Source organism: Schistocerca gregaria, chromosome 2 (assembly GCF_023897955.1).
Source record: "Schistocerca gregaria isolate iqSchGreg1 chromosome 2, iqSchGreg1.2, whole genome shotgun sequence".
Classification (NCBI taxonomy): Eukaryota; Metazoa; Arthropoda; class Insecta; order Orthoptera; family Acrididae; genus Schistocerca; species Schistocerca gregaria.
In genome coordinates, this window is record NC_064921.1 from 667,338,127 (window position 1) to 668,491,559 (window position 1,153,433).

The 1,153,433-nt window shown below is 42.2% G+C and overlaps 1 protein-coding gene across 1 annotated transcript; it reads right to left on the minus strand.

The window, feature by feature from the left end:
• Positions 1-669,608: 669,608 nt before the first annotated feature.
• LOC126335927 (nematocyst expressed protein 3-like) lies at positions 669,609-670,334 on the minus strand. The gene has a single exon (XM_049999402.1). It carries the CDS (start codon positions 670,332-670,334, stop codon positions 669,609-669,611), a length of 726 nt encoding a protein of 241 aa, XP_049855359.1.
• Positions 670,335-1,153,433: the final 483,099 nt, after the last annotated feature.

A 1,153,433-nucleotide genomic window follows, 5' to 3' on the forward strand; every position in this document is an offset into this window, starting at 1 on the left:
GTTGAGCTTTTCAAATAACCTCGTGCAACATGAAATGCAATGAAAATGCCACAGTTAGTAGTCTGTACTATGCGGAGTGTTTCCGACCGTGTTTCTCTATTCAGACAGTAGAGGGAAGCTCCAGATGCTACGGTTACTTTCATTCACTCGCCAAGGAAGACGATAGTGTACTGTCTTTTAACCATTATAGATATTTATAATACATAAATACTAAAAAGAGAGCAGCAGAATACTAGAACCGTATGTCCAGTTTCTATGCGCTTGCAAATCTTTGTCTTGTTATCTTAATTAACGAGTACCACCACTCTTTCCCAATCCACCAGAGATTATTTAAAGAATCGAACTTCCACGTGTAAAACAATTTCGAAGTGTGATTAGCAACACTTCAATGCGTTAAGTAACTAACGTTCCTGACAGAAGTCGTAAAACCATAATTCTGTCTGTTTTATTAGATTGGGATCATTTTACCACAGGCGAAAACCTTTAGAGAAGGTTTGAAATTACGTTTGAAGTTCCTTAGACGTCGTTAACTATTCTCATTGTCATACACTGCATGGGAATAGTCTGCATAATTTTAAGCTCTCTCTCAATCTAGTTTTTCGCGCATATCATATCTCCTGAGAAATTTGTCGTAAAGTGACGTAATTTTGCAGACACATTGAGTGTTATTTCTGGATACTATCTAAACAATTTATTGTATTAGACCGAGAAAGATATGCCAGATACTGAAGTTTTACTGATCGAGTAGAGAAAATCTAGTAAGCAAAAACTTTTTTTCGTCATTTTGTGAAGAATGTCAGTGAGAAAAAGTTTCACAAAAGAGTGAAATTATCTGTCAAATTTGTCGCAAGTCGTTGACTGCCAACTTTCTAAAATACTGGCTGAATATAGCCTAGGTAATTAGCGAGTATTGAGCGATGCATTCTCAATTCACATAGAAAATATTTCTTACAGTAACACTTTCCTTGCTGTATTAAACAGTAATATAAGCTTCTGACAGCATTTTAAATTCGCTCAGAAATTAAATGAAATGTTGAAAATCAAATATTTGTAGTCCTGGGAAACCGCTAGATAGGAAACTTGCAGTTGGGTTTATGCACCTTGAAACATCGACTGTCAAACGGGTTAGATATTTAGTGGCACAGATTGCATCCACAGCAGTTCACTCTCAAATAGTATCTTCTTTCCTTTAGGAGAATCAGAGCGCCTGGTGCTCCAAAATTCGTCTTTCATTTTCTAGTCTTAATATTCTACACTTTGACTTCTTCTTTCAGAACCAAACTAATGATTCCTGTGTCTGGTAAAATGTGTTCTACCAATATTCCCTCACCAAAGCGTTTTAACCCTTAGCCGTTTCGTTATCTATATCCACTGGGTTTCGTATCCACTTGATTTTTAACATAATTCAAAATCATAATATTCCAGAGACTTAATGATAGTTCTGCGGGTTTCAGATACACAGTTTCTCAGTTCTGTTCTTCATACGTACACGTTCATTTCCATTTTTAAAATGCGGCACAAGCAGAGCTGTACCATTGAAGAAAACTTCACCTGCTTCAATCTAATCATGAAACCTCCCTTTCGTCCCCCCTCCCCTGTGTCACTTCACCCAGTAATCTGTCGTTTTCATTTTTAATGTAACGCATGTCAACGAAGTCTTTTCTACTATTTTCATCACTTACGTCCTTTTCTTATTTTCCCCCAACTCGGGTCCTGTACTTAGTGTGCTGTCCACTCGTTCCAGACGATACTCTGTCTCCCGTACAGTCGGTCAGAAGCCCGGAGTTGTCTGCGAACAGCGATGGCACTTTTATTCATCTTCCGAATGTTAATGTAGCTTACTTCAATGCTTGATAGACGTGCAAGTTCCTTGCAGCTCTGACTTACACCAGTATCAACATGAACGTTTTGCTTTTATTACCTCCACTGGTTTTTTTAGATGTTGTAAATTACTCCCAAGCCTCTGGACTTTGAAACAACTCTTCTAACGTCGTGAATATTGTACTTTCTCTTTCACAGTGGACAGCATTCTCTAGGAAGTATCTCGATTATTCAGATTAACTGGTGCTGAAATATAGCCAAAAGAATTACAAGTCCTGTTGAACGAAATGGACACTCTAGTGGTTACAGAATGCGGATTGAGAGTAAACCGAGGATCGAAGAAAGTAATGAGGAAGAGAAGATATGACGCAAGTGATCCACTGAAGACTTTGGCAAAGGAGAGGACTTTTTGGTGGGCCACATCGAACCAGTTACAAAACTGACTCAATCTATACGCCGGATTTTCATGCTAAGAAACTTTCTCTGATGTTTTGGCAGATCTTTGCAACTTCGTTTTTACGAAGCGCAGCCAATTAATTCTTTTATGCGATGCCCAGCATCAGTTTGTCCCATCAAAACCAAAATGATTTTTAAAGCGGGATTTTACGAGCCCGTTCGATACAGCTGTTACAGATTATTTTAATACAATATTCGTTTTATCGGCACGTATTAACAGGGGCAGTAAAATTCGAGGAAAAGCCTGTACTCCATCACTGACCTGGCAGTGCAGTGGTACTCAGCGTCGGCCGGAGCGGTGCTGTTGCTGCTGCAGTCCTGGTTTTTTTTTCGCTTTTAATATTTATCGGTAAAACAAATATTTCAAGAAATTGATTTGCGACCTCTCTGTCGAGTAGGTACTTAAAATTTCGTTTAAAAAAATATTTTGTTGGTAGTGGGAAACATACCGACATTTTCCGTCGATACTGGACGTCTCACGAAAGACGTGGTGAGTGCTATATGTTTGAGCTAAATTCAGCAACACATTGCAAAAGCAACATAGCATAAAATGCGCTTCAGAAACTCGTTGCGAATGCTCCGTCATTTGACTATATAAAATAGTAATACCCTTACCTCCTCGCATGACTCATGGACCTTGCCGTTGCTGGGGAGGCTTGTGTGCCTCAGCGATACAGACAGCCGTACCTTAGGTGCAAGCACAACCGGAAGGTATCTGTTGAGAGGCCAGACAAACGTGTTGTTCCTGAAGAGGGACAGCAGCATTTTCAGTAGTTGCAGGTCTAACAGTATGGATAATTCACTGACCTGGCCATGCAACATTAACCAAAACGGCCTTGTTTTGCTGGTACAGCGAACGGCTGAAAGCAAGGAGAAACTACAGCCGTACTTTTCTCCGAGGGAATGCAGCTTCACTGTATGGTTAAATGATAATGGCGTCCTCCTGGGTAAAAGATTCCGGAGGTAAAATAGTTCCCCATTCGGATCTCCGCGGGGGGACTACTCAGGAGGATGTCGTTATCAGGAGAAAGAAATCTGGCGTTCTTCGTATAGGAGCGTGGAGTGTCAGATCCCTTAATCCGGTGCTAGATTAGAAAAGTTAAAAAGGGAAATGGATAGGTTAAGGCGAGGTATAGTTGGAATTAGTGAAGTGGCAAGAGGAACAAAATTTCTTGTCAGGTAAATGCAGGGTCATAAATATAATAATAATGAATAAAAAATTGAAGTGGGGGTAAGCTGCTACAAACAGCATAGTGAACGCATTATTGTAGTCAAGACACACACGGAGCCCACACCTACCACGGTTGTACAAGTTTATATACCAACTAGCTGAGCTGTATGATGATATGAAAGAAATTATTCACACAGTGAAGAAAGATGTAAATTTAAAAGTCGTGGTGGACTGGAATTCGAATGCAGGCAAAGGAAGAGAAGGAAAAGCAGTAAGGCAATATGGAATGGGGGTAAGGAATGAAAGAGGCAGCCGGCTGGTAGAATTTTGCAGAGAGCATTGCTTAATCATAGCTAACACTTGGTTTAAGGATCATGAAAGAAGGTTGTATACGTGGAAGAGGCCTGGAGACACTGGTAGGTTTCAGATAGGTTATGTAATGGTAAGACAGAGAATTAGGAACCAGGTTTTAAATTTTACGTCATTTCCAGTCACATATGTGGACACTGACCACAATCTATTGGTTACGAACTATAGATTAAACCTGAAGAAACCGCAAAAAGGTGGGAATTTAAGGAGATGGGACCTGGACCAACTGAAAGAACTAGTGGTTGTAGAGAGTTTCAAAGAGAGCCTTAGGGAACGATTGACAGGAACAGGAGAAAGAAATACAATAGGGGAACAACGGGTAGATTTGAGAAGTGAAATAATGAAGGCAGGACAGGGTTAAGTAGATACAAAGACGAGAGCTAGCAGAAACTGAAGAGATTTTGAATTTAATTGATGAAAGCAGAAAATATAAAAATGCAGTAAATGAAGAAGGACAAAATTAATCCTAACGTCTCACAAATGAGATCAACAGGAAGTGCAAAATGGCTAAAAAGGGTGGACAAATGTGAAGATGTGGACCCTATATCACTAGGGGTAAGATAGATACTGCTCACAGGAAAATTAAAGAGACCTTTGGAGAAAAGAGAACCACTTGTATAATATCAAGAGCTCAAACGGTAAACCAGTTCTAAGCAAAGAGAGGAAGACAGAGAGGCGGAAGGAGTATACGGAGGATCCATAGAAGGGGGATGTACTTGAGGGCAGTATTATTGAAATGGAAGAGGACGTAGGTGAAAATGAGATGGGAGACAAGATACTGCGTGAAGGCTTTGGCAGAGCACTGAAAGCCCTAAGTTCAAACAAGTCCCCCAGGGTAGACAACATTCCATTAGAACTACTGATAGCCTTGGGAGAGCCAATAGAAGAAGAATGGGTAGCTTTGAGAGATGAAGTAGTGGAGGCAGCAGAGGACATAGTAGGTAAAAAGACGAGGGCTAGTGGAAATCCTTGAGTGACAGAGGAGATACTGAATTTAATTGATGAAAGGATAAAATATAAAAATGCAGTAAATGAAGCAGGCAAAAATGAATACAAACGTCTCAGAAACAAGATCGACGGGAAGTGTAAATGGCTAAGCAGGGATGGCTAGAGGAAAAATGTAAGGATGTAGAAGGTTATCTCACTAGGGGTGAGATAGATACTGTCTACAGGAAAATTAAACAGACCTTTTGAGAACACAGTACCACTTGTATGAATATCAATAGCTCAGATGGAAACTCAGTTCTAAGTAAAGAAGGGAAAGCAGAAAGGTGGGGGGAGTATGTAGAGGGCCTATACAAGGGCAATGTACTTGAGGACAATATTATGGAAATGGAAGATGATATAGATGAAGATAAAATGGGAGATACGATACTGCGTGAAGAGTTTGACAGAGCACAGAAAGACCTGAGTCGAAACAAGGCCCCGGGAGTAGACAACATTCCATTAGAACTACTGACGGCCTTGGGAGAGCCAGTCATGACAAAACTCTATCATCTTGTGAGCAAGATATGCGAAACAGGCGAAATACCATCAAGAAGACTATATTGATTCCAATTCCAAGGAAAGCAAGTGTTGATAGGTTTGAAAATTACCGACCTATCTGATTAACAAGTCGCGGCTGCAAAATACTAACACGATTTCATTACAGACGAATGGATAAACTGGTAGAAGCTGACCCCGGGGAAGATGAGTTGCGATTCCGTAGAAGTGTTGGAACACGTGAGGCAATACTGACCCTACGACTCATCTTATAAGTAGGTTAAGGGAAGGCGAACCTACATTCCTAACATTTGTAGACTTAGGAAAGGCTTTTGACAATGTAGAGTGGAATACTCTCTTTCAATTTCTGAAGGTGGCAGAGATCAAATACAGGAAGCGAACGGCTACTTACACATTGTACAGAAACCAGATGGCAATTAGAGGAGTCGAAGGGCATGAAAGGGAAACAGTGGTTGAGAAGGGAGTGAGACAGGGTTGTAGCCTGTCACCGATGTCAGTCAATCTATATATTGAGCGAACAGTAAAGGAAACAAAAGAAAAATTTTAAGTATTAATTAAAATCCATGGAGAAGGAATAAGATCTCTGAGGTTTGCCGCCGACTTCGTAATTCTGTCTGAGACAACAAAGGACCTAGAAAAGAAGTTGAACAGAATGGACAGTGTCCTGAAAGGTGGGTGTAAGATGAACACCAAGAAAAGCAAAACGAGGATAATGGAATGTAGTCGAATGAAATCCAGTGATGCTGATGGAATCAGATTAGGAAATTAGACGCTTATAGTGGTAGAAGAGTTTTGCTATTTGGGGAGGGAAATAACTGATGATGGTCGAAGTAGAGAGTATATAAAATGTAGACTGCCAATGGTAAGCAAAGCCTTTCTGCAGAAGAGAAGTTTGTTAACATCGAGTATAGATTTAAATATCAGGAAGTCTTTTCTGAAAGTATTTGTGTGGAGTGTAGCCATGTATGGAAGTGAAACATGGACAATAAATAGTTTAGACAAGAAGGGAATTGAAGCTTTCGAAATGTGGTGCTACAGAAAAATGCTGAAGATTAGATGGGTATATTACGTAACTAATGAGGAGGTACTGACTAGAACTGTGAAGAAGGATATTTGTTGGACAATTTGACTATTGATCTATTGGTAGGACACGTCCTGAGGCGTCAAGCGATCTTCAGTTTAGTATTGGAGGGAAGTGCGAATGGTGAAAATCGTATGGGGAGACCAAGGCATGAATATACTCAACATATTCAGAAGGATGTATGTTGCAGTTGTTATTCGGAGATGAAGACACTTTCACCAGATAGAATAGCATCGACAGCTGCATCAAACCAGTCCCCGGACTGAAGACAACAACAACAAGAACAGCTCTTGCCTTTGGGATCCACCCTTTAGAAATTATACTAACATTTCTGGGTCTACTGTAGCTGTGGTTATGTGGACTGGATACAGAGTTGTGTAATGTAAAAACCCATTGCGTGCACCCCACACACCGCTACTGGAATAGCAACCTCAGATGTGTAGAGCATAACTAACCCCTTCATGTTGACCCTATAGTTCTGAACCGTGTAGCACAAGTCTAGGAAGTCCCAGGCTAGCTTGTCACAGAACCTTCTAGTTCAGTCCTCTCTTAAAGTCACAACCAGCAGGCTACGATCAGTTCTGGATAAAATGCCCCAGATTGTGAGCTTCATTGAAACACCATGAGCAAGTCTTGTCTTATCAACCTTGTCTGTCAGTCGCTGTAATGATCCAAGTATGATCCTGGTGCAAAGAAGACAGGCACCTTCTGTTCCCACTTTCATCACAATCAGGAGTAGGCTGCACACTGTGCCGTCAATACATGACGGAAAAGCCTCTTTAACATGCTGAATTAGGCCACCAGACCACCTGATATTCCTTCCTGTCCCTCGATGCCATATCTCTGAGGGAGACAATTATTCGCAGTTCGTTGGAAATGCCAACGATTAATGGACTCCTACCTCTTTGCTTTGCCTCCTCCTCGCACAGGAAAAACAGATTTTCTAACAATTCCCACTGGCTCATTTTCTGTTTCAGTGTAACGACTTCTAACCTGCTAATTAAAAGGACCCTTAGTCATTCCTGGACCCTATCTACTACGTAAAGTCCGACAGTAATGACGGATCTCATTATTCCCATTTAATCAAGGATACGTACATAAGGAATCTTTGGCACCTGTGGTGCATGTCTCCCAGGAGCTCTCCCAAAGAACCCATTTGTAGCACCTGTCCATCGTTTGACAGTTGTTGTTGTTGTGTTCTTCAGTCCTGAGACTGGTTTGATGCAGCTCTCTATGCTACTCTATCCTCTGCTAGCTTCTTCATCTCTGAGTACCTATTGCAACCTACATCCTTCTGAATCTGCTTAGTGTATTCATCTCTTGGCCTCCCTCTACGATTTTTACCCTCCATGCTGCTCTCCAACACTACATTGGTGATCCCTTGATGCCTCAGAACATGTCTTACCAACCGATCCCTTCTTCTAGTCAAGTTGTACCACAAAGTTCTCTTCTCCCCAATCATATTCAATACCTCCTCATTAGTTATGTGGTCTACCCAACTAATCTTCAGCATTCTTCTGTAGCACCCTATTTAGAAAGATTCTATTCTCTGCTTGTCCAAACTATTTATCGTCCATGTTTCACTTACATACATGGCTACACTCCATACAAATACTTTCAGAAACGACTTCCTGACACTGAAATCTATACTCGATGTTAACAAATTTCTCTTCTTCAGAAACCCTTTCCTTGCCATTGCCAGTCCACATATTATATCCTCTCTACTTCGACCATCATCAGTTATTTAGCTCCCCAAATAGCAAAACTCCTTTACTACTTTAAGTGTATCATTTCCTAATCTAATTCCCTCAGCATCACCCGACTTAATTCAACTACATTCCATTATCCTTGTTTTGCTTTTGTTGATACTCATCTTATATCGTCCTTTCAAGGCACTATCCATTCCGTTCAATTGCTCTTCCAAGTCTTTGGCTGTCTCTGACAGAATTACAGTGTCAACGGCGAACGTCAAACGTCGAAAGCTAGATGTAACACCACATTTAGTTGTAATATGTGCTACAGTAACTAAATCACAAACGCCGTTTTAGTATGAAGTAGCTTATGCGCATAACAACCATAACTTCCAGAAATTCTCAATAATCTACGTATATTCGCGTTGATAATTTCCTGGAAATGGAAAAAAGAACACATTGACACCGGTGTGTCAGACCCGCCATACTTGCTCCGGACACTGCGAGAGGGCTGTACAAGCAATGATCACACGCACGGCACAGCGGACACACCAGGAACCGCGGTGTTGGCCGTCGAATGGCGCTAGCTGCGCAGCATTTGTGCACCGCCGCCGTCAGTGTCAGACAGTTTGCCGTGGCATACGGAGCTCCATCGCAGTCTTTAACACTGGTAGCATGTCGCGACAGCGTGGACGTGAACCGTATGTGCAGTTGACGGACTTTGAGCGAGGGCGTATAGTGGGCATGCGGGAGGCCGGGTGGACGTACCGCCGAATTGCTCAACACGTGGGGCGTGAGGTCTCCACAGTACATCGATGTTGTCGCCAGTGGACGGCGTAAGGGTGCACGTGCATGTCGACCTGGGACCAGACCGCAGCGACGCACGGATGCACGCCAAGACCGTAGGATCCTACGCAGTGCCGTAGGGGACCGCACCGCCACTTCCCAGCAAATTAGGGACACTGTTGCTCCTGGGGTATCGGCGAGGACCATTCGCAACCGTCTCCATGAAGCTGGGCTACGGTCCCACACACCGTTAGGCCGTCTTCCGCTCACTCCTCAACATCGTGCACCCCGCCTCCAGTGGTGTCGCGACAGGCGTGAATGGAGGGACGAATGGAGACGTGTCGTCTTCAGGGATGAGAGTCGCTTCTGCCTTGGTGCCAATTTTGGTCGTACGCGTGTTTGGCGCCGTGTAGGTGAGCGCCACAATCAGGACTGCATACGACCGAGGCACACAGGGCCAACACCCGGCATCATTGTGTGGGGAGCGATCTCCTACACTGGCCGTACACCTCTGGTGATCGTCGAGGCGACACTGAATAGTGCACGGTACATCCAAACCGTCATCGAACCCATCGTTCTACCATTCCTAGACCGGCAAGGGAACTTGCTGTTCCAACAGGACAATGCACATCCGCATGTATCCTGTGCCACCCAACGTGCTCTAGAAGGTGTAAGTCAACTACCCTGGCCAGCAAGATCTCCGGATCTGTCCCCCATTGAGCATGTTTGGGACTTGATGAACGTCGTCTCACGCGGTCTGCACGTCCAGCACGAACGCTGGTCCAACTGAGGCGCCAGGTGGAAATGGCATGGCAAGCCGTTCCACAGGACTACATCCAGCATCTCTACGATCGTCTCCATGGGAGAATAGCAGCCTGCATTGCTGCGAAAGGTGGATATACAGTGTACTAGTGCCGACATTGTGCATGCTCTGTTGCCTGTGTCTATGTGCCTGTGGTTCTGTCAGTGTGATCATGTGTTGCATCTGACCCCAGGAATGTGTCAATAAAGTTTCCCCTTCCTGGGACAATGAATTCACGGTGTTCTTATTTCAATTTCCAGGAGTGTAATTTAGTATCAGCAGCGGCATGTAAAACTCTCCTGCGGAATATCAGGTATTACCTCTGTTCTACTCGATGTCTTCCCGCCGAGATTGATACCTTTCTGGTAGGATATCATGATTCCAGTAGCACAACTGTAACGAGAATGCATAAGCACGTAATTTGATTAGATGTCTCTCGTCAGTAATGGTGTCAAAACCCTCCTGGAAATCTAGAAATATGGAATCATTTTAAGATCCCCAGTCGATAGCATTCATTACTTCGTGTGACTAAAGAGCTGTTTATGTTTAATAAGAACGATATTTTCTGAATGCGTGTTGCCTCTGTGTCAACATATCGTTTCCTTTGAGGTAAATCATAACGTTCAAACACAGTATATATTCCACAAATGTACAACCAGTCGACGTCAGTGAAATGGGTCTGTAATTCAATGATTATTCCTATTTCTTTTTCCGAATAGTAGTGTGACCTGATCAACTTTCAGACTTTCCAAACCGTTGCTGAATTCAATGAGTAGTATTCTTAAACTGCATTAATCCATAAGTAATGAGTCTCGGACATGCTGAGATACCAAGGGAAGGATATTAGCGTACGTGTAGATTCGTTATACAAGTGGAATCTCATGTAAGGTACTAAATTTGGCTACATAGCGGTATATAGCGGTATAAGAATGCGCGTACTATCTCTTCACTGAATTTATCTACAAAATAGTTGTAACCTATCTGAAATAATTCTTAATTGTAACACAAACGGCTGTCAAGAGGACAAACTGTCACATACAATGCTATGAACCAGCACATCGGCCTTATGTAACACTGACTCAACAAAATGCACTTTCAGTGCGGTCTGGACCACTTAGTATTTTCATTACCACGGCAAATCATCATACTGTGGACTTAAAAGATAACCGACTTACTGGTCCAGTTTGCCTAGCCGTCCACATTCACTAACGTGCGACAACCACTCAGAACTCCTGGAAGTTTGTAATATTCAGATAATATGAAGTTCAAGAGCTATAAAATAGTTTTATGAATTCCTTCAAAGAAATATTGATGCCGTTAACTAGTGTGTTGCACCCAACATTCTGGATGATGAGTAATAACCGAAATTGGTAGATGGCTAATGAGACAAATAAACAGCTCCTGGTTAAAATGAATTTTATACAATCCTATAAGTCTGATGAAGGAAGCTAAGCTTTTCTTTTGTGAAACTTGTCTCACAGATCTGCTGAAATTGAACCTTAACCACACGTTCTCGTGGAGGTTGTTCCCGCTTTGCAACTAAAGAGAAGGCAGTTTGTTTTTAGCCATTTGTGTTTCATTTATTTTATTTATTAAACACATTGAGTGGCCTATAATAGCCTACATGTTTCTTTTTATATGAGAAATAAATGCAGTGTATGCTAGTTACAAGTATGTTATTGTGTTACGTTTTCTCATGTTATTGTATTGTTTTTCAGGTTATAAAGAACATTTGCCGCATAAGTTTCCTGAAGTTTAGTTTATCGTTTGGTGTTTCGAATTCCAGTGTCGCTAGTCCTATAGCACCCCGCTACATTTTCTGTGTGAAATTTAGCCCAACTTTACCTCATACAGTATAAAAAGTCTACATACTACCAAATCTATGTACTCACAGACTGTTATTCAACTTCAGCTTGTATGCTAACCTTTGACTGAACAGAACCTAATTTGAACTTAACTGTAACTGGTCTCAACACAACTTGTCTTTATATAAAATGCGCAACTGAAGTAAAACAATTATCTGTCCCTAATCAGAATTTCCACTTACCTCGCCTCTTGACAACGTTGTTGTAGATTTCTGGAATGCACAATAGCAAACAGCAAACAGCCAACGGCTGGGCTAAATTTCTATTTTTAAAGTAAAATTTCCAGACAGTATTCAAACTGTTGCATACCATGTGGCGCAGTGTGGTAATGCTAATGATAATCGTTCTTTAAGCAGTGGAATGGGAAAAGTAGCCTTTCCTACGAAATTATGTTCCAATAGAACAGTTTTAGAATGAAGAATGTATTCAAAAAGACAGAGTATATTTCGTGTGGTCTTCACACATAGCATTTGTCGGAACAATACTATTCTTAACAAAGTGGAATATTATTTTAAATGGGTACAATCTTAGCAGACTGTTTCTAGAATAGCCAAAGTTTAATCACTTGATATGTTAGTGGAAGGCTCAGGGAAGTGTGGTGGTCTTTCTCTCACCACTGAACAAGTTCACTAGCTGACACTAATTATGCTAACAAATTAGGTTCGCAGTGCTGCAGTCTTACTGAAACTTCTTCTCTTCAAAAATAATAACATTTTTAAAAATTCATATTACTTTCACCTTCCACTATATACATCATATTCATCCTTGCCCACCTTTACAATTAATCTTTCTTCATCTAACAGATACAATAACAAGTGAACACAGCACTACTGATTACGTCCATTACCTTCCACACTTCAACTAAGAATGTAACAGACTGTACATAATCAAAGATTGTGCTACAACAAGATCAAACATTGTTGAACAGTAACATAACTTGCTCTGTCTCTGGCGTGCACATCGATAACTTACAAAAATGAACATGACATGCCACCTTACAGTCCATGTGTGGCGACCCCCTCGCCAGATTCCAGATTTTAGGCATTGTTCCATTTACATTTAATGAAACACCTCTCATGCATATTTCACTGTTTGTGTTCAACGTGTGTGTGTCTTAACAGTGTGTAGAATTGCCAAGGGCCACTGTCTGTTTACCTTTCGTCTTTTGTGTGTGTGTGTGTGTGTGTGTGTGTGTGTGTGTGTGTGTGAGAGAGAGAGAGAGAGAGAGAGAGAGAGAGAGAGACGAGGAATCATTTAGTATATATTCTGATTACGTTTTACACTTTTGGTTTGTTATTTTGGTGTCTAACCTGATCACTACGCGATTGATTTCTTGATTTGATCATTAATTGCTTTCTTCTTCCTTGCACAGACTCTCTGTGCAAGAAAGTTCTTCTTTTAGTGCCAGGATTTTATTTTATTGTTGTAATTGTTCAATATAATTATTTTCATGCCCTATTCCACGTTGGATGGTTCTTACGTCCAGCTTCTTGTATGTTACTTGTACCCTGTTTTGATGTGTCTGTTTGTCATTTCCAGGTGCACTTATTCACATTCTTGACGTTCTAACTGGTATATACCTGTTCCCTGGTATTCATAGCCATTCTACCTTTGCTACACCTTATAAAACAAGGGCATTGAACCTTCCAACATGGAATAGGACCGAATATTACAATGTACAGTCACAACAAAAGTTCTGTGACATTGTAGGAAAAGTTACGAATACGAAGAGCCCTTGCTATGAAAATAAAGTAATTACTGACAAATCAATATACGCAATAACTCACTGATCGGGTTACCCACTGAAACAATAACAAACAGAATTGTAAAAAAAAAATACCAGAATAAATAATTAATGAACTCCCCATCTCTCTCGCTAACTCAACACACACACACACACACACACACAGCAAATACGTTTGATGTTTGTTTTCATGGTCATCTGCTTCTCTCTCTCTCTCTCTCTCTCTCTCTCTCTCTCTCTCTCTCACACACACACACACACACACACACACACAAACGCATAGTAGCACGTGCGCATAAGTTATATGTTTAAAAACTTTTTTTTTCAAAGTTTGATGTCGCTCGCTGTCTACACGAGGAACAGACGAACAAACAAACACTGTAGTATTATGATGAATGACAATGCACAAATCTGAAGTTCTTTTTCCAAAAGTGAGGTGAAGTGTAAATCATGGCAATGAGGCGTAAGAGAAAATGCGAAAAGGCAAAACCTGCGAAGTATATGTCTTTGACAGACTTTCTTTCTATATCAAACATCGCTAAGATGGAGGAAGCAGTGGTTTCCAGAATGTGTGAACAAGAGGCAGATACACCGTAAGTGAATTACACGCCAACGTGATAAACATAATACTGTTTTGAATCTAAAACAACTAAAAATGTACAAATATGTGTATCTGTACCACTGCAGAATGACCACGGAAGATGCTTTATGAATGAAACCGAAACGCGTCTGGTGTAAAAATCTCTGTAATTAACTGCTGTAGGCTTGAGACGAAGAAACCAGTTGGGGACATAAAAGAAATGAACAAACATCAAACCATACACACAGAACATAACCATAAGATGAAACGTAAACATGCAGGGACACTACACACTGTAAGTAGGCTGTTTAGGCTTTCTTATTGGTAACGCCGCTTAGCGCTCGGTATGAAAAATCACTGGCTGTGCTGTGCGCAGTCTGTGTTTAGTTTGCATTGTTGTCTGCCATTGAAGTGTTGAGCAGCGGCAGCCGGATGCTAACAGCGCGTAGCGTTGCGCAGTTGGAGGTGAACCCCCAGCAGTGGTGGACGTGGGGAGAGAGATGGCGGAGTTTTGAAATTTGTAAGAATTGGTGTCATGAACTGCTATATATATTATGACTAGTGAGGTAAATACATTGTTTTTTCTCTATTAAAATCTTTCATTTGCTAACTATGCCTATCAGTAGTTAGTGCCTTCAGTAGTTTGAATCTTTTATTTAGCTGGCAGTAGTGGCGCTCGCTGTATTGCAGTAGCTTGAGTAACGAAGATTTTTGTGAGGTAAGTGATTTGTGAAACGTATACGTTAATGTTAGTCAGGGCCATTCTTTCGTAGGGATTTTTGAAAGTCAGCTTGCGTTGCGATAAAAAATATTGTGTTTCAGTTTAAGCACAGCCTTGTAATAATTTATCTAAGGGGATGTTTCATAACACTTTTAACACACACATATTGAAAAGTGCAAGCAAAATGTTGTAAGACATGTAAAACGCCGAAAACAGCCATATGGGATATGGAGACTGAGTAAACAAATTTCCAGTACAAGACGCACGGACTAACAACATTGGAAATCGAAAGTAACACCAAACGATAATTAACCCCATGAAACTGGTACTGCAAAAGTTTTTTCTAACCCTAAAAACATGAGAATATGTAACATACTAACACGCATTTACTATACGTATAACAACAAACATGTACTACTGCCCACTGAAGATGCTTCATAAAGGAGCGAAATCCCTATGGGAAAAACCAAACTGCCTTTCATTTCGCTGGAAAGACGTAACGCATCATCCTCAATTTTGAGGCAACTAATGAACCACCGAAAACTTAGAAACACGACGGAGTTTCCTCATTACCACTGAACCAGTGCGATGGATCAGCAGGTGGTGACTGCGATGCAGCACGATCACGTGGCGCATAATGAAATTCTTAGGGCCGATAATCGATCAAACGGGTCACGATTTCTGCCTGCAGAACGTTGTACCATTCGTTGGAGACGTGTAAACATACGAGCATACATAAGAGTACATCGCTGTAGAGGACTTCTTCTGTACAACTGAAAGCACCCACACTCTGCTATCAATATTTATTAATGAAACATGCCGTGAATCATAAATGTCCTAAAAGCCTTTGTAACCTCCCTGTAAAAGCTTCCTTTTTCTTAGTAATTAGTAAACCTTCTTCTTTACATTAGAGGCTTCATCACATGTTAATTCACACACTACGTGAGGACGAATTTCGCTCCCCGATTTGCGCAAATAGTACGCGCGACGACGGGCTACTGGTGTGCGCCTGTATAAGCGCACATTTCTCTTATGTTACGGGCTCAATGTACTGCAGCCAGCGTCATAGAGGAACTATTTTGTTGCTCCCATAAAAGGCGGAGCCACATACGCGCAGCTGACAGTGAATACACAGCACGTCACATTGCATGGCGGAGCCCACGGGAAATATCGACCTTGTAACGAACTTGTGACGTCACAGTAGTTGCTATACCTGACATACATCGCCACCACTCAGCTACATCCGGGACCAGTCGGGAAATCAGTATCTGAATGGAAAGGTATCCAGTAAAGTCCTTAAATTTGCCACTTGTTATAGAGAGCTTGACTGTATTTAAGTGCATAGCTGCTAAGTAGGAAATGGTGTAGGAATAGTGACTCAGTCTCCGCCGGAGCAGGTAGCTGCATCTCGTAGGCCTGTGACACACGCCACAGGACCAGCATATGTCATTGTTCCCGGTGTTACCTGACTCTGTGGTCTCCGGAGTGGGATAAAGCTTCCTGCACATCGTCAACAACCCAATATCGTAGCCAGTCTACAGTTCACGCATACGTGAACATCGTAAGCAAGATGCGCAGCAGACTCTACTCATTCGGTCGCCAGCGTCGGACATGTTGCCATCGAATCAGGCGGAGCGCTCCACTACGTAGTAAATACTGTGGGAGGACACATTGTAAGTTGAAGAGCCATCAATACAAAGGAAATTTAAAGGAAAATTTCTTCACAGTCAAACATGCAAAGTTGTTTGCAGACGTCTGCTTGGTTATGAAGAAAGAAGGGGTTCTAAGTGCCGAACTGAAATTAAATCCACATTGAGGCGAGTGACCGAAGTAAGCAGTATATTGTTTAAGTCCGTTTGGCGAAACAAAAGACAACGGAAAGAATTTTAGACGTTTTCAGCACTTCATAACGATAGGCTTATGAGATATGGCAAGGATAGTTTAGACACTTATAATGAACCAATCGTTTGCAACGTGTTGACTGATTTCCACATTACATATAGAAGAAGACCTACTTCAAAGGAATTTCACAAATAAGTTACAGATATTAATAAATTTTCGAGAATGTAGAAACACACTTCGTGAAATTCTTCCAAGTCTACGATTTAGTTGGAAGAGTACGGCAAATGAGGGTAAAGTTCTCCAGACAGGAATTAGTATCAGTGTAATAGGAACTACTTACTTGAATGGTATCTGAAGGTACACATATGAATGCCACCTAATTAATCAAAATGAACAAACCATCAACATCACTTATAAAACAAACAATATTTTAACTTAACATGATCATACTGTGTTAAAACTTCCTCCACAGCACCCAGAATCGAAATCTGTGGGGCTGATATGAGCAAGAGTAACCTAATGTGACGTCCAGAAAAGATACATTGTTTACACTTACTGAGGAACAAATTACTGGAAGAAACGTTTAAATAAAACTGAATAACAGTAAATTTTTTAAGTAAAGGTTTACTGGACCAGGCGCTGGAGATGACTATAAATGTGGGAAGCTGAGCACACTCGAATAGTGAAAATGGCTCTGAGGACTATGGGACTCAACATCTTAGGTCATAAGTCCCCTAGAACTTAGAACTACTTAAACCTAACTAACCTAAGGACATCACACACACCCATGCCCGAGGCAGGATTCGAACCTGCGACCGTAGCAGTCCCGCGGTTCCGGACTGCAGCGCCAGAACCGCACGGCCACCGCGGCCGGCTCGAATAGTGAAGTTAAAAGTGAATCAATTGACGTTGCCAGCTGAAATGAAACAGACACGGCTACCAAAAATGAAGAAACCTAGGCTGGAGCATTTAATAAATGTGTTTCGTCTGCATAAATAATGAGAGCGAGAGATTCGCATTATGTCAAACGATGAACTCTGGTATTTGTAATGTGCTGCTGTGTCTGTAGGTACTCCAAAAATCTGTGTACTTCGTCTTAGCTGTTACGATGAAACTGTACTTTTCGCGAGGTTATTCTTGTAAAATAAACCCTCCTAAAGTTTTTTTTATGTATGCTAGTGCCACATATCTATGTATCTATGTATTTGACTCTGGCTGAATCTCATAGCAATTAGACGGACGTGGGCTTTACTGACGGAAAAATACAATATTTCACATCATCCTTTGCGTAACCGCAGCTAGAGACAAGTTTGTATTCTGCTCCGAACCCTCAAGTTGCACACAATTCTTCACTAGTCTTTTTGTTCGAATAAAGCGAAAACAAAAATTAAACCTACACTATTAATTCATATAAAATTTACACAGCATGGGCCAAGATTAAAGTGCATCTACATTAAGGTGCTTCAGCACAGTTTGTTGGGAAGAAAGGAACAATAGCTTTTATCGTTCCGTCGACTACGTTATTAAAGACGTAGCTCATCCCTCGACTGGGGAAAGATCTGGAAGGAAACTAGTCAAGTCCTTTTCCTATATCAATAATCTACGTATTTACATGATGCGGTTTAGGGACACAACACAAAATCTAAATGTAGATGGCCAGAATGAATCCGGACACGTGGCTGAAAATGACTTACAAGTTCGTGGCACCCTCTATCGGTAATGCTAGAATTAAATTTGGTTTTGGCGTACCCTTAGCCTTGATGATAGCTGCCGCTCTCGCAGGCATACTTCAGGCAGGTGCTGGAAGGTTTCTTGGGGAATGCCAGCCCATTCTTTGCGGAGTGCTGCACTGCGGAGAGGATGTCGGTCGGTGAGGCCTGGCACGAAGTCGGCGTCCTAAAACATCCCAAATATATTCTGTAGGACTCAGGTCAGGACTCTGCAGGCCAATCGATTACAGGGATGTTACTGTCATGTAACTATTCCGCCACAGACCGTGTATTATGAGCAGGTGCTCAATCGTGTTCAAAGATGCAATCACCATCCCCGAATTGGTCTTCCACAGTGGGGAGCAAGAAGGTACTTAAAACATCAATGTAGGCCTGGGTCGTATAGTGCCACGCAAAACAACAAGGGATGCATACCCCCTGCATGAAGAATACCACCACACCATAACACCACCGCCTCCGAAGTTTACTGTTGGCACTACATACGCTGGCAGATGATTTCCACCGGAAATTCGCCACACCCACACCATACCATCGGATCGCCACATTGAGTGCCGCGATTCGTCACTCCACACACACCTCTCGCCTAACTTTTATAGTACTTGCAGTGGATACTGATGCAGTTTGGAATTCCTATGTGATGGTCTGGATAGATGTCGGCGTATTACATATTACGACCCTCTTCAACTGTCGGCGGCCACCGTAAGTCAACAGACGAGATTGGCCTGTACGCTTCTGTGCTGTACGTGTCCCTTCACGCTTCCACTTCACCATCACATTGGAAACAGTGGAACTAGTGATGTTTAGAAGTATGGAAATCTCGCATACAGACGTATGACAAGTGACATCCAATCACCTGACCACGTTCGAAGTCCGTATGTTCCACGGAGCACCCCATCGTGCTGTCTCACTATGTCTCATGACTACTGAGGTCGCTGATATGGAGTACTTGGCTGTAACTGACGACACATTGCATCTAATATGAAAAGACGTATGTTTTAGAGGGTGTTCGGATAATTTTGTTCACATAGTGTATGAAGAGGGAGAGGTCTGCAAGTTTGCCTACTCTTAATAAATTGTATATTTGTCTGTGCACACATGTCATGTAGTCAGTTTATCTAACGAACAATTCCACTCACTTAGATGGTTTTCCACCTTTTCACTCAGATTTGCGAAAGACATTTCAGGATTTTTCGCATGTGGGACTCTCCGTGATTTGACGAGTTCTTTCCCGAGGAGAAGGAAGACGATATTCGGATAATCGTTTTTCAGTGATGATCATGTGAAACCCAGGTTCCCAGGTTCGATTCGCGGCGGGGTCGGGGGTTTCCTCTGCCTCGTGATGACTGGGTGTTGTGTGATGTCCTTAGGTTAGTTAGGTTTAAGTAGTTCTAAGTTCTAGGGGACTGATGACCATAGATATTAAGTCCCATAGTGCTCAGAGTCATTTCAACCATTTTTTGATCATGTGAACATTTGCTGTAAGCTTTCTTATGAACATGGGTAATCTGACATTGTAGAAGGTCGTAGGGTAAAACCTGAATCTTGTTTTGACAACAGCAGTCCCCATTAAAAGCTCTCGAAAAGTTTTTGTCACACCCGTTACACATCAAATCACGACGACATTCATAATCGCTGAAGCTGTCAGAAAGTGGCAACTTTTACGCCATTGATTGTCGGTACGTTTATGTGTGTGTCGTTAACAGAGGTACGATTATGAAACTACATCCTAAATCCAGCAATCGACTTTCCATGGTTTTTGATACAATATTAGAGCAGTGAAGTCACAGTTATCAGTCACACAAAAGTCCACCGTGGTATTTTATTGTGTTCGTAAAACAGGGATGCATAGAAATTCATTTGTCTTGCTGACCATTACAACACGTTTTTAAAATTTTTCTTATCATTATAGTTTTCGGAAAATTCCGTCATCGGAGCCGTCAAAGACAACCAAAGTTATCTGTCACACTCTAGTCTTAATTTCGGAAAACTGAGTAAAGTTCATTAAAATAACGTTTCCAGTGTTCATACAATGTAGAGGAATTGTATGCCTCGAAGTTAAATTGCATCTTGTTCTTCTTCTTCTTATATAAAATTATCGTGTCACAGTGTTTGTTGCCGTACTCCTCCAAAACGACTAAATCGAGTCATGAAATTTTACATGTATATTCCGTAGGTCTGAGTAGCGGTCGTAATCTATTTCACATACCCCTAAGTGATAAGGGTGGTTCACCGCAAAAAAAGTTCTTATTTTTTGGACAGAACTTTTTATTTATGTTTTTATGATGTGGCATTAAAAAATACACACACCCTAAATTTTCTCCCTTCTACCACTCACCGCTATTTTTAATAGCGATTTTAGTAATTTAATAATTTTCGACCTTGGTAGATAACTGATCAATTATCACTTGATCAGATACATCCACCAGATGTCTACCGGTGATAGTCTTTCACTAATAGATAGATAGGTAATTGAAGAAAAGTATCAAAAGCTACGACTCGAATATCCCTCTTTGAATCGACGTAACTAGACCGAGAAGTTCAACTAGGTAGCACGTGTCATTCGCTTGACCGATCGATTTTTATCGTATGGAATTATATCGTACAATCAAATTCGTTCAGTGGAACAAAGAAGCTCCTATGCTCTCCTTTGTCCCTCTAAAAGTATTTAATCGTACAACATTTTTACATACCATAAAGGTCGATGCGTGTGCGCTTGGCCTTATTCATAATGCTGGCGAACACGTTTCGACACGAAATTACCGCTATATTTGTATGCTCATGGACGAGCCGTGCGTCGGCTGCAATTGTTAAATCCGTCGAAACGCTAGAACTAATAGTGGCCGACGTGCAATCAAAGAATAAATACATTATTACTATACTGTTTTTCGTCCTTGAGTTATTCAATTTGTTCAGTTTATGTGTGTTTTGTACAGTGAACAGTGCCAAAAAGACGCAAAGGGGCTTGTTTGGGCTGTCAAACGCGTAAAGCAGCAACCATGTGAAATACAAGAGACCAAGGGATAGAAGAACAAATCCAGCAAGGTAATACTAATGAGCGTGTGAACATGGTGCAGCAGAATCTCAAGCAGAATCAGAAGATGCACAAGTTGAACGGAATGAACAAAGAAGATTAGAACAAAGAGAAGAACGTCGTTTCATAGTTAATCGGCGCAGAGCAAATGAACAATAACGCCAACAGGTACATCGATCATTTACGTCTGATTCATTACAGCGTCTAGCATTCGAGTACAAGCCCGATATTCAATATTATGCTCATAAAAAAGTGGCAATTGGTGCTATGGACAAGGAATGCCCGCATTTTAATGCTCTTAAATTTATAAATGAGCCTGGCGGGATGTGTTGCGCGTCAAGAAAGGTACAACTACCTGCAATTGATACACCACCTGAACCATTGAACGGTTTACTTATCGGCACAGATCCACATTCTGACCTGTTCCTGAAGTCAATTCGAGCATTTAATTCATGTTTTCAAATGCCATCGTTCGGAGCAACAGAAATAGTTGAGAATAATGCTATAAATGGTCACCAATTCGATTCGGCATTCAAAATTAAAGGCCAAATTTATCACAAAGTGGAATCATTGCCGCCATTGCCACACGAACCACATAACTTTTTACAAACCTACTTTATGGGCGGTGAGGATGCACGCGTGGATGCACGTTGTGGCTAGAATTACTTCAATTCGCTTTTTGCCAGACGCATCGTCGGTGAGCTGGAAGCTCTATTGAATGAGAACAATGAACTGTTGAAAATGATCAAATCACACATGCACAAATTACAAAGCGATAATCACGCTATTGCCATCGATCCTGATAAAACACCTGCTGGAGAGCACATTCGTAGATTCAATGGAACTATTGCTGACGACGTTGCTGGAATCGTGGTTGGTGATCGTACAGCTACACGAGAAATATTGACTCTTAGTAGAAAAATAACCCCCAGTTCATTGTTAATACGCACCGTTCATATGACGCTCTCTAATATCCGCTAATATACTGGAAGGGACAAGACGGATATTGCATAAATATTAAACAGCGAGATCCCACAAACAGGTACTTTATTTATTATAAACTTGATAGTTACTCATTTAACAAAAAAACTTGATTTATTATTGAACTTAACTAATGTTAAAGTCCGTTAACATATATTACAACAGCCGAAACAAACTAGACCGTTAGTTCGAAGGATTATTATGTGTATCGGTTGATGATTAGACGCGGTGAGGACAACGTCATTCTACGATGTCGCGAGCTCTGTCAACAATTTATGGTGCACATGTACGTGAAGAAAGAGAGCGAACGACTACGATAATTACGATTTAATCAACAAAATCTGCGTGCGGAAGAATACATTCACTTGCGAGACGATATTGTCGACAACGCCGACACCACTGAAATCGCTAACTCTGTCATAATACCATCATCGTGCATAGGCTGTCCACGTCATGTGCAAGAATATATACTGGATGCCCTGACTTTCGTGCACGAATATGGACTACCGTGTTTATTTATCACGTTCACATGTAATCCAAAATGGCCGGAGATTACATCTTTGCTATTGCCTGGCCAAACTGCAATACATCGTCATGAAATTACAGCACGTGTGTTCAGACAAAAATTAAAGTCTTTAATAAGTTTTATTACAAAATTACATCATTTCGGTTCACACGTTGCTGGATGTATTCGGTTGAATGGCAAAGCGGGGATTTCCTCATGCACACATTTTGGTTTGGTTAATCGACAATATCCGTCATGAAGAAATCGATAACATAATTTCTGCGGAAATTCCATATCCGTCCACTGGCCCATTGCTGTTTGATACAGTTACATCTAACATGATTCATATCCCATTTAAATCGTTCACCACCTTCCATGGCAGATGGAAAATGTACCAAAAGCTTTCCTAAAAATTTCACAAACGATACGATCACAAATGTTTACAGACATCCAATATATTGTCGAAGGAATCCCGATAATGGCTGACAATCATTTATTAAAAATATCAGAAACACCGACATTGACAATCGTTGGATGGTGCCATATTCACTTCTTTCGAGCAAAACATTGGATGTACATTTTAATGTCGAGTTCTGCAGTTCAGTGAAGAGCATCAAATATATTTGCAAGTATGTGAATAAAGGTAGTGATATGGCTGTATTTCGAGTTGGAAATACCAATGTGAATGCTCCTCCAATGAATAAGAACGATGAAATAACGCTCTACCAAGTTGGCCGGTACATAAGCTCCAATGAAGCTGTTTGGCGTATCTTTGGTTTCCCAATTCATGAACGGGATCCAGCAGTTATTCATTTAGCCCTCCAACTTGAAAACGGTCAGCGCGTTCATTTCACGAACGAGACAGATATTGATCGTCCTATAAATCCACCAAAAACTACACTCACCGATTGTTTTGAATTCTGTAATCGTGAGGATGCTTTTGGCGCCTTTGTACGGACGTTACTCTATTCAGAAGTATCTCGCTATTTCACATGGGGTCAAATAAAAAATGGATGCCCGGCAAGCAAGGCGCAGCCACTGACGCATGTCCCAGTTTGTTCAAATCAAACACCTTGTGGCGAGTAATTACCGTCAATTCAATGCAGACGGAGTGCTGTTATTTCGACAGTTGTTGGTTTATGTCATCGGCCCATTGTCATTTCAAGATATACGTTAAGTGAATGCACTACAGTATCCAACGTATAAAGATGCATACCTTGCACTCGGCTTGCTGGAAGCCTACAACCAGTGGGAATGTATGCTTGATGAAGCAGCATTGAACTGTGCAGCAAAACAAATTCGTTTACTATACGCTACAGTGTTGACTACATGTTTCCCGGCTCGAGCAGACATTGTGGGATAATCACAAAGATTCAGTGACCAGTGGTATATTGTATCAACATCGTACACGGTGCAACGATCTAACGATAGCATTCAGCGACGCTATGTACAATGAAGCCTGATTGCTACTGAGGATCTTTGCATTATCATTACCAACTCACCAATCAGTCTTTTCTGTATGCATTCGCCAAGTCGAAGTGCATCCGTTTAATGAACACTGAAACGAATCGTGAACTGCAATACAATACTGTAGAAATGGCAGCGATTGTTACTCGCAATGTCCCCCTGACGAATGAGGAACAAAGAACCATTTACGACCGCATTCTGTTCGCAGTTTCGGCAGGACAAGGGGGATTCTTTTTTTTCTTTTTTTTTTGGATGCACCACGTGGAACTGGCAAACCATTCACTATTTCAATTATTCTCGCCGAAATACAATCAAATAATTGCATCCCATTTGTCATTGTATCATCTGGCATTGCGGCAACTGTATTGGATGGAGGCAGAACAGCTCATTCAGTAATTAAGCTGCCACAGGACATTGGAAGATACAAAAATCAACGATAAACTATTTGATGGCACTCTGTTAATCCTGTCAGGTGATTTCAGACAGATACTTCCCGTCATTCCCCGTTCAACGTACGCTGATGAGATCAACGGTTGCTTAAAATTATCGCCCCAGTGACGTAATGTTGATAACGTAAAGCTGAAAGTAAATATGCTCGTTCAAATGCTTCAAAATCCACCCGACGAAACTTTTTCAAAACAATTGTTAGATGTCGGCGATGGAAAAATTACTATAGATGAAACTGGAAGCATAAATTTACCGACCGATTTCTGCACAATCATTAATTCGCAAGATGCTCTCATTGACCAGATATTTCCCGATATAAACACAGAATACACTAATTATGAGTGGCTGGCAGAAACTGCAATTTTAGCAGCAAAGAAGGTGGACGTCAATGAATTGAATCTCAACATACAACAGCTGTTGCCAGGGGACGTGGTGTCATACAAATCTATTGATATAGTTTGCGATGCCACCGAAGCTGTGAATTATCCAACAGAGTTCTTGAACTCGCTGGATTTACCAGGTATGCCACCGCGTAATTTGCAACTGAACGTAGGATCTCTGGTTATTTTGCTTCATAATTTGAACCCACTACATCTGTGTAACGGCACGCGATTAGTTATTAAAATGTTAATGAAAAACGTTGTCGAAGACATCATTTTAAATGGCAAATTCCAAGGTGAAAATATACGAGTATTACTACCAAGAATTCCTGTTATGCCCAAAGACGTGCCAATTCGATTTAAACGTTTTCAATTTCCAGTTAGATTACCATTCGCAATGACTATCAGTAAGTCTCGAGGCCAAACGATGTCTGTTTGTGGCTTAGATTTGTGTACACCACCTTTTGCTCACGGACAATTATACGTGGCAAGCTCTCGAGTGGGCAAACCATCCAGTTTGTTTGTGTTAGCCAAAGATGGGATAACGAAAGATATTGTACACTCTATTGGATTAAGGGATTGATATTGTTTTTTAGTAATATCGTCATGATTATATATATATATATATATATATATATATATATATATATATATATATATATATATATATATATATATCGGGGGCGTGAATTATCGTCCATGAAGAACAATGACCCACAATTGTGCTGCAGATACGGTTTCACTATCGGCCGGAGGTTGGGATTCACGTATCGCACAGCCGTTTCGTCACTTTCCATGACCACCAGCGGAGTCCGTCGGCCCCACATAATGCCACCCCGAAACGTCAGTGAACCTCCATCTCGCTTCTCTCGCTGAACAGTGTGTCTAAGGCGTTCAGCCTGACCGGGTTGCCTCCAAACACGTCTCCGACGATTGTTGGTGGAAGGCATATGCGACGCTCATCGGTGAAGAGAACTTGATGCCAATCCTGAGCGGTCCATTCAGCATGTTGTCGGGCCCATCTGTACTACGCTGCATGGTGTCGTCGTTGCAAAGACGGATTTCGCCATGCACGTCGGGAGTGCAGTTGCGCATCATGCAGCCTATTGTGCGCAGATTGAGTAGTAACACGATGTCCTGTGGCTTCACGAGATGCATTATTCAACATGGTGGCGTTAAAAAAATAAACGTTGTGTTTTATTACTTTTATGTTCTTTCATCGTTCACAGCGCTCCCTGACTCTTACACACATACACCACATCATCACCTACTTACAATACGTTAGTGACTTTTTTCTAACAATATATTCCCTACAGATAATTCATATGGCAATACAACGTTTGCCAGGTCAACTGTAACATATAAAGATTTTCAGAGTTGGAACGAAGTTCGCAGAGTATAGATAGTGAATTTCTATATATTTATTTAGAATGATATACGTTTAGAATTAGAATAGACTCCCAATGATGCGTTTTGTAAAGTACTTAGTAACTGAAGGAAGTGATGAGTCTTTTAATAATGAAAAACATCCCTGGGATTATTGGCGCAGTTCAAAGAGTTAAGTGAGGTGAGACGTTTATACGCGAGTAAATCAATCTTCCTCTTCAGGAACAGGCAGTTGCGACTAACTGTTACGCCAACTTCGTGATTAGAAGGAACGTTTGGTGAGGTGTAATGTGAACGCCAAACGAAAACGAAATTAAATTCACCGTCAATTAATTTACTAACATAAAAGGCGTCAAGGAGCCCGGAAACACGGGTTTTAAACATCAAACGGTACTGGTCTGAGACGCAAATGTTTGCTAATTACGGCGCCGTGCAAGGAGCGCCGGCGTCGGCCGCGGAATCAATTAGCGAAATGCTCACGCTTGCGCTCATGCAGCGCAGAACGTCGCTCAGTAGGGCAACCGATGGCGGCGGAGGCGGTGGAGGTGGCAGGCGGTGTCAAAACGACGTGGGGGCGGAGAGTGTGGAGTGGGCGCCCCCGGTGCACTGCCCTCCCGCCCACCTGCCACGAGGACCGCTTCCAGCAAACAACCTGCAGACGTCTGTCGCGGCTGCAGCCACTCAAAGCTGGGTACTCACTTCAAAGGCGGCACCTGTTGTCGTCGTCAAACTACTAACAAGACCTTCATCCGAACCGATATGGCAAAATATTGTCCTCAAACTTTCCCCGCTACAAGGATATTGTTGATATATCCATCAGTTTGCATACTGCTTCGATGCAAGTTTCTACTCGATAATGTGCAAGCCTTTTCATACCTGCATAATTCAAATCAAATGGCTGTAAGCACTATGGGACGTAACATCTGAGGTCGTCAGTCCCCTAGACTTAGAACTGCTTAAACCTAGAATATCACACACATCCATACCCGAGGCAGCATTCGAACCTGCGACCGTAGCAGCAGCACGGTTCCGGACTGAAGCGCCTAGAACCGCTCGGCCACAGCGACCGGCCCTACACAGTTACAACATCCTACACTGCTAAGCCAAAACATTGTGACTACTGCTCACCTCGACTTTGGATGCTGACTGGTAGCGTTACGGGCACGTAACGCGGTAACGAAAGTATATAAGCGGAGCAGACACGGACGATCGCTCACCCTAGTAAAGATATGGGCAGCAAACGAGGAAATCCACTGAGATAAGCGATTTTGACATAGGACAGATTATTATTTTGCAAAGCCTGTGAGCAAGTGTCTCGAAAACGGCGAAGCGTGTCGAGTGTTCATGTGGAACTGTCGTGAGCATCTACGGAGAGAGGTAGAAGAACAGTGAAGCTACCACTGTGCGGTACATGGCTGGACGTCCACAAATTCTCGCAGAGCGTGGCAGTCGGAGGCTTGTCTATTACGTAAAGTAGGAAAGATGATGATCTGCAGCAACTCTGCCGAGAGAGCACAGTGCTGGTGCGGGCACGTTTCTAAGCACACCGCTGATCGCACATAGTTGAACAAGGAAGTCCGCAGCAGCCCATCCTACTTGTTCACATGTTGACCCAACGATACAGTCAATTACGATTGCAGTGGGCACGGGACCATCCAGATTTGACCGTCGATCAATAGAGACGTGTCGGCTCTTCGCGTGAATCACATTTTTGCTATACTGGGTCGATAGTCGTCTCCACTAACGCAGTCATCGAGGTGAATGACTGCTCGAAATGTGCAGTGCCCTATGGAAGCAGCCTGTCGGAAGCAGAATTATACTATGGGAAACATTCTCCGCCGATTGCATGGGACCTGTGGTGAAATCGAAGACACGCAGGCAGCTGTGAACCACTTGCATCCCTTCTTGATGTCTTACTTGACGATGTCATCTTTCAGCAGTTTAACTGTCCGTGTCTCGCAGCCAGAAACATGATACAGTAGTTTCAGAAGCATTATCAACTCATGTTGATACCTCGGCTACCAAGTTTGCCTGAGGTAAGTCCTATGGAACCTGTCTGGTTCGTTGCCGGCCGCCATCACCGAGTACTTAAATCAGCAGCCCGTTTACGTGAATTACATTATTTGTGCGTAAACATCTAGTGCCACATACTTCTACAAACCTACCAACAAACTGTCGGATTCCTGGTACGCAGAATCAGTCATGTATTTCTTTCCAAAGGCGAACAACCAAGGTATTATTGCCGTGCGGTCTAGGGGGCCTTGCCACGGTTCGCAAGGCTACCCCCGTGGGAGGTTCGAGTCCTCCTCGGTGCATGCGTGTGTGTGTTGTCATTAGCGTAAGTCAGTTTAAGTTAGTTTAAGTAGTTTGTAAGCCTAAGAACCGATCACCTTAGCATAGGAAATTACCACAAATTTCCAAGCTTTTATTATTGGTCGTCATTGTTGTGGCCATCAATTCCCATTCGTATGAAAGTGCTCATAGTATTCAAGAGCTGGACTTCATCTACAAGTACAATTACACATCCGTCTACATTCTCCACCCACCCCCCCTCTCCGCTGTACCCGCCACGCGCGCTCACACACACACACGCATTCATACAACACACACACTCACACTCATACGTACCTTCTCCGCAACTGACAACATAATGTGTTATACAAACACGTGGAGTCTGTTCCTTCGTAAGAACAGACACCACGCAGATCCCGCTGCTCTGAAACTCTATATGTAGATTTCAGGAATATTACTGCTGTCAGCTGCAGTGGAACGTTAAGCTTAATCAGCGGCGACGAGCAAAAATGTGTACCAGACCGTAATTCGAACCCGAGATCTCCTGCTTAAGAGGCACGAGCGGTAACTACTGCGCCGTCCGAGACATACACCCTTGTAGCATCAACACAGACTATCTCGGCACGTCTGACGGCAGATCCACTTACCCACCGCGCGATACTTATCCTCACTCCCTGTCCATTACATCTACATCTACATCTACATCCATACTCCGCAAGCCACCTGACGGTGTGTGGCGGAGGGTACCCTGAGTACCTCTATCAGTTCTCCCTTCTATTCCAGTCTCGTATTGTACGTGGAAAGAAGGATTGTCGGTATGCTTCGGTGTGGGCTCTAATCTCTCTGATTTTATCCTCATGGTCTCTTCGCGAGATATACGTAGGAGGGAGCAATATACTGCTTGACTCTTCGATGAAGGTATGTTCTCGGAGCTTTAACAAAAGCCCGTACCGAGCTACTGAGCGTCTCTCCTGCAGAGTCTTCCACTGTAGTTTATCTATCATCTCCGCAACGCTTTCGCGATTACTAAATGATCCTGTAACGAAGCGCGCTCTCTCCGTTGGATCTTCTCTATCTCTTCTATCAATCCTATCTGGTGCGGATCCCACACTGCTGAGCAGTATTCAAGCAGTGGGCGAACAAGCGTACTGTAACCTACTCCCTTTGTTGTCGGATTGCATTTCCTTAGGATTCTTCCAATGAATCTCAGTCTGGCATCTGCTTTACCGACGATCAACTTTATATGATCATTCCATTTTAAATCACTCCTAATGCGTACTCCCAGATAATTTATGGAATTAACTGCTTCCAGTTGCTGACCTGCTACTTTGTAGCTAAATGATAAGGGACCTATCTTTCTATGTATTCGCATCACATTACACTTGTCTACATTGAGATTCAATTGCCATTCCGTGCACCATGCGTCAATTCGATGCGGATCCTCCTGCATTTCAGTAAAATTTTCCATTGTTGCAAACTCTCGATACACCACAGCGTCATCTTCAAAAAGCCTCAGTGAACTTCCGATGACATTCACCAGGTTATTTATGTATATTGTGAATAGCAACTGTCCTATGACACTCCCCTGCGGCACACCTGAAATCACTCTTACTTCGGAAGACTTCTCTCCATTGAGAATGACATGCTCCCTATTGCTACTCAGAGATACCCACAGCTGGTCGGACGGTTTCATGCATTCGCACCGAAGAAAGTGGATCCATTTCCTAGCCAGGCTAATCAATTATATGAATGCGTAATGTCTCGCTGCAGCTGTTTACATATATTGATACACTACTGGCCATTAAAATTGCTACACCAAGAAGAAATGCAGATGATAAACGGGTATTTATGAGACAAATATATTATACTGGAACTGACATGTCATTACATTGTCACGCAATTTGGGTGAATAGATCCTGAGAAATCAGTACCCAGTGCAACCACCTTTGGCCGAAATAACGGCCTTGATACACGTGTGCATTGAGTCAAACAGAGCTTGGATGGCGTGTACAACTACAGCTGCCCATGCAGCTTCAACACGATACCACAGTTCATCAAGAGTAGTGACTGGCGTATTGTGACGAGCCAGTTGCTCGGCCAACATTGACCAGACGTTTCCAATTGGTAAGACATCTGGAGAATGTGCGGACCAGGGCAGCAGTCGAACATTTTCTGTATCCAGAAAGGCCCGTACAAGACCTGTAACATGCGGTTGTGCATTTTCCTGCTGCAATGTATGGTTTCGCAGGGATCGAATGATGGGTTGAGTCACGGGTCGTAACACATCTGAAATGTAACGTCCACTGTTCAAAATGCCGTCAGTGCGAACAAGTGGTGACCAAGACGTGTAACCAATGGCACTCCATACCCTCACGCCGCGTGATACGTCAGTATGGCGATGACGAATACACGCTTCCAATGTGCGTTAACAGCGATGTCGCCAAACACGGATGCTACCATCATGATGCTGTGAACAGAATATGGTTTCATCCGAAAAAATGACGTTTTGCCATTCGTGCACCAAGGTTCGTCGTTAAGTACACCATCGCAGGCGCTTCTGTCTCTGATGCAGCGTCAAGGGTAACCGCAGCCATGGTCTCCGTGCTGATAGTCCATGCTGCTGCAAACGTCGTCAAACTGTTCGTGCAGATGGTTGTTGTCTTACAAACGTCTCCATCTTTTGACTCAGGGATCGAGACGTGGCTGCACGATCCGGACAAGATGCGGGAAAGATGCCTGTCATCTCGACTGCTAGTGGTACGAGGCCGTTGGGATCCATCACGGCGTTCCGTATTACCCTCCTGAACCCACCGATTCCATATTCTGCAACAGTCCTTGGATCTCTACCAACGCGACCAGCAATGTCGCAATACGTTAAACTGCGATTTAAACCGCGATCGCTATAGGCTACAATCAGAGCTTTATCAAAGTCGTAAACGTGATGGTACGCATTTCTCCTCCTTACACGAGGCATCACAACAACGTTTCACCAGGCAACGCCGGTCAACTGCTGTTTTTGTATGAGAAATCAGTTGGAAACGTTCCTCATATCAGCACCTTGTGTGAATGCTCTGAAAATCTAATCATTTGCATATCACAGCATCTTCTTCCTGTGGGTTAAATTTCGCGTCTGTAGGACGTCATCTTCGTGGTGCAGCAATTTTAGTGGTAAGTAGTGTATGTTGCCTGCTCCCTTCTCGTCACATCTATGACCAACCCCGAATTACATCCCCGTTTACAGATACAGCTAATAGGACCACGCATATTTCAGAACCTGAACACAAACAGAAAAGAAACAATAAATACATGTCTTACGGAGGCTACTAAAAACCGTTTTTATCGCACACTATTTGCGATTAGACCAAGAAGGAAGTACATATGAAAGCTACAAGAGGTCCTCCTGCGGATTTTTAGGTTTTTATATGTAGCAGGAAATTCAAAGTGGTTCAAATGGCTCTAAGCACTATGAGACTTAAAATCTGAGGTCATCAGCCCAATACACATAGAACTACTTGAACCTAACTAACCTAAGGACATCACATACATCCATGCCCGAGGCAGGATTCGAACCTACAACCGTAGCAGCCGAGTGGTTCCGGACTGAAGCCCTTAGAACCGCTCGACCACAGCGGACAGCTAACAGGAAGTAAGCAGTTGTAAACGCTGAGGAAAATAGGGGTAAGCCATAGAAAAAGACGTGTAATATACACACATTAAAAAAAAGTTTTGCATCAACTGGGTTCTGAGAGTCCCAGAACCTGTACAGAAAATTGGGTTGGACATCAATATAAACATCATGGCCACCTTTTTATTGCTCCTGAAAACCACACATTACATGTTGTATCAACATACAGCGCAACCTTCAGAGGTGGTGGGACAGATTGCTGTAGACACCGGTACCACGAATATCCAGTAACTCCTCCTCCTGCATTGATGCATGCATGTATTCGTAGTGGGGTACTATCCACAAGTTCATCAAGGCAGTGTTGATCCAGATAGTCCCACTCCTCAAAGGCGATTTGGCGTAGATACCTCGGAGTGAGTGGTGGGTCACGTCGTCCATAAACAGCCCTTTTCAATCCATTCCACGCATGTTCGATAGGCTTTCTGTCTGGAGAACATGCTGGCCACTCTATTCGAGCGATGATGTAATCCTGAAGGAAGTCATTCACAAGATGTGCATGATGGTGTCGCGAATTGTCGTCCATGAAGAAGAATGATCCGGCTCCCCCCCCCTCCCCCCCACCAAAATGCTGCCGATATGGTTTCACTATCGGCCGGAGGATGCCGTTCTTGTCTTGCCCTTAAGGAATGAGATTGTTATTCTTTATAGGAGTCTTCAGTCGAATTTTGTATGAAACATTTTAAGATACGACCTTTTGCCTATTAAAACTGAAACTATTTTTTTCTTGGGCTTAAGACGTTATATTATTTGCATGATTTGCAGCCTTCAGCTAAGTTTTAATATCTCTTAAATTAATGTTCTTGCCTTGCCCTTAAGGCATAAGATTGTTATGTTTTAGTATGGGGCCTTCAGCCGAATTTTGAATGAAATGTTTTAAGATAAGGCCTTCTCCCTTTTGATTGTAACTCCTCATATTCTTTAATATGCGGTCTCCAGCCAAGTTCCATTGAAATTAAATTGCTAAGGCCTTCAGCATGTTTAGATTGAAGATTTATAAAATATTTTTGGGTGAAACCTCCAGAAGAACCTTATATTTCAGTTTTTTTATTAGACTTGTATCTTGGATTTTGAGTGTGGTCTACAGTCGATCTAAAGTTAATCAAGGGAGGTCGATTAAAGTTTTGAGTGTTTTGCATCCTTGTTGTAATACTGTGTGTTGATAAATAAAGTTTGTATATTGTGTGCAACTGACAGGAACTTATTTTGACCCCTCTCCACAACCTAATCCGCTCTGTGCTACTAGTCCAGGCATTTAAAATATATTTGCACCCTTCTTTCTGTTTCGGACTCTACCTTGTGTGACTTCCTCCGTCAGTAGTTTTACAATATATGAAAAGTGGCATGAGTGTCCAATTCTTTTTTATATTGTAACTACGGCCAACATAAAAATGGTGGTGAAATTAGAGCTGGTCGTTTTTCCAACAGTCTCATTAAAACAGTTCTCCATTTTAATTAAGAGATTCTTCAGTAGGTGGTAAAAATGATATTAGATAGGAACTACGAACGATCATCTCTTACGTATATTATTAATCTGTTGAAAAGACAACAACGAATAAGAAACTATAAATAAGTGCATGAATAAAAACTGCTGCTAACAAATCTTATTAACAGGTATCAAAAGAGCTGACACATTTATTAGTGGTAGAGGAATATTCCACAAAGTGATAATAACACACTCGTGTCCTACATCATTTTTGCACTGCGTTTGACACTCAGCATTCTTTGGTTGCCACATCGTCTTTGCCTCTTCAAAGTATGCAGTGCCGTCGTCTTGACAAAATGTACGCTGAAGCTGACGACGTTGCTAGCGCCGAGTCTGGAATTTGAAAAATTCGGTGGCCGTAAAGCTCGCGACCTTTTCAGAAATATGTAGAGGATAGATTCTCCCTCGCCGAAACGGCTTTCAGTGATGTAAGGCAGCGCATTCTTAACACACGTTTGCACGCGCCTTGCAGAGCCAGTAAATTTTTCTTTTATACAAAATTAATGTACAAATATTACAGTTTTAGTAATGTATGTTGTTTTTGTTTTTTGCAAAGTATGTGCCCTTTCCAGTTTTGTTTAAAAAATTAATTCTATATAATCTACGCTATTCGCTACCAAACCACAGAAGGTAAGGGCATTCTTTAATCAGTTCGATAGATTAAGAAGAACATCAAAGATAAAAATAACCGGTAAGATATGTTATAGAGTAGAACAATTGTCACACGAATACTGCACATCGTTATACGAGCCGGCCGCGGCGGTCTCGCGGTTCTAGGCGCGCAGTCCGGAACCGTGCCACTGATACGTTCGCAGGTTCGAATCCTGCCTCGGGCATGGATGTGTGTGATGTCCTTAGGTTAGTTTGGTTTAAGTAGTTCGAAGTTCTAGGGGACTAATGACCACAGCAGTTGAGTCCCATAGTGCTCAGAGCCATTTGAACCATTTGAACCATCGTTATACGAAAGGTTACCGACTACCATAAGGGACATGAAGAGACGGGTTAGTGTAGTGAGTCGAACTTTGGTGCACCTCGAAGTCTCCTTACATACCACGCAGTTAATATCCGTAAGAAAATAATTTACAGTACTTTAAGATGGATAGTTCAGTCACTGAAATATTTAGCGTATAACGGGATCTCTATCGGAGATACTTCGTCCACAGTCAGCAACTGCACCTATGAAGAAAGGGTCAAAATTATTGAGTATATTGGGTGCAGACTTCCATTTTCTTTCTTCCATTACATTACAAACGAAGATACTTAGGCCTGTACTCGACGTTTCACTTTTGGACCGCTTATACGATCCTTACCTCTTTTAATTATGAGAGCAGTAATGGTCAACTCAGCTAACTACAAAATAAATTGGGCACGTTATAAATGTATGGATTGTTCAACTGATGTCAAAGATAGATTTCGTATTAAATAAGTTCAATCTGATGGGGCTACTTCAACCGGTATAAATGTGTGGGTTTCTATGAATTTTAAAATTTGAACAAGTAGGGCCGGCGTGTTGTGGAAATTTGAGCTTTGTATTCACTTTGTGCACTAGTAATACCTGCTCCCAGGACCATCTGTACACAGTTGTAACAGATACATCGGCTCTCCGGATTTGGTATTATCATTTAATTTGATACATGAACTGTTTGATACAGCGGCTGTAAGAATAAAATTTCGAAGGCGAGACTGTCTCCAGACCTAATCGGCTTTTGATGGTGAAAGTTGAAAATATTTACCGACTCTCCCACTTATTGTGAACGTTTGTCTTAACCGAGTCACGAGGGTACACTTCCTGTTCGACACAAGTTTTGAACTTGTCACTCGCTAGTAGCGTCCGCTGTCCATTCACTTCCTTGCACACAACCAGTACTATTTTCCCCCAAGAGGCCCGGACCCAGCTGAGCATTCACCCTGAAGTTACCATATATGCAGTTCCCGTTCTGCGAATGTTTCCTATTTGTTGATGGATGTATTATTATTATGGTGTTCTTAAGTCTTGAAAGTAATGGTAATATCTGTGATATCTTATGGGACTTAACTGATAAGATCATCAGTCCCTAATCTTATACACTACTTAACCTAAACTATCCTAATGACAAGCAAACACACCCATGCCCTAGGGAGGATTCGAACCTCCGCCGGAACCAGCCGCACAGTCCATGACTGCAGTGCCCTAGACCGCTGAGCTAATCCCGCGCGGCAGTCTGGAAACTCTCCTCGGGTTCACAGCAAGATCCTAAAAGCAACAAGATTCAACATTTCGACGGACCAGCTGTACGCCATCTTCAAGAGAACACTGCTCAGCGGGACTCAGCAGCAGTAGCATTCTCCTGAATACGGCCGACAGTTGGATCGTAGAAATATTAAATCATGTTGATTTTACGATCCGGCAGCAAACCTGAGGAGACTTTCAACTCTTGTTATGCCGGGAAAGCCTACGAAGCCAAGTCTTATTAAGAGTTGGCCTGTGTATTTACTGTCTCGGTATATGGATAGCTGAATTGACAGGGTACATCACTTTAAAAAAAGGAGATACATCCTTTGGGCATATGTAACTCTATAGTACCTTCCTTTTTTCTCTACTGTTGGATAAGCGAATGCTCCGTGCCGGGAATCGAACGGTCGCGTCACGCTCTCAATAACATTCCTCTTTAGCCAGAGGGGTTACGCGGTCTGACAGCCTGCCCCTGCAGCGCCCTCACCATCTTGAAGTTATGTTATGGGCCTGTGAGGCTGCTCGAGGACCTCAGCCAGTAGTGGGTCCGCAATTTCACTCGCTAGCAGCTGGAATGGGCTGATATTCTGGATCCGTGGTTCGTCGCTGCAACCCTGCGTGGTGCACGCAGGGCGTGCTGGCTGCGACGACTTGGACTGACCAGGGTGGGGCTGGCTGCAATGAGTAAGCAGCCTGCCGTGTACCGCCGTAGCGGGGTTCCCGTGGACGGCGTCCAGCAGAGAGGCAGTCCTATCACTGGGCGAAGCCGGCACTCACACCGACGTAACCTGAGTTTCCTAGCAGTCGTTGGATTTTACTACGGGTGAGCACGTTTTCGAACTTTATCTGTGATTGACGTCGTTGTGTTGCACGTTGTGGCCATGGTGCCAGCAGGTTTGCTGCGCGGCCACTTCTCTCAGTCTCTTCAGTGGTTTAGCTGACGGAGCTGATTATTCTGCTCCTCGTGCTACTGGCTGGTGTAGTTCTGATATGATAGGGCCGGATGAGCACGTTTCAAATAGCTAAATTTCGTGCTTGCAACAAAGCCTCCCTTAGTATTTATGGTTTTGTGATTATCTTTTTAAGAACTGTTCTCTTTCAAAAGCATGAAACAATTCCTCAACGCACTCGTCGCTCGTACTTCGTTTCAACAGGCTGTCTGATCACGGTAAACTGTAAGAGAAATTTGTGAATCGATTCTGCTCCCTTCCAGTGTGTTGAGCGAACTCCTCTTCCTTGACAGAGTAGCTGGGGATGCACCAAGCCCTGAATGTTGTCTATATGGCGAAACGGATTCGCTTGCACCGAGTGTCAACGTTTACCCCACTTGCTAAATAACTTGACTTTTATTAAGCTATTAACTTTGATGTCGCTTTAATGCCTGTTCGAGCATTATTTAATTATCGACTATAGATTCAGTCGGTGCCCCCTACTTCAAATACGAGTGTACTTGTAATTGTTTAAATCACTTGGGATCCAAATCAGGTGTAAGTACATTTTTATATTCCTTACCAAGTGTTATTCTCTCAGTTTATGTTCAAGTGCATGTGCATTCGTTAAATATGGGACACTGTTTGTACCATCTGATTTTGTTGGCAAATACCTTGAGTATGCTCGTCGGTTGCGTCACACTTGTGCCATTATAAATTATTTGGAGTTGATTGCTTCCAGTTTAAATTTAATTTCTTTAGAGAAACGAAATTTTTTAGGTTAATGTCTGTATCTACAGCGCGAATTTAATTAAATAACATTTTATTTGACATCTGTGTTTTAGAACGAGATGGTGTCTCAGTTTCTTGACCAGTCTAACACGAGACGCCCCCCGATTAGCCGGTAGCGTAGGCTTTGAAACTTATTCCGTTTGACTTCATCTGACAGTTTTCGTTGTATTCTTAATTTCCATATATTTGTCAATAAATCTGGTATCGTGCGAAAGTTTATTTTAAATTTTATTTGTGCCAAAACTGGTGTTCAACTCCCTTTTGCCCAGTCCTTCCATCGTCAAGGCAACCAATCGGCCAGCCACTTTTCAGCGAATGTGTACCGCCAACGTAATGTAAATTATGTAGGAAATACAAGATGTCTACTTCCCTTTTACGTCTCTCAAGTCCAAAGTTTCACGTTAGCTAATTTACATGCAGTAAAAGCCCTGGAATTCACTCCTTTTTCAGTGCCTTGCTTGCACATTGGCAATAAGTGGCACTTTTTTGATGATGATGTTGATGTTTCGTTTGTGGAGCGCTCAACTTCGCGGCCATCAGCGCCCGTACCATTCCCTAGTTTTTCATAGTACTATGTTTTGCACAGTCCAATCGAGCTACTGTCACAAATGATGATAATGATGAAATGATAAGGACAACACAAACATCCAGTCGCCGGGCAGAGATAAACCCCAACCCGGCCTGAAATCGAATTCGGGACCCCATGATCCACAGGCAGCAACGATAGCCACTACACTAAGAGCTGCGGACGCTCTTTTTTATAGTAACTGTATATAAGGAGAAGAAGAAATGACGCGCTTGGAGGCCAGCATGAGATTCCTCCTCCAGATCCAAGACAAAAGTTTTTCTAGCAGAATCACATATGGAAAACACATCTATGGAAGAGAGAAGCTGACAACACTTTCACATCCTGCAGTGCGTCGGAATGTACTGAGGACTTCGTATCACACCAAAGAATCGTACCAACCGTTGATACTTATTCATTAAACTGCTGGGACATCCGACCCACATCCATCTTGGGGCTCTGGCTAGAGTCTACGTTAGGTTTCTTTTGTATTTTTTAGACGTTCGTTGCCAAGTCTTACCGTTTACAAGCAGGACATCATTTTGTCCCATGAGAATAGTTTATTACATGACAGTGGGAGCCATTAAACTACTACTAAGTGCGCAGTACACAACATAACTCATTCTGTCAAGTTCATGTAGGATGCCTTCCCGACAGAGTACACAAAAGATTAATAAGTCCGTATGCTTTTATTGCTGGGTGCATCCGAAAACCAAGCTGATGTTTCTCGTCTGTATGCTGCACAGTATCCTCAAAGGCGCCATCGCGGTAAGAATGATTTTCGTCGCCTGAAGCGATGACTTCAGGAAACATCTAATCTTCGTCCACAAGTAACGGACCGAGGTTTTCCAAGGAGGACTCCACAAACAGAAGACGCAATTCTGAAAACCATTCACCAATCACCTCGGCGAAGTACCCGTAATAATGCAAAAATGTCAAAGACTGGTTGTTGAAGTGTTGTACGATGAAGAGCTGCATCCATATCATTACACGTTAACTCAACTCCAGGGGCCAGAAGACCGCATACGATGAGTACAGTTTTCTGAATGACTTTTGCACCAAGTAGAAGATAAACGTGATCTTGACTGATGGGTGTAGGTTCACTCTTGAAGGTATTTTCAACCTCCACAACAGCCATTACTGGTCGTCAGATAGCCCTCATGTCACCCGTAAACGTGGCTTCAGGTAAGTTTTGGGGTATCCCTTTGGGCTGGAATCGTCGGAGGAGTGCTTTTAGACACTTACCTATCGTCGTAAAAGTTAAATCCGCCTCTTTATCATCCGTTTCTTTGCAATACTTTCCCTAATGCATTAGAATAGATTGGCGTTCGGCGACTGCTGTGGTGTTAACATGATAGTACACGGCCGCTCTTTCGAATGAGTATGTGTAACTATTTCAATGAACCGTGTGCAGGGAAATGGATCTATCATGCATGTCCAATGTTCTGGCCTCCATCTTAATCCACTAGATTTTTATTTGAGAGGACACTTAAAGGAAAAATTTGTAGTATTCCACCCAGTCACGACCTAGTAAAGTAGCTGGCGTCCATGCCGCTTCGGTGTGTTGACGCAGGAGTGGTGTGCAGGGTCCAACAAAGCATGATCCAGCGAGTGTGTTTTCAAATGCAAGGTAGTTGCTTTTAAAATCTTCTCTGAATTGAACGTTGCTACTACGTGTACGCGCGGGTTCTATGAAGATAGGTCTGGACATAAAAACGTAGACAATGGAATTGCTGTGTGCATGATAACGTGCGATCTAGTCTAGCCTACCTGTTGCGTTTTTTGTACTTGATTGGGTGAAGACGATGTTATTGTTTCCACTATTGTTTTCTGTTAGTTTCACTTATGTCATAGACGAAACAAAATGAGTTACATCTGTAAGAATTTCACGTTCTGTCTTAATGTTTGGTCAAAAGTAACAATAACAGAAAGGAGTACAACAGGCACTGCCCTGTGGGGGTGTAAATGGGATACAGTTAGATACTTTAATTAAAATAGAGTTTGCGTAAACGCATCTCGAGCATCGGCGAGTCTGCATATCCTTTCCCTACGGCATTACCTCGTCTCACTGATCTAGTGAGACAGGTCCTCCACAACGCATTACTCATGCTACCTGTTATTGGCCATGCCGCACGCAGTTACAGCTTTGCCAGAACCTCGTTTTTTTAAATCGCATTTCTATTAAACCTATTATCAGGACTAGGTTTTCCTTCATAAGCTTTTGTCTTAAACTGGGATGAGTAATCATATTCTCGCTGCCGAGGGCGACTTTTTTTCTCCACATTTTATACTTTTCCTTTCTTGCAACTGTTTTCGCGAAAAATGACAGTCTTTATGAGTTTCTAGGGGAAAATGTGGCTTCGTAAAAGTTTTCGGTGCGAGAAGTCGCTAAGGACGCATTGTTATCAAATTACACTTTATTGATCAGAGGTACGCAGCTGTATTCTTTTGCTTGTAGGTGCGAGACAGAGGAACCTGGAACAATGGTAATTGATGGGTTGGCCAATGAGGCCTGCAGAGGCCTGGTCGCTTTCCGTCAGTGAATTCTAGGATGAGGGAGCAGCAGTTCTCAATAGCAGACTTCCTCTTTTCTAGTTGGCATCGTCGATCGCACTGGGCTCTGTAGACCATGGACTGAACGCCACGGGTCTCCGTAATATTTACCTGCAGCACTTATCTATAGCTGAGAACTAAGTTGATGACTTAATCTTTCTCCAGGGATAACTAAAGGTTCCCTAGATCTCTGAGCATTTCAGCCCTCTTGGTCGCTTCAAGTCCCTAGATCTCTTAGATTTTCCGTACTCTTGGTCCCTTCAGAACGCCACAAACTCGCCTTTCAGAAGCTCTCTCCTGTTGTGTCACAAGCTAAATAGTTACTCTTGCGTTCAGTCTGGACTTTCTTGTCATACTTTGGTATTGTGTTGTCATGCTGTCATTTTGTTGCACTGCTTCTTTAAGCTTTCTGCTATCGACGGTGTTGCAAACGCTGATGCAGTAGCAGTGTTTCTCTTTCATTGGCAATCCGCCTGACTGTTGCATTATACCTGCCTCTGGTACTATCATTGAAAATTTAATAATTTTTAAATATATACCTTGTAGAATGTTCTGGAGTGCTACATTACCCCTGAAAAGGCCATCAGAGCATCGTCCCTTTTTTTAACAGGGATACCACCACAAAACTAACAATTATATCAGATTCTATTATGTGTAATTACTTGTAACGTCGTATAAAGTCCTCAGAACTGCCGAGTTTACAAATGTATTGAATACTTTTTCCGATATATGGGCACAGCTACTTCTTGAAAGACATTGATGCTTGCAACATTGGTGAGCCAACGTTGGTAACAGTTTGGAAAAGTGACAAACACTTTTTATGTGCTGTAGGGGATCTATGCAGTCGCTGGGCCTCTGGGTCCTAGTTTTTTGACGACCTTTACAGACATGCTTGTTGACTTCAAGACTGGCTAGTATGTTGAACACACTTTCGCACATATGAATTGCTTGATATACTTAGCTTCTCGGTCGTTAGAGTTATAGTCTTCTTGTCCACTCTTTCCATATGGCAATATTCTGATATCTGTCTGCTGGATTCTCCAGAAGTTGACAAACATTCTCTTCATGATCAGTCTGCTGCATAACACTGTGGATTTCCCTTCGACTGCCAAAACAACGGTGTTGCTGTCTTCTCGGAGCTTCTTGAGAAAGAGCCTCTAATCATTGGACATGGTCTATTTTCGAGGTTGAGTCTTGGTTATCGCCCTGCAGGTCTCCTTCACGTACTCTTCTGCCGCATTTGGTGGAAGTGTGCTCGTTACTGATCAAACTTGAAATAGGTAAATTCCTAGGAGTAGACGCGATGTTTAGGCCTCTTCTAGGCCGTATCAACAAACCGATTGCCACTGCGGTTAATCACAATCAGAGTATCTTCCGTCTGCTGTGGTATCGTACACTGAGCGGACTGGGACACTGATCCATTCTTCAAGGCGCACTTTGCTAGGGAGTAAGAGGAACTGTTTAACCAGTCCTTCCCAGGGAGGCTGCCATTTACAGGGGAAGGTGCAAAACCTCTTTGGCCACAACATGTAGCCTGAAGCGCATATCTCGAATCTTCTCGCATGCCATATTAGCTCCAAGTTTTATCTTACTCGCTGCTCTGGAGTTGAAGGATGCTTCGTCTTGGCGGCAATTGACATTACGTTTCCATCTTGATATCTCATCAGAAAGCTCGCCTTCCTCCCTTTTCTTTGACGAAGCTTGTTAATATTGCATACATCCCATCCCTGTAGAGAATGAAGATGGTGTAATTCTGGATTTCCTTCCGATCTGTCTATATCTTTTTGTTAGGTGTTCTACCAATTGTCAGTGTCGTCCAAGCACCATACTCCGACAACATGAGTGCTGTGTACATTAGGGGCTACCTGACATTTCTAGTTGAGTCCAAAAGGTTATATACTTATACCTGAGGCCTTCCCCCTCTATGGTCTGTTCTGGGAATACCATCTGAAATCCGTTCCCACTACAGCCCTGAAATGTTTCATTTTAGTGTTCCGTTAACGGTGCATGGCCCTTGAGAGCGATGTGGCGTTCCGACCTCCGTATGGTGCACGTGGTACTATGTGTGGTTTTCGTTCCCCATGTCCACATTCTCAGTTATACTTTCTCTTGAATTCTGCTGCTCGAGTGCAGCATTCCAGATTTTGCTGATTTGGTAATGAGTGTTATGATTCATGAGATTTCCTATCACCTTTATCTTTACTGATTCTCTTACACCATTGTGTCAGTATCTGGAGGTCTGGCCAGAACCATCGTTTTTCCATAATTCACTCTATGATCAGACTGTGCCTGGCAATTGCTGATTCAGTGATCCAGCTCAGCTGCGTGAGCTTGTGACGTTCTTGGCACGTGATGTCCACGTTTGGTTGTTTGGTCAGTGTACGACACGCCAAATTGGGAATGTGGATTAAAAATTTCTGGTTTTCATAAATCAAAGGCATCTTTCACCTTACCAGTAGTTCTAATGTTGGGAGGTGGAAAAATCACACACTTGATGGTATGATTCTTGAGAATCCTGTTGACTTTGGCAGAAACAGATCCCGCTAAGAGCAGGTAAGCTGCAGTCTTCGCTTTGTCATGCACATCTAATCTGCAGTGTGGCAGAGTGGCTGCACGAATGGATTTCTGAATCTGCTTGACTGTGTATCCATTTTTGCAGATGACAGTATAGCTACTCTGCTTTTGAAGTCAAACATCTAAGACTGACAAGGCGTGTGCCCTGTGAGGGTCATGACAGCTGCTGGCTTGCAGGTGTAATTAAGTGAGAAATTGTCTGCGAAACACACTGTGGACAAATTTTGCATCTGTTCTCGTTTTGACTATTACATCCATAAATATCAACTGTTCACCCTTCTCCCGCTCCGTGATGAACTTTACATTCTGCCGACACGAGTCAACATTTTCCAAAAACTGACAATGAGGCTAGATCACGGAGCAGTCATCCACATACCCTGTAGAAGAATGTGGGTTTGTATCTAGCCGTATCCATGGCTTCCTCCTCAAATTTATTCAAGAGCAGATTTACAAATACAGAAGACTTTCTCTGGCCGTGACTACTCAAACTACTCATTCTGCGCTCTGTTCTGTGATCTCCTCCAAGACATGGGTCATTTGTTCCCTAGGTATCAGAATTCCTGGACTTCAGTTACTTCTTGATCACCAAACGTGATGTAATGCTTCTCAGTGTTCACATTTCTGATACTTCTCATTAGATTCGCCTTCCTTCGGTTTAGCCTCCATCCATATTCTGTGCTGATAAGCCAGCTCATTCCATTCAACAGCTCCTGTAATTCTTCATCGCTGTCAGTGACGATAGCAATGACATCAATGAATCTTGTCATTGACATTCATTGTTGAACCTTCCTTTTATTTCCCTCATTGCTTCTTCGATGTATTTATTGAGCGCAGGTTCGACAGATTATATTCCTGTCTTACAGCCTTTTTAATTCGAGTGCTTTGTTCTTGCTCCCTCACTCTTATTGCTCCCTATTGGCTCTTGTACACATTGTATATTACCTCCCTATCCCTATACCCTAAACGAATTTATCTCAGAATTTGGAATATATTGCACCATTTTACATTGTCAAACGCTTTTTCCAGGTCGACAAATCCTATGGACGTGTCCTGATATTTCTTTACTCTCGGTTCGATTATCAACCGAAACGCCAGAACTCCATCTCTGGTGCCTTTACCTTTCTGAAGGCTAATTGATCGTCAACTAACGCATTACCAGTTTTCTTTTCCAGTCTTCTGTATATTGTTCTCGTCAACTACTTCGATGCATAAGCTGTTTCGATGTTTGTGCGAGAATTTTCTGACTTGTCGGCTCTTGCAATCTTTAGAGTTATGTGAACGATGATTTTCTTGAAGGTCAGGTGGTATACCGCCAGACTTATACGTTCCACACACTAACGAGAATAATCGTTTTGTAGCCACTGACGTCAATGGTTTTAGAAATTCTGATGGAATATTACCTACATTTCTCTCTTTTTTCATTTTAAGTCTTCCAAAGGTATTTCAAATTCTGATCCTAATGCTGTATGTCCTGTCTCTTCCCTATCTACACCTGTATCTTCTTCAATCACTTCATCAGACAATGCCCATCTTTCATCGAGCGCTTCTGTGTACTCTTTCCTCCTATTCGCCTTTTCATCTGCATTTAACAGTGGAATTCCCATTGCATTCTTAATGGTACCGCCATTGCTTTTAATTTCACCGAAGGTTGTTTTATCTTTCCTATACGCTGAGTCAGTGCTTCCGAGCATCACTTCTTCATTGATTCCTTCACATTTTTCATGCAACCATTTGCCTTAGCTTCCCTTCATTTCCTATTTATTTCAGTCCGAAGTGACTTTTATTTCCATATTCCTGAATTTCTCTGAACATTTCTGTACTTTCTTTCTTCATCGATCAACTGAAGTGTTTTTTCGTTACCCGTGGTTTCTTCGCATTTATCTTCTTTGTACCTATGTTTCTTTGCCTTTTACTGAAATGTCCATTCCTCTTCAAATAAATTGCCTGCAGTGCTATTCCCTACTGCAGTTCCTATAGCCTCAGAGAACTTCAGTCGTATCCCTTCATTACTTAGTATCCCACGCTTTGTGCATTGATTCTTTCTGGTTTGTCTCTTAAGCTTCAGCCTGCTCTACATGACTACTGTGTTGTGATCTGAGTCTATTTCGGAATATCTCCCTAACAATGATGTCATGTAACTGAGTATTTCCCGTGTCTCGGTGTCTTTTCCATTTTGCTATTATTCATGAATAATAGTTTCCATGTGTGAGAAGGGTACCGCAAAGTGATCGTAGCCCTACCCCTACGGGCGTCTGCAACCCTTGTTAATGACTATACTGGTGGCGTCTTATAATATAGCTACCTGAGAAAAACATGCGATAACAATCAAACTGCCTTACAGTGGCATTGCCTGGACATTCAAAAAGGCTGCTAGCATTTCATCGTAACTTCACAGAGTCGGCAGGAGTATGCGAGCGATATTTTACAGACGCGTGAAGTGACGAACACCGTCGCCGTGGTATAGCGACTTTGACTAGTAGTCAAAACGGTATGGGTCCTGGGCCCCAGCCTCGTCACTGTTTAATTTTTGAATAAATGTATCATCAATGGTGGCTGAAGATGTCCGACATAAGAAGTCACTCTAACTCATCCAATGTCCTTGTCAAGGAGGGTGGACTAGCAGACATATGTTGAGGGCGCTCTCTCACCCTAGGGGTGGGAAACTGACCCCAAAAGGCAGAAGAATCCGCAATGATCAACAGCATGAGGATGCAGAACACGTAACGTGTATACACAGGACATGTGTCCTGTAAACGAAAAAGTTTCATGACGACCTCTCCATTTGCTAAATATTCCAGACAAGACAAGCATTTAAATGTCCAGGGTGTGATTGCCAAGGTGGAGGTGACCATGAGAAAAAGACGAGAAAGAGACTGGCTAACTAACGCTCTACGAGTCGGGGCGTGGAATGTCAGAATTTGTTCGTGATGGGTAAGATAGAAAATCTGAAAATGGAAATGCTGAGGCTCACTCTACACATACTCGAGGTCAGTGAAGCAGACTGGAAAGAAGACAAGATTTCTCGCCAGACGAGTGCAGGATAATGTTATCAACAGAATAAAATGGTATAATAGGTGTAGGAGTCACCACGAATAGGAAGTCAGCAGAGAGTGTGTTACTGTGAACAGTCCAGTGACTGTTAGTCTCATCAGCACTGACAGCAAACCCCAACCGACAATGACATTTCAGGTTCATTTGCCGAAGTGGCAAGTGGAAGATGAGGAGAAAGAGAAAGTGGGTAATGAGCGACTAATTTAAATGCTGCTTTAGTGGAACGAGAAGAAGAAAGGGCTATGGGAGAACATGGGTTTGATACAAGGAATTATAGAGGAGAGAGAATACTTGAGTTCCGTAGTAAATTGCATCTAGTAGTAGCGAATACTTTGCTCTGGAGTCAAGAGGAGGAGGTATAAATGGAAAATTGTCAATTGGATTACATCATGTTCAGCCACAGATTGCGAAAACAGGTATTGGATTGTAAGGCCTACACAGGAGCAGATACACAGTCAGATCACAATTCAGTAATGATGAAGGGTAGGCAGAAGTTCAAGAGACTGGTCAGGATGAATCAGCGCATATAGAAGCGGGATACCGAAGCACTGAGGAATGAAGAGATACGCCTGTAGTTCTCCGGGGATATTGATACTTCGATAATTAAGAGTTCAGTAAGCAGTTCAATAGGAAAGAAATGGACATCTCTGAAAAGGTCAACGACAAAGATTGGATAGAAGAACATATGTACGAAAAAGGCTATTGTAGTTTAATCCCACACTTGAAAGATCTTTTTATTTTTTATTTAAGTAATTGCTTCTCAGATGTGTAGATCGAACAACATGGTATGAGGACTACTTTCCTTCCTTACTGACTTACTAATCTGAGCCCTTCGTTGTTGGTATTGACTCTTACTGTTCCCTCTTGGTTGTTGTACATATTGTGTATCGTCTGTCATTTACTACTGCATACGCCTATTTCTCCCACGATTTAGAACATCATGTGCCATCATACATGGACGATTGCTTTTTACAAGTCCGCAAATCCTGTGAATGTGTCTTGATTTTTCTTTAGTCTTGCGTCTATCATCAACGCAAAGTCAGTATTGCCTCTTTAGTGCTTTTACATTTGCTGTAGCCAAACTAATCGTCGTCTAAGAGACTCTAAGTTTCTTTTCCTTTCTCCTGTATATTATTCTTGTCATCAACATGAATGCATGAGCTTTTAAGCTGGTTGTACGATAATTCTCGCATTTGTTGGCTCTTGTATTCTTCGGAAGTGTGCGGATGATGTTTCCTCGTGGGTTTGATAGCGTATCACCAGTTTTATGCCTTCTATACAGCAAAGAGAATTATGGTTTTGTTGCCTTTTTTCCCAATGGTTTCAGAAATTCTGATGGAATATTATCTGTCTCTTCTGCCTTATTCGTTCGTAAGTCCTCCAAAGCTCTTAAAAATTTCAGTACTGGATCCCCTATCCGTTCGCTGTCGACTCCTGTGTATTCTTTTACCTCGGCATCGGATAAGTATTTCCTCCTACAGAATCTTTCAATGTAGACTTCCCTCCTTTCCACTCTTCTCTGATCTTAAGAATGGAATTCTCACTGCACTTTGTCCGTTGCAGTCTCAATAACCAGAAATGTGTAAACCCTAGCTGAATCGATCTCATGGAAACAAATAAAACTGTATTGTAATTGACCTTCTCATTATAACTTGAATGGAATGTCAATACGAAATAACAAGTACCCAGTTGCACAAAAGAAATTTTATTTCTTTCCCGATTTAGGGCATTTAGTGCCCTCCTTCAGTGGGTTATACCTATCACAGAGGTTGAAAATAACGGTTCAGGTTGCGAGCTAACATCCCAAAGATATTCGGGCTCACATGCGGTTCCTCTTCGTCGAAATGTTTTGGCTCTAATTCGTCTAAGCGTTGAACCACACGGGTCGCATAACACGCCCTAAATAGACACTTGTGGCCCTTTGGTTAAATTGTCTGACTGACGGTAAGTTTGCGAAAAACAAAGTTAACATAACATATAATGAGTGTAATAATAATATCGGGAACTAAATTAACGACTCATAAATGATGTAGGCCACACAGTTGTGATATGTTTGGAACAATGTTTATTCAGAAAGAAAACTTCCTAACTGCCTAAAGACCGACTCGTCTCAATCCGAACTGCCGCTTTTCTGTCTCCAACCGAACTGTACTCTTTGGTGTCTAGACCATAACAGCCCTCTGCCCGTCTCCGATCGCGTTTCCCGAGCGCCGAGCATTTTTGCTCAACTGACTAGCGCAGTTCCCTTTCCTGTACCCGTCCATCTGATGGGCTACAGCTTATTATACATTACTTTACATTTTAACATATTTAAATAATCAAAGTTATCAAAGTTATACCACTTTCACGTTCTAAATAAAATAACAATAATACCCATTACATAATAAACATTAAATTCTTTTACATACAACCAATAAAATTTCCTTCTGAACTTTGAATGTCACAGCCAGTAGCCTTGCACCAATATTCCTTCTGAAAAAGAAATAAAGAGCAATAGTAACTATTATGCGCTAAACTTTAGAACAAATGTTCTATTACCTAATTATTCATCAAGGTGTCATGCTATCATCGTTCATTGCGTTTTGTGTGGAGGAAATAATGATGCGATGCTTAACTGAAAATACTGATAATTTAAATTTACTATGTCTTTGAAATTGCAACGGCCTTACCTCAATGGATACACCGGTTACAGTGAAATCACCGAAATTAAGCGCTGTCGGGCGTGGTCGGCACTTGGACGGGTGACCATCCAGGCCGATATGCGCTGTTGCAATTTTTCGAGGTGCACTCAGCCTCGTGATGCCAATTGAGGAGCTACTCGACCGACTAGTAGCGGCTTCGGTCAAGAATACCATCATAACGACCGGGAGAGTGGTGTGCTGACCCCACGCCCCTCCTATTGCATCCTGCACTAAGGATGACACGGTGGTCGGATGGTTCTGGTAGAGCATTCGCTGCCTGAAGCCGGAGTGATTTTTTTTAATATTTTGAAACAAATAAAGTTAAAGAGTTGATATTTACAACGGTTATCATTTTAATGATGCACTTCAATATGAAATGTCGATCGTTAGGATCGACCAAAGAATTCCGATTTTAGACCTTTGTTACAAAACTTATTAATTTCACTTTAACAGTAAATTCTAAACAATTATAGATGTGATCAATATTCCAGTTTTATTGGGATCACCGCGAAAATTTATGGACGATGGCAGATTAAAATTTCTGTGGCTTAATTCCCTGCATTACTACTGAAATAAATAGTTTTCATAAATGTTTCCATTTATGGCCGATCTTAGGTCCGCCATATTTAACATTACTACATCCCCTTTGACACAAAAGGCTTCTACTGGGTTTACCTATGACGTAGGTTCTCGTCTGTGTGACTCACACACTACAGCGCGTAATAGACAAAAGACGCCTAAGAATTTTCTCATCTCATGGTGGATCTGCGCCCTTTGTGGCACGCGGTTCTGGACGACAGCGTTCGTTTCACAGTTCCTGTAGCCTGACTCTTTGGGCGATATATTTAACTGAGAGCGCAGTGTTCATTAACTCACTGGTTTTAAGGTTCTTTTTATTTTTCAATGCTTAAACGATGACGGCATTCGGGCCCTTCCATGTCCATCATCAGGTGTGATAGCTTTGTCCTGTGACGTTGAGCGCGGCGATTGATGAGTGTAGGACGCGGTGTACCACGTGCGAGCGCAGAGCACGGAGTCGTGTTTATTATTTCGCTGTATGCGACTACATTTGCTGAGGATGGGTACGTTACTGAAGTATCAATACTTATCGTAGTTGGGGTGGTTTGCAGATAATAGAGTAGAAAACAGAGACGCTGCGCGAGGTGACACGGAATCCGGGCCGTACAGATTGGGCGCCGTGGTGTTGCTAACAAATCCCGGCCAGTGGTTGGAACAGCGGGCCCCAGCAGCCTGCAGTGGCCTCCGGTGGCTAATGAGGCCGGGCTGGCGGCCGGCGTCATTGTTTTGGCTGCGGTCCCGCTGCTGCGGCCGCAGATGAAAGCAGCCGGGGCTCTAATAACGGCCCGCGCTGCCTGGCTGCCATTCTGACTGCTGCCCTGAAAGGCAACCGCTGGCGCGCCGTGCCTGCCTCCTTAAAGAGTCCGCGCGCCTGCAGACCTCCTCCCAGAGATTAGCGTCGGCTGCAGTCACTTATCACCAGTTACAGGACTGGTATTGGACAGACGGACATAGTTACAAGAAAGGTAACAGATAAAATACTTCAACTGATCGGCGAAAGGAGAAAGTACAAATATGCGCAGGGAATACAGTAATATAAGCCCCTTAGGAACGAAAGAAATCGGAAATGCATGGTAGCCAGGGTGAAATGGCTGCAGAAAAGTTGTGAAGAAACAGAAAAACAAATAATCATTAGGAAGACAAATTCAGCATACAGAAAAGTCAAAGCCATCTAAGATGAAACAAAAATCAAGAGTGATAACATTAAGAGTGCAATGCAGTTCCACTCTGAAATGGAGAAGAGAGCCCCTATGGAAGGAAAGAGTATATGGAAGACCTGTATGAGTGGCAGGACTTTTCTGATGTGATAGAAAGAGAAACAGTAGGCGATATGGAAAACATAGGGGGTCCAGTATTAGAGTCAGAGTTTAAAAGAGCTCTGGTATACTTGAGTTGAAATAAGGCAGAAAAAATTGGTAACAATCGATAGGAATTTCTAAAGTCCTTCGCGAAAGTGGCTACCAAACCAATATGCGTATTTAGAATCTATGATACTAGCGAAGTATGATCAGACTTTCGGAAAAATATCATCTACACTATTCCGAAGACACCAATGGGCAGACATGTACGAAAACTGCTGTTCGAGAATTATAGCATAGTCAGCTGAACAGCTCTTCATCCAAGCTGCTGACAGGAATAATATACACAAGAATCAAAACTAATTATTTGTTATATGACGATCAGGCTGGCGTTAGGAGAGGTAGAGGCGCCCGAGATGCAGTTCCAACGTTGCGCTTGACAATGGAAGCGAGGTTGAAGGGAAATCAAGACACACCTATAGCTTTCGTCGAACTAGAAACAATGTTCAAGAAAATAAAATTTTGAGAAACACTGGAGTAAGATATAGAAAAAGACGAGTAATATACAATATCAGCGGTTCTAGGCGCTACAGTCTGGAACCGCGCGACTGCTACGGTTGCAGGTTCGAATCCTGCCTCGGGCATGGTTGTGTGTGATGTCCTTAGGTTAGCCAGGTTTAATTTGTTCTAAGTTCTACGGGACTGATGACCTTAGAAGTTAAGTCCCATAGTGCTCAGAGCCATTTGAACCATACAATTTCTACAAGAACGAAGAGGGAACATGAAGAGTGCAAAAACAAGAACGAAATGCTAGGATTAAATAGGGTTCAATCTGTACATCGAAGGATCAATGACAGAAACAAAAGAAAGGTTCATGAGTGGTTTAAAATTCAACAAATGGTATCACTGATGAGATTCGCTGATGACATTGCTATCCTCAGTCAAAGTGAAGAATTACAGGATCTTTTTGATGGACAGGACAGCCTAGTGAGTGTGGACTGCGAGTAAACCGGAGAAAGACGAAAGTAACGAGAAGCAGTAGAAATAAGAACAGTGAGAAACTTAAAGTCAAAATCGGGAATTACGAAGTACACGAAGCCAATGGATTCTTCTCCCTTGATTTTCCTCTATTAATAGCGCGTTTGCGAATAACAGAGACCTACTGTTTAATGCCCTGACGAAGTTAACAGTCAGTGCATATGGAACAGCCACCAACTTGCAAGACAATCTGGAAATACAAGTAGCTGAAAACATATTAATATATAATGAATTTTTTCGATAGGAAGTGACTATGAACTGACAACGTAATTAGTGAGCATTCTTTAACGCAAACAACTACATCCACGAGTCTTCGTGAGCCGACACTAGACAAACACTAGACAAATTGTAAAGCAAACCGTGCGGACTATAGAAGATAGTAACAGCGACTCGAAACAGCCAGCCAGCATCCGCCGGCCGAAGAGCACTAGCAGCATGGCACTTTGAGAGTTTCTAATCGGTAGTGAATTATTTAGTCTCACATATACTTTGGCAGTTTAGTTTCTCAATCTCTGCATGTTAATCTAATTTACTAGACACAGTCGTTTCATTCTCGTAAGTGTCTGCAGTACAGTTCCGCAGTGCGTGTCGATAGCCGTTTCTTCGTCTGTGTAGCGCAGTTTTCCACTGTCTTTAGTATGGGTAGGGGCTGTTGCATCTCTATGTAGATGTAGATACTGGTGACACTTCACTGTCAGCTCCTGGCTTCAGTTACACAACTTGAGGCTGCAGCTGGTGGGCGTCCCTGTTGTGGAACGGCCGCGAGAATCCAACGGACGTCCAACACGATCCACGACTCCGCCGGTCTGTCTGCAAAGGCTGCCCAGTTACTACTCGCACTGAGTTTGTCCCCTGAGCTGTGGTTGAGTGGAAGGTCGTCTCCGAGCGTGGCAGGCTGCGAAAGACTTCCAGGGCGGCCGAATGCCAGGCTGTCCCAGTTTGACGAACAGGTTCTGGGTGCTTCCTGTGGCTGACAATGTCCCTCAGTTAGATGCAGTCGCTTGTTGTATTTCAAAGGAGACCTCTCAGTCAGCAAGATGAGGTCATTCATAGAGGGTCGGTTTTTTGTTTGTTGGGAGGACCAATGTTAGACACGTAATGGAAATCCTTGGAATATGACTGCCAAGGAGGGGAAGAAAGTCAGTTTTCATATCGTGTGGAAGCATTTCAGGCTAGAAACAGGTCCTTTCGGATACCATAAAGAGCACAGGTTGTAGCCAAATGCAGTTGTTGGCTCATGTACAAATGATGTGTTTCGCTTTCGACCACAAAAGTTTCTTTCTGAATTGCCAAGGCTTGCGAGATGAAAGCAGAGCTCACCATTTGTAGTATTGTCGACAGAGCCGATTGCAGATCTCTGGCACAGGCCTGAGTGGAGGATCCGACTCAGAGGCTCAGACGCTCCACGACCGTGTAGGGTGCGCCGTGGGGTGTCGGGGCTTTGGATTGCGCGAATTGGGTCAACAGTTGGTTACACTTAGGAGGCGGCCACACGCGTAGCGGGGGCTGTGTGGTGTGGACTGGACTGTTTATACGTTATAAGATCTCGGGGAAACACAAAAAGGGCTTCAGTATAAAAGAGTGTAAATCGAACACAGGAAGAACCTAGATCTAGAGACCATCGGTATAACTGTTGTAAATTGTGGTAGCTTTATTGGAAAAATACCAGAGCTTCAAGTGCTAATAGAAAGTACAGATGCTAAAATTATAATAGATATTGAAAGCTCGTTCCGGGTTTTACATGGAACGATTTAGGGAAATCACTCAATGTAGGAAATTCATAAAGTAACATACACTTTGTTTCGGGATGTGGCAAACAGAGCTTGGGCGGATAACAAATGCCCTCGCAGAGCTTGCGCGGATAACAGATGCCCTATAATAAAGTTTAATAAACAATATAAGTTGCGTAAATGAGTGCCAATAATAGGTGAATGTAACGGATGGCGAGTTTTAACACAAAGGTTCTGAAAATGGCGCGAACTCACTCCAGCCTAGTCATTTAAAACAGAACGCACACACTATGTGGGTGACTAGTATTAACTGCGCTAGCAATGAAAGATCAGTAATTGAGTTGTATATATTTCTTGACGTGCGTACGAAGAAGTTTATCTTCAAACGTATATTTGGTGGAAGTTTTGATCAGTTGATTATAAATATACATATACTAAAAAAAAAAACCTTCAAAGATTGAGCATTGTTAAAAGTGGTGCTTCAACTCCTCGCGGAGAGACACTTGTGAAACACTACGTTCCAAGAAGAAAACACTACGTTCGAAGAAGTAACCAGAAAGATACCATCTATTCACATATTTAGTTTGGTATCAGATTAAATATCATCTATGTTCAAGGAGCAAAAAGGATAAACTAATAAATTACGACAACTTCTGATGCAGTTTATTGAAAACATCTTTGTCATTCTCATCTTTTTCTTAATCGAATGAGGCGAACGCGCAAACAATCAGGAAGAAGTAAATATGAGAATGAGTTATGTCGGAGACCGGATAGCACGCAGTCATTTCATCGGTTTGACTGGTGAGGAACTACTGGAAATAATAACCACCGTAAAATACCTAGAGTTGCCGCCTAGAGCAAGTCTAAAGTGGAGAGACCACATAAAAAAAATTTTTTAGGAAAATTGGATGCCAGGATGAGATCCATTGGTAGAGCGTTAAGGAGACGCAATTCATCCAAGAAAGAAGTGGCTCACAAGAGATCCATTCGAATAATCTTTCAACCACGAAAGAAGTGACTCACAAAACATTTGTTCGACTGATCTTAAGTACATTTCTTTAGCTTGGGACCCTAATCAAGCAGGATTAAAAAAGAGTTAGAGAAGAGCCAACGAAGAGGGGCAAATTTTCTCACGGGATCATTTAATAAGTATGTGAGTGTTTTCTTCTTTTGTGGGGTCATCAGTCTCCTGACATGTTTCATGCTGCCCGCCAAGAAGTCTTTTCCTATGCCAACCTTTTCATCAAGACTACCACTTTCAGTCTACATCCTAAATTATTAGCTGGATGTATTCCAGTCTCGGTCTTCCTGTGCTGTTTTTACCCTCAACATATCCCTCTAGTAGGGCGTTACAGAGAAGATAAACATCTCTATCAGCGGTTGCTGCAAGAGAGACATAGTATCACAGGGAACGTTACTGTTGGAATTCCAAGAGCTTACGTTCGAAGAAGGGTTGGGAAACTAATGATCTACTCACACGTAAGTCTCGCGAAATAACTACGACAAAAATGTCAGAGAAATTAGAGCTCATTTAGAAGATGGTGTTGAACACATTTTCTAGGCATAAATGATAAAACATGTTCCAAATCCTGAGAAAAGTTACAGTAAGTTTTAGCGAAAGATGGGTAATATAAAATGGGTAATATACCAGGAGGGAAAAGTAAGACAGGAAGAACAAAAACGAGGTGCTCCGATTAAAAAGGGTGTGATACAAATGAATCCTCAGGCCCCTACCGTTCAATCTATACACCGAGGAAGCAATGGCAGAAATGAAACGAAGTTTCAAGTGTGGAATTAGAATCCAAGATGTTATGATATCAGTAAGGTGATTCAGTGACAGGATTCGCTATCCTCTGTGAAAGTGAAGAATTATTGCAGGATCTGCTCGATAGAATGAACAGCATTGTTACAGAATATGATTTCAGTGTAAATCAAAGAAAGACGAAAGTAATGAGGAGTATCAGAAATTACAGCGGCAAGAAAGTTAACATCAGTATTGGTGATCACGACGTAGATGAGGTTAAGGAATTCTGCTACCTAGGCAGTGAAATAACCCATGACGAATGGTGCAAGGAGGACATAAAAAGAAGACTACCATTGGAAAAGGGCCATTCGTTAGTCTACTAGTAGGTAACATGGGCCTTAACGTGACTAAGGAAGTTATGAGAGTGTACATTTGGAGCACATCATTCTATGGTAGTGAAACATGGGAAAACTGGAACAGAAGACAAGCAAATCATTTGATCATTTGAGATGTGGTGCTACTGAAGAATTATGAAAATTAGGTGGACTGATAAGGAATGAGTAAGTTAATTGGACAACCGGCGAGTAAAGGAGTATATGGAAAAGACTGACAAGAAGTGGGGAGACTATGGTAGAACATTGTTCAGGCACCAGGAAAAAACTTCCCTGTTACTATAGGCAGCTGTAGGGAGTAGAAATTGTAGAGGAAGTTAGAGATTGAAATACTTCTAGCAGAAATTGAGGACTTCAGCTGCACCTGCTACTGTGAGATGAAGTTAGCACAGGAGAGGGATTCGTGGGGGCCACATCAAATCAGTAAGAAGACTGAGAAAAAGAAAAACGAGATTGTTTATCTATAGTTTTTCATCCCACGGACCATTCGTGAATGTACCAGAGAACTGTGCCAGAGGAACTCCCTGCCACACACCGAAAAGTGTCTTGCGGAGAATACATGTGGATGAAGGTGTAGTATTGGAGACAACAGCAACAATAATAATAACGTATCAGTCGTGATATAACAGTGGTCAACACGGCAGGGAAGCCCTGCGATATGATAAAGCGTTAAGTGTTCAAAATCTGGCAGCAGACTGCGGCGAGCTATCAGACTATCGGATTCCCTTCTTGTTAGGGTAAATATTGAGTTGCCCCGCTCGGCTCCCACCCCGACACACAAAAATGATGCCGCCCGCTGTTTCTCTCAGCTCGCCTTGCCCCCCACCCCCAGTTTTCCCATGCACTTGCAGAGGAGGTCATCCAGAACGACGCACTTGTCAGCAGTCGTAACGAGGGACCACTCGCCGGCTAAACTGCGCCCTGTTCCCCAGACGGGACGGGCGGAGCTTTCTCCGCCACGTCCGCAAAACGGAATCAGATAGGAGCTGCGCCTCCGCAACACGGAATTGCTTTCGAAAGGACAACTGTTAGCTGGTCGCATCTCGTTCTCTGCTCCCTGAGATACACTTAGCGTGAAAAGGGGCTAAGTGGCTCTGCCAGAGAGCTGGCCTGCACTGTGTTGACACAACACACCGGGTTTGGATGCTCTTCTTCTTGTGGTTGCTTTTCACTGTTACTGCAGAACGAGCACGGAGATAAGTATTTAACATTCTTTTAAACTTTACGGAGAGTATCATAGACTACTGGCCATTAAAATTGCTACACCACGAAGATGACGCGCTACAGATGCGAAATTTAACCGACAGGAAGAAGATGCTGTGCGATGCAAATGATTAGTTTTGCAGAGCATTCACACCAGGATGGCGCCGATGGCGACACCTACAGCGTTCTGACACGAGGAAAGTTTCCAACCGATTTCTCATACACAAACAGCAGTTGACCGGCGTGAAACGTTGTTGTGATGCCTCGTGTGAGGTGGAGACATGCGTACCATCACGTTTCGAGATTTTGATAAAGGTCGGATTGTAGCCAATCGTGATTGTTGTTTATCGTATCGTGACATTGCTGCTCGCGTTGGCCGAATCCAATGACTGTTAGCAGAATATGGAATCGGTGTGTTCAGGAGGGTAATACGGAACGCCGTCTTGGATCCCAACGGCCTCGTATCACAAGCAGTCGAGATGACAGGCATCTTATCCGCATGGCTGTAACGGATCGTGCAACCACGTCTCGATCTCTAAGTCAACAGATGGGGACGTTTGCCAGACAGACAACAACCATCTGCATGTATGTTTTTCTTGCTTTCTTTGTTAACTATTTGAAACTGTCTATGCTTAATTAGGCTTTCTTCATGCATCAAAGTAGTTAAGTGCATGGAATTGCTATCATTCGCAGGTGGTGTGGTTACTTTATTACAAGTACATTCTATTCCACTACTATTGTTCCTTGGTGTCAAATATTGCTCTGGTAATATCGGTTGATTACCAAAATTTGGTCTTCCTTCTGGTACATTAAAATTCTCCGTTAGATAATCTGCGATCTTTTCCCTGTCAGTACCAGTGTTGTCATTACTGCATACTGTCAGATTATCAAAGTTTTGATTTTCAGAGCTCAGCACCCTCGCTACTTCTGTTCGGACTTGCTTTCGGATTTCCGAGGGAATGTCCTCCTGCATTGTTTTCACAGCGGTAGCCAAAGCTTTGATTTGGTTCTCTTGTCTATCTACTTCAGTTTGAAGACTATTGATCTGAACCGGAATGTTTGTTAACGATGCAACAGTGGTTTTTACTGTATCGATCTCCTGCGAAAAATGGGTAGTAATAGCATTATCACGATCGCCCAACACTTGATTTATCCTACGGACAATGTCTTTTCTCTTTCCAGAAAAATATTGTTTATATTTTACATAAATTTCTTTTCCTTTTCTTGGTCGCTGAGCTCCTGTTGCTGTTTTTCTATAAGCTTTTCCTGTCTACGTTTTTCCTTTTCTTGCTGAAGTTGTCTTTCACGCTCCTGCTCTTTAATAGTAAACTTTTCAAAAATGCTGTTAGCATATCCTGTATCGACATAGCTTGAGCATTGCTAACTTCTGCCCCTTGCTTAGCACAAATATTGTCATTTATTCCTAATTGGTTGAATGCAGGAGTGTCAGTTTGTTTTGGCAGCTCCTCAGTTTTACTATCGCTCGCGACATCAGTTACATTCATAATTAAATTTTCTAATAATCCGACAGAAATATGGGTAGTGTGTTCTACCTGAGGCTCTCATGTCATCTCTGCATCAGTATGCTAATTCGGTTTATTTTTCTTTTGTTTAACCATCCTATCACTAATATAGCACAATAAATATATAAATCACTGACAAGCACCAATTGACACAAAATAATCTTATAACTAACACATATACGCAAATAACACTAAAAATATTATTCTCGCAGCCAGAATATTCAATTATTACTACTTATAGCTGGAGGTACTGATAATAATTTATATTGCACAAGCAGTGTATGTTGTTTTGTGTGCTACTATCTAATTGCTCCCCCCGTGAATCATGGATCTTGCCGCTGGTGGAGAGCCTTGCGTGCCTCAGCGATACAGATGGCCGTACCGTAGGTGCAACCACAACGGAAAGGTATCTGTTAAGAGGCCACACAAAAAACGTGTGGTTCCTGAAGATGGGCTGCAGCCTTTTCAGTAGTTGCAGGGGCAACAGTCTGGATGATTGACAGATCTGACCTTGTAACATTAACCAAAACGGACTAGCTTTGCTGGTAGTTGCAGGGGCAACAGTCTGGATGATTGACTGATCTGGCCTTGTAACATTAACCAAAACAGCCTAGCTGTGCTAGAACTGCGAACGGCTGAAAGCAAGGGGAAACTACGGCCGTAATTTTTCCCGAGGGCTTGCAGCTTTACTGTATGATTAAATGATGATGGCGTCCTCTTGGGTAAAATATCCCGAAGGTAAAATAGTCCCCCATTCGGATCTCCGGGCGGGGACTACTCAAGAGGACGTCGTTATCAGGAGAAAGAAAACTGGCGTTCTACGGATCGGAGCTTGGAATGTCAGATCCCTTAATCGGGCAGGTAGGTTAGAAAATTTAAAAAGGGAAATGGATAGGTTAAAGTTAGATATAGTGGGAATTAGTGAAGTTCGGTGGCAGGAGGAACAAGACTTCTGGTCAGGTGACTACAGGGTTATAAACACAAAATCAAATAGGGGTAATGCTGGAGTAGGTTTAATAATGAATAGGAAAATTGGAATATGGGTAAGCTACTACGAACAGCATAGTGAACGCATTATTGTGCCCAAGATAGATACGAAGCCCACACCTACTACAGTAGTACAAGTTTATATGCCAACTAGCTCTGCAGATGATGAAGAAATTGATGAAATGTATGATGAGATAAAAGAAATTATTCAGTGAAGGGAGACGAAAATTTAATAGTCATGGGTGACTGGAATTCGTTAGTAGGAAAAGGGAGAGAAGGAAACATAGTAGGTGAATATAGATTGGGGGAGAGAAATGAAAGAGGAAGCCATCTGGTAGAATTTTGCACAGACCATAACTAAATCATAGCTAATACTTGGTTCAAGAATCATAAAAGAAGGTTGTATACATGGAAGAATCCTGGAGATACTAAAAGGTATCAGATAGATTACATAATGGTAAGACAGAGATTTAGGAATCAAGTTTTAAATTGTGAGACATTTCCAGGGCAGATGTGGACTCTGACCACAATCTATTGGTTATGATCTGTAGATTAAAACTGAAGAAACTACAAAAAGGTGCTGAATTAAGGAGATGGGACCCGGATAGACTGAAAGAACCAGAGGTTGTAGAGTGTTTCAGGGAGAGCATAAGGGAACAACTGACAGGAATTGGGGAAAGAAATACAGTAGAAGAAGAACGGGTAGCTTTGAGGGATGAAGTAGTGAAGGCAGCAGACGATCAAGTAGGTAAAAAGACGAGGGCTAATAGAAATCCTTGGGTAACAGAAGAAATATTGAATTTCATTGATGAAAGGAGAAAACATAAAAACGCAGTAAACGAAGCAGGCAAAAAGGAATACAAACGTCTCAAAAATGAGATCGACAGGAAGTGCAAAATGGCTAAGCAGGGATGGCTAGAGGACAAATGTAAGGATGTAGATTCTTATCTCACTAGGGGTAAAATAGATACTGCCTACAGTAAAATTAAAGAGACCTTTGGAGAGAAGAGAACCACTTGTATAAATATCAAGAGATCATATGGAAACCCAGTACTATGCAAAGAAGGGAAGGCAAAAAGGTGGAAGGAGTATATAGAGGGTTTATACATGGCCGATGTACTTGAGGACAATATTATGGAAATGTAAGAGGATGTAGATGAAGACGAAATGGGAGATAAGATACTGCGTGAAGAGTTTGACCGGCCACTGAAAGACCTGAGTCGAAACAAGGCCCCGGGAGTAGACAACATTCCATTAGAACTACTGACGGCCTTGAGAGAGCCAGTCATGACAAAACTCTACTATCTGGTGAGTAAGATGTATGAGACAGGCGAAATACCCTCAGACTTCAGGAAGAATATAATAATTCCAATCCCAAAGAAAGCAGGTGTTGACAGATGTGAAAATTACCGAACTATCAGTCTAATAAGTCACAGCTGCAAAATACTAACGCGAATTCTTTACAGATGAATGGAAAAACTAGTAGAAGCGGACCTCGGGGATGATCAGTTTGGATTCCGTAGAAATGTTGGAACACGTGAGGCAATACTAACCTTACGATTTATCTTACAAGAAAGATTAAAAAAAGGCAAACCTACGTTTCTAGCATTTGTAGACTTAGAGAAAGCAATTGACAATTTTAACTGGAATACTCTCTTTCAAATTCTGAAGGTGGCAGGGGTAAAATACAGGGAGCGTAAGGCTATTTACAATTTGTACAGAAACCAGATGGCAGTTATAAGAGTCGAGGGGCATGAAAGGGAAGCAGTGGTTGGGAAGGGAGTGAGACAGGGTTGTAGCCTCTCCCCGATGTTATTCAATCTGTATATTGAGCAAGCAGTGAAGGAAACAAAAGAAAAGTTCGGAGTAGGTATTAAAATTCATGGAGAAGGAATAAAAACTTTGAGGTTCGCCGATAACATTGTAATTCTGTCAGAGACAGCAAAGGACTTGGTAGAGCAGTTGAACGGATGGACAGTGTCTTGAAAGGAGGATGTAAGATGAACATCAAGAAATGCAAAACGAAGATAATGGAATGCAGTAAAATTAAATCAGGTGATGCTGAGGGAATTAGATTAGGAAATGAGACACTTCAAGTAGTAAAGGAGTTTTGCTATTTAGGTAGTAAAATAACAGATGATGGTCGAAGTAGAGAGGATATAAAATGTAGACGGCCAATGGCAAGGAAATCGTTTCTGAAGAAGAGAAATTTCTTAACATCGAGTATAGATTTAAGTGTCAGGAAGTCATTTCTGAAAGTATTTATGTGGAGTGTAGCCTTGTATGGAAGTGAAACGTGGACGATATCTAGTTTGGACAAGAAGAGAATAGAAGCTTTCGAAATGTGGTGCTGCAGAAGAGTGCTGAAGATTAGATGGGTAGATCACATAACTAATGAGGAGGTATTGAATAGAATTGGGGAGAAGAGGAGTTTGTGCCACAACTTGATAAAAAGAAGGGACCGGTTGGTAGAACATGTTTTGAGGCATCAAGGGATCACAAATTTATCATTGGAGGGCAGCGTGGTGGGTAAAAATCGTAGAGGACCAAGAGATGACTACACTAAGCAGATTCAGAAGGATGTAGGTTGCAGTAAGTACTGGGAGATGAAGAAGCTTGCACGGGATAGAGTAGCATGGAGAGCTGCATCAAACCAGTCTCAGGACTGAAGACCACAACAACAACAACATCTAATTGCTGAATATGAACATCTGTTCCTACCTGTGTGAGGGTGGTGGACTGCACTGACTATATTATGAATTTACTGTCGCACCGGCGCAGATACGGATTCCTACCGCAGTTCGGTAGGAAGATGTCAATGCTCATGAAACAAGTAGGTAAACAATGATTAATAGTTTGTTTTGGTACTCCATACCTGTAATAGATAACAAATTCAATTATTAAAATGAATAAATGTGCATTGGTGGTCCCGCGTTGAGCGCCAGTGTGGCGTTCGCTGGGTTATTCAGTCGTTTGGAATTTAACTAATTTGTAAATGAAAATAATAATCTTATTTTATTACATTGAGTAATTACTCAATAAATTTTCTCCAGGCTAAATAATTGGTCAAGCTGCTCAAAAACGCCAAGTTAACGTCGTGTTCAAGTGTTGTCTGTAAGTTGTGTATGTGTCACTAAATCACAGTTCATACAACAGATTCTATACAGCTATGGATTATGTTGGAAACCCTTATCTTCAGCAAAATGATCATTGAAACCACCGAATATCAGCCGCCCACAACACTGACAGATGTTTCCTGAAACAATATTCTTCGCAACTCGTGGGTGATTAATTTCGGCTCCATACATCATCTAGAAAAGTTTGTTGTAACGATACGCTATGAGCACTGTTTTTAAAGAACCAATCTGATTCGAATTATTTTCCATAAAATGAGTTCGGAACCACCTGTTTGGTTACGTAAAATTGTTTACAATGCAGAAATGTACAATCCGAAGTCAGGTTCCTTAAGAAAGTACTTTGAAAAATATATTAACATGGCCCGGTACTGGGATGATCCAGTAACCCCCAGAGACTTATTGCGAGTGTTAAAAGCTAGATTACCCATACATATTAGAGAAACATTATTTAATGTTACAGACACCGATCTGAAAGAATTTCTGTCTGTTGTTGATTCTTTGGATCTAGTGCAAGAAGGCGCCAGAAAAAATTCTGTCGTGATCAGCAATAATAATAGTCCTAATGGAAAAAAATTCATGGAATGGAAATAATGGAAATAGGGGCGAAGGTAGTCCAAAGAAAAATAAAAGTAAAGCTTATAGTAACGGAAAATACAATAATAATAATGGTAGTAGGAATCCCTACATCCAAAATTTTGGTTATCCTAATAATAATAACAGTAGTTATCAAAAGGCCGAAGAACACCAACAACTGAATGTTAATCAGAGGCCGTACCACAATGAAAACCCAAACAATAACAATAGCAACCGAAAGAGACGAAATGACAACAGGTCAGACAGTCCATGTAAAGACAAGCCTAAAAATATGCGGGGTGACAGTGAATATTGGCGACAGCCAGGGCCATTCATCGGCAGCCGCAGCAAAATTCTATCAATTCAGGTCAGCCAATAAATTATGTACCGGCTATACCTATACCAAGCAGTCAATATCCACTGTTGTGGGATCCAAGCAGGCCTCCTCTGACTGAAAACTCACAAAATGTTGGAACAGTGGAGGTACCTTCGGAAACAAAACAAAACACTCAGAAGCCAACAAACTAATTTCGGTCCCTGTAGGCCTTCGCGAGGTGACCTAGGCCAACAATGAAGGCAATAGGTCGACGGAACAAAAAAATAAACATGACACGGTATGAGGATGGCAACAAGGTCGAAGATGAGCTATATCAGGAACCTGCTGTCGCTGATAAGCCACAAAGGGAAAATATCCAAGCAAGTGTCACCGGAGCTGTAATGGTGTGACAACAACTATTCTGCTTGACACAGGTGCTAATGTATCAGTTATGAACACGCAGTTTTTCAAGAAGGTGTCGGAGATAAGGAGATTGCCGATTTTGCCTGTTGCAAATTGTAAGGTTATAGGGGCAATGGGAAAAAAGGCACAGAGTATAAAATACCAGACACTGGTGGAAGTTTTCTTGGGAAATGATCGCTTATTATACACGTTCCTACTAATGGATAACTTGTCAATACCGGTGCTTCTGGCTCTTGAGTTCCTTCGGGAAAGGGAAGCTATAATTGGTTCAATTGGCTCTGAGTACTATGGGACTTAACATCTTAGGTCATCAGTCCCCTAGAACTTAGAACTACTTAAACCTAACTAACCTAAGGACATCACACACATCCATGCCCGAGGCAGGATTCGAACCTGCGACGGTAGCAGTCACGCGGTTCCGGACTGAGCGCCTTAACCGCGAGACCACCGCGGCCGGAAGCTATAATTGATCTCGCCCGTGGGACATGTGTACTTAAGTACCAACACCGACCCATAACATTAATGCTGAATCGGGAGTTCGGTGCGAACCTTCCGCTGATGAGAAAAATGTATCTTTCTGTCAGCAAAAATATGTAGTTAGTGTTGGATCATAAGCACCCACACATGTGTCACGAAAATCGAAATAACGATGCACCCAGCAACGTGAGTGACATCGTCACAACAATAGAAGAGAAAGTACAGGAGGCAACTTGCATTATTCCTTCAGAGGCTACACAATTAACAGAATTATTATCCGGATTCCTCAAAGTATTCACTGAACGTCCTGCAATCGTAAAAGATTACCAGTATAATATGAAAGTATATCCGCACAAGACCTATTGCAGAGCATCTTACTCGGTCCCCTGGACTAAGAAACACGAAGATACAATGGGCCAATCAGAAGTGCAAGTGCACTATCCCATAACTGTAAATATAATGTTTATGATAAAATAATTAGCAGTAATAATGTAATAATATTATGTATGTATTAGTGTATAAGCTTTTATGTCAAGTATTACACTGTAATTTTCTTGAATTATTTGAACAAGGAGTAGAGAATCCCCATAATAAATGCATTCTTACTCTAAAGGAGATAAATAACTTGATAAACATTTGAGTGTTGCTGCATTAAATGTGAGGAATTTTACCTTCCTATACGTAGGATATAAATGATTAAAATGGTTAAGTAATATATTTGTTCGTGTGTAAGAATGGATACAACAAAAATATTTTCATAAGATTGAGTCATGTAGTCCCACACACGTAGAGAGTGTTGGTGGTGTGTGAGATGTGTGACTCTGAAAAAAATAAAATAAATAAAAAACAAAATAAACTGCTTTCACCACTAGTAAAGACAAATCTGAATGTGTACTAATTTACGTAAAAGGTTTCATTACGAAGCCATTTAAAATGCTCTTATGAACAACATTCCGGTTAGATAAACCGAACATGGACATCTGTTCCTAAAACATGCTAAATAACAATCCCAATAAAAAAATTAAAAATATAAATATATGTTTCTGTAATAAAAACGGAAATGTACTGTTATCTGGACAGTTCAGTAATGGTCTCATGGTCAAGATAATTAGCATATTCTGAAAGTTTTGTATTGTCTCATGTTCATGAGACAGTGTTAAATTTCCAAATTTTGTTATTCGGTCATGATAATATGAACTTATGTGCAAGTGAACCAGACCTCATTATTTGAAAAGTGTCATTTGCATATAGACTGTCTGTTAAGTACTGTGGAAAACTAATGACAGCAATCAGAACATGAAACGTGTTTCGCAGGAACTAGTGGACGCGCGAAGAACTGTGATTTACATCGTGAATAATGATGAACAGTGATGAAAACTGTGGTCACGTAACCTTATAAATGCTCTTGGAGTGTCAAAGTTAGCAGCAACGCTATGAACGTTGAGTACTGTTCACTGTATTAAAATTAACTTGAACTGATGACATTTAGTAGTTTGATATGAAGCATCTCCGCGTGCCAAATTTAATGTGACAGACTGTACAGCCAGCAGCGTGGCAAAACAATAACGCAACGTTGGCTACACACCGCGGCGCGAAAATATTTACATTCCGCTTAAGTAAACGAAGCACACTGCGGACACTTGTATGATTAACGGTGCAGTGTTCAAAATGTGAGTATTGTGATAAACTTACACGTGAATCACTACATTGTGTTGAACAGTGTCAAAATACAGAACATACTCCAAAAACAGTCAAATTCCATCCGTGTGAATGCAAGTGAAATGGACACTAATAAACTTTTCCACAGGATGAGAATAGAAATTATCTATTCTTATATTTTGACATTTCATGTACTCGTCTTAATCTGAGGGACGTGGGAAAGGAGAAACAAGACCTGCTGCAGCGCGACTTCTAGCCAGCAGCAGATCCAAACCACGATGCAGCCGACGGCAGCCGACGCCCCACCGACTCGGCCGGGGGCGGTCCAGCAGCAGCCACTACCTGTTGAAACGTCCCCTTAGAAAAATTATTACAAGACTGTGCTTAAACTGAAACACAATATTTTTTAGCGCAACGCAATCTGACTTTCAAAAATCCCTACGATAGAATGACCCTGACTAACATTAACCTTTACGTTTCACAAATCACTTACCTCACAAAAATCATGGTTACTCGAACTACTGCAATACAGCGAACGCCACTACTGTCAGCTAAATAAAAGATTCAAACTACGGAAGGCCCTAACTACTGATAAGGATAGTTAGCAAATGAAAGATTTTAATAGAGAACAAACAATGTATTTACCTTAATAGCCATAATATATATAGCAGTTCATGACATCCAGTCTTACAAATTTCAAAACTCCGCCATCTCTCTCCCCACGTCCACCACTGCTGGCGGCTCACCTCCAACTGCGCAACGCTACGCGCTGTTAGCATCCAGCTGCCGCTGCTCAACACTACAATGGCAGACAACAATGCAAACTAAACACAGACTGCGCACGGCACAGCCAGTGGTTTTTATACAGAGCGCTACGTGGCGGCGGCGTTACCAATAAAAAAACCTAAACAGCCTACATACATAGCCCCCATGCTCCCCACAAAAAATTTACAAATTGTTTTGAGCAGTGGCAATACAGATTTGAAAATTTTTTTCATAATTACAATGACAAAGACATGAAATGCACACACTTATCGATACAATGTTGGTCAAAAGCTAAAATTTTCTCACAGTCCATAAAGACAGTCCTGATCAATCATCAAAGTAAAATTGCAGTGTTTTTCTCAAAGTCTGAGTAGTAAAAGAAAATGCACACGGAAGTAGTGGATTTCCATGCAGTCTTGAAGGAGTAGTGTTGTCCTTCCAATGGAAAGACAGTGCTGACTCTTGACATGCAGACAGGTAATGGGCCACAACAGAGCAAACCCACAGCAGAGTCAGTCGAAGTTTTGAAGAATATTGGTAGTTAGGTCATCTCAGAGCCGACCCACTGTAGTCCTGGTAGAGATTACTATTGGTGGGCCACCAGATGTTCAGACCCACTGCAGTTCTTGTAGAAATAATGGTATTGGTGGGTCATCAAAGGTGTAGACCCACTGTAGTCCTTGTAGAGATGGCCAGCAGCCATATGTTTGACTGTGCAGGCGCACAATCACCATTGAAGAGTCTTGCGGATAATATAGCAAGTCCATAACCACCACTTGTGCACTCACAAAAATTGTTTTTGAAATCTCCTTAGAACCAGCAATGCTGTTAACCAGTCCCTTGCTGAATTATCAACACACTTGCAAACACTATCAGTCCCTAATTCTCACATATTGTGCATACACTGTGACCAACAGAAACGTGTGCAGTGAAATGTAATTTACAAGTTACTTAATTTGATGAACTGGTGTCAATTACAATTTTATAACATGTGAATACAATAACAAAGGCACAAAATATATCATTAAAGAACATAATAGTACAGATAACATTTGCAGTAATACAGGCTTTACAAAAGAATCGAAATAACAAATACATCAGTGTTACAAAAATTTCGACATAAGTACATACATAAAAGATCAGAATAACTTTTGAAACATCAACACACATGAGCATTAGAACAAAACAGAATAAATTATGTGTAAACATCTTTACGAAGTAAATAACATGTTATTAATGCAAATTATATTTGAGGATAACAGTATTCCTCATCATAGTGAGTGTAGCTGAATATTATAAAATTCTACAACATAAGTCTTATCAGATGAACATATAAAGACAGGAAGAACATAAATACACAAGGGTACACAAACACATAGTGGGATAACACAAAGAAAGGACAGGGTTTGTTTTACTGCAGTATTTTGCAAACAAAACTTTCTTTACTTCTCGGAGATCTCCCTTCGTCCTTCATTATTTCCAAAAAGTCCTATCTATACCTGATTTCTGTACTTTTTTCGTATAACTTCTCAATGCACTTCTTCCAATCCATCGCAAATCATTCTCTTAAATAGGCTACCCCCTCTTAAGGTAACTTAAATCTACTGAGCTCAGATACTAAACTAAGGGACGAGGCAATGCAGCAGCGCAAAACAATTAACACAAACAGCAATGATAAAAAAAATTGAAATTGGCATAAAAAGGCAGCAATATTACAACTAATATAAGGCAATGCGCAGCAAACAAGAAAAATAAATCAGTAATAAAATTGGCTTAACCTAGTAATACAAAGTGACATTCAGTAGCACTATGAATGGCAAAGAGCCGCAGCAAATGCTATAACTTATACCTAAACATGACAAAGGTCAATCAGAAAAAATGTTACACTAAAGACAACAATGCAGATAAGGACAATGTCTATTCACATCTTAATGTCTATGCAATTAAAGTGGTGCACCACAACTTATTCTACCATAAAAAATTACTTGAAAAGTAATTTATGTATGCAGTTACTGTTATTAGTCCCTTCTTACTGTTCTTTCCTTTCCAAGTGCTCCTTTTTTTTGTTTTTTTGAAGAATGTGGATCATAAAATTATTATCTAACAGATCTGTTGACAGAAAGTGTTCACATTAGTAAATACATTTAATTTTATTTTATAAAAGCAACGCTGCAACACAGCTGGAAAACAGATATCAAATGAAATAAGCAACTATGTACAAAGCATAAAAATATCATTCAATAGTCATGCGACATTTCATAAGTTAGTACAAATTCTCTCAACTCTTGTAGAAAGGCACTTGTCATAATCCGGTGTGCAGATGTAAGAATGTTTCCAAGAAATAAGCGTATCGTATTTGCGGTGCTTTCTGCAAAGGACTGTCAATAGTGAGGATAATGGCCTCTTTTTTTTTACCTGTGCCTCTGAAAGGCACACACAAATGGCTTTCTTTTTGTCAGGTGGTTGTCGCGCAGCTGGGTGCCCACGACGCATTACGTGCAGGTAGTCACTTAACTGTCTTATCGACACCAGTTTCCGCTAAAGTGGCAGTCTCATATAAAAAAATTCACAGGTCAAGAATGTGCGTTACAATCAGTAGAAACAAAATCCTATTGATATAACAGTGTTCAAAAAATTTTCGTCGGCATAGTAATACATTCACGCATTTACATACATTTCATAACTCTTAAAGTACGATTCTTGGTTTCCAACAACCTTTTTCACAAACCAGAGTCCCTAACCTCTACTCATTATTTCTTACCTTATTCGTCGACACTTCTTCAATATTCCATCATAACAGATAAGTAGCATAATCAAATAACTCTTATAGCATCAGCTTATTGATCATAAACATACCACAACAGCATAATTCACATCGTCGTCGTAACAATAACATCATAACACCTCAGTCAAATTCTCAAAAACGTCATAGCTTTCTGCAATAATTTCAAAACTTAAAAAAAATTCTCTGCTCATTTCAAAAGTGTCATCTACCTCAAACGTACTTTAAAAATCATGATCCCATACCAAATACGTCATTCAAAGCTCTCATAGTATCACAATGGTTCTGGAAAAATATGAACAGTTCGCAAAGTACAGAAAAGAATACAATTTCGTAAGTATGAAGTTATCCAACTGTGTAATTACATAAACACCTGTCACTGATGTAGTATAATAAATGTTTGTTTCTCTCAGTTAAATGATCAGATAGCTGTGTAATTTAGGTGTTAGATAAATATGGTACCGATGTGTAGAGTTGTATAAGCAAATACCATATTAGCTAGGGCTCCTTGTGCTTTCCAAACACATGGTACACAAAGTAAGCGTGTACCCCCCTGAGGATTAATGTAATTATACCCTCAGGTGTAACAGATTACAGCAATGGAATGAAATGTATCATGAAAAACTTTCTTTTTAATTCAACAGTCTTGATAAATAAATGGTTTAAGTACCAAATTAATCACTCAAATGCTTGCCCTGTAATGCTAAATGTGCGTTTTGGTGTAAGATAATTTTGTGGAATTGTCTTAGTTATCGTCCTCTGTAAGAAAAGTTCTGCTGAAGTCAATGTACTTACCTCATCATAAACGAAAGTGAAATGTTTTCCGTATAGATATCGTAGTTATTACGTACCTTACCGTGATCAATAAAGTACTATAATGTAACGTATTGTTGTGCTACAATAAAGGCTGTCTCATTGTAGCTATACCACAAAAGTTACTACTAAAACATGTTCTACTTTCCAGAATAATACAGAAAAACTGTGCAGATATAAAACAGATACACCTCAAAAGCAACAATGTAAATCGTGTCACATATTAGTAGCGTCGTGATATAATCATGTAGTTATCAGAGAAACCAAATGCTAAGTCATCTTTAATCTCACCGAATGTACTTCAAATAAAGAATGTATTTTCAAGTAAACCAAAATGTTGCATTAAAATCTCATTAGCAGTACTGGTAAATGTTCTAAGTATGTAAGCCTTATAGTCGTTACGTAATAGTGCAACTAACAAGCAAGAATGTACAAATAACAACACTGTGTCATCTGTTCACTATAACAATGTCTAAATATGTTCCGTAGCTCCTAGACTGGATAGTGAACTTCAAAACATTGTTGCGTGTTAACAGTTTCTAAGTGTGACAATGCATATTAGAAATGTGAAGTGAAATGTTTTATGGCAAAGACAAAGTTAAATAGCAGATTATCTTTCAATAAACGGTTTTACATGTGAAATGTGTTGTAAACCTTTACTCTTCCTAGTACGCAGAGTTTCAACTTCAACGCAATTATCATGCGGTATACGTCGGATTCTGTAAGGTCCATTGTAAACTAGAAAGAATTTGTGATTCAAGTGTTTCTTCTTGTGTGACAATGGATGAGCTTTAATGAGAACTTTCTGACCAATATATAATTTCTTTGCATTTGCTTTACTGTGCAATTTTTTCCTTTTGTCTGCAGCAGAATTTATATTTTTAATAGCCAAATCAATTATGTCTTTGTGTCGAAGTTTACGTGTATTCGGAAAAGGTACAATCTCTCTGATTCTGTTTGGTGGTTCTTTATTCTTCAGTACAAGAACAGGTGGTAAAGCAGTGGAGTCATGAGGCATTTCATTCAGCACGTTTTGAAATACGTGTAAATATCTGTCCCAATGCTGATGCTTTCTGTGACAATAAAGTCTGCAAAGCTTATTGATTTCTTTCATAATCCGTTCAGATGGGTTACAATGTGGTGAGTACAAGGAAATAAAAACAGATTTGATTTTATGGTTACGAAGCATGCGTGACCAAACAGCAGATCTGAATTGCGGTCCGTTATCTGAAATTACTTTACTAACGTGTCCAACTTCACGTAAGAAATTTCTAACAAAGGCGTTGGATACAGACCGTCCAGTGGCTTTACTTAACGGAGTGAAAGAAACAAATTTTGAAGTAAGTTCAACAGCGACTAGAACGTACGAAAATCCATTAGATGTTCTGACAAGCGGTCCCAAGAGATCAACAGCAGCAAATTCTTTTAATTTAGAAGGAATGATAGGAAACAATGGAGCACGATGAGAGACAGTAGATGGTTTCACCTTTTGACAAAGTTTACAAATAGACAAGACTCTTCGAATTCTCTTTTCCATATTGTTAAAATAACAAGTCGTTCGAAGAATATGATAACATTTTCGTGGACCAAAATGTGCATAGCTGAAATGAATGTACCAAATGAGCTTATTAACAAAATCGTCTGGAATGCAAAGTACCCATAGCTTGTCATCAACAGTGCATCGTTTGAACAGTATGTTGTTTCTAACCAGATAATAATGCCGAATCTGTGTGTGTGTCTTTTCATGCCATTTACTTTTGATGTCTTTCCAAATCGGATCTTTATCTTGTTCATGAGCAATGTCCTTTAAAGATGTGGTGATGAAGTTTTCAAAGGCGACTTTCTGGATGTAAAGAATACTGAAATTTCTCTCGAGGTTGCTTTCTGTGTTACTTTTCTCAAGCCCAGCCGGTGCGTGTGACAGTGCGTCCGCAACAATGTTCTCCTTGCCGGGAACGTAGACTATTGTGAAGTGGAATTCTTGCAGAAACAATGCCCAACGTTTTAACCTGTCATGATTTAATTTTGAAGACATAAGAAATTGTATTGCACGATGGTCACTGTATACTTTTAGGTGCTTACCATAAAGAAAGAAACGGAATTTGTTAAATGCCCAAACGATAGCTAAAGCTTCTAATTCAGTAACGGAATAATTTTTTTCAGATTTTGTTAGCACTCGGCTAGCAAAAGCAATGGTTTTCTGAACAGTAATGTCATTTTCTGTGGCTTCTTGAAATAAATGGGCACCAAGACCGACTTTAAAAGAATCCGTGCTAAGGCAAAAATCTTGTGAGAGATCTGGATGAGCTAGTATTGGCGCGTTAAGTAACGATTCTTTCAAAGAATTGAATTCCAACTGTGCTTGTTCGTCCCAGTTCCAAATAGTATTTTTTCCAGTGAGAGAACAAAGTTTTGGTGTAACTAGAATTTGCATATTCAGAATACGACGCTAAAAATTTACGAGACCTAGAAAACTGCGGACTTGTTTTTTTGTGGATGGAACTGGAATGACTCTGATTGCTTCTAACTTTTCAGGATCTGGCTGGATGCCTTCAGAAGAAATAATATGTCCCAAAAACTTCACTTCTGTCCTACCGAATTCAGACTTTTCCAAGTTAACTGTAATTCCAGATTCTGCAAAAATATGTAATACGCTGTTGAGGATGCGATTATGTTGTTCCCATGAGGCTTCTGCTATCAGAATATCGTCCACATATAAGGTGATGTGACGTTTTAAGAGCTCAGGTAATATGGAATTTAGCCCGCGAATGAATGCTGCCGAGGAAATGTTCAAACCAAAAGGAAGTTTCCGAAACTGATAACAAACGCCGAAACAAAGGAAAGCTGTGTATTTTCTACATTCTGGATGAAGTTCGATCTGATAAAAGCTGGATCTGAGATCAATGGAAGACCACACTTTTACGCCATTAAAATTTTGAAGAAGTTCTTCCAACGTTTGCGGCCTGTCTGTTTCAGGAATAGTGATAGTATTGATTTGTCTCGAATCTAAGACAAGCCTGATCGATCCATTTTTCTTCTCAACAACATGTAATGGATTGTTGTATGAGCTTACTGCAGGCTCAATAATGCCGTCGTCAAGCATGGATTGTATTTCAGTTCTAACACAGTCCCTATAATGTGCTGGAATTACGTATGGTCTAACACAAAATTTAGTATGCTCACGAACACGAAATTGGTATTGAAATCCCTTGATTGTTCCTGTTTTGTGAGTAAAAACTGTGGAATGTGCTTGTAAAATCTCAAAAAGGTCCTGCCTATCAGTGTCATTACAATTCGCAAATGTTTGAATTTTATTCTGAATTAACTCATTAGTTTCAATTGTGCCATCGATATCATCCCTGTCAGTACTTGCAGAGCGACTGTTAGTGTCTAGTTCCATAGAAAATTCCGAACTGTTGTCTAACAGAAGGTAAAGCCGATTAATTTCCTCGTCATGGTTTGAGAGCCAATCTTGAAATTTCAAAGCTATTGACTTACCTTCTTTCTCTAAACTTTTTTCAGCATCGTGAAAGTTTAAGATTGCTTTGTATTCATTCAAAAAGTCTACTCCCAGTATAATTTTCGTCGATAATAATGGAACAATAAGAAAATTCATAGAGAAGCTGTGGCTCTGACAAAAGAATTCTAAGTTGGTTTGTTGGCGTACATCTACACTTTTTCCAATGACTGCACCTTGTAATTTAATCTTGCGTAACGGAAGTGTGGGGCAATCTTTCGATTTGCTGCATTTACTAAAAGCTGTTTCACTAATTACTGAAATGGGACTGCCTGAGTCAAGTACTGCCGTAAATTTTACGTCATTTACTGTAATGTGAATCACAGGATATGCAATGTTGTTATGTTTTACGTCCTGTTCCTGGAGTAAGATGTCCCTAATGTCTTCCATTTTTACGTAATTACTAGCTACGGCAGCTGCGTCGTCAGTTTCATGCGTACGTTTTGTGGCTGCCAGCGGTATGAGTCATTGCCTATTGTTTCTTTGTTGGCGCGAGTCGTTAATGGGATTAGGAGACCTAACTTCTACAAATTCACCTTGTCGAGAGGGCCCTGTTCTGTTTGTATCCCGCCAGTTCTACTGCAATTCAGGTCTGTCGTTACGATCATATCGTGTGTCGTCATGTCGGTAGATTCCATAATTTCTTTCTTGTCGGTCACGTGGTGGAGAATTTCTCCCTGAATCGTAACTGCGCGCTGGACCGTTGCGTCTTAAGTTATTCCGTCTCCCTTGATAATAATTATTTTGGTTTCCATATTGTCTGTTTCTCTGATTGTCTCTGTGATAGTCATTACCGCAGAGAGGTGATCTTTCCCTGTAATAATTACTACTCTGCCAACGGTTGTCATACGGGTGGTGTCCGTTTTGGTCACGATTTACGTTGTACGAATAGCCTTGTCGTGTATTATTTCTGTCATCACGGAATTGTGACAGGTGTGACCTGTAATTGTTGTGTTCCTCTTTTCGCGTTCCGCGATTGTCAGTGTCAATTTCGAGTTCTTGTAACAGTCCCTGAAAAGCTTCAATGTCGTCTTTGCATCGTCCTGCTAAAATAATCTGTCGTAAATGTTCAGGTAATTTGATTAGGCAAATGCGGATGAGTTCTGAGGGGCTGTATGGGTTTGAAAGATACTGATTCTTATGTAACATGTCTTCAAAATATTTGACAAGACTGGAAAATTCAGATTGTTCGAAATGTTTCATCATTATGATGCTATGTTTTACTCGGTCTTGTGTGGCTTGGGACCAATATGCTGAGAGGAAGGCATAGTAAAATTCTCCTTCACTGTGGCAATCGTGAATGACCGATCGCATTCTTACAGCTGGTTCATTCTCTAAGTAGCCACATATAAATTCTAATCTGTGTTCTAATGACCAGTTCGGAGGAAAACAATGAGAGGATTGATGGAGCCACGCTTGTGGATGAATGTCGTTGCCAGAATTCTTAAATGTTTTGAATTTACGTGCAGTAATGAACAGCTTATAGTCAAAATCATCGTGTCGGCGGGTAGCATATCGGTCATTGTTACGTCGTATCGGCGGTTCCATCTCAAAATTCGGTGCACCTTGCCAATTACTTTCATGATTTCCGAAATGCCCTGTGTTATTATTTTGTGGTTGTTCTGTATTGCTATGTCCCTCTTCCCATACTAGGGCGCGAGTGTCCTCTGAAATATGTAATTCTTGTATTACTTGAGCCAACTGATCTTGTACTTCCCGCATTTCTCTTTTGTACTGTGTGTTGATTTGATTTTGATTCTGTTTGAATTTCCTAATTTGTTCATACTCTTCAGTGTCAGTGAAGGCTACAGGTTTTGTGTCATTCAGATCATCATCTACCTTCGTAGATAAGTTAGTGAACTGATCTGAAAGTTCGGCTACTTTATCCGACAGTGAAATTATTTCCTCTGTGTGTCTTTCTGAACCAATTTTCAGAGTATCTACTGTGTCCTTTAAGTTCGCTTGAGTTTTTGCAAGTTGCGTAACCGAATCGGTAGATGCAACTGAGTCAATTTTAGCTTGCAAGGTCTCATGATTCTCATGAACAATAGTTTGCAGTTCTTTTATGGCTGCTTCGTGATTCTGTAATGCATTTTCATGCCGCAAAAAAATAGGTTGGAAATGCTCACAAATTTGTGCTTTTACGTCATTACAGACTTTTTGACATTTCGATTCGATGTTATGTAACTCATTGGTTAAATCTTCACGTGTTTGTTCAAGTGTGGTGTCTAACTTTTGAAGCTTTTGTTCCATTGTGTCTAACTTTTGAAGATTTTGTTCCATTGTGTCTAACTTTTGAAGCTTTTGTTGTGTTTGTCTCTGATTTTGTTCCATTGTGTCTAGCTTTTGAAGATTTTGTCCCATTTGTTTCTGATTTAGTTCAAGCGTTGTGTCTAACTTTTGAAGATTTTGTTCCATTGTGTCTAACTTTTGAAGATTTTGTTCCATTGTGTCTAACTTTTGAAGCTTTTGTTGTGTTTGTCTCTGATTTTGTTCCATTGTGTCTAGCTTTTGAAGATTTTGTCCCATTTGTTTCTGATTTTGTTCAAGCGTTGTGTCTAACTTTTGAAGATTTTGTTCCATTGTGTCTAACTTTTGAAGATTATGTTCCATTGTGTCTAACATTTGAAGCTTTTGCTGTGTTTGTCTCTGATTTTGTTCCATTGTGTCTAACTTTTGAAGATTTTGTCCCATTTGTTTCTGATTTTGTTCAAGCGTTGTGTCTAAATTTGTAGCCTTTGTCCCATTTGTTGCATTAACTGTAATAACAGTGCACTGGTGTCTGAAACATGTTCCTCAGTGCTTTTCGGCAGTGCATTTGAACCGGCAATATTCGCATTTTGAAAAGCAGAAAATGTGTCTTGATTTATTTGAGAAAACGGTGAGGACGCAAAATCTGAATCTACTGTATTTGCAAGATTGTGTCCAGTCATTTCGGAATCCTGAGGCGAGCTGTTGCCGACCGATCGATCTATAATGCTTCCCTGTTCACTAATTGTTTCACTGCCTACACCATTATTTGCAGCCCGCTCCATTTCCCTATGGGCTATTACCAAATTACTACTTTGAACGTTAGTGAATTCATTACATGGTGACGCTAAGACACTGCTTTCGTCTTCACTGTCATTTCTCAGTTTACTTTGGAGCCTAGTGTTACGTTTTTCACACGCCATTATTGTCACAATTTTCACACGACAACACAGAAAAACACAATTTGAAGAACAAAAATAAGAGAACACATTAACATAGCACTGAAAATAATATCTAGTTAATTGAAGCGCAGCTGCGAAATACTTGGTGCAAATCTACATGCATGCCACAACTGTTTTACTGTACAACAATGAAAGAGTGCAACTACAAAGGAAATTCTCTCTATGATTACGCGCTAGCAATAAACAAAGGCTACACTAACTACACAAACTACAAGAAAAAAATCAGAAGTTTCCAGTGAGGTATCCGTGGCTAAGGGTCGACATATGAAACGTCCCCTTAGAAAAATTATTACAAGACTGTGCTTAAACTGAAACACAATATTTTTTAGCGCAACGCTATCTGACTTTCAAAAATTCCTACCAAAGAATGGCCCTGACTAACATTAACCTATACGTTTCACAAATCACTTACCTCACAAAAATCTTGGTTACTCGAACTACCGCAATACAGCGAGCGCCACTACTGCCAGCTAAATAAAAGATTCAAACTACAGAAGGCCCTAACTACTGATAAAGATAGTAAGCAAATGAAAGATTTCAATAGAGAACAAACAATGTATTTACCTTAATAGTCATAATATATATAGCAGTTCATGACATCCAGTCTTACAAATTTCAAAACTCCGCCATCTCTCTCCCCACGTCCACCACTGCTGGCGGCTCACCTCCAACTGCGCAACGCTACGCGCTGTTAGCATCCAGCTGCCGCTGCTCAACACTACAATGGCAGACAACAATGCAAACTAAACACAGACTGCGCATGGCACAGCCAGTGATTTTTATACAGAGCGCTACGTGGCGGCGGCGTTACCAATAAAAAAACCTAAACAGCCTACTTACACTGTCTGTGGTCCAACGACTCGACACGGGGGCGGTCTTACGATGTCAGCAGCAAATTCTTATGACATTCGATAAATGAGTGACTTTGGAAATTGATATATCACCATGAAAAACATTCATTATCTCAGATGCTTACAACAGCGTCCTAAATTTCCAATTTCCAGCACATTTTATTACATTCATGTCAAGGCTGACTGTTAAAAGTAGGTGTCTGTTTTTTCTTGAAGCTCCTTGGACGGTTTTATTCCCGGTTTTCCGAGTCCAGTGAATGCAAATGGGGGGGATAAGTTAATCCGGTAAGTATCTGCAGCAATTTCAGAGATAATACAGTCACTGAAGTCGTTTAAACTATTCGAGTCAACTATAATTTTGTCATGTCTATAACAGCATTGAAACTAAACATTTGCATCTTGAGAGTAGCAAATCTACGTGGATTACGTGGACTGATAAAAAAAATATACAATAGGTAAACTAATTTTTTTTCTCAGCCCAAGGTTCATTATAACATCCACTAGATAAATTTTTGGCTACAGTGCGACGAGAGGAAATTATGCCTTTAATAGTTATAAACATCATGTATTCGACGTATGAAAAACAGTGAAAACTTATAAATATTAATTATTTATATAATATTTTATGACGTAATTAGACATATCGATGGGTATCACACAAAGACAATGATAATTGTAAATTGCTTTTACGATCTGCGTTTGTCTTCCTTTGTTTTTACCTTTTGTTGGTTGGCTTTTGTAAGTTGCGGACGCATATCAAACTGAGGTCTGTTAAGGAATTGTAATTATTTGTTAATTATTACTTGAAAATAGAGTTCATTATTACTATAAATATGAGTGAATTATTATTTGTAACTTTAATTCCTCTCTCAGTAAGCATTATTTGTGTTAGTTATTTGTTTCCTCTGCAACGAGTGCAGCAATTGATGATAGCGATTTGTGTCACGTTTTTGTCTGTGTTTTCTGTAGAAACAAATCAAATGTTTGCTTGATGAGGTCTAAATTGTGCACAATATGAAAGTATAGTTTATAGAGTTTAACAATCATTTCAAATACTTACTTATTTGGTCTAACAAGAGAAAGTCTCCATCAATTGTCTGCCGCCATCTTAACAATTGTCTCAGCGGCAAATTCAAATTACACAACTCTGCAGACTTAAATGCCGAACGTAATACAAATGTGTATAAATAAATGTGAGCCGGTGGTTCCGAACTCCTTTTTAATGAAAATAATTCGAATCAGATTGGTTCTTTAAAAACAGTGCTCACAGCACGTCGTTATAACAAACTTTTCTAGCTGATATATGGAGCCGAAATTAATTACGCACGAGTTGCGAAGAATATTGTTTCAGGTAACATACGTCAGTGTTGTGGGCGGCTGATATTCGGTGGTTTTAATGATCATTTTGCTGAAGATAACGGTTTCCCACATAATCCATAGCTGTACAGAATCTGTTGTATGAACTGTGATTTAGTGACAGTTACACAACTTACAGACAACACTTGAACACGACGTTAAGTTGGAGTTCTTTAACAACTTGACCAATTCTTTAGCCGGGAGAAAATTTATTTAGTAATTACTCAATGTAATAAAATAAGATTATCATTTTCATTTACAAATTAGTTAAATACCATACCACTGAATAACCCAGCGAACGCCACAACGACCAGGGATTTGAGTGCACAGCTGAATGTCGGGTGTAATGCCTAGAAAACAATGTTGGAACATCTTGGTTGTTGCAAAGTCTGTGCGAGATGGCTCCCGCAGTTGCGACAGAAGAACAAAAAAACCAGTGGAATGGAAATTTTTCTGGATCCGCTGGGTCAATACGAAGCTGAGGGTGACAATTTTCTGAAAGCATCCTCACCTGAGATAAGATGCGGTGTCACCACTACGAGCCTGAATCCAAAAGGCAGTCCAAGAAATGGCGACATGCGAATTCTCCGTCAAATAAGAAATTCAAGACACAGTCGTCTGTTGGCAAAATGACGTGCAGAGTCTTCTGGAATAGCCAGGGTGTGGTTCTTTTGGATGTCCTCGAGCCTGGAGAAACTGACAATTTAGCACGCTACAAGAAGACACTGACTAAGCTGAGAGCCAGAATTTCCAGGGTAAGGCTGGAGAACAGCATCAACTTTCAGCTGCAATGTGACAACGCCATGCCCCACACCAATTTTGCGACCACGCAACTCATCGCAAAATTCGCTGGACTGTCTTACGTCGTCCACCATACAGTCCCGATTCAACGCCTTCAGACTTCCATCTCTTTGGGCTGCTGAAAGATATATTACGTGGCGGAAAATTTCCAAGACTCCCCATTTTTACAAGCCCGTCTATCAGGCTCTGGTTCATCGTTGGCAAAAGTGCATAACTAATGGTGGTGACTAAGTGGTCTGTATCTGAAATATTGTTCCATTTAGCCGTGCTGCTGTCATTAATGTTCCTCCTGTTGTTTCGAAGAATAAAAATATGATGTATTACTTTCGGAAAGATCCTCGTATGAAGCACAATACTACTTCAGTACAGCTACATGTTACAAACTACTGTACACTCGCGCCTATTGAACGAAATGTTCTACGTGCTTATGATGCACGGCACCCTGGGAAAACTGTTTCTTGCTGCCCGGAGCAATGCCTTCGGGAGACCGGTAATTCTCGTCCACAAGCAAAGGACAGTGACCTTCCACGGAAAGGACGTACTCCTTAAATAGATGTAAGTAAATGAAACACCTACAGCCGTCCTTATTTTTGCTTGGCTATGAGTTTCCGTGCTTCAATGCAACATCTTCAGGCCATACATGGTGCCGAGAGGGTTGACATCACTCATATACGCGATGTATCAGAAGCCAACTGGTTTCCACTGATTACCTGCAACCGCAATGTAATCTCTCACTCTATCAACTATAAGCTATCGACTCACAAACAGAGGTCGCGATTCTTAGTATCGTTCACCAGTGACCTCTGGGAAGCACCGGGGATACAGTTAGACATTTCCAGATACCTCACACACCGGTTGTTGAAGTGTTGCACGATGAAGAACTGCCTGCATATCATTACTCGTTAACTCAACACCAGCGGCCGTAAGACCTCACTCGACGAATATTGCTCTTCTGAACGACTTTTGCGTCAAGTTGAAGATAACGAAAATTTTATGAATAACGTGATTGGGACTGACTAATCTAGCTTCGCTCGTGAAGATATTTTCAACCTCCACAATAGCCGGTATTGATTGTAACCTGTTAACGTTACTTTCGGCACGCTTTGGCATAAACCTGGGGCTGTAATCGCGGGAGGAGTACTTTTGGGCCCCTACCTGTCGCTGGACAAACTGAATATGCCCCTGTATTTTACGTTTCTTTGCGCTTCTTTCCCTGACGGTTTACAAAATATTCCACTTGGTGTCGAAATGGCTTGGCTCTGAGCACTATGTGACTTAACTTCTGAGGTCATCAGTCGCCTAGAACTTAGAACTAATTAAACCTAACTAACCTAAGGACATCACACACATCCATGACCGAGACAGGATTCGAACGTGCGACCGTAGCGGTCTCGCCGTTCCAGACTGCAGTGCCGAGAACCGCACGGCCACTTCGGCCGGCTTTTATTTGTGTCATGGACGCTACAAAGTTGTAGGTTCCGTCTCTAAGAACTTTATGTATGTCTTAATGTTTTACTTAAGGTAACCCTAACAGAGAGAAACACACAAGTTACCATATTGTGAAGGCGTAAGTTGGATACAGTGTGATACTTTAACTCAAGAAAGAAAAGTCGAACATCGGCGAGTCTGCACATCCGTTGCCCATGGCATTGCTTCGTCTAACCGACCAAATGGGACAACTACGGCACAGAGGAGAGTTCATGCTACCCGTTCTTCACAACGATGCATGCAGTTACAGCGATGCCGGATGCTTTTTAAAACACATTTCTGGATTACCAATTTGCGGACTGGGTAAATCATATGTGAGTAATGACATAATCATCCGCTAAGTTATGTTACATTACTAAATTATGTTCCATTAACACGGAGGAAGACTATAAATTTGGATATCATCTGGTGATACATTTCGAATATAGACTGACTTCATTCTAGCCACTGGAAGACATGGGTTTTAGACTGTTATTAAAATGACCGGCCACTGTGGCCGAGCGGCTCTAGGGGCTTCAGTGCAGAACTGCGCTGCTGCAACGGTCGCAGGTTCGAATTCTGGCTGTGGCATGGATATGTGTTATGTCCTTAGGTTAGTTCCCATCGTGCTTAGAACCATTAAACCATTTGAACCTTGAAAATGAGAATCAGGGTCCAGTATACCAAGAGGAGCGGAGAAAGAGAACTAAGAATCGGAAACAAGGAGTCTCTTCGGGAATTAGATGAGCCTGTATGTCCGAAATACCAAAACATCAATCTATTTAAGGAAACACCATCACCACAAACATGGGATTCGTTGGGGGAGGCAGTTTCCTCGTCACCTTAGACATCAGAACGACTGTAAAATGTAAAACAATCTTTGATATGTTCTAACATATTTGGTGCTTGCAGCCGGTCGTAGGTCAACGCATAACACGATATTTCAATTGGACACCTACCAGTCAGTCTCAGATGACCCAGCGAACGTAGTCTTTGACGTCTGACCTTAGGATAACTAGCATAAGCTCATCTGATATGTAGTGGAACGTTCTGACGAAAGACCGACTATAAGCGCTAAATCTGTATGAACGTTCAGTTCTCCGAGAAAAAAATTTAATATCCACTACAGCCTACGATATCGCAGTCTACACTGCAGTTAATTGAATACAGAGTCAGTCTGAAGAAAAATGGTAGTCACACTGACCATGATCAAGAAGATATCACAACCTATGCAGAGAAAGAACAGGACTTACTTCTTCAATGTTGACTGTAATGGGACAGCACAGCTTCGTAATCACAGTTAATTAGTGAAGTATTGAAGAAACTCAAGAGCTTTAACGGTGAATTTAGTCAGTTCTAGTAGGTGTGATAGACGATCAGAGTGATACTTCTGTCGGAGACAAGAAGGCTTTGTCGCGAGGTAGAAACAGCAGTTTGAAAAATTGTCTTCTAGAATTAATGAGAAGTTGAACATCTTAAACTGGAACCTACAATCCAACTGAGTGAAATTCAGAATGCAGTTCAACGTCTAAAGTATTGTAAATCCAATGGTCAGTACAGTAAGTCTGGGGAAATGGTCGCGGGACTCGGGCAGAAAGATGTTTACGTGTTGAATTATTTGTGTAAAAGAATATAAGAAACTTCAGAGTGACCGGAAGACTGGGCTGGCCGGTGTGGTCGAACAGTTCTAGGTGCTTCAGCCTGAAACCGCGCCACAGCTACGGTCGCAGGTTTGAATCCTGCCTCGGGCATGGATGTGTGTGATGTCCTTAGGTTAGTTACGTGTAAGTAGTTCGAAATTCTAGGGGACTGATGACCTCAGATGTTAAGTTCCATACTGCCCGAAGACGCTCGTTTCATTGACTTGTTTTCCATTTCCTTTATTAATAATTACCACAAGGCTTGTTCAAGGTAGGAAGGAAGGAAGGAAGGAAGACTGGGTTTAACATCCCATTGACATGGAGGTGATTAGAGACGAATCACGAGCTTGGATTGTTTCAAGGATGGAGAGGGAAAACCACCGTAACCTTTCAAGGGAACCATCCCGGCATTTGCCTGGAGCAATTTAGAGAAATCACGGAAAACATAAATTTGGATAGCCGGACGGGGTTTTGAAGCGTCGTCCTCCCTTAAGCGAGTCAGTTGCCATGACCACTGCTCCAGCTTGCTTGGTAAGGCTGGTTCATTGTACAGGTATTGGTTCATTGTACAGGTACCTGTAAAAAGGCGTGCTTACACCTGTGCGCCTTGTGGCTAGTCACCGTGGCTGTACCTTGCCCCACACAAGCTATAGGCGGCCAATGTGAACACATTTGTGAATGGGAAAGGTATGCGCATGCACGGGTGCTTCTACTTGCGTGTGGAGCGTGCAAAGACGCACGGCGACCAGCGGCAAGGAGCCCAGGTGTAAACACGCCTTGCGGAGTATTCACGAATGCTTTTAATTAAGTGCTTGAGTAATTGGTTTTGAAATTTAGTTGTAAAACGAACCGGAAATTGGAAGCTTTTACCTTTGGTAAATGCTTTGAAGCTTTGAAGATCATGGTTAATTTATGTTATCAGTAACATGCCTCAGCACAACTTTGTTATTAAGCTGTAGCTCTTTGGACGAATGCTACTTACATATGGCAACGAAGTGTAACTCTGTGATTGTTTCCATTAATAAATTTTGTGTATTACTTGTCCTTCTTTCAAACCAGTGGGTTCCATTCTCTATGACGAGAATACCTACCGTTTCATAAGGATTAATCAGAAGCTGCTCCAACTATCATATCTCATGCAAGCAACATTTTGCTCTACATTTTGAGGCAGCTTTTGAAGCCGTACATACAGAGTCACATATAAACAAAAATCTGTTCTGTTGAATGATCAGGGACTCTACAACAGATCCACAATACACGACAAATAACTAAGAAATTGTGCTCTTTGTTTCTATTTTCATCTTCTCCCTTGGATACAGGAAAGCCTTTGACTGTGTTCTCTGAGAATGAAATGAAATGAAATGATCGTGTGGCGTTGGTGGCCGGAAGTCCCCACGCATGGAGTTTCAGCGCCTAGTTTCAAGTCTTTACAACTGACGAAACAATTGGCCATTTGGGTGTCGATGATGATGAAATAATAATGACGACAGAACAACTGCCTGTCACCGAGCGGAGAAAACCTCCGACCTGGCCGGAGATGGGACTCTGGCCCACTGTATGGCAGTAGGACGCGCGGACCACTCAGTTAAGCAGGCGGACGTTATCTGAGAAAAATTGTGTCCCGTTGCAGTTTATAAACCACACAATATTCAGCTCCTATCTGTGAAGATAAGCCATGGCACTTCATTAATCTATCAAATGTTGTCAGACAGCATTGCGTCCTAGGCCCCAAATGTACAGTTTCTTTGTGAAAATGCCATTAGGAAAGTTGTTGAATGCTGAACTAAAGCCGTCTCAATTATTTGACGAACTATTCGATCTATTAGAAACCTATGATTTGCTGATGACCCCTGCTTTTAGCCAGCAGCAATGATGAACTTCCTGGGCTCCTAACAAAAATGAAGAACAGTGTATGATATGGATTATAGACAAATCTCAGCTAGTTCAGACTCATCAGAATTGATCGAGGAGCATAAATCCCACTAGCAGGTCTATTATGGGAACTGGAATTCGTACATTCCTTCTTCTATGATCAATCATCTACGACACTGGAAGTTGTACAGACAAGAAGTCGGATCATCTGAATCTCACTATGTCTCAGTGAACAGAGCAATAACAAACAGCACAAGGAACCGACTTGTTAGAACACTTGTATTTTCCATCTACTATTATGGTGGCCAGACATAGATCCTCAAGACCAGAGGCAGAAAGCGTATTAATGCTTTTGATCTCCGGCGCTGGCGTAGGATGATGCGCGTAGAAGGGACTTTTTTTTTTTTTTGTCGTCATCGGTCTACTGAAAGCCGTGTAGCGTCTCGACCGTTTCCATCTGCTTGCCCATGAGTAAACACCATTTCGGCTTGTTCCCGACAAGAATACCGGACCATTCTGCTACTTAGAGTAAGCTGTGTCATTCACAACCTGCAAAACACGAGGAACATACGGCACGTGGTTACAGGAACTGTCATTCGTCAGTGCCATCTATTGTGGCCAAACTGTATTTCCGGACACATGTTCATACGAACTTTTTTTCTCCATTTCCAGCCAGGAATCCGTCCCTGCAGTTTGTCGGTTCAATTAACGTTCAACTTGTAGACGAATGGATCATATCACAAGCGGTGCTCCAGGGACCTCGTCCACTTGATGACCTTATCTACCTCTGCTGTAGTCCTATATTTCTCAAACAATAATATACCTAAGGCAAAGAAAAGGCGCACTTGAAGGCAATACTCACTAACAATATTCTGACCACTGCAACTCATCCTTTCTTCACTCATCAGTTCATCGTCATTATTCTCATTTATACAACTCATCCTTAATAACCATTAGCCCAGGTGTACCATCAACAATTATTTTATTCGCTATAGCATTATTGCTGCAAGCGTAATTAATAATAGCACCCACTCCAGTTGCAACCGGTTTACAGACCCTGTTCCTATAATTCACCTCATCAGTTATCAGTGCTCTAACATGTATCACAGTTACTTTTATTACTATTGATTTCTGTGCCCCTTGAGTCCGCATGAGCTTAAGCTTTCACAGTTACTGAAACTAATGTGTCTACCTTGGATATAACCTAACTGAGGCTACGCCCACACTGCTTTCACTGTCTTCTCGCTGAGCCACTGCATTTCATTTGATGTTCAGGTGTCGCTTATTTTGCTTCTTCCGAAGCACCTCCTACTGTACCCGACGTGCTGGATCAGCAGTGTGAGTGGCAGGTGGGAACAAGTTCGCGTCGCTTGAGGTGGAGGGTCACTGTGGAGACTGGCCACCTGGCCTCGCACATTCACTCCGGGACTGGACAGTTGGCCGCTCCTTCAGCAGGGTCCTAGTAGGCATGCGATGGGAGGGGTTTACTAGTTATAGGGAGCTCCAACGTTACACGTATTATGGAGCCTCTTAAGCAGATAACGTAAATTTTTTTTTTTTTTTTTTTGGTCATCAGTTTACTGACTGGTTTGATGCGGCCCTCCACAGTTTTTGCCCTCTACAGCTCCCTCTAGTTCCATGGAAGTCATTCCCTCATGCCTTAGCAGATGTCCTATCATCCTGTCCCTTCTCCTTATCAGTGTTTTTCACATATTCCTTTCCTCTCCGATTCTGCGTAGAACCTCCTCATTCCTTACCTTATCAGTCCACCTAATTTTCAACATTCGTCTATAGCACCACATCTCAAATGCTTCGATTCTCTTCTGTTCCGGTATTACCACAGTACATGTTTCACTTCCATACAATGCTGTACTCCAGACGTACATCCTCAGCAATTTCTTCCTCAAATTAAGGCCGGTATTTGATATTAGTAGACTTCTCTTGGTCATAAATGCCTTTTATGCCATAGCGAGTCTGCTTTTGATGTCCTCCTTTCTCTGTCCGTCATTGGTTATTTTACTGCCTAGGTAGCAGAATTCCTTAACTTCAATGACTTCGTGACCATCAATTATGATGTTAAGTTTCTCGCTGTTCTCATTTCTACTACTTCTCATTACCTTCGTCTTTCTCCGATTTACTCTCAAACCATACTGTGTACTCATTAGACTGTTCATTCCGTTCAGCAGATCATTTAATTCTTCTTCACTTTCACTCAGGATAGCAATGTCATCAGCGAATCGTATCATTGATATCCTTTCACCTTGTATTTTAATTCCACCCCTGAACTTTTCTTTTATTTCCATCATTGCTTCCTCGATGTAGAGATTGAAGAGTAGGGTCGAAAGGCTACAGCCTTGTCTTACTCCCTTCTTAATACGAGCACTTCCTTCTTGATCATCTACTCTTATTATTCCCTCTTGGTTGTTGTACATATTGTATATGACCCGTCTCTCCCTATAGCTTACCCCTACTGTTTTTCAGAATCTGGAACAGCTTGCACCATTTTATATTGTCGATCGCTTTTTCCAGGTCGACAAATTCTATGAATGTGTCACGATTTTCCTTCAGCCTTGCTTCCACTATTAGCCGTAACGTCAGAATTACCTCTCTCGTGCCTTTACTTTTCCTAAAGCCAAACTGATCGTCACCTAGCGCATTCTCAATTTTCTTTTCCATTCTTCTGTATATTATTCTTGTAAACAGTTTCGATGCATGAGCTGTTAAGCTGATTGTGCGATAATTCTCGCACTTGTCAGCTCTCGCCTCTTCGGTATTGTGTGGATGATGCTTTTCCGAAAGTCAGATGGTGTGTCGCCAGACTCATATATTCTACACACCAACGTGAATAGTCGTTTTGTTGCCACTTCCCCTAATGATTTTAGAAATTCTGATTGAATGTTATCTATCCCTTCTGCCTTATTTGACCATAAGTCCTCCAAAGCTCTTTTAAATTCCGATTCTAATACTGGATCCCCTATCTCTTGTAATTCGACTCCTGTTTCTTCTTCTATCACATCAGACAAATCTTCACCCTCATAGAGGCTCTCAATGTATTCTTTCCACCTATCTGCTCTCTCCTCTGCATTTAACAGTGGAATTGCCATTGCATTCTTAATGTTACCACCGTTGCTTTTAATGTCACCAAAGGTTGTTTTGACTTTCCTGTATGCTAAGTCTGTCCTTCCGACAATCATATCTTTTTCGATGTCTTCACATTTTCCCTGCAGCCATTTCGTCTTAGCTTCCCTGAACTTCCTATTAATTTCATTCCTCAGTGACTTGTATTTCTGAATTCCTGATTTTCCCGTAACATGTTTGTACTTCCTCCTTTCATCAATCAACTGAAGTAATTCTTCTGTTACCCATGGTTTCTTCGCAGCTGCCTTCTTTGTACCTATGTTTTCCTTCGAAACTTCTGTGATGGCGCTTTTTAGAGATGTCCATTCCTCTTCAACTGTGTTGCCTACAGCGCTATTCCTTATTGCTGTATCCATAGCGTGAGAGAACTTCAAACGTATCTCGTCATTCCTTAGAACGTCCGTATCCCACTTCTTAGCTTATTGATTCTTCCTAACTAATGTCCTGAACTTCAGCCTACTCTTCATCACTACTACATTGTGATCTGAGTCTATATCTGCTCCTGGGTACGCCTTACATTCCAGTATCTGATTTCGGGATCTCTGTCTGACCATGATGTAATCTAACTGAAAACTTCCCGTATTTCCCGGCCTTTTCCAAGTATACCTCCTCCTCTTGTGATTCTTGAACAGGGTATTCACTATTACTAGCGGAAACTTGTTACAGAACTCAACAAGTCTTTCTCCTCTTTCATTCCTTGTCCCAAGCCCATATTCTCCTGTAACCTTTTCTTCTTCTCCATCCTCTACAACTGCATTCCAGCCGCCCATGACTATTAGACTTTCGTCCCACTATACATACTGCATTACCCTTTCAACATCCTCATACACTTTCTCTATCTGTTCATCTTCAGCTTGCGACGTCGGCATGTATACCTGAACTATCGTTGTCGGTGTTGGTCTGGTGTCTATTATGATTAGAACAACCCGGTCACTGAACTGTTCACTGTAACACACCCTTTGCCCTACCTTCCTATTCATAACGAATCCTACACCTGTTATACCATTTTCTGCTGCTGTTGGTATTACCCGATACTCATCTGACCAAAAATCCTTGTCATACTTCCACTTCACTTCACTGACCCCTACAATGTCTAGATTGAGCCTTTGCATTTCCCTTTTCAGATTTTCTAGTTTCCCTACCACATTGAAGCTTCTGACATTCCACGCCCCGACTCGTAGAACATTATCCTTTCGTTGATTATTCAATCTTTTTCTCATGGTAACCTCCCCCTTGGCAGTCCCCTCCCGGAGATCCGAATGGGGGACTATTCCGGAATCTTTTGCCAATGGAGAGATCATCATGACACTTCTTCAACTACAGGCCACATGTCCTGTGGATACACGTTACGTGTCTTTAATGCAGTGGTTTCCATTGCCTTCTGCATCCTCATGTCGTTGATCATTGCTGATTCTTCCGCCTTTAGGGGCAATTTCCCACCCCTAGGACAAGAGAGTGCCCTGAACCTCTATCCGCTCCTCCGCCCTCTTTGACAAGGCCGTTGGCAGAATGAGGCTGACTTCTTATGCCGGTAGTCTTCGGCCGCCAATGTTAATTATTTATGAAAAATTAGGCAGTGACGGGGATCGAACCCGGTACCGAAGACGTTTTGATTATGAATCAAAGACGCAACCCCTTTTTTTCCTTTTTCTGAATTTTATTTTAATTGTTGTTATGTTATTATTGTTTTTTGTTTTTGTTTAGTTTTGTTGAGTAATTGATCAGAGGCCTTCTACGCCGTGCTGGTAATATGTTGAGTCACGTCTTCTCGAAATTGATGTGTACTGTTCAATTGTTCAGAAATGTTCATTGGTTCAAACAGGAAAAGTTCTTCTGTCTTGGATTAACACATTCCAGCTGCGAGTCGGGTCGTGGAAAGCACTCCCAAGGGAGTTCGAGAGAAATTGTCTGTATTTTGGGTGACGGACAACGACATAATGACGGTCATTGAGGTATGTCCAAAAATCGAGTACAGAGTCTACAGTTTGTCCAAATAGGTAGTGAATGGCATGTCCGCGAATCCAATTCACAGCATTGGTCTTTGTCCGAGGAAAATATTCACGATCCGGAAATAATAATGAAAGGGGAGTAATCCGATCCGGAATGTCCCGTGTGAGAAAAGCGACAATAAGACGAATCAAGTGCCAAACCTCCGCCGCCGGTCCACAAACAAACCGATGTTCATCATAGTCTGGCACTCCACACGTGGAACAGAGAGGTGGTTGGGCGAGGTGGATACGATGAAGGCGAGATTGATTGATTTGCTTACTAATGACAGTTAGGAACCAGACAGATTGAACATTCGTGTCAAGGTAACGGGCGAAAAGCGAGCGCCATACATGACGCCAGTCAACCTGGGGGAACTTTTGTTCAATTGGGTTAGTTGGACGACCTAATTGGAGGAAATTGTATACCGCCTTTGTCTTGAGTAAAAGCTGTCTTGGCAAGGTGAGGCGTAGATAACTGAGTTCAAGAAAGAAGTATATAATGGAACTGGGCCGGAACCTCCGAGATCATCACTGGGGCTGACAGTGAGACCGGCGTATATGCCGACAGGAGGAGACCAGTGAGGCTCGTTGGACATCGTATCCATACCGTCATCTGGGAGCTGACAAATAGGGCGCGAGCTCTATCCGGCACGTGAAACAGACCTATCCCACCTCGTTCACGGGGAAGAGTAAGGGTTGCATATTTAGCTTTGAACAACAGCCCAGAGCTGACGAAAGATGCCATCGCTGTCAACATGCGACGTGCCGCAGTAAGCGGGAAAGGTAGAACTTGTGCTACACGGGAAACTCGGGATGCGATATATATATTGACATATCGAGCTCGTCGGAGAATATCTACGGTTAGAAGGCAATGGTCCATAAGACCTGCTCTGATCATTAAAAGGAGGCATCGGCAGTTGATGGCGGCTGAACGCCGGAGATCAGATGAAAAGTCTATTCTCAAACATCGATTGGTGTCAACGGTGGTGAGAGGTGTAACACACTCCACAGGGAGTCCCGTGCTAATGAACATAACTTGTGACTTACGTACGTTTAAAGAGCTACCCGACGCCTCACCATAAGTCGCTACCCACGTCAAAAAAGCTCGAACCTCGTCGGCATTACGTAAACAGATGACTACATCGTCAGCATAGGCACTGCAACAGAATCGGTATCGAGCTATGGACCACCCTACCAAACGTTGTCTGAGTCCACATAGCTAGAATTCCAAGGAAAAGGCGTACAAAATCGCTGATAGAGGGCAACCTTGACGTACGGATCGACCTACCTTTATGGGAGGAGTGAGTCTGCCATTGTACATAATCTTGGAAGAGGCACCCCGCAGAAGACGCATCACTACCGTTTATAACGGCAACTGGGAAACCCATATGGTGGAGAACGGCCGTAAGGAACGAATGGTCAACCCTATCAAAAGCTTGACTAAAGTCCAAAGATGCAAGTGGCCCAGAGAGGCGTTGTGCCTGGGTGACGACGATCATATCCCTGTAGCGGCATAAAGCCGTGCGGATTTTATTATCTCCTCCCAAAGAGGCTTGGTCTGGCGACACAACATATCGGACAACATTTTTAAGTCGTGCCGCCAAAAAGCGAGTGAAGATTTTCATATCACTGTTAAGGAGGGTGAGGGGCCGATAATCACTGATATTGTTGCCACCATGCGGTTTATGTACAGGAATAATAATTCCTTCCATGAAAGCGTCCGGCACAGGGACTTCCGGAGACATCAGTTCCCGACAGATGGAGGTGAAGGTGGACTCTAACAAATCACTGAAGGTGCGATAAAATTCGAGGGGAAGACCGTCGGGTCCTGGGGAGCGATTGATGGTTCCTGCTCGGATCGCATCGCGGACTTCGTCATCAGTCACCTCTGACACCAAATCAATCGCCGCATCTCCTGGGAGACCACCGAAGTTGAGCTGTGAGACTTCCTCGATCAACTCCGGGGAATGTGGAATTGCGGCGTAGAGCTGCTGGTAGTGGGCGTGAAGCACATTCCCTATTGCAAATTGGGTTACGTAGCGACGCCCTTCTTGGTCTGTTAGGACGGGAATAAATTTTCGGCGTCGATGTTGGCGTTCTTGGATGATATTGTACATAGATGGATGTTCATGAGGCATGCGATCAGCAGTACGAGATCGTACTATCGCTCCTTCCAAATGCCTTCGCATGAGATTGGAGATTTGGGCCTTAGCATGGTTCATTCTTGTATGGCGCTCAGGGGAGGCTGGCATCGTGGAGTATTCTCGTAGGATCCTGTAGTAAAAGTCCATAGTGCTCTTCCCCCAGGCGACAACATCTTTGCCATACCAGATCAAAGTTTTTCGAAGAGCAGGTTTTGCACACTGGATCCACCAGGATATGGTAGACGGATACGTGGGACGGCGTCTATTACATGTGATCCAAGTGTCTTTTATTAGAAGTCGACAGTCAGGTGAATTAAGAAGTGCCGTGTTCAGTTTCCATAAACCTGATCCGTGTCATACTGCCTGTCTTGTGAGAACAACGTCACAGGAGTAAGCCTCATGATCTGAGAAAGCAACAGGCCAGATTTCAGCCTGTCGTGTGTGTTGAATTAGGGATCGCGAGATGTAGATGCGATCCAGTCGGCTAGAGGAGTGCGCAGTGTAGTACGTAAAGCCCAAACGATCACCGTGAACATGTCTCCACGTGTCGACAAATTGTAGCCGCGTCACGAATGTTTCCAGAGCTGCGCATGGTGAGTGACGCGGCAATTGAACCTGAGGTCGCTGGGTGAAGTCTTCACCCGTGACCCAGTCATCGTGTGGTCCCATAAAAAGGGGTGTAACTTCATCTGTGAAGAAGGCATTGCGTTCACGACGGTAGCTGGAGCCCGAAGGCCCATAAATGTTGACGATGCGTACACCAAAGAGAGTAAGGGCCATACCTCTGCCGTTGGGGAGGTATAGGACATCTTCGGCAGGAAGACCTTCTCGTAAGATGATGGCAACAGGCAACACCACTACCGGTGTCCGAATCGGGAGAAAGATGCGCCGTGATGCCATGTGGTGGTGAAAAATCGGCGACATGCACTTCCTGAAAAAGCGCAATATCTATGTCCGCATCATAAATCATATCGCGGAGCAGCGCAAGTTTGTGGGGCGCACGAATGGTCGTGAGGTTAATCGTTGCGACTCGATAATGCTGGTGTTGGAGTCCCACAGGCACAGGTGGGGCTCCTTTTTCAGGACCGAGAGGTCGACGATCTTGCCAGTCCGCTGAAAAGGTTGCTATTGTGGAGAGTTTGCGGGCGCGGGCGCAACCGATGGGGGCGCCCCATCATCAGCACCATCCACCCCAGTCCCTTCGATCTCCACGTCGTCTGCCCAGGTGACTGATACTGCGGTAGGGTACCGACTGTGTACATCATCCATGTGGAGAGGAGACATAGTTTTCGGCTCTAGTCTTTCTTCAACGTCGACTTGTGGGGGCGACGGCGCCAGTAAGGAGGGGTGATCGTTGCCAGTAGTCACCTGTGGCGGGTCGTTCGCATCAGACTTTTGGACATCATAGAGCGGTTTGTCGTCCATCTTCGGTTCTGCATCTCTGGCATCCATCCGTAGAATGGATTCATCAGGGGGTGTACGGCTACGTTTCTTTCTCTTTCGTGTCGACCCTTGTTTTCGAACAGGTCGTTCCGAGTCTGATTGCGGGTGGATTTCGTCTGACTCCGGACCAGTCTGAAGGAAAGCAGAAGTAGGACCACTCCCGAATCAACGTCCATCTCGTTAGCATTTTCAGTCACAGTGCTGCGATGATGTGGCAGGTCAGGATCTGGCGTCTGTGGTACCTCAGAAGGAATCTCAGTAGCCGTTGCATCTGCCTGATCAGACGACGTCAACAGAGCAGGAAGACCCTGTGTAGAGGTGCTACCTTCCTGGGCAACCTTGGCATATATGACAGGGATCTGAGTGATCACCGCTGGGGACGCTTCCTCGCCGACCGGCGTCTGGATCAGGCGGTGTCGCATGCAGGCGGATCTGACGTGGCCTTCTTGTCCACAACCCGCACATGTTCGGGGTTGGCCGTCATACATGACAATGGCTCGCACACCGCCAATTGACAGGTACCTAGACCACCCCTTAAGATGAACTAATGTGTTCGTTATTGACCAACTCATTATCTCGAGGTGGCCAAAAACTTCTCCAGCCCCGTGGCCGAGCATGTGGATTGATTAAATAAAGATCACCAGTCAACTTCTTCAGCAGTCAGAGAAACTGTTGGCTCAAATGGCTCTGAGTACTATGGGACTCAACTGCTGTGGTCATCAGTCCCCTAGAACTTAGAACTACTTTAACCTAACTAACCTAAGGACATCACACACATCCATGCCCGAGGCAGGATTCGAACCTGCGACCGTAGCAGTCGCACGGTTCCGGACTGCGCGCCTAGAACCGCGAGACCACCGCGGCCGGCAAGAGAAACTGTGATGGTCCTGGATGGAGGCGCTTGATTCATGGGATCACCACGCCCAGACTAGAGCACAACGACTCATGATGGTGGTGGTGGTGACGATAATGTTATGATGATGATGATACGCCTGAAACAAAGAAACTGCAACGAAAATTATCCGACCTTCCGTTACGGAAAAGCAAAGAATTCATATCTTCATCAAGTCTATGTGAGCCGCACAACATTAAAAAGATACAACTAATACAGAATAAAACAGGTACTTCTAGAAATGCACCCTTCAATGAAGTGCAAAAGATTTCCGTACTCTTGCATGTGCTATATTTCAGTGATGCGAAGTGCTTACGTTTTTACGGAATATAACACCTGGTCGGCCTGTGTTACACACGGATGGTAAATCCTAGACGGTTAATATCTCTTTCACAGTACAATGTGATGCATTTCGTCGTAAATATTTCGGCTATCTCCCAAATATAAATTTGTGCCGTGTAATTTCGAGTCTTAATTACACTCCTGGAAATTGAAATAAGAACACCGTGAATTCATTGTCCCAGGAAGGGGAAACTTTATTGACACATTCCTGGGGTCAGATATATCACATGATCACACTGACAGAACCACAGGCACATAGACACAGGCAACTGAGCATGCACAATGTCGGCACTAGTACACTGTATATCCACCTTTCGCAGCAATGCAGGCTGCTATTCTCCCATGGAGACGATCGTAGAGATGCTGGATGTAGTCCTGTGGAACGGCTTGCCATGCCATTTTCACCTGGCGCCTCAGTTGGACCAGCGTTCGTGCTGGACGTGCAGACCGCGTGAGACGACACTTCATCCAGTCCCAAACATGCTCAATGGGGGACAGATCCGGAGATCTTGCTGGCCAGGTTAGTTGACTTACACCTTCTAGAGCACGTTGGGTGTCACGGGATACATGCGGACGTGCATTGTCCTGTTGGAACAGCAAGTTCCCTTGCCGGTCTAGGAATGGTAGAACGATGGGTTCGATGACGGTTTGGATGTACCGTGCACTATTCAATGTCCCCTCGACGATCACCAGAGGTGTACGGCCAGTGTAGGAGATCGCTCCCCACACCATGATGCTGGATGTTGGCCCTGTGTGCCTCGGTCATATGCAGTCCTGATTGTGGCGCTCACCTGCACGGCGCCAAACACCCATACGACCATCATTGGCACCAAGGCAGAAGCGACTCTCATCGCTGAAGACGACACGTCTCCATTTGTCCCTCCATTCACGCCTGTCGCGACACCACTGGAGGCGGGCTGCACGATGTTGGGGCGTGAGCGGAAGACGGCCTAACGGTGTGCGGGACCGTAGCCCAGCTTCATGGAGACGGTTGCGAATGGTCCTCGCCGATACCCCAGGAGCAACAGTGTCCATAATTTGCTGGGTTGTGGCGAAGCAATCCCCTACGGCACTGCGTAGGATCCTACGGTCTTGGCGTGCATCCGTGCGTCGCTGCGGTCCGGTCCCAGGTCGACGGGCACGTGCACCTTCCGCCGACCACTGGCGACAACATCGATGTACTGTGGAGACCTCACGCCCCACGTGTTGAGCAATTCGGCGGTACGTCCACCCGGCCTCCCGCATGCCCACTATACGCCCTCGCTCAAAGTCCGTCAACTGCACATACGGATCACGTCCACGCTGTCGTGGCATGCTACCAGTGTTAAAGACTACGATGGAGCTCCGTATGCCAAGGCAAACTGGCTGACACTGACGGCGGCGGTGCACAAATGCTGCGCAGCTAACGCCATTCGACGGCCAACACCTCGGTTCCTGGTGTGTCCGCTGTGCCGTGCGTGTGATCGTTGCTTGTACAGCCCTCTCGCAGTGTCCGGAGCAAGTATGGTGGGTCTGACACACCGGTGTCAATGTGTTCTTTTTTCCATTTCCAGGAGCGTACATGGAAATATACGCCACGGCAGTCAGTATAGACTGGCAATATAAATGTAAATCGGAAAACTTGACAGAGATCTTGAATATTAATTTCTATGAGAAGAAACTAGGGGCGTAAATAGTTGACGTCCTGCTGCTACTTGTTTGTCATTCATTTGCGAGTAAAAATATGCCAAGAACAAACAACGACACAAGTTTAAGTTCTTGTATGATACCCAATGAATTAATTAAATTGTTTTCGCTCACTGAAGAATGTTATCACTGAAGTGTCGCTAAGTACCATCTTTGCACTGTACGGTTTACTTACAATTGAGATGTTCGTGAAACGACAATGCCTTACCTCAGCTCTTCGATTGAATCCTGTAGACTGGCCGACTTGCATCAAAATATCAAGTGGAAAGGCACACGTAGGAGTCATCTTGAAAAATATTCCTTTGCAGCCATAATCCGATAACAATCACGATGTTTACAACAAAAAGTATCTCCAAAATCAACAGGTTAAAGCCACAGTTGGGCAGAATGATATCGATAATTTAATCATACTTGACTGTAAGTCTATCGCATAGGCATAAGAAGTTGTTGACAAAATTGTACTATGGTGCGAATGATTTAAGGTCGTAACGATCTATGCATGAAAACTTTAGCAGCAATCAACCCTCCGACCTATACAGTAATGGATAGGTTGGAACTAAATCTCCATTAAATTAAAACGGTGACGCTTGACGTATTAGACTTATGAAGTCAAGGAAACGAAGTACTCGGTGAACTATCCAGCTCACTAGTAGCTCTCAGAAGTACTACAAATTGCGCAGAATAAAACTTTATCCATAAATTTGTTCTTACTGCTCTTTGATTTCTGAACAGATATTAGCCTCCCCATTGAAAGAGCACAGGGATCGTTTAGGGTCACTCTATGCATTGGGGCCGGTAACAGACTGTCATGAGATTCCAGACCACTAACTTGTCAGTTAACGGGGTCCATCTGTTCAGTCCCCTCAGTGTGGTAAGAATCTGTTCAAAGCGTTAGCGGCGATTATAGTTTTAACGTGAATGTGTACACTCCCTAGCACTGTTTTTATAGTTTGAGGGCGAAATTTATATTACGATATGATGACCGAGTGTCGTTCATGGTTATAACCTGACGATAACTGTTTCATATTTCGCGTAACATGATGCTGTGAATACTTTTACGAACCTGAAGTTGGTCAGATGACTGAAACTAGCTGTATAAATGAAGTATTTCACCAGTAGCTGAAGGCTGTAGTATGACATTTTTCACTGATTAAGTTACGGAGGTGGAATGTTGAGCACGTGCCAATCGGGGTTTACCCCAATGTAGTAAGGAGGCTAAACTTGAAGAGGTGACAGATAAGCATATAGCAACTGTAGTGATTGAATGTGCCCGTGACCACATCACGAATGAAGTTCCGCGATTTGTTGGTGTTTCGACGCATACTGTCCAAAGCCTCTACAAGGAATGGTACTCTACTTACAGCTTTGTAGCACGGCGAAAGAATAATAATGGTAAAATGATTGTAACGGGCAGGAATCAGAGACCGGTGTCACTCCTTATCAACGACAATTGGTATCAGATACAAGAGGAATACCTGCAGTGAGCGAATGTAGGGCGTCCTCAACCAGTATCCAATAGAACGTTGCGACAGGAACGGTGTGCATGGGATATACGGAGTTGGATATATCGCAAAACGCCATTGCTCACGGCAGCACATAATGCTGCTCAGCTCCAATGGGCAAAACAGCTCAAATACTGGACGGCAGCCGACTTGTGGCGTGTAGTGTGGTCCGACAAGACGTGCGTTAATTCAGTTATGTAAGATGTTTAGTTCATTGACGCCCCAACACGTGGTTGAATCCTCAGTGTATGTAGATCTTAGCTGTTTTTCATAGCCTGGCTGTTTTTCGTAGCAGGAATAAGTCACATTCACTCAAGTTATCGTGAGCACGTGGCACGATTTAATTTCAACACTGTGGGTGACCTAGTTAGGCCTTTCTTTCTACAGCTTCGTGATGAGTGTTGTAAGATGGAAAAGCCCTGCTCATTGTCTGACCACGTGGAAAAACGTAATTAACATTCCAGCAATATGTGACCTCTGTGGGATCTAATCACCTATGATTGGGTTCAGCTGGAAGCGACGCACTGAAGAAATCTGAGGATACATTTCCTTAATGAACTTAGGAAATTTTTGGGAGGAGAAATCATGTTCCACCATACAAGCGTGATGTCTCCAGGCGATGACGAGTTGTATGTCTCATGGGCTTACGTAAGAAATTTAATCTGTATGACTGTTATAATGTTCGTGAATTAAACGTTATTAAGAAAGTAGGTGCTGATACGTGTGACTATCGCCAACTATCAGTTTAGTAAGTCACGGCTGTAACGTACTAACGCGAACTCCTTACAGAAGAACAGAAAATCTGGCAGACACCTACTTCGGGGCAGATCAATTTCGATTCTGGAAAAAATTAGCAATAGCCGAAGCAGTATTGACTCTACGGCTTATCTTAGACTAAGGAAAGGCAAACCTCCGTTTATAGCATTTGTAGACTTAGAAACAGCATTTGACAAAGTTAACTGGAATATTCTCTTTGAAATACTAAACGACATTGTCAAAAGGTCTTTCTAAGCAATTTTACTAGACACAGTCTTCCAAAGCCTTCAGTAAAGCAGACGAGTTAAATATTCCACAGTTTTAATCAAGATCAGAGGGCCAGTAGATATCCTCAGAGTAGTGAAGTAAGTTAAATCACTTAAGAAAATCAAATCTTCCGGTCCAGACTGTATACCAGTTAGGTTCCTTTCGGAGTACGATGATGCAGTTTCTAAACATTCATGGTGATGACTGTTTGTTCTATATCGTGTCTCCCTACCACTTTCGCGCAACGACGCTCTGAGCATGTCTTTTAGGGAATTGACTAGTTTGAACCTGGGACCTGCTGCTGGTAAGGAGACGCCAGACCACACATGACATGTAGAATTCAGAAGAGTTCAGTGAGACTAGCGATGATATTGAAACGTCCCCTTGTAACAATTAATGAATTACTGTGCTTAAACTGACACACAATATCTTTTAGCGCAACGCAATCTGACTTCCAAAAATCCCTACGAAAGAATGTCCCTGACTAACATTAACCTATACGTTTCACAAATCACTTACCTCACAAAAATCTTCGTTACTCAAGCTACTGCAATACAGCGAGCGCCGCTACTGCCAGGTAAATAAAAGATTCAAACTACTGAAGGCACTAACTACCAATAGGCATAGTTAGCAAATGAAAGATTTTAATACAGAACAAACAATGTATTTACCTTAATAGTCAAAATATATATAGCAGTTCAAGACATCCAGTCTTACAAATTTCAAAACTTTGCCACCTCTCTCCCCCACGTCCACCACTGCTGGCAGCTCACCTCCAAACTGCGCAACGCTACGCGCTGTTAGCATCCAGCTGCCGCTGCCCAACACTAGAATGGCAGACAACAATGCAATCCAGCCACAGACTGGACACGGCACAGCCAGTGATTTTCATACAGAGCGCTACCGTTACCAATAAAAACAACCTAAATAGCCTACTTACAATATAACTAAATACTAAATGATCTCCGCGTCAGCTCTACTGCACTCCCTGTAAAAGAATCTTAATACTAACTAAATTTAGTTGAAAGGGTTCAAGGCTTTCCTATTTTTAGTTAGCTGGTAAAATAACGTCGAAAAAGCAGTTAAGTTTACCATTGGAAATTTTATTCTACTCACAAAACATCGTTTATAAATGCACTATTGGTAAAAGGAAATGTTTTAATACAGGATGGTAAAAACCAACTGCGTTCAACAAAAATGTGAACGAATATTCCCTGAATGGGTTTCCAAGTTCTACAATCGATCGAAGGATGACCTATGCCACATCACATCTACAATCTAGGTTCAATTTAAGTTTCACAAAAGAGAAAACTATCAAAATGGTCTACAGTGACCCTCAATTATCATTAATTACTCATTTAACTTGTCGTAAATTACAGTGGCTGATGTGGCTTCTCAATAACTATATGGAAGAAAAATCATCCCGTTTGAGATTAGTACTTCAAGCGGCAACTGTGAACACTATGAGTTTTAATTGACGATCGACACTAGTATTACGCAAAAAGTGGGTGTAACACATGAGACTTCTGCAGTTCTGAGTGAAGCCTTATGCGCTCAAAAATGCGGCATTGCGTGCGTTCATTACCTTGTCGGTGTTTAGGCAGGGTCAGGGCAAAGGCGGACAGCATGGCTCCGCTCCCGTCGCCATCTCGGAAGCAACTCTACTCTAACTTCCCCTTATTACAATTTACCGAAGTTGGTTTAAAAAAAACTTTCTGGCTGTGTTTTCATCTGACCAATCAGGGTCTCAATATTAACCTTAAGCTCCACCTACAAAAATTCTGTCCATCCAATGAGAAACGTTATACTTTTCGTGGTGGGGCAATGTTTTTAAGTTTGCAACGTAACAGAGACGCTAAAAAGTCTCACGCTAAAACCTGCAGCTGGTGTGGTCCTTTTAGCGTTATCGTAAGATCTATACTGTTCTTCTGGAGGGCTGTATCTTTTAACATGTCATGGAGAAGAAATAAAAACATTGATGTTTGCCAGTGAGATTGTAATTATGTCAGGGAGAGCAGAAAACTTGGAAGAGCAATTGAAGGAAATGTATAGTGCCTTGAAAGGAGGATATAAGATGACCGTCAACAAAAACAAGACAAAGTTAATGGCATGTAATCGAATTAAATCAGCTGATACTGAGGGAGATAAGTTTTACTACTTTAGTACTTGGGCAGCAAAACAACAGATTATGGCCGAAGTAGAGACTACATAAAATGTAGACTGGCAATGATAAGAAACCCGATTCTGAGGAACAGAAATTTGTTTACATCGAATATGGATGTAAGCATTAGGAGGTCTGTTCTGAAATTGTTTGTGTGGAGTGTAATCATGTATGGCAGTGAAACATTGACAATAAACAGTTGAGATAAGAAGATAATAGAAGCTTCTGAAATGTGATACTACAGAAGAGTGCTGAAGAAAAGATGGGTAGATAACATAACTAATAAGTAGGTACAGAATAGAATTGGACAGAAGACTAGAAGAAGGGACTGGTTGGCAGGGCACATATGGAGGCACCAACGTATCACCAATTTAGTACTGGAGGCAAGTGTGTGATGCAAAAATTGTAGAAAGAGACCAAGAGCTGAATACATTAAGCAGATTCAGAAGTACGTGTAGGTACGTTGCTGTAGTTATTTGGAGATGAATAGGCTTGCGCCTTTGTGCGTGGAATCATACACGCACATTAATCCGACCCAGGGTACTTAGAGCGTCCTTCTCTAAGCGCACTTGGGTGATTCTCAGCAGGCGCGTCCATGTCACGGGGGTAGGTCCGGCTTTCGAGCTGGTGGCAAAGCTCTGTTGGGGACCCAGTATCGCGGGTTATAACGCGTTACCCATGCCCAGGGTTACAGGTGAAGACAACATCGGCAAGGAAGACGAAGAAGATGGACTTCGGTACGGTGGACTTGGCGTAAGTGGCACCTCATTCCCAGAGGAACCTAAGGAAGGGATAGACAGAGCCCCTGAGCCCAGAAAGGCAATCGTCCAGTGGTTGAAAAACATGAATAAAATTCACCTGGTCCTTCAAGTTGAGGGTTTAGGCATTGGACCTGTACTCAACTCTAGCAAAAGAAAACAAATGCATAACCACCCAATTTAGACTCGGAACGGAATGGATCAAAACGAAGACGACAAAAGGCGCAAAAAAGGACTATGAGAATTGGCACATGGAATATACAGGGAATTTCTACAAAGCGTAAAGCACCTTGATGTCGACATAGTGGGCCTAACAGAAATCAAAGTGAAAGGGCATGGTACAGAAGAGACAAATGATTAAATACACATTTATAGTGGCGTAGCAAAGGAACAACGAGCCACAATTGGAGTTGCCATTGCCATAAAGAAACAACTCAAGAAATCACTAACCACCTGGGAATATGTCAGTGATAGAATTCTGCAAGTACAGTGAAACGTCCTCATTGAAAAATTATACAAAACTGTGCTTAAACTGAAACACAATATTTTTGGCGCAACGCAATTAGACACAAAAATCCCTACGAAAGGATGGCCCTTACTAACATTAACCTATACGTTTCACAAATCACTTACCTCACAAAAATCTTCGTTACTCAATCTACTGCAATACAGCGAGCGCCACTACTGCCAGCTAAATAAAAGATTCAATCTACTGAAGGCACTAACTACTGATGGGCATAGTTAGCAAATGAGATTTTAATACAGAACAAACAGTGTATTTACGTTAATAGCGTAATATATATAGCAGTTCATGACCTCCACTCTTACAAATTTCAAAACTCCGCCATCTCTCTCCCCACGTCCACCACTGCTGGCGGCTCACCTCCAACTGCGCAACGCTACGCGCTGTTAGCATCCAGCTACCGCTGCCCAACACTACAATGGCAGACAACAATGCAAACCAGCCACAGACTGCACACGGCACAGCCAGTGATTTTCATACAGAGCGTTACGTGGCGGCGGCGTTACCAATAAAAAAAACCTAAACAGCCTACTTACATAGCCCCCATGCTCCCCACAAAAAATTTACAAATTGTTTTGGGCAGTGGCCAATACAGATTTGAAAATATTTTTCATAAATACAATAACAAAGAAATGAAATGCACACACTTATCGATACAATGTTGGTCAAAAGTAAAAATTTTCTCACAGTCCATAAAGACAGTCCTGATCGTTCATCACAGTAAAATTGCAGTGTTTTTGCTCAATGTCTGAGCAGTAAAAGAAAATGCACACGGAAGTAGTGGATTTCCATGCAGTCTTGAAGAAGTAGTGTTGTCCTTCCAACGGAAAGACAGTGCTGACTCTTGACATGCAGACAGGTAATGGGCCACAAAAGAGCAAACCCACAGCACAGTCAGTCGAAGTTTTGAACAATATTGGTTTAGGTCATCAAAGAGCAGACCCACTGTAGTCCTGGTAGAGAGTATGGTATTGGTGAGTCATCAAAGGTGCAGACCCACTGCAATCCTTGTAGAAATAATGGTATGGGTGAGTCATCAAAGATGCAGACCCATTGTAGTCCTTGTAGAGACAGCCAGCAGCTATCTGTTGCAACTGTGCAGGTGCACAATCACCATCAAAGAGTCTTGTGGAGAATGTAGCAAGTTCCTAAACCACCACTTGTGCACTCACAAAGTTTTTGGAATTGACCTTAGAACCAACAATGCTGTTAATCAGTCCCTTGCTGAATTATCAACACACGTGCAAACACTAACAGTCCCTACTTCTCACATGTTGTCCATACACTATAACCAACAGAAACGTGTGCAGTGAAATGTAACTTACAATTTACTTAATTTGATGAACTGGTGTCAATTACAATTTTATAACATAAGAATACAATAACAAAGGTACAAAACACATCATAAAAACATAATAATACAGGTAACAATTGTAGTAATACAGCCTTTACAAAAGAATCGAAATAACAAATACATCAGTGTTAAAAAAATTACGACATAAAGACATACATAAAAGATCAGAATAACTTTTGAAACATCGTTTTCACACATGAGCATTAGAACAAAATAGAATAAATAATGTGTAAACATCCTTTAGAAGTAAATAACATGTTATTAATGGAAATTATATTTGAGGATAACAGTATTCCTCATCATAGTGAATGTAGCTTAGTATTAGAAGAGAAAAAATTGTATGGAACACTACACAGAGACAGGAAGAAAATAAATACACAAGGGTACACAAACACATAGTGGGATAACACAAGAGGAAAGGGCGGGGTTTGTTTTCAATGTAACATTTGGTACTGCAGTCCAACCCAAAACTTCATTCCATAGATCTTTCGTCTTATATCAAAATTTGTTTCCAGCAAAAAAATCCTATCCAAGCATGCTTTTTGTAGTTTTATGTTCATATATTTCTTACCTCATTAGTTATTTTCTATTATCTTACCTCATCAGTTACTTCCAAGAAAATCCTACCTAAACCTGTTGTCTCTAAACCCTACTGTTTTGTTCATATTCTATTTTGAAATACTTTTTTTGGCCAAACCATTTTCTTATAGCTTCTCAATGCATTCCTTCCAATTCATCGCAACTAATTCTCTTATATAGTCTACCCCCTCTTAAGCTAACTTAAATCTACGGAGCTCAGATGCTAAACTAAGGGACAAGGTAATGCAAAAAAATTAACAGAAACAGCAATGACAAAAAAATGGAAATTGGCAAAGTAAGCTACAGTACATCTAAATTACCAAGCAATGCAACATTACAACTAATATGAGCCAATGTGCAGCAACAAGAAAAATAAATCAGTAATAAAATTGGCTTAACCTAGTAATACAAAGTGACATTCAGTAGCACTATGCATGGCAAACAGCAGCAGCAAATGCTATAACTTATACCTAAACATGACAAATCTCAAGCAGAAAAAATATTACGCTAAAGACAACATTGCAGATAAGGCCACTGTCTATTCACATCTTAATGTCTATGTAATTAAAGTGGTGCACCACAAAACTAATTCTACAAAAGATATTACCAAGTAGTGGAAAAGAAAATTAAGTATGCAGTAACTGTTATTAATCCCTTCTTATTGTTCTTTCTTTTCCAAGTGCTCCTTTTTCGAAGAACGTGGATCATAAAATGATTATTTAAGAGATCTCTTGACAGAAAGTGTTCACATTAGCAAATTCATTTAATTTTATTTTATAAAACCAATGCTGCAACACAGCTGGAAAGCAGATATCAAATGAAATACGCAACTACGAAAGGCGAAGCATAAAAATATCATTCAATAGTCATGTGACATATCATAAGTTAGTACAAATTCTCTCAACTATCGTAGAAAGGCACTTGTCATAATCAGGTGCGCAGATGTAAGAATGTTTCCAAGAAATTTGCGGTGCTTTCTGCAAAGGAATGTCAATAGCGAGGATAATGGCCTCCTTTTTTTCACGTGTACCTCTGAAAGGCACACACTAATGCTTGTTTCCCGGTGGCTGTCGCCCAGCTGGGTGCCCACGACGCATTACGTGCAGGTGGTCACTTAACTTTCTTACCGAAATATTTACGACATCAGTTTCCGCTACAGTGGCAGTCTCATATAAGAAAACTTCACAGGTCAAGAATTTGCGTCACAAATCTGTAGAAACAAAATCCTTTAAATATAATGGTGTCCAAAAAATTTTCGCTACCATAGTGATACGTTCACGCATATACACACATTTCATAACTCTTAAAGTACGATTCTCGGTTTCCAACATCCTTTTTCACAAACCAGAGTCCCTAACTACTACTCATTATTCCTTACCTTATTCGTCGACACTTCTTCCATATTTCATCATAACAGATACGTAGCATAACCAAATAACTCATATAGCATCAGCTTTAACATACCTCAGCAGCATAATTCACGTCGTCGTCGGAATAATATCATCATAACACCTCAGTCAAATCTCAAAAACGTCATAGCTTTCTGCAATAATTTCAAAGTCTAAAACAAATTCTCTGCTCATATGAAAAGTGTCATCTACCTCAAACGTACTTTAAAAATCTTGATCCCATACCAAATACATCATTCAAAGGTCTCATAGTATCACAATGGTTCCGAAAAATTGTGAACAGTTCACAAAGTACAGACAAAATACAATTTCATAAGTGTGAAGTTATCGAACTGTGTAATTACGTAAACATCTGTCACTGATGTAGTAAAATGGATGTTTGTCTCTCCCAGTTAAATGATCAGATAGCTGTGTAATTAATGTGTTAGAGAAATATGGTACCGATATGTGAAGTTGTATAAGCAGATACCATATTAGCTAGGGCTCCTTGTGTTTGCCACACACATGGTACACAAAGTAAGCGTGTACCCCCCCGAGGATTAATGTAATTATACCCTCCGGTGTTACAGATTACAGCAATGGAATGAAATGTATCACGAAAAACTTTCTTTGTAATTCAACAATCTTGATAAATAAATGGTTTAAATACCAAATTAATCACTCAAATGCGTGTCCTGTAGTGCTAAATGGGCGTTTTGCTGTAAGATAATTCTGTGGAACTGTCGTAGTTACCATCCTCTGTAAGAAAAGTTCTGCTGAAGTCAATGTACTTACCTCATCAAAAACGAAAGTGAAACGCTTTCCGTATAGATATCGTAGTTATTACGTTTATTGCCGTGATGAAGAAACTACTGTGCTGTAACGTATTGTTGTGCTACAGAAAAGGCTGTCTCATTGTAGCTATACCACGAAGTTACCACTAAAACATGTTTTCCTTTCCAGAAGAATTCAGCAAAACTGTGCAGATATAAAACAGATACACCGCAAAAGCAACAATGTAAATCGTGTCACATATTAGTATCGTCATGATATAATCGTGTAGCTATCAGAGAAACCTAATGCTAAGTCATCTTTAATCTCACCGAATGTACTTCAAATAAAGAAAGTATTTTCAGGTAAACCAAAATGTTGCACTAAAATCTCATTAGCAGTACTGGTAAATGTTCTAAGTATGTAAGCCTTATAGTCGTTATGTAATCGTGCAACTAACAATCAAGAATGTACACACACAATAAGACTGTGACATCTGTTCACTATAACAATGCACTCGTAAATACACAAACCTCCCAATGATAGTGAAATCTTGACAGTAGAAGGTTGAAGACACTAAATATAAATAACTTGTTCGTTATGACAGCTTCATTTACCACGTTATCTGATAATTGTAACAGTTTATTTTCTTGGTAATCATAAGGGAAATTGGATACCCGTATCTTTTGCTTTTTGAACAGATAAATTATTTCCACTCTTACACAGTTCCTCTAGGAGCAAATCCTTTTTGTGCAACTGAATGGTATTGACTTGGGTGTTAAAAAAATTATAGGTTATGTAACTACATTAGGATTCCTGTTTTCAGAGGGATATCATTTTTGTGTTTCATAAAAGAAAGTACTTTAAAAACATCAGAAATTTGAAGACCATGGGTCCTGTACTGTGGTTGTACAAAATGGACTATGATCAGGAGATGCGTTTAAGGTATTACACTAGTGATAACTTAGTATGAAGTAAATTGATTGATTTTTCCCCTACAGTTGGGATGGGGTTAGTCTGGACAGACTTGCCTTTTTCCTTCCTGCCCCCCTAAATTATTCTAAATGTAGCCTCCTACCTATTTCCTCATTACCCATCAACCTCCCCCTCCCTCCCTCCCTCCCTCTCTCTCTCTCTCTCTCTCTCTCTCTCTCTCTCTCTCTCTCGTTGCTGGAGTATTATAGATCACATCTTTTAATGCCAATGTATGTCTGGAGACCCAAAATATCCAAATATGAGATTGTGATGGAACGTTCATGAGTATTTTATTCCAGTCACATATTATCTCACATACTGTATTAACCGCAATATTTTTGGAAAAGAGTACTGTGTTAGGTGTAGTGTGGTAAATGAGTGGTCAAGGTAATATTTTTTCTAGCTTAATCTTCCATTATTGTAATTGGAAATCTGTCTTCCAATATGTTTTTAGATTTTTTAGCAGAGTGATTTGATTATTGGTAGTATATGGCAGAGAAGCTACAGAATTGGCTTCACTCTTCCATTTAAGGAACAATCCACTGTTAATTTGTTACATAATTGTTTTGTCATTGTTTGACAGTTTAAATATATAAATGAATATTAACTCACAGTGCTCTTAGAAAATTCACATTGTCTGGCAGTTTTTAATCCATGCATATGTTATACTTATAATTTATTTAATTTCTTTTACAATTTGGGAATGAAAGATAAATCACTTGATGCTAAAAACTTAACCAAAGCCATCTGCAACCAACCCATTATGGCCTTCTAATGTATAGCCAACATATATTCAAATTTCTGTAATATTTGATGCATGTATTTTGTGTCCTTGTATTTCCATTACATGTTGAACAGTAACTGAGAGGTGTAATTTTTGTTTCCATGTTTCAAATGTTATGTCCCCATGAGTTCCAGAATATACACGAAAATTGTGCTTGTTTGATGGTAAATAAAATGGTTATCTAAATACTATTATATTTAGATGTTATTGCATATAGGTATTCTTGTGGTTCATCAGAAGAGCTCCCTCTCTCTCTCTCTCTCTCTCTCTCTCTCTCTCTCTCTCTCCAGAGTTTGTTCACTCATTATTTGTTTTGTAAGGCTTGTTTAAAGGAATTTGTTTTAACAGTATTAAATCTAGACGTAAGAACATCCAGTTTTAAGATAATACAAACAGGCAAAAGGGAATAGCAGTTGTGAGCTCTTCCAATAAATGCAATGGCATGATTGAGTTACAAAAATACTGCTATGGTGGTCATATCTTACATTAAGTACTAAATCATTATCAGTTTTATAATTTGTAAACTATGTGAGGTATGTAAATGATTTCTCCATTTCTTTTCCTTTTGTAATAACCTCATTTGGATAACGTGGTTTGTTAATTCAGGAGTAACTTATTACAAGGAACACTGTGAAAATTTTGAGAATTGTATTATAATCCCATTGTGCCTTTTTTCATTTCTGTAGCTGAATGTTTTATTTGACTGCCACTTTAATGTACTCCTCAGTAAATTTCCATTATTATGACACTTGTAAACATCTTTTATTTACATGAGTTGTATTATTGTAAGCTCTTAATATTTATAGTCATGTGTAACTAATTTTTATGCCTTATTGCCTCGTAACCAATAAAAATAATGCACAGGCAAGGTTTGTTTGCAAGAGTCCATCTCTCTCTCTCTCTCTCTCTCTCTCTCTCTTGTCCTCCCCACGTCCACCACTGCTGGTGGCTCACCTCAACTGCGCAATGCTACGCGCTGTTAGCATCCAGCTACCGCTGCCCAACACTACAATGACAGACAACAATGCAAACCAGCCACAGACTGCACACGGCACAGCCAGTGATTTTCATACAGAGCGCTACGTGGCGGCGGCGTTATCAATAAAAAAACCTAAACAGCCTACTTACAACAGATGAAAATTAAGGGTCATCCTGTGGTGATTACTGTGGTCTATTCACCAAACAACGACGCTGATGTAGCGAATAAACACTTATTCTACACTCAACTGACAAGATCTCTAGAAAATATAGGGAATAGCAAACATGTCATTTTACTAGGAGACCTAAATTCTAGAACAGGATGGAAAGCTAATGACAACATAGTAGGACAATATGGTGAAGAATTCATAAATTATAATAGTGAATGATTGATAGAATTCTGCATGCAAAATGCTGCACAGAAAACAATAATTAAGTAAAAAAACCAAGCCTGGCAGAAAACCGGTGAAGAGATAGAAGAAAGCACGGGGAATACACGAGCAAATAAAGCCTGGAAATTATTAAGAACGATGAGAATACAGAATAGAGATAAAGAAAATATAAACCTCATTAGCATGCAGGAATAGGTACAACACATACTAAGGACTACTAACTGAGAATAGAGCTGCATTCACTGAGAACCCACCAAGCATTGAAATCAGTAATGATAATATACCACTGATAACCACAAAGGAAGTCCAAAATGCAATTAATGCCATGAAAAATAGAAAGTCGCCACGTCCAGGATTAATTTATATAGAACTGGTTAAACCAGCACCGTCAAAACTCTTTAAGATATTGGCAGTGATTTTTGACAAATGCCTTAGAGGTGACGAAGCCCCAAAGAGTGGAAAAAGGCAACAATTACATCAATATTTAAGAAGGGCAATAGGAGGAATTGTGCAAACTATCGTGGTATTAGTGTGATGCCATCCATGGCGAAAGTCTATGGCCATATCCTAAAAAAGAGGATAGAAGAAGAAATAACTGAATCTGAAGAACAAAATGGATTTCGATCTGGTCGCTCCTGTACTGATGGAGTATATACCCTCAAAAACCTAGTGGAAAAAAGGACAGCAAGGGGCCTTACAATCCACCTTGTCTTTGCAGATCTCCAGAAAGCTTATGACACAGTTACACAGAACAAGCTATGGACAAGTGTAATTGATAATGGTGTGTCACCGAGCTATGTGAAAGCTGTCAGACTCCTCTACCAAGGTTGTACGGCAATGGTTAAAATGAGAAATCAACTATCTCAAGAGTTTGAATTGACAAAGGGACTACGCCAAGGATGCACACTTGCCCTTACACTCTTTAAGATCTACCTAGAGGAGGCACTAAAATCATGGAAAAGGAAATGCGGAGGAATGCTACAGACGACGAGATCTTGTTCATTTTTTGCTGACGACCAAGTGTTAGTAGCTGGAGATGAGGAAGATGCAAATTACATGCTCCGAAAATTGACAGAAGGATATGGAAGATGGGGTCTTGTCATAAACGTATCTAAAACAGAATATCTGAAAGTGGGAGAAAATACTGTTAACGACTTACAGCTTGGTTCTGAAACTGTTAAAGGGTGTCATAATTTTAAGTACTTGGGAATGACACTGTCGTCCAATGGTAGAAGTGTGGATGATGTTAACAATAAAATAGGCCAGGACAAGCGAGCCATAAAACAACTAAATTGTATTCTCTGGAACAAAAACATAACGCGCAGAACAAAACATACCATCTACCACACAATTATTCAAAGCTTCACGACATATGGTGCAGAGTTGTGGGAACTAACTCAGAGGCTGTCGAGATGGATTTCTGGAGACGGAGTTCTGGAGACTCCAGACTTGACTATATTAGAAGTGATAGGATCAGAGAGGTTATGAACGTCAAAAGCACAACCCTAGACTACACAGAAAGAAAGCGACTACTCTGGTGTGGTCACTTACAGCGTATGCCAGACACAAGATGGGCTAAACGGGTATGGCAATGGACTCCACCTACGAGATGCTGGAAAGACGATGTCAACGAAGCAATGGTGGCGAGAGGTCTTACTGAAGGAGACTGGAATGGCCGTGCACGATGGAGACTGGGATGCGAGAGGCGGCGGCAGCCGTAGAAACCTCGCTCATATATAAATAAGAGGCTTTCACAGGATAGAGTAGCACGCATAACTGCATCAAACGAGTCTTTGCAGTGATGACCAAATGACAACACAAAATTTAATATTAAAATGTATTGCTTGTGTTTCGTCACAGAGCAGAAAAGGGGAAGGTATTAAATTTTTCTTAAACTCATCCTAGCACATCCACAGGTCATACCAGGCAGAGGTGGTGACAGAGCTATGCAGCAGAAAGAAACAATGAAGGCAGTAAGTCGGTTGCATCCATGAGCACATGTTGCTCTAGCAGCACCAATCGCCAAGCACAAGTTACACATTCAGCAAAATCTCATCTGAGACAGACAGACAGAGATATATTCGCTAGCTCTAATTAGGTGAAGCAACAACCATTACCTCCTTTTTAGAGACTTGACAGTGGAGTTAAGAGTTGAAACAAATTGTTAATCAAATACAGAAGAACGAGAACTGCCAACCACTAGCAATGACGCTGGTCACATTCTGTCTTACTGAACAGTCAAACGACAATCCCATTCCCACCTCTATAAATACCAAAGTTCACCAAATGGTGATTAAGATCGATGGCGTTCATACCTAAGAACTCGTTTCAATAATTATTACAGTATACTGACATCTGTATGTTAGATTTTATGGCATTTCCTCTGGAAACACCGCTTGCCATTCTCAAGATGACAACATTCAAGTACTCATGACCTGTTACTCATGGAACTTCGCTTTGGCCACTACCTACCACTTCATAGAGTAAGACACTAAGACTCTTCTAACACACGTATGTCTCATGTTGCTTATCAAACTTGCATCATCGTCACTGCAGAATTAGAAGGCCATCACATGGCTCTGCTCCTGACCATCGCTGCAGTTACCTCAGGGTGCAGGGCTTATCTAACCTCCAGTGGAGCAAGGAGCTGCCAACTACATGACCTCCAGCAGTATGATACTCCGAACAGGTCATAATGGTGTAATGTCACCTTCCAGGGCAGGACTGAGGATGTTGTAACAGTATGGGGGCACACTCTCAGACTACAGTTTCACCTACAGAATACCAGATTTCCCTCAGGACTTCAGCCGAACTGCTGGAACAGTGACCTTGGTGGAGCTGGCAGCAGGAGTTAGTGGAATTACAGTATATCATTGGCTTCGCACATTAGCCACAGTTGACGAAAAAACCCTGAAATCTATTTCAGAATCTGTAAACACTTACATTTTATTAGTACTGAAAGATGCTCTGTAAATCCAGAACACCATTAGATAATACAGATATGTCTCCTCTTCGCGTCTGCGTGCTTCTTACCGGCACGTGCTATAACTGTGGTACATTAATGAGTCATAAGTTAATCTGATGGGGCTAAAGGATTGTAAATTATGGAGAGTCGCTCAGAGATAACAAATCCTAAATCTATTCCCACCCAGAATTAGATAGGCGATTAACTGATGTTTCTTCTACTTCAGAAGATGTATGATCCTTTTCCATCTTTTCAATTTTCTTTCTATTCCAGAATAGTATATAACATCTTTTTTATTAATTTTACTGCCTTCTGAGCTAAAGAATAGAGAAGGAAATATAAAATGAGTTGATTAATCATCGAAATTTCTTGGTATCGAAAGGTCTTTTATATTTTGCTACTCACACTGAATTTGAGACACTAGATGGTTGATTCTAAAGCAAAATGCAGAATTGCTTACAATATGGGTGACAACGTATTGTCACTATTAACTATTAGATACCATATAGTTATGTATTTTCGCTTTTGTTATACTTTTTGTGGTCGTGTGTACTAAACGGAGTCTTATGAAGAACTGGTGAGTGACCAGTTTTCATCCTGGTTCCTGCAACTTTTAGTTGACAAAAAGTATTCTAGGTAGACGACGATCCTGCCTCCCTTTCAAACAGCAAATTGTGATAATTTTGTGAGGAAATTGAGAGAATGAACACGAAAGTGGGTCCAGCATTAACGAGATGTAGCGAGATCTTCTATCTACAGCAGTCTCGAGTTACAAACATTTCGTCGCCAAGAGCAATTAGTAGAGTTCCCTGCACACAACAAGGCGGGTGAGCACAGAAAGAGAATACCTAGCGGCGTCACCGTTGCTCTCTCTCTCTCTCTCTCTCTCTCTCTCTCTCTCTGTTTCTCTTTGTTGCCCTGTAATATACGCTCCAGTTGTTTTCGCTTCTCGCATCTGGCAACGTTGCTGTATGCTCCACATGGGACACAGTCTCTGTTTCTCTTGCACTTTCGACGAATTAATATACAGAGAAAGCTATCGCTGTCGTTTGCTAACGTAACATTTGTAATGTTTGCTTTGTTTTAAAGATAATGAACGCTGACATGGCAAAATATCCGTCACCTCACATACATGAAAGTCAACATTAAATGTCGCCCATAAACCACACAGTACAGAGAGAAAAAACTAAAAAATGCTACTGTCTGCGGTTTTGTAAGATACACACCTTATCGCTACTGCAGGTCATCCCGACAAAAGCGAGCAGAGCAAGGTGGTGGTCAGGATTACAACATCGGGCAGTCATGTGGTAGCCTTCCTGACCAGCCAGGTTTAAGCTCGTTATGGTTCCCTAAATCAAAGCCAGTTCAGTGAAGGTGTCTTTAAAGGCCGACACTGTTTCCTTCTTATATCCTACTGAATGCTAGCATTTGCAACGTTCCCAGTAAGCTCTCATCGACAGGGTTTGCAAATCATTGTGATACTTCCTCAGTTTCACTCCCATTCACAGCTGGCAACAGATCGACGATCACGTGCCCCTGAATTGGGAGACTATTCTGGATATTTCAGGCTGAATGCAGCTACTCTCATTTGTTAGGTGTTGCAACTGTACCGGCTGTCACTGATTAATCCCGGACGAGATCAAGCAACTGCTTCTTCACTAGGGGCTTGGTAACAAGTAACAACAGATAAATCGCCAACTGGTAACAACTGGTTGCTACCTCATCACCAGAGGGCGAGTACACAACATTGTATATGAATGTGGCTAATCTGAACAAGATGGGTTTCGGTCCCGTACTGCTGCTTTGAGCCTTTGTACATGGTGAACATTAATAAAACCAACAAACAGCAGGGGCGGATTTCTGACTGTAGATGAAGGAAAAAAGGTCCTATGAATAAGAGTCCGGAAATGGACGGTGTGCATTTAAATACAACAAATCGTCCCGGAACCCAGTACAGAGTTACATCACGTCCACGGTACAAGAGACGTTCAAAGTCGCCTCCATGAGATGCAATGTACGCGTTCACATGTCGCATCATGGGCTGCCACACTCTCTCGCACTTTCCGGCCTTTTTATGAATTGCGTCACAGGTACCGTGAACACGCTGTTGACGAGTTTGCACATCGGGAACTGGTTCAGTATGCACAACGCCTTACAGATGATCCCAGACGTAAAAATCCAATTCAAGTCAGGTTATCTAGCAAGCCATATTATAGGGTATCCGCGTCCTATCCAGTGTCCACAGAAGATGTTGTTGAGGTGTCGGCCAACTGTAATGCGGTAAAGGGACGGTGCTCCATTCCTCATGACGTGTCACATAAACAAAGGCACCTTGTCTACCAGCCCAGAAAGAGTATTCTGCAGGACGTCCTCGTAAATTCCTCTGTAGAGGTGTTGTGGAGTAATCTAGCCAAGTATGTGGTCGCCAGAAAACCCTGCCCACAAACTGATGCTGGACCGATGCTGATGAGATGCCTTAACCAATCCCCGAGGATTGTCTGTAGTCCACAGATGATGATTGTCTGATGATAATGGTGAATTATGGCAAAGAGTGTTTCATCGGTAAAGAGTCCTGACGACAGTAATCAGATAATTGCGAAGGTCTGATGCAAAAGCCATCGACAAAATCTTTCCCATAGAGGGAAATCCGCCGTTGATAATCCTTGCCGTCATTACAGGTGTTAGGAATAGTAGCGATTTTGTCCAGGATATAGATAATCACACTTTAGCTTACACCATGTTGGCGACCCACTTGCCTAAAGCTTGTAGTCTCTGACCCTGAAGAACCCAGGAGTCCAAATCTGATGTGCGTGCATTGTGCCGCCTGCCTACACGTTCGTCTGTCCGAAAGGATCCATGATTACACAAGGGTATATTAAATAAAGAAAAATTTCCTTTATTAACACATTACATACGCCAGTATTAAACTACTTAGTATCAAAAACTAACGTTCATCATACGCTTTAATGTATTATAAAATGGCAAGCTGATTAAGCTAATGGGTTCTAACGCTGAAAAGCGATTGAAATGCAGTTTGATGTGGTTGGTGTCTGTGAGGGTACTTGTTCTGGCGTAGCCCTGTAGCCTCTTGTCAGTTTCCATCTGCTAGCCCATGCGTAAACACCATTTCGGCTTGTTCCCGACAAGAATACCGGACCATTCTGCTACTTACAGTAAGCTGTGTCATTCACAACCTGCAACACACGAGGAACATACGGCACGTGGTTACAGGAACTGTCATTCGTCAGTGCCATCTACCGTGGCCAAACTGCATTTTCGGACACATGTTCATACGAACTTTTTTCCCCATTTCCAGCCAGGAATCCGGCCCTGCAGTTTGTCGGTTCAATTAACGTTCACTTTGTAGACGAATGGATCATATCACAAGCGGTGCTCCAGGGACCTCGTCCACTTGATGACGTTATCTACCTTGGCCGTAGTCATATATTTCTCAAACCATAATATCCCTAAGGCAAAGAAAAGGCGCACTTGAAGTCAATCCTTACTAACAATATTCTGACCACTGCAACTCATCCTTTCTTCACTCATCAATTCATCATCATTATTCTCATTTCTACAACTCATCCTTAATAATCATTAGCCCAGGTGTACCATCAACAATTATTTTATTCGCTATGGCATTATTGCCGCAAGCGTAATTAATAATAGCGTCCGCTCCAGTTGCAACCGGTTTACAGACCCTGTTCCTATAATTCACCTCATCAGTTATCAGTGCTCTAACATGTATCACAGTTACTTTTATTACTATGATTTCTGTGCCCCTTGAGTCCGCATGAGCTTTAGCTTTCACTGTTACTGAAACTAAGGTGTCTACCTCGGATATAACCTAACTGAAGCTACGCCCACACTGCTTTCACTGTCTTCTCGCTGAGCCACTGCATTTCATTTGATGTTCAGGTGTCGCTTATTTTGCCAATTGGCTCTTCTTCCTATGCACCTCCTACTGTGCCCGACGTGCTGGATCTGCAGTGTGAGTGGCAGGTGGGAACAAGTTCGCCTCGCTTGAGGTGGAGGGTCAATGTGGAGACTGGCCACCTGGCCTCGCACATTCACTCCGAGAGTGGACAGTTGGCCGCTCCTTCAGCAGGGTCCTAGTAGGCATGCGATGGGAGGGGTTTACTAGTTATAGGGAGCTCCAACGTTACACGTATTATGGAGCCCCTTAGGCAGATAACGTTAAGGGCTGGAAAGAAAGCAAATGGGCACTCGATATGGCTGCCAGGGGCATCATCCGACATGTGGAGGCGGCCTTTCCTGCGACTTTCGAGCGTGCAGGGAGCAGTCATTTGCACATTGAGGCTCACTTCGGTACCAACGATCTCTGTTACATGCTTTCTGAGGCCACTTTTAATTGATAGAGGAAGTTGGAGGAGGTGGTGAAGACTGCTAACAGGCGTGCGGGGTACAAGCAGAGCTCCCAATTTACAGCACTGCTCCGAGTGTTGATGGAGTCCTTTGGTTTGGAGTCGACTGGAAGGTTTCAACCAAAGGATTCGTTGGCTCTGTGAAGGTCTTGGCTGCAGATTTCTAGACCTGTGTTATTGGGTGGGGATTCGTAGGGCTCCCGTTGATAGGTCAGCGATTCACTACACAAAGGATGCAGAGATCCTGTGGACTCATATGAGGTTCTTTTGACTAGATAGTAGTCTGAGGCGCTCTTATGATTTTTCAATAGTCGATACTCAGCAAGGGAAGTCAAACGGCTTTCAGAGTAAAGACACTTCGACTGTCAAAATTCTATCAGTAAACTTTCGCAGTATTCACAATAAAGCCCTCCAAGAAAGTTCCTGCGCTCGAACTGTTATTGGGACCAAAAGCAGGCTGAAAGCCGAAGTGGAAAGCTCTGAAATATTTAGCGTATATCGAATAAACAGATTAAAGGCTATGGCAGTTGACAAAAGTATTGTTTCTATTGAGGTCGAAGTTGGACATGACAGTTAAGTTACCAGGTCACGTATAACAGGGGTAGGTGAAATCAAGTTATTTGCTGAATGTTTTTACCGATCACCCGATTCAGCTGTGATAGTTCTAGAGTCAGTCATAGGAAGTCTAAGGTTAGTACTGCCAAAATACCCAGCTCATGAAATACTAGTTGGAGGCGCCTTTAACCTGTACAGTATAGACTGGAGTATCCATGGGTTCAACTGCAGGGGATGCAGGCAGACAGTCACGAAAAATACTTTTGAACACGTTTTCTGAAAACTGTCTTCAGCAGCTTGCTCGGCAGCCCACAGGAAGTGGAAATTTCTTAAATCTTGTAGCTACAAATACCAATAGGCCGGACCTTATCGACAATGTCAGTACAGAAACAGGGATTAGCGGTCATGATATTATAGCAGCTATGGTGTCGAAATTTAATAAATCAGTCAAGGAGGATAGGAGAGTATTTCTGATAGATAGATCAGATAAGCAGTTGTTAGCATTTCACTTAGGCAGTGAATTAACGTCACTTATTTCCCGTAAGAGAGACGCACAGGAATTATGGGCAAAGTTTAATCAGATTGTAAATCGTGGTCCGAAGGGTTATGTGCCTAGCAAGTGGATAAAGGATGGTAAATACCCACCACGGTTTAATAACGAAATTCAAAGATGCACAGGGAGCAGGGGTTGTTGCACTTTCGGTTCAAAAGAGAACGTACAAATTACAACTACGTAAGGTTAATACAGAGTCAATAGTCTGTGAAATTATCAACGCGCGAAGCCGTCACGCCTTAGTAAAAGATTTGGCAGAGAACGCAAGAAAATTCTAGTCTTATGTAAAATCGCTAAGCAGATCTAAGGATTCCATTCGGTCTGGTGTGGCAACTGAAGATAACAAAACGAAAGCTGAAGTTTTAAATTCAACAATTCGTTCATAGAGGAGAATCATACAAACATACCGTCATTTCACCATCGGACAAACTTCTATATGATACACTGAAGCGCCAAAGAAACTGGTATAGGCACGCGCATTCAAATACAGAGATACGTAAACAAGTAGAGCACGGCGGTGCGGTCGGCGACTCCTATGTACGGCAAGTGTCCGGCCCAGTTTTTAGATGGGTTACTGCTGCTACAATGAGAGGTTATCAAGACGTAAGTCATATTGAAAGTGGTGTTGTAGTTGGCGCAAGAGCGGTGGGCCCAGTATCTCCGAGGTAGCGATGAAATGGGTATTTCCCCGTACGACCGTTTCACGAGTGTACCGTGAATATCAGGAATCCGGTAAAACGTCGCTGGGGCCGGAAAAAATCTTTCAAGAATGGGACCAACGACGACTGAAGAGAATCTCTCAACGTTACAGTAGTGGTGCCTTCCGCAAATTACTGTAGATTTCAGTGCTGAGTTAACAACAAGTGTCCAAGGGCGAACTATTCGACACGTCATCGAAGGCCCTGTCGTGTACCCTTGAAGACTGTACGACACAAAGCTGTACGCCTCGCCTGGGCCCGTCAACATCGACATTGGACAGTTGATGACTGCCTGGCCGGACGAGTCTCGATTCAAACTCTATGGAACGGATGGACTTGTGCGTGTATAGAGACGACCTCATGAATTCATGGATCCTGCATCTCAACAGGGGACTGTTCAAGCCGATGGAGGTTCAGTAATGGTGATGGGCGTGTGCTTTTGGAATGTTATGGGGCACCTGATACGTTTAGATACGACTCTGACAGGTGACACATTCGTAAGCATCCTGTCTGAACATCTGCACAGATTCATGTCCATTGTGGATTCCGACGGACTTGGGCAATTCCAGCGGGACAATGCGACACCCCACACGTCCAGTATTGCTACAGTATGGTTCCAGAAACTCTCTTCTGAGTTAAAACACTTCCGCTGGTTACCAATCTCCCCAGACACGAACATTATTGAGGATATATGGGATGCCTTGCAACGTGCTATTCGTACAAGGGTAAAAGAACGGACCAGCGAAACTGTAGATGAATATCCCTAACTTCGAATTACTGCATAATGCTTCAACAGATTCTGAGTTCGAATATAAAAAACTGTCTCGAGAATGAGAACCTTACGTTCACGAATCAACGTGGATTTGGAAAGCATCGCTCGAGCGTAACTCAGCTTGCCCTTTTCTCATGTGATGTACAGCGAACAGTGGATGAACGAGATTCCATATTTCCAGATTTCCGGCAAGCATTTATCGCCTTTCCCCATTGCAGGTTGTTAACGAAGGTATGTAAATATGGAATAAGTTCACAGATATCTGAGTGGCTCAAAGACTTCTTAAGTAATAGAAACCATTGCGTTATCTTCAGGGGCGAATGTTCATCAGAGACAAGGTTACCGTCAGGAGTGCTGCAGGTAAGTGTGGTAATACCGCTGTTTTTCTCTATGTACATAAACTGGATGACAAGGTACTATCAGTAAAAAGCAGCCTGTGTGGCTGACTAGTGGGATAAGGATATCATGTACAACAAGCGGGAATTATATAAAAATGTTAGAAGTGGTCAAATCAGGCTACAGTAGCCCATTACAAACAGTATTGTAAGAAGCTTAGAAATGTTGTTAGGAACTCAAAGAGTATGTGGTACGCAAATAGAATAGCTAGTTCACAGGATAAAATTAAAACTATACGGCCAGTTGTGAGGAAGTGTCTGGTCAACAGCACAAGGTCGAAGATATAAAGTCAGTTCGTGGTAAAAATGTTTCTGTTACTGATAAATGAGATAAATGTATACTATTTAACAATCATTTTCTGAGCATTGCTGATGAATTACATAAAAATTTACATTCTACTGGGAAGCATATAATTCTCTTGGTAGATGCCTTTCCGAGATTGATGTCTGAAATACTCCCCTGTGGCACAGACAAGGGGGAGATTGAGTCAGTAATCAAATAACTGAAAACTACGGACACTCATGGATATGATAAAGTGCCTAGCACAATATTAAAGTATTTTGCTGCACATGTTAGCCCTGTATTTAGCTATATTTGTAATTTTTCCTATAGGAATGGTCAATTTCCTGAACGATGAAAGTACTCAGTAGTAAAGCCGCTTTATAAAAATGGAGAAAGGGATAAAGTAGACAGTTTTAGACCTATTTCTGTGCCACTGGTGTTTGCCAAAGTTGTTGAAAAGGCTAAGCATTTAAGAATAATTCATCATTTTATATCACATTTGCTGTCAAATGTACAGTTCGGCTTTCTGAAGTTATTTAACAACTAGCAGTGTTATATTCTGTATTCTCTGTGAGGTACAAGATAGAATACAGAAAAGGTTTCGAACGCTAGACATTTTTTTTTTTATTTTACTAAGGCGTTCGTTTGTGCTGATGACAAAATATTGCTCCATAAATTGGATCATTACGGAATATGAGGAGTAGCTTCAACAACAGATAGCGCAAGGTGGTTATTCACAGTGTGGAGAATGCCTGTGATGTGGGATCTGAGTGGGTTACGGTCAAAACGGGGTTGCTCCAGTGATCAGTATTGGGGACACTCCTGTTCCTTATTCATATAAATGACATGCCCTCTAGTATTGCGGATGTCTAAAATATCTCTGTTTGCTGATGACACTAGCTTGGTAGTAAAGAATGCTGTTTGAAACACTGGCTCGGTTTCAAATAGTGCAGTTGATGACATAAGTTCATGGTTTCTAGAAAATAAACGCTAAATCACAGTAGGACAAAGTTTTTACAGTTTGTAACACACAATTCAACAAAACTGGACGTTTTAATTTCACGGAATGGGCATATGATTAATGAAACAGTTCAAATATCTAGGTGTTCTGATGTAGAGTAAACTATCGCAGAAATCCAATGTTCAGGATCTTGTTTAAAGACTTAATGCTGCCATTTTTACTATTCGAACGGTATCTGAAGTGAGTGATCGTTCAACACAAAAATTTGTCTGCTTTGATTATTTTCATTCGCTTATGTCGTATGGTATTATATTTTGGGGTAACTCTTTCCGTTTTAAAAGGATATTTTTAGCTCAGAAACGGGTGGTTTGGGCAATAACTTGTGTAAGTTTGCGAACCTTCTGTCGATCCCTGTTCACTAGTGGGGGTATTTTGACGTTGGCCTCTCTCTAAGTATGTATTCTAATACACAGCAGAAATCCAACATGCATTTGTATCGGACTTCCTTAACTCTTGTGTCGAAAGGTGAGCAGTGTGCTGTTGCATCCATTTTCATTAAACTGCCACAAGAGTTTAAAAAAATCGTAGCAGTAATCCACGCGTTTTCAGTATTGTATTCTGTTGAGGAGTTGCTTGAAAAATTAAGATGATTAGTGTATTATATTGCTGATTGCTTGGTACTTAAACGTATGGCTTGCCTTTTTTGGGTCCGTAAACATTTTATTTTAATCTGTTTTTACTTCTATGTTGCAATTTCATGTACTGACACGTTCCATGGCCTTGGAGATTCGCTTCTCAATTTGGTCCCACGTGTAAATAAATAAATAAGCACTCTGTAATTGTTTGCTTATGATACCGTAGTGTAAGGTGTCGAAGTAGAGTTACTAGAGGAATATACGAGAACAACTTAGATAATATTTTTGGTTGTTGTGATGAATGACAGGTAGCTTTAAATGTGGAAAAATGTAAGTTAATGCGGACGAATAGGAATGACAAACCTGTAACTTTCAGTTGCAGTATTACTTGTGTCACGCTTGACACAGTCATGTCGTTTAAATATCTGGACGTAACATTGGAAAGCGATATGAAATGGAACGAGAATGTGAGAACTGTGGTAGGGAGGGCGAATGGTCTATTTCGGTTTATTGGGAGAATTTTGGGGAAGAGTGGGTCACCTGTGAAGGAGACCACGTATTGGACGCTGGTGCAACCTACTCTTGCGTACTGCACGAGTGTATGGGATCCATAGCAGCTTGGATTAAAGAAAGACATCGAAGCAGTTTAGAGCTGCTAGATATGTCAGCGGTAGGTTTGAAAAAATGTGTTAGGGAGATGCTTTGAGAACTCAAATGGGAGTCCCTAGAGGGGAGGCGACGTTCTTTGCGAGAAAAATTTGGAAAATCGGCACTTGAGGCTGACTCTCCTGAACAATTCTACTGCTGCCAACATACTTTTTCGTAAGAACCACGAAGCTTCGAAAAATTAGGACTCATACGGGGGCAAATAGACAGCCGTTTTTCCGTCGTTCTTTTTGCGATTGGAACAGAGAAGGGGAAAACTAGGGGTGGTACATGGTATCCTCCGCCACGCATCGTGCTGAGTATCTATGTAAATGTAGATGTAAAACATTTCCTCAATACGAAAATTACAATAATCATTACTACATACAATTTTATTATAAGTGCAATAGCAGTTCCTTCTACTCCTTTACTTATTTTATTTCCCTCCCATATGACAATCACCCATCTCTTTCCTCTCCCTGCTATACTGCTTTTTCATTCTGTAGCAATCCCGTCTGGCCCTGTTTGTAGCATAGTTGTTCTAGCCATGCAGAAGAACCACTTAGTTTTCCAAATGTTTGCCCTGAGTATTAGCAGCTGTTGGATCCTCATACCTCAGGCCTTGCCTTCCTTAATCTAATCTTCGCTCAAAAATTTCCTTTGGACCCACTGAAACTCCAGTTTTCTCCATGCTGCCTATTTCGCAATTTTTATCGTGATTGTTTTGCCTACTCCTCTCATTCCTCCTTCCGTTATCACTGTCCCAAGTAAAATTTATTGTTATTATTTCAATTCCTCCCTGTCCGGGTAGCTACAATTATCTTTATGTCGAACATTTCTAGGCCTATACTATAAAGCAATGTCAATGCTATCAATGAAACTCAAATAATGTTCCACAGAATCTGAACGATTGTGGATAAGCTCTTATTGCTGGGATTTTAGCACTCTATTCTTCAAGGTTAAAAGCTTTCAAGCAATGCCAGAATTAAAGTATTCAGCCCCCTAAAAAAAAGGCACTTCATTCTTTCCTTCCCAGTTTTTTCACCTGTCTCCTTCCAAAAAATCATTCTGCGACGTCAGATGCTTAATCTACGCACAATACTTATTCAGGAACATCGTTTCAAAGCTTCTGTAATCTAAAAATTGCTCAATATTCTTATCACCCAAATCTGTGCTCGACTCCCAATTAACTTCTCACAAACCTATTTTTTGCGTCCCCCACTGCAAAATTTTCCTTACATGTTGTCAAGATATCCATAGCATGAAATTATTTTGACCATTCAACGATCTGCTATGTAATCCTTGCCACACAGGGCACCACACCGTTAAATTACCAGGTCGTGCTGCTACGTTATTAATAGTCTATTTGAAAACACGTATTTCCCATTTCAGTTCTTTCTTCTCACATCAGATCCTCTAGTTACATGCAGACATCAATCTTACTAGACAATTTATGCATCTGTTTGTCTTTAATACCCCTTACATATCTTGAAAAATTTTTAAAGCCATAATCGCATTAATTAATATCTATTCCTGACGATAGATTTTGACATCTGAAACTGTCATACTGTGAACTGTAACATAATGAATTTATGTAAAATACACCTATCACCGTGATTTTTGAAAAAATACGTTCAAAAAATTGTTGGTTGTAAATAGTGTTCTATTATGAGGTTATCAGTCATGCCACGTCGTCATTATGGCGTACAGAAAAATAGGTTTCGCGAGAGGAACACCGTATACAGGTAGAAACCAACTTGTGGAAAACGGCCATGTTCACACACAAAGAACTCGACTGAGTTTTTAGTACTTACAATGTACAATATATTGTAAAACTGCACATTTTTGCTTTTGATTCTGGAACAGAGTACCAGCTATTACAATAGTAATAAATTTAGAGAGATTCGCTTCAGTTGTACTAACATGTATTTAAGCATCTACCGGTTTCGAGATTTTAAAATCTCATGTATTTGGTAATACACAACATTCGGCGATATTACCAAATACTGTAACTGCATACATATGCGGATGGCCTTTTAAATCCTCGAATGTGGTCATGGTTTAAATAGACATTACTTAAATTGATCTCCCTACATTAAGTACCATCCTTCTGAGTGCGAGTGTCCTACGTAGCAAATCTTGTGCGTTTACTAGCTAAAATTTATTTCAGAAAGTAGTTAGTCTTTCTCCTATCCCATTCCTATTGCAAATACCATATTATCCCATAACTCTTTCTTCTACTCCTTCCCCTAAAGTCGCATTCCAATCTTCCGTCACAATTAGTCTTTTACCTCCATTCACATACTGAATCACTCATTTAATATCCTCGTATACTATCTCTATCTCTTCATCTTCTGCTCCCGATTGTGGCATATATACCTCAGCTATTGTTCTCGGTGCTGGTTTCGTATCCATTCTGATGATAACAACCCTTTCACTCAACTGCTCGCCGTATGTCACACTCTTCTCTTCCTTCCTGTTCATACCATATACTACGCTCTTTAAAACATTTTCTACTACTGTCGGTATTACCCTATACTCATATGACTAGAAATCTTCGACCTCTTTCCATTTCATTTCCAGATCCCAACTGTATCTAGATTTGTCCTTAGTATTTAGCTTTCAGATTTTCTAACTCCCCTACAACGTTCACACTACTTACATTTCACACCCTGACTCAAAGAATGTTACCACTTCCTTGATTTTACAGTCTTTATCTCACGGTCATCTCTCACGTGGTCCCGGCTCTATGTCTGCATCCGCATGGCTGTTCTCAGAATCACATATAACGCCTGGTAGAGCGTTCATCGAACTACCTCACACTCTCTATTAATATCTCCCGAACTGTGTGCGGAAAAAAAACGAGCACTTATGTCTTTCGTGAGTGCTTTCCTTTATTTTATTGGTGCAAATGGCTCTGACCACAATGGGACTTAACATCTAAAGTCATCAGCCTCCTAGAACTTAGAACTACTTAAACTTAACTAACCTAAGGACATCACACACATTCATGCCCGAGGCAGGATTCGAACCTGCGACTGTAGCGGTCGCGCGGTTCCAGACTGTAGCGCCTAGAACCGCTCGGCCACCCCGGCCGGCCCTTATTTTATTATGATGATACTTCCTGTGAATGTAGGTCAGCGTCAAAAAATATTTTCGCATTTGGAGGAGAAATTTGGTGATTGAAATTTTGTGAGAAGATCCCGCTGCAGGATATGTGCCTTTCTTTTATGATTTCCACCGCAAATCATGTATCATGTACCCCACCAGGGAACGAACAAACGTTTTGCATGCAGTCTCGGTAGATCTGTTGCATTTTCTAAGTCCAAGTTTAATCGATTCCTTTAAACACTCATTTGGATGACCTCACACTTTTTATTATTTAGGTTCAAATTCCATTTTTCGCGCCATACAGATGCCTTTTCTATATCGTTTTGGTATTGGTCTGATCTTCTGATGACTTTATTAGTCGATTACCGTCTACAAAAAACCTAAGCCGGCTGCTCAAATTGTCACCTAAATGCTTTATATAGTAGATAAGAAACTAAAGAAATCAATTCTGTTTTACAGGATGAATGTCCGTCGGTTATATAAACTGCCCACTCTATGACAGGATATAATGAATCCAATCTCATAACTGAGATGGTATTACAGAAAAAGTGCAATTTGATAACAAGCCGTTGGTGAGGTACGATGTCAGAAGTCTTCTGGAAATCTAGAAATACAGAATCAATATGAAAATCCTTGTCAGTAGCACTCAGCACTTCCAGTGAGTAAAGAGCTAGTTGTTTTTCACAATACGATACTTTCCAAATCCGTGTTGACTACGTATCAATTGATCTTTCTCTTCGAAGTAATACTTGAAGTTCGAACTCAATGTTTGTTCCCAAATCCTGCTGGATACTGACGTTAATGATATGGACCTGCAATTTAGTGTATTCCAATTTTCTTTCCTGAATCTTTGTGTAACCTGTGCAGTTTTGTAGATTTTGGGCAGGGTCTTTCGTCAAGCGATCGGTTTTATGCGGTTGTTAAGTATGGAGCTATTGTAAACGTAGGCTTCCGCGGCCGTTGTCACAGTCAATAAAATTCTTCTAGGTTATTAACATACCGTAAGGAACGCGCCTTGCAACAGTCGCCGAAACGTCGGTATTTTACAGGTGACAATGCGTCCTCAAACCCAGAAGAGTTTTATTGACTATGGAGCTATTTCATCAGCGCACTCCGAAATGAAATGAATGTAACTGGTATACACTCTGGATCGGAAGATTTGTTTTTATTACTACTGCGAGGATATATACTTCTAAGTTACTCACGTTGGCAGCTGTTCTTGATTAGAATTCTGGAATGTTTTTATCGTCTTCTTTGGTGAAGAAGTTTCGGACGACTGTGTTTAATAACTCTGTTTTAGCAGCACAGTCATCGATAGTATTTCCATTGCTATTGCGCAGAGAAGGCATTATTCGTGTCTTGGCGCTAGCGTACTTTACATACGATCAGATTCTCTTTGGATTTTCTGCTCAATTTCGAGACAAAGGTTCATTGTGAAAATTATTACAAGCAACTGGCATTGAAGTCTGCATTGAATTTCGCGCTTCTGTAACAAATCACCATTTTTAGTGATTCTGTGTTCACTCAAATTTGGTACGTTCTTTTCATTGTTTCTGCGCCAGTATTCTGACGTTTTTGGTGTACCATGGGGGATTAGCTCGGTCGTTTGTTACTTTGTTTGGAATAAATCTCTGAACTGCTGTTAGTACCATTTCTTTGGATTCAAGCCACATCTTGTCTACACTTACGCTGTTAATATGGAAGGAATGCAGATTGTCTCCCACGAAAGTGTCAATCGAATTTGTATCTACTTTTTAGAAAAGATATAGTTTTCGTTTTTTTTAGTTCGAAGTAACGCTATTCAGTTTCGCTACGACAACCCTGTGTACAGTAATCTCTGTATCCGCTTTGATTCTCGTTATCTCCTTATTAGGATTATTTATTGCTAAGAGATAAAGAGTATTTTCAAATCGTTTGCTATTCAAATGGGATCTTGAAATAATTGCTCGAAATTATTTTCAGAGAATGCGTTTAGCACAATTTATCATGGTGTTTAATACGTGCCTCTGGATTTAATCATGTATTTTCGTCAACATGTTGAGGGGAGATTCAAGTCACCACCATCTATATATCTATGAGACGGGTACATGTTTGAAATTAGACTCAAATTTTGTTCGACTCTTCCAGCAATTGTACCATAAGTTGGAGGTCGGTAAAAGAATCAAAATGTTATTTTATTCCGGATGCCAAGAGTGACCTCTACCCATACTGACTCACAGGAACTCTCTACTTCAATTTCGCTACAAGGAGAACCGTACTGAACGAGGCGACGCAGCGGTTTCCACACTGGACACGCATTTGGGAGGACGACAGTTGAATATTGGGTCCAGCCATCGAGCCTTACGTTTTCATTGATTTCCATAAATCGGTCCTGTCAAATGTCGGTGTGGTTCCTTTGAATGGGCACGGTCGATTTCCTTCCCCATCCTTGACTCAATCTGAGCAGGTTTTTCGATTCTAATGATCTCGATGTCGATGGGACTTTAAAGCAAGCCTTCCTTCATATCTGTGAAGATAAACTACATCTATCTTCGTTGTAGGAGTACCTGTTGTCTAGGGATAGCGTCTTTGATTCATAATCAAAACGTCTTCGGTCCCGGGTTCGATCCCCGCCACTGCGTAATTTTTCATAAATAATTAACATTTGCGGCCGAAGACTTCCGGCATAAGAAGTCAGCCTCATTCTGCCAACGGCCTTGTCAAAGAGGGCAGAGGAGCGGATAGAGGTTCAGGGCACTCTCTTGTCCTAGGGGTGGGAAATTGCCCCTAAAGGCGGAAGAATGAGCAATGATCAACGACATGAGGATGCAGAAGGCAATGGAAACCACTGCATTAAAGACACGTAACGTGTATCCACAGGACATGTGGCCTGTAGTTGAAGAAGTGTCATGATGATCTCTCCATTGGCAAAAGATTCCCGAATAGTCCCCCATTCGGATCTCCGGGAGGGGACTGCCAAGGGGGAGGTTACCATGAGAAAAAGATTGAATAATCAACGAAAGGATAATGTTCTACGAGTCGGGGCGTGGAATGTCAGAAGCTTCAACGTCGTAGGGAAACTAGAAAATCTGAAAAGGGAAAGGCAAAGGCTCAATCTAGATATAGTAGGGGTCAGTGAAGTGAAGTGGAAGGATGACAAGGATTTCTGGTCAGATGAGTATCGGGTAATACCAACAGCAGCAGAAAATGGTATAACAGGTGTAGGATTCGTTATGAATAGGAAGGTAGGGCAGAGGGTGTGTTACTGTGAACAGTTCAGTGACCGGGTTGTTCTAATCAGAATCGACAGCAGACCAACACCGACAACGCTAGTCGCAAGCTGAAGATGAACAGGTAGAGAAAGTGTGTGAGGATATTGAAAGGGTAATGCAGTATGTAAAGGGGGACGAAAGTCTAATAGTCATGGGCGACTGGAACGCAGTTGTAGGGGAAGGAGTAGAAGAAAAGATTACAGGAGAATATGGGCTTGGGACAAGGAATGAAAGAGGAGAAAGTCTAATTGAATTCTGTAATAAATTTCAGCTAGTAATAGCGAATACTCTGTTCAAGAATCACATGAGGGGGAGGTATACTAGGAAAAGGCCGGGAGATACGGGAAGATTTCAATTAGATTACATCATGGTCAGACAGAGATTCCGAAATCAGATACTGGATTGTAAGGCTTACCCAGGAGCAGATATAGACTCAGATCACAATGTAGTACTGATGAAGAGTAGGCTGAAGTTCAAGACATTAGTCAGGAAGAATCAATACGCTAAGAAGTGGGATACGGAAGTTCTAAGGAATGACGAGATACGTTTGAAGTTCTCTAACGCTATAGATACAGCAATAAGGAATAGCGCAATAGGTAACACCGTTGAAGAGGAATGGACGTCTCTAAAAAGGGCCATCACAGTAGTTGGGAAGGAAAACATAGGTACAAAGAAGGTAGCTGCGAAGAAACCATGGGTAACAGAAGAAATACTTCAGTTGATTAATGAAAGGAAGAAGTACAAACATGTCCCGGGAAAATCAGGAATACAGAAATACAAGTTGCTGAGGAATGAAATAAGTAGTAAGTCCTGGGAAGCTGAGAAGAAATGGCTGCAGGGAAAATGTGAAGACATCGAAAAAGATATGATTGTCGGAAAGACAGATTCAGCATACAGGAAAGTCAAAACAACCTTTGGTGACATTAAAAGAAACGGTGGTAACATTAAGAGTGCAACAGGAATTCCACTGTTAAATGCAGAGGAGAGAGCAGATAGGTGGAAAGAATACATTGAAAGCCCCTATGAGGGTGAAGATTTGTCTGATGTGATAGAAGAAGAAACAGGAGTCGATTTAGAAGAGATATAGGATCCAGTATTAGAATCGGAATTTAAAAGAGCTTTGGAGGACTTATGGTCAAATAAGGCAGAAGGGATAGATAACATTCAATCAGAATTCCTAAAATCATTAGGGGAAGTGAAACAAAATGACTATTCACGTTGGTGTGTAGAATACATGAGTCTGGCGACACACCATCTGACTTTCGGAAAAGCATCATCCACACAATACCGAAGAGGCGAGAGCTGACAAGTGCGAGAATTATCGCACAATCAGCTTAACAGCTCATGCATCGAAACTGTTTACAAGAATAATATACAGAAGAATGGAAAAGAAAATTGAGAATGCGCTAGGTGACGATCAGTTTGGCTTTAGGAAAAGTAAACGCTAATAATGGAAGCAAGGCTAAAGAAAAATCAAGACACGTTCATAGGATTTGTCGACCTAGAAAAAGCGTTCGACAATATATAATGGTGCAAGCTGTTCGAGATTCTGAAAAAAGTAGGGGTAAGCTATAGGGAGAGACGGGTCATATACAATATGTACAACAACCAAGAGGGAATAATAAGAGTGGACGATCAAGAACGAAGTGCTCGTATTAAGAAGGGAGCAAGACAAGGCTGTAGCCTTTCGCCCCTACTCTTCAATCTGTACATCGAGGAAGTAATGATTGAAGTAAAAGAAAGGTTCAGGAGTGGAATTAAAATACAAGGTGAAAGTATATCAATGATACGATTCGCTGATGACATTGCTATCCTGGGTGAAACTGAAGAAGAACTAAATGATCTGCTGAAGGGAATGAACAGTCTAATGAGTACGCAGTATGGTTTGAGAGTAAATCGGAGAAAGACGAAGGTAATGAGAAGTAGTAGAAATGAGAACAGCGAGAAACGTAACATCAGAATTGATGGTCACGAAGTCAATGAAGTTAAGGAATTCTGCTACATAGGCAGTAAAAAAACCAATGACGGACGGAGCAAGGAGGACATCAAAAGCAGACTCGCTATTCCAAAAAAGGCATTTCTGGCCAAGAGAAGTCCACTAATATCAAATACCGGCCTTAATTTGAGGAAGAAATTTCTGAGGATGTACGTCTAGAGTACAGCATTGTGTGATAGTGAAACATGGACTGTGGGAAAACCGGAACAGAAGAGAATCGAAGCATTTGAGATGTGGTGGTATAGACGAATGTTGAAAATTAGGTGGACTGATAAGGTAAGGAATGAGGAGGTTCTACGCAGAATCGGAGAGGAAAGGAATATGTGAAAAAAACTGACAAGGAGAAGGGACAGGATGATAGGACATCAGCTAAGACATGAGGGAATGACTTCCATGGTACTAGAGGGAGCTGTAGAGGGCAAAAACTGTAGAAGAAGACAGAGATTGGAATACGTCAAGCAAATAATTGAGGACGTAGGTTGCAAGTGCTACTCTTAGATGAAGAGGTTAGCACAGGAAAGGAATTCGTGGTGGGCCGCATCAAACCAGTCAGTAGACTGATGACCAAAAAAAACCCTTCGTTGTATCTGTTAGGCTTGCTCTTAAGTGTGCGTAAATTCACAATCTGACTGATGCAGCGGTATCTTCGTTGTCTTTGTTAGGCGTGCACGTAAGAGTGCTTCAGCCCATAATCTCACACAACAGTAACTACGCCACAACGACACACAATCTCAGAGTTGACAGTTAGAAGAACCTTTGTTTTATAACTATGCTGCTGTAAAGAGCCTATCAGCTCATTTTTCACTTTCTGTTACTAATGAATTTATTTTCATGAGCCATTAGCTCGTCTTATAAAGTGACGGAGACTTTAAGTTCGTCTTTCCTGACAGGTACAAACATTCCACCGCAATCTGTATTTAGTCTATCCTTTCTGAACATCGTTAGGTTCTTCGAAAAATTTTTTTGGCTTAGCTTTTCTCCTTCAAGCTTTCAGTGCCGATAATGATATGAGCATTCATCAGTGCTTTCTATTAGCTCTAGGAGCTCTGTAAATTAAGACTGTTATACTGATGGCACAGGTGTGCCGCAGTGGAGTGTCATAGGACTGTATCTATTCACAATATACATAAATGACCTTGTGGATGACATCGGAAGTTCACTGAGGCTTTTTTCATATGATGCTGTAGTGTATCGAGAGGTTGTAACAATGGAAAATTGTACTGAAATGCACGACGATTTGCAGCGAATTGACGCATGGTGCACGGAATGGCAATTGAATCTAATGTAGACAATTGTAATGTGCTGCGAATACATAGAAAGATAGTTCCCTTATCATTTAGCTACAAAATGGCAGGTCCGCAACTGGAAGCAGTTAATTCCATAAATTATGTGCGAGTACGCATTAGGAGTGACTTAAAATGGAATGATCATATAAAGTTGATCGTCGGAAAAGCAGATGCCAGACTGAGATTGATTGGAAGAATCCTAAGGAAATGCAATCCGAAAACAAAGGAAGTAGGCTAAAGTACGCTTGTTCGCCCAGTGCTTCAATACTGCTCAGCAGTGTGGGATCCGTACCTGATAGGGTTGATAGAAGAGATAGAGAAGATCCAATGGAGAGCAGCGCGATTAGTTATAGGATCATTTAGTAATCGCGAGAGCGTTACGGAGATGATAGATCAACTCCAGTGGAAGACTCTGCAGAAGAGACGCTCAGTAGCTCGGTACATGCTTTTGTTAAAGTTTCGAGAACATACCTTCACCGAAGAGTCAAGCAGTATATTGCTCCCTCCTACGTATATTTCGCGAAGAGACCATGAGGATAAAATCAGAGAGATTAGAGCCCACACATAAGCATACCGACAATCCTTCTTTCCAAGAACAATTCGAGACTGGAATAGAAGGGAAAACCGATAGAGGTACTCAAGGTACCCTCCGCCACACACCGTCAGGTGGCTTGTGGAGTATGGATATAGATGTAGATGGTTCCTAAGTTCACGCTCTGGCTGTGTTCGACCTACACCCTTTGCAGCTAAAGCCCTTTTCGTGTTTCCCAGAGATCCTCTAACCTAAAAGCCGCCCAATCCACGCCACACAGCCCTCGCTGCCCGTGTGCCCGCGTCTGCCTGCGAGTAATGGAATCGCGACCTATTTAGCAGAACCCGAAACCCCAATACTCTACAGCGCAATTCGAGGAATCTGCAGCGTGCACTGTCGCAGACTCGTCTGAGCCCCCGATTCACACGCCCCACATCACTCTGTACCAAAGGTCCGCAAACTGTCCTGTCGACAGTTCGGGAAATGGTGAGCTCCGCTTTCGTATATCAAGCACAATTGGTAACCTTTACTACTTAAGTTAGCCGCTCGAAACCACAGAGAATCTCTTCTGATCCAAAGCGACACACATCATTCCCACTGATGGGAGCCACCACCTGTAGATGGCGGCACTCTGTGGCCTTCGTAACGTCCGGAAGGACTCGTTCCACATGCGGAATAATTCCATCCGGTATCTTGTCCTCGCGATCAGTGCGGGAGCGATACGTAGGGGGTTGTAGTATATTCCTAGATACGTCACTTAAAGTTGATTCTTGAACCTCTGTACGTCGACTCACTGGACACAATACCACTCGTCCTTCTTAAACATGCAAATAGAGTATATGATAAAAAGTACCCAGACACCCTCAAAAACATTCGTTTTCATATTAGGTGCATTGTGCTGCCACCTGTTGCCAGGTACTCCATATCAGCTAACTCAGTAGTCATTAGACATCGCGAGAGAGCAGAATGTAATGTTCCGCGGAACTCACGGACTTCGAAGGTGGTTCTAAATGTTTCAAATGTCTCTGAGGAATATGAGACTTAACATTTGAGATCATTAGTCCCCTAGAACTTAGAACTACTTAATCCTTGCTAACCTAAGGACATCACATACATCCATGCCTGAGGCAGCATTCGCACCTGCGACAGCAGCAGTCGCGCGTTTCCGGACTGAAATGCCTACAACCGCTCGGCCACAACGGCCGGCTCGAACGTGGTCAGGTCACTGGGCGTCACTTGTGTCATACGGCTGTACGTGAGATTTCTACACTCCTAAACATCCCTAGGTCCACTGTTTCCCATGTGATAGGGAAGTGGAAACGTGAAGGGACACGTACAGCACAAAGGCGTAGAGGCAGACCTCGTCTGTTGATGGACAGTGACCGCCGACAATTGAAGAGGCTAGTTATACACTCCTGGAAATGGAAAAAAGAACACAGTGACACCGGTGTGTCAGACCCACCATACTTGCTCCGGACACTGCGAGAGGGCTGTACAGGCAATGATCACACGCACGGCACAGCGGACACACCAGGAACCGCAGTGTTGGCCGTAGAATGGCGCTACCTGCGCAGCATTTGTGCACCGCCGCCGTCAGTGTCAGCCAGTTTGCCGTGGCATACGGAGCTCCATCGCAGTCTTTAACACTGGTAGCATGCCGCGACAGCGTGGACGTGAACCGTATGTGCAGTTGACGGACTTTGAGCGAGGGCGTATAGTGGGCATGCGGGAGGCCGGGTGGACGTACCGCCGAATTGCTCAACACGTGGGGCGTGAGGTCTCCACAGTACATCGATGTTGTCGCCAGTGGTCGGCGGAAGGTGCACGTGCCCGTCGACCTGGGACCGGACCGCAGCGACGCACAGAGGCACGCCAAGACCGTAGGATCCTACCCAGTGCCGTAGGGGACCGCACCGCCACTACCCAGCAAATTAGGGACACTGTTGCTCCTGGGGTATCGGCGAAGACCATTCGCAACCGTCTCCATGAAGCTGGGCTACGGTCCCGCACACCGTTAGGCCGTCTTCCGCTCACGCCCCAACATCGTGCAGCCCGCCTCCAGTGGTGTCGCGACAGGCGTAAATGGAGGGACGAATGGAGACGTGTCGTCTTCAGTGATGAGAGTCGCTTCTGCCTTGGTGCCAATGATGGTCGTATGCGTGTTTGGTGCCGTGCAGGTGAGCGCCACAATCAGGACTGCATACGACCGAGGCACACAGGGCCAACACCCGGCATCATGGTGTGGGGAGCGATCTCCTACACTGGCCGTTCACCTCTGGTGATCGTCGAGGGGACACTGAATAGTCCACGGTACATCCAAACCGTCATCGAACCCATCGTTCTACCATTCCTAGACCGGCAAGGGAACTTGCTGTTCCAACAGGACAATGCACGTCCGCATGTATCCCGTGCCACCCAACGTGCTCTAGAAGGTGTAAGTCAACTATCCTGGCCAACAAGATCTCCGGATCTGTCCCCCATTGAGCATGTTTGGCACTGGATGAAGCGTCGTCTCACGCGGTCTGCACGTCCAGCACGAACGCTGGTCCAACTGAGGCGCCAGGTGGAAATGGCGTGCAAGCCGTTCCACAGGACTACATCCAGCATCTCTACGATCGTCTCCATGGGAGAATAGCAGCCTGCATTGCTGCGAAAGGTGGATATACACTGTACTAGTGCCGACATTGTGCATGCTCTGTTGCCTGTGTCTATGTGCCTGTGGTTCTGTCAGTGTGATCATGTGATGTATCTGACCCCAGGAATGTGTCAATAAAGTTTCCCCTTCCTGGGACAATGAATTCATGGTGTTCTTATTTCAATTTCCAGGAGTGTATGTAATAGGCGGACATCTATCCAGACCATCACACAGGAATTCAAATCTGCATCAGGATCCACTGCTAGTGCTATGACAGTTAGGCGGGAGGTTAGAAAACTTGGATTTCATGGTCGAACTGCTACTAGTAAGCCACATATCATGAAGGTAAATGTCAAATGACTCCTCTCTTTGTGAAAGGAGTGTGAACATTTGACGATTGAAAAGTGGAAATACGTTGTGTAGAGTGACGAATTACGGTACACAATGTGGTGTTCCGATGGCAGGGTGTGGCGCCGGCCAGTGTGGCCGAGCGGTACTGGGCGCTACAGTCTGGAACCGCGCGACCGCTACGGTGGCATGTGTGTGTGTGATGTCCTTAGGTTTGTTAGGTTTAAGTAGTTCTAAGTTCTAGGGGACTGATGACAAGTTAAGTCCCATAGTACTCAGAGCCATTCGAACCATTTGTGGGTGTGGCGAATGCCCGGTGAACGTCGTCTGCCAGCGTGTGTGGTGCCAACAGTAACATTCAGAGGGTGTAGTGTTACCATGTGGTAGTGTTTTTCAGGGATTGGGCTTGCACTATCACAGCATAGGCCTACACTGATGTTTTAAGCACTCAAGGGACCTCATAACGTGCGTAATACTGAAGCTGTCAACTACCAACAATCCAACCCCCGTGTGACTGCCCGAGTGAGGGGCTAGTTAGGAATCATTAGCCAATGGAGCGATCATCATCACCTTTTCATCTACATGTCTCATGGTCTGTTCACACACAATGTGTGTCTTTAATGCAGCATTGTGCCGTTGATCATTGCTAATTGTTCCGCCTTTTAGGGACATTTTCCCACCCTCAGGGCAAGGGAGTTCCTTGAACCTCTGTCTGCTCTTCTGCCCTCATTGATAAGGCTGGCGTGCGACCGAGGGTGACTTCTTTTGCGAGGAATCTTCGATTGCTGGTGATGATGATTTTAATTCAAAAGTTAAACAGTGGCGTATTTCGAACCCGGGTCCTCCAAGGATGTTTCGATTACTAAGCCAAGACGACAACACTTGACGATACCTTTAGGCTTAACCTACATACGCTGTATTACAATAAGGGCTGGGTATTGTTTTAAATACAGAGTGGTGACAATTAACAGCGTAGAGAACACATATCACAAAGATGTCTCTCGCTGTGAGGAGGTGGATTGTAGCAGAAAGTAGGAACATTAGTTCTAGCGAGGCCCAAAAAAAGTCCAGCTGTGAGTTAGTTTGGATGAAGCTATCAGGCGTTGGACCTAGATTAATAATGGAGCGTTTCTTACTTCCATCAGATTCAGATACATTTAGGGATAGCATAGACTTGACAGCACAGGATTACATCGAACACAGAGCAGTAGTAAGTGCTGACGTCAACTTGCTCAATCCTGAATGCAAAATTCACGCATACCATAGCAGTGGTAAGGAAGAACTATATTGTGAAGCAATATTTGATACATAGTCTTACTAATTTCTCTACCCACAAGTGTGACAGCAAAGGATATATAGACCTTCGGACAATAAACGTATCTGATCGTATGCCTGCCGCGGTGGTCTCGCCGTTCTAGACGCTCAGTCCGGAACCGCGCGACCGCTACGGTCGCAGGTTCGAATCCTGCCTCGGGCATGGATGTGTGAGATGTCCTTAGGTTAGTTTGCTTTAAGTAGGTCTAAGTTCTAGGGGACTGATGACCACAGATGTTAAATTCCATAGTGCTCAGAGCTATTTGAACCATTTATCTATTCGTTTAGAGTATGTCGCAAACGGGAGAGTTGTTAGCGAACATGATACTAACACTGGAAGGAAAGTCAACAAATGTAACAAATTGAGAAACCTAATGAAGTATTTTTATTCGATACATTAATGGTCGCCAGCAGCCTGTTTAAACGACTGAATGAGAACATACTCGTACGTCTCAAATACGACACACGAAGACATTTACAACCTATATAGGAACTTTATATGTACTAAGTAAAATATTAAAAGGGTGAAAGACCAGCCTGTTACTGGTGTCGTTCGGGGAATGTTGCAAAAACAATGACTACGGCCGCACGTACAGTACTTGTAACTACCTTTTCGCATCTGCCCGATCGAATGCGCATCTGTTCCTTACAGTCACCGTAGTTACTCAGCTGGCGTCGCTTACACATCAGGAGTAAAATCAATCTCGGAACTTTCTCAATGGACGGTGTAGTCCCGAATGAGTGCTGTTTACTAAAAGGGGTAAAGAACGAGGTACACAATTGCAGGCCAATATCGTTACCATGCTGCAGTTTTTAACCCGTCATTTAGCCCTGTTCGTAAAAGGGGCTACACCGTCCATTGAGGAAGTTCCAAAACTGAGTTTATTCCTCGTGTATAAGCAACGCCAGCTGAGTAACTACGGTGGCTGTATAGAACAGATGTGCATTACACCACTCAAATGTGAAAAGGCAGTATTAAATAATGTGCATGTCAATATCCCTAGCCTCCACTGCACCCGAGGTCTAGAGGTAGCGTTTTTGATTAACAAATAAAACGCCCTCGGTCCCGGGTTTCAAATGTCCTCTTTGAACAATTATACACGAATGTGCTTAAACTGACACACAATATTCACTAATTGTTTCACTGCCTACACCATTATTTGCAGCCCACTCCACTTCCCTCTGCACCATTATCAAATTACTACTTTGAACAATTGGTTAATTCATTACATGGTGGCGCTAACACACTGCTTTCGTCTTCACTGTCATTTCTCAGTTTACTTTGGAGCCTACTATTACGTTTTTCACACGCCATTATTGTCACAATATTTCACACTACAACACAGAAAAACACAACTTGAAGAGCAAAAATAAGAGAACACATTAGCATAGCACTGAAAATAATATCTAGTTAATTGCAAGCGCAGCTGCGAAATACTTGATGCAAATTTACATGCGTGCCACACCTATTTTACTGTACAACAATGAAAGACTACAACTACAAAGGAGATTCTCTCTACAAGAAAAAAAAATCAGAAGATTCCAGCGAGGTATCCTCGGCTAAGGGTCGACATATGAAACGTCCCCTTTGAAAAATTATACAAGACTGTGCTTAAACTGACACACAATATTTTTTAGCGCAACGCAATCTGACTGTCAAAAATCGCTACAAACGAAAGCCCCTGACTAACACTAACCTATACGTTTCACAAGTCACTTACCTCACAAAAATCTTGGTTACTCGACCTACTGCAATACAGCGAGCGCCACTACTGCTAGCTAAATAAAAGATTCAAACTACAGTAGGCACTATCTACTGATAGGGATAGTTACCAAATGAAAGATTTTAATAGAGAACAAACAATGTATTTACCTTCATAGTCATAATATATATAGCAGTTCATGAAATCCATTCTTACAAATTTCAAAACTGCGCCATCTCTCTCCCCACGTCCACCATTGCTAGCCGCTCACCTCCAACTGCGCAACGCTACGCGCTGTTAACATCCAGCTGCCCAACACTACAATGGCGAGTATTACAACAATGCCAACGAGCCACTGACTGCACACAGCACAGCCAGTGATTTTTCATACAGAGCGCTATGTGGCGTTACCAATAAAATAATCTAAACTGCCTACTTACAGGTTAACAACCATGCCACGGTTTAAAATTTTATTAATAATCAGCATTGTCGGCCGAGGACTTCCAGCATAAGAAGTCACCCTCATTCTGCCAACTTCCTTGTCAAAGAGGGCGGAGAAGTGGAGAGAGTTTCAGGACACTCTCTTGCCCCTGGGGTGGGAAAATGCCGCTAAAGGAGTAAGAATCATGAGAATGCAGAAGCCAATGTAAATGACTGCATTAAAGACACACAACGTGTATCCAAAACGGCACGTAGCCTGAAATTGTAAAAGTGTCACGATGATCTCTCCATTGGCAAAAGATTCTCTGATAGTCCCAAATTCGGATCCCCCGGAGGGCGATGCCAAAAGCGAGGTGACATATTGATCAACCAACAAAAGGGGAACGTGCTACGAGTCTGAGCGTGGAATGTGAGAAGCTTGGACATGGTAGCGATGCTAGAAAATCTGAAAAGGAAAACGCAAAGGCTCAACATAGATATAGCAAATGTCAGTGCAGTGAAATGGAAATAAGACAAGGATTTCTCATCATATAAGTATAAGGTAATGTCAAATACAGTAGAAAATGGTATAACACGATTAGGATTCGTTATGAATAGGAAGGTAGGGCAGAGAATTTGTTACTGTGAACAGTTCAGTGATAGGGTTGTTCTTACCAGAATCGACAGCAGACCACCAACGACAACGACAGTTCAGGTATCCATGCCGACGTAGTTAAAGAGGAAGAGATAGAGAAAGTATTCGACGATACTGAAAGAGTAATACAGTACGTAAAGGGATATCTAATCAGGGTGGAACTGAATGCAGTGGAACGGAAAGGAACAGAAGAAAATGGTACAGGAAAATATGGGCTTGGGACAGGGAATGACAGAGGATTAAGACTAATTGGGTTCTGTAACAAATTACAGCTGGTAATAGAGAATACTCTGTTCGACAATAACAAGAGGAGGAGGTATACTTGGAGAAGGGCTGGTGATACAGAGAGATTTCAGACAGAAATTTCGAAATCAGACACTGGATTGTAAGGCATTCCCAGGAGCAGATATAGACTCAGATCACAATGTGGTAGTGATGAAGAGTAGGATGAAGTTTAAGAGATTAGTGAGGAAGTATCATTACGCAAAGGTGGAAAGACGAGATCCGATTGAAGCTCTCTAAGGCTGAATATACAGAAACGAAAAGTAGCTCAGTAGACAATACAGTTGAAGAGGAATGGACATCTCTAGAAAGGACAATGACAGGAGTTGGAAAGAAAAACATAGGTATAACAAAGGTAATTGCGAAGAAACCATGGGTAACAGAATAAATACTTCAACTGACAGACGAAAGAAGGAAGTACAAAAATGTTCAGAGAAATTCAGGAATACAGAGATTCAACCCGCTGAGAAATGAAATAAATAGAAAGTGCAAAGAGGCTAAGACGAAATGGCTGGATGAGAATGTGATTAAATCGAAAACGAAATGGTTGCCGGAAGGACAGACTCAGCACATAGGGAAGTCAAATTAAAGTTCGAGTGGTAACATTAAGAGTACAACGGGAATTCCTCTGCTAAATGCAGAGGAGAGAGCTGTTAGGTGGAAAGAGTACACTGAAGGCTTCTCTGGAGGAGAAGAAATGTCTAATGTGACGGAAGAAGAAACAGAGGGCGATTTAGAAGAGACAGGAAATCGAGTATTAGACTCAGAACTTAAAGGAGCTTTGGAGAACCTACGATCAAATAAGGCAGAAAGGATAGATAAAATTCCACCAGAATTTTAAAATCATCGGGGGAAGTGGCAACAGTACGATTATTCACGTTGGTATGTAGAATGTATGAGTCTGGTGACATACCATCTGACTTTCAGATAAATATCGTCCGCACAATTCGAAAGACCACAAGAGATGACAAGTGCGAGAATTTTCGAACAATCAGCTTAACAACCCATGCATCCAAGTTGCTGACAAGAATAATATACAGAAGGATGAAAAAGTAAATTGAGGATGTTTTAGACGACGATAAGTTTGGCTTTAGAAGAGGTAAAGGCACCAGAGAGGAATTTATAGCCTTGCGCTTGATAATGGAGGCAAGAATAAAGAAAAATCAAGACACATTTTTAGGATTTGTAGATCTGGAAAAAGCGTACGACAATGTAACATTGTTCAAGATGTTCGAGATTCTGAGAAAGCCATGGGTAAGCTATAGGGAGAGACGGATAATATACAGTATCTACAAGAACCAACAGGGAATAATAAGAGTGGACGACCAAGAACGAAGTGCTTGGATTAAAAAGGGCGTAAGACATGGATGCAGACTTTCGCCATTACTGATCAGTATGTACACTGAGGAAGCAATGATGGAAATACAAGAAAGGTTCGTTTATTATTGGAATTAAGATTCAAGGTGAAAGGATATCAATGATACGATTCGTTGATGTAATTGCTATCCTGAGTGAAAGTGAAGAAGCATGACATAAAATGCCGAATGGAATATCCAATCTAATGAGTAAAGGATATGGACTGAAAGTAAATCGAAGAAAGACGAAAGTAATGAGGAGTAGTGGAAATGAGAAGGGCGAGTAACCTAACATCAGGATTGACGGCCACGAAGTAGATGAAGTTAAGGCAGCAAAATAACCAGTGACTGGCGGAGCAACGAAGGCATAATAAGATATCTAGCCCCGGCAAAAAGGTCATTTCTGGGCAAGAAAAGTCTACTACTATCAAACATAGGCCTCAGTTTAAGGACGACATTTCTGAGAATGTGCACTTGGAGGACAGCATTGTATAGTAATGAAACATAGGCTGTGGAAAAACCAGAACAGAAAAGAATCGAACCATTTGAGATGCGGTGCTACAGACGTATGTCGAAAATTAGGTGGAGAGGAAAGGAATATGTAAAAAATATTGACAAGGAGAATGGACGGAATGACAGGGCATTTGTTAAGATGTTTGGGAATGACTTGCATGGTACTAGAGGGAGCTATAGAGCGAAATCTGTAGAGGAAGACAGAGATTGGAAGATATCCAGCAAATAACTGAGGACGTAGATCGCAAGTGCTATTATGAGATGAAGAGTTGGGCACAGGAGATGAATTCGTGGCGGCCCGTATGAAACCAGTCAGAAGACGATTGTAAAATAAAAAGAAAAAAGCTTCAACGTACGGCTGTTTCCCGATTCCAGTGAATGTTATTAACACAAAAATTATGACGTTTCTGGAGGAAAATAGATTCAAAGAACTAACAGAATTTCAGGAACATCCAATCTTGGGAAACACACATGCGTGTGCACATTATTGAACAAGATGATATCCAGAGCACGGTTTTTGCAGTGGTAACTTAAACAGTGTCAAATTAGTCTTACATATCAGTCCTCCGTGTTGTTTACAGGTGAAGCAACGTTCAGGGGTGAAGAGGTCTTCAACACCCACAATACGTTTGGGGAGAGATTAATCCACATACCGCATTTACTCGCGTTCATCAGTTACGGTTCTACGTGACTGTGTGTGAAGATGTTATCGGTGACTGCTTAATTGTCCCGTATCTTCTACCTATGCCTTTACCTACCAGGGATTACTACAGTTTCCTCGGCATGGCGTTACCAGAGTCTCCGCCCCCGGAAGCTGAGTGGTCAGCGCGACAGAATATCAATCCTAAGGACCCGGGTTCGATTCCCGGCTATGTCGTTCTCCGCTCAGGGACTGGGTGGTGTGTTGCCCTAATAATTATCATTTCATCCCCATCGACGCGCAAGTCGCCTTAGTGGCGTCATATCGAAAGACTTGCACCTGGAGAAGGGTCTACCTGACGGGGAGCTCTAGTCACACGAACATTACCTGGGTAACTCCATTACGTGCCACTCTCTAAAAGACAACCCATGTGGCTGCAGCACGACGGGGCGCCGGCACATTCCCGTCGTCTCGACGTCGTTTCGTGAACCAACGCCTTCCAGAAAAGTGGATTGGCAATGTTCATCCTGTACCATGGCCTATGTGATTGCTTATTTCAACACTATGGACATTTTTGTGTGCGTGACGTGCAGTTTTGTTTATAAAACCACTTTTGAATCGGAAGAGGTTCTGGCTGCCAGGACAGAAGCAGCAGTAGTATGAATTAGCGACACTCCTGTTAGAGAGAACGTGATCCACCTGTGTAACCTCAGTTCACAAGTCAATGGAGGCATTCTTGAACCTCTACTGTAATTGAAGTAATTGTGTAGTGTCCATGTTCTGGTCTCTTGGTAGTAAAGAGTTAAAAGTTGTTCCTATTACCTTTTGTCCTTAGAGGAAAACACATTAGCAAATGTGTTTTCATTGTTCCATGCAACTCCGTCCACTTGTTTAAAAGTCCTCACTGGAAAACATTACGTTAGAGAAACATATCCTTTTCGATGTCCCGTACAACCTCCCAGACGTTTTTGGATTAAATAATTTTCACCCCGAATGAATTGCGATGTGGTGTACTATATAAAGAATTGTCGTACACAATATATCACCTTTTCTTAACAACAAAGAATTGTCGTACACAATATATCACCTTTTCTTAACAACAGCTCACATTAGAGAATATGTAGTAGAATGAGAAACATCGCATAACATAAAAATGAGTACAAAAGAATGCTGAATATTAGCAAACTTGCCTATGACAAAGAGTAGTAATGAAACTAGCGCACAATTACATATGAATCAGAAGTAGTTACCTCCTCCAAGATCACTAATGAATTTATCAACAAAACTGGTGTACTTTAATCATACTCCATAACGTGAGTTATATGTTGATCTGCAATCCCTAAAATGCTGACTGCTATGTGGTATGCATATTTTGTATTCTACATTTCAGAGATATCCACGAATACCTTCTGACTAAGACGCTCTTGAACATGCAATATATGGTGGGATTGGTAAATTGTAACACTTTTAGCATTCTTCTGATGTTGCTAAAATGTGTAGCCCATTCTCTCAGACACATATACTGAAAGTTTTAAAATTAATTGTTCTAGAGACTAAAAGATACAACGCAGTAGGTGAAGAGGTACAAAATGGTACAGTTTGCAAGTAGGTCTTCCAATTGTACAACCGGTGTTACATATTACTATAAAATGTTTGTGAAGTATAAGAAATATGTAAATTTAGTGAGTATGACAAACATTTACTTATATTTTGAAGACTTTGGCAAACAAATGTGAACGTTTGATATATATTCACTATATGAAATACTAGGCTACTTTAGGACTTGAATTGAACAGTTCGATCAGTATCCACTCGTTTACATTGTTTCAGACTTACCTTTGCAACCCTATACATCATTACAAGCACTTAACCTTACATTGCTTCTGGTCAATTTCGCATATTTTCCAGGAACATCTTTAAGATTTTCCTAGTTTTAGTTTTGTTAGGCCAAATGTTATGTTTCTCATTTTATTTATCACAGAAGACACTCTTGTAAGGGATACCGGTTATCTCAACAGCAGATATTATTCATATTGTTGGCTGAGTAGACACATCTTGTGGGTCTACTGACACCGTCCTACTACAGGTCTGTTTTTGTGGATACTGAAGGATTAAGCATCACCTAATTTCCCACAGTTTGTATTGATGTTTCTAGGAGCTCCTGCCTGTCCACCCCGTTCTTGTTCTTCATATCTAGTTTCTGACTCTGGATTTAATTTAATCGCGACGAAGTCCAAAGTTTTAAAGATGGGTGAGTCCAGTGGCAAGTTTCCAGACTTGGAGAAGCCTTTGATTCCATTCTGTGCTGCCGCACATGCTTCCAAAAAGGCAATGTCTTGCAGCTGTGGACTACTGTTGTTGTGTGGAGGCAGGAAAAGCATTTTAGGTCATCTCTAGCCTAGCAGATTTTTTTTTTGTATGTGCTGCATGTCTTTCTGGTATTAGTAATACCTTCCTGTTAGAATGAGTTCTTATAGCTTCAATGAAGTGGTCCATCAATCGAACTAACACCTCACTAGTAATCCAAACACAGTTACAAATTGCAAATTTAGTGCCATGTGGTGCTCCAGGTTTTAAATCATAAGAAAGGTTTTATTATTATTATTATTATTATTATTATTAATAATATTATAGCAGTGGAGTCTCATTCTCGCTAGAAACACTGAAGCAACAAACGTATTTGGTATTTGTTCCCCTTTCTGCAGGGTCCCCGTTTGGTGCTTGCCTCTTCGTGCATTGATCTTTTGTCGTTTGTGTAGAGCGGATAGGCTAGCCATATTGAATATCCACGTAATGTAAGCTATTCCCCTAATATCCTCTCGCTATACCTTACTGTCGTTCTCGTCTTGATGTGTGAGATGCAAAGGGAGCAAGCTGTGAAATTATTTTGAAGGCATACCGTGTTTCTAGGTTCAGGAAAGGTCTGGCGTCGCAGCTTGATACACACTCAGGTAACAAAATTCATCGGATACCTCCTAATACCGTGTCGGACATCCTTTTGCTCGGAGTAGAGCAGCAGCTCTACGTGGTATTGACTCAAATAATTGGAAGTCCCCTGTAGAAATACTGAGCCACGCTGCCTTTATAGCAGTCCGTAACTGCGAATGAGTTGCCGGCGCAATATTTTGTGCACGAACAACGTTTAAACTATTTATAGTAAACGTTCTAAGAGACTCTTGTCGGGCGATCTATGTGGCCAAATCGTTTGAGGGAACTGTCCAGGACGTTCTTCAATCCAATCGCGAACAATTATGGTCTGGTGAAATTGGGCATTGTCATCCATAAATTCCATTTATGTCTTTGTGTATAGCTTTATCCGCTACAGCTTCCTCTAGTACGACAGAAGTTATTCACTGATATCTTAACAGATGTCCTGTCAGCCTGTCCTTTTTCTGGTCAGTGTTTTCTATAGATTCCTTTCCTCGCTGATTTCTGCGGTCAACCTCCTCATTCCTTACCTTGTCAGTCCACGTAAATTTCAACATTCGGCTGCACAAAAGCATGGCGAAGGAATGTTTCTGGTCTCCTTTGTTCCATTTCTCCCACAGTTCACATTCTCAGAAATTTCTTACTCTAATTCATACCCGTGTTTGACAGTAGTACACCTCTCTTGGCCAGGAATGTACTGTTAGCTAGTGGTAGTCGACTTTTACTGTCCTTCCCCCTTTCATCATGAGTTATTTTCATGCCTACGGTGCTGAATTTCTTCACTTCTTACGCTTTGTGATCACCAATAATGCTCTTAAATTTCTCGCTCCTCTCATTTCTACAACTTCTCATTACTTTCGTCTTACTTCGATTAACTATTAACTCATATTCTGTTTTCATTAGACAGTTCATTCTATTCAATAGATACTGTAATTCTTCTTCACTTGGACTGATGAAAGCAATGACATTAGCGAATCTTTTTATTGATAACCTTTCATCTTGAATTTTAATCCCACTCTAAAACCCTTCTTTTATTTCCGTCACTCCTTCTTTGATGTATGGTTTCAACAGTAGGGTCGGAAGACTATATTCCTGTCTTACACCCTTTTTAGTCTCAGCACTTCGTTCTCTAACAGTGGAATTCCCATAGCAGTCTTAATGTAATCGTAACTGTTTTTAATTAAACTGGAGGTTGTTTTGACTCGTCTGGATCCTGAATCAGAATTTCCGACAACAATTTCTTTTTAGATTTCTTCACATTTTTCATACAACCATTTCGCCTTAGCATCTCTCCACTTCCTATTTGTTTCATTCCCTATATAAATTGTATATCTGTATTCTTAAATTTTTGTACGTCCTTCTTTCTTCTTTGACCATGATTTTTTCGTAGTCTCCTTCCTTCCAACATCTCTGATTGCCCGTTTTAATGATGTCCATTCCTCTTCAACTGAATTACCTACCAAATTAATCAGACGCAGCATCTATTACACCAGAGACCTTCAATTGTATCTCTTCATTCATTAGTACATTCGTGTCCCATTTCTTGGAGCATTGATCTTCCTAACCAATCTCTTAAACTTCCTACTCGCTACACATATAGCTTCACAGGCAAAGATTCACATTCTCCGAACATAAAGATATACCTGAACTACTCCACACCAGAATTCTGAGCGGTATTCGACCTGGTCACGTAGACTACAACAGATAGGTACAATGTAATACATTTCAATACGGGGCAGCAGCATGCAGATAGTTTTCTAGATACTTTACCGGGACAATTAAAAAGGTGGTAAAATTTGTAAGACTCTAAGCTACTTGGCGCCTGTAATTTAGTGGTGTCACAATTTGTTAATGGGTGAAAAAAGTTACGATCGTGCCCACAAGTCCTTCGGTGATTTTTTTAGGATTAAAACGAAGAAGAAAATGATTTCGACTAGTATTGGTTATATTTATAAGTTTATAGACGTTTCGCATTCAGCAAAGAGTAAATTTGCCAAAGTAAATCAGGAATGGAAATATGAGCTAAGACAAATTACATTTTGTGCTGAGATTAACTGCACTGTATTATCTGGAATCTAGCCAATCACACTCCTATTGCAAATACATAATAGAGGTCGTCTAACCAAATCAGAAAACAAAGTGAATAACAACTGAAGGGCGGCCAGCGTCCTGAAAACATACGCGTAGCCACTGAATCCTTGAATCGTAAGTGCCACTGTACGACCTGCCATTAGATGGAACGGTTATGGTTCAATAATCACCCATCGCTTGCAGATAGCATACAGCAGGTTGGCGGCACGTCAGCTGCAGCAAGCTTTAACTGCCCGTCGCCTGCGCCATTAGAAGACGAGCTGTTCTGTGGGTCAGCAGGGCACCACCGCCGTGGGGAAGGGGATCGATATACTCGCCCTGCCGTGTCTCGCAAGTTCGTGCCGCACCTGAAGATGTGCGCTGAATTGTTATACAAACACTGACCACTTTCCGATACCTGATCCATCAGCTTTGATCGCCGGCCGCTGATGGCCGAGCGGTTCTAGTCGCTTCAGTCTCGAACCGCGAGACCGCTACGGTCGCAGGTTAGAATCCTGCCTCGGGTTTGGATGTGTGTGATGTCCTTAGGTTAGTTGGGTTTAAGTAGTTCTAAGTTCTAGGGGATTGATGACCTGAGATGTTAAGTCTCATAGTGCTCAGAGCCATTCCATCAGCTTTGATTAATGTGTTCCTGCTGATGTACAGCTTTATACAGAGTCGATAGGGAATCTGTTAGAAGCTATCTTCTCAGACTCAGTGATTAAATGCGCTAGAGAATGCTTTCGCATGCTGGGAGCATCAGATGTTGCGTGTGAGACAGCCATGTTGTCAAACAAATCTTCACGTGTGCAGTTTGCAGCTAGCGAATTATGAAAGAGATTTCTGGAAACCCATTTGCAGAGGAACTGCATATAAAGTTTCGTAACGACAAAAAATAAGGACAATATGACTTCCAGTTTCATGTTTAAAATAGCACCTTAAATACACAAAATTAACTAATACGCAAAATTGATGTAAATCCATGATAAATAACTCTATGATATGCTATTGTGTTTGTGCAAATGTCATAGAAGAAATTAAAGCAAATATTTTATCACTGAGCAAACCACCAGGGACCGATGGGATCCCTGTCACATTCTCTACTGAATTTGCGGCTCAGTTACCCCATCTTACATCAATAATCTACCGCAGATCACTCGAACAAGAAACAGGATCCAGTAGTTCGGAAAAAAACACGGGTTACTTCAATATGTAAGAAGCGTATCACAAGTTACCCACAAACCTACCGCTGAATGCTCTTAAAATCCACTTGCTGCAGGTTCTGAAAATAGACCAGTAAACCATGATTCATCAAATAATCGAACCCTCATGTTTGAAACAACGTGAAACTTCTGGTTTCTTTACAGTAGTTAATGTGCTAAATATTTGATTTAAGCATGTAAGTAAGAAATAGTTCTAAAATAGTTTGACATTACGCTTAGGAAGCCTGTTGGAAGTAGCTAAATGCCCTCATTATCAAACACCATATGAGTATTGTCTGGGTAGTTTTTGCTCTGTTCTAAGCAAAACCAAATATTTCATGCATCTCAGCGTTTATGACGTCATATCTCCTGAACTATGCATCGAACAGTGATACAACTTTGTGGGTACACTCAGTCAGTCAGTGGATACTGTCCGTGAAGAATCTTAGGAATAGATCAAGTAGTGAAGAAGTAATAAATTAAAGTGTCATGTCTAATGCTGCAGTTTTACTGCATGAACATCAGAAATGCAGCAACCAAAAACCAATAAACTTTCTCATTTTCATCATTTTGTGAGGGAACTAGCGAGGGAAAGTTTCGTAAACGTTTGAACGTTGGAAATCATAGTAATGCGAATAAATTCAGACTTGTTGCGATGATATTAAATTGGTTACTGGGCCTAAAGCAGAAAAAAATGCTTGGAAAGTATTAGTTGACCTGATACGTAATTTATGCGTATGCTTTACATTGTTTATACAAATGTGAGCTTTGAGGAATATTCTCTCGGTTCTTGTACATTTAATGTGCTTGAAATAATGTAATTTAACTTGCATTTGCTTTATTTAGTGTAATAATACCATACATTTGCAATGATAGTTGTAACAGCCGTGGAAAGACTCAGTTCTAGGGATTTTTTTCCATTTCATTCTACGACACGAGGGTTTTCTTGTAGAGGTCACAAAATTTTCTATATGATTTTCTACAGAAACTTTTCCGAATTTGCTTTACTTTCGTTTCGCATTTTTCCAACTTTGAGAGTGAATCTTATTTCCAACATATTTTTTGCGATAGAGGGTGCCACCCCCATGAAAACTAATACATGGATCGATTTTAAAAACAGGATTTATCCATCAGTGTCCTGTCCAAGCGCTCTGAAACTAGAAGCAGTGCAACAGTCGGTCATGGAAAGATATTTATGTAGCCACCCTAAGGTAGCATAAAGCTGCGACATTTCTTCTGTGTAGCCAAATTTTTTTACTGTTACATTTTACGTAATCTTAGATTACTACAATCCCTTCTCACGCAGAATAAACCAAAACTTTCTGTTTTTCTCTATCACATGTGCTTGCGTGTACCTCTACTACACGCTCTCATTCAGTTATCAGATAACATACACTGAGCTCTTAAGTCGAATAATACTAATTATCAGTCCTACTTCTGTTTAAGAAATGTTGGTCAGTTAATTACCCATCCGTAATTGTACCTTACATTAGGTGAGCATTCCTCGTTGCTGCCTCCAGATTAAGCAGGCTTTAGATTTTCTGTTGCCATTCCATTCATTATAGAAAAGGGATGAAGCAGAGATGAAGGGATGTTGTGAGACGTACACATTCAGAAGTAGAGTTTGGCATGTAGTTCATCTGCTAGCTCACGTTATCTCAACTTCACAGAAATTCTCGCACAACCCACTGAAATCCCTCCGCAAAGCAAATAATTTCGTAGCTGTGGTTTAACGAAACAATGAGCTTCAAAGCCTTTGCAGTATATGTGCCCTCGTCACAAAGCAGTCAATACCATTGTGCAAAGCGCTCCTCAAGGCGAACTTCCCAAACTGAGTTATGCAGTTAGAAACACTCTCTCAACTCAGCCGTTAACCCTCAGACACAAGCAAGTTATCTACAGCTGGTCGTCTCTGTGGAAGCAAATAACATCTGTAATCGAACTAAGATGGTACAGGAAGAATAGAGTACCAATGGTGAATTGTTCGGAGCTGTTAGGTTGTAATGTAAATATGCAGGCTTTCTCCACTAACATTCAGCCTGTCCGTACAAGAAACAATGAACATAGTAATTTCAGTAGTACGTTTTAATTCGGTACGAAGAAAAGGATAAGGTTCGATGACGCTATTGCTATGCCTGACATGTTGAATGAACAGCGTAATGAGCACAGACTAATGCCTGAGAGCAAGCTAAAGAAATACGAAAGTACTGAGTAAAAAGAATGAGATTAGACGTAAACAGCATCAAAGGTGGGAATCGGGTGGCAGACGACGTAAAGGACCTGCGCATCATTAGAAGCAATATGGCATCTGACGGACGAGGCAAAGACAATTTAAGAACCAGACTAGCACAGGTGAACTAGTTATTCCTCGATAAAGAAGAGTACGATTGTTAATATAGGCTTCAATTTGACAAAGAAATTTACGAGGATGTGAATAAACTGGAAAAAAATCAAAACAATTACTTTCAGCGAGGAGTATGCGAGGAACGGAAAATGTGGAAGCTACTGATTAGTCGAAGGTATAGGCTGATTGTAGAGTAAGACAGAATGTAATGCATAGGACAAACAGCTAAGGGCGTTGTGTGTAAATGATGCTCTGAGATCCAAAAGTTGATACGGGAGAGTAATTCGGGACGAGCTGCATCAGAGCTGTCTAAAAACTAATGAAAAGTGTAAAAAAGCCAAATAGGGTCACTGCCGCATTTTCGTCTCATATTGTTGTCATTATATTTCAGTCAAAGAAAGGCAGTGCCAAATGATCTAAGGCTTATATGGCAATTTATTTTATAGGATTTAACCAGAATAGCAGCCAGAAGAATAAAAATGAAAAAGAAGGATGTTATAGCAGACGTTCACTTCGAATTTAGAAACGGAAGACGGACCACAGCTGCAGGTGAGTTTCTGAAGACGGTGACAGAAAGATTTTTGGAGAATAGAGGAAAGAATTACTGTAGCGAGTATGTTCATCCCGTATATAGTTCACATTTTAGCTATGTTTTCTTGCATTACGTGAGTTTTTGTCTCTCAGTTTGTGCTGATTGCACCTGATGATGCAGCTAAAATGCTGCGAAACTTAGCGAGCATGTAACTAAAATGCTTACACTAAAGCTAAGGCGGTCATATCTCTTCAAAACCATATATCAAGGTTGTGGCTGCCGTGAATTCAGAATCTGCTGAAAGGTATGTTTCTTTTGAAAATCGGGGGGAAAAAAACTGAAAAAACTGATTGGTGTATGCTGTTGAAGATTCTCAAAGAGACTGGTACAGATTGTGAAGATACAAGATTGATAATGTGAAGATATATATATGGATAAGTGCTACTGACACACACACACACACACACACACACACACACACACACACACACACACCTATTAAGCGATAATTCTCGCACTTCTAGGATCTTTCAATCTTCAGAAGTGTGTGTATGATTTGCTCCAAAAGTCAGATGATATATAGTCAGACTTGGACATTCTTCACACACTCGTGAATAGTCTTTTTATTGCAATTTCCTCCAATTAATTTATGAATTCTGGTGGAATTTTATCTATTTCTTCTGTTATATTCGATCTTCATTCTTCCAGGGTACTTTTCAAATCTTATATGGTGTCCCCTATAGCTTCTACACAGACTCCTCCCTATCACGTCATTAGACAAGTCCTTTGCCTTGTAGAGTCCTGCAGTGTACTCTTTCCACATATCCGCTCTTTACATTTAACAGTGGAATTTCTGTTTCACTCTTAACGTTACCATCATTGCTTTTAATTTCACCGAAAGTTATTTTGACTTTACTATATGCTGAATCAGCCCCTCTGACAAACATTTCTTTTTTCGATTCAATCATGTTTTTGATGCAGCCATATCTCCTTAGCTTCCCTGCACTTCGTAATTCTTTCATTCCCAAATGACTTGTACTTCCCTGTACCTGTATTTCCCTGAACGTTTCTGTGCTTCCTTCTTTCATCGATCAACTGAAGTACTTCTTCTGCTACCCATGGTTTCTTCACAGTTACCTTATTTGTGCCTATGTTTTTATTTCCAACTTCGGTGATTGCCCTTATTAGAGATGTCGTTTCCTCTTCAACTGAAATGCCTGCTCAGCTATTGGTTATCGCAATATCCTTAGCCTTAGACAATTTCAAAGGTATTACTTCAGTTTTCGGTACTTCCGTATCCTACTTCTTTGCGCATTGGTTGTTGTTGATTAGTCTCTTAAACTTCAGCTTACTCTTCATCACTACTAAATTGTGGTGTGAGTCTATATCTGCTCTTGCATACGTCTTACAGTCCAGTAACTTATTTCGCAATTTCTTGCCGACCATGACGTAATTAATCTGAAATGTTACCGTATCTTACGCTTTTTCCAAGTATATCTCTTCCTCTTGTGACTCACATCCTCTTGTGAGTCACATCCTAATAAGCCACTATGCGAAAGAATGATTAAAAGAAACAACGAAAGGCAGCAAAGCATTCCTGTTGCTGATAGGATTGTAGGAATAGGCCTCTTGCCGGTTCACATTCAAGCTTGACAGAAGTTTCATATTTGTCTCTATCGACTCACAGTTTAGCATGAGCCCTATGCTCCCAAATAAAATTTGTACCTTACGGAAGAACAGATATCGATGACTGATAACTGCTACTGAAGCTCAGTTAGTCATAGTCAGAGCCGACCCTAGCTATCATATTTGGAGTTGCGAAATTTCACACACAAAAAAATGGTTTAAATGGCTCTGAGCACTATGGGACTCAACTGCTGTGGTCATTAGTCCCCTAGAAATTAGAAGTACTTAAACCTAACTAACCTAAGGACATTACACACATCCATGCCCGAGGCAGGATTCGAACCTGCCACCGTAGCAGTCGCACGGGTCCGGACTGCGAGCCTAGAACCGTGAGACCACGGCGGCCGACATTTCACACACACACAAACACACAGACATACGCAAGACGATACGTTAATTAGACGCTTTATCTCAGTTGCCATTCTGACCGTAAGTTCGGCAAATATGAGGTACTGGATGGCAACATTCAAAACACGTTAGATGGTTTGTTACTGAGTTACGCTAAGCAGTGAAATTCAGAAAACAGAAAACGTTATTATGACGGCTGAGATACCACTGGAAGCTGGTTTGCCCTTAGAATAAATGAACAACATACTACCAGCAGCCTCAGTGTTCCAACCCGAGAAACGTCGAAGCAGCCTCAGTGTTCCAACCCGAGAAACGTCAAACAGTGGGAGTCTCGAGGTAATATTTGCTTAGAGAGACATGGTTGGAAGAAGATGAAACCCAAAAGGATGTAAAACTGAAAATGTAACCACCGTTAGGATAGACTACAAAAGAAGTAATAGAATACCTAGGGAAATGAAGAGAATAACGGTAAGGAAAGGAACTAACAGTGCGAAGAGATAAAAGAGCTATCGAAGCCATCTGAAGAGACGAATTAAGAAGAAAGAGCCCTAAAATTTTAACTGCAAGACAGTAGCGAAAGCTTCGGCGAAGACTGTTTACATATCAGCTCTGATAATACAGATGACAGCAAAAGAAGGAAACTCTGAGGAAATATGATGGTACAGGACATTCGTTGCTAGATTTGTTACCAGTAAGTTTGATCAACGAGTGGGTATCACGGAGATGCTTCGTGAACTCAAATGGGGATCTCTGGAGGGAAAATGCCATTGTTTTCGCGAAACGCTGTTGAGAAAATTTAAAGAAGTGGAATATTCAGCTTGTAGAAGAACGATTCTGCTGTCGTCAACGAAGATTTTGCGAAAGGACCACCAATACAAGAGAAACGAGCGCTCGTCCGGAGACATATAAACAGTCGCTTCTCCCTCTCTTCATTTGTGAATGGAACAGGAAAGGAAATGACTTGGACAAGGTACACTCCGCCGTCCACCATACAATAATTTGCATAGCGTCTACCTAGATAAAGATGCGGAATCCCCTAAGATGTAAAGGTGTAAATTGGACAACCTTGGTTCAAGTCATAATTTTTGTACCGCGTTACGGACAGGAAGGTGATGATTCAGAGAGATACGGCAAACTAGGTATTGTGTAAAGCCGAGATATTCACAACGCTCAGCGACAATTCCATGGGCAGAGTTCTGAATGAGGAGAGTCTGAAAGTAACATCATACAAAGTACGACTATTTTTCTTATTTTTTGGCAACTTCTTCTTAAATCTTTTGCAGGTACGTAGCTGTAGAATTTGACCCTACGCTGCAGCAGTGGGTTATTAGATTAATAAGGATGGGGCACTAGATCGATAATGTCAATAAAAACTGTCATGAAGTATAATAAGTTTGAGAAATCAATTTCGAGAGGAACTAACTGTCGTCTGTAAATTTGCTTTTGAACTGCATATTTTAAACACTGATTTTGTTTTATTTTGTGAGTAGAAACGAATACATGCATTTTGTTTATGCTCTGTTTGCGAACGATACAGGAGGATGTCGAGAAGTAAATAAATGTCTGTAGGCAACGTTCCACCCAGATATGGTCTATTAGAAGATGAAAAACCGCCCAGTAAGAGCTATCATTGTGAAAGGTTCCTGTAATCTACACTGGATTCAGTTGTACAATGTGTGAATAGGGCATACTTTCCTATCGGGGGATAGAACTCGACATGTGAATAGATATTTTTGATAGTTGCTTTTTCGCTAAGATAGAACTACGCCAACAAAGTTTTAAATTGTATGACTTGTATGTTTCATTCGAAACTGGACCACAAAATCGATAAAAATCTGTTGATTTAATAGTGCCAGAAGGTAGCGGCCAATGATAGGCCTATTCAGAATATCAGAGAAATGTAAATCAGTGACATTTTCAGTAATTTCCTCTTATTTAAAACACACGCAACGACTATCGCAGACTCCAGCTGTTTGCGAAATGTGCATAGTTCCCTCATCATCTACCTAGAAACATAACGCTATTAAGGTAAACCAGTACAATACACTGGTGTACAAAACTGAAGGATGAAAGTAGTGTTCACGTGATGTGTTATTTCCAAGTAGGTTAACTCGAAGACACTTGGACCATAAATAGAAAGAACTGCTGCGTTATAGTCCAGAAAGGGACTGAAAGAAATACGCAAAGAGATGAACGGAAATGAACCTTTTATTCAGTGACACTGAAAGCACTGAGATTTAGGATGGTCCCCAGGGCATTACAAAAGGCGGGACATGGTTCTTAATAAGTATGTGATCTGTGTGCAAGGGGAATTAAAATGAAACCCGTCCACTAGCGTAAAGTGTTTTACGAGTATAACTCAAAAATGTAGGTATATACAGTACAAATGATCAAAAATAGTCGCCAAAACTGTTGGCACATTTATCCCATTGCTACACTAGCCGGTCGATTCCATCCTTGAAGAAGCCAGTAGGCTGCTGTTGGATCTGGACCCAATCACACACTTCCTCGTCCGTTGCGAATCGGTTTCCGCGAATAGCTTGCTTTAGAGGTCCAAACACATGAAAATCACACTGTGAAAGGTCGGGACTGTACGGTGGATGTTCCAGCGTTTCCCGCCGAAACTGCTGTAATGACGTCTTCACTGCATTGGCCGTGTGTGCGCGAGCATTATCATACAGGAGGATAACGCCACTGGTCAACATGCCTCGGCGTTTCGACTTGATGGCTCGTCTAAGGTTCTGTAAAGTGGGTTGATAACGCTGGGCATTGATGGTGGTCCCCAGTTCCAGAAATTCGACAAGCAATGGGCCTTTGTGGTCAAAAAAGAAAGATATAATGACCTTACCAGAACTGGTGTGCGGTGCCTTTGATTTCTTTGGAGGTGGTGAAGTCCGCATGTTTCCACTGCTTGCTCTGACACTTGCTTTGCGGTTCATAATGGTGACATAACGTTTCGTCATCTTTGACAATACGCGACAGAAAGCTGTACTCCTCGTCACGATTACATTAGAGATGACGCAAAGAGAGCGCCATTCGCGTATTGCGCTGTTCGGCGGTCAGTCGGTGGGAAACTCACTGCACACAGAATTTTCGAAAGTTCAAGTGTAGATGCATTATCGTGCGGGCGGTGCCCAAGCTAATACCCAGTAACAGTTGGATCTCGTTCACGGTGATTCTGTGGTTGTTCAAAACTAAAGCATTCACTTCCGCTACCATTTGCGGTGTGATGGCACGATGAGCCTGTCCAGGACGAGCATCGTCTGCCAGTGACTCGCACCACTCAAGGAATCGTTTTCGCCATTTCACAACACTAGAGTGACTCACACTGTACTCACCGTACATCAGCCTTCATCCGTCGATACATACCATGGCTTCCAACTCCCTCCGCCGCCAAAAGACGAATCACTCCTCGTTGTTTCTGCTTACTCGCGTGCATATTCAGTAGTGGACGTTAACTTGTGTGACCACCTTCTCTTCGGCGTGAAACTACACTGGCTCTATTCAACATCAAACGGTGCGCACGCGTCAGTCTCTCTAACAATAATGGCACCACCATACCTGCAGTTACGTAGTGCCACGTCACGTGTAAGGCAAAAGTAGACACACTGACCATGTTTCATTTGAATGAACCTCATATGGTTACTGGTGCGGATGGGCAGCTGTCAAATAATTGTTAAAACTCAAAAAAAAAAATAATAATAATATTCAGGTGGCTCTGAGCACTATGGGACTATACATCTGAGGTCTTCAGTCCCATAGAACTTAGAACGACTTAAACCTAACTAACCTAATGACATCACACACATCCATGCTCGAGGCAGGATTGGAACCTACGACCGTAGCGGTCGCGAGGTTCCAGACTGAAGCGCCTGTGAACCTCTCGCCCAGCGCTCGGCCACATCGGCCGGCTGTTAAAACTCATGGTGAAACTTTCATCTGTCCTTTATTTTGTACAATTCGCTTCTAGTTTCAGCCAATGACCATTATCAACTATGGTATAATTGACCGGAGCTAGTAGCGAAGTGTGCAAAATAAATGACAGATGAAGATATCAGCATGAATTTTAGCAGAAGAGTGTGATCACCTCAGACAGCAATGCATGTTCTACAACGTGCTCACACGTTGACCATAAGATTGGTGAGGAGTACTTGTGGGATGGCTTTCCATTCCTCTACCAACACAGCTGTCAATTGCCGGACGGCTTACGTTTCATGTGAAGAATCTGCAGTATATCTCATACATGCTCGATAGGATTTAAGTGGGGGTAACGGGCAGGCCACACCATTGGCGGAATATCCTCTCGTTCCAAATGCTGGTCCACCTGTTCTGTTCGATACGGTCCCGCACTGAAACCCAGAAAAATGACATCTGGGTCGAACAGACACCTGAAAAGGTGCAGATGAGGAATGACGGTTTCTTGTGAACGACGGTGTGAAAAGCCTTCTGGAAATCTAGAAAGACTTTGCCGATTTGAGATCCCCTGTTTATATTACTCATTACTTGCCATAAATTAAGATCTTGTTGTGTTTCACAAAAGCGATGTTTTCTGAATCCCTGCTATGTGTCAGTAGACTATTACGTAAGAGGTTCAAACAAAGTATATGCTCCAAAAACATACTACAAATCGATGTCAGTGATATGATTCTGTAATCCATCGGATTACTCTAATTTCCTTTCTGGAATATTGCTGCGACCTGTGCATGTTTCTAGCATTCAAGCACATATGTTTCGTTAAATGAGTGGTTGTAAATAATTTTTAAGTATGATGCTACTGTGTTAGCGTAATGTGAAAGGAACGCACTGGTATACTGTCTGAACCGGAAGACTTACCATTGTGAAGGCATTCAAGCTGCTTTACTACACCAAGGATGCCTTCTTCTAACTTACTTATGTTGGCAGCTGTTCTTGATTCAAATTCTAGAATGTTTACTTCTTTTTCCTTGGTGAAATAAAATCAGGAAACTGTTTAGTAACTCCGCTTTAGTGGCGTTGTCATCGGTAATACAACCTCAGTGTCGCGTAATGAAGATGTTGATTGTGCCTTTGCATTGGTGTACTTTATATCTGATTAAAAACTCTTAGGATGTTTTGTCAGATTCCGAGACAGAGTTTTGCTGTGTAAGCTGTTAAAAGCATTTCGAATTCAAGTTTCGAGCTTCGGTTTTGTATCCTTTCAACTTAGAATGCTATTTTCGTAGCTTCTGCAACTTTCTTCTGAATTGTTTAATGCACCAACGGGATCTCCAGAACCTTTTATTAATTTGTTCGGTATAAATGTTTCTGTTTGTACCGATACTATTTCTCTGAATGTAAGGCACAACTTGTCTTCACGTACATAGTTTCGATAGGCGTGGGGACTATTTCTTAGGACGGAAATGAAAAAATAAGAACAAGTAAATGTCAGGAAAGATGTAAGAAGGAGAAATTCTGCAAGAAAAGGAAAAAGAAGGAGCCGAAAGCAGTGTAAGACAAAGCAGAAAGAAAGAAATTCATAGGGGAGTAGAAATAAGGTGCAGAAGAACAGAAGAAGAAAAAAAGGAGTTTATACAAATTTGTGTCCAGAAATGTAGGGATGTGTTCCTGACTCCCAAATCACCAAACATTCACATTAACATTTGCAACTTATGGAAAAAATTTCCTGTACAGACCCATGATTATCTAATGAACTTCAGACAACGCTTATTTTTATTCTTGTTGTTCCTTACATATAGTCACGGCATTTGTTATTAGTTTGATTGTTTCTTGTTCAGTATTAACCTGTGGGGTGGGATCAGTCATGGTCATCTTATTGGCTCCTACTTTTCCATAGCGTCTGCCTAGACAAAGATGCCTACGTTATCTCAGAAATGACGTGTTTCATAAACTTGATAATGTACTTCTTGGCGTCAGCCAACGGATTTAGTTTGATTACTATTGGCCAAATAATAACTGCTGGAATTTTCAACAAGGTATAGCAAAATTTGGGATACAAGCTTAGGGCATGCATTGGAACTATAAATGTATATATTTACAAGTATCACGTATGAAGTTAGCAATAAACCCATGTAACTCCCTAACAAATTACTTTCGGATTCATGTTCATGTGGACTTTTTGTAACATTTTGGTGTCATAAACACATCTCTGTATTTATTGACGACAATGTATACGAGAAAGCGAAGAGAGAGATACAAAAAAAGGTGAATAACAAGTATAAGATGAAATAGAAAGAGCTGACGGTGATGAGCGTACTGACGGGAAAAAATTGAGCATATACAACTGACCATATGAAGAATTTTAGATACTGTAATTTTCTTTATTGTGCATATACATTGCAAAAGATTAAATTATTAAACTTGTAGGTGGTGCAACTGTACAGCGTAATAGGGTTAGTGACCTCTAACAACAACAACAACACCAACACATCTAACCTGGCTGGACGTAGCGTCGGAATGAGCTCGGATGACAGACAGGGGGACGTCATACCAACATTCTTCAGTTCCAACACCAGAGTTCATCAGTCGTACTCGCTGACAACCAGTGGCATGCATGATCACCGGAAACTCATGCCATGTTTTTAATAGGTAACATATCTATAGACCGTGATAGCCGGTCGAATTACCTCTGTACTATGGTAGGTCAGGACAGCACGGGAAACGTGAGATTTGGCGTTATCTTGCTGAAAAATAACGTCATGGTGACTCAAAGATTTCACACATCAACCAAAAGTTACAATGTCAGATATGTTTCTAGTGCTCTACAGGTTTCTAAATACGCGTAGCAGAGGTGAAAGCATCTGCAGCATCTTTCACCTGCCTGGAGCTCAGCCCTTCCTGACGGATAATATGTTTATGCACGTTAATGCAGTGTTCTGCAATGTAACACTGTGCTAAGTAAATGAGTGCATAACATAGCGCGAAGATCTTTCACATCGATCACTAATTATCTACTTGATCAGATAGCGCACAGTTTGATTTTGGAAGTGAGAAGGAATAGAAAGAGAACGAAGAAGAAACCAGTTATCTTTAAGTGAAATAAAGTGCAGAATGATAAATGGAAAAATGACAGATTCTTTTCCTATTGTGCAGTAATTATTTATATAAGATAGGATCAAAAGGTTTCCGTCTTAGAGCGTTGCGTGCAGCGTATGTGCAACCCCACTCAACTTCGATGAGAATAAAAATATGGTTCAAACGGCTCTGAGCACTATGGGGCTTAACAACTAAGGTCATCAGTCCCCTAGAACTTAGAACTACGTAAACCTAACTAACCTAAGGACATCACACAAACCCATGCCCGAGGCAGGATTCGTACCTCCGACCGTAGCGGTCGCGCGATTCCAGACTGAAGCGCCTAGAACCGCTTGGCCACACAGGCCGGCTCGATGCGAATAAATAAACACCGTCATCTAGGCAAAGTGATAAAGTGGCGTCCGAACGGAATTTTTTTATGTCCCCCTCGTTAATAAAAGTATTACATCGTATTATGTTTGCTGTTCTGCCACTGCCGAGGGGGTAGTGTCTTTGGCTAGTAATCGAGGAGTCCTGGAGTCTGAGTTGGAACATCGACATTTCTTAAATTATGAATAAAAATCATCAGCAATGGCCACCGAAGAATTTCAGCTTTGGAAGTCGCCATCGTCTTGCCAATGCCCATGTCAACGAGGGATTAGGAGGGGACAGCAGTTCAGGGTACTCAGCTGCCCTTGGAGTAAGGAAACACCCCTCAAAGACGGACCAATCAGCGATGATCATCTGCTTGAGGGTGCAGGAGGCAAAATAAACGACAAAATTAAAGATACAGAAGGTGTATCCATAGGACATGTGGCCTGTAATTAAAAAAAGAGACATGATTCTCTCTACATAAATGATTCCGGGCTAGTCCCTCATTGAGACCTCCGGTAGAGGACAACCAAGCAGTAAGTAACCACGGGAAAAACAAATTACCCTCAATGGATAACATTCTCCGAATTAGGGGGTGGAATGTCAGAAACCTGAACGTGAAAGGGGAGGCAGAGAAACTGAAAAAGAAAACATAATATTTTTGAAATATTTTATCTGATTTCAGTTGGAAGTATGTGGTTGTGTTAAATACTTTATGTAATAATACAGTTACAACTGCACAAAAATGTTTATTTATTTACTGGTAACCGGTTTCGAGCACTGTGCTGGTCATCATTGGAGCGGTTACTCCACGGGAGTCTGATGACGCTGGCGAGGTGTACATCTACATCTACATGACTACTCTGCAATTCACATTTAAGTGCTTGGCAGAGGGTTCATCGAACCACAATCATACTATCTCTCTACTATTCCACTCCCGAACAGCGAGCGGGAAAAACGAACACCTAAACCTTTCTGTTCGAGCTCTGATTTCTCTTATTTTATTTTGATGATCATTCCTACCTATGTAGGTTGGGCTCAACAAAATATTTTCGCATTCGGAAGAGAAAGTTGGTGACTGAAATTTCGCAAAAAGGTCTCGCCGCGACGAAAAACGTCTATGCTGTAATGACTTCCATCCCAACTCGTGTATCATATCTGCCACACTCTCTCCCCTATAACGCGATAATACAAAACGAGCTGCCCTTTTTTGCACCCTTTCGATGTCCTCTGTCAATCCCACCTGGTAAGGATCCCACACCGCGCAGCAATATTCTAACAGAGGACGAACGAGTGTAGTGTAAGCTGTCTCTTTAGTGGACTTGTTGCATCTTCTAAGTGTCCTGCCAATGAAACGCAACCTTTGTCTCGCCTTCCCGACAATATTATCTATGTGGTCCTTCCAACTGAAGTTGTTCGTAATTTTAACACCCAGGTACTTAGTTGAATTGACAGCCTTGAGAATTGTACTATTTATCGAGTAATCGAATTCCAACGGATTTCTTTTGGAACTCATGTGGATCATCTCACACTCTTCGTTATTTAGCGTCAACTGCCACCTGACACACCATACAGCAATCTTTTCTAAATCGCTTTGCAGCTGATACTGGTCTTCGGATGACCTTACTAGACGGTAAATTACAGCATCATCTGACAACAGTCTAAGAGAACTGCTCAGATTGTCACCCAGGTCATTTATATCGATCAGGAACAGTAGCGGTCCCAGGACGCTTCCCTGGGGAACACCTGATATCACTTCAGTTTTACTCGATGATTTGCCGTCTATTACTACGAACTGCGACCTTCCAGACAGGAAATCACGAATCGAGTCGCACAACTGAGACGATACCCCATAGCTCCGCAGCTTGATTAGAAGTCGCTTGTGAGGAACGGTGTCAAAAGCTTTCCGGAAATCTAGAAATACGGAATCAACTTGAGATCCCCTGTCGATAGCGGCCATTACTTCGTGCGAATAAAGAGCTAGCTGCGTTGCACAAGAGCGATGTTTTCTGAAGCCATGCTGATTACGTGTCAATAGATCGTTCCCTTCGAGGTAATTCATAATGTTTGAATACAGTATATGCTCCAAAACCCTACTGCAAACCGACGTCAATGATATAGGTCTGTAGTTAAATGGGTTACTCCTACTACCCTTCTTGAACACTGGTGCGACCTGCGCAATTTTCCAATCTGTAGGTACAGATCTATCGGTGAGCAAGCGGTTGTATATGAGTGTTACGTAGGGAGCTATAGTATCAGCGTAATCTGAAAGGAACCTAATCGGTATACAATCTGGACCTGAAGACTTGCCAGTATCAAGCGATTTGAGTTGCTTCCCTACCCCTAAGGTATCTACTTCTAAGAAACTCATGCTAGCAGATGTTCGTGTTTCAAATTGTGGAATATTCCATTCGTCTTCCCTGGTGAAGGATTTTCGGAAAACTGCGTTCAATAACTCCGCTTTAGCGGCACAGTCGTCGATAACAGTACCATCGGCACTGCGCAGCGAAGGTATTGACTGCGTCTTGCCGCTTGTGTACTTTACATACGACCAGAATTTCTTCGGATTTTCTACCAAATTTCGAGACAATGTTTTGTTGTGGAACCTATTAAAGGCATCTCGCATCGAAGTACGTGCCAAATTTCGCGCGTCTGTAAATTTTAGCCCATGTTCAGGATCTCGCGTTCTTCTGAACTTCGCATGCTTTTTCCGTTACCTCTGCAACAGCGTTCGGACCTTTTTTGTGTACCACGGGGGATCCGTTCCATCTCTTACCAATTTATGAGGTATGAATATCTCAATTACTGTTGCTACTATATCTTTGAATTTGAGCCACATCTCGTCTACATTAGCATAGTCAGTTCGAAAGGAATGGAAATTGTCTTTTAGGAAGGCTTCTAGTGGCACTTTATCCGCTGTTTTACATACAATTATTTTGCGTTTGTTTCTGATGGATTTGGAAGAAATGGTATTGAGCCTAGCTACAATGACCTTGTGATCACTAATCCCTGTGTCAGTCATGATGCTCTCGATTGTTTGTGGCCAAGAGGTCAAGTGTGTTTTCGCAACCATTTACAATTCACGTGGGTTCGTGGACTAACTGCTCGAAATAATTTTCGGAGAATGCATTTAGGACAATCTCGGAAGACGTTTTCTGCCTACCACTGGTTTTGAACAAGTATTTTTGTCAACATACCGAGGGTAGGTTGAAGTCCCCACCAAGTATAACCGTATGAGTGGGGTATTTATTTGTTACGAGACTCAAAGTTTCTCTGAACTGTTCCGCAACTGTATCATCGGAGTCTGGGGGTCGGTAGAAGGAGCCAATTATTAACTTAATTCGGCTGTTAAGTATAACCTCCACCCACACTAATTCGCACGGAGTATCTACTTCGACTTCACTACAAGATAAACCACTACTGACAGATACAAACACTCCACCACCAATTCTGCCTAATCTATCTATCCTGAACACCGTCTAAGACTTCGTACAAATTTCTGCAGAACTTATTTCAGGCTTTAGCCAGCTTTCTGTACCTATAACGATATCAGCTTCTGTGCTTTCTATTAGCGCTTGAAGCTCAGGGACTTTTCCAGCGCCACTACAACAATTTACAACTATAATTCCGACTGTTCCTTGATCCAAGCACGTCCTGTAATTGCCAAGCACCCTTTGACATTGCAGCCCATCCCGCACTTTCCCGAGGCCTTCTAACCTAAAAAACCGCCCAGTCCACGCAACACAGCCTCCGCTACCCGTGTAGCCGCCAGCTGAGTGTAGTGAACTCCTGACCTATTCAGCGGAACCCGAAACCCCACCACCCTATGGCGCAAGTCTAGGAAACTGCAGCCAATACGGTCGCAAAACCGTCTGAGCCTCTGATTCAGACCCTCCACCCGGCTCTGCACCAAAGGTCCGCAGTCGGTTCTGTCAACGATGCTGCAGATGGTGAGCTCTGCCTTCATCTCGTAAGCAAGACCGGCAGCCTTCACCAAATCAGATAGCCGCTGGAATCCAGAGAGAATTTCCTCAGATCCAAAGCGACACATGTCATTAGTGCCGACATGTGCCACCACCTGCAGCTGGCTGCACCCTGTGCTCTTCATGGCATCCGGAAGGACCCTTTCCACATCAGGAATGACTCCTCCCGGAATGCACACGGAGTGCACACTGGATTTCTTGCCCTCCTTAGCCGCCGTATCCGTAAGGGGCCCCATTACGCGCCTAACATTGGAGCTCCCAACTACAAGGTTTATAAGCAATGCAGTGGTTATAAGACTCCAAGTGTGGCGCCTACTCCTCGCCAGCTTCAGCAGACTCCATGGAGTATGTGATCTGATGATTCCCAGCATAGTGGTCGAAACATATCACCAGTAAATGAATAAACATCTTTATTGGGGGGACTGTTTTATTATATAAATGAAAAGGACATGCTTAGTCTTAATCTACTTATAATGGGGGTTAGTGAAATGAGACAGAAAGAAGACAAGGATTCCTGGTCCGACGATAACAGGTTAATATAAATATCAGCGGAAAATTGTATAACAGTAGTCAAATTGTTATGATTAGGAATGAATAGCAGGGAATGGGCAACTGTGAACAGTTCACTGACAGAGTTTTTCTCATCGCAATCGATAGCAAATCAAAATAGATAACAATAGTTCAAGTGTAAATGCCGACGTCGCAGACAGAAGATGAAGAGGTAGAGAAAGTATATGAGGATACTGCGAGTAATTCATAACGAAAATGAAACAGTTAAAGGAGATTAAATTCGTTTGAAGGGGAAGGAACAAAAGGAAAGGTTACAGGAGTATATAGTTTTGGCAATAGGAAAGAGAGACGTGAAAGACTGAGTTATGCAACAAATTTCGTTAGTGAGCGCCAATCCTGTGTTCAAGAGTCGCAAGACGAGGGGTAACAGACGAAATACTTCAGTTGATAAAATGGCTGCATGAAAAATGTAAAGAAGTCGAAAAAGAAATGATTGTCGGAAAGACTGACTAAGTGTACAGAAAAGACAAAACAAGCTCCTGTGAAATTAGAAGCAAGGGTGGTAACATTAACTGTGCAATCTCATTTACACCGGAAGAGGAAGAATATAGGATAGAATTAGAGTTAACTTATAGAGTAAATTCGGGACGAATTTAATTTTTAGGAGGAGGCAGTGTTGCGGCCACATACACTAGGCGTTGCTTCACGCAGTGGAGAATGGCAAAACAGAGCACGCCAGCGACCGAGGTGTTGCGAAGTAAGCACGCCAGATAGCCTGGCTGACAGCAGCAGTCTACGAACAGGCTCATGCAAGGACGCACACAGAGCGAGCGCCGAGCGAAGCTGAGTAATGGGAAGTGAGGACAGCACGCAAGTTACGCTGCAGTATACTGTGGGAGTAGTAACAAAAAGCTACCACCGAGGGTAAAAAGCGTCCTCATACCGGGTATAAATAGTGGAGCGCAAGCAGCAACGGACAGAATCTATTAGCAAGAAGTTCGGATCAGAGGGCGGACGTGTTCCGTGTCCGAATGTTCAATCCGAATGTTCAATCTTCGTAGTCTTTTCCACCTCGCAGGAGTCATCCGTTTGCCGCCAGATGTCAACTTCAGCTGTGGAGGTCGGCCCGAGTTCGGTCGGCACCATGGCTGACTAACTACAGCGAGAAATTCCAGTAGGACCGGCTGCAGCGCGGTCTCGGTCACAGGCGCTGCCATGGACTGACGCCCGGACTCCACGGCAGCTGGCCCCACGGCGCGTGGTCCGTCCTTGACAGCACCTCGCGGACATCGCGACTGCCGACTTCCCAGCCGCCGGTGCAGCAGGCGTCGGCAGCTGACCTCACTGCGACGCGGCTCCGTGGGCGTGCCCGTACTGGGGCGCCGAGCAGCGACGAGTTCATCTCAACCACAGGGCATCCTGGCTTCAGCGGAGCACTGGTGGCCTGAGGCTCCTGAGTGCGATCAGCGGCGCGTGTTGCGCACATTGTAGCAAGATCTACACAGCAGCACCCAGGAGGAGCGATCCGCAGGGCTGGGTAGCGACGACGAGGGAGAAATAGTAAGTCCTTGGGGCAGCCACTGTGTCTGCTGCTAACAAGTGGTGCAGAAGACGTAACAAATGGTGTCAGTCGCACCCACGTCATGACTTTGACTAGCACCATGCGAAGTAACCGAGAAACACCGAACAGAGTGAGTCCAACAATTGCCTTCTCTCTATGTTTTCTGTGTAGCTAGACATGTAGGGGGTAACGTTAAGGAAACCCTGTAGGCTTATCGCAGTTTCGTGGGAATGATATTCACGTTCTCTTAGTACCATTTGAATGTGTAGTATGTGGATTAATAGGTCACGTCGCATCTTGAGATAAATTTGTACCAAGCACTTATGCTTTGTGTGGCTCCTATGGTCATTTAACGGGGCAGTGTGGTAGGTCTAGATGGATTGCCATTAGACGTGATAGGAATTAACTTGTTTCTGGGTAATACAATTTTATTTTGTGAGGTGCGGTATACCACACGGAAAATGCCAGAGACACATGCAACCGGAACAAGTGACGCTATAGTCGCAATGAGAGAGCAAGTTAAGATACTGATTGAAGAAAATAAGTAGCAAAAGCAGCACATGTAGAGAATGGAGCAACAATTGTTGCAAAATACTCAATCAGGGTCGCGAAGCGATAGTGTAGAATGCAAGGCTACTGTCTTTTCCGATGTGGTAGTTTGTTCAGGTACTAATTTCCTTCGTGGGTAAAACATCAGGGGATGTGAATGTTTTCATTGGTGATGTACGTAGTACGGCTAGACTTTGTGGCTGGTCGGATGAAATGTGTTTGCAAATGGCGAGGTTAAAGTAAGTACGTGACGCAAAGACTTATGTGGCATAACACGAAGGGTTAAAGGATGCTACTACGTTCACAGAGTGGGCTGAATGATTATTGCAAAGGTTCAGGAAACAAAACAGTGCCAGATTTTTTAGAGAAAAATTGTGGAGGATGATGCAAAAAACAGGTGAAACGTTAGAAGAATTTTCAAACAGAATTAGGAGAATGAATGCGCACGCGTATGAGTTAACGCAAGATACGAGTGCAAATGAAGTTCTATTGAAAGAAGCAGAGAATAGAGCTTTAGATGCATTTTTGCGAGGGGTCTCGCCAGATTTTTCACGCCGGATACGGATGGAAAATCCAAATGACTTAGCAGCAGCATTGCACATAGCTACACTTTTGCAGGAAGTGGATAGCTCCAGTAGAAGTCGCAATGACAAGAAAATTTGTTCGTCTTCCAAAGAGTGTTACCGTTGTGGGAAGTAAGGTCATTTTAAGGGACAATGTCGGGAACCGCAGTGTTTCAATTGTCAGAAAATAGGGCACAAGGCACTGCAGTGTAAAGCCAAGAAACGGGTTAATGATACAGGAGGTAAAAAACTGTTAAACGAAAAAGGGAGTGTTCCTGCCATCGGGAGGCATTCCCAATAAAAAGATATGGACCTCATGGGCAAGAAAGGATTGGAATCTCCGAGATACAGATTGCGCGCAGTAGGTGATAAAAAAATTAGATGCACTAGGGACAGCACAGCTCAAGTTTAAGATAGGGAACGTGTGGTTCTGGGAGCATACTTAGGTTGGACTTTCTGATTAAACATCAAGCCAAAACTGACATTTCGCAACATACTCTGGAACTCGATGGGAACTTTTTCTCAATGGGTACAGCCGTTGCAAATGTTTCAGAGTCGCAAGGTGCACCGATAGCTAAGGTGATACCAACTGCGTACAAGTTCATTAAAGGTGATTTCGTGTGACAAAGTACGAACAGGTACAGGGAAGTTGATCTGGGTACCGGTGGAAGTTGATGTGCCACAGCAGGGGTTATTCATGGTAGAGTCACTACCGAGTAATGAGGTTTTAAACGAAAAGCATTGCTTTATTCATAAGAGTGTATCACGGGTAACGGACATAAATGGGCAGTTTATGGTTCCGGTGAGTTTAGATTACTTCGGGCGGGATGATCTCGATCTGCCGAAGTGATTAGTAATAGCCACAGTAGGGTTAATGGATGATGAGGACATCGATAGTTCAAGGCTAGTCTGTGATGTAAAGCAAACCGTCAGCACGTCTGCTCTTCGTGACAAGGTAAATAATTTGAGAGGAAATGATCGTTCGGGTTTCGAAGCATTATTACTAAAGTATGAAGCACTGATTGAAGCACAGGTTACGTTAACTGCTACACCGATAACAGCATCATATTCCGACAGGGAATCACGCTCCGGTGTGTCGTAAGCCATACAAACTACCTAAACTATTACAGCCAGTAGTAGAGCAATTAATAGAGCAACAACAGGAAGATGGGATAATCCAGCACAGTAATAGTCCTTGGTCTAGTAGCGTGGTCCTAGTTTCGAAGAAGACACCGGACGGGTCAAAAAAATTTCGCTTTTGTTGCGGTTTCAGACATTTGAATGAACCGACAGTGGCGAACGTATATCCGATTCCGAATATCACAGAAACGCTAGACAACCTAGGGTAGTGTAAATTTTTCTCCACTATGGATTTGCGAAGCGGTTATCACCAGATTGAAGAATGTCCGGAGGACAGGCCAAAAACAGCATTTACGACGCATTGCGGTCACGTAGAGTATAAAAGAATGCCGTTTGGACTAAAAAAACTCTCCAGCAACATTTCAGTGGTTGTTGGATGGAGTCCTTCGCGGGTTGAAACCGAAAAAGTGCATGGTGTACCTGGATGACGTTACAGTTTTTTTCAAGAGATATAGAGCAGCATGTGGGACGGTCAGAGGCAGCACGGCTAACATTAAATTTGGACAAACGCCATTTTGCGCAAGCACAAGTAAATTATCTCGTGCACGTTATCAGTCAGGACTGGGTACGGACAGATCCTCGTCTCACTTCTGCAGTAAGAGATTTTCCGGTTCCGCAAACCGTTAAACAACTGCATTCGTATATTGGTCTTGAGAGCTATTATCGAAAATTCTACAAGGGTTCGCAGAAATAGCGAGGCCACTTACTAAGTTCCTAAGAAAAGGTGTTACCTTCCAGTGGACGTCAGAGTGCGAGAAAGCATTTCAAGAGTTGAAACGGATACTGACATCAGATCAGGAGTTTATACTACAATGTGACGTGTCTAATCACGCTCTTGGGGTTGTACTTGGGCAAGAAACTGACGGCAAAGAACATCCGATTACCTTCGCGTCTCGTCAACTTAACAAGGCGGAACAAAATTACTCCACGACGGAGAAGGAAATGTTAGCGGTGATGTACGGGATATCGTACTTTCGAAGTTATCTGTACGGTAGAAGGTTTAAGGTTGTGACGGATCATTCAGCTCTGAAATAGTTATTAGATCTGAAAGACCCAGCGAGTAGGCTAGTGAGAGGGGTGCGTAAACTCAGTGAGTTCGATTATGAGGTAATATACAAGCTAGATGTAAAACATGCCAATGCTGACACATTGCGCAGGAAAGTGGAAGCATTACAAGTAACAGGGGTGACTGAAGATGAGTGGAAAAGGGCACAAGCCGTGGATAGTGATTGCCAGTTCCTAGTACAGGATGGGTTACTTGCAGGTCTACGAAATGCGGCCCGCGCGTGTAGTAACAGCAGTGTTAAGATCTGAAGTTTTGTAACAGGCGCATGACCATTTTCTTTCAGGACATGGCGGGAGAAGAGCTACGGATAGGCGGATAGGCGAGAAATTTTGGTGGAGTTCACGATGTCAAGACGTGGACGGGTACGTCAGGAATTGTGTGCCATGAGCACAGCGTGCGGACTTGAGCCATCAAAAGATTCAGATTGAAAGATTACCAGAGGCAAAAAGACCTTACCAACAAATCGAAATTGATGTATGAGGCCCATTTCATAGGCGTCCAGCAGGGAATAAGTATGTGTTAACAGTGATTGACCGCTTTTCTACGTATTTAGTCATGGTCGCATTACCAGATCAGAATGCAAGTATGTTGGCACAAGCTATATTTAATAATTGGTTACTCAGGTATGGGATACCCCAGTCCTTAATTTCGGATCAAGGTCCTAATTTCACGTCTGATCTGATGAAGCAACTGTGTAAGTTACTGAAGGTAAAGAAACTACGGTCTAGTCCATTGCATCCGCAAGCCAACGGACGAAGGGCGAGAGTGCATTGCACGATCGCTAAGATGTTGAGTCACTATATAAATAGTCAACACAACGACTGGGATGTGTATTTGCAATTCGTAGTCAGTGCTTATAATAGTAAGGTGCATACGTTGATATGACTGTCGCCGTACGAAGCGGTGTATGACCGGAAGAAGCCATCACGTTTTGACATACTTCGTCCAAGGCTGGGAGCGGAGGCCGAGCATGTAAGGCAATTTGCGAAAACCATTAAGGAAGTATGGCAGAGACACGAGGTAACACGAAAGCGTTGGAACGACAAGAACGGATGGGAGGTACAACGAGGAAGTTGGCAGAGTACAGAGTAGGCCAATGGGAGCTACTAGCTAATACGTATGTTCGAAAGGGAGAACAAGAAGTTCACTAACAAGTTCCACGGACTGTACAAGGTAGTGGAAATGACAACACCTGTCAGTGTAAAATATCAATTGCCTACCAAGACAACGGTGGTTCACGTTAAGAGAGTTAAGCCGTTCCAGACGGTAGTAGATCCGTGTATATGTATTTCTCCTTCTGGCAGAAAGCGAAAAGAAGCGCCAGAAGCAGACAGTAAACCGGGTATTAAGTATAAGTTGCGTTCGAGGGACGTGTAGTTAGCAGTAATTATCATCTGTGTATTGTTTTTGTGCACAGACTAGGGTTATTTTAATGGTATTAAGGGGTAGTGATGGGAGTTGTTTCCTTCTCTCTCCATTCTGTAGGTGACATAGTATGGGGTACAAGTGGATAGTATGGGAATTAGTACTCTGGCAGCTCACACAAGCTGGCCAGGTACAGGATATGCGATTGCGAAGTGGGGTGTTGTTCGGGAAACAACCGGATGTTGTCCTCACGAGTCACGAGTGGACGCTTCGGCTGGCACTCAGCATCCTGCTGGTAAGGAACGAGATGCGGCAGCTACAGGAGGGGGTATCGAGTGTGGAAACGGTTGCATCTAAGAATGGAATATTACGGGATGTACAAGAAGAGTACGTGCCTTTGGATAGGCCATCTAAGGAAACAAGGGAATCACTGCGCCAGAGTCGTGAGCATGATTCCAGGGATTAGAAAGAGAGTAAAGAGGGGTTGGTTGAATGCAGGTGGGAAGTTGCTGAAAACAATTTTTGGAACAGCGGATAGAGACGATATTGAAGGTTTGAACAATTCTTTAACAGTTATTCTCATCGGGGGAAAGCATAAGGAAGTTAGTGGATACACACACAACAGAGAGAAGGGGATTAGGTACAGAGTTGTTGAATGTGACACGCGTGGTGCATGGGATGGCTACAGGGTTACGAGCATATATAGCAAAAAAACAGAAATTATTGAATACGGATCTGGAACAGGTACAAACGCGATTGGATATAGTGGAAACGAAGCTAGAAATGGCTAAATTGCAGGGGGGGGGGGGCTGGTTAACAGCATTGGTGATGCACAAGTGAGGATGTATGAATTGCAAGAGGCAGAACATCACGCATTGCATGGGCAGGTGAGTGTGACATTAATGTCACCAGAAAAATTCTGACGGACTCTGAAGCAGGCGGAGGGAGAGCTTCCAGAGGCGGTAGAGCACGTAGTGCCAATAACTGAAGCGAGCATGTCACTTTTTTATCATATACACTCCTGGAAATGGAAAAAAGAACACATTGACACCGGTGTGTCAACACCCCATACTTGCTCTGGACACTGCGAGAGGGCTGTACAAGCAATGATCACAAGCACGGCACAGCGGACACACCAGAAACCGCGGTGTTGGCCGTCGAATGGCGCTAGCTGCGCAGCATTTGTGCAACGCCGCCGTCAGTGTCAGCCAGTTTGCCGTGGCATACGGAGCTCCAACGCAGTCTTTAACACTGGTAGCATGCCGCGACAGCGTGGACATGAACCGTATGTGCAGTTGACGGACTTTGAGCGAGGGCGTATAGTGGGCATGCGGGAGGCCGGGTGGACGTACCGCCGAATTGCTCAACACGTGGGGCGTGAGGTCTCCACAGTACATCGATGTTGTCGCTAGTGGTCGGCGGAAGGTGCACGTGCCCGTCGACCTGGGACCGGACCGCAGCGACGCACGGATGCACGCCAAGACCGTAGGATCCTACACAGTGCCGTAGGGGACAGCACCGCCACTTCCCAGCAAATTAGGGACACTGATGCTCCTGGGGTATCGGCGAGCACCATTCGAAACCGTCTCCATGAACCTGGGCTACGGTCCCGCACACCGTTAGACCGTCTTCCGCTCACGCCCCAACATCGTGCAGCCCGCCTCCAGTGGTGTCGCGACAGGCGTGAATGGAGGGACGAATGGAGACGTGTCGCCTTCAGCGATGAGAGTCGCTTCTGCCTTGGTGCCAATGATGGTCGTATGCATGTTTGGCGCCGTGCAGGTGAGCGCCACAATCAGGACTGCATACGACCGAGGCACACAGGGCCAACACCCGGCATCATGGTGTGGGGAGCTATCTCCTACACTGGCCGTACACCTCTGGTGATCGTCGAGGGGACACTGAATAGTGCACGGTACATCCAAACCGTCAACGAACCCATCGTTCTACCATTCCTAGACCGGCAAGGGAATTTGATGTTCCAACAGGACAATGCACGTCCGCATGTATCCCATGCCACCCAACGTGCTCTAGAAGGTGTAAGTCAAATACCCTGGCCAGCAAGATCTCCGGATCTGTCCCCCATTGAGCATGTTTGGGACTGGATGAAGCGTCGTCTCACGCGGTCTGCACGTCCAGCACGAACGCTGGTCCAACTGAGGCGCCAGGTGGAAATGGCATGGCAAGCCGTTCCACAGGACTACATCCAACATCTCTACGATCGTCTCCATGGGAGAAAGGTGGATATACACTGTACTAGTCCCGACATTGTGCATGCTCTGTTGCCTGTGTCTATGTGCCTGTGGGTCTGTCAGTGTGATCATGTGATGTATCTGACCCCAGGAATGTGTCAATAAAGTTTCCCCTTCCTGGGACAATGAATTCACGGTGTTCTTATTTCAATTTCCAGGAGTGTATCTAGGATTAAGGTAACAACGGATCTAGTTAAGATGTATATATAGAGATTAGATTTCCAGTAACTAGTGTGGGGAGACGGTATCACTGTTACACAGTGCATCCTTATCTGGTCAGACGGGAGCGCATGGGGAAGGGTGTACAGTTCAGGACACAGGAGGTTTTATTAATTTATAAGGAGGGGGATACTCATGCTACTATGTGGAGTATACAGTTGAGTAGATGTCTAACGGAGTCAGTTTCCATTTGTCCATCATGGGTTGTTTTCACGGGCAGGGTGTCGTGTGAGATCCAGTTATTTAGGGCAGAAGAAGAAGCTTCGGAGTGTCGGAGAATAATAGTGAAGGCTACGCCACATTTTCAGCAAGTTGGGAGGGATTGGTTGTATTCAGTATTCGCTACGGAGATGATATCAACCAAGTGTTATGACAATGGGAATTGGACAGCAACTATGGAGATGGAATTACGGGACAGTGGTTTGCTAATCAACGGGATAAATTGTGAAATAGTAGGCAATCGTTTGTGCATTACCAGTGACAGTCATGGGAGTCACGAAGGTTACAGATACTCATCTGACATTGTACTGGCCAGTTGCGTCATTCAGCAACGCTGCAGGAGAAAATTTGACGTATATTAACAACACCTCGGATGCTACACTATTAAAAACTGTAGATAAACTAGTAGATTCGGAGAAAGGTCAAATTTCAATCCACCAATTGCTAAGGCATGTGGCGGAGTACGATACCAGGTGGAAACGTAGCGAAGTGACCATTAGTGTTTCAACCAGTACTATTACCGTGTTGATTGTATTTATCGGTGTGGTATATGTCTTATTAAGACGGAGGATTCAACATGTTAATGCAAGACGGCTCCATGAGATTTCTGTAGAATGGATTACCAGTAAGGAATGAGTCAGTGCAATGTGGATGTATATAGGGAAGAGGAAGAATATAGGATAGAATTAGAGTTAACGTATATAGTAAATTCGGGACGAATTTAATTTTTAGGAGGAGGCAGTGTTGCGGCCACATACAGTAGGCGTTGCTTCACGCAGTGGAGAATGGCAAAACAGAGGCACGCCAGCGACCGAGGTGTTGCGAAGTAAGCACGCCAGATAGCCTGGCTGACAGCAGCAGGCTACCAACAGGCTGACGGAAGGACGCACACCGCGCGAGCGCCGAGCGAAGCCTGGAGAGTGCTGAGTAAGGGGAAGTGAGGACAGCACGCAAGTTACGCTGCAGTATACTGTGGGAGTAATAACAAAAAGCTACCACCGAGGGTAAAAGGCGTCCTCATGCCGGGTATAAATAGTGGAGCGCAAGCAGCAACGGACAGAATCTATGGAAGAAGTTCGGATCTGAGGACGGACGTGGTCCGTGTCCGAATGTTCAATCCGAATGTTCAATCTTCGTAGTCTTTTCCACCTCGCAGGAGTCATCCGTTAGCCGCCAGATGTCAATTTCAGCTCTGGAGGTAGGCCCGAGTTCGTTCGCCAATATGGCTGACTAACTACAGCGAGAAATTCCAGCAGGACTGGTTGCAGCACGGTCTTGGTGACAGGCGCTGCCAGGGACTGATGCCCGGACTTCACGGCAACCCGGTTCCACGACGCGTGGTCCGTCCAAGACAGCACCTCGCGGACACGACTTCCCAGCCGCCGGTGCAGCAGGCGTCGGCAGCTGACCTCACTGCGACTCGGCTCCGTGGGCGTGCCCGTACTGGGGCGCCGAGCGGCGACGAGTTCATGTCAACCACAGGGCATCCTGGCTTCAGCGGAGCACTGGAGGCATGAGGCTCCTGAGTGCGATCAGCGGCGCGCGTTGCGCACATTGTCGGAAAATCTACACAGCAGTAGCCAGGAGGAAGGACCTGCAGGTCTGGGCAGCGACGACGAGGGAGAAATTGTAAAGACTGTTCAATGAATAATTGTAATACTCCACGCCGTCGGATTCTTTGGCGCAGTCACTGTGTGTGCCGCTAACAGGTAGTGCAGAAGACGTAAAAATTCTAAAAAAAATTGAAGAGTTATTAGACGTCGATCAGTCTGGCCGTAAAGACACCGGACAGGCAGTTCTGACGTTGCGTTTAATAACGCAGACCAGACTGAAGAGAAGTGAAGACGCATTCGTAGGACATGTAGACTTAGAAAAAGCATTCGGCAACTCAAAATTATGCAACATGTTGATAATTCTCCAAAAATAAGTGTCAGCTGTAGGGAAATACAAGTAATATGCAATATGTACCGGAACCAATAGAGAGAAATATGACTTGAAGACTAAGATCGAAGCTCTCGTATCATATAAGGTGTAAGTTACGGATGTAGTCTTTCGCATCTACATCGAAGAAGCAGTGACGGAAATAAAAGAAAGGTTCAAGAGAGATTAAAATTCAAGGTAAAAGAATGTCAATGATAAAAACGGCTGATGGCTTTGCTGTCCTCAGTGTTGGCGAAGAAGAATTACAGTATGTGCTCAATGGCATGGACGGTCTACAGAGTATGAAACAAGAGTAAACTGAAGAAAGACTCAAGCAATTAGCGAATTGCGGATACGCAGCACATGAAGTTAATGCGTCCTACGACCTATGCTGAAAAATAGCTAAAATAACCAGTGATGGAAGGTGCAAGAAGGACATATAAAGCTGATTAACACTGTCAAAATGCGCATTCCTGGCCAAGAGAAGTCTTTTAGTGTCAGATGTAGGTCTTAATTTGATGAAGATATTTCTGGGAACATGCGACTGGAGCACAGTGATGTATGATAGTGAGATATGGACTGTGGGAAAACCGGAACAGAAGTGAATTATTCCGTTATGATAGAGCTACAACCATTTACACATGCAAAGAGTGTGATGGCGAAATTAGTTGCTTCCATAGACATTGCGTTACCGAGATCGAAAACCTGTGTAGTTTAAACAATGTGATACGCAAATGCGACGTGATGTATCTGCTTAATTGCTTGGATGTAAATGAGGGATAACGTAATAGCTGTAACGACAAAAATTCCAAAAAAATCAGTTTAACTTTTGTAAAACAACTTGTTCTCAGAAATATTTATAAGCGACAAATTGTTTATTCAGAACAACACAATAACCGAAACTGTAATCGCAAATAAATCCATGTAAAACAATCATGGTGAATAATTATGTCACTTTTATGTCAGTCAATGTGAACGCGCCAAAAGCGATTTCTACAGGTTTGCTAGAAACTCATGATGTGAATGTAGCACATCTTTTAACAACCCTTGCTTTGAGCAATATAACGATCTTTCACTCTGTAGTATTTGGGATAGTAGACTAACAACTGAAATGGTCAAAACTCTAACAGCAGAAAGGCATATAACTAGCATCAAATCAGCAATAAATTTTCTACATGCTTAGATTTGCCAATGAATAGCATTGAAGAGCAACCACACAATGTAGCTAGCTGCAATGCAATCTTCATTTTGTATACAGAATGTTCAGAAATTCCTGTTACAAACTGTTATGACTTGTAGGGGGGAAAGGGGGGGGGGAGTGAGTGCATAGTGTTCCGAATAGGAACCCATCTTCAGAAAAGTGCCGTTTCCGTGCTACAAACATCTGAAAACATATTGGTTGCGCGACCACATTTACATGTAATTTGCAATGTGTGATCCAGTCCATCACCTGTTTTAGAATTCGATTCATTAACAACCAAAGAAACAGAAAAAAAAGTTAATCAATTTTGACGAAATCGTCTACATTCTTGCAGTTCGGGTGCGCGCCGTCTGTTTGGACACCACAGTCACACCTGGTGATGGTGAAGGTGCCCTTCACCGTAGCCATAGCGTAATAATGTCGGAAAGAGTATACTATGGAGTCGGACGTTGTGAATAATCGACTTGACAAAGGTAGCGAGCAGCTCTTCCAGCCAAGTTGCTTTAACGTTTATATACATGTGACTGAGTTTAGAACCAGACGAGAAAGGTAGGGTAGACTTCAAAAGACATCAGCTGATCCGACGTAAGCACTCCGCACCATGACTACCCTATTACAGCCTTACGTAGCATACATCTTTTCAAACTGCTGTAGCATGGGAACGGTACGTTTTCGGACACAGGTTCCGACTGAAAATATATTCTACTCACTCCCCATTACAAAATCTAGAAGCTTGTGAACAGAGTTTCCGGAGACCCTGTACACGAAACGATTAGGCAGTGAATTTCTCATTTGGAAATCGCATTTCAGTGTTGTTTGTTTGTAGGAAAATTTTATTCCTTCTGTAAGGAGGAGCAATTTCTACGAACATATGTTAGCGTTCGACCTGCTAAGAATGCAAAAATGTCGAAACAAAACACCTTGAGCAGTATATATATATCCGGTTATTTTATTTGAGCAACCAGTTTCAGTGCTACATTTCACCTCCCTCAGGCCCTCTGGCCGACGTATAGGAAGAATGACACATCTGGTCCAGTCAAAATATGGCATACCATTCAGTAAATTGTGTCGGCAGGTAGCAAGTGATCGCTATGTTAAGAAGAAATCAACGGAGACCATTCAATAAATGTTGGCTAATACACTCCTGGAAATGGAAAAAAGAACACATTGACACCGGTGTGACAGACCCACCATACTTGCTCCGGACACTGCGAGAGGGCTGTACAAGCAATGATCACACGCACGGCACAGCGGACACACCATTAACCGCGGTGTTGGCCGTCGAATGGCGCTAGCTGCGCAGCATTTGTGCACCGCCGCCGTCAGTGTCAGCCAGTTTGCCGTCGCATACGGAGCTCCATCGCAGTCTTTAACACTGGTAGCATGCCGCGACAGCGTGGACGTGAACCGTATGTGCAGCTGACGGACTTTGAGCGAGGGCGTATAGTGGGCATGCGGGAGGCCGGGTGGACGTACCGCCGAATTGCTCAACACGTGGGGCGTGAGGTCTCCACAGTACATCGATGTTGTCGCCAGTGGTCGGCGGAAGGTGCACGTGCCCGTCGACCTGGGACCGGACCGCAGCGACGCACGGATGCACGCCAAGACCGTAGGATACTATGCAGTGCTGTAGGGGACCGCACCGCCACTTCCCAGCAAATTAGGGACACTGTTGCTCCTGGGGTATCGGCGAGGACCATTCGCAACCGTCTCCATGAACCTGGGCTACGGTCTCGCACACCGATAGGCCGTCTTCCGCTCACGCCCCAACATCGTGCAGCCGCCTCCAGTGGTGTCGCGACAGGCGTGAATGGAGGGACGGATGGAGACGTGTCGTCTTGACCGATGAGAGTCGCTTCTGCCTTGGTGCCAATGATGGTCGTATGCGTGTTTGGCGCCGTGCAGGTGAGCGCCACAATCAGGACTGCATACGACCGAGGCACACAGGGCCAACACCCGGCATCATGGTGTGGGGAGCGATCTCCTACACTGGCCGTTCACCTCTGGTGATCGTCGAGGGGACACTGAATAGTGCACGGTACATCCAAACCGTCATCGAACCCATCGTTATACCATTCCTAGACCGGCAAGGGAACTTGCTGTTCCAACAGGACAATGCACGTCCGCATGTATCCCGTGCCACCCAACGTGCTCTAGAAGGTGTAAGGCAACTACCTTGGCCACCAAGATCTCCGGATCTGTCCCCCATTGAGCATGTTTGGGACTAGATGTAGCGTCGTCTCACGCGGTCTGCACGTCCAGCACGAACGCTGGTCCAACTGAGGCGCCAGGTGGAAATGGCATGGCAATGCGTTCCCCAGGACTACATCCAACGTGCTCTGTTGCCTGTGTCTATGTGCCTGTGGTTCTGTCAGTGTGATCATGTGATGTATCTGACCCCAGGAATGTGTCAATAAAGTTTCCCCCTTCCTGGGACAATGAATTCACGGTTTTCTTATTTCAATTTACAGGAGTGTATTTTGACTGAGCCAGAGTTGGCATTCTTCCTACACGTCGGCCAGGGGGCCTGAAGATGGCGTAATGTAGCACAGAGACTTGTTGCTCAAATTAAATAACAATTGGAAATTGACACGGTTGATGGTGTTTTGATTCGACATTTTATGCTGACCAGCCAAGGTCTCGCAAACCATCTTAACAGAGATGGACTTACAGGGACTATTACTAATGCGGTTGTAACGCTCCGGGGTCGAAATATCTCATGGTACTTCCCTCATGCGAATGCAGCACAAGGTTACGTAAAACACATGAATTACATATATTACGATCCCATGCCTAAATCATAAGTTCTTGCTTTCCCACGGCGGTTGTTCTCTTGGTGCTTCCACTGCCAGCTAAAGCTAAAATCCTGTAATGTCCGTTGACTGATATCAAGTTAGCGAAGCTTTCATACAAATACAGTGTTGGAAGTTTAGGCGGGTGGAACAGTTCTTGCAACTGAAATTAAACTAAAACTTTAATGACTTTAACAGTTTTGGTTTTACTAATTATTTAAACGTGCAACAATATTGTATTAATTACGCATGCAACACCTAGTGTGATACCTTACTATTGTTGAGTAAAACTTTGAGTTTCATCCTAGGAGCGTTAGTAGTTATTTCCACAATCGTAAACGTGATCGTTCGCGAAGCAAGTTTAGACGATTTAGAGGTACGAAACACGAACCAAGTATTTCACTCGTGAAATTTAGTCAAACTGATCAGATCTCTCTCTCTATCTGACACACACGCTCAGTACCAAGCCTGTCCACGATGTTTTCCCCATTACCGTAGCGATGCGGTCGGTTGTTTACTCCAGACACGACACACGAGTTTGGAATTTCACATCTCAATTAACTCAGAAATACCAAACCGTCACCACTGGCGTAGAATACACCACTTCTACCGTACAGGCTTTAATTACATCATCAAATAGCGCAAGCTTCGCTTCCAGTGTCGACGTCAGCGCTGGATGTTCGAGGCACCATGGAAGCTGCGCTCTCCAGGGAAGTGACTATCGACACTCCCTCGGGACAGGAAGTGACGTAACAGTACGCTTACATTCGTATAGAAATATTTTAGACTTCCAGAAGAGAATCTCGAGAAACAAGATTTAACGTTCTTGCTGTAGTGGCGATAGTGAGTGAGACGTAACCGGCCTCACACATGCGGCTCTAGCTGGCTAATCACCATATAGGCATACATGAAAGTGATATTCCATGTCCAAATAATTAATATACACGTAGGACTGCAACCACAGTGCTGCCCGCTTCAAGGAAAAAAGCCTAATTATAATCGTAATCGTTCTTACGCCACAAAGGCAAAGAAAGCACAGGCTAGGTGGAGGTAAAATTACAGGTTTTGTTTTACTAAATATTTAATAGAAACGTGCAACATTATTGTAATATTTTATTAACTACGCATGCAACACCTAGTGTGATACTTTGGTAACATTGAGTAAAAGTTTGAGTGTCATCCAACAATTACTAGAGAAGTACTAAAAGTTTTCCTACAAAATAATTTTGCGTACTCTCACCCCGTGCTGTGGGGTAAAAGTATGCATGCTCGGGCAAGTGTGTGCAGCGCGGCGTTTACCCCCAACTGAAAAGGAAGGTTGCAAAAAAATACGTGAGAAAAGAAATTAGGATCTCGGAAATTAGGATCTTAAATAAATCACGTTAACATAATTATATTGTAATTAGGAACTGCCTTTTATGCATTGCAATTTCACCAACTGAAACTGGTTGAAAATTGACATAACCGAAATGGACCATGAAACAAAATAATATTCTTCGTGTACAACAACGGAAAGTAATAGAAAAGAGACATTTTGAATACTTCGACGTGATGAAATAGAAATGGGGACCGCAGAAAGATTAGAGGTTTCCTACCCATACCTGCATTTGAACTACAATTTCAGTATATTGGCAAGCCGGACAGATCGTCGACAAAACTAATTGTATTTGCAAATCTGCCACAGCATTTATAAATTGGTCTTGATTTTACAAATGACTTTATTTTCGATGTAACATTCTTCGTCTCTTCCCTGAAAACTCGACGTGTTCGGAAGGCGCATGTAAGGAATCTCCATCTATATCATCACTGAAGCAATGAAAAACGTTCAGTAATTCAAGACGAAACGAAATTTTAGTTTTTTCCTAGACCTTTACAACTGGGAATTCCCGTGCCCTTAGAATGGAGCTATCTTCTACAACAACTGAAAAATCCTTGTCCAGGTCAGAGCTAGTGTTATGTAGAAACGTCTTTGTCTCCGATTTCGACGAAGACGACTAAAGAGTTCGTTTCTTTGAAAGTGTTTTAACAGTAGAAAATCTCAACTTTTTTCTGCTGCGTCTAACAAGAGCTTTCTCTTTCTTCTTTTGATTTAACCTCTTTTTTTTACAGCTGGCTGCACCTCCAGGATTGCCTTACGTAGCTTCGAAGTTAACCATTCTGACGAACACCCGTCCCTATGATTCCGTTTTATTTGAACTTCTGGGAGTGGAATTATTTGCTCTGGGGATACAAAGAGATCAAGGGATGTAGGACAGGAAGGAAAGGAGGATATATTGGGACAGGAACTAGCACGGCAATTAGCAAATGGAGAGTATGACGAAGAAAGATGTGTAGACGACTCACTTAACGTAACGGTTCAACGTCCTGGTTCAGAAGTAATGAACTCTGGATCTTGCTTCTCATCATTTCCGCCATTGTGGTCCTTGTTTTCTATAATGAGTTCCTCGTTGCTTGATGACTCAGACTCTTCATTTCCACCAGCGGTAATGATGTGCCGTTGATCGAACTCGTAAGAGTCATCGTCAAAATATTGATCTTTCACTTCTGACGACACAAATTCGGCATCTCGAAACTGGTTTCGATTGAGGGGAAAACTGTGCGTGGCCTTTAAACATGCGACAGCATTTTCAACAATAACCGCCTTTTTAAATGCCACTTTCACCAGCTCATCTAAGTTATACATGCTCAACATCTGTCCCGTATGAGACACATAACGCGTGTCGTCAAATGCCTTGAAAGGCCTGAAACTGTTGCCATCAGGTGGCTGTGTCTTATGGTTGCTAAAGGGCTGCAAACTTAGTATGTGTATATGGTCACCTTTGGGATAGGAAATAACTAACGGGCTTTGGCAGAAGTGGTTAGCCAATATTAATAAAATGGGTCTGCAGATGACGAAGAAATGGATGAAATGTATGATGAGATCAAAGAAATTATTGTTGTAGTGAAGGGAGACGCAAATTTAATAGTCATGGGTGACTGGAATTGGATAGTAGGAGAAGGGTGAGAAGGAAACATAGTGGGTGAATGTGGATTGGGGATAAGAAGTGAAAGAGGAAGACGCCTGGTAGAATTTTGCACAGAGCATAACTTAATCACAGCTAACACTTGATCATGAAAGAAGGTTGTATACATTGAAGAACCCTGCAGTTACTAGAAGGTTTCAGATAGATTATATAATGGTAAGACAGAGATTTAGGAACCAGGTTTTAAATTGTAAGACATTTCCAGTGGCAGATGTGGACTCTGACCACAATATATTGGTTGTGAACTGTAGATTAAAATTGAAGGAACTACAAAAGGTGGGAATTTAAGATGGGACCTTGATAATCTGAAAGAACCAGAGGTTGTACAGAGTTTCAGAGAGAGAGAGTAAGGGAACAATTGACAGGAATGGGGGAACGAAATACAGTAGAAGAAGAATGGGTAGCTTTGAGGAATGAAATAGTGAAGGCAGCAGAGGATCAAGTTTGTAAAAAGACGTGGGCTAGTAGAAATCTACATGCTAATCTATCCTGTGCAAGTTCCTTCATCTCCCAGTACCTACTACAACCTACATCCTTCTGAATCTGCTTAGTGTATTCATCTCTTGGACTCCCTTTACGATTTTTACCTTCCACACTGCCCTCCAATGCTAAATTTGTGATCCCTTGATGCCTCAGGACATTTCCTACCAACCGATACCTTCTTCTAGTCAAGTAGTGCCACAAACGTCTCTTCTCCCCAAACATATTCAATACCTCCTCATTAGTTACGTGATCTGCCCACCTAATCTTCTACGTTCTTCTGTAGCACCACATTTCTAAAGCTTCTATTCTCTTCTTGTCATGGCTACACTCCATACAAATACTTTCAGAAACGACTTCCTGATGCTTAAATCAATACTTGATGTTAACAAATTTCTCTTTTTCAGAAACGCTTTCCTTGCCATTGACAGTCTACATTTTAGATCCTCTCTACTTCGACCATCGTCATTTATTTTGCTCCCCAAATAGCAAAACTCCTTTACTACTTTAAGTATCTCGTTACCTAATCTAATTCCCCCAGCATCACCTGACTTAATTCGACTACATTCCATTATCCTCGTTTCGCTTTTGTCGATGTTCATCTTATATCCTCCTTTCAAGACACTGTCCATTCCGTTCAACTGCTCTTCCAAGTCCTTTGCTGTCCCTGACAGAATTACAATGTTATCGGCGAACCTCAAAGTTCTTATTTCTTCTCACTGGATTTTAATACCTACTCCAAATTTTTCTTTTGCTTTCTTTACTGCTTGCTCAATATACAGATTGAATAACATCGGGGAGAGGCTACAAACCTGTCTCACTCCGTTCCCAACCAATGCTTCCCTTTCATGCCCCTCAACTCTTATAACTGCAGTCTGGTTGTAAATAGCCTTTCGCTCCCTGTATTTTACCCCTGCCATCTTCAGAACTTGAAAGAGAGTATTCCAGTCAACATTGTCAAAAGATTTCTCTAAGTCTAATAATGCTAGAAACGTAGTTTTGCCTTTCCGTAATCTTCCTTCTAAGATAAGTCGTAAGGTCAGTATTGCCTCACGTGTTCTAACATTTCTACGGAATCCAAACTGATCTTCCCCAAGGTCGGCTTCTACCGGTTCCTACTACCTGCGAAACATTAATTCTCCATTTAAAATCTATTAGGGCATCTTTCCCTGCCTTCTGAACTTCTATACAACCTTTTCCAAAATTTAGACGAGCTTTCTGCTCCGTCAACCACTCAACACCTAGATTTAAGGACCCTGGCACTACAAGTGCCGATACATCATAATCGTCACATCTACCTTCACAGTAACTAAGACTATTCTTTAATTATCTTGATTTTTACACCCAAAGAAGCACATCTAACATGAATTCTACTCACTAGATTGCTTAGTATCTTTGTTGCCTATTCTAACTACTGTGCATACAGTTATTGTGGCACAGTATTAACATACGCATCTGCGTCCTCCAAGACATCTTCCTCATTTCGAAAGATGTTTACTTCTGTCATAGACTGCACAATGTAGTTGCTCCCTTCACCATTTTTCTGCAGAAAATCGTCATTTAGATCAGTCGTACTGCCTATCTTGCATGTTGAAAAACTCACTGGTTTTGCGTTACCTGTTTCTGGTCGGACCACATCAGAAATCTCACTCTCTGTAGCAACCAGTTGCAGCATGACAAGGTCATTGTTTACTTCCCGCCTACCGTCAGCTGACTCAACTTTCTGTTACACACTTTGTGTTGTGCCGGTCGTAGATACTGCATTGTTTGTGGTAACTTCCGCGAAATTGCAAACTGCGTTCTAATCTTCTGTAGTCATCTTGGTTCCAATGCCTGCCATAATATCCTCTATCGTTACGAGATTGCCTACCAGTATTCCTCTCGCCATTTCCTGACAGCAATCTATCCGTTCGTGACTCTTCATTTCTACTTGGTTATACGACGTTTCTTGTTGTCCCAGCGTAGACTTTTATAATTTCCATATATTCTTTGGGGATCGTCATCAGGTTTTCCTGGACCGCTACCATATGGTCAAATACACTACCGCCTTCATTTTGATCGGTTCATCCAATTACAAATTCCTTTCGTAACAGTCTTGCAAGACATCCTTTAAATTTCGGTTACGTCCTCTACCACATCTTCTGCCTTGATTTGAACTGTTCCACATATCCATCTTTCTCACGGACGAGTGCTAACTCAGCAATTCTCATTATAATTCTGAACACGTCATACATTCCGGTCTGATTCTAATTTACCAAGTACCAGCTTCGTTTGGATAAAATTTTCTAAAATTCTCCATACTAAGGAAGACAAGTATGCCTACAGTGTTGCCTCCTGCTAGGCTTTCGTCGTAGAATAATGATTTCACTTCATCTCTCGTATCTGCCTGACGTATTGCATAAAGTTCCCAACAGGTGATCGCTTCTTGCTTACCTATTTGCTTATGCAAGCATTTTGTAGTGACACGTCAGTCGTACAAACTCAGAACTTCTTGTTTTTACATTCATACCTCCTCTATTCAAACAGAGTGCTCACCGCTAACTTACTTTTTTTTTTGCTGAATTTCGTTTGTGATACGTCGATTTCACCTTGGACCATTTCAAAACTTTAAATAAAAGGGACTTACCGATATAAACGGGCTGTGATGTCTTCGTTTTCCGACATCGTGAACTACAAACATGAGAAGCCACATGAACATGAGGAAAAAAATATAACTGGAAAAGAGAATCTCGATATCTCCCTTCTAGAGTATACAAAACAACACAGTAAATCGAGGTGCAACGCAGTCATTTCAAGGCCATTATTCAGTGCTGAGAAGTACACCAGACATAAATAAGCTCGATCTAATGATACAGGAATGAATTTATTTAAAAAATATACAGTAGATGCAATTCTGACCTAGGATTGCATTAAGAAATCAACATGGGCTATTACGTTAATAACCGGCAATGACAATTACGTTATTGATTAATAACGGCCAAGGTATAACAACAAATTTATAAACTGCGGTCGCTATACTGAATTACCACTGTTTGCATCTCCTGCGTATCAGAGTGTCTGCTGCCAGTGAATTAAGCTTCAAGGCTTTTAATAGAGCGAGAGAGGTCACTGCGCTGTAATACACTAATGTTCAAACAGCTGGCCCCTCAGCGAATCATTTGGATTTGGCGTCACGCCACTTCAGCATGAGTTGTGTTGACATGAAGCAGCGCCGTCCAGTGGCAGTTCATCAAACTAACGCAATGATCGCCTGTAATTGTGTGCGATGATCATAGGTACCGTTCTCGTAACATGTAACACAGCACCAAATAATGGAATCACTTCTCAGCATTGGCTACTTGCAAAGCATCGGGCCAGTAATACCACTGAACTTCAAAGTACCGCGGAGGTCTCCCTGGCATCACAGAAAAATCAGATACTTGTGCAGTGTTTATTGCTAGTCACTCGCGGTTTTTAATTAATAAATTGGAAATTCTTCACCAAAGTCTTAGAATGCACGTTCTCACGTAACACGCCCGGGATTTAAAATATGCTAAGGGTTCATTCTCATGTGAATACAGATCAGGTCACGGAAAAAGAGTCATATGGATTGGATATTTTACGAGCGCACGCTTGTATCACCTGTTCCCGGCTTTTGACGATGGTTGTTCCCTTAATGTTCTTTCTCCCACCTAGAACTAAAGCAATGTAATGTTCATTGATTAAATGCAGGTTGAGGAAACACCCACACTGTGAAATTCACGACGAACTGTTAGTTATTGTAATATATTTTTACATAAATTCTGATAGCTATGCTGCACTGCCCAAAACTAGTATTTTTAAAACCAGCTTTACCACACATGGACGCTTGAAAACTCCTTTAATTTATGCTGCAGCAAAGGTTTTAATTATTCAGAATATTTTTTTATTAGAAAAATCGACTATTCATTTTTCCAGAACGTTATTTGGAGTACATACCAACTTTTATATGAAGATCATATTTTATATATATATCATCATTTCAAATATACACTCTCCAAACGTTACATGTCAAATTATCTTTCAGGGTCTGATTTACCCGTTAAAAGTGAAACTGGGCACTAACAGTAAAAACTTATTGCATTTTTGACCCCTCTACATACCCGTCACATTTAATCAAGTTCATTTATTAACACTTGGGAACATACCCTTCTCAGTTTAATTTTTGGAGCACAAACACAAAGTCCGCCGTTCAGACACATCGTCAGAAATTTAGATGGATGGTGGAGTTCTTGCAGTTAACATCGTAGTGTGGTTACTAATGATTTTCAAGAGCTTAGGCGTGACCGTTCTCGACGTGGTTGTGGACGATTTAGCGTTTCTTCGTTTTATTTCTTCTCTCTGTCGATTGACTGGTTTCATGTGGTCTACCACGAATCCCTCTTCATCTCCGAGTCTCTTGCACCCCGCGACCTCAGTTATTTGCAGTCTGTATTCCAGCCTATGTCTTCCTCTACAGTTTTTACCCTCTTCAGCTTCCTCTTGTACCATGGAAGTTATTCTGTGATGTCTTAACAAATGTCCTATCATCCTGTCCCTTCTTCTTGTCATTGTTTTCCAGATATTTCTTTCTTCGCCGATTCGGCGGAGGACCTCCTCATTCCTTATCAGTCCCACAATTTTCGACGCACTTCGTAGCTGCTAAATTGTGCAGCACTGGATTTGCAGAACCTGATAAATGGATAATATAATCCGGAAACATGTTGTGGTAAATCAATCACACATTATTGAAAACTTGTGCGTAATGTTTGCAGCACAGATTCATGATATGGATGAGCGATAGTTTCACAACAGCTAACATTAACATACGTAATATGGATCATGCAAGCTATTACGTCTTACCAATGGAGAAGCTAAAGGCGTGAATTTTGCCTACATGGGCACTAAATTCAAATACATTTTGTAATACCTTCAGCTTTATTTTATCTGATTTCATTGAGTCATCAGCCTTCTGACTAGTTTTATGCATGCCGTTAATTCCTGTCCTGTGCGGAAGTTTTCACCTCGGAGTAGCACTATCAACCTACGTTCTCAATTATTTGCTGGGTATATTTCATCCTCTGTATTCCTCTGCAGTTTTTACCCCCTACAGCTCTCTCTAGCACCATAGAGACATTTTATCTGATGACTTAACTCATGTCTTATCATCCAGTATCTTAGACTTTTCAGTATTTACCATTTTCTTTTCTAGACCGATTCTGCCGGAAACCTCCTCATTCCTTGCCTTATTTGTCCATCTACTTCACAACATTCCTCCGTACCACCGCTTCTCATTCCGCTTTTCCCACATTCCATGATTATGTGACATATAATGCTCTACACCAAACGCACATGCTCAGAAATTTTTTCCTCAAATAAAGGCCTACATTAGATACCGGTAGAGTTCTCATGGCCAGAAATGACCTGTGCTTAGCTATTTTCGTTTTTATGTCCTCCTTGCTCCGTCCGTTACACTTTGGTTTCAAAGTAGCAAAATTCCTAAACTTCGTTATTTCACGACCGCCAATTGTGATATTAAATTCATCGCTATTCTATTCTGTTTTACCGCTAGGTAACAGAATTCCTTAACTTTATCTGCTTCGTGATCACCAGTTCTCACAGTAAGTTTCTCGCTGCTGCCGGCCGCGGTGGTCTAGCGGTTCGAGGCGCTCAGTCCGGAACCGCGCGACTGCTACGGTCGCAGGTTCGAATCCTGCCTCGGACATGGATGTGTGTGTGATGTCCTTAGATTAGTTAGGTTTAAGAAGTTCTAAGTTCTAGGGGAATGATGACCACAGATGTTAAGTCTCATATTGCTCAGAGCCATTTTTCTCGCTGTTCTCGTTTCTGGTACGCATAATTGCTTTTGTAGTTTTCCGGTTTACTCAAATTCCATGTTCTGTAACTATTAGACCATTGCATTCAACAAACACTATAATCCTGGTTGACGTTCACTCAGGATAACAATGACATTAGCGAACATTATTATTGATGTATTTTCATTCTGAATTTTAGTTCCATTCCTAAATCTTTCTTTTATTTCCGTCTTTGTTTCTTCGATGTGTAGATTGAACTGTTAGGTCGGAAGACTGCGTCCATGTCTTATACCCTTTCAATCCGAGCACTTCATTCTCTGTCTTCCAGTCTTATTGCTCCTTCTTCGGTCTTGAACGTATTGTATATCAGCCGTCTTTCCCTGGAGCTTGCTCCAACTTCTCTCAGAATATTACAATCATAAAGTATCGACAGTTTTTTCTAGGCCAATTACTAAAGGCGTGTCTTACTTATCCTTCAGTCTCACTTCCACTATTAACCGCAGTGTCTGAACTGCTTCTCTGGTGCCTTTACTTTCGCTAAAACCAAACTGATGGTCACCTTGTAGAGCCTCACTTTTCTTTTCCGTCCACCTGCACATTATTCTCGTGAGCAGCTTGGATGCTACAGTTCTCGTACTTATCCGTCTTTGCTATTTTCAGAATTGTATGAATGGTATTAATGCGTAAGTCTGAGAGTGCGTCGCCTGCCTCATTGACTCTACACACCAACTGCATTAGTCGTTTGGCTGTCTTTTATCCAACGATTTTAGAAGTTCCGATGTAATGTTGTCTATCCCATTTGCTTTATTCGATCTCAGGACTTCCAGAGGCCTTTTGAATTCTTTCTCTGACATTGGAACCTGTGTCTCTTCCATATCGACTCCAGTTTCTTCTTCTCTTACTTCATCAGATACGTCCCCTCCTTGTACGACTCGGAGTGTAGAGTGTCAGAAATTTGAATGCAGTAGGAAAGCTAGAAAATATGAGAAGGGAAATGGAAACGATTAATCTAGATATAGTGGGGGACAGTGAAGGGAGCAGAAGACGAGGAGATAACGTGTATGAAATTACTGAATGAATAATACAGTATGCAAACTGACACCAAAATACAGTAAACATGGGCTTTGGAACGTGGCTATAGGGGAAGCAGTAAATGAAAGAGTTACGGGAGGAAGTGGGCTTGGCAGTGGGAATGTTAGAGGATATAGACTCACTTTCTGTAATGGATTTCAGGTGGTAATAGAGAATACTATACTAAAGAATCACAAGAGGAGAAGGTATACATGGAAAATACCCGGACACATAGAAATGTTCCAGCTGAATTAATCATGGTCAACTATGCATTCCGAAATTAGATATTGGATTGAATGACTTACCCATGCACGGATATAGACTCAGATCATAGTTTAGTGACGTTGAAAAGCAGTCTGATGCTTAAACGAATCGTTCGGAAGAATGTGGAATTAAGTGGGCTGCTGAAGTCCTGAGGAATGATGAGATGCGTTTGAAGTTCGCTAAGGATAGTGAAGTAGAGAACAGCATCGCAGGCAGTTCAGTTGAAGAGGATTTGGCTTCCGTAAAAGAGGCAGCCACAGATGTTAGACAGACAAACATAGCTACGAGGACGGTGACTGTGAAGAAACCTTGAGTCGGAAATCAAGGAAAGGCAGGAATACTGCAATATAAATCGCTTAGCAATGAAGTGTGCATCAGTCAAGACGAATTAGCTGCATGAAAGGAGTGAAGAAATCAGAACAGAACTGATCATCTGAAGGAATGACTCAGCTTACTGAAAAGTGATACTGGAACCAAGGGTGGAAACAGTAGGATTGCAATGGGAATTCCACTGTTAAACGCTGCGGAGAGAGCAGACAGGTGGAAAGAATACACTGAAGGATTTTATTTGGGGAGGGGGAGGGAATATGATTTAGCGAGATGCTATCCCAGAGATCGATCCAGTCCATGGTTTTCGTATCAGGGTAGGTAGGGTAGGTCATTTACTTGCGAGACGAAACACGAGTTCGGAATTTTCACATCTTAGTTAACTCACTGAGACCATGCCTTCGTCGCTGGTGTAGAAAACACGATGACGATGATGATGTTTCGTTTATGGGGTGCTCAACTGCGCGGTCATCAGCGCCTGTACTAAGTCCCAATTTTTACGCATACCAATGTAGCCACTGCCGCGAATGATGATGACGATGATGACGAAATGATGAGGAGAACACAAACACCCAGTCACCAGGCAGAGAAAATTCCCTAATCCGGAGGGGAATCGAACCCAGGACCCCGTGATCCAGAGGCAGCAACACTAGTAACTAGACTACGAGCTGCGGATGGAATACACGACTTCCATAGTAAAAGGTATTACTTACTTCATTAAATACTGCAAATTTAGTTTGGAACCACTACTCCGGCACTGGAGTCTTTAAACGGTACAGAGGATAAAATACAACGTTCGACAGTACTACTCTCCAGGGAAGTTATTATTGATAATACCAAAGGATAGCCAGGAACATGACAATACGCTCACGTGGTTTGTAATTCAGCGTTATTCCTGCCATCGTTTACCTATGTATCACTAGTGTCATTCGTATATGAAATGGATGGACTGCGAAGGAGCTTATTCAGCGCCACGTTGAACATCAATATATCCAGACGGACGAGTGGTCATCTAAATTGTTCATTTAGCCCTTCACTATTTTACAACTATGTCTAGTGTGGAAATGGGCCTATTTCCACCTGGACAAATATCAACATGCACAGTATGATGATGGTTGGTTGGTCGGTTTGTGGGATTAAAGGGACCAGACTGCTACGGTCATCGGTCCCCTTTCCAAAGACTAAAATCACCCACAGAGAATAAAAACAATCAACAGAGCATATGACAGATGACACAGAAAAAGAGAAACTGAGGCAAAGACCAGACAAAACGAACTAAAACCACAAAGAGTGTGACAGTGGTTGGCAGACCATAGAAACAAAGAAAGCAAAAGCCAACCACCGACAAACACATTAAAAAATCAGACTAAAATCGTGGGCCATAGGCCAGAATCAACACAAAAAGACACACATTAAGCAATAAAAGACCCCCGCCCGAACAAAACGTAAAACTAAATCCGCTATGGTAGAGTCGTCAGTTAAAAGAACAGGGAGCGTATCAGGCAGAGCAAATGTCTGCTGAGCTCAGTTAAAAGGGCGCACTCCAACAGAATATGGACCACCGTCAAGGCCGCCCCACAACGACAAATAGGTGGGTCCTCACGACACAGTAAATAATCGTGTGTCAGTCGGGTGTGCCCAATGCGGAGCCGACAAAGGACGATTGAGTCCCTGAGGTTGGCTCGCATGGATGACTGCCACACAGTCGTCGTCTCTTTATGGCACGTATTGGGCGTGGTTTGATCGCGCCATTGAGCATACCAAAAGTGCAAAAACTTTTCGGCGGAGGACTGCTCGCAAATCAGTCTCTGGGAGGCCAATGTCCAGATATGGTTTACTGATGACCTCTTTGGCCAGGCGGTCCACATTTTCATTTCCGGGTATCCCAACATGGCCCGGGGTCCAAACAAAGACCACAGAGCGGCCGCAACGGGCAAGAGTATGCAGGGACTCCTGGATAGCCATCACCAGACGAGAACGAGGGAAACACTGGTCGAGAGCTCGTAAACCGCTCAGGGAATCGATACAGATAACGAAGGAAACCCCTGAGTAGGAGCGGATGTACTCTAGGGCTCGAAAGATGGCGACCAGCTCAGCAGTGTAAATGCTGCAGCAACCCGGCAAGGAACGTTGTTCGGAATGGTTCCCTAGAGTTAGCGTATAACCGACACGACAAGCAACCACCGAGCAGTCAGTGTAAACAATACCAGAGCCCTGATACGTTGCGAGGATGAATAGAAAGCAGCGGCGGAAGGCCTATGGAGGGACTGAGTCCTTCGAACCCTGTGCCAGTTCCGGCTGAAGGCGAGGGCGAGGCACACACCACGGGGGTGTATGCAGAGGAGCCCGGAAAGGAGGCGGAAGAGGTAAAGCCGTAAGCCCAGAGAGAAGCTCTCGGACGCGGACCGCGATCGTACACCCAGCCCTCCGCCGACGTTCTGGAAGATGGATTGTGGAAATAGTAGCCGATAGTTAGGATGCCTGGGCAAGCTGAAAACATGGGCAGCATGAGCGGCCAGCAGACGGTGGCGCCGTAACCGCAGTGGAGGGACACCTGCCTCCAGTAGTATGCTGTCCATAGGGCTGGTACGGAAAGCACCAGTGGCAAGGCATATCCCGCTGTGGACGATTTGGTCCAGCACCCGCAACGCAGATGGGGATGCTGAGCCATAAGCCAGGCACCCATAATCCAGATGGGACTGGATTAACGCCTGGTACAGCCGTAACAGGGTAGATCGGTCGGTGCCCCAGCTGGTGTGGCTCAAGCATCGCAGAGGATTAAGATGCCGCCAACAATTTTAAGCTGCCGAATATGAGGCAGCCAAGTCAACCGAGCATCAAGAATCACCACCAAAAACTTATGCGACTCCACCACTGCATGAAGTTCGCAGTCAAGATAAAGCGGGGGCTCCGGGTGGACAGTGCGTCGCCGGCAGAAATGCATAACGCAGGTCTTGGCTGCCGAAAACTGGAACCCATGAGCTACAGCCCAAGACTGCGTCTTATGGATAGTGCCCCATAGCTGACTTTCAGCAGCTGCAATGCCAATAGAGCTGTAGTAAAGGCAGAAGTTGTCAGCATACAGGGAAGCGGAGACAGAATTTCCCACCGCTGCAGCGAGCCCGTTTATTGCAATTAAAAACAGACACTGAGGACACATCCCTGTGGTACCCCGTTCTCCTGGACTTGGGAGGAACTATGGGAGGCCGCGAATTGCACGCGGAAGGTACGATACGACAGAAAATTGAGGATAAAGATCGGCAGAGGGCCTCGAATTCCCCATCCATGAAACGTAGAAAGGATGTGATGACGCCATGTCTTATCGTACGCCTTCCGCATGTCGAAAAAGACAGCTACCAGGTGCTGACGGCGGGAAAAGGCAGTACGAATGGCGGACTCCAGGCTCACCAGATAGTCGGCTGCGGAGCGGCCTTTACGGAACCCACCTTGAGACAGAGACAGAAGGCCCCGAGACTCCAGTACCCAGTTCAACCGCCGGCTCACCATCCGTTCAAGCAACTTGCAATGAACGTTGGTGAGGCTAATGGGACGGTAGCTGTCCACCTCCAAAGGGTTCTTGCCTGGTTTCAGAATGGGGACAACTATACTTTCCCGTCATTGCGACGGAAACTCACCCTCGACCTAAATACGGTTGTAAAGGTCGAGGAGCCGTCGCTGGCAGTCCACTGAAAGGTGTTTCAGCATATAGCAGTGGATGCTATCTGGCCAGGAGCGGTATCAGGACAAGCGGCGAGGGCACTGTGAAATTACCACTCACTGAATGAACACTGTAGGATTCAGGATGGTGGGTGCGAAAAGAAAGGCTCCGACGTTCCATCTGCTCTTGAATGGAGCGGAAGGCCAGTGGGTAATTGGAAGAAGCGAACTCAGAGCAAAATGCTCTGCCAAGCTGTTGGCAATTTCGTCGGAGTCTGTACAAACTGCTCCATTCAGTGAGAGCGCACGGACGCTGACAGGGGTCTGATAACCATAGAGGCGTTGGATCTTGGCCCAGACCTGCGATGGAGAGACATGGAGGCCAATGATGGACACATACCGCTCCCAGCACTCCTACTTGCTATGGCGGATAAGGCGGCGGGGCTACGCACGCAGCTTTTTAATGAGGTGTTCAATGCAGGGATGTCGCTTGTGACACTGGAGCGCCCGCCGGCGATCTTTAATCGCTTCAGCGATTTTAGGCGACCACCAAGGCACAGTCCGCCGCCGAGGGGATCCTGAAGAACGGGCCATGGGGAAATTCGGCGGCAGTAACTATGCTGGTGGTGACTGATGGAACCACCGCATCAATGTCATCATTAGAGAGAGGCTCAATAGCGGCAGTGGAGGAGAACAAGTCCCAGTCAGCCTTATTCATAGCCCATCTGCTAGGGCGTCCAGAAGAGTGTCACTGTGGCAGTGACAGAAAGATCAGAATGTGGTCACTACCGCACAGCGAGGGGCAGGAGGGGTTGTATTACTCGTCGAACTGGCCGGAATTCGAGAAACTGATGGGGATAGCACAGGTGTTGTAGCAGCGGCGTAGGAAGATGTCATTCTCACAGGAAGGAGTCGGCCTCAGTAAAGGTCAGTCTGTCCAGGGTCTTGTATTCCATGATTTTACGCTCTTTCTGGAAGATTCGGCAGTCTGGCGAGCAAGGTGAATGGTGCTCCCCACAGCTGACACAGATGCGAGGCGGGACACATGGAGTATCGGGATGTGAAGGGCGTCCGCAATCTCGACATGTGAGCTGGAAGTGCAGCAGGAAGACATACGGCCGAACTTCCAACACTTAAAGCACGGCATAGGGGGAGGGATATAGGGCTTGACGTCACATCGGTAGGCCATGATCTTGACCTTTTCCGTTAATGTATCCCCGTCGTAGGCCAAGATGAAGGCACCAGTAGCAATCTGATTTGCCTTCGGACCCCGATGAACGCACCGGACGACATGTACACCTCGGCGCTCTAAATTGGCGCGCAGCTTGTCATCAGACTGCAAAAGAAGATCCCTATGGTAAATAAATCCATGGACCATATATAAACTCTTATGGGGTGTGATCGTAACGGCAACATCCCTCAACTTGTCACAAGCAAGTAACCGTCGAGACTGGGCAGAGGATGCCGTTTGTATCAGGACTGACCTAGAGCGCATTTTGGACAAGCCCTCCACCTCCCCAAATTTGTCCTCTAAATGCTCGACGAAGAACTGAGGCTTTGTGGAGGAAAATACTCCCCATCAGCTCTCGTACAAACTAAGAATCGGGGCGAATAACTACTACTGCCATCCTGAGACTTACGTTCCTCCCACGGTGTGGCCAGGGAGGGGAACGTTTTCGGATCGTACTTCTGAGCTTTAAATTGAGCCCGAGAACGCTTAGAGACTGCTGGAGGCTGGCCACCAGCGAGAGACGATGTACCACGCTTCATTGCCCTGATGCCACCTACTCCGACCAAGGGCCCTCCCCACGGGCGCCACCCAGCCGCAGCAACAACCACCTGACAGGATGGCCGTTGCCGGGAGTCCCGATACCCCAGGAGGATAGGCATCTACTCCTTGGCATACGTGGGGAGTTAACGGTGCAGGCATCAGTAGAGCGATCCCTAAGTTGTCAGGGGGGGTACATGGCGGTCCCACCACAATGGACTGGCTACCGTGCTGAATGTTAGGCAATGTGTGGTCCATGGTCGCCGTCAGTGCAGAAAGAGGCACCGCACAGTGCAAGGTGTAATCTGCACGCAGAAACGTAGTGCCCAAGACATGGAGAGCGGGCAGGACTGCAATTCAACGGCGAATAAGCGGGCGAGAGGTCTCATCGCAAGATGGACACAATGCACCAAGTAAGGCGCCGTTCCCCAATTGGCTCGCTCTTCGGAAAATTTTGAGAGATGAAGGTCAAACCCAACAGGGGACCATCACATAAGGCCGAAAAGTTTGAGACTCCTTTTAGTCGCCTCTTACGACAGGCAGGAATACCGCGGGCCTATTCTAACCCCCGAACCCGCAGGGGGGACAGTATGATGAGATCTGCTCCGCCTCCGAGTAGCATCACGGCGGCCATAGTGGTAGTTTCACTTGACGTGGCTGCAAGAGGTTGTGTGCCAACGGTGGTGCGTCCAAAGACTATCCTGGGTACAGGAAAGTGACCACGTTGTCTTTTCAGGTGTGACTCGGCTCTGTGTATGGGCTCATGATGTATCTGAGTTTAGGCTCAGAGGACAATGAACGTTGCCAGCTTGCATTCGTCCTAGCGAAGCGGATCCAAGCACCTGGTGTGATGTTACAGCGAGCCATTCGGAACAGAGAAGTATTACTTCTCGTTCTTATAGTCATTCGTATTGACATTAGCTGACACTTGTCTGACAATTTTAGGCCGCCGTCTGTGTCCTATCTTCGACGTCCTCGTGGTGTTATATTTCGACAGCATTACAGAACGTCACAGAGGGTACTCTTCTTTTGTCCTTGCGAACCAGTTTTTCACATTTATTACTAATTATAAAAATCTCGACATGGGCTTTCAACTGACGGACACATCAACAATCAAATCCAGTACTTTTAATGAACTCTATCATGTAGCTGAAACATAATGGAATGGCATACCAAATCTGTCACACAAGATCAGTATGATTCGATGCCTGGCTCAGTGTAGTGAATTTTGGACCACTGTACACCCTCAGATCACCTACAGATTTAATCATGGATTCTTCTTACTGAACTGTAAATGTGCAGTAAGTAGAATTTCCTTATTTGTACCCTTCGTGCAATTTTTATGTCCTGCAGTGCAAATGCAGTCGACACTGAAGCTCTGCACTGTCCCTGCCCTGCTGACGTCAGTTATCGGCTGCCTACGACGAATTAATGAATGAATAAGGCCTTATTTCTCGCATAGTTGCTGGGGTGACCGTGTGTCGCCATGCTGCAGGTGCAGATATTAGAATAAGCAGGACTCAGAAGAACGCCCAGTGCTATCTATAGCCCGTAAGTCAAATCTCCTCCTCTTTAAATATGCTTCTTCTGTAGCTGATCCTTCTCACTAACCAGGAGTAGAATCATGGATATTTTGGTCCGATAATGTCGAATTACGTTCCTGGGAAAAAATTGAGCTATTCTGAAACAAAGGAAGATTCCATGCGTCGGCGTTTGAACAACACGACAATCTCTGGAGTCAATGTTCTGTTTCATGCTCTTATGTAATGAAAGTACTGTATCAACGTTACACCTTCTTTTTGAGTACGTTAGCGTTTAAATAACACACTTCTAATGATATCGTTAACTGCACCTCTTCATTATAGATTTGGTATTCACGTCAGCTATATACCGCAGTCAAAGAAAAAACTCTTTTTGATAGTCGGAATAAAGCCTGTTCAAATATCACTCCCATGTTAATTCTATCTGGCACTGAAGGCACCAGCATTCTACTAAAAGTTGGTTAGATCGTATAAGTTCTTCAACAACGCCTAAGTGCTACTAATAATTTTCTTCGCCTCATTCGGCGTAATTCACAAGCACTGAATTCACAATCATAGCAGGGTTATGTTCATTCTTTGATTGTTATCTAACAATCAGATCACTATTAAGCTGGTTAAATAAGCGTTACCAGTTCTAAAAGCTTCACAAGAGTCTAAATAATCGCTGCATTAACTCTCAGAATTGTGACACTTACGATCCTATTCTGGGAGTAACAACACTTCTTGTCAGTTAAGTGGCAATTTAGGCTTCTAGTAACTTGCACTAAGCTATAAGAATAGTCACTTAAAGTTACGTATCTAAACTTCATGCAGCTAGAGTGTCTCAGAAGAAAGACTTATCAACTAATTCTCTCAACTGGGAAATATCTTAATTCCTTCTCTGAACTTGTTACGCACAGTAAATCACCAACACATACAGATCTGATATATCACATATTTTTAATGTCATCTGTCGGACATCAGATGCGGAAGTGATTACTAATTGTTATTCATTTATTACCTAGACATTTGCAACAACTAAAGTCAGTCTCGACAATAATTTCCAGGACGTCTGCCGCTCGCTGGTCGTCGGTTGGATTACAATAACTCCCGGTACAGCCGCTGATGCGTCGTCAGAGCAGCAATGGAACACCTTGCCGAGCTCGATAGTGAGTCATGAAACAAATACACAAAAAACCATTTTCAATAGATTAAGTTTTTTAAAATCTATACCAAAAAATCATCACATATATACCCACTGCTCCAGCGTATCTCAGAGGGAAATACCAATGTTTGTGACGATATATCGCAATCAGTACAGTTTGCATACTGAACAGAAATGTGTAGCATGGATGAGTCTTTCAACCTTCTGTTACATAATTTTCAATATTCCTGCATATTTTGTGACCCTATCTAGTATTGATGTAATGAAGATTAAAGCACTGTTCGCATAAAGAATAGTCTGTAAATCCGGAAGCCACATTTTCCTCAAGCAGGTTTTTTCAGGTTTCCAATGTCAAGTTTTAGAGTGGACCAGGAACCTTGTGGAACGCCTTGGGACCTTTCGTATCTGAAAGTGAGGCCGCGTACTCCCCACAGCTAGGCTCCCTGACTGCAGTATGCTGGATGCTGCTGGGATGGGCTGAGAGATGCAGATACAGTATATATTCTTCGCCATGAATCCTGTACACACAGCCATTATGGGCGACACAAACATCGACTTACAGTTAAAATCTCCCTCTGCCGAGAAACTAAGGCGACTGCTCCACTCCAATGATATGAGTTTAACAACGCTGGACCCAACTCATCACACGCCACACAGCCACACACTCATAGATATAATAGCAACAAACAGACCATATAAAATAATCCGCGCCAATCAGACATCCGCTCCGGGACTCTCTGCTCATGACGTGATATTCTTAAATTACTCAGTGCATACTACCATAGAAAAATCTCACCCGGTAACCTATAGAAACTTAAAAAATGTTAACCATTACCCTCTTCAAAAGGACTGCTCAGACATCCCTTGGCATGATATAAGCAATGAACCGACTTTAGACGGAAAAATTCGGCAATTATGTCGCAAAATTATTGCACTGTATGATAAACATGCTCCTCAACGCACTGTCAAGGTAAAGAGAGCTCCCGCTACGTGGCTCACCACTGCATTACGCTAGTTAATGAATGAACGCGATGCTGCGTATAGGGCCTTCAAGCGTAACCCAACTCCCGAGGAGTACGAAGCTTATAGGGAACTCCGAAACAGAACCAAGCAAAGCGTGAGGAATGCCAAAATCAGACATGCCCGCTCTGTCGTATGCGGCATATCAAAACCTGCCGCACTGTGGAAAAAGCTGCGCAGTTTCGGTATAGGGAAGCGAAGATCTGACGCTGTTTATCAAGCGTCTGCAGAAGAATTAAACGATTTCTTCTCAGCAGCTGTAAACTGCCACGTAACGACAAATTACCAGCCCCAAGATATCAATCTCTCGAGAGACAAGTTTTTCCTAAAACATGTCACTACCGGCACAGTACACAAGGCAATTATGAGAATCTCTTCTGAGGCAGTAGGAAATGATGGATTGAGCATTGGCATGATTAAGAACGTCGTAGACACTGTTATTCCAGTTATCACAGACATCTTTAACCTGTCTCTTGTCAGTAGTACATATTCTACTGAGTGGAAGCACAGTTTAATTCAACCTATACCCAAGACTGACAACCCTAAGTCGCCAGGTGACTACAGGCCGATCAGCATACTACCTGCAATATCTAAAGCCCTAGAATACATCGTCAATGAATAGCTGTCGGATTACCTCAAAACTAATAACATCCATGACGAATATTAGTCAGGGTTTCGAAAGCACCATAGTACAGCAACTGCATTAATAAAAGTAACTGATGACATTAAACATGCTATGGACAAACGTGAAGCTACTATCCTAACACTGCTTGTCTTTAGCAAGGCTTTTGACACAGTTGACTTCGATATATTACTAATTAAAATGAAACAGCTGAATTTCTCAAACAGCGCAATACACTGGTTCGACAGCTACCTCAAAAAAAGAAGTCAACAAGTCATTTGTGGGGCGGAAAAGTCATCATGGAAAAACGTGCGTTCTGGAGTTCCCCAAGGCTCCGTCCTTGATCCACTAATCTTCTCACTGTAAATTAATTATATTTCTTCAATGATTCACTCCTGCAACTAGCATCTATATGCCGACGACATCCTACTGTACATAAGTGCAAGCCCCAAAAACATTGCTGACGTAGTAGCGAGTATGAATGCCGATCTTTGCTCTGTTTCTCGATGGGCACAGAACCTAGATCTGAAACTAAACCCCAAGAAATCCCAGGTCATACTTATATCTCATCCAAAGTTAATCAGCCGGTACTTTCGCGAAACAGTCCCTCAAATACTCCTCAATGGTACCCAACTACCATACCAAAAAATAGTAAAAGACCTTGGAATAATCTTGGATGAACACCTGAACTGGGAAGAACAAACAGTCACAGCTTGCCGGAAATCGCTCTCCTCCCTTCATGCAATTCAAAAATTTAGAAAAATATTTCCAACCCATGTTAAACAGAAATTAGACCAAACACTAGTCTTGCCTAATCTTTACTACTGCGATGTAGTTCAACACGGCACAAATAGTGAAAATTCTAGATGCCTCGAGCTAGTGATGAATGCTTGCGTTAGATACGTGTGCAATATTCGGCTGTATGATCATATCAGTCCTTCATACTCACAGCTAGGTTGGATACGCCCACATACGGCACTCGATCTCCACACGATGTGCTTACTTCATCGATTTGTTAGCCACTGGTGCCCCCAATACTTATCCTCTCACATTAAACACCTATCATCATTCCACAATCGCAATACCAGATCGGATACGTCTTGCATCTTGGCTGTACCTTTACATAACACAAAATCTTTCTCCGTGTCATTCTCCATCTCAGCCATACGACTATGGAACGCGCTCCTCTGTAATCTGCGTCTTATCCAGAACTACTCAACATTCAAGAGGTAACTCAAATCTTACATATTAGGGACGGTATAGCCACCATTGTTGTGCCCCTCTCATCTCTTTCTTTCTCCTCTCCATCACAGCTTCGAATTTTTTCATTCTATTTCTCTTCCTCTAAGCTGTCTACCTCTTATATATCTCTTTTACCCCATTCTATCGTCTTGTGTCTCTGCTCGATGAGAATAACTCACAAGCTGCAAGAACATAACGAGAAAATTCCCAACTAACAATAGGACTGACATTCACAAAAAAAGTATGTTTACTTTCATGTACATAGTCGTTACTATTATTATTATTATCATCATTATTATTCTTGATTGTTATAATTATTTTTTATTGTTGTAGTTATCATTGTACTAGTGTTGTAATCTCTATTTTTTTCTTTAACATCAATACTGCATAATACGTTATATGTCCTTAATGTCCTGTAGAAACTGTAACTCGTTCAATCTGAGTATGCCTGGTTAGGTGTAAGAGAGGGCCTGAAGGTCCTAATCTTGCCAGGTAAAATAAATGCATAAATAAATAAATATACTGGAATTTAGGAGTGGCTGAGGGCCCAGTATTGCCCTAGTCTTAGAAGTGGTATCTTTTTTTTTCCAAGCCTGTCGTTTATGTAATGTTATGCCTTACGATTATAATAATGTTGCGTTGATGAACTATTGCGTTCACTGACGTATTTGTTCTGTGCGTGTGTGGGTGGGTGGGTGTGTGGGTGTTTGGGTGGTTGGGTGGGTGAGAGGGAGAGAGAGAGAGAGAGAGTTTGGAATTGACGGGCACTTAACAGCGAGGTTGTCCACGCCCTTACGCACCTTAAAAGAAACAAATCCGGATAAAATTACGAATGTGTTATCTTACAATGAGGGGGAAAACTAATAAAATGACACGACCTCACTCCCAACTCTCTCGCGCTGACCACACAATCAATCTATCTCAAAAGCCCTAAGACGACAACGTGTAAAGGTAAAACGAGCTATACATGGCTTTAAAACAGAAATAACAGAACAGAGGAGATAAAAGAAAGGCACGGGGAATATGACTCGCTGACCATTTACGTTATTTTTGTTGCAGTTATGGCTATATGTATCTACTTTCCATTACATTTTAATTAAAAGTGTCATTTATTTGGTTCAGTTTAAGATACTGTGTTTTCTACAAACAGTAATTTTTTATAGGTTGGAAAATAACGTGAAGCGATGCTAGGTGGCCTCTTGAAAAAGAGGCGTACTTCTCACCGAAGATCGTGTGTGATTCAACACTTCTTTTTGCGCTTACATTCGTAAAAAGCTATGATTTTACGGATACAATAAAGCGATTTGGGCACACATTCGTACCCTAAAGGAGCAGGAGATCGTAATATGTTCACAATCCATCGTACCTACTTACATAACACATAAATATTAGTAAAACATAGAAATTAGCTTTTCATCACGGCATTGAATTCGGAACGAAGTTGTTGTTTCATAATGTAATATCGCTGTAACCCAAAACACCTAGACGACTGTCGCACAATTATCGTTCTCTTCACGAATTTATCTTTAACTGTTTCTGGTCAGCGAGATGTAACGGTATGAAATAATATATGCTGCCTATCTAATTACAGCAGTTAGTATTTAAATTAATACATTTTTTGACAATGTGCTTTTACTCTAGGCTGTATTGCACTGGAGAAGAGAATTCTAAATTTATGAATAGTACGTTGTTATGTATAGTTGTTATTGCACGAAGCTCATTTTATGAATGAGTTTCACCATACCTGAAGCGTGGTTAGTGTTCTTTTGCTTTCTGATCCGTTGTCTGTCTGCCGGTGTACAAAATGTTTGGTATTCTTCTATAGAGCTACGTCTCAAAAGCTATGATTGACTTTTTTGTCGTGGCTTCCTCACAGTCTACGATTTGCATACAATGCTGCGGTTTAAATATGCATTCTCAGAATTTTTTCCTCAAGTTGAAGCTTCATTCCACTTTGTCTGTACAAGCCTACTTCCTATATTCCTTGCTTCGTCTGACATGAGTAATTTCATTTCTTAGGTTGCTTAATTTGTTCACTTTTACTGTTTATCTATCCTTTGGTTTGATGATAAGTTTATAGCTGCTATTGTTCTTTACTGTAGCCATTCTTTGACTTACAATCAATCCATGATCTTTTCGCCTGAGACTTTAAAATTCCACTTAACCAATTTTGTAACTCTCCCAAACTTTCACTGATGATAATACTGTCATCATCAAATCCTACCATTGATATCTTTTCATCCAAACTTTTTAATCCTAAACCTGAAAAATTTATTCGTGTCTGCCATTGATTATTGAATATACGATTTGAACAACAGATAGAAAGTATACGGCCTTGCCCTGCATCATTTTTCATTCGAGTACTTCTTTGTTCGTTGTCACCTATTACTGTTTTTACTAGGTCTGTGTACGTGTAGCATCTTACCCTTCAATCGTAGTAGCTTATGCCTGTCTGCCAGAGTATCCTAAATTTCTTGTACCATTTGAAGTTATCGAACGCTTTATCTAGGTCGAAATGTACTGTGAACTGTCTACCTGTGTCTACATTGTCTAAGGTTCGTCAACTCATGTGTCTCAGCTTTCTCTTCCATTCTCGTGCATATCATTATTTTATATATTCAGGATACTTCTGAATCGTATGCTTGTTCCACAGCGTCATATAGACAAATACGTCTCTTTCTCCCCAAGTTGTGTTTTTGTTATTTTAATTTTGATTCATTTTGGCAAATCATTGAGCTTTTTCAGGTTCCACGAACTACGATGTACTCTATTCTGCTCAATTTACTTCATGTAAACTAAAATTGGTCTTAGAGATAAAAAAGCCTCCAAATGGTTATGTTTGATGTTATCGAAAATAAGTCTGTGTTGAAATCATTCCTGTCATGACATAGCTAACAAAGGAAAAACGATGAACCTCCCTTAATCACTTTCGTAAGTCCAATGAAAATAAAATCAATTTTTTCTGACGAACTACATTATATTTTTTGCAAGAGTTCCCATTTCAACTCATAATTGAAACTTGGAACTAGCGATTACAAACAATCAGCCCTCTTCAGCTGCCCTGACTGAAATTTGATTCGCTCAGAGAGTGGGTTTACAACTGAATCTGTCCCGAATCTTTCTCCTACAAAGCTATTATCTTTGATAAAGCCTATGTCATCAATACATTAATTCTTGGAATAGTTTGAAGAGTTAGTTACTAATATTACTTACACTGTCTCTCGTTCAAATGCAGATTCTGATACAGATTGTAATATCTGAGATACAGCTTCAAATCCCCACCATGTTGTTTTGTGATCATCACAACCTACTTGACTTCTCACACAAAGGCAAGAATAATTGCACGTAGTATCTCATAGTCGATTCTTACACCAAAACATTTGACCTACATTCAACTTCTAGACCAGAGATTTAACTTTTTGCAGAACGGCCAATAACAGAGGATAGAAAACCGGTGCAGAGTCACCGCTGGTAATTTTTCACGGGGGTGCATTCTTGTGGCTTTAGCCCTGGGTCGTTGGACCATCGAGCCTTTGTGATTCTACAGGCAGCCGGGGCACACCGTGTTATTGGAATTCCGGCTTCATTCACGAGTGGCCCACGCTCTCCACCAGGTAATAAAACCGAAAAGCTCTTTTTTTTATTTCATTTAACTTTTGTTGCTCTGGGGGACGTTGTATGAGTGAATTACTGAGCGAGAAGTTTTCTTTAGAAAAAAAGTGAAATTCTACCGTTTTGTTCAGTGCTAGAGTGTAAAAGGCGAGAGACATGGAAGACAGCTGTGTCCCAGTCCCACACATAGAAAAAAAATATGTTATTCGAAAACAGCTGTAGCATCCTGCATTGCCACACATATGGGTGTATCGGTTCAGTATCAGGGCAAAACATGTAACGGTTATTGAGTAGAAAGAAGAAAAGCTTTTTCGTTGTTCATCACTGATTCTCTTACAACTGAAAATAGTAGATGGCTTAGGATCGTAAAAGCTTATTTCAGTTCGAGGTATTCCTTATCATGCCACCGGAAAATCTCAAAAAATACCAAATAGAGTCTTATACTAAATAGAGTCTATTCGGTATTATTTAAAATTAGGTGTAACAACGATGTATATAGTTACAAATGAAGAATAATGCAACTAGCATATCAGATAGATCAGTCAGTTGTTACTCCTAAAGGATAGAGCAAGCACTCTCAACAGTGATTTTTACTGGGATAATAGAATATCCTAGAGTTGAGAAATAACTTTTATATATATCATTCCGGACTGGAGCACCCGAAGGAGTTTTAAGCAACTAATAAACAACATTTCCACAAAGTTTTCGATTCATATAAAACTGTGCAGAGTGCTTGGCAAAGAACGCTAGTTTCACATGTAGTAAATATTGTTGTTGTGTAGTGTTTGCTTACGCAGTTACGGATAATGAATGAAGTGAAAAGATGGACGAGGATCGAACCGAGTGTCGTTACATAAATACTCCTCTCTATAAAAGTACAAACAAGAAAGCTATGTAGTCATACGCCTCCCCCTCTCCTACACGCCAACACATGCCTTTCCCGGGGCCGATTAAGACCTATGTTTGGTCTCTAAATGTCATTTACTCTCTTCGTATTAGATATTGTCGACATGCTTGGGATTTAATCCTGTGTAGTGCTGTGAAATTAGTTATCAACTGGTTAGGTATTGTTCATGTGACCTGTTCCGTATATTGAGGAGTTGTAGCAGCACGTTCTTTGTTGAGCACTATTTCTTTAGCATATACCGTTAGTGGACTCTATAAAGAAGACAAATTTTATTGGAGAAATCTTTCGGAATCGTACTATTCAGTTTAATTCGTTTATACCCTTAGATCGAGATACCTGTTCGTTGTCAATTCAAGTACGCACATATATTTATTGTAGCATTCCGATTTGTCGTTGTGTCGTAAGGTGTAATGCAGAATAACCTCTAAAGAGGCGGAACACCATTTCGTGATACATGCTCTGTTGTAATCAGCTATCGGTCCTAAAACCCATGGTTCTCTCCCGAGGGGCGGAAAATAATGATTGATAATGCTGGACGAACATAGCATCAAGAAAAGTTTCAAGACCTGGGAACATCGTAGCTGACAAAGAGTTCCAAAAATGATCAGGCAATAGACTGACAAAATATTACTTTGAATATCATAGGATACGAGCTAAAGTTCAACATCGTAGAGAACAATGAAAGAAAATAGGAACGAACTGAAAGGAATTTTCAAACGAACATTTTTTTCGAATACGTGACTCCCCATCATGTTGTATAGATCAATGTCTTGGTCGCTGTAGCTAGTAGTCTCCATGAGTGTGATGTATTTACTGAGAAATCTGTTGAAAGTATGACTTCCGGCGGAACTAATAGGGCCAATAATTCGTAAAACTTCGTGACCTGAAGCGAGATTGATAGACAGCCAGAAAATGTAAAAAAATTTTAAATAGTACATAAGACCGTTGGACGAAAAATTTATCACCCCAATGCGCAGGCACAGATGAATCGTTAGGCTCTCATAGATGACATAGAGATCGAGCAAAGTGCTCAACCTCGATTGCACTGCCTCTGCGTGAGCAGACGCAAGAGCGATCAGCGGAACATTTATGTTTCAAGCGGACATTGTACGTGAACATGGGGAACCGTAAGGACGTGACAAAGTGACAAAAGGAGCAGTCGTGTTTGGGCGTATCCAAGGCCTTGCGTTGTGTGAAGCTTCTGGATGTGTTGCTGTTTCGCGGCAGACTATTTAACGTGGGCACAAGCAATGGTGTTACATACGTCAGCGTTGTGGTCCGAAAAAGATCCTGACTTAGAGAAAGCGGAGACAAATTTCACGCATGTGAATCAAAATCGCTACCCACGTCGACAGGATTGCTGCAGGTAGTGACTCAAGATCCATTCCAACATGTTAGCGAGAGAACATTGCGAAGGAAGTGCATGCAGTGAACGTCTAGAGTCGGTCACCTCGCAAAAGGCCGTTGCTCATACAGGCACATAAATAGGATGAAATCAATGTCCTTCAGGCTGGAAGGGTATGTAACTGACTTTCTGAACACTTCCCACCCCATTAGACCTCGAATGGCCATCAAATTTCCTGACTTGGACCACACAGAGCATCTGCGGGAAAAGTTGGAACAACGGGTGAAATGCCGACATCAGATCATCACAATTTGATGGATTTGTGCCATCAAATCATCAGCCAGCCGCACAACCTGGTTGCGATCTCCCTGCGAAACGTTGTGGAGTCACTTTCTTACCGAATACAGTGTGTAAACAAGTCCAGTAGCGGAATTACACGTCTCAAACTATGCCTGTAACGATATCTCTAGGGGTAAAAACTTGTTTGGTCCGGTGAGCTTATTTAGAAATGAAACAGGATCAACTGTAATACTACTTTTACCGAAGATTACCAAGTCCGTAACATCTTAAAAACAAGACATGATGTTTTAAATTAAAGTAGTATCTGAAAATCTGTCTGCCAACTTTAGTACATAAAGGTATCTCATCACTGCTTTATTGTTGCCATTTTTGCTATTTTCTATGGTATTAGTGTATGACAAGGAGCAATAAGGATGTGCTCGGTCTCAAAAGCAATCCTCTAGTGAATCATCTACAGCACTATCGGAACTTCGTACCTTTCAAATCACTTCGCGAGGTAATAGCCCATGAAAATAAGCATTCCAATACTTGTATACTTCGCAGCTGACGTCGGGCATTGAAAGCAGTCCGCATAGCAAACTTGTCTCTTCACTGTTCCAGTCTCGTAGTTTCACATTATTTCTTGACGTAACAGTTTGTGATAAGAATCGCTTTGGTACGTAAATTAGCTCCCAGTCCACGTTATACTCGAAAGGTAGTCAGTATGGGTTGTGCTACAGTGCCACACGCACACCAGTCCCTTGTAAATAGGCCAACATAACTCTCTGCCTCTGTACTCACACTGTCACCGATTCTTACCGATAGATATCGATAAAATACGATGCTCTCTCTCTGTTATTAAACAGTGACTGCAACTGAGACATGTACAAATAGTGCTTTATGAGGGATACAAAACTGTATGAGATACAGCAAAGGACTTTCAGAAAAAAAAAACTTGTTGAAAAAATTGAGCATATTCCATGGCAAACGCTCGATTTCGGTACAGAAAGTAAATGACTAGAATAAAGTGGCACAGAAACTCATAAATGACATGACAGTAAGTTCAACTGTTAATGGAGAAAGAAGTATGATTTCTGACCTGGAATCTTTGAATATACACTAGAAATTGGGGCTGATTTGCTAGTTAAGGATGCCGAGAGAACAAAACAAGTGTCCTTAACTCGTTCTTCTGATGGGAAAGAAATAGAAATTTGAATTGAGTAGAATCATTTTAAATTTTTGGTGACTGTGATTTGTAAAGAAATATTACTGGTTGTTGGGGCGTAGATCACTTCAGTGTTTCAAGTTCTCGTATACTAGTAATATTGAGGGTGAAGGTAAATATAAAGTCAGAAACAAAGGCCAATAATCGCAGAAATTATAAAGGTTAAATATAGTTGTTTTATAAAGGGGTGAGATCAGAATAAGGAATAAGCTGTGCTTCCTAGGACATGCAGATTATACGCTGTTGTGTACATAGTTCCGCGTAGTCAGCGCGTACACAACTTTACCACTAGAGCGCGCCCCGCTAAGCACAACAGCTCAGACGCAGTCCTCGTCCATCTCCGCACTACGAGATGGGGCAGCCATAGAGACGGACCAAATTCTGCTTCCGCCTATCCGCGTATTAATATGTAACGCAGCCAATGAGATTGCTGCTAAGGTAGAACCTTTTCTCCTCTCGGATCACACTCGCGCAGTGGTACATGAAGGTGCGAGGTTACTGAGTCTGCATTTGTCTGCAACAGTCTGTACGAGTTCTCCTTTTGTTTGTACAAGTGTATAGTCAAGTTTCAGTCTGCGCCTAATAAGATTACCATATAGCTGTACCTAGCCATGAAGATAAATGTACAGACACTTTTGTCAAGTATCAGAGATATATGTGAGAATAAGATTAACGTAACAATATCAAACGAACTTCAGACTGTCAACTGTAAATAGCATCCAGTACCCACTTTATTATTTTTTATGCTTGTTATTATTTTAATAAATGTGTGTGAAAATTAATCAAGTTCTGTTTAAAGTTGGTCTCCGTCAATCTGCTACTCGAAGGGTGCAAGTGGCATCTCTATCGTCTGACCCAACGGCAGAAGATAAACATGTCACGATAAGACCACGAGACATATTGCTGACACTCGCCTACTTCGTTAGAGCGACAAGTCAAACAATCTGATGGTGTGTGTACTGAAGGTCTTACAGTACGCACACCACATACATGCAAATACGTAAAAGGTAGTAATTTAATTAAAGTAGCCGTAAAAATAACGATTGTTTCAGGTACTAATGACGCGCAAACAAAGAATATATCAAGCTGAACCGCTAAAGGTAAGGAGAGAGGTAAAAACATCCTAAGAAAATGAACAGAATATACTGAATTCAACGTAAGCTGTTCACAAATGTTTACGCAAGGATGTGAGTTGACACAGTCGAAAATTAGTGAGAGAAACAGCTAAAAACAGTGAGACTGTGAAGAATTCAAGACAGAAACCTGTGCTGGATAGAAACCCATTTCCAGCAGTTCATGTGGCAGATGACACAATAACTTTCCACAGAAGCAAATATGCAGAAACTTTCCTTGTTTAAACATCTACGTTTTTCAAATGGCCTGCTCTCCTAGACTGGGAGATTAATTCAGTGCGCAAGGCGCATTAGAGACCTCGGGCTGATACACGGACCACCCCGAATGTGGTCATTACGCGGCTTCCCACGCTCGTTTAGGCAAATGCTGGACTGATCCCCTAATTCGGCCACAGACAATACCATACACCAACAAGGCTTACACAAGTAAGAAAGATGGGGCACACGACTTCGCTCCTTTAGGTTACCCTGACAACTGTGACATCAGGTATGGCTCTAGCCACGAAGTTAAATAATAAAATAAAAAACTTGCCAAAGCTGGTACAAGCGGACAACATACTAGACGGGATAAAAGCTATGGAAAAGAAATAAGAAGTTTTGTATATTTCACATGGTTGCTCAACATACCTGATAATGAACGCTGTTTTCCAGAAGAAACGCAGTATGAGGAGTATAAGGCTGTCAGAGGTGTGAATAATTGAAGAAGTGTCTGGAGATTACGTTTCAGTGGGGATGGTTAAAGCGGCGGGTAAAGTAATACTAAACGAATTAGCAAAATTACAACAGTTCTGCAACAAAAGACAAAATTGGGGTAAGGGACTGATTATCCCGCTTCAGAAGTGGGGAGGCAGACAACACACGAAAACAACTGATCTACATGCCTGCTCTCCTTCACGTCTTCTCTAATATTATAACCTGTCACATAGATAAATACAGATTTTTTTATTTGGCAATGTGATAAGCTGGCCGTGCATGGCACAATCGACCGTATTATGTCGAGAATGAAACTATGGACTCAAACATTGTTACTGACAGAGTTTGAATAAATTAATGTACCAGTTTCCAAAAAGCGCGTATTTACAACAGTTGAGAAAGAAGACGCTGGTTCAGCTAGAACTTATATTGAAGAATCCACTGATTTCTTTAGATTTCAGTGACATTCAAACAGCAGTCACGTAAAGATATCTCGTACAACAATACTATTCTCAGTGCTTGCAGAAGAATCTATAAATGAAATTATAAATTAGAAGAATGAACACAAGTTACTGGAACATGTTTTTGCTAATGTTCTTCCAACGCTGGTAAATTTCCCACCAACGTGTAGAGCTATACTCTACAAGTCATATTACTGCGTCTCCACTTCAGTTCTCGAGTATTCCGTCGCAAGAGCGACTGTCGGAAACCCACCGTGTAAGTATTCATATTTCTGATTTTCTCTTCGTTGCCATGCCGCGAGATGTAGCGTACGAGGAGGCAAAATGCTGCATGATTCTCGTTGTAACTGACGCTCTCCGATTTTAATAGTTAATTTCTCCGAGTTCCACAGCGTCTCTCTCGTAGAGTAAGCAATATAAGCATCCCTACAAAGACCCCGAGCTTGAAAAATGACCCCCTTAATGAAACGAGCTGTTCTTCTGCAAATTTTATCTATTTCTGCAGTTAACCCTACCTAATGAGCAATACTTAAAATCGGCCGATTTACTAGTTTGTAAGAAATTTATTTCAAGGATGAAGTACCTCCATCTACATCACACTCCGCAAGTGGCTTTTGGCGGAGGGTATTTTCTGTACCACTAACTAAGCCCTTTAACCCTGTTCCATTCGCGAATATCGCGAGCGAAGAATGATTGTCGATAAACCTCTGTATTGGCTGTAATTTTTCGAATTGTCTCCTCGTAGTCATTACGCAGCAAGTATGTGCGGGGGGCGAGGGGATGGAATTAATATGTTGTCCGACACGTCCCGGAAAGTTCTCTCTCAAAGTGCTCTCTCTCGAAATTCCAATAGCAAATCTCCCGTAATGATCAACACGTCTCTTGTAACGACCGTCAGTGGCGTTTGTTGAGAATCTCCGTAACTTTTTTCGCGGGTTAAACGATCCCGCGTGGACATTCGCCACTCTTCGTTGAATGTTCTCTGTCTTTTCTATCAGTTCTACGTGGTAGGCATCCCAGATATATAAACAACGCTCAAGAATCAGTCGAACAATCGCCTTATAAGCCACTTTCTTCGTAGATGAATTATGTCTCCTTAAGATTCTTCCTTTGACCTTGAATCTTGTATCTGATTTTCCCACTATTTGTTTTACGTGGTCATTCAACTTGCGGTCGCTCTGGAAAATTACACCTGGATATTTTACGGTAGGTACTGTTTCCAGAGGTTTGTCATCAATAGTGTAGCTGTAAAGTAACGGATTTCTTCTCCTATATATGCTTAATATGTTACATTCACTTACGCCAGCGTCAACTAACAGAGCATGACTCATTCATCAATTCTCTGGAGGTCATTCTGCAGTCCGTTACTATCTTCAGGCATTGCTAGTTTGTTATAGAGAGCTCTATGGAGCATCCGACGCTTTCGACTAAATCATTTTTACGGGGTGATAAAAAAGTGAGTATAAATTTGAAAACTGAATAAATCGGGAAATATTGTAGATAGAGAGGTGCAAATTGACACACATGCTTGGAATGACTTGGGGTTTCATTAGAACCACAAAAATACAGAAGTTCAAGAAATGTCCGACAGATGTCGCTTCATCTGAACAGAATAGCAATAATTAGCATAACAAAGTAAGACAAAGCAAAGATGATGTTCTTTACAGGAAATGCTCAATATGTCCACCATCATTCCTCAACAACAGCTGTAGTCGAGGAATAACGTTGTGAACAGCACAGTAAAGCATGTCCAGAGTTATGGTGATGCATTGGCGTCGGATGTTGTCTTTCAGCATCCCTACAGATGTCGGTCGATCACGATACACTTGCAACTTCAGGTAACCCCAAAGCCAATAATCGTACGGATTGAGGTCTGAGGACCTGGGAGGCCAAGCAAGACGAAAGTGGCGCTAAGCACACGATCATCATCCAACGATGTGCGCAAGAGATCTTTCACGCGTCTAGCTATGTGGGGTGGAGCACCATCCTGCATAAACATTGTACGTTCCAGCAGGTGTTTATCAGCCAGGCTGGGAGTGATGCAATTCTGTAACATATCGGCGTACCTCTCACCCGTCACGGTAGCAATTACAAAACCAGAATCACGCATTTCCTCGAAGAAAAAAAAGGCCCGATAACGGTAGATGTGGTAAATCGAACCCATACCGTGACATTCTCGTTGTGCAATGGTTTCCACGACAGTTCTAGGATTTTCGGTAGCCCAAATTCTGCAGTTGTGGGCGTTGACAGACCCTCGGAGCGTGAAATGAGCTTCGTCGGTCCACAACACGTTACTCAACCAATCGTCATCTTCCGCTACTTTTGAAACGCCCACACCGCAAATGCCCTACGCTTCACTAAATCGCCAGGTAACAGTTCATGGTACCGATGGATTTTGTACGGATAGCATCGTAGGGTACGCCTAAGTGCCAACCGAACAGTGGTGTATGGAATGCTGGTGCGACGAGCGACTGCACGAGCGCTAACTTCCTCGTGCATAGACGAGCCCGCTAGTCTCCAGTTCTTCTTGAACTGTCTCAGCAGCATTTTGCCTTGTGCTCGGTTGGCACTACGTGGTCTATCGTCTAAACTACCCGTGGCTTCGAACTTCGAAATCATTCTCGCCACAGCTGCATTTGTCAACGAACCTTTACCCGTTCGAATCCCCTTTCTAAGGCAATAGGATCGTAACACTGAACTAGCACATTCCCCATTCCGATAATACAGCTTCACTAAAAGCACCTTTTACGGTAACGTCAACATGCTGCGACTGCTTGTGCATCTGATTCTCTCTCTCATTACAGCTTCATTTATACACGATTGTTATGCGCAGTAACTGACGTTTTGATGTCCAGCGCCATCTGTCGGACATTTTGTGAACTTAGTTTTTTGTGGTTCTAATAAAACCCCATGTCATTCCAAGCATGTGTGTCAATTTTTACCTCTCTATTTACATTATTCTGTAGTTTATTAAGTTTTCACATTTATACTGACCTTTTATCACCCAGTATATATTATAAAAAGTAACGGCACCATCACATTTCCTTGGCGTACTCCGGAAATTATCTTTACATCCTTTGATTTTCTTCCGTTAAGAGCGGGGCGTTCAGTTCTATCTGCAATGGTGTCTTTTATCCTGCGGGAAAAATCTGCTGCGATATTTGATTAGCTCTTTTTTTCACTAAACGGCAGTGTGGGACGGTGTCAAATGCCTTCCATAAGTCAAGGAACACAGTATAAAACTCGGCGCCGTGTTTACGACGCTGTGGATCTCACGGAGGAACAGAGAGAGCTAAGATATCTTTATGCGGATTCCATGTTGATTGAGCCGTGCGTGGTTCATGTTCCCGCCATCATGTATTTTACATCCTGTTTTTAACGTACTTCCACCTCACTACATTAATCTAAATTACGGGTGTCACTGAGTCGCTGCTTTGCCTGACCATGAGCGTCGCTAGCAGCGCGTATCCATATATCCCCTCTCGTAGTATCTTTGCTCCCGCCCCCTACCACGTCTTCACTGTTGTATCCCCCCTACCCTCCATCTCCTTTCCCAAGGTGGCTTTCATCAACTCCCCCTCCCAGATGATGCCCTCTCTCCCTCCATTTATCCCTCCCATCAACTCTGATCCTCACTCCCCCTCTTTTCCTCTGTCCTTTTCCTGGGCTCCCTCTCCCCCTTTCCATCCTCTTTCCCCCCCCTCCCCCCTCTGTTCCCTTCTCTCCCCCGAGTCCTTTTGCATTTCCCTCCTCTGCCTTTTCTAGTTCCCTCTCGCGTCTGCCCTGCCCCTCTCCCCCCTTATGAGTCCTCACCCTCCTTGGTTCCCCCCTTTTCGTTTTCTCCTCTCCTCCCTCCTTGTTTTTCCCCCTCCTCCAGGTACCCCTCCCCCCCACATCTGCCTTTGGCTCAGGAGTGTCATATTTGTGCCACCATTTTCGTGCTGTGTTTTACAGTGTGTGTTGTTCGAGTAAGTGTTCCGTGGTGTGTCTTTAGGGAAGTGTAGCGAACAGCCATCATAGTGTCGCTGGGTGTGAATTTTTAACTCTTGCGAACAGAAACCAGACTGTCGCCATGGTTCTTAATTGTGTGTCTATTATGTTACTTGACTGATTCCTGTGTATTTTATGGACATTGACAACCGATTTTGCTTTCTGTTACAACTTTTCCCATTTTTACGCCGTTTTACACTTTAGGTCATCATTTTATCGCCTGGTTTTCCTAGTTTCTTTCTCCTTCCTTTCCTTAAAAAAAAGTCTGTAGGCTGTAGAGCAGCGTACTAAGCTGCTGCCAGCCTGCCCCCTTTGGGGGGAATTGAAAATCAATAAAGCAAAAAAAAGATACCTTTGCTCTACTGCTATTACTTCCCGGTCGTTGTCTATCGTAAGCCAGTTCGGCTGGCGAGTTCGGGTCTGTCAGTCAGTTGGAACGCGTTTGCGGCCCAGTCCGGACCTGCCAGTTGGGGAGGTACAATGCGGCACTAGTGCAGTCGGGTTGGAGCAGCAGTGAGGTCTGCGTCGACATGGCTCGCCCGTCCATTGCCACCACGCATCACTTGAGCGGGGCCACAGTCTTGGTGGAACGTCTGTCGGTCGTCCTACCGGACGACGTGTTTTGGCTCGCCGATCGTCCATGAGTTGGCTGTGTGTGTGTGTGTGTGTGTGTGTGTGTGTGTGTGTGTGTGTGTGTGTGTGTGTGTGCATAGGATCCCGATTTGTCTTCGTGCGTGCTTAGTTACTGTTTGGTATCGTTCAGGTTTTCGTGCATTGTTTGTCAGTTTGTGTGTGTAGTTGGCGGTATCTCCACTGTCGACTATCTTAGATGTTGTCGACATTCTGAGGGTGATCGGTCGGTTAGTGTGGAACAAGGAGGATGTCTCCGTGTGGTGCAGTCAGCTTGGCCCTGCAAGCGGTCCCTGCGCAGTGTCGGAAAGTGTGTGGAGTTGTGCGATCGCTACGAGCTTCATGGCTCACAGACCCAGGACGTCAAAGTTGAGTGGTGTCTTAAGTACTGAAGCCACGTCCGTTCATGTTGTGTCGATCGTTTCGGTGGTTCGCTGTTGGGGAGCTTTTCCTGTGAGCAACACCGAGTGTTTGTAGTGGTGAAATCGAGCCGCCGTGCAATACCATAAATTATATTGTTTCACTACAATCCTTGTGCACCAGCGGAATTTTCTGCCTTGTGGCTGTTAGTGTTCCGCTTAACTGCCCTGGCCACTAACGTAATGTCAGGCAGCGTCCTTTCCTCACCTGTTGTCGCTGCCCAACATGGTGTTTACTTTTCACAAGTTAATACATATTTCATTGTGGATAATCACGTCCGTAACATTTCTTATTTGAGTTCTCTGGTGCCGATTGTGGCAAGCAAGTCGTTTTGTCTGTTAGTAAGTGGCTGTCTCTTGGTTGGGTTACCGACGGATCGAGTGTAGTTGGGCTCACTACCAGTCTCACCTAAGTACGAGGGCAGACCAACCCCTGGAGGCTTCTGAAAGCCGATGTCTTTATTGTATTTCTCAAAGGCGTTTAATTGTCTGTTTATAATCTATCATAGCCTAGATGGGAAAAAATTCTTTGTTTTACTGTGCTTCAAGTAAAGTAAAGGTCTTCACTGACGTATACGTAAATTTGAATTCCTGAAAGTGGATATTTGCTGAGGGTTATTGCCGTTGTGTTGTCATTTCTTTTAGTGCGGTTTCAGCTACTTAAAACTTAAAGCTAATGCTTACAAATTTTAAAGTTTTACTGTGGATCTTCAGCCGTTAGCATTGCATCTTGTTTATGTTTGTCTATCCAGTTATATATATATATATATATATATATATATATATATATATATATATATATATATATATATATATATATTTGTAACTGCTTGTCTTCAGTTTCCTGAAATTTACCATGATGATTTTTTAAGATTTCTTGTTTGGAGACCTTCAGCCGTGAGAGATTTGGAGTTTGAAACTCGTAGTCGTAAAAGTTCGGCTTTGTGTTGCTTTGGTTGGAAATGTGTTATTAAATTGGAATAAATTACAATTTTGAGGTCAAACTGACAGACACCTTACTTGGCCCTTTCCACAATCCTAATCACCTGTTCTGCCCATTGGGGTTTAGCGGACGTTTCATCGATTTTGGCAGGAGTTTTACAAAAGATTGACATCAACGACATAAGTCTATAGTTGTCTGCGTTTGACGCACCCACTTTCTTAAAGACGGGAATGACCTGCGTTTTCTTCCTGTCGCTAGGTACCATTCACTGCTCAAGCGGTTTGCGATAAATTACTGCTAGAAGGTGAGCAAGGTCCTTCGTATTATCTCTGTGGAATGTTATAGGTATCTCACTGGTGGGGAGGCTTGCGTGCCTCAGCGATGCAGATGGCCGTACCGTAGGTGCAACCACACCGGAGGGGTATCTGTTGACAGGCCAGAAAAACGTGTGGTTCCTGAAGAGGGGCAGCAGCCTTTTCAGTAGTTGCAGAGGCAACAGTCTGGATGATTGACTGGTCTGGCCTAGTAACATTAACCAAAATGGCCTTCCTGTGCTGGTATTGCGCACCGCTGAAAGCAAGGGGAAACTACAGCCGTAATTTTTCCCGCGGGCATGCAGCTGTACTGTTTGATTAAATGATGATGGCGTCCTCTTGGGTAAAATATTCCGGAGGTAAAACAGTCCCCCATTAGGATCTCCGGGCGGGGACTACTCAAGAGGACGTTGTTATCAGGAGAAAGAAAACTGGTGTTCTACGGATCGGAGCGTGGAATGTCAGATCCCTTAATGGGCAGGTGGGTTAGAAAATTTAAAAAGGGAAATGGATAGGTTAAAGTTAGATATAGTGGGAATTAGTGAAGTTCGGTAGCAGGAGGAACAAGATTTTTGGTCAGGTGAATACAGGGTTATAAATACAAAGTCAAATAGGGGTAATGCAAGAGTAGGTTTAATAATGAATAAAGAAATAGGAGTGCGGGTAAGCTACTACAATCAGCATATTGAACGCATTATTGTGGCCAAGATAGACACAAAGCGCACGCCTACTACAGTAGTACAAGTTAATGTGCCAACTAGCTCTGCAGATGATGAAGAAATTGATGAAATGTATGATGAGATAAGAGAAATTATTCAGGTAGTGAAGGAGACGAAAATTTAATGGTCATGGGCGACTGGAATTCGAGAGTAGGAAAAGGGTGAGAAGGAAACATAGTAGATGAATATGGATTGGGGGTAAGAAATGAAAAAGGAAGCTGTCTGGTAGAATTTTGCACAGAGCATAACATAATCATAGCTAGCAGGAGAGCCAACACCGTGTTACTAGAGGAGGCCGAAAGGCACGCGTTTTAACTCACCCAGGCTGGCGTGAGGTATGGAACAGGACAAGGAAATTAGAATTTAGAAAAACGGACGTAGCTGGTGGAACACTTAACTTTAATCCATTAATGACGAAAGTCGGACTTGACGGTACATAATTCAATATCAATAATAACTGATATAGGTGCCTTGCTAGGTCGTAGCATTTGACGTAACTGAAGGCTATGCTAACTATCGTCTCGGCAAATGAGAGCGTATTTCGTCAGTGAACCATCGCTAGCAAAGACGGCTGTACAACTGGGGCGATTCCTAGGAACTCTCTGTAGACCTGCCGATTGGCGGCGCTCGGTCTGCAATCACTGATAGTTGCGACACGCGGGTCCGACGTATACTGCCAGACAGCGGCCGATTTAAAGGCTACCACCTAGCAAGTGTGGTGTCTAGCGGTGACACCACAATAGACACAAAACCCACGCCTACTACAGTAGTACAAGTTTATAAGCCAACTAGCTCTGCAGATGATGAAGAAATTGATGAAATGTATGGTGAGATAAAATAAGTTATTCAGGAAGTGAAGGGAGACGAAAATTTAATAGTCATGGGAGACTGGAATACGTCAGTAGGAAAAGGGAGAGGAGGAATCATAGTAGGCGAATATGGATTAGGGGGAAGAAATGAAAGAGGTAGCCGTCTGGTAGAATTTTGCATAGAGCATCTACATCTACATCTACATCCATACTCCGCAAGCCACCTGACGGTGTGTGGCGGACGGTACCCTGAGTACCTCTATCGGTTCTCCCTTCTATTCCAGTCTCGTATTGTTCGTGGAAAGAAGGATTGTCGGTATGCTTCTGTATGAGCTCTAATCTCTCTGATTTTATCCTCATGATCTCTTCGCGAGATATGCGTAGGAGGGAGCAATATACTGCTTGATTCTTCGGTGAAGGTATGTTCTCGAAACTTTGACAAAAGCCCGTACCGAGCTATTGAGCGTCTCTCCTGCAGAGTCTTCCACTGGAGTTTATCTATCATCTTCGCAACGCTTTCGCGATTCTAAATGATCCTCTAACGAAATGCGCTGCTCTCCGTTGGATCTTCTCTATCTCTTCTATCAAGCCTAACTGGTACTGATCCCACACTGCTGAGCAGTATTCAAGCAGTGGGCGAAGAAGCGTACGGTAACCTACTCCCTTTGTTTTCGGATTGCATTTCCTTAGGATTCTTTCAATGAATCTCAGTCTGGCATCTGCTGTACCGATGATCAACTTTATATGATCATTCCATTATAAATCCCTCCTAATGCGTACTCTCAGATAATTTGTGGAATTAACTGCTTCCAGGTGCTGACCTGCTATTTTGAATCTAAATGATAGGGGATCTATCTTTCTATGTATTCGCAGCACATTGTCTACATTGAGATTGCATTGCCAATCCCTGCACCATGCGTCAATTCGCTGCAGATCCTCGTGCATTTCAGTACAATTTTCCATTGTTACAACCTCTCGATACACCACAGCATCATCTGCAAAAAGCCTCAGTGAACTTCCGATGCCATCCACAATGTCATTTATGTATATTGTGAACAGCAATGGGCCTACGACATTCCCCTGCGGCACACCTGAAATCACTCTTACTTCGGATGAATTCTCTCCCTTGAGAATGACATGCTGCGTTCTGTTATCTAGGAACTCTTCAATCCAATCACACAATTGGTCTGATTGGTCTGATAGTCCATATGCTCTTACTTTGTTCATTAAACGACTGTGGGGAACTGTATCGAACGCCTTGTGGAAGTCAAGAAACACGGCATCTATCTGGGAATCCGAGTCTATGTCCCTCTGAGTCTCGTGGACGAATAGCACGAGCAGGGTTTCACACGATCGTCTTTTTCGTAACCCATGCTGATTCCTACAAAGTAGATTTCTAGTCTCCAGGAAAGTCATTATATTCGAACATAACACGTGTTCCAAAATTCTACAACTGATCGACGTTAGAGATATAGGTCTATAGTTCTGCACATCTGTTCGACGTTCCTTCTTGAAAACAGGGATGACCTGTGCTTTTTTCCAATTATTTGGAACGCTACGCTCTTCTTGAGACCTACGGTACACCGCTGCAAAAAGGGGGGCAGGTTCCTTCGCGTAAAATCGAACTGGTATCCCATCAGGTGCAGCGGCCTTTCCTCTTTTGAGCAATTTTAATTGTATCTCTATCCCTCTGTCGTCTATTTCGATATGTACCATTTTGTCATCTGTACGACAATCTAGAGAAGGAACTACAGTGCAGTCTTCCTCTGTGAAACAGCTTTGGAAAAAGACATTTAGTATTTCAGCCTTTAGTCTGTCATCCTCTGTTTCAGCACCATTTTGGTCAAAGAGTGTCTGGACATTTTGTTTTGTTCCACCTACCACTTTGACATAAGACCAAAATTTCTTAGGATTTTCTGCCAAGTCAGTGATAGAACTTTACTTTCGAATTCATTGAACGCCTCTCGCATAGCCCTCCTCACACTACATTTCGCTTCGCGTAGTTTTTGTTTGTCTGCAAGGCTTTGGCTACGTTTATGTTTGCTGTGAAGTCCCCTTTTCTTCCTCTGCAGTTCTCTAACTCGGTTGTTGTACCACGGTGGCTTTTTTCTATCTCTTACGATCTTGATTGGCTCAAACTCATCTAACGCATATTGTACTATGGTTTTGAACTTTTTCCACTGATCCTCAACACTATATGTACTTGAGACAAAACTTTTGTGTTGAGCCGTCAGGTACTCTGTAATCTGCTTTTTGTCACTTTTGCTAAACAGAAAAATCTTCCTACCTTTTTTAATATTTCTATTTATGGCAGAAATCATCGATTCCGTAACCGCTTTATGATCGCTGATTCCCTGTTCTGAGTTAACAGCTTCAAATAGTTCGGGTCTGTTTGTCACCAGAAGGTCCAATATTTTATCGACACGAGTCGGTTCTCTGTTTAACTGGTCAAGGTAGTTTTCAGATAAAGCACTTTAAAAAATTTCACTAGATTCTTATTCCCTGCCACCCGTTATGAACTTTTGAGTCTCCCAGTCTATATCCGGCAAATTAAGATTTCGGATCTCCGTCAATTTCCTTCCATACTATTGCACTTCTTATCGCTATAAACACGCCTCCCCCTTCACTGTCCAGGCTGTCTCTGCGGTATACATTCCAATCTGAGTTTAGGATTTCATTACTGTTCATAACTTAATCATAGCTAATACTTGGTTCAAGAAACATAAAAGAAGGTTGTATACAGGGAAGAATCCTGGAGATACTAAAAGGTATCAGATGGATTATAGAATGGTAAGACAGAGATTTAGGAATCAGGTTTTAAATTGTAAGACATTTCCAGGGGCAGATGTGGACTCTGACCACAATCTATTGGTTACGAACTGTAGATTAAAACTGAAGAAACTACAAAAATGTGCTAATTTAAGGAGATGGGACCGGGATAAACTGACTAAACCAGAGGTTGAAGAGAGTTTCAGAGAGAGCATAAGGGAACAATTGACAGGAATGGGGGAAAGAAATACAGTGGAAGAAGAATGCGTAGCTCTGAGGGATGAAGTATTGAAAGCAGCAGAGGATCAAGTAGGTAGAAATACGAGGGCTAATAGAAATCCTTGGGTAAATGAAGAAATATTGAATTTAATTGATGAAAGGAGAAAATATAAAAATGCAGTAAATGAAGCAGGCAAAAAGGAATACAAACGTCTCAAAAATGAGTTGGACAGGAAGTGCAAAATGGCTAAGCAGAGATGGCTAGAGGACAAATGTAAGGATGTAGAGGCTGATCTCACTAGGGGTAAGATAGATACTGCCTACAGGAAAATTAAAGAGACCTTTGGAGAGAAGAGAACCACTTGTATGAATATCAAGAGCTCAGATGGAAACCCAGTTCTAAACAAAGAAGTGAAGCCGGAAAGGCGGAAGGAGTATATAGAGGGTTTATACAAAGACGATGTACTTGAGGACAATATTATGGAAATGGAAGAGGATGTAGATGAAGACGAAATGGAAGATAAGATACTGCGTGAAGAGTTTGACAAAGCATTGAAAGACCTGAGTCGAAATAATGCTCCGGTAGTAGACAGCACTCCATTAGAACTACTGACGGCCTTGGGAGGGCCAGTCCTGACAAAACTCTACCATCTGGTGAGCAAGATGTATGGGACAGGCGAAATATCCTCAGCCTTCAAGAAGAATATAATAACTCCAATCCCAAAGAAAGCAGGTGTTGACAGATGTGAAAATTACCGAACTATCAGTTTAATAAGTCACAGCTGCAAAATACTAACGCGAATTCTTTACAGACGAATGGTAAAACTAGTAGAAAACTATAAGAAGAACACGTGAGGCTATACTAATCTTACGACTTATCTTAGAAGAAAGATTAAGAAAAGGCAAACCTACGTTTATAGCATGTGTAAACTTAGAGGAAGCTTTTGACAATGTTAACTGGAATACTCTCTTTCAATTTCTGAAGATGGCAGGGGTAAAATACAGGGAGCGTAAGGCTATTTACAATTTGTACAGAAACCAGATGGCAGTTATAAGAGTCGAGGGTCATGAAAGGGAAGCAGTGGTTGGGAAGGGAGTGAGACAGGGTTGTAGCCTCTCCCCGATGTTTTTCAATCTGTATATTGAGCAAGCAGTAAAGGAAACAAAAGAAAAATTCGAAGTAGGTATTAAAATTCATGGAGAAGAAATAAAAACTTGATGTTCGCCAATGACATTGTAATTCTGTCAGAGACAACAAAGGACTTGGAAGAACAGTTGAACGGAATGGACAGTGTCTTGAAAGGAGAATATAAAATGAACATCAACAAAAGCAAAAAAAGGATAATGGAATGTAGTCAAATTAAAACGTGTGATGCTGCGGGACTTACATTAGGAAATGAGACACTTAAAGTAGGAAAGGAGTTTTGCTATTTAGGGAGTAAAATAACTGATGATGGTCGAAGTAGTGAGGATATAAAATGTAGACTGTCAATGGCAAGGAAATCGTTTCTGAAGATGAAAAATTTGTGGACATGGAGTATAGATTTAAGTGTCCGGAAGTCGTTTCTGAAAGTATTTGTATGGAGTGTAGCCATGTATGGAAGTGGAACATGGATGATAAATAGTTTGGACAAGAAGAGAAATGAAGCTTTCAAAATGTGGTGCTACAGAAGAATGCTGAAGATTGATGGGTACATCACATAACAAATGAGGAAGTGTTGAATGGAATGAGGGAGAAGAGGAGTTTGTGGCACAACTTGACAAAAATAAGGGACCGGTTCGTAGGACTTGTTTTGAGCCATCATGGGATCACAAATTTAGCATTGGAGGGCAGCGTGGAGGGTCAAAATCGTAGAGGGAGGCCCAGAGATGAATACACTAAGCAGATTCAGAAGGATGTACGTTGCAGTAAGTACTGGGAGATGAAGATGCTTGCACAGGATAGAATAGCATGGAGAGCTGCATCAAACCAGCCTCAGGACTGAAGACCACGACAACAACAACAACAACCTCATCTGAGTCTGACTCCTTTCCGCTACTAAGCAACTGCAGTTTTTATTTTATTTTCCGAAATCGGTTCATCTACATCTACATTTATACTTCGCAAGCCACCCAACTGTGTGTGGCGGAGGGCACTTTACGTGCCACTGTCATTACCTCCCTTTTCTGTTCTAGTCGCGTGTGGTTCGCGGGAAGAACGACTGTCTGAAAGCCTCCGTGTTCGCTCGAATCTCTCTGATTTTACATTCGTGATCTCCTCGGGAGATATATTCGATACCTCACCCAGAAACGCTTCCTCTTGAAACCTGGTGACAAGCTACACTGCGATGCAGAGCGCCTCTCTTGCAGAGTCTGCCACTTGAGTTTGCTAAACATCTCCGTAACGCTATCACGCTTACCAAATAACTCTGTGACGAAACGTGCCGCTCTTCTTTGGATCTTCTCTATCTCCTCCGTCAACCCAATCTGGTACGGATCCCACAGTGATGAGCAATACTCAAGTATAGGTCGAACGAATGTTTTGTAAGCCACCTCCTTTGTTGATGGACTACATTTTCTAAGGACTCTCCCAATGAATCTCAACCTGGTACCCGCCTTAGCAAAAATTAATTTTGTATGATCATTCCATTTCAAGTCGTTCCGTACGCATACTCCTAGATTTTATACAGAAGTAACTGCTACCAGTGTTTGTTCCGGTATCATATAATCATACAATAAAGGATCCTTCTTTCTATCTCTCGACTTAGACATTGTTACGACAGTTGAAAGGAGGATCATATTACGATGTTTCGCAGTGAAATAATTCCGGAAGAACTAACTGAGTATTTCGACATTCTGCCTCTTATCTTGCGTTTCGGTGCCAGTATGGTCACTGAGTGAATGACCAAATGATTTTGACCCACATACTAGCTTTACATGCGACCAAAACCTCTTAGGGTTTTTTATTCAGATAGGTTGACAAAGTTTCACTTTAAAAGTCATTGAATGCAGCCCTCATGGCTCTCCTTACGCCCAATTTCACTCCGTTCACCTTTTGCTTATCAGCTACATTATTTCATCAGAAGTGTCCGGACACCTGGCTGTAAATTACTCACATGTTCGTGGCGCCTTATATCAGTAATGCTGATATTCAAAATGTTTGATCCACCCTTAGCTTTGACGACAGTTTCCACTCTGGGAAGCATACGTTCCATCCGGTGCTGGAGGGTTTCTTGGGAAATGAAAGCCCATTCTTCACGGAGTGCTGCACTGAGTAGATCCATCGATGTCGGTCGGTGATGCCTGGCACTAACTTGCAGTTCCAAAGCATTCCAAAGGAGCTCTATAAGATTCAGGTCAGGACTCTGTGCAGGCCACTCCTTTTCAGGGATGTTATTCTCGTGTAACCACTCCGCCTCAGGCTGAGCATTCTGAACAGGTGCTCGACCGTGATGAAAGATGCAATCGCCATCCCCGAACTGCTCTTCAACAGTGTGAAGTAAGAAGTTGCTTAAAACATCAATGTAGGCCTTTGCTGTGGTAGTTCCACGCAAAACAAGCGATGCAAGCTCCCTCCTTGAAAAACACGAACACACCATATCACCACCGTCTACGAATTTTACTTTTGGCACTACACACGCTGGCAGATGACGTTCACCGTTCATTCGTCATACCCAAATCCTGCCATCGGGTCTCCACATTGTGTACCGTGATTCGTCACTCCGCATAACGTTTTTCCACTATTCATTCGACCAATGTTTATGCTCCTTACACCAAGCAAAGCGTCGTTTGGCATTTATGGGCGTGATGTGTGGCTTATGAGCTCCTACTCGACCATGAAATCCAAGTTTTCTTTCCTCCCGCCCAACTGCCATAGTACTTGCAGTGAATCCTGATGCACTTTGAATTCCTGTGTGATGATGTGCCTATTCCACACTAGGACCTTCTTCAACTGTCGTCGGTCACTGTCAGTCAACAGACGAGGTCGACTGTACGCTTTTGTACTGTACGTGTCCCTTCACGTTTTCACCTTTCTATCACATCGGAAACTGTGTACCTAGGATTGTTTACAAGTGTTGTAATATTGCGTACAGGAAGTATGATACAAATGACATCCAATCACCTGAGGATGTTCGAAGTCCGTGAGTTCCACGGAGCGCCCCATTTTGCTCTCTCAATATGTCTAATGACTACTGAGATCGCTGATATGGAGTACCTGGCAGTAGGTGACAGCACAATGCACCTAACATGATAAACGTGTGTTCTTGAGGGTGTCCGGATACTTTTTACCACAGTGTAGATTTTTACTCCTCTTGAATCTGATATTAAAGTTCTCTTTGTTACGCAACGATTTTCTAACTCAGCTATTCAACAGTTTTGGGTCTTTCCCATCCCTTAAGACCATACAAGGAACATCCTTTCCTCTGACATATTGAAAGATGCCTTTGAAAGTACATTCTTCCAGTAAAGCTCAGCCTGGCCCCTTTTTATCGAACTACTTTCAACTTAACACGTCTCTAGATGGTTGCGCAAAGTCATTTGGCAGATCAAGAAGGGCAACTGGAATAATCCATTAAATTATTGGTCCATTTCATTCACGTCGATATGCAGCAGGATTTTGGAACATATAGTATTGTGTTAGAACGTTGTGTATTATCTCGAAGAGAACGGTCTATTGACACATAGTCAACACGGATTTAGAAAACTTTGTTCTCGCGGAACACAACTATCTCTTTACTCACACGACTTGTTGTGTGCCATTGGCGTGGGATTTCAATTTGACTCCGTTTTTCTAGATACACACAAGGCTTTTGACAGACAATGTACCTCACAAGCAACTTGTAATCAAATTGCGTGCTTATGGAATGTAGTCTTAGTTACACAACTGTATTCATAATTTCCTGTCATGGAGGCCACAGTTCATAGAAACTGATGAAAAGTTATCGAGTAGAACAGAATTGATTTCAGGTGTTCTCCCAGTAGTGTTATAGGACCCGTGCTGTTCATTATCTATATAAACGATTTAGGAGACAATCTGAGCAGTTGTTTTAGGTTGTTTGCAGCTAATTCTGTCATTTAACGTCCAGTAAAGACGTCAGAAGATCAAAACAAATTGTAAAACGATATAGAAAAGATATCGGTATGGTGCGAAAATTGGTAATTGACCCCAAATAATGAAAAGTGTGTTGTCACCCACATGAGTACTAAAAGTAATTCGTTAACCTTCGGTTACACGATGACGAAATATAAAGGCCGTAAATTACAATTGCGAACACAATAAACTGGAAAGAAAACATAGAAAATGTTGTGGGAAGACGAGCCAAAGACTGAGACTTATTGTCAGACTACTTACAAGATGCAACAGATCTGCTAAAGGGACGGCTTACATTACTCTTGCATCTACATCTACATTGCTACTCTGCAATTCACATTTAAGTGCTTGGCAGAGGGTTCATCGAACCACAATCACACTATCTCTCTACTATTCCACTCCCGAACAGCGAGTGGGAAAAACGAACACCTAAACCTTTCTGTTCGAGCTCTGATTTCTCTTATTTTATTTTGATGATCATTCCTACCTATGTAGGTTGGGCTCAACAAAATATTTTCGCATTCGGAAGAGAAAGTTGGTGCCTGAAATTTCGTAAAAAGGTCTCGCCGCGACGAAAAACGTCTATGCTGTAATGACTTCCATCCCAACTCGTGTATCATATATGCCACACTCTCTCCCCTATAACGTTACAATACAAAACGAGCTGCCCTTTTTTGCACCCTTTCGATGTCTTGCCCTTCCTCTTTTGAAATACTGCTGCACCGTGTCCCAAAGAAGAGCAGCACGTTTCGTGTTACCGAAAATAGGGGAGAGAGTGTCACGGCACGATACAGGATATCAAGTAGACATCATTAAAAAAAAGACGCTTCTCGTTACCACAGGATCGTCTCACGAAATATCAATCATCAACTTTCTCCTCCGAATTTTGTTGACGCGGACCCTCATAGGTAGAAACGATCATCATAATAAAATAAGGGAAACGAGAGCTCGCACTGAAAGATATGGAAGCTCGTTTTCTTCCACGCGCTGTTCAAGAATGGAATAATAGAGAATTATTCTGAACATGCTTCGATGGACCCTGTGCGAGGCAATCAAGTGTGATGTAGATGAAGATTGTTTCCAGTGTTCTATCAACAATTGTCTAGTCGAATGGCTGCTGATCTCTCTGACTATTCAAGTGCAATATATTGCATTTTTTTTATGCTGAGCCTCAACTGCTAATATTTTCATCAATCTTCAGTCCTCAGCAGGTTTTGCTCTATTCAACTATAGATTTCTGGCGTTGTAGCAGTACTATAAATAAGAGTGTCACTCACAAAGAGGCTCACGGTGGTTTCGATATTATCTACTAGGTAATTTGCACACGATTAAATAATTTAATTGCAAGTTTCTCTTGACTACAGTTATTGTCTTAATTTCCTGACACTTTTCGTTTACTGGCATTCTTCGAATGGGCATGAAATGGAATGATAAAAATATCTCTCCAGTACTGTCTGTACGTATCATGTAGTCCTGAAGATAGCGAGGAGTCCGATTTGTCAGCCGCATCCTATTTCTCATTAGTATAGTACATTTTCACAATCTAAATAAATTGCAGACAGTGATAGAACGCACTGCCCATTTGGAGTACTTCAGAAGCTACATCTACATCTACCTATCCCATTCGTAAAGAACGATTTGTGGTGTTGCGTTTGCGAGCGACTCGTAAATGATGTCAAAAATCTGCCACATGCTCGATATGCTCGGCTCGGATTCTTTCCGTTAAACGACGTTGTGAGCTGCACCGAATGTCTTACAAAAATATGTGTGTATTTGCCGTTGGTGAGGCGGCCATAATGCAGCTTTGACCTTTACAACAGTGGTAGTTTTCGTACATGGGCTTATTGTCTGTGTTGTCACACTTACGATACGAATGTTTTCAAAATGGACGCAGGTGTCCGAAACCAGTCACACAAAGAAAAAAGAAGATACTCTTAAGTGCAACATATGGCGTAGCTACAGCCATTTATTTCAATTATAAAATATGTTACGGACCTACTTTTCACTTCTAACACGCAACAAGTTCAAATACAAGACTGGGAATATGGTTGTCTACCATATTTTGCATCAAATGTGTGACAACTGTTGTGTGAGTTTTACAAGCTGTCAGTGTGAATCACCATGTGCCACACACCACGCCACACCACACATAAAGCGCTCCACAACCCACAGTGCACACCATGCATCACCACACACCATACTACACCTCACATCACAACACACACTGTACCTCACCAGACGCCACCCCACAACACACAACACCCCACAATGTACCACACACCACATCACATCAAACAACACACCATAACCCACATTCCCCACACGGGCCACACACCACATGCACCACATAACATACGCTGCATAATACAGAGAACTGATTTCATTTTCACAAAACCGTAATAATATGTGAGTGGCCGCAAAAAGTGTCCCATTATTCTGCAACATATTCATGTAGACCTATAATTATGTGCATATGGCCAAAGTCCCTTTTGAAATATAGCAAGTTTGAAAGAAGACCAGAAAATAATTATTAGGATAGTAAAATACTGTTTAATGAACCCATGAAAAGCAGTTAGGATATATTTACAATAATGTCATAAAATAACCTGATCAGATTATGTATTTATTTCAGTCAGAGACAAAGAAAAGACAACCAAATCTAAAAAGAGAAGATTACGTACGGGATGAAGTGAATATCTTGCATCATAAGCGATTTCTCGAAACAAAGCTTCAGTTGTGTATGAAAAAAACGTTTTACTATCAGCGCGATTTTAAAGTGTTGACATATAACAGTTAACATATAGACTTTTAATAAGAAAACCATTCAGAAAGTCACAATTCCTCTAAAAACAATGGAGCCACGCACGCTGTGGAAAAGTTAGGAAATGAAGACCGAGAAATAAACGATTCGGGGAATACACTGGAGCACAATCGATAATTATGAGTGGAATGAAATGGAAAAAGGGCGAACATGTATTCTCGCGAAAGGATGCAAGTGTATCAACGAGAACCATTACTGGACGTCAAGAGGTCAAGGAAATAGCTAGTGGATGACTTTAGGAAACATCCAGGAGCAGTTCCTTTGTGCAACGTCCTATAAAGCCTAGAGATCAAATTTAACTACCATTCAATGTAAAGCGCTGCTGTTGTTGCTGCTGCTGCTGTTGCTGCCACTGATGATATCGACATTATCCCAAATATTTTGGCTGTGAAAAGGCATGATACGAAGGGACTGAATAACTCTCAAGAATGGGTCACATATTATTGAAAGGTGTTGTACAATTACGATCCGTGCACAACAGTTCGTACAAACGATTCTAAAGTAGTTTTAGTGAATGACTTACCAGCAAACGCGTCGGTAAAACAGTTACGAAAAAGAAATTCTAAAATTCGGTAGCTTTATTATGAAGCTATTTCAATGCACAATATGTTAAACGGAAAAAAGCAAGAAATCCGGTAGAAGTGGCCCAACATCCATCATAACGAAACATAAACATCTCGTTGGAAGTGCCATAGTAATTCGTCTGCCGTATGACGACCAAAAAATTTATACAAAATTTCTGAAAGAAAATGAACAGGAGCAACTAGTACCACATGTGCTTTTGGAACCTGTGTGTGGTTTTTTTCAAACGTACGATTTTATACGGATATAATCTTTACAGTAAAAGAAACAACAGAAAACATATGGGTCCTATTCGTAAGTCGTTTTCCAGATCACGTGAAATAATAAGACACTGAGAGTACAAACTTCGGAAAAGAAGTAGAACCTCAAATAACAAACTAGACTATTCAACTGAATCATATGCGTGTTCAGTGAGACGGTAATAATACTGCAACAGTCAAATTTAAATTACGTTGCCGTACCGGTAGTCGAAAACAAAACCTTGCCTTTTTAAGGTAGTCCGGTTCCCGATTGAGATATGTAGACACTGTTCATGACTCTCCTTTGCCGCGTCGTGTGACTCTCTTCTTCTGTCCTAACTACATCAGTACGGAAATTGTCCTCTAAAGGTAAGCAGTACGAGTGTGACGAAGATGAAAACTGTTAATGCGGAAACGATTCGATAACTGACGGTTTCTGTGAGAAAAATGCAGTGATGCATGATGGGAAACTAGAAAACCAAACATATAAAACCAGCTGCAGAGGGACTATAGGATCAGGAGCCACAACATTTACAGACAATAAGAAAGAAGAACAGTATAGCACGATGGTTCCCTGGACACCAGTCGCGGAAAACTGAAAGGTATACGTGTGGAAAATTAGTTTTGATAACAGAAGACCAGGTTTCAATGCACCGAATACAACGCACTTAATGGTTGCATTAACAGGCTCAGTGACAAAAACAATGCTATAGAATTTATATTAAATTATACTGGATAATATAAATAAGCTATTTTATGTCAGGGAAAATTCAAAAAGGTAACAAAAGAACACATATAATAAGGGATGGTATTCTGACGACCGTATATGGAAGGAACTCTCAGAGAGCGAAAAGTATCCGAGGTTCAATAGAAGCCGACGATATAGTGAAAAGGGCTGCCAACAGCAATGAGTCTCATATCAACACAGAACTAATCGTAATCGTTTCCATTGGCAGCTTCCTTTTACCAGCCTACAAAAACTGGGGCTGTGAGGATTGTGTATTTTACTGTGTATTGAACAGGGTACCTAGAAACGACAGAGAGGCTACGTCCCGCCGTAGCCCTCAGTGGTTCACCTCCACAACAGGCCACAGCGATCCACCTATCCAACCGCCGCCCTTTAGCGAATCCAGAGTTATTTTGCGGTTCGGCCCCCAGCGAAGCCTCCCCCGCCTCCCCCCCCCCCCCCCCCAACCCACCGAGGGAACGTCTCTTATCAGAAAAGTGTAACCCCAAATGTTTGCGTGGTAGAGTTATTGAGGTGTAAGCATATGTGGTGACAGTGTTCGCGCAGCAATTGCCGACATAGTGTAGCTGAGGCGGTATAAGAGGAACCAGCAAGGCATTCACCGAGGTAGACGGAAAACCGACTTAAATAGCTCCCATAGACTAGCCGCGCACACCGGACCTCGACACTAATCAGCCGGGAGTTTTCCTGCCGAGGACCGGCACGCCTTCCCACTTGGGAAGCAGCTCGTTAGACCGCACAGTTAGCTGGGAGTATACTGTCAGGATTGTTTAGGAGGACGTCCTCTAACATACAAGATCGTGCGGCTGCGCCATCCCTGCCGCAAGACCGCTCTTTTCAATTGCTCGTGTAATAACACATCTTGCAAGTGCTTGACAGAAAATTGATCTGACACCTCGCGAATGTTAATACCAAGAACATGTACCACGAACGACGTTGCCTTAACGACAAAGCATGAAGGGATAGAAGTGATCCGCAATAATATTCACCCACTCGACAGCTACCATACTGCTTTCGTTTATTATTACAGGTCCCATGGAAACCCATATGAATGCCACAATACCACAACACAATCCCCGCTGAGATCGTCACACGATGCATCCTTTGAGCTGAAGTTCGCCTGGATAATGGCGTAACCGTTAAACGGCCATCGGTAGGTGTAACATGACACGTTATTCATTGAACCATGTTACATGTTTCCATTGATCCACGACGCAATCTCTATGATCGCGTGCTAACTGCAATCGTAATTTCCATTGTCATTGGGTCAACACTGGATCACGTAGAGATCGTCTATGCATAGCGTGACGTTCAAAAAGTGCTGTAACCGGAGTTCTTGACCCAACATTGTATTCTACTTTCTTGCCGCAGTGGTTACACCGGTTTCCGTGAGATCACAGAATTTAAGCACTGCCGGGCGTGGTCGGCACTTGGGTGGGTGACCATTCAGGCCGCCATGGGCTGTTGCCATTTTTCGGGGTGCTCTCATCCTCGTGATGCCAATTGAGGAACTACTCGACTGAATAGTAGCGTCTTCGGTCAAGAATACCATCATAACGACCGGGAGAGCGGTGTGATGACACCACGCCCGTAATATCCGCATCCTCCACGGAAGATGACACGGCGGTCGGATGGTCAGTGCTTTTTTTCTGTTCGGCTACAGGGGGCCGCTTATCGTGTTGTACAGATCGGATAAGCCTTCGGTCTCCATGTTCCGTGATGAAGCGTGGATGTGCCTTGTAGGCCACACTTGGTTTCACCGTATTCAACTGGAGAAAAAAGAGCCATTATCCTTTTAAATATTTAGTGTACACGAATGTCTATTTCTCATGAAGTATAACATCCCTAAGCCAGCATCATTTCCTAACATACAGGTAGTCAAAACTGAAAGCTTGGAAGGTTGCTGAAGAGTAGGTTGTGCTTAGAAATAATTGTTAAGAAACAAATTTGATACGTAGCGTGCAAATTCAAGTGGCCGGTCAGTAGTTAAATCAATTCTGCGTTTGGTTTCAAATGGTTCAAATGGCTCCGAGCACTATGGGACTTATCTTCTGAGGTCATGAGTCCCCTAGCACTTAGGAATACTTAAACCTAACAAACCGAAGGACATCACACACATCCATGCCTGAGGCAGGATTCGAACGTGCGACCGTAGCGGTCGCGCGGTTCCAGACTCTAGCTCCTAGAACCGCTCGGCCACCTCGGCTAGCGCATTTCGTTTCATCAAACTGAGCAACAGAGCGATACAATAATTGGACATGGTACGATAATAGCGATCGAACACGAGACAGATGGAGAGCAGTCTCGTGCGCGATCATCTACCTACGAGAACAACTGACACTAATAATTGCATCTGGCAGACCACTTTAATTTGCGTCCACAACGTCCTGATTGGCTACCTTCAGTGCTAATTAACTTGGAAATGACTCTAAGTATCAATGTTTTTCTTAACATTTATTTCTCAGCACAGTCTACCATGGAACACCATTACAAGCTATTCGGACTGTTTCTGACCGCGATGTATATCGTCTGTCGTAGGCTCTGGTACTTATAGTTTTGGATCAGTCGAAAATGTTCATTAAGCTTACATATTTACGACAGAATCGAAGCTTTTCATACTACTCTATCTTATCCCAGCCCCTAAACGTTTCTGAAACAACTATCACTTAGACGAAAACGCTCGGCAGTACCCCCACTGTTCCCACATGTACTTACAACCAGTGACCGATTAAAGTGGTTTCAGTACTATTGTATACATCTATGAACTGCAGGAAAAGGAAGTACACAGCGAATATAACTTGTAGGGGAGTGTGTTGTTCGTGGACGATATTGTACGTAGAATCACACGATGTTGTTTTATCATTGTCTTATTCTAGTGACTGATTTTGGAATCACAACACGGAATGCGCGCCAGAAACCACCTTAAGCAGTTTGTGTCATTTTATAGTGTTTTTGTTGTTGTGAGAAATGACGTCGTGTTTTGCTTAGCGTTTCTAATTAATAAGATTTCTACATGTTCAAGCACTGAATAATATATTAAAGCTGATTCTACGAACCGTCAATTCTTTAGTTGCAGAGCCTTATGGCAAGTAAATTTCTGTATAACTTTGAAAACCGTCCACAGTGTGTGGACGTTTAAGAATACTTGGTCGATTGTGTACCATCTTGTTTCTTCACAGTCTTCCACCGCGGAACACACGATACCTGCACATGTACTGAGTTCATTAATGGCTTACTAATTATTCCTGTTTTGAAAATGGAAGCCTTTGTTACTTGTCAATAGCTTCAAATTCCCAACTTTTTATCTTGCACCTAGATTTTAATAATAAATCTTATTTTGATATTATTTTCTGATTAGTAGTGTGTTGTTTAGTAATCATTCAGCACGCAGACTGTTGAATACGGTACTGACAAGATTTCGTTCATCACAACATTTCAGTAGACTATTTGTTCTTATTCACATAACAATGTTGTGCGTTGCAACATATTTTCACATTTGTAACAGATCTCCATTTTTTTGGGATAATCTTTGTAGTTTCCGAAATAGACTGAAGCACACATAAATTGAATGGTATGATTTCAAAATCGAATAAGAAACTATATCAAACTTCCATTACAGGTCTAGCTGGAGGCGAAAGTAAATGAAATGTTCGAAAGTACAACACATACTTAATAATCGAAATAATATACATTTATTCAAAAGCGATGTCATGAAGAGAGTGCTTAACGAGGTGTGGTGTGAAACTTGGCAGGCTGCGTTTCACGTTTCTAGTAAGCTGTTAATGTTGGAACAAATTTTCCTATGCGGCGATAAGTTATGTTCCTGTGCTTTTTGCACTATCGCGTAAACATAAGGGTGGCTCTCTCATGTCCTGTGACCGAGTGAACTTTCTCATTCGCGGTGCGTGACTGAGCTGCAAAGGAGATGGAACAGGGTCCAGCTTTTCTTAAATATTCTTTTCCGAGACCTCGCTACATCAGAAAACGTCTTGTTCAATTGTCACTATCATTATTTTTATTAATGTTGCTATTATTAACATTAATATTAGTTTATTATTATTATTACAATTTCACTATTATTATCGGTGATTATAAATTTATAAGTTGACAGAAAAATTTACTCATACACAGAAATCATTTTAGTAGTAGTTGTCACATTAAGACTGTTAATGTGGGAACAAATTTCCCTATGCCGTAACAGATACTGTAAGTGTGAAATACTGTGTAATATAGGGCCTGATGACCCTAATCATTTAAGGTTAAATAAATAAATTAATATTTAAAATACATTTTTACTTCAAACTTTTATTTTAATGTTTAGAATGAAAGGAAAACTTTTAACATTCTTCATCTACTAGTCGCCACAACCATTATCCGCCACTATATGGTCAGCGATAGACTTCTAACTGAATCGTATACTTTGTGGGAATTACCCATTATTATTTTTTCATTGGGGGACGGCGATGGAAAAAGCCTGAAGGTTGGTGCAGGGTGAAGGGTGGCAATTTTCGCGCACTTGTCTAGTGATGGCGAGTCACGAGGGCTAATTATACGTCAGAGGGAAAAAAGGCGGAATAACTGAATATGTTGACATCGCCTGAAAGAGGAGAATCGCCCCTCTCTACGGAGGGAGGGGAGGGAAATGAAGTGCAGCAAGAGCATGGAAAAATATAAGAAAAAAAAGAATAGAGGCTCGTGACTGATTTTTCCGGTTGAAAAGCAGGCTTCAGCCTTTCCACTGGCATTAATTATAAAGTTTTAATTAACAGCGCTTTTGTGCCACAGTCGACATGCACTGGCAATGAAATACTGATTAAAGATTTCGGATTATTTGACGCACTGAGGCACAGCGACGGGAGGTTAATGTGGGGCGAAGAGCAGTGTCCGGAAGAGAGAGAGAGAGAGAGAGAGAGAGAGAGAGAGATAAAGTGTCGCGGTAGGCCGCGCGGAAGGGGGGTGGTAGTTAGGGGGTGGGAATTATGAAAAGGAGGCGCAGTCCGGCCCGTTGAGCGGGTACGTACGGCGGCAGCCGTGCGCAAAACTCGGACCAGGGATTCAATTACCACGTGCGCGATGGAGAGGTGTGGGTGGCGGGCGTGGTGGCACAAAGGGGCGGGGGGTGGGAGGTTTATGAGGGTGGGGGTGAGGGTGGGGGTGGGGTGGGCAGTGTCGGCGCCGCTCCGCGCAGTGACAAACGCGCACTCGCGCCGTGGACAGCGGGTGGCGCGCGGAGGTGGGCGAACTTCAGCAGCCGGCAGCGTAAATCCCCGGCCGTGGCGACATTTCCCGTGCGGTCTCGTACGGCGCCGCGGCCAGATTACACCGGCCATCGAGACGGCGAGCTGAAATAAAATGGAGGGAGGGGGAAGGGCCACCCGTCGCTTATGCGGCTGATTCACGGCAAGTACGGACAGAAAATGTGGTCTGCAAACGGCGTGACCATCGATCGGAAAACGCGGCTTCGGCGCCGTATACTAGTCGATCCGTGCAGGATTTCAGTGGAACTGAATTTCTTTTCTATTTTTATCAGCGTGTCTGATAAATAGAATCTACAAAGCTCTACGTGAAATAGACCTAAAACTGAAACTAGCTCCGTCCGAACAAGTGTTGGAAGGCCCAAGGTACCGACCGGGCGCAGTTTGATCTTCATCACACAGGCGTCATTGGACGCGGATATGGAGGGGATATGTGATTAGCACACCGTTCTCGCGGACGTATGTCAGTTTACAAGACCGAAACTGCTACTTCTCAATCAAGTAGCTTCTCAGTTTGCCTCACGAGGGCTGAGTGCATCCCGCTTGCCGACAGCGCTTGGGAGATCGGATGGTCACTCATCCAAGTTCCAGCCCCGCCCGACAGCGCTTAACTTCGGTGTTTTGGCAGTAACCGTTATTATCACTGAGGAAAAGTCATGGGTTCGTGAAATAGAGCACTCACCCAAATAATGGCTAGGGTCTAAGTACAGTAAATACTTGATTAACCGTCACTCTTTAAACCGTCAGTTTCTGTTAACCATCACTGTTATTACAGCATAATAATACTGTAATACTAGAATGCTCTAAGTTGCAGTGACACGTTCGCTTTGTTTATTTACTCTATTTTAGTGGGAAGTGAATGTACCCGCCCGCCGTGGAATGGTACATAAAATATGACCTTCTGTTGACGTGCTAACACATCTCCCACTTTTCTTGTCTTTGTCTCACTTGTGAGTCAACAATCACCACTGGATCGGTTTCCAGTCGTGGCGAGAAGACTGTAATTGTCGTAATTTAGTGCACGTGTGTGTGATACAGTGACTTGATAAAATGTCTGAAAAACGTAAACATGTTGTTTTAGGACTTAATCAAAAACTTCAAATTATAAAACGCTTAAGAAAGAGCGAAACTGCAACAAGTGCAGAGCTGATTTATGGTATTGGAAGAACAGCAGTTAACGCTATAAGACGTGATGCTGATAAAATAGAACAACGTGTGTCAACAACGCAGAGCATGGATGGAGATGTGCGAACAAGAAAGACAATGAAACCTGCAAAATATGATGAATTGGACACTGCAATGTACCTATGGTTTAGACAAGCAAGAAGTCAGGGGATTCTACTTTCGGGGCCTATAATAATGGCCAAGGCTGTTGAAATGAACAACAAACTTGATGGTGACTCGTCTTTTAAAGCAAGTATCGGATGACTCGACAAGTTAAAATTTCGTTATGGCATTCGCCAACTTGATATAAGTGGAGAAAAACTCAGCGCGGATACCTCTGTAATTGCTGAGTTCCGGGAACAAATTAAAGAAAAAATGGCTGAATTGAATCTTGTTAGGGAGCAAGTTCACAATTGTGATGAAACTGGGCTTGATTGGAAGGTTGTACCTCAAAAGACATTAGCATCACTCTCTGAGAAAGCTGCTCCACGTGTCGAAGTACAAAAAGATCGCATCACTGCTATGGTTTGCGCAAATGCGACCGGCAATCATAGGCTACCCCTACTTGTGATTGGGAAATCAGGAAAACCTCGTCCATTCAAAAATTTGAATTTGAATGCTCTCTGTGCACAGAACTACGCCCAGAAGAGTGCTTGGATGGATCAATCAATATTTTCTGACTGGTTTCACAAACAATTTGTACCTCAAGTTAGAGGACATTTGGCTGAAAAAAAGTTGCCGCAGAAAGCGCTATTACTATTAGACAATGCCCCAACTCACCCCACTTGTGAAATGAAAAGTGATGACGGCAACATAACACGTCTCTTCCTTCCAGCAAACACAACTTCACTTATACAGCCCATGGATCAGGGAATCATCGAAAACATGAAACGTCGTTATAGAAAAATATTTATGGAAAGTTTGCTCTCATCTGATGAATCATCATCTGTAAAACAGCTTTGGAGATCTTTCAGTATTAATGATGCCATTTTCAATATTGCCAGTTCATGGAGTGATTTGTCAGTGTCAAATCTCAAGAACGGCTGGAATAAACTTTGGCCTCAACCTAGAGGTGAAGAATTGGAGGAACCTGAGTGTGTGACAGTTGACGAGATGGTCAATTTGTGCAGTAATTTACAAATTAGCACAAATTTGACTTCAAAAGAAGTATCAGAGTGGTTAGAGTGTGACAAAGTGGACGGGGGTTTTCAAATTTTTAGTGATGACGAAATTGTTGCCAGTGTAAGTGCCACCAAAGAAGAAGAAGAAGAAGAAGAAGAAGGTGCTGATGAAGACGAGTGTTCAAACCATGAAGAAAAACAAACTATTAGCCATTCAGAGGCCGAAACAATGCTGTCCAAGTGTATAGAATGGTTTGAAAGTCAAGAAGAGGCTAATACAACGCAGGCACTACTGCTCCGAAAAATATGAAATATTGCCGCGGTGAAAGCTCGAACATCAAAAAGGCAGAAGAAATTGACTGACTATTTCCAAGTTAGATAAACTATTTCATCTGCATGTTTATAGTACAATACAGTACTGCACATTACGTATTTTGCCACTTTTGCAGCTACTGTACGGATGTTTTTATCAAGTGATAAATAGTTTTATTTGCTATTACTATCGTGTTTGTTTTCGCTCCGAAATATTATTATATTACTGTGAGAGTGATATGTGTCTATACATAAAATAATTGATTGACGTTATGTTTTGGAGGAATACAGTGTTTCTGTTATCCGTCTATTCGCTCAACCGTCACGACCCCAGTCCCGAAGATGACGGTTAATCGAGTTTCCACTGTTTAGCCTAGTTGCTACCTAAGTGCATGCAGGTACTGCAGACTAGTGGCCGCCGTGTGAAACTATTATACAGGGAATCAACAAGCGAAAGGGAGCAGTTCATCCCTTGCAACCGAAGTGTTCGGAAGCAGTGGTACAGAAGGTGTCGTTTTACCATTTCAAGTGTCTTGAAATGTTTTGTAGCTTTGTTTGTTTTTTATTTACCGTTAGTTGTTACAGCAAGGCTTTTTTCAACAGTATCTTGTTACTGATATCCCACAGTACGTTTATCATTTACACTGAAGAGCCAAAACATTACGACCACTTTCTTAATAGCTTGCGTGCCCTTATTTAGAACAAAATACATAAACGCTTCTACATATCGCGTATCCGACAGTTTGTTAGCAAGTTTTTGGAGATACATGTCATTAGATGTCTACGCACAGGTCATGTTATTCGAGTAAATAACGAGCCGCTGATTTGCTTAGGTGGTGATGGGTTCCATAAGATTTACATCAGTCGAATTTGGTGGCCAAGACATCAACAAGAATTCACTATAATGCTCCACAAATCACTGTAGTAATGTTCTAACTCCGAGGCACGGCACGGACATTTATACTGCTGAAAGATGACATCACCATTGGATAAGGCATCAATCATAAAGGGATGCAGATGCTTCGCAGCTGTCAGTGAGACTTCTATTACCACCACAGGACCCATGAAAGCGCAGGAGAATATCTCCCTTACCATAACATTACGTGAACATTCGCCCAGCTTCGCAGTTTTCGAGATATTCGGTCACAGGCTCTGCATAATAATAAGTTGCCCTTATCTTCAAGAAATTCCCAACTGGCAGCTCTTATCTTTGCTAGGGTGATTCGCCGCCTTGTCTGCTCCGCTTACGTACTTTTGTTATAGTGTCATTTCCCCGCAACTCCTCCAGACGGCATCCAAAGTCGCGCGGGGCTGTGGTCATGATGTTTTGGACTATCAGTGTATTTTTTATTGCAAAACTTATTTTGCCAATTAAATACTATCATTCTAAAACTTCTTTTCCAATTGGTCTAAATTTGTACTACACCAGTGCGTCTAAATATGTGCTAGCCCATACTTACATATTACGCTGGTATATACGATGCAAAACGGGTAACTTATGACAGCTGCTGTTTCAGTATGCCTAGAAAAACGCCAGAGTATAATTGAAAGAACAAATGAAGTGTTGGAATGAAGAGGACATGGAAAAAGCTTTCATAGTTGACCAAAAAAAACGAATGGTGACCCTGAAAGCAACAAGAATGATTAACGTACCTTCTACGACATTCCAGGTCTTCAATAAAAACCATGATACACTCCGGCTGTAGCAACTCATAATAAACCACGAAGAATACCCCATTATGATGCAGAATTAGAGGAGCAACTGGCTGAATATCTGCTTACCATGGAACAAAAATTCCACAGATATATTGGAGCAGATTCGAAATGGACGACATTTCGGTTTTCAATTAGATCACTACAAACTCCTTTCAAGTCAAATAACGCTGGCAGAGCCTGCCAGGATCTTTTACTGAATAGACAGAAAGGTTATGTACCATTTCTCAAACCTTGTCAAACTTCGTTTGCGGGGGCAAATGCTTGAACAAAGAAAATGTCCAAGTCTTCTGCAACATTTAGAAAGAAGTGTACAAAAAGTAGAAATCCACTGCTGAAAGAATATTCAACGTAGATGAAACAGGTCTTTCAACTGTCCCGAGAAAGACCTCATACATCATAGGGAGAAATGGAGAGAAGCAAATAGCAACTTTGACATTCGCGGTGAGAGGTTCTGCAGTGACAGTTACTACCTGCATGAGTGCAACAGGGTAGTTTGTTCCTCCTATGGCCACATTTCAAGGAATGAATATGATCCATGTGCTAATAATAGGATCCCCTACGGATTAGATAGGCAGGGCTCACCCATCAGAATGGGTGCAAAGTAATCTGTTTGCAAAGTGGTCTGCTAACTTCATTTCAAATGTCGGCCCGAACGAATAGTTACCAGTTCAACTGATTTTAGATTGCTATTCTACTCCCCTACGGAGAACTGATATGATTGATGGAGTAAACAACGTGACGATCATCTCACTTACTTCGCATTCCACCCACAAGCTTCAGTGTCTGGACATTCGGGGTCCACTGAAAGCCCTCTCTAGTGGGAAAGTTAGACAGCGGATTCGATCATCCCATCGTCTAGTCAGACGATACGACATAATTCAGCTGTTTGGAATTCATATCTCAATATGCAAACTGAGGAAACTGCAAAGAATGTACTAGAATATTTCTTTTGAAGAAAGGCATATTTTCTAATACTGATTTTCTAGCATCCGAAATTGAAGCAGAAAAGACATGCAGACCTGCGACATCAAATACCTCAGGGATGTTTGCTAAGATTATTTATTGTCCTACCATCATGTTCAGCTTCACTCTCCCTACCCCGCGAGGTCTTCGAAGAAAGCCAAAGCAAACTAGTCCTTTCGAGATTTCTCCAGTTCCTGAAATTAGGAAATTAGTAACAAATCATGGGAGTAAGCCTTTACGTTCGTGTGTCGTTACTGGAGCACCACGTCGTCACGAATTGTCTGTATCTCAGGAACAATTTGCTATCAAGAAGGGTAAAATGATGTTATCTTCTGTTGCCAATAGGGGTTGTAAAGAGAAAACCAAAACTCCTGTAGCAAAACAAACTGACGAAAGGAAAGCCTTCAACAGTGAGACAACAATTCTCCCTAGGGGAATATCCAGATAATAAGGACGCAATTAGCTGACCCGTTAGGTTAGCCGAGCAGAGCTAACGCGCTGCTTCCTGGACTCGGATAGGCGTGCCGGCCCCAGATCGAAACCGCCTGTCGGATCAACGAAGAGGGCCTTGAGGTGGTTTTTAGGCGGTTTTCCACATCCCACAAGGTGAATACCGGGCTGGACCCGACGTCCCACTTCAGTTACACGACTCGCAGACATCTGAACACATTAACACTATTTCATGGATTACACTAGACACAGACAGCTGGGGTACCCTAATTACAACCTGGGGGGTATGAAGTGGCGGCAGGAAGGGCATCCGACTACCCCTTAACATTAACCTTGCCAAATCTGACCCAAACCATGACGACCCTGCAAAACCGCGGGATCAAGGCACATGCAAATGAAAGAGAATTCAAGCTCCTCTTTCCTGATGATTCAAGGGGCGAAATTTCGGTCAAGTGTTTTGAGTTTAATATGTGAACACACAATGAATGTGCAGGAGCTGTAGCAGATATGTACATTTGCAACTATTGCAAATAGGCACTTTTCTTATAAGAAATATTATGTGTTTCTCTGTATTTTGCGCTGTAAACATATTGGTCTGCATTTATGTGATCTCATATGCGTATGTTTAACTTTTTAATGGCTTGTAAAACTTTCTTAAGACTAACGTAGATACCTGACATTGGTGTTCTTTTTATAGCTACTGATATCATTTCTGTACTAGCAAATATCTCCATCCTAAGGAGCTACACAACAAAATCTGTAGTCTCGCGAATTAAGCTATTTTCTACAATCTTTAATTCGATCCTTTTAATTTTAACTTTATTGATAAAAAGCCAATACGTTTTACAATTGCTTTAAGGTGTACTGTATAGGAAATATTCAACAACATTGGCAGTATTTCCTTTAATGGAAATGGTAGAGCGTATTTCGACCACCTGCTCTTATAGTACACGGTTGTTTATCATTAGGTATGCAACAAAAGCCCTCTTTTACGACTATTGTCATGAAGTTTTAATTATCAGCCCGAAACAATGAAGTTACATTGCATGGTCTACTTGCCTGGTTTATGTTTATTGGATACCTCGGAATCATCGCACCCAAGTACCGCAGAACGCTGCTAGAGAAGTCAAAAAACAAAATAACACAGCTTATTGTCAAAGTGGGGTTGGGCAGCGCCATTTTGTTTTGGCTCCTCTCGCGACATGGTACAACATTATAGCGTGGGGATTTCAATGCGTACCAAGAGTGAAAGAGCAGACAGCGTGGAGCAGGAAGAGGTAAGGTGCTGGACTCAACACACTCACGAAGAAGAAACGTTTTTTCACAACGTTTATCCGCCTCAGCGAGACTTAAGCAATACTGACAAAAATTAACAATCCTAAACGCCTTACAAGAGCCACCATAATGTCTTCCATGAATCACACAGTCAAAAAGTGACTACAAATAATTCCTTTAAATATTTAAATAAAAATTTAAATCTGTTGTCTATATAAGTTTCAAATCCCATAAACTGTGAGACAATGAATATTAACAGAATAGGCAATGAAAATCTTATCATTTTTAATAACGCTTGAAGGAGCTGAAAGAACTGCATTTGCTGAATTGTATTTTCACTCTGCAGCGGACCGAGATTCTAACGTGGAACACACACTTTTATTCCGCCAATAAGTTTCATATCAGCGTGCACATCGCTGCAGAATGAAAATTTTATTCAAGCTGTAGCTACACCATGTCTCCACAGTATCGTTTCTTCCAGGGTGGCAGTCCAGTAAGTTTCGCAGGAGAACCTCTGTCAAGTTTGGAAGATAGGAGACGAGGTACTGATAGAAGTAAAGCTGTGACGAGTCGTCGTGAGTCAGTCGGTAGAGCACTTGCCCGGTAGATAATGGTCTCGAGTTCGAGTCTCGGTCCGACACTCAAAATTAATCTACAGTTATATCTGATTAATAACCGGTCGCTTCCTTCAGCACAGATTATGTATACAAAAACACAAGCAACGTAAAATTTAAAACTACATAGCAACAAGTGGACAACGGAAGTGAATTACAGATCATACGCCGAGAGATTTTCGAAGGTGCTTTCTGACTTCATCTTTGAGTAATAGACAGCTTTCAAAATTTGTCCTAGAAATGTTGAAAATAGTTATAGTAATTTGACACATGAGTAAACATTTGAAACACATTTGTTTTAAGGAGACACACAATTTAAAAACCAACTTTTTCAGATAAGCTTCACAGCTTTCGGAAAACTAATTTTTGTGTACAAATACCACAAACTTTATACTATATTTATGGTTTTGCTATTAGTTTTGATAATATGTCATCGGAGAATCACTGCTCGAGATTTGAACAACACGATGGTAAAGGAATAATGTCTCAATCACTCACTGATAAGAATCACATCGTAAGGAACTGAGGGAAAAAGGAGAAAAACTTAACATTCCACTGAGAGGACACACAGAGGAAGATAATGACCGTTAGTACTAAAGTAAAATGAATTTGTGACCAAGGATCAAAAATTTCTTTCACAGCAGAACTTTATTTGTGTACACTATACAATCAAAAATATCCAAACACCTGTTACTGGACACTAATACGGGGCGTATCCAAGCGTGCCGTTTCTGACAGTTTGAACTCTGCTGCTGATACTTTCGAAAGGATTCTGAAAGTCTATGGAGGAATCGCAGGGTTGTCTTCCTCGGGAGCCGAACCCAGAGACGACAGTGATATTGGAGGCTGGTGTCTGGAGTCGTCAAAGTTCTAATACATCAGTTCCAACAGTATTCCTTTGCGTTCAAGTCGAGACTCTACGCAAGTCAGTCCATTTCAGAAACTTGACTGTCCCTAAACCAATGTCTCATAGACGCTCTTTCACGACAGGTTGCAGTGTTCCTCACCTATAGGCAGCACACAGTCCTGTAAAATGTATTTCCTTAAGCTCCGCGGGTCCACCCAACGGACTGCAGGCAAAGCTCTCAAAGCGCTCGACAAAACCAAAAATATACATCGGATTGTCCTACGCTACAGCATGGTTCATCACTCCAGACCAGTCTTTTCTAGTCGTACACTGTCCAATGGCGTAACTCTTCATACCACCTCAAGTGTAGCTTAGCACTGACCACAGAGATTGTACCACATTCTTTTCACTCTCTACGCAGACGCCTGGTGCTAGAGGTAATGCTAATAGCACTTTGGAACTTACAAGTGCTTCCTGTCACCGATTTCATGGGATATTTTACAGCTACCCTCCGTAGCTCTTCATGGAACCTTCTCACCACTCCATGAAATCTGCCTGGTGATGGTTTAACTGTTGTTCTTCCTTCGCGTTTGAACTGCCCATAAGTATCACAAATAGTCTGATTGGGCAGTCTTAGAAGGGTGAAAAAAATACCTGAAGGATTTGTAACTCAAGTAACACCCAAAGACTAGCTCAGGTTCGATGCCACTGATCTCTCCTAGCAGATCAGTGCTACTCTCTTTAATTTTCTACTGACAACGTAGTACTCCCTGCCTCCTTCCGTTCCAGTGGGTCCGTCACTTGTGACATGTGGTGGTCAATTCCGCGTGATGTAGGTGTACACGGATACTTTCATCATATACTGCATAGTATTAGCATGAAGCAAGAAAAGTAACACGAAATTTTTTTATTCTTTTATTTGCACGTCAAGTTCCGTAGGACCAACTGAGGAGCAAATATCCAAGGTTATGGAACGTGTCAGTACATGCAATCACAACATAAAGGTAATAACCGATAAATTTGTTTATGAACGCCAAAAATTTCATAAGATTAAGCAAACGCAATCAATAATAAAAGAATCAGCTTAATCTTTCAAGGTACTCCTCAAAAGAATAAAAGGTGTGACCTATGAGGAAACTCTTCAGTTTCAATTTGAAAGCGCGTGGATTACTGCTAAGAGTTTCAGATTCTTGTGGTAGCTCATACTGCACATCTTTCTGCCCAGGAGTTAAGTGAAAGCTGCTTATTCTTAGTAATGAGCTGATATTATTAACAATAAATGTCAATAAAGAATATATATATTTGGGGGCCAACGTCCAAATACCCACACTAGTGAACAGGGGTCTACAAGAAGCACCACCTATTTCTGAGGCAAAAAATATCCTTTTAGAATGGGAAGGGTTACACCAAAATACAGGATGGTCACTAACTATTGCCACCGAGAATAACTCCGACAGTACGATAGGATATGAAAAGTTTTTCGGACAAAAGTTGGATGGGACAACGGGGGCCATATTATGATGTTGGTTTTTTGTTGCTAGGTGAAGTCGCTTCATAGGTACGGTAGCCAACTTTTTTTTTACGACTCCAATTACGTGTAACAGTAAGGTCTTTGAAGGTCAACGATGGTCACAAAGCTGGCATGAACGTCTATTTACAGAAGGTGTTCGAAGCGCAGTGCTGCTATGTTCTTAACATGGATTGAGTGGCATTCGTTACCGCACCGGCACTTATCGAAGCAAGTGCTTTGACAATTCTCTCACACATATCTTCAGGTGTAGTTGGACTATCTTTATAAACAATGTGTTCTACGAATCCCCACAAGAAATAATACAGAGGTGTCAATCTGGCGAACTGGCCGGCCACGACACATCTCCTCCGCGTCCATTCCAAGGACTTGGGAATTGTCTCTGGAGCTCATTTATAGCCATCAGCGAAAAACGTGCCAGATACCCATCGGGTAGATACCACTTTCCGACCTTGTTCCTGAAGGTATTTCTTTAAAAAACGGACATAATGTTTCTTGCAGGACTTTGGTGTACTTCGGCCCATTAAGATTCCTTTCGATGAACTAGGAGCATATAATTCTATCCTCCATAATCCCACACCATACATTAACCGACCACGGTTTTTTCTGTGCAACTTGCTGCAATCAACATGGATTTTACGTTTACCAATAATGCATGTTATGCAGGTAAACATTTCGTGAGCGCACGCTCGTCAGTAAATAAAATCAAACTAATAAACGTATCATACCTTTGAATCTGAAGTTGAGCCCATCGGCCGAGTTCAGTCCGACACATTCAATCCATTCCAGTTAATTCTTGGAGACTGTTATGTAAGGATGATATTTCTGGATGTGAAGAACACGAACAACACTACTCTAACTCATGCCAGATTCTCTTGGGATTTGACGCTAACTAACACAAGGATTTCGAACCACGGTGGCAAGAGCACCAATTTACATTTCCAAGTTAATAACTTTCCTTTGCCGCATATGTTTCCCAATTTGTTCCACATTTATCATACACATATTAAAATGTACGACGTGTAAGGTGAATACATTGAGGATATCTCTGAACGTATGAGTCTCTAGCTCTCACTGAATTTCGTTGGCATTATCTATAAATGAGAAGCATATCGACATGTTATCTTCCAAGAAGTACATCATTCACATTCGTTTGATTCGACGATATTAGTGGTACCGTTCCTATTAGTATTGTATTGGCAAACCGTCGAATGGTGTTTACATGTCAACGGCACGCTGGATGGAATATTTACTATTTGCACGATATACGAGAGAGAAATGTCAGAGCATGTCCTTCGATATGTGACGAAGTGATAAGGAATACCACTCAATCCATGATAATAAGATTGCACTAATACCAATGGTCATCACTTCGGACACCTTCTGTAAATGGACGTTCATGTCAACCTACGTTGACCTTCAAAGACCTTACTGTTACAAATCACTTGATTAGACTCGAGAGCCGCCATCAGGAAATAAGTACCAAACTATAGCATCCCAATCAGAAAAACAAAGTTGATCTTCATGTCTCTAACGAGACCCCACCTAGCAACAAGAAACAAACGTCATGTTGTGGGACCATTGTTCCATGCAACATTTGTCCCACAAACTTTTCAGCTACTATCATACTTTCGGAATTATTTTAGGTGGCAATAGTTAGTGACACACTCTGTATAATACCATAGGACATAAGAGAATCAAAATAAGCAAAGTAGGCTAATTTTCGAGTCGAACGATCACTTGCTTTAGATACTGTTCGAATAATAAAAATGGTAGCATTAAGTTTAAATGCGAACATTTTTAGATTAGGCTTTTCCGTGACTGTTACTGACATTAAATGAGACAACACGTTCACTGTTACCAGTCACCGTTTTGTTTATTTCCACGACGCTTTTCGAAGGTTTAAACCTCCCTCATCGGGTGGATTTACATTAGTATTACATTTGTGTACGTGTTGTGTTACGATTTTTGGAGGAACTTGTGACACTGCCAAGTGGAGAAAACAAGACACTATTTCAGAATATGGTTTAGGATTAGTATTGACGAAAACTTAAACTGATCTCTAATGGTAAACACTAAATAAGTAAACTATAGTACCTTCAGTGGTCACAGGTTCCTTTTGCTGTCGTAACACATCACATGTATACTGCCACATCTGTAAACAAATATGGCGTCAAATCAGCTGGGTGTAAGGATCGTATAGCAGAAGATAAGACATAATCACAAAGTGCAAAGAGTATACATAGTAACAACATTTTTACAGAATAATTGTTTTAAGCATTTTGCGGTGTTTGTTTTGAGGTGTCAAATATATGTATGTGTACTTCATGTGATATATAAATACAATTCTCACAAGTTAAAATGATTTTATTGTTAAATTTAAATTAGTTCATTAATGAACTAATGGACCTGCTTGAATTCACACTTTCACACAACTATTTTAAATTTAACAATAAAATCTACAAACAAACAGATGGTCTGGCAATGGGCTCAAATCTTTCCGGATTGCTAGCAGAAATCTTTATAAGTAACCTAGAAGACAAAATACATAGGCCAGACAGGCAGATCATTTGACATTAGGTTCAAGGAACACATGGCAGCACTAAAAAACAAAACAAATATCTCACATCAGCAATAGCTACCCACCTGCATGAAACAAAACACCATGTTAGTATTAGCATCCTACACATCCAACAAAAAGGCAGAAAACTAGACATCCTTGAAACTCTCCAAATATAGAAACATCAAATGAAAGAACCAGAATCCATCTTAAATGACAAAAATGACAACATTTACAATAGTATCAAGTCCGTTTTCAACAACTGCCTACTCTTTTAAAATTGCACACACACACACACACACACACACACACACACACACACACACACACACACACACACACAAACACACCTAATATTTACCATAAATATTGACAGCAATGACAAAAATTACAACATTTATAATAGTATCATGTCCGTTTTCAACAACTGCCTACTCTTTTAAAATTGCACACACACACACACACACACACACACACACACACACACACACACACAATAACACACACACACACACACACACACACACACACACACACACACAAACACAAACACACCTATATTTACCATAAATATTGACAGCTACCAAGAGCACAAGAGATTGGCCTCATTCACAGATAATTCATCACACCAACAGCATGTACCCCTTGTCAGCTTAAAACTGTATGTACGTCAACTACGGGCACAAGTGTATATCTTTCCGAATATTTTATAACATTAACCGATGTATTACCCCAACCTTTAGGCAGTTAATATATGCTACATGCAATCTTAAGACTCCTTGCCATGTAAATGTTAGCTCTCATAATCACTCTCTCCTCTCTCTCTCTTTCTCTCTCACTCTCCTTCTGCGTCCAGCCCCTCATTTCACATCTGTTTATTAATTCCAATGCATGTGTGACGTTACTGTTGTATCCAATATGATCATTGTTATTTAAGTCTGTAACATTTCACCTAATTGTTATCAACAAGTATGAAGTTTAAGCCATTTTAACATTTAACCTCGCTGTATACACGAGTATGATTGTTTAGCGGTTTTAAATTGTCAGAATTGGATTTATATACTACATGAAGTACACACACATAGATTTGACACCTCAAAACAAACACCGCCAAATGCTTAAAGCAATTATTCTGTAATAATGTTGTTACGATGCATACTCTTTGCACTTTGCGATTATGTCTTCTCTTCTGCTATACGATCCTTACACCCAGCTGATTTGACGCCATATTTGTTTACAAATGTGGCAGTATACATGTGATGTGTTACGACAGCAAAAGGAACCTGTGACCACTGAAGGTACTGTAGTTTACTTATTTAATGTTTACCATTAGATATCAGTTTAATTTTTCGTCGAAACTAATCATAAACCATACTCTGAAATAGTGTCTTGTTTTCTCCACTAGGCAGTGTCACAAGTACCTCCAAAAATCGTAACACAACACACACACAAATGTAATACTTTCTAATGTAAATCCACCCGACGATGGAGGTTTAAACCTTCGAAAAGCGTCGTGGAAATAAATAAAACGGTGACTGGTAACAGTGAACTTGTTGTTTCATTTAAAGAAGCATTAAGTCTTTGAACAAGATGTTTAAGGTGGGCTTTCCATGACAGTTTACTATCTATCTGAACACCTAGAAATTTTAACTGTTGAGTTTCATTAATCATATGCCCATCCTGCGAAATTGAAACGTCTGGTTTTGTTGAATTGTGTGTTTGAAACTGTAAAAACTGAGTCTTACTGTGATTTAACGTTAGTTTATTTTCTACAAGCCATGAACTTATGTCATGAACTGCACTATTTGAAACCAAGTCAATATTGCACACAACATCCTTTACTACCAGACATCAGCAAACAGAAATAGTTTACAACAACCCGCAATACTAGAGGGCGTATGATTTGTATAACTAAGGAACAGGAGTGGCCCCAACACTGATCCCCCAGGGCACCCCCCATTTGACCGTAACCCACTAAGATCCCATGTCATAGCTATTCTCAACACTGTGAACAATGACCTTCTGCTGTCTGTTGTGAACCAGTTGGGAGCTACTCCCCGTGTTTTGTAATGGTCCAACTCCTGGAGCAACATTTTGTGATCAACAATTTCAAACGCCTTAGTTAAATAAAAAAATAAGACTGGCGTTCAAAGCTTTTTGTTTAACACATCCAGTACCTCACAGAGGAAAGAGAATATAGCATTTTCAGTTATTATACGACTTCTCCAGTCAAACTGTGCATTTGATAGCAAATTATGTAATATAAAATGATCAATTATCCTTACATACACAGCCTTTTCAATAACGTTAACAGACACTGGTGACATACAAATAAGTCTGGAAATGTCTACAATTTCCTTTGCCCTTTTTAAAAAGTGATTCTACTGCTGAGTACTTAAATCGTTCAGGAAAGTGACCATTCCTAAAGTAAAAAATATAAAAACTGCTAAGAACAGGGCTAAAATGTGCAGCACAGTACTTTAATATGCTCCTCGGCACTCCACCATATTCATGAGAGTCCTTATATTCAGTGATTTAATTATTGACTCAATCTCCCCTTGCCTGTAACACAGAGGAGTATTTGTCAAGAGGGTTATAAGATTCTCTGCAAAATCTAAATTTTTATTTAATTCACCAGCAATGCTGAGAAAGTGATTGCTAAATACTGTACATACATCGGATTTATCAGTAACACAAATATCTTCACTGCGAACTGACTTTACATTGTCGACCTTGAGCTGCTGACCAGACACTTTCTTCACAACTGAGAGTATCGTTTTAATTATATCATGTGAATTAGCTACTCTCTTTGCGTAACAAATGCTCTTTGCCTTCGTAATAACATTTTAAAGCACCTTACAATACTGTGTGTAATGAGTTACGGCAGCTTTCTTGTGATTACCTTTAACATTTTGATAAATTTCCCGCTTCGTTCTTCGTGATATCCTTATTCCACTAGTCAACCACCCAGGCTGCTTTTTACTGGTAGTGCCCCTCTTACAACGTTCTAATGGAAAGCAACTCTCAAAGAGCATGTGAAATGTGTTAAGAAAAAGCATTATAATTGTCATCTATGTTATCGGGACTATAAACATAATGCCGCTCTTGTTCCTTGACGAGGTTTAAATATTTCACTGTTGTCGCTAGGTTCACTTTCCTGCATAGTTTGTTATTCTATGTGACTTTTGTTTGAGTATAAAAACCTGTTAGTTTTAAAATTTGTACATCATGCTCTGAAAGGCCATTCACCCTTTTTCTAACAGAATATCCAAGTAGTAATGAAGAATGAATAAAAGTATTGTCTATGGCTGTACTATTGTTCCCCTGCACCCTAGTTTGAAAAACCACAGTCTGTATCAGATCATATGAGTTTAGAACATCCACCAATATCCTTTTCTTGCACAATCATATACAAGATTAATATTGATGTCACCACATACAACTAATTATTGGTACTTCCTCTAAAGTGAATCGAGAACCCTCTCTAGCTTAAGCAGAAATACTCTGAAGTCAGAGTTAGAGTACCTATAAATAACAAAAATTAGAAGTTTAGGTTCACTAAATTCGTCTCTGCACAACATTCCAATATCTCTTCAGTGCAGTGAAGTGATATGTCTATTGACTCAAATGGAATATTGTTTTTTTACACACATGGACACTCCCCCACTCCGCAAGGAACTCCTTGAAAAACATCCAGCTGATCTGTATCCTGGTACAGGAAATCTGAATTTGAAATTATTTAACTAATTTCAGAGTTAACATCTGTAAGCAGTTCACTAACTTCATCTCTAATACCTCTAGTATTTTGATGAAATATGATCTTTCATACTCTACTTGGAAATATTGGAGGGACTCCCTTTAGGCCAGTGTACCTGTCAGGTGCAGCTCTAACACCGACTACAACAGGAATTTTTCCGTGAGTTATCCCACCACGACCCACTACAATGTCACCTATAAGCTTTGGCAGCTTCCTCTTCTCACACCTATTGATGTGCAGGCTATCCCAGTGAATCACGATCTACTGACAGTCTAAACTGGCACCAATGAAATGTGACCCATGCCAGCCCCATGTTAACGCGCCTAGCAGCCGCATTAAGATGAGGCCGATCATGACGCCGACGCAGTTGCATGAAATGCACATTAGTACCACCAGTTTGAGTAGCTATCTTTACCAAGCCGTCACCAGCTACATCATATTCCCTGCTTCACCCACTATCACTACCTGATCTTCCTTCGTAAAACTGCTACATATTTCACCTATTTTCTCAGTCGCCTGAGCCAATTCTGCACTAGTTTCCGCAATGGTGGTGACCTGTTAATCACTCCCAACACTTCCTGCAACTGCTAGCCCGCATCTCTACCTTGTGGACTACTAAGCAGTAGGACCATCTTCTTACTGTTACAACACCTCACACGATTCCGTTTTTGGTCAAGCGTGAGCAATCGCGGAACCCATCTTGCGGTTGGCTTTCTCATGTCCAAATGTTTATGCAAAATATTATGTGCCCGTTCATTCGAGATTCCCAAAGCCCTAGCAGTCTCACGCATCTTAACCCTTCTGTCATTCATCACCATATCATGCATACTATCAATGATTTCTGGAGTCGTAACATCCACAGGGCGTCCACAACGTTCAGCATCACTTGTGTCTATATGGCCACTACGAAAATTTGGAAACCACTTGTAATCGAAGGTGTAGAGTCACCGTAATGTTTATCAGGCTTCTCTTTATTCTTCTGAGCCGTATTGCCTTTCATAAAGTAATGTTTAATCAACACACGAAATTCGTTTTCATCCAATTTTTTAGAATCACTTGATTTCCTTGATTCACACGAATGCCAAGCACGAAGAAATAGACCAATATGGCTGAAACTTGGTTCGTGTTCTTTCCAAAGACGCTACTACCTGAAAATGACCTCGATACGCTCCGGTGGTGCCAAACGCCCCTCGTACATTGATTGAGAGTTAATAGAAGAAAGACGAAAAAATTAGATGTAGAAGATTTGAGAACAGCGAGGAAGTTCAAATGAAGATTGGTAATTACGAAGTGATTCAGTTAACGAATTCTGCCACCTAGACGCCAAAATAACCCATGACGGACCTAGCAATGAGGACATAAAAAGCAGGCTAACACTGGGAAAAGGGCATTTCTGGGCATGAGAAGTCTACTAGTATCAAAGACAGGCCTTTGAGGATGAAATTTCTAAGAATGAACCGTACGGAGCACAGCTCCGTACGGTAGTGAAACACGGACTGCGGGAAAAGCGGAAAGGAAGAGAATCGAAGCATTTGGGAAATGATGCTACAAAATAATGTTCAAATTGAATAGTTCTCCGGAGAATCAGCGAGGAAAGGAATACATGGAAAACACTGACTAGAAGAAGGAACAGGATGATAGAACATATGTTAAGAGACCATGAAATAACTTCCATGGTACAAGAGGGAGTTCTAGAGGATGAAAACTGTAAAGGAATGCAGCGATTGGAATATACATGGGAAATAATAGACGTAGGTTGCAAGTGCTACTCTGAGCTGAAGAGGTTGGCACAGGAGAGGAATTGATGGTAGGCCGCTTCAAAAACAGTCTGGAGGCGATTCAAAAAAAGAAAAAAGTAAGAAGAACAACGGAAAAGTCTATGAAACGAACGATGCTCCAATGGCGCGTAAATCATTGCGCATCATCTCAGCTCATCAACGAACAGCTAACACAAAGCCAACGGAAGAACTGGAGCACAGTACTGCCAGTGGTGTAATTCGTATATTACGCAGCGAAGCAAGCCACTAAAGATTTCGAAGCCTTTCTGTCTGCTCCACTGCTGCATGGGTGACACGGCAGTTGGTACACTCTTCCTCCTTTCGGCGATGATACTCAGGATGACTAAGCGAAACATCTGATGACTGTGACGCAAAAAAATATACACCTTACTCACTTGTGGATTCTGGTGGCACAGGAAAAAAAAACCGACGCCGCCATAATGCAAAGGAGCGGCCACTGGAGCAATTCTATGAATTTGGGAATACCTTGAGATGGAATTTATCGATATGGGAAATAAATGTGATAGCGTCTGTGGTAGAAAGGTCTGGGAAGCGCTGGAAAAGAACTGAATCAGAAAAAGAGACAAGAAGAGTGGAGGAGATGTCTGTGGAAGTCTGAGCTGGCAGAATGTGTGAAATGAAAGAGGGGATTGGTCCGGCAAATAAGTAGTGTGAAACAGAGCAGTGCACTGCCACTTCTCCTCTTCATTGTCGTCATGGATGAGATAATGACTTAGGTGGCAGAAAAATCCGTAGAAGACAGTGTGAGACCAATAGTATTTAGGCATGACTACATGATCTAGGGAAACGGAGAGAGGAATTAAGGAGCAGCTGGATGCTTGGGAAGCAACTGTGAGTCAATAAGGTATGAAATGTAATGCAAACAAATTTGAGATCACTGCTACAACTAGAGAGAAATAGACCAATTAGAAGGTGAGAAACTAAAGATGATGATGGAAAGTGTCAAGTTCCTGTTAAGCGTGATTGCGGAAAATGGAAGAAATGAGAAAGAAATCAGTTAATGTAATAGACAGGCAGAAGCATTCCCGTTAAGGGTTACAAGCCTGATTTGGAACAAAGACGTCCCGCAAAAAGCAAAGAAGTAATAACTTTTTTGTGTGTCATCAGTAGTCTTACTGGTTTGGTGCGGTCCGCCACGAATTCCTTTCATTTGCCAATCTCTTCATTCCGGAGTAACACTTTCAGCCTACGACCTCAATTATTTGCTGAATGTATTCCAGCCTCTGTCTTCCTCTACAATTTCTGCCCTCTACAGCTCCCTATGCTACCATATGAGTTATTCTCTGACGTCTTAACGGATGTCCTATCATCCTATCCTATTTTCTTGTCAGTGTTTTCCACATGTTCCTTTCCTCTCCGATTCAGCACAGAACCTTGTCATTCCTCACTTTATCAGTCCACCGAATTTTCAACATTCGTCTATAGCACCACATCTCAAATGCTTCAATTCTCCTCTTTTGCGTTTTCCCGCAGTCCAAGTTTCAGTACCATACAATGCTGTGCTCCAATCGTACATTCTCAGAAATGTCTTCCTCAAATTAAGGCCTATCTTTGATAGTAGTAGACATCTCTTGACCAGGCATGCCTTTTTTGCCAATGTTAATGATGTCCTCATTGCTCCGTCGTCACTGGTTATTTTGCTGCCTAGGTAGTACAGTTCCTTAACTTGATTTATTATGTGCCCGTCAACCCTGACGTTAAGCTTCTCGCTGTTCTCATTTCTACTACTTACCATTACTTTCGTCTTTCTCCGGTTTACTCTCAATCCATACTCTGTACCCATTAACACGTACTCAGTTTTATTTTCCATTCTTCTGTGTATTATTTTTGTAAGCAACTTGGATGCATGAGCAGATTGTGCTATAATTCATGCGCTTGTCTTCGGTATTGTGTGGATGATATTTTTCCGGAAGTCAGATGGCATGTTGCACACATTATACACACAAACGTGAATAGTCGTTTTCTTGCGACTGCCCGCAACGATTCTAGAAATACTGATTAAATGTTATCTATCCTTTCTGCCTTATTTTACCTTGAGTGCTCCAAAGCTCGCAATTCGGATTCTAATGCTGGATCCCGAATCTCCTCTACATGGACTCCTTTTTTCCTTCCTCCTTTTTCTCTTCCTCCTCATGGCCATGCAGCCATTTCGTCTTAGTTTCCCCTTTACTTCCTACTTATTTCATTCCTCAGGGACTTGTATTTCTCTATTCCGTAATTTCCCTTAAAATTGTTGTAGTTCCTTCTTTCATCGATAAATTGAAGTATTTCTTCTGTTACCTATTGCTTCTTCGCAGTTACCTTCTTTGTAGCCATGTTCTCTTTCCAACTTCTGTGAGTGCCCTTTTTAAAAATATCCCCTTCAATCGCACTGCCTACTGGGCTATTCTTTATTGCTGAATCTCCAGCCTTAGAAAACCTTAAGCGTATCTCGTCATTTCTGAGTACTTCCATACCCACCTCTTTGCATATCTTCCTGTATCTCCCGGTCTTTCCCAAGTATATCTCCTCCTCGGGTGATTCTTCTTCAACAGATTATTCTGTATCACTAGTTGAAATTTATTACAGAAGTCGATTGTTCTTCCTCCTCTCTCATTCCTTGTCCTAAGCACATATTCTCCTGTAAACTTTTCTTCTACTCCTTCTCCTACAACTGCATTCCAGACCACCTTGACTATTAGATTTTCAACATCCTTTATATATTTTGCTACTCTCTCAGTATCCTCATATACTTTCGCCATCCCTTCCTCTTCAGCTCTCGGTGTCAGCTTGTATACCTGAACTACCGTTGTCGGTGTTGCTTTGCTGTCGATTCTGATACGAATAATCCCGACGCGGAACTCTTTACAGTAATACGCCCTCTGCCAAACCTTTCTTTTCATAACGAATCCTACTCCCGTTATCCCATTTTCTGCTGCTATTGATATGACTTGACTGACCCCTCTCTACATCTAGATTGAGCCTTTTCATTTCCCTATTCAGATTTTCTAGCTTCCCTACCACATTCAAGCTTCTGACATTCCATGCCCCGATTCGTAGAATGTTATCGTTTCGTTGATTATTCAATCTTTTCCTCATAATCAAATCCGCCTTGGCAGTCCCCTTCCGGAGATCCGAATGGGGAAACATTACCGAATGTTTTGCCAATGGAGAGATCATCATGACACTTCTTCGGTTACATGCCACGTGTCCTGTAGATTCAAGGTATCTGTCTTTAATACAGTGGTTTCCGTTGCCTTCTGGATCCCCACGCATTTGATCATTGCTGATTCTTGTGCCTTTAGGGGCAGTTTCCCACCCCAAGGGCAAGAGAGTACCCTCAAGCTCTTTCCTCTCCTCCGCCGTACTTGACAAGGCCGTTGGCAGAATGAGGGTGACTTCCTGTGCCGGACGTTTTTGGCCGCCAGTGCTGATTATTGAACAAGTTTCAAGGAGTGATGTGTTTCGATCCCGGGATCGAGGACAATGTGATCATTAATAAAAGATGCTACGCCTAGACCACAGGTTTACTTTATTAATTACTGTGCATCTGAAACATAGTGAAAGTAGAAAGGAGATGCAAGCAAATTATGTTCTCAGACGTTTGATGGGAGTAAGGAGGACAGTTATTATGATGAACGAAAAGGTAAATGATATACTGTAAGAGGGGCCCTCGCAGAGCAGGACAGAAACATGAAGGCTATGATGTTATCAGCAGTTAAAGAGAATGGGAAAAAAAGAGTAGCCCAAGGAAGATGCTAGAAACGGAGATGCGAAGGAAACGACCAAGAGGAAGACCAACGGATACATATCTGAAAGATGTGAAGCAGTGTACTGAAAAAAAGAGGGGAGGACTGAAAATGAGTGAACAGAGAAAGATGGTGGGAGAGCAGGACTAAATGGTGATGTTTGTGTTCCAAACAGACCTATCCAGCGGCTGAAAACTGTTCAAGAAAACTAAAGAACTGAGACATTGTCCATGTCCTCCGTAAGAAGCCCTATTACAGTCCTGAGGCGCAGATCAACAATGGGGACTTCTCGTTCAAGTTAACTGCAGGCTCGCTAGATGACCTCGACGCTTTAAGGATCGTCTTCGGATGAGGATATGACAACACAACCCGATCGCAGTGATCCTGCTGAGCTGACGTATGCAGAGCCATTGACGAGATATAGATCTCTGATGCTGTAGTCACTTCCAGCTGGTACTTTTGGAAGAGATTTTCTTCCTGCTGAGAGAGCAATGCTGCGAGCCCTACTGCATACGGTGTGGCGTCACTTGATGGCTTACTGCGGTTCACTAGCTTAAAATCAATCACCAGCAAATGTTTCCTATTTACTATTTAACATTTGTAGAAGATTATCCAGATTTCTTGGAGTATTCGATGTTTGTATAAACTGCAGCACTCGGCGTCGATTCTATTTCTCTATATATGTTGGTGTCCATAACAATGGCGCTTCATTGCTACTTGATGTACTTCAGTGACGACCCTGCTTTTGGATTATAATTTTATTGTGCTTAAGACGTAACATTTTAATACATTTCGGACAGCAATTTGGAAACATTTAACACTAAAAACTTGTAGGTCTCCCCGTTAAAAAAAATGGTTCAAATGGAGGAGATGTCTGTGGAAGTCTGAGCTGGCAGAAAGTGTGAAATGAAAGGGCTGATTGGTCCGGCAAACAAGTAGTGTGAAACATGGCAGTTCCTGTTAAGCGTGATTGCGGAAAATGGAAGAAATAAGAAAGAAATCAGTTAATGTAATAGACAGGCAGAAGCATTCCTGTTAAGTGTTATAAGACTGATTTGGAACATAGACGTCCCGCAAAAAGCAAAGAAGTAATAACTTGTTTGTGTGTCATCAGTCGTCTTAGTGGTTTGGTGCGGTCCGCCACGAATTCCTCTCATTTGCCAATCTCTTCATTCCCGAGTAACACTTCAACCTACGACCTCAATTATTTGCTGGATGTATTCCAGCCTCTGTCTTCCTCTACAATTTCTGCCCTCTACAGCTCCCTATGGTACCATATGAGTTATTCACTGACGTCGTAACGGATGTCCTATCATCCTATCCTGGGTTCAGATGGTTCTGAGCACAATGGGACTTAACATCGATGGTTATCAGTCTCCTAGAACTTGGAACTACTTAAACCTAACTATCCTAAGGACAGCGCACAACACCCAGCTATCACGAGGCAGAGAAAATGCCTGAGCCCGCCGGGAATCGAACCCGGGAACCCGGGCGTGGGAAAAGAGAACGCTACCGCACGACCACGAGATGCGGGCATCTCCAAGTCCTATCACAACGCTCCAGTATATGGCACTTGGCTGAAGCATTGGCTCAGTTACCATTAGTGCTCATTGCAGCGTTAATGTGGTTACTAGCAAGGAAAGAATAGCCTAAAATTTTATTTTGCATGTTCTTGCTTTACGCATACGTTGAGCCCTTCCGACGCTGCTTGTTCCTTTAGCCATCCCAGGCACTAATGCTGTGTCATCGTCCCATTTCATGTGGTATCATCACTAATGCAGCAGCTGGATGCTTTACTTGCTTCCTTTTTCTGCTGCTTTACTTATAGACCACAATAAAACTCGAAATAAATTTAAAGGAAAATAGTGGATATTGATCGTCTTGAATCGTACAATAACAACTACGGAACATAATGTAGGAAAATGAAAATGGAAATCGCTATATATTGTTGAAGTTGAAGTTCCTCAAGAATGAGATAAAGTGTGCGTTCACAATACGTTACCCTGATGTATGTAAAAAAAAAAAAAAAAAAAAAAAAAAAAAAAAGTAAACCACATCTGTTATTAGTTAACTAACATGATCACCAACAATTCGTGATAAAAAGCACTGATACAAATATAATTCGTTCTACATTATGTGTCGATGCACACCAAATATTTCATGATTATTAATTGACCCACAATTTCAACCAGGGGCTGTTTTACCAACACTGTTGTTTCGTCATAAATAGTGCACTTCATTTTGACTGTAATTACAGATCGCGAATTATACAGTCGTCATGAAAATAACATTCCGAATACAATTTCAACATTACTTTGTATATTCATAAAAACAAGTGCAAGTGACGAGGAAGCTAATACGCTGAAATGTCTGCAACTACTGAGCCCTTCTAGATACAGACTACGCAAGTTATATGGTACCAGTATTATCGATTTTCTGTCCTATTGCGCGATGGAAAAATAAGTGTCTATATTGCGCAATATCAACCCAAAATTCCTTAACCTTTTCTTAATAGTCCCTCAGTGAGGTAAACGGTGCCAGCAGCATAGTGTTATTTAAATCAAGGTTCTCTAAATGTAAACAACAGGGTTTAGGACAACCCCGCTGTTTTTTTTCCGACGATTTCCATTTAAATTCCCCGAGAATTTATGCTACACCTGTTACGATTGTAGCAGCTCGGCTCAGCACTTGTGCGATGTATGTGGTGCTGCCTGCCTTTTTAGGACTCCAAATGATGTGATAGTACTCTGGAGTTGCCTGCCCTAGCTTCTAGCACGCTATTCCTTAACAGATACGTTGCAGTTTCCCTGAACCCTTCCAGTGATACTTACTCCCTTTGCGACGTTATCGTCCTATTTCACATCTTATCACCACTAATCGTGCAGTAGGATACTTTGGTTATTTCTCTGAGCTGCAGGCGTTATGTTACATGCACCCACATTCAAAGACAGTCGCCATTCATTACAATACGTGATGAATTTGTGAATTCTGGAGGCACGCCATTACAATTTTGTAAGAATCTACAGAAAACCGAAGTTAGAGAGAGGAGATAACTGTGAGAACTATGGCTCAACCAGAAGTTAAGCTACATACAAATTGCTGACAAGAACATTATATAGAAGAGTGGAAAAGAAAATTGAGGGTCTACTGGACGACAATCAGTTTGGCTTTAACAAAATAATGGCTTGAGAATAGCAACTCTGACTTTGCTGTTGTAATGAAACTGAGGCTTAAGAACAATCAACAGACGTTCGTAGGATTCGTAAACCTAAAAAAGTGATGTAAAATTGTGCAGGATGTTCTAAATTTTCAAAAGAATGGGTGTTAGCTGTAGGAGAGACAGATGATAATGTTATGCGACGGTTTTTCCGTAGCTGTACCGCAACTGATATAAAACTGCAAATAAAAAGACAAATCAAGTTGGAACAATTAATTCCCTCCAATAAATGAATTGTTTGTCAGTACGTAAGCAACGTACACTATATTTTCATTATGGAATGCTTGTTCACCTAAATATGAAGCCTCAATGGAACCAAGATGTCTTTAGCTGCGAGTGAGCGGCCACGGGAGATCATAAAAGCTTGCGAGGGAAACAACCTTCATCTGAATTCACACAAAGCTCCACTGTGAGGAGCCACTTTGAGCACCGGACACGAGAAGTCACGACACAGACTCTATCTCCAAGTTGTGTTTGGGGCAACAAAGGCTGATTTTAATGAGTTCTGTGTAGGGCATCGTCCCAGAAGGGCGCCGTTGCAGACACCAAAGCTAGGAGTTCTTCGAAATACACAAGCCACTACGGGTAGAATCTGAGAGTGGAGTGGAGAATAGGGGAGTTACAAACACCTTTGAAGATTGTGATACTCCGCCACAGTTATCCAGCTCTGCAAGTCAAAATGTTTAACCTAATGTGAAGACCACTACGAATGGGTAGCACAAATACCTTAGAAGTGGGAGAGAGAGAGAGAGAGAGAGACGTGGCTGTGCTTACATGGACCCATCCTCACTGTCCCCAGATACGTAGAGGGCACAGTTTTTCAGCGCAAAGTGTTAGGAAGCTTCGCACTGGTGAATTGCCTGAAATGAGAGTAAGGGAAGATGTTAGCGTCTCTTAACACTGGCTGGCGTTCAGAACATTCATCGTTCAGACAGTCAAAGTTAAATGTCGACAGAAAAAAACAGAGACACGCGTCTTCCGGCTGATTTGAACTTGAGGCAGATCAAAGACACTTCAGTCCCCACATGCAGATTAACATTGTTAGATCCTGCCGCAGCAGCGACACGAACCTAAGGTATAGCTGATTTATTTTTACAGATTCAGCACTCTCCAGCTTGATTCTGAAGACTTGCATACAGCTAAAAGGATGCAAACATCTTTCAGTATTACTTTTTGTGTTTGCACACTTGCCCTGTGGCAGTCACGGTGCGACTTTCGCGAATATCCTGAAACGCTTTAATTTGTAATCACTTTCCAGATCCACTGTCCAGGCTGTAGAGGCTTATCATTGCCAACGTTTTTCAACTCATTTACCATACATTTTAACGTAATAACCTGAGTCAACTGTAAGTCTTGTTTAATTTCGTTGATATCGAAGTCCTTGATCATTATTTTGGAGGGCAACAGTTAAATTCGGTCAGATGTCCATATTTTTAATTAACATTGGAAGCTTTCTGTACACACGACCACATACAGTGCACAAAAACCAAGAGGAAACGATAAGAGTGGAAGGCCAAGAAAGATGCATTCCCATTAAAAAGAAAAAAAAATACAGAAATGCAGTGTTTCGACACTATTAATTCACCTATACATGGAAGAAATAACGAGGAAACAAAAATAGAGATGAAGGAATGACATTAAATTTAAGGATCAATGGAAACTATTGATAAAATTAGCCTTTTACTGCCATTGGAAGAATTACAGGAACTTGTAAGGTGTCAGGCAAATCCAACACCTTCCATGAAAACCCTGACATGACAGCAAATCCGGCAATATGTCACATAGCTCCGGATAAATCCTGACATTAAATTAACCAAAGTAACACGATCAATGAGTAAGCAACTGGAATACCACAGACTAAAACACGAACGCCTAAATGCATGCCATACCTTCCCACCATGAAACGGACGCAGTTCCGAGGGGAGAAAGTAGAAGCCGAGAGCAGAGCTGTGTACGCTTGAAGACCCTATGATAAGGGACACCCACAACATGGCCGACCACTGAGAGGTACACTCTCCAGCCCATGTTAAAAGATAGGGCCATCCAGAAGAACAGTATAGATCTTACGATAACACTAAAAGGGCCACACCAGCTGCAAGTTTTAGCGTGAGACTATGCGCGTTTCTGTTACATAGCAAACATTAAAAAACACTGTCCCACCACGAAAAGTATAACGTTTCTCATTATATAGACAGAATTTTTTTGACGAAGCTTAAGGTTAACACTGACTCGTTGATTGGTCAGTTAAAAACGCAGCCAGATACCTTTTTCTTAAACCAACTTTGGTAAATAGTAGTAAGGATAAGTTTGTGAGAGTTGCTACCAATATGGCAAGGTGTGTTGAGCTGCACCGCCCACCGCCCCTGATGCTGCCTAACCACCAACAAGGTAATGAACGTACGCGATGCTCCATAAGAGTGCATAAGGCTTCACTCAGAACTGCAGAAGTCTCATCTGTTACATCCCCTTTTTACGTAATACTGGTGTCGATCGTCAATTAAACTTTGTGGTATTCACATTTTACTTGAAATTAAAACCTGATACGTGATGATTTTTCTGTTATATAATTATTGAGAATTACATCAGCCACTGTAATGTACGACAAGTTAAATAAGTAATTAAAGATAATTGAGGGTCACTGTAGACCAATTTTGATAGTTTTCTCTTTTATAAAACTTAATTTAAACCTAGATTACAGATATGATATGGATAGGTTATCCTCCAATCCATTATGGAACTAGGAAGCCCATTCAGGGTATTTCGTTCACATTTTTATTGAAGACAGTTGGTTTTTTTCATCCTGTATTAAAATATTTCCTTTTATCAATAGTGCAATTTGTAAGTAATGGTAAACTTAACTGCTTCTTCGCCGGCCGCGGTGGTCTCGCGGTTCTAGGCGCGCAGTCCGGAACCGTGCGACTGCTGCGGTCGCAGGTTCGAATCTTGCCTCGGGCATGGGTGTGTGTGATGTCTTTAGGTTAGTTAGGTTCACGTAGTTCTACGTTCTAGGGGACTGATGACCACAGCAGTTGAGTCCCATAGTGCTCAGAGCCATTTGAACCATTTGAACTGCTTCTTCGACGTTATTTTTCCAGCTAACTAAAAATAGGAAAGCCTTGAAGCCCATCCACTAAATTTATTTAGTATTAAGATTCTTTTACAGGGAGTGCAATGGAGCTGAAGCTTGTTGTGCCACTTCCTCGGACGAAAAATAAAAATAAAAATTAGCTCCCAATACCCCAAAGATTTCCCCCCAAGTCCCAAATTCCCAGAAAAGTGAATAAGCAAACGGAGTTCCATTTATTACTATTATTAGGACAATAACAAGTCATTAAATCAGGAATCAAAGACTTGAAAATTTAGCAATCTACGAAAGTAAGAATAAATTTCAGTAAAATTAAAATCGAAATCATAATAAATAGCAAAATTAGCATAAATTAACATTCGCAAAGTAGAACCAAGGATCCCCAAGAGTACTCCATGTGAGTACTCTTTGGGAATCGCGAGTAATGACTAAGTATAATTCAATGCATTGTCACTACGTTACGAGAGTTAGCCGAAGCAGGTCATATATTTGAATGCTCGTACATGTAGGCGCGCTCAGATTGTTTTTGAGATTGAATAATCACGATCTATTACGACGCAGTAATACGATCTTCTGCCTTCAAATATCGCGGCATTAGAATTCGAACGGAGGACTTTTACCTACTGGAATAAGTTGAACTTTTAACTAGATAATTGAACCAAACATTACTTAGACAGTGATTTAGGCACTGATAGACAATTGTCATTCATAATAGCCAGTGGTTTATGGAACTTCAGTGATAGGTTCGAAGCATATAATTTAAAATCCCCCAACACCTGGGAAAATTTTCTTCTCAAGGCTCGGTTAGGAACTGACTGATGTTATACAATAAAACACCCTCTCGTGCCAAGTCGTGCATTTGCGATTTTACATTCAAATTATCAAATTATTGACATGAAACTGCCGAGTAATAATTACGCGCAGGGATAATATTTGACTGTAGTCCTGGGCGCTTGTGTAGAATCTTTGACTCAAATAACAAGCTCACTGTTACGATTTCTTAGATACTTGAAATTACGACCAGCTTGTAGGGATTTTGTTGTGGATGTGACTCTATTGGTTTTATCATTAACATTTCATCATTAATCACTTAAACGTCGATAACGAACGATTAATTATGATTCTTGGTGAAGTAAATATCTCACACACGTCGACATTTATTTTATGTAACGTCGTCTTCGTAACTTGATAACGATCTCAACACTCTACCGACTGTCGGCGAGTTTTAGCCGAGGGCAAGTACAAATCAAACCAAATCATCAAGAAGAGGCGTTATAAGCTGAAATCGTTAAGTGTTTGATTATATCATGACTAGTCTCATTGAACTCTTCTGAACTCTTCGTCTCATGCGTGATCTGGCGTTTCCTTACCATCAACAGGACCCAGGTTCAAACTAGTCAATTCCCTAAAAAACACGCTCACAGCGTCGTTGAGCGTAATTGGTAGGGAGACACGACTTAGAACACACAGCACGCAGAATGTTAGAAACTGATGCGTCGAAGGAACAGTCTAATTAGCACACTCTTCGATTTTGAATTGGTCGGAGAAAGAAAAATGTGATACTGCAGTACATTAAGAAGAACGACTCGTTGTCCCTTCTGACAAAGAAGAGTGACCACCCACGTTATGAAATATATGAAATGTATTCGCACTTGCGAACAAGAACACCCATCAACTGTATAAAGGAATGACGAGAACGAAAATTTGAGCCGGACAAGAACTGTAACTCGGATTTCCCGTTTTACGCGCCGGCCGCTATGGCGGAGCCGTTCTAGGCGCTTCGGTCGGAACCGCGCTGCTGCTACGGTCTCAGGTTGGAACCCGCCTCGGGCATGGATGTGTGTGATGTCCTTAGGTTGGTTAGGTTAAAGTAGTTCTAAGTCTAGTGGACTGATGACCTCTGATGTTAAGTCCCATAGTGATCAGAGCCATTTGAACCGTTTTACACCCACGGTCCCTTAAAGGTGTTTTTTTTCCTAAGACTTAAAATGGAAATCGTATGCTGGACCGAGGTTCGAATTTGGGACATTTGCCTTTTGTGGGCATTCGTTCTACCGACTTTTTCTGTAAGAAAAGAATGGATTCAGCTAGCCTCGGGCTGGGTGGCAACGAAATGGACTGCGGTCAGATCCCGAGGCTTGGCCACGATGCCTCCCGACCGCCTATCACTGTGTTGGTTTCACACTTGGTGCTGGCCGGTTTTCAATTGCTCTCATTTTTTATTTTTTTAATCCTTAAAACTCGCTACATAAAAATGTAACAGAACCAGACTTCATCTTACATGGCTACCGCCATTTAAAACAGAAAAAAATCATTTCCAGTCCGTGCCAGCAACAATTTTTTGTTTGTTTTCAGGGACCGTGATGAGAATATCAAAAGAGCCGGGCAGCTCAAACTATACCTTGAAGGCGAAATACAAGTTTCAAAATATTTGCGAATAAGTCGCGATACCGTGGCAGGAACCAACATTTCCTATGTACAGTGGCCTTATATTGGTTGAAGGCTAGTGACTCCCTGTCGCCCCCACCTTCTACCAAGCAATGAACGTAGTGGCCTGACTACCATGCTATTGTATTTTTATTTGCTCTCAGAAAGTAGGACGACTCTAGGCTCGAGTTAGCTACGCCAAATTGCTGTTTAAGCCAGCACCAGATCGCTTCGTGACTATTTCACGTAAATCTATGTTGTAGCATGTCTGTGGCGGGACAGAGACCACACGAAGTCCAGTTCGAAATAGGCGATCATTAGTTAGATTGTAGACCACGTAACACTACGAGAGCGCGACCGCCATTGGTAGAACAAGAAGGCTAAGATGAAACGATAGCGCCTTCCAAAAGTTCACGGTGATGCCCGGTCAACCGACAATGTACAGTAAATCCCTCTCCCCCGCATTAACAAAACTGTGATAGTGAGATGTGGAATATCAGCCCCCAAGCAATTTACAGCAGTATAAAAATCACGGACATGTTTTAAATGGAAATTCACTCGACCAACATCAACAGGCGGAACAAGAGTGCCCCGTCGAAGGTAGTTAAATAGCCGAGACTTGAATGTGTGGTTGCTGTAAAAGGTAGTCAGCATGGTGCGCCGAAAAAATAACAAGATGTTTTACTCTGAATAGCCGATCGTCCCAAACATCCGAGAGAATCCACCTTGTGTCGTAGTCTAAGAATGTGATAGGTCTATCAAATGTTCAAATTTGTGTGTATTCCTATGGGACCAAACTGCTGATGTCATCGGTCCCTAGACTTACTTACCACTTAAACTAACTTATGCTAACAATAACACACACACCCATGCCCGAGGAAGGACTCGAACCTCCGGCGGGAGGGGCGGTGCCTTCCATGACATGGTGCCTCAAACCGTGCGGCCACTCCGCGTGGCGTAGGTCTATAAAAATATAAATGAAAAGGAATGCTAGACGGCTGTTCTAGTTTCCTAGCTATCATCGCTGGACGTGGAAAGATCTGAACGGTGTAATAAGCTTTGCACAAAATGTAGGTATCAAGAATCAAAAGTATATGAATCAGGCTAAGGGAACGCCGTTCATGTTCCCGGATTGCTCCTTTTATCTACTCCGTAACTGACTTCCAATTATGTGTAGCCATTCTAAGCGGATAATGGTCAATTATAACTCCCAAATATTTATGTCAATCGATCACGAATGATAGCATTATCAAAAACCCGTAATTTCATCAATCGACATCTGCCTTCATGACGTCGGCGCCAGATACAGGGCAAAAGACATCCAACTTAACCTTGAGCAGTGCAATTTGAGCACGTCAGTTGTGAACCCATTCGGCTTCCAGTAACTTCAACAGGAAGCCGTGGCTGAACTGGTCGAACACCGTGTCAAAATCAAAAAGTTCCAGAGCACCAGAAATGTTGCAGTGGCCAAAGACATGACCTAACGAGATTCTGCTACCGTGTTCAGAATAGTACGACGATGGATACAACCTTAAGACCAGAGACAACTTTCCCCAGCAGCCCAGACAGCAGGCTATTCACCACCTTTGTTCCAGGCTTAAAATCAAAATTTAATAACTGAACGAAATTTCTCGGTTGCTGCCTGTCCACAGCTTATAGAAATTAACACAATTATACAAATTTTAAATCGGTCGGGTACAAACCCTCCTCTCAGCATTTCTTTCAAAAGCAATGTAAAATGAGTGCCCAACAACGGCCGAAAACGCCCATAAAACTCCTTCAGCAGAGCATCAAATCACCGCGACCTGCGAGATGCCGATCAGATAAAAAAGTCGTAGACATCTCCACATTGTAAAGCTTCTAAAAACGCAGCATTATGAGTACTTGTAAGCCTACGATCCTATATACGTATACTCCATCCGAACAGGTGTCGGGTGAGCCTACGGTACTGAGCAACTGCCGTACCATCTTCAGCCTAGACGCTGTATTGGATACATATATGGCGGTACGTGAGATCAGCAAACCGCTCCGCTAGCCATTGACAGTTTTCGTGACCGGAGCCGCTGCTTCTCTGTCAAGTAGTTTCTCAATTTGCAACACAAGGACTGAGTGCACCCAGCTTGCCAACAGCTTTCGGGAGACCGGACGGTCACCCATCTAAATGCAAGCAAAGCCGGACAGAACTTAACTTCGGTGATCTGATGAGGACCATTGGCTCTAAGATCATAAACATGAACAAATAAATCGGATGGCGCATCAACAGGAAAGGGTTCCTCACGCAGCCCAACATAGAATTGAAGTAGATCCATGCCTTATCTCCTTTTTATGCCGCCACAAGATTGTCGTCTTTTGTCTTGAGAGACATGATACATGCACGTCGGTCACTAGTATGATATCGAGTTAGATAATGTAACGAGGTCGTTTCATCCACTACGACGGAAAGGAGTTTTGGTCGCATCATTAACCCCTCAATTTGAGACGTTCCAAACTTAACATCTGCACCTTTAGAAACCTGACGTCTGCCATCCGTTGCAGAGCTTGATGGGAATTTTCTTAAGGGTCACGTACGCGAGCGCAGTAAAATTCATGCGGCCTCAAAATTCCTGCCCTCTATTTGCGCAAAATCGTATCAACTTTTGCGTGAACCTCAACTTTGCTAGTTGAACCCACCATTCCAAAGTAGAGATGTATCACGCAGCTGAACGGATGTCCTCATCGAGTGACGGATGCACTAAGCGCACCACTTTCAGTGTCCAGGGTGAACGAAATAATTTCACCAACTGTTACGAGAGGTTTAAAGTAGCCATCACTGCAGACTGATCAGTGAGACAGCTAGGGATGACATCGACAACGAAAATCCTATCACACATCCTATAAATAAAATCTATCACGTGTACTGCTAGGAGTAGCCGTCAAATAGGTATATTCGACAAGAGTCGGATATTTACAGACCCAAATATGTTGCAGGTTCAAGTAACAAACTAAATTTTGCAATTGTCGACAGATATTCAAACTGGTCGACTGATGTGCAGGACCAACCGTATTCTGCGGACTTTTTCGTACCAAATACATTATCTCTACTCTGTACAATCGGTACAAACAGCGTCTGGTACCGGACGGATGTTAAGGAGATTCAAAGTCACGTGGAGATTAGTACGTTATATTCCTCTGCTATTGTCATGAACGTCAATCCATTCAGTGGGAATGCCCTCCCTCTAAAGCAAGGCAGTCCTCGTGTAACATTCGGGAGTCAAACCAAATACGCTGCAAATCAAGGGAGAGAAAGCAAGTAAATTGTGCTTTTTGCAGGAATACGTCATCTGCAGACGAATCATATATAAACTGACGCACCGAAGCGAGCCACAGATCCGATTTCACACTATTCATTCTCTAAAGACAAGAAATAAAACTCGAAGTGCTGACGACCTGAGCTGCATCATCAGAGAGTGTTAAGATCCACTGCTAAGTCCAGTAACGGGTCAGGGGGTGGGAGCCTCTGGAATCCTTATGTTTCTTCTTTTTGCGAGCCACCGCTCTTCAGGTAGGATGCGTTGTTGAGGCAGTACAGCAGCGGCAAGGGGACTTAGGCGCCACTTTAACATTAACCCAAGTAGGTGACAAACAAGGCGCCGTAGAGCTCACTCTATGGTTCAAATGGTTCAAATGGCTGTGAGCACTATGGGACATATGTTCTGAGGTCATCAGTCCCCTAGAACTTAGAACTACTTAAACCTAACTAACCTAGTGACATCACACACATCCATGCCCGAGGCAGGATTCGAACCTGCGACCGTAACGGTCGCGCGGTTCCAGACTGTAGCGCCTAGAACCGCACGGCCAATCCGGCCGGCCACTGTATAGGCAATTCAGCTCGAAACACGCGGGGATCAGGTGTAACAAAAAGTAGGTCGAGTCGACCGGTAGACTTTCATGGCTTTTAATTGCCTCCGCTGGAGTAGCTTATTCCGACGTCACTGGAATGAGTGACATCGAAGGAACAACCTCAATTTGGGGCTCCTGAACCACGGACGGCTTAACGACTTTCCCAAATGGGTGGTTCAATAGGTTTTAACCTGGGTGGGGGGGGGGGGGGGCGCGGGGGAGGGGGAATACTAGGAGAAATGCTAAGGACCACAGTAGCTGTTTTCGCACTATCGGCCCCATAATAAGTGCAGTAGTAAGAACTAAAAGATACATCACCCGACAAAGTTACTTCAGGAAGGGCTGAGTGAGGACTGGACGTACCCGATTCCTCACCATCCTGCGTCCGACAGTAGGAAAGTCGGGAGCAGCAGGCTGGACATCATTCTGCTGTTTCGTTGCACCTGTGGAAGACATGGCAACAACCTCGTGTACTAATGTCAAGTTTTCACGCTTTTCGGTACTGTACTTCAGTACAAATACCCGCCACAGGTAAGTTCTAAGGTGGCCACTTTCAATTGCCTGCTATATGTAATGTGAATGCAGTAACCACTGACCCGTAGGTTACGTTTGACTACCATCTCATTCAATGGATTCCGCTATAACACTGCACCTGACGTTGAGTGTAGCAGCGTACAAATCGTATATCTATTACAATGCTGTAAGGAAGCAACACCTACTTAAGGGAACTGTCGTTCACACGTGGGAGGAGACTGAACACTCGGACATTGACATAATGTTCCGGTTTAGCAAGAAGCACCATACATATGAAACCATCACGATACTTAATGGGATCTTGGGAACGATGGCGCAAAAGCAACCTTGAAACTAACTCCTTAATTATTTCTTTTATTAAGCACTGACCACCAGAATTTTCCCTGACAAAGACAACTCAAACATAACCTATTCATTGACTACCCACAGTATACATGCCCCACGTTGTCTGACTGCTATACATTGACAACATGACTTCCAATAATTAACACAAAAGAATACCCCTGAATTGCAAGATATCCTAACAATAATACAAATCCAAAAAATATAAAATTAAAGAAGTAAGGAATTACCGCCAGGTCTGTTAATTGTCTCAACTCATTTCAATCACGAATCGCGATAGTGGAAACCCCATTAATTTTCGCAACTCACTTACCTCATAGAAAATTTTCATAACACGAACTATAGCAATTACAACAAGTAGCAACAACAACGAGTGAAGTAAAAGGATTCTAACTACTATAGACTCTAACTACAGGAGGCACATGGTTAGCAGTAGAAAGATTTTGTTGAAGAGCAAACAATGTATTTATAAAAGTCTACCTTAATCATGTGACATCCAGTTCCAAAAATTATATAGTTGTCGATAATTCCACTACCCAAACATTGTCAACTATACATCCATTATCATACATTTCCTTGCGTCTCACTTCGCAATGCATGTCCTACCAACACAGAGTCTCCACTAAGAAAATCATGTCCATATACTTCCCTGTCCACTCGCAAACTGCTAGTCTGTCCAACCACAGAACCTCTTGCCGAGAGCACAGAGCGCCGTCAGCGATATTAACAGTCTATAATGCTGCCAACATACAAACAGGCTGCTTACATAGCCCACCTGCTCCTCTCAGAAAATTTTAGAAAGTATTCTGGGCAGTGTCCAAGAATAAGTTGTTAAAATTTTGTATATTAACAATATCAAGTAGAACAGATGCACGGAAAGGTTAATTAATATGCTGTTGGTCAATAAAGTTAAAATTCTCCTTACAGTCCCTTAATACAGTCCTAATAATTCATCAGAACAGAATTCTACGCCTGTTTTACGCACAATGTCTGAGCTGTATATGAAAATGTACGAATAAGCAATGGAGAACCATACAGTTTTGAAGAAGTAGAGTTGTCCTTTCCTCTGAAACACAATGCTGCTCTTGACATGAAGCGTTCACTTGGTAGCGTAAGACTGGTAATGGGTCACAACGGGGCAGACCCACAGCAGTATCAGTAGAAATCTTGAAGAATATTGGTAGAATCGGTGGGTCATCACAGAGCAGACCCACTACACTTTTAGTTGAGATTATGATAGTAGTGGACAACCAAAGGGGCAGACCCACTGTAGTACTTGTAGAGATGGTCAGCAGCCATCCGCTGCGACTGTGTGGGTGCTGTGAGATAACGGGCGAACTGTGGCGCCCTGAAAGTATTCTAAGTTGGTGTGGCCACACGGGTCGCTCAGCCAGCCGGGAGTCGGCAGCAAGCACGTGATGCCGAACATTAGGCAGACGAGAGGGGTAGCCCCAGCACATGGTCCAGCTACCTGTCTGAGAATTCAGTTGTGAAGCTGTGTTGATGAAGGAGACATGCTGGGAGTGTCAAAGATGGCAGACTTCCTCGAACCTTAATGGCAGACACTTCACTGTTTGTATAGAAATTAATAGTAGCCAGATGAATCAGGATACCTCAAAAAGGAACATGTACATTACCATTATTTATTAAAGTTTTGTATCTTACTTGTATAATACCCAGCAACGAATTTCCAAAATCTAAACGGTTTATCCGATTCCGTCGATCTAAGTGTAAACCTAAATTGGTATGAATTGCAGGCATGTAACTTATATAGTACCGGTACATAAGTTATTGTAGTTGAAAGTGGCCGATTAGTGTCGGTAGCAGCAGGCCATAAGTACTCCACAGTTACAAGAAAAAACGGTAGCAGCATGCTTATAAATACACTCCTGGAAATCGAAAAAAGAACACATTGACAACGGTGTGTCAGACCCACCACACTTGCTCCGGACACTGCGAGAGGGCTGTACAAGCAATGATCACACGCACGGCACAGCGGACACACCAGGAACCGCGGTGTTGGCCGTCGAATGGCGCTAGCTGCGCAGCATTTGTGCACCGCCGCCGTCAGTGTCAGCCAGTTTGCCGTGGCATACGGAGCTCCATCGCAGTCTTCAACACTGGTAGCATGTCGCGACAGCGTGGACGTGAACCGTATGTGCAGTTGACGGACTTTGAGCGAGGGCGTATAGTGGGCATGCGGGAGGCCGGGTGGACGTACCGCCGAATTGCTCAACACGTGGGGCGTGAGGTCTCCACAGTACATCGATGTTGTCGCCAGCGGTCGGCGGAAGGTGCACGTGCCCGTCGACCTGGGACCGGACCGCAGCGACGCACGGATGCACGCCAAGAACGTAGGATCCTACGCAGTGCCGTAGGGGACCGCACCGCCACTTCCCAACAATTTAGGGACACTGTTGCTCCTGGGGTATCGGCGAGGACCATTCGCAACCGTCTCCATGAAGCTGGGCTACGGTCCCGCACACCGTTAGGCCGTCTTCCGCTCACGCCCCAACATCGTGCAGCCCGCCTCCAGTGGTGTCGCGACAGCCGTGAATGAAGGGACGAATGGAGACGTGTCGTCTTCAGCGATGAGAGTCGCTTCTGCCTTGGTGCCAATGATGGTCGTATGCGTGTTTGGCGCCGTGCAGGTGAGCGCCACAATCAGGACTGCATACGACCGAAGCACACAGGGCCAACACCCGGCATCATGGTGTGGGGAGCGATCTTCTACACTGGCCGTACACCTCTGGTGATCGTCGAGGGGACACTGTATAGTGCACGGTACATCCAAACCGTCATCGAACCCATCGTTCTACCATTCCTAGACCGGCAAGGGAACTTGCTGTTCCAACAGGACAATGAACGTCCGCATGTATCCCGTGCCACCCAACGTGCTCTAGAAGGTGTAAGTCAACTACCCTGGCCAGCAAATCTCCGGATCTGTCCCCCATTGAGCATGTTTGGGACTGGATGAAGCGTCGTCTCACGCGATCTGCACGTCCAGCACGAACGCTGGTCCAACTGAGGCGCCAGGTGGCAATGGCATGGCAAGCCGTTCCACAGGACTACATCCAGCATCTCTACGATCGTCTCCATGGGAGAATAGCAGCCTGCATTGCTGCGAAATGTGGATATACACTGTACTATTGCCGACATTGTGCATGCTCTGTTGCCTGTGTCTATGTGCCTGTGGTTCTGTCAGTGTGATCATGTGATGTATCTGACCCCAGGAATGTGTCAATAAAGTTTCCCCTTCCTGGGACAATGATTTCACGGTGTTCTTATTTCAGTTTCCAGGAGTGTATATTTATTCGTGGGTAAAATCTTCTCAGGTATTGTTGAAAGGAAAGTGCGAGTATTAGTTGAGGACCAATTGGATGAAAATCAGTGTGGGTTTAGGCCTCTTAGAGGTTGTCAGGACCAGATCTTTAGTTACGGGAAATAATGGAGAAGTGTTATGAGTGGAACAGGGAACTGTATCTATGCTCTATAGATCTAGAAAAGGCATATGACCGGGTTCCTAGGAGGAAGTTATTGTCTGTTCTACGAGATTATGGAATAGGAGGCAAACATTTGCAAGAAATTAAAGGTCTTTACATGGATAGTCAGGCAGTAGTTAGAGTTGACGGTAAATTGAGTTCATGGTTCAGAGTAGTTTCAGGGGTAAGACATGGCTGCAACCTGTCTCCACTGTTGTTCATATTATTTATGGATCATATGTTGAAAACAATAGACTGGCTGGGTGAGATCAAGATATGTGACCACAAAATAAGCAGTCTCGCATATGCGGATGACTTAGTTGTGATGGCAGATTCGATTGAAAGTTTGCAAAGTAATATTTCAGCGCTAGATCAGAAATGTAAGGACTATGGTATGAAGATTAGCATCTCCAAAACGAAAGTGATGTCAGTGGGAATGAAATATAAACGGATTGATTGCCAAATATGAGGAACAAAGTTAGAACAGGTGGACAGTTTCAAGAACTTAGGATGCTTATTCTCACAGGATGGCAACATAGTGAAAGAACTAGAAGCGAGGTGTAGCAAAGCTTATGCAGTGAGCGCTCAGCTACGATCTACTCTATTCTGCAAGAAGGAAGTCAGTACCAAGACTAAGTTATCTGTGCACCGTTCAATCTTTCGACCAACTTTGTTCTACGGGAGCGAAAGCTCGGTGGATTTAGGTTACCTTATCAACAAAGTTGAGGTTACGGATATGAAAGTAGCTAGGATGATTGCAGGTACGGGCAGATTTGAACAATGGCAGGAGGGTGTCCACAATTAGGAAATCAAAGAAAAACTGGGAATGAACTCTATAGATGTAGCGGTCAGGATGAACAGGCTTAGATGGTGGGGTCATGTTACACGCATGGGAGAAGCAAGGTTACCCAAGAGACTCATGGGTTCAGCAGTAGAGGGTAGGAGGAGTCGAGGGAGACCAAGGAGAAGGTACCTGGATTCGGTTAAGAATGATTTTGAAGTAATAGGTTTAACATCAGAAGAAGCACCAATGTTAGCACTGAATAAGGGATCATGGAGGAATTTTATAAGGGGTCTATGCTCCAGACTGAACGCTGAAAGGCATAATCAGTCTTAAATGATGATGATTTTGATGATATCTTTATTTATATCTGATATATACTATTCATGAAGAAATTGGTTAAATATTTACTGTGTTTTAGAAGGCACAGAGATATCAGGCTACTGGCCTCTCTTTTGTTGTTATTCCTTTGATATATGTTTCCTTAATTTGTTTATGTATTTAATAATGTGTGTTAGAGTGTATTTATGTTCCAACCGTACGAATATTTAATTTCAAGTTATTTAAATGTAAATCCAATATTTTTTATGTGTTTCAATATGTTTGTGAGTGCGCGTTGGCTTTGAGACATGGAGGGAGCGCTCTATCCAATAACGCTGTCGTTACTAAGAGAGACGTATGGAGGTTGCGGACGAGAATCGTTTCCGGAGAGGACACGAGATAGTTCAGAACACTGCAGCAGTTCTGGACAGTACGGCACAGGACATGGGGAGAGCTGGACGTGACGGCGCGAGGGACGCTTGGTCGCAGCAGAGAGAGTGTAGAGCGGTTTGCGCGTGGTCGCGGCAGATAGAAATACTTTGGAGTGTCAACTTGAGCACTTGTAAGATTTCCTTGGCTTCTACAGTGAAGACGTAGTGGGCGTTTAGAAGTGAATATCTTGTGACCTGTGTTGTTGTTCATAACTAATTACGTGTTGTGGGAAGCTATTGTTTCCCTGTTATTCAACTTATACTTTATTTAATTGCTGGATCATCGACACCAATAAGGGTTTTGCAGAAATATACCATATTCTCAAAAGTAATTTTAATTTCGTACTCATCATTTAAAGTCGTTAAGATAGTACTTGCAAATTTTATTTAATTGCAATCTTTCATTTATAAATTTATATGTTACATTCATAATTCGCTTGCCGGTTGATGGAAACCTTCGACCATTCGCTTCATGTGTACATTCTTATCATTTATTGTAGACTCAGTAGTATTTGGCCTGTAATGGGACAACTACGTATCCCAGCCCCTACACAACGAAACCTTTTAATATTTCAACTCTGAGTCAGTGGAAACATAGTTCAGTGCCACCACACCGCCACAACATTAACGTTTTTACAAAGCCCTCAGTGCACATTCACAATTGAAGAGTCTTGAGGATAATATAGCAAGTCCATTAATCACCATTGTGTAGTCACTGTTGATGAATATTAAAAATCCCTGTACCATCCCTTGTGCACTCACTCATTTTTTTTTTGCAATGTCCTTACAATCAGCAATGCTTTTAACCAGTCCCTTGTTGAATTATCAACACATTTGGAAGCACTAACAGTCATGCAATCTCTAAGATTAGATAAATATACTATACCAACAGACAAATGTGTGCAGTAAAAGGAATCCCTACTATATACCTAACTTGAAGAACAGTCTGAATTGCAAGAATCCTAACGACAATAAAAATTAAAAAAATATGAAATTAAATAAATATGAAACTTCCTCCAGCTCTGCTAATTGCCTACACTCATTTCAATCACGAATCCCGATAGTGGGAACCTCATTCGTTTTCATAAGTCACTTGCTTCACAAAAAATCTTCATAACAGGAAGTGTAACAGCTACAGGAAGTAGCAGCAACAGCTAGCTAAGTGAAAGGACTATAGACTCTAGCTACTAGGAGGCGTATGGTTAGCAAAAGTGTTGAAGAGAAAACAATGTACTTAGAAAATTGTACCTTGTTCATGGGACTTCCAGTTGCAAAAATTATACAGTTTTCAATAATTCCATTACCCAAAATTTATCAACGATACATCTATTGTCATACATTTCCTTGTGTCTCACTTTACAATGCATGCCCTACTCACACAGAGTCTCCACTAAAAATGAGGTCCGTACACTTATCTATCCACTCGCTAACTGCTTGTCCGTTCAACCACAGAATCTCATGCCGAGGGTGCAGAGCGCTGTCAGTGATATTAACGCAGTCTCGTACAGCGCTGCCAGCATACAAACAGGCTACTTACAACCCATCTCTATTTAGTGGATCCTAAAAATTTACAAATAAGGCATAGTTATCAAAATAGGCTGTATGAACCTGATTAGACGTTTCATAACTTGTATCAACAAGCCTGTCATGAATCTCCAAAGATCCAGACTGCGCGTAACGCTTGAGTTTATCAAAACTGAATGTGACTGTACCTTTACTTGGAACAAATTTGAACATTATGATCGGCGTACGCGCTGCTACCGGACATACGCAACAACTAAAGCTACGAGATAAACAACGATGCGATACGAACGAAGACACAAACAAGACTGAGGAAAAGCTGACCAGGATCGCGCGGTGAAGTGATCAAAAAACAACCTCCTCGCTTGGCGTTCGAAGCGAAACTGTTGGCTTTGGCTACTTGTGCATGACTAATGCCCAGACTCAAACTTCCATATGCCTCCATTCCTTCGTAACAACCTGTACTCATACTCAAAATATCTACCTCCCGTACAAGAGGGAATATTTTAATTGAAAGTCGCTGCCTGGTATCGGCGGATAAATACGAAGTGTGGACTTGGTGACTTACGTGAAAAGGTGACCGATATGATTATGGCCGCACAACCGGAATAAAGAGACGTTGAAGGCGATTTTGTAGTGGGAGCTCGACGCATTGGACGTCCCATTTCGGAAATAATTAGAGAACTCAATATTTCGAGATATACAGTGTCAAAAGAGTGCCGAGAATACCAAATTTCAGACATTACATACCACTACGGACAGTGCAGCAGCCGATGGCCTTCTCTTAACGAACGAGTACACGGGCGTTCGCATAGCGTTGTCAGTGCTCACAGACAAGCAACACTGCATGAAATAACAGCAGAAATCAATGTGGGACGTACGATGATCGTATCCGTTAGGACAGTGCGGCGTTATATGGCGCTAATGGGCTATGTCAACAGTTGCTAATAGCACGACCTCGCCTGCAGCACCTCTCCTAGGCTGCTGACCATATCGTTTGGACACTAGACGCATGGAAAACGGATTTCAGTTAGTAGGAGCTGATGGCAGGGTTCAAGGGTGGCGCAGATCTCACGAAGCCATGGACCCAAGTGGTCAACAAGGCACTGTGCAAGTTGGTGGCGATTCCGTAATGGTGTGGACTGTGTTTAGATAGAATGGAATGATTCCTCTAGCAAAACGGTACCAGTCATTGACTGGAAAATGTTATGTGCAGTTACTCGGATACCATTTTCAGCCATTCAAGGACTTCATATTCCCAGTTACCGATGGAATTTTCATGGACGACAATGCGCCATTTTACCGAGCCACAGTTCTTCGCGATTGGTTTAAAGAACTTTATGAGCAGTTCAAGCGAATAATTTGGCCACTCACATCGTCCGACATCAATGACAACGAACATTTATGGGACACAATCTAGAGGTCAGTTCGTAGACAAAATCTGGCAACACTTTCACAATCATAGGCTGCTTTAGAGATAGCATCGGTCAATATTTCTGCAGGGGACTTCTAATAAGTAGTTGAGTCCATGCCACATCGATTTGCTGCTTTAAGCCAGGCAAAAGGAGGGTATCCATCCCATGACTTTTTTCATCTCAGCGTATTTCTATCCTGTGGCTCAATTCAAAAGGTAATATCAGTATTCTGAGTGGCTTCTGGTGACCTGTAGGTAATTTATGTGTGCACTGTCTCGCAATCTGTAGACAGCATTGATAATTTATTTTATCAAAATTAGTTAATAGAGAACCTGTAGAGTTATTAAAGTTCCGTAACAATGAAACATGCAGTTTCGTCAACGCGCCATCGTTGCCCAGGATGCCCCTTCTTCAGTAGTTTGTGGGAGTCCCGTCACGTTGTGGGTCTCTTGCTGGGCGCAGACGTGTGAGTTCGGCCAGCGCGACCGGGGCGATAAAACAAGTCTTTCTGGCGCACCTCCAGCGCAGACCCGCTGCGCCGTTTACCGATATTTATCTCGGCCTTCTGTTTGGCACTGGAACTTCCTTCACGCTATAGCCGCTATTGGCAGTTATAGTTTACACGCAACCCCCTGAAAGACAACCAACAAAATTATCGCCTGCGTGAAACTTTAGGCTGCTTTATCATCGTAAATCAATCTTTCAGGGTTGTGAGACCCATGCACTTCTTTTACTCTTTTTGTTGTAGGTATTCTGGAGGCTGGAAGGATTTAATTTTGTTTTAAATATTAGCTTGAAGCGAACGATCGTAAAGGGCAGTAATGTTTTAACGGTTATCTTAAACATTTGCTGATTTGTCAGTAACCAGGTTCACTGCTTCCTTTAAACGTTTCTGAACTGTATATGTAACCTATGTCATTTATAATAACTATTACTGTGTTATTCTTTCACAGTCTATTCACCGCACACAGGCCCATACACTGATCAGACAAAAATTTTAACCACTGCCCAACGAGAAGTTAGATGTCGCCTGGTGGCTTTGCAGGTACGTGATGTGATAACGGAAGTACGTAAGCGGAGGAGACACGGATGGGGGATCGCCCTAGGAAATCCGTTGAGATAAGGGATTTTGACAAAGGACAAATTATTACGGTGAGCCTGTGAACGTGTATCTCGAAAACGGCGAAGCTAGTTCAATATTCAAGTTTTACTGTCACGAGCCTCTACGGAAAAAGGTAGATGACAGTGAAACTATAACTATGCGCTAAATGGTACCGCCGGCCATTGCAAACGTGTCCTTCATTGTAATCGTAACGATCACTGCAGACTTGTCACATTTTTGCTACGCTTGGTCGCCTCCACAAGCGACGTCATAGAGGTGGACGGTGGCTAGAAACGTGCAGCGCGCCATGAAAGCATGTTGGTGGGAGCAGTATTACGCTGTGGGAGACTTTCTTCAGCGCTCTTGCTTTGAAGACTTTCTGACAGCTGCGAACCACTTCTATTCCTTCGTTTTTGATGTCTTTCCCGACGGGAATGTCATCTTTGATCAGTATATTTGTCCGCGTCTCGGAGCCAGAACTGTGTTACAGTGGCTTGAGAAACATTGTAGTGATCTCACGTTGATATCTTTGTAACCAAATTCGCCTTGTGTAAATCTTATGGAACCGATATGGATCGCTATCGACCGCCATCACCGAGTACGCATATCAGTGGACCATTGTGACTTGTGTGTTGACATTTAAGGCCACATATCTCCACAGATCCACCAACAAACTGTCAGATGCCTGATACGCAGAATCAGTGATTTATCGCATTCCAAATACAGGCCAACAAGCTATTAAACAGGGGGTCGTAAGATTTTGGTTCCTTAGTGAATTTATTCTGCTTATGAAATACAAGTTTTACTCTGTTAAGCTACGTAAGTAGTACACTTATGACAAGTACCGTACCACATTATAATTGGTCCATAGCATTTCTAATTTGTTCTGTGTAAGACTCCTTTACCATACCTTAAAAATATTTACTTTACAAATCAAATGTGCACTGCGCAACACAATCAAATGATCACTTTTTTGAAACCCGATATTGTCTCCCATTGCAACACGTAAGTTTTAAATTTAGCTAAATCGTGCCTACAGCCTTCCTCTGTAATGGTGTCAAAGTGTGGCAGTCTGCGATGTGATCCTCGGTCCCGGCGACGCTTCAAACAGCAAGTTGTCGACACATTTGCAACAAACGACGAGAGCGCATAAGGCCATGTGAGGTGTGACATGGGTTGATGATCTCACGTTGACACAGTGGACGTGTAACGCTATAGTAAGGTCGTCCACCCAACCGCCACCCCCAGCACTGAAATCACGTGGTTTTTCTATCGGTGACCTAAGAAAACATTTCACATGACTGCCGCTTGGAATAGATACGAAAAGGACTTAGTGGGTAGCATAAAGAGAGAAAATGAAACTACAGATTCGCTTGAGTAGGAACCGTTCAAAACCATTCGACTAAATTCGAAAGGAATCTGAAGCAGCAAATGTTGTTTATGCTTTTTCTGCCCTCCTGTTTCGCGCCCTTCTGTGACGTGATCATGGGGCTAGGGGAAGGGGAGTGTAACATTAACAAGTGCAACGCCGTTGATATCAACAAATGTTTGTTGACTGTATTAAAGACGTACACAGATTTTGGCACTCATCTAGTTAAGTGGCGCTCCGCGGCTGCTCTAGCGTCTGAGGCCAAGCAACCCCTTTCACACCCCTTTATTACGCACGGAGCAACTAAGAAGTTATAGCAGCAGTGAAGAAGTCTCAGTATATGTACAATGTGGCCAACAAGTGTAAGCATGGCAAAGATGGTGACACCGAAAAGCGGGCTCTTAGGGAAAGACTTAGCCATTCTATTCACGCACTTGTCTGTGGTGCATCCCTCATGAACACGCCACAGAAGGGCACGATACAGGAGGGTTGGAAAAGGATAAAAACCCTTTGTTGCTCCGGGTACATTCTAGTCTCGTCGAACTCCTTTGAAAGGCCTTAGTGGTTCTGCCATGTACACCAGAGCAAACGTGGCATAACCATCTTCACACACACACACACACACATATATATATACATATATATATATATATATATATATATATATATATATATATATATATATATATATACTCCTGGAAATGGAATAAAGAACACATTGACACCGGTGTGTCAGACCCACCATACTTGCTCCAGACACTGCGAGAGGGCTGTACAAGCAATGATCACACGCACGGCACAGCGGACACACCAGGAACCGCAGTGTTGGCCGTCGACTGGCGCTAGCTGCGCAGCATTTGTGCACCGCCGCCGTCAGTGTCAGCCAGTTTGCCTTGGCATTCGGAGCTCCATCGCAGTCTTTAACACTGGTAGCATGCCGCGACAGCATGGACGTGAACCGTATGTGCAGTTGACGGACTTTGAGCGAGGGCGTATAGTGGGCATGCAGGAGGCCGGGTGGACGTACCACCGAATTGCTCAACACGTGGGGCGTGAGGTCTCCACAGTACATCGATGTTGTCGCCAGTGGTCGGCGGAAGGTGCACGTGCCCGTCGACCTGGCACCGGATCGCAGCGACGCACGGATGCACGCCAAGACCGTAGGATCCTACGCAGTGCCGTAGGGGACCGCACCGCCACTTCCCAGCAAATTAGGGACACTGTTGCTCCTGGGGTATCGGCGAGGACCATTCGCAACCGTCTCCATGAAGCTGGGCTACGGTCCCGCACACCGTTAGGCCGTCTTCCGCTCACGCCCCAACATCGTGCAGCCCGCCTCCAGTGGTGTCGCGACAGGCGGGAATGGAGGGACGAATGGAGACGTGTCGTCTTCAGCAATGAGTGATGGACGTATGCGTGTTTGGCGCCGTGCAGGTGAGAGCCACAATCAGGACTGCATACGACCGAGGCACACAGGGCCAACACCCGGCATCATGGTGTGGGGAGCGATCTCCTACACTGGCCGTACACCTCTGGTGATCGTCGAGGGGACACTGAATAGTGCACGGTACATCCAAACCGTCATCGAACCCATCGTTCTACCATTCCTAGACCGGCAAGGGAACTTGCTGTTCCAACAGGACAATGCACGTCCGCATGTATCCCGTGCCACCCAACGTGCTCTAGAAGGTGTAAGTCAACTACCTTGGCCAGCAAGATCTCTGGATCTGTCCCCCATTGAGCATGTTTGGGACTGGATGAAGCGTCGTCTCACGCGGTCTGCACGTCCTGCATGAACGCTGGTCCAACTGAGGCGCCAGGCTGAAATGGCATGGCAAGCCGTTCCACAGGACTACATCCAGCATCTCTATGATCGTCTCCATGGGAGAATAGTAGCCTGCATTGCTGCGAAAGGTGGATATACACTGTACTAGTGCCGACATTGTGCATGCTCTGTTGCCTGTGTCTATGTGCCTGTGGTTCTGTCAGTGTGATCATGTGATGTATCTGACCCCAGAAATGTGTCAATAAAGTTTCCCCTTCCTGGGAAAGTGAATTCACGGTGTTCTTATTTCAATTTCCAGGAATATATATATATATATATATATATATATATATATATATATATATATATATATATATAAAAGGCTCATTGGCCACTGGACCTTCTTCTCCTTTTGTGCGGATGCACAAACAGTGGCCGAACTCTTACGGGAATCTGCAAAAAGCTGCGAGTTATGAGTATAGTGGGCAGGGGCACTATGAATATCGTGCAGGTCAATAAGTTGGGAATGTGGGTCTCACGAGAGGCGTGCCAGAGGTAAGTCCCTGCAGTCGCACTATTCTCTGTGTCCTTGGTGGCACAGATGGACGCCAGCAGGGTAGCTCAGCATGTTCGGTCAGAGGGCAAGGTGCTCTCTGCAATAAAAAAAAAGAACTGAGTCAAGGCATCAGCGATGAGCTTGAACGGATGCCTAGTGACGTCCGCCGTGACCAAACGCAACGAACAATATCGAAAAACATGAAAAAAAATTGATAGAGCGTCTGTCATGTAAACAGGATATCCCAGATTTGTGTCCCGGTCGGGGCACTGTCCCTGTTGACTTATATCAATGTCATGAGTATTCATGTCATTGTAATTTCATAAAGAATGTTCTTTACCTTTTGTACATACGTCCATATTAGTTTTAACATTGTATTACAATGGGAGATTTTTCTTTTCCATGAACCATGGATCTTGACGTTGGTGGGGAGGCTTGTGTGCCTCAGCGATAAAGATGGCCGTACCGCAGGTGAAACCACAACGGAGGGGTATCTCATGAGAGGCGAGACAAACGTGTGGTTCCTGAAGAGCGGCAGCAGCCTTTTCAGTAGTTGCAGGGGCAACAGTCTGGATGATTGACTGATCTGGATTTGTAACACCAACCAAAACAGCCTTGATGTGCTGGAACTGCGAACGGCTGATAGCAAGGGGAAGCTACAGCCGTAATTATTCCCGAGGGCATGCAGCTTTACTGTATGGTTAGATGATGATGGCGTCCTCTTGGGTAAAATATTCCGGATGTAAAATAGTCCCCCATTTGAATCTCCGGGCGAGGACTACCCACGAGGACGTTATCAAGAGGAAGAAAACTGGCGTTCTACGGATCGGTGCGTGGAATGTCAGATCCCTTAATCGGGCAGGTAGGTTAGAAAATTTAAAAAAGGGAAATGGATAGGTTAAAGTTGGATATAGTGGGAATTAGTGAAGTTCGATGGCAGGAGGAACAAGACTTCTGGTCAGGTGAATTCAGGGTTATAAATACAAAATCAAACAGGGGTAATGCAGGAATAGGATTAATAATGAATAAAAAAATAGGAGTGGAGATAAACTACTACAAACAGCAAAGTGACGCATTTTTGTGACCAAGATAGACACAAAGCCCACGCCTACTACAGTAGGAGAAGTTAATATGCCAACTAGCTCTGCAGATGATGAAGAAATTGATGAAATGTATGAAGAGATAAAAGAAATTATTCAGGGAGTGAAGGAGACGAAAATTTAATGGTCATGGGTGACTAGAATTCGAGAGTAGGAAAAGGGTGAGAGGGAAACATAGTAGCTGAATATGGATTGGAGGTAAGAAATGAAAGAGGAAGCTGTCCGGTAGAATTTTGCACAGAGCATAACATAATCATAGCTAACACTTGCTTCAAGAATCATAATAGAAGGTTGTTTATGTGGAAGAATCCTGGAGATACTAGAAGGTATCAGATGGATTATATAATGGTAAGACAAAGATTTAGGAACCAGGTTTTAAATTGTAAGACATTTCCAGGTTCAGATGGGGTATCTGACCACTATCTGTTGGTTATGAACTGTAGATTAAAACTGAAGAAACTGCAAAAAGGTGGGAATTTAAGGAGATGGGCCCTGTATAAATAGACTAAATAAGAGATTGTACACAGTTTCAGGGAGAGCATAAGGGAACAATTGTCACGAATTCGGGAAAGAAATATAGTAGAAGAAGGATTGGTAGCTTTGAGGGATGAAGTAGTGATGGCAGCAGAGGATCAGGTAGGTAAAAAGACGAGTGCTAGTAGAAATCCTTGGGTAACAGAAGAATTATTGAATTCAATTGATGAAAGGAGAAAATATAAAAATGCAGTAAATGAAGCAAGCAAAAAGGAATACAAACATCTAAAAAATGAGAACGACAGGAAGTGCAAAAAGGCTAAGCAGGGATGGCTAGAGGACATATGTAAGGATGTAGAGGTTTATCTCACTAGGTGTAAGATAGATACTGCCTACAGCAAAATTAAAGGGACCCTTGGAGAGAAGAGAACCACTTGTATGAATATCAAGAGCTCAGACGGAAACTCAGTTCTAGCGTAGAAGGGAAAGCAGAAAGGTGGAAGGAGTACATAGAGGGTCTATACATGGGAAATGGAAGAGGATGTAGATGAAGATGAAATGGGAGATATGGCAGTTATAAGAGTCGAGGGGCATGAAAGGGAAGCAGTGGTTGGGAAGGGAGTAAGACAGGGTTGTTGCCTCTCCCCGAAGTTATCCAACCTGTATACTGAGCAAGCAGCAAAGGAAAGAGACGACATAAAATGTAGAGTGGCAATGGCAAGGAAAGCGTTTCTGTAGAACATAAATTTTTTAACATCAAGTTTAGATTTATGTGTCAGGAAGTCGTTTCTGAAATTATTTGCATTGGGTGTAGCCATGTATGGAAGTAAAACATGGACGATAAACAGTTTGGACAAGAAGAGAATAGAAGCTTTCTAAATGTGGTGCTACAGAAGAATGCTGAAGATTAGATGGGTAGATTACATAACTAATGATCAGGTATTGAATAGATTTGGGTAGAAGAGGAGTATGTGGCACAACATGACAAGAAGGAGGTACCGGTTTGTAGGACATGTTCTGAGGCATCGAGGAATCACAAATTTATCATTGGAGGCAGCGTGGAGGGTATCAATTGTAGAGGGAGACCAATAGAATACACTAAACAGATTCAGAAGGATGTAGGTTGCAGTAGGTACTGGGAAATGATGAAGCTTGCACAGGATAAAGTAGCATGGAGATCTGCTTCAAACCACTCTCAGTACTGAAGACCACAACAACAACAACATACAAATTTTTGAAGATCACATACACAGTGTGGTTTTCCTGAATTATTATGTTATTATAGTGATTGTTTTCTTTCGATGTTTGTCATCTGCAACCATTTTCATGTCAGTACTGATGTCTCTTGGTATATGTTTCTTGTACATAAGGTGTTGAGCAAATGTGGACTGATAGGTTACTTTTTAATGCTCTTCTGTGTTCTTTGTATCTGATATTAAACGTTCTGCTTATCTGTCCTATATACATTAATTTTGCAGTCCTGGCATTTTAGATGGTATGTACCAGATTTGTTGTGTTTGTCTGTGCTTGTGTTGGTTGTCCTTAGGTTTCTCTGTGTTGAGTTGTCTGGCCTGTGGGCTACTTTTAGCCCTCATCTTTTTTTTTAGTATCTTGCCTATTCTGTGGGCTGTTTTGCTGTTGTAGGTGAGAGTCAAACACTTTTTTATTGTTGTGAGGATATCCAAAAACATATGTATTGTTAAAGCAAACGTAGAAGAAAGAGCTTCATCTTCAAGATATTTATTTCGACAACCGGCGAGGAATTTCCGAGCAAGCTCTACGACAAATACTGGAACACAACAGCAAAGTTGCATCAAACTATTTTAAATATAAAACGCAACAGAATTTGTCTTTAATATAATGTAATACCTAACGACATACATGTAAATGTACACAGTGTGTCACCTGCCACCCGACATGCCAAACCCAAAGCCAAAATTGAGTGGCTGAAGCATGAAATGAGATACCTACTCACAAAAAAGCAGGAATCAATTTGAAACAAATGAAAATTCACCTGGAACTAGGAAATCACATCAAAATCTCTGAAATATTTAATTATATCATGAATGCAGTCAACAAAACACCAAAGCATAAATGAAAATAAAATGGAATAAACAACAACAAAACTAAACACACTTTAAAAAAAACGAAATCATTATACATAAAAATGAAAGCAAACAAACCACATATTCTACATACGTCTGGTCAAACTTACTGACATAAAACTAACCAAGAAATAAATTTTCTAGAAAAAGGTGGGAGATACAATGTCAACACACACAGTAAATGCAAGACAGTGGAGAACCTTATCACTGATAGTGAATAAATTATAAAACATCAAGAAAGAAAGACGATGAATACAAGAATAAAACTTTAAAATTTCTGTAAGACAACAACATAAGAAAGCTAACTGGTGACCCAACGCAAAGATACCGGAAAAACACTCAAACACTTCTAAAAAATAACTCACACATATTCACAATACAGAAAGCGAAATGGGGGAAAAAAGAGAATCCCCAAGCACCCATACTAATTAGCCTACTAAAGCTCCACAAAGAGGGCATTCTGATATGCCCTGTTGTCGACTTCAGAAGTGCACCCACCTATCACTTACCTAGAGAAATGCACACATACTTACAGAAAGATTACACATACACGAAAAACAGAAGCAAACACAAAACTGAAGAGCTGATAGAAAAAAGTCAAAGACATGAATATACACACAAAAGCTATACTCACATTATTTAACAATACACCCACTACAGCCACCATCGTCACAATCAAACAACAATTAGAAGAACAGGCAGAATGACCAAAACCCCACGTTAAAGAAATAACTAGCTTTTTAAAACTAATCACAGTCCAAAACTATTTCTCACCTGACAAGCAGTTCTACTTACAAGAAGACGGGCTTCCAATGGGATCACCATTTAGTGGACTCCTACGCAACATTTTTCTCAACCACATCGAAAATAACATGTTTGAAACAATAGTAACACCCAAACAATACCAGATAATATAGTGGTATCTTTATTTTGATGACGTCATATGCCTTCTAGATAAAACACCTCTTCGCATCCAACAACTCCATACTGATATAAACAAAGTCCACCCAAAAGTAAGATTTACCATAGAAACAAATAATTAGAAAACGGTTAATTTCCTTGATCTCACAATATACAGACACAACAACCAAAACCAATTCTCCATATCCAGGAAAGTGATCATCACCACCACAGCCTAAAACCAACATTCTAATCATCCGATTGCACACATACTAATCTGTTTCCAATATATGCTGCAGAGACTGAACAAAACTCGACTCACTGAAACAACTATAACAATGAATCACAGACAATCAGACAAATATCTACTGAGAATGGATATGATACAAACGCTTTAGATAAAGTGAACCACACAATTAAAACAAAAGTCCTCTCTCCAACTTACAACACACATATAATCACACATAAACAAGAAACATCCATAACAACAGTCAAGTGGTTCACTCTCATCCACAACAACTAAGCAGCTCACAGAATAGGCAACATCCTCACAAAACAAGAGGTAAAAATAGCCTACAGGCCAGACAACTCAACAAAGAGAAATCTAAGGGCAACGAACACAAGCAAACACAAACACAACGCATCTGGTATTTACCAACTAATATGTCAAGACTGAAAATCAGTTTATATAGGATATACAAGCAGAAACTTTAATAGCAGATACAAAGAACACAGGAGAGAATTAAAAAGTAACAGTGTTATTTCACATTTGCTGAACACGTTAGAGGTAAGAGAAATTGACCAACAGACATCAATATCGACTTTAAACCCTCAAATGTATCAACAGACCACCACCAAACTAGTAATTGAATAAAACTATCAAATACAAAAAGCTGTAGTCGAAGGAAAACAAGAAATAAATGTTGGATATTCGGGAATCCAGCCGGATGTTCGCGTCGTTCTCGCACGATATTTCAACAGCGTGCCTCGCTGTCTTCTTCAGGTGCTACCTGAGATTGGTCCTTGGGTCGATCGAGTCCAGTATTTATGCCTGGGAGGAGCTGGGCGTTCCCTAATCTGTCCGCGACGAGTCGAGTGTTCCATCTGTGGTCCGCGCCCGCCAGACTCGGCTTCAACGGACCCCTCCAGTCGCGGAAGTTTCGACTGCCGTCGGCGCCGGTTTTGGCAGTCCTCAACGGTTGTGGTTTTCATTTGATGTGTGTTCGACCCGATCTGAGATGTCGGGTACTCTATCTCATGACTGTTACTACGGTTTCCAATTCTGTTGCGTGCTGGGCGCTCCCTAATCGGTTCGCGCCGCGTCGTGTGTTCCATCTGAGGCCCGCGCCCTCCAGACACGGCTACATTGTCCTTCTCTGGCCGCCGGCGTTCCCTCCACCGTCCGCGCCCGGCCTGTCCGTCTTCTGAAGTCGAGTTCATGATCTGGGGTGTGCCAGATCTGGTCTCTAATGTCCAACACCTTGTCTCACAGCTGTTCCCTCGGTCTACACTTATATTTCTTGCAGAATCCCGGGGTGTCCTGCAATGAGTTTTCACAAGCTCAAGCGCAGGATTCCAGGCAGTCCTGATTTGGTATCCCGAGTCACGGTTGATTAGACTGTCTGTGACCTTAGTCTCAATTACTTCTTTAATGACACTGTCCCAAAATCTTAAGGTCTGTGTGCCTGAGCTTCCATAGTTGGCATTGTGAGGTTAGCCAGCTTACAGAACTCCAACCCTGTGTTTCCAATAACGGATAAAGCTTTCATTACAGTAGTTATATTCCTCTATATAAGTGTTCACCACTTAGCATAGAAATCGTTACGATGAATTCACTTTCCGTAATGATATATCGTGCCACTAAAATAACAATCAACTGTGCTATGACGATTAAGGAATCAAGAAACATAACATAGTTCTGTGACCGTTCTGTTTGAGAGAGGCCTATAAATCAAGTAAGGGTAACTAAAATTCACGAGTGAATTCATTCGTGTATCCTGTGGCGAGATCAGCTGCCAACCGCGTCGCTAAACAGATCCGCATTTACTCGTGAAAGAGTTCGTCAGTGTCCTCAACATGAGTCAGTGTTAATTGCAAGGAAACTTACCAAATACCGAAAAAATAACTGATATCCTGACGGTGTCTTCCCAATACTAGAGGTGCTTGTGAATAAAAAGTGTGAATGAACAAAACGATAATAGGTCGCAAGGTACTGCATTAGTAAAACAAACGCGAACAGTGCACAATATACATAAATAATTAACAGAAATTTGTGGTCCTTATTATGTGTACGATTACTTACCCAACTGCAATCAGGTAAATTGTTACAAGATTTCATTAATATACTTGATGATTGAAACGAGGAGAAGAAATGTGAGGCAATACTGACCCAACGACGTATCTTAGAAGATAGACTGGAATACTCTTTTTTCAAATTCTGAAGGTGGCAGGGATAAAATACAGTGAGCGAAAGGCTATTTACAGTTTGTACATAAACCAGAAGGCAGTTATAAGAGTCGAGGGGCATGAAAGGAAAGCAGTGGTTGGGAAGGGAGTGAGACAGGGTTGTACCCTATCCTCGATGTTATTCAATCTTTATATGGGACAAGCAGTAAAGGAAACAAAAGAAAATTTAGGAATATGAATGAAAATCCATGGAGAAGAAATAAAAACTTCAAGGTTTCACATCGTAATTCTGTTAGGTATAGCAAAGGACTTGGAAGAGCAGTTGAACTGAACGGACAGTGTCTTGAAAGGAGGATATAAGATGAACATAAAAAAAAGCAAAACGAGCATAATGGAATGTAGGTGAATTAAGTCGGGTGATTCTGAGGGAATTAGATTAGGAAATGAGGTACTTCAAGTAGTAGATGTGTTTTACTATTTGGGGAGCAAATAACTGATTATGGTCGAAGTAGAGACGATATAAAATGTAGACTGGCAATGGCAAGGAAATCGTTCCTGAAGAAGGGAAATTTGTTAACTTCGAGTATAGATTTAAGTCTCAGGAAGTCGTTTCTGAAAGTATTTGTATGAAGTATTAAACACGACCGTTAAACAGTTTGGACAAGAAGAGAATAGAAGCTTTCGAAATGTGGTGCTACAGAAGAATGCTGAAGATTAGATGGGTAGATCACATAAGTAATGAGGAGGTATTGAACAGAATTGGGGAGAAGAGAAATGGGGGCACAACTCGACTTGAAGAAGGAATCGGTTGGTAAGACATGTTCTGAGGCATCAAGCGATCACCAATTTATATTGGAGGACAGCATGGAGGGTAAAAATCGTAGAGGGAGACCAAGAGATGAATAGGCTAAGCAGATTCAGAAGGATGTAGGTTGCAGTAGGTGCTGGGAGATGAAAAAGCTTGCACAGGAGTGGCATGGCGAGCTGCATCAAACCAGTCTCTGGCCTGAATACCGCAATAACAACATAAAAATGTTACAACGTAGCGTCAAATTAAGTTTTTAAATTTAATAAGGCCTGCAAAGGAAGCATTGTATGCTACAGATTAACTACGTTGTCTTACGTGCTACAAGCAGTACTGGTAAAGATAGCGTCAACCATCGGCGTTAATACAATTCTGCAATTCGCTAAAGAAACACTTTACGCCATTTATTACTTATTTGTTGTGTGTCTATAATGTCTTTCAGAGAAATGATGCACTACTGCAACTGTCTTTTTTTAAGTGAATGAAATTATTGGACCAATAATCTTAATGGCCACGGCTCTACCGTTCCAACTCGATTCGGTGCACTCGTTTCCCTGAGTAACCATCTGAGCAGCCGTAATAAAACAGAAATAACTTTTCCGGCGGAAGTTTTTACGTCGATACGAAATAAGTTCTGTCATGCTGGGTGATAGACTTAAACGAATGAAGGGAAGTTCGATTTGATATGCACCAGTGAAAGAGTGAGCAGAAGTAATCTCCAAATAAATCAAAGTTTCAAGTCTTCTCCAACCCCTCCCCCCTTTCCATTTCCTCCCATGTTGCCAAAGTCAATTTCGCGAAAGCGTGTAAGATTTCTTTTCGATCTTAAGTTTATTCTCGCCGATGCTAATAGAAAAACTTGCCCGGAAGCTTTTTAATACGGATTCCTGGAAACACGCAAACTTTCCGCGGTACATTCTTGACTGATTTAGACGCTTCGGAACTTTCTACACTGAGATTTCTCAGGACCTAATTACGTACTTTAGGAATGATTATTCGTAACAACCGAATAATGTGAAATTGGCTGGTCAAAGAAGTTTATTATGTAGTGCTAAAGTAGGGCTAGTGAGTGTTGTATGGTGTAAAACCGACCATCAAATTAACGTTAATGTGATTCCGCGAGGATAGAAAATAAACGAAAAAGCGATGGTCCGTCGGCATCACCTATGAACTAAATAATGTGAATTATTTGTTCACTATTGTTTATTGACGTTTATGGTTCAAATGGCTCTGAGCACTATGGGACTTAACATCTGAGGTCATCAGTCCCCTAGAACTTAGAACTACTTAGACCTAACTAACCTAAGGACATCACACAAATCCATGCCCGAGGCAGGATTCGAACCTGCGCCCGCAGCAGTAGGGCGGTTCCGGACTACAGCGCCTAGAACCGCATGGCCACGCGGCCGGCCGGCTATCGACGTTTAAATGTGGTACTTAATCGACGTGCTGCGTCAAATTTCCACACACTGGTGACGGATGACAATTTTGCCACTGATATCTCCGATTTTACACCGCAAAATATATGGAGTTCTCACAGAAAAGAAAGAGACAGAAGAAATGCCCATTCAATAGTACTGGACTTCAAATTGGGATCCACTTGCATCCACAAACGCCTGCATTTCTTATTCTATTGCACACAAAATTTCTACACGTCATTAGTGAGCCTGCGTAGCGGGGTTGGCTAATCGTCCATTGGCCCTGATGTTGACTGTTTCGTGTTATTTTGTGGCATCATAATGACAATGAGCAACGTCGAGTAACAACGTTACTAAAACGCCCTTTAAAAGTGTTCCTTAGTAGTATTTGCAGTCATGTAACTTTTATCGTGTCGTAGTCTGCATACAGGGTGTTCCGAAATTCAAGTTACAAATTTGTAGCACGTGTAGGGCAGGAGTGAGTATATAATATTCTGAATAGAAACCAGTGTTCGAAAGTGTAACGTTTCAGATCTACGATGGCTTCAGTTCAGATGTTTAACTCATCCACTTCTGCTTGAGGAAGTGATTTAGGCATGACGCAATACAATTATTAAGCATCAGTTGGAAAGTAAACATAAAGGAAACATCGATTTATCATTTAAGCACATTTGTTTGTATTAACACTCACACGTTAAGTGTTTAAATTATTCCAAAGAAGAAAAGTACGCAGCTTACTGTACATGCAGAACATTACTGATGCATTACGGCAATGTCTTCACGTGGCGACAATCGTCGTTGTTACAGACGTTGTTCTTACGAAGCAATGTTCTGGTACACACCCTCGCTCCCACCTGATGTCTCACCAATTTCTATCATAGCAGCCAGAACTGTTGTCATCTTGTCTTGAGCTGTGTCTGTAGGAGTCTTGTAAATCAAACTTTGAACATGACCCCGAGAGTCAAATTCGGCGACCACTGCGGCCATGTGGTTGGATCCTCTCGGTCTGTCCATCTTCCACCATATCGTCTGTTGAGATGTCTCCAAACAGCAATTGGGAAGTGAGTTGGTGCATCATCATGCTGAAACCACATTTCCTAACTGGCATTCAGTGGCACGGTTTCCAAGTACGGGTCCAAAACCTTTTGTAGGATGATGTATAACGCAGGACCTGTTAGCTTGAATGGAAGGAGGTATGGTCCAGCAACATGTCCGTCCAGAATACCAGCTACACGTTAATACCAAACCTGTGATAAATTCACTGAACATACGTGGCACGAGAGTTTCCGTGTGCCCAGACATCGTTGTTTTCAGAATTCCGTAGAGAGCATACAGTCATCAATGAAGAGAACTCGACGTGGAAGCGGGGGTGTGTCGACGCAGCGGTGCAGAAACCACATGCAGTAGGCAACGCGTTGTGGAAAAACGGCTGCACACATAGCGTATATCGTTTGTAAGTAGTACGGATGTCATCGTTGCTCACGATAGTGTGGCTGACACACACTGCAAGCGCCAGTGTTCGACTACTCATCCACGTGTTCTCTTCAACGCGATGCAGAATATCTTTTCAAAATTCAAGTGTGCGGTGTATCATAGTCTTGCTTCCCCAGAGTGAAGGTACATGTTTCTCGGAGCCGCTGCGTAACTTGAGCAAAAGTTTCGTGTGATCGCGTGCTACGTTGCGTAAAACATTCGTGAGAAGGCCAAAAGAGAAGCTCTTCCGTTACCACGAGCTTCGCCCCACGCAAGGAGCGTGCTATGTATTCCGAAAACGTGTACCGAACCATGTTTATTGTATGAAAGACCCAGTATCACTGAATAGGTCACGAAGCAAAGTGGACGTTAAATGAAATCAGGTGGCCGAAATACATAGCGTACTTCAGTGCGAGATGCTTTTAATAATTTACATAACGAAACTCTTTCTCGAAATCTGGCAGAAAACCCAAAGAGATTCTTGTCACACAAAGCACACCAGCGACAAGACGCGGTCAATACCTTCACTGCGCGATAACAACGGTGAAGTGATGACAGTGCCACTAAAGCAGAATTATTAAACACGGTTTTCCGACACCCCTTCACCAAAGAAGAAGAAGTAAATTTTCCTGAATTCCTATCAAGAACAAATGCCCAGTTGGGAAACGTAGAAGACGATATCCTCGGTGTCGCAAAGCAGCTTAAATCACTTAATAAAGGCAAGGCTTCTGCTCCAGACTCCATACCACTCAGGTTCCTCTCAGAGTATGCTGATACAATAGCGTGATCTTTAGCAGTTATATACAACCGCTCGCTCACAGGAAGAGTCCTACCTAAAGACTGGAAAACATACTGTATTCGAACATTATGAAGTACCCCGAAGAAAACGATTTATTGACACATAGTCAGCACGGATTCAGAAAATATCGTTCTTGCCAAACACAATTAGCTCTTTATGTTCTTGAAGTAATGAGTGCTGTATAGAGGGGACGTCAAGTTGATACCATAGTTTTAGATATCCAGAAGGCTTTCGACACCGTTCCTCACAAGCATCTTCTAACCAAACAGCGTTCCTGTGGAATGTCGCCTCAGTTGTGCGACTTGATTCGTGGTTTCCTGTCAGGAAGGTTACAGTCCTTCTAATAGACGGAAAGTCACCGAGTGAAACAGAAGTAATATCTGGCGTTCCACAAGGAAGTGTTATAGGCCCACCATTGTTCATGATCTATATTAACGATATAGGAAACAATCTTAATAGCCGTCTTAGAGTGTCTGCAGATGACGCTGTCATTTACCGTCTTGTGACGTCATCAGATGACCAGAACGAAATGCAAAATGATTTAGATAAGATATATGCATGGTGCGAAAAGTGGAAATTGATCCTGAATAAAGAAAAATGTGAAGTTTTTCATATGAGTACTAAAAGTAATCCGCTAAACTTCGATTACGCGGTAAGTCATAGAAATATGAAGGCTGTAAAGTCAACTCTCTGCTTAGGGATTACAATTACAAATAACCGACATTGGAACGATTACATAGATAATGTTTTGGGTAGAGCTAACTAAAGACTGCGATTCATTGGCAGAATACTTAGAAGGTGCAACAGGTCTACTAAAGAGACTGCTTACATCACGCTTGTCCGTCCTATTCTGGAGTATTGCTGTGCGGTGTAGGATCCGCATCAGGTGGGACTGACGGATGACATGAAGTACAAAGAAGGGCGGCTCGTTTTGTATTATCACGAAATAGGGGAGATAGTGCCACAGACATGATAGGTGATTTGGGGTGACAATCATTAAAACAAAGGCGTTTTCGTTTCGAGGGATCTTCTCATGAAATTTCAATCACCAGTTTCCTCCTTTGAATGTAGAAAACATTTTATTGGCACCCACCTACATAGGGCGAAATGATCATCACGATAAAATAAGAGAAATCAGAGCTCTCACAGAAAAATTCAAGTGCATGTTTTTCTTTCACGCTGTTCGAGAGTGGAACGGTAAAGAGATAGCTTGAAGATGTTCATTGAACCCTCTGCCTTGCACTTTATTGTGAATAACAGAGTAGTCACCTAGATGTAGATGTAGACCGTCTGACGTAGTACAGATTATCCTGCCTACAATAATGCACAGTAGGTAAAGAAACTCAGAGACTTGTCTCCTTCCCTCAGCAGACGTGGTTTCGTTATATTTTCGAACTGAAACCGTGGTAGAACTGAAACTGTACGTTTCCGGGCATGTGTTCCTTTGAAAAATTTCATGTACTTACTCGCTTGTAGAAGTCTTAAAAGTTCGTAAAGGGAATTTCCAAACACCCTCTGTATATTGTAACTGCTCTTTCTTTCGTCATCTTGGGCTTTCATAAACTGCTGATTCACAGTGTTCAAATGCCTGTTTCTACGATTGGAAAAACCAATACCACTATTATCTACTATATACGAGTTGCAGCCATTCAGTTATCGACTAGTGGGGATTGATATAGAGGTCTGACATGCCTCTTTCAAGAGATGAAGAAAATGTATTTTTGAAAATTGACACCAGAGCTGCTACTTATTCATTGTTGGTTGACAATGACGAATTTCGGGCTTTGCCTATTTTCGTATACCACCTGCTACAGAGAATAAAATGTGTACTGAGTCGATGTGTCGAATGTGGATAATAAATGTAGCCTATCAGTAACAGCATGGTTCATGTGGTTACTACGTACGTATTTTGTACTTAGAATATGTTTAGTGTGAACAGTTCTATTTATGTCACAACACTTACATGTATCTCAGATCTGAGTTAAAATATGTCACAACGGTAGTTACACAATTGTAGTTACACCTTATTGTATTATGTTAACATAACTGCATAATATACATTTTCCTTTATTGTTGTGCCTTGATTACACTACACGATTTAATTCACGTGACAACGATATTTTATATACAATGGACAGGTTCCTCAGTGAACTACATTGTGCCTCACGCCGGCTTATTTATAGTAAATATTATAATAATTTTGACAGATGTTGATGCAACAAATTTTATTATATCTTTTATAATCTTTGATGAATTCAATTTACTTCGCGTTTGTTTTAAGATAAATGGCTATGTCCAGTGTAAGACAGTGTTCCATCACTTCGCAGTTGTACAATGAATATTCCATTTCCTTTCAGCACTATTTGTAAGCAAACATATTGCTTAATTTGTACTTCAATGAAATCTACATACAATAGTATTCTGCAGTCATAATTCTCACTGTGTAGATTGCAATTCAGATGCTGACTAAAATATTATTGAAGGTTTCTACGAATCGTTTGTAGTCGCGTATTTGATAAGTAGTGCATGGTGGAGTGCCTTTCCTGTGCTGATTAAAGTTCCTATAGAAATTTTCTATGATTCTTCTTCTGCGCCGTTCTGTTTGTTGATTTAACATTGTTCTTGGAGCCTAGTCATGTGTATGTAGATTCTTACAGGTATTTCTTCTAACACGTCCATCAACTGACCTTTCAAGGCATCTATAAAGTAGTGACATTTCTCTCGATGTTGTCAGTGGAGTCTGTATTATTCTCTGAGGTTCATGCCGAAAATTGAAAGGTTCCATTTGCTTCTGTGTATAAATCCTGTACATCCCATTGTAAGACGACCTGGAGATCATGGGCTGAGTTTTACTCCTCGCTTTCATAGCGTGCTACTCTTGATCTACAATGCGAAGGAAGTTGCGGGTTAGTACCAACACTGAAATACATTAACTAAAGCTGTACATGGAAATCTATTTAATAATCTGTTATAGTTTAAGAAATGCGACATTATATACAATAGACAGTTCACTGTGAAGTAATTTGGTGAACATGTTGTTGTTGTCTTCAGTCCTGAGACTGGTTTTATGCAGCTCTCCATGCTGCTCTACCCTGTACAAGCTTCTTCATCTCCCAGTACTTACTGCAACCTACATCCTTCAGAATCTGCTTAGTGTGTTCATCTCTTTGTCTCCCTCTACGATTTTTACCCTCCACGCTGCCCTCCAATGCTAAATTTGTGATCCCTTGATGCCTCAGAACACGTTCTACCAACCGGTCCCTTCTTCTTGCCAAGTTGTGCCACAAACTCCTCTTCTCCCCAATTCTATTCAACACCTCCTCATTAATTATGTGATCTACCCATCTAATCTTCAGCATTCTTCTGTAGCACCACATTTCGAAAGTTTCTATTCTCTTCTTGTCCAAACTAATTATCGTCCATGTTTCACTTCCATACATGGCTACATTCCATACAAATACTTTCAGAAACGACTTTCTGACACTTAAATCTATACTCGATGTTAACAAATTTCTCTTCTTCAGAAACGCTTTCCTTGCCATTGCCAGTCTACATTTTATATCCTCTCTACTTCGACCATAATCAGTTATTTTGATTCCCAAATAGCAAAACTCCTTTACTACTTTAAGTGTGTCATTTCCTAATCTAATTCCCTCAGCATCACATGAATTAATTAGACTACATTCCATTATCCTCGTTTTGCTTTTGTTGATGTTCATCTTATATCCTCCTTTCAAGACACTATCCATTCCGTTCAACTGCTCTTCCAAATCCTTTGCTGTCTCTGACAGAATTACAATGTCATCGGCGAACCTCAAAGTTTTTATTTCTTCTCCCTTGACTTTAATACCCACTCCGAATTTTTCTTTTGTTTCCTTTACTGCTTGCTCAATATACAGATTGAATAAGATCGGGGACAGGCTGCAACCCTGTCTCACTCCCTTCCCAACTACTGCTTCCCTTTCATGTCCTTCGACTCTTATAACTGCCATCTGGTTTCTGTACAAATTGTAAATAGCCTTTCGCTCCCTGTATTTTACCCCTGCCACCTCCAGAATTTGAAAGAGAGTATTCCAGTCAACATTTTCAAAAGCTTTCTCTAAGTCTACAAATGCTAGAAATGTAGGTTTGCTTATCCTTAATCTATTTTCTAGGATAAGTCGTAGGGTCATTATTGCCTCACCTGTTCCAACATTTCTGCGGAATCCAAACTGACCTTCGCCGAGGTCGGCTACTACAAGTTTTTCCATTCGTCTGTAAAGAATTCGCGTTAGTATTTTGCAGCTGTGACTTGTTAAACTGATAGTTCGGTAATTTTCACATCTGTCAACATCTGCTTTCTTTGGGATTGGAATTACTATATTCTTCTTGAAGTCTGAGGGTATTTCCCCTGTCTCATACAACTTGCTCACCGGATGGCACAGTTTTGTCAGGACTGGCTCTCCCAAGGGCGTCAGTAGTTCTAATAGAATATTGTCTACTACCAGGGCCTTGTTTCGACTCAGGTCTTTCAGTGCTCTGTCGAACTCTTCACGCAGTATCATATCTCCCATTTCATCTTCACCTACAGCCTCTTCCATTTGCATAATATTGTCCTCAAGTACATCGCCCTTGTATAAACCCTCGATATACTCCTTCCACCTTTCTGCTTTCCCTTCTTTGCTTAGAACTGGGTTTCCATCTGAGGTCTTGATGTTCATACAAGTGGTTCTCTTATCTCCAAAGGTCTGTTTAATTTTCCTGTAGGCAGTATCTATCTTACCCCTAGTGAGATAAGCCTCTACATCCTTACATTTGTCCTCTAGCCATCCCTGCTTAGCTATTTTGCACTTCCTCTCGATCTCATTTTTGAGACGTTTGTATTCCCTTTTGCCTGCTTCATTTACTGCGTTTTTATATTTTCTCCATTCATCAATTAAATTCAATATTTCTTCTGTTACATTAGGATTTCTAGTAGCCCTCGTCTTTTTACCTACTTGATCCTCTGCTGCCTTCACTATTTCATTCCTCAAAGCTACCCATTCTTCTTCTACTGTATTTCTTTCCCCCATTCCTGTCAGTTGTTCCATTATGCTCTCCCTGAAACTCTGTACAATCTCTGATTTTGTCAGTTTATCCAAGTCCCATCTCCTTAAATTTCCACCTTTTTGCAGTTTCTTCAGTTTTAATCTACAGTTCATAACCAATAGATTGTGGTCAGAGTCCACATCTGCCCCTGGAAATGTCTTACAATTTAAAACCTGGTTTCTAAATCTCTGTCTTACCATTATATAATCTATCTGATACCTTCTAGTATCTCCAGGGGTCTTCCACGTACACAACCTTCTTTTATGATTCTTGAACCAAGTGTTAGCTATAATTAAGTTGTGCTCTGTTAAAAATTCTACCAGACGGCTTCCTCTTTCATTTCTCTCCCCCAATCCATATTCACCCACTATGTTTCCTTCTCTCCCTTTTCCTACTAACGAATTCCAGTCACCCATGACTATTAAATTTTCGTCTCCCTTCACTGAATAATTTCTTTTATCTCATCATACATTTCATCAATTTCTTTATCATCTGCAGAGCTGGTTGGCATAGAAACTTTTACTACTGTAGTAGGTGTGGGCTTCGTGTCTACCTTGGCCACAATAATGCGTTCACTATGCTGTTTGTAGTAGCTTACCCGCACTCCTATTTTCTTTATTCATTATTAAACTTACTCGTGCATTACCCCTATTTGATTTTGTATTTATAACCCTGTATTCACCTGACCTAAAGTCTTGATCCTCCTGTCACCGAACTTCACTAATTCTCACTATATCTAACTTTAAGCTATCCATTTCCCTTTTTTAAATTTTCTAACCTACCTGCCCGATTAATGGATCTGACATTCCACGCACCGATCCGTAGAACGCCAGTTTTCTTCCTCTTGATAATGTAATCGTGGGTAGTCCTCGCCCGGAGATCCGAATGGGGGACTATTTTACCTCCGGAATATTTTACCCAAGAGGACGCCATCATCATTTAAGCATACAGTGAAGCTGCATGCCCTCGGGAGAAATTACGGCTGTAGTTTCTACTTGCTTTGAGCCGTTCGCAATACCAGCACAGCAAGGCCATTTCGGTTAGTGTTGCAAGGCCAGATCAGTCAATCATCCAGACTGTTGCCCCTGCAACTACTGAAAAGGCTGAGGCCCCTCTTCAGGAACCACACGTTTATCTGGCCTCCCAGCAGATACCCCTCCGTTGTGGTTGCACCTACGGTACGGCCATCTGTATCGCTGAGGCACGCAAGCCTACCCACCAACGGCAAGGTCCATGGTTCATGTTGGTGAACATAAGTCAAATCATTGTGAAGATATGTGTATCTAATGTCCTGAAAATTTAGTTTCGAGAAAATGTGCAGTCATGGACAGTGCGGCTGGTTCCGGCGGAAGTTCGAGCCCCCCCTAGGGCATGGGTGTGTGTGTTTGGTTCAAATGGTTCAAATGGCTCGGAGCATTATGGGACTTAACATCTATGGTCATCAGTCCCCTAGAACTTAGAACTTCTTAAACCTAACTAACCTAAGGACATCACAGAACACCCAGTCATCACGAGGCAGAGACATTTCCTGACCCCGCCGGGAATCGAACCCGCGAACCCGGGCGTGGGAAGCGAGAACGCTACCGTACGACCACGAGCTGCGGAGCGTGTGTGTGTTTGTCCTTAGGATAATTTACGTTAAATAGTGTGTAAGCTTAGGGACTGGTGACCTTAGCATTTAAGTCCAATAAGAATTCACACACATTTGAACATTTGAGAAAATGAGAAAAGATTGTTCTCGTTGTTTTTGACTCACCGTATGCCTCTTTCAGAACATTCCAGAAGCATTAATCTAGCTGGCCAGCTGCGTCTTCAACCTCTGTAGACTTTTTTAGGAACCGTTTACTTACTCTGGACCGTTAGTGCCGACTTTCGCAAACCTTTCAGCTTCAGCTACTCGTACTTGCTAACAATCTTCGCTTTCAACACAGCTATCATATTATTTCCTGGTTGGATGCCTAATTTGTAAATTAGTTATGTATTGCTACTTATACCATCACTGAAATAGATGATATCATCCATGTCACCTGTAGTAGTAGTAGTATCATTATTCATCCGTAGATCTCTCTTTACAAAGGTATAGGACATTTCAAAGTATTTACAAATTTAGATAAATTTTAAATAAGGCAATTCGTAATGGTATACAATACGTTTTTTACAAATAACATGTTAAATAATGTACTGCCACACCGTTCACTCATATCTCACTATCAGTCACTGCACATACTATACACATATTGTTTCATAGCACTTCACACACACACACACACTCACACACTCACACACTCACACACTCACACACTCAGACACAGACACACTCAGACACAGACATACAGACACACAGACACACAGACACACAGACACACAGACACACAGACACACTCACACACAGACACACTAGTGATCTCTGGGCCATTTTCTGTACCGCAACTTTCCATTTGCTATCCTGAAGAACTCATTCAGCATCCCTCCGTAATAAGTCAGATGATGACCTCAGAAAGAGGAAACTGTGTTAGTATTGTGCTATGCATAGCTTGGGGATAAGTATTTCTAGAAAGGAAAAAAAAATTAAGTGAAGCTGTTATGGGGATTGTTAGATATTTTATAATCATTATTATTTTTATTTAGTTGCATAACGTTTTTATCAAACCCCTACTCTGTTTTAGCTAAGTAATCCTTCAAGGTATAAAATGTATTGTATAACATGTACTTTTTAGCTGCCTTTTTAAGTAAATGCATTTTTGCTATTTCTTTAATCTCTTTTGTTAATTTAATGTACAGTTTTATTCCTTGGTAGAAAATGATGTTTTGAGTTTTATGTTTATTTTTTCTTGGTAAATGTAAGTTGAGTCTATCTCTTATTGCATGATGCATGACCAATGTCATTTTAGCTTGTACAAGCGACTGGCAACTGTATTCACATGGAACAGCTAGAATCCTCAGTGTTTTGAACAGACCTTTACAATGAGTTAGACTAACAATTTTGGTTATTATTCTTATGACCCTTTTCTGAAGTGTGAAAATTGTGTTCATATTTTATGCATTTGCTCCCTAAAAGAGATCGAGTCTCGGTCCGGTACACAGTTTTAATCTGCCAAGAAGTTTCAGAATTTTTTGATTTATGTCACTCAAAATTTCGGGTTATGTCGCGATTATCGGGACTTCAACTAAAGAACAAGTTTTTTCGAGAACAAGCGCTGCTGGGACGCTAATCCTCAGTTGTGTGACAAGAACGGACACTACAGCAAGCATAAAAAACCAAGAAAATATAAATTTGCCACTATTTCCTCTTAAACAAGTTTCTTAGCGGACGAAGAAAATACCTGTCATCTCACTCGGCGGCCATCCTAGCTCAATGGAACAAACACTGTTATGGCACACTTTGCCACAAGCAGCTGTTGAAACTCTCATAAGGGTTGGGTGTATGGCTATACAGACATCTGCTAAGTAAGTTTGTATCTGCAAGGTACCTTTACTGCTTCCTGCATGTAGCAGGGAAGAGATGTTTGCGGTGATATAACTTGCCTGTCGCATGAGGGTGGCTGGTTCGCAGAAATTTGTTCAGACTGCGTTTTAGCATTTGCCATGCTTTGGTGGAGGGCTCAAAGAATTTACTAAAGTATACCAGAGATGGCCAGAGTTATAGGGCGTACAAAGTAATGTAATCATCGTAATAAAATAACAAAAGTTGGCACATTGATGCCCATTTAAAACTCGTGATGAAGCTTCAAAAACGTTCAGGCGTCTTAATAATCGATGTAGAAAAAAATTACCCTTTAGTACCGCATCTTCAAAAACAACAGCAGTGAGAACGGCCCTTCTCAGAATTCGCTCTTTGTAACATTACTTTCTGTTCCTTTCGCTCTAGTTGTAGATGTATTTTCGTGGATTTTTCTTTGGCTGTCCCGCTTTCCCAATTTTACATACCTGTAGCTGCTTCTGTATTCTTGGAGCAGTGGTTCGAGTAATTCATTAGACGAACCTGATCTCCAAGAACGAAATAATGCTGTTTCACGCGACTTCATACAGCAACACTGTCGGCTGAGGAAGGAGAATCGAGGCTGGGAGTGAAAAACAAACACTTACACACAAGAGCTGAGACGGATATGGCCTCGGCATTGCCGCGTTGCAGCAGTGTCGCAGGGCAACACTATTGGGGCCAGCACATTGCCGTAAAATAGTGCCTTCGGCTCTCCTACCTGCCAAGCGGCGATTCTGCCTGCCGGGAGGAGATCGGACGGAGAGATTTAAGGACGTTTCCTCTACCTTTTCTGCGTGTGAATTTGAATGGGTGCGACTTTCAGGACACTGACAGAAGCGGAGTGTGTTGTGTGAGAAGATTCAATATAACGGATGTTTGCTTTGGGCGATTATTCCGCACATGTAAATTGACCAGTTGACTGCTTGGTGACAGTCCTTTCGACCTCTGAGCCACCGGTTGAGCAAGCAGGCATGTTGATCACGGGAGTGGGAGTGCAGTTGGCGATTTGTGTGAAGGTCTGTTCCAACGAGCGTCCACAAGCATTATAATGTGTTGGACGACGGTGCATCCGCATCCCTCGACAGTCGGCGGACAGTGCGCTCTTCATGATCGCGAGTTTGTGATCGGTAGGATTTTTTTCATGAGATGTGTTTAAAGGAAACGTTGTGGTGGAGGATCGTGTGTGGCGAAGCAAGCACTGTATCATTTGAGAGATACAGAAGCGAGCGAGTGTGCCAGGACACTGCTACTTAGCGCCACGTCATCATAACGCGCCAGTGCGTACCATTAAAGTATTGCGCCATTAGCTAAGAGTGAAATAAAAAATTTAACTATCTTTTTCAAGCTTTATCAAAATATGCTTCAGAACATTATTCTTTAAATTGTTAAATCTCAGAGTGACGAAATGAATATGTTACCCTATATTCATTATTTAAACAAAATAGAAGTGGCGCAAATAATAAAGCTGTTAATCAAAATATTCACGGGTGTACTGCCGGTCTATAGTGTCCAACGGGCACTATATTTCGGCGATCAAACATGTCGCCATCATCAGCCTGATGATGTGCACCCGCGGATATTTTGATTATCAAATACGCCGGGAGAAACTCAACAATCACAATAAAGCTGTTGTTGTTGTCTTCAGTCCCGAGACTGGTTTGATGCAGCTCTCCATGCTACTCTATCCTGTGCAAGCTTCTTCATCTCCCAGTACCTACTGCAACCTACATCCTTCTGAATCTGCTTAGTGTATACATCTCTTGGTCTCCCTCTACGATTTTTAGCCTCCACGCTGCCCTCCAATGCTAAATTTGTGATCCGTTGATGCCTCAGAACAACCGGTCCCTTCTTCTTGTCAAGTTGTGCCACAAACTCCTCCCCAATTTTATTCAAAACCTCGTCATTAGTTAAGTGATCTAAGCCAGGCATTTTTCTGTAGCACCACATTTCATTAGCTTCTATTCGTGTCGCCCAAACTCTTTATCGTCCATGTTTCACTTCCATACGTGGCTACACTTCATACAAATACTTTCAGAAACGACTTCCTGACACTTAAATCTATACTCGATGTTAACAAATTTCTCCTCTTCAGAAACGCTCTCTAGAAAGTCAAAAATTGTTCAGAATGTGAAAATGTATATCAATAGCGACTGTTACAAGCCTCAGCCTGATTGGACCAATAATTCGGTGAAAATATGTGTCTTTACGAAAAATTGAAGGCGTTACATTTAGAAAGATGAAAATTGGCGTGAAGCTTCAGTTTGATATAGAAAGTTTAACTACATGACCTCGTTAAGCTACCTCTAATAGTTTTAGAGTAATTTACGGAAAACTAAATTTGGAACATATAAGTCATTATTTGTGACGGATTAAGTGTCATTTATATTAATGATACAGTGTTCTGATTGCAGCAACTGAGTTTTCCCATTAAATAATAAAGTCTTAACAAAACTGTGATGTAAGTGACAATCAATACAAGGTCTCAAAAACGTTGTTGTTCAGAGGTCACGTTCTAATGTCAGTTCCGTTCTAAACATTTCCGACGGCAAAATTTAAACGTAGACGAGCTAAAACTTTACTGTGATTAAAACCTAACTTAACCCCATTCATACAAAAATTACGAAGATTCTATATTGATTGATGACGGTGTTATAAAATAATATGTGTCCAAGAAATCTGCTATTTAGAGGCTGCTAGCAGGGCATAGAGCGGATGAAGGCAGGTTTTCCCTTCGGCCGCCTGCAGCGCCCATATGTAGATACGGCCTGAGAGCCAGCCCGCGTCAGTCAAACGACGGCTTGCGTCCTGCCTCGGGTGACGCCACAGAGAGGCTAGTACTAATCGCGTGTTCGGTAAGAGTAGAAAGAGAACTCGCGAGGACTGTACACCTTGCAGTATCGTTTAGATTTTTGAAAACAGACACTTCGCACCGAGCTGTCAGTGTGTCCGCGTCAGTCAAACCGTGGCTTACGCGCTGCCTCGGATGACGCCAAACCGAGTCTGTTGCTAAATGTATGTTTTCGGTAAAAATAGGAAGTGAATTCGAGAGGACAATATACCGTTCCCGATCGCTTAGATTTCGCGGAAGTAACTGGTTGTGCGCCGTGCGTAATGTTAACAAAACCGCGTGGCATTTAGTGAGATTATTTTCCACTTTTCTGTTGAACAATTAACTTTGATTATTGAAAGTCAGGGCGAAAGACTATTTAACGGTAAGTTACCGTAAAGGTCGCCAGTCAACTGCTCATAGTGTTTTTTATGATATAGATATAATTATTATTATTAGTATCAGGAATATTAATTACTGTGTTGTGAGTGTGAAATTTTATCAAATATATGAATCAGTTACAGCTCAAAATTTTCATTTGTAATCATAGTTCTGATACCTCTGTGTAAACAGAGAGCAGAAAGAATTTTTCCTGTGAGCAAAAGAAGAATGTAGACTTGCAGACTGGAAATTTTTGTCAGTATGTTCTCCATCGCTTTCTGGCTCACTGCAAAAATAGTATTCAGGCTTTCGTAACAGACATCGCCGCCGCCACACAGGTGCTTATCTTGTCAAACATCATCCATATTTAGCCCTTCGATGCATCTGTGGCGAGATTTAATTACCTGATTTTGAAGATGTTTCATTGATTTTCAAAAGTTGAAAATATGTTTTATTACAAAGAAGGATCATCGTAAGGTGGTGGTGAGTGTTTCAAATGATCTATTTGACTCTTGTAAACTATTAAAAAAATTCATTTAGTAGGATAAAGCAGATGGACTATTTCCCTATATTTCTGATATCAAAACTGCTTCAGCTCTCCCTTTGTCCGTAACATTAACCGGTAGGCACATAGTATTTTGAGGAAAGACGAAAACCTCCATCTGTGTATTTGGAGATGCTTGTTCACATGCAAACAGTCAGAGAGAGAGAGAGAGAGAGAGAGAGAGAGAGTGAGAGAGAGAGAGAGAGAGAGAGAGAATGTGTTTTGACAGGAACTTTTGCACGTACCAATATCAAAGAGTTGCCACCACTTGATGCCTTGTCTGATAGGAAGTAATCGAAGAGGCTTGGGATGGGGAGGACGAGACTGTAGGGAAGTGGAGTGGCGAGACTGCTTTCCCCAGCGTCCGCTGCCAGTGGTGTTGTGAACTAACTTGGTCAGTATCTGCACAGCAGGGCGAGCACGTAGAGCAGCTGCTTCCACTGATCTGGTATGGAACGTGTGTGTTTGGGAGCAAAACAGGGAGTGAGTCTGTTGTCAAAGGGGCGCTGGCACCCGATGCCTTGTTCAGGAATTAAGTAGCAGGCAACCAGGGGCTACTTCCGGCGACGACCCACCACACCTGCAGTCACTGCCTGGCGTTCAACGCACGGGTGGCCGCGACCCTCTCATCACCAGTACTCCGCCGACGACTGCGCAAAGAAGCAAGTGTATGCAATCAGAAAGTTGCTTTTTCGCCAGCGGTACTTAACGCGAACTGTAACAGTGTAATTACATGTGGTGAGTGTTTCAGTTGGCAGTATTCCTCGAGCAACGGGAGAAAAGCGACCTATTTACGCATTTAATTCCATTTTTTCGATGTATTTTACAGGACCTGATTCTTCCACAATTAAAGAAACAGAAGAGAGTGATGAGCTGTTTCCGCCAATAAAGGCATCCAGCCCCTGTGAATGGAATTCAATAAATAATGTATTTTGATTATTTATTATTATGTCCCCACCTGTCACCTGTCTGTTTCAGTCCATAAGCTCAGCGAGTTTTCAGCCAATATCTTTAGAGGGTGGTGTGAACAGAGCGGCCGAGCGTGGGAATGGGAGTTGGGGGAGGGTGGGACGTCCTCTTGTGGTGGCACTGTGCACTGTGCACTCTATCTCTGAATGTTACTGTCACACATGAAATTTTCCAAAAGTAAAAGACTCCAATCTGCATCAGTGCAGTTACCTAATATGTAATTGCTGCACAAGGGAATACTTGCACCTTCCAATCAAGTATCTTAGCACAGACTGAGAGTTTCTCGTCACTTCTCCTGGTTGAGGGAGAGGAGAGGGGCTGAGCTGTCCCTTCCAACTTCCAGCAGGATGGCACCCAAAATAGAGAAACTAAACTCCCCTATGTCCTTCCTCTACAGTGGATCACGACAGACTGAGTCTTTGGCCGCCATTTCACAGATGTAGAAGGGTAGAGGATGTGTGGTGAGAGGTGGGCTGGGGAATTCCCCAGGGAGGGAGGTGTAATTTATTGATCAATTTAAGTAATTAGTCAATTTTATTTCAAAAGTGTGCTTCTATTGGCGATATTAGGGGACAGGCTTGAGGATTTCCCAGAGGATTTGGGGAGTGTGGGAAGGGTTTGCGGAGGGGTGGGAGTTTCTCGAAAATATGGACTATCCCCAGGGGGTCACAAATCAACACCCAAGAGGTCATAAATCAATTAGCATAACAATAGGATTCATCCTGAATGGCCGTCCGGAGTGACCAAGGGGTTCTAGGCGCTACAGTCTGGAACTGCGTGACTGATACATTCGCAGGTTCGAATCCTGCCCTGGGCATGGATGTGTGTGATGTCCTTAGGTTAATTTGGTTTAAGTAGTTCTAGTTATAGAGGACTGACGACCTCAGAAGCTAAGTCCCATAGTGCTCAGAGCAATTTGAACCACCCTGAATGTGTGCTTGCCCCTGAACGTATGCGAACCGCAATGTGTCACGACACCCCCTTTCCCTATTCCCTACTATTTGTGTGTTCTGTAATCAATACGTCCCTGGGAAGTGTGCAAGGGGAATTCTTCCATAGTATCTCTTAGTGTCTGCCAGTAGTAATAGCAGCTGTTTTTGAGTGAATGTCTTTGTATTTATATGAGTGGAAATGTGTGTCATTGTTGCATTGTGGTCGCTGTGTGTTACACTCTGAACTTTCCAGACAATGATATATGTTGCAGAAGTTCCATTTGCTAACGAAATGTCTATGTTACTGATACCTCCGGTATTTCCACAGTCTATCATAGCTTTCGCTGCCTTGTTAGCACAAATAGGCTACACTGATTTACGGTGTCCGTTATTACTTGTGCTTTGATCAGTCCTATCGGGATGCCAGAGAGCTGAGTGTGCGTTGAAGTACGCCAGGATGAATGGTCTTTTGCCCCTGGAGAAACGCGCTATTTCCCTAACTGAGTTTGCAAACGGTATTATGTCACATGAGTACTGTGTGTATGATGTTGTGCGTATGCGTGATTCCCTTCCCTGTATGATTTCTGCTGTTACAAAGTGTTCAGTACGTAGTTGTGTTATTTTTGTCACTGTAATTCGTGTGTTTGTTACCACCATTGCTGATTTAGTGTCCTTTTATTGTTATCTGTTGTGTTAGGAGAAAAGGTATTTTATCGTCACGCATGTAGGGTTCCAGTTAGCAAGCGACGTACGAATGTACGTCGTCCATCAACTTGTCTAGTTCTGTTCTAACCATTCTACTTCTCGTACAATTCTGTCGTAACCTTTTCACGCCGGGGCATATCTTGTGTATGGATAGCTCTTGGGTCCAGTTTATTTAAATTCAAAGTAAACCACGTCTTAACGGAATTCATCCTAAAATCATGCCTTTTAACAGGCCCAGAATATAAAGTAGTTTGTGGTTTCAGTGTGTTCGTCACCATGAAAATGAAAGGAACCTCCTCTTTCTCCATGACCTACGCACCCAAATACACTCCTGGAAATGGAAAAAAGAACACATTGACACCGGTGTGTCAGACCCAACATACTTGCTCCGGACACTGCGAGAGGGCTGTACAAGCAATGATCACACGCACGGCACAGCGGACACACCACGAACCGCGGTGTTGGCCGTCGAATGGCGCTAGCTGCGCAGCATTTGTGCACCGCCGCCGTCAGTGTCAGCCAGTTTGTCGTGGCATACGGAACTCCATCGCAGTCTTTAACACTGGTAGCATGCCGCAACAGCGTGGACGTGAACCGTATGTGCAGTTGACGGACTTTGAGCGAGGGCGTATAGTGGGCATGCGGGAGGCCGGGTGGACGTACCGCCGAATTGCTCAACACGTGGGGCGTGAGGTCTCCACAGTACATCGATGTTGTCGCCAGTGGTCGGCGGAAGGTGCACGTGACCGTCTACCTGGAACCGGACCGCAGCGACGCACGGATGAACGTCAAGAACGTAGGATCCTACGCAGTGCCGTAGGGGACCGCACCGCCACTTCCCAGCAAATTAGGGATACTGTTGCTCCTGGGGTAACGGTGAGGACCATTCGCAACCGTCTCCATGAAGCTGGGCTACGGTCCCGCACACCGTTAGGCCGTCTTCCGCTCACGCCCCAACATCGTGCAGCCCGCCTCCAGTGGTGTCGCGACAGGCGTGAATGGAGGGACGAATGGAGACGTGTCGTCTTCAGCGATGAGAGTCGCTTCTGCCTTGGTACCAATTATGGTCGTATGAGTGTTTGGCGCCGTGCAGGTGAGCGCCACAATCAGGACTGCATACGACCGAGGCACACAGGGCCAACACCCGGCATCATGGTGTGGGGAGCGATCTCCTACACTGGCCGTACACCTCTGGTGATCGTCGAGGGAAACTGAATAGTGCACGGTACATCCAAACTGTCATCGAACCCATCGTTCTACCATTCCTAGACCGGCAAGGGAACTTGCTGTTCCAACAGAACAATGCACGTCCGCATGTATCCCGTGCCACCCAACGTGCTCTAGAAAGTGTAAGTCAACTACCCTAGCCAGCAAGATCTCCGGATCTGTCCCCCATTGAGCATGTTTGGGACTGGATGAAGCGTCGTCTCACGCGGTGTGCACGTCCAGCACGAACGCTGGTCCAAGTGAGGCGCCAGGTGGAAATGGCATGGCAAGCCGTTCCACAGGACTACATCCAGCATCTCTACGATTGTCTCCATGGGAGAATAGCAGCCTGCATTGCTGCGAAAGGTGGATATACACTATACTAGTGCCGACATTGTGCATGCTCTGTTGCCTGTGTCTATGTGCCTGTGGTTCTGTCAGTGTGATCATGCGATGTATCTGACCCCAGGAATGTGTCAATAAAGTTTCCCCTTCCTGGGACAATGAATTCACGGTGTTCTTATTTCAATTTCCACGAGTATATATATATATATATATATATATATATATATATATATATATATATATATATATATATATATATATATATATATAATGTTTGGAAAGTTGACAACTGTTCTGCCGTTGTGTGCATACACAGTTTGAATCTGATATATTATTATCGCGAGTGGTAGCGAGCAAGCAGTTGTCGGTAGTTGTCGGGCGCAGAGCGGGATGGAGAGGAGCCGCACCAGGAGGGGTCGCAGCCTGCCCTGACCGCGCTAGTAGCACCGGAGCAGAGGTTTGTATTATTCGAGTATTTTTTCGTAATTTGTCCTGTTTGCACATTGGAGGGATTATGTCAGATTTGTGTATGCATACGTTGAAAGTAATATTCATATTTTTTCTGTGACCAGATACGTTATTTTTAATTATAGACATTGTCGAATAATTCAAGCTTTTGCTAATCCAACTGTCCAACGAAACGAAAGGTCTGAGTAAAGTTTGTCAGTGTACGAATTTTCAATTTTTATAATATAGTAAATTAAAAGTTTTATTTATTCCTTTCATATTTTTACACTGCTTAAGGCATTTTCACTAAACCCCTCCTAATCATATAATTTATGTAAAAATAGAGGAATAATTGCATCAGTAGTTTTGTTCACGCATTGCACTCTGCATGGATCGTAGTATTTCATTTGAATTATTTTAGTATGTTTCTGGATGAAGTATATTTATGCAGTTGCAGCGGCAAGACGAGGTAAGCAGTCTATAGTTAGGAGACGTTAGAGAATTTTTTTTTTAATCGGAGTCACATAATAGAGAACTGATGTTCCTAATTTATTGGAAGAGTAATTAATTTCTGTTTTTGTTCTCTATCAGTATACTGACACGTCTGGTAGTAAGAGGTTCCTGAAAATGTCGAAATAAGTTTTTTTCAGAATACAAATTGCACAGCAACATATCAAATTTTATGACAACGATAATAAAGTCTCACTAGATTGCCTTGCAAGTCTTAGAGAAAAAGTATAGCTAACGATGATATTGTCAGAAATAGACCTTTACACGTCTCCGCACCTTTTTCACCAGACTAATAACAATAATAATTACAATTTTTGATAAAAAATACTTTCAACTCCATAGCCCGTATCACACACCATATTGGTGTGGCCCAATGAAATATGCACTCTGTGGGTAGCGTTACGTGAATGGTGGGGAGGTTACTGATGCACAAGACGTTCCCTCCTACGTCGACTTGTAAAGTTGTACCATGTAGGCACAAAGGTAGTTGCGCTAGGCTGGAGTAAAGTTGTTGCACTGAATGAAGATTATGTTGAAAAATGAGGTTCAGTAGCCAAAAAAGAAGGGAACAATGTGGTGCACAGGAATCCTGATTAAAACAAACCTGCTTTCGAAAAAAGAAAACGTGTTGGATTACGCACTGATCGCCCCTCTAACGACAATAAAGGTTAAACATGAGCTGGTAGTTTTCAACCCTCACAGAACCAGAGGGGTTGGGAGAGGGGCGGGGGCCGACGAGCGATTTTCTGTGCACACCTTTCGAAAATATTGTCATCAAGTCAGCTACTTTACACTTACAAATTTGTAAAAAAGTATTTATAGTTTTTAAAGAATTCTTCCACTAGGAATGTTTTACATTTTTTGTGCAGCCTAACCAGAAAATTTAGGTTTTTATTAAGTTTCATTTTCCCCAATGAATGTGGTTTTCAGTATTGTCACTTTCGGTTCCTTACTTATACATGAGTGTCTCCTAAAAAAGTATGTTGTGAGTAAACGTCAACAACAGTAAACGAATGTTGTATTTTCTAAGTCTGTTTAGAGTAGGCGCCAAGTACCTCCCATGTCAGTAGCATGCGTAGTTAAACGTGCGTTCATACTGCTAAGAGTTTGCTGGAAAATATTTCAGATTCTGGGCACTACTTACACATCAATATCTCTTTAAAAAGTATGTTTCTAACGTAAGTCAACAACAATTAACGAAATTTTGTGTAGTGGCGGACACAAGGTTCCCCCACCCCTCTTGGTAACAGGCCTAACGGAAAATGCGAAGGCATTGGTCACGGTAATGTCTTAATGAAAAGTAAAAGAGTAATTCCAGCATCAAGAGATCACATATTATACAACGAAATAAGAAGCAACCAGTTGGATAAAAATATATATAATTTTTTACCCGTTTCGAGCACTGGATGTCCTTCTTCAGGAGGTTATACATATCCCTTTATTTGCTAGTGTCAACAAGAAGATGCACCGGGCCAAACGTCGTCGTCCTAAAGAATAACCGAGCGGGATGGCGAAGTGGCTAGCACAGTGGACTCGCATTCTGGAGGACCCCGGTTCAGTCCCGCGTCCGGCCATCCTAATTTAGACTTTCCGTGATTTCCCTAAATAGCTTCAGGCAGATGCCTTGATCGTTCCTTTGAAAGGGCACGGCCGACTTCCTTCCCTGTCCTTCCCTAATCCGATGAGACCGATGACCTCGCTGTAAGCTAAGTATATGATAACATGTAGTTTTTCATTATATCTCTGCAACTGCATTAATGCTAATAACACATCTGTCATAATGTATTTTTGTGCTTTTACAACAGGTTCAAACGGCTCTGAGCACCATGGGACTTAACATCTATGATATCCCTCAAGATATGCTACTAGAGGGCAACACCCGATAATACTTTTCATCCACGCTGCTACAGCTTATGTTTCAGAGTGACAAAAAAAATGACTACCTATAAATTACAGTATGGGTTTCGGGTCTCAATTTTTACACCAAACAAGGAGTGGCAAATGGGGTACCAAATCCACCAGCTTGAGGTCTAGGTTCGTGAAAAAAATTACTTAATTTGCTTGAAAGTAATCAGAGTAATAAAGCAAAACTTAGAGATTTGATTACAAAAACTGAAAAATTTCACAAACAGGTGCTGCTACATACGTAAATGAAGTGTATAAAAGCTCATGTCTTCAAAGACTGGCCATTTTGCACATACGAAATTGAATATTTGTGATATTTGATTTTTTTAAATGGCTTTCTTCGAATTAAGTACTAAATTCGGGACATTTACAGAACAGCTTCCTAAAAAAAAACTTAAAAACTCACTGATCAAAGGTTTTGTCTGAAGGAAAGGTGTAAAATAGATTCGAGAAACATCTGACATATATGTAGCTTTAGCAATAGCAACACATTTTCCGTAAAGCCCCAACAGTCCAACCCAATGCAATCAAAGAATATAGGAGGTAGTTCTCTATTTTTTTAATTTTTTTGCACAGCATTTTCCTGCGTACATCTTATTGTTGACCCTCGCAAATAATGCGACAGGTATAACCTACTGAAGAAGGATCATTTAGTAATCGCGAAAGCGTTACGGAGATGATAGATAAACTCCAGTGAAAGACTCTGCAGGAGAGACGCTCAGTAGCTCGGTACGGGCTTATGTTGAAGTTTCGAGAACATACCTTCACCGAAGAGTCAAGCAGTATATTGCTCCCTCCTACGTATATCTCGCGAAGAGACCATGAGGATAACCTCAGAGAGATTAGAGCCCACACAGAGGCATACCGACAATCCTTCTTTCCACGAACAATACGAGACTGGAATAGTAGGGACAACCGATAGAGGTACTCAGGGTACCCTCCGCCACACACCGTCAGGTGGCTTGTGGAGTATGAATGTAGATGTAGAAGGGCATCACGTGCCCGAAACCGATAAAGAAATTACGCGTCTTTTATGCAGCTGGTGGCTAATTATTTCGTTATGGAGGATGGATAAAATGTGGAGGATGGATGAAATAATAGAGATCATACAGTGTTGAGGAAGCTCGTGCGCGGCGCGCCTCTGCGCATGCGCACAAGTCGTCTGGCGCCGAGGAAGCGGGCGCAGCAGCTCCTTAACAAGATCCATCGCCACCGCCGCCGCCTCCGCCTCCGCCTTCCGCCTCCGCCCGCCACACCCAGCCCCGCTACCACCGGCACGGCCACCAACACAACCGCCGCCTGCTGCAGCGGTAGCGGCAGCAGTAGCAGCAGAGGAGGAGGAGGCAGCCACTCTGAATGCTGTAATTGCCTCTTCAGTCTCTGAACAAGACATTTAATTATCTATCTTTGCACAATCTGGCTGCGGAGAGCGCGACTCCCGGCTGTTATCTGGGCGCGGGCTGCGACTGGCTGCGGCGCGGCCGCTATAATTGGCGCAGCGGCAGCGGCAGCGGCTGGTCCCTGGTCCCCGGCCGCGCGCCTACAATGGCGCCAGCTGCCGGGACTCCACGCGAGCGGCGCACGAGTGCCGGCGCTGCCGCCTAATTACTCAATTAGCAATGTATACCTAGCTTCCGTTATTGGCGATTAGGACGTTAATGAGGATCGCATGCTGGCGGATCGCCGTTTCTCCGCAGGTCGCCGCCAATTAATTGCCCCGCGGCTTTGCAGCAGACCGTGAAGCCGGCTCGTCGGACGTCTGTATGTGAAGCGGACCGCAATAAAAGAAAAGGTGCGTCTGCCGCGAAGCGGAATTTTAGCTTTCAGATGGAAGGAATCAAGGATAAATGGCCACATTTTGCATGCGTTGCTGTTAGCAACGCTGAAATTATTGTGCGGGGGAACGTGTAAACTGAAGAGTGGAGATCAGAAAATATCCATTGCCCTGTCACAAGAAGGAAAACTTGGCCATACATTAGCTAAAGCAAGTGATTCAATAATATTGTCTTGGAACTCTTCCATTTGGTCTGTGTTTGCATAGAAAAACAGTAATATCAGAAAACTGAGTCCGCCTTGATGCAAAACGCCTTGTTATTCGTTTATTTCTTTATCATCCTAAACTAGTATCGGCGACAAGTATCACCATCACCAGTGGGTTTTTTAATCTAAAACATGCAGAAAATGACATGGTTGTATAAACACTGTAAAACATTATTACATTTTTACAATTCGTCACCGGCCAGAGTGGCCGTGCGGTTGTAGGCGCTACAGTCTGGAGCCGAGCGACCACTACGGTCACACGTTCGAATCCTGTCTCGGGCATGGATGTGTATGATGTCCTTAGGTTAGTTAGGTTTAATTAGTTCTACGTTCTAGGCGACTTATGACCTCAGAAGTTAAGTCACATAGTGCTCAGAGCCATTTCAACCATTTTTTACAATCGTCCTTTCAAATATAGTTTTCTATTGATACTTTGATGCTACCTTATTTATTGTATGTTACAGCATGTTTTAAGCAATTATTGGCGCTGTTTGCGACATATTTTCTGTGCTTTTTTTTCTGTTGCTGTCTTTTTACTTAGCGAACATGTCATCTGCAACCACGTGAGCGGTTGTTAGTAAACAAATACTAAAAAGTGAACTTCGTATGTCAGCAGTATATACTTGGAGCTGTGGTAGTGTTGTCGAACTGGTTTCCACAACACTACCACAGCCCCAAATATATACTGCTGACATACGAAGTTCACCTTTTAGTATTTGTTTACTAACAGCCGCTCAAATTGTTGCAGATGAGGTGATGTTCGCTAAGTAAAAAGACGGCAACAGAAAAAAAGAGCACAAAATATGTCGCAAACAGCGGCAATAATTGCTTAAAACATGCTGTAACATATAATAAATATGGTAGTATGAAATTATTAATGAAAAACTATGTTTCAAAAGACAAATTGTAAAATTGTAATAATGTTTTACCGTGTTTGTACAACCATGCAATTTTCTGCACGTTTTAGATTAAAAAACCCGACTGATGATGGTGATATTTGTTGCGAATCTAGTTTCGGATAGTGAAGAAATTAACGAATAACAGTTTCTGATATTAAGGGTGATTTAACTCAATATACATTGAAGGCAGAATGACCGCAACACCAAAACATAATTAATGGAGAGTAATGAAATATATTTGTCAAAATAACATATATAAATGATAAATATTGTAAGATCATAGATTAATTGAAGCGCGAGGTAAGCCATTGCAAATGTGAAATGCTGCTACATTAATAACCGGTGTAACCGCCAGAATTTTGAGTGCCAGCGTGCAGACGGGCATGCATCGTGTTGTACACGTGCTAGATGTGAATTTCTGGGATGGAGTTTCATACCTGTCGCACTTTGTCGGTGTATACAGGAACGGTCAATGCTTTTGTGGATGACACTGGAGTTGATGTCCGATGATGCCCCATGCGTGTTCGATTGGAGACAGATCTGGTGATCGAGCAGTCAACATGTATACACGCTGTACAGTGCCTTGGCTTACAACAGCGGCACGTGGACGAGCGTTATCCTAATAATACCCCCTTGGGATGCCGTCTATAAATGGCAGAACAACAGGTCGAATCACTAGACTGAGGCACAAATGTGCAGTCAAGGTCCTACCACGAGAGTGCTCCTGCTGTCATGCAAAAGTCGCGCCACAGGTGTGGGGCAAGTGTGTCTAGCAAGCAGACAGAGGCGTTGCAGGCCGTCTAACCAACACACTGCCTTCACTGCATAGAGGGAGAATCTGATATCATAGGAAAACACAACAGTTCTCGACCATGCTCTCCATTGAACTCCTGCTTGACACCAGTGAAGTCGCAAATGGCGGTTATTTGGGGTCAAATGAAAGCACGCTACAGGGCCCCTGGCCCGGAGCTGGCGTTCAAGTAACCGATTTGTAACAGATCGTTGTGTGAGTGCGGCTCCAACTGCTGCTTAAACTGCTCCTGCATATGCAGTACGGTGCGAATTGTCTTGCTTCTCGGTAGTGCCACATGGCCGTCCGGAGCCCGATGCTCTTGCGGCCGTATGTTATCGTGACCACCGCTGCTTGCAATCATGTAGAGTGGTTACATTCCGGCCAAGTCTTTCTGCAATACGGCAGGAGAAACATGCAAAATTCTCGTAGGCCTGAACCGTGATTTAGTTTCAAGGAATATAGTTAAGAATTTATTTTATTTAGTAGCGACTCATCGAGAACATAAACACATTTAATCACACTATGTAAGCATGGAAGCAGTTGCCAGGGAGTAACTGATGAAATCGTAACTAAATTCCTTTTAACAAATGGGAACTTTATTCTCTTTAATAGTGCCTAAAAGAATTTTTAGAACAACCAGATTTAAAATTATCATCAGAAAGCACCCTTTAAATATCAAAGTTACAATTTATTCAGACGCTGAAAGAAACAAGTTTTGACTGTATGAGCCTTCGGGCAGAGAACCTTGTCTTGTCGTAGTTACAACCGCTCACAACAGCCTCTGAAGCACTACACTGGTGCAAATCTGCAACACACCAGATTACATTAAACTAAGAGTTTTAACAATTTACACAAGCATACAAACTATCCACTAGGAGGGATGGAAATGCTACAAATCACTAACAATTAAAATATTAACCGTGCCACCGAAGGTGCAACTTGATTTTAACTTCTAAGAAAAGTATTACGGTGGAAGGGTGGCAACTTTGTGAACTAAAATCATTTAAATAAAAGTCCATGAAATGCAATCTTATATAAAATTCTACAAGGTTGGCCAAACAACAGTAAAGATGCTCTACAGTACACAGATACCACCTCTCAAGATCACAGGCAATAATATCAAAGTTTCCAAAGATCAAAACATATTTCAGGTATTAGGTCGTTACACTCTTAGCAAAAAATTCGTTAACACACCAAATCCGACAAACATGACAGAGGCAGCTACTAACGTACGGTACATTGATAGGGAGATTACCGAACAACCCGAACCGCAGGTTTCTCTAACTCCACAAGGGAAAAACGGACCATCCAATTTATAACCAACCACCTTCCCCCGAGTGGGAAAATGGAGAAGATGGTGGGACGACCCCAAGCAAAACGGCTAGTGACCTCACCAAGGAAAGAAGTACAATTTGACAAGAGTAATTCAAACCACTTATCACCAATCACTTAACTTCTAATAAACTAGGATTTCCCGAGAAGACCTGGCGCAGCACCCCCAAATCGCTCTCCCGAACCGTCCATTGCCAGCCGCTTCAACGGACGCAGGAAAGCACGCCGATCTCCCGTCTCACGGCGTCGCAGCTCGCACCGGCCAGACTGATGTCGTGGGTTGACTCCTGTTGCTCTCGTGTCAACCGCGAAGTCACTACCCCTCGCTATATTGCGCGGCCCATTGGACTCACGTGACGACCTCACAGGCGCCGATGCTCAAGCCGGACAAGTCATCTTGTGTCTCAGTGCGCGACCGACCAACCGATCGATCCAACCGCCAATGACCATTGCATGAGCAGACTGGCGGCCTAACGCGCAGACTCAGATACAGGAACTAAGCCCCGACCGGGAGACCACTCGCTGAACTCTCTTAGTGGTGAAGTGGAAAGACATTTTGCCGGCCTTAAAGGTTAATCCGAACGAAAGAGATACTAGCACTCTGGACGACAGACAGACACTAACTGCCTAACAAATGCGGAAGAGAGACAGGCTAGCAAGCTGGTGACGAGAGGCTGACCCCAGACTCACTCAAACAGTGTGACTGGCGAGCTCATAGCGCTCCGTAAATGCACGTGAACAGCAACCTTTCCCCATTCCCACCAGAGGGAGACACCAAAGCTACAATTGTCACAGCGCCGCCACCGCCAGAAACGGAGGGCGATTGCTTCGCACTACGCGCAACAGCGCGCTCTTCAAAACACCAATTTTTACCAGTGCTCAGCGACTGTGTTCAAACCCAGTGAGGTGTTGATAATGTCGTATTTGTCACCATCGAGTCATTCTTGACTTCAGCTGATAACACCCAATATCAATTTAACTAACGCTCACGACCGTTACAGTGTGTATTTAAAGCATCCCGGGTTTGTACACTCATAGTGGTGTTACTAGCGCTACTCTTAGGCGACTCGCGCGAAATTTTAAGAGACGTCATCTTTCAGATGTAGAAACAAGCCTTCCAACTTTCGGGTATGTCACACAACTCCTTCTTGGTGTTGTGACTTTTTCCATCAGTGTAATTGATCTATTGCCATCCATTTAGTGAGACTAATGTAAGTACCATATTACTAAAATTTTCGAGTGGTCCAATAATGCAGTGCAGATGTAATCGAAAGTACTCCATCAAGATTACGCGGAGAGCTCTTCACATTAAAACACGGGAAAAATAAGACAAACATACGAAGGCGTGTTGAAAAGTAGTGCCTAAGAACTCTTTATCTGAAAACTTTTAAGTCTTTTTAAATAAAACACGTAATTAACATCCAACATTTTTATCTTTTATTTCTCTACTTAATCAACCTGATGACGAACATATTTCTCCACCGAGAGACCAGTTGCTTGATTCCATCACTGTAGAATTCTGACTCTGTTGACTCAGCCACAGACTCACCTCTCCTTGCACTGCATCATCACTGTCGGAGAGCCGGGTGGGGACTCTACTAATACCACTGATGATAGTGAACCCAAGGCGGAGGCGGAAGAGGAGATGTATTAGTGTTGAACATCCTGCCGACAACGGTGTCATTACAGTCGGAGCACAATACCGGATTAGAAAACGCTTGCGGAAAAAAAATCGACCGCGCCTTTTTCAAAGGAGCAATCCCGGACTTTTCCCGAAGAGATTTAGGGACATCACAGAAAAATAAAATCCGGAAGACAGGACTCGGGTCTGAACCGTTGGTCTCCCGAAAGCACTGTCAGTGTGCTACACACAGTGCCTCAGCGCTCACTGTGGAGTGAAGGCGTCGAATTGTTGTAGACGTCTTAGCACTTGTGTGCAGACTGGTATTATTTTGTTGAATTAATGGGTGTTTTATAAGTGGGCGAACTCTTGGTATTCGAAACTCGATAGCAACAAGCTGTTTCTCACGCACTGACATAGTTACGGTACAGACCGCCATATTACACACTACATTTCGGGGACCTCTAGCGGCAGAGGACTGTAAATATGTAGACATGAAGAATACAGATGTAGAATGTTAATAAGTTTTGTTTTATTTAAAGAGGATCAACAGTTTTCACATAAAAAATTGGGAGGCGTTACCTTTCAGGACGCCCACTTATATCAGTCAGTGCTTCCTTTCATGATCCTTACATAGCGTGGGAGCAATGCTGATACGCAGGTAAGCGCTGTTCAGTTATGCTGAAAAGGGACTGCTAGGAGAAAGTGGAAAACGATGAGACCAGAAACATAAAATATCAAAGGCTTAGTGACGCCTACGATACGAAGAAATTAATAGATCAGACACAAGCAAGAAATTCCCGTTTGTTTGAAAACATGATATATGATCAATATCCATCGAATTTTGTGCGACAAAGTCGCAAAAATTAATACTTTTTTAAGGCTACAACAGTGCTCATTTTATCAAAAAATTTCGCTAATATACACTCCTGGAAATTTAAATAAGAACACCGTGAATTCATTGTCCCAGGAAGGGGAAACTTTATTGACACATTCCTGGGGTCAGATACATCACATGATCACACTGACAGAACCACAGGCACATAGACACAGGCAACAGAGCAGGCACAATGTCGGCACTAGTACAGTGTATATCCACCTTTCGTAGCAATGCAGGCTGCTATTCTCCCATGGAGACGATCGTAGAGATGCTGGATGTAGTCCTGTGGAACGGCTTGCCATGCCAATTCCACCTGGCACCTCAGTTGGACCAGCGTTCGTGCTGGACGTGCAGACCGCGTGAGACGACGCCTCGGTCGTATGCAGTCCTGTTTGTGGCGCTCACCTGCACGGCGCCAAACACGCATACGACCATCACTGGCACCAAGGCAGAAGCGACTCTCATCGCTGAAGACGACACGTCTCCATTCGTCCCTCCATTCACGCCTGTCGCGACACCACTGGTGGCGGGCTGCACGATGTTGGGGCGTGAGAGGAAGACGGCCTAACGGTGTGCGGGACCGTAGCCCAGCTTCATTGAGACGGTTGCGAATGGTCCTCGCCGATACCCCAGGAGCAACAGTGTCCCTAATTTGCTGGGAAGTGGCGGTGCGGTCCCCTACGGCACTGCGTAGGATCCTACGGCCTTGGCGTGCATCCGTGCGTCGCTGCGGTCCGGTCCCAGGTCGACGGGCACGTGCACCTTCCGCCGACCACTGGCGACAACATCGATGTACTGTGGAGACCTCACGCCCCACGAGTTGAGCAATTCGGCGGTACGTCCACCCGGCCTCCCGCATGCCCACTATATGCCCTCGCTCAAAGTCCGTCAACTGCACATACGGTTCACGTCCACGCTGTCACGGCATGCTACCAGTGTTAAAGACTACGATGGAGCTCCGTATGCCACGGCAAACTGGCTGACACTGACGGCGGCGGTGCACAAATGCTGCGCAGCTAGTGCCATTCGACGGCCAACACCGCGGTTCCTGGTGTGTCCGCTGTGCCGTGCGTGTGATCATTGCTTGTACAGCCCTCTCGCAGTGTCCGGAGCAAGTATGGTGGGTCTGACACACCGGTGTCAATGTGTTCTTTTTTACATTTCCAGGAGTGTAGTTATAAGTCTTCCAATTACCTTAAACAAGTAAAATTTTAGTTCATAAAATATATTTGCAGTTGCGAACATAGACAACCAAAAGTTGTGTAATGGAATGACGACAATGAAAATTTGTGCCGGATTGGGACTGTTATAAGCATGTATGTCCGAAGAAACCTTGCATCGCAAATCGGAATGACACATGCACTGCAACATCGTGAAACTTAATTACAACGTACTTGAGTAGTTCATTCATAGTATTCAAACGCTGAATAAATTCAGCGACTTTGTCCATGAGGAGAGAAATACGTCGCACTTAATGTAATGCCTGCAGTACAATATAACAGACACTGTGGTGTCGCCGGAAGAGCGAAGTACCTTGACAAAGTTAGTAAATCATGACGGAAACACAAGTAAGCACACAAGCAGCCAGACACACGACTGGTGAGAGAAACTGGTGCAGACACGCCCTCAAGACTCCCACATGCCACCACTGTAGCATGCTTGCATTCGTCAGAACGGAGTATCGCTCAGTCTAGTGTGCAATCATCGCCGAAGATCACAGCATCACCTCACTACAGCCAGCAATGCCAGTTTCCTTTTTTAGTGTGTGTGTGTGAGAAATCTTATGGGACTTAACTGCTAACGTCATCAATCCCTAAGCTTAGACACTACTTAACTGACGCCACCTCAGCAACTTGTGCGTCGATGGGGATGAAATAATGATGATTAGGACAACACAACACCCAGTCCATGAGCGAAGAAAATCTCCGACTGAGCCAGGAATCTAACCCGGACCCTTAGGATTGACATTCTGTCGCGCTGACCACTCGGCTACCGGTGGCGGACAAGTGATTCAGTAATAGTGACGAGTAAACATGGCCTTCTTGCACCCCATGGATTGTTACAGAGTTAACTGTTTTATCTTGCTGAATTTCCACTGAGGTTGTAAGTAGGCTGTTTAGGTTTTTTTTATTGGTAACGCCACACAGCGCTCTGTATGAAAAATCACTGGCTGTACTGTGTGCAGTCAGTGGCTAGTTGGCATTGTTGTAATACTCGCCATTGTAGTGTTGGGCAGCGGCAGCCGAATGCTAACAGCGCGTAGCGTTGCGCAGTTGGAGGTGAGCCGCCAGCAGTGATGGACGTGGGGAAACAGATGGCGGAGTTTTGAAATTTGTATGACTGCATGTCATGAACTTCTATATACATTATGACTTTTGAACACTATTGAGGTAAATACATTGTTTGTTCTGTATTAAAATCTTTCATTTGCTAACTATGCCTATCAGTAGTTAGTGCCTTCAGTTGTTTGAATCTTTTATTTAGCTGGCAGTAGTGGCGCTCGCTCTATTGCAGTAGTTCGAGTAACGAAGATTTTTGTGAGGTAAGTGATTTGTGGAAGGTATAGGTTAATGTTAGTCAGTGCCATACTTTTGTGGGGATTATTGAAAGTCAGATTGCGTTGCGCTAAAAAAATATTGTGTGTCAGTTTAAGCACAGTCATGTACAATTTTCCTAAGGGGACGTTTCAAGGTGACAAAAGTCAGTGGATGGCCATATGCACATATACAGATGGTGGTGTAGTATCGCGAACACAAGGTATAAAAGGGTAAGGCATCGGCGGAGCTGTAATTTGTACTCAGGTAATTCATGTGAAAAAGTTTCCTACCTGATTATGGCTGCACGACGGGAGCTAACAGATTTTGAACGCAGAATCGTAGTTGGAGTTACGCGGAGGGAACATTCCTTATCGAAAACTGTTAGGGAACTCAATTTTCCGAGATCCACAGTGTCAAAAGTGTGCCGAGGATGCAACATTTCATACATTACCTCTCGCCACGGACAATGCAGTGCCCGACGGCCTACACTTAGTGTCCGAGAGCATCGGCGATTCCGTACAGTTTTCAGTGCTAATAGACATGCAACACCGCACGAAGTAAGAGCAGAAATCAATGCGGAACTTACGACAAACGTATCCGTAGAGACAGTGCGGCGAAGTTGGGGTGTGTTGGGCTGTGGCAGCAGATGACCGACACGCGTGATTTTGCAACCATCACGACATTGCCTACTGCGCCTTTCCTGGGCTTCAGACCATATCAATTGGGGCTAAGCGGCTGGATAACCGTGGCATGGTCAAATGAGTTCCGATTTCATTTGCTAAGAGCTGATGGCAGTGTTAGAGCGTGGCGTAGACCCCGTGAAGCCATGGACCTCTTTTATCAACAAGGCACTGTGCAAGCTGTGGTGTCTTCAAGATGGTGTGACCTGTGTTTACGACTGGGTCCTCTGGTCCAGCTGAACCGATGATTGACTGTGAACGGTTATGTATCGGTCCTCGGAGGCCATTTTCAGCCATTCATGGACTTCACGTTCCCAAACATAGATGTAATTTTTGTGGTTGACAATGCACCTTGTCAGAACATTCGGGTGAATGATTCGTCTACTCAAATCACCCGAAATCAGTCCCATCAAACGTTTGACGGACATAATCGAGAGGTCAGTTGGTGCATAAAATCATGCACTGGTAACGCTTTCGCAATTATGGACGGTCTTAGAGGGAGCATGACTCAGTATTTCTGCAGGGAATTGTCAACGACTTGTTGAGTCCATGCCACATCGTGTTACTGCACTACGCCGGGAAAAAGGAGGTCCGATACAGTATTAGGTATCTCTTGAGTTCTGTCACCTCCGTGCATAACAAAGTGATCTTCAATTTGTGTGTTTTGTATTATCAACTCGGCCGCCTCCAAAAGTAAATCAAATAACCTACCACTGCGCCGACGACTGTTATTCCGTCCGGCACAACAGAAAGCGAGAGATGTGCGGCGGTGGTAAGTAACCGGAATCGTGTTGAGGAGCAAGACGGCTTAGCACTCTTCTGGCTATCTAGATTTCGATATTCCTTGATTTCCACATTCGCTAGCGACAGATCTGGGGATGGTATGTTTCGAAAGCACACGGCAGATATTCTTTTTTATCCGTTCCATATCCATTCGTGAGTTCTGCCCCTAATGACATCGACATCGATGGGACACTTTACCCTTCCTTCCCTTCCCAATAAGGGCTCGTATGTCAAAACACTATGAGATGTTTCGCTAATGTAAATGCTTATCACATGTAAATGAAGCCACACTCAAATCTCGCCCGGACTCATTATGATTATTTAATATGAGTATCATCAAATATTAAATAATTCAGTTAACTGTAACTATGAAATGTTATGACTACTCGTCATTTGCAATTTAAAAAGTCAACGTTATTAATTTATCTGGGAGCCTTCCTCATCTAAATGTCAATCCTGGTTTAAATCCTCTAAGGCGTGCGACATATTTCAGAGCAGCGAGAAAATAGGGGAAAGAAAGAGTGAATGAAATTATTTTCCTCGCCTTCATACGTATGAGAGTACAGTCGTACGGACATACACAGCAGCGTCACTCTCTCCCAGCTCTGTTTCATCCTCGGGTAGGCAATTTGATTAATACTCCAGACTAATTTGAACAAATTAAATATTGTTAATGGTTCTTTTATTTCAGCACAGGTCTTACTAATTAAAAGTGTAATTCTTTTTTCCACTGAGCGTGCCCACACATGTGTCCGCTTACAAGCCTGCACATTAAACGAAAGTAATTACCTTCAAATACATATGAAAATAAAGGAACATGATTCCGGTGACCGGGTTTAATGTATTATGAGAGACGTCAAATTATCTCGGAATACTGTGTATGGTATCAAATAATAAATGGACGATCTGTTCGTTTTTGCAGTGAGTACATTTCATTGAGGACCAGAAAACACACAGTGCGGAATACGTCACAATGAATAGTACAAATGTAATCGCATTTATTTCCTCCTCCTCAGTATTATTATTCAAACGTCGCTATGGTGCACCTGAGAGCTACAATTTATAAACTATAGTCATCTAATATACTTAATGAATCCTCTCCAATTTCACAAGTATTATGTACTATGTACTATGCACCTGACTTGGGATATTCCATGAGGTAAGAAATAAGTTTCCCATTCAAAAATTTAAAATTTCTACACTCCTTCACTAATCAAAGTTACGATCTCCAAATAAATACGCTGTTGTTGTTGTGGTCTTCAGTCCTAAGACTGGTCTGATGCAGCTCTGCATGCTACCCTATCCTGTGCAGGCTTCTTCATCTCCCTGTCCTTACTGCAACCTATATCCTACTGAATCTGTTAGGTGTATTCATCTCTTGGTCTCCCTCTACGATTTGTACCCTCCACGTGCCCTCCAATACTAAATTTGTGATTCCTTGCTGCCTCAGAACATCTACTAACCGGTCCCTTCTTTTTGTCAAGTAGTGCCATCATTAGTTATTTGATCTACCCATCTAATCTTCAGCATTCTTCTGTAGCACAACATTTCGAAAGCTTCTATTCTCTTCTTGTCCAAACTATTTATCGTCCATGTTTCACTTCCATACATGGCTACACTCCATACAAATACTTTCAGAAACAACTTCCTGACACTTAAATCTATACTCGATGATAACAAATTTCTCTTCTTCAGAAACGCTTTCCCTGCCATTGCCAGTCTACATTTTATATCCTCTCTACTTTGATCATCATCAGTTAGTTTGCTCCCCAAATAGCAAAACTCCTTTACTACTTTAAGTGTCTCATTTCCTAATCTAATTTGCTCAGCATCACCCCACTTAATTAGACTACATTCCATTATCCTCGTTTTGCTTTTGTTGATGTTCATCTTATATCCTTCTTTCAAGACACTGTTCATTCTGTTCAACTGCTCTTCCAAATTCTTTGCTGTCTCTGACAGAATTACAATGTTATCGGCGAACCTCAAAGTTTTTATTTCTTCTCCATGGATTTTAATACATACTAGGAATGATCCTTTTTTTTCGTTTACTGCTTGCTCAATATACAGACTGAATAAGATCGGGGACAGGCTACAACCCTGTCTCACTCCCTTCCCAACCACTGCTTCCCTTTCATGCCCCTCGACTCTTGTAACTGAAATCTGGTTTCTGTACAAATTGTAAGTAGCCTTTCGCTCCCTGTAGTTTATTCCTGCCACGTTTAGAGTTTGAAAGGGAGTATTCCAGTCAACATTGTCAAAAGCTTTATCGAAGTCTACAAATGCTAAAAACGTAGGTTTGCCTTACCTTAATCTTTCTTCTAAGAAAAGTCGGTGGGTCGTAGTGCCTAACGTGTTCCACTATTTCTGCGGAATCCAAACTGACCTTCCCCGAGGTCGGCTTCTACCAGTTTTTCCATTAATCTGTAAACAATTTGTGTTAGTATTTTGCAGTTGTGACTTATGAAACTGATAGTTCAGTAAATTTTACATCTGTCAACACCTGCTTTCTTTGGGATTGGAATTACTATATCCTTCTTGAAGTCTGTGGGTATTTCGCCTGTCTCATACATCTTGCTCACCAGGTGGTACAGTTTTGTCAGGACTGCCTCTCCCAAGGCCGTCAGTAGTTCTAATGGAATGTTGTCTGCTCCCGGGGCCTTGTTTCGACTCAGGTCTTTCAGTGCTCTGTCAAACTTTTCACGCAGCATCTTATCTCCCATTTCATCTCAACCAAAGTAACTATTACGCACTAAACTTTACAACAAATATTCTATAACCGAATGATTAAGTGAGGTGTCATGCTGTCGTTGTTGAATGTGTTTTGTGTGGAGAAAATGACCTGATGCTTAACTGAAAATATTGATAATTTAAATTTACTATATATTTTAAATAAATAAAGTTTCAGAGTTGATATTTACAACATTTGTCATTTTAAGGATGCGCTCTTATATGAAATGTCGATCGTTATGATCGACTGAAGCGTTCAGATTTTAGCATTCAGATCTTTGTTACAAAACTTGTTAATTTCACTTTAACAGTAAATCGTAAACTATTGTAGATATGATCAATATTCAAATTTTATTCGGATCACCACGAAAATTTAAGAAAGATGGTAGGGTACTGTGGTTTCGTTCCCTGAGTTACTACAGAATTAAATATTTTTCATAAATGTTCCCCTTTATGGCCGGCCTTAGGTCCGCCATATTTAACACTGCTAAGCCTCCCTGGGCACAAACATCTCCTATGGGGTTTCCCTATGATGTAGGTTCTCGTCTGTCTCACTGGCACACCATAGTGTTTGGGCCTGGTCAGCCTGGCCTCATTCAGCACAAAAGACTCGGCGCGAATCTGCGCTCTTTGTGACACACGGTCCTGGACGACAGGATTCGTTTCACAATTCCTGGCAGGATATCTGTTTCGGCTATATATATTTAAATGAGATCGAAATGCTCGTTAACTCACTTGTCTCATGTAATACGGTTTTGCTTACGCCTGAGTAGTAGTGGAGGGAAAAATATCTCAAATAACAGTACTGTAAATAATAAATTGTAAATAAATGCGTCTGCTGCTGGTGATGTTCTCAAACAAGTAAGGATGTGCTGAAGAGCGAGGGCAGTATAAAAGAAGTTTTCTATGAATTTAAATGAAATAGTTACTGTAAACTGGGTGGCTTCATCCCGGTAATTTATGTATAGTGAAGTGAAATCAGTGATTTAAGCAAGTTTGTTTCCCGTTGTGGAGAGGAAAAGTTGTCCCGGACTTGCAATGGTAGACAGTGAAACTATCTGAAGGCAACTTGGCAAATGAAACAGACATTAAGTTTTGTTACATGCCGGGGGCTAGTAGTAAAGCAAGGACTCTCGACTTCTTCAAGAACCTTGCAGCTTTTCTCTGGAAACGGTGGAGCCAGGTGTACGTAAAACCACGACGAAAGAAAGCTCTCGCATTCGAATACACGTACGGTTATAAAGTACGTCACAACGCTCAACTGTGTTGGATCAGGAGACCAGTTGGTCCGCTGTAGTACCGAACTGATCACTGCGTATGCACACATGTACGCTTCGACGTTCTTCTCGCCCACCAACATTCGAGAAAATATGCATTTTAAAATAGGACGGGAAGTACACAAACACATATGCACGCGCATTCTGAGAAAATGTGTAGAGAATGGAATACAACTATCCTCATTTAAAGCTCATGATTTAAAACACAAGGAGAAATATCAAGATACCCCAGACCTAAGATTACTGAGAATGAAATGATGATGTAATAAAGAAGAACATAGTATTTTTATAAATATGCATCCATGTATGTAGTATAAGATGTTACCTAATCTCTTTTGAAATACTACGCTTTTTAAGGATTTTTCACTGATACGTCAAAGGGCGGTCTGTAACATCCAATATGTTATCCGAAGAGAACATATACCTATGTAGGAATCTTGTATTTTCTTCTTGTTTCAGTTTCAGAGAAAGAGCCACATAAGAGGTCATCGAACACTAAAGCAACTTGGGACAATAATGAACACTAAGATTTTAAAATCCCTGAGAACGTTCTGACACAAGTGAAAGAGAGTATGTGATAAATATTTTGTGAACTGAATCATTGGGTTCAGCTGGGTGAGTCTGAACTGTACGGGTGATACGTTACAAAAAAAATAATTTCGGTGGCACAAGGAATACCGTGTGCACGAAAAAGAACCATTCGATTTAAAAAATCGTAACTATTATGTTATTTGAGATACGTGCGTGGACAAAGTACTGTTGGAAAGAACAAACTCTCGAGTCTTACATGGTTCCCGCTAAATAGCAGCAATGGGTGCCCTCTTCAGTTCTGGTACAAATTCTGTCGGAACAACAGAAAGCCTTTTGTGTTCCACGTTTTGCGAGTCCGTGTCGGGAGTAACTGTTCAGAGTAACTTTTGCACTAGGTATGGTGTGGATTCTCGTACAGCACAGAGCGTTAGATGATGGCATGAACGATTCCGAGAAACATGTTGTCTGTGTAATGGGCGTTCCGGAGTGTCTGACACAGACGTCGAATGCATCCGCCATAGTTTTACAAGGAGTCGGCAGAAATCCGTTTGACGTACTGCTCGACAGCTCAGAATGCCCCCAATGTCCGTCTGGCGTGTGCTGCGTCGACATTTACACATGAAACCATACATAATTTAGTTACTGCAAGCTCTTCGTTCTTGGCAAGATGGAGGATGACAATTTTCTTCCACGCTAGGTGAGCCGGCCGCAGTGGGGGAGCGGTTCTAGGCGCCTCAGTCTGGAACCGCTCGACCGCTACGGTCGCAGGTTCGAATCCTGCCTCGGGCATGGATGTGTGTGATGTCGTTAGGTTAGTTAGGTTTAAGTAGTTCTAAGGTCTTTGGGACTGATGACTCAGATGTTGTCCCATAGTGCTCAGAGCCATTTGAACCATTTCTTTCCACGCTTAGTGTTTAGTGACGTGGCAACATTCCATTTAAATGGAAAGGTGAACGCTCGTAATGTTAGAATATGGCGTACGGAACAACGAAATCAAGTTGTAAAACATGGGAGGGAACCTCCAAAGATTAATTTGTTTTGCGCAGTTTCCGAGGAAAAGGTGTGTAGTCCATTTTTCTTTGCCGAGGACGCTGTTACAGGAGTCACATATCTCGATACGTTTGAGAACTTTCTTCTCTCACAGTTGAAGACTAATTGGATCGACTCCATTTACCAACAGGAATGGGACACCGCCACACTGGAATCTGGATGTGTGAGAATTTTTAAATCAAAGGAATACTGAATATTGGATTCGTCGCACTGGACCAAATGATTCAGCCTTACTGTACTGGCCTCCAAGGTCGCCGGACCTCACTGTGCGTGATTATTTCTTGCAGGGGTTTTTAAAAGAGTGTGCTTAAGGGCCTCCGTTACCAAAAATAACGACATCGCCTAACTGCAGCTGTGGAAACTGTAACACTAATCAAATCGGCCTTGCTGTGCTGGTACTGTGAACGGCTGAAAGCAAGGGGAAACTACAGCCGCAATTTTTCCCGAGGGCATGCAGCTTTACTGTATCGTTAAATGGTGATGGCGTCCTCTTTGGTAAAATATTCCGGAGGTAAAATAGTCCCACATTTGGATGTCCGGGCGGGGACTACTGAAGAGGATTTCGTTATCAGGAGAAAGAAAACTGGCGTTCTACGGATCGGAGCGTGGAATGTCCGATCCCTTAATCGGGCAGGTAGGTTAGAAAATTTAAAAAGGGAAATGAATAGGTTAAAGTTAGATATAGTGGGAATTAGTGAAGTTCGGTGGCAGGAGGAACAAGACTTTTGGTCAGTTGAATACAGGGTTATAAATACAAAATCAAATAGGGATAATGCACGAGTAAGTTTAATAATGAATAAAGAAAATAGGAGTGCGGGTAAGCTACTACAAACAGCATAGTGAACGCATTATTGTGGCCAAGGTAGACACGAAGCCCACGCCTACTACAGTAGTACAAGTTTCTATGCCAACTAGCTCTGCAGATGATGAAGAAATTGATGAAATGTATGATGAGATAAAAGAAATTATTCAGGTAGTGAAGGGAGACGAAAATTTAATAGTCATGGCTGAAAGGAATTCGAGAGTAGGAAAAAAGAGAGAGGGAAACATAGTAGGTGAATATGGATTGGGTCTAAGAAATGAAAGAGGAAGCCACGTGTTAGAGTTTTGCACAGAGCTTAACTTAATCATAGCTAACACTTGGTTCAAGAATCAGGAAAGAAGATTGTACACATGAGAGAAGTTGGAGATACTGGAAAGTATCAGATAGATTATATAACGGTAAGACAGAAATTTAGGAACCAGGTTTAAATTGAAAGATATTACCAGGGGCAGATGTGGTCTCTGTCCACAATCTACATTAAAACTGAACACACTGAAAAAAGGTGGCAATTTAAGGAGATGGGACCTGGATAAACTGAAAAAAACCAGAGGATGTACGGAGTTTCAGGGAGAGTATAAGGAAAGAATTGACAGGAATGGGTAAAAGAAGTACATTATAAGAAGAAAGGGTAGGTCTGAGGGATGAAGTAGTGAAGGCACCACAGGATCAAATAAGTAAAAAGACGAGTGCTACTAGAAATCCTTGGGTAAATGAAGAAATATTGAATTTAATTGATGAAAGGAGAAAATATAAAAATGCATTAAATGAATCAGGCAAAAAGGAATAAAAACGTCTCAAAAATGAGATTGACAGGAAGTGCAAAATGGCTAAGCAGGGATGGCTACAGGACAAATGTAAGGATGTAGAGGCTTATCTCACTAGGGGTAAGATAGATACTGCCTACAGGAAAATTAAAGAGATCCTTGGAGAAAAGAGAACCACTTGTATGAATAACAAGAACTCAGATGGAAACCCAGTTGTAAGGGAAAGCAGAAAGTTGGAAGGAGTATATAGAGGGTCCATACAAGGGCGATGTACTTGAGGACAATATTATGCAAATGTAGATGAAGATGAAATGGGAGATACGATACTACGTGAAGAGTTTGATAGAGCACTGAAAGACCTGAGTCGAAACAAGGCCCCTGGAGAAGACAACATTCCATTGGAACTACTGTCGGCCTTGGGAGAGCCAGTCCTGACAAAACTCTACCATCTGGTGAGCAAGTTGTATGAGACAGGTGAAATACCCTCAGACTTCAAGAAGAATATAATAATTCCAATACCAAAGAAAGCAGTTGTTGATAGATGTGAAAATTACCGAACTATCAGTTTAATAAGTCACAGCTGCAAAATACTAACGCGAATTCTTTACAGACGAATAGAAAAACTAGTAGAATCCGACCTCGGGAAAGATCAGTTTGGATTCTGTAGAAATGTTGGAACAGGTGAGGCAATACTGACCCCACGACTTATCTTAGAAGCTAGATTAAGGAAGGGCAAACCTACATTTCTAGCATTTGTAAACTTAGAGAAAGCTTTTTAAAATGTTGACTGGAATACTCTCTTCCAAATTCTGAAGGTGGCAGGGGTAAAATACAGGGAGCGAAAGGCTATTTACAATTTGTACAGAAACCAGATGGCAGTTATAAGAGTCGAGGGACATGAGAGGGAAGCAGTGGTTGGGAAGGGAATGAGACAGGGTTGTAGCCTCTCCCCGATGTTATTCAATCTGTATGTTGAGCAAGCAGTGAAGGAAACAAAAGAAAAGTTCGGAGTAGGTATTAAAATCCATGGAGAAGAAATAAAAACTTTGAGGTTCGCCGATGACATTGTAATTCTGTCAGAGACAGCAAAGGACTTGGAAGAGCAGTTGAACGGAATGGATATTATCTTGAAAGGAGGATATAAGATGAACATCAACAAAAGCAAAACGAGGATAATGGAATGTAGTCGAATTAAGTCGGGTGATGTTGAGGGTATTAGATTAGGAAATGAGACACTTAAAGTAGTAAAGGAGTTTTGCTATTTGGGGAGCAAAATAACTGGTGATGGTCGAAGTAGAGAGGAAATAAAATGTAGACTGGCAATGGCAAAAAAAGCGTTTCTGAAGAAGAGAAATTTGTTAACATCGAGTATTGATTTAAGTGTGAGGAAGCCATTTCTGAATGTATTTGTATGGAGTGTAGCCATGTATGGAAGTGAAACATGGACGATAAATAGTTTGGACAAGAAGAGAATAGAAGGTTTCGAAATGTGGTGCTACAGATGAATGCTGAAGATTAGATGGGTAGATCACATAACTAATGAGGAAGTATTGAATCGGATTGGGGAGAAGAGTAGTTTGTGGCACAACTTGACCGAAAGAAGGGATCGGTTGGTAGGACATGTTCTGAGGCATGAAGGGATCACCAATTTAGTATTGGAGCGCAGCGTGGAGGGTAAAAATCATAGAGGGAGACCCAGAGATGACTACACTACGCAGATTCAGAAGGATGTAGGTTGCAGTGGGTACTGGGAGATGAAAAGGCTTGCACAGGATAGAGTAGCATGGAGAGCTACATCAAATCAGTCTCAGGACTGAAGACCACAACAACATATATATAATCACAAAACAACAATACAATTTTTTAAACTCCAGGCCTGAAGGGCCGCTGAACATTCACAACTATAATGTCAGAATGACAACCTGAAGATTCAACTTAAGGAGATAATCATGGTCTGAAGGTGGCAACACTTTTGATTAATTACTGACCAATAGAATAAGTTGCTGAAGAGAAAGACTTTAATCATTCGGCCAGAAGGGTCAATCAAATATAACCTCTAATGCTGTTTTGATAATGCTACAAGAATGCAAAACCAACAGTTAATTTACTTCGTCCAAAGGGGCCGTAAATACCAAAAGACAAATTGATATAACAAAGTTTCTTTTAATTAAACAAGCTAATAAGATAAAATTAATAACCAAAAATGGGTAGTGACGTCGCCACTCGGCCTGAAGGGCCTGAATATCAGTAGTAATAAATATTTGAGAATGGTTGAAGTTAACGAGTTAGTACTTAAAACCACCCGTGCTCCTCACCACTAAGAAATATTTACAATCAGCTGTGCTAGGACCGCCTGCTTTAGCAATATGGCACAGGCCAGCAGAACAACTAGAAACTTCACCAACGTGGCGAATAGTCCACATAGGGCATGACAGCAACTCTCTATAACACATAAAATAAAAATTACTAAACATGGAAACACATGGTTCAAAATATAACGTCTATCTGGGCAGGAACTGTTAATGACGCTCACTAGCCTTTGTAAATCTTCGACTTAGTAAATCTGACGGCCAGTACTAAATAATAATACCACTCAACAAATTGTAAAATTCAAGATCGTTATCGCACTTGGGTCAGAATAAAATTTCAACCACAGATAATATTTTAGGTTCAGTTATTAAGGCGCAGAAAGTCAACACTCTTTACTAGTGATAGTTACACTTGACAGTATAACAGCGGATCACTGAATCGGGATTTCGGGCATACCTCAGCCTACTAAAATTCCGAAACAACATAGCACATGACCTTAGAGCAAAACACACCCGACGACACGGGCAGAAATTGAGTGAGACACATCAAGTCAAGAAATTCTCACCATTAGTCCAGAAGGTAGACAAGCATTCGGCGACAGGTTGCAACCAGCACCAATTCGAATTATGTCAATCGCCCCAGTTCTGTCATAGCAACGCGGACACACCGCTTCAACTGTTGCCACGCTAAGCTTCCTTGTCACACAGCCCGTCCAGAACAACTGCAGCCATCCCGAGTACACAAGCTCGTAGCAATCACGTGCGTTCACAGGAAGTTACACCACCTTATCCGCAACATTGCGCTGCCACACAACCGGAAACTAAACTCCCCGTCTCACTCCGGTAGCAGCAGTCGATACTCTCGTCGTCATTAGGTCTCTCCACAGAACGCAGTGCCCTCCAAAATTTAAAAGCAAACGGACCAATCGCGGCAGAGCAAAGCCAAGGCTCCGGAAGACGACACACCACACCTAGGCAAAGACGAATATGATACGGTTCAGAAAGATTCTGTGTACCAAAAGGAGGCTGAGGTGTTGTTGAATTAGGTGGAGTTAGATGGTGTAGAAAACTCTAAAGAGGTACTAACCAGCGGTAACGATTATAGTGATGAGGTGATGATGTTTCAGGTGATACTGTGATTGCGAAAGTTGTTAAGGAGGTTAATAAGGGCGGCATAACATTAGCCACGTCAGCTGTTGACGAATTTTGTGTGTGTATCGGCTGATATTGGTGAATTATATTTGAAGGAAGGTAGTAATGATGTTTTATGTGCTGAAGTTACGAAAGTTGAACCTGGTGGTAGTAATACTTCAGAGGAAGAAATCAGTGCATATCTCTCTACTAATGGAGGTGAACCAGAAATTCTGGATGGATATGTGGAACTTGACTGTTTGTTTGAGAATGAATGTCCATATGAATTTAATGTGCGATCTGAAATTAATGTGTCGCAGGAGCTTGTAGGAGAGGAAAAGGAATTACGCTCAGGTTTAAACCAAAACACAGCAGAATTTAATGGTACTGTTGATTCCGAACTTGCACGATGCTTTAGCTACCATTTATGTGATGCAACGGCTGAGGTTGGTGAAACTATGAACGGTCCTTATACTGGTGATTTGTTGACGGAGGTAAATGAGTTTTTATCTAGCGAGTTGTATGATGTATCAGCGGCTTTTCGAAGTGCTGTTTGTGAAAGTGTTTGTAATGACGTGGAACTAAAAAGTAATTATTTATTTTATCAAAATGTTGTAGTAGCTACTAATGTCGATAAATTTAAGCACGAATACAGTGAGTTTGATTTTAATATAGAAAGTGATAACTGGGCAGAATGGTATGTTAAGGAAAAATGTGATTTTACTGTAACTGATTGGCGATGGTGCGGTAAAACGTTACGATTATTCTTGCCCCTTTTGTGGACTCGAAAGACGTTTAAGATAACGAGAGGTCTAGAAGGGAGAAAAAATGAAATTGGGGCGAAAGAAGCATTTAATGAATTATTTTGGGACGAGTACGAAATTGAGGAGTGGATTGAACAAGATGTGTGTACTATAGAGATGGAAGAGAAAGGACGAGACACAGAGAATGAGGGAATAGTGTTTAGAGCGAAAGGAAATGAATAATGTTCGGTCTATCATCAAAGTAAATGACGAGAAAGTAGACGCACTGATCGATCCTGGAAGTAATGTGTCGGCAATGTCGAAAGGTTTTGTGCATAGGGTGAAAAATAAGAAATTACAATTAGTATCTGCAAATAACGGAAGTTGGCGGTTTAATTAAGCCGATAAGGCAAGAAGTGCTATTGGAATTCAAGTGCGAGGAGAATCATTTTAGTATAGGATGCTTTGTAGTGAATGGACTTGTAAAAGACGTGGTGCTGAGAACAGGTGTCTTATGTAAATATAAAACTTCCCTTCACTGCGTGGGAAGGTGCTTCGATTGTGAAACTAAGGGTGAAAGAGGAAGAGTAAAATTTAAGAATCTTTTAACGGGGACAGCCAGATGGCGCACACCATAATGGCACATGTTGGGATGAAGAGAACTATATGTGCGACAAGATAAATAAAACGGTAGAAGCAGTCGAGTGTCTATCGGAGGTAGAGAAAAAGGAGTTATGTGAATTGTTGTGCCATTATGAGGACATATTTTCTGATTCTCCCGATAAAGAAACGGACTTCGACTACTCCATTAAAGTGAAGCCGCAAGAGCTGATTAAGTGCAAGACTTGTATAATTCCTTTTGCTCATCGGGAAGCCGTCAGGACCAGGTTAAGGCAAATGCTAGAATGGAATATTACAGAGCAGTGGAGGAGTGATTATTGTAATCCCGTTCTAATTGTAAAGAAAAAAATCGTATCGGTTAGAATCGTGTTAGATGCGCATAAGATAAATAATGTAATTGTGAGAGAACTTGACCAGCCTGGTAATATGGAGGAACTGCTGCAAAACTTCAGAAACATAAAATTGATGTCTAGTTTAGACCTGACCTCAGGATTTTGGCAAATCCCGTTGGCAGAGGAAAGCAGAAGTAACACAGTGTCCTTATTCTAAGGACGAAGCTACCGGTCTAAGGTTGTACCGTTCGGCCTCACGATTTCAGTGACAGTATTTGTGAGAGAGCTAAACTATGAGACGGCCTGATGAGTAAATTGGTGATCTATGTGGACGAAGTTTTAATAGTGACGGTATCTTCGTACGAACACTGTAAATTGTTGTGGGAAGTGCTTGTGTCCTTAATACGGGCTGGGATGAAGTTATTGATTGCCAAATGCGAATTTGGCTGAGCGGAAATTCAGTTTCTAAGACACACTCTTATCTGAGGGAATTTTACCGAGTACGGAAAACTAAAATCAATCGTGGGTTGTAGAAATGCCAACCAAGAGAAAGCGAATAAAATAGTACCTCATATTATGTGGGTTTTATCGAAAATTATTGGGGGATGGAGGAATGAATAACCCAAATTTATGTCAATTACTAAAGAAAAACGTATTCTGGAAGTGGACCGAGGAATGTGAAAAAGAATTTCAGGACATAAAGGATAAACTGTTGTCGAGCAACATGCTCTATTATCCCGACATGACACTTCCGTTCTGTTTGTCGTCGGATATTTCAGATTATGGGATTGGATGCGTAATCTTCCAAGATAAACGAATCGACGGAAAGACAGAACACAGGAGTGTGGCTTTCGCCAGCCGCATACTCAACAAGCACGAACGTGGATACAGCATATCAGAGAAGAAGTTGCTTGTAATCCTGTATGGATTCAATAATTTACGTATGTATTTGGAAGGTGGAGAGGTAACAGTGCTTTCCGATCATAAGGCCCTTAGGTTTCTGCGAGACTGGAGAATACTAAACGACCATTTGATAGGCTGGGCAATATTCCTGCAGCAATTTAGTTACCAGATACGCTACATTAAAGGGACCGAGAATCGTATTGCCGATGCTCTGTCGCGGCTACCCATTGGAGCGGAAAGGAAGGAAATAAAGAACGAATTTCAGGTGCTGTACATGAAAGGAGAACCGGAGGCAAAGGAAATTCGTGCGGTCAGCGGGGATATGCGGAGAGCGCAAAATGATGACCCTGAACTGAGGAACAACAAAATCAACTTTGGCAGCAAGGGCTACGAAAAAATACCCCGCTATTTCAAGATCCATAAGGATGTGCTGTTTCGCTGAAAAGATGAGAAGACGGATCACTGGATACTGTGCATCCCAGACGAATATGTGGAACAGCTGATAGATTACGTCTATTTAAGTCAGTGTCGTTACGGGACCCAGAAGTGCACGGAACGTATAGAGCAATACACATTAATAACCTCTCCAGACGAGTAAGCGCAAGCCTTACCGCCTGTGATCGATGTCAGCGAGTAAAATATTGCACTACAACTCACCAAGGGGAAATACAAAGTATATACCGACCACGGTAGATCGACAATTTTGGCCCACTACCCACAGGACGTGGCGGTATGCAGTACATATTTCTTGTTGTGGACCTCTTTTCAACATTTATTAAACTTTATCAGGTATGTAAAACTAACATCAAAACGCTAATAGCCAAATAAGAAAAGGATTTCTTTAAAAACGTTATCAAACCAGAAAGCTGTTGTTGCCTGACACCGGATCACACCAAACGTTTGGAACAAATTTATTAACGAACAGGGTATAAAACACATTAAAACATCCGTGTACCATCCGGCGAGCAACCCTCGCGACCTGTATATGCGAGGAGTTTTACGACTGTGTCGGACTTACGCGAGTGATAGACACCAAGAGTGGGTGGCATGCGTACGTTCATTTGAGGACGTTCTAAACAGCGTAAAAAGTAACGCAACTGGATATCCGCCTTTCGAGGGGAGTCGAACGGAAATTTCTACTAATGGGAACTGTGGAGTTCCGGCAGCGCCAAGCTGAGTCGGCCGCTGAGAGGGAGCCGGTGGTAAAATCCCGTATGGAGAAACTGGCAGCCGAAAGGAAGACAAGGCATGATGGGCGATACAAACCAATTAAGTACAAAATAGGAGACAAAGTCCTAGTATGTACGAAAGAAAAGTCTAGCGAAGTAGAAGGGCCATTTCTAGTGGAAGAATGTCCACACCCTAATGCATACCGACCCAAATACCGTGTTACAGGAAAACTTCTAGGATTAAGTAATGTGATAGAATTGAGAGTGTTAAGGCTCACCGGACATTTGACCATCACCTTTTTTGCGAATGCACAAACAGTGCCAGACTCAAGGGAACTCAAAAGCCGCAAGTAAAGAGTAGAGTGGGGATGGCCACTATGAACATAGTCGGGACAATAAGTTGGGAATGTGGGTCTCACGGGAGGCGTGTCAGATATCAATCCCTGCAGTCGCGCTCTGCTCTGTGTCCTCGGTGGCTCAGATGGATAGAATGTCTGCCGTGTAAGCAGGAGATCCCGGGTTCGAGTTCCGGTCGGGCCATACATGTCCGAAAGAACAGATAACATCTTGGAGGTTTATTGGGTCTGCGGTACGTCTTGTACTGCTATCTGACCGTTATAATACGAACAGAACCAGGATTTCAACCCATAATAGAAAGTCAAAATAGTTATTTAAAATCCACTTAAACTATGTTTGTAGCCTGGTTATGTTAACATACATATACTTCGTTGACGCCCGTGTTTAAACAGTACTATTTTAATGTTTTCATGTCATTTTGATTTCTGTATGTCATCGATGTGTACGTCAGAGAGAGAGCTAGTTAGGTTATTGTTAAAGAACCTTTAGTCTTATCGCAGTACACTCTTTGCTCTCCGAAGTCTGATACATTCTTAGTTGAAGTGTGACAGGTCATGGATGTATTTATTAGTGCTGTATGAACTTGTAATTGTATCTGTTAGGTGAGGAAATGATATCAAGGAGGAATATAATGTAGACAATGGAAATCGAAAGGAATATAAATTTTGAATAATGTGATTGTTTTTGAAGAGAAGAAATTTTAGGTCAGACTGCAGCATAGCGCACCTAATTTGTCAGAGTGATTACTGTCAGCTAGTTCACTCGCTCTGAGTTGAAAGAAAAATCACCCCACTTCTGTGAATCACAGATTAACCTATTAACTGGTGAACCCGTTTGGTTTTTATAGAAATTCTGTGTTAACTCTGTTCCCTTTTTAAATCATTGGTCACTTTCTTAAGCATAGTATTGTTCAGACCAAAGGAAGACCACGCGAAGTTTTACTCTGTCTTTTGAATGTGGTATGTCTCATTCTAAAATCGTTGTCCTGGAATATCATTGCATAGGAGTAGTTACTCTCTCCATCGCACTGTTTATCATTAGGCCTTACCACATGCTACAGTTTGAACAAAAATCTAGGTTAGCCGCTAACTTCTTTCTGTTACCTGTGGTACTTTCGAGAAATCTGCAACGATTATGTTAAGACGCGAGGTAAGTGGAAATTTGTATTAGGGCCAGATAATTGTTTAAGTTCAGTTGCGATTTTAAGACAAAGTCAAGCTTTATTCAGAGCAGTTACAATTTGTATTAGGTTCTGTAAAGTTGGGATAAATTTCAGACATTAGCAAATATAAAGAGCAACTTACATACGTTGAGCTTCCTGCCGGGACAGTTCGTTGGTTCCTTTGGATGATACTTAGTTAGATAGTGTTGGGTTTCTCGAATATAAAAATGCCGCTGCTCGAAGTTTACCAACATTGTGATCAAACACGATGGCTACGAGAAGTGGAACATCAGCGACCTTGGCGGGTAAATGTATGGTGCGACATTATGGGAGGAAGGATAATTGGCTCCCATTTTATCGATAGCAATCTAAATGGTACAATGTATGCTGATTCCCTACGTAATGTTCTACCGATGTTACTACAAGATGTTTCACTGCATGACAGAATGGCGATGTACTTCCAGCATGATGAATGTCCGGGACATAACTCGCGTGCGGTTGGAGCGGTATTGAATAGCATATTTCATGAGAGGTGGATTGGTCGTCGAAGCACCGTACCATGGCCCACATGTTCACCGGATGTGACGTCCCCGGATTTCTTTCTGTGGGGAAAGTTGAAGGATATTTGCTATCGTGATCCACCGACAACGCCTGAGAACATGCGTCAGCGCATTGTCAATGCATGTGCGAACATTACGGAAGGCGAACCACTCACTGTTGAGAGGAATGTCGTTACACGTATTGCCAAATGATTTGAGGTTGTCGGACATTATTTTGAGCATTTATTGCATTAATGGTGTATTTACAGGTAATCACGCTGTGACAGCATGCGTTCTCAGAAAAGAAAGTTCACAAAGGTACATGTATCACATTGGAACAACCGAAATAAAATGTTCGATCTTACCTACGTTCTGCATTTTAATTTTGGAAACCTACCTGTTACCAACTCTTCGTCTAAAATTGTGAGCCATATGTTTGTGACTATTACAGCGAAAAAAATGGTCCAGTTATAATATTCATATTTCTTTACGTACTACCCGAATATGCAACAAAACTGGGGGTTCCTATTTTTAAAAAAACGCAGTTGATATCCGTTTGGCCTATGGTAGCGCCACCTAGCGGGCCAACCATAGCGCCATCTGGTTTCCCCATTCAATGTAGACGAGTTTCGTTCTTTGTAGTTTTTTCATTCTAAGTTTATTTCGTGAGATATTTGGCCCGGTCACGGTCAATGGACCGCCCTGTATATATGTCGTGTAAACGGTCGCCAGTGTAAAATCTTCTTCTGTGTGACTTGACTGCTTGGCAGTTGGCTAGAGAAAATCAGATACGCCGAAATCTGAGAATTGATTCGCGATAGAATCGTTAGTTGTAGCACACAAAAGGGATTTACGTAAACGAGAGATGTACTAACGGGTTATTTCCTAGTGCTATATTTCAAGATTTTTACCAGTTTTACAATGTAAAAAAAATACCTGCCTCGCTTTAGATCGGTATGCAGGCGAAAACTATTATTCCTTTTGTGTTTTTTAGTTGAAATCAAAAAAGTTAAGGATTGCACGCTCTTCAAAAGGGTTAGAATTATTCGCTTAATTCTTACATAACGCGCAAGCGGCCATTTTAATACAGCCTAGGCCAGCCAGTAATTGACCCGTTTTTATCTACCTCCTTTTACAGACGAGAGAACTTCTCCATCTCTTCAGTAAAAAATGCCACATGACTTCAATAATCATTATGTACACCGATTTCTTCACTTGAACGGTTATTATTAAATAATGAACGGAAATACTCCCCTCTGTCCAGACTTTATTCAAGACTAAACAATTAAAGATACCAGAATGCGGAATAACAAGATCAACCTTAGCATATATACTATTTTCCTGCTGAGATCGTAATATTACATCTGGCTCCGAAATTATTTACTGCAGCGTTCCAATAAATTAATGCAGATAGGTTGTTTGCTTCAATTTCCTTCGCTGTCAGCATTATTTGACAAGTCACAATGATCTGCTAGCGTGACGGTTAAGTGACCCCAAGGCACGGACAGCGGGATTAAACCCAGTCATAGTGCGGTTTTGAGTGCAGGTAGCAGTCATAAAAAGTACTTTTCCATACTCTTTATCTCATTTGAGCTTTCTTGGATAACTTAATTGGAAGCATATTGACATCGGTAAACATTTTAATGATTTTCTTTTACGATTAGGGATTATGAAGCGACTTTCTGGAAAAAATATGAATTCCGGACAAGGAGCCGTGAGGTAGCACACGAAATTTAGAAGCTTCCAACATGTCGATGGGGAAAATTGCAATCATATTTTGAACGATCTTTGGAAGTTCATAGGCGAGGGGAAAAAACGTTTTAAAAAATTGATAAATAAAACTTTGAGGATTTAGCACATGCTAAAATTTGAAAATATTTACTGTAAAGTAAGTAATCAATTTTTCTTGTCAACCACCGGTTGGAAGGAGAACCGATGTTGTCACTTAGAATCGATCACTAGTTATTTGAGACAGAAAGCTTCTGAGTGAAGAGAGACGGCCGTCAAAAGTCGAGAGAAAAGCATATATAAAACTCATCAATTCTGTTAAGTATATATGTATATACGCCATGAATTACACACGTAAAATAAAATAAACTATAGTAAAACACTGACTGGTTATTCAGTGTTAGTAAGTTTACACAGTTCTAGTGCATCATGATGTTCCTGTCTCCGCTTTATGAACACTGAAGAAAAATTTATCATAGCTGTCTCTTTCTGTCGCCTTGGTCATCTGTGATCAGAATTACTCATATGAATCAAAAATAAAAACATTCAATGCTTTAAATAGTGGCATGCGGTAGCTTTACAGGTTGTATGAGTCAATTAAAAAAATAAAAATAAAATAAGTATATTGAAGGTTTTGAAGCTGCTGAATAATCAGCTTTGCGTGAATAACATTTTTGTGATGATAAATACGACTAGAGTAACTGAGAAGCACCCCCGTTCCTGTTTGTGTTAAGCTCAAATTATGACCAACTCAAATTTTTGCTCAATGGAATCAGACTGGAGGTTTGTTCAAAGAAAAAATTCAACTTGAAAAATAAGGGAGACCTAATAGAACAAAAAGCGCGAATTAATTACAGCTGCCGTATTACGAAGAAGAGCAGATGAATTACAATGAAAAAATCGCATGATAAACAGATTAGAATGATACAGAACAAATGTTCAATTAAAACAGCTGTATTCTCGACATTATGGAGCTGTAATGTAAGTTATATCAAAATTTTCACCACTTAACTATACAGCAGCGTCCAAATATTCCCGACAAATGTAAAACTGAGGAAAAAAATTCTGGTTCTTCTTCCTGATTAGTGAGTGTGCCACGAGAAATCTGAAGAGTCTGAGTCTACCGACGAAGATATTAAAGAGAATGTCTGCTCCTCTCGACAGCAAGCCTCCAGTAATTGCCTACTACATAACAAACACTGGAGAAAATTGGCTTGGCACGCCTTGGGTCGACTCAGCTTAAAACCGGAAATTGTTTAATAAGGGGTAGCAGCAGCAGTAACGGCATGTAATCGTAATTGGCCTTTCGACAGTCGGGACGGGGTTTTAATATTCGCGGCTAACAAACTTCCTCTGGGGACGGGCTATCTCCCCTCACCAAATCCTGCTACAATGTACACTCCCTTCACAACACAAATATCCTCAACGTTATTATATTTCAGTGAGCAGAAGAACAAGTAGATACACTGTTTAACAAGTACACAATGTTCTTGAAGGTTTTTTGTCGAGAGGATTTTTGTGAGGTACGACGTCAAATTGCATAACTTGTTCGATATTACTCTATTTACTATATAAATGAAAATACGGCGTCATAGCAATTTCAAGGAGTGTATTTAACACGGCGCAACACACCACATGATTTGTTGAAGAATACAAATACTCTTCCAATACGACGACTCCGTGCAGCTACAACACATATTACTCAATTACTGTCAAGGCTTTTTCTATGAAGAAGGTACTGGGAATGTATTTAGTCCGTAATGCGCGAACAATTAAAACAGTTAGTTTAAGGTACATCTACGTTTCCAAAGTTGATCGGTGGCATCAGCAACAGGGAAATTTGTGGGCCTATTGAATTCTCCTCACATAACACCCTCCAATGATTAATACCGCTGAGGTTGCGGCACGGGTAATTTCACATAAGTAAATTTCAGTACAATGGAGTTCACTCGTATATCCAGTGACCTAAACTCCATTCACTTCCAGTTTTAAAACTTTTCAGTAGACTCACAATCAACGATTAGTCGCACGGTTTTCTTGCTCTTTCGAGGTTTGTAAGTACACAATGCGGATGGCTCATACATAATATGATGCTTCCATACAACGCTTTTTTCTTAATGGCATCCCAAAAAGCGATCCTTTTGACAGGTGAACTCTGAAATGTGACTGTTTCTTAAATAAATCACATAAAAATGTATGTTACAGATTTTTTAAACAAACTGTTCAAATTTGCTACGTTATTAGCAGAGAGCAGCTGCGAGCACTGTCTTATTTCACAGTAAAACTATGTGCCAATGAAATACTCACGTGAATTGTTTAACAACTAAAGAAATTTCTATGCTAGAAAATTCATAAAAATTGTTTATAAGTAGAAGTATAACGGAAGTATATTGATACGCTACTGGTCATTAAAATTGCTACACCAAGAAGAAATGCAGGTGATAAACGGGCATCCATTGGACAAATATATTATACTAGAACTGACACGTGATTACATTTCTATGCAACTTGGGTGCATAGATCCTGAGAAATCAGTACCCAGAACAACCACCTCTGGCTGTAATAACGGCTTTGAGTCAGACAGCTTGGATGGCATGTACAGGTTCAGCTGCTCATGGAGCTTCAACACGGTACCACAGATCGTCAAGAGTAGTGACTGACGTTTTGTGATGAGCCAATTGCTCGGCCACCATTGACCAGATGTATTTAATTGATGAGAGATCTGGAGAATGTGCTGACCAGGGCAGCAGTCGAACATTTTCTATATCCAGAAAAGCCCGTGCAGGACCTACAAAATGCGGTCGTGGAATATCCTGCTGAAATGTAGTGTTTCGCAGGGATCGAATGAAGGGTAGAGCCACTGAAATGTAACGTCCACTTTACAAAGTGTCGCCAATGCGAACAAGAGGTGACCGAGACGTGTAACCAATGGTACCCCATACAATCACGCCGGGTGATACTCCAGTATGGCGATGACGAATACACGCTTCTAATGTGCGTTCCCTGCAGTGTCGCCAAACACTGATGCGACCACCATGGTGCTGTAAACAGAACCTGGGTCATCCGAAAAAATGACGTTTTGCCATTCGTGCACCCAGGTTCGTCGTTGAGTACACCATCGCAGGCCTCCTGTCTGTGATACAGCGTCAAGGGTAACCGCAGTCACGGTCTCCGAGCCGATAGTCCATGCTGCTGCAAACGTCGTCGAACTGTTCGTGCAAATGGTTGTTGTCTTGCAAAATGATATTCGCATTTGTATTGATAATTTCGCTTTAAATTACTCATGACTTGATTCGTTTTCCAGCATAAGATGTCTTCAATTGATGCAGCATGTCATTGCAGTTTTCTGTGTTCAGCTTATAATTGTATTGGTGCTATATGTCCAATAGCGTCTCTTATCAATCTATTTATAGTGGTGAAAGGACATCATATTCCTTTTACGGCTGTGGAAGATTTATTTTGCTTTTGCAGTTTTTTTCATCAGTGTCTAGTTAGTGGTGTCATATCACTGTTAAGTCTACTTACAACTTATTTTACATCTGGGCAGTGTCATGTCAGTAGTTATTTCACTCTGCTATAAGTCATTGCCAAATTTCCAATAGTCAAGAAGAAACAATTACAGTCATAAGTGGAATATCTCATCCTTGCTACAGTTTATACAAGTTGCCGACCCATTTTACAAGAATTTTTGTGAGGTTATTGAAAATTACATATCAGATAAAACAGGTTTAGCCTTAAAGGATTTATTTGAGTATCTGACTGAAATGGTATTTAGTAATCTAAATACAATTTCGAAAAATGGTCACCCTCGTGACCTGATACCAAATTTCAATTCATAATGAATGATAATCTTTCCCATCATTGTCTTAGTGACCTCAAAGCTTCTGATAAAAGATCCATACGGTCTCTCCTCTCTCTCTCTCTCTCTCTCTCCCTCTCTCTCTCTCTCTCTCTCTCTCTCTCTCTCTCTCTCTCTCTCTCTGTCCCAGTGCATGCCCATGGGGGTGTGTGAGTGTGATCCTGATGATCTGTTATTGCGCGGTGCTTTGCTTTAACCTTTTTCGTCGTTAAATAAATCTGTCCTACGCATATAGACCTTTAGTCACTGAAGGAAAACAAGCGTACCTTCGTGGCCGAATTCACTAGATATTTTTAGTAGTTAATGTGTGACATCTTTTTAGCCTGATGGACGTAAGTTATTAAATGAAGTAGATTTTATTATTTCGGCTGATTTAAAAATTTCTGCCATAATGAATGATGTAGGTTACTTGAAACAGAATAAATTTGCATATGGGATATGAATACAGTCGTCGGTTATTAGCAAAATTTCGACTGTGAAACTCTTATTTATATTTTTCAGTAACTTTCCATTACCTTATGTTGTACTTTATTTTTACTGTCGAACATCCCATTCGACGATTGACGCAACTAGAGTGGCAGCAGACATTGGGTCATTGATTACACTTATCCCACCTGAACTAAACTGAGTTGTTTGTAGATCTCGTAGTAACTACTAGATATTAAAACTGTAACACTGATAGGCAATTGTAACTATCAATCTGATGAATAGTAAGCCGGACTATGGTACTGTTAGTGTTAAAAAAATGGAAGATTAACAGTGAGAAGGACCAGTATAGTCTGCATCAACACTGCATGGGATTGAAATTGTTAGTAGCCATATATATATATATATATATATATATATATATATGGCTTTAATTCAGTTTTGTGAAATGCATACGTTAAACAACAATTTATCATGACTGCTCCGTTGACAGTTATTTTCATCTCAGTTACTCAGATTGTAGGAAGACTGAATCAGTGAATGATCTCCGCATTTTGTTGTTGTTGATATTTTCGCTTTAAATTACTCATGATTAGATTCGTGTTCCAGCAAAAGATGTCTTCCATTCATTCAGCACGTCATTGTAGTTTTCCATTTGAATTGGTAATGTTGTTGGCTGAATCATACTTTCACAGAACGAAGATCTGAAGATGTCCGCATAATGGAATGTAAAGGCACTGATTAAGTCGACACAAATTGTATGTTCTTTTGCACTGACTTTCGTGTGATTGGCATGCTGAATGAATGGGAAATTCACTACAACAGTAAATTGTCATTAGATACATCAATAGAAAAATAATATTTTTCGCCATCTGAGGCAATTTCCAGAGTCTCCGAACTAGCGTGACTCTGTGGAGCAAAGTCACCTGTAGTAAAGATAATCTGCAGACGAAATTTTCTCATCCTTCTATGGGCACCTGATTAACTCAATAATCAATTTCCAAATTTTGGTTAATGCAAACATACTTACAATTATTGTAACATTCAAGTAAAAGAAGGCGTTGATTGGATCATACATGAATGTGGAAACGGTAGCTTCAAGTGGTACGCTAGACTCACTACTATCCGAAGAGTGTGTGTTTCCCGAAAAGTGGCGCCAGCTTTTTGATAGTGCTTCCCCGACGAATTTATATATGCGAAGATGTATTCTCGAACTCTTGTTTTCGATTAACGCAACGTTGGCTATCCTATTCATTAGCAGTAGGTTTCAACGATTCATTATCATACAAGTTTCTATGAACCCGGGGATACGTCTTCGAACTGGTATGACACTTGTTTACAAGTTTCTCGCCGCACATATCTGTTCTTAAGCTACTGCTGAACAATCATTAAATCACCTGGTCGCTCACCTCTCCGTACACCAGACTCGCCCCTCTCTGTACAAATGGAGTGGGAGGCCTGATTAGACCAGCAGATGGCGCTTTAGCTGTAGCTCTTAGCTGTCAGTGTTTGTTGAGAAAGGTGAATCATTTTGTGTTCTTATTCATGTAAGCTGCCAAATCTGTATGCACGTTATCGTAACAGTAAATTTTCATTGTATGTTTGTCGCGCCGTTCGGGTCTAGAATACTTGTCCTCTCATTAAAACTGCTCGAATCATTTCAGCACGTCTCCCACCTTCTGTCACCGGCCTAAGAATTTATCTCCCATTTGAAAAAAGAATCGTACCTTTCGTAAGTAAGCCCTAAAGAAACAGGTATGGGCATGCGTATTCAAATACAGAGATACACAGAGAGGCAGAATAAGGCGCTGCGGTAGGCAACCCTTATACAGGGTTTGTCACCTAACGTTACCGCTGGATTTATTTCGTAAACCACATCAAATACTGACGAACCGATTCCACAGACCAACCGTGAGGAGAGGGGCTAGTGTAATTGTTTAATACAAACCATACAAAAATGCAAGGAAGTATGTTTTTAACACAAACCTACGTTTTTTTTAAAATGGAACCACGTTAGTTTTGTTAGCACATCTGAACATATAAACAAATACGCAATCAGTGCCGCTTGTTGCATTGTAAAATGTTAATTACATACTGAGATATTCTAACCTAAAGTTGACGCTTGAAACCTCCGACGTTCAGTTGCGTTTTGCAACAAACACGGGCCACGGTCGGCTACCAGCATCTGCAGGGACATGTTTACGATGACGACCGTGTTTACGAGTGTGGCTGTAGTGCACTGTTGTTGTTTGGTCTAGCTGTCGCAGTGTCCGCATGTAGCGCTTACTGCTATTGTTATTCTGCATTCGTCTCCGCACGCAGACCAACTGTAGTACACCGTGTTACCAGACGTCTGTGATAGTGTAGTGTTGTAGGAACTGTGACCATGGTGTATTCGAACTCTGATAAGGCAGAGACGATACTCATCTATGGCAAACGTCGACGAAATGCAGCTGAAGCCTGCAGGGTGTATGCAGAACGGTACCGTGGACGAGAGCATCCAACGTGCCGCACATTGCAAAACATCTACCGCCAACTGTATGCAACAGGTATGGTCGTAGCACGCAAACGTGTCCGTAGCTCGCCCGTCACAGGAGAAGCGGGTGCAGTTGGTTTGTTAGCTGGTGTTGCCATGAACCCACACATGACTACACGGGACATTGCGAGAGCCGGTAGACTGAGTCAAAGTAGTGTCATGAGCATACTGCTTCGTCACCACTTTCACCCGTTTCGTGTGTCGCTACATCAGCAATGGTGATGACTTTAATCATCGAGTGCAATTCTGTCAATGGGCATTAACAGAGAATGCGTTGCAGTTCTACCTGTTTACCGATGAAGCGGGTTTCACAAACCACGGGGCAGTGAATCTACGGAACATGCATTACTGGTCTGTGGACAATTCTCGCTGGCTCAGAAAGGTAGAGCGACAGCGACCGTGGACTGTAAATGTATGGTGCGGAATCATTGGCGACCACCTCATTGGTCCTCACTTCATTGCAGAGGCCCAAACAGCTGCAACATACATCGCGTTTCTACAGAATGATCTGCCAACGTTGCTCGAAAATGTCCCACTGGAAACGCGTCGACGTATGTGGTATCAGTATGATGCTGCACCTGCACATTCCGCAATTAACACTAGGCTGACCCTTGACAGGATGTTCGACGGGCGTTTCATAGGACGTGGAGGACGCATAAATTGGCCAGCCCATTCTCCTGATCTTACACCTCTGGACTTCTTTCTGTGGGGTACGTTAAAGGAGAATGTGTACCGTGATGTGCCTACAAACTCAGAGGATATGAAACAACGTATTGGGGCAGCCTGCGCCGACATTACACCAAATGTACTGCGGCGTGTACGATATTCATTACGCCAGAGATTGCAATTGGGTGCAGCAAATGTTTGCCACCACATTGAACATCTATTGGTCTGACATGTCGTGATACACTCTACCACTCCGTAATTGAAAACGGAAACCAAGTGTGTACGTGTACCTCACCCCCCATGGTAATGTACATGTGCGTCAGTGAAAAAGACCAATAAAAATATGTTAGCATGTGGACGTAATGTGCTGTTCCAGTCTCTTCTGTACCTAAGGTCCATCACCGTTCCCTTTGGATCCCTACATAATTCGGTGCTCTCCGATACACACGATCGAACAACAAGGAAGTGGTATTCAAGCGTCAACTTTAGGTTACAATATCTCCGGATGTAATTAACATTTTACAATGCAACAAACGGCACTGATTACGTATTTGTTTATATGTTCTGATGTGCTAACAAAACTAACGGGGTTCCATTTAAAAAACGTAGGCTTGTGTAAAAAACATACTTCCGTGCATTTTTTATGGTTTGTATTAACCAATTACACTAGCCCTTCTCCTCACGTTCGGTTTGTGGAATCGATTCGTCAGTATTTTATGTAGTTAACGAAATACATCCAGCACTAATGTTAGGTGGCTCACCTTGTATAACGCAACACACGTCTGGCGCAGTTATTAGAGCGGTTACTGCAGCTACAATGGCATGTTATCAAGATTTAAGTGAGTTTGAACATGGTGTTATAGTCGGCACATGAGCGATGGGACATAATTTCTCCGAAGTAGCGATAAAGAGACAGTTTTCCCTTATGATCATTTCACGAATTACCGTGAATATAAGGAATTAGGTAAAACATCACATCTCGGACACAACTGCGGACGAAAGAAGATCCTGTGAGAACGGAACCAGCGACGACTGAAGAGAATCGTTCAACGTGGCAGGCGTGCAACCCTTCCGCAAATCGCTACACATACGGGCATTCGTGTACCCTTGCTGACTCCTTATACGATACAAAGGTTTTCGCCTCACCTGGGCTTGTCAACACCGACATTGGACTCATGATGACTGGAAACATGTTCTCTCATCGGACGAGTCTCGTGTCAAATGGCATCGAGCAGACGGACATTTACGAGTATGCACATAACTTAACGAATCCATGGACCCTGCATATCAGGTGGGGACTGTTTAAGCTGGTGGAGGCGTCCAGCGTGTGCATTAGGAGTGATATGGGACCCCTGATACATCTAGATACGACTCTGACAGTAGACACATAAGGAAGCATCCTGTCTCATCGCCAGCATATGTCTTGCAACGTGCTTAGCAGAAGAAATCTCCATCGAATCATACTCTTACAGATTTATGGACAGCCCTTGGGGTTCGTGACGTCAGTTCCCTCCAGCACTACTACAGACATTATTCGAGTCCATACCACGTCGTGTTACGGCACTTCTGCGTGCTCGCGGGGGCCCTACATGATGTTAGGCAGGCGTACCGGTTTATTTGGTTCTTCAGCGTATACGTTATTGTTTACTACGGTTTTGTTGTAATCCAGTAACTAGGAGTTTTTTTCTAAAAAAAAAGTCGGTGTGAGTGACAGTATTGCCACACAGTGAGATGTAGGATGTATTCAGTCAGTCATGACAAAATTTATACGAGTAGACTGTTGTCCATCTTGTCTTCAGTCTGATAGCTGATTTGATGCAGCTGGCCGGCCGGTGTGGCCGTGCGGTTCTAGGCCCTTCAGTCTGGAACCGCGTTACCGCTACGGTCGCAGGTTCGAATCCTGCCTCAGGCATGGATGTGTGTGATGTCCTTAGGTTAGTTAGGTTTAAGTAGTTCTAATTCTAGGGGACTGATGACCTCAGATGTTAAGTCCCATAGTGCTCAGAGCCATTTGAACCATTTTTTTTATGCAGCTCTTCAGGCTAACTGTTCAGTGGAAGTCTCTTCTTCTTTGTACTGCTGCTGTCACCAACATCTCGGGTCATCAAAAAGTCAGTATAAATTTGAAAACTGAATAAATTACGGAATAATGTAGATAGAGAGGTACAAATTGACACACATGCTTGGAATAACATGGGGTTCTATTAGAACCGAGAAAATTCAAAAGTTCAAAAAATTTCCTACAGATGGCGCTTCATCTGATCAGAATAGTAATAATTAGCATACGAAAGTAAGACAAAGCAAAGATGATGTTCTTTACACGAAATGCTCAATATGTCCAACATCATTCCTCAACAATAGCTGTAGTCGAGGAATAATGTTGTGAACAGCACTGTAAAGCATGTCCGGAGCTATGGTGAGGCATTGGCGTCGGATGTTATCTTTCAGCACCCCTAGACATGTCGGTGGATCACGATACAGTTGCGACTTCAGGTAATCCCAAAGCCAGTAATCACACCGACTGAGGTCTGAGGACCTGGGAGGCCAAGCATGACGAAAGTGGCGGCTGAGCACACGATCATCAGCAAACGACTCGCGCAAGAGATCTTTCACGCGTCTAGCAATTATTTTCGGTTCTAATAAAACCCCATGTCATTCCAAGCATGTGTGTCAATTTTTACCTCTCTATCTACATTATTCCACGGTTTATTAAGTTTTCAAATTTATACTGCCTTTTTGACCACCCGGTACATTTGAACCGTCTTGCTCTAGACTCGGTAATCCTTCAGATTTATTCGTTATGGAATTAACTCACGTAATCTTTAGCATTCTTCTCTAGAGATACTTTTAAAAAGCTGTTCTTCATTCTTTCTTGTCCACGTTTCATCTTCTTGCACCGCTGCATTACAAATATAAACGTTTCGAAAACACTCCGGCTCAAATTTTTAACGAATTTTTCTTTTTCAGAAACGTTGTTCTTGTTGTTGCCCATCTGCGAGTACCTTATGCTACTAAAATGATGCCCAGAATCAGGGATGGGCGGTGTGTAATGTAACGAATGTTTTAACAACCGCAGGTGAGATGTAAATATTAACCTGCAAATCATACGTTGCACAGACACACATATTTTTAACGAATACAAGATACAGACAGAACAAAACCTTTTTACGTAATTGGCCTATAAAACAGGTTTCACAGAACAGAGGTAAACAATCCAGAAGATGGAATGGACAAAAAAAGATATATCTTATACTTAAACTACAAAATTTCTTAAAATTACTGAAGAGCTCTGTGACGGGAACAGAAAATGCAAGTAAACACATTAACTCCGGAAATCAGTGGCCGATGAGGACTATTGGATGTTCTTATCGAATGCTGAATGAAAACATCTTGTATCTGAACAAGTGGCGAGTCTGTTAGGCCCAAGAGCACGTAGCTTCAAGCTTAAACGCAAAATCAGGCTTCTACTGCACGCTAGCGTAGCACTCTGTCGATGTATCGGAAATCACGGGCCGAAATTTTCGATACGTCGACGTCGGACACGCGGTAGCGGCAGGAATTTTAGACGGTAATATTTAATTCACGTCTCATCGTCCTGTCGAGGCGCTGACAGGCGCTGCCGGCAGCCCCAGCGGCCTCGCGTGACAGCAGCGCCGAAGGGGAAACAAAAAACTGCCGCCCCGTGGCCGGCAGCCGACAGGGCCCTCCCACCTGCCGGAGCGCGAGGCGCAAGGAAACACAGGGGCTGCCGCGCGTCTAGCGCCGAGTGAAAGACGAGGGGGCGCCGCAGGCAGTTGACGGAACAGCGGCCGTAGTCGATATATTTATGGCGTTGGAAGCAGATATCCAGCCATATTATAAAGGTGCATTTTCCATATCTCGATTCATCCAAACGTGGTACACGTATTACTTCCTGCCTGGACAGAACTACTATGGACCTAGCAAGAATCACCTGCCTCTCAAACAGGTGTCGTCACGCCACGCCACGCAAATACACAGACTATATTCATCCAGTACTTGAAAATAAGATCATCTCGTGACTTCCAACAAACTTTACACATATCTACAAACCCCAGCGAGAATGTTTCTGGCTGACTTCTGCCGCAAAATGATGAACGGAAATAAGCTTATCGCTTACTACCTTTTAGTTGCCATGCAGCACAACTGCAGCATTTGCCTCGACCTTTTAAGTTATTACTTCCTTAGTACTACAACGTGTATTTGAAACGCATTGGCCGGCCGGAGTGGCCGTGCGGTTCTAGACGCTACAGTCTGGAGCCGAGCGACCGCTACGGTCGCAAGTTAGAATCTTACCTCATGCATGGATGTGTGTGATGTCCTTAGGTTAGTTAGGTTTAATTAGTTCTAAGTTCTAGGCGACTAATGACCTCAGAAGACAGGTCGCTTAGTGTTCAGAGCCATTAGAACCATTTTTTGAAACGCATTTTTCAGACGGTATACACGATGTACCTGCAAAATTATATCATTGTAGGTTACATAATTCAAGAGATTCGAAGTAATAAAATTGAGCTCTGTGAAAACGAAACTGCAGCACGAAATCTGCAGGAGCAACATACAAGTGAAATATGGACAAATAGGTGAGAAATGTGTTAAAATATGTGAAACATATGTGATATGTGAATTTGCAGGAAAATCCACCAGTACAAAACTCCTCCTAATCCCTGGATCCATTTCAACCAAAATAGGGATACGTATTACTGACTATCTGGAATGAAATACAGTGGATTTGGGAACCAATAACTTTCTACTTGATTGGAGGTGATAAACCTGTGAAGCAAGGGGTTAGGGGGGGGGGGGGGCAGCAGATGGAAAGACAGGCGGAAGGAGGAAACTATCAGGAAGATGGCAAAGGAGGAGGTGAACAGTGAAAGTAACGAGGACGAGATAGACAGTGAAAGGAAGGAGGAGGAGAGGAAGAACCAGAGAGCGAGAAGATATTTAGTATGAGGGAAGTGGAGGAGATGGACAAAGACAGAGCGAGGAGGAGATAGAGGGGAAGAGGAGAGGCGGCAAGGGGCAGAAGGAGAGAGAAAAAGGAAGCAGATAGATAGATTGGCGAATACCTGATGGAGCAGTTAGAAGCAAATGGACAGAGAGTGGAGGAGGAGCAGATGGACAGACAGAGGGGCAAGACGAAATGAACAGAGGGTGGGAGTTGAAGGAATTGGACAAAGGGAGTGCAAGAAGACAATGAAAGAGCCTGGGGGGGGGAGGGGGCATCTGGTTAGGAGGAGAAGACAGAAGGGGAAGGAGGTAATTGGCCAGTGGAAGATTGGAATAAATAATTACCCGGGCAACACCGGATATATTTATTGGTTTATATTCCTTTATGGAAGCACGTCCTTCGCATCTGCTGTCGAAAATAGAGACACTTATCTAAACCGGCTCTCACTCTGATGAAACAATGTTATGTGAAGGGTATACATGAGATGTACAAAAATATAGAAAAACAACTGGCAATACGTGCTTGAAAATATACGCAGATGTTAGCCAAGCCTGCAGGTTGCTCTGTATAATTTGGCCACGAATGGCGTGTGTGCAGTGTCCTCAATACGTTGCAAGTGTCGGTTGTGATCAGAACAGTGCTTTGCCTTGTTACCTGTCGTTTTGTCGGACGTAAGTAATTTCAAAAGTGGGCAAATTGTTTGTGCTCGTATGGTGGTTGCTTTCATAACCAAAATACCCGTCGTTTTTGATGTTTTAACAGCTTATGTACGAGGATTATAAGTGTTATTCATTTCAAATAGTGTTACGTGCAATTTTGTAGGCTTATGTTTCCTAAAACGCTTGTTAGCTGTTTATGGCTTTATCTGCAACAAGTGTCATTTATAAAAGACCAGTGGCACCAAATTAACTTATAATATTCATTAAGTAGCTTAGAGAGCCTTAGCCATCTTGCTAGTTACTTTCTTACACTCAAGAAGATTTGTACCACATACAGGGAAAGCAACAACGCTCGCTAATCCACAGCACGAGCGAAAGTGTGAATTGAGTGATCGTGACAGTCGGTAAGTGAAGAGGACTCTGACGAAAAATAAGAGGCCTACAGCTGGCAAAGTCACTGCATGGATGTATGTCACACTCGCGAAATCTGTCGGCACCAGAACAACTCAAAGGTAGCTCCATAAGGAGGGACTTGCACGGCGATCTGGGGTTTCAGAGCCACCCATTAGTGATACGAATAGTCTTAATTTGAAAACATGGTGCCGAAGTCATACAACCCCGAAAAGTAGAAGTGGAAGAGAGTCATGTGGTCGTTATTCGGGTGAATGTTATTTCACGCCTTTTCCAGCTTCTGGCTGAGTTTGCGTCCAAAAAGTGAAATATAGTTGCCGTTCAGGGACGATTTGAACACCCATAGCAAGATATTCCATGGGCTTCAAGTTCACTCTGCGAAGTCACTTCACTGCCAGGGATTATGTGACGACTGTGGCTGATTACGTCCCCCCATGGTACAACACTCTTGTCCAAAGTGGAGGCTGTGTTCCAAGACGACACGACGCACTGTTAATACAGATGTCATCAGCCATAATTGTTTTGTGAGAACGAGGATAGATTCTCGCATCACCTATGGCCACCACAGACACAAGATCTCTATATTATTGAGCCTTAGTCGTGTATTTAGGAGAGAAGCGTGGTGACTTACGTACACCGCCATCATCGGTATCTGAACTTACCTCTCTTTTGCAGGAGGAATAGTACAAGATTCGCTAGAAAACCATGAAGAACCTATAGCCAGTTCCACAAGAAAATGTACGCAGTTAGCTGTATGGAATAAAAGATACTATTATAACAATATATTTACATGAATAGATGTTATTATTAATTGCACAATTATGTAATAGTTAATCCAATCGTCGGTATTATTGATTACAGCTTGCACCATAGCCCACTCTCCGATAAATCATCTGCATTTCCAACCTCTAAATATCGCTTAACCCGCTTCGCAACGAAAGTCTTTGGCTTTCTAAGAATTTCAGCAGCAGCTACAAATGAAAGCTTTGGTTGCTTTGGATGATTTACAAGGAACGCAACGTCGTGACGCTTCAGATATTTTGCTCTCAATGTAAACTGCAAACAACGAAACAAAACGTGAAACGCTCACGCTATCTATATACTGTACAAAAGCACAGTGATTACAGATTGAAGACCACGATCAGAGGTATCAGAGCGGACGATACATTTAAAATTATGACGTTCACTTTCTTGGGGAACAAACTGTATACTTACCTATTCCGGGATAACTGCACCGTGTTTTCAGTGCGAACGGGTTTCTACACCGTACTAATCATGGCAATGTTTTGTGTCTTGTGTTTTATCCAACGCCTGGAGTTTTTATCAACTCTTCATTTAGATTCAAGAATACTCTGGAGAGCCAAAGAACTGACACACCTGCCCAATACCGTGTAGGACCCCTGCGAGAACGCAGAAGTACTGCAACACGACCTGGTATGGAATCGGTTTATGTCTGACGTAGTGCTGGAGGGAACTTACACCATGAATCCTACACGGCTGTCCATAAATCCGTAAGAGTATGAGTGGGTGGAGATCTCTTCTGTAAAGCACGTTGCAAGACATCGCAGATATGCTCAATAATGTTCATGTCTGAGGAGTTTGGTGGCCAGCGAAAGTATTTGAACTAGAAGAATGATCCTGAAGCCACTCTGTAGTAGTTCTAGACGAATGGCGTGTCGCATTGTCCTGCTGGAATTACACAATTCCCTCGGAATGCACAGTGGATATGAACGTATGCAGGTTATCAGACAGGATGCTTACGTACTTTCCACCTGACAGAGACGTTTCTAGACGTATCAGGATCTACAGATCACTAGAACTGCACACGACCCACACCATTACAGAGTCTCCACTAGCTTGAACAGTTCGCTGCTGACATGCAGGGTCCATGGATTCATGAGTTTGTCTCCATACTCGTACACGCCCATCTGCTCGATGCCATTTGAAACTAGACTCGTCCAACCAGGTAACATGTTTCCATTCATCAACAGTCAAATGTGGATGTTGACTGGCCCAGGCGAGGTGTACAGCTTTGTGTCGTGCAGTCACCAAGGGTACACGAATGGACCTCTGCAGCTATTTGCGATAGGGTAGCACTTCTATCACGCTGAACGATTCTCCTCAGACGTAGTTGGTCCCGTTCTTGAAAGATCTTTTTCTGGCCGCGGAGATGTCGGAGATTTGATGTTTTACTGGATTATTGATTTTCACGATACGCTCGTGAAATTGTAGTACGGGAAAGTCCCCACTTCGTCGTTACCTCGGAGATGCTATATGCCATCGCTCGTGTGCCGACTATTACACCACGTTGAAACTCACTTAAAACTTGATAACCTGCCATTGTAGCAGCAGTAACCGATCCAACTGCGCTAGACACTTGTTGTCTTATATAGACGATGCCGACCATAGCGCCGTATGCTACCTGTTCACATATATCTGTATTTGAACACGCGTGCCTAGACCAGTTTCTTTGGCGCTTCAGTGTAACTTTCCTGAAACAAAAATCAAAAGAATGGAAAGAATATCTAGGCCTCTTTGAAACCTAACACTTGTTGGCAAAAATGAGAGATGATGGAGATTATGAGGAAAATACGACTAAACGCATGGATACTTCTAACCGACTGTAACACAGGCCGTACTCCACTGTCATGACTGTAGCACTACTCGGGTACCTGAGGATACTCAGCGAACGAAACTGGTTGTAACACAACGAGTATACAGAAGAGTTAGCTTACAATACTCATTGCCGTCAGCCTGCCTCCAGTGCAAAACGTTGTGTGTATACTCCTTCCTCCGTTTTACCATAGATCACGTATGGCTGTCACCGTTTGTACTTGGAATGGACGTCATAGGAACCTATTTGCACTCTGTTGCATCAAGGACTGTCACTGACATTCCGTGAATTGTTCACGCACCAGTCCTCTTCAAAATATGTCCTTACCTTAGCACAGGAGTATCCATTGTTCTAGGGGTGCGGCTATAATAAAGTCATATGTAACACTGTTGAAGTGCGTGACACAGTATTGCCTAATATCGTGTAGAACCCCCGCGAGAACGCTGAAGTATCGCAGCACGACCTGGCATGAACTCTATTAATGTCTGAAGTAGTGTTGGAGGGAAGTGACACCATTATCCTACAGGACTGCCCATAAATACATAAGAGTACGAGTGGGTGGACATCTCGTCTGCACAGCACGTTGCAAAGCATCCCTGGTGTTCCTGGAGAAACTCTGTTGCAGTGGGGTGTCTTATGGACCTACTGGAATTGCCAAAGTTCCTCGGAATGCACAATGCACATAAATGGACACGAAGCACGAGTCAGACATGTTCCTAATTAAACTACTGTCCGGCAGAAATATCCTTATGAATTCAAAACCACTCATACACAGTCTCTCATTCAAAATAAAGTGCGAAGCTTCACAGGGGTAGGTATAATAACGTGAAAACATACACGCACTTGGAGCTTGTTTATTAATAAGGGATGAACCCCTCATTTGCCCTTAATGCAGCTGCGATTTTTCTTGGAATCCTGGCATATAATAATTGTGTTGTCTCTAGTGGAATGTTATGCCACTCTTCTATCAGAATCTCTTCTAACTCCTGTAGGACGAGTGATCCGTAAATTTGCTCTGGAGTCTGTACTCCATTTCCGCCCACAAGGGATCGAGAATGTTCACATTACTTTGCCTATCCCCTGTACCCCTACAATTCATGACCTACGTCAAAAAACATGTACCTACAGAGGAAGTCAGTTCATGCCGTTTTCTCAAAATTAACATAGTATTCTGTCTGGTAAGGTAAAGCAAAATGTACAACCCAAGTTACCACCAAGACACAAAACAACTTAATTACATGTGCAAACTATCTTCCTGAAGAAGAAAACATGAGTACCTTAGAACCGCAAAACCAAGTCTGCTCTGTTGGATCAAGATCTCAACAGAAAAATTCCAAATTCGTGAAATAAGATAACAGTATTACACTTCATTCAGATATTTCACCAGTAAAGTCAGAATAATACCAGCCGAAATCAAATTGTTGACAGATGGCTTACCATTCCACGTTGCTATAGGGCAAATATAGATGCAAAAAAATCATCTGTCTTATCAGCTTTTCAGACTATGCTTAGCAAGTTCAAAGTACTTTTCTTCACATAACACAAATCATTGATCATCGCTATTCTTTAAAATCTGGTAATAAGATTTACAGTAAGAGATACATTAACAGATTATTCGAAAAGTATTAAACAGTGCTGAAAGCTGAAGTAAGAAAGTGCACTGCAACAGTGCTCGCCACTGCAAATGTTTACCAAAGTACAGTAAACCCCCTATGGCAGGTACTATTATTTGTACTGTTTGATGTTCGATACATGACGAAGACCTTGTGATTTATGTATATGATTCGCCGTAACCGAAAACGACCTTCATACACCGAGAAAAACTTGCTACTTAAAGACTTTCGTTTACGACAAAAACAAAGCGGTTTGAGCAACACTTTCTGAACTACCTGTATACTCTTGATGTTCAGGGGGTTGAAATTGCTCTGAGCACTACGGGACTTAACTTCTGACGTCATCAGTCCCCTTGAACTACTTAAACCTAACTAACCAAAGGACATCACACATATCCATGGTAGAGGCAAGATTCGAACCAGCGACTGTAGCGGTCGCGCAGGTCCAGACCGAAGCTCCCAGAACCGCTCGGCCACTACTCCTGTCGGCGAATATACCGAAATGAAACTCAGTGAAATACAATTTATTAATTTATTGAATATTCATTTTTACTTACAAATGTTCACGATAAATGTTTAAAGTGCCCCCCCCCCCCCCCTGCTGTTGAATACACAATTCAATTCGTCTTATCATGTTTCCAAACACAAACTGTAACATATTTCTTCTGTAAAAGAAGCGGTGAAAGTGGATAATGCACTTTTCAGTTCATCGATAGATTTTATGCGGTTTTTATAGACAGTTGCTTTCCCTGCACCCCAGAAGAAATGGTCAGGTGCTGTTAGGTCAGGCGATCGTGGATTAGCCGAGCGGTCTCAGTGCGCTGCAGTCATGGACTGTGTGGCTGGTCCCGGCGGAGGTTCGAGTCCTCCCTCGGGCATGGGTGTGAGTGTTTGTCCTTATGATAATTTAGGTTAAGTAGTGTGTAAGCGTAGGGACTGATGACCTTAGCAGTTAAGTACCATAAGATTTCACACAGATTTGAACAAATCATGTGATCACCAAAAACATCGGCAAGCAGTGACATTGAAACGTGAGGTGTATGCGCAGTTGCACCATCTTGTTGAAAATAACCGTTCAGGTACAGAATATAACTGCAGTATCGTAGTGCGTTTATTGTTTGGTTGAAATATATGGGCCCCAGAATCCGACGTCTAGAAATTGCAATCCTAATTCCTATTTTCGCAGAACGAAGTGGTTCCTCATGAATACGCAATGGATTTGCAGTACTCCAGATATGAGAATTTTGCGAGTCCATGTACCTCAATAAATAAAACTACCCCTCATTAGCGAAAAACTTTTCATTACGAATATCCATTCCATTCTGTTGAACTAAATTTTTGATCCATTGACATTCATGAAGTCTCTTGCCAAGATCAGTATTTTTCAGTTCCTGCACGATTGTCACTTTGCATGAGAAATGATCCAATTTTTTCCTTAGAGCCGTGTGGGCCGTTCCGGCACTAACATTGATTTCCTAGGCAAGTTTTCTTACTGACTTGTTCGGACTCATGGACACTTTACCGGAAAAATCGAGCAGTTATCCTCAGACTTCTTGGTGCATCTGTCAATGAACCTGTATTTCGAAATTTGTTAGTTAAATCTTGCACAGTATGGCGATGTGGGAGTGTTGTCTCCGGGAAAACTGAACTAAATATTTGACGAACTGAAACGGTGTATTTACCGCCAGCTTTGAACACTTGTTCGATCAAAAATACAAGTTCTTCAATCGTTAGCATTTTAACAGTGACAAAAACGAAACAAACGAACAAAAGAAACTAAACTTACACGTCCACGTCACCACATCACGACACACACTACCGATACTACTAACGCTGGCTGAGATTAGTGAAACAGTAGAATGTTAGGAGAGTCCACTTGGAGGGAAGTACGCCCGCAGGCGAAGAATCATACGGCACCACGTATAAGGAGTGGAGGTAAAGTCGTAGAATCATTCGATAGTTCGATCATGATGTTCTGAAATTCAGATAGGTATGAATACCAATTTCTGTGTTGACAATTGCAATACAATGCGCAAAGATTACCTGATGCTAGTGCGTTCTGCGAGGTTACAAAGTTGTATAAGAAACGTGATATGAATATTGGTCTAATTCTTCTACGTCTCAAAGTATTTAGCCAAGTAATATAACTTACTTTGTCAATATGCCCTATTTCGTCCCGATTTAAAAAAAAATAGTTTACAAGAGTGCTATAGAAACAGATTTTGCAATACCTCAAAAGCAAATGATTATTCCTCTTTCGATATCGTAACAAGACCGACACTGTCAACAGCAGGTAATTCTCTCAGTTCCACAGGAATAACCAGAAGTGATGATGTTATGTGCGTAACTGAACGTTAATTGTGAATACGGTCTAGACGGTACCAATTTTTATTCCGTGTTATTCAAGTAACATGCGTCCCGTTATTTAACTACGAGAAAAATTTGCGATCAAACCATCATTTTTCGGAACAGATGAGTTTTCTCTCATATCGTAACTCGCATTCATGTCATTATGTCCTGCAAACATTAATTTCACGAGAGAATTTATCAGTAATTCCAAAATTAGTGTCTTCAATGTGATTTCCCACATGATAATGCTTGAACTTATAGGTATCGTTGTCCTAACCAATATTTTCTTCGATATTGACAAGCTGTACCCGTATCATTCTTAGGTCACGTTTATTTTGCCGATTAATTGTCATCTGCCCTTCTTTAAAAGATTATTAACATCAGACTTGAGTTTTCAATCGTTCTGACAGTTCCTCGAATTTACTAGTTAAATTGTCATTAATCTCACCCCTAGACTCTCTAATCTCGCCACAAAGTTCGTCATTCGATTTTTTAATCTCTGCACGTTGAACCACACTATGTCTGAAATTTTTCGAAACTTCATTTCAAACTACCTCTACTGTCGTGTCCATTCCTGCCAGTACTCTAGTTTTCATTATCGTTGTAGCAAAGAAGAAAATGGCACAACAATGCAGAACAACTACCTTAATGCAAAACTGTTAACTTCACTGTTACGAAGTAAGTACTGAACTACAAAACAGCCGAAATAAAAAAAAAATTGAACTAATTCGGAGCAGAGCGCAAGCAACCAAAAATACTACGCAGCAATTACTATGTACTATCGCATAAAATTTTGCAAACGCAATAACATGACGAAGCATCCCTAACTGCGATATCGTCCCGCGAAACGAAATCCTGGAAGGCAGGCAGGCAGGTGAAACTCTATCGTTAATTATTTTAAAAGACGTACGGATACGTGTGACATTCCGTCTCTGACAATAATAGTATTATGAGAGAGAACAAAAAGAAATAGGAACAGATGATTTATTATTCCTCCAACGAATTATACAGATATCAATTCTCAGTCTGTGACTGTAAGTTTTAAGATACTCTCCTACCTATCCCAACAACTATTCCCCAATGCTCCTGTACGCAACAGACAACTTGCCGCTGCAACTGCGTGATCAGCAACATGCTAAAATATTTCAAAAGCAATACTGCGATCCATGAAGGGAGCAATGCTTCGACTAATTGCAACAACTACTGCCGTATTTCTATACACACATACTGAATGACCAGGAGGAGTTCGGTCAATTAACCTTAAACAGCGTAAAAAATGAGAGAAACCAATAGTCTATAGTCTATTATATTTGCAATATATATTATTTAAACATTAACATACTTTAAACATGCTTTTATAAACCCGTCAATGTCATTTTTGATGGTTGGAATTCCTTTGTGTTCAAATTTGTTTCATCCTTTCAGAACGAAGTCTCATTCTTTCATCTGACGGTGTTTCAGTCTGTTTACTAATTTCTTCTGACAAACTTTCCAAGCAAATATCTTTTGCCTGAATATTTTTGTATTTCTAACATCTGCCTGAGTTATAACGAATAACTGAACATTCTCCTTAATCACAGCGATCAATTTCATTGGCTTAGTTTTGGCGTTACTTCTATTTTTGAGGAATTTTATAATTTGTTTTGTCAACCTGGTGGGTGCCTTCCTTTTAATGTGTCCATAAAATTTAAGTCTTCGTTTTCTCATGTCACCGTGCATGCCTGTGTATTCTTCTACTTCGTTATTATTTCTCATCCTGTAAGTTTCCCCATCATTAATTTTGGGGCCTAATATTTTCCTAAAAATCTTTCATTCTTTCTTTTGAATTTCTTCAATGTCGCTCTGGTTATTTAAAATCAAAATTCCTATCCTACAAAGACATTCAGATTTCATTACTGTGCTGTAATGCCTAAGTTTATTGAACTTGGGTGATTTTTTATCAAAAATTTTTGTGTTAATCTGAATGCAGTTGCCATTTTTGACAGCGATCTTCGTTTTGCAGCTTTTTCCAAACTTTTTCTTGTATGTTTTACCGCAAGTAATTAAACTGAGGAAACCGTTTTATTTTTACAAATTTTGTGTCTAAGAACTTTGGTGCCTGTTTGTTGCATGTCATATAATCCGTTTTTTCGAATGATGGAACTTTTCTGTTAGGCTTTGCCAATTTATGGAGTGATTTTTGTCAAGTGTCTTTGTTATAGTTGGGGTTATTTGAGCAATGTCAAATCTTCATGGACTGTGCGGCTGGTCCCGGTGGAGGTTCGAGCCCTCCCTCGGGCATGGGTGTGAGTGTTAGTCCTCAGGATAGTTTAGGTTAAGTCGTGTGTAAGCTTAGGGAGTAATGACCTTAGCAGTTAAGGCCCATAAGATTTCACACACATTTGAACATTTTTTTTTTTTTAAACTCGGCTGAAGGCCGCTCACCAACAAATAATTTAACGGGTTAAGCCCTAGAAAGAAGAGTTTCAATTTTAAAGGGCAAAAGGATGTACCTTAAAACATATCATATAAAATAAAGAATAACAATCTCATGCCTTAAGGGCAAGACAAGTACATTATTTTAAGAAATATTGATTCTCGGCTGAAATGCCACACGTCAAATAAATAACTAAAATCCAAAACAGAGAAATTACTACATAGCACTCAAGGAACAGCGCTCAGAGGTTTCCAAGAGCCGGCCTGAGATTGTAACACTAACGCCCATTGAGATGAGACAGGCAGCCCATCCAACGACTTCTTAATCTGGTGATAACCCAAACAACAGACATCAGACCGACCAATCAGTCAAATCAGTTCCGCTCAACGCAACCAACAAAACGAAAGCAAGATTTCAATACACGACACACAGAATACTGGCGCCCACAACGACCAACAACACCTCAGCTCTGGACAGCAACAACACGACAAGGAAATTACACTGCCTAAAATTACGTCAACGACCAGGCCAGCGAACTGGAACGTCAACGTCCACAAGGCAGAAGATACCGCTGGTGAACTTCCATAGACAGGGACTAAATTAAGTTGAATTTCACAGGAAGATGACTGGAATCTTAGCCGACTTCAATACACACATGTGGCTCGTGGAAATGTCCCAAAAACGACAACCATGATGAAATGAAGAAACGTAAACATTTGAGGCTCGATAGTAAGTTACGTGAGGACTCAACTTTCATGCCTAAGATCAGTGGGCGACGAACATCGTACCACTCGCAAGCAGCACCTCACACTCCAGCCGCGCGTGCATGCCGACATCGGCTCCAGCCCCCACGCGATGCGGGCTTGCTTGCTGCTCCATGCCAACCGAACCGACAGGCTTGCTGGCCCTCTCGTGACTGTTGCTCCGACGTGACTGCACTGCTGGCGCGTCTCTCACTTTCTGACTACCCGACACACGACGACTCAGAAATACTATCGGTCGCACCAGAGATGGTACGGCAGTGCGATTATCGATATGCGCTGCTGCTGCCCCTCACGGGCAAGTAAGGCAGGAAGTTAGTGACACGAGTAAATGGAATAAGAAAACGAGGCGGCATGACATCTACTTCTACATTTACACTCTTCAAGCCACCCAACGGTGTGTGGCGGAGGGCACTTTACGTGCCACTGTTATTACCTCCCTTTCCTGTTCCCGTCGCGTGTGGTTCGCGGGAAGAACGACTGTCTGAAAGCCTCCGTGTGCGCTCGAAACTCTGCAATTTTACATTCGTGATCTCCTCGGGAGGTACAAGTAGGGGGAAGCAATATATTCGATACCTCATCCAGAAACGCACCCTCTCGAAACCTGGCGAGCAAGCTACACCGCGATGCAGAGCGCCTCTCTTCCACATTCTGCCACTTCAGTTTGCTAAACATCTCCGTAACGCTATCACGGCTAACCAAATAACCCTGTGACGAAACGCGCCGCTCTTCTTTGGATCTTCTCTATCTCCTCGGTGAACCCGATCTGGTACGGATCACACACTGATGAGCAATACTGAAGTATAGGTCGAACGAGTGTTTTGTAAGCCACCTCTTTGCTGATGGACTACATTTTCTAAGGACTCTCCCAACGAATCTCAACCTGGTACCAGCCTTACCAACAATTAATTTTATATGATCATTCCACTTCAAATCGTTCCGCACGCATATTCCCAGATATTTTACAGTAACTGCTACCAGTATTTGTTCCGCTATCATATAATCATACAATAAAGGATCCTTCTTTCTATGTATTCGCAATACATTACATTTGTCTATGTTAAGGGTCAGTTGCCACTCCCTGCACCAAGTATCTATCCGCTGGAGATCTTCCTGCATTTCGCTACAATTTTCTAATGCTGCAACTTCTCTGTATATTACAGCATTATCCGCGAAAAGCCTGATGGAATTTCCGACACTATATACTAGGTCATTTATATACACTACTGGAAATGGAAAAAAGAACACATTGACACCGGTGTGTCAGACCCACCATACTTGCTCCGGACACTGCGAGAGTGCTGTACAAGCAATGATCACACGCACGGCACAGCGGACACACAAGGAACCGCGGTGTTGGCCGTCGAATGGCACTAGCTGGGCAGCATTTATGCACCGCCGCCGTCAATGTCAGCCAGTTTGCCGTGGCATACGGAGATCCATCGCAGTCTTTAACACTGGTAGCATGCCGCGACAGCGTGGACGTGAACCGTATGTGCAGTTGACGGACTTTGAGCGAGGGCGTATAGTGGGCATGCGGGAGGCCGGGTGGACGTACCGCTGAATTGCTCAATACGTGGGGCGTGAGGTCTCCACAGTACATCGATGTTGTCGCCAGTGGTCGGTGGAAGGTGCACGTGCCCGTCGACCTGGGACCGGATCGCAGCGACGCACGGATGCACGCCAAGACCGTAGGATCCTACGCAGTGCCGTAGGGGACCGCACCGCCACGAACGCTGGTCCAACTGAGGCGCCAGGTGGAAATGGCATGGCACGCCATTCCACAGGACTTCATCCAGCTTCTCTACGATCGTCTCCATGGGAGAATAGCAGCCTGCATTGCTGCGAAAGGTGGGTATACACTGTACTAGTGCCGACCATGTGCATGCTCTGTTGCCTGTGTCTATGTGCCTGTGGTTCTGTCAGTGTGATCATGTGATGTATCTGACCCCAGGAATGTGTCAATAAAGTTTCCCCTTCCTGGCACAATGAATTCACGGTGTTCTTATTTCAATTTCCAGGAGTGTATATTGTAAAAAGCAATGGTCCCATAACACTCCTCTGCCTGTATCTAATTTTTTCTGGGTCTCGTGAACAAATAAAGCGAGTTGGGTCTCACACGTTCGCTGTTACCGGAATCCATGTTGATTCCTACAGAGTAGATTCTGGGTTTCCAAAAACGACATGATACTCGAGCAAAAAACATGTTCTAAAATTCTACAACAGATCGAGTTTAGAGATATAGGTCTATAGTTTTGCGCATCTGCTCGACGACCCTTCTTGAAGACTGGGACTACCTGTGCTCTTTTCCAATCATTTGGAACCTTCCGTTCCTCTAGAGACTTGCGGTACACGGCTGTTAGAAGTGGGCAAGTTCTTTCGGGTACTCTGTGTAGAATCGAATTGATATCCCGTCAGGTCCAGTGGACTTTCCTCTGTTGAGTGATTACCGTTGCGTTTCTATTCCTTGGATACTTATTTCGTTGTCAGCCATTTTTTCGTTTGTGCGATGATTTAGAGAAGGAACTGCAGTGCGGTCTTCCTCTGTGAAACAGCTTTGGAAAAAGGTGTTTAGTATTTCAGCTTTACGCGTGTCATCCTCTGTTACAATGCCATCTTCATCCCGGAGTGTCTGGATATGCTGTTTCGAGCCACTTACTGATTTAACGTAAGACCAGAACTTTCTAGGATTTTCTGTCAAGTCGGTACATAGAATTTTACTTTCGAATTCACTGGACGCTTCAAGCATAGTCCTCCTTACGCTAACTTTGACATCGTTTAGCTTCTGTTTGTCAGTGTAGTTTTGGCTGCGTTTAAACTTGCAGTGAAGCTCTCTTTGTTTTCGCAGTAGTTTTCTAACTTTGTAGTCGTACCACGTTGGGTTTTCCCGTCCCTCACAGTTTTACTCGTCACGTACCTGTCTAAAACGCTTTTTACGATTGCCTTGAACTTTTTCCATAAACCCTCAACACTGTCAGTGTCGGAACATAAATTTTCGTTTTGATCTGTTAGCTACATCTACATCTACATCTACAGCCATACTCCGCAAGCCACTTGTCGGTGTGTGGCGGAGGGTAGTCTGAAATCTGCCTTCTATTACTCTTGCTAGACAGATCTACCGTAATAGAAGATGACAAACAATTAATTGGATGAACAAGAGCCGTGTATGGCTCATCCATGGTGTTACTGTCAGTCGTTCATGTTTGTTGAAGTGCCAAAATTTGAATCTTCTGTTCTTTTAATGTATCATCCAATTTATGAAATTTACCTGGTTGCAAAGGTATTTGTATGTTAAGTGCTGCAAAAAATTATTTGTTTTGGGTTTAAGACGGCCAGAAGACTCCGACTTCCTCTCTTGAATCACTGCATTTTAACCTGGCAACTCCAGAATCCGAAATATCAGTTGCATCACTAATACTGGCGGTGGGTTGACAACCTGAGACAATATTGTGATTATCAGAATGCTCCATGATGATTGTGCCTGGAAACAGGTGGGGTTGAGTAGTTATTGGTTTCCTGAGATCGACGATTTTATCTGCAAAGCGCAAAAAATTACAAGGCCACTTCATTGAATTCCGTCGTTTTCTCCCATAGCGACGCAGAAATGTGAAATATGGCATAAAGGTGCCTTCAGATGTTCTCTGTAACGGAGCAAAAGCAAGACGCCCTATGATGGAATCCTTGGACTCAGCGACGCCTCAGACAGCAAGGTACCGACACTCGCTTAGAGGTTCATCTAAGGTGGGTTAATGAGGTCAAAATAGCATGAAATTTCACCACAGTTCTGCCAAGTGCCAACCTCCACGTGTCGCAAGATGGAAAGTTCCCGCCCCCCTTAACAACATCTTATCTCTTCTCTTGACGTCTCCACGATGGAGGCAGAACCGCGATGCCAAGCGGTGCAATCATGCGGTTACCTTATTCGTGCCTGCGGATGAAATTTCAGACACAGAAACGACACAGGGCTCAAGAGATACCATAAAGGGCGTCAGTGAAAGCAGACATTCCCTTAGGGCGTTCATTTACACATATGTCGGCGTTAAAAACGACAGTTTACACTGTGCAACGGAAAGACGTTTTTGACCACCTTTAACACTGTTGACAATCCCCTTCCCCACACTACTTAGCCATTTCATAAAGGCATCTCGGGGCTACAACGCCATTGAACAAGATCGCACCACTTTGTAGTGCCATGCAGTACAAGGACAGATTCACTAGGGGCCATTCACTACCATTCGATGACATTTGAATGTGCTCCGTAGCATCAGAGGGTGTTTATACCTTTTCACCTCTTCTGATTCACGCCCTCCTGTGACGTGATTATGGGGGAGGGAGGAAGGTGTGACAAGCTACACCAATACCCTCGATGACACCCACGTAACTTTGTTCAGATCTTTAAAAATCTACCTGAATGGAGACAACCTCTCAGTGATTGCTAACTGCCTGTGGGCAGTGAACCCCTTCGACAACACACAACTGGGTGGCTCTGCATTGCTACGTCAGCACCTGCTTGCGGGCAGGCGGAACCTGGGAGGTTTCATAGAAGTTACCTGCCTGCAGGTACGCAGGAATCTGTCAAGGTTTGTCCTCTTGTCTCGGCACTGGGTGCTCTTAGAGAGATCTTCACCACTTTATTGATGCAAGTGTCACAGTCACAATCCACTGCCTTGATCATACTCAAAGAACACACGAGTTCGTCAGGTTTTACCTTAATGATCGACCAATATAGATACGGAGTCAGATCATGCTTCAAAAGCTAGTCCTGATTAATTAAATTACCTAACGCAATTTGAAGATGACGGTAAGTTATGGTTCATGAGCACTGAGAACTTAATTGTGAGTGGGGTCTCAATTATGTTTGTATTAATTCCGGCTATGGATGTGGGTTCCACTAACTATGAAAGAAAAACCAAGGAGTAAAATATGTTCGTAATACATTCCATAATTGGTTTGTTAAATATCGGAGGAATTATGTATTGGTTCTGATTGAAGTAGTATGTAAACAGTCAAATTAATTGTAGGGTGTATAGTAATTATGTCTTATTTATCGATGTTCAAAGCAGAGATCCGGCAGAAAAATACGTAAAGTCTTATTATAAGTTCAGTGAACATTTTAGAGACTTTAATAAGTTAAGCCTCAATATTCAGAAGCAACAGCAGTCTAACAAGGAGGCCACTGACCAACAGGGTTTGCGCAGCAGCAGTCAGCACTTCGACGGATCAATGACGGAGCAGAGGGGCAATGCCTCCAAGGAGAACAACGACCAGCGCAGCCTGCACATCAGCGGTCAGTGGTCCAGGAACTGTCACCATTCAGAACTGACGTGCGTGACGTATTTGGCGATGCGAAGGAGGATGACAAGGCAATTCCCGACCACGCCAGTATAGAGGTAAAACAAAGAAAGCCTGCACGTGTGTCGACATTGGTCACCTTTCTTACAGTTAATTGGGGAAGCTAAGGCGCACGTATTATATCACGAGGAGTTACGTAATGAATTAACTTTTGAGGATTTGAAACAAGATTTGCTCAAAATGTTTACAAAGCATAATAGTTGCCGTTTTTATAGGGAGCAATTTAATATCTACATATACATCTACATACATACTCCGCAAGCCACCTGACTGTGTGTGGCGGAGGGTACATTGAGTACCTCTATCAGTTCTCCCTTCTGTTCCAGTCTCGTATTGTTAGTCGGATGTAGGATTGTCGGTATGCCTCTGTGTGGGCTCTAATCTCTCTGATTTTATCCTTAAGGTCTCTTCGCCTGATATATGTAGGAGGGAGCAATATACTGCTTGACTCCTCTGTGAAGGCATGTTCTCAAAAATTCAACAAAAGCCCGTACCGAGCTAATCAGCGTCTCTCCTGCAGAGTCTTCCACTGGAGTTTGTCTGGCATCTCCGTAATGCTTTCGCGATTGCTAAATGATCCTGTAACGAAGAGCGGTGCTCTCCGTTGGATCTTCTCCATCTCTTCTATTAACCCTATGTGGTACGGATCCCACACTGGTGAGCAGTATTCAAGCAGTGGACGAACTAGCGTATTGTATCCTACTTCCCTTGTTTTCGGATTCCATTTCCTTAGGATTCTTCCAGTGAATGTGAGTCTGGCCTCTGATTTACCGGCGATCAGCTTTATATGATCATTCCATTTTAAATCACTCCTAATGCGTACTCACAGATAATTTATGGCATTAACTGCATCCAGTTGCTGGCCTGCTATATTGTAGCTAAATGATAAGGGATCTTTCTTTCTATGTATTCGCAACACATTACGCTTTTCTACATTGAGATTCAATTGCCATTCCCTGCACCATGCATCAATTCGCTGCAGATCTTCCTGCATTTCAGTACAATTTTCCATTGTTACAACCTCTCGATATACCACACTATCATCCGCAAAAAGCCTCAGTGAACTTCCGATGTCATCCACAAGGTCATGTATTTATATTGTGAATAGTAGCGGTCCTACGACACTCCCCTGCGGCACACCTGAAACCACTCTTACTTCGGAAGACTTCTCTCCATCGAGAATGACATGCTGCGTTCTGTTATCTACGAACTCTTCAATTCAATCACACAATTGGTCTGATAGTCCATATGCTCTTACTTTGTTCATTAAACGACTGTGGGGAACTGTATCGGACGCCTTGCGGAAGTCAAGAAACACGGCATCTACCTGTGAACCCGTGTCTATGGCCCTCTGAGTCTCGTGGACGAATAGCGCGAACTGGGTTTCACACGATCGTCTTTTTCGAAGTCCATGCTGATTTCTACAGAGTAGATTTCTAGTCTCCAGAAAAGTCTAAGGACGCAACAAAACAATAGAAAGCTTTCTGGACTGAATACGGAAAGTTAATAGTATCACCAATTGTCAGACAGTGATCAAGCCAATGAGCACATTTTACAAAGGCAGAGAATAGGGCCTTAGATACTTTTTTTGCAAGGACAGCTACTCGAAACTTTGCACCACTTTAGCGCAGACTATTCGAAGAATTTAACTGATGCAGTCAATATTGCTACAGCATTAGAGGAAACATACGCTGCGACGAGGTACAAGTAAATAAAAAATATGTTTTCCACAGGGGTTCGTTGTTTGAGTTGCTATCGACGGGGATACACTGCGAAAAACCGTCGCCAACCACAGTGTACAAATTGTCACATGGTGGGCCATACATATCGTGGTGGTAGCAGCACAGTGTAATTTGCAGACAGGAGTCCATTAAACAGGAACGGGAACCCCGGAACCGCCGCCAGGCTTTCGCGTTTAGATTACCTGCTATTAGAGGGCACGGTAATGAGGAGTGCTGGTTACCAAGCACAATTAATGGTAAAACAAGTAGACCGTTGGTCTACACTGGGTCTCACGTGTCGCTCATAAATAAACATTGTACTGAGATTAGGAAATATGTCGCTCCAAGATATAAGTTAAGTCGTATAGCCGGAAGTGCCATACGTTCAGTAGGCTGCACATCACTGAGCTTTCAGATTCAGGGTGTAAGATTCCAGGAGGTTGTGAAAGTCGTATCAAGGGTAAAGGATGAATATGATGTTATCCTATGGCTACATTTCCTGAACAGACATCGCGCCATAAGCAACCTCAGGCAGCAAACACTGGATCTTAGCGGGACATTGTTTCGATTAGGTGACACAGCCGTCAAGGACGTCCTGTAGCAAGATCCCTCTCCCCGGACAGAGTAATCAACTAAACTGATAGCAATGACCTTGAATTCAGATTCGTTGGATAAAATACTATTCGGTACCGGATAGCTACTTTTGGTAGACAACAATACTGCTTTAGCCGCAAGCACAGTATGCATAGAGGAACCGTTCGAGGAAAATGATGAATTAGACACAACACATTGTTTCGTGCTCAGGAATATAGTTCGTGACGCAGCAGTTGACGGAGTACAGAAGATACCGGTGCATATAGATAATTTTGGGACGGAAGACAGGGAGTTATGAAAGAGAATGGCAATAGCTAACACGCGTGCGTTAGAGGAAGATGATTTTGATTGGTCAGACGTAGACAATTGCGGCAAACCAGGTGCCTACAAAACTGCATTGCACCAGAAGATGTGACACTTAAATGGAAACGAACGGTACATGATAGAATCAGTGTTGGATGAGTTTAAGGATGGGACTTCTACCAGCAACGAACATCAAACGACGCAGAAGTCCAACAAGTCATAACACCCCAAATTTATAGCGGACCACACAGAGTTCCTCACCAATTACAAATATTACTGGGTGAATTCATAGATAAGCAATTAATACCGGTTCAACCGTTGTCACCTCATCGTACCCTCTAATTTACTGACAAGAAACACTATGCAACTTTGGCTCCTCCACATTTGTCTTACCTAAACAACTCCCTTGATTCCACCATCCTGCAGTAATTAAATATTCTTATCACTGAAAAACAAGGCAGGACGCGTACGCTATGATGCAGCATAGTGTACGGATGAAAGACCAACGTAAAACGCAAATTATGATATTGGGCACAGGTATCCCTGGAAGATTCTTGTTCATAATTATGATTTGTACTGCTTTCCTGTGTATGAGACGAAAACCCAAACCACACAGTACCACATCACTACATCAAATTCTAGTTGAATGGCTACAAAAATCTTGAGCATAAACGTATACTGCTAAATGTATGTAGACATAATTGTTGCTTGCTACTTCATTGCATTGTTACTGATCGTCATTCTACCAACATTTCTAACATTACTTTCAGAAGTTTTGTTACTGCTCTTGTATTTCAAGCTCTTATGGAATGAATGTATTACATAATTTTCCGGTTTTTTTGTTCCTTGTTTGTTAGTCATTTACAGATGGACACAGAAGAAAATTCAAGAATAAATTTTTCCTGGCGTGGGAGGAATGTAGTAAGCATAATAATTATGTCTTGCTTGTAGTTGTACAAAACAGAGATCCGGAGACTTTGTCACTGTAAATTTCAATATTCGGAGGCATCAGTAGTCGAACAAGGACGCCAATGACCAGTGGATTTTGCGCAGCAGCGTTCAGCACTTCGACAGATCAGTGTCCACGCAGATGGGCAACGCTTCCAAGGAGAATACAACCAGCACAGTTCGCATATCAGTGGTCGGTGCTCCAGGAACTGTCAGCTTTCAGAACACACGTGGGTGACATATCTGGCGATGCGGAAGAGGACGACAGGGCAATGCCCGACCTCGCCTACATAGAGGTAAAACAGGGAAAGCCGGCACGTGTGTCGGCATTGGCCACGTTTCTCCCCAACGTGAGAATCATAGATCAATGACCGAAGAGTAAGTCGCCGCCCTAGAAGCTTTGCAACATTGGCGAAAACATCGAATAAATACTTCCGAGAAACTGGCGTGAGGGAGTCCTTTGAGGTAGAAAGAAGAGACGAAGAACGTCGCCGGGATGGATGGACTGAGCCGGCCACGGTGGTCGACGGGTTCCAGGTGCTTCAGTCCGGAACCGCGCGACTGTTACGGTCGCAGGTTCGAATCCTGCCTCGGGCATGGATGTGTGTGATGTCCTTAGGTTAGTTAGGTTGAAGTAGTTCTAAGTTCTAGGGAACTGATGACCTCAGATGTTAAGTCCCATAATGCTCAGAGTCATTTGAACCGTTTTTGGATGGACTGATGGTTAGTCAGCGGACGTCATACTCCTCTGTAACGACTTAGCGCTATGCTGGTCGATAGAAGATGATGTCGGTACCGCGCCGATAGAACAACGCTGACGATGCCATCACAAATGTTACCAGAAATAAGTTCCTGCGGTTCTCACGAAGGTGGCTGGTGAGGATAAAGGGATCCACCCTCGCCAAATGGGTCACCTGTGAACCTAGAGGTTGATGAACACCTCCAGAAGAAGCCAAATCTGAGGGTCGCTGGTTCGTTTCAGAGACGGTGCACTCCACGCCAAGCCGTAACCGCTTGTTGATAACGCAATGAGCGAATTCACAAGGGGATGACAGCCATCCCTGCATCCGCGGTCACTGGAATCTGCACACCACGTCTCCGCGCCACACCACTGCCGAGAGGTCTGAGGCAGTTAAAGCACAATGTGTTACCCTATTTGTTTAAAGGTCTTTTATGTCAATAAAAGACTGATAGTGGAACTACCAATGTTTCACTCACATCTCCCCCACTGAGTCAAGGGAAGAACCCATTCCACTGACCACAACGTGTCGCGTTCCCTCCCGCCATCCCTGACAAAATAATGACATTTGGTCCCTTCTGTCACTGAAGCTCGGTATCTAGTTTCACTAAATCTTGACCCACTACGTAATGACCAGTTGGAAATTTTCTGAGGCGTATTAGTGCAATAATTGTATCATTCTGATTTCCGGTCTTTGTTACTTGAAAGCGATCTAATAAGTATGCCGGGAGTGCAAGGCAAGAGGTTGACAGTAAGTGAAGAAAACCGTATTACTGGGTTAGAGAGAACGATTGAGCTGTTGCTGCTGTGTATTCTTACCGGAGCCAGAGGTGACCGGTGACAAGACGTTGCAGAGTCAGTTCGACGCGCCGTCCATGTGCCGTCAGAGACTGGATATCAGTTTTCTCTCTCCCTGTATACAAAGCTGAAGTTCCTGCATCATCTCCACAGCCTAAATCAGTCTTCTCCCATCTGTCCCGGCTGTCTTCCTTCTTGAGTGTCTAGAAACGCAACTCCTCTCGGTCAGGCAGCTGTTAATAGCACACCTAAAATTTTCCGTTTAGTTACTATATTTACAGCTAACACTGGCCAAAAGCATATCTTTCTAATTTTTTTCATTCTAGTTCCTGCAGCTCTGTAAAATTCTACCAATCAACTGTGTATCTCCCCTCTCAATCTAAAACGTAGGACTCAGGACCTAAGCCACAGGCCGTTTAGCGATGCAGGTCATGCTATTCCCAACGTCGTGTTTTGCACAACATAGGAGAAAAATTGAGACAAAATGACCAGATCCCTTGGAATCGTCTTGGCAGGCCATCAGCCACGGTATACAATCCATGTCGATGGCGTTTCGGGTATGCTTACTAAAGATGCTATCTGGCCTGGCGACCCCGGTTTCGCAGGCCCAGGGATGCCGTCAGAGCTCCTCTGAAATCCCCCAAACACAAGGCAAGATTTTTCCGTTACCTTTTGAGGACATGGTACAGTCCACAACTTAGAGTGGAGAAATTGGGTAGGGGGAGGGTTTGCGTTGTCACATGGTTGTCTCTGGCTGTTGTCCCTTTGCACTGGCGGTCTTTGACCTGGCGTCAGCCGGAAGACTGCTTTGCCTTTCACACAAAACAGTGTTCTTCTGCTCTGCCCTTGCCTTGAGTTCACTGTCTGGCATGAAAGCACACCACCTACCAGGTCGCAAGGGACTACTCCCGGTGTGGCTCTCCTTAATCTCTCCAGAATTCACTCTGCCATGAGGTACTTTATCTGCCTGTACCTATTCTTACTATAGCATGCAGGAAATCCAGTGAGAATGTTATGGCAGTTAGTAGTACCACTGCAACCATTGTCTATAAATATGCATATAAGCCAGGAAAATTCATGGCGAAAATCTTCAGATGTCTTTTACCGGTATTTTGCACAGTGCTACTAGTTTCGCTGATAGACCGTTTTCAAGCACAGCAGGCAGAAATGGCCGCAATGTTACACCACCTTGTATGTTATGATTTGAAAATGAAATCATGGTCCAGGTATGCTGTGTTATTATCAATGCAATTGGCCGTTTCAACCTTTGGTCAGTTTCAAGCACGTTTATATCATGACCGAAACTAGTACCATTGTGCAAAATAAGACAGTTGAGGGTTGTCACTCCGAATTTCCACAACTGCCGTATTCCTAATTTACATTCGAAATGCAACTGCTAGATTTGATTCTTATGAACATGCTAATTCTTCTCATCATCTCTTACACAGATTAGGTATGGCCACCTGGAGTGGTTAACCAACTCTCGGAGCCACAAAAGTGCACGAAACACAACGTGCAGATTTCGTGGAATGGTTTTGTATCGTCCCAAGTGCGTCTACCCACTTCACCAAAGCAAAAGTTGTAGTCGCACCCCACTCGACAGGGATTAGATAAAGTTCTGTTTGGCTGCAAACTCATGGTGACCTTACAGAAGAATGGAATCATGTGGAGAGGGAATGGAGCGTCAACAAATGTCAAAGTTCTCTTTAACACTGTTCTGTTCCACATCACACTACAGACTGTCGTATTCGATCCCGAAAGGAGTGTAAATTAACCCTCCAACCAAAAACCTGGTTCCAATGACGCTTTTTATTTTATCTTCCATGGCGCCTTCTTTTGGTTGTGAGCAGCGGTCTGTCTGAAATATTTCCCTCGGTCATGCAAAAGAAAAACGCGTGATTTAAGAGCTGGGCGTCGCGGGTCTAACCTTCATAGCAGAGCCATAAGAAAAAGAAGAGATAAGATGTAAGAAAGGGGGGGGGGGCACATTCACCGCAACATTTGGCAGAACTATGCCGACATTAGGCGCCAATGTCACCTTATTTGCCTACAGTACATCTCACATGAACTGAGCTCTGGCCTTTTTTTGTATGAATATTTGATGCTGTTTGATGCTGCACCGAGGCCGCGGTATTCGTCAAAGGGAGCCCCGTTTATGAACCGCTACAGAGGAAGGATGTAGATAGATTTGAACCTAATTTCTGACTTCTGTCTCGCAACTGTGAAAATTCACTGTGTTTCGAAAACTGACGCAGTAATGTAATTCTTTCGCGCAGCGTATGAGGCCGCGCTGGAAACTGAAGCCTCTCAATTTTGTGTGTGGAAACTTAAGAGTTAAATAACCATAAGAGCTTATTAAAACTAGGTTCATTAATATTTTACACATTTATTCTTCTGTTATAGCTAATCATCTCTCAACATAGCCACCCTGGTGACGAACACATATTTCACAAAGAAGAGATAGTTTCTTGATACCGTCACGGAGTGTATGTCTTTGCTGAAGGAGTCAAACCTCGCCTTTGCCTCCACCGCTTCATCATTTGCCATGTTCAGTCCTAGAATGTGTTCTGTAGGTCCTGGAAAGAAATGAAAATCGTATGGGGCCAATTCGGAACTGTCTAGAGAACCTGTTGACTAGGGCTAGCGTTTCTTACTAATAATCAAAAGTCACTGCTGTCGATTCTGTCAATGCTTTCATTCCGAATAAAAATCGTAGGTAAAGTAGTAGCCCTCGATGTTCCAACGGCGTTGAAAAGAGGGGGAGGAGCGGACAGTGGTTCAAGAAACTCTCTTACCGTAGAGTGAGATCTGCCCTAAAAAGGAGGTTGAGTCAGCAGAGGTCAATGACATATCAATGAAGAACGATATTGATAGGACTGCATTAAAGGCTCGTAATGTGTGCCGTCAGGACATGTGGACTGTAACTGAAAAATTGTCGTGGTGACCTCTGCATTAGCAAAAGATATCAGACTAATTCCCCATTCGGATCTCCGGGAGAGAATTGCCAAATGAATGGTGACCATTGGAAAATGATTGAATAACCACGGAAAGGACAAGGTTCTACGAGTCTGGGCGTGGAATGTCAGAAGTTTGGACGGTGTAGGGAAGCTAGAAAACCTGAACACAGGGAAATGCAAAGGCTCAATCTAGATATACTAAGGGTCAGTGAAGTGAAATGAAAAGGAGACAAGGATTTCTGGTCAGGTAAGTATAGGCCAATATCAAAAGTAGCAGCAAATTGAATAACATAGGTAGGTTTCGCTATGAATAGGAGGGTAGGGGAGAGAGTGAGTTAATGTGAGCAGTTCACTGATAGGGTTGTTCTCGTCAGATTTGACAGCAAAACAATACCGACGTCGATGGTTCTGGTATATACATCGGCAGATGAAAATCCAATAGTCATGGTGAATAATAATGTGGTTGTAGAGGAAAGAGTGGAAAAAATGGTTGTGGGGGAATGCGCATTGGTAATAGAAATGAGGGAAGAGAATGTCTAATTGGTTTGTGCAATACATTTCGGCTATTATTAGCTAGTACTATGTTCAGGAATCACAAAAGAAGGAGACAGAATCACAGGAGGAGGTGGTATGCTAACAAAAGGTCGCAGCGTAAGATACCAGTTAGACTTCATCATAATCAGGCAGACTACAAAAGTAGATAATGGACCGTAGGCTACAGGCAGAAGCAGATACAGTCTGAGATCGTGATTTAGTAATGATGAAGAGAAGTTTGCTGTTTAAAATACTAGACAGAAATAATTAATATGCAAAGAAGTGGGATAAAGAATAAGGAAAGAAGTGATAGACTGACTCTGGGTCTACAAATAGTGCAATGATTAATAGTTCAGTAGGAATGTCAACAGAACTGGGATGGACATCTGTAAAAGGGGAAATCACTTACTTTGGAAAGATAAACGTCGGTACAAGAAAGGTAATTGTGAGGAAACCATGGGCAACTGGAGAAATCCCCCAGTTGATCGAGTTAAAATCAAATCAGGTACAAGAGACTGATGATATTTCATCGACATTTTTAAAATCATTGCGGGAAGCAACAACAAAATGTACATCATCCACATAATTCCGTAGATTGCAAGAGCCCTCTAATGCAAGAATTATCGCACAGGCAGCTTAATGGCTCATGCACCCAAGTTTCAAACAAGTTTAGTACACAGAAGAATAGAAAAAAATGAACATATTTCAGATGACGATCAGTTCGGCATTAGTTAAAATAAAGGGCCAGAGAGGCGTTTCTGACGTTGCAGTTGATAATGGATGCAAGATTGAAGAAAAATCAAGATGCGTTCATAGGTATTGTCGAGCAAGAAAAAACGTTCGACAATGTAGAGATCTTCTAAATTCTGAGAAAAAGATGTAACATATAGGTAAGGATGAGTAATATGAAATAAGTATGAGAACCAAGAAGGGACAATGGGGCTGGAAGACCAAGAACGAAGGTCTAGAATTAAAAAGGACATAAGGCAGGGATGTATGCTTTCTCTCCTACTGACCAATCTATACATGGGAGAACCAATGGCGGAAACGAAAGAAAAGTGCAAGTGTGGGATTTAATTTCGAAGTGAACAGCTGTCGAATGATAAAATTCGCTGATAACACAGCTATCCTCAGTGGAACTGAAGAAGAAATATAAGATCTACTGAATGGAACGAATAGTCTGCGACGGGTCAGGCTCTTATCGCGCAGTTTCCTTTCCCTGAAAGAAAATCCACCTACCTCGTTTCTTAGGTAGTTGCTGCACTCGCCTCTCCTGATAGCAGCTACTGGAAAAATTGCAGAAAAGCAGTGTTGAAGAAACTGCAATTTAATAGCCGCTCACCGGAGGCCGCGATACATGTTTGCTGAAATACAATCTATGAGCAATCTTCCTAAATAAATTGAGTTATTGGAATGGTAGTAATTGTTTACTCAAACGAGAACGCGAAGTTGGTAATTCTATTTAAGCTCTTTATTGTCTTTAAGCCTGATCATCAGCCCGCTAATCTACGTTTGAAGAAAGTTCAGTTCACAATTCTATCCACACTCAAACCCCGCCAGAATTAGCTTTCAAAGTTACGGAATTTACTTAACTGCAACACAGACGATTTTCTAACATACACGTTTGCAGTCGATGTTCAATAATAGTTCGTTTTTTAACGTTAATGCTCGCCATAAGCACTTAGTAAAAGTTTACGAAGTACCGCCACGCTTTTAATTATTAAAGTTACTCGCGTCTTTCGCGGAACGAAAAGTCACAACTCGCTCAAACTCACACTACGCGTTACTGGACTCTTCCAGTCTCAAATCGCACAGTACCGAACCGATGAAGCCGTTTTATGACTTCATTTTACACATTATTCGCGAGGACACATCAAGCATGTCTCTTCTCGATCACAGTTCCTTCGCGACTCCTCCTCCACTCGCGACTCACTCTCCTAGTCTGCTAACCGTCCTCGCATCTCATTGGCTCACACATCACACAGCCAATCAGAATTAACTCTTTGGGTGCGCCTCGCGCCAAAATCTAGCACGCACCAGTCATGACTTCTGAATCATTTACGTCATGATTTCTTGTCACACAAAATTTACTGTATAATTTAACAAACCGAAAGGAAAACTAGACTTTACTTTATTTCCAGAAATTATTTAAATACTCGCGAACGTTCTGGCTGCTTGTACAATACCATACACTCTTGGACATCCGACATTCACTAAGATGGGGAACCACTGGCGACTCTGTTCCCACGGTTACATCGTCTGAACACTTGCGAGTTCCAACCTAGATTTTATACACTTGCAAAGAATGGCGAATGTCCCTCTTTCATTCACTCAGGCACACTCATTCACTCTCACCTACTCATATAAAATAACTGTTCACAAAAATTCAAAACATTTATGGTTTTAACAAAGTTATAGGTGAATTTCTAAAAGTAAAATTCTCAAAATAAATACAAAAGCACGGAAGGTGATTTTGTTTCATAGTTGGATGGTCACTGAAGGTGATCTATACATAATGGTATTTATTTAGACTCGAAAATTGTAGAAATTTGCGTTTTCTGTAAGATTTTTCTAATTTCCAAAATATGCAGGTTTCAAAGCTCAAATTTGGATGACTTATTTTTATTCATAACAGAAACTAGTATATTAACTTTTAATTTCCTCAGGTTCCTCAGTTAGAAGTTATTAAAGATGAAAGTTCCACGTTATACACGCGGCTAGTTAGCGCACAGGTCTTACATTCTCACGGTACAGACATGCCATATGGTCGTGACGTCAGACGAACGGACACCGGTAATCTGCCCGCTACAGCACATATGCTAATCTGATGGCTACTTTACAGTCTGTCTACATTTCACAGTAAATATTTGATAGAAAACTGTGCGCTCGCACTAGTTGCGACGCCACACACCTCCTGAGGAAACTAAATTTTTTCATTCATGACAAACTTTTAGTTTTCTAAAAAAATTTCTATTAAAGATTTACTCAAACAGCTATTTAACATTTATAGTTCCTGTACATCAATCATCCACTTATACCTAGGGCTGACGACCTACAAAACATCTTATATCTAAACATGCACTTTTATCATCATTCAAAAAAAAAATTTTTCAGATTACAAAATTCTATTTAAAAATTCCTGAAAGAGAAAACAAACCTAAATACTATCTTGATGTACGTCACACGCACACTAACACTACTATCGCTATGGTGAGCGTCACTTTTTTTACCACTTACACTTAAGATTTTGATAGCACTCGTAGTTCGACCGGGTCCTGCTTGGGAGGTCCATTTCAAGTCTCGTGCTACCACCTCTGTTTACTTCGGCGCACCTGAAACATCAGCTGGCCTCAGTTCCCTTTCTAACTGCTACGTCTTAACCTACAGCAGCGATAAATGGCGCTATCTGCTTGACTCTAAAGTCTCATATTTTTGATAAAATTTACTTTACAGTATGTACAATTTTCAAAATTTTTTTTTTTTTTTTTAAGTGAAAAGTGAATTGACTTTCCTAATGCAGTACCGAAGTGGCACATTTACTCTTTAATTACTTCTTCATCTCATAATCAAACAAGTTATGGTTACATAAGAAATACTAAGAAAAACAATTCCTACAAATAGTTCACAAATACATAATAAATCTCCGCCTGCACTGGTGACTCTCCAGTTCCTGTACAATACACAACAATATAAAATATACACAAAATTATCAATATTACAATTCTGTCTCCAGGCAATCTCCTGTAGTCCTGTATCATAAATTAAACACTGAAAAATACATATTTACTTATTCATTTATCAACACTACAATCCTTATACTAATCTCTACGACAAACTTGGGGAGCTTTGTGTGTCTCTGGTCAAAAATGGAATCGATGTCATGGGTACTTTCCTCATCTCACATATCTGGAGTTACTTCAATTTCTTGTCAACATCAGGTTTTCTCTAGTCACATTCGGGTTTAATTTACAACTCTCATACTCATACTTCACACACTCAGGTTAGTATTTGTTAAAGCGTTTCCTACTAATCTGCGAAACCTCGTTACCCATACTTTCTAACATACATCCACCTCCTGAGTTACCAACGTCGCCTCAGCTCTGTTTACATTCGTAGCCTCACTTCCTTTTGTTTACAAACATCTCCTCTGTTTACCAACAAACGCCACCTCTGGTTACCAACATTAAGCTTTTTATTTACTCACCTTCGTAGCCTCACTTTTTCCTAATATCGAGCTAGCCAAACACTATGCTCATTCTTTCTCCTTTTCTCACATATTTCTCTTCATTTGACAGTCAGTCCTGCTGCACTGTCCCTTTAACTTAACTTCCTTTACCCCTTTGACAGTCAACCTTGTTGCACTGTACCTTTACTCATTTTACCACTAAATCACCTCCTGAGGCTCTGACTTCATTGAACAGACAGTTTTGCTGTACTGCTCCATTTCCTTTCCTAAACATTAGCTTAATGCTACGTCTTAACATATCGTTCTGTTACTTAACAAACAGCTTCAATGTTCGTCACCATATTTTCTGAGGCTCTTACATTTCTTAGTTATTTTACCTTTCTAAGGGCATTACTCACACCTTAGGCCAAACATTTACTTTACTGAGACTTATTACTTATCTGAGGTATCTTAATCCTTTTTGATTTTCTCTTACACTCATTCCTTACGCTTAACCTATACTGCACTGAGGTTCTTTCCTACTCATTACTTAAACACTTTATCACTTAAAAACTACGATAGAGAAGAAGGAAAGACGATAGAATTTTAGTTCTGAATGAAAGAAGAGGTAGGTTGACAATACGGAAAAGAAAGTGGAAGAAATATTGTCAAACGACTCGAGACCTAGTGCTCGTCACGCACTTAGCTCTGCAAAGAGTGCAAAGCTCTCTGAGGTAAGTTTTTCCTTGCTTCATCAATATCAATTAATTCTAGTAATTTCTCCTCGATCCTATTTCTGACACTCACAAGCTCAGACGGATCCTCTACTTTTTTGCCACCGTACTCATTATAGCCCTCCAAGAATTTATCTGTTTTACAAATACATATAGGAAAATCATTCTGCTCAGGATCCTCACATAGCTGCTTACCGATGAAAGGTATAGTAATTAGTTTACCCTTAATTTTTACCATAACATCATTGGTAGAAAAATTCACCCATCCTTCATATTTATTCAAAAAGTCAGCCCCCACCAACATGTCTACACTCAGTCCATTTATAACTAAGAAGTTCTGTCTTATTTCTACTTCCTTAAATGCTATGGGTAGAAACACTTCCTGTTTTACTGTCTTCTTAGTCTTACCGGTTGCTACTACAATGTTCAAGCCACTTACTGGCATCTTAACAATCTGTTTACTGTTAGGGAGTTCATTTACCAAGTTCTGGGATACTGCACAGACTTCCGATCCAGTATCTATCAAACATTTAACTGGTTCATTTAATACTCTTAGCTCTACTATCGGTTGCCCTAAGTACTCTTTATTTATTTTGGGTTCTGCTTCCTCCAATAAATCTTGCACAATTTCTCTCCTTTCGAAGCCTGTCTTTTGGGTGGCAATCACATTCACACTTACAGGGTTTATTTCATGCTTATTATCACCCTCAATTCTAGTGGCAGCTCCTATCAGCCTATCCACTATTGCTAAGTCAAAACATTTTTCCAATGTTTCCCCCTCTTTCTCATTAACCTCCTTTTCTACGACCCTATCCAAGGCGTCGTCATTAACCTCTACCTCCTCCTCTAATCTATCCTCTTCTTCGTAACTATCTACAACATCAATTATCTTATCAAGCACAGTCACAACCCTGCCATTATTACTGTTCTCACCCCTATCCGACAGCTCTTCATTAGTTTTACTGTGCATAATGTCTTTCTGATTATTACCCTTATAACTAGTACTTAGTTCTTCAATAAGTGGCTTCTTATGATTATTCTTACAGTTAATTGGTTCATTAACCTCCACTTGACTTAACGCTACTATCTCTGTCTGTTTTACGTTATCCTCCCTAAATTTTGTAGCAACAACATTTATGTTAGGTGGTCGTTCAGGCTGCTTTCTTATGAATGGTTTTGCCAGCGGATTTAACTTTAAACGCTGTTGCCTACGATCGCCAGCACACTCGTAGACAATTAATGGTTTTCCGAGCGCGGTGCGTCATCACTATGCCTCCAGCTGACCGCCTCACCTCCTGACATCTGTCGGCCGCTGTCATACTGCTCGCGTTCATTGAACCTGTTAACATATGTTCTTCCTCTACCACGTGAACTGCCACGGTATCCGCCGCCTCTCTGAACACCCATCCTATTAATGTTTACATCCGCGCGATTGTCATTCTGCCTAGCAGGCGGGCGATGCTCCCTCCTCATGTTTTCTTCTTCTTTTTGGACGGATTCAACCCTTTCTAAATACTGTACGAACTTGTCAATGTTATCTCGGGGCGCAGATATGATCTTAGTTTTCCAGTTCCACGGTAGCTTATTTTCTACCCCTAATATGATCTGTTCTGTTTCTAACTTATTACTAAGGTAGGACAGAGTTGTTACCCACCTTTGAACAAATCGTTTGATGCCCTCTCTCTTGGGGTCATACTTCTCTCCCGACCAGAACCGATTAAGAACATCCATCTGCTTTCTCTTTCCCCAGTATTCCTCAAAGAACGCTAATTTAAATTCTGACAATTTCGCGTATTTTTCAGAGGCTAAATTCCCCCATACTCTGGCCTCTCCCATCAAATTTGAAGTGATAAAGCCTATCTTTTGTTTATCGCTCCATACTTTCGGCAAAACGTCTTCAAAATCGTTCCAAAATTCTCTGGGGTGCATGTTCTTACTTGGGTCAAATTTTAAAAACTGTCTGTGGGTAACATACGCAACCTCGGTAGACTCAATTATTCCACTGGAAATTATACTACCACTATGGTTAGAAACACACTGTTCTACTTTGGTTAGTCTGCATTCATGCCCACAAAGTTGCTCATTCACACTTTCACTGAAATGGCTTATGTGAGTCTCTAAATTATTGACCTTATTTACAACTTGCTCTCCAAGTTTCTCACACCGAATTTTGGTATCATTTACTTTACATTCTAAGGCGGCATGATTAATTTCATTGGAATTCTCTACCACTTTTATGTGCTCACATACTTTATCTAATTCTGCATCAACATGGGATTTAAATTGCTGTTGATCCTCAGTAACCTGTTCGATTCGTGTCGTCAATTCACTTTGCACTTGAACAATATTTTCTGTACATTCTAGTTTAACCTGCTGTATTTCAACATTTACTTTACTACTGAGCACTGCTAAATCTTGCTTCCAACAGTCTCTGAGATCGGATATTTTGGAATCTAAATCAGCGCCCATTTTAGTCATCTCATTACTTAAATCAGATCCTAATTTAGACATTTTTGAATCCATTTGTGACATATTAGTTTCCAATTTTGATATACTGGAATCCATTTTTGACATACTGGAATCCATCTTACTTGACATATTGGAATCCAACACGTTCATCTTAGTTAATAGATTCATCAGCATACTGGCGACATTATCCTTCGCCCCCTCATTTGCTGATACAATGTCCCTATTAACATTAACTACCGGCATGGGTAACTGTAACTCACTGGGCACTGACATATTTGGATCTGACTCCAAACTATAATTAACATAGGATGAATCAGTCAAACTACTACTGAAATTGGGTTGAGACACGTCTAAACTAAAATTCATGGGGTCATTTTCCCCTGTCTCCATCCCACTATCACAACTTAGTTCCGCCTTTTTGTCACTTGGTTGAAACTCAGCCATTTTTCTCAGTTTGACTCCACAAACACACAAAGTTTTCAAAAGCACTGTACTTAACTTTGTGCTTCGGCGTGCTGCGTTGCTGCTAGATGAAACTGCGGGTCCGTTCACCATACACTGCAATGCTGTACCAGTTTCCGGGCCCCCGCTCGAATCAGCGCTGCCAACTGCCACTGCTGTCGTCGCCTCTGCGTAGTCTCCGTAGCTCGTCGTCTGCCAGACGCCGTCGTAGACTGCTATTCCAATCGGCGCGTAGTCACCGAAAAATTCTTCCGTTCCGTACAACACATTACAGTTCACGGACACTTTCACTGTCCTTCCTATTCACGTGGCGATATCAATTTGTACGCTACACAGTTCCTACACATAGCGAGCACTTCTGTATTGTCCGGTAATTGTCACTACTGCTTTTTTTTGAAATTCACTGGAATTTACTATTTTTATTTTCCCGGCCGATGCACCACTTGCGACGGGTCAGGCTCTTATCGCGCAGTTTCCTTTCCCTGAAAGAAAATCCACCTACCTCGTTTCTTAGGTAGTTGCTGCACTCGCCTCTCCTGATAGCAGCTACTGGAAAAATTGCAGAAAAGCAGTGTTGAAGAAACTGCAATTTAATAGCCGCTCACCGGAGGCCGCGATACATGTTTGCTGAAATACAATCTATGAGCAATCTTCCTAAATAAATTGAGTTATTGGAATGGTAGTAATTGTTTACTCAAACGAGAACGCGAAGTTGGTAATTCTATTTAAGCTCTTTATTGTCTTTAAGCCTGATCATCAGCCCGCTAATCTACGTTTGAAGAAAGTTCAGTTCACAATTCTATCCACACTCAAACCCCGCCAGAATTAGCTTTCAAAGTTACGGAATTTACTTAACTGCAACACAGACGATTTTCTAACATACACGTTTGCAGTCGATGTTCAATAATAGTTCGTTTTTTAACGTTAATGCTCGCCATAAGCACTTAGTAAAAGTTTACGAAGTACCGCCACGCTTTTAATTATTAAAGTTACTCGCGTCTTTCGCGGAACGAAAAGTCACAACTCGCTCAAACTCACACTACGCGTTACTGGACTCTTCCAGTCTCAAATCGCACAGTACCGAACCGATGAAGCCGTTTTATGACTTCATTTTACACATTATTCGCGAGGACACATCAAGCATGTCTCTTCTCGATCACAGTTCCTTCGCGACTCCTCCTCCACTCGCGACTCACTCTCCTAGTCTGCTAACCGTCCTCGCATCTCATTGGCTCACACATCACACAGCCAATCAGAATTAACTCTTTGGGTGCGCCTCGCGCCAAAATCTAGCACGCACCAGTCATGACTTCTGAATCATTTACGTCATGATTTCTTGTCACACAAAATTTACTGTATAATTTAACAAACCGAAAGGAAAACTAGACTTTACTTTATTTCCAGAAATTATTTAAATACTCGCGAACGTTCTGGCTGCTTGTACAATACCATACACTCTTGGACATCCGACATTCACTAAGATGGGGAACCACTGGCGACTCTGTTCCCACGGTTACATCGTCTGAACACTTGCGAGTTCCAACCTAGATTTTATACACTTGCAAAGAATGGCGAATGTCCCTCTTTCATTCACTCAGGCACACTCATTCACTCTCACCTACTCATATAAAATAACTGTTCACAAAAATTCAAAACATTTATGGTTTTAACAAAGTTATAGGTGAATTTCTAAAAGTAAAATTCTCAAAATAAATACAAAAGCACGGAAGGTGATTTTGTTTCATAGTTGGATGGTCACTGAAGGTGATCTATACATAATGGTATTTATTTAGACTCGAAAATTGTAGAAATTTGCGTTTTCTGTAAGATTTTTCTAATTTCCAAAATATGCAGGTTTCAAAGCTCAAATTTGGATGACTTATTTTTATTCATAACAGAAACTAGTATATTAACTTTTAATTTCCTCAGGTTCCTCAGTTAGAAGTTATTAAAGATGAAAGTTCCACGTTATACACGCGGCTAGTTAGCGCACAGGTCTTACATTCTCACGGTACAGACATGCCATATGGTCGTGACGTCAGACGAACGGACACCGGTAATCTGCCCGCTACAGCACATATGCTAATCTGATGGCTACTTTACAGTCTGTCTACATTTCACAGTAAATATTTGATAGAAAACTGTGCGCTCGCACTAGTTGCGACGCCACAAGTCGAATAAATACAAAATAAGGATTGAGAAAAAAAAGAAGAAAGACGAAAGTAATGAGAAGTCGCAGAAATGAGAAGGAGGAGGAACTTAACATCAGGGCTGATGATTACAAAGTAGATGAAGCTAAGGAATTTTGCTACCTAGGCAGCAAAATAATACATGACGTTCGGAACAAGGATGACATAAAAAGCAGACTAGCACTGACACCAAGAGAGTATTCCTGGCCAAGATAAGTCTGCTAGTACCACGTCCTCTATAGCTACGCCGAATTACTCGCTACAATTCGAAACTCTCCTGTGGAAGAGGGATGCAACTTCTCTCAGCGAAGAGGCAAAGTCGATCGAGTAGTATCCTTGACATGAAACGCCTCAACCAATATTGAGAACAGAATAAAAAGTTCAGACACTTTTTTTTCAGCGTGCCCTATTTTTAGTCAATCATAGTGCAGCAACGTGCGAACGTAAAAGTAGCTAGGAGAGCCATAAAGACTGACGCCTTTACATTCCCTTAATTCACAAGTCCAGTTGTCTTTCACGCATTCTAAAATTCAGATCTCTCAGTGACTAACATGCGGACTTTTGCACAAGGATACACCTCACCAGATGTGGCTTACAACAGTGTCAGACCAAGTCTGTGTTCTTCTCGAACTGCGAAGTCTGCCGTGGGTGGATAGCTCATCAAACTGTGTTGTAGTCTCCGCGCTAACTCATAGTGAACTGAATACTAAATTAAAAGTACTCCGTGTGGCAAAAGGGCTAACTGACTGATAAATTACTTGTAATCTCTCTTGACAAACAGTCTGCATGTGATCTATTAATATTGACGACGATATTTTTTGGACAGTGGTGGTAGCTCTAGAAGAACATACTTGTTATAAAAAGAAAAAAACATATACTTTTGCGTAAAAGATAAAAACGTTGGAAATGAAATGCGCAGAAATTGAAACGTGATCCTCATAGGTTAGTATAAGACTAAGGAATTTTAGAACAGAATACAATAAGTTACACAGTTTTGTCATTTTGCTTACAACTAAGAAATTTTATTATTTTAGAGGAAAACGTATGCTTTTGTGTTACTTATACCGGAAAATTCATCGAATCTGCTACTCTCAGTTCTTTTCCATTCTTTGTAAAGTAGAATGTATAATTTTTGTGACTTGTGAAAGTTCTTGTTTTTGCGAATAACGAGCAGTATATACACATGAACTGCACATGAGAGCTACATTTCTTCTGTGCCGATATCACGACTGCGCAATGCATTGTTTCTCATTATCCGAGGTGAAGTATTTCTTTATTTGGGCGGAAATTAGAAACTTGCTCTTATCTGATCATCAGAGCAGATAAAACACAAGCTTTAAATATTACTACTTCTCATTTCTCAAGTAGGCTTTTCTTTTGACTAGTGTGATGCAGCCCGCCACGAATTTCTCTCCTGTCCCAACCTTTTCATCTCACAGTAGGACTTGCAAGATACGTCCTCAATTATCTGCTGGATGTATTCCATTCTCTGTCTTCCTCTACAGTTTTTACCCTCTTCAGCTCCCTCTAGTAGCATGGAAGACAGTCCAGGATATCTTAACACACGTCCTATGATCATGTTCCTTCTCCTTCTCAGTGTTTTCTACATATTCCTTTCCTCTCCGATTCTGCGCGGAACCTTCTCATTCCATAATTTATCATTCTACCTAATTTTCAACAATCACCTGTAGCAGCACATCTCAGATGCTCCACTTCTCTTCTGTTCCGATTTTCCCAAAGTCCATGTTACACTATCAACCAATGCTGTGCTCCAAACGTAAATTCTTAGAAACATCTTCCTTACATAAAGGCCTTCGTTTGGTACTAGTAGACTTCCCTTGCTCAGAAATGCGCTTTTTGTCAGTGCTAGTCTGCTTTTGATGTCCTCCCTTCTCCGGCCGTCATTGGTTATTTTGTTACCTAGGTAGCAGAATTCCTTAACCTCATCTACTTCGTGACCATCCATCCGAATGTTAAGTTTCTCGGCGTTCTCATTTTTGCTACTTTTCATTACTTTCGTCTTTCTCCGATTTACACTCAATCCTTATTCGGTGTCCATCCCATTCAGCAGATCATGTAATTATTCTTCGCTTTCATTCAGGATAGCAATTCCATCAACGAATCGTATCATTGTCACCCTTTCGCCTTGAATGTAAATTTCACAAATGAACGTTTCTTTTTTTTCCATAATTGCTTCTTTAATGTACAGCCTGAACAGTAGGGGTGGAAGACTACATTGCTGTATTACACACTTTGCAATCGGGATTTCATTCTTGGTCGTCCGCTCTTACTATTTCCCCTTGGTTCTTGTACATATTGCATATTACCCGTCTCTCCCTATAGCTTACTCCTATTTTTCTCAGAATTTCGAACGGCTTGCACCAGTTTACAGTGTCGAACGCTTTTTCCGGGTCGACTAACCCTATGAACATGTCTTGATTTTCCTTTAGCCTTACTTCCATGTATCAACCGCAAATTCAGAATTGCCTATCTGGTGCCTTTACCTTTCCTAAAGCAAACCTGATAGTCATTTAACACATCTTCAATTTTCTGTTCCATTCTTCTGTATATTATACTTGTCAGTAGCTTGTATGTATGAGCTGTTAAGCTGATTATGCGATAATTATCGCACTTGTCAGTCACTGCAGTCTTCAGAATTGTGTGGTTGATACTTTTCGGATAGTCAGACGCTATATTGCCAGAATCATACATTCTACGCACCAACGATTCTAGAAATTTTAATGTAATGTTATCGATCCCTTCTATCTTATTTGATCTTATGTCCTCCACAGCTTTCTTACATTCTATTCTAATACTGGATCCCCTATCTCTTCTAAATCGGCTCCTGTTTCTTTTTCCATCACACCAGACAATTCTATCCCCTCATAGAGGCCTCCAACGTACTCTTTCCATCCATCCTGACTCTCCTCTGCATTCAACAATGGAATTCCGGTTGCACTCTTAAAGTGACCTCCTTTGCTTTTAATTTCACCGAAGGTTGATATGTCTTTCCTATATGCTGAGTCGGTTGTTCCGACTACCATTTCGATTTTTTCACATTTTTGATGCAGCCATATAGTCTTAGCTTCCCTTCACTTAAAATTTATTTCATTCCTCGGCGACTTGTATTTCTGTATTCCTGAATTTCCCCGAACATTTTTGTACTTCATTCTTTCATGGATCAGCTGAACTATTTCTTCTGTTACCCATGGTTTCTTTGCATTTACCTTCTTTATACGTATGTTTTTCTTTCCAGCTCCTGTGATTGTCCTGTTTAGAGATGTCCAGTCCTCTTGAAATGTACTGACTGCTGAACTATTTTTATTGCTGTATCTACAGTCTTAGAGAACTTCAAGCGTATCTCGTCATTCCTTAGTACTTGCGCACCACATTTCTGTGCATATTGATTCTTCCTGACTAATGTCATAAACTTCAGCGTACTCTTCAACACTACTCCCTTGTGATCTGAGTCTATATCTGCTCCTGGATATGCCTTACAATCCAGTGTCTGTTTTCGGAATCTCTTCTGACCGTGATGTAATCGAACTGAAATCTTCCCATATTAATCGGCCTTTTCCAAGTATATATCTTGGGCTTGTGTTTCTTACTATTACTAGCTTAAATTTGTTACAGAACTCATTTAGTCTTTCTCCTCTCTCATTCCTTGTCCCAAGCACATATTCTCCTATAACCTTTTCCTGTGCTTCTTCCCCTGCAACGGCATTCCAGTCCTTCTTGACTATTAGATTTCATCCTTTGCGTATTGTATTACCCTTTCAGTACCCTCGTATACTTTCCCTATCTCTTCATATTCACCTTGCGACGTCGGCAAGTACACCCGAACTGTTGTTGTCGTTGTTGGTTTTCTGTCGATTCTGATATGAATAATCCTATCACTGAACTGTTCGCCGTAACACATTCTGTGTCCATCCTTCCTATTCATAACGAATCCTACTCCCATTATATCATTTTCTGTTGTTTCTGATATAAACCTATACTAATCTGACCATAAATCCTGGTCTTCATTCCATTTCACTTCACTGACCTATTATTTCTAGATTGAGCCTTTGCATTTCCCTTTTTCAGATTTTCTAACTCCCCTACCACATTCAGGCTCCTAACATTCACTCCGAGACTCGTAGAACGTTTTCCTTTCACTGATTATTCAATCCTTTTCTCATGGTCACGTCCCCCGTGGTAGTTCACTCCCTGAGATCCGAATGGGGGACTATTCCGGAACGTTTTGCGACTGGAGAGATTACCATGACCCGTTTCCAATTACAGGCTACATATCCTGTCGATAATGCAGTGGTTTCCAATGCCATCTGCATTCTCGTCCCGCTGATCATTGCTGAATCTTCAGTCTTTAGGGTCATTTTCCCACCCCAAGGGCAAGAGAGTGCCCTGAACCTCTGTCGGCTCCTCCGCCCTGTTTGACATGGAAGGAGGCAGAATGAGGGGTACTTCCTATGCCGGAAGTTTCGGGCGCCAATGCTGATTATTGATAATCAAAATTTGAGAGGTGGCGGGCTTCAAACCCGGGGCCGCGGACGCGTTGATTGTGAATCAAAAACGCTACCTTTAGACCTTATCAAAATTCGGAGCGAAATGCCGTAGAATTTAATTCTTTGAGATCTTCAATTCTATTAGTAGGAGCCACTACATTTTTATTTGAAGAAGTGGGAACCATAAAGGTATAAGTAACAGTTTATGTTCTGAGATAATCGCATTGAAAAATGTGGAAGGTGATATAAATCCAGGGATCAAATACTACGCGCAGTAGACTGTAAAGACGGTGTCAGAGGGCAAAATAAACTTAATTGATTTGAATAAAACCCTTAAAACATTTACTAAATCAGTGATTCACATAAGACTTCAATTATTGTCCCTGAGACGCCTTCTTTACCGTTTTGCCTCTAAGGACAATGAAATTCAAACGATGTCTACAGTCCAGCATTTTCGTCTCTGTAGACTATTTCTTTGTTAATTTCATATTGTTCATGGAAGTGCTGTTGTTCTCTGACCGCAATGGTTTCATATCTGATGTAAAACCAGAATGACAACCACAGGAACTAGCAAATAATTGTCTGCCTAGTTCTCATAGCGTATGAGGTTGTATTTGTTTTGTAGATAAGAATAAATGCTATTCACCTTTCGCTACTGGATATTTATTTTATTCTTACCAAAATATTTCACATGTTCCGATGAGGCGATGTCATCTGTGGTGTATAAAACAGAAGATACTTATTTAGTAAAACGTATTTTATTATTAGACATGAAGGTTTCCCTTTCGGCACATTCAGGTTGTTTAACTAGTTTCAAAAAAAGGTGAGGCATTTAAAAATAGCCCGGACGAGTGGATACGATTGAACGTGAATGTATTTACACTATGTAATCAAAAGTATCCGGACACCTGGCTGAAAATGACTTACCAGCTCGTGGCGCCCTCCGTTGGTGATGCTGAATTTCAGTGTGGTGTTGGCCCACTCTTAGCCTTGACGAGAGCTTACACTCTCGCAGGCATACGTTCAGTCAGGTGCTGTAAGGTTTCTTCGGGAATGGCAGCACATTCTTCACTGAGTGCTGTACTGAGGAGAGGTATCGATGTCGGGTGGTGAGGCCTGGCACGAAGTCGGCGTTCCAAAACATCCCAAAGGAGTTCTATAGGATTCAGGCCAGGAATCTGTGCATGCCAATACATTACAGGGATGTTATTGTCGTATAACCACTCCGCCCCAGGCCGTGCTTTATGAACAGATGGTCGATCGTATTGAACGATGCAATCGCCATCCCCGATTAGTTCTTCAACATCAATGTAGGCTTGTGCTGTGATATTGCCACGCGAAACAAGAAGGGGTGCATGCCCCTCCATGAAAAACACGACCACACCGTAACACCACCGCCTCCGAATTTTACTGCTGGCACTACACTCAGTGGCAGATAACGTTCACCTGGCATTCGCCATACACATACCCTGACATCGGATCGCCACGTTGTGTACTGCCCCTCCACACAACGTTTTTTCACAGTTCAAGCGTTTAATGATGACACTCCTTACACCAAGAGAGGCGACGTTTGTCATTTACCGGCGTGATATGGGGCTTATGAGCAGCCACTCGACCATAACATCCCAGTTTCATACCTTCTGCGTAGCTGTGATATTGCAGTGGATCCTGATGAAGTTTGGAATTCCTGTGTGATGGTCAACAGACGAAGTCGGCCTGTACGCTTTTGTGCTGTACGTGTCTCTTCACGTTACCACTTCATTATCACATCGGAAACAGTGGACCTAGGGATGTTTGTGAGTGTGGAAATCTCGCGTACAGGCGTATGGCACAAGTGGCACCCAAATCATCTGACCACCTTAGAAGTCCGTGAGTTCCGAGGAGCGCCCCATTCTGCTCTCTCACGATGTCTAATGACTACTGAGGTCGCTGATATGGATTACCTGGCAGTAGGTTGCAGCGCAATGCACCTAATATGAAAAACCTATGTGTGTGGGGGATGTCCTGATACTATTCATCACATAACGTATATAGCCACACCTCCATGACGCTCGCACCACGTGTACACCCGCAACGTGATCCACACCGGTTCAGACCGTAGTTCGGGCTGTGTGAGTTTAGCAGTGCACAGGGGACGATGGGTACAGTGGTGCAGCGGGTGTTTGTTGTGGATAGTTGCATGTCAACAAAGTCGTGAAATCGGTCAGTCCTTTGCCGACATTTTGAACAATCTCAAAGTACCGGAATTGCAGCAGAACATTTGGGATGAGACTGCAACAAGTTCAGCTCGATCCACCTTTAGCAACTTACTGACTAGGGTTTAAAAGCGACAAGAGATGGATGGCGATAACTTTGAACAACTGATATAGTGAGGTTGGTAATGTATTCCTTTGCTCTGCTGTTTTCTTCGTACATGTGGAACTATATTCTCCGACCTACTTTTATTCGCCCCACCCTGTTTTATAGGGTTGTAATTTATCATTTACTTTTCAATTTCGAGTGTGCATTGGTTCTCGTGTAGATTTACAATTAATTCAGTTGGCTGTACATCACCCACCCTTGTCTTGTTGCGTACTGTACAAAACTTTGCTGTAAGGTTGACAGTAGCATTATGGCAACAATAGATGGTGCCAGTAGAGTAGGGTCGTTTGATGTATGTATGCTTGTGTGTGTGTGTGTGTGTGTGTGTGTGTGTGTGTGAGCCATGCTGCGGTTCGCGCTGGTGCTGTTTGTAAGTTTCTGCCCTCTGTTGGAGCCAGACCGCATCCTTTACTTGGCATTATTGCAGTTGTTTGTCTTCTTCTCGTCTTGACTGGCGCCATTCGTTTCGCAAGCGTTGCCTGTCTGCTAGTGGCATTAGCCGCGGTTATCTATATGTAGTAACTGTTGCTCTATCTTTGCGCCGACGTCGCTGTTTTTCCGTGTCGTGTGAGTGTGGAAGTTCGGTTGGGGACTCAGGAGGAGCCAGGTCCACGTAATGCCAGAACACGCCGCAACCTCTGGTGGCGCACATGAACTGCCGGATCGAAAAGGGTGCACGACCTCGTCGTAAACCGGATGCTGCAAGCTCTCAGTTGAGTGCATTTGGATTCAAGTAGAGAAAACTCGACCATTGCGAGTTCTTGTGATTCTCCAGTGACTTGGGTTCGTGTTGCTGCTCGTGGGGTTGCCGAGGTGAAGAGCAGCAAGTAGAGTGCTTGGGGAGGGCGGATCTGATTATCTTTCCTGAACATCTAATTAATATTTTTGTGATCAGTTTGTTACGATTCTGTAAGTTCAACCAGCGGTATTTTTCCTGCCTCGTGGCCGCTAGCGCCCCAGTTACCTGCCCCGGGTTTAGTGTATGTAACGGGAGTGTACGTTTCCTCGCCTTGCCGTTGCTGTCCGGGGAGGCGTATAGTTTTCACAGCTTTCTTCATTGTAGGTTGGTTGGCGATTCTTCTACTCTGGTGGTGGTGTTTCCTTTCTCGTTCCGGGTGCTGTAAACACAGTATTCTGCTGGTGGAGTCCAGACTGTCGGTTCCGGCTTTGGCGTATTTTTACATTTTTGCATTTGGTTTATAGGACGTCAGGTAGTCTCAGAAATATTATCATTAGTCATTCATTACACTGCCCTTAGTCTCAGTTACCATCTTGTGAAGTGAATGCAACACTTGGCTGCTTTTCTCATCGCTCACGAAAGTGTTTTTTGCCGGACCTACTCAGAGGTCGATTCCTGGTGCACCGTCTGTGGCTGACCCTTGTGTTCTATTATTGTATTTGCTGTTTTATTGTATGTTTATTGCTATTCTTGACGTTACAAATGGGTTAAATGATTATGCTACCAAGTTTACCATCATTTTGCCTCACCTGTTTGGTGATCAGTTGCTTGTCTTTTTAAATTAACCTTTGCTATTGAATTTGCTGTTTCACAGTATGTTTGTTAAATTTTTTTTGTAGTTGCCGTCCTTGGCGCTAAATGTCTTCAGCCGTGACTGTTGTTATTTCGCATAAAATTCAGATTGGGAGCACATTAGCTTGTTTTTAAAACATTATTTTCTATCTCTGAATTTTATGCTCATATGGTAATTTGTAACAAACTGAAAGCCCTACTAATTACGCAGTTGTTTATACCTTTATTAATAACGTGTGATATCTTGATTTATAGATGAGTCTGAAATTACCATATTAAAATAAAGTAACCTATAGTAACTGATTACAGCTCCATCCGCAATCGTAACCGAATCCTGCCTTGCCTTGATAACTAGGTTACAGTGTGTGTGTGGGAGAGAGAGAGAGAGAGAAAGAGAAAAAGAGAGAGAGAGAGAGGGAGGGAGAGGAAGAGAGAGAGAGGGGGGGAGGGGGGAGATAAAGAGAGAGAGTTTAAAAAATTCGGTTAGTTTTACTAAGAATTTTAGTACTTTTCTCAATTGTTTATTGCAACCTGTTGTAAGGTGTCAGGCAAATCCAACACCTTCCATGAAAAGCCTGACATGATAAGCAAATCCAGTAGCATGTCACATAGCTCCGAATAAATCGTGACATTGAATTAACCAAAGTAATACAAGTAACGAGTGAGCAAATGGAATACCACACACTAACACAAGAATGCCTAAATGCATGTCGTACCTTCCCACCGTGAGACCGACGCAGTTCCGAGGGGAGAAACGAGAACAGAAGCCGAGAGCAGAACCGTGTTAAGCTAGAAGGCCCTACATTAAGGGACGGACTGGACACCCACGTCATCAGCTAACCACTAGGGCCACACAACCCGCACGTTTTAGCGTGAGGCTGTTTCACGTCTCTGTTACGTTGCAAACTTTAAAAACATTGCCCCACCACGAAAAGTATAACGTTTCTCATTGGATAGACAGAATTTTTGTAGGCAGAGCTTACGGTTAACATTGAGACCCTGATTGGTCAGATGAAAACACAGCCAGATAGTTTTTTTTAAACCAACTTCGGTAAATTGTAGTAAGGAGAAGTCAGGAGAGAGTGAGTTCCGAGACGGCGAGCTGCATGGCTGCTGCGCCGGCCGCCGCCCCCCTGACGAACACAAGCAAGGTAATGAACGCATGCGATGCCGCATAACAGCGCGTAAAGCTTCACTCAGAACTGCAGAAGTCTCATCTGTTACACCTCCTTTTTGGGTAATGCTAGTGTCGATCGTAAATTAAAGCTCATGGTGTTCACATTTGCCACTTGAAGTAAGAATATGAAACGCGATGATTTCTCTGTTATATAGTTATTGAGAAGTCACATCAGCCACTGTAATTTAGGACAAGTTAGATAAGTAATTAAAGATAATTGAGGGTCACTGTAGACCATTTTGATAGTTTGTACTTTTGTGAAACTTAATTTAAACCTAGATTATAGATGTGATATGGCTTAGGTCATCCTTCGATCCATTTTAGAACTTGGAAACCCACTCAGGGAATATTCGTTCACATTTTTGTTGAACGCAGTTGGTTTTTACCATCCTGTATTAAAACACTTCTTTTTATCAACAGTGCAATTTATAAACAATGTTTTGTGAGTAGAGTAAAATTTCCAATGCTAAACTTAACTGCTATTTCGACGTTATTTTACCAGCTAACTAAAAATAGGAAAGCCTTGAACCCCTTCCACTAAATTTAGTTAGTATTAAGATTCTTTTACAGCGAGTGCAGTGGAGCTGACGCTGACATCATTAGGTATTTGGTTATATCATCGCTAGTCTCACTGACCTCTTCTGAATTCTACATGTCATGTGTGGTCTGGCGTCTCCTTACCAGCAACAGGTCCCAGGTTCAAACTAGTCAGTTCCCTAAAAAAACGCTCAGAGCGTCGTTGCGCGAAAGTGGTAGGAAGCACGATATGGAACAAACAGACACCACCATGAATGTTTACACTGTGAATACATTCATACTTTTCTCCTTGTTGTTTTGGGCCTTGAGCATATTTTAGTTCTTCTGTATGGTTCTCTGTATTGCGAAGGCCGACCCTACATTAGTCCGCTGTTAAGAGGTGGGGGAGGTCTGCTGTGATTTGTGAGGATGGAGTTGTTTCTTCAATAGAGGGAGACATCGCTCTGTCGGCAGTGAGGGGTGGCAGCAGGAAGACAGAGTTCAGGAAAACTCTTCACTGTTATATCAAGCTGCAGCTACAGTTTCGCGTCTTCCTCTGGTGGGAACAGCGTGGCGTAGAGACATGGCGTCTTAATATCTGGTTCAGAGGAGGTGACGTGCATGAAAGCCGTGTACACAGCACGCAGACAGTGCTCTGATAAAATACTGCTGTAGCGACCAGCTGGGATCAGCCAAGCGTTCTTCCATGCTGAAGCGACTGCGGTTACCGGGCTGAGGCTTGCCATGTTCGCTGGGCAGCCCGGCAGCGTCGAAATGGACTTCAAGAGCCATGGTGGCATCTGCCTGACGGAGGCTGTACGACTCGAAGCACAGGCCCTGCGCGCTCTGTCACCGACTTCACACCGACCTCACAGCTTCCGATAGACCATCATGCCTGCCTACCTGTACCATCCCTGCGCCGTTTGGCTGAGGTGGCACGCGGAGCCGGGTGTCGACACAAATTAACGAAACGCCTGGAAGGGGGATGGAGGGGTGGTGGTGGTGGTGGTGGTGGTAAGGGGTGGTTAGCGGGTAGAGTGTGACCTCAGTCACGTGCCTTTAGGACGGTAAGAGGGTCACAGTACCATAGATTTACCCTACGTAGAGCAGAGTTGTGTGATGAACTTTAAGTTAAACAGTTACAAAACCATTAAATTAATTTTTTTAAATATGAAATTCCCTTTTATCTGAGTTTGTTACCTACCAGAACTCATACTTCACCTGCCGCCTCCAATGTTTTCAGTCGATAATAACTTTGCAAGCCCTTCTTAAGAATGTAAACTACATACATAAAGTTTAACTCATTTCTGTTCGGAGAGCTTCTCTCAGATGAGTCACTGGAGGTACTAATAGTCACAATGAATTTAAATAGTTTTAGAATTTCACAGCACGCAGTCTAGAGTTCGTTTACGGATAAAATTCACTTAATTCGCCAACATTTTTGACGTATTTATCCGAAAACATGTACAACTACCAGCTGTGATCTTAAACAGGAAAGAACAAAAAAAGTAATCTTAGCGGCCTGTTAGCGATTCCGTGCATGTTCTAGGTAACACTGTACTGTCCAAAATTACATGTAAAAATTACAAACATAAGAGAGTCTAAGTTACTCAGTGTATTTTTTGTGTCCCAGATTTTACAGCACATTCTTACAAAGTCTGTCTCGAAATTGATTGTCGCATCATGCCTAGTACATTTAGATACTGGTTCAACGGGCCCAGAATTACTGTCTGCGTATTCTTTTAAATGTGTCACGTTCTGTTTTCAACGTCTGTTCGAATCCATTAATTTTGTTACACATTATCCAATGCCATAAGCCCTGGCTTGCCGTATATCAAATAAGGTGTAACCGAATAAGGTGTAAGAGAAAGTATTGTCGAAAGCATGTGGATGCCAGATTTGTGAACAGCGGTAGCCGCTTTGTCACACTTATCTAGAACTATTATCTTGTTGAAAAGTAGATCAAATTGACTGTGATGCAAGTTTTTCACCCAACTATATGCACAACCCCACTGCAAGACAACTTTGGTCGTTCCGTCACTTGCTCTTTTGGAGGCCAGTTTCTTTCCATAGAAAAAGCGTAACAAGATCATTTAAAGTAGGCAGAGAAAGTTCCGCACTTTTTTGATCTGTGATAAGACTTCCGATAAGGCTGATTTCAGTCGACAAGTGAAACGGTGAGCATACATTGTTGTAGAAACGTCGTTATCACTTATTGATAGTAAACCATTCAGGTCATCATCAATAACTGTCTGCATCGTTACTCCGAGAGTGTTCATGTATTTTAAAAATCTTTCATCGAACTGACCGACGACTATAACATTGCGAAGAATGGAGAAGACCTAAGAGCAACTATATACGGCTGTCATGTTATTCTGTATGATTTATTACACTCCAGTAAATAAAGAAGATCTAACAAATATTTCATCTTTCGTTATCTTCACTGAGAAGTACAAGGTGAAGAAAGCTGCGCTTATTCAGATGTCGCATACTAAGGCATCGTGGCAGCCAGTTGTCGCTATTTTGAAGATGCGCGCTGTAGCATCATATGCAAGATATCTGGTTGTGATGCACCTGACACTCTACTCTGCTATATGACGGTCTTCTCCTCTTGGAAATTGTGGACCGCGGAGTTATGCCGCAGAGTCCCACATTCACAGAGGCGCTGACCTGATCGACACTCAGCGGTACGATACGCAGAAAACTTGATTGCTTCACCTTCTCGCTATCAGCAGCATGCTTGGGCTCTGGTTATTATAAACCGTTCAGGCTATTTTTCGCATTTAGATAATATAAAACGTATACCACATGGGTAATTAGTTGTTTACGCCTTCCGCGTGTACGTTTTCCGTGTCACCAAATAAGAAACTGCGTCTTTAGCCAGTGTAGCCTCTCTGCTAGTTCCGTAGTCGCCCGACAACAGAAGCTGCTGACGGGGTTTGGCAGCCAGCCATGCTTCGCGACTCATCGGCCACCGCTTGTACAGCCCATTCAGAGAACGAATCTCCCTGCTCGAATAGCAACTGGAAGTGTGCGGGAACTCATGTATTTTCCCGATAATTATGAAAAATCAGCAGCACTAATCCGAAAACCTATTATATACTGCTTTTGTCAACCCATGCAGGGTATAGTTTTAATTAATATTTCCACCGGTTTCCACTTTGTTCCCGGTTTAAGCTGTGCATTCATGCCCATCGATATTACACGGCACTGGCGTCGAGATACATTGCAAGCACCCGCGACAGTATGAAATAGTCTTCCTAGGAAATGTACATTTCCTTTCGATTCTTGCTATACTGTGTGAATTCCAAGTCTCTTTTACCTCAGTATGGTAGTAATTTTATTCTGATAGTTTTTCTGCATATGCAGTTTGGATACATTTACTCTTAGATGCCCTTATTTGTTTCTATTTTCTTTTTTTCGTAATCGATATTAAAATGTCTTCCAGTTCACCTTATGCATTTTGAGTCGCAGCTATTACATTTTAATTGTTATACTCCTGAACTCTTATATTGTATTTATCTTTCTCTTTAGAGACGGTTTGTAATTTGTTTTGCGTTTTCCTACTAATCTTGGAGGACATCATAATTAATAATTAAGAATTAGCGGTAATGTCGAAAGCATGATAATGTGGCATAATAATCTACAATAACGAAAGTAGGTCTTCGATCTTAGCTCTTTTCAGAAGAACAGGGTGTAGCAGCTGAGGAACCCACGAGGACATGTTACCTGTCCTACGCGGCTGTGCAACGTTTACATTACAGAGTCCTTCTTTACCATCTCTTAGAAGAATAAGGCCTTTCCGTTTGACTTTCCGTACTGTGTATACCTTATAATGAACCAGTTTAGTTTTCTCTTATCTGTGTCTACTTCTCAGCTGATAATGACTTCAGAATTTGGACAAATAAACATTATGTGGCATAGATTCTAAATTATTATAAATATGGACTGAGAATATGCAGGATGTTAGGGGAATGAGCACAGATTTTGTGGTAATTGGTACCTTGATACTCATTTCATTGAATTGACTGCTTTTTTCTCCGTGTCTAACACGCTTTAGCAAATAAGTTACCTAATTTACTAGCCGATGTTTTCTGTACAGTTATAATTGCAACACCACGTGGACTACGCCTGCCAGTGTGGAGTAACTGTTACGCGTTCACACTTTTCACTTTACCAGCTTACACACAGGATAATAACGGATGAGTCAAAGCATTACGACCATCTGATTAATAGTTTGTTTGTCCGTCTTTGGAGTGAAATACATCACTGAGTCTACCTATCAGCTATCCAACAGTTGGTTGGTAGGTTTGCGGAGGTATGTGGCATTAGATATCGACGCACAGTTCATGTAATTCGCATAAATAACGGACCGCGTACGCGATGATGGAGCTCTATAGGATCCGCATGAGTTCCACAAGATTTACATTACGTCAAGACATCAACATTACTTCACTATAATGCTTCTCAAACCACTGTAGCAAGGCTCTGGTTCCGTGACAAGGATAACTGTACTGCTGAAAGATGACATCGCCGTCGGGGAAGACACCAAGCATTAAGGGATGCAGGTGGCTCGCCGCTGTCAGCGTGTCTTCGAGTGCTACCACAAATTCTATGCAAGCGCAGGGCAACGTCTCCCTTAGCATAATACTGTTCCTACCAACCTGCATCCGTGGGGCGCTGCACGTTTCGAGCCACCGCTCACCTCGATGACGGTGTTTGTGGAGACGACCATCGACCTACTGTAACAAAAATATTATTCGCTCAGAGAGCCTGCCAGTTTCCACTGATCGACGGTCAAATCCAGATGGTCCCACTCCCACTACAATCTAAATTGACGATGTTGTTGGGTCAACATATGAACACGTAGGGCCCGCCTGCTGCGGAGCTCTATGCTCAACAATGTACGATGAACGGCTTGCTCTAAAGCTCTTGTCCCTGCGCCGGCATTGTATTCTATCCTATTTTACAGAGGAAGCAAGCCTCCGATCCCCATAGTGTATGACGAGTCGTGGACGTCCAACCATTTAGCGTCTAGTTTCACTGTCCTTCTACTTCTCGTAGATCCTCATGACATAAGCACGTGGACATTTGACTAACTTCGCCGTTTTCGAGATACTCGTCCACAGTGTCTGCATAATAATGATCTGCCCCTTGTCAAAGATGCTTGGGTCAATGAGTTTTCCCATTTGCAGCCTGTATCTTTGCTACGTTGTTCCCACGTCCGTGTCTGCTCCGCTTACATAATTTCGTTGCTGCGTGAAGTGTCCATAACGCCACGAAGCGGCATCCAACGTCGCAGTGGACTGTGGTCACAATCTTTTGGCTTTCTCTCGTCACACATATTTGGAGGTACTAACCAACCTAAAAACATACTTCTGTAAATAACTATCATTAATAGTCTACAAATGACGATAAATACTGATGTAGAGTGGTTCGAGACACTGTTTTCAGCTCCCAACAAAAATATCCGCATTTATATCCCTAACAGTTCGTAACTTCATGTATATATATTCTGGTAGTAATAAAATCGTATAGCTCAATGACCATGAGCAAGTGTCCAAGGCCGGCCGATGTGGTTAAGCGGTTTTAGGCACTACAATCTGGAGCCGCACGACCACAGGTCGCAGGTTCGAATCCTGCCTCGTGCATGGTTGTGTGTGGTGTCCTTAGGTTAGTTAGGTTTAAATAGTTCTATGTTCTAGGGGATTGATGACCTTAAAAGTTAAGTCCCATAGTGATCAGAGCCATTTGAGCCAGTGTCTAAATTGGGTCTCACTTCAGCGAATTGTTTGTACCTAACCAGTAATGGAACGGGGAAAAGGGATCGTGTAGTTTCAAACGGAATTAAAATGACTATTCGTCTCTGGCGAATATCCAAACCATTGAACGGAAAATACCAGCTTAAAATGCAGAGTAAAAAGTAATTCAGATGCCTGGTATTAGATCCTACAGACTCATTTTCGAGGTATGCGCTTTATCCCTGGAACATCAGGCCCGGCACGGACTTCGGTGAAGTTTAACTACTCTCTACAGTTTTACTGGTACAGGAGCTGGGGACTTTTATTAACCATATTTCAAATGAATTCCACGAAATATTTGTAAACCATACACACTGATGTTCCTCATTAATCATTGTATCTATCAGTCAAAACCGGATCAAAATCCCTACAGTTGTTTCTAAGAATAACTTATACATACTCACAGCGCGGCCAGGGACTTCAATTTACAATCTTGAAACAAATTTCTTTCCGGCGTCTATGAGTATTTAAATTAATCTTTTACGAAACAGTGCATCCTATGCTGAATAATAATGCTACGCATTCGCGCTGTTCCACCCATTTTTTGGATCGATGTCATCATCAATATTTTCATTCAGATCACAGCAGTCGCCGATATTCATCTGCGTCACCTATGCCTTTGGAGAGAAGCATCTTCGGCGATCCTCTGAATCATGATCAGATTTACCGTTGCGGTTTTCAGTCCTTCATTTTAAAAACAAGTTTCCCTTTCTTACAATTCAGCTATATGAAGATATAACACCCCTACTGCTTTCATAAATATTTGCCACACGGCCTGGTCTCGGCAGAGGTCCGAGTCCTCCCTCGGGCATGGGTGTGTGTGTTTCTCCTTAGGATAACTTAGGTTAAGTAGTGTGTAAGCTTAGGGGTTGATGTCCTTAGCAGATAAGTCCCATAAGATTTCACACACATCTGAACATTAATATATGAGGTAAACGAGTTCCTGGACAGCAGTGAACAGTTATCCAGAACCGTATCTCCCGGTTGCAGTGCTTCGCAGTACACACTGTAGATCCCAGTGTCTCTGCAAAACACATACGAAGAACGCGCCAAAGTTTAAGGCTGGATTTTAAATTTTTCACACTATTTTCACAAATATCTGAGGATACTAATTATCACTAGGTGTTTAGCGAAATGAGACAGTTTCTGTGCACTGTGTTCTTGTGCAATGCACCTTCCATCGTATCGGTACCGGATGTGTATATCCAAGGCAGTCTCCGTTTCTCCATGAGCGCACGCTACTACGGCTGTGTTCACCCCCCGTAACTGAATGGTCAGCGTGACGGATTGTCAATCCTTTGGGCCGGGTTCGATTTTCGGCTGGGTCAGGGAATTTTCTCCGCCCAGGGGCTGGGTGTTGTGCTGTCATCATCATCCTATCATCCTCATCGATTGCAGGTCACCGAAGTGGCGTCAAATTGGAAGACCGGTTCCCGGCGAACGGTCTGCCCGACGGGGGCCCTAGCCAAACGATTAAATAAACAAAAACTACGGCTGTTGCTTAAAGAACATTGGTCTCACGTGGCTCGCCGCTCGTGTGCATGTCGACTTGAATATCCAAGAGACACCTCATTTTAAAAATTTGATGTCCTTTCGCTATAAGGCTACAGCCTCTACAGGAAGCGGAAACAGGGCTAAAGAAGGAGACACATTCTTGATTTTCACATTCCACACCAGCTTACTAGCACTTGATGCGGTATTACATTCGCAATTCTGACAGACCGTAGTGAAGCAAAACTTGTGTGCCGCTAAAATCAAATACGCCCACTCCTTTGCGTATATCCAGCTAAACCATGCAACACAGTAGAAAATTCTGCTCGTCTTCTGCATAAGATGAGCCAAACGAGGCGATTCCTTCAAGCTTGGGCTGAATAATTAATTTCTAATCAACAGCAATCCGTTACTGGTCACATGACATCACCTTCTAAACAGATGCGTTTTCCTTAAGATGTCTCTGCGTGCACAGCATGGAAGGAAATAGTGTGTTTCTCTTCTTCTCTTCTAAATCGGCGGGTGAAAACATATGTGATTAAAGCCATTGTCTATTTTTGCACCATAGTTTAAAGATATTTTCCATTTCTCGGTGTCTTGAGCTGTGCACAACCTATACAGTGAAAAGGAAACTTTATTCGATCATTGCCGTGAATGACACCTCTAAATCACTATGTGATCACAGGCTGATCAGCATATTACTTACAGCATCTAAAACCAAAACTGACTAACTGCGTAAAACTATTTTCTAATTTTTAAAATTTTATCTATTTTGGCATCTGAGGTGGACTCAAGCAGATATCATATAAATGAGGTTAAACACACTGAAGAGCAAAGGGCACGGAAGATTTAATACATTGAGCATCAATATAAACATAAAATTACAGTAGAATCAAATTGAAAGAGACGTGCTCTTTCAACAGAAAGGCAGATGTAGTCTCAAGTCTTTCAACCAAAGTAGTTCGATGACTAACCCCGCCAAAAAGAAACTGATAGTGACTTGGCACTGTAGTGGCTGCCTGGTAGCGTTGCGTATTTACGTGCAGCCAAAAAAAGACGTGGATCGTATCCACTTATTCACCACAGTCGCACAGTGCGGATGCGACCAGACCAAGACGATGTGCAGACACCCTGCAACAGCCATAGTTGAATATAAGGCGCCTGAAACTTCTGGATCATCGATGTTTCTCGTAGCAGAGGTTAGTAATCTCCTTATTGCTTTGTTGTTAAAAGTTTCTTGCTATTCTGGGCACCACTTCTCTCTGATTACTGATTTAATAATCTTTTTAAGGATCTATAGCTAGTTTTAGATGATTCTATGTGTCCCTTCTCTCCACCATATACGGCTGCTCTCGCTAGTCTGCGTATTTTTCAGTGCTATGAATGCCATAATGTGCTTTGTCCAAGCATACGTGATTCCTAATTTCTACCTGTAATATCAGATTTATGGTGTCATATGCAATTAGATTGTTGGATCTTCCAATGTGCAGATGTCTTAATAGTTCCATCGCTGATCCGTAAGCAGAAAGTATAGAGAATCCATAACCCAAGTGCTTCTCAACGTACTGAAGGGCTCGTACTATAGCCAAAAGCTCAACTGTTATGGTCGATAGGTACAACCACGTCCGTCGTCATTCTCCGAAGTGTCTGTTTGGACGAATCTTTTGTTGGTAGAGGTATTCCTCCCAAACGTAATTATTTGTATAACTGCAGCCAGTGTCCAGGACAAATATAATTTGTAATTCCAGCTACTTCAGATTAGACTTTTTGCAGACATTCTCTTCCAGAAATAGTCTAGTATCCATGCATAAGGCAACAAGAACATGAAGATTTTTGTTGAGCCAGTATCTGGACGTGTAGCACATCCCCGTGAGGTTTTGTAATACCTGAGCTTAAGCGAACCGTGACCGTTCGAGTAAAACTTTCGCGCTCAGGTATTCGGGTCGTGGATGTAGGGGACGCTCATTAACTCCTACTACAAGACCGATAGGTGGTATAGACGGCATCGCCCCCCAGATAAACTTTAAGTGGTTTGCAGTGACATGTGGTCAGAGCTGACCCAAAACAACGACAAGAATAATCCATGTGTGACATAACAAAGCACGATACAACTTAGTCCAAAGTATGCTATATTTGTGGAATTTTGCAAGTTGGGATAGCTTGTATAATATGCCTATTTCAGCGAAGTTTGTGGTCGATATAGAGATATTTGAATACTGTCTTGACTGGTAATTCTTACGTCCGAAGGTTTGGTGTGCCCTTGTGAGGAACCTTGTGGCTGGTGAAGAACAGAAGACTTACTAGGTGAGATATCGAAACTATTCGGCACCACATATATGTACACTGTAGACGTATCTTGATACATCGACTGTGGGCCACCATGAACGGTGTTACTCTCTGAATAAGCACACCAGTCATCGGCATATGGCAAAATTGTTATGTTTTGGGCAAAATATCGTGTAGGTTAAACGTGAATATAATGAAAGGTAGAAGAGAAGTGACTGAAACCTGTGGTAGACTTAAACTTGTGATCTCCGGACCCTTAAAGCCATTTCCACTTCTTAGTACCAGTGATGGATGGGAATGTAAGGGAATAAGTTTTCTCACGAAGATACCGGAAATACTCCGTCTTCGCCTCGGTAAGGTGCCGTTATGTTACGTTTTGTTTTTGTTAGTTAATACAGCAATGGTATATCTCAAACGGCTGAGACTTGCCTGGGCAGAGGTTACTAATTTCATCATTGTTTCGTTCATGTCACGCCCTCTCCGAAAACAGAAGTTATTTTTAAAAACAGGTTGGGGTGTTCGTATCATTACTAAAGTCTGTATTTCAGTATTCTTTTCAGCACTTTCTGCGTGCAGTTGAGAAGCGTTATTGGCCTGTAAGAGTTCGTTGCGTTAAGGGGTATAGCGTGTTTTCCAATTGGCACTATTCGTGTCTTCTTCCATTCGTGAATATTAGTTATTTTGTTCCAAATATTATTAAAAATACTACAGAGAAGTTTCCTTTCTTCCTGCGTTAGTGAAAACATCGTGCGGTAAAGTTTACTGTCAGTGCCTGGGATAGTAGTTACTTGTTCCGAGTAGCAGGTCTCTGTTCAATTTCCCAATAGTAAAGCCTTTGTTGACCTTCTACTTCACCTTCCTCACGATTATTTGTTAAAATGCGGATAGTGCGAAATGTTCCAGGATTTCAGCTAGTAATTTGTTTGGATGATCTATTGAACTGTTGTCCAGGCCTCACATACAGGCTTAATCCGTTGCCAAATGGGTTTTATGGGTACATCTTTGGTGGACTTGTCACAAAAGTTTATCCAGGCAAATTTCCTCTTACTTTTAACACTCTGTTTACCTTCGCCTGCGTAGCATTATTGCATCCCTCATCCCACTGAACTGGTTATGTTTTCGTTTTCTGAAGCTACAGTTTATTTTGTGGGATTCGTAGCTCTGCACTTCCTTCAGTACAAGCAATAAAATTCTCATTTTCTGTTTGTTTCTCTGAGGCGGTCCGTGATCGATTGTCAAAGATCCTGAACTGCGCCATAGGCCGCGTTATCCCGCCGCTTCGCTGAGAGGAGATAGAGTTTCAACTCTGAAAAACAAAGGATCGTCCACGGCCCGGCTAAAGATCTCTCGCTCCCGTCTGCGAGGAATGCTGTATGTGACACCGGAGGGTACAGGAGTGTCTGCACCGACGAGCCTGTTGTAGTTGCTGTCTGAGGGAAGATGCTGCGGGGCTTGTGCGGTCCTGCTCAGCAGTTGAATGCGCTGTGTCCTTCCATGCACGAAGTACCGTGCTTTAAGGACTATAAGACATGTCTTCGAAAAATTTCCTCTAAATTCAGGTGAGTCTTATATTCGAAACTGATACAAAAATGTCCTTATTTAAATTAAAATTTTCGCCAAGCTTAAAAATGGCCATAAATTCGATGCCGCGGGAAGCCTTTCTCTAGCTGGCAACACTGGATTCATCTGGCAGCAGTATTGCACCGATGCGATGAATACGGGTTGCGGGGAGTGACAAACTTGCTAACACTGTCTCCCTCCCGCCTCCCCATCCCTGGAACATGCGTCACTGCAGTCTACGGGGTTAGTGAACTTGAATGAAAGCGATTTGTGTTATCGGCAACAGCACAATATTTCTGTTAGTAGCTAGTTTCTTAATCGAAAATAATAAAAGGTTTCCATATGATGCCAGCTGTAAACTGAAAGTAATACAAGACACAGAAGAATATGGAAACACAGCAGCTGAGAGCCATTTCAGCACCCCACCAACAGAAAAAACAATTTACGACTGACCGCCTGGTAAAGAAAACCTGAAAAAATAAGGAAGATTAAATGTGCAATCAGAGAACTGAATGAAAAATTGCCAAAACTAGAAGATGACATATTGACATGGACTCGAGGACACTGTCAAAATGGCGCTTTAATTAAGGCAAAAATGATTCTAACACACGCTCGTAAGCTAGTGCTAGACTGAAACTTAACAGACTAAGAAGGTGGAGTTAGTTGGTGCTACAGGTTTATGAAACATCGTGTACGTAGCATGCGAACCAAAACCAGAATATCTTGAAAATGCCACAAGTGTATGAAGAAACACTATCATTCCACAGCTTGTGGAGCTCAGTCAAATAGTGAATATGGACGAAACTTCTCTGACATTTGAAGTGCCGAGTAGCAGAAAAATTGCCATGAAAGGTGTTTAAAATGTTACAATAAGAACAAGTAGATACGGAAAAATGTCCAAGATGCTGCTCCAAGAGGGTGTAAAATGAATTTACGCAACGGAGAACAATAAACACTAAAATGAAGATTTGGCCCTGTGTGACTACCACCTGGAGCAGATCTTATGATCTCTTAATTCTAGAAATTACAATCTAAACAGCAATGAAAGGTGAAGGCAACTAACCCTACTAAATGATAAACGTTGCTCCTGCTTATATATTTATTGTAGATTACAAAAAACCTTTATATTATAAAGTTTACATATGCTAAGTAAAATTATTAATCAATTGTCCAACTCCGCCCCTTATTATAACTACGCGGACTAATTCAATAACGCGAAATGACTGACATTATCTACGTACCAAACACTAGAAGACACTACGTTCGAAGATGACCTAGGGTGGTGTGAAATCTCAGTGGAAATAAATTTACGTGATCACAGCTGTTTAGCTTTTATAGCCCTAATAAGCCGACGCAATTTGAGATATCACCGTATATACTCCGTTCGGTGCGTCGAAGTGATGATTGTCGTACTCGTCTGCGACGATGGAAGAACTCCAGCCACAAGTAAACTCTTTCCAACACTAGGACGGCAGAAGACGGTCCTCTGACTAATATAATACTGTCTTCTCCTCTCTCTGTTCTATAGACGACAAACGCGAACTGCCAGCCACAAAGACGAGCTTAGATAACGTCTCAACGTAAGTATAGGCAGAGGAAGTGCTCTCAATTACTGAACGCTGCGTACTCAAAGGCGACTGCCAACCCGGAGATGAAGTCCAGAATCGGATAGGTTCGCAACAGTACAGTGCCTAACTGTTCTAACTATAAACTCTCCTGAGAGCAAAGACAGAAAGTCCACATGTACCAACAAAGCTGATATCGAGCGACCGTCACACACAGGAGCTCACAATGGAAGACCTCGTCTCCCCACCGCTGGCTTCCCAGGCAGGCTCAGCTCCCCACCACCGTAATTCCGAAAACGAATCATATTCCCAAAACCACTGAATATTCTCCCTCTCTACAGATTCTTCCGAATTCCGACAAACCATATTTTAGTCTTTTGTCGTCCAGCGCGGAAAGTTTGCAATGGAAAACCTATACTCATACAATGGTACGCTTCTGAGTAAATATCGTAGAAACTAAACCAGCCGCGTCGTTTCCGAAGTGACACTTCCTCGTTCCTCTCAGATGCGTCCGCAATTTTCTTAGTTTCCAAAGGATAATCCTTCCCGTCAGGCTACAATACTGGCTGGTCGCAACTCTATTGTGCCCCAGGGCTCAGGTGTCCGAACGTCCGTCTTGCTACTTCCTGTGTCTAAGTGGGACCAACACACCTGTGTGGGCCTTCCACCCAGGGCTTGAGTTCCGCCTAACGTTTCATTTCCACTGTCGTTCCAACCTGTACTAGTACGATAATAAAAACACTCCTTCATCTTTCATGCAATAAGTGTCAACAATTATTTACAAGGCGTACGTGACAATGTCAGTCTCCTTTGCATATTCATATATACGATGTACGACCTATCACATTATACCTAATTATGATTGTAGGTCATGGGAAAGAATGCGGATGGGTGCTTGTCAGGTGCGAAATTATAGGCACCTTACAATACCCCCATCTAACGAACAATTTTGTTCTAGGATGGGGTAATTCCTATAGTATTATCTCAACCAGTACAAAATCATACAACCATCAACTGTCTGTACAAGTGAATTAGTAAGAATATGAGGGCAGAGGAACGTTTGAATCATGATATCTTCTTCTACAGTCATTCTGCATTCATTCATGGGTTTACTGCCATAAATTTACTTAAGATATATTAATTATAATCTGTCTACCCCTTGTTTGAAAGATCGTTCCAATACATTAAAACTGGAATATACAAGATGAAAAGAATTTAACTTAACATTAGAAAAATTTTATTCTCTTTCAAAAAATGGCAGTTCCTATCTTTCTTTAGACTTAAGTTCCACACTCTCTGTCATTCACCCATCCCTAAGACATAGGTTGAGGCAAGAAATATTGAAGTATCCTGATCTTTCCAAAGTGGTTGTCCAATAAATTACATATGCTTCATTTAGCCATTAATATGCAAAACAGGCAGTTACATCAAATATTCAAGAGGTTATCTGTTGGTCATTACACAATTATATAAAATTCTTTGAAACAAGTCTAAGGTGCTGCAGTCATGGAATGTGCAGCTGGTCCCGGAGGAGGTTAGAATCCTCCCTAGGGCATGTGTGTGTGTGTTTGTCCTAAGGATAATTTTGGTTAAAAAGTGTATAAGGTTATGGACTGAAGATCTTAGCAGTTAAGTCCCATAACATTTCACACACCACTTCTGTGAAACATCCTATATATGGTCTTGGCTTACATTTAAAAACGGTATCATTTCACAAACTTATTGATCAAGAGTAATGTTTCGCTAACGTGTATATTCTTTGAACATTTCCAAAATTTTATGTTCTAAAGCGTTCTTTGACAAACTGCATTTACATTCACTTGACGACTAATATTTGTAATAAGAGTTCGGATTGGCCACCGATTTCAATGAATGTGTTTGTCCTCAGCATGTAAAATGTAATACATAAAAACATTAAAAACCCACAGTATCATAAACAAAGAAAATGACAAACAATAATTTTACATAAATACACTCACAAATAAAATTCTGGAAATACACAAATATATAAAGACAGTGAAGGACATCTAATAGTTATCAAAGAGCATGTTGAAAAATACTTTACGTGAATACATACACAAATGAAACTCCTGGCAGATTAAAACTGTGTGCTCAACCGAGACTCGAACTCGGGACCTTTGCCTTTCGCAGGCAAGTGCTCTACCTACCTCTTTCAGGAGTGCTAGTTCCGCAAGGTTCGCAGGAGAGCTTCTGTAAAGTTTGGAAGGTAGGAAACGAGATACTGGCAGAAGTACAGCTGTGAGGACGGGGCGTGAGTCATGCTTTGGTAGCTCAGTAGGTAGACCACTTGCCCGCGAAAGGCAAAGGTCCCGAGTTCAAGTCTCGGTCCGGCTCAGAGCTTTAATCTGCCATGAACTTTCATATCAGCGCACACTCCGCTGCAGAATGAAAATCTCATTCTGAAATCAGTAACAGCTTGCACTGTAGGTGCTTGAGCATGGTCCTGCAAAATGATGATCAGATCCTGCAGAGAGTTCATTATTTCTGTCTGTAAGGTGGTCGTAGGCTGTGTTCCAAATATGAACAGCGTAGAGACGGAAGTGATGACACTTTCTGCATGACCTGACCACCATTTTTCGGGACAATTCTCAAGCACGTATTGATTTGTTTGACTGATGGGGCTGCTAAGTGCTATACCATCTACTGCACTCCCCTGGCGTAAGCCCTCGTGAGTTCAACAAGATTTTTAAACTGAAGGGAACACTTCACGACATTCGCTTCACAACTTCTACAAAGTCGTCGGGCAATAGACCGCACCGCTCGAACTGTCAACACAAGTAGCACTGCTAAGAGTATCCCACGACTTCCACATCGCTGGCAACGGGTTATATACAATGCTGGTGACTGTTTTGAAGGTCAGTAAATCTCTGAAACACGTATCTATTTTGTACGAGCTGTAAACAAATAGTTGCCACTATTGAAGTTCCAACCCTCGTACCACTCGTGAATGTGTAAGTCAAGAAGCAGATGATCGTATCTGGTTCCGCAGATATACGAATTTTATGAGCATGTATGCTCTTCACACACGTGACAGCTGGTTTAAACAGATTTGAGCCTTCCCCATGGCTTAGTCCACATAGTGCATATCATTAGACAAATTAAACCAAGATGGAACGTGCAACAGAACTCGTATTATTATCACACGATCATAATTTTAACCATCACAAGAATGGGACACATACAACTGATGGGAAAAATCAGTACTTATGAAATAGATTCAATTAAATTAAAAAATTACTAAAGGAAACATGTAGCTGTTCAGCTGAAACTAGCCTAGTAGATTTCCTTCTTTGCCAAATAAATCACTCACCCATAGCCACTCAACACCAGCCAATAACATATTCATGTTAGAGTGCGATCAGGGGAGGCGTGCATTTGCTTAAATGAAGCGACGCACTAACAGTTCACTTCGAAGATAAACACAGCGTAGGCATGATGTCCGCCCACTGTATTTTCCAAAGAAGCGATGAAGTGTTCAAATTACAGGGGCAAGTCAAACTAAGACAGCAAACTTCAGCCCACATCCCGCCACATCCACCAGTACACAGAATGCAGTCACAAGAAAGTATCTTATAAATCTCTGCTGCTCAACACAAAATATTCCCCATATTCCTTAGACAATCGCCACATACCATGCTGTCCAGTAGTTTGGTTTCCGGCACAGAATTTCAGCAGAGAGACGGCTCGAAGTACCAATGTCCTACAGCATCGAGTCGTGGCATCCAAACAGAACTCTCCTCGTCGAAAGCCACCAGTTCGCCCTCAGTGCGCTCCACTGCTAAGACTCATTCGGCTCAATGTGCTGCTCGACGCTGTACGCGCAGCACCAATATCAGAGCTCAGCATAAGAGCCACTCCCCTTAGGGCCAGCTCTACGGACATCCTTGGCTGCTTTCGCCAGCGCAGCAGCTACAACTATGTGCAGATGCTCGATACAGAATCAAAATGCAGAATGACGTTCTACTTTCTCCGAGCAATACGTGGAGAGAAGCCATACCATCTGCATGGCGAGATGAATATCGCACAAGATGTAGTCGTTGGCTCACCACCGTTCTTGCTTTATCTTGATGATTCAATGTCTTAACTACGAGAAATAATTAGTCCTGCCTGCAGATGCTACAATCATTATTTAAAGGCAGAAGAAAGAAGCATACAGAGCAAGTAATAAAAGATATTTTTGTAAAATGTACTGAAAATGTTGTTCTTAGGTGGCAAATCGACCAAAAATTAAAGTTGGAAAACTAGATGGTAGACCTTTCAAAGCTCTTATGTTTGCCTATTTTTGACCTAAGAGTAATTGCCGTCTTTGAGATAAGGATTTATTGATACAATAATTTGCCAACATCCGTATGTATTGCAGAAATTTATTTTACGACCTTCTTATGTGCTACCAGTTTCGGCATTACATTGATGCCATCTATAGGCCCCACACGTTGAATCAAATCACTGTGCAACAGCGATTTGATTCACGGATCCAGGTATATGGCTCCTTCCGTGTATAGCGATTTTACGACTATGATGTGTGGGATCTGAAGGTGGCATCAATGTAATGCCGAAACTGGTAGCACTTAAGAAGTTCATAAAATAAATTTCTACAAAACATACGGCTGTTAGTAAATTTTTGCATCAAGAAATACATGCCAGCCACTGTCCCACAGTCCATAACGTATTAACAAAAGTTTGAGATAAGGAAGTTGCTAAAGTAACATATTTTGCATATCTTCCGTAAGTGATGTCTTGCGGATAATATAGTATCGTAGCTCCTCACTCAAGGCAAAAAGTTTTATTATACGAAAGACAGTAATTGTAATTATGTGTTGGGTTGACATGTGTACTTCCGTCTGAGCACCCTCAAATTACTTTTATTCCCTTACAAAATTTGTTATTAACACTCAATCTTAAATTAAGAGTTATAGAGATCTGCGCAGGTGCAACACGAGGAGGAAAATTTATCTGCATTATACATCAATGAATCCGACTGCAAGCTCTTTGACTATGTACCCACGGAGAAAACTCTGACAGAAATAGATTTTCACATGTAAATTTAATGTGTTTCATCTGAACTAATACTGCAATAATTCTTGAATACAAATAATTAGTCACTTTTACAGAAAAATCTGTAAATGGCTGGCATGTAAACACAAAAATAATTTTTTCATATGTAAATATGTGTTTTCTATGTTTCCTCTGATGACACACTCCACATCCTAAGGTCTGTCGTCAAAATCATCTATGGAACGATTAACTGACTACCCAAATAACGCAAGAGGAGGAAATAAAATAATGTAGTCGACTTTGACTAAGAATAGATTGTCATGGTAGATTATCGTGGCTTGGCGCCAGGGAACGAGCAGCTAGTCAGCTGTTCAAATGGTTCAAAAGGCTCTGAGCACTGACTTAACATCTGGGGTCATCAGTCCCCTGGAACTTAGCTACTTTACCCTAACTAACCTAAGGACACCACACACCATACCCGAGGCAGGATTCTAACCTGCCACCGTAGCAGTCGCGCGGTTACAGACTGAAGCGCCTAGAACCGTTGGCCACAGCGGCCGGGCTAGTCAGCTGTTCATGTGCTATGTAAAATGACTGATAACGGTGAACACGCAGGTTGTTGAAAGGTGTCGTCCAAGTCTCGGGACGTGGAGGTCAGAGGCAGGCCCGATTTGTAAGGTGTTTCGCAGCACCGTGCTGAGCGGATATTGTTGAATTTGGAACTTTATAGCAACGACTCTCAACTGTTCGCATACTAACTTAATAACATAGTCAATTACGATTACAGTGGACTCGGAATAATTGGATGTGGACCGTGGATCGATGAAACCGTATTGCTTGGTCGGATGAATAGTATTTCTTGTTACACCTCATCGATTGCAGTGTCTGCTTACTCTGTAGTCAGGTGAATGGCTTCTCGCAACATGAAATTGAAGCAGGCGTATGGGGCAATAGTATGCTGTAGGAGACTTTCATGTTGCTGTCCATGGTTGCAACCTAAGGCACTACGACAGCGGCGGACAGTAATGCTATCGAGTACCACCTGCAGCCATTTACAGAGTACCGACCATGTATGGACAAATTTGTGAGAGTCTGAGAGGTGTATTGCAGCAGCGCAGACACCATGCGAGCGCATGTTCTTGTCACTGTAATAACGTAACAAGGCCGGAAGAGCGTTGCGGGGCAGGTTAGCTTGAAGAGACAGCGAAGTCAGCAGTGGTGTCTCAATAGCGTATGTGACTGGTAGCGGCACTACAAGTACTGGATATTATTGTAAAGGATTTATTTTCAATCCTACAGCCCTATCATGATGATTGGGCTGTGCCAGACGAGGGCGCCACGTGGCCCTGGCAGAAGTGATCGATTCGATTTGAGGCATTGTAGGATAACTGCTCGCTGCACTAACAAGGGAACATTCCTAAGGGTCAATAAACTATCTTAATGAAATTTGCCGAGTGTGGACAGGTGGCAAAATAGTGCGACACGTATAAGGTTAAGAGGAACATCTTCGAAACGATGATACAGAAAAAAATGTTTCTCATATGAAATTTACATATAATTAATGTTCTTCAAAACTGTATAATCACTTTCGCAATAGTTGGAAATTTGGCAATAAATCCAAAAGATAGTTTTTAAAAGTGAAAACTTTTGTTACAACATAAAGTAAAGAAGCTGACAAGTGAAGTACATCCCTGCTCTGTCATAAAACTGGTTTCTAAAATACCGTTTTTGGACAATAAGGTGTACATACAGTGCTGTTAAATTATTTTTAACATACCTAATTAAAAATATGTAAACATTCATTACTATTCTAATTATTTAGTTTATTAAAATTGGTTTTATATTTTAAATTATTATCTTACATTTTTAAATCAGTATTTTTTTGTTTTTTTTTTCTTTCGTAGTTTCACGTATGTGTATTTTGTCTACTGGAAATAATACAAGAAAGAATTTCTTATTATGATAGGAAATAATTACGATTGTGATAATCTGTGAGGAAACGCTGAAAACATAAAATTTTTCTTATTCTGTGCACATAAAATGAACGAATCTGTCTGACGGAATGAAGGCACTGATGTTCGGTAGAGTATCCGCGTCAGCGTCACGGTTAGTGCAGGTAGACAGCCCAGCATTATTCTGGGACCCACTAGTCAATGAGCCGATATACCAAGGAGCGCAGATTCGTCAGTGAAGAACCTACTACATTTGCAGTCGCCTTTCTCTGGAACCAACTGGGCTTCCGTCTCATCTACACCAATCGCTAGCACCATTCTTGTTTGTAGCCGCTCTGCATTTGGGGTGCTATATATTCATGCGTGATGTCTTCCGTGATGGTGTTATCTTCCAGTAGGATAAGTGTCTGAGTATCAAGGCTATAAACGTCCTACAGTAAACTGAATGTGATACTAGCGAACATGCATTGGTTTCTTTACCAACAAATTCAGGTGACATAAGCCCGATGAAATGCATTTGAGATATTACTGGGCGCTATCTTCGCACCCGCAGGCCGCCGTCCCGTAGTTAACACGAATTGCTTGTCCCGTGCATAGACATCTGTTGCCACAGAGCTCCGGAAGCCAACAAGTGGGTTCTGGGATTCATGAAACGTGGAACTGCTGCTCTACTACGTTCCAAAGGTATAACAAACACACTATGAATTAGATAATAATATTTTGCTCATCAGTGTACTAGGCTAGAATAAAAGTGAAAACACAGTTATTTCTTTTAGAGTACGTACGAAATACACAAGTTACCTCAATACCAAGTATGATTTCTCAGCAATGTATCGCACTGCCTAACCAGCACGTATGATGTTAATATTATAGCCTGTTAACGTCAAAGCAAGTAAATACAATCACACTTGCAAGGATGCCGTCAGCTATAAAATGGTTTGCTATGAAGAACTATGAACACCCTCTTTCGCCCACATCACAGACATTCTCTACAGAATCCGTACCAATAGACAGACTCGATCATTCCCTGTTTTGAACTATTTCCTACATTTGTCTTTGATATGCGCCAATGTCGCGCTAGTAGGATTGCGACGTCTATTGCATGTCCGGGTGCTTGTTAGAAGTTGGAAATGTGTTTTTGTTATTACACCAAGAGAACGCTTACGTAACCCTGTAAAGTTGTCAAAACTAATTTCGTTATTTATATTACAACTGACGTTGTAATGTTGTCGAAAAGGTACCATTAAATAAGACGGTGCTTACCTTTTCGATAATTCTGCACACCAAATGTCAGTTGTAACACAACATACAGCATGAAACTTACTAATCAAATTAGGACTATGCGATAAAACGTTAAGTATAGGAATGACAAAATCTTCGGAAGCCAATCAAGAGGAATAGTTAACCACCTTGTTATAAACCTGATTGTTTTTCGATATTCTCTCATAAATAAACGTTGCATGTTCCACTAAGACAGCTTTGGTTGTCAGGATGATTTACTGTTTTCTGTACGTGACATACAACTCAAATAAACTGTTGAATAAAATTTTATGTGGATACACAAGTACTTACTGTGAAACCGGCCCAGGTAGCCGATCGGTTCTAGGCGCTATAGCCTGGAACCGCGCGACCGCTACAATCACAGATTCAAATCCGGCCTCGAGCATGGGTGTGTGTGATGTTCTTAGGTTAGTTAGGTTTCAGTAGTTCTAAGCTCTAGGGGACTGATGACCTCAGATGTTAAGTCCCATAGTGCTCCAAGCCATTTGAACCATTTTTGAGCCAGCAGGAATCTGCCTTCCTGGAGCATATTCCCCGTTGGCGTAGTGTGTTTGCACTTCTGTCCTGTCATCACCACGAACTTTTAAGTTAAAGTAAAGTTATTTTACAGAAACTTGTACGTTCCTGTTATCGAGATCGACATGTCTAATTAAAGTCGTTATTACTTTTTAACGAAGTCACCAGAAATAATACAGAAACATGGGTCACAAGAAAATCAATCTCGGAATGCAACTGAGCAAATCTTACATAACGGGAAAAATAAACCGAGCATCTAATAAAATCTGCAGGCTTTTCAATACTTTGTCACTGAGTTCTCGGTTTGGTGGAAAGTTCAGATTCGTGTCGTTACATGCATACATACTGAAACCTATACATAGTAAGTAATGTTTTTTCATTCATCAGTATGGACAGGTTTTAGTGGGTTCTGTATTTCTTGCATGTTGTTGTTCAAATGCTAAATCGAAGATTCAGCTTTATGACTGCGTAAACGTTCATGAGCCTAAAACTTAAATATTTCCCAAATAATCGTCATTTTAAACCTGTAAACTTTGAAACTCAAGAGTTCTTATTAAATCTGTCTTAAAGTATTCAGCTACAAATTGAACGTAAGTTGACTTAAGATTGATGCTACCAGCTCAGATAAGACGTAATTGTTGCTAAATATATCCCATTACCTGAAAGTACCCGGAATCTGCATGTACCATAAATCGAAACGCCAGTATAAAAACAGGTATAGGGTGCTGTTTTGTCAGTGCAGAAACAGTAACAGCAAAATGAGGTGGTTAGGAAAGGCCAGTGAATTAAAAGGTGAGCTAGTCACTGCGTGCCACCTGAGTAGCAAATCCACCAGCAAAGTTTCAACTGTTCTAGAGCTGCCCAAGTCGATTGCTGATGACGTAACTGTGAAGTGGAAATGCGGAGGAACAGCCATAGCTAAGAGAATACCATCATGCGGACCTCATATACTGACCGGCGGGGACCACCGAGCACTGGGAAAGCTGGTTGTATTGTAAAAAGGCGCATAAATTCAGTGGAAGGAATTACTCGTGAGTTCTGAACATCAGGTCACCTGGCACAGTGACTGTACGTAAAACAATGGATCACAATGCTCGAGCAGCTCTTCATAAGCGAACATTTCTGTAGTTATGCTGGGCGACAGTTGAGTTTATGTAAAGAGTGATGCCTCTAGACCGTGGATGACAATGGGTGGTTCTGAGTGACGAATCACGCAGTACCCTTTGGCAATCCGGCGGAAGGTTTTGGGTTTGGTGGATACCTGGAGAACATTTTCTGCCATTTTGTGTATTACCAACAGTAAGATATAGAGGAGGTAGCTACGGTAGAAGGTTGGTTATCGCTGTTGGTGTTACGCTGAATAAAACTCCAAATACGGGGGACAACATCACATTTTGCAGCATTGCGCATGGGTACAGTAGGGTAACTGTTTGTAGACCTTGATTGCATTAGGATGACAATGCATCCAGTATCTGCGATTCGATAGTTTGTGGGAAAGAGCATTCCTGAAATGGACTAGCCATCCAAGAGGCCCGACGTGAACCCAACGGTGCACTTTTGGGATAAATTAGAACGTCAACTTTGCTCCAAGCACCCAGCGTCCAAAGTCATAACTTTTTCTGTTTTCGGCTCTTCAGGAAGGATGTGCTGTCAATCCTCCACAGATCCTGCAGTGCTCAAGCCGTCATAACAGCGAAGTGAGTAAAGACCTCATATTAATGTCCGTCAGAAGAGAAGACATTTCAGATCTTACTATAGAAAACTTTGCAGTGTTTTTCTCGAGCTTGGAAATTATCAAAGTAGTTGACAATTACAGGCAGCTGCCTTTTTTTTCACTCGTAGACTGTTTCATGTCTTGCTTACGGCAGAGTTATAAGACACGCAGTATGACGTGCTGTGACAGCTTCCAAGAAAATAATCCCTCAAACCCCATCAATAATTTAGGGAAAACTTTAAAATTGAGATCAGGTACTGGTATGCGAAGCCAGTTTTATAACCGTCGCGTTACCTCTCTAAATCTATGGTATGTCTCCAGACATTGCTTGTTGAAACGTCAACTTGGGGATGCTATATTTTCTCGATATTAGTTCCGCAATATACCACCCATTATAACAAAGCGGTGTATTAAATTTGGGCACAAATCAACCAACTGGAGCTGCGTTTTCCGAAGAATACCGTATTGTTCGAGTACGTTGTACAGCCATTCGCAAGTGGAGCGAGTCTCACTTTAAATTCAACTTGCGTCTTTCAGAAATTTTCAACGTTAATTCAGTTTTATAGGCGCATATATGAGAAACGGAGCCACCTGCCATAAAAATGAGTTTCTCCCGGTGTGCTGCAAGAGCGCGTGACAAGAATAAACGCCGGGTGCACTGGCCGGAATTTAGTCGTGGCACGGAGAAAGTCTGCTTCTTGCGTTTAACGTTTGTGCTGCTGTTACTACCAAAACGACGAGGAAGTCAGACGTGAAACTTCTGGAAGTCGCTAGCAGGAAAAGTACAAGTAATGCATAAATCTAAAATATCCTTCCGAGAGCTATTCCCCTTGCTTTTGATCTGACAGTTTTTTTCAATTTTATATTTTAATAATTATTCCAAAATCCTTTTTATCTACTGCTTATCTAGTAAATTTCTTACCAATGTAATTAGTAAAGTTCACATTGTACAGACCAGATCAACTAACGTGAGGTTGACTTAAAATCGGAGTCCTTCTGATGAAAGCTGACAGGTCATGTACAGGGAGCATATGTACACTCAAACTTGAGCTCGCTGTGTTAAATGCGCATTTTTGTATTTAAAAATGAACGATGGTTTACAAATATTAAATCTGCTACGAGCAAACTCACTTTAGGTAAAGAAAGTACCTACAATGCCTTTAAGGGTTAAGTTCTTACTAAACTACATAAAGTCAAACAAGTATGTATTTCAGTAAAACAGAGTGACTGGATATAGAATATCCCTCTTAGAGTGGACTGTATTTACACAAGTCTGACAATGAATTCTTGTCTGACATGTCTGCTTTACAAATTATGATCATTTGAGTCAAACATTTACTCCTGTCTGTAGTTTTGGTTATTCCTACTTTGCATCTCTTACTCTTTTAGAAAACAAAGAAAACGTTACATAATGGTCAGACACAGCTAGAAAAATTCATTTCCATTGGACATACTTACTGGCTCTTAACGATTACCTAACCTGTACACTTTCTTATTTAGCCGTTTGAATGGAATGTGCCTTTAGATACCATTATACTCCTAAATCCCACGATTTTACACATTTTGCGCGCTCACCAAAGTAGAAATTGTATGCTACTACTGATTTCAAAACAACTAATCAGCCTACAAGCGCACTCCAATCTGTAATATAATTGTTGTAATTACAGCTACACTTTGGGGAAAAAATTACACTTAAGGCATACAAAAGTAACTCCATAATTTTAACCATTATCTTTTATTAAATATATGACCAAATGCCTTCATTAATTCCAGCCTCTTGTGTTTAAATAAATTTGAAGCTGATCACACTTCATAAACTCACATATTAATAACGTACACAATTTTAAATATGAATCCATAATGTTGTCCGTTAACTCATTTGGCAATGAAACACATGCCTCTTCATCTATGAGACAAGAAAAAAGTCCTCTTGCCTGCCTTTATAACAAGTAATAAAAGCTGGTAAAATGTTAATTCTAGTAATAACACTAAGAATATACAACCAGTCTATGTTAATACTACATTTCTAATCCAGACGTATGTGAAAAAGTGTGCGTATTTGCTTAATAGAAATATTTTTGCCTTGATGAGCAAAAATATTTTGTTTCGGTTATCCTTGTGACAGTTTGAGGAAACCTATTAGTTGCCCATGTGGATACACATCTATGAGCGAGACAGTAAGAATGTTCATTGATTTTAAGTGGTACATGGAGTTTCCAAATAGCGTACGCACACATGAAAAGAAGACTGGTGGCTCAAATATTACATACGATATTTGTAAACAAATTATGCCAAGTTTCTGTAAATCACTGTAACTTCAGACGGCGAAGAAACTTACCTGTTTTCACCAAACATTTCTTCTTAAGCTTCAAAGAAAGTGCTACAACCGAAAATATCTGTGCTAGAACACGGTAGCAGCGTAAATGAGAACTGAAACTTTAATGGTGACAACTGTTCATTTAAAACTTGTACAAAATAGATAAATAATACTTGAAACTAGTCTCTAGCATTGTGTGTAACTCGTTCCCAGGGATGCGGAAGTCGTAGCATATCCTTAGCAGTCCCAGAGGTGGTAGTTCGACTCGAGCGGTCTACAGCCCGACGAATCTCTGTAACAGTTCTGAAGCAACCACCATGAAATGCTTCCTTTATATTCGGATTCAGGGTGAAGTCACGACTTCGTCCACGCTGCAGGATGCACACAACTGCCAACACTATCATGACTCAGTATTCCGTCCCATGTGCGTCTTTACAGGAGTACATTCGGCCCTTGTGGGACAATGCACGACCGCATTGAACTGCAGCGAACGGTTTGCCCTCCCAGTTGCTACTGTTTAAATTCCATCGAGCACGTGCGGGATGCGTTGGAGAGACGTATTGCAACACCAATGCGCGCCGACGACCATCCAGCGTTTGTCAAACTTGCTTCTGGAGGAATGTTTGGCCCACCTGAAGAACGTCTTACCCAGAATGGGTGCACGTTGCCAGAGCGCTCATTCCTGTCTGTGGCGATCACACACCCTGTTAACAATCATGTCCCGGCTTTTGTTATATCCAGGGGTGACTTCAGTGTCAGAGTCATTATTGCCTTTGAATAAAATTGTCATCTTTGTTCGTGAAACTGCATATTACTTTTAATTACCGCCTAGACTATGCCGTATCAATTATTTCCCTGTATGGTAGAAGTTTCATTGAGCTATGTTACTTGGCAGTGACACGTAATGTGAAAGTTGAGTTTCGTTGCAAGGGTATAACAATTTTTTTTCATTAAAGATAGACTGCAGAAGGAGAAAACGATTTAATTTACAAAACGAGTACCTGAAACTATTCACGTTGCTACTTTAGTATATCATCAGTTGTTTTATGACACCACACAATGGCTTCAAACCTTGAAAATCAACAAAGCATCTATTCTGTCTTCATTGTAGGAGAGAGGTCCCATATTAGGTGGTTTAGATTTATAATCAGGGTCTGAATTCAACCAATCCGCTTAACTAGAGTTAAGATACATTTGGTATGTCGGGTTCAGGAATTTCGTAAATATGTTTCTCTCATGGCATTCAGAACAATTAAAGATAGGGTAGTGATGATTTCAGATAATCGTTCCCCGTATCACTTGTACACTGCTAGCGATTAAAATTAAACACTGGGAAGGATAACAAAGGAAGAAATTCAACTTCTTGTTCAAGTGATGTATCGGAGGAACACTATATTATTAAGTGTTTAGATATTTCGCGAGCACGCAGGGCGGAAAGTTTAGTGCAGAGTGCTGCTGTCTCTGGCAGCATCAGTGTTTGGACTCCAGCTGAACCAGGAGTCAAAATTAGCTTGGTCCATAGATGCGAGTACATCGATATCATACCTCTTAAACTCTGTGTCAGAATTCGTCGATAGTACTTGTTGGGACACTCTCTTACCAATGCACGAGGAACTAGGGCGTGGGATAGTATGCTTCCCAAGGTAACTAAACAAACACCATCTGCGTTTAGGTAGGTCCGAAGAACGTGGACGACTTGCGGGTTTGCTTTTACAAATGAATCTTAAAGGCACGGAGACCTGGCAACGTCCTCTACACGGAGAAACGGGACTCGTCTAAAAAGGAGGCGTGCTGTTGTGTTGTATATAATTTACATTTTACATTTTTGAGTTTTATTTAGCACACATTGGCATTACTTTCAATTGGACCCATGTACGTTGTCAAATGCCCTAGGTTCATGAGGTTTCTCTTAGGTTCAAATGGCTTTGAGCACATGGGACTTAATATCTGAGGTCATTAGTCTCCTAGAACTTAGAACTACTTAAATCTAACTAACCTAAGGACATCACACACATCCATGTCCAAGGCAGGATTCGAACCTGGGACCGTAGCGCTCCCGCGTTTCTAGACTGAAGCGCCTAGAACCGCTCGGTCACAACGGCCTGCGTTTCTCTCAGGCTAACACCACTCCATGGGCGTCATTGAAGATATATTTTAACACAGGTTTACTGTCATTGTTATATTTTCCAAACAAGTTATAAGAAACGGTATTCGGACGTCCCAAAATTCCTTGTCCTTATTTGATTATCCACGCGTTGCCCAAAGGATCGCCGACTCTTCGGATGCGCCCTTGCATTATCTGCGCAATCGCGAGTACTCCGCGAGCTGACTATCTTTGCGAACAGTATTCCACATCTCGATATTCCACATCTCGCAGTCACCTTCAGTATTTCGGAAATGCGCTTAGACCCGAGTTATGGTGTGTTATCTTAATTCCATCTCCTTCTCGTTGATAATCCACTTGCCTGATAAACATTCTCATATTTTTTCTTTTGCGCTACTGCGGTATTTCGTTGTAATCTTCCCCTTTGGTCTTTGGCCTTTTTATTTCTATGTGTCATCAGGAATTACCGAAATGTAAACTATTTAGGTCCACCAACCATTTTGGTCTTGGATCCCTATGTCTAGCTGCTTTGGGTTCACTGACATACAGCGATTTAGCGACTTTTTATTTCAGTCAGAAGACGAATGTGTGGTTGCATGTTCCGGGCTATTTAGCTGTTATGACATACGTTCGTGAGCACAGTTTTCACAGTATTAAATTCTTTTTAAATTTATTTAATACTTCTTAAAAATAATAATCTGTTATTAGGGTCTGTTATTCTTTCATGGTTCATTGATATGCAGATGCCAACTGAAGATGTGGCTTTCACTGCCACGAAACTTGTTGCGACCTATCAATAAAAAGATTAAATATAGCTGAACCGGGTTCTTAATGTGTAGGAACCGAGGTGGTTGCCGTGTCTGCAGTTTTTTCGAAGTATTTTTGTATACAGCAAATGTGGTATCGCTGTGTTGTTGCAAGTTACACAATAATTACGTTCCGTTTAATTTCTTAGCTCCCATTATCTTTGTACGCGCAAGACACTGAAAACATCTTTGAAGCTGTGCAAATATCGATGGTCAACAGCGAAGGCAACCATGTCATACTACTTTCGAATCGTTTAGGAGCTTCTGCAGTGCTATGTGTTCTGTACTTTACGTTTTGGTGATTGGCGTATTAAAGGTTCCTTCGCTGTTAAGAATGTTTTCTCGCAGCTATAAATGTAATTAGGAGAAGAAAACACATAAATAATACATTATTCCTCTGTAACTAGCCACTGGTGACCACAACTCAATCATACGAAAAGTCCCTATACAACCTACGAAACTGTACCGGAGTATTTGGGCGGGTTCATCCTACCCTTCCAGTCACAAAGTTTCGTGGCAGGATTAGTAAAAAATAGAGAAAATATAATTTTAATGCTTCATATACATAGCATAGTAACATACCGCCCCCCCCCCCCCCACCCAAAATCCATTTAGTATAATGCGCAGAACGTTCAAACAGCCATGTGTTAATTGTCAGAAAAGCCCTCTTCTAGAATGCTGTTAAATTGTCTCGTCACCCTGGCTTGAATTTCAGTTATGCCGTGATAACAACCATAGGTGGAAACCCAAGCGGCCAAAGACACTGCTAGCTAGGGCATAGCCACCTATGGTAAACTAACATACGCAAACAGCGACAAGCGTCGGTAAGCCCCTGCACATCAGCAACCCTGACTGGCAACTACCAGCTGCTACTAGAGCCGACTAACAGGGCACAGGAGGGACACAGACGAGCTCGCCCACAGGCACACAAACAAGCTGCCAACATTCCCTCACACTGTGTCTCCAGTATATGACCTATCGGACACAAGATCGATAACAAACCTAAGGATTGCAGGTTGCTGACGCTGAACGAGGACTCAGTACCAGCACCCAGCACCAGCCGCCGAGCAGCACAACGCACAACGCCAAGGTATCGACACGCATGATACCCACTATAAACAAAGCCTATCCTTGCTCAACCGGTCGCAGGCAGCAAGACAACCGCTACTGCTCTTACCACCCGACTTAGCTATCGCAGAGGTTTTTATTCCCTTGGCTCTTGCCCTGGCACTTTTTTTCCTCTGCCCTTAAAACCGCTACCCTTCGTCAGATTTCGACCAATCTATCTCCAGATGAGCGCATATTAATGGTTGATCCTAAACAGACGTACGCAAACATCGCAGTACCCACATCCTGCGACACCTCACTTTAGTGAATACTAACCCTTATGTAGAGATGGCAATAGACCTTTTGTGTTGGCCAGCATGCCGGTGTGGGCGTGGTGGGGCTCCACCACCTATATAAAGGTGAAACCGTCGAACCTTCATGTGAAGTTCTGGAAGTAGTTGTTTTGCTATATATTCACACTGATAACATCGAGTCCAGTGGGTCGGGAATTGTTATCGTTTTTCATTTTACCAAGTGGCGGCAGGCGTCCACACGACATCGTTTTTGTTTGTGAAGCAAAGTATGACACATTTTGCACACACTTTTCTCATGTTCAAAACGTTCCGGTGAATGTCTAAATCGAGATGTTGATGCATTGCGAATTTGTGACACAGCAACGTTAACACACTACGGCAGCATGTCCATTACTTAACACTGCGGACTCACAATTGACTGATCGGGCACATATTGTTGTTCACAAGGGGTTACTCCAATTGCCGCCGTACTTCATGTAATGTCGTCACTTGTACACTAGGAATAAACTCAGTCTAGGAACTTTCTGGGCGGGCACTGAATACATGGATTGAAAACTCCCACACATCTTGTACAGTTGAGCTGAGATGATAAACATTTGAACATCAAAATGCACCAAGCTGATGTTTCTTGCACGTCGCTTTCATGTGTTTGTATTTTTAGCTGTCAATATTTATGTTTACGTATCAGAAATATAAGCAAAACACGGATCTTCCTCAACATGTTGCCAAAATAATCTCCTTCCCCATACTTGACCAATATATCTACGATGTCTCTCCTAAGAGTTATCAGACGCATTTTCTCTGCTTTGTAGGAGATATATGGAACTACGTTACTGTATTATGCAGCTGGAGTCAGTCCGCAGAAACAATACTCGTCACGTCTTTCACGTGACTCCCAGCGTCGGCGAAAACCGTCAGTTTCTTTCCCGTAACGCACAAAGTGGAATTTAATGTACTCATTCGATAGAGCGGTCCAAAGTTAATCATTTGCGAAATGTGTATTAACAAGGGCAATAAAACACGAAGAACTCCAGCAGCGATAGCTCTGCCCTGGATCTCTGACTGCTACCACCAAGCATGCAGGTGCTACTGAGTCACTACTGGACTGCTATTTATCCTTTGTGATTTACTGCCCTTGTTCATACATATTCGTGAAACTAATATTGAACTAGATTAATTTGGGAGCAATCTGTCGAGCTGGCACATAAAATTTGGTTTTAGAAATAATTTGGTTTGTAATGGATAACAAACTGATGCCTTCTGTTTACACTGGACGACGCATGAAAGACGTGACCAACGGTAACTGTTTAGGCTGATCCTACAGCAGAGTGCAAAAACTTAACTGCAAATATCTTCTGAAACACCAAATAAAATACGCCTGGCGATTCTTAGGAGAAAATCTTAGTATACGCTCTTTGAGTTCATTCATGGTTTTCCATTTTCTCCCCTTTCGTTCCCCTTCTGATTAATCTGTTCGTACGTTTTGTATTCAGGTCAATAGTCCTAAGAGATGTCCATGGGCCATATCATCGACACCGACATTGTCTGTCGCACTCTGGTTCTGTCGAATCTGAGGGGGATGACTTTCGTTCAAACCAACAGACCTGCGTCTCTTGCGTGATATATGAGAGACAGCCGTTCGCCTGAGCTTCAGCGTATCCCAACACGACCACCGACCAGGCGTATAAGAACAGACGACAAGTTTCCTTTGGTGCACTGTCCAATCTCGTTGACTCCGTGCCCACTGCGATGGTAATAGACGCTGCTGTAGGGTCAACATGGACACACCTAAAGGTTGTCTGCTGCTATCCTCAACAACGTGAGAAGAATGGTATGTCCGAAACAATTGTGCCTGCAGCAGAGTTATCTCCGCTCTTGGAACTGCCGCAGATCGCAAACTAAACTGCTCTACAAAGCGTGAAAGATTTTGACCTCTCCTAAGATCGACAATGGGGCTTGGATATCCAACACCTTGGTGTGCACTTATTATGTCCTTCAACAATTTTTCGTAGATACTCGCGACGGCAGTGCACAAACACAAGACTACCTTCGCTTTTTCCGATATACCACTCCCAGGCAGAGCATTATAACAATCTTTTCTTTATCTACTTCGACAGAAGATGATGAGAGGGACGCTGATCGAAACATGGCGGTAGGTTAACACAGTGACGCGGATGGAAGCGAGAGCAGACTTCGTCGTAAGTTGTTGTTGTATGCAGTATGAAGACTGATTTGAAGCAGCTCTCCATGCTACTCCACCCTGTGCAAGCCTCTTCATCTCCGTATAACTACTGCAACCTACATCCTTCTGCGTCTGCTTTCTGTATTCATCTATTGGTCTCCCTGTACAATTTTTACTCCGCACCCCTTCCACTCACACAGTTCCCACCAGTACTAAATCGTTTGATGTCTCTTAATCTATCCTACCAACCCAGCCCTTCTTCCACTCAGGTTGTGTAACATGTTACTTTTCTCGGCAATTCTATTCAGTACCTCATCATCAGTTTCATGTTGTGCCCACCTAATCTTTAGCATTCTTCTGTAGCGCCACATTTCAAAAGCTTGTATTCTATTCTTGCCTGAAATCTTTATCCTCCATGTATGACTTCCATACGTGGCTATACTCTATAGAAACACCTTCAGAGAAGGATTCCTAATACTTAAATCTATAATCGATGTTAACAAATTTCTGTTCTTCGGAACCGCTTTCATGGCGATTGATATACATTTTATATGTTCTTAACATTAGTCATCAATTCTTTAGCTCTCCAAATAACAAAACTCATATTGTGTTTCACGTGTCTCGTTTCCTAATCTAGATCCCTCAGCCTAAGCCGATTTAACTATCATTGTTTTGCTTTTTTTTGGTGTTTATTTTACATCCTACTTTCAAAACAATGTCTACTCCGTTCAACTGCTCTTCCGTGTTTTCTGTCGTCTCTTAAAAAATTGTAATATCGTTGGCAAACATCAAATTTTAATTTTTTTCCTTGAATTACAATTTCTTCTCCATAATTTTCTTTTGTTTCTCTTACTGTTGGTCAGTGTACAGATTGAACAACAACGGCGAAAGCCTATAAACCTGTCTCACTCTCTTCTCAACCACTGCTTCCCTTTCAGGCCCTCGACTCTTCTAATTGCCGTCTGTTTACTGCGCAGGTTGTACATAGCCTTTTGCTTCTTGTATTTTACTTCTGCTAACTTCATGATTTCAAAGCATGTATTCCAGTCAGCTTTGTCAAAAAAAATTCACTAAGTTTACAAAATGCAATAAACGTTGGTTTGCTGTCCCGTAACGTATATTCTAATATAAGGGTCAGCATTTCCTCGAGTGTTCCTACATTTTCCTGGACTCAAAATTGATTTTTCGCGAGGTCGGCTTCTTCTTGCTTTTCCCTCTTCTATAAAAAAATCGTGTTAGTATTTTGCAACCATGATTTATTGAACTGACAGTTCGGCAAATTTCATACCTGCCAGCACCTGAACACTTTGGCGCTGGAATTAATACGTTCTTCTTGAAGTTCGAGTGTATTTCGCCTGTCTCCTACAGACTGCATACCAGATGAAACAGTTTTGTCACGGCTAGCTCTCCCAGGGCTGTCACTAGTTAGGACGGAATTACGTGTTCTCCCGGAGCCTTGTTCCGACGTAGGTCTTTAAGTGCCCTGTCTTTCTCACAGTGTCATTTCTCCCATCACATTTTCATGTAAGTTCTATTCCAGTTCAATAACATTGCCCTCAAGTTCATCTTCCTTACATGGACCCTTTATACACTTCTTGTACCTATCAGTTTTCCCTTCCTTGCTTAGGACTGGCATTAGGTTGATTACTGATATTCATACAGTTCCTCTTTCAACCAGAGGCTTCTTCAAATTTCCTGTAGGCGGCACCTCTCTTTTCCCTGGTGAAATTTGCTTCTACATGATAAGAATTACCGGCTGGGAGAGCCTACTTTCACTTTTGACACAGAACAGCTGAACTCGCCACCTGCGACCCTAGTCGTCGGTAAGTAACAACTGCCAACTGCAAAGGAACAACCGACTACTTCTGCGGAAAACTCGACTAATGATAGTAAAAGGAGATGCAGAGGGCGCGACAAGTTAACCGCACCGTAGCCTGTTCAAGGACGCTCTGTATGCATTAAGAAGAACGGTGGTCGACAGAGGTTGTTGTGTAGTTTGAGTACTTACGATCGTGTACGAACTGTGGGGCTGTTGGACGATTCGAAGCCAGTCAAAGAGTTGCTGCTGTGGCCACAGTAATGAGCAAGTACAAAAGTGACAACTCGCGATTATAAGGCGACTGTAGGTGAAATGTTGGCGAAAGCGTGCTGGTGATCGTAGACGGACTATCACATCGCAAGAGGGCTGATACACCGTCATAGTGGCGAAAAGAGACAACTCATCCCTAGGCAGCTCTCTACAGACATTAGAACCACTACCGGTAGACGTGTCTCTGCCAGAACCATTTCGTGGCGATTAAATCAGGCAAATATCTTGTATTAAAATCCAGGAAGAAGAAATAAAAACTTTGAGGTTCGCCGATGACATTGTAATTCTGTCAGAGACAGCAAAGTACTTGGAGGAGCAGTTGAACGGAGTGGACAGTGTCTTGAAAGCAGTATATAAGATGAACATCAACAAAGGCAAAACGAGGATAATGGAATGTAGTCGAATTAACTCGGGTGATGCTGAGGGAGCTAGATTAGGAAATGAGACACTTAAAGAAGTAAATGAGGTTTGCTATTTGGGGAGCAAAATAACTGATGATGGTCGAAGTAGAGAGGATGTAAAATGTAGACTGGAAATGGCTAGGAAAGCGTTCTGGAAGAAGAGAAATTTGTTAACATTGAGTATAGATTTAAGTGTCAGGATGTCGTTTCTGAAAGTATTTGTATGGAGTTTAGTCAGGTATGGATGTGAAACGTGGACGATAAATAGTTTAGACAAACAGAGAATAGAAGTATTCGAAATGTGGTGCTACAGAAGACTGCTCAAGATAAGATGGGTAGATCACATAACTATAGGGGAGGTATTTACTAGAATTGAGGAGAAGAGAAATTTGTGGCACAACTTGACTAGAAAAAGTGATCGGTAGGCAAACATGTTCTGAGGCATCAAGGGATCACCTGTTCAGTATTGGAGGGCAGTGCGGAGTGTAAAAATCATAGAGGGAGACCAAGAGATGAATACACTAAGCAGATTCATAAGGCTGTAGGTTGCAGTAAGTACTGGGAGACGAAGAAGCTTGCACAGGATAGAGTAGCATGGAGAGCTGCATCAAACCAGTCTCAGGACTGAAGACCACGACAACAACAACAAATCGGGCTGGTATGTGTGGTGCATGTTAAACGCATCCTACTTCATCTGCTCCGTCATAGAGGATAAATTTGTTTAGGAAGCTTGTTGTTTGGGGCCAGCAAAAGGTGTCCAGAATGATGCTCCCGACGAATCCCGTGGCAGTGTGGCAAGTGATTGTGGCCACTAGTTAGTGTGTGGAGAAAGAGGAAGTCGTTATACATTGCGGAATGTTCATGAACGTCATCGGTATTGCCTAGGCGTTATGATGTGGCAGGCATTATGGACAATGGTTGAACACCGCTGCATGTCTTCGAGCGAGGTGAAGTTACCGAACAGTGGTATTACAGGAGATTATTCTGGACCATATCCGTCATTTAAGGAGTGCGGAAGGTCCTGACTTTCTCTTTATGGACGATAATGCTTATCCACACAGGAACGCTGAAGTGTAGGACGCACTGGATGGTGAAGATATTGAATGTATGGAATGTCCGAAGTTTTTCTCAACGAAAACCCCTCCACGAACTGAAAATCGCTTAGAGAGAGTGAGAGGACAACTTCTCACAAGGGTTCCTTATCAGTTTGTCAGCCAGCATGAATAACAGATGCCAAAAGAGCATTAGTGGCCGAGGAGAGCACATTCCTTCTGGGACTCCAATATCGATCTTTATGTTCGGAGTCTTACCTGTGTCAAACATTAACATTACTTATGTCTGTCATTCTGCTTTCGCATGTGGTGAAATCTGTACCATTTTTCGTTATAACTATATAACTCCTCCTTTATTAGGTATGTACTGTGTTTCATGTCGTCCACAGTTGCCTGTGATTATTCCTGTCCCACAACGTCTCTCCTCCTTTTCAAGTGTCAATCATGTATTTTGCACGCCACATTGCCTTCTTGTATCCCTCAACTTCCAGATCCTGTTGTAAATTTCTACCAGATCCCTGCATGTTGCAGTACGTTTGCAATGGTTAAAGATTTTTTATAGCTCAGTTTCGATTGCATATTTCCCCAGGCATTGAGCTTGATGGAGGTTCTTTACTTTTTGAGAAGTGGAAGTTTCTACCTACAGCTTTCCAGTGCACAATCATTTGACAGATTTTAAAGTACCATAAATGCATTTTTAAATATAGAAAGTTGAATCTTTTTCAAAGATATCCTCTTTCTTTTTTAAGTATTAACTTGAAATAATCGTCTTCGTGTCAGTTCTTTAGCCAGGAAGACTGGCTAAACGAGCGCACTTGCTAGACTTCGTGTTGATACGCTCCAGCGGTACATTTAATTGCAAGTGTTTCGTCTCGGTCCCACGAGTCCACCTAGACAGAGTGAGCCTTATATAACTGAGTTGTAGCAGTTTCCCCAGAGGCTACCCGCTAACGACTGTTCCACCTCTTCGCGTCTCATCAGTGCACAACACATCTTCAGACTGAGGGTTTAATTACAGAGGTTTTTACCATGCTCGCGATTCTGGCAGTCAAGATACCCGTTTCCTATGGCACTCAACGTTTCACCGCCGCTCCGTATAGTGGCGACTGAAGCGTTCCAACAGGACTGTTGGAGCTCACCAGTCCACATCTAAGAAACACCAGCATCGCCAAACCCGTACCCAGCAAACAGATGCAAAGTCCATGAGGGCGGCTTGGATCTCAACCCCTTATAGCCTATAGGTCGTTTCACCGTTACTCAGCCAGTTTACGTAGATGCTAACAACAACAACGCTCGAGCAGTATGGCAGCTTCGCAGTTTCCGAGATGTTAGTCCCAAGGTACTGTACCGTAAAATGAAGATGAAAATCAAATAGACATGGAGGATACGAATGCGGTTGTAGGGGAAGGAGTATAAGGAAGATTATAATGTTACTTAAAAACCGTCTTGATTGCAAATATTTTTATTCATATGACCGGTTTCGGTTCATTCAGAACCATCTTCAGTTCTGTAAAAATAATGATACTAATTTACTATTTCACGGAAGCAAATCTTTTTCATCCTATCTAATCAAAATCAAATGTACCAGAGCGTACCTGATATTTCAGTTACAGGAGTAACCCGTCCAAATCCAGCAGTTTTCACATGGTAAGTCACATAAAATTGGTTGGCAGAGTGCACGTCATTTATATTAATTATAACACTATTACCGACAGGTGGCGTCTGGTACATTTGTTACATTCCATTTGCACATACTATATTCAGTAGATCTTTTTTTTATTAATTAAAAATACTTAATTAAAATATGTAGATGTCAAGGTTAAAATCTGTACTTGTCGGCATTAATAAAAAACAGTAAAATTATCATTTTTATGCGATCTAAAAAATATAGGGCGATTTATATATCTATGGTGATGGTGTGAACTTGTTTTCCTCTACGGTCTGCTTCCGTAGTTCCCGCCATTTCGGTGTTGTGCCGCGGTCCCCTCAGTCGTCTGATGTCCATCGCCGCGGGCAAGAGGGCCGCACTGGAGGGTCCCGTCAACGACGCCAGGCGCTGCACGCGTATTCCGGCTTCTCCACCGCGCACCATCTCTCATCCCTCGGCCTGGATCTCCACACGCAACAGTTGTCATCTTAATAGGTCGTCATAAATGCTAAAATAGGCGTTATGATTGAATTCGCTTTGCTCATTGAGGATTAAATCCGGATATTTATTTTTGTGGGTGTATATTTCAATTTCTTCCAAACTGTTAAGAAACCGTCCCTTATGGGCTCTATGCAGGATGTCTAAATTGTGTTCAATGTTCGTGACTGAGTGCTTTGTCGCGGCCATATGCGCCCCAAAAACTGTTTTGTTTTGAGAGTAAATTTAAGCTAGTAAGAGCGAATACTTCGTTCAAGAACCACAAGAGGAGGGTGTGTACTGGGTAAGCATATGAAAAGATATCTACTAGATTCTATCGTGGTCACACAGAAATTCCGAAATCAGATACTAAATTTTAGGGCATACGCAGCAGCAGATACAGATTGAGATCATAATTTGTAAGGATGAAGAATTGGCTGAAGTTTGAGATTCTATTCGAGTAGAATCAATGTGCAAAGAAGTACGATACGAAAGTAGTAAGGAGTGAAGAGGTACGCTTGAAGTTCTCTGAGGCTATAGATACTGCGATGAGGAATAGTTCAGCATGCAGTTGAGTTGAAGAGGAAAGGACATCTGTACAAATGGCTCTGGGCATCATGGGACCTCTGAGGTCATCGGTCCCCTAGAACTTGTAACTACTTAAACCTAACTAAAGTAAGGACATCACACACATCCATGCCCGAGACAGGATTCGAACCTGCGACCGTAGCAGTCGCGCGGCTCCGGACTGAAGCGCCTAGGACATCTCTACAAATGGCAACCACAGAAGCGGGGAAGAAAAAAATATGTAGATAGAAGGTAACTGCTATGAAACCATGGGTAACATAAGAAATATTTCAGTTGATCGATAGAAGATTGAAGTGCAAATATGTTCAGGGACATTAAGGAATACAGTAACACAAGTGACTTCAGAATGAAATAAATAGGAAATGTAAGGAAACTAAGGTGAAATGGTTGCATGAAGAACGTGAAGAAATTGAAAAAGAAGTGATTGTTGGAAGGACTGACTCAGTATGTAGCAAAGTAAAGACGCCCTTCGTCGAAATTATAAGCAAGGGTGGTAACATTAAGAGTGCAATGGGGATTCTAGTGTTAACTGCAGAGTCGAGAACAGATAGGCGGGAAGAGTACCTTGAAGGCCTGTATCAAGCGGAGGACTTACCTGACCACGTGATAGGAGAATAAACAGGGGTCTATATAGAACAGGGAGCGAACCTAGTATTAGAATCAAAATTCAAAAGAGCTTTGGAAATAACATCAAATAAGGCGAAGCGATAAAAACATTACACTAGAGTTTCTAAAATTTCTGCTATAACTGGCAACAAAACGGTGTGTAGAATAGATGGCACTGGTGAAATTCAATCAGAGTTCCGGAAAAAATCATCATCGACACAATTCCGAAGATTGCAAGTATTGACAAGTGACAGAATTAGCATACAGTCAGCTTAAGAGCTCATGAATCCAAGTTGTTGACAAAAATATTAGAAGGAAGAACGGAAAGTAAAATGGAAGATCTATTGCATGACGGTCAGTTTGACTTTAGGAATGGGAAAGGCACCAAAGAGGCAGTTCTGACGTTTGGGCTGATAGAGGAAGCAACACTAAATAAAAATCATGGCACCTGGATAGAGCGTTCGACGATTTCAAATGGTGCAAGATAAGCTAAAGGGAAAGACGGGTAATATACCGTATGTAGAAAAACCACGAATGAACAATACGAGTGAAAGACGATGAACGAAGGGGTCGGTTTAAAAATGATGTAATACAGAGATGTAGTCTTTTGCCTCTACTGTGCCATCTATCCGTCGAAGAAGCAATGAAGGAAACAATAGAAAGGTTCAAGAGTGGAATTAAAATTCAAGCACAAAGCCTATCAATGATAAGATTCGCAGATGATATTGCTATTCTCAGTGAAAATGAAGACGAATTACGTGATTTGCTGAATTGAATGAGCGTTCTAATGAGTACATAATGTGGAGTGAACCACGTTACAGTGTAAATAATTGAAGCTCTATGTCAATTCAATAAAAAGATACGGCCATATAATGTTACGTATTACATACAAATCCACTCATAAAAACCTATATGTGTACCATCTACATACATGTCGTGGGGTGGTAGGCTTGCCCGCATGCGGCTCAGCGTGTACGGACGAGGGACTGGTCATCCTCAGTAATAAGAAAATGTGAGTGAAGTCTCATTGACAGGTAGTCAAATATGTCATGCTATTTGGTGAGAGAAACCTGACGAAATAGTGGCGTAGAAACAAAACGAACGACTGCAAAAAAGACCGTACTGCGCGTCATTGTAAACCGAGATGTTGCGGGATCGAATCTCGCTCAGAAAACGGACTTCTCAGTCTAAATTTTAACGTACCACTTACCTCTTAACGATGTGAGGCTTCACGAGAAATAACACTTGGCTCAGATTCCATATTAGACTGAAAGTTCCCATTCTCCGGCAGGAATATTTTTTTTTTTAGTGAGGAGTGGAGGCGGATGGGGGGCGGGGGACGAGGAAGTCTGGTCAGATGTAGTCCGCCATTACTTCATCTCCTGTGCCAACCTCTTCACCTCGGAGTGACACTTGCAACACATGCCCTGCATTATATGCTGGACGTATTCCAATCACTGTCTTCTACTACAGTTCTTACCGTCCACAACTCCCTCTAGTACCACGGACGTTATTCCCTAGTGTGTCAACTGATGTCCTACCAACCTCTCACTTCTTCTTGTCAGTATTTGCCATATATTCCTCTCCCCATCGACTCTACAGAGTTTCGTCATTCCATTCGTTATCCGTCCACCTAATTTTCAGCACTGTGTAGGACCACATCTCAAATGTTTCGAGTCTCTTCTTTTCCGGCTTTTCCAGTGTCCATGTTCCACTACCGTACAACGCTGTGCTCCTAACGAACAGTCTCAGAAATCTTTTTCTCAGATTAACGTCTCTGCTGGTACTAGTAGACTTCTCTTTGCCAGTGTTAGTCTGATTTTTATGCCCTGCTTTTTCCGTCTGTCATGGGTTATTTTGCTGCCTAGGCAGCAGAAATCCTTAACTTCATCTGCGTCGTGATCACCAATCTAATTTTTTAGTTTCTCATTGATCTCATTTCTGCTACTTCTTATTACTTTCGTATTTCTTTGATTCGTTCTTAGTTCATATTCTGTACTCGCTAACTGTTGACTCCAGTCAGGAGGTCCTGTAATTCTTCTTCACTTTCCCTCAGGTTATCGATATCATAAGCGAATCGCATAATTTATATCCTTGACTTTTACTTCAACTCTTGAACCTTTCTTTTATTTCCGCCTTCGCTTCTTCGATGTATTGATCGAACAGTAAGGGCAGGGGGCTACATCTCTGTCTTACACATTTTTTAATCCGCCGATTTCGCACTTGGTTTTCCATTCGTAATATCCTCTCTTGTTTCTTGTACATGTTCTATATTATCCGCCTTTCCCTATACCTTACCGCTCTTTTTCTAGGAATTGCGAACACGTGACATTGTCGAATGCATTTTCTAAATCGACGTTGATTCTTCTTAGCCTTGTTTCCATTATCAACCGCAACTTCAGAATTGCCTCTGGTGCCTTTGTGTTTCCTAAAGCGAAACTGTTCGTCACCTAACACATTCTCATTTTTGTTTCCCATTCTTCTGTACATCATTATTATCATAAATTTGGATTTATGAACTGTTAAGCTGATCGTGCGATTATTCTCACACTCGTCATCTCTTGCAGTCTTCGGAATTGTGTGGATGATATTTTTCTGGAAGTCATATGATATATCGACAGACTCACACATTCTCCACACCAACTTGAATAGTCGTTTTGTTGCCACTTTCCCCAGTGGTTTTTGATACTCTGATGGGATGTAATATATCCCTTTCTGTATAATTTGATTTTAAGTGTCCTAGAATTCTTTTAATTCCTCATTGTAATACTCGATCCCGTACCTCTTTTATATCAGTGTTTCTTCTCCTATCGAGTCATCATACAAGTCCTCCCTCTTACAGAGGCATTCAATATATTCCTCCCGCCTATTCACTCTGTCTTCTGCATTTAACAGTGGTATTCCTGTTGTACGGTTGATGATACTGCCTTTCCTTTTAGTTTCAGCATAGGTTGTTTTGACTCCTATGTGCCAACTCAGTCCTTCCAACAAGCGTTTCATTCTACATTTCTTCACATTTTTCATGCAACATTTCGCCATAGCTTTCCTGTATTTGCAATTTTTTTCATTCTTAAGCCACCTCTACCTCTGTATTACATAATTTACCTCATCATTTTATAATTCATTCATCGATCAATTGCAATTGTTCTTCTGATGCCTAAGGTGTCTTCGTAGTACCCTCTCTGTACCGATAATTTTCTTTCCTAACTTTTATCAATGCCTTTTTTTAGAGATGCCAATACCTCTTCAACGCAGCTGCCTACTCAACTATTAGTTATAGCAGCATCTATAGCCTCAGAAAACTTAAAGTGAACCTCTTAATTCCTCTTCTTTGAGCACTGGTTCTTCCTTAGTCGGTTAAACTTCAGCCTACTCTTAATTAATGTGTAACTGTGATCTGAGTCTATATCTGCTCCTGGGTACGCCTCACAATCCAGTATCTGATTTCGGGATCTCTGCCTGACACTAATGAATTGTAATTGAAACGTTTCCGTATCTCCCAGCTTTTTCCCAGTATACTTCATACTCTTGTGATTCTTGAACAATATTCGCTATCATTAGCTTAAATTGTTGCAGAACTCATCTCGCATACCAAGTCAATATTCTCCCGTAACTCGTTCTTCTACTCCTTCCCCTAAACCTCACTCCACTGCCCCACGACTACTGGAATTCCATCGTCTTTGACGTACTGAATTACGCGTTCAATATCCTCATATATTTTCTCTTTCTCTTCTTTTTCGGCTTGCGATGTCGGTATGTATTCCCAACTACAGTTATCGGTGTTGCAGAATCACCCTACCATTGAACTGTTGGCAGGTACTCACTCCCTGTACTAACTTCATAAGTATACCGAATGCTACTCCCGTTATACTATTTTGTCCTGCTGTTGATATTACTCTGTGCTCAGCTGATCAAGTATCCTTGTCTTCTTTCCATTTCACTTGAATCTAGATTCAGACTTAGCATTCCCCTTTTCAAATTTTCTAGCTTCCCTACCACTTTCAAACAGAATATGGATTGAGGGTAAATCGAAGAAAGATGAAAGTAATGTGAAATATCGGAAATGAGATAGGCGAGGGCAAGCAGTACACTGGTGTCCAAAATTAAAGGAACAGACCGGTATTTTCCCTATCTGTGTCTAATTCGCGATATAATCATACAAACTGTCAACAGCCGATAGCTTAATGTCAATCGTTTTGTGGATGTGGCGACAGTTTATAGAGACCGAAAGTGTATTCCGAGGAGAAGAGCAGGGCTGAACACGTGCAACATCAGAGAGAGAGAACGATGTTACCGCCTTATTATTGCACGGCAACTGGCATCTAACCTCGAAGCACCCACTGGACGTGTAGCATCGAAGCAAATGGTGTACAGAAGGCTTCAGCAGTTTGGCGTTTATCGTCGGGGCCTGCTGCATGTGTACCTCTGACGCATCTTCACAGAAGGAAGCGAATAGACTGGAGGCGTCAGTATGCCATCGGACCGTCGAACATTAGGCCATGTTGTTTTCGTTGAGTGGTGCGTGTGTGATCTGGAGTGATTCTCGACGGATTTGCATCTGGAGGCAACGTGGAACACGATTTCGGGACCCAATTATTACAGAGAAACTCCGATACCAAGGAGGAACCTTAAAGGTATGGCAGGGATTATATTTATTACTCGAACACCTCTTCACTGAATTGTAATGGTGCATCGGCAAGCTTTATCTCCTGTCAGTTATCGTGACGAGATCTTAAAACCTCAAGTGCGGTTGTTTCAAGGGTGCTGTGGATCCACACTTCGTATTGATTGTCGATAACGCTCGACCTCATAGAGCACAGGTGGTTGATGACTTTTTGGAAATTGAAGATGTTGAGCGCATAACGTAGTTTGCTCACTGTCCAGATTTGAGCCCCATAAAAGATGTCTGGGATGCGCTAGGGAAACAGATTGCATCACGTCAGCATCCGCCAACCACTCTCCAAGAATTGAGGGAAACTCTGCTGGAAGAATGGGCGTCATTGCCTCAATATAACATTGACGACATCATTCACTATATGCCCTTTCGTTGTCAGGCCTGTATTGCTGCCAGAGCTGGTTACACCCCATACTGACGACATTAATCTGTTGTCGGAATGTATGTGCAAGTCTGTTCAGTTGGAAAACAGAAAGAACATTTTTGTCTACCTTTATGCATTTTGCAGTTGTTAACGTTCTGTATTCTTTACATTGTTTCTACCACACTATCACCTATTTATATTGTTTTGTGCAAAATAAACGCAACCTTGAAAAATTTCCGTTTGTTGCTTTAAGTTGAAGATAAGGAATTCTGCAATACAGGAAGCCAAACAGCCCATGAAGGATAGAGCAAGGAGTACATAAAAACTATACCATCAGTGGCAAAAAGGACAAGACCTCACATAGAAGAGAAAAATCGAAGCATTTGAGATGTGGTGCTGCAGAAGAATGTTGAAAATTTGGTGTACTTATAGCTGAAGAACGAGGACGTCCTCCACAGAATCAAAAGAGAAAAAATATATGGGAAACACTGGCACGAAGAAGGGATAGGACAACTGTTCAGACATCAGGGAACAACTTCCATGGCCCTAGAGGGAGCTGTTGAGGGGAAAAGCTGCAATGCAAGAGAGATATAGGAAAAGGTCCACGAATAATGAGGACGCAAGCTGTAAGTGGTACTTTGAGAAGGCAAAGGAGAGGAATTTATGGTGTGTCTCATCAAACCAGTAGAAGGCCGACGACTCAAAAACAAAGTAGTAGTATTAACGAAATAAGGTGCTTCGAGAAAAGAGAATTGCTGTTTCAGCAAATATATTGTCTCCAGTGATAATTTCCAGACATAAGATAGCTGGCATTCTCGGGACATTCGTTTCCGGGGACCTATGCGAACTGCATCGATGAATTTGAAATACAGTATATTCGCTTTTCAGGTTGATGACAGAGACGATCGTATCCAACGAATGAGAAACGCTAGTAATATCTTTCTTGCTGAAGTTATGTTTCCCGCAATTTCATGTTGTAGATCATGCTGAGCTCAGTTATTTCAGTATTTTTACTAGTAAATATCAGTTCTGGACGGTAATCTCTCTCTCATCTGGGTCCGTGTAAGTGGGTAGCTCTTTTCACTCCTACGTCAGGGACTACAGATGTCTAAGTTACGGAGCTATATGCGTTGTGGCATTTCACCTCGCAGTCGGGACCATGTGGGAAATAATGTCTCACGCCTGCCAATCCAAATAATTTCAGTCCAGTACCATTTTTATCTAAATTTGAAAAACATGTATTGTTTTAGTTTTCGTCTCACAGTTTCGCCTCTGTGTGTGTTAATGGTTATTTTCATAGGATGTGTACATAACAATATACTTGTTTTGAGTCACTTTTGTCTCATATTCGTAAAGCACTGATGCTATCAAATCCTGCATCAATAAACGACAAAGCCAGGAAAGGTATGCGGCCGTTTCCAAATGTCAGTGAGTCAATCCGCCTGCAGGAGCAGACTCCCTACGGAGAAACGCGTTTATCTCTGGCGAGGGGATGCCAGTACGTGACTCAGAGTGCGCGGTTGTTTTGGTCAACATGATCCGCGCGGAAGCTCCTGCATCTCTGTTTAATCACGGACTTTATTTGCATATTTCCGGCCACCAAACGCAGTTAGCGCAATTGTACAGCCGAATAATTTAAATTCCTCACGCGCTCGCTCCACATAATTAAAACATCCGCGTCCCGAAAACCGCCAGGGAGATGTATTTACTTACCTGATCCGACAAACTACAGAGAGGGCAGGAAACGTTTCTTGCAGTGCAGATACTTGTTGGTGGTTAAGGTAAAACAGGAGGAACCTAGAGAACGGAATGCGTGCCATGCATGCAAACAGGTGACAAAAGTGGCACAGTATGGTCTGTAACTAACTCTTGGATGATAAATAAAGGTTACGAATAAAATGATTTCCAGTTAGCTCTTTTGCGATAGGCATCACATTTCTAATCATCCACAGGAATTCAAAGAAGCACTTTCCGTCTCTCAGAGGCATAAGTGATTATTGCTTTAGCCTTATTTTGCTTTCAAATTTTCCAGTTACAATCGGTAGAGTACATCAATGAATCTGATCCGGTGGAAACGATCCGACAATTATTTTCTGAGTACTAATGTAACGCAGACTTTTTTCTGTTGCAATATTTCCTGCTCCACGGTTTTCCACATCTGGTACATTTTGAAGAGAGCCATCAGTTGTCTGAGTGAAACGGCGCTTAGTTGTTTATATGTGGTGTAAGAAGACTTCTTGAACTTCAGCGGGTTTCAAGCTCCTCCCGTTCCCATCGTCCCAACGACCGCAGGTGAAATAAAAATTGTAGTCGTCTCCTCAATACTGCTAGCTATCGCCCCATTCTGTTAAGGCGTGTCTTGAGACAGGAGTCAGAGATGCACGACCTGATTTACCTGAATTTGTTTTGGCCCATCTGTCGTAGTCTAAAGAGTGACCGTTTTTAAAAATAAATTGTCTAACTTTTTAGCACACTTGTTAACCGTAATATAATTCTTAAATGTAGCTGTATTTGGTTATGTTGAATGGGCTAGGCGACACAACGTCAAACGTATTGTAGCGGAACTAGTTACTTCAGCGACACCAGCAGGCAGCAAACCCTAAGAAATTACGAATAATTTATCAAACAGTTACATCCACAGCATTTGGACTGGACACACGAAATAATCAAAGTTGTATCATGCTCCCTCTTGCTGCCCAGAAAACAAATGCCACAGACCTAACTCCGGTAGATGCAGCTCTTCACCATGATCCCCTCCAGTCTCGACACCCAAGATGAGGTGATTGGGCGTTACCCTACACTATTTCCTCCAAGTGGCTGCCACTATCGTCCGGTCCCTAACACGCCACTCCGTCCGAGCGACATGTTGTACATTACCAATCTGTACAACTTTTGGACCAATCGGACCAAATCAGTAGAAAGCGCTCAGTAATAAATCACGCTCAAATGCCAATTAAGGTGACACTAAATACCATACATTTAAAATCAGTATCTTATAATGAAGTGTTACGTTGACATGAATATTTGATTGCTAATTTAATACGTAAGTAACCTGCAAGTCTTTAATATTAAGTAAGGACATGTAAGTTTAGAAACAATGTGATCTGATACTACATACTTCGGCGTGTGCATTAAATTTCTGTAAATGTGATTTAATGGAATTCTCCCTCAGTCGCCTACAGCGTGTGTTCCACCTGTACAATAGCGAAGTAGTATAGATGCCTACTGGCTAAATACCGAGTGCTGGCTCAGTTTTCCGGCACATGTACCTCTCCAGCCGTTAAATATTATGACCGCTCACAACATGCCACACCAGAGTGCGTTCAGTACAATAGCACCCTCTTCAGCTTCAGAACTGGAAATACCTTTGACCCGTTTGCAGACAGAGAAATCTTAGCAATATTTCTAAGGGAATTGCCAGCATAGCTTTCCACCCTGGTCTGTGAGCTCGCAGCTTAAAATTTATTCTCATGTTCTCTGTGATCGTCGGAATTCTGAAGTACATTACAACCCACCGAGATCCATGACCACCGTATGCATGGCTTGGAGCGTCTCTGCAGTTTCTTCAGAACCTCATTCTCCCACTGCAATTACCAGTCTATTTCATTTCATTTATTGCATATTTCAAAACCTGCTGCCTAATATTTTAAATGCAGACCACGCATTTTACAGTTTTACATGTAATCACATGTTCTTACCATTATTATCAAAAATGGTTTTGAGCAATAAAAACAAGAATAATAACAGTGAGTTGCGTAGAAAATTACAGTAGCCTAAGGAAATAGAGGTGGGTCGTTCGCAAACTAACGCGTCCAAAGCAAAGGTCATCACGATGAACGGAACGAGTGAGGAACGAATTCTAAGGAACGGTCTTTCATAGTTCACTTCGGTCGCGGCTTTCTTCTTATAGCTCCCGGGATCGGGAAACGGTCGGTCTCGCTCCCGCAACGGCACGTCGGCCGGTCTCGTTCCAGCCTCGGTCCCGTTCCCGTCTGTCTCGGTCTCGCTCGGCCGGACTCGTCCTTCGCGTGGCCACTCGTCGCAGTCCCACTGCCGACTGCTCATAGTTAGCTCAGTATCGAGTTGTTGTTCGTTTCGTTCACGGGGCACAACCATTCTAGATCTGTTTCAAACCTTTTTTGAACGCTGAGCGCCTGGTTCTTTCCGTATTCTATTCAGCATCCATGACCGGTAATTATAATGTATTTTATAATTACATAAATTACATAAAAATTACGTGTTAAGTAATACACAGATCTTTTCAGGTAACAAAACGGCACTACTTCGATAAACAGCAGAAGAAATACTTGTAAAATGCTTTTTTTTGTTACTACACATGCAAAGGAAGTCGGCACTGCACACACGAGTGGATATTTTTCGTCTTTTTTTGGTCCAAGGTTAAAGAGCATGTTCATTGTTATGAAAGGCAGACCGACTTACAATCGAATGAAGCCCGCGCTCCATAACCGAGAGCCTGCTGTCACATTTTGTAGAGAGGACATGATAACTTCTACAAGATCATGTCAGTGATACAGGGTGGCGAACGAATAATCGGCCCCGAATACTAGACTGCTCATTGTCGCCCACCAATCGTCATCTGTTGTTTCGAAGTTGTTGTTTGCATTAGGTTATTTGTTATTTCATCACTACCTAATTATTACATGTTCATCTGTTCTGCTTGTAGCGGTCAGCTAATCGTGCATAATTGGCGAGCAGTCTGTACTGAGGGCCGGTTTTTTGTGCGCTACCTTATATTATTTGACTGTGATCAGCCACGTAACGCTACAGTTGGCTAAATGAGAGGTTTTGCAGAATCACGAAATCCACAAGTGAGTGAGATTTCTGTTATGAATAAAACCTCTGTACTCCAGGGGAGGGGGGTAAGTGCTCCGTCTTGGCGCCTTCCATCATCAGTCACCTATGCTGCTAATTTTCAATTTTTATAAGAACAATATGCCAAACACAAATGAATGGTGAACGAATAAATATAAACGGTTCCCAAAAAAGAGCGTTCACCAGTGAACTAGTTCCTAAGGATGAACGAGTTTGAACATCTCTGTAAGGAAATGGTGGTTGTAAAACAAAGCCAAATAAATGTGTCTAATTCAGAAGAATGTAATAGATAGGAAAGGAGCGATTTCCGTATTTTCCTTTACTGTCAAAAGGTAGTGTGACATAAATTATGGGCTGTTTTGTTGCTATTCAAGATAGAAATGCTTCAGTAGGAACATTGAGCCTGTCTCAACTGAAATATCATACAAAACTATGTCTCGTTTTATTACTAAATTAAATTCATCGTGTGGGGCTCTGTGTGTCTTTGTGCTTTCTGTATTAGAAGTGGTACTACTTATTACATGTTCTCAGTGCTCATGTAGCTTATGTTGACATACCCGCTGCACTCTTTGTGTTGCTTTATTTCGAATTAGTATACGTGTTGTGTAGGGGCTGTTACATCGTTTTTCATGTGCACGTTGCCGCTTTCCTTAACCTATGCCATAGAGGGGAGGGGAGCAATAGGTCTTGGAGCCTCACCTCCCATATGGTGGAGTCCTTATATATAATGTTTGTCTCATTGGTCATTCTGTTACACGGCACTTTATCCTTGCCACACGGTATATTTTATAAAGTAATATGCAAATTCGAATAGCCAATGTAGACAATTTCTTAACGCTGGATCATAACTGCTGACAGTATTCAACACTGCTAATGACTGTTGAGGTAATCACTTCTTCTTTTCACTTTCTTTTACTACATTGAGGGGACCTGTTATTTTCAGCAACGTTGAAGAGCTCTCTCTAGTTTGCACAAGCAAGATGGAAATATACTGAACCTTCGAACGCATTCAACAAAGTACAGCACGTTCCTTTGCTTCAGCTGTTGGCCTCATTTTATATTAAATTTATGTTTAATCATTTATGTATAATGCAGAAAGTGGTTGTGGGTACATGTGTATGGTATAAAAACAACCAAAAGATTTTAAAACTTGGGACAATTATTGTTGTTTGTACTAGAATTGAATCTAGTTATATACAGTTACATGTTATTGCTATTGAGAACTAATGCAAACAACATTTTTCGCAGTGAGTTTTACAGAGAAGATGATCACACGCACAACACGCCATGCTTGTGGAGCTGTTTCTCGACCTCTGTAGAGCTTTTTGTTTCAGTCATAAATTTCATGTCCGACACATAATTTTTTCTTCAGGAATCGAAGAGGCTGAAGTCGAGAATTGATATTGGAACTGCTTTGAGGTCTCTTGGGAGGAAGTAAATTTTACTCCTAGAATACGTATATTCCTTCGATAGTCTAAGCGACAACATTTTCACAACCGTTCCATGTAAAATGGGCATTTCTTTTTCATTCAGCATTGCACACACCATCTAGGTGTTATATTTATAAGGGTGTAGAAAATCGGTTACAGACACCTTCTAATTGTTCTTGTCCAGAGCGTTCGTTCCACCTTTGGTCCAATTACAATCCGCAATAGTAACTGGCTTTCCTCTTCGTGGGTCTATGTCTCCACTGCCATCACTGCACACATCAAAATAACTGCTTTATTTAATTTGTTACCATACGACAATAGAGTTGAGGCATTTTGTTAGAGTAGTATTGAAGGGCCTACAGCTTGCGTCTTGCACGGAAGAAATTCTGGAGAAATGATGCTTTTTTTTCATAGTTACTAAAAATGTAACCCGTTTTGTTATAAGGTATTTGATCAGGCTTGTACTCTCATCAAACTGAAGGCATCTTCATAATTTGTAGAAGCTTGTGTGAATTCATGTACAGCCTCCGAAGTGGAATTCCTGTCCCATAATATGCCCATACCTCTTCCACATTTACCGTTCATCTCATTTTCATGCCGAAGTGAATAGCGATACTGGTAGTCGCCATTAGCCCTAGCCTGTTTATATCAGTGCAGTCTCGGTGCAGCACATACACTGGGCGTAATATTTCGCTTTTTCAGCTCTTGTGTCTTAGAAGTTCATTAGTTATGCTTATAAGGTAAAGTTTCGAATAAAGGTTAACTGGAGGTACAGAATATCTTACTGTTCTTCTGGACTAGATAAAAACTATTACTATACTGATTTCGGTTCTAAGCTCGTGGTCTCGCGGTAGCGCTCTCGCTTTCCAAGCACGGGGTCCCGCGTTCGATTCCCGGCGGTGTCGGTGATTTTCACCTCCCCCGAGGTGACTAGGTGTTGCCCTGTTATTTCCATTATCGTCATTCATGCCCATTACGGTAAGAGGAAATCAAGGGCAAATTACCGCCATTACGATGTTGCCTAGTACGGCAGTGAGGGGCTGCCACATCGTTTTCCTACGTTTTGTCAAGAAGCATGAGACTTCATTTCATATCACACTGCTTTCTAACATGTGAAGATTCAATAAACTTAATTTGCACCATTTTGTAACTTTATGCTTTCCAACATAAAAATCTTCAGCCTTCCTTTCATCTTCATCCACTTCATCACTACCCTCAACTTAGATTTCAGAATCATGCTCAGCAGTGGTAATTCTTCCACAATAAGATTGGAATTGGTTTCTCCAAAATTTGTAGTTGACTGACCTTGAACATTTTCATCCGTTCTCTTTTCCTTCTAATTCTTGCAAAATTCTTGGAATATGTTTAAGTTTTATTGGGCTTCACATAGCAAAAACATTCTTAACCGATAGTATTCTCCTAACTAACATTAAGAATAGGCAAGGAAATGAATCCCACTTACATGAGAAACAGCTTAAAGAAGAATAAAAAAGACTGGAAACTACCATACCAAGAGTGGTCATACACTGTGTTCAATACAACAACCGACACCATACTGACTAAATCGTTTAAGGGCAGAAAAGTAGCTTCAAGAAAGGGGTGGAGAGGTGCCAGCGGCAGGGTCGTATTGTACAAAATATAAGTGCACAACTGGTGGAGATCTGAAAGGACTAGACCAGATCATAAACGTGTTTAGATCTGAGACCTGTTGCCTGAGGAAGTGGGGACAAAGAAATCCTTATATCCTATCTCAGCAGAGAAGGCTATTTATGGTGGCCTATCTGTTGTAGAACTCTATCGTACAAGAGGACTGAAGAAATACTTTTTGAAAGAGTTAGTGTAGCCGCCCAAACTGGGAAGTCAAGAGGCTGGCCATTTCTCTTGGTCATGCCACGGAATGTTTCTCAAAAATGCTAGTAACAGCGGAATTGATTCAAGAGAGACAACATAATAGTGGGACAGCAAACAGAGCACGGATCGGGGAGACGTTAATGAGTGAAGATAATAGGAGGAAAGAAAAGGAGGAATTACATAAATCTTCAGACCGACTCTGTCGTAGACACAATATCCTGTGTCCCCACTTGTGAATCTACAAACGGCTGTGAAGGAAGGAATAAGTTATGAGGACGTTGAAGAAGATGAAATTAGAAAACTTTGGTTTCCGTTCAGAAGTACATGCTGTTTTCAGACAGATCAAACAGTTTGCATTACAAAATTCATATCGAATGGTACCAAGAGGTCGAACAGCTATATAATCAGTGTTATTCGTGCATATCTGCGGGAAGAGACAACCGCTGTGATACGAATTATTGTGTAAATGGAACAATCTCTATGGTTCATGGGAGCATTCATATTCGGCAGTTTCTCGACCTCTGTAGAGCTATGTTACGAAAAATGGTTCAAATGGCTCTGAGCACTATGGGACTTAACTGCTGAGGCCATCAGACCCCTAGAACGTAGAACTACTTAAACCTAACTACCCTAAGGACATCACACACATCCATGCCCGACGCAGGATTCGAACCTGCGACAGTAGCGGCAGAACGGTTCCAGACTGTAGCGCCTAGAACCGCTCGGCCACTGCGGCCAGACACAATGTCTGTGCCAAAGACTGAGATGGCGTGGAGTTTTACAATTATTTATTGAACTGCTTCTGTGTAGATTCTCCGACAATGCGCGTAACGCGCGCCGCTGACCGCACACGGGAGCCTCAGGCCACCAGTGCTCCGCTCAATCCAGGACGCCCTGTGGTTGAGATGAACTCGTCGCCGCTCGGCGCCCCAGTACGGGCGTCAGTCCCCGGCGGCGCCCGTGACCAAGACCGCGCTGCAGCCCTTCCTGCTGGAAGTTCTCGCTGTAGTTAGTCAGCCATGGTGCCGACCGAACTCGGGCCGACCTCCAGGGCTGAAGTTGACATCTGGCGGCGAATGGATGACTCCTACGAGCTGGAACAGACTCCCGGAATGGTCACCAACGAAGACTGAAGATTCCGACACGGACCTCGACCGTCCTCAGATCTGAACTGCTTCCTAATGACTTCTGTCTGTTTCTGCCTGCGCTCCACTATTTATATCGGGCAGGAGGACGTTTTTTACCCTCGGTGGTTGCTCTTTGTTATTACTCCCGCAGTATATTGCAGCGTAACGTACCGTGCTGGCCTCAGTTTCCCTTACTCAGCACTCTCCAGGCTTCGCTCAACGCTCGGTCGGTGTGCGTACTTGCGTCAGCCTGTTAGTAGACTACTGCCATCAGCCAGGCTATCTGTGCTTGCCTACTTCGCAACGCCTCGGTCGCTGGCGTGCCTCTGTTTTGCCATACTCCACTGTATGAAGCAACGCCTACTACATGTGGCCACAACAGCTTTTTGTTGTAATCATAATTTTCATGTCCGACACATAATTTTTTCTTCAGAAATCGAAGAGGCTGAAGTGGAGAATTGATATTGCAACTGCTTTGAGATCTTTTGGGAGGCAGGCAATTTCACTCCTAGAATATATATGATCCTTCAATAGTTTAAGCGACAACATTTTCAAAACGAGTCCATGTAAAATGGGCATATCTTTTTCTTTCAGTGTTGCACACACCACCTGGACGTTCATTCGCGCTATATTTATAAGGGCGCAAAAAATCGGTGACAGACACCTTCTAGTTTTTCTTGTCCAGAGCGTTCGTTCCACCTGTGGTCCAATTACAATCCGGAATAATATCTGTCTGTCCTCTTTCTGGGTCTATGTCTTTAGTGCCATCATTTCAAACATCAAACGAACTGCTTTATTAAATTTGTTACCAATTGACAATAGAATTCGGGCATTTTGTTAAAGTGGTATTGAAGGACGTACAACTCTCGTCTTACACGGAGAAAAGTCTGGAGAAATGAAGCCTTTTTTCATAATTTCTGTAAATTTAACATGTTTTGTTATAAGGTACTTCTCAGGCTTGTACTCTCATTAAACTGAAGGGGTATCAAATTTTTTAGAAGCCTATGTAAATTCATATATAGCCTCTGAAGTGTAATTCATGTCCCACACTGTTCCCATAACTCTTCCACATTTACCATTGATCCTTTTTTCATGCCGAGGTGAATAGTGATACTGGTAGTCGCCAATAGCTCTACTGTGGTTACATCAGTGCTGTATTGGGACAGCGCATACCCTGGGTGTAATATTTCGCTTTTTCAACTAGTGTGTCATAAGGTAAAGTTTCGAAAAAAGATTATCTGGAGGTACGAAATTTCTTACTAGTCTTCTGGACGTGATAAAAACTATTACTATCTGCTTTCTGTAGGCAGGTCTTGGTCTCACGGTAGCGTTCTCGGTTTCCGAGCAAAGGGTCCGCGGTCTATTCGCCCCGAGCTGACTAGGTGTTGTGTCATTTTCATCATCGTCATTCATCCGCAATACGGTCGGAGGAGATCAATGGCAAACTATCTCCACTACGATGTTGCCTAGTATGGCGGCGCTGGTCTGCCGCATCGTTCCCCTACACTTTGTTAACAAGCATGAGACTTCATTTCATACTGACGTCTAATTTTTGAAGTTTCAATAAATTTTATTTGCACCATTTTGTAACATTATTCTTTCTAACATAAAATATTCAGCCCTTCTTTCATCTTCATCCACTTCATCACTAACCTCAACTTAGATTTCTGAATTCTTCCCCAATTAGATTGGAATGTCAAGTTGACTGACCTTCAACATTTCTTTCATTCTATTTTTCTTCTAATTGTTGCAAAATTCTTGGAATCTGTTCTAGTTTTATTGGGTTCCACATAGGAAAAACATTCTGAACTGATAGAATTCTACTCACTAGCATTAAAAATAGACAAGCATATGAATTGCACTTACATTACATGAAAAACAGTTTAAAGAAGTATAGAAATGAGTGAGAACAACCATAACATGTTGTATTCTATACACCAACCGACCACATACAGACTAAATCGTTTACGGGCAAAAAAGTAGCTTCAAGAAAGGGGTGGAGAGGTTGTGGCGGCCGGGGGAGTATTGTTTCGAGGAACAGGTGGCACCAATATTCTGAGAAGCAGGCTGCGAGCGATGAGCAGTTAAAGTAAGCCAGGTGTCGTACAAAATACAAGTGCACAACTTGCGGAGAGTTGAATGAACTAGACAGGGCATAAACATGTTCGAATCTGAGAGCTGCTGTCTGAGGCAGTGGAGACAATAGAACCCACTGTATCCCACCTCAGCACAGAAAGCGATTTATGGTGGCCTATTTGCTGTGGAACTCTATTGTGCAATATATCTAAGGAAATACTTTTGGAAAGAGCTAGTGTAGCCCCCGAAACTGGGAAGCTAAGAGGCTGGCCATTCCTCTGGGCCATGCCACGGAATTTTTTCTCAAAAATGCTAGTAACAGTGGAACTGTTTCAAGAGAGACCACATAATAGTGGGACAGCTAACAGAACAGGGATCGGGGAGACGTTGATGAGTGAAGATAATAGGAGGAAAGAAAAGGAGGAATTACGTAAATTATCAGACTGACTCTGCCATAACCACAATATACTGTACCCCCACCTGTGAATCTATAATCGACTGTGAAGGAAGGAATAAGTTATCAGGACGTTGAAGAGGATGAAATTAGAAAACATTTTTTTTTGCCGTTCAGAAGTATGTGCTCTTTTCAGACACAGCGAACAGTTTGCATTCCAAAATTCATATCGAACAGTACCAAGACAGACTTCCGAGTTTTGACAGCTATATAATCAATTTTATTTGTGCATATCTGCGGGAAAAGACAACCACTGTAGTGCGAGTTATTGTGTCAGTGGAACGATCTGGATGGTTCATGGGTGCAGCCATATTGGGCAGATAATTTGGAGAAATTACGCAGGATATGACGATCAGAGACGATAGGGTGCAGACACGTCTTGGTTGGTTTCCTGTGTCCAGTTCGAAGAGCGACTCCTCACTGAAGGCGTTTCTCTTCCAGTCAATGGTACTCCAGGTTGACGATGTGAATAGTTCCAGACAGGCCTACTTGTTATTATCTGCAACATATGGGAGTTCTACCTAGCTGACTTGCGCCACATGAATAACTTACTTAAAAGGACGATACAGAGAGCTACAAACATATTTGGAGCTGAGAGCTGTTCACCCAAGCGGGTAGGGACTGGAGAATTCAATATACCCTGTTTCAGCATAGCAGGCACTGTAAATCTTGAGCTATCCAATACAGATAAATTCATGTTGAAGTTACTGACGACGTCATATTACTTCATTGTTTGTGTGTGAGAACGAACATTCTTATGATAGTCTCCACAACATCAAACAATTTGTGAGTGCACCTTTATTGTTGCCAAGTATCTGAAGACAGGTTAGCCACTAAAACAGTGAACTTGTGAACTTAATTACGATGGGAACTATGATTGTATAGTGTTAGGCAGAACCAGTTGTGGTTACGAGCATGCTATGGACAGAAACCTTATGCTGTCCAGCCCATTATTTACGGTTGAGATGCGCTCTCAATTAAGTGGATAAGTTACTAATTCTGAGTTATGCGTCTTGTTGTACTTCTACAATAAAGAATACAGAGTGTACAGTATAATCACTAACTCTGTTGTTACCTTATCGTCTCGTGTGTCGAATCTTTTGTAAAAACATTTCGTTTGATGAACAGTGTATTTGCCCAAGAACAGTTGATGTTGTTTTACGCCTTTACCTTTAAAATTTTATGTGTAATTATATTGACTGACCTTAGGTTCAAAAAACAATTACAATATGGCACACAGTATCAGTGGTGCTGCAAATTGTTTTTACTTATAATTTGTTGTTTATATTTATGATTACAGTTAGGACGCATATCATCAATGGTGCTATAGTTCGAGCGTATTTGTAAATGTATAGTGTTTACTTTGATGACATTATTTCTTTGAATCACTAAATATTCTCACAGTCATTGATATATCCATGATATTCACATTAGGATTTCATGTGTCCGTCAGCCTGTGCGAAGGTGAGATTACGTAATTGGAATATTTTTTTCCAATTATGTACTTAAAATAGTGGGCAATTCATTTGTTCTTTTGTTTATGGTTATAAACCAATGTGCTATAGTTAGAACTATATTCTCTTCTTCGATACTATCTATACTTTACGTCCGAATTACAACACTTGTTTACCTATATGAACATCATTTTGTTTACCTACAGTAATACATGTATTTTATATGAGAATTTACCTGCATTTTTTAGTATTCATGATACCGTATTTGCACTTACATCTTTTTTGCACTTACAATTGTATGCCTCTGAGAATTTATAAATTTGGGACAAACTCTTTTTATTACGCTTTAGTTGGCATAAAGTTAAGTTTCTATAAATTTTAATGTTTTTTTTTGCTTTTGCTAGTCAGTTTGATGAACATTATAGTGAGATACGTTTATAATGGAATGAATGATTTGGTATTGTATTATGGTGAATGTGGGCGCATTAAGCAACTGTAAATTGAGTTGAGTATGTGTGGATTTTGCACACAAACCATCCATGTGTGTGTGTGTGTGTGTGTGTGTGTGTGTGTGTGTATGGGTATGTGAGACTATGGAGAAATTGCTTTCAGCAATGAAGACTGTAAAAACCTTTAGTATGTGTATGTAGTATTACACTAGGTGGTGTTTCTCCACTTTTATTGTATTTGTTCTGAATAAACATACTTTTTTTACCAATATAGATGAATGAATTTCAGGAGTCTTGAGAAGAAGTGTAGTTTGGTTTTTCATGTTTTCATCCTGGCATCAGGTTAACCTTTGCCACCCACAGCATGAAATTCACCAGATGATGAAGATGCACAACAAAACCCATACTCCAACAAAAATTTGTTTAAGAAACTAGTGCTGCAGATTAATATGAGAACGATTTCATTAGTATACATGTTACTGCAACGATAATGTGATGTTATGGTGACAGATTAGCCCCAGACTGTTACATTTGCATGCAACATATGCTCTAAGACACAAAAAAGGGTACGAAAATAGGTATGTGAGATGTACATGGTAAGACAGATAAGTAGTTACAAGTTCAGAAAAATTGAATGATTTGTTCAAGAGAAATAACTTCACAAATGAAGGAAGTCAATAACCAAGTAGTCTTCCTGTGGTTGTTATGAAAGCAGTTATTTGGCTTGGCACTGATTGATGCACATTGTTCCAACTTCTGTCCAATTGGTATGTTAGACTGCCAAAATGCTGGGGTGGTCGGAGGGCTCTGCCAATAATGCTCCAAACTCTCTCAGTCGGGGAGATATTCAGTGACCTTGCTGGCCTAGTTAGGGTTTGGTACTCATGCAGTTAAGCAATAGAAACTTCCTCCACGTGTGAGTGGTTGTTATCTTCCTGCAATATAAGCCCAGGACGACCTGCCATAAAGGGTAACAAAACAGGGCATACAGTATGATCAACTCACTGGTGAGCTGTAAGGCTACCATGGATGACAATCAAAGGGATCCTTTTACGGAAAGAAATAGCACCCCAGATTGTCACTTCTGTTTGTCAGGCCTTATAGTGGGTGAGAGTCTGGTTGATATCCCATCACCATCCAGGGCTTCTTCAGAGGCATCTTCACAGTTCATCGGGTCTCAATTCGAAGCATGACTCATCGCTGAAGACAGTTCCACTCAAGTGTATGTGAGTCACCCCAGACAGGCGCACCTGTTATTTCCTGCGGCCTAGAAGAGCCTTTTCAAGCTGCCATGAGCAGAGTGAATAAGTAGCATAAAAGGACGAGACCGAGTTATGAACATGCTTGGAGCTGAAAGCTGTCCTTCTGAGTGGGTAGGATATGCAGAATTCATTACATCCCGTCTCAGCACCGTAGGTGTCTTCGAAAGCGTATTTGCTGTAAAATGCTTTTGTCAGAGACACATGAAGAAATCCTTTTGGAAAGCCGGGTGCACCCGCCAGAATTGGGAACGTGTGAGATCAGACATTTCTGTGCAGTTATTCCGACTGCCTCAGAATTATTGTTTCATATTTGGCCACGGATGTGTACATGTAAGCCCTTCAGTAGCACTGGGTAAGAAACGTGTCGTTGAGTGGAATAAATTTTTCTCTCTTCCTCACTATGCTAGACCACCATTGTTTAACCATGACAAAATTTATGAGAGCAGAAGCTTGTTTGAATTATTTATAAAATTATTTTTAATGAGAACCTGCAATCTCTGCTGCATTTAGTTGGCGAAAATCCTGCACTGGTAGGATCAGCAAAGTTTTGAGGAGTTCCGTCAAATGATATTGCCAGCTACGTGACACAAGAGAGTAGACTTGCTACTGGGAGCTTGATAAATATATTCCTGCTGCTCAGGCAGTGCACAGAATGATATCACCATGTTAGAAGTGACCACAGAATGGTACAATCAGAAGTCTCAGCCTTCATTGCTGCCATATTCCACATTCATGCTCAATAGGACAGGCAAGAATAAGATGGCAGCGAAATAATTGAACGGGGAAAGATGTGAGGTCAGGTAACTAGCATCAGGATTTAATTGCACAGTTTTATCGTTTTCAACCAGCTAATTCCTTCTATCATAAACTTTGGCGAATCTACTGGTGTTTGTACTCGTTTATCTAAGTTCATTCTTTGAATCGTTAACCATTATCACAGTCATTGACCATATCCACTACTTGCACATTGATTTCATTTGCCAACCAACCTGTGCCAAGGCGAGATCCATAATTACAATCGTTTTTCGACTTATTACATCTTTGCACACTTATCTCAGCCGATAATTCATTTGACCTTTGCTTTATGGTTATAAACCAAAGTGCTATAGTGACTACTATATTCTTTTGTAACTTATATGAGCCCCTTCATTACTGTGTGGTGTGGTACTTGCACTTTCATGTTTATGGCCCACCTACAAAAATTTTAGTTCATTATTATGTTTCCACTGCTTAATACGGTTTTTCTCAAATTTCCACGATGTTGTAGCGAGCTCCCCTTCCCTGTAGGAGCCCGTAGATCGCTTTTACAGCACCTCTCCTTGATGTGTATGACTTCCTTCACAATGGTAAGCAGAGGTGAGCTGTAGAGTGGTGAAGTAACTGTCGTCATGGAAAAGCTGGGCCGGAATAGAAACGATTACTGAACAAGATGAAACAACTAACAAAAGATCTGGCTGACTTGTGTTTCTCCGAGCATATGGAGACTCATTAGAAGGAATGCAGCAAGAACAACAGTCCATCTCTCACTGTCAACAAGGAAGATGCTCCATGCTTTACGAGATGAACGATGGTGTCAGAGCCATGACTGGGAAACAGCATAGCATCACTTAGAGAAGAGTCTCTGAACTCGACTGCACAACTGTTGTCAGCGTCTGATGGAAACTTGCAATCCCGTTGCCGACGTTCTTATGCCGATGGGTTGGTATCGCTATGTGATACCAGAATCCTAGACAGCTCAACCAACACCTCGTAATTCGTACTTGAAATGCATAAATCAGATGCTATTCTACTCTTCATGTAATAATATCTTATTTATATATTTTAGGTGATACACTCGTTATATAATGAGTCTGTCTGATGCTGTCGTTTTTAGGTCATTTTCTGTGTCTGTAGACCTAAAGATAGTGTGACCCACGGTCGAGGTTTAGCGTCTTTGACTAGTAACTAAAACGTTCTTGGACCCAGGTTCAAAGTTAACACTGTTTTAATTTTGAATAAATATCATCAGTAATGGCGGATGAAGATTTCCGGTGTAAGAAATCACCCTCACTTTCTCAGTGACCTTCCGAAAAGGAGAGGAGGAATGGCAGAAGTTCCGGGCACTATCTCTCCTATGGTGTGGGAAAGACGGATAGAACCAGCTACAACCAACGGCATGAGGATGAAAAGGGAGATGGAAACCATAACATTAAGGATACATATTGTATATCCGCAGGACATGTGGCCTGCAATCGAAAAGTGTCATGATCTCTGCACTGGCAAAAGATTATGGACTAGCCATCATTCGGATCTCCGCGAGGGACTGCCAAGGTGGATGTGAGCAAGAGGCAAAGACTGATACTGCTCTATGATTCGGGAAGTGGAATGTCAGAAGCTTGAACGTGTTAGGGAAGCTATAAGATCTGAAAAGGGAGATGAGAAGGCTCAATATAAATACAATGGGGATCAGTGAAGTGAAGTGGAAAGAAGACAAGAATTTTTAGTCAGATGAGTATAGGGCAATATCAAGAGCAGTAGGAAATGGTATAACAGGAGTATGATTTGTTATGAACAGGGAAGTTTGATGGAGAGTACTTTACTGTGAATATTTCAGTGATCAGTCTTAGGGCAGTTCTCAAAAGAATTGACTGGATGCCAACGTCGGCAACAATAGTTCGGGTGTATCTGCCGACGTCGCAAGTCAAAGATGAAGATACAGAGGAAGTATTTGGAGATACTGGAGGGGTAATTCACTATTTAAAGGGAGATAAAAAAAATAGTCATGGGGGTTTGGAATGCTGTTGTAGGGGAAGGTGTAGAAGAAGGGATTACGGGACAACAAGGGCCTGGTATAAAGAATGAGAGAGGAGAAAGAATAATTGAATCCAGCAATACGTTTCAGCTAGTAATAGCGAATACTTTGTTCAAAAATCACGAGAGTAGGAATATACTTGGAAAAGGCCGGAAGATGTGGGCAAATGGAATATTTTCGTTGTATACAGAGGGCAGATAATATTTCTGCCGTGGGTGCATTCTCCTCTTGACATCTGATACAATGAGGAAGCTGGCGTCTTAAGTTGCATCTATAGCAACTGTTCTCGATTTCATTTTGCAGCATATAGACATCTGACGTGAAGTTAAGAGCCAGGAATAGAGCTATGGAAAGATACGTGGAATGTGTCCCAACAAAGGACATGCAACCTCAAATCCTTAAAAGACCATGGATTACGAGGACGCATTAGAAACAGTCAGTGATTTCCACATCGTTCAACTCCTCTTTAACCATATTTATAATTCACTTAATTTGTGTGAGATTCTGAGTAAGCAGCTGATAAACATATTGTTTTCGTGTTCGAAACGTGACAACGAGAGATCGAAATTTTTAAAGACGTTGATGAACATGTTTTACTTCCTCACTGCATCAGCGGTTCGGCACTTGGTATCTAAGGACGTTCGCCTCTGTCAATTGGTTGTGAAGTTCCTTCAGAGTATTGGGAATAAGTCTGTTGATTTTAATGGTATTCATATTTACATTTACCTGCATCGCTTATTATTTAATTTTGAAATAATATAGATTGACAAAATGAAAATATCTCTTAAATATTTGTTGTAAAAATAAATTTTTATCGGTTTGAGCTTACAGTTTTATACAAATGGATTTTCTCTGTGCAGTTATGTATTATCTGCAAACATTTGTTTTCGAAGGCTAAATAGAAATACTCATCCTAGAAACCAAGTAAAACAAAGAAAAAAGTTACAGTAATTTAAGTTCAAAGTTATTTTATTAGGGATTTAGTTAAATTCCTTTTAATGAAGTATTTTTGAACACTCTGCTTTATGTATAGGTTACATATTAAAAATAGCTACTGTTAACATATTTTACAATTATAGGAATAACATATAGCCTTGTGTATTAACATGTTTATTGAATGCGTAAGTCCTGTATAGAGCTTCCACGCAACTGATCTAAAATTTGTGCCAGTACACTAAGTTGAACGAAATTGTATACAACAAAATCGCCTCCGAGCAAACTATCCTCGTTTTCTATTTTCAGATAAACCTTTTACTTATTGTATTGCACACAGTACACTTCTAATGTACCCTACCAACCCTAAATAGAAGAAAATAAAAATATATCAAACTGTCACTAGTAGTATCATAAAAATGATTGAGATGACGTAATATTTAGATTACACATCTGGGTCATGTGTGGGGTGCTGTAATAATTACAAAAGTTCTACACAGTGTGGTGGTATCCGTGACATAGATATTTTACGACGTCTGACCCATATTAAAAGGCCATCCATATTTGCAACAGTAGCACATCTGGATCATTTTCCTTATTCAGGTTGGTTTGATCTCTTTGACTTCTAAATTTTACGGCACGGAAAATGTAAGCATTAACTACAGAGACGCGTAAATGTTATGGGTCACCAATGTAAACAACACTTCAGACAATTATGCCGTTATTGTCTGTAACATTATTTAGATAAACTGATTTAGTGATTCATCACTATAAAAATAATAAACTGACGTATCGAATATAGTTAAGCTACTAAAAGTGACATATTGCATCATGGCAAAATTTGTAATCTGAACGTCACCAGATGGTTTCATATATAAAATTACCCAATTGAGAAGAAGGATCAAATTTAAATTCGGCGGTGAGTTCCCATATTCTCTCTGTACTAGGCAATTTGCGGACTTCTTAAACATATTGACAACTTACTGCCATTTGTATAGCTTTTGCTAGAGTGAAAGTTTCCTAGAACGAAAGCCTGACTCAATAACAGCATGTAATCATAATTTTAAGATGGATATTATTTTTCGTATCCGTTTGGATACGGCGTCACTCTTTTCTTTGGTACGTGCTAGCAGAGTTAGCGTGGCGTATCGTAGCAACTGAAGCGCTTTAGGAAGAGGTCCAGCAGGTACTACAACGCGCAAATCATTAGTAACGTATTGAAACGTGATCGTGGAATGTACTTAACTATTTAAACAAGTATTGTCCAGAAAGATGATAGGTATTTAATGCTGTCGCTGTAACTTACAGCATTTAGACTTCCTTCATGCAGAATGATTATTCTGCGTCAGTGTATAATTGTTGCTAACTAGATTTCAAGTTCTAAATAACTGTTCTATTCTCGCGCAACCGGATGATCGCAAGTGATCGCTGATTATATAGGGACTGGGCAATGCCATAGAAACTGGGGTGAGCGACACTGCGCTCAGTCGTAAGTAACATTGTGGCTGTGACGGTGTAAGGAATCACGTGGGGCGTATCTTCGCCGACCCCTTCTAATGTCTTTACTTGTAGTGCCGCCGTGACGTAGTAACTTTTGCATGAGACTTCGTTCTGCGGACGACACCATAGTTAGAGTTTCCTGTGTCTCGTAAATAGTTTTTCTTTTCTTGTGCGTATGCTCTTTGTCACGTTGGTCAAAGCCGTTAGATTAATTGTGTGTCGATATGGCAATAGACGATCGAACAGAGCGGTATATGTAAGAAAACGAGGAGTGGTTTACCTTGCTCTGCTCAGGTCATAGCTTAGAATCACCTCTTGAATACTTTTGTCGTCAGAGGTCTTGTCTCTGATTACCTTCAAGAATCTTAGTTTATAAACTGATTCATTGAAGTAACAATTAGACTCCTTTCTTGAGTTATGCCTCCTATAAGCATACATGGCTCTCAGCTGATAGCTACCTAATCGATTCGTCGTATAAATGCTTTTATTTGAAATGTTTTATTGTACTTTATTTCGGTATGTGTTAATCTTTGTGAGTTAATGTGGGAAGATGTTCGGGGGATGTTTTTGCTTTGTTTTCTTGTGTGATTTGAAATTCTGTTTCTGTGGACGCTCCTAGCCTTTGTACATCATTAGTGATTGGGAATTTGTTAACTTGAAATATGTGTTGCACACGTTACCTTATGGAGAATAACTGGTCTTCGTGAATTTGAGATTTAGCTCACCAGGTGGTGTTCAGTGATCACTAAGGACTTTGTTTTAAACCGTTGTGGTTTGTGAGGTCTGAACCCATGTGCTTCGTAAAACAAAATAGGCTCTCTTTCATTTTGTAAGAATTTCTAGTTGTTTGAGTCAACTTCGTTATGCTTTATTTGATTAACTACGGAGAAGTGAAAACTTGGTTCGCACAAATCCGCAGAATACGATGCAACGTTTGAAGGCATACTATATAGGATTACCTGCATGTTGTGCGTTATTTTATTTCTCCTGTTATTTGTTCTGTTTCTGTATTTACATGGAAGTAGAATTTGTAGGACCTATCTCAAGGATGAGATTTTCAGCGCTCCTACGCGTCTCTGCCCGACGTGCTCTATACGCGACTTGTGATCAACGTGCGTGCATTTAGCTCAACGAAGTTCTAGCCTGAATCTCTAGCGACAAATAATTCACCCCCTTTACCTTTTTTGTTCTTCATAATTTGTATTTTTTTTTTTTTTTTTTTTTTCAGAATGGGAGGCCGTTATGCGTTTGGCATCCTTCGACCGGTAGGTGATGACAGCGCACCCCTGCAATCTTTCTCAAATGATTTTACAGAAACTATTCGGTAAAAAACTTCGTTTTTGCTTTACTTGTAGCTTTATAGGTCGGGTTCATTATGTTATGAGCATCATTTCGTTAATGGTCACAGTTATTGCGATATTTACGTGAAAGTAAGACAGTGCACCAAATTACAAAACGTTTGCAATGAAAAATAGGGGTCGCTATGATTTTGATTTTGGTGCATATTACAAGATATGTTGCTGTGTATGAAATTTAGCTAACATATTGAATTTTTGTTTAGACTTGGGTGGTGGTCTTTGTCACCGGTTTCGGGAAAATCGATCTGACGTAGTGCACTCATTTGCGATCGTACCGCGGCAGCGATAAAGCTAGAGTGAAATATCCACAACATTCCTTATATTTCGTAAACGTTTTGAGACATCGAAATGAGATACTGGCAGGTGATAGCCTACATAGAGGAGAGTATTTTTCAGTCTGGTTATTACATACAACTTTGTTATCTAATAAGTTGCCCGTGTTTCCGAATTCTCTCGCAACTGCGACTGCACAAATTGTTAGTGAGGCGAGACTGCGTAAATTTCGATAACTTTTAGCAAAAGAAGAAAATTTTAACACGGCAAGAATGAAATGGGTATATTTTTCTAAATATTTCCCTCCCGCGACACTTTTCTGAAAGTGGCAAATGGTTAACAAAGTAGACAAAAACAAATCGCTGCATTTTCGGGGGAATTTTAATTCGACACTAACCAAAGAGGAGGTGACATCTTTTAGAAAGATCACCATGCAAGCTTGGGTGTGAAAGGGTCCCGCTTAACATTTACAAGAATAAGTGTGTAGACTTCAGTTTACAGCGGCCCTTCCCTCTAGCGCTCGCCATTCCACCTGCAGCGCCATCCCACAGCCACCGCCACTAGCCTCCCCACGCGTGCCTTTCTATCTGGGCATCTACTATCCAAGGTATTCCGCATGTACGGTACATATTACACTAGAAACGGGGTACCACCATTACAACGTCAATGTCAGTCAATGCGTACATACATTGTTTAATGGCTCTTCTAGTTTCGCATGCCACTGTGGCCGAGCGGTTCTGCGCTCTTTAGTCCGGAACCGCACTGCTGCTACGGTCGCAGGTTCGAATCCTGCCTTGGGCATGGATGTGTGTGATGTCCTTAGGTTAGTTAGGTTTAGGTAGTTCTAAGTGGCTGCTGACCTCAGATGTTAAGTCCCATAGTGCTCAGAGCCATTTGAACCATTTGTACCAGTTTCAACTGACTAGTCGTAATCGGCATTCTCACCAAAATAATAAGCTGTACATATTTGCAACTGTGTTAGTACAGAACATTACTGTGCATATTTTTTTACTATAAAAGCTAATTATGTCAATATTTGCACAAATCGGTCCTTTATTTCATGTAAGTGGTTCCATTCCCAATAATGAGCTAGTAGGGCAGTAAATAAGGCTGATACATGACTGACTGACAATTAAAACAGTTAATCGGTAGAGTGATGACAGTCTGTGATTTCAACACAGGTCTGTCCTGTTTTGACTATTGTTTCACGTTACAAGGGGAAAGTCACCACCGTTTCTAATTTGAGATACTACTTCACTGTTTTCATTGAAGGATCAGTTTCAGATCCCTCCTTGTATTCTTACGTTTTTTAGACATGACAGGCATCACTAATAATGGTTCTTACCAATTAAGAAGGGCTCAGAACTTTGCTTAAGCTCAATACTTTTTACTCTGTAGCATTCTGTAACCACTCCACACATTTTTGTAAGTAATCTTCTTTTGGTGTAAAATTACAAATCTTAATTGTTACGGGGAGTCGACCGCCCTACCTCGACAATGTGAAATTGGCTATATAAATGCCCCGTTTTCTCAGAAACTGTTGAGTATATTAATGTGGTGTTTTTATCACATGTTCTCCCATGTATTGTGACTCTATTGCTCTACAATCACTTTAAAATAACAACTTAAAAAAGTTATGATATTTTCCCTCCACATATTATTTTTGGTGTAAATTTTCACCATTTTAATTTCTTGAATTTTAACTATTACACTAAATACTACTAAAGTAGAGCTACAAAGCTACAACATCATTGTACTATCTATGTTATGTGGTAAGTAATTCATTGATGTAGATTCAGAAGTTTCTGAGAAGAGGTGCCTTTTGTACTGAAAAATGTCATGGTGATAAAATTGCGTTGAAAGAAAAAATTTTAATATACACCCAAAGTATACATAAAAAATATGTTAGAAGCCTCCTAGATTGTAGTCCTCATCTTTTCCTTCATCTTCCTCAACCAGTGCTGTCCTCCTTCTCTTGGATCTGGGTGTTTTTGACATATTGTTTGTTGCAGTCTCTGCCTTCATGATTCGCAGTTAGTCCAAGTCCATCACACTTCCAGTGGTGTTGTAAGCTTTATGAATCCAAGATATTCTAAAACCTGTAGCCTTCCAGAATAGCCATCATTAAAAGTAAGAACAGCATCCAAAACAGCAAGTTCAAAGATTGACCTTCCAACAAACACCTTCCTTGACTATACAACGTTGTTAAATGATTCATTCGCATTTTGTGTTTTGCCCTTGAGACATTTCTTCAACGGCTCTGGTTGGGCAAGATCCTGAAACACAGGTTTCATGGCAAGCATAACAGCATTTGGTAAAGTAATTTTGTGCGAGAAATTGTCTGCCGTACCCTTCTCTTTTGCCTTCAGGTATTTACACCATTCAGTGGAAGATAGGTTATGTATTGGTTAAACATCTGTAGACATCTTTTGAAAATACGTTGCCCAAACAGCTCTCTTCATACCATCTAAAATTATTTCTGTTACTTCTAATAGCTATATCATAATATTGTGTAATTGATCAATTTGTTTATCAGTCATTCGGCGTCTTAGACCATCAGATAACTTGGTACTTCCCAACTGCTGTTTGAGTCTACGTAGCCTCGTGCCCATCCTCTTTTGCACATGATTAATGCACTCTAGTTTTGTAATTGACAAATCACCATACGGTTTACGCACCACCAGTGCCTTATACGATCGTAAGTCTCCATCCCCAAGAAAACTCATGTAGCGAATAGCACCGCCATGCTAGGAACGTTGGACCATTTTCAGTGCAGAAACAACCTCCTTCCCTCCACTAGTTCCTTCACAGTTTCTCTGTCAATTCATTCCATGCTTAGTTTGCTTTTAAGTACTTTTACGTGCTTGCCTACAACCCTGACAGTACATGGTCAACACATCAACATCCAACACTTTCACATTGTCGATGCTGATAATAGATGCACATGAATTATTTGACTGGAAACCTCATTTTTGCCAGGATGCGTCGAATAATATTGCTATGTAAGAACTACCATTTTCTGCTACAGCCTGCTTTGCTGCTGTAGTCATTGACTCCATAGCATAAGCCTTGGCACTACTTCTTACTATGGAGTTGTATTTGATAGATTTTGTAGGGGGACTAGGGAGGTTCAGGAAGCCACAAAGAACCTTACCAGTGTAATAACCTTTTTCTATGCATCTAAGTCCATAGAAGTATCTTAGATTAGTGTCAAAAAGTCCATTCTTTACACTTACGTATGAACTCTAGAAAGTCTTTTCGCTTTTACAGTTCAAACACATTATTTGTAAAGTGCACAGCAGACCACTGCTTCTCAGTAATTTCTATTTCCCCTCCGCATTTACAACACACTGTTTCACACAAATCTGAAATAAGTACATGGAGATTAATAATGATATTGCAGTTTTATTTCACAGTCTGAAGCTGTGTTGTATTTTACATAATTTTCTTGGAAGCACTCGGAGAAGTAGGACTGTCACTGTTTACAACCAACTTATCACGCCCTTCGGCGCTAACCACTCTTTTTACTGCTGCTATATTTGTTCTGTAGTATCCGATTCCTTTGTTTCATATGTTTTTAAACACTCTTTTTGGTTTAGTCATGACGAAAACTATCACACAAAATACAGAAACTAAAACGCTGCTAGTGGATAACTGTTGTTGTCAAACACACAAATGTACAGTTCAAAGAATTTACTGCTAAGTACCGTCAGTGTAGGCAACTTATGAAAAGCACAGTTCTCTGCAAAACAAAAGAAACCACAGCCTTCTAGACTATATAATTCCAGAGAAAAATGCCAATATGTGAAATGATGGAAAACAAAATTCTCGGAAATATAATTGCATGATTATTTTCCAATATTTATTTAAAATAGTAAATAATCGAAAATTTCAATAAACCCAGCACCAAATTAAACATAAACATCGATATTTTCATAATTTGCATAAAAGTAAAAATGTCAAATTTGGTCATTTTGGGCGGTACGATTCACCTTAAATACGTATAGGCCCGTTATTTGTGGGGCGTATGTGATTCACACCTAGTTTTCACACTAGGTTCACACTAGGTTTCACACTAGGTTCCATGTTCAAGTGTGTTCATTCAGTACCGGTACTTTAAGATGTCTCAGATAACTTCAATTTTTAACTATCAAAGCATTAATTTGAAAAAAAAAAAATTTGCATATGTACACCAGAAGATGGAACTTGAAAGCTGAAAACCAGTTTTATGGGTCTATAGTCGACTTAAATAAATACAGCTACAATGGACTATTCGGCTTTTCATTCAGTTTTATATTTTAATAGCTTTCACATCTATATTTAAACAACTGTTTACAACATTAATTGTGAATCATGTATAACCATTTTATCTGTGGCTGCCCCAGTTTAAAAATTATCTATAAATAACGCTTCATGAGGGAGAGAAGTGTGAGTCCTCAAGTGACAATCGATGTAGAGAAATTTAAATAAATGCAAGTCATACAGTCAGTGGACAGTAGCAAGTACCAAAATAATTTCCTTTAGATAAGTATAAGCTATAGTTTAGCCAGCACACACTTAGAATATGCACAACAATTGTACAATGATACCTCTGTCTTTTTGTGTGTCATAAACCAATGGTTTCTTTCCATATTCGCTAATGGGTACGAACATCTATAGAAAATTCATTTCACACTGTACGTTTATTGATGGGCCGTCTAGCACGAAGTTCTTATAAACATTTTCATGTTTTAAAACTTTTTAGTTGTTTTCGTGGTCACGTTATCCCCGTCCAACACTACTGTACGTTCTTTAAAGCAAACGGCTTAGTACAGAAACTGCGATGAATTAAACCTAGCGTCGAGGACCATTACTAATGCCTTCATTTCCATGAATGAAAAGATATATCCTCCTGACAATGAATAAAACAATAGTCTTAATTTTTCCGGACCGTAAAGCGTGCTCCACAAATCGCCCGATACATATCAATGTTTATAGAGAAGTTTGCAATAATAATGGATAATGAAAGAACGAGATTCGAATACGCGACACATGTCAGTTTCCGTTGTTGTGACGTTACTGTGACGTCTGTGATCAAAAGCGCGATTGCACGATTTCGTTTACATTATGAGAAAGTCGCCAGGTATGTGTGTAAAGGACTGAAGGAATTTCTTTTCCTAATGAATAAAAGTACACGCTACTGTTTACATTTTAGACAGGAGTATGAATATATGTATTCCAGACATTTCAGAATTAAGGTAAATCAGGAAAGATGTATGCCTTTTCACGAAACAGAAATCATCGGTGTACGGTCGTTCGCAGAAAATTGTGTGGACGTCATCACTCATATCTGAATGTTTAGGGTATACTAGAGGATCAGTTTCCAGCTGCATCATATCGTCCAAATACCCAGCAACAATTATTTCTTTAGTGGGGCTTTAAAGAAACTGAATCTTCGATGTATTACGAAGTGTTGGAACGTCTTTTGCAAACATTGAAATTTGCGTAAAGAATTCAGCACTGCACTTTGCACGGGTAGCTTCTTCAAGACAGCAGCCGGGATGTTCTGATAACGACGCAGTGAAGTTCATCTGATACAGGTATATATCCTGTAAACGCCCGCGTTTCTTACACGCAGAGCAGTTTTGACTGAAGCAAGAGAAATCGTGTTTCGAGAACATTAATTTTTTTTGACCTAGTGGAGAAGAACCTTGCTTTTCGTATCTCTTCTGCCTGATTTAGCCTGATAAATGACAAAAAGATTTCACTCAAACTCTAAAGAGAAAAACGTCTCTTTCAGAACTAAAACTCCGATGGTGCAATTGATCATATAGTCTGCGTGGGAACGAAATTATTTACAATCTTCTCGATTCAGTCAAAGATTATTTGCCTCTCTATAAGGCTGCAGTTACACATAAAAAAACGTGTTTATGCGTTGTATAAATCAGACAAAGACGTAGATAATTATCAGTAGTATTTTAGAACTTATTAACGACTGAATATCCTGTGGCTGAACGGTACATCCCCAGTGGCCATTAAGTGACGTTTACCGGGTTAAAAAAATCCTGATCTCTGGGATGCCATTCTGCTATTAGGAGAAAGAGGATTCCTTGTAAATATGACTCACAGGCAGGTTATTTCACTATGCGTCACCACAGTAAAAGAAATATGCAGAATTTTTAAATACGCCTTAAAATTCAGTACACGTAAGCATTCGGGTTCATACCACTTTCCACTATACAACGTACTAGCAGTTACAGACTTCTAAGATTTGTAGAAGGGAGTGGGCACATAATATCTGAATAGAATCCCATGTCCGGAAACTTTTCGTTTCCATGCTACAGCCGTTGTAACATGTTTTCTGAGTATGTATGCAATACGACCGTCATAGCGAGGGCGGGGTTGGTTACGTCCGATCGGATGATGCCATTTTACGTCCATCCTAACTCTCAGAATTTATTCGAGACTCATTCTCGTGTCTGAGAGTGTTAGAGCAACATGTTTGCACGTTGCGTATAATAGACCAACATAATCCTTTTGAATTCTGGAGTCACGGTAGTGGAAGAGCATTATCAACAACGACCGATCCATGGTATAATATTTTCGTGACAATTACGCACCAGCTTTGGGAAAGGATACCTTCACCATCTGCAGGCGTGATTGTGGTGCTCCAGAGACGCACATCCGAACTGGAAGAGGTCTTTCTGCATCACTTTGAAGAGATCGTGTCAACGAGTATAAGAGCAGTTACCTTCGCTATTGATGAGCGGCACTGTGAAACAAGTGATGTACGGGTCACGCCGAATCAATTTCTTGCAAAAGTGGTGGCATTACCAACATGTTTGCCAACGGTTGCAGCACGGAAACAGTTCGTTTCCGGACATCGGTTCCAATTAGAAATATTATCTATTTACTCCCTCTACAAGTGCTAGAAGCCTGTAACCGGAATTTCCGAACACCCTGTACATTCGATAGTTAAATCGACATAAATAACAACATCATGAACGTGTAGTGCTAATGCTTATTCCGAGTATGTGTGAGTTCTATCATGATCTGTGGATATAGAAATGAACATGTGAACAGAAAAGCAAATGTCTCCCAGGCCGATTGAAGGTGACCGGAGAGTTCCCTGTTGTAATCACACTGCATAACGGTAACATAATACCTTATGGCACAAAATTTTATACAGGTGAACCCTAAATCCACCGAAAAACTTTCTGAGGTTGTTCGTAGATGCCTTCCCAGTACTTCGGTAAAAGAAACAGGCGGTTTCCAGTAACTCGTCGCAGAGTAATAAAGTAATTATGAATTATTCCATTCTTTACCTCCTTCACCCTCGCTTCCATGAAATAGCCGTCACATAATCTGTAATAAGCAATAACCAAAACATTCAACACACAGCATAGAGTAATGTAGTAACCCTCAGACGAAACACGTACACTTTTATCACAGTGCATACAATCTGTTCTGTCAATGTCCGGTGCAGCACTCAACAAATGCAGAAAAATTGCTTACAAAAAATATCTCGACTACCGCTCTTACGACAGAGTGTACAGCGCTGCGCTGTATACTATGTTATACGCTCAAGCATTCCAGGAGTTTGACGTGTTACTTCTGCAGTTGCGATATTTCTAGTAACCAGGTCAATTTAAGTATCGATCGGAGTTTCGTAAGCTAGACTCCTCACAAGACAATAGGTATCATGTCTGGACTAGCCGTGGAACAAGACCAATGCAACCGATCGAAGCTGTCAAAGGAAACGCTAGGTCAAAACGAACACAGTTTAATGTCAACTGTCGAACGGTTCCTTGGAGGACCATTTCTCCAGTACGTGAAGTTTCGGTCTCATAAAAAGAGCTCAGAAAACTTGGCTAGATAAAAGAGTTTCGTAACTGTTTTTACAGCAGTTCGACTCTTTTCATTTATTTCTAGTACCTACTACTGAGAAGTAGTTCGACAAACGGCTGTGTGGCGTTCGCTAATGTTGGCGATGCCAAGAAGCTGTAACGTTTATGGGTTTGGTGGAAGAGCTCATCTCGTAATGCAGGAGAGAGACATAATGCACTCGAGCATCGAAGTTTTGCTTTTCTACAGCGATCAGGCCGGCAGTGCATAAGCTCTCTTCAGTAACTTTAGAATTATAGGCAATCGGACTACGGTTGGCTAACACGAAGTGAGATGGTTTGATAAGGTAAAATAGCGTTAAATATTCATAAACAAATAACACCTTGTGCCGGACCGAAATTCTAACTCGGGATCTCTGCCTTCAGCGGGAAAATGCTCTTCCGACTGAGTTACCCAAGCACGACCCACGACTCGTCCCCACAGCTTCAGTTATGGCAGTACCTAATCCCCTATTTTCCATACTTCACACAAGCTCATCTACGACAGGTTGTGAGTCGTGCTTGGGTAGCTCAGCAAAGATCCCGAGTGGGAGTTTCGATCGGGCACACCGTTTTAATCTGCCAGGAAGTTTCATATCAGCGCAAATTCCACTACAGAGTGAAAATTTCATCCTGGAAATACCGTAAAGCATTTTGACAATTAAATTATTCATAATGTAGTAATCAGCTTTGAAGAGGACACAGCAAGTTGTCCAAACATTCGATATTTAGATGTTTCAATAGTTACAATGACGCGGACCAGCACCCAAAAATATTTTTTTCGAAATGACACCAGCCATGGGAGCCAACGAACTTATATCATAGCAAAGTAAGTTTGTTTACTTCTTATATTCCATTTATTAGATTAATAGCATAGAAAATGATAAAAAAGCGTCCAATGTTATGAGACGTGGTTTTACCTACCAAAACAAGAAACATAAGCGCACCTCTATAGACGAGTGGTCAACACGATGGACTCCTATGTGAAGGAGCTGGGTTCGATTCCTGCTACTGCGAGGGTTTCTTCTTTGGACCGTGGTGCACTCAGCCTCGTGATGCCAACTGTGGAATTACGAGATTGAATGGTAGTAGCTCCAAGGACGAAACGTCGATAACGGCAGGAGAGTGCGATGTGCTGAACCTATGCTCCTCCATACCATATCCGCTGAAGATGACGCGGCGGTCGATCAGATATCACGCGGTCTTCAGGGCCTGATCACAGGTGTTCTTTTTTTTTCTAAAATGCATACCATAAGATCTATGAGGACTTGTTTACCGTCGATAATGTGAAACACATCTCTTCTGCTGCAAGCTTTTTACTTTCCATATGTTCGGAGGAGGTAGTATGAACCAAACCAACAAAAAATGTCCCGTAAACATTGGCTCTAAAATTAATACACTAAAAGCTGTGACTACTTTCTCATCTTCGTCACTGCGAAACAAATGTCTGACATAGAACAAGTGCTTATACTTCTGAAGGTATGCGCTTTAAAGCCTGTGTTTAGACATTTTTGGCTTGTTTTCGTCCATACTACCTCCTCCAACAATATGGGAAGCAAAACGTTTGCAGTACAAGACATGTGATCCACAGAGTCTAAGACGACCAGACGCTCAAAGTTGTTAAGGTGTGCATATTAGAGACCTTGTAAAAAGGACTTTTTTCTTGTGTTGTTGGGTACTGCCGCCTCTCAAAACACTCACCACTTTTTTAAAATTAACTGGTATATTAAAAGGCTCAAAACGATCCAAGAAGGTTCAAATGCCTCTGAGCACTATGGGACTTAACTTCTAAGTACTTAGAACTATTTAAACCTAACTAACCTAAGCACATCACACACATCCAGGCCCGAGGCAGGATTCGAACCTGCGACTGTAGTGGTCGCGCGGTTCCAGACTGTAGCGCCTAGAACCGCACGGTCACAGAAGCCGGCGACCCAAGAAGGATAACATTCAATGACAGTCCGTCCTGGTAACAGTGAAAATTTTCTAGGAATAGGACAGAATTTGAATAAGTCCTCAGGACACACAGCCAGAGCCAACTGGTCGAACATTATGAACGTATCGGTCTTTGTGTTTCACAGAGGTCAGTACTGAGTATGAAACCGGAGGTTTTGAACAGTTATCAAAAGTGGAATCTGCTAGTATGACGAAATAACTATTCCTCTAACCAAAAGATATCTACATCTACGTGATTACTCTCCTATTCACAATAAAATGCCCGGCAGAGGGTTCAATGAACCACCTTCACGCTGTCTCTCTACCGTTCCACTCTCGAAAGGCACGCGGGAGAAACGAGCTCTTAAATTTTTCCGTGGGAGCCCTGATTTCTCTTATTTTATCGTGATGATCATTTCTCTTTATATAGCTGGGTGCCAACAGAATGATTTCGCAATCGGAAGAGAAAACTGGTGATTGAAATTTCATGAGAAGATCCCGTCGCAACGAAATACGCTTTTGTTTTAATGATCGCCACTCCAATTCAAGTATCATGTCTGTGACACTATCTCCCGTACTTCGCGATAATACAAAAGGAGCTGCCCTTCTTTGTACTTTTTCGATGTCATCTGTCAATCCCACCTGTTACGGATACAACACCGCACAACGGTACTCCAGAATAGGGCGGACAAGCGTAATGTAAGCAGTCTCTTTGGTAGATGTGATGCACATTCTAAGTGTTCTGCCAATGAATCGCAGTCTTTGGTTTGCTCTACCCACAATATAATCTATGTGATCGTTCCAATTTAGGTTATTTGTAATTGTAATCCCTAAGTAATTAGTTGAATCTACAGCCCTCATATTTGTGTGACTTATCGTGTAATCGAAATTTAGCTGATATCTTTAAGTACTCATGTGAATAACTTCGCACTTTTCTTTATTCAGGACCAACTGCAACTTTTCGCACTATACAGATATCTTATCTAAATCATTTTGCAAGTCGTTTAGATCATCTAATGATTTTACAAACCGGTAAATCATAGCGTCATCTGCAAACAATCTAAGACGGCTACTTAGATTGTCTCCTATGCCGTTAATACAGATCAGGAATAAAAGAGGGCCTATAACACTTCCTTGGGGGACGCCGGATATTACTTCTGTTTCACTCGATGACTTTCCGTCTATTACTACGAACCGTTATCTTTCTGACAGGAAACCACGAATCCAGTCGCACAACTGAGGCGATACTTCGTAGGCACGCAGTTTGATTATAAGACGCTTGTGAGGAACGGTGTCGAAAGCCTTTTGGAAATCTAAAAATATGGAATCAGTTTGACATCCCCTATCGATAGCACTTATTACTGCATGAGTATACAGAGATAGTTTTGTTTTACAACAACGATATTTTCTGACTCCGTGCTGACTATATGTCATTAAATCGTTTTCTTCGAGGTTCTTCATAATGTTCGAATACAGTATATGTTCTAAAATTCCTACCGCAAATCTCATTCGGGAGGACGACGGTTCAATCCCGCGTCCGGCCATCCTGATTTAGGTTTTCCGTGATTTCCCTAAATCGCTCCAGGAAAATGCCGGAATGGTTACTTTGAAAGGGCATGACCGTCTTCCTTCCCGTCCTTCCATAATCCGATGAGACCGAGGACCTCGCTGTCTGGTCTCCTTTCCCAAAACAAACCAACTCTACGGCAAATCGACGTTAGTGGTATGGGCTTGTAATTTTGCGGATTACTCTTACTTCAATTTTTGGGTATTCAACTTTACAGTGCACGTGCTGATTGTTCGAGAGAAAAGTATTTCCAAGAACTTTATAGCATTTAATCTTAGAACATGCCCCAGGGGCATGCAACAGACCGACGTCACTAACACTTATTGCTAACTATATGCATCAGGTCTTCGCATTTTTTTGGAAGCAGGAGAGGCCTGTGATCGTTCCAATCACGCATGACTATTTTCTGTCCAAGACATTCTCTATATGTGTGAACTAGAAAGGATTTAATTCCGTATTGATTGTAAAATATAACCGGGACTCCGAAGGAGCCTAGCGCCCTGATCAATTTATCTAGATTTGCTTATTTGTCAATATCAGAGACGCTTGTACTGTTATTCCTCATTTATGGATGAGTGCGGTCACAAGGTATTGATACAGTAAAGTCATGATGTGTAGATAAATTCTTCGATATACAGTTTAATGTTTCGGTAACTGCTTTACTCAGCTGAAACATCAGGATGGAGTGGAGGTAAATGTTGGGTACGCTTCATTGAGGTGATGGTAGAGCACGTCTTACATACGCTGTACGCTGTTCTCTGTGCTTCCCGCAGCTACCGAAGAGAGTCTCGCAAGGTATTCACGTACAGAAAGTAACAATCGAACTGATCCCATGACAGTTAGACATGGGTACACCTCAATGGTTTTGGTAGCCACACTATTCCTGTTTAACGTTTTGATAAGACATTCACAGTATACTTTTTATATCTCGCACTTGGTTGTTAAAAAAACTGGATCAAAGGTCTTTCATGTGCAGATAAATAATCATGGAGAATTTCCTGGAACTATTCCTGTCCCATAACTCTGCCATGTGTTCTTGCAACACAGGGTGCAGAGTGTTTGGTCTCAGATATTTCTTTCGTAAGGGTTCATTGTTACTATGATGCAAATGGCGCCTCTTATCAACAACAGTAGGATAAGTAATTTCAGTATTTCTAATGCATGCTACATAATTCGCATGGGTACTGACACTATACGATTAACAGCAGCACGTGCTGGATCATCGAGGCCACTAGAAGTTGTAGCCAATACAGCATCAACGCAAAGTAATGCAATTACATCAGAAACTAAGCTATTTGAGGAAAGATTTCCATCTTCCTGTATCCAAAATCCTCCCATATCAAAAGCCTATTGTCGTCACCTCGCTCAGATTGGATATTTCGCTTCTTCATCAGTGTCAACAGTAAGTGACATTGGTGCAGCAGCATTTCATTATTGTGAAAAATGTAATGACCCGTGCACTATAGACGTATTATTTGAGAAATAAACTTGGAAATAATATGTATGTATAAATTGCATGCTCATGGAATATCGTCCCAGTTATGTGACTGAATTCGTGATTTTCTGTCGGACAGTTAGTAGTAACTGACGGGGAGTCATCGAGTAAAACATAACTGATACCTGGCGTTCCTCAAGGCTCTATGCCCTTTGCTGTTCCTTATCTTTATAAACGATTTAGGAGACAATCGGAGCAGCGGTCTTAGGATGTCTGCAAATGACGCTGCCGTTTATGGACTAAAATCAGAAGATCAAAACAAATTGCAAAACGGTTTAGAAAAGATATCTGCATGGTGTCAAAACTGGCAATTGACCCTAAATTAAGAAAAGTGTGAGGTCATCCACAAAAGTGCTAAAAGGAATCCTTTAAACTTTGGTTACACGATAAGTCAGTCAAATATTGAGGCTGTAAATTCACGTAAGTACCCAGGAATTACAATTACGAACAACGTAAATTGAAAGGAACACAGAAAATGTTATGGAGAAGCCTAATCAAAGACTGCGTTTTATTCACAGGACACTTAGAAAATGTAATAGATCTACTAACGAGACTGCCATTACTTCGCTTGTCCGTCCCCTTTCAGAATATTGCAAAGCGGTGGGATCCTTACCAGATAGTTTTGACGGAGTACATAGGAAAAGTTCAAAGAAGGGCAGCACGTTTTATATTATTGTGAAAGAGGTGATAGAGTGTCACTGAAATGATACGGGATTTGGGATGGACATCATTAAATGAAAGGCATTTTTCATTGAGGCGGAATCTTCCCTCGAATTTTCAATTACCAAATGTTTCCTCCGAATGTGAAAATATTTTGTTGACTCCGACCTATATAGGATGAAACAAGCACCATAATAAAATAAGGGAAATCAGAGCTCGCACGGGAAGATACAGGTTTTTGTCCTAGAACTGTACAAAACTGGAATAATATATAATTATTGTGAACCCTCTGCCAGGCCCTTAAATGTGATTTTCGGAGTATCCATGCAGATGTAGATGTAATTATAAGGCTCACTCAAATGAAAAAGTCACAGATAGAAAAACAGAAAGAAAATTATTTTTGTTTCATAAGTAAGCGCCATAATTGTTTATACATTTACCCCACTATGAGACAAGACAGTCAGTGCCTTCATGGAAAACTGTATTCTGTTGCCTACGGAACCATGACTGTACCCATGGCGGCCCACATGTTGCCAAGGTTGTTTAGACTACGCGACAGAAGTTTCGTTGTAATGCCCTTACACATCCTTCATGCATTCCATATTTCATCCGATGAGAGATCCATATTTTTGGAGCCCTGAAGAAAGACATTTCTAGCCGTCGGTTTGCTTCGGACAAAGTACGCCTGGGTACAGCCATGATGTCACAGGCATCTATGAACAGCTTACCATGAAGTCATTGATCATCTTGTCTCACAATGGGATAGATGCATTACAGAAATATCTTTTAAATAATAAACATTTTATTTACTTTCTTCCCATCTTTCTCAACTGCAACTGCTTTTTATGATGTACGTATTAGAGGATTCTAATTTTCTCCACTACACGTTTCGACAAACCGTCTCACATTCCACCTGATCATGGTTTGCTTTTAAACGGCGTAGTGATTTAACGAATTCTGTTTTGAGTGTCGAAAAATTGCAATATTTTCATTTTTTAGTAATGTTACTCCAGGGCTGACCTGCAGATGATCGATATTAGTCCCTCATTTCTATTAGTGGTCAGAAAGGTTTTCATTCGTCAGGATGTGGAACTACAAATACGAACTTACGTAATTTATCTGGTCGTCTTTGCACTGCTGCCTCTTCGTGGTGGTTATACAACTAGTATTTCGAGCTGTTTCTCGAATCTGAAGTTTCTCCATAACTAGTTACAGACAATGCTACAAAGTTTTGGCAAGAGAGAACAAAGATGTGAACCGGCGAGCACCGCGGTCTGAGTAATGGCCGAGTCCTGTTTTTCTCGCAGCCAGCGGTGGCATCAGCTACCTGCTGGCTGAGTGCGGACGCCGGTACACAGTCCTAAACTCCACCCCCGTGGCGCCTATTACGGGCCCTTTAGGGAGCCTGGGCGCCCACCTGCCAGTCTGCCATCCAATCAGCTAATGGAATAGCGATGTATCATACACAATCTGTCTCCCCGCCCTGCCTCGCATCAGCTGCCAGGGAGCGCTGAGTCATCAGGGCACTCCATCCAGTATTTCCCAGTGGGCGATTTGTTACTTCCTCGCTGGGAGAAATTCGTGTAACGGGGAAGTTAGCCTCCAGTCCGGAACAGGTTCCCTCTCACGCAACAGGCGCCTGCCAGAACAATAGGCTTGAGGAAAATTGACTGCAGGAATGACCAATTGGCTTATGAGATTGAAACATGGAACGTTCAGCTCTCAGAACAATAGCAAATGGCAGTTTGAAGTGAGGCACTACGAATCTTGATTTTCATGTTTTCAAAAGTAATACATAGTGTATAGTGTCTTAACGTATAATAGTGTCTTGACGTATAACAGATGACAGATAACGTAAGGGAAACATATTGATAATGTAAGGGAAGCAGGACGTATCACTATACTCTTTTTAGTGTTATACGGAAGAGTACAACCGTTATCCAGCTAAGACAGAAGAATGTTAGATGCCTTAGGAGCAATTGGACGGGCGCAGCAGTGTTTTTGACGGATTTTTCGTGGCTGTTCAGTTCATATTCATAGAAAATGCTTTCGTATCATTACCTGTTTCGATAGAGTAATACATAGAATACTAGCTTGATTGAGAGTTGAGCCTGAAATGGATCGAATCTGTACTGGAAGTTAATAAGGATTTATCTTATACTTCAGTCCTGCTGGAAGGGACATTATTCGGCTTTCCATTCCTGTTTAGGGAAGTACCGTTCTGGTTTCCAGTCCACACACTACATAATATTAGCCGTAACCCAGGGAACCTACAGAGAGTGGTCTCTCATGTAAAGACACAGGGTAAACATGAACATTTTTGCAATACAATTGCAATACAAAGTTCAGAAGGTTCTACGAAGTTATTGTTTAATAGAATAGGAGGTGGTGGCCAATACGAAGTTCTTTAATTCAGTATTAAACTCCACTTCTTTGCACACAAAACTGATTTGTTCTGTCATATTGCTGAATACTTAGAATAACTTCCAAATAGGTTTAATAATTTTTCTTGAACTAACGCTCAGTTTGAATGCATTCCCTGTAAGAAGAATGTGTGTGAAATTTGGACTAACGGGAATTAACATCACTGTGCTTCCCTTGTCGGAAAGGATGTGTTATCATAACGAAATACTTCATAAGTGTGGTAAGTCTTTCATTATCTAGAGTAGGTTCTTTAATTCAGTGTTGTTAACTGAATGAGTCCTTATTCCATAAATGATATTGGTATCGTGAGGCCATGGTACAATGACTCCAAAAAGTAGCAGTGAGAATGTGGAACGAGCAAAGCCCTTGTTTTTTGGAATTCAACCCAGAGCACATCTCCTGTCACTTTCGAGGAAATATGGTAGTAATATTCGTAGCTCGCACAAAACGTCCAGTCTCTACTAATATATTTGCTAGGTTATTATTCACTTAAAATAACTGTAAGATACTGCCACGTATCATGCAAACCTTAACGATTCGGTTTTACAGTTTCAGTGTGTGTTAACTGTATACCAAAGTGACCCCTTAGCTATGCCGAGACTGATGATTTATTGGGAGAAGCGCGAATTCCGACACAGTAGCTGAGGAACTGAATACTTAAATCGAAGTTCTTGTTTCAACAGGAGAAGCAACTACAAAAATATGCTATAAGATCGTCGGATGTGCCTAAAGGAAAACAATGGAGAATTTTTTCCAAAACGTGGTAGCATAGCAAATATTCTTTCTTTGAAAGTCGTTACTACTGAAAAGGATAACCAGTTTCTGGACGATCGTTGGTTAAAAGGAGTACCGCAGTTAGTGCATGCACTTGGTCACCATCTCAGATAGTGAGATTCTGAGCAAACAGAGGCAGCTATCAAGTGGCAAGAGATAACAGAAATTAAATTGGACAGTCCAGTAATTTCCGTAATTCAAATGTGCTTTAAAAATGAAAGATAAATGCACTATCTTTTCAGTGACTGTAATTTAATACATATTTCAGTGGCTTAACTTATTTTGGAAGAGAACAAATAACAACTGCGTATGAAACTTGTCGGCGAAGTTGTAGAATTAACTGCGATCTCCCTTGTCGAAGTACTATCTAGTGTAGAAGCCTTCTGTGTTATAGATATGTGGATAGTGAATCCTATTTGGTGGCTAAATATGTTTAAGTTCGTAACAAACTTGATTTTTGACGAAAAGATGAGAAATCAATGTTTTATGTTGTGTTTTCTTTTCCATTGTGTATGTTGAGTCGCCTATGACTCTTGTATACCCTCATGAAACCAAAACCCCACACTGGATTTCAGTATTTTTCCAATGCATTGTAAATGTTATTCTGGCGATTGTGTGGTTAGGAAAACCCGGAAATAATGGCACATGCCTCCTGTCTGTCGACTTGGCCATCTTTGATCATAGTTAAAAAAAACTGAATGTGGTTAATGCAATTAATCGTATAGCAGATTTCTCAGATGGAAATATTAAAAAGCTCGATCAAATTTCAGAAATTTGTCAGTAATAATAATAGACGATATGTTTCTAATAAAAAGAAGACTATATTTTAATGGATCTGATACGAATAACAAATTCCTTAATTCGAGCATTATTTTTGGAATAAAAATGAAAATTACAATGTAAAAATCCAAAATTACACTGTAGTAATCCATTATAGTGACATGTCTTTGCAGAACAGGAAACAGAACCAGTACGTGCCTCAAATTGTATGTTAGTATGGTCATACTGATTCTCTCGTTATATTTGCTTCACATGTACTGTGTTTAGTAGCTTCACATATGGCTTACTAAAAGTAACACATCAGTAGTTGAAAATAATAAAACTGTAGATTGATCTGCTATTTGTCAACATTACTTCTGAGACAAACCATGTTTAGTATTTTCTCATTTTTAGGGACAAAACGACACATGTCTCCATTTCACTGCTTAGCCCAAATTGCACACAACACATTTATTGGTCGAATGGAACCAAACTAGATGACAGCAAAGAGAAAACCGACCCATTCTACAAATAGATAACGAAAACTAGCAACGTGTTTAATGTGCAATGATATTTTCAGCTGCAGAATAGCAGACATGTATGAGAGAAATGCCGTGAAATTACGCGTTCGTATGCCATGGCTTTATGAGTCGACTGCAAAATCATATTCAATCTCAATTTCCAAACAGCCCCTATCTTTCCTCACATTACCGTAATTGCTGTTTTATCCCTGAAGCTAATCTGTACAGTCAACGACACCTGCACTATAAGTATATCCTACATGAGGTTCATCCTTCCCCTTGCTTAACTTCAAAATGTCAGCCCCAGGAGCGATAGGAAATCAAATTTTACGTATTGTGGGTGTACACAGTTGTAGAACATCCACGTCTGGTGGCAATAATCCCGGTAGCTACTGAGTCTAATGTTTGATTAAAAATGTGGATAAGTCATTCCATTGAACTACACTGGTATGCTTGAGTTTAAGAGTAGTGGCTGGCGAGTCGTGAAATGGCAGTCTACTTGTATCCTACAATGAGATGTTTTCAGTGGCTGAGAGATCAAGATGGCATGTTGGACAGAACAACAGTCACAATGCCTCTGTAGGAGCAAATTCAGGATAGGAAAGGCAACATGTGATCTTCCACTCTCACTGAAAGATGAGGTCACATTAACCTTGAAAATAGGGCACAGCCACTAGCCTTGACACCTCAAAACGAAAAGACTTCTGTCCAAATTGCCAGCTATGTGAACCAGAGTTAATCGTGTTGCATGGAGTCAAGTGAAGCCATAATGAACTCTTGACCATCATCAGGTGGAACTGTGAAATATTGCCATGGTGTTAAGTGAAGCTCTCATGAACTCACGAGCATCAATAGTGCAGGACTATTGAGATCCTGCATGGCACCGACTGCATCCCTCACAAACACTTGAGCGTCAGTTGCTTGGGATCGCTGAGATCCTGCACAGTGTCAAGTAAACTCCTTGTCGGACGATCTGGGCGACCAAATCATTCGCTCGAACTTTTCAGAATGTTCTTCAAACTAATCACGAGCACTTTTGGCCCAGTGACATGGCACATTGCCATCTACAAGAATTCCAACATTGTTTGGGAACATGAAGTCCTCGACAGGGTGAAAACGGTTTCCAAGTAGCCCAACATAATCATTGAGAGTCAATTATTGGTTCGGTTGGACAGAGGACCCAGTTCATTGCATGAAAACACAGCTCACCCCATTATGGAGCCAGTACGAGCTTGCACAGTGCCTTGTTGACAACTTCGGCCCAGGGGCTTCGTGGGGTCTGCGTCACAGTCTACCATCAACTATTACCAACTGAAATCGGGAGTCATCTGACCAGACCACCCTTTCCAGTCGTCTCGGGTTCAATCGACACGGTCACGATCCCAGGAGAGGAAGTTCAGGTGATGTACTGTTTACAGAGCCACTCTATTGCCATAGCCCATTAGCGCCAAAATCTCGCCACACTGTCCTAACGGATATACTCGTCTTACGTTCCCCATTGATTTTTGCGATATATCATGTAGTGTTGCTTGTCTGTTAGTGCTCATAACTCTACGCAAACGCAACTGGTCTTGGTCGTTAAGTGAAGGTCGTAGGGTACTGCGTTGTCCATGGTGAAATGCAATGACTGGCGTGTGGTATTCTGCACATTCTTGAATCACAAATGTTTTCGTAACTCTGGTGTTCCGTTTGTCTAACTCCGTCTATCACTCCACGTTCAAAGTTTGTTAATTCCCGTCTTGCGGTAGTAAACCTTTACGTATGAATCACCTGTGTAGAAATGACATCCCCACCAATACATTGCCCTTTTACACCTTCTGTGCAGAATACTACTGTCATGTGTGTGTGTGTGTGTGCAGACTGCTGTCCTATGACTTCTGGCACCTCAGTGTAAAAAGACAGTTTGAAACGAAACGATAAATAGTGTCTTGCCTTTTGTATATACGTTGATACGAGATTTTAAGAGGCCAATTTTCTGAATAAGAAGTAGTGCGCGCTAAGATATCGCTCTCAGTCATGGTCTACCATGTGCATAACATTCACATAACAATAAGAAATCAATAAGCGCTAAGTGGAAATAACACAAATCGAATGGCGAATTTGAAGTGCCGTGTACAGTGGGTGCAATTGTGCTTAATCACGTTACAACGAAAGAGAGAAGATAACGAAACGATTTTGGGAGAGAATGATCGATAGATGCGAATAAGCAGCAATGAATGTAGGGAAAGAAAAATCAATAACACTGCAGATTAAAGAAAAAAAGAAACACGAAAAGTAACGAAACTGGAATTTAACTTCTTGTTGCTTGCACAGGGATAAGGATGTAGATTGAATTTATACTTTCAATTCGTCTTACTCTATTTTCGGTAAAGAAATACCCTTCGCACGGACGACAAGAGCGAGAATTTAAAGTGATTATGATGTGATGACGATCTGGTATTACTACATCAAATCACTAGTTCATCAACGCCTAGGAAATATCTGTGATCTCCTCTTCTGAATTTGATTCGAGTACTCACTGATTAGATGAAGACATATTGTCCGTCACAAATCAACCGCGATTTACGAGGCTCTAGAATATTACCGTTCGGAAATCAGAATATTAGTATTATCAGTATTGTGCGACATAGCCCGGAGCGTCCATTTATTGCTGCCAGTGTCAGGCAAGTTCTGAGGTGGAGATTACAAGACGTCATAAGCTTCAGCCAAGATGAGAGAAAGGCCTTTGTCACGGGACGTTTCTCGTTTTTCCCAGGTCCACACTGAATGTAGACTGTGTAACAAACTAGTGTCACAATTTCTAACAAAAATTATATTACAGGACACGCATTATTATACAGCTGTAATAGGCAATTTCGTTATATCTGAATGAAAAAATGTTGTCATAAAATCGAACGAAAGTTATTTGTGTCCGCTGTCTCACTTATCAATGTAATCCCAGATTATGGAAACCCGTTAAAACTGCAAGACTGTGTCACCTTCCCCCATCGCTGGTCGTCAGTCTTCTTTCTTGCAGCTGGAGCAGGTAGCACTTGACGTACGACAAGACTCGCTGGAATTATAGCAGCGTCCTGGGTAGCAGGCGGCACTTGCTCGCAGGACTGGAGATTAATGGCGGGCGCTGAGAGCGGATAAATGAAGTAGCAGAGGCAGGGCGCCGGGAATATCACTCGCAGCGCAGGCGCGGGTCCGCAACCCGCGTAGCATTCGTCCCAGTCGCAGCGTTTGCCCCGTGCTACATCCCACACTGACCTACGGCATTAGCAACCCTCACCCAGAAGGGTGCAGCCGTCGTTTGTACGCATCTCGTATTTCCCAGTGGAAAATACGTTTCTGAGTTGTGTCTTGGAAACGGTTTACATCTTAGTGCTGAGAAAAGCAACACCTATACCTACATCTAAACTCTGCAGATAACCTTACTGTGTGTGGCGGAATATAAATGTAATACCGCTAGCGACTTCCAGCTCCTTTGTTCCATTTGCGAATGGTCCATGGGCATATATACCGTCGATAAACTTCCCTATGAGCTCTAATTTGTCTCGTTTTGTTGTCTAGTACATACGTGGTAGTCAAAATAGTAATGGTTCAAATGGCTCTGAGCACTATGGTACTTAACATCTATGGTCATCAATCCTCTAGAACTTAGAACTACTTAAACCTAACTAACCTAAAGACATCACACAACACGAGGCAGAGAAAATCCCTGACCCCGCCGGGAATCGAACCCGTGAACCCGGGGGCGGGAAGCGAGAACGCTACCGCACGACCACGTGCTAGTCAATGGCATTTTATTTAACTCTAACACAGTTTCAGGAGCTAGTGCCCCACAGCTCTTATATATTTGAAAAATGTTGTACTACCGCATTTAGAGGCTAGTAAAATGTTTGGTAAAATATTTTATTTATACAACAACCTTTAGCTGTCTGATAGTCATCAGTTTCAGAGAAGTATTACGTATTAGATGAAATATAAAATCGTTATCGTCAGCTAATACACCCATGAATGGTACACCCTCACCATATCATAATACAGATGGACGACGTTCTTTATATTAATACATGATAATAGTGTACTGACACGGTTTTATCACTCGACAGTAAGAACTTTATATGTCACCAAACATGATGCTGTGAATACTTTTATCAGCTTGATGAAGACCACACGATTGAGACTGGTTGTGTAAATAATTTTACAGGCAGCTCAAGAAGGCAGTGACATTTTTCAAATTGCTTAACTCTTCTTCGAACGTATGCTCTAGTAATTTCAACTGAAACGTATTCGGTTACGCACAATGCCTCTCTGTAGTGACTGCTGCCGAGGTTTGTTAAGCATGTCCGTAACGCTTTCGCACTTGCTGAATTAACCTGTGCCGGAACGTGCCGCTCCCCTCTGTCCTTTCTGTTAATCGCACTTGGTAAGCGTCACAGAACGATGAATGAACGAAACAGTCAAACAAGTGCATTATAAGCTACTTATATCTTGGTTCAATTACGTTTCCTTAACATTTTTTTATGATTCTTTGCCTGGAATATGCTTTTAATACAATTAGCTTCAACTATTCAATCTACTTCAGGTGGCTCCTGATGGTAACTCGTACATGTTCTATGGAAGTTCCTGCTTCTGCTGAGTTTTCACCAGTAGCTAAGTTCATCACCTTATGTACAGAATGTCGCAGTGACTACTGTTCAGAGCCAACTGCCAGCCTCTGTACGAATCATACATCATGTTTCCAGAATGCAGCGGAGTGTGCGCTGATATTAAACTTCCAGCGTTACTTCTGCCGGGACCGGGCGTGAGTCGTGCTTCGGTAGCTCAGATGGTAGAGCACTTGCCAGCGAAAAGCAAAGGTCCCGACTTCGAGTCTCGGTCGGGCACACAGTTTTAATCTGCCAGGAAGTTTCATCTATCATGTGTTGGTCTTCCTGCATTTCGCTGCGGCCTCCTGGCGTTGCAAACTCCCTATAGACAACAGCTTCGTCAGCAAAAAGCCTCAAAGGGCTTCTGATGTTATCCACTAGATTACTTGTGTATGTTACTGACAATAATAACCCTGTAACACTCTGTTAGTGTACAACAGAAATTTCTTTTACATTTGTCGATTTCATCTAGTAAAAAAGCACTTGTTTGGTTTCATCTCTTAAAAAGTCATGGGACTCATTACGAATTTGTTCCCATGCTCGCTAAGCTCGTATTTTGTTCACTAAATGACTGTGAGGGTATCGTCGCAGCACTGTGTCAGTGTGGGGGCCTCTTTATACCGCGCTCTGGATGTCATGGATGAAACAAGCGAACTGTGGTTCAAGTGATTGTTTACGAGTGACATGTAAAATCTTTGGTTCTCCATAAACATCAAAATTCCTGAGCACAAAAGATGTTCCATAATTTTGCAACAGATCGATGCCAGCAATGTAGGCCTATAATTACGTGCAATAGTCTGACGACCCCTCTAGTGTGCGAGCATGGAATGTGTTTTACTTCACAGATTGGTACCCTTCGTTGCTTTAGCGTCTTACGATAAAACTGGTGTAGGAAGGGAGTAAAGGAGTAATGCTTCTTGGTGATGCTATTTCCCTTAGCTACTATATAAATCTGGAGTGAACAAACTAACTGATTTAAGTACCAAGGTTCGGCAGTTCGCAATTCGTCTTCCATATTAAACTATGCTCTGACGACGGGGTAGATACAATCGGGTACAGTTCTTTGTTAAGCTAACCGCTGTAGCCGCTGTTACGGCTAGAGATAATTACATACCATGGCGATCTAAGTGCTGCAAAAATATTGCCAGTTTATGTTCAAAACTGTATCTCACTGCAATGTAATAATTCTAGCATTGTATTAATAGCTGCGTGTTTTGTGAAACGGATGCCAGAAGATTTCAGCTTCTCAGAAAATGCGAAGGACAAATGAAAAAGGACGCTGACTGTACCAAGCAGTGATAGTTGTTCTTAACTGCAGTCCTACACAATCTGTGGGGTTCCCTAAACTTAATCACAATTATGACAGTCTTTCCTACAACTATGGCACCGTTCTGACAGAGGGGGCAATCACGTGAGTAACTGCATCACAGGAGCCCTAAGTTGAAGAATTTTTCATAAACCTTTTTGTAGAGTTTCTACTGAGCAGCTGAACAGCATGCCCTCTGTGGTACACTTGAGTGAACCAAATGAAAAACTTTTGCATGTTACACAACAATTTTGAGTAAAGAATAGAAAGAGTCTGATACAAAGAATTCTGAGTCTAACGACTTTTTTAAGAGCTGAGGCATGGATTACACCAGACTACACAGCTCGGTCTGATCAGAAAAGAGGTTGATTTCATTTTTCTATGAGTATTTTGAGACTGACGGTACATTTGACACAATGGAATAAAACTTCGTTCCATCTGGTCATCAACGTCTCTGTTTAAGATCGAAAAAAGTGCTATATGTTCGAAACTTCTGATAGCGGAAAATCTTAACATGTCACAACTGCTGCTAGGCCATTTCGTTCCTAAGGATTTTTAAATACGGCTGAAAAGAGATTCTTCAGATTCGATAGTGCCTAACGAAAATACATTGTCACTCGAGGTTTGCTATTACGGAGGCTCTGTGTTTGCAGATCACTAAAAAGATAGAAGTATTGTTATTACATAAACGCTGTAGTGACATCCTTCAGTGAAACAAACAATATAATCTAAAATGAGAAATCACCGTTCTTCATCTGAAATCAACAGAATTTTCGTGCTTGCCCTCTGGAGTACACTTGAGTGAACCAAATGAAAAGGTTTTCCATATTATGCAATAATTTTGAGTAAAGAATAGAAAGAGTCTGATATAAAGCATTCTATGAGTCTAATGCTTTTTTTTTAAGAACTGTGACATGGATCAGACCAGACTAGTCATCATGAAAAGATCTTTCAAGATTTTGAATCATTGTAGACATGTGTCTAATCTGGTTCTATCATATTTGTTGCTGTGCCTGAATACGTTCACGTAAAGAAGCAATAACTATAGGATCTGTTAAATTCGTACTTCTAAGCAGCTGTTTTTGACAGCTAGGTCCGTCAGTTTTCCACACTGCAGATATCAGTTTACAAATTAATTAGCAAAAGATTACTCTGTTTGGTTTGTAAAATATACGACACACTGCACATATAGCATTGAAGGCAAATACATAGCAAATATCCCATCTTTCTTACCTGCTGTTGAACCCCAAGGAACAATGAGGGAACCAGACTAACATTCAACAGTGGGATTAAAATACTATGTGAAAATATATCAATCATAATATTCACTGATGACGATGTTAAACTCTGTGAGAGTGGGAATTAATTAAGGTACTTGCAAAATAGTACAAATTGTGTCTCGAGACTAAAACCAATGAAAGACAAAAGTAGCAAGGAGTAATAGAAACAATAAATTTAGCGTAGATTTGAGGACAGCGTTGTTACTAACTCTGTGACCTTGATGGCAAAACAAGGTCTTTCACACGAAACAAAGACGCAAAGATGTAAAGATGTAAGCTATCATGGGTAGAATCAGCATTCCTCACTAAAAGAAGTCTACTAGGAACAATTAATTTCCTTAATTTGAGAACGATATTTCCTATAAAGTACATATAGAGCAGAGAAATCCATGAGAAGTGATTAAGTCCTTGGCAAAACCGGCGAGGAAATAAATATCGGGAAAACACTGACTTTAACATGGAACTGGATGAGAGGACATTTTGTTAAGGCGCCTAGGGATAATTTGCTAGGGGCTGCTGAAGAGAACAAAAATTACACGGGGAAAGAGAAACCGAAATTGGGAAATACAAATAAATGAAATGTAAACATTATTCTGAGACAAAGACATTCACAAAGGTTTATTGTCACCAGAACACAAAGTACTCCATCTGTATCAAGTTCCGCGACAGTCACCGTATGTGGAAGGGCTCCAACTTGAGGGCATTGACACTCGATAGCAGCCTGTGAGTAAATACAGAGCTACGTTTCATTGTCTTAATTTGATATCATTAACATTTGTGATATGCTGCTGTTGTATTAGAAGTTTAAACAAAATGCAACTTTGGAAATAGAACTCACGCTGTTATCGTGTCTCTACACGCTCAAATTAAACAAGTTTAACTTGAAGTTGCACAAATTTGTATGGGCCGAGGTAGGGTGTGCGAAGAATAATGGGTCACATAGAGGCACTGTGCGTGACACAATGGACTGGTCACGTTAGTCACATCATGGATCGTGGGGGTGGTTTCTTCAAGTAACCTGCTGTTATAGTGCCTCTTACATAGTTCTCACGATTTTAAGATATGTGAGAGCAATTTTAGTATAAAAATTATCCGAAATTATCATCATAACTGTAAATGATCAAATACAGTATCAAAACACCAGTTTTTGATATGTTTGTATGTGCCAAGGATATAGTCAATGTCGGCTTGTAACCATACACTCCCAGACATGTAGCAAACATCTCGTTTTCTGGAATGATCGCGCTTTTACATATGAAAACGTACACACAAACCGCTTATAATACGTTCTTTAAATTTTCGTTCTCATTCGTGTCAAGAAATCACTGTCTGAAAAATTGCTTTTAACAAAGAAACTTTGAGTATATGTAATCCACATTAATAACACTGTTAAAAAGAATGGATAGTACTTCATTTCGTAAACTATCTTCAGCTTTTTTAGTGTCAGTGTAGCAAGAAAATACTTTTTCAGACTAAACATTTTTTCGTGCCGTACTAGTATCACATTTTCGAAATAAAATGTAATTATTCTTAGAAACTCGTATACCAATACGAAACACTTCGGTAGTACAGAGCGCTTGGAAAACAGCATCTACCGAACTTTCCTCTGTTACACCAGCAGCATACAACTAGTGAATAGTTTACTGCGGTTTTCGAGAAACACTTAACTCGCTGCTATGTTAGCTAGCCCTCAACTGAAGATAAGTTAACCCCGATGCCGAAACAAACAACTCCGTATTTAATTTTCAGTTGGTGATGTCTGCCTGAAATACACAGTCGAAACGTATACAAAAATATAGCTAGAATATTAATAACATTTATTAACAACATGGTGAGCCAAAAAGTCAGATAAAAAATAGGGATTAAAAAGGAGTGTAACTAATATAAACCACAATAAATATAAATCACATTGTTCCTTTGCCCTATGGACATACATTCTTTGGTCTGTATTTATGAGAACACCTTTACTGAATAACACGCACCTTACAAAATTGTGTCAGATAAAAACATGTTTTTTTCCTCCTTTTTAGTCTTTTTGCCTCCTTTCTTGTGAAGTGGTTTATTCGGTACTTTTACATGGAATTACTTAACATCAGATATTGTTATTTCTTTCTCCTCTGATCTGAGGCCGATAATCTATTGAAATGCGTAACTGACTGCTGATACAGATAGAATGAAATCTAGGCAGTTCTCTTATTGTATACATGCAACATAAATGCTCCCATCTTTAAGTTCTGCCTTTTATAATACTTTTTTTACATATGCATAAAAACAAGACTCGTTTATTTGAAATTTATCTTAAATCCACAACAGACGACACAATCGTGCATCAAACTTCAGGTCACTAACATACACAAAAACAAGCAGCACTGTGATATGTGTCTCACAGTTCTACTCAACAAGAGATGCTTCCAAAAAGAGTAAGACAATATCATGTAAATGAGCACAGGAAATGTTACACTAGCAATATAGTGAATAAAAGACAAAAATAAGACGCAGGCAATAACAGTAACAAAAAAGCAGTGACAATAACATGAGTCAACACACGGCAGTCAGTGTTAAGATTATGATTCATAATTTTTATTCTACCGTGAAAAAATAAGTACTTGCAGCCAAAAGGTTCACACTATAAACGAATTTGTATTTAACTACAAATTTTTGAAAAATATTATCATTTTGTTTGACGTCGCTCTACTACTGGTACGTAAGAAATGCAGGTATCAATGAAACAAAAATATTTTCATGCAGTCATATGGGTAAGGAAGTCCTGAATTTACCACACGGTTGCCTTACGCCATGTAAATAGGAAAATAAATGCAGCACCGTGCAGGCACTTTGGCACACACCGCACAGCACGATAAACTTTCGAATAAGGCACTCTCAGATTGAAAAAGTTAAAAGTGTTCCTTATTGCAGACTGTTTACCTCTTTTGTTATGATCAACCATCAGCATTTCGAAACATAAGTACTTTCCGTTTCCACGCCATAGCCCTCTGAAATAAGATGGTCTGAGATAACATAATCAGCGAATGAGTAAAAGCCAATAAATAAAATAAACGGAGTAAAAAAAAAAACAACAGAACACATTGTGATACCTAATAACATACAGGTACAGACCCTTACGCAATTAATCACAATTATATTTAAGACTTCATTCCACACTTCCAAATGTCATTTTTTTGGTTTATGAAAATGATTTAAGGAAGAAAACAATAAAATTTCCGGGTGTATGTGGAGCATTAATAAAAACATTGGAAAAGGGCAACTAAAGAAAGTCAAAATAAATTCTGTAAAAAGCTAACTGTTCCAATGATACTTGGAAAGCAAAGAAGGAAGCCATAAATCGAATATTGACTTCAAAAATTAAGTTCCTCAAATCAGTTTAAGTTTGTAACGAGCAGACTGCACGAGAAACAAAGATATTAGAAATGATCTAACAATAGTTATAATAAAAATATCAATACATATAAAACAGAAGCGAAAACAATACGTAGATAGAAAGCAACAAGGTGGATATCCTAGAAACGTTTGTAATATGTATCCAAAGGGGTAAGGTATGCAGTTCCGTCATGGAAGCGATGGAGCTTGGACGCGAAACCAGAACTTCCAAAAGACATCAGAACAAAGAACAGATGTCCGCCTGAAAATATTCGACAAATCAGTACACGTCTACCAAGAATATAGTAGCAAGCCCCAGCCCCTAAAGGGGAAGACAATGAAACAATCGGGTTAAACAGAAAAAAATAAAATGTACCATTTTAAGAAAATTATCAGGCACATGAAGCCAAAATAAAATTGAAAACTAGTCTATTGGACGAAGTGAACACTGCAAACATCATACATTTACGTTAATACAGAAAGTAGTAGAACAACGCAACAGATAATCACTCGGCACAAATTATCGTCGTCACACAGCCACGAAATTCCCTTGCCACTGCGTAACCTCTGATCATCTCCATCTTGCACCTCTAGCCTCAGGTATACCCTCCTAACCCGTCCTTCCCATCTACTCAATGTCAGGTATCATAGACAGACCCGTTATTCTGAACTTCCATAACCGCTCTCTCCCTTAGAACCGCACCATACCTATAACATCACTGTCTTAATATGATATTAAATTCTTTCTAGTAAGCATGATTTCTTGTCCCACCTGCTTGTTTACAATAACAAGGAATAAAATGCAACAACCATCTACAGACGCAAATACACAGACTCGCTTGCACGTTTACACAGACCCTCAGAGAGAGAGAGAGAGAGAGAGAGAGAGAGACAGACAGAGAACAAAATTAGCAGAAATTTGTGAGTTTTTCAACACGCAGAAATGGATAATTGATATCCAGTAAACGAACGGTTTTTCTATAATACGAGTACCATAGTTCTCGTGACAACCATGGCAGCTGACAGCCAGATTGTGAGTTTAAGTGTCCATGTTCCATAGTTGACACATACAGAGGTCTCGAAAAGGTTGACAGTCGAAAATTTCATCGCAGATATTTATCTACTTTTCGCAAGTTGAACCGAATTTAAGGTTTTAATCTGTCACCACATAATAGAAAATGTAGTAATCGTCAAGTTAATCATAACGTAAGTAAGTCATCTATGTAAATAATAGTATTTGAACAGCTTTAAGTCAGTAATTAATACACATTCTCTAAAAGAAATATATAATATTAGAAGTAACCGACTAAAAGTACTTTACATATAAAAATCGAAGGCAACTGCAAAAAATTTTCAGCAAGCAAAACAGGTTTTGCTGATGTTTCAATATTTATGTAGCTGCATTAGAGAAATGGCTATCATAACATGTTGTTATTATAAGTAAATTTGAAGTTGTGATTGTATGCATCCATCTCCATCCATTAGTGTTGAGACAGCATCTAGCTGAAGACGGCTATGTGTGTCACATACAACATACTGTGGATGTCACACTAAGTGTAACAGATGAGCAACGCGCCGGGGGGAGGGGCTGAGCTTTGTCCTGAAGCATAATGAAGTCTCCAGCTCTACATGAACGAGGTGGCGCTGAAGTCACATTCGACAGGAGATGCGAATCTCTGTGTGTCCAAACTCCGTTTATATATTAGAATAATTTCCTGGAGGAACAATTTCTAACCCAATATCTAGCTTATAACCTGAGAGATGCTAATTCTTTTAAAGTAAGAGGTTCCCATGGCATCCTTTTCTTCACGAAAGTTCTACATTAAAGAATTAGGGTTCACAATCTTGCAACGTATGTAGTACATTTGTTCAGTGCGACGCTCGTAGGGGCAAATAGTCGCGTATGCTAATTTTTACAGAATGGTATGATACAAAATGATTCATTTGATTAGTGTTAAATCATCCTAGACGTCACTCTTCTTTTCGACATGGATCACCGCTTGTTCAATAGCACTGTGTGACTATATCGTACCCTATTATTCACCTCTGACGATATACGATAGAGAGCCGTCTAGTCACCGTCTTAGCTCTATCTCTTGTGGTTCAGTTACAAAGACGCTTGTCAACCAAAATATCAGAATAGGAGACTAACTCGTTACGGCTGTATTTCTGTAATTTTATTCAGCATCATTTTAGTACAGATTTTCAGTCATTCAGGATTCTGACTCCTGGCAATACAAAAATAGTCCCAGCTTGTACAAAACTATTACCTTCTCCCCTGTTATATTTACCAAACATTTTTAACCACAGCCAAACATTTTTAACCACAGCTCCAACAATGATCGGAGGACATCATCAGTTTGGAATCCATGCAAGACGATAATGGCATAACAAAGAAGGACGCTCAATGCATGATGCTAGCAGCCAGCGAACTGGTTACGGCCGCCGCCGAAAGGGCAGTTTGCGAGGATACGGTCTAAGACGAACCCAGCTCAACCCACTTGTGTGCCTCCTAGCTTAGAAGCCAAACATGCTAATATTTTACCACACACTGCTGTTTGTTTATGGATTTCTCTCTGGGCTTGCTCAATTCAGATGAACGTGTGTTGTTGATATTTCGAGCTTGTATGTGGTTTCCATTGTTTTAGTTCTTCGGTAGTTGACAAGCTCCCTCGTTTCTTGCAGCACCCGTAAAGACAAACACTGCCTTCCGCGTCGATACGGACGTACCAAGTCTCAAACGTTTTCGGAGAACGATTCGGCCCCTTACCAGAAGATTTTGCCTTGGCCTTCACTGGCTCAGCGGTATCATAGAGTACCCTAGGATTTCGCCCTTTCATGGAGAAATGGCGGGTGCCCTGTCCAACTTTCCGTATTTAGTACGAATGTCCACCACAACAGCGATCACAGTTATGTTTCCAGTAGAGAGTGAATCAGACATACTGATATCTGGTAATGGCTGCCAGTTAGAATTTCAGGATATTTGAGATCCAGTCGAAAAAGGCTGTGAAATCCGTAACAGTAAATAATGCACTCTCGCACTTGTTAGCAGCTTACCGCACCGCACCGCACCGGCAAACGAGCGTAGCGTAGCAGAGCTTCTGCATGGACGACGGCCCCGCGTATTGTTGAATCTTTCCCGCCATCTCTACGGACGACGTCTGTATTTCTTCAGCGTGTAAGGTAGCGGGACGCGCAACAACCACAATATGAGTTTAGTGCAGGTCGACCAGCCGCTTGTTCCAACGCCACATCAGCAGCCCGTTGACAGTGGCAAAGAAGAGTTGTATTTTGACCTTCTCTTGGCCCCCGGCAACCACAACTGAAGATACTGAGTCCAGCTGAGTTTCTGCGCCTCTCTGTCGCCTCCGTAAGTGTTTAAAATATTAACTTGCGCACTCTCGTCCTAACGTGCCCATTAAAGGGTGAGGGACTTGGTATTCGCACATCCCGAGAGTACCATGGCGACGCGTAATCAACTATTCTGGCAACCGGTGAACTGGCTACAGCAGCTAGTGACAGTAGCGTAGGAAGGGTGCCGCTGGTATCCGATGTGAAAAACAAAGTGGCCGCACAGTCAGTTCACTTGTGGGTTTGCTGTTTTAGCGACCAGTCCTGCTAATATTCTGCCACACACAAACGGTTGCTTGTTTAGTTGTATCTCTGGGTTTGCTGTCTTGATATATAACGTGTGCTGCTGATGTTTCCGGCTTGTGTATTGTTTAGATAATTCGCTGGTGTCCAGTGACGGGAATGTTCGCTACAATTAGCGAGTTTATGCTTTTAAACCCGTACCCGAGGAACGAGACGTAAAAGGTAGTATTGTACACCAACGAGCCGAATTCAGGAGTAGCCACAGCACAGACGACCCTGTTTTAACGTTAACCAGCAACGCGACAGCTGAATTGAACATGACAAATGGAACCGCAGCACTCTTTTTGGATACCGAACGCGCATCTGATAAGATGTTCCACGCTGGGGTTCTTTTTAAAAGCTTAAGCCTTAACTTACTATGCGAAACTCTTCAATTACTCTAGTAGAAAACACTATATACGACAGGGAAGTTCAAGTAGAAATTGGTGACCAACCGATGACAAGTTTAACGACAAACGCAGGTGTGCATTAGGGAGCAATTAAAATATCCACAATTATACACAACCTATACTGCTGACATTACTAAACTTCGATGGTGAATTGTAGGCATAGTCTCATACATATTGATGTCATACTCCAGTTTGTGACAGAATTAACGAAGAAGTCAATGACTGCACCATGCTGCAAAATGAAATGCAAAACCCTCAACCACAAGGTCTTATTATTGACAAGTATTGTGACAGGTAGTTGATTATTGTAGGAGTATATGAAAACAAATTCAGAACAAATGAAACTTATGTGTCACACTACAGGGTGCTCAAATAGACGCGTCAAATCTTTGTGTACCCCCATTTAGCGCGTCAACGCTGGCGTGTTTCCCCACATGTAGACGATCACAAAGGTGCCGTACGCCATCCTGCGATAGATCGCCCGAAGCGGCTAGCACATATTGTTACAATTCGGCAATGGTTAATTCCCACTTCACCACGTCCCATACGTGTTCACTTGTCGAGAGATACGGTGACCTTTCGGGCCAGGGCAGTCTTAATACATAACGAAAAGCAAGTCGCGTCACAGTAACTCTATATGGACTTGTGTTGTCCTGCTAAAAATGCGCATCACGTTCCGGTACACGGGAATGTAACCTGTGGAATGTAGTGCACAGTGGTTGCTTGGTCTTGCAGAAACTCCGAATGTGACCCAGAATTGTAGATGACGGCCTCACATACTATGAAGCCTGTGGTGGAACCTGTGTCTCGTGAGCGGATGGACTGCAGAATTGGCGGCTCACCAGGTCTGCACAGTGCACGTGTGTGTCCATCACTCGAATTCAGACAGAACCTAATCTCTTCACGGAAGAAGAAAAAACGCCATTTCACTGTCAAATCGACACTTTTCACGACACCAGAGTAGCCGTGCTTGGCAGGTTCGTGGTGTCGAAGGTAGTCCTGCCAAAGGCACACTTGGTCTTAGTTTCGATGTAATCACACGATTGCCAATAATGCAAAGACAGCAGGTACCATATGTGCCTATATTTCTTCCCTGGGTCATGTCTGGTCGGCCACCGCTTCTTGCATAGTGTGTCGATCTTGATGCGAGTCTGTGCTGCGCAGATATCCAGAACGAACCCTGCGGGATTCGGAATGTTCCACAGATCACTGCTGAAAGCAGTGACGCACCACAAATAAGCAGTGCTCAACATATGCAGCACTTCACCGATACGTTCATCCGCTACTGGCAGGCGCACAGTGGGACCCACCCTTTCCAATGGCTGAAGTTCACCAAACGGAGTACGTAACCCTTCAACGGTGCGTGGTTATACCCTTAAGTGAATAATGCAAACATTGTTCGTATCCATACGCAGCGTGCATCACAAACCTATTTGACGATACGGAAGTGTCATGGTGGCGTGGGTTTAGAGAGGCGTTTTGCAGCTGGCAGTAACATCGTCCAGCGGGGCGTACGCGTGCAATGCAAATCAGTTTGTGTTTCTCGAGCGTGAAACGACCGCCGAGCAAAATCCTTCGCAGATATTACCACAGCGGCACAAGAAACGACAGAAATTTGGCAATGTTGAAATTCTCAGTATAAAAATATGTCGACTGAAAAGAAGGTACGGAGGGAAATAATAGTGAAGCTTAATATGACGGTAAGTAAATACTTTAACTACAGCCACAGGGAGTAAAGATTCTAATCACACGACAAGCACGCTTGAAATCCATTTCAACCCACCTTTGTATTATTCAAAGAAGAGAAAGAAGTAAGAAAATATCGGAATATACTACATCTAGTACGACTCACGAAATAAACTGGGTGAGTCGCTAACTATTGCCACCACGAACTACTCCGAAAGTATGATATTAGCCGAAAACTTCGTGGGATAAAAGTACCATGGGGCAACGGGAGCCATAATATGAAGTTGGGTTTTTGTTGCTAGGTAATGTCACCTCAGAGATATGAAAATCAACTTTTTTTTAATGGAATTCTGATATCGGCTATCGAGACCAGTCCAATGATGAGTAAGAGTAAGGTTTTTGAAGGTCAACGAAGGTCACAAATCTGGTAATGACCGTACCAATGGTGTGCTGCTATCTTCTTATCATGGATTGAGTGGTATTCCTTATCACTTCGGCACTTATCGAAGCACATGTTCTGACTATTCTCTCTCGCATATCTTCAGTGTAGTTGGAACTTCATAAACAACGTCTTTTACGAATACCCACAAGAAAAACTCCAGAGGCCACAAGTCTAACGAACGAGCCGGCCACGACACATCTCCTCCGCATCCAATCCTATGATTTGGAAATTGTCTCTGCATCTCATTTCTAGCCATTAGCGAAAATTGTTCCCGACAACCATCGTGTTGATACCACATTATATTCCTTGTTCCTAAAGGTATTTCTTCCAACAACAGAGCCCGCCGAAGCGGCCGAGCGGTTCTAGGCGCTACAGTCCGGAACTGCGCGACAGCAACGGTCGCAGGTTCGAATCCTGCCTCGGGCATGGATGTTTGTGATGTCCTTAGGTTGGTTAGGTTTAAGTAGTTCTAAGTTCTAAGGGACTGATGACCTCAGAAATTAAGTCCCAAAGTGCTCAGAGCCACTTGAACCATTACAATAACAGACCTAATGTTTCTTGCAGGAATGTGGTGTACTTCCTGCCATTAAGACTTCCTCAGATGAAATAGGGTCCTACAATTCTGTCCTCCAGTATCCCATACGTGACCACGAATTTTGGTGTGCTACTTGCGGCAGCCATCGTAGATTTTCAGTCGCCCAATAATGCATGTTATGCAAATTAACATTACCATGATTCGTAAATGTATCCTCGTAATTAAATAAAATCTAATTAATGAATGTGTCACCCCTCTGAATCTGAAGTTGATCCCATTGGCAGAATACAATGCGACGCGTACAATCCGTTAATTCTTGGTGGAGACTGATGTGGTAAGAATGATATTTATGGCAATGCAGAACACGAACAACACTAATCTGGCTCGTGCCTTTTGACACGAACTAACACAAGGATCTCGAACCACAGTGGCTAGAGTAGCTACCAGTTTCCGTTTCCTCGTTAGTAGCTTTCCTTTGCCGGATATGTTTCCGATGCGTTAAAGATCTAGTCGTCCTCAATTTATCATACACATATTTAAATAACGATGTGTAGAAATGAGTACGTTGAGGATATCTTTCAGCGTGTGGGTCTCGAGCTCTCTCTCAGTTTCTATGGCATTCTCCGTAAATGAGAAGCATATAGACTTGTTCTACGAAGGAATACATCATTCTAATTCGCTTGTTTCGTCGATACTAGTCTCACCGTTCCTATTTTTATTGTATTGTAAAACTGTCGAATGAAGTTTAAATGACAATGGCACGTTAGATGGATACGCCGTATTCGGCGAATATTTACTTTTTGCACGATATACGAGACAGATTTGTCCGAGCATGTGCTTCGATAAGTTCCGAAGTGAAAAGCAATATCACTGAAACCATGATAAGAAGATTGCAACACTGCATTGACACCAATGGCCATCACATCGAACACCTTCTGTAAATGGACGTTGATGCCACCTTTCTGACCTTCGTTGCGTTCAAGGACCTTGCAGTTACACATTACTGGATTCGTCTATATAGCGGCTATCAGAAAATAAGAACCAGACTATAGCATCCCATTCGAAAAACAAAGTTGACCTTTACATCTCTGAAGGGACTCCACCTAGCAACCCAAAACCAGCTTCACACTATGGTCCGTCATATTATGGTCCCCTTTGTCGCATGCAATATTTATCCCACAAACTTTTCAGCTATTATCATACTTTCGCAGTTATTCTAGTTGGTAATAGTGACTCACCCTGTAGAACACTTGTGGCGAATGCAACATTGGGTAATACCACCTAGTCAAACCAAACGATGAAGATTATGTTTAGAAGCAGCGGGATGTTATGAATAGCTGGAGATTTAGCGCCCTCTCCTTCCTAAGAACATCAAAATCTCAGTACCGAGAAAGGACAGGACAGATTAAAGGAACATTCTGCTAGATTCTGACTCAACAAATTACAGCACGCTGGATCCACAAACCACTCCTTCAGCACTAACCTAGGACCTTACCTCTCCACGTCTCAGGCACATGTTACCTCCTCACGTCATTCCTTGACAATGAAGAGGCTGCAGAGATTCTTCTCCTATGAAATGCACCCTCTAGGATATGGGATGATCCAGCACTAAAAAACAGCAAAAATTTGCAGACTTTATACATGAATATTTAGAAGAAGAATAAGACAGCAATAGACATTTTCAATACATTAGAGTAAAAAAAATGGTAAGATTCAAAACGCCTGAGATTAACAATTTTAGGTGCGGTATTTTCTACACGGAGATTTTCTTCAGTCGTAAGGTGAATGCGGAGATTCAGCAAAATAGATATCAACATCTTCCTGCCTCAAGTCTGCATTAAAATTTTTCAAATCCAAATAAGCACCCAAATTGAAAAATAAACAGTGCCAACACTGCACTGAAACAACAGTCTTAAAAGGGCTCCGGCCTCAAGCATCCTACAGTATCACTCAGAGCTGGAATGAAATATGGAAAAGAAAGGGAAAATTCGGACGATAGAAATTACTCGTTTTTCCCAACCTTTTCTTCTCAGAGTGGTATTTGCAACCTATGTCCTGAATTATTTGCTGGATGTATTCTAATCTTTGTCTTCTTCCACAGTTTTTACCTTCTGCAACTAACTGTAGTACCATGGAAACTATTCCCTGACATCATAATGGATGTCACATTATCTTGTCCCTTCTACTTCTCTGTATTTTCCACGTTCACCTTTCCTCGCCCATTCTTAGGAGTAGAGCTTCTTATTCCTCATTTTATCAGTCCACCTAATTTTCAGTATCTTTCTTTAGCAACACATCTCAAACCATTCGATCCTCTTCTGTTCCGATTTACCCATAGTCCAAGTTTTACTGTCGTACGTACTGTGCTGCCACAATTTGAAGCGTATGTTTGATAGCAGCAGACGTCTGTTGGCCAGGAATGTCCTTCTTGCCGCTGATAGTACGACTAGTTTCGTGTGGTACCCTTAATCTCAGGAAGAAATTTCTGCGAGTCCTGTTTTTCAGCGTAGAATTCTATGAAAGTGAACAACGGAGTATGGGGAAACAAAGAAAAGCAGAGAATCCAAGCATTTGAGATATGGTTGTATAGGAAAGTATTGAAAATTAGGTTCCCCGCACAAACGGTGAGGAGAGGAACAGGTACAAAGTATTGACAACAAGCTGTAGCGATATGATAGGACGCGTGTCAAGACATCAATGAATAACACCCATAGGGACTGAGGGTGTATAGTGCAAAAACCTTAGGGTTTCCAACAAACAACTGACGACATTCGCTGTAAGTGCTACTCTATCAGACGAAAGATATTGGTGCCATGCTGCAGCAAACCAGTAAGAAGACAAAAAAAAAATCACACACAGCTAAGTACCAAGATTTAAAGTGAATAGATAAAGCCCTGTCTGAGAAGGCAACTGGATTATGAAACTGGAAGAGACAAAAGAAATCAAATAAACTGAATGAGCCTTTTCCGCGGCTCCGCCTGTTTCACTGCGGATCCAGATAACAGGTGGATGGCGGAGCTAAGCTCGGCTGTGATTGTCGGCCCGCGTTCACTGCCAGCCGCCGCGGCGATGACACCGACGTGGACGGTGCCCTGGCGGCGCCAGATAGCCGCCAGTGCCGCTCTCATTTCATTTAACTAAAAGCTTTTACGGTCCGCTTCCCGTGTGTCTCTGCTTTAACATCGGCAGAGTCCATTTGAGGAACACGCGCGCATGCTAAATTCCCTCGGCATGTCTGGAAAATAAACAGACTGCACGTCCTCTCTGCGAAGAGTCGGATTAAAAAGCAGGTTGGAAGGGACGGACCGTGCTCGTGTGACGGAGAGGGAGGGAATGGTGAAGGGTGGCGGGTGGAGAGGGGAGACGCAGGATGGGACGGTCGGAACGAGGGGAACACGTCCGCTTCAATTGGCCGAGTACGCGCCTATCATTCACTCTCTAAAAGGAAGCAAACGTCGAAGGGGGCCTTCCTCCCTTTTTTGTTGCCCACTGAACGCCAGAATTGTATTAAACTTTCAGGACAATCCGATTCTGTCGGCATTAAAACACGTCCCACGTGGCAGAAGATAAGTGTCATTGTTAATTTCACTTGCCATGCCCTCTCGGCTGTCTCCATCGCGAAATTCATCTTGAGAGATGGTTGTTTGGCGGAGATAATATGTAGTAGTCAGATACACCACGCTAGAAAGATGAAAGTGAGCTGGCTGTAGGCATCATGAAGTAATCATTTGTTATCTTCATTCTGTCTAGTACTCATCTGTTCAGTTGGTAACGCTCATGTATTAATTGTTAAACATTTTTTACATCACACTCAGGGCAAGTAATTTTGTGTTGAGCACGTTATTTCCTCAATGTAAAGCTCCATACATTTATCAGCTTATACAGTGTAACACGAGTACATCATAAATTTCCTGTGTTCTGTGATCCACCATTGCTATGAATTTATCTAATTACCCCCTATTCCCAAATGTATGTCACTGCTGATTTTTATGACATTTTTGTATAAATGCTCATTTGCGGTGTTAGGCAATTTTTAAGAACAGTTTTAAATTTCGTCATAAAGTAATATTAGATCATCATTATTACGGATTCCGTTCATTGCTGTTGTTCAGCAGCTGTGGTGGGTATTCTTTTCACAAAAACTAAAATAAGTTGTCATCGGGACAAAAATTTCTGATTTTACGCTTCCGATTTCAGTAGATTGATCTGTCCTCTTCAGATGTTTGATAAATGCCTAAATCATAGATAATCCGATGTTAATTAGGATGATTTAATTCGTAGGTGTTTTTCAGCACATGCAGTGCTTATTCTCCTCGCCAAAATGTAAATAGCAGCAGCACATTAATTTCTAATTTCACTTTAACGGTTTCGACAGATTAATCTGTCATCTACAGAAGTTCTATACATGTTTAAGTCATACGTAAGTCTATGGGAAATTAGGATTGGATGATAAACATATCCTATAAAGATGAAGTAACACACTTAACAGTACAATATCTGAACACCAGAAAAGTTTAAAAGTTTCTTAGAAACGAAGGAACAATTCTTGAGCATCAAAGAAAACCACACACATTCATTACAGAAACAATTAAAAGCTTTACATCGTTAGAAAATTGGTAACATATACGACGGGCGAAAGAAATACAGTAGAAGAAGAATGGATAGCTTTGAGGGATGAAGTAATGAAGACAGCAGAGGATCAAGCAAGTAAAAAGACGAGGGCTACTAGAAATCCTTGAGTAACAGTAGAAATATTGAATTTAATTGATGAAAGGACAAAATATAAAAATGCAGTAAATGAAGCAGGCAAAAAGGGATACAAACGTCTCGACAGGAAGTGCAAAATGGCTAAGCAGAGATGGCTAGAGGGCAAAGAAAAGTAAGGATGTAGAGGCTTATCTCACGAGGGGTAAGATAGATAGAGCCTACAGGAAAATTAAAGACACCTTTGGAGAAAGGAGAACCACTTGTATGAATATCCAGAGCTCACATGGAAACACAGTTCAAAGCAAAGAAGAGAAAGCAGAAAGTTGGAAGGAGTATATAGAGAATCTATGCAATGGAGATGTACTTGAAGACAATATTATGAAAATGGAAGAGGATGTAGATGAAGATAAAATGGGAAGTACGATACTGCGTGAAGAGTTTGACAGAGCACTTAAAGACCTGAGTCGAAACAAGGCTCCGTTAGTAGACAACATTCCATTGGAACTACTGACAGCCTTGGGAGAGCCAGTCATGACAAAACTCTACCATCTGGTGAGCAAGATGTATGAGAAAGCGAAATTCCCTCAGACTTCAAGAAGAATATAATAATTCTAATCCCAAAGGAAACAGGTGTTGACAGACGTGAAAATTACCGAACTATCAGTTTAATAAGTCACAGCTGCAAAATACTAACGCGAATTCTTTAGAGACGAATGGAAAAACTAGTAGAAGCCAACCTCGAGGAAGATCAGTTTGGATTCCGTAGAAATGTTGGAACACTTGAGGCAATATTGACCCTACGACTTATCTTAGAAGCTAGATTAAGGAAGGGAAAACCCTACGTTTCTAGCATTTGTAGACTTAGAGAAAGCTTTTGACAACGTTGACTGGAATACTCTCTTTCAAATTCTAAAGGTGATAGGGCTAAAATACAGGGACCGAAAGGCTATTTACAATTTGTACAGAAACTAGGTGGCAGTTATAAGAGTCGAGGGACATGAAAGGGAAGCAGTGGTTGGGATGGGAGTGAGACAGGGTTGTAGCCTCTCCCCGATGTTATTCAATCTGTATATTGAGCAAGCAGTGAAGGAAACAAAAGAAAATTCGGAGTAGGTATTAAAATCCATGGAGAAGAAATAAAAACTTTGAGGTTTGCCGATGACGTCGTAATCCTGTCAGAGACAGCAAAGGACTAGGAAGAGCAGTTGAACGGAATGGACAGTGTCTTGAAAGGAGGGTATAAGACGAACATCAACAAAAGCAAAACGAGGATAATGGAATGTAGTCGAATTAAGTCGAGTGATGCTGAGGGAATTAGATTATGAAATGAGACACTTAAAGTAGTAAATGAGTTTTGCTATTTGGGGAGCAAAATAACTGATGATGGTCGCAGTAAAGAGGATATAAAATGTAGACTCTCAATGGAAAGGAAAGCGTTTCTGAAGAAGAGAAATTTGTTAACACCGAGCATAGATTTACGTGTCAGGAAGTCGTTTCTGAAAGTGTTTGTATGGAGTGTAGCCATGTATGGAAGTGAAACATGGACGACAAATAGTTTGGACAAGAAGAGAATAGAAGCTTTCGAAATGTGGTGCTACAGAAGAATGCTGAAGATTAGATGGGTAGATCACATAACTAATGAGGAAGTATTGAATAGGATTGGGGAGAAGAGAGGTTTGTGGCACAGCTTGACCAGAAGAATGGATCCGTTGGTAGGACATGTTCTGAGGCATCAAGGGATCACCAATTTTGCATTGGAGGGCAGCGTGGAGGGTAAAAGTCGTAGAGGGAGACCAAGAGATGAATACACTAAGCATATTCAGAAGAATGTAGGTTGCAGTAGGTACTGGGAGATGAAGAAGCTTGCACAGGATAGAGTAGCATGGAGAGCTGCATCAAACCAGTGTCAGGACTGAAGACCACAACAACAAAAACGATGAACAGCTAGTAACAGATTGATAACTTGAAGTGACTACGCCTCTACACTACCAAGGAGGAACAGCATCCGTAGAACTTTGTAAGAACACACGAAGTGTTTAACATAAGCTTATAAAAAGATTATTATACATTGGATCAAATGCTCTACAGCCAGTCAAGTACAAAAAGAAATGTAGGTACGTAGCGAAATTTACTGTATTACGTTAAAAGCTGATGGTGGCGATGTGGGTCGATGGAGTGCTGGCATATAAATCAACATTCAAATATGCTAGACGAGTCTGGCAGTCAGACATGAGGTGGCACAAACGCCAGGTAAATGCAGTCTACGATGCCAGAAAGTGGATAACGCCGATCGGCAAGAGTGCAAAGGGATCCAGCGATTGTTCCCGGGTCGACCTCACTGTCACAACCGGTGTCCGTAGCTGATATAAACGCTGTTTAAAGCCTATCGTACAAATAGTGGAAAGCTAGTGAAGTGTTACAACATTCATCCCTTATCGACCCTATTAACATGTAACTATTCCATATTACGAGGGCGTGTTGAAAAGTAGTGCCCCAGAATTTTTTTATATGAAACCCTTTTAAATAACAGGAATGTTATTAACATTCTACGTCTTTATTCTTCAAATTTACGTATTGATAGCTCGCTGCCACTTAGGTCTCCGAATTGGAGGGTGTAACGTGGGGGTATGCACTGTAACAATGTTTGTGCCTCAGAAACAATGTGTTGTAATCGAGTTTCGAGTTGCAAGAGTTCGTTCACACATGGAGTACTTTGTCGTTAAGCTTGACAATGCCGGACCACATGTGAGCCCTGCGACATCAACAACAACCCGACGTCTTGGGTTCGCAGTCTTCGATTATTCTCTACACTGTTCAGCCATGGTCCCATCCGATTTTCATCAGCTTTCACTTTGATGGTGATGAAACGGTGCAATCAGAGGCGAAGTTGTGGCTCCTGCAACAAAGCTGAACATTCTACAGTGACGGCATCAACACACTGGTCTCTCGTTGGACAAATGTCTTCGTTGACGCGGTGAGTATGTTGAGAAATAAATATGTGGACTTGACGAATAAAGACGTAGAATGTTTTTAATGTTTGAACTGAAAAAATTTAAGATACTTCACTTAAAAATATCGGAGGCATTACTTTTCAGCAAGCCCTCGTAGTGGACAAGAGGTAGAAAAAGACTCTCTTAGAAGAAATCCAAATATATGAACATTCCCGCCATAAATCTGCGGCGTGATCAGATCACGTTGAAGCATTGACTATTTTTGATCGTATAGCATCTATTTTAAATTATCTAAACAACTTATTTTATGTCTAAGTAAGGCAGTAAATATCACATATTTTTATCTAACTTCTACGGAACATATTTACATCTTCAATTCAGTTTACTGGCTATTACTGAATTGTGCGACTTTTCTTGTTTTATCTACGATTACATTTCAGAGTCTGGGTCTAAAACATACTAAAGCGGTTAAATGTCACACACTAACTTGCAGAAACTCTTACATTCAGCGAATATTGCAACACTTTACTATCATTCAAGTATTTGTATACCTAGGCTTTGATCAGCTTTTGCATGATCTGCGGACACGGCTCCTGAATATGAAATCGGCTTGTAAACAATCACTGAGGTTTCTCCCATCCCTAGCGGTCGGCGATCTCTACGCCCCGGAGTCGTAACTTGAAAAGTGGACCACACCTACTTGTCATCACCGAATCCGTCCTAATTTATACTATATGCAGCGCTTGGCAAGAGATGAAAGTGAGAGAATTTGGAGCTCCAGATGGCCAAAAGGTTAAAAAAATATTTTCGAAGCAGGTGGTGCGAGCCATAACACATTTATGTTTGCGTAGTATCAAGGCAGCCGTTGGCAAAACGGTAATCTGAGGATCGTGATGAAATTTTTTATTTAAAATATTTACGTTACTTGCACTGCAAATAAACCGAAATATGAACAAAGTAATACAGTCCTATAAAGCACAGTATGTTACACAACTTTCTGGAAAATTATCGCCAACATTGTATGTGTGCCTAAAAGAGAGTACTTGGTTTGTCGGACCGAGGATTAAAGAAAAGGTGAACGAGTAGGTAGCAGAATATAGGAAAATTGTGAATTATTTCTTCAAAATATGGGAAATGTACAACAGCCTTACCCCTTTTTTTGCTGCTGTGATGAGACCCTACGTGGAGGAGGACGAATTTCTTCTTTACTTGACCCGTGGAAAAGACAAACAAACCTAGAACTATACGACGACATTTTTCAAAATGAAGGATTGTTATCGTGCAGTATTGTAGTGGTTTCACCAAATGTATTCCGTTAGTGCAACACTGCGATGTCCTTTTTCATCGCCAAGTTAAGAAATTATCAAAAAGGTTCAAAACTGCTCATGTCACCGAGAGAGAAAAAGAAATTGTATCCCAAGAAGACGGCGTCAAAATACATTCCACTGTGAATCACGAGCTTGCTGATAATCTGTGAGATGAGACGGAAGTACGCCAAGCTTGCTTTTCTGTAGAAACTTTGAAACAACCATATAACCGCGATAATCAGGGTTCTATAAAATGTGCAGTATGCAGAGAAAGTTATTCCTTCCATTGCTTTTTCGATCAATACACCCCATCACGAGTGCATTATAAACAGTACACTATCAATAACGTAATAATGTAAGTAATTTTATATACAAAGTTCTCGTGCACTGTTATACTAAGTCATTATCAAAAGACAGCTAACTGGCAGAAGAAGAACACCTAGCAAAGGACAAAAAATGTAAAACATGCTTGACGACAGATCATACATTGTCCTGATACAGTGTACAGTTACTGGGCTCCATTTGTTCATGACGTGAGCTCGAATTTCATCCTTTTATAGCGTATGAAAATGGAATTCTTTAGGAACATAATGACAACTACTGGATGTTGATCTTGTGGATACCGTTTCATGTCGGGTATTTTTAAGGGTTCCCTACCTCAATCTGCAGAAAATAAAACCCTCATATTGTCTGCCTGTCTGTCTGTCCGTTTGTCCGATAGCTAGGACCACTTTTTCTCGAGAACGAATAGCGGTATCACGTTGAAATTTATGTCACATACTGAGGTGTATGTTCCCCCCTGGTATAAAAAATCTAAGCTTTAAGTCACAGAAATTAAAAGATACCGTGATTTATGTCACATGTATCGATACTCGCAAACTTAGTCATTATAACCTATAGAGTACTTATCATTGGCCTAGAATAAAAATTCAAAAGCCCATGTTCTCACACTAGAATTAAAAGGAAAAATTCAAAAATTATTCATTTGTAATTATATTCGATGAACCCAGCACCAGGCACTTAAGCCTGATCTCTCGATTAGCAATGTGGATGTGGATGTAGATGTATATATAGAAGTATACCAGATAAACACATTTTTTTGCCATTTGTTGGCGGTATTTCCTTCTATCTGTCTGTCTATTAAGATCTCCTCAGGAAAGGTTACAGGTATGACGTTGAAATTTATGTTACGTACTAAGATCCCTAGGTGATGTAAATAATGTAAGCTTCTGAGTCAATGCAATCAAAAGATACGGCCGTATACACTGCAGTGACACGAGTCATGGGATACGATATGCACCTATACAGATGGAAGGATGTGCATTGGCGGAGCTGTCATTAGTACTTAAGTGATCAATGTGAAAAGGTTTCCTGTGTGTTTATGGCTGCACTATGGGAATCAACGGACTTTGAAAGCGGAATTGTAGTCGGAGCTACACACGTGGAATATTCCATTTTGGAAATCGTTAGGGGGTTTTGTATTCCCCGATGTACAGCGTCAAGAGCGTGCCAAGAATATAAAATTTCCGGTATTTGAGATGTGGTGCTGCAGAAGAATGTTGAAAATTGGTTTAGCTGATAAGTTAATGAACGAGGAGGTTCTACGGAGAGTGACAAGAAAAAGGAACGGCATGGTAGGACTTCAGTTAAGTCAGTGAAAGCCATTGCCGCAGTGGTCGGGTTGAGCGTCGGAAGTGTTCACACCATCATGAAGGAACGACTGCACATGCGCAAAGTGTGTGCCCAATGCGTGCTCCATAGTCGTCAACCACACCGGGAAGCATGTCGAATGGCCCACTGTCTTCTTCATCTGCAGCGCTATGCTCGGGAAGGGAATGCGTTCCTGGCACGAGTGGTAGCTGGAGATGAATCATGGTGTCATCACTTCGCATCAGAACCAAAACGACAAAGTATCCAGTGGAAGCATCCAGGGTCACCACCACCACCAAAAAATGAGAATGCCATTCACACGAATGCAGGAAAGGTCATGCTGACGTTCTTCTTTTACTAAGGAGGCCACCTTCTGATTCACTTCCTGCAGCACGAGACAGCAGTGAGTGCTTAGCGCTACCTTGACCACCCTTCGCCAAACGATAAAATCAAAACGAGAGGCAGAGTCACCCATGAGTCATTCTGCTCCACGCCAATGCAAATCCATATACGGCCAACACAGTCGTGGCACTCCTGCAGAAATTCAAATGGGACACATTCCGACCTTTCTCACTGGTCTCCTTAAAAGGCTCTGAGAGGCAAACGATTCACCTCTGTCGACGACATCCAGATGTACGTGCTGAACTGGTTAACATCGAAGATCCGCGAATTTTATGAGACAGACATTCACCGCCTGTGTCACAGTAGGACAAGTGTCTCAACAGAAAGGGTCAGTACTTCTAACATACAAGTACTGGTTTCTGTAATTATGCCTCCAGCTCGTTTCCTTTTGAACCTCCCTTTATATTTTGAAAATCAATCTTCTCGTAAACATTGCAATTCTACACTGCTTCTCTACCCTAGCCTCAACTGTGTACAAACATCAGCTGACGTCGTCAGCACTGCACAGCCAAGTTCACTATAATAGCACAGTACAGATACTCGGCCTACACCCAGCTCACTCCTCCGACCCTTAAACACCATCTCTCCATGCTGCTAGTCCTTCCACCCTCTCCTTTCCCACTTGCGCGACGTCTAGCAGTCAGCCCGCCGCCAATGAAGTTACGGTTATTATCGAATCAGAAGAATAAATGATCGACGTATCTACCGCATGGCAAGTGGTGTTACAGCATAGAGGTGTTTTCTGTGGTTAGGGTGTCGTCTCCATATTGCGTTTAACAAGACTCAAAATGGGGTAAGGGTATGAACACATTTTACGGCATTGTGTGCTGTTCCGAATCGATTATTGTTTGTATTAGCATGAAAATGCAACCTGACGTAAATCATCACCGATGAGGCAGGGTTTTGTAGATAGTAACATTCCAGGAATGGACTGGTCTGCGCAGAGTCTCGACTTGATCCCAATGGAATACACTGTGAATGAGTTACAGCACCATACATCACTAGCTTTCCTGGTTTTGGCTCTTGAGGAAGAATAAGCTGTCATTACTCCACAGACATTATGACACCTCACTGACAGCGTCTCGCGGAGTTTAAGGTATCATAAAGACGAAGAGTGGAGACACCGTATTAATGACCACTAATAGATGTCCGGATGCTTTTGGATCAAGTAGTGTTTAGGACAGCGCTGGCCACGAATTTGGCCCTCGAGCCATGCCGTGGTATGGGGGCCGTAGCGCTCAGTCTGGCTGGCACATTTCCCCCGCCGCCACAGCGCACTGTATGGTCACTAGAAGGGCGAAGAGGGGAAAAATGCGAACGTGCCGCATTTAAGTGGCAATGTTGTCGCACTGTAACCAGCTAGATTTTATATTTCACATTTCTCAACAGCACAGATCAAATGTAAAGAATTTTCCAGTATTATTTAATTATTTTTGGAGCAACGAAGATAAAATATAACTTGTATCTGGTACAACCGTAGGCATTCTGATAAACGCAGAAAACTTTACAGATTTTCGCACTCAGCTTGTCTCTTCATCGTTACTTACCTAGTTTCGTAATTTATAAAACGTATAGTCGAAATATTGTAGCACTTTGGCTACTTCGTTGTTTAAATGTGGAAACTCTACCTGAGGAAAACAATGTAGACGTCCTGGAGAGTTTTAACGTTAAAGGGATTTGTGTTTAAAACTGGAAATTACATTCCAGATCCATCAATTAAATCTGCACATGTACAGGGCTGCTTTCAATTGAAACTGAACACGCTCTCTTTACCACCTCGAAATCAGATGGGAGTTTGGCAGTGTTCTCAAAATGTTTAGAAAACTATCCCTGTATTTCTTTCAAGGCCACAATGAACTCTTCAGACCTCACGTTTCCTCTAACGCCAGTTACCTTAGAGAACTGGACTGTGTTTCTCAGAATGTGAGCCTTCTAAAACGCGAATTTCTTTCTAAATGCACCCCTACCACAGCAGAAAGAAGTCGTTTCTCACCTTTCAGTGTCTTAGCATGCATAGGTGGTACCAGGTTCTCATTAAATGCAGGGTCTGCAATGAATTTCGGATGTTCTAATTTTCATTCCTGCACTCCTTCTTCCAACATAAATTCAACAATATCGTGTTTTAAACCGAAAAAATTTCCAGGCATGCCGCTTGACTGAAACCAACTTTGCAATAGCAAATAAAGTCTTCATAGTCTTCATTCAGTACCATCGAAAACTGTTGTAACTGCGGTAATGAAGCGAGTTGGGCCGACACAAAAATGCCACGCCGCGCTACGAAATGACGCCGGGCACGAAAGAGAACGAACAGTGCGAAGCCGAGGCAGGCTGATTCTTGCCCCGCACACCCTGCATGCGTGAAGTTTAGAACGCCATGTCCGGCCCTCATATAGGGGTATATCCTTATTTAAGTTATAATTAGCAGAATTAATTATGCAAAATGTAAGTGCCATCACAGAAGTTGGGAAGGAAAACATAGGTACAAAGAAGGTAGCTGCGAAGAAACCATGGATAACACAAGAAATACTTCAGTTGATTGATGAAAGGAGGAAGTACAATCATGTTCCGGGAAAATCAGGAATACAGAAATACAAGTCGCTGAGGAATGAAATAAATAGGAAGTCCAGGGAAGCTAAGACGAAATGGCGGCAAGAAAAATGTGAAGACATCGAAGAAGACATGATTGTCGGAAGGACAGAATTAGCATACAGGAAAGTCAAAACAACCTTTGGTGACATTAAAAGCAACGGTGGCAAAATTAAGAGTGCAACGGGAATTCCACTGTTAAATGCAGAGGAGAGAGCAGATAGGTGGAAAGAACACATTGAAAGCCTCTATGAGGATGAAGATTTGTCTTATGTGATAGAAGAAACAGGAGTCGATTTACGGTCAAATAAGGCAGAAGGGGTAGATAACATTCCATCAGAATTTCTAAAATCATTAGGGGAAGTGGCAACAAAACGACTATTCACGTTGGTGTGTAGAATATATGAGTCTGGCGACATACCATCTGACTTTCGGAAAAGCAACATCCACACAATTCCGAAGACGGTAAGAGCCGACAAGTGCGAAAATTATCGCACAATCAGCTTAACAGCTCATGCATCGAAGCTGCTTACAAGAATAATATACAGAAGAATGGAAAAGAAAATTGAGAATGCGCTATGTGACGATCAGTTTGGCTTTAGGAAAAGTAAAGGCACGAGAGAGGCAATTCTGATGTTACGGCTAATAATGGAAGCAAGGCTAAAGAAAAATCAAGACACGTTCATAGGATTTGTCGACCAGGAAAAAGTGTTCGACAATATAAAATGGTGCAAGCTCTTCAAGATTCTGAAAAAAGTAGGGGTAAGCTACAGGGAGAGACGGGTCATACACAATATGTACAACAACCAAGAGGGAATAATAAGAGTGGACGATCAAGAACGAAGTGCTCGTATTAAGAAGGGTGTAAGACAAGGCTGTAGCTTTCGCCCCTACTCTTCAATCTGTACATCGAGGAAGCAATGATGGAAATAAAAGAAAGGTTCAGGAGTGGAATTAAAATACAAGGTGAAAGAATATCAATGATACGATTCGCTGATGACATTGCTATCCTGAGTGAAAGTGAAGAAGAATTAAATGATCTGCTGAACGGAATGAACAATCTAATGAGTACACATTATGGTTTGAGAGTAAATCGGAGAAAGACGAAGGTAATGAGAAGTAGTAGAAATGAGAAGAGCGAGAAACTTAACATCAGGATTGATGGTCACGAAGTCAATGAAGTTAAGGAATTCTGCTACCTAGGCAGTAAAATAACCAATGACGGACGGAGCAAGGAGGACATCAAAAGCAGACTCGCTATGGCAAAAAAGGCATTTCTGGCCAAGTGAAGTCTACTAATATCAAATACCGGCCTTAATTTGAGGAAGAAATTTCTGAGGATGTACGTCTGGAGTACAGCATTGTATGGTAGTGAAACATAAACTGTGGGAAAACCGGAACAGAAGAGAATCGAAGCATTTGAGATGTGGTGCTATAGACGAATGTTGAAAATTAGGTGGACTGATAAGGTAAGGAATGAGGAGGTTCTACGCAGAATCGGAGAGGAAAGGAATAAGTGGAAAACACTGAGAAGGAGAAGGGACAGGATGATAGGACATCTGCTAAGAGATGAGGGAATGACTTCCATGGTACTAGAGGGAGCTGTAGAGGACAAAAACTGTAGAGGAAGACAGAGATTGGAATACGTCAAGCAAATAATTGAGGACGTAGGTTACAAGTGCTACTCTGAGATGAAGAGCTTAGCACAGGAAAGGAGTTCGTGGCCGGCCGCACTAAACCAGTCAGTAGACTGATGACAAAAAACAACAATAAAAAAACAACAAAAAACGTGACATTAATGGGGAGAATCGAACGGTCATAGCTGGAGAAAGCAACTTCCGAACGATTCTTGACTGTTATTCATCAGCCATGGTACTCTTCCGTGCTTTTGCTCTATTAATAGAAGAATATCAGATTGTTTTTGGACTTGCTACTCTGTTCTTGGCGCCTTTCACTGGTCAGTGCAAGAGTGCCTCCGAACCATAGTCATAAATGAGGCAAAAATTCCAGCTTGCGTGATGAAATATTTTGGCTTAGTAATGCGAGTGCATTACTATTCATCACGCAAGCTGGAATTTTTGCATGCGTGACTAGAAGAGTTAATTGCTCTGGCATGGGAGCCATGACGACTAGAAGAAAGTCCATCTTATACGGAGTACTATTCTGCCGCCACTTTTCGTGCGCACATTCTTTGAATGGAATAACGAGGGACGGGAGTAAGGAGTGCTGTACAGCGGGCTGGAGATTGTGGAAATGTGGGATTGGACGACACGTATACTATCCAGGGTGATCATTTATACCCTGCACCCCACACATTCGTGATATGGAAAATGTCGTTTACGTATTATTTTCACAGAGATATAGTGTAAAGAATTGTTCAGCAGTCCATACACGGATTTTGAAAATCATTGAAATTTCAATTTATTTAAAAACTGGATCAAGACCTTTCACATTAACAAAATGAAATCAGTGGAAATGAACCTATAAGTGTTTTTTATTGTATTTTAGTATAATTAGCAGTCGCAGATTGAAATTAAAACTTTCGGAAGTGGTCTGTACTACTCACCTGCTTACTGACGAGAGTATCATTAGATTGAAATTAAAACTTTCGGAAGTTGTCTGTACTACTCAACTGCTTACTGACGAGAGTATCATTTTTGAATGTTTGTCACCGTTACTATACACTGGTTGCACAGCCAGTCATTGTTTAACAGTTCAAGAAGTAAGAAATAGTGAATATTGGTGTTTAGGAATGCTAAGAAATCCGATATTTCGTTAAAATCTATCGGTACTGCTCAATTTAAAACACGTGACCTTCCGCAATACCCGTTCTGGTTATCAGTAAAGCCACTGTCTGCGCTGCAACTGTGGTGGCGCCATCTTCACATTTCTGCTTCTTCTTGTTTGCCCTGACCCGTATACCTTATCTTCACACGATTGGAATGTTAATTATTGGACTATCTATCGTTGGAGTGGCACAGTGTGATCGGATGAGTTTCCTTTCGCCAGGCCATCCCCCCATTGGTGCACTCATGTGAAAATGTGCCAACGTTTTTCAGAGTTTGCAGATCTTCTAAATGATGGGGGACCAGCCTTTAGTACTCAGATGCGGGAAACCTCATCCAGGCTGGCCGGCATCCTTGTAGTTCATCCGCCGGGTGGATTTTATCCTAGACCGAAACGCCTCTCCAAATCACGGAAGCGCCGTGCTAACACCGCGGCTTTCCATTCGAGTCTCCATCGTTACATTCCATTTTATGTGAGAACTGCATATGAATAGTACTTTCCAAGTCTGGACTGTAAGTGTATGAATTAGGTGATTCACCTGTATATCCTCCTGTTAACTACACATGCTGGCACAGATCTTTCGCGAAGACAATGCATTCAGAAGTATCAGCTACTACGTCACACACACACACACACACACACACACACACACACACACACACACACACAGAGAGAGAGAGAGAGAGAGAGAGAGAGAGAGAGAGAGAGAGAGAGAGAGGCAGAGAGAGAGAGAGAGAGAGAGAGAGAGAGAGAGAGAGAGAGAGAGAGAGAGAGAGAGGGAGGGAGAGAGATGGTGATACGGCTTATGACTACTGGAGACAATACATGACGTCACGCGCTCAACAACGACACATGGAGCTACGCCGTGGGATAGCGAACAGGCGGATATCAATTGCAGGAAGATACCCCGGCGGCGGTACCTAACGACATGTGGCAGGCGGCTGCGCCGGCAAATCAATCTTGCGGATGGCAGCGATTCAGGACCAGCCACGTCCACGTGTCGCGACCCGCCATAAATCACCTAAGTGCTCGCCGCTTCCGTATGAAATGCTACGTGTCCCTCACACACGCCATCCATGCCACTCGCTATCAGCTTCTGCGCAGAGATTTATACTAAGGCACGCAGTTCGACAGGAATTTAATATCTTCGCTGTCTCTAGGATGTGGTTCACAAACAAGGAGAAATAACGATTATTTGTTCTAAATCTTACGACAGAAGTGCTATTTCTCTGTTATAATCAGCAGAATACAAGCATAACTGTACAATTTTTTTCAATGTACGAGGGCCATATAATAAGTAATGCAAAACATTCTTCCTCTAGCAGTTTCCCTTGAAAAATGCGGGAATTTTTTTGAGACATGTCGGCCCTCCGATTCAGACCCCATAATCCCATATAGTTTCGACAGATAGAGACGCTATACGTATCCTTCAAAAATGGTGTCTGTGAAAAAGGTTCATTTCAAGAAGGGAACTGTCATTGGATTTCTTTTGGCGGAAAATCAGAGCATCGCAGATACTAACAGGAGCCTCCAGATTATCTACAGAGACGTGACAACGAGTAAAAGCAGTTTCATGAATTTCTGGTGTAACCACTTATATCGATTATGAGTACCTTTATTTTATGTAACTTAAACTCCTTGATGTATGCGAAGAAAATTAGAGTTTTGTAATGTATACACGAAAAAAGCAAGATAATATGTTGAAATTTTAAATTATTATAATATGAATATGTTTATGAAGAACTGTATGTTTGTTAAAAGCTGGTTCATGCTTACGGCACTTGTATTTGTAACATGTAAACGCTGTAGGGTAGTTACTCCGCCACGAACGTGGCACGGCACGATGTAAAAGGTGGGTTGGGCAATCGAACTGAGCGGCTCCTTTGTGTGAACGACACGCAGTATGCGGCTAACCTTAGCACAGTACACATCGACGGTGCTAAGAGGGGCAATTGGAAACTGATATAGAAGGGATTTGTATCGGATGTGGATCTGGGTATTATTTGGTATTCACGGAATAATGGAATGGCTCTAAGTCGAAAATCCGACGCCAAGAAGAGAACTTATAGAGCATTCGCACATCAAGAACCATGAGTACAGTTAGCAGTTTATGCAAGATACGTACAAGATTTACTTTTTGTAATTAAAGGCACCCACGTTATCATAGATCATATTTTTATTTGGCAGTAGCTGACAACAAAATAAATTTTAATATTTTCTGTAAAGACGCTTTCTCCGATAACACTATTCCTGCTGATTCCACGCCCCCCCCCCCCCCAAGCCCACAAAATGGTCTTTTCCACTCAGGTGTACACCGAGCACTATCAATTCCGCTTTCTTCAGACAATTTACTGAATGAATTAAAGACACTTGAATGTTGTTGTTGTGGTCTTCAGTCCTGAGACTGGTTTGATGCAGCTCTCCATGCTACCCTATCCTGTGCAAGCTTCTTCATCTCCCAGTACCTTCTGCAACCTACATCCTTCTGAATCTGCTTAGTGTATTCATAACTTGGTCTCCCTCTACGATTTTTACCCTCCATACTGCCCTCCAATACTAAATTGGTGATCCCTTGATGCCTCAGAACATGTCCTAGCAACCGATCCCTTCTTCTCCCCAATCCTATTCAATACTTCCTCATTAGTTATGTGATCTACCCATCTAATATTCAGCATTCTTCTGTAGCACCACATTTCGAAAGCTTCTATTCTCTTCTTGTCCAAACTATTTATCGTCCATGTTTCACTTCCATACATGGCTACACTCCATACAAATACACTCCTGGAAATTGACATAAGAACACCGTGAATTCATTGTCCCTGAAGGGGAAACTTTATTGATACATTCCTGGGGTCAGATACATCACATGATCACACTGACAGAACCACAGGCACATAGACACAGGCAACAGAGCATGCACAATGTCGCCACTAGAACAGTGTATATCCACCTTTCGCAGCAATGCAGGCTGCTATTCTCCCATGGAGACGATCGTAGAGATGCTGGATGTAGTCCTGTGGAACGGCTTGCCATGCCATTTCCACCTGGCGCCTCAGTTGGACCAGCGTTCGTGCTGGACGTGCAGACCGCGTGAGACGACGCTTCATCCAGTCCCAAACATGCTCAATGGGGGACAGATCCGGAGATCTTGCTGGCCAGGATAGTTGACTTACACCTTCTAGAGCACGTTGGGTGGCATGGGATACATGCGGACGTGCATTGTCCTGTTGTAACAGCAAGTTCCCTTGCCGGTCTAGGAATGGTAGAACGATGGGTTCGATGACGGTTTGGATGTACCGTGCACTATTCAGTGTCCCCTCGACGATCACCAGAGGTGTACCGCCAGTGTAGGAGATCGCTCCCCACATCATGATGCCGGGTGTTGGCACTGTGTGCCTCGGTCGTATGCAGTCCTGATTGTGGCGCTCATCTGCACGGCGCCAAACGCGCATACGACCATCATTGGCACCAAGGCAGAAGCGACTCTCATCGCTGAAGACGACACGTCTTCATTCGTCCCTCCATTCACGCCTGTCGCGACACCACTGGAGGCGGGCTGCACGATGTTGGGGCGTGAGCGGAAGACGGCCTAACGGTGTGCGGGACCGTAGCCCAGCTTCATGGAGACAGTTGCGAATGGTCCTCGCCGATACCCCAGGAGCAACAGTGTCCCTAATTTGCTGGGAAGTGGCGGTGCGGTCCCCTACGGCACTGCGTAGGATCCTACGGTCTTGGCGTGCATCCGTGCGTCGCTGCGGTCCGGTCCCAGGTCGACGGGCACGTGCACCTTCCACCGACCACTGGCGACATCATCGATGTACTGTGGAGACCTCACGCCCCACGTGTTGAGCAATTCGGCGGTACGTCCACCCGGCCTCCCGCATGCCGACTATACGCCCTCGCTCAGAGTCCGTCAACTGCACATACGGCTCAGGTCCACGCTGTCGCTGCATGCTACCAGTGTTAAAGACTGCGATGGAGCTCCGTATGCCACGGCAAACTGGCTGACACTGACGGCGGCGGTGCACAAATGCTGCGCAGCTAGCGCCATTCGACGGCCAACACCGCGGTTCCTGGTGTGTCCGCTGTGCCGTGCGTGTGATCATTGCTTGTACAGCCCTCTCGCAGTGTCCGCAGCAAGTATGGTGGGTCTGACACACCGGTGTCAATGTGTTCTTTTTTCCATTTCCAGGAGTGTACTTTCAGAAATGACCTTCTGACACTTAAATCTATACTCGATGTTAACAAATTTCTCTTCTTCAGAATAGCTTTCGTTGCCATTGCCAGTTTACATTTTATATCCTCTCTACTTCGATTATCATCAGTTATTTTGCTCCCCAAATAGCAATACTCCTTTACTACTTTAAGTGTCATCGGCGAACCTCAAAGATTTTATTTCTTCTCCATGGATTTTAATACCAACCCCGAATTTTTCTTTTGTTTCCTTTACTGCTTGCTCAATATACAGATTGAATAACATCGGGGAGAGGCTACAACCCTGTCTTCCTCCCTTCCCAACAACTGCTTCCCTTTCATGTTCCTCGACTCATATAACTGCCATCTGGTTTCTGTAGAAATTGTAAATAGGCTTTCGCTCCCTGTATTTTACCCCTGCCACCTTTAGAATTTGAAAGAGTGAATTCCAGTGAACATTGTCAAAAGCTTTCTCTAAGTCTACGAATGCTAGAAACGTAGGTTTGCCTTTCCTTAATCTTTCATCTAAGATAAGTCGTAAGGTCAGTATTGCCTCAGGTGTTCCAACGTTTCTACGGAATCAAAACTGATCTCCCCCGAGGTCGGCTTCAACTAGTTTTTCCATTCATCTGTAAAGAATTTGAGTTAGTATTTTGCAGCTGTGGCTTATTAAACTGATTGCTCGGTAATTTTCACATTTGTCAACACCAGCCTTTAGTTTCTTGGGTTAAGAGCTCTGTGTTTATAAGTGGGTAAGGGGCATGGGCCATTTGGGTTAGATGTTCAGCAAACGTCGAGCCGCAGGTGCCATCTCCACTTTTTGTGAGTAAATTCTCTTTGTGTCTAGTCGATACAACTCTTCCGTCCGACCTATTTAATACCTAGGACAATCGCTACAGGTAATTTTGTAAACACCTGATCGTGACAATTTATGGGCCCAAAATAATGTTTACAACCTAAATATCGCGAAACAAATCTATGACAAGAAAACACATAGAAACATTATGACAGTATGTACACTAGGTACCGCTTATAAAGATCACTCCAATTTCATTTTTATAGGCAAAGCCTCTTACAAAGTAGGGCGCATCTTAAAGTGTCTAGGCATTAATGTCGCTTATCCCACTAATAATAGCCTTAAAAAGAACCCAATCCACTCTCTAAGTAACACTAACGATAAATTGTCACGATCAGGTGTTTACAAAATTACCTGTAGCGATTGTCCTAGGTATTAAATAGGTCGGACGGAAGAGTTGTATCGACTAGACACAAAGAGCATTTACCAACAAAAAGTGGAGATGGCACCTGTGGCTCGACATTTGCAGTACATCTAATCCAAATGGCCCATGCCCCTAACCCACTTATAAACACAGAGCTCTTAACCCAAGAAGCTAAAGGCTGCAGGCTAGATACACTCGAAGAAATACAACTTTTAGAAGATCTGCTTTATGATAAAGACAACTTGTTTAATTACCAATTGCAGTTGAAAATTAAGAATTTCTTTGAAAGATTCGGCCCTTGCTTTGTCTTCAATGGTGATGAGGGACTTTCTATGTCAGCCGATGCCACTGCCCTGTTATCTTTATGTTTAAATACGCATTTCACGTAATCTTTGTTATTTTCTATCAGTTTAAGGCTTCTACATAACTGATACACGTCAAACGATGTAGCTCTAATTATGAGCTTCGTAAACTTTGCGTACACATGAATTCTTATAACTGTCTTTATAATAACTTGTGGTATGGTACGTCCCTACGTACTTCTTATTAATCCGTTAAATCTAATATTGTGTACTGCTTATTAACCACGCCAATACCTGGCTACAACATACAGCCTTTTTGTTCTTATTAGTATCTTCGGGAATTCTCCGATTATACACTGCATATTTAATACACTAACCTATGTTCAATGCTGTTTCACATTTTTGTTACACGTCAAATGGGGTATTCATATTTAAGAGCTTCATAAAGTTTGCATATAATCCACTGGATATACTGTCTACGTAATGTTTTATGGCGTTGCACGCGCCTATTATCCGATAAATCCATTACCTTATATGTTCTTCTATCTGCGTCAATAGCTATCTATGACATACAGCCTACTGGTTTTCTTATGAATTAATTGCTCATCACATATTGTATATCTAAGCCCTAAGCTGCATGAGACAACTGTCATTATTATCATTTACAGGCGTTAATTCTTAGCTACGGTCCACATATTTCAGGCACTGTTAGACTCAACTTATGGCCTTCTTTTATTAAAAGGTTCCTCTACGCTATATAAGGTCATTTGCCTCTTACACAACTGTACCTACAGATATTATGGTTTATTTGCCAGTAACATTTTTAGCTGTTTTAACAAAGAATATGCCATGTATTAATTTTAATTTTATATTGTGACATTTCTGAAGAAGGCTACTTTACCATAGCCGAAACCTAGGTAACTTTCTTTACTTATGCAACTGGAGGCTGAAATTTAATATAATTACATTTGACAGTTGCTGACTCAGCTGCACTATGCTATAAAAAGAATTATTCACATTTGTGTTTCTTCGTGTCAGTCAACATATAATTTCATCACGTCCAAAATTAGTCCTGCTCTTCATGCTGTGACATTCCAGTATTTGGTTAAGTAATGCTTTTGAGTATGACTGTCATTAGCACAGAGTCCACTGATTCAGTTTGTATCCTGCTTGCTATTCGAAGAAAAATCTCAAGAAAAATAACTTCACTAACTAATGTACAATTTCCTTAAATGTATATTTCCAAATTAATGTGCATAATAGGGCTGGCAACAGTTCGTTTCTTTTCATTCATTGATGATTTTAGCACTTTTGTCAACACTACAGGTTAAAGCCCATTTGGTTTTTCTGTTAACTTCACAAAATTCGACATTTTAATCCGATACTCTTTTCCATTAGACGCACGCGCTTTCAAACTTCTAAATCCTCTCAGCGGGTAATATTAGCTTGTTTCATGGCATGTTCGTGTTATATCGGTAGTTGGCGGCGCTATACGTTACCTTCAGAGTGGCGTCTGTAATAAACACGCGTTCCATGCAGAGCATTCATTGGGTTTCTTTTGGTCTAAGACGACAGCATCGCAGGTATTTACAAGGGCTTGCAGAATGTCTGCGGAGACATGAAAGTGAATAAAATCATGTTGAATCATTGGGTGAGACGTCTATCATCATCGCACCAAGATTGCGGAAACCAGACCGATCTCCCAAGCGCCAGCTGACAGCATACAGCTGTGACTGCTGCGGTGTTGGAACATGCAGACACTCTCAAACACCTCGCTGCTCAACTGGACGTCGCTGTTGCTTGTGTTGACACCTGTCAACCAGTTACCGTACTCAAATGTTTGTGTGTCCGCTGGGATCCTCACCGCCTAGCGGAAGACCACCTGTGTATAATCGCTTGGGCGTGACGTGGCTCATCGTGACATTTTTTATTGAACGTCATTACAGGCTTTAAAAAATGGATTCGTCGCTTCGAATCGGAAGCATACAGGAATCCATGGAGTGGCGTCACACACCCTCTCCTCCAAAGGCAATGTTCAGACCCGGACGCTCAGCCGGTCAGGTCATGACGACGGGCATCTGGGACCCTGAAGGGGTTATTATGTTTGGTGTCCTCCCTCATGGTGCAACTCTGAAGTGTAACATGCTATCCTCAGGAAATTCAAGAAACAACTTCATCATTTTCCTCTCCTAAAAAATGCAAACGAACTTCTTCTTCTCTGTGACAACCAAGGTCTCACACAAGTCAGCGCACTCGAGAGGGGCTCACAAAGCTTCACTGGACTGTTCTCCTTCAGCCATCCTGCAGCCCAGATTTAACACCTTCCGACTTGCATCTGTTTGCAAAATGAAGAGTGCACTCCTTGAGAAGTAGTACATGGACAATGGAGAGGTTGTGGATACAGCGAGCCGTTGGCTCTGACATCGACTGGTGGAGTGGTAAAAAGCCAGCTTACAGGCACTCCCTGTAAGTTGCTATAACGCAGTCGCACTGTGTTACGGCGTAAAGTCAGGGGCCTGCTCGTCAGTCGAAAAGATAGAGAAGAAATGCACGTGAGAAGACGTTAGTCAGTCGCAATCTGACATACCACTCTCCAGGACGACAAGGCAACAGCAGCGCCCCTATGTGAAGACGACATAAGCGCCACGACCAACTGGTGACGCCCCAGTTGAATAGCAGAATCAGCCAGAGTATTAGGGAACAATATAGTGTACAGCCCCTTCAAGAACCATGGACCTTGCCGTTGGTGGGGAGGCTTGCTTGCCTCAGTGATACAGATAGCCATACCGTAGGTGCAACCACAACGGAGGGGTTCCTGTTGGGAGGCCAGACAAACGTGTGGTTCCTGAACATGGACAGCAGCCTATTCAGTAGTTGCAGGGGCAACAGATGATTGACTGATCTGGCCTTGTAACACTAACCAAAACAGTCTAGCTGGGCTGGTACTGCGAACGTCTGGAAGCAAGGGGAAACATTTTCCCGAGGGCATGCAGCTTTACTGTATGGTTAAATGATGATGTCGTTCTCTTGGGTAAAATATTCCGGAGGTAAAATAGTCCCCCATTCGGATCTCCGGCCGGGGACTACTCAGGAGGACGTCGTTATCAGAAGAAAGAAAACTGGCGTTCTATGGATCAAAGCGTGGAATGTCAGATCCCTTAATCGAGCAGGTAGGTTAGAAAATTTGAAAAGGAAAACGGATAGGTTAAAGTTAGATATTGTAGGAATTAGTGAAGTTCGATGGCAGGAGGAACAAGACTTTTGGTCAGGAGAATACAGAGTTATAAATACAAAATCAAATAGGGGTAATGCAGGAGTCGGTTTAATAATGAATAAAAAAAGTAGGAGTGTGGGTAAGCTACTACAAACAGCATAGTGAACGCCTTATTGTGGCCAAGATAGACATGAAGTTTACGCCTACTACAATAGTACAAGTTTATATACCAACTAGCTCTGCAGATGAAGAAGAAATTGAAGAAATGTATGAGGAAATAAAAGAAATTATTCAGATAGTCAAGGGAGACAAAAATTTTATAGTCATGGGTGACTGGATTCGGTAGTAGGAAAAGGGGAGAAGGGAACCTAGTAGGTGAATATGGATTGGGGCTAATAAATGAAAGATGAAGCCGCCTGGTATAATTTTGTACAGAGCATAACTTAATCATAGCTAACACTTGGTTCAAGAATCATAAAAGAAGGTTGTATACATGGAAGAAGCCAGAAGATACTGACAGGTTTCACATAGATTATACAATGGTGAGAAAGAGATTTAGGAAACAGGTTTTAAATTGTAGGACATTTCCAGGGGCAGATGTGGACTCTGAGCACAATCTATTGGTTATGAACTGTAGATTAAAACTGAAGAAATTGCAAAAAGGTGGGAATTGAAGGAGATGGGACCTGGATAAACTGACTAAACCAAAGGTCGCACAGAGTTTCAGGGAGAGCATAAGGGAACAGTTGAGCGGAAAGGGGGAAAGAAATACAGTAGAAGAAGAATGGGTAGCTTTGCGAGATGAAGTTGTGAAGGCAGGAGAGGATCATGTAGGTAACAAGACGAGGAATAGTAGAAAACCTTGTGTAACACAAGAAATAGGGAATTTAAATGAAGAAAGGAGGCAATATAAAAATGCAGTAAATGAAACAGGCAAAAAGGAATACAAACGTCTCAAAAACGAGATCGACAGGAAGTGCAAAATGGCTAAGCAGGGATGGCTAGAGGGCAAAGAAAAGTAAGGATGTAGAAGCTTATCGCACGAGGGGTAAGATAGATACTGCCTACAGGAAAATTAAGGACACCTTTGGAGAAAAGAAAACCAGTTGTATGAATATCCAGAGCTCTAATGGAAACCCAGTTCAACGCAAAGAAGGGAAAGCAGAAAATAGGAAGGAGTATATAGAGAATCTATGCAAGGGAGATGTACTTGAAGACAATAATATGGAAATGGAAGAGGATGAAGATGAAGATAAAAAGGGAGGTACGATACTGCATGAAGTGTTTGACGGAGCACTGAAAGACCTGAGTCCAAACAAGGCCCCGTAAGTAGACAACATTCCATTAGAACTACTGACGGCGTTAGGAGAGCCAGTCCTGACAAAACTCTACCATCTGGTGAGCAAGATGTATGAGACTGGCGAAATACCCTCAGACTACAAGAAGAATATAATAATTCCAGTCCAAAAAAAGCAGGTGCTGACAGATGTGAAAATTGCCGAACTATCAGTTTAAGAAGTCACAGATGCAAAATACTAACGCGAATTTTACACAGACGAATGGAAAAACTGGTAGAAGCCGACCGCGGGGAAGATCAGTATGGAATCCGTAGAAATATTGGAACTGGTGAGGCGATACTGACCCTACGACTTATCTTAGAAGAAAGATTAAGAAAAGGCAAACCTACGTTCCTAGCATTTCTAAACTTAGAGAAAGCTTTTGACAATGTTGACTGGAATGCTCTCTTTCAAATTCTAAAGTTGGCAGGGGCAAAATACAGGGAGAAAAGGGCTATTTGCAATTTGTACAGAAACCAGATGGCATTTATAAGAGTCAAGGGACACGAAAGGGAAGCAGTAGTTGGGAAGGCGGTGAGACAGTGTGCTCCCTGCCGCCGTTGGATAAGCAGCTGCAGCAGCAAGTCATACAACCCTAGCTTACTTATTTGTTAGATAGTTTAATTAATTTCTTTGCGTATTTTTGGGTATATGCATTGTTTAATTCATATATTTCGGGCGTATTATAGTACTTGGGGGTTGTAGCATCGCGCCTTAGTACGTGAATAGTGTAAATTCGCGTAGTCGTCTGTCTTCTGTTTTTGTTTTGAACAGCCAGTGTCGGTTGGTCACAGCCATTGTGCTCCCTGCCGCCGTTGGATAAGCAGCTGCAGCAGCAAGTCGTATAACCCTAGCTTACTTATTTGTTAGATAGTTTAATTAATTTCTTTGCGTGTTATTGGGTACTTGCATTGTTTAATTCATATATTTCGGGCGTATTATAGTATTTGACAGTTGTAGCATCGCGCTTTAGTGTTTACTTCGTAGATTCTTATTTAAATTGCGTATGAGTTTCGTATAGGAAGTGCAATTTCGAGTTTTAGTTACTGTAATCGTAAATTCAGCAGATTGTAGCGCAGTCGTTAGGCATTTGTACAGGTTACTTGATACATTCTTTTCGTGTTTCGCTTGCGTTATCTAGGCACGGACTCGTGTTTCAGTAACTGTTGATCAACATCGATTAGAATGGACAGGGACTGCGATTGCTGTGTTCGGATGAGGGCTGACTTGGCATCCCTTCGCTCACAGCTGCAATCGGCGCTGACTTCGGTCGCGCAGCTTGAGGCTGTTGCCAATGGGCACCACTGTGGGGAGCCGGACTTGGGTATCACGGGGTTGTCAACCTCGTCCCGTCTGTCCCCAGATCGGTCTGCCGCTGTGGTTGCCCCGGTTGCTGCCCGCAGTGGGGCTGAGCCCTCGCCTGTGGTTGATTGGGAGGTTGTTCCAAGGCGTGGCAGGCAGCGAAAGGCGTCCCCGGAGGCTGATCAGAAAGCCTTCCCGGTGCGTCTGACAAACCGGTTTCAGGCACAGTCTCTGGCTGAGCCAGATGCAGCTGCCTGCCCTGTTTCAGAGGATCATTCTCAGCCTTGAAGGTCCGGGCAATCGCAGAGGGTGGGCTTACTGGTAGTTGGGAGCTCCACTGTTAGGCTCGTAATGGGGCCCCTTAGGGATACGGCGGCTAAGGAGGGGAAGAAATCCAGTGTGCACTCCGTGTGCATTCCGAGAGGAGTCATTCCTGATGTGGAAAGGGCCCTTCCGGATGCCATGAAGAGCACAGGGTGCAGCCAGCTGCAAGTGGTGGCACATGTCGGCACTAATGACGTGTGTCGCTTTGGATCTGAGGAAATTCTCTCTGGATTCCAGCGGCTATCTGATTTGGTGAAGGCTGCCGGTCTTGATTACGAGATGAAGGCAGAGCTCACCATCTGCAGCATCGTTGACAGAACCGACTGCGGACCTTTGGTGCAGAGCCGGGTGGAGGGTCTGAATCAGAGGCTCAGACGGTTTTGCGACCGTATTGGCTGCAGATTCCTTGACTTGCGCCATAGAGTGGTGGGGTTTCGGGTTCCGCTGAATAGGTCAGGAGTTCACTACACTCGGCTGGCGGCTACACGGGTAGCGGAGGCTGCGTGGAGTGGACTGGGCGGTTTTTTAGGTTAGAAGGCCTCGGGAAAGTGCGGGATGGGCTGCAATGTCAAAGGGTGCTTAGCAATTACAGGACGTGCTTGGATCAAGGAACAGTCGGAATTATAGTTGTAAATTGTTGTAGTTGCGCTGGAAAAGTCCCTGAGCTTCAAGCGCTAATAGAAAGCACAGAAGCTGATATCGTTATAGGTACAGAAAGCTGGCTAAAGCCTGAAATAAGTTCTGCAGAAATTTTTACGAAGTCTCAGACGGTGTTCAGGAAAGATAGATTAGGCAGAATTGGTGGTTTATCTTGTAGTGAAGTCGAAGTAGATACTCCGTGCGAATTGGTATGGGTGGAGGTTATACTTAACAGCCGAATTAAGTTAATAATTGACTCCTTCTACCGACCCCCAGACTCCGATGATACAGTTGCGGAACAGTTCAGAGAAAGTTTGAGTCTCGTAACAAATAAATACCCCACTCATACGGTTATAGTTGGTGGGGACTTCAACCTATCCTCGGTATGTTGGCAAAAATACTTGTTCAAAACCGGTGGTAGGCAGAAAACGTCTCCGAGATTGTCCTAAATGCTTTCTCCGAAAATTATTTAGAGCAGTTAGTCCACTAACCCACGCGAATTGTAAATGGTTGCGAAAACACACTTGACCTCCTAGCCACAAACAATCCAGAGCTGATAGAGAGCATCATGACTGATACAGGGATTAGTGATCACAAGGTCGTTGTAGCTAGGCTCAATACCATTTCTTCCAAATCCATCAGAAACAAACGCAAAATAATTTTATTTAAAAAAGCGGATAAAGTGTCACTAGAAGCCTTCCTAAAAGACAATTTCCATTCCTTCCGAACTGACTATGCGAATGTAGACGAGATGTGGCTCAAATTCAAAGATATAGTAGCAACAGCAATTGAGATATTCATACCTCAAAAATTGGTAAGGGATGGAACGGATCCCCCGTGGTACACAGAAAAGGTCCGAACGCTGCTGCAGAGGCAACGGAAAAAGCATGCGAAGTTCAGAAGAACGCGAAATCCCGACGATAGGCTAAAATTTACAGACTTCGATGCGAGATGCCTTTACTAGGTTCCACAACGAAACATTGTCTCGAAATTTGGTAGAAAATCCGAAGAAATTCTGGTCGTACGTAAAGAACACAAGCGGCAAGACGCAGTCATTACCTTCGCTGCGCAGTGCCGATGGTACTGTTATCGACGACTGTGCCGCTAAAGCGGAGTTATTGAACGCAGTTTTCCGAAATTCCTTCACCAGGGAAGACGAATGGAATATTCCAGAATATGAAACACGAACATCTGCTAGCATGAGTTTCTTAGAAGTAGATACCTTAGGGGTTGCGAAGCAACTCAAATCGCTTGATACGGGCAAGTCTTCTGGTCCAGATTGTATACCGATTAGGTTCCTTTCAGATTACGCTGATACTATAGCTCCCTACTTAGCACTCATATACAACCGCTCGCTCACCGATATGTCTGTACCTACAGATTGGAAAATTGCGCAGGTCGCACCAGTGTTCAAGAAGGGTAGTAGGAGTAATCCATTTAACTACAGACCTATATCATTGACGTCGGTTTGCAGTAGGGTTTTGGAGCATATACTGTATTCAAACATTATGAATCACTTCGAAGGGAACGATCTATTGACACGTAATCAGCATGGCTTCAGAAAACATCGCTCTTGTGCAACGCAGCTAGCTCTTTATTCGCACGAAGTAATGGCCGCTATCGACAGGGGATCTCAAGTTGATTCCGTATTTCTAGATTTCCAGAAAGCTTTTGACACCGTTCCTCACAAGCGACTTCTAATAAAGCTGCGGAGCTATGGGGTATCGTCTCAGTTGTGTGACTGGATTCGTGATTTCCTGTCAGGAACGTCGCAGTTCGTAGTAATAGACGGCAAATCATCGAGTAAAACTGAAGTGATATCAGGTGTTCCCCAGGGAAGCGTCCTGGGACCTCTGCTGTTCCTGATCTATATAAATGACCTGGGTGACAATCTGAGCAGTTCTCTTAGATTTTTCGCAGATGATGCTGTAATTTACCGTCTAGTAAGGTCATCCGAAGACCAGTATCAGTTGCAAAGCGATTTAGAAAAGATTGCTGTATAGTGTGTCAGGTGGCAGTTGACGCTAAATAACGAAAAGTGTGAGATGATCCACATGAGTTCCAAAAGAAATCCGTTGGAATTCGATTACTCGATAAATAGTACAATTCTCAAGGCTGTCAATTCAACTAAGTACCTGGGTGTTAAAATTACGAACAACTTCAGTTGGAAGGACCACATAGATAATATTGTCGGGAAGGCGAGCCAAAGGTTTCGTTTCATTGGCAGGACACTTAGAACATGCAACAAGTCCACTAAAGAGACAGCTTACACTACACTCGTTCGTCCTCTGTTACAATATTGCTGCGCGGTGTGGGATCCTTACCAGGTGGGATTGACGGAGGACATCGAAAGGGTGCAAAAAAGGGCAGCTCGTTTTGTATTATCACGTTATAGGGGAGAGAGTGTGGCAGATATGATACACGAGTTGGGATGGAAGTCATCACAGCATAGACGTTTTTCGTCGCGGCGAGACCTTTTTACGAAATTTCAGTCACCAACTTTCTCTTCTGAAAGCGAAAATATTTTGTTGAGCCCAACCTACATAGGTAGGAATGATCATCAAAATAAAATAAGAGAAATCAGAGCTCGAACAGAAGGGTTTAGGTGTTCGTTTTTCCCGCTCGCTGTTCGGGAGTGGAATAGTAGAGAGATAGTATGATTGTGGTTCGATGAACCCTCTGCCAAGCACTTAAATGTGAATTGCAGAGTAGTCATGTAGATGTAGATGTAGATGTAGCCTCTCCCTGAAGTTATTCAACCTGTATATTGAGCAAGCAGTGAAGGAAACAAAAGAAACTTTGAAGTTCGCCGATGACATTGTAATTCTGTCAGAGACAGCAAAGGACTTGGAAGAGGAGATGAACGGAATGGACAGTGTCTTGTTGGGAGTATATAAGATGAACATCAACGAAAGCAAAACGAGGATAATGGAATGTAGTCGAATTAAGTCAAGTGATGCTGAGGGAATTAGATTAGGAAATGAGAGGCTTAAAGTAGTAAAGGATTTTGCTATTTGGGGACCAAAATAACTGATGATGGTCGAAGTAGAGAAGATATAAAATGTAGACTGGCAATGCAAGGAAAGCGTTTCTGAAGAAGAGAAATTTGTTAACATCGAGTATAGCTTTAAGTGTCAGAAAGTCATTTCTGAAAGTATTTGTATAGAGAGTAGTCATGTAATGAAGTGAAACATGGACGATAAATAGTTTGGACAAGAAGAGAATTGAAGCTTTCGAAATGTGGTGCTACAGAAGAATGCTGAAGATTAGATGGGTAGATCATATAACTAATGTGGAGGTATTGAATAGGATTGGGCAGATGAGAAGTTTGTGTCACAAATTGACTAGAAGAAGGGATCGGTTGGTAGGACATGTTCTGAGATATCAATGGATCACCAATTTAGTATTGGAGGGTAGCGTTGAAGGTAAAAATCGTAGAGAGAGACCAAGAGATGAATACACTAAACAGATACAGAAGGATGTAGGTTGCTGTAGGTACTGGGAGATGAAGTTTGCACAGGATAGAGTAGCATGGAGAGCTGCATCAAACCAGTCTCATGACTGAAGACCACAACAACAACAACAATAACAAAATAGTGTACAGGAATCCTGAATCAAACTAATGTATTCTTTCGGCAACCTGTTTCCATTAGATATATAAAGGCACTCGTGATCAGCAATTTGTAATCGAAGAATTAAGCAGTTCGTTTTTTCAAAAAAGTTTGTAAAAAAGGCAGACCAGTCGATCCTCATCCGTACAGACAAGTGTCTGTAAATTGTACGATAATTTTTTTTGTAGTAATTCAACCTAACTCAGTCGTCTCCAGGCTGGATCAGGGAAGTTCACGCTGGAATCATAGTGCCGGAAGTAAATTCCTTTCCCATTTTTGACCCGAGAGAGGAGGGGAATCGTTAATTGCCGAGTGGTTCAAGGCGCTTCAGTCTGGCACCGTGCGACCGCTACGATCGCAGGTTCGAATCCTGCCTCGTGCATGGATGTGTGTGATGTCCTTAGGGTAGTTACATTTAAGTAGTTCTAAGTTCTAGGGGACTGATGATCTCAGATGTTAAATCTCATATTGCTGAGAGCCATTTGGACCATTTTTTGAATCGATAATTAGAATCTGGAAATTGAGTCAAATGTTGAACGTCTTTGTAGTATCTCTTGAAGAGACGGCAAGTGTAATTATTTTTTGTGATCTTCGATGTTTGTTACCCACCAGTGATAGCTCCCACTGTATCTCTATGAGTGTTTGACACAGACAAAGGACTTAACAAGTTTATTTGCCTGTCGTGTAGTAAGTGATGTCGTGTTAACATGGTGGAACTGTGAGCATCATTTCAGGCTAGTCGCCAAGCAAACGCTCAAGAGGCAATTTGGAATTCGAACTTCACCATCTCCTCTAGGTGCTATTTAAAGTTTCTCATGGTATTACATTTTGGTCGTGTAATTACACTTTAGATGCTATCCTTCACTCTATCTGTGAGTTTTAAGGTTACAGTATATATTCTTTGTTTCGCTTAAGTCATAGTCCCGCAGCGATCGCAGGGTCGACGTGGTTACTAAGGATTTGGCAGTGTTGGTGTTAGGGATGGGCGGATGCCCTTCCTGCCGCCACCCCGTACCCCCCAGGACGGAATCAATATACCCCAACTGTCTGCATCTAGTGTACACTGTGAAATAGTGCGGATGTGTTTCAAATGTCTGCGACACGTGTAACAAAGGCGGAACGTGCGGACCAGCCCGGTATTCACCTAGCGGAATGTGGAAAACCACCTAAAAAATCTCATTCAGGCTGGCCCCCGTCGTTAATCCGCTGGGTGGATTCGATCCGTAGCCAGCGCGCCTACCTGAGTCCAGGAAGCAGCGCGTTAGTGCGCTCGGCCACCCTGGTGGGTGTTACAGTACTATATAAAGTTCCATATAAATGCAACCACAATAGGAAACCAATATAATATGTAACTAAACAATGCTCAGGAATTTCCAGTTTAGTAATCTGAAAGTTGTATATATTCAGAGGGAGTCACTAACTATTGCCACCAAGAACTACTCCGAAAGTATGAAAGGAGCTGAAAAGTTTGTGGGACAATAGTTGCATGGCTCAACGGGGGCCATAATTTGACGTTGGTGTTTTGTAGCTAGGTGGGTTCACTTCAGAGATATGAAGATCAACTTTGCTTTTTAAATGGGATGCTATTGTTTGGTACTTATTTTCTGAAAGCGGCTATCGAGGCGAATCCCATGATGTATAACAGCAAGGTCTTTGAACGTCAACGAAGGTCACAAAGGTGGCATGAACGTCCATTTACAGAAGGTGTTCGAAGTGATGACCATTGGTATCAATGATATGCTGCAGTCTTCTTATCATGGATTGAGTGGTATTCCTTATCACATCGGCACTTATCGAAGCGCATGCTGACTATACTCTCTCGCATATATTTATTTGTAGTTGGAACGTCTTTATAAACAAAGTCTTTTACGAATCCCCACAAGAAAAATTCCAGAGGCTTCAAGTCTGTCAAACGAGCCGGCAACGACACATCTCCTCCGCTTCCAATCCAACGATTTGGGAACTATCTCTGCAACTCATTTCTAGCCATCCTTAATGTCATCCGCGTTCTGGGTAGGCACTTATGTGTGTGCAGTGACTTTTCGAATCCCACCTAAAAAGTACTGAGCTTCTCATGAAGAAACCTTGTTTTGGTTTTGGTAACGCTGGGGTATCCTGCGATCAATTATTGAAACGACTGTGCGCTACAGGAAGTCTCATGATACACCACATATTTTTTGGCTTTCCCTGTTAAACGCAAGTTAGGCACATATAGAGTTACTTCATCTGACTAACCACTCACTGCGGCAGTATCTTCCCCGTTATTAATGAAAACCTGCCCATCTTCTGTTGTTTTACCAGGAAATGGATTTATAAGTGTGGTTACTGCTGGATCGAAAGATGATGTAGCTACCTCCAACTCGGACTTATTTTTACATGACTCAGGCTGTGAATGAACCCAGTCAGCTTCCAAAGTCTCAAGTCTATGAAGGAAGACCTCATGCTCCCATTGTGGCGAAACTTTCCCCTGTTAACACCTGCAATGGCTACATTACAGCTTCAACGGATTCTAGTAGTAGCAACATATGTTTGAACCATTTTGCGTACTTTACCTCTACTAAATTAATACCAGTCACACACATAACCCACTGTTAAACTCCGAAAAGCCACATAAATTAGTTTTCCAATTTATCATCATCCATCTACACTCTGAACAATCGCGAGCCAAATGACCAACATGACTACGCCTAAACAATGTGGTGCTACAGCGTTAGTGCACGGCAATACGTGCCCTACAAGATTGCGAAATTGACACCCTACTGCTATCGGGTGTACCACTATCCTTTAACTGTCACAAGCACATGGGTTAACGTGGCTTCTCAAACGCAACCTTCAACATACTCTGTCCAGTACTATACAAATATGTAAGTAAACCTCCCCCCATGAACCATGGACCTTGCCGTTGGTGGGGAGGATTGTGTGCCTCAGCGATACAGATGGCCGTACCGTAGGTGCAACCACAACGGAGGGGTATCTGTTGAGAGGCCAGACAAACGTGTGGTTCCTGAAGAGGGGCAGCAGCCTTTTCAGTAGTTGCAGGGGCAACAGTCTGGATGATTGACTGATCTGGCCTTGCAACATTAACCAAAACGGCCTTGCTGTGCTGGTACTGCGAACGGCTGAAAGCAAGGGGAAACTACAGCTGTAATTTTTCCCGAGGACATGCAGCTTTACTGTATGATTAAATGATGATGGCATCCTCTTGGGTAAAATATTCCGGAGGTAAAATAGTCCCCCATTCGGATCTCCGGGCGGGGAATACTCAGGAGGATGTAGTTATCAGGAGAAAGAAAACTGGCGTTCTACGGATCGGAGCGTGGAATGTCAGATCCCTTAATCGGGCAGGTAGGTTAGAAAATTTAAAAAGGGAAATGGATAGGTTAAAGTTAGATATAGTGGGAATTAGTGAAGTTCGGTGGCAGGAGGAACAAGACTTCTGGACAGGTGACTACAGGGTTATAAACACAAAATCAAATAGGGGTAATGCAGGAGTAGGTTGAATAATGAATAGGAAAATAGGAATGCGGGTAAGCTACTACAAACAGCATAGTGAACGCATTATTGTGGCCAAGATAGATACGAAGCCCACACCTACTACAGTAGTACAAGTTTATATGCCAACTAGCTCTGCAGATGATGAAGAAATTGAAGAAATGTACGATGAAATAAAAGAAATCATTCAGATAGTGAAGGGAGACGAAAATTTAATAGTAATGGGTGACTGGAATTCGAGTATAGGAAAAGGGAGAGAAGGAAACATAGTAGGTGAATATGGATTGGGGCTAAGAAATGAAAGAGGAAGCCGCCTAGTAGAATTTTGCACAGAGCACAACTTAATCATAGCTAACACTTGGTTTAAGAATCATGAAAGAAGGTTGTATACGTTGAAGAACCCTGGAGATACTAAAAGGTATCAGATAGATTATATAATGGTAAGACAGAGATTTAGGAACCAGGTTTTAAGTTGTAAGACATTTCCAGGGGCAGATGTGGACTCTGACCACAATCTATTGGTTATGACCTGTAGAGTAAAACTGAAGAAACTGCAAAAATGTGGGAAATTACGGAGATGGGACCTGGATAAACTGAAAGAACCAGAGGTTGTACAGAGTTTCAGAGAGAGCATAAGGGAACAATTGACAGGAATAGGGGAAAGAAATACAGTAGAAGAAGAATGGGTAGCTCTGAGGGATGTAGTAGTGAAGGCAGCAGAGGATAAAGTAGGTACAAAGACGAGGGCTGCTAGAAATCCTTGGGTAACAGAAGAAATATCGAATTTAATTGATGAAAGGAGAAAATATGAAAATGCAGTAAATGAAGCAGGCAAAAAGGAATACAAACGTCTCAAAAATGAGATCGACAGGAAGTGCAAAATGGCTAAACAGGGATGGCTAGAGGACAAATGTAAGGATGTAGAAGCTTATCTCACTAGGGGTAAGATAGATACTGCCTACAGGAAAATTAAAGAGACCTTTGGAGAGAAGAGAACCGCGTGTATGAATATCAAGAGCTCAGATGGCAACCCAGTTCTAAGCAAAGAAGGGAAGTCAGAAAGGTGGAAGGAGTATATAGAAGGTTTATACAAGGGCGATGTATTTGAGGACAATATTATAGAAATAGAAGAGGATGTAGATGAAGACGAAATGGGAGATACGATACTGCGTGAAGAGTTTGACAGAGCACTGAAAGACCTGAGTCGAAACAAGGCCCCCGGAGTAGACAACATTCCATTAGAACTACTGACGGCCTTGGGAGAGCCAGTCATGACAAAACTCTACCAGCTGGTGAGCAAGATGTATGAGACAGGCGAAATACCCTCAGACTTCAAGAAGAATATAATAATTCCAATCCCAAAGAAAGCAGGTGCTGACAGATGTGAAAATTACCGAACTATCAGTTTAATAAGCCACGGCTGCAAAATACTAACGCGAATTCTTTACAGACGAATGGAAAAACTGGTAGATGCAGACCTCGGGGAGGATCAGTTTGGATTCCGTCGAAATGTTGGAACACGTGAGGCAATACTGACCTTACGACTTATCTTAGAAGAAAGATTAAGAAAAGGCAAACCTACGTTTCTAGCATTTGTAGACTTAGAGAAAGCTTTTGACAATGTTGACTGGAATACTCTTTTTCAAATTCTAAAGGTGGCAGGGGTAAAATACAGGGAGCGAAAGGCTATTTATAATTTGTACAGAAACCAGATGGCAGTAATAAGAGTCGAGGGGCATGAAAGGGAAGCAGTGGTTGGGAAAGGAGTGAGACAGGGTTGTAGCCTCTCCCCGATGTTATTCAATCTGTATATTGAGCAATCAGTAAAGGAAACAAAAGAAAAATTTGGAGTAGGTATTAAAATTCATGGAGACGAAGTAAAAACTTTGAGGTTCGCCGATGACATTGTAATTCTATCAGAGACGGCAAAGGACTTGGAAGAGCAGTTGAACGGAATGGACAGTGTCTTGAAAGGAGGATATAAGATGAACATTAACAAAAGCAAAACGAGGATAATGGAATGTAGTCAAATTAAATCGGGTGATGCTGAGGGAATTAGATTAGGAAATGAGACACTTGAAGTAGTAAAGGAGTTTTGCTATTTAGGAAGTAAAATAACTGATGATGGTCGAAGTAGAGAGGATATAAAATGTAGACTGGCAATGGCAAGGAAAGTGTTTCTGAAGAAGAGAAATTTGTTAACATCGAATATAGATTTATGTATCAGGAAGTCGTTTCTGAAAGTATTTGTTTGGAGTGTAGCCATGTATGGAAGTGAAACATGGACGATAACTAGTTTGGACAAGAAGAGAATAGAAGCTTTCGAAATGTGGTGCTACAGAAGAATGCTGAAGATTAGATGGGTAGATCGCATAACTAATGAGGAAGTATTGAATAGGATTGGGGAAAAGAGAAGTCTGTGGCACAACTTGACCAGAAGAAGGGATTGGTTGGTAGGACATGTTCTGAGGCATCAAGGGATCACAAATTTAGCACTGGAGGGCAGCGTGGAGGGTAAAAATCGTAGAGGGAGACCGAGAGATGAGTACACTAAGCAGATTCAGAAGGATGTAGGTTGCAGTAGGTACTGGGAGATGAAGCAGCTTGCACAGGATAGAGTAGCATGGAGAGCTGCATCAAACCAGTCTCAGGACTGAAGACAACAACAACAACATGTAAGTAAAGCGAGACACACCGCACCACTCCGTGCTGAGCCAATACCGCTGAAGATATGACAAATACTACTGCTCATAAGCAGTGTACTCAATTACTGTGTCTTAGTAGTTCACAATGCTTGGGTGTCTCGATTACCCTCTAACTACTTCTCTCACCAAACCGTAGTGTTTTTACACTGAACGAACACTTCCTGATAAAACCCGTGTCGTGAAGTGTAATGACCACTTTCTGACACTAACTATAACGACGTAACCCATTCCAGGCTACAGTTCATCTGGAAAGGTGAGAGAAATAGAGAGGGCAAATTTACTCTGGGAGGTGTAGTCAAACAGAGGTAGTGTTGACAGGTGTTTTCATCTGTGCAGCACTTGAGCCATCTTCACAGACGCACGGTGTGCTTGCAAATACATCCGACTGCTGAATGAGCTCACACCCCAATGCTCTGGTGACGTCCATTGTCATAGTTCACAGCTGGCAGCTACTACTATGCCAAGCAGTCCAACACCAGGAGGCACCATGCATGAATTCTGAAGAAGTATGAGCGTGGTCCACCCAGGTCCTCCATAGTCTTGCCAGCTTCATAACCTTAAATTTATTTTTAGTACCCTTCTCGTGCAGTTGTGTGCAGTAGCCGATACCAGACGTCCGTGGCGTGCAGCAGTTCACCAGCCACCCTCCTAGGGATTGACCGGGACAGGAGCCACTGGCGTCTAGAGGGCAAGGAGGCCAGACCATAGACAGCTTGCGATCCTTCGTCCAGTTCCTTCAGAGTGTTGATACCAGCTGCACACCAGCTCTCCGGGTCGGTGAAGTTTTCCAAGCCTCCTGGTAGGCGCACCTCACCGGAACTCGATGAGTCAGTCAGTGGGGAGTTAGACAGCAGGATTGGTCGAGGTTTCTCTGAAACTCAAATTCCCGTCATTTCCGTCATGGCACGACTGAATGCTTTGAGCCTCTAAGCTCGATTGTTTAGATCCTTATAGTTGCGCCTCGCATGTGGTCCTACTGGAGGAAGACGAGGAAGTTTGCTTCCTATTACTTGTTCTGTCAGCTTCTCCCAGCTCCCTATTCCTCGAGCATGGATTGCTAGGCCCGGTCAAATTAGCAGCGTGTGGTTTTCACAGTAGCGTGCCCAAGTTAGAAAATATTACTTAATTGTGTTACATGCATTATGATTGGTGTCGCAATCTCTCTTTTGCCTGAAGTGTTTTGTCGTAATATCAATAATATCAGCCGGTGGCTTGATGAGCACATCAGGTAGGCTGGCTTCTATTTCGTGGCTGTGGCAAGAACAAAAATTTATAAATTTACAATTCGCACCTACATCTATTAATTTCTGGTATGCCAGTCTTGTCGAATGTATTTTGTCGTAGATAATTAGTGCCTGAAGTCTAAGTATTGACAAATAGAAACCAGTCTATTGCCATAATATACGGAACAGTCTAACATAAAAGTATAAACCTCATAAAGGGTTTTAAATTATATTCTCACTGACGAAACAGGAGAATCCTATTACATAGGCAAGTCATATGCACCAACGTGTGTCTGTATGACCATCTTCTATTTCACCTAAAATGTGTAAGAACCAAAACGGGAAAGATTGGGAATGTAGTCATTATTAATTTCTGGGTACACCTTCTTCAACACATAAGTGATCCTCTCAAAATCATGGATACGAGTCTTATATGCAGCAAATGTGTGGTAATACATTATTTTATTTGGAAAAAGGATATGAAACTAAATAGCCAAATTAGGGAAACCTATTATGAGAATTATTCAATGGCGCTCATCGAGAAAAAAAAGAGTTAATACAGACAAGGTAATAACATAAACAAGGAGTCGAAGTAGCATTTAAAATAAAAATATTGTAGCATGTATCATACGTTGCAAGAAGGGCAGCAAACAAACGGCACCGGTAATAAGAAATGTGCTGTTCGTTAGTGAAGTGGTAGAGAAATAGTCTGAAGGTGGTTCGATGCCATCCGTCCCATGCACAGAAGTGTTATTTGCAGAGCAATCTTGTAAATGAAGGTGGAATACAGATAAAATGGCAGTAACAGATTATGCAATCATTAGTGTGTTAGGATGTACACAGTGACCATATAAATTCAAAAGCACAGCATCTTTAACAGAAAATGAGAAGTATTGATATCGGGCAAGTTGTGGAATGCTGTTGATAACGCAATCATCGACATAACGTGCAAGCAGCAAGTCCTATAACACAGGTTGATGTAACTACGTGATCTTAGGAAGCGGCGTAATGACGTTAGAATCCAACTTTAGTACTGATACGTATAGACAGTTCCACTTGCTGAACGTGTTCGACTTTATAGACTATATTTGGCTCCTTATAGGCTGTGGCCTTTGTACATTATATTATCAGTATATGTTTCAAACATATTGGAAGATGATCACGACTGACCGAAATCCATACTGCTGGAATAAATTCTTGGGATTGTTGTAAACTGGAAGAAAAGAAATTCTAAGGATGTATGTACTGGCTGCGAAACCTTTTTTCAGTGTGCGATTTCAGTTTTTCTTTTTTTATTGTTTTGTTGGCCGATGATGATGCGATAGTACTGTCAAATACGTCGGGCAAATAGAATGGTATGTACTGCAGTGTACGCGCGAAAAATCTTCGTATACCGTTAGCAGAACGTGATCACAGCGGCAATACGTTTCGTGAAAAGGACATTTGATTTGTCAGAGGTTCAAAAATGTCACTTTGTTTGTTTCCACTGTCGAATAAAGCTCAAATATCCGATTCGGTAGAGTGACATTAAGCCCGTGCGACAAATATTAAGAAGAATAATATGCGACATTCGATTTCCAACGCCCATCGCATATTTTTTCAAGCACGGTGTAGTTAATTCACGCCGATATGACCGTATTAAATGCTTCGGCACGTGCCTCCATTCCATAAAAAATATTTTATTGGGATATGATTTGCTTTTAAAGAAAACAAACCTCTGATAAAGGCGACCTGAGATTATGTGGATGTACGTCAAAAGGAGATTCTGTCGTTCTTCATTAAGACTGGAAATGATCGATACACCGATATTCCCGCGCAGCTAAACAACCGTGGAAAAAAATCACAAAGGAGTAATAAATATTCCGAAAATGCCTTTCGTGCAATGAAAATTCTTTTTAATAAAAATCCTCGTAGGCGAGCCCGACGCGAGGGCGGCGTCACGGCAGGCCGGCGTATCCCTGGCGTGTAAAATATTCGCGGCAATATCTGCTCCCCCTCATATAAATGATAGCCGGTATTTTTCACGAGAATATCTCGCTCGCGTTCTCATTTGGTGTACGACGTGCCGACTGCGCCGTGCCCGGTTTTAAAAATGTCGCACCTCGCTCCGGTGCTGACTGCCTCGTGCTCGGCGACGGACGTCCTCAGCTCTAGCGGGGCAGCGTGAACTGCGCTGCGGGGTTGCCTGTACCTCCAGGGGCTCACGTTCCGCTCACTCAACTTCGTGCCGTCCATCTGCACAACTGGATTCATATGCCACGTACTGAAATAACACGAGACTTTCCACTGTCCATTTGAAATGCTGATAATAATGTGTTAAAATGATGATGATGGAGTCTGAGCCGGAGATGGAGAGAATGAAGAAAAGTGAACATTATCACTCATAATTTTGAGAATGATGGTGTGAGGTGTTTGTCACAGAAGAAGTCATCAACTTTTCCAAAGGTAAAACTCATATGCTCCCTGTGATTTACCGACTGCTCAAGGGTTGGAAGGGTTTGCTCCAAACGAAGATTAAGCACCATTCCTAAAATACCTAATTTAATGAATACTACATAAAAAATCCAAATGCTACCTTCAGAAAGTATTTCAAAGGATTTTAATAGTGATATAAATATTTCGATTAATAGAGAACAAGAGTGTTTAGGCTTCGTTAGAGCTTTGGAGCAGTAACTGAAGACTTATTCTGAAATGCTAATGGCAAACCATCGCCGAAACTGAACGCCATTTCTAGACATTAGATGAAAAGTAATTAACTTTACTAACTAGAAACCCAAAAAAAGGGAGATCAAGTGCTCCAAATAAAATTTTACCAACAAGTGTAATTACAGAGTATCGGCGGTATCGTAAATACAACAACATCACAATTAGTGGAAACCGCCATAGCAGTCCAGGCGGGAGTAACCTACCACGTCCGCCGCAAACCGGCCAACCGACCACCCACACTGACCTTCAAACTAAGCACGGGAGCAGAACATGTCTGTAAGCCGCAAAATACTCTCTTTGAAACAGAAATAACAATTCAAGGCTTCGACCGCAAAATCGTGTATGAGTTCAGTTTAGTACAGATCGATTAAATAAATCTTCAGGTGAGCGAACTAACAACGCAATGAATAATTAGTTTTAAGAAGTCACCTGCCTCTCCTTCCCTTAGAATAGTAGACGACTCCCGAGGAGGAGCAACAGAAAGAGATCAAGTTAGACTTATGATAACATTTGACAGGGGAGAAGAGAGAGTGCACAGCAGTAGCAGGAAGTGCTAGAAAATTCAAGTACGCTCACACACACTACCTTTAAAGGTGGATAAGCATACCACACGAAGAAGTTACTATCCTACACATAAATTTGTACTTTAACCTTCCTGAAAAAATCAAGGAAGTTACACAACAGACGGTTAGAAGGAAGTAGACGCTCTCGGTTTCACAGTTTAAGTTACACAAATACAACAGTAATACCAATATCTACTACACAGAAAACAATCCTAAATTTTAATACTACTGGGACCTCCTGCCTAACGGCCAGGTAGGCACGGGTATTATGATCTATGACACAGAACACCTCAGAGTGGAAACAATTACCGCCTCTATTGAGGTCCAAGTTGAGTACGACAGTGAATTTACCAGGTCGCTCATGACTGCTACACATAAAACAATGTTAATTTTTGAATGTTTTTACCTACCACCCGATTGCTCTGTCACAGCTCTAGACTCGTCCAAAGAAAGTCTATGGTCGGTACTGTACAAACACCCGGATCATTCATTATTAGTAGGAGGCGACTTTAACCTACTAATTACAGACTGGGATGTCTATGAGATTCACTGACGGGAGATACAGACAGTCGTGCGAAATACTTTTGAACACGTTTTCTGAAAGTTCCCTTGATCAACTAGCTCGGCATCCTGTACCCAATGGAAGTATCTCAGATCTTGTACCTACAAATTGACCGGATCTTATTGACAATGTCAGTATAGAAACGGTGATTAGCGGCCATGGCGTCATTATAAGAACTACGGTTACGACAGTTAATAAAGCAGTCAATAAGGCCAGAAGAGTGTTTCAGTTAGACACAGAAAATAAGCAGTTATTAGAATCTTACATAGACAGCGAACTGATGTCAGTTACGTCCACTAAGGAGAACGTAGAAGGATTGTGGGCAAATTCAAGCAATGTATAAAATGCATGTTTGACCATCATCTACTTTTAAAACCAAACGTCAACCGGTTTCAGTCTTGGTCTATCTTCAGGGATCAGGGTTAAAATGGCTTAAGCCACACATTGCATTTGTCATTACTTAAATAATGTGCAGATCATTTCATGAAAATCAAGATACGGCACAAGTCATTTGAAAGCAAACATACTAATACTAAATTTACACAGGGCAAAACTGAAGAGGAGATCAGAATAGTAGTCCTGATTTTCTCTTCATAACTGCTCCCTGTAAATTTAGTATTAGTTCGTTTGATTATCAAAGTCCTGTGACGTATATCGATAGGCATGAAAAACTCTACACATTGTTTAAGTAATGACGAATGTAATGTGTGGTTTAAATCATTTTAACCCTTATCCGTTAAGATGGTCCAAGACTGAAAACGGCTGACGTTTGGTTTTAAAATAAAAGCAGCTGAAGGTCAAAGATGCATTTTATACGTTACTTGGAATGTGTTGATAGTCACCTTCCAAAATTGTTTTAACGTTCAAGCCGAATGTAAATTGTGGTTAAAAACGTTATGCACCTGGTAACTGGATAATGGATGTTAAACAACCAAAATGTATTAATAAGGAAATACGGGAAATGCTGAGGAAGCATACACTGTTGTACTCTCGGTACAAAAGAAAACGCACAAATGATAATAAGCAAAGGTCAGCAGAGACTCTTGCAAATGCGAAAAAACCTATGCGAGAAGCTTACTACACCAACCACTATCACTTTTTTTTTTTTTTTTGTCATCACTCTACTGACTGGTTTGATGCCGCCCGTCACGAATTCCTTTCCTGTGCTAACCTCTTCATCTCAGAGTAGCACTTGCAACCTACGTCCTCAATTATTTGCTGGATGTATTCCAATCTCTGTCTTCCTCTACAGCTTTTGCCCTCTACAGTTCCCTCTAGTACCATGGAAGTCATTCCCTCATGTCTTAGCAGATGTCCTATCATCCTGTCCCTTCTCCTTATCAGTGTTTTCCACATATTCCTTTCCTCTCCGATTCTGCGTAGAACCTCCTCATTCCTTACCTTATCAGTCCACCTAATTTTCAACATTCGTCTATAGCACCACATCTCAAATGCTTCGATTCTCTTCTGTTCCGGTTTTCCCACAGTCCATATTTCACTACCATACAATGTTGTACTCCAGACGTACATCCTCAGAAATTTCTTCCTCAATTTAAGTCCGGTATTTGATATTAGTAGACTTCTCTTGGCCAGAGTGCCTTTTTTGCCATAGCGAGTCTGCTTTTGATGTCTTCCTTGCTCCGTCCGGCATTGGTTATTTTACTGCCTAGGTAGCAGAATTCCTTAACTTCATTGACTTCGTGACCATCAATCCTGATGTTAAGTTTCTCGCTTTTCTCATTTCTACTACTTCTCAGTACCTTCGTCTTTCTCCGATTTACTCTCAAGCCTTACTGTGTACTCATTAGACTGTTCATTCCGTTCAGCAGATCATTTAATTCTTCTTCACTTTCACTCAGGATAGCAATGTCATCAGCGAATCGTATCATTGATATCCTTTCACCTTGTATTTTAATTCCACTCCTGAACCTTTCTTTGATTTCCATCATTGCTTCCTCGATGTACAGATTGAAGAGTAGGGGCGAAAGGCTACAGCCTTGTCTTACACCCTTCTTAATACGAGCACTTCGTTCTTGATCGTCCACTCTTATTATTCCCTCTTGGTTGTTGTACATATTGTATATGACCCGTCTCTCCCTATAGCTTACCCCTACATTTTTCAGAATCTTGAACAGCTTGCACCATTTTATATTGTCGAACGCTTTTTCCAGGTCGACAAAGCCTATGAACGTGTCTTGATTTTTCTTTAGCCTTGCTTCCACTATTAGCCGTAAAATCAGAATTGCCTCTCTCGTGCCTTTACTTTTCCTGAAGCCAAACTGATCGTCACCTAGCCCAATCTCAATTTTCTTTTCCATTCTTGTGTATATTATTCTTGTAAGCAGCTTCGATGCATTAGCTGTTACGCTCATTGTGTGATAATTCTCGCACTTGTCAGCTCTTACCGTCTTCGGAATTGTGTGGATGATGCTTTTCCGAAAGTCAGATGGTATGTCGCCAGACTCATATATTCTACACACCAACGTGAATAGTCGTTTTCTTGCCACTTCCCCTAATGATTTTAGAAATTCATATGGAATGTTATCTATCCCTTCTGCCTTATTTGACCGTAAGTCCTCCAAAGCTCTTTTAAATTCTGATTCTAATACTGGATCCCCTATCTCTTCTAAATCGACTCCTGTTTCTTCTTCTATCACATCAGACAAATCTTCACCCTCATAGAGGCTTTCAATGTATTCTTACCACCTATCTGCATTTAACAGTGGAATTCTCGTTGCACTCATAATGTTACCACCGTTGCTTTTACACTTCCTATTTATTGCATTCCTCAGAGACTTGTATTTCTGTATTCCTGATTTTCCCGGAACATGTTTGTACTTCCTCCTTTCATCAATCAACTGAAGTATTTCTTCTGTTACCCATGGTTTCTTCGCAGCTACCTTCTTTGTACCTATGTTTTCCTTCCCAACTTCTGTGATGGCCCTTTTTAGAGGTGTCCATTACTCTTCAACTGTGCTGCCTACTGCGCTATTCCTTATTGCTGTATCTATAGCGTTAGAGAACTTCAAACGTATCTCGTTATTCCTTAGAACTTCCATATCCCACTTCTTTGAGTATTGATTCTTCCTGACTAATGTCTTGAACTTCAGCCTACTCTTTATCACTACTATATTGTGATCTGAGTCTCTATCTGCTCCTGGGTACGCCTACAATCCAGTATCTGATTTCAGAATTTCTGTCTGACCATGATGTAATCTAATTGAAATCTTCCCGTATCTCCCGGCCTTTTCCAAGTATACCTCCACCTCTTGTGATTCTTGAAAAGGGTATTCGCTATTAATAGCTGAAACTTGTTACAGAACTCAATTAGTCGTTCTCCTCTTTCATTCCTTGTCCCAAGCCCATATTCTCCTATAACCTTTTCTTCTACTCCTTCCCCTACAACTGCATTCCAGTCGCCCATGACTATTAGATTTTCGTCCCCCTTTACATACTGCATTACCCTTTCAATATCCTCATACACTTTCTGTATCTGTTCATCTTCAGCTTGCGACGTCGGTATGTAATCCTGAACAATCGTCTGCTGTCGATTCTGATTAGAACAACCCGGTCACTGAAATGTTCACAGTAACACACCCTCTGACCTACCTTCCTATTCGTAACGAATCCTACACCAGTTATACCGTTTTCTGCACCATCATAGCTTACCAAAAGATCAGACAGAGAACCCAAGGAAATTCTAAACAAAACTGAACTCCGTCTCAATAGGCCTTGGAAGGCCCAAAGGTACCGACCGGCCGCCGTGTCATCCTCAGCCCACAGGCGTCACTGAATTCGGATATGGAGGGCATGTGGTCAGCTCATCGCTCTCCCGGCCGTATGTCAGTTTACGAGACCGGAGCCGCTACTTCTCAATCAAGTAGCTCCTCAGTTTGCCTCACAAGGGCTGAGTGCACCCCAGTTGCCAACAGCGCTCGGCAGACCGGACGGTCACCCATCCAAGTGCCAGCCCAGCCCGACAGCGATTAACTGCGATGATCTGACGGGAACTGGTGTTACCACTGCGGAAAGGCCGTTGGCCGAGAAAATTCTAGTCCTACTTAAAATAGTTCAGCAGTTCTAAGACCTCCATTCAGTCCGTCGTTGACCAGTCTGGTGTGGCAGTTGAAAATGCAAACCGAAAGCGGAAGTCTTAAATTCCGCGTTCAAGAAATCGTTGAAGCAGAAGAATCGCATAAACATAAGGTCATTTGATCATCATACAGATTCCCGTATGGAAGATGTAATAATGAGCATCTCCGGCATAGAGAAACATCTCATAGATTTGAAGGAATATAAGTCACCAGGTCGAGATGGAATCCCAATTTGGTTTTACAATGAATACCCTACGGAATTGGTATCTGATTTATCTTGGATTTATAGTGAATCTACCGCCTATCACGCAGTGCCAAAGACTGGAAAAAAGTGCAGTTCATTCCTGTGGGTAATAGTGCAAAAGAACGGACCAACATGATTGCGGATCAATATCCATAACTTAGGTTTGCTGCCAAATCCTTGAACACATTCTCAGTTCGCTTAAAATTAATTTTCTTTAGACTGGGAAGCTTATTTCCACGAAAAGTCCCAAGGACTGGAAGAAAAACGCAGTTCATTCCTGTGGATAACAGGGCAAAAGAGCGGACCAGCAAGATTACAGACCGATATCCCTAATTTCAGTTTGCTGCAGAATCCTTGAACACATTCTCAGTTAGCATAAAATGAATTGAGACTGAGAAGTTTATATCTACGAAACACCATTGTTTTAGAAAGTATCGCTGGCGCGAAACTCTTCTTACATCTTTGTCACGTGATACAATGCGAACTATGGGTGACAGAGAACAGGCAGATATCATGTTTCTAGATTTCCTGAAAACATTTTATGCGGTGCCCCACTACAGGCTGTTAACGGAGGTATGAACATATGGAATACGTTCACAGATATGTGAGTGGCTACAAAACTTCTTACTAGAACACAAGATGATTTTTCCTACGGCTAGTGTTCATCAGAGACAACAATATCGTCAGGTGTGCCCCAGGGAAGTGTTACTGAACCGCTGATATACTCTACGGACATAATTGACATTGCGAACGAGGAGGGAAACGATCTGCGTTGTTTGCTGATGATGCTGTGGCGTACCGTAAGGTGTTGAAGTTTAGTGACTGTAGGCAGATACAAGACGATTAAGACAAACGTTCTAGTTGGTGTAATGAATGACAGCTAGATCTAAATGTGGGGAAATCTAAGTTAAGGATGATGAACAGTGACGAAACCTGTAATATTCGCTTACAGCATTACTTGTGGCTGACTTGACATGGTGACGGGGTTTAAATATCTGGGCGTATCGTTTCAACGTGATATGAAATGGAATAAGTATGTGAGGACCTTCATAGGAAAGTTGAATGGTCGACTTCGGTTTATTGAATGAATTTTAGGAAAGTGTCGTTCATCTGTAAAGGAGACAGCATATACAACGTTGGGGCGACCTACTCTTAAATGCTAATCAAGTATCTGGGATTGAAGGACGACATCGAAGCAGTTCAGAGGCAGGCAGTTAGATTTGTTAGCGGTGACTTCGAACAACAGATAAGTGTTACGGAGATGATTTGAGAAATCAAATATAAAGCTCTGGGAGGAACTCGAAGTTCTTTACGAGGAATACTATTGGGGAAGTATAGAGAACCGGCACTTGAGGCTGACCGCCAAATAATTCTACTGCCGTCAACATACATTGCGGGTAAGGATCACAAAGATAATAGGAGAAATTAGGGCTCATATTTAGGCATATAGAGAGTCGTTTCTCCCTAGTTCTGCTGCGAGTGGAACAGAAATGGAAATGACGAACAGTGATACAGGGTATCCTCCGCGACACCCCGTACGGTGGCTTGCGGAGTAAAAAATGGTTGAAATTGCACTTAACTTCTGAGGTCATCAGTCCCCTAGAACTACTTAAACCTAACTAAGCTAAGGACATCTCACACACCAATGCCCGAGGCAGGATTCGAACTTGTGACCGTAGCGGTCGCGAGGATCCAGACTGTAGCGCCTAGAACCGCTAGACCACCACTGCCGACTATCTTGCAGAATACCTAATCAGACGTAGAATACTTACAGTTTCAGGGAGAGGGGGAGAGGAAGGGGGGGGGGCTGAGCAGAACCAACCTGTAGAACTTCGTCAAATATCGACCTGCATCGAACACCACTTAGATGCTGCATTGAAAAGGAAACGTAGTTTAAATAATTCCACAATAACTATGTCCTCACCGGATTCTTATTCGGCGTTAAAGAAAGCTGACCTTGGTGGCGGTGGCAGGAAGGTAGCGGAAGTTTACATCTCCAACATCCCATCCTACTGTATATAGACCAGATCCTTCGGACCTCTCTGCTCCGTTCCAACCAGACGCCCAGCCCCAGGTACTGTGTGACCACGACGTCTTCTGTCGGACCCAGGAGCAATGGTAGCCAAAAGGCCACGGGCTAACAACGTACCACTTAAATCTGCAACAATCACTCAGCTCCCTCCGTCTCCCTACCCGCATGACCGTCAAAAATCCCCCTTTTCCAGCACCTCGCTCCCTCATGCTGACGGTCCCGGGGACCAAAACCTTTGCGTCAACGACGTGCTACGAGCTATCAATAGGTCATGACATGACTCAAATACGTTTTGTAGGGAGCTATCCTTCTCTGTCTGACACCGTGACATTCGATTATAATTTTTGTTAGTCCACAGATAATACTTGGGTATGAGGATGTCTCTAATTTGGTCATAATCCTCTTTCTAGGAGTTGTGATTCAAGATTAATTATAATAGTGAATTAAGTGTAACTTACATTTTCTTTCCTCTATGCTATAATTGATCACACGACGTTTCTTTCCGTTTTATATTGAAATTGCTCAATGGACTTAAATTTCTTATCTCTTACCAGCATACCCCTATATTTCGAACGGTGAGTTGTATCTTGATAACGTGAGAAAAAGTAAGAAATAATTCCTGGAAACTACAAAAAATTTATCAAAGATCGTATCTGAATGCTACAGTATGAGAAGAGCAATATAAAACGTGCAATATAAAGTATCACAGCCTGTGCCGAAGCACGCTGATCAATGGCCAGCAAGCCAACCTAGGCACTTGCGTTTACTAAGTGTTCTGTCTGTTAGTTATACAACGTGCGAAGGTGCTTTGTAACTGTTCAACCTAAATATCTGCAGTTGACGTATGGGCATGACAGAGCGATGTAACATTTTTGGCAGTATTGCCTGTTCATGGCAATGTTACACTGTGAGTAGACTTGCACTCGGTCTGAGCAAGTCGTTCTTATCTCTGTGAGAAAATCAAATCATCATTTGAAAAACTGCAGTTTTTCAAGTGACTGATATCTGAAGATTTATTGTTGCATCAGATATTCATTTTCCAAAAAAAAAAAAATATTGTGCGACAATCTGTTTAATACAACAATGACTTTCTTACCACACACAGATTATGAATGTCAACGTTCTAGAATCAGTTTTTATTCTATAGTTGCGTTTGCGCTGCTTTGAAACATCATAGCAAATTGTGTACCAGACAGGTCCTCTAACCTGGTACCTTGGCCTTGCCCAGCAAAATGCTAAACCAACAGAGCTAACCAGACGTCAGTACCCAATCACTCAGTAGGGCATGTGCATTCGAAATGGAATTGTTCCGAATGTGTAGCACGGAATTTTAATCTACCAAGAGGTTTCGGCACCAAATTATTTAAGCAGTAGCTCCACATATTTCCTTTTATATATGTGGTAGATGGAAACCCCAAACACAACACAACGCTCCATTTCGTTATCGTAGTCATTTGCTACAAGTACCAGTGCTCAGTCATCAAACTGTAGAAAAATATTGCAAAAAGAATAATTTTGCAGCTATAAATTTATTCTTCCAATACAGTTATGAAGTTTGAGATAAAAATATCTTTCTATCATCTGGAAACTATAGACCACAAATGCTTGTTTGTACAGTAGTGCATCTATGTGTTAATATAACCCGTATTAGGTACCATGTTCATTTATATTTCAAATCCTTGGTCTTCTCGTCTACCGTTAAGATACTTTCACATTACATTATTTTAAAATACTATTCCAGTACTAGAGAAAACCCAGAAATGCTTGAGTGAATTTTGTGGGATTATCTTCGGTTAATATTTAGAACATGGTAACTCTAGGATATCAAATCTGTGCAGCATACGTTGTATAAAGTTACTATTTCTGTGTATAGTCTCCCTATTTCTGTGTATAGTCTCTGACGTTTCTTCAAATCACCAACAAGAATTTCATGTGGTCCATTTATTACAACATTGTTACATAAATTCATGTTATACACGGTAATGACATGTGAATATCATTTGAGTTCTACTAAACATTTGTTCCATAAGGGCCCTGTAGGTACGATGTACCCTCAGCTGTACCTTGTAGCGTAGCTTGTGTGTAAACATGGATGTTGATAAAATTAGTTCTTTTTACTACATTCAAGCTGCTACATATAGCGTATTACTTCACTAATCTCTACCAATTAGTTCTTCACCTAAGTTTCTATACCACAGAATAAATACTGAGAGTTAGAGGCTTCCAGAACATGTTACTGACTGAAGTTGGTAAGCGGAATAGCCTGTCTGTCTCAGTGAGATAAGACTCTGTTGAAGAAGCACAGAAAAAATTGTTAAAAATAACAGGTCAAATCAAAGACAAATAGGAAACTGATCGGGCTCCAATCTTTTGACTAAATATTGTAGGTTGATATCAAAAGTGTTACCCTGTAAACATTTTTCTAGTACATATATTTCGATATAGAATATCGCCATATTGCACGATCGAAATCTTGGTTAGCAACACGTAACCATACAGGTGCTTTAATACTCCTTGAGGAAGTGAGTGGTGAAGTGCGCTGTTGAATTGGTTTGTATGTGCACAAGATAAAAGCTAACCATAAATGGACAGATTAAGTGCCTCATTTCCGCTCCTTCGAAAAGTGGCTTTCTAGTAATATATTACTGTAAACCCTGTGCATAACAACGTTGTATGGTCTCAAACTTAGATGAACAGACTGATTTACAGTCGATTTCAAGAGAAACGTTATCATAATACAGTGCCTGAAAAAAGAAGTCAGGCAGCTAGAAGACGAAATCTAGTGTCAACTCCGTACATGAGGACTCCATCGGCAGGCAGGTATGCGATTAGAGTTGCAACTGTCTGTGACAGGTAGAATGAGAATAGAGACCACTGTTAAGTAAACAGGGATGCGACACATTTGTGTAAGACTGCTTTGTCGGAACTTGACAGAATTTAAAATGGGCTTCATGGTGGGTCTTCAATTGGCCAGTCGAATCGTGTAATATCCATCGTGAGGCATTGGATGAGACACTGGCCCAATACTAGATTGCATAGGGCATGAGGGCGGACAAACTCATCGTCAAGTTTCCTGTCGACAACGTCTGACCACCACGTGGCAGGATCACCACGTTGTTCACCGAGCACAATGCAGCCTCTTCCCGTCTAGGGGCATCATCTGAGAACAAGTGTCGAACTCCCTGCAACAATGTCTTCCATCCTGCATATTGGTCGAAGAGTAGCAGCTGGCGGATTGGACCACTGTGGTATGTCCGTGACTGGAAAGCATGGACTGCTGATGAATGGAGTCATTTCGTGTTCAGTGACGAATTCCGTCCTGCACTAGCCTGGATGAACGTTGGCGACGGGTATGACGGCGACAAGGGGAGAGATTCCATTCCTCCAATGATTTGAAGGGACACAGTGGTGCTATTTCGGGCGTCATAATTGAGGAACCTCTGGAGGCACAACGGTACGTCACGGATAGTCTGCATCCTCATGTCGTTTCTCTCGTGCGACGCAACATTGGCGCCATTTTTCAACAGGACAATTATCGCCTACGTACGGTACATATCTCAACGATTTCTGTGAGCGTTAACGAGGTATTTCTGTAGCCAGCAACATCCCACGAACTGTCGCCAATAGGGTGCAACCAACTCGGATGTCAAAGCAATCGTCAAATTCCCTTCAGAGCCAGTTCACAATATATCATGGACCTGACGTCTCAGGGGAAGGTACATGGGCTTTATGACATCCTAAGTACCCGACTCAGTGCATTCGTCCAGACCATAGCGGCTGCAATGTCAAAATGGTATGAGAGCTCTTTCTTTTTGAGTCGTTAGTCTTCTGACTGGTTTGATGTGCCCCCCCTCCCCCGCCACAAGAATTCCCCTCCTATGCAGACCTGTCCATCTCAGAGTAATAGAGTAATACATGTAACCTACGTCCTCAGTTATTGGCTGGATGAGTTCCAGCCTCTGCTTCCTATAACGTTTTACCCATTACACCTACCTTCAATACCATAGAAGTCCTTCCCTGCTATCCTAACAGATGTCATATCATCCTGTCCCTTCTACTTGTCAGTGTTTTCCACATATTCCTTTCCTCTCTGATCCTGTGCAGTCCATCTAATTTTCGACATTCGTCAGTAGCATCACATCTCAAATACTTCGATTTTCTTGTCTCCCGTTTTTCCCACAGTCCATGTTTCACTACCACACAAAGCTGTGCCCCAAACGTATATTATCTGAAATTTCTACATCAAATTAAGGTCTATTTTTGATACTAGTAGACTTCCCTTGGCCAGGAATGCCCTTGTTTCAGTGCTAGTGAGCATTTGATATCCTCCTAGCTCTGACCGTCATTGGAGATTTTGGTGCCTAGGTAGCAGAAATCCGTAACTTCGCTTACTTCGTGACCATAAATTTCGATGTTAAGCTTCTCGCTGTTCTCATTTCTGCTACTTATCATTACTTTCGTCTTTATTCGATTCACCCTCAGTCCATGTTCTGTACTCATTAGACTCTCTATCGCCCTCACAAGATCATGTAATTCTTCTTCACTTTCACTCAGGATAGCAATGTCATCAGCGAATTGTATCATCGATATTCATTTTAGTTCCATTCCTCGATCTTTCTTTAATTTCCAGCATTGCTTCTTCGATGTATAGACTGAACAGTAGCGGCGAAAGTCTACACCCCTGTCTTACAACCCTCTTAATCAGAGCACCTCGTTCTAGGTCGTTCACTCTTATTATTCCCTCATGGCTCTTGTACATATTGTACATTACCCGTCTCTCCTTACGGCATTTTTCGAACACCTTGCATCATCTTACATTGTCGAACGCTTTTTCTAGCATGACAAACCGCAGCACAACCTGTTGAGATGGATGAAGTCACGAGGGAGGAGGTAGGCGCTGCATTTATTCCATACACAGGCGCACTCTCGGGGAAAATCGCCCGCATTCTGAAGAAACACCTGGTCGGAACTGTGTTTTGTCCTCCGAATAAAACTCGTGCACTGGTGGGGAGCGCCAAAGATGACCTCGGTTTGAGGAAGGCCGGCGTGTACCAGATTCCGTGTCAATGTGGCAAGTCGTATATTGGTCAGACGATGCGTACCGTCGAGGATCGATGCCGTGAACAACAGAGGCACACTCGACTGATGTATCCGAGCAAGTCGGTGGTCGCTGAACATTGTTTGTCGGAAAATCACGCTATGGAGTATGACCGCACGAGGAATCTGGTACAGACGTCGAGATACTGGGACAGCGTTGTTAGACAGGCCATCGAAATTCGCACCAATGACGACCTCATAAACCGTGACTGTGGCTATAATCTAAGCAAGCCTTGGGAACCAGCGATTGGGTTAATCAAGAGTAAATCGAGCAAACGCATAGTTGTGACGACCACGGCGGACAGAGCCATCACACCGACGTCATCTCAGACGTCGTCGCAATCTGTTCCACCGCGCTACCGTGGCGCGGACGGCGGAGGGAGCGCGCCGCGGGCGGAGGGTATTTAAATCGGCCGCCGCCGCGACCGAACCCAGTTCCCCCTGAGCAGCCATAGCGTACGGATCTCCGTGCCGGCACGTTCACAGGAGCTCAGTCCGTCAGTTCACCTGATGATGGCGACATGTTTGATCGCCGAAATATTGTGCCCGGTGGACACTATAGACCGGCAGTACACTCGTGGATATTTTGATAATAATCTCATTTATTTGCAGGTTTTTCTATTGCAATACGCGGAATGAAAAAAAGGTGAGGCACCCATGAAAAAACCGAATTGTAACGCCCGGGGTTGACGAGGTATGTGATTCTACTGAAGATACTAAAAGGAAGAGTCAAATATCCTAATAAACCGGCAGTATGGAGCAACTGGGTAATATCAACAGCAGCCGAAAATAGTATAACGGGAGCAGAATTCGTTATGAAAAAGAAGGAAGCACAGAGAGTGTGTTACTGTGAATAGATCAGTGACAAGTACGTTCTTATCAGAATCGCCTGCAAACCAACACCGACAACGATAGTCCAGGTACACATGCCGACATCGCACGCTGAAGCTGAAGAGATATAGAAAGTGTGTAATGGTATTAACGGGGCAATAAAATACGTGAAGAGAGATGATAATCTAGTAGTCATTAGTGACTGGAATGCAGTTGTAGGGGAAGGAATAGAAGAAAAGGTTACAAAAGAATATGGGCTTGGGAGAAGGAATGAAAGAGGATAAAGACTAATTGAGTTCTGTAATAAATTTCAGCTAGTAATCGCAATTGGAGGAGGTATACTTGGAAAAGGCCGGGTGACACGGGAAGATTTCAGTTAGACTACATCATGGTCAGAGAGAGATTATGAAATCAGATACTGGATTGTAAGGTCTAACTAGCAGCAGATACAGACACAGATCACAATGTAGTAGTGATGACGAGAATGTCGAAGTCCACGAGTTTAGTCAGGAAGAATCAATACGCAAAGAAGTGGGATAGGGAGTACTAAGGGGTGAAGGGATACGCTTGAAGTTCTCTAAAGCAATAGACACAGAAGTAAGGAATATCGCAGCAGTCAGTACTGTTGAAGAGGAATGAACATCTGAAAAAAGGGCAATCACAGATGTTGGAAAGAAAAACATAGGTACAAAGAAGGATACTGCGAAGACACCATGGGTAACAGAAAAAACACTTATGCCAATCGATGAAAGAAGGAGGTACAATTATGTCAGGGACATTCAGGAACACAGAAATACTCTTCGCTGAAGAATGAAATAAATAGGAACTACAGGGTAGCTAAGAGGAAATGGCTGCATGAGAACGTGAAGAAATCGAAAAGAAGTGATTGTCGGAAGGACTGACTGAACATACAGAAAAAAAAGTACCTTCGGTGAAATTAAAAGCAGGGATGGTAACCTTAAGAGTGCAATCGGAATTCCGTTGTTAAATGCAGAGGAGAGAGCGGATGGCTGAAAAGAGAACAGTGAAGGATTCTAAAATCGGGAAAATTTGTCTGATGTGATAGAAGAAGAAACAGGAGTTGATTTAGAAGGGATAGGGGGTCCAGTATTAGAATCAGAATTTGAGACGGTTTTGGACGACTTCAGATCAAATAAGGCAGAAAGGATCAATAACATTTTTATTTCTAAAATCATTAGGGGAAGTGGAAATAAAACGAATATTCACGTTGGTCTGTTGAATGTATGAGTCTTGCAATATACCGTCTGACTTTCGGAAAAATATCATCTACACAATTCCGAAAACTGCAGGAGCTGACAAGAGCAACAATCATCGCACAGTCAGCTTAACAGCTCATGTATCCAAGTTTCTGACAAGAATAATATACAGAAGAATGGAAAAGAAAATTGATGAGGTGTCTGATGATCAGTTTGGCTTTAGGACAGGTAAAGGCACCAGAGAGACAATTCTGACGTTGTGGTTGATGATGGAAGGATGACTAAAAAATATAAAAACTTGTTCATACGGTTTGTCATCCTAGAAAAAGCGTTCGACAATGTAAAATGATGCAAGGTGTTCGAAAATAGCCGTAAGGAGAGACGGGTAATTGGTTGATGATGGAAGGATTTCCGCAGATATTTCTGTAAGCGCAAACATCTCCCACAAACATTAAACGTCAAACGTTAAACAAAAGCCGTCGTCCACTTCATTGTCGGAAGCGAGAGGTAATACCTGAACTTTGGTATTGTCGGCACACTCTTGACACTGTGAATCTCGGAACACTGAATTCCGTAATTCGTTGTGAAATGGAACGTGCCATGCGTCTAGATCCCACCACCATTCCGTATTCAAAGTAGTGCGGCCACACCGCCGTCGGAAACGTTTTCACAAGAATCATCTGCGTGCAAATGACAGCTCAGCTAATGCACTGCCCTTTTACACCCTCTATATATAATACTACTGCCATCTCTACATGTGCATAACTCTGCCGATGACGTTTGTCAACTCAGTGGATATTTTGTTATAAAAGGTACAGGAAAATCCATACGAAATGAAATAAAAAGGACTGTTTCAAAAATATTAGGAAGTCAGGGAAATCCTTAGAGACAATGGTTTGCAGTTTGTGTCAAAAGTGTAACAAGGTTTCTTCAGGGAAAGACAAACAATACCAAAATGCCCTTGTAAATAACATATGTTCTTAAACCCAGCAGTAAGAGTTACGAGAAAGATAAGCTGGTTCTTTAGGACCTACTGCGCTGACAAACATTCATGCTAGAGAAATTATGTCAAAGGCGTTGAACAAATTACTTCATTGAACAACATAACTGTTACTGAAAAGCCATCAAACGTCTTTCAGCAAATCACTACACATCTCACTAGGACAGAAATGTCGCCAGATGACGTCAGGAAACTTGCTATAGAGGAGTTAAAAACATCCCCCAGGGGTCTCACAAGTCTTTTGTGAGTACGTGCTTGACTGACACAGGGCCCCAGCCTTTGCATCACAGGTCCCCAGCCTTTCTATATTGCAAGCCTATACTTTCACTATCACCCTTCCCCTCTGCCTTTCCATTAAGTGTTCTTTCCATTGCAGACCCTGCTTGGACTTGATATGTGATTTAGGACCCTAGTTTTGCTTTTCGCTTCTGTTGCTCTGTACACCTCTTTATCAAGAAATACATGATCCCTATTTTTGAGTTTGACCTGCCACCACTTCTACAATATTTCAGAAGTGCGGATCGTGAAGGAAAGGTGACCAAATGTGGTGTTTGCTCACCTTTGTGCCTTTCCATCTTAGCACCCTTCCATTCCAATAACGAATTCGTGCGTGCCACAACAAACCAGTCATGAGGCTGAAGACTTAATAAAGTAAGGGTAAACCCTACCGTCGCCCTAAACAAATATGGGCGACGATAGGGAGGAAAAAGCAGTACGGAGTTCTATGCAATTTTGCGAATAGAAATTTATTTGCAATATAAGATACAGCTATGCTCAGTCTTGCGGAATACGTAGCGTTTGTGGGTGTAGATCAAAAGACTTCGAAGACGTTTTGAAAGAAGTGGACATCACACGGAGACTGATGGATGTACCGGAATATATGAAGGCGATGAAGAGTAATAGAACCAGACTGACGACATGCTGAATATCAAAAATGGCAACGCCGTGGTACTGAAAGAACCATTCTATCTAAGCAAATTTATAAAAGGTGGTCAAAGGGTGGTATCATGGGTGAACGAAACTTTCTTCAATAGAAGAGCCCTGTGTAAGAGAAGTTAATATCGAAATGGCGGAGAAGTTTCTGGAATTATACATCTGGATCCCAGCACTGTATGGAAATGAAACATGGACCATGAAACTAAAGGTAAAGAAACGTCTGAACGATGATGTTACGGTAAATTTTGAAGGTTATTTTGTCTGGATAGTAAAGTAAGAGACAAAGAAATACTGAGGCCTTAGAGGTCTAAAAAATTTCATATATGGAGAAGCGATATTTTAGTGTCAGAATTTCCAGCAGTTTCCCATGGGGCGACGGCATCTGTGTCTTAAACTCATCCGCGCTCCTGGGCAGGCGCAGGTAGCGCTGGCTACCCGCCAGACAGAAGCACTGAACCCATTTTGTGAATTCGGGAACTGCTTGGCCACCCTTCCCGAAGAGCACAGCCTGTGGTGTACGATGGCCCACATGTCGGCGTGTCCACCCGTCACCAATTGTTTCTGTGACTTCCCTGCATCCAGAAACAGCCTGGTTTAGTGTGATAAGGTAGAGGGAGAACGTACTAGGAGCAGATAAAGGCTGGATAACGCGGAATGTATTGATGTGGTCTACCAACACAAGTTTAAGGATAGCGTATCAATAGGGACAGGAAAGGAGACACGAAGGGCGCCAAAACAGAAATAACAATAATCCACTTATTGCACCATTACACACGCACATCATGATGTATGAGACATTATAATTTCCATACTCAATCAATAAACAAGATGTATCACAAAGGGCACACACAATGGAGTGTAAGGAATTACAATGGCACATCAACTCCATTGTAACAAACAGTGTGCATAATGAAGGCCGAACAATTTTACCAATGTAAGAAAAAAATAAAAAATTACTGGAATAAAGTAACTAAAATGCCTTGAAGGAAATGTTTATGAGAAGAACACGACGGGTCCGCAAGGGAGGAGGCAACACAATACTTAACTCAGGTGCACCAAAACAAACAGCGGACACCAGGCCACGCCAACAACGGACACGTAAGGCACGCAACTACTCTCTCCGTGGCGGTTCCGCGCATTCCACCCAAGTAATAGCAACCTGAAACATTTTAATACTTGGAACAGTGTAAGTAGGCTGTTTAGGTTTTCTTATTGGTAACGCCACGTAGCGCTCTGTATGAAAAATCACTGGCTGTGCTGTGCACAGTCGGTGGCTAGTTTGCATTGTTGTCTGCCATTGTAGAGTCGAGCAGCGGCAGCTGGATGCTAACAGCGCGTAGCGTTGCGCAGTTAGAGGTGAGCCGCCAGCAGTGGTGGACGTGGGGAGAGAGATGGCGGAGTTTTGAAAGTTGTAAGAATTGGTGTCATATTATGACTAGTGAGGTAAATACATTGTTTGTTCTATATTAAAATCTTTCATTTGCTAACTATACCTATCAGTAGTTAGTGCCTTCCGTAGTTTGAATCTTTTATTTAGCTGGCAGTTGTTGCGCTCGCTGTATTGAAGTAGCTTGAGTAACGAAGATTTTTGTGAGGTAAGTGATTTGTGAAACGTATAGGTTAATGTTAGTCAGGGCCATTCTTTCGTAGGGATTTTTGGAAGTCAGATTGCGTTGCGCTAAAAATATTGTGTGTCAGTTTAAGCACAGTCGTGTATAATTGTTCTAAGGGGACGTTTCATATAGACAAATCTTGTATAAATTTTTCTAAGGGGACGTTTCATATAGACCAATCTTGTATAAATTTTACAAGGGGGACGTTTCAACAGTACACCAGTGATCATCAAATTAACGTCCGCCCCGGTAGCTGAGTGGTCAGCGTGACAGACTGTAAATCCAAAGGGCCCTGGTTCGATTCCCGACTGAGTCGGAGATTTTCTCCACTCAGGGACTGGGTGTTGTATTGTCCTAATCGTCATCATTTCATCCCCATCGACGCGCAAGTCGCCGAAGTGGCGTCAAATCGAACGACTTGCACCAAGCGAACGGTCTACCCGACGGGAGGCTCTCGTCACACGACATTTCATTTCATCAAATTAACAAAAACAATAACATGACATAAAAATACAATGATTTAAGAGAATCACATCATATGACTATGAGCTTAAAGTCTTGCGTTATTTAAGAGAATAAATTTCTCAGTGTCCAAGTTGCAATTAACGCAACAAGAATTAAATAATTTAAGTGATAATGTTACTTTCAATCCCGGGAAATCCATGAGAAACCTCAGCCAACCAAAACAACAATTTATGAACACTATGCAAAACACAAGACCTCTCAGTTAAGGCTTCCGTTTAGTCCCGAAGGTGGCTCCAACCCGCCTGCTTAGGTGCCAAGCGTCGTACAGAGTGCCGAATCAAGCTTAACCTTCGTTGACGGAAAGCGGAAGCACCACAAGACAAAATAAACTCCAATCTAACTGCGCAAGGCACACTCTAAGGAGTGCCACTCGAAGACTATGCACTGGAAGATCAAATATAAAGCACCCAGACTAACGTGCCACTGAAGGACGCACTTCCATCACCAGCATCTAGTAGAATACGGAGAGCATCGTAGCCCAAACAACCCTACCCCAGCCGAACTATCTTCACGCCAAGGCAGCCACCTCTTCCTTCCTCACACCCCCAGCTAATCCCCGGCCAGCGATCACACACGGAAACAACCGCCTAACGCCAAAGAGCCATCTGAGTGAAAACCCAGCACTAGGATCGATACGGACTTGGAAATAAGCGAGCACCGTAACACATATGTTGCATAGTGTAGTCGACTTGACAAATGAAAGATTTGTACAAGATAGGGAGGATGGAGTACAGATGAAACCAGCTGAAATACTGGTGACATAAAAAATTGCGGGAGTCTAGTGTTATTAGACAATCTTCCTGCATTCTTTTGATGGAGATTCGCTTCTATCATCGCTCAATCCGCTGCAAACAGAGCACTGGCGGCAGCTGCTGATCTAGGTCAGCTGGAGTCCTAATAGTCCAGCAGAGGCTGTCCACCCTGACGCGCAAACCTATCCTGAATGCGCTGCATTTGAGGTTAGGCAGAAAGAGAAAATTTAGGAGGCTGTTCACGATTATTCTATATTTTGGTATGAGGGACCTGCAGTCTCTGATGACTCAGTAATGAGGAACGCTGTAATTATGATTTATTCGGTTTGTCACTTATGTTTGCCTAATGCAGCTAGAGAACGTACACAGGCGCATATCAGCCAACGCACGAGAAAAACCCATCCATACTATTATATTACTACTACATATCTTTATTAGAAAGCCTAGTACGCAGAACCGAGCAGCGCTTAATTCAAACTTCACGGAGAACACAGAACCGGGCATGACTCTCGTCAACGGAAAGTGGCCTGAGTCGGTGGAGCGAGTTTGTTACCAATCAAGACACACAGAGCATTTTGACGACATTTTTAGTATTGCGCAGACATTTTTAGTTAAGTGCAGAAACAAAGTTCAATGGTAGTGAGAAATCAAATGAAATACAATTATCTTGTGGAAAGCCATAGTATACCACGGGCCCCTTCTACTAAGTACTTAGAAAATATAACCAAACGATCTCCGACATTTCGTCGCTAGGTTTAGGGTTCACCCTGTGCACGTCTCAACCACAAGAACGCGTTACAGCACAAAACATGCTTCCTTCTGCGTTGCCACAGTTACCACATCCATTCAGATCACCCGCCCACAGTGAAGCCAAAAGAGTGTCAGCCAATGAGGTAATTTGAAACTTACCATAACTGAGAATCTTCTTCAGTAGAACAGAGTTGGAAACTTTAAACCTGATCTATTGGCTATCATATTTAATCATTAATTTTCAATGCAGCTGGTTTTTATGCTTCAATTTCGACAGAAACTTTGACCCTTTTCGAATTGTGTAACAATAGTGCTAATGGTCTGAACATTTCCTAAATCAGCGTAGTAAACCAAACAATGCCTTTAAGACGTAGCTAGTAAAATGGCACAAATATGTTATGTAAATCCCACTCTACAGAATAAATTTCAAAGTGGGAGCGGAGAGGAAATTTAAACTACTGACACGAGTTTTTCAGTGACTTCTGTAGCCTTCAGTTGGTTACTCCTTTTACCGGAAAATGTGAGGACAGTGCTTCTGTCGTGTTAGGTCAATGGAACAAACTCTGTCAACCATGGCTTGACTCTGGACATTAGGCACTGGGAGAACATTCATTAGGTCCAGAGAGAAAATAAAATTCATCTTCTACCTTGTTAAGGAACAGTCATTCTTAGGACGTTACGTATCTTAAAGACTACGTGGCGCTATAGAGTTAGGTGGAACCAGATATGGATTGTGTACAACGTACACAATAGCAAATGCACATACATATTATAATGACGTACAAAAACCTGAAGTTTAAGAAATTCGTCTGAAAAAATCAACGTCTAAGGATTTAGGAGTACAATGTTTCCGAAAAATCAAGAATATTATTTGATGTTCTCTAAGGCTGTAGATGTTATGACAGTTCCTCGTAGGAATGTAAATTTGTGGATGAATGGACGTCACAAATATTGAACAGACAAATGGAGACAAACCGTATGAGAAAGACAATTTTGAAGAAATTTTAGACTATAGAAGCAGTTTACCAATCAATAGACGTTAAAAATAACAAAAGGTTTGGAGAAAAAAGGAATACAAAGATACAAAAATAAGAAAGAATAATTAGGGTTTAGCGTCTCGTCGGCAACAAGGCCATTAGTGCCATTGCTTTTATTCTTATATTCTGTACGGCGATTTGAAAACTGTGATATTTGTATCACGTATCGATACCATCCCACGGGCGTCTTAGGAACGTAAATGCAAGTTTCGATCACAAGGCGATAGCGGTCACGCGAGATCTGGAGGACTGTATCGCGCTCTCCCGGCGAGTCGCGCCTCCAGCACTTCGGTAATACGAAAGCCCTCTGCAGCCGAAATGTACGACGGCCAGCGGCAGCCGGTCATCCCACTCGCGCTTGGAGCCGCTTCGTTACGGGACGGCATGCAGACACCACCTAGTCGCTGCTCCTATACCATCGTTGTTGCTTTTGTATGAGCAATACTGTATATATTGTATCATCATTTTTAAAGCGTCTTCGTACGTTTGGATAAATAAAAGTTAAGTAAATGTTCTGCTTGCTGTGTTACTTGTTGACTAATCGTTTTTGCCCCTGTCCACCTTTCCTGCATTGGTAGGTACCGCACCACTCTGTAGCACCCTCTTCTTACCGTTATGTGCGAAGTCGTACACAGTATCTTATGACCCAAACTACGTATCAGTAAATACTGAATTTAATATCAGGTTGATGATACTCTTACAAAAATTTCTGCACAGTGCTGGATAAAATGCTGCAGCCTACCATGTAGCCTAAGTTCATTGTGTTTTCCTGATCATAAACACCACTATGAGACCTTAGTTTCTCCCGGCGTGATCATTGTTCAAATAAGCTACGGAAACTCAGGGGGGGTTACATCGTCGAAAATCGTCGCTATTTCGAAAGGAGTACACACTGTCATTTTCGATGCAAAACTGCAACAAGTAAGTGCTGTTAAGGTGATTTTAAACCGGTTTTTCACAGAAACTCTGTAAAGATAACAAAAATACACGCACACAGAAACACGCTCACACACACACACACACACACACACACACACACACACACACACACACACACACACACACACACACTGTAAACACTAGCACCATCACAAACCAAAGATGACGGCCATTGCAGGACATTGTCACGATACCTGTCATCTAATGGAGCATAAAAACACGGAGATCTGGCATGCACTTCCAGCTATTGGGATAGTGTTCTTAAGAAAGCTGTTGAAATTAAATTAGCAAGTAGCCTTACCTTTTAATCTGAATTCCGCGTGTAATCCTGCTCTCTCACTTGTCAAAAAATGAACAAAGTTAATGCAGCCTCGCCCGTTCATTATTAATGTCGCTATCGGTAGTTTCTGACATCGGTCACCACTGCTTTGTGTCGGCGATAGTGTTTACAGTGTGTGTGTGTGTGTGTGTGTGTGTGTGTGTGTGTGTGTGTGTGTGTGAGTGGTATCTGTATGGCGTTTCTGTGAAAAGCAAAAGCAAGGTTGTAAATTTGCTTGCACAATGCTTACTTGCTTCAGTTTTGTCTTGAAAATGTCAGGGTGTGCTCCTGTTGAAACATCAGCGATGGTCGACACTTTACCCGGCTGCATACCAGTAAATTATTCGAACATAAGCGGCATTAATTACCACTAGATAACCAGTTATCGAGTTCTCCTATCTCAGTCTCTAAACTTTCAGATGCCAAAACAATTCACTTCATTTGAAGGGTATCCGTCAATTTCTAGCTGTGTCATTCCATGTAAATCAGTTTATACCTCCGCTTTTTGATTAATTTCTGCATTTATCTGCCCCAGTTGTAAACGATCAGTAGATAATATCTCCCTCATCCCATCTTCCGACTGTAATTTAGTTACATCTCCCGTGAAGCAAATTATATTACTCTAAGAACCAATTTTCACCTTGTAATTAAATAAATACTGTTGACCTCAAGGTAAAATGACTTCCTCTCGTGGGATCAAGGGATCACCAATTTAGTATTGTAGGGTAGCGTGGAGGGTAAAAGTCGTAGAGACCAAGACATGAATACATTAAACAGATTCAGAAGGATGTAGGTTGCAGTAGGTACTGGGAAATAAAGAAGCTTGCACAGGATACAGTAGCTTGGAGAACTTCATCAAACCAGTCTCAGGACTGAAGACCACAACAACAACAACAACTCGTGGAGCACGATAACTGAAGTACATTAATACCCCGCGTGCAATATGAAAGGCAACACTAGCCTAGTGGTCGCCAGGCGGTCGTCTCACAGTAGGCTGTTAGTTAGCTTAGACTGTGGTGTGGTGGTGTGTTGGGGCTTATGGGCGCTCAACATCGAGGTCATCAGCGCCCTGACACACATTAAAAGGAACGAACGTGGACAGATCTAAGAAAACTAAAGCACACACTCAAAAAAAGCAGGAAAAGAAGGAAAATGCTACATAAGAAAGTAAAACCTAAGGAAAGGGGAAACATAGCAACAAGAATGTCACAGGAAATTGTTATTGGCTGGCCACTTACATAAAATATGGGCTAGCTTGTCACACAGTGAGCAAATTAAAATCCTCTCCCTAAAATCTTTGTACCGGCGTCTGGTCTGGCTGTTAGAGACCAGACAGCTCCTTAGCCGCTTTCAGTGTGGATTCCGAAAATTTCGGTCCACGGTCGACAACCTGACCCACCTAGAGACGGCTATTCAGCAGGCTTTTCTCCGTCAGCATCACTGTCTTGGTATCTTCTTTGATATCAGTAAGGCATATGATACTACTTGGAGATACTGTATTCTTGCACAACTGCATCAATGGGGCTTTCGTGGCCGCCTCCCGATTTTCATTCGGTCTTTCCTGTCTCAGCGGTTTTTTCGGACCCGCGTTGGTAACACACTGTCTGATCGCTTTGAGCAAGAGAACGGTGTCGCCCAGGGCAGCGATTTAAGCGTTACCCTCTTTGCCATAGCCATCAACAGTATAACGTCTACAGTGAGGCGTCCAGTACAGTGCTCCTTATTTGTGGACGACTTTGCTGTTTTCTGTTCCTCCTCCAGTGTTGCAACCGTGAGCCGTCAGTTGCAGCTAACAGTGCGGCGGTTAGAGTAGTGGGCTGCAAAGACGGGTTTTCGGTTTTATGCCGATAAGTGTGTTTGTGTTCATTTTAATCGTTCTCATCGTCTTTTTGCTTTGCCTGCCTTGCATATGGGGGATACTGTCCTACATTTTAGAGACACTGTGCGGTTTCTGGGCCTAAGTTTTGACTCCAGGTTGTCACGGCTGCCACACCTACGTGTCTTGAAAGCCAGAACCCTGAAGGCACTCAACATCCTCAAGTGCCTCAGTCACAGGTCTTGGTGAGCGGACAGGTCGTGTCTCCTTCAGTTTTACCGAGCTTTCGTGCGTTCACGGTTGGACTATGGGTGCAAAGTATATGGGTCAGCGAGGCCTTCTTATTTGCAGATCCTTGACGCTGTTCACCAGGCTGGGATTCGACTGGCCACGGGTGCTTATCGGACAAGTCCCATACCCAGCCTCTGTGCTGAGGCTGGGGAACCGCCACTTACCATCCGGCGGCAGCTCCTGCTGGTGCGCCAGGCTTGTAAGTTTCTAGCAGCTCCCAGCTCGCCTGCTCACCATTTCGTATCCCATCCACCTCTGGACCGCCTTTTTTCTCGCCGTCCCCGGACTACGTTGCCGTTTGGGATCCGTGTGCAACGTGTACTAGAGTCCCTCGGTGTGGAGTCTGTACAACCCCAAATCCAGGGTTTTAACCGCCTGCCACCCTGGTTACTGAAGAGGCCCGGAGTGATTTTAGATTTATTGCAGTACAAGAGAGATTGCACTCCTGCCACCGTTTCTAATGCAGCATTTTCTGCCATTTTATCTGAGCACCACGACTATGTAGCTGTCTTTACGGATGGGTCGAAACAAGGGGATTCTGTTGGTTGTTCAGTTGTTTTCCAGATCGTGTCTTCAAGGTGCGCCTGCCTCAGACTTTCGCTGTCATTGATGCAGAATTGTCTGCGATCTTGCGGGCACTGGAGCACATGAGACATTCTTCCTCTCCTAAATTTCTTATCTGTTCCGATTCATTCAGTGCCCTTCACTTATTGCAATGTTCGTATTCGGCAGACAAAACTGTCCAGATCATCCAGGATGCCCTCCTCCGACTACAGCGATTGGGGAAGGTTGTAGCTTTCTGGTGCTGATGGAGTGATGCGATCCGGGAACAAATTCTTCCTCCAAGTGGAATGGTGTTTGGTGCCAATGACGTCAGCCAACCTGAGAGACGGCTCTGCTCCTGACAGTGGCAAATCTTAGATTAGTTTATGTATCAGTGTGTCGAGACTGAAAGATGCAGCGGTTTTCATTCAAGCAAGGTTTTTCTTCTTTGTAGGGGACATGTACTCGGCCAATCTTTGAGCACTCAATCTTTGAGTGAGACATGGCGTTTGTGTCTCCTTACAGATTTTCTCCCTTCGTTCCTCATGATGTCTTTCTAGTGTGGTAGAGCCTACACTAAACGAACGACCATGCAATGCCTATTTTGTCAAAAATGTCTTAGTGGTGAAAATTTCAAAACCTCGGAATGCTCGTACGTCACTATAAACAGACACTAAGTAATTTAATATAATTATCTGTTTTTGCTTTATTTGTAGTAACATATCATTGGCTACTCTTGAGATTTTCATGGGACGGTGTCGAGGCGTTGATTCTTCTGTCTGCAGACCGATAGTTACACGAATTTCTTTGGATAAGTACTCGTTTTTCTTACGGAGCAGCTAAGGAGAGCACAAAGATGAAGTAGGAAGAGCATTGTGATTTAGGTTCTGACGGGAGCAGATCTCCAGTTTTACTAGCAGAATCCGGGGAAAGTCGACTTCCACAGTCTGGCGCGAGCGTTCATCTAGCAGATCCCAATGGTTGCCGACGCTGACTTCGGATTGTGGCACCGACCTTTCAGCTGGTATGCGCTGTTTCACTGGATAAGGAGTTGCCGTGAGGTAAGTGTTGTTGATTCTGAGAGAATGGAGTGGAGAAGCCTATTTTTATACAGCTCTGTTCTAATAATTTCGCCAGTGCTTCTTTTCTAGACTCGCGAATGGACGACAGGTCAGATATGTTTTCTTCGAACGAGTCGTCGCGCACTACCAGACGGTTTGTCTTAACTCACTTGCATACTTATTTAAACTTCGATGTAGTGTGATGACCCATGAAGTTATTTTTGGGTACCCCTGGAATATAAAAAGCTTTTTGCCAATATTATTAGAGATGATATTTTGAAAATTTGTGGTAAGGTACTGAGGGACCAAACTGCTGAAGTCATCGACCCCTAGGCTTACACACTACCTTAACTTAAACCATCTTATGCTAAAGACAGCATGTTGTGGTTGGCAAGAGAGCCAACATCTTGTCACTAGAGGAGGCCGAAAGGCGCGCGTTTTAGCTCACGCAGGCTGGCGTGAGGTCTGGAACAGGACAAGGATATCAGAATTTAGAAAAACGGACGTAGCTGGTGGAATACTTAACTTTAATCCATTAATGACGAACGTCGGTTTTGACGGTACATATTTCTCAATATCAATAGTAGCTGATAATGGCGAAGGCTATGCTAAACTATCTTCTCGGCAATTGAGAACGTCAGTATGCAGTGAACCATCGCTAGCAAAGTCGGCTGTACAACTGGTCGAGTGCTAGGAAGTCTCTCTAGACCTGCCTTGTGGCGGCGCTCGGTCTGCAATCATTGATAGTGGCGACACGCCAGTCCGACGTATACTACCGGACCGCGGCCGATTTAAAGGCTACCACTTAGCAAGTGTGGTGTCTGGCGGTGACACCACACAACATACATACCCATGCCCGAGGGAAGACTCGAACTTCCGAAGGGGGAAGTAGCGTGAACCACGACAAGGCGCCCCTAACCATGCGGCCATCGTGCGCGGCAGAGAAGATAGCCTACATTTTAATCTCACTAGCTTTTCTGTGCAGTGCACTCGTGCTGTACGATCACCTTTGCAAGAGATCCCTTACGGGTATTTGTTTATGATTTAGTTTCCTTTTTCATGCGTGAGTTCTTCGCAAATTACTTATACTATTTGTGTGAACATGACAAGTATTAAACAGTGACACATAACAGGAAATATAGCTTCTTCTTCGTAGATAGGCTATTCTGGCCTCCTATTACTTAATAATTTTTGGAACACCATCACCTTGCAAAAAAATTGCTCTGAGCATTATGGGACTTAACTTCTGGGATCATAAGTCCCTTGGAACTTATAACTAGTTAAACCTGACTAAGCTAAGGACATCACACACATGCATGCCCGAGGCAGGATTCTAACCTGCGACCGCAGTGGTCGCGCGGTTCCGGACTGAAGCGCCTAGAACCTCTCGGGCACAGCGGCCGGCATTGGACTGTCGATGACTGGAAACATGTTGCCAGGTCGGACGAGTCTCGTTTCAAAATATATCGAGTGGATTGACGTGTACGGGTATGGAGATAACTTCATGAATCCATGGACCCTGCATGTCAGCGGGAGACTGTTCAAGCTGCCGAAGGCTCTGTAATAGTGTGAAGAGTGTGCAGTTTAAGTGATATGGGACCGCTGATACCGCTAGATACGACTCTGACGGATGACACGTGCGTAAGAAACCTGTCTGATCACCTACATCCATTGATGTCCTTTGTGCATTTAGATGGACTTGGGCAATGCCAGCAGGACAATGCGACATCCCACACGTCCATAATTGCTACAGAGTTGTCCCGGGAACAGTCTTCTGAGTTTAAACACTTCCGCTGGCTGCCAACCTCTCCCGACATGACATTACTCACCATATCTGGAATGCCTATCAACATGTTCTTCACAAGAGATTCCATCCACTCGCACCCTTACGGCTTCATGGTGTCAGTTCCCTACAGCACTACATCATACGTTAGTGGAGTCCATGCCACATCGTGTTGCGGCACTTCTGCGTGTTTGCGGGGGCCTTACATAATATTAGGCCGGTGTACCAGATTTTTTTTTTTTTTTTGCCGCTTCAGTATTTATACGACGGAGTAGAGGAACTAAAAGAACACAGTTACTTTCCGAAATCAGAGATGAATGCAAGGAGGATGTAAGAAACGGAGTAGGTAAACAAATAAGATACTCCTCGCTAAAAATGTCTGCTAGTATCAAACATACACCATAGCTTATGAATATTCTCAGGCCGTACGTTTCGAATACAACAGTGTATGAAAGTGAATGAAAGAGTGGAAAAACCAGAAAAGATGTAAATCAAAGTGTTTTCAGTGTGATATTACAAGACGATGTTGCAAATTATGCTATACTAGGTGCAATTATCGAGAAAAGAAATATTTGGAAAATACTAACTTGAAGATGCGATGAGATCATAAAAGACCTACTTATGTTAAGACATCAGGGAATAACTTCTGTAGTACTGCCGGGCACAGCGGTTTCTGAACGGTAAAAAGAATCTAGGACAAGACATGTCACAATATACTGAACAAACAATGGCGGGTACGTGTTACTATCGTAAAGCGAAGTACAATTTCGGGAGGAGCTACAAAAGGCCTTAGATCCGACGGAACTGGAAGCAATAGCTCTGCCCATGAAAAGATGTAACAGTTTTTAATGCATCAAGAGTTTCTATCGATGTAGGATAGTTGTTCACCAGGTAACAGTTGAAGAATTCGTTAAAGCACCAGACCCACGTACGAAGTAAATTCGGATCTACAATGACCTATACACTGAGGTGACAGAAATCGTACGTCCTAATACGGTCTTGATCTCGCTTAGGCCGGTGTTGTGCAGCAGCTCAACTTAGGATGAATTCAACAAGTCATTGAAAATCCCCTGTGAAATACTGAGCTTCTACAGCCTCCATAATCGGGAAAGACTTGCCGGAGCAGCATTTTGTGCACAAGCTGACCTTTAGACTACATGCCATAAGTGTGCAATGGGATTTAAGTCGGACGATCTGGATGGCCAAATCATTCGCTCAGACTTTCCAGAATGTTCTTCAAACAGATCTCGAACAATTGTGAGCGTTGTCACCCATAAAAATTCCATCGCTGCTTGGGAACATAAATGGCAGCAAATTCTCTCCAAGTGTCCGAACATAACACACAATTTCCAATCCCTGATCGACTCAGTGGGACCAGAGGATCCAGTCCATTCCCTGTAACGACAGCTAACACCATTATGGAGACACCACACGCGACCAGGACACGGTTTTCTAGAAGGTCCGACCTACATTCTCACTAGCCCAAGAGAAACCGTGATAGCGATGTCGTGCTGTTAACGAAGGTACTCGCATCGATCGTCTAACACTACAGCCTATTAAAGTCAAATTTTGCTGCACTGTCCTAACGGAGAAGTTCGTCATACGTCCCAGTTTCATTTTTGCAGTTATTTCAAGTAGTGTTGCTTGCTTTTTAGCTAACGCCGCTGCTCGCAGTCGGTAAGTGAAGGACGATGGCCACTGCCTTTTCCGTGATGAGTCATGACGGCTTAAATTTGGCACTGTCGGCAGAATCTTTACCCTGTTCCTCTCGGAATGTTGAATTCCCTAACGATTTCCGAAATAGAATGTCCCTTGCGTCTACCACCAGATATCATTCCTCGTTCAGTGTATGTTAATTCCTGCCTTGCGGCCATAATCTCGTTAGAAACCTTTTCACATAAGTCACCTAGGCACAAATAACAGCTCCGCCCATGCACTACCTTGTGTATGCGATGTAAGAATGTATATATTGAACTGGGGATCTACAAACGACGGAGAGGCTTCTTCCCAACCGTATCCCTCAGTGGTACATAACCCTACAACAGGCTACAGAAGACCACTCTCACCACCTCCACCCCACACCGGCCCCAGGGTTATTTTGCTGCTCGGCCCCCAGTGGCCAGTGGACCTCCTCCCCCCCCCCCCCCCCCTCCCGGACGAGTGTAACCCTGATGTTTGAGTAAGTAATTATGGTGTGCCCATACGTCGAGATAGTGTTTGCGCAGCAATCGCCGATATAGTGTAACTGAGGTGGAATAAGGTGAGCCATCCAGCATTCGCCGAGGCAGATGGAAAACCGCCTTAAAACCATCCACAAGCTGGCCGGCACACCGGAAGTCGACACTAATCCACCGGTCGGACACGCCTTCCCGCTCGGCAAGCAGTGCGTTAAAATGCACGGCTAGCCGTGCGGGCTGCGTATGCGATACTAACGCCGCCTGTGTATCTGCATATCACTGTCCCTTGACATTTATCATCTCAGTGTAAATGGGAAGATGAAAGAACTGGACAAAGCTTACCTTTGCAAAAAACATTGCAAGTTATTGCACGATACAGTGACTAAAATCTGTGTTAGTAACATCTGACTTTACACGAAAATCCACTCCTACATCTACATCTACACTCCACGAGGCACTTTCACTTATGTTGCTCTGTGGAGGGTACTGTAGCTACGTACTTCTTTTTGCTGTCCCAGTGTCCAATGAAATGTGCGAAGAAAGGTTGTAGGTAAATCTCTATGTATGCTCCATTCTCTCTAATTTTACCCTGTTCGTCTTTCCAGCAGATCTGTGCAGTAAGCACCAGTGTACGTGAATCTCTAGATTGATGCTTGTAACGTCTGCCACTGGGGTTGGATGAAAATCTCCACTACGCTGTCGCGCTCGCTGAAAGAACATGTGGCGAAACTTGCTTCTCTTTTTTGTATTTTATCTATTTTCTCTGTCCATCCTATGTGGTAACTATACCTTACTGATGAGCAACGTTCAGGCATTGGTCTATCGATGGGTTTGTTATCCACCTCCTTTATACGGACTGTTCCAGTGATACTATCTTCCTGTTTTGCGAATGGTTTTATGTGGTCGCCCAGCTAATTCACTCCATCCGTATACTCGATTAATAGTTATGATTACTTTCATTGATGTCCAGGAATTATGTAATTTTGCAATAACGCATTATTCCTAATTATAAGCAACACAATACATTTATGTTGAGGGTGAACTGCTAATCCCTGTAACATATATAGATCCTCTGCAGGTTATCCAGGGTATCAGTATAATTGTCTAGCGTTACCGTTTCCCTTTATACAGCAGATTTTATCAGCAAAAAAAAGCGTCATGTAGTTTTAAAAGTTACCCACTTGGTAATTTACACACGTTGTGAACTGTAATTGTCCTTACAACCCTTTCTTACGTTTCGCTGACAGTTAGTTTTATGTCCAAAGATTACCTGTGTCAAGAATGTTACTCTGTGTTATATTTACAAGGAACTCTTCAGTTCAACGACAAAGTGGTTAAGTATTTCGTAAGTTCGCATGTTGTTCACCAGGCGACAGTGCGAGAGTATATCAAACGCCATTCGAAAGTCAAAGAATTTCACTTGAGAGACGGTATGTACGGCCTGCTGGGTATGGTCTACGACCAGAGGAATCTTGGTTTCAGTCGATTGTTGTTTGCAGATTTCATGCTGATTCCCACAGAATAAATTGTTGGTCTCCATTGAGATCATAATACATGAGCGCAAATCTTGTTCTAAAATTCAGCAACAAACGGATATTAGTAATGTAGATCAATAGTAGTGCGTGGGGTGAACTGCTAATCGCTGTACCAATTACGATGTTTCTTGTCATTGCGAATGATCTGTACGTTTTTTCAGTCAGTAGGAAGGATCAGCTTCTCAGCAAATTATGGTGGAGTGAAGCTGGAGGAGAATCGAGTTCCTTGGTACTTAGTAGGATCGTATAGGTAGCCTATCAGGTCCAGTCATGTTTCCTTAGATAACTTATTTTTCTTAATTTGCTATGCCACGGACACTTTGGCGTCCATGCGGTGATTCAAAGGAGGAGCCGCAGTACAATCTTCCACACTAAACAATTAAAGAATAGTATTTCGACCTTCCCTCTGTCATCCTGCGTGGGAAGTGTCGGAAAGTAAGGCTTTGACACTTTTAGTGATTTAACTTAAAACCATTTTTCTGTCAAATTTGTAGCTATTTTTACCTTACAGTTTATGAATTCTTCATGCATGGCATTTTTGGCGTTATGTTTAGATTCGTTTCGATTGTGTCTAGGACAATTCGACTATTTTTGCCTTTGGAGCAGCTTTTTAACACGACGGCTGAACGGTGGTGGGTCTTTTCCATTACTATTCGGCGCTTAGCTTAACTGTCTAAGGATTTTTATACAATCCTCTTGAATTTTTCCAGTGCCCAACATTTTCAGTCTGAAATTATTTGATCTTAACTGCTTTGGTCTAATGAAATATGTTTCTTGTCGCACGTACTAAGCAGAAACAGCTTATTTTATTTCTTTACAATCGCAGTGACATCAATAGTCAGTGATGCCACAATGTTCTTATCTGTATTGATTCATTGCTCTATGTTTAGCTGAAAGATATGAGCATGTTTGCGTTCAGGAGCTCTACGATGTTACCCTCAGTAATCGGTTCTCTCTACATCCAAGATATTCTCTACTTGGGACACCGGTGCCATGTGCTACTGTCATATACTTACGAATTTCATGTATCCACAGCCATCTGTAATATTGATAAAGAGGACGCTGTCGAACCTGGTCAGTAGTTCCGATTAAAGTACCCACCAAGTACCTGATTCAAGTAAACTCTTATATGTCATTACGTACAAGTTACTCCAAGCAAATCGAAAACTGCAGGCAGAATGGTACAGCTAACTAGTTAGACTATTCTTAACGGACGAATCGCTTCTTCAAAATTTCCACCTTCTTATTTTGTAGCGTCGAATGAGACGTAAACAACTTTCAATTCAAGCAATCAATACATATATGGTAATTTCAAGGACGTATCTTTTCCAAGTGTAAGATTTAATGATAAGCTACATAAGCAAGATTTGGAACTTATATACTAGTTGTTACTCTGTTTTTAATTGATTAATTTAGTGTTAGAAGGATGTTGATTCCATTGTTGGTTGACCCTTACGACTTGTTGACAGCGTAATCTTTTCTCTGTTATTGTTGTATTAGCGAACTGTAATTATTGGTCGCCAAGAGCGGAGGCGAATACTAAACTGACTTGATAAACTGCTATGATGAAACTGCTTTCTTTTTAAATTTGAGAGTGTGGAAGAATTCAAACTAATGTGTTACCTTTTTTACTTACTGACTTCAAGTTTCCAACACAGCTTGGTCAAGCTACTTCAGTATGTGCAAATTTTTGTTGCTATTACTTGTAAAGTTTTCTAAATTACGCACTAAAATAAAGATTTGCCAAATATGTATACAGTTAAAGTTTGTTCGTGTCCTGGTACCTCACTAGCAGTTTCAGCATCACCTGTCTGCTTCACTGAGCGCTTCGCCTCTGTTCCTCACTCATAATGTTGGTCAATATTTTCTTTTCTCCTCCTAGTGTATCTTTGTTCATTCTTAAGTAAAATCCAGTGAAAGAGATCCATCCCCTCCATCAAATAATATCGGCACCCCTAACAAAGCACGTGTACATCTACATCTGCATCTACGTACATAGTCCGTAAGTATTCCTATCCCACTCGCAAACAAAGCGCGTCTGCACGAGCCCTAGTTCCTCTGCTCTTCGTTCTCCTTTAGGCGAAATGTACGTCGGTGTCAATGGACTCATTCTGCAGACGGCATCTAATGCTGAATCCCTCTGTTTTATAATTATTGACTGGGGTAGGAATGTCGTATTCTCTCCACATTCCCATGTGAGTTCACGAAGCATCTCCACGATACTTGCGTGATGACAGAACCTTCTGGTAACAAATCTTGCAGCAGGTCTCCGAATTAGTTCGTCTACTGAAACAGAGGATGACAGATTTAAGGCCGAAATACTAAATGTCTGTTTCCAAAGTTGTTTCACAGAGGAAGACTGCACTGTAGTTCCTTCTCTAGATTGTCGCACAGATGACAAAACGGTAGATATCGAAATAGACGACAGAGGGACAGAGAAACAATTAAAATCGCTTAAAAGAGGAAAGGCCGCTGGACCTGATGGGATACCAGTTCGATTTTACACAGAGTAAGCGAAGGAACTTGCTCCACTTCTTGCAGAGGTGTACCGTAGGTCTCTAGAAGAGCGTAGCGTTCCAAAAGATTGGAAAAGGGCACAAGTCATCCCCGTTTTCAAGAAGGGACGTCGAACAGATGTGCAGAACTATAGACCTATAGCTATATATATATCTCAGTTATAGAATTTTGGAACACGTATTATTTTCGAGTATAATGACTTTTCTGGAGACTAGAAATCTACTCTGTAGGAATCAGCATGGGTTTCAAAAAAGACGGTCGTGTGAAAACCAGCTCGCGCTATTCGTCCACGAGACTCAGAGGGCCGTAGACACGGGTTCACAGGTAGATGCCGTGTTTCTTGACTTCCGCAAGGCGTTCGATACAGTTCCCCACACTCGTTTTATGAACAAAGTAAGAGCATATGGACTATCAGACCAATTGTGTGATCTGATTGAGGAATTCCTAGATAACGGAACGCAGCAAAGTCATTCTAAATGTAGAGAAGTCTTCAGAAGTAAGAGGGATTTCAGGTGTGCAGCAGGGGAGTGTTATAGGACCGTTGCTATTCACAATATACATAAATGACCTGGTGGATGACCTCGGAAGATCACTGAGGCTTTTTGCAGATGATGCTGTGGTGTATCGAGAGGTCGTAACAATGGAAAGTTGTACTGAAATGCATGAGGATCTGCAGCGAATTGACGCGTGGTGCAGGGAATGTCAATTGAATCTCAATGTAGACAAGTGTAATGTGCTCCGAATACATAGAAAGATAGATCCCTTGTCATTTAGCTACAAAATAGCAGGTCAGCAACTGGAAGCAGTTAATTCCATAAATTATCTGGGAGTACGCATTAGGAGTGATTTAAAATGGAATGATCATATAAAGTTGATCGTCGGTAAAGCAGATGACAGACCGAGATTCATTGGAAGAATCCCAAGGAAATGAAATCCGAAAACAAAGGAAGTAGGTTACAGTACGCTTGTTCGCCCACTGCTTGAATACTGCTCAGCAGTGTGGGATCCGTACCAGATAGGCTTGATAGAAGAGATAGAGAAGATCCAGCGAAGAGCAGCGCGCTTCGTTACAGGATCATTTAGTAATCGCGAAAGCGTTACGGAGATAATAGATAACCTCCAGTGGAAGACTCTGCAGGAGTGTCGCTCAGTAGCTCGGTACGGGCTTTTGTTAAAGTTTCGAAAACTTACCTTGACAGAAGAGTCAAGCAGTATATTGCTCCCTCCTAAGTATATCTCGCGAAGAGACCATGAGGATAAAATCAGAGAGATTAGAGCCCACACGGAGGCATACCTAAAATCCTTCTTTCCACGAACAATACGAGACTGGAATAGAAGGGAGAACCGATAGCGGTACTCAGGGTACCCTCCGCCACACATCTTCAGGTGGCTTGCGGAGTATGGGTGTAGATGTAGATGTACTGTTAATCTGGAATGCTGGCGTTGTCAAACACTCCAGCAGTACTCAAGAACCGGTTGCAGCAGGGTTCTGTTCGCGTTCTCCTTTCTAAATGTGCTACACTTCCGCAATGTTCTCCCAAGAAACCGAATCAACAGCTTACCTCCACTACTACCGTTATTGCGTGCTCGCTCCATTTTATAACGCTCTGGAAAGTTATGCCTATTAAATCGACATGGCAGTGAAAAGCAGCACACAACTAATACTGTAGTCAAAAATTAGAGCATTATTCTTCTCACTAACTCCCGTTTATTTATATTTTCTACATTTAACGCGAGCGCCCTTCAGTACAACAAACATAGTAAGTGATCCTATGTCCTTATACGGTCATTCATCGACGATACGTTCCCATATTCTACAACGCCATCACAAAATAGTCTCAGATTGCTGCTTAAGATACGCATCGGACTGATTACGCACACAGGGTACTAGAGCGGTCCTATTATACTTAAGGCTACTCGTGATGACAGCCTGCTCTGTGTTGAACACTCACCGTCAAGGACGACGACAGGGCCGTATTACTTAAACTATCTTAATTCCACTCACATATCGGGAAACATTTTCCGTACGCTCGGTCCTTCGTTAACTTTCTGTTGCGGCCCACCGTGTCAAACGCTTTTCGGAAATCTATAAATATAGAATCTGCCTGTTGCCCTTGATCCATGTTTCGCAGGATATCGTGGGAGAAAAGGGCACGCAAAGTTTCGCACGAGTGATGATTTCTAAATCCGTGCTTATTTACGGACAGAACCTTTTCTTTCTGAAGGACACATTTTATGCTCTAACCCAGAAAATGCTCAAGAATTCTGCAGCAGGCTAGCGTTCAGAATATTGTCCTGTAATTTTGGAGGTCCAATCCTTTGCCGTTCTTCAATACAAGATTACCTATGCTTTTGTACAGACGCTTGGGACACCCCGTGCGAGAGCTTTGCGAGAAATGCAAGCTAAGTAAATTGTCAGTGTCGTAGAGTATGTATTAGAAAATTTGCTTTCACCCATTTTAATTTCTTCTCTACGACAGACATGCCTATAACTATGTCGGCCTAACGGGAGACTGTGCGACGGTCAAAAAACGGTACGGTTCTACGATCCTCCTGTCTGAATGATTTCTGAAACACGAAATTTGAAATAGCTTTACTTTTGCTGTCTTCTGTTGCTACAGCTGACTTGTCGACGAATGACTGGATAAAGCCTCCAGCAGGCAATCATAAGAACATAATTTTCTCGGTTTCTCTGCGAGACCTTCTGTTAAGGAGCAGCGGTGAAAGCATTTGTATGCTTCTTTTGTATGCTTGACTCATCCATGTATTTGCAGACGCATGAATTTCTAGTAATTTTGGCAGTCGACATCACTGTGTTATCATTGTTAGGATATTAAGTGCGCTGTGGACCACCATTCTAGATCCACAATTGCTTTTTTAGATCTTCCATTTACGCCACCGGAGTAATTGTGGCCTAGATTTTCTGTGATCTCTCAGGTGAAGCGTAAATGCACACTTCAGTCTGCTTCAGTATGGAGGTAAAACACGTAAATTCGTCAGCACATGCATAATTAACTTCAAGTAAAAGATATGATTTTGTGTTTCAAACAATAGCTTTCTTCTATTTCAGTACATTTTCTGAAGAGGCTTTACACACGAGAGCAGCTACCTAAAAAAAGTTGTATGTAATTCTAATTATTTTAATTTCTCCAACAAGATTTTGGCAAAATGAAAGTCTATTGTAAGCTATTGTCTCGTAGTCGGCGGGACGCTAAACCACAACCCTTCATTCTATCTTATCGTACCAATATGTCGGAATCTGCGGAAGCAGTAAAGAAGAGAATCCTAAATGACTTCACATAATGACGATTCCAGCTCTGTTGAATGGGTTCCAAATTGCAGAGATGAACCCAATAGTGAAACATCAGAAATGAGTCTCCTACATGTAGTTATGAGCTTCCTCACAACACGCCACTTCTGAAATCAGGTTATCCAAAATAGTGTGTGTTCAATGACATTAAAAACTAATGAATATAAACCATTCAAATATGATATGTGGATGGTTAAAAATCGTGTACGTAATTAGCTGTTTACTGAATCATTCGGTAAGACAGCGTGGGGTGTTCAATGACAGGTCTATCGCTACAACGCAACAGGCAAGAGGTGGTATCTCTTTATGCTAATAGCGGCGGCGATGGGCAACTCATTTCAGTTTTATTCCCACGGCAGAATTGAAAAAAATTAAATGCCATTTCTCACAAAATACATATTGACATTTTTGACAAACTGTCAATGCTCAGAGTTTATAATTCCACATATAGCATACGGTGATATCAACTAATCCACTGAACTAGAGACAAATTACCATACTACAGTATCATAACGCTGGCCACAAGACTTGCGAGAATCTTATTTTTTCCACTTCAACGCTACGAAAGGTTTAATTAGTAGTAAAATTTGTACGTAGGCTAAAAGACGAAGGGAACAGCAGTCATACTTTTCTGTGAAAATTTTACATATTACTTTTCTTTTCGCAGGTAACATTTAATTACGTGCGAATACATGACACGCTAAAGTTTAACTACTTTTTAACTTTCGCTGGTAACATGAGAAAAACTCGCGAACTGCATGTACAACGCTGGTGGAAGCCTTTAGAAACATAGTATTTGGCAATTTGAGTTGCAAGAAGGAAGCCGGCGAAGGGCGAAAAATGTTTCAGGTTGAATAGGAAATGGCCGGTGGTGCTCTGGCTACTGATACACTTTTAGGTTTCCTTCAAATCAAAACTAAATTTATACGCGTGTCGATATGGCCCAGCTGTACACGATTTCGGTCGGTGGACACAATGTCCATTCTAGGTTGGGAGGCAGTAGCAGCCCTTCCCTTACCCCTATCCGGTACACCCTACGTTCTGCTATCAATGTCGACGTGGAAGGGAGTATTTTATGTTACATAAATGGGTTTACACTTACCTACACACAATACTCATTCAGTAACTTCAGTTCTACAGAAGAATCAATCAGTCGTAGTGACTACCGAGTGGTGGCGCTTAACTCACTTGGCAACTCCTGACTAAATGTTCCTAGTGGGTTAGTTATCTGTAGAACATTTTGGCCAGGGCAACAGCAGAATTCCCTCAGCAACGGGACATGTCAGGACACACGGTGACCATGCGATATTGATTATTTTGTTGTTAGACACTTTATGGAGGCCTTAACACTAATTACACTATTGGCCATTAAAATGGCTACACCAAGAAGAAATGCAGATGATAAACGGGTATTCATTGGACAAATATATTATACTAGAACTGATATGTAATTACATTTTCACACAGTCTGGGTGCATAGATCCTGAGACATCAGTACCCAGAACAACCACCTCTGGCCGTAGTAACGGCCTTCATACGCCTGGGCATTGAGTCCATCAGAGCTTGGATGGCATGTACCTGTTCAACTGCCCATGCATCTTCAACACGATACCACAGTTCATCAAGAGTAGTGACTGGCGTATTGTGACGAGCCAATTGCTCGGCCGCCATTAACCAGACGTTTTCAGTTGGTGAGAGATCTGGAGAATGTGCTGGCCAGGGCAGCAGTCGAATATTTACCTGTATCCAGAAAGGCCCCTACAGGACCTGCAACATGAGGTCGTGCATTATCCTGCTGAAATATAGGATTTTTCAGGCATCGAATGAAGTGTAGAGCCCTTGGTCGTAACACATCTGAGATGTAACGCCCACCGTTCAAACTGCCGTCAATGCGAACAAGAGGTGACCGAGACGTGTAACCAATGGTACCCCGTACCATCACGCCGGCTGATACGCCAGTATGGCGATGACGAATACACGCTTCCAGTGTGCGTTCACGACGATGTCGCCAAACACAGATGCGACCATCATGATGCTGTAAACAGAACCTGGATTCATCCGAAAAAATGACGTTTTGCCATTCGTGCACCCAGGTTCGTCGTTGAGTACATCATCGAAGGCGCTCCTGTCTGTGATGCAGCGTCAAGGGTAACCGCAACCATGGTCTCCGAGCTAATAGTCCATTCTGCTGCAAATGTCGTCGAACTGTTCGTGCAGATGCTTGTTGTCTTCCAAACGTTCCCATCTGTTGACTCAGGGATCGAGACGTGGCTGCACGATCCGTTACAGCCATGCGGGTAAGATGCCTGTCATCTCGACTGCTAGTGATACTAGGCCGTTGGGTTCCAGCCCAGAGTTCCGTGTTACCCTCCTGAACCCACCGATTCCATATTCTGCTAACAGTCGTTGGATCTCGAACAACGCGAGCAGCAATGTCACGATGCGATACACCGCAATCGCGATAGGCTACAATCTGATCTTTATCAAAGTCGGAAACGTGATGGTACGCGTTTCTCCTCCTTACACGAGGCATCACAACAACGTTTTAGCAGGCAACGTCTGTCAATTGCTGTTTGCGGATGAGAAATCGGTTGGAAACTTTCCTCATGTCAGCTCGTTGTTGGTGTCGCCACCGGCGCCAACCTTGTGTGAATGCTCTGAAAAGCTAATCATTTGCATATCACAGCATGTTCTTCATGTCGGTTGAATTTGGCGTCTGTAGCACTTCATCTTCGTGGTGTAGCAATTTTTATGGCGAGTAGTGTAAATGTAACGCCTGCAGACCAAGAAGCCTGCTAAGCGAATCAGATGTGATTGTATAGTTTACACGATGGCTCCGAATACAGGGTGTTTGGAATTTCCCTTTACAAACTGCTAGGACCTACATGGAGAAGTGACTACATTTTTTAAACAGGGGCCCATGTCAGAAAACGTACCATTTCGTTGCTGCAGCCGTTTTAAAACATGTTTGCTGAATAGATATACCTCAGAGTTGAACCGAGGCGCCTGTTCTTTATCTCTGGCGCCAGCCGTGTGTCGCTTCTTCGCTACTGCTTGCTTTGCCGGGGCTTAATTGGCCACGTGGAGTTTAAAAGGAGAGGGCTAGAAGGTCGGTTTCTGACGAGTTTGGAGGGAATTACGAGCTCATCCGGAAGATCGCATTACCGAGGGTGGTGCGGCTACAGCGGTCTCAGCGAACAGTTAGCCCTGAAACAGGACGGGGCCACTGTTCGTTCGGCGTTATGCCGAGTAGCGACATCGTGTAACGTCCCAATAGAAAGATTATGAATGATTGCGCTAGTAAACTTCTACGTTATTTGCTTTTCAAACAGCTGAGCAAACCTCAAGTTACTCAAACAGTTTTCTCTTTACTTATGTCTGATCACCACAAAACTGACACAATTTTTTTTAGCGCAACGAAATCTGACTTTCAAAAATCCGTACAATTGAATGGCCTTGACTAACAATAACCTACACCTTTCATGAATCACTTACCTCACAAAAATCTTCGTTACTCGAACTACTGGAATACAGCGAGCGCCAATACTGCCAGGTAAATAAAAAATTCTTACTACTGAATGCACTAACTACGGATAGGCGTAGTTAGCAAATGTAAGTTTTTTATAGAGAACAAACAATGTATTTACCTTAATAGTGTTCAAAAGTATCATATATATATATCTATCAATTCATGACATCAGTCTTTACAAATTTCCTTTTTCCTGGAGGACACTCATTTAGATCGTCCGCTTATAGCAACGTATCAAAACTCTGGCATCTCTCTCTCCACATCCACCACTGCTAGCGGCTCACCTCCAACTACACAACGATACGCGCTGTTCACATCCAACTGCCCAACACCACAATAGTGTATATTCCAACAATGCCAACCAGCCGCAGACTGCACACAGCACAGCCAGTGATTTTCATAGAGAGCGCTACATGGCGTTACCAACCTAAAACCTAAACAGCCTACTTACAATCGCTGAGTGGAACGGCACGGCGCGGCCACGCTGGCGCTGCAGCGTCCACAGAGGAGGCCGTCGCCGTTCGTCGACGACTTAGACCTGTGCATCAGGTAGTCCTGTACAGTGGCATCATGCAGTATGTGCAACCCTCGTGCTGCTGTTACCGACGGCGCCCTTCCCAGCGGGTGAGCCGTTTTAAGATCTGTACTCAGCAATAGCAAGTTGACGGCGGCTTTTTTTCTGTTCGAAACCGTACCGTGTTTTGATTGCACTACTTTACGTTCTAGCTCAGCACTGCCCGAGTTTTCCCCTTGTATTTTTTTTTGTCATCAGTCTACTGACTGGTGTGATGCAGCCCGCCACAAATTCCTTTCCTGTGCTAACCTCTTCATCTCAGAGTAGCACTTGCAACCTACGTCCTCAATTATTTGCTTGACGTATTCCAATCTCTGTCTTCCTCTACAGCTTTTGCTCTCTACGGTTCCCTCTACTACCATGGAAGGCATTCCCTCATGTCTTAGCAGATGTCCTATCATCCTGTCCCTTCTCCTTATCAGTGTTTTCCACATATTCCTTTCCTCTCCGATTCTGCGTAGAACCTCCTCATTCCTTACCTTATCAGTCCACCTAATTTTCATTATTCATCTATAGCGCCACATCTCAAATGCTTAGATTCTCTTCTGTTCGGGTTTTCCCACAGTCCATGTTTCACTACCATACAATGCTGTACTCCAGACGTACATCCTCAGCAATTTCTTCCTCAAATTAAGGCCGGTATTTGATATTAGTAGACTTCTATTGGCCAGAAATGCCTTTTTTTGCCATAGCGAGTCCGATTTTGATGTCCTCCTTGCTTCGTAAGTCATTGGTTATTTTACTGCCTAGGTAGCAGAATTCCTTAACTTCATTGACTTCGTGACCATCAATCCTGATATTAAGTTTCTCGCTTTTCTCATTTCTACTACTTCTCATTACCTTCGTCTTTCTCCGATTTACTCTCAAACCATAATGGGTACTCATTAGACTGTTAATTCCGTTCGGCAGATCATTTAATTCTTCTTCACTTTCACTCAGGATAGCAATGTCATCAGCGAATCGTATCATTGATATCCTTTCACCTTGTATTTTAATTCCACTCCTGAACCTTTCTTTTATTTCCATCATTGCTTCCTCGATGTACAGATTGAAGAGTAGGGGCGAAAGGCTACATCCTTGTCTTACTCCCTTCTTAATACGAGCACTTCGTACTTGATCGTACACACTTATTATTCCCTCTTGGTTGTTGTACATATTGTATATGACCCGTCTCTCCCTATAGCTTACCCCTACATTTTTCAGAATCTTGAACAGCTTGCTCCATTTTATATTGTCGAACGCTTTTTCCAGGTCGACAAATCCTATGAACGTGTCTTGATTTTTCTTTAGCCTTGCTTCCATTATTAGCCGTAACGTCAGAATTGCCTCTCTCGTGGCTTTACTTTTCCTACAGCCGAACTGATCGTCGCCTAGCGCATTCTCAATTTTCTTTTCCATTCTTGTGTATATTATTCTTGTAAGCAGCTTCGATGCATGAGCTGTTACGCTGATTGTGTGATAATTCTCCCACTTGTCAGCTCTTGCCGTCTTCGGAATTGTGTGGATGATGCTTTTCCGAAAGTCAGATAGTATGTCGCCAGACTCATATATTCTACACACCAACGTGAATAGTCGTTTTGTTGCCACTTCCCCTAATGATTTTAGAAATTCGTATGGAATGTTATCTATCCCTTCTGCCTTATTTGACCGTAAGTCCTCCAAAGCTCTTTTAAATTCCGATTCTAATACTGGATCCCCTATCTCTTCTAAATCGACTCCTGTTTCTTCTTCTATCACATGAGACAAATCTTCCCCCTCATAGAGTCTTTCAATGTATTCTTTCCACCTATCTGCTCTCTCCTCTGCATTTAACAGGGGAATTCCCGTTGTACTCTTAATGTTACCTCCGTTGCTTTTAATGTCACCAAAGGTTATTTTGACTTTCCTGTATGCTGAGTCTGTCCTTCCGACAATCATATCTTTTTCGATGTCTTCACATTTTTCCTGCAGCAATTTCGTCTTAGATTCCCTGCACTTCCTATTTATTTCATTCCTCAGCGACTTTTATTTCTGTATTCCTGATTTTCCCGGAACATGTTTGTATTTTCTCCTTTCATTAATCAACTGAAGTATTTCTTCTGTTACCCATGGTTTCTTCGCAGCTACCTTCTTTGTACCTATGTTTTCCTTCCCAACTTCTGTGATGGCCCTTTTTAGAGATGTCCATTCCTCTTCAACTGTGCTGCCTACAGCGCTGTTCCTTATTGCTGTATCTATAGCGTTAGAGAACTTCAAACGTATCTCGTCATTCCTTAGAACTTCCGTATCCCACTTCTTTGCGTAATGATTCTTCCTGACTAATGTCTTGAACTTCAGCCTACTCTTCATCACTACTGTATTGTTATCTGAGTCTATAATTTCTCCTGGGTACAAATTACAATCCAGTATCTGATTTTGGAATCTCTGTCTGACCATGATGTAATCTAATTGAAATCTTCCCGTATCTCCCGGCCTTTTCCAAGTATACCTCCTCCTCTTGTGATTCTTGAACAGGTTATTCGCTATTACTAGCTGAAACTTGTTACAGAACTCTTTCATTCCTTGTCCTAAGCCCATATTCTCCTGTAACGTTTTCTTCTACTCCTTCCCCTACAACTGCATTCCAGCCGCCCATGACGGTTAGATTTTCGTACCCATTTACATACTGCATGACGATGGGTATCCATACCGTATATAGCTTACCGTTTGCATTGGCTCAGTTAACGAAAGTTTAACCATAATCAATAACGAAGCTCTGCACATGATGGAACCTAGTTTGAAAAGCTGTCGTGGTGTACAATTTTCTCATTGGGCTCATCACTGCGTGAAGGCAAAACTACCACCGTGGTTGCACTGTCCGTGTAATACTTGTCTTGGTGCGAATAAAATAATTTCCTTACACAACGTATGTAACATTGCTGCACTTTCCTGGATAGCCCAGTGAATAATGTGTGTATCTTTGGCGGGGGAGTCCTTCGTAATTTCGAATACGTTCATCCCGAGCCCACCGCATGAAAGCCGCCAGGGGCCGACAGCTGAACAGCAATATAACAAAACCATGAACCCCATTCTTCATATCATGATCCTTACGGGGCCGGCCGGGGTGGCTGAGCGGTTCTAGGCGCTACATTCTGGAGCCGCGCGACCACTACAGTCGCAGGTTCGAATCCTGCCTCGGGCATGGATGTGTGTGGTGTCCTTAGGTTAGTTAGGTTTAAGTAGTTCTAAGTTCTAGGGGACTCATGACCTCAGAAGTTAAGTCCCATAGTGCTCAGAGCCATTTGAACCATTTTGATCCTTACGTACATCTTCCTTTGTGTAGGACATTTATAGAAGTTATACATTCCTAAAGGACGTATTATTGGTTAAAAAAAGTTCCTTAAATGATATGTGCGGAAACTAATACCTGTTGAGAGATCGACCGTTGAAGATCCACATCATAGTACATTAATTTTTTTACAGGCGCGTAATACAGAAGACATGGTATAGTAAGCTATCACAATACGAAGGTGTGGGCAGGTGTAAATCCAAATGAAGATAACGCACGAAGATCGCTTCAGCGCCATGTACCGTATCTAGCTTGTTAACAGATGCTGTGTACCAACGATTTCAGCGCTATGAATTACCAGCCTAATTTCGGGTCACCCTTACAGAAAGACAACGACTGTTGTTTATGACCGACGGGATACAGCCACGTTCCTGCAGATCGTGGAACAAAGTTGCATTGGTGATTGGTTGATTGAGAATTTCCGGTAGCATGTTCTGCCCACTCACTGTACGTGAATTCATTCGAGTTGTGACCGTGGAGGCATTTAAAGGGGCGTTGTGCACCTAACCCGCGCGACAACGTGTACAATTTATGGGAGCATGTGACCAGCGTATATGACGTCGTCTTAAATAAGTTCGTGTGCGTGATTCACTTCAAACAAGAGCTGACATGTATGTCAGGAAGCGTGGTAACGGCAACAGTGCCACATGTAACACACTTTTATCGTGCATTTAGAAGAGCAGTTATTAATTTCTCAGTGTAGTGATTGAGTGTAACTAAGGCAAACAGGTGTATGTGTAAGACTTACCATTATCTACGGAGCAAAAGTCATGCGTTACCTTCTAATATTGTGTCGGATCTCAATTTTCCCGGTGTAGTGCAGCGACCCGAAGTGCCACGGACTCAACACGTCGTCGGAAGTCTCCTCCAGAAGCAGTAAACCGTACTGCTTGTACAGCCGTCCATAATTTGGAAATTTGTGGGGGCTTCTATGGGACCAAACTGCTGAGGTCATCGGTTCCTAGGGTTACACACTACTTAGTGTAACTTAAACTAACTTACGCTAAGGACAACACACACACCCATGCCCGAGGGAGGACTCGAACCTCCACCGGGGGTAGTTGCGCAAAACCGTGATAAGGCGCCTGAGATCGCGCGGCTAACTCGCGTCTATAATTGCTAAAGTGTTAGCGACGCAGAATTTTTTGCACAAACTGACATCTCGGTTATGTCCCATAAAGATTGAGAGGGTTTCATGGTGGCCGATGTGGTTGGCAAGCTCATTCGCTCGAATTGTCCAGAATGTTCTTTAAATATATCGCGAACAATTGTGGCCCAGTGATATGGCGTATTTCCTAGAATTCAATCAAAGGCATCAAATGGTACCCAAGTAACAGAACACAATAATCTCCGGGGAATTACCGGTCCAATTTGACCAGATGACCCAATCCATTCCATTAAACACAGCCCACAGCATTACAGAGCCACCACCAGCTTCGAGACTGCCTTGCTGATAACATGTCCATGGCTTCGTAATGTGTGTGCCACACTCGAACCCTATTATCAGCTCTTACCAACTGAAATCGGGACTCATCCGACCAGGCCACTGTTTACCAGTCGTCCAAGATCAAACCGATATGGTCATGAACCGAGGACAGGCGCTGCACACGATGTCGTGCTCTTATAAAAACACTCGCGTCAGTCGTCTGCTGTCATAGCCCATTAACGCCACAATTCACTGCATGTTCATTGTACTTTGCACATTAATTTCAGTAGTTATTTCACCCACTGTTGCTTATCTATTAGCACTGGGAACACAACGCGAACGCCGCTGGTCTCGCTCGTTAAATGAGGGCCGTCGGCCAATGTGTTGTCCGTAATGAGAGATAATGCCTGAAATTTGGAATTCTTGGTACACTCTTGACTCTGTGGATCTCGGAATATTGAATTCGACGACGATTTACAAAATGTAATGTCCCATGCTTCTGATTCCATCTGCCATTTCGCGTTCAGTCTCCTGAACACGTCGGAAACCTTTTCGCAAGAATCACTTATGTACAAATGTAAGCTCCGTCATTGCATTGACCTTTTATACGTTGTGTATGAGTTATTACACCTCTCTCTGTATGTGCGTATCACTATCCCATTAGTTTTGTCCTTTCAGGATGCAAATAAGGGCGGAGCTGTCCAGTTACGTGGTACCCTCATGGCAGCGTTTGGTGGCTTGGATTTCCATGCAAGGAATTAAGGTTCTCGTCCCGTCAGAACCACAGTATCACTTTCGTATTTTATCATTTGTTGAGTAACACGAATATAAATGAGGTATGCCGAACGTTATCCCACAGTATATGACAGACATTCCCTGCCAGGATTCTCAGCACACGCAATCCCCGAGAGATAATATTCCGGCACTCGTCCAGTGCGTTTTCCCAGTGAAGTGATCAATTTCCAGCAGGACAATACACCGCTTCACATGAATCGAAAAGCTCAGCAAAGGGTTTCACAATAGGCTGATTTCGACCTTACTGACTGTCTGTTACAGTGCCGGACTTGAATACCATTGAAGATTAGCAAGAAATGAAGCGTGACATTAACTTACACTGGCCGATAGCCGTTGGACCTAGTGTGGGAGAGTCTCGCAAATAAAGAGACGTATTCCCAGAGATTAACTGTCTAAATGTCTCTTCGAATGCGACAAGTTAGCCGGCCGCGGTGGTCTCGCGGTTCTAGGCGCGCAGTCCGGAACCGTGCAACTGCTACGGTCGCAGGTTCGAATCCTGCCTCGGGCATGGATGTGTGTGATGTCCTTAGGTTAGTTAGGTTTAAGTAGTTCTAAGTTCTAGGGGACTGATGACCACGGCAGTTGAGTCCCATAGTGCTCAGAGCCATTTGAACCATTTTTTGCGATAAGTTATTGATGAAGGTGGAGGATTCACCTCATGCTAGCTTCACCCATTATGAGAAACAAACTTGCCGCAGCCAACATTGATTTTCAGTTGCCCCATAATGCGTGTTATGCAAATTGACTTTTCCATGGTTCGTAAATGTAGCCTCGTCATCAAATAAAATCAAATTAATAAATGTGTCATCTCTCAGAATGTGAATTTAAGCCCATCGGAAAAATTCAATGCGACGCATACAATCCGAACCTGTTAATTATTGGTGAAGACTGATATGGTAAGGATGATATTTATAGCGATGCGCAACACGAACAACACTACTCTGGCTCACGTTAGATTCCCTTGCGATTTGAAGCCAACTAACACAAGGATCTCGAACCGATGCGCGAAAGATCCAGTTGTTCTCAATTCGTCGTACACATATTTAAATGTACAGCGTGTAGGGTGAATTCGTTGAGGATATCTTTCAGCGTATAAATTTCCAGCTCTCACTGAATGTCGTTGGCATTTTCCGTAAATGAGAAGCATATCAACTTGTTCTTCGAAGGAATACATCATTCACACTCGTTTGATTCGACGACAGGAGTCTTACCGTTCCTATTTTTGTTGTATTGCAAAACCGTCGAATGTTGTTTACATGTCAATGATACGTTGATGGATACGCCGTATTTGGTGAATATTTGCTATTTGCACGATATAAGAGAGAGCATTGTCAGAGCATATGCTTCGACAAGTGCCGAAGTGATAAGGAATACAACTCAGTCCATGATAAGATTTCAGCACTTCATTGATACCAATAGTCATTACCTACAACACCTTCTGTAAATGGACGTTCACGCCATCTTTTCGACCTTCGGTAACCTTCATAGACGTTACTGTTACACATCATTGGATTCTTCTCTGTAGCCACTATCAGAAAAAAGTGCAAAATTTTTTCATCCCATTAAAAAAAAAAGTTGACCTTCGTATCTCTGATGCGACCTAGCAACAAAGGACCACCGTCATATTACTGCTCCCGTTGTCCCGTGCAACATTTGTCCCAAAAACTTTCAAAGGTAACCCTAGAGGGGACTGTTAAAATGGTTGAGAGTGTTGGCATTATTTTAGTGTTCTAACGAATTTTATTTTTTGTAAAAACAGATCTAAATTATGGTGAACAAGTCATTGATTGAATACTGTTAACAACTAAAAGGTGGTTTAAAACTACACAGGCGAAGGATCCTGGATGGCAGAGACAGTTTAACTAGTGGAGTGAGTCAAGTATTCTGACCCTAAAATGTGGATGACGCAATCTGAATTGATCTGACGTTGATTAAATGTACTGTAGTTTCTGTACATAGATGCAGCTGTGAGCTTGTGGCGATTGAGAACCGTACGCCCTTACAATGTCGGAAAGGCAGTACGTTACCCAGTTTGATTTGTGTGGCAATGAAACTTGCAGCTGGCTAGATGTATGCGGCGGAGGTGAGGTGTGGGGAGACTCCTGGGAATCGATCACGGCCACGAAAGAAATGCAAAAATATCACGATCTAGCAATGGGACAGACAGATCACAATTTAACATGAGAACCCTGAAATCACGGTAGATTTCAGTGTGTGACACACCCATTCGCTGGTCATACCAAGGGCCAATTTGGCTCACTTATACGACAGAGTACACAAGGATACCAAACGTCAGGACAAGTAAAACAAAAACAAATATGTGTGCCGTCAGCAAATGAGTTGTCCGGGACATTTGAAGTCGATACAGTAAGAATTTCACCACAGGCTCCCAAATCTAAACTACTCCGAAGTGAAGTCAGTCTCAGGGCAGGTCCCAAGTGCCAACCACACAATCCAGAGCTTCGACAGGAAGTGCCTTCCAGTCCAAAGTCCCACGTCCGAGTGCTTCCCATCTCTCGAGAAAACAAATCCGTTTTCCCGCAAAGTGCACGAACGACATCACCTTCGCACAGTCTTGAGCCTGTCACAGCGATATAGAGACGCTAAATCTCCCCTCCCACATGACAGCACAAGCTCATGTCGAACCAGGGCAAGAGTTAAAAAAAACTGTATCTCTGAAAAAAGCCTCCCCTTACTGGCTTTTCTAAATTTTCGCAGAGGGGGAAGAGACGATTGTCTCCGAAATCGTGTCGCTTCCCACGGCAACAAGCAAACAGATACAATCTTAAACATCTTTATCTAAATCGTCTGTGACTTGGAGCATGTTAGTCCTAGCTATGAGGTGTAATAAAGATTCTATCTCCAAACGTTTCTCAGATGCAGGATTTTTCTTATAAAACCGAGGCGGCTGGGAGGAGTGGTTTACTAGCCTATTTGCACTTTCAGCGGATACAAAAACTTGTGCATTTTTATTACACATGGCTCTGCACACAATGCCCAGTTTACGACCCCACTGTATAGACGCGACCGTCGTCGCAACTGCAGTGATATCGCTTCGACGTTTTCCCCTTAGGCAGCGGAGCTGATCTCACAAGTTAGTATATATATTGTCCCAGCTAGCTGAGAACCATTCCCTGCCGTGTGGGTCGAGCATAAAACATTTTTCAATGGCGTTGTGAATCTAATTGTCTGAACTAGCAGTTGGAAATTGATGTCATTCTTTTATTTAGAGAGATATTTCATACACTTTCAACCACGACGGATCGGAAGACAGTGATTTTATTTATTACTTGGGAGGTACACAGCAATCGGGTTCCAGTCAATTTTTCCTAATTTTTGTTTCCCATATAATTTGTTTTAGTTTCCGCGGTAGTCAATATGCCTTCGTTATCCTATTATCTCTTTGTATCCGGTTGATTAGCTTTTCTCAATAACCTTTGAATGTTCACAGATATAATCGGCTATGTACTAGGTGATTTTTGGGATTTAGATAACACGGAGAAAGTCTCGTATATATTATGTTTATTGACATACTTTAATCCTTAAGTTAAAGAGAGATGGCACTGGGGAATCAATGAAGAAAGAGTTGATCCTGGTGTTTATTGTACCACATTCCTTCACATTCCTATCACCAAACGTATGATTTACATGAAACTGTCCTTTACTATTAATATCTGATAAATCTTAAATAAGTCTCTGGCTTTACAGTGTCTAAGCTAATTAAATCTCACAACACAATATTGACTATAAGTTCGAGTTCTTTCAGTATCTATTCAGCACAAATCTTGAATTTTCACGGGCACTATATCTCACGTCTCGTTTAATGGCAGAATCGCCTTGACAACGCTCGGCGAAGATATTAGTATGAGAAGGTCCAATTATTTTCCGTCCCAATATCTCAAAATAATTCATTATTCACAACTCCAATGTCTAACCCACTTATCAGAATGATATGTAATTAGGCTTATAATCTCTAGCTTCCGACTACCGTGGAAGACCGCGAACATGCACCATTGATAACAAAGACTCTAGAGAACTAACAATGCTGCACATGGCCATATACGTTATGCTCAAAACAAAATGTGGCTCAGTTATGTCTTCCTTGGGTTCCCTTTGTACTGCTTTGCGTTATTTTATTTCGAATATTTACTCTTTGTAAAATTTTAAGTAAATATTTATTTGAAAGGCTACTACCGTTTTTGGCTCTTGGATCATTTTGTATTACAGAATTCAATCTAATATTTGTTTCTGAATACCCACTCTTTAATGAGTGGCTAAACAGGTTACTTTCTTACGTCATCTGTTATCATTCTACCCCTTAACCGCGATTTATTTCTTTTAATTCTGACTTAGCAAGACTTTAACCTTCTGCTGAGTTTCTACGGCAACGACTATCTTTGTTTAGGTTTTTTACTGAGGGAGCTGTGATGTTTCCCTTTTAATTGAGTTTTAAAGAGAAATGCTCTTAGGTTTTCTATTTTGAATTTTTCTAGTGGGAACTGTGAAATGGGACTACCTCTTAGATTTTCATGCACCGATGTGCAGGGTTAATTTGGATGAAATACGAAAAATGTAACATCGGTCTTTACATATTGCTGTAATTTTCTATGCTACAAAACATCATATTAAATATTTTACTTTATACTTTAGACTTCCTTAAATATTTCATAGCTATGCTAATGCAGATTAAGTCCACCTATAGTAAATAAGATTTCATTACTTCTAAAATACAGAGTTTCATCAGGTTATTTCATAAAATATTCCCCAATCTTCTTCGTTGTTGTCTTCATTGATGTGCAGCAGATTTCCAAACCCGCCGAACTGCGAATATCCAAACCCGCCGAACGGCGGATCTCCAAATTTGAATTTCTTCGAGCTGCCTCTTGAATAACTAGCGACTCGACTCGATGAATCGTGGTATTCTTGTTGAGTCTCGGCTTCGGTTATTTGCTGTTGACGTCAACTTTGGCGCGATTGTGGTCCGTTGTTATACCCTCTTCTTCTTTTGATTTGCGGTGTACAGTCATTCCGAAATGACATCACATTATTGCTTATCATCTCTGAGCCAGATATTATAGGCCTGCCTAGTGCCAATCAAACTGTGGGTGTAGACATTTAGTCCTCTGCACCAATCAGTATGAATATGTTGTTTCAGTTTTTAGTTCATTCTAATAACGAACAAGAACGAAGATACAAAGTTTTGTGGGAGCAGAATTTGGAAAAAAAGAATTAGATTGGGGAACAAGAACGTAGGGAGTACGTCTCTAAGAAGGAAATGGTCTACTTAGTAAATAAGTTTGAAATTGCCAATCGGGAAAGAGACAAGTAACTGTCAGATACTATAAGTAAGCTATCATTAACTGTAGAATCAACTCAATGTGTGACCGATTCCTTGAAAACTTCTGTAGTTAGTCTAGAAGAGAATGTAAATTACATTAATAAAGAACATGATAAAATGACCACACAGATCGAACAGGTTTCTGATCAGGTTTAGAAGTTTCAAGTAGTCTGTCAAGAGTATATTGATGACTATCTGGTCAAACAAGCTAAATAATTGGAAGACGATGTATCTGAGTGGTTGGAAGCAAAATCCGTGGAGGTTCAGACTCAGGTTAATAGTGCGACTAATAATGTGAGCTAACAATGTAGACCAGATGCACCAAAGCGCGACGAATCTGAAAACGTAGCTAAGCTTAGAGAAGATCTTCAATTTACTGAAGGAAAAAGTACTGTCTGAACTGCTACTACGCCTATGTGATAAGAAACTGTGGATAGACAATTAACTAAAAGCGATATTCCGCGTTCATTACCATTACATCCTTCACACCATTTGAGTTTTCTTATAGGTGGCTGACCATGATAATTGACATCTGAATACTACGTCCTCAGGGGTTGAATATAGTATATTGAAATCTAGACAGTTTCAGACGTTTTGTAATGATAAGAATTCCGTACACCCCATGGTTTTCATAAAAAGTTTTAAAGATGTATCCCCACGTTCATGGGGATAACGAGATAAGATTCAGTTCATTGTATCAAATACGAGTGGTAAAGTATATTTGTGGGCATCTGAAGCTGCTGAGAAGTGTCGATCGTGTAAAGATTTTGAAAGGTTGTTTGTAGCGGAATATTGGTCAAAAAGCAAAGAAAATACGCTCAGGAATGAAATTTATAGTCCAGAATTTTTAATCCCAAGAAGGGTGCACTCAGGAAATATTTTGAAAAATACATTAACAAAACCAGATGCTGGGATAATCCTATCAGCCGCAGTGAAGTACTTAGAATCCTGACCAGAAAATTGCCCATATGTTTGAGGGAAAAGTTGGTAAATGTACTGGTAGATAACTTTCTCTCAGTTATTGATTCATTGGCTGTCATTATGAAAGACGCAAAAAACATGGGAAACCAATTTTATACTAATGGGGGTCGCTATTCGCAACATGGTAACAGTAAAAATAGGAAAAGAATCCGAAAAAGTCAAGTCACGAGGCGTGTTATTGTAAAAGGACTATGATGAACTGGGGATTTAATGAGAGTATAATGCGGAAGAATTTTATCCTACAATGGGAAGTTAACTGCCTCCAAGCCACAATATTTAGCTGTTCATAGGAAAGGGTAATTGAGATAGGCAGTGACGTGGACGATCGTGTGGACTGGAAAATATTGGTGTTGAATTGAAAATGAAAAATTTTGACGCATGATGATAGAAGAAAGAGTTGATTCTAGTGTGTATCGTACCACATTCCTTTGCCTTCCTATCACCAAAGGTATGATTTCCATGAAACTGTCCTTTACTATTAATATCTGATAAATCATAATATATGTCTCTGGCTTTACAGTGTCTTAGATTCTTAATTCTCCCAACACAATATTGACTATAAGTTCGAGTTCTTTCAATATTCAGCACAAATTTTGCCTTTTCACGGGAACTATGTCTCACTTCTCATTAATTAGCATAATCGCCTTGACAGCGCTTGGCAAAGATATTAGTATCAGAAGAACCAACTATTTTCCGTTCCAATATCTCAAAATAATTTATTAATCGCCACTCCAGTGTCTAACCCAGTTGTCACGATGATATTTAATTAGGCTTATAATCCCCAGCTTCCGACTACCGTGGAAGACCGCAGACATGCACCATTGAAGACAAGGACTCAAGAGAGCTAACTGTGCTGCTCACACGCTTATGTTCAAAACAAAATGCGGCTCAGTTTTCCTTGGATTCCCTTAGTACTACTTTGCGTTACTCTACTTCGAATACCTACTCTTTGTAAAATTTTAAGTAAATACTTCTTTGAAAGACTACTACTCTTTTTGGCTCTTGGATCATTTTTTATTATAGAATTGAATCTAATATTCGTTTCTGAATACCCACCCTCTAATGAGCGGTTACTAAGCATTCCTTCCGACCCTTGTGCCAGCCTGGGCCTTTTGCTGGCGCCAAGGCAGGTATCACGGCATTTTTCTGCTGGAGACCTGTCTCAATGAGGAGCTGCCCTGTCTGCCCTGTATGGCTGTGGGGCTGTCTGGCAAGATTTACTGATAGATGGGCTCGCCACCAATTGCTTTCAACTCCCAATATGCCATTTTTATGAGCTAAGAACCATAAAAATACCTCATGCTTTTAGTGGCCTACCAGGCTCCATCAACATCTGTTAAAGCCATTTACTTTCTAAAGCCCCACTCAAATTGCATCAGGCTGTAATAAAATCTTTAATAATTTAGTGTATGCGGAAAATAGGGGAGAGAGTAACTTGTCCCCTCTCAACGTTTCAGCTACTGTCATACTTTTAGAGTTGTAGGTGGTAATAGTTAGTGACTCACCTTATACCTAATCATATAGTGAATTAGAAGCCAATGTGAAGTGTGTGGCACGCCACCTACACAATGCTGCATTTTTAATGGCCAGCAGTTTACATAAACAATTTAGATCGCAAAATATCAATAATTATGAAAAGGGCAGTTTTCCACTAAACATAAATATGACACACTGAGGTGCTGACTGGCACGTTACACACTGACCTTGCAAGAGGAAGGAAACATACATACCATCCACACAAGCAACCACCCTCATTTACACATTGCCGCTATCTCAGGCCATTCTAGAGGAATGTGGCTAGGTGGCCAGAGGTAGCAGTCATAAGTGCCCTCTTTTGTTAATGTGTGTGGGTTTCCCTTCCTTTTCTGAAGAAGGTTCTTGCTGAAAGCTTTGTGTTAACAGTCCTTTCGTTGTGACTGTCCGGCTAACTATCACTCCTTTTTATGACTGTTCATATTCCAAAATGGACTTTCCATTCCTTGATTGCAATATGCGTTGGATCTGATTCTCCAGCATCATAATATGAGGAGTGTAAGAAAAGTAGTGAGACATGGTTTTATGTGTTTTTGTTGTGGCCTTTAGTCCAGAGACTGGTTTGATGCAGCTCTCAGTGATACTCTATCCTGTGCAAGCTTCTTCATCTCCCAGTAGCTACTGCAACCAACATCCTTCTTAATCTGCTTACTGTATTCATCTCTTGCTCTCCATCTACGATTTTTATGTACTAAAGTTTTTATTTGCTTCCGAACAACAATATTGTCGGCATCATAGCAGATCCATTCGGCAGCTATACAATGGCAGAGTCATTGTTCCCAGTCTTGGTAGCAGCATTGAAAGGACGCAAAACAGAGATTTTAACATTTCTCTCACATACTTTTGAGTACCAAAGGGATGTACTTTTAAGACTTTTTCAGTGTCAGGAGAAGAAAAATGTCACAATGACTCAGATCAGGTGAACAGGGCAGCTGTGGAACCACAGCAATATCTTTTGAGGATGTGGCTGTGTGACGCTTGATGTTGTGATGATAATAATAATGTCGTGTGACGAGGGCCTCCCATCGGGTAGACCACTCGCCAGGTGCAAGTCTTTCGATTTGACACCACTTCGTCGACTTGCGCGTCGATGGGGATGAAATGATGATGATAATTAGGACAACACAACACCCAGTCCCTGAGCGGAGAAAATCTCCGACTCACCTGGCAATGGAACCCGGGGCCTTAGGATTGACAGTCTGTCGCGCTGACCACTCAACTACGGGGAACGGATGTTGCCATGATGCAGAATACACTGGTTTGCAGTGTCTGGTCTCAAACTTCTCACTCTTTTTCTTCGTGAATCACTTGGTTGACAGTTTTTCCTGGAAGAAGGAATTCTTTATGTGTGAAAACCCCTAATTTCAAAGAAGTAAATCAGCATTGTTTTGATCTTCGATTTTGTCTGTCGAGCTTTTTTCAATATGGGAGATGTCTCAGTGTGCCACTCCTCACTTTTCCGCTTTGTCTCAGGATCGTACACAAAACTCCAGGTTTCATCACATGTGATAACACGACTTAATCGTTCGTTGTAACTGACAATCCTTTTAAAACATCAACGAAAATTTTTCTTTGACTGTTCTTCTGATCTGCTTTCAGGTTTCTCGGCATCATTTTTTAACAAACCTCTTGCATGCTCAAATCTGTGGTCAAACTTTTACGAACGGTGAAAGCGTTTAACAGGTAACCCAGCATCCTTATTGCTGAATGTCGGTCTGATCTCATAAAAGCAAGCACACGTCACAGATTTTCGTCGGGTTTTGAAGATCTCCCTGAGCATGACTCACCTTCGACGCGTTCTTTGCGTTCAAAAGGCATTTTGGGCCTACCAAGTACATGTGGTCCTCATATGGTATGTACCCCGTAGATCTGTTTTAACGTTTGAAAATCCATAGTCGTTGATTCGACAAGTTTAACAAAAACTTGATGGTGTAATGTCGCTCTAAATTCAGTGTTCCATTTTCGTAACCCATAATAAAAACGCAGCTTCACTGATGAAGCTCTCAAAACTCACACTGTGGCTCTACGGAATTGAAACTCGGACTGAGCATCTAACAGGGACGAACACACCGGTCTACACAGGTAGAACAATAGATTGCTGTTGCCAGTCTCATTACTTCCGCCACACACCTAGTATAGCTACATGAATGACATCCAGAGGCTAACTTTACACTCAGCTTATTTTAGAAAGAGAACACTAACTCATTTGTGTGGCTAAGGGGAGAACTGTATCTCTTTGTGGCACTTTGTTCCAGAAGGTATTGCAGCATTTACGTGAAGTTATTTATCGAAGTCTACCGGCAGAAGCCAATCTGAGTCCTGTCCCCAACCGTCATCAGGAGAGAGATTTGTGCATATTGCTGTCTGATGACGGCCACATGTGTGCCTCCCTGATTGAACTTTTTTGAGGACGCGGGATTAACCGGGAAAGAGACTAATGCCCGCGTGGCGCGTGCTGAGTGGGCGCCGCCTCGCAGCGGCTCTCGCGCCGGACCTGGCCGGCACGTAATTGGGCGTCCGCGGAACAAGACGGTTAATCAGGCGCGCCGCAGCGCCGCACCGCACAGCGACGCCTAATTGGGCGCCGCGACGCAGCTGGCCGCATTGTGCCCGGGCCGCGCTGCCCCCGCGGCCGGCCGGCTGACGGATGCGCCGCCGTTTGGCGCAGCGCCACGAACGAACTGGAAAACACCGACGCGGAACAGCCTGGCTATTGCGTTAGTAGACTCTTATGTGAGTCTAAATGATTCTAAGCTGTCTAGTACATGAATCTTAAATCTTCTGGGTTGTTAGTTACGTCGCGTCATGTTTCTTATAAACGATCGTCTTTTCGACCCATCTCCTGGGATCTTCTGCAGGATGTTGTGGTGTCCACTGTAGAGTGGCTGCTCAGTACCCAGCTCTGAAATGACCTTATTGGCACTGCACTTCGCCTCAGGAGCTATGAGAACAAAGTTATGATGCCTCCCAACAGAGTTGAACACTTACTAAAGTGAGTCTCTAGCTCTGTAGATTCAGTGCTCAGTCTACTGTGGACACCAGAAGGTCCTCAAGGAAATCTCTAGAACAGGGGTCGCAACGTCGATTGTTTGTAAGAAATATGGCGTGGATTAACAACTCAGAAGGTTTTAAATTCAGTGAGAATGGCCACCATTTTTTATTCATGTCTCCATACTTATACGAGGGCGATTTCTATTCTTGAAACTTATATTGGTTGCAAAATATAAACCACAGCGAAAATTCTTCTAGCTTTTTCTGTATGTAGTCGCCGTTCTGATTTAGACATTTGTCTTTGCGTGTTACCAAATTTCCCATACCCTCACGAAAGAAGGACCTGGCCAGTGCTTTCCACCGATTCACTACGCTGGGCAGCACGTCTCTGACTTCATAGACAGCGGTTTGTATGAGCGAAGTGATGAAAATCAGAGGGAGCCAAGTCTGGGCCGTATTCTGGGTAATCAAACACTTGCCATCAAAAACGCTGAAGAAGCGTCGTTATTGCAACTCCCATGTGCAACAGACCGTTGTCATTAATAAGGAAACGCTTGACAGTTACGTTAGGTGGGCTGCGTGAAAACAGGCGGAAACACTCAGCAGGCACTTCACACATGCGAGACTCTCTGCTGTGTTCACTGTACTGAAAGCCGCCGCTCTGCAGATGATATCACTGCACATGTCGATTCTGATAGAGGCAGCCTTGAAAACGAGGAGCTGGATCGCCTACAGTAAGGGAGAAACGTGGCAAGCACTAGACCATGTAGGTAAGCAGCTGTTTAAGCCATGGTATTCCTCTCCTACACGAGCTACATTCCACCCAAGTTAGAAAGAATCTTAAGAAAACATTATATTCAAGTAATTTCTAGCAACCTGCAGAGACCTATCATTATCTCAGCTCATTTGAGGATTATCTGCAAAGATGAAATCTTGCGACATATACTACGTCTATTGGACCATTGAGTTTGATCCCCGCAGGCCTGCAGTTCGACAATGGGCGTGCATTCCTTGCCGACAGACATGCAGTAGCGCGCCTCAGGTGGGAAAACGGTTGACAGATAGCGGTTAACACGATAGAGGGCCATGCGACGAAGCCTTAAGTGCAAGCACCTCTGCGCCAGTTCATTGTATATAGTCAGTGATGTGCACACCACTTGCTCTCCAACAACCACCAGTAGCCTTACCTATCTCCAAAAATATATTACCCATCAGTCACTCATATCAGTCAATGGCTCGCCACTTCATTCTTCTTGTCGAGTCGTGTAACCTGTGTAAATGTAAAGTAAATGAAAATGTAAATGACCGTAGTTGGTACAGTGTGGTGTTTCTATCGTCGAAATTCCTCCCTCCATCTACAAGCAATCCATCGCTCCGACAAACATAGTAAAATGTTTAAGAGTGACCCCCGACAGAAAACTAACACAGAACGAACACCACTATACCATCCAACACAGAACCCGAAACCTACAGAAACTGCTAACATGCCATACCTGAAGTCAACATCCTGCTAACTATACTGACCTACAAACTCCTCAAACGCTCTATCCTGACATAAGCCGATACTGCCTGCGTCTGTGTTGTCTCCTAAATTCTAGATCATGGACGGACATCCATTCTGCCTTGGCTTTCGCATCTGCCTACCTTCCCCAACTCGCTTACTGTTCAACTCCCCCATTTCCTACACCATGTTGTCAGCATGGATAACCTTTGTTGTCAATAAATTGACTGAAAACCCCATTCCCATTACCCAGCACCCTATTCACTAATTCCTAAATGTCGATAACTCATTTGAAACATTGTTGGGCAGCTATGACAGATACGAAAAGCCTGATGTGCTTTGTTTTCGTAATTTAACCTTACTGCTGCCACGGCTAGTTACCAAATTCTATTTTATTTTAAATTTTGATTATCTATGTGGCTCCTATTTACAACCGCTTTAAAAGATTAATAAAGGACTCTCATCTGCAAGAAGACACATAATTCATTACTATGTTTCTCTGTTTTGTTTTAAGACAACTAATTGTTCCAATTGTTTTTCATACGTTAATGCGTTTCCCCTCATTTTTCTGAGTGTTTACCATAGCAGAAATTGTAACAGGCTGTAAATTGCTTTTCTAAAGCATCTGTCTGGAACATTTAGTGAGCTAAGAATTATTATTTTTGGTGTGTGATCTTATTGTTAAGTAATCTAGTTGAAACTACATCCACTTATATGAGACAACACATTATCACTCACTATCGTCGCTCCATATCATTTCAATGGTAGGAGAATTTGGTTATTCTAGAGTGCCGGAATTCTGTTCTGTGTACTGCTAGCGAGAAATTGTTTTGACGAGGTACAGTGCTCGTAATTAACTTTTCATATAACAGCAAATGTCAATGACATATAAATGTGTCAGTGTGTATAAAGTTGACACGGCTTAAAGCCAAAACATCTGCACTTGACAATGGCCTAAGGCCGAAATTGCAATAGTGGAAATAAAAGGTTTAACAGTCACTGGCGTAAACATGATGTCTTTCAAAAAATACAGTGCTCGTGTTTCTGATTTCAAGTCATTGTAAAAGCGGACTTGGCCATATACCAGAGAAATGTGCTGGGCAATTCATACGTTATTAAAAAAAATGGTTCAAATGGCTCAGAGCACTATGGGACTCAACTGCTGTGGTCATTAGTCCCCTAGAACTTAGAACTAATTAAAACTAACTAACCTAAGGACATCACATACATCCATGCCCGAGGCAGGATTAGAACCTGCGACCGTAGCAGTCGCACGGCTCCGGACTGCGCGCCTAGAACCGCGAGATCACCGCGGCCGGCATACCTTATAAAAACGAGTTTCAATATGAGCTCACAATACAGGGCCTGGTGTTGGGGTGTAGACCTCCTTATCACAACAGAGACAATTGGTGACACCTGTACTGTGTGCATTCGCTCATCGTCTAGTGTGCTGGTGAATGCTCAGCTCTTACAAAATGGTGGCCCTAGTCGGGCGCAGGTTTTTACTATGTAGGCATACCTGAACTATTTAGGTGATTGCATCTGAGTGTACTGAATGCTGATAGGAAGCAGACCCTTCGTACTGAAGAAACGTGGGGAAAATTTGTTTATTATAGCTTGACACCAGTTTGCTAAGTTGGCAATGTGATGCAGGCGTTAAGAGTCCACTTCCAAGGCAGGCTACCCCTGAGGAAGGGAGTAACGACTTGGGCAGGAATTGCGAAGGAAGATGGAAATGTTAGAATAAACCACGTAACCCAATTCGGTCAATAGTGTAGGATATTCACTAATTATCTATAAACCCAAGTTATCAGATTGTAGATCCATTATGTCTGACAGAATGTTTAGAAATGAGGCTGAAGCTTTGCTAGCTGATAAATCCATCATCTTTCAAATTACGTATCAACGAACTTGGGGTTAATTAAGCAAAATTGTTATGGACACACTTGACTAAGGGGAGTTGTTGAGTGGGTTCTGCAAAAGCATGACGGGTAAGAACGTGTCCAGTTGAATCAGATAGAGCTGGACAGCTGATATTTTAAGCCTCTTCAAGGCCACAATCCCTCCGTTAGAGACAAACTTAGCTCATTATTACAAGAAGCGAAACTTTTGCGGAATGACGTTGCTCGAACGTGTAAGAATGTGGAGGTGAGCTATGCAAGATAACTGTGGGAGGGAGAAGCATAGTCCCGTCGCGTTGCCACCCTCATGCAGCACTGTACATTGCACTACACTGATTATGTGATTGGTAGTGTGTTTCTCCGGATATAATCTCAAGAGTACATAACTTGTGGAGCTAAAGCCGCGCGGAGTACCCGAACTCCGTAGCAGGGAGAGCATAGATTGGAGCAGGGCGGAATACTCGAACTATGCAGTGCACGGCAGCGCACTCGCAACTGATACAGGGAACGGCGTGGGCACAGTCTTCCCCACTCCATCCAACATACGTCTCGCGTAATTCACCTGTACATTCTTTCATTATTGACCAACTTCATTCTATAATGGTGTTGCCTCTTCTATTAGTGAACTTCCGAACTTTTCTCTAATGTAGTGGAAAAATCTAAAATTGGATGAAATGTTAAGCCTCTCTCTGACATTGCACCACTTCAACTGTTAAGTTTCATCTCATGCAAAAATGTCTGGAGTTCCTTCGATATAGTAATGATTGGACTGTAATATTTGGACTCCCCTCTTCATGTCAAGAACTGTTGCGCAATATATATACGTATCCCGTGCATGGAAAACCACTCAAGTGAGCTATAGTTCTTCTGCATGCTTCAAGTTCCTCCATGATAGTAATGTCTCGATGGCCTCTTCATCTGGATAACAGAACATGTAAAGAATTTTTTGTTAATTGCACTATAGTCATATTAACTTTATATTTTACTCAACGTATTTCATGTTTATTGAAGAAGGTAACACGGTTTAGACAGATAATGATTCATTTGCTTTCACTTTTTTAAAATTTTGTTCAACGCAATGGTATAGAGAAATACCTATAAATATGCACGCAATTCGTAAACTACGTCAGGTAGTTATGATGTGGACGCACCATCCATCCTGCATACTGAAGCACAGCATGCATAGAAATTCGTAACAAAGATGAGACGTGCTGCAGCTCGCGTTGGTGCTGTTTGTTGGTTTCCGTCCTCTGTTGGAGGCCAGACCGTATCGTTTCGCTGACATGGTTGCGGTTGTTTGTCTTCTTCTCGTGTTGACTGGCGTCACTTGGTTTGGCAAGCGTTGCCTGTCAGCTAGTGGATGCAGACGCGGTAGTAACTGTGGCCCTATCTTGGGGGCGACGTCGCTGTTCTTCCTGCTAGCGCCAGTGTGCAGTTCGGTTGGGGTCTCAGGAGGAGCGAGGTCTGCACAGTGTGCGGACACTGGCAGCGCGCATGGACTGCCGGATCGAAGGCCTGTGGTCAAGAGGGTGCACGACCTCGTCGTAAACCGCATCCTGCAAGCTTTAAGTCGAGAGCATTTGGATTCAAGTAGAGAAACCTCCATTATTGTGAGATCTTGCGATTCTCCAGTGACTTGGGTTCATGTTGCTGCTCGTACTGTTGCTGAGGCGAAGAGCAGCGAATGGAGTGCTTGGGGAAGGCGGATCTGATTAGCTTTCCTGGTGTTCTAATTACTATTTATTGCGTTCAGTTGGTTACTATTTGTTAGTTCAACCACCGGTATTTTTCCTACCTCAGGGCCGCTAACGCCCACGTTACCTGCCCCAGGGGTTAGTGTACGTAACGGCATTGTACGTTTCCTCGCCTTGCCGCTGCTGTCCGGTGATGCGTGTAGTTTTGACAGCTTTCTTGATTGTGAGCTGGTTGGCGATTCTTCTAATCTGGTGGTAGCGATTCCTTTCAAGTTCCAGGCGCTCCAGGCACAGTACTTTGTGAGTGGGGTCCAGACCGCCGGTTCCGTCTTTGGAGTATTTTTACATCTTTGCATTTGGATTATTGAACGTCTGGTATCCTCAGCAAGATTATCATCAGTCATTCGTTAGACTGCCAGTAGTCTGAGTTACACTCTTGTGAAGTGAATGCAACTCTTGGCATCCTATCTCATCGATCGCCTCACGATTTGTTTTTTGCCGGACGTACTCAGAGATCGATTCCTGGTGCACCATTTTTCTGGCCCTTGTGTCTTGTTATTGTATTTGCTGTTTTATTTCATGTTTCTAGATTTTTTATATAATTGCCATTATTGGCGTTACAGCAGGTTTAAATGATTGTGTTAACAAGTTTACCATCATTTTGTCCCCCCTGTTTGGTGATCAGTTGCCCGTCTTTTTAAATTAACCTTGCTATTACACTGCTGTTTTACAGTATGTTTTTAATTTTTTTATAATTTCCGTTCTTGGCTTCAAAGGTCTTCAGCCGTTACTGTGGTTACTTGCCTTAAAATTCTAATTGGGATCACATTGGCTTGCTTTTAAAACATTATTTGTTGTGAGTCTATTTTACGGTCATTTGGTAAATTTTAAAGCACTGAAACAATATTAATTACACACTTGTTTATTCCTTCATTAATGACGTGTGATATCTAAGTGCGAAACCGAGCAATCTCAAGAAATCTATTGAAAATTTCAATACTAACCTCGATGCACTGCCAAAATGGGCACAGGACATAGGTCTAAAACTGAAAACATCTAAAATCCAAGCGGTACTTGTTGGTCACTCTAAGCTCATTAGCCCAAAACATAGGGAATCCTTACCACCTGTTATCCTAAATGGAACAAATATTTTCTCTCCCTCAGCAAAGAGTTTGGGAGTAATAATAGATGAAAATCTAAATTGGACAGAACACGTAACTGCAGTGTGCAAAAACGCATCAGCATCCCTTCATGTCCTACAAAACTATAAAAAACTCTTCCCTTTCGATCTGAAAAAGAAATTAGTTCAAACGCTTATACTCCCAATCATTGACTACAGCGATATTATCCTACAAGACCTCTCTCAGGAAAATTCCCGATGTCTAGAACAAAACAGCGTGGTCATCAGCGCCCAAACGCTTGAAAACAGGAACACATGCAGTGAAGGGACTAAGACGAACAGCGAACAAGGAGAACGGCTAAAAGACACAGGCCTGACCCAGTTCCAAATCCTCGCATACGGAGGCAAAACAAGAGGAGAAGGAACGCACTAAAAAAGGAAACGAAACACAAGGAAAAGAGAACAGAAACCGAAGGGAAACAAGAAGGAAATCGTGACTGGTGGACCTTTTACCTAAAACCTGGGTGAGCTAGTCACCCAGCAGCACATTAAAACCCTCTACCTAAAATCCGAGGCAACAAATTGGACAGATACAAAAGCCTAAAACCTTTACCACAGTCGCGTGGTCTTGCAAAAGAGAGGGCAAATCCGGAGGCAAAGAAACCACCGGCCTGTGGTCAGAGAACAAAAGACAGTCAAGTAAAATTTGGCGGACAGTAATCTGGACGTCACAAGCACTGCAGATTGGGGGGTCCTCCCGCCGGAGTAAAAAACCATGCGTTTAGGGACTGTGCCCGATGCGGAGGCGAGTGAGGAGAACCTTATCCCGCCTGCATGACTGGTAGGACGTACGCCATGACCGCGTGGTGGCCTTGACCAGACGCAGCTTATTTTCACCGACTGCCAGCCACTCCTCTTCCCACTGAAGCATAACACGAAAACGCAAAAGGGAGGTAACAGCATGGAGGGGGACGTCACATTCAACAGCGTGAGGGAGGGAACATGCATCTTTGGCAGCCACATCGGCCAGTTCGTTTCCCTTAATACGTGTCCCTGCACCCAGCAGAAAGAAACCTCCTTCCCCGGCCGTTGCAGGTGGATTAGGGCATCATGGATGTTCTGGACGACCGTATCCGCTGGGTACAAGAGTTGCATGATCTGAAGGGCACTCAGGGGCTCAGAACAGATGAGAAACTTAAGCCTGGGAACACATCTCATGTGCTCCAATGCCCGCAAGATCGCAAACAATTCGGCATCAAAGATGGTAAACGCCGCACGAAGCCTTAAATTGACGACTCGATGAGCTAAAACAACAGCACAACCAACAGAGTCCCCCTGTTTAGAGCCATCCGTAAATACTGGTACATGGTCGGGATGCTGGTGTAAAATATCGAAAAATAAGGAGGTAAAAACAAACGCAGGAGTGCAGCTCCTCCGGTACTCCGACAAGTTTAAAAGGACGCAGGACCACTGGAGCAACCAGGGAGGCAGGCGGATAAGACCTTGGAGTTGGGGGGGGGGGGGGGGGGGCCACACGCTCCACACCAAGGGACTCAAGCAAATGCTTGGCACGAATCCCAAATGGTCTCGTCTCGCACGACTGGAAAAGAGACGTTCCATAGGCGGTCGGGCAACGGTAGGGTAGACAGGGGAGGTAGGAGAGGCAAGGAATTGACACACTCGTCGCACAATGAGGAGTTTCCGCCGGATGGCGAGCGGCGGTTCCCTGCCTCAGCACACAGGCTGGGGATGGGACTGGTACGGAAGTCACCATTGGCCAGCCTGATACCCTCATGGTGTACTGCGGCAAGAATCTTCAGATACGAAGGCCTCGCTGACCCATACACGGTGCACCCATAGTCAAGACGCGATCAGACGAAAGCCCTATAAAACTGCAGCAGACGCGCCCGATCTGCTCCTCAGGACCGATGGCTCAGAAACTTCAAAATATTCAGTGCCTTCTGGGCCCGCACCTTGAGGTCTTTAAGGTGAGGCAAGCACGACAACTTGGAATCAAAAGTGATGCCCAGGAACCTCACAGTGTCGCTAAAAGGAAGAATGGTGTCCCTCTGACGCAATTCAGGGGAGGTAACAAGACGTCGAGAACGATTAAAATGAACACATACGCATTTCTCTGCAGAAAAGGTTAAACCCGTCTTCGCAGCCCATGACTCTAATCGCTTGATCGTAAGCTGCAACTGCGGACTAGAAGAACAGAAAACAGCAAAATCGTCCACAAACAAGGAGCATTGGTATAGTGGACGTGATACTGTGAATGGAGACGGCAAAGAGGGTGACACTTAAAACGCTTCCCTGAGGAACACCATTTTCCTGCACGTACAAATCAGATAGCACATTACCAACCCGATATCGAAAGAGGCGGTGGGAAAGAAAGGAACGAATGAAGATGGGGAGACGGCTACGAAAGCCCCACTGATGGAGACGATGGAGGATAAGGCGACGCCAAGCAGTGTCATACGCCTTATTAATATCAAATAATACACATAGACAATGCTGGTTACGTAGGAAGGGCTGCTGGATGGCCACCTCAATCAGGGTCATGTTCTCTATAGTTGAACGACATTGAGAGAGGCTAAGCAGATGCCTGGACTCGAGCAGCCAAACCAGGCGACGGTTCACCATGCGTTCCAACGTCTTCCCGACACAGCTCGTCAAAGCAATACTTCGATAACTACTGGGATGCGTTCTGTCCATCCCCGGTTTGAGGAGGGGAAACAAAATCGCCTCCCTCCACTAGTCAAGGTACGTGCCGGATAACCAAATGATATTAAAACAATTCAGGAGAACTTCCTTGGAAGGCAGCAACAAGTGCTGCAGCATGCTGTCCCAGATTTGATCATGACCAGGCGCAGTATCGTGAGCCACAGACAGCGACGAATCCCGTTCCCACATTGTGAAGTGGCAGTTGTAGGGTTAAGAATTCGGAGACCGGAAGCGGCAGAAATCTGGATCACAGTTAATAGTGGCGGTAGATTCTGCAAAATGCATGGCCAGTTTCTGGCCAATGTCTCTCGGCGCCCTGAGGAGACATCCCTGATGCAGCAATGCCGTGACAGGTAGCTGGCTGAGTTCCCCGGAAATCCTCCTGATGGCATCCCATACTTTCGTAGAACTAGTGGACCGGGAGATGGAGTTCAAGAACGATTGCCATGACCGTCGTTTGCTCTCTTTAATCACTCGCCGCGCCTGGGCTCTTGCCACCCGAAAGGCCGGAAGATTGTCAGCTGAGGGACGGCACTTGAAGCGGCGCAGACCTGCACGGTGGGCTCGGATGGCCGAGCGGCACTTAGTGGTCCACCAAGGGACAGGACGCCTCTTGGGATGACCGGATGACCGTGGGATTGACAATTCAGCAGCATGGGAGATCATGGCTGTAACATGGTCTACCCATTCGTGGACCCTGTCACGGTGTTCTGAAACAGCCAGTTGGCTGAAAAGTGTCAGTCAGCTCTGCAAAGGTTCCACTGGGGCGGCACTGGTAATGCCACAGCCTCATCCAGGATGCGAATCCAAAGGGGGAAGTGGTCACTAGAATGGAGGTCAGCAGCAACCTCTCACAGAGCAGAATCCGCGAGTGCTGCATAGCAAATGGAAAGGTCAATAGCAGATGACGACCCAGAAGCAGTACAGAAATGAGTGGGAGCACCAGAGTTGAGGATGCACAGTTCTTCAGACATCATGAGGCTTTTCAGAATGCGACTTCTGGGACCAGTAGTCGAAGAGCCCTATAGACATTATGAGCATTAATGTCCCCCACAAGAAGAAATGGGCGGGGAGTTGGCTAATAAGGTCTGTGAGAGCCTCAGAGTCTATTGCATCCCGAGGCGGTAAATAAACTGAATGGACTGTGAGCCTCCGACCCACAAGAAGTTCAACTGCAACTGCTTGCAAGTCTGTAACGAGAGGGAGCTCAGATGAGTGGTGCATGTCACGGACAAAAACCGCAACACCACCCTTTGCCCTTTACCCCGTCAGATCATCCTTCGATATACGGTATAGCCCCGTAAAGAAGGAGCATCAGTGGCCCGAAAATGTGTCTCTTGGAGACATAAGCACAAAGGACACTCTCGTACAAGGAGTTGTAATTCGGCCACATGCGTCATGAACCCATTCAGGTTCCACTGTAATATGGGAGCCAGTGATCAGGGTGGCTGAACTTTCACCCTGCCTCTGTGCTTTGGAGGAGAGCCCGTACTGGCCAGAGATTTATTCCTGGGGCGAGAAGATCAGCCCCTGTCGACATCAATGTCCATCAGCTCCGATGACGACCCACGGGAAATGCCAGACAGTATGATGGCCTTGTCACCGGACCGACCCTGACTAGTCTCCTCAGGTGGAAAAACCTTCACCTTCGGCGTCTTTGTCCTGGGGGGGGGGGGGGGGGGGGCTTAGAATGCAGAGCCTTGTCAACAGTTGGAGCTTTACTCGCCTGGGCAGAAGGCACCATTTGTGGAAAGGCAGGAAGTACACTAATGTCAGCAACCTCGGCCTTGTCCAACGTTGCGGGGAGAGCCGCATGTTTCAAAACAACCGCAGCAGCACAAGTGCACTGGCAAACGCAGGTGTTAGTGCTAACACTAGCAACCTCCGTTTGCGCAGCAACAGTGGCCATTTGTACCGGTGTTTTCAGAGTGGAAGCGAAAGATGTTGTAAACACAGGAGGGTGCATGGCCTTAAAGAGCTTCTTGGCCTCACCATAGGGGATGCGCTTAGATGTTTTAATCTCCTGTATCTTCCGTTCTTCGAGATAGATGGGGCAGACCCGGCTCCAGACAGGGTGACTCCCAGAGCAATTCACGCACTTCACAGGCGATGAACAATCGGCTCCGTCATGGGCAGGCTGACCACATTTACCACAAGTGGCTATCCCATTGCACACCAATGTAGTATGCCCAAAGCGCTGACATTTAAAACAGCGCATTGGGTTGGGGAAATATGGCCGTACTGGCAAACGTAAGAACCCCGCATTAACATGCTCTGGGAGTCTCGGACAACTGAATGTGAGAATAAACGAGTCGGATTTGACTAGGTCCCCATCGACTCGTTTCATAATATGCTGCACGTCAACAATACCTTCGTCAGCCCACTCAGATTTTAACTCGTCTGTGGGGATATCCACCAAGTCACTACATGTCACAACACCCTTACTATAGTTCAAGTGGAGTGGATCTCGGTCTCGATAGCGTACTCTCCGAGACAGGTTGCTTTCCGAAGAGAAGTGACTTAACGGGAACTAGAAGTCTCAACTAACAGAGTCCCATTGCGTACTCGCTTCACAGATTTCAGTGTTCCTGCAATTCCCTTCAGACCCTTGTGGATGTAAAAGGGAGAAACCCTCTCAAAGCGACCCTCCTTCCGTTTAATAATCAAAAACACATTCTGATTGTCAGCATGTGCTCTGTCACGACAGTCTGATAAATCTCTAGCAACACCAGGCACTGGAGGACTTCCAGCACGTAGTCGCTTTTTCGATGGGGTGTGTTTTCCTACCAGTGGCCCACCCAATCCACTGGTAGAGGAAAATGTAGAGGTCGAAGGGTCCATTGTGGTCCCACGAGCAACTAGGGAACCAAAAGTCTGCTCAGACAGAGCCCCGCGTGCCTGAGTAAGCCTCATACAACTGAGGTGCGGCATGTGCCCCAGAGGTTGCCCGCTTGCGACTGTTCCACCCCAACAGCCATGCATCTTATAGGCGTGGAGCACACCGTAAGATTGAGGTTTTTTTTTATAGAGGCGGTCAAGCCCAGATTACTATTGCCCGCAGCACAAAACATTCCACCGACGGTGACAGGACAATGGCGGCGCTGACCAATCCCCAGCGCAGGACCCCGGGGCCGCCAAGCCCGTACTCAGCAAGTGAATGCTGAGCCCCTGGGGGCTAGTGAGTTTGTATTTCTTACGGGGCATGGCGAAGTCAGCGCCTGATATTTCAGCCCTTCCCAACCTTCTGAAAGTGGCAATGATCCCCTGGGGACAGCAGACGGTATGGTAGCTGACTTTTCCACCGATCTGGTGATCATAAGATTTCGAGAGCTTTCCCTGGCAAGGTATTCGTTATAATAAGGATATTATTGTTCCTAAAACACAGTACACAGTTTAGTCTTTAACTTACGATCTTCTCTTATTTTATGTTTTGAACAACCACCGTTTAAGCAAAGAGGACAGGACGGATGGAATTATGCAATGACTTGATTGCTATCAGTAGCTCTTACAGGCCTCTACCGGAAAATTATTTCCCTTTTTGTCATAGCATCTCTGATTCTGACGTCATAATAGAGCTGCACCAATATTTTAGATCTTGAATTCCGACATCATATTTACGGTATCGGTCACTATTCAGTCGGTCACACTTTCAAATACGCCCACCGCAGTTACCCCGCCGCGTTGCGTACAGTCGCCAGCGAGGCTCGGCAGCGCCCCTACGAACGATTACGCCGCTGCAAATGAGACGCAAGCATCTCCTCTCCGGAGGTCCACAGGCGTGTGTACCTAAATTCAAACACCCATGCACTGAGGATCATTTTGTGTGTTTACCAGTTCTGTAACATTTACAGTCTTTCCCACTGGCCAGGGCTTGTGGTTTACTGAACAGTTATTGTACTGAAGACTGATTTGCAAATCTGCGGTATGTGTATATGATTCAACATTCAAAGTTGCTATAGCAACTGACGCTGCAACTACATAAGCGAATTTATGTTTTAATTTTACTCTTTGAAAATATATGTAGAATAAATTAATATCTGGAGTCTCTGTTCATGAATGGCATACGTTCCTTGCTCATGTCTCCACTAAAGAACTAAACAGCGTGTAAGGAAGTTACAACAACAATGAGGCCACGCCAGTACCCCGACCAATCATCTCGGTTCTGACGTCATACAGCTGCGTTACTATGCACTGATACCCATGTCCCATCGCCATTTGTATTACAGATGACCCATGTTGCATTCTGAGATGATACTAAGGCTTCGCCAGAATCTCAGTTCACGGATTCTGACATCAAAGAGGCAGGGCCAGTCTTCTAGATCGCGAATTCTGACATATAAAGCCCGTTTGCTCCTGTCACCATGTTCGATCGTCTTCTTTATTTCCCGTCAATTTACAGTTAGGAGGCAGCCCCACTTCCATAGGAGTAAGGGAAAACATCAGCAGCATTTTAATTTTGCGACCAAATTCAATTTCTCTTAGTTTCATACATAGGGTAACTGGCTTTGTCACAGGGGACAGGGATGGGAAAAATTCAGTGACTCGTTGATGTCACCAATGACGGCAGCACGCCAGTAAATCATACTAGAACACCCTTTGACTAAGTGCTATTAAATACCTGTCTTCAGTTCACTTGCAGGTTATCGCCTCCTAAGATGATGAGTCGCGAAACATTGTCAATCAACTTTTGGTGGATGTGTGATTAGACCCTTAGTCTCCCCGTACACCTCGCCTATAATATTGGTGCCTAAACCCGGGCGATGGCTATCGGCCGGTCATCGACTACTGTTCCATTAATCAAACAATTGTGTTAGAAGCGGTGCTCTTACTGGGATTCGATAATTGCTTTACGTGGTTTTCCGTAGCGTACAATTTCACAACATTAGATCTTAATCAGGAACCCCGTCGATTTCAAAACCGGCAAGCCATTCATTTGGCTCGTCTCTTCTCATTTATTTATGATAAATAATTCGACTGGATGAGAGTGGAGTTAGACAGGCTTTGAAAATATAAAGTTGAGATGGCTTAATGAGATTACAGTGATCGTAGGCGCTGACTGCATTTGCTCGTTTTTAAAATTCTTTAACATGTTGCTGGCTACATTCATTGTTTTTCTGGGTTAACTGTGGAGTTGAGGAGCCCTCCGCATACTGGACTGGAATCGCAGCAGAAGCGGCTCCTTGTCGGATGAGAGAACGTGGCCTGCTGTTTACTGCAAATATCCAATTTGTCCAACCCAGCTGAAAGCATTCATTCCGGACGAGAGAACTCTGCTTGCAGGAGGTAGGCATTGGGACCATGTTAAAAAGTAGCATTCTGCTGATGAACGTCTCCTGGCTTTCCAAAAATTGAGCTGGTGTTACTGGTCTAGACTTTTAATTGTTGTGATATAATGATTTATTTAGATGTTTCTCCATGCGAATCTTTAGGCAGAAAATTAAAGAGCTCACTTAAATCACGTAGATTAGTTGTGTGCTTCGAGTAGATGTTGCCTCCTTGTATTCCATTTTTATGTTTAGATGATAAATTCAAATTTCCTACGTTACGTTTAATGCTAGGACCACAGTATGTCATAGCGTCAATTAATCCGTAGTGTGCGTTTGTGCCACCATCGGGTCTCGAGGTTATGTCTGTATCACTACTTCTGATTCAGTTAACTTTACTCACGCTCGTATTGTGTTTTGCAGATATTAGCGGAAACTGCCTGGATCGAATTACAACAGGATATTCTAGGACGCAGTCAGAAACACCAACCTCCTTTGTCGTTTCCACTATTCAGTAACTCTGAACATCTAGAGCTGCGCTATACAAGACTGCTGACGCAAATAGGTAACATATTTACTATATTTTCAGCTTTCTTTTTAGGTTTTCATTGCTTATGTCCAAAGACTGATAGGTTATTAGAGCAGAGATATCACGTTGTGACATCTACGATGGAAACTGTGGAGAGTTTTATATGAGTATTAGTGTCTTGTGATTATACAAGGACATACTGAAAAGTATTTTTATATGACAACTCCTGGAACATTTTAAATAAAACAAATGTTATTCGTATTCTACTTCTTTATTCAACATGTCTACATATTTATTTCTCAGTTCTCAACATTCCATGGCGACGAACACATGTCTCCTAACGAGACACACGTTTGTTGATAACGTCACTGTAGATAGTTTTACTTGGTTGACAGAACCACAGCCTCATCTCTATTTGCGCCGCTTCATGACTACCAAAGTGAATTCCTTGAAGTTGTTCCTTAAGTTTCGGAAACAGATAAAAATCTAACGTGGCTAAGTCGGGGCTGTATGCAGGATGATGAATGACAGTAAACCAAAGGTGTCGTAGTGTTGCAAATGTTTTAGCACTCGGTACTGTCATGCTGAAGGGGTGGGTGCTCCATGTGTGGACCAATTCTACGAATTCCAAACTCGATTACAGCACCTTTTTTCACGCACCGACATACTTAGGAACACACAACCATGTTACACTTTCGTATTCGGAGACCTCTTGCTGCAGAGGACTGTAAATATGTAGACGCAAAGAATATAGATTTAGAAAGTTAATAACGTATGATTTATTTTAAAATCTTTGAATTTTCACACAAAAGAATCGGAAGCATTACTTTTCAGCTTACATTTACGTATTGCATGTGAAATGTTAGGTAACCGGAGGTGAAGCGCTTTCTGGTTATTGTTTCGATGGAATCTTAACAGTTTTTCTTTTCCTTGTAACTAAGAGAAATTTTACCAACTCCAGAAAAGGGAGGACACTCGGACAGTGTACAGTTCTCAGATATATGATTCTGAGACGTGGGTTAAGGTAAGTAGTTTTTGGATAGAATTAATATCAGACAAAGAAGGGGAATCGAAATAACTTTAATGGCACGATCGGACTAGGGCAGCAGTCGTAAGAATTAGAGAACTGAGACGGGAGGCTGCTTATAGAAGACGATGGATACGACAAAAGTGTGGTAATTTTGCAAGAAAGTGGTTTAGAGGTTATAATATAATAACACAGTATGCGGAGTGAATGGAATTGTTACATGGAGCTGTTTAGATCAGGAAACGGTTGACGGGAGAGAAACAGAATTCAATGAACAGTCGGTTACGGAAAGTATTGGATATAGTCGGCACGTAGCAGCAGAGACGACGCTGAAAATTGATACAACAGAAGTTAACAGCGGTGGGAAATCAAACGATAAAGCAGTGGAAATGAGTGAAATTAGACACGAGAAACTCATAGCGAAAGCTCAGCTAACCAAGAAAGTGAAGGCCCAGGATGTGAAGGCAGCGTTTGACAGAGAATTTGAATCTAGCGAGAAGGCTGAGCAAGTACCCACGAGCGATAATGGAAACGAGCTCATCAAGAGTGTAAAGAAGGAAATACGACTAATCAGATTCCCAAGCTAGAGGAAGTGAAGGTCGCGTGATGACAAAGTGCCTTGCAGATTAGTGTAGGCAAGAGAGAAAGTTTTGAAAAGACGGTAGAAGAGGGATTGGGACCGAACAAAATAATTAGCAAAGAAACCCGGTACAAGTAACTGCATTAAGTCATGCAGAAGAGATTCTGGCACGCTTGGTGACGCTCAGTTGAGCGAGCGCGGCACGTTATCAGGGTCATCTCCTCGTGAAGCGAAGAGAGATCACGATCCGAAGGAATTACGAAAGCGTGTGAGGAGACAAAAGGACAGTCGCATGAAGCACTGGAGGAGCAAGGCGTGCGTCTGACTGAAAAGGGAACAAATCGGAGGTAGATTCCGATCCAGAAACAAAAGATCAGCGACGTAGTCGGACAGGGCGAGCTGAGGAGACTAAACGAAATAATAAACATACATTTTTATTAGTGGAACATCAACCATTGTTATGAAAATATTCATAACAAACTTCCACTACTGCTGTACAAAATTCCTATTACTTAAGACTTCACAAATAAAGTTTAGAGAAAAGAAACGATGCCAAGCAACCAGACCAGTTCTTACTGGTCGTGGCTGTCATTTGATAGCGGAAACTGAGAACGTTAGCGTCAGCATATCAGCAAATAATCAATTAAAGTATGCTAGTGGTAGTTATAACTAGGAAGAAAGTTAGGTCACTTAACGACATGTCGGAGTTACTGTAACAATCAGAAATTACGAGGTACAAGATACCGATTGGCCAGAAGCGCAGAAGAGACAAGCCCCCACTGGATACTGTAGAGCAGACGTGTGTTTCGAAAGTCGTAGGGGAATTCCAGTGCTGTTCATAAAACTGAGGAATAGCTCGTATGCAGATGCCCGGTTAAGGGACATTAAACAACAGATGAGGCATAGTAAGTAGGTGCCGGGGATATTCTCAGCAAATTCCTTCTCTGTTACCACATTCACTATGATGGGAAAGATAAAATGTGTCTCCCGAGGGAGTTGCTTCCCACTGTTTTCGCGTACTTTTACCATTCATTATGCAGAGGACACATAGGGGTATATAAGACAGTCATGAAAATTAAGGAGTATTTAACCATGATAACCGTCAATGACGATGCAAGAAAGCTAGTCTGGCAATAAGATGGCTAAGTCGAATCCCAGTACTGTTGAACTTAATTCCATTAGGCGAAGCATCGCATGGACAAAATTATTATAAATTATCTGGGGCTCCTACTCCGTACCAAATAGGGTGCCCGTTTTTTATTGGTAGCGGCAAACATCTTTACGAGTTTTGTCTGGCTGCATCCAAGTAAATTCACAACCAACAGTATTCAGAGTTACGACCGAGCGTTTATTTCGTCCATAAGGGATTTATGTTGTTCTTTCGTCAATCAGTTGAAGTATCTCCTCTGTTACCCATGGCTTCTTCGCAGTTACTTTTCTTGTACCTATGTTTGTCTGCCCAACATCTGTGTTTGCCCTTTTTAAAGATGCCCCCTCCTCTTCAGATGAAGTGCGTACTCTTGTAATCCTTATCGCAGTATCCGCTTTCTTAGTGAACTTCAAACGCACCTAATCATTCCTAGGTACTTTAGTATCCCAGTGCTTCCAAACTGAATCTTCCCAATGATTCTCTTAAATTCAGCCTATTCTTCAACATTATTAAATTGTGATCTGAGCCTTATAATCCATTTGGTACTCTCCCGCCGTGATGTAAACCAGCTGGAATTTTCCTGCGACTCCTGTTTTTCCCCAGTTATATCTCCTTTTGTTTCTTGAACAGAGTATTCGCTATTACGTTGCGGGATGGTGACACCGCTTTTCTAAAAAACCTCTGGGTCCAGAGTAAGGTTAGCGACGAGGTAACCGACAAAATGCTTCTCCCTTTTGTGGGGCCGTACGATTTGGTCAAAATGCACTCTCCAGATAGCTTCCTGGTTCAGGATTGAGCCACCAAGAAACAGCTTACAGAACATTTAAGTCAGGTTAAAACTGCATCTGGTAATCAAGACGCTGGGAGGTTGTTTGTGTCCTGTTTGAGGTTTCCTACCCCGCCCCCTATTTCTCACAAGGGGGATGGGGGTGGATTGTGCCGTGCAAGAGTCTTCATCGATACCTACTCTCTAGCGTAATTTTTTTTTGTTCGTAGCCTGGTAACTGCGGCTAGGGCGTCTCGTTGCGGCAGCAACGTAGTGTTTTGCAGGATAAATGTTCGTACATGAAGTATGGATGTGAGGTTGCACGAGCATACATTGCGCTGGAGCATACGCTACGCTGGAGCATCCACTACGCCGGAGCATCAGCTGCAGTACAACAACTTGTGGATGGAATCTTGCTGATGAGTCCTTGTAAAGGTTGAGGTAGTAGCTTGGGCAATTGGGTTAGCTTGGAGTACCGACGTGAATGTGTTGATTCTTGGTCTTTCCAGGTGGATTGTGGGCTTGTGGCGCGTTTAATCTCGGACTGAAACAAGGTTGAATTTTTCTGCCTTTTTAAACACATTACATAAGCCCTACAAAAAAAATTATAAAATTTTGAAAACTTTTGTACAGTGTTTTGATCGTAGGTATTACATGGGCTGGTTTCCTTCTTATGTAGTTCACCTATATGCAGCAAACCGGCTGTGACAACACCTGCCTTGCGGTTCATTTCACTTCCATTCATTATGCCTTAAAAATTTATTTAAATTTGTTGGTCGCTGTGAACACGCAAAATTACTTTGTACCTTTATTCTATTGTCATTCACGGCGGCTGACATTTTATTCCTCGAGCTCTCATCATTGAGAGTTTTTGCCAGAGTTTAAAAGTTAATGCGGTGTAAGTAGCCCCCTGTAGTCTCGTGTTGATTATACAACTATTGTCTGGAGAGGTTTTATCTGATGCCAGCCAGCCCCTTCGTGGGGAACTGTATAAATAGTAAGGAAAAAGGAAAAAAAAACAGCTATCTCCATTTTAAATTTCACCTGAAGACGAGTGAATGGTTGTCCGCCGAAATGGCTTAGCAAGACGTCGACGACACTCTGCAGCAATCCCGAAACCACATGGACTATCACAACAGGCGGTAACATAAAAATACGCCGATTGCACACAACTTCACTTAACGTTTGTTTGTTAGATATTTAAAATTAGTAAAAATCAGTCTCGATCGCACAGTCATTTATTAAAAATATTTGCGGTTTCTGTCTCTAGTAGCTGGCCATTTTCAGATATCGCACCATTCGGCTGACGATGATGACGCTTCGTACAGCCAGTATTATTTCACAGACAGATCGGTGTTTCCCAATAATGTTACGTTATATTGTGTTACATTTTTGTTTCGGTCGTGCTCGGTGCCTCAAGGACCGTGAGGTCTGACAACACTTGCGGCAGACTTCCGTAATGCGGCGCTCATCCCTGCTAGGAACACAGCGCACATTTCAGTGCACACTGGCGCTTCCCTCCCCCGCCCCAGCCGAAAGCTACCTGGCTTCCATAGCCTGCGGCCAACTTGCTACGGAAGGACTCCCGCTAACTTTCGCCGGGACCGAATCAACGGCTGGCGGAGACGAGCCAACTTTTTCGATTGGCCTCAAAAAGTGAATTTAAACACAAACAATGTTAAGCGAACATATTTCCAAAAACCGACCTGAGTAACAAGCGGAAGAATATATTTCCCCGAGTTCTCCTCTCCCCGCGGCGGATCCCTTTCAGATCAGACATATAGATGTAAATCAAGGGGAACTCCAAATTTTGCTACAATGAAATTTTCCTGTGGTATTCGCGAACGCGGAGCAGACAAAGGATTCCGACGTGAACTGCAGTCAACTGCATTTTCTTTGAAGTTGCGTTGAACTGCGTGCGTTATAAATCGTAAAACTGCGGACGTTATTGTTCTATCGTATTGCGAAGCGACTTTAAACATAATACCATTTTTGTCCGACCACATATTATGAAAGATAGAGAGACGCAACGAAAGGCTTTTGATACATTTTATGATTGTTAAAATGTAATCTGATGTTTTCGAAAACGTTTCCTGGGGATAATGCTCTTTTAGAATCACATTTGTAAGGATGTAAATGCTCATGTAACTGTATATGTAGACTGTATAGACTCACTCGGATCTTCCTGAATATGGTGGCATACATTCTACTTAATTTTATCATAAATAATTTTGCCAAATAGAAAGTTCATCGTACAGTTCACGCTAATGCCTCTCTAGTAATAGTGTCTCTTATACTCGTAATCAACTTCTTTGGAAACCGTTTATGGTCATTTTCGCTTTTACAACAATTAATAGAGATACTTGTAACAGTGCAGAAGGAGTTGAACATTGCCTTTGTAGATTTAGGAAAATCTTATGACAAGATTCTTAGAAAAGAACTGTGGGAATGGAAGTAAGTCATGGATGTGGATAACCATGTTTTATGGATTGTTATTGGAATGCAGCAAGGCACAGGATAAAAGAGAATGAGACTGATTAGAACCTATTAGGTCACAATAGGGCTGAGGCATGATCGCAGTATGTCACCCGAAACAGCAATCATTGTTACTGCTGTGCAGACGTTTTCGTTAAGTTATGCTGACGGTGAAGTCATTCTAGACAAGATGAGTACGAACTTGAGTTCATGGTACGGTGTTTATCTGAGTAATATGACAAACGGCGACTACACATAAATATAACAAAAACCACATACCAGGTACTGAACAGTGACACTATATTTCAAATACTCATCAATAAAGGAGCAGTTATGATACAAGTAAAAATTTTCACTGTCTAGGAGCATGCTTCGGCATAATTCGATTAGGCAATAAGAAATATAGAATACCACAAAGGTGAAAAGAAATTGGATGTGTGAATTCTTTTTTAAGGAGGAGGAAAATTTCTAACAACAAGAAGAAAAATGGGTAGTCTATTAGTTGAATCTGTGCCATGATTTGCATCAGAACTGTGGATTATAAATTAAATGCAGACCTCAAAAGATGACTAATAGCTGTGGAAATGGTTTATTTACGAAGGAGTGTCAGAAAATCAAGCATCGAGAAAAAGTATTGATGAAGTAAAAGCTAAAACCAGGGTAAATGAACTGTGATAAACAGGCTTGAAAAAAATCATTAAATCATTGAACACTTGTTGAGAATTCAACACCATCGATGGCCAAACAAAAGTTTTGAATGGGATAAAATGACAGACGCAAACATGGCACACCGCGACGTTCATGTAAAGTTCACATCAACTAAATAATGGAGCTTCGCAGTATACGCAAGGAGGATAGCCTAAATGCAGATACTTGGCGGAAGATAGCTGGAATACAACAAAGTGTTACTAATTGATATATCATTGAATAATGTAATGAGAATAATGACGCGTGAAGAAATTCAAGACTGTCAATGGAAGTTGAGATACTGGTTTAACTGTCTTCTTCTACGTTCTGGCGGTCTGGATAAGCCATGGTCATAATAATACCGTCGAAGAGAAAAATGTGGAGACGAAGCATCACTAGAGGACAGGTAAAATCTGCCTATGTACAATTTTCCTGATGATGAAACAGGAACAAAACTGTATCTCAAAGCACACCGTGCAACCGATGATCTAAAGTTCCCGTTGCGATATCAACGTAAGTATAGGAGCAGTTCGTAAATGACAACATATGGAAGAATATTGACAAGTAACGAGCGTGACGGAAATGTGGAAGATGGATGCCACAGACCCTGGCACAACTCATTTTCAAGACACAACCGTTAACACAGGTAAAATGAACACTTATAAAGATCTAATTTAAATATGAAAAGTGATATAGAATTCGATTGCTAGAGAACCAGACAATAAAGCAGAGCAATCACAACACGGTACAGTTCCCAACAGAAAAATAACCACCAACAACTTTATATTTAGGAGCGGAGAGCTTAAAACGGCTCTCCCGTTAGAAAGGATGCCGTCAATATCAGCAGCGCGAGGGTTCAAGATACGAGTACAGCGAGATGCCACAGGACAGGGCACAGCCACACCTAGGCCTTAGTTTTCCATGGACAGAACGGCTTCCACAGTGGACACTGCTAACCCCAGTCTCGCTACACCAACGTGGACTTGCTGTGCCGACCCGCACAGCGGTATCGCTTCTCCGCGTCACGCTTTTTCCAAAAGCGGCACCGAACTGCTCCAGATCGGATTGCCCGCTGAAACCGCCGTAGCTGTTCCACACTCGGTATAGGAGAGTACTGCCCCCTTTCGGACGATCTCGTAACTCCTTCCAACCTCGCTGGAAACCGACTTGTCAGCCGGCCTTACACCGCTCCTTCTAACTTCACGTGGCCAATAAAAAGGCTACAAATCGCTGTAATCACTCTGGGACTTAACATCTGAGGTCATCAGTTGCCTAGACTTAGAACTACACTACTGGCCGTTAAAATTGCTACACAAAGAAGATATGCAGACTATATACGGGTATTTATTGGACAGATAAACTGACATGTAATTACATTTTCACGCAATTTGGGTGCATAGATCCTGAGAAATCAGTACCCAGAACAACCACGTCTGGCCGTAATAACGGTCTTGATACACCTCGGTATTGAGACAAACACAGCCTCGATGGCGTGCACAGGTACAGCTGCCTATGCAGCTACAACACTGTACCATAGTTCATCAAGAGTAGTGACTGGCGTATTGTGACGAGCCAGTTGCTCGCCCACCACTGACCAGACGTTTTCAATTGGTGAGAGATCTGGAGAATGTCCTGGCCACGGCAGCAGTCGAACATTTTCTGTATCCAGAAGGGCCCGTACAAGACCTGCAACATGCTGTCGTGCATTATCCAGCTGAAATGTAGGGTTTCGCAGGGATCGAATGAAGGGTAGAGCCACGGGTCGTAACACATCTGAAATGTGACGTCTTTTATTCGAAGTGCCGTCAATGCGAACAAGGGGTAATCGAGACGTGTAACCAATGGCACCCCATACCATCACGCCGGGTGATACGCCAGTATGGCGATGACGAATACACGCTTCCAATGTGCGTTCACCACGATGTCGCCAAACACGGATGCAATCATCACGATGCTGTAAACAGAACCTGGATTCATTTTTTAAAAAATGACGTTTTGGCATTAGTGCACCCAGTTTCGTCGTTGAGTACACCATCGCAGGCGCTCCTGTCTGTGATGCAGCGTCAAGGGTACCGCAGCCATGGTCTCCGACCTGATATTCCATGCTGCTGCAAACCTCGTCGAACTGTTCGTGCAGATGGTTGTTGTCTTGCAAACATCCCCATCTGTTGACTCAGGGATCGAAACGTGGCTTCAGGATCCGCTAGAGCCATGCGGATAAGATGCCTGTCATCTCAACTGCTAGTAATAAGAGGCCGTTGGGATCCAGCACGGCGTTCCATATTACCCTCCTGAACCCACCGATTCTATATTCTGCAAACAGTCATTGGATCTCGACCAACGCCAGCAACAATGTCGCTACACGATAAACCGCAATCGCGATAGACTACAGTGCGGCCTTTATCAAATTCGGAAACGTGATGGTACGCATTTCTACTCCTTACACGAGGCATCGCAACAACGTTTCACCAGGCAACGCCGGTCAACTGCTGTTTGTGTATGAGAAATCGGCTGGAAGCCTTCTTCATGTCAACACGTTGTAGGTGTCGCCACCGGCGCTTACCTTGTGTGAATGCTCTGAAAAGCTAATCATTTGCATATCACAGCATTTTCTTCCTGTCGGTTAAATTTCTTGTCTGTAGCACCTCACCTTCGTGGTGTAACACTTTTAGTGGCCAGGAGTGTACTTAAACCCAACTGACCTAAGGACATCATACACATCCATGCCCGAGGCTAGATTCGAACCTGCGACCGTAGCAGCACCGTGATTCTGGAGTGAAGCGCCGAGATCCGCCTGACCTCGGCGTCCGGCACGTGGCCAATCACGCTTCGGCAAAGCAAACTAAGGGGCGAAGAGGCGACACACCAATGTCACCAAAGATCAGTTATGGCCAAAATTCATGTAGCTCTGAGCACTATGGGACTTAACATCTGTGGTCATCAGTCCCCTAGACTTAGAACTACTTAAACCTAGCTATCCTAAGGCCATCACACACATCCATGCCCGAGACAGGATTCGAACCTGCGACCGCAGCAGCAGTGCGGTTCCAGACTGAAGCGCCTAGAACCGCTCGGCCACAGCGGCAGGCAGTTACGGCTCCAAGAGTTTTCTAAGTAAAACTTAATTTACATTTCCGATCGCAGAATGACACAGCATGAAAATCTGCGTGTGTAATGGTATCACACAAGGGTTGCTGAAATTGTGAATTCAAGAGTCGACAAATTTAATGAACAAATTTAATGAGTAATTAAACCAATTTTCCTCAGCAATCTGAATCCTCGATGGTGTGCCTAAACGGAGAATTATTACAAACCACTGATTAATGATGTGTCAAATGATGAAATTATTTAGAGATTTCGGAGATTTTACCTCGTATTTAATGTGTCTTATGGTCACAACTAAAAGAAAACAGCCCTCAGTCACTAATTTTTAACGAATTAACCGGGTTTCAACACTGCTAGCACTGTCTTCCACATAATTTAAACCAAAGATTGGTCTATAACAAGGTCACAGAATTAGGACTAAAAACGTATGATACATATTATAAGTACTGAATTCTCTTGAAAAACTGTCAGTACTTAAATGTCATTTATAAAATAATAAATATACCAAACAACCTGCACCGCGCAAGTAACGAGCAGCCCTTCGAGGCTTGCCATCACAGTTTTTTTTTCTTAAATGTCTTTGTGACTAATGTCCTTTTTACATATTCATTATTTTGTTAATGACATATAAGTACTGCCAGTCCCTTATATGTCATTTATAAAATTATAAATATGCGAAACAACCTACACCACGTAAGTAACATGCAACCCATAGTGGCTCGCCATCACAGTTTTTTTATCTCAAATATCTTTGTGACTAATGCCCTTTTGGCATATTTATTATTTTATAAGTGACACATAGGTACTGTCAGTCTTTCACGATAATACCGTACTTATAATTTGTCTCATATGTTTTTAGTCATAATTCTGTGACTTTGTTATAGACCATTCTTTCTTTTAAATTCTGATGCAGACACTGCTAGCAGTGTTGAAACTCGGATAATTCGTTAAAAATTAGTGACTGAGGGCTGTTTTCTTTTAATTGTAACTATTCACGGTCTCTGAACGTGCAGTCATGTACAAAATTTTGTCTTATGGTCAGTGAATCTGAAGTTTTACCAGATCTCTCTGTCTTCTGGGCTGTTGCCGTCCCCTGATGACTCATCAACGAGTTTCATTGAGCTAGGCGAAACCCCTGCTGAGAGAGAAAGAGTTCTGTGCCTACAAACTCGCGGCAAAAGAAGATTGGCAGGTGGGACTAATTATTCCAACTAATAGGGAATCAGTGGTAGACAGTTCAACTAATTACACGGTCTATTTTCAACCGTCCTTTCACATCCATTTCAATTAAATCATCGCTGTCGGATCTACAATTTAGAAGATAAAAAACTTGGTGTCGTCCATTCAAATAATGTAGGTATCCTTTGATTTACTTCCTGAAACGTGACAATTATTAACCGTCTAAGGAATGGCCACTTTCAAACCTTATTTCAGATCTGCTACGCTGCTGAAAAATTCTCTACCTAAAGAATCCTGGCGACTGTTACGGTAACGGATATTATGTAACCCCACTAGGGGAAGGGATGTTACTTTCTTGCTGCGGCCACACAGTGGTTGAAGCCCTCGCCGTTTTTCAGCTTTTGCAACCGACTTCTTAAATATACTTAATTCGTCTATAAAGAACTCGAATATAATGTTTACAATCTTGAATGATGTTTAATGTGCATTTTCTTCTGTAGAAAATTTACCTTCTGTGACCTCGCGCGCTTTCTTCCTAGAGTAGTTCTTAGCTTTTGAAGCCTTGCTCGTACAGAGTAACGCTCAGTGCGACAACTTATGATTCGGGGAGGTAACCCACAACCAGTTAGAATGAGCGCAAGCAGTAACGACATTAGTATGGTGTATCGACCAGACTGCAAGAGTTTATCGTTTCCCACGTTGGTTTAGGTAAAGGACGAAGTGATCCGCAACTTCCGCCTCAGAGATTGCGATAATCGAACCATTAAGACACGATAATCGACAGAATAAAGTCTACACGATTCAGGGACACGTGCTGCACCGGAACAACTTCTCTTAAGTTACCCTGATGGCTGTGGCAAAGTTCAGTAATAACATTAAATTTGCCAAATGCTGTAAAAGTGGACCCTATGCTAGGCGACATTAGGTCCGGAGAAGAGAAGGAAAGGCCGTACGCCTGCTGATCCTACGATATTGATTGATTTTGTGTTTGTTCATAAAATTCTGGCGACATCGTTGACAGAAATCATATGTCGAACAGAGCATTTTCGTATCGACAGTTTTCTCGAACTGTAATAACCAAAGAATATCTCTAGTTTTTCATTCCTTGTGGTCTTTTTCTCTGAGGACGAAGCGTTTGAGGTCTGAAATAAAATTGACAATTTCTGTTACTTTTCTAGATGTGTTGTTCAAAAATTATTTTAATGTGTCAGTCTATCTTTCACACACGGAAATTTCTCTGTGCTGCTAATGTTCACCAAAATACAAATAAGAGAGGAAGCCAATCTACAATTAAACAACTAGCAACAGAATCCTGTTTCGGGTATCGACCTTCTTTCTCAGGTAGCGCAGTCATATGCAGTTAAGTCACTAGTAGCTGACAGAATACTTCTCCTTATAGTTGATCTCTTTTCATTTCCACCAGTAGTTTGTCTGGATTTCTTCTCCTCCATTCTCTTTTTGGTTTAAAAATGGATGTTCGTAGTCATTCTAGTCACATTTAATGAATTTATTTCCTTCTATATCGGCTAAAAGTTTCCTGATTATCAAATGCTCTTAGGAACGCGTTCTCTTTCCATTGCTCTCCAATCTGAGGGCAACACTGGCCTCCTCCGTACTGATGAATGCTCTTACATAGCTCAATGTTGGCTTCTTTCTTCTCTTTGCTCACCAATGAATGCATGAGGAAGGAAATGCCACAACTCGTAACATCTTTCACACGGAAAGGATTCTCCAAGGTAAGTGGGGAGTTATAATGGGGAATGGATGTCCTATTTTCCCTTTAAGGTAAATATTATATGCACTAGAGCAACAAACGAAGGTAAAATATTCCTCCGCTAGCCAGCCATATCGAGGTGCTACGTGACAAAGTCTGGAATTTCTTCACACTATGCATACAGAAGACTAGCAGGAGACAGATATGTGAACAAGCTTAACTACTCTGGCGCAATTGTATCAAATGCTTTTGTTTCCCTTCATTAAATTTAAAGTTTCAGTGTGAAAGTTCCAACAACAATCGTGGCACATACCAGACTACTGCATCTGAGAGCATAGTGTATTCAATGTTGGAACAACAGATTGGCATAATTTTTGCATTGTGTTCCAACATTATAAGAGAGAACGTTTTACGGGACATGTTTCTATCAAATAATCCCGACGTAAAGAAAGAAATCTCAATGATAAAAGGCCAACAATGAGTGATAAATATGGGTAACGTTCAGTAGCACAAAGTGAGTTTCAAACTAGATTATTTCGAGAATATCTTATAAAATGGCTGAAGACGAGGACATGTAGAAACATACCAGATAGGATAGCAGCACAGCATATAGGAGAGCAGGTGAGACCATGTAGTGGGAATTACCGATTCTACGTGAGAAGGGTAGGCGGGAGTCAAAATCAATCTATTTTAGTGGCAACAAGATTCAATCATCACATTAGATACTTGAGAACCATGAACCATTGTGACCATTTTCAAGCGAAGTTAAGTACAAGCTCAATCATATGACGAATACTGTAATGCTAAAGAGGTTCTTTGCTGTTACTGGATATATATTTCTCGTTCACTTTATTGTTGGAGTTATTTTATTCTGTTTACACGTTTTTCACTTAATACACTTCTTCCCCGTTGGATCGGAAGAGATTCTCCTGGTTCCCGGAGGCTATCTGAAGAGGTGAAGACTGCCAGTCTTGCTTGCGAGATGAAAGCGCTCACACTCACCATCTGTAGCGTCGTCGGCAGGACCAACTGTGGTCCATCGGTACAGAGAAAAGGGGAGGGTCTACATCAGAGGCTCAGACACTTCTACGACCGTGTAGGGGGCACAATCTCCGATTGAGCCTTACAATAGTGGGATTTCAGGTTCAGCTTAATATCTCATGGGTTCACTTCGCACAGAAAGCGACTAGCAGGGGCTGTGTGGAATGGATTGGTACGTTCTTTGAGATAAAATGTTATCGGAAAAGAGTTTCTGTCTCAGAGGTCAGCCACAAGTATTGACCTAGGAACTATAAGTATTATATTAGTAAATTGTCGTACCTGTGTTGGGAAGGAGACAGAGCTCGAGGTGCATTGAAGCACAGCTTGTTATGTATAGTGAAAGCTGGCTAAAACCGGAGAAAAATTCAGTTAAAATTTTTCAAGTCATCTGACTATATTCAGAAACAACGGATCAAATACTGTTCGTGATGGCGTGTTTGTTTCTATTAGAAGTGGTCTATCTTCTAAAAAGGAGGGCTGGAGCCCACAATATCCAGAGAGAAGGGTTGAAACTTCGATGAATGTCAGCAGCGTCAAGGACGTCTCTGCCCCTCATCCCACTGGGAACTGTCGTTTTCGACCGCAAAATGTGTGGGAATCAACATCCCATATGTGGTTCCCCTGACTCACTTCATGAACCCCTAAGTTCTTTCATTTTCGTCTCTAAGCGGCGATGTGCTGAAATGTTTTCCTCGGCCGAACTGGGAGATCTTAGAAGGACCCTCTAATTTTTATTCACGCCACAGGAGGGCACGAAACGAACTCTGAAGAAGAATAAAGACCCTTCCCTGCTTCAGATCACATTCAGACTTCGTCGAATGGTTCTGAACGGTTCGTAATGATTCCACTCTGTACACAAGCGCAAAATTTGTGGTCACACTGCACTGGGAAGGGGGGAGGTAAGTTCAGTGGGATTCAGCGCCTTGATGTAAGTCGAGAAGGATTAAATAGCCCGGAAGCTGCCAACAGTGCCGAACGTTGTCAAGAGCGTTGTCCTTTTTGCTTAACGAACAGTGAACTGTCCTTTTTTTTTATTGTGAAATGTGTGGATTTGAACGCCCCAAGGATAGGGCTGATTTCATTGAAGTAATTTACACCGCCCGATGACGTTTTAGCGTCAATACTGAACGGAAGTGTGTCTGAAATGTTTTACTCGACCACTCGTAAGAGAACCACTTGATTTCTAGGCTCGGCGTGATGTTCTGACCACTATCGCAGAGGTATCAAAGGGAGAGTTGTGAGAACCTTCCTATTATGTGATACGTCCGTGGTGGCCAATGTGTAATCCACTTTATACTTCACATGGACATCTCTCTCTGTCCCTTATTCCGCATGTGCCGACAGCTTGCCGCTTGAAGCATCGTCGCGCCCAAGCCTGTCGTTGCTGGGCTCCACGCTTTTGCATCATTGCAGAGGAAGCTTGTAGGCACCTTTGAGCCAAATTTAAAACTTTTGCTTTCCAATCGTAGACAATTACGGCGTTTCGGAGGCAAATTAATTTAAGGGAGAATGTCATGGATTTTATTCCAAAAAATCAATTTTTCAAAAACCTTATTCTCTTGATCTACACAGTTCAATCTATGTCGTGTGTGAATTTTATAGTAATTGTAGCTTTGGAAATGCCTTTAAGTTGTTAAACTTATTCCACTCCCACATTTTCGACATTTGGAAAACTGCTTGCTTCAGCGCAATTTTTGTCAGTGTGAAAGATATTTTCTTTCGATATCTTTGGCTGACCTATATCTCTGGCTGACATCTATATCTGTGCCTGGAAACTTTCTTGCATGTGGTTTACGTTTTGACAATACTAACACATACTAGTAGGTGGAAGGCTAAATTCGCGAACCTTTACGTGGAAGTCAAGATTGATGCATAATGGGTGGTGGAAAAACTGTGTGTAGGAAACTGAGGTTTCATGGAAATCGATTTACCAACAAAGAAGAGGAAGCAGTTCGAAATCAAGAACGTAAGCTCTCAGCTTTAGCATCGAAACCTGGGAGAGGAGAATAGTACAGATGTGTGAATGATGTTGATATGGATTCCACTGGATTCAGACTTATTGATTTACAGCTTTTCTGCCAGGCTATAAGCTTTTCATGTTTATGTGTTAGTTGTAAAATGCATAATTGTTGTTGAATAAAGAAGAGTTGGAATAGCTTGTGATTTTAAATTAATTTGTAATTCGTGTGACTATGAATTTTCATTTTCCTGCTTCAAAACAGCTGACACTGGTACGTATGAAAGAAGTTTTAGGTCAGCATTTGCTCTTAGGTGACTTTCACAGGACAGGGAAGGCTGTCATTTATTTATTGTGTGGCTTTCTGAACATGCCGCCATCTTGTGCAAGGTTCGGAAAAATAAATAAAGAAATTCTGATGCTGTATGCGATAGTGTTAAAATTTATACGAAGAAAGCAGTGGTGGACTTGGTGGAAACAATCAAAAAGAAATATATATATATATATATATATATATATATATATATATATATATATATATATATATATATATATAATCATGACAGTGAATCTCCTACAAGTATTACCGACCTGTGTGTGTGTCTGTAGATTGAACCTGGATGAAAATGTATCTCACATCTCTGTTTGGAGTGGCATCTGTTGTTGGTATTGACTCAGGTAAAGTTTTAAAGTTTTAGATGTAGAAATTATGCCTAAATACTTTCACCAATGTGCTACAAGAAAAATGTCCAACAATTAAGACACTGAGAAACTAGCAAGAAAAGCATGCAGTTGCATGCTCTAAAAATTATGGTGGCTCATATGGGGGAATGGAGGCTGCAGTTGTGATGATGTTCTCCAGATCTGAGGACCAGTATGGTGTTAGGTATACTAAGTTCCTTGGTGGTGGGGACTCCTCTTCTTTCAAAACTGTAACAGATAAAATTCCGTACAATACAATACAAAAATGGGAATGTGTAGGACAGATCCAAAAGAGGCTCGGTGGTAGGCTTCGTCGTTTGCTGAAAGAGAAGAAAGGTGAAGTACTTGAGGATGGAAAACCACTAGGAGGAACATGCTAGTTTACTTTGAAATACACTGATTCTCTTCAACTATTTTATGGAAGAGCTATCAGGAAGAACACATAATTTAGAGGCAACGAGGCGTGTTGTGTGGGCAGTTTTTTTCTACAAACTATCCACTGACCAAATACCAATGCACAGTCTGTGTCCGAAAGACGATTGGTGTAAGTTCAACAACAGAAATGATACGTATTCACATAATCTCGGATTACCAGAACCTGTTATCACTGCAATGAAACCCACATTCAGGTTTCTAGCAAACACTGATCTATTGAGGAAGTGTCTTCACGGGAAGACGCAAAATGCAAGTGAAAGTCTCAATAATTTAACTGGGGTAAATGCTCATAAAGTACTCAAAATAGGTGTCTATCATGCAGTTTGATGTTACAATAACGGAAATAATGACATAATTCAAGTGTTGAAGAGAGTTGGTATAGATCCTGGTGTGTTTACAACAAAAGCATTTTACACCATTAATGGGAGCAGGGTCAAGAAAGCTAACAGATCAGAGTCTTCACTGCAAATACAGGCAGGCTGATTCGATGACGAGAGAAGTCAAACCTGAAGGATGAGGAGTATCAGTATGGAGGATTTTAAAATTGAGGTAAGCTTATTACATGATGAGGTATGAGAAGAAAATCTTTGAACTTCACTCTCTATGTTTAAGATTTTGTACGTTATTAGAAGACTATTCTGAAAGGGTATATGCGCTAATGCTATGAAATTTTCATAAACTGTTCGCAACGTGTTGGTTTCTCCCTGGAACTAAAAAATGCGAGATCCTGCTGTTACGTTATGATTTTTAGATGATTGTATGTACAAAAAAAGTTAATTTAGGATGTGAAAAATTGGAAACTCTATTAATGATACAATTTGCATCATAAATTAATAACTATAGTTCAGTGGTCTTATAACCTTCTCATGACACTACAATAAAATATGCAGATTAATTGCATGGTTAGAGCCGGCCGGAGTGTCAGTGCGGTCCTAGGCGCTACAATCTGGAACCGCGTGACCGCTACGGTCGTAGGTTCGAATCCTGCCTCGGGCATGGATGTTTGTGATGTCATTAGGTTAGTTAGATTTAAGTAGTTCTACGTTCTAGGGGACTGATGACCACGGCAGTTAAGTCCCATAGTGCTCAGAGCAATTTGAACCATTTTTTGCATGGTTAGAAATTGAGTTATGGCTTTTTATAGAAAAGACCGTAAAAATTGAAAATTCAGATTTCTGGCAAAATATTAATCCTGCAGATTTTGTTATATTCTTCCGTTAAAGCACAGCTCTTTTATTTACAAATGCAAAATTTTAGATTTGTACATTAATAAATACGGCTGTTATAATTTTTTAAATAAATATTTACATTTTCCGTTACATCCACCTTAATTCTATTGCACACTGTAGATAGCTACCGTAAATTACTATGTGCAGAGGGTAAGTTAACAACCATGAGAAATTCATAATTCTCTGGCAATCTGTCGAGAACAGTGGGACAGCAGCTGGATATGGAGTACTTGAAAATGAAAACTGAAACCAACAGCTGTACTATAATTCAAACGGCGTTTATTCACAACATATTACCAGTTTAGATGGGATAAATCATCGTCTTCAGACCACTGGTGGAGTTGTAGCTGGAAGTTACGGAATCCTTTTGATTTTGGCCCCGCTACACTGGACTCCGTTGGCTGCTCATGCTGGTGTAAATTGCATAAGAAGTTGTATTGTTTCACTGTTGTTCCAGTCTTGATGGCACATTACGCTTGCGGCCTAATTACGACTCTTTTTTCGTGTCGAAAGTGGTAGCACGTTTTGAGCATACGACATTTGAATTATAATACAGCGGTTCGTTTCAATTAACAACTGGTTACCTTTATAGACTCAGATGATATAGCTACAGGAGAGTTCAAAGAAAACCTGAGTCCCATCTGTAATAGCTGCTCCACGCAGTTATACATGGTTATGATTTCAATGTACCCTAGATACGTTGGCAAAGATAATTTCTGAAGCCCGTGGTAGTCATAAAAATCGACCGAGACAGTACTACATGCTGTCTCCGTTAATAATTTTGAACAGTTAGTTCATGAGCAGGCACAAATTGTACACTACTGGCCATTAAAATTGCTACAACAGGAAGATGACGTGCTACAGACAAGAAATTTAACCGACAGGAAGAGGATGCTGTGATATGCAAATGATTAGCTTTTCAGAGCATTCTCACAAGGTTGGCGCCAGTGGCGACACCTACAACGTGAAGTCAAGCGGAAAGTTTCCAACCGGTTTGTCATACACAAACAGAAGTTGACCGGCGTTGCCTGGTGTAAGGAGGAGAAATGCGTACCATCACGTTTCCGACTTTGATAAAGGTCGGATTGTAGCCAATCGCGATTGCAGTTCATCGTATCCCGACATTCCTGCTCGCGTTGGTCAAGATTCAATGACTGTTAGCGGAATATAGAATCGGTGGGTTCACGAGGGTAATACGGAACGCCGTGCTGGATCCCAACGGCCTCGTATCACTATCAGTCGAGATGACAGGCATCTTATCCGCATGGCTGTAACGGATCATGCTGCCACGTCTCGATCCATGAGTCAACAGTTGGGGACGATTCTAAGACAACAACCATTTGAACGAACAGTTCAACATTTGCAGCAGCATGGATTATAATCTCGTAGATCATGGCTGCATCACAGACAGCAGTGCCTGCGATGGTGTACTCAACGACGAACCTGGGTGCACGAATGGCAAAACGTCATTTTTTCGGATGAATCGAGGTTCTGTTTACAACATGATGATGGTCGCATCCGTGTTTGGCGACATCGCGGTGAACGCACATTGGAAATGTGTATTTGTCATCGCCATACTGGCGTATCACCCGCCGTGATGGTATGGGGTGCCATTGGTTACACGTCTGGGTCACCTCTTGTTCGCGCATTGACGGCACTTTGAGCTTTGGAGGTTATATTTCATATATGTTACGACCCGTAGTTCAACCCTTCATTCGATCCCTGCGAAACCCTACATTTCAGCAGGATAATGCACGATCGCATGTTGCAGGTCCTGTACGGGCCTTTGCGGATACAGAAAATGTTCGAATGCTGCCGTGGCCAGCACATTCTCCAGATCTCTCACCAACTGAAAATGTCTGGTCAATGGTGACCCAGCAACTGGCTCGTCACAATACGCCAGTCACTACTCTTGATGAACTGTGATAATGTGTTGAAGCAGCATGGGCAGCTGTACCTGGACTCACCATCCAAGCTCCGTTTGACGCAATGCCCAGGCGTATCAAGGCCGTTATTACCGCCAGAGGTGGTTGTTCTGGGTACTGATGTGTCAGGATCTATGCACTCAAATTGCGTGAAAATGTAACCACATGTCAGTTCTAGTATAATATATTTATCCAATGAATACCTGTTTATCATCAGAATATCTTCTTGGTGTAGCAATTATAATGGTCAGTAGTGTAAATTGTTGCTAAAATACACCCGATCTATTAGACAACAAATAATTACGTGCAAATAGGGAGCATTATGATGGGTACATAGATTAGTGACAGCAAGGCTCTTCTAGCTAGACTGAGTACCATAACATCCAAACATCCAAAGCTACCAAAATGAACGCAAAGAACTTCTACATTGGAAAGCAGATCAAAATTCTCTTCAAGCGTTTCACCCACCATTTCAAATAAGCTCTTGATGCCTCAGAATATGCCCTACCAACCTATCCCTTCTTCTAGTCAAGTTGTGTCACAAATTTCTCTTCTCTCCAATGCTATTCAATACCTCCTCATTAGTTATGTGATATACCCATTTAATCTTCAGCATTCTTCTGTAGCACCACATTTTGAAAGCTTCTATTCTCTTCTTGTCGAAACTATTTATCGTCCATGTTTCACTTCCATACACGGCTACCCTCCATAAAAATATTTTCAGAAACGACTTCCTGACACTTAAATATATACTCGATGTTAACGAATTTCTCTTCTTCAGAAATCATTTCGTTGCCATAGCCAGTCTACATTTTATATCCTCTCTACTACGACCATCATCATTTACTTGTTCTACAAATAGCAATACTCATTTACTAGTTCAAGCGTCTAATTTCCTAATCTAACTGCAGCAGCTCAACCCGATTTAATTCGACTACATTCCATTACTCTCGTTTTGCTTTTGTTGATATTCATCCTGTATCCTCCTTTCGAGACACTATCCATTCCATTCAGCTGCTCCTCTTGGTCCTTTGCTGTCTCTGACAGAATTACAATGTCATTGGCGAACCTCAAAGTTTTTGTTTCTTTTCTCTGTAATTTAGTTCCTACTCTTAATTTTTCTTTTGTTTCCTTTGCTGCTTGTTTAATATACAGATTGAATAACACCGGAGAGAGGCTATAATCCTGTGTCACTCCTTTCCCAACCACTGCTTCCCTCTCATGTCCCTAGACAGTTATAACTGCTACCTGGTTTCTGTACAAATTGTAAATAGAATTTCGCTCCCTGTATTTTATCCCTGCAACTATCAGCCATACTAGTCTGTTTCCAGACGATGTAGTCACTAACCGTCTATTAAAGTTATCATAAGATCGAAACCATTTGCAAAATGAATTACACTAGATGTCTGTTGATGTGGAACGTGGCAATTGACCCTAAATATTAAATAGTGTGATATCATCTACTCGAGTGGTAAAACAATTCCAGTCAATATTATCAAAAGCTTTCTCAAAGTCTACAAATGCCTTTCCTTTATTTTCTAAGATAAGTAGTAGGGTCAGTATTGCCTCACGTGTTCCAATAGGAATAATCCGATGAATTCCAGATCAATATCACTAACGGCGAATTTTAGTAGGATTTTGAAACATACACTGTTCGAACATTATGAACAACTTCTACGAAAACAGTCTTTTCACACACTGTCAACAAGTATTCAGAAAATAGCGTTCTTGTAAAAAGTGGTATCGACAGGTGTTTTCACGATGATTCTATATTTTTAGATTTTGCAATTGCTTTTGACACCGTCTCTCACAAGCAACTTCTAATCAAATTGAATGCTATAGATTACTGTCTCAGTTATGTGATTCCCATTCAAAAAGGTCACAGTTCTAAATAATTCACGAAAAGTCATCGATTAAAACAGAAATGATGTCTATCGTTTTCCATCGAAGTGTTCTAGCCTTCTGCTCTTTCTAATCTGATTTTCTGAGGCAGTCTGAGCAGCCATACTAGTCTGTTTCCAGACGATGTAGTCACTAACCGTCTATTAAAGTTATCATAAGATCGAAACCATTTGCAAAATGAATTACACTAGATGTCTGTTGATGTGGAACGTGGCAATTGACCCTAAATATTAAATAGTGTGATATCATCTACTCGAGTGGTAAAACAATTCCAGTCAATATTATCAAAAGCTTTCTCAAAGTCTACAAATGCCTTTCCTTTATTTTCTAAGATAAGTAGTAGGGTCAGTATTGCCTCACGTGTTCCAATAGGAATAATCCGATGAATTTCAGATCAATATCACTAACGGCGAATTTTAGTAGGATTTTGAAACATACACTGTTCGAACATTATGAACAACTTCTACGAAAACAGTCTTTTCACACACTGTCAACAAGTATTCAGAAAATAGCGTTCTTGTAAAAAGTGGTATCGACAGGTGTTTTCACGATGATTCTATATTTTTAGATTTTGCAATTGCTTTTGACACCGTCTCTCACAAGCAACTTCTAATCAAATTGAATGCTATAGATTACTGTCTCAGTTATGTGATTCCCATTCAAAAAGGTCACAGTTCTAAATAATTCACGAAAAGTCATCGATTAAAACAGAAATGATGTCTATCGTTTTCCATCGAAGTGTTCTAGCCTTCTGCTCTTTCTAATCTGATTTTCTGAGGCAGTCTGAGCAGCCATACTAGTCTGTTTCCAGACGATGTAGTCACTAACCGTCTATTAAAGTTATCATAAGATCGAAACCATTTGCAAAATGAATTACACTAGATGTCTGTTGATGTGGAACGTGGCAATTGACCCTAAATATTAAATAGTGTGATATCATCTACTCGAGTGGTAAAACAAATACGTTAAATTTCGATTACATGATAAATCACACAAATATAACGGCTGTCGAATCATAAAAATAGCTAGGAATTAAAATGACGAACAATTTAAACTTGAAAGTTGATAAAGATAACGGTTTGGGGAAGACAAACCAAAGACTTTGTTTTACTGATAGAACACTTAGTAGATGCAATCTTTCATCTAAAGGGATAGCCTACACTACGCTTGTCCGTCGTCTGCTAGAGTATTGCTATGTGTTATGAGACACTTTGAGGGCGACAACGAAAATGTTTAAAGAAGTCAGGTTGATTCAGATTATAACCAAATAGCGGAGAGAGTGTCATGTTTGGATGCAGTCATAAAAATAAAGAAGTCTCTCGTTGGGATAAGATATTTTCATGAAATACATGTGTGACCAACGTTCTTCTTCGAATGTGAAAATATTTTGTTAATACCAAACTACATAGGAAGAAATGATCATTCTGATAAAAATATGATCAATCACAGCTCGCACAAAAATTTTTAAGTAATCGTGTTTCTCGCTCGCTGATCGATAGTGGAAGTGTAGAGAAATACAGTGAATGTTTACATGAATTTTCTGTCAGGCTCTTAACTGTAAAAAGCAGAGTAGTCATACACATGTAGATGTAATGTTTCAGGTAGATATTCCATTTTCTTTCGAGTATCTTAATTATGTATTACACTATTGGCATCAAACTAGTAAACGGTGGTTTATGACAAATAGTTTCTGGGCTTCTTATTTTTCCAGTATTGTTTTTCTCTGTACCAGTAATGTGAACCATACATTAATTTGACTAATTAAATTTTTATATTCTTTATTTCCGTGAAACTAACCAAAAGCTACTGTGGGTTGGGCCAGTCCGCAATTATTTAACTTTTTTATCACGTGTAGTTTGTCGAAAACGATAGAACTTGTGCGGAACACTACATAACTCCGTGTGCAAATATTTCTGTGTCTATCTTTCACTAAGAGTATGCTACAGATCCTTCTGACATAGTGTATATCATTAACCACCCATTCCATGTGCAAATGTAGGTGTACGGATATAAGAAATTAGTTTCCGAGACACATCAAATTCAATGACATGGGCAGTTGTTGCAATTGCACTTTTGTTGGTAAGAACATTATGCGTGAAATCACACAACAGAACGAGATGAAACTAAATAATCTAGTTTTCTCAATACTCTGTCAGAAACCGTGGGGACTATTTTATAATGGAAGCAAGTGAATGAAATTATACAGAAAATACGATCATCCCAAGAACACTTTTTAAGTCGTTAGAACGTTTGGGGTCCTCATTGATTATTTGCTCATTCTGTCATAATAAACATTCATCTTTGCAACTAAAATTAAAAAGAGAACATAAGGCAATAAAAGTGGTATATAATAAAATGATGTGGTGAAGAAGCAGACAACGGTGCAGTCTCAGAGCGAATCGCTTATAGTTTTGAAGAAGCTAAATTGAATCGGGCTTTCTTATTGGAGGAACGATGGGAAGAAGACTATGTCATAAAATCGGTGATAAACGTAAAAATTTACGGTTTGCGGCGTTTGTAAAGTCAATTGTAAAGACAGCAATAAATTTTATAACGGCAAACAGGTAAGTATTTCACTATAAAATTTAGAAAATATTTGTGCGAACAGAATAAATGTGCTCCCGGTAATCATCTGAACTCCAGTAAATGCATGTGCGCCTTATACACCACAGTTTAAAAATTTAGCGTGTCAACAAAAAGATATAATTCAAACATAATGAAGGAAATGGAAAACATTGTTAACAACGATACGGATACACAACAGTTGCTTAACGAACAAAACGACTTCAGACTAAACTGACAGTTTGACGATTTTCAATACTTGTTGGGGTAGCTACATGCATTAAATGTATCCGCAGTGCATGCATGTGCAAAGGGACTTTGCATTGTCATTCGGAATAACACAAACACTGCAGTATCGTATGCAGCTATATTGTAAGCGTAGCAGTTTACGTCGGAATTGCCTTCCTATCCTGCAGCAGATGGACGTAGGCCTACGAAGTGGCTGATAAGGCCACGACTATGGCTTCAACGCGATGATCGCGAGATGGTGACAATACGAATACCTAACATTCCATTTCAATTTACATAAATTAATACTCCTGCTAAGCATCGTGATGTTTCAGCACTCCTGCCGAACACAAATTATGAGTTTATGGTCTTTTAAAACTAAATGATACGTTCGGATCAGTATTTTATCGGCACCTTGATTTGTGGTTGCTGATGTTTCCTTGGCGAGTCACGTGGGGTTGATAGTTCCGTATGGGCCGATTTTTAAGACAGAATGGGAGATTGGTTTTGGAAATACGGTGGCCATACGTAACTCAGGCACAGTGAGAATTGCCAGCTTAGAGATACGGCAGGTTTTTCATTTTGGACCGGCTACGTGATTGGTAGCCACGTATAAATTCTTCTGGTCTTTCATGACGTTTCCACTGCTACTCTGAAATGTTTCCTAGCCGTAGTTTCAGATCCTTATCCTATCATAAATATAGTTAACCAAGGTGTATTAGCTATGAGATCGTTGTTACAGTCTTCAGTTAACGATAAGCTTCCGTCTGCTGGGTTATATCTTAATGGGACTTCGTGTACCAAAGCGAGAGAAAATATAATTTGCATGGGTAAATCTTAATGCTACTGACTGCTCTATCATTTGCGCATCTACGAAAAATGGCTGTGAGTTTTATGTTTCGATATCGGGTGCTACCTATGTGTTAAATTCATTTGTTCCTTTCAATTAAAATTTCGAAGTGATTGCCAACAACAACTCGTGTACTTCTTCGATTTAATGTAATCTGTAAATGCTGCAACCCTGGGTGCATCTTGTTGCAAACTTCACTTTGTTATGGACTGGCTGAGGTGTCTTTTGTGGATATGGGTTGTACCTTGGGTTGAATTTACTTAACGACACAAGTTAAGAGTAAATTCTCCTTGTGTAGTTCCCGTGGAGCTAGATGGTACTCGGTCTGACTGTGTGCGACCGGGGCAAGGGTGGGGGGTTTTCAGCTCAGTTATTGAAAAACCGATTTGATAATTTGATTTATGCTGTTCATTTGTGGAAAAGATGCAACTCTGATACCTTCGCTTAGATCGTGTGTTGTTGTTTTATGTTGTTATGGCACTTTAGGTAACTTCTTTATATTTTAAAGTTCTAAAACGCAGTTGTAGACCACATCTGCTGGGAAGTCGTGCTGAGGCCTTTACTAAATGTAATGAATTCTTGTACCAGCATCTGAACGAAATTTCCCAGAGTGAGTCTTTAACTTCCTTCAGTAGCTTGTGACCTGTTTTCTTATTGTAATTTAGTTATGGAATTGTAATTTCATTCCTCTTAATAGAATTTTTTCGTCAGTACTGATTTTGAGTTAACTAACACAGAAATCCTTTCAAGGGAAAGTATTTTGAGGTATGAAGTGTCTGATTCACTTGTTGATGATTTTAAACTGTTCATTAATTAAGATTTTTTAAAAGCTGCGTTTCCTTACCAGTGAGAGTAGGGCGAGCAGTTTTCTAAGATTGACACTTTCTCCCACTCATCGGTTCATTGACATCGACGCCAAATAGCCTCATAATTTGTTTGGCATAATTTCGGCTTAGTTTACAACCGCTGTTCCTCATCAATTTGTTTGATCTCGTCTTGGCCCACCTCTCCTATTTTTTCCTACCACTGCTTCTTGTAGGGCCAAATTAAATTTTCAGGATGCTGCAGCTGACGTCCCAAAAGCATGACTTTTCTTGTGATACTTATATCCTTCAACACGTATTTCTTCCTTTACCTGAGCATTTATCTTTTATTTGAGAACACCCCTCTTCAGAGCACTCAGTTTCTTCTCTTTATTTCTCTTTCTCACATTGGAGTGTCACAGACGTCGGAGTTACATTTTGTAAGACAGGATTTTGGTGGAGTGAGATTTGGGATTGGGCCTTGAGAGCGTGGACTTATTTTTAAGTAACCTTTATTTACATCCGTTTATTATTGTTTGGAAGCTCAAACTGCGTAAACGGAAATATTGTCGACAGTTATAATCCAATACAAACGGTATTCCGCTCAGGAATAATTCTTACTTAAAATCTGCACAGCAAACTAATCATACAAATCACTTATTGTAAAAAGATTCAAATTTTCCTCAACAGCACTCATGTTCAGAATAGGTTTCACAATAAATGAGAATCAATCAAGAAGCAAATATCACAACATCAGCCCATAGCAGGTTCACAAGCAGGTACCCAGAATCACGCTATATAACTAAGACTAGCAACTGACACGTAAGGAAACTCAGAATCAATCTCCGCTGAGAAGCCAAGCCATTCTAACAGACAGGACACTTACACAAGTACAGAGGAAGGAAAGCAGCACAACAGAGAAAAAAAATATGACTATTATGCAATGACTGAACCACAATCTCTGTGTGAGTACAATGAGAACAGTGCAATGAATTATTACACTCTCATGTACAATGGAATCGTTGTCCAAAAACTAATTTTATTTCGCGCATATTACAATGGCTTCGCCGTGGTTAAAAATGACACACCTGCCGCCAGCAGATTTCACCATGCTCGAGACCTGTTACACGATGATTTACTCTGACAAAATCTGTTAGCCGCCCATTAATAGATGTGGGTCACAAAAGTACAGCACCTGGTGCTCTGCACAGTTTTGTTGAAACAAAACTATCCGCCGCACGGTATAGCCGTACGGTCTAGGATGCCTTTCCACGGTTTGTGAGGCTATCCCCGTCGGAGGTTCGAGTCCTCCCTCGAGCATGGGTGTGTGTGTTGTCCTCAGCCTACGTTCGTTCAAGTTAGCTCAAGTAGTGTGTAAGCCTAGGGACCGGTGACCTTAGCAGTTTGGTTCCATAGGAGCTTACCACAAACTTACCACCACCACCACAAAACTCTCCACCGTTCCTCGTCTCTGATGGTGGGTTGGATAGCATGAACAGACACTCCATTCCCCCACGTAGACTATGTCCACGTACAGCTTGAATGTGTTCCGCTACGACCGTTGCGACACAGTAAACACTAGGCTTGGCTCCATGGCGCTCAAAATTCTTGTCTTTCTCACCTGCTTGCTACCAGCCATCCAACTTCTTCGCTCCGCCACAGCTCTGGCACCTAACGCGGCTTACTGCGGCCAATCCCTTGGCCAGCCATACCGACACGAGACGGGCGAATCACCTGGCCAGTGGGTTCCACTGCTGGCACAGGACGATTTCCCATTCAATTCCTTGCTGCTAACTGCGTCCCACGACAGCTCGTTGGAAAGCCGCACTGACGTAAACAAGTGTGGCCAGCGCACAATCGAATTCCCCCACCAACCAACAAATTGTCATTCGCTCCCACCTTTGGTGGTTCTGACAGATTTCGCCTGTTTGGCCCGGCAGACCAGACTGCTTATCTGACTCATGCGCAACATCAGCCAGCCATCCATACCGCAGATGCCCACAGCTGTCGCTTCAATGACTGGTCCATGCACTGTGTTACAGAACGCCAGCCACATCCACGGCAGCCCCGGTGTTGGCCGCCAGTTCATGTGGTACATTCCTCTCCGTGAAGCAGACTTCCTTTCGATGACTCGCTCACTGCGGAGTGATGCTGACAGCTCTCTCGCTGCCACACGCTTTCTCTGGCTGGCAGAAAACGAGCCCGTGCCAGCACAGACACGACTGGTCTGGTCGGCGTGTCGCGAAATTCGGTTTCACCACACAATATCGACAACTGATGACAGTAACGCTCCGCTATTGATGAAATAATTCGTAGCCTGTGCCAGCCCACTTCTATCTTCCTCTTATCAACCTCCTGAGTAGAAGTCTTTTTCACCTCTTCCACTACTGTTTGCCCATTTTTATCTTCAATTCTACTAATTATTTTCATTTCAACTTCTCTTCATCACCTGTGTTTTGATACTGTTTATCATCAAGCCACATTCGTGCCAAGGATATGGTTCATTTCTCCTTAAACGTTGGCAAAAGTATTTTAGGTAAGGCTTGTTTGCGGAAACCAGCTACCAATTTTGTCCAAATTTTCGGCATATGCAGGGCTTTGCCAGAAATGAAAGTGACTGAAGTTTATTTCCAGATCGCCAAACGTTTCGAAAAATAGCAGTTTTGGCGGAGGGTCACTTGTGTTAGTACAGTTTCCAAGCAGCGTTTAGCGCAACGGAAGGAGCAGAGAACATTAATCTGGCGTTGTAGGAGTCGAGTACCTGTGTGTAAACATATTTATTTCAGTTTTAACTTTACTTATGATCCAAATAAACGTAAATAGTACTCAATGTATTGCTTCTTTTAAATATTTCCTCATAAGGAATGAAAAGGAAATGCCAGGGAATTTTTGAGATTTCAAATAAATTTCCAAAACATGACTGTACTTACAGCACGCACATGGAATCTGCAGATAACCTTTCAAGGAGAAACTGTAACTGAAGTGTACAGGACGTCCCAGTGCAGCTGCAGAGAGTATCTAATTTTATATGCAAAGTTATCGTATACGCACTCGAATACCTTTCTGGAAATTTATATGCCCTTGTCAAACTTTCCTTTGCATTTCCTTTACATGCTTCATGAACATATTAATAACTACTATATATTGAACATTATTTTGGCTTGTTTGCAATGTAAATAACGTAAAACCTAAATTAAAAAATATGGCAAATATTTCGGCTTATTGACTCCAGTCTACGACCGATGGATGACTACTGATCTGTACCGTTTCCTGTGCGCCAACTGCTGCCTGAGAAGTTCGCTAACATAAATGGCTCATGTCTTGTCCAACCCATGCCATAAACACTATTTTTTTTAAACGCTTGGCTGTCTAAAGCTTCCACTTCTGTCACTCTAAATTTCTGCCCAAGCCCTGTATACACCGTAAATTTGGAACCAATCGGCGATGAGGTAATAATGACTGCCAAGTATTTTAAACTGGACTAGAGGTTTAAAAATGGTTTATCCATTTATCGTGTCCAGAATCAAGAAAATGTTATTCAGCCGCATTGTGTTGACGTTAATCCCGTGAGTTAAGAGCCGATAAACCCATAGGAACAGTGTCAGCTTTTCTGAAGTGTCCTCAAAGATCAGTACACGCTACCATCATTTATTCAGCCTTAGTTCGTGTTAAGGCGGGAGTGTCTAATGGGCAGGAAGCTGCCTCTGGCGCTTGTGAGCGCGCACTGTTCCCAGGAAGGATGGAATCCGCGGTCGGCACTGCGCAGTGTTTTCCCACGTTAACGAAGACGTTAGGAGAGGGCTGCGAGCGGCTATAATCCGCGAGATGCACCCAGAATCCGATTGTCTTCATTAGTAAGACTACTCGTCGTGGCTTCTTTCCGGCAGCGACGCCTAATACGCTTGCCTGCCTGGGGTTGTCTGTGGGGCAATCAAGAGACTCGCAACCGCAGCACAAACCGCACCGGGCCCCTATCCCTGTTTCCTGCAGCTGCCGAGGAAATAGCGTTGCCGTTGGTATGCCAAGAACCCATGGGTTAGGACTATCCGTGTACATTTTAAGCACAAGTTATGGAAAGTAAGTACGTTCTACGACTCTTTGTTCTTACCGAAGCAACTTCATATATAAACAGAGTCCATACAACACTGTTCATTGAGTTTCCATTGCAGCAACTAGAACAGTTATTGTCTTCTAGAACACTATTTTGGTTACCTTGCATCTCATAAGTAGCTGCCACTTCTAGCTGATAAAATGATCTTTCAAATAGGGGCATCGCATTCCTAATCATACATAGAAAGATGGTTTATTTCTAGCTGAAGATTAAAGAGAAAGGCCATAGTACAATAAAATGTAAAGTCCCATAAATTTATTAGAACTCCTTTCATTGTAAAGAATTTTTTGTTGCTTGTGCTGAGCACCACTTAACGAAAAATGAAACTTACTTATTGAGTAGTGATGCCCCTGCGTCATGGATGCTACAACCCACCATGAGCAGTGTCTTCCCTAAAATCCACCATCTGTGAGCAGTAAGGAAGTCCAGCAATAATAAACAAGCACAGTTCAACCAATAGATTTACAAGCTTAGGTTCGGCTACTGCTAGCCACACACTGAGAGTATCATGATTCCGTGGGGTGACTAACAGTTTTAACGAATAGTCTGTGTATTAACGGAGGGGCAGTCCTGAGAATCAGTTGCTAGGGCACAAAAGAGATGGCAGAGTTTGTGAACAGCGTGTGAACAGAAGTTGCTAGTCCCAATGGAAGAACTGCAAACTTTAGGCAAACAACATTCGAAGGATACTGACCATCAACCTTAGAAGACAATAAATTAACTGAAAGTCTGAGAGGGTGAACGCAATCCGTCATATTTGTTGAAGGCGCTGCTGTGTGCGGAGAAGTGTCGTCTTTCAGCGATTTAGGAGGATACAGTGTGGCTTAAACAAAATTTCAATATGTTATGTGGCAGCTTTTACTAAACATGGAACAATCTATGTGGGGTGGACAAAATCACAACACTTTACCATGCCTGATGTGGTGTAGGAAACTCGTTGGCACTCAGGTTCCATTCGTCTCTGGTTTCAAGGGAACCTCATACCACTCTTCTTGCAAAACAGTAGCAAGTTTAGGTAACGATGATGAAGGTGGATAGTGATCGTGCACCCCTCTCTCCAAATAAGACCACGAAGGTTCTGTAACATTGTGACGTTGTCATAGGTCACTTGGCATCCAGGGAAGATGTGATAACTCATCCTCGTGCTCACAAAACAAAACTAGACCTGGACGGTACGAGCCTATCGTGTTGTACCGTAGATCACACAATACGAACTGGCAGATTAACTAGGGATCCGTGGAGTACCACGATTTGGCTGTTTATATCATAACTGAACCGCTTCCACGTTCCTCTCCTGGCACGCAAGCTCGGCCATAAGTGGTACTGGTATCACGTGTCCCTATTACATGGATCTGAGTCACTAGTGAGTGATTTTGTAATTCCAGCTCACCATGCAATTTTCCGCTTACGGAGCTCCCTTCGTGTTGTTTTGGTGCTGACGAGGTTTGTGAGTCCCTCACTCAGTTCTGTGGTGACTTTTGCAGCTGTCGTAACCTTGTTTCTCGTCACCCTTCTCTTCAGAGACAGTCTGTCACCATCACTCAACAGACATTTTCGTCCACATTATCACGTTCCTCCTATTTCCTTGTATGCGGTATAAATCTTCGAGTCGGTGACTCTTCATGCGCCAAACACCTCGGATACCTTGATTACGGTAGCATCCTGAATGCGCCCACCAACAATTTGCCCACTTACGAGTTAACTTAGCGCACACATAATGCATTCACCTCTACACAGAACACTTGCAACGTATTCTAAGTTCGATTGTAGGGAAAATTTAGCTTATCTATAAAGGACTATCGTTTCCTGAGTACTGCTTGAGTGTTCTTGGCTTTCCCACCATGTCACATTAAAAGAAGACATCGAAGCAATGCAGAGTCGTGCTGATGGATTTGTTTGCCGGTATATTAGATCAATACACTAATGCTACAGAAATGATGCATGAACTTACGTAGGAAACACTGGACAGAAGAAGACGTTATTTCCTGGAACATTCTTTGGAAAGCTTAGAAAACCGGAATTTGCGACATACTACTGCCACAACATAACGTCTCGAGTACGGACCGGTGGGAAGACAAGAGCACAGCTATTATGGAAGCATATAGATAGATATTTTTCCAATCACGTCATTTGCGACCACAACACGAGAGGGAATGACTGACAGTGGTATAAGTGACGCTCCACGATGCAGCTTATAGTGGCTTGCTGAGTGTGTATGTAGATGTAGACAGCATTTGCTTTCAGAGACGGTTGTGCGAAGCGGAACAAATTCGGGCAGTTACAGAACTAGCTACACGTACAGTCGAGCTCAAAAGTATCCGAACGACCTAAATTTCATTTAGCCTGATTCGAATGCAACCCACATAGCGCAGCTGTCTAGCAGGTCCTCTAATCGACCCTCGGTACAGTCGTTTGACTATTGAAAATGATTCCAACAAGTCACCACTAGAAAACACTGCTCTGTATCACAATACCTCAAGATGTAAAGTAATACGAAGGTACTACAAATATCAGAGAAGACGGTTCTTCAGGCTTGTAAGTTCACATTTATTACAATAAATGACATACATGAAATGTTACCACTCTCATTATTACGCCAGATAGGTAATTCGCGTAGTAAGTTCGTCGTATTCATGATCTCCTCTTCAAAATAACATACCGCACTTATTATTTAACACAAAATGACATTAAAATATACTTTATTCACGAGCAGCTAGTTGAGAATATGTATCAACTTCAAATGACACGACGAACCGTCACGTTCTGCATATGAATTGAAACCCAGGTCATGCAGACTAAGCAAAGACTTCGTGACTGACGAAACTAACAGTCATTTCTAACTAGGCATACAGAGAGTGATATACCTCGATTTTAGACAGTATCAGTACATAACGTAAACATTGTTAACAGGCGCGAATTCCTATCCAGCATCTATTGTCCTTGTTAACGAACTACGAGAGATGTTAAATATTGCTTCTTCAGAAGTAGCTTACTTGAAATGCAGTGAGATAAAGCTTTGTGTTGGACAGGGATTCGAACCCAGAACCTAACTGGATTGTCATCGAAGCACAATCAACTGTGACATATCGGATTTCCTCGGCAGTAGCTAGTTGTTTTAACTGAAATGACGGGCCGAAATATTAATGTTTTCCTTCCCAGGACTCCAACCTGGCAACTATCGCTGATATATTCTGAAGAAAACGAGCGTTAAAAATGGGTTTGTTACACCAGCAGCAACATGTGAGCATGTTTGAACTAGACGAAGAGTTCAGTGCTGACTAGGAATAGAGCCCCAAACATATCGTTGTTGACTGCACACAAAGAGACGTCAGCTACCGAATTGTTCTCCACCGGCAGCTCGTAATAACATCCTTGAATTTACAATGATTTTTTCAAACAGTTCTGTGTCTTACTGGGACTCAAAAACGTCAGATACCGTTAGTGTTGACTACGAATTAAAATACATTATAAATCAAAATTATTACCCACCAGCAAATTGGTGTTCTCATTCTAGAGCTTGATAATATACAATGAAAGATTTAGTGCCGGGCCAGGATTCGACCCCTTTCACGCGCAATATGTGCAGATGTTGAGGAATCTGCAGTTTTGAAGAAACAACAAATTGCAGTCGAGCTGTATTGTCAGGAAGGGATCAAATTCCGTGTTAAGGGCGGTCTGAGTTGCATTCCCAGATCTGAACCAATTTTATATACATACAGAAGCTCAAATAAAAGATGTAATAAGTGTCCTGTGACCCTACATAGCGTTTGTTTCGTCACTAGGAATAAATAACTAATATAACAGAGGTTACTGTTGATAGAGTTACTACGTGTCGCGACTCCTGACTTTATTGTGGTTCAACCTAACGTCTACTTGGTAGGAATATCATGTTTAATGTGAATGTCAGACCACAATGCCATTATATCTTCTGCACTTTTTTTTATGTAACTGCGTCTGTAAATTTCGTTCTCAATGCATGGAAAAACGGAAAGAAGCTAACTCATTATTGCTGACAAGTAAAATTTCCTTCTTCAGAAGGTAATGAAGTGTAATAGGCTGCTTCTGCTTGATTTTACACATAATTAACATTAATGTGTCTTCTTGTGAAAAAAAAAGAAAGAAAGAAAGAATCTAAATAAAGTATGTATACCAGTTTCATCACTGTGCTTCCCCCAAAAGAAAGTAAAAAATACACATAGGCTTAACTGGTCTATACTGGTGATCTTCTCTGATTACTTTCTGTTGGAAATCCTCCTCCTGCTACGTGAAGTACAAATTTTAACCAAAAATCATTCGTGTAATAAACGAAATGCTTGGATGTGTAATGTAAATTACGCATTTCTATTGATTACAGTATTGTTTTAGCTAAAAAGTTTGCGTAATTTTCTTTGTATTTTTTAGTACACATCAACTTGTGGTGCTCAGTTGTAAGGTATACCCAGAAATACTCCCTATTGCTTGATTCTTTTGTTAGGATGTAATGCAACGTGTGGCCTTTCAACCAGTTAATTGCGTTTCGTTTTGTTTTAGGGGAAGGTATACCGTCAGGATTTAAAAATTCCGCAGTCGTAACGGCATTGCGCGTAGTTCTGCTGACGCTATCTTTTGTCATGTGTAGAGCCATATTTCTTTTACCCTGTCACACAGCAATCTATGCTCTTCGGTATCTGGTATATTACATAATGGACACAGCAGTGACTCGGCCAATCGAATAGAGTGAAGTTTAAAGTTCGTCGTAATTTTTCTGTCTACAGCCAAGTACCAGGTCGATTTGACATATGTTGGCAGGTTCCGGCAGTGAACAGTTTCCCATATTGTTTCCCAGTTATAACAAGGATACTTCTGTTCTACGTCGTTTCTGAGTTTGTCGTTCATCAAGTTATGGTAAAGTTCTTTTACTTTCATGATGTCTTTCATGATGTCTTGCCTGTATGTAGCTGTATTCTAGGAAAAAGTATTTCAAGTGGTATAGTCCGTTGGGTATGTATTGGGTATTTATGGGTGCACTGACGTCAGCGGGAGCTATTTCGTTTAACAAATGTGAAGCAAGGGTACCACTTGGTTATTTCCATTGTTTGTATGTGGTAGCAAGGTATAAGGCTTGCGCTTTTTTGCTGACATCGGTGAGATTTAACCCACCACGTTTCGTAGGGAGCATCAGAATGTCATATTTGACTTTGAAAAGGCAGTGTGCTAGTGCTGATGCGATGCTTTCCGACAAAGTAGCAGGTGGTGGCAGAACTTGTGCTATATAATTAACTTTGGATGTGATGTATACATTTGTCATTGTTACTTTTTGAAGTTAATTCAGTTTCCTAATTCTATGTGCTTGTACAGAGGCGCGCATGCTGTTAAGTAATTTTCGATAATTCGCAACAGTGGTGTGCTTGATATTTCTTTTAAAGTCTGTGCCGAGACATTTCATGGTTACAAGCTCGCATAACAGATCCTGCGTTTGCGTCCCAATTCCTCGGCCGATGTTGAAAATCCCCGATTTTGTACTATTAAGTTTTGCACCAGATGCCTGTTCATATTTTGTTACTGTTCGTAGCGCGCTCTGTACGTCAGCGCCATTCACGACTGGGAAGCCAACATCATCAGCGTACGCCTTGCACACGATCTTTTCTCCATGTATTTGTAGGCCTTGTAGATGTTTCATAAGGGAGGCAAGCAGGGGCTCGATGGCGATGGTGAAGAGTGCCATTGACATTGGACACCCTTGCCTAATGGAGATGGTGACGTCAGTCGGGCGGCTAATGTGTCCATTGATGACAAATCTGGCTGAGTTGTTTGTTAATGTATTTCTTACTACCGCAATGAAGCTAGGTGGGAAGCCCATTACGCCCATGGTGCGAAGGAGAAAACTATGGTTAACCCTGTCGAAGGCTTTATCAAAGTCTAGTGAGATGAGTGCACATTTTATTTTGCAGATTTCGGCCAGTGAGATTAGGTCCCTGTAAACAGAGAGTGTCTGGAGAATTCTTCTGTCTTTGCCCACACTTGTTTGATAAGGGCCAGTGACGCTGGTCATTGTGGTTTTCAGCCTGCGAGCGAGGATGTGGCCAAAGATTTTGTAATCGCTGTTTAAAAGCGTAATTGGCCTCAGAGCTCTTACAGATTTCGTGTTGGTATTGTAGCACTAACACTACGAGCCCCTCACGAAATTCTTTTCGCATGTCATTTTCAGGGTTTAGCAGTTCGTTGCAGATGAGGGTAAACTTGCCTTTTACGAGGCCACTGAATCTGCGAAAAAATTCCATCTGTCCCTGGAGCCTTATTTTTCGTGCTTCCTTATATAGCTTCTTCGATGTCTTCTTCAGTCACTTGTTAGATGATAGTTTGTGCTTCCGCATGGCATACTTTGCCCTGGAGGTTGATCATTAACTTGTCTTGAAGCTGTTCGTCAACCAGTTGACTGGACATTAAGGATTCAAAATGCTCGACGATTGCATCTTTAATGTCGCTTTGCTTCGTCAGCTTGCGTCCATCATCAGTTGTTATTTCAGATAATATCTTGCGAGACGCCCTTTCGCTTTCACGAATGACATGATAAATGGAAGTGACCTGGTGCTGTGCTATATTCTGGGCACGCGACCTTATTTGGTAGCCTTGCAGTTGGTTCCGCCGTGGTGTTAAAATTTTTGCTTTAATTTTGTTAATACTTTCGTAGCTGTCCACGACTGTTGTATCGGACGTGTACAAATCCCTTAGACACTGATAGTAAAATTCTATAGTTCATTTGCACCAGAAGTTTTTGTCTTTAGAGTAGTTCATGAAAAACCTCCATATTTTAGGTTTCGCATGTTTCAGCCACCAGTCAGTGCAGAGTTGTAGAAGCTAAATTTGCTTTCACACTCTGTCCATACCTTGTAAAATGCCTCCTGACAAGCATGGTCTTCCAGATGTACCACGTTGAGCTTCCTTATGCCTCTACCTGGGAAGGTCCCTTATTTTATCAGATTGATTGTGCATATGTATGCAGCATGATCCGAAAAAAACGGTAGGCCATACGTCGGACTGCAAAATGAGGTGTTTCAAATTGTGCGTTACATATATCCTGTCGAGACGGCTCGCCGAGTGACTTGTAGCGTGGATTAAGCCAGCGGCTGCACCGTTCATATGTTCCCATGAGTCTATTAGTCTTAAATCATTAACTATACGTTCCTGTTCACCACATTTGTTGAAATTGGAAGTTTGGTCTTTGGCATGCAAAAAACAGTTAAATATTCCTCCCGGGATAAGGTGTCCACATCGAGTTGCAAATGGTGTTGTTGTTGTTGTGGACTTCAGTCCTGAGACTGGTTTGATGCAACTCTCCATGCTAATCTATCTTGTGCAAGCTCCTTCATCTCCCAATACCCTCTGCAACCTACATCCTTCTGAATCTGCTTAGTGTATTCATCTCTTGGTCTCCCTCTACGATTTTTAGCCTCCACGCTGCCCTCAATGCTAAATTTGAGATCCCTTGATGCCTCAGGGCATGTCCTATCAACCGATCCCTTCTTCCTGTCATGTTGTGCCACAACGTTCTCTTCTCCCCAATCATATTCAATGCTTCCTCATTAGTTACGTGATCTACCCTCATTATCTTCAACATTTTTCTATAGCACCACATTTCGAAAGCTTCTATTCTCTTCTTGCCCAAACTATTTATTGTCCATGTTTCACTTCCATACGTGGATACACTCCATACAAATACTTTCATAAATGACTTCCTGACACTTAAATCTATACTCGTTGTTAACAAATGTGTCATCTTCAGAAACGCTTTCCTTGCCATTGCCAGTCTACATTTTATATCCTCTCTACTTCAACCATCATCAGTTATTTTGCTCCCCAAATATCAAAACCCCTTCACTGCTTTAAGTGTCATTTCCTAATCTAATTCCCTCAGCATCACACGACTTAATTCGACTACATTCCATTAAACTCGTTATACTTTTGTTGATGTTCATCTTATATCCTCTTTTCAAGACACTGTCCATTTCGTTCAACTGTTCTTCCAAGTCCTTTGCTGTCTCTGTCAGAATTACAATGTCATCGGCGAACCTCAAAGAATTTATTTCTTCTCCCTGGATCTTAATACGTATTCCGAATTTTTCTTTTGTGTCCTTTACTTCTTGCTCAATATACAGATTGAATAACATCGGGGAGAGGCTACAACCCGGGCTCACTCCCTTCCCAACCTTTGCCTCCCTTTCATGCCCCTCGACTCTTATAACTACCACCTGGTTTCTGTACAAATTTTAAATAGCCTTTCGCTCCCTGTATTTTACCCCTGCCATCTTCAGGAATTAAAAGAGAATATTCCAGTCAACATTGTCAAAAGCTTTCTCTAAGTCTACATATGCCAGAAACATAGGTTTGCCTTTCCTTAATCTTTCTTCTAAGACAAGTCGTAAGGTCAGTATTGCCTGACGTGTTCCAACGTTTCTACGGAATCAAAAATAATCTTCCCCGAGGTCGGATTCTACCAGTTTTTCCATTCGTCTGTAAATAATTTGCGTTAGTATTTTGCAGCTGTGGCTTATTAAACTGATAGTTCGGTAATTTTCACATCTGTCAACACCTGCTTTCTTTGGGATTGGAATTATTATATTCTTCTTCAAGGCTGAAGGTATTTCGCCTGTCTCGCACATCTTGCTCACCAGATGGTAGAGTTTTGTCAGGACTGGCTCTCCCAATGCCGTCAGTAGTTTTAATGGAATGTTGTTTACACCCGGGGCCTTGTTTCGACTCAGGTCTTTCAGTGCTCTGTCAAACTCTTCATGCAATATCGTATCTCCCATTTCATCTTCATCCTCTTCCATTTCCATAATATTGTCCTCAAGTACATAGCCCTTGTATAGACCCTCTATATACTCCTTCCACCTTTCTGTTTTCCGCTCTTTACTTAGAACTGGGTTTCCATCCGAGCTCTTGATATTCATAAAAGTGGCTCTCCTTTCTCCAAAGGTCTCTTTAATGTTCCTGTAGGCAGTATCTATCTTACCCCTAGTGAGATAAGCCTCTACATCCTTACATTTGTCCTCGAGCCATGCGTGCTTAGCCATTTTGCACTTCCTGTCGATCTCATTTTTGAGACATTTGTATTCCTTTTTGTCTCCTTCACTTACTGCATTTTTATATTTTCGCCTTTCATCAATTAAATTCAATATTACTTGTGTTACCCAAGGATTTCTACTAGCCCTCGTCTTTTTACCTACTTCATCCCCCAGAGCTACCAATTCGTCTTCAACTGTATTTCTTTCCCCCATTCCTGTCAATTGTTCCCTTATGGTGTCCCTGAACCTCTGTTCAACCTATGGTTTAGTCAGTTTATCCATGTCCCATATCCTTAAATTCCCACCTTTTTGCAACTTCTTCAGTTTTAATATACAGTTCATAACCAATAGATTGTGGTCAGAATCCACATCTGCCCCTGGAAATGTCCTACAATTTAAAACCTGGTTCCTAATTCTCTGTCTTACCATTATATAATATATCTGATACCTTTTAGTACCTCCAGGATTCTTCCTTGTATACAACCGTCTTTTATGATTCTTGAACCATGTGTTATCTATGATTAAGTTATGCTCTGTGCAAAATTCTACAAGACGGCTTCCTCTTTCATGTCTCTGCCCCAATCCATATTCACCCAGTATGTTTCCTTCTGTCCCTTTTCCTACTCTCGAATTCCAGTCACCCATGACTATTAAATTTTCGTCTCCCTTCACTACCTGAATAATTTCTTTTATCTCATCATACATTTCATCAATTTCTTCATCATCTGCAGTGCTAGTTGGCATATAAATTTGTACTACTGTAGTAGGTGTGGGCTTCGTGTCTGTCTTGGCCACTATAATACGTTCATTATGCTGTTTGCAGTAGCTTACCAACACTCCTATTTTTTTTAATTCATTAGTAAACCTACTCCTGCATTACTCCTATTTGATTTTGTATTTATAACCCTGTATTCACCTAGCCAGAAGTCTTGTTCCTCCTGCCACAAAACTTCACTTATTCCCACTATATCTAACTTTAACCTATCCATTTCCCTTTTTAAATTTTCTAACCCACCTGCCCGATTAAGGGATCTGACATTCCACGCTCCGATCCGTAGAATGCCAGTTTTCTTTCTCCTAATAACGACGTCCTCTTGAGTAGTCCCCGCACGGAGATCCGAATGGAGGACTATTTTACCTCCGGAATATTTTGCCCAAGTGGACGCCATCATCATTTCACCATACAGTAAAGCTGCATGACCTCGGGAAAGCAAGCCTCCTTACCAACGGCAAGGTCCATCGTTCATGGGGGTGGGGGGGAGGGGGGGGGGGCAGGAGTTCCAAATAGTGGGACAATTTCTTCTTTAAAGAACTCCGTTCTGCGGTGCCTGTTACTGGATACTGAAGGTGCATACACATTAATGAGTCGTATTTTCTTTATTGTGGCCGCTATGCCTTTACTGTTTGGTAGTTTTACTACATCTTTGACTACTATGCCCTCCTTTGTGAGCAGAGCCCTGCCCATTTCCGCTTCATGCCCTGGGTTTGTAATGGCGTTGAATCCAGGTACGTTATCAAGCCTAATGTCTGTCACTTCTTGTAAAAGTATAATGTCACTGTTTGCAGTTGAAAGGAACTATGAATCTTATCAAGTTTAACTGTCGCGATTTTGTATGCTTGTATGTCAGATATTCTTCGTTCTACTTGATCTAACTTTAAAAAACATTCTTCTGTTTTGCCTCGCAAACGTCAGGTTTAAAACGCATCGTAATAATTTTCACCGGTAGCAAATGTTTCAGTGGTGTGTCCTTGTTCTTTAGAATGTTCGTTCGCGGAGACGTCTTCGTTGAAGAAATCAGCCACCTGTGGGGCTAGCTTAAAGTCTGTCTTATTTTCTGAAACTTCTTTCATTTCTGCGTTGGCAGTGTTATGGTAGATTTCATCTGCCCAGCTAGTTAATCTGTCGTCGTGTGTGGGACGCGTGATGTTTCATGAGACTGACTCATTTCTTGGGGGTGGTTGGATGCTTTCTTTGTTGGCTTTCCTTGGACATCTCGTTCTCCAGCGCAGAAGGGGGAATGCTCCTCAGAAACTGGTGTCGCTTTCGTATTGCTCAAGATCTGTTGGCTTTAGGTACTACCCATTTCCTTCGTTTTTTGTAGGAGTATGGGAGATGTCTCCTCTGCACATTTGCGCGCCAGCCGGTGTTCCTTATTTTTCTTTAGAGAATTGCCTCTCGACGGACTTTATTGAGTATCGAAGTTAGTGTCGCTTTCTTGCAAGGTGTGTCGGTCTTCAACTTCCGGCGGATCTGCTGCCTTTACAGTTGCAGGTGCCTGTTTCGGTGGAACTTCAACTGCTTCCGTAGATTGGCGGGACTTTCGTAGGTCGTCAACTATGACGGCACTGACGTCCATCGGAACTTGAGTGTCTGGAGAATTTGTACTTGCACTCGATTCAGGGGCTGAGGAAGCAGTCGGCCGTTCGCTTGCCACGGCGGCGTAGGTTCCCGGCAGTGTCGTCATCGCAGGTGGCCTGACGGCCTCGCCGGACGGTAGCTGTGCAACGCACCGCTGTATACACTCTGCGTGAACGTACCCAGGCTTGTTACAGCCGCACAGGTTCGCGGTTGGTCGTCATAAATTACAATCCCTCTATATCCGCAGACATTGATGTACGACGGGATGTGCTTTTCTAACTCCTCTCGACTCTGATGTACGCCATTTAGTACTGGGAATTTATGCGCGCTTCACCGTTTCTAGGCAAAGTTGCTGAGCACTTTCCCGAAGGGTGAAATTACAGCATCAATTTGGTCTGTTGTAATCTCAAAAGGCAGTTCAAAGAAGCGAATTGTGCGAATGCCAAAACCAGCATGAGCAACGGTGACTTCACCAACGTTTCCATCTGAGTGCTTAAATTTCGTGACACCTCCGGAAGACTCAACTATTTTCTCACACAACTCGGAACTACGCATTTTAATAAACACGACACAAGCTACAATCGACAGGTGGCTCCGAATTACATCATTAAAGGAGAGCTTCACATCTTCTTCTAACCAATTTTCTACTTCAAACGACTTGGGTCTGGCATATCGAGGATCAAAGGTAAGTTTCAAAGTATCTTTTCGACTTGAATGAGCCATCACTACACGCTACTCATTACTTCTCGAAGTGTTCTATAAACAAAGTTTTAAGCCGCAGCAAGCCTATGACTTACGACGCGGAAGCACAGACGGCGGAGCGAACAGCACACTACGTCCTACCTCCATGCCATCCGCCGGCGAACGTGCACTCGGCGTAGCCAGAAGAGAACAGAATCTGTCTCTCCTTATCAAAAATCATCAGCAGAAGTTGGAACCGAACCCAGACCATAAGTATATGAATCTTTTATCAATTCAACAGACCACCGAATCTTCTGATCATAACACCGAGCGAGGTGGCGCAGTGGTTAGCACACTGGACTCGCATTCGGGAGGACGACGGTTCAATCCCGTTTCCGGTCATCCTGATTTAGGTTTACCGTGATTTCCCTAAATCGTTTCAGGCAAATGCCGGGATGGTTCCTTTGAAAGGGCACGGCCGATTTCCTTCCCAATCCTTCCCTAACCCGAGCTTGCGCTCCGTCTCTAATGACCTCGTTGTCGACGGGACGTTAAACACTAACCATCATCTGATCATTACACCCTTGCTCCACAGTGGACGAGAATTCTGACACACAGACTCCCTGTAGTGGTTTGCAGTATGTTCAGTACATTCATTTACTTGGTTGACCGAATCGCCATGAACTAGCTGCCTCGGCTAGCCACTGCATACATTGGACTCTATTTTGTAATCACCGAAATAAAAATCACGTAACTGACACCTACACAGAACTGCCAACACTGTAGGATGCGTAAATTTAAATTGGAATTGTTCCTTTTGACATGAGCTACTCTATTGCTCTATTTGTTTGTTAAAAACATGGTGCAGGCCAAAAGAAAAGCTGTAACATGTCTGTCTATCAGAAGTCTAGATCCGGCCATATGCATTATCTCACAGCACTGTGCAATGCGCGAGTTCTGGGGGAATTGATGTTGAGTTTTGGAGGTGTTGTAGCTATGTGTCAGCTAGTAGCGTAACGGTAAGCGTCGCGCACTGTTGATAAGAATCCTCGAGTTTGTGTACATTCACTGCTTCATTTTTTAAAACGCCATACTGCTGTCTGCTGAAGTTATCGATATAATGGAACTTTTAATATAAATCCCTTCACTTCTCAACCCAAAATAGACGCATGTGGAATAAGGGCTAACTTCTGCGACATTTTGTTCTGTTCCGGTTTGATAGATGGCTAGGCTGCAGATGCGTCTCGAAACTTTTGTATTATGTGTGGTGAGGGCGCATTGTGCCAAAATACGTCAGAAATGTATTTCAACATTAGCTGTCGTGTGGCAGTGGCATTTTATTCTTCATAAAACCTTGTTGGACAGCTTTAACTCAGAACAAGTTTTGTACATGCGTATAATCAATAAACGGCATGCGCATTGTAAGACTGTTACAGATAACATCAGAAAATTCGCATATATCTTTGAGGATTAATTTCTCTCTCATGGTAACTAATGTTTTAACAACACTAAAAGAAACCGTACAACAATTGTGGACTGTATTATAAAAAATGAAATAAAACTACCCACGATAACCTTACGACGAAAGTCTGTCTCAATAAAACTGAGTATCTGTACACAAGCGTGCCTCTATCGGCACGAATTAGTAAAATACTAACCACTTAGATTTCGATTGAGTCTGTGTTTAATTGGTATGCTGTGTCATACTCAAGTGGTATGCAAATGTGGCATTTCATAAATACAGTTATGTGTTCCTAGAAACCCAAAATATGTTTGTCAGCAGTGGAAAGAGGCGTTACCTCTTGTGCAGCATTGAAAGTTTTTCAACATTGCACTATGAGCAGAAGCATTTTCTTGCGATTTAATTATCGGTGTGTGATCTGACTGCTTGTAGCTCTTTCACAGAAGGGATAAAAACGGTACAGTAAGCAAGACTGGAACCGCAAACCACAACAGATGCTTTCTTTCAGGTCACCTCGTTTCCACTGAGCTAAGGAAGAGGCGTGCGTCTACGTCTCCTCTTACGAGACCAGTAGGGGCTAGAATTCGTAAACCACTATTTAAATGATAATAGATGCAATTTTCACGTGCAACGACATTCCTGGGCTTGAAACCGTAAATTTACAATCTTTTGTTACAGCACAAGCGTTAATAATAACTCAGATTATTCCATAGAAATGACAGGAAAAATCAAGTAAACTTTGAGGCTTAACCCCGTGCACACCAGGAATAGCTCGTCGATCACAGAGTTGCCAAATATACCTTGCCTTGTTGCTAAATCTCAGTTACATTACCAGCAGGAAGAAGACGAACCGATGTGATTCTACAGTGGGCTGGGAAGTGACCAAAACTGACGCCTCAAAGACGCTGCTGCTACGTCCTGGAATGCGTAATCCGTCTGATTCACATTTATGTAACTGGGTTTAGGGACTGGAGCGTAGCTAATAATAATACTCAGAACTGAATGCAAACTAAGCTTCATAAATCAGTAACTCTCATGGTTGTTTTTATATATCATTCGTTAGTGTACTCAAAACTAAGAAAACCATTGACGAACGTTTTCGTACCTCACCGATAGTTGAGCACAACAATCAAATAAAAACAAGAAAAAGACTGAGTGCGTGCGTGTGTGTGTGTGTGCGTGTGTGTGTGTGTGTGTGTGTGTGTGTGTGTGTGTGAAAGAGAGAGAGAGAGAGAGAGAGAAATAAAAAGGAATGGGAGAGAGAGAGTAAAATATTGTTGCAAAGAAACTGAATCATTGTATGTAAAGAAATCTTTCGTTAAAACTACATGTTCTACATCATTACGAAATTTCGTATTCATGATCTATGGAACAAGTATTATTCTAATTTAATCTAATCATATCATATTGCTGACTAGCCATGAAGAAGCACGTTTTACAGAAATTTTCACCAGTATCAGTAAATAAATGTAAACTTGAAAAAAAGAGAGACGTCAGTTTTTTAATAAACCGGGGTTCCTTTAAAGACCGTTTCGTCCCTGTTAACTAACACGAAATATGTGTGATATCCCTCCATTCAGAAGGAACCAAGTGTTCATGCATTTAAAGATGAAGCTCATGATGTGAAGTTCTGTGACGGAGATAAGAACCCAGCACGCAATCGGATAGTTAACTAAGTAAAATCAAATGTTACGTATTGGTTTTTCTTACCAGCTGCTAGATGTTTGAATCTAAAATAAGGATACAAGTTTTTGTTTCTGAGCGACAATCGAACCACACACCTACCGTCATTCTTTAAAACCACGAACATAGCTTAAGTAAAACTTACTTACTCACCAACAGTAAGAAGTGTGCGTGTTTTACCATAAATATCGACACCTATTTCGATTGTTGGCAACACATGAACAAACATTAAATATGTACCTTAATTTTCACTAGCAGACTAGTATGCACGTGATAGGGCTTGAAATGAAATTATGAATATTTTTCTACTGGATCAGGATTCGGACGCACATACTTACCTTGGAAGAGACCTAGAGAAGATTGCTGTCTTGGGAAAAGGTATGAAATGATTGAACTATACTGTTCCGAGAGATTCAGATCCTCGAAAGATGAGATACGAATTCGAGTCACAGTACAGCACCAAATTTTTCAATGTCTCTAGTTCAATAAAGTACAAGAAAAACAAGAAATGGCTATCGTTTCATCAAATAAAATAAATTCTTGAGTTTCTCACGGCGTATTTGATAATCAAAATATCCACGGGTGTACTGCCGGTCTGTAGTGTCCAACGGGCACAATATTTCGGCGATCAAACATCTCGCCATCATCAGGTGAAGTGATGGACTGAGCTCCTGTGAACGCGCCGGCACGGAGATCCGTACGCTATGGCTGCTCAAGGGGAACTGGGTTCGGTCTCGCGTGGATCTGCACGGAGATAACTTTTCCTCCGATGTGTGATGGAGTTCGCAGCAGTTAGTGCTTTGCCTCCTATGCATGCCGATGTAATGCGTCGTCACATGTAGAATGTCTTCTTGGGTGTCTCCACAGCACAGTTCTGCAGTGCTAGCTGTGCCAGCTGTGGCCAGCTGGTGTTGACGCTGCGCGTCAGTTTGCGGCCCAGCGTCCGAATTTGGGTGTTGTGTGACCGGCCAGCACGTTCATAAAAGGTTCGGGCGGCCGCCTGGAAGAGGTCACGGAGCAGAGGTACCTCCGCGATGTCGTGAAGATGAGCGGTGGGGAAATCGTTAGGCAGGTGCAAGGCCAGCCGAAGGATACGATTCTGCAGTGTCTCCAGCTTCTTCAGGTTCGTGTCGGCGGTGTTCCCCCAGACGACGGCGGCGTATTGGATTACAGGGCGGAGCAGCGCCTTGTAGAGAGTGATGCCCAGACTCGGTGGTAGTCGGGAGCCGGGGTTCAGCACCGGGTACAGGACGCGAAGCCGGTTCCGCACTTTGGCCTTCACTTCGCGGATGTGCGGAACCCACGTGAGCCGGCGGTCGATGGTGACGCCGAGGTAATGTGCCGTGGGACGCCACGGGACAGAGCTGCCACTGACGGTGAGCGGTTGCAGACCCGCAGGAACGAGTCGCCTGGTGACGATCAGGAACTGCGTCTTGGCCCCATTGAATTGTATACGCTACTTGACGGCCCAGGCTGCCAGGGTGTCAACGGCGAGCTGCAGACGGCGGCGCATGACGGCGGCATTGAGGCTCCTCGTATATAGAGCCGTGTCATCCGCGTACAGGGCGAGCCGCACACGGTCGATCTTCGGCGCATCAGAAGTGTACAGCGAATACAGGAGTGGTCCCAAGACCGAGCCCTGTGGCACACCGGCGTTGATGCGGCGGACGGAGGACAAGCCATGCGCGGCTCGCACATGGAAGGTCCTATCGGCAACATAGGAATGGATGAGACGGACGTGCGACGTTGGGACCCCAAGTTCGAAAAGTTTGAACAAGAGGCAGCGGTGCCAAACACTGTCGAAAGCATGCGACACGTCCATGAACACCGCGCAAAAGAACTCGCGCTGCTCGAGGGCGGCGAACGCATCTTCCACTAGCCGTAAGAGTTGGTGAACTGCCGAGTGGCCCCTGCGAAAGCCGAACTGCTCGTCGGGCAGGAGGCCTTCCTCGTCAACGTGGCGCTGCAGCCGCCTGATGTACACCCTTTCAAAGACCTTGGAGACGGCCGCAGTAAACTAATAGGTCTGTAGTTCGCGGGCTGACGCAGATCCTTCCCCATCTTCGGAATCGCCACGATCTCTGCATGCTTCCACGACTGAGGAAAACTGCAGGACCGGAGGATTACATTAAAGACAGTGGCGAGATGAGTGACAGCCACCGGCGGCAACTTCTGGAGTGGGGCGTTGGAAACCTCGTCTGGGCCCGCAGCTTTCCTGGGGTTCAGGGCACGCAGGATGGACGACACCTCCTCCGCCGACGTCTCTTCAATGACGTTATCGTCGTCGCGTGCCTCCAAGTAGCGTGGGAGCCGGTCAGCAACCAGGTCGTCGTGAACAGCGTCGGTCGGGTCTTCGATCGGCGTAAACGCAGCCTCAAAGACGTCTGCGAGGGCATCAGCCTTCGCAGCTGGTTCGCAGACCGCCTGACCATTGACCAGCAGTGGAGGGATACGTTGCGTGCGGCGTAGGAAACGCTTCGTCGTCTGCCAGGCCGTGCCGTCGTCAAGACAGAGGGTGGCGACCTTGTTATTCCAGTCACGATTGCGATGGTTGTCAATGGCGACCCGGATATCCCGCCACATCCTGTTGAGGAGGCGCTTGGTGTCGGCATTTCTTGTACGCTGCCACTCCCGGTAGACCCGGTTCTTCTCAGTGATGGACGCAAGGATGTCCGGCGGCAGCTGGCGGGAGTAGTCAGGCGGAGTTCGAGATCGGGGCGGCGTTGCTATGTTGGCTGCGTCGATCGTGGTTGCCGCAAAGTGCAGAAGTGCTGCGTCCGCTCCAGCTTCTGCAGGGGGCGGCGCGGCGGCGAGTGAGTCCGTCACGGCTGCTTGAAACCTGCCCCAGTCGATGCCAGCATGTGAGATGCCTCGCCTGGGCTGTTGCAGGGCGTCTAAGTCGATATCGAAAACCACTGGGACATGATCAGAAGACAGAGCCGTCCTCGTCGTGGCGTTGATCTGATGAGGGATGCCCTTGACGACTGCGATATAGATGATATCCGGGAGGCCACGGGCAGGGAAGATAGTCGGATCGTACAGCCACACCACAAGCGCAAGGTGTCGTTCTGCTACCCGGAGCAGGCAGCGGCCAGCGGCATTGGTGATCCTGGAGTTCCAGGTGACATGTTTACTATTGAAGTCCCCGGCGACGAACACCTGCCCCCTCAAGGAGAGCAGAGCTTCGATGTCAGCATGGTCCAGTGGACGAGACGGCGGCCGATAGGCAGCGACGAACGTGATGGCGCCAGCCGAGGTGTGAACGACGACACCAGTGGCCTCCAGGGTTGCCCATGGTGGAAGTTGTATCACGTGATGACGAATGCCATTGCGAACGGAAACGGCTGCCTCACCACCCGCCGTCAGTCGATTGGTGCGATAGCTGGAGTAGTTGGCCGCCCTGACGTCGACCCCAGGCTTCAGGTGGGTTTCGCTAATAAAGCAGACGTCGACGGCTTCATCTCGAAGAAATTGGCGAAGTTCACCAGCTTGAGTGCGGACGCCGTTGGCATTCCACGCGACGACCGTGAGCCCTCTGACGCTGCCCATGGTGCAGCTGGTGAGTGTTGGCAGCGGTCGGGGCCAGAGAGGCCAGCGGCACTGCAGCGGTGAGTTGCTGCGACACGACTTCAATTTTGTAGCACTGGTCATCAAGGCAGTCAGCTGCGCGACGAGGTTGGCCAGGTCAGCGGTGGAGGCAGCCGGCGCGGCCCGTCGCTAGAAGGGGGAGGCGTGGCTGACTCGCTTGGAGAGTCCACCTTGGGCTGCTCGACTGACGGTGCTGAGCGCTGGGTACCCACGGGGCGCTGACCCCCGCGCAGGCGATTGGCGGGGCGCGGTCTGGCCGACGGCTCGGGACAGGCAGTACCCGGGTCCGCCACTAGCAGCTGTGGTGGAGGCGCAGGAGCCTCAGGTATCGGCACGGCATCGGACGCGGCAGGAGCAGGAGCAGCAGACGCAGCCGGGACGGCGGAGGGCGCCCCTGACGTTGCCGCCGCGAAAGAACGCCGGGCCGTCTCGTTGCTGGTTTCTTCGGATGTAGCGCTGGTGTTTGGCCACGTCGCGAGCGATGGCACGCTTCCACACCTCACACCCACGATAGCTGGCCACGTGAGCACCGCCACAGAGTGCACAAGTCGGCTTCTCAGTGGGCGGACGGTGGCACGCACTTCCTGCGTTGGCGCCGGCGCATTTAACACATCTGTCCGGCTTAGAGCAGTGGCGCGCGACGTGATTGATCCCCTGGCAGCGAAAGCACTGCACAGGGCCTCACCTGGAGCGAAGATCTTCGGTCTGAACCGGAACGTCGGCGACCCGCGACAATTGGTATAGTTTGCGGTTCTCCACGGTGTCGGAGCACACGACCAGGAAGAGCGGCATATCATCACGCGATTTAGGCGACCTCATCTTCACGACTGCCCGTATGTAGAAGCCCAGGTCAGCGAGTTCGCGATGCAGGTGATCGGCTTCCGTGTTGAATGGGAGGTCCCGGATGACAATCTTCAAGACTTTGTCAGGTGCGGAAGCGTGGGTATAGAACGGGATACCACGCTCAGACGCCTCCTGAGTGTCCCGGCGATAGTCGTCAGCAGTTCGGAGTATGACCCTGTACGGGTCTCGTCCGGCAGGCTTCACAATATACACGGCCGTTGTCCAGCTGAGCAACAACTTCTGCAGTTCCCCATAGGGCGGCCAAAACTGGAGGACCACCGGCGGAAGATGGGAGTCTTTCTTCGGCGCAGGATCACGCGGCAGCTGGTCCGGCGCGTCAGCGAGCGCGTCGAACGAGTTGGCGACGGCAGTTGGAAGCGTCGTCGATGAATGCATGCGTCTTGCAGTGCGCCGGGCCGGGACAAAACCATCAGCGTCAGGGGCGAAATCTTGCTTGGCCCTCTTCTCGATTGGCGAGCAGGGGCGAAATCTTGCTTGGCCCTCTTCTCGATTGGCGAGCTGCGAACAGCGGACGTCGCGGCTGTTGCCCTCCTCTTCTGTTTCCCACTTTGTCCGATTGGCTGAGGGGCGGTGGAGCTCTCATCTTCAGAATCGGGGAGCGGAACAGACAACGCTGTCTTCAAAGTTTCCGGAGCTGTGTCCATCACATCCATAGGCATAGCACTGGTCGACATAAGTGGGGGCCAGATGGGGCCGCCGACGGCGCAAGCACGGCCGGACGGCGATCTGCCACACCCTTCGCGTCGCTAGCAAGCGCAGGTACGTCCTTCTCAGAGACTGCGTAAGGGTTCGGTCGCGGCGGCGGCAGATTTAAATACCCTCCGCCCGCGGCGCGCTCCCTCCGCCGTCCGCGCCCCGCGCCACGGTAGCGCAGTGGAACAGATTGCGACGGCGTCTGAGATGACGTCGGTGTGATGGCTCTGTCCGCCGTAGTCGTCACAACTATGCGTTTGCTCGATTTACTCTTGATTAACTCAATCGCTGGTTCCCAAGCCTTGCTAAGATTATAGCCACAGTCACGGTTTATGAGGTCGTCATTGGTGCGAATTTCGATGGCCTCTCTAACAACGCTGTCCCAGTATCTCGACGTCTGTACCAGAATCCTCGGGCGGTCATACTCCATAGCGTGATTTTCCGACAAACAATGTTCAGCGACCGCCGACTTGCTCGGATACATCAGTCGAGTGTGCCTCTGGTGTTCACAGCATCGATCCTCGACGGTACGCATCGTCTGACCAATAAACGACTTGCCACATTGACACGGAATCTGGTACACGCCGGCATTCCTCAAACCGCGGTCATCTTTGGCGCTCCCCACCAGTGCACGAGTTTTATTCGGAGGACAAAACACAGTTCCGACCCGGTGTTTCTTCAGAATGCGGGCGATTTTCCCCGAGAGTGCGCTTGTGTATGGAATAAATGCAGTGCCTACCTCCTCCCTCGTGATTTCATCCATCTGAACAGGTTGTGATGCAGTGGTTGGGCGGAGAGCACGTTGGATCTGCCACTCTGAGTACCCATTTTTTTTCGAAATACAGTTCTCAGATGTTCCAATTTCTGGGGTAGACTCTCTGTGTCAGAGATAGTGCGCGCCCTATGTACTAGAGTTTTAAGTACCCCATTCCTCTGTGAAGGGTAGTGGCAGCTGTCTGCGTGCAATTACAGATCAGTGTGTGTTGTCTTTCGATACACCCCATGACCTAGGGTGCCGTCAGCCCTTCTCGTGACCAAGACGTCAAGGAAAGGTAATTTACCCTCCGTTTCAGTCTCCATAGTGAATTTGATGTTGGGGTGTATGGACTTTAGATGTGTAAGGAAGTCAAGGAGTTTGTCCATACCATGTGGCCAGATGACGAAAGTGTCGTCCACGTAACGGAAAAAGCAAGTAGGTTTCCATTCGGACGACGACAGGGCTTCCTCCTCGAAGTTCTCCATGTAAAAATTCGCTACCACCGGTGAGCGTGGGCTACCCATGGCGACTCCTTCAGTTTGTTTGTAGTATTCTCCATTAAAAAGAAAATACGTGGAAGTCAAGACATGCCTAAAAAGTTCAGTGGTATTCTCGTCAAACCTCTGACCAATCAACTCTAGCGACTCTCGCAGGGGCGCGGACGGCGGATGGAGCGCGCCTCGGGCGGAGGGTATTTAAATCGGGCGCCGCCGCGACCGATACTGGGACAGCGTTGTTAGAGAGGCCATCGAAATTCGCACCAATGACGACCTCATAAACCGTGACTGTGGCTATAATCTTAGCAAGGCTTGGAAAACAGCGATTGGGTTAATCAAGAGTAAATGGAGCAAACGCATAGTTGTGACGACCACGGCGGACAGAGCCATCACACCGACGTCATCTCAGACGCCGTAGCAATCTGTTCCACCGCGCTACCGTCGCGCGGGGGCGGACGGCGGAGGGAGCGCGCCGCGGGCGGAGGGTATTTAAATCGGCCGCCGCCGCGACCGAACCCTGTTTCCCCCTGAGCAGCCATAGCGTACGGATCTCCGTGCCGGCGCGTTCACAGGAGCTCAGTCCGTCAGTTCACCTGATGATGGCGACATGTTTGATCGCCGAAATATTGTGCACGTTGGACACTATAGACCGGCAGTACACCTGTGGAAGTTTTGATTAAATAAAATAAAATTTTCTAATGTAAGTTAGATTACTGGAGACAGTATTTCTGTTTACCATGACTTCCGCCTATGTCCTTTCCCAACGTAAAGAGGCTCCGCCCAATTGGTAATGAAGAAACGTGATGGTTAATGTTGATTCTGGATTATAATGTCTTTCTCTTGAGATTGCAAGAGGTAAAGTAAATCTATTTGTGCCTATTACGAGTAAATGCCTGAACCCACGCAATGCACCTGTGATAGTTCGTTTCACCAGACCATTGTAGCCACATTTCCCAGCCCCAGGAGTGTGCTGTAACGGATGCGATTCTATTAAGTGGTTAAGTAGAAGCAATCATCTGACGTGGAGATTATGCTATTCTCATCTCAGCAGGATGTGAAGACTCTTCTAGGCTTCATAGCCTCGATGTAAAGCCATTTTGAAATATTCACTAATTCAGCAAATATCTTAGTTCGAGAAAATCCACTGTGAAGTGTGAAGTTACCGGATAATTCGATTATTACCGTCATTGTTACTATCATTTTCTTAATACCTTTGCTGGAACAAATGTGCTTGAAGATCATTTAATGCCTTTTGGTCATTATGGAAGTAGTTGCCCAAGAAGAGGTTCTTCCCCTGTCTACGGAGTCCTTTTCATGTTCATATCAAACATCAGCAATTACTCGCAGATTACATTAAAACTAAAGTAATTGATGAAGACGTTACTTGATAACAAAAACGCGCTGCCTTTTTTAAATTTACTTGCGCCTAGAAATGGCTGTCGAATACTGCCAAACCAAAAGCCAAGGGATCTTACTGCTTGCCGTTATACGTTGCTGTCAGTTCTTCCACAAGATTTGGTCGACGTGACCTGTTTCAAGTTGTGTATGGCAGAGAACGTTTTAGAAAATCAATTGTTTTTCTTTTACAATAAACAGAAAGATTTTTATTGTAAGCTATCCAAGTTCAAAATTTTTCGCATTATTAGTTCAGATTTAATATTCACTTCTGTAATGTAGGAAAGTATTTCACAGTTACAAAACCCGCATCCGACTCACTGACCTTATACTTAGTCGCTAAATTCTAGCTCAGTGTGACACCTGTTTAAGTAACCTAATGTAGCTATGACTGTTTGCTAGTGCTCTTTTTCACTGGAAAATATGCAATTTACTCATTGGGGTCCAATAGTACACTGTAACAGTAATTTCTGTTTGTATGCAATGCTTGCGGATTGTGGAATTTAGTGGTGCTCTCTCTTCCACTTCTGTATACAATATGCCTGACCTAAACGGGCCCTTTATCATTACAGGCCCTGGGCAGTGCAACATCATACAGACAACAGTAATGTGCTTATACTGACAGCCTCACTGTTCGTTTTAGCTGATTGTGTAATCATTTAAATACACTCCTGGAAATTTAAATAAGAACACCGTGAATTCATTGTCCCAGGAAGGGGAAACTTTATTGACACATTCCTGGGGTCAGATACATCACATTATTACACTGACAGAACCACAGGCACATAGACACAGGCAACAGAGCATGCACAATGTCGGAACTAGTACAGTGTATATCCACCTTTCGTAGCAATGCAGGCTGCTATTCTCCCATGGAGGCGATCGTAGAGATGCTGGATGTAGTCCTGTGGAACGGCTTGCCATGCCATTTCCACCTGGCGCCTCAGTTGGACCAGCGTTCGTGCTGGACGTGCAGACCGCGTCAGACGACGCTTCATCCAGTCCCAAACATGCTCAATGGGGGACAGATGCGGAGATATTGCTGACCAGGGTAGTTGACTTACACCTTCTAGAGCAAGTTGGGTGGCACGGGATACATGCGGACGTGCATTTTCCTGTTGGAACAGCAAGTTCCCTTGCCGGTCTAGGAATGGTAGAACGATGGGTTCGATGACGGTTTGGATGTACCGTGCACTATTCAGTGTCCCCTCGACGATCACCAGAGGTGTACGGCCAGTATAGGAGAACGCTCCCCACACCATTATGCCGGGTGTTGGCCCTGTGTGCCTCGGTATTATGCACTCCTGATTGTGGCGCTCACCTGCACGGCGCCAAACACGCATACGACCATCATTGGCACCAAGGCAGAATCGACTCTCATCGCTGAAGACGACACGTCTCCATTCGTCCCTCCATTCACGCCTGTCGCGACACCACTGGAGGCGGGCTGCACGATGTTCGGGCGTGAGTGGAAGACGGCCTAACGGTTTGGGACCGTAGCCCAGCTTCATGGAGACGGTTGCGAATTGTCCTCGCCGATACCCCAGGAGCAACAGTGTCCCTAATTTGCTGGGAAGTGATGGTGCGGTCCCTTACGGCACTGCGTAGGATCCTACGGTCTTGGCGTGCATCCGTGCGTCGCTGCGGTCCGGTCCCAGGTCGACGGGCACGTGCACCTTCCGCCGACCACTGGCGACAACATCTATGTACTGTGGAGACCTCACGCCCCACGTGTTGAGCAATTCGGCGGTACGTCCACCCGGCCTCCCGCATGCCCACTATACGCCCTCGCTCTAAGTCCGTCACTCCCACGGCAAACTGGCTGACACTGACGGCGGCGGTGCACAAATGCTGCGCAGCTAGCGCCATTCGACGGCCAACACCGCGGTTCGTGGTGTGTCCGCTGTGCCGTGCGTGTGATCATTGCTTGTACAGCCCTCTCGCAGTGTCCGGAGCAAGTATGGTGGGTCTGACACACCGGTGCCAATGTGTTCTTTTTTCCATTTCCAGGAGTGTAGAACACATGACCTTCCAGTGGGAGACATTTCTTCCTCCTGTTCCTTGTGTGAAATTTGTCAGTAAGCTTTTTGCTTTCCCCCCTCTCTCTAATTTCTTTTTATTTTCTGAGAAAAGCATATAATCTATTTACAGTTTTTTCATCGGGATACATACAGCAAAAATACACATTTTAAATGTATTATTGGGTAATTCCAATTATTGACAGTCTATTCGTGAACTTGCTTGCATTCAGTGGGCTGAAACCCATCACAGAAAAACAAAAATATTTCTTGCACTATGCGCAAGACACAAACGAAAGAGAAGACGGCAATGGGATGCCGGCAATGCGGGCAATAATACACAACTATTCCTACCGACTTAACACCATGACGACGGAAAATTGGCGCCTCAGTGTATTTTGATTATAATTCGTTAGCCTTCTTGCGACCTCGCTCTAGTACCTCGTGGGAGCAAGAATAATTTATTACTTTTTGAACACTGAGCAGTAACACACAAAGATAGTAGATGAAAGGTTACAAAGAAACAATAAGACTCATGCGTGCGGATCCACTTCATCATTAAAAGACTAGACAAGAGGGAAACATTATGAAAGCAATGCATACGCTGATTTGTATACATTATTTGTATAGATCGGAAGAAGCAAAAGCGCAGATCTGCACAGAGCCAGCATCTGCCCTTTAGTTTCTGTACACCCATGAGTCTAATTGTTTCTTTGTATCCTCCCATCTACTAAAATTAGATTTCAGTGTAACGTTCGCTGCAGCGTTCGAAGTGAACGTTGCTGTATACGTGTGAGTAATGCCCACTCAAGGAAGACAAGGATACAGAGTCTAGCTACTGTATTATATATACGCCTCGGTTTGGGGATGAACTAAGACAGGTTGATAATCATTTTGAATATCTAGCAGTACTGTACCCATTGGCGTTAAACTCGTTTTCAACCAATGATTCCCACAGCCATAGGAACACTACTTGTGATGCCTCTTAGATAAAATAGTTACGCAGTGCTGAAAGACGAAAAGATCGACCTGACACAAACCGTGGGAAGTTTGTTTTACAATTTTCGTTCCTGGATAAAGAGCTTTTCCTATTTGAGATATCTGTGAACGTTGCTGCATAAGACGATTTAAGAAGAAACTAAATACTTACAGCTACGACAATGTTTAAGGAAATCGTTATAACGGCACTAAATCGTGTTATGTGAATCATTTACTGGCTGTACTCTGCCGCATTTCGCTGGTTGGAACGCAAAAAGCTTACTGACAAATTTCACACAAGGAAAAGGAGGAATAAATGTCTCCCAATGGAAGGTCATGTTGTTCTATTTAAATGATTACACAATCAGCTAAAACGAACAGTGAGGCTGTCAGTATAAGCACATTACTGTTGTCAGTATGATGTTGCACTGCCCAGGGCCTGTAATGATAAAGGACCCGTTTAGGTCAGGCATATTGTATACAGAAGTGGAAGAGAGAGCACCACTAAATTCCACAATCCGCAAGCATTGCATACAAACAGAAATTACTGTTACAGTGTACTATTGGACCCCAATGAGTGAATTGCATATTTTCCGGTGAAAAAGAGCACTGGCAAACAGTCTTCGCTACAATAGGTTACTTAAACAGGTGTCACTCTGAGCTAGAATTTATGGTCAGCAACTAAGTATAAGGTCAATGAGTCGGATGCGGGTTTTGCAACTGTGAAATACTTTCCTACATTACAGAAGTGAATATTAAATCTGAACTAATAATGCGAAAAAATTTGAACTTGGATAGCTTACAATAAAAATCTTAGTTTAATGCAAAGGAAAACAATTGATTTTCTAAAACATTCCCTGCCATACACAACTTGAAACAAGTCACGTCGACCAAATCTTGTAGAAGAACTGACAGCGACGTATAACGGCAAGCAGTAACATCCCTTGGCTTTTGGTTGCCAGTATTCGACAGCCATTTCTAGGCGCAAGTAAATTAAAAAAAGGCAGCGCGTTTTTGTTATCAAGTAACGTCTTCATCAATTACTTTAGTTTTAATGTAATCTGCGAGTAATTGCTGATGTTTGATATAAACATGAAAAGGACTCCGTAGACAGGGGAAGAACCTCTTCTTGGGCAACTACTTCTATAATGACCAAAAGGCATTAAATGATCTTCAAGCACATGTGTTCTAGCAACGGTATGAAGAAAATGATACTAACAATGACGGTAATAATCGAAATATCCAGTAACTTCACACTTCACAGTGGATTATCTCAAACTAAGAAATTTCCTGAATTAGTGGATATTTCAAAATGGCTTTACTTCGAGGTTATGATGCCTAGAAGAGTCTTCACATTTTGTTGACATGAGAATACCACAATCGCCACGACAGAAGATTGCTTCTACTTAACCATTTAATAGAATCGCATTTTTTCCACCGTGACTAATTTTGTAAGCTAAGCACATCATCCGTGACAGGACACTCCTGGGGCTGGGAAATGTGGCCACAATGGTCTGGTGAAACGACTATCAGAGGTGCGATGCGTGGGTTCAGGCACTTACTCTTAAGAGGCACAAACGGATTTACTTTACCTCTGGTAACCTCAAGAGAAAGACGTTTTAATCCTGAAACTGCCTTAAACATGACGGTCCCTCATTACCAATTGGGCAGAGCCGGTTTACGTTGGGAAATGACATAGGCGGAAGTCATGGTAAACAGAAATACTGTCTCCAGTAAACTTACTTACATTAGAAAATTTTATTTTATTTGATGGAACGATAGCCATTTAAAAGTACAGGGCTCTTATTTTTCTAGTACCTGATTGAACTAGAGACGTTGAAAAATCTGGTGCTGAACTGTGATTCGAATTCGTATCTCGTCTTTCGAGGATCTGAATCTCTCGAAACAGTATAGTTCAATCATTTCATTCCTTTTCCAAGACTGCAATCTTCTCTAGGTCTCCTCCAAATGTAAGTATGTGGGACCGAATCCTGATCCAGTACAAAAGTATTCCTAATTTCATTTCGAGCCCTATCATGTGCATACAAGTCTGCTAGTGACAATTAACGTGCTTTTTTAATGTCTGTTCATGTGTTGCCAATAATCGCAATAGGTGTCGTTATTTCTGGTCAAACACGCACACATCTTACTGTTGGTGAGTAATTAAATGTTATTTAAGCTATGTTCGTGGTTTTAAAGAAGGACGGTAGGTGTGTGGTTCGATTGTCGCTCAGGCACAAAAATTTGTATCCTTATTTTAGATTCAAACATCTAGCAGATGGCAAGAAAAACCGATACGTATCATTTGATTTTACTTAGTTGACAATCCGATTGCGTCCTGGGTTCGTATCTCCGTCACAGAACATTACATCATGCGCTTCATCTTTACATGCATGAACACTTGGTTCCTTCTGAATGGAGGTATATCACACATCTTTCGGTGTTAGTTAACAAGGACGAAAAGGTCTTTAAAGGAGTCCCGGTTTATTACAAAAACAGTCGTCTTGTTTTTTTTTTGTTTTTTTTTTCAAGTTTAGATTTAGTTACTGATATTGCCGAAACTTTCTGTAATTCGTGCCTCTTCATGGCTAGTCAGCAATATGATATGATTAGATTAAATTAGTGTAATACTTGTTCCATAGATCATGAATACGACATTTCGAAATGATGTAGAACATGTCATTTTATTGAATGATTTCTTTAAATACCATGATTCAGTTTCATTGCAACAATTTTTTACTCTCTCTCTCGCTCTCTCTCTCTCTCTCTCTCACTCTCTCACACACACACACACACACACACACACACACACACACACACACACACACACACACACAGTCTTTTTTTTTTAATTTGTTTGTTGTGCTCGACTACCGGCGAGGCAGGAAAACGTTCGTCAATGATTTTCTTAGTTTTGAGTACACTTACGAAAGACCAGTTACATAAATGTGAATCAGACGGATGACGTATTCCAGAACGTAGCAGCAGCGTCTTTGAGACGTCAGCCCACTGTAGAATCACATCGGTTCGTTTTCTTCCTGCTGGTAATGTAACTGAGATTTGGCAACAAGGCAAGGTATATTTGTCAACTCTATGGTCGACAAGTTACTTCCTGGTGTGCACGGAATTAAGCCTTAAAGTTTACTTGATTTTTCCCGTCATCTCTATTGAATAAGCTGACTTATTATTGACGCATCAGCTATAACAAAAGATCGCACATTTACCGCTTTCAGCCCAGGAAAGTCGTTGCACGTGAAAATCGCACCTAATATCATCATTTAAATAGCGGTTTACGAATTCTAGCCCCTACTGGTCTCGTAAGAGGAGACATAGACGCATGCCTCTTCACTAGCTCAGTGGAAACGAGGTGACCTGAAAGAAAGCATCTGTTGTGGTTTGCGGTTCCAGTTTTGCTGACTGTAACATTTTTATCGCTTCTGCGAAAGAGCTACAAGCAGTAGATCACACACCGATAATTAAATCGCAAGAAAATGCTTTCCGCTCATAGCGCAATGTTGAAAAACTTACAATGCTGCACAACAGGTAACGCCTCTTTCCACAAACTGCTGACAAACATATATTGGGTTTCTAGGAATACATAACTTTATTTATGAAATGCCACATTTGCATACCACTTGAGTATGACACAGCATACCAATTAAACACAGACTCAATCGAAATCTAAGTGGTTAGTATTTTACTAATTCGTGCCGATAGAGGCTCGCTTGTGTACAGATACTGTTTTATTGAGACAGACTTTCGTCGTAAGGTTATCGTGGGTAGTTTTATTTCATTTCTTATAACACAGTGCACAATTTTTGTACGGTTTCTTTTAGTGTTGTTAAAGCATTAGTTACCATGAGGGAGAAATAAATCATCAAAGATATATGCGAATTCTTTGATGTTATCTATAACAGTCTTCCAATGCACATGCCGTTTATTGATTATACACATGTACAAAACTTGTTCTGAGTTACAGCTGTCAAACAAGGTTTTATGAAGAATAAAATGACACTGCCACACGACATCTAATGTTGAAATACATTTATGACTTATTTTGGCACAATGCGCCCTCACCACACATAATACAAAAGTTTCGAGACGCTTCTGCAGCCTGGCCATCTATCAAACCGGAACAGAACAAAATGTCGCACAAGTTAGCCCTTTTTCCACATGCTTCTATTTTGGGTTGAGAAGTGAAGGGATTTATATTCAAAGTTCCATTATATCGATAACTTCAGCAGACAGCAGTATGGCGTTTTAAAAAATGAAGCAGTGAATGTACACAAACTCGAGGATTCTTATCAACAGTGCGCGACGCTTACCGTTACGCTACTAGCTGACACATAGCTACAACACCTCCAAAACTCAACATCAATTCCCCCAGAACTCGCGCATTTCACAGTGCTGTGAGATAATGCATGTGGCCGGATCTAGAATTCTGATAGACAGACAGTTACAGATTTTCTTTTGGCCTGCAAGATGTTTTTAACAAAGAGACAGAGCAATAGAGTAGCCCAAGTCGAAAGGAACACTTCCAATTTGAATTTACGCATCCTACACTGTTGGCAGTTCTGTGTAGGCGTCAGTTACGTGATTTTTATTTCGGTGATTACAAAACAGAGTTCAATTTATGCAGTGAGTAGCCGAGGCAACTAGTTCATGACGATTCGGTCAACCAAGTAAATGAATGTACTGAACATACTGCAAACCACTACAGGGAGTCTGTGTGTCATAATTCTCGTCCACTGTGGAACAAGGGTGTAATGATCAGATGGTGGTTAGTGTTTAACGTCTCGTCGACAACGAGGTCATTAGAGACGGAGCGCAAGCTCGGGTTAGGGAAGGATTGGGAAGGAAATCGGCCGTGCCCTTTCAAAGGAACCATCCCGGCATTTGCCTGAAACGATTTAGGGAAATCACGGAAAACCTAAATCAGGATGGCCGGAGACGGGATTGAACCGTCGTCCTCCCGAATGCGAGTCCAGTGTGCTAACCACTGCGCCACCTCGCTCGGTGTTATGATCAGAAGATTCGGTGGTCTGTTGAATTGATAAAAGATTCATATACTTATGGTCTGGGTTCGGTTCCAACTTCTGCTTATGAGTTTTGATAAGGAGACACAGATTCTGTTCTCTTCTGGCTACGCCGAGTGCAGAACGTATAATGTCATTGTGGTCTGACATTCACATTGAACATGATATTCCTTCTCTACCAAGTAGACCTTAGGGTGAACCACCAAAAGTCAGGAGTCGCGACACTTAGTAACTCTATCAACAGTAACCTTTCTTGTATTAGTTATTTATTTCTAGTGACGAAACAAACGCTATGTAGGGTACAGGACACTTATTACATCTTTTATTTGAGCTTCCGTATGTCGATAAAATTTCTTCTGATCTGGGAATGCAACTCAGACCGCCCTTAACGTGGAATGTTATCCCTTCCTGACAATACAGCTCGACTATAATTTGTTGCAGATTCCTCAACATCTCCACATATTGCGCATGAATGGGTTCGAATCCTGGCCCGGAACTAAAGCTTTCATTGTGTATTATCAAGCTCTAGCATGAGAATTCCTTTCTGCTGGTGGGTAATAATTTTGATTTTTAATGTATTTTAATTCGTTGTCAATACAAACGGTATCTGACGTTTGGAATCCCTGTGAGACAAAGAACTGTTTGCGAAATCATTTGAAGTTCAAGGATGTTATTCCGAGCTGCTGGTGGAGAAAAGTTCGGTAGCTGACGTCTCTTTGTTAGCAGTCAAAAACGATATGAATGGCGCTCGATTCCCAGTCATCACTGAACTCTTCGTCATATTATCTCTAGTTCAAACATGCTCACATGTTGCTGCTGGTGTAACAAACCCATTTTTCCGTTCGTTTTCTCTAGAATATAACAGCGATAGGTGCCAGGTTGGAGTCCTGGGAAAGAAAAAATTAATGTTTCGGCTCGTCATTTCAGTTAAAACATCTAGCTATTGCCGAGAAAGACCGATATGTCACAGTTGATTGTGCTTCGATATCAATCCAATTAGGTTCTGGGTTCGAATCCCTGTCCAACATAAAGCTTTACCTCACGGCATTTCAAGTAAGTTACTTGTCAAGAAGCAATATTTAACATATCTCGTAGTTCGTTAACAAGGACAATAGCTGCTGGGTAGGAATTCATGTCCGTTAAAAATGTTTACGTTAAGTAATTTAAAGTTGATATTTGTTAAATGATACTGTCCAAAATGGAGGTATATCACTCTCTGTATGCCTAGTCAGGAATGACTGTTTGTTTCCTTCCGTCACGAAGTCTTTGCTTAGTCTTCATTACCTGGGTTTGAATCCATGTGCAGAACGAGACGGTTCGTCGTGTCATTTGAAGTTCATACATAAAATTAACTAGCTGCTCGTGAATAACGTATATTTTAATGTCATTTTGTGTTAAACAATAACTACGGTATGTTATTTTGAAGAGGAAGTCATGAATACGACGAACGTACTACATGAATTACCTATGTGACGTAATAATGAGAGTGGTAACATTTCATGTATGTCATTTATTGTAATAAATGTGAACTTACAAGCCTGAAGAACCGTCTTATCTGTGATAAGATGTTCCCTGATATTTGTAGTACCTTCGTATTACTTTACATCTTGAGTTACTGCGATACAGAGCAATGTTTCTCAGTGGTGACTTGTTGGAACCATTTTCGACGACTGTACCGAGGGGCGATTAGAGGACCTGATAGACAGCTGCGCTATGTGCGTTGCATTAGAATCAGTCGAAATGAAATTTAGGTCGTTTGGATACTTTTGAGCACGACTGTACATAGTGAACCACATTCTAGAAAGGGGGCATTATCCCTACATGCCAATTACAACACACATAAAATGAGGTCAAATTCCAATAGCTGTGATTGTGGTGCCAGATAAACGTATAACAAAGATATTGTACGTCAACTCCTGCGACGAACACGCTGCGACAATGGAAGTAATGACTGCCTTAGGAAAATCTTATAAAACTGATCAATATTTTCAATACAGTCTCGACATAGAACCATACATAGAAAACTTAAAAATAGCAGGACATCACACAGGAACTTGAGTTTCATGTCATGATTACGCCACTAAGACAACATACTTTCCAAAATCGACAGGTCCGGCAGAAAATATAGATATCACCCTTTCAAACTCTAAAGTCTGTATCTACATTTCCAACTGGAAGGGTCTGTGATGGACTTGCAACAAATGACCATAATACAATTTATTTCGCTATTACAAACGCAGATAATTGCTTAGACACTAATACGCAGCCCGAGCAACTACAGAATTTAGACAGAGCGAACTGGAAACTTTTAAAGGCAGAATTAAAGATAAAGCCACTGCAAAGAAGCGGATTTGTTGTTGACGCCAAAGCAGACGAATCGCTGTGAGCGGCGCAGATGGCGCCACACGAGGCGATCCAAACATTTGTTAGGAAGTCAAAAGGGCTTAGAACTCCTTGGAGTCCGGCCCTACAATCCTTAAGACGTATAGTAAGGACAGCTGATTTTCTATCGCACAGTCAAACAGTAATATAAGGAACTACTACAGCGAAGAAGAGTAAAAAATGGGAGGCGTACATTAAGTACGAAATGGTAACAGATGTTTGGTGTTTTCCATACAAACTTGCAACAAATAACCTTCGATGACTCACTGTAACATCAACCCTGAGAAGATCCGACGTCACGTTGACGACAGTTCAGTGTCTACTCAAAACTTTGTTGCCTTATGATTCAACGATGGAAGATACAGAAGTCCATCACCACATTCGCGCTGAGGTACTAGAACATCATGTAAATAACAGTGTTGTGATTCCATTTGCACAAGAGAAAGCGAGACAAGAATATTGAAGTTAAAGAAGAAGAAAGAACCGGAACCTGATAGAATACTGGCAGAACTGTTCCGTCAGATAGTTGATCACATTGTGCCATATGTAACAGTGATAGTAAACGAATGCCTTTTTCAGGGTCGGATGACCAGAATCCGGAATATCTCAAACATCAATAAACTAAAGAAACGGGGGGAAGACGAAGATTCAGGAGAACCGAAATCTTACAGGCCGATTTACTTATTAAATGCTCTAAGTAAACTACACGAAAGGCTTCTGTGACGACCACTGAGGAACCCACAGACAGTTCTTAGGCACGAGCGCCTTGCAGTACGGTTTCAGGAAAGTGAAATCCACCAAGGATGCGATAAATCGCGCAATGAGTATTGTTAACACCTCAGGCAACACGTATTACGCAGCCAGCATAATGATTGATATTGCTGGGATATTAGATAATTTGTCGTGTCCTTCCCTGTTCAAAAGACAAAAACAGATTGGATGTCCACAGTGTCTCTACAACAGTCCACGAGATTATTGCACAGACGGTCAAGTCCAACTGGACTGTCTTGGAAAGAAAATTGTGAAAGCAATTACCAAAGTCGGCCCACAAGGCTCTGTTTGAGTTCCAGGCCTCTGGGACGTTGGCATAGCGCCATTACTGAACCACATTCAGAGTATTGTAATCACTAGAGGCTACATCACCTACGCAGACGATCTGCTAATTACACTATCTACTAACATAGGGGCTAAATTAGATTAGCATAATAGGCTATTTATTGACAGACTAATCAACTTATGAGGAGAAAATAAATTAACGACATCAGCACACTAAAAGACTATGTTACTGAAAAGAGAATTATCATGAACGATAAATTCCACAATGAGAATAAATGACCAGTCTGTCAAAAGAAAAGAAGCATATAGTCATCTTGGGATTCACAACGACGAAAAGTAAATCTTCCATGACATTAAGAAATCATCTGCCAGAGCGGCATTGAAATCCTAAATAAAATAGCAACAATTGGCTGCAGAAATTTTCAGCTACCACTAAGCGTGGTAAGAATAAACCACAACGCAACCCTACTCGCTATAGTGGGCTACAGGTTGAGAGTGTGGACTCATAGGGCCAGAAACGTATGGACAGCACAGATTCTACGGTGAGTAGCCCTGCGCCTCATAGGCGCGTATAGAACAGCACCGATTGAGGAGATGCTGGTGATATTAGGTTTGCAACCTCTTCCTAGCAGCACGAAAGAGAGGTGTACAATACTAGCTCAAAAAGCGCGAATGTGATAAGGCAAAGGAGACTCTGTAGACAAGAGTAGTATCGAATAAGGAAACAGAAGCCAGCACATAGAGAATGGCGAGAAATTTGGGAAGGGGCAGGAATAGGAAGAACATACTAGTTCCTTTTAACATAAAAGAAAGAAAGACGCATTTTATTCCACCCAAGGGAACGATACACTACATGTCGGGACATGGTCCTTATCTCAGCGAATTACTGAAAATACGACAGGGTACCACAAATACTTGTAAGTTTGTTACTCCGTTCACAGGTATTCAGTTGCCTGATCTCTTCTTACTGGAATGTATGTGTGAACTCTCGTTTATATTTGTTTCATTTCATCCACTTTTCATTTCTTTTCAATTTTTAGATCGAGTAACTTTTCTCATACAATACAGTAGTGATTTCCCAGTGTGTAATTTCAGTACCATCTTGAACAAGTTTTATTAGCAACTTAGAGTGATGTTTAATTGCCATTTGTGTCTCTAGTTAATAATCTTACGTTGCTCATGAATAATTACTGTATTTACGGGTGTTTCACGCCAATGTAGTTTAGTTTGATGCAGATAAATTTCTTTGTCGGGAGATATACCATAGTATTCTTATTCACGATTCAGTAATAGGGATGAACCTCTGAGCCTCTGACTTACTGTGATGCGCAAAATCCTATTTATCTGTAATCTGGTGTGAGAATCCTGTACGTTTGTGTGAACTTTTCCATGTGCACGGAGGATTTCCTTTTCATTTATCAGCGCATTGTACCTCAGCACTAAATATAATAGTAATACAGGGTGGTCCGTTGATCGTGACCGGGCCAAATATCTCACGAAATAAGCGTCAAACGAATAAACTACAAAGAACGAAACTTGTCTAGCTTGAAGGGGAAACATGATGCCGCTATGGTTGGCACGCTAGATGGGGCTGCCATAGGTCAAACGGATATCCACTGCGTTTTTAAAAATAGAAACCCCATTTTTCTTACATATTCGTGTAGTACGTAAAGAAATATAAATGTTTTAGTTGGACCACTTTTTTCGCTTTCTGATAGATGGTACTGCAATAGTCACAAACATATGGCTCACAATTTTAGAAGAACAGTTGGTAGCAGGTAGGTTTTTTAAATAAAAATACACAACGTAGGTACTTTTGAACATTTTATTTCGGTTGTCCCAATGTGATACATGTACCTTTGTGAACTTATTTCTGAGAACGCATGCTGTTACAGCGTGATTACCTGTAAATACCACATTAATGCAATAAATTCTCAAAATGATGTCCGTCAACCTCAGTGCAATTGGCAATACGTGTAAGGACATTCCTCTAAGCAGCGAGTAGTTCGCCTTCCTTAATGTTCGCACATGCATTAAGAATGCGTCGACGCATGTTCTCAGGCGTTGTCGGTGGATCGCGATAGCAAAGATCCTTCAACATTCCCCACAGAAAGAAATCCGGGGACGTCAGATCCGGTGAACGTGCGGGCCATAGCATGGTGCTTCGACGACCAATCCACCTGTCATGAAATATGCTATTCAATACCGCACGTGAGCTATGTGGCGAACATCCATAATGTTGGAAGTACATCGCCATTCTGTCACGCAGTGAAACATCTTGTAGTAATATCGGTAGAACATTATGTAGGAAACCAGCATGCATTGCACCATTTACATTGCCATCGATAAAATGAGGGCCAATTATCCTTCCTTGCATAATGCCGCACCATATATTAACCCGCCAAGGTCGCTGATGTTCCACTTGTCGCAGCCATCGTGGATTTTCCATTGCCCAATAGTGCATATTATGTCGGTTGACGTTACCGCTGTTGGTGAATGATGCTTCGTCGCTAAATAAAACACGTGCAAAAAATCTGTCATCGTCCCGTAATTTCTCTTGTGCCCAGTGGCAGAACTGTACACGACGTTCAATGTTGTCGTGATGCAATTCCTGGTGCATAGAAATATAGTTCGGGTGCATTCGATGTTTATGTAGCATTCTCAACACTGACGTTTTTGAGATTCCCAATTCTGGCGCAAATTGTCTGCTACTAATGAGCGGATTAGCCGCGACAGTAGCTAAAACACTTACTTGGGCATCACCATTTCTAGCAGGTCGTGGTTGACGTTTCACATGTGGCTGAACACTTCCAGTTTCCTTAAATAATGATACTATCTGGCGAACGGTTCGGATACTTGGATGATGATGTCGAGGATACTGAGCAACATACATAGCACACGCCCGTTGGGAGTTTTGATCACAATAGCCATACATCAACACGATATCGACTTTTTCTGCAATTGGTAAACGGTCCATTTTAAGACGGGTAATGTATCACGAAGCAAATACCGTCCTCACTGGCGGAATGTTAGGTGATACCACGTTCTAATACGTTAGTGACTATTACAGCACCATCTATTACAGCACCATCTATCACAAAGCGAAAAAAGTGGTCCAATTACATCATTCATATTTCATTACGTACTACACGAATATGTTATAAAAATGGGGGTTCCTCTTTTAAAAAACGCAGCTGATATCCGTTTGGCCTAAGGCAGCGCCATCTAGCGGGCCATCCATAGCGCCATCTGGTTTCTCCCTTTAAGCTAGACGAGTTTCGTTCTTTGTAGTTATTTCGTTTGATGCTTATTTCGTGAGATATTTGGCCCAGTCACTATCAATGGACCACCCTGTATAAATGAGTTAATTACATACAAAGCAATGACAGATCATAGTTCAGAATTACTTTCTGAATTTTTAATATTATGTTTCATGCTAGTAAACTATGTTAAACTGTGACGACTGTTTCTCAGACAAACCCCTTCCCTTTTTAAAATTATTTTAATACATCTCCCCTTTTTCTGAACTGCAAAAGGCAGGCCTTATATTTATAGACTTTTGTCTGATTATCTTATTCTTTTTGTTGAGGCTTAAGCTGCTGCTTGCTTTGAATTACTTGATTTAATGTATGCTCATTCCATATATTCACATGGATCTTTTTACTAACGTTAACACGTTAGTTATGCTTACTAGGTCTGCGACTAGTTCACTACTTATGTTAAATTTTCCCAATGTGAATTAAATTGGGTGGCGACCCAGAAAATTTTTGTGGTACACGAAACTTACAGTACATTGCAGAGTTCGGCACTGGCTGACTTCCCACAATTTCTGTGTGCATCTTGTTTTGGATTCCACAGAGTGAAATACTTTTATCACACCATAGATGAACAGGCTGGAGAGACTGAATGAACTGCTACAGCACCTCTGTGGTGTAAAATTTTTGTCAGATATCGTTCTGGATCCTTCTTACAGACAGTACACGGACTTTCTTTGTTATCATAATTGCTGCCAGTTACCACGACTTCCATTCGGTCTGAACGTATCTTCAGCCACATTTATTAGAGGGCTAAACAGCATTTTCCCGGACGATCTATGGGCACAGGTAGCACTTCATGTTGGTGATATTCTCATCGCAGGAAAATCGTGGAAAGAACATTATGAAGTGTTTCGTATACTGTTGGAGGTTTTGGAAAATACTGGTGTTACTGGATGGAATAGTGACAAACCCTGAGAAAATGGGAGCGATAGTGGAGTGCGCATCGACGACAAATAAGAAGCAGTTGAGAGATTATTTTGGCCTCTGAAACTTTTATGACTTTGTAAATATGAGTGTACTTGCCACCCCTTGTCTTTACACATTGAGGGGCAAAATACCTTGGAGATAAAGACTAGGAAAAACATGACGAATTTAACAAGATAAGAATGCACTATTCAATGGACCACTTCTATCACATCCTGATGTGATGAAGGCACTTTCTCTCATGACAGACAGTTCTTTGCCTGGCTTAGGCGCAGTTCTCTTTCAAACACATGGTAACAATCACCTGTCCTCTTGGAAGACTGTTTCCTTTGTCAGTAGATTGTTCTCACACTCAGGAAAGAACTACTCTGTCACGGAACTCGACGCACTTAGAATAGTCCGGACGTTCAAGAAATTTCGGTATTGTTTGTTTGGTAGAACGACGAGAGTGCTCACGGATCACCGCGCTCTGCAATTTTAAAGAGCACAAAACTTGGGCACAGAAGATTATCCCGCTGGATTTTGTTTCTCCAAGAATTTGTTTTTACTATCGAGTATATTCCTAGAGAAAAGAACATGATCGTAGACGTGCTGTCTCCCTTGCCGATAGGATTTGACCATGCGGAAGAGGACAAACTATTAGAAAGCAACTTCAGAGTGTTATACTTGAGGAATGTTGCTTTCGAAAGCTTCGTGTCCTCATCCTTGAGTAATGTTGAACTGGAGCAGGCTACGCACATTGTAGTGGAATATATAAAGGAGAAATGGCACAACAAAAATACTGTGGCTATTCGTCTGCATAACTTAGTTCAGAACGGGATTTGTTTAAATGCCGTGTCGCGGACGACTCCAGGTGTCTGCGAGTAACCCCGGAGTAACTCGTGAATTAAGTGGTTTGGTACGTGCATTTAAGCTACGGGCACTTTGGCGCACGTAAATATCTCATACAGCTGCGGGAAACCTGCTACTTTAACGGTGTGCTACGGCGTATTCGGAAAGTCATTAGAGTATGCAGGGCCGTCAGCAAACGAAACCGCCCACGGCGTCGTATGCTGCACCAGTGCGTCCCATTATTCCGAGTAAGCTCCGAGATCTAGCTCCAGTGGATATTTTCGGCCCTCTAGTAAGCTCTAGGGCAGGTTTTAAGTATGTCTTTGTCGTATTGGAGCTCACATTGGAAACTGCGTGCCTGACCCCACAACGCAAAGCCACAGGAAAAGCAGTTGCATCTGCGTTCTCCAGTAATTTCCTACGAGACATGGGTTCAGTGAAGAAAATAATTTCTGATAACGGACCACAATTTAGGTCGAAGTTTTGGGTGAGTATGTTGCCCGAGAGAAAAACTAAGACCAGTGTATACTGCACTACACCCTGCTTGCTCTAATACTAGCGAACACTAGATCTAGGAAACTGGGAAACTTCGTCGTATATACTGCAGTCGTGACCATAGGTCGTGGGACACACGTATAAATCAAACTCAGGGCATACTTAATGAGTTGCCGAACGAACGGGACGACAATGCTCCCTCCTTTTTAGATAAAAAAAAAAGGTTCGCTGGCCTGCTGAACCGAGGCCGAAGCGTACTGAAACTGTTGAGTTTGCAATGCGAAACATGAAACGTGCAGACGAGACAAGAAATTAAGGTCGCAACAAAAACATTAGAAAGTTTCGGTTCGATACTGGGCAGAAGGTCTGTGTCCTGGACGGTATACTATCCAACGGTCGAACAAGCGATTTACCCTGTGCAAGAAATTTTTCAATTCGTGCAATGGTTCATATCGTGAGCAATGCATACCGCATGGAAATGCACTGGAAGTCGAAAGGCCTCCACAACATTTCAAATACTAAACCATTTATTGAGCGAGCAGTGCAGCAAATACGGGACAGAATATAGACATTGAAGAATAATTTGATGTTTATGTATAATAGTGCTCTTGCCAGTGTTCCATGTGTTTATCTGTAGTGAATAGTGCTTTTTATTTCAATTTTTTCCTGTAATTTGCTTTGTCAGTGTGGCACGTTATCTCAGTATAGCTCCATGTATGGTACATATGAATTTTTTGTGTCTGAGGAGCCATAATTTTTGGGAGACGTTTAAATACAGATGTTTCAGCAGCTTTCCATAAATCAGCAGACATGCACACCACAGAAGTACAAATAAACCTTGGTAGCATTGGTATTATGTATCTGAATAGCCTTTTCCTCTTTGTTTGTGTGCGGGTATCATGGTGATTACATCTGTTGGTAGTAAATTGTCCTAATTCTGTAGATCATCGTGTATGGGAATGTACCTGTTAGTGGCAAACAATGCTCTGTTTTGTAGGTAGCAGCGACACCGAATCCACTCCATTTCTTTACCAAATGGCATAGAAGACATATTCAGACCAATTTCTCAGTACAAATAATGTTTTATTCGTTCTATGTAAGAAAGAGTGTATATATATGGATCCCGTTAACATTCTGCTCTTACACGTAACCTTCTGAGAAATTAATTCATTTCTTTCTCACGGTAAAATATTTTCGAAACCTTGATAATTTATTCATATGTTTCCTTATTTCTTTCATCTCATTTTGTTAAGAAGACTCACCCTGTAAAGCAGTTCTCATGCTAAGTTTTCCCAATTTTAATTACGTTGGGTGGTGACCCATCAAAATTTTATGGCACACGAAAGTTACAGAAGACTGCAGAGTTCCGCATTGGCTACCTTCGCCAGTTTATGTTTGCAAACCATATTCCAGATAACAATTCACCTATTAATAACAATTTACAGTATGTATCAGCGCTATATATACATGACACATAGGGGAAGCCACTGCCGGCATCTATGACGACTAACCAGTACCCCAGGAATCGATCACGAAATCCAGATGTAGTCAGCTCCAGGGGGCAGGGGAGCGGGACGGGGCAGAAGTGCCTGGACAAGGGAATATAACGATATGGAGGGGTGGACTGCTTGCTATGGCAGGAGGGGCAGAAAGAACCTACGTGGGTCTTTGCTTGATCCATGCCCCACTAGCAAAACCTTTTGGGAAAAAAATGTTCAAATGTGTGTGAAATCATAACCGCTCAAGTCATCAGTCCCTAAGCTTACAAACTACTCAACCTAAATTATCCTGAGTACAAACACACATACTCGTGCCCGAGGAAGGACTCGAACCTCCGCCGGGACCAGCCGCACAGTCCATGACTGCAGCGCCTGAGCCTGCTCGGCTAATCCCGCGCGGCTACCTGTCAGCAGGCCAGAGCCGTGGTGAGCACTATGCCTCAGTGTCCGACGTGTGAAAGAGATTAAATGCGCTGCTGGACGGCAACCTGTTTTGATGACCCTGGCGTGACTGAGGCGTGGATTTCACTGTTGCAGTAGACTGCAGTCTGGTGGCCAATCCCACTGCACCAGTCCGCGTAACGCTGAGCGCTGGGTCCCTGGTGATTTGGTGCACGCTACGGTCGCAGGTTCGAATCCTGACTCGGGCATGGATGTGTGTGATGTCCTTAGGTTAGTTAGGTTTAATTAGTTCTAATTTCTAGGCGACTGATGACCGCAGAAGTTAAGTCGCATAGTGCTCAGAGCCAATTTTTTTTCATTTGGTGCACGATGTGCTTGACGTCCAACGGTAGGTGGACCACAGCTCTCTCGGTGGTGACGTCCATGTGGAAGCAGACGTCGGGATCCATGTCGAAGCACGGTCCAGCCACAGGGGTAAATGCGAGAGGAGGTCAGCAGTACCGTGTCGGATTGTTGCACAGTGCTGAATGCACAATTATAGCTTGGAAGAAAGATACCGCTACTAAAGATCACGTTCTGTTTTGCTCGGAATATCTGTCGACGTTATGAAAAAGGAAAAAGGACTGTCCGTAAACAGCGTGAAACGGCCGCTGTAGACATAGCCTTGAAACTTTTTAAGGGCAAATATGACTGCTAGGGTGTCTTTTTCTGTCTGACTGTGCTTAGAGTCTTAGACACAAATGTAATTGGGCGCTCCAACCCAACAATCACATGTGAAAGTACCATAATCAAGTTTTAGTCTGATGCGTCGGCTGGCAACGTTAGGCACCTTGCAGGATCGTACACAGTGAAGCACGTATGCGGAAAGGGGCCTGTTTCAAGTCATGAAAGTCTTTATCACACCGCTTAAGCATACTGTGTGGTTCAGCAGACGCCTGTGCACCAAAACGTGATACAAGTCTTACACTTGCCGAAGAAAAGAACAGCAGCTGCCGTAATTGTATCTGAGGTTGGTCTGCTGGAGAACCGTCAACAATATATGGCGATGGTTAGCCAGTGGCGAAAACCGTATGTAAATAGACCACCGTGAATGGCACAACCCAGGTGAGTTGCTCAAGGTGGAGCAGAAACACTGCCAATTGGAAGTCTACTATACCAAAACTGTCGAAGAGGAGTGTTGACCACTAAGAAACACCAAGAACCCTCGGCCAACGGAAGCTGGATTTCTGTATCATGTAGGGCATTATCCGTACGCTATTCCGACTGTGAGGTGGGTCATTATGTCCCTCACTATTGGAATAGAATAAATGTCTGTGACAGACTGGAAATTAATGGTGGTCTTAAAGTCACCACAAATGTGTATTGTGCTGCTTGATTTTTCTTCAGTAACAATGGGGGCAGCTCATTGGCTTTGTGGAAGGTAAGTGAGAATACTTTTATCACTTTCCGAAGATTGCCTTTGAGTGCAAGGCGAAAAGTTGTGGCTCTGAAGAATTTCGGTGTTCCTGATGGGAGGAGATACACATGATTTTCTAAATCTATCACACGCGAACACAAAGGCAGATTTGGAAAAGACATCTTTTAGGTAAGGGTTGAATGACAATGAGTTGATGCCGGGGACAGATGCACAGATTTCTAAGCAAAGAGCATTCCAAAAGTAATGTGCGTGCCTCAAAATATTTGGCCCATCCGAATTCTGGATCAAAAAGATCACTGCAGTTATTGCACAAGTCAGAAACGTGAGGACGAGGCACAAATACTGATTGGTAACACATTATCTAGGACACACAGATTGAACAAATCCAACAACTCCCAACTGAAATTGTTTGTACTGCTTCAAGAAGTTTTTAACATTACGGAAAGTTGTTCTTCGCCGCATACATTATAGAAGTAGGCTTTTGTACCATTCAATGATATCTTTATTGATTAGGGAATCACATGCGCAAATGTCTGATTGAAAGTTAATTGTCGTATTAGGTAGAGTTAAATGGACAAGAAATTTGCACTTCTGTACGTGGGCTACAGCACAAGAATTCTGCGAAGTCTATAAATGTGTGTCTGTTGGTACTGGCCATATTGGCTCAGAAGTCGCATCATTCACATTCTGAGAGCTATGGTGTAGTTGCGTGGCAAACTGCCACCGCACTGACAGCATAGTAAAATGAGTACCTGGATATGACCTTGCTTACCGCACTTGTAACAGCATGCTTCACAAGAACGAGAAACTTTTCTGTCATGATAAGGAAAACACATCCTTACGAAGTACTTCTCATGCACAACGTGTCTGTAAGGTTTTACCTTTCCTTTTACTGTTTCTCTGAGCCCTCTTTTTATTCATTTTAATGTTAATCTGAGTGCCTCATGCACTAAGGACAAGAGAAACAAATGGTATCCCAAAATTAACGTCAGTTCTATCCATCCACCATACTTTGAGACTCTACAACGGACGGAAGTGTTTTCTGTACGGGTCTCGAAATCTCAAGATAGTACTTCAAATGCAGGCATATGCACGTTTTCCATTATTGCGTTTTGTAGCATAACAACATCAGCGTAACATTGTCCGCAAGAAAACGTGAACCTGCAATGTCTTGTCAGCTTTTAAGCTGAGCAGTCCACCATTTTAAAAGCTGCGCAGGCTGCTTATAAAGACGAAAGAAATTCAGTTTCGCCACAGAGGCATTAATCTGTCCCTCGTAACGCTTCTCGATATTTGAACGAATTTTACATAAGCAATATCTTCTGGACAATACTCAGGAAACAATTTTATACACAAATGACAGACGTCAAATCAGAGAATGGACGGAAAGAATGCAATGCAAAACTTGCACCAAAGTAGAAGCCAAGGGATTTCTCCTAATATCGCGTGGGATCTCTTTTGCTGAGCATAGTGCAGAAAATCGACGTGGCATGTACTCAACAAGTCGTTGGAAGTCTTCTGCAGAAATAATGTACCACGTAGCCGCTGTAACCATCCATAACTGCGAAACTGTAGCCTGAGCAGAATTTTGTGCACGAACTGACCTCTCGATCATGTCGCAATAATGTTCTATGGGATTCATGTCAGGCGATCTGGATGGAAAAATCATTCGCTAGAATTGTCCAGAATGTTCGTCAAATCAGTCGCGAACAGTTGTGGCACACCAATACGGAGTATTATCATTCGTAAAAATTATGTTCAAAAATGATTGAAAATGGTCTCCAAGCAGCAGGAAACAACCATCTCTGGTCGAATGATCGTTTCAGTAGGACCATGTAAACACGGCTTACACTGGTATGGAGCCACAACCAGCTTGCACAGTGCCTTATTGACAACTTGGGTCCATGGCTTCGTGCGGTCTGCGCCACACTTGAAGCCTACCATCACCTCATACCCTCTTAGTAGGGACCAATCTGACGAGACCACGATTTTTCAGTAGTATAGGGTCAAGTCGATAAGGTCATGACTCGAGGCGAGGCGCTGCAGGCGACGTCGTGCTGTTAGCAAAAGCATCACGTCGGTCGTCGTCTGCAAACGCCGCTGCTATCGATCTAAGTGAAGGCCTTCGGTCAATGAGTTGTCCCTGATGAGAGGTAGCGCCTGAAATTTGGTTCCTTTGGCACACCCTTGACACTGATCTCGGATTACGGAATTCTCTAACGATTTCCGAGTGGAATGTCCCTGCCTCTAGCACACACTACCAGCGATACTACTGCCATCAGATGTAGACTACGTCATCAAAAGTATCCGGACATCCCCAAAGCATACGTTTTTATATAAGGTACAGTGTGCTACCACTTACTGCCAGGTACTTCATAACAGTGAACTGAGTAGTCACTAGACATCGTGATAGAGCACAACAGGGCGCTCTTCGGAACTCACAGACATCGAACGTGGTCAGGTGATTTGGTATCACTTGTGTCATACGTCTGTGCGCGAGATTTCCCCACTCCTCAACATCCCTATGTCCACTGTTTCCGATGTGATAGTGGAGTGGAAACGTGAAGGGACACTTACAGCACAAAAGCGTTCAGGCCGACCTCGTCTCTTGACTGACAGAGACCGCCGACAGTTAAAGAGGGTCGTAATGTGTCATAGGCAGACATCTATCTAAACTATCAAACAGGAATTCCAAACGGTATCAGCATCCACTGCAAGTAATATGACAGTTAGGCGGGAGGTGAGAAAACTTGGATTTCATGGTGGAGCGGATGCTCAGAAACCACACCTCACGCCGGTAAATGCCAAACGACGCCTCGCTTGGTATAACGAGCGTAAACATTGGATGACTGAACACTGCAAAAACGTTGTGTGGAGTGACGAATCACGGTACACAATGTGGCAATCTGATGGCAGGGTGTGGTTATGACGAATGCCGGTGAACGTCGTCTGCCAGCGTGTGCAATGCCAACAGTAAAATTCGAAGTCTGTGATGTAATGGTGTGGTGGTGGTTTTCGTGGAAGGGCTTACACCCCTTGTTGTTTTGCGTGCCACAGGCCTCCAATGAGGTTTTAAGTACCTTCTTGTTTCCCTCTGTTCAAGAGCAATTCAGCAAAGGCAATTACATCTTTCAACATGGTCGAGTACCCGTTCATAGTGAACGGCATATGGCGGAGTGGTTACGCGACAATAACATCCTTGTAATGGACTGGCCTGCACAGAGTCTTGACTTGGATCTTTTGGGATGTTTAGGAACGTCGACTCCGTGCCAGGTCTTGCCGACCGACATCGATGCCACTCCCGAGTACAGCACGCGGTGAAGATTGGGCTTTCATTCCCCAAGAAACCGTACTGCACCAGATGGAAGGTATGCCTGCGAGAGTAAAAGCTGTCATCAAGGCTAAGGGTAGGCCAACATCATACTGAATTCCAGCATTACCGATGCAGGGCGCCACGAACTTTTAAGTCATTCCCCGGATACTTTTGATCACATAGTGTATGTACATACCGCTACCCCATTACTTATGTCTCCTCAGTGTGTACTGCTATATGCAGCGATGTGTGATGCTAGTTGCTAGTGAGCACAATTTTCCCACCAGTCCTCTTCCTTGTTAAACTGCCGAAATACGATTAAACCAACAGGCTATTTTGCTGCTTGTTGCAACAGTATGCTCATCTCTTGAAAGCTGAATTTCAGACAATGAACTGCACCTGAAACTGAAAAAACTTCGTTTAGAGACAATTGAAGTGCGGGGACAGACATGGTTATGGGCTTGACATTGTATAGAATACACAAATATTAAGGCCGTTGTCAACAACTGAACACCTTGCACGTTAACATATCCAGGCGGGGGCGGAAATCGATTCGCAGTTAAAAATACACGAGAATTTCACTATCGCTATTTTTGTATCCGTTATAGCCTCATATATGTCAGTGCGATAGCTTTACTTCTAGAGGATGTGAAGTGGGATCTACCACATATATAATATATTAGTATGGTTTAGTAAATCTCTTTAATACACACATCAAAAAAAGTTTAGCATAACCTCGGTTCCGAGAATTCCGGAATCTCTACAGAAAATTGGAATAGAGCTCAACATAAACATAATGGAAACCACACATTGCGTGTGGTACCACCATACAGTGAGACCTTCAGAAGTGGTGGTCCAGACTACTGTACACACAGGTACCTCAAATATCCCATAGCACTTCCTCTTGCTTTGATGCGTTCCTGAATTAGTAGCATACTATCCACAAGTTCATCAAAGCACTATTGGTTCAGATTCCCACCCCTCAACGGCGATTCGGCGTAGATCCTCAAAGTGGTTAGTGGCTCACATCGTCCATAAGCAGCCCTTTTCAATCTATCCCAGGCTTGTTCGCCAGGGTTCATGTCTGGAGAACAGTCGCCGTTCTAAGTAGTGAGAGTAGCGTTCTGCCAGATCTGATCTATGATGAGACTGCTGTTAGCCTGTGTTATCAAATAATGGTGTGACTGACGTTGCACTCTGACATAGGTAGTCTTCGAGTAGCGTCAGTGTGCTAATCCTCCTGAGAACGTGTCTTCTGCGAGGTCTCTCATTCAAGGCCTCATCTGGCAGCTACTACTCCTTAGCTTGTGGTTCAGTCATGAGATACCAAACTTGAACTCGGACCTCACTTTTCAGATAGCATCGTATCTGTGGCGATCAACTAGGTGTACACCAGCAGACGACCCACAAAATCCAGTCGTAGCCGGGACCAGAGGTCAGTAGCGGATGAAAAAAACTACAAAAACGTAGTGTCAATCCCTGTTTACTGTGACAGGTGGCTCCGGAGGCCACTACATGAGTGAATGCAGCGTCGACGCTCTGCTCGTAGACATGTTGAAGGACAAGGCGCTTGGTGAGTATAGCGCCACTGTCCCAGTGTGCTAGAAAGATGAAACGCACTACTGGAGAACTGCCAGGACCTTCATACGTCCGTTGCACCTCGGGAGCAGAAGCGTACAGCTGAGGCTAACAACTCATTCTGGTGTAGCTGTGGACCACCGAGTGCCACAGCTGCTGGCAGCTTGGCACCCGACAACAGGCAGATTACCTCACGATGGTGTGCAATGAGCCTCTGTGCAATAGACTGTATGAAATAGAAGTTTGGCTGTGGCCATCGTACTGGCGCTGTGAGATGTGAAGCCATCTTTGGGATTCAGATTGAACATGAGCCCTAGTCAAGGACTAGACAAGATAAACATCTGCATGTTGGATTTCTAAATGGTGTCTGTTCCAAGTCCGAAAAGGCTCTATCATATGTAGGGGTCCATTGTGTTTACTGCCAGAGAACGTTTTGGTATACAAGGTGGTGTTATGGCTCTGCAGTGACCTGCTATATACTAAATAAATTCTCTATAATAACTGAGTTGCCCCAAATCTGATTTCACCTGGCTAGTGACTGTATCATGTCAGTATAGTGTGTGGTAGTGCAGATACCTGACACACTAAAAAGTGATACAGGTATTCCGCCTGATCAACAAAGAGACAAAAATTGACTTTATTGAATCTGAGGTTGGCCCGTTGTAGGACTGTGAGCAGCTCATGTGGGTTGTTACCCTGCAATTATAATGTTGTGTAAACAGTTCATCATACCTGGCACAAAGCAGATGAGGTGTTTGACGTAGCACTGAAATATTCACAGAGCACTTGCAATGCCCATCGGAAGTCAATTGTATTTAAACAGACCAAAAGGAGTGCTGATCATTATGTAATTTTGAGAATCCTCCACATGATGTAGGTCAATATTGGCAAACACTTGGCAGTGACCCAAGTCATTATTTTCACTAGCGAGGGAAAAGGATAAGCATTTATAACAGATTGGGAATTAGTGGTGGTGTTGAAGTCCCCAAACATACGCAATGCACCGTTTGGTTTTTCTATAATGACGATGGGTTGTAGCTCAATGGCTTTGGGTAACAGGACTGAGAATACTTTCGTATGAAACCACTGTAGCTCCATCCAAAAATTGTCACTGAGCACGAAGGAAATGTTTTCTGGCTTTGAAGATCTTGGTGTCACTGATGATAAAGGGGCCACATTTGCCTCGAAATTTTTGTTACCCAAATAGGGTTGCATGAACACTGAGCTAAATTTGGAAAATATGTTCTTTGGTTGGATTAGCAGGTTGATGGTGGCAGTGGGTTTGCAGATACCTAAGTCAAGAGCTTTGAACTCATCCAAGCCTAAGAGGTTGATGACTGAAGGAAGATCGATGACCAAAATCCTGGCTCTGACGACAGTGGAATATTATTGAACTTTGACTATAATATGGCCCCTGACCTTAATCATGCCATTGCTGTAATTACGAAGTACACTGTTAAATGTTTGAAGGGGAAGGGACCCCACGCAATAATACATGGCGAATCTATGACGGTTGTGGACGACCTTGTGTCAATAGAGCTCAATGTACAATAAATTCTGAGCAAAAGATATTCCTCTGAATTTGGAAGCGCACAGTGGGTTCACGATACGTCCAGCAGCAGGTCCGAAGGGTCTATACATACCACGTCGACACTCATTTTGAGAGCTGCCTGCCACACTTCAGCCCTGACAATGTAGACATGTATATAATTAAATGCCCTTCAGTTTAAGGACATTTACACGTAGTTCTTTATTGGTGGTGTGCACGTGATCATATCCCAGACAAAGAAGGTCACATATTGCTTGCAGTAAAGTTGTTAAACTGAAATAACACTCATGAGATGGAGCTGGAGACGGGCTATTCATTAATAGCAGGACGATACATCAAGTTTATGGCAGCAGAAAACTTGTGGTAGCCGCCGCCACATTCACGTATGAGTCTAAGTATTCTAACAAAATAGACTTCAACTGTTCATAGGGCAGACTGTGGATCAAACTTGGGTGTAACGTTGCAGCCTGTCGTGGTAAATCTCTGGGTCCATGTATGCCATAAAGGAAGCGCGCTGCTGGTGTCACTTATGAAACTATGGACTAAGAATTGCTCCTTCAGGTATACGACATTGTTCACCCATGGCAGAGCCTTCTTGTTGAACTGCTGTAATGACGGAGGCGCCGTCCAGAAGTCCTTGGCAACAGAGTAGATCTGGTAGAGATGGTTGAAGAACTCCAGAGGCGACACGGAGATGTACATCAGCCATACAATCAGTAGTTTGTGGGTGGACTGATTCTGCTGGGGCATTAACAATATCTGGGCAGAGACATCGGCTGGTTCCATGATAGTGAAAGCAACAGGACAGTAAATGTCCTTGAGAGTGGGATAAAACACTGTCTACCTGGGTCAGGGCATACTGACTCGATAAGAATACCTCGTCCCCAACCGATATGTCCACTGCAGACATCGTAGGCAAAATTCCGACAATGAAACTGAATATTAAATTTACTGTAACACTCGCAGATAATCATCTATGATTACAGTTAATTTAAGATACAATAATTGAAAAGAGTCCCATACTGAAAGAAAAAAAAAGAGACTGGAGGGGATGTGCAGAAGAGCGTCAGCACAAGCCCCAAAAGTATGCACAAAGGTTAAAGTCTGGCGTAATAGGCTTTAAAAAGAAAGACAAACATTACAAAGTCTAGTTGCTGGTCATTCTATCAGACGGCACGTCTCTTCAGTGTAGAGGCTCCAAATGGTGCAAGTACATACCTTGTGGCACCTGAAAACTAGCTTCATTGTAGTGGCTGCTCCTGAGTCAGATTTGATCGTGGGAGTGCTTTCGCAATTGGCACCTGGCCCAGGAAAGTCATTCGGAGAGAACTATCCGAGAACAGCCCTGGCGCCAGCCTAAATACTGCCTGGGGGCCACGATACTGGAGTTATGGTTCATGTGACCCATGGAGAAGAAGGTTTCTGTGGGGCCAGTGACTCCTGGATCACTTGGGCTGGTGCCCAGTAGCCTGATAGAGCATGGTCATCTTTTTTATGTTGTCGGAAGAGCTATCTCCTGTAAGACCCATTCCAACAAGACCTTCGTCTGTTGCAGGGCGATCGCTAAGTAGACACAAGGGGTACCTCCACTGCAGAAATGCTGAGTCATGCTGCCTCTATAGCCGCCCCTAATTATGAAAGCATTGCGTGCAGGCTTTTGATCACGAAGTAACGTTCCAGTTATGTCCAGAATATTCTTCAAACCACACACGAACAATTGTTGCCCAGTGACATGGCACATTGTCATTCATAAAAATGTCATCGTTGTCTGGAAACACGACGTGAACAGCAGCAAATTGTCTCCAAATATGACCGAGGACACAATCCGTTCCATAAAACACGGTGCACACGAATATAGAGCCACCAACTGCTTGTACAGTGCCTTGTTGATAACATTCGTCCACTGTATTGTGTGGTCTGCGAAACAAACCATACCGTTAGCTGTTACAACCTGAAATCGGTGCTATCCGACCATGACACGTTTTTCCATTCGTCTAGCGTCCAACCGATATGATCACGAGACCAGGCAGAGGCGCTGCAGGTAACGTGCTGTTAGCAAAGAAACTGGCGTCGGTCGTCTGCTGCCATAGTCCATTACATCCAATTTTACCGCCACTGCCTTAATGGATACTTTCTTTGTACGTCCCACACTGATTTCAGCAATTATTTCACGCAGTGTTGCTTGTCATTTAGCACTGACTATTCTACGCAAATGCCGTTAAATGAAGTCCATCGCCTCTGCGCTGTCCATGGTGAGCGGTAATGTATGAAATTTGATATTCACGGCACACTCTTGGCACTGTGGATCTCGGAATATTGAATTGCCTAACGATTTCCGAAATGGAACGCCCCATACGTCTCTGTCCAACTACAATCACCTTCCAAATTTTTGTTAATTCCCGTTGCGCGGCCGTAATCACATCAGGAACCTCATCACATTAATCACTTGAGTACAAATGACAGCTCCAAAAGTGCACTGCCCCTTTATACCTTGCGTGCACAATACCACCTCCATCAGTATATGTGCATATCGCTATTCCATGACGTTCGGCACCTCAGTGTATTTTATTATGTAAGGAAGTTTTCAGAATTAATGCTTTGTTCCAGATAGGAAAATTATATTTTAACAGTTTCGAAATGGTACCAACAATGTAGACGTTTAGATATTCTCGTGAAAAGTGATTGCTCCTATTAATTGACTGGAACCTACTTGCATAACAGAATTTCGGAGGATTTGGTATGATCTTTTTGTATCTCGTGTTTCTAACTTCTTAAGCAGAGTCTTTTATTCAGTATTATCAAAACCCTTAGGAAGATAGGAAATAAGCCGGTGACACAATCGGTTTGGTGAAAATTAGTAAGCAAGACTTTTGGGAATTCTACTGTACATTATTCTGTATTTCAGCCAAACAGGAAACCAAACTGTGATTCCCTTACAAGTTGGTATTTGTTCAAGTTATTCAGAACATGGTGTTACCAGAGGCATGGCTAATGAGTGGCTGTTACTGTACCTACCAAAAATGGTTCAAATGGCTCTGAGCACTATGGAACTTAACTTCTAAGGTCATCGGTCCCCTAAAGCTTAGAACTACTTAAACCTAACTAACCTAAGGACATCAATCAACACCCAGTCATGACGAGGGAGAGAAAATCTCTGATCCCCGCTGGGAATCGAACCCGGGCGTGGGAATAGAATGATTATTGATTCTCTGTTTACGTAGTGTGAAAAGATATATGTGAACACACATAAATACATGCAGACAGAATCTCATCAGCATGTTATGCTCGTAGAGCCCTGTAGTCAGTAGGTAGTGGACAGTGTGTTTTATTTACGTTATATTCAAATACGCACTCAGTTCTTAACTACGGATATTCTGAAGGGGGAAAATTCATAATGTGTGAACACAGTTTTAATACTGCTGAAAGTAGCCATAAGAATAACCAGAAACAGTAGTCTGATAGGAAGGACCTGCTTGAAACAGATGACTTTATTTACACTATTGAAGTACATTTACCAATCAGTGGTATGATACACATCAAAAATAACCGATAATTACCGCAGAAACAGCTCTGTCGGTGGCCATGGAACATGATATAGACTCATCAAGAAAGAATAAATATAAAACCGAAGACAACATTTTCTCCTTAGAAATAAAACTGTTCAATAAACTGCCCAAGCAGAGTAGAGAGGTTACTAAAAAGCTATTGTTTAAAAAGTCTTAAGAAGTGACTTAAGTAATACATTCTGTACAATGAAGGACACTTAGACGACAAAGAGTACGAGTTCGGTGAAAAATGTAAAAGAAATAAATATTATTGATAGATAATAATAGATATAATAAAACAGTTTCTTTTGCAGAAAAACCTATTCCCAAGGTTATGCAATACATAAAACTTACACTGTGTCCCATATCTGATCTCAACATCTCATTGTGGAAGGTTCCTCAATCAGTTTTTCAGGCTGGTGGGGTGGAAACCGGACATAGTCGCAAAGGTCCCGAAGTCAGCTGATAGCTTGTGTATTGTTATATTATGAAAGAATGAGTGTATAGTGAATGAAGTGTGTGCAGTGACAGTCAGAAATGAAGGATTTGGGAAGCACTAGCCATTTACATTATTGTATTACATCTTCTGTAACAGTGTTGTACGTAGGAAATAAAGTGAGCGTTTTATCACCATTTTAAATAAACTGGCCTTAGACTGGGCTTGAATTTGGGCGGGTGTTGTAATCTTCATCTAGCCATCCTGATTTAGGTTTTCGTGGTTTCTATACACTACTTAAGGCAAATACTGGAATGGCTCCTACTATAAGGCAACGGCCAACTACCTGTCTCATCCATGTCTAACGAGATCTTGAGTTGTGTAAATGCCTATATATGCGAATTCCAGTATTTTTGTTGTTTTAAACTTTAATAGCAAGACACGTTCAACATCCATGTAAACGTGATCTAAGAAGTAAAACAGTCAGTTGTTAATCCGAAAATTGTTTCGAACACGACAGTACTTTGCTAGGTGTTGTCCTGCTGGTGGTCATATGACATTGCTTTCGTCCGAACTAGCAAATGTCTTACCTAGCCAGTTATATGGGCACCTAAATTTTAAAGTTAATTTCGAGCCACTGAGCAGTTCCCCATTGAGTGAGCGTGGAAGTAGTTGCCAGGAAGTAACTGATGGTTCAAATGGCTCTGAGCACTATGGGACTTAACATCGGTGGTCATCAGTCCCCTAGAACTTAGAACTATTTAAACCTACCTAACCTAAGGACATCACACACATCCATGCCCGAGGCAGGATTCGAAAATGCGACCGTAGTGGTCACGTGGTTCCAGACTGAAGCGCCTAGAACCGCTCGGCCACACCGGCCGGCGTAACTGATGGAACATTACTTTTAACAAATGTGAATTTTATTCCAAAAACCCTTTTGAAGACAGACTTAAAATTACAAGCAGAAAAGCACCCTCCAAATATCAAGTTACAGTTTTATTTAGAGGCAAAGAACAATATTAACAGTAGGAGCCTTCGGGCTGAGAAACTTGCCTGCTCCCTTTCAACACGCCGTAGTCATGACCGCTCACAACAACCTCTGAAAGACTACACTGGTACAAATCTGCGTCACACCAGATTACTTTAAACCAAAAAAATTTTAACAACTCATACAAACATGTAAACTATGCACCCCGTAAGAGGAATGGAAATGGTACAACACTCTTACAGTGAAAGGGTGGCCACTTTGTAAACTAAAATGAGTGTTTAAATAAAACCCATAAATGCAGACTTACAGAAAATGTACAACATGCTCTACATTACACATATACCACCTCGCAAGATGATAGGCTAGATAAAAACATATTTTAAGAATTCGGCCTTCAAGCAATAAATTCGTTAACACCGGATGCGATAAACATGACAGTGGCAGCTATTTACGTATGACTGATTTACAGGGGGGAGGGGGGGGGATTACTAAAAAACCCGAACTGGAGATTGCTCTAAACCTCCACAATTCCACAAGGGAAAAACGGACCACCCAATTCACAACAACCACCTTCCCGCGGGTGGGCAATCGGAGAAGAATGGTGGGACGACCCGAAAACAAAGCGGCTGGTGACCTCACACCAAGAAAACAAGTAGAATTTAAGAAGTAAACGAAACAATATATCTCTAATAACTTAACTTCTAATAAACTGCGATTTCTGGCGAAGACCTGACGCAGCACCCCCAACGCTCTCCCGAACCGTCCGCTACCAGCCGCTTCAACGGACGCAGGAAGGCCCGCCGATCTGCCGTCTCACGGCGTCGCAACTCGCCCCCGCCAGCCCGATGTCGTGGTTTCGCTCGTGTTGCTGTCTTGTGAACCGTGAAGCCACTACCGCTTTCTATACGGCGCTGCCCACTGGACTCACGTGGGGACCTCACATGCGCCGACGCTCAAGACGGACAAGCCATCTTGTGTCTCAGTGCGCGACCAACCGACCGAGCAATCCAACCGCCATTGACCGTTGCCCGAGCAAATCGAGGAGATTGGAGGCCTAACGCGCAGACTTAGATGCAGGAACTCAGTCCCGACCGGGCGATCACTAGCTGAGTTCTGTTACTGGCAGAGTGGCAAGACTCTTATTTCCTGGCTTTAAGGTTTTCATCCGGACGACAGACATACTAGTATTACAAGGACAGACAAACTGCCGCACAAGTGCAAACGAGAGACAGACCATCAAATGGTGACGCTAGACTGACCCAGACTCACTCCCACTGACCAACTTAACGTACGGCCGACCGACACACAGGCAGACACTGAGTGTCCGACACTGAGCCAGCTGACCAACTGACTAGACTCAGACTGACAGACTAACCCTGACGAGCTCATAGCGATCCTTAAATGCACGTGAACAAGCAACCTTTCCCCTTTCACACCAGACGGAGACATGAAGGCTGCGATTGCCACAGCGGCGCCACCGCCAGAAACGGAAGGCGACTGCTTTACACTACGCACTGCGGCGCGCTCTTCGAAACAGCAATTTTTACTACGGCTCAGGCAATAATTGTGATCAGAGTGTACTACAAATAGTACTACTAACCGCATCACGTGCCCGCAATGTAATCCATCTTCATTCACTCTCCCGGTAGGCTCATCAGCGTATGTATGCAATTTTCTGCAGCGATTGATGTTTCGTCTTCGATTATCGCTCATTAAATGTAAACTTCGATATGGAGGCACCGCGGCATATTACATGTTACTTGTCACGATAACGCTTTCTTTTTCCTTGCGGACTGCAGGTTATGTGTGTTCTGAAAAGAAAAAAAAAGCGATTTACAACCACCTTCCTAACACGCATTGCTCGTCATAGACCTCGCTCCAGTTGGTTTCAAAGTCTTTGTAGTCTTTATATGCAGGTGGTGGTGGTGTACAGCAATTTCTGGTGAAATAATGTCATGTTACAAGCTGTTAGTGATCCATACGTCGGAGAGCGACGATAAGCTGCGCAGATCTTTGTTGCTATTCGACAGTAGTAGTCGAAGCGCCAGCATCGAATTGGACCCGCTGTCTCCACTTCATCAACAAATACACGTACATCTCTACATTGTGTAATCACTGATCTCCTTCGCATACACAACCGACTACAATAGATCAGAGTAACACAACGGCAAAGTACCTCCTCTCCACTAGGACCTGGCCAAGGAGGCAATACAGGATTCCCGCATCAGTCTCCATTTTCTGAGCGTGGAACTGACTAGAGGAACAATTACTATAGCTTTTAGTATAAAGTTCTGGTAGCACAGGGTAAACGTCGCGAGTGAATCTCAGTGTGAAAAATCCAAATATTCATCTTCAACGTCATAATAACATAATCTTTTGTGTAAATATAGACTTAAGAAATCTTCCAATATTTTGTAATTACTCTGCAGTAATACCAGGAGCTGTTTAAGCTCGCCACTCTCTTAGTTTCGCAATCGACCCCCGGGCGGAATCTCCTTGCACTCTCCCTCAGCAAAATTAACACTGCCTTGTACTTCCAGCCGATGGCTGGCTACCTCCCCCAGGTTTCGTCCGCCACCCCAGCGCGCTATGCAATTTTTAGTCGCTGTAAGGACGGCGGAGGCGGACGAGGGGGGGGGGGGGATAGGGGGGGCGGACGTTTGGCGCCCCCTTCAGCCCCCCAGCCGTCGAACTTCCGCTCCGCCCCCAAACACCGGCGGAAATTAATTCGCGTTCGGGACGCGAGGCCGCAGTCGCCGCGTTCTAATTACTCACTTCCGGCGAAATGAAAAACGGCCGGAACAATACGCGCTGTTATTGCCGACATTTCAAACACGCCGCCACGATGCACGAACGCCAATTTATCGCAGCCAGCTGTATTGTGTGCTGTTCGGAGCCCGCGCTGTATTTGCCGTTATTAAATGCGAGGGGGGGAGCCAGGAACGCGGCAGGGATCTGTTAAAAGAAAACGACCCTTGTTAGCCCTCTGATAAGTAATATTTTCAGGGAGTTCATCAGCCTTTGTCGCTTTTAATATCGAAAGTCTGCCTCCCGTAGCTGTCGCAGTCGGGAGCTATCTTCCTGATAAACGAGGAATTCACTGGCACCAACTGTGTTCAGTTATCTCGAGTAATTGCCCTTCTGTAGAATATGCGTTTGCTTATAAAGGTACCTCTCGAGACTCCAATAAATTTTCCCGTTACTCGAAGGTAGGAAAAGGGATGCCAGAATCTGTATTTCACACTTTCTGTAATACACAGATAAGTGGAAAAACGAGGTGGGACTTCATGCTAATTTTAAAGTAAATTGCTGATCATGTTCTGTTGATTGCCTGGATCAAGACTTTACCTATTCAGTTTTGTAAATAATCTCTTAAATCTTATAACACCGAATTTCAGCGAATAGACACAATTAGGTAGCCAACGGATTTTCACAGATATTCTATTTTATGAAATGCAGAAGTGTAATAATATAATGCACTCCGTCTGCAGGCCACTAAGGGCTCATCGAAACAATCTGATCACCATGTCACCCACAGCAGTGGAGGGACTATACACTGATGAAGTTGCTACGTCAGTGAAAGTGAACAAGGACTACAAGGTCTGCTGAATTGAATGAACAGTCTAATGAATACTGAACATGTTTTGAGAGTAAGTCATAGAAAGGAGTTAATAAGGAGAAAAAAACAGAAATGAGAACAACGAAAAACCTAACATCTGGATTGATAGTCACGAATCAATCAAAGTTAACGAATACTACCAAGGCAGCAAAATTTGAGGAAGAAATTCTGGTAATGTAGGTCTGGAGTGTGACAGTGAAACATCGACTATGGGAAAACTGTAACAGAAGAGAATCGGAGCATTTGAGGTGTGGTGCTATTGACAAGTGGCGAAAATTTTGATGACTGATAAGCTCAGGACTCAGGAGGTTCTGCGCAGAATCGTAGACGAAAGGAATATGTGGAAAACACTGAAAAGAAGAAGGGACACGATGATAGCACATCTGTTTAGACACAAGAGAATAAATTCCAAGGTACCAGAGACAGCCGTTGAGGTTAAAAACTGTAAAGGATGGCAGATCTTGGAATGCATTCAGCAAATAATTGGCGACTTAGTTTGCAAGTGCTACTCTAAGATGAAGGAGTTGGCAGAAAAGAGAATTTCGTGGTGGACCGCATCAAACCAGTTCTGATTCGAAAATAAAATAACAACTGAATTTTAAAAAAGGTTTCACTTCACTTTGTAGCATAACTTCAGCGTACAATGTATAAGACATGTATAGATAATGAGAAAACAGGCGCAGACTGTACTTCATACACCCATGACGCAATTTGAAGGTGAAAAGTACTGTAACATTTTATGTAACGATGTGATGATATTGTTAAACTCCTCAATAAAACGTATGTAACAAACAGGCTCAGTGTGTCGGACACACATCGTTCTGTTTGATCAGCTGAGTAGTGGTGGCCTTTGCCGCTAGACCTTTGAACTACTGGTTATTGTAGACAGTGTCAGATCAAGTGGAGGAGTGGAGGAGTTTCCTATGTATCGTGAGTTTAAAATTGACTTACATTTGCCATTGCGATGTTAGTGTCATTCGAACGCTTGAAGAATGCGGAACTGTTACTGTCGATAAATTTTGCTGCTACAGCAACTATATGTGAACATGACAGAAGACCATTGTGTACACCATAACAGCATGACTTCTCAAAATACGTGGATATGAGTGGCACAAAAGGCAAATCAGATGGTATGTGCATATAAGAAACACGGACTACCACAATAAATTTGAAACATATGACACCGTAGAGTGGACGTATTTTCGTTATACAAAGGATCCAGTTCAAAATGTAGTTTCTGGTTTAAAAGCAAGTGATTTAAAATGATACAAGGCCGAAATCCGCTGATGCTGTGAATTAAATGACTGTGATCGTTATAGAGACAAGCTGGAATAGGAAATTGCCGATGGTTAGGAAATGTCTTTTCTTGAGTTATCTATGATATGCGATCATCTTTCAGCTGTTCTGTTTTTAGCCCAGATAGCAGACTCAGTTTATGAGCAACTTCTTTATCTATCTGTAAAATGTCCTGATGAAGTAAAACATTTCCATCACGTAAAATACCGTACTTCATTTTAAAAGATAACCGGTTTGGATCTGCGTGACATTAACTTCAAACCACTTACTGCATGATTACTGTTGTTGATGTGTCACAGACGAGTAACCGCTCTGCGAAGGAGTGAAGATGAAGGTGATCTTCATGCCTTCTCACGGCGGTTCTTGATTCGCGTCACATAAGCCATTGTAGAGTAACCAGTGTGAAGGTGAGATAGCTCAGATCGAAAACAATCACAATTTAAGACAAAAAAATAATTTTATGCTGTCAGAACCGTCCTTTAACTAACATTTTTAGTAGTGCTTTTCGACAGCTTTTGGTTACATCAACATGTTTTAAAAAACGCTAATGAAATAAATTATATCGACGTAACATTTACGCATAGGCAATTTTCAAAGATACTATCTGTAAGATTTCTAAGCCACAATAATAAACGGATTTATCCTGTATCATTTCAGTAATTGGTCAGTTTATTCCACATATAGCGTAATATTTTAAATCATTCCGTGTGTTTGATACATAACAGAAATCAGAACACTAGTCTAAAGCGTCCACATCTTTCTTTTTGCCATTAATTTTCCTACTCTAGATTAAACAGTAAACAATCAATCAGAATGAAAGACGTCATGAGTGTATGATCGCCCTAAAGCAACATCCTATAAATATTGAATTTGGGGGACGTACTGACATCAAGACACCAAACGACCACTCTCTCTCTCTCTCTCTCTCACACACACACACACACACACACACACACGAACAAATAATAGCTCGTTTCACATTTTCAATACAAAACCCAAAATTCTTAGGCAAGTATTAACTACTTTATGAAATATAAGCAGAATCCTACTTTAAGCAATATGAACTTTATCATTACTTGCTGAAGTTATGATTTAGTTCATCTGTCCAATAACAAAAAATCACGAACAACAATGTTCACCATTACTTGTGAAGGCTTAGTTAATAGAAAATAATCAACAGGTATTAGTGCATTGGAACCAATTACAAAAGAAGTAGGATAAGTGTTGACTGTGATTCAATATATTTTGACAAGTAATCAACATTAATTTCGTATCAACCGTTTCATACGTACAACCTCTCTGGAGAAATGTGTGGGAAGTCCCGTCAGACTCCACAGAGAAGGACTCTAACATTAGCGACATTAGCTTCACTGTTTAGAGCGAGATAATGAGGATGGAATTAACAGCAGTCAGTGGTAATATTCATTTATATGTAGCATCGTACAGTGTACCTTCAGATATAACAAAAAGGAAGGCAAGAAATGTTCATTTATAGAATAGCGAAAACTATTATTACGTTCAATAAATAAATCACTGAGTTCAGGAAAAAAAACACAGAATGAGTCTGGAAGTATCTGTACTGTGAAACTGAAATTTTGTGGAACGCTTCTCTTCCCTCCCTCATAGCCGGGCGCGCCTGAAATGGTGAGATGCTGTATGGACATCAGAGGATGCACGTGTCTGCCAAGTTACGAGTCAGCACTATGTCGAGTAGAGCTATGATAATGAAAACTGGAATAAAAGGGGTCGATAATGTAGAGATCCAGTGGCAATATCGACTTTGCTGGCTGAGGCGGATGCCTCTGGAGGCAGAGTTGTGGGACGGCTCTAGTGACTAGACGGTATGGCGCTGCAGCTTCTTCAGGTACCTTTTTTGTTCTTCACACTTCTGTTTCGTCAAATTACACATTATAACTTGTCATCTCATCACACGATAAATATCTCAGTTTTACACTTTTATCTATGCATTTAGTGCCTCCGTTCACTTCTCTACAGTAATAAAAGGCATCTTTGCTTTGGTCGTTGTGGTAGTGGACGTTTCTATCGTCACCTGTTAGAGGTAAAAAGTTTAACTTTTCTAATCAAAGTGAAAGGGAGCTGTCAGTTTTGTTACCAGTGTTGGGGAGATCGTTTCCAATCCTAATTCCTCCACCTATCCATTTGCAAATAATGATACCTTCATTACTCAGAATGGGTCTATTCAACAAATTCCTACTTTTGGTCAAGTAGTGCCACTTTTATTCTCCCAGTTCAAATAAGTACCTCTTCTTTAATTATCTAATTATCTAATTAACAGCATTGTTTCTTTAAGCACATTTCGAAAACTTCTATTCTCTACTTGACTGACCTGTTTGTAGATTACATTTCACTTCTGTAGAAAGTTACCCTTGAGACAACTGCCCTTAGCAAAACTTAGCTCTGTAATTAATTTACAGCTGGGAATCAGTGGGTTAGCCAAACGGGTCCTCAAAACGGAAGGTTCATTAAATAATGTATACTCATTACACACTGAGGTGAGAAAGGTATGGGATAGGGATTTGCACATATACAGACGGCGATAGCAGTGCGTACACGAGGTATAACAGCGCATCGTATTGGCCGAGCTGTCCTTTGTACTCAGGTGATTCATATGAAAAGGTTTCCGAAGTCTTTATGGCCACAAGACAAGTGTTAACGGACTTCGAACTCGGAACGTTAGCTGAAGCTAGACGCGTGGGACATTTTATTTCGGAAGTCGTTGGAGAATTCAGTACTACGGGATCCACATTAGCAACAGTATGTCGAGAGTATAAAAATACAGGTATTATTCCCCCTGCACACAACTCAGTGCCCGACGGCCTTCACTTAGCTACCGCGAGCATCAACGTTTGTGAAGTGTAGTCAAAGCTAACAGACAAGTAACACTGCTTGAAATAGCCGCAGAAATCAATTTGGGACGAACTACGAACGTATCTGTTAGGACAGTGCAGCGAAATGTGGCGTTAATGTACATCTGCATCTACATTTTTACTCCGCAAGCCACCCAACGATATGTGGCGGAGGGCACTTTACGTGCCACTGTCATTACCTCCCTTTCCTGTTCCAGTCGCGTATGGTTCGTGGGAAGAACGACTGCCGGAAAGTCTCCGTGCGCGCTCGAATTTCTCTAATTTTACATTCGTGATCTCCTCGGGAGGTATAGGTAGGGGGAAGCAATATATTCGATACCTCATCCAGAAACGCACCCTCTCGAAACCTGGGGAGCAAGCTACACCGCGACGCAGAGCGCCTCTCTTGCAGAGTCAGCCACTTGAGTTTGTTAAACATCTCCGTAACGCTATCACCGTTACCAAATAACCCTGTGACGAAACGCGCCGCTCTTCTTTGGATCTTCTCTATCTCCTCCGTCAACCCGATCTGGTACGGATCCCACACTGATGAGCAATACTCAAGTATAGGTCGAACGAGTGTTTTGTAAGCCACCTCCTTTGTGGATGGACTACATTTTCTAAGGACTCTCCCAATGAATCTCAACCTGGTACCCGCCTTACCAACAATTAATTTTATATGATAATTCCACTTCCACATCATTCCGCACGGATACTCCCAGATATTTTGCAGAAGTAACTGCTACCTGTGTTTGTTCCGCTATCATATAATTATACAATAAAGGATCCAACTTTCTATGTATTCGCAATAGATTACATTTCTCTATGTTAAGGGTCAGTTGCCACTCCCTGCACCAAGTGCCTATCCGCTGCAGATCTTCCTGCATTTCGCTACAATTTTCTAATGCTGCAACTTCTCTATATACTACAGCATCATCCGCGAAAATCCGCATGGAACTTCCCACACTATCTACTAGGTCTAGGTCTACTGAGGCAGCAGACAACCGACGCGAATGCCCTTGCTAACAGCACGACATCGTCTGCTACGCCTCTCCTAGATCCGTGAGAATATCGATTGGATCCTATACGGCTAGAAAACCGTGAACTGGTGAGCTGAGTTGCAATTTGAGTTGGTAAGAGCTGATGGTAGGGTTCGATTGTGGCGCAGATCCTACGAAGCCATGGATGCAACATCTCAACAAGGTACTGTGCAAGCTGTTGGTGGCCCCATAACAGTTAGGCTGTGTTTACATCGAACAGACGGTGTCCTCTGGTCAACCTGAACAGGTCATCGACTTGAAATGGTTATATTCGGCTGCTTGGAGGCCATTTCCATCCACGAACTTTATGTTCCCAAATAATGATGGAATTCTTATGGATGGCACTTTACCACGTCACTAGGTCACAACTGTTTGTGACTGGTTTGAAGAACGTTCTGCACATTTCAAGTGAATGATACAGCCATCCAGATCGTCCGGCATAAGACGTAATCCAGAGGTCATTTTGTGCACAATGCCCTGCACCGGCAACACTTTCACAATGATGGACGGCTCTCGAGGTAACATGGCTCAATAGTTCTGAAGGGGACATCCAATGCTTTGTGAAAGCTACGCCACGTCAAGTTGTTGCACTACATGATATCATAAGGTATCCCACTACTTAGTCACCTCGTTGTGTACAGGTAATCCCCGAAATTAGTCTGTTTGGTTATCATTTCTAGATGAAGTGACTGAATCGGTTTGTAATAAATATTTTGAGACCACAATAAGCGAAACAAGTTAACGAACTTGCAGCATGCCGTAAGTGAAAAATAAGTCTGCAACTTGTTTTATAATTGAAATAAAAGTTTGTAGCTCCGTGATAAGTTGCATTGAGGAGTAGATTTTCTTTTTCTTTTTTATTTCTTGGTGGTGGGTAGTTTCGGACACCTGCGTCCATTTTCAAACCAGCCGTATTGCGTGACTAACACAGCCTTACGTACAAACACTGCCCCTGCAGTGATGATCAACCGTAGTGCCGCTTTGATCAATATAAAAGCAGGTTTTTGTACAGAAGCTATCGCCAGTATTTGTCACACTTACGTTACGCATGGTTTGAAAATGGACACAGGCGTCCAAAACTACCCACTATAAAGAAATAAAAAAAGATTATTCTCAATGCAACTTACGATGGAGTAACAACATTTATTTCAGAAACTAAGTGAATGAGATACAAAGGCAATAGCAATGATACAAACAAAATGTACGACAGAAAAGTCAATTACGATGACATAACACTCAGCGATAGAAGAAAGTAAGTAAAAGTTTAAGGCGCAATGGGCACCCAATCCTCAAATCCAAAGTTTTTGAAGATATCTTTGTAGCATCGAGCACAGTAGCAGACGTTACGTATCGGCTCAAAAACAAACATCACTCAAAGTATTTGGGAACTGTTGTTGTTGTTGTTGTTGTTGTAGTTGTTGTTGTTGTTGTCTTCAGTCCTGAGACTGTTTTGCCACAGCTCTCCATGCTACTCTATTCTGTGCAAGCTTCTTCATCTCCCAGTACCTACTGCAACCTCCATCCTTCTGAATCTGTTTAGTATATTCATCTCTTGGTCTCCCTCTAAGATTTTTACCCTCCACCCTGACCTCGAATGCTAAATTTGTGATTCCTTGATGCCTCAGAACAAGTCCTACGAACCGGTCCCTTCTTCTTGTCACGTTGTGCCACAAACTCCTCTTCTCCCCAATTCTGTTCAATATTTCCTCATTAGTTATGTGATCTACCCATCTAATCTTCAGCATTTTTCTGCAGCACCACATTTCGAAACCTTCTATTCTCTTCTTGCCCAAACTATTTATCGTCCATGTTTCACTTCCATACATGGCTACACTCCATACAAAGACTTTCAGAAACGACTTCCTGACACTTAAATCAATACTCGATATTAACAAATTTCTCTTCTTCGAAAACGCTTTCCTTGCCATTGCCAGTCAACATTTTATATCCTCTCTACTTCGACCATCATGAGCTATTCTGCTCCCCAAATAGCAAAACTCCTTTACTACTTTAAGTGTCTCATTTCCTAATCTAATTCCCTCAGCATTACCCGACTTAATTCGACTACATTCCATTATCCTCGTTTTGCTTTTGCTGATGTTCGTCTTATATCCTCCTTTCAAGACACTGTCCATTCCGTTCAACTTCTCTTCCAAGTCCTTTGCTGTCTCTGACAGAATTACAAAGTCATCGGCGAACCTCAACGTTTTTATTTCTTCTCCATGGACTTTAATACCTACTCCGAATTTTTCTTTTGTTTCCTTCCAATGCTTGCTCAATATACAGATTGAATAACATCGGGGACAGGTTACAATCCTGTGTCATTCCCTTCCCAACCGCTGCTTCCTTTTCATGCCCCTCGGCTCTTATAACTGCCATCTGGTTTCTGTACAAATTGTAATAGCCTTTCTGCGGAATCCAAACTGATCTTCCCCGAGGTCGGCTTATACCAATTTTTCCATTCGTCTGTAAAGAATTCGCGTTAGTATTTTGCAGCTGTGACTTAGTAAACTGATAGTTCGGTAATTTTCATATCTGAGAGCACCTGCTTTCTTTGGCATTGGAATTATTATATTCTTCTTAAGGTCTGAGGGTATTTCGCCTGTGCCAAATATCTTGATCACCAGATGGAAGAGTTTTGTCAGGACTGGCTCTCCCAAGGCCGTCAGTAGTTCCAATGTAACTTTGTCTACTCCCGGGGTCTTGTTTCGACTCAGGTCTTTCAGTGCTCCGTCAAACTCTTCACGTAGTATCGTATCTCCCATTTCATCTTCATCTATATCCTCTTCCATTTCCATAACATTGTCCTCAAGTACATCGCCCTTGTATAGACCCTCTATATACTCCTTCCATCTTTCTCCTTTCCCTTCTTCCTTAGAACTGGGTTTCCATCTGAGCTCTTGATATTCACACAACTGGCTCTCTTTTCTCCAAACTTTAAATTTGTCCTCTAGCCATCCCCGCTTAGCCATTTTGCACTTCCTGACGATATCATTTTTGAGACGTTTGTATTCCCTTTTGCCTGCTTCATTTAGTGTGTTTTTATATTTTCTCCTTTCATCAATTAAATTCAATATTTCTTCTGTTACCCAAGGATTTCTACCAGCCCTCGTCTTTTTACCTACTTGATCCTCTGCTGCCTTCAAGTACTTCATCCCTCAGAGCAACCCATTCTTCTTCTGCTGTATGTCGTTCCCCAATTTCTGTCAATTATTCCCTTATGCTCTCCCTGAAACTTTGTACAACCTTTGGTTCTTTCAGTTTATCCAGGTCCAATCTCCTTAAATTTCCACCTTCTTGCAGTTACTTCAGTTTTAATCTACAGTCCATAACCAATAAATTGTGGTCAGAGTCCATATCTGCCCCTAGAAATGTCTTACAATTTAAAACCTGGTTCCTAAATCTGTCTTACAATTATACAATCTATCTGATACCTTCTAGTATATCCAGGATTCTTCCATGTATACAACCTTGTTTTATGATTCTTGAACCAAGTGTTAGCTATGATTAAGTTATGCTCTGTGTAAAATTCTACCAGACGGCTTCCTCTTTGTTTCTCTCCCCCAATCCATATTCACCCACTATGTTTCCTTCTCCCCCTTTTCCTACTCTCGAATTCCAGTCACCCATGACTTAAATTTTCGTCTACCTTCACTACATAAATAATTTCTTTTATCTCATCATACATTTCATCAATTTCTTCATCATTTGCAGAGCTAGTTGGCATATTGACTTGTACTACAGTTGTAGGCACGGGCTTCGTGTCTATCTTGGCCACAATAATGCGTTCACTATGCTGTTGGTAGTAGCTTACCCGCACTCCTATTTTTTATTCATTATTAAACCTACTCCTGCATTACCCCTATTTAATTTTGTATTTATAACCCTGTATTCACCTGACCAAAAGTCTTGTTCCTCCTGCCACCGAACTTCACTAATTCCCACTGTATCTAACTTCAACCTATCCATTTCCCTTTTTAACTTTCCTAACCTACGTGCCTGATTAAGGGATATGACATTGCAATCCGTAGAACGCCAGTTTTCTTTCTCCTGATAACGACGTCCTCCTGAGTAGTCCCCGACCAGAGATCCGAATGGGGGAGTACTTTATCTCTGGAATATTTTACCCAAGAGGACATCATCATTTAACCATACAGTAAAGCTGCATGCCCTCGGGAAAATGTTTCCCCTTACTTCAGCCATTCGCAGTACCAGCACAGCAAGACCGTTTTGGTTAGTGTTACAAGGCTAGATCAGTCAATCATCCAGACTGTTGCCCTTGCAACTACTGAAAAGGCTGCTGCCCCTCTCCAGGAACCACATGTTTGTCTGGACTCTCAACAGATACCCCTCCGTTGTGGTTGCACCTACGGTACGGCCATCTGTATCGATGAGGCATGCAAGCCTCCCCGCCAAATGCAAGGTCCATGGTTCATGGAAACTATACTAAAGCAATTAAGTATTGAAGTAATTAAGCTAGTTACTGTATATCATCTTGATGGAGTGCTATTCTTCGGGGGAAAGAGCAGAAATGCACTGTGCCTACGACGCGGCGGATCTAAATGCTGACGCTGCACACCTTTTCTACGTTCGGCGGTTTCAGAATCGTCGAAAGCCAGAACCAGACATATTTACTGCCATCCTCAGGTCCCTAATATACACTCCTGTAAATGGAAAAAAGAACACATTGACACCGGTGTGTCAGACCCACCATACTTGCTCCGGACACTGCGAGAGGGCTGTACAAGCAATGATCACACGCACGGCACAGCGGACACACCAGGAACCGCGGTGTTGGCCGTCGAATGGCGCTAGCTGCGCAGCATTTGTGCACCGCCGCCGTCAGTGTCAGCCAGTTTGCCGTGGCATACGGAGCTCCATCGCAGTCTTTAACACAGGTAGCATGCCGCGACAGCTTGGACGTGAACCGTATGTGCAGTTGACGGACTTTGAGCGAGGGCGTATAGTGGGCATGCGGGAGGCCGGGTGGACGTACCGCCGAATTGCTCAACACGTGGGGCGTGAGATCTCCACAGTACATCGATGTTGTCGCCAGTGGTCGGCGGAAGGTGCACGTGCCCGTCAACCTGGGACCGGACAGCAGCGACGCACGGATGCACGCCAAGACCGTAGGATCTTACGCAGTGCCGTAGGGGACCGCAGCGCCACTTCCCAGCAAATTAGGTACACTGTTGCTCCTGGGGTATCGGCGAGGATCATTCGCAACCGTCTCCATGAAGCTGGGCTACGGTCCCGCACACCGTTAGGCCGTCTTCCGCTCACGCCCCAACATCGTGCAGCCCGCCTCCAGTGTTGTCGCGACAGGCGTGAATGGAGGGACGAATGGAGACGTGTCGTCTTCTGCGATGAGAGTCGCTTCTGCCTTGGTGCCAATGATGGTCGTATGGGTGTTTGGCGCCGTGCAGGTGAGCGCCACAATGTGGACTGCATACGACCGAGGCACACAGGGCCAACACCCGGCATCATGGTGTGGGGAACGATCTCCTACATTGGTCGTACACCTCTGGTGATCGTCGAGGGAACACTGAATAGTGCACGGTACATCCAAAAGGTCATCGAACCCATCGTTCTACCATTCCTAGACCGGCAAGGGAACTTGCTGTTCCAACAGGACAATGCACGTCCGCATGTGTCCCGTGCCACCCAACGTGCTCTAGAAGGTGTAAGTCAACTACCCTGGCCAGCAAGATCTCCGGATCTGTCCCCCATTGAGCATGTTTGGGACTGGATGAAGCGTCGTCTCACGCGGTCTGCACGTCCAGCACGAACGCTGGTCCAACTGAGGCGCCAGGTGGAAATGGCATGGCAAGCCGTTCCACAGGACTACATCCAGCATCTCTACGATCGTCTCCATGGGAGAATAGCAGCCTGCATTGCTGCGAAAGGTGGATATACACTGTACTAGTGCCGACATTGTGCATGCTATGTTGCCTGTGTCTATGTGCCTGCGGTTCTGTCAGTGTGATCATGTGATGTATCTGACCCCAGGAATGTGTCAATAAAGTTTCCCCTACCTGGGATAATGAATTCACGGTGTTCGTATTTCAATGTCCAGGAGCGTATGAGGGCGCTGACTGCTAGAGAACTGTGTCGCCACGCCAGCGCTAGCCGAAGCCTGCGAGTGGAGGAGGCCGTGAAACGGTGGCACTTACTGTGCACCCACTACTCACGGATAGTTGGTCTAGTTGGTCGGGCACAACCAAGCAGATCGCTCGCGACTATCGAGGAGAAGGTGACTGCACTGAGAGGAGTACGTCGCTTACAACAGAGAGAAGAACGTGGGCTACCAGAAGGCAGAATGGAACAGTCAAAGTGGGACATTGTTAATTCACTTGGGTAGCCTTTGTCTGGGAAGAATACTCTGTCGTTCTATGGTACGACATGTCCGGCGAGGTTCCAGGCTAGAATTTTGTGTTGTGCCCTTACTGGAATGTAAGAATAGGGGTTACATTGTGAGCTACATGTGTGTGTGTGTGTGTGTGTGTGTGTGTGTGTGTGTGTGTGTATACCTCTTTGTAAGCAGCTCTCTCTTGTCTTCGGCACATGTTGTAAGTCTGCTTGTAACATGGATGGTGTCACATTTGCTTCGGATAAAACCAATCGCTCTGTGAGAGTTTAGCTGTATTAATATACACCTCTGTCAAACGTTGATGGGACTGATTTTGAAAAGAAGCCTTAAGCTATATTGTAGGTATATTTACGATGGTCACAGAAGTTAGTTTTGTTGTCTAGCTTTTGAGTATGTGTCTCAGTAACAGATTATTCGACGTATGTCTGACATAGTCGTAGTTCTGATTACTTAGCAGGGTATTATTCATCAGGGCATTGGACTCTGTTAACATGTGGAACTTCATGTGGATTTTATAGGCTATGTTTATTTGACTCTCTTCTTGCATTTACATTCATTGTAAAGATCTAAGATAATCACCAGTTTTTAATACTTTTTTTTACTGCCGTGCTCTCCAGATTTGTTGAGTGGACTCTATTTTGCTTTCTGGTTCTTTGTGTGGTATTAAGAGTTTTTAATTAGTAGTGCTTTATTTCTTAGGCGGATTGGGCAACCATAATAGATTTAAATCACTGGCTATAAAGTCTCTCACATTTGGCTTCTACGGAGGAAGCGTTAACAGGTCACTAAATTCTTCTTGTTATTATAACTGTCCAACTCAATGACGAAAAATTGAAATATTTTTAGAGATTTTTTATGAACTGAGATTCTTATGTGATCAACAAATAAATGTTTAAAAGGCATATTTTCACTCACAGCTCAGTTCAGTCTATCATTCCCACTACCATCAGTACAGTAACTTAACTATGTTCACTTTGCTAACCCCTTTATGATTAACCGTCTCTTTCCCATTTCAATTAAATGCTCTACTGATCAAGGAAAAATAGATTGGTTTAGTATTATTTGTACTAAACTTGCCACTTCACTTTTTTTAGGGCAATATAAGCATTTTCTGTAAATTTCAGTGAATTAAGCGGTGCTTGAGATTTTGTAAATTGTTTTTGATTTCCAGAAATACTTTTCATCGAACCTGTGACTAACACTTAACGACCAGTTGGTCTACCAACTGACTTGCCTTTGACGTTTTAATCGCAATGCACAGTCAAGTGTTGTGGTTTTAATCCAAATTGAATTAACTCCAAAATCTAAGATATCCTGCAGATGAGAATTTTTCTTTTCATTATTCCGTATTTAGAAGGAAATGTTAAACCCATAAGTAAACCCTTGACTTTACTATATAAAGTCTGTTATTGGAAAAAGTACTTAATTTTAGAAATATTTGGTCTATATTTCAGTTATAACTATTTCGGTTGTAATAATATGAATTGTATACAAATATGGTGGATTGCAGTGGGTTTGATTTTAGACGCTGCTAGTGCTACAAAATTTATTCATCTTGTTCTACAGAGGTCTCATTAGTGCAGTTAACTTTCGTAGATAAAGTAAACTTCTGTATTTGGTCTACTGTAAAAATATATCTCCTGGTACTACTCCGAAATTTATGAAACATCATTTATCCATTACTGTTTCTGTAATAATAATAATAATTATTATTATTGTTAATATTATTATTATTAGATACTTGCTGTGCAAGATGCACATTCCAATGTAATGCACGATCCATTGTTGAGAGGCGTGGGAGAATCGCAGTGGACAATCAGATTGCTCTAGTCACCTTCCACACATGCGTTGGGAGTTTTGTCGGTAAGTGAGAACATCAGAAATCTGTCGAGAGTGGATGTGACTGCAGTAATGCAGACGGATTACAGTAAACATTTATGTCTACACGCTGAGCTCGAGCTGAAACCAAACCACGGCTTTCTCATGCCCAGTGTAGAGGACATGACCGCGAGGAGTCGATGCACTGACGATCTGTTGTGGTGGCGGCCAGCTGTTGCATAAATAGCGTTCTTGTCATCAGGAGTGGCTAGGTTTAGCACAGCTGGCGGAGACTTGGCAAAGTTCCATCATGTCCACAGGATTAAATGGATGGCTTAGTGGCACTGAACCAGAGACCCCAATGAGTATGGCCATCAGCTGCCTGACATATGTTTCGACCCGATACAGAGGTATACTCAGCTATCACCAAAGTCCTTGCTACCTATTGGATGGTCGAGCATTTCCATCTCTAGCCTCCCCATGCCACTTTGTTCACTGTCTGTCGGTGGAGACATGTCGAGCCAGTGACGCAATTATGTATCGGTCTCTTCTTGCAGGAATCTTGACAAACATTGACGTAAAGGGACGAAACGGTTAAACAGTGAGACGTGGTATCAACCAAGTGCCTTCAGAGATGCGCAGTGGATCGCAGTTCTGTCACATTCCTTTACCTTACGATATTCTGTCCACGGCCGTGACGGCAATGATTAGAGTAACTGTTGACTCTACTATTGTTTTTAATATATGCTCTCATACTATCAGTATTGTAGCGAATACCGTATCTCTTATCGTTAGTAGATCATGCGACCCAGCAACCAGATGATATCTGCGAACAAATTTACACTGTGTCGCTTGATTTCTAGAAGGCATTCGATTCCGTTCCACACTTTCGCCTAACGAAAAAAGTTTGAGTGCATGGAATATCAGACCCAATTTTGGAATAAAGAGTTCATGGAACGCAGAAGAAGGGCCAGGAAGATAGGACATCTGTTAAGACATTAGGGAATAACGTCCATGGTACTAGAAGGGGATGTAGACAGTAAAAGCTGTAAAGAAAGGTAGAGATTGGAATACATCAAACAAATAATTGAGATTGTAGGTTGTAACTGTTATACTGAAATGAAAATATAGGCACTGGAGAAGAGTTCGTGAAAGGCCGCATCAGATCAATCCGAAGGCTAATGACTCACAAAAAAAAGTAAAAGAAAGAAAAGGAACTCCGAATGTTTTCCAATGGTATTTTCTAGGTTCACTACTATTAATTATAAATGCAAATGATGCATACAGCGTGACAGTTATTGAACTATATGAAAAAACCCGTAAATTGCTTACAAACACACTTTATTCAACGCGTAAACGTCACTACAGGTATTCGGATTTAGGCTATGACGTGTTCGATGTGCCTGCTATCATTGGTCATGATGTGGCACAGACGAATAGCGAAATTTTGCAAGACCCGCTGAAGCGTCGGATCATCGATGCTGTCGATGACCTCCGGAATGGCTGTTTTCAGCTCAGCAACTCTTTTGGAGTTATTGCTGTACACCTTGTCTTTAATAAAGCCCTACAAAAAAAGGGTTAAGTGTGTTCAGATCCGGAGAATATGGCAGCCAATCGAGGCCCATGCCAGTAGCTTCTGGGTACCACAGAGCAAGAGCGCGGTCCCTGAAGTGCTCCACCACGACATAAAACACTTTCCTGCTTCGATAAGGTCGAGCACCGTCTTTCATGAACCAGATCTTGGATAAATTTTTAGACAAAATAGTTGTAAGGAGATAAACAGCTACTAATTTACTTGTAATCAATTATACTGTCATTTTGAATAACAGATCTTGGATGATGGGGATGAAAGCATCTTCCAAAACCTTCACATACCGTCCGGTAGTCACCGTGCCACCAAGGAACATCGCACCGATTACTCCTTGACTGGACACTGCACGCCACACAGTCAACCGTTGTGGGCGAAGAGATTTCTCGACCGCGAAATGCGGGTTCTCGGTCCCGCAGATGCGCTAATTGGACCTTCCAGGCGCAGATGGCCGACAACGGCAAGGCGCGTGCGCATGTGCATACTAATTGCCATCATGCCCCATCCTAACGCAAACCGTTCAGAAATTATGACGATTCTATTTCATGTAGTTCAGTAATTGTCGCCCTGTACAAATGATTCAGTTGATTAAGTCAGAAGCTCCATGAGGTTGTTTGCAGATGACGCTCTTATATTCAGAAAAACCCGGAACGCAAGAAAATTCCATTTAAACGCAGGGAAACAGGAAGTAGGTGTGGGCTTGGGACAGGAACTTTCGGTTCATCCTTGACATATATACATATAAAGTGCTGCGCATAAACAAGCTGTTACTGTGTGATTACACGATTGCCGAACGATCACTGGAAGCAATGACATCCAATAGCGTCTCGCAGTATCCATACGGAGCCATGTAAGGTGGAACGACCGCTTAAAACAGTTCGTGTGAAAGGCAGATACCATACTGACATACACTATGTGATGAAACGTATCCGGTCACCTGGCTGAAAATTACTTACAAGTTCGTGGCACCATTCATCGATAATGCTGGAATTCAGTAAGGCGCATTATGAACAGGTGCTCGATCATGTTTAAAGATGCAATCATCATCTACATCATCTACCTCCATACTACGCAAGCCACCTGACGGTCTGTGGCGGAGCGTACCTTGAGTACCTCTATCCGTTCTCCCTTCTATTCCTGTCTGGTATTGTTCGTGGCAAGAACGATTGTCTGTATGCCTCTGTGTGGGCTCTAATCTCTCTTATTTTACCCTCTTGGTCTCTTCGCGAAATACACGTACGACGGAGCAATGTACTGCTTGACTCCTCGGTTAAGGTATGTTCTCGAAACTTCAACAAAAGACCGTACCGAGCTACTGACCGTATTTCCTGCAGAGTCTTCCACTGGAATTTATCTATCATCTTCGTAACGCTTTCGCGATTACTAAATCATCCTGTAACGAAGCGCGCTGCTCTCCGTTGGATCTTTTCTATCTCTTCTATCAAACCTATCTGATACGGATCCAACATTGGTGAGCAATATTCAAGCAGTGGGCGAACAAGTGTACTGTAACCTACTTCCTTTGTTTTCGGATTGGATTTCCTTAAGATTCTTCCAATGAATCTCAGTCTGGCATCTGCTTCACCGACGATCAACTTTATATGATGATTCCATTTTAAATTACTCCTAAAGCCTACTCCCAGATAATTTATGGAATTAACTCCTTCCTGTTGCTGACCTGCTATATTGTAGCTAAATGATAAAGGATCTTTCTTTCTGTTATTTGCAGCACATTACACTTGTCTACATTGAGATTCAATTGCCATTCCCTGCACCATGTGTCAATTCGTTGCAGATACTCCTGCATTTAGGTACAATTTTCCATTCTTACAACCTCTCAATATACCACAGCATCATCCGCAAAAAGGCTCAGTGAACTTTCGATGTTACCTACAAGGTCATTTATGTACAATGTGAATAGCAACGGTCGTACGGCACTCCCCTACGGCACACCTGAAATAACTCTTACTTACTTCTCCATTGAGGATGACATGCTGCGTTCTGTTATCTAGGGACTCTTCATCTGCGAATTGCTCTTTAACGGAAGCAAGAAGGTGCTTATATCCATCAATGTAGGCCTGTGCTATGATAGTGCCACACTAAACAATGAGAGGTGGAAGCGCCTTCCATGAAAAACACGACCACACCGTAATACCACCACCTCCGAATATTACGGTTGGCATTACACACGCTGCAGGATGTCATACATCGAGCATTCGACATACCCACACCGTGCAATCGGATCGTCACATTATGTACCGTGATTCATCACTCCACACAACGTTTCTCCACAGCAGAATCGTCCAATGTTTACGCTCCTTACACCAAGCGAGGCGTCGTTTGGCATTTACCGGCGTGACGTGTGCCTGATGAGCAGCCGCTCGACCATGAAATCCAAGTTTTCTCACCTCCCGCCTGATTGTCATAGCACTAGCAGTGGATCCTGGTGCCATCTGGAATTCCTGTGTGATGGTCGCCATAGATATCTGTCTATTACACATTACGACTCTCTTCAACAATCGGCGGTCTCTGTCGGTCAACAGACGATGTCGTTTTGCACTCTTTTGTGCTGTACGTGTCCCTTCACGTTTCCAATTCACTATCACATCAGTAACAGTGGACCTAGGGATGTTTAATAGTGTGGAAATCTCGCTTATAGACATATTACACAAGAGACACCAAATCACCTGAGCACTTTCTAAGTCCGTGAGTTACGCGGAGTTCTTCATTGTGCTCTCTCACGATATCTAATGACTACTGAGGCCGCTGATATGTAGTATCTCTCACTAGGAGGGAGCACAGTAAACCTAACATGAAAAACGCAGGTTTTTCGTAGTGTCAGGATACTTTTGATCACATAGGGTACGTTTGATGTCTGCTCAGGAATGCAATCCGTCGAGGAAGAGGTAGCTTACAAACGTTAATTAGACAGTTACTGTTTGCTTGTCAATTGTTACCAGAAATAACTCATACAGGAAATTCAGAAGATCTAAATGTAAGTATCGTTTTTGGTGATATGTATCTCATCCAACTACAATGTCAGTATCGCAATATATGCATTTTGCATTACAGTGTGTTTTAATGATACAATTCTGCGAGTGTCTTACAATGAATATACTGCTACGTCCTACACATATCTCAACGACATTAGGTAAAAAGACGGAGATGAGAGTTCATACGAATGCTTACTACCAAAGCAGGTATTCATTCTGTTCATAATCCGTGGGTAGTTGGGTGTGTGGTTACACGAATTTTCCACAAGTCAGGCCAACTCCCGCTGTTGGAAATGGTGACTCTTTATGTCATATTTACAAGAAGAATTACATTTATTTTATTAAGTTATTGCTTGATATACCTTTCTGTGCTAGCGGTTCGTAATTTCGGATTCCTCATTTCAGGCCAGGGTCTCTTCCCACAGCTTTTATGTTTATTAATAATCTTTCCCCATCCAAAAATTCGAAGACTTTGGGGGAGTGACACCCGTTCTGTGACAGCTACTGCTAGAAACAATAATATGTCACAGTTGCTGGGACGTGTTTGTAGGTGGGTGCAGCAAAAGCAAAACGAGGACAATGGAATGTAGTCAAATTAAATCGGGTGATGCTGAGGGAATTAGATTAGGAAATGAGACACTTAAAGTAGTAAAGGAGTTTTGCTATTTAGGAAGTAAAATAACTGATGATGGTCGAAGTAGAGAGGATATAAAATGTAGACTGGCAATGGCAAGGAAAGCGTTTCTCAAGAAGAGACATTTGTTAACATTGAATATAGATTTATGTATCAGGAAGTCGTTTATGAAAGTATTTGTTTGGAGTGTAGCCATGTATGGAAGTGAAACATGGACGATAACTAGTTTGGACAAGAAGAGAATACAAGCTTTCGAAATGTGGTGCTACAGATGAATGCTGAAGATTAGATGGGTAGATCACCTAACTAATGAGGAGATATTGAATAGGATTGGGGAGAAGAGAAGTTTGTGGCACAACTTGACTAGAAGAAGGGATCGGTTGGTAGGACATGTTTTGAGGCATCAAGGGATCACAAATTTAGCATTGGAGGGCAGCGTGGAGGGTAAACATCGTAGAGGGAGACCAAGAGATGAATACACTAAGCATATTCAGAAGGATGTAGGTTGCAGTAGCTACTGGGAGATGAAGCAGCTTGCACAGGATAGAGTAGCATGGAGAGCTGCATCAAACCAGTCTCAGGACTGAAGACAACAACAACAACAACAAGAACAATGCATTACATTCCATCAAATCTTGGCTAAATAACAACCTATATTCACTAAGAGACAAGGCAAAATACAAGAACAACTCCAATTAATTGAAATGTTAAACAAGGTAACAGAATCCAAAGATACTAATCATTATATTTAAATCAAATGACCCAATAAAATTACTATGGGGCGGCCTCTGTAATGAGAACACCAAATACAATCTTACTATAATAGTGAAAACGTACATACGAATGTTTGCTGTGAATAAATATACCTACAGTCTGTACCGCATAACACAATGACAAGAAATATAACAAGGCACTGGGGAGTCCACTACAATATTCAGAGATACAACAGGCTGATAGAACATCGAAATAACTTCCCAAAACAGCCTAATGTGTGTACAAAAAAGCTGGCATTAAGAACAACAGCATTAACAAGAATACGCAAGGTTCACTCACTCATTGCTAAACGAACCAAGGTCCTAATTAAAACAACAACAGAACGCAGGTACCAAAATATGCAAAGGTTTAGTTTTATTTAGACGTCCTCACATCACACGGCAAAAAGTATGACGTGAACCGCTGGTCCACTTAGTAGTATTGATAACAGTATACGTAATCAGAATCATTCGTAATCTATTACAAAAATTGTAGGTTTGGGTCTAGGGCGAAACGTTGGATGTCGTTCTGGAAATTCAACTACATTTAGTCGGCGCTACTAACCGACATGTTCGATGCGGCGTAGAGACTGCTGAGTCCGTGAGCGAAGCCGCTTAATTACGATATACAGAGGAGAAACTGTGTAGGCCTAAACGCGACAAATTTCGGTAACCAATATGGCAAATATACAGATCGGTAGCGAGAGACACGTACACCACCTGTCGGGTGATGAACACACGCTCAGGGGCTGTCAATCAAACCGTGCGCTGCCGGCGGCCGCCCCAGCGCCCTCTGTCGAGATCCACCTGCCGAAATGCGAGTCCGCTCTTCTCGCCGTTGTTAACCAAATATCTATGTCGTCATAGCAGCGACATTTCTCATACCGCCAACATTTCTCCTTTTCAGTCGTCGTGATTTTAACAGGGCCAGTGCTGAATCACATGCTGTGCTGATATGGTATTCTGTGCAAATGCCTCGGGCATGGATTTGTGTGATGTCCTTAGGTTAGTTAAGTTTAAGTAATTCTACGTTTTGGGGACTGATGACCTCAGAAGTTAAGTCCCTTAGTGCTCAGACCCATTTTTTGTTAATTTCTGCTGCTTGTTTAATAACGAAGACGGCGTCAATAGAATTTTGTATTCCATACAGCAACCTGTATTGTCAATGCTCAGCCACTGCGGGTTTCATCGATGCTTCACACATCTCTACTCTACTTTGCGACAAGTTTTTTTGGTGTCTGACATCCCGCACCTGCAGTGAATCTAACAGACACCAAGACTGTTTCTCCAATACTCTTTCTACTTTCCAAGAAACAACACCGACATAGCGAATCTCCCGTTGAGGATATCCATTCTCTAGGAATACGGTATGGAGGTAGCTCAGCTCATCAGATACGCTGTCTGAATCCGATATAGCTCGTGCTGTGTGGACCAAAGTCCTATCATTACACTTCGTTGTTGGCCTGTAAGTTGAGGTCAATGTGTGTAGGCTTACGGTACACAGTTTGGCCCAAGTTGCCATCCTCTTTTCTTCGCACCAACGTGTGCAGGAACGGTAATTCGCCAATTTTTTCCACCTCCATCATAAACTTGATATTTCAATGAAGAGAATTCAGATATTGCAAAATAAATCCAGGGGTGCAGTGTCGTGGAGCCAGATAACAAAGGTGTCACACACATATCACCGAAAAAAGTTTGACTTCGCTGACTGGAGTGCTCTCTCCTAGATATCTCCCATAAAAAGGTTGGCCTTAATGGCTACAGCATAGCCACGTATAGCAAGATGACACACACCAACAAGCGACTAACGTCGGCAAGCCCCTGCATTTCAGAAACGTTGACTGGAAATACCAGCCACTACTAAAGCCGACCAACAGGCTACAGCAGGGAAACCGATGTGTTGGCCAACACACGGACAAACGAATCGCCAACATCACCCTACACAGTGCATCTGATATATGACCTATCAGACACACAACGATGATGAACCTAACTGTTACAGGTTTGCTGACGCTGACCGAGAGATCAACACCGGCACTCAGCGGCAGCCGCCGAATAACAACACTGCACAACGTCAAAGGTATCGACATACATGATACCCACTACTAACAAAGCCTACCCTTGCATGACCTGTCCCAGGCACCAAGATATACGCTACTGCTCTTACCACCCGACCTAAGTATCGCAGCGGTTTTTTTCCCCCTTGACTCTTGCCTTGGCACTCTTTTCCTCTTTCCTTCAAACCTCTACCCTTCGTTCGACTTTCGACCCAATCTATCTCCAGGTGAGCGCGAATAAATGGTTAACCTTAACGAGACGTACGTATACACCGCAGTACCCACATACTGCGACACCTCAGTTTAGTGATAACTAAATCTTATGCAGAGGTGGAAGTAGACCTTTGGGTAGGCCATCATGCCTGTGTGACCTTGTAGAAAAAAGGGTGACAAGAGACTACATCATCAGTCTGTTCAAATTATTGGTCACGGAATTAAAAGGAAGTCGAGATGAAGAAATGCTTACTCAAATCAATGATTTTCCGATAACAGCTTCTCACCAATAAACAACAAAGATTCTTTCAATGGCACTCGAGTGAAAAGTGAGACCGCATCCAAACTGAAATGAATATCCGGTGGTGCAAGTTGCATGTTCTTGATCCGACGAATGAAATCTTCTGAGTTGCAGATATGGTGCCCACATTTTCCCACTGAAGGGTTCAATTGCGCTGATAGATGTTTAGCCAGATCGTTTGGTGGCGAAGAGGTACAGTACCACTGTGAACATTAGGCACCCTGCAAAGTCCGAGAGGAACAGGTGCCTGTGTCCCTAGTCTCTTGTCCGCAACATCACACGTCATGCTGTTTCTGTGAAGCTCTAAAGTTCGTCATTGTATTTTGCTCGTGGATCCTTGTTCCGTAGGTGATATGAAGAGTCATACTATAACTGGTTCATCTTGCTTAAGTAGGTTTGTTTGTAGAGGATAACAGCTGTGTTGCCTTTAAACGCCAGATGATTACAATATCAGGCGAAGCGCTACCCACTCTACAGAGGAGTATTATGCTTGGGACCTGGCGCCCCTGTCTGAGCACCACAAGCCTCCCTGTCTTACTTAGTTGGCAGTATCTTTGGGCAATTTAATGATTCCCTTGTTCAACAGAGCTAATGATATCCAGAACGGGTGGCGCCCTAGGGATGGGCACAAAATTTAACAGGGCTACAGGATATTAGCTCAGCATAGCATGGGACCCTGTGCTGACTGTGTTAAAATCACAGCGACCACAATGAAAACTATTGGTGGTATAAGAGATAACGCTGCGTTGGTGAAATATATATTCAGTTAACAACAGCTAGGTGGGCCCACGACAGCGCGGACCCGTATTTTAGCAGGCGGTTCCAGACAGAGATACTTGCGAGGGCCTACGGCAGTGCACATTGTGACTGACAGCCTCGGCACGTGCGTTCATCGTCCGACAGGTGATACAGCTGTCTCTCTCGCTACCGATCTCCTTATCTACGCTATTGCTTATGTCGGTCAGGTGCGCCAACGAAATATTGTGGAACATCCGGTGGCCCGCCTGAGAACCATTTTTACAAGTTGGTTGGGAATACCTAAAGTAACACATATTACAAAAATTCTTAACAGCTAATCAAAATAAACAATGATCCTTGCACAGACTAACAAGTTATGTGCGTGCGAGTAACGCTGATATTGGTCGAATAAGAGAGAGAATTAACAAAACGGGATAGTTAATTGCTTTGACTAAATCGTACGTTTGTTCACGAGTATTAAAAACTTTACATGCCCCCCCCTGAACCATGGACCTTGCCGTTGGTGGGGAGGCTTGCGTGCCTCAGGGATACAGATGGCCGTACCGTAGGTGCAACTACAGCAAACTACAGCCGTAATTTTTCCCGAGGACATGCAGCTTTACTGTATGATTAAATGATGATGGCATCCTCTTGGGTAAAATATTCCGGAGGTAAAATAGTCCCCCATTCGGATCTCCGGGCGGGGACTACTCAGGAGGATGTCGTTATCAGGAGAAAGAAAACTGGCGTTCTACGGATCGGAGCGTGGAATGTCAGATCCCTTAATCGGGCAGGTAGGTTAGAAAATTTAAAAAGGGAAATGGATAGGTTAAAGTTAGATATAGTGGGAATTAGTGAAGTTCGGTGGCAGGTGGAACAAGACTTCTGGTCAGGTGACTACAGGGTTATAAACACAAAATCAAATAGGGGTAATGCAGGAGTAGGTTTAATAATGAATAGGAAAATAGGAATGCGGGTAAGCTACTACAAACAGCATAGTGAACGCATTATTGTGGCCAAGATAGATACGAAGCCCACACCTACTACAGTAGTACAAGTTTATATGCCAACTAGCTTTGCAGATGATGAAGAAATTGAAGAAAAGTACGATGAAATAAAAGAAATTGTTCAGATAGTGAAGGGAGACGAAAATTTAATAGTAATGGGTGACTCGAATTCGAGTGTAGGAAAAGGGAGAGAAGGAAACATAGTAGGTGAATATGGATTGGGGCTAAGAAATGAAAGAGGAAGCCGCCTAGTAGAATTTTGCACGGAGCACAACTTAATCATAGCTAACACTTGGTTTCAGAATCATGAAAGAAGGTTGTATACGTGGAAGAACCCTGGAGATACTAAAAGGTATCAAATAGATTATATAATGGTAAGACAGAGATTTAGGAACCAGGTTTTAAGTTGTAAGACATTTCCAGGGGCAGATGTGGACTCGGACCACAATCTATTGGTTATGACCTGTAGATTAAAACTGAAGAAACTGCAAAAATGTGGGAAATTAAGGAGATGGGACCTGGATAAACTGAAAGAACCAGAGGTTGTACAGAGTTTCAGGGAGAGCATAAGGGGACAATTGACAGGAATAGGGGAAAGAAATACAGTAGAAGAAGAATGGGTAGCTCTGAGGGATGAAGTAGTGAAGGCAGCAGAGGATAAAGTAGGTAAAAAGACGAGGGCTGCTAGAAATCCTTGGGTACAGAGTTTCAGCGAGAGCATAAGGGGACAATTGACAGGAATAGGGGAAAGAAATACAGTAGAAGAAGAATGGGTAGCTCTGAGGGATGAAGTAGTGAAGGCAGCAGAGGATAAAGTAGGTAAAAAGACGAGGGCTGCTAGAAATCCTTGGGTAACAGAAGAAATATTGAATTTAATTGATGAAAGGAGAAAATATAAAAATGCAGTAAATGAAGCAGGCAAAAAGGAATACAGACGTCTCAAAAATGAGATCGACAGGAAGTGCAAAATGGCTAAACAGGGATGGCTAGAGGACAAATGTAAGGATGTAGAAGCTTATCTCACTAGGGGTAAGATAGATACTGCCTACAGGAATATTAAAGAGACCTTTGGAGAGAAGAGAACCACGTGTATGAATATCAAGAGCTCAGATGGCAACCCAGTTCTAAGCAAAGAAGGGAAGGCAGAAAGGTGGAAGGAGTATATAGAAGGTTTATACAAGGGTGATGTACTTGAGGACAATATTATGGAAATGGAAGAGGATGTAGATGAAGATGAAATGGGAGATACGATACTGCGTGAAGAGTTTGACAGAGCACTGAAAGACCTGAGTCGAAACAAGGCCCCCGGAGTAGACAACATTCCATTAGAACTACTGACGGCCTTGGGAGAGCCAGTCATGACAAAACTCTACCAGCTGATGAGCAAGATGTATGAGACAGGCGAAATACCCTCAGACTTCAAGAAGAATATAATAATTCCAATCCCAAAGAAAGCAGGTGTTGACAGATGTGAAAATTACCGAACTATCAGGTTAATAAGTCACAGCTCCAAAATACTAACGCGAATTCTTTACAGACGAATGGAAAAACTGGTAGCTGCGGACCTCGGGGAGGATCAGTTTGGATTCCGTCGAAATGTTGGTACACGTGAGGCAATACTGACCTTACGACTTATCTTAGAAGAAAGATTAAGGAAAGGCAAACCTACGTTTCTAGCATTTGTAGACTTAGAGAAAGCTTTTGACAATGTTGACTGGAATACTCTTTTTCAAATTCTAAAGGTGGCAGGGGTAAAATACAGGGAGCGAAAGGCTATTTACAATTTGTACAGAAACCAGATGGCAGTCATAAAAGTCGAGGGGCATGAAAGGGAAGCAGTGGTTGCGAAAGGAGTGAGACAGGGTTGTAGCCTCTCCCCGATGTTATTCAATCTGTATATTGAGCAAGCAGTAAAGGAAACAAAAGAAAAATTTGGAGTAGGTATTAAAATTCATGGAGACGAAGTAAAAACTTTGAGGTTCGCCGATGACATTGTAATTCTGTCAGAGACGGCAAAGGACTTGGAAGAGCAGTTGAACGGAATGGACAGTGTCTTGAAAGGAGGATATAAGATGAACATCAACAAAAGCAAAACGAGGATAATGGAATGTAGTCAAATTAAATCGGGTGATGCTGAGGGAATTAGATTAGGAAATGAGACACTTAAAGTGGTAAAGGAGTTTTGCTATTTAGGAAGTAAAATAACTGATGATGGTCGAAGTAGAGAGGATATAAAATGTAGACTGGCAATGGCAAGGAAAGCGTTTCTCAAGTAGAGAAATTTGTTAACATCGAATATAGATTTATGTATCAGGAAGTCGTTTCTGAAAGTATTTGTTTGGAGTGTAGCCATGTATGGAAGTGAAACATGGACGATTACTAGTTTGGACAAGAAGAGAATAGAAGCTTTCGAAATGTGGTGCTACAGAAGAATACTGAAGATAAGGTGGATAGATCACGTAACTAATGAGGAGGTATTGAATAGGATTGGGGAGAACAGAAGTTTGTGGCACAACTTGACTAGAAGAAGGGATCGGTTGGTAGGAGATGTTTTGAGACATCAAGGGATCACAAATTTAGCTTTGGAGGGCAGCGTGGAGGGTAAAAATCGTAAAGGGAGACCGAGAGATGAGTACACTAAGCAGATTCAAAAGGATATAGGTTGCAGTAGGTACTGGGAGGTGATGCAGCTTGCACAGGATAGAGTAGCATGGAGAGCTGCATCAAACCAGTCCCAGGACTGAAGACAACAACAACATGATCTTTATTCAGATCGGAATGTACTGTCCTCTGTTATACAAAGATTGAACCGAAATGACTAATGGGAACGGCGTGTCTCAGTGCCCACATTTCCCTAAAGTCAAAACTAACTGCCGTTCACTGTGCAGAGAATTAAATCAAAACCGTTACTCAAAACCCACTACTAAAATCAAAATGTGCACTCCCCAAAGAAATTGAAACACTGGCTTTACGTGGCAATGGAAAGGTGAGATGAGAAACGAAAGTACCAACAAAAATTTCATCTGAAAAGTTTCAGCATAATCAGCAGCAACAGCGTTGCATGAAGAAATCGCGCCAGATAAAGTACTCTAAGCTAAAACTAAACTAATGGAAGAAAGATTGAGATGATTTTCTCATACTGAACAAACTTACTTGAAATGAAAATACTAATCCGTTCATCATAACGATAATGCTTTATTTTAAACTCTTGTTTCACAAGAACATAAAACTCATAGAAAACAAAAAAAACTTACTTTCTTTACAAAGACTTAAGACAATGCTTTTACGATTACACAAACTGAAATAAATTAAACTGAAATGATCTAAGATGAGGTGGCAAGGTGGACTGTTCTGTTGCAAAAATTGTTAAAATTATCAGCGCATATCAGCGAAAACCATTACCTTAAAAAACATATCCATAGTGCAAATCCATTCAATCTTATCCATAAACACTGCGTCTTTAAGTGCTTCAAATGGCTCTGAGCACTATGGGACTTGACATCTGAGCTCATCAGTCCCCTAGAACTCAGAACTAGTTAAACCTAACTAACCTAAGGACATCACACACATCCATGCCCAAGGCAAGATTCGAACCTGCGACCGTAGCGGTCTCGTTGTTCCAGACTGAAGCACCTAGAACCGCTCGGCTACCTAGAACCGCTCGGCTACACTGGCTGGCCTTTAAGTGCATCCATCAGATTAGTAGTTTTGTCGAGGTTCAACACTCGACTACTCTACACTCTACAACTGAGCCAAAGATACACATGTTTGGAGTTACTATTGTCACTGCCGTAAGTCGCCTATTCCACAGATGTCACATGAGACTGCTTTGCTCTTGTAACATCAAATTCCCACTCATTCTGAACCTATCAGCAAATAAACATCAAATCCACCTATGTATGTCCACCTTTCACAATCCCCCATCCCATCTAATACAGTTTTCGTACGTTGATATGTTTATATTGCAATAGAATGAACGATGAGGACCGGAGTTCAGCCAAGCGACCAGGAAAACTAATCTTGCAGTGGAACGTCAAGTAGTGTTTGGAGTCTGGGCAAGCAGGCAACAGAAACTTCTCTTGCAATCGATCACTAAACAGTAGTTGAAGTATGACCAAGCTACCAGCATAGAAAATTATCTTATATGAACCATGACGCATGATGTAAGCAGTGGTAAACTTCGAAGATCAGGAAAGTTACAAGAAGTCCTTCACTGATCGCCTTCCATAACAAATTAACGTCTTGTCCAATACACTTGTTAAAAATTTTCTCTTGAAATAACAACTGGTGTTTTTGCCTGATAAATGAACAACCTCTTGCCTACTAATGCCACATATTGGAGAATAAGCTAACTGATGCACAGAGAACCACAGTGCACATAACTACACAGTCCTTCATTCACTAACCAAACAGAAAGTTATACCTAATCTGAGAAAAGTAGATACTAATTGTTTTATTCCTGGCACTTGGAAAAATATTACAAAATATGAAAATGACGTACAGTATTTTTACATGACTCAGAATTCTATCAACAAAAAAGAAATTACGTAAAACTTGACATACACACTTACACAACATGTAGATAATTATGAAAATGCAAACATTTGGAATAAACTGTTCATAAGAAAGCAAAAGATATGAAGTATTGGACAAGGAAAGAAATCACATAAGATAAAATAAGAAAACTACGAAATTACAAACATAGTTGTGTATTAAGAACGAAATGAAGTGTGTTTAGAGGGAATCGAAAACATATTAGCAATTGCCATTTTTAAATTTAAACCGTGAAACTAAAAAAAATATATCACATATCACTGAAAACATATATTCTTTGTTACCAAAATTATCACTGCTTTAAAATTTGGGGTATCTTCCTCAGATTAATGGTCATGTATTTGGGGAAGGGAAAAGGCACCGGTCATAGAGGATATGCCAGCAAGTCCCGTTCACCCGAAATTGTCAAACATCTTAGATTCAGATACGAATTTCATCAGCTATACTTCAAATAGCCCTAAAATTATTTCCATCCTTCGGCTTTTCAAATCTCAATGAACTTACTTCCAAAATCTCTTATTCACCTTTCAATGACATAACTACCATAGTATTCATATTTTTCAAACTTCACAAATAAACGTCATGATATCCACATTATTAGAACCATGAACTCAAAACCTTTTTTCTCTAGTGTGTATTTCTCAGATCATCACCTCATATAAAACCATATTCTTTTATCAAACCTTATATCTCACATCATTACTTAAAATAATTTCTTTCATTTTCTCAACCATTGTTAAACGTCATATTAACATATGCTCTTGGTAACTTATTGCTAACACATGAGTTTTTACCTTATATCTATTACTTAAAGTATGGACATCTCACTAAAATTAGAGCACCACATCACATCCATTCCCACAATACAAAAAGAAGAAAAGCATATGACCACAAGCAAAAGAAGCGCCAAGCGAACTACACAACAGGCGATCGTAAGGAAATTTCATCGCTAACGGCGCTACAGACAAAGAAACATTGAAAACACAAATTCATTGAAATGTAAGTTTTCATAGCACATGAAATAGAGCGTTACATCCTATCAAAATTGGTTTAGCTAGTGGAAAATGTATTGCATACCAACAGAGATCAATCTGCCTGTAAAGTGAAGAAAGATGACATTGAAATGTAAAACAAGAATAAATATATGATTATTTACAATAGTTTATTTTGACTGGTGAACCATAGTACTGCTTGTACAAAAAATGTGTTTCATAGTAAGTTAAAAGAGTTTGCTGACAAAGACTGTTAGTAATTAGTAGAACTTTTGGTCTTTTTTCTTAGGACAGATTTCCTTTCTTAATTCTCATAGTTTTTGATTGAGCCTCTCGCAACGATCTTTCAGAATGTAAACATTATTTAGTGAAGTTTCTCGTCATGAACTTTCAAGAGGTCTAGTGAACAGAGAAGGTTAAATATTAGTTCATAGTGGTACAACTATTTTTAACTTTACAAAAGTATCTAAAGAAAATTTGCGAGAAGTATTGCTATCACGCACAGAAAACATCATTCACAGAAGCTATGGTACTGATGGTCAGTAAAAGCGGCCAGCATAGAAAATTATCTTTTGGAAATATGGATTCGTAAACAACTCTCTTAGAATACTTGTTTACCACATACCAACATAGTAGAAAACAAAATTTCATTGCATGCCTAATGAGTTTCATAAAAATTCATTTATATCACTATCTAAAGTATCAGGTATTACCACATAGCACTTACTCAACAAGTCGCTTTATTTGTGATATGGGCTGCATTCCTTTCGATTTCTGTGAACGGAGTGTTTCAATTTCGACTGCATTCTAGTGCGCTATTCTTTTAATTCTGTTGTGTCCGTTGTACAGAAGGACCAATTTCTGACTAAGAGAATTACCTTTACTTCATATCGGATGAGATCTGACCAAAATTGTCGTCCTACGTGGGATTTCCTGATCTTTGCCTTCATATTATGAGATTTCCTGCGTTTTTCAGCTGTATTTGCAATACTTGTTACGAGTTCCTTGTCTGGCGGCTGTTATTTTATTAACACTAAGACTGACAACAAATAAGACTGGTGGCAAAGATGTCGAGTCGTGAGGAAGCTCATTTAAGACATTTTGAGGAACTGATATTGAAATCCCTTGATTGTGCTGTTCTATTGAAAACACTACCGCATATTTCCTGTAAATTTTCGCTAAGTTCTTTCCTGCCATATTCCGCAGCTCGTAGTCTCTCACTCGTTTTCTCGCTTCCTGAGCACCGGGTCCCAGGTTCGATTCCCGGCGCGGTCAGGGATCTTCCCTTGCCTCGAGGTGACTGGGTGTTGGAGTTGTCCTCAGCATTTCATCCTAATTCATGGGAGTGGCGAGACTGGGCTGAGCAAAGGCAACGGTTGGGAAATTGTACGGGCGCTGACAACCGCGTAGTTGAGCGCCCCACAAACCAAACATCACCATCATCTTTCCCGTCATGTTCATCACAAATCTCCTATTCCTTTTATCTTTTTCTAGATTAATGTACTTAAATTGATTAACTGACCGTAATTGTCGTTGTTTGTACAATGATAAGCTGTATTACTGTCAACAGAATCAGGTGAGTATTGAAAGGAATCGTTATACAGGAGAAATAGGCGGCTGATCTCTTCTTCTTGTGAACGTAACCCGTCTCCTAATTTTAAAACATCATGTTGGTCCTCAATTTTTATATTAATGTCTTGATCATTAAAGTTCATTACTGCTTTGAACTGATTAAAGAAACTGACACCTAAAATTATCTGCGTATAGAGCAACAACACAAAGAGAAAGTGCATAGTAAAGCTATGCTCCTGACAAGTAAATTCCAGAAAGGTCTCAGGCTTAACATCAACGGTTTTTCCCAAAATGGCACCTTGTATTTAAGTTTTCCTATGAGTCATTGTTGGGCAAAGTATTGTTTTGTACATTTATTATACGCTTATTCGCTGATAACTGATATTGTCCATCGTGGGTCCAAATTCGCAGTAAAAATTATTATTAGCAACGCGAATGTTGATTGCAGGATGTACAACTTGTTTTGGTCATACTTCTTTTTCCTGGAGGAGAATGTCCCTAATAACCTCTAACGGCAGATAGTTAATAGTTGCGGTAGCAGAGTCATGTGTTCGCTGTCTTTTCCCTTCAGCTGCCGGGAACTGAAGCCATTGTTTATGCTTTTACCCTGTCACTGACTGTCACTGGGTGTTAGTGACCTAACTTCAATTATCTCTACCTGCCGTTGCGGTGACGGTCTACCAGAGTTCCTCCATGTAGACTTATTTTGCTGACTGTTATTCTAATATTTGTTGTTTTCTGAATTTCCGTGATTGTTCTAGTAGTTGTTTAGACCCAACTGATTACATCGCTCGTTACATGAATGTCTGTGTTTATATTTGTTGTTATATTTATGACTGTTTCCAAAACGAATAAGAATTGGAATGTGGCATCGGAAATTGCGCCTTTTTAGTGCCAGTCTTGTGTGTCGTAAGGATGGTGTCTATGATCATGTCTGTGAATGTTTTTACCGTGAGATTTATTATATGATGTACTTTAGTTCCAACTATCATGTCACGAGTATGCGTAATCGTAATTATCAGACTTCTGATCAGCTCATTTTCCTGTTAGAACATGTTCACTATCTGATTTCAGCTCTATTCCAGCTCTGATTCCAGCTTCTAAATCGTCCTTACACCTGTTTGGCAAGATTATTTGACGAAAATGGTACGTAATGTCACGAGACCAGTTATGATCAACTCAGGTGGGCTGAGCAGATAGTACGGGTAATGATTTCGCCTTTACAAGCCCTAGAAATAATATACTGGCCTTGGAATTCCGATTGTCCAAAGTTGCTCAGCATGGTTTTGTTGTGTTTGATTCTATTCTGCTTTGATGTAGACCAGTATTCATCTAAAAATGCTTGGTGCAAGTCTTCTTCTGATTGACAATCTCTTACGAAAACCCATCTCATTTTGACTGCTGGTTAATTTTCTATGCATCCGCACATGAATTGTAGCTTGTGTTCAAGGGCCAATTTGATGGTACCGCCTAGATAAACTGATCAGACTACGCGAAAGGACGAATTTCGTTTGTGAAATTTCGGAAAACTTTGAACTTTCGTACAGTGAGGAAGTGTTTATAATCAAATGTGTCTTTGCCCAGGGCCGAGCGCTCTGTTCGCTGTCATGTCTTGACAGGTGAAGCGATTCAAGTTGGTAACGTCCCAAACGCTGAAACTTGCTATTGTCGTCTAGGTTTTCAAAATGCAGACTTTTGTTATTAGCTATAAACTCTTGTCTGCGGGGTTATTGTTCAATTTTTCTTCAGAACACAGAAGATGCAATGTCATTCTTTTGTTGTTTATTGATTTACATCTGATTTTCCCTGAAATGTTTCAAACATTGTCATTTGGCTGTGTCCGCGAAGTGTATAGGCACTCTGTCATCAGAATCTCGATCATTGTTGGCAGACAAATTTGTCATTTTGTGCGTAGTTCATATATTTGTTTGGAGATGTTACTTACTCGTTCTTTCTTTAATTCTGATCCTAAGTGTAAGGTTTCGAATTTTTCAGTAATTTCTTTCACATTTCCTTGTAATATTTCGTAGCGGACGACTTCGCCAATTTTCGGAATTATTTCTGGGTGGTCGGTTTTTTGTGTGTTTTTGATTTGCATAAAGTCGGTTTCTAAAACCTGTAATCCGTTAGCAATACCGGCAAACAAGAGTTGAAAATCTGTCTTTATTTCTTCCCTGGGTTAGCGTGATAAGCTTTTATCTTTTCTTGAGTCTGTTTACTGTCTTCCAGCAACTGTTGGAACTGCGCATTATTTTGATCCTGCGTCTGATCGGTTTGCTTGTTCCTTCTCGCAGTTGCGACTGCTTAAGCTGTTCAAGTAGCGTTTGAAACATTAGTGTCACGTTTTTATATGTGTTCTTATTGTACGACATAGTGACGGTGACTACCGGAAACAAACTATGCAAAGCTGCATCTGTGTTGTAGAACTGCATATCCGTATCTGTTATTCACTGTCTTGCGTCTGGCTTCCTTAGTATCGCCCAGTGATTTCTGTTCGGTTTGAGAACTGTCGGTCCTTGCGGAAATTTATTCTATATCATACGTAGGTACGATTCCCTGTACTTTTGTAATTAGATTACATTCCGTTTCGGTTACTTCATTGATGCTAAACGGTACTGTTCTCCATTGAATGAGTGAAATGACATGCTTTCGTTGAGTTGTGTCAGGTTCTAAAATTGTGATATGGTAAATTCCTCAGAATAGGTTTCAAAAAAAATGCAGCAACTGAAAATACGAAATAACCGTTGCCCAACAGTAAAATTCAATAGTCAAATATTTACATGCAATGAAGCTTTGACACTTAAATATTTGTCACACATAAAGAATATTCGTCACTCGCCATTTACACGAAAACATCGAAAATTAGACACCTAACAAGTAGACAAAAGTATCTTTATGGAAATAAACACGAGATTATTAATTAATAAAACATGCGCTGTGCTATGTGCTGTAGCTTTTCTCTGCCTCTAAGACAAAATTGACAGATGTTCACTGTCCCAGAAAATAAATCCAAGCCGTCACTCAAAAACTGTGCACTGCTTCCCCCCCCCCCCCCCCCGCCCTGAAAAAAAGAAGCACTGAAATTATGTAGCAGCATTATGAAACACACACTGTTCAATGGCCCATTAAACATCTGAGTTACAAAAAAAAGTGTTTACAATTTGCGCAATGGAAATGTGAGATGAGAAACGAAGGAAACAACAAAATATGAAAAGAATCTCACCTGAGAAGTTACAGCATGCTCAAGAGCAACGCCAAAGCAGGATAAAATCGCGCCATCTAAAGCACACTAAGGTGAAACAAAACTAATTCGAAAAAGATAGGGATGATTTTTTCATACTAAAGAAACTTTGAAATGAAAATACTAATCCGTTCATTACAATTACAATGTTTTATTTGAAACTCCTATTTGACAAGAACTCACAGGAAACCAAAAAATTTTCTTTCTTTACAGAAGGCTTACAAGACAATACTTTAACGATTATGGAAATAGCCGGCCGGTGTGGCCGAGTGGATCTAGGCGCTACAGTCTGGAACCGCGCGACCGTTACGGTCGCAGGTGGAATCCTGCGTCGAGCATGGATGTGTGTGATGTCCTTAGGTTAGTTAGGTTTAAGTAGATCTAAGTTCTAGGGGACTGATGACCACAGATGTTAACTCCCACAGTGCTCAGAGCCATTTGAACCATTTTTGATTATGGAAATTGAAACGAATTAAATTGAAATGACCTAAGGTGAGGTAACGGGATGGACAGTCCTATTGCAAAAATCGCTAACATTATCAGTGCATTCCAGCAAAAATTACCTTAAAAACATATCCATGACGCAAATCCATTCTCTCTGTTCCGTAATTGCTGCGTCTGTAAGAGCTTCCATCAGATTAATAATTTCGAACAATTTTCTTCAGCAAATCCTCCTCTAATATGCACTACACTAAATGTTCTGCCACCTTACTCCATGTACAACACTCAGTTACCCTACACTCTACAGATGAGTCAAAGATACACAAGTTCAGAGGTACTACTGTTACTGCCATAAGCCGACTATTCCACAGATGTGAAATGCGACTTCTTCGTTCTCGTTACATGTAATTTCCACTCAGTCTGAAACTATCCACAGACAAATGTCCACCTTTCAAACCTTGTCCTGGAAGTGAAGGAAACTCTGTATGACAGCACACTCAAGCAGCCCAAGACACTGGCCCAATTCAAAGTTGCCAGGAAATGCCAGGAACAGACAGCTCTATGGTGAACGGCACTGGGCGTCCCTTACTTCCAGTGATTGGGGAGCACACTCTTCTTATCGACCGCCAGCAATACCATGGCAGCCCAGGCATCTGGTCAAATTCGTCGTCTGCGGCTGCAGTGAAACCCAAATGTTCTATCTCATGCTACTCGCTTGAGTCGTTCTCCCAGTTCTGCCCGATGTGTCCAGCTGGTCTCGCACGTCCACTCGCGCCGGTGCTGTCATCATAGCACTCTCGCTAACAGCGCCCTACTGGGAACGTGCTGCCACTGTTGCAACTAATTTCGCGCCACTTTTATAATTGCCGCGACTGAGTGATGTGTTGTGACGACACATTCCCTAAGTTTATCTAACTACTGTTCGTCGTTATATTGTATGCATAGATGGTGTTTTGACTATCGTCGAGCTGATTAGGCGGCATATGTAAATCACTAGTTAGTTTCTAGAGCCAGATGTCTTAAATTATTGTTGTCAGATATGGATTTGAATGTTTTTCATGAGATGGCAGACTAACGGAAAATATATGTCATGTGAAACTTCCTGGCAGATTAAAACTGTGTGCCCGACCGAGACTCGAACTCGGGACCTTTGCCTTTCGCGGGCAAGTGCTCTACCAACTGAGCTACCGAAGGACGACTCACGCCCGGTACTCACAGCTTCACTTCTGCCAGTATCCGTCTCCTACCTTCCAAACTTTACAGGAGCTCTTCTGCGAAACATGCAGAACTAGCACTCCTGAAAGAAAGGATACTGTGGAGACATTGCTTAGCCACTGCCTGGGGGATGTTTCCAGAATGAGATTTTCACTCTGCAGCGGAGTGTGCGCTGATATGAAACTTCCTGGCAGATTAAAACTGGAAACATCCCCCAGGCAGTGGCTAAGCCATGTCTCCACAGTATCCTTTCTTTCAGGAGTGCTAGTTCTGCATGTTTCGCAGAAGAGCTTCTGTAAAATTTGGAAGGTAGGAGACGGATACTGGCAGAAGTGAAGCTGTGAGTACCGGGCGTGAGTCGTGCTTCGGTAGCTCAGTTGGTAGAGCACTTTCCCGCGAAAGGCAAAGGTCCCGAATTCGAGTCTCGGTCGGGCACACAGTTTTAATCTGCCAGGAAGTTTCATATCAGCGCAGACTCCGCTGCAGAGTGAAAATCTCATTCTGAATATATGTCATGTGTTCAAAATGTTATAATGTGTGAAATCTTATGGGACTTAATTGCTAAGGTCATCAGTCCCCAAGCTTACACACCACTTAACCTAAATTATCCTAAGGACAAACACACACACCCATGCGCGAGGGAGGACTCGAACCTCCGCCGGGACCAGCCGCACAGCCCACGACTACAGCGCCTTAGACCGCTCGGGGTGTCATTTGTTGTAAATGCATGTATGTAAGGTTTAAATGCTTCTGTGTCGTATGGTAGTCATGATGTAAGTATGTAGCGTTGTGTAGAGACATGAAATAAACATTCGGATCGGAGTTAGGTTTTCGTCGTTTTTTTGTCAAGCTTTATCTCACTGGTAAGGCCGTGTGCCTTGCTCGGCGGCGGTTGGAGTTCCACTGTGGCTTCAGACAGCATCAGGATGCTTTGGCGATTTCAATACTCAGAAATATTTCGGGACTCTGAAATGGGTCCGACTTAGACATTTGAAGCCGGATTTAAGTTAAAATTTGCATTTACGCAAACTTCATCACGATTTAATTGTTTGTAAAGAGCTGTCAACTTTGATGTTGCTGCTGCATTATAGTAATTGCACTTAATTGTGTGACGAACTCTTAAGATTCTGCTACTGTTTCTTTGTGAATTAATGCGCTTCTTTTTGCATTTATTGAACACTGACTACTGCCTGTAAATGCTCTGCTCGCACTAGGTAACTATATTTTGCAAGTTATATTGTTGACTTAATTTATCAGCATGATGTGAAGCCACTGTTTACCTGCATATCTGTGCCGTTATTATGAACAATCCTTTGGACAAAACTCTAAACAACTAGTTGTAGACATCATAAAAGTTTTGGCTCAAGGGTCACTTTGTGGGCGCAGAGATTAATGTAGGGCAGCTTTTAAAACTACTGCAGGCATTAGTTAGCTCTGCATTTCAGGAAAAGGTGTGTATTACTAAGAAAAAAACGTGTCGTGGCGCGCCGCACAAAAAGCATTAGCGGGTCGCTTGCGACCCGCCGACCATTATTAGCCCACATATGCCCTCCAGGATCGTTTTCGTATATTTACCGTTAATTTAATGTATTTATTTACTCAGTACTTCTTGTTTTGGATCGCTGTTCTCAGAATCTTTTACTAGTGTGATTTCGTGTTAAAAGCAACGACCTACGACCATCCCGTAATGATTCAGTGAGTCATACTGAAACACAATTCCGCACAATGCCCAGAAATAGCTCTTTTGTTCCAGTGGCTACTGAGTTGTGTCCAATAGTTCCATAAATATCAGTGCACTACCCGTGGTCTAGGGGTAGCGTCTCTGATTCATATCCAAAATGTTTTCGTGCCCGGGTTCGATTCCCGCCACTGCTTAAACTTTGATAAACAATTAGCATTGGCGGCAGAAGACTTCCGGCATAAGAAGTCAGCCTCATTCTGCCAACAGCCTTGTCAAAGAGGGCGGAGGAGCGGATAGAGGTTCAGGGCACTCTCTTGTCCTAGGGGTGGGAAATTGCCCCTAAAAGCGGAAGAATCAGCAATGATCAATGACCTGAGGATGCGGAAGGCAATGGAAACCACTGCATTAAAGACACGTAACGTGTATCCACAGGACATGTGGCCTGTAGTTGAAGAAGTGTCATGATGACCTCTCCATTGGCAAAAGATTCCGGAATAGTCCCTCATTGGGATCTCCGAGAGAGGACTGCCAAGGGGGAGGTTACCATGAGAAAAAGATTGAATAGTCAACTAAAGGATAATGTTCTACGAGTCAGGGAGTGGAATGTCAGAAGCTTGAACATGGTAGGGAAACTAGAAAATCTGAAAAGGGAAACGCAAAGGCTTAATCTAGATATAGTAGGGGTCAGTGAAGTGAAGTGGAAGGAAGACAAGGATTTCTGGTCAGATGAGTATCGGGCAATATCAACAGAAGCAGAAAATGGTATAACAGGTGTAGGATTCGTTATGAATAGGAAGATAGGAAAGAGGGTGTGTTACTGTGAACAGTTCAGTGACCTGATTGTTCTAATCAGAATCGACAGCAGAGCAACACCGCCAACGATAGTTCAGGTATACATGCCGACATCGCAAGCTGAAGATGAACAGATAGAGAAAGTATATGAGGATACTGAAAGGGTAATGCAGTATGTAAAGGGGGACAAAAATCTAATAGTCATGGGCTACTGGAATGCAGTTGTAGGGTAAGGAGTAGAAGAAAAGGTTACAGGAGAATATGGGCTTGGGACAAGGAATGAAAGAGGAGAAAGACTAATTGAGTTCTGTAACAAGTTGCAGCTAGTAATAGCGAATACCCTGTTCAAGAATCACAAGAGAAGGAGGTATACTTGGAAAAGGCCGGGAGATACGGTAAGATTTCAATTAGATTACATCATGGTCAGACAGAGATTCCGAAATCAGATACTGGATTGTAAGGCGTACCCAGGAGCAGATATAGACTCAGATCACAATATAGTAGTGATGAAGAGTAGGCTAAAGTTCAAGACATTAGTCAGGAAGAATCAATACCCAAAGTAGTGGGATACGGAAGTTCTAAGGAATGACGAGATACGTTTGAAGTTCTCTAACTCTATAGATACAACAATAAGGAATAGGGCAGTAGACAGCACATTTGAAGAGGAATGGACATCTCTAAAAAGGGCCATCACAGAAGTTGGGAAGGAAAACATAGGTACAAAGAAGGTAGCTGCAAAGAAACTATGGGTAACAGAAGAAATACTTCAGTTGATTGATGAAAGGAGGAAGTACAAACATGTTCCGGGAAAATCAGGAATACAGAAATACAAATCGTTGAGGAATGAAATAAATAGGAAGTGCAGGGAAGCTAAGACGAAATGGCTACAGGAAAAATGTGAAGACTTCGAAAAAGATATAATAGTCACAAGGACAGACTCATCGTACAGGTAAGTCAAAACAACCTTTGCTGACATTAAAAGCAACGGTGGTAACATTAAGAGAGCAACGGGAAGTCCACTGTTAAATGCAGAGGAGAGAGCAGATACGTGGAAAGAATACATTGAAAGCCTCTATGAGGGTGAAGATTTGTCTGATGTGATCGAAGAAGAAACAGGAGTCGATTTAGAAGAGATAGGGGATCCAGTATTAGAATCGGAATTTAAAAGAGCTTTGGAGGACTTACAGTCAAATAAGGCAGAAGGGATAGATAACATTCTACCAGAATTTCTAAAATCATTAGGGGAAGTGGCAACAAAACGACTATTCACGTTGGTGTGTAGAATATATGAGTCTGGCGACATACCATCTGACTTTCGGAATAGCATCATCCACACAATTCCGAAGACGGCAAGAGCTGACAAGTGCGAGAAATATTATCACAATCAGCTTAACAGCTCATGCATCGAAGCTGCTTACAAGAATAATATACAGAACAATGGAAAAGAAAATAGAGAATGCGCTAGGTGACGATCAGTTTGGCTTTAGGAAAAGTAAAGGCACGAGAGAGGCAATTCTGACGTTATGGCTAATAATGGAAGCAAGGCTAAAGAAAAATCAAGACACGTTCATAGGATTTGTCGACCTGAAAAAAGCGTTCGACAATATAAAATGGTGCAAGCTGTTCGAGATACTGAAAAAAGTAGGGGTAAGCTATAGGGAGGGACGGGTCATATACAATATGTACAACAACCAAGAGGGAATAATAAGAGTGGACGATCAAGAACGAAGTGGTCGTATTAAGAAGTGAGTAAGACAATGCTGTAGCCTTTCGCCCCTACTCTTCAATCTGTACATCGAGGAAGCAATGATGGAAATAAAAGAAAGGTTCAGAAGTGGAATTAAAATACAAGGTGAAAGGATATCAATGATACAATTCGCTGATGACATTGCTATCCTGAGTGAAAGTGAAGAAGAATTAGATGATCTGCTGAACGGAATGAACAGTCTAATGGGTACACAGTATGGTTTGAGAGTAAATCGGAGAAAGACGAAGGTAATGAGCAGTAGTATAAATGAGAACAGCGAGAAACTTAACATCAGGATTGATGGTCACGAAGTCAATGAAGTTAAGGAATTTTGCTACCTAGGCAGTAAAATAACCAATGACGGATGGAGCAAGGAGGACATCAAAAGCAGACTCGCTATGTCAAAAAAGGCATTTCTGGCCAAGAGAAGTCTACTAATATCAAATACCGGCCTTCATTTGAGGAAGAAATTTCTGACGATGTACGTCTGGAGTACAGCATTGTATGGTAGTGAAACATGGACTGTGGGAATACCGGAACAGAAGAGAATCGAAGCATTCTAGATGTGGTGTTATAGACGAATGTTGAAAATTAGGTGGACTGATAAGGTAAGGAATTAGGTGGTTCTATGCAGAAACGGAGAGGAAAGGAATGTGTGGAAAACACTGATAAGGAAAAGGGACAGGATGATAGGACATCTGCTAAGTCATGAGGGAATGACTTCCATGGTAATAGAGGGAGCTGTAGAGGGCAAAAACTGTAGAGGAAGACAGACATTGGAATACGTCAAGCAAATAATTGAGGACGTAGGTTGCAAGTGCTACTCTGAGATGAAGAGGTTAGCACAAAAAAAAAGATCAAATAGTTGAGTATCGTTACAGGAAACAGAGGACCTGTAGACACAAACCTTGTGAGCCGAGGCAAATCCATAAAGAGATAAAATTACGAGCGTTCCGCACACCTGCTCCTATACCAAATGTTCGAAGGCAATCTTTCATAAACTGATTTTCTTGCTGATGAATATAAAGAAACCAATCATTAGCCTTATGTTACAGTCTCTTGCATCAATATTCTTGTTTAATTTCTGTCGGAAAAGTTCTAGGAATTAAAATTAAAAAGGCCTGCTTTATTTCTTACTTAGAATGTGTGTATCAATAGCATTTATATATCAATATGTTAATCTTAAGAGTGTAGCTAAAACGAAAGCCTTTACGGCTCACAAAGGTGCCGCTCTTAGCACCATAGTGATTGTAAAAACGCTAAAACATAACTTTCTTTAACGTTGGCTTTACTTTTAAGATGTTGAGAGTAGTAAAACATCACAGTTTTCTCAATAAATGAAGATTCAAGAGAGAGGATAACGTAATAGTTCAACAGCATACTGACTACAGTTGGAAATCGGAAAAACGCTAAAATTGTATTTACAACATATCAGCTATGTGTAATCGTATACAGATATATAACCCTCAAATATCCGTTATCGATGAATGAGTCTCACACAACGCTATTCAGTGCGAAATCTATTTCATGGTCTGGATGACGGGCAGCGAGGGTGGCAAGCTGTTAATGGTTTTGACAGAGCGATCCGCTTCGGACTCCGGAGCGGGGCCTCACATCGCCTGATGAATTAATAATAGGGGCACTGTGGACAGCAACTCGGTAAGCGCCATGCACTCGTCCTCCAATGCAGTTCCCATGGGGAGAAACTCGTAATTTCATTTGACGTGCTCAGTCGACAGGCGATCACTCGTTTGTGTGATAAATCGATGAGAAGCGACAAGTATAGAGAAAATACGCGCAGTTTCATCCAGAAACTGTTCTCCATTTCTCCACAAAGAGTACCAACTTCAAAATAATCAACTACTTAAGTATATCACAATGTCTAATGAAAGACACCGAGTTTTTCTCAAGTGGAAAGCGTGACGAGTGCCATAACCTGAATCCCAGAAACTTCGCTCAGTAGAAGAGGGGTCTAAACAACACGTGTCTCGGCTTATCAGTAGATAATCGTTTCTGTGAAAGGGGCGGCTCAAGTTTCTGAGTTGAAGTATGTGCATTTAAGGTTAATACAAGTTCGACCGAAGCGGTGCAGCCTCTGTTCGAAACTTGATTAATACTTTTATTTTGGTTTTTGTTTCCATCCAAATCTGTCCGTAGAAGATGCCACGAATGTTTTCCAATGTATGTTGAAATAACTTTGACCTTATTTGTTCGCTAATTGTCTCTTTGGTGAAAGAATTAAAAAATAAAAGAATATCTGTAGTGTATCCTGATTCATAAACAAATGCAAATGCCACTTTCTGGAAAAAATAATCCGATTTGCGTGGTTTGTCAATCCGTGAAATCTTCAGCAGTATTAAACAAGGTACTTTCCCCAAGAGAGATTAATACGATGAAATATCTTTGTTGCAAACCTACCTTCACGCAGTGCTCACGGTTTTAGAAATTTCTATGTTTAGAATGCTTCAATGACCACTATCATCCGAGGGAATGCACCAAATCTTCCTGAAGAATAAACATAAGATTAAACCGTATACATTAATATAAGACTTGATATAAGACATAAATATAAGAATGTCAGAATTTCAAAAGATTGTTACCCCTGAAATTGCCATACATGCATATACGTAGTACATGAGAAATGTATGACAGTTATTGTAAAACAAAGTTGTTATTTTACAGTTAACAAAACGGCCTTATATTCTCTAGTTCGATATGAAACATACTTGTAGTAACCTTGTAGGAATATGAGTAGTTAGATGATATGAAATAAAATAAAATGAAAAAGTACCGTGTTCAGAATAATGGATCCGAAAGTGCGAAGCTGCGATGCTACCCACTGTGCCACCGCTACAGTTCAACTCCCAGCATACTAAAAGGCATATGAATTAAGGCGCAAACTTTGACAGCCGTTTTCTCAGAAACGGTCGAGGATTGACGGATAAGCTGAAACGCGTATGCGCTTATTTCGACTCCTCTTCCACTAAGTGAAGTTACTGGGAAATCGGTTGATGGCGCTTTCTGTAGTCTTCTCGTCAGAATAACATAAAACCCTAATATTCGTCTATAGTATACAAATTTAATAGACTGCGATGTGTACGGAATGTAACATCGCATGCACGGATGCAAGGTCGAAGGCAGGGACCAACCGCGGTTTAGATTTTACATGTTACTAATGATCTGTTGTCACAATTTGTACGTTTTAATGCGTATTTCAGAGGTGTTCCTTGCACATCATCACCAATTATGATGATTAGTTTGTTCCCAAAGACCTGTGTCGAGCACAAACGGGCCGTAGTCAGATGTGAGAGACTATGCAGCTAAAGATATTGTTCAAATTATAACAATACCCTGTCCATAAATATAAATAATGTCGTGTGACGAGGGTCCCCCGTTGGGTAGACAGCTCGCCTGGTGCAAGTCTTTCGATTTGACGCCACGGTGGCGACTTGCGCGTCGATGGGGATGAAATGATGATGATTAGGACAAGACAACACCCAGTCCCTGAACGGAGAAAAACTCCGGCCCAACCGGGAATCGAACCATGTCGATTAGTTGCAGAGAGACCTGTTATCCTGATAATTCAGTGGCGTGGTGCTCTTATATTTTGTGATGGCGATACGCTTGACTTACTGCGGTTGTTACGAAGTAGGCGAGATTCATCGGAAAGGAAGAGACAGACATGGTAGTACATCTACATTTACATTTATACTCCGCAAGCAACTCAACGGTGTGTGGCGGAGAACACTGTCATTACTTACCTTTCCTGGTCCAGTCGCGTATGGTCCGTGGGAAGAACGACTACCGGAAAGCCTCCGTGCGCGCTCGAATCTCTCTAATTTTCCATTCGTATAGGTAGGGGGAAGCAATATATTCGATATCTCATCCAGAAACGGACACTCTCGAAACCTAGACAGCAAGCTACGCCGTGATGCAGAGCGCCTCTCTTGCAGAGTCTGCCACTTGAGTTTGTTAAACATCTCCGTAACGCTATCACTCTTACCAAATAACATTGTGACGAAACGCGCCGCTCTTCTTTGGATCTTCTCTATTTCCTCTGTCAGCCCGACCTGTTACGGACCCCACAATGACGAGCAATACTCAAGTATAGATCGAACGAGTGTTTTGTAAGCCACCTCCTTTCTTGATAGACTACATTTTCTAAGGAATCTGAACCTGGCATCCGCCTTGCCAACAATTAATTTCGTATGATCATTCCACTTCAAATCGTTTCGTACGCATACTCCCAGATATTTTACAGAAGTAACTGCTAGCCGTGTTTGTACCGCTATCATACAATCATACAATAAAGGATCCTTCTGTCTATGTATTCGCAATACATTGTATTTGTCTTTGTATATGTTACGGGTCAGTTGCCACTCCCTTCACCAAGTGCCTATCCGCTGCAGATATTCCTGCATTTCGCTGCAATTTTCTAATCCTGCAACTTCTCTGTATACTACAGCATCATCCGCGAAAAGCCGCATGGAAATTCCGATACCATCTGCTAGGTCATATATATATATATATATATATATATATATATATATATATATATATATATATATATATATATATATATATATATTAGGAAATGCAATGGTCCCATAACATTCCCCAGTGGCACGCCAGAGGTTACTTTAACGTCTGTAGACGTCTCTCCATTGAGGACAACATTCTGTGTTCTGTTTGCTAAAAACTCTTCAATCCAGCCACACAGCTGGTCTGATATTGCGTAGGCTCTTACTTTGTTTATCGGGCGACAGTGCGGAACTGTATAGAAGCCCTTCCGGAAGTCAAGGAAAATGGCATCTACCTGGGAGCCTGTATCAAATATTTTCTGGGTCTCATGAACAAACACGAGTTGGGTCTCACACGATCACTGTTTCCGGAATCCATACTGATTCCGGCAGAGTAGATTCTGGGTTTCCCGAAATGACATGACACGCGAGCAAAAAACATTTTCTAAACTCATACAACAGATCGATGTCAGAGATATAGGTCTATAGCTTTGCGCATCTGTTCGACGAGCCTTCTTGAAAACTGGAGCTACCTGTGCTTTTTTCCAATCATTTGGAACCTTCCGTTCCTCTAGAGACTTGCGATACAGGGCTGTTATAAGGGGGGCAAGTTCTTTCACGTACTCTGTGTGGAATCGAATTGGTATCCCGTCAGGTCCAGTGGACTTTCCTCTGTTGAGTGATTTCAGATGCTTTTCTATTTCTTGCACACTTATTTCGATGTCAGCCATTTTTTCGTTTGTAGGAGGATTTAGAGAAGGAACTGCGGTACGGTGTTCCTCTGTGAAACAGCTTTGCAAATGATTTTCTGTTAAGTCGATACATAGAATTTTACTTTCGAATTCACTGAACGTTTCAAGCATAGCCCTCCTTACGGTGACTTTGACATCGTTTAGGTTCTGTTTGTCTGAGAGGTTTTGGCTGCGTTTAAATTTGCAGTGAAGCTCCCTTTGCTTTCGCCGTAGTTTACTAACTTTGTTGTTAAACCACGCTTAGTTTTTCCCGTCCCGCAAACATTTACTCGTTACGTACCTGACTAAAACGCATTTTACGATTGCCTTGAACTTTTTCTATAAGCACTCAACATTATCAGTGTCAGACCGGATATTTTCGTTTTGATCTGCTAGGTAGTCTGAAATCTGCCTCCTATTACTCTTGCTAAGCAGATAAACTTTCCTCCCTTTTTTATATTCCTACTTACTTCCATATTCAGGGATGCTGCAACGACCTTATGATCACTGATTCCCTGCTCTGCGCTTTCAGGGTCGAAAAGGTAATACATATACATTATGAGCATGTCCCAAAATATGGCAGTACCAAAACGACAACACATTACCACACGTAATACGTTGCAGAAATCTCGATGGAACTCAAAACAACTTCCACTCGTGTCTGAAAGGAAAAATGCAGGCTCAGTATGGTTTGCAAGTAAATCTTATACCACTCTTCCTGCAAATTAATAACAAGTTCAGATAACAACGATGGTGGTGGGCAGCGATCACGCTTACTATTTACCAAAGTAGACCACACAGGCACAATTATATTCAGATCTGGTGACTGCAGTAGCCAAGGGAGGTGCGGCGATTCATCGTGGGGCTCAAAAAACCCGTCCTAGACGGCGCGAACCATGTGAACAGGGGCGGTCTCGTCTGCAAACACATTATCACCGATAGAGAACAAAAAATGTGCCGGGTTGTTGTTGTGGTCTTCAGTCCTGAGACTGGCTTGATGCAGCTCTACATGCTACTCTATCCTGCACAAGCTTATTCATCTCCCAGTATCTACAGCAGCCTACATCCTTCTGAATCTGCTTAGTGTATTCATCTCTTGGTCTCCCTGTTCGATTTTTACCCTCCACGCTGCCCTCTAGTACTAAATTGGTGATCCCTCGGTGTCTCAGAACATGTCCTACGAACCGATCCCTTCTTCTAGCTAAGTTGTGCCGCAAGCTCCTCTTCTCCCCAATTCTATTCAATACCTCCTCATTAGTTATGAGATCTAACCATCTGATCTTCAACATTCTTCTGTAGCACCACATTTCGAAAGCTCCTATTCTCTTATTGGCTACACTGTTTATCGTCCACGTTTCACTTCCATACATGGCTACACTCCATACAAATACTTTCAGAAACGATTTCCTGACATTTAACAATTTTTTCTTCTTCAGAAACGCTTTCCTTACTGTTGCCAGTCTACATTTTATATCCTCTCTACTTCGATTATCATCAGTTATTTTGCTCCCCAAATAGCAAAACTCCTTTACTACTTTAAGTGTCTCATTTCCTAATCTAATTCCCTCAGCATCACCCGACTTAATTCGACTACATTCCATTATCCTCGTTTTGGTTTTGTTGATGTTCATCTTATACCCTCCTTGCAAGACACTGTCCATTCCGTTCAACTGCTCTTCCAAATCCTTTGATGTCTCTGACAGAATTACAATGTCATCGGCGAATCTCAAAGTTTTTATTTCTTCTCCATGGATTTTAATACCTACTCCTAAATTTTCTTTTGTTTACTTTAATGCTTGCTCAATATGCAGATTGAATAACATTGGGTATAGGTTACAACCATGTCTCACTCCCTTCCCAACCACTGCTTCCCTGTCATGCCCCTCGACTCTTATAACTGCCATCTGCTTTCTGTACAAATTGTAAATAGCCTTTCGTTCCCTGTATTTTACCATTGCCACCTTCAGAATTTGAAAGAGAGTATTCCAGTCAACATTGTCAAAAGCTTTCTCTAAGTCTACAAATGCTAGAAACATAGGTTTGCCTTTCCTTAATCTTTCTTCAATGATAAGTCGTAGGGTCAATATTGCCTCACGTGTTCCAACATTTCTACAGAATCCAAACTGATCTTCCCCGAGGTCGGCTTCTATCAGCTTTTCCATTCGTCCGTAAAGAATTCGCGTTAGAATTTTGCAGCTGTGAGTTATTAAACTGATAGTTCGGTAATTTTCACATCTGTCAACACCTGATTTCTTTGAGATTGGAATTATTATATTGTTCTTGAAGTCTGAGGATATTTCGCCGGTCTCATACATCATGCTCACCAGCTGGTAGAGTTTTGTCAGGACTGGCTCTACCAAGGCTGTCAGTAGCTCTAACGGAATGTTGTCTATTCCCGGAGCCTTGTTTCGACTCAGGTCCTTCAGTGCTCTGTCAAACTCACCACGCAGTATCAAATCTCCCATTTCATCTTCATCTACCTCCTCTTCCATTCCCATAATATTGTCTTCAAGTACATCGTCCTTGTATAGACCCTCTGTATACTCCTTCCACCTTTCTGCTTTCCCTCCAATGCTCTTGATATTCATGCAAGTGGTTCTCCTTTCTCCTAAGGTCTCTTTAATTTTCCTGTGTGCCGGGTGGACATAATTAAATTGAAGCAACTGACGGGGGTCCCGTGGGGCTACAATTATCGTATGGCAGTGAAACTTGGTAGTTACACTAATTCGTTAATGCGCAACCGACTTACGCTGGAAAACATTAGTTCCAATTCTGTCCACGAGGCGCAAATCGGGCACAGTGCAGCACCTCGCCGCCGTCACCTGTGCTTATATTGAACAAATTGTGTAAACAGTGGTTAATAAAACGAATATTACGCCGTTCTCCCTTGTTTGACCACTTCTGTCATGTCGTTCCTAATCCGTCACATCATGAAAGATTTCTATACGCCTTTCTTGCATTCACAGCTCCTGGTAACCAACATTTTTTTTTCCAGCCTTAAATCAGTTCCGGAGTAACGCACTAGAATGTCTACCAAGTTTCACTACAGCCCACGCTGGACCTTTGTGAGAAGACCTGGACCTTTGTGAGAAGACGCACTTTAATTATAAACACCTGGTATCATGATGAGACCGACCTGATCATTCATAATAGTCACATAATCCTTGGCAATAATGCGGCCTTACACAGCAATCATGAAGCCTATGAAATAGCACGATATGGCTTCCCTGAACTTCACCAACCCTACTGGCACTTAAACTCTTAAACTTGGAAACAGTGTGAACAAAGACTCATCCGAGAAATGACCGTCTGTCACGATTACTCAACACACATTTTCCTCGATCTTGTGAATTAGCGAATTTTGTCTTTCCGATTTTTTACGTATGCATTGTAAATTCTTGATAAGGTTGAGCCGTGCTGCACCTCTCTGGCAATCGATATCAGAGAGGTTTGCTACGAGTACGCTGTGGCGCTGGTAATCTCTGGCCAAGGCGATAGTCGGACAGCTTTGGCTGGTGCATGGCTCATTTAGGAGTCTGCCTACTAAGAAGGAAGGAAACACATGGTCCGATGCAGAGCCTTGGGAAGCGTCGGTCAATATACTATAGTTTTGGCTGGAACCACTTGGAATGGGAGGCTGTTTGTTTGTCTGACAATTTTCTGTGTCATGCAGAGACCACAGGGGTTACATAGATGTCGTGAAGCAACAGACATCGGGGACACCATATCGACCAGTCATTACTTCGATGCTGTGTACCAAATACCTCAACCAGATGGGCGCTGTCGATTCACCAGCAACGGCTAAGCTATCGGCTTGCAATTTTCTCGCTGTTTTGTGTCTGGAGTACAGCACACCGGGGAAATTAATAAAGTGGTACTCACCTGAGACTATTATACTTCGATCATGTGTGTGAATGACCTTGTTCTGACGGTCATTATGCCTCTTATGGCGTTGTGTCTGTTTGCTATGCTATGTTCGTGTTGTTCATGGAGCAGTGTCGGAGGCGCCTACCGCATGGGAGTTAGTGTCTTCCTTAACTTCGTATACCAATTCGTTGGTCTCCCTTATCAGTGAAGGGACATACTGTTCTATGTCAGATTTCATTCTAGTTCTCTCCTGTTTGTTAAAATTAATGTCAACTGTGGATTGTCTTGTATTTATGGATGTAATCATGTATTTAAGTGCTGCAAAGAATGATCATGCTTCATTGAGATGCAAAGCTGAGTTGGTTTTGTGTATATGAAAAGTTTAGGGTGCCAGTTGCATCCAAGTAAGCAAGCGTTAAGATATGTTCCAAGTGAATTTACGTACGTGCCATATGTGTTCTTGTGTGAGGTTCTGCTTAGCCATTAGCATTCAGTTGTCTTTCCTGAGCCATTGAGCTCAGATAATACATGTCTTACTGAGTTTATTTTAATGTAACGTCAGTCATAGATAACAGCCACACATTTTGATCAGTTGTAAGATTAAATATTTGTTGTCAGACAGCCAAATGCAACAAATATATTTCTAGATCTGACTGTTGTGGTCAGACAAGATGAATTCGCTCTTGCAGTGATTGTGTTCAGTTTTGGTGTCTGTTATTCAATGATGATGTTAAATATGTCACCAGAAGCTTCGTCTTCCCCAATCCCACGTTTTCTGCTGTTTCAAAGGTGTCTCTTGAAACAGCAAACACTTCGGCTCCCTTGATTGCCATACGAGAATCAGCGAACTCCCCAATAATTTTATCTTGGAACGCTTCCATTTGGTCCGTGTTTGCATAGAAAAACAACAATAACAGAAATTGAGTCCGCCTTGATGCAAAACACCTTGTTAGTGGTTTATTTCTTTATTTTCCCAAACTAGTTTCGGCGACAAATAGTACCATCATCAGTGGGTTTTTTAATCCAAAACATGCAGAAAATAGCATGGTTATACAAACATAGTGGCACATTATTACATTTTTACTATTCGTTTTTTGAAATATAGTTTTCTATGGAAACTTTCACACTACCTTATTTATTGTATGTTACAGCATGTTTCTGAGAATTATTGTCGCTGTTTGCGACATATTTTCTGTGCGCTTTTTTTTCTACCGTTTTTACTCAGCGAACATCATCTGCAACTGTGTGAGCGGCTGTTAGTAATCTAAATACTAAAAAGTGAACTTCATATGTATATTGCTGACATAAGAAGTTCACCTTTTAGTATTTTGTTTACTAACAGCCGCTCACACTGTTGCAGATGAATTGCTGTTCGCTGAGTAAAAATTGCAAGAAAGGCACAGAAAATGTCTCAAATAGTGACAACAATTCTCAAAACATGCTGTAACATACAATAAATAAGGTAATATGAAAGTATCCATAGGACGGTTACGGGCACGCTCGTACAGTTGAGAACTGTGAACTACAAATTTAACTTCGTGAGCAGTATTAAAATTTATTTCTAGTACCAAGGAGCATTGGTACCAGATAACTGTATGTGTGGCGAGCATAAGAACTTTCGTTCGAACATTCGGCTTTTGCATCATCAACAATAACCCGCATCCTGTCGGTTACGAGTACGTTCGTCCAAGTGATATTGTGGACAGATAATCATCAAGATTGTTAATTGGGACACACATTTACGACTTAGAGTGTAAACAGTGCAGCCTGTGATTTCTTGTCGTCTCAGAGAACAGATGTTCATACCAGACGTAGGACAGTGTTGTCCTTGACGTTGAGTGGCTCCCCTGAACCTGCTTCGATATTTCGATAGATAATTTCAGGCAAGCCAGCACCAGTGTGGAGCAGAACAGTACGACCGCCGCGGGATTGTCCCTGGTGTGGACAGGGCGCACCGTCGGAAGGACAACCTCTTTAAGGTACCCCACCCTTTTGTACTTCCGGGCGTGTTACAAACATGCGATAGTTATTTTTAAATGTACTCTGAATTAGTATATATTTCTGTGCCAGCTGATAGGTTAATGTTGAGAGACAGTTATAAACACTCGCGATATTCCTGTGGAACGAGAATTTACGAAGTTAAGTAATCCTTCTTCTCTGTGTGGTAATAAAGTGAACTAGTATTATTTGTGTTATAGTATCCAATCGGTCTCCTCCAGGAGGAAATAATGCCGACGTGCGTATTTTCATCCGGTATAACACCATTAATACAGTCAGAGCGACAGTTCAAATTCCCGTCGGAGCGTCCAGATTTAATTTTCCATGATTTCCCTAATCCAGAGACCTTGCTGCCATGGTAACGCTGGTACCTGTCAGTTAAGCGCTGTCGGACTGGACTAGCACTAGGATGGGTGAGCATTCGGTCTGCTGAGCGCTGTTCGCATGCGGGGCTCTACTTGACTGAGATGTAGCGGCTCCGGTCTTGTAAATTTACATACGGCCGGGAGAGCGGTGTGCTGACCACAAGCACATCCACATCGTCACCCAGTGACACCATTGAGGTGAGGATCACACGGCGGCCGCACGGCACTATTGGGCCTTCATAACCTGTTAGGGCAGAGTTTAGTTTAGTTTTATTATGTTCCTAAATTGCTTAAAGTGAATGCCGCCGCGGTTTCTCTGGGAGGGTACCACTGATTTCCTGGAACACCGTTCCCTAGTTCCAGCTTGTGCTCCGTCCCCAATGCCCCCGTTGTCTAAAGCCGTCGGCACACGGAGCGTGCAACCGAACGTTGAGCGTTGAGCGTGCCGAGTTTCTGACGTCATAGCGTGGAATAGCACGTTCGGAAGTCTTTCCGAACGTGCAGAGCAATATCTGGCATGTCAGATACTCTGAGCGTGCTTCTGAGCGTTGACCAATGAGATGGCGCAACGCCACCTACGTCACACACACACACACTGTCTCCCTTCAGCACAGAGTTGTGAGGAGCAATATTGGCGTTCATGTCAAGCCTATATGTATATATGCCGTTTCTGAGCACCAACAAATTGCGAATCACTGGAATACCCGCTGCAATAAAATAATGAGAAACATCATATTCGTGGCAAAAGAATGATTCTAACTTGCGTATTATGAGAGGCTATTGAAGGCAGCAATAACTGAGGATACAACCAGAACACCAGTTTTTGGTACAATTTGTTATAATTAAATTTCAGTTAGTAACATAGTTACGATTAAAGCTTTCAGCAAGTGATAACATTGGAAAGATTCGATAAACTGCAATAAATTTTATGAAGTGTAGTGTGGTGAGTAGTGTCACTGACTGGAAGTATCATTACGTTTGGGCGGTGGTTCACGACTCACCAGTATAGAAATTTTTTTCCTAACATTTGCGTTTTTATTAGGTTCTTTTACTTAATTATTAATGTAATATAAGTAAGTAGTAAATTTTTGATGTTATGTAAATGTAAGTTCACCTTTCTTTGGGTGTTCGATTGGCTTGATCTACAGGACAGCTTGCGCTACTTGTGTAAAGCTATTTTGCTCCTTTTTCTTTAACGCTTCGTAATACACGTGTTGCAAAGATTCTGCTACTGGGTAGGAACAGTTTTCAAGTAAGACTGACCTTGGGCTTTTACTCAAATGTGGGAATGATGAATTAATGTTTATCTTTTGTGAAGAAGTATTGGCTGTGAGCGCTATGGGACTTAACGTCTATGGTCATCAGTCCCCTAGAACTTAGAACTACTTAAACCTAACTAACCTAAGGACATCACACAACACCCAGTCATCGCGAGGTAGAGAAAATCCCCGATCCCGGGAATCGAACCCGGGAACCCGGGCGTGGGAAGCGAGAACGCTACCACACGACGACGAGCTGCGGACGTGAAGAAGTATTGCAAATTTGTATCGCACTGTTTATAATGGAACTTTTATAAGCCTGTGTCCTTACTGATTGGACATAACACTTTCCTTTTCGTAGACGATGAAGGAAATGTGCGTTTTAATAGAGCTAATGTGGGAATTTTACTATTACCCATTGAGTAAACAGTGTGATTTACGAACTAGAAACATCCCTCAATTGCCGCTGGAGTGCGTTGCGATCGCGTGTACCACGTTACGGCCCACGTACCGTATGCACAAGTAGCATCGTTCCTGCGCGTTAAGCAGCACGTTGAACTTGGCAAGCTCAACGTTAAAGTTCGACAGCACGGACCGTGTGCCGACGGCTTAAGGGACATTATGCCAGAATGTTCCTTCCGTCCGCGTATAGCGCGCGTGTTCGTCAAAATATATTTGAGACGTTTTGAATACCAAACTTGCTTTGACTACAAAGACTCCCAATCGCAACGGTAGCCTACAAAAGGCAAGCAGCCTGTCCTGTCTGTTGTGGCAATTTCGGATTCCGTGGCCTGTCTTGTAGAAGAAGCTGGTATTCTTCCTGTATCACAATCAACGTCGTCAGGCTAATAAACCGATTCGTTTGCTATATAATGAGCCAGTAGATACCAAGTGTCGTAGCCCCCGTACATTCAGTAAAGTGATAACCGTCGAAAGCGTGATTTCATCCTTTAGATAGCAATTAAGGAAATTATTTGTACTCAGCCAGGTTCTCCATACTATCTACTTGTGTAATGTGCTTTTAGTGAGAGGGATGTTTCAGGATTTTATTAATAAGCAGGAGGAAAAGCTACAGCTTTTGGTCAAAGTATTCGATTCGTAACAAATGCAACCAACCAATGTCGAATCAATGCATACAGTGAGCAAGTAAATCCGAATATGTTTAGAAAGCTCGCACAGACAAAACCTGCATAAGCATGCTACGGGTATTTACTGAAGTAGCGTATCGTGCTCGCGTATTTAGCCCAGAAGTAACAGCTCCCCACTGGCGTTTACGCTGTGTGTCTGAGCGCCGCCCACGGCCGGGCTGCTGTCAATGGTCGCACCGCAGTCCGCCGCCGTCCATTGTTTTGGATACGTGCCTCCCGCGCTGCTTTGCGTTGCGTTGCGGCGCGACGCCTGTGTTTGCCCCGCGCTGACAAATGACAAACGCCGCTTGGCCCATCGCTCATCGCGTAGCTCTCTCGCGCGTGCACACACACCCAGACACACACATACGCTATTCACATGCTGTGTGGAGCACACATAACTTTTCTCCCCAGCTCTCTGAAAAGCCTGTGCGTCAACGATCTCCTTGTTTAAGCGGCCGTGCTTTAACTAGGTCACGAACATATGAGTTGTGCGTTCCATCGAGTGTGGAAATATTATGTAGATGATGACTTAACGATTAAGAAGTGGTTAGCAGCAAGCACAAAAATTGCCTTCCCCGAACACACCTCGTGTATTTGCGCGATACTATCAGGACGAACGGGGGTAACTACACTCCTGGCCTTTAAAATTGCTACACCAAGAAGAAAAGCAGATGATAAACGGGTATTCTTTGGACAAATATATTATACAGAACTGACATGTGATTACATTTTCACGCAATTTGGATGCACGGATCCTCTGTTAGAACATTACTCCGTGGTGTGGGATCCTTACCAGGAGGGATTGATGGAGGACATCGAAAGGGTGCAAAAAATGGCAGCTCGTTTTGTATTATCACGTAATAGGGAAAAGAGTGTGGCAGATATGATACGCGAATTGGGATGGAAGTCATTACAGCAAAGACGTTTTTCGTCGCTGCGAGATCTTTTTACGAAATTTCAGTCACCAACTTTCTCTTCCGAATGCGAAAATATTTTCTTGAGCCCAACCTAAATAGGTAGGAATGATCATCAAAATAAAATGAGAGAAATAAGAGCTCGAACAGAACGGTTTAGGTGTTCGTTTTTCCCGCGTGCTGTTAGTGAGTGGAATGGTAGAGAGATAGTATGATTGTGGTTCGATGAACACTCTGCCAAGCACTTAAATGTGAATTGCAGAGTAGTCATGTAGATGTAGATGTAGAAATCAATACCCAGAACAACCACCTATGGCCGTAATAACGGCAATGGTACGGCTGCGCATTGAGTCACAAAGAGCTTGGATGGCGTGTACAGGTACAGCTGCCCATGCAGCTTCAACACGATACCACAGTTCATCGAGAGCAGTGAATGGCGTATTGTGACGAACCAGTTGTTCGGCCACCATTGGCCAGACGTTATCAATTGGTGAAGAATCTGGAGAATGTGCAGGCCAGGGCAGCAGTCGAACATTTTCTGTATCTAGAGGCCCGTACAGTACCTGCAACATGCGGTCGTGCATTATCGTGCTGAAATGTAGGGTTTCGCAGGGATCGAACGAAGGGTAGAGCCACGGATCATAACACATCTGAAATGAAACGTCCACTGTTCAAAGTGCCGTCAATGCGAACATGAGGTGACGGGGACGTGTAATCAATGGCACCCCATACCATCACGCGAGTGATACGCCAGTATGGCGATGACGAATACACGCTTCCAATGTGTGTTCACCGCGATGTCGCCAAACACGGATGCGACCATCATGATGCTGTAACCGGAATCTGGATTCATGCGAAAAAAATAAGTTTTACCACTCGGGCACCCAGGTTCGTCATTTAGTACACCATCGCAGGCGCTCCTGTCTCTGATGCAGCGTCAAGGGTAACAGCAGCCATTGTCTCCGAGCTGATAGTCCATGCTGCTGCAAACTTCGTCGAACTGTTCGAGCATATGGTTGTTGTCTTGCAAACGTCCCCATCTGTTGCTTCAGGGATCGAGACGTGGCTGCACGACAGTTACAGCCATGTGTATAAGATGCCTGTCATCTCTGCTAGTGATACGAGACCGTTGGGAACCAGCACGGCGTTCCGTATTACCATCCTGAACCCACCAATTCCATATTCTGCTAACAGTCATTGGATCTCGACCAACACGAGCAGCAATGACGCGATACGATAAACCGCAATCGCGATAGGCTACAATCCGACCTTTATCAAAGTCCGAAACGTGATGGTACGCATTTCTCGTCCTTACACGAGGCATCATAATAAGGTTTCACCAGGCAACGCCGGTCAAATGCTGTTTGTGTATGAGAAATCGGTTGGAAACTTACCTCATGTCAGCACGTTGTAGGTGTCGCCACCGGCGCCAACCTTGTGTGAATGCTCTGAAAAGATAATCATTAGCATATCACGGCATCGTCTTCCTGTCGGTTAAATTTCGCGTCTGTAGCACGTCATCTACGCGGTGTAGCAACTTTGGTGGCCAGTAGTGTATATGAGGCCTAGTTGGTTATGAAGGTAAGGAAAATTAGTTTTCTTCGTTTGACATCTGAAAATTAACAGCAACCGTAGTATAGTTGGCGTTCAATAAGTAAAGTAACATGTTTCTTTTTTATGGAAGCATCGTAGTTTTATTCAGGATCTCAACACATCATATTATCTCCCCCATATTTGGCTAAGAAACGCCATTTTCCTACGAAATTTCTGTCCAATGCTACGGCCTGACGTCACTTTACTGTGATGTTATGTATGCCCGCGTGGTAAAACTCTATTGATCGACGTCGGACCTAAAGTCTTTCTGCATCAAGAAACTTCCCATCATCCACGTATTGTTCCATGCAGTGTGAATCCTTCATTGGGCTAAAGAGATGGAAGCCGGGGCTGTGGGGAGGACGAGGATGAACATCCGAATAAGCTTTTGCTAGCTCGTGTCAGGAGCGTAGAGACGTCGAGTTGAGTAAAGAGCTGTTTCACTGCCATTCGTTGATGACATCGAATGAGGATTTCCGCACGTTATGCATTGCAGGAGTCACAGCTCCGTGCAGGCGGAAAATCGGACAGGCTGCGTCCATGAATATCTGCGATGCTTTGGTTTTCCGCCAGAAGAAACTCAGTGACAGCTCTCAAGATGGAACCCACCCCCGTTACGGACGCCATTTTGAAGGTTACATACAGCGCCGCTATTCAGCGGTGCTTCATGGAACTACAGCGCCTGGAGCGGAAACATTTCACGACCTAGGACAACAAATGCAGAATTTTTTCAACCTAAACTGGCAGAGAAGAAGAAGCGTTGCTTTATTTATAGAACGCCCGCCCCTAGTACTTAACAAAAATAATAAACCTTAAAAGGAAGGAAGGAAAGGAGGTTTTGCCATTGGAGACGAGGGGTAAGCACAGCATAAATGCAAGCACATCATAAAATATGGATGTGGAAGGAAATCGATCGTGTATTGTTAAAACCATGACTACATTCACCGTGAACGATACAGTGAAAAACCGGGAAACCTGTCTGGATGACAGAAGAGATACCTGTTCTCCGTTCTTCTGCACCAGTCCATCACGACGTTCCATGTGAAAATTTGGACTCAGCGAGGCAGGTATAACGTAGCACTTCACAACTGATGCTAGACTTATGAAAAATGAAGACCCTTCATTGGTCTTATTCTTATTTTCCTCTTTATATCCCTAGCCTTTTAGTCTGCTACGGGTCCGACTTTTCAGGATTTGGCGAATTTTTCCTCAAACTGTGCGGCCGCATCCCATCCCCGTGTCCACAGTCGTCATCTGATCTGAGAGGGAGGAAATTCGTGTACGACACCTGCCTGTGTAAACTTCGTTTAGTGTGTCACCGAATCTTAACTGTGTCTCGCTTGAGGCGAAATTTGTGGAACAGCCAAGCATTTGCCGAAACTGTTGTGGGACACCATAGAGAAGCCACCCACGGTCACTAATCCGCCGCACAGATTCCATCCGGGTGCGGCTTACCGGCGGGTCCCGCAAGCTAGTACGCTGCGCGTTACGGTATACGAGCGGATCTTCTAATAACTTACAGACATCCTAAAATAGCTACGATCTGTATGTATAAGAACAAAGAGAGAAAAATAATAGTGGAAGACCAATGGAAAAGTGGTCGAATTAAAACAGGACGCAAGGATGCAGTATTTCTGTCATTTTGTTCTATCCTGAACATGAAAATAATGAAAATAAACGGAAGCGAGATGAAAATTTCAGGTGACTGGAGTTCAATTATACCCTTCCCTAATGACACTGATATCTGCGCTGAAACTGAGGAGCGATTATAGGTCTGATTATAAAAAATGGTCAGTATAAAATACGAACTGAAATTAGTTTAATGATGTGACGAAATTGAAGACACTGAAATCAGCTACCTAGTAAGCAAAATAGCTCTTGGCGTCAGAAGCATCAAGCATATAAGAATCCGAATACGACAGCCTATTCACCACTAAGAGGATATACTGGAGCACATATTACTGTGAACTGTTGGAAAATAGAAAAAGGAAGGAATCGACGTCCACACACTGAAAAGGGAATACCTTCACAATGATATGTTATCACGTAATTATGTCATTTGGGGTTATGAGACATACGGTTTCATACTTTTGTTCATTGACAGAATTTGATACTTCGGGAGTAACACACATATAAATACTCAAACGAACTAATGCAGTTTCTGCGACTGCACTCGTATAATGGTGAATGACCATTCTATTATCTGGAGACCATATACAGGGAATTTAACGTGCTTTACTTGGGTACTTTACGTGGGTTGGGTGGGTTTCCGGCTAGGCAGTGTGCAGGCGACGTCTCATTTATAATAACAATTTACTTAACGTGCAGAATATCAATACACAAAACGTAAATCACTCTGAAAAAGCAATAAACCTCAGTAGTGCTCAAACAATGACACAAAATATCCTCTCTAAAATAATAATATCCAGTATAGAACAAATAACATGGGCCTGCTTTAGACAACCTAATATAAGCTAACAAGGAACAACGTATGTCACTGGGCCCGTAGTACTTGTGATCTTGCAAACCTTTAGACAAAAAATTCTAAACCTAGAATCTAAGTAATACAGCCACTAACTGATCTTTCCTCTACTAATCACACCCAGTCATAGAGGCACTGTAAAGCGTCACCGAACTCGTGGTCTGTTAGTAGTTGACACTCTGATTTGCATCGATGGAACCCTAAGAGGTGCAAACAGCTCCCCACAGGCTCAGATATGAAATCAAAAGCAATCACGCAACAGAAACATTAGAATATTAATAGCCTTTAAGACTGAGTGCCGGATGTGGGCCTTAACAAGAATCAAAAGTAAGAAAGGGGTTTAGGGGCTTCATTTAGCTACTGAAATTAAAGAGTGGTCCAGTGTAGCCCAAATATATTATAACCATCAATTCAATCAAGGAAGAAGAAAACATGGTTTGTTAACAGCACAGCATCAATTCCAAATGGTTGGAAATGCAAGAAAAATGTTTAAATAGCCTCGTTCAGATGCGGCTGTGGTACAACAAAACCTATGGGGATTGGACAAAGGAAAACATCAGATTATTAATTCACAACTCATAGAACAAACAAGTAAATACATGATCCGATGAAGACATTATGATAGCTTTGATCTGTCTTTTGGTACATGATACCACAAGTAAGACCCCAGAGTTCCTGGGCACTATTAAACCACCAATTTCTCAGTGCCATTCTGAAACAAGCTCACATTAAGTTACAGAAACACGCCCGCATATTCACAACCCTTCTCATCTCCTCTTCACCTAGAGGCAAGATTTTACCACGCTTCCTCCCCGTTTGGTATGTACTGCATACATGGCATAGCCAGTCGTGTCTGTGCTGAAGGGGGTGCGTTTGAGCCTTATCTGAAGAGTCCAGTGTGCCTCTTTCCACCATCTTAATACTTCTTCATCCAAAAGCTAAGAAATAATTGCAACTGAAACCTCTGTTAATCATTCAGATACTTTCTCGTGTAAAAGCCCACATTGAACTGTCTGAAAAAAAATCTCTGCTCCCACTTCTTCAAAAGTCATTCACATTCTAATCACAAAGTTTGTTAACAGCCATAGGAAACGTAGTAACAAAACTTGCCATCACTGCTCCGAGAAAATTGGACAATCTCTTATTTCTTCCGTTCAGAATTTGGCAATTCCTCTCAATCCTGAGAGAGTTTACTGCACTAGCGAATGTGAGCAGAAAACGGCGTCCGATTGCCAACCCAATCCCCTCTGTTTAGCACGGTCCAATTACCTGCCTTCCCGCTATTTTCTGCAGGACCCGGCTCAGCATACTTCATGGTCTGGCGATGGAGTGTCGGCACACCTTCACAAAGTGGCAAACATGGTATTCTCAAGCATGTGTTTTGCCTCCTCACAAGCCAAATATGATCTAATCTGCCTTTCCGACCGCCCTCAAACTATTACCAGCATCTGCCCTTCGGTCAACAAGCAGTGAGTACTACTCCATTAGCTGAATAGGGCACCATGCAAAGAGCACGCACAGATCCCTCACCGTCCCAGCTTTCTCTTTAGTTCACACTCCTAAAGGCTAATCGGAAATGCAGGGTGCCTCTTCTGCGTCTCCCAGATGCCACTAATGCTGCGCGCCACCTTGGCGGTAAACACTCAATAGCACTGGTCCGGCGATAGCCTGCCTCAGTTGTCATAGGTCGTTGCCCTGCACCATGCAGTGAGCTTCTTTAGATCTCATGTTAAGCTGTCCTTTGAGGGCATCTCTCTGGCCGTATTTCCCTGATGTCTTAACAGGTGTCCTATCCTTTCTCCTTGTCAGTGATTTCCACATATTTTTTTCTCACCGATTCTGCACAGAACCTACTCATTCGTTACCTTATCAGTCCAACAATTTTCAACATTTGTCTGTAGAACCGCAGCTCAAATGCTTCGATTCTAATCTATTTCGGTTTCTCCACAATAGACGTTTCACTAGCACACAATGTTGTGCTCAAAACGTATATCCATAGAAATTTCTTGCTCTATTACCTATGTTTGATACTAGCAGATCTCTCTTGCCAGGAATGCCTTTTTTGCCAGTGCCAGTCCGCTTTTGATGTCCTCCTTGCTCCGTCCGTCACTGGTTATTTTGCTACCTAGGTAGTACAGTTCCTTAATTTCATTTACTTCGTGACCATCAATCCTGATGTTAAGGTTCTCGCTGTTCTCATTTCTGCTACTTCTCATTGCTTTCGTCTTTCTTCGATTTACGAAGGCTATTAGGAAAGTAAGGAACGATAGGTCGCCAAAAGGAAACTACAGTGAGAATAAAAACTGTTTTATTTGAAACGGTTAGCCACACCTTCGATCTACTTCTCTACACCGTCGCCGCCCATACTTAGACATCTGTCGTAGCGTTGTAACAGCTTCTCAATTCCCTCGTTATAGAAGACAGCCGACAGTGCTTCTCGGCAATTTTCTAGTTTGGACTGCAGCTCGTTGTCTGTGTCAAAATATTGTCTTCATAGCCAGTGAATTACATGAGCAAAGATGAACCTCAGGAATAGCCAATTACGGGTTTATTGTGAGTGATCAAACACTGCCCATCAAAAACGCTGCAGGAGCATCTTCACAGCCCCTGCAGAGTGCGGCCGAGAACTGTCGTGTAGAACGAACCTAATGACAGTTACGTTGTGCGGATTTCATAGCTTCAGGCGAAATCTGTCGCAATTTCTAGCCATCTTTACATTCTCACTGTGAGCTCAGAACCGAAAAGAGCGACACTAGGCGATCGACAGGCGTACTAGACACAGTGCCCAACACATGTGTGCAGAGCTTCATCAGATTTTTACTGTCTTTTCCAGTTTTTGACCGATTCCTAACTTTCATAATAATCCTCATACTTTCAATCCATATTCTGTACTCATTAGATTGTCCAATCCATTCAGGAGAACACGTAATTCTTCCTCACTCTCACTAAGCATAACTATGTCATCAGCGAATCGTATCATTGATATCCTTTTACCTTGAATTTTAATTCCACTCCTGAATCTTCCTTTTATTTTCATCACTGATTTTTCGATGTAGAGATTTAACAGTACTGGTGAAAGACTACATCCCAGTCTTACACCCCTTTTAACCCGAGCACTTTGTTCTTGGTCGCCCACTCTTATTATTCCCGCATGGCTATTGTACATAGTGTACATTAACCGACTCTCCCTATAGCTTACCCCTATTTTTCTCGGAATTTGGAACATCTTGCATCATTTTAGGTTGTCGAACGCCTTTTCCAGGTCGTAAAATCCCATGAAAGTGTCTTTGTTTTTCTTTAGTCTTGTTCCCACTATCAACCCAAAATTCAGAATGGCCACCCTTGTGCCTTTACTTTCCTAAATCCAAACTGATCTCCATCTTAGACGTCCCCAATTTCCTTTCCCACTCTTCTGTATATTATTCTTGTCAGCAATTTGAATGCATGCGCTGTTAATCTGATTGTTATCTACCCCTTCTGCCTTATTTGCTCTAAAGTCCTCCAAAGCTCTCTTAAATTCTGATTCTAACACTGGATCCTCTGTCTCTTCTCTTTCGACAATTGTTTCTTCTTCTATTACAGCAGACAAATCATCCGCATCATGTACTCTTTCCACCTGTTAGCTCTCTCCTCTGCATTTTAACAGTGAAGTTCCCGTTGCACTCCTAAAGTTAGCACCGTTGCTTTTAATTTCAACGAAGGTTATTTTGGCTTTCCTATATGATGAGTCCGTCCTTCTGTCAATCCATTCATTTTCGATTTCTTCACATTTTTCATGCAGTCATTTCGACTTAGCTTCCCTGCACTTCTTATTTATTTCATGTCTTAGCGACTTGTTTTTCTGTATTGCTAAATTGCCCTTTCTTTCTTTCATCGATAAATTGAAGTATTTCTTCTGTGACTGATAGTTTTTACGTAGTTACCTTCTTTGTACCTATGTTCTTCTTTCCAACTTCTGTGAGTGCTCTTTTTAGTAATGTCCATTCCTCTTAAATTGTGCTGCCTACTGAGCTATTCCTTATTGTTGTATCTGAAGTGTTAGAGAATTTCAAGCGCATCTCGTACTTATTTCATACCTCCATATTCCATTTGTTTGCATCTTACTGAGTAACCTCTTCAACTTCAGCCTACTCTTCATCACAGATACGTTGTGATCTGAGTCTATTAATGCTCCTGGGTATATCTTACAATCCAGTACCTCATTTAGAAATCACTGCCTGACCATGATGCAATTGAACTAAAACCTTCCTGTAACACCCAAGCTATTCCAGGTATAGCTCGGTAGTAGACATATGGCGATACGGAAGCAATTTTGATATCAAAATAATATGAAAATTAATTAAATTGATCAATAATTACTCCCAACACCAAGGCCATTCCCGAGCCCACGGCCATGCCCAAGCCCCCCTGATTGATGTCCTGTGTTTTCGTTCATTAGCAGGAGCTGTAATACGTTTGCTCAACGCATACCGCAAGTGCGCGATGGGATTTAGGTTGAACGAACGGGCGGATTACTCTCCTCATCGAATACCCTCTCGCTCCAAGAGCTCCTCCACATGCGGTATCGGTTGTGATCGCGCGTTGCCGTCAATAAAAATTAAGCAATAGATAAATGCACCCCCGAAAAGACTATCGTGATTTTGGCGTGTTCAAATATTTTCAGGTCAGTGCACCCATGAAACATTATGCCTCTCCACAGCACAACATCCGGATCACCAAAACGATCATTTTTGACATTATTCCTGGCTGCACTACATGTTGCCATAACTCGACATTAGAGAGTGAGTCTAGAATCACCATCAGATTGAATAAGCTCTCACCAAAAGTGGGCACTCGACATACACTACTCGCCATTAAAATTGCTACACCACGAAGATGACGTGCTACAGACGTGAAATTTAACCGACAGGAAGAAGATGCTGTGATATGCAAATGATTAGCTCTTCAGAGCATTCATACAAGGTTGGCACCGGTGGAGACACCTACAACGTGCGGATATGAGGAAAGTTTCCAACCGATTTCTCATATACAAACAGCAGTTGACCGGCGTTGCCTGGTGGAACGTTGTTTTGATTCCTCTTGTAATGAGGAGAATGCGTAATATCAATTTTCCGACTTTGATAATGATCGGATTGTGGCCTATCGTGATTGCGGTTTATCGTATCACGACATTGCTGCTCGCATTGGTAGGGTTCCAACGACTTTTAACAGAATATGGAATCGATGGGTTCAGGAGGGTAATACGGAACGCCGCTATGGGTCCCAACGACTTCGCATCACTGGCAGTCGAGATGACAGGCATCTTATCCGCATGGCTGTAACGGATCGAGCAAGCACGTCTCGATCCCTGACTCAACACGTGGGGATATTGGCAAGGAAACAACCATCTACACGAACAGTTCGACGATGTTTGCAGCAGCATGGACTATCAGCTCGGTGACCGTGGCTGCGGTTACCCTTGACGCTGCATCACAGACAGGAGTGCCTGCGATGGTGTACTCAACGACGAACCTGGGTGTACGAATGGCAGAACGTCATTTTTTCGGATGAATCCAGGTTCTGTTTACAGCATCATGATGGTCGCATCCGTGTTTGGCGACATCAAAGTGAACGCACATTGGGAGCGTGTATTCGTCATCGCCATACTGGCGTATCACCCGGCGTGATGGTATGGGGTGCCATTGGTTACACGTGTCGGTCACCTCTTGTTCGCATTGACGGCACTTTGAACAGTGGACGTTACATTTCAGATGTGTTACGACCCGTGGCTCTACCCATTATCCGATCCCTGCGAAACCCTACTTTCAGCAGGTTAACGCACGACCGCCTGTTGCAGGTCCTGTACGGGCATTTCTGGATACAGAAAATGTTCGACTGCTGCCCTGGCCAGAACGTTCTCCAGATCTCGTACCAATTGAAAACGACTGGTTAATGGTTGCCGAGCAACTAGCTCATCACAAACGCCAATCAGTACTCTTGATGAAACCGAGCGATGTGGCGCAGTGGTTAGCACAATTGACTCGCATTCGGGAGGACGACGGTTCAATCCCGTCTCCAACCATCTTGATTTAGGTTTTCCGTGATTTCCCTAAATCGTTTCAGGCAAATGCCGGGATGGTTCCTTTGAAAGGGCACGGCCGATTTACTTCCCAATCCTTCCCTAACCAGAGCTTGCGATCCGTCTCTAATGACCTCGTTGTTGACGGGACGATAAACACTAACCACCACCATCTTGATGAACTGTGATATCGTGTTGAAGCTGCATGGGCAGCCGTACCTTTACACGCCATCCAAGCTCTATTTCACTCAATGCCCAGGCGTATCAAGGCCGTTATTACGGCCACAGGTGGTTGTTCTGGGTACTGATTTCTCAAGATCTATGCACCCAAATTGCGTGAAAATGTAATCACATGTCAGTTCTAGTATAATACATTTGTCCAATGAAAACCCCTTTATCATTTGCATTTCTTCTACCTGTAGCAATTTTAATGGCCAGTAGCGTAGCTCCTCTTTGGTCCAGTCATATGTCCATGGCACCATTGTAAACGATACCGCCGCTGTGCGAGTGTCAAGGGAACACACCTTACTGGCCGTTGGGTGTAGAAACTGTGCCACCCAGTCGCCGTGTCACTGTGGAGCGCAAGATTGCGTGCCTTGCAGTCCTGTCAGAGGTGTATGCTGTTGCACCCACTGTTTAACGTGCCTCCCTTCCTACGTGTTGCGCAACTTAACCGTCCTCTGACGCTGTAATTGGCGCGAGTGACCCCCTCTTCTCCTTCGGGCAACAATGCGTGTCTTTCGGAACCGATGTACATGGATCAAAGCTGCGTGCAGTACTACACTGTTTACTTCGCTCGTCACACTCCGTCTCTGCCGATGATTCTTGCCCAGATGTTGTTCTCGGACCATGTTGTAACAAAGAAAATACATTCTACAGTCTATCGTAACTGCTCGCTGAGTGACGCACAGTTTTTCTCCGTTCTTTCCACGATTTCCGAGGTCAGGCCCATTTGGAGTAACGCTCACGCTGATGTCGCGCTACGAGACGGCCAATTCGCTGTGCAAGATTGGCGACTTCTGGAAACATGCTGCTGCACTTTCATTCATTTCCACCGAGTATTTGTGATATTACTGTATGTAGTACGTCCTTAAATTTCTCGGAGCAGTGTATTTCGGGACCATTCATAACATATATACCGAAACGCCAAAGAAACTGGTATAGGCATGGGTATTCAAATATATAAATATGTAAACAGGCAGAATACGGCGCTGCGGTCGTCAACGCGTATATAAGACAACAAGTGTCTGCAGCAGAGATAGGCTACTGCTGCTACAATGGCAGGTTATCAAGATTTAAGTGAGTTTGAACGTGGTGCTACAGCCGGCACACAGCATCTCCGAGGTAGCGATAAAGTGGGGGTTTTACCGTACGACCATTTCACGAGTGTACGGCGAATATCAAATTCAAATGGCTCTGAGAACTATGGGACTTAACATCTGAGGTCATCAGTCCCCTAGAACTTAGAACTACTTAAAACCTAACTAACCTAAGGACATCACACAAATCCATGCCCGAGGCAGGATTCAATCCTGCGACCGTAGCGATCGCGCGGTTCCAGACTGTAGCGCCAAGAATCGCTCGGCCACTCCGGCCGGCTGGTGACTATCAGGAATCAGGTAAAACATCAAATACCCGACGTCGCTGCGGCCGGAAGAAAATCCTCCAAGAACGGTGCCAACGATGGCTGAAATGCTTCCGAAAGTTGCTGCAAATTTCAATGCTGGGCCGTCAGCAAGTTTCAGCATGCAAACCATTCAACGCAACATCATCGATATGGGGTTCTGGAGCCTAAGGCCCATTTGTGTACCATTCGTGACTGCACGATACATAGCTTTACGCCCGTCAGCACCGACATTGGACTGTAGACGACTGGAAACATGTTGCCTGGTCGGACGAGTCTCGTTTCAAATTGTATCGAGCGGATGGACGTGTACGAGTATGGGGAGAACCTCATAAATCCGTGGACGCTGCATGTTAGCAGAAGACAGTTCAAGCTGATGTAGGCTCTGCAATGGTGTGGGGCGTGTGCAGTTGGAGTGATTTGGGAACCCTGATACGTCTAGATACGACAGGGATCCATTCATGTCCATTGTGCCTTCCGACAGACTTGGGCAATTCTAGCAGAACAATGTGACACCCCACATGTCCAGAGTTGCTACAGAGAGTCTCCAGGAACACTCTTCTGAGTTTAAACACTTCCCCTGGACACCAAACTCCCTAGACATGAGCATTATTGAGCATATCTGGGATGGCTTGCACCGTTCTGTTCAGAAGATACCTCCACCATCTCGTACTCTCACGGATTTATTGACAACTCTGCAGGATTCATGGTAGTACTCTCCAGCACTACTTCAGTCATTAGTTGAGTCCATGGCACGTTGTGTTGCGGCACTTCTGCATACTCGTGGGGGCCATACACGATATTAGGCAGGAGTACCAGTCGTTTTGGCTCTTCCGTGTATATCTAACCGGTAGCCGGCTCCCTAGAACATTCTGTGTAAGACAGCTGTCTACAACAGTAAAACTTCTCTCCATCATTTATAACATGAGTGAAAAACGTCCTGAAATTTACTCCTGTGTATCATAAGTGAGGACAAATTTAGCATGATTTATTTTTCATTTTTATTTTTAGCATGCGTGAGAGCAACGAACTGTCAAAAATAGGTTGTTCTTAAGACAATTGTTTCACATAAAAAATAAGTTGGTAGTGTTTCCTACGTTTCAGATAGTGTATGAATAATTACAACATTACATAATAAATACGAAAGTCGGTAGATGTGATGTACATGTACAGAGAAACAAGTGATTACTGATGCAGAAAAATTGGAAGATTTATTCAAACGAAAGACCTCCACAAACTGAGCAAGTCCACAGTTGACCCTTATGCTGTCAGTTATTCGACTTGTCATTAATTGACTGAGTTGTTGCATGTCCTGCTGAGGAATAACGTGCACAATCCTGTCCTACTGACGTGTATGATCATAAGTATCGCAAGGTGGCTGATAGTCCTTGCCAATAACGCTACAACGTTCTGAGCTTGACTGAGATCCAGCTACCTTTCTGGCCAAGGTAAGGTTTTGCAAGCATGAAGACAAGTAGTAAAAACTCCAGCCGTGTGCGAGCAGACATTAATTTCCAGACATGTTGGCCCTGGGTGACCTCCCGCGAAGGGGAACAAAATGCGGCGTAGAATATCGTCGACGTATCTCTGTGCTGTAAGGATCGGGCGGATGACAACGAAAGGGGCCCTAATATGAAAAGAAATGCGACCACGAAACATAACTCCTGGTTGTCGGTAAACGGGGCGCCAGTCACTTTTGTATCTCACCCACTGTCCGAGGAGTCTCCAAACACGTCTTTGGCCTGGAATCACATTTTCTGGAGTAGAAATGTCTTCAGTGATGAGTCCCGCTCCGAACTGAATCCCGATGACCAGTGAAGACGTCTCTGGACACGTTCCATTCCTGAAGTTCTTTTTCAGGATTAAATCATCCAATTTGTCTGAAATTGTAATCTTTGTAAATGTACCTCACACATATTGCTTTTCGTTCCGTTCTAATAATTCCTTCGTGATACGTCATTTTCTTTTTGTCTTTGGATGTATAAAAGTATTAATTAACCGATGTCAAAAAGTCTGGTGATAAAAAACGTCTCAGGGAAGACTGTTACATTACGTGAAAATTACACTACTGGCCATTCAAAATGCTACACAAAGAAGAAATGCAGGTAACAAACGTGTATTCATTGGACAAATATATTACACTAGAACTCACATGTGATTACATTTTCACGCAATTTGGGTCCATAGATACTGAGAAATCAGTACCCAGAGCAACCACCTCTGGCCGTAATAACGGCCTTGATAGGCCTGGGAGTTGAGTCAAACACAGCTTGGATTCCATGTACAGGTACAGCTGCCCATGCAGCTTCAACAAGATACCACAGTTCATCAAGGGTAGTGACTGGCGTATTGTTACGAGCCAGTTGCTCGGCAACCATTAACCAGTCGTTTTCAATTGGTGCGAGATCTGGAGAACGTTCTGGCCAGGGCAGCAGTCGAACATGTTCTGTATTCAGAAATGCCCGTACAGGACCTGCAACAGGCGGTCGTGCGTTAACCTGCTGAAAGTAGGGTTTCGCAGGGATCGGATAATGGGTAGAGCCACGGGTCGTAACACATCTGAAATGTAACGTCCACTGTTCAAAGTGCCGTCAATGCGAACAAGAGGTGACCGACACGTGTAACCAATGGCACCCCATACCATCACGCCGGGTGATACGCCAGTATGGCGATGACGAATACACGCTCCCAATGTGCGTTCACTTTGATGTCGCCAAACACGGATGCGACCATCATGATGCTCTAAAAAGAACCTGGATTCATCCGAATAAAATGACGTTTTGCCATTCGTGTACCCAGGTTCGTCGTTGAGTACACCATCGCAGGCACTCCTGTCTGTGATGCAGCGCCAAGGGTAACCGCAGCCATTTGTCTCCGAGCTGATAGTCCATCATAACGTCGTCGAACTCTTCGTGGAAATGGTTGTTGTCTCGCAAACGTTCGCATGAGATCGAGACCTGGCTGCACTTTCCGTTACAGCAATGCGGATAAGATGCCTGTCATCTCCACTGCTAGTGATGCGAGGCCGTTGGGATCCAGCACGGCGTTCCTTATTACCTTCCTGAACCCACCAATTCCATATTCTGCTAACAGTCATTGGATCTCGACTAACGCGAGCAGCAATGTCGCGATACGATACACCGCAATCGCGATAGGCTACAATCCGACCTTTCTCAAAGTCAGAAACGTGATGGTACGTATTTCTCCTCCTTACACGAGGCATCACAACAACGTATCACAAGGCAACCCCGGTTAACTGCTGTTTGTGTGTGAGAAATCGGTTGGAAACCTTTCTCATGTCAGCACTTTGTAGGCGTCGCCACCGGTGCCAACCTTGTGTGAATGCTCTGAAAACCTGATCATTTGCACATCATAGCACCTTCTTCCTGTCGGTTAAATTTTGCGTCTGTAGCACGCCATATTCGTCGTGTAGCAATTTTAATGTCCAGTAGTGTACAATACTTGGAACTCAATATAGAGCGTCTGTGGAATAGATAGTAAGACCTGCTGTGAATGCTTACCATGTGGGCACTGAGTGTCTTCCGTGTTAAGTACCCAAAATAAATAAGTCATGAACCATGAACAAGAGCATCTAGAATGAAAGGAAGTTGCCAGCGTCAAACTCAGTTCTGAAATTTTTTGTTCTGTGTATGCCGTGTAACATGTGGTCTTTCCTTTAACTGAGGTGCTAGACTGCTATTGCCTGCCTCAGTATTGATCCATGTACACAGTCGGAAAATGAGAACACACGAATAAAGAAATCGTGAATCCTACGGAGAAGTCTTATGAAATGTAATGGGCTTTATGTGAGATAAAAAGATTCATTGATGAAAGAAATGTAGAAAGTAGTTGAACAAGTTCGAGAGCAGAGCACCATAAAATTAATATGGTCCAACTACGAAAGATATTTCCGAAAACAAAGTTTCATCTGTAAAACAATTGATACGGAAGTGTCAGATATAGTATATCTCGGGGATGAAATGGGAATTACGTTCAGCACTGGAAGAATAACAGAGAACGATACTAACAGGAGATCCTACTGCTTAATTTTTAGGTAGTGAAAAATACACGGAATCAAGGAGATCCTACTGCTTAATTTTTAGGTAGTGAAAAATACACGGAATCATATTGAATTTACTTGGCCCTGTGGTAACGATGTATGGTAGTAATTCAGAAATAGCACTATATTGGTACTTTGTTTTGCAGTTTGCGTTAGCACGAGCAGTATATCAACTTTGCTGTGTTCCTCCTCGCAGTTTTGATCCTGACGTTATTTCAACATTTATCCACTTAGAGCTACGAACGAAATAACAGACACATTTGAAACAATGACTTGGAAAATCCGTGGTGAAACAGAAATCGTGAAGGGCATAAGAAATCGTTGTATTCCACTTATCACATCAACCTATCGCAGATTCATCGTACTCCACAATTTGCATACCCTTATTGCTCTTCTTCTCACATTAAAGTATCTGTTGCGCTAAGAGTGAGTTCTTATGTGCCACTGCACCCGTTGTCAGTGAACACTGCTTTCAACAAGATACGGAAATTTGAGGAAAAGGAAACGGATGAGAGTTGTACAGCAGTGACGTAGAGGTGAGAGTTTTAACGGAAGTGAGGAAGAGATGGAGGATCGCATCGTACACGTGAAAACATGATGAAAATAAAAGGTTTATGTTATTCCATAACTGAATCAGGCACAAAAAGCGCAGCATCCAGATGTCTCTGGTTATAATTTAATCAGTGGTTAGTGGTTTCAGCTCCTATTAATTACGTAATGCTTACGTTTTGCTATTTACATTCGGCAGTGGAGCTGGATGTGTAATATTGACATCAAGTTTGTTTAGCAGTAATGTAATTCTTTTCTGCCACAAACTGAGCTTCATAGCATAATTAAATATCGAATATTAGCTTTGCGATATGGAATAAATACGACGTGGTTCAAATAAATTAAGGCACGCTTTCGCGGTACGTAAACACACACACACACACACACACACACAGGCACAGATACAGAGAGCGAGAGAGAGAGAGAGAGAGAGAGAGAGAGATAGGAAATTACTTGAATTATGCTGGCACTGCCACCTCAGTAGTCCAAAGTTTAATAATAGCCCTATTAAATTTCCTGTACACAAGGTGTTTTAAAACACCTCATTATGGCAGCGCATGAAACTTTTCTTGAGTGCTGCAATACACTTCAAAGTGATGCAGTTACATGACGATATTTACCAACACAATCACCTAGTCTCTGTAAACAACGGTCACAACGTTCTACCAATCATTCAATTCTTCGCCCGACTGAAATCCTATAGTTGGACTCGGAGCTATTCGGGTAGCGCTGTGCAAACATCTTCGACGTCGTAAAATTTGCGATAACTGTGAACCAGTTCTTCTGTTTCTTGGATATTGTCGTCGATCTTTCCTTTTCGATTAGCATCACCCACCTGTACATCTCTGCGGCCTTAGTCAAATTGTTGACACCATTTCTCTACAGCTCGAAGACATATTGCATTTGGCCCATATACCGGCAAACTTTCGCAGTTGACTTAGTGAAATTTAGACGTTTTCCAACAAACATTCTGTCTCGCATGCTTCAAATTTGGGATATATATCCAGTTGAAAAAATGGTTCAAATGGCTCTGAGCACTATGGGGTTTAACATCTGAGATCATCAGTCCCCTAGACTTAGAACTACTTAAACCTAACTAACCTATGGACATCACACACATCCATGCTCGAGGCAGTATTCGAATGTGCGACCGTATCAGCAGCGCGGTTCCACACTGAAGTGCCTAGAACCACTCGGCCACTACGGCCGGCTCCATATCCAGTTGCCACACCGTTTTTCTCCCACACTGTGATGCATTTGTTAAGTATACCACAACAGAAACCTGCTTGCAGCAAGAACAGAACATGTCCTCTCTTCTGACAATGTGCCACTCTTGATGCATAATGGCCTTTGTATGGGACGACATGTGTAACTTGCTTTTTGAAGGCTCGTTGTAAAAGCTAACACGCCTTCTAACAATGTGCTACTGTCGCTTATGTTATGATGAAAGGTTTTCTCCCATCATCAGCACTTCAAACGAAATACGTTTCTTTATTATGGGCCCTGCACCATACATTATGTAAAATTAGCCTTCATAACAGAAAATAATATAAGCGCAAATATACGTTCAGGAGAAGCCACACTCCTGAAACACTTAAACCCTGTAATTATTAACCAAACTAATTGCACAAAATTTTATATAGGACAGACACGAAGAAATTTCATCATAACATTCAGAGAACACGCGAGAGAAACAAACAACGACCAATCCACCTTCTTTACACACTTCAAAAATCAAAAATATCAAGTTGAAAATTTGGAAAACGCACTAAAAATCCTGCACAAAAATCTCAAAGTTCAATCGCGAATATTTGGAGGAATTTGAGGAACACATACACATCGCAAATTATCCCCACGATATACTAAACAAACAAACCGATTGCATGAACAGACAGTTCAAAAATAATTATAGAATTTTATATCGCGATAACGGATAACCTTAACACCTGAGATTACAAACATATCCATAACGACAGCAACGACAGACAACAACACAAATATCTTTAACCAACTAGCTATCAAACTTGAATTTCCACGACTGGTAAAACCATGAAAGACGTGTTATAATATCGAACATCCCTAAAACGTTACTGTTAAAATATTACATGCAAAAACTACCGACAGCAGCAAGAGTTTACTCGAAGTTGGCGTATGTCCGTTTACGACGTCAGGATATCAATACAACGTTCAGTGTAAAAAAACTTTATATATTATACATTATGTAGAATATAAAATAAGGCGACTATCTGCAGATGTACTGATGTAGGCAATAAAGCAGGATTAAGCTTCTATACAAAAATTAAATTTCAAATAGCATACGGTCTCCTAATCCAAATGAGAATATCCGAGCATGGATTACACAGGTGGCCATTTCGATCATCATCATTTATGACTGATTATGCCTTTCAGCGTTCAGTCTGGAGCATAGCCCCCCTTAAAAAATTCCGCCACGATCCCGTATTCAGTGCTAACATTGGTGCCTTTTCTGGTGTTAAAGCTATTACATCAAAATCATTCTTAACCGAATCCAGGTACGTTTTCCTTCGTGTGCCCCAACTCCTCCAACCCTCTACTGCTGAACCTATATGTCTCTTGGGTAACCTTGCTTCTCCCATGCGTGTAACATGATCCTACCATCTAAGCCTGTTCGCCCTGACTGCTACATCTATAGAGTTCATTCCCAGTTTTTCTTCGATTTCCTCATTGTGGACACCCTCCTGCCATCTACAAGTACCTGCAATCATCCTAGCCACTTTCATATCCGTAACCTCAACTTTGTTGATAACGTAACCTGAATCTACCCAGCTTTCGCTCCCATACAACAAAGTTGATCGAAAGATTGAACGGTGCACAGACAACTTAGTCTTGGTACTGACTTCCTTCTTGCAGAAGATAGTAGATCGTAGCTGAGGCTCATGTGGTGGCTAGTGTTTAACGCCCCGTCGACAACGAGGTCATTAGAGACGGAGCCCAAGTTCGGGTTTAGGGAAGGATTGGGAAGGAAATCGGCCGTGCCCTGTCAAAGGAACAATCCCGGCATTTGCCTGAAACGATTTAGTGAAATCACGGAAAACCTATATCAGGATGGCCGGAGACGGTATTGGACCGTCGTCCTCCGGAATGCGAGTCCAGCGTGCTAACCACTGCGCCACCTCGCTCGGTGGCTGAGGCTCAGTGCATTAGCTTTGCTACACCTCGCTTCCAGTTCTTTCACTATGTTGCCATCCTGTGAGAATATGCATCCTATGTACTTGAAACCGTCCACCTGTTCTAACTTTGTTCCTCCTATTTGACACTCAATCCGTTTATACCTCTTTCCCACTGACATTACCTTCGTTTTGGAGATGCTAATCTTCATACCATAGTCCTTACATTTCTGATCTAGCTCTGAAATATTATTTTGCACACTTTCAATCCAATCTGCCATAACAACTAAGTCATCCGCATATGCAAGACTGCTTATTTTGTGTTCACATATCTTAATCTCACCCAGTCATACTGTTTTCAACATATGATCCATAAATAATATGAACAACAGTGGAGACAGGTTGCAGCCTTGTCTTACCCCTGAAACTACTCTGAACCATGAACTCAATTTACCGTCAACTCTAGCTGCTGCCTGACTATCCATGTAAAGACCTTTAATTGCTTGGAAAAGTTTGCCTCCTATTCCATAATCTCCTAGAACAGACAATAACTTCCTCCTAGGAACCCGGTCATATGCCTTTTCTAGATCTATAAAGCATAGATACAATTCCCTGTTCCACTCATAACACTTCTCCATTATTTGCCGTAAGCTAATGATCTGGTCCTGACAACCTCTAAGAGGCCTAAACCCACACTGATTTTCATCCAATTGGTCCTCAACTAATACTCGCACTGTCCTTTCAACAATACCTCAGAAGATTTTACCCACAACGCTGATTAAGTTCTTACAATATTTTCTGTTTCCATGTTTAAAGATTGGTGTGATTACTGCTTTTGTCCAGTCTGATGGAACCTGTCCTGACTCCCACGCCAATTCAATTATCCTGTGTAGCCATCTCAGACCTGACGTTCGACTGTATTTGATGAGTACCGACTTAATTTCATCAACCCCAGCTGCTTTATTGCACTGCAATCTATTGACCATTTTCTCCACTTCCTCAAATGTGATCCTATTTCCATCATTCCTATCCCATTCTACCTCAAAATCTGAAACATTACTGATCGCATTTTCACCTACATTGAGCAACTCTTCAAAATATTCCCTCCATCTGCCCAAGGCATCCACAGGATTCACCAGCAGTTTTCCTGACCTGTCCAAAATACTTGTCATTTCCTTCTTACCACCCTTTCGAAGACTGCTAATTACACTCCAGAATGGTTTTCCAGCAGCTTGACCCACAGTCTCCAACCTGTTTCCAAAGTCTTCCCAAGATTTCTTCTTGGATGCTGCAATTATCTGTTTGGCTTTGTTTCTTTCTTCAACGTAACTTTCTCTGTCTACCTGTGTTCTAGTATGTAGCCATTTTTGGTACGCCTTCTTTTTCCTTTTACAGGCTACCTTGACTGTGTCATTTTACCAAGCTGTTTGCTTCACCCTACTTTTACACACTACTGTTCCAAGACACTCTGTAGCCACTTCTAGTACTGTGTACCTGTAACTTGTCCATTCCTTTTAGAATGACTGTAATTGACTACATTCAACTAACTGGTACCTTTCTGAGATCGCTATTATGTACTTGTGCCTGATTTCCTTATCCTGAAGTTTCTCCACTCTTATCCTCCTACATATGGACTTGACCGCGTGCACTTTCGGCCTCACAATCCCAATTTCACTGCAGATTAAATAATGATCAGTGTCATCAAAGAATCCCCTGAATACTCGTGTGTCCCTCACAGCCTACCTGAATTCCTGTTATTATATAGCCAATGACAGATCTGGTTCCCCTGCCTTCCCAAGTATACCAGTGAATGTTCTTATGTTTAAAAAAGGGGTTTGTGATTACTAAGCCCATACTGGCACAGAAATCCAAGAGTTGTTTCCCGTTCCTGTTGTTCTCCATATCCTCTCTGAATTTACCCATAACCTTTTCATACCCTTCTGTTCGATTTCCAATCCTGGCGTTAAAATCACCCTTGAGTAGAACACTGTCCTTGTCCTTTACTCCAACAACTACATCACTGAGTGCCTCATAAAAACTATCCATCTTATCTTGATCTGTCCCTTCACAATGCGAATATACAGACACAATCCTAATTTTCTTGCTAGACACTGTCAAATCTATCCACATCTGTCGTTCGTTTACATACCTTATTGCAACTACCATTTCTTTCCTGATGTAAAGCCCTACACCCCATTGTGCTATTGCTGCTTTCACTCCTGACAAGTAGACCTTGTATTATCCCACTTCCACTTCTTTCTCACCCCTTACCCGAATGTCAATAACAGCTAAAATGTCCAGTCCCATCTTAATTGCAGCCTCTGCCAGGTCTACCTTCTTCCCAGAGTAGCCCCCATTGATATTAATAGCTCTCCATCTCATTACCATTTGTCTCCCAAGTCGTATCTCAGGAGTCCCTGGTTTATCAGTTAGAGGTGGGACTCCGTCACCTCCAAAGGTCCGAGGCATTTTGCTCTGATTGTTACCAACATCATATTTAAAGTACCAGGGAAGCAGGTTGCTACCCTTACTTGCCCCGAGTCCCATTAGGTTGTACCCCTAACGGCTCAGGGACTTACCGGTGGATTTGGTAGTCTTTGCCGTATGAGCACAAAGGTGACCACGACTCAGAATATGTCCGAGATGCCCAGCCTTATTCCAAAGTAACTGGTATCCCGACTGTCGGGACCACTTACATGGCCACTCATACGTTGTCTACTAATCCAAATGAGAATATCCGAGCATGGAATATACAGGTGTACATATCGAAAAAAGGAAAAAAAAATACTCCCACAAGTGCCTATGTAATATTCTTAAATTAAACATTCGTCAGTTCTTCATTGGTGAGCTGCTCTTATTCCATGTCACTTCTTTACTACACTTCAAGTAACAGCAGTTCTACCTAATTGCTAGTCACGCTGGACCATTATCTTCAGCCCTTTGATAGCTACGGGGTTGCGTTGCTCTTTTCACGGCGTCTAATTTTAGTGTCCATACTTCCACATGATTTATTCATATCTTAACCACTATATGTAAGTATTTTAATACACTGTCCATCAAACCACTACATGTCGTAGCTGTACAGCGCAACATGGTAAACATTAAGCATGCCAGTTTAATAAAAAAATACAATATATTTGTCATTATTAGACTGATAACAAGGAAACTAGGTATGAAAATATTTATGATATTATAAATCAAGGGTACTGGCAGTAGCGTGACTTGTCCAATTTGCACGTCTCTCTTTATTAACTACATCATCGTCTACGTTATTACACTGCTATTCGCAATAAAGAGCCTGGCAGAGGCTTCAGTGAACCACCTTCAAGCTGTCTCTCTACTGTTCCACTCTCGAAAGGTGCGCGTGAAAAAACGAGCTCTTAAATTTTTCTATGGGACACCTGATTTCTCTTATTTAATTCCGACGATCATTTGTGCCTATGTTGGAGGGTGCCAACAGAGATGATTTTGCAATCGGTGGAGGAAACTGGTGGCTGAAATTTCATGAGAAGATCCCGTTGCAAACGAAAACGCCTTTGATCCATTAAGTTTCGGGAATGCAGCCGCATGAATTCTGCTTCTTCTTCTAATATTTCGGCTGTATACCTTTCAGCCATCTTCAGAGAGGGCCGTACGACTGACGCTCCAGCGCTCGCTCCATCCTTTTAAACTCGCGGACCGCGCGACTGCGCATGCGGCCACAGATAAACAAGGCGCCAGTGATTTTAATCGGCGGCAAAGACGTACAATATGCATGAGTCACGTCTGTGGCTGCGCATTCGATCCATGTTGGGAGGTCGATGTATTACTGGGAGCTGAACTGTAGCGACGTCTTTGTAAGTTTAATATTGAAAGTGCCGGATTCCATGATATATCTAATGTGAAACCGCTGTCTCTATTAATTAAATTCTTCTTCAAGCGGATTTCAATGGCCTCTTTTACTACGGAGTCCCAGAAAGATGAAACAGAAGTCAGAATTTCGACATTTTCATATACCATAGAGTGACCAGAATCAATACAATGCTCTGCCACAGCCGATTTACTGGGTTGTAAGAGCCGAGTGTACCTGCGATGTTCCGTACACCTCTCTTGGACTGTACGATTCGTTTGTCCGATATATGAAAGGCCACATTAACATGGTATCTTGTAAACTCCAGCCTTGCGGAGTAGTAAGTCATCTTTAACGGAACCCAGGTGTGCAGCCGTCTTCGCCGGTGGCCGAAAAATCACTTTTACTTTGTTTAGTGACGATCCTTCCTATTTTGGATGAAAGGCTTCCCACATACGGCAGGAAAGCCATGGATTTAAATGTTTCCTCGTCATCTTCTGCATTCCTTACGGACACTTTAGGTTTTATTTGTAGTGCCTTACGTATCTGTTGTGGAGAATACCCGTTGTCCTCAAAAACTCTCTTCAGATGTAAAAGTTCGTCTTTTAAACTACTTTCATCAGAAATGACGTGTGCTCGGTGTACCAAGGTTCTTAGAACACTACTCGTCTGTGGTACCATCTCCCACATCTCGCGATAATACAAAACCAGCTGCACTTTTTGAACTCTTTCGATGTCACCCGTCGGTCCCACCTGATGCGGATCCCACACAGCGCAGCACTACTCCAGAATAGGGCGGGCAAGTGTGGTGTGATCAGTCTCCTTAGCAGACCTTGTAAGTGTACTGTGATATCGCTCGTTTCGTTTTGGAGTATCTTTGCGGGCAGCCGCGTCTAGTGTGTCGAGCACGGGACACGAAACTTATGTTGTGTAGTGTGCATATAAAAAGCATTGTTAGTATTCAGGTTGAAGTGTTGCTAGAAGTGCTATTACAGTAAAGTGATTAAATATGGAAGTAATTCAGAGGAAAGTGCGCCAAGATGGAATTACAAATGAGCAGTGCTGCTGATAAAATATTTTGTGTATTCCTCTCGTTGCGTGTCGCACAGTATCAATCATCCGCGCCGTGTTCGGTCTCCCAGAGTGAACTGATGTGAATCAGTAGAAATAAGTTACCATAAAAGAGTGCAGTCAAGTTTCAGTGTCTTGTAGCGAGCGTGAGGACGTGCGTTCGATTATCGTGTTTCCGCATTATCAACAATCAGCCACCGGCCGTGGTGGCCGAGCGGTTCTACGCACTACAGTCTAGAGCCGCGCGACCATTACGGTCTCAGGTTCTAATCCTGCCTCGGGCGTGGATGTCTGTGAGACGTCTTTAGGTTAGTTAGGATTAAGTAGTTCTAAGTTTTAGGGGACATGACCACAGAAGTTAAGTCCCGTAGAGATCAGAGCCATTTGAACCATTTGAACAATCAGCCGCGACACGACGGTTACGCTCACGTTCGTACAAGTGAGAACTGACAACAGAAAAATTAACTTTACGAACAGTGTGATATCATTACTAGTGACAAGGAGGGCTATTACCAGGTATCTGTATGTGTGACGAGCGTAAGAACTTCCGTTCGACCATTCGGCTTCTGCCTCATCAACAATCACCCACGTCGTGTCCGTTACTTGCACGCTCGTCCGAATAATATTTTGGACTGTTAATCATCAAAATTGTTAATTGGGATAAAGATTTACGATTTAGAGTGTAAACAGTGCAATCTGTGGTTTCCATATCGTCTCAGATGGGCATGCGGGAGGCCGGGTGGACGTACCGCCGAATTGCTCAACACTTGGGGCGTGAGGTCTCCACAGTACATCGATGTTGTCGCCAGTGGTCGGCGGAAGGTGCACGTGCCCGTCGAGCTGGGACCGGACCGCAGCGACGCACGGATGCACGTCAAGACCGTATAATCCTACTCAGTGCCGTAGGGGACCGCACCGCCACTTCCCAGCAAATGAGAGACACTGTTGCTCCTGGGGTATCGGCGGGGACCATTCGCAACCGTCTCCATGAAGCTGGGCTACTGTCCCGCACACCGTTAGGCCGTCTTCCTCTCACGCCCCAACATCGAGCAGCCCGGCCTCCAGTGGTGTCGCAACAGGCGTGAATGGAGGGACGAATGGAGACGTGTCGTCTTCAGCGATGAGAGTCGCTTCTGCCTTGGTGCCAATGATCGTCGTATGCGTGTTTGGCGCCGTGCACGTGAGCGCCACAATCAGGACTGCATATGACCGAGGCACACAGGGCCAACACCCGGCATCATGGTGTGGGGAGCGATCTCCTACACTGGCCGTACACCTCTGGTGATCGTCGAGGGGACACTGAATAGTGCACGGTACATCCAAACCGTCATCGAACCCATCGTTCTACCATTCCTAGACCGGCAAGGGAACTTGCTGTTCCAACAGGACAATGCACGTCCGCATGTATCCCGTGCCACCCAACGTGCTCTAGAAGGTGTAAGTCAACTACCCGGGCCAGCAAGATATCCGGATCTGTCCCCCATTGAGCATGTTTGGACACTGGATGAAGCGTCGTCTCACGCGGTCTGCACGTCCAGCACGAACGCTGGTCCAACTGAGGCGCCAGGTGGAAATGGCATGGCAAGCCGTTCCACAGGACTATATCCAGCATCTCTACGATCGTTTCCATGGGAGAATAGCAGCCTGCATTTCTGCGAAAGGTGGATATACACTGTACTAGTGCCGACATTGTGCATGCTCTATTGCCTGTGTCTATGTGCCTGTGGTTCTGTCAGTGTGATCATGTGATGTATCTGACCCCAGGAATGTGTCAATAAAGTTTCCCCTTCCTGGGACAATGAATTCACGGTGTTCTTATTTCAATTTCCAGGAGTGTAGATGTTCATACCAGACACAGGACGGTGTTGCGTTATAACGTTGAGTGGCTCCCCTAAACCCGCTTCCATATTTCGATAGATAATTTCAGGCAAGCCAACAGTAGTGTGGAGCGGGAAAATGCGAGCGCCACGGGATTATCAGGTACGTTGTGTGGACAGGGCGCACGGTCACGAAACGCGAAGTTAGTTTAAAGTACCCCACCGATACGTACTCCCGGGCGTGTTACAACCTGTTGCACGTTAAAGTGTTCTGCCAATCAATCGAAGTCTTAGGTTTGCTCTACGCACCACACTATCTATGTGATCGTTGCAATTTAGGTTATTTGTAATTGTAATCCATAAGTATTTAGTTACATTTAGAGCCTTCAGGTTTGTTTGCGTAATCGCAATTTAATGGATTTGTTATAGTACCAATATGAATAACATCACACTTTTCTTTAGTCAGGGTCAATTGCCACTTTTCGCACCACACAGATATCGTATCTAAATAATTTTGCAATTAATTTGGTCATTTGATGACTTTACAAGACGGTAAATGACAACATCATCTGCAAACAATCTAAGACGGCTACTCAGATTGTCTCCTATGTCGTTAATATAGATCAGAAACAATAGAGGGCCTATACCACTTTCTTGGGGAGCGCCGGATATTACTTCTGTCATCGATGACTTTCCGTCTATTACTACGAATTGTGATCTTTCTGACAAGAAATCACGAATCCAGTCGCACAACTGAGGCGATATTCGCTAATCACGCGGTGTAGGTAGAAGACGCTTGTGAGGAACGCTGCTGAAAGCTCCTGGAAATCTAAAAATATGGAATCAATTTGACAACCACTGTCGATAGTACTTATTATTTCATGAGCATAGAGAGGTAGTTGTGTTTCACAAGAACGATGTTTTCTGAATCCATGCTGACTATGTGTCAATTAAACGTTTTCTTCGAGATAATTCATAATGTTCGAACACAGTATATGTTCCAATAACCTACTGCAATGGGCCTGTGATCTATGAGCGGTCAGTTGTATTTATTTGCTAAATATGGAGCTATTGTATCAGCATACTCTGAAAGGAACCTGACTGGTGTATAATCAGGACCGGAGGCCTTACCTTTATTAAGTGATTTAAGCCTCTTTGTTACACCGAGGATATCTACTTCTATGTTTCTCATCTTGACAGTTGTCCTTGATTGGAATTCAGGAATATCCACTTCGTCTTCTTCGATGAAAGAGTTTCGGAAAATAGTGTTTAATAACTGTGCTTTAAGGGCTCTGTCATCGGTACCTTCACCGTTGTTATCGCGTAGCGAAGGTATTCATTGCGCCTTGCCACTGGTGTGCTTTATGTATGACAGGAATCTCTTTGGGTTTTCTGCCAGATTCTGAGACATAGTTTCATTGTAGAAATTGTTATAAGGATCTCGCGTTGAAGCACCGCTATCTTTCGAACTTCTACAAAACTTTGCCAGTCTTGGGGATTTTGGATTCTTTTAAAATTGGCGTGCCTTTTTCGTGGTTTCTGAGACAGAGATCAGACCCGTTTTGTGTACCATGGTGAATCAGTACCATCACTTATTAATTTATGTGGCATATATCTCTCGATTCCCGTCGATACTATCTCTTTGAAATCATTCCTCAACTTTTCTAAGCTTACGTCATCATATCGGAAGGAGTGACGTCTGTATCTTAAAATGGCGTTCAGAGCATTTTTGTCCGCTTTCTTTAAATAGATACACTTCGCGTTTCTTTTCATGGTTGTGGGTGTTACGGTATTCAGCCTAGCAGCAACTGCCTCGTCATCATTAATCCCTATATTCGTCACGATACTCACTATTTGTTCAGGATTATATGTTGCTAAGAGATCAAGGATGCTTTCGCAAACATTTACTCTTCGAGTGGACTCATGAACTAATTGTTCAAAATAATATTCTGAGAAAGCACTCAGTACAATTTCGGATGTCGGTTTATGCCTGTCGGCGGCTTTTAACGTATAATTTTTCCAGGATATCGAGGGTAAATTGGAGTCACCAGTGACAATAATTGTATTATTGGGGTACCTAGTTGAAATGAGACTCAAGTTTTCTTTGAACTGTTCAGCAACTGTATCTTCTGAGTCATATGGTAAAACGATCGAATTAATAGTTCAGTCCGATTGTCAAGCATAACCTCTACCAATACTATTTCGCAGGAACCATCTACTTCAGTTTCGCTACAAGGTAAACTTCTGACAGCAATAAATACTCCTCCACCAACTATATTCAATCTATCCTTTCTGAACACTGTTAGGTCGTTCTAAAAATTTTGGCTGAACTTATTTTAGGCTCAGCTCTCCGTTCCTATAACTATTTGAGCTTCAGAGCTTTCTATTAGGCCTTGCAGCTCTCGTTCTTTCCTAATACAGCTACGACAATTTAAAACTACACTACCAATCGTTTCTACAACTACCTTACTGTGTCTTACCTGACCCCTTATAGACGGACGCCCTTTCTGTGGTTTCTTGAGACACTCTAACCTAAAAAACAGCCCAGTCTCTTCCACACAGCCTCCGCTACCTGTGTAGTCGCTTCCTGTGTGTAGTGGGCTCCTGACCTATTAGGCGGAACCTGGAAACCCACCACCCGATGACGCAAGTTAAGGAATCTGCAGCCTTCACGGTCGCAGAACCGCCTGAGCCTCTGATTAAGACATTGCATGCGGCTCTTTGAATCCGCGCCAGACGGCATGGAGGTCGAAGCCCCCTAGAGGTCTCTGCACTATCGCGCCGTAAGTCGTGGCGGCGCGCGCCTCCTGGCCCATATTTAGTGTGAAGGCAGCACGGTGGAACACGTGGTCCCAGCGGCCAATAGTGGGGCCCCACCGTATTATGTATTTAAGTGCCTGCGCTCGCTCAGCCGACAGGCGATCGTTGTAGGCAACCATCCCTTCCTTACGCCTCCTTGATTTCAATCTCACGGTCTATGGCCATCCTATCGCCCTCACCCTCACCCTCAAGTACCTTGACGTCAACCTCGACCGTCGCCTCTCCTGGACCGCCCACCTCCAGACAATCCAAGCCAAGGCATGCTCCCGACTCCGTCTCCTCAAGCTCATTTCGGGCCGTACGTGGGGTCTAGACCCCTCCACCATCCTCCACACCTATAAATCCCTCATACACCCTATCCTTTGTTACGCCCATCCGGCCAGGATCTCCGCCCCCCCCCCCTACCTTTTATAAATCCCGTAAAATCCTTGAAAGCCATGCTCTCCGCCTCGCCTACCGCATCTGTCTCCCTTCCGTTTCCCAACCTCCTCATTTTCCTTGAAACGATACGGATCCTGTACACCTCCTACAAACTCGACCCTCCTCACCTGCTTTTGTCGCCCATCCTCTCCCACCCCCGCCCACTGCCACACCTGTATTCCCCCGTCTCCATCTCTCCACCCTCCTTACCCTCTCCTAAGGTGGCTTCCTCCAACCCCCCTCCCTGATGATGTCCTCCTCCCCTCCATCTACCCCACCTATCAACTTTGATCCTCCCCACCCCCACTTCCTGTGTCCTCTCCTTTAGGCTCCCTCCCTCCCTCCCTCCTCTTTTCTTTTCCCCTATAGCCTTCCTCCACCCCTCTTCCCCTGGGCTCCCACCTTCCTCCCCTCCCCCTATCTCCCCTTCCCATTGCATCTGCTCTCCCCTCTCCCTCTCCCACCCCCCTGCCTCCTCACTTGGCAGGTCCTTGGACTCGTACACGGTTGGTGAAAATTCGCGCGCCGGAGATCAATGCCTCGTGTTCCTGTGTTATTCGTTTTGTGCACCTACGTTCACGTGTGACAATTTTCGTCTATGTATCTGTCCAAGTGTGTGAACAACTTTTATCTTTGACTCTACGCCCGTGAACGGCTCGATGTATTTTTAAAAGTGTTTGTCTCCGTTTCTATGGCCACCGTTTTTTATCTCACATTGTCATTATTTGTACCTTGTATGTTTCTCTGAGGCCAAAGAGCGGCTTTCTATGGTCGATGATGTCCTTGTGTTGGCCACGGTCGGAAGCCAATCAGTTGGTCATCCATTCGGATTTGTAGCTATGGGTGCCCAGTTTATTACACCACAGGCACTGGGATGTGTCCCATATGAAAGTTTTTGCTTGCTGTCAGGTGTATGGGCCCGGCACCCATGGCGATATTGACCACCTGGTCCTTGGGTGCAATGTGGGTGCGCGTCACCAGGAATGCCCCCCCCCCCCCCCCCAGTCGTTTGCACCCTCGCCTGTGCCTCGCCAGCGCTGGGACCGCATCCATATCGATTTTGCGGCTCCATTTTTGGGGCCCATGTGGTTATTTATTGTTGATGCCTACTCCAAATACCCATATGTCATCCGCATGGCATCCAACACCACAAAGGCTACACGCACGGACCTGTCCCAGGTTCTCGCAATTGAGGGTCTACCACACATGTTGGTCTCCAATAATGATCCCCAATTCACAGCGTCCATCTTCCATGACTTCTGTGAGGCCAACATTATCAAACACATCCGTAGCCCCCCATTCCACCCTTCGTCCAATGGCGTGAAGGAGAGGCTTGTCCACACTTTTAAACAAAGTTGACAAAGGCGGTTGCCGTCCTTCTTGGCCGTGCGGTTCTAGGCGCTTCAGTCCGGAACCGCGCTGCTGCTACCGTCGCAGGTTCGAATACTGCCTCGGACATGGATGTGTGTGATTTCCTTAGGTTAGTTAGGTTTAAGTAGTTCTGAGTTTAGGGGAGTGATGACCTCAGATAGTGCTTAGAGCCATTTGAACAATTTGAAACTTTGTTTTCTGACATCATTTGAAGATATGCATCTGCTGCTTATAGAAAGCGAGAGCCACAGGAAACCGATTCTAGCGTCCTATTGGTCATTTCTCAACTTCTTAAATCCAGCTGAGAAGCTATGGATATTGGCGGGAAAATGTGCTGTTGGTGTGAAGATGTGTGCCGTCAGATTGCAATGCTGAAATTATCGCCTTCTGTTAGTACGGGACAATTTCATGTTGTCATTAGAGGTTGGAAAAGACATGTTATTTTTGGCGGGGTTGTCTGTTGGAGGGAATCCTCGTGATAGGGCAGCACTGGTTTGTAACTTTGCAATGGGCGACTGGCACTTGCTGGTGGCAAGGACTAGGCAGCGCGTAAGCGAGCGCCACGAGGGAAGCGGACAGGTGTAGCACGCGAGAGTGACCGCACCGTATTTAGTTTAGGACGCCGTGTTGTCCTGCTCGACTTACAATTAGTGTAGCAGGTAGTTACAGGCTGTCACAGTCGTACTTACTGTGAGGAAAACTCGCAGCACGGCAGATTAGTTCAACTTCATTTCTGACTTATTGAATCCAGGACGATCGCCAGTCTAAGCTCCTTTGGCACTGGTATTGAATGTATGGACTTCCGGGTTTCAGTCAACAACTTCCAGTTACTTTTCCGATTGAAAACTACCGAATTAAATAGTTGTTTATCGTTGAACTTCGAGAGAGAGTAAATTCTTAAGAGGGAGAGAAGTAATTTAACTGATAGATGAGAGGCAACCGCCTTCCATTAATCTTCATGCAAATTTGACCAGATATAATTGGCATAGTTTTTGGATTACAGTATGCATTTTATATGCTTATCCGTAAATACGTTTATGAATAAATGACAGTATTTAAGCTAATCGTTGTTGTTGCCCGACCCTTTCATTTAATTTTCGTTGCAAGCTTTCGAATGTGTCCTAGAAGACATGAGCAGTCAGCTCGAAATCATAACCAACACACTATCCAGTCAAATAGCATTATTCAGATTGAAATTCTGTGCAAATTTCCCACTTTGAGGATTATGCCTAGGGCCCTAATTTTTCGCGTTATCCGTTTAACTTTAAATTCAGAGAGTACGCATTAAAACGGTCGCCTGCCCGCAAGTAATTTTTGAGGGCTAGGGAAAATTCTGCACCACAGGGTTTTACAATGGGATTTTAAAATAAAAAGGTATTCCATATTTTAAGCAGTGGTACTATGGACAACTGCAAGATAAGAATGCCCAATAATCACTTGCTCTAAAATGCGTATCCTAAGCTCTATGAACACCTGTTCACAGGCGCTACTGCGAAACACGTCTCTTTTACTGTGTAAGGACACTGTGATCAGTACCCATGCTAGCGGCATACTGAATAGCATACGCTGTCTGGCGAGCCTTTGCTTCCAAAACTTTCTATCGTTTCGCGCCTTTACGGCAGACAGGGCAGTGTCTTGTCGCGCCGGTTGTGTTAGCCGATAGCAAACTTGCGAAGTCAGTTTAGGTTGGAGTCGGTCGAGTAATCATCTGATGAAGGAGTCGAGAGGTAGGAAAACGCGGAATTAAAATGGAATGTGTTCAATATGTATATGCGACTTATTTAATTGAAATAGGATGATGAAACGGACTATAGCATTGCGGAGTGAATAGATTCCGATTTGGAACATTGACCAGACTGAATGAATGACATATAGTTTGGTGTGCTGAAAGTCGAATAAACTAAGTAAATGGGCACCATTTGCAGTCGCAGAAGACCTCTACGATCATTTTCGTGGTAGGTAGGCCTAATTACAGACACTTCACGCACAATTGGTCTACAGCTTATTTTCTACGCGATGGTGTCCCTTAAGGATCAGATAGTGAAGCCTTAGGAACACGGTATTTTCATTCATAGTGACTGAGGATAGTTAACAACAGGTAGGAAAATACGAAATTAAAATATGTGTAGTGCGGCGTATTTAATTGCTGTAGCAAGCAGAAAGCAATTTGAATTAATAATGACACATTCCTCTGTTATTGTCTGCGGGTACAGCATGCTGAAGACATATGTTGATATTGTTAACGTAAACTGTACTCACAGTTCTGGATAAGTGCTGTGCATATATTAGTTCTAATGCAATTAGTTTATGTTTTGCTTAGTCTGCGAAATTCTTGCGCATATTAATTTTATCTTTATCAGCATAATGGAAGCTTATTACTCCACGTGGAAACTGCCAGACACTATATTCTTTACGGTCTCTCAAACGGAAGCAACTGTCGTGCTACAATCTGCACAGTTATTCAGCTGTCTTTTCCAGTGACTAGCGGACTCCGACTCTGTAGTACCAACAATGGCGGATCGTGGCAGACCTCGTATCATTCGTACTTCCCTACTGCCACGAGAGGAAGAAGATCGTGGAACTAGAGCACGTAGAATTTCAGCATCAATCGTTGTTGCTGATCCTCTAGCCTAGGTCATCCTGCATGAACTGTTGATATATCTACCTCATTTACAGTGTATCGAAACCCTTCTGTTCTTATGCCCAGCCCTCAATAATGCTGCTCTGCCAGTTGCTGTTGAAAGATGTGGTGAAGATACACTTCCCACAACAAAGATACTCTTTAGAGGCGAGGCTAGTGTCATGTGACACAGAACTGTCTATGTTCATAACCAATACGTGTTGGCTGATGCAAATGCACACGCAATTGAAGAAGCAAGGCATAAGCCATTTTACAATTCATCTATGGGCAATAATTATTGCCAAATGTTGCGAGGTATTGTCAGTTCCTACCAACTGTGTCGCCTGTCTTACAAGAGAAGGTACATTCCAGAGACAATAGGAGAGATACATCATGTATGAGGGAATACCAATTAATATTCACCGAAATATCCGAGAACATATCTCGCAAACGTTTAAAGGGCACTGAGTTGATTGGGGAGGTCCATTACATTGGCCAGCTCGTTCCTCCCGATATCAATCCCTTGAGTCTTTGATTGTGATGGCACTTGATGTATTTGGTGTACGCAAGCACCATTCATGATGCAGAAACACTACCGGAACACCTCAGAAATGTCTGCCAGCGCATCCGTAGTCAGGCCGGTTGTTTTCAGACTGTGCGTTATTTCTTAAGGAGTCATATAGGAACATGACTTACTATGTATGGATGCTATATTGAGTAGCTCTTTAGTGATGGCTCAGTAGTACAGGTCGTATGAAATAGCAAACAGATTACGACAGAAGCTCGGCTTTTCCACAGTAATAGAATAATGTGTCTGGTTACGTACATACTGTGTTTTGAGAACATCCGTAATAGCGAAGAGCTTAGAGTAGGAGAGATGTGTTTCACAGCAGTGAAGAAGAAGAATAAGACCTCATAGTTGGTAATGCATGCATTTTAGAGCCCATGTTTACTGGACAGTTTTTCTTGTTTTGGTCCATACTACCACCTCCATCTTGTCGTTGGGGTGGTAGAGCTGGAATAACAGCTGGAAAAATCAGCAGTGAACAACGTCATGAGGATGCAGAAGGCAAAGGAAACAACTGCTTTAAACACACTTAACGTCTATCCACAGGACATGTGGCCTGAATTGAAAGAGTGTCATAATGATCTCTCGATTGGAAAATGATTGTCGAACAGTGCCCCATTTGGATTTCTGGGAGGGTACTACAAAGGGGAGGTGACCGTGAGAAAATTACCAACGAAAGAATAACGTTCTACGAGTCGGGTGGTGGAATGTAAGAAACCTTAACATGGTAGAGAAGCTAGGAAACCTGAAAAGGGAAGCGCAAAGGTCCAATCTAGATATATTAAGGGTCAGTGAAGTGAAGGGGAAAGAAGACAAATTTCTGGTCAGATGAGTACATGGTGAGATAAACAGCAGCAGAAAATAGTATAATGGGAGTGGGATTCGTTATGAATATGAAGGTAGGGCAGAGAGTGTGTTACTGTAAACAGTTCAGTCACAGTGTTGTTTCGTCAGAATCGAAAGTAAACAAACACTGACAATAATAGTACAGGTAGTAATAGCGAATACTCTGTTCAAGAACTAAAAGAGGAGGAAGTAAGCAGTAGGAAGATGGCAGCACGAGCGTAATTTTGATGTCAGTTAATTAAATTGATCAGTTAATTACCCCCAACCCTGACCATGCCCACCACCACCCCTCAATGGCACCATGTGTTTTTCTCAGCCTGCACGTAGGCCCCAGCCCCCTCACCCATCGCCATCCCTCCCCCTCCCCTCCCTCTCAACCATCTATCCTATTGTTAGGAATTTCGAATTTTGTGGGCATTTCTTTGGTGGGAAATTAAAAATGGCTGTGCCCTTCCCAGGACTTGAACTCTGGTCCTCCTGGACAGAAAGCTCAACTACACCCCTTCTCACCCTTAACACAATTACACTACCAGAGGCACCTTAAATTGGCAGTAGTCAATGGCTCTGCAGCATCCAATCTCATCGGTGATATAAATATATAACACAAGCCCAACAGCTCTGCAGCGTTAGAACTGCTGGGGGAGTTCAAAATGACGGTGGCCTTTCTAGGACGTGAAACCTGATCCTCCTGGATGGAATGGCCAAGTGCATCCTCGAATCATGCCCTTTATTTATTTTCGTTTGAAACCTGACATAGAGATCAGTTCCAATTACATAATTAATCATAAATATTATACCTAATTACTGAACTATTTGCATACCGATACACAAGAGAATCAAAAAATCGCAACACAGCTCAAAAATTGATGATTCCATGAAACTGGTGTTATCCTAATGGGAAAAATTTCACAAACGATTCGAAACTGATGACAGACACACTCAGACTCTACCCTTCACCTACAAACTGGCAGGAAAAAACGCTGGGGTGTAAGGTACTATCTTTATTCTTTTTGGTGGGAAATACACTATTGGAAATTGAAATAAGAACACCGTCAATTCATTGTCCCAGGAAGGGGAAACTTTATTGACACATTCCTGGGGTCAGATACATCACATGATCACACTGACAGAACCACAGGCACATAGACACAGGCAACAGAGCATGCTCAATGTCGGCACTAGTACAGTGTATATCCACCTTTCGCAGCAATGCAGGCTGCTATTCTCCAATGGAGACGATCGTAGAGATGCTGGATGTAGTCCTGTGGAACGGCTTGCCATGCCATTTCCACCTGGCGCCTCAGATGGCCCAGCGTTCGTGCTGGACGTGCAGACCGCGTGAGACGACGCTTCATCCATTCCCAAACATGCTCATTGGGGGACAGATCCGGATATCTTGCTGGCCAGGGTAGTTGACTTACACCTTCTAGAGCACGTTGGGTGGCACGGGATACATGCGGACGTGCATTGTCCTGTTGGAACAGCAAGTTCCCTTGCCGGTCTAGGAATGGTAGAACGATGGATTCGATGACGGTTTGGAAGTACCGTGCACTATTCAGTGTCCCCTCGACGATCATCAGAGGTATACGGCCAGTGTAGGAGATCGCTCCCCACACCATGATGCCGGGTGTTGGCCCTGTGTGCCTCGGTCGTATGCAGTCCTGATTGTGGCGCTCACCTGCACGGCGCCAAACACGCATACGACCATCATTGGCACCAAGGCAGAAGCGACTCTCATCGCTGAAGACGACACGTCTCCATTCGTCCCTCCATTCACGCCTGTCGCGACACCACTGGAGGCCGGGCTGCACGATGTTGGGGCGTGAGCGGAAGACGGCCTAACGGTGTGCGGGAGTGTAGCCCAGCTTCATGGAGACGGTTGCGAATGGTCCTCGCCGATACCCCAGGAGCAACAGTGTCCCTAATTTGCTGGGAAGTGGCGGTGCGGTCCCCTACGGCACTGCGTAGGATCCTACGGTCTTGGCGTGCATCCGTGCGTCGCTGCGGTCCGGTCCCAGGTCGACGGGCACGTGCACCTTCCGCCGACCACTGGCGACAACATCGATGTACTGTGGAGACCTCACGCCCCACGTGTTGAGCAATTCGGCGGTACGTCCACCCGACATCCCGCATGCCCACTATACGCCCTGCACATACGGTTCACGTCCACGCTTTCGCGGCATGCTACCAGTGTTAAAGACTGCGATGGAGTTCCGTATGCCACGGCAAACTGGCTGGCACTGACGGCGGCGGTGGACAAATGCTGCGCAGCTAGCGCCATTCGACGGCCAACACCGCGGTGCCGTGCGTGTGATCATTGCTTGTACAGCCCTCTCGCAGTGTCCGGAGCAAGTATGGTGGGTCTGACACACCGGTGTCAATGTGTTCTTTTTTCCATTTCCAGGAGTATATGTTCAACTGGAAAGATACTGGCGTTGGACAGAGAGGAGTTTAGAAAGAGTATTATCTGTAAGCATACATCTGAGGACAGTGTTTGTCACTGTCTGACATCAGAGTTCGCTACAGACGCCTATTCGACAATCACTCTGCAGACCATGTAGCTGAACCCATTGCATGTTATCATTACTGGTAGAAAAAATGCATCACTGTTCTACTTACACTTCGAAAACATCGTGAAAGAAAACTAGCACTTATAACGAATGGATCATAAGGAAAAACACGTATTCGAGTAAATCTTCATCCCAAAAGACTGCAGAGGGTGCGGTAGTTGATCAAGCATTCTTCTCAATGGGTGCTCACAAACTGCCAAAAGTGAGACCCTCTTACCTCCACTCATTCCTACCTCACTTCACCCATCCACCTATGGGGGGGAGGGACACAGGCCTTTTCATATGGTCAACTGCTACAGCTAAGTGTCCCTTAGTCGTTGGATGCACCCAGCCGTCTACCATAGCCTCGCGGATGCTGGTCCCCTTGAGGTCATGGTCCTTCGCCAACACAAAACCAGGTATAGTTAACTAAACAATATGAGATAAAAAGACGGCTGTCCAAAGTGCCACTTGTTTGTCTAAAGTATATCGACAAAGCCACGCCCCCAAACGCCGACCGTAATGGTCAGGGAGCGTAACTGCGGCGGTGACCTGACACAGCCTAGGCAGATGCACAATGCCTCCAATAGCCCTGTCGTTCTGATATGGAAAACACTTTTTTTAACGTTAGCACAACTCTTTCCTGCAATCTGTTAAACGTATTTCTCAGTGAGATTGGACCTCTTTGGAATAACAACGAAATTCCATAGTATGGTACAGATGGTCCCCAGTGTCTTCAGTGCAATGTGTCACCACGAGCATTTGGTTGAGCTGTCACCATTATTGACGCCAACAAAAGCTACCCACACAACAGACTCCGATGCCAGCATCCTCAGAACAAAGCCATGATATATGAGCGTCGTCCCGACTGAGGGTTGTTTGTCTAATGTGACAGATCGACCATCTATGGAACTCGACCATCACGCCATTCTGAGCACTGGACCGTAACATTTGTATTTAACATCAACATGGCTACTGCCAGTTTCAGGCTATTGTGGTTTTGTAATTGTGTAAGGAGTAGATATAGTAGGGGTTAGTGAAGTGAAGTGGAAGGAAGACAAGGATTTCTGGGCAGATGAGTATCGGGTAATATCAACAGCAGCAGAAAATGGTATAACAGGTTAGCATTCGTTATGAATAGGAAGGTAGGGCAGAGGGTGTGTTACTGTGAACAGTTCAGTGACCGGGTTGTTCTAATCAGAATCGACAGCAGACCAAAACCGACAACGATAGTTCAGGTATACATGCCGACGTCGCAAGCTGAAGATGAACAGATAGAGAAAGTGTATGAGGATTTTGACAGGGTAATGCAGTATGTAAAGGGGGACGAAAATCAAATAGTCGTGGGCGACTGGAATGCAGTTTTATGGGAAGCAGTAGAAGAAAAGATTACAGGAGAATATGGGCTTGGGAAAAGGAATGAAAGAGGAGAAAGACTAATTGAGTTCTGTAACAAGTTTCAGCTAGTAATAGCGAATACGCTGTTCAAGAATCAAAAGAGGAGGAGGTATACTTGGATAAGGCCGGGAGATACGGGAAGATTTCAATTAGATTACATCATGGTCAGACAGAGATTCCGAAATCAGATACTGGATTGTAAGGCGTACCCAGGAGCAGATATAGACTCAGATCACAATATAGTAGTAATGAAGAGTAGGCTGAAGTTCAAGACATTAGTCAGGAAGAATCAATACGCAAAGAAGTGGGATACGGAAGTTCCAAGGAATGACGAGATACGTTTGAAGTTCTCTAACGCTATAGATACAGCAATAAGGAATAGCGCAGTAGGCAACACAGTTGAAGAGGAATGAACGTCTCTAAAAAGGGCCATCACAGAAGTACATAGGTACAAAGAAGGTAGCTGCAAAGAAACCATGGGTAACAGAAGAAATACTTCAGTTGATTGATGAAAGGAGGAAGTACAAACATGTTCCGGGAAAATCAGGAATACAGAAATACAAGTCGCTGAAGAATGAAATAAATAGGAAGTGCAGGGAAGCTAAGACGAAATGGCTGCTGGAAAAATGTGAAGACATCGAAAAAGATATGATTGTTGGAAGGGCAGACTCAGCACGCAGGAAAGTCAAAACAACCTTTGGTGACATTAAAAGCAACGGTGGTAATATTAAGAGTGCAACGGAAATTCCACTGTTAAATGCAGAGGAGAGAGCAGATAGGTGGAAAGAATACATTGAAAGCCTCTATGAGGGTGAAGATTTGTCTGATGTGATAGAAGAAGAAACCGGAGTCGATTTAGAAGATATAGGGGATCCAGCATTAGAATCGGAATTTAGAATAGCTTTGGAGGACTTACGGTCAAATAAGGCAGAAGGGATAGATAACATTCCATTAGAATTTCTAAAATCATTAGGGGAAGTGGCAACAAAACGACTATTCACGTTGGTGTGTAAAATATATGAGTCTGGCGACATAACATCTGACTTTCGGAAAAGCATCATCCACACAATTCCGAACACGGCAAGAGCTGACAAGTGCGAGAATTATCGCACAATCAGCTTAACAGCTTATGAATCGAAGCTGCTTACCAGAATAATATACAGAAGAATGGAAAAGAAAATTGAGAATGCGCTAGGTGACGATCAGTTTGGCTTTAGAAGAAGTAAAGGCACGAGAGAGGCAATTCTGACGTTACGGCTAATAATGGAAGCAAGTCTAAAGAAAAATCAAGACACGTTCATACGATTTGTCGACCTGGAAAAAGCGTTCGACAATATAAAATGGTGCAAGCTGTTGGAGATTCTGAAAAAAGTAGGGGTAAGCTATAGGGAGAGACGGGTCATATACAATATGTACAACAACCAAGCGGGAATAATAAGAGTGGACGATCAAGAACGAAGTGCTCGTATTAAGAAGGGAGCAAGACAAGGCTGTAGCCTTTCGCCCCTACTCTTCAATATGTACATCGAGGAATCAATGTTGGAAATAAAAGAAAGGTTCAGGAGTGGAATTAAAATACAAGGTGAAAGGATATCAGTGATACGATTCGCTGATGACATTGCTGTCCTGAGTGAAAGTGAAGAAGAATTAAATGATCTGCTGAACGGAATGAACAGTCTAATGAGTACACATTATGGTTTGAGAGTAAATCAGAGAAATACGAAGATAATGAGAAGTAGCAGAAATGAGAACAGCGAGAAACTTAACTTCAGGATTGATGGTTACGAAGTCGATGAAGTAAAGGAATCCTGCTACCGAGGCAGTAAAATAACCAATGACGGACGGAGCAAGGAGGACATCAAAAGCAGACTCGCTATGGCAAAAAAGGCATTTCTGGTCAAGAGAAGTCTACTAATATCAAATCCCGGCCTTAATGTGAGGAAGAAATTTCTGAGGATGTACGTCTGAAGTACAGCATTGTATGGTAGTGAAACATGGACTGTGGGAAAACCGGAACAGAAGAGAATCGAAGCATTTGAGATGTGGTGCTATAGACGAATGTTGAAAATTAGATGGACTGATAAGGTAAGGAATGAGGAGGTTCTACGCAGAATCGGAGAGGAAAGGAATATGTGGAAAACACTGATAAGGAGAAGGGACAGGATGATAGGGCACCTGCTAAGACATAAGGGAATGACTTCCATGGTACTAGAGGGAGCTGTAGAGGGCAAGAACTGTAGGGGAAGACAGAGATTGGAATACGTCAAGCAAGTAATTGAGGACGTAGGTTGCAAGTGCTACTCTGAAATGAAGAGGTTAGCACTGGAAAGGAATTCGTGGCCGCATCAAACCAGTCAGTAGACTGACGAAAAAAAAAAGGGTATTACGCAGGAGCAGCATATTCGGATATTCGGCGGCTGATACACAGAGCACTAGAGCAGAAGTCTTTAGGAGGTGCGGGTTGGCTCCCCAGCTGCTGCCAATCAACTTCTTAAATATTCCATTGCGAGCAACGACTCTCTGTTTCACGTTTAGACTTTGCTGCCTGTACGTTACAGCCCTGTCCAGTGTGCCACCCACGTAGACTGGTTGGTGCTGGCCAATGTTTCAGTTGCTCTCCTCGCCATGTGATGTCTAGCTATAGCGGCGGGCCGCGCGGGGTAGCCGCGCAGTCTGGAGCGTCTTGTCACGGTCCGTGCGGCTTCCCCGGTCGGAGGTTCGAATCCTCCATCGGGAAAGGATGTGTGTGTCTTCCTTATCTTAAGTTAGTTTAAGTTAGATTGTAAGCTTAGGGACCCATGACCTCAGCAGTTTGGCCCCACAGGACATTACACCAATTCCGTCCGACCTGAGTGGCCTAGCGGTTCTAGGCGCTTCAGTCTGGAACCGTGTGACCGCTACGGTCGCAGGTTCGAATCCTGCTTGGCCATGGATGTGTGTGATGTCCTTGGGTTAGTTAGGTTTAAGTAGTTCTAAGTTCTAGGGGACTGATGACCTCAGATGTTGAGTCCCATAGTGCTCAGAGCCATTTGAACCATTTACACCAATTACCAATTTCCTTTACCTGCGTTTCCCTGTTTCGTTAGTGGAAGGCGCTCACTTAAGTTTTACTGGGATTGGGCTTCAGGTGGTTGGCAACAGAGTACTTGGACAGTTCCTCCATTGCTGGAGAGAGTTTTCACTCTAGTTCTGTAAAGGTTGGCCCCTGAATTGCTACTGCTATGTTGGCGGCATGTGTGAAGAGCCTAGTAACTGCTGGTACTGCCTGATCCTATGGTTAGATATTGTACAGTGCTGGATCAAGCACACTGCCCTGGGAGAGACTGTTCTGCTGCGTTCGCCTTATGCTCCTCTTAGACTGTAACGAAACTTGGAATCTTCTGTTCTCGAGGAAGCTGCTGATAATGGATGTTAGTTGGTAGTCCTTAGTAAGGTCACACACTTTCTTTAACAGTTTCCTGTGATTCACAGTGTCGTATGCCGCTGTTAGATCAACGAAAGCGACTCCAGTAATCCCATCACGCTCAAATCCGTCCTCTGTTAGCTGTGTAAGATTCAAGATCTGACTACAGCATGATTTGCCAGCATGAAAACCTGCTTGTTGTGGGATAAATTTAGAGGGTTGCAATGATTCGGTTAAGTATCAGCCGTTCTAATATCTTGAAGGTGTGGCATAAAAGGATAAAAGGGAGATAGATAGAATTTTTTTTGTGGATCTTTTAGTTCAAAAAATGGCTCGGAGCACTATGGGACTTAACAGCTGTGGTCATCAGTCCCCTAGAACGTATAACTACTTAAACCTAACGAACCTAAGGACATCACACACATCCATTGCGGAGGGAGGATTCGAACCTGCGACCGTAGCAGTCGCGCGGTTCCGGACTGACCGCCTAGAACCGCTAGACCACCGCGATCGTTTAGTTCCTTCCCAGGCTTAAGTATTGCAATGACCCGAGACTTCCACCACATTTTGGGGATGTGTAGCTTGGTGACACGTGTGTTCATTAGACTTAATAGCCACTCCATCGTTTTACAGCCGAAGTTCATTATCTGTTAAACTCTAAGGTCATCGACACCTGCAGCCCAATGCATTTTCAAACTGGAGATGGCAGCTACGAGTTCAGCCATGGAGAAGGAATTCTAAAGAAAATAATTCTCTGTTCCTTTGTCGCATTGAAGAGCTTCTTTGAGCGTCCCTACTTTTATTTTGGCGTACTGCAAGAGTTGGGTTGCCAATTTATCAGAAGTTACACTACTAGAATTGTCTTGTGATTTTACAGGGTCGTCACTCAGGTTTCTAAGCAGTTTAGAGGCTTGTCTGCTGTTCATCTTCATCTCGAGGTTCTCTACCAGGTTACTCCACTTGCACTTGCTCTAACATTTCGCGACCTTGGATCGTTTCTTCTGCAAATGGATCCTCTTCTTTTTCTAACAACAGTTTGTCGTCACTGGACATGCATGGAACATACTGAGTTCTGAATCCTCACGGAATAGATTTCCTCTAAACTTGTTGCATGTATTTGATGAAGGTTTCGTACATTTCAGGTTGCGGTGGAATTTTTATCACTTTTGAGTCACGCTCTTCACTGAAATTCTGCCAGTCAGCCTTCTTGAAGTTAAACCTCCTCTTGAATGGTACCTCTTCATGCGCTACTACAGGATTCACAGTGCACGTGACAGGTCAATGTTAGGTACGAACGCTGGGCTTTCCTACAGTATTCATACATTGTACAGCTGCCTTTAAAGAAACAAAGATGTTGTCTGGGTTGTGCCCTCTTTTCCTCCTGCCACTGTTAAAGGAAGGTTCGGATCATGGATCAGATGTAGCTCATGACCTCAGCCTCTGTTTCTAGATTCGTTCCGTGTTGTTTCGATATCTGGATATTCTCATGACGTGCTTCTGTTATTTACATCTCCTATAACAAAGTTCAGTTCCTGATCATTGAAGCTGGCTGGAGTTTTAACGCTGAAATTGGCATCGGGTGGTTTGTAGAACGATGTTACACAGAAGAATGAAGTTCGCACTGTGAGGAGCTAAATGTCGTTGTGTCCAGTCAGTGAGGGTGTTCAAAAAAATGGTTCAAATGGCTCTGATCACTATGGGACTTAACATCTATGGTCATCAGTCCCCTAGAACTTAGAACTAGTTAAACCCAACTAACCTAAGGACAACACAGAACACCCAGCCATCACGAGGCAGAGAAAATCCCTGACCCCGCCGGGAATCGAACCCGGGAACCCGGGCACGGGAAGCGAGAACGCTACCGCACGACCACGAGATGCGTGCAGTGAGGGTGTTATGATATTGACATTAGGTCTGGCAAAGATGGCACTGCAGCATTCGTAGTCAGGCATTTCCCGTAGTAACTCCACACCAGCAATTCTTGAACGGTTTTAGTACTTTCTTGTGTGATTCCTGGACTAACAGGATGTCAGAAGTATATTTTTAACATAAATTTGTTACTAAAACTTCTTTCTCTCAGAAAAGTCCCTCCATGTGTATGGACATAAAAACAAATGGCCTTGAGAAAGACCTGTCGGAATGCAGTCCATTTGAATGGAGACCGGTTGTGAAAGGATTTGCCGTCAACGCACTCAGCAGCGTCTTCTGACGTTCCCCAGCGCACACCCGATTGCTACTCATTTCTTGTTCTCCTCTTATTGCAGTCTTATTGCAGGTTCCTTTCATGTACCCCATTTTTTCTGCGATAATACAGAAAGACCTGGCAGGAATATAGCTATTGTACGGGATTGCTGGCAGCAGTCGTCACGAGAATGTGAAGCCGCAAGAAGGCCAGACTCCGGACGGTAACGTGGCACTAACGAGAGGATAGACCATCGGGTTTGGGGTATGGCTCGGGCGTGTCGTACTGCACCTGCAGCAGCAATTTTGAAGAGCAGTTAAACGAACATTTACATATCGGCTACTTAAAGGACAGCTCGGAAACAGACGCCAGGTAGTGTGCATTCCATTGGTCTCAGACCACCGCCATTTGTGACTTCTGTGTCGTCAAGCGAGAGCTCATGGGAGGGCTTTGTGGAGGTCTGTTGTTTTTCTAATGTATGCTGTTTCTGCCTTGGGGCCAGTGATGGCCATGTGTTGGTTATGAGGAGTCCAGTTGTGGCAGTCCAGCCAACCTGTGTGCTAAACATATTGGACCTATGCCAGCATTTATGCCGGCCGGAGTGGCCGAGCGGTCCTAGGCGTTACAGTCTGGAACCGCGCGACCGCTACGGTCGCAGGTTCGAATCCTGCCTCGGGAATGGATGTGTGTGATGTCCTTAGGTTAGTTAGGTGTAAGTAGTTCTAAGTTCTAGAGGACTGATGAACTCAGACTTTAAGTCCCATAGTGCTCAGAGCCATTTGAAGCAACCACCATTTTTGGTCTCTCGTCGTTATCCCATGCGCACTGAGCGCAGATGTTTAGGTCACTCTCGTTATTCGGCCTGTTGTGCTGTTATTCATGAAGAACATTCGAGGGGATGTTTTCCAACAGGCTAACGCTCGCCCATATTGTAACCCAACATGCTCTACTGCGTGTCGACATATTAGCCTGACCTACTCTGTCACAAGGTTTGTCTGCAATATGGGACATCATCAGACGACAACTCAAGCGTCATCCACGAACGGCATTAACCGTCCCTGTACTGGCCGAGTAAGTGCTGCATGTATGGAACTTCATTCCACAAACTAACATCCGGCAGCTGTATAACGCAATGCACCTGTATAACGCAATGGTGATTATACCGGTTACCAATGTACCAGCATTTCACATTTCCAATGACTTCTCTCGCTCTTATATTAGAGAATGATCTTGGAATGTCTATCACTTAAATATGTTATCTAGGAAAATGTATTGCCGAAATGTCATTATTGTACATTAAATACACCCCTGGAAATTGAAATAAGAACACCGTGAATTCATTGTCCCAGGAAGGGGAAACTTTATTGACACATTCCTGGGATCAGAAACATAACATGATCACACTGACAGAACCACAGGCACATAGACACAGGCAACAGAGCATGCACAATGTCGGCACTAGTACAGTGTATATCCACCTTTCGCAGCAATGCAGGCTGCTATTCTTCCATGGAGACGATCATAGAGATGTTGGATGTAGTCCTGTGGAACGGCTTGCCATGCCATTTCACCCTGGCGCCTCAGTTGCACCAGCGTTCGTGCTGGACGTGCAGACCGCGTGAAACGACGCTTCATCCAGTCCCAAACATGCTCAATGGGGGACAGATCCGGAGATCTTGCTGGCCAGGGTAGTTGACTTACACCTTCTAGAGCACGTTTGGTGGCACGGGATACATGCGGACGTGCATTGCCCTGTTGGAACATCAAGTTCCCTAGCCGGTCTAGGAATGGTAGAACGATGGGTTCGATGACGGTTTGGATGTACCGTGCACTATTTAGTGTCCCCTCGACGATCACCAGAGGTGTACGGCCAGTGTAGGAGATCGCTCCACACACCATGATGCCGGGTGTTGGCCCTGTGTGCCTCGATCGTATGCAGTCCTGATTGTGGCGCTCACCTGCACGGCGCCAAACACGAATACGACCATCATTGGCACCAAGGCAAAAGCGACTCTCATTGCCGAACACGACACGTCTCCATTCGTCCCTCCATTCACGCCTGTCGCGACACCATTGGAGGCGGGCTGCACGATGTTGGGGCGTGAGCGGAAGACGGCCTAACGGTGTGTGGGACCGTAGCCCAGCTTCATGGAGCCGGTTGCGAATGGTCCTCGCCGATACCCCAGGAGCAACAGTGTCCCTAATTTGCTGGGAAGTGGCGCTGCGGTCCCCTACGGCACTGCGTACAATCCTACGGTCTTGGCGTGCATCCGTGCGTCGCTGCGGTCCGGTCCCAGGTCGACGGGCACGTGCACCTTCCGCCGACCACTGGCGACAACATCGATGTACTGTGGAGACCTCACGCCTCACGTGTTGAGCAATTTGGCGGTACGTCCACCCGGCCTCCCGCATGCCCATTATACGCCCTCGCTCAAAGTCCGTCAACTGCACATACGGTTCACGTCCACGCTGTCGCGGCATACTACCAGTGTTAAAGACTGCGATGGAGCTCCGTATGCCACGGCAAACTGGCTGACACTGACGGCGGCGGTGCACAAATGCTGCGCAGCTAGCGCCATTCGACGGCCAACACCATGGTTCCTGGTGTGTCCGCTGTGCCGTGCGTGTGATCATTGCTTGTACAGCCCTCTCGCAGTGTCCGGAGCAAGTATGGTGGGTCTGACACACCGGTGTCAATGTGTTCTTTTTTCCATTTCCAGGAGTGTATTTTTAGTGTTGGATTTGTTTTCGTCAGTGCATTATTTCCCTACAAGTGAAAACTGAGAATACAGTCCTTCCATTGTCAAATAAAAGATAAGAGGTATTGTGTGAAGAAAAGATGGCAGCCATTATCGCTGTAGCTCATCTATCTGTTGCCAGGTCGGTTCTGTTCCATTGGTGCCAACTTTTTAGTGAAAGTGTACAGTACTCGGTCTTGTCATGTGGGTATGTTTATTATGGAAAGAGAGAGAGAGAGAGGGAGAGAGAGAGAGAGAGGGAGAGAGAGAGAAATGATGGCAGCATGGATAAGGGAGAGGGGGGGGGGGGCATGCCTGTGTCTCTACGGCACGGTGACGCGCCCGCGCCACGGCGCGCTGCGCGCTCATCACTAAAACAGGAGCACTCGTGCGACGTCGGCCGCTGTAGTTAGCCCCTTGGCAGTCACCCACGGCTCGCAAAATTTAATTGGCAGATGCACTTTGGCGGCGCTCGTAAAGAGCTGGACGCTTGGGCCAGGAGTGGCACCCCCCGCCCCCCACCACTCTGCCGGCTCGAGCTACGGCGGCCATTAGGGTGATTGGTAAACTAGCGCCACACGGTGTCTAGCGAGTCTGTAAATATTGCAGACCGGCAGGCTCGCGTAACCGGACAAAGCCCGGGCAGCTGCGACGCGGACGTGGACGGCGCCCCGCCCGTCGGCAGACACTGTCGCGTCACACGCGTTCATTACGCTCAAAGCCTCATTGGCCTGTGGGCGTCACACTCTTTGGTCTCTTGGACTGAAGAGACTCGCTGGTCCTGCTGCTACATTTACGTACACTCTGCAAGCCTCCTGACGGTGTGTGGTCGAGGGTACTTCTGGCACTATTATCTGGTCTCCCTGTCCCTGTTCCATTCGCGAATGGTGCTTGCTACGAATGAGTGCTTCTCGTTGTGGTCATTTCTTGAGACGTGTGTTGGAGGAAGTAGCATGTTGTCCGACTAAAGTACTCTGTGGGAACTTCAGAAGTAAACCTCTCCTTGGTGCACAACGCCTCTCTTGTAGTGTCAGCACTGGAGTTTGGTGAGCATCTGTGTTACGTTCTGTCACCGACTAAACGATCTCATTCCGAGCGAGATAGCGCACTGGTTAGCACATTGGATTCGCTTTCTGGAGGAGGACGGTTCAAACCCGCTTTCGAACATCTCGATTTAGGTTCTCCGTGATTACCCTCCATCGCTTCAGAGAAATGCAGTAATGGTTCCTACAAGGAAACGGCAGACTTCCTTCTCCATCCTTCTGTTAACCGATGGGACCGATGGCCTGGCTTTTTGATTCCCTCGTCCCAAACATCCAACAACGAAATAAAAGCTTTAAAGATGAAACACGCCGCTCTTCGTTTGATATTCTCTATCTCTTCTATTACTCGTACCGGGAATGATCGAACAAGTCTTTTGTAAGCCGTTTCTTTGATGGATGTGTTACACGTCCTTACAATTCTTCCTTTCTATCCCATTCTGGTATCTGTTTTTCGTACTACTTATTTATGTCGTCACTCCGCTTGAGGTCGCTACAGATGTATTCTAGGTATTTTACTGTAATAAACTTTCAACAGTAATGTAGTTGTACAGTAGAGTATTTCTTCTCCTATGTATACCTAGTACGTTACACTCAGTGTCAGCTGCCCGTACCTGTATCATTCATCAAACGTCTGAAGGTCGTACTGCAAATAGCTACAGTCTTCTGCCATTACTACCTTCTTATAGACAGCTACATCATCTGCTCTGGAGCTTTCAACGTTTGCTAGTAAATTACTGATACAGAGTTATAATTATTAACTATATAAAAAAATGAATATTAGTTACGAACTATGAGCTGCGCACACTTTTTCAACATGTAAACGTCAGTACAGATATTCGGATTTACACTCCTGGAAATTGAAATAAGAACACCGTGAATTCATTGTCCCAGGAAGGGGAAACTTTATTGACACATTCCTGGGGTCATTTACATCACATGATCACACTGACAGAACCACAGGCACATAGACACAGGCAACAGAGCATGCACAATGCCGGCACTAGTACAGTGTATATCCACCTTTCGCAGCAATGCAGGCTGCTATTCTCCCATGGAGACGATCGTAGAGATGCTGGATGTAGTCCTGTGGAACGGCTTGCCATGCCATTTCCACCTGGCGCCTCAGTTGGACCAGCGTTCGTGCTGGACGTGCAGACCGCGTGAGACGACGCTTCATCCAGTCCCAAACATGCTCAATGGGGGACAGATCCGGAGATCTTGCTGGCCAGAGTAGTTGACTTACATCTTCTAGAGCACGTTGGGTGGCACGGGATACATGCGGACGTGCATTGTCCTGTTGGAACAGCAAGTTCCCTTGCCGGTCTAGGAATGGTAGAACGATGGGTTCGATGACGGTTTGGATGCACCTTGCACTATTCAGTGTCCCCTCGACGATCACCAGAGGTGTACGGCCAGTGTAGATCGCTCCCCACACCATGATGCCGAGCGTTGGCCCTGTGTGCCTCGGTCGTATGCAGTCCTGATTGTGGCGCTCACCTGCACGGCGCCAAACACGCATACGACCATCATTGGCACCAAGGCAGAAGCGACTCTCATCGCTGAAGACGACACGTCTCCATTCGTCCCTCCATTCACGCCTGTCGCGACACCACTGGAGGCGGGCTGCACGACGTTGGGGCGTGAGCGGAAGACGGCGTAACGGTGTGCGGGACCGTAGCCCAGCTTCATGGAGACGGTTGCGAATGGTCCTCGCCGATACCCCAGGAGCAACAGTGTCCCTAATTTGCTGGGAAGTGGCTGTGCGGTCCCCTACGGCACTGCGTAGGATCCTACGGTCTTGGCGTGCATCCGTGCGTCGCTGCGGTCCGGTCCCAGGTCGACGGGCACGTGCACCTTCCGCCGACCACTGGTAACAACATCGATGTATTGTGGAGACCTCACGCCCCACGTGTTGAGCAATTCGGCGGTACGTACCCGGCCTCCCGCATGCCCACTATACGCCGTCGCTCAAAGTCCGTCAACTGCATATACGGTTCACGTCCACGCTGTCGCGGCATGCTACCAGTGTTAAAGACTGCGATGGAGCTCCGTATGCCACGGCAAACTGGCTGACACTGACGGCGGCGTTGCACAAATGCTGCGCAGCTAGCGCCATTCGACGGTCAACACCGCGGTTCCTGGTTTGTCCGCTGTGCCGTGCGTGTGATCATTGCTTGTACAGCCCTCTCGCAGTGTCCGCAGCAAGTATGGTGGGTCTGACACACCGGTGTCAATGTGTTCTTTTTTCCATTTCCAGGAGTGTAGTTTATGACATTTCCCCAAAGTGCTCCTGCAGGGCATCAAACACTCTCATGCTTCGATGTGGTCGAGCTCCGTCTTGTATGAAACACATCATGTAGAAATCAAGGTCTTTATGAATAATGGGGATAAAATCATATTTCAAAACCTTCACGTACCGTTTTGTAGTCACCATGCCACCAAGGAATGTCGCATCGATTAGTCCGTGACTGGCCACTGCACACCACATAGTCACGCGTTGAGGGTGAAGATACCTCTCGATCGCAAAATGCAGATTCTTAGTCCCCTAGAAGCGCCTATTTTGCTTATTGACGAACCCACCCAATGGAAGTGGTCTAAAGCAAACCATGCGCGTACCTACTACCAGTATGCCCCGCGGACAACCGTGCCGTTTCAGGTCCTAACGGAAACAGTTCAGAAGTTATGATTTTTTTTTAATTTCATATAGTCACCCTGTATGTACTGCAAACAGTAATGTTTCTATCACAGTTCCTTGGGGTACACCTGAAATTACCTTCACACCTGTCAATTTTGTTCCGAGTTTGCTAGTTATATTTGCAAGGAAGTTTTGTATCCAGTTGCAAATCTGGTCCGATACTCAGTAATCTCGTATTATTTTCCCCAAACGGCCTTGTGGAACGATGAGAAATTCCTTTCAGAAGTCAAAGAAAACAGCATGAATCTGAGCGATGATGTCTATCGCGCTCTGAATATCATGGAGGGACAGAGCTAACCTTAAACTATAAACTAAACCGATGCTACTTTTGAGTTCATCTCGGGATATGGAAGGATGAAAAGTGTTACTGTCGGAAGGTTCACGGATCATAAATAAGGACAGGTTAAAGTAAACGCTCTGTCGGCATCAAGGTCGGAGAGGAAGGAACGCTAACTCAGATGTCGAAGTCCTGGTTCGAAAACAATCCCATATATTTCTAAGGGAACCATCCTAGCACTATCTGCATGACGATGACGAGACGGAAAATTGAATCGTGTGCCAGTCGAACATAAGCTAACATCCAAAAATCAGAACGGGGGCCACTCATGTGTGTCTTCATCGCCGAACTAAGTTATCGCAGTGGACTAGTATCTATATATCAATCAGCACAATCGAATCAGTGCAGTACGACTGAGTGATATGGAGATGTGATACAATAACAGAAACGAACTATCAGGTCTGAACGTGCCCATCACCAAATCATTAATGAAGTACCCCTTTTTTGTTTGTGTATCAATAGGACTGACTAAGGTGCCTACAAGGAACGGTGTACAGCTCGCAGTTGTGAAACACGGCGTAAGTACAGCGGGTGTAATAACACCTTAATAAGCGGATACCGAAGACGAGTTTTACAGTTTGTCAATGAAAATCATATTCTGACCCGACAGGGATTAGCACTAGTAAGATGGCTCCACAACAGAAAACCAACTGAAACAACTGCTGCCAATGAATTCTGATACATCTCGACCAGTTCCTGACCGAACATTGAGAAGGGATCTGCATTGAAGGGACATATAGAGAAGATTAAGTCTCACAGCGGCGCATAAAGGTGCAAGTCTTCAGCGAGCACTATAACATACACATCTGATAGTAACTATCTGCTGGAGTGTAGTGCCGTACGACGGGTCGCGTCTTTCCCACGTTTCAAACTATAGACGGTGTGGTACGGAAAGATATCGGTTGGATTACGTCATTGTCCAACAGAGATTCCGAACTCAGGTCCTGGAGTGTAAGGTGTACCTAGGAGCAGATATCGACTCAGATCACAATGTAGCAGCGCCGAAGGGTACGCTGAAGTTCAAGAAATTGTCAGGAAGAGTCAATACGTGAAGAAGTGGAATACAGAAGTACTAAAGAAAGACGAAACATGCTTGAAGTTCTCAAAGGCTATAGATACAGCAATAAGGTATACCTCAGAAGGTAGTACATTTGAAGAGGAAATGAAATATCTAAAAAGAGCAGTCTTGGAAGCTGGAAAGAAAAACTTAGATGCGAAGAAGGTAACTGCGAAGAAACCATGGGTTACGGAAAAACAGCTTCAGTTGATCGATGCAAGAAGAAAATACGAAAATGTTCAGAGAAATTCATGAATACAGAAATACAAGACGCTGAAGAATGCAATAAAAAGAAAGTGCATGAAAGATAAGACGACATGGCTGCATGAAAAATTTAAAGAAATCGAAAAGAAATTATTGATGTAAAGACTGACTCTGCATACAGGAAAGTCAAAGCAACCTTCATGACATTAATAGCAAGGGTGGTAACATTAAGAGTGCAACGGGAATTCCACTGTTAAATACAGAGGAGAGAGCTGGTAGGTGAAAAGAGTACATTGAAAGCCCCTGTGAGGGGGAAGATTTGTCTGATGTGATAAAAGAAGGAACAGGGGTCGACTTAGAAGATGTAGGGTATCTAGTACTAGAATCAGAATTTAAGAGAGCTTTGGAGGGCTTAAGATCGGATAAGGCAGAAGGGATACATAATATGCCATTGGAATTTCTAAAATCATTGTGGAAAGTAGCAAAAAAGAAATGGTTCAACTGGCTCTGAGCGCTATGGACTTAACTTCTGACGTCATCAGTCCCCTAGAACTTAGAATTACTTAAACCTAACTAATTTAATGACATCACACACATCCTTGCCCGAGGCAGGATTCGAACCTGCGACCGTAGCGGAAGCGCGGTTCCAGACTGAAGCGCCTAGAATCGCTCGTCCACCCTGGCCGACGGAAAGTGGTAACAAAACGACTATTCGCTTTGGTGTGTAGAATGTATGAGTCTGGCGACATACCCTGTGACTTACGGATGTATATCGTGCACACAATTCCGAACACTGCAAGAGCTGACAAGTGTGAAATTATCGCAGAATCAACTTAACAGCTCACGCATCCAGGTAGCTGAAAAGAATAATATACAGATTAATGGAAAATTGAGGATGTGCTAAATGACGACAAGTTTGGCTTTAGAAAAGATAAAGAAACAAGAGAGGCAATTCTGACGTTGCGGTTAATAATCAACGCAAGACCAAAGAAAGATGAAGACACATTCATAGGAACTGTCGGCCAGGAAAAAGCGTTCGACAGTGTAAAATGGTGCAAGACGTTCGAAATTCAGAGGAAAATGGGCATAAGCTACAGGGAGAGACGGATAACATACAGTACAATATGTACAAGAACCAAGAGGGAATAATAAGTTGGACGACCAAGAACGAAGCGCTTGGGGTGAAAAAGTATGTATTTTTCAATCCGTACATCGAAGAAGCAGTGATGGAAGGTTCAGGAATGGAATTAAAATTCTAGATGAAAGGATATCACTGATACTATTCGCTGATGGCATTGCTATTCTGAGCGAAAGTGAAAAAGAATTGCGTGATATGGTGAATGGAAGGACCATTCTGATGAGTACAGATTATGGATTGAGAGTAAAACGTAGAAAGAAGAAAGTAATTAGAAGTAGCAGAAATGGGAATAGCGAGAAACATCGGGACTGATAGTCAAAAAGTAGATGAAGGCAAGGAAGTTTGCTACCTATGCAGCAAAATAGCCAATGACGGACGGAGCAAGGAGGACATCAAAGCAGAGTAGCACTGTCGAAAAGGATACTCCTGTCCTAGAGAAGTCTACTAGTATGAAACACAGGCCTTAATTTGAAGAAGGAATTTCTGAGAATGTATGTCTGCAGTAGAGCATTGTATGGTAGTGAAACATTGACAATGGGCAAAACGGAACAGAAGACAATCGAAGCATTTTAGATGTGGTGCTACAGACGGATGTTGAAAATTAGCTGGACTCGTAAGGTAATGAATGAGGAGATTCTGCGCAGAATCGGTGAGGAAAACAATTGGTGGAAAACACTGATAAGGAAAAGAAACAGGATGATAGGACATCCGTTAAGACATCAGAGGATGTCTTTCATGGTATTAGAGGGATCTGTAGAAGGAAAAACTGTAAAGGAAGACAGAGGTCGGAATACATACAACAAATAATTGAGGACGTAGCTTGCAAGTGCAACTCTGAGATCAAGTGGTTGGCACAAGAGAGAAATCCGTGGCGGTCCGCATTTGACCAGTCAGAAAACTGATGACACACAAAAAGAAAGGCGTTCACTGCAACGTCGGACCAGTGAGATGTTTAACCAGCAGTGTGTGGAAGGTGTATTCGTACCTTGAGTTGGGACTAGTTATTTAGTTTACGGCGAACATGAACCAGGATGTATATTTCAGCAGTCAGGGTGGTCAGGCGTTGCCCTCTATTCTAAATTTCTACATCTTCATGCTAAATATGCGTGGATACTCCAGTCTTCCTAAATGACTACTGCAGTGTTCGCAAATCTTCACGCACACGTTTCTGGTGTGACGCTATCGCTTCACATGTCTCTCACTAAGTTACCCTGTCTCACTCCCATAGAAAATGTCTGGAACTATTTGATCAACAGCTGAAACGTGGCGATCAGTGTCTTCGCATATAGCTCTGCAGCATCTAATCACTAGTGAATGGCTTCAGCTGGGAACAGTCTTAAGCAATTCCAGCAGCACACTGCGGCACCCCACACGTTCAGAATTGCTGTGGAGTGGCTCCAGGAACACTCTTATGAGTTGAAACATTTCCGCTGGCCAGACATGAACTTTACTGAGCATATCTGCAACTTGATGTTCAGAAGAGATCTCCACTCGCTCGTACTCTTACGGATTTATGGACAGCCGTGCAGGATTTATGGTGTCAGTTCCCTCCACCACTACCACAGACGTTAGTCGAGTCCACGCCACGCCGTGCTGTGGCACTTCTACTTTCTTGCGGGGACGCTACACGACATTAGGCACGTGTACAAGTTTCTTTGGCTCTTCAGTGTATTTTAAAGCTTAGAACGACAAAATGTGAAGTGAGACGAAGCTGAACATCGTATCGCAACTAAACGGCTCAGCAGAGAGCAACGCATTACGAAATCAGTCCGCAGCTCGTCCGTGGTCTAGTGCCTAGCGTTGCTGCTTCTGGATCACGGGGTTCGGCGTTCGATTCCTGGGTGGGTCGGGGATTTTCTCTGCTCGTAGATTTGATTTTTGTGTTGTCCTCATCATTCTTGAAACTGGCGAGACTGTACTGTTCAGAGGTTGCAATTTGTACGGGCGCTGATAACGGCGCAGTTTAGGACCCCGCAAACCAATCATCATCATCATTGCGATGCCAGATGGCAAGAGGATAAGTTTACTCACAGGAAGTGCGCGTAATGGATTGTACACTGACAGGTGGCGTGTCAGGAAGGAACTGCAGGAACACCAGATAGCGACGTGTAGAGAGAGGTCATGTGGAGCGTGCACGCGTATCCGCGGATAACGAGAAAAACAGAATGATAGCTGAGATGATGAGAAGGCTGGGCAACTCCTTACAGTGTGTCAAAAGCAAGGTAAATTCTTAAAAATTACTACTTTTGACAATGCTGTCCAATGAAAAGTAGAACGTTAATCCATACTGGATTTTTGATAAGAGCTATTAAGAGTTGTAAACTATGACATGCAACGGTAATTTATAAAAAGAACTAACAAAGGCAGGATCTAGTCTAACGTGACGCGACTAACAGGAATCACGCTTGATTTAAAATTCACAAAACCGAATGAAAAACTAACTAACGAGATAACTACTTTAATTTTATCTAAAAAATGTAGCACCAAAACGAAACCTGTCTTAAATGGTTACTGAACATAAACGATTGAGTCAAGATCACAGAGGTTTAGATGAAAATGAAATAAACAAATTGTTCCTTAATGTTCTGAATCGACAAAACAGGATGATGCTAATCAATAGAAAAAACATAGTAAAGCAAGAGGAAGTAGGACCCAACTAATCACTGGTGTACGCTGTCATTTATTGGTGATGCAGTCGAAACTGGGTAATGAACCACGACCTCTGAGATCAACTAGCCCATTGAGGGCATATTCAGTGAACTTTTTCAGGGACCCCATAGTCAACAATTCCTCAATAATATCTGAAGTGTTACCCTTACTACACGGATGTGAAACCTGGTGATTGATGGACAGGTTAGTGACAGTTGACTGTATTCTGCTACGTGAGAACTGAAGACCAACTTAGAATTTGTCTGGTGCTATTTGAACTTTACTTCAAAAGTTGTCACCCCCTACTTACCGAAAGTTTGCTGACGGTGAACGCTGTATCAAACCACTCTCTTCTCTCGACCAGCACATGACTTGTTCTTGCGAGTGTGATCGTCCAGTGTACACTTCTCATTTTAGTTATCACTTCTTGTTTTACGTGAGTCTTTATCAGTTTTTCGAAATTGCGCCTGATGATGCACCTAAAATGCTGTGAAACACGTGGTGCTCATAAATAAAGGACTTATAGTGAAAACGGTCTTATCTTTTCAAGACGATATATCCAGGCCGTGACTGTTAAGACTTCAAAGTCTGCTGCGTGTTAGGTCTTTCTCAGTAGGTAACACGTTATTCGGCTAAGGTGCTGAAACGTTAAAGATCATAACATAAACATGGACCATTATTAAATGGATATAGTCAGAAAGACTAGGTTAAATTCCTTGATGCTACAAAAATTCTGTGATGTCATTTGTATAAATGTCCTGGAAAACGAGAAGTATCAATGTACCAGACGTTACACACAATGTTGAGCAGTACACTGTAACGAAATAACATAAAAACTAGACGACATAGTTATTGACGTATCAATTTTGCAACATAATGTGCAAGATATCTTCCACTGGAAAAGTAGACCAGACTACACATTAACACACGAAACCTGGAAACCACGAAACACCTATAATAAGCGTCATCGCTCACTTCTGCCAAACCCAGCAGCATCTAGGGACAAAGGTAGCAAGTTTGTCGGCTTGGCCAGTACAGGCTGCTCGCCTTTGGGAGATTAACAACTGCATTAACGAGCACTTACCCGTTTCTGTGTTCAGGGCAGGCAGTTATTGTTCAGGGGCAGCAGATAGTGGGCGTGGCAGTTCTCTGCAGGAATATGCAAAGTGCAGATGTGTCCCAGACCAGGCAAGCACCGCAGTGAGCAGACGCGTGAGGTACCGTAAAGATTACCAAATAGAAACTAGTTCAGTTTATGAAGTATTACGGAAGAACGCATTTGTATACAACAAATTGGTTGCTTCTAATAAACAGAATGGATATACCGAGAGGACAGTGAGTCCTGTCGCACTATACGCTGAAAACGTAAATGAACCAATGCAGGACCAGAGGGCTGCAACTGAACTGCATACAGTTAAACACATGAGACTAAATGGTGTTTTGGTGTGGAAAGCTGAATATATCCTTTCAAATTGCTGATCTGTTACAGTCAGCAGATATTTGGGTTATTGTGTTTGACTCGATTATTACGTGGCTATAGGCTTCCATTTCCAGGAATTCAAAATTTCCATCCTGGGTTGCTCAGCATTCGTTTGCTCAGTACGATCTTGGTGACCCTGGAGTACCTGGGCGGGGGCTAGTATGCGCTGCCAGTCCTCTGTCAGCGTAATCTCTTGGCTTGTTTCTGTTGCAGTGGAACGTTGTGTGCGGCAGGGACGGGGGATATTGACTTGACCGCCGGGATCGTGAGGATGTTGAAAACCTCTACAAAAATGACCGCCAATCTCAAGGTGTACTGCGCGTCGATAAGATATATGGCTATTCGGGTGGAACAGTTATCGGCGGTGAACCTATTGTGAATCTGCCGCCACAAGTGTATAAGGCTTACACAGGAATGCGGAGCTCTGACTGAACCATTGTTTCTCCACGTGGGACCGAAATGGAACCCAATTTTCTCCACCTCCTCCCAGCTGAAATAAGAGGCTCATATAGATAGTTCCCCAGACTCAGGGGTTACATAGAATTTGTCCGTGAATAGTGACGCAACGCATGCTGCTGGTCAGACTGTGTTTTTGATAGTGAAACGGAAAGAGGTCAGTTTTGAGAAGGCTTCGCCTTTTTATATTCAAAAAGGTTGGGAGGGCACCGCAGATATACTGAAATCCGCCAGGCGATTGCTGTTGGTTGAAAGTGATAGTTCCCAACAAGCGACAAATCTCTGGAAAGCTAAATGCCTTGGAGTATGTGCCACAAAACCGGAGCTTCGCAACCCCTTAAGCTACACCAGCGGTGTTGTGTCATTTAGAGATGTAGTAGATTTCCGAAGGATGAATTGGAAGATGAGCGAGCTCAGGAGGAGATCGACCATGTGACTCCTTCATCCCTACCTTCAATAGCATGAAACTCCAGGAGCGTATCAAGGCATGTTTTCTTCGCCTAAGTGTACGACCGTATGTCCACATCCAATGGGCTGTTTTTAATGTAAGTGCTTCGGTCACATTACCCTAGGATGTAATGGTGAAGCCACTTGTGGCAAATGTGGTAAGAAGGTTGTTCCCCGATTTCTAAGTTCGTAAAATGCGCTGCGGATCACAATGTATGGAGTAGGGACTGCTGTGTCTTTCTTGAAGAAGGAAGTTAAAACAGCGAAATGCATCCCTTATAGTGAGGGTAAGAAGTTAAATAAGGCCATGCAGCCTCCCACGTTCACTATATCTTTTTCTTCGGCTCTTAAGAAGCCTTCTTCGACAGCCAATGCTTCTAGACAAATGGACGTTGCCGGTGTCAGCACGTAGTACCTCCGTTTGTCACTGTACTTGTCAATCTGCGGTTGCTGCAGAGACCGCTCGGTAGCGAGCTAGGCTGTGAATTGGATATTCAACATCGGATATTCAACATCCTCCTCAGATGGGGACGAAACGTCGGATGGTAAGGTGAAATCCATTCAACCATGGCAAAATAGCCCGGAGAATTTCATTAATTGAAGTCTTTCCTACGTAAACATCACTGTATCGGCGTGTTCTTCAATATCAATAAGGTATAGACACTAGTTGTAGACAAAGCATTCTCGCGCAACTGCATCAGTGAGTTCGTAGATTTTCCCGGCGAATGAGATGCTTGAAGGTCTCTCGGCCGGTTTGACTGGTCGATGTAGAACGGCGTAACGTGCCATCATCATAAGGTTACTCCTGTTGACTGACCTCCTAGGCCGGCGGGTGGTGTGGTATATATACCTGTCGCCTCTCCCCTCCACTGATTCCGCGTATGGATCGAGGGATGTGCAGGCCGCGGTGGTGGGGGTAGCTTGCGCTGACTGATGGGCGTCAGTACGCAAGCCGTCTTAGGCCGGTGTGGTGCCCCGTTTCTGCTGCTTCTGCAGAACTTTTATTGCTGGATTCCACGCTTGGCTGAGTTGAGATCCGTTGTCCTTCTAAACAAGGTTCTCGTGCAGCCGGATTTCAATGGCTTCCTTATATACACAGTCCCAAAAGCGGTATGTGTGGTGCAGGACTTCTGTGTTCTCGTATTTCATACGGTGATTTGTCCCGAGGCAATGTTCTGATTTTGTAGGCTGTTGGAGATCGGTGGGCCGTTTGTGTTCAGTACAACTTCCCTCGATCGTGCGAATGGTTTGCCCCACATATGCTTCCCCACACTCGCACAGTATGAAACAAACACCAGATTCGTCCTTCACTGTCCCTACAAGAGACTTGATCTTTCGCAGCCGGCGGTAGACGCATTTGATGTTATGACGTCGTAGAATCCTGCCTATTTTTCCAGATATGTTGCCCTTGTATGGTATGCAGGCTGTCGCTTTCGGTGGATCATTATCAGGTGTCGGCTGTGGTGTGGTCTTCTGCTTGAAGGTCCGTCTAATTTGGCGGTCACTATAGCCGTTCTTCTGGATCACATCCTTGAGGTGGTCTAGTTCCGGTTTTAAGCTTTCTTCGCCGGAGATCACACGAGCTCTGTGAACCAATGTATTTACTACTCCTTCCCTTTGTGACGAGTGATGACAGCTGGAGACGTGAAGGTACAGATCCGTGTGGGTTGTCTTCCGGTAGATGCTGTGTCCCAGTGTTCCATCAGGCTTTTTCCGTACCAGAACATCCAAGAATGGTAGCTGTCCGATCTTCTCCACCTCCATGGTGAACTGAATTTGGGGGTGGGTAGAGTTCAGATGCTGTACGAACAGTTGGAGATTCTCTTCCCCGTGATGCCAAATGACGAATGTGTCGTCAACATATCTGTAGAAGACTGTTGGTGTTAGTGGTGCTGATTCTAACGCTTTCTCCTCAAATTCACATGTACAAGATCTTGGACGACCCTGCTTACAGGAGGATGACGACGGATCCAACCTGTCTTAGGGAGAGGACAGGACGCACCTGCTCCGGTTTTCTAGGGCTTTCGTGCTTTCGCGGCTGGACTATGGGTGCACAGTGTATGGATCGGCGAGGCCTCCTTATTTGAAGATCGTTGACGCTGTCCACCATGAGGGGTTTACGCCGGCCTCGAGTACTTATAGAACCAGCCCCATAAACCGTCTGTACGCTGAGGCTGCTGAACCGCCACTTACAATCCGATGCACCAGGGATGTACGTTCCTCGCAGCTCCGAAGCCACCTAGATACCATACTGCTGCTGGAACGTTCACGAGCAACAAGGCCGCTTGGTATCCGGGCGCGACATGTGCAGGAGTTACTTGGGGTGGAGCAAGTACAACCCGAAACCCAGGGATTTAATAGACTGCTGCCCTGGTTACGGCAGAGGCACAGAGTAATTTTAGATTTAGCGCATATGTTTCAACACATTATTTTATGACGTTTTAAATGAGCATCACAACACCACTGTTGTCTTTATGTGTGGGTGGAAAAAGCGCACCCCGTTGGTTGCTCTGTTGTTTCCTCTTATCGTGTCCTCAAATTCCGTCTGCCTCGAGACTTTACTGTCTTTGATTTGGAATTATATGCAATCTTGAAGATGAGATGTGCTTCGAGTGTTAACTGTCTAGTCTATTCCAATTGTCTGAGTGCCCCTCACTCTCTCCAACGGGTGTACCTTGCATATAAAGTAGTCGAAAACATCCAGAACGCTCTCCTCCATCTACAACGGCTGGGGAAGGAGGTGTCTCTGCTCGATACCAGGGCACATGGATATTGCCGAGAATGAAGGGTGGCTGTAGCAGCCAAGGAGGTATGTCGTGATTCTTTCAGTGTGCCATATCCTTGCATGGTATCACCTCGCTGCTGAAGTGCAGAGTCTTGCGTCGACGGGAAGACGAAGGGCTGGAAGCGACCTACAATAAGCCGCGTCTAGTAAAGCCGACTACTCGGCCGTGGCATACCTTCTTTGAGCTGCGAAGACGGTATGAGGTCCTCCTCACTCGTCTTCGCATAGGCCACAGGCCACAGTCCTCTGACGCAAGGCTCCTTGCTCCGACGAGAGGACCCTCCAGTGTGTGGTGCTTGTGGCATACGGCACATTATTCTAGACTGTGTCTTATATACGGACGAGATGGCAGCGTCAGATTTGCCGGCAGGTTGACCTTCTATTTTAAGTGTCGTTCAAACGAATGTCGTGCTGCTTTTAAGGTTTTGTGATATTGCCCAATTTGAATGTAAGCTTTTTGTAATTGGTCAGGCAGATACATTTCCCTGTGTCTTTCTTTTATCTCTTATATGATTTTCCATCTGTTTTATTCCCAGATGTAGCATCTTCCACCATTTATTAGTTGCCTTCAAACATGTTATTGTGTAGCTCAACGCTAGTAAAGTGAATGTGAGTGAACGAGTGTCCTTTTATAGATTTCCTGTTCACTGTGTGCAAAGGAGCGCTGATAACGTCGCTGTTGAGCGCCTATGAGCAGCGAAGACAAACATACACTCAAAATTTCTATATCTCTTACTGAATAATTGATGCGGTAGAACGGTCACACAGCAAAGTTAGTAATTAGTTATAACAGTACATGGGTTACATAATGTCGTTAAATTTATGTGAAAGTTGTACCTCGATTTGTAATACTGTGGCGAAACAACTGCTGTATCTTTTGAACGATACAGAGGTGAGCGAGTATACCGCGACTTACCCCCAGTTCACTGCTAGTAGCACCATGTCACCACAATGTCTGTGTGTAGCAGGCAAGTATTGCACCATAATTTAAGAAATTGAAATTACTAGTTAAATTTGCTCATCCAAACGCTGTCAGCTTGTGCTTCAGTATATTAGTGTTGAAATTGTCAAATATCAAAGAGATCGGACGAACATCTTTCCCTAAATAAATGATTTTAAGAAAAAATAAGTGGCGTTAATAATAAAGGTAGGAAGCCACAAATTTGTCGTAATATGCAGATGTGTGTCAAAATGAACTGGTGCAAGTCTCAAGGTGATTAAAGCAATATTTTGGTTAGAAAATCAAGTTTTTAAGAAAAATTGAAGGCGCGGAATGTTAGACATAAATATGAAAAATTGTGTAAAGCTTCAGTTCAACATAAAAATAGTAACTACGTCACCTCATTGGGCTATATCTAATAGTTTTCGATTAATTTACTGGAAACTAAATTAGGAACGAAAAAACCCTTACTTGTAGTAGATTAAGTATCTGTTTTATTAAAGCTAGAAATTTCTGATTACAGAACGTGACAAAGCCTTTTAAATAATGGAGCTATAACAAGTTTCAAGGCCTGGAGGTAAATAATAACAAACAGAAGATCTCCTAAAGTTGTAGTTCAGAGGTCATGTTCTATTGTCAGTTCCGTTCTAGAAATTCTAGAGTGCAAAATTTGTGTATGAGAGTTAAGTGTTTTTCTGAGATTTTATCCACCTTAACTACATTCATACAAATATTACGAGGGTTCTAAATTGATAGTTATAACATATTGTGTGTCTGAGAAAGCGGCCGTTTAGAGGCTGCTATCGTGGGCAGGGAGTGGATCACAGCTGATGTTCCCTTGGACGTTCGCAGGGCCTGCGAGGCAAGACTTCACTTCACTTCGCACCCAGCCACCATACGATCCGGGTCAGCCAAACGTCGGAGTACGCGCAGCTTCTGATGACGTCAGAGGCAGACTGTTACTAAATGCAAATTTTCAGTAATAATAGGAAGTGATCTCGCGAGTACTGTACGCCATCCTGGATCGTTTAGATATATGAAAAAAGGCTTCACCTCGTACCCACCTACCATACAATCCGCATCAATCAAACGTTGCAGTAAGCGCTGCCTTGCATGACGTCACAGTCAGACCGCAACCAAACTCTTGTATTCGGTGCAATTGGAAGTGAACTCGCGAGGGTTGTACTCCATTCTGGATCGCTTAGATTTAGTCGAAGTAACTGTTACTGTGCCGCCCACAGTGTTAACAAATCCACATAGAAAGTGGTGATAGTTATTTTCCACTTCCGTGCCGGGAAATTTCTTTGACTATCATAAGTCAAGGCGAAAGAACATTTAAGGGGAACTTAACGTAGAGGACGCTTCTGAACCACTCACTGTACTGTTCAGAGTGGAGAGATTTATTATTAGTATTAACATCATTAATACTACGATGCTGTGTATGTGAAAATTTATCAAATATATCTATCAATTAGAGCTCAAAATCTTCATTTATAATCATAGTTCCTGACCCCGTTGAGTATACAGTGAATAGAAACATTTCTTTCAATGGACTGGACAAGAATATCGACTTGCAGACTGGAAACTATGGTCAGTATGCTCTCCATCGCTCACTAGCTAACCACAGAAATAGTTTCCAGGCTTCCGTAAAAGACGGTCAACAATATTCAGATATTTCCGATTACTTATTTATTTTTGTTACGAACCCGCTGGCCCACAATACAGAGAGGTCGTATTGAAATATGTAAAGAAAAATTAAGTTCTTTGTTTCTCCCTTCGACGGAGGTCATTAGTAACTTATCGTGAACTCGATTTAGAGAAAGATGTAGAAGAAAATTGGCTGTATTCTTTTAAGGAGCCTCAGTATGGCAGTTTAGAGTAATTATATTTAAATATTGGTATTTAATACAATGAGTAATCATATTATTAATTAAATGCCTTCCTACGCATTGATGTCTTTGTAAAAATTATTGACAGTTTCACACGTGATAGGTTAATCCGGAACCTTGAAAACAGCTCGAGAGCGACTAATTTCCCCATATCAACCATGTCAAAATATAGATTTATTTTCACTTCTTACATGTATTAAGGAGGAGATTTGTGGTGTAGTCATCACGGTAAGTCAGGGTGGCCATTATCTCTAACAAAAGAACTGAAGTATGATTTCGCAGGATAGAGCGGATCAGGTTACGGTTGTGGAGGGGGCCGTAATCAGTTACTGTTAGTTGAACAAAACACACAAACTTCTATTTTCCAAAGAACCATTACACATTGCCTTAAAAGGATCAATTTACAACAATACTACTGAAGGCCTAGTTAAGAAAACTTGCAATACCTTCTGGGATGCCGACCAGTGTTGCCGAGGTTTCTAGGCGCTACAGTCTGGAACCGCGCGACAGCTGCGGTGGCAGGTTCGAATCCTGCCTCGGGCATGGATGTGAGTGCTGTCCTTAGGTTAGTTACGTTTAAGTAGTTCTAAGTTCTAGGGGACTGATGACCTCAGCAGTTTAGTCCCATAGTGCTCAGAACCTTTTGAACCTTCTGGGCTCAAGGTCCCAAACCACACCAAAACAAGAACGGCTGTAGGTCTGAACACAAGTTATTAAAAATCGCTTTAATGAATACACTCGACTGAAGGCCTTAGTTAAAAAAATATTTCACGTAAATACTCGGCTGAAGGCCACACACAAGACATTGAACAACTCATGGATTAGGGCGTGGATAACAGGAATTTCAGACAGAGCAAATTAAAAAAGAAGTTCTTTTAAACAAAACAATTTTAAAAATTTTAATGTTAGACGGCTGAAGGCCTTATCTTAAAAATATTTCATGTAATAGCTTCGCTGAAGGCCACACACGGACATTGAAATACTCAGGACTTAGGGCCTGGATAACATGGATTTCAAATAGAACTAACTTTCAAAATTTAGTTTTTCAACAAATCAATCTTCAAATTTTAATTCATGTCGGCTGAAGTCCTTATTTTGAAATTTAAACGAACGAAATTAATAGATGGCTGAAAGTTTCGCACAGTGCATTAGACTAAAATGAAAATCACAATCTAAAACAAACAAAACACCGGTGCTCAAAAGTGTTCCAAGAGTCGGCCTGAGGAGGCAGCTCTAACATAAGGTGAGGTGAGACAGGCAGTCAAGAGTAACATTAAATAATCGGATAGCAACCCGACCCAGGAATGGCTGACGGACCGACCAACAGTCTAATCAATTCCCTTCCGCCCGGCCATTGGTACGACAACGGAAAATATCAGCCGAGGACAAAGATAGCTGCAGCACTACATCTTCAAAATGGGCATCTAAAGACAGCCAAGGCACAATAACCACACTTAAGAAAAAAATATGAGCAAGCAACTAAAAGGCTGTCGAGCTACACACCGTGCCGGACAACATCAACACGGTGAGGAAACACACACTGCCGGAAAACTGCGTTAACGTCCAGCGCAGCTAAGTGGGGCGTTAACGGCCACAAGGCAGAACATACCGCTGGTGCACTTCATTGATAAGTAACAACCAATTTTGCAGATAAAAACCTTACAGAAAGGCGGCTGCAAAATTTCGCAGACTCCAACAAACAATACATTGCTGCTAACTCGAACGGCCCAGGAAGCTACCACCGGCAATGAAGGAAGAGATGTCACAGCAGGGAGGTTATAACAGATTAAATAATCACTCAACTTGAAGGTCCAAGTTCGGTGGGCAACGAACTTCTTAGCTCTCACAGGTAGCACCTCACAATCCGACCGCGCATGCATGATGCCAGTGGTCCCGGCCTGGCCTTTCGCCGCGAAGACTTCCTCGCTGCTCTCTCCCAAACGACCCACTGCCACACACACCACCCACACACACCACCACACGGAGATATAGCGGACACACCAAAGATGGTACAGCAGTACTAGTATCGATAAGCGCTGCTGCTGCCACTGATGGAGGCAAGTCAGCAACTCGTTGTAGTAGTAACTCAGGGACAAATGAGACGCCACTCGATTGCGATAAAATGCCAAAGAACAAACGGCATCATTGCGAGCCGGCCACGGCTCGATAACTGAGCCAGGTTTTTATCTATGGCATTTCATAGGTGTCATGCGACGTTCACGCAGAAATGATGACGAAAATTGACAAAAAATAGATTGAAATGCAGATGGTGGAAATGATTGGATTCATCACATCAACCAACTGGTGGCCGCTGCCCAATTTTCCGCCATAAGTCTTTTTACAGATTCTTTATTATTGGAGTCCTAAAAAGATATCTCTTTGGAGAAAATTAATATTCTATTATACGTCACTGAATGTCTGGAGAGATACAGTAATTAGTAATAGCGGACTTGCTTGGTTGCAAAACATGTCTGCAGTGTTGACGTTCGGTGTAGAGTTCTTTCAAGGTGCTCACGGTCTGTCCATGTAAGTGTTACCACATTTTATAAATTACAGATTTGCTTAAAAAAATTATCCTTCGGTGGTAGCAGAAGGTTTTCAATCTCGGACAGGGGGTCGATATCCATCTGAAATTTACGGAGAACTCCTGTTATCTTAACGAACTATCACCAGCATAGAGAAGAAGAGCTAGACATTTTTCTGGCGTCCTTTCCTCTTTGTCCACTTCCGGTATTCGGTTTTAACTGATAGTCTCCCGTTAACCTAGTGAGTAGAATATCCGGATTTCACTGACAACTCTACGATTGCAGATATAAATCGGTATGAGTGGGCTTACGATGAACTGAATGCTCCAGAAATGATGATGATGACGATGTTTGGTTTGTGGGGCGCTCAACAGGGTGGTTACCAGAGCCCATACAAATTCCCAACCTTTGCTTAGTCCAAACTCGCCACTTTCAGGAATGATGATGAAATAATGAGGACAACACAAACACCCAGTCATCTCGACGCAGGTGAAGACCCCTGACCCTGCCGGGAAAATGTTCCAGAGAGCCGTCGTTTATCCTTCAAACCAAAACTACCGGGAATGGCACACAATAATCCTCACTGCCAGCGCAGTGAGCAGTATGATGTTTATGAGTGGAGTGGAGGTGACGTAAAATCTCGATTAACTTATCGTCCCACGAGGCCACACCGTGCAAGGTTCGTCCATATGAGTTTCGCCCGTGTATCTCCAAAATATAGTTAGTTTAAGGGCCGCTGATTTTCGCGTTGTACCCAGGAAGACCTCCACAAACAAGTCGGTAACAATGGGCTACCCCTGGCGTCGCCATGAGTTTGTTCAAAACGTTGTTCGTTGGACGTACAACAGGTTGAAGGAAGAAGGTGCCGAAGTATCCTAGTGAGATTATAGCAGTGTTAATATAAAGGTTGGTGATAAAAAAGATTAAAAACCCTTTAAGGGTGTTGTAGGGAAAACTAGTCTGAAAAATAAATACTAAGAAAAGAATTAGATATTCTGTGCCGATTCCCTGTTATTTAGCAGTAAAGTTAGCCAATCAGACCTTTGCGAGCGTAAATTCATACGGCTCGCCGGATACAATTAGTGTCAGTAGTTTTCACAGCGTAGATGATAGCTCATGAGATTGCTCAACCTCTGTCTCGGGGTTCGGTCCTTACTTCCGTCCCACGCCCAATTTTTCTATCGCTCTCTTGTTCGGTTTAGAAAACCAAACGAAGAGCGCATGTGGTGACACCGTCTATAGCGGGCCGCTTGAATTTGCGCGCACAACTGCCTGATTTCGTAACCTCAAAGCTAATGAACTTGGAAACACGTATTAATTTTTTTCTTAACAATTACTTCGCGGCACAACCTAACTGCCCAACAAACTTTCAAGGTTTCCAGTTTCTGACCATTCTGTATAATAATGTAGTAATAATAGCTCTATGTATAAACACATCTCTCCAGTTTTGCATCACCTCGGTTCCGAGAGTTCCGGAAACTGTACAGAAAATTGGAGCAGAGATCAACATAAACATCATTTCCGCCATTTTTTTTTGCTCATGAAAGCCACACATTGCATGTTTTACAACCATACAGCGAGACCTTCAGATGTGGTGTGGTCCAGACTACTGTACACACCAGTACCTCTAATATCCAGTACCATATCTTCTTGCATTGATGCATGCCTGTATACATCGTGGCATACTATCCGCAAGTTGATCAGTTCTCTGTTGGTCCAGATTGTCCCACTCCTCAACGTCGATTCGGCGTAGGTCCCTCACAGTGGTCGGTGGGTCACGTCGTCCAATAACAGTCTTTTTCAGTGTATCCCAGGAATGTTCGATAAGGTTCATGTCTGGAGATCATGGTGGTCACACTAATCGAGCGATGTAGTTACCCTGAAGGAAGTCATTTAAAATATGTGCACGATGGGGGCGTGATCGTCGTCCGTGAAGACGAATGCCTTGCCAGTATGCTGCCGATATGTTGCTCTATCGGTCGGAGGTTGATAATCGCGTATCGTACAGCCGTTACGGAGCTTTTAATGACCACCAGCAGCGTACGTCGGCTACACATGATGCTACCCCAAAACATCAGACGACCTCCACCTTACTGAACTTGCTAGACAGTATGTCTAAGGCGTTCAGCCTGGTTGGGCTGCCTCCAAACACGTCTCCGACGATTACCTGGTTGAAGGCATATGCGACACTTTTCGGGGAAGAGAACGTGCTGCCAACCTTGAGCGGCCCATTCGGCATGTTGTCGGGCCCATCTGTACCGCGCTGCACGGTGTCGTGTTTGCAAAGATGGCGGCCTGAGCGGGACATGTCATCGACAATTTCTGTCTCTCTGTATCTCCTCCATGTCCGAACAACATCGCTTTGGTTCACTCCGAGACGCCTGGATAGAGTCCTTCCTGGCACAAAATAACAATGTGGACGCGTACGAACCTTGGTATTGACCGTCTAGGCATGGTTGAATTACAGACAACACGAGCCGTGTACCTCATTCCTGGTGGAATGACTGGATCCGATCGGCTGTCAGACCTCCTCCGTCTAAAGGCTCTGCTGATGAATAGTTGTTTACATCTTTAGGCTGGTTTGGTGACATCTCTGAAAAGTCAAAGAGACTGTGTCTGTGATACAATATCTACAGTCAACGTCTATCTTCAGGAGTTCTGGGAACCTGATTGATGCAAAACTGTTTTTGATGTGTATAGGTTGACATGTGCAAGTACGCTTATCGATAGTTATTAGCGGCTGCGCCGGCGACGAGAAGGCAGTTGTCGATTAGAGTATTCCTCGTGGCTGCTGACTGGTTGCAATACTGGGAGTCCTGTTCGCCGGTGAGTACCCTCCGCCACACACCGTCAGGTGGCTTGTGGAGTATGGATGTAGATGTAGATGATTGTGTGTGGACCCGCGCGGTGGATTCAGATCTCCGTTGGTCTTCGGTTTCAAGAAACACCGATTATGTCACTCGGACAGGAGGGCGGCCTGGACTTACGAATGCTCATCTACTTCTGGGGAGATGGGTTGTCAGTGAGTGAAAATTACATGTTGAACGATGCTTGGAATTTACACCTCCGATGTTCCATATGTGATTAACGACGCTGATTTGTAATGTTCGGCATGCTAGACATGCGTAGTTCCCGTCACCGGAATAACAGTTGATTCACCATCAATATCGAGTGGATAAGTTACGGAGGCAAAGAGTAGTACTGCAGTTCAGCTGGGTCAATGTAATACGACTTGCGTTCACTAACCGGATGTATATACTTCCCAGAATTTGCCGTTTTAATTCTATAGAGTTTAATAAAGTATATTATAAGCCTGCCTTTATTTGTGTATTTCAATATTTGTTGTAGTTCTGGTCACTGTTGTGTGGCCTGTAACTACGTTTTTAAGGGTTTTGCTGGTCGCCCACTAACGTCAATGGAGTAGATAAGCTTGTGATGGGCTGCTGAATGGAATTCAGGTAGCCATTGTAAAACTGAATTGTTGTCAATAAAAATTAATTTTATGTATTATTGTTGTGGTCTTCAGTCCTGAGACTGGTTTGATGCAGCTCTCCATGCTACTCTATCCTGTGTAAGCTTCTTCTTCTCCCTGTACTACTGAAAGCTACATCCTTCTGAATCTGCTTAGTGTATTCATCTCTCGTTCTCCCTCTACGATTTTTACCCTCTACGCTGCCCTCCAGCACTAAACTAGCGATCCCTTGATGACTCAGATCATGTTCTACTGACCGAAAGCTGCTTTTAGTCAAGTTGTGCCACAAATTTCTCTTCTCTCCTCATTAGTTATGCTATCTACCGATCCAATCTCCAGCATTCTTCTGTAGCACCACATTTCGAAAGTTTCTGCTATTTTGTATGTAACTGACATGGTGAGACCGTGGCTTGTACAATTCATGTAAGTTAATTCTTACAAAGAAGAATACAGCGGCCAGCCACTACTAATACTGCTATTTATTTAGGTAAATAGCGCCGTTACCGGTTTCTAACTGGCAAGTTCATAATCAGACGGCTGTTCACATGATATTCGAGATACACTTTACATTATCGTCCGTTGTCGATTTTTATTCTTCCACTGTGGCGAAGTATTTTTAGTGTGATGTTGCCGTTGAAAATTCCGCGCGATTTTGTTCCGAAGTTGCAGGATTGTATTTTTCGAATATTCCAAAGTACATCTAGCAAGGATGGCAAGGAAAGCGTTTCATCGAGTATAGATTTAAGTGTCAGGAAATCGTTTCTGAAAGTATTTATATGGAGTGTAGCCATGTATGGAAATGAAACATGGACGATAAATAATAGTTTTGACAAGAAGAGAATAGAAGCTTTCGAAATGTGGTGCTACAGAGGAATGCTGAAGATCAGATGGGTAGATCACATAACTAATGAGGAGGTACTGAATAGAATAGGAGAGAAGAGATATTTGTGGCACAACTTGACTAGAAGAAGGGATCAGATGGTAGGGTACATTCTGAGGCATCAATGGATCACCAGTTTAGTATTGGAAGAAAGCGTGGAGGGTAAAGATTGTAGAGGGAGACAAAGAGATGAATACACTGAACAGATACAGAAGGATTTAGGTTACCGTAGGTACTTGTAGATGAAGAACCTTGCACAGGATAGAGTAGCATGGAGAGCTGCGTCAAACCAGTCTCTGGATTGAGGACCACAACAACAACTACATCCAGCACTTATGTGATTTGTACATCACCATTTTGTGCAAAGCACCACACACACGCAAACACCAAAAAGAATTTGCCACATGTGAAGTTATCACAAAGATTGCAGATTTACAAATACATTCACTTAGAAAGGCATTAAGTAGGCCATGAAAATATTTCGACTCATCAGTGTACATTCAGGATATTTATCTGAGTGTCTCATATTACAGATGCACTACTATCTTAATATTATGTCTTCATTGTATTATGATATGCGGAGAAGCTACATTCACATCTGACTATGGAGAGGGGTCAGAATGCTTGCGGACTTTTTGAAGGCATTAAAGACTTGTGATGATGAATAACACAGGTTTTAGCGGAACAATACCGACAAACTTCCAAGGGCTGTAGAAGACGTTTGGAAGAATAAATTAAGAACAGGAATACAAGTCTGAAATTATCATCCATCAATTGTACAGAGCGTGGGAGTTACTTATGTAATGAGTGGTGCACGACATGTCTGCTTCTAGGGAGTGAGCGAAACGGTAGGACGAAATCTCCTGTGTTCACGCACAACACGAGTAGAGACGTCCTAAAGGCAAACAAGAGCTGTCTGATTGTTTCGGTGCTAAATGAGCCAACTTTGGTAGTTCAGGCTATAATATCATCGTCAGTTGATATATTGCGCAGTCTTTTGTGTGTCTATAATTGGTGTCAGAGCCTGCCATCTTTTAGGTCCCAAAAATTGATCCGTACACTGATCGATCGCAAGCAGCATTGCTGAGACATGGATCGACTCATCGAAGTCATTTAACGAGGTATATGCTATCAGGCTGATTACGAGATGTTCCACTGGCGGTTCGTTAGTGTACAAACTCACTTTTGCTACAGAAGGCATGGCTTTGCAGGAAACAATTGGTTTCTATAAATTTCAAGTTCTGTCTTTTTTTTTTTTTTTGGATGGCTTTTCCAGCCAAAGGATTTCTTCCTCAATTTGTTCCTGGAGGAGGCATCGAAGTTTGCCAGTATCCTTATTTTGCATCATGAATATTTCATTGCTGAAAGGGAAGAAAAGTTGTTTCTAATTCCAGTCTAAGAAAAGAGGCTGTTTCAAAACGCTCAAGCTGAGAAACTGACATTTTCATTATACTGCATTGTGACCATACTGGCTTAATATAAGAACCGCGACCGTGTCGAATAATTAAATTTGCTTTCTGTGACCAGTCACTTTTATCACTCTTACGCTTAATTTAACATACTGCAGCGCGTTTCGAGCATGTCTAGTTCATTATCAGACGTTTATACATAGAGAAAAGTGTTACTTAAAGATGAAATGTTTTGTTCACTGCTCGCTGCTGGAGATGCTGTTGGGGTATTTGGACAGGGGGGGGGGGGGGGGGCAAGATGACGGCTAGATGTCCACCACAAGTCGATATCTAGCGGTGTCTTCTGCTGGCGCAGACGTGCGTCTTTTGTGACTGACACTATAGCGATTTTTGGGTGCAGACAGTTTTGTGTCATTCCTTCTGATGCGATAATTGTGTAACGCACTTTACGTCAGTAGTCCTCTTATGATTTTGGCGTCCCAAAGCTTCATTGGTATCACTGTACACTTCGGACTATTGTGTAACATTACACTATGTCAGTGAGTATTCTGACACTGACCTATACGTCAGTCATCCCAAATGTTTCTACGTACATGTAACAGTATACCCTTAACACAATAAGATTGTACTAGCGTTTACAAACCTTCATGCGAGCAATCAGATAAACATTATACAGGTCAAACAGGCAGAAATGTCGGAATAGGTTGCTACAGCCTGTAGAAATATAGCAGATCATCAGTATCTACACACATTAAGAACACCGGCGACATTTCAACAACAAAGACAACTTTTAAATTTTGCACCATACAGCAAACAGTAAAGGAATAGACATCACGGAAGAAAATGAAATTTTCATTCATAATATTAAAATACAGAGATAACATTCTTAATGGGACAACTAATTTCAAAAACTCAAAAATCTGTGCCAGGTTCGAGGCAGTTCTAATGCAGTAGATGTAAGATGTCCCAGTATGAAACAAACGACCAACAGACTTTCAATATCATGACCATCACTGTAAAGTCGCTGTAGTCGATACTCCAATCTGTCCCATAACTGATGAAAAACTCAAATGAAAAAGTCAATTTGAAGCAGAACAAATTAATCTCTACAGGTTAAACGAAATATGTGTCAGTACCAGTAATATCCAGTACTTAACAACATAGATTATGTTTTCCTATAACAACTTCTGTGTACACCTAAATAAGGAACCACTATGAAAGAAATCTGCAAATGGCCTAAATCAAAGGAATGTACTACGGGTCATAAAATGGAAAGGAAATTCGCATAAGGCCCGCTTGCACATAAGCTCATGACCATACCAGGTGGTCAGACTGGACATTGTTTCGAAGGCAGCCGCCTTGACGCCGGAAACCCCAAATCTACAATACAAATAAATGTCTACAGGCTGCGTCGGAACAATGGGGACTGTTTTAGCAAGCTGCGTGTGGTCGGGTATGTGTGATTTTTTGGCAGGGTCCCAGTAGAGCGGACATTTTGTACTTACCTGCTGGCTGTCAGAATTCATCAAAATATCCAGGAAATTAAAATAATATCTCAGAGACTGGAATGTGCACTGTAAAGTGTAAGGTAGCTATGAAAACCGCGGGATGTCAACAGTGCGCCCAGGTGCTGCCAGACAGAATGTTTTAACGAAACGCAGTAACAGCTACCACGGTTAACCTAAATAAATTAGAAGTTGGAGCAAGAAATACGGCTGTGCTTACAGAGGTCCAACTTCTTGGCCAATACAGGGACAAAGATAGAGGGATGGAGTAGGACACCGCTCCAAGAGTAAGTTCTAATTTTGTGACAGAATAATTATCTAAAATATGAGTATGGGAGGAAGACAAATGTCTGTTAAAACAACCTCTCACTTGTCGGCACTCACAATATTTATTAATCAACCAATGAAAATTCCTTGCCGCTTGAAAATTTGCAGAGTACCACGTTTTCCTTGTCGAAAGCACACTGTAGAAAGTTACTTCGGATCCCAGCGCCTCGACAGGTGGACCTCTCCAACACACTTCTCTGGCAGATAGCTTGATGGGCATACTTTACTCCAGAGACAAGATACTCTAGCCCGGCTGAGTTAGATGCCAATGCAGATTATTCATATAAAGCCAATAACTGAATCTGCAGTCACTTAAGCTGCTAATTGTAGATTCTGAGGGTGGTGAGCAGCAGCGACGCGAACTGTGTGAAATGTCGACTCATTTTTAACGATATTCAGCAATTTCTGTCTTTATCCTGCAAACGTGTTCGTATTCAGACGTTCAACAAACTTTCAACTTCGGCCTTAGATGCGAACGAATACCCTTTTGTAGTGTTTTCTAACTTTATACAATAGCCTCCTACGATGCTGCACGACTTACGGGAATGTAACAGTTTTATCCAGATTGTGTTCATTTTAATCACATACCAAAACCTTTGTCCAACTTTTCCAAGGCATTACATTGCTATTGTCAATCATTGTTAAACCAGTTCTTTCGAATTTTACATGCAATAAAATGTTTTAATTGAAATTCTTTCTTTATTTCGTAGTGAATGAACTTCTTTATCACTGTTTTGGTGGGTAGTGATTTATTTATGTCCCATATGCAACGTGCCTTTAATAAAATCAATTAAAGACACAGTATAAAAGCATCTTCCATACCGCCACCTTAGTACACTCCTGGAAATTGAAATAAGAACACCGTGAATTCATTGTCCCAGGAAGGGGAAACTTTATTGACACATTCCTGGGGTCAGATACATCACATGATCACACTGACAGAACCACAACACATAGACACAGCCAACAGAGCATGCACAATGTCGGCACTAGTACAGTGTATATCCACCTTTCGCAGCAATGCAGGCTGCTATTCTCCCATGGGGACGATCGTAGAGATGCTGGATGTAGTCCTGTGAAACGGCTTGCCACCTGGCGCCTCAGTTGGACCAGCGTTCGTGCTGGACGTGCATACCGCGTGAGACGACGCTTCATCCAGTCCCAAACATGCTCAATGGGGGACAGGGTAGTTGACTTACACCTTCTAGAGCACCTTGGGTGGCACGGGATACATGCGGACGTGCATTGTCCTGTTGGAACAGCAAGTTCCCTTTCCGGTGTAGGAATGGTAGAACGATGGGTTCGATGAAGGTTTGGATGTACCGTGCACTATTCAGTGTCCCCTCGACGATCACCAGAGGTGTACGGCCAGTGTCGGAGATCGCTCCCCACACCATGATGCCGGGTGTTGGCCCTGTGTGCCTCGGTCGTATGCAGTCCTGATTGTGGCGCTCACCTGCACGGCGCCAAACACGCATACGACCATCATTGGCACCAAGGCAGAAGCGACTCTCATCGCTGAAGACGACACGTCTCCATTCGTCCCTCCATTCACGCCTATCGCGACACCACTGGAGGCGGGCTGCACGATGTTGGGGCGTGAGCGGAAGACGGCCTAACGGTGTGCGGGACCGTAGCCCAGCTTCATGGAGACGGTTGCGAATGATCCTCGCCGATACCCCAGGAGCAACAGTGTCCCTAATTTGCTGGGAAGTGGCGGTGCGGTCCCCTACGGCACTGCGTAGGATCCTACGGTCTTGGTGTGCATCCGTGCGTCGCTGCGGTCTGGTCCCAGGTTGACGGGCACGTGCACCTTCCGCCGACCACTGGCGACAACATCGATGTACTGTGGAGATCTCACGCCCCACGTGTTGAGCAATTCGGCGGAACGTCCACCCGGCCTCCCGCATGCCCACTATACGCCCTCGCTCAAAGTCCGTCAACTCCACATACGGTTCACGTCCACGCTGTCGCGGCATGCTACCAGTGTTAAAGACTGCGATGGAGCTCCGTATGCCACGGCAAACTGGCTGACACTGACGGCGGCGGTGCACAAATGCTGCGCAGCTAGCGCCATTCGACGGCCAACACCGCGGTTCCTGGTGTGTCCGCTGTGCCGTGCGTGTGATCATTGCTTGTACAGCCCTCTCGCAGTGTCCGGAGCAAGTATGGTGGGTGTGACACACCGGTGTCAATGTGTTCTTATTTCCATTTCCAGGAGTGTATATGTAGAGCTTTCGTGCAGTGAATTGCTTCCAAAGCAGTGTCAGATGAAGTAGTGCAATTACGTAATGTTACATAACAGCTCCTCCAGTGTACCACCGACCCCAATAAAGCGTTCATACGCCAAAAATATTAGTGAACAATCAACACATAAAAAGTATATTGCACCATAACAACTAATGCGAAACTATTTGCATCCCACACAGGCTGTGATGTCAACACGACAAACAAAGAGACACAGCTACATCAAAGCACTGGATTTCTATATCTGCCCATCCACTGTCCCGCCCTTATCCAAAATACCCAAAGCCCCTGCTGTACCAAATAATAGACAAAACAGTTCTATGTTAATACATATTAAGATGTTTTATCTTTAAGTAACACTGTTCTGTATGCATAAATGCCTCATGATGAGCAAAACATGCTTGATATACAATGCAGTACGTTAAATGAAACAAAACCGTGTAACACATGTTTCTCTAGAAGGACATCCGCAACTGCTGATATTCATCAGCAATGGTAAGATCAGCTACACCTGTAAAATATTTTATTTCCTAAAAGGAAAGTACAAACCAGCTGCAGGTGCATACAAAATGTGAGTACGTAAAAGTCGAACAACAGAGGTTAAAATACCTAAAGGTAGTGCATGTCTGAAAGTAAAATTTCGAATTTAAAATAATAATTGTGTGTTCTAATTACAGTTTTGGATGACTTGCATAGATTTTATTGATAATCATACTCGCTAATACTTTCATTGCTATTTGGATTCCAAGTAAAATATGATACGAGTATAGCGTAGTGCAGCACACTAAAAGAAAGTGGTACACCAGTTTTATGAGTGTTAGGTATCCTCGTACAGTGTAATACTCCACACAAAGTGGTTGCTTCAGTTTAATAACATTTTTAATATACAATTTTCTAAATGGAATATTAGAATATTTTTATGGCACGAAGCTTAGGGGGTATTTGATTATTGTAGATTCCTCCAGGTAATGAGCGAAAAATACCTGCGTAAGGTACGTTTAGTTTTCAATGCAATTGTGACGAACGTGTTTGGGTAATGTAATGTCAAAAACTAATACAGTAGATATACCCGCAACGCATAACTAAGTTCTTCGATAAACATGTAATTTGTACTTTAAATGCGAACATTTTTTAGGTTAGGCTTTACCGTGACTGTTACTGACATTAAATGAAATAACAAGTTTACTGTTTTCAGTCACCGTTTTATTTTTATTTTTTTCCACAACGCGTTTCGAAACCTCCTTCATCGGGTGGATTTACATTAGTTAGTATACGAGCCTTGCACCCAGCTGATTCCAGACGCCATATTTGTTTACAAACGTGGCAGAACACATGTGATGTGTTACTGCAGCAAAAGTAACCTGTGACCACAGGAGGTACATTAGTTTACTTATTAAAGTTTACCATTAGACATCAGTTTAAATTTTTGTCAAAAGTAGTCCAAAACCATATTCTGAAATAGTGTCTTGTTTCTCCACTAGGCAGTGCCACAAGTTCCCCCAAAATAGTAACACAAACCACACACATATGTAATACTAACTAATGTAAATCTACCCGATGATGGAGGTTTAAACCTTCGTGGAAAAAATAAAAATAAAACGGCGAGTAGTAACAGTAAACTTGTTGTTCCATTTAATTTCTACTTCTTTCAGTATTGTTATTTCATCTTTGAACTGTTTTACAAACTGTCTACAATATACCGATGGAGTAGTGCTTTCCTCTATAGATCTTGTTCTGACTGAGACTGAATTCGTTATCTGATGTCAAGATTAAGTGTGTGAATATTACTGCACTTCGACTGGATAAGTGTACAACAGTGGAATTCCACTGAAACAATTATGGCGATAATTAGTCGCCGGCCGCGGTGGTCTCGCGGTTCTAGGCGCGCAGTCCGGAGCCGTGCGACTGCTACGGTCGCAGGTTCGAATCCTGCCTCGGGCATGGATGTGTGTGATGTCATTAGGTTAGTTAGGTTTAAGTAGTTCTAAGTTCTAGGGGACTGATGACCACAGCAGTTGAGTCCCATAGTGCTCAGAGCCATTTGAACCATTTTTTGATAATTAGTCACATTTTAAGTTGAATAACACCGGTTCAACACTGGCAAACCCGAAATGTGGGCGACCAAGGTCACCAAGAACGGGAAAATTGGCCTGTTCGTGATTATCCTAACCTATCCATTGCTTAGCTAGGAACTTCTTTAAATGTGCAATTCTGCGAAATATCTTAAAATGCATCCTTACATAATCCAGTAGGGCCAATATACTTGATGTCACTATATTTAGCAGAGATGTATGATTGACCACCGGATATGCCTTATGTAAGTAATACAATTCAAATTTTTCGTACCCACTTTTGTGTTGTACGAGTGCAGGAAACCACATATTTGTGTTCTTGTCTTGCACCCTGCAGTATCTCAGATGAAGGTGGTAGGCGGAACCGAAATGGTGGAGAATAAATTAAACTGAACAGCTGTTGGCAAAAAGAATTTTTTTTTTCTAACTGCTTAATTCATCAGAATACGCTTTAAAATGAGGATATAGCTGTGCAAGAAATATTCAAGCTTTTAACAGCGTTAAGATATTTCATTTCTAGGCTGCAGTACTAGCCTGTCTACAAAGCGTGGGCAGCCTTAGAGTTCGTAATGAATACACTGCGGTTAATTCACCGGAACGGCACTCTTCCCCATACAAGGTAGGTCGTAGTGGCTACCCCGTTGCACCGAGCGTAGCCCAGCTAGCCTCACTCGTGAAACAGCGGAGCGGATGGCCGTCCATATAATGAAGAGCCGGGTCTCGGCGTGGCGTGCTGCTGACTGGCGTGGACGGGGCTCGCGCCTTTAAACTTCCGGCGGCGCGCCAGCACATGAAGTTTCAAAGTAGTTCATTAAGAGCAAAGTACCCGGCTCAACTAATTTCATCACGCCTCCTTAGAAACTCGAGTAACTAAGAGTAACTAACTCTGGCCAGGGGTGTCCAAATATCAAAAGCGCTTGATTTGCCCTTTATAGCCAACAACGGGAAGAAAAAACAAACATGAAAGAAATCTGGCCTCAAATGCGCTTGCATATATTGCGGCGAGCAAAGTGTTCCATAGCTTACTGCTTTTTGTTTTCGCTACTGGTCTGATAAAGAACGTAGGGAAGGGGAAACTTTAATAGCTCTTGTACATGCTTCACTACATTTATCTGCGTATATAGCGATCATTAACTTCAGCATATGTACTTAAAAAAGGAGATTTTTCTGATTAAAGTTTCTTTGTAACCACAACTGCAGTGCAAGGAATGCTCATAGCGGAATTTCCTAATGATAAACTGCCTACAGGACTGGGACACACAGCCTTTACCTTCTATTGTAATCCAAAGTCCCGACGCAAACACGCAAACTTTATTTCGCTTGTAGCTCTTTCCCAGTTTCGAAACCTCAAAAGGGCTCTCCTGATATCACAGCAGCCTTACCCACGACTACAATGGTTCAAATGGCTCTGCGCACTATGCGACTTAACTTCTGGGGTCATCAGTCGCGTAGAACTTAGAACTAATTAATCCTAACTAACCAAAGGACATCACACATCCATGCCCGAGGCAGGATTCGAACCTGCGACCGTAACAGTCTCGGATACAGACTGTAGCGCCTAGAACCGCGCGGCCACTCTGGCTGGCACTACAATGCCTCACTAAGTCGTGATAGAGCACATCAGGCTTTGGATACGTTACTTGATCATAAAACGATCTTACTAGAGTAATGCGTTCGTAATTCATATATCGCATAGGTCTGTACAGTGAGCAACGTTTGATGGTGAATTGAAAATGCTTTCCCAAAACATTTTTCTGTCATACACTTCAACGACTGTCAAAATAAAACGTAAAATTTTTGAGAAAGATGGTGAATTGTTTTGTGAAATGATTCGCATAAAAATAAGAACTATGTAGACTACAGAAACATTTGATGCACCTAGATTGCTCTACATGATTTAGAACATCATTCAAGCAGCATCAAATGTTTCTGTAATCTGTTTCATTTGTTACTTTTAGACAAATCATTTAACAAAATATTTGACACTTTATCATGTTTCCCTAAGAAAACAGTCTCTTTGACACCTCGTTTGCGTTCCTAGCATCTTCTCAGAATGTCCTGAAATTAGTATTTGAATCGACGGAAAGCATTTTGACAGTTAAATATCACAGCACGGTAACACTGTATGCGCAAAATAGCTTGCAATTGTTGAGATGAACACTATGACACTTGATTAACATAGCTAGCAGTCACTATTCATGCAATGCACTGACGGAAAAAAATTCACATAAAAATAATTAACGTATTGTAATGATATTTCAGCAATACATTTGTCTAGGTAACATATGTAAGCGATTAACATCGCAAGATAACACGTTAAGGGCAAGATAAGCCATTGCAAACGTGAAACGCTGGTACACTAATAACGGGCGTATGCGCCAGAATGCTCAAAACAAACATGTAAACGTACATGAATTGCTTTGTACATTTGCTAGATGTCGGTTTGTGGCACGAATTTCCATACAACATAGGTCAATACAGGGACCATTAGTGTTGTTCTTGGATGACGCTGGAGTTGCCGTCCAATGACGTGCTTCATTGGAGACAAATCTGATGATCGAGCAGGCCAAGGCAACATTCTGGATTCCAACAGAGGTATGCGGAAGAGCCCTACCCTGCTGAAAAACCACCCCCTGGAATGCTGTTTATTAATGGTAGCACAACAGGTTGACTCAGCAGACTGATGTACAAATTGGCGGTCAATAAGGTAACCACGAGAATACTCCTCCCACCATACGAAATCGCTCCCCAGACCATAACATCTTATTCAAATGGTTCAAATGGCTCTAAGCACTATGGGACAACATCTGAGGTCATCAGTCCCCTAGAACTTGGGGCTACTTAAACCGAACTAAAGGACATCACACACATCCATGCCAGACGCAGGATTCGAACGTGCGACCGTAGCAGCATCGCGGTTCCGGCCTGAAGAGCCTAGAACCGCTCGGCCACAGCGGCCGGCTAAATCCTGGTGTAGGTCTAGTCAACTGGTTGATTGGAGGTTGTCAACTGGCCTCCTTCCCACCATCCGCCATAGCCATCACGGGCACTGATGCAGAACCAGCTTTCATCAGAAAAATCAATAGAACTCCACCCTGCTCTTGTCCAAGAAGCTCTCGCTTGATACCACAAAAATGGCAAATGGTGCTGGTTTGGGGCCAGTGGATCGCACGCTAGTGGGCGTCTGAATCAGAGCTGTACTTGTAGTAACCGATTTGTTACATTTCATTGCCTCACTGTGGTTCAACTACTGCTCAGATAACTGCAACAGATTCAGTACGATACGCTAGAGCCGTACACTGAACCTCTCGGTAGTGCCAAGTGGCTGTCCTTAGCCTGTTATTCCTGCTTTCCCGTGACCACCACTGGCGTTGGCCACATCCCGTCAAGTCCTTCTGCAGTATCACAAAAGGAACTTCCAGCTTCTCGTACACCTCTTACACACCTCGCTCAAACTGAGTAAGGTGTTGGTGACGCCGTCTTCGTCGCCTTGAAGGCATTGTTGACTAACATCACCATCACCAATATCAGACGTAACCAACGCTGACGATCGTTACAGCATGTACTTGAAGTGGCTACTAGCGCTAGTCTTACGTGACCGATGCCATGTATGGATAGACATCATCTTTCAGACGTTGAAACAATTCCTTCTGGGTGTTGCAATTTTTTTCTGTCAGTGCATTTCAATTTTTCCACGTATAACTTTTCTTTTCTTTTTTTTTTTTTATTTGCTGAACTAGCCCTCACTCTCATACCTTATTTGTCCATCTTGTAACCTTCATTTGTCACTTAAAATTCAGTCATAAGCGCTTTGTGTAATTTACAGAGTGATTCTGTGATGATGTTTCAATCTTTCAGAGATAATGGAGAAGTGTAAATGTATTAATCTGAGGTAAGGGAGTATAGCCCAAAAACGACCGAGCCGATAGGTATCAGAGAAAATTGAATCCTGTTCCACCTTAGCACAATGCTGCACTGAATCTGAGGTCCCAGCTTCCGAATCCTGATCATGACGCACAGAATTTCCACTCAATACTCCCCATTACCTTCCGATAATTGGCTCTGCTGATATATTAGTAACGGTGCACATAAATAGACGTCACAAAGACCGAAAATCCTATGTTTGCAAAATTTGCTTGCCTCGGCTGATTTCAGTTGGAAAAGTGTAGAATTTGTTGTGGGACACGAATATGGACACGAATATTTCCGCTTAAGCTCCTATAGTTTCATGAGGTTCCGATAGTTTGTAGTGCCATAGGTAGCCTTCATCGGGGCGTCTGCAATGAAGGTGTCTTCCAAGCAAAGTATCGTAAACATTCGTAGGCTATCACAGAATGTCTACACAGAATTGTCAGTAAACAAAAGCATGGTGAGTCGCTGGACGAGGCGTCTCATAATCGTCACAAGGTCGCGCAGGCCTGTCCTATCTCCCGTGTGCTGGCCGACTACACACAACTGTGAGTCATGCAATGTTAGAACGGGCGGACACTCTTATTCGAGATAATCGACAGATCAGAATACAACACCCCGCAGCTCAACTGGACATCTCTGTTGGTAGTGCTGACACACTGGTCCACCAGATGAGGTGCTCAAAGGGGTTAGCACGCTGGGTATCTCGCTAGCTTTCAGAAGATCATCGAGAGCAACGGAGTACCATCTATGCGGAATTGCTTGCATGCTTGCGAGGCGACAAATATTTGCTGAATTTCATCACAGGTGATGAAAAATGGGTTCAGCACTTCGAACCGGAAACAAAATAGCAATCCATGAAGAGGTACCACACTAACACTACTCCGAAAAAAAGTTCAAAGGCACACTATCTGTTGGTGAAGGCAATGCTACACTCATCTGGTACGGTGAAGAGCTGTTCTTCTTGATGTCTTAGCTCATATTGCTACAATCAACTGTAAGTGTATTGTTACACCATCAGCCAAATGTAGAAAAACACTTCAGCATGTTCGTCGCCACAAAAATGTAATCGAACCTCTAGTTCTCCACCAGAAAACAATGCCTCACACAATTCCACATACACTAGAGGGGCTAATAAAACTTCACTGGTCTGTTATTCCTCAACCACCATACAGCCTGGATCTCGCGGCTTCCGTATTACATCTCTTTGTCCCAATGAAGGATGCACGCCTTGAGAAACATAATGTGATTGAACGGCCCCGGCAAATAGAAATTCCATACAACTGCACAAATTTCACAAGCCGCTCTATTTACAATGGTTTTTCAAAATGGCGTTTCCCAGCATCAGTGCAGGCATAGCACTATCGCACAAAGCTCTAATGTCACCGAGGTCTATGGCATACAGTACCAAGCTTCAAGAATTAGTGCCAGATTATCTTCAGTCTCGACATGCACGCATCGTGCACAGAAGGCTCTTCACATGGCCCCACAACAAGTAATCATGTGGGGTAAGGTAACGTGAAAGTTGGGGCCATGAGGAGGGACATCGCCTGCCTTATCACTTTTCATACATTTTGCGTAAGGACTTCGCTATTGAAAACACGATCGTGGCTACTATGGCACTGTCACCCTACATAAAAGGCAATCTTGAGTCTGCAAGCACTCACACGAGACGCTGGCAGTACTACGCTTTCTGGTAGATACGCTGTGTAATTTGGAATCAAGTATGTCTATTCTACCACATACCTGCGTTGGATCCTGTAGAGATGTCTTAATTATCACAGCCACTGATGAATCATATTTGTGCCACTCTCATATCTCGCAACGAGTCGCCTTTTTTGAACCTATATGCTAAGCATCCCATACAGCCAAAACTCCAGCTTTGGTTTTTATTAGACAGTCCCTCTGCATCTTGTAACTGCTCTCCTCAGTCTCTGCCCCGCCCTCCCTGCAGCTTTGCCCATTTGACTGTACCAATTTAAGTCTAACCTGAATGTAAGTTGGAAAGCGCTATATCTAAGATCTCCTGCATCCTGTGGTGAAACAGGATGAGCTGAGTTAATGCAAGAGGAGCGCATTTTAACCACTCAGTGGAAATGGGAACACGTAGTCGTAGCTCCTCCAACTGTGTACAATGTGTAAGGACAACGCCAAATGAAGCTTGCCTCTGCAACACGAGGTAGTAGAAAAGACAGTACGAGCAGTTACGGTGGTGTCTCTTGTTGGGAAAATTAGGAAGATTTCACATCATGCAGGGCATGCGGAAGCACGGGGATTTTGCTACAGAATTGCGAGGCATCTCCAAATTCCATATAGGTACTGCAGTCCGCAGGAGATCTGCGTCTCGCAGGGTGCATTCATGTCTACTCTCCCAGTTTGGTGTCTTGTACCATCCAACACAAAAAACCTACACACTATAAAAACTCTGCTAGCGTCATCTGCTAGAGAACTTGATAAGATATTACCATATCCCTGTATTCTGATGTATCTGAAACAAATACAGTCTGCTTTCCGAAATTGACCATATGTGGCAATGATATTAAATACACCGGTATTGGTTCATTAGAGCAGATGGCTCGTGATCAAAGTCGCTTCCACAGACTGGTGTAAAGTTTCATCACCTGTACTGTAGGAGGCCCATACTCAACAGACTATCCATCCCACGAGAGGGTTCCCGTATTGTTCCTTCATAAGTAGTTGAATACATTGTTTTTTCATTTGTAACACATCCAATCGGTGCACACCACAATACACTTTGTTTTTATTCCATGACTTAGAGGTCGATGTCAGCTGGTGCTAAACTGACTGGCTCTCACAGACAACTGAACATCACATGGCATAAACTAGACAGCTACCACAACACAGACTGGTAGAAATAAAACACAGAGGCGATGTTTCTCATTGACAAAAATGTGGAAGACATTGCAACATATGGAAACTGCAAGAGTTCGCAGTATTGTAGAACGCTTCCAACATCTATTCGAATGTGATGAAGTGTACAGTTAATCTCATCTTCCCCATTGAACAGGGTGTCGGATGTCTCGGCGTTCCAGTTCAGAAAGCATTGCTCCTCTAAATTGCATTCATGTACATGATTACTGTTTCGGTGTTGACCATCGCCGGAAGGTGCTGTATAAATAAAAAGAGGTACTGTTATCTTATTGGCGAAAAAAATTAAAAAATTAAAATAAAACATGTGAAGGTCAATTCATTACATAGAAATATGACGAGTCTGCAGCATTGAGGAACACATACAATCAACTGTATGAATGTGGTGACCTCTACATTGAATCTCTTGCTCCACAGAGACAAGTAACAGATATCCAGTGTTCCGCCAAGGCTCCGACCATCTCAACCAAGTCGTGTCAGTCAGTTATTAAGCGGTAGTCAATAGCGTATCTAGTGGACGGTCGGGATGGGAAAGACACCGTTGATTTGGGGTGATGTACTGTAATACACACTTCAGTTTATAGCGAAATCGGATTTAGGAATTTTACCTGTTGTTCTCTAACTGCAACGCCAGTCAGTGACACGATACAACGCTTCTCAGTTTCTACATCATCGGCAAATCAAATGGTGAATGGTTCTGAGCACTATGGGACTTAACTTCTGAGGTCATCAGTCTCCTAGAACTTAGAACTACTTAAACCTAACTAGCCTAAGGACATCACACACATCCCTGCCTGAGGCAGGATTCGAAGCTGCGACTGTAGCGGTCACGCGGTTCCAGACTGAAGCGCCTAGAACCGATCGGCAAATCACACCTCCTCTACTTTCCAAGTATCTTTTAGTAGGTTGTGATTGCAGCTATATCACTGTGCAATACATCCAGTCGACCATATACACCAAAGTGTACCAGAGAACGTCCTATACCAGTGCAAAGAGGTTGCCTTCAAATTTCCAGCACATCGATCACAATGCATAATTTATGATTACGACTGGTCATCTTCTCTTTAATACTTACAGAATAACACTGTTAGGCAGCCGTAATTCAGAAATATTTATACAAAGTGAAGCGAAATACGTGCACTGGGGTTTCGTAGTGCGACTCCCTACATGCCAGTGATAAAAATGTCTGTTACAAAATTTCGTCTAGCGAGTACTTCTGCCAGAAAAACGACTTTACAGCGTGGCAGTCTGGCAACACTGAATCCACACGTAGAGTAACTACTTCTGTCAGCACATATTAGATGTTCTCTACAGTTGGTGTAGTGGATACAGTTTTCGGTTAGCATGCAGGACTCCTTAGTTTCGTTCCTGGTTTGGGGCGCATTTCTTTTGTCTGCTAATTTAATTCTGACATTTCATCCTGTAATATACACCGTTTCTTAGGTCACATGTATCCGAAATTTACAACATTTTGTAACACTGAACATAACAAATATGTGCTTACATAAATATGAAATAGACAGTTGAAACAAATGACCTGTCATAGGACAGAATAATTACAGAAACTATATCAATATCGAGATGCTAAAGATGATAGCACAGTAAAATAACACGACATCTACATATGATTTATACTACATGTAATATGAGCGCTCAGATGTCGCATATTAGCAACCAGTGACAGTAATAAGGTCCGTATTAATGACTGTGTGACCTTCACAACAGAATACGTTGTCCTCAGAACAACAAATGCTCAAAGCGACCTCCCTGCATATCCAAACACTTCTCAACCCGCTGGATGATATAGCTCTGCATCCTTCGCAACAAACCTGCAACCTCATTAACAAGAGCAGCATGAACACGCGCTACCAATTCACCCACATTCGTCGGCGGAGTGGGGCACACGTGTTCCTTCATGTGTACCCACAGGAAGAAATCTAGAGGATTTAGGTCAGGTAAACACGATGGCCACACAACTAGATCTCCACGTCCGAGGCATTTACCAGAAATTTTCTGTCCAAATACTATCGGACAGTAATTCCAAAGTCTGGAGGTGTAGGTGCACAACCATGTTGGTACCATATTTTCTGCCCAACATGTAGCGGAACACCTTCCAGTGCAGTGAGTTTGAAAGGAATGCACGATACCTTCGTGTAGTCAACCGGTCAGGGAACATGTAGGGGTTTGATCACCTTAGGCCCAGTATTCCGGTCCAGACGTTGGTACCAAAGCAAACTTGATATCCACGGTCGCAGGTCAGGTGCGCGTTAACCTCACACCAATGGTGCGCACTGTGTGTACTGCAGACACCCTGGTGAGTGATTGCTGCTTCATTCGAGCATATTACGGTGTTCACAAAATCAGCGTTGGCTTCCTGTTATTGTTGGAATCATTTACAGAATTGCATCCACTGGTGGCGAACTGCAGAATTCAGGTGTTGCGTGAAACCATAATGATAGTGGTGCAGCCCATGCTACGCGTGTACTTCGCTGAGGTTCTTGGTGTATCTTCTTCAGCAGCTGGAGCACGGCGAGTCCGTGGACAAACTCTGTCACGTGATGGCGGAAGGAGTGAACGTGATTCCCGAAGGCTCAGCTCCAGACGACGAAACACATTTTTATCTGGGTGGCATCGACAAGGATATCTAGCAGCATATTCACGAGCGGCAGCACCAGCCCGGTTATCAGATGCACCAAGGACCAGAAGTATATCCACACATTCATCGTTTGTGTATGTCATACGTCTGCCACACTGGTTTACAGGATTACAATGACAAACTTCGATATGTATAAGCATGTACATTGAAGTCTCTCGCAGGCCCATTATTCAGCTTGCAACTAGTCCTTGTCTGGTATGACACTGTTTACAGACTGGCGCATTTTGCACGTAACAGACTTCACTTCTCTGATAAATATAGTGCTGCGTGATTCTTCCAGACACGGCTAATACTCAAATCGGTTTTGAAACACACTCCTGGAAATGGAAAAAAGAACACATTGACACCGGTGTGTCACACCCACCATACTTGCTCCGGACACTGCGAGAGGGCTGTACAAGCAATGATCACACGCACGGCACAGCGGACACACCAGGAACCGCGGTGTTGGCCGTCGAATGGCGCTAGCTGCGCAGCATTTGTGCACCGCCGCCGTCAGTGTCAGCCAGTTTGCTGTGGCATACGCAGCTCCATCGCAGTCTTTAACACTGGTAGCATGCCGCGACAGCGTGGACGTGAACCGTATGTGCAGTTGACGGACTTTGAGCGAGGGCGTATAGTGGGCATGTGGGAGGCCGGGTGGACGTACCGCCGAATTGCTCAACACGTGGGGCGTGAGGTCTCCACAGTACATCGATGTTGTCGCCAGTGGTCGGCGGAAGGTGCACGTGCCCGTCGAACTGGGTCCGGCCCGCAGCGACGCACGGATGCACGCCAAGACCGTAGGATCATACGCAGTGCCGTAGGGGACCGCACCGCCACTTCCCAGCAAATTAGGGACACTGTTGCTCCTGGGGTATCGGCGAGGACCATTCGCAACAGTCTCCATGAAGCTGGGCTACGGTCCCGCACACCGTTAGGCCGTCTTCCGCTCACGCCCCAACATCGTGCAGCCCGCCTCCAGTGGCGTCGCGACAGGCGTGAATGGAGGGACGAATGGAGACGTGTCGTCTTCAGCGATGAGAGTCGATTCTGCCTTGGTGCCAATGATGGTCGTATTCGTGTTTGGCGCCGTGCAGGTGAGCGCCACAATCAGGACTGCATACGACCGAGGCACACAGGGCCAACGCTCGGCATCATGGTGTGGGGAGCGATCTACACTGGCCGTACACCTCTGGTGATCGTCGAGGGGACACTGAATAGTGCACGGTGCATCCAAATCGTCATCGAACCCATCGTTCTACCATTCCTAGACCGGCAAGGGAACTTGCTGTTCCAACAGGACAATGCACGTCCGCATGTATCCCGTGCCACCCAACGTGCTCTAAAAGGTGTAAGTCAACTACCCTGGCCAGCAAGATCTCCGGATCTGTCCCCCATTGAGCATGTTTGGGACTGGATGAAGTGTCGTCTCACGCGGTCTGCACGTCCAGCACGAACGCTGGTCCAACTGAGGCGCCAGGTGGAAATGGCATGGCAAGCTGTTCCACAGGACTACATCCAGCATCTCTACGATCATCTCCATGGGAGAATAGCAGCCTGCATTGCTGCGAAAGGTGGATATACACTGTACTAGTGCCGACATTGAGCATGCCCTGTTGCCTGTGTCTATGTGCCTGTGGTTCTGTCAGTGTGATCATGTGATGTATCTGACCCCAGGAATGTGTCAATGAATTTTCCCCTTCCTGGAACAATGAATTCACGGTGTTCTTATTTCAATTTCCAGGAGTGTACAATGTTTCCCTAACAGTTTCAGACATGAAGTATCCACAATCCCATTGATAGAATAATAATACACGGAGATATGAACTAAACAGCATGTGGTTATAGCCGGCCGGTGTGGCCCAGCGGTTCTAGGCGCTACAGTCTGGAACCGCGCGACCGCTACGATCGCAGGTTCGAATCCTGTCTCGGGCATGGATGTGTGTGATGTCTTTAGGTTAGGTAAGTATAAGTAGTTCTATGTTCTAGGGGACTCATGACCTCAGAAGTTAAGTCCCATAGTGCTCAGAGCCATTTCAACCATGGTGATAACACATACAAATTAGTCTTGCCCATAATAGTTCGCCACTGGGAACGTTCAGTTTAGTTCGCGGTTCCGTCGCGATCTAGGTCGCTCTTTTAGTTCCTTAGATTCCATGTCGATTCCCAGAAAGACATTTCGCTCGCTTTGCTACCGCTACTGCACACGCTCCTTTATTCGTTATTCTAGTCTTTTAAATAATGACCAGTGTTGCCAATGCCTTAATTATTACAGTTTTATGTCGAGTAATTACACTTCGAAAGGTCAAATAAACCAGTTATTTACACAAATGGGATAGTCAACTACTTTACTTTACATACAGTGCACTTGTAGTATGTTACTTTTAAAATATATTTATTTATTTATTTATTAGTTCATTGTAGGAATATTACTTACAGAATATGCTAAATGGGTTTTTTGTGAATAAAAATACGTTTTCATAAATAATCGATTTTTGAAAGTTTTGTAAATAATCAACAAAAAATGATTCTAGTCTAGGTACATGTTAAGTACTATTGGCACAAACAACAATATCTTTATCATTAACACCAGAAACACTAACACTTATAATTTGTTACCACACAATTAGACATAGAAAAAATAACTGTGACTCCTGAGTGAGATAGTATTCCAAAGCGTACATTTTGTGCTTTCCTTTGTCATTCTTTAAATAATCAGTCTTCTAATTTTCAAGTGAAATATTAAAAAAATTTGCGTATTATTATGTAAAAACATTAATTTGGAAACTTTGTTCGTTGATAACAGTGTTCTCCGTTCATTAAGGATTTGTCCCGTCACCGAAAAAACGCGTTTGCAGGGCACTGATGTCGCTACTATGCAAAATCTCTTTAACGCATTAGCATATACCTGAGGATATAACTGACGACGCTCGTGCCACCACTCAAGCGGATCTTTTTTCGATCTAAATACTCTTCATTGACGTATTTATCGAGTTCGTAAATACCAGCAGCAAACTGGTTATGTGGTTTAGTGATTTTTCTTATTTATTGGTCATACTCGTGCCATATAGGGTCTTTTTTTATTTTCATTACTGCTGCGACTAGAACAAGACGCCAAAGGGTCGCTAGCTGTTCGATCAGCCACTAAAATATCTCGATTCTCCCTCTGAAGTAACTGCACTATGCCAACTTTATTTTAGAGGTGTTGTATTGTCACATCATAAGGTTTTTGATTTCTAAATCCTCTCTGTCTAAATCGAGGGTCCAGAGTAGTACACTTAGAATATAGAATGTTATTCTCTAAATCTTTAAAACGGTCTTCCATGCCTTTCTCGAGCACTGATTGCACAGCGACAATTTTTTTATTGTTGGAAGCATGCTTCTGCAGAAAATTGTTGAGCAGGTTACAAAACACAATAATTTTTGACAAAGTCACATTTCTTTCGGAACTTATTTCTACCGTAATTTCATAGAATGGACTAAGTAAGGGCAAAACTCCTTCTATTATTTCCCAGTCACTTTCTTTTATTGTTAGGTCAGAGCGAAGAAGTGCTAACGTAGCAATCACTGCATCCTTTACTTTCATTATTCGCTGAAGCATGTCAAAAGTAAAATTCCATTGGATTTGGACGTCCTGTTTGAGCTTGAGGACAGGTAGATTCATTTGCTGTTGTGTAGCAATCAATTTTTTTTGTCTATGTGTACTACGATTGAAAAACTCGAAAATATTTTTAACTTGCGCCAAAACGTCAGATATTTCTTTAGTCGCATCTTGTACAAGATTTAGAGGGTGGGCGAAACATGAGACTGATCGGCACTCACCAGGTGTGACAGCAGATAAAATATTTGCAGCATTATCGCTAATAATAGCAGCAACTTTGTGGGAAATATGCCAGTCTGTCATAACGTATTTCAGGAAATTGCACAAGTTTTGGCTCGTATGCCTCTCTTTATAAGTAATACAACCAAGTAATCTCGGCTGAAGTTTAGTCTCTTCATCTATAAAGTCAATGGCTATATAGCTTTCATTATTCCTCGAAGTCCAACCATCAGTACTGAGAGATAACAAAGATACAACTTGCACTTTCTTTTGTACTTTATCCATTATGTCATTGTGAACCCTTGATATTAAATTTTCCAATAACGTATTTCTTGATGGAAGTTTGTAGTTTGGGCAATGAGAAACTAGTTCTATCAGTTTTCGAAAATCTTTTTCTTCCACAATTCGTAGAGCGTGATGCCCTTTAGCTACCACCTTGATATCTTGTCTGTCTATTTCTTCAACCTCTCGCACTGACGGTGGTCTTCGAGTATATTGGTTCATTGATTGTTGAGAGAATACACCGAAATAACATTCTGCAATAAGGATGTAGTTTGATTTGCTTGCAGCGAGTTTAAACTAGAAATTATCGGTGGTTGTCTTTCCATCGTTATTGAGATTAAAGCGTGTTTTGTTTCCATATGCAGGGTTAAATTTCCGTTTGAGCCTCCTGCAATACTTATTAATGTTGAACAGTGTTAACATTTTGCTTTTCTTTTATCTGTGACTTCAGTGAAATATGTCCACAAGGAACTATGTTTCCTTTTGGATGACATCGTAATAAAAAGCCTAATACAAAACATAGTAACCCTATAATCAACCGATATGCATTACCGTACAACTACACCATCGCATTGTAGAAGTCCATTCTTATGTGATGATAGTCATTTTACATTACACATTTTAGATACTGTACTTACCTAACGCTGTGTACGATTTTACTTCTTGACACTATGGTTATATGTCAGACACTGAAGTGCAGAATACCGTAAGACAGAAAATTCGCAGCACTGAACTATGTAACTGCAGCTGGCAGACGCTAAGCACGATACGACGCTCATTGGTGTAGGGGGGGGGGGAGGGGGGGGGGAGCACCACCGCGTCTCTATAGTCCGTCGGTCTTCGGAAAAGAGTGAACGAACTAAGTAGCGAGGTTATCCGTGAACTAGTTCGCGTAGTTCGCCTGTGGGAGTGCTCTTCCGAAATAGTTGTCTCGCGAACTACACAAGACTAATTGCAGCATGTTTACAGATTAGTCTTTGGTCGCCACATCACATTGTGCATGATGTGCTCCAGTTTCACAAAGTGTCTGCAAGATGGGTGCCACGGCAGCTGACTCCTGAAATGAGAGAACGACGTGTTGATGCTTGTGAAGAACTTCCTTGGCGCTTTGAACGAGAAAGTGATGGCTTCGTTGCAAGAATCGTTACTGGGGACGAAACCTCGGTTCACTTCCACCAACCGGAAACGAAGAGAGCGAGCAAGTAATGGCATCATTCCTCATCACCTAAACCAAAGAAATTTTGAACGGAACCATCAGCAGGGAAGGTTTTGCTGACTCTCTTTTGGAACGAAAAAGGAGTCATTTTGGAGCATTACATGCCTAGAGGGACCACTGCATTATACAAAGATCTCCTAAAATATCATCTGCGGCCTTCAGTCAAATGAAAGCGACGTGGATTGCTGTCAGTAGGTGTCTTCTTGCAACATGACAATGCAAGGTCCCACACTGCCCGTACAACAGTTGCAACAATCAGAGAATTGCATTTTGGGTGTCTTCCGCATCCGCCATACTCACCAGACCTTGTTCCAAGTGGTTTCCATATGTTTGGACACTCAAAGACGCAATGGAAGGAAAGAAGTACTGTTCTGATGAAGAGGTACGCCACGCGGTGCATGAGTGGTAGCGCGGACTATCAAAATAATTTTTTTCTGGAGGAATTAATGCACTTTGTAAGCGCTGGAGGACTTGCATTGAGCGCGAGGGAGATTATGTTGAAAAGCGATAGGACTTTGTACCACTTCTGCACAATAAATAATATTTAATGTTTTCATTTGACTCACCCTCGTATAATCTTCATTTGCTTCCTTTCCCAGTATGTCAAGCACCTGGGTGAGCTACCCAGCAGACAATCACTACGTCAAGCAATTGTCGACATCACTAGACTAGAATGATGTCATACCTATTTTATGTCTATCCTTTCCACAACTATAATAACCTTTCTCAGCATCAAAAACTCTAACGTCTTTGCACGTAATTAGCTCCGCACGTTCCATAGGTCCAAGTGTAGGGAGGAAGTATGACTTTCTTCCGGCACGCGGAAGTGCTCTAGTTGGCTATGTCAATACGTTGCATAGATGGTAGTTAGGAGAGCGGCGACATCACTTCGACAGCAGACGACAGCAGAGCCCTCTACACATCTCCCGAAGCACCTCCAAAACAGAATTTATGACTACAGTGAGATATAGATATAGTGGGAATTAGTGGAGTTCGGTGGCAGGAGGAACAGGGATAGGGGTAATACAAGAGTAGGCTTAATAATGAATAAAAAGCAGGAATGCGGATAAGCTAGTATGAACAGCATTGTGAACGCATCACCGTAGCCAAGACAAGACACAAAGCCACCACACATCACAGTAGTGCAAGTATTTGTCCCCCTAGCCGCAGATTATGAAGGAATTGAAGAAAGGTATGATTAGATAAAATGAGTTATTCAGATACCTAACGGAGACGAGAATTCAATTGTGATGGAGGTCTGGAATTTGATAGTAGGAAAAGGAAGAGAGGTAAAAATAGTAGTTGAATATGGATTGGGGAAATGAATGAAAGAGGAAGCCGCCTGGTAGAATTTTGCACAGAGCATAAGTTAATCATCACTAACACTTGGTTTTTGGGATCTTGAAAGAAGGTCGTATACGTGGAAGAGGCCTATAGACACTGGGAGGTTCCAGGTTCGTTATATGATGGGAAGAGAGATTTCGGAAGCAGATTTTAAATTGCAAGAGATTTCCAAGGGCAGATGCCGATTCTGACAACAATTTATTGGTTATATACTGCAGATTAATACTAAATAAATTTCAATTTAGAAGGTTAGGGAGACGGGACCTGGACAAACTGAAAGAACTACAGGTTGTTGAGAGTTTCAGGGGGAGTATTACGGAATGATTGACTAGAATAGGGGAAAGGAATACAGTGAAAGACAAATTAGTAGCTTGGAGAGAGGAAATAGTGAAAGCCGCTGAGGATCAAATAGGTAAAACGAGAAGGCCTAGTAAAAGTTTTTTGGTTACAGAAGAGATAGTGAGATTAAATATTGAAAGGAGGAAATACAGATGTGCAGCAAATGAAGCAAATGAATGTGAATGCGACTGACAGGAAGTGCAAAATGAATTGTAGGAATGGCGGCAGGACAAATGTGAGGGGTTAGAGGGAGATACCATTAGGGAAAGGATAGATACTTCCTACACAAAAATTTAAGAGGCCTTTGGAGAAAATGAAAGTGGTATGAATATCAAAAATTCAAACGGAAAACCAATCCTAAGATGAAAGATGGGAGGACTATATAGAGGGTCTGTACAAGGCAGATGGACTTGCAGGCAAGTTACAGAAATGGAAGAGGACGTAGATGAAAATGGGATGGGGGACTTTTTTCTGTGAGAAGAATTTGACACAGCACTAAAAGACCTAAGTCGAAAAAGCCCCAGGGGTAGACGACATTTCGTCAGACATACTGATAGCATCGAGAGAGGCAGCCATTATAAAACCCTTCCACCTAGTGTGGAAGATGTATGAGACAAGAAAAATACTTTCACATTTCAAGAAGGATGTAATCTTTCCAATTCTAAAGAAATCAGATGCTGACAGGTATGAATATTGCCGAACTATCAGTTTAATAATTCTTGGGTGCAAAATACTTACAGTAATTGTTCACAGAAGAATGTAGACACTGGTAGAAGTCGACGTCAGGGAAGATCAGTTTCGATTCTGGAGAAGTGTAGGAACACACCATGCTATCCTGCCCTATGATTTATGGAAGACGAAACATTAAGTAAAGGTAAACATACATTTATAGCATTTGTAGACTTAGTGAATGCTTTTGATAATGTTGACTGGAATACTGTCTTTGAAATCCAAGGAGTGCATGGCTATATACAACTTGTACAGAATCAAGAGGGTAGTTACACTAGTCGAGGGGCATGAAAGGGAAGCAGTGATTGGGAAGGGAGCGAGACAGGATTGTAGCCTGTACCCGATATTGTTCAATCTGTACAATGAGCAAGCACTAAAGGTAATAAAAGATAAATTTGGAGAAGACATTAAAGTTCAGGAAGAAGAAATAGAAACTCTGAGTTTTGTCGATGAGATTGTAATTCTGTCAGAGACAGCAAAGGAGTGGGAAGAGGAGTTGAACGGAATGGACAATGTCTTGAAAGATTAATATAAGATGAACATCAACAAAAGCAAAACAAGGATAATGGAATGCAGTCGAATTATATTGGGAGAAGCAGAGGGGAATTAGATTAGGTAACAAGACACTTAAAGTAATCAATAAGTTTTTCTCTTTGGGCAGTAAAATAATGGATGACGGACGAAGTAGAGAGGATATAAACTCTCGACCAGCAATTGCAAGAAAATGTTTCTGAAGAAAAGAAATTAGTTAACACTGAGGGTAGATTGAAGTGTTAGGAAGTCTTTTCTGGAAGTATTTGTATGAAATGTAGTTATGTATGGAAGTGAACCATGAACGATAAACAGATTAGGTAAGAAAAGAATAGAAGCTTTCGAAACATGGTGTAGCAGAAGAATTCTGAAGACTGGATGGGTAGATCATGTAATTGATGAGGAGGTACTGAATAGAATTGAAGAGAAAGGAAGTTTGTGACCCAACCTTACTAGACAAGAAGAGAATAGTGGTTTTTGAACTGTGGTTCTGTAGAATAATGTTTGACGATTAGATGGGTAGATCATGTAATTAATAAGGAGGTACTGAATAGAATTGTGGAGAAGTTATCGTCTGATAGGACAAATTCTGAGACATCAAGGTATCACCAACCTGGTACTGGAGGAAAGTGTGTGTGTGGAAGGGGAGGAGGGGGGAGAGGAGGAGGTAAAAACTGTAGAGGGAGACGAAGTGATGAATACATTAAGCAAATTATGGAAGATATAAGTCGCAGTACTTATTCGGAGATAGGGTAGCACGTACAACTGCATCAAACTAGTCTTCGGACTGAAGATCACAACTACACTGAGGCACTCACATGAGATGATTAAGAGACTGGATGCACATCTCTGACAGCAAAAACTTTTTACACGGTGGGTAAATACTACTATCTAAACATCTATCTCTTACTTACTTCTAACAGTCTAAATCATATAATAAATCGTGATGTTCATGCGAGAAGTGCAAGATGGTAAGAGCAGGGAGTGAGACCCATAAATACAACTTTATTGTCATCATACAGTTCGTGTTCATGAACATTCTAGTTAAAATCATATCTAATGGTTTGGTACCTTATTTTCTATAACAGTAACGGTAGATCTTAAGATGAAAGTTATGATATAGATGCTCATGAAGAAGATATATTCAATAAATATTGAGTACTGGCAAGATAATGATAAAAGGCAACTTTTGGAAAAATAATTAAAAATCATCATTTTTCCTTAACATCCATGGAATTGTCGACATCTCTGAGAATATAAATTCGAGGCCTGTCATCATGAGCTCTTCCAATTGAAATCAGCACTGCACTGGTAATGAAACTTACGGCACGGAAAGTAACGAATCTGCAGTGTAGATTGAAGCCGGTCGTCGGTAGTAAAAGAAGTCGTCCAGACGTTGCTCGCTTAACGTAACGACAGAGTTCACTGTTTATTATGAAGAATAAAAGATGATAACTTCCTGATCAGCCTCCCAATACCCCGATCCCATTCACTGCCTGACATAACAAGTGAGTCTCGCAGAAGACATGATGAAATGTCTTTGTAAGTTCGTACAAGTACGCACCTAAGCGTTTAAGTAAACGATTAGAGTTGCAATTCTCCGAGGTAGGTAGCACGGCCACCAAAGCGCATTATGCTGTTCCCGTTTAGTATTGTTACCAGGCTTGGTAGGGTACGTAAGGGGCGAGGACAGCGTTAGATGTTGATTGATCACTATGAAGGGCAAACAGTTGCAGCAGATTCATGTGAGACAGCCTTACTAGCACCTGACAATGTTTGAAGGGGGTCTACTTGTAGGGCTTCATTTAGTCGGCAGTCTAAGTGTTCAGTATTCAGGCTGATGAGGAATTTTGATGTGACAGTGACCCTATGTTGTGCCGCATAGGAAAGATGTGACAGGCATAGTCATCATCGAGTTTCCTGTCTATCACGTCTGACCACCACAAGGGAGGTTTGCCTTCTTTGCACCAAGGACTTAGTCTACAACTACATCTACATACACTCCTGGAAATTGAAATAAGAACACCGTGAATTCATTGTCCCAGGAAGGGGAAACTTTATTGACACATTCCTGGGGTCAGATACATCACATGATCACACTGACAGAACCACAGGCACATACACACAGGCAACAGAGCATGCACAATGTCGGCACTAGTACAGTGTATATCCACCATTCGCAGCAATGCAGGCTGCTATTCTCCCATGGAGACGATCGTAGAGATGCTGGATGCAGTCCTGTGGAACGGCTTGCCATGCCATTTCCACCTGGCGCCTCAGTTGGACCAGCGTTCGTGCTAGACCACGTTAGACGACGCTTCATCCAGTCCCAAACATGCTCAATGGGGGACAGATCCGGAGATCTTGCTGGCCAGGGTAGTTGACTTACACCTTCTAGAGCACGTTGGGTGGCACGGGATACATGCGGACGTGCATTGTCCTGTTGGAACAGCAAGTTCCCTTGCCGGTCTAGGAATGGTAGAACTATGGGTACGATGACGGTTTGGATGTACCGTGCACTATTCAGTGTCCCCTCGACGATCACCAGAGATGTACGGCCAGTGTAGGAGATCGCTCCCCACACCATGATGCAGGGTGTTGGCCCTGTGTGCCTCGGTCTTATGCAGTCCTGATTGTGGCGCTCACCTGCATGGCGCCAAACACGCATACGACCATCATTGGCACCAAGGCAGAAGCGACTCTCATCGCTGAAGACGACACGTCTCCATTCGTCCCTCCATTCACGCCTGTCGCGACACCATTGGAGGCGGGCTGCACGATGTTGGGGCGTGAGCGGAAGACGGCCTAACGGTGTGCGGGAACGTAGCCCAGCTTCATGGAGACGGTTGCGAATGGTCCTCGCCGATACCCCAGGAGCAACAGTGTCCCTAATTTGCTGGGAAGTGGCGGTGCGGTCCCCTACGGCACTGCGTAGGATCCTACGGTCTTGGCGTGCATCCGTGCGTCGCTGCGGTCCGGTCCCAGGTCGACGGGCACGTGCACCTTCCGCCGACCACTGGCGACAACATCGATGTACTGTGGAGACCTCACGCCCCACGTGTTGAGCAATTCGGCGGTACGTCCACCCGACCTCCCGCATGCCCACTATACACCCTCGATCAAAGTCCGTCAACTGCACATACGGTTCACGTCCACGCTGTCGCGGCATGCTACCAGTGTTAAAGACTGCGATGGAGCTCTGTATGCCACGGCAAACTGGCTGATACTGACGGCGGCGGTGCACAAATGGTGCGCAGCTAGCGCCATTCGACGGCCAACACCGCGGTTCCTGGTATGTCCGCTGTGCCGTGCGTGTGATCATTGCTTGTACAGCCCTCTCGCAGTGTCCGGAGCAAGTATGGTGGGTCTGACACACCGGTGTCAATGTGTTCTTTTTTCCATTTCCAGGAGTGTAGATACTGCACAAGCTACTGTAAGGAGCATGACGGATTGTTCCCTGTGCCACTACTTGGCATTTCCCCTCCTGTTCCACTCGCAAACAGAACGAGAGAAAAGCCACTGTCCCAGTATGAGGCCCCGTTTCTCGTATCTTATCTTTCTGGCCCTTACGCGTGATGTATGCTAGCGGGAGCAGTATCTTTAGGCAGTCAGCTTCAATTGCCGGTTCTCTAAATTTTCTCAATACTGTTTCCCGAAAAGAACGCCCCCTTCTCTGTAGCGATTCCCATTTGAGTTCCCGAAACACTCGCCGTCGAGCAGAACAAACTGCGGTCTACCACTTAAGAAGTGTTCGAGCCAGTCACATGTCCAGAACTTATGCCATATGCTCTTAGAGCCTGCCATGGGGCACTGTGTCAGATGCTTACCGGTAATCTAGAAGTATGGAATCTGCCTATTCCATAGTTCTCAGTATATCATGTCAGAAAAGGGCAACCTGAGTTTCACACGACTGATGCATTCTAAAACCGTGCTGATTAGTGGACATAAGCTGCTTACCTTTAAGGAAGTTTATTATATTCGAACTAAGAATGCATTCACGAATTGTGCCACAAACAGAAGTTAGGAATATTGACCTGTGATTTTGTGAGTCCGTTCCTTGACCTATCTTGTATGCTGGAGTCATCTGCTCTTTTTCCAGTCGCTTGGGATCTTGTGGTGGGCGCGAGATTCACAATAAATGTAAGCTAGGGCTCTTTGTAAAATCGAAATGAGATTTCATCCGGACCTGGTAATATATTTTTCTTTTCTATGGCACGTATGTTTATTTCTATGTCGTCCATACGGTCCTCCGTCCGATTGTCAAATGACGGTATGTTTGTACGGATCTCCTGCACTGCTTTCGTTACTCCTTCACTTCTGCGACTGCTATCCGAGCACAAGTAACAGACTACTTACAACATTCGGTGTTATCGCACGTAGTTGGTCTGATTCTAGCAACAGCTGGACTACGAAAATACCGTACCATGCGGAGGAGGTTGAAACATCCGCAGCACAGATTGCCGCGTTTTGAGTCATGACGTGACCAGGAAGCATGGACTGCTGATGAATGTCATCCCGTTATGTTTAGGGATGAACCTCGATCCTACATTACATCGGATGACCGTCGTCTGCGTATGTGCCGTCGACATGGAGAGAGGTGCCTTTCTTTCAATGTTTTCGAGAGACACAACAATGTCACTCCTTGCGCCATGGTGGGAGCAGCCACCGTGTACGACTTCAGATCATGTCTGACAGTGAGTGAGGTAAAGCTTGATAGCATAACGGTGCGTCAGAGACACCCTGCGTCCTCACGTGTTGCCTCTCATATGACGGTACGGAGGTGCCATTTTTCAGATGGGCAACGGATGTCCACACATGGAACATGTCTCCATGAACTGCCTGCATAATGTTGCAGCACTCTGACGGCCAGCTGTATCCGCTGATCTGTCCCCAATAGAACACTTGTGGGACCATTTTAGACGTCAAGGGCGTCCCAATGCCAGTCTCCGGAATATCACGGGGAATATCACGGATCGGTAACAACGTTTGTTGGCCGTCTCGCCTCAGTAGAAGATAAAACGGCGTTACAACACCCTTCCCAAACTAATCACATTTCTTTCGTTTCTTCCTCTTCTTCTGTGTGCTTTATTTTTATCTCAGACAGTACATATGGAACTACAGGCGTGCCTTTCTAGTTTCATAACTTCCAGTAATCGCTACTACTTCCGTGAGAGATGAAATGTACTGACAAAACTCTACAGTGTTGGAGATAAATTTTTTACTGACGTATGAGGGCGTGCTGAAAAGTAATTACTCAGAATTTTTATGTGAAAAATCTTAAGATTTTTAAATAAAAAAGCTTTATTAACATTCCCAACAATATACCAGTTTGTTGATACCATTAATGAACAATCTGTGACTTTTTTCGCGTAGCCACTACTTCAGCTGTCGTCTCTATCAAACAGAATTTCTCGAAGGTGTCCTTTAAGTTTTGGAAAAAGATGAAGATGAGATGGGGCCGAGACTATTGTGTGGTGATCGATGAGAGTAAACACGTGGGGTTTGATTGTTGCAGATGTCGCAGCGCTCGAGGTTGGTCTGACAAGTCATGCTGATGGAGAGGGTTCTCCATGTGTGGACGAACTCTGCGAATTCGAAACTCGCTTAGAGCACGTTGTTTCTCAAGCACCGAAATAGTTACGTTACACAGCGCCATGGTTCACGCTACAATTCGCAGCCCTCCAGTGACACAGGGCTGCAGTTACGTAGGTACGAACAATAAGAATGTATTAATATTTCATCCATCCTCAGCAACTATAGCTGTATGTACCGAAATAATAAGCAACCAGTTGCATAAAAAAATTATTTCTTTACCGTTTTCGGGTACTTAGAGCTTTTCTTTACCTTCTTTTACCTGTCACATTATTTGTGAGTGTCAGCAATGAAGGGCATGCAGCGAAATGCCATGGTGTGTGGTTCATAGTCTCTGCACAGCAGGCACTATTTTTGTTACAAATGAAAATGTAGAATGTTAATAACGTTTATGTTATTTAAAAGTCTTTAAGAACTTTGACATAAAAATTCGGAGGCATTACGTTTCAGCATGCCAACGTATAACACAGAGTTAGAGATGCAGAATTAGTGTTTTCACACCATTTAGGTATTTTGATGCTGTGTTCGCATTTGCGGGATGAAATTTTCTGAGATGGTCGAATTTTAGGGTCTTAATTTTATAACTTAAAGCAACCATTTCCATTTTCCTGAGAGATGAAGAAAGTTTTTTTTCTAGTGTAGTTTAAAACAGAGAAAGAGAGATAAGAAATTTACCACTGATAGAGAAGTTGAGGTGATCACATGCAGACCAACAAGTTAAACCGTTTTGCAATATGTATAAAATTTTTGCAAAGTCAGACAGGCTAGGACTTGATGAAGCTACTGGGAAAGCATCTCGTTGTTTTGATCTCCATGTACATGTTACCAAATTGCTGATGAGAGTGATATTATCCTTGACGTAGGAAACTCTCTGTGTCGTTTTAATGGTTTTAAGCATCGGTAAAATACTGCACTATGATTCGGAGATCCAAATGAATGTGTGCTTGTGTGTGTGTGCGAGCGCGCGCGCCTATGTATTTCTTTGATAAATAATGCATGACGTTCAGATACTGTCGAACACAGCGCTAAATTTAGATCCTACGGATACTTTTGAACATGCCCCTATTTCCACAATTTAAGTGAAGCTAATGCCTTTTGATGAATAATACTGCTCTGCCGGGTACCTCTGAACGTGGCTGTTTTACTTTAACGGCCTGTGAACTACTCTTATGTGATTGGCTGTTTGGTTTTACTAACCGTTACGATGTCACTGTGAAGACATAGTGATTGTTACTGCCACCACTAGACGTTGCTTCCACGTTAGACGTGTTACAAGCGTGCTGGGGATTTTGTCTGACATTAAGTATGGTTCCTGCAGAAAGGTCACATCTTGTTCGTCATCTTCCGAAAGCTTTAGTAGCACTCAGAGTGCTTGCACTCTAAAAATGCAATTCAGAGCTGCCATTTACTACTGAACTGTTATGGATTTGTAAGTAACGATCTGGCTACGAGTTTCTATAGTCAAATCTCATTAAATGTGCCTTATATAGCACGTTTTCCAAATAGATTCACTAAGCGCCGCTACCTATTCGGCAAAATACTTTACATCATTTCTCGATCTGGGAAAGGGATTAAACTTTCCATGGGGCTCCCCACAGATATTACACTCCTCAAGAACTTTATAAGTGTAAAATATTCTTTTATGGTACATAAAAGAAGTATTTCCATGAAGATTCCATAAATGCGACTAGTGCTCTCCGTTTGTGTTTCTGAATATTCATTTCTTTTTTATATTTAATCTATTCTGTTTGCGTACCAGAGTCATCCTTCTCGTCGATTACGAAATACAGTGTTTCAGGTGTGTCTGTATGTCGTTCGTTTGTACATCAGCCTTAAAAATTTGTCCATTGCGAGGCTTTTCAAAGTACAGCCTGTCGTTTAATCAGTTACATGAGAATTTGAGCATTGTATCTGGTAGCTAATACAAAGTCGACGAACATCCAAATTCACATCTTTTGCGGTTTCTTCAAGTCACAAATGGGTAATGTTAGAATGACGAAATAAATCTGGGGTGAATAGCCGGTATGAGCGTGCATAGGACACAATATTTTGGCAATCGACCACGTTGCCGTCATCAGTTGGGCTGATGTATTGAGTTTTTCAAAACTCTTGTACACGGAGCTCACACCATCTCCGACAGGGACAGTCTCCAACAAGAATTGGACCATGGGAAGACCGTGTTTCGGAGGAACGGTTACAAGGAAGGGCAAATTGGGAAGGCTCTACATCCCACACCTGCAGCACCGGCGGAAACTAAGGATGAACCTCAGGATTAGGCGGCCTTGGCTATTATTCCGTTTTGTGGGGCGTGATCCGAAAAAAATTGGTCGCATTTTACGTAAAGACCAAGTGAAAACTATCTTCCGCCCTCCAGGTAAAACAAAGAGCCTTCTTGGTAATGTCAAGAACAACCTTGATCTACTTAAATCAGGGGTTTATCAGATACCTTGCCACTGCGGTAGTGTATACATAGGGCAGACCATTCGTACCACTGAGGACCGATGCCGAGAACATCAACGGCACGCCAGACTGCAACAGCCCAGTAAGTCAGCAATCGATGGGCATTGCCTGTCGGAACTCCAAAGCATGGATTATGACCAAACCTAGGTCCTGACACATACTTCGCAATACTGGGACTGTGTCGTCAAAGAAGCCAGAGAGATCAAAGTATGGGAGCCACAACTAAATCATGACAGCGGTTACATCCTTCGTAAGGCGTGGGAACCCGCGATCAACCAGATTAAGAAGAAAAAGGATACTTCCCAGAGTGTTCCGACTTCGAGAGAGGAGGGAAGAACAACGAGAGCGGTGCCGGCAGACGCTCGTGAACGAGAAGACCCAGGACGCAGCGCCCAGACTGCGGGAGAACGGGTGCTGCACCTGGACCGCACGCGGGGGGCGGACCGCACCAACTCATAGGAAGCGCGTGAGGAATGAGGATTGTCTTATACATACAAGGCACCGGCCCACCGCCGGTCAGTACGTCGGTGCACCTGATGATGGCAACGTGGTCGATTGCCGAAATGTCGTGTCCTATGCACACTCATACCAGGCTGTTCATCCGAGATTTATTTTGTCATAAAATACGCCTGGAGAAATTGAAGAATCACAATGTTAGAATGGTTGCTTTGAGTGGACCATGACCGATTTTCTGCTGCGTACTTGTCCAACTGCTCAGGTGCTAAGGCCGTCGGCGATAAGTATAAGCATACTTTCCGAAATTTTTATCTTTTATGCTTATAACACAATTCATTCTCACGTACTTTAGTTGATACTTCCTCATTTTGATATCAGGGAGCAACTTCGGCATATCAGAAATTTTTCCATTGTTTTCATTTACCAGTTGGTTGGAACGGTCTTCAGCCAGTTTATACGAAAAATAAAATGTTTTAATAACATGATATCTATGAGATGATTCATATTTACATGACGACGCTGTTGTGATGATTTCAAGCTGAGGGTATGAAGGTGAACGATGCAGTTACATTATTGAAAATGTTGAAGGTGTTCGAACTTTTTTGTTTTATTTAATGCCTCTCACCCCATTGTGTTCTTTAGCCAAAAGGTTTATAAATGAAGACGAAAACCATACAATTTACTAACGATTTTTAAGTTAGTAAAAGGATGAGTTTAATGAACAAGTTCACCTGTAAAACAAAATTGACTGTTTTCGTTGCTCAGTTAAAGTTCCTTTTTTTTACTTTATTTAATTAGCTGATTAGGGCAGAAACAAGCTGTAGTTATAAATATAGGGGTCCTATGGGTGGTATCTATGGATAAAATGTTGGAGTGAATGTTTATAAAACTTGATGTGAGAAGTAATTTCGAATATGGGGAGGGCCATAATACCAAGGGGCAAAAGTGGTAGGGGAAAGTGAGGTGATTTGGGGAAGAGGGCCAGGGGAAGACGAGTAGTATAGCGGAAAATCAGTGGGGAAAGTTGGGAAGGTAAGATGAAAGGAAGGAGCCCTGATGAGGTGAGATGGGACGTAACCATGTACAATATCATTTTACTCTTGTGCCACATACGCACAGAAATTAGATTTATTCCTGTCCACATGTACCAATGATGTATTGCAGTGTAAAATGAAGCTGGATACTTAAGATACATGCTTGAAAATGACCCAAGATTAAAACTGGCCCATCGCACAGAAAATAAGATGAGATACTGGCGGAAGTATGAGGACGGACAGTGATTCGCGCTCGGGTAGCTCAATTGATAGAATCACTTGCCCCAGAAAATCGAAGCTCTTACCTTCGAGTGAATAAAATTCAGCAATCACAACACAAGCAAAACTTACTCTTAGCACAAAGCAAAAGTAAGCAAATACGAAACGAAAATTTAAAAGGAAAAATCGTATTAAACGGCAACCCAAATTTTATTTCCCTTTGTTATTTGGTTACACTTACTTAAGGAAATAACATTTATGTTGCTGAAGGAAACAGAGAAGGTCCGACAAACAGTTTTAATCTACCAGGAAGTTTGTTGTTAGCGCACAGTTTCCTACAAAGTGAAAGTCCATTCAGAAGACATGTTTCTCTACTATTGTTCCATCTGCCTTGCCCCATATAGGCCGAGGGTGGACGGCTAGCGAAACAGCATCTCGTTCTTCAGGTAAGATGTATAAAAATACATGTAAAGAGAAACTAACATGAATAAAAGGTGAAAGAGTGATGTTTTTCAACCTATAGAAAGATGAATTTGTGTTGGAATTTGAGTAACAAAAATATTTCTTTATTCAATTTATGTTTTGAAATTAAAAGCAAAAGACGAAAAAATAGTGCCTGTTGCGCATAGACTATGAACCACACCATGGCATTTCGCTGTATGCCTGTCATTGCTGACCCTCGCAAATAATGTGACAGGTAAAAGAAGGTGAAGAACGGCTCTAAGTGCTCGAAACAGGTAATTAAATAAATTTATTTTATGCAATTGGTTGCTTATTATTTCGGTACATACTGCCACAGTTGATGAGGCTGCCTAAAATACTAATACATTCTTTTTGCTCGTACCTACGATACTGCAGCCCCCTGTTACTGGAGGGCTGCGAATTGTAGCGTGAACACACCTATGAATGACACCAATAAATTCATCATAAAGTCTATGATGCCAATTGTTATTAACAATCTTGTATGCGTTTGTTTCTGTCACAGAAAAACATAAAGAAAAGTATTTGGAAATGCAAGAACAATTGGGAAAAGGCAGTACTCGACCTGTTGTTTACTGACCAGCCGTATGTCAGCTAGTGAGATAACGTAACTCTTTCGGTGCGTGACAGACAACGTGCTCTAAGCGGGTTACGAATTCGAAGAGTTCGTCCACACATGGAGAACCCTCTCCACCAGCTTGACTTGTCAGACCAAACACGAGCGCTGCGACATCTGCAACAATCGAACCCCACGTGTTCACTCTCATCGATGATCACATAATAGTCTCGGCCCTATCTCATCTTCATCTTTTTCCAGACCTTAAAGCACACCTTCGAGCACTACAGTTTCATGGAGCTGAAGCGGTGCTAGTACGGGTGAAGTAGTGGCTACGCCAAAAAAAGTTACAGATTGTGCATTAATGGTATCAACAAACTGGTATCTCGCTGGGAATGTCAATAAAGTTTTTTATTTAAAAACCTTAACGTTTTTCACATAAAAATTCTGAATAATTACTTTGTATCACGCCCTCATACTCCAATAAAAATTTTATCTCCAATACTGTAGAGCTTTGTCACTAAATATCATCTCTCATGAAAGTAGTAACGATTACTGGAAGTTATGAAACTAGGAACGTACACCTGTAATTTCATATATACTGTCTGAGATAAAAAAGAAGAGGAGGAAACGAAATAAAACTGATTTCCAGAATGAAATTTTCACTTTGCAGCGGAGTGTGCGCTGATATGAATCTTCCTGGCAGACTAAAACTGTGTGACGGATCCACACTCGAACTCGGGAACTTTGCCTTTCGCCGGCAAGTGCTCTATCGTTTATGGAAGGGTGCTGTAATGCCGTTTTATCCTCTACTGAGGCAAGATGGGCAAATGTTACCGATGTCTGATATTCTGTACAGTGGCACTGGGACGCCCTCTAAGTCCAAACTGGACCCAAATGTGTTCTATTGTGGACAGATCCGCGCATACAGCTGATCGTGAGAGATCTGCAAAATCATGCAAGCTTTTAATGGAGGCATGTGCCATGTGTGTACATCCATGGCCCATCTGAGAAATGGCGCCTCAGTACCGTGACATGAGAGGTAACACGTGAGGATGCAGGGTGTCTGTGACGCACCGTTTTGCTGTCAAGCTTTCCCTCACTCACTATCAGACATGATATGAAGTCGTATACCAAAAACTTATTGAAAATATGTTACAAAAACGATGATGTTCTTTAGAAAGGAGCTCTGCTGAAAATCTGTGAAGGGCTTGCATTGGTGAAAAATTGGCTTGGAGGAGGATGTAAGTCTCTTGCAGCGATCTCTCCACGATATGTTCAGTAATTTTATAAATTATATAACTCAGTAAATATCTCGAAATATCTCTTGTTATCATACCGATTCCTAAACTTAAATATACGATGATTATCAATGCAAAGTACATTCAAACCGTATTATTCCTTGGAGCGTGTATTTACTCAATGGAATAGCTTCTCTGCTATATGTGTTTTTTCTTATGAAAAGAATGACTGGGATCTTGCCGATTAGCGGTGAAAGAACGAAGATGTATATGTATGTATTGTTGGGCTAGTCGCCACCTTGATGAGATTCTGTATGGGAAGGAATTTAATACATGAACTAAACTAAAGTAAGTGTGTTCGCGTATGATTTAACTGATTATTGTTGACAGTGTCTGCTTACTACGCTGTGTTGCACGGGAACGTCTGATTTACATTGGACGAACCTGCCGTTTTGTATGCTCAAGATATCCAGTTTATTACTTCCAATAAATAGGCTAACACGGTCTTACCAGCAGATCTCCGGTCTTTCCCATGTGATCACCGAAAGTTAATAATTATTACAAATGTTTTTAGGAGATCGACTGACAATTTTCGTCGCACCGAGATTTCGAAATTGCTTCACTGCCTTATGGAATTTACGTTAAGCTCAATTTAATCAAGATAGAACAGAATTGAACTGTGTGAATGTGACAAGCCTGCTTTGTGGATGAAATTTCCCTTAATATACGCATGTTTTTTACTACCCTAATCAGTTAAGCTAAATCAGGCCGGTGTGAGAGAGATTTTTAAATTTTAGATCCCACAAAAATATTAAAAGGAGCCAAATTAGATTTTCCATGGAGTTGGAGGTTGTGGGTAGAAATATTGGCTTCCGTTGTCCGTGTGTCTTTGATGACGAAGATAGGTGTTGGGGAGAACATTGGGAAGACATGAAGAGAGGAGGAGTTGTGTACGTGGGCAGGGCCATGACACCAAAAGGAGAAATGGTGGAGAAAGATGCTGGCAGCCGTGGCCGAGCGGTTCTAGGCGCTTCAGTCCGGAAACGCGCGACTGCTACGGTCACTGGTTAGGATGCTGCCTCGGGTGTGTGTGATGTTCTTAGCTTAATAAGGTTTAAGTAGTCCTAAGTTCTATGGGACAGATGACGTCAGATGTTAAGTCCCATAGTGCTCAGAGCCATTTGAACCATTTGACGGAGAAAGATGGAAGAGGGAAGAGGTGTCAGTCTTGTTGCAGCCGTGTCAATTGACTACTACAGGTGCGAAGAAGTCGTCCTCTGACAATGTTGTAGCAGCCAAGAGGTGAAAGATGGCTGTGAAGGGCCGCCCAGACCGCAGCTGGGCGGACAGCGGAGGTCGCTGGTGGGGTGCGGGTTGGCGTGACGCTCCACATTAGTCTCACCCTGCAGGCACCAGGGAAGGACTGACGGGGGGTGATTCACCAGGGCCGGCGGCCGCCCCTGCGTGAGCCCACACACCCTCTGACACTCGACAGTCGGACGAATAACTTCCGCCCCCGACGCTAGCAGACATGTACACTACTCCGCAGCCACATGTTTCTCGTGTTTCATGCTTACCTCCTCGAGCATCTAGAAACTCGCCTAATACCCCTCGAGCAGGCTTCCCCTTAATTACTACTTGTGGAAACGCCAAAACTGTGAACTAAGCACCGTAACGTAATAAAATAAAAAACACACGTAACTGAATACATCTTAACGAGAATCCTTAGCACTAAAATACGAGACAAAGTCAAAGAGCTAACCCATCTGTTAGGAAACATTTATTCACCGCGATTGCATCCTTTTAAGCTAAACTGACTGAAAATTGCATGTCTCAAAATATGACTTGCCTTCCGTAATTAATAGGTGAAATTACGATGTAGCAGAAAGCACATATTTTCTTATTGTTATCGTCGTCTTCAGTCTGAAGACTGGTTTGATGCTGCTCTCCATGCCACTCTATCCTGTGGAAGCTTCTTCATCTCCCAGCACCTACTGCAACCTACATCCTTTTGAATCTGTTTAGTGTATTCAACTATTCGTCTCCCTCTAGATTTTTACTTTCCACGCTGACCTCCAGTACTAAATTGATGATCCCTTGATCCCACAGAATGTGTCCTATGAGGTGATCCCTTCTTCTAGTCAGGTTGTACCACAAATTTCTCTTCTCCCCAATTCTATTCAGTACCTTCTCATTAGTTATGTGATTTACCCACATAATCTTCAGCATTCTTCTGTAGCACCACATTTCGAAAGCTTCTATTCTGTTCTTGTCCAAACTACTTTCATAAATGACTTCCTGACACTTAAATCTTTATTCGATGTTAACAAATTTCTCTTCTTCAGAAACACTTTCCATACCATTGACAGTCTACTTAATATACCATCTCTACTTCGACCATCATGAATTATATTTCTCCTCAAATATCAAAACTCATTTACTACTTTAAGCGTCTCATTTCCTAATCTAATTCCCTCAGCATCACCCGATTTTATTCGACTACATTCCATTATCCTCGTTTTGCTTTTGTTTATTTTCATCTTATATCCTCCTTTCAATACGCTATCTACTCCGTTCACTTGCTCTTCCAGGTCCTTTGCTGTCTCTGACAGAGCTACAATGTCATCGGCGAATCTCAAAGTTTTAATTTCTGCTCCATGGATTTTAATTCCTACTCTGAATTGTTCTTTTGTTTCCTTTACTGCTTGCTCTATATATTTTCTGATAGTTGCAAAAACAGAATTAAAATACCACCGGTAAAAGGAACGAAAAAATTTCATAAAAATTTCAACTTGTGTCAGTTTGTTCGTTGATGATCTAGCTCAGTTTGGGGAGGGTCGATCGTGAACAGGGGAACAACTTTGTTTCAAAATATTAATTAAAAAGGAAAGAAAATACAGTACTGAGAGACAATTTGCCTTCTTGGAATATGAAAATTATGGTATAGCCATAATTTCATTCTATGTAGCGTTATGACTAAATGACGATGTATCAATCCTCCTATCACTTAGAAATCTTCTACTCTGAAACCAAAATAATATTAAAAAGAAATTATTATTAAGAAATAACTGTGAACCATGCAGTATGTTAGAGTTCTAGCTTATTCTCTACATATCGTAGCATTTGCATAAATGATGTAGTTAAAGTGAGAGTTTAATAATTATAATAAATGAATGAACACATTCAAATACAGCACTGTTAGCAGGCGATCAAACTATTACTCAACGTACGGGGATGACCTTCAGAGATCTGTGCATTATGTGTAACACAAGACCTCGCGAAACGGAAAAGCTATAAAATAGAAGATAAACGGAAACAAAATAAAGAATGATGTTCACCCAGTCTGAACAAAATACAAGAAAGAAGAATTCAAAATAAAACTTTATCGTGTAAACCGAATGGTAGAAGGGAATCTGGAAGATCAAAGACACACTTCTGAAAACTTCTCTGTGGATGGAGGAGGCGAACAGCGTAATCCTTGAGAACAGAAGACGAAGAGAAGTGTGGATCTTTCAGTAAGATGGCAAAGAATTCGAACCTGCTAATACTAGAAGGTATCAGGTGGATTATATAATTGTAAGACAGAGATTTAGAAACCAGGTTTTAAATTGTAAGACATTTCCAGGGAAAGATGTGGACTCTGACCACAATCTATTGGTTATGAAATGTATATTAAAACTGAATAAACTGCAAAAAGGTGGGAATTTAAGGAGATGGGACCTGGATAAACTGAAAGAACCAGAGGTTGTACAGAGTTTCAGGGAGAGCATAAGGCAACAATTGAAAGGAATGGGGGAAAGAAGTACAGTAGAAGAAGAATGGGTATCTCTGAGGGATGAAGTAATGAAGGCAGCAGAGGATCAAGTAGGTAAAAAGACGAGGTCTAGTAGAACTCCTTGGGTAACAGAAGAAATATTGAACTTAACTCCTGAAACGAGAAAATATAAAAATGCAGTAAATGAAGCAGGCAAAAAGGAATACAGACGTCTCAAAAATGACATCGATAGGAAGTGCAAAATGGCTAAACAGTGATGGCTAGAGGTCAAATGTAAGAATGTAGAGGCTTATCTCACTAGGGGTAAGATAGATACTGCCTACAGGAAAATTAAAGAGACGTTTGCAGAAAAGAGAGCCACCTGTATCAATATCAAGAGCTCATATGGATACCCAATTCTAAGCAAAGAAGGGAAAGCAGAAAGGTGGAAGGAGTATATATATGGTCTATACAAGGGCGATGTACTTGAGGACAGTACTATGGAAATAGGAGAGGATGTAGATGAAGATGATATGTGAGATACGATACTGCATGAAGAGTTTGACAGAGCACTGGTAGACCTAAGGCGAAACAGGGCAACAGGAGTAGACAACATTCCATTAGAACTACTGACAACCTCGGGAGAGGCAGTCCTCACAAAATTCTACCATCTGGTGAGCAAGATGTATGACAGGCGAAATACCCTCAGACTTCAAAAAGAATATAATAATTCCAATTCCAAAGAGAAAAGGTGTTGACAGATGTGAAAATTACCGAACTATCAGTTTAATAAGTAACAACAGCAAAATACTAAGCCGAATTCTTTACAGACGAATGGAAGAACTGGTAGAGGCCGACCTCGGGGATAATCAGTTGGGATTCCGTAGAAATATTCGAACACATGAGGCAATACTGACCTTACGACTTATGTTAAAAGAAAGATTAAGGAGAGGCAAACCTACGTTTCTAGCATTTGTAGACTTACAGTAAGCTTCTGAAAATGATGACTGGAATACTGTCTTCCAAATTCTAAAGTAGGCAGGGGTAAAATACAGGGAACGAAAGGCTATTTACAATTTCTACAGAAACCAGATGGCGGTTATAAGACTCGAGGGACGTGAAAGAGAAGCAGTGGTTGGGAAGGGAGTAAGATAGGGTTGTAGCCTCTCCCCGATGTTATTCAATCTGTATATTGAGCAAGCATTAAAGGAAACAAACAAAATTTCGGAGTAGGTATTAAAATCAATGGAGAGGAAATAAAAACTTTGAGGTTCGCCGATGACATTGTAATTCAGTCAGAGACAGCCAAGGACTTGGAAGAGCACTTTAACAGAATGGATATAAGAGGATATAAGATGAACATCAACAAAAGCAAAACGAGGATAATGGAATGTAGTTGAATTAAGTCGGGTGATGCGGAGGGAATTAGATTAGCAAATGCGACACTTAAAGTGGTAAAGAAGTTTTGCTATTTGGGGAGCAAAATAACTGATGATGGTCGAAGTAGAGAAGATATAAAATGTAGTCTGGCAATGGCAAGGAAAGCGTTTCTGAAGAAGAGAAATTTGTTAACATCTAGTATAGATTTAAGTGTCAGGAAGTCGTTTCTGAAAGTATTTGTGTGGAGTGTAGCCATGTATGGAAGTGAAACATGAACGATAAATAGTTTGGAGAAGAAGAAAATAAAAGCTTTCGAAATGTGGTGCTACAGAAGAATGCTGAACATTATATGGGTAGCTCACATAACTAATGATGAAGTGTTGAATAGAATTGGGGAGAAGAGAAGTTTGTGGCACAACTTGACAAGAAGAAGGGATCGGTTGGTAGGACATGTTCTGAGGCAACAAGGGATCACCAATTTAATATTGGAGGGCAGCGTGGAGGGTAAAAACCGAAGAGGAAGACCAAGAGATGAATAAAGTAAGCAGATTCAGAAGGATGTAGGTTGCAGGAGGTACTGGGAGATGAAACAACTAGAACAGGATAGAATAGCATGGAGAGCTACATCCAACCAGTCTGAGGACTGATTGCAACAACAAAAACAACATCATGCACGTGCACGCACACACAGTAGTTAGCCTTTGAAACAATTTACAGTAACGGCAGCATTAAATAGTAGTACTTTTGTATTCCGGCTGCGAGTGAAATATTTTCAAGTATAGTTATGTGATAAATTTTTGTGCCTGCATTTGAATCATTTTAGTTATTGTTTGTTATCTATGTAAATGTGTTAGATGTAAGATTATTTTGTGTTAATCTGGTCATTGTCGGTGATATATCTATATATTGTGCAAGATTAGTGATAAAATGGTTAGGCCAAAAAAGGAGATAAAACCGAATGAGCAGGCTGATACAGGAATGGCATCAGATCCTCAAGTAGATCAATCTAAGCACACTTCTGTGCAATTACTATAAAATCTAATAACTGATGATGGCAATCCATTAAATCATACCCCAAGCGAAAGTGAAACTGAGGAGTTCTCAAAACAAGCAGACATTCCTGCAGTCATACCGTTAGAAATTAATATGATATTTCTACTGGGCAAGGTACAGAAGTAACCAATCCTCAAGCTGTGTCACTACACGATATGCTATCGCCACCCTTTGAAACGTCATTATCAAGCAGGAGTGTAGGGACCAAGAGCGTGAAAAGCAACGCGAACTCAGGGACCAGGAGCGTGAAAAGAAATTTATGGAACAGATAAACAATATTTTCGTAGAGAGAGATAAAGAGATCGTTCACACAATATATCAGGAATTGGTCGATTGCGATAAAGCTTTCACTACTCATTTCAACAAAGAAATCAGTGCTATAAAAACTGTTATTGAACCATTAACAGCCATACCCGTTCAAGTCAATAGTCTTCAAATTGAAGTCGATAAATTAGAAAACCAGTTAAAAGTTTTGGCTACTATTGTGGAGTCAATGCAGGATGACATCCCCACATAAATTCAAAAACAAGTTCGAACGGAAGTAACCAAGGTACTCAAATTTGAAAATAAAAATTTTGAAACAATGTCAGCACATAGTAATTAAAACACTGGTACTGACAAGCAAAAGATCAGTGAAAATCTGCCAACGAACTTTAATGCATCAAAAGCCAGACCAAGTTTTGGTAATCAGCCCATAATACCCCTGCGTTAAGTGTCACCAATGAACATGAACTATCAAGCACAGTGTTCTTGTAATAGAGTTAGTACACCGTCTGCTAAGGACAATAACTCCAGGGACTGAACTACCTTGATGCATGAAGAAAGCTTGATTAAGCATCGACAGTTCCAAATATTTAACGGAGAGAGTAAGAAAAATATTCATCCAGTAGTTTTTATTCGGAACTTAAAAAGTGTTCTTGCAAAGTCCTGGATGGAGGAACAGGAAATACAGTTTGTAGTTTCTCACATCTCTGGTGATGCATCGCTCTGGGCGTTAAATGCCGCAGAAACCTGCAAGGCTTTCAGTGAGTTTGAGAAGGCGTTTCTCGATCAGTTCTGGTCAGCGTCGACTCAAGAACGACATCGAAAGATTGTTTATAATGCAGAAATATATAATCCGAAGAGAGATTCCTTAAGAAAATACGTCGAAAAGATATTAATATGACACAGTACTGGGATGAGCCAGTTACCACACGGGACTTGTTACGTGTATTGAAAGCTAGATTGTCGATACATATTGGAGAAAAATTGTTCAGTGCCACAGATACCAATTTGAAATAATTTTTGTCTACATCTACATTTATACTCCGCAAGCCACCCAACGGTGTGTGGCGGAGGGCACTTTACGTGCCACTGTCATTACCTTCCTTTTCTGTTCCAGTCGCGTATTGTTCGCGGGAAGAATAACTGCCGGATAGCCTATGTTCGTGCTAGAATCTCTCTAATTTTACATTCGTGATCTCCTCGGGAGGTATAAGTAGGGGGAAGCAATACATTCCACACCTCATCCAGAAACGCACGCTCTCGCAACCTGGCGAGCAAGCTACACCGCGATGCAGTGCGCCTCTCTTGCAGAGTCTGCCACTTGAGTTTGCTAAACATCTCCGTAACGCTATCATGATTACCAAATAACATTGTAACGAAACGTGCCGCTCTTCTTTGGATCTTCTCTATCTCCTCCGCCAACCCGACCTGGTACGGATCCCACACTGATGAGCAATGCTCAATTATAGGTCGAACGAGTGTTTTGTAAGCCACCTCCTTCGTCGATGGACTACATTTTCTAAACACTCTCCCAGTTAATGTCAACCTGGTACCCGGCTTACCAGCAATTAAATTTATATGATCATTCCATTTCAAATCGTTCCGCACGCATACTCCCAGATATTTTACAAAAGTAACTGCTACCAGTGTTTGTTCCGCTATCATATAATCATACAATAAAGGATCCTTATTTCTATGTATTCGCAATACATCACATTTGTCTATGTTACGGGTCAGTTACCACTCCCTGCACCAAGTGCCTATCCGCTGCAGATCTTCCCGCATTTCGCTACAATTTTCTAATTTTGCAACTTCTCAGTATACTATAGCATCATCCGTGAAAAGCCAAATGGAACTTCCGACACTATCTACTAGGTCATTTATATATATTGTGAAAAGCAGTGGTCCCATAACACTCCACTGTGGCACGCCAGAGATTACTTTAACGTTTGTAGACGTCTTTCCATTGATAACAACATGCTGTGTTCTGTTTGCTAAAAACTCTTCAATCCAGCCACACAGCTGGTCTGATATTCCATAGGCTCTTATTTTGTTTATCAGGCGACAGTGTGGAACTGTACGGAACTGTATCTAACGACTTCCGGAAGTCAAGGAAATTAGTATATACCTGGGTGCCTATATCTAATATTTTCTGGGTCTCATGAACAAATAAAGCGAGTTCGGTCTCACACGATCGCTGTTTCCGGAATCCACGTTGATTTCTACAGAGTAGATTCTGGGTTTCCTAAAACGACATGATGTTGTTGTTGTGGTCTTCAGTCCTGAGACTGGTTTGATGCAGCACTGCATGCTACTCTATCCTGTGCAAGCTTCTTCATCTCCCAGTACCTACTGCAACCTACATCCTTCTGAATCTGCTTAGCGTATTCATCTCTTGGTCTCCCTCTGCGATTTTTACCCTCCACGCTGCCCTCCAATTTTAAATTTATGATCCCTTGATGCCTCAGAACATGTCCTACCACCCGATACCTTCTTCTGGTCAAATTGTGCCACAAACTTCTCTTCTCCCCAATCCTATTCAATACTTCCTCATTAGTTACGTGATCCACCCATCTAATCTTCAGCATTCTTCTGTAGCACCACATTTCGAAAGCTTATATTCTCTTCTTGTCCAAACTATTTATCGTCCATGTTTCACTTCCATACATGGCTACACTCCATACAAATACTTTCAGAGACGACTTCCTGACACTTAAATCTATACTCGATGTTAACAAATTTCTCTTCTTCAGAAACGCTTGCCTTGCCATTGCCAGACTACACTTTATATCTTCTCTACTTCGACCATCATCAGTTATTTTCCTCCCCAAACAGCAAAACTCCTTTACTGCTTTAAGTGTCTGATTTCCTAATCTAATTCCCTCAGCATCACTCGACTTAATTCACCTACATTCCATTATGCTCGTTTTGCTTTTGTTGATGTTCATCTTATACCCTCCTTTCAAGACACTGTCCATTCCGTTCAACTGCTCTTCCAAGTCCTTTGCTGTCTCTGACTGAATTACAATGTCATCGGCGAACTTCAAAGTTTTATTTCTTTTCCATGGATTTTAATACCTACTCCGAATTTTTCTTTTGTTTCCTTTAATGCTTGCTCATTATACAAATTGATTAACATTGCGCAGAGACTACAACCCTGTCTCACTCCTTTCCCAACCACTGCTTCCCTCGACTCTTATAACTGCCATTTGGTTTCTGTACAAATTGTAAATAGCCTTTCGCTCCCTGTATTCTACCCGTGTCACTTCCAGAATTAGAGTATTCCAGTCAACGTTGTCAAAAGCTTTCTCTAAGTCTACAAATGCTAGAAACGTAGGTTTGCCATTCCTTAATCTAGCTTCTAAGATAAGTCGTAGGGTCAGTATTGCCTCACGTGTTCCAACACTTCTACGGAATCCAAACTGATTATCCCCGAGGTCGGCTTCTACTAGTTTTTCCATTCGTCTGTAAAGAAATCGCTTTAGTTTTTTTCACTGATAGTTCGGTGATTTTCACATCTGTCAACACCTGTGTTCTTTGGGATTGGAATTATTATATTCTTCTTGAAGTCTGAGGGAATCTCGCCTGTCTCATACATCTTGCTCACCAAATGGTAGAGTTTTGTCAGGACTGGCTCCCCCAAGGCTGTCAGTAGTTCCAATGGAATGTTGTCTACTCCGGGGGCCTTGTTTCGACTCAGGTCTTTCAGTGCTCTGTCAAACTCTTCACGCAGTATCGTATTTCCCATTTCATCTTCGTCCATATCCTCTTCCATTTCCATAATATTGTCCTCAAGTACATCGCCCTTGTATAGACCCTCTATATACTCCCTCCACCTTTCTGCTTTCCCTTCTCTGCTTAGAACTGGGTTCCATCTGAGCTCTTGAAGTTCATATAAGTGGTTCTCTTATCTCCAAAGGTCTCTTTAATTTTCCTGTAGGCAGTATCTATCGTACTCCTAGTGAGATAAGCCTCTACATCCTTACATTTGTCCTCTAGCCATCCCTGCTTAGCCATTTTGCACTTCCTGTCGATCTCATTTTTGAGACGTCTGTATTCCTTTTTGCCTGCTTCATTTACTGCATTTTTATATTTTCTCGTTTCAGGAGTTAAGTTCAATATTTCTTCTGTTACCCAAGGAGTTCTACTAGACCTCGTCTTTTTACCTACTTGATCCTCTGCTGCCTTCATTACTTCATCCCTCAGAGATACCCATTCTTCTTCTACTGTACTTCTTTCCCCCATTCCTTTCAATTGTTGCCTTATGCTCTCCCTGAAACTCTGTACAACCTCTGGTTCTTTCAGTTTATCCAGGTCCCATCTCCTTAAATTCCCACCTTTTTGCAGTTTCTTCAGTTTTAATCTACAGGTCATAACCAATAGATTGTGGTCAGAGTCCACATCTTCCCCTGGAAATGTTTTACAATTTAAGGCCTGGTTCCTAAATCCCTGTTTTACCATTATATAATCTATCTGAAACCTGTCAGTATCTCCAGGCTTCTTCCATGTATACAGCGTTCTTTTATGATTCTTGAACCAAGTGTTAGCTATGATTAAATTGTGCTCTGTGCAAAATTCTACCAGGCGGCTTCCTCTTTCATTTCTTTTCCCCAATCCATATTCACCTACTACGTTTCCTTCTCTGCCTTTTCCTACTACCGAATTCCAGTCACCCATGACTATTAAATTATAATCACCCTTCACTATCTGAATAATTTCTTTTATTTCTTCATACATTTCTTCAATTTCTTCGTCATCTGCAGAGCTAGTTTGCATATAAACTTGTACTACTGTAGTAGGTGTGGGCTTCGTATCAATCTTGGCCACAATATGAGACAATAACGACATGATACTCGAGCAAAAAACATGTTCTAAAATTCTACTACAGATCGACGTCATAGATATAGGTCTATAGTTTTGCGCATCTGCTCGACGACCCTTTTTCAAGACTGGGACTACTTGTGCTCTTTTCCAATCATTTGGAACCTTCCGTTCCTCTATAACCTTGCGGTACACGGCTGTTAGAAGGGGGGCAAGTTCTTTCTCATACTCTGTGTAGAATCGAATTGGTATCCCGTCAGGTCCAGTGGACTTTCCTCTGTTGAGTGATTCCAATTGCTTTTCTATTCCTTGGACACTTATTTCGATGTCAGACATTTTTTCGTTTGTGTGAGGATTTAGAGAAGGAACTGCAGGGCGGTCTTCCTCTGTGAAACAGCTTTGGAAAAAGGTGTTTAGTATTTCAGCTTTAAGCGTGTGATCATGTGTTTCAATGCCATCATCATCCCGGAGTGTCTGGATATGCTGTTTCGAGCCACTTACTGATTTAACGTAAGACCAGAACTTCCTAGGATTTTCTCTCAAGTCAGTACATAGAATTTTACTTTCGAATTCACTGAACATTTCACGCATAGCCCTCCTTACGCTAACTTTGACATCGTTAAGCTTCTGTTTGTCTGAGAGGTTTTGGCTGCGTTTAAACTTGGAGTGAAGCTCTCTTTGCTTTCGCAGTACTTTCCTAACTTTGTTGTTGAACCACGGTGGGTTTTTCCCGTCCCTCACAGTTTTACTCGGCACGTACCTGTCTAAAACGCATTTTACAATTGCCTTAAACTTTTTCCATAAGCTCTCAACATTGTCAGTGTCGGAACAGAAATTTTCGTTTTGATCTGTTAGGCAGTCTGAAATCTGCCTCCTATTACTCTTGCTAAACAGATAAACCTTGCTCCCTTTTTTTATATTCCTATTAACTTCCATATTGAGGGATGCTGCAACGGGCTTATGATCACTGATTCCCTGTTCTGCACTTGCAGAGTCGAAAAGTTCGGGTCTGTTTGTTATCAGTAGGTCCAAGATGTTATCTCCACGAGTCGGTTCTCTGTTTAAATGCTCGAGGTAATGTTCTGACTTTGCCCCGCACCCTTTGAGGCTGTGGCCCTTTCTGTACTTGTCCGAGGCCACACAACCCCTGCTACCCGTGTAGCCGCTTGCTGGGTGTAGTGGACTCCGGACCTATCCAGCGGAACCCGAAACCCCACCACCCTATGGCGCAAGTCGAGGAATCTGCAGCCCACACGGTCGCAGAACCGTCTCAGCCTCTGATTCAGACCCTCCACTCGGCTCTGTACCAAAGGTCCGCAGTCAGTCCTGTCGACGATGCTGCAGATGGTGAGCTCTGCTTTCATCCCGCTAGCGAGACTGGCAGTCTTCACCAAATGAGATAGCCGCCGGAAGCCAGAGAAGATTTCCTCCGAGCCATAGCGACACATATCATTGGTGCCGACATGAGCGACCACCTGAAGATGGGTGCACCCTGTACCCTTCATGGCATCCGGAAGGACCCTTTCCACATCTGGAATGACTCCCCCCCCTGGTATGCACACGGAGTGCACATTGGTTTTCTTCCCCTCTCTTGCTGCCATATCCCTAAGGGGCCCCATTATGCGCCTGACGTTGGAGCTCCCAACTTCCAGTAAGCCCACCCTCTGCGACTGCCCGGATCTTGCAGACTGAGGGGCAACCTCTGGAACAGGACAAGCATCCAGCTCCGGCCGAAGATCAGCATCAGCCTGAGAGAGAGCCTGAAACCGGTTCGCCAGACAAACTGGAGGCCTTCAGTTCAGCCCTCCAGAATGTCTTTCGCCCCCTTTCACACCTCGAGACGACCTCCCACTCTACCACAGGTGAGGGATCGGACTCAATGGGGGCAGTATCCCGGGCAGCCACAGTCGTAGTCAGATTGGGGGATGTGTGGGACGAGCTGGCCGTCCCCGACAAACCCCCATCCGGACCCCCACAGTGATGCCCATTGGCAACAGCCTTAAGCTGTGTGACCGAAGCCAACACTGCCTGAAGCTGGGAGCGAAGGGATGCAAACTCAGCCTGCAGCCGAACACAGCAGTTGCAGTCCCTATCCATGCTAAAAACTGTTGTGCAAAGAACGTCTGAACTAATGTGCAGAGAGCACAAACAATTCAACACAAAATTTAAACGGTTATTAAAATACAAGATTGCCTAGTAAATGCAGTAAAGCTGCTACTTGCGCACTGCTGACACACTGGTTGGCGGCCGAAGGAGACTACGCGATTTTGCATTATTCAGGTACTAAAGCACGATGCTACAACTCTCAAATACTATAATATGCCCGAAATTTATGATTTAAACAATGCAAGTACCAAAAAAATGCAAAGAAATAAAGAATTAAATTATGTAAGAAATGAGTGAGCTAGGAGTATACGACTTGCTGCTGTAGCTGCCTATGCAACGCAACGGCGGCAGGAAGCACACTGGTTGTGACCAACCGACACTGGCTGTTCAAAACAAAAACAGAAGACAGGCGACTACGCGAATTTACACTATTCAGGTACTAAAGCGCGATGCTACAACTCTCAAATACTATAATACGCCAGAAATTTATGAATTAAACAATGCAAATACCAAAAACACGCAAAGAAATTAAGAATTAAATTATGTAACAAATGAGTGAGCTAGGAGTATACTACTTTCTGATGGCAGCTGCATATCCAACGGCGGCAGGCACCACACTGTGATCGATTCCCTAGGTTTAGTTCAAGAGGACGGCAGGAAGAATTCTGACGCGACGAGTACACTCCTGGAAATTGAAATAAGAACACCGTGAATTCATTGTCCCAGGAAGGGGAAACTTTATTGACACATTCCTGGGGTCAGATACATCACATGATCACACTGACAGAACCACAGGCACATAGACACAGGCAACAGAGCATGCACAATGTCGGCACTAGTACAGTGTATATACACCTTTCGCAGCAACGCAGGCTGCTATTCTCCCATGAAGACGATCGTAGAGATGCTGGATGTAGTCCTGTGGAACGGCTTGTCATGCCATTTCCACCTGGCGCCTCAGTTGGACCAGCGTTCGTGCTGGACGTGCAGACCGCCTGAGACGACGCTTCATCCAGTCCCAAACATGCTCAATGGGGGACAGATCCGGAGATCTTGCTGGCCAGAGTAGTTGACTTACACCTTCTAGAGCACATTGGGTGGCACGGGATACATGCGAACGTGCATTGTCCTGTTGGAACAGCAAGTTCCCTTGCCGGTCTAGGAATGGTAGAACGATGGGTTCGATGACGGTTTGGATGTACCGTGCACTATTCAGTGTCCCCTCGACGATCACCAGAGGTGTACGGCCAGTGTAGCAGATCGCTCCCCACGCCATGATGCCGGTTGTTGGCCCTGTGTGCCTCGGTTTATGCAGTCCTGATTGTGGCGCTCACCTGCACGGCGCCAAACACGCATACGACCATCATTGGCACCAAGGCAGAAGCAACTCTCATCGCTGAAGACGACACGTCTCCATTCGTCCCTCCATTCACGCCTGTCGCGACACCACTGGAGGCGGACTGCACGATGTTGGGGCGTGAGCGGAAGACGGCCTAACGGTGTGCGGGACCGTAGCCCAGCTTCATGGAGACGGTGTCCCTAATTTGCTGGGAAGTGGTGGTGCGGTCCCCTACGGCACTGCGTAGGATCCTACAGTCTTGGCGTGCATCCGTGCGTCGCTGCGGTCCGGTCCCCGGTCGACGGGCACGTGCACCTTCCGCCGACCACTGGCGACAACATCGATGTACTGTGGAGACCTCACGCCCCACGTGTTGAGCAATTCGGCGGTACGTCCACCCGGCCTCCCGCATGCCCACTATACGCCCTCGCTCAAAGTCCGTCAACTGCACATACGGTTCACGTCCACGCTGTCGCGGCATGCTACCAGTGTTAAAGACTGCGATGGAGCTCCGTACGCCACGGCAAACTGGCTGACACTGACGGCGGCGGTGCACAAATGCTGAGCAGCTAGCGCCATTCGACGGCCAACACGGCGGTTCCTGGTTGTCCGCTGTGCCGTGCGTGTGATCATTGCTTGTACCGCCCTATCGCAGTGTCCGGAGCAAGTATGGTGGGTCTGACACACCGGTTTTTTTCCATTTCCAGGAGAGTAGTACCAACAGTCATAATGGAAAAGATACCTGGAATGGAAACAGTGGAAATAGGGGCGAAGGTAGTCCAAAGAAAAATAAAAATAAAACTTATAATAATGGGAAATATAATAATAGTAGAAATTCCTACAACCAAAATTCTGACTATTTCAATAATAACAGAAGTCCAATGACTGCCAGCATCCGAATAGTAATCAGAGGCAGTATAATAACGAAAATGCTAATAATAATAACAAAAATAGTAATCGAAAAAGACGAAATGACAATAGATCAGACAGTTCATACAAGGATAAACCTAAAAACATCCGAGGTGACAATGCGTATTGGCGACAACCAAGGCCAAGTCATCGGCAGCCGCAAAAAAATTCTATGAATCCAGATCAGCCATAAATTATATACATATACAGACTGTACCCATGACAAATAATCAGTATCCACAATGGTGGGACCCAAGTAGGGCACCTCCGACTGTAGACTCACAAAATGTGAAAATAGTGGAGGTACCCTCGGAACCAAAGCAGAATATAAGAAGCCAACAAACTTATCTCGGTCCCTGTAGGCCTCAGCCAAGTGACCGAGACCAAGAATGAAGGCGATAGGTCAATAAAACAGAAAATAAATATGATACGCTATCAGGATGGTAAGAGGATCGAAGATGAACTCTATCAAGAATCTGCAGTCCCTGATACGCAAGAAAAAGAGAATATTCAAGCAAGTGTCACTGGGGCCATCAATGGTGTAGCAAATATTATTCTCCTCAACAGAGGTGCGAGTGTTTCAGTAATGAATACACAATTCGTGAAGAAGGTAACGCAAATAACAAAGACTTCCGATTTTGCCTGTTACGAATTGTAAGGTTATAGGAAAGTTGTGAGAAAAGGCACACAGTATAAAGCACCATACACAGGTTGAAGTTTCCTTTGGAAATGATAGCGTTTTATGCACGTTCCTATTAGTGGAAAACTTGTCAATACCGGTGTTAATGGATCTTGAGTTTTTACGGGAAAGAGAAGTTGTAATTGATCTCGCCCGTGGAGCATGTGTACTTACGTGCCAACAGCGACAAATAACACTGAAGCTGAATCGGGAGTTCGGTGCGACCCTCCCGCTGACAAGAGAAGTGTATCTTTCTGTCAGCAAACAGAAATTGTTTGTGTTAGAATATGAGCACCTACGAAAGTGCCACAATGACCGAAGTAATGATGCACCCAGTAATATGAGTGACATAGCTGCAACAATCGAGGAAAAGGTGAAAGAGGCCACTTGCATTGACGCTTCAGAGGCTGGCCAATTAACAAAATTATTATTAAAGATACCATGAAGTATTCAGTGAACGAGCGGCTATCATAAAACATTATCTTTATGATATGGAGGTCTAGACACATAAGACCTATCACAGAGCTCCATACTCGGTCCTCTGGACAAAGAAAACGCGAAGTAATGATAGCAATCCGAAATGTCATGATGATATGTGTGTATTAGTCTGTAAGCTTTCATGCCAGTTATTACATTATAATATTCATGAAACATTATGTCAAAAAGGGAGAATCTTAATGATAAGCATTCTTACACTGAAAAAGTCATTAACTTGATACAAATTCTCTGTCAAATACTATTTTATTAAACACAAAAAAATTATCTTTTCTACGTAGGATAGAGATATGCTCAATAAAATCATGTGTATCCTTAGATAATATATTTATTCATGTACTAGTATAAACTTGCAAAAAATATTTCCATGAACCTGACCCATGTAGACTCACACTCGTAGCGGATGTCAACTTTGAGCGAGTAGCGTGTCTGTCAGAAACCGCTTTCACTATTAGTTAAACGTGTTCCAAATATGTACCGATTTGTGTACATAGTTTTCTGTACGTGGTTATATTTTCCGTATGTCCTTATGAGCAGCTCTCTGTTAGGCGAACCGAACATGGACATCTGTCCCACAATATGGTAATATTCCTACCGAAAACATGCATGAATGACTACGAAGAAACACTGATAAATATTTTACATGAAAAGGGAAATGTAGCCTACTGATATCTACACAGTTCAACAATGATCTTGTGGTCAGAACAATGTAGCAGATTTTAAACTCATATTGTCTCATATTTAATGTGACATTACGATTTTTGTTACCTTGAAGTAATAATACGAACTGATGTGCCAATGTACAAGACCTCACTATCCTGTAAAGTGTCATTTACATATAAGATTTTCCATCGAGTGCTTTGAGTAGTACTGACAGCAATTAGGACAGTGAAGCGTGCTTCACAAGAACTAAAAAAGTCTAGGGGACGCGTGAAGTAGTGTGTTCTTTTTTGTAAAAAGTGATAAACAGTGGTTAGAACTGTCATCATGGAACACATGAACACTCATAGAGTGTTAAATGTTGGGAGCAGTGACATGGACCCTGAAAACCTGTTAACACCATTGGTAACAACGTAGAAGTGAAGACCTCACGTTAAAGTGTTATAAGTCGTCTTCGCGTGCCAATTATTATGTGACAACCTGTACAGCCAGCCGCGGAGCAACAATGTAATGCACCGCTCGCTACGCAGCGCCTGCGCGGAAGTGTTTACATACGGCAGGAAATAAACAGAGCGCACGATGGACACCTGTATGAACAACGGTGCAGTGTCGCATATGTGTATACTGTGTTAAACCTAATTATGAATCACTACATTTAAATGAACAGCGTAAAGATACAGCACATCCTCCAAAAACAAACTATTTCCATCCGTGTGAATGAAAGTGAAATTGAGACTAAAAAACGTCTTTCACAGGATGAATATAAATATTATCTTATCACTGATACCCATGTTTCAGTATTTCATGTACCCATCTTGTACGAGAGGGACGTGGAAAGAGAGAGGAAGGACGTGCTGCGTACTACTTCCAGAGAGCAGCAGATCCATCCAATCAGGATGCAGCCGGCGCTCCATCCACGCGGCCGGGGTCGTTCCAGAGATCTGCGATCCAGAGGCTCGACAGGGGGGGGGGGGGGGGGGGGGGTGGCTTTTCCACCACGTCATCGGCGAATTGTTATTTGAGCTTTTAACCTCGATGAAACACTACCATAAAAGACATTTTCTACATCAGATGCAATTAACTGAAGTATAAAATTAGAATTTTCAACATATTACATGTTGTCTTCATGTCAAGCATGATAATTAGGCATAGGTAACTGTATTTTCTTGAAGCCCCTTGGACGGTTTTATTCCCGTTTTTCTGAGTCCAGCGAACCCAAATGAGGGGGGGGGGGGGGGGGTAAGTTAATCCGGGAAGAATCCGCCGCTTTTTCCGAGGCTATACAGTTACTGAAGCCATTTAAATACTCAACTCAACACTATTTGTGTCATGTATTAAACAATATTATATCGGAATATTTGCATCATGAGAACGATGAACCTAAGTGAATATCGTGGTCTGGAAAAAAATACAATATACAAACAATTTTTTTTCTCAGCCCAAGCGGCAATGTAATATACACAACATTATGTTGTAGCTACAAGATGTGAAAATGAACTAAGTGAACAAACTACTACAAATATTATCAATGCTACATATAAAAGGACTGTGTCGTGTAAAAATGACGATTATTATTTCTGTAATAATTTAATTTCTGCGTGAATTAAAATTATTATTAGAGAACTACACTCATGGACAACGACAATTATAACCTATTTTTGTTATCTGTGATAATTGTGGTTCAGTTGTTTTTCCTGTGCTAACGGATGAACTGTTCGGACGTGAGATGTGTGAGGTCAGTAAAAAGAAAACGTGTAATTATATATTGTTAATTATTATTTGAAAAATAGGGCCGCTATTGTCTAGACGTGGATTTGTATTTATTTCAATTGTAATCTAATCCAGTTAATGTTTTTAAGTGTTAATTTTTAGCTCCGCAATTAGGAGCGCAGACATTAGCGCTAGTAACTTACAGCGGAGTTTACTAGTAGCTGGTATAAAAAATATGTCGGTATTTATCATTGAAAATGATTTTAAATGGTAAAGCATAGAGATAAAAGGCTTAAAAAGTTTTATCTAAATATATTACCTTGATAACATAAATCGAGAATATCAATAGAGATATTGACTATTGTCTGTCTGCCGCCATCTTAGCAAAAATATCACCGCGGCAGGTTTGAATCGCGAATTTTAACAAACATATATGTTGTTAGATATAAATGAATTGAAATAAATGTGCATCGGTGGTCCCTAATCTACTTTAAAAGACAGAATTCAACTTAAATTGAATCTTTAAAAATAGTGTTTAGAGCACGTTACTTAATATCAATTTCTTAATTGCTGATGTATGAAGGCTAATTATTTCTGACGATTTACATGAAATATTTTAATACGTCAATGTTGTGCGCGGGTAGTGTTTTGTGTCTAAATGTTCCTTTTGCTAGAGGTAAGTGCTTCCACGTTAAGTAACAGTTGTGTAAAATCTGATAAATGATATGCAACTTAGTGCAACTCACACGACTTTACAGACAACATTTCTACACAATATCAAGTGGAGATTTCTTTAGCAGAGTCACCAATATTAGCCGGGATAATCATTTTTGAGATCAAACGAATTGTTACGCTAACAATAGGTAACTGGTTTCATTTTTTTTGATGTGCCTGAAATATAATTTATAAGTAATTAAAGTCACGAAATACTATAAACTGGTTCAGCCACTGCTGCCCGCTCTGGAAATCTCCTCATTGGATTGTCTATCTGCCAGCGAGAACTAAATTGACGCGACAACGCGGATGTTTTTACAGTTTCCGACACACCTAGTTCCCTTGCATAACTAAATCACGGCATGTTTTATGAATGACAACTTCGAACTGCTGATTGATATGTGTCATTTTTTTCTGAGTGTCTCGTTTTCTATCAGTCGTTTTCTGCACCCGTGGGATACTTTCGAATGACCATGAGCATTGATCGTCCAAAACATTGTAACCACTGCCCAGTGCAAGATTGAATGTAGTAGGGAATGAAAATAAGCGGAACAGAGCGAAAGATATGGATCGCAAATGTGGAAATCTCCTGATATAAGAGACTTTGACAAAGGTGAGATTTTTATGACCTTGAGCCTGGGAACTAGAACCTCTGAAACGGCGAAGGTGGTCGGCTGTTCGTGTAATACTGTCGTGGGCATCTGCGCAAAGTGACTGAAACATGATTAAAGATCGTGTAGGCTACATGGTATGGTATTGAACGTCCACGTGTCATCACAAGGCGTGGAGACCAGAGTATAGAGCCAGTCACGTAAAGTAGAATACGCAGCGCTCTGCGCAGATCTGAGGACAGAACAGAATTCAGGCACATATGTTTCGTAGCACACCGTTCAAAGGCCGTTGTTGGACACGGAGCTCCACAGCACACGGTCTCTGCTTGTTCCCGTGTTGACCTAACGACATCGTCAGTTACGATTACAGTGCGCACAGCATCACCTGAGCATTCACCGTGGATCAATAGACACGGACCACCTTGTCAAATTAATCGCATTTCTCGATACACCAGCTCGATGGTTTTGCCTTTATACGCCGTCGTCCAGACGAATGGCTACGTCGTGCCAAAGATGCAATGGAGTAAGTCGAGTTGGACTTCATGGGACCTGTGGCAGTAAGGAAAGACACCATGACAGCTGTGGACTATGTGAGTATTATTGTGGTCCAACTGCATCGCTTCATATTCGATGCTTTCCTCTACGGCGACGATTTCTTTCGGCAGGATAAATGTCTGTGCCACAAGGTCAGACTGGTGCTGTTGTTGTTTGAGGAGCATGATTGAGAACTCATATTGATGTCTTGACTAGAAAATGCATTTTATCTGTACGCATTGTCACATATATTGGTTGCCAGCTGTGCAAAGGCAACCCACTGGCCCTTAATTCACGGGATTTGCCTCATCTGACTGGTGACATGGCGACGCATACCTCCGGACACCTACCAAGGACTTCAATCAATACCAAGCAGAATCGCTGCTGTATTCTGTTTGAAAAGTGGACCATCATAATATTAAACCGGTGGTAGTGAGGTTTTCGATCATCGGTATATGTTACCTAGGCCGAATTTTTCTTTTTTTACTAGCTGACAAATACGGCATTTCCCGTGTACTCATTTCGTCAATTTCCTATTGGAAACGAAAACAGATGCTGAATTGTGTTTGCAGTACAGTTGATGTACGATGGGAGCAAACCGTTTCGAGTATATACAACGCGATTTTATAAACGTTCTACGGTCACGCTTCTTCATAGTTATATAGACGGCTATGATTTTCGGCTAATGCCACTTGGGCTTCGAAGTTGACAGCTGTTAAAAGCGCTGTCAGGTGTCACGTATTTCCCTTAGTTATCTCGGCTGAAGGAGGGTCTTAGAAGAAAGAATAAATATATTAAAACTTTATGCATTTTGTCACGCATCTCAGTGTTTATGACCTAATATCTCTTGAATTATATGTTAACCAATGATCTGTTTACTTAAGTACATTCAGAGGCATCTGTGGATACTATCTCTGAAATACGTTGCGAACAAAGTTAGTAGCAAAGAAGTAATCAATTTAAAAGTCATGCGGGAAATTTTCATGCATCTCATTGTTTGTGACATCAGCACTCCGGAGCTATATGTGCTATTATAATATAATTTTGTAGCTATATTTGGGGCATATCTCGATACTGTTTACGAAATTTTTGCGAATAGAGATAATACCACAAATGTAATAAATTTAAACGCCAGCATGATGCGACAGTTATGCACGCATCTCATTGTTTGTGGCGTCTTCCCTCCTTAATATAATAAGTAAGTAATTTTGACCCCCACAGCGATTGTTGCCCGACAGTAAGTGATACACGAGGCACGTTTAGTTGAAATCGGTCCACTGGTATAGGAGGACATGTGAAATATATGCCGGTACACGTAAGCATATACACATACAAGCATACGCGCATCTATTTTTGTAACATGTATGGATGTCATCATGGTCACGTTGTGGTTCAAAATGGCTCTGAGAACTATGGGACCTAACATCTGAGGTCATCAGTCCCCTAGAACGTAAAGCTACGTAAACCTAACTAACCTAACAACATCACACACATCCATGCCCGAGGCAGAATTCGAACCTGCGACCGTAACAGTCGCGTGGCTCCGGACTGAGCGCCTAGAACCGCTCGGCCACCGCGGCCGGCAAGAAGACAAGTTCTGTAGCTCTTTATAATTTTTGTAACATTGTTACCTGTATTTATATACTTATTCTTTGCAACGTTAAGAGCCTTCTGAATATTCCTCGCTCTAATAATTAGCGACATGATCTGAGTATGCAGGCAGAAATAAAACAAGCAACAGCAGTGAAGCCGTAGTGTATTGCCAAGAAATTGGGTTATCTTAAATGGAGTAAATCTTAGTCACTGTGAAAGCCAATTAAGATTATCAAATTCCTTAGTAGAAATGATCATTAGCATTTTAAAATTTATTCGGACATCTAAATGTTCGTGTAAGTAGGGAAGGGCTACGTGGCTAGTGGAGTCGGGGTGCTTTACAGTCACGTCCAGAGTGTGCACCGCAGGGCAGAGGCGCTGAAAGCTTCCAGACGTGCCTCAGCTGCTGGCGCGCTCCGCCGTATTTAAGAGGCGTTCGCAGTTTGTCGTGTATCTCCCGCCGGCTTGTAACTGGGCTTTACCCTGGCAGTTAGAGCAGGACTTCCTTTTATTACGAGGCGGCTCATTCGTTTTATGACCGGCCGGCCTGTTTTCTCACCCGCTCTGAGAGCCCTCCAGCTTTTACTCCCCAAAGCTTTGCAGCCTTTATCCACTCGCCCGCGGGGCAGCGACCGCTGTAAATCATGTGGTACACCGAATAAGCTCCGTATTTTCACACGACTACGCCGGGCAAAGTGCGTTTGCATAATTGTGCAGTACCCATAGCACGCGGAGCTGTTTTCTGTTGAAAATACTTTAGGCTCCCGATGTGCCTCCTGTTTCCGTCTTAAGGCACGAACCTCCAAGCACTTCGCAAGGACGTTACTCATTTCGTTGTGAAATTTAACGTTATCTGCGCCAATAATTGTCCTTTTTTACATAAACTAACGCGGGTGAAACATCATAAAAAAACACGTTGAGAGTACAGATGACATCGAACCGAAGATTTGAACACCACTGTGCTTTGTTTGGTATGAACCTATTACAAGCTGTTGTGCCGTTGGTTTCCTATGATCTATCTACCGACAACCCAAAATGATATAGTCGGACGGAACAACAGTTCGATTTCACATTTTTCGCGTTAAACATTGCTATATGTGAGAGAACTGATAAGTCACAGAAAAAATGTTAAAACTGATCGGAGATGGAACCTGACACCTTTGTATCAACATATGGTAGTTTACCATTTCTTTTGTTCTGTTTAGGGATCCAGGCGCCCTTGTAAACCCTTGGCTTCGCTAGACAGTAGTTGCCTTGTCAGTGTGGCTGCTCCGTCATTAGTTTTTCCGTAACAAAGAAAAATGAAGAGTTCCTCCTTCATAAAATTAGCTTAACATCTTCTTGTAAGCTTAAAATCTTCTTTCGTAAAATACATTTATAATCTTTCATGAAGCTGAAATACCCCATAAAGTAGCTACGTACATTGGGAGTCCCACTTGACTTTGCCACCTAACACATTTCCGAAATGAAACGAAGTGTGGAAAATGAATTTGACTTGGGAGGCATCTACGTCAGGGTCTCACACAGTGGTGAGGAATGCACATGCCCTACAAGTAAACATACCACTTTCAACGCAAAGATCTTGTCTTTTTCGATGGCATACCTATGTTTTACCTTTGATAATGAAAATTACACGTACGATTAGTAATGGCATTCTTGGTTTCACTTATCTAAACATTACACATCCTGGAATATTTAGATTTCTTCCAAAATCCTGTAAAGCCATGAAGCTGGTTGCCTGCTCTGTCCTCAGCCCGCTGTAGGCAACCCATGCTCTGCGCACTAGGCAGAAAGAGAGGCTCCGTTCCCATCATTTACAGTTTACGTGCTGCGAATGTATGAAGTTTAGAATAGTGAAAACACGTCTGACGTCACCAATTAGACCTCTAATCTTTATTCACACAGTAAAAAATTTAAATGATACATTTAAAAGAAAGGTAACTTTTTGTTGAAAGAGATAGTTGTTTTCAATTATGGATTGCGCATTCCCCTGACGTAGGTGCGTACCTGGCCAATTGTACCTTTTCTCCAAATAAAGTTAAAATCTCCTTTTCTTTATTATTCCTAGTACTTTAAACAGGAAATAAAAAGAGTTGTAGTAATTCAGAAGTTTACACTGTTGTGAAAAAAGTCATGTGGTGCCTTGTAATATCATGTCGCACCTCCTTTCGCCCGTGCAGATACGTGATGTCTCTGTAACTGTCCACAATTGGGAAGTGTTGCCTGTGCAACATTCTGTGCGCGAACTGACTTCTCTATTATGTCCAACATTTTTTCGATTGAATTCATGTCGGGCAAAATGGATGGTCATATCATTCCCTGGAATTGTACAGAATGTTCTTCAAACGAACCGCAACAATTGTGACCAGTGACATGGCCCAATGTCGCCATAAAAATTCCATCGCTGTTTCGGAACATGAAGTCCATGAATGGCTGCAAATGGATTCAAAGTAGCCGAACATAACCCATGAAAGGCTACAAACGGACTCCAAGTAGCCGAATATAACCAGAGGTCCGAGTCAATTCAATATAAACATTGCCATTTCCGTCAGTGATTGATTCAGTAGGCCAGAGGGCTCAGGACCATGTAAACACAGCCCCCACAATCGTGGAGACACTTCCAGCTTGCACAGAGTCTTGTTAATAACTTGAGTATATGGCTTCGTGGGGTCTGTTCCACGTTCGAACCCTACCACCAACTCTTACCAATTGAAATCGGATCTCATCCGACCTGGCCATGGCATTCCGGTCGTTTAAGGTCTAGCCGATATGGTCACGAGTCCCGCTGAGGCTTTGTAGCCCATTGACTCCAAATTTCACTGTACTCTCCTAACGGATACGTTCGTCGTAGGTATCACCTTGATTTTTGCTTTTATTACACGCAGTGTTGCTTGTCTGACAACTTCCTGCAAACTCAGCTGCTACTGGTCGTTAAGTGAATGCCGTCGGTCTCTGTATTGTCTGTGGAGAGAGGTACTGTCTGAAATTAGGTACTCTGGGCACAAGCTGAACACTGCTGCTCTCAGAGTAATGAATTCCCTAACGATTCCAGAATTGGATTGTCCCTTGTCTCTACCTCCAGTTACCACACCGCCTTCAAAATCAGTTAGTTCCCGTTGTGCTGTCATAACATCTGAATCACCTCAGAACAAATAACAATTCTGCCAGTGTACAGCCCTTCTATACCTTTCGTGAGCTATACTACCGATGTCTGTACGTGTGCATGTCGCTGTTCAATGAATTTTGTCACTTCAGTGTAAACGTTACACAGATTTTTCTTTTCCTTCCTGTCATTTCCCTTCATTCCTTTATTCCTTTACTTCATTGTAGGAGTTTTTACTTCACTGTGTCTATAAATAATTACATAGTATTTTTCGGTGATGTTCCGTTGTACGTGAAACGTAGTACAACTTCTGTCCTTTCACCCTAACAAATGCGTTGCTGTTTCTGTTAGGATGAATTATTTCGTCTGGGTTTTGGAGCTTATGTTAATGGTAGGTTCTTGTTTGGAGTGTACGATATTTCTCGTACAATTTTACCACGCGCGTTTATGTTCCACGTTATCGCTCAAGTTGCTTCTTGGAGGCTGTGTTAATTTACATCTGGGAGTTTAGAGCTTGTAGGTATTTTTATCCTGGGTGATGTATACAAGGCTAATCCCACTATCAGTGGGAAGTCTAAAGGGTGAGTCACCAACAATTGCACCGAGAATAACTCCGGAAATATCATAGTACCTGAAAAGTTTGTGGGTCAAATGTTGCATGGAACAACGGGGGTTACAATACGACAATATTTTTTTTCTAGGTGGGATCGCGTCAGAGATATGAAGGTGAACTTTGTTTTCAAATAGGATGCTACAGTTTGGTACTTATTTCTGATAGCGGATATCGAGACGAATCGAGTGATATATAACAGTAAGGTCTTTGAAGGTCAACGAAGGTGAAAAAGATGGCATAAACATCCATTTACAGACGGTGTCCGAAGTGATGATCATTGTTATCCATGCAGTGCTGAAATCTTCTAATCGTAGATTGAGTGGTACTCCTTATCACATACGCACTTATCGAATCACATGCTCTGACAATTCTCTCTCGCACATCGTGTCAGCAGACGAATACGGCGTATCCATCTAATGTGCCATTGACATATAAACACCATTCGACGGTTTTGCAGTACAACACTAATAGGGACGGTAAAACTAATGTCGTCGATTCAAGCGAATTTGAAAGATGTATTCCTTCGAACAACAAGTCGATTTACTTCTCATTTACGAAGAATGCCAACGAAATTAAGTGGGAGCTAGAGACTTATATACTGAAAGATATCCTTAACGTACTCACCCTACAAGTCGTACATTTAAACATTTCTGTGATAAATTGAGAATAACTGGCTCTTTAACGCATCGGAAACATATCTGGCAAAGGAAAGTTACTAAAGAGAAAATGGAAATTGATACTCTTGCCACTGTGGTTCGCGATCCTTCTGTTCGTTCGGGTCATATCGTATGAGAATCTTGCATGAGCCAGAGTAGTGCTGCTCGTGTTCTGCATCGCCATAAATATCATCCTTACCATATCAATCTCCACCAAGAAATAACTGGAATGTATTGTATGCGTCGCATTCAATTCTGCCGATGGGCTCAACTTCAGATTAAGAGGGATGATACATTTATTAATTTGATTTTATTTACTGACGAGACTACGTTCAAGAACCATGGAAATGTTAATTTGCATAACATGCATTATTGGGCAACTGAAAATCCATGTTGGCTGCGGCAAGTTGCACACCAAAAACCGTGGTCAGTGAATGTATGGTGTGGAATTCTGGAGAACAGAATTATAGGCCCCCATTTCATCGAAGGAAACTTTAATGGTAGGAAGTACACCACAATCCTGCAAGAAACATTAGGTCTGTTATTGGAAGAAATACCTTTAGGAACAAGGAACAGAACATGGTATCAACGCGTCACATTTTTCGCTGATGGGTAAAAATGAGTTGCAGAGACAATTCCCAAATCGTTGGATCCGACGCGGAGAAGATGTGTCGTGACCGGTTCGTTTGCCAGACTTGATGCCTTTGGGTTTTTACTTGTGGGGATTCGTAAAAGGCATTGTTTATAAACACGTTCCAACTACACCTGAAGATCTGCGAGGGAGAATTGTGAGTGCATGTGTTCGGTAAGTGCCTGTGTGATTAGGAATACCATTCAATCCATGAAAAGAAGATCGCAGCACTGCGTTGATGCCAACGGTCATCACTTCGAACATTTTCTGTAAATGGACGTTCATGCCACCTTTGTGATCTACGTTGACCTTCAAACATCTTACTGTTACACATCATTGGATTCGTCTCGATAGCCGGTATCAGAAAATAAGTACCAAACTATAGCATCCCACCTAAATAAACAAAGTAGACCTTCATACCTCTAAAGCGACCCCAACTTCATATTATAGCCCACGTTGTCCCACACAACTTTTGTCCCACAAATTTTTCAGCTCCTGTCATACATTCGGATATATTCTTGGTGGCAATAGTTTGAGAGTCTCCCTGCATATTATATATGTTTGAGCGGTTTGCTGGCCAGTGGCTGTGCGGGAATTCCAGTACAACAAGATTCCTTTTCCTGTTTCTCCTTTAATTATTTGTATGGTTCTTCGACATTAGTAATCTTTTTTTGCAGAATTATGAGCTGAATACAGTTTCTTTCTATTACAAAGTGTTAGCGATTGTGGACTGCATTAACTATGGGCAGTAATTTCGTTGTGGAGTGAAAACTGTCTGGTAATGCTTGATTTTACAAGTACGCCGATTATTTCATGTTCTTTTTTTCATTGTCTTTAAGTATTAAAAACGTATATAGGTTTTGGTTTGTTACCAACATCAGTAAGATTTAATTCTCGCTTGCTGAAGGCAGGTGATAGTGTATCAGAGTTGACTCTGAACGAGTGTGTTCGGGTCACGACCTATTCCATCACCGACATTATTTTGTTCATCATTGTTGCCTGTCATTACAGAAAGTGTGCCATTTAAATAATTTTGATATTACGTGGATATTGAAAAAGATCACTTTCTAGATTTCGTTTCATTTTCTATAATAGTACCTGCATCGGCAGTTCTGAGTAAGTTAGTTATTTCTATAGTTTCAAGTGATGGTGTGTTGTATATTGCTTCTAAATTCTATGCAGAGGCATTTCCTTTCTCTTTATTTCATTAAGTGGACTTGATCATACATTTGTATATCTCTACCCATATCAAGTGCACAGAGTTTCTTCAAATTTACTTAAGCTGCAGATTCCAGTTCATATTTATTAATGATCTGTAGAACATCATTCACTTTCTTCTCACCTTCCAAAAAACATCCAACACCATCTGCGTATGCGCTTCATACTACCTCCACACGTTTCGGCGTAATTCCTGTAGTTTTTCTGTTAATATCGAGTAAGTATTCGACCACAACATCGAACAGTGTCATTGACATCGGGAAACATGTCCCATTGAGCTTTGCATCTTGATCTGTCGGTTAATCGTTATTTTTGTTACGCTATTACTTAATACTTTATTATAAAATTGATAAATTGAGGTAGAAACTTCATATCCTCCATGGTCTTCAAAGAGGCACTTTAAAGACTCACGGTTGGTATTTTACATATGTGTCTCCATTCGTAGTTTGCTTCATCCCCCGACACTTGTTCAGTGTGGCCCTATAATATTTCCTTCTACGTTTCTGTACCATGTGCAAGGATCCGCCCATTATTTTATAATCTATGATCAGTAGTGTAACTGTCCGAAGGTTCCAAACTGTTTTACCTTCTGGACTTTTGGGAACTAAGACCACAATCCCTTCTAAAGTCATTTTGATATTTATTAATTTATTGCACGCACGTAAAAGTCTGTTCTTCATTTGTTTCAAGACAATATGGTAAAATCGTCCAGGAATTCCATGTGGTTTCAAGGATTTTGTTTTGGGGCTTTATTCGATCATGTCTTCCTTCTTCATCGTCGATTTATGTTGATAAATTCCCTTTTTGCTCTGTTCTGAATCTTCCTTGTGCGTCTCACACCTTAAAAAATAACGAATTACAATACTTCATTCAGGGATAACACTTACTGTATTTATACTGAGGAAGGGATTCACAACCTCCAGAGGCGTAATAAAGTTGAAAATTGTTCGTAGTAGGCTGTAATGTTACATTTATTTTATTGTGGGCCGCTAATTTCAACTAAACGTCATTATCAAGAACATTTGTAACATCTGTATTTCATGTCATTTTCAAACCACTGTTTATTACAAGTAACTAACATTTTATTGTGGGCCGCTAATTTCAACTAAACGTCATTATCAAGCACATTTGTAACATCTGTATTTCATGTCATTTTCAAACCACTGTTTATTACAAGTAACTAACAGAATATGACTACTTTTTATTAGTACTTAAGGGTGATTTGAAAATGATATGAAATATATATATTACAAACTTGCTTGATAATGACGCTTAGTTGAAATTAGCTAATCGAACCATTAAACATAGCATTACAGCCTACTAAAAACTGTGTTTACGTTTATTAAAGACTAAAACATGGTGCATTGCTGGACTTACTTCAACGACAAACCAATAAGCTAGCAGGCTAAACGGAACCTACGTCTCGATCGTATCCTACAGGCTGCAATCAGACCCATGATTGTTTTAGATCTAGCCACTTATACAAGGGCAATAAATGTGGAACATCAGGGGATGTAGAATGAAAACCTAGTTAGTGAATTCAACGTTGCACAGCTGCAACATCAGAAAACTGAGAGTCTTTCTCTAAGGTATGGGCATAATATGAAAGAAAATAACTTTCGGTACAACGTAATGATAGAATATTACATCAAATGTCTTAGGGAGCTACTTTAACCGGACGAAAAATAAATGGATAAGTACGAGGAAATTAAAAGAGTTAAAGATAAATTAATTTCCTTTAGAGACGTCAATTACAAGGATTTAAAGTAAGAATAAAAAAAAGGAGAATTATGATACGAAGTTGAAAAACAATTGTATCATCTTTTACTTGATAGTAAAAGAGGGACAAGTAAATGTTAACATAGCTGAAAAAGTACGATGGGACAACAATAATAAAATGAACAGCAATCAAGGAAGTGAAGAAAGCTTATGTTGCAAGTACGTCGGAAGACATTCAATTGTCCTGGAACTAAGCGTTGTTCCCACGACTCGGTTAACTTGGTTAATATTATACTATTCTTTCCTGTTTCTGAGTTTTCAAGTGTCCTCCCATTTCATCGCTTTATAATTCCATTCAGTTCTTTACGTAAAAGTTCCCCATGTACTCTGTACCTTGTTTCGTCATCATTCGCTTTTTCCTTGAGAAATGCAATATGTTCCGTGTTAGGTGCTTTGTTTGAGGCATGCAGTTCTTGTGGCCGGTTTCTTCCATCGTCCAGTAGGACTCCATGATCCTTTTTTTGGTTTCTATGCCTTTCCCAGCATACATAGGGTCATCTACGTAAGTTATTTATATTCCTCGTTGCTCATGCCCCGTTCCCTCTGTATGTGTACTACTCGTCACCTTTAGTTTTTTTTTATTCTGAGCTTGATTTTTTTTATTTTGTGGCGTGACAGGGTATGTTATTTTTGAAAATCTACCACCAATCGTTCTCTACTTAATAGGAGGCAATTAAGAGTATTAGATCATTTTTTTCAGAAACATTAGCAATTATCTTTCATAAGGGGATACAAATATATCCTTCTCTTCTGCCGATTTTCGAAAGGTAGTTAAAACATTCTCACTACTCGGAGGCTAAGGCCAGTGTACGTAACAGTAACAATACGTCGTTCCCATCAGTGTGTTTAAATTTTACTCTTCGGCCACTGTGTTCCACAATAGCTCTGTGTAGTTTAAGATATACAATACTAGACATTATGGATAAATGAATTCTCACTCTGCATTCCACAATCCTAGACGTCATGGATCTATGGATTCTCACAGTATCTTCTAATGTTATGTGTATACTTTCTCCTAAACATGTTACTTTCATTTGATAATCGCAATAACTAAGCTTCTGAGGCATAACGTCTAGCATTGTTGATTGCTTAGTAATAATTCATCTATCCATAATGTCTAGTATTGTCTATCTTAAACTACACAGAGCTCTTGTGCTCGCATCTCGTGGTCGTGCGGTAGCGTTCTCACTTCCCACGCCCGGGATCCCGGGTTCGATTCCCTGCAGGGTCAGGGATTTTCTCTGCCTCGTGATGGCTGGGTGTTGTGTGCTGAAGACCATGGATGTTAAGTCCCATAGTTCTCAGAGCCATTTTTCTTTTTTTTTTTTTTTTACACAGAGCTCTTCGACGCTATTGTGGAACACAGTGCCGGAAGAGTAAAATTCTGGAACAGGCAGACATGACCACCCCACCACTGAGCTGACAAGTTACACCAGAAGGGCACAAGCACTGGTATTCAAATGTTCAAATGTGTGTGAATTCCTAATGTGCAAGGCGGCCGTTGTGGCCGAGCGGTTCTAGGCGCTACAGTCTGGAACCGCGCGACCGCTACGGTCGCAGGTTCGAATCCCGCCTCGGGCATGGATGTGTGTGATGTCCTTAGGTTAGTTTGGTTTAAGTAGTTCTAAGTTCTAGGGGACTGATGACCTCAGATGTTAGATGCCATAGTGCCCAGAGCCATTTTTGCACTCGTAAGGTGCCAAACGCTTAGGTCATCGGTCCCTAGACTTGTACACTACTTAAACTAACTTATACTAAGAACAACACACACACCAATACCCGAGGGAGGACTCGAACGTATGGTGGGAGGGGTCGTGCAGTCCATTGTAAGGTGGCAGAATAAATCAAGGTCAATTTCGCACCTTACACAAGGGTTTTATACCTCGTAACAGGAAGGTGAATATGACACCTAACTTACTTCGGTGGTAATGAGCAGATTTGCCTATAAGTATGTAATGCAAAAGGGATGACACAATCGGCGGTATTAACCACCACTCCTATACAGGGTGTTACAAAAAGGTACGGCCAAACTTTCAGGAAACATTCCTCATACACAAAGAAAGAAAATATGTTACGTGGACATGTGTCCGGAAACGCTTACTTTCCATGTTAGAGTTCATTTTTATACTTCTCTTCAAATCACATTTATCACGGAATGGAAACACACAGCAACAGAACGTACCAGCGTGACTTCAAACACTTTGTTACAGGAAATGTTCAAAATGTCCTCCGTTAGCGAGAATACATGCATCCACCCTCCGGCCCATGGAATCCCTGATGCGCTGATGCAATCCTGGCGAATGGCGTATTGTATCACAGCCGTCCACAATACGAGCACGAAGAGTCTCTACATTTGGTACCGGGGTTGCGTAGACAAGAGCTTTCAAATACCCCCATAAATGAAATTCAAGAGGGTTGAGGTCAGGGGAGCGTGGAGGCCATGGAATTGGTCCGTCTCTACCAATCCGTGGGTCACCGAATCTGTTGCTGAGAAGCGTACGAACACTTCGACTGAAATGTCCAGGAGCTCCATCGTGCATTAACCACATGTTGTGTCGTAAAGGCACATGTTCTAGCAGCACAGGTAGAGTATCCCGTATGAAATCATGATAACGTGCTCCATTGAGCGTAGGTGGAAGAACATGGGGCCCAATCAAGACATCACCAACAATGCCTGCCTAAACGTCCACAGAAAATCTGTGTTGATGACGTGATTGCACAATTGCGTGCGGATTCTCGCACATGTTGATTGTGAAAATTTGCAATCTGATCACGTTGGAATGACGAAACTAAAATGAGCTCCAACATGGAAATTAAGCTTTTCCTGACACATGTCCACATAACATCTTTTCTTTATTTGTGTGTGAGGAATGTTTCCTGAAAGTTTGGCCGTACCTTTTTGTAACACCCTGTATAATGCAAGCCAATGAGCAGAAGGTGAAACAAGCAGTGAGAGTTAAAGTTTGTGTGGAAGCCAGTGTGGGCAGATGCAGAGGCTGCACCCTGGGAGGCACTACAGAAAGCTCTTAAGGGTGCGCGTCCCGCAGTAGGTCACTGACAAGACAGGTGATGCGCACTGCAGGACGAATAACAGACCGCCAGAGGTGGGACAGAAAGAAGCTTTAGAAAACTGCGTTTCCGAATGCCAAAGTGATACAAACAAAACCACTGATGCATTCGATAACGTGAACTGCAAGTGGTACACACGTGACAGACACTTATAACTCTTTAGGCATCTGGAGCAGGCACGAAACGTCCGATTGGCGGAAATGCACAGGGAAGGAGCAAAGTGCCCTTTATTTCGATGCAGTTTACTGGTAGGAGCCTTGAGATTGGTAGAGAGAGTTTCCACAAAATAAGAGGAACTCTCCTATTGGTCGAGAAAAGCCGTGACGTGGAGAACGAAAGATCCCAGGTGGGGAGACAATTCTGCTATGAGAAAGACAAGATGGAAATTTTAGGGAACTTTTCTCTGAACTGGCGTCAGATGGAGAATGGAGTGCATAGCGCTCTGTACGATGCAGATGAGAAAGTTGTGTGAACATTGCTAGAAATTAGCTGTAGTGTTGTAGAGCCCCAACTGTGGAGAAAGGAATCAGTCAGAGAGGGCATTATAATACGAATGCTGCTCCAGCCATGCGAGTGTATATCGCCATAGTCTGAGACTCGGGATGAGTTCATGTTTTCTCATATATTGAGAAACATAGGAAAGGTTTCTGCTGGCAAATTCAGCAAAGATTTAATTAGATTTTATAGTTTTCCAGTGGGTGAGAGTAGCCATGCAGCTAAGGTAAATACCGCATGCAGAGGCATAAACTTGTTGGCTCACCAGCTTGCGTCCATTGTAAATTGAAGCATTCTTGGCTAATCTTTTGCATGATTTGTCACAAATCTAACCATCCTCCTTGGACTTGATTGTCATCCTAAAAACAGTACCAAACTTTGAACTGGAATCGTATGATTTGTCGAAGTACTGGCCAAGATCACAACGTAATCATAAAAGTAGTTTTTGTAAAGAAACTTCTAGTTAAAATTTGATATTATGGTGTTTAGGATTATTTAAATTTCTGAGAGTTCCAATTTAATACTGTTGTGTTTAGGATTAGTTCACTTTCAGAGGTCGAAATGCATCATTTTGACAACTGTCTTAACATTGTGATATTGTAAACTGTGTAAAAGCGTCAATTTCAATGACAAAATTACAATATTAAACAATGTCATTGCAGCTTACACAGTCATGTTCAGTCATAGAATAAGAAACCACTTAATCATAACCTTACAAATGACGACCCTGTCAGGATGGATATTGGTCTGCCTGGATGGCAATTAGTAAAATTAAAAAGAAAAATTGATGTTTCGGAAAAACATTTCTTTTTTTGTTGTTTTTGTGACGAGGTTACCTAAGATATGTATATTTGTCAGAATATAGTAAATGTGTTATCCAAAGTGTCGAAAAGTTTTATTAATAATTAGGATAACATAGTGATTATGTAAAAGTAGCTTGTGCATCACCTTAGTGGCGAGTGCGAAGTTTTTCACGGCGTTGTTGAGTTGGCTGAAATTCTACAAACAGTAAACAGGGTTGATAATGATGTGTACATAGTCTAAGAAACTTTCCATGATATTTTGGAAACGTGTAAGATCATATAACTTGAAGCTGATGGAAGCGCAAGCTTGCGCAATTGGAGAAAGACGGAGGTTAGTTAGACAGTCGGAGATGGCGGAAGAACGGAGATTATCGCAGACAGGGCAACCTGAAGATTTTGACAGGGCAGAGGTTGATGTACAACGAAAAGTATCAAGTGCGAGTCATGGAACGGAATGTAGTGATAGTGCAGAGGGAATGGTAGCAGTTTCACGGTTGGTATCACAGTCTGAGAATTCACAGAAACAAACAAATGACGGAGCTAGTTGGTAATAAGTAGAATCAGAGAACAAAGAGCTTCAGTACTTTGAAACAAATATTGTGATTCTAAATCACAAGGGACACTTTCAAACAGAAAGAATGTGTGAAAGTGTGTCCTCACTATGTACGGAAGTCGATTGGACGCCACGTAAAAGATGCAAACGGCAAAATTTACATCAAAAAGTGACAGGTGACGATGACGAAGAGCCACATAGTGTGTTCGCAATATTGAAGCAACTCACTATGGTCGTTAAGCAGACAAATGCAGGATTAGCAGACTTAAAAAGCCGGCCACGGTGATCTCGCGGTTAAGGCGCTCATTCCGGAACCGCGCGCCTGCGACTGTCGCAGGTTCGAATCCTGCCTCGGGCATGGATGTGTGTGATGTCGTTAGGTTAGTTAGGTTTAAGTAGTTCTAAGTTCTAGGGGACTGATGGCCACAGCAGTTGAGTCCCATAGTGCTCAGAGACATTAGACTTAAAAACAGAAACAGCAAACTGAAAAACAGAGACAAATGTTGCCTTAAAGTGTCTCAAATGTGAAACCTATGCTGCGTTCGAAAAATTTCGCGAAGATAAAAAAAACTACGAACAGAAGTCAGTGAACAGTTCACTGAAATCCGAAGAGAGGCGACAGACTCGCGCGAGCTGATAAAATCGTTAATGGCTCAAATGGCTCTAAGCACTATGTGATTTTAAATCTGTGGTCATCAGTCCCCTAGACTTTGAACTACTTCAACCTAACTAACCTATCACACACATCCATGTCCGAGGCAGGATTCGAACCTGCGACAGTAGCAGGCGCGCGGTTCCAGTCTCAAGCGCCTAGAACAGCTCGGCCACAGCGGCCGGCGTTAATGGCTTACCAGAAAAAGATGCGTTCTGACGTTGACGAGGTGCAGCATGCAGTGTCCAATGTTAACCAAAGAGTTTACAACTCAGCACGTAAGACGTCTGGTAAGGTGCAACAAATCAAGGAAGAGCTTAATTTCAGAATGCGTGTCACACTAGCTGCATTAAAAGGATTCGATACACTCATTGAAAACATAGTCTCAAAAAATGAGAAACAGTATGGACAGCTTCGTACAGACCTGAAACAATGTATCGAGAGCTGTACAGAAAGCAGTAGTGAGGCAAATGAATCAGTAGTAATTATCCGACATATGCAATCTTCCGTAGCAGTAGTGGAGACACAAAAACTTTATGCAATTCCACAGGAGGTTGCATCAATAATTACCGAAACTAAACAGAAGAAAATGGGAGGATCGAGAAAAGAAAACGCGGAGCCGACCCTCCGAACGTACGCGAGTCCACTGGATAGGGCGCTATTTGTTTTACCTTGCTGAAACACCAATTGAGACCGCGGTTTGTTGTTGATGGTCGCCCCGTCCCCTGAAGCTTGCGAGCTATACAGACAGAACGTCTTCTCATCACTGTAGACAAAAGAGTGACATTCCACCCCCAATCAACCGTTTCACAGTAACAGAGTAGCCATCATTGACGGTGTCGTGATGTCAGTGGTAACCCCGCCAGAGGCATGCGTGATCATATTCCTGATGCAATCAGACGATTCCTAATCGTCCCTGGTGACAAATCATGTGTAAAATGCCCCATATGTCATCTTTGGATGTGATACGCGCAGTGTCGGTCGACCCTGATTTGTATCTGTACTGAGGCTGTCCAGAACCTTGTGGGATCTGTGACTACTGAAAGCAGTTACACGCCACCGATCCATTGTGCCCTATATGTGCAGCGATCTGTCGGTACGTCGAGCCACCTTCCAAAAGGTTTATGATACGGTCTCCTTCAAATGGCTAAAACTGTTCAATAATTGTATGGTTGTACCGTAAAACGAATGTTAGAAACACTGTTCACCTTCAAACTGCCTGCCGAATCAAAACCGGGAATGTACAGACATGCCTTCTAAGCACCATCTGATCGCTGACGATCGTAACAAATGACTCGCTAATATTACAACTCTATAGCATGCACTGGTGTTACTTAATACAGTTCTTGGGAATGTTACACTGTTTTCCAGCGGATCAAGGTTTACTTGTACGTATTCATGTTCCACAGAAATTCCCACTCATACAGGGAAAGGATGTACGTTTAACCCATGCTCACAAGTAGACATCAGTTCCGGGGTGTGGAGGTCGTGGTTTGATAATGAAAATTTACATCTGCATCTGTAGCTACATCTGTGCTCCACAAGCCAGCGTTCGGTGTATGGTGGAGAGCACATAATGTACATGTCTACTTATTCAATTCGTGGATGGTGTACATGAAGGGATTCGTAACCCACCAGATTGCTCAGGAATATTGCTAATTTCATCTTGGTAGGGAGATTATACGACATATAAATAGGAAAGCACATAGTAGTTTGAGAGGAAGGCTCCCTGTGAAACATTGCGTATTTCTTGTGACATTCAGGATTTGTGTCAAATATGCAAAAGTAAGTCAAATGAGGATTTTGTAATCGACCTCCTATATGGGTAAATATCACATCCTTACCATTTGCCCAGTAACTCATAGTCTCACATATTTCGTCAGAAAAGCTACATTTATTGCGGCATTTACCTCTAATTGTGTTGGCTTTTTTAATTTTAAGATATTTATTCAGCATTTAGTAATTTCAATAACAACAGAAAACAGACTCATACGAAAAACAATTATACAGATTACAACACTTCTGTACGGAATTCTTCAAGAAATTGTCAACTGAGTTATTTCTTAGAAGACACTTTTGCAGAGTTCACGTAACATTAGCTCTCTTTCTGTTTTGCGTGAGGTTTCACTTCAGAATAGAATCATAAACTCTGAATATTGGAATATTGAGGAAATTCTTGTATTAAGAATGACAAGTTACTTTCGCGTTTCCATCCCATAAGTAGCACTGAAAGACCTGAGTCGAAACAAGACCCCGAGAGTAGACAACATTCCATTAGAACTACGGACGGCCTTTGGAGAGCCAGTCCTGACAAAACTCTACTATCTGGTGAGCAAGATGTGTGAGACATGCGAAATACCCTCAGACTTCAAGAAGAATATAATAATTCCAATCCCGAACTATGAGTTTAATAAGTCACAGCTGCAAAATACTAACGCGGATTCTTTACAGACGAATGGAAAAAGTGGTAGAAGCTGACCTCGGGGAAGATCAGTTTGGATTCCGTAGAAATATTGGAACACGTGAGACATTACTGACCTTACGACGTATTTTAGAAGAAAGATTAAGGAAAGGCAAACCTACGTTTATAGCATTTGTAGACTTAGAAAAAGCTTTTGACAATGTTGACTTGAATACTCTCTTTCAAATTCTAAAGGTGGCAGTGGTAAAATACAGGGAGCGAAGGGCTATTTGCAATTTGTACAGAAACCAGATGGCAGTTATAAGAGTCGAGGGGCATATAAGGGAAGCAGTCGTTGGGAAGGGAGTGAGACAGGGTTGTAGCCTGTACCCGATGATATTCAATCTGTATATTGAGCAAGCAGTAAAGAAAACAAAACAAAAATTAGGAGAAAGTACTAAAATTTATGGAGAAGAAATAAAAACATTTAGGTTCGCCGATGACATTGTAATTCTGTGCCACCCGGAGTGGCCTAGCGGTTCTAGGCGCTACAGTCTGGAACCGCGCCACCGCTACGGTTGCAGGTTCGAATCCTGCCTCGGGCATGGGTGTGTGTGATGTCTTAAGGTTAGTTAGGTTTATGTAGTTCTAAGTTCTAGGGGACTGATGTCCTGAGAAGTTAAGTCCCATAGTGCTCAGAGCCGTTTTGTAATTCTGTCAGAGACAGCAAAGGACTTGGAAGAGCAGTTAAACTGAATGGACAGTGTCTTGAAAGGAGGATATAAGAATAACATCAACAAAAGCAAAACGAGGATCATTGAATGTAGTCGAATTCAGTCGGGTGATGCTGCGGGAATTAGATTAGGAAATGAGAGGTGAAGTAGTAGTAGGTAGTAAAGAAGTTTTGCTATTTGGGGATCAAAATAACTGATAATAGTCGAAGTAGAGAGGATATAAAGTGTAGACTGGCAATGGTAAGAATAGTGTTTCTGAAGAAGAGAAACTTGTTAACACTGAGTATAGATTTTAAGTGCCAGGAACTCGTTCCTGAGAGTATTCGTATGGAGTGTAGCCATGTATGGAAGTTAAACATGGACGATAAATAGTTTGGACAAGAATAGAATAGAAGCTTTCGAAACGTGGTGCTACAGAAGAATGTTGAAGGTTAGATGGGTAGATCACATAATTAATGAGGAGAGATTGAATAGAATTGGGAAGATGAGGAGTTTGTAACACAACTTGATAAGAAGAAGGGACCAGTTGGCAGGAGATGTTCGGAGGCATCAAGGGATCACAAATTTAGCGTTCGAGGTCAGCGTGGAGGGTAAAAATCGTAGAGGGAGGCCAAGAGAAGAATACACTTAACAGATTCCGAAGGATACAGGTAGCAGTATGTAGTGGGAGATGAAGCAGCTTGCAAAGGATAGAGTAGCATGGAGAGCTGCATCAAACCAGTCTTCAGACTGAAGACCACAACAGCAACAACAATCCCATAAGTATGTCAGACATTGTATTTTTTCCGTTAATTTAGGTCCAAAAATTGTATGTACTGTGTATGCTATAATCCACGTCGTTGTGTGTCGGTTTTGTTTCCATTCGGGTATCACGGCGTAAGAAACCTACATATTGTCTATGTCCGTTCTCTTGATCAGTCGAATCGTGGCCTTTGCTGTGCACCACATCTTGATAAATTTCCGGCACTTCGATTGTGTATACTAATTTAAAAGCATGTGTTTCCTCGCGTTGGCGAAGTGCGCAGTTGTCTGTAGCCTTGTCTGGAAGTGAAACAGGATGCAAAGGATATGAGCTTCCTTAGGTCAAACGCTATTACACAGTACAGTTTGTTTGTGGGCGGAATAGTTCTAGTTTACAGGGTTGTAGGGAAGCATGTAGTGAGGGGGGGGGGGGGGGGCAAAAAATTGACAGTAAGCTGCTGCACGGTTAGAATACAGACAGGATGCTATCCCAAATAAACCGGTAAGAATGGGTATAATGCATTATTTCGCATTTAAACTTGATATTGCTCAAAATATGATATATTACAAGAGAACTGCTGAATAAGACGTGACCAGCTCAGCAGAAAATAATGTACAGCATGAGTCCAAAGGTGCGATAGTACATCAGGAGATTCCACCAGTTCAGTCTAGTCATCACACGCTTTATACTTGCCAGAGATAAAAAAATACCAAATTCTCACTGCAAGTGCAGATACAAATTCATAGGATGGAAGAGACTCTCACCTTCATTCGTTGTGCAGAATGCAAAGTATTTATATCCGTCGGAAGTAAACGCAACTGTTTCTTGAAGTTTCACAGCATGTAATAAAAAAACTGTATTAGTTTAAGTTGAGACTTAAATTGGCAAAGTAAGAATAAAATGTGTTTCTTTCATTTCATGTAGATTATGTAATTGTTGAGTCCCTAGGTATCAAATATGACACTATCTGTAAATTTTCATTGAATGTAAAATTGAAAGCAAAAGTTAAAAAAGTATTTTGTGCTAATTTATGCATATAGGAGCCTTCATTAAAATAGCGCATCATATGTGTCTTCAGGGCGAAGGAGGTTATATGAAAGAGGGAAGTTAAAGTTGGAGAGTGGTTAAGTATGTATAAGAGGGCTATATAAAAGGAAAAACCTTGTAAACGTAATTACGGTAAGAGATACACTACTAAGATAAGAATTTAACAGAGCACTGAGAGATAAAATTCGACATCAGGCACCTGCAGTAGATGACATAATGTTTCTTTAAATCTTTCAGGGAATCAGACGTGCCAAAACGACTTGAGCAGCCGAAGATCCGCAGCCGAGTGACTTGTTAATATAACAAGAAAATGTTTTGGTTGCCATTAATTACTTATTTAGTGCACGACATGTTTCGAAGCTTAAAGCTTCGTTTTCAAGAGCCGCAACATGATTATGGAAACACAGATGTGATGCGGTCGAGCCTATAACTCACACACACGCCAAATAAAGTCATGGGAGCAGCAGCCATGTAGACAGCACGACACGGCTTGTTGATTCTCTTAAGTTTGCATAATTATTCCTCCTTGTATAGAAGTTATAAGACAGACGAATACCCTCAGGCTCAGAGAAGAACCTAATGACCGCAATTCCAAAGAAAGCAGGTGCTAACAGACGTGACTGTTACAGAATCATTTAATACCCATCATAGGGAAAGTGGTGGTTTTAGAAAACAAAGGAGAGATTTGGAAAAACAGTTAAACTACAGCGATAATAAACAGAATAAACGATAATTTTGGTTTAGAAAACGACTTTGTAATCGTGTCAGCAGCAGCAGAGACTTGAAATATCAGTTGAATGAAATAAATATTGTTTAGAAAACGGTTCATGGGAGGGAAGTAAATCTAGATAAAACAATGCTAATGGGATTTAGTGGAGATCAGTAGCTTGCTGACGAAATTAGATCAGCAAGGAAGACAAAGTGTTTTACGTATTATGCTGTTTGGAGCTTAATAACCAATTAGAGGAGATGTAAAGATGGTATGAAACACCGATTAGCAATTGAAAAGAAAAATTTTAGGAGGAAGATCTATGTTAGCATCTAGTATAAAGGTTAGATATAAATATAGTAATAGAAATAACGTAGTTTTATGCTTAAGAGAAATATGGACGGTAAATAGTTCAAACGTAAATAAAATAAAAACTGCTGAAACATGGTACTGCAGTAGAATGTTGGAGACTGAGTGAATATATCGTATACCAAATGAAGAGATATTGAGTGGAATCAGGTAGGAACTGAATTTGTTGCACAACTTGCCTCAAGGAATGAACCGTTTGTATAGTGTTTCTTAGTCATCAGGGAGTAATATTATAAAAGAAGATGTAGGAGGAAGGAAGTGACGCATTGATAAGAAGGCTTGACTATATTAAGCAGGTTCGAGTTCATGTAGGTTGCCGTTGTTATGTGGAAATGAAGAGTCTAACCCTGAATAGAGTATCGTGGAGACTTGCATCAAACGAGTATTCAGATTCAAATCACATCTGTTGAAATGACTTTCACTCGTCTTCCTCTGAGGTCTTTCATAATACATCTCGAATGTATAAAATTAACTTTTATTACGAAGAAAAGGATGAAAGTCATATTTTTTTCATGCTACACAATGTCGCTTTTTTTCTGTCAACGGAAAGAAGCGCCATAGGGCCGTAAAATGTAGAGGTTTCACGTAAATATCTGCTCCTCCGATGCTGCAGTGGATTTAGTAGCTCGTATTATCTTTTGGACGACACAAGTAAATGAAACGTCTCAGTCCAAAGGTCAGATCTGTGTTTGTTAAACAAGCGTAACACGCGCAACTAAATGCCAGAAAAATGGTCTGCCACAGGAGTCAGGGCAGTCCCTGCTATTTCGAGACCTGGAGCGTGCTAAGGAGGAAGTCAAACGAACAACGCAGTGCGCAGTTTCGCCTCCATTTACTCAGCACGAAATCGATGGAAGATTAAAGCAACAACAAATGGTCAGTTATTTAAAGAACTGTTGCGACCTCTTGGTGCACACCTTGTTGTTTTAGCATTCAGCCTACCCATGTTTACATTATAGGACAACGCTTCTCCAGTGAGGTTTCAGTTTACCTACTGAAATGGTTGCTATGTTTGATGTTTCCCCCACCACACCTTGAGTCAGTCTGTTAACTGTAGAGCTGCAAAAAAGTGTCGCCGACGCTCAACTAGGAGAGTCTCCAGATTCGGCGTATTTTGCTCGTGGCCACTTTCATTTCTTTCACTGCAATGCAGGTCGTAGTAGATGTTATTTCACTAACTTAGACTGCGAGGTATTCAGCAACTAGTGGTCTTGTAGTTAGCGCTCCTAACTCTCGATCACGGCGCTCCCCGTTAAATTCCCGGCGCGGCTCCGAAATTTTCTAGGCTCGGGAGAGTCTGTGTGTGTGTGTGTGTGTGTGTGTGTGTGTGTGTGTGTGTGTGTTGTCCACATTATCGTTTAATCATCAAGTCGCCGAAATGGTGTCAAACAAAAATATTTGCACCTGGCGTCCGAACATCACAGGTGTGATCTCCGGAATTTACATGGGTGTCCTCAGGTTGGTCTGTGAGTGAACATATGTTCACTCACCTTCGTTAAAGGCTATCATCGGTGATGTCTGACGTGTGGAAAACATGTGGACATAACAATGAAAAATGTACTTAGTGTCATCGTTAAAATTGTCTCATCAGGTGAAAAGAGGAGAAAGCTCTACCTGAATGTATTCTTTTGACATAGACAGAATGAAATTGGTAGGTAGAAAGCAGTTAGATAGTAAGCTGCCTGGAATCATTTTGACCAGGCTATTAGTACATAATTTAATTAGCTTAGCCTTCTGCCAAAGGAAGAAACATATAATTTCCTGGAAAATTTACAATACTTAGGCAGAAAACATTGAACTACCTATGTGAGATTAAGAAGAATAAAGCCTTGGATACAAATAATTAATCAAAAAACTTTTACTTCACGACAATAAGACAAATACACTCCTGGAAATGGAAAAAGAACACATTGACACCGGTGTGTCAGACCCACCATACTTGCTCCGGACACTGCGAGAGGGCTGTACAAGCAATCATCACACGCACGGCACAGCGGACACACCGGGAACCGCGGTGTTGGCCGTCGAATGGCGCTAGCTGCGCAGCATTTGTGCACCGCCGCCGTCAGTATCAGCCAGTTTGCCGTGGCATACGGAGCTCCATCGCAGTCTTTAACACTGGTAGCATGCCGCGACAGCGTGGACGTGAACCGTATGTGCAGTTGACGGACTTTGAGCGAGGGCGTACAATGGGCATGCGGGAGGCCGGGTGAACGTACCGCCGAATTGCTCAACACGTGGGGCGTGAGGTCTCCACAGTACATCGATGTTGTCGTCAGTGGTCGGCGGAAGGTGCACGTGCCTGTCGACCTGGGACCGGACCGCAGCGACGCACGGATGCACGCCAAGACCGTAGGATCCTACGCAGTGCCATAGGGGACCGCACCGCCACTTCCCAGAAAATTAGGGACACTGTTGCTCCTGGGGTATCGGCGAGGACCATTCGCAACCGTCTCCATGAAACTGGGCTATGGTCCCGCACACCGTTAGGCCGTCTTCCGCTCACGCCCCAACATCGTGCAGCCCGCCTCCAGTGGTGTCGCGACAGGTGTGAATGGAGGGACGAATGGAGACGTGTCGTCTTCAGCGATGAGAGTCGCTTCTGCCTTGGTGCCAATGATGGTCGTATGCGTGTTTGGCGCCGTGCTGGTGAGCGCCACAATCAGGACTGCATACGACCGAGGCACACAGGTCCAACACCCGGCATCATGGTGTGGGGAGCGATCTCCTACACTGGCCGTACACCTCTGGTGATCGTCGAGGGGACACTGAATAGTGCACGGTACATCCAAACCGTCATCGGACCCATCGTTCTACCATTCCTAGACCGGCAAGGGAACTTGCTATCCCAACAGGACAATGCACGTCCGCATGTATCCCGTGCCACCCAACGTGCTCTAGAAGGTGTAAGTCAACTACCCTGGCCAGCAAGATCTCCGGATCTGTCCCCCATTGAGCATGTTTGGGACTGGATGAAGCGTCGTCTCACGCGGTCTGCACGTCCAGCACGAACGCTGGTCCAACTGAGGCGGCAGGTGGAAATAGCATGGCAAGCCGTTCCACAGGACTACATCCAGCATCTCTACGATCGTCTCCATGGGAGAATAGCAGCCTGCATTGCTGCGAAAGGTGGATATACACTGTACTAGTGGCGACATTGTGCATGCTCTGTTGCCTGTGTCTATGTGCCTGTGGTTCTGTCAGTGTGATCATGTGATGTATCTGACCCCAGGAATGTGTCAATAAAGTTTCACCTTTCTGGGACAATGAATTCACGGTGTTCTTATTTCAATTTCCAGGAGTGTATCTGACTCACCGGTTTGGGGTAAGGAGTCTTGGTACGGGGTCGTAGTGTTAAGTAATGTCTCTGAATTTTTTATACTGTTGTCAAGATAAGTTATTACATGCTATGCACATTCTTTGGTCGGCTTTCAGGCTTTTCCGACGCAATTTGCAGCCCTACAGCGCTAGACGCCCCCGAATCGTAGCGAGTAACATTTCGGTGCGAATCGTAAGAATATCGGTGTACCCCCGGAACCTCAGAAAACTGAAAGCACGAATCGGAAGAATTCGTCCACACATGGAGTACCCTCTCGTTTAACAAGACAATGCCAGACAACATAGGAGCACTACGACATCTGATACAGTCCGACACCTTGGATTCACTGTCATCGATCATCGATCATCGATCATTACAGACTTGGCTCCATCCCATTTTTATCTGTTTCCAAAATATAAACAAAACCTTCGAGGACCTCATTTGATAGTGATGAAGCGGTGCAATCAGAGGTCATATTGTAGCTCTGTCAACAATATCGAGCATTCTACGATGACGGGATGAACAAACCGGTCTCTCGTCGGGAGAAATGAGTTCGTTGCCTGGGGTTCTATGTTGAGAAATAAATATGTAGGCGTTATGTGTATTAGTCCATTAGCGTGAAAAGAAGTCTACTCGGTTTTTCTTTAAAGTCAGTACCGCCATTAGACTGTTGGTTATTTTCAGTGTTATATTTATACTTACACAATCATGATTTCGGCTTCAAAATGCCAAAATGCCAAAATGCCAAATCAAGTGTTTTAAGTGTTATAGAGTGCCTAAGGTGGCGTACTGTCGTATTACGTTACACTATTAGACACATTGTCTAGTAGTCGACATTTCTGGCAGAGCCTACTGCTTTGATTCATCACTGAGTGAATGTCAGTTGGCTAAGTGCCAAATTGTTTTCATGTTGCTGTGCTACATGGGGCAAAAGAAGATATCCCATGACTTTTGTCACCTCAATGTAAATAATAGAGAAGCGAGATCTCAGTGTCTTCATCCAATGATGACGGAATAAAAATACCAGAAATTTAACAGGTAGCAAGTGTTATAATTCGTAACAGCTAAAAGAGTTTGACAAGAGATACCACTAAAATATTACAATATGATGACAGTATCATATGTATTGCATGGGTCAGAGATTTGGACTATAACGGCCTGTCAACGGAAGGGGATTGAAGCACCAAGGATAAGGTCACCAGCTGGTTACCAACTCAAAGATCGGGAAAAGAATAGTGCAATTATTCATGAAATGGGTGTCAAACGTATATTCAATATGATGCAGGAGTACAAATGAAAATGGCATGAACATGTCCACAGATTGTGAGATGAAGTAATATCTAAATTAATTAAGAAGATCAATAAGGGAAAAGAAATGTTCGCTATTCGAAGAAGAGATGCAGTCAACCTGAAATATTGGAACAAGCAAATTTGTCTAAGCAAAAACTGAAAATGACGATAATTCTACAAGAAACTGATGTCATCGGAAAAGATCTGTACCTCTGCTAATCTAACCTGTGACTCTTGTTAATGATAATATCGTCCCGTGCTTATTTCCAGCCTCGGGGGATACTGGATCTTCGTGGAAGGTTAAAACTGTGTGCCGAGCTGGTACTAGATCCCCCAGAACTTTTACCTTCCACAGGGAAGAAATGTACCATCCCAGCTGTACTTCTTCCAGTACATTTATGATCTTCACATATGTTCCGTGTACTATGCCCCAAAAAATTATGTTGCAGTGTAATGGTTTACCCACAGCCTACCAGATTCTTTCCGAGATGAATTTTCGTTTTCAACGGTCTCTACGCTGTTTCGAAACATCCTAACAGAATAAAACTCTGCGCTGCAGCGAGACTCAAACCGGGAACATCTGCCTTTCCCAAGAGTATTATCAACGATTGTGCTATCCACGGACGACTCAAGATAGGTCCCCATTGCTTACCGAGCGAGGTGGCGCAGTGGTTAGCACACTGGACTCGCATTCGGGAGGACGACGGTTCAATCCCGTCTCCAGCCATCCTGATTTAGGTTTTCAGTGACTTCCCTAAATCGTTTCAGGCAAATGCCGGGATGGTTCCTTTGCAAGGGCACGGCCGATTTCCTTCCCAATCCGTCCCTAACCCGAGCTTGCGCTCCGTCTCTAATGACGTCGTTGTCGACGGGACGTTAAACACTAACCACCACCATCCCCATTGCTTTACTTCCGCCACTACCTCTTACCTTTAAAAATGGTTCAGATGGCTTTGAGCACTGTGGGACTTAAATTCAGAGGTCATCAGTCCCCTAGAACTTAGAACTACTTAAACCTAACTAACCTAAGGACATCACACACATCCATGTCCAAGGCAGGATTCGAACCTGCGACCGTAGCGGGCCCGCGGTTCCAGACTGCAGACCCTAGAACCGCCCGGCTACACCGGTCGGCCTTACCTTTCAAACTCCACAGAAGTTATCCGTATACCTTGGAGGTTAACACTTTTTCCGGAAACGGCCCAGTAGCCTGTGGCTTAGTCATTTCACCGAAATAACCTTTATAACTTTTGTTCTTCTCCTGCGCAGTATGGAGGACAATGTCTGCAAAAGAAGGACAGAGGTATTGACAGACGTCAAGCTGAGGGGGTGGCTCGTCTGACGTACCTGGATAACTCAGTCAGCAGAGAAGTTGCCGACTAAAGGCAAAGGTCCCACGTTCGAATCTCGTTCGGAAAGCTTCAAATCAAGGCAGAGTAAAAAATTGTACTGGACGGAAGAAATTGGTGCTAAGAGAAGGGCCATTAACTTCGCAGATTCGGTATGTGATCGAATGGGTGCCCGACGAGGCCTTGTGACTTCCTTACAAAGACCATCATAAGTTCATATTCAATAATTCTCTCATCTTTCTCTATATTTGTCATCTTCGCCATAGAAAGTGAGAATAGTGTTTCTGCCACAATAAAAATTCCGAAGACAGAATATAGTGGAAAGCTTTCCGGACCGTGACAGACGAAAAATGATGGATAGAGGGAGAAAATAGTCTTAAATGTGCTTTGAATAGGGAAACGTAGCGACGTTTTGCAAAAGCACGTCACGCGACGTGGGCGTAGAGTGCAGCGGCGAGCGAGGCGAGTACTTTGCAGCCGGCGCTGGTGGGTGTGGACTGCATCAATCACGGCGGCCGGCCGCCGGCACACAATACTGGTTCCGCCATTCATCACGGCGCAGCTGCCGCCGCTGTCACCGGCCGCCGGCCGTCATCGTGGCTCCGCATTAACTGCTGACCGCCGGCCAGGAAACGTCTCGATCCCAGCGCTGCCGGCGGGCGAGGCCTCCACACACCTCCGCCCCTTTGCTCCCGAGTCATTTACTGCCAGCTCTAAACCGTTTCGCGGAATGTACCACTTAATGAATTCTGTGGTTTGCGCTTCAAATAGGAAATAACAACATAAGCAATTCAAAAGTCATAACACGTGTCAATGGGTTGGATTCATCGAGTAAGCTATTAATTCCTGTAAACATGGAAAGTCATTACCTATGGCACCCAACAAGGCTTCGTCTTTGGACCTATGATTTTCTTGCGTTTATTAACCAGAAAAATTGTGATAAGAATTTCTTTTAGGTTTCACGTGGAAATTTTCAAGACGTTACAACCGATGCATTTTCTGATGTATTTGGCCCATGATCACTACACCTCAACTATAATAAAGTGAGCAACAATGATCGAAATAAATCATATAGTAACATCTGGATGTTCAAACATACTGTGAACTTGAATCGATGCATGGCACCTCCTTATAGTTATTGATGCTAGGCGTAAGAGCAACCACGACAACAGGGCTACAGTAAAAACCATTTTCTATGCCTTCAGACGCGGTAGAACACTCGAATAAGCAATAGTGCGTGACGTGAAGCTCAATCACAAAGATTAGTACAACTCATGACCCATCGACATATCATACATTCCAGAATATTCAACCGTCTATCATAAGCAGTCGCTTATAAATTATTCTTTAATGTAAAATATTAAACTGAGTGATGGATCAGTTGGAACACACATTGTATCGTCTCACAAGTTACGTAATGAATCACGGACAAATGCAGTTACATAATAAACATAAAATGATGAGGTGACGCACGTGGACTCTCCTCATAACTGTTGCTGTTGTTGTGGTCTTTAGTCCAAAGACTGGTTTGATGCACCTCTCAATGCTACTATGTCTTGTGCAAGCCTCTTCATCTCGAAGTAACTACTGCATCCTCTTTGTCTCCCTCTACGGATTTTATCCTCCACGCTTTCCTCATATACTAAATTGGTTATCCCTTGATGCCTCAGCACGTGTCCTAACAACCGATGCCTTCTTCTAGTCAAGTTGTGTCACAATTTCCTCTTCCCCCCAACTGAGCCGTGGCGGGACTGATGCCAGTGCGATCTTTGGTTAGGCACTATCGATTCCCTCTGGCAGAAGTTTGCCTTTGGAGCCTGGGCCGGCTCAGGATAAAGTGGGCAGTACGGAGTGGAAAGGAACAACAAAGTTGGGCGCTACACGCGGAAGTGCGCAGATTAGCGAGACGGTGGAGAGACGACAGCGAGCACGGTGTGCCTGCGTACGGGCAGAAGTTAGCGCTTGATCGTACTGGTGTCAGTAACAGCGGGCCAGCGCTGTGGCTTCTTGGCAGCCACGTGAAGCTATGCATGTGGTCGCTTCCGTGAAGGAACACCCTATTACTATGGGACTAAGCAACGTCTGGTGTCTTCACACACCGATCCAGCAGCTGGCATCAGGTTAAGTAATTCATGTCCTACCAACGAATAATGAAATATAATGATTATTGCTCTTGAGGCAGCCCAGAAGCGTTGCAAGAACTGTGCTGTGATATTTCATTCCTCTTATTAAGTGTGTGTGTCTCTCCTTAATAGTATTGTTCTTACTTCAGCTGGCAAGTGTCAAAAACATTGATACATGTGCACAGCCCTACCGAACGATCTACATTCCGTGTCTAAAGATTGCCGTGTGGTACCTTGAAAGCGTCCTGTAGCTACCTCTCATTAGTCCGATAGCCCATTTTCACTAGTATTTCTCTTTCCTTTCCTGTTTCTCTTTTCTCATAATTATCACAGTGGCGTGATTGAATGAATGTGCTCCTGTGTCACGTTGCTAGACGATGGCGTTGTCTGCTGCAGAAAGTCTGCGATAGTCGTGCAGATTCAGCAGCAGTTGTACAAAATAGCCAACTCTCGTAGTGGTCAAGTAGGCAAAGAGGTTTTCGCTACTTGTGAGAAATCCACGTGGTTAGGCTGGCGGCGGAAATGGCATCTTTGGGTTTTCCGGGCCACGCGGAGAGTGGAAGAGGCTGGAGAAGAAGCGGGAGACAGTCTGCCGCCGGCACGGGAAGCGTCGACAGCTGTGCTCCAGTCGAAGAAGGGTGAGTTAGACTGACCGCGTGGCGCGTTGTTACTTGGCGAGGGGAGAGCTCTTAGCTTTTTGTCTCGCTTTTCAAATCTGAAAGATCGCGTTGCCTTGTCGTAGCGAGGAATGCAAAACTTTGGCAGATTTTTCTTTTAATAAATTTCTATAGCAGACTTGGGTCCACCGGAAGAGCGCCACACAAAGGTGTCGATAAGAAGAGAGCACTCGCTTCTGTATGAATGTCTGTTTGCCTTCAGTTGTGCCTGTATAAGCTTTCATTTTTCTAAAGATTAATAGCTTTGCCTTCTCGTAAATTTTCCTTGCTTTATGTATCTTTCGTCCGTGGTTGAACATTAAAGTTTTGTGGAGCTACCGTCATCACTAACTGTCCGGTCTCATGTTTGTTTTAAAGAACGTTAACTGTTCATGATTGTGTGATGTGATATTGTTACAACTTCGCCACTATACCTAGAAATTGCGTCTCCTCAAACGACGTGGGTACGCGGATGTACTGCGAAACGTGTACTGTTTCACGAGTTATTGCGATCAGTTATCAGGCGACAGCAGTTGTATGAATGATTCACACAAATGATTTTAGTTGTAGATTATAGCGGTGAACGTATCGACGCTTTCCTTTCATGTTTTAGGAATTAATGTTATCTGGAATTGTGTACATGCCTCACATCCTTATCTTAGAAATAAATGGTCTTATCTACAATTTTCTCTTGTGTTCCGAGATTACGTCTTTGCACCTAAGCCACTCACCTCGTAGCTTTCCCATTAGCACATCCAACGCGTTTCCTTACACGCAGGTCCAGTGATTAGTCTCCCCTTGTATTTTATAACAAATGCTTTAGATTAAGTCTTATTTTCTGGCGTGTTGCTAGGAGCTGATCTTATGCAGTGTTCAGGCATTTTCTATTTTATTTTAAATGTTTGATTGTCTTGAACAGTGCACGGTTAATACTATTAATTACATCGTATCCGCTATGAGCGTCATCACAACGTATGCATTTTTGTGAATTTTTGGTCTGTGATCAAATTAATTTATTTTCCGACTCGACCAAACTTTCGATTAGTTGTATAGTTAGAGTCGGTGGCGAGCCTAATCTTCTCACGTTAACTTCACAAGTAATAAGTATTTACATTCCCAATAATAACGTTAATAGCCCGTAGAAACAGGATAGTTACAACCTTATATGCCCACATAAGGTGCTCCATGTGATGCTTGGTTTTTAATGAGCTAGTTCTGTTTGCATCATTCGTGTACTTGGTTCTGCTTAAAGGAATGAAATTAGTAGTTTTCTGTATTAGTTTGAGTATTAAGGTGAAGGAAGAGTTATCTGATTCCCTGTTGTGCCTTCTGATTTATGTTTCAGAGATCGGAGTCAGTGGGCCACCGAAGTGCAGACCCCTCTCCCCCCTTTTAAATTACTAGCGATCCTCACAATCTCGGGCCTCAGTTACTGTACAAGCTGCAGTTTTCTAAAGCTTGCTGTGGCTCTGCATGGTTGCTCGGGTTAAATGTTCCAAATATTTGTCTTAAGAATTTTGAGGGATTTCTAGAAGAACTTGTCTTAATTGAAACCTTTTCCTAAAATTGCGATTGAATTCAGCCTTAGTGGCGTATGTCAATTTTGATGGCGAAATAACTGTGTTATTATTGATCAAACTGTCTATAACCTTGTAAACTTGTTTGGTAATATCTCGCCCGGGAGTGGCTATTTTCAATCTACGTGGAAATAATAATTGATTTCCTGGTTATCTGATATAAAGTTTATTTTACATAATTTATTTGGCCCGAGTGGCGGTTTTTTTAAAAGTTTGCAAAGAGATTAATTCGCTCGTGGTTTCATATAACAAGCAGTTTGTAAAAATGGCCTGAGTGGCGGATTTTTAAATGTTTTTAAAGAGATTAATTCATTAGTAGTTTTATATAACAAGCAGGTGGTAAGGTTTCCCTGAATGGCGTTTCATAAAGAAATTATCTTATTTATCACTGTCATTCTCTTAATGGTCTATCTATGATGCAAAAAAAAAAAATTAAAAAAATGCTGAAATGAAATGATCACTGTATGAGTCAAGTTCGTCCACTCCCTTTATATTAAAGGTTAAGGAAGTGCAATTCAAAATAACAATAACGTATCAAGCACTTCCTCATTAGTTACTTGATCTCTCCATCTAATCTTCAGAATTCTTCTGCAGTACCACATTTCAAAAGCTTCTTCTTTTCTTGTCTAAACTGTTTATCGTGCATGTTTCACTTCCGTATGTGGCTACACTCCAGACAAATACTTGCAGAAAAGTCTTCTGAACCCTTACATCCATACTCGATATTAACGAGTTTCTCTTCTTCAGAGAGTCTTTCGGGGCCATCACTTGTCTACATTTTATATCCGACCATCATCAGTTATTTTGCTACCTAAATACCAAAACTCATCTACTATTTTAACTGTCTCTTTTCCTAAACTAATTGCCCGAGCATCTCCTGATTTAACTCGACCACATTCCTTTATCCTCGTTTTGCTTTTGTTGATTTTCATCTTATATCCTCTGTTAAAGACACTGTCCATTCGGTTGAACTGTTCTTCTAAGTCCTTTGCTGCTTGTGACAGTATTACAATGTCATCGGAAAACACCAAGGTTTTTATTTCTTATCCCTGGATTTTAATTCCTACTCCAAATTTTTATTTTGTTACCTTTACTGCTTGCTGAATATACAGGTTAAAGAACATCGGGGACAGGCTACAACGCTGTCTCTCTCTCCTCTCAACCACTGCTTCACTTTCGTGCTCCTCAACTTTTATACCTGTTACGTGATCGCTACACAAATTGTAAAAAGGCTTTCACTACCTTCAGAATTTGAAGCAAGGTATTCCAGTCAACATTGTGAAAACCTTTCTCTAAATCTACGAATGCCATAATCGTAGGATTGTCTTTTCCCCAGGTATCTTCCAAGGTAAGTATAGGGTCAGTTTGTTTGCCTGTACCTGCATTTCTACGGAATCGAAACTGATCTTTCCCGAGGTCGGATTCCACCAGTTTTTCCATACGTCTGTAACGAATTCGTGTTAGCATTTTGGAACGGTGAATTATTAAACTGATTGTTAGGTATTTTTCACGCCGGCTCTCTTTGGAACTGGAATTATTATATTCTTCTTGAAGTATAAGGTTATTTCTCCTGTCTCATACATTGGAAGAGTTTTGTCGTGGCTGGCTCTCGCAAAGCTCTCAGTAGTTCTAACGGAATGTTGTCTACTCCCGGGGACTTGTTTCGAATTAGGTCTTTCTGTGATCCGTCAGATTCTTCATGCACTGTCATGTCTCCCATTTCATCTAAGTCCTGTTCTGTATTCATAATATTCTCCTCAAGTACATCGCCCTTTTAGATGCCCTCTATATACTCCTTCCACCTTTCTGCTTTCGACACTTTGCTTAAGATTGGTTTTCTATCTGAGATCTTGATATTCATAGAGATGGTTTTCTTTCTTCCAAAGATTTCTTTAATTTTCCTGTAGGCGGGATCTACTTTATCAGTAATACATACTTCTATACCCTTACATTGGTCCTATATGCATACCTGCTTGGCCATTTTGCACTTCCTCTTGATCTCATTTTTGGATTGTTTCTATTCCTTTTCGCCTGCTTCATTTACTGCATTTCTATACTTCCTTGTTTCATCTATTAAATTCAATATGTGTTACCCCAGGATTTCTACTAGCCCTAGTCTTTCTACCTATTGGTCCTCTGCTGCCTTCACTATTTCCTCTCTCGAAGCTATCCATTCTTCTTCTACAGTATTCCTTTCCCATGTTCTTATCAATCGTTCCCTAATACTCCCTCTGGAACTCTCTACAACATCTGGTTCTTTCATTTTATCCAGGTCCCGTCTCCTTAAATTCATATCTTTTTTCAGTTTCAGTTTATAACCAATAAATTGTGGTCAGAGTCGAATTCTGCCTTTGTAAATATCTTACAATTTAAAACCTGGTTCCCACATCTATGTCTCACTATTATATATTCTACCTGAAACGTACCTGTTTCCATATTCTACCACGTATACAGCTTTCTTTCATGATTCATAAACCAAGTGTAAGCTACGATTAAGTTATGCTCTGTGCTAAATTCTACGAAGCGGCTTCCTCTTTCATTACTTATCCCCAGTCCATATTCACCTTCTAAATGTAGCTAAGTAAAAACCAGAGGACTAGTTACACTTTGCGTTTTGACATGTAAGTAAACAAACTCCTAGTTTATCTCCTGTGATGGTGTGCAACTTGAAGCCCATTGATTTCGAGAGTTGGCTCATGAATTCAAAAACGAAATAACATCATGAAAAGTAGATCAAGTGTGTATGCTATAATCTTGGATGAGGATGAAGAAAGCAATGGAAACCACTGCGTTAATGACACACATGTGTATCAACGGGACATGTGGCCTGTAACTGTAAAAGTGTCATGATGATCTCTCCATTGGCGAATGACTCCAGGATAGCCCCCATTCGGATTTCCAGGAGGGGACCGCCAATGGGGAGGTGGCAATGAGGAAAGACTGAATAACCAAAAAAATGGTAATGTTCTACGGGCCTGGACATGGATTGCCAGAAGGATGACCTTGGTAAAGAAAACAGACAATTTGCGAAGGAAAGTGCTGTGGCTCAATGTAGATATAGTGCGAGTAAATGAATTGGAAAGAAGACCAGGATTTCTGGCCAGATGAGTGTAGGGTATTATCAAAAGCAGCCGAAAGTGGTATAAAGGAAGTAGGATTCGTTATGTAAAGGAAGGTGGGCAGAGAGTGATATACCGTGAAGAGTCCAGCGACAGGATTGTTCCCATCAGAATCAACAGAAAATCAGCACCAACAATGATAGTTCAATTACACATGCCGACATCGCATGACAGAAAATCTTAGATGAAGAGATGTTGAAAATACAGAAGGTTACTGTAAGAGTAACTCAGTACATAATAGCCATGGGGGAATGAAATGCGGTTGATGGGAAAGGAGTAGAGAAAATAGTGACGGGAGAATGTGGGCTTGGTACTAGAAGTGAGGGAACAAAAATACTAATTGAGTTCTGGAATAAATATTACCCAGTAATAGAAAATACTGTGTATAAATATCACAAAAGTGGAGATATAGCTTGGAAAGTTGGAAAGATATTGGAAAGTTTCAGTCAGATTTACATCACGGCCACGCAGTGATTCCTGAAACTGTACTGGGTTGTAAGGCGTGCCCATTAGCAGTTATAGACTCAAATAACAGTTCAGTAGTGATGAAGAGGAACCTGAAGTTTAAGATATTACTCAGTAATAAGCAATGCACAAAGGAGTGGAATACGGAAGTACGAAAGACTGAAGAGATGCACTTGAAGATCTCTGATCCTATAGAGGCTGTGGCAAGGAATGGTTCAGAAGGCAGTTCAGTTGAAGAGAAATTAACTTTTCAAAAAAGAGCAGTCACAGAAGTTGTGAACAAAAACAGAGAGGCAAGGAAGCTGACTACGAGGGAAAGAATAAATACTTCACTTTATCGATGAAGACGGAAGCACAAAAATGTTCATGGAAATTCAAGAACACAGAAACACAAGTCACTTTGGAATGCAATAAGCAGTAAGTGCAGGGAACGTAACGTGAAGCGCCCGCATGAAAAATGTTAAGAAATCGAAAAAGGAATGGTTGTCGAAAGGACTGACTCAGCATATCGAAAAGTAAAAACAGTCTTCGGTGACATTAAACGCAAGTATGGTAACATTAAGTCTGGAATAGGAATTCCACTGTTAAATGCAGAGGAGGGAGCAGATAGGTGCAAAGAGTGCACTGAATGCCTCTATGACGGGGAAGACTTGTCTGATAATGTGGTAGAAGGACATACAGGAGGCCATATAGAAGAGAAAGGGTATCTAATATTAGAATAAGAATTTAAGGAGCTTTGTAAGATTTAAGATCGAATAAATCAGAAGAGATAGATAAGATTCCATCAGAAGTGGCAACAAAATGACTGTCCACCTTGATGTGTGGACGGTATGAGTCTGGCAATACGCCCTATATGCCAACAGTACCAACACTCGGGGCCCGCTGCTGGACCATACGCACTTCGGGAAAGCTAGTCACATTAAGCCAAAACGAAGACGCTCTGCCTCGAATATCGTTCTTTCCATTACTCCACCAAGTCTTCTCCCCACTGTCATCTCATCGTTCCCCACCATGGAGCTTTAGCTCCTCAGATACGCAGAAACGGTGCTCAAGTACGCCGGATATGAGGTATCGACCTCACCACATGGCTTAATCTCTCACCCCCCCCCCCCTCCTCTGCCCAGACGCTAAACTCCGAGGAAGGGAGATAAGAAGGGAAACATTTACATTAATGAGAATTTTCTGGCATAATCTGGCGGATGTGCAGTATCTATTTTACGCGGATTCCTTATTTTTCATTTGTAGCATGACCGGGTTGCCACCTCGAGCACGCGCCACAGACCGACAAAGTGTGGTGCACACTTGGTTGATACTTTACCTTACTTACTGTGGCCTCCAAAGTAACGGACATATACCATGTCGCGTACTTGGAATTTGGCAGGCCAGCATCTTTGTTTGGAGTGCTCCATTTCCTTTTGGTGGTTCCTAGGAACATCTGCCCTCGCTCCCGGCCAATATTCTCTAATTACTTCAGGATTAACTTGATCTAGAAGCAAGTCAGCTATCTCCTACAGGTTGGAGTGGCAAATTTAAAGAATGACAAACACTGAGGACGCTGGCACGCCTTTATGGGCCTCATGCCTCGCTGTATTCTAAGTAAGCTTGAACTTTTCCGTGCCAAACAGGAGAGTCAGTACTTGGCCTCAGTACCTGTTAAGGCGCGTGGTGCGTAAGCAATGCGGTCGTTGTTCCCCTTCGTGTTCCTGCAACAACACGATTACTATCTTGGAATTTGAGGAGACGGTTTTCAAGATAAAAAGTAAATCAAAATTGGGAACGACTAATTCGGGGGCAGTACGAAACGTTCTCTTCACAGCACCGAAGGCAGCCTGCTGGCTTTCGGTCCACCTGAACCCCTGTCCTTTTATACGCAATAAATTCAAAGGGGCTGCCAGCTCCCAGCAACTTGGGTACGAACTTAAGAAACTAACTTTATTATACCGACAAACCGAGCTACTTTTAGTTCTAGGAGGACGAAAACTGTGAATAGCTCGAGTTCGGGTATGGTCCAGTCAAACCCCGTCAAATGAAACTAAATGTCTCAAAAAGGAAATTTCGGACTGCACTACGTTAACTTTCGAAAGTTTAACTGTTAATTCGGCTTCCCCAAACCTTCCCAGCACCTGATGGTGATGGCCCAGATGTTCGGATAAAGTCTTGCTGTAAATGATGACGTCATCAAAATAATTGTAAGGAAATTAGAACTTAATATATCTTAAAACAGAATTGAGCAAGCGGGGCAGAACCGGTACTCCCGTGCAAAGGTATGTTACTGAATTAGTACAAGTTCCTATCTGTAACTAATGCTGTCGCACCCTTTGACTCCGTCTAATGGGGAATTTCATAATGGGCTTCGTTGGGATCCAGAACGGGAATCTCACCGAAGGGGGAAAACTGAAATGAATGTGCTCTTGCGCATAATCCAAGACATAATTCTTACTTACGAAATTGCAACCCACGAGAAAATCACCACTCAAACCTTTAATGACGGCTACATGAATAGGCCACGAAAAATCATCTACCGCATAATAAATACGGAAATAACCCACTACTGCCAGTTGTGGCCCTCTAACAGTGCGGCACCCGATAACAGAGAGTAATAACTTATTAAACTTTCAAATAGTGAGTTATCTTAGATAACACTCACAGCTCAACAGACTCCGAGCTTTTGCACACTGCCTCATGATTGATCCTTGCGCAAGCATGAGGGAGGGGATTCCGACCATCCACTCTCAGATGATTACAGTCGCAATGCAGGAAGGTATTACCAAGGCGTTTGTTTAACCTTTAGCCTCAGTTGTTCTGCGCCGTATTAGGTTTTCCGTCGCACGAGCGGACAAAATTCCCCGATTCCCCACAGTGAAAACACTGCCCTACGACCAAGCGACATCATGAATAAAGGTAGTTCTTCATCTTGAAACTTCCCCAGTCTCGGGGCACCTAGTATCGCCTTGAGCAACGTCAATGACGTCAGACATCAGGCGTTCTGTTTCGAAATTTGATAGGCTGTCCTGGAAACAAAACAACCAAGCGATGCTCTTCAATAGTGCGCTGCACAACAGTAACCACCACACGCTCTTCTGAAAGCCGTACATCGAAAACAAAGGCAGCAATATGAACTTCTCGCTAGTAGTCAGTAAGGGGTGCGCCAACCTGCTACCTGCTGCATATGGGAAGAATATTGGTTACTCAACTCGTTCTGCTCCCGGGCCGATAGTTTTTGCCTACGGATCGCTGATGTAGCTCACATAAATCCCGTAAGTGGCAGAATATTGCTGACGATTTGAATTAGGGAACCTTTACGTAAGCGGTATGTAATCTGTAAAACCAAATCGAAAGCAACCTTGAAGACAGTGACTTGTTCCTCCAAATTTGCAGAGAACCACAAAACTTTCAGTAAGTGACTAAGAGTATCCAAAGCAAGAACATCTATCCCTTTAATGACATTAAGGAATAGATTTGGAAGTTAGGCAAAACAAGTAGCCTCACTAGGCACATTTCATTCTACAGAACTATTATTTTTCCCTTTACACTGTTGTGTTGCACTGTGTATTGTTATTTTTATTGCATTTTATGACCTTAAATACGAAATTACAATGTATTCTTGGTTTTCGAATGATGTATTGACATATCCATTGAAACTAAACTCGCCTTGTGAGTATGTTTTGTCGTGTGGTAATATTTTGGTAAAAAGCTGTGGCAGGCTTCCTGTTTCGCGCTCTTGAGTCAGTTGAAAGTCACCATGTTTATTAGCAGGTTCTTTTTCCGATCTTCCCAGCGTCTCTCCAACTGCACGTCGACGTAGTGTAACTGAAACTTTGTATAATAAGTAGAATGACTAGAAAGACTAACATTCATGTTCGAGTCTCACGTAATTATTTATCACAGATGAACACTCTTTTATTTCTTCCTTGAATACAATTTTTAACTCTTACTATCGAGATGTAGTACATGACATTCACAATTTTAAACTCCCTTACCCTTCGTATTTATCAGAACAAGAGCAAAATCAGAGTCATTAACATCACGTTCCCAACTGAGATTATAAAAATCAGCGATAATGCAACGATAATATTATTTTTTCTTGTGCAAGGAGAAACGTCTTTGGTTCCTATTCACAGCATAGCATCTGACACAACTAGTTCCATTATAAAATGTGATATTAAAATAGCCTTTCAAGGAGTACACCAGAATAAGTTACGAATCAATGCTGAACTTCTCAAACAAACAATTCAAAGATCACTTTTAACTACTGAAGGCAACTTTCTAATATACTATCAGTAATGTAGTGTGAGAACATATTAAGAATGTTTCCACTCCACATCACTGATAATATGTTGGGAAGGTTATATTACACTGTTCAATTAAACGTTGTTCATGTATGTCATGAGCATGGCAAAACTTATGTACAGTATGAATCTAAATCTATATTTGCCTGTAGTGATGTAGGTTTAAGTGTCGCTTGATGTTCACAATGTTTCGTTAAAGTTGCCAGCACTAGAAACAAACTGTCTTCTTTTATAACTTGACTCCTTGTTCGAGGATGGATGAACGGGAGAACCAGGAAAAACCGCATCGGGACCCTCAGCATTGAGAATTGCATGTGAGTGACAATTATTATTGATTGAAGTAATTACGTTTGCTGAATAAAGTCTGACAAAATTTTCTGTGTCCTAGACTTAGTCAAGTTACTCAGATTCATGTCTCATATCACAACCATTGAACTTTACATTCTTCTGAACATACAATTGTTGTCTTCTGTCGTCGTGTCGGTGATAGATGATGATGAAGTTGCAGGACAGTCGGCCAAAATCTGGATCTATGGAAGACTTGCTCAGGTTAGGAGTTGGACATGGACTGTAACCTTCCCTCGGTTTGTTATAGGAAATATCTAGATGATTGGACATGGAACAATCTTTGCAATAGGGTATTAGAATTCTGACAGGGAATATCTGTAAATTGTGGCGGTAAGAAGTGGACGGAGTCCTACATAGAATCCAGGCTCACAGCCCGAATTTTATGGTACTTAGAGATTCAGATTCAGGTTTGGTCCTCAGAATCTTAGGAATTGTTAAGACAACTGTCTGTAGCCTCTCGTTCGCATAAAGTATTCAAAACTTCAGAGAAAAATGTTCTTTCGATTATCATGAGGTCACAAAAGGCCTTAAGTGACCACTTCATTTAATAATCGTAGCACACCACTCGTGGAATTCTAATGATCTATGACGACACGACAGTTCGTTGCAAGTCGTGCAAACAGACAGCACAATCCATTACACTGATTTAGCGTTCTTGATCGATCTCAATAAATCATGTGCTGGCACAACTTATCACAAAATTGTAAGTTGAATTGTCTTGTTAACACACCAGTTTCAATATAATGTTGAAGTTCATCACTGCACAAAGCTCATGCACATCATTTCATGTCTTTGAAAGTCTTTTCACAGGGGATCACAACAGGAGATCGCATAACTAACTTGTTCTATGAAAAAGTTTGTGTGTATGTCTAGAATGCAGACAGCGGCACAGTCATTTGTGTTCATGCAATTCCTTACACTCTTTACTGGAAGTAAGTTAAAGTGTGCAAAATTACGATGGACAATTCCATCGATTGTGGATGCACCCTAGTACGTACATTTTTGTATCCACGTCTACTGACTCATCTCACGGGTATGGGTATCCTAACCAAGCAAAAATGACTAAGGGCCGAGAAAAAACATATGCCGAAAGGACTCGAACAGACATCACCCAGATCTCTGAATTAGTAATAGTTAGATGTAACTAAGATTAAGATGTGGAGACGTACTGACTGTGTATTCTGTATGTGCAATTCGGATCAGCTCGCTTACATTCTCTGCAATGAAAGTTAAAACCAATCACTACTAACGTAAAAGTACGACAAAAGAATTTCATAATACAATTGCTGCAACAATGTCAAAAAATTTAATATACACGGAACACAAACAACATAATATATAACGGTAAAATTGCATCTCAACCAATGATATATCAAAGTTTTGTTTGTCAGTGAATATTAATGTAACTGAGGACAAACACTAACCCAAAACATATTACTGAACATTATAAGAAAATATTTTTCTGTCAGTGATTACTGTTAGCAGGTCTCAATTCCTTGGGGAGGAAAGAACCAAGACAACAGAGGATTTTCAACATAATCTTTATTTACTACAACGTAATAGCATAAAATCACGGCCCACTGGTTTCAGCATAGATATTCAGACAACAGTAATCGGTTCTTAGCAAGTAAACTTTATTTAAATGAAATTTAACAATAAAATGAAAAACTAAAACGGATAATATATTGAATTTATTGACTGGAGCCACCGGCGACTAGCCTGTGAAATATAATACATACAGTAATTAAAAGCGTAAATGAAGAAAGACAGAATATTCGTCTACGAAAATCAGATCAGTTCTAGGCACGGCTAGTGAACTATATCTCAACTGAATTTAAACTTCAGATTGAAATATCGTAATTCGATAAAGAATTAATCATCACAAGAATAGAACGAATCTCTTCTCAAGGGGACTTTAAGGAAGACGTAATTTTACAGCAAAATATACTTATTTTAGAGGAAAATATGGGAAAAAGTTTTCCAAACAGCAATTTTAATTTGTCTATTCTGCAACGTAAATGGCCCAGTAGACTCAATAATCTATACTTCCTCTTACTTGAAATAGCATACTTACAACAACAAAATTATTGAAGAAAACACTTTCTTATTAACATTATGTTGTTGCACACGGCACCCTTGAGAGAGCATAGGCCCCACTGACTGCACCAGACTGTGGTAGCCCCTAAGGCCACCTCGGACACGACACAGACAAACAAGTTGCGCTCTGTCACATATGGAAAAGCCAATTAATTTACAGCCAAATGTTATGACTCTTGTTAACCCGTAAAGCTTTTACATAGCACTAATTTAATATAACAAACACTGAATTAACCAATAGGAGGAATCAATTATTTCGGTAAACACCGTACAGCTCGTATTGTGGCTCACATAGATCAACTTTCAGACAAGGAGGTGAAGATTAATGACTAGTCGTATTCTACCTTTCCTCTTTAATTGGAGCGTATTAGTATTTAGTTACACAAGTTACAGAAGCACTGGCGATTAAGAGGCTTAACTAACCTAAGTAACACCGAATGACAGTAACGTTCAGTAGAAAGATTTGAAATGTACAGTGTTTACAACGACACCTTCCCGATTGAATGTAGTTTAAGAGTCAACAGACCTGGAGATGCTTAAAGTTTTCCACTAGCTTCGCCGGCTGTTGTGGCCAAGCGGTTCTAGGCGCTTCAGTCTGGAACCGCGCGACCGCTACGGTCGCAGGTTCGAATCCTGCCTCGGGCGTGGATGTATGTGATGTCCTTAGGTTTGTTAGGTTCAAGTAGTTATACGTTCTAGGGGACTGATGATCTCACATGTTAAGTCCCATAGTTCTCAGAGCCATTTCAACCATTTTGAACCACTAGCTTCTAGTTAAAACATTTTACTTAGTAGGTACGTGGCACCACCATATAAGCTCATTTTCAAGGCAGAAGCGTTAACACAGGCCACATGAATATTTACAACAAACTGACACTAGCAACAGTATGGAAGGGGCAGAACTCGGACACTGATGATCCCTAAAGTAAAAGAGTGCAATCACAACATGATACGGTTTCCAATAGAAAAAATAACCGCCAACAACTAGGTATTTCGGAGCATCGAACTTAAAACGGCTTACCCGCTGGAAAGCACATCGACGGTAATAGCAGCACGAGGGTTGAAGATACTGCGTGATAGGTGACAGGACGCAGCCGTACCAAAGCCGAAATCGCCCTCAAACAGCAATCTTAAGTAATGACGCGTTTGGGTATAGCTGCGTCCTCTTCAACTGCTGGTCATAGCAGTTCTTCCTTTGTTGTGCTTTTGTCTTCATCGAATCAAGTGGCTGTCGAATCTTGGCATTCCTCGATTCTTCTGCAGCCGTTATCTTCGGGAAACAAATGATACTTTCATTGTTTTCCTTTTTATGTAACAGAAGTCCCGTTCGCATAGCCTCAGTTGATGAGTAAGTCAAATTATAATACACTTCTTCAAATGGCTGTAAATAGTTATAAACATCGTCTTTTGCGAACCTCATAAGAAACAGAGGCTTCAAATCTGGCGAACGAGCCACGGCCATGACACATCTCCTCCGCGTCCAATCCAACAATTTGGGAATAGTCTCTGCAACTCATTTCTAGTTGTCAGCGAAAAATGTGCCGGACACCCATCGTGTTGACAACTCATTCTGTTCCTTGTTCCTAAAGATATTTTTTCCAATAATAGACCTAATGTTTCTTGCAGGTATGTGGTGTACTTCCTACTATTAAGATTTTCTTCGAAGAAATAAGGGTCTACAATTCTGTCCTATAGAACACACCATACATTCACCGACCAAGGTTTTTGGTGTGCAACTTTCCGCAGCCAACATGGATTTTTAGTTGCCTAATAATACATGTTATGCAAATTAACATTTCCGTGGTTCGTGAGCGTAGGCTCGTCAGTAAATCGAATTAATAACTGTGTCATCTTCTAAATCTGAATTCAATGCGACGCATACAATCCGTACCTGTTAATTCTTGGTGGAGATTGATATGGTAGGGATGGTATTTATGGCGATGCAGAACACGAACAACACTACTCCGGCTCATGCCAGATTCCCTTGCAATTTGACGCGAAGTAGCACAAGGATCTCGAACGACAGTGGCAAAAGTACCAATTTCCGTTTCCTCGTTAGTAACTTTCCTTTGCCGGATGTGTTTTCGATGCGTTAAAGATACAGTTGTTCTCAATTTATCATACCTATATTTAAATGTACGACCTGTCGGAAGAGTACGTTGAAGATATCTTTCAACGCATAAGTCTCTACTTCTCACTGAATTTGGTTGGCGTTCTCCATAAATGAGAAGCATATCGACTTGTTCTTCGAAGGAATACATCTTTCAAATTCGTTTGATTAGACGTTACCAATCTTACCGTTCCTATTAGTGTTGTATTGCGAAACCATCGAATGGTGTTTACATGTTAACGCATGTTATGTGGATACGCCGCTTTCGGCGAATATTTACAGTACTATTTGCACGATATACGAGAGAGAACTGTCAGATCACGTACTTCGGTAAGTGCCTATGTGATAGGGAATACCACTCAATCCATGAGAGGACTTCAGCACTGCATTGATACCAATGGTCATCACTTCGAATACCTTCTATAAATCGACGTTCAAGCCACCATTGAGACCTTCTTTGACCTTCAAAGACCTTACTGTTACATACCATTGGATTCATCTCTATAGCCGCTATCAGAAAATTAGTATTAAAATATAGCATCCCAAAAATGGTGCAAACGGCTCTGAGCACTATGGGACTTAACATCTGAGGTCATCAGTCACCTATAACTTACAACTACTTATATCTAACTAACCTAGGGACATCACACACATCCATGCCCGCGGCAGGATTCGAACCTGCGACCGTAGCGGTAGCAGGGTTCCAGACTGAAGAGCCTAGAACCGCTCGGTCACACTGGGCGGCTATATCATCCCATTTAAAAAACAAAGTTGACCTTCAAATCTCTGACGCGACACCACCTAGCAAATAAAAAATAAATAAAAAAAACTTATTATGGCCCCTCTTGACCCATGCTACATCTGTCCCACAAACATTTCCGCTACTACCATACTTTCGGAGTTATGCTCGGTGGCGCATATAAATCACATTCTCATTTGTAATCATGTCCAGATATGTCTATGTCCTTGCGAAGTGTATATTAGAATGAAAAGCTGTTACAAGTAAAAGTTTGTGGCCGGCCAGTGTGGCCGAGCGATTCTAGGCGCTTCAGTCTGAAACCGCGCTACGGTAGCAGGTTCGATTCCTGCCTCGGGTAAGGATGTCCTTAGGTGTAAGTAGTTGTAAGTTCTAGGGGACTGGTGACCTCAGATGTTAAGTCCCATAGTTCCCATAGTGCTCAGAGCCATTTGTACAAAATTTTGCGGCCAGTTGAAGGTTTGAGTTGTTTCGCAAGTCGTGCCCGGGCGGCAGTGTAAAGTAGCTTTCTATTGGTGTAAAGGAGGTGTCCCCGTTTTACTGACAGTCACACGTAGATTTATCTCTACCACAAACGTTCAGCAGAGGATATAGTCCGTTAAAAGATAAAATTATATTATCTGAATCAGTTCAATTAGAGGAAGGGAACTTTTCATAAACGTTAATAAGTAGTTCATAGCCCATCACAACAGCGTGAAACAATGAAACTTATCACTATACCCTGCAGTATGTACAAGTGATTTCCAGCAGTTCTTTAAATGTCTTCTTGTTAAAGTTGGTAAAAAATCTGAAGAGAAATAATATACAGCTGTTGCATAGTTTAAAACAAACTTTTGGCAATGGAAACCATGTCATTGAAGACGCATCATGTTTATCCACAGGACATGTTGCCTATAATGATAAAACGTCATGATGATATCTCCATTGGCCAATGAGTCCAGAATTGACCATATTGGATTTCCGGAAAGGGATTGCCAAGGGGAAGGTGACATTAACAAAACGATTGAATAATGAACGAAAGGGATCGCTTGTTCTGAAACAATTGATACTGCGGTAAGGAATATGTCAGTTCGGATTGCAGTTGAAGAGAAATGGATATGACTAAAAGAAGCCAAAGAAGTTGGAATGGAGAACATAGTTTCAAAGATGGTAACTGCGAAGACAGCATGGGTAACAGAAGAAATACTTCAGTTGATCGATGAAAAAACGAAATACAAAAATGTTCAGGGAAATTCAGGAATACAAAGACACATGTCACTTCGAAATGAAATAAAATAGACGTGCAAAGTAATTACGGTGAAACGGCTGCAGGAAAAATGTCAAGAATTCTAAAATAAAATGATTGTCCCAAGTACTGTCTCAGCATACAGAAAAGGTCGGTGAAATTAAAAAATGGCGGTAACATTAAAAGTACTTCCATTGTTAAATGCAGAGAGAGAGAGAGGAGATAGGTGAAAGGAATGCACAGAAGGCCTCTATGTGAAGGAAGACTTGTCTGATGATGTGATAGAAGAGAGAAGAGGAACCGCAAGTCGATGTAGACTGGATAGAGGATACAGTATTAGCATCAGAATTTGAAATAGCTTTCGAAAACTTATGATCGAATAAGGCAGAAGGAATAGACGACATTCCATTATAATTTCTAAAATCATTGGGGGAAAATAGCAATATAACGACTATTCGCGTTGGTGTGTACAGTGTGAATGATATACAGAACAGCGGAAAAGAAAATTGAGGATGTGTTTGATGACGATCGGTTTGGCTTGTCTAAAGGTAAAGGCACTAGAGAGCCAATTCTGAAGTGTCGGTTTATAATGGAAGCAAGACTGAAGAAAAACAAGACACGTTCATAGGATTTGTCGACCTGGGAAAGCGTTCGACAGTATAAAGTGATACAAGAGGTTCGAAATGTGGGAAACATAGAGTAAACTACAGGGAGAGACGGGTAATACTTAATGTGTACAAGACGCATGAGGGAATAATGATAGTGGACGGCCAAGAACGAAAATATCTAATGGAAAAGGGTGTAAGACAGACGTACTCTTTCATCCCTACTGTTCAATAATGATGCAAATAAAAGAAAGATTCAGGAGTGGAATTAAAATTCAAGGTGCAAGGATATCCATGATCAAATTCGCTGATGACATTGCTATCCTGAATAGAAGTGTAGAAGGATTACATGAAGGGCTTATTTCAATAGTGGTACAGGTCCATTTTTGTTCATATTGAGATACATAGTCCTAAAGTTAAATGAGCGCTGAAAAATCTGCAGTTGAGATACCAGAAATATTCAAGCATATGGCTTCTTCCTAGAGATAAACTTTTCTTTGTGTTTGTTTGGACCATTAATTACAGTAGCATTATAGGCAGAAAAGCGGAGTTAATGGACTTGTACCACTATTGAAATAAGCCCTTCACGTGATCTGCTGTATGGAATGAGTCTAATGAGTACAGTTGAGAGTAAATGTAAGCAAGACGAAACTAAAGAGAAGTAGCAGAAATGAGAATAGCCAGTCAGGATTGCTGATCACGAGGCAGATGAAGCTACCTAGGTAGCAAAATAATCAGTGACCGTCGGAGCAAGGAGGACATAAAGAGTAGGCTAGCACAGAGATTTCTAGTAGTATCCTACATATGCCTTAATTTGAAGAAGAAATTTCTGAGAATGTACGTTTGGAGCATAGCACTTGTTGGCAGCGAAACATGGACTGTGGGAAAACCAGGAAAGAATGGAATCGAAGCATTTTATTTAAGAACGTCCAGCTGACACTTATTCAAAGAATTTCGGTTCATTTATTCGTAAATGAAATTTGTTGGACCTATGTAGGTCTAGAATGAGATTTTCAGTCTGCAGCGAAGTATGCGCTGATATGAAACTTCCTGGCGTATTAAAACTGCGTGCCGGACCGAGACTCTAACTCGGGACATTTGCCTTTCGCAGACAAGTGCTCTACCATCTGAGCTACCCAAGAACGATTTACGACCCGTACCCACAGCTTCACGCCTGCCAGTACCTTCGTATCCTACCTTCCAAATTTCACAGAAACTTTCCTTGCGGAACTCCTGGAAGAAAGGATATTGCGGAAACATGTCTAAGCCACAGCCTGGGGGATGTTTCCAGAATGAGATTTTCGCTCTGCAGTGGAGTGTGTGCTGATATGAAACTTTCTGGTGGAATAAAACTGTGTGCGGGACCGAGACTCGAACTCGGGACCTTTGCCTTTCGGGACCTGGTGCTCTATGTAGGTCTATCATTTGATCCTCTAGCCGTCTACTGACTGCCATGGAACAGCGAGTCCCACCCAGACACTGTTAATCACAGTGTAATCTGACGTGATGAGATGTGAAGGACTTTCGCACTTTGGATCATCGGGCCACTTGTTGACCCATCCTGTGGGCCCATCCGTAAACCGCTCCTCTGCCACCATTTCTACCCGTGGTGTAGGGGTAGCGCCTTTGATTCATAATCAAAACATCTTCGGGCCCGGGTTCGATCCCCGCCACTGCCTAAATTTTGATAAATAATCAGCACTGGTGGCCGAAGACTTCCGGCATAAGAAGTCAGCCTCATTCTGCCAACGGCCTTTTCAAAGAGGGCGGAGGAGCGGATAGAGGTTCAGGGCACTCTCTTGTCCTAGGGGTGGGAAATTGCCCCTAAAGGCGGAAGAATCAGCAATGATCAACGACATGAGGATGCAGAAGGCAATGAAAACCACTGCATTAAAGACACGTAACGTGTATCCACAGGACATGTGGCCTGTAGTTGAAGAAGTGTCATGATGATCTCTTCATTGGAAAAAGATTAGTCCCCCATTCGGATCTCCGGGAGGGGACTGCCAAGGGGGAGGTTACCATGAGAAAAATATTGAGTAATCAACGAAAGGATAATGTTCTACGAGTCGGGGCGTGGCATGTCAGACGTTTGAACGTTGTAGGGAAGCAAGAAAATCTGAAAAGGGAAATGCAAAGGCTAAATCTATATATATTAGGGATCAGTGAAGTGAAGTGGAAGGAAGACAAGGATTTCTGGTCAGATGAGTATCGGGTAATATCAACAGCAGCAGAAAATGGTATAACAGGTGTAGGATTCGTTATGAATAGGAAGGTAGGGCAGAGGGTGTGTTACAGTGAACATTTCAGTGACCAGGTTATTCTAACCAGAATCGACAGCAGACCAACACCGACAACGATAGTTCAGGTATACATGCCGACGTCGCAAGCTGAAGATGAACAGATAGAGAAAGTGTATGCGGATATTGAAAGGGTAATGCAGTATGTAAAGGGGGACTAAAATCTAATAGTCATGGGCGACTGGAGTGCAGTTGTAGGGGAAGGAGTAGAAAAAAGGTTACAGGAGAATATGGGCTTGGGACAAGGAATCAAAGAGGAGATAGACTAATTGAGTTCTGTAACAAGTTGCAGCTAGTAATAGCGAATACCTTGTTCAAGAATCACAAGAGGTGGAGGTATACTTGGAAAAGGCCGGGAGATACGGGAAGATTTCAATTAGATTACATCATGGTCAGACAGAGATTCCGAAATCAGATACTGGATTGTAAAGCGTACCCAGGAGCAGATATAGACTCAGATCACAATATAGTAGTGATGAAAAGTAGGCTGAAGTTCAAGACATTAGTCAGGAAGAATCAATACGCAAAGAAGTGGGATACGGAAGTTCTAAGGAATGACGAGATACGTTTGAAGTTCTCTAACGCTATAGATGCAGCAGTAAGGAATAGCGCAGTACGCAGCACAGTTCAAGAGGAATGGACATCTCTAAAAAGGTGCATCACAGAAGTTGGGAAGGAAAACATAGGTACAAAGAAGGTAGCTGCGAAGAAACCATGGGTAACAGAAGAAATACTTCAATTGATTGATGAAAGGAGGAAGTACAAACATGTTCCTGGAAAATCAGGAATACAGAAATACAAGTCGCTGAGGAATGAAATAAATAGGAAGTGCAGGGAAGCTAAGACGAAATGGCTGCAGGAAAAATGTGAAGACATCGAAAAAGATATGATTGTCTGAAGGACAGACTCAGCATACAGGAAAGTCAAAACAACCTTTGGTGACATTAAAAGCAACGGTGGTAACATTAAGAGTGCAACGGGAATTCCACTGGTAAATGTAGAGGAGAGAGCATATAGGTGGAAAGAATACATTGAAAACCACTATGACGGTGAAGATTTGTCTGATGTGATCGAAGAAGAAACAGGAGTCGATTTAGAAGAGATTGGGGATCCAGTATTAGAATCGGAATTTAAAAGAGCTTTGGAGGACTTACGGTCAAATAAGGCAGAAGGGATAGATAACATTCCATCAGAATTTCTAAAATCATTAGGGGAAGTGGCAACAAAACGACTATTCACGTTGGTGTGTAGAATATATGAGTCTGGCGACATACCATCTGACTTTCGGAAAAGCATCACCCACACAATTCCGAAGACGGCAAGAGCTGACAAGTGCGAGAATTATCGCACAATCAGCTTAACAGCTGATGTATCGAAGCTGCTTACAAGAATAATATACAGAAGAATGGAAAAGAAAATTGATAATGCGCTAGGTGACGATCAGTTTGGCTTTAGGAAAAGTAAAGGCACGAGAGAGTCTATTCTGACGTTACGGCTAATAATGGAAGTAAGGCTAAAGAAAAACCAAGACACGTTCATAGGACTTGTCGACCTGGAAAAAGCGTTCGACAATATAAAATGGTGCAAGCTGTTCGAGATTCTGAAAAAAGTAGGGGTAAGCTACAGGGAGAGACAGGTCATATACAATATGTAGAACAACCAAGAGGGAATAATAAGAGTGGACGACCAAGAACGAAGTGCTCGTACTAAGAAGGGTGTAAGAGAAGGCTGTAGCCTTTCGCCCCTACTCTTCAATCTGTACATCGAGGAAGCAATGATGGAAATAAAAGAAAGCTTCAGGAGTGGAATTAAAATACAAGGTGAAAGGATATCAATGATACGATTCGCTGATGACATTGCTATCCTGAGTGAAAGTGAAGAAGAATTAAATGATCTGCTGAACGGAATGAACAGTCTAATGAGTGCACAGTATGGTTTGAGAGTAAATCGGAGAAAGACGAAGGTAATGAGAAGTAGTATAAATGAGAACAGCGAGAAATTTAACATCAGGATTGATGGTCACGAATTCAATGAAGTTAAGATATCCTGCTACCGAATCAGTAAAATAACCAATGACGGACGGAGCAAGGAGGACATCAAAAGCAGACTCGCTATGGCAAAAAAGGCATTTCTGGCCAATAGAAGTCTACTAATATCAAATAACGGCCTTAATTTGAGGAAGAAATTTCTGAGGATGTACGTCTGGAGTACAGCATTGTATGGTAGTGAAACATAGACTGTGGGAAAACCGGAACAGAAGAGAATCGAAGCATTTGAGATGTGGTGCTACAGACGAATGTTAAAAATTAGGTGGACTGATAAGGTAAGGAATGAGGAGGTTCTACGCAGAATCGGAGAGGAAAGAAATATATGAAAAATACTGCTAAGGAGAAGGGACAGGATGATAGGACATCTACTAAGACATGAGGGAATGACTTCCATGGTACTAGAGGGAGCTGTAGAGGGCAAAAACTGTAGAGGAAGACAGAGATTGGAATACTACAAGCAAATAATTGAGGACGTAGGTTGCAAGTGCTACTCTGAGATGAAGAGGTTAGCACAGGAAAGGAATTCGTGGCGGGCCGCATCAAACCAGTCAGTAGACTGACGACCAAAAAAAAAAAAAGTCCTTCTTATTCGTATCGACTATGTTAACTATTGCTCGGTTGTACACTACATATCTACACTGAAAAATGAGCAATATTTTTTCGAGACAGGCCTGTGCTTCTTATGATTTTGTATGGGTTTCTTTGCCCCCACATAACATTGATGCAGCCTGGACATGGAAATATTAGATCATCAGAGTAGTAGTTGCTGAATGTTATTGGTTTCAATGAACCACCTATGGGATGAGGTATCTCCATCTCCTGTGGGGACACTCCGCTGCTGCTGGGAACCTGTACAGAGGCTGCGACGTGGTTCAGAATCACTCCACACACTGCAGATGGGGCCGTTTCACATGTGTGTGCCTAACCGTTATGGCCTATGACGATTCTTACTTCTGGAGTGAAGGGTTGGGGAGATTTTCACTGAAGTTATTCCTTAAGATACTTGCGCTGCAGAGGTGTACTTGGTGAGATAGAAGGACGTTCAAACCGGGTGCTCTCTTGGGTACATAAATAATGTTCTAGAAACCTTTTATTTGTGCCATTGTTGGGCTGAGCTTGGCCTACAGTCGCCATTTGGCGAAAAGCTTCTCTATTCTCGTCTATTCTTTGGAACAGTTTCGTTGCCTCATCTTCGGTAGTGTCTACCAAGTAGTTTTCTCTTATTTGTGGGCGAATACCACTTAGGGGACACTGAGGCACCAATCTGAACGTTTTTGCAAGGCTGCAGTCGTCATATATTATTAGCGCAAGAAGCACTCCTTGAGGTAGAATCACAAAGGAGCGACAGCTACACATATAAAAAAAAGTTTTGCATCACCTGTACAGAAAATTGGAATAGAGATCAACATAAACATCATTTCCGCCCTTTTTATTACTTATGAAAACAACACATTGCATGTTGTACCACCATGCAGCGAGACCTTAAGAGGTGGTGGTCCAGATTTCTGTACACACGGGTACATGTAATACCCAGTAGCACGTTCAAAATGGTTCAAATGGCTCTGAGCACTATGGGACTTAACATCTTAGGTCATCCGTCCCCTAGAACTTAGAACTACATAAACCTAAGTCCTTGTTATTCGTATCGACTATGTTAACTATTGCTCGGTTGTACACTACATATCTACACTGAAAAATGAGCAATATTTTTTCGAGACAGGCCTGTGCTTCTTATGATTTTGTATGGGTTTCTTTGCCCCCACATAACATTGATGCAGCCTGGACATGGAAATATTAGATCATCAGAGTAGTAGTTGCTGAATGTTATTGGTTTCAATGAACCACCTATGGGATGAGGTATCTCCATCTCCTGTGGGGACACTCCGCTGCTGCTGGGAACCTGTACAGAGGCTGCGACGTGGTTCAGAATCACTCCACACACTGCAGATGGGGCCGTTTCACATGTGTGTGCCTAACCGTTATGGCCTATGACGATTCTTACTTCTGGAGTGAAGGGTTGGGGAGATTTTCACTGAAGTTATTCCTTAAGATACTTGCGCTGCAGAGGTGTACTTGGTGAGATAGAAGGACGTTCAAACCGGGTGCTCTCTTGGGTACATAAATAATGTTCTAGAAACCTTTTATTTGTGCCATTGTTGGGCTGAGCTTGGCCTACAGTCGCCATTTGGCGAAAAGCTTCTCTATTCTCGTCTATTCTTTGGAACAGTTTCGTTGCCTCATCTTCGGTAGTGTCTACCAAGTAGTTTTCTCTTATTTGTGGGCGAATACCACTTAGGGGACACTGAGGCACCAATCTGAACGTTTTTGAAAGGCTGCAGTCGTCATATATTATTAGCGCAAGAAGCACTCCTTGAGGTAGAATCACAAAGGAGCGACAGCTACACATATAAAAAAAAGTTTTGCATCACCTGTACAGAAAATTGGAATAGAGATCAACATAAACATCATTTCCGCCCTTTTTATTACTTATGAAAACAACACATTGCATGTTATACCACCATGCAGCGAGACCTTAAGAGGTGGTGGTCCAGATTTCTGTACACACGGGTACATGTAATACCCAGTAGCACGTTCAAAATGGTTCAAATGGCTCTGAGCACTATGGGACTTAACATCTTAGGTCATCCGTCCCCTAGAACTTAGAACTACATAAACCTAACTAACGTAAGGAGATCACACACATCCATGCCCGAGGCACGATTCGCACCTGCGACCGTAGCAGTCTCGCGGTTCCGGACTGCAGCGTCTAGAACCGCACGCCAGTAGCACGTCCTCTTGCATTGATGCATGTCTGTATTCGTCGTGGCATACAATACACAAGTTCATCAAGGCACTGTTGGTCCAGATTGTCCCATTCCTCAACGGTGATTCGCCGTAAATCCCTCAGAGTGGTTGGTGGGTCACGTCATCCATAAACTGGCCTTTTCAATCTATCATTGGCATTGTCGACAGGATTCATGTCTGGAGAACATACTGGCCAATCTAGTCGAGCACTGCCGTTATCCTGAAAGAAGTCACGATGGGGGCGCGAACTGTCGTCCATGAAAGGGAATGACTCGCCAATATGCTTCAGATATGGTTGCACTATCGGTCGGAGGATGGCTTCACGTATCATACGGTTGTTACGACGTCTTCCATGACTACCAGCGGCGTACGTCGGCCCCGCATGGAGCCACCGCAAAACAGCAGGGAACCTCCACCTTGCTGCACTCGCTGGACAGTGTGTCTAAGGCGTTCAGCCTGACCGAGTTGAATCCAAACACGTCTCCGATAATTGGTTGAAGTCATATTCGGCACTCCTCGGTGAAGAGAACGTGATGCCAATCCTGAGCGGTCCATTCATCATGCTGTTGGACCCATCTGTACCTCGCTGCGTGGTGTCGTGGCTAAAGATGGACCTCGCCTTGAGCGTCGAGAGTGAAGTTGCGCATCATGCAGCCTATTGCGCACAGTTTGAGTCGTAACACGACGTCCGTGGCTGCACGAACAGCATTATTCGAGATGGTGGCTCCTTCGATCCACAATCCGTACGTAGCGGTCATTCACTGGTGCAGTAGTCCTTGGGCGGACTGAGCGAGTCATGTCATCGACTGTTCCTGTCTCTCTGTATGTCCTCCATGTCCGAACTATCGCTTTGGTGCACTCCGTGACGCCTGGACACTCCCCTTGTTGGGAGACCTCCCTGGCAGAAAGTAACAATGCGGACTCGATCGAACCGCGGTGCTGACGGTCTAGGCATGGTTGACTACAGAAAACAAGAACCGTGTACTTCATTCCTGGTGGAATGCCTTGAAGTGATTGGCTCTCGGAATCCCTCCGTCTAACAGGCGCTGCTCATGCATGGTTGTTTACATCTTTGGGCGGGTTTAGTGACGTCTCGGAACAGTCAAAGGGACATTGTCTGCGATACAGCATCCACAGTCAATATCTATCTTCAGAAGCTGTGGGCACGGGGGTGTTGCAAAACATTTTATGATGTGTGTATATCATTTCATTGTAGAGTTTCGACTTAGTTGATTGGCTGTGGTAGCGGCTAGTAAAGAAGGGCGTCATGGACTGAACCATCATCATGGTTTTCACTTTCCTTTCTTGAATAGGTGGTGTGTAAGTGATGCCGTTGTTCACTAAAATCTCAAGTTACTTAACCCTTGGCAACCAAGGTGCATGCTGGCGCATGATGCTCAGTTCTTAATGCAGGACTTTTCGTGGTACACAGTTTCAACACTGAAAGGATGGGACTGATTGTTATCGTGTTCGTCTTTGCTCCAGCCTTCCTTGAGGTCCAATTGAGGTTGCACCGTCGTTATGATCTGTTTGATATCCCTTCCCGAGATGAAGATGTCTGCATAAAGACTTGCAGTGACAAGTGATAACTTGGTCATTGATATAGATGCTCGACAGGATGAGTGAGATCACAGACCCCTAGAGTATGCCTGTTGTAATGATTTCATGACGGATTTTTTGCCATCAATCTGTGCAAACAATCTTCTGTCTTGTAGAAAACTGTCGACCGGCTCAACACAGGAGTCTGGAACTGCGGTCTGATCGACAACTTTGGCTATTAGCCAGTCCCGCCACACACGATCGTATGCCTTGTCTGTATGCAGGGAGACGACCACTGTGGAGTTCTGCCTGTTGAATTTCTGCTGGCTGTTCTCCGTAATTAGCAGGAGTTGCAGTTCCGTGGCAGAAAGCCGAACTGTTCCGGCCCTCGGTAGACTTGTGGTGTCCCTGTTGTCAGAGCAGTGTCCACGCCGACCCCACGCTGGGGTCATCACACACTTGTCAAAGGTTACGATAATTCTGCCTTGCTGCCGCTGGCAGCCTGGGACGCTATTGTATCATCTGCGTATTGGGCAATGGTAAATTTTTATTTTTAAAGTTACAATGTGAAACAACCTCGATCACATAAAAACATTTATAGCAATGATAACTGGTTTGTGGCTAGCTGCAGACCATCTTTAGACCATTCTCCAGTGGTGACGAGTGGAAATGGTGAACAAAGCAGGTACCGTCTGTTGATAGATGGACTTCGACTGCTGATAGTATTTTTCAGAAAAGGATTGTTCGCATTTTGTACTGCAGTAAATTCGTGGCACGCGTCCCTTTATCGTTGTTTTGGTTCGGGCGTCAAGGTTTGCGAGACAGACTTTGTTTACAATTATGTCTTTTTCAAGATATTCTGGAGAGTGTCTTCAACACCTGATTTATAGATGATACTCCTTTCCGAATTGTGACACAACAACGTTGATACACTACGGATACACGTTCACTATGGACAATTGCCAGCCCACAACTGACACCACGATTGCGAGTCTGTAGTTTACAGTTGTTAGTTCAAGCTCCCACCGTTGTTACTGCGCTGATGTCGCTTATACGTCAGGAATATAATCAATCTTGAAACTTTTTGGACGAACGGTGTGTGTGCAAGGTTCAAATGGCTCTGAGCTCTATGGGACTTAACATATATGGTCATCAGTTCTCCAGAACTTAGAACTGCTTAAACCTAACTAACCTAAGGACATCACACAACGCTCAGTCATCACGAGGCGGAGAAAATCCCTAACCCCGCCGCGAATCGAACCCGGGAACGGGAAGAGAGAATGCTACCGCTCGACCACGAGCTGCGGACTGTGTGCCAGGACAACTGTTGTGTCGACTCTTAACTGATTAACATCTTTTTGTGTATTGTACTTCAAGTTAAGAGTGAACTTGGAGAGAACCTAGTAACACCGATAGGGATGAATGCGATTAAACTGCAGTCTTCCTACATTCGGGTTATTGCATTTGATCGCTGTAGGAATACCTGTGTCGTGATTTACACAGAAAAATATAGTTCTTGTTAAAAGTTACCTGAGGAGAACAGTAGTGGACTTTATAGTGATCAATTCCTCTCGTCTTATATTCAACACAGCCATGGCACTCATCTCTCACAACTGACACGTTTCTCATGTAAACTAGGAGGTTGATTTTATTAGCTTCGCAAGGACCATAGGAATTTTCAACTCGGCACCAGTGTCCTTCATGTGGCTGGAATTACTAAATTACAAAACAAAAGCAGACGTACTGACCGACTTTCACAGGTTTTCAGCGCGGACCCCGTTAGAGCGTGTGGGATCGATAGAACGACTTACTGTATCTTCGCTTAACTCGCGCGAACATGTTTACCTTTCGTGTCCACGAGGAGCAGTCGGCGCTAGCTAACTTTAGCCGATCGGTCGCGTTCGTAAACTCACTCCGTTGCTGGAGTTGGCTGGGACATTGTCACCGGTGATGGGCTGGAGGTCCTATACGATTCCATGTTGTAGCCGAGTGAGAAACTTCTACTTGGAGCCTTCTACTTCCGGCGCGCTTCCTGCAGGCCACGCCTGTCTGCTAACTTTGAAAAGCGCGTTAAGAAGGAAGTTAGCCTAAGTGGATGAAGTTCGGATCACAAAATGGAGGAAATGTTACACCAGGAGGATCATAGCAAAAATTATTTAATGAGAACTTTACGCTAAGATTTCCTCTTCTTATCTCTCCGTAAAATTGACTCTGAACATTTGTTTAGTGCTGTTTGCCATAGTTAAAATGTCATGTGTAATCAATAATATTTAATGTGAGTGAAGATATTTACCTTATCACTCTCTGTGTTGAAATGATATTAGGTCAATACTGTTAAATGTTTTTACTACATCAGGTGGAAAGTTTTTTTTGTATTTCATTGCGTATATGATAGTCTTGGTAGAACCAAAGAAGAACATAGTTTCTGCAACGCTTAACCACAGCTATTTCGTGTTGATATTTTGTAGTAATTTTCAGATGTTTCGCGGTCTTGTTTCAATATGTGTTTTAACGACCTGAATTCTCCTTTTCAGTTGTTGCTTTCTCTCTATTTCACTTCTGCAGTTCTTATTCTGGCTAATTTCGATTACGAAGGCGTGCTGGAAATTAATGCCTCGTAAATTCTTTAATTGGAAACTCTTAAAGCTTTTTAAATCTAATTTTCTTTATTAGTATTTGCATCTTGATTCTTCATGTCTGCATATTTATTTCTCAACATAGTCACACAGGTGACGAACTCATTTCTCCCAGACAGAGCCGCAACCTTACCTCTGATTGCTTCACTTCATCACATTCAGATGAGGTCCACGAAAGTTTTCTTTATGTTTCGGAAACAGATGAAAATGAATGGGGTCAAGTCTGGACTGCATGGAGGATGATCGATGACAGTGAATTCTAGGCGTCGGACTGTATCAGATGTCGCAATGCTCGTATGTTGTCTGGCGTTGTCTTGTTAAAGAAGAGGGTACTCCATCTGTGGACGAACTCTTCAGATTCGTGCTTACAGTTTTTCGAGGGTTCAGCATTACCCCGATATTCTTCCGATTCTCACCGAAATGTTACACGCTACAATTCGGAAGTGTGTAGCGCTGGCGGACTGCAATTTATGTCGGCGAAGCGTGAAAGCCGACCAAAGAAAATGCATAGCATGTATTATCTCATCTTGAGAACAGACTAAAGACTCAGAGACATTAGTCGACAGCACGCCCTCGTAGTGTTCCAAGGCTGCAGCTGGCTTACACTAATACCACTGAAGCAGATGTTTGTCTTATTGCCGTGAAGTACATGTTTTGTAATTCATTTTCTGTATGGAAGGCTTTATTATTCTTTATCTCACAGAGTTTGTTCAATCTTTTCTATTTAAACACTGAAAATTTTCCAAGAAATTTTATGTTTCTTATTTTGGCAGAAGGCTGAGCTAAATAAATTACGTACTTCCACACTGGTCAAAATTATTGCTGGCACCTTACTACTTACCTGCCTCCTACCTACCAATTTCCTTGTATCTGTATGAAAAGAATACATTCACGTAGACCTCTCTCTCCTCGTTTCACCTGATTTGAGAACTTTTGAAATGACACTAAGTGCCACTTTTCATTGTTATGTCACTGGTATTCCTCACGTCAGATTTCAACGATGATGGCCTTTAAAGGTGGGTGAACATATGCTCACGCACTGACCAACCTGAGGACACCTATGTAAATTCCGGAGATCCCATCTGTAATGTTGGAATACCAGGTGCAAGTCTTTCTATTTTACGCAATTTCGGCGACTTGCATGTTGAGGACGATGAAACGGTAATGTGGACAACACACACACACACACACACACACACACAAACACACACACACACACACACACATTAAGACACACACTTCCCGAACCAAGAAAATCTCTGAGCTGGCCGGGAGTTGAACCCGGGGCCCCTTGATCGAGAGTAAGTTGCGCTAACTACAAGATCACTAGCTGCTGAATACCTGACAATATAAAGTAAATATTGAAATCACATCTACTGGGACGGGCAGTGCAGTGGAGGAGATGAAACTAGCCACGACCAAAATACGCCGAACCTAAAGTCTCTTCTAGTAACGCATCAGCAACACGTGTTTGCATTTCAACAGTTAACAGACTGATGCAAGGTGAAGTGGGAGCAAACATCAAACATAGCAACCATTTCAACCGGTAAATTGACGCTTCACTGGAGAAACGTTGTCCTATAATGTAAACAGGCGTAGGCTGAATGCTGAAATAACAAGACGCGCACAGAGAGCTCGCAACAGTTCTTTAAATAACTGACCATTTGTCGTTGCTTTAATCTTCAATTGATTTCGTACTGTGTAAATGGAGGCGAAACTGCGCACTGCGAAAAATGTGTACATAAAAGTTGTTCGTTTGACTTCCTCTTTAGCACGCGCCACGTCTCGAAACAGCATGGAGAGGAAATGCCCCGAAACCTGTATCAGAACATTTTTCTGGCATTTAGTTGCACGTGTAACGCTTGTTTAACAAACACAGATCTGAACTTTGCTCTGAGAGGTTTTATTTACTTGTCTCGGCCAAGAGTTAATATGAGTTACGAAATCCACTGCAGTATCAGAGGAGCAGAGATTTAGGTAAAACCTTTACATTTTAGGGGCCTTTGGCGCTGCTTCCAGTTGACAGAGAGGAAAAAAGCGACATTGTGCAGAATGAGGAAAATATGAGTTTCACCTCTCTGCTTCGTAAAAGAAGTTAATTTTATACATTCGAGATGTATTATGGGATACCTCAGAGGAAGACGCGGACAATTAATTTCAACTGATGTGATTGATTTATGTCACGAATTCCTTGCGTTGAATTCGGATGTTAATGATGGCTGGATATCTTATGAGTATCACTACTACTCATGATTATCAGTGACGTAAACTCAACAGCTCAGCCCAAACAAGAACCGTCGGAGGAACATCCGCAACTGAGCATTACACCAGGTGTGACACTCACTACTGAAAGGCCAGACCGCCACACATTTATGTATCCGTAATGATTTTGTAGTACCCGAAAACGAAGATTTGAGTTTCGAAACCTGTCGTGCAATAGATAAGGAGTTAATGGCAACTAAACAGGTTTCCTTATTCTATTAACATATTACTTGGTTGCGGATCTTCAGCTGATCAAATGGTTTTGTCTCGCTTTTTCCGCAAAAAATTTAAGAAAGAGCTGCCTTATTTCGACGTATGTCTTTTAATACTCTGCTAAATTCTTGTCGTAGTATTGTATCTCTTACCTTCACCCATTCCCCTTTGCATTTCCACAATACTGTTAACACGTTTCTTTATTTTATATAGCCCTCTTATACATACACATCGCCCATCTACCTTAACTTTGTCTTTCGTGTAAACTCCTTTGCCCTGAAGGCACATATAATCTGCTATTTAAACTAAATCTATATCTGGGCTCCTCCTTACATAAATTAGCGTAAAATCCTTTTTTTAATCTTTATTTGTAATGAAACTTTACATTCGGCATCATATTTGATACCTGGGGACTCAACTACTATACAATATGCATGAAAGGAAAGAAACACAATACGTTCTTACTTTGCAAATTTAAGCCTCAACTTAAACTAATAAAGTTTTTTGATTACATACTGTGAAACGTCAAGAAACAGTTGCGTTGACTTATGATGCATATAAATACTTTGCATTCTGTGCAACGAATAAAGGTAAAACCCTTCCGTCCTGTGAACATAAATTTGAATATACACTCCTGGAAATGGAAATCTATGTTGTCGCCAGTGGTCGGCGGAAGGTGCACGTGCCCGTCGACCTGGGACCGGACCGCAGCGACGCACGGATGCACGCCAAGACCGTAGGATCCTACGCAGTGCCGTAGGGGACCGCACCGCCACTTCCCAGCAAATTAGGGACACTGTTGCTCCTGGGGTATCGGCGAGGACCATTCGCAACCGTCTCCATAAAGCTGGGCTACGGTCCCGCACACCGTTAGGCCGTCTTCCGCTCACGCCCCAACATCGTGCACCCCGCCTCCAGTGGTGTCGCGACAGGTGTGAACGGAGGGACGAATGGAGACGTGTCGTCTTGAGCGATGAGAGTCGCTTCTGCCTTGGTGCCAATGATGGTCGTATGCGTGTTTGGCGCCATGCAGGTGAGCGCCACAATCAGGACTGCATACGACCGAGGCACACAGGGCCAACACCCGGCATCATGGTGTGGGGAGCGTTCTACACTGGCCGTACACCTCTGGTGATCGTCGAGGGGACACTGAATAGTGCACGGTACATTCAAACCGTCATCGAACCCATCGTTCTACCATTCCTAGACTGGCAAGGGAACTTGCTGTTCCAACAGGACAATGCACGTCCGCTTGTATCCCGTGCCACCCAACGTGCTCTAGAAGGTGTAAGTCAACTACCCTGGCCAGCAAGATCTCCGGATCTGTCCCCCATTGAGCATGTTTGGGACTGGATGAAGCGTCGTCTCACGCGGTCTGCACGTCCAGCACGAACGCTGGTCCAACTGAGGCGCCAGGTGGAAATGGCATGGCAAGCCGTTCCACAGGACTACATCCAGCATCTCTACGATCGTCTCCATGGGAGAATAGCAGCCTGCATTGCTGCGAAAGGTGGATGTACACTGTACTAGTGCCGACATTGTGCATGCTCTGTTGCCTGTGTCTATGTGCCTGTGGTTCTGTCAGTGTGATCATGTGATGTATCTGACCCCAGGAATGTGTCAATAAAGTTTCCCCTTCCTGGGACAATGAATTCACGGTGTTCTTATTTCAATTTCCAGGAGTGTATTTTCACCATTTTTCAACTGCACTGAAAACCCCGTGTGTAATCCAAATATTTTTGCTGTTAATTACCTTTTTTACTGTTTCATCTTCCCCTGCCCCTTCAACATTTTACTTCTGAAAGCTACCAAATCTATTAGTCCTGTTGCCCGTTTCATTCAATGGTTACCCCATACTGCGTTTGAAACTTACAGCAATCAGTTGTTCATTCAATTTATCCAGGTGTCATCTCTTTGGTGTCTCCGTGTCTTTACATAAATCCGTATGAATCTGAGGTCTTCATGTGACAAGTTATGCTCAAAGTCCACGACCCACTCTCAAAAAGTTTTGAAGTTTAAAATATGGTTCTGGAATCACTGCGTTACTGTTACATAATGCATCAGAAATCTTATTGTGTCTCCAAGAATCTTCGGGATTCTTAAATCAAATGTTGACATTGATTAAATTGTCCTCTGAACAAAATTCTGTCAGGCGGTTTCCCCCTTTCACTCCTTTCCCCAGTTACGGCTTCCTAGTATATTTCCTTGCCTTCCTTTTGTAGTACTTAATTCTAGTGTCCATGCCAACAAAAGTTTGTCTTCTCTAATATGTGAATTATTTCTCTGACCTCTTCACGCAACTCTTCAATGTCTTCATCATGTGCGGACCTGACCGTGAGGCAGTGACACCTTTCAGTCCTTTCTCCTCAGATTTATCCTATTTGCATAATGCATCTGCATACGGGATTCTCTTAGTTCATTTACTTTCCAAATCAGTTTTATTTATATACTTTGGATCTGACTGCGTGTTGTTTACATGAATGGCTAGGGGGTAGCGTGTACCGATGTAAATAACCCACCCTGCTAGCATTTCATTTCTGCATGTAGGTTTTTTACAATAAATACACCTGGTGTTGACCAGGGGAACTAGCTTTCGCTCAGGTGAAAGCAGGAGAACTTTCGCACGTTCTGTAAGAGCTGCCGCGCGTTTAGAGTACAGAGTGTAAAGCTAGTTGGTCGTTTGGAGAGTTGTATGAGCCTTTGGAGGGATTATCATCCAGGCTTCATTTCTGAGGACAGTGAGTGACCGAACGAAAGACTGGTGCGCTCAATACGGTAAGCTCATAACGGTAAACCACCGGTGGAATGGATGAGAGCTCTGCTTTGTTAGTAAACATGGAGTTGAGTCCTTAGGTGTACTCTTGCCTGCTGTCTGTGGTCTCCAGACTCGTTTCCTCAAGCAAAAAATAGAGCCACTTATGTGTCTGCCAACTTCCAACCTTGCCCGTCCAGAGGGAACGGTGTGAAAAGACCAACAAAATTCCCAGAATTTTTGACAAACAAGTCTGGACGTGGAGAGAGGACGACATTCATCTCCCGTTTCCATATACACGTACCTCATCGCCGGATACATTTTACCTTTATCGTGGGAACTAGGGAACGGACTTCCAGGTCACTGATTGGAGGAACACAGATCATTTCTGGGACTAACTAGAAACAAAATAGGCAGGGTGCCTTTCCGAAGTCAGAAGGAAGGCTGCCAAAAGCTGAGAGGTATTTGTGCCCATATTCCAATTTGTACAAGTATTCTATTCGAATTTCTACTTGGTAAGGCTGCTCTGGACTCTGCGCTCGTAGGTGCTTCACTTTAGTCTGCCAAGTCTTCGAAGTTTCAGTTTGAACTTACGTGCATCCGCAACGCGTAATCAGGAGGATGATGAGATCCGTGATTCGCAGTCACATCACATCGGCTGAGTCCAGCAATAGTTAGCAGCGGCCGCAGTTAGGCGCACCCCGATGTCGCAGCTATCACCTCACTGGGAGGCACGGTATGATCGCAATTGCAGTGCACAAACCCGACTGCGCCGATTACGATGTATTGAGGGAAGAGGAGTTAGTTTCTGCGTCTATTTTTTAGTCTTCATAACTTGACCTACGCGCTCGACGCACTGGTACGTAAGTTATTTCGCAGTCTAATTCTTGCATCAAAGGGGGCTTTTCTCGTAACTACGATTCAGTGTATTGTAGCTCCTCGCAGTGATAATTCATTTACTCATTGATCTGTTGTTTGCTCTATTCGAATTCTCACCTTGTTTGTGAAGTGTTAAAGGTCTTGCAATCGCGGTTGAAAACACAACCGCTAGGTACCATCTCAGCTGTAATTGTCCAGCATCACATTGAATTTGACGCTACACATCGTTCGTTGTCTTCATGCGCTTCTTAGTTATTCTGCAGCAAGTGACCGTCTTTGCCTGACGATAATTCGAAATTCAACCAAGCCACCATTTTCATGTGCGATCGCTACGTAAATAAATACTGTTGTAACGGCGGCTCCCTTATATTCCGGGTCAAGGTCACTTCGCCTGCGCGAGAAGCGGAAGTGCCAATCGGGCTTTTTAGTTTGGACCATCAAGTGAAACAGCCCCGGATAATAGAAAATCAGTTGCTTTTATACCCTCTGCTGGAAGTATTTCTTCAAAAATTTCTACAATATTCAGGAAATATGATATTAAAAATGTTCTTTTGCCATTGGCCAAGACTAGAGGCCTGTTTGGATCTGTTAAAAATGGCTTGAAATTTAGTAAGCCTCGAGTTTATAAAATTCCCTGTCATTGTGGAAAGGCCTATATTGGACGGACTACTCGCACTGTTCGTGACCGACATGTGGAACATCAGTCACGTAAGTTCGTCCAAACGTAAAAAATATGCTGTCATCGGACATTGTCTCAATTAAGGGCATAACATGTCGTTTATCATCATCACCATCATCAACATCATCATTTAAGACTGATTATGCCTTTCAGCGTTCAGTCTGGAGCAAAGCCCCCTTATAAAATTTCCTCCATGATCCCCTATTCATTGCTAACAATGGTGCCTCTTCTGATGTTAAACCTATTACTTCAAAATCATTTTTAACTGAATCCAGGTACCTTCTCCTTGGTCTGCCCCGACTCCTCCAACCCTCTACTTCTGAACCCATGAGTCTCTTGGGTAACCGTGCTTCTCGCGTGCGTGTAACATGACCTCACCATCTAAGCCTGTTCGCCCTGACTGCTACATCTATAGAGTTCATTCCCAGTTTTTCTTTGATTTCCTCATTGTGGACACCCTCCTGCCATTGTTCCCATCTACTAGTACCTGCAATCATCCTAGCTATTTTCATATCCGTAACCTCAACCTGAATCCACCCAGGTTTCGCTCCCACACAGCAAAGTTGGTCGAAAGTTGAACGGTGCACAGATAACTTAGTCTTGGTACTGACTTCCTTCTTGCAGAAGAGAGTAGATCGTAGCTGAGCGATCACTGCATTAGCTTTGCTACACCTCGCTTCCAGTTCTTTCACTATGTTGCCATCCTGTGAGAATATGCATCCTAAGTACTTGAAACTGTCCACCTGTTCTAGCTTTGTTCCTCTTATTTGGCACTCAATCCGTTTATATTTCTTTCCCACTCATATTATTTTCGTTTTGGAGATGCTAATCTTTATACCATAGTCCTAACATTTCTGATCTAGCTCTAAAATATTACTTTGCAAACTTTCAATCGAATCTGCCATCACAACTAAGTCATACGCATATGCAAGACTGCTTATTTTGTGTTCACATATCTTAATCTCACCCAGCCAGTCTATTGTTCCCAACATATGACCCATAAATAGTATGAACAACAGTGGATACAGGTTGCAGCCTTGTCTTACCCCTGAAACTACTCTGAACCATGAACTCAATTTACCGTCAACTCTAATTGCTGCCTGACTGTCCATGTAAAGACCTTTAATTGCTTGCAAAAGATTGCCTCCTATTCCATAATCTCGTAGAACAGACAATAACTTCCTCCTAAGAACCCGGTCATATGCCTTTTCTAGGTCTATAAAGCATAGATACAATTCTCTGTTCCACTCATAACACTTATCCATTATTTGCCGTAAGCTAAAGATCTGGTCCTGACAACCTCTAAGAGGCCTAAACCCACACTGATTTTCATCCAATTGGTCCTCAACTAATACTCGCACTTTCCTTTAAACAATACCTGAGAAGATTTTACCCACAACGCTGATTAATGAGATACCTCCGTAGTTGTTACAATCTTTTCTTTTTCCACGTTTAAAGATTGGTGGGATTACTGCTTTTTTCCAGTCTGATGGAACCTGTCCCGACTCCCAGACCATTTCAATTATCCTGTGTAGCCATTTAAGACCTGCATTCCACTGTATTTGATGAGTTCCGACTTAATTTCATCCACCCCAGCTACTTTATTGCGCTGCAATCTATTGACCGTTTTCTCCACTTCCTCAAATGTGATGCTATTTCCATCATCATTCCTATCCCATTCTACCTCGAAATCTGAAACATTACTGATCGTATTTTCACCTACATTGAGCAACTCTTCAAAATATTCCCTCCATCTGGCCAAGGAATCCACAGGATTCACCAACAGTTTTCCTGACCTGTCCAAAATACTTGTCATTTCCTTCTTACCTCCCTTTCGAAGACTGCTAATTACACTCCTGAGTGGTTTTCCAGCAGCTTTACCCATAGTCTCCTACCTGTTTCAAAAGTCTTCCCAAGATTTCTTCTTGGATGCTGCAATTATCTGTTTGGCTTTGTTTCTTTCTTCAACGTAACATTCTCTGTCTACCTGAGTTCTAGTGTGTAGCCATTTTTGATACGCCTTCTTTTTCCTTTTACAGGCTACCTTAACTGTGTCATTCCACCAAGCGGTTTGCTTCATCCTACTTTTACACACTACTGTTCCAAGACATTCTTTAGCCAATTCTAGTACTGTGTCCATATACCTTGTCAATTCCTTTTCCAATGACTGTAATTGACTACATCCAACTACCTGGTACCTTTATGAGATCGCTATTATGTACTTGTGGCTGATTTCCTTATCCTGAAGTTTCTCCACTCTTATCCTCCTACATACAATCCCAATTTCACTGCAGATTAAATAATGATCAGTGTCATTGAAGGATCCCCTGAATACACGTGTGTCCCTCACAGTCTTCCTGAATTCCTGATCTGTTATCATATAGTCAATGACAGATCTGGTTCCCCTGCCTTCCCAAGTATACCAGTGAATGTTCTTATGTTTAAAAAAGGAGTTTGTGATTACTAAGCCCATACTGGCAAAGAAGTCCAAGAGTTGTTTCCCGTTCCTGTTGGTCTCCATATCCTCTCTGAGTTTACCCATAACCTTTTCATAACCTTCTGTTCGATTTCCAATCCTGGCGTTAAAATCACCCTTGAGTAGAACACTGTCCTTGTCCTTTACTCCAACAACTACATCACTGAGTGCCTCATAAAAACTATCCATCTTATCTTGATCTGTCCCTTCACAATGCGAATATACTGACAGAATACATGTGGTTTAAAGAGGCGCAAATTATTGCTCCGGCTTCTCGTTAGTGGGATTGCGTCCTCAAGGAATCCACCGAAATACGATTATCTGATGGCATTATTAATAGAGGTAAAGGCTTTCCTTTAAGCAATTCTATTTTATCTGATATAAAACAACAACAACAACAGCCTGGTTTTCGATCCGTGACATCTTAATTTGCGATTTACCGCTTTCGCCAGTTTCCGTCGCCGGCGGCGCTGCAGTAGTTCTCTTAGCAGGGAGCAGCTTTCTCGCTTCTGGCGCAGGCGCAGTGGCCTGGATCCGTGGTATTTATATCACCGTTTCTGATGTTCATTGGGTTCCAGTAGCAACATCATGTAGTGAAACCGCACGTTTATGTCAGCATACCCGCATTGAAGATCAAAATCTGTCATTTAGCAACTATTAATGAAAATAATGCAGTGCCGGGGTCCTCCAGCCGATGAACCTGACGAGTTCAGGAGCTTTTCAAATTTTCTAAGTAAACTATTATGGCGGTGATCTATCATTTTATATGATTTAGGGTAATAGATTCAGTGTCCATCTAATCTGCACCTGACAAGCAAGTGGTCGTGTTCACAGCAAACCCGGCTTCTTGCGTAGTTGAATGTTGTCATTGTGATCACATTCAATATTAAAATGTATTTTTATGCTGTTGAGAGTAGCTCAAGCACTGTGCTGCTGTTGTTATTCATTTTTAGAGCCACTCCTACATTGCCTTATCTGATCTTGTGTTAACGATCTTGCACTCGCCTTACCAGGAATACTACTTATTACAATGTGTCTTCACTAATTCCCACATGGTCGAACTTCAACGTACTATTATTGAGACGTTCGTATCGATACCGTTTCAACCAAAATAGCTGGCGCGACTATTCCGCTTGCTGCAGACGTGTCAAAAGTGGGTATTCCGCCGAAGAGAAGATTCGAAGGCAGTGCGCCACTGCGAGAGGATACTGGCTCTCAGAGCCGGAGAGCGGTCGTGACCACGTGAAACATGCCGCGTCGATTGTTGACTTTGACGGTTATGGATGCACAGCGAGACTAACGGTCTGGAACCGGCGAAAGGCGGACACAAGTTGCACGTGAGAACACGGCGTATAGTTGGTTGTCTGGAAGGTCGTAGTGGTGTGGAAGAAGCACCACATCGTGAAGCCGTGGTTCAGGAGTGAGCAGCTCAAGACAGTCGCGTTCTCTGTTACGGAGTCCTGAGCTGTTATTTCTGTGTACTAACCGGGGGAGGCCACAACGTTTGGAACGCGGTTTTACAACAAATTTCGTACACTCGTAGTACTCCTTGAGGACAACAAAATGTGTAAACAGTAGTGCGTACTTCTCAAGCGTTATTGAGAAAATTGCAAGATAATTTCGGTCGTCAAATATATTCCTGTTCGTACCAATTTTTACCATGAAGCTGCGGCAACCGATTGGTTGGCGTTCAAGCCTCGTATTCGCTGGATCGCTGGCTTGAGTCCCATTCGTCAGTTTTTTATTTTTATTTTCAACACTTTCATTCTCTTTACTATTTATATTACAATTTATATAATGGAAAAATACGTGTAATCGGATTTTATTAAATTTACGATGTTATTTGGCAGTCTACAAATTTTTCATATCACGAATAATATAGTATTCATAACTATCGTCTAGTAAACGACCAAACTCATAAAGCGATGCTGAAAATGTATGATTGTTCGTGTCTTCCAAATTGTTCGTATTTAATCGAAAGAGAATGAGAGAATTGCTTCTCGTAAAGACGCTATTAAAAAATACTCTATACTGCGTGACCAATTATCAGCGCCGATATTTAAGGAAATACTGGGTTATGCATGGTTTGCTTCTAAATTATCGGCTGAAAGAGAGGTTTTTGAAAATGTTAACGAAGTTTGCTTTTCCACGGAAAACCTCAAAAGTCCTTTCGTATGTGGAATCATAGCATTTATTCAATGCAGCTGGTGCCGTTTAACTTTATGTTTCCCGTGTTTTTACAAAAAATATCATCCTGCAACTTGTACTCGTAATGTCGAAAGCGACTATTAATTGTACATATTTCGAAAGCCGTCTGTGCCGGTCAAAACTTGGAGGTAACAAGTAGTTTCGGGTTCCTTCCAGTTATAAGGGATTTCTAAAATTACGGACAAGCATACATTTTCAGAATCACTTTATGCATTTGGTCGTTTACTAGTTATGAATATTATATTATTTGTGACAGTAAAAATTTGTAACATGCTAAATAATATTGTAAATTTAATAAACGTTCATCCGATTACACGTATTTTTCCTATTGTATCAATTGTAATATAAATAGTAAAGAAAATGACTGTGTTGCAAATAAAAAAAAAAAACTGACGAACGGGACTCGATCCAACGCTCCAGCCATTACGGTGCCTGAACGCAAACATTTTTTTTTGTTTGCTTTTGCACAGTACACAAGGCAATTATGAGAATCTCTTCCGAGGCAGTAGGAAATGATGGAGTGAGCATTGGCATGATTAAGAACGTCGTAGACACTATTATTCCAGTTATCACAGACATCTTCAACCTGTCTCTTGTCAGTAGTACATATCCTACTGAGTGGAAGCAAAGTTTAATTCAACCTATACCCAAGACTGACAACCCTAAGCCGCCAGGTGACTACAGGCCGATCAGCATACTACATGCAATATCTAAAGCCCTAGAATACATTGTCCATGAACAGCTGACGCATTACCTCAAAATTCATAACATCCATGACGAATATCAGTCAGGCTTTCGAAAGCACCATAGTACAGCAATTGCATTAATCAAAGTAACTGATGACATTAAACATGCTATGGACAGACGTGAAGCTACTATCCTAACACTGCTTGACTTTAGCAAGACTTTTGACACAGTTGACTTCGATATATTACTAATTAAAATGAAACAGCTGAATTTCTCAAACAGCGCAATACACTGGTTCGACAGCTACCTCAAAAATAGAAGTCAACAAGTCATTTGTGGGGCGGAAAAGTCATCATGGAAAAACGTGCGTTGTGGAGTTCCCCAAGGCTCCGTCCTTGATCCACTATTCCTCTCACTGTACATTAATGATATTTTTTCAGTGACTCACTCCTGCAACTACCATCTGTATGCCGACGACATCCAACTGTACATAAGTGCAAGCCCCAAAAACATTGCTGACGCAGTAGCGAGTGTGAACGCAGATCTTTGCTCTGTTTCTCGATGGGCACAGAACCTAGGTCTGAAACTAAACCCCAAGAAATCCCAGGTCATACTTATATCTCATCCAAAGTTAATCAGCCTGTACTTTCGCGAAACAGTCCCTTTAATACTCCTCAATGGTACCCAACTACCATACCAAACAAAGTAAAAGACCTTGGAATAATCTTGGATGAACACCTGAACTGGGAAGAACAAACGGTCACAGCTTACCGGAAATCGCTCTCCTCCCTTCATGCAATTCAAAAATTTAGAAAAATATTTCCAACCAATCTTAAACAAAAATTAGTCCCAACACTAGTCTTGCCTAATCTTTACTACTGCGATGTAATTCAACACGGCACAAATAGTGAAAATTCTAGGTTCCTCGAGCTAGTGATGAATGCTTGCGTTAGATACGTGTGCAATATTCGGTTGTGTGATCATATCAGTCCTTCATACTCCCAGCTAGGTTGGATACGCCCACATAAGGCACGCGATCTCCAAACGATGTGCTTACTTCATCGATTTCTTAGCCACTGGTGCCCCAATACTTATCTTCTCACATTAAACACCTATCATCATTCCACAATCGCAATACCAGATCGGATACGTCTAGCATCTTGGCTGTACCTTTACATAACACAAAATCTTTCTCCGTGCCATTCTCCATCTCAGCCATACGACTATGGAACGCGCTCCCCTGTGATCTGCGTCTTATCCAGAACTATTTAACATTCAAGAGGGAACTCAAAACTTACATATTAGGGACGGTATAGCCACCATTGTTGTGCCCCTCTCAACACTTTCTTTCTCCACTCCATCACAGCTTCGATCTCTACCATTCTATTTCTCTTCCTCTAAGCTATCTACCTCTTATATATCTCTTTTACACCATTCTATCGTCTTATGTCTCTGCTCGATGAGAATAACTCACAAGCTGCAAGAACATAACGAGGAAATTCCCAACTAACAATAGGACTGACATTCACAAAAGGAAACTATGTTTGCTCTCATGTACATAGTCATTACTTTTATTATTATTATTATTATTATTATTATTATTATTATTATCATTATTATTCTTAATTGTTATAATTATCTTTTTATTGTTATAGTTATCATTGTACTACTGTTATAATCTCAAATTTTTTTCTTTAACGTCAATACTGCATAATACGTTATATGTCCTTAATGTTATGTAGAAACTGTAACTCGTTCAATCTGAGTATGCCTGGTTAGGTGTAAGACAGGGCCTGGTTGAGAAGTACAAGCTACTGCTTAGACATTTTGTTTTCCTCAAGGAGTACTACGAGTGTACGAAGTTTGCAGCAAACCCGCGTTCCAAACGTTGTGGCCTCCCCTTGTAAGTTATGTTGGGAAGGGACCTGTGTAGAACAGAGGATTTTGTGTTAGCTGTTGTTCCTGAATGAACCCTTTCCGTCAGGTGCCACTGATCAAGCCTGACACTGTAAACAGCTGGCCGTAAAACAATTGTTAAAAGTGTGTTAGTACAAGAAATTATTCCAAACTAAAATTCTTATGTTCAGGTCATGTTTTGTTTGTAATTTCCAGTAACACACAGCTGTTTATATGCCTTCGTTGTGTTTAAATTATCAAGTGTTGTACAGTTGAGTAATACGTGGCCGTGTTTAGTTAAAGTAACTTAGGCCACTGTCCGTACACTACTGTTCTTGAATGTTATGTAGGATGGCGTGCCAACAGTTGGTCAAATAAACTGAAATAATTCAGTAATATATGACGATTTCTCTTTGCTACAACTTCTCTCATGACATCTGTCGTATTATTCATTAAAGCTCCAAAGAAAGTGGCATGTGTCTGGCGCAGTTATTAGATCGGTTACTGCTGCTACAATGGCAGGTTATCATGATTTAAGTGAGTTTGAACGTGGTGTTACAGTCAGCGAACAAGCGATGGGACACAGCATATCCGAGGTAGCGATGAAATGGGGATTTTCCCCACGACCGTTTCGCCAGTGCACCGTGAATATCAGGAATCAGGCAAAAAATCTAATCTGTGACATCGCTCCGGCCGGGAAAAGATCCTGCAAGAACGGGATCAACGACGACTGAAGAGAATCGTTCAGCGTGACGGAGGTGCAACCCTTCCGCAGCTTGCCGCAGATTTCAGTGCTCGGCCATGAACAAGTGTTAGCGTGTGGAACATTCAACGAAACATGATCGACATGACCTTTCGGAGACGAAGGCCCACTCGTTTACCCTTGATGACAGTACGACCCAAAGCTTTACGCCTCGCCTGTGCCAGTCAACACCGACACTGGACTGTTGATGACTGGAAACATGGTGGCTGGTCGGAAGAGTCTCGTTTATACATTGTATCGAGCGGATGGACGTGTACGGGTATGGAGATAACCCTCATGAATCCATGGACCCTGCATGTCAGCAGGGGACTGTCCAGGATGGTGGAGGCTCTCTAATGGTGTGGGGCATACGCAGTTGGGATGATATGGGACCCCTGATACATCTAGATACGAGTTTGAGAGTTGACACGTACGTTAGCATCCTGTCTGGTCACCTGCATCCGTTCATGTCCATTGTGCATTCCGACGGAATTGAGCAATGGTAGCAGTACAATGCGACACCCTACACATCCAGAATTGCTGCAGAGTGACGCCAGGAACACTCTTCTGAATTTAAACACTTCCGCTGGCCACCAAACTCCCCAGACATGAGCATTATTGAGGACATCTGGGAAGCCTTGCAACGTGCTGTTCAGAAGAGATCATCACCCCCTCCTACTCTTACGGATTTATAGGCAGCCCTGCAGTATTCATGGTGTCAGTTCCCTCCAGCACTTCTTCAGATATTAGTCGAGTCAATGCCACGTTGTGTTGCTGCACTTCTGCGTGCTCGTGAGGGCCCTACATGATGTTAGGGAGCTGTACCAGTTTGTTTGGTTCTTCAGTATAGTTGTTTGATCAGATGACCTACCCTTCACTCTAAATACCTACAGTCACCACCGGTATACAAGTTGCTACAGTAGCTAGTGTCTTTCTTTCTTTTAAGTAAGTAAGATTTTAAGAGCCTTTGGCTGTTGTTCGCAGGCACTTTTCGGTTTATAAGTCAGTGAATCGTCGAACCTTTAAAGCTAGGTTTTTATTTGTTGTAAATTTGTAAAAGCCAGTGTAGTTTCCCTCTTGAACATTTTAATTATAAAATATCAGTTTACATTGTTCGGTTCTGTGCTCAATGTACCAGTGCGGGTTGTAGGTGGAATTGTTGCTAGTAAATAAAATTGTTTAATGTTACCTGATGAGTCCGACCCACTGGCGTACCACACCCAGATCTTTCTATGCTAACTCTGTAAGTAGGCTGTGTGGGTTTTCACTGGTAACATCACGTACCTCTCTGTATGAAAATCACTGGCTGTGCTGTGTGCAGTCTGTGGCTAGTTTGCATTGTTGTCTGCCATTGTAGTGTTGGGCAGCTGAATGTTAGCGGCGCGTAGCGTTGCGCAGTTGGAGGTGAGCCGCCAGCAGTGGTGGATGTGGAGAGAGAAATGGCGGAGTTGTGAGAGCGGATAATCTGGACAGAGACAGTAACTTTGTAAGACTGGATGTCATGAACTGATATATATATAATATGACTTTTGAACATTATTGAGGTAAATATATTGTTTTTTCTCTATCAAAATCATTCATTTGCTAACTATGCCTATCAGTAGTTAGTGCCGTCAGTAGTGTGAATCTTTTATTTAGCTGGCAGTATTGGCGCTCGCTGTATTGCAGTAGTTCAAGTATCCAAGATTTTTGTGAGGTAAGTGAGTGAAGATTTAACTACTGAGTTACATAACACTGAATCGAAATGTCAAAAAGTCTGTAATGACGTAAAAACACAAATTTGTGAGCATTTCCAACCTATTTTTTCGCGTCATGAAAATGCATTACAGAATCATAAAGCAGCCATAAAAGAACTGCAAACTATTGTTCATGAAAATCACGACACCTTGCAAGCTATAATTGACTCCTAGCATCTACCGATTCCGTTACGCAACTGGCAAAAACTCAGGAAAAGTTAAAGGACACAGTAGATACGATTTCGACACAAATGGACACTCTGAAACTTGGTTCAGAAAAACACAGAGAGGAAATAATTTCAGTATCGGATAAAGTAGCCGAACATTCAGACCAGTTCACTAACTTATCTACCAAGGTAGATGATGATCTGAATGACTCAAGACCTGTAGCCTTCACTGACATGGAAGAGTATGAACGAATTAGAAAATTCTATCAAAATCAAAATCAAATCAATACACAGTTCAAAAGAGAAATCCGGGAAGTACAAGATCAGTTGGCACAAGTAATACAAGAATCACATATTTCAGAGGACACTCGCACTCCAGTACGGGAAGAGGGACATAGAAATACGGACCAATCACAAAATAATAACACAGGACACTTCAGAAATTATGAAAGAAATTGCCAAGGCTCATTGAATTTTGAGATGGAACAGCCGAAACGATGTAACAATGACCGACATGCGACTCGCCAACATGATGATTTTGACTATAAGTTGTTTATTACTACATGTAAATTCAAAACATTTAAGAAATCCGACAACGACATTCATCCACAAGCGTGGCTTCATCAATTCTCTCATTGTTTTCCTTCCAACTGGTCATTAGAGCGCAGGTCAGAATTCATGTGTGGCTATTTAGAGAATGAACCAGCTGTAAGGATGCGATAGGTCATTCACAATTGCCACAGTGAAGGAGAATTTTATCATGCCTTCCTCTCAGCATATTGGTCTCAAGCTACACAAGACCGAGTAAAACATAGCATCATAACGATGAAACATTTCGAACAATCTGAATTTTCCAGTTTTGTGAAATATTTTGAAGACATGTTGCACAAGAATCAGTACCTGTCAAACCCTGACAGGCCCTCAGAACTCATCCGCATTTGATTAATCAAATTGCCTGAATATTTACGGCATATTATTTTGGCAGGCCGTTGCAAAGACGACATTGAAGCTTTTCAGGGACTCTTACAAGAATTAGAAATTGACACTGACAATCGCGGAACGCGAAAACAGGAACACAACAATTACAGGTCACATCCGTCGCAATTCCACGATGAAAGAAATAATAACTGGACACAACAAGGCTATTCTTACAACGCTAATCGTGACCAAAACAGACACCACCTGTATGATAACCGTTGACAGAGTAAAAATAATTACAGAGAAAGATCGCATTTCCATAGTAATGACTATCACAGAGACTACCATAGAAACAGGCAATATAGGAACCAAAATAATTATTATTACGGGAGACAGAATAACTTCAGACGCAACGGTGCACCGTGCAGTGATAATTCAGGGAGAAATTCTCCACCACATGACCGACAAGTAATTAGTTACAGAAATTACCGACATGACGACAGACGATATGATCGTAACGACAGACCTGAATTGCATCAGAACTGGCGAGATTCAAACAGAGCAGGGCACTCTCGACAAGGTGAATTTGTAGAAGTTAGGTTTCCTAATCCCAATAACGACGCGCGCCAACAAAGAGACAGACAATGACTCGCACCGCAGGCAGCCACGTGCGCCATCTGGCTCCGAGAAAAACAACATAAGACGCTAGCCTTGAGAAAAATTTTAGCATTTCTTACCGATGTATACCGCATGATAATTGCGTTGAAGTTGAAACTCTGCGTTCTAGGAAGAGTAAAGTATTGCACCACATTTCACATGTAAAACCGTTTATTGAAAGATAGTCTGCTTTATAACTTAGTTTTTGCCATAAAATTTTTCACTTCACGCTACTAGTACAATTTGTCACACTGAGAAACTGTTAACATGCAACTATGTTTTAAAATAAACTATCGACTCTAGAACCTAGGGAACATATTTAGACAGTAATTACGAATGCATTGTTATAGTGAACAGATGACACAGTGTTGTTATTTGTACATTCTTGCTCGTTAGTTGCACGATTACGTAACCATTATAAGGCTTACATACTTAGAACATATACCGATACTGCTAATGGTATTTTAATGCAACATTTTGATTTACTTGAAAAGACATTCTTTATTTGAAGTACTTTCTGAGAGATACCAGATGACATAGTGGTTAGTTTATGTGACAGTTACACGATTATATCACGACGCTACTAATGAGTGACACAATTTATATTATTGCTTTTGTGCTGTATATGTTTTATATCTGCACAGTTTTCCTGAATTCTGCTGGAAAGGAAAACATGTTTTAGTCGTAACTTTTGTGGTATAGCTACAATGAGACAGCCTTTTCGGTAGCACGACAATAGGTTAGAGCACAGTACTTTCTTCGTCACGGCAATAAGCGTAATAACTAAGATATCTATACGCAAAGCCTTTCACTTTTGTTTATCATGATGTAAGTACATTGACTTCTGCAGAACTTAGCTTTCGGAGGAAGATAACTACCACACTTCCACAGAGATTATCTTACACCAAGACGCACGGTTTAGAGCTACAGTACAAATATTTAAGTGATTAATTTTGTACTTAAAACATTTATTTTTAAGGATATTTGAAGTACAATGAAACAAAGGTTTTCCGTGATACATTTCATTCCATTGCTGTGATCTGTAACACCTGAGGGTATAATTACATTAATCCTCAGGTGGTACACGCCTACTTTGTGTACCATGTGTCTGGCAAGCACAAGGAGCCCTAGCTAATATGGTATTTGCTTGTACAACTTTACACATTGGTACCATATTTCTCTAACACATAAATTCCACAGCTATCTGATCACTTAATTGAGAGAGACAAGCATATTTTTACTACATCAGTGACACATGTTTATGCAATTACACAGTTGGATAGCTTAACACTTATGAAATTGTATTTTGCCTGTACTTTTTGAATTGTTCATATATTTTTCGGAACCATTGTCAAACTATGAGAGATTTGAATGATGTATTTGGTAAGGGATCATGATTTTTGAAGTACCTTTGAGGTAGATGACTTTATTGAAGGTCTTGAAATTATTGAAAGAAGCAGTGACGATTCTGAGATGTGATTGATCTGTTATGATGTTATTATTACGATGACGATGTGTGTTATGCTGTTGAGGTATGTTTATAATAAATAAGCTGAGCATCGTACTTTAAGAGTTATGAAATATGTGTAAATCTGTGAATGTATCACAAAGCAGGCGAAAATTTTTTGCACATTGTTATATTTATAGGATTTTGTTTCTAGACATTTGCAGCCCAAATTCTCGACCTGTAAAATTTTTTATATGAGACTGTCACTGTAGTGCAAACTGCTGTCGTAAATATTTCGGTGAGAAAGTTGAGTGACCTGCACGTAATGCGTCGTGGGCGCCCAGCTGTTCCTCCTGCCTGGAGAAACAGCTATTAGTGTGTGCCTTTCAGAGGCACAGGTAGAGAAAAAAAAGAGTCCATTATCCTCCGCTATTGACATTTCTTTGTAGAAAGCATCGTAAGTACGACACGCTCAAAGTTGAAAACATATGATTACATTGTGGAGCTCTTAATTTATATTTAGTAAAATGCCTAATGAAATGATGAGAAACATTTTACATCTATTGTCTTTCTAGTCGAGAGATTGCTCATTTTGTTTAATATCTTGTTTGTAGCTGCACTGCAGCATTGGTTAAAATAAAATTTAATAGAAGTAATAATATAGATATTTAATGCTTACAGATCCAGTAAACAGTAATTTTATAATTTACTTCCAAAAAATCGAGGGAGCACAAAAAGACATTTCCCTTCACAGGAATGGCATACATAATTTTTGTCAACGACTGGTAACTATTTAGTAGTGTAAGTTAAGGTGTTGCATCACTCTAGTATTAAGTTGTGACATAGGTATTAAATATGGTCATTTTTACTGTAATATTTTTTCTGCTTGAGCACTGTCATGCTTAGGTATAAGTTATTGCATTTGCTGCTGGTGTGTGCCAGGCATAGTGCTACTGAATTTCACTTTGTATTACTCTGTTAAGCCAGTTTTACTACTGATTTATTTTTATTGTTTGCTGCACAGTGCCTTATATTAGTTGTAATATTGCAATTGCTCTGCTAATTTATGCTGCTTGCTTTGCCAATTTCCATTTTTGTCATTGCTGTTTGTGTTAATTGTTTTGTGCTGCTGCATAGCCTCATCTCTTAGTGTAGCATCTGAGCTCAGTAGATTTAAGTTAGCTTAAGATGGGGTAGGCTATATAAGAGAACGAGTTGTGATGAATTGGAAGAAATGCATAGAGAAGCTATAAGAAAATGGTTTGGCCAAAAAAAAAAAAAAAAGGATTTTGAAAGAGGATATGAACAAAAACGTAGTGTTTTTGGGACAATAGGTTTAGGTAGCATTTTCTTGGAAATTAATTATGAGGTAAGATAATGGAAAATAAATAATGAGGTAAGAAATATGTGAACATATAAACACAGAAACCATGCTTGGATAGGATTTTTTTTTTTTTGGTGGAAGCAAATGTTGAAATAAGACGAATGATCTATGGAATGAAGTTTTGGGTTGGACTGCAGTACCAAATGTTACACTGAAAACAAACCCTGCCCTTTCCTCTTGTGTTATTCTGCTATGTGTTTGTGTACTCTTGTGTATTTGTGTTTTTTCTGTCTTTATGTGTATAGCTAATAAGAGTTATGTTGTAGAATTTTTCTAATAATATGTTATTTACTTTGTAAAGATGTTTAGACATTGTTTGTTCTGTTTTGTTTTAATGCTCACGTGTGAAGTTGATGTTTCAAAAGTTATTGTGATCTTTTATATATGTACGTATGTCATAACTTTTGTAACAGTGATGTACATGTTTATTTCTATTCTTTTGTAAAGCCTGTTTTGCTACAAATGTTATCTGTACAGTTATGTTCTTTAATGATGTATTTTTTTACCTTTGTTATTGTATTTGTATGTTATAAAATTGTAATTGACACCAGTTCATCAAATTAAGTAACTTGTACGTTACATGGACATTGTGTGAGAAGTAGGTGCTGATAGTGTTTGCATGTGTGTTAATAATTCAGCAAGGGACTGGATAACAGCATTGCTGGTTCTAGGGACATTTCAAACAAATTTTTTGTGACTGCACAAGTGCTGGTTCATGGACTTGCTATATTCTCCGCAAGACTCTTCGATGGTGATTGTGCACCTGCACAGTCGCAACAGATGGCTGCTGGGCGCCTCTACAAGGACTACAGTGGGTCTGCATCTCTGATGATCCACCAATACCATTATTTCTACAAGGACTGCAGTGGGTCTGCACCTCTGGTGGCCCTCCAATACCGTAATAGTAGGACTACAGTGGGTCTACAATGTGATGACCTACCTACCAATATTCTTCAAACCTTCGACTGACTCTGTTGTGGGTTTGCTCTGTTGTGGCCCATTACCTGTCGGCATGTCAAGAGTCAGCACTGTCTTTCCGTTGGAAGGACAACACTACTTCTTCAAGACTGCATGGAAATCCACTATGTCCATGTCCCATTTCTTTTACTGCTCAACCTTTGAGATAAACACTGCTGTTTTACTGTGATGAACGATCAGGACTGTCTTTATGGACTGTGAGAAAATTTTAGCTTTTGACCAACAATGTATCAATAAGTGTGTGCATTTGATTTCTTTGTTGTTGTAATTGTGGAAAATTTTTTACAAATATGTATTGACCAGTGCCCAAAACAGTATGTCAAATTTTTTTGGGGAGCATGGGGGCTATGTAAGTAGGCTGTGTGGGTTTTTTACTGGTAACATCACGTAGCGCTCTGTACGAAAATCACTGGCTGTGCTGTGTGCAGTCTGTGGCTAGTTTGCATTGTTGTCTGCCATTGTAGTGTTGGGCAGCTGAATGTTAGCGGCGTGTAGCGTTGCGCAGTTGGAGGTGGGCCGCCAGCAGTAGTGGATGTGGGGAGAGAGATGGCGGAGTTGTGAGAGCGGATGATCTGGACAGAGACAGTAACTTTGTAAGACTGGATGTCATGAACTGATATATATATATATAATATGACTTTTGAACATTATTAAAGTAAATACATTGTTTTTCCTCTATCAAGATGTGTCACTTCTTAACTATGCCTATCAGTAGTTAGTGCCGTCAGTAGTGTGAATCTTTTATTTAGCTGGCAGTAGTGGCGCTCGCTGTATTGCAATAGTTCGAGTAACGAAGATTTTTGTGAGGTAAGTGATTTGTGAAAAGTATAGTTCATTGTTAGTCAGGGCCATTCTTTTGTAGGGATTACTGATAGTCAGATTCCGTTGCGCTAAAAATATTGTGTGTCAGTTTAAGCACAGTCTTGTATAATTTTTCTAAGGGGACGTTTCAACTCTATGCATGAATGAAAAAAGGTAAAACGTTTCACATATGCCTTTTTATATCCTCAAACTTAAATATGCTACTAAAAGGTTTGACATTGCACGGTCCGATTCACAGGAAACCAGATTTCTTCTCATGATGGCAATGTCCTCCCTAGTAACCATCGCCATATATTTTTACCTTTACAAAAGATCATCCCATTGGCATTAACGCATACAGTACAGCTGTTCCGGAAAAATATGACAGCAGAGGAAATTTCTATTGGAAATATATAATGGCTGCAAAGGGATTACCCACTTGATAACCATCCCCTACGCTATGGCTAAACCATTGCTCCACAGTATCCTTCTGTCCAAGTCCCCGAGATAAGCTGCAGAACTTCTGAGTCTGGAAGATTGCGGAAAAGGTACTGGTGGATGTGAAATTGAGAAGGCGGATCGTGAGTCGTGCAAGTATTGCTCAGTCGGCAGAGTTCTTGCCCGCGAAAGGCAAATGTCTCGTTACGAGGTATGTTCCCGCAAACAGTTTTACTCTGCCAGAAACATTCATAACGCCTGTGGTTTCCATTGCTTCCACCCGTTAGCAGTAATAACATAGCAGTACCATATTGCTTGCGTTACAAGGACAAATCTCCCTTCTTCGGGCTTCGTATGTCATCCTGCCCTCTCAATAGGTAACCCTCATATGTGGCAGTACCTATGCAGCGACTGTTTGTATACCACGTCCTAACAGAAATTAATAATTTGGAGAGTAAGATTAACACCATACGGGATATTGTCGACTGGAACACAGGACAGTCAGTGTACAGGACACCAGAACAATTAAACTAAGCGACAGTGTTGCGAATGACAATTTAAGCAATCATTTTCTAAACTTAGCAGCAAAAATAGGATTAAATACTTCAACTGAAGAAGGAAGAGGATATATTAGAAATGTCATCCCAAAAATTTTAGACGACTAGGAGTAGCACCAACATCCTTCTCGTAAGTTAACAGTACAGTAATAACTCTAAAAAAAAAAGCACATATGGTGTTGATGGAATTTAAAAAAAATTCTGAATATTTATTCCAACTTCATAAGGGGTCCTTAGTGATGTATGAAATGCTTGAATGACTGGCAAGGCAATTTCTCCAGACAGTTTCAAATATTCAGTTGTTAAACATCTTAATAAGAAAAGTGACAAGAAAGACTTAGACAATTATCGTCCATTTCCCTTAGTTAAATGTTGATACAAACTATTCTAAAAAGCAATGCACTAAAGAGCACTTCTAAATAGTTTATGGGTGAACTACTAGATACGCGTCCATACTGTGCCTGGTGGATACTGAAACCCAACACTTCACGCATCAGCTATATTGACGTAAAGTTCGCCGTAAGAAGCTGAAGAAATACTCAAGAGAAATCTCACACATAAGTAAGAACAGTTTACTGAATTTACTTAGCATATCATATGTTGGATTCCAAATGGGATGCTCGTTTGAGAATACTGCAAAACCATAAACAATCAAATATCGCCAGCTGGTACTGTTTGTGAGCTTTCCAAGGTCTTTGACTGAGCAGAACATCTCAGTCTCCCAGAAAACTTCAGGTTTTATGGAATTTGTGGCTTTACACAAAACTGGTTTCAATTAAACATCACAAATACAATTCTGAATATTTTACTGAACAGTTTAAAGCTTTTAGTGGATGGAGACAAATCACAGATAGTTCAATTTTGAATTCACACGTATTCCTTATATAAATGAATGACCTATCACTTGACATTCAGTACGTAGAATTGGTTCTTTTTGCGGGCAATACTAGTGTTATAGCCCCATTACACGAAAAGCAACAGAAGAGATTCTAAATCCTATACTCCAAAGAATAATTTTGAGGTTCTCAGATACTGTATTAGCTTTAATTATTAAAAAAATCACACTATATTCAGTTCTGTACAACAAATGTAGTCATATCAGCAACTAATATAGCATACGAGCAGCAGTCAGTAAATATTTTAGAACGTTCCAAAATTTTGAGTGTACGTGTTGCTGAAAACTCGTACTGGAAGAATCATATAACTGAACTTTTCAGTCAGTGAAGTTCAGATGCTTTTGCTAATCGTATAAATGTTAATCATGGAAACAACGAATTAACCTCCTGACGTAACTTGCAGATTTACATTCAGTAATGTCTTATGGAACAATTTTCTGGGTAACTCACAACTTAGAAAGAAAGGGTTGTGTGCACAAAGCTAGCGGTGACGTTCACCAACTGGTGTCATGTAGGTACCTCTTCAAGAAGCTAGGCATTTTAAATGAGCGCATCACTATGCATGTATTCGCAAATTAAATTCTTCACAAGTAATCCATCACAATCTGAGTGGAACACTGAAGTCCATACCTACAGCACTAGAGGGAGAAATGGCCTTTATTACCCATCATAGTCGCCCACAGTGGTTCAGAAAGGAGTTCCATATACAGCAGCAAAAATCTTTGCTCATATACACAACAACATTAAATTTCTGAGAGGTAGCAGAGCAGATTTTCAATATAACATAAAATAATTTCTCCTTCACAGCTCATCTTATTTCACAGACTAATTTCTGTAAAAACTGGTAGCTTGTAAGCTTCTTTGCCTTTCTATTTGCTAGAGAGTGATCCACTGAGAGTGATACATGAGTTTACAAAGTCCTTCGGGTAATATATTTGCCTGTGAGTTATGATGGCTGATGTTAAAAAATAGTGAGAACTGTGATGTCAAAATGATGATTGATGTCTTTGGTAGCAGTTCACAGGAGGGAGCAATGAACGATCTGCTTGAAAATAGAGACAAAATACCGACTTTATACTACAGAAGTCCCCCCCCCCCCCCCGGCCCATTTGAATCTATAGAGTAGGAGTACAAAGCTCTTAGAGAACTACATAATTTGTGTCGAACTTACAAAACGTTATAGAGGTTACCGTAGATGACATGTGAAAAATAACGGTTGTACGAAAATCAGTTTATATTTCTACACACTGCACATTCAGGAAAGACAGAAGTGCAAAATCTACCAACGCTTCTGTAACCATTGTTTAAAATCGTCAGAAAATCGAAGCGCAGTAGTCCTGCTCACTAATATATGCATGAGAGTAGTAATTGAATTTGTGATTACGAAAGTGGAAAAAATAACACACTCTCTCCGCTCCATTATGGAGGACATGGGACGTAACGAGTAAGAAACTTCCAAATTGGTTTTTGATTTACAGCATTTCACGAAATTCCATTACCGTGTTAAAGGACATCATTTTAGTTGAGGACTGTCGCGAAAAATTCCGCTCCAATTGTATCCGGAATCCAATTCTGGGGCCCCGTAAATCTGACTACGCTTTTCCTTTTTCCAATATAATTCGCCGTCGCGAACTCTCGTTTTATTTCATTGCTCCTCCTTTTCGTGGCGGCGGCCGTCTCCCACCTACTTTAGTGCCCGCCAAGGTTGGCGCCGTCTAAACAAACGGGACTCACCTCTGCAGCTCTTTGTCGACCAACTTCGTTCTTTGCTGGTGGACCCTTACAAGCCCTGATCTCACGCCAGTGCCTCGCTACCTCCTCCGGTAACTCAGTTTTGCGCGAAATATCATCCTGTTGTGTTTCCTTACTTATTTTGCAGTTAACATCTCCTCCGTAAAACAGACAACTATGTGATTTGGACGGTATAGTGTATTCTGACTGCCTAGTGTATCGGACAAGAGCATTTCTAAACTCTAGCTGTCGTGCCACTGCAGTGTGAACTAAGGAGGAAAACATGAGACTGGAAACAAGTTATCCGTTTCCAGGGAGTTTTTCGAACTATGTTTGCAAGTAAGTAATATTACATTTTCATTATATCTTCAGTTATAACTAATAGTAGTTTCTACATCTTGTGTGTCACTGTACCTAGCGCAATCAATAATAATGGAAATATTAAATGATCACTGCAGTAATTCGAGTTGTATCATACAAAGCAGTTTCGGGTTCTACTGAACAAAACACCTTGCCTAAAACGTTTTTTCAATAACAACCATAGATGGAATGGTCGGGATATATATGAGATGTAAATGAGGTGAAAGAACATTTAGAAAAAGACACACTTCAGAATGTGACAGTCACGGAAACGAGTGAGAACACTAACTCCTAAGAGGTAAATTAAGTGACAGGCGTAAAGCTTTGCGGGAAAACAAAGAGGCTGTCGCGAAACATACTTTAGAAAATAATTAGTTTTTTTTTCTTAGAGCATTCAGTGGTGAACAGGAATAAGTATTGTATATTCTTGTCAAAAATTTTGATAGCAAGCTTACGTGTTTGAGTAAAGATGTATTCCTAGAACCAACGCACAAATATGCAAACAAATGAACAGAAAGCACCATTTCAGTAAGACGAAACCGGTTAAACATTTCGACTGTGGTTCTAAGAAAATATATAAGGACTTGAGGAAGAGACAGCTGAGCCCACGAGTTTGCAGCGCGCAACAAGTTTCGGCCAGATTTGACAGGTACTTCGACAGACAAGGTGAGCTGCTTGAAAAAAATATTTTTTCAACAGAACACACTTTTTTACTCGTAAACTTTCCACGACGTCTACAAGCCTTCAACAATTTCAACGACCATAGTGGTAAGCGTAGAAAAATGTTAAAAAATCGACGAACACATGTTCTTATGTTATAGAGTTTTATAGTTCTATCAAGTAACGTATCATAGATCTCTTTATATTGAGCATTGGTCCAATATAGCCTTCACAAAAAGTTAGAATTTCGAAAAATTTCGAAGGAAATTGACGGAGATCCGAAATGTGAAATGATTTGGGTGAATGTCACGATTAAAGCAGGCTCAGACATGGTAATTGGATGTCTCTATAGGCCCCCCTGGCTCAGCAGCTGTTGTGGCTGAGCACCTGAGGGATAGTTTGGAAAGTATTTCGAGTAGATTTCCTCACCATGTTATAGTTCTGGGTGGAGATTTTAATTTGCCGGATATAGACTGGGAGACTCAAACGTTCATAACGGTTGTCAGGGACAAAGAATCCACAGAAATTTATTAAAGTGCTTTATCTGAAAACTACCTTGAGCAGTTAAACAGAGAACGGAATCGTTGCGACAACATACTAGACCTTCTGGTGACAAACAGGCCCGAACTAAAATGAAACTTCCTGGCAGATTAAAACTGTGAGCCCGACCAAGACTTGAACTGGGGACCTCTGCCTTTCGCGGGCAAGTGCTCTATCAACTTTTTTTTTTTTTTTTTGTTCGCTTGTGTTCGTTTCATCTGCGCGGGGCGGACGTCGTAAGACATACGGTTAAGTTCGTTGTTGATCGATTAACTCAGTTTTTTTGTTACAGAGGGAAGCTAACCCTCTGACCGAACACGCTGAGCTACCGTGCCGGCAATTGAGCTACCGAAGCACGACTCACGGCCGGTACTCACAGCAGTACTTCTGCCAGTATCCGTCTCCTACCTTCCAAACATTACAGAAGCTCTTCTGCGAACCTAGCAGAACTAGCACTCCTGAAAGAAAGGATACTGCGGAGACATGGCTTAGCCACAGCCTGGGGGATGTTTCCAGAATGAGATTTTTACTCTGCAGCGGAGTGTGCGCTGATATGAATCTTCCTGGCAGATTAAAACTGTGTGCCCGTCCGAGACTCGTACTCGGGACCTTTGCCTTTCGATTGCAAGTGCTCTACCAACTGAGCTACCGAAGCACGACTCACGACCGTTACTCACAGCTTTACTTCTGCCAGGATCCGTCTCCTGGAAGAGGAGACGGATACTGGCAGAAGTAAAGCTGTGAGTAGCGCGCGTAAGTCGTACTTCGGTAGCTTAGTTGGTAGAGCACTTGTCCGCGAAAAGGCAAAGGTCCCGAGTTCGAGTCTCGGTCGGGCACACAGTTTTAATCTGCCAGGCAGTTTCATGTCAAACGCACACTCCGCTGCAGAGTGAAAATCTCATTCTAGACCCGAAATATTTGAAACAGTTAACGCAAAACAGGGAATCAGCGATCATAAAGCGGTTACGGTATCGATGATTTCAGCCGTAAATACAGTCCTGGAAATTGAAATAAGAATAACGGGAATTCATTGTCCCAGGAAGGGGAAACTTTATTGTCACATTCCTGGGGTCAGATACATCATATGATCACACTGACAGAACCACAGGCACATTGACACAGGCAACAGAGCATGCACAATGTCGGCACTAGTACAGTGTATATCCACCTTTCGCAGCAATGCAGGCTGCTATTCTCCCATGGAGACGATCGTAGAGATGCTGGATGTAGTCCTGTGGAACGGCTTGCCATGCCATTTCCACCTGGCGCCTCAGTTGGACCAGCGTTCGTGCTGGACGTGCAGACCACGTGAGACGACGCTTCATCCAGTCCCAAACATGCTCAATGGGGGACAGATACGGAGATCTTGCTGGCCAGGGTAGTTAACTTACACCGTCTCGAGTACGTTTGGTGGCACGGGATACACGCGGACATGCATTGTCCTGTTGGAACAGCAAGTTCCCTTGCCGGTCTAGGAATGGTAGGACGATGGGTTCGATGATGGTTTGGATGTACCGTGCACTATTCAGTGTCCCCTAGACGATCACCAGAGGTGTACGGCCAGTGTAGGAGATCATTCCCCACACCATGATGCCGGGTGTTGGCCCTGTGTGCCTCGGTCGTATGCAGTCCTGATTGTGGCGCTCACCTGCACGGCGCCAAACACGCATACGACCATCATTGGCACCAAGGCAGAAGCGACACTCATCGCTGAAGACAACACGTCTCCATTCGTCCCTCCATTCACGCCTGTCGCGACACCACTGGCGGCGGGCTGCACGACGTTGGGGCGTGAGCGGAAGACGGCCTAACGGTGTGCGGGACCGTAGCCCAGCTTCATGGAGACGGTTGCGAATGGTCCTCGCCGATACCCCAGGAGCAACAGTGTCCCTAATTATGCTGGGAAGTGGTGGTGCGGTCCCCTACGGCACTGCGTAGGATCCTACGGTCTTGGCGTGCATCCGTGGGTCGCTGCGGTCCGGTCTTAGGCCGACGGGCACTTGCACCTTCCGCCGACCACTGGCGACAACATCGATGTACTGTGGAGACCTCACGCCCCACTGTTAAAGACTGCGATGGAGCTCCGCATGCCACGGCAAACTGGCTGACACTGACGGCGGCGGTGCACAAATGCTGCGCAGCTAGCGCCATTCGACGGCCAACACCGCGGTCCCTGGTGTGTCCGCTGTGCCGTGCGTGTGATCATTGCTTGTACAGCCCTCTCGCAGTGTCCGGAGCAAATATGGTGGGTCTGACACACCGGTGTCAATGTGTTCTTTTTTCCATTTCCAGGAGTGTAGAAATATTAAAAAGGGTAGGAAGCTTTTTCTGTTTAGCAAAAGTGACAAAAAGCAGATTACAGAGTACCTTGTGGCTCAACACAATTGTTTTGTCTCAAGTACAGATAGTGTTGAGGATCAGTGGACAAAGTTGAAAACCATCGTACATTATGCGTTAGATGTGTATGTGCCAAGCAAGATCGTAAGAGATGGAAAAGAGCCACCGTGGTACAACAACCGAGTTAAAAAACTGCTGCGGAAGTGAAGGGAGCTTCACAGCAAACATAAACATAGCCAAAGCTTTGCAGACAAACAAAAATTACGTGAAGCGAAATGTAGTGTGAGGACGGCTATGCGAGAGGCGTTCAATGAATTCGAAAGTAAAGTTCTATGTACTGACTTGGCAGAAAATCCTAAGAAATTTTGGTCTTATGTTAAAGCGGTAGGTGGATCAAAACAAAGTGTTCAGACACTCTGTGACCATAATGGTACTGAAACAGAGGATGACAGACTAAAGGCCGAAATACTAAATGTCTTTTTCCAAAGCTGTTTCACAGAGGAAGATTGCACTGTAGTTCCTTCTCTAGATTGTCGCACAGATGACAAAATGATAGATACCGAAATAGACGACAGAGGGTTAGAGAAACAATTAAAATCGGTCAAAAGAGGAAAGGCCGTTGGACCTGATGGGATACCAGTTCGATTTTACATAGAGTACGCGAAGGAACTTGCCCCCCTTCTTGCAGCGGTGTACCGTAGGTCTCTAGAAGAGCGTAGCGTTCCAAAGGATTGGAAAAGGGCACAGGTCATCCCTGTTTTCAAGAAGGGACGTCGAACATATGTGCAGAACTATAGACCTTTATCTCTAACGTCGATCAGTTGTAGAATTTTGGAACACATATTATGTTACAGTATAATGACTTTTCTGGAGACTAGAAATCTACTCTGTAGGAATCAGCATGGGTTTCGAAAAAGACTGTCATGTAAAACCCAGCTCGCGCTATTCGTCCACGAAACTCAGAGGGCCATAGACACGGGTTCACAGGTAGATGCCGTGTTTTTGACTTCCGCAAGGCGTTCAATACAGTTCCCCACAGTCGTTTAATGAACAAAGTAACAGCATATGGATTATCAAACCAATTGTGTGATTGGATTGAGGAGTTCCTAGATAACAGAACGCAGCATGTCATTCTAAATGGAGAGAAGTCTTCCGAAGTGAGATTGATTTCAGGTGTGCCGCAGGGGAGTGTCATAGGACCATTGCTATTCACAATATACATAAATGTCCTGGTGGATGACATCGGAAGTTCACTGAGGCTTTTTGCAGATGATGCTGTGGTGTATCGAGAGGTTGTAACAATGAAAAATTGTACTGAAATGCAGGAGGATCTGCAGCGAATTGACGGATGGTGCAGGGAATGGCAATTCAATCTCAATGTAGACAAGTGTAATGTGCTGCGAATAGATCCCTTATTATTAAGCTACAAAATAGCAGGTCAGCAACTGGAAGCAGTTAATTCTATAAATTATCTGGGAGTACGCATTAGGAGTGATTAAAAATGAAATGATCATATAAAGTTGATCGTCGGTAAAGCAGATTCCAGACTGAGATTCATTGGAAGAATCCTAAGGAAATGCAATCCGAAAACAAAGGAAGTAGGTTACAGTACGCTTCTTCGCCCACTGCTTGAATACTGCTCAGCAGTGTGGGATCCGTACCTGATAGGCTTGATAGAAGAAATAGAGAAGATCCAACGGAGAGCAACGCGCTTCGTTACAGGATCATTTAGTAACCGCGAAAGCGTTACGGAGATGATAGATAAACTCCAGTGGAAGACTCTGCAGGAGAGACGCTCAGTAGCTCGTACGGGATTTTGTTAAAGTTTCGAGAACATAACTTCACCGAAGAGTCAAGAAGTATATTGCTCCCTCCTACGTATATCTCGCGAAGAGACCATGAGGATAAAATCAGAGAGATTAGAGCCCACACAGAGGCATAGCGACAGTCCTTCTTTCTACGAACAAAACGAGACTGGAATAGAAGGGAGAACCGATAGAGGTACTCAGGATATCCTCCGCCACACCCCGTCAGGTGGCTTGCGGAGTATGGATGTAGATGTTGATGTAGAACCAATCTTCCACAGTTGCGGCGACCGGCAATGTGTTCTACGCTGGAAATCAAAGGAACCTCCAAACTGGTTGGCGTTTTCTATCGATACATTCCTCTCGCATTTTCATTCATGACTGCTGTCGCGACGATGCCCACAGTCTTCGTGAACCTCGTGCCCGACATCTTTTCGCTACCAAAAGCGAGGATTGCCGCATCGTGCACCGAGAACATCGTAGCACCTTCACATCAGCCCCCCATCGCGGAAAGAGTAATGGACCCCCAGAAACATAATATGCCATTTCTAACCATTTCTCTCAAATCAGCTGCAGCTTTAATACGGGATCACCACGCCGGGTGTAGGCTGCCGTAAACACCACAACACAAATGGCTGCTTTGTGAGTTGCGCATAGATTGCTGAGGAATTGCGTCAGAATGTGTTCAGCGATGAATAGCGGTTCTGACACCATGTCGGCGAGAGTGGTGATGACCTGGGGAGTTGTCCCTTTGTTCTGCTGTTGCAAAGAGGCATAACTGTGCTGATTCTGCCGTCGTAGTGTGGGAAGCCACCGAGCATCTCACGTCACGGTTGCTAGTGACTGAGGGAAATCTGCGCCCTCCTGTGTTACTTCTCATGCGACAGGATCATGGAATCTTTATTCAAAAGAACGATGCTCTTCCACACTTGGCACGTGTCTCTACGACCTGTCTGTGTACTTTTAACTATACGCGTGTACAGCAGTATCTCCAGAACTGTACTCAATGGTGCACGTCTGCTACCAGCACGGACGTCAGTGCAGACCCAGTACCAGTGACAGCCGACTTGGTCGATCTGAACATGGCGGTTCAATAAAACCTAACCTCTGGATTAAAAATTTTAAATCTGGGCTTTCTACGCTCTGCTCCTGTTGCTAGGTCTAATCCAAAATTCAAAAAGAACCGAGCATTTTATATAATAAAAGTCATCCTCTAACTGGAAGTGTGGTGACGGTACTTACGACTCCAGAGAGTGCCGTACTATAAACGATAAGCCGCTTTATTAACACTCGTAGCGCAGGAGTTGTATGGGGTGGCAGCACGAACTATACCGAAATTCGCCAGGGGTCACAACTGCCATCCCAAGGGAATCACGTGTGTGTGTGAATAGCGACTGGTCGACGCCTCGTTGAATACCGGAGCACTGAGCTACGGCTGACAGTTCTCTTCAATGCGACGAATCGTGTATAGTCTCCAGTTACCGTCGAGTCTATAAACTGCTGTTCTCGTCCGTCGTTATGCTCCGTAGGCTTCGTAGGCCACCTCTGGACTCTACGTAAGTTTCACTCAAAGGCACAGTGACAGGACTTTAAATTAATTTCAAACGTCTAAGTGTGCTGGACATTTCACAAGAAGAAGTATCATTTGATTATCTCTTCATACTCGTATTTAATAAATATCAGTTTGTAACTAACTGTTGGGAATTTTTCTGATTGAAGGTAACCTACGCTGTCTTCCTGCGTCCTCCTTACGAGGATCTCAGAATCGTAATAGTTATCTGGGAGACCGCGGCAGTGGAGAGTTTGCACGAATCATCAGTACAGGATCCATACATACGTTTTACTATTCTCACTGTCTAAATCCTCAGTAAACTCTATAGAACGCTGGGGGAATACCAGAGAGATATGCCTGAATGGAAAGCTGGAATCTAATACCAACACAAAGAAAGGCTCAAAAATGTAGACTTTTGTAACCGGCAGAGATTTTCATTTACATCTACATGAACATGATTACTCTGAAATTTACAACAATTACCTGGTAGAAGGTTCATCGAAACACCTTTGAGCTACTTCTCTACCATTCCACTTGTAAGTAGGCTGTTTATGTGTTTGTATGTTGGCAGCGCTATGTAGCTCTCTGCATTAATAACTTTGACGGCGCTGTGCGCACTCTGTAAGAGACTCTGTTGCTGGTTGGACTAGCAGTTGGAGGTAAACAGCCAGCAGTGATAGAAGGTTGTGATAGAAGTTGGGAGTAAGTAGTCAGCAGTGAGCGGTGTTAGAGGTTAATTTTTAGCCGTGTTGGAGTTTGTAGTATTAGCGCTAGCGGACGATATGGACGTGTCCGACTTGCATACTGAATATTATTCATGATTATATAATTTTTGGAACTGGATGCCCGCTACGGTCGCAGGTTCGAATCCTGCCTCGGGCATGGATGTGTGTGATATCCTTAGGTTAGTTAGGTTTAAGTAGTTCTAGGTTCTAGGGGACTGATGACCTTCTGAAGATCAATCCCATAGTGCTCAGAGCCATTTGAATCATTTTTTCACTGGATGTCACGGACGATCACATATATTTTTTTTGATCTGGATGTCATATTATTAAGGTAAAAATACATTGTTTGATTTGGAATAGAATATTTCCTTTGCTAACCACATGCCTATCATAGTTAGAGCCTTCAGTAGTTAGGATCTTGTATTTACCTGGCAGTATTGGTGGTTGCGGCATTGCTGTAGTTCGGGTAATGAAGATTTTTATGAGGTAAGTGACTTATGTAATGTATAGGTTATTGTCACGATTTCCTCTCATTCGCGTTGCCGTTGAATATTGTGGGTAATTAATGAAGTGGAGAGGTTTGAGTTCTGTTTCTCAGGGCAGTTTCTGTAGGTCAGTGTTAAAAATGATGAAGAATAGAAAAGTGACAGTACGTCAGTTTCGCTGAGCAGTTTACGCAGGTTCAAAAATGGCTCTGAGCACTATGCGACTTAACTTCTGAGGTCATCAGTCGCCTAGAACGTAGAACTACGTAAACCTAGCTAACCTAAGGACATCACACACATCCGTTCCCGAGGCAGGATTCGAACCTGCGACCATAGGAATGCAGGTTCACATGCATTCAATTTTCCTCAGCAATTTAAATAAAAAATTATTTTTTAAATAGTAAAGAAGTTTCACACTCTCCAGGAGCGCACTGGAAAAACGAGCACTTAAATTTTTGTGTGCGAGCTCTGATTTCTCTTATTGCATTATGATGCCCATTTCTCAATATGTAAGTAGACGCCAAAAAAGTCTTTTAACAAGCTGAGGAGAAAGCTGCTGACTGACATTTTACGATAAGGTCATTCTGTAGCGAAAAACGCCTTTGTTTTAATAACTGCCAACCCAATTCGTGTATCATATCCCTGGTTCCATCTCCTTTATTTTACGATAACAGAAAACGGGCTGCCCTTCTTTGAACTTTTTCAATGATCTACGTCAGTCCCACCTGATGCGGATCCCACATTGCACGGCAATGCTCCAGAAGAGGACGGACAAGCATAATGTAACCAGTCTCTTTAGTAGACCTTTTACATTTTCGAACTGTTCTGCCAATAAATTGCAGTCTTTTCCACAATATTATCCATGTAATCGTTCCGGTTTAAGTTCTTAGTTATTGTAATCCCTAAGTATTTAGTGATCTTACAGACGTCAGATTTGTTTGATTTATCGTGTAACTGAAATTTGGCGGATTACTTCCAGCGCTCATGTAGATGGCTTTACGCTTTTCGTTATTTACAGTGAATTCCCACTTTTTGCATCATACAGGTATCTTGTCTATATCATTTTGCAATTCATTTCACCATCTGACGACTTTAAATCAGGGTAAATGACAGCAACATCTGCAAACCATCGAAGAGGGCTGCTCAGATTGTCTCCTAAGTCGATTATGGAGATCAGGAAATACAGAGGGCCTTCCTTTCGGGTACGCCAGATATTATTTCGTTTTACTGGGTGACCTCCCGTCAGTCGTTATGAACGTTGACCTTTCTGACAGGAAATTACGGGTTTAATCACACGACCGAGGCGATAATCCATAAGTAAGCAATTAGAAATCGCTTGTGGGGAACGGCATCAAAAGTCTTCTGGAAGTATAAAAGAATGTAATCAAGTTTGTGGTAATAAAGATCTAGTTGTGAGTTATGTCTTACAGGAACGAAATTTTCTGAATTGGATATTTGTCAATAAATGATTTTCTTCGAAGAGATTCATAATGTTCGAGCACAGTATATGTTCTAGACTACTACTGAAAATCAACGTTAGTGATATGGGTCTATAATTCAGCGGATTAGTGCTATTTTCTTTGGTGGGTACTGGTGTGACTTGTGCAACCTTCCAGCCTTTGGGTACTGGTATTTCCACGAGCAAGCGGTGGTCATCAGTCTACTTACTGGTATGATGCGGCCCGCCACGAATTCCTTTTCATCTCAGAGTAGCACTTGCCACCTACGTCCTCAATTATTTGCTTGACGAATTCCAATCTCTGTTTCCTCTACAGTTTTTTCCCTCTACAGCTCCCTCTAGTACCATGGAAGTCATTCCCTCATATCTTAGCAGATGTCCTATCATCCTGTCCCTTCTCCTTACCAGTGTTTTCCACATATTCCTTTCCTCTCCGATTCTGCGTAGAACCTCCACATTCCTTACCTTATCAGTCCACCTAATTTTCAATATCCGTCTATAGCACCACATCTCAAATGCTTCGATTCTCTTCTGTTCCGGTTTTCCCACAGTCCATGTTTCACTACCACACAATGCTGTACTCCTGACGTACATCCTCAGAAATTTCTTTCTCAAATTAAGGCCGGTATTTAATATTAGTAGACTTCTCTTGGCCAGAAATGCCTTTTTTGCCATAGCGAGTCTGCTTTTGATGTCCTCCTTGCTCCGTCCGTCATTGGTTATTTTACTGCCTAGGTAGCAGAATTTCTTAACTTCATCGACTTCGTAACCATCAATCCTGATGTTAAGTTTCTCGCTGTTCTCATTTCTACTAATTCTCATTACCTTCGTCTTTATCCGATTTACTCTCAAACAATACTGTGTACTCATTAGACTGTTCATTCAGTTCAGCAGATCATTTAATTCTTCTTCACTTTCACTCAGGATAGCAATGTCATCAGTGAATCGTATCATTGATATCCTTTCACCTTGTATTTTAATTCAACTCCTGAACCTTTCTTTTATTTCCATCATTGCTTCCTCCATGTACAGATTGAAGAGTAGGGGCGAATGCTTACAGCCTTGTCTTACACCCTTCTTAATACGAGCACTTCGTTCTTGATCGTCCACTCTTATTATTCCCTCTTGGTTGTTGTACATATTGTATATGACCCGTCTCTCCCTATAGCTTACCCCAACTTTTTTCAGAATCTCGAACAGCTTGCACCATTTTATATTGTCGAACGCTTTTTCCAGGTCGACAAGTCCTATGAACGTGTCTTGATTTTTCTTTAGCCTTGCTTCCATTATTAGCCGTAACATCAGAATTGTCTCTCTCGTGCCTTTACTTTTCCTACAGCCAAACTGATCGTCACCTAGAGCATTATCAATTTTCTTTTCCATTCTTCTGTATATTATTCTTGTAAGCAGCTTCGATGCATGAGCTGTTAAGCTGATTGTGCGATAATTCTCGCACTTGTCAGCTCTTGCCGTCTTCGGAATTGAGTGGATGATGCTTTTCCGAAAGTCAGATGGTATGTCGCCAGACTCATATATTCTACACACCAACGTGAATAGTCGTTTTGTTTCCACTTCCCCTAATGATTTTAGAAATTCTGGTGGAATGTTATCTATCCCTTCTGCCTTATTTGACCGTAAGTCCTCCAAAGCTCTTTTAAATTCCGATTCTAATAATGGATCCCCTATCTCTTCTATATCGACTCCTGTTTCTTCTTCTATCACATCAGACAAATCTTCACCCTCATAGAGGCTTTCAATGTATTCTTTCCACCTATATGCTCTCTCCTCTGGATTTACCAGTGGAATTCCCGTTGCACTTTTAATGTTACCACCGTTGCTTTTAATGTCACCAAAGGTTGTTTTGACTTTCCTGTATGCTGAGTCTGTCCTTCCGACAATCATATCTTTTTCGATGTCTTCACATTTTTCCTGCAGCCATTTCGTCTTAGCTTCCTTGCACTTCCTATTTATTTCATTCCTCAGCGACTTGTATTTCTGTATTCCTGATTTTCCCGGAACATGTTTGTACTTCCTCCTCTCATCAATCAACTGAAGTATTTCTTCTGTTACCCATGGTTTCTTCGCAGCTACCTTCTTTGTACCTATGTTTTCCTTCTCAACTTCTGTGATGGACCTTTGTAGAGATGTCCATTCCTCTTCAACTGTGCTGCCTACTGCGCTATTCTTTACTGCTGTATCTATAGCGTTAGAGAACTTCAAACGTATCTCGTCATTCCTTAGAACTTCCGTATCCCACTTCTTTGCGTATTGATTCTTCCTGACTAATGTCTTGAACTTCAGCCTACTCTTCATCAATACTATATTGTGATCTGAGTCTATATCTGCTCCTGGGTACGCCTTACAATCCAGTATCTGATTTCGGAATCTCTGTCTGACCATGATGTAATCTAATCGAAATCTTCCCGTATCTCCCAGCCTTTTCCAAGTATGCCTCCTCCTCTTGTTATTCTTGAACAGGGTATTCGCTATTACTAGCTGAAACTTGTTACAGAACTCAATTAGTCTTTCTCCTCTTTGATTCCTTGTCCCAAGCCCATATTCTCCTGTAACCTTTTCTTCTACTCCTTCCCCTACAACTGCATTCCAGTCGCCCATGACTATTAGATTTTCGTCCCCCTTTATGTACTGCATTACCCTTTCAATATCCTCATACACTTTCTCTATCTGTTCATCTTCAGCTTGCGACGTCGGCATGTATACCTGAACTATCGGTGTTGGTCTGCTGTCGATTCTGATTAGAATAACCCGGTCACTGAACTGTTCACAGTAACACACCCTCTTCTCTACCTTCCTATTCATAACGAATCCTACACCTGTTGTACCATTTTCTGCTGCTGTTGATATTACCCAATACTCATCTGTCCAGAAATCCTTTTCTTCCTTCCACTTCACTTCACTGACCCCTATAATATCTAGATTGAGCCTTTGCATTTCCCTTTTCAGATATTCTAGCTTCCCTACCATGTTCAAGCTTCTGACATTCCACGCCCCGACTCGTAGAACATTATCCTTTCGTTGATTATTCAATCTTTTTCTCATGGTAACCTCCCCCTTGGCAGTCCCCTCCCGGAGATCCGAATGGGGGACTATTCCGGAATCTTTTTCCAATGGAGAGTTCATCATGACACTTCTTCAACTACAGGCCACATGTCCTGTGGATACACGTTACGTGTTTTTAATGCAGTGGTTTCCATTGCCTTTCCCACCCCTAGGACAAGTGAGTGCCCTGAACCTCTATCCGCTCCTCCGCCCTCTTTGAAAAGGCCGTTGGCAGAATGAGGCTGACTTCTTATGTCGGAAGTCTTCGGCCGCCATTGCTGATTATTTATCAAAATTTAGGCAGTGGCGGGGTTCAAACCCGGGCCCGAAGAGGTTTTGATTTTGAATCAAAGACGCTACCCCTAGACCACGGGTATGACTGCTTAAAATGGACCTACTGTATCAACATACTCTGAGATGAGCTGACTGGTATGCGTTCAGGTCCGGAAGCCTTGCTGTACTTAAGTGTTTTAAACTGTTTTCTTACACAGAGGATATCATCTTCTAAGTTACTGACGTTGGTAATCTTTCTTGACTCGAATTTGAAATATTGACTTTGTCTTCTTTTGTGAAGGAATTTCAGAAAACCGTGTTAGTAAATCTGCTTTACTGGCGCTGTCATCTGTAACGTCGTTCTTTTAAATTTGGCATCCTTTCCTCGTTGTTTCTGCGATAGTGTTCTGACGTATTTTGTATAGCATGGGAGGTCAATACCTTCTGCTGCTAATTTGTTTGGTATATATCTGTCAGCTGTGGTCGATACTAGTTCTTTGAATTTAATAAAACCACACCCGGTCTACGTTTACATTGATAGGAAGGAGTGCAGACTGTCTCCTAGAAATGAGTGAAGCGAATTTTTATCTACGTTTTAAATGAATGTTATCTGCATTTATTTTTTGTTGGTTTGGAAGTTACGACGGAATTCCATGTAGCTATAACGAGCTTCCTGTCACTAATCACTGTATCTGTTATGACGATCCGTATTTGGTCGGGATTATTTTTTGCTAAGAGATCAAATATGTTTTTGCAGTCATTTATACTTCGAGTAGGCTCCTGAACTAGTTGTTCAAAACAATTTTTGAGAAGGTCTTCAGTACGTTTTATTACAAATATATGTAAACATCTACCTTCTATACGAACGAGCTTGACAGGTTGTTTGGATATCATTACAATAGCATGCATACTCAAAACATGTCACTGGCCATTGGCAAAGAAATAAGTTTTCAAAAATTCAGAAATCATGAAGAAATCCAAAAATCAGTCACATTTTATCAATTAGGAGCCACACAGCAATTCAGGAGAATATGTGCATGCACGTATTTATTGCAAGCATAGGAAAGAGGTCTATCAATTAAACGTGATCACAACAAGGCACATATACTTGGTGGGCTGATGGTCAAGATTCAGTCAGTTTTCATAAATTCAGAAACCACATAATGATTCACGAAACCACAGGCAAATGTGTATTCATTGAGCTCAGAAGAAAAAGATTAATTCGTTAATCATGACTACTAGAAGGCAGCTATGTACTCACATACACATGGTTGGTTGGTGGGCAAATATGAATATTTTGAATATGTGGAAGTGAACCTCAAATCACTAGTATCCTCCCAGAAAAACACACATACCCACACACACACACACACACACACACACACACACACACACACACACACACACACAAAAGGCACAAAAGAAGGGAAGAAACTAAACACAAGCACACTATTCTCTGCTAGAGGTTAAGCGTGAAGCAATGAAATGACAGAAATGAGAAAAAAGTATTTGCATTAGAAACTGTCAAGAAGTTAAGAGACATGTTGCTCTCAACTATCATGAAATGGGTCTTATTGACCACTTTTACTAGTATCAAAGTTACTAAGGACCTATTACAGCAGTTGTGGGCCATATTGGGCCAATACAAAATAAAATGGCTTAGTGACACCCTGACCAACCGAACTAGCCCATGCATCCAGTCCAGAGAGGGTACAACATCATACCGAAAACAGGGCAAATATTATTAAGTCTTATGTACATTTAACTCGACTTGGTCGTCATTGTAACAACATTACAAACCCAGTCAATCTGTTGACCTTAATTTCGTGTCTTCTTCGCTTGTTTTGTCCGGAAATGTATAGAAAGAAAAGCAACAGAGCCTAGGCAAAGCCCTGTGACAACCACCAATTTCATTGCCTCGGTCAGTTTTAAATATCTTCTTGTTTAATCACACTGCAGAAAGATCTTGTGATTCCTCCTTTAGGAAACCATTGTTGAGTTTTTATCTAATCCTATAATGTTCTATCTTTCGCAAACTTATTGAGTCTTCAACGCAGTCAAAACTTTTTATAACACAACAATATTCGAAGGTCTCAGAGAAACTGGTGAAATGTTTAGGGAAATACGAGTAATAATCAATATGTATCAAGGTCAATGAGGAACAACGAGTATGGGAAACAAGGGACGAAGTGTTGATTATAAAGTTTGTTAGACAGGTATGCAGTCTTTCTTGCCAACTGTTCAGTCTGTACATGGAAGATGGAATGAAGAATGTAAATGATAAGTGCACGTCTGGGATTAAGATTCATGGTGATAGAATATCATTCGGTGATGATGCTGCTATTCACAATCAAGGTCAGAAAGTATTGATGCTGATGCTGAGTAACTGTATAACGGTGTCAAACAGGCTATGTTCATGACTCTCCTATTCGCCCCTGGAAGAGAAGCAGTTTACACAGTCTATCTGTGTGTAGAGTATATTCTATGTACAAGGATGAGAAAGTGTTATATTGTTTCAGGTCTATCTCAGGTGGAACATGGGAACCTGCCGGGTATACACCTAGTAGGTGTGGGAAACCGCCTGCAATCCACATCCATGCAGGCATCGACCCCTCGTCGTTAACCTGTATGGATTCAATGCGGGACCGACAAAATTCCCTGTTCTGTAAGAGGTTGCTATAACTTGCCAGGCAAGTCCTCCGTCGGGCATGGGTGTGTGTGTATCGTACTTAGCGTATAAGTTACATTAAGTAGTGTGTAAGCTCAGGGACCGATGACATCAGCAGATTGGTACCATAACACCATACCACAAATTTCTAAAATTTTTGAGGGTCGAGGAAGTATTACAGGTCATACTGAATGGAATTAATAGTCTATAGAGTTCAAAATATGGCCTGAGAGTAAACCACAGAAATATGAATATAACGAGGAGTAAACGAAACGCGATTAGTGAGAAAATTACCATCATAACTGGGTATTACGAATTGGACAAAGTGAAGGAAGTTTGCTAACTTCGAGGCAAAGGAGGAAACAACAAGCAGACCAGCACAACGAAGAGGGCATTCCAGGGCAAAAATCCTTTTTATAATGTGGTTTCACTAACGAATATTTCATTCTGTCAGGAAACTGATCACACTCGAAAGACACATTGCACAGTTGACTGAGTAGTTAATAATCTTGTTTGTAGTCTTTTCATACGTATGGGAGTCTTTCATATCTAATTACGTGGTTACTGATCCCATTTTTGGTTTTTCTGTATCTGCTTGCGACGTTGTTGTCTCGGCGCAACAGCTGCCAAGAGTACTAAGGGTTTAGCTGTTAAAATAAAATTTTAATTTAACAAGTCACCTAGTGACAATAAGCGATTATTAAATACTAAGCACAACTTAAGTGGGATTACTAACAGTTCCATTCATACAAGAGAGATGGTGATTTTGAACACTCACGTTTTGCCCTAATACTTCTGTGACAATGGACACACAGTTTTCATTTTTTGCCGGACGGGGTGGCAGTGCGGTTCCAAGCGCTACAGTCTGGAACCGTGCGGCCGCTACGGTCGCAGGTTCGAATCCTGCCTCGGGCATGGATGAGTGTGATGTCCTTAGGTTAGTTAGGTTTAAGTAGTTCTAAGTTCTCGGGGACTCATGACCTCAGAACCATTTGAACCATTTTTTTAAAATTTTTTCTGAGATCATTGTGTGCTCGTGATGTCATGGGTTGTTAGCCTGTCTGCAACATTCCTCAGCTGTTTCCGGTAGTGCCTGTAGTGAAATTCTGTTACCTGGCTCTGGCTACCCTTCGTATTACGAGGCAGCTCCCGTTTTCAGCTAAATGATTTTCTAATGCTATTAATTATCTTCAGTGGTTGCTTACTAGTGTACTGCATGTGCGTCTGCAATTTTTAATGGGACAGAGCTAACAAAGAAGCTAACAAAGGTTTGAAGTTGTGCATTATATTCGTCGTTCATTGTGAACTTCTTGCCAAATTGGCCCTAAAAGATTGGCTCTCAGTGCCTGCTTTGCTCAAATGGCTCTAAACACTATGGGATTTAACATCTGAGGTCATCAGTCCCCTACACTTACAACTACTTAAACCTAACTGACCTAAGGATGCCCGAGAGAGGATTCGAACCTGCGACCGTAGCAGCAGCGCGGTTCCGGACTGAAGCGTCTGGAACCGCTAAGCCACAGCGGCCGGCATCTGCTTTGCGAGTGGACTCATACCTCAAAATAATTTTGCTCAGTGCTTTGGAATATGACTCTGCCTTGATCTCTTTCAGTATTATTGTCGGTGAACGAGATAATTATTAGTTTTTCTCACACTGTGGCCGTCAGCTAGAGAACTATATGCGAAAACACTGTGTATAATCGTACTATGTTTTCCCTGGACTTGGGGAAGTATATGAATACTTTCAACCAGGCTATAAAAATCAAGGAAATCCATTAACCATCTGGTCTCTTCAGAATCAGACGGAAAGATTATAATGAAATACCCATACACTCAACTTCATGTCTTCCTTAATTACCGATATTAGCACATGTCGAGTCTAGAGAGGATACCCCAGTAGTCTGTATTGGAGGGTATGTAGAGGCCTATTGTGAAAACGGTTTTCCTTGTAAATTCAAGGTCTCAGTAAAACCCTTTGAACATTTGATCTTTACATTGATTTCAAATGTCAACTAATTAGAATTAAACATTGCACCTGCCATAACTGGGCATTCCTTCCATCTCCAACGAACTCCTTGCACAGAAATTAGTTAAGATATACATCTCCAGAAAAAGCTTTGGTACTTCCTCCCTTAGTAAATGATGCTCTGATGATGGCCAGCATTAGGTACCCTTCTTGTAAACACTGGGTTCACACGTCGGGGATATTGTTATTTTTGCTACGTTGTTAAACTCGAAATAATGGGCGAAAAGGGATATGTGGAAAAGAGAGAAACAATAATGTTGAAATTATTTCCCGGAACTACAGGTCTTCTAGATTAAAGAAGTGGGTGGTTAACATACTGAGAACTTTAGTTAAAGTGAAAATGAACGATGGCATACAATACTGAATAGTTCGAAAAATGTTCTATTAAATCTAATACTTCATAATACACGTGCATCGCACTAATTGTCGAAGTAAAATGGAAATATAACTGTAAGGTTCAATAGACTTTTTCGCTGGTCTTCGGTTTCTTGCTTTCCCCTAGCAACCCTTCAGCAGCCTGGCGTGCGTGTAAGAGGATTTCGGTCTCACGGTCTTTTTCCACGTCGATTGCTACAAACAAGATAAAGTTAGTTTCTTAAAGTTGCCTGCTCTCTTAATTGAAGTCGAGTTTGGAACGAAGCGGGAGGACTGAGCGGGGTTAACGGAGGAGCAGGAAAAAGAGGCCAACGAACTTTAAGGTACGGACTTTCTTCGTGCCGAATCGCTTCCGTAGGGGGTCTTGTACGTGTACAGTCACGAATACAACCAGCTAAAGTTAATGTTGAATTAACTCCAAAGAAAGACTGATTGTAATTACCAACTGTTTCCCTAGTCTTGTAAATAGACCGAAGGATGCAAAAATGTTACCCTACTGCGTTTCACATAGAAAAGTGTACTGGTATTGTCAATAACGTATTACATTCTCTACAATATTTTTAACCTTGGAAGTCTATGGCTCTGATCGGACGAATGCAATGAGAAAATTTCTCAGGTTGATACGTAATATAGTTCTCCTACGGTTAAACTATCATTACGCAGTTCACAATTAAGTTTTGTCAAAGGGTTCAACATACCGCTTCGAAACTGTCTCTATTGTGCTACTATCGAACGGCTTTGGAAAGTGAATACCGAAATTATTCCGTGTAAATTCTGATTTATTTTATCACCATGGCCATTCCTTCCTATGTACGTGTACTCGCTTATTATAATCGAGTCTCTGCCATCCCTACTTATTGATAACACAATGCGCCACCATTCTTTGAAATTTTTCTGTGTCTACAGTCAATTACATCTGGAAATACTACACTTTATTTCAAGTAGTTATGCTTCAGCGGATTTCTTCCATCTTCTTCTGGCAATCAAATGCAGTTCATGTGCCGACCCGCTATTACATTTCCTGTATGTGTGCTTAAGTCTGTTTTCCATAAATAAAAGATTAATTGTTTATTCGACGCGTCTTTCTTTTAGGTGAGTTGCATATTGACAAGTGTCTTCCCTGTTCGGTTATTTATTCGTGTCAGAAGCAAATTAGAATAAAAACACAAATTCACCACATTACGGTACTTAATTACAAAACATAAAACAATACACATAGCTTCTGTTCAAACCACGGGCATTAGGTGTCGCTGCCACCAAGTCCTCCTTTGTGCATCTAAAAGGGTACTTGCTACAGTTCATGAAGTGGGTTGTTGTTAGATCTTCGCCACATTCACAGAGCACAAATGAGCTATGAAAGTCCCATTTCAGACACTTCTTCTGGAGCCTAACGATTTTCTAGTTTCCCAGTGCTCCTCACGTCCAGGTGAGGGGGATGGGGTCTAGATATTAAACTGGTAGCACTGAACCAGCAAGGTGAGCGGTGAGTGTTTCTTGCTCTGCATACTCTTAACCTGAGTCTGAGGAGATTAGTTCACATTTTTGGTTGTGTGGGAGACTCTCCTCCAAAACGTTTGTCGTGGAGGATAGGGTGATGCCCACATAATTGACGTATGTAAGGCAATGCTGTACATATCTCGTTCATTAATACAATTTCTAATATCTGGTGGAGTGATTCCACCCAACGGTACACTCTGTCTCATAGTTTGGTCTTAAGCAACCAGTGATGAGTTAACATGTATCATTCAGAGAATTGTCTACTTGTTTAGCGTGACTTGGTCTGCACCAAACCGGCGAGCATTGTCAGCAGCAGAGCAGCAGACAACCGGGGCTGTAGTTCTCTACATTTTACTGCACTTGGTTCCAGTCATTTTGCGAAGAATATTATTTCTAGCTGACATTTTCTGTCTAGTGCAAATGAAGTGCGTTTTGTTTGTTAGGGTGCGATCCGTAGCAGGTGATGATGTCGGGCAATGGTGTAACTAAACCTCCTCTCAAGCTATCTGCAGTTTACTTGAAGCCTGCTTGTATTCCTATATTTCACGATTCAGATGAATGATTATTTCCACTAATATTGAACCAGTTTTTGGAAATACATTATTATGTTAAAAGATATAGGTGCATTGTTCCTTTCACGTCTAATATGTACATCCATTAGCCCCATACGTCTTGCACAGTATTCTTCTGTTCTCTTTTCACCTTTTTCAAGGTAATGAATGGACAGGATATTCCTTGAGTCACAGAGAACACAGGGAGCCTTTCCGGCAGGAGACACTCACTTTGCCTTTTTTTGTTCGCATGAGCTTCCGTCTTAGCAAGAAGCTTTGCATGCAGTTTCACTTTGACGACAAGGAGTGGAGCCATGTCAACTTCACATTGACGAATCGTAGTGGAATTATTTTAATACTGATACTAACGAAAAAGTCACTGAGTAGCCTCTTATGGGAGTCTACAATAACAGTTGCATCTTCTTGAAACAGTCCAAAGACTGCAAAATGCTCATCGTAGCAGCTACATGTTGTCAACATTTAGCATATGAGCCAACCACGTTTCACAAAGCTTACTCATGATCTACTCCTCTTTCTTTTTCATATGCTGGCGTATACAAAGAATTTCACGAGAATCTGATACTTCACTTTACTCATTTAAGACACATAATGGAAAATCGATTTACGTTATTGCAAAACATGTAGCACACCATTGAAACAGTCATTAGGCTCGTCTGAAGTTTCACACTGAAGTAGCAAATTAACGAATGATTGATGGACGACCTACCATTTACTATTTCGACCATCAAACGACGTTATAAAGTAAATAGAATCTAAATCTGAGAACTTACAAATGTTATATTAGTAGATTCAGATACGGACTTCAAAGCCCAGAATAGTTATATCGCGTGATTCAGCTGCTACTACCTATGTCGTTTTATGCAACTCCCAGTTTTATATCTGGCCTTTATAAACCACGCGCGTGGTGTTCATATTCTTCCGCTCGCCACCCGCAAACTATTAGTCTTACAGAAAAATGAACAGAAGTTTAATGTTTGCAAATTGTGTAGTGGTATCATTTTGCTGAAGGCGACGGTTTTCGAGTTATTCAAGAGCAACGCAAAAGTGACGTTCAAACGCTTCTACACCCCTCTGCTCAAAAGTGGCCGCCAAATGCACCTTCACCCCACATTCATACTTCACCAGTCAGGATTTCGAGCATGTTGTTCCTGGCACTGCCTGCTAATACTGCTAAAAAATTTGCGATTACACGAACTACTCCCGATATTCGAGCTTTATTGATCTCTGTTGATTGGGCTCTTACGGCACCAGCTTAGATGCTGTTTTGGTTAAATTTTTTTTATTTAAGTAGGAATTTTACACCTCCATTCTATAAAGCGGTCCCAAATTAGTCTAGTGCGATGATTGTTTTGTCGATATGTATTATGAGGGAGTCCGCAGCTCGTGGTCGTGCAGTAGCGTTCTCGCTTCCCACGCCCGGGTTCCCGGGTTCGATTCCCGGCGAGGTCAGGAATTTTCTCTGCCTCGTGATTACTGGGTGTTGTGTGACGTCCATAGGTTAGTTAGGTTTAAGTAGTTCTAAGTTCTAGGGGACTGATGACCATAGATGTTAAGTCTCATAATGCTCAGAGCCATTTGAACCATTGTTTTTATTAGCAGGCAAAGCGAAATACGAAGACTAACCAGTACTTCAGCGTCGTCTGTGTAGCGTTGTCGTATGGCAGCAACGGTAGCAGTCTGAGAGGGCCAGGGCCTCGCTGCCGCTGTCCGTGTACCCTGTTGGAGTTCTCGTTATTCCTCGTGTCTCGTGTTTTAACTGTCCCAGTCAAAACTTATCGATAAAGCAAATATTGGAATAGTCTAATTTGGGATCGCTCTGAAAACCATTTTCTTCTAAACTGAGAAACAAACCGACATTTTTCCATCGACACTGGGTGTGGCATGAAATACACAATGGGCTAACTCTAACTACATTTTACAAAAATGAAATTGGAATCATCTGCAGAAAAATCACAGAAAAATGCATTGACAACTCTTAGAAGAGACACCCAGTAAATTTAATTAAAGGCGGCCTTAGGACACCACCTTTCCAGTCGTGAAATATTGTACTTACTCCATAAGAACATGAAATAGAAAAGCCCGCTGTATACCTGAAGTCGCAAAAACCTCCGTGAGAGGAGATACACGTGTGAAGGTTAATATGCTTCTGTAGTACAAATTATTGCTGTTCGAATTCTGCCGGCCGAAGTGGCCGAGCGGTTCTAGCCGCTACAGTCTGGAGTTGCGAGACCGCTACGGTCGCAGGTTCGAATCCGGCCTCGGGCATGGATGAGTGTGATGTCCTTAGGTTAGTTAGGTTTAAGTAGTTCTACGTTCAAGGGGACTCATGACCTCAGAAATTAAGTCCCGTAGTGCTCAGAGCCATTTGAACCATTTTTTTGTTCCAATTCTGTCCGGCTAATTCACACCTATACCTAGTTTTAATTTCTTTTTTAAATTTTATTTTTATTTTTACAGTCTTGCGTCCCCCGATTGGCTTTAGGGCCTCCTATTTCTTATGTTGCGCTGTGCATTTCCACTTCTCTCTTCATTCTTATCGTCTGCCTGTGCTTAGAGACCTGCTACTTTTACATCGATTAAACATCGCTGGACGTAAATACATGCAACAGCTATTCGAACTAGCACGAAATATAGACAAGTTTGGGCATGCAAATGATCTGTGTTTCAACTAAAGCTCACAAAGCAAGTACTAGTAGTGACATTCACATTATTCGTTCTAGAAATGATGACGCTGCCAGTTTCTCATGAAAATATTACATTTCACTATTAGTCTAACAGAATGTGTCGATAGTTATAGATTCGTTGCCTACTGAAACTGCGATTTATGTTCTACGATGTTGTGGCATGCTCTGATCGCTGTTCCGTGACTACCATGGAAACATGGAACGAGTTGACTGCCATGGGAATGTGAAACGAGTAAATCTGTAACTGAATGGCCGTACACTACTAGCATCCGAGACAACACACATATCATTCGCTCGGCTGTGAAGGAAAATTTAATATCATACATTACGGATGTGAGGTAACCTTCATGTTTGAGCCGTAATTATTTGTAGCACTGAGCTGCAATTATTGCCCTTATATACAACTCGACAATACGTTTCGAGATACAATGATCTCGTCATAACCTTGAGCTAAAATTTATAACCGGATGATGAGAACATTGTCCCTCGAAAAGCGCTATTATTGTGTCTTGGACAACGATTACGGTGGAGTGCTACTACTATTACTGTGAAGGATGACAATAACAACGTCACGTACACTGAACCAGGAAATGCGCTGGTTTCCAGCAAATAAAATAGCCACACAGACAGTGCGACAGTTTCTCGAGCACGACTGAATATCAGCAGGGCGTTACGGTTTCCACTGGCCTAGCAGCAGAAAGGCTCGAAGACAGCAGTGCACCTAACGACTAGCCAAGACAGTAGCACCACGTCTTCTTTCCAGCCGGTAGCTGTGCTGCCTCCTCGTGATCTCAGTGACTTCTTCCTTCAGTAAGGTAAAGCCAGGCTGCATGTGTCCCGCTGTCCCGTGATTCCTCAATACATGTTTCCACTGTTGTTTTCAAGATTTCTCGCCTTATGAAAACACCTGGCAAATGGTCGGCAAGAGACTAGCACGCTAGCACTCATCAGCCACTACAATCTTTGCCTGAAACAAGATAGTAAACACGAATAACGCTACACTAAGGGTCAGTTTTCTTTACCACAATGATTTTTTTATAGATACACCTTTTGATGGTGGCTGAGAGTCTTGGACAGAGGCCTGGCCCGCGGGCTGCGGCTGGACTGGACTAAAACAGTTTCGCGAGGAACAAACCTGTGACGTCGCCGCTCGGGCCGAGAACTGCTGTACGCAAGCACTCGTGTACTGCGATCTACGGGCCAGTAGCGGCAATGATCGCAGTTGTGAGCTACAATCTACGAGCAGACAGTAGAGCAGTCGTAGTGGAGTGCTGCGGCGTCTCCACGTTTTCTATAAACACAGGAAATGAACGTGGTTTGCAGTGGAAGGAGTGCATGTCAATAAAAACGGAAGAAAAACTAAGCAGTGGTGAGTATAGAACTACAATTTGGACGCTATTTATACCTTTAGAGGGCAACGATGAGAAAAATGTTAATTTTATTTGACGTTCGCTGTGCACGGTAATTTACACTTTTGTTAAAGTGTCAAGTAACAATTCACTTATCCACACATGTTCCATAAACAATGGTGTCGTGTGGACGAGAAAGCCTTTCTACACCTGCTGACGAGATAATTGTCGATAAATACGTATTTATAAGTGCACAAGACGCAAAGTCGTACGGGACTATAGGAGGAGAAGGCTTTTTGTAACTTGTTCAGAAGTTAGTGGACACTAGAGTGACTTACGAAAAAGTATCTGCAAAGGCTATTATACCTCATCCCACAACTATGTCGTGGCATCTGGCAGAAAGTCCTAAAAGCCTGAGAGATGGTTCAAATGGCTCTGATCACTATGCGACTTAACTTCTGAGGTCATCAGTCGCCTAGAACTTAGAACTAATTAAACCTAACTAACCTAAGGACATCACACACATCCATGCCCGCGGCAGGATTCGAACCTGCGACCGTGGCGGTCGGTCGGGTCCAGACTGTAGCGCCTAGAACCGCACGGCGACTCCGGCCGGCCCTGCGAGATATGTTTATGCCTGAGGTAATCGCTCATACAGCAAAAGGGGAACGTCCAGCCACTACAGACATGTTCATATGCTGCCCAACAAGAAAGTGTTATCTCACATGTCTCCTATTTTGTTGACTGGATTACCTCATCTCGTGTTTTGTTTACAACCCAGTTTTCAGATGAACCAAAGACGGAAGATAACTTTCGAAGAGAAATGTTCAGAGGAATGATGTCTCTTTGTTTCCACTACTAAATGGAAAGACTGATCAAGCTACCAACTTTGTCGCTGGACTGCGCTATTGTTTGAAAAGGAACTGAAAAAATGTTATAATTTAATCTCAAAGATACAAGAAGAAAATTTGTTCCACTGTCATACTAGAGGAATACTCTAAAAAACTTTCTTATCATTGGAGACAGAGGACTAATTTCGAGATTCTTTTATTACTTCTAGTTTAAACTACCTTTTTTGTTCTGATGTGCTGGCGTAAAGACGTACTGTATAGTTTCATGTCTATGTGTGTGTTAAATGAAGGTGTTAAATGATGAAAAATGTGTTTTATAATTTCTGTCAAGATCACGCCTAAATCCCATACCAATGGAGTACAAATTATTCTGTTAATTCTAGAAGGCGAATTTTAGATGGAGGCGACGATCTTTACGACGGCGCTGCTCAACAATAGAGGTACGTGATTGTGGTCACTACTTTCCTTTGGTGGCCGCTAAAATTAATTTCGATGTGTTTTTGCCGAGACATTCACAACCTGCAATCTTCCTTTTCGTATAAAAGTAGGAGTGCGATTGAAAAAGAAATATTCTTAAATTTAAATAATTGCAATTCTTTTACCAGGCCACGGGAAATGATACGAAGTACGTGCCTCTACCCTGATTGTACGTTCGCAATCTCCGAGTGTGTTACGACGTAATTATTTTACACAAAAAAATTAAAATAGATCTTTCTCATCAGATCGCAACCACTCGCACGCGAATGTACGGACCCTCTGAATGTGTCTAGGCAGTCGTGCGCATTGCTCTAAAGCTTTTCTGTTATTATTCTGTGGATTGCATTTCCAAAATTAATTTTTGTTTATGCCGAAAATCGCACTTCACACGAATTATATAATACGCAAGTTTCAGGCTCCATTTAATGTAAAAAATTTCCGAATTACGGCTGACTAACCAAACCGCTACAATAATTTCATGTGTCTACAACTACAATAACAAAAAAACAACATAAAAAACAAAAACAATACAGAGTGGGTACGCTACAGTGGCGACCGAGTGCCATGACGATTATTTCAGTAAAAATCAGAAGAAATTTTAGTTGAAATATTTAAGCTATTTTTACCATCCATTACTGTTATTACAACTCATTGTTTTTGTTGCATGTTATGCGATCTGCGTACCAAAAAAGAAAAAAACCCGGTAGATAAATTACCAATTTTTGGGAGAAATGTGTTGGACTATTTAATGTTAATTCTTCTGACTACAAAACCGTCAAAAAAGAAACCTCGTAAGGTAAAAGCAGCAGCATTACTACGCTTTAGTTGAAAGTAAATGTGGGATTGTTTTTTTAAATTTTTTCGACACCCACTGCTTAGAACGCATCAGTTCCTTTTTTCCAAATTCTTGTGCATTTTTTTACGCAAAAATTTCAATAGTTCATTTGCTATTATATGTAAAATGCATCACAAGATGGCGGACAAAATTTATTAATTGCGCGCCAAAAAGAAAAGAGTCATTTATCAGTCTTCTGTTTTGCCAGAGACATATTTTACTACGTGAATTTCCACGGACGAGCGCAAAGCCATCTGTGATTTATTTACGTGTAGTACGAGCTGTAGTGATAGTGAATTTCGGCTGCACGCTGTTCTGAATTGTGAATCGGCATGGTGAAACTCAGATCTCAAACCAAAACCATGGATAGTTCGTCAGATGAGGAAACGATAGTCCAACCTTTACATAACCCTGAGGCAGGAAGTACTGCGAATACTGAAAACACAGTCGAAGCGACCGGCAGTGCTCAGCCGCAAGCGACGGGCGACAACATGTCGACTACAGAAACAGACACGAATACTGACAATGAAAAAGACCCAGTAGAAACAGACCCCGTGCGCATGTTTAGAGATATACAGACGAATTTACTGTCACATTTTGCAGCTCACGTCACAGCTCAGATAGGTACTGTTAACACACGTGTAGAAAATGTTGCAGCACAAATGCACGCTCAAACAGAAAATGTTACAGCACAAATACACGCTCACACAGAAAATCTCACCACGGAGACAGATAATGTTGCAGCACAACTAGGTACTGTAAATAGGCGTGTAGAAAACATTACGACACAAATGGACGAAACAGAAAATGACGTGAAGAATCTGACCGACATGCAAAACAGCCTGATGACTCAACTGATCCAGTTAAGAAGAGACGTAGCGGATCAAGTGATAGAGGTAGTGCACGAAGATTTAAATTACATAAGCCAAGACATTGACAACTTAATGACCACAGTTAAGGATGTGCCAGAACAGATCGGTACCTTAACCGAAAATTTTGAAACTATGAGTTTACAGCAGACCGAGCTTAGTGTCAAAATGCAGGAGGCTCTAGACCAAGTTGATGACATGACGAAACAACAAAAACTGCCTTTGACGATTTTTTAGAGGAAAAAGACAAACATATCAACCATACTTTAGAGACAGAACTAAAAAAAGCAATACCTCATACTGTAGATCAGGTGTACACTACCCAGAACACGTCCATAACTAAACTACAAACTGACCTAGCTCAGTTACAAAAGACTCTGACACAGGACTTACCTAACTGGAAAAAACGTGTAGACGAGCAACTAAAGAGTAAACACCCTACACTGAACCAGAGAGAACAACATCCGGAAGAGGAATTTGATGACAGACGCACAGGCAAGAGTCACGATGCGCAAACAGTTATCTTTATCCCGATGTACCCGTGTTTTCACCTAACCAAGGTCGTATCGGTAACCGACATTACCGCGACGAACGAGAGATACACCAGACAACCGAACCAACTTTGTCGGCTGTTCTGTTAGAGGAAAGCCTTATAAAACACAGGCAGTTCCAAGTGTTTATCCCAGAAAATAAATCCGTCCACCCGGTAATTTTTATAAAGTCATTTAAGAATGTGTTGCCTAAGACCTGACCTGAAAAGCAAAAAATACAGTATGTAAGTGGATATATACAAGGCGATGGTGCCCTATGGGCAATGGAACTGATGGAAAACTGTCAGACTTAAGAACAATGTGAAGGTGCATTTTTATCTAAGTATTGGTCACAAGGTATACAAGAGAGATTAAGGAAAGCTTTGTTCAGCCCGGAGAAATACAATCCAAAATTTGGATCACTCCGGAAATATTTTGAAAAATAAATAAAACGCGGTTCTGGGACGAGCCGGTCACATACACATACTGCGCATCCTGAAGGCAAAATTACCGTTCAGTATTCGAGAAAAATTAGTTCTAGTACCAGAGATCAATCTCGAATATTTCCTATCTGTATTAGATTCTATAGATTTAATTAATGAGGATGCCAGGCTAAATCAATCCCACCAAAACAATTTTCGTGGCAGCGGTAGCAACCAGCCAGCGCAGCTCCAGCCGCATTTCGGCGTCAACAATGTAGCGCGCGCGGCTGAGTCGCGACCGGCTTTTGTCGATCGCGCCCCCACAGCACAGACGCCAGGCCCGCGTTCGAGAGGAAATTACGGCAACAGCTACAACCAGACCTACCGTCCACAGTACAATAGAAAAAGAAACAACGGTGATAGGAATTTTTCTGATTATTCGGATGGCCGAAAACGTAACTGGAACAGAAATGGAAATAGGAACCAGTGGTGAAACAGTTACAATAATTTCCAGCCTGAATTTAGCCGCAACCACACGGGGGATCATCAAAGTAGGCAGTGGCAATATCCAGTTAACAGCCAAACCTATCAATCTCAAACACTAGGTGACAACATGCCGCTAAACTCAGGGCAAAACCGTTTTTGAACAGGTGGTAAACAATATCCCAATATACGATACTGCAGTTACACCGTCTGATCTGATATGCAATAAGAAAGAGAGTAATGAATGGGTAAACCCTATCCCGTCTGTTCTTAGACAACCTGTAGACCTAAATGAAAAAATAAGGCAAGTATTAATCTCTATCACACAACAAGCCCAACGCCGAAAGAAGCATTGTGATAAACAGCTACGTGGTGTTACCAGATTTACAATCAGAGAAAAGGTGTCACTCAAAACTCATATGAAATCTTCCTTGTTAGCTAAGAAAAACGCTAAGTGGCAAATAAAATATACTGGTCTGTTCGTAATTGTACATATTCCGCACGACGGATGTTATTTACTTGCATACCCCCACAATGGCAAGATCAAAGGACTGTATGCACACAGAGACTCAAGAACATTCTTCTATAATTAAGTATCACATGCCATACTTATTAATGCACATTTATAAAATAAGTCACTGTGAAAAAGAGAACTAACACGATTAGGATAAAAAAAAGTACATCTTATGTAGCTAAGTGAATAAGAACTTTTCACTATTATTGTTTACATTTGTCAGTGAACGTGGACGCAAGACACAGGTAAGCTAGGACATACGCGTCAGCTGGTGACTAGCGATGTTTAAAACGAAGTGTACTTGTAAGTTTTGACGGAATATTTTTGTTTGGTCACAGTGGTATTTTAGTTTTAAGTTTATATACGAAGATATCTGGAGCGAACAATTAGCACAGACCTCGGAAAAATATAGATGTAAGTTATTTTCTTTATGCCATATTTGTATCAAAGCAATAAGGTACAGGATAAGTTACGGAAAAATATTGGACTCCCTAAGGTACAAAGGATAAATGTGTGACTCAAGTACACTATAGGTTGCTGGGAAAGTATTGTGTGTTTCTGACGTATCCACACCACGAGGTTTTATCTATAAATGTATCGCATGGAAAATGATGTTAATTTTTTTTGGATGCTGCAATTATATAAATGATTTCTAGCTGTTAATGAAAGTTTAGCGTACTATATATCATACGCACAGTTACCTAATTTAAGGAAAGTGCACCTAAACATAGGATTCATGAATAACAACTTGTGTGATCTTACTGTCACACAGATATATATATTTTTTTTCAAATTTATATACATGTTTCAATGCAAGTACAATGTTGAGATACGATTAGTGAATGTTAACTGAGGAAAACATAACACCGTCTCTTATAACAAAGTAAAGGAGTATGTACAAGGTAAGTTACAGTAAACCAACTAGCCGAAAAAAAAATGAGGTAACGCCGAAACAAAGAATTAATTACAGGTGGCGCTCGTCGAGATACTGCGAGACTACAATCGGCTGAGAAAAACCACTAAGTTCCATTAATGTCACTATGACTCACGATTGACCTAATAAAACATTAACAAGATCACTGAGAAATACACTACGTGACACTAAGTAACGCCAGAGGATTTTAATAATCTATTTTTTCAGTATGAAAACACTAAGGATGCATGCTGACTTTAGAGGGATGCAGTACACTTATTTTTTTGCTAGGTTTATAATATTTTGGTTTATAATATTTTGTCCAATCTGAGCAGAAGACATTTGATGGAAGGAAAAAGTAACACAAACATGAACACAAAGAAACACCATATACGCAAGCACAGACTTTAGAGGCAGTAGCACACAGGAGCTAAGCTTCATTATAATCTGTTGTTTGTACTACCTAGCAATTTAAGTATATTGATTTATTTATGTATTTATTTTCTTATTTTTTTATAATTTGTTTGTTTATGATGTGTATACCATGCGTTGTTACAAGCTTGTGTGACGAAAGGATGAAAAAAAAAATCCGCGCCTCCCACATAGTAACTCGCGGGTAGAAAATGAACAGATTTTGCCTCGTTTGGAGACAACTTCTAAAAAACACTTATAGTGCGTTCATGTCCTAGTGTTGTCACTTCAATACATAAGTGCATTAGAGGTACGACATAATCTTAGAAAGTGCTGTTGTTCTCAAGCGTGTTTTCCTATGCTCTATGAGATTTCAGGCAGTGTCCCGACCGCGAAATGTAGTATTAGAGGCACGAACTCTCTGAGAACACAATCACCTACCAATTTATGTAATAAAATGTTGTGAGCAAAAAGTACGCCGAAATATTTCCGTATAAGAGCACAGGAAGAAATAACGAACGTGGGCATTTATCATAAAAGACAAACTAGTAATATCATTAGCTACAGTTTTGTTTCTGAACGAACTGGATAATGAACAGGACAGTGTATATTTACCCAGTGAAAATGAGGTATTCAGTGTCTGTGACTTATGAGCTATAAGCAAATACACAAGTGAAAATACTTTTCATATCACAAACCTTTTTCTTCGAGGTAAAAGAGATATAGTGAACCGAGAAAGCCTGCTACGGTACGAGTGTTTGTGCACTATATAGGCCAGTGTGCCGTTGCAAGCCAAATAGTGAAGTGCAGTATTTACCTTTTGTGCAGTAAACTTAGAAGGCACCCAGTGACCTCCTTCCCACAGCCAAGATGTACGGCAAGTTGAAACAAGTGCGGTTGGTTTTTCGAAAACTCTGCGAACAGTGCACGAGACACTGAAAAGTATGGACCGGGACTCGCGGCATCGTACACTCCAATAAATATGTGACTTTCCTGTAATTTTTTTTTACTCAAGATACAAAGACCTATGAAAAATGAATTTTATTGTCAACATGCGAACTAGAAGGCTATTTATACGTCGATATATTATGTATAAAACAATGTAATACCCTTGTATAATACAATGTACAAAGAATTAATAGAATAATTTTGTGTCTATTGCACGACATAAAAAAGAAAGAAACGAAGAGAAAGAAAGTAAAAGGAGTATAAAAGAATTCTGTGTATAATTATCCAGATGTGATGATTTTATGTGAAATACGATGTGAAGACAACGTAAAAGATTTTGTGTGTATAGCATGTAAGTTTGTGTGTTTTACGTGTGTTCTGTCTATCCTAAAGTATATGTTTTGTCCTCATTGCCTTGTGTCAGAACTGGCATCAAAACCATGTTTGTAGAATGAAGATATGGAAAGAATGACAGTGACAGTGCAGGCCCATTACGTGTGTATGACAGTCAAGTGTTAAGTGTTTGGGCTCATTGCCCGGATAATTGACATTTCTTCGGACAATTCGCCCAAGGGGGCGATGAAAAGGAACTAAAAAAGTTTTGTAATTTAATCTGAAAGATACAAGAAGAAAATTTGTTCGACTGTCATACCAGAGGAATGCTCTAAAAAACTTTTTATCATTGAGAGAAAGGACTATTTTCGAGATTTTTTATTACTTCTAGTTTCAACTACCTTTTTTGTTCTGATGAGCTGGCGTAAAGACGTACTGTATAGTTTCGTGTCTATGTGTGTATTAAATGATGAAAAATGTGTTTCATAATTTCTGTCAAGATCAAGCCTAAATCCCATACCAATGGAGTACAAATTATTCGGTTAATTCGAAAAGGCGAATTTTAGATGGAGACGACGATCTTTACGACGGCGGTGCTCAACAACAGAGGTACGTGATTGTGCTCACTACTTTCCTGTGGTGGCCGCTAAGATTAATTTCATTCAGAACCTGCAATCTTCCTTTTCGTATAAAAGTAGGAGTCCGATTGAAAATGAAATATTGTTAAATTTAAATAATTCCAATTCTTTTACCAGGCCACGGGGAATTATAGAAAGTACATGCCTCTACCCTGACTGTACATTCGCAGTCTCCGAGTGCGTTACGACGTAATTATTTCACACACAAAAAAATTAAGTTAGATTTTTCCTTATCAGATCCCAACCACTCGTACGCGAATGTACGTACCCTCTGAATGTGTCTAGTCAGTTGTGCGCATTATTCTAAAGCTTTTCTGTTAATATTCTGTGGATTGCATCTCCGCAATTAATTTTTGTTTATGCCGCAAATCGCACTTCAATCGAAGTATTTATTACGCAAGTTTCAAGCTGAATTTAATGTCAAAAATTTCCGAAGTACGGCTGACTAAGCAAACCGCTACAATGATTTCATGTCTCTACAACTACAATAACAAAAAAACAAGCAAAAAACAAAAACAATTACAGAGAGGGTACGTTACATGTTCACCGTTGAATTGTTCCTGCCATATCCTAAACTAAGTTCTACAAAATGCTTTTGATGCGGATTACACGAGTATATGCGTCAACTGTCCCCGAGTGTATCATCTACTGACCGTGTCGAAAGAACTAGTCACTTACGCAAAGAAAAGTGGCCTTCCTAGCGCTCTCGATAGATCACTGAAATAATTCTGGGATACGCTGCTGACAATGTTAGAATCGGTAGAGAGCCAGTATCCGTCTTTGTGCGAAAGGCTCTCTGAGAACTCAGAAATATCTCGAATTAAAAGGATTGGTATAACGCTGATGAAAGAACTAAATTTTCTGCTTATCGTGTGTATCCTACAGCAATTCTTCTACATTATAGTTTAATTTATAGCTTTTAAAACACGTGGTGCTATTGCAGCTATTCAAAGAAGCTCCAAGGAATTGGAACTGAGTAAATCACCTACACTGCACCTTCTGTTGCCATAGAAGATAACACTGTTACAGCATTCGAGTCGGGCGTCCCAGTACAGAGAAGCCTCGGAAATGGCACATGCAGGAAAAGTTAACGGTCCAGAGGTGCTATGAGGCAGCAACTTTTGTCTAGCCACAATTTCGTCATTTAAAACTGTCTGTAAAACTGGAGAGTACAATTTTCCCTCTCTGAAGAAGATCACTAGATAAATATCGTGTATACAAGAGTCTAGATCTGCTTCTGAAAGGTATTTTAGTTTTGCACGTTTTATTCTTAACGCAAGACGGTCACTTCTACATCCAGAAAATGTTAATGCTCTTCTTTTTTATTTGCTCGAGAGAAACGTGTGAAAAATTATGGTGAAAATATTCTCGGACTTAAAGTGCCGCTTTTCGTTGTCTGTAGTGGTGGAAAAGCTTTAGTTTATTGCATGTTTTGTTGCATATAATTATGTGCACTGTTTTTCAAATTAGTAAACTAGTTTTGCTCCATTTCAGCCTCAGCGTATCATATTTTAAATTCAGTATTTAGAAAAATATATCATTTTATTCAGACATGTCTTGATGGCAGTTGTTGTATAATAACGTTCAGGAACTACCATAGAGACGTGGATGACACTGAGACAAGTAATTTAGCATGCGACACACAGGGTCGCAGATGTCGGGCAAAGCAGATGACAAATGAGTCGACCGTTTCCATCCACGTAGCAAAAGTTTTCAGAAAGGAGAAAAAACTCTCATTGTTATTTGGTTTTTATTCTTATCTTTTATTTACTACAATTTCCATTTATATTCTGGGTTTATATTTACACTTCCCATCAATCTGGCCACATTACTTTTGTTTCATAACAACTTTTTACTTTGTACATATCGATTTTTGGAACTGAAATCTGGATATAACAATTTCTGAAAATGTTTTGGTTTGAAAATGATGGGCTCAAATTAAGAACAATATATACATTTAATGATATTTATTCCTGTAACAAAATTATTATTGGCCACTAGAAGAAACAGCATAGTCTTTAAAATGTGTGCTAAATATAATTGGACAAATGTACTGAAATAACTGGTTTTGTAAATGTATTTTTCTCAGGGCATTAAATAAGTACTAGCTATAACAATTTTATGTCCTATACTGATATCGGTAGTCTTAATGTCTGCTGGAACTACGGCCACCACGGGTATAAAATAATCTCGAACTTCAGAAAACCTAGGAGCGACTTTTATAATAGAAATATCAGTTTCTGGGGCTCATATGACGTTCTGTGTAACTCTAAGAGTGCTCTTATGACTTATAAAGAGGTTAATATTGGAAAGAAATGGATTTAGCGGGTTTTGGAAATGGACGACTGAAATTTTAAACTCGTGACTTCATCACGTGACGTACCTTGCAGCACGTGCAGCAGCTGGGCTTGTCCATCTTACCCTCGCCAGCAGGGGCAGTGCTGCACATCTCTCTAAGTCAAGGACTGACGTCGGTGTGGCTCCGGGCCTACGTAAGCGACTTTACAACGTGACACTCTCGGCTCGAATCTTGTGTGCGGCAGGAAGTATTTCTTTTCTGTGAGTTAGATTATTGCGAGAAAATGGTGATAGAAATGACATATCTGGAAATGTGGAAGCATTGATTGTTTTCTCAACTTCGCCAAGATCCCAAAAGTTTCATTTTCATGCCTGACAGCGTCCTGCCTCACTTTCACTTTGAGGTGCGGCTTAACCTTAACAACGCCATCCTACAACGTTGTGTTGGAAGACTCGGACAACAATATCTTGTCTACTGTTCTTGGCCTCCCAGGTCAGCAGACCTCACACCTTGCGAGCTTTTTCTATGGAGGCACATAAAAGTCACCGTTTCCGTACCACCTACGGCAGCTATTCTTCAAGACCTAGGAAATCGAGCTGTTGAAGCTGTCGAATCAGTAAACAGGGCCCTGTTGATTCATGTATGGCATGAAATGGACTACGGTTTCGATGTTTCCTGAGCAACTCACTGTGCTCATGTTGAGTGTTTGGTATAGTGACTGTGCGAACATGAAGCTTTGAAGGCCGGTCGGAGTGGCCGTGCGGTTCTAGGCGCTACAGTCTGGAACCGAGCGACCGCTGCGGACGCAGGTTCGAATCCTGCCTCGGACATGGATGTGTGTGATGTCCTTCGGTTACTTAGGTTTAAGTTCTAGGTGACTGATGACCACAGATGTTAAGTCCCATAGGGCTCAGAGCCATTTGAACCATTTTGAGCCAAGCTTTGAACCCTTCTCTGTCCGGTGCCACGCACAATGTCTTTCTGCAGTCTGTCATCCTAGCGTTGATGGCACTGCGACGCAGCCCGCCCTGTGCGGTAGGCGGCAGTGGGCTGAGGTAGCCCAGAGCCAGGGCTGATCGGCGGCCGCATCCACTGCGATGAACTGGGCAAGAGAAGCCCTCGGGCTTAGAGTGCTGCTCGGCATCCGCCGTGCACTACTCTATGGTGGCTCTCTTGGCAGGCTTTAAAAAAATTGTGTAATAACTTAAATTGCAAAGAAGGCACGTCCTGAGATTTATGAATATTACCGAACTATCAGTTGACTACACCATGCTTACAAAATCTTCATGCGAAGTATTTGATAAATGAATTGAAAAAATGTTACTTATTTGCCTCCGGGAAGATGAGATTTGGTTCTGAAGAAGTGTATGACCACGCAAGGCAACATTTATTCCGCAGCTTGTCTCAGATGATAATCAGTAGAAAGGGATGTCTACGTTTATAGTATTGCAGATTTACAGAAAACTTTTGACCTTGTTGATTGATACACATTCCTTAAAATTCTGAAGATAGCGGGGATACAACATAGGGCAAGGATGGTTATTTGTAACTTGTGCAGAAAACTGCAGTTGTGCTATTTTAAACACATGAAAGGTAAGAAGTGATTGAAATGGGAATGGGACGTGTTTTTAGCCTATCCTTAATATTTTTTCATCCGTACTGTGAGAAAGCAGTAAATGAAACTAAGAGCAAATTTTGGGAGGAAATTAAAGTTCCGGGAGAAGTAGTAAAACCTTTGAATTTCCCTGGTGGCACTGCAATTGTGTCACAAGAGCAAACAACTTGGAACAACAAGTGAATGGAAATGATATTATCTTGAAACGAGATTATAGAAATAACACTAACAAAAGTAAAACAAGAGTAATGGAATGTAGTCGATTTTAATCTGTCGAAGCTGAAGGAACTACATTAGGGTATTAGACACTGAAATTAGTAGATGAATTTTATTCTTGGAGAACAAAAGAACGGACAATGGCCGAAGATGAGAAGATGTAGACCGGCAGTGGAATGAAAAGCATTTTTGAGAAAGATTGATGTATTAACATCTAATAGAAATTTAATTGTTAGGAACTCTTCCCTGAAGATGTGCGAAGTGCAGCTCCTAATGGAAGTGAAACTTCGACGTAAGGAAGTTAGGGGAAGAAGGATTAGAGCGCTTTGAAATGTGGCACTGCGGAAGAATGTAGAAGATTAGATAGGTAGACTGGGTCAATCATTAGGATATAATGATTGCAACTGGAGGAAAAAAGAAATTTGTTGCGCATTTCGACTAAAGGAAGAGATTGTTTCTTAGGAAACATCCTGTGGCATGAAGCAATCGTAAGTTTGGTAATAAAGGAAAGTGAGTGGGGTAGGAAGTGGATTGGGAAACCAAGGAAAGAATACACTAAGCAGCTTGAAGTGGGTGTTAGTTGCAGTATTTACTGGGTGATGGAAAAACCGGCGGAGGACACAGTAGCATGAAGGGCTGCGTCTTCCGAATGAAGACCAATGCAGCAACAAAATCTTTGCTAGAAATTTTTTATGTTTTATTCACTAATGTAGGAAGAAAGATGCAGTTGATGAGGACCTCATAGTGCGAAACCAGTCACGTAAAAAGGAAAAATTTTTCGATCGAATACTGTTTTGAATTCCCAAAATTTTGAACGATTTCTCGCTGTTTATTTCAACGTGGTAATCAAGCTTCGTATTTTCATGACTCAGCTGAAAGAACAACACAGAATGTACTACAGCTTCAAAATTATCGCTTTAAGGCGGGGGAGGTCAAATATTCGGCTCGCGAGCAGTACCTCGGTATGAGTGCCGTAGCACTCAGCGTAACTGCACATTTACCCCCCGCTCCACAGCACGTAAATCGTGGGGAGTCGGAAGAGAGGGAAACTGTGAAGGCGCTTGATTCAAGTGTGCACACAACTTAGTTTTATATTTCATATTTCGGAACAACATAAATCACAAAAAAACACATTTTCAATATTATAACATCAATTCTGGCGCGCTAAAGACAGAATATAGTTTCCGTCTGGTACAAAATGTCGACATACGGACAAGTGCCGACAATTTCACAGATTTTCGCACTCGAATTCCCACGTAATCCTGACTTAATTCGTTCACAAGGGCGCTTTCAGCTGAAGCAGCAAAGTTCTCGGAAACAGCTCAAAAATAGCTGTGACATTGGCAGTGTCATCAGAACCTTTAGGAAACTGTCCTGGTAGGTTTCTCAAGGAAACAACGAATTCTTCAAACTTCATGTGTTCATTAACGGCAGTGAGCTTAGGGAACTGGATATGTTTACCAGCATGTGCCCCTTGCATAACGCGATTTTGGTTTCAAATATATCTCCGTCAAATCAGAAAGTTGTTTCTCAGCTTGGAATGTTTACTTCGGGCAGTTTGCAGTAAATTCCACTCAAAACGCTCGGTGTGCAATCAGTTGCGGTTGTCCTAATTTTCGTTCCTCCACCCATTTTACGTTCGCAAATTCTACAACAGAAGTTTAAACCAAAAAATCGTCCCAGGCATGCTTCTTAATTAACATCCTTTGCAACAATACATAAAGCTTCATACTCTTCGTTTAGTTCCATCGAAAACTGATGAAACTAACAATGTAATAACGCCTAGAGCTTCAGAAATTTTATTACTCATACCACCAATTCGTTCATTGTTGCATGCATGCAAATTTTGCACAAAGTGTTTCTTGGTGTAAAGAACAGAGAACGCCCTGTTGATAGTTTGATAGTTGTAAGTTTTTGTTCTTTCATTGTCAATTAAATCTTTAAATTCCTTTTGCAAGGTATTTTGCTATCGTTTCACAGCAATTTTACAGTACCTGTCGTATAAGCGATTGCATAAGGTATATTGAAAACTCTCTTCCCTCTCTTCCGTCGTTCCCATTGATTTTTAAAGGTATATGACGACTGATTGCCAAACTGCTGCTTTTTGTGCAAACAGCCACTGGACCTTTGAACATCCTTCATGCCACAAACAAACAGTGAAGGTAAATAGCGCTGTCATCACGATCCTGCCGAACTGAAGAGAGTTATGCCAACCCAAAAATGCCACACCGTAATACTAAATGGAATATCGCGCTGCAACATTTACTACCGGGAAGGAAGGCTCAAACTTGAGATGGACAGAGCTACGGCTCACACTTGGCATGCACAATCAGCCTGCGTGAAGTCTGCAATGTTGTGGGCAACTTCAGGAATTCTGGCTATTAATAAACACGGAATTTCATTTCATATTATTTGGAAAGCATATCACTGATTTTAATATTTGTGGTGCTGTATCAAAAGGTAAATGGGGGCCTCAATGAAAAAAATTTGTGTGTCATATTTTTGGCAAAGTTGAATTTACAGCATAATGAAATGCTACATGGTGCCATAGCAACATGAGGTTTTTTTTTTTTTTTTTTTTGCTAGTTTAGCTACTTGTAGGTGTAAAGTTGACCATCGTGGAAGAACATTGTACGTAAATTAAAATGGCGGATGTGGCTGATGTAAGTTTGACTCCAAAAGATACTGTATCGAAAACATAAAAGAGTAGAAAAAAAAAACAGATTTATCTTGCTGGAATCAATTGTCAAGTAAAGTAGGAGGACCAGTGGAAAACCTTATATTTCTACATCTGGTAAGTAGGTGCCTAAGAACACTACACCAAAAATGATTTAAATTATTCTAAGAATGTTTTATATCATTGTAAAGTAACATCAGTATATTAGAATAATTAGGTTGATGTGACTTTGGGTTTGAAAAAAAAAACTGGCCAGTGGAACTTTTGTAAAACTACCTAGCGTTGACAGGATGTTTTAAAACAGTAGAGCTTAAGTTCAATGTTTTGTAGCATAGACTTCTGTATGGGACAGTTTCTTTTCATTAGCTGGAAAAAAGAGAAATGGATGTCATGATGATCAACAAATGGAAGTATATGATATCTCAAGCTTCTTTAAGTTCATATTTCATTAGAAATGAAATTAGCCACAATGATTTTGTTGCTGTCAATATCCTTGAAATAATTATGAAGTTTGGCCCGAACTTGAAGATTACCAATTACATTGTGAAATATTAACCAAATATCTAAATGAACTGTACTTGCACATTGGTCATAATGCCATTAGCTTCAGTTGTATCATCCTCTGCTAAAAGAAAAAGAAAGATCAACCCTAACATCCCTATACCTGTGCAATGCCTGTAACATTCCCTCAACATATTGCAAGTGACATTTGTGGTCGAAACACTGTATTCTGTAGTTGTGATTTCATTGTGTTGGAGCTATGCAGATTCGATCACTGGAAAATACTTGGTGTTAGTATGGTGAATGAATCCTTTGATGTACAACGAACTTCTTCCTCTATCTGCTGGGATAATGAGGATACAGAGAATGTGAACTACTCACTGAATACGTATATTTATTTTTCCTCTGTTTCATTTTCTTCTTTGCTGTAATGTCTTGTCCGATATAAAATTCTTTCTTGTTTTTAGCTTGGAAGTTAATTAAATAAATACGCTGTATTCTTTCGGGAAGTCATATAATATATTATGCAACAATTTGTCATTTTTATTTGGACTGTTGAGCTCCGTGGACGTGAATAATGATAATTCACTACAAAAATACAGCAACCAGCCACTTTTTAATGCATTTTATTTATACCAAATAAGAAACGTATTACAAAGTGGCTGGTTGCTGTATTTTTATAGTGAAATATATTATGTAAATGTTTTCCACTATTTCTGCATTGTAGAACGTTATTTTACAATGTAATTTGATAGGATATGCAACGTTCTTACGTGGAAAACTCCAAATAAATCAAGATAACTTTCTAAATATTGTAAAATGTGCTAAATACACGTTACATGTTTTTCTTTCTATAAAGCATGCTGAATCACTTGACCATACATAATAGATTTTATAAAGATATACACTCATGGAAATGGAAAAAAGAACACATTGACACCTTTGTGTCAGACCCACCATACTTGCTCCGGACACTGCGAGAGGGCTGTACAAGCAATGATCACACGCACGGCACAGCGGACACACCAGGAACCGCGGTGTTGGCCGTCGAATGGCGCTAGCTGCGCAGCATTTGTGCACCGCCGCCGTCAGTGTCAGCCAGTTTGCCGTAGCATACAGAGCTCCATCGCAGTCTTTAACACTGGTAGCATGCCGCGACAGCGTGGACGTGAACCGTATGTGCAGTTGACGGACTTTGAGCGAGGGCGTATAGTGGGCATGCGGGAGGCCGGGTGGACGTACCGCCGAATGGCTCAACACGTGGGGCGTGAGGTTTCCACAGTACATCGATGTTGTCGCCAGTGGTCGGCGGAAGGTGCACGTGCCCGTCGACCTGGGACCGGACCGCAGCGACGCACGGATGCACGCCAAGACCGTAGGATCGTACGCAGTGCCGTAGGGGACCGCACCGCCACTTCCCAGCAAATTGGGGACACTGTTGCTCCTGGGGTATCGGCGAGGACCATTCGCAACCGTCTCCATGAAGCTGGGCTACGGTCCCGCACACCGTTAGGCCGTCTTCCGCTCACGCCCCAACATCGTGCAGCCCGCCTCCAGTGGTGTCGCGACAAGCGTGAATGGAGGGACGAATGGAGACGTGTCGTCTTCAGCGATGAGAGTCGCTTCTGCCTTGGTGCCAATGATGGTCGTATGCGTGTTTGGCGCCGTGCAGGTGAGCGCCACAATCAGGACTGCATACGACCGAGGCACACAGGGCCAACACCCGGCATCATGGTGTGGGGAGCGATCTCCTACACTGGCCGTACACCTCTGGTGATCGTCGAGGGGACACTGAATAGTGCACGGTACATCCAAACTGTCATCGAACCCATCGTTCTACCATTCCTAGACCGGCAAGGGAACTTGCTGTTCCAACAGGACAATGCACGTCCGCATGTATCCCGTGCCACCCAACGTGCTCTAGAAGGTGTAAGTCAACTACCCTGGCCAGCAAGATCTCCGGATCTGTCCCCCACTGAGCATGTGTGGGACTGGATGAAGCGTCGTCTCACGCGGTCTGCACGTCCAGCACGAACGCTGGTCCAACTGAGGCGCCAGGTGGAAATGGCATGGCAAGCCGTTCCACAGGACTACATCCAGGAACTCTACGATCGTCTCCATGGGAGAATAGCAGCCTGCATTGCTGCGAAAGGTGGATATACACTGTACTAGTGCCGACATTGTGCATGCTCCGTTGCCAGTGTCTATGTGCCTGTGGTTCTGTCAGTGTGATCATGCGATGTATCTGACCCCAGGAATGTGTCAATAAAGTTTCCCCTTCCTGGGACAATGAATTCACGGTGTTCTTATTTTAATTTCCAGGAGTGTAGTAGCAAATGAAAACTATAGTTACATTTACCAATAGTTATATTTACTTGCTGAAAAGTTGTGAGACTATGAAACGCAACCTTCTTTGACGGAGGTTTCAAATTATCGTATGTAAATAAGCCAGTCAGGTGAGAAAGAAACCTGACACACACGAGGTGATACTAGTTGATGATGCGCTGCAGAGCACAGCGAAATTTTAACTACTTATGACAATCACTACAAAACCCTTTTTCCTCGCATACATTAACGTCTGTCTAAATCAGAAATACTTCTTTTGGTGACGTTGGGAACTTGAGGGCATTCCACACATTCGTGTTGACGGTGGTTCACACATAGAGCACGGTCGAGTTTAGACGTTATGATCAATGATTACTACTACCTTCGATCTAGCCAGGCCGTATCTTTAGTATGGATTATTATGTACGTTATTATTAGTCATCCGTAACACGCATCCTTTCTAAGAGAATAAATGTATTCTTTTGGACCGAGGGCATGTATATATTATTGAGTTGTTACCCCTTCTCGCATTCTGTCACACCCCATTCCCTACCCCTCCTTGCTTCCATGAAAATACGCACACACACACACACACACACACACACACACACACACACACACACACACACACACAAACTACAATACACTATGACATGGAATTTTGATTTAAAGATTTTTGTGGATCGGAATGCAATCTTTAAGATATTTTCTCCCTTTTCATTAAATAAAACAGCTATTCGTCATACACCATTCCACATAGCAAATCCTGCATGTACCCAAGGTACAAATTAGTTAAATGTAATACCAAACTCTTTCTTATGATAGTCTATATTTAACTCCTTACATATCATATTACATTCAAACTCCTTCTTATGATAATCTACATTTAACTAGTTACATATCATCTTAAATTTAGAATGAATATATTACAATTAAGACAACTACAACACAGAGTAAACTTACAAGAAGTGAAACGATACCTACCACGGTGTTGTAAGAGGACTGTTACTACCGATTTATGGCTCTGAGCACTATGGGTCTTAACATCGTAGGTCATCAGTCCCCTGGAACTTAAACCTAACTAACCTAAGGACATCACACACACCCATGCCCGAGGCAGGATTCGAACCTGCGACCGTAGCAGCAGCGCGGTTCCAGACTGAAGCGCCTGGAACCGCTAAGCCACAGTGGCCGGCGTCTGCTTTGCAAGTGGACTCATACCTCAAAATAATTTTGCTCAGTGCTTTGCAACATGAAATTAAAGGGATTTTCTACGCTCCTTCCACGGAAAGAGCCGGGCGTAAGTGCTTTGCCGTATTCTAAAAATCGGGCATACTTTTTTTTGGTGAAACACTTAATCGATTCCCTGTATTCTGAATACTCTTCTGATGCGACTGTTTAATGTGTAGGTCTGCCTCTCTGCATACTCCGGCCATCACATTTAAGTGTATGTTTTGAAGACCAGGTATGGCCTCCGCCTCATCTAGGAGGTTGTTTGTAATCAGAAGCGGCCAGGTACTGTATGCAGTCAAGCCACCAGCCGTCGGTACAGCTTCTTGGGACACTAGGCTTGCCAATACGTGCCGTGGAAGCAGCAGCGCACAGCGCTGCACTTATTTACGTCCGTACGGTAACATGCGCACGTGATACCAGGCGTATATCCTTTCGCAGACGCGTACTTCAGTCGGCGCCCCGCCCACGGTGAGCCAGTTGTGTCCCGAGCTCCGAACAACCGATAGCCGCCTCAAGTCTCGCTCCGGAGACGGCCGCCTGCTGCTGCCAGTTGGCCGCCCGCCCTCGTCTTGAGCCACCGGCAACGCTGAACATCCACCTGCCGCTCCGAGGGCACCGCTTCGCAGTATTTCTTGTGACTGTCCACGTGCTTATCGGCTTCTGGGACCGTGTCCTTACCAACAGACTGCCTACAAGCTCTCTGCCTTGTAGGACCGTGTGGCCACAGTACCTGCTGTTCAGCGTGGGATTGCACTTCGACTTACCAGCCTCGTGGGACTGTGTCGGTGTTCATCTTCGGACATGTCCGAAACAACAGACACCGTATCCATAGCTATGGCTTTACCCTGTTCTGTGCGGATGCACACATATTACCCGAACTCTTACGGGACTTGGCAAGAATGTCTTCCACGAGTAATGAGTGTGTTGGGTAGGGACACTACGAATATAATGTGTGGACTTTTAAGGTGGGAATCTGGGTCTCGCAGGAGGCGTGTGCGAGATACTTCCTGCAATCACAATATTCTCTGTCCCCTCGGTGGCTCAGATGGATAGAGCGTCTCCCATGTAAGCAGGAGATCTCGAGTTGGAGTCCCGGTCGGGGTACACATTTTCATCTGTCCCTGTTGACACCCGTCAGCAACTGAAATTATGAATATATAATTCTAATTTCGTTCTCGACGGCTGCGGGTCATCAGTGGTGTCCGAAAGAACAGACATCATATCCATATGAGTACATTATTCTCAGAGGTTGTATTTAGCTTAGTTTCCGCAATAAAGTCTTGTTATTTCGAAGTGTATGTCTCACTTCAGCAAGTCTCGCTCTGCTAGAATAGGATGGAGCAGCAGTCTGTAAAAGTTTTTACGGATAGAAGGTGGTTCTTAAATAATCGATCTCGTCCTCCAGGTACTGAGGTCCACAGATTCTTTCACAACGACCCACGAACGTCGATAGTATATAGAAATTAATACAATCTTGCCAGCCAAGACTGTTTCTTTCTTCATCGTATAATACTGGTTTCTGTAGCATCCCTGCTACTAATTGAAAATGTTTTTACTACTACTTTTTTCTGCTTGGGGCAACAAATTCATCGAGCAAACTGATGATGTGGCTTTGGGAAACCCACTCAGCATAAAACTTGAAGAAGCAACCCTTCAGACGCTGAAGAAGAAGCCCTAATGTGGGTTTCGCTACGTGGATGATGATTTCGATGTTTGGCCTCATGGAGAAAAAAAAATTCTCGGAGTTTCCAAATTTTCTGAACGCTGTAAATTATAAAGCTCACTATAGAAAAAGAGAAAGATGTAACCTCATTTTTTATTGCTTAGGTACTTACAAAATCAACGGAACTTTAGCACATACGGTTTGCAGAAAGCGCACTCACACGGATAAATTCCTTCACAGAAATTTCAGACAACATCCTATGAAAAAGAGAATAGTTACCAAAACATTGGTGAATGAGTGTAATAGAAGGTGTAAACAACAGCACTTAGAGGACGAGCTCTCTCATTTAAGAACTGTCCTAAGAATAAACGACGGTCACGGTGGCCGAGCGGTTCTAGGCGCGTCAGTCCGGAACCGAGCGACTGCTACGGTCGCAGGTTCGAATGTTGCCTTGGGCATGGATTTGTGTGATATCCTTAGGTTAGTTAGGTTTTAAGTAGTTCTAAGCTCTAGGGGACTGATGACCTCAGATGTTAAGTCGCATAGTGCTCAGAGCCATTTGAACCATTCACGAATAAACGGCTACTCCGACAAGGAGATAAATGTAATACTACACAATAAAAGTCTAGAGCTTCTAGTGAAAAATAATTGATTAAAAGGAAAGGTGTAGCTCCATAAGTTGAAACTGTCACAGACTGCATCATCAGAGTCCTCACAAAACGCGCTGTTGATACAGTGTTTAAGCCAACAAGAATGGTGCGCGAGAATTTGAACCTCCAAGGACCTACGGCATCCGGTTGTCATGTAAGGAATGTTTTAAAATCGCATTCCCTTGTCGTCAAGCCCACATAGGAACTGCAAAGAAAAGCGTTAACACCCTCTTTAAGAAATACAAGAGCAGTTTTAGTCTGTTCAAGACGAATCAGTAGTAGCAGAATATGCACTGGAACCAGCTGAAGCAGCATATCCGTTTCTTTGTCACTGTGTTTTTAACAAGATTTAATCACTTTATGCCAAGGTATAAAGAGAGACCATAGAAATTCATAAGCACAGAAAGAACTTTAACACAAAAGAAGAAGTGAGACGGTCCAGAGGTGGCCAGCGTGCAGCGCGGGTCGCTGTAGAGAGATGTGGATGGGCAAGTAAGTGCTATTTTAGCACCGAGGGAATTTCAGTGCTCCATCGAAGCTGAGTTTATGGCAGGCACGAGGTGGTATGGGGCCGAAGCACACTTTAAAACTTGTAACACAGAGCACTGGAAGCCGAACAATTTTGTGAAATGTTATTAAGCCGTCGTGCACGGGTTTACAAGTCCACCTCAGCGGTTAGCGCTGCGAATTGCTAACCGAATGGGCCAGGGTCCGATTTCCGGCTGAGTAGGGGATTTTCTCCGTTCGAGGACTATATTTTGCATTATCGTTTCGTTCGTATCGTCAGAACTGACATTACACTGTTGAGACGGCTGTATTGGCACGTCCTGGAAGCCACTAAATTAAGAAGAAACTAGCTCACATGGAGATATGGCGCTCGACTTGAAGGAATTGGTCGTTCCAGCGGATGTAATTGGCCGTTGTAACTGTACTGGGCGACGGGATTTGGTGGCTCGCTAGAAGTGGAATAAAATCAATATTAAGCGTCTTTAGTTGGTGTGACACTAGGAAGGTGTTGTGCACCGATGGAAAGTTTTTCTATGTGGTTAAACACAACTTCGCTTCGCTTCGGCATGATGTGGGTGACACTCTGCAAGTCTAAAACTATGTTCTTTGACTGTACCTTAATTATTTAGTGTTTTTCGCCCTGCGCCTAACATCACTGAACTTTGTTAGGTTTATGTTAATTTTTTTTCTTTCCTTTAAAAAAAAAATTGTGTTTCATTTTCGTGTGTGAGTCAAGTTTCTTTTAAAGCTTTGTGTTATTTCCATTTTATTGAGTAATCTGAAATAGGTCGAATTTGTGGAAAATACTTTTTCTTTAATGAGCTCAAATTTGCACTCATAGTCCCCTTAGATTACCACAGTCACTGTTCAATAATTGTTAGCTAGTCGACGGTTATTATTAGAGAATATGTAGCCTTTTTAACTAAAGTAACTGTTGAGTAATTTTGCAGCGCCATTAACTGACCCAGTGTGTATTTTATCTGAAGCAGTGTTTCAAAATTGTATTACTTATGAAAGGTTTTTTTTTTTTTTTTTTTTTTTTTTTTTTTTTTTTTTTTGCTTAAAGATTGTGTCACAATCCCGAACTCGCGTCGGGTTGTGGGTTTGCAAAATCATTGTTTCTTGTGGCATGAAAGTTCGTGCATTGTTTTAGAAGTTTTCTGTACCAACCTGTAATAAATGAAGTAAACAGCGAAAACTCTTTCCCTCTACAGGCCCGATAACATACTTCGGCGCATTCCGCGAAATTTTGTAGTGGTCTCATGACTTCATGACTTCACGAACCGCCGTTGCGTGGATAGATGTAAACTGTTCTCTTGCTGAGATTTTCTAATACTGTAACAGCTTTCCGAGTGGTTAAAACTTCTGATGATGTCTCAAGTACTGAAAGACGAAACGCTAGGCGTAGAATTATATCTTGCACAATAGCTTGATACCGATAAACGAGTTTCAAAATTTCTGTTACATTCACTCGCCAGTCAATCAGTCTTCTGACCTGCATCTCTGCCAAACCGGGTTACTGTTCCTGACTCAATGTATAACGTATATCATTTTCAAATAGTCTTAGCTTTGAAAAAGAGTGCTCAGTTTTCGCAACAGCAACTAGTTCCATTAGAAGTGTCAGTAAAGTTGTGCAGACGTCAACTCTGCAAAGTGTTGCACACCAAATAGTTCCAACGAAGTTTATACCAACTACAGCTCATTATCAGCTCTGCAATGTGTTGTACACCAAATAGTTTCAGTGAAGTTCGTACCAACAACACCACACTTTTGTGTCTGTAACTTAATTCATTACATAAAATCATCTATTTTGTTGCGAATAAATGTCAGTCAGTGGGTAAATAAAGTAATAGCTCTATGTAGTTCAGCGCTATGTCAGTCTTCGCTGTTGTGGTTCCTCGTTTGTTAGTTTACTTTCGATGCTTCGTCTTGCACATATGCTGAAAGTTTCGTCAAGCAATTTGTCGGGTGATCCGCTCTGACAGCAATTTCTCTAAAGTTTCAGATTTCAAAGCCTTAGATCTTATATTGATTCTTTCTAGTACTTTGTATTAAATAACCAAATTATGGCATTCAGTTACGAGGACGAGCTAAAAAGTAATGCCACCGAATCTTTTATACCACACGTTTTAATGATTTTTAAATAAAAAAACGTTATTGACATTCTACATCTTTATTCTTCAAGTCTACTTATTTATTTTACTACATAATCAATCTAGGGGCTAACGCATTGCCTCCAAGGAGAGACAAGTTTACTGATACCGTCATGGTAGATTCTTTGACACTGTTGAAGGATCCACACCCTCACCTCTGCCTGCACCGCTTCATTGTTGCCATAGTGAAGTCCTCGAAGGTATTCTTGAAGTTTTTGAAACAAATGAAAGTCAGATGGGGCCAAGTCGAGACTTTATGGGGGATGCTCGATGACAGTGCACCCAAGTCGCTGGATTGTTTGCACCGTTTCATCATTGACAAAGTGAAGTCCTCGAAGGTGTTCTTTAAATTCTGGAAACAGATGAAAGTCAGATGAGGCCAAGTCGAGACTGTATGGAGGATGATCGACGACGGTGAACCCAAGTCGCTGGAATGTAGCAGGTATATCAGCGGTCGTGTGTGTTCTCGCACTGTCATGCTGATGGAGGGGCGTCCCATATGCGGACGAACTGTTAGAATCCAAAACTCTTATTGTAGCGCGCTGTTTCACAGGCATCCACACTGCCGTGTTACACGCTACAACTCGGGACCCTCTATCAACATAGAGTGGCAAATATGTAGGCATGTAGAATGTAGATGTAAGATGTTAACATCGTCTGCTTTAGTCAAAAAGGTGGTTTAAGAGTATTCACACAAGACATTCGGAGGCCTTAATTTTCAACACGACCGCGCATGTTTTTGTGGCTTATTGCTGCTCTTGTTTCATTACATATTACCCTTTACGAGGATGTTTGAAATAAGGAGTATAATCCTAGGTAAAAATTTAATGATAAAGTTTTATATAGTTTGAGTTTGGTCGGCCTCCGCTGTAGAACGCTTCAAACAAAATTCTCCTGGAAGTATTAATGAATAAGTATAAAATCTAGACTGGATCCCTGTGCTATGACTGTGTCTTTAATATTCCGCTTCCAGTGAATCTCCAAAGAATACTGACTATCGTAAACCAGAGTTTCAGCTCACTCACAGGAACACAAAACTGTAAATTCCGCCATCTGACTGGAAATAACACAAATACATTTTCTCATATAGTCATTCGGAAATACGAAAATTTTGCCGAAAACAAAATCAAGTATACTCTTGACTAAAGTTACAGGTAGTGTGCCTTGTATTATAAAACTTTTCACTGGCATTAAGTAAATTAGCTACATCAACAAATGCCCGGCGCAATAACAACCTGGTCAGTCCAGAATAAATACAATACAAAGACTGATGAGTACATTTTTCAATATTTATCGTCTTTAACTATGGAAATATAAAATCTTATGCATCTGGACTGTTACTCCAAAAAGGATTACGTCAATGAATGTCTCCTTAAGAGTATACGTGGCCAAGTCTGACCTGCGTTTACTGCCTTCAACGTTACACTGGAAGTACTCGCCGAACAAGTTTTTACATCTTACCACCTACCATTATGAGGACGAAGCATTTGTAGATGTCAGCTTCTCCAAAATTCAGAGATGTTTCTTGATTAACTTCGATAGTGTCTTCAGATTATGAATTTAAATTGTGGCTTCCTTTCGGTTTTCTTTTTCTTTAGTTGTATGTGCTTGTATATACCTATCACAACGGACGCTATCTATGGTAGCAACGGATTCTCACGTCCAGGTCCTTTATATTTAATTGCAGTATCCGTGCTCTAAAAATCAAAACGTCCTCTGTCCCAATTGAGCCAACAGCATTGTCAATGAGGGCGAAGGAGTAGGTAGATGTTCAGGGCACTCTCTTCTCTTTGAGGTGGGAAACTGCCTCTGAAGGCGAAAGAATCAGCAATGATAAAAGGCATGAAAAGCAGAAGGCATTAAAGACACAACATGTGATCCACGAAACATGTGGCCAGCAGTTTATTTATTTACTCGTCAAGTTCCGTAGGACCAAATTGAAGAGCAAATCTCCAAGGTCATGGAACGTGTCAGTTGGGTTGGGTTCTTTTGGGAAGGAGACCAGACAGCGAGGTCATCGGTCTCATTGGACTAGGGAAGGATGGGGAAGGAAGTCGGCCGTGCCCTTTCAGAGAAACCATGCCGGAATTTGCTTGTAGTGATTTAGGGAAATCATGGAAAACCTAAATCAGGAGGGCTGGACGCGTGATTGAACCGTCGTCCTCCTGAATGCGAGTCCAGTGTCTAACGAACGTGTCAGTACATGAAATTACAACATAAACGTAATAACAGATAAAAATAAATGTTCATGAACTATAAAAAAAGTTAGTCCGTAACTTTAAGTAAACGCTATCAGCTATACAATAAAATCAGCTTAATTTTTCAAGGAACTCCTCGACAGAATAGAAGGAGTGCCCCATGAAGAATCTCTTCAGTTTCGATTTGAGAGCGAGTGGATTACTGCTAAGATTTTTGAATTCGAGTGGCAACTGATTGAAAATGGATACAGCAGTATACTGCACACCTTTTTGCACAAGAGTTAAGGAAGTCCGATCCAAGTGCAGGTATGATTTCTGCCGAGTATTAACCAAGTGAAAGTTGCTTATTCTTGGGAACAAACTAATATTGGTAACAAGAAACGACAATAAGGAATATACGTTTTGAGAGGCCAATGTCAAAATACCCAGACTCGAGAACAGAGGTCGTAGAGGTTCGTGAACTAACACCACTTATTTCCCGAAACATCCTTTCTCAGTCAAAAATATCCTTTCAGAATGGGAAGAGTTATCCCAAAATATAATACCATACGACAATAGCGAATGAAAATAAGCAAAATAGACTAATTTTCGTGTCGAACGATCACTCACTTCTGATACCGTTCGAATAGCAAAAATGGCAGTATTAAGTCTTTGAACAAGAACCTGAACGTGGGCTTTCCACGACAGTTTACTATCTATCTGAACATCTAGAAATTTGAACTGTTCAGTTTCACTAATCATATGCTCGTTCTGTCAAATGAAAATGTCAGGTTTTGTTGAATTGTGTGTCAGAAACTGTAAAAACTGAGTGGTTTAGCGTTAGTTTATTTTCTACAAGCCATGAACTGAGGTCATGTACTGCACTATTTGAAACCGAGCCAATTTTGCACACAACATCCTTTACTACCAAGCTAGTGTCATCAGCAAACAGAAATATTTTAGAGGTACCCATAATACTAGAGGGCATATCATTTATATAAATAAGGAACAGGAGTGGCCCCAACACTGGTCCCTGGGGTATCTCCCACATGGCAGTATCCCACTCAGACCCCACATCACAGCCGTTATCAACGTTGTGAATAATGACCTTTTGCAGCCTGTTGCTAAAGTAAGAGGTGAACCAATTGTGAGCTACTCCCCGTATTCCATAATGGTCCAACTTCTGGAGCAATATTTTGTGATCAACACAATCAAATTCCTTAGTTAAATCAAAAAATATGCCAAGCGTTCGAAACCTTTTGTTTACCCCTTCCAGTACCTCCCTCACAGAGAAAAGACAATTCAGCATTTTCAGTTGTTAAACGACTTCTAAAGCCGAACTGTACGTTTGATAGCAAATCATGTGGTATAAAATGATCAATTATCGGTACATACATAGCCTTTTCAATAACTTTTGCAAACACTGATGGCATAGAAACAGCTCTAAAATTATCTACGTTATCACTTTCTCCCTTTTTATAAAGTGGCTTTACTACTGAGTACTTAAGTCGCTCACGAAATTGACCATTCCTAAAGGAAAAATTACAAATGTGGCTAAATACAGGGCTAACATGTGCAGCACAGTACTTTAATATTCTGCTAGACACTCCACCGTAACCCTGAGAGTCTTTGTCTTCAGTGATTTAATTATTGACTCGATCTCCCTTTTGTCTATATCACAGAGGAGTATTTCAGATATCAATCTCGGAAAGGCATTTGTCATGAAAGTTATATGATTTCCTGTAGAAACTTAATTTTTATTTAATTCGTCAGCAGTGCTTAGAAAATGATTGTTTAATACTGTACATATAGCTGATTTATCAATAACAGTAATATTTTTACTGTGAACTGAATTTATATTGTCGGCCTTGTGCTGCTGACCAGACACTTCCTTCACAACAAACCATATGGTTTTAAATTTAACCTGTGAATTAGCTATCTATTGGCATACCACATACTATTTGCTTTCCTGATAACATTTTTAGCACATTAAAATACTGTATTTAATGGGCTACTGTAGCTTGACTGTGACTACTTCTAACATTTTGATATAATTCCCAGTTTGTTCTACATGATATCCTTATCCCACAAGTCAGCCACCCGGGCTGTTCATTACTGATAGTATCCCATTTAGAATGTTCTAACGGAAAGCAGCTCTCAAAGATCATAAGAAATGTGTTAAGGAAAGAGTTGTATTTATCATCAATGTTATCGGCACTATAAACATCCAGCCACTCTTGTTCCTTGAGAAGGTTTAAAAAATTTTCATGCCTTGGATTAACATTCATGATGATCTCTCCACAGGTAAAAGATTACGGACTAGTCTCACATTCGGATCCCCTGGAGTGGACTGAAATGGGGAGATAGCCGTGAGAAAATGATCGAACGGCCAACGAAAGAATAGTCTACGAGTCGAGGCGTGGAATGTCAGAAGTCTGATCGTGGTAGTGAAACTAGATAATCTGAAAACGAAAATGCTAAAGCCAAATGTGGATACAGTGGGGCTCAGGGAAGTGAAATCGAAAGAAGATGCTTCTGATCAAACGAGTATAGGATAATGTCAGAAGCTGCAGAAACGGTGTAGTGGGAGTAGGATTTGTTATGAACAGAAAGGTAGCGTAGAAACTGAGTTACTGTGAACAGTTCAATGACGGGGTTGTTCTCATCCTAATCGACAGGAGACAAACACCGACAACAGTAGTTCAAGTACACATTCCGAGGTTGCAGGTAGAGTATGAGGAGACGGGGTATATGACGATATTGAACAGGTAGTTCAGTACGTAAAGGGAGGTAAAAAGCTAATAGTCGTGGGGGATTGGAATGCGGTTATTGGGGATGGAATACAAGAAAACGTTAATGGAGGTATGAATTTGGTTATACAGAGAGGAGAGAGTCTAATAAAGTATTTGCAATTAATTTCAGCTTCTATTAGAAGACTCTATTCAAGAATCACAAGAGGAGGACCACTGGAAGATTTCAGTCAGATTACATCATGGTCAAGCAGAGATCACGAAATGAGACACTGGATGTATGGTGCACCCAGGACCAGACACACATACTCAGTTTACAATTTAGTAATGATGAAGAGTATGCTGACTTTAAGAGACTAGGCAAGTAGAATCGGTGAGCAAAGAAGTGGGATACCGATTTGTTAAGGAATGAAAACTCCCACTTCAAGTTCTGTAAGGCTTTAGCGAATAGCTCAGTAGGCAGTTCAGTTGAAGAGGAATCGGCATCTTTAAAGGAGACAATCACAGAAGTTGGAAAGAAAGGCATAGGAACAGGGAAAGCAACTGCCGAGAAACTAGGGATAGCAGATGTAATACTTCAACTGATCGAAGAAAAAAGAAAGTACAAAAATGTTCAGGGAAATTCAGAAATACATAAACACAAGCCAATTAGGGGCGAAATGAAAAGAAAGTGCAGGGAAGTTAAGACAAAATGGTTGAATATAAGATGCGAAGAAATCGAAAAAAATGATTCTGTGAAGGACAGATTCAGCATACAGGAAATTATTAACAACCTTCGGTGGAACTGAAAGCAAGCGCGGTAACATTAAGAGTTCAATGGGAATCTCACCGTTAAACGCAGAGGAGAGAGCGGATAGGCGGAAATAGTACGCTCAAGGGGAAAGGCTTGTCAGATGACGTGACTGAAGAAGAAAAGCACTCCGTCTTCAGGCCACAAGTGACACATCGGGACCATCCTACCGTTGTGTCATCCTCAGGTGAGGATGCGGATAGGAGGGGCGTTTGATCAGCACACCGCGGTCCCGGTCATTATGATGGTATCCTTTGAGCGAAACCCCCACCATTCGGTAGAGAAGCTCCTCAGTCAGCATCACAAGGTTGAGTGCACCCCGACAGAAGAAGAAAGAGTCGTCGAAATGGAAGAGATAGGGGGTCCAGAATTAAAGTCAGAATTTAAGCGTTTTGGAAGACATGAGATCAAATAAGGCATAAGGGATGGATAACATTCCTTCGGAATTTCAGAAGTCAGTGAGAGAAGTGGCAACAAAACTACTATTCTCGTTGATGTCTACTATATATGATATACAGTCAGACTTTCGGAAAAATTTCATCCACACAATCCGAAGTTTGCAAGAGTCGACAAGTGCAAGAATCGTCGCACTATCACCTTATCAGCTCATGCATCGAAGTTGCTGACAAAAATAATATACAGAAGAATGGAAAAGAGAATTGAATATATTTTGGATATCGAGCAGTTTGGTTTTATGAAATGTTCTGACGCTGAGGCTGACAATGTAAGCAAGACTGTAGAAAAATCGAGACACCTTCGTAGGATTTGTCGATCTGGAAAAAGCATTCGACTACGTCAAATGGAGCGGGATGTTCGAAATTCTGTGGAACGTATGAATAAACTGTAAGAAGAGGCGGGTAATATGCAATATATTCAAGAACCGAGGGGGAACAATGAGACTGGAAGACCTAGAATGGCTCTACACATCGAAGAAGCAATGGCGAAAATAAAAGAATGTTTCAAAAGTGAGCTTAAAAACTCATGGTTAAGGGATATCAACAATATGTTTCGCTCAGTAAACGTAACAAAGAATTGAAGGATGTGTGAATGAAATGAACAGTGTAACGAGTACGAATATGGATTGAGAATAAATCGAGGAAAGACGAAAGTAGTAAAACTAGCAGAAATGAGAACAGCAAGAAACTGAACATCTAAATTATGGATCACGAAGTAGACGAAGTTAAGGAACTCTGCTACCTACGGGGCAAACTAACACATGATGGAAGGAGCGAGGAGGACATAAATGGACTAGCACTGACGCAAAAGGTATTCCTGGCCAAAAGAAGTCTGCTAGCCTCAAACATAGATATAATCTGAGGAAAAAACTTCTGAGAATTTGCGCCTGGAGCACAGTATGGAGTATGGTAGGAACAAGCCCGTCCGGCTACCTGCGCGGTCTAACGCGCTGCTTCCCGAAGGGGAAGGCATGCAGGTCCCCGGCATGAATCCGCCTGTCCAACGTGCCGGCTACAGAATAATGCTGAAGATTAGATGGGTAGATCACATAACTAATGAGGAGGTATTGAATAGAATTGTGGAGGAGAGGAGTTTGTGGCACAACTTGACTAGAAGAAGGGATCGCTTGGTAGGACATGTTCTGAGCCACCAAGGAATCACCAATCTAGTATTGGAGGGCAGCGTCGAGGGTAAAAATTGTAGAGGGAGAACAAGAGATGAATACACTACGCAGATTCAGAAGGATGTAGGTTGCAGTACGTACTGGGAGATGTAGCATTTTGCACAGGATAGAGTAGCATGGAGTGCTGCATCAAACCAGTCTCAGGGCTGAAGACCACAAAAACAACAAAAACATCTATTTTTTTACGAGCTGTAAATAAATAGTTGCCACTGTTATAGTTCCAACCCTCGCAGTTACACTATGTGATCAAAATTATCTGGACGCCCCCCAGAACTTTCGTTTTTATATTAGGTGAATTTTGCTGCCAAATTCTGCCAGGTATTCCATATCAGCGACCTGAGTAGTCATTAGATATCGTGAGAGAGCAGAATGTGGCGCTCTGCGGAACTCAAAAACTTCGAACCTGGTCAGGTGATTGGGTATCACTTATGTCAAAAGGTCTGTACGCGAGATTTCCACACTCCTAAACTTCCTGTGCTTTCTATGTGTTAGTGAAGTGGAAACTTGAAGGACCACGCACAGCACAAAAGCGTACATGCCGACCTCGTCTGTTGACTGACAGAGACCGCCGACAGGTGAAAAGGGTCGTAATGTGTAATAAGCAGACATATATCCTTACCATCACACAGGAATTTCAAATTGTATCAGGATCCACTGCAAGCACTATGAAAGTTAGGCGAGAGGTGAGCAAACTTAGATTTCATGGTCGAGCGGCTGCTCATAAGCCACTCATCACTCCGGTAAATGCCAAAAGACGCCTAGCTTTGTGTAAGGAGCGTAAGCATTGGACGAATGAACAGTGGGAAAACATTGTATGGAGTGACTGGAGTGACGCATCACGATACACAATAAAGCCATCCGATGGCATGGTGTAGGTATGGCGAATGCCCGGTGAACATCGTCTGTGTATTGCCAACAAGAAATTCAGAGGTGGTGGTGTTATGATGAAGTCGTGTTTTTCCTGGAGGGGGCTTCCACCCGTGGCGTGGCGTGGCAATGTCACAGAACAGGCCTAATTTGATGTTTTGAGCAGCTTCTTGCTTCCCATTGTTGAAGAGCCATTCGGGAATGGCGATTGCATCTTTCGACACCTGTTCATAATGCACGGCCTGTGGCGGACTGGTTACAAGACAATAACATACCCGTAATGGACTGGCCTGCACATAGTCCTGACCTGAATCCTGCAGCACACCTTTGGGATGTTTTGGAATTCCGACTTCGAGCCAGGCCTCACCGGCAGACATCCACACCTCTCCTCAGTGCAGCATTTCGTGAAGAATTGGCTGCCATTCCCCCAAGATTCCTTCCAGCACCTGATTGAACGTATGCCTTCGGGAATGGAAGCTGTCGTCAAGGCTAAGGTTAGGCCAGCACCGTACTGTATACACTTTTGAAAAAATTTATATGTTTTTACTATTATATAATGCCTACCCTTAGACTCGAGTCATTAGTTTTTTGAGAGCTTGTCTGAATTTCTGCCAATATATGGGATTTTTTGTAAGTACTGAATGGTTTGATTGCCCACTATCTTGTTTCGTAGTACACCAATATCAGAGAAGCGTTATAGTCATTACTGGAAGAGATATGTCTGATGATCTGTAGTTCTGTTGGAAAGGCAAATTCAGATGATGGAGCAGATTTGAGACTATGCATCACCGAATAAAAACTGCATTTGTGATTGAGTGGGCACTGGGAGTTTCCAGTGATTACCGTATCTGTAACTGTAGTTTTTCTTTAAATGTTAAATGAGTGTTTCCTGTTCGGCAATATCTCTACAACTGAAAAATATATTTATTGAAGTGTCTACCAGCACCATCGAGAAATGCATTTCCTTACGTTAACTTTTAAATATGGTAGTAATTTATGTAATCGTCTAGTCGTATAGGTCAGTATAAACAGCATATCAACCATAGCTCGATCCTGTATTTAACTGTGGAACTAAAAGTTGCTCTTTTTGTAAGAAGATTTCTTCGAAGTTGTCCGCACACGTAAGAACTACAGCACATCGCTATTCCTTATTTATGCTCGGAGGAGATTTGGAAAATAATAACAGCCTCGTTAAGGTAACTATCCAGCCATAATAGCAGAGCGCAACCAGGCTGTGGCACCTTGCTAAAGCCGAGGTCAAAGACAAGGGAGAAGGGAAACGGAAAATTAAAATTAAAAAGAAACTTGGAAAATTAGTAAAATCTGTCACTAAAGTGAAGTTTGTGCTACGTTAAAGCATCCTAAAACTACCCTTCAGAGGTAAAGATACAAGAAATATTTACCTCTTTCACTAAATTCTAAAGTCAGTATGCAGGAGGACAAAGACAAGAGTCAATCGTTCATTTTTTTCTTTTTGGTCATGAGTCTTCGGACTTGTTTGATGCTGCCCGCCACGAATTCCTTTCCTGTGTCAGCCACTCCGTCTCAGGGCAGTACTTGCACTCCTCAATTATTTGCTTGATCTATTCCAGTCTCTGTTCCCCTCTACAACTTTTACCCTATACAGCTCTCTCTAGTACCATAATGTCTTAACAGACATTCTACCATCCCTCCTTCTAGACAGTGCTTGCCACGTATTGCTTTCCTCTCCGATTCTGCGGAGAACCTACTAATTCCTTAGCTTATTTCAGTCAACATAGTCAAAAGCTTTCTCTAAGTCTACAAATCCTAGAAACGTAGGGTCAGTATGCCCCACCTGTTCCAATATTTCTAATGAATCCAAATTGATCTTCCCCGAGGTCAGCTTCCAGTTTTTCCATTCGTCTGTAAAGAATTCGGGTTAGTATTTTGCACCCGTGACTTATTAAATTGATAGTTCAGTAATTTTCACATCTGTCAACACCTGCTTTCTTTGGGATTGGAATTATTATATTCTTCTTGAAGTCTGAGGGTATTTCGCCCGTCTCATACATGTTGCTCACCAGATGGTAAAGGAATGGCTCTCCCAATGCTGTCAATAGTTCAAAATGGCTCTGAGCACTATGGGACTTAACATCTGTGGTCATCAGTCCCCTAGAACGTACAAGTACGTAAAACTAACTAACCTAAGGACAACACACAACACCCAGCCATCACGAGGCAGAGAAAATCCCTGACCGCCGGGAATCGAATCCGGGAACCCGGGCGCGGGAAGCGAGAACGCTACCGCACGACCACGAGATGCAGGCACTGTCAATAGTTCTAATGGTATGTCTACTCCCGGGGCCTTGTTTCGACTTAGGTCTTTCTGTGTTCTGTCAAACTCTTGACGCAGTATCATATCTTCCATTTCATCTTCATCTACATCCTCTTCCATTTCCATAATATCGTCCTCAAGTACTTCGCTCTTGTATAGACCCTCTATAAACTACTTTCACCTTTCTGCTTTCCCTTCTTTGCTTAGAACTGGGTTTCCATCTGAGCTCTTGATATTCATATAAGTGGTTCTCTTTTCTCCGAACGTCTTCTTAATTTCCTGTAGGCAGTATCTACCTTACCCCTAGTGAGATAAGCCTCTACATCCTTACCTTTGTCCTCTATCCATGCCTGCTTAGCCATTTTTCACTTCCTGTCGATCTCATTTTTGAGACGTTTGTATTCCATTTTGCCTGCTTCATGTACTACACTTTTATATTTTCTCCTTTCATCAATTAAATTCAATATATCTTATGTCGCCCAAGGATTTCTACTAGCCCTCGTCTTTTTACCGACTTGATCCTCTGCTGCCTTCACTACTTCATCCCTCAAAGCTACCCATTCTTCTTTTACTGTATTTCTTTCCCTCATTCGTGTCAATTGTTCCCTTATGCTCTCCCTGGAACTATGTAAAACCTCTGGTTTAGTCAGCTTATTCAAGTCCCATCTCCTTAAATTCCCACCTTGTTTTTGTTCCTTCAGTTTTAATCTACAGTTCATAACAAATCTGGTTGCTAAATCTCTGTCTTACAATTTTATAATCTACCTGAAACCTGTCAGTATCTCCAGGCTTGTTCCATGTATATAACCGTCTTTTATGATTCTTGAACCAAGTGTTAGCTATGTTTAAGTTATGCTCTGTGCAAAATTCTACCAGGCGGTTTATTGTTTCATTTCTTACCCCTAATCCATATTCACCTTCTACGTTTCCTTCTCTTCCTTTTCCTACTATCGAATTACAGTTACCCACGACTATTAAATTTCTGTCCCCCTTCACTATCTGAATAATTTCATTTATCTCATCATACATTTCTTCAATTACTTCGTCATCTGCAGAGCTAGATGGCATATAAACTTGTACTACTGCAGTAGGTGCGGGCTTCGTGTCTATCTTGGCCACAATGATGCGTTTTTCAAATCTCTAATGACCTTCAAAGTAGTCACCAGCATTGTGTATAACCGACTGCCAGAGATGTGGATGTCGTAGGATACTCTTAGCAGTGCTAGTTGTGTTGACAGTTCGAGCGGCGTAGTGTATTGCCCGAAGAATTTGTAGCAGTTCTGAAGCGATTGCTGTGAAGTGTTTCCTTCAGTTTAGAAATAGAGTTGAACTCATGAGGGCTTAAGTGAGGAGAGTGCAGTAGGTGGTATAGCACTCAGCAGCCCCATCAGTCAAACAAATCAGTAACAGCTTGCACTGTACGTGCTTGAGAATTGTCCTGCAACATGATGGTCAGGTCGTGCAGAATAGAGTCACCACTTCTGTCTCTATGCTGTTCATTTTCGGAACACAACCTACGATCAGCTTAGAGACAGAAGTGATTACACTTTCTGCAAGACATGCCCATCATTTTGCAGGACAATACTCAAGCACGCACAGTGCAAGCTGTTACTGTTTTGTTTCACTGGTGGGGTTGCCAAGTGCTATACCACCTACTGCACTCCTCTTACTTAAGCCCTCGTGAATTCAACTCGATTTCTAAATTGAAGGAAACACTTCACAGCAATCGCTTCAGAACTGCTACAAATTCGTCGGGCAATAGACCGCGCCAATCGAAATGTCAACACAACTGGCGCTACTAAAAGTATCCTACGACTTCCACATCGCTGGCAACGGGTTATACACGATGCTGGTGACTACTTTGAAGGTCAGTAAAACGTTGAAACTTGTATATATTTTGCACGAGCTGTAAATAAATAGTTGCCACTATTTAAGTTGCAACCCTCGTAGAGAAAAGTATACAGTTCAGTTTATTATTTCCTATAATTATCGTTCTGCTAGTTAATGTTTCCCGATAAAACACAATGACTGCATTCATCATTGTGCCAGTAGCCAGTGCTAACTCGCAATTAAGATTTGTCGTCTTGAAAATCAATAATGTCCTCCTTGCAAATATCGGATGGAAGGAGTGTTCATGCAATGCAGAATAGACAATGAATTTAAAATTCTATAAATGAAAAGAAAAATTTTTTGTTCCAAAATGAAAATAACAATAATTGTAAATGGCTTCCTTCTAAAAAATTACTTTACGGGCTTTGCCAAGACAAAATGAAGCTAGTCACAGTCATCGAGACTTTTTGTAACTCAATTTAAACAAATGAAATGTAATCAGTTTCTCTAACAAACAGTTCTTCAAAGTTGTGTGTCTACACTTTGTAACATCCACGAGATAAATTTTAGCTACAGTGCGACGAGAGAAAATTATGCCTCTAACAGTTATAAACATTAACTATTCGACGTATGAAGAAACAGTGAAAACGAATGAAAACGTTGTTAAATATTAATTATTTATACAATATTCTATATGTAATTGGACATATCGATGTGTATCATACAAAGACAATGATAATTGTAAATTCCTTTTATGATCTGCGTTTGTCTTTCTCTTTTTTTATCATTTGTTGGGTGGCTTTTGTAGATTGCGGCCGCATATCGAACTGAGGTCTGTTAAGATATTGTAATTATTTGTTAATTATTACTTGTAAATAGAGTTCGTTATTATTATAAATCTGAGTGAATAATTATTTGTAACTTTAATTCCTGTCTCAGTAAGCACTATCTGTGTTAATTATTTCTTTCCGCTGCAAGGAGCGCTGCCATTGATGATAGCGATTTGTACCGCGTTTTTGTCTGTGTTTTCCTTAGAAACAAGTCAAATGTTTGCTTGATGAAGTCTAAATAGTGCACAATACGAAAGTAGATGTTATAGAGTTTAATAAGCATTTTAAATATTTACTTATTTGCTCTAACAATAGAAAGTCTCTATCAATTGTCTGCCGCCATCTTAACAATTATCTCAGCGGCAAATGCAAATTTAAATTACGCAGTTCTGCAGAATAAATACCGAAGGTAATACAAATCTGTGAAAATAAATGTGCACCGGTGGTCCCGAACTCATTTTAATGAAACTGATTCAAATGATATTGGTTCTTTAAAAACAGTGCTCATAGCATGATCCTTATAAGAAACTTTTCTAGCTGATGTATGGAGCCGAAATTAATTACGCACGAGTTGCGAAGAATATTGTTTCAGGTAACATACGTCAGTGTTGTGCGCGGCTGATATTCGGTGGTTTTAATGATCATTTTGCTGAAGATAACTGCTTCCATCGTAATAAATAGTTGTAAGGAACCTGTTGTATGAACTGTGATTTAGTGACACTTACACAACTTACAGACAACACTTCAGCACTACGTTAACTTGGAGTTCTTTAGCAACTTGATCAAATCTTTAGCCGGGAGAAAAATTATTTAGTAATTACTCAGTGTAATAAAATAAGATTATCATTTCCATTTACAAATTAGTTAAATACCAAACCACTGAATAACACAACAAACGCGACAACCTCCTTACTTCAATAAACCACACAACCATAACCTCCACTGTTGTTACTTTTCTTCACAGTAGATTGTAATTCTCAAATAGGTATTAAACAAAGAAATGGTAGGAACTTGAAATAAGATGGTGATACTAGTTAGCACTAACTGTCAGAATATTGAACCAAAAGCACTTTTCAATACAGTTTTTGTTAACGTAGCCTTGTTTTACAGTACAGGAGTAATGTAATAGTCGTCTGTAGCTTGTCTGTAGCAGTGAAGTTGGGAATACTATCTACCTTGAAGAAACACTCTGTAGGTGGGACGGTGTAATTTTTGGAACAAGATATTTTAGCCTAGAAAAAATCTAGCATCCAAGGCTACAATTTTCATGAGAAGACTTATTAACGCAGAAGTGCTAATTACTGCGTCTTTCGGTGAATTGTACCAGTACTAGCACAAATACGAGGGCGTGCTGAAAAGTAATGCCCTCTAATTTTTTATGTGAAAACGCTTAAGTTTTTTCTAAATAAAGCCAACGTTATTAACATTCCACTATGACGTTGAATTTTTGTAGATGTCCCTCCTCCTGTAAGTGGCCTGGCACTGTCGTACTGAGAGAGAGGATACTCCGTACGCGGACGAACACTTCGAATTCGGAACTCGATTACGGTGCGCTGCTTCTTACAGACTGACGTAGTTACGTTATGCTCCGCTATGTTACACGCTCTAGCGCCAGAGGGGTGCTGACTGTGTCAGCGAAGTGGGAAAGTCGACGAGTAATATACACTCACGTAATACCACAACCGGTTCCGAGAACAGAACAAAAATTTCGGAGGCACTACTTTTCAGCATGTCCTCGTATGTTTCAGTCTCCTGACACCTCGATATGCAATATTCCCCGAAAAAAAAATTATCTTGTCATTCTTCCGTATCTTTCGAAAATAGTAAATCATTGCGAAGTAATTGCAGTGTATTTTATTTTCCCTCCTTTATTCTCTTTATTGTGTGATTCGAATAACTAGCGGTTCCTGCAGCCTTCTCGTGCAGAATTCTTTATATGGTTTTGCTTCCTTGTTGCTTCTTTCGACGTACGTTTTGTGACACTGCTCGTTACTACAAGTGTCTGTTTGTGAAGAACTTCCTCTACACGTTCTAGGCATGAAGACTGTGGTCTGTGCTTTCTAGTGAAGAGGTAGCAACGAGAAAGTTAAACAAGCCGTCACTCGACAGTCAAAGGATTTGAGTCGCTCAGAGATGAGGATGAAAACGCGTTTATTCTCAGATGTCACCTCAATTTTTTGCGAGCCGTATATGTAAACTACGCGTGACAATTTGCCATTGAAGTCGGGGACGCATCATGTGAATGGTAATCGAAATATTTCACACTTTGGAAGTCTGTTACCCTCGACGTCATCATATTAGGTCTACATCTTTGTTCCCAACGTTTTGTCTCGAAGCTCAGGGCCTGTTGTGAAAAACGTGCAGAACATTTGCGAGTCAAAGTACTGGCCGCCTTTCGGTCAGCACACGAATCCCGCGGCGGAAGAACTGGACACCTTTTGATATAAAAGAATCAACGCAATTTGGTACCTGTTAATATAACCGGATGTGCTTGTCAGCCATGCTGTGTCCCATTGATCAAAAACGGTGGTAGTTAGAGGGAACAATGACTGGAGGTAATGGTACGTGGGGAAGACTCAGACATGGTCCAAATGGCTCTGGCGCTATGGGACTTAAAATCTGAGGTCATCAGTTCCCTAGACTTACAACTACTTAAACCTATCTAACCTAATGACATCACACACATCCACACCCGAGACAGGATTCGAACCTGCGACCGCAGCAGCACCGCGGTTCCGGACTGAAGCTGGGAAGGACTCATTTCGACGTTTCCAAGTTTCTGTTTTGACGGGCTTTGCGACCCGGGGTCGAGCGTTGTCATGTTGCAAACACGCATTTTCATGTCTGTCGCTTTAATGTGGCCGTTTGTCACTCGGAGCTCAGCTCAAACGCATCTTTTTTTGCTTTCGATAACATTATCCAGTTACTATTCGCGTCGGTGTCAGTAGCAACGAAAATCTTTTCTCTCTTCCGCCACCACACCGGTCTTTGACATCAAAATCAACATCTTGAAGTGCTGAAACAACTGTCTGACGTTCTTTCACTAAAAGGTATGTCTCCACAGGTCTTATCCATCATTTTATGAGACTCAGTCGCAGATTTTATCATGTTAAAGTAGAAAATTACAAATTCCGAAAATGAGAAGAACTATGCTCATATATTGACTTATTCAATCGAGAATAACTTTATGAGGATATCACTAATTCATTAATATTTTGACAGCGTTTTTTCCAAAAGTGTCTAAAAGTATTTTATGACATTTGCTCATATATTGACTTATTCAATCGAGAATAACTTTATGAGGAAATCACAAATTCATTAATATTTTGACAGCGTTTTTTCCAAAAGTGTCTAAAAGTATTTTATGACATTTACGACCTACTGAGTATACCACAATTTGCCACTCCTGCGATATATTGCAAAACAGCGGTAGCAAATCTGTAAACCTAATAGTTGCAACTAACAGATGAATACAATACAACTACCATACGAATTGTTGTCTCAGAGCAAAGAAGGGAGTTCATAGAACAAGATGACACAGTGCACCACAGAAAAAAACCCTTAGGAATGAGTCTCGCCTGCCAGGACACTCATAATTTTAGCACAACCTCAGTCGTTTCTCACACCATTCTGACTCCTACATCAGCCCTTGTCAACTGGTGACATCTCTCAGTCCGTTGACGATAGACTGGAGTTCCAGCTGGCACTACTCTGTTTTTAAATGAGTTTCGAATGATTAATGATCCCGATGACGGTATCAAATGCGAAGCAGCTGCTTTAGAGTTCATTATTGCGTTCTCTCTCTATGTGCTTTAGAGGTAACTGACAACAGAATATATAAAATAAAAAATTGTCAGAGCGCAACGTATCGGGTGGCTGTATTTTTTTTTTTTCATGCGTTTCAAGTGCTTTATGCTATATATCTGTTATTTAGCGCCTCTGTGGCACCTTAGTACGTTTCCCTCTCTCCTTCTCTTCGTCTTTCACCCGTTTTATCACTCTCTCCCTTCTCCCAGATGACATAAACATTCTCTCTCTGCCTTTCGCTCGCTCTCTGTGTGTGCCATTTGTGCCATTTATTTCACTGATCGGCTGAAATATTTCTGCAGCATATCATGATATACCTGTCCGCGCTTGGAAAAGGGTGATTTATATTCAGCGTATTCGTATTACGGAAAGAACGCGAGCAATGGGCAACACATATTTTATTTTCGAAAACGTCCACGATATCTACAGAATGAACTGTGCTAAATAATACAAGTATTATTGAGAGCAAATTTTATTACTCTACGAATAAATGTGAAGAAGAAAATAACAGAAATTTTTGTGAATATGATACTGCAACGAAACAAAGCTGGATTAGGTGCGCCTGAATACCTTTGCAGCCCATCCTAATTCGATACTGGCTCTATGAGTGAAAGAAATATTAAAATATTCGTTTTATAAATTGGTCACGCCAACAAATTACAAATATTAAATTATAGAAACGTAATCGTTGACTGTGCAGCATGGGGGTTATTAATATATGTTCGACACATTCTATACCTAAAATGGTTTTTCAAACGCGCTTTGAAGGGATCGGCTTGATTCTTGTTAGAGTAAAAAAAGGGCTTAGTATTAAAAACCAATATCACTTGAGGAGCTTACAATGTATATATTTGATTCAGCAACATTGGTAATTTTGTTCAACGTGTAAGCTGTCAACGTGTGATCTGCTGCAAATTCATTCAGTTCATTTTCAAGTCGTTTAAGCAGTTAAAAACACGTTTTCAAAATCAAGCATTTACACTTTCATTCAGCATATAAACGTCAGCGGAAAAATGCTCTTATCGAAGCATAAAAATGTCAATGTATTTCTATTTATTTAAAAGACAGTGACTGTAAAGCGATTTACCTGACTGGAAACTGAGGTACCAGCTGCCTCATTATACCTTCCTTAGCACCTTGCAAATGTTCCCAAAAATTTTAGCATGCACTATCTCTCCCCTCTCGTTGTCATTGTTATAAACACGGACTCTCCTTATCACTGGTACTCACCCACTTCCCCTTTTTATATTCCTCCCCCCCCCCCCCCCCCCGGTGTCTACTCTTTCCCTAGCGCTGTTCTGCCATTGTCAACTACTGTATGTTCCACTGACGCTGTGTCCCCCCTTTCTCTCATACTTCATATTCGTATTGTCTGTACAGGAACATACTCGTATTCTTTGTGGTCCGTAGGAAGTATTTCTCTACTGGTTTCTTTCTTCTCCCTCATACGAAAAGAAAATGGTTGGTCAGTAAAATTTAGATCAGTTTTAATATGCCAGGAAGTTTCATATCAGCGCACACTCCGCTGCAGAGTGAAAACCTCATTCTGGAAACGTCCCCCAGGCTGTGGCTAAGCCGTGTCTCCGCAGTATCCTTTCTTTCACGAGTGCTAGTTCTGCAAGGTTCGCAGGAGAGCTTCTGCAAAGTTTGGAAACCAGGAGACGAGACACTGGCAGAAGTAAAGCTGTGAGAGCGGGCGTGAGTCGTGCTCGGTAGCTCAGATGGTAGAGCACTTGCCCGCGAAAGGCAAAGATCCCGAGTTCAAGTCTCGGTCGGGTACATAGTTTTAATCTGACAAGAAGTTTAAAAATTTAGGTAGTTTACTTATGTGAAACCGAAATAACGCAAAACTTATTTTACACCTAATACTGGGTTTTACGTCCAAACACTTTTGCATGTACTTCGGCACTACAGCATGGGGTTCCCAAATGATAACTGAGACCCTTCACAGCATATTTCTCCGTGCTACATCACTTTATAAACTACGTTTCCGGCACACCGGATTTTAAATGCGTATTTTACTTATGCGAGTAGGGTAACTCTGAACATTCGAATTTCGGAAACGGATTAAGATATGAAGAAAATTTTCAAGATTGTTCGAGATCTAGATCTTATAAATACATCGCATAAATTACAGCCATTTGCTTTTTACAGGTGCCTTGGAATCCGTGGATGCATTTTGTTACCAAAAACACGAGTATATATCGGGTGTTTCTCGATAACGGAAAAAGATTTTTGGGAGCAGAGAGATGGTTCTTCTTGATAATTGGCTAGAGAATATATTGTTAAAATTTAAGTAATTTGTTGTGGTAACTTATTATTTGGATTTCACCTCGCACCGGACCATACGTGTAGAAGTAGCATGATTTTCACGCTCTGTATTTTGGAAACGGATAAAGATATCGAGATAATTCTCTAGGCTATTCTAGATCTGCATGTTTGGAATTTATAGTAAAACTTTCAGCCATTTTCTGTGCATAGTTCTGCAGGGTTGGTCCGCTTGTCATCGTGAAAATACAGGAAGAAATCCTTGTTTGGTTTTTGAGGAAATGGCCATAAGCCAATGGTAATTCCATAAGTCCCATCAAGACCACCGTAGACCACATCAAATACAAAAAGATCCTACCGATTTTCTCCTTTTGCTTAAGTAGCAAGAAATGTGTAATACTCACGCTTTGACCCTATATTGTAGGATAGTGACACAAAGGCGATCCTTCTGTTTGGTATAGTAGTGGTCCCTGGCCCAAGGTCTATCCAAAATACTTAACCGTACCTTTTTATAACCAACAGAACAGCTGGGAGCACCGGAAAATCCCCTTTTCACGTGCGGCATTTTGGAACATATTAGATATGCATGCTATTACATGAATAGCGATATATGTTTCCTTACTGGCACAGACCAGAATTTGACAAACATGATTAAGAAGTAGAAACCATATACAGTTTCTGGGTTTCGACAAAGGAATCATTAACGAGGAACTGGTTTTATGTCTGCCTTGCTACATCTAAAATGCGATATTTTGAAACAAAGAGTAAAATATTATTGAGGAAGAATGTTCAACGCTACGGTGCTGTGCACACTAGTCTTTAAACATTCCGCAGATTCAAAGAGTATGATGGACAGGTAACTAAATCTTGATCATTTTCTTTCTTAACCAACGCTATTACCTTCCACATAGCTGACTCAATACAAATAGGAAAGAAAAATAATTGGAGTGAACTCTTCGTCTAACATACACTACCTGCCTACAAAAACTGTAACAGAAGTCTCATATCAGTGTAGAAAATTTTTATTTGTTCGCTTCAGTTGACTTTAGCGCTTTGGGTACCTGTTTTACCTTGTACTTGAAATGTATAGTTGAATCTTCACGGTAAATGATAACAGCCTAACAGTTTCAAGATAAAGATTTATTGAAATCCTTTGACCATGGTTTCGGTGTATCGAAATATACCTTCATCAGAAGAAAAAATACACCTGAACAGGTATTTTTGCTTCTGATGAAGATATATTTAGATATACCGAAACCGTGTTCAACGGATTTCAATAAATATTGATCCTGTAACTGTTTGACTGTTATCATTTACCGTGAAGATTTTTAACAATTACTGATTCAGCCATGTTTAAAATTTTGATATAGCTGAATATTTATAATACAGCAGTATTTATGTTTTTCCATAAAATGGCCCTTTGGAGAATGATATTTCGCCAGCAGTTTTAGACATAGTGTGTATCTTTCACTGATGTTTCTCCAAAATACGTACACGGTTTATTGATACCGAAATAGACCATACATTTGTCCAGTGCGTAATCAGTTAAAAATGTTAATATTGGTAGCGTGAAAAGCAGACTTAAATACACGAAACAAAGTGGACAAAAAAATTAAATATCCTCTTATAAGCGTTGTTGGCATCACCTGCAACTTATAAGTTGGAAATCAAGTAACATGTCTTTGACACTACTCCAAACACTGAAATATACAGGTCATATGTTCAGTTAAGGGATGAAATGGAAGCAAACACAAAAGCTTTGAAGAGTAGTGCCAATTATATATTCAAGCTGCGAAACATCAAAATACGTGATAACTGTTGTAAAATGGAAAATTTGTTATTTAGGAATGAAGGATGGACAAAAATGGGTCAAAAGGCTCTAAGCACTATGGACTTAACATCTGGGATCATCAGTCCCCTAGACGTACAACTACTTAAACCTAACTAACTTAAGGACGTCACAGACATCCATGCCCGAGGCAGCATTCAAACCTGCGACCGTAGCAGCAGTGTGGTTCCGGACTGAAGTGCCTAGAACCACTCGGTCACAGCGGCCGGCTGAGGAATGGAATTTCATACCAGATGGTAGGAACAAATGAAGAACAGTAGTAAACATGGGCATTTGGAGTCAACTTTCTGTAGCACGTTTATTTACAGGCATAAATATTGATATAAAATTGATAATAACATCCGAATCCACATATGGGGAGTCCCATATTTCTATGGAAGTGAACTGTTTAATTGATAAAGGGCTAACTGAAAAGGTTAAAGAGAGCAAACTGCAATGTGGCGTAAAAAGAAGATAGTTGACAGAAAACTGAGCAGATTGCGATCAAGGTAATAATTTCTTGTATAAACCTACTGAAAAGCAAATTATACCTTTTTCTGAAGTACACTTTGCAAGTCGTAGGATGTGGCAGAAGTCTCAGAATTCATTGAACGTAAGGCTAGTGCAAGCTAAATTTTAACCGTGATAATTACTTTACTGTGTAACAGCAAATGCTTACTTAAAACAATAGGCCCTCCAAACTATTTATGAATTTTTATGGGCATAAATTGCAATTTTCTTAGCAAGCGTTGGAATTAATATTAACATTTGGTTGATATTTAAGAGGGTGAAGATGTTGTTCCATGATGATAAAAATCACCTTTGCTTGGTTACTTTTTGATGAGATCCACCCTGTTAGCACAAACGATCAGTGTGTTGCAGCTGGTGGAGTCCCCTAACACTATCATTCTTCTGTGAGAATGGTCCAATAACAGACAAATATCGCAGGAGATTTCATGGGAAATCCACAGTGAGAATACCACCGTGGAGGAGAGTAAATAGTGCTATGATTCACTGACAGGAAGATTTGCCGGCTCCAGGAGAGAAATGAGACGTACATCCGCTTACACTATCTATATAAATTGGCAGTAGCTGAAATGCCTTAGAAAAGTGACATAAAACTGCATTCGTTGACTCCTCTATCGTCACGGAGACCAACAGTTCCCGCGATAACGTGTCTAAAGAAGCCATAGAGATCAAAGCATGTAGTAACACCGCGGCTTGCAGCTGAGCACACAGTGGAGCCCGGCTAAAGCGGGCGTGGCAGACGCAAGGCAGAAACATTGCGTTACACGCCGATTGACTGAGCACCAGTGACGTCACAGACAGTACCGTGGCTATATGAGGACGAGTCGGCAGCCACGCGGCAGTCGCATAGAGGAGCACTGAAACAGGTATTGCAGAAATCGGTGTAAGAGAAACAAGGTCGCTGCTGTTCGTCTCGATGATGGATCGGTCTAGCGGACGACAAAGCACTTCCCTCGCCAGGCGCAACGCGTTTCCCTGTTACTGGTCCTCTCTTTGCAATCCGAATGCAAAGGAAGACGCAATGTCGGAGGTCTCTGAAGAAGCCTTCCCTTCATTACATCATCAAGTGGAAGTCGCCGTGCCACCTTGATCGCTGAGCGGCTCCCTCGCTATCTTGCGGGGTGGTATGAAGACGCAGTCGAGGACCTTTGGCCGATGAGATGATGAGTAACCTTCGCGACCTCAACCCGAGGAAGACCGCACACCTGCTATGCCATCTCGTAATTAAATCTTCCGGAGTTGCCGTCTTACACGTCCACTGAAGCAGGCAATACCGCATATGAAGAAGGACTTGCGCCATACGCCAATTGCCGTCCTTCTAGAGGGACTCTACGTCCGGCAGCTGCAGCGACACTTTCACACCGGGTTTTGCAAAGACGACTCGGCGGTTCATCAGCTGACGCGTCTTCTCTAAGGATCATTCAACTTCCTGGAGCTGTGCGAGTTCTTCGTGGTGGTGTTCCTGCACGTGTCGCGAGCCTTTGTCAGAGTGTGACGATGTGGCCTCCTGTTGAAAGAGCTTGAGCTCCCGGCTCATCAGCTCTTACGTCAACGGCTGGGCCATCCAGCTGAAGTCTGAAGCTGGACTGTGCACCATGGGACGCAAAAGTCCTGGCGTGCCGCAGAGCTCTGTCCTGAGGCCACTCCTGTATTCGTTGTATGAGGGGCAATCAGTAAGTTTCCGCCTGAGAGCGCTGATTCGACGCATGTACAAAGTAGCGCGACTACGGTGCCAGTGCATAAGCACCGTCTTGTAGGAAAGGGATTAGGGTGGCGATCGTGTATTTCTGAAGGATGTGAGGTAAAAGACCAGCCTGATGTTATTCTCTTCTTGGCTCCCGAAAAACAAATAGCGGTAGACGTGCATAAGAGAATGATGAATGTGTTTGGAGCAGCTAATCTGTCGAAAACCACTGTGGAATGCTGGTTGCATTTCCCAGTGTCGGACATGTCGTAAGAAGTTACACCAACTCAAGTGGGACGCACTCAACCATCTACCCTACAGTACTGACCTCTCCCCATTCAATTACCACTCCTTCCGTTTTTTTTTTAAAGGCCTTGAAGACTTAACGAATTCTGCCGGACAAGATCGTGGAATTCTGCACAAAGCAGGACGCGGTGTTTTATCAAACAGGTATTTCATCCTGGGTCATCGGATAGATGATTGCCTCAATGCTCAAGGCAATTTTGTCTGATCAACTTATCGTCTCTGGGTTGTGCGATCTTCGAAAGGAAACTTTTCCATTGTCCCTTATACAATGCCGACACTTCAAAGACTGACCACGTAAAGCTCGCGCTGTCCGCGGATAATAACGGCGCTCTGCAGCAGATGTATGAACACAGCTATCTTGCGCCAGAGGTTGCAACTCTCCGTTGATGCGTTCGAAGCCTGGACCGTCAAGCGAGGTCTCGCCGTGAACAGCGCCTACATGAAGTTTCTGCTCGTCAACTGACGTCTCGTCCTTGCGGATCTCCCACCCATCCTTTTCGGTAGTAGTTCTGTTCCCAGGCGCCCTAAGCCGCAGCGTTCTGGTGTCTCCCCCGACAGCCATGCTACGTGCCGTTCAGAAGGTAAGGAACACCTCCACGTTGTCTGTGACTATGCCACCGCAGTCTTCGGATACGCTCCATACTTCACACTACCGTGCCCTCCGGCTGCCTCTACACCTGTCTCACGGTTTCTCGGTAGGTCCTCTCCGCGAACTGGTCAAAGTCTCCTGAATTCGAAATAGGTCCAAGAGGACTGCCACCACCTTCTATGAGAGAGCGGGGATGTTCACACAACAGTAAAATACGTACACTGGACCGAAAACTACCCCGCAGCCGTACTTGCTCGCTACGTACGTAGCACTTTTCGCACAAAACTGGAAACACGGTGAAGACAATAACAACAGAAGCCCCTTAATTTCTTATGAAGCATGAGAGGCAAAGCAAGAAATTGCTAGGAACTCAGTCACCGGAGGAGACGCAAGTCTTCTCCGTAATCGTACCTCTCCGCAGCAAGGGGTCTCAATCTACGTATCACTTACACGACTGCTCATCAAATATGCGGTAATCGTCTGGAGAAATACGGCTTAACAACGTACAGAACGTCATCAGCGTGTCCTGAACCGAACTATAACGCTGCCTCTTCGTCATCCTCCAGACTTTCTGTCAAAATTAGTCTATCAATTGGCGTGGATTCAGTACTTTAAGTGACGCTTCAGGGAGATGTCGGAAGACGTAAAATACACAAGAAGCACCGCTATTTGCTGGTCCGACTTTGTATACACCTATGGTGATAGCAGGTCAGCACTGCCTTCAAGATTTTACTCTAAGAGAACACCACTAACCATAATCGGTAATTGCATTACACCTCCAACAGGCGGCTGAAGGCAGAAACCCTTGGTTTCATGTCCTCCGCACTCTCGGTAACGGTTTCCCAGAAGTCCTCTCTGCTACGGCGGCAGTCAGTTACCACTTGAAAGTCGCCGAGTGGCATTGAACCGAAATCTCATTGAATGGATAACCACTTGATGCGGCTGGAGGTGCAAAAGGCTTCAGTTTTCATTCATTTCATTTACTACACAACTTTCGACTCACGCTGTTCATACACTATAGTGCAAAGAGTTTACTAAATTTTAACAGTGGAATAAAACAAAAAACGCAAAATCCAATATGACATAAAATAACTTACAATTAAAAAATATAACTAATTTATGAAAACAATGTGATTAAGCAGGACTCAAATTAACGAAAGGGCTGTATACCCTCTAAATTGTTTATATGTATAATAATATTAGATTTAGACTGTTGAAAAGTATGTGTAAACGAAAAGATGAGTGGTTGTAATAAAGAAGAATTTTTTTGTGTATAGAGTCGATGAAATTCTAAATACAACGCTTCGCCCTCTGAATAGCCCACTTGTATACAAATAAATGAACTTCTGAAACGCACGGCAGCGTGCAATGCAACACACAACTCGCCGTGAGACGCAAGTGGTATCAGAGAGGCGCAGCGAGTGCGCATTGGGAAGCAAGCTGGTCAACAAGCCGCAAACACGTGTGCGCCAGACAGGCACAGCTGGAAGTCTTGGAGCGCCAAAAGCAAACAAACCTGATGAGCTACAGGCCGCATTAGCATTTGTAAAGCTTATCGATTAAACAGAGACATAGAAAATTAAGGGAGAGTCTATACTACAACTATCTAGACAATAAACACATACAAAGATAAGCTAAGGTACAATACAAACAGGAAAGGGACGCTAATCTATGAGATATTAATTAAGCTACGCTACTACATACATTATATTTACACACACACACGCATATATATATATATATATATATATATATATATATATATATATATATATATATATATATATAAGTATTGAAAGTGCTCCCACTGATCATACTTGATGAGCGAGAAAAATCTTTCTGAAGGTAAATAAGCAAGTACTGCCAACTGGAGAAGAAGTCGCACTATGCATCTAATACACTTTATCTTTCAGATTTATAAAGGTAAGTAGAGACGCACACATGACGTCAAATAAGTTTTGTGATAACACGAATGCACACTGAAGTTAATGAGTACATGGTTGAATATATGAAGAAAGCGTTGGTAGCCATCGAGCGACTGTACGCGTACCTATGAAAATATAGTTTTATGTTAGTATTAAGTTTTTTTTTCTTCCCGGGAATGATGCATCAACATGTCCGAAAGCGAAGAAAGATAAATGCTTATAGAGTGTGAGGTAGCACATAAACATAAGGAAGGAACGCACCGCAATTAAATAGAGAAACAAGTTTATGATACATGTGAATGTGATAGTGTGAAAATATGTGAAGAAGAAGACAGTTGCAATACGTCACATGCCACGATGCTGATATATGGATGAGTACTACCAAATAATCAAGGGGTCGAAACCCAACTATTGTGAGCGACTACTACCCATGACAGCGTCAAACACCTGAATTACATTAAAAGCTTTATGCACGTTCGTTACTTACGTATACATTGTGTTATGCTCATTATACGTAAGATATCGTGTTGGCGATACAACTCTGTAAAACTCACCACATGAAATGGTTACTCTTTATACAATGAAAATGACATGGAAATACTGAGCTGCACTTTTAAACACTGAATAAGTATTTGATACGATTGGTATCATCAGATCTGAGCTGTGCTTAGAAACACCAAACTATTTTATTTTTGGGATCACAGGTAAGTCTATTAACGAAACGTAATTCAGCACATTAATGACTTTCTGTGGAATTTCCAAAACCATGGAGTGTGTAGATGCTTCCTGGGGAATGCTAGAGAGGCGATGCCACGCGTAGTTATCTGAGCGGTGCGTTGTATCTATTGTACCGACTATTGTTTCCTTCTTTGATTCTTTTTGAATTGATAAATATGCTCTGACAATAAGTCACTGTAGATTGAAATTAAATGTATGTATATTTATGGTACAAATGAAAATAGAATCTATTATTGTATGAATGTTATATTAAGCATATATAAACAGTTGTCACCACATCAAAGATTTCACAGAGATCACGCCGTTGAACACGAACTCCACGAATTTGTGCAGTGAAAGCCACTGTAAACGCACGACATGGACACTCTGCCCGTACTTCGTGAGTTATACACTGTGCAGATGCTGACTGACAATAATGGGACTATGCGGTTACAGCATGCACTTTGTTACGAGAGAAAAATTCTACATAAATATGGGTTAAAAGAACCTGACTTGCCCATATAAACTGTTAACCATTAAGGAAAACTCCAACGGCCGAAAATAAAGGCTATGCCCATACTGGCCAGGATTATCAAACCTCAAAAAGGGACACAAGCTCAGCCACAGTGCACCTTCGTACGACCTCAGTATACAGTGGGGGGCAATTGTAATGAATGATATTATTTTTCTTTCATTTCTTTTCTTATGTATAAGCTATATGTAAGCTGAATGGGCTATAAACCACCGCCAAAGAAAAGTTAACGAGTTGTTTTGAGGCAAAGGTAATGTTTTGATACATCCTTAAATATCTGTATGAAACAAAGTAATAAATACGCTCTTCAATATATTGATTCGTTTATTTTAACCCTTTTCGTTCGGGAAGTGGTAGCGTACGGACTTATGCTTGGATCCGAAGTACCAGCATTGTTAAAAATGTGTACTTTACTGTTGATTAAAAGTATTATTAAAGGTTATCAGAAAATGAATACTTATTCGCGCAGTTATATGTTCAAACCCTTACTGTTCATCCTGCATCAATAGGTTCGGTGCAGACACGGATAATTCACGCAGGACCTGGAGGAGCGTTCCTGCATCGCCGTTGTTACACTCAAGACTAAACACAGTGGAATTAATGTGAAAGTAAGGACTTTGAGTTGACAGACACCTACTGAGCTTTGTTTGCTTATATTAAAAATGCTGTGCTTCGTGTGAAAAATCGACAATTTCAGTGTTTGCAGTGACTATTTGCTACCGCACACTACTGGAAGCAGCAGTACATAATGCAAATTATGTTTATTGACCTTCAATGTAATGGTATTAAAGGTCTGTTGATATTGGTATCAATTAAAGTTCACCCAAGATTGTGCACAGATCCATGAATCACCTTCAAATTATTTTCAAATGTTTTTTCCATCAGTTTTTCCAATTCTTCATGCAATTAGTAATCCATTTCTACATCACTATTCATTAGGGGAAAAGCCAGTACATCTGAATTCTATACAGACAAAAGGAGTAGACGATTTAAATAACTATTCCGACGTCTCTCTTCTGTAACGTACATACTTCATTCTGTCCGAGTGCTCCCTCAGAAGTGTTCTGGACGAACTCGACGACAAAATTGGTGAATATGAAGCCGGTTTCACACTGGTAGATGTTGTGTAGAGCAAATTCTTAGTTTAAAAGTAACTTTAGAACACGAAGCGGTCAGAAACAACCCCAGCATTGGTTATTCTGTGAACTTAAAGGAGAAATATAAGTCAATCGATCGAGGAACAAGGAATCGATTCGAACAACCTAAATGTAATCAAACAAACACCAATACAGCCTCAAAAATAGAGTTCATGAATGAGGGGTCAGAACCGTTTCTGATGAGATCATGTGTTTGGCAGGGCAAAGGTCAGTTTTTAATGATCTTAAATAAGATTTTGGACAATGCCATCCGAGGATGGAATAATTAATTTAAAACGAAAAGTACTGGAAAATCATACGACTTAGAAGAGGTAAAAATGTGATCCACTTCTCTTGCCTAACTTGCGCAGATGATTTGGTCATACCAGGAGATGAGAAGACGGCAGAATTACGGAGATGGAAACCATCAAGGAAAGTGCTGTAACAATTGGCCTCAAAACGCACTTCCAAAGAACTAATCTCATCGGTTCAAAAGAGCCTACTCAAAAACGGGTCTCAGTATATGAATCACTGCCATACTTTAGATACTTAAGAGATATCCTTGAACCTACAGGGAGAGTGAAAGTAGCACAGGAAATTCGGATCCTAAAACTCAAGGGAGTTTACGGTAAAATGAACTACAATCTACAATAAAAAAAATATGTCTATACACATTAACAAGCCTGAAGTCCTGTATGCTGCAGAAAACCTTACAGTCTAGAGGAAAGGTGATCTGAAAGATACCCTAAAAGAAGAACGTAAAGTTCTAAGAAGGATACTATGCTTCAAAGTGACATAAAATGTATACAGACTGTAGTCCCTAAAGCAATCGAGAAACTACCGAATCTCGCCGCAGACATAAGAAAAAGAAGATTGAAATCTTATGAACGGATCCACAGATTTCCATCATAGAGAATCACCCTCAAAAATGCGAAGTGTACAGAAGAATTCGAAACATATCCTGGACCCAGTCAGTCACAAAGTATTTGGGAGCTGATGTAAGTCCAGCTGACAGTTGCAAGAGAAACTTATACAGACAAAAAATTAGCAAACGGGAAGTACTGCTAGAGAATGCAATGGACTGAAGAAAGAAAAAGAAACCACGAATAAAAATTGAGAACTGCTCATGAACTACGAAAATGGGAAACACAACTTAACGTGATCCAGTCGGGTCCCATCCCATACAAGACCTTCAAAGGTCGACGATCCCTGTCGGACGAGGATATCGAGCTGGCAGTTACAGACTCCTGTACGGCCGGGGGTTCAATCTCAACATCGATATCTAAAATGTTCCTGTTTCTCTCGTTGTCACTATAAACTGAAGGTAACGTATTGACATCTAGGGTGCCTCGCTAACGTATGCGAGAACAGTACCATCAAATCAGTGAGTTTGAAAGAGGGCCCGTTGTTGGCATGAGAGAACGTGATGCATCCACCCGAGTAGCTGCTGCTCGTGTGGGACGAAGTGTTTCAGCTAGGCAATGGGCGTGTGCAGAATGATTCAAGGAAAGCCACTGAAAACGAGACGAGATGGGCCAGGTCGCACCAACCAGACAACCCTTCGAGATGATCAACACCTCATCCTAATGGCATTTTAAGACAGATCTGTGTCTTCCTCGGCTCTGACGCAACAGTGGAACAGTGTAATATGTCGTACACTGTCAGGGGTGACTGTCAGTACCCGTTTAGTGCGGCAAGGGCTACATAGCAACGTCCACTTCTCCACCTACCTATGACGAATGTGCAGAAACATGCTAGACGACAGTAATATATGGGGCGAAGTCACTGGGGACAGGAATGGTATCAGATAGTGTTCCCGGACCAATTTGTTTGAAAACAATGGCCACGTTTAGATTCGCCGCAGGCAGGGGCAGCGGTATCACAGTGACTGCATTTGCGCAAGACATACAGCGCCAACTCAAGACTTTATGGTGTGGGGTGCTATTGGGTACAGCCACAAATCACTCTGTCAAGTGACAAGGGTGACCTGCGTACACGATATCCTGCGATCCGCATCCATGTCCTTTCTGCACATCATGCCATTTTTCAGCAAGACAGCGCACGACCACATGTTGCTGTACAAACACGTGCCTTATTGGTGTCAACAGGATGTCATCCTCTTTCCCTGCCAGCCGAATCAGCAAACTTGTCGCCAACAGAAATTATATGGGATATGGTGAATCGACAGGCGCAGCGCTGTGGCCCAATGGGAGCCGCCACAGATGAACTTTGGAAACAGGTGATGCAGCATGAAGGACTATACCACAGGACGCCACTTGCATCTTACATGAGTGGATGCCGTGACACAGGGAACACGTTATCAGGGCCCATGACGGACCGTGTGCAACAGGACACATGCTAAAGCGAAATGAGTGGAAGGCTAATCATTTCTGCAGAACATACTAATGTACAGGACCTGTGAGTATGAACGTTCTGTCTCTAGTCGTTTAAAGTATTCTGTTTCTTTTTTCTTCCTGAACATGAATGTACATATGTGAGGATGTGAAGCACACTGTAACTGCCGGGCGGGATTAGCCGAGCGGTCTGGGGCGCTGCAGTCACGGACAGAGCGGCTGGTACCGGCGGACGTTAGAGCCCTCCCTCGGGCATGTGTGTGTGTTTGTCCGTAGGATAATTTAGGTTAAGTAGAGTGTAAGCGTATGGGCTGATGACCTTCGCAGTTAAGTCGCATAAGATTTCACACACATTTCAACATTTTTGAACAGACTGTAACTAATTGCTGGAAATCCTGGTCTGGCAGAAAGCGTCGACCTTTCAAGGCCTTTGTTAAGTGACCGAAGGCGTGATATCGCATGTTGGGAGATCATTTCTGTAGGACGGGTGCTCAAGTGTTTCCCTCCTGAATTGGAATATCTCTTGCATAATCATGAAGCAACAACACGCCTTGTCGTGCACCATTCCACAACGGTGATTTTCTACAGACATGCTGCCCGTCCACATTCTTCATTCTCCGACGAATGTCTACCGATGTTTATCGTTCGGCAGCCAAGAGAAGAGTATCAGTGCGCCACTCCTGCTCGGACGCATTTGGTAATAACGTCTCCGTAGTTGAAGTTTCCGCATTTATCGCACGCACGTCGGAAAGACACAAATGTCACACTAAACTCATGCCGACATGTCGGTACTAAGTTTTGCTACGCTGGATGTACGCTGGAGTAACACCATCAAACGAGAACTTATTAATCGCCCCCCCCCCTCCTCCCACGTATCACACCTAAGAGTCGTCAGACGCATTTTGTGTTTCAGCAGAAATTTGGATTTCGTTTGGCACTGTATAGCAGCAGTCAGCTCAAACAACAAAGTTCATCACGTCTTTTATGCGACGCCTGTGTCGACGTAAAGCACCATTTTGTTTCCATGACAAACAAAAATACTTAAATACGGAAATTTAATGCCCATTCGATACAGCGGTCCCAAATTAACCTAGTTCGATACTCGGTTTAGCAATATGTATTAACAAGGACACTAAAACACGAAAAGAAACCAACACTCCAGCAGTGGTTGAACGGCACTGCTGCACAATGGACAGCATTCAGCGCGGGCCTGGGAGGCTCGCATATCACCTACAGAGTACTGGTCATTCTTGGTGTTTCACTGTTCCTTTTAATACATATCCCTGAAACGCGTACTTCACTGGGTTAATTAACAATCGAATGGGCACAGAAAGTTCTGTTTTAAAAGTCTTTTTGTTTGCAATAGGAAACAAAATGATGGTTTACATCAACACTGGGCGTCGCATAGAAGATGCGGCCGTGATTAGCATAATTTTTGTTTAGCCTAGTTTCAGTTCCACGTAACAAAAACAAACCTGAAAATATCTGATATCTGCCACAACACCAGAGAGAAAGCTCTTGACGCCTCTTAGCAGGGACACCAGGTATATACACAGGAAAATAGTTTAGACGGAGGCTGCCCGGGCTCCTAACCAGACATTTTCGTCTAATGTCTTAAGCTCCTGTGAGGATTATTTGATCTGGTAAAGGGCATATTCGGTCTTCTGTTGTAATGACTGATTTGTTGTTGTAACAATTCCTGTTGTACAGATAGGGAACGTACTTCGCTCTTCTGTTGTAATAGCTGTTTCATATTCACTTTTTGTTTAACGTCTTGACCGAGCACAGTGCTTCCTTACCAATGTAGCGATAGTCATCGAGTGTGTGATGCGATTTGTGTTACTACATAGAGAACCACAATAAATGAGCATCACGGTGTGTTTATCAAGAACCATATCTCAATCTCCGTAACATTTGTCAATCGATATTTACTGCTGTGTATCAACGTCTACATGAGACCGGGTCAATAACCAGATTCCTGGATGGGGAATAAGTCGCACATTACGAACTGTGCAATTTGAGGAAGCTGTCCTGCAGCATGGTGAGCAAGATTAAATCGTTATTAATGGTCGAGTGAGTACATGGAGAATGATTTGTAAACATAAATCGGAGTTAACCAATGTGGAACTCCGCAGTCTACTGTAAATTTCGTGTGCCACAAAATTTTTCTGTGTCGCTACTCAATTTAATTCAAGCTGGGAAAATGTAATATAATAACTGAATTAATCACTGTGTTGGTAAGCGTATCTAACGTGTTAATATTAATAGAAAGAGCCAAGTACATATTTGAAATGAGAACAATTCAAGTACAAACAAATGATTCAGGGCTTAAGCCTTACGAAAAAGAACAAGATTATCAGACAAAATCTGTAAATCTAAAGCCTGCCTTTTGCACTTCAGAAACGCCAGGTGGGATGTATTAAAAATGATCTTACCAAAGGGGACGGATTTGTCTAAGAAGCAGTCATCAGAGTTTAACGTGGCTTACTACACTAAAAAATTATATTAAAAGTCACGAAGTAATTCTAAACTACGATCTGTCGTTGTCTGTTATTTAATTAACTCACTTATATTAGTATTATATTGAGTGCTGAGGTACATTGAGTGATATATGAAAGGGAAATCTGGCACTATTCACACATGCAAGAATAGAGATAAAAGGAATTTAGCCCATCACAATAAGTCAAAGGCTCAGGTGTTCATCACTGTCATTGCGATTCAGTTACTGTAAATAAGCATACTATGGAACACTCTCCGACAAAAAGAATTTATCTGCATCACTTTGCACATCAGACTAATCTACACTGGCCTGAAACGCCCGGAAAGGCCGTGAATATTCATGAACCAAGCAAAATTACTAAGACTCGTAAAAACTTTGAGAATACAGACGAAAACCGTATAGCCAAAAGTAGCAATTAAATATTCTTACTTTCAGCTCAGTTGGCTTGTGAATGGTTCTTTTCCAGAGTGTTTTGTTAGAGATGACATTTGGTCACTTTATCTCCATGATGTTCCTCAGACGCCTGTTGTTGAATTTCTGCAGCTTTTGGGTTAGGTGCTTTTTCACTTTCCTCGTTCCACATCCACAAATAATCACAGGTTTTACATTACTTTCAAATAGCCGCAGTTTGGTCCTCAATGTTATTCCCCTCGATCCCCCGATAGAGCGGAGAGCTGTAAAAGCGCCTTTTGCTTTGTTGATGTGGCTGTTAATGTCCTCTGTTGCACCAGCATATGGTGTAATCATGATTTTCATTATCTGACTCCCAAGCGTAAGCTCTGTGGTGTTGCTATCATTTGCCAGGATATATTTTGTTTTTTGGGCATTAATTTTCAAACCGACTTCCGTCGCCGCAAATTTCAGATCTTCTAATTTTTCTTTCACGTTCAAAATGGCTCTGAGCACTATGGGTCTCAACTTCTGAGGTCATTGGTCCCATATAACTTAGAACTAGTTAAACCTAACTAACCTAAGGGCATCACACACATCCATGCCCGAGGCAGGATTCGAACCAGGGATCGTAACAGCCTCGCGGCACCAGACTGCAGCGCCTAGAACCGCAGGGCCACTTAGGCCGGCCTCTTTCACGTCCTTGAGGCTGTGGGACAGAAGACAAAGGTCATCTGCAAAATCTTGGTCTTCTGTAGGTGTTCCATTGATCCTTTTATTCCTCTCAGTTTATCAATTTCTTGGACTGTTACAAGATTCAGTTCTGTGTTAAATAGTATCGGTGAGAGCATCACACTTGCTTAACTCCTGTTTTCACCGCTATTGGATCTGAAAGCAGACCTGAATGTTGAACCTGGCACGTGCAGTTTTCATACGTGCTCTTTACAAGACCATAAAATGGCAGGCATTATTAAAATGTACAAACCACAGGACTGACATAATTGCTGTATGACGTGCAACTCGCAACAGGACAGCGCATGTGGCTCCGGAATGACCGAGCGGCGGTACGTTTCAGTCGGCTTGTCCGTCGATTATCAAACCGACAATTTCCACAAAAGTGGATTGGCAGATGAGGTGTTGTACCACGACGTACTGTCACCAAATTTGATACCTCTGGACTTTTTTGTGGAGGATGCCCGGATAGTAGCAACAGAAGGAGAAACTTAGAAAGGTTTTGCAGTTTTGCAGTTTTTGACTTTGTTAGATGGAATATGACCCGACAGTGTAACCTTTATTTACACGATAATGAGGCATTTTTGTAGTAACTGTGTTGTGCTAATGTTGTTCCTCTTGGTATTAAATAATTAAAAATTGTGTTACTTTTTGTCTACTATAAGTAAGATATGACACCTCCCAAAATGGTGCCTCACAGGAAAACCCTTTAGAAAAAATGTTTTCAAAGTCACAGGCAACCTCAAGGAGTTTTTTTTTCTCTTTAGGATTACATAATGTGCGTCCAGAGAAAACTCCCCCTGCCGGTTTCAAACTCTTCTCACAGGAAAATATGACATTAGGGAAAATAGTTTTGGTCTCTCAGAGTTTGTCGGTTTAAATAATTTTTCACCCCTTATATATCACAGTGCTATATGTATGTCGTAAAGGTGTGTGTACTTAAGTTTATTGTGGTAAAGAAGACAAAAGAAAAAGTAAGTCGTACGCTGCGGGAGTGGCGGAACGCGGGCTAAGCCTTCTTCTCATTCCCGGGGCAGGCCGTCGCCTTTCCAAGCCGGTGCGTTTTATGGTCTCTGGCATGGATGGTGGCAGCCGTCGCGTCCAGGAGCAGAGGAAAAAGGTGGGGAGGGAAGGAGGGGGGAGGAAGCAGCAGGGGCAGGGATGGGGAGGATCGCTGGCTACTGGGAGGCCGCGCGTGACGCGAATGCGTCCGAAGACGGCCGCCATCTGCATAAGTGACTTCCTGCGATCCCCCGGGCTTTGTCGTCTGGCGCTGCGCTGCGCGGCGCGGCGCGGCGCGGCGATTGATTCTGCCGGCTCCGGCTCTCTCTTAAGACCGGTCCGTTAGCTGGAGGAGCCTGCCGGCTTAGCCCCGCAAGTACGAGGTCGGCACGGACGCTTTGCAAGGCCACCTCTACAAGTACTTCACCACTACGGGGAATCCCCGCAGCACGGATGGGTCCGTGGCATGTCTCTACCACTGTCTGTAATCGGGGCGTTCTAAGTAACATGATGCCGCCTTGCTTGGAAGACAGTGGTGTACTAGGAAATAGAGGCATCGCTGGTAGAATAGGGACGGTAGAGACTTAGATTGTTGAGCAGCCATAAGTCGTGTACTGCAGTGCTTTGTATTTACATGATCGTTCGTCAGATCCGAGCATCTTCAGAAGTGTTCTAAGTTACGGAGTATTACAAATTCAAATGAAAAAGTAAAACCACAGGTTCAGCTAACAACATAATAACTTCCAGTTAGTTACGCAAAATATATCATTTCTTCCTGGACGTATCAGTACCCTGTCGATATACAATTTGATGTAAAAAACTACCTCATTAAGTTCAACACCAGTAAAAAGTAATATCAGTAAACTTTAGCATATAAATGTCACATTTAGGGGATTTAACATACATGTTTCAAAAATTCGTAACCGATTTTAATGTATATTAAAAAATGACACTGACTGTATCAGAAAGCATCTCTTTTGTACACCTATAAACACTTTTCTGTCGCTATAATAATAATAATGATTATTATTATTACTATAATTATTGCCACTATTAGTGGCAACAGGAGCAGTTGTACAAGTGCTGCCAGTATTAACTTTATTAGTTCATAGTTAGTACTATTTACTTACATTGTTACTGCAGACACTCAGATCATTTTAATACTATTTGCCATATTAAAATTTGTATTTCTTAGGTAACTATGATGTAATAAATGTATTTGTAGAACTCTCATCTAGTGTAAGAGAGGGCCTGATTACCCTAATCCCATAATTTCAAATACACAAAGGATTACAATAAAACTTGAAATTGTAACGCTCGCTTTTACAGTATAGATCCACATATGCGCTGTTTGCAACACTTCATTAATACCATTGGATTAACCTACATTGGGTTAAACGGACCAGTCAGATATAATGATATGATTTTTCTTAAGTCTAAGGAACGGTGGTGATTACGACTTATAAGTTTGGTAGATGCTATCCATAGAGTCCAAGACAATACGCTATAAATTACTCCGTTTACACGGAAGTACGTTTTCCTGCGCTCATAGACGCTTTAAAATACAAATTACAGAAAACTTTCACATCCAAGAAGGACGGCAAGTACAAAAACAAGTCATGGTGTACTGGCAGCGTCTTAATAGCCATTTCCTTCAATAATTTTGGGATGTGATCGCTACGTTTATCATGTGATAATGGTTATACAAATCTGAAAGAACTGGATCCCATTATAGCAGTGTACGGAAAGATGATTATGACATACTGTATGCTGAGAAATGGAATGATCGTATGAGAATGATGGCCGGGATTCCTACTTGGAGAAGTTCGGCTGCAGAGTTTCCAAATCTCTTCACTTTATGACCCGTTGGGGAGAAAATCTCCGACCCGTCCTGGGAAACAAATCCGAACCTGTTGCATGGCAGTTAGACACACTGACAACTCAGCCACGGGACGGACATTAAATGATCTCAACGTGTGAACGTTGTCGACATGCGAGAAACAGAATTCTTTATCTGACAGGGTACTAAGCGTCATAATGAATCCATGATGAGTTTATACTATTATTAATGAATTAATGGAGAGCAGAGGTCAGCATGTACTAGAAATTCACCGTATACAGTACGTTCACTACATATCCTCTATGGATAGTTGTATATAAACTTCTACCTTGTGGGCATTGACATATTTCAGATTAATTAACAAGAAGAATGGATAGCTTTGAGGGATGAAGCAGTGAAGGCAGCAGAGGATAATGTAGGTAAAAAGACGAGGACTAGTAGAAATCCATGCGTAACAGAAGAAATATTGAATTTAATTGATGAAAGGAGAAAATATAAAAATGCAGTAAATGAAGCAGGGAAAAAGGAATACAAACGTCTCAAAAATGAGATCGACAGGAAGTGCAAAATGGCTAAGCAGAGGATGGCTAGAGGACAAATGTAAGGATGTAGAGGCTTATCTCACTACGGGTAAGATAGATACTGCCTACAGGAAAATTAAAGAGACCTTTGGAGATAAGAGAACCACTTGTATGAACATCAAGAGCTCATATGGTAACCCAGTTCTAAGCAAAGAAGGGAAAGCAGAATGGTGGAAGGAGTATATAGAGGGTCTATACAAGGGCGATGTACTTGAGGACAATATTATGGAAATGGAAGAGGATATGGACGAAGATGAAATGGGAAATACGATACTGCGTGAAGAGTTTGACAGAGCACTGAAAGACCTGAGTCGAAACAAGGCCCCCGGAGTAGACAACATTCCACTGGAACTACTGACGGCCTTGGGAGAGCCAGTCCTGGCAAAACTCTACCATCTGGTGAGCAAGATGTATGAAACAGGCGAAATACCCGCAGACTTCAAGAAGAATATAATAATTCCAATCCCAAGGAAAGCAGGTGTTGACAGATGTGAAAATTACCGAACAATCAGTTTAATAAGCCACAGCTGCAAAACACTAACACGAATTCTTTACAGACGATTGGAAAAACTAGTTGAAGCCGACCTCGGGGAAGATCAGTTTGGATTCCGTAGAAATGTTGGAACACGTGAGGCAATACTGACCTTACGACTTATCTTAGAAGAAAGATTAAGGAAAGGCAAACCTACATTTCTAGCATTCGTAGACTTAGAGAAAGCTTTTGACAATGTTGATTGGAATACTCTCTTTCAAATTCTAAAGGCGGCAGGGGTAAAATACAAGGTGCGAAAGGCTTTTTACAATTTGGACAGAAACCAGATGGCAGTTGTAAGAGTCGAGGGACATGAAAGGGAAGCAGTTGTTGGGAAGAGAGTAAGACAGGGTTGTAGCCTCTCCCCGATGTTATTCAATCTGTATATTGAGCAAGCAGTAAAGGAAAGAAAAGAAAAATTCGGGGTAGGTATTAAAATCCATGGAGAAGAAATAAAAACTTTGAGATTCGCCGATGACATCGTAATTCTGTCAGAGACAGCAAAGGACTTGGAAGAGCAGTTGAATGGAATGGATAGTGTCTTGAAAGGAGGATATAAGATGAACATCAACAAAAGCAAAACGAGGATAATGGAATGTAGTCGAATTATTTCGGGTGATGCTGAGGGAATTAAATTAGGAAATGAGACACTTAAAGTAGTAAAGGAGTTTTGCTATTTGGGGAGCAAAATAACTGAAGATGGTGGAAGTAGAGAGGATATAAAATGTAGACTGGCAATGGGAAGGAAAGCGTTTCTGAAAAAGTCATTTCTGAAAGTATTTGTATGGAGTGTAGCCATGTATGGAAGTGAAACATGGACGAAAAATAGTTTGGACAAGAAGAGAATAGAAGCTTTCGAAATGTGGTGCTACAGAAGAATGCTGAAGATTAGATGGGTAGATTACATAACTAATGAGGAAGTATTGAATAGGATTGGGGAGAAGAGAAGTTTGTGGCAGTACTCGACCAGAAGAAGGGGTCGGTTGGTAGGACATGTTCTGAGGCATCAAGGGATCACCAATTTAGTACTGGAGGGCAGTGTGGAGGGTAAAAATCGTAGAGGGAGACCAAGAGATGAATACACTAAGCAGATTTAGAAGGATGTAGGTTGCAGTAGGTACTGGGAGATGAAGAAGCTTGCACAGGATAGAGTAGCATTGAGAGCTGCATCAAACCAGTCTCAGAACAGAAGACCACAACAACAACAACAAGATTAACAAGTACTTTACATCGTACATATTTGTGGGTAAAACAGCTATTTACGGAGTAATGAACATAACTATGGTAACATCCATTCCTATGGATATTGTATAACTACTCGAGGTATATCCAACTACAACATTAGCTAAGAACGTCAGAATATCTGTAACATTTCTAACTAGTGTACTAGCCCAAAAGCGTGTCGTTGTAAGTGTAATACATACTATAATTAGTGACACAATACTATCCAAATAATTCGAAGTGAATGAAAATTGTGAATTCAAGAGAAAAACTCTGTAAGTTGGACAAAAATGGGCCCAAGAGTAAACATGTTAACCTCCACAACCTTAAGATAAAACTAACAAGAATGTTGGCTCTTTTGTTGTTGAATTCATACCTGCAATAAACACATCAAAACAATACCAACACAAAATTTAATTAATAATAAATAAGACATAACGCTAACAAATTTTAGCAAAGGAAAAGAACCATAGATGATTGTCCAGACGCATACAGGCTGTTTCTAAATACTTTTAGATACAATGAGGGATTGCGGTGGGGGACGGAGTCGATACCGTTCTGGCCAATCACTCATATCCAGAGACTAGAAGACTGTTCTAGACAAGTAAGAACATACAACTGAGTTTTCCAACGTCTTAGTTCTGAAGGTCAAAGAAAATATTAATTTACTGTTTATCTATCACTTACTATTTTTCTGAATAAATGATTTAAGTGTACGAATAATCATTTCCAACGGATAAGTGAAACAGATGTTTCTCTCACATCTTTACTATTCCAACAGTAGCTGTGGGCAGTCTGATACTCGGCAGCAAAGACATTGGTTACCACGCCCTCTCATCCGTTAGACACGAAAGAGTCGACTACAATATTTTGCCTGTTTGTAAATGAAAGACGGAACCAGTGTCTTTCTGGGAAAGAGTTCCTGTTTAAAATTATATTTTCAGTAACGTAATTCCCAAAAGTATGTAATGAAGAAACTGAAGCTTCCAATACCATGAATCGGAAACAAGGAATACATTACGACTGACCCTTTAGGAACGATTACTTTCTTGTTTCTCTGGCCTCTGCTGCAGAGACTGGATTATTTCATCCTAAGCAATTATCAAGTTACTTAAGGTGCTAAATTAAGTTAGTAAAAACCACCTCTAAAGATAAACGCTTAAGTGTGACAGACATACACGCAAGCATTTGTACATACTGACAGCCTATATCCTGTTACACGTCCGCTCACCTGCTTCTACGAAAACCACACAGGTAGCAAAGTAATAATTATAATGCTCAACTTAATGTCTTTGCACCATTTCATTTCTTTTTTTATTGTCATCAATTTGTTGCCACCCATCACGAACACCCTGCTAAGCCAACTTTCCCTTGCTCTGCCCGTCATTGGTTAGTTTGTTTCCAAGGTAGCAGAATTCCTTTACTTCGTCTACTTCATGACCAACACCTTCGCCGCATTTTTCAGGTTTTTGCTATTTCTCATTTCTTTTGTCTTTTACTGGGTTCTCTCAATCCATACTCTGTACCCATCCTTTCAACAGATCCTGTAATCCTTTCTCAATTTCAATTACGACAGTAATATTATCGGGGAAACTTATTATTGACATCCTATCATTCTTAATTTTAATTAAACTCTTCAACATTTCTTTTATTTCCGTCATTGCTTCCTCGATGTATAGATGAACCGTATGGCCAGAAACACTTCGATTTTGGTGTCCACATATTATTGTTCCCTCTTGGTTCTTTTTCTATAGCTTGCTTCTGTTTTTCTCAGAATTTCGGACGTCTTGCCACGTTTTACGTTGTCGAGCAACTTTTCTAGATAGACATATCCTATGAGCGTATCTTGATTTTTCTTCACTCTCGCTACCGTTATCAAGAGGAAACTCTGAACTACCCTTCATGTGGCTTTACCTCGCCTAAAGTAAATCTGAACGTCATCCACAACATCCTCTTGTTTATTCTTCTATATATTATCCTTGTCAGCAGCTCGTATGCATGAGGTGTTAAGCTGATCGTGTGATGGTTTTCGCATCTACTCCTACCTGCTATCTTCGGAACTCTATGGATGATATTTTTCCGAAGGTCTGATGGTACATCGCCTGTCTCAGGTTCTACACATAAACGAGAATAGTTGTATGGTTGCCATTTCCCCCAATGAGTTTTGAAATTCTGATGGAATTTTGTATATGTCATCTGCCTGGTCATACGTTATCCAAAGGTCTTTTAAATTATGATTCTAATACTGTATTCCCTGTCTCTTCTATACCGACTCCTGTTTATTCTTCCGTCACGTCATCAGGCAGGTTTTCCCCGTCATAGAAAATTTGAAAAGTATGCTTTCCTCCGAAACTTCCTGGCAGATTAAAACTGTGTTCCCAACCGAGACGCGAACTCGGGACCTTTGTCTTCCGCGGGCAAGTGCTCTACCACTGAGCTACCCAAGCACGACTCACGCCCCGTCCTCACAGCTTTACTTCTGCCAGTACCTCGTCTCCTACCTTCCCAACTTTACAGAAGCTCTCCTGCGAACCTTGCAGAACTAGCACTCCTGAAAGAAAGGATATTGCGGAGACATGGCTTAGCCACAGCCTAAGGGATGTTTCTAGAATGAGATTTTCACTCTGCAGCGGAGTGTGCGCTGATATGAAACTTACTGGCAGATTAAAACTGTGTGCCGGACCGAGACTGGAACTCCGGACCTATCATATCAGCGCACACTCCGTTGCAGAGTGAAAATCTCATTATGCTTTCCTCCAATCCGCTATTTCCCTAGCGTTTAACAGCGGTATTCCCATTGCACTATTAATGTTACAGCCTTTGCTTTTAATATCACCGATTGTTGCTTTGCTTTTCTACATGCTGAGCCAGTCCTTCCGACGATCATTTCTTTCTCTATTTCATAATTTTTTTTTGTCTTTTGTCTTTGCTGGCCAACTCTACCTATTTATTCCATTTTTAATTGATTCATACTGCTGTATTTCTGTCTTTCCCAGAACGTTTTTGTACTTCCTCTATTCGTCGATGAATTAACGTATTTCTACTATTACACAAGGTTTATTCGTAGTTATCTTCAGTGTTCATGCGTCTGACTGTCCAACATCTATGACTGCCCTTTCTAAACTGAACTGCCTACTGTGACATCCCTTATCGCAATAACCCCATTCTTAGTGTACTTCAAAAGCATCTGATCATTTCTCGGTACTTACTTCTCCACTGATTGTCTTAACAATTCATTCTACTCTTTATCATAGCTATATTATCATCTGAGTCAAAATCTGTTCCTGGGTACGCCGTACAATCCAAGAATCCAGTATCTGAATTAGGAATCTCAGTCAGATCATGATGTATCTCCCGGCCATTTCCCAGTACACGTCTTCGACTTGCTATTATTGAACGGAGTATTCAATGTTATGTCCTGAAATTTACTGAAGAACTTAGTCTTTCTCTTCCCTCATTCCTATTACCATTTCCATGTTCTCCAGCAACCTTTTCCTCTGCTCCTTTTCCTACAACGTCATTCCAATCGCCCATGACTTTAAGACGTTCATCTCCTGTAACTTACTGAATTACGCGTTCAATAGCCTCATATACTTTTTCTGTCTTTTCATCTTTTTGCGACGTCTGCATGTATACGTGAACTACTGTTTTCGATGTCGGTTTGTTCACAGTAACTTGCTCTCTGTACGACCTTCCTATAAATAACGAATTTATTCTCTTTATGCCATTTTCTGTTGCTGTTGATATTGCCATATGCTGGTCTGAGTAGAAATACTTCCCTTCTTTCGATTTCACTTCATTGGCCCCCACTATACCTATATTAGGGCTCAGCTTTTTTTTCAGATTTTCTTGCTTCCCCGCCGTCTTCAAATTTCTGAGATTCCACGCCCTGACCTGTAGATTGTTAACTTTTCGTTGGTTATTCCATCTTTTTCTTATGGTCAACTCCCCTACTGCAGTTCCCTCCAGGAGATCAGAATGTGAGACCAGTCCAGCATCTTTTGCGGATGGAGAGTTTATCATGACGTGTTTTCAAGTAATGGCCCCGTGCCCTGTGGATATACATTACGTGTTTATACGGTGATCTCTATTGCCTTCGGCATCCTCATATCGTTGATCCTTACTGATTGTCTCCACAAGGGCATTGGCAGAACGAAGGTGACGTCTTATGCTGGAAGTGGTCGTGTGGCATTGTTGATGATTTTTGTTTAAATTTTAAGCAGTGGCTATGTTTGAACCCGAGAATAACTATATATTGATTGCTAGCCAAAGGTGTTAACCTCTAGGTCATAAGTTCGTGCATTAAACCAAAATAGACACGCTAAGATTTCAATAAGTCCGACTACTTAACTGAGCGGTCAGTGTAAATGGCTGTCATGCGGAGGACCTGGTATCGATTTGAGGTACTGCCAAGGATTTTTCCATCGTGTGAGGTGTGGAACAAGGTATATTAAGGCTTATGATGCCTACTGAGGAGCTATTTGATCAAGTAGTAGCGGTTCGACGGTCTGTAAAATCTGCAAAACGGTCAGAAGGCCGACATGCTGACTGGCCCTCCTCACCGCATCCGCACGACGCCGCAAGGCAGAGGATAACACGGCGTTTGGGCTTTCACAACCTTGGAAGGGGCTCCTGTATAAGGTTACATAAACAGTGCAAGTAGAAATTTCACGCCAATGTTCCTGCAGCGTATTACCTAAACCAAAGTGTTTTCTTTACACTGACTTGTGAGCGCCTTTCATAAAAGCAACTCAAACGTAACCATAATAATAATATACGTTAACAAATATCCCTAGAAACTAAGAGTTAAACACATCTTGTGTCCTCAGCTTGCAAGGCCACATGGTAATCTCAAGGCCTAGCTATGCGTTGGAATGAATGTACGTGTGTCCTGGATTTAACTTTTACATTTCTTTTCCTTTTTCAACGACCTCCCTTCTCCCTTCTTTAGGAGGTTCATGAAATTGAGGCATTGTTACCAGTGCGCCCAGGCGAAGACACATTCATCCTAGGTGCGCAACTACGGTTCTGGTCGTAAGTTTGATGTTATCGAATATCATGTCTTGAATATAAGTATTGTTCCACATTACATATGGCCGAACGTGCTACTCAGAAAATTTTGTGATTTGGCGTGGAGTGCTTACTTGCCCTTCTACAACATCCATAACCTGGTGCCAGATAATGGTTGGGGGGGGGGGTGTAGGCTGAAAAACAACCTCATAATAATGGTGATAAACACCTACTTTCGTAGATCTTTCAGTTGTATCCTTCTGCTACACGCGGTAGCAGTGTGTCCCAAGTCACTGTGGTGACTGGTTATGTAATAAATCAGAATTTTATCTATCTCAGACTTCTTTTCGTTTATGTGGGTAGCACACTAGCTCTTTACAGTTTTATGTGTAACAGTTAACACAATTTCTTCAGTAATTCAGATATAAAGTTAGAGCCTTGGTCACTTATGATGGTCACTGACGTTCCAAAATTCAGTATCCATTAGTTAATCGTAGCCTGTGCAACTGATTCAGCCTGTTGAATTGGCGTAGCAATTACGGCAACAAAACTTGAGAAATGATCAGTTATAATGGATACATAGAATTTCCCCAGTGGTGTTTGTGCGAAGGGACCAAAAATGTGCATGAGATCGTTTGGAATGGTCTACCCAATTTAGGTCACCTTTGTAATAGGATTTGCTGACGACTCATTTCTGTTATTTAATTGCAAGGAAGGCAGTTCTTTACGTAACGCTTTACATCTGACTTCCTCCTCCTCCACTAATAATTCTCTGTAACATGACACTATGTGACGTCTCATTCACTGTCCTACAAAACTGAAATCTTGAGCCTGCGTCAATAGTTCATTTTGCGCAACTATGCGGACCCACATCACATTTGCTTCTACAGCACTTCGTTATTGGAGCTGAACTGCGCTTGCTTTGCAAACTACTGAAAACCAATAACAGCAGCTTGGGATCTGTACCATTCCTCCACGGTCACACCAATACATTCTATGGCACTTATACTGTAACTAAGACCATAAACGTCACCATGAGGTTCCTCTGGATGACGCACAACCTCATAACCGGGTTCATTTAACCATAAAGCCCAATGAGTCAAGAGACTAGCTTTTAATCCCAAAAGCCTTTTACGTGCTGAATGACCTGTTATGGCTCCAGAAGGGTAACAGTCAAAGTACGTGATGCCAATGGTTAACATGAGTATTTCCTTCCCTGTACTCTAATAATTCTTCTCTACCTTATTGAGGTTTCTAGAAGTACAGGCTATTGGGTGGTCTATCCCAACTACCTCTTGGCTCAGAAAACACTGAATAGTATTATTGTTTGAATCAAATGGTAAAGTAAACTGGTTCTGATAGTAAGTGAAAGTGAGAATAAGAGCAGTGGGAGGTAAATTCTTCAATCTGGCGATTGAAACATGGAGTTCAGTGGAATTTTGGTTCATTGGGCAACAAATGCGTAATTGGTCTTACTACACGTGTAAATGTTGGAATTGCCCGTAGTTATCGAATATATAAATGACTAATTTCTTTCCTGTGCGAGCACTGCCAGGTCCTTTGCAACTTGTGTAAGAGTAAGACCAATGACCAATGACCAATTACGGCCCTAAATAGCGAACGTCATGCAGTAAAAAGTGACCCTTTGTGAGATAAGCAGCACGTAACCAATCAAAGACCTCTCGCAAATGAGATGCAACCATGTGCTCTCCGTGTCGTTGGAAAATACACTGATCCGCCAAAGAAACTGAAACAGGCATGCGTATTCAAATACAGAGATATATAAACACGCAGGATAAAGCGCGGCGATCGGCAGCTCCTATAAAAGACAACAAGTGCCTGGCGCAGTTGTTAGATCGATTACTACTGCTACAATGGCAGGTTATCAAGATCTGACTTAGTTTAAACGTGGTGTTATATTCGGAGCACGAGTGGTGGGAAACAACAGCTCCGAGGTAGAGATGAAGTGGGGATCTTTCCGAAAGACCACTTCACTAGTGTACTGTGAGTATCAGGAACCCGGTAAAACATCAGATCTCCGAGATCGTTGCGACCGGAAAAGGTCCTGTAACAATGGAACCAACGATGACTGAAGAGAATCATTCAAAGTGACAGAAGTGCAACGCGTCTGCAAAATTGTTGCTGATTTCATTCCTGAGCCATCAACAAGTGTCAGCGTGTGAACCATTCGACGAAACATCTTCAGTATGGGCTTTCGGAGCCGAAGGCCCACTTGTGCACCCTTGATGACTGCACGACAGAAAGCTTGACGTCACTCCTGGGCCCAGCAACACCGACATTGGACTGTTGGAGCCTAGAAACTTGTTACCTGATCGGACGAGTCTGGTTTCAAATTGTATTGTACAGACGGACGTGTATGGGTACGGAGACAACCTCATGAATCCATGGACACCGCAGGGGACAATTGACGCTTGTGGAAGCTCTATAATGGCGTGGGTTGTGTGCACGTAGAGTGATACGTTTGTACACAACGAGACAACCAGTCTGATCATCAGCATCCATTCATATCCATTGTGCATTCCGACGGACTTGGGTAATTCCAGCAGGACAACGCGACACCCCACACGTCTAGAATTGCTCCAGAGTGATTCCAGGAACATTCTTCTGAGTTTAATAATTTCCGCTGGCCACCAGACTCCCCAGACAGGAACATTTTAAACATATCTGGGATGCCTTGTGAAGTGCTGTTCAGAAGAGATCTCCACCTCTTCGTACTGTTACAGATTTATTGACAGACCTGCAGCATTCATGGTGTCAGTTCCCTCCAGCACTACTTGAGACATTAGTCGACTCCTTGCCACGTCATGTTGCGGCACTTCTACGTACTCGCGGGTGCCCTACAGTATATAAGGCAGGTGTACCAGTTTCTTTGGCCCTTCAGTGTACAATGTCCAGATGAAACTATACATCTCTCATGGCTTGATCCTCTGATTCTACCTCTATTCTAATAATTCACGACCGTAAATTAATGCCGCTGTTCTAGATTGTAGAAAATTTCTGTAATTGTAGGCACTGGAAAAGCATTGAATGTGTTCATTAATATAAATCTGTAAGCGTTATTATCATCCATGGACTTTTTTGGAATGAATACTGCAAGTGCTCTCCGTGGCTGGTGTTTTCATCATGGAACCTCTGTTTAAGAAGTGGCTAGATCACTAGTTGTAGAAGGGGAGGAACTCTGTATGTTTAACAGGTTGCTCATTCCCAATAAGAATGTGGCTGGCAACTATTTAGGCAGGTTAAATAGGCACGTTAAATTATTCCACTACTCCGCCAAAAACGTCTGCACATCCACTATATCACTTCCTTTCAAATGTGATACCTTACCCATCAGTATGGTTAACTAGACAGATTGTCTCAGTTTCGACTATTCCACACTGAAATCCCTATTCACCTGACCTAATTAATGATCACATTTTTGTCCAAAATCAGGTAAATCTGCAACTACGTTATTACTCTGAAATTAACAATGATGTGCTTGGTAAGTTGTTCATTAAACTGCCTTTAAGCTCCTTGTCTGCCATTCCACTCTCGAAAAATGAACACTTAAAGCTTTCCTTGTGAACTATGATTTCCTTCATTTTATTTTGATGATCAGTACTCCCTATGTAGGTGGGCACCAAAAGAATATTTCTACATCCTGAGGAAAAAGCTGGTGATAAAAAATTTCATACGAAAGCCCTGTAGCAGCAAGAAACGCCTTTGTTTTAATGACTGCCACCAGAATTCATTTATCTCATCCATGCTACTTTCTTCCATATTTCGCGATAGTAGAAAATGAGCTGCCCCTCTTTGAATATTGTCCATGTCCAGTATCAATTTTGTCTGATGCAGATCTCAGACCACACAGCTGTACCTCAGAAGACGACAGACAAGTGTAGTGTAAGCAATCTCTTCAGTAGATCTATTACATTTTCTAAGTATTCTGTCGATAAATCGCAGTCTTTGGTTTGCTTTCTCCATAACATTAACTATGTAATCGTTAGATTTTATGTTAATTGTAACTGTAGTCCCTAAGTGTATAGCTGAATTTAGAGTCTTTACATTGGTATGATTTGTAGTGTAACTGAAACTGAGCGGGTTATTTTTAGTGTTCATGTGGATGACTTCACACTTTTATGATTGAGAGCTAATTGTCACTTTTTGCACCATACACTTATCTTGTCTAAATCATTTTGGAATTCGTATTTATCATTTGATGACTTAACATGACTGTAAAATAACAGCCTCATTTGTAAACAATCTAAGATGACTGCTCAGATTCTTTCCTAAATCATTAATATAGATTAGTAACTTCCTGGGGAAACATGAGATAATATTTCTGTTTTATTCGATGACTTTCTATCGATTATTATGAAATGTGATCTATCTGACAGGAAATCACGAATCAAATCACACGACGATACTTCACTATTCCGCAATTTAATTAGAAGTCGTTTGTGAGGAATGGTGTCAAAAGCGTTCTGGAAATCAAAAAGTATGGAATCAGTCTTACGTCTCATGTTGCTAGCACTCATAACATATTTAGAATAAACGACTACCTGTGTTTCACAAGAATAATATTTTCTGAATCTGTGTTGGCTGTTTATCAATAAATTGTTTTCTCCGAAGTTATTCATAATATCTGAGCACAGTACATGTTGTAAAATCCTACTTTCAACCGACGTTAATTATGTTGGCCTTTAATTCAGCGGATTACTATTATTTTCTTTCTTGGGTATTGCTATGACTTGTGCAACTTCCCAGTCTTTTGGTATGAATCTTTATAAGAGCGAGTGGATTTATATGATTGCGAAGTATGGAGCTATTGCATCAGAATACTCTGAAAGGAACCTGACTGATATGCCTTTATGTGTTTCAAGTTGCTTTGCTGCATCGAAGTTATCTACTTCTAATTTACTCAAGTTGTTCTTGATTCGAATTGTGGAATATGTACTGCGTCTTATATTGTGAATGAATTTCGGAAAACTTAAGTGGTACTGCCATCAGTAACACCAGCAGTGTTACCAAACAGTGAAGATATTGACTGTGTTTTGCTACTGCTGTCCTTTACATACTATCAGTCTCTTTGAGATTTCCGCAAGTTTTCGAGACAGAGTCTTCTTGTGGAAGTAATTAAAGGCAATTCACATTTAAGTTCGCTCTAAATTTCGAGCTACTAATGCACTGCTTGACAGCAGCACCTCTTTCAAAATAAAATTGATTACATTGTCGGGCATTACTCTGTTGGCTTGGCTGAACTTGCTACATTATTTGCATTTTCAGGCTGTGCTGTGAGTATGTTATTTGTATCTGCAGGCTGAGGTGTACTTGCTACATGATTTGAATTTGCAGGCTGCGCAGTATTAGTGTGCCATGCTATCCTTGGTAAGCCTACATCATTTACATGCCAAGATTCGTCAGTTTTCTGGACGTATTGTAAACTGCGTCTCATGAAAACATTGTGCCTGATGTATATCCTCGTTTTCTGGCAAATGCTTTACCACAAATAAAGATTTAATCGACGATTGAAATCTTATGTTTTCCCAAAGAAGCTTCCCTGAACCTTTCAGTATTTTACCTCACGAGGTGTGTCCAAGGAACTGTGTAGACTGTTTAGTGGCCTTACCTCACGTCCTCGTTGTACTTTGGGACAGTACGGTTCTTTCAGCTGTAAAACCGAGATCGATATCCCATCGACATCCACTAAGCGCTGCTGTAGATCGAGTTTGCTGTGATGCTTAATAAGGAAACGTAGCCCAAGTATGACATCGTAGCACATGCCCAGGGTAATGAAAACTTGCACTCACATTGAGAAGTCTCTCACCCACACTCCCCTTCCTAGCACTCAGAAACCCAACACTGCCGAGACGAATGAGTACATACTAATACTACTAGCACCCACAAAATTAATCCTGCCAAGTTGTGCGCTCAGATTTACTGCACTAAAGTATAATCAGGCCTGCTATAAGTACCTACAGTCCTGTGGTCAATAGAAATTTGCACAGCCTTCATTTTAGACTGATTTCACTCAAAGGCGCTCAGTGGTCACACTTACTGGGTCACATCACACCCTGCGCTATTTAGTGTAGGGTTGCAAAATTTATCCTGCGTCCACCTTCCTTGTGCCTGTGAACATTTTCGAATGGATTGACCTATTTGCCTGCATCTTTGACAATGTGGCCTCTTGCAAAGCCTCTGTATGTGACCTGGACAACACGATCTATACAATACAGCCTCTACACTGAAAAGTGCTATACTATCTTTCGGTTTCGTCGATGGGTCAAATCAGCCAATGCTGATGCAGCTGCTTTTGCTTTATCCAAGGTTTTTGGAGATTCCTTGCGGACCTTTAGCAACGTTTCAGCTAGCAGTACCTACAAAAACGGACCAAGCGTCCCTTGCTCTACATCCTTCAGAATGGCCCTATTGCCTATGACATCATTAGTCACTTCATAAGTAAAAAAAATGATTTTCCTGATTAGGCACACGCAGCTTTCAACCAGTTCCCATTTTTCTTATGGACTACACCAATACATTTTTTCCAGTAATACCCAGACGTATCTCCTTCTTCTGTAACGATCCACTAACCTTTCCTGGAAGTTACTGAAGGACTGAGCCAGCCGTAACTTCTCATTTGGCGTCGCTTACCTTCTAGCATCGCGTACTAATCCCTAACAACTGCTCGCATTCCATTTTCCTATTTCGTTTCTATAATCAAATTACAAAAAAAAAAAAATAAACACATCTTCCATAGATTTACCAAAAAATGTGGTTACTAATGACGCAGCAGTAGTGTCAAGCAAGGGTGGATGCAAACCACGCGTTGACCTTTCCTTTTGTCCCCGTTCATTTTATCTATTTCCCTATGCTACTCTTTGTTATCAGGCTGAACATTATCTACCTTACCCAGCAAGTGTTGAATCACTTCCTGAGTTGTCACTTTGCTCAGAAAGATGTTTTGCTTGTGTATTTCCACCACAAGTGTACAGGCCAGTCCAAGTTGCCGAGCGGTTCTAGGCACTTCAGTCTGGAACCGCACGACCGATACGGTCGCAGGTTCGAATCCTGCCTCGAGCATGGATGTGTGTGATGTCCTTAGATTAGTTAGGTTTAAGTAGTTCTAAGTTCTAGGGAACTGATGACCACAGATGTTAAGTGCCATTGTGCTCGGAGCCATTTGAACCATTTTGAAGAAGTGTACAGTGTATCAAAACAGAAAAGAAAGGAATAGAAAAAACACGATCATACCATCTGCTGCTGAATATTTCTTGTTACTCCCTTTTATTGGTCAACTATATCTGCCGGCTGACATATGCAGTGGGTGTCACTAAAAAGATGTGGACGAGTGCCTGCTGGAGGTAGATTGAAATATAAATGATGTAGAAATCATATTTCTCGTTAAAGTTTTTTCAAGTCATCAGTCTACTGATGTGTTTATTGGAGCCCGCCACGAATTTCTCTTGTGTGCCAACCTCTTCCTGTCAGAGTAGCACTTGCAACTTACGTCCTTAATAACTTTCTCGATGTATTCGAATTTCTGTCTACCTCCACAATGTGTAACCTCTTCACCTCCCTCTAGGACCATAAAAGTCATAGCCTGAAGTACAAAATGCGTATCTGGACCTTGAGTGGTTTTTATTTTAAACCCAAATTGCATCGGTTTCAGTCTTGTACCATCTTCACAGATGAATGCTTAAAATGTTTTAAGCCTAAATATTGCATCAGTCATTACTCAAAAAGTGTAGAGCATGCCATGACTGTAAATATATTCCACAAGACTTTATAAGCAAACATCCGAATACTAAATGTATACAGAGACTAATGCAATATGGCGGCTTAAACCATTTAACCCTTGATGGTCCAAGACCGAAACCGGTAGAATTTGAGTTTAAAATGAAAACAGCTCATGGTTCAAATAAACATTTTATACATTACTTAACGGCTGTTGCCAGTCATTTTCCAAAAATATTTAGTCCTTGATGTCTTAACTGATGTCTTACCATCCTGCCCATTCTTCTTGTCAGTGTTTCCCATATACTAGTATTCCTTTTCTTACCGATTCTGCGGAGAATCACCTCATTCCTTACCTCATCAGTCCACATAATTTTCAACGTTCTTCTGTAACATCACGTCTGAAATGCTTCAAGTGTAGACTTTTCCGGGTTTCTCACAGTACGTGTTTCACTACCATACAATGTTGTGCTCCAAACGTACGTTCCCAAAAATTCGTCCTCAAATTACGGTCTATGTTTGATACTAGTACAGCTCTCTTGGTCAGAACTGCACTTCTTGTCATTGCGAGTGAGCTTTTGATGTCCTCCTTGCTCAGTCCGTCATGGCTTATTATGTTGCCAAGGTAGCAGAATACCTTACATTCATCTACTTCGTGCTCTCCACTCCTGCTGTTAAGTCTCTCGCTATTCTCCTTTCTGCTTTTTTTCGTAACTTCCGTGTTTCTTCGATTTACTTTCAATCCATATTTTGCCCTCGTTAGATTGTTCATTCCAATCAGTAGGTCCAGTAATTCTTTCACTGAGGATAGCAATATCATCAGCGAATCGAATCACTGATTCCTTTCATCTTGAGTTTTAATTCCACTCTTGAACCTATCTTTTATTTCCGTCTTCGCTTCTTCGATGTATACAGATGCATACAGATTGAAGAGTAGAGGTGGAAGACTACATGCCTGTCTTACAACCCTTTTACTTGGTCCTCTACTCTTGTTGTCCCCTGTCTCTCCCTGTACCTTACCCCTATGTTTCGCAATTTTACGAACATCTTGCACCATTTTACAGTGCCGAACGCTTTTCCCATGACGACAAACCTATGAACGTGTCTTGATTTTTATTGGTCTTGCAACGTCAGATTTACCTCTCTGGTGCCATCACCATTCCTAAAGCCAAACTCATCGTCATCTAAGAGATGATGAGTTCTCTTTTCCATTCTTCTTTACATTATTTTTGTGAGTAACTTGGATGCATGAACTGTTAAGATGACTGTGTGATAATTCTCGCACAAGTCGGCTCTTACGAGCTTCGGAATTGTGTGGATTATATTTTTCAAAAAGCCGGATGGTACATCGCGAGACTGATACACACTGCACGCCAACGAGAATAGTCTTCCAGAGCTCTTTTAAATTCGAAGACTGTATCCCGTATCTCCTCTCTATTGACTCCTGTTTGTTTTTCTATCACGCCATCAGACAAAGCCTCCCCATCATCGGCCTTCATTGTATTGTTTCCACCCGTTCGCTCTCTCCTCAGCATTTAACAGGGGTATTTCCCCACAGTTGCTTTTACGTTCCCAGAAGATTGTTTTGACTTTCCTATATGCTAAAACAGCCCTTTTGATAATCATTTCTGTTTCGATTTCTTCACATTTTTCATGCAGCCGTATCACTTCAGGGTCCCTGCACTTCATATGTATTGCGTTAGTAAGTGACTTGTGTTTCTGTATCCCAGAATTCCCTTAACAATTTTGTATTTCCTTCTTTCATCGATCAACTGATGTCTATCTTCTGCTGGCCATGGATTCTTTGGAGTTACCTTCTGTGTGCCATCGGTTATATTTCCAACTTTAGTGACTGCCCTTTTTAGAGATACACATTCCTCTTCAGCTGAACTGCCTAGTCAGCTACTCCTTATCGCAGTGTCTATAGCCTCTGATAACTTCAAGCGTACCTCTTCATTCCTTAGAACAGCCGTATTCCAGTTCTTTGCTCACAGGTTCTTCATGAATAGTGTCTGAAATTACCGCCCACTCTTCGTCACTATTAGATTGTGATCTGAGTGTATGTCTGCTCCTGCGTAAGCCCTACAATCCAATATCTGATTTCGGATTCTTTGTTGACCATGATACAATCAACTTATATGTCGCCGTATCTCCTGTCCTTTTCCGAGAATACCTCTTCCTTTTGTGATTGTTGAACATAGTATTCGCTATTAATAATTGAAATTTATTGCAAAAGTAAAATAACCTTTACCCTCTTTCATTCCTTGTACAAACCCCATGTTACCCCGTTACCCTATCTTCTACTCCGTACCTACAACCGCCTTCCATTTCCCCATGACTCTCAAATTTTCATCTCTCTTTACGTTCTTAATTACGAGTTCAATATTCTCATATACCAAGAAGAGCCAAAGAAACTGGTACAACTGAGTAATATCGCATAATGCCCCCGCGAATACGCAGAAGTGCCGCGACACGACGTAGCAGGGTTCAAATGGCTCTAAGCACTATGGGACTCAACTGCTGTGGTCATCAGTCCCCTAGAACTTAGAACTACTTAAACCTAAATAACCTAAGGACGTGACACACATCCATGCCCGAGGCAGGATTCGAACCTGCGACCGTAGCAGTCGCACGGTTCCAGACTGTGCGCCTAGAACCGCGAGACCACCGCTGCCGGCGACGACGTAGCAGGGACTTGACTAATGTCTGAAGTAGTGCTCGAGGGAATTGACACCATAATCCTGCAGAGCTTTCCATAAATCGGTAAGAGTACGACGGAGTGGATATACTTTCTGAACAGCACATTGCAAGGTATCCCAGATATGCTTAATGACGTTCATGTCTGGGGACTTTGGTGGCCAGCGGAATTGCTTAAACTCAGAAGAGCTACAGAGCCACTCTGTAGAAATTCTGAAATTATGGGGTGTCGCATTGTCCTGTTGGAATTATCCATGTCCGTCGGACTGCAAAATGGATATGAATGGATGCAGGTGGCCAGAAAGAATCCTTACATATGTCTACCTGTCAGAGTCGTATATAGACGTATCAGGGGTTCCATATCACTCCAACTGCAGGCCACCCACACTGATGCAGAGCCTGGACAGGCTTGAATAGTCCCCTGCTGACATTCAGGGTCCATGGATTCATGAGATTTTTTTCAATACTGGTACATGTCCACCCGCTCGATAGAATTTGAAACGAGACTCGTCCGACCAGGCAACATGTTTCCAGTCATCAACAGTCCAATGTCGGTGTTGACGGGCCCAGTCGAGGCGTAAAGCTTTGTGTCGTGCAGTCACCAAGGGTGCGCGAGTGGGTCTTCGGCTCCGAAAGTCCATATCGATGATGTTTCTTTGAATGGTTCGGACGCTGACACTTGTTGATGACCAACCATTGAAATCTGCAGCTAGTCGTATTTGCGGAAGGGTTGCACTTCTGTCACGCTGAATGATTCTCTTCAATCATCGTTGGTCCCGTTCTTACAGTATCTTTGTCCGATTGCAGTGATGTCGGAAATTTGCTGTTTTACCGGATTCCTGATATTCACAGTACACTCGTAAAGTGGTCGTGAAGGAAAATCCCCACTTCTTCGCTACCTGGGAGATCCTGTGTCCCATTGCTCGTGCGCCCACTATAACACCACGTTCAGGCTCACTTAAATCTTGGAAACCTGCCGTTGCAGCAGCAGTAACCGATCTAAGAACTGCGCCAGACACATGGTGTATTATGCAGGCGTTGCCGACCACAGTGCCGTATTCTGCCTGTTTACATATCTCTGTATTTGAATACGCATGGGTATACCAGTTTCATTGGCGGTCCAATGTTTGTTCTCTTTCTCTTCATCTTGGTTTTAAACGTCTGCATGCATAACTGGACTATCATTGTCGGCGTTGGTTTGCTGTCGATTCTGATGAGAACCAACATATCACCGAACTGTTAACGTTAACTCAATGTTGCTCTACCTTCCTATTTATGACGAGTCCTGCTCCGTTTATGCAATTTTCTACCCCTGTTGATATTACCCTACACTCATATGACCAGAAATCCTTGTCTTCTTTCCATTTCGCTTCACTGAGCCCCACAGTATCTAGACGGAACCTAAGCATTTCCATTTCCAGATTTTCTAACCTCCTTACAACGATGAAACTTCTGACATTCCGCGCCCCGGCTAATACACCGTTGTCCTTCGGTAGGTTTTTAATCTCTCCCCCTGGCAGTCCCCTCCCGGAGCAACAGGCACCGAACTTCGGATCCGAGTATCCTGGCACGTATTCGGCGACATGAGCTTTTCCCGTTGAGGTACTGCGTACAACTTCGTTGTGTCTGCATTGCAACGTTCGTTTGTTGCTTGCTTAGGACGTTGTGACAGCGACAGAGCTGCTTGTAGATGGGTCTAGCCTGGCATACCCACTGGTATTTTGCAGGCTTATGAACATGGTACTACAAGTTAGAGGGAGGCGGCGAGCGGCGCCAGACGCCCACGGCGCGGCTCTGACTAGTTATCACTTCATGCGATGTACCATGAGTACCACAGAGTGCAGGCTGCCACTGTTGTGGGTGGTCAGGCAGCGGAAATGGCGATGGTACGTTCGTCATGTACACGATACTGACTGGTAAAGGCTGTCTGTCGTAGCACGTCCTAGCTCTCCAGACGTTGACAGTCTGAATGAGATTTTCACTCTGCAGGAGAGTGTGCGCTTGTATGAAACTTCATGGCAGATTAAAACTGTGTGTCGGTCCGAGACTCGAACTCGGGACCTTTGCCTTTCGGGGAGAAGTGCTCTACCAACTGATCTACCCAAGCACGACTCACGATCCGTCCTCACAGCTTTAATTCCGCCAGTACCTCGTCTCCTGCCTTCCAGATTTCATAGAAGCTCTTCTGCGAACCTAGCAGAACTAGCACTCCTGGAAGAAAAGATATTGCCGAGACACGACTTAGCCACTGCCTGGGGGATGTTTCCAGAATGAATTTTCACTCTGTAGTGGAGTGTGCGCTAGTATGAAACTTGCTGGCGAAAGGCAAAGTTGCCAAGTTCGAGTCTCGGTCCGGCACACAGTTTTCATCTACCAGGAAGTTTCACACTAGCGCACACTCCGCTGCAGAGAGAAAATCTCATTCTGGAAACATCCCCGAGGCTGTGGCTAAGCCAAGTCTCCGTAATGTCCTTTCTTCCAGAAAGGCTATTCTGCTAGTTTCGCAGAAGAGCTTTTTTGAAGTTTGGAAGGTAGGAGACGAGTTACTGGTGGAATTACAGCTGTGAGACGGATCGTCAGTCATGCTTGGGTAGCTCAGCTGGTAGAGCACTTGCCCGCGAAAGGCAATGGTCCCGAGTTCGAGTCTCGGCCCGGCACACAGTTTTCATCTGTCAGGAAGTTTCAATGACTGTCTGGTTCCAGCGGTTTAAATACATCTGCCTGGAGGTGAATGTGTGGTAGGCCCACGTCCGACACGTTTCTCTGCTTCAATGAAATGTCTGGCTGGCGTCGAAGTTGGTCAGTGTCCTAAACATGTGCAATGCTTTGCCGAAGTATAGTAACAGTACAAGAACGTGCCGTACAACTGTACGGAAATGTATTGCCGCACTTGGCCTAAAACCCAGTGAAATATTCTGATGGTAGTTAACAAGTGTCTGCTTCTCTAAACCTAATCTTAATATTGAAAGATAATATTATCACTCAAGCTAGCAGCAAACAGCAAGTGCAAGTGAGGGAACTCTGAAGTTAATAAATGAATGTAAGAACAGATTACTCAACTTATGCATATGGTGTCGTGTTCAACCATTAATAGTACGGGAGTCACCCACTGTCAAAGTGGCCACCACCATGCGAGTATGCACGTCCTATAGCTCAGGCTGAATTTGCTACATTTTGAACAGAGCGAAACAAGTATGCAAGAAATTCCTATAACATAAAGCGGTTAGTACAAGCAGCAGTGAGGACACAAAAACTCTGGAGGCATTTCACTTACAAGTTTATAGTGAAATGTTTGGTTGTGCCTATGCGTCCTTCTGTATTTACAACAGTTCATTTTATTCGAGGACAACAAATAACGTAACCGGCAGGCAGGACACAATAAGATTTTGCACTATTTAAAAACTACAAGCCAAGTTACTTAAGTCTGAATGAACCTTTCTTGAACCAGGACGCTAAGAACTAATTTGTCAATAGAGAACAATTTCCCAGCTGTGTGGTGTATTCTATTGGATTATTACGGTTTCAGTTGTCGGTAACTATAACGATGTCGAAGCGACAGACTAGTAGAGACGGGAAGTACGGCGACAACTCCCGTGGTTAGCTCCTCACAATGCTGAGAACGTGCCACAGTACTGAAGAGAATTCAGCTGCGACATACATCCAAGAATGGTGGCTACTCCGCACAAAAGCACCTCACTGCGCTGACGAGGCACCACCAATACACGCCCACCACTCATAGGAGTGAAGACTGCCCTCGCTACCACAACACCTAACTGATACCCGCACACACGGCGGGTCGACTGCACGGTCACCTTTGACAAACTTGAGTCCTTAACCGCCGGAAAAATGCCGTCGCACTACTGGTCACCAGACTCTCTGCAACCCGGCTGATCTCCAGCGACACAGAGCACGCCCCTAAGTAGCTAACCTCTGTGCCTTCGCTATCCTCTTGAGGGAAAACTGGAGACCAAAATCGATCAAACCGACGAGGCGGAAAGGCGTGACAAGATTGACAAAGACGGTTGGGGGTAAAGACTGCTGGCGCACGGCTCAGTAACTTACATGGAGAAGCATGTCATTAGTTACGTGTAGTATGGAATAATGACATAGGTTCAGCAGTGTTAAGTTTTCAGGTCAGAGCAACAGAATTCCGTGAGGGTACGGATGCTTTTCCTCCTGTAAGTGAAGGGTACTTGGTAATCCTAGGGCAGGATTTCCTCTATCACTGTAATGTAGAAATTAACTTTTAACAATGCGCTGTCTAACTCGGGGAAACATCGTTGCAACAAGGAGAAGCTTACGACAGTGACGCACTGTTGCAGAGATCATTTCTCGTGTCCGACAAATCGGTTGAAATGCTTACGAAATTACTAAGGCTTGACTTGCCTGGTAATGTACCGTAGGGTACTTTGTAATAACATTTGGTGAGCATATGTAAATATCTGTAAATGAATAATGTACGACAGTACACTGGTAGGAGAAAGATGAACCAGATGAAGAACTATGTTTCGTACACAGGAGTGTAAAGGTTGTAACTTTTTTGTGGGAAATTTCAGAGCCAGGATATAAATTCGTAAAATGGATCTTTAGATATCAGTCGAGATTCTCTAGATGAGAATGATCTATACATGCTTAGTTCTTAGCCACAAGCAAACCGCTGGTATGACAGCATTACATGCTGTAGTGGAATGTGTAAAAGAATTGTTGAGAGTGGCAATGGAAAAAGTATTGTTGGTATTTAATCCTCATGGCCAATTGCTGGAAACCCCGGTGATGCAGCATAGTTTTCAAAATGGACATCAGTTATTTGTATACCAAGTACGAAGTACCCCCCCCCCCCATATAATCCAACAATGGAGGAGTTCTTTACCCAGAAGTATTTTAATGGCATAATTGAGACAGTACTAGCCAAGGATGCCCCTGCCGTCATACTGACGGGAAAGTTTTCGGAGGTTCAAAGAAATATGCAGGGTTTCTCTCCTAAGAGTCATCAAGCACAGCTTCTTTGATGTTTCGGGAGATATTTGCAGTTTTGTCCCTGCGACGTATAGCTGGTGTCAACTCAAACAAATGCTGCTCGCAAACACAAAGTCTTTCTTACGTCACTGAGCGTCGACGGAATGCGTCGGTTTATTCGCTGATTAAAAAAAAAAGAATGTGTTAAACAGTAGAAATTGCTTAAAACAGAATCGCCTGGGACTCAAATAATTTTCAAAATTGGACAACTTTCCGGATTACACAAAACTCACTGGGCTACGCAAAATTTGTCAGATTTCATGCACAAAAGCACAGTAAAAATTTTAAATAAGCATTTACTCTATTTAAGTACTTTCACTCCAGCACGGTAGATGTTCATTTAGTGTATATTGGACAATAGAACACTGGGCTATCACTCTAACTGATAAGAAATACGGCATTTCCATATTTTTACTCGACTTTTAATTTTTTTATTGCATGTACATTAATGTTATTCCCGTGTTTATTTGTTTTGCATTTCATAGGGAGGGAAACTGGTTTTAGTTTCCTGTTCAATGTCTTTTTCTAGACAATTTTTTGCACCATATAATACACTCCTGGAAATTGAAATAAGAACACCGTGAATTCATTGTCCCAGGAAGGGGAAACTTTATTGACACATTCCTGGGGTCAGATACGTCACATGATCACACTGACAGTACCACAGGCACATAGACACAGGCATCAGAGCATGCACAATGTCGGCACTAGTACAGTGTATATCCACCTTTCGCAGCAATGCAGGCTGCTATTCTCCCATGGAGACGATCGTAGAGATGCTGGATGTAGTCCTGTGGAACGGCTTGCCATGCCATTTCCCCCTGGCGCCTCAGTTGGACCAGCGTTCGTGCTGGACGTGCAGACCGCGTGAGACGACGCTTCATCCAGTCCCAAACATGCTCAATGGGGGACAGATCCGGAGATCTTGCTGGCCAGGGTAGCTGACTTACACTTTCTAGAGCACGTTGGGTGGCACGGGATACATGCAGACGTGCATTGTCCTGTTGGAACAGCAAGTTCCCTTGCCGGTCTAGGAATGGTAGAACGATGGGTTCGATGACGGTTAGGATGTACCGTGCACTATTCAGTGTCCCCTCGACGATCACCAGAGGTGTACGGCCAGTGTAGGAGATCGCTCCCCACACCATGATGCCGGGTGTTGGCCCTGTGTGCTTCGGTCGTCATTGGCACCAAGGCAGAAGCGACTCTCATCGCTGAAGACGACACGTCTCCATTCGTCCCTCCATTCACGCCTGTCTCGACACCACTGGAGGCGGGCTGCAGGATGTTGGGGCGTGAGCGGAAGACGGCCTAACGGTGTGCGGGACCGTAGCCCAGTTTCATGGAGACGGTTGCGAATGGTCCTCGCCGATACCCCAGGAGCAACAGTGTCCATAATTTGCTGGGAAGTGGCGGTACGGTCCCCTACGGCACTGCGTAGGATCCTACGGTCTTGGCGTGCATCCGTGCGTCGCTGCGGTCCGGTCCCAGGTCGACGGGCACGTGCACCTTCCGCCGACCACTGGCGACAACATTGATGTACTGTGGAGACCTCACGCCCCACGTGTTGAGCAATTCGGCGGTACGTCCACACGGCCTCCCGCATGCCCACTATACGCCCTCGCTCAAAGTCCGTCAACTGCACATACGGTTCACGTCCACGCTGTCGCGGCATGCTACCAGTGTTAAAGACTGCGATGGAGCTCTTATGCCACGGCAAACTGGCTGACACTGACGGCGGCGGTGCACAAATGCTGCGCAGCTAGCGCCATTCGACGGCCAACACCGTGGTTCCTGGTGTGTCTGTTGTGCCGTGCGTGTGATCATTGCTTGTACAGCCCTCTCGCAGTGTCCGGAGCAAGTATGGTGGGTCTGACACACCGGTGTCAATGTGTTCTTTTTTCCATTTCCAGGAGTGTATTATGTCCATGCCTTACACCCTTTTTAATCCAAGTACTTCGTTGTTGCCATCCAGTATTTTTGGTCCCTCTTGAGCTTTCTTCTGTCTTGCTTCGATTATCAACCATGACATCAGAACCGTCTTTCTGGGGCCTTCACCTTCCAGAATGTCAAAGTGGTTGTCATAAAACTCATCCTCAATTTTCTCTTCATTTCTTTTGTATATGTTTGGACAACATGGTTGTGGAATGACAGCGATTAATATAAACAAATTAGTATTAAGAAGACAGTCTTAATCACATTTTTTATTTATTTAGTGCCGGTTGCAATCCATCGCAGGGGCCATCTTCAGGGTGGAACATACCTCTGGTCAACTGCTGGTGGCGTCATTTCTACTAAAGTGTGGCACCACCAGTCGACCAGAGGTATGTTCACCCTGAAGATGACCTACGCGATGGGCTGAAACCGGTCGGCACTAAGTAAATAAAAAATGCGATTAAGACTGTCTTCTTAATACTAAGTTCTTTTATATATCATTCTTGACTGTAACGAGCACGAGCTATTAAGCTGATTGTGGATAACTCTCGTACTTGTTGGCACTTACTATCTTGGAAATTGTGTGTATGATGTTTCTCCGAAAGTGTGATGATGTACCGCCAATTTCACACATTCTATACTCCAACTTGAATACTCGTTTTGTGGCACATGAGGTGGAAGTTTATCTATCCCTTCACACTTACTCTTAAGTCTGCCAAAACTCTTTAAAATTTTGGTTCTAATACTCGGTCCCCCATCTCTTTCCTATCGACACCTGGTTCTTCTGTCATCAGGTAAGTCTTCTCCTCATCGGGACTTTCAACGTTCTCTTTCGAAGTATCCACTCTGTCTTTTGGATTTAACAATAAAATCCGCATTGCAGTCTGACAGTTATTGCCCTTGCTTCTAACTCCATTGAAGGTTCTTTTGACTTTCTTGTGTGCTGAGCCACTCCTTCCAGCAATCACTTCTTTTTCAATTTCTCCATATTTTTCATGCTACCATTTCACCTTTGTTTCCTACTTATTTCATTCCTAAGTGACTGTTCTTTCTATACTCCTGCTTTTCCCTAAACAGTTCTGTATTTCCCACTTTCTTCATTCAACTGTTGTATTTCTTCTGCTACTCACACTTTGTTCGCAGTTAATTTCTTTGTACATAGATGTTTTCTTTTTACTTTTATGATTGCCATGTCCGTTTTTCTTCTACCAAACTGCCTAATAATGTATTTACTCTCGCAGTATCTATAGACTCAGAGAACCTCACGCATATCTCTTCATTCCTATGTGCTTTCGTGTCCTACTTCTTTGCTCACTGATTCTTCCTGGCTTGCGCACTCTTCATCACTATTAAATTGTGGTCTGTACGCCGTACAGTCCAGTATCTGATTTCAGAATCTTGTCTTGATTACGATGTCATCTAACTGAAATATTTCAGTACCTCCCGGCCTTTTCCAGGTACACCTCCTTCTCTTGTGATTCTTGAACAGAGTTTTCAAACCCAGGCCCCATGACCTTTTGAAAGAAACTTACCGTAAACCACGGGTATTACTGTGGAACACACGCTGCAGGAGGTGCGGCGATATCTTTGTGATAAACGCCACAGAGTAATGGCAATAACGAGATCTTGACTCTTCCCTGTGCAACATGAGTCTGTTTCAAGCATAAAACCGCCCACTCACTTGAGCTCCCTGTTCACCAGTTATCCGTCGACTCAGTGAACCTTTATTAAGTATACAATCAACGACTGACCTGAATGCAACGTACATGTATGTCAAAATGTAAGAGTTGTTGTGGAATCATCATAGTCTTCCATCGAGTGGGCCGGATCCTCAAAAGGCCAGAAATATGGTGCACCACAGTTTCCTTACTTAGCATGATTATATTAATGAAAAAACGCCACTGGTATGCAGTACCAGCGTCTGGCTGTCCATGGTAGTAAGGCCAGGGCCAAAGGGTAACTGAACAGCATTCGTGTTTTGAACTTTCTCTTTATTTTTGAAGGACACAGTAAGCTAAATACCTATTGGAGAAACACCTCTCGTTGCATTATCTGCTAAGAAACAGAATAATTTACAATAATGAACAGCTACGAGATGGATAAATAGTGAACACATTAAATACAGCAATAAGAAATGGAGCTGTTGAGTGAAAGAGTTAGAAATCTCTTCCCGAAAAAAACTTTGTTTACAATCAAAAATAGCAGTCTGTTCCGCAAATAAGTGTCATGTAACAAATATTACCTACCGCCGGATAGCGGAGATCCACAAAGCACACCAGAGAAATAACCAGACAAAATTGATGTTTAATATTGCGTCCAGAATGGTGCAAATAGTGAAGGAGAACTTTCATGAAACTAGCAAGACTTAAATCTCCAAATGTATGGCCAGTTTAATAACCAACAGTGCAGACAAGGGGGAAGATTAATAAACAATCAGTCGGCCGAAGCACACTAACGTAAACATATGTAAGTAAATAAATGTAGTAATTGCTGAATTAGCAATTTAGCCGCTTGAAACTTCAACGAGGCGAATGATCTAGAAACAAAGAAAAATAAAAGCAGAGCTTCTGTAGAAGCGCAATGATTAAGTCACAAATAAATACATCTGTGTCCTGTGGAACCTCGTTTTGGCAAGGCCTAGTGCTGCAGCCGGCTGGCCATTCGGTCGAGCGCACACTTGGCTCTGCTTTCGGACGCTGCGCCTGCTCTATCAAGCTGACAAATTTCACTTACGTCGCATCAAAAGAAACACAAATTCCAGCCTAATTTACAGAGAAATATAGAATTTAGTACAGATATTGGGAGAGGCCATTACTACAGATCGAAAGCCGCAGCACGACACTCACATTCACAACAACACGAGAAACAAGTAAATAATTTTTGGCTGAGTTAATGGAATTAATTAGTGAAGTGGCCAAAATCTATATTTGCAAGTTCGATAGCCTGCCACAAATTGTACCAAACTCGCGGCACATGGACGAGGGGTAAACAAGTGACCGTCACGAGAAGCGGAGCAGTAAGCCCAAAGCTAACTCATCTGATTAGCTAACGAACCCCTGACTAACAACAGATAGAAAATAATCTTTTGAAAACATTACAGCCACATATAACATATTGGTAATTAACGCAGACCTAATAACGAAGATTAAGAGGCTCCAAGCTAACAAATAATAAAAAACGCAGTCAGACTTGGAAGAATCAGCACTCTAAGATACTACATAAGGTTGTGTGCTCCAGTAATAGTATATGCAGGTGGTGGCACATGAAGTAAGCCCACTTAATATAAAAATGCGCTACGCCACAAATCCGACGCCTTAAAGCAAAAACAACACTTATATTGAAGTATTAAATAAATAAAGGAATTCAGTTGTTTTAAAAGCGTACACAAACAACTTTCCTGCCTAGAGACAGAAGTGAAATCAATAAGCAGGACTCTGATATGGAACCGGACGTGAACCTGGAACAAAAACCAGAAAAATACTATAAATTAAACAGAAAACTCACCAGAAATATCACTACATCAATCCAGAAAGGACAGCATTGGGCTGACACACAACTTCAACGCAGTGGCTGTCCGGCGTTCTTCTCCAGGTTTGGTCGGTCGCTGAAGCACACAACACGCTCCTTCACTCGGTACGCCCTCTCCGCACTCCACCCTCTATGACTAAAGATTTGCAGCTGACCGCAACCCAGGAAATAGTATTTCACGATCCAGGAATCAACCTGAGTGTCTCTTCCTGGTTTCACTGCTTCGCTCAGGGCCTGCGGCTGTTAACCTCCGACCTTGTACCACCTACCGGCACGCTACTCGCCTCACCATCAGGTTCCAACTCGGCCGCCTCACCCCGAACGAGCTGTTTTCGTCTTTCTGGCTCACAGTCACTGCCCTCGCGACTCCGACCTTCGCGCGAACAAAGTCTTCGTAAGCCTTGCTGGGTAGCCTAGTGGCCTAGGGCGTCCTGTGACGGTTCGCGCGGCTCATCCCGCTGGAGGTTCGAGTCCTCTCTCGGGCATGAGTGTGTGTATGTTGTCCTCAGCGTACGTTAGTTTAAGTTATATTAAGTTGTGCGTAAGCGTAGGGACCGATGACCTCAGCGGTTTGGTCCCATAAAATCTTAGCACAAATTTCCAATTTTTTTTCTCCTAAGGCAGAGATGTTCCAGTAGATACCTTGACGCGATGTATCGATTGCGTAACGGTTGTGTCAACAAAGACTGGTGCAAGAAAAATCGTGGTGACCGGAGAAAATGAGACAGATTAGGCGTTCTTGCACAAAAAACCAAATAGCGACCAGGCTGACTCTATAAGAATCGGCGCCCTAGCCTCGTGGTAGCTGAAGCTGCCACGTCTTCAAGTCCAGACGACGCAGCCAGAGCTGTAATGCTGCTGAGATAATGGAAAGTCAGGCAATTGTGTAGATGGTGACCTGATTGCACACGACCAAGCCTCGCATTGAGGCTGTGTTATATCTTCCACGATGCCGCTTCATAACAGGTATGAGTTAATCACACCTAACTGCTGTTCATTTTAACCACGCAATATCAGTCATCATTCTACAATAGATCATCTAGCTGATCTAGCTGTAGTTACTAGATGCTATCTGCAATAGTCTGTGAACGTAACTAGCGCGTCTACGATCAGGTGCTGCTGGAGGCTGAACTGGTTCGTTCCACCCAGAGGACCACCTGCTGGCTAATTTCTATCAAATGCAGGCCACCTGGTAGCTGATCCACGTTCACACCTGAGCCTGACTAGCTGCGTTGTATGTGCATACTCTGCTACTACCTGTTTGCCACTGCGAGGCACAACCTATCGCTGCAAGCTGCCGCAGCTGGCATCCGCGCCGAGTTTCGAACGTCGTTTAATGAGGAGTGCGCCAGCGCGAGCCAGCGCGGAAGCCTTATCCAGAGGCGCTATCAGCTACTTGCCACCTGGAGCGGAGGCCTGACTCTCCGTATCTATGCCGCCAGAGCACTGACATCGGCATTCTCCGCTGTGGCTCGCTAACGCCGTTAGCTGGCCGCCCCAATGCCAGTCAGTTACTATCGAAGCGCTAGTTAAGACTGCTCCTCAAACGGAATTAGCACGCAGCTCGAGCGTCCAATCGCATCAGAATCCGGAGCCCAGTGCTAGAGTAGTGCTCGTGTTTTGACATCACTCCACTCACGTCCAGAGACGCCTGCTGCACAGTGGATTTTTACTCTTTGGTACATATCCATAAAAATTCCCCAACCAGCATTTACCCAGTATAAATAACAGTTATTTGCTATTTAAAAAAATGTCTTAGGTTGCAGGATGTTCTTTTTTAACTTATAAACGACGCGTTTCACCCGGATAGAGCACCTTCAACTTAAGTTATAAAATTAGAATAATTCGAATGTTGAGGGGGCGGGGGAGGGGGAGGAGGGGGGGGGTCTCTGGGGCCGTTGTAGTGTACGGCTGTTTACAGTTTGCATTGCTATGCCTCTAGTCGCCTCCATTGTGTTTCATGCGGATTCATGTCTTCTTTATGGATGCTTTTTGGAGAAAATTTATGATTTTTTTCATATTACCTGATGATGATCTATGCGGGCGAAACTCGTAGTTCTTTAGTTAACAAAGAACATTCTGAAACATACGTCTCTTTTTAAAATAATAGTAATAGAAGGATACTGTACCACTATTTAGAAAAATCAATAAACATTTTTTACACATACAAAAATATTTTAACGTTATGAAAATTGAAATACTTACGATATATAAAGGGAAAAAATGAAATACGTACATCTGTATAAAAGTATTAGACACTGTAGTCACATCCTGCAGCACATTACCATTCCGCATGAATATTTAGCAGCGTAAATGACTTATTCTTGACTGGCTGGCGAACAACATAACCGTAGTTCCAAAACAGCCTCGTTTAAAATGGTGTGAGGAATTACAAGGAAACATCGACTGAGGAACAGAAGAATCCATTTATAGCTTAATAACAAGAGGACTGAGCAACAGTCAGCTGTGTGGGTGTTTCAAAATGAACCGAAACCATAAATAGTGGCTCATTCGCAAAGCGTTTCCAAGGAAATGATGGCCTGTGTCTTTGGTTACACTCGACATGAGGCGTCCATTGCGTAGAAGGTGTAATATCTTTCAATGCTGAATTATATATAACAAGATCTTTTGCAAAAAAAAAATGTCAACGAAACACATAAACACAAGGAAAAGCGCAAAAGTTTGAAATATGGACTAACTTTTTACTATTGTTTGATTTAAATATAAATACGACACTAACTGGAAACTCCTTGTATGGGTCACTAAGATGCATACTTACGTTAACATGTGCATTTTTGCTGTCTTTCTTCATTCCACAGCTTCAGTCTCATGATTTCTGAAATTCGTAACGTTTAGTAAGGAATTTTGCGAACAAGACCTTTCTGTTTTTCAGAGTTACACTAAATATGAACAGTCTCTACCAAGGCTGTATTACTCTATCAAGTTAAGGTACAACTCACATAATTCTACATTATGAGAATCTCCAGCACAGCATGTCGTTAAAACGTTGATCGTCGACGGAGAAAACCGTCTAAGTAGTATCTCGTGTCCGTACTCAGCCTTTTTATTGCCAAATCTTAAACAGAAGATAAAGATCACCATCTCAAGAAACTTTTGAATGCTTCGAAAACAATCTTCGTAGGTACAAACACATGGATGGAAAAAACGTTTCCAGAACTATGTCGAAAGCACGCATTATAAAGGAGAAACCCTTTAGCAACAATAACACGATTTCTACGAAGGCAATGTGTCGGAAATTTTAAAAGATAGCCCTCATTTCAAAATAGCGACCTATTGATAGGACTGAAGTTGTCCTTGCGCAGCAGGAGGTGGTAATTGGTAAAAAGTGTCTTCCGATGTGTAACGTGAACACTATGGGCTCCACGTACAATGCTATGCTCTCCAAGTACATTTCCTGATATTGGGTCCTAATTTTAAGACCTATTTTTGATACTAATAGACTCCTTTTGGCCTGGAACGCCCTCACTGTGTATGCTTGTCTCCTTCCTTTGTTCCACTTGTTTCGTCCATCATGGCTTATCTTGATTCCAGCGTATTAGGTGCCCTCAATTTCGTTCAGTTTGTGATCATCAATTTTCATGTTTAGATTCCTGGCTATTCTCATTTCTGCTACTTCTCATTACTTTCGTCGTTCTTCGGTTTACTCTCAATCCATGTTCTGTACATATTAGACTGCTCATACCATTCAAAAGATCAAGTAATTCTTTTTCTCTTTCACTGGGGGTAGTAATACCATCAGTGAATCTTATTACAGATATTCTTTCATCCTGAATTTTAATTCCTTTCTTGAACCTTTCTTTTATTTCCGTCATTGCTTTTTCGGTACATAGATTGAACAAGAGGTGCCAAAGATTAAGCCCCTGTCTTACAACCTTTTTAACACGAACACTTGTTCTTCGCCTTCTATTCTTATTGTGCACTCTTTGTTCTTCTACACTTTGTATATTATCTGTCATTCCCTAGCTTATTCCTATTTTTCTCAGATTTTTGACCATATTGCAACATGTTACATAATCTAAAGCTTTCTCAGAAGCTGACAAATCCTATAAATGCGTCTTTCGTATAACTGTGTTTTATTCAGAAACTGAACCACAGTGATCCTCGTGAATAATAACATAGTCAGGAGTCTGTCAGAATTGACTGCACTCTTCTTCCTCTCGCACATAAGCTCTCGTACACGTTCCACTTTCAGGATGGCACCGATGTGCTCGAATTCATCATGATTGCACAATAGTTAAAATGTAGGAGGCGAATGCAAGACTGAGGTATATTTCTAGCGTTTACTGAAATAGGTGCAAGTGAGTAACCTTTGCTTGTGTGTGTATTAACGTAAATACAAACCTGGGAATGTGAACTGACAACCTAAATGTGCTTCTGAGCTCAAAGCCACATCAGTTACATGAAACTGAAAGCAATCCAACGGGTATGATAACCGATCTCATTCATAAGCAAATAAATAAGCAAACCAATAGTTTCACGCTTGGCAGACTTGGCGAGTGGGAACTGTAGGAAACGAACGTAATTGTATATAGAAAATAAAACTGTAATGTCGACCTGTATAAGAATGTAATGTGAAACACACGAAAATTTCTGCACTTATAGCCCTGGTAAAATAAAGAAACTGAAAGAACCTGCATTGAGCAAAGGAAATGAAACAATCACGTTTTATCAATCTCACCTGCAAAATTAAGTACTAGCAGATTTCCATTAGGAAAGAACTTATCAAAGAAAACAATTATAGAATCTAATATGAAAATTCATTTACTCTAACAACTTCCATGGTACAGCAAATTAACTCAGAAGATAAAACATACAATAATTATCAAAAGGTCGACTATGACGAGGATATAGGTGACCATCTATACAAGTCTACAAAAACAAAAAATAAACTTTTTACCTCATCAAATAACAACTTGTTCTTCATTTCAAAACTTATGTATGTCCATATGCTATCCCTCCATTGTTCTGAGTCATCATTCCTCCTCATAATAAATCTGCAACTCACATAGTTCCAAAAGTACGTCCACACATTACACCTGCTTCACACTGCAGGTTTCCACTACTATCATTTTCCTTTACATATATTAATACATCCAACAACATCCTCAAAAAATAGACATCTTACATCACCCCTCGCCCTATGAATGAAAACATTCATGCATATTTTTATAGCTTGAATGCAAGTAGAAAATTAGAAAAATTTTAAGTACTTAGATTCCTGAAACTAAAATCTGAAATGACTATATGCTCATGGTACTAAGTTTCTATGTGTGGATGAACAACCACACAGTGAGAAATACCTGCAAATTCACAGCTTAGCTAGTAAACAGTCCAAAAATGACAAATCTTTTCTCAACACAATCCTTTTAAAGTTTATGTCACACCTTCCATTAGCAGAGCACCAAACTTGGCTACTGTCCTAACTGTTCAATGTTCACAACATGACATGTATAATATTTTATATATCATCTAATTGTAGTAAATCATCTGGAGAATAAGTGTCTATTGTCAGTGCCTTCACCTAAGAAGTCCACATCTATAACAAAAAGAATGAATCACTATAAAAACGTTTTCTGTAGACAGTACTCCAATTCCTGGTACAGGAACACAGTTAAAACAGAAGTATACCAGTTGCAGAATAATCATGAGTACTGGCAATGCAGTAGTATGTAGTATAGGCATTTGCATCTTGTAGACCCCTAAGTACATGTAGATATCCCACTGTACTTGTACCAAAGGTATGCTAGTTCTTGTACATCCATTGATAGTTACGGCAGCTGCAGGCATGCCACAGGTGCAGAAGTGGGAGTAATGAATGATATGGCAGCTTAAGTCTCCCACTGACTAAAGGGAAAACTAGGCATAGGAATGGCACAGCAACCTAGATCACAGTCACTTCTGTAGTACACTGTTTTGTTGCACAAGTACTTCGTGAAAGCTATTAAATTACTATGCACAGTTCTCATTTCTAGACTCATCACAAAGAGCGAATTGTACAAGTCTGATTAAAGGATTGCCAGTTTGACAGTAGTTGGTAGCACATAGTACTGAAGAGTTTGTAAAAACGCAGTTTGGTATTGTCCGATAATCAGAGTATCAAGGTAAATTGTTAGTGGTGTGCATCACCCTGGTACTTACAAACTACTGAGCATAACCAGAATAAAAACTGCATATCTGTGTACTATTATATTAATATTTACACATACATGAAGAAGAAAACCAGCGGAATTACATACATGCGAACATCAATATTTGCATATCAATGCAGAAGTAGAAGAAAAAGATCAATGGAATGCAATACATCTGTTCAATAAATTGCTCAACATCCTAAACCATAGAAAAAAGAAAATTTTCACCTAAATAACTACACGTGTCTGCTGGCAAAACATAGACACACATTTAAATTGAAATGTTCAAAATTATCATCTTCTTAGTGCCTTTAACCATTTTTCAAATAAAACACAAGATGTGTACAAATAGTAGAGCATGTTTTATGTACCACAGAACTGAATTATGAAATGTGTGTACAAGTAATTAAGTTTAAATCCTAGAGAAGAAAACGGTGTAACATAACAGTAGGACACAAGGAAGAGAGAAAGGAAAAATTGCATGTCAGTCATCTGTCAGCAAAATACAAATATTTTGTGTCCAGTATCTAAGCCTATGAAGCTTCACCTTTCTGTCTATGCAAGCTCTGATAAACATTACTTCAAATGCACTGTCCATAGGTCCACATACTAACCAAAATTTCATCATACATTCAAATACATGTTTTATAGAGTCATAAACCACTTTTCATCATGTATTACACATAAACCTCTGTGTCTTCATTTACAAATTGTAAACTTCTGTTTCATCACCTAATGCCCATAAACCTATGTGTCATCATACTAGCCACGTTGCAGTTTATCTGGCTAGAAAAAACTCATCTTCAACCACTTCGCAAGATCGTAACATACTCATTTCCTTCTCTCTTAAGATAAGATAATTTCATCTACCTGTACCAAAATTCATGTCTGTCCCAATTCCAAAAAATGTACTGCAGTACTTGCCACTTCATATACCTTTATGCTTTCTTACTTTATCATCATGTCATACCAAGGTATACCTTTACCTCTGACATTCTCTTTCTCACTCACTTAAGGATAAGATTTATGATACTGTTCTTTGATGAGTCCTAAAATCATTGCTTAATCTAGTTCATGGAGTACCCACATGCACTCACTTATTCATACCAAGGAAAGAAATCAAATCATACTCCAAGCCAAGTTCTACAGTAAGTGGAGAAAACTCAAAGCACAGTGCAAAAATAAACGTGTTCACAGTATTGAGCATACACATAGTAATGAAAACAAACACACATTGTCAAGGAAAGAAATTTGAAAAAGCTGCAAAAAGAAAAGAAAATTGGGTCATTATATTTTCCTTCCAAAGCTGTACATATTTTCATATAAAATTATCTTTTATTTCTGTATAGTGTGAGCTATGGCACTAGTCATCATCATTATGCAGTATATCCTTTTCTCCCCATTTTATTCAATAAAATGTTGTTGTCATAGATCTTTTAATATCTATGGGATGAGAACTGGTGATTAAAAGGATGAGCCACATTACACCACAGAGTCACAGTGGGATCATAAACATTATTTGCCGCATAAATTCCCTGTCTTCAACAAAATCCAGAAAAGCATATATTTCATACCAAAGAAAACTGTTCAGAAAAGGACGTTGTTAGCAAATTCCTGAAATCAGATACACTGAGATAAATATTGCTTTCTAGAAACCGAAAGCCATTTATATCCGTACATGTGTGAACCATAAGTTTCAGCATGGTATATTTCTCATGTTTCACTTCCTAGTCCAGTATAATCAGACAAGGTGTAATATGTGTCATGACATAAATAAAAAATATATATATTCAAGAGAATCCTTAACATGTTAAATGTGATGTAAACCTGTAATTTTTTTCGTGTGTAAAGTTTATACCTCTGTTGCATTTTCAGGTGGGATTCGTTTGATCCTATACAGTCCTTTATACAGAAGGAGCATTTTTTGCTCAATGACTTACCTTTTCTAGAGATTTGATGTGCTATAATTAGTAACTACTGTCAGAGAACTTTTTTATTTTAGCTCTAGCGCTGTGGAACTGTCGACTTTTTCCTGCTGCTTCCTTAATGTGAATGACAGCCATTTCAATAACATCTTTGTTCTTAAATTTCTCATATAAGAAAACTGTACTAATTACCTTATTTTCTGACACGTTTCCTTGTTTTTCAAGACGAAAATGGGTGGTAAAGACGTAAAGTCATGAGGTAAACCGTCTAACATGGTTTGAAGTCTCAGGAAGTGTTTGTCCTAGTTTATCTGTTGTTTTCTATGATATTACAATCGAGGAAGGTTGTTAATCTCTTTCATAATCCTCTTAGATGGATTTGAATGAGGCGAATATGAAGATGTAGGCACTGGTTGTATTCCGTGAGCCTTCAATGTGTTTAACCAGGTTTTGGAAGGGAATTGTACTCCATTATGTGAGATGACTTTATTGACGTGATCTAATTGCTTTTCGAAAATCTTTGTGAGTGTTTGTAACACAGTTCTCGCTGTGACTTTGCGTAAAGGTGGTATTTTGGAAGTGAGCTCCCCTTCTACAAAGATATATGTCTATAAATTCTTTGATCTTACCATGAGTCCAAGGAGGCCAACTGCTGCAAAATCTTTAAGCTCGGATGGTACAATCAGGGATAAAAGTGCAGAGTAAGATGAGGTGGCAGATTTGGCTCTTTGACGTAGCTTGAAACCGATAAATCATTGAGTATTCCCTTCTCCGCATTGTTGAAATAGCACGACACCTTTAATTTGTTGAGACATTTTCGTGGCCCAAAATGAACGTGGCTGAGGTGGATGTACCAGATCAACTTGTTGATAAAATCCTCAGGAATACATATCATCCAATTTGTACCTTTTACAGTTCTACGTTCAAAGAGAATGCCATTTTGACTAAATAGTAATGACGAATTACAAGATTTTCCTTATTGTGGTATATTTCGATGATGTCACGCCGAATACTATTTTCATTTGTTCCTGTGCTAAGTACTCTGAAGCGTCAATGCCCAACGACGCAAGCGCTCGAGGTTCAGTTTAAAATTCATAGAAACTGTAGTCCTTTATGACCTGCAAAAACCTTTTTTATGTTTGTCAAGAAAGTAAAAGTGGAATTTATTAAATGCCCACACAATAGCGATAGCCTCTAGTTCTGGGATAGAATAATTTTTTTCAGCCTTGCTGACACTGTTGTACTGTTTTCACCAAATTACTGGAAGAGGTGAACACTAAGACCAGTTTTAGATGAGTCTGTCGACAGGCAAAATCTTCGTTTTTAGGTCGGGGTGTGCTAAGATGGGCACAAAGAGAAGCGCTTCCTTTAAATTCTGAAATTCCAGTTGCGCTTGTTCAAGCCAAACCAGGGTGAATTTTTACTGGTGAGAGTACAAAGAGACGGTGTCATCAACGACTTGAATTTCAAAAAACAGCGGAAGAAATTTACGACTCCTAGAAATCTTCTTACTTGCCTTATTGTAGCAGAAGAAGGAATTTCTTTGATTGCTTCTAACTTATGAGGCTTTGGAGATATGCCGTCTGGCGAAATAATGTGTCCCGGGAATTTGACGTTCTTTTAAACAAAATTTGATTTAAAGCTAGACCGTATCCTTGGAATGCGTCCAAAAGATCTGCCAGAAGTCTTGGTTGTGTGAAAACCAGTCTGGTTCTGCTTTAAGTATGTCATCAACATATGTAGCTATGCGGTTTCTCAAATTCTTTGGGAGTATTCAATTAAGGCCACGAATGAGGGTGGCTGAAGAGATACTTGGCCCAAACGGTAACTTTCTGAACTGATAACAGGAAAGCGATGTATTGTCGACAGCCAGGATGCAACTTTGTTAAAGGCTTGATCTCAGATGAATGGTCCACTTCTACGCTTTGCAAAAGCTCATCTAAAGTCTGTGGTCTCTCTGTTTCTGATATAATGAGAGTGTTAATCTGTCTTGAATCAAGCGCTAATCTAATAGTTTATCTCGTTTTTCTACTATGGGCAAAGGGCTGTTGTGCAAACTGATTGCAGGCTCAATCACACCGTTTTGTAGCATTGTTTTTAGTCTTTTCTTTATCTTGTCTCTATAATGTGAAGGTATAGCATAAGACCTGACACAAAATTTTATGTGTTCTTTGACTTGAAATTTATGCTGGAAACCTCTAATAGTACCTGCTTTACTGGTAAACACCGTAGTCAGTATGTAAGATGTTATCTATCTGTTGTTTAACAAAAGGCTAACCAGTCTGAATCACTCTCAATTTACCTTGTATCATCTACCGATTGAGAGATTGGTAGAAGAAACACCAGGATAAGTGTTTGCATTGCTAAAATTTCTGAAAGTGTCGTCACAAAAAAAAAAACAAAGTCGATTAATTTCCTCGTCTTGACTACTAAGCCAGTCCACAAACTTTAACTTAACTTGTTCATCTGAGACTGTGGGATTAATCTGAGCTCTATTGCAACTCATAATAGCGTTGAACTGATCAAGGAAATCAACACCAATGATCACTTGCATATTAAGGAGTGGCGCGCTTAAAAATTTGATGGCCAAACAGTGACCTTGATAACTAAACTCTATGGATATCGACAGACTTTTCTGAGATTGCGCTAGAATTTTAGTCTTTCTCAGGGATAGTGTGGGGCACAAAATATTTTCAGTGTCTTTGTTGTATACAGCCTCGCTGATAACAGATTCCTCGTGTAAGTAGGCTGTTTAGGTTTTTTTTTATATTGGTAACGCCACGTAGCGCTCTGTATGAAAATCACTGGCTGTGCTGTGTGCAGTCAGTGGCTGGCTGGCATTGTTGTAATACTGGCCATTGTAGTGTTTGGCAGGTGGATGTTAATAGCACGTAGCGTTGCGCAATTGGAGGTGAGCCGCCAGCAGTGGTGGATTTGGGGAGGGAAATGGCGGAGTTTTGAAATTTGTAAGACTGGATGTCATGAACTGCTATATATATTATGACTTTTGAACACGATTAAGGTAAATACATTATTTGTTCTCTATTGAAATCTTTCATTTGCTAACTATACCTATCAGTAGTTAGTGCCTTCCGTAGTTTGAATCTTTTATTTAGCTGGCAGTAGTGGTGCCAGCTGTATTGCAGTACTTCGAGTAACCAAGATTTTTGTGAGGTAAGTGATTTGTGCAACGTATAGGTTAATGTTAGTCAGGGCCATTCTTATGTAGGGATTTTTGAAAGTCAGATTGCGTTACGCTAAAAATATTGTGAGTTAGTTTAAGCACAGTCGTGTATAATTTTTCTAAGAGGACGTTTCACGCGCTACCGTAATCAAACACAGCAGTAACATTGTGATGGGCAAAGATGGTTGTAATAACAAAATGAACAAGTGGTTCAGTCGGTGTTTCATTTTCCTCTTATAGAATGTCCCTAATGTCCTCAGAGTCCACATAATTTGTTGTTATCGCAGCGTACGGTTCTTTTGAATAATTGTTTTTACCAGCTGCTAAAGTTACAAGTCATTGTTTACTCTCTTGTTGCTCTGGTTATCGTTTGGCTCGGGATTACGCACTTCAACGATTTCTACTAGCCTCTCTTGGTTAAACTGTCCTAAATTTTGCCACTACTGCTGCTTGTGTTGGTTGTATTGACCCGACCTCTGATTAAAATCTGAATGGTTTGCGTTGTGCCAGGATCTGTCGCTGTTCGAATTATTACATTTCTGTTTGCACGCAAGTCGGTCATTGTTGGTCATTATATTTATTACCGTTACTATACTGATTTTTGTTTTGATTAAAATGCTGGTAGTCATGCGACCGAAAATGTTAACGCTTTTGGTAGCTGTTTTATGCCAGATATTCTTGTTGTTCGGGTGGTGTTATCCGTTGCCTGAAATTTCTTTTGTTGTGAAACATACTGTATGACCCACAGTTTCCGCTGTCATTTTGAGAATAGACGTTATCATAATTGTAAACTCTTCTGCTGCTTCTTTGCCACTCACTTTACTGTCGCTGGCAAGCTCTAATTTGATGATAAATTAACAGATTCCTCAATGTTCTCCTTACACCTGTTCGCAGTGATAATTTGGCGTAAATGTGCTGATAATTCTATCAAACAAATTCTGATTAATTCAAGGGGAGTGACTGGGTTGTAAAAGTGTCTGTTGCATCTGATTATATCTTCGACGTACTGTGTAGGGCTAGAAAAATCAGGTTGTTCGAAATTTTGCAAGACGATTATACCTTGCTTATACGGTCTCTTTCGCTGGTGACCAGTATGCTGAGAGAAAAGCGTTATAAAAATCTCCTTCAGAACGAAATTAACTAATGAGTTTTCTTATTCTTACAGCAGGTTCATTTTTACGAAAACTGAGCATGAATTCTAGCTTGTCTTCTAAAAAACAAGTAGGTTGAATATCATAACAAAACTGATTCAACCAGGCTTGGGGATGTATTTCGCCATTATAATTACGAAATGTTTTAAATTTGCGTGCTGACAGGAAGTGTTTGTAACCAAAAGTTTCCTCACGTCTTGGCGCACCAAAGTTTTGACTCCGCCAAGCGCTACGCTAGTTATGTTGCTCTGGCGTATTATTTGGCATACATTTCTGTTCCGCAAGACGCCAGAGATGGTGATAGTTTTCTGTATTCTCTATTTCTGGACTAATGAAAGAAGAGAAAGTTTCCTGGTCGCTCTCATTTCCACTCATTTCGTATTCGACTCATCTGAGCTGTGCCTGAAGCCGCCTGTTGTCTTCCTTCTGCTGTTCGGTGATCTTATCTTGTTTTTCTTGGAAGTGTTTCACTGACTGACATTCTGTCAGTTACTAATATACTGTCGTTTCCGAAAACTGCAACGATATCGTATGAGCTGAATCATTGTGGGAGTTGGAGGACAAATTCGCCATTTTATTGCTAATCTCATATACTTGGTCTGTTATTTAAATCAAACATTCGTCATTCTTATGCATCAAGTTTTTCAAATTTTTACTTTTGCAGTTACCGTGTGGAACGGCTCCTGTACTTGTGCGATGCGTTCTTGTTCTTCTATTACCATTTCCCTGGGTACAACGCTTGTGATTTTGCCAACAATCTTACTGTACTCACTCTGTTGCCCGTTTTTAATTTTCTCGACCTCCGTCTCTAATATTTGCACTTGATCGATTACAGGTTATAATTGAGTTTTGGTCTCGTTTTTTATTTCTTCCGACAGTGTTTCTAACTTCTATTGGGATTGTTTCAACCATTCATTTAGTATCGTCCCTGATTTCGTCTAATTTTTTTTAAATTTTCGCTCGAGCTGTGAGAACATTCTCTGAAAGATTGACATCATATTTGGACTACCATCCGGATTTACTAAATTTGTGTCAGGATTTATACCCGTAATGGTTTCCGTTAAACGTCCCGAATCCACGTTGTTAACGATATTTGCATTTGGATATTACTTAATCCTTGACCGACTTGATCACTGATTGTTAAGTAAGATAACTGATTTACATTATATTGGTTGTACTTTCACGTGAATCCTATCTACTGTTATTATATGATTCAAAAGTCATATCAGAAACGGGAGATTGCTCAGTGATATTTACTGTTCCCGCGGTCATAGCGCCACTTTGTTGCATAAGCACGTTCGGTGAAGTTTTGCTACGTTATTGCGTTTTTGGTGTTCATTGTCTACACCCACACCTACATCCATACTCCGCAAGCCATGTGACGGTGTGCGGCGGAGGGTACATTGAATACCTCTATCGGTTCTCCCTTCTATTTCAGTCTCGTATTGTTCGTGGAAAGAAAGATTACCGGTATGCCTCTGTGTGGGTTCTAATCTCTCTGATTTTATCCTCATGGTCTCTTCGCTAGATATACGCAGGAGGGAGCAATATACTGCTTGACTCTTCGATGAAGGTATTTTCTCGAAATTTCAACAAAAGCCCGTGCCGAGCTACTGAGCATCTCTCCTGCAGAGTCTTCCAGTGGAGTTTATCTATCATCTCCGTAATGCCTTCGCGATTACTAAATGATCCTGTAATGAAGAGCGCTGGATCTACTCTATCTCTTCTATCAACCCTAGTTGGTACGGATCCCACACCGGTTAGCAGTATTCAAGCAGCTGGCGAACAAGTGTACTGTAACCTACTTCTTTTGTTTTCGGATTGCATTTCCTTAGGATTCTTCCAATGAATCTCAGTCTGGCATCTGCTATACCGACGATTCATTTTGTATGGTCATTCCATTTTAAATTAGTCCTAATGCCTACTCCCAGATAATTTATGGAATTAACTGCTTCCAGTTGCTGACCTGCTATATTGTAGCTAAATGATGAAGAATCGTTCTTTCTATGTATTCGGAGCACATTACACTTGTCTACATTGAGATTCAATTGCCATTCGCTGCACCATACGTCAATTCGTTGCAGATCGTGCTGCATTTCAGTACAATTTTCCATGTACTACAGCACAATCCGCAAAAAGCCTCAGTGAAATTCCGATGTTATCCACAAGGTCATTTATATATTTTTGACATAAGATCAAAATTTATTAGTATTTTCTGCCAAGTCATTTCATACAACTTTACTTTCGAATTCATTGAACGCCTCTCGCAAAGCCCTCCTCACACTACATTTCCCTTTGTGTAATTTTCGTTTGTCTGGAAGGCTTTGGCTATGTTTACGTTTGCTGTGAAGTTCCCTTTGCTTCCTAGCAGTTTTGTAACTCGGTTGTTGTACTACGGTGGCTCTTTTCCATCTCTTACGATCTTGCTTGGCACACACTCATCTAATGCATATTGTACGATGGTTTTGAACTTTGTCCTCTGATCCTCAACACTATCTGTACTTGAGACGAAACTTTTGTGTTGAGCCGTCAAGTACGGGTAGTCTGAAATCTGCTTTTTGTCACTTTTGGTAAACAGAAAAATCTTCCTACCTTTTTTAATATTTCTATTTACGGCTGAAATCATCGATGCAGTAACCGCATTATTATCGCTGATTCCCTGTCCTGCGTTAACTGTTTCAAATAGTTCGGGTCTATTTGTCTTCAGAAGGTCAAATATGTTATCGCCACGAGTCTGTTCTCCGTTTAACTGCTCAAGATAGTTCTCAGATAATGCACTTAAAAAAATTTCACTTGATTCTTTCTCCCCGCCACCCATTATAAAAGCTTAATTCTCTCAGTCTGTACCTGGTAAATTAAAATGTGATCCCAGAACTATAACATAGTCGGGAAGTCTACTCGAAATAATTTCCAAATTTTCCTTCAGGTGCTCTGTCACAACAGTAGCTGAGCGAAGGGGCCTATAGAGACATCCAACCACCATGTTTGAGCCTGCTTTAACCGTGACCTTCACCCAAATTATTTCCCATTTCGGATCTCCGTCCATTTCCTTCGATAGTATTGCACTTTTTATCGCTACAAACACGCCTCCCCCTTTACTGTCCAGCCTGTATCTGCGGTATACATTCCAATCTGAGTTTGGAATTTCATTACTGTTAACATCTGGTTTCAGGCAATTTTTGTCCCCAGTACTATGTGGGCATTGAGACTCTTTATTAACGAGAACAGTTCTGGGACCTTTCTATAGACACTCCTGCGATTACCACATTAATATTGTAATTCCCTGTTGCGTTTTGCCTACCACTACCTTGTCACGTCTCAGGAGTCGTCTTGTCGGGCCTCGGGAAGGAATTCTCTAAACTAAAAAACCAACATGTGGACTCCACACGTATTCCGCTACTCTTGTAGCCGCTTCCTGCGGGTAGATCACGCCTGACCTGCTCAGGAGGACCCTACATTTCTCCACCCTCTAGTGGAGGTCGAGAAATTTGCACCCCAGATCTCCGCAGAATCGTCTGAGCCTCTGGTTTAAGCCTTCCACTCGGCTCCAATCGAGAGGACCGCAATCGGTTCTGGGAACGACACTACAAATAGTAAGCTCAGGTTCCACCCCACGAGCGAGGCTCTCCACCAACTCCGCCAACCACCTGTGTGAACTGAGGATGACCTCTGAACCCAGACGGCAGGAGTCATTGGTGCCGACATGAACAACAATTTGCAGTCGGGTGCACTGAGTGCTCTTTATTGCCGTCAACGGGGCCACATCTCGGATTAGACCCCCGTCCCCCGGCAAGCAGACAGAGTGAACACTGACCCTCTTCCTCGACCTTTCCGCTATTTCCCTAAGGGGCTCCACCATCCACCCAACATTGAAGCTCCCACTCACTAATAAAACACTCTACCCGTGTGCCTGCTCGGACATTGCTGAAGGAGCGGCCACATGTCCTCTCACAGGCAGGGCGGGCTATACCACACCGCCAGCCTCCACATTGACCCTCCGCCTCGTGCGACGCGAACGCCGTTGAACCCACCACTCCCCTTGGGGAGACGGTGGCCCAACCGCTCCCGGTACCCGCGAAGAAGTCTCGACAGCAGGGACCGTGGATAAAGGATGTAACATTTGGGATGTACCATGCGACATACCAGACTCCCCACTGCCACTACACTCCAAGGCATCAGCCTGAAGACTATTGACAGCGGCCATCAGCACGTTCAGCTACACACCCTATCCACCCTAAGAATGGTTCAAATGGCTCTGAGCACTATGGGACTCAACTACTGTGGTCATCAGTCCCCTAGAACTTAGAACTACTTAAACCTAACTAACCTAAGGACATCACACACATCCATGCCCGAGGCAGGATTCGAACCTGCGACCGTAGCAGTCGCACGGTTCCGGACTGCGCGCCTAGAACCGCGAGACCACCGCGGCCGGCCCACCCTAAGACATCAACAATGTACTGTAGAGAGTTGTTGGGATTTAAAGACTACCAGACACTACTATTGCTCAAAAAATGTATCTAAAGAAGTTTGACTATTACCACACTTATCGGAAAATGAAATTGGATCTCCATAATAAATTGCACCAGAAACTGTAGTTACGCAAACGCAAAAACGTAATTAACAAAGCACAAACTTCCTTCTTTGATCAACAAAAATAACTTTTCCTACAATAACACATACACGTGTTATACAAACAGAATACACAGAAAGTAAATCACAAGCTGAAAAGGAATTACACAAAAGCTTAAACACTGTACTAACTACCAGCTATTGGTGTTTGCTGCTGCCTCCCTCCCTCCCCTCCCCCTTGAAAAAAATTAATATCCGAGCCACTTCATTTATAGTCCGAATATGAAATTTAATTTGATTTAATAACTTCCATGATATACAGTAAATTAACTCAAAGATCAATAAATAGAATAAGTATGAAAAACTCGACTGTGATGAGGGTGAAGTGAACCTAGAATACAAGTCTACAAAAATAAAAATAAACTTTTCCCCTCATCAGGTAATACCTTGTTCTTCATTTCAAAAACTTCTTACGTCCGTATGCTATCCAAATACTGTCCTGAGTCATCATTCCTCCTCGTAATAAATCTGCAACTCACATAGTTCCAAAAGAGAGTCCATGCAATATACTGTACACTCAATGGAACCCCACCTGCTGTACACTGCAGATTTAAACTGCTCACTGTCATGGATTCTATGACTCTACAGTGGTGCCATCCGAGACACAGATACCGTCTACATTCAAGCGTCTGCCAATTCAAGTGCTGTGAAACATTTTTGCAGCTCTTCGTTGTACATATATTTTCTGTGAATATGAGCGGGTGTCCGACCAACCTATTCGTATTCACTTTTATAATACCAAGACGATTATTTGGCAAAAGTAAGACTGATGTCTTGACGCATCTTTCTCCTACCCATTCTTCTAGTTTGTGACCAATGACCATAACGTCAGAGGAAAGGCACATCCTACCATTCATTCTTCCCTCACGTAGTATACCAGCATATATAGGTGCGAAAGAACATAGCAACTTGCCAGCCAATGTTTTTGCATCTTTAGAAATTAGCAAACGCACAGCAATATGTTCAATATGCTATTTTTTCTACTTAAGAGTGTCACAGATTTATGTTGACTGAGTTTACTGTCGATCACTGCGGAGTCAAGATGACATGCATGATGGATTATTGTCCATCGTTTTCTCAGCTTAAGAAGCCATTTTGAAACACGAGAACTATTACACCTAAACAATTGTCTTCGACGACTCATCTTGAATTGGAGATCTCTCTACCTGAATAGTAAAACAGAAGGCAACTAAAAGCACTTATCAGTGTCACTGCGTCAATGTGACATTGATAAATCGAAGTTTAGCGTTTAGCGTGAGTACATGACATATTAATGGATCAGTAACTATGGTTCTCTTGATAACAGGTATTACGCTATTGAAAATACCTGTTTCTTATTTTGAGGCATATGGGAAGAAATACAGTGATTTCATCACTACATCGGGATACAATGTACTGTGTCTCAAAGTACACAATTCAATTCTTTGGAATACGTAACTTAAGAATTCTTCTCTGATACATTGTTTGACCTAAATAATTGTGAGTTTTATTTAGAAAATAATTGTGCATGCGTAGAAAACTTCCCGTGCATCGTCAATTTCGCAATAAAGACTTCGTGTTCATTGTTGTTGTTGTTGTTTGTTTGTTGTTGTCTTCAGTCCTGAGACTGGTTTGATGCAGCTCTCCATGCTACTCTATCCTGTGCAAGCTGCTTCATCTCCCAGTACCTACTGCAACCTACATCCTTCTGAATCTGCTTAGTGTACTCATCTCTCGGTCTCCCTCTACGATTTTTACCCTCCACGCTGCCCTCCAATGCTAAATTTGTGATCCCTTGATGCCTCAAAACATGTCCTACCAACCGATCCCTTCTTCTAGTCAAGTTGTGCCACAAACTTCTCTTCTCCCCAATCCTATTCAATACCTCCTCATTAGTTACGTGATCTATCCACCTTATCTTCAGTATTCTTCTGTAGCACCACATTTCGAAAGCTTCTATTCTCTTCTTGTCCAAACTAGTTATCGTCCATGTTTCACTTCCATACATGGCTACACTCCAAACAAATACTTTCAGAAACGACTTCCTGATACATAAATCTATATTCGATGTTAACAAATTTCTCTTCTTCAGAAACGCTTTCCTTGCCATTGCCAGTCTACATTTTATATCCTCTCTACTTCGACCATCATCAGTTATTTTACTTCCTAAATAGCAAAACTCCTTTACTACTTTAAGTGTCTCATTTCCTAATCTAATTCCCTTAGCATCACCCGATTTAATTTGACTACATTCCATTATCCTCGTTTTGCTTTTGTTAATGTTCATCTTATATCCTCCTTTCAAGACACTGTCCATTCCGTTCAACTGCTCTTCCAAGTCCTTTGCCGTCTCTGACAGAATTACAATGTCATCGGCGAACCTCAAAGTTTTTACTTCGTCTCCATGAATTTTAATACCTACTCCGAATTTTTCTTTTGTTTCCTTTACTGCTTGCTCAATATACAGATTGAATAACATCGGGGAGAGGCTACAACCCTGTCTCACTCCTTTCCCAACCACTGCTTCCCTTTCATGCCCCTCGACTCTTATTACTGCCATCTGGTTTCTGTACAAATTATAAATAGCCTTTCGCTCCCTGTATTTTACCCCTGCCACCTTTAGAATTTGAAAAAGAGTATTCCAGTCAACATTGTCAAAAGCTTTCTCTAAGTCTACAAATGCTAGAAACGTAGGTTTGCCTTTTCTTAATCTTTCTTCTAAGATAAGTCGTAAGGTCAGTATTGCCTCACGTGTTCCAACATTTCGACGGAATCCAAACTGATCCTCCCCGAGGTCTGCATCTACCAGTTTTTCCATTCGTCTGTAAAGAATTCGCGTTAGTATTTTGCAGCCGTGGCTTATTAAACTGATAGTTCGGTAATTTTCACATCTGTCAGCACCTGCTTTCTTTGGGATTGGAATTATTATATTCTTCTTGAAGTCTGAGGGTATTTCGCCTGTCTCATACATCTTGCTCACCAGCTGGTAGAGTTTTGTCATGACTGGCTCTCCCAAGGGCGTCAGTAGTTCTAATGGAATGTTGTCTACTCCGGGGGCCTTGTTTCGACTCAGGTCTTTCAGTGCTCTGTCAAACTCTTCACGCAGTATCGTATCTCCCATTTCGTCTTCATCTACATCCTCTTCTATTTCCATGATATTGTCCTCAAGTACATCGCCCTTGTATAAGCCTTCTATATACTCCTTCCACCTTTCTGCCTTCCCTTCTTTGCTTAGAACTGGGCTGCCATCTGAGCTCTTGATATTCATACACGTGGTTCTCTTCTCTCCAAAGGTCTCTTTAATTTTCCTGTAGGCAGTATCTATCTTACCCCTAGTGAGATAAGCTTCTACATCCTTACATTTGTCCTCTAGCCATCCCTGTTTAGCCATTTTGCACTTCCTGTCAATCTCATTTTTGAGACGTCTGTATTCCTTTTTGCCTGCTTCATTTACTGCATTTTTATATTTTCTCCTTTCATCAATTAAATTCAATATTTCTTCTGTTACCCAAGGATTTCTAGCAGCCCTCGTCTTTGTACCTACTTTATCCTCTGCTGCCTTCACTACTACATCCCTCAGAGCTACCCATTCTTCTTCTACTGTATTTCTTTCCCCTATTCCTGTCAATTGTTCCCTTATGCTCTCCCTGAAACTCTGTACAACCTCTGGTTCTTTCAGTTTATCCAGGTCCCATCTCCTTAAGTTCTCACATTTTTGCAGTTTCTTCAGTTTTAATCTACAGGTCATAACCAATAGATTGTGGTCAGAGTCCACATCTGCCCCTGGAAATGTCTTACAACTTAAAACCTGGTTCCTAAATCTCTGTCTTACCATTATATAATCTATCTGATACCTTTTAGTATCTCCAGGGTTCTTCCACGTATACAACCTTCTTTCATGATTCTTAAACCAAGTGTTAGCTATGATTAAGTTGTGCTCTGTGCAAAATTCTACTAGGCGGCTTCCTCTTTCATTTCTTAGCCCCAATCCATATTCACCTACTATGTTTCCTTCTCTCCCTTTTCCTACACTCGAATTCCAGTCACCCATTACTATTAAATTTTCGTCTCCCTTCACTATCTGAATAATTTCTTTTATTTCATCGTACATTTCTTCAATTTCTTCATCATCTGCAGAGCTAGTTGGCATATAAACTTGTACTACTGTAGTAGGTGTGGGCTTCGTATCTATCTTGGCCACAATAATGCGTTCACTATGCTGTTTGTAGTAGCTTACTCGCATTCCTATTTTCCTATTCATTGTTAAACCTACTCCTGCATTACCCCTATTTGATTTTGTGTTTATAACCCTGTAGTCACCTGACCAGAAGTCTTGTTCCTCCTGCCACCGAACCTCACTAATTCCCACTATATGTAACTTTAACGTATCCATTTCCCTTTTTAAATTTTCTAACCTACCTGCCCGATTAAGGGATCTGACATTCCACGCTCCGATCCGTAGAATGCCAGTTTTCTTTCTCCTGATAACGACATCCTCCTGAGTAGTCCCCGCCCGGAGATCCGAATGGGGGACTATTTTACCTCCGGAATATTTTACCCAAGATGATGCCATCATCATTTAATCATACAGTAAAGCTGCATGTCCTCGGGAAAAATTACGGCTGTAGTTTCCCCTTGCTTTCAGCCGTTCGCAGTACCAGCACAGCAAGGCCGTTTTGGTTAATGTTGCAAGGCCATATCAGTCAATCATCCAGACTGTTGCCCCTGGAACTACTGAAAAGGCTGCTGCCCCTCTTCAGGAACCACACGTTTGTCTGGCCTCTCAACAGATACCCCTCCGTTGTGGTTGCACCTACGGTACGGCCATCTGTATCGCTGAGGCACGCAAGCCTCCCCACCAACGGCAAGGTCCATGGTTCATGGGGGGGTTCGTGTTCATATGTGCTGAAAATTACAAGCTCATCCATGACTTCAAGTTTACTTTATTTTATTATATTTTATATTTATAAGTACGACAGAATAATTTGTTCAGTACACTCCTAACAACAAGTAGAATTATCTTTCCAAATTTTGTTCATTTTTATTATTAATTTTTTGGGGTTATTTCTTCACATCCCTGTTTCGTATTCAGCGTGTTGTATGCTACAACAGACGACGACAGTTTAATGCTAAACCTAAGAAAGTTTCTGGTTACCACTTGCTATTTATCCTAGACTAGCATTTAACTTCCTATCTGAACTTACCTAGCACCGCAGTGGGAAGTAATTTACCCTCGAACAAAAATCGCAACTACACTCCTGGAAATTGAAATAAGAACACCGTGAATTCATTGTCCCAGGAAGGGGAAACTTTATTGACACGTTCCTGGGGTCAGATACATCACATGATCACACTGAAAGAACCACAGGCACATAGACACAGGCAACAGAACATGCACAATGTCGGCACTAGTACAGTGTATATTCACCTTTCGCAGCAATGCAGGCTGCTATTCTCCCATGGAGACGATCGTAGAATGCTGGATGTAGTCCTGTGGAACGGCTTGCCATGCCATTTCCACTTGGCGCCTCAGTAGGACCAGCGTTCGTGCTGGGCATGCAGACCGCGTGAGACGAAGCTTCATCCAGTCCCAAACATGCTCAATGGGGGACAGATCCAGAGATCGTGCTGGCCAGGGTAGTTGACTTACACCTTCTAGAGCACGTTGGGTGGCACGGGATACATGCGGACGTGCATTGTCCTGTTGGAACAGCAAGCTCCCTTGCCGGTCTAGGAATGGTAGAACGATGGGTTCGATGACGGTTTTAATGTACCGTGCACTATTCAGTGTCCCCTCGACGATCAACAGAGGTGTACGGCCAGTGTAGGAGATCGCTCCCCACACCATGATGCCAGGTGTTGGCCCTGTGTGCCTCGGTCGTATGCAGTCCTGATTGTGGCGCTCACCTGCACGGCGCCAAACACGCATACGACCATCATTGGCACCAAGGCAGAAGCGACTCTCATCGCTGAAGACGACACGTCTCCATTCGTCCCTCCATTCACGCCTGTCGCGACACCACTGGAGGCGGGCTGCACGATGTTGGGGCGTGAGCGGAAGACGGCCTAACGGTGTGCGGGACCGTAGCCCAGCTTCATGGAGACGGTTGCGAATGGTCCTCGCCGATACCCCAGGAGCAATAGTGTCCCTAATTTGCTGGGAAGTGGCGGTGCGGTCCCCTACGGCACTGCGTAGAATCCTACGGTCTTGGCGTGCATCCGTGCGTCGCTGCGGTCCGGTCCCAGGTCGACGGGCACGTGCACCTTCCGCCGACCACTGGCGACAACATCGATGTACTGTGGAGACCTCACGCCCCACGTGTTGAGCAATTCGGCGGTACGTCCACCCGGCCGCCCGCATGCCCATTATACGTCCTCGCTCAAAGTCCGTCAACTGCACATACGGTTCACGTCCTCGCTGTCGCGGCATGCTACCAGTGTTAATGACTGCGATGGAGATCCGTATACCACGACAAACTGGCTGACACTGACGGCGGCGGTGCACAAATGCTGCGCAGCTAGCGCCATTCGACGGCCAACACCGCGGTTCCTGGTGTGTCCGTTGTGCCGTGAGTGTGATCATTGCTTGTACAGCCCTCTCGCAGTGTCCGGAACAAGTATGGTGGGTCTGACACACCGGTGTCAATGTGTTCTTTTTTCCATTTCCAGGAGTGTATATCTCCATCTCTCATCTGAGGTACGAAAAAATTTTTAAATGCGTTTTTAATTCACCTTTTCTACGATCACAGAATCACAATAAATTTGCGTAACATTATTTACAAAAAATATTTATTCTGCAATATATATGATACATAACAACCCACCACCTTATGCAATTAGTGGGTCCTACTTGATACAATTTAAGTGTTACTACTACAGCTTACTCTGTGTTAGTTATCTTTTCCTCTCACTATGGGCACTACTGTTATGTCTTTCTATGTAATTTTTTTCTACTTATGCTAATCTACTTCTACCTGCAGCGTTACAGACGTGCCAGCGTTGTATAAACCTACGATGTTGGCCCTGTTCACCGAGCTAATACCGGTGAACGTGCCCCTGGTCGCTGCAGTACTATACTAATGTTGTTATCCTAGCTTATCCTACATCTAACCTAACTTAACCTAGTGTCAAAATCGGTGAGTGTCTAGATCGGTAACAGGGCGCACCTTCCCCCTAATCCCAGACGTGGCGCATTCGTGAGGCGGCTGGCCAAGTCCACGCCCCGGCGGAAACAGGACAGGGGCGCAGAGTCAAATTGGGTGTGATGACATCTTAATCATCGTTCCTAAGATATTCCTTTATCACTTTTAGTGAGATCTCATTTGCTAATTTGTTCAGGATTGAGAAATGGTCTTCATGCCTGAGCAGGCGATACGTGTCGTGGTTGGGTAGCTGGTGGCGTAACTGCGCCGCTACGTCGTCGAAGAGGTGGCACTCATACACCACGTGTTCTGGGGTGCCTGGTGTGGCCCCACAGTCACACGCTGGTGTAGCCCGTTTCCCGAACCGGCATAAGTATGCCGGGTAGGGTCCATGACCTGTGAGGAAGTGCAGCAGTCTTCGTGACGGTGTAAAGTGTTTTAGTAGCACTCTTTCCCTGGTATTGGGCAGCAGTTCGTATGTTCTGCTACGGGTTTCTTCGTTGTCCCATTGTTCTTGCCAGATTTCTTCCCCCCCCCCCCCCCCCCCCTGCGTTTGATTTTACGCGGAAATCAAACGCGTAACATTATTTGTATCACTACGTATTTCGATGTCTAATGGACTGCGAATGTGTATCCAAGATTAACCGCGATACTACAGCAGTATTACCAGCTCGCGGATCAGATAATGTTATTTAATTAATTCGATTGTGAACAGTTCGGTATCATACAAGTAACATCCTGTTTATAATTATCCGCTCATTGAAAAGCTGTGCAGCAGCGAAATTAGTTAAATGAATCATATGATAGGTGGATCTGAACTTAAATTTGAGCACGATTAAGGAGAAATCCTGTTGCAGTAATGAATTGAAAACCGCTGAAAGGCATTAATACACTGATGTAAGTGTTAAGTGTTATACCAAGGAGCATAACAAAACGGCGATATCCACCACAGAACGGGTATTAAGTGACTAAACTTTCACTGAACTTGGAACTGGTATCAAATATCAACGTCAATATGAGGTGTAACTCGCATGGGAGCTTGTGATATGGAAGGAAATAGCCTAAAAATGTCTCCTGGAAGAATTCCTTGCCGTACGTGAAAAACAAGTCCGCCAGTTCAGGGTGTAGTGCTCCGTTGTGGATTACCTTTAATTTCAGTCACCTCTTACAAATTGGTAATGTTGCATACTATTCGCTCAGTCTAGCTTGACATCTCAAGTGGGGGATCGTGGTAGAGGAAGAATCGGTATAATCCCTTACGACTGCTAACAGCAACTACCGCAAATACTGCCGAGCTACATTATGCTTGTAGCAATTTTCCCTAGATGTTCGCCGAGTCCTTTACTGAGCCCCTCTACAGACTGAAAACAATCACCGGAATGGATCCACAATTTTCATACAGAACTAAGTCTACTGTGATGTGGTACTTTGAGGCGTATACAAAGCACCTCCTCAGCTGCTGTTGAAAAGTACTTTAATTTGCACTAATACTTACATTCATTGATCATGACATCTTGGATATTCGGGAATCCAGCCGGATGTTCGCGTCGTTCTCGCACGATATTTCAACAGCGTGCCTCGCTGTCTTCTTCAGGTGCTACTGAGTCTCAGGTAGCACCTGAAGAAGACAGCGAGGCACGCTGTTGAAATATCGTGCGAGAACGACGCGAACATCCGGCTGGATTCCCGAATATCCAAGATGTCAACAGATCGCCGGGAAAGCATGAAGAATTACTTCATTGATCATGCTCAGGTGACAGTTGCCTAGAACGTTGCGTAGTGCCTTTTTATGCGTTGAAACTGTTGCAGTTGCATGTGTTTTCGTGGCAAGCGTAAGGAACAAGTTTTTATCCTTTTTTGAGAATTAACATATTGTAAGACCTTATAAACGTTTTATAATTATTTATATTGCCAGTATCACTTAATTGCTGAAATATGCACATTACCGTTTGCAGCAATTCGTTGTCTTCTTCAGATACTATTAGTCCACAAACAGCTTCATCATTGTTAGTTAGTTAACTAGTTACATGCTCTATAGATATACTGAGCGAATCCATTAACGAAATGATGTGGAACAAATTACTTTACAGGATATGTATACATGATCAATGCTAACAACATTAACGAAAACTTTAGTCCTACTTATCCAATTCCACTTAATTTAGCTTTCTACCATTGGGAGATGATATGTTATTTAGGTAAAGTATCAGAGACATCTGTTGCGTCATACTGAACTACTCTCTGAACCATTGACAGCTTCCATAATGAGTAATAAACGTCATTTTGATCTTCAGAGTTGTAAGTGTTCAATCGCAGTGCTTCTGAAATTGACATGGGTTAATTGTGAAGAATTTCATTAGAGAATGTATGTACTGAGAGATCGCAAATAAAATACCTAACCCCTTGAAGAGATATCTACATGACTTTCTTGTGTGAACACCACATATTACTGTTACTGCTCGCTTTTGTGCAATCAATACTTCCTTTGTAAGTGGTGGGTTATCAAGAAAATTATTGTGTATAATATTATTGAATGAAACCATAACAAATATGTCAACAGGTTAATTCGTTTGTTTCCAAGTTTAGCAGTTATCCGAAGAGCAAACGCAGATGAGCTTAATTGCTGGAAAAAGTCAGTAATATGCTTCTTCCACTTTACGTTTCCATCAATATCTACACCCAAAAATTGGAACAGTCAGCGGTATTTACTGAGTACTGCTCAAACGCTGTATCAGTTGTTGGTATGACTATCTGCATACATTTCTAAATATGCTGTGTTTATTAATTTTAAACAGATTTCATTTTCTGAAGCACACTTAATAATTCTTTGCAAAACATTATTTATAGTCACTTCTGTTGCTTTATAACACGAGTATCACATGCAAAAAGCTCAAATTTTTCGTACTGAATGTCAAGTGGAGGACATAAGGAACTTCCTTTGACATTTCTCCCCAGTCACTAAAATTTCATACCTTTCCAACACCGTTTCAATTACTAAGCAATTTTTTTGCATTATGTTTTTTGAGTATGATTCACAGCAGCGGTGTGTAATGGAATAAACTGCGTAAAACTGTAGTTTTTCCTAAGAGAGTAACGTGTTCTTCACATTCAGACACCTTGGAACGATCACAAAACATACCAAGTAGCGATATTTTATTATTTTATTTAAATTGTATTTGCTGAGTGAATGTATAATTGTAATTTACAGCCGAGCAACCCTTAAGGTATCCAAACGTGATATGGTGAGTAGACTGTTTCTGTTTAAGTGTGAGACCACTCTTAAGTAAACTATTTTTCCGAATACGATCGTTGGAACTTAAATATTGACAACTATTTATTCATAACCGATACAAAAGAGTTGCATGTTTGCACCTGTTACTGTCCTTCAAATTAGTCACCAGTGCTGTGTAGAACCCGTTTCCAGCGATGTCGACGGCGTAGTATACCGGTTGCAGAGCCTGTTCTGTTGATGGTGCGAATGGAGAGGTCTAAAGTTATGGTGATTCTCGTGTACTACTGTGGTGACCGTAACCTAACACATTACGTTCCTCCACGGGAGACCGTGAATGTGCAGTATTACTGTTCGTTTTTGGAGCATCACCTGCGACCAGCATTGTGAAATCAAAGCCGACACGTTCTGCGTAAACCACCCATCATTTTGCACAACAATGTGGGAGCGCTTACAGCGGTCCATATGACTGGGAAGTACTGCACAATCCACCGTACTCCCCGGACTTAAGTTCTTGTGGGCTTTGATTTGATTCCGAAGGTGAAGGAACCACTTCTTGGCATTCGCTTCGGAAGTGATCCCTCTGCTAACGGTATACTACGCCTTCCACATCGCTGGCAACGGGCTATACACAACGCTGGTGACTACTTTGAAGGGCTGTAACAGGTGCAAACATGTAACTCTTTTGTATCGGTTGTAAATAAATAGTTGCCACTATTTATGTTCCAACCCTTGTATTTTGGAAAAAAGATGTCAGGAAGGAAATTGGACAATAATTTCCTGAGTATTTCTTGTTACCTTTCTCATGAAGAGGTTTAACAAATACTCATTTTAACCTGCCTGGAAAAATTTTGCGTTCACATCCAAGCATTACATACACCACTAATGACATCACTTAATAATTTGGAACGCCTTTTCAGAATACTGCTTAAAATTACATCAGCACCACATGAGGTTTTATTTTACATATTTTTTAACGATATTAATTTCTCTAAAACCTATTGGTACTATTTGTATTTGCTCAGAGTCTTGTGAAATGACAGTTACAATACATTATCTTGCTTCAACTGAATGATTTAATCCTGTTTTCCTGACATTTAGAAAGAGGTAGTTGAAACCACAAGCAACTTCTATTATCAGTATCAGCAATGTCATTCCTGTACACTGAATGGGTGTCCTTTCTCTCATTTAACAACATCCAGTATAATCTTACACTTACTACCTTCGTCAGTAATTTATGTCACCATGCACGTACTGCTTCATATTTTAATGATTTTATTTAAAACATTAACGTTTTTGATGTAGTGTGAATGTAATGTTGGGTCTTGACTTATTCTGCCTTTCTACAGGGTGACAGAAATAAAAGTGGCCCTGACGAGTTAAAGTGATTGAACTTGAGTATATGCGTATAACTATGCCCCATCAAGATGGATGAATTGCCCATAAAGCCGGCCGAAAATTGAAACCCATTTACACCTTCGTAACGCCTGGCAGAATTGTTAGCCCAGGTCAGTCAGATCGCAGTCCTAGGTGGCCATTCAGGTCACCTGATCTATCAGTAAGCGATTACTTTGTGTGGAGAGCCCCCGTGTCTAAAGTGCACTGTAACAACCCTTAAAGTCTTCAAAAACTGCAGCGGAACATTTAGGATAAGGCTGCAGCAATTCCAGCAGTTCAGTTTCGATATCCCTTCAGCAACTAGATGACCAGGACCGAAAAGTGACAAGAGACGAATGGTCATCACTTTCAACATCAGCTATAGTGAAGATAGTACTATGTTGCCTTTGCACTGCAGTGTTTCTTTGAACCCTGAAATTCTGTTTCCTGGGCCACTTTTATTTGCCCTATCCTGTATAAACTTCTCTCCTCCTTTTACACGAGTTTTTATTTCATTAGTTATCAATGTCTCACTTGCTTTTAGGGATCTTCTTGATAACATTTTTACGAAAACAGATTTCAGATACTGACACCAGTTTACTACGAAATGAACTGAATTGGGCACTAGCATCTCATTCTATATACATACTTCACCCCACACCACCTCTTTTAATTTCTCTTAGAACATTTCAGCCTGTCCTCATTAATAAGCCATTTTGCTTTGTATGAACCTGCTTCAGGCCTATGAGGTGACATGGTTTATTTCCCATAATCATACAGAAGGGTCAGATAGTGCAATAACAATTGAGTATGCATTAATTGTTTCAGCTTGAGTACTGTCGATAAATACAAATGGTCTAGCAGATAACATCGTAAGCTCCGAAAGGCTGTTTGCTGATGATACAGTTGTCTATAAGAAGGCAGCAATGCCAGAAGATTGTTGCCATTTGCAGAATATTGATGAGTGTTTCAGGGACAGGCACTAGATCCTGGACATACAAAAGGGAAACATAATGAACATTCAGCTCCAAAGTTTGTAGCTGGAGGGTCGTGAGAAGAGCCGCGTGATCCCTTGTCTTGTGACATGAGGTCCTTTAGATTGTCTGGCTACTTCTGCTTCTTGGCTCTAGATTTTTGCCTTGACGTGACTGCTCTTTAGCACCAGGCAGAGAACACGTGTAGCTTACAGAATTGCAAGGATGGGAACAATCATTTACAATAACTACAGGGAAAGTCACTAGCTGTCTAAAGAATTGAATAATAGCTTACAGCACGTATTCGTATTTGTTCCTCTCGTTTTTAATTTATATACATATCTGATGTTCGCGTAAGATGTTGTGATTAACCCCATTAGAAAGAAAGCAACTGAGGAGAAGTTAATGATGTTTTCCGAAGAATAGAGTGTTTCACATAAAATGGGCTCTTCTTAAATTTCGAAATTAAAAATATTACATTATATTCAGTTGTGTGCAACAAATAGTCATACTATCAAATAATGTAGAACGAGCGTAGGCGTCAGGAAATAGGGTAGATTGCTCCTAACAATGGGTGTACATATTGATGAATATATAAACTGGAAGAATCACATTACTGAGCTTCTCACACTATTTGGTGAAGCTACATCTGCTATTGGTACTTTGACAATCTTGGAAACGAACAAATTAACGTCCAGTCGCACTTCTCATATTTCCACTCAATGTCGTATCAAATAATGTTCTGGGGTAATTCACCGCTTAGAAATAATGTACTGATTGTACAAAAGCGAGCAGTGGAGCATAAAGGAATTCATTATGCAGGATCCTTACTCCAATGACATACAATGTCAGACAGGTAGCGAATCAGATTTTAAATCTCACCTATGATCGTCCTCCTGATCAACTTCTTCCATCCCATGGATGAATTTCTATTTGCAGCTAGTAAAATGAAAAATTTTTAAGTGTTGTTGCATGAGCAGCATTAAACAAAGTGTGTGCCCATTAATGTTAACACTAACCACATTAAAATTTGTCATGTGAACTGACTTATTTCACATCATTTAAAAAAATAATCGATCAAATAATCTGTAGACCATGTACCTAACTAGCTAATCAACTAATCGGAACATGTAGGGAATACTGAGAACATGTTCGTAATGACGAATGAACTGAAGCCGATAATTACAGCTTGAATTAAGTTTCAGCGGTGCAACATCAGTCGCGGGTGCCATTGGTTGTAAAACAGCATAAAATCTTGTGCTCTGTATCAGTATATAGAATTTCGCCGAAGAGATTGAGTCCTACACTAACCTGGCGTAGAGGTCTTCTCGTTCTGTGAATATCCACACTTTTCCTGCCAATGGACTCACTTCTGCCACCAGTAATTCGAGATTAATCGACATGACGACACGGGTGGGGAGTGTGAAAGTGAGTTCAGACACTGATTACACGTATTTGCGAACGCATATCAGATGACCTATACCGTTAACTCTACAATTATTATTACAACTATTCCATTATTCAAAACGTTTTCGGGCTTGCAGCCGGTCGTCGTTATCTTCCACCCACGATTTTTCGGCTGGACAACTGCCAGCCATCCTCAGGTGAGCCATCGAAGACCGACGAAGACGCCCTCCATTCCGTAATATATAGCGTGCAGCGAGTATTCCGCGCATGCGTCAAAATCATATCGACAGACGAACCACACCGCTCGCCAGCAGCGCCCTCGCTGGTGAAACGGCAGAACTCAGCTGTCTTCGGCGTTGTCAACTGCCGCGGCCATCGGAGTATTCTGACGTCTTCGTCTGGAGCAGATCTTAGAGATGACGGGGTTCCACGCATCATCTAGCTGGTAGCTATTGTCGCGGTTGATAAGATTGTCTGTCATGCAAATTTCCACTGATTCTTTTATGACGGAGTACTAAGCGGATGTTGCTGTGGCCAAAATTGTTGTCTTGTCATACTCCATTTAGTGTCCAGTGGAACTGCTACGCTCAGCAATTTCAGACTTGCTAGATTGCAAAAGGTGAGTACAGCGTTGATGTTCAGTGGGACGTTCTTCTACTGTTCGCAATGTTTGTCCTATATATGACATGCCAAACGGACAAGGTATTTTATAAATTGCCGCCTTCCGCAATACCAGCTCGTCTTTCGCTGATCCCAGCAGGTCGGAAATCTTCGATGGTGGACGGAAAATTATTTTACTTCGAAACGGTGGAGGATTCTTGCAATTTTGAAGGAAATGTTGCCAACAAGGAAGAAAAGCTTAAGCTTTAGTAGCCGTGGTCTCTTCTTTCTCCACTCCCTGTTTCTTTGGCTTCATTGCAAGTGCCTTGGTAATTTGTTCAGTAGAATATCCATTCTCTTTGAAAACCCTCTTCAGATGGGCAAGCTCTTCAGGCAAAACTATCTGCATCTGACACTATGTGACCTCTGTGTACAAGTATTTTAAGTACACTCATTGTTTGCGATGGTGATGGCAGCTGGGCGAATTAAAATACAAATCTGTATGTGTGGGCTTTCGATAAATCGAATGCCCCAGAGAGCCATCACTCTTCCGTCTAACTCGCACATCCAAGAAAGGGAGGCAACCATTTTTCTATAATTACATGGTAAACCGAATGTTCTCATGAATGGAGTTGAGGTGATCTAAAAACTCCATTAATTTATCTTCTCCATGAGGCCACACTACGAAAGTGCCATTCACGTACCTCCAAAAGACAGTTGGTTTGAGGACTGCTGATTCAAGTGCTCTCTCCTCAAAATCCTCCGTAAAAAGGTTGGCCACCTATGGAGACAAGGGGCTACCCATGGCGACGCCGTCAATCTGTTCAAAATATTCTTGGTCGAACATAAAATATGTTGAGGAGAGATCGTGGCGAAACAAAGCACTGATTCCCACCTGAAACTTATTGCCAATCAGTGCCAAGGAGTCTGCAAGAGGTACCTTTGTAAAAAGAGACACCACGTCAAAACTAACTAAAAGATCAGAAGTACTTAGGCGGAGAGCCCCCAGTCTGCTGATAAAATCGGCCGAGTTACGTATGTGATGTGGACATTTGCCCACAAATGGCCTCAGCAAGGATGCAAGATGTTTGGCTATATCGTAAGTGGGGGCCCAATATTACTCACTATTGGCCGTAAGGGTAGTCCATCCTTATGTACCTTCGGAAGGCCATACAGTCTAGGAGGTACGCTGCAATGAGGTCTTAAGCGCTTGATCGTCTCTGGAGGCAACGAGGAAGAATTCGGGACTGTAGATGCCTTCCGTTGCACACGTCCTGTAGTATCTTTATCAACCTTTCTGTAGGCAGAATAATTTAGTACACCATACATCTTATCCACATACAAACTGAGAGGTAACAGTACAGTTAAATTGCCTTTATCGGCTTTCAGTACCACAACGTCCGAATCTTCTCGGAGATTTCACAGTGCAGCCCTTTCCGCGGAGGTTATGTTACTGTTTTGAGGAGGAGCTTACAGAAGAGCACGTTTCCCTCCTTACTTCTTCTGCAGTTTCCATAGGAAGGCGTCGTACGGCTTCTTCAACACCACTCACAAAACTTAACAAAAGTGGCGCTCTAGGTATAGGTGCAAAATTCAAACCCTTGCTTATTACCGACTGCGTCGCGTCGTCCACATTCTTGTTCGTGAAGTTAACAACGGAACGTCGTGCAGTAATCCCCTGTGGCGACGACTGTTGTGGCACCCGACGATCAAAGTTTGAGATCCACCGAGAGCTTGCATCCATTTGTAACCACTCAAATTTGGCGGAAGTTACTCCACCAACTCAGTCCCATGATACAGTAGACAGATGTGCTGCAATCTTCAGATGCAGATGGAACAATTCTTCTGAAATGGCATCAAATCTTCGTCTCACGTGGCAAATCCTCTCTTTAACAATAGCGTGCCTGGTCTTTTACGTTATCTTCCGTGCAGTGGCAGTCTTAATAAAATGCGTCACTCTGGCAAATTTTTGTATTATGCCATGGTCCCAACATCTCAATAAAAAGGTCAAAGGACACAAAAGCTAAGCCCTCTTACAGCGTAGTTTGTCAAAACTTCTTACACGTGAGGCCATCTCCTCCCCGTAAAGGCGTCACTGTGGACACTCAATGGAGTATGACGAGACAACAATATTGGCCACAGCAACACCCTTTTGGGACTCCGTCATAAAAGAATCAGTGTAAAATCGCATGACAGACAGTCTTATCAACCGTGACAATGGCTACCAGCTAGATAATGTGTGGAACCCCGTCATCTCTAAGATCTGCTCCAGACGAAGACGTCAGAGTACTCCGATGGCCGCGGCAGTTGGCAACGCCGAAGACAGCTGAGTTCTGCCGTTTCACCAGCGAGGGCGCTGCTGGCGAGCGGTGTGTTTCGTCTGTCGATATGATTTTGACGCATGCGCGAAATACTCGCTGCACGCTATATATTACGTAATGGAGGGCGTCTTCGTCGGTCTTCGATGGCTCACCTGAGGATGGCTGGCAGTTGTCCAGCCAAAACATCATGGATGGAAGCTAACGACGACCGGCTTCAAGCCCGAAATCGTTTTTAATATTTAGCTCGCAAGAAAGATTTTAAATTTCACATCAGATACTATTCCATTGTTCAGCGCATTCAAACTTTTAAGTCTAAGAACTTCAAAGTACATCTGAAGTTCTAGCTAGTGTAACATAATTGGAGTGTTAAGCTATTGAAATGGGCTTTACCTTGGGGAACGCCAAAGCCAACACAACGGCTGTTGTATGAAAGGGGAACACAAGGGTCACCCAACAGCAACACGATTCACAGTTAATAATTTTTAACAGAAAATTTATTTAACAATGGGCAAGCTTAATTTGATACAGCAACCTCAAGTAATTGCTTCTGTTTATGATAGTGAAATCTGGAGAAGGAGAGAAAAAAGAACATTTTTTCCTTCAGATCTCAATCAGCTTGAGCAATCTCAGTTATATTTAAAATAATGATCTCTTAAAAAAGGGTAAAAATAATCCTCTAAGAAGATAATTTTTATCTTAAACACTCTGTATCACAAATAGCTTTAACAAATCTCAACAAAATATTGAGAATTATGGTATTTTAAGTAAGATGTTTACATATCTAGCAATTATTATGGCAATCAACATCTTGAACTACTAGCAATTCCCTGAACTCATGCCAAAACTCAAGGCCTAGCAGACCGGAACCATCGGTGTTCCTTGTGGGGGACGTTGCCTCCTCTGATGGAAGAAGTGCCGTTGACGAAATAAAGGGTTATGTGACTGCTACATGATGGTGCTCCAACCCACTTCCCTGTTAACGTCCGGACGCATCTCAGTCGTGTCTTCCCTGGTCGGTGGATGGGACGATGGGGTCCAGTTGCATGGCCTGCTCGTTCACCGGATCTCAAACCGTTCGATTTCTGGTTATGTAGCCATCTCAAAAATATCATGTATGCAGAGCCCATTTCAGATGTGGAGACACTGGAACAGGGTATGCTTACTGTTGGGTTGCAGCCTGGCCGAAGTGAGACAGAACAGGCTACGGTGCGAGACAGAATCATCATATTGTACACGCATGCGTTGAGGAACATGGAAACCATTTTCAACACATACTGTATCTGTGGGTGCATGGTACAATGCGTATTAGACCGCAGTCTCTGTAACAATGTATGGTTCAACAAACGGTTTCTAGCATGGAAAGCATTCATTTCCGGACGTAAGTTCATTAAACCTTTCCTGTTCCGTATCTACTCATCGATCAGTCCATAGAGTTTGTACACGGTGGAAAAAATCATCCTATATATTTTGTGTTTACATAACAAATTTCCGACTTGAGTGCTGATGATTTAGTAAAAGCTCGTCCGCAGTTGAAATTGAAGCGGTCCTTACATATGTACTGCTTTGTAAACAGCCAGTTCATATACAATTCGAACTCTGCTGGGCCACCGGATTTCACGTCTACGGTACACTTTTGTGAACTCACGTACTACACTGTTGTACAGACCTGTTATTTCATTAGCCGGCTTTAGTGGCCATGCGGTTCTAGGCGCAACAGTCTGAAGCCGGGCGACCACTACGGTCGCAGGCTCGAATCCTGCCTCGGGCATGGATGTGTGTGATGTCCTTAGGTTAGTTAGGTTTAATTAATTCTAGTTCTAGGGGACTGATGACCTCAGAAGTTAAGTCGCATAGTGCTTAGAGCCATTTGAACCATTTGTTATTTCATTCTGCTGTACTCGCGGAATTTCTCTCTGAACGTACCTGCATATGACAGGTACCGCTAATTGTTATGTAGTCCTATGCAAATAGGAACATATAGGAACAACATCTGAACGTATGCTGACGGCTTGAAAGAAGGACAAGAACTAACCAAAAGCTACAATCAAATATTAACATAGCACTGTGCTTAGGCCATCTTGAATGTCAGTCAAGGTGTAAGAGAAGAGACAACTACAAGATGTTTTTCATAAGTTAAAAGATGTGAAAGCTATAAGATGTTTTTCATAGGTTTACAGATTAATATATGCACTATGCGGTAAAATACCGTTCTCTTTGCTTCTGATTAATGTTTCGAAACATTTGTGTTGTATTAAGGATGGCCACGTCACACGAACACCATTTAATGTATGTATTAGATGTCGCATGTCCTAAACTAACAGTGCGACATGCTCTGTATAGTATAACGCTGTGTGTCATTTGCAGATTTTTTGGTCAGCCTATCCGCTACATCACGATCGAGATCCACGTGCAGTGATTTTCAAATGCTTGCAGGTTGTTTCAGCGCCTGCTGCGCCGCCGGCCTCATCCAATCTCTACTAGGCCTACAAGCGAACATTCATTACGCGTATTAAAAAATTCAGCTACTCAAGGAAATTGGTGTGAGTTATTCACGCCGGCAAACATTTCCTTGCTCATTTTGTAAGCCTGCATTAGCCCTAATGAAAATATCAAAAATCCGACTTGTGAAACAACTCTGAATTAAAGTAATTCAGAATGCATATGCTGCGAGAAGCTTAACTGGAGACTGAACGTAATTATTTATATTGGTATGTGTCAGTGTATTTTTTCAGCAGTACTGTGACGTGTTGTCTTCAGTCTGCGAGATCGAAAGTGATACATTACTGGTAGGGATTCAGAGATGGAGCTACCCATGTATCACAGGTGGCTCGTATACATGACTGCATAGCTACAGTACTGAATGAGGAACACGTCTCGTTCCATAAAACTCATTAGTTTACGATGTATCTGACCGAGTCCCAAAATGCATTCCTTGTTGCGTGAAACATACTGAACTAGTGAAAGAAGCAAATGATACACAGAAAGGTGTGGGTCCCTCTACGACCAGCAGCAGAATATCATTTACTACTCATTATGTTTCAGGTAGGGCAAAACAGTGATGGATGGCCATGGGTTCTTCAAACGCCAGTAGCAAACACTAATACGAAAAATACTGTGTAAGTTGACATATATTGCTTTATATATTCATAAGAAACGAAATAAAAGTTATTTCCCGAAGGTAGACCAAATTTCAAAATAAATATGACTTTAAAAAAAAAGTTATGAAACACTTTGACATCTCACCCGCGTTTGAGGATTAGATGGCCAGACACACAAGGGATACATGAATTTGTTGCAAAACTCTCTAAAAACAAGGAGGAAATTTTTGTATTTTGGTGAATGCAATAATCTTAAAAGTTTTTATTCAACTACTTTTTACTGGTACATTTTCTAGAGAACATAAGTCGTTCCTCACTGGCTAAATCCAGTAGCAAACTAAGCCAGTTGCAGTTTTGAATTACAATCGGTTTTATTTTTCACTCCAGCGTTTTTCTTCGATTATTAATCTCTATAGACGTTTTATGAATGAATGACTGTCTTCTTTTAAATTTATTAATACCAATTTAAAGTTCTCTGCTCTCCATCCTCTAGAAGTAGGACCAATCTTGGGAACGTACTTAGTTTGCACTTTAAAACATGAATTCCCGGCAAAATTAACCAAGTTTTATGGAAAAATTAACTATCCCAAAGATGGTATCGCTATCACTCCCATTCGTCAGAGATAGATTGCCATTGCGCGTCATCGAACATGGTGGATGAGAACGCAAAGAGGAACAACGTGATGGTATGCCGCTAGACCAGTACAAACCTGAAATATAAGTTCATGTAAGTACTCACTGTCTAACGTACGAAAAAATGGCTAAGTATTGGCATTCTGTATAATGTTATGGCGAATTAAAAGCTAAAATCATGAAAAATATTTACTTTTTGATTAAGTAAAGATTCAAAGGGTTACAACGTGTCGCTCGCGACAAAGACTCACTATCAACTGACCAGCAGCGCTGTAAAGCGTGAAGCTGGAGAACCACATCAGTTGGCCATCTTCTCCGTATGGGCTATCTATGACCGTTCTACACTAATAATCCAGCACGTCAATGTTTTCCACTGTATAATGAGAAATGGTTCTATTCTTGTGCTCATTTATACGTATAATTGACAATATGTTAAACTGAAAATCTGCAATATCTTTATTAACAGAACAAGAACGGCAATGTAGTATTACATACACTGCTAGCCATTAAAATTGCTACGCCAAGAAGAAATGCAGATGATAAACGGGAATTCATTGGACAAACATATTGTACTAGAACTGACATGTTGTTACATTTTCACGCAATTTGGGTGCATATATCCAGAGAAATCAGTACCAAGAACAACCACCTCTGGCCCTAATAACGCCCTTGATACGCCTGGGCATTGAGTCACACAGAGCTTGGAAGGCGTTTACAGGTACAGCTGCCCATGCAGATTCAGTAGGATACCACAATTCATCAAGAGTAGTTACTGGCGTATTGTGATGAGCAAGTTGCTCGACCATCATTAACTAGACGTTTCCAATTGGTGAGAGATCTGAGGATTGTGATGGCCAGGGCAGCAGTAGAACATTTTCTGTATCCAGAAAGGCCCGTACAGGACCTGCAACATGCGGTAGTACATTGTCCTGCTGAAATGTAGAGTTACACAGGAATCGAATGAAGGGTAGAGCCAAGGGTCATAACACATCTGAAATGTAACGTCCACTGTTCAAAGTGCCGTCAATGCGAACAAGAGGTGACCGAGACGTGTAACCAATGGCACCGCATACCATCACGCCGGGTGATACGCCAGTATGGCGATGACGAATACACGCTTCCAACGTGCGTTCACCCGGTGTCGTTAAACACGGATGCGACCATCATGATGCTGTGAACAGAACCTGGATTCATCCGAAAAAATGACGTTTTGCCATTCGTGCACCCAGGTTCGTCGTTGAGTACACCATCGCAGGTGCTCCTGTCTGTGATGCAGCGTCAAAGGTAACCGCAGCCATGGTCTCCGTGTTGATGGTCCATACAGCTGCAAACTTCGTGTAATCGTTCGTGCAGATGGTTGTTGTCTTGCAAACGTCCACATCTGTTGACTTAGGGACGAGACGTGGTTGCCCGATCCGCTACAGCCATGCGGATAAGATGCCTGTCATCTCGACTGCTAGTGATACGAGGCCGTTGGGATCCAGCACGGCGTTCCGTATTACCCTCCTGAACCCACCGATTCCGTATTCTACTAACAGTCATTGGATCTCGACCAACGCGAGCAGCAGTGTCACGATACGATAAACCGCAATCACGATAGGCTACAATACGACCTCCATCAAAGACGGAAACATGATGGTACGCATTTCTCCTCCTTACACGAGGCGTCACAACAAAGTTTCACCAGGCAACGCCGGTCAGCTGCTGTTTGTGTATAAGAAATCGTGTCAGCACGTTGTAGGTGTCGCCACCGGTGCCAACCTTATGTGAATCATTTTCATATCACAGCATCTTCTTCCTATCCGTTAAATTTCGCGTCTTTAGCACGTCATCTTCGTGGTGTAGCAATTTTAATGGCTAATTGTGTATGTTGTTGACATAACATTATATCAGCTGAGAATTCGAAATTTAGGATTGCTTCTTGTAATACTCTTGGCCTCACATTTTGCCACTCGGTGGACGACTAAACATCTTGCACCACGGTAGCAATTCACACCTAAATGTAATACATTTTTCGTATCAGTATACCAGTAGCTACAACTTGACGTTATTAGGAACTTTAGGGATTAAGGTCACAACGGAGAGAAAACTTCAGAAACCAAAGCAGGTTCGGACTAACCCATGGTGTTATGTGACCATTACTGTTTGCAGTATACGTAAATGGCCCGGTGAATAACTCTGGAATCTTAATAGGTATTCTCGGATAGTGCCGTTGGACGTACAGAAATAAATTGTTAGAAAATTGTTGCGAAAGGCAGGAAAACGCACAGAAGGTCGACTTATGGTATACGAATTTGCAATGACTATCAGCATGATAAATATAACCTAGTGCCGTTAAATAGGCGGAAATACTTATTATTAATTGATTACACAATCTCTGATTAGTGATTAATAATATTATGAACCGTTAAAAATCTGTGAGTATAGGTGCGAAGATGTTTAAAGTGGAACGATAAAGGTAAAGCAGATGCCAGACAGACTTTCATTCTATCAGTCCTCAGGAAGTGCTCACCAACGGTGGAGGTAGGCTTACAAAACGCTCGTTCGACTGATACGTGACAATAACTTTGTCAGGCTGTACTAATTGAGGATGTAGTGAAGAGCCAAAGACGAGTAGTACATTTTGGCACAGAATAGCTTAGAAATAGCGAAAGCTTTGCAAGCTCGTAAATACAAATCCAGTGGCAGTCGCTCCAAGAGCCAGTTTGCGTATAACGGAGTGGCTTCGGTTTAAAATCGAAGAGCATGCTGAGAGAACCCGTGAGTCACTTACTTTTTTTTTCACCTGACTGGTCTGATCATACAGCTACGGAAACAGATCACTCCTTCGGGGCCAGCGCTGATTAATGAAGTTCCGCAGCGGAATTTAATTAGATGCGATTAACAATGTAGCACTAGGCACTGTACCGTGAGTGGCTCTCAAGTAATTTTCTATTACTCCTACATATGGAAATATTTCAGTAACCACGTTATGTAGGAACATGACATTCGTAACTGACCTCTGCGACTTAGCTCAGCAGATAGGTTGTTGTAAGCCACAACTATTTTTTAGCATTTGTAGGTTTAGAGGAAGCTATTGACTACGGTGACTGGAATAGACTCCGCAATTCTGAAGCGAGCAGTGGTAACATACAGTGACCGGAAAGTTATCTGCAGCTTGTATAGAAACTTGACTTCCTGTAAGAGTCGAATGACATTAAAGGAAGGCAGTGAGATAGACGGGGTTGTAGCCTATCAGTTTTGTTATTTAATTTGTATCCTGAGCAAGCAACAATGGAAACCCAGGAGAAATTTGAAAGGGATTTAACGTTCAGGGAGAAGAAATAAATCCTATTAAATCAAAACGTAACTAAAGAAAAATGAAAATAACCAAAGAACACAAACACCACAGAACCGCAAAATCCGATACAGACACTACAGCACACACAGAAAGACAAAACAGTAACACTGATGGTACGACTAACACTAATAGCCATGACAGACATTAAACTTAGGACGTTCGTAAGCGTTACAGACTGGCCGTGTGTCGTTTTCTAATCACTTATTCTAATAACGGGGGTCTGCTGGGTAATTAAATAGCAAAGCTATAGAACATAACTGTTGAGAAATTTTAGAATCTGCCACTCTCTTAGACGAATTTCGGCAGACGCCAAGGTACACCAGGCTTTCTCTAGTGACGTATTTTCTCAGGCTAAAATGGCTCTGAGTACTATGGGACTTAACATATATGGTCATCAGTCCCCTAGGACTTAGAACTACTTAAACCTAACTAACCTAAGGGCATCACACGACACCCAGTCATCACGAGGCAGAGAAAATCCCTGACCCCGCCGGGAATCGAACCCGGGAACCCGGGCGCGGGAAGCGAGAATTTTCTAGGAAACAGGTGTACGTCTTGGTATAAGAAAGCGTTCTTGACGAGAACTCCGTGATGATAAAGGGGAACAACAGAGGAACATTTCAATGCCCTATCAAGAGGATATGACTTCGCAGCTATTAGTGGGCAAAACGTTTCTATCTTGATGATCTATCTTACATCGAATATATATGGACTTAGAAAAACACTGTTGATCGTACAAATCACATTAACTGTTGACCGGTTTCAGTCCACAAGCGGACCATCTTCACACCCTACTCTGGAATATAAAGTACTGTACACTGACAACCCAAAACATAATAAAAAACTTAATAATTTCAAACAACGGGAAAACCAGGATGGAATGTAACAATACCAGAGAAGGAAAGTTGCTGCTCACCATATGGCAGAGATGCTGAATAGCGATACGCACAACAAAAAGATTCACACAATTATAGCTTTCGGTCATTGAGTCCTTTGTCAGCAGTAGACACACATACACACACGTACACACACACACTCACGCAAACGCAACTTGCACACACGTCTGCAGTCTCAGAGAACTGAAACCACACTTAATAGTTTGTTTATCTGTCTTTGGAACGAAATATGTCACTCATCCTGCCTATCAGGGATCTGACAGTTTGTTGCTAGACTTGTGCCAGTATGAGGCATTAGATGTATACGAACAGGTAATGTAATTCGCGTTAATAACGGGCCACTGACTTGCGTAGGCAGCGATGGCACCCGATTGCGACAATTGTGGGTTCCATAGGATTTACATCTTGCAAATTTGGTAGCCGATATATCAACATGAATTCGTTATAATCCTTCTCAAACCGCTATAGCGCGGTTCTGGATTCATTTTGGAAAGTTCCTATGGGACCAAACTGCTGAGGTCATCGATCCCTAGAGCCGGCCGCGGTGGTCTCGCGGTTCTAGGCGCGCAGTCCGGAACCGTGCGACTGCTACGGTCGCAGGTTTGAATCCTGCCTCGGGCATGGGTGTGTGCGATGTCCTTAGTTAGGTTTACTTAGTTCTAAGTTCTAGGGGACTGATGACCACAGCAGTTGAATCCCATAGTGCTCAGAGCAATTTTTTTTTTCATCGGTCCCTAGGCTTAGACGCTACTACTTAATGTAACTTAAACTAACTTACGCTAAGGAACAGACACACCCATGCCCTAGGGAGGACTCGAACCTCCGATGGGGGGAGCCCCGCAAACCGTGGCTAGATGCCTTAGACCGCGCGGTTAGCCCGCATGGTCACGGTTCTGGCTACGAGATACATTTATACGGTTGAAAAATAACATCGCTGTTGGGAAAACATCAAGCATGAAGTGATGCAGGTGGCTCACAGCTGTCAGCTTCTTCTATTACTATCACAGGTCCAATGCAAGCGCAGGAGAATATCTACTACGGCACAATACTGCTCCCACCTGCCTGTGTCCTTGGTGCGTTGCACATTCCGAACCGCCGTTAACCTCGATGAGTGCATTTGTGTAGACGACCACCGACCTAGTGTAGCAAAAATCAGATTCACCGGAAGATCCGACACGTTGTCACTGACCGACGGTCAAATCCCGACGGTCCCGCGACCAGTGCTATCATAATTTACGATGTCGTTCCGTCAACAGATGAACACGTAAGGGTGGTCTGTTGTGCAGCTCTATATTCAACAATGTACGATGAAAGGTTTGCTGCGAAACACTTGCGCGTGTAGCAGCATTGTGCTATTTCGGCACAGATGCCACACATTACCGTATATCCTGCTCCACGCAGCAGACAAGTGTCCAAACGCCACTGTTCTCCGACCTCTTACCGTACATGCTCAAGACAGTAGCAAATTAACATTCGACCAGCTTCGTCGTTTTCGAGATATTCGTTCACTGGCACTGCTTTTACAAGGCCGCTTATCGCAATGGATTTCCCCCATTTCGCCAGGGTGGTCCCCGTCGTGTCTGTTTCGCTTACTTACTTTTTGTTACCGAGTCATGTGACCGCAACGCCAACGGGTGGCATTCAACCTGGCGACAGACCGTGATAATGTTTGGCTTGTCAGTGTAAATATAGAGACACATACACATGAAATATAAACAATGGAAAAAATAAAACGAACCTGTACCCGAAGTTGTTCTGTGAGGACGGATCCACAGAGTCGGAACTGCAGATGAGATCAACTGCTTGAGAAGCAACGACGAAGTGTCGTTAAACAGCAGAAGCTCCGACCCCTTTTTTTTTTAGTCTCATTTTTTGCTCTTTCGTTCGTGTCTGTTTCGCTTACTTACTTTTTGTTACCGAGTCATGTGACCGCAACGCCACCGGGTGGCATTCAACCTGGCGACAGACCGTGATAATGTTTGGCTTGTCAGTGTAAATATAGAGACACATACACATGAAATATAAACAATGGAAAAAATAAAACGAACCTGTACCCGAAGTTGTTCTGTGAGGACGGATCCACAGAGTCGGAACTGCAGATGAGATCAACTGCTTGAGAAGCAACGACGAAGTGTCGTTAAACAGCAGAAGCTCCGACCCCTTTTTTTTTAGTCTCATTTTTTGCTCTTTCGTTCGTTGTATCTGCTCGAGGCAGACGTCGTAAGACACCCGTTTCAGTTCATTGTTGATCCATTAACTCAGTTTCTTTATTACAGAGGTCGGCCAACCCTCTGACCGAGCACGCTGAGCTACCGTGCCAGCTACCCCTAGTCGTCTCCACACGTAATTCGTACCAACGGAATGACTGTTTATCGAATACATGACGAGAAACTTTAGTTACTAACTTAAAAATGATGTCTATTTATAGTATTGGCTCGAAGTTAAAACATTAGTGCATTTGTGATGGAAAGAACGAAAAACATGAAATAACATTCAATAAAATCCGATAACTTACATGTCCTACACGGACAGTATGAATGTATAAGGAGTCAACTGTTACTTAGCAATGTTTCTTCAAAATTTTTATTACGAGCTTGCCTATGGTATCTAACTACAATATCTCCCTAAGTTGTTTATTTTAAGTTTACACTGTACAACGTAACTTATTAAAACGAAAATTAACATAAAGAAGCCAATAAAATCGCTTTTTCACTGCTGACTACATGATGACCCTAATGTACAGGACGCTGCTAGTTACTTAACAACGCGCAGGGTCGATAGCTGTCAAATACTGTACGATTTAATGAATAAGTGTCTAGCTGGTTGAACTCAAGTATCTCTTACTTGTTAGCTGACACACACAAATATTTGTAAAAGCCTATTTAGTTGTTATGTAAAGCTGTTGACTTAGTTACTTTGAATTTGCACTATGAAATATAATGTAATAAAAATTGGATTAACAGGCATTGAGAAGTCAGTGACATCACTATTCATACTGGCCTCTGACTATATACGTATGGAAAACGCTGTTGGTTACTTAGCAACGTGCAGCATATTGACAACAGTCAAAGTTAAGCAACTTCTCACGGCGTAAAAAGTGATCCATGAAATTTCGGGTATCCAGCAGCGTAAACATTACTTTTGCCACTGATATTTCGGACGAATACCGTCCGGCAATCCTCAGAGTGAGTCGCAAGACTGACGGCAATGTGCTAAGAGCGCCCTTACGTACTCCACCGCGGCGGAGCTGCGCATGCGGGTCAGACATGCTGTTCGGTGGCAAAGGGGTAGATTTACACATGCGTCACCTATGGTGAAAGCTTTCAGACGTTCGATTCGCTTACCAAAAATGTTCAAATGCGTGTGAAATCTTGTGGGTCTTAACTGCTAAGGTCATCAGTCCCTTAGCTTACACACTACTTACCCAAAAATATCGTAAGAACAAACACACACACTCATGCCGGAGAGAGGATTCGATCCTCCGCCGGGATCCGCCTCGCAGTCCATGACTGCAGCGATTCGCTTATCCATATGCGTTAGGCGGCGTTAACACCTTGACGACTTCTCTGCAATTATTAACTTATCGCTGAATCTAATTTCTAGGATTTTATTGAAAATAGAATCTCAGAAAGGAGAGGCAGCTCATAGATCGTTCATGTCACTGTAATTCATCGAATGATCCGTATCTATACAATGTTCTGTCACAGTTGACTTACTTGGCTGTTATAAGAGTGTGTATCTTCAGTGCTCCAGGCAAATCTCATGAACGGCGCTTGTCATCTGACCTACATATGGTATACCACAATCGCCCCAGAGAATCTGAAACTCAAACGCCTTACGAACCAATAAATCATTCTTCACAGAGCCGAGTAAGGCTGCAATATTTGTAGGATACCGGAAGATCGCCGTAACACTGCATCTCTCGAAAATACGGCTTATCTTCAAGGAAAGAGCACCCAAATAAGGCAAAAAAGTTTCTTAATCTGAAGGTACTACTTTCCTCTTTCAAATCACATTCTTGCTTTCCAGGATTCATAATGAATGCTCTGTTAATTTGTTGCTTCCAATATCCTTCCGCTTTAATAAGGCTCTTGAGGTGGGTGAGCTCTTCTTGCAAATTTTTATTATCGGATGTATAGTGCGCCCTATGAACTAAGGTCTTAAGGACACCTACGGTTTTTGAAGGGTGATGGTAGCTGCCCTATTGTGCCATCGACATCACGACGAACGAAAACATACAAAAATGGAGGCATCCATCCTTTTATATTTCCATAGTAAATTTAATACTATTGTGGGCAGAATTCAGATGCTCAATAAATCGATATAATTCATTCTTTTCGTGAGGTCAAACTACAAATGTGTCGTCCACATACCTCCAGATAACCGTTGGCGTAAAACTTGCTGATTCCAGAGACTTGTCATCAATGTCTTCATTAGCTGGCAGAGGGAAAAGGGGGATTAACACAGCAACTACATCAATCTACTCAAAGATTCACCACTGAATTGAAAATAAGATGACAGAAGTACATGCTGAAATAAGGCAGTGATGTTTTTGTAAAAATGTTGGCCGATAAGACACAAAGAATAATTTAAAGGTACCTTAGTATGTAATGATACCACATCAAAACTAACAGGAACATCTATTTTGCCTGAGATTGTTAAGTCTCTGAAGAAACTGAAATGATGGCACAAATGGGCTAAATCTGTTGGGTTCGCGAAATGACTGCAACAGAACAGACTGCCAACCACAGCCAATTAGATCACGTTCCTCAGGTGGACTCTGTTGTTCGACGTTCTGTCATAAATTTGATAAGGATCTGAACGAAACTACATTTTCGGTCATGTAAAGAGCCAAATTATGCCTCCACTCCAAAGACAATGCCGATATCATCCTTGATCAGAACGTTGAAGAAGCTGTCCTGACACTATCACAGGATTCAGCTGAAGAAATCACACTCGAAAGTTGCTGAGTAATTAGGGAAATATTGTTCACAAAAGAGTAATATTTCAATGGAAGAGATTTTTGCGATACGAAACTTGCGTGAGGATACTGATATGGTCGTCCTAAATGCTCATAAAGGTAACCAAACTGTTCTATTGTCTCATGGTGCGAAGAGGAAGATTAACAAAGATCCTATCAATAAGGTGGTAATAAGCGCCTTACTGCCTTACTGAACGCTTCATATCCCCCAAAGGACGTTATAAGATGTTTAAAAGTACTAGGTGCTGTACCACCTATAATTTATGGGCTCCCTAATCTTAACAAGAAGTATAAGGATGAGCGTCTATTTATGCAAAATATTCAGCTTCATTATTAGAGACATTTGTACGAAAATTTAGTCAGCACGTTCGTAATTTTCTGTATTTGATTGAGAGACTTTGTTTTGACTTGGTACCATCATATACTAAGGTACCTTTAAAGTATTCTTTGTCTCTTATCGGCAACATTCTGACAAAACATAAAGGCCTTATTTCAGCATGTAATTCTCTCACTTTATTTTCAATTCAATTGCGAATTTTATGAGCAGATTAATGCAGTTGCTAAGGGAATTCCCTCTTCCCTCTGGTAGCTAATTTATTTATGGAAGACTTTGAGGGCAAAGCTCTTGGCTCAAGAAACCAACGGTCTTCTCGAGGTATGTGAACGAAACAGTTGTTGTTTGGCCTCACGGGAAGGATGAATTATATCGATTTATTGAGTATCTGATTTCTGCCCAAGCTAGTATTAAATTTACTATGGAAATAAAAATGGATGGATGCCTCCATTTTTTTATGTTTTCTTTCGTCGTGAAGTTGATGGCACATTAGGGCAGCTGTCATCACCCTTCACAAACTGTAGATGTCCTTAAGACCTTAGTTCATAGGGTGTACTATACATCCGATAATAATATTTTGCAAGAAGAGCTCACTCACCTCAAGAGCATTTTTAAAGCGAAAGGATATTCCAAGCAACAAATTCGCAGAGCACTCATTGTGAATCCTGGAAAGCAAGAATGTAATCTAGAAGAGGAAAGTAATACCTTCAGATTAAGAACGTTTTTGCCTTATGCGGATGCTCTTTCCTCGAAGATAAACCGCATTTTCTAGAAACACCGTATTACGGTGATATTACGGCCTCCTATGAAGACTGCGGCGTTTCTCGATTCTGTGAAGGATGATTTATTGCTTCGTAAGGCTAGCGTGTATTAGATTCCTTGTGGCAATAGTGATATGTTATATACAGGCCAGACAACACGCACTCTTCATGAGTGGTGCGTGGACCACCGAAGATAAACAACTTTATTACAGTCAGACGTGTCAGCTGTGAGAGAACATTGCTGAGCTGGAAACAGCCAGTCAGGAAAGCATCGAAGTTCCGACACTTCAGCGCGTCATGTCGAATTTCGCTATTCATCTGCGCCACATTATCGCCAATAATGGCAGGCATATCGAATATGTCATTACCTAAATCCGAATACCAGTAGTGACGTTTACATGTTGAATTAAGTGTATGCACGCCGTAGTTTGTAACTAATTTACTTTTTTCATATACTTCAATAATTGTCACCCTGTATGTAGCATAACTGCAGCTACCAATAGCGACTTAATAAATACATTGCTAGTAGTAGCTATAGTTTCGCTACATATTTCGCTAGGTGATCTTTAGTGTTACGTCATTTATTCGTGTGTTATTGGGCAGTCGGTTACATTTCTGTGCGTTCAGTGTCACCTGACTGCCCCTGCACCAATCATTGATGCAGTGCAGGATGATCATTCATACACAATAACTCCAGTGCACCATTAGCGCAGAATGTATCCCATTGTTAATGATCAAGCACATTCTGTTGTTAGTTTGCCTGAGCACATTAAAACACAGCAAAAATAAAAAAAAAGAGACACTGATGACGAAGTGTGCAGAGAAGAAGCAGAGTTAATGTCAGAAAAAAGAGAGTGTTATTAGAGGATCGTTCAATCTAATGCGTCTTTTTCCTTATTCAGACGTCGCCAGTAGCTTACGTTCATATTAATTCGGCTGATTAGCACACTCTTCCCTCCACTGCATTTAATGCGGAGAGCATTCTGGCCTTTGCCTTGTGACTGCACCTTCCCAAATGGGATACTGTGGCTAAAGCGCCCCCGGACCGTTAAGCCGTTTACTGCTACTTGGATCTTTTATGCGTAATAAACTCAGGAGTGGAGGAAGATATCGTCTCAGCCTGCCAGAGAAGGCCGGAATGCCGCAGGACGCTTTCCGTAAATTCCAGAGCCACGGTGAGCAGCAAGTGCCTTACCATCTCACGATGCCTCGACAGTTACCTGGCGAACATTGTAAAGATGTTACTAATTATAATAAATAAATATTTTATTTCCTTTCTTTTGCATCATTTTTCTGTGTAAATAGCCTTTCCAGGCCGGTCGTCATAAAAAGCGTGCGATAGAATTTTTTCCTTGTGTGTAAGACCAGTTACCATGTATCGATATAGTGCCACACACACGGCGAAAGAGAAATAATTTAAACACGACCAAGCGAAGCAATAAAGCAAGACTGTGTAAACATTTCACGAATGTACTATGTGTGTATGTAGAACATTCATAATTATTTGACATTTTATGCATTTGTTAACTTTGAATCCATGACATATTATTATCTTTGAAAATCTTGTTATATGAATTAGTGTTTATGATCTGTGCCCCAGATAAAAAGGACAATTCAGTACATGTATAAATAGTAAAAAGCATTGTAATAATTTCTTCGGGGTTCGTTACGAGTAACACTCGCGTGTTAACGCAAATGTATATGCTAGCTGTGAGTCTTTTGTTCATGAAGCTTGAGATCCGCGTTGTTGTAAAAAGGTGTGTAAAATTAATACATTTTTGTTTGAATATATAGAGTTTGAGCTAATATGTTTTTAAAATAATTTGTAAAGTTGCCAGCCATTCGTCCCGTAAATAATTTAGACATTTTCAGCATTTAATTTAGCGGAAGCCGCTGTAGCAATAATGGTCGCAGACGCGGCATGTTTAAAAAAATATATTTATTTCGCAGTCGCCTCACCGGTAAAGCGAGGCAACGTAATAATATGTAACGTTTTCTTACAGCTTCCAGTACTGCCAGCAGACTATATCATATTATTCAGTGCATTTCTCAGTTTGATTTGGAAGGTACTGTGCGACATGTTCCATGCGGCCGTCAAAAAAATAACGAATGACTGTGTTATGACATTATCATTTTTACATTTTGTGGCAAGGTCTGCTCTGTGAAACTAAAGCAATATTTTACATTTTTTTCCCTGAGATTAAGAGAACGCGGACTAGCCGAGCGCCTGTTCTAATTAACAGTATTCAAAAATGCACTGCATAAAGTAACCAACATTCAGTGCTGTAACGATCATTTGAATTTCATTACTGACTTTTCTGAATACGATGCGTAGTAGTAAGTTCAGATACAGTAGTCTTTCTTTCTTGATTACGTTACACCAGCAAGTGAATGTTCCATATATTATTATCCAGAGCAGACGTGGAAAAGCAATAATTTGATCCACGGTGTGCCACACTTATGATAAAAGTGTTTATTCCCTCTCCCACTCCATAACCACAAGATGAATAAAATTAGCTCCGGTAGAAAAAAATGAGAGGTGAAGTAAGGGAGACGGAATAGTGTGTAAATTTTCAATCTACGTTTGACTTTCTTTGCATTGCTTTTCAGAAACGCATCATGTAAAACTAAATGCAATAAGTGTAAGTTTTATAGAAACTCTGATGCGAGGGCGATATCGATAGTTGGCAGCCGAATAGTGACAGTTGTCACACAACTGTGTTTTCGTGTGGTGTTGACGCTCATTTTGTACAATCGTGCTTGATAATAACACACGAAAGTTTATGCCGCTTTCCTATTTTTCGGTAATGGTTTAAACTAAATTTCTACGTGGACGTGTTGAAACACAATGTTAAACTTTGAATACTGTTAGCTTCGTTGTGTAGTGTAAACACCTGCGCCAAAGTTTACGCAAATCGACTGTCAATGTCGTGGTTCGAGCCGAACTGTTTTGCACATAACTGAGTTGCACGAATTAATGCGCTTTGAACATTATTAATGAGCTAGTAGGCACGTTAAAATATTAACTCTGCAGTGTAGACTTTTAAACTGTTTATTAAGTGTGCTTAGTGTTTTTCCGAAAAATTGAATTACCGATCGTGACAATCGTGTAAAACGTTTCAGACTGTGATTTCGCGATCTGTAGTCAAAATGAATATTATTGAAAGGAGGATATAAGATTAACATCAAGAAAAGCAAAACGACGCTAATGGAATGCAGTCGAATTATATCGGGTGATGCTGAGGGTATTAGATTGTGAAATGAGACTCTTAAAGTAGTAAATGAGTTTTGCTATTTGGGGAGCAAAGTAACTGATGATGGTCGAATTAGAGAGGATATAAAATGTAGATTGGCAATGGCAAGGAAAGCGTTTCTGAAGAAGAGAAGTTTGTTAACATCGAGTATAGATTTAGGCGTCAGGAAATCTCTTCTGAAAGTATTTGTATGCGGTGTAGTCATGTATGGAAGTGAAACGTGGATGGGGTAAATAGTTTAGACAAAAAGAGAATAGAAGCTTTCGGAATGTGGTGCTAAAGAAGAATGCTGAAGATTAGATGGGTAGATCACATAACTAATGAGGAGGTATTGACTAGAATTGGCGAGAGGAGAAATTTGTGGCACAAATTGACCAGAAGAAGGGAGCGGTTGGTAGGGCATATTCTGAGGCATCAAGGGATCACCAGTTTTCTATTGGAGGGCAGTGCAGAGGATAAAATCGTAGAGGGATACCAAAAGATGAACACACTAAACAGATTCAGAAGAATGTTGGTTGCGGTAGGTACTGGAAGATGAAGAAGATTGCTCAGGATAGAGTAGCACGGAGAGCTGCATCTAACCAGTCTCTGAACTGAAGACCACAACAATAAAAAAATTGCCCATCCTGTGGATGACAATCAAATAATTCAAAATCAGAACTGGTAAAATAGTCTATATTAAACTGAGTGAAAGTCAAAATCCGCAACAGCTATTTATTGTTTTTTCACTGTTTGATGACCGGTTTCAGACCCTGGAGGAATATCTTCATGCCATATAATTCATGTACCACGAATTCCAAGGTACAAGTGCGCATAAAAACACATCACAGATGGGTATTCGCTGCGAACCATGCATCATCTGTAATACCTCTCCAAAACATAGTCAAAAGACGAAACCGGACAGCACATGACTGGCCACATATGATAGCATAAAACCATCGTCAAACTCCGAGGGGAAAATAAAGGAATTAAAGGGTACTCAACCACTGTGTGTCGTCAACATACTAAATGTATTGGCATGCTTCATATAGAACACGTTACAGCGCTAGCCACATTGTTGTACCCTGAAAACATAATAAACGGCTGTTGCGAATTTGGGCTTTCAGTTACTTTAATACTGACTATTTTACCGTCTCTGATTTTTAATATTTTGAATATCCTTCACATGATATGCAACTTTTTTGCTGTGGTTGAGCAACGTATAAGGTTATTTGTAGAATGTTACATTGTTTTAAAACTGTGTGTGGGACATTGATAACAGAACTGCGTGCTTAATAGACTACTGTCGCGCACGTAGAAAGCTAGGTTTATGCAACAACGATTACAGAGTACTGGAATGTGACAAAATAAATGCCAAGGACAAAGATTTTCTTAATATTGGCTTTTCTTCAAATAAATGTAGTTTCTGCGAAGAATGTTTCTGTCTGAGATCGTTGTTTTCACCATAGACGGGAGCCATTACTATTTGATACTTTCACCTTTCTTTGTATTTTCTAGTAGATGTCTTTTGGAGGGGTGTGAGAGGGGTGTAACTTTGTGAATGTGCGCGGGTTTTTAATAAAGTGAATTTACGTGTTTCGGTGTGGTATGTGGCAGTCCTTGTAGTTTGTGGCGTCTGCTGTCAGATGCCGAGCGTCGACTAGTAATAGTAAATGTACTCACACGCTACTGGTGGAAGGCACGTTACTCAGGGAACTTTGAATTTGATAGCTGTTAGCTCTGTAAACCATATTTACATTCGGTAGGAGGTCGTATTACCAAATCCTTCTTACTATTAGTGAGTCTGACTGTTTATTTCTGATCGAGTGAAATTACAGGGTGTTTTATCATCACTTGCAAAATTATTTACAGGATTTTTTTGGTGTTTTATGTTTTTTGACAATAGATTACCAAACTCTGACCTGGTTACTTTAAGTAACATTGGATTCGAAATGAGTTCTTTTGAAGTTTAAAAAATAAAAGTTGTGGTCAAAATACAACATAGATAGCTGAGAACCGTTTGCTTCTACTGGTACACGTAATGAATAACATAATTATGTATGTGTACAATTAGATTTAGGTAATAATGTTAGAGTAATACTAGCGGCCACGTGGATAGTTTACTAGGTGACAACAGTTGTTTTTAAAGAATTTTAATATTACATGTACAAATATTTAAGGCATTAATTTTTCGATTATTCTCTTGTACATCTCTAGCTCTTCCATCAAGATGGCTAGCCCTTCATGTACTACTTCATGTACAAATTTTTTGCCCCAGAAGTTTTCCGGAAGACTGTAAGTGCCAACCGAACGTCTTTCAATGTCTTCACAGAAATCTCATTTACCTAGTGAGAATTCTATATTTTTTCTCTCCCTACTCTTTCTGCTTTGTTATGGACTGCAAATTTCGTTAATTTTCCATTTTGTCCTCGAAGAATTTCACTAAGTCCATATTTGCTTTCTGTAAAATGATACGGCTGTGACGTGTAGTTAAAACAACTTTCTCCCCAACTGTAGGATATTCCCACATTGTAGATAATGAGCGTTGGATAAACGCAATTCCTGTATGCAACTGTTCGTTTGAAAACACTACTCCTTCACAAAGAGCTTTCAGTTTCCGGTGCCTCCCTTCCTTCGGGTTAATTTTTTTGCAATAATTTTTATACTTCTCTGACGAAATTTCATATCTACTTCCTTTGTTTGTTCACCCGAATGTGTCTTTCTGCCAGTAGCCTTGAGATGGCTACCAACATTATCAACCTTGCACTTTCATTTCACTTTCGAATTCTATTTTACTTTCATTATAGTCTGTTACAGATAAAAAACGTGGGTAACAATACCTTCATTTTAGATTTACATTCTTCTTAGCTCATATACTAAACTGTGAAACTGACTGCATCTTCCTTAGAAGTAATTAGTTTCCCTTACTGGTATCATTAATCACTTCTTCACTCTCTGCATTGTCCTTATTCTTCCTCACTTTCTATAATTTCCTTATTCTTCTCAAGGATGAAACCTATTCAAACTTACACTGACTTTTACTGTGAATACTTTTCCACTTTCTTTCACTTTATTCTTACCAGGCATGGGCATAATTCTTTGTTTCACACAGGTGTGTTGTTATTAACAATACTGAAGAAATTTAAGACTTACCCAGTACTACAAGCTTAAAAGTCAAAATATATTCACTCTAAAGTGCAGTGAGATAAAATATTGCCACTAAGTTTCTATTTGAGTGTAATGTATATAGATTTTCGTCATATGACAGTGAGGAAGACTGAATTACAATTTAACATTGTTTGGTAAGAACTGCATTGTCACTCAAATCTGGCGCTAAATGTATGGAATAAAGGACAATTTCTCACAGCCGCTACTATGTATTGGTTTTACCTTTTCTTACAACCTTGAAAGTCACACCAATAATTTTATTTATATTTTTTCCATATCTTGTTTACAGAAAGTAAATCGCATGAGGCTTCTGATATTTATTTGGAATTAGCACATCCTTTATGGCCATTCCATCTTTCAGTGGATTGGCAGTCATTTCGGTACCAAATGTTTTATCAACGATAGTCGAACGCTTCTTGCCCTCTGACAGAATCTTTGTGTAAATGTAAAACAGACCACTTTATTTTGTATTGTAACAGATGCTATAAACTAACTATTTTGGTATATTTTCATCACACACATAAATCATATTCCAAGGTAGACATAATTTTTACTGTCCCTGTAACGGTACCAGGTCAGTTCTGTGGCGGATCCTTCTGTAATAGTTCCTTACTAAGAGCTGCAATTATTACGAGAAAAGAAAGAGAGCTCTGCGTCTTTACTGCGATTGCCTCGTCATTCACAAGAGCAAACGAGCCTGTCATTCAAGCGACGTTAATGAAAGTCAGAATTGCTTTTGAATGTGAATGATCAGGAGCGAATTTAATTTTCGTAGACGCTGAGCTTAAGTGGCGTTTTGTTGGCTGGCGTAAAGTTAAATGAGTTGGTCCTTTTTGCTCATTTACAGCGAAAGGGCGTTTTGTTCAGGAACACAGGTCGTATTATGCTTGGCTAGTTACAGTGATTCAGCAAGTTCAGTGGAACAAGGGTCTTTAGCACTTCCTTTCAATCGCAAAGCGTTACACCCATGCTTTCCCATCTTTCTGAAAATGAGTTTTGCAGTGATGCATATGCAACTGTCAGAGCAATAAACTCTCTCTCTTTGTACCCATTGATAGCAGCGTCGCAAGTAGTAACGAAAGGAAGTTAGTGGAAAACGTGGGAGGAGAGAATAAGAGCCTGGCTCTTCTAGATATATTCTCAGCTGATATTAACTCCAGAGTAGATTTTAAATTGGGAAACTACATTTCCCTACTGTATGAAACAGAATCAATAACCTTTATCGCGTTGAAAGGTGGGATGCTTCTATCGAAGGCTGACAGTGTTACTATAACTACATTTTTTACTACACTGGTGAATAACTTTATATTCTTTTTGCTGACATGCATCGTTCATTTACAACAATGGACTAATTAAACGTCATCTTCTAATAGTCGCAGGGCGGGAGAAAATGCCACATATTCCCATTTTATTTCAGCATGTAAACGGCTTTATTTATTGCTTTTAGGGCCACAAGATCGATGCTCGTGGGTTCAAAATCGATAGAGCTAACGCCGGAAGCAGAAAATAAAACTTTTCAGGCATGTAAATAAAAAGAAAGTGAACATTTATTTTCCGCCTCGGAAAATCGGTCATATATTGTCAGTGTGAGTACAAGGATGAAAATTTTAAATCTCAAATTTCCACTACACCCTGTAGCATTACTCCAAGCAAAAAATTGTAGTTACGTGGAGAAATCATCTTGAGAAAATAAAACCTATGACCCTAATGGCCAGTGGAGACATGAGGAAACGATTTAGATTTCTTACTAACAATCGTAAATGAAGTGAGAGTTTCGGCACTCCTAAATATCAGTTAACTATGATTGTGAGAAATTGTTACCGATCGTTGGTTGCCAATTCATAGTGTTAGTGTGCTACTTGCAGAGACTGACGGGACAGATGTAGAACTGATTGGCTGCAAATGGCATCAGAATAATCTTAAAATCATTTTGTGTTAAACTTACGGAATTTATGACTTTGAATGTCTCTAAAAGTAGTTTCTTTTCGTACGGAGAATTATTTATTTTTTAAGGCACATACAGTTCTTATTAGATCCGTCGATACAGGAAGCATCATGGCGCAACCTACACATCATGAATGTTGTTAATCCAGCACGAAGTTCTAAATGAATGACATTCAGAAAGCACGTGGGTTCAGGCGCGGTGAGGTATCACTTTTCTGGGTAGCCTAGATTCTATAGCACTTTAGTAATGGTTACAAACGGTCGTTTTAGTGGTGTTTCTTCACACAGCTGCGAAAGGTACCCGTCATAGTGCGCTTCAGTTACGTCGATCTTCAACATTAATACTATGAAATACAGGTACGGCGAACAACAATTTTATAGAATGAAGTGGCAAAGCTTCCTCAGCACACTCCTGAGTCCATAGTCTAGCAGATAACCTGCTACCACTTTTCGATCAAAGTACTGGCGATTAAGCCAGACATACGTTCCTGAGTTATTTTGAGGTGGCCTCATCGAGATGCTTGTCACTCATGTTGACCACTGCACTCATCAAGGGCCTTAATTTTGCAGTGACTCCCAGAAGCGTACCTGTTACAGACTTCATCACCTCCGTTGAGCAAGTCGTCAACACGCTACCTTCCAGCGTTTCTGAAGAGATCCGCAGGGAGACCTGCAAGGCACTCACCAGGACGAAGCCCCCCAAATCCAACATCTCGAGCGAGGAGAGGGTGGCACTCAGGCAGCTACGGGAGGATGACAGCGTTGTAGTTCTGCCAGCTGATAAGGATAACTCCACGGTCATCTTAAACAAGTTGTAGTATGATAGGAAACAAGTTGTAGTATTATAGGAAGGTGCAACAACTTCTGGAAGACACTGCTTGCAAACCACTAGATTGTGACCCCACTGACAACGAGGACAAGAAGAACCGAAAGTTGCTGAAGGAGACAGGTCTACCTGAACATGTCATCAAGAAGTTTCATCCCAAAGCACCTGTACCACTCAGACTCTATGGACTCCCCAAGGTGCACAAGGAGGGGGTCCCTCTTCGACCTATTGTCAGCAACATCGGCACAGCGACATACCTCACTCTAAAATACCTGAAGAAGATACTGGCACCATACATGGGCAAATGTGCGCACTACATTCGGAACTCGGAGGACTTCCAATATCAGCTAAGGCAGCTACACACTGTGGACCCTGACATCATGGTCAATTTAGGTGTGGTGTCGCTCTTCACACGAGTGCCACTCACCGATTCCCTCAATATCATTGAAGAGAAGTTCGATGGTGCCCTGCTCGACCTGTTCAAGCAAGTACTGACCACAACATATTTGCTTTATGTGGGTCAATTTGATGAGCAAACGGAAGGAGTGACAATGGGCAGCCCCTTATCACCAGTGGTATCCAACCTTTTCATGGAAAGGTACGAAGAGGAGGCACTTGCATCAGCCACTTACTAACCCAAGTATTTTCTTAGGCATGTAGATCACTCGTTTACCATTTGGCTCCATGGCAGGGAGAAGATAGATGACTGTTTGGAACATCAAAATTCACGCCACTCAACTATAAAATTTACTATGGATTTAGAGAAGGATGGACAGCTCCCAGTCTTGGATGTCCTGGTCAAGAGGAAGGCGGGCGCGGACGGCTAAGAGAGCGCCCAGCACCCTCTGGGCGTAAATACTCGAGACGATCCTCCAATAAGGCAGTCTCAGGTAGCACCTGAAGAAGGCAACGAGTTACGTGACCGAAATGTTGTGCCAGAGCGTTACAAACATCCGGCAGTAGACCCAATTACTCCACATGTCAGGAAATGTCATATTAATAAAAAATAAATTAATAAACAGAATATTTGATCATCTTCATTGAGAAGTTTTAATCAGCTGGTAGGTACACGGACAAAACCAGTTTTAAGTCTCTCGTTACATTTTATGCGACAGCAACTTTTGAACTTACATTATTTTTTGGAGACTGCATATCAGTATACAGAGAGATACCACCAGCCGAATTAGAACTATTTAGGGAAACGCTGCTATTGTATTTAAAAATGTATACCGATGTACTGCAATGTCCATTTACATGACTAAACTCTCTAGAACATCAATGACATTAAAGAAAAACATCATGAATAGCACAAGGCTGATGGGTAGAAACATATTCCTTACTAAACACAGTTGATCAGTATCAAGCCTGGGCTAAGTTTCAAGTGCACCTCAAAAATGAGTAACTGCCCGAAAATGACCAATAGTACTAAATAAAGCATGTATTTCAACGCAACAGCCTAGTGGAACTTACGTCTTCCTTTGGATTTATCAATGGTTTTGTACCTGTCAGCAAGAAATACCCGTTTGCACAAAGTGGTTTACAGGCTACATCTGCCAAACCTAACACTTCTGAGGAAGAGAGAGAGACAGACAGAGAGAGAGAGAGAGAGAGAGAGAGAGAGAGAGAGAGAGAGAGAGAGAGAGAGAGAGAGAAGAAAGAAAGAGAGAGAGAGAGACGCTGAAGTATTCAACATTCTGTAATAACAGACTTTCATTAAACCATGAAAAATGTTACTGCTTTATGGCACGATCGTGCGGACCGGTTGCAATTCTAATCCTATATAACATGGTTTTCTCCCTAAAAGATGATATCTGGATTTCGTTACATGATGGAAAAAAATCAGCAGCCTTAGTAGAGAAATCTAACAACGTTTAATATGGACAGAATAGGTTTCCGCCAAAAGAATAATATTATCCTCAATGTGTGGATACTCTTCTTTTTTACAAACTATTTGGAAAATCTCATTTTGTAAGCAGTGAATATTATAGATTTTTCTACACAAAGAGCTCATGAAATCGGTACAAACGGACGGTAAGAAAATTTCGCATCTCATATTACGAGTGGTCTAATATTAATTTATTATTACAGATCTCCAGCTAAGGCTTTACAAAATAAATTATATGCAGTATAGAAAATGTATATATGTTAGATTGAATGTTGGGCTGTAGTGCAGTACTCAAAACGATTTAGTATCTGTCCACTGTTGCTGCACTGAAGTTGTTGCCTGAATTAAATAATTAAGGTAAACACTTACTTGTGGTCCGAACATTATTTAGTTGCGCAGACTTTCAAAATTACTGAGTTGACCTGATTCACCAGTGTTATAAGCCATCTGAAATAAGATATCTGATTTCACAATGATTTGGGGAGTTCATTATAGTATAGTGGCTAAGCACGTAATACCAATGTTGAGAAATAGAAAACTTTAAAATATGTACTTCACTGTTATGATTTTGGTTTTGCGTAAGTCGTAGGGCATGGTCGGTACAGGCAGAGGATTTGCTAACATCAACACCAGCGCTTTGTCAGTTGTAACATATTAAAGCTGAGACAACTGCATATATCATATTTTGCTAATGTCAACTTCACCACTTCATTATTCCCAAAGTCATTCTGGGAATCATGACATCCTGCTGTGTGCTGAGGTCAAAGAGATGAGGGCCTTGCACTTAAGCAAATTTTGCGTGAAGCAACCCCTACCATGTACCTCACATGCCAGCATTCCTATGTGACTCACATCTCTGCTCTGCCATTATGTTTGCATTACTGTCTTCTAAGAATTCGTTTGAAGACTGACTCACCAGTCCACACATTGGAAGCTTCGAGTTGAAGCTGTATATTTGCTTGCTTAGCTAAAATGTATTTTTTATGATTTTGTACGCTGGTTAGCGTAGTTTTAGGACATCGAACTCTTAGTCCTAACTTATAAAATTTAAACTTTTCTTAGGCATTGAATTCTACCATTGAGGTACTTACTACAGAATTTTGATCACTGATTTTACCGATATGTATATATCTGGAAATTTACTTGGGCTTTCTTTTACAATGCAGACTTTTTTGGCAATATTATGATGTCAGACAGCAATTCATCATGTTTTGATCTCAACAAGCAATCAAACTTTCTAGCACTGATGATGTGTTCAACGGTCATTTTAGAATTTTTTCCTTATCTTGGACTGAAAGATAACTAATTCACATTGCTGTTGCATTTTCTAACTGTGCAACAGCATATTCGTGGGAGAATGCGATTGTGGTCTAAAATTTAACTTCACCTCAACAAGCTACGTAAACATCACATTTTTTGCGCTGCTGATAAATTATGTAGACATTTTATAACTTTGCAACATCCTAGACGCGGAAAATAATTAATTTGTAAATCTGTTGCTATTTTAATTGCAATACTGTGACATGTCATTAATTGATTAATTGGTTTAAGGTGAAAACACATTTGACAAACAATAACTCCTATTTTATTATTTAAATTTTATAAGCAAATGTTAAATTTTATTTGTTTATAAAGAACTATGCATTGTTCTGTAGCGAATGACATATAGCTTCAAGTCAAAGTTACCTATGTGAGGATGGTGAGCCAGTCCTTAAACGAATATTTCTAAGTCACTAATGCAAACATAGTTGCACTTCCCATTCCCTCCCCTTCCCCTCCACTTCCCACCTTCCATCCCTCCCTTTTCCTTACCTCCCCTCCCTCCCTTTCCTTCTTTGGCCTTCTCGTGTGGCGGAATGTGACGATTCCTGCAATGACCTTAAAGATAAAGACGTGTTGATGCCAGTGTCAGCGAAATATGTCATGTGCAATTGTCTCAGCTGCAATACACCACCAATAAAAAAGTTCTGATGCTGATGTCAGGGCGATCTCCATCAGAACTGTCCTTTGCCTACTACACAGTCTCATAATTCACCATATCCAATCTCGCAGCTGCGACTCTAATGGAATTGTCTTCCACTAGTCACTGCACCCTAATATTTTTACCTATCCATATATAAGGACTTCACACATTGTGAAAACTTTCGGTGCTCCTGCAAAGATGCTGACACTTCATGTTTATAGATGCTAGAAGACACTTACAAATAACTGTTCTATAAATAATTTTGAATAATCACTCACAATGAGAGTAGTGGATATTTCTTTCAAAAGCGAAACGAATAAACATTGCAAAACACCTGTAATAGTCAATTTTAAAAACCACATTTTTACTCTTGGGAACCTCTATTCGTGTTATAAGGGATTCTCATAAGGCATCACTTTTATAAGGCATATAGTAGTTAGTGTACCTTAAGACTATAAGCATAATGAATCGAGCTCTCAGAGCAAAAGTCGAGAGGAATACAATAGGAATGGAAGAAGATTATGGTATCTACTTAGTAGCCTCTACTCATGTCTCTCGGTAGTGCTCTCATTGATGGCTTAATTGCAATGGCGCTAGTTCGTTGAACTGAGTTTATTCCAATTTG

Coding starts and splice junctions, on each gene's coding strand:
- LOC126335927 (XM_049999402.1), bottom strand. CDS start 670,334: ATGATATGCCGCTCTTCCTGGTCGTGTGCTCCGACACCGTGGAGAACC.